The sequence below is a fragment of the Podarcis cretensis genome (genome assembly GCF_951804945.1).
Source record: "Podarcis cretensis genome assembly, chromosome: 1".
NCBI lineage: Eukaryota > Metazoa > Chordata > Lepidosauria > Squamata > Lacertidae > Podarcis > Podarcis cretensis.
In genome coordinates, this window is record NC_137170.1 from 99,483,006 (window position 1) to 100,636,438 (window position 1,153,433).

The 1,153,433-nt window shown below is 41.7% G+C and overlaps 11 protein-coding genes and 2 long non-coding RNA genes across 35 annotated transcripts in view; 6 read left to right on the top strand and 7 right to left on the bottom strand.

The window, feature by feature from the left end:
• Positions 1-1,955: 1,955 nt before the first annotated feature.
• On the top strand, positions 1,956-48,019 carry R3HDM1 (R3H domain containing 1). 6 transcript variants are annotated; one of them, XM_079993132.1, is made up of 26 exons: positions 1,956-2,094; positions 3,181-3,391; positions 10,185-10,226; positions 10,668-10,757; positions 15,072-15,186; positions 16,091-16,169; positions 17,235-17,294; positions 17,383-17,523; positions 20,313-20,421; positions 20,507-20,602; positions 21,722-21,759; positions 21,845-21,895; positions 22,016-22,242; positions 26,606-26,860; positions 27,695-27,849; positions 28,337-28,438; positions 30,036-30,311; positions 31,318-31,441; positions 37,831-37,985; positions 38,956-39,104; positions 42,154-42,257; positions 43,440-43,609; positions 44,215-44,365; positions 44,616-44,698; positions 45,328-45,412; positions 46,575-48,019. In XM_079993132.1, exons 2-26 carry the CDS (start codon positions 3,221-3,223, stop codon positions 46,937-46,939), a joined length of 3,393 nt encoding a protein of 1,130 aa, XP_079849258.1. In that variant the 5' UTR covers positions 1,956-2,094; positions 3,181-3,220; the 3' UTR covers positions 46,940-48,019. The 6 variants fall into 6 exon arrangements, with proteins under 6 accessions (XP_079849258.1, XP_079849260.1, XP_079849262.1 ...); XM_079993134.1 differs by lacking the exon at positions 28,337-28,438; XM_079993136.1 differs by lacking the exon at positions 26,606-26,860.
• Positions 48,020-50,931: 2,912 nt separating this feature from the next.
• On the top strand, positions 50,932-72,129 carry UBXN4 (UBX domain protein 4). 2 transcript variants are annotated; one of them, XM_079993944.1, is made up of 13 exons: positions 50,932-51,199; positions 57,723-57,825; positions 59,414-59,442; positions 61,756-61,874; positions 63,321-63,459; positions 64,103-64,190; positions 65,240-65,294; positions 66,771-66,932; positions 69,064-69,191; positions 69,579-69,681; positions 70,381-70,512; positions 70,663-70,868; positions 71,535-72,129. In XM_079993944.1, exons 1-13 carry the CDS (start codon positions 51,118-51,120, stop codon positions 71,671-71,673), a joined length of 1,485 nt encoding a protein of 494 aa, XP_079850070.1. In that variant the 5' UTR covers positions 50,932-51,117; the 3' UTR covers positions 71,674-72,129. The 2 variants fall into 2 exon arrangements, with proteins under 2 accessions (XP_079850070.1, XP_079850069.1); XM_079993943.1 differs by having other exon boundaries at positions 50,935-51,199; positions 66,768-66,932.
• Positions 72,130-72,187: 58 nt separating this feature from the next.
• LCT (lactase) lies at positions 72,188-94,829 on the bottom strand. The gene is made up of 17 exons (XM_079992885.1): positions 93,348-94,829; positions 92,313-92,389; positions 90,868-90,951; positions 90,626-90,731; positions 89,979-90,057; positions 88,063-88,771; positions 84,695-85,343; positions 81,000-82,562; positions 79,279-79,547; positions 78,162-78,452; positions 77,065-77,263; positions 76,586-76,788; positions 75,246-75,343; positions 74,490-74,624; positions 73,926-74,149; positions 73,076-73,312; positions 72,188-72,728 (listed from the first exon to the last, which is right to left on the bottom strand). Exons 1-17 carry the CDS (start codon positions 94,003-94,005, stop codon positions 72,517-72,519), a joined length of 5,793 nt encoding a protein of 1,930 aa, XP_079849011.1. The 5' UTR covers positions 94,006-94,829; the 3' UTR covers positions 72,188-72,516.
• A 129-nt stretch (positions 94,830-94,958) lies between these two features.
• On the bottom strand, positions 94,959-113,393 carry MCM6 (minichromosome maintenance complex component 6). Its single transcript, XM_079993401.1, has 17 exons — positions 113,208-113,393; positions 111,535-111,681; positions 110,876-110,986; positions 109,596-109,845; positions 107,446-107,611; positions 106,597-106,742; positions 105,743-105,893; positions 104,716-104,857; positions 102,943-103,084; positions 102,740-102,847; positions 101,556-101,711; positions 100,287-100,415; positions 99,325-99,486; positions 98,501-98,636; positions 96,929-97,093; positions 96,239-96,378; positions 94,959-95,449 (listed from the first exon to the last, which is right to left on the bottom strand). The coding sequence occupies exons 1-17, from the start codon at positions 113,324-113,326 to the stop codon at positions 95,333-95,335; spliced, it is 2,487 nt and encodes an 828-aa protein (XP_079849527.1). The 5' UTR covers positions 113,327-113,393; the 3' UTR covers positions 94,959-95,332.
• Positions 113,394-116,617: 3,224 nt separating this feature from the next.
• Positions 116,618-165,790, bottom strand: DARS1 (aspartyl-tRNA synthetase 1). The gene is made up of 16 exons (XM_079993864.1): positions 165,507-165,790; positions 162,011-162,068; positions 157,641-157,733; positions 150,548-150,650; positions 140,791-140,893; positions 138,448-138,528; positions 137,352-137,411; positions 128,094-128,205; positions 126,492-126,626; positions 125,010-125,157; positions 122,786-122,932; positions 121,126-121,168; positions 120,707-120,787; positions 120,112-120,223; positions 119,097-119,168; positions 116,618-117,173 (listed from the first exon to the last, which is right to left on the bottom strand). Exons 1-16 carry the CDS (start codon positions 165,576-165,578, stop codon positions 117,082-117,084), a joined length of 1,512 nt encoding a protein of 503 aa, XP_079849990.1. The 5' UTR covers positions 165,579-165,790; the 3' UTR covers positions 116,618-117,081.
• A 62,902-nt stretch (positions 165,791-228,692) lies between these two features.
• On the bottom strand, positions 228,693-234,185 carry CXCR4 (C-X-C motif chemokine receptor 4). 2 transcript variants are annotated; one of them, XM_079947547.1, is made up of 2 exons: positions 233,969-234,185; positions 228,693-230,387 (listed from the first exon to the last, which is right to left on the bottom strand). In XM_079947547.1, the coding sequence occupies exons 1-2, from the start codon at positions 233,984-233,986 to the stop codon at positions 229,314-229,316; spliced, it is 1,092 nt and encodes a 363-aa protein (XP_079803673.1). In that variant the 5' UTR covers positions 233,987-234,185; the 3' UTR covers positions 228,693-229,313. The 2 variants fall into 2 exon arrangements, with proteins under 2 accessions (XP_079803673.1, XP_079803674.1); XM_079947548.1 differs by lacking the exon at positions 233,969-234,185 and adding an exon at positions 232,629-233,953.
• A 58,840-nt stretch (positions 234,186-293,025) lies between these two features.
• On the bottom strand, positions 293,026-300,083 carry LOC307226586. The gene is made up of 3 exons (XR_013843510.1): positions 299,967-300,083; positions 294,842-294,981; positions 293,026-293,541 (listed from the first exon to the last, which is right to left on the bottom strand). It is a non-coding gene; the product is annotated as an uncharacterized lncRNA (long non-coding RNA).
• Positions 300,084-394,903: 94,820 nt separating this feature from the next.
• THSD7B (thrombospondin type 1 domain containing 7B) lies at positions 394,904-847,170 on the top strand. Of its 7 annotated transcripts, none has more exons than XM_079993004.1 (33): positions 412,046-412,119; positions 413,405-413,534; positions 425,303-425,403; positions 473,167-473,288; positions 473,913-474,077; positions 476,019-476,063; positions 550,109-550,283; positions 630,735-631,572; positions 633,794-634,045; positions 640,228-640,394; positions 650,074-650,229; positions 652,809-653,006; positions 697,160-697,354; positions 700,427-700,661; positions 704,664-704,779; positions 710,775-710,907; positions 713,448-713,551; positions 741,410-741,604; positions 750,586-750,849; positions 765,148-765,326; positions 811,188-811,321; positions 811,851-812,004; positions 821,867-822,008; positions 823,823-823,938; positions 824,954-825,071; positions 833,787-833,932; positions 835,195-835,354; positions 836,975-837,148; positions 838,209-838,304; positions 839,942-840,024; positions 842,306-842,498; positions 843,315-843,402; positions 846,016-847,170. In XM_079993004.1, the coding sequence occupies exons 7-33, from the start codon at positions 550,145-550,147 to the stop codon at positions 846,095-846,097; spliced, it is 4,857 nt and encodes a 1,618-aa protein (XP_079849130.1). In that variant the 5' UTR covers positions 412,046-412,119; positions 413,405-413,534; positions 425,303-425,403; positions 473,167-473,288; positions 473,913-474,077; positions 476,019-476,063; positions 550,109-550,144; the 3' UTR covers positions 846,098-847,170. The 7 variants fall into 7 exon arrangements, with proteins under 7 accessions (XP_079849131.1, XP_079849130.1, XP_079849135.1 ...); XM_079993003.1 differs by having other exon boundaries at positions 412,050-412,119; positions 413,467-413,534; XM_079993005.1 differs by lacking the exons at positions 412,046-412,119; positions 413,405-413,534 and adding an exon at positions 394,904-394,959.
• Positions 847,171-847,722: 552 nt separating this feature from the next.
• Positions 847,723-946,304, bottom strand: LOC307226534. The gene is made up of 3 exons (XR_013843483.1): positions 945,334-946,304; positions 849,775-849,860; positions 847,723-847,796 (listed from the first exon to the last, which is right to left on the bottom strand). It is a non-coding gene; the product is annotated as an uncharacterized lncRNA (long non-coding RNA).
• LOC307226079 (carnosine N-methyltransferase 2-like) lies at positions 881,542-897,231 on the top strand. 9 transcript variants are annotated; one of them, XM_079994499.1, is made up of 12 exons: positions 881,877-882,225; positions 882,515-882,592; positions 883,873-883,961; positions 887,706-887,925; positions 889,339-889,476; positions 889,609-889,667; positions 892,619-892,757; positions 893,705-893,757; positions 894,524-894,631; positions 894,721-894,851; positions 895,352-895,445; positions 896,208-897,231. In XM_079994499.1, exons 4-12 carry the CDS (start codon positions 887,900-887,902, stop codon positions 896,561-896,563), a joined length of 1,104 nt encoding a protein of 367 aa, XP_079850625.1. In that variant the 5' UTR covers positions 881,877-882,225; positions 882,515-882,592; positions 883,873-883,961; positions 887,706-887,899; the 3' UTR covers positions 896,564-897,231. The 9 variants fall into 9 exon arrangements, with proteins under 9 accessions (XP_079850622.1, XP_079850628.1, XP_079850629.1 ...); XM_079994496.1 differs by lacking the exons at positions 882,515-882,592; positions 883,873-883,961 and adding an exon at positions 881,542-881,762 and having other exon boundaries at positions 881,919-882,225; XM_079994497.1 differs by lacking the exon at positions 883,873-883,961 and having other exon boundaries at positions 882,448-882,592.
• Positions 933,733-957,908, top strand: LOC307226182 (histamine N-methyltransferase-like). 2 transcript variants are annotated; one of them, XM_079994706.1, is made up of 7 exons: positions 933,733-933,857; positions 936,656-936,800; positions 937,533-937,585; positions 940,329-940,436; positions 943,936-944,066; positions 946,315-946,408; positions 955,427-957,908. In XM_079994706.1, the coding sequence occupies exons 2-7, from the start codon at positions 936,670-936,672 to the stop codon at positions 955,780-955,782; spliced, it is 873 nt and encodes a 290-aa protein (XP_079850832.1). In that variant the 5' UTR covers positions 933,733-933,857; positions 936,656-936,669; the 3' UTR covers positions 955,783-957,908. The 2 variants fall into 2 exon arrangements, with proteins under 2 accessions (XP_079850832.1, XP_079850831.1); XM_079994705.1 differs by lacking the exon at positions 933,733-933,857 and adding an exon at positions 936,432-936,465.
• A 129,227-nt stretch (positions 957,909-1,087,135) lies between these two features.
• Positions 1,087,136-1,118,993, top strand: SPOPL (speckle type BTB/POZ protein like). The gene is made up of 11 exons (XM_079994470.1): positions 1,087,136-1,087,555; positions 1,101,194-1,101,331; positions 1,102,372-1,102,493; positions 1,103,826-1,103,977; positions 1,106,340-1,106,467; positions 1,110,817-1,110,994; positions 1,111,080-1,111,135; positions 1,111,984-1,112,106; positions 1,112,829-1,112,971; positions 1,113,067-1,113,120; positions 1,114,376-1,118,993. Exons 2-11 carry the CDS (start codon positions 1,101,254-1,101,256, stop codon positions 1,114,518-1,114,520), a joined length of 1,179 nt encoding a protein of 392 aa, XP_079850596.1. The 5' UTR covers positions 1,087,136-1,087,555; positions 1,101,194-1,101,253; the 3' UTR covers positions 1,114,521-1,118,993.
• Positions 1,118,994-1,140,446: 21,453 nt separating this feature from the next.
• Positions 1,140,447-1,153,433, bottom strand: part of NXPH2 (neurexophilin 2) — a 26,061-nt gene continuing 13,074 nt past the window's right edge. Inside the window, exon 2 of the mRNA XM_079994813.1 lies at positions 1,140,447-1,142,354. Within this exon, the coding sequence (XP_079850939.1) occupies positions 1,141,611-1,142,354 (744 nt within the window). The 3' untranslated portion in view covers positions 1,140,447-1,141,610. The remainder of the gene's footprint in view (positions 1,142,355-1,153,433) is intronic.

A 1,153,433-nucleotide genomic window follows, 5' to 3' on the forward strand; every position in this document is an offset into this window, starting at 1 on the left:
TTGTCTCCAATTTGGTCCATAACAGCCCCGTCAACAGTGTCAAAAGCAGCCTTGATATCTAGGAAGGCCACATAAAGACATTCTTTATGAAGCCGCGTGTACTTAGCGGCTAAGTGAGATAACACCATGCAGTTGTGTAAAGTGGATTTCCCTGACCTAAACCCTGTCTGCTCTGGACCTATGATGTTATTTTCATCAAGCCAAGTAATTAGTTTATTCAGCAGACGTTTAGCGTACAATTTCCTGATGTTTAACAATAGACTTATTGGCTGATCGTTGGCACTTTCACATTTTGCTACAGAGTACATTTCAAATCTTACTGCATTCCAACTGCATAGAGACATCACAATTCCCAGTGGCCTTGACCTATTTAAGTGCACAGCTTCCTTCTGTGCATGAATGGGATGCAGGAAATCCATATAAGGCATAATTAAAGTGCCACAATTTTAAATAGAGGTAATTGCCCTAATATGAATGTTGGCTTTTTTCTTATGGGCCAACACAGGTATCCTTTCAGGTGAAATGGGACCCTAAACTGTATGCATTGGAATGAGGTGGTAGAATATGGGGCACTACCTCAGGCTAGATACTTCTTTAAATTCTTGCCCAACCCTGCCCAAAACTAAATTATCAAGGGGAGAGCCCAGGCTTTGGCCTGTTTTTGTACTTTTGCAGCTTTTTACTGGAGAGCTTATTTAAAAATGGTGCAGACCGCTCTATGACTTAGTTGTGCAATTTGTGTAGAGCAGCCTTAAGGTGGGGAAGAAATGAAAAATACTGGGGGAGGGAGGTTGTTTTTGTTTGTTACTATGTTGTGTATTTTTTATGTTCCTGTATTGTAAACTACCCTGTGACCCTTGAAGGGCAGTATAGAAATTAAATATATAAAAATAAAAATGAGGAATTGATCAGATTTGTTCCCTACTTACAGAATGAATGCATCTTTTTTTCATCAAAAAGCATGCACTGAAAATCACCAGTATGAAAGCACATAATGTTGTCTCATAGTCATAGGGCCTTTTGAAATGTCAATGCATAATAGCCAGGGTCTGTGCCTGTTATTGACTCGTGAAAAGCTAATTAAAACAACAACAACAATGTACTAAAGAAATACTTGGGTATGTGGCACATTAACAAGGGGAAGTCATCTTAAACTTGGTCAGACAGTGGGCCAGATTCCACTGAATCATTGTACTAGTGGGAACCAGCACAATAGGGCTGCTTCCCACACCCACCTAATTGAGTCATAGTACAAGCTTCAAATTGTAATGATGGTACAATGGCACAACTGTGGCATTACACTAGTGCAGGCATCCCTAAACTCGACCCTCCAGATGTTTTGGGACTACAACTCCCATCACCCCTAGCTAACAGGACCAGTGATTAGGGATGATGGGAATTGTAGTCCCAAAACATCTGGAGGGCTGAGTTTTGGGGGTACCTAGCACTAGTGCTTATGCCATCCTGCCTGATTTTGTGAGCTGATCATACTGCGTCTGATACTGATGGTAGAACACATTAGGATATAGTATGCATGTTTTTGTCAAAGCAAGCATTTTGAAGACATTTGAAGACACAACAACCTCTGTAGCAATAAGATTCATGTTTCTGTCTTAATTTGCTGAATCTCTAATTTATTATGGTTGAAATTATACTGTGATGTCTTGCAACCCAGTTTTTTTCACTTACCGCTAGTTTTACTAATGGTCATTATTAAGAATAACTTGCTAAGTGTATCTTGAAGACTGTACACTTCCCACGTTTCAAAGGAAATCTGGGAGGATACTATTGAATGGATTGTAGAGAATGGGCTTAATGTCATGTTTTTAAAAGATTCTAAACTTTGGATTGACATATATATATATATATATATATATATTTGTTTTAGGTGTCTAAAAGGGATGGTATTTCTGATGCCAGACAATATAATACCGTCCAGAGGTCTCCAATGGTGATAAGGACATGGGACTCCTGCCAGATTCCAGATGGTTCATCACAACTGACATCTTGGTTGGCGACTGTGAAAAAGATCCTTGGATTATTTTATTTTATTTTCGTGGGAGACCGCAGTCGCAGATCTACAGGATACACCAGGCAAGTAATGCCAAGCAGCTATTGATTATGTAACTCTTTTAAATAAGATTTTTTTTAAAAGGTCTAAGTTTTCTACTTAACAGTGCAAATCCTTTGCCTGTTTACTAAAAAATCCCACTGTGTCCAATGGAACTTAGCTCATAGTTTGCGTTGTTAAGACTTAAGTATGTAGAATGGACCCCATAGCTGTTGACTATGTGTGTATTTATGTATATTTTTATCCTGCTTTTTATTGTCTCCCAAGGTGGCTGATGTCAACAAAATAAAATAAAGAGAGAGACAGAAGTCTTTCCATCAGGCTTACAAACTAAAGAGACAAGGGGAATGGCAATGGAGGGCAAAGATAGAGGAGAGGGAGTTCTGGGAAACAAAAGCTTTTACTACATTACTTGTGACATTTTGCGTGGCCTAATAAATGGCTAATCCATTTTTTGAATATTTGTCATTGGCCTTCCCTTACTTTTCATGTATCCTGTTTTTATTCATTTTAAATTTTCTTAACAGATTGTCTGATTTTTAAATACTGTGGATTGGATCCAAAGTATCCCTTCCATGAATGAAAGGACTTCTTCTTTTTATAAAATAATTTGAGATCCAGTAGAGGCTCCCACTGGAATAAAGGGGGAGGTAATTTCCACTTGCATCCCCCATCACCTCCTGTTCTGTTCCACAAATTCATCCAGTGCTCTGGAACAGCTTTTGGGGGTTCTGAAAAGGAGCATCTTATGACTGGATTTCCACTCTATATGTTTAGTACAAATAATAGGTAGAGAATATTCTACTGAAAATGACATTTTCTTGGATCAAGCTCAAAGTTCTAGTTGGGGAATCACACCGGAGTTTTAATAAATGGACTTTCATAGTTCTTACTCTTAAAGCTTAATAAATCTTGTTTGGTTTTCAGACTTAGTTTTGATACTTAAATTGGTTCTGAGATCTGTAATTGTGGTCGTTCATGATGAAAGGATGTTCATGGAGAAAACTATTTTTAAGCATGGATTAGATATTGTTCTTGTTATAGTTATGTTATATAATATGTGAACTAGGAGAACACAAATTATAATGGCTCCTCCTCTTCTTTTTAAGGCTCCATATTTCCTTTAGATTTTTAAAATAACCTTTTCTAATGAGGATGACTGATACTGTTACTGTAAAGGAGGGAGGTGAAACAATGAAAGATTCAGAAACGGAGGTAAAAGACAACACTGCAGTGCAACCCTTCATAAAATCAGAAAGCCACGAGCGAATTCAAGTGGAAAAGGATGAAAGGTGTACCGATAATAAAAATGATGTGCAGGTAAGAGATTTCTTTCACCTTATTTTCACCCTCATAATGCATATTGAGCAATGAATTCTTTAGTGCTACTGCACTTTTTAGGTTCCACCCCACAATTTCCTACTGTGAGATGCCATTCAACTTCAATGATGTTTTAATAACAGAAACTGCATGTATATTTTTCTCTTTCTTTACATTTCCCTTCCCTTATTGTTTATTTGTTAGTTTGCTTTCAGTTATTTCTGAATAGATATGAAGGTACGTTTGCCAGTTTTCCCAGATAGGGAGATGGAGGTATTTTGGTAGCAGTACATGTTTTGTTGCACCAAATTGTAGAGTTATTATCTCACTATTAATATTGTGACTGCATGCTGCTTGATAAAACACATCGAGCCTAAATTAATATCTGTTGTTTTGACCTGATTGCAAAGTCAGGCAATTTGTCTCCATTCAGTGGCCCAAACAACACGCTCCATGAACAGAATACATGAATTTTGCTGTGTGGTGGTTCCTCTTTTGACTCTGTATGTGTGGTCGTGTTTTGTCTTTCCAAATTATATAAATTGTTTCATTTCAAAAGTGCTTCAGTTTTTTGCTTACTTAAGCATTCATATTCTGCTTAACTCAACAAAAATGGAAAGCCATCTTTTTTAAAAAAATAGTAAACTTAAAGGTGGCTTAGAGGGTCTAGCCATCTTAAAAGGGTTAAATGCCTTTGCCTGAATGCTACCCACCTGTCAAAGTTGACCTGCAGGAGAAGGATCTGCTTCACCAACATGTTCCCTGATGAAACAACACCCAGCAGGTTAACCCTTTCCTCACAAGCTTGACGAGAATCATAGGATTATAATTTTGTAGGGTTGGAAGGGATCACAAGGATCATCTAGTTCAACCGCCTGCAATTCAGGAATCTTTCACCCAATGTAGGGCTCGAACCCACAGGCTTGTGATTAAGGGTTTTCGTGCTCTACTGACTGAGGATTCAATCATGTTGGTCAAGCAGCACCCAACAGGATTGAAACCTGCCCATCAGGTTGGCTTGCGCTGGCCTTACGGACCCACTTGGACCTTTTGGCCAATATTTTGTCATCTCAGTCCTCCTAATCCACTTAAATTACACCCACACTTCCTCTTCCTGTGTGTGTTTATGTGCAGGCAGACAGTCTGCTGAAGTTTGCAGTTAGCATGTAAAGGTGGCAAAAGGGGAAAGCTTAAGAAGCCCCACTGCACCACAATGCCAGGTGTCCCTGCGAAATGCAAGTTCAGTACTTTGCCCACAGTTGGGAGTTGTTGGTGGGGTGGCAGGCAAAATAGTGTGTGCAACTGCTGCAGCAGTTTTGGCGGGAATGTCTGGTTCCTCAACCTCTTCAGCCCTGCCATAGATTGTTTTGCCACTTATCTAAGTGACAGAGGTAGCAACTATGGTGCAGCCATCTGCTGCTGAGTTGTTGTGAAGCGCTCAGAAAATGGTCAACAAATATCTCTCTCCTGCCTTGCATTGATTTGTGGGGGCACAATGCAGCTGCTTTTGGAGGAAGAAGGGACTTCTCATAAGCTAAGTACAGAGGTAGTGAATTCCTCTTCCTCAAGTAATGACTATAATGGTTTTAATCTATCCCCTAGAGTTTGTCAGCAGGGGTCTGTAGTTTTAGTAAAGCCAGCAATTAATTTGTCAATGGTCCGTATTGTGGTTATAGCAACTGATACAAACTCATGCGAGTAGCCTACCCTTTTCCCCACAGACCAGCCTTTACAACTGAATGAAGCAATGCTGCAGGAAATTAGAGAAGCCCTGTTAGCGAATATTTCTAAGGAAATAAGGGAACTTCACAGTGCTTCCAGTACCTAGTGTTCCAGTGCCTGTACTCCAGGCAGGGCTTCAGCATTTCTGCTGCTGTTGTTCGTTCCACTGCTCAGACTAATGTAATGCCAGCCTCCACATGCAGTTCCAAGAGGGCAAGTGAATAAGAGGAGGTGGTTTAGACTCAAAGCAAGTTACTGACACCATGTCATTGTAGACCTTTTTTTAGTTTTGGAATTGAAAGAAGGCGAACACAGTGATGAAGCGGAAGAACACACCTCTCATATTCTTTCCCCTGCATGCCTTTGCTGTACAAGACATTCGCCTCACTGGGTCTTAATGACAAACCTATTTGATACTCAGTGCTACATTACTTTTGGTCCTTGCATTCCTTGCATTCCTTGACATTGGCATTTGTCGGATTTTTGTTTTACATAAAGTAGAAATAGTACAGCTGGCACTGATTATAAACAATATGTGACTTGATTGTATTTGATTATAGCTTAGTTGCTCATATATGATTTGGGATAGACCGTGATACAGTTCCCCCAAGTATTAAGAGCAATAGATCTAACACAATTTATGCTGGTTTCAGCATTATAATGCCTGAAGAAGCTTCCATGTGATAGCTCTAACATTCAGAGTGGCTTGTATGTGAATGGGGAGTTTCCTGCTATGAATGTCTGGTGACACTGTGAGAAATGTCTCCCCCCCCCATAGGTACATGCAATAGGCCTGTGAGCAGAAGTGTGTTCTCAGTATAAGCCATGTGGAAATTATTTTTTAAACTGAGGCTATGTGGCAGTGTTCGAAACTCCCATTGTTCTAGGCGCATTTTGTAACAGGGAATTTCATTAGCACAAGCAGTTTCTGAGCTCTGGGCACAGTACTGCGTCTAATATTTCAGATTAAAACTGCAGAGTGGAAGGAAATAAGGACCTTTTCATGCCTCCCCACTTCCAGCTACTCTCTGAAGAGTGGAGGAGAGACCCTCTTAGGAATATTAGGGGGTGGGATGGGGAAGGACTAGACCACGTGAAAATATATTATTAGCTGCAGTTCATTCATTTCCAGCTTTGTATTCTTGTTATAAAAAAGCGTGCCTAGATATTCCGTTGTTGCGCCCATAACCTAGGGTTAAAGTGCCATTTAGCTCCTAGCTTTCACATCTGTTTCTAACACTACTATGTGGAAATTAGTGTCATGCAGAAACTCTCTGTGTTATAGGTACTACTAACCTCCTGAGTCCTTACCGCTTCCCATCACCTGTTGTTTTGGCATCTCTATTCCCTTAATCTTAGTTCTTGAAGAATGAGATCATATTGCACACTCTTATTCAGAAAAAGTGCTTTATAGGCAGTTCTCATGTTATTTGCAAGTAGAATGAAAGAAGCAATTTGCACCTGGTTTTTAGGTTACAGTTAAAAGGTTTGCTCATCTGTTAGGAAAAGATACTTGTAAAATGAATGAGATAGAAAAATCCTTCCTCCAAATGCCACCTACTTAATACAAATTGTGCTGTTGATGATTTCTTTTACTCAAATTAAGCATTGATGCAAGCCTGCTACATGTAAGTTTCTCATTAACAGGCCTTGATTTTCATTGTAATGATTTTAGCAATTTTAAGTAAAGAAATGAATGCATCTATATATATGAGGGGGCATGCATGGGTGGCAGGATTTTGTTTAGGCCATGATTTAGCACTTTGGAACCTTTCTCTGAGACACTACATAGGTTTCCAGATTAGGCTTTTTCCATCAGAGTGTGATTCATGCTTCCTCCTCATTCACCTTTAGGAAATGTAAAAAGAAAAGAAAAAGCCTTTCCCACACTCCATTTAACAGAAGCAGATGAAATTTACAGGCATACTGCCAAATTACAAGCAAGTGCCTCTAGGGCTGCTAATGCTAGGCACCCTTTAAGTTTATAGGAGTTCACTTTCCATATGAAATCATTCCCTCTGGTTATAAGCATGATCTATTAGTCACAGTGGAGCTCTTTCTCTCCTTCCATGTTGTTCTCCTTTCCTCCTTTACCCCATTTTGCTTTTTATGGTAAGGGCAGATATTTTATTTTTGCTTCCTGCGGATACTAACTTACTGTACGCTATGGAACTTCTACCTCCACTCTGCTCTGCTCCCATCTCTGCATGTAGAAAGGGGAGATTCTGTTGCACAAGTTGGGCTCCAAATAATTTTTCCTTAAAATGTTATTCATGGTAATATATGCAAGAGGCTCTAATTTTAAGACTGCAATCCTAACTGTATATTCAATGGGACTTGCTCCCAGATAAGTGTAGTTAGAATTGGTGCCTAAGACTGAAAACATTTAAAGCTGACAACTTCTACAGGTACCTACTGCATCTGGCAATGCACACCTACATTGTTCCAGTTTGGGGGCATCAGTGCTTTTGTAGAGTTACCTTATCAGGGTGATGTTATGCATCAAGAAGGCTAGCAATGCTAAATAGGAAAGGACAAAAAAAACTATGACAAAATCTGTCAAAAACAGCACTTTATCCTTAATGTAAACCACATACATTATCAGAAGTCAACATTTATAATTTATGCATAAAAGCACCAACTGTTTTATGCATGCTACTGTTTTATGCATGCTGTTGTAAATAACTTTGTTCCTTTCAGGCCTGCATCAATTATAAAACTTGCTCCTATAGCAGTGATCCTAAGCATCTGACTGTTTGTCAGCCTTGGATTATACAGCTCCACCACTAGGACTCTTTGCATGATCTCCTAATCTCTCATTTGGTGCAAATGCAGCTGCATCTCACACGTGCACACTGTATTACCAAAAACCGCCATCTCACAGTTTGCACACTTGAAATTGGGCAAGTTCTAACAATAGGCCTAGTAGAAGGATCTTGGACCCTAGATCAGGCATAGGCAACCTTGGCCCTCCAGATGTTTTGAGACTGCAACTCTCATGATCCCTAGCTAACAGGACTGGTGGTCAGGGATGATGGGAATTGTAGTCTCGAAACATCTGGAGGGCCAAGGTTGCCTATGCCTGCCCCGAGATTCTTACTTACACTTGAAAAACAACTATACATGTATTTAAAGGTCTAGCTCACTGTTAGATGAACAGACAAAAGATATTTATATCTTTTCTGAAGAGGTTGTTTACAGTAGCTTTATCCACCATCAAGGGATGTTTCTAGGGAGCGTTACCTTTGTGTAGTAATAAGAAGAGCTTGGTGTATCAGACTACTCAGTCTGGCATCCTGTTCCTTTACAGTGGTCAGCCAGGTGCCTGTGGAAAGCCTTTAAGGAGGATATGAGGACAGTTTCTCTCTCCCACGGTGGTTCTCCAGCAACTGATAATCAGAGGCTTTCATTCTGGGGGGAATATATTGCTATTGTGACTAAAAGCATTGGCTGACCTGAGATTGGTCGCTTTCATTGAGAAGAAGACTACTGTCTAAACTGTAGTTTAATCATGCAGTGTGTGGAAAAAAGTAGTGCCTTTGTCCTGATTCTCCTGATTTGATAACCCCGGGTTTCTCTCTCTCTCTCTCTCTCTCTCTCTCTCTCTCTCTCTCTTCCTCTCCACCATGTATATTTTTATATCTGTTAAGATGTCTCCCTTTCTGAATTGCTTTCAAACTAAATAGTTCTAAAATGTAGCCCAGGCATAGGCAAACTTGGTCCTCCAGATGTTTTGGGACTACAACTCCCGTCATCCCTAGCTAAGAAGACCAGTGGTCAGGGATGATGGGAGTTGTAGTCCCAAAACATCTGGAGGGCAGAGTTTGCCTATGCCTGATGTAGCCTAAGACATTCTTAGCAGTAACCACTTATTATCTTTACCTTGAAGAAAAGAATCCAGAATTTCTGCAAGCAATTAGTTTACCTCCAAGGGCTAGTGAACCTTCAGCTTTATCTTAGAATTTGCAAGCAAATGCTTTCACAAAAAATTGTTTAGAAAATGCCTTAGGGGCTCTTCAGTTCCAAGAAAAAATGCAAATACTCATAAAGAAGGAGGATTTGGGATCCCAGATTTAGAATTGTATCACCAAGCATATTTACTGTCAGGTACACAATTCTGGAGATCCACAACTGAAAACAACTGTCTAAATTGGGCTGCTTTGGAATATTTCTATGTAGCGCCTTTAGAAAGATGAGCGGCATTTGGGTCTAAATACATTATACTCCTAAGTCTCTCTGCCAGCATTGCTTGCTGGAGGAAATCACTAACAGAGGGACTCAGGAATGGTGGCAGTTTCACCAGTGATATTCTGCTGAGTGAAGCCGACCACAGTCTGTTCCTCATACTGGTCCTTGGTGATATATTGCTATATCACCCAGGCCTAGTCATGTGTCGTTTCTATACTGGATGAAGTAGTAGTTTTGATGCAGGTTATTTCCAGACCATTTTCAACTTGTGGCAGGCAGTGGCAAATTGGCTGTACCTAGTGGCTGATCAGATAACTGTTGATATAAAGTTTGATTGCTTTCAGCAGGATGTTTTTGCTTATATGTGTAGCAGTGCCTACTGAAGATGGCACTTTCTCTGAGGAATACAGTAAAAGGTGGTAAGAACAGTAGTTACTTTCCAGAACATAAACCAGGCAGAAGAGTATTGGCTAAGTGGCGGCAATGTTATTTTAGAAACAATAATCTTCCTTAGTTTCTGACAGTTGTGTAACCCCTTTGCCAGTCTGAGCTGAGCAGATGTGGGGGGCAGAGCGAGCAGGGACTTTTTTTTTGCACTTGTCCTGGGGTGTGCTAACTTTTCATTAGCAAGTTATAAACTTGACAGACTTTTCAACGTATAAACAGAATTATTGTTCTAGAAGGGAAGGTTGATGTTTCTCCATCCAAAGATCTTGGGACCATGCCTTTTGCATTTGCTCATAGGATGGATAATCCTGTAAATAATGGCCAGGATGGCATTGTTTTCTCTCTGCTGTGCACACTGGTGAATTGATTAATGCTTTTATACAGTCAGTGCATAAAGTTTTAATGCAAACTCTCTTTTGTTATGCTCACCATTCAGCGGCCAGTGCAGTCTTTTGGACAGACAGGAAAAAGGTCAAAGGTACAGTAGACTTGTGTGCTGGCATGCTAAGGAAGTCTTCATGCTTGATGAAGCCTTGCTATTTTGTGAAAATATGTATTGACTTCAGTTTTGTTCTTTTTTTTGGCAATAAAGTATTTTTGTTTTGGATTTTTGATTTGCCTAATTGTTTTGTTTTGCTTTGCCTGTACATTTATAGTGGCTTCTTGTTGCTAGACAGAGGAAATAGTGCTTCTCTTTGCTTAATTTTTTTCCCAGTAACTGAAGTTGCTTTCTGCTGATATCATGATGACTTTAAAGCTTTAACTGCTTGTTCTTTTGCCTTCTCATAATGAATGATTGTGTATTGAAAATAGTCACCATACGAATGTGAGCAGTTTTGTTATGCGCTTGGCAGTAAGTTAAATTGAGGAAAACTATCTGTGAACTGTAGATTTTTAATTTATAAATACTTTTCTTTAGTCAAGTACAAAGTTAAAGCTAGTTCGGGGCCTGGCTGTGTGTGAAGAATCTCCTCCACCTCCCACAGCTGAAATTTCACAGGACATCCAGGTAAAAATAAAATTGAGTATGAGACCTGAAACCTGGGCTTTTTGCTCTTTAAATTATGTTTTGAAAAAGAGCGGGAGTAGGGTTGCAGTTAGCCCTTTTGGGGAATATGTGAGCAGCTAGAAAAAGTGTACGCATATGGATGCATGTTGGTGTGTGAACAATTCATCACGATAGAACACTAAATCATTCCCTTGATCAATAACATAAAAGTACTTGGGTTGAGTGAATATTGTTTGCACACATGCTCTGTGTCTCCTGTGGCTCATAACCAGCTTTCTGGTTGACAAAGTCATTTGATTTTTGAATGTTTCGTAACTCTAGAATATCTCTGTGTGACTAATACAGTATAGAAGGATTAGCTCTGCAATCAATAAAGTGATTTGCAGTATACCTACTAGTGACTTAGAGACTTGTTTCCTGACGTTGAAGCAGTCATATTTAATGTGTCTGAATTTCATGTTCTGTAGAAAATACGGTACTTCCCTTGACACCAGTGTGGCCTTATGAGTCCATCTTACTAGAGGAGCGTAGTGGGATTGTCTTGTAAATCTCTTTAAGTCTGCCCTGTGTGGGGACTCCTGAGTAAATGCAGTTGTATCATAGGGCTTTATTATAGTCATTGGCCTGTTTTGCATGGAACACTAGTCCATGATTTAGTGCTGTATGAGCAAGCCCAAGGTACAACTGGAAAAGGTCTAAATGAGTCAAGAAATAGAAAGTAATGGGAGAAGTTGGATTATGTGGTGGCCAGTATTATGACGTAGGTGACAAGAATTTGAAATGAAAGCAGGGTTTTTTTCCCCCCGCTACAAAAATATATCTGACAGGAATATAGTGTTCTCCTCCCTTTTGCAAGTGCTTAGTTGTTGTTTTGTTGTTATTTTTGAACTCACAAGTCAGAAAGTTGCTACCTTTTAAAATAATTGTTCCTTTCAGTGTGCTGGTGTACTGTACACTCTTTGGCATGTGGTATCTGTATCATTTTAGTTGTCAGTTAGCAGTAATAAGATTATTTCTCTTTAACAGCAGGGGTATGCATTCTGTTATTTGCTATGAACCTATACTAAGTTATTTACTAAATGCAAATCCTCATCAGGGAAATTAGCTAACTACTTTGGGGGGGGGTGTCATGACTCATACCTTACAACATTCCATTGTAGTATGAGGATCCGATTTCTACTTCCATAGTCAAGAGAGTCATATTGTCTTGTGTATATTCAGAAGTGATACTAGCACTATAGTTGGCTGAACCTCCTTGACATCTGTGGCATAATGGAAGCAGGAGTTGGAAAAGATAATAGATTCCTACACTCAAATGCAAGAGAGGTGTTGGGGTTGTTTTTTGTTTTTGTTGCTTTTTACAATAAAGTAACTCCTATCAGTCAAATCAGAATTGTAATGTAGGGTTGAATTATTCTCCGAAATGAACGGATTTCTCATATTTCTCTTTTAACTTCAGCTGTGAGGGTGAGTCAGGTTTCCATCGAAGCAGAAGCATTTCTCATTCATTCTCTAAAATGATATTGGCAGATTTTGCAGTTGCTTTGTTGTATCTTCACAATTTGCTAAACTACAGGAAGTATGGTGAGAGTAACTTAGATTAATTTTTGTTGAGCCCTGAGTAAGTAAGGAGATCAAGGCCACTGAGAGGGGACTAGGCTTTGTGCACTGGGCCCAGAGCCAACCAAGGATCTGGACTCCTAGCTTTCAGTAAAAAAACAACCCTAAAACAGATTTTTGTATGCTCTGAAAGGAAAGTTTTGAAGCTATGTAGAGCCACTCACCCAGAGACTTTTCTGAGATGAGCCAACCTGCACACACCCTTTTATGTTTTTAATCAGTGAAGTGAGAGCTGTGTTTGGTAAGTGAGCTGTTTGGACATTGGGCAATAGATTTGAAACCTGGTGTCCTAAAGTGTTGTTGTTTCTCCCTCTGATTTACTGCACTTTTATTTCCTGTTTGGTATAGTTTTCTTCCATCCTAGCAACCAGAAGAAATTCACTGTAAAGCAAACTTACGCTCCATCTTCGCTATACATTTAAAACAGTATCATACCACTTTATACAGCCATGGCTCCCCCCCAACCCCGGTTACTATTGTTTATTAAGAGTGCTGAGAGTTGTTAGGAGTTCATTCTGCTCATGGAGGTGCCATTTTTAGAGGAGGCAGCCCTTTAGGCTGAGAATTAGTGGACTGGCTGGAGCAAAAAGTATCACAAGTTAGTTTAAAGTGTGAGACTACATATTCTCAGAGTATTTTTGTTCACACGGTTAGCAAACTGGCATTTGTTCGTATTTTGCTGTAAACACCTGTTGGCATTCTGTTTGTCAGACTTATTACCTGTGTGTAACTCCAGATTTATTTCAGGCCTGCCCACCCCACAACTGCAAGAAAAGGGTAAAAATTTGAATATGACCTAAAAATATTCACAGATGTTATGCAAATTTGAGTCTTTGAGAACAGCAGCAGAGGGCCTAATACATATACTTTATACCGTATTGGCCTGAATATAAGCCTCACCTTTTCCCCAAATTCCAACTGTGAAAAGTTGAAGTGTGGCTTATATTTGTGACCTTACGGTATGCAACCATGAGTGCAGGGGAAACAGCACCAGGAACGTGGCAAAGCAGTGCCTGCCAGGAGCAGTGAGGAATGGAGCGGCTTAGGTATATTCGGGTATTTTTCTTTTTCTCTCTCTCTCCCCCCCCCCATCAAGTTTAAAGGTGCAGCTTATATTTGGGTGCAGCTTATATTTGGGCCAATATGGTATGTAGCTCAGGAAATCCTATTTGAGATCCCTAGCTGGGATACTTGACAGTTGAAAGGGGCCAAAAGGATATAAAGTGAAAATGCCTAATCACAAAGCAGGAGACACCTCTACTCAAGCTTAGTTGAACAGTCCTCAAATCTGAAGCTTGTTTTAAAAGATGAATGAATGCAAAAAGTCATGTTTCCATAAATGTTTTATGACTAGTTTACACATCATAATATTTATGTGTTATTTTGATACTTTGGGAAGGTTTGGTATATATTCCTTTTTAAAGTAGACTGAACTAGTTTTTGAAACAGTGATGTTTTGTGCAGTTTATGACATAATTCAACAATTTCTGTTTTTTGTGTGCTCTATAGTAGTTATTCTCTGGCAAGGTTCTCAACTTGAATTCATTTCTATTTCTTGAAGATTCTCTGGTGAATGTTGAAAGGAGTTACAATTGAAAATTTAATGAATACTTTATTTATTTTGCTGCTGTTCTGTCTTTAATGGCACAAATGAGCAGTGTTCCACTAGCTGCAACTATATTTCACGTCCCTTAAATCAGATTTATAGAGTTGTGTCCACTGTAGCAATTGTCATTTTGGAAAGATTTAGATAAATGAAAAAAGACTAAAGCAGTATGCTTAAAGGTATGTGACAAATTGTTCAAAATAAAAAAATCTGTATCAATGTAAATTCTGTCAAATCCAGGCACTAAAATGGGTTGTTGTTGTTTTAATAAATAAACTGAAGGAAAGATTGCTACAAGGTAAGAGTTAGCTTTACAGAATGCATCTTTCCTTCTCCCCACCCCCCAGTTCTGTGTCCTTTGTTAGTTCCAGGGAATGGGAATCTGCATCATCAACTTTGTTTTTTTTGTAAGTCCTACTGAGTTCAGTGGAGTTAACTCACAAGTAAGTGGGCGTAGAATTGCCATCTAAATGCTGAAACGAATGGCCAGCCATAATTACCCAGTTTCATGTAACGTTAAGCCAAACCCATGGTTTAGCGTAAACAAGCAAATGTCCAGGTTTCCATTGAGAAAATCATGGCTGCTTTGCTCTTTTTCTGGTCCTACTGCTGTTGTGCTGCTGTGAGCAAAGCCATGTTTTGACCCGACATCACATCCCCTGAGTGATAAGCCAGAGAACAAATCTTGGTTAAAGCACATGGTTTGTCTCTCTAGCGAAATAAAGCATGAGCCCAGGCTGAGAGACAATGCAAAACCCAGAGCAAATGCCCATATATTTGCTTGTCTGTGCTAATCCATGTTTGCCTTAGCATTATAACTTGACCACTGCTTGGGTTTTGTTTGGTCCCCAGCCACTGAAATCTATGTTGTGCACTAAAGACACATAGTGGGTTTGTGGGAAATAAAATAATGCTAATAAATCAATTTTCCTTTTAAATGGATTGAGAGGTTCAAACAAAATGCTGTGTGATTCCTTTCTGGATTCCAACCAACATACTAGGCTCTCTGCTGCAGTTGGTCGATTGCTTAAAATGACACATTTTTCATAGTGGGAGGGGAAAAAATGACGGATTTTACTTTTCAACAGGAGAAAATTCAGATCCAGCTAACACAATCTTTTGAAAAGGAGGAGAAACCCTTGAAAGATGAAGCAGAAAAGGAAAAGTCCATTGATAAATTGCCCAGGAAAATGTTATCAAGAGGTTTGCTATCTATTGTCCTTTTTTAAAATCTCATTAATCTAGCAGGAATGCTGTGAGGTGGCAGTGGGGGGGGGTAGGGTGGAGAAGTATAACTGGAATAGGACAGTGGCCTGTACCTGACTGAGAACGTTTTTATCTACTCCCTCTTTCATTCAGAAGCCAGAAGGTGGAGAAAGGCCAAGGACAAAAGCTAGGCCATTGCCAAATTTATTGTATGATTCTGTGCATGTTTGTTCAGAAGTAAGATTTCAGTGGCCATGTTTGGATAATCATATCTCTACTTAATAACCCAAGATATGAACAAGCTTTGTGGTCTCCCCTCCCCACCCTTTATATGAGCAAGAGAACAAACAACCCAGTTGTCTCAACTGGGAAACAATGTTTTACAACTTGGGAACAAGCTGGGATATGACACCATGGTTTGAAGCTGGCTTAATTTTCTGGCTTATTCTGGAACTATTAACCATAGTTTCCTGGTTTGGACAAAAAAGAAAATTTATAGTTAGTTCAAGACTTCCTTTCTTGCTTGTTGGATTTCACAAAGGAAGGAGTAAAGGGGTTTCTTGTCTGCTCCCAAGGCATGTTCATACATTGGCTATTAACCCATGATGTGGTTGGCCAAACCAACCCCCTGCCTTCAAAGGGGATTACCCCTGGGTTAGTTTGGGTGACCCTTGGGAATAGTGTGGGGTATAGAGGGGGGAGTTGGCAGAAAGCATGCCCCCCTTATTTGAGCTGTGGTACAACTTCGTTTCCAAGCTGGTGTGCAACTATACTTCCAAATGTGGTGTTCTGGTTACTAATATGTAAAAAGGACAGCTTTTAAAATATAAGGAATATATTTTACTAAAATAATTAATACATTTTCTCCAATCCTGGATTTTTCTTTCTTGTTTCTTTTTAGATTCTAGCCAAGAATATACAGATTCAACTGGTATAGATCTACACGAGTTTTTAGTAAATACGTTGAAAAATAATCCCAGGTAAAGAGGTGGTAGTTTGTTCGTTGTTTTTAAATTCAAATTTATTAAATTCAAATTTTGTTACTCATTTTAGTTTGTGGTACTAGTAAGTGCCTCAAATATTGCTCTGAGACAGTGGTTCCCAATTAGCTCATAACTGTGGAAATAAGTTTTGAAGATAAGTTTTTCACATGACCCAGACAGCTGAGGGGTATGGAATGATGCCATGGGTCAGTTACACAGACCCCAATTAGGAATCACTGCTTTAGGATGCCTTGTGTAAAGCCTTAAAATATTTATAATTCTGTATTTTGCTGCATCAAAGCCTACTTCTTCAAATGATTATTTCCATTCCCTTTACTCACATGTTAAGATAGCTTTGTCTGAATGATTATCTGCTGAAATGGGTACAGAAACTTACGTAAGTGATGGCTAATATGATGGAAAGCAGGGGCTATAGCAGGGGAAGCCAATGTGGAGCCCGGCAGATGTTGCTGGACCACAGCTAGCATGCTTGCGGAGGCTGATGGAAATGGTAGTGCCACAACATCTGGAGGGAAACATGTTGGCGATCCTTTATCTACAGCAATTCCCTTGGCTGCAACTCATGTGGCTTTTGTTGTTTACACCAAGAAACCATTTTTTGGGAGGGGAGGCCTGGGGGCAGGGAGACTCTGCCAGGCTCTGCCTGGGTGGAACAACACCAGCATTACTCCACTAGTGCAGGGCTCCTTGTACTACCTGCCAAATAAGGCTTTCCAAGGCTGAGCCAGTCCAGGATCCGCTGGATCCAAAGGCAAACTATCATGCAATATCACTGGGCTCAGTTGTTGTGCCAACAATTTGCCTGAACCCCCCCTACCCCCCCCCCCAATCCAGTGTGCATGGCAGAGCAGGGCCATGGCTTTATTAAGCTCTTCTTGTTAATATATTTTAATACATTTGTGATTTATAATCATAGAATCATTTTTAATAGAACAAATAGTATTCTTGCATAATACACTTACTATATTACAGCATCTGGAAGCACTATTGTCTTCTTTTGGATTACCTCCTTTGTCTCACCCCTGTGTTTTTGGTTTCTAGGGACAGAATGATGCTGCTGAAATTGGAACAGGAAATCTTAGATTTCATTGGTAATAACGAGTAAGTGCTACTTGCTGGTTTTGAAGAAGTTTTTATTATATATGGTGTAGTAACACAAGTAAAACTAAAACTTGATGCTGCTTTTCAGAATCCCTCGAAAGAAATTCCCCCCCATGACCTCTTACCATAGAATGTTATTGCACAGAGTGGCTGCTTACTTTGGACTGGAGCACAATGTGGACCAGAGTGGGAAGTCGGTTATAGTAAATAAAACCAGCAATACCAGAATGTAAGTTAGGAATTTTTTTTATTCTTCATTAATCAAGCAGTCCAGTTGTCTGGATGATGGAACGTTTTAGTCTACTGACCCAGGTAGAATCTAATGAATGTCTATTTTTATTTCATTTTTTTTAAAGGATTCTTCTTTTCCTAGAGGTGATCTCTGAAATATGATTGTATTTCAAATCAAAGGGATCACTAATTTTGTGGGTATCATGATAATTGAAAGCTACTTTCAGTGTCTGGGGTGAGGATGTCACTATTCATTCCTCTGACTGTCTAGAAATCTCTCCAGTGCTGCTGTTCCTCCATCTTGTGAGAATAATTCTTATTCCTGAACTGTAAAAATTTGGGAGCTTGAAAGTAGAAGGGTTACAGCAGGCAAGACAATTAAAATGTATAATTGGGTTAGAGCTAGCGTTTTGTTGCACTACTTGTTTTTCTATTTGTTTTTCTGTAATTGTTATGCACAAATCATACATTATTCATAAAATAACAGAGTCTTCAGTAATTATCTACATCACAAAAAGGGTCTTCTGCTGTATTATCCTGGAAAAAAATATTGTAATATTTAACAGATTAGTTCTAACTTGACACACAGTTCCTTGCATTACACAACCTTGAGCTCCCTTCTTGAAATCAGACAAAATGCACAAGCTTTTCCATGTACAATGTATGCCAAACGTCATTCAATCAGTCATTTGCCTCTGGGATTTCCATATTTCCCCATTTATGAAACATTTCTCTTCTAGCTGTAGTAATTTAGAGGAAACAATAATTAATGCCAACCTTGGGAACCAAGTCTTCAGTTTTGATGGTGTTGATGGCAGCTCACACACAGTAATTGTCCTTAATAATTTCAGCAACTTTCTTCCCTACATTCACATCATACACGAAAGTCTTCTGGTCTTGGTGCAACACTTTTTGTGTTAATTTGTTGTTTTCCTGGTCTTTTAAAAATAGCGTTAAAGGTTCTGAAATGCTTTGTCAAATTGGGGATTAAGTATGGCAGCCAAATTCAAAGGACAGCATGCAACGTTTTGCATAAATAGAACAGTTCAGCAAGAACAGTAGACAAAGTACCTTCATATGTAATAAATTGATTTCATTGGGAAACTAGCAGTGGGCCTCTTTTCCTTTTGGAGCCTTACACCAAGCCATTGTGTTCAATGAGATGTTGATTCTCATATAGTTGCTCCCACGTAGAAGACCCATAGAAATGTTTCTGCTGTGTAAGAGTTTGAATACAGGAGGGTTAACCTTCACTTACCTTGTAGATGCCTGATCAGAAAGTCACAAGTAATATTCACAAAGGTCATTTTATGCAGAAGTAAGGGAGCCATAGGTATTGCTGAAGGTTTTCTGGAAGCCTCTCGCATGCTGGATGAGGGAAACCTTACTATTGAGTTAAAGTATAGCTTGCCTCTTAGGGAAGAGGAGCTAGTTTAGAGAACACGCAGTTCCATTGCTCACCCACAAATTAGTCATCTGAATAACAGTAGAGTCACAAGCACCTTGTGGTCTGCTGGTATACCATAAGTTTTTTCTTTGTCTTTGGGTGGCAGCTATATTTGCTCAGAAAATGGTATTGCAGAAAAGTGAAACTTATTAGCTGTTATGAGGGTTTTCATTTCGTTCCCACAATTATTTTTTGTGTTTGGAAATAATTATCTCATCTTTGTAACTCCATCTTTTCAGTCTGTAAAATGAAACAGACATGCAGCATTAAAAAAAAGCTATATTTAAGATGTGCTTATGCAAGATGTGCTCAACAATTACATATATTTGCTTGCTATACTCTTTGTTGTCTTCCCTGTTGTAAAATGACTTTGACACCTAGTTAATGAAGACTTTAGTGAGTTGGAGAATGAGCTGCAGTAACAGATGAGCCCTTTTATTGTGAAAATAACTTTTGATATCAAAAAACATAGGCTGCTTTCTGGAAGCCCCAATAATAATTAGCAGGCATTTCATATAACCTATAGACTATGTAAATTATTTTAAAAGGTTTTCAATGTTCTTATTTTAAATCATTTGGGATGTAAAATAAGAATTTTAAAAGAAAACCTTGGAGGTCTGCTCCATATTGAATAAAACCCAACTTGCCTTTTCCTCATAGGCAGATTCCCCGCTCCAGTGCCGATCAGTGCTGTTAATGACATCATCAACCCAGTGCACACTGGGACGACTCAGTGGAGTGGTGATTGCAGGGCAGTAAATTCAGGGACCTTTAAGAGAAAAGAGGTAAGACAGTCTAAAGGTTCTCTGAAGTGCCTGCTAATTACATTTGGGCATCCAGTAACTCTTAGGTAGTTTGGGAAGTATTTCATTTAATTATAATACAGTTCAGGAATTAACTTGATCCTTGCTTTTATGCAAATTTCTAGAGTAGAAAATAAATGAAAAAAATTGCAAAACATGTGTGCTAGTGTACCACAGTGTGTAGTTAGCAAGGCCCCAAATAAATTTCTTATTTGTGAATGGGTTTAGAATTCCCATTTACAAATTAAATGTTTATTCTGCTGTTAGCATTACTTAGTATCTGTATGCCTCAATACAATTTATTCAAATAAACGTATGAAATGAAGGGACATCAGTGCTCTCACAAGTGCATAAACTTCACTAGTTGCAAAAAAAATAGATCAAAGAAAATGAAGGTGTTAGGACAGAAGCTGTATCCAGGGCAGTATCCCAAGTGTGTCCTCAGAGTTGTACCTTCTTCAGATTTAAAGGTACACACAATTTAAAACATTTTCATACCTGTCATGATTTATTTTATCTTACTCATTTTTTTTAAAGACCTGACCAGAAGTTTTGTGAACATATAAAAGATGAAAAAAGTGAAGATTTTCAAAAGCGGTACATCCTTAAAAGAGAGAACTCTAGTCTAGACAAAGATGATAACCAGGTAAATGTTGAACTCTTATAGTTGTCTTGACTACACACTTGCATTGCGCAATAGAAATTGGCAATTAATAACTTATTTAATTTAGATGCGAATACGATTAAAAGATGACAGAAGAAGCAAATCTATAGAAGAACGAGAAGAAGAGTACCAGAGAGCTAGAGAACGAATATTTGCACAAGATGTAGGTATTAAATTACAAGGAACATTCATAGCATCTTTGACTATGTATGACTACCGTGACCCTAGATTGTTATACAGTACTTTGTTTATAATACTTGAATATTTAAATCACTTTGTTATGCATTGGGTAAAGGTCATAAAAATGCTGTGACTACATTAACATTCAACAGTGTGTTGAGGGAGCATTCAGTTGGTTTGGAAACCAGCAAGCAACCTGCTATACTTCTCCAACTCTAGACCTTTAGATAAGGAAAATTTACGCCAAATAAGGAGTGGTGGATAACAGACTGAGGAATAAAAACTAATCAGGCCAGCTGTCCCCTGAGGACTTGTTAAATTCTGGATGTTTTAAGACTTGCTGTCCAGTTTCCATTGTTTCTAATAAAACTTAAATCCATATTAATTTCTTGGAATCTTAAGGTTTTCAAGAATATTTTGTATTTCTGAGAAACTTGCAGTAGAGACATGAAGGTGGGGAGGCATTTGTTCACTTTTTACATAATATGGAATGTGGATTTTTTTAATAACATGCTACTTCTGTGGCAAGAGTGTGGGATAGTAGGGATGTGCCAATGTGGAGGATGTAGGTTGCATTACTTTTTGTCAAGGTAGCCTTGCCCCCCTTACCACCTCCTTACAATCCTGATCTGCTCTTACAGAGGGAGTGAAGATCTCTGTATTGCTGTTCATTAAGCATAAATCATCTTACCATTATTTAAAATGAGTTCAGACATCCACCTGTACATATGGTGATTCTTAATCGTTCTGACTCTTTCGTATCGTTGTAATTTCGTACAGTGTAATGAAAAAAGCAGCCAGCCCCTTATGGTTTGGCATAAAACAAGTCAGGCTTAGATTGCTGGACTGGGTTCACATGTTCAAACAAACCATAGTTAGACTAAGCAAACCACGGCTTAGCATTAGGAGTCGACTAGGCTAGCGTGTGACATGGCTTGCTATAATGTTACTATTAACTTGTGAACCGTTATTGGGTAGTATGGGCTATTTATTACAGGTGACCTAAAGACATTTAAACATGTGTGTCATTATTTGTCACATTGGGATTGATAATACAGTAGTTAGCAATGGTGATCTTCATTCTACACTGTTTCTTCCTCAGTCGCTGTGTTCCCAAGAGAATTACATTATTGACAAAAGGTAAGAGAAATCAGTTTTTAAACAAGTTCCTGTTTGCTTTTTCTAATAAAATATTAAGCTACTGTTTTATTGAACATGCCAACAGAATCCAGGAGGAAGAAGCCAATAGTACCCAGCAAAGGCGGCAGATCTTTAGGTATTGAATAAATTGGGTTTTTAAAAAAATCCCAAAGTATTTTGCACGTATTTCACTTTTTCTTGTCCCTGATTTTGCAAATAATCCCTGTATTTTATAAGTCAATTTGGTGAATTGCAGGGTCAATAAGGATGCTTCAGGGAGGTCAACCAACAGCCTTCAAAGCAGTACAGACAATGAGCTAAAGTATTCCGAATCCCGTCCATGGAGCAGCACCGACTCTGATAGCTCCCTTCGCAATTTGAAGCCAGCTGTGACCAAAGCCAGCAGCTTCAGTGGGATCTCTGTTCTGACAAGAGGCGATAGCACTGGAAGCAGCAAAAGCACAGGCAGACTATCTAAGACAGGTATGAGTGGCAAACAATCTGCTAATGTGTACATGCATCAAATATCTAAGGAGAAAATATACCCCCTTTTAGCAAAAAGTAGTCCTCCGCCCTTTCAGAGATTATTTTGAGGAGAGTTGCTTTGGCTTAATTGCAATAGCATTTTGCTGCAAAACAAGTCTGTAGTGTGGTGGTTGGGAATCTGTGGCTTTCCAAATGTTATTGGACAACAACAGCAATTGTATCTTACCACTGGTCATTCATTGCTTGCTGGGGCTGATGAGATTTGGGAGTCCTGCAGCATCTGGAGGGCCACAGGTTCCCCATTCCTGATATAGTGATTAAGTTTGTGTTGTTATAAAAAGACAAGCAAGGCCCACTGTTATCCCATTGCAGCTGGAATAAAGGCAATGGCTTTACCCACCTTTACCACCTGAGTCAGTCCCCCCCCCCCAAAAAAAAAACCTTGTTAGAAGCCATTGATTATGCAACATATTTGGAACTACCTGGTTAGGCAAGGCATTTGGGTCAGCATTAACTCAACTGGTCCTGATTAATTACTGTGGGCAGTATAATGAAGCCTGACATACAGTATACAGTGCCAATCAAGGAATTGAAATTCAGTTAACATTACAGTGTGTCCCTGCCATATTTAGATTGGAAAGTTTTTGTTTTAATAACACTGTGGGGTCCTAGACATAAGCAAAAAATTGGGGAGAATAACTACAATAGCCAGTTTCATAAGAATGGCTGAGAATTTCTTGGTGTAAGGTTTCAAATGGCAAGTGTACTCTTCATGTAAGATAAAACACACATTGGATTTAATGTACACAAGTACTTACCTTTGAAGCAAATATGTGAGCCAGGATAGATTGAGACCGTTGTGACCCAGTGTCTGTAAAGCAGGGATTTGAGTGCAGGCCACCCATGCCCAAATCCCAGCACAGCCTTCTGCACTTCTGGGCTGGGACAAGCTGAGCTTTCCCTCTGTCTCACTGTTCCCCCTTTCCCTCTTGGTAATTGGTAGTGATGTTCAGTTTTGGGAAGCCAGGTGAACAACCCTATCAGCGTTGCCTCCCATGGGCAACTGCCTAGTTCAGTATTGTCTACTCTGACTGGCAGCAGGTCTCTGGGATTTAAGATAAGGGTCTTTCCCAGCCCTACCTGGAAATACTGGGGATTGAATCTAGGACCTTCTGCATTCAGAGCAGTTGCCCTGCCACTGAGCTACAGCCCTTCCCCGACGACGAAAGCAGTTTGTTATTTTTTATGTCCTCATTTAGGCTATCTCCTATTGAAGGCAATTATCTTCTGTATCAAGTTTTGCTTCGCTTATAGAAATTAAATATATAAGTAAATAAGATGAAATATTTTTTTGTTAAGCATGAATTTAAGGAATAACTTCATTTGACAAAAGGTGTGAGCTATGAGAGGCTCAGTCCTGCTAATGGGAACCAGTTTTAAAATATATCTTCCTATGGATACAGGTGATCTGGGAGCTATGTTCTTTGCCAGCTAAGCAGTTATCAACTTTTCGTTTCTGGGAGTGTAAAGCTCTGAATTATCCTAAATCTGTAGTAGTGCATGTCCTTTCTGAAACACAAAGTACCAGTCATGAAAGTCAGCTTGCTTAGTTATCTTTATTTTATTTTTTTAGCCTCCTGATGTTAGCAAAAGCTGTTGATCTCTGGGTCTTATAGGAGAACATGTCAATGAAACATGGTTTGTGGCCTCACTCGATGGAGGCTGTTAAGAGCTTGTTTGTGATATGACTGTGAAAGGCAGCAGGGCATTTGCAGAACTTCCAATGTTCCAGCATTTACTTAGCTCTTTCAGAACCTTCTCTTAATTTCACAGGGTCCATCTCATCTCTGCTTTACAATTCAACGCTGAGTTTGGACATAGCCCAACATATCAATCTATAGGCCATGTTGTGGGAGGAATAGGGATATTTGTTGGTGATGGTGCTCAGTCTCTTGTGGAGAGTTTCTTCACATAAAAAATTAAGGTTACGGGCACAGCAATGTACAAGAGCCCTTTCCATTACTGCTGTCTAGCAAGAAAAACAGCCACTGTTTGATGTTTGGATTTCACAACAATGTTCCCATAGTATTAAGGCTACAGTACTGTAATATTTTCCTTGGTAGTTCTCCAGGATTGGTCCTTCCAGTTCTTTGCTGTGTTAGTTGATAGAATACACTCATTTTCTCCCCCTCTGAACTTCCTAATAGGCATCCACAGGTATAAAATAAAACTTTTAAACTTGTGCAAAATGTTCACTGTTGTGAAGTGAGTGCATACCTGTGCATGTTAGAAGATCCTATAGTTAGGTTGGCCCTATAAGAAACAAGTTGGGTAATTCATTAGGAAAGCACTAACTTCAGTCCCGGGAGCACTTTTGTTTTTTGCTGGAATCTCAGCGGTCACCCACAGTGTGTTAAATTTCCAAAGCAAGAGTACATACGCAGGATCTCTTCACAGTTAAGGTACAAGCAATCTGTGTCAAGCGGTCCTGAGTCTGCAGTCTTGCTTAGGAACATAACGAGTGCCTTGCTGGATCAGATTGTAGTCTTTTAGGTTGTTGCTTGATTTTAAATGGCAGTTTGAATATAATTTGATTGATGTTACGAATGTAATTTTATGTTGCTTGGTTTTAATTATATACTTTAAGTTGATGGTTTAATTATGTTGACTTGGCTCCCAGTTGAGCAAAACGGCAGCATAAAAATCAGATAAATGAATAAACTAGTCGAGCATTATTTGCAGTCAGCCTACAGTCAGTGAATGATCCTCCAGAAATAGACCAGTGGGCCATGCCTACATTGATCTGATGCACCAAAACGAAAGCATTAAAGCTTTAGGTATTCAGATTTCATATGTAACATACTAGTTCACAGAGGCCATTTCAGTATGGCAAACCATAGTATAAATCTGGAGTAGCCAACTTGGTGCTATGCAGACATTTTGGACTATTGATTCCTGGTGGTAGTAGTAGTAGTAGTGGTGGTGGTAATAATAATAATAATAATAATAATAAGAAGAAGAAGAAGAAGAAGAAGAAGAAGAAGAAGAAGACGACGACTATCCTGCTCTTCCTCCCAAATGAGTGCAAGCTAGCAAACACACAAACGATAAACCTCTAAAATACTGAAAAATGATTCTAATATGGATGCAGATTTAGCTTTAATTATGCTGATGTCAATCAAATTTGAAATCTTGAAGATTATACCATTTTATAAATGGTTAATTGTTTTCCTAGCATGTGGCTTGATTTAGAATGCTACGAAAGCCAGTATAAATTCTTTCCACAGTTTCATCAGTGCTGCATCATGTTGCAAGGTACACTTGTAGACACGCTTGCAGCATACTGATTCAGCCACAACTGAAAAGCAAAATTAGTACCATAAATTTTGATCTGCTGTGTGAAGATGTAAAGTGCAATCAGAGTGAGAGCTCTTCTCAGTGAGGAGCAATTGTTCATTAAAAAAAGACAAATCTTGGCTCACCAGAGCCATTTAAAATGAAAGATGTTGGCTTCATCTCAGATATTTATCACCTTAAAGACTATACAGAAGCTGCTGACTTATTCTTGCATCTCATATATGTACTTTTATTACAGAATTTGAAATATTAAAGCTAAAGTTGAGGTATGCCAAGTCCCATTTTGGTAATAGGTTAAACACGTTCTTAATATTGCCTATTGACATCAACATGGCTTAGTATTGACTTCCCCTTAAGATTAGCTTCATCTTGATACCTAATTCACTGACTGATATGCGAGGGTGCGGTAGATCAGGATGGGGAACCTGTGGCCTTCCAGTTGTTGTTGCACTACAATTTCCATTTCCCCTGACAGTTGGCCTTGCTGGTTGGGGCTGATGTGTTGGAGCTCAGGAGCCTCAGAGTCCCCCCACCCAATGCTGTAGATAAACTGTGTTGTAGGCTATGTATGTGATAGAGGGGGATCTAATGGTATTACATGGTCTCTTTTGAAGATTGCTTCTGCATGCTTTGGTTGCCTCAGATTTCTCAGCCTACTGCTCCATTGATTAGAACCTTTTTTTGGGTGGGTGGGAGGGAATAAGACATGGTGTGTTGCCATTCTGCTTTATTTTTCTCATGCCTGGCATGAGGGCAGCGAACCTGTGCAGAAGTTTGGGGCAGCTTTAGGGCAGACCCCTCTTCTCTCCTGGCATTCACTTGTAGCTGATGCGACTCACAATCAGGAGAAGCTGCAGGGGTTGGGGCGGGACGGGGCAGCTACTGTAGTTCTAGACTGTGCATTTAAAAGCGTTAAGCATTTAATAACAACCTGCCTATTTAAATGTGCATGACGATTATTCTGTCTCTAGGTGAAATTCATTTCTCGTTACTCCTCTCCTAGGTTCAGAGTCTTCTAGTAGTGTAGGGTCATCCACGGGTTCTCTTTCTCACACCCAGCAGCCTCTTCCAGTCACAGCTCTCAGCCAGCCTTCTCATGGCACATCTGCCGTCTATCCAACTGTCAGCACTAGTAGTTCCCTTCCCTTTGACGGTGGCATAAGTGGGCAAGTGGCGCCTCCTAGCAGTAGCTTCTTTTTGCTTCCCTTGGAAGCGGCAGGCATACCACCTGGAAGTATTCTGATCAACCCTCAAACAGGTTGGTATCCAGCCGTGGATGTCTGTGCCTTGTCTCTGTCTCTCTCTCTCTCTCCTTCCCCTTTCCTTCCTTTTAACAATAACATTTAACTTGCAATAATGTGTAAAAGAAAATAAATAAATAAATAAATATTATCAGTTATTTATAAAATGTATATCCCACCCTTCGTCTGAAGATCACAAAGATCTTTCTGCCTTTCCCTCCCCACCCTCCCAGCCTGATTTCCCCTTCTCCTAATTTTGCAGCAACATGTATTTTAATACCTCCTCAGAGGACTTTGTAAAATTGTAATGTTATATACCCTGATGTACAAACAGTGAGGAATAGTGAAGATTTCTCATCAGATGATGCTCTTCTGCCTTATGAGGAGCTCTTGTGCGTACAGTATTTTCAAATGGCACATGAATTAATAATAATAATAATAATGTGGAATTGACAAGTATAGATGCTGCAATTGGTTTATTATCTTAAATTACTTTTTCCTGTTAATACCTTCTATACCTAGGTTGGTCTGTAGATAGGAATAAATGTACAGTAGTCCTTTACTGGGCCACCTTCAGTTGAGAGTGAAGGGGTGTGATATGGTTCTGCTGCTAAAGCTGAACAGTGTCTGAAAGGGAGACCATCTGCAAAGCCTTCGCTTTCCCACTTAATCTTCCCACAAAAAAGCCTTGCTTTGACGCCTGCTATTAAACCCTTTCGTCCTCTTGAGGAGTAAACTATAAAGCAGCGCTGTCTCTTGAAAATAGGCAGTGGTTGTAATGCTATGTTTTGTTTTGCCGGTAAATTGCCTTTTGCTGAATAATGTGTGTGTGTTTCATCTCGGTCCTCTAGGTCAGCCATTCATTAATCCAGATGGCACTCCAGTTGTGTATAATCCTCCTATGCCTCAGCAGCCTGTTAGAAACCAAGTGCCTGGACCTCCTCAGCAGCCACCTCCTCCCCTACCACCTCAGCAACAGCCAGCAACCAATCACATCCTATCACAGGTGCACATGCCAAAATATGCAATGCTTGACTGAGTGCTCTTGGCATCCGATGAGAAGAAAATGGTGGATCGTTGTGGCTATTAGTTGGGGAAAGGTGGTGCTGTCCTATTTATGACTTGGGGGGACAAATTTTTGTTCCAAGCGACTGCATTTTCTTAAAGCAGTGAGACAACGTGTCGTGGTTACATATGCAATGTGTGTGCCTAAGATTTTAAGAGCTAAGAATCTTACAAATCCGTCTTGCTTAATGTGGTGTGGGACATCCTTATGAAGCAAGTCACACCTATAGATAGAGGAATGCTTATCTTTAGGGTTACTGTAGGTAATCTGAGTCTTGTGTCAAATTTACTTTTAGTTGCACAATTAATATGGAGGATGTTCTTGATTTTGCATAAATTTATCCCCCCCCCCAAAGAAGAAATACTGCCACTTCCATTTCTTCTTACTCTGTTGTTAACTGGTGTGTGTTCCACTGTTACTTCTTCAGCCTATCCGACCTCTTCAGCCTTCTTCACAGCCTGTTCAATTCTCCACAGTCACTTATCCACCCCCGCTCCTGCCCGTCTCGTCTACCCAGCAATACACTGTGGTATAATACCTTCTACTCACCTCTTCTGTGCATGACAGAATCTTTATAGACTTAGCTTCATGTGTTGGGATGTGCATGCATAATAAATAATACAAATACTGATTGGCTGTGGCATCCAAGGTAATTCAGCATGGGCCGGGGAGGACAAAAAGGGGTTCAAGGAAGAAAATAATCCTGTCCTGAGTTCGTTGGAAGTTTACCTGCAAGTTAAAAACAAGCTGTGTGCACAAAAACAATTGCATTCTTGATTTTTTAAAAAAACCCTTCTTTGACATTGCTTTTTCTTAGCCAAACAGTATTTGTTTGTACCCCTTGAATATTTTTTATTTTGTTAGGGCCCTTCCTTCTCTCCCCCCCCCCCCCGCCCGCCTATTTCTTTGACTAACCTCCTAAGGTGTTTTGCTTTCTCTCATCTCCCACTGCAATAAAAAGCTTTCTGCCCCCTTTAATGTTTGATGGGTACCAGAGTTTGTCCCCCCCCCCCCCCCCGCTTTTGAGTGCTGCAGCTTAGCTGTATTCCTCAAAATTATAGACATCCAGCTTCCTGATGCAAGGTAAGATTCTCCGCATATCGGAGTCCTTCATTGCAGTCTTTTGGATGAATCTGAAAATTTCAGATTCTGTCAGTTCTTGCTTTTTCCGCCTAAAGTTCAGTTCACCCAATTCTGCATCAGTTCGTGGTTTTTTTAAAGGACCGCATGAATATTTGCACGCATTTTCATGCTAATTTCTCCCAGTACTCTCATTCTTGTGTTCATTTCCCCCCAGTATATAATTTTTTTGTGTGCAGTTCATTTGTTTGTTGGATAACCGCATTGCAAAATTTGGAGAAGTGTGAATTTCAAAGGATAAGTTGCACTTTGGTTTGTGTATTGATTCAGGAAGTGTGAATTTGGTAAGTTTGCATTAAAAAGAAACTGGATGAATTTCTCGTCCATTTCTACTTGGAGAATTATGCTTTAACATCAAATCAGATGAATGGGAAAGCCCCATTGCATTCGTGGAAGTCCTTGTGTGCACTTCTGCTAGTGGCACTAGTTAGCTGAATCCTGCCCTATATATAATATGCGCGCGCGCACACACACCCACACCCACACCCACACCCAACATATTTAAAACCAAGTTCGATGAATGGACAGGTGATTTGTCCTGGCTACTAAATGTCATTTTTGTTACAAACTCAAATTTGCTTTTTTGCGTAATTGAACTTCTCATACACAAAATAGCCAGATTTCCGTGCCTCCCTCCCACCAAGGTTCCCCAGCTTATTGCATCTGTATCTGTTGGCAAATATTTCCATGGTACAATAGCACCAGAAAGTATTACCAGGCACACTGAGCACAGCTTTTACAAACATTAAAGTTTGTGTTTCTTGCTGTAGGTATAAAATTTGTGTGTCATTTCCCATATTTCTACTTATTGCTGCTAATGAGATGTTACCTTTGTCTTAAAGCTTTCACTTTTAAGCTGCTATAACTAGATGTGAGGCTACTTCACTATTTCATGTTTAGTTGTGTGTTGTTGTTTTAATCGAACAGTGCTATCTCCTCTCGTGCATTCGAAAGAGGAATAACTCTTACTGTTTTGCTTATTTCAGCAAGACAACCTAGGATCCCAATTTAGCCATATGAGTCTCTCCCGACAGCCATCTGGGGAAGCTGCTGATCCTCATGCCACCATGTTCCAGTCCACGGTTGTCCTTCAGCCCCCACAGCAATCTGGTTTCATCATAGCAACGGCCCCACCTCCTCCACCAGCCCCACCGCCACCCCCTGGCCAACCTGTTCCTACTCCTAATTACAGTGCATCCAGCCACCCTGTCAACCAGCAAGTTCTTCAGCAACAGGGATATATGCAGCAACCAATGCCACAGGTAGAGAGAGCTTTGTAATATTACCAGACAATGTCAAAGGTGTAGTTCATATTAACTGCTGATTAAACCGAATCTGGCTTTGTGTAGGGCTTCCTCTTCCTCCCACTCCTTTAATCTATGTGGAAGTGATCTGAACTTCATACTTCAATCACAGAAAGAATTAGAGGACCCTTGCTGTCAACAAGTATTAACTTTGTTTTTGCTTAATTTTAGCAGAATTAGAAGTTGATGCATATTTATTACATATGCGAGTCTTCTGTTCTTTAAAAGGACTATGTGTGCATTACAATAGTTAAAATAAAGCCTCATAGGTGTTCCACTGACATATTTGTAATACAGTATTTTGACCTAAACAATACGTACTTTAAGTGAGACTACAGTACTCCTTTTTTTATAGCTGTGATAGCATGCCTTAGCCTGTATCTTGTTATTGTTGAGACTTCCACAAGAGCCTCCTCTGTTTATGATAATGGATTGTATCCAACAAAGTCATATTCAGAAAAAACCCCTATTGAAATAAGTGTACTTAGGTTAATCATGCTCATTGTGTCCACCCAGGCATGGCCAAACTTGGCCCTCCAGCTGTTTTGGGACTACAGTTCCCATCATCCCTGACCACTGGTCCTGTTAGCTAGGGATGATGGAAGTTGTAGTCCCAAAACAGCTGGAAATCCAAGTTTGGCCATGCCTGATACAACCCAATACTTCGGTTATCACATCGACTGACAAAGCATGGAGCCACATTGTGTCTTTTTGCTGTTTTGGATCTAAAGCTGGATACAATGAATGCATGTTAAAATTTCACCAAGAGATAATGCTGTTCAGCAGCTAAACATTTAAATAACCCCACTCCTCCTATTTTTCACTAGACTTGCTTTTCTGAGTGTGTGTGTGTATGTGTATGCTTATATGCTTTCTTATTTATCTGCCATCATTTTATGCTGTTGGACTTGACTCAGTTATAGAAGCATATAAATGAATCTTCAACATGTTGCTTCCCTTTTAGATGCCAGCCTGTTACTGCGCTCCAGGCCAGTATCCACACTCCAGTCAGCAGTATCGGCCAGTTACTTCTGTTCATTACAACACACAGCAAAACCAGCCACTGCCACAGCCTGCACAGCAGACAGGTTGGTGGTCCCTCCCCCTCCCCACCCCCTATAGCCCAAATGCATGGACTTTTTCAGGGTGCTGTGTAATGCAGGAGGGAATGCGGTTTTGTTGTGAAAGCCTGAAAGGTCTGTTACAAATAAAGTAAGGGGTTTTTTGGCTTTGAAGTGCTGATAGAATTCCCATTTGGTGAAAATGCATTCTTTTAAATTGTTCAAGCTGATAAAGCCTAAGTGACCGGATTCACTAGAAAAGAGGGTGGGAAGTAAATTATTTGTTTGGAAAACATAACCTTGAACACACATTCTCTTCGATCCATTTTTGGCAATGTGAAGAACTTCTAACAAAAGTCCAAATTGACATGGATTGATGTTCTCCTCAATTTTCAACTCTCAAGTTTGTGCAATTTATACTGTAACTGTAGCATTGCTCCATAAGTTTTTACCTTAAACTTGTTCAGAAATTCTTCAGATAAGATATCTCTGATCCTGAGTTATGGCGAACAAGTTTATCTCCCATTGCCCTTGGCTTTTGATGTTTCTCTGAGTCTTCATCCTCAAAATCGCATAAAACTATAACATTTTGGCTTTGTCTTTTCCGTGTGTTTTCTGCTGTTTCTTGAACCTCGTTTAGTCATAGGTGGTAGTTTTAATACAATGACACCCTTACTTTTTGCAGATTGAGCTCTATTGTCAAGAAGTTCTGTACTTCAGTATGGTTTAGTGTTAAGAAGTACAATTAATTGTTAAGAAGTACAAAGGGGATTCTTCTTTGAGAATTGACAATTGGACTCAGATGCTTTGCTTTATTTTTTGAAATTTTGCTTTACACCAGAGCCTCTTAGAAATGCTTTCTAGAATATGAAGAGGAACAGTTACGGCTTTTGTCCCACTGGCAGCACCTGTGTTCTCAATGAGCATGTTTTCATTCCCACAGCAGCTAAATAAATAGCAGGGAATATAGGATTGGCTTCTCTTTTAATATGTGCTGTAGAAGTGCAAGGGCTGTCAAAAATGAGATTGTGGCCTTGATCTAGTCATGTTGATAAGGGTTTTAATAATTTTTAATGCCGCCTTTGAAAACTTTGAAAAGGAATGCCTCTTACACCATTGGGTCAGGCATGCTGTATCTACGTAGGCCCACATGGAAAGATCTTTTATAGGAAAGGATCAGGCTGGTTATCAGAATACCCAGAATGTCTACTCTCTTCCAAATCCCACACAAAGGCCTCCAGGAAGACTTGTTTTAAAGTCTGTGTTGATTATATTGGTAGGAGCCACCTTGACTCATTGTGAAGGGATGAAGTAGCATTTGAGCATTCAAAAAGTCAAATATTACCCATTCCTTTATATATCAACTATTTTAAGTCACCTTGAGGATGTCTTTGGGACAGAAGGGTAGCATGCATTCCAGAAAAAAAAATAAAAGTTAAGATTTTCTCACTTTAAAATACAAATTTAAAATCACATAACTAATTCTTATTGAGCAGTGTTTAAAAACATTTACACAGCACCACAATATTACAAGGGCAAGGATGATAAAGAAATCCTAATAGAAAATAATATATTTTATTTTTTTAAAGAACCACCTTTCAAATCTATTATATTTCAGCAGTGATTTTGGCACTAATAAAGTGTAGTTCTGTAGTAGGTTTAGGGCTACTAACATTGAATGAGAGAGAATTGTATGATCATATTTGCTTATATTTGCCATTGTACATGGGAATACAGCCATGTTAAAGTTAGATTTTGCCCATCTTAGCAAGGTTTAAAATGAACCCTCCCTCTTTTTGTGTGCACATGGTATTACTTTAATCTTTATTTTAGATCTGAGCAAGTTGCCTTGAATCAATATGAAGTTGGGACCTATTGAAATCAATATAAAAAATAGATACAAACTTTTCACACTGATTTATTGAATTTCAATGGGAGTGCAAGTAACTTCTAAGTATAGAGGTTGGATGTATGCAGTGGCTTGGATCCTAATTCTTCCTGCTTCCAGAAACGCCCTGCATTCCACCTTGCATTCTTTAGAAGCCCTGCCCCAAGAAACTTTTGGGGAGGGCACAGGTGGCTATAGGAAGGAAGGAGAGGGCTAGAAATTCCTTAATTTACCTTCTAATCCAAGATACTTCCTTTAATTGCATAAGGATACTGTCTCTGACTTGGCTGCCTTTGAGATATTTTAGGGCTCATTAGCCAACCATGTCACACAGTTATTAAAATTCTCCTCTGTTTTCTCATGCCAGTTTGCCTTACAATATTGAGGATTGCTATTGATGAAACGTAAGCAGAAACTTCCTTTGCAGTGTAGAACTTGGTTGCGTGGGTCCCAGCCTAAATATTTTCCATCTCGAACAGTAATTCTCATTTCCTGTTTTACAACTCACGCTGGGCAAGACTGCCATGACCAATACATTGTGGATGTAGACATTGCTCATCAGTATGCTCCTGCGGAAGGGGTTTTGCACGTTAGCCAATGGGCCAGAGCAGGTTTGTTTCTGAGGAGTTGTGCCAGTTTATACACACATTTAGAAGCTTCTGGAACCACCAGTGCTCTGCTGGAAAATTAGGTCCAAGCTGCTGAAGCTTAGAGGAAATGTCACGTTAAAGGTTTTTTGAAGAATGGCCTGGAAAGTTTCCTGTTGTGTGTATGGGAGTTTAAAGATTTCTAGGGCAATAGGAAATAGTATCTATGTAAGTACAAAAAAAGCACAAGTGCTCTGCAAAATGTGAAAGGACGGAAGTGTTTAAGCCCATTCTTTTTAAGTGAAAGCAAAAATAAGCCCATTTGAATGCTCCCTGTTGTTCACCACTATCTTCAGTGACCTGTGGTTTTTTTTTACTTTGCAGCATTTTAAATATTTTAGATAATTACTGAAAACAACTTTCAGAATATCTACGTATTTTGTAGTAAATGTGTGGTTTTATGTGTGTTTCTGTGACAAACCAGGCCGTGGTATGTGTGATAGATTGTGCAATAGATTGGTTTTATTCATGAGCTGTTGGATTCGGGGCCGTAACACTGTCTGAGAGGGTTACATTTCTCACAGTGAACCGGTCTCTTTTTCAGCTGCTTCCTGGCTTCCTTTTTAAAGGGGTCTCAGATGTGTCTGTCTTGGATTGTTGCTTTCTGATCAAGGAGCAAACACTGTTCTTCCCTTTAAGAAAATAAAGAAAGAAAAGTCAGCAACATCTGTCCTTACCTAGGTGGCACTAGAAGGAAGCACCAGGAAGGTGATGTTCAGAAACAGACATTGGGCAAGAATATCTTTGACAGGCTTTTTTTGCCTTTTTGTGGTCTGTTTTGTGTGTTCTGTGTTTTTTGTGTGTTTTCTCACCATGCTTGAGGTTTGCACTTCGTTAGTGAAATATTATGTCTCTTCCTAATTGCATGAGATGCAGATTGTGGTACTATAAGCAATTTCGTTATTTAAGGAAGAGATAGTATTGCAGAATGTATTTTCTTGTTCTTTGCAGAGCTCTTGAATTTTGGGAAGCATGAGGTTTTTAAGTACAGTTTGCTAGCGCTGCTGTAAAATAAATTTCAGCAGGTGTTGCTTCTTCCCTTTCTTTTTCCTGCTGAGTGCTGTATTTCTTTCATGCCACTTGGTATTCTGGGGTAGAATAGTGAACCTAAAAATAGAAAGTGTCTTGAAACCCCATGGGGCAGTGTGTTAGCAGCAATTTATATTGCCCTAGTTCCTCTCTCAGCATGGAAAATTGATTTTTGCTTTGTCTGTGTGAAAGTGCCAGAAGACACTGAATAATTTTCACAGCTACACTGCAGTGCCTGAGAAATATATTTTTTTTTTTAAAAAAATTGAAGTTGCAGCACTTTTGTAGATTTCCAGGTTTCTGTGCCATCATTGGTGCCGTAGCCTGGGTTCTAGTGCTGCTGGACACAATTTGTTAGGTGCTGAATATATTCAGGCATCTATTTTATATGAAAATATAGAACTGTTGAGAGGAGAGCATGATAAAACCTCAGGATCTCTCTTTTCTAAACAAGATTGGGAGGGAGGTATACTAAGTAATCTGTGACTTTGCAACCATGCATATTTAATCTGGCTTGTACACATCTTTTAAGTTTATGTTTTAATAGTAGATTGTTAACATGTGTTTTAGCGCAGTCCCACTCAATTACTTCAGATTATTACTGATTTCACCTTTTAAAAGAGATTGCATGCTTTATTTCCTTGATGCATACATATGATCTTAATAAGGAAATAAAGATCCTGCTTCTACAGGATGTAGTTTTACATAGTACGTCCAATATTTTAGGTACAAGGCAAACCTGCCTTAAGGACAAGAAGTTGGGTGAAATCATCCACTTCTCCGTTCCGAGCTTTTGAATCTTTATCTAGTAATGAACATGATATTTGATAGCCTGTGCCTAGAAAACAGGTGTAGTCCACTCATCAGACTTAACATCTTATGCCATGCTCATTACTAATCAAATAAATTTGCTGCAGCAAAGACTTGTAGGAAAACAAAAACAAGGTGTCATGAATGGGTTCATTATTTTTGGGAGAGCCCTAAGGTTTAGTACTGTATTCAGTCTGTCTGGGATTGTGAATGCACACATGTAAATAATGCAGCATGGCTGTCCAGATGAAACACTTCTATTTAGAGTTAGGCAGAACCGATTATTATTATTATTAAACAGGCGATACATCTTGTTTTCAAAAGCAGGACAGCAAAGTGTAATGGAATGTGATACTTCCCTTGAAACTGAGGACTGGGAAATCAGTATCTGAAAGTTCAGCACAACATTCACCATTTCAAAGTACAAATAGTAGCTTGGCCCCCCTCATGTTTTCAAAGGAGAAAAAAAATGCCAAACACATTATAATGCAACAGCTGAAATGAGGCCTCTCAAGCACTGGGTGCTTTACTTTATTTATATGATTTTCCAGGGAGACAGGAAGGCACAATTGTAAAGGAGCAATTAGGAAGAAGAGCAAAACGATAGCATTATGTGGCCAGAAAAAAAAGAGAAAGGGGCAGCTGATCATATTTTAACAGATGAAGGTGTATATTGCAGAATGTAGGTCTTAATTTGAGTTTCTAAGGGCTCAGTGTCATCAGTTTATTGAAGTAAAACATGTTTGAATGTTACAGATACAGTGCTGGGTTTTCACTGGAGAAATATCCCATGCCTTTAAAAGCTGTGCTCAGCACCCAGTGCTTTACACTGGTATAAAAAAAAGCTTACAAGAATGGTACTTTTTTTTACATTCCACATGCAAATTATTTTCCAGTAATTGGATGGAAAAGAGAAACTTTTCTATTAACTTATTCTGTTCACCCAGCAAAGGAGCAGTGCCGAATCTTGCCAGCTCCATGCATAGTTTTACTGGGACCATATACCTTATTCTCAAAATAGAAGAAAAATAGGCACCTGGTGTTGATAAGAAATGAAGACTGAGCATAGTCTTAAGTAACTTAGAAACTTGAGCCTGTTTTGTCAATCTGTATGAAGGTATTTGGTTTAAGAAGATCTGGTAATATACTTTTAAGGTGATCTGATAATACCTTGGCCTTTAAGTAGTGAGGTGGTACCTTAGCTTAAGGTCAATGAGAATTTAGCCCTTGTTCCTGTCCTTTGAACCCCTTTGGGAGACTTCCAAACTACCATCTTGTCAGTAAATGGAAAAGGTGATAGGAGGGGGAACCTTTTGTTGCAAAATATTCCATGTTCTTTTTATACTTAGGACTGTTCCAACTCATGAAATAAGTAAGACCTGTGACCAGGTAAACAGACACACACATAACACACACACCTCAGCCTTCAAAAGTAAGATAAATTGTCTGTCTTGCATTGTTGTTCGGTGGGCTTGTTCATCTTGATATGCATGTGTTGTTGCTGATTAAAATAAAACAAAATTACTCAAGGAGACAATGAAAAAAGAAAGGAATCAAAGTTCAAAAAGCCAATGCTTTGTATACCTGAATAGAATCTGTCATTTTAGTGAAAATGAAGTACAAACTCATAGTTGCACTGGACTTAAGTAGGCAGAAGTTGCCACATGCCAACTAATTATGATTCGTTGGAGGAACCATCCAAACAAAACTGCCCCATGTATCTATAGTGCCCTTTAGATGTTATAACACTGGCATGGGAGCTCATTTTCCTGTGAGTTCAGTCAGTGCTATTGCTGTGACATCTGAAAAGGCCCACAATTATATGAGCAGGGCTATTGACATGGGTCTTACTGCACAGTTGTTGACAGATCCTGTGCAGTTATCCCTGCCAACCTCATGCTGATCCTTTAAACATTACAACATATTTGTGCAATAAACCCACAGATTCCTGTACTACAGCTGTAGCATCTAAAGGGAACTGGGGTATAAATATGTTTTGTTATAACATGTCAAAATGAATAATAATATTTCTGTATTTTCAGGTTACCAAGTTATGCCTAACCAGCAGCAAAACTACCAGGGTTTAGTTGGCGTCCAGCAATCTCAGAACCAAAATCTAGTCAGTGGCCAGCCAAACAATATTGGAAATCAGATCCAAGGTGTACTTGTTCCGTACCCACCTGTGCCATCTTATCAAGTAAGCTATTGTCTGTTGTTGTCTTCTTATTGCAAATATGAAATATAATTGATTCTTTTTTAAAACACTGAAGCTTTGCCTAGTCAGGACTAAGGGTGGTTGGTCACTTTTGGAACAGGGTTATCACAAATGTATGCAAACTTCATTCTTAACTGCCACAAAATGGTTTGTTGAAGTGAAACATTTTATTTGTAGACTAAAGCTTCACAGTTACTCAGTTTGGATTTTAAACAATGGAGAAATTTTGCTTACTCTGTTTCCAGAGATCAGCTAAGCCCATTTGCAGAACAATCAAGGTGGCCGAATACAGTGCGTCACCTTGTCTTTCTGCATATTAGTTTTGTGTAGCTGACATTCACCTACCATTGTTCCACATCGTTTTCATAGGCATCTTGAAGAGCCAAAGTCTCTGGAAAATCCTCTCTGCCATTCCACAGGCTCTGGTCAAGAGTGAGACCTAAGACTTCCTCTGAGCTAAACCACTTCAAATTATATGTAGGGGCTGCTGGAAAACTAGAACCAGGAAGAATATTAGGCTCTGGAAGGCCCTGACACCTAGTTTTCTTTGTGAAGGGAATTACTTTGTATGGATGAGAACTCATTCATTTTGGACCCCTACCTATAATTTGAAGCGTTTCATCCTAGCGATAGGTTTTTGCCTTCTTGGTAAGTACTAGGCTTTCTCTCTTGGACCCGTGAAGCTGTTGTCAGGATGGGTATTTATGGACCTTGGTTTACAGCAGGACTTGGGAATGTGTGGCCCTCCATTTGATATTGGACTCCCTTCTTCTATCAGCCCCAGCTAGCATGGTCAATGCGCTGGGATTATGAGAGGTGCAGTCCAGCAACTTCTGGAGGGTCACTGATTCCCCACCCCTTGTTTACTAAACAGGTTGTCACAATAAATGTGTCAGTTCTTTTTCTTTTAAAAAAACTTCATTAGGTATCCTAATGTACTTCTAATCCTCAGGTTTCAATGGCTCAAGGTTCCCAAGGAATGTCTCAGCAGACATATCAACAGCCAGTTGTTATTCCCAGTCAGTCTAACCAAGGACTATCCACATCGGGAATGCCAGTTTACTACAGTGTCATTCCATCTGGACAACAGAATAATTTAAGGTGAGTTTAACATTTATTTATTTTTAAAGAGTGGGTCATATTATTTGTATGCTGCTTTTCCACAAAATGGTTGTGCTCAAAGTAGCCAGAATCCACAAGAAAAAAAGGCAGTAGGAAAAGCAGTTCATTCAAAAACTTATTGATCTTTAGTAATCTGAGCTGATGTATTTACAAGGATCTGAAATACAATTTCCTACATAGAGGCTGTTTTATTTTTATTATTAAAAGAGAAATGTCTGGTGGTCATTTTAGTCAAGAAATGCTGTAATTGTGCAGGGCATGTAGCTCAGTTGGTTAGAGCGTGGTGCTGATAATGTCAAGGTTGCATTTTCAATCCCTGTAAGGGTCAGCTGCATATTCCTGCATTGCTGGGGGTTAGACTAGAAGATCTTCAGGGTCCCTCCCAACTGTTATGATTCTATGTCTGCTGAAACTTCAAAAACCATAAACTGCCTTCCTGGGCATATATTTATTTTCTCAAATTTCTTATTTTGCTCAGTGGATCTTAGACTTTACAGCAATATGCTCTGTGCCTTGTTCTCACTCCTCCTTGCAGGAAAATTGCAACTGTGCTTACTTAGGATGCAAAAAGATAATACATTTTCAAACTGTACTTACTCCCTTTTTTCCGGCACAGAAACAGCACAGCTTTCCCCACAGCTTCACAACACAATGGGGAGTTAATCATCAGCATTTTAAATGCCTCTCTTGGCTGTCTGTCTTGCCCATCCTCCTCCTAGTCTTAAGATGTGCTGTTCACCTTTTCAAAAGGTGAGAGAGCAGGAAAACACAGCATTAAAAACAATCCCTTAAAATGAGCAGCAAAGCTGCTTCAAAGATGTGGGTCTGAGTTTGCAGTTTCGAACTGATAAGCATTGTGCATAGCCAGATTCTACTGCGGAGCTGGTTACCTCTGACCTAGACCCCAGGCAAGGAATGATACATCTGTATATAACAGGCATAGGCAAACTCAGCCCTCCAGATGTTTTGGGACTGCAACTCCCATCATCCCTGACCACTGGTCCTGTTAGCTACGGATGATGGGAGTTGTAGTCCCAAAACATCTGGAGGGCCGAGTTTGCCTATGCCTGGTATATAACATAGTGAGTGCATTTCCTCAGTGTCTTGACTGCTCAAGCTGTCTTAGGTCTCTGTGCAATCCTGGTTTCTTGGAAGGAGTTAATTTGGCAGCAGTCCCAGACAAGTAGGAGAATTACCTATGCTATCTGTTTCACTTATGCCAGTCTGCAGGTGACCTGCTCTAGCTTTTGTAAAATTATAAATATGTTTATTTACAGCCCACCTTTTCCCCAGACCGGGACTCAAGGCAGCCAACAGATAAAAACACAGATAAAACAGAAAAAGGCTAAATACACAGGAAATGTGACATATTCCAGTGAACCTTTGCATCCAGCCAAAGTGTATGTGTGAGGGGGTTGTGTAACATATGCAGTACCTCGTGCCAGGCTCAAATTTTACTCCTAATTGTGGCGTTTCATTTGCACCATCACAAAGAAGGTTGTGATTTAAACAGTGGGAGCTGACAGGAAGCCGTTTTGTGGTTCAGTTGGATTTATTCAAGCATTTAACAAATACATAGTTGTTCTAATGGCATTCATTTAGTTATTATTACTAGCGGTACTACATGGATGGATGAAACGATCTGATTCTTATTTGAGTGCTAAGAGGCAAACTAAGATGTCTCAAAAGGGCAATCCTGTACGTGTCTACTTGAAGGTAAAAGCCCCACGTAGTTCAAAGGGGCTCACTCCCAGGGTAAGTATGCATAGGATTATAGCCCAAGTAGTGTGGTGTATTCTTCCATTGGTCCAAAAGGTATATTTTAGCCTGTTACCGGCTCCTGTTGTGTTTGTGGAACCCACGCCCTACCATTTCCTCTCCTATAGTGATGAAAGACATAATGCAGAACTTATTTCTACATATCATCCAATGGATTTCTGCATTCGGATGGATTAATCTGATTTGTGACAAATGAATAAACCTGTAATTACTCCCTAATGACAAAACAGACGAAGTGTTTTAAGCAGTACCTGCAAATGGATACTGAGAGATGACTGTATCCTATGGTTCTACTTCACAAACATGGATATGCCACTGGGCAGAGAGTAAAGTATCAACACAACATTAGTTTCCCACTTAAGGACAATTTCTTTCCCTTATCAAGTAAAATGGATGGGTTTCCAAGGATAAAGCAATAGTATCCTGCACAGCTTTTTGGTCATCTGCAGTTATTCTGCAGAAGTACTGCGAAATAGATTTTGAGGTCACCTTGGTGAAGAGTTCTGACTTCGTTTATATTCCCTGCAAAACAACGAAAAAATCTCGCCTGTAGGTTATCTTTGTATCAGTTCTATTTGATATTTAGGGTTCCTTTGATCTTTGAGCGTTGTGCTTTGAAAGCAGCTTTTATTTTTTTAATGTCAGCAATTTGCAGTAATGTGTTGCATTAATGGCAATCTTCAAAGCCTGGTCACCTTTCCAAAAGCCACACCATGAATAATTCACAAGAAGATTAGAGAAATGAGAACAGTCACTAATTTTTTCCCCTATGGCAACTGTTTCACCCTCTCATCTTAAATTTTATTAGTATAAATTGTAAGTAGGGTTCATTTCCCCCCCTAGAGCTTATAAATCTTTTCAAATTATGAAACGACAAACGAATTGTAAAATGGCAAAAAGGGAAGGAATAACAATGTGCCCAAGCAGTCTGTAGGATAACCACAGGTTTGGCTGCTTTCTTCATCCTGCGGGGGCCAAGGAGGAGGGCTACAGCTAGCCAGCCCTGTGCTACCTCTTTACCTATTTTGCCAGGATGGCAGGTGTATGAACTAGCAGGGTTGCGCAGCTGTACTTTCTGTAACAAGTAAATTATGTATTGGTTCTCCTGTTCAAAATCAGATCGCGTGCTACAAGCGGCTTTCACAAATTTCAGATATCCTGGCTGAGGTCTACAGTTTGCATTTAATACACGGTGTTTTCCTTCCTTCCATCTCTCTCTCTCCTCCCGCCCGCGGCCCGCCTTCTGCAGCTCATCAGTAGCATATCTTCAGCCTCCTGGATCAGAGCAGATACAGTTCCCTAGGGCAACCTCGCCCTGCAACTCCCAGCAACTCCAAGGACAACAGTGTGCAGGTGTGAAAAGAGAATCGTGACCATTAGACCCTTTCACTCTCTGATCGTGGGGCTAATTTTTAAAAAATAAAAACAACAACCTTATTTGCTTATCAATCCTAGTCCAGTGAAATTGCATACAGTGAGTAGTGCATGTACTGGATTCTAAGATTTGTTGAAGTTCATGAATGGAGACTTGCCTGCCTTCTTGTCTCCATACCCCTCCAGGCCCCGTGACCCCTGAGAAGCCCTATCTAGAAGGCCAGGGGCACCCTTCCAACCAGTGTGGGATGGCATGCATCAGGCAGGGGTGGGCCTTCTGCTGGGGAAGTGGAGTTCACCAAAATTAGACAGACTTCTTCCTGGCGGCAGCAGCAGCAGCCGCCGCCGCCAATGAAGTGGGCATTGGGGCAATGATGTCAACTGTCTGCTCTCCTGGCCTAAAATATTTTTGCTGTTCTGGCCTAACTTACCTCACAAGGTTATGGAAAGAATGAACTTGAGAAGGAGAGACTGTATGTGCCACCTTCAGTTCCTTCAAGGAAGGGAAGGAGACGAATGAAATAAGGATCTGGAGAGCAGTGGGTGCTCAGCATATGCTAGGTCTGGCTTTTGTGTTCAAAGCACACACAAAAAGTTTCTTGTAAATCGTTATAATTTCAGAGAACAATTGGTACTTTGCATTGTGTACTTGGTGTTCTTAATGGAACTGTAAAAAGAGGAAGAAAAAGAATAATAGCTTAACAATGTGCTCTGGGTTTCTAAATGTTATTAGTTGGGATTTTGGAGATTTGTTTCTTTAGGAAATATATAAAAAAAATAAAAAAATTGTCCAGTAGCACCTTAGAGACCAACTAAATTTGTTCTTGGTATAAGCTTTCATGTGCATGGACACTTTTTCAGATACACAAATACCTGTTTCTTTATGAGCTATAGTCCCCCCCCCTCAGAAAAACTGTTGTGCAGTAGACAGAGTATATATATAAAAAGTAGGTTGGAGGGCTGCAAAATTGCTTCCAACATGTACAAAAGCCCTGAATTGTGTCTCACCCCATTTTCATCTCTGACCTTGGTGGATCACGGAGTGGAGAATTTGCTGATGGCCTTAGCAGGTGGATGGATTAAGGTGGCTGGAAGCAATCTTTAGGAAGGTTGGGGTAACTAGGAACTTAAGCACCCTTCTTTCCTAATTTTGTTTTGTAGCAGTAGCACCACCACCAGGTGGAGGAATGGTAATGATGCAACTCAGTATACCCAACAATCCTCAGCCTCGACCCCATTCACCTCCCCAGTGGAAACAAAATAAATATTATTGTGACCATCAAAGAGGGCAGAAGTCAACAGATTTTGGCGCTTTGGACAGCTCTACACAGGTATTCCATTTTGATGTTTTAAAAAGGGGGGAGCATTCATTTCATCATTTTCAGTGTGTAACAGGTTTTAAAAAATATTTATATACCTAAATATTATATATTGTGGAAACGACTAAGAAAGTTGTACAGATCGCCAGTATAAAATTGCCCCTTTTTTGGTATAATCAGTGGTTCCTGTGTCTTCGCCCACACACACCACAATATTGGATGGCCTAGTGCTGCAGCAAAAGGAACAGCACACTAGTATGGGGCACAGTCTGTCCTTCAAATGGTATCCCCAAAAGGTTTCCTGTCTTACATGTCTAGGAAGAGGGGCAGAGTATTGTTTCTTGCGTTTAAGCATCTTGCCAGTCACAGAAGTAGTAACTTTGTAATGGGCTTGTGATTTTATGCATCATAGCTGCATAACAGGGAATCATCTCTTTATATGAAATGGAAAATGAGAAGATTTCAAAATGCACAAATTCACAGTTCACTTGCAGTCTATGAAACTGATATTCACAAGGGCCACCGCCCCCCACCAAACAAACTTGAAAGGGTTGCTTTCATCTATTCTCATAAACTCAGGCATAATGTTCTCTTTCCTTTTTTGTTTTCTTTTAAAGTTGCAGCATAGTCCACAAATAGGTAGTCCTGTCACCTCTCCAGCCCAGTCGCCAGCGCCAAGTCAGCTGTCAAACATAAAGAACATCCGTCCCACGTTAACACCTCTTCCTCTTGTACCCCCATTCTCTAGACCCTTTGTTCCTGGACAAGGTAAGAACTTGATTACATTTTTTACTTTTTTTAATTCACTTGGAGAGTCGAATTTTAATGTTTCTCCTAAGGCATGTTGACTTCCCATGAATTTGGAATTGACTCCATCCTAATTAACTGCTGTCAGTGCAGCTTCATTGACTTGGAATATCGATACCATTGCACAGAAACAGTTAATTGCATTTGTTTAGAATTATTTAGAATTGATTGAGCAATCTGAAACCTAAGTTTATTTCTATGTCTTCTTCAGGAGATGCCAGATATCCCTTACTTGGTCAGCCGTTGCAGTACAATCCTCCAGCTCTGCTACATGGGCATGTAGCAGGTCCACAGGTAGGGAACAGTAGGAAACAGCCCAATAATTTGGATGTCACTTGTTTGTAAGTCAGGTTCATTTTATAAATGGGAAAGAGAGATTACCCGCTTTCCTAAAAAAAAGGAATTGTTGACGTTAGTAAAAAGTAGGAGCAGCTATTTTGAAATAAAAAACATGCATAAGTGATGCTCCAGTTTGGGGTGGGGAGAACCAAGATAATTCCATTACAAATTAGGCTAGACAAAAATGTCCGTTGTCAAAATGAAACTGCATACTGTTACAGATTTCTGTATATGTTTGCCCTCTGTGTCTTAAGTTGAAATCCAGGTTAAAGACAGGTTTGGGGGTAGTAAGAATCTAGGCTTCACCTAGAACTACTGCCATCTTGCAAAGTGTAGAGGTGCACTGTGCTGTTTGGATCTCAGAGAGGGTTCATTGACCAATTGCTCCAATGCAATTATTCGAGTTCTTCTGGAGTGCAAGTAATTTTTGTCAATGTGAGAGATGTGTCACTTCATGGGTTCAAATGGCACAGCACTGCACCTATTGCCAAGTAAAACATTTTCAAGAAAAGGAAGCAGTTGTTTATCATTTGCTCCACTTAGATGATCATTCTTTGTGTATGTCTGACCCCTCTCCCTGGTAGTGTCAGCCTGGAAGCAGACATGGGAACCGAGGAAGAAAGCCAGCCAAAAAGGCTGCTTCAACAGAATTTGGTGCAGGAGAACCAGGTATGTGACGTATTGTAACTTTGATGCAGCTGAACTACTAGGAAGGTATATTATGCCTGTTACCATTCTATCACAGCACAGAGGTGACAGGACTAAATGTCGTCTGGAGATGGATTCAGAATATGCCACAGCAATAAGAGGTGTGATAGGTTACCTGTCCAAAGTACTTTGCATCTGTGCTCAGATTGTGCGAGCTACTGCTATTTCCCTATCACCATGATCACATTCATGATCTTAAGCTGTTATTGCATAGTATGCTTTGTACATATTACATAGTATGCTTTGTACACGTGCCCCTCTCTGTGATGAAGAGCCAGAGTACGTTTTTAGTTTTGAAACTGCTGCCGTATCTGGAATGTGTATAAATCTCATTGGAGAGCTTTTTTTTTTAACGTACCTGTAACGGAGACAGAGTTTGTGAAAGACTCTTGCAAGAATCACAAAGTGACATTTCTGTTCCAGCAGATTGAGGGGGGGGGTGTTTGAATTTGTAGGGTTCCTGCCATGAGAGGGGAAAGCCAAATATTATAATTTGGGTTCCTGCTGGAAATGCTGGTTCTCACATTCAATTTGTTGCAAAATAGCAGATTTAGAAGCATCAGTATTTTTGAAGTTGGTGACTATTGCTACTACTTACTGAAGCCCAAAGCCACTTAAAATTTACTGGGTAATCTCTAATTATGGCATTGGGTTGTCAGAAGGGAATCTGTCAGTAGAAAAGGGAAGGAGACATTTCAGTGATCCTCCCAGCACCCCTCCTAAATCTGCTTCAGAGAGTCCCACTAATCAATTCCCTCCTGCCTAAGGACAATCACCACTGGATACACTGATCCTGACATTAGTAGCCTCAGGCCATGTAGAAAACTTGGCAGTTAATAGATTACCTTTTCTCTAGGTATTGAGAGGGTGTGGTGGCCCTTGTCATTTCATGTCCATATGCTGCACCTTTCCATTCAGTAAGTTTTTAAAATAGCTGCTGCACAGCTATCGATGTCTCATTTGTCTCTTCTTGATAACAATGGGCATTATTGAATTGTTAGTTCAAGGAACTGGGTTGATTGCCAGCCAAGCACAAAAACGTTTTGGTGGGTCTGGATCTGGATACCATAGGCATTACAAAGCAAGCCATTTTTAATCCTGCGTGTCTTTTTCCACCCCTCAGTTGTAGGAAAAGTCTTAGAAATTACTGAACTGCCAGAAGGAATAACTCGTGCAGAAGCTGAAAAATTATTTGTGGAACTTCTTAAAGTTGGTGCCAAGATTCGGTGGCTACGGGATCCCCAGTTCCTACAGGTGCAACAGCAGCAACACCATCACTACTGTGGTAGTGGAGATAGTAATGTGAACGCTGAACCTTCCAAACTTAGTGACTTGGCATCTACGTACACGGTTCTAGCAACGTTTCCAACCATGTCTGCAGCCCAAAATGCATTGAAGAAACAAAGTAATTCACTGAACAAGTTTAGGCTGAGAACAAGCAAGAAGCACTACGACTTTCACATTCTGGAAAGGGCTAGTTCTCAGTAACAGCTACGTCATTGAACATTCAGCCTTTATCACTTCCATGTCCTTATCTCCTCTACTTGATTGGCTTGATGTTTATGGGTTTTTGTTGTCTTCATAAAAGACTCCTTGGATGTCATGTGACAGTAAAGCCTTTGAAGAAAATAAGCCCAGTGATCCAGGAGAAGATGCAGAAATAAACACGCAATTTAAATCATCAACAACAAAGTAAAATACTGCTGTGATGTGAAACGGACAGGCAGCCTTCTCTGAAGAATGCTGTTGAAAACACCCCTTTTGTAGTAGTTTCGTTTTATATTTCTGAATTCTTGTATCAGATCCAAAGCTCTGTTGTACAGCGAACTTTTGTTCATAAGGAAAAACCATATTCTTACGTGTATTTTGTAATCCCTTTGCACACAGCCAGCACACTTCTGTCAGTTTAAGGGCAGTGATCTGGGGGAGGGAGGGAAAGAGAAGCGCTCCTAAGGAATTTCACTGTGTTTCTAGCCCAGTATGCCAAAGGGCAAGGAAGGTAGCATATTTCTCTTCCCCTCTGTTCCTCTTCCAAGGGTAATGGAATCCAACAATAACTACTGAAGACCTTCTCCAGTCCTGCCGTTTCAAGATTTACTTTAGAGATGTGAACCTTTAACTGCCAATAAATGATATTCCTGAGCAGCTTGCTTCTGTTCCATCAGGATAAGTATTAAAAGGGGGGAAATGAGCACTGCAGAAAATTTTTAACTGGAGCCCATTAGTTTTTAATACACAGTGAGGAAATTAAATGTGACTCCCCCAAATGGCAAAAAAGTAAAAAAAAAAAAAAGTTTGCACTTTAATTGTGTTCCCATTGATATAGTTTTCTTTTCTTTTTCTTTTTTTTACTGTAAGAGTAATCGCATTTGATAAGTGCTGGAAACTTCTTAAGTGGTTTAAATATGTTTTTTCATCATTTGTAGAGGATCACTGGACATCAAATGATTCATTGCACATATAAAGGAGACACCTTTTCAATTTCTGTATAATTTGCAAGGCTGTACAATGTGTGCTGATGCAAGCCTTTCTTCAGTTTGGAAAAAAAATAAATGTTTACAAGTACAAGTTTTCTGGTGTACTTTTTTTTGTGAGCTTGAAAGAAATGAACATATTTCATAATGCTGTTGAATATAGTCATAGCAGGCATCCTTAAGCATTGGAGGGTACCGGATTGGACTTCTGCATGAGGTAAGACTTCAATTAAATTGAATTAGTTCTGGCCGTAAATAGAGAAAGTAAGATCTTAGTAGTAAAGTCATACAATGCCCATTCTGTGCACAATTAAAGGTAAAGGTACCCCTGCCCGTACGGGCCAGTCTTGACAGACTCTGGGGTTGTGCGCCCATCTCACTTAAGAGGCCAGGGGCCAGCGCTGTCCGGAGACACTTCCGGGTCACGTGGCCAGCGTGACATCGCTGCTCTGGCCAGAGCCAGAGCCGCACACGGAAACGCCGTTTACCTTCCCGCTGGTAAGCGGTCCCTATTTATCTACTTGCACCCGGAGGTGCTTTCGAACTGCTAGGTTGGCAGGCGCTGGGACCGAGCAGCGGGAGCGCACCCCGCCGCAGGGATTCGAACCGCCGACCTTTCGATCGGCAAGTCCTAGGCGCTGAGGCTTTAACCCACAGCGCCACCTGCGTCCCTCTGTGCACAATTACTTGGAACTAAATTACAGTGGTACCTCTGGTTGTGAACGGCATCTGTTCCGGAGGCCTGTTTGCAACATGAAAAGAGTGCAACCTGAAGTGCCGTGTCTGCGCAGGTGCGCAGCACGATTTGGTGTTTTATGTGCGAAGCGTGATTTAGCCCTTCTGCGCATGCGCGAGTGACGAAACCCGGAAGTAACCCTTTCCGGTACATCCGGGTCACCGCGGGACATAACCTGAAAGAACGTAACATGAAGCAAAAGTAACATGAGGTATGACTGTACATTAAGTTTAGTGGAATAATCTATGGTGAGTTTATAGCTTTAATGTAAAAACCTTTGTTGTAATCAGCATCTCTTCGACTAATTCCACTTTCTGATAGTTTCTCTGTTCCACACTACTCTTCCTCCTCCTGAAATCACAGTGGCATTAAATGAATCGTGGAGATAAACTGGGTGGAATATGTTGCTGAACAAAAAAAGTTGTCAAATCCACTTTTATGGCATACAAAATGGTAGTACAACCTTGGCTACAGTCGATTTGGTCCGGGAAACTGCCTGGATGGAAGACTGATTAGGAACGAGTTACAAGCTGCTAAATAGAAAGTAGGATTTAATTGTTAGCAGTAAAATGATAAGATGCCAGCCAAATGCAACCACAGTGCATCAGTTAGCCATTTTATTCTGTACGATGGGTGGTGAAATTAGTGCCTTCCAGATGTATTTAGAACTCCTATTAGCTGCAGCCAGCATGACCAATCAGGGAGCTGTAGTCCAGCGGCCATTGCTGCTACACAAGATTAGCCCATACAAGTGGAGTTATGAGGAGGAAATTGTTCAGATCGTCAATTCAGATAATAGATTGACAGAAATTTATATTAGGTGGCTAAGTACTGAGAAAATATCATATTCAGGAGATATTGTTGTCCTTAAACTCATATTAAGGACTTAATTTGTTGAGGCAGGTTCTTAGTGCATACTGCCTGTTAATGCCATTTCCTCAAAGTATAACAAAGCATTTTAATACAGAGTTAGCACGCTATACTTTTTAGATTGGCAGCCAGAATTTTTAGCCTACTTAAAAGGGCAGGTGTTGCATTGTGGGTTGTATCTTCCAGACAGCTGGTCTGCCAATAGCATGTTTTTGTTTGAGTTGTCACTCGCAAATACAGTGGCAAACTCATTTATTAGAGCCAAGATTGGTCTTGTGCCTGGTTTTCACTATTAGTATAACTACTAAAATGCCTCAAGGACACAAGAAGCCACTCTACCTATCTCATTAGACTGCCATCTGCATTTACTTGAGTTTTTAGTGTCTGGAAAAAACAGCTACATAAAAAGCAATGAGTGCAGCTCAATCTTTATACATGTTTACTCAAAAGCAAATACTCTTAAGCTCCGTAAGGCCTAATTTCCTCTCACACCCCAAAAACAAGAGTGTTGCAGCCTTTGATATTAGGAAGCTAATAGGTTTGTTGGTGAGATGAGTACTTAATTGTTTAGAAGTTTTATCCTACCTGTCCAGATACATTTACAATTTCAATAAAAAGGCAGCTGTAATCATAAAAAGCAGCTAAATTCTAGATACCAAAAGGCCTTTGTAGAAACATTTTTCGCTAGCACACTTGCATGAAAATCAGTGGAATGTTTATAGGCTTTGTTTCCCACAATATAAAATTACTTAAAGTCTGCTTTGTTTTAAACGTTTGTAACTTTCCAGATCTTAGTTCTATTTTTTAAATAGATATACTGTATAAACAAACCCTACATCTTGCAACAGATGGGCTTGGAGATGAGCCTTTCCCCCGTAGGACTTAGGAGTAGGTTTAAATAGCTGCCACTTGATTTGTGCTTGGTTCGCATTAGCAAATAAAATCATTCAGTGTTGCATAAAAATCAAGTGGTTTTTATTTGACACGTTCACTTTTCAGCCAATACTACGGTGCAGTTTTGAGTACCTCGCCTACAAAATAAAGATTTTTGGCAGTTTTCCAGTTCATGCCCTCATTTTTGCTGCTGTCCCCACCCGAAAGCGCCGCTCCCCTTGTCACTCCCTCGCGAATCGGCTGCTGCTGAGCCGCAGGCTAAAAAAAACAAAACGAAAAAAACCCGCCGCGGAATCTACAGGCGCGAATCGCAGTCCAGTTTACCTCCCGAATCTAAGCGTGCCCTACTGCCACAAACGCTTCCTCTTTGGTGTTGTGAGGGTGATGATTGGTGGTGGGTGGGATTTTTTTTTATTAAGGCGCATGCGCCCTTCAATGTTTTCCCCCTACCTTGGGCGGAGGAATCCAGGAAGCGGATCTGAGTGGGCGGAGAGAGAGAGAGAGACGTCGTAGTAGGCGCAGCGAAGCGCGACGCAATCGCGTCCGAAGCGAGGCTGACGTTTGTGACGCGCATGCGCGCTCCGCGTCGAGGCAAACGGACCGCTGGGGAGGCCGCGGAGGGGCAGGCAGCGGGGCCGAGCGCTTGTGCATAATAAGCCCAGGCCCGACGGTCCGCCGCCGCCGCCGCCATTATGCTGTGGTTCCCTGGCACCATCCCGGCCGCCATTGCCGCCGCCAAACAGCGCAGCGCCGTCTTCGTGGTGTTTGTGAGAGGTACGGGCCCACCCCCGTGTTTCCGTAACGTGAGGATGGGCGGGGGAGGTTTCGGCTGCCTCCGTGCCTCTCTTCTCAGGCTTCTTTCTCTCCCCGCCCAGCCTCAGGCGAGCTCCCTCCTCCTATGAAAAGGCCTCTTGAACGTACGGAGGGGCTTCATCCCACCCTCCGCGGGGCCTTTGGGTCCAAGGCCTCGCCCTCGCGACTGCCCAGCAAATTTGAGAAGAGGAGAGGGGCTTTTGCTTAGAAGCTCGCCCGTTCAGCCGGTTTTCCCCTTTAACGAAATAAAGGGGGGGAGGGGGTGTCTTCTTTAAGGATTGGGGGTAGCGGAGAAGAGGGGAAACCCAGCCAGATGGGCAGGGTATAAATAATAAATTGTTGTTGTTGTTACGAGGAGCGCCCGCGTTTCTCTGGAAATACCTAAAGGTAGCACACCTGCGTGAGCGCACTCGTGTGCAAATAACTCAGTCGACAGAGCGTGGAGACTCATAATCCCAGGATTTATGATTTGAGCCCCACGTTGGGCCAAAAGATTCCTGCATTGCGGGGGGTTGGACAGGATGACCCCGTGACCTCTTCTGACCTTACAAATTCTCTGTTACGGGTGTCCTGGTGCGTGGAAGGGGACTGGCGATTTAGTGGAAACATCCCCGTGTCCTGTAATCACAGTTGGCTCCCTTCCTTCCAGTTCTTGTTACAGAACAGGCCTCCCTAGCTCGGTGCTTGTAAAAAAAGCCATGGTTATATGCTTTCTTCAGTAAGGTCTTGTTTTTCCTTCTCTCTCTCTCTCCCCCCCCCACTTTATTTCTTGTACGCCCAGCCTAATGCTTCTTGCTTGTTCTTATTCCAGTGTATCCATAGCAGCCATATGTGTGCCCTGGAGCTTGGTACTGATTTGGTGCTCTCTCCTGTCTTGTGACCTATATGGGGGCAGTGCTTGCTGTGTCATGCTGAGCAGGAAATAAAATGCCTTCATTGCGTAGGATAAGAAGGAATTTTTAATGTGCATTCCTTCATGGAACTCAAGGCAGCCTATATGTATGAATGGACTGATCGAATCGAAACATGGTTAGCTTCAGCAAGCTGGCTGCATCATGTGTTTTTACACCCTGGAAGGGGTATCTGTAGCACTTCCTATGTTGTTGGAAGTTGGTTTGATGGGAGTTGTAGCCTGACAGCATCTGAAGGGCCACAGTTTCACCATTTGTGCTTTACGACTTACGCTAGTGCCATGTATCCTGCATATAGTTCCTGGAAGGACTTGTTGGTTTAAAGTTTATCCATGTTTGAATATGTTGGGTTCAGGTCATCACATTTTGGTTTGGTGCTGTAGCACACAACTAGAAGTTCCTGTGGGAAACTTCTTCAAGGACACCACCTTTAAAAGCCCTGTCTCCAGTGCATGTAGGCTATGGGAATTAGAAGTGCTGCACCAGTGCATCAAATGCTAGAGATTATTGTCACAATATACTTTTCATTAAACTGGTTTTCTGTGGATTCTGGTATGACTTCTTCCCCACAATGTAAATAGTTGTCATGATTCTTCAACTGGAGACCTGTCTTCAGGAAGATAGTAAAGGACAATAATGGGCTGTCATTCCCACAATTACCTCACATTTTCTCAAAAATTACCCGTAATACCTTTGATACTGTCATTGCCATGTCCGTATTGCCACTTTTTCTTAAGACTCAGAGCAAATTATAAAGGGTAATTTTTTGCCTGTGCCATGCAAACTTACACTTACGTTCCTGCTGTCACCTTTTTTGGAATTGCCACAAATACATTTATGTATCTAATTTCTCTTGTTACCTCTCTTTCCTCCCATCCTTCCTAAATATATGTGTAGTCATAAGTTCTGAAAGTACCGTACTTTTACCATAACTGGAAAAATCTGGCATCTGATCATGTAAATGCATCAGAATGTGCCTAATTTGTTCTGCCTTTCAGCTGTATGCTATGAATTCTGGATGCAGTTCTGTTTTCTTAATATTCCCACATGAATAGTAATAATATTTAAAATACATATGCTTACAGTAACTAGACTACAGATAACTATTAAGGCCTTGCAGTTTTATTGCCAGAGTGCATGAACTTTTAGATTTCCCACTGAAATAGAAGGGACAAGGAAATGCTTCAATTTAGAATATCCTGTCCAGTGTGTCAATCATCTGGGAGAATTCTGCTAGTTAAGTAACACTAGAGAGCTTATTGGTAGTTTACAGAGTAGCCTCAGATCTACTAACAAGCATACAGGAAGCTAAGTTAGCTAAGATAGGATGTTAGGTGTTCACTTGTTACATTTGTCCATGCCAGGATTTTTTCCCTCCAGTATATTTGACACTTCTGATAAAAAATTAATTTTCTTCTATTATAGTGTGCAAAATATCTGCCTGTACATGCCATTGTTATTCTAGAATCCAAAATAATTGATTGTTAAACTGTTTAGTGTACCATATACAGATGTTAAAATAGAATGCACTAGAATCTGCAGTCTGCGTTAATTTTATTTATTGTAAGAGCACTAAGAGTTTTATCCAACTAAATTACTGGATGCACAGAATGATTTCCACACCCTTCATATCATCTCAAAATCTGATCTAGAGGATTGGAGAAACCCTAGGGCAGAAAAGGGAGGCAGAGTTCCATTGTGCTTGCGAAAGTTGTTCCATGCTTACAGCTACATAGTTGGATGCAACCCTATATCCTTTCCTCATTTGCACTATAGTATGCAATCATTCCACTTGTGGCACAGGATTAGAAAGTATTCTGGGTGCACCCTTTGAGATAGTTGGTGGAAGTCATGTTGTTCATGTTGCACTAAAAATTGATACAGAGATGGCCTGCATTTCATAGAATGGTGGAGCTTCAGGATATGCACACATATTTTGAAATCTCACTGTTTTAGTGTATTTTATGTATCTTAATTGACAAGGCAACAGGAGAGAATGAAATATTTTTCTGCATCTGTGAAACAATTGTTGACAGCTCCTGGACATTATGCAGCAAAATTATTACCAATACATTACTAGTAAATGGGTTTTCAGGAATGTGGAAATGTGTGACATCCAGTTTTGTTCTGAATAGTGATAGTAATGGTATGTATATTGTGGTTGGTAGACTGATAAAAGTTGCTCTACAGCTCTGGAAAATTGTCCATAACTGGAAATGGTGACTGTTTGACTTACTGCCTAAAGTTGGCTTTTTTGGATACACCAAAAAGCTGCTTAGAGAGAGGGTAGGTTATAAATATAGTAAACAATTCAAAAGAATTGAAGTCATCCGTGTCAATTTAATGATCTGAAGTATTTCCAAATTTTAATACAACACTGGATAGGCTGAAACAGGCATGTCCAACAAGAGACTGTGAACTACTCCCAGTATAAAAAAACTTGCAGTGATTGTCATTGGAGGAGGAGCGTGCATGGGGTGGGTGGGTTGCCCAGAGTTGTTAAGCTTTCTTTAGGAGGGAAGTGCCCAGAGTTGTTGAGCTTTTTGTGGGAGGATTACACAGAGGTTGTTTTTTTTTTTTTTGGGCCCCCCCCCCATAAATTTTTGTACACGATAAGGATCCTGTGATCTACCAGGATTAGTCAGGGATCTACCGGTAGGTCGCAATCTACTGGTTGGACATCCCTGGGCTAAAACAATCAGCCCACCCAGCATAGCCAGTGGTCAGGGATGCTGTAGTCCAGCAATATTTTTGTGGCTGCAGTTTCCCTCATCCCTGGGCTAAAATACTGAAATTTTGCAGCCATCTTTGAAGTAAAAATTACTAGAATGGTCAGGCCCCGCAGTCTTAAGCAAAAACAGTATCATCAAACTGATGAAAACTCATTTACAGCTAGAAGAGTGCAGAACTGTTAGAACTGATCGTGGCACAATGGAATGATTGCTTAAAAGCATTGAAATTTTGCAAAGTCAGTTATATAGCATTTTGTAAATTAACAGTACTCAGCTTGTGCATGGTATGTTTCTTGCATGTCTGCTGCATTTTACATCGCATGATGAATATCCTTGTGGGAAATCAGCACACTTGAGCTCTTTATTTTTCTTTCCATGTTCTCTCTAGGGAAGTGATTCTGGAGTACACAGATTATAGCTGTGCTAGCAATTGGCTCAGCTCAGCTATTTTCTATGTGTGCCTGCCTCTGTCAATACTGCAGAGTTGTTCTTAAGCATAGTTTAATTATACAAGTTAACCTATTGACAAGATCATTTGAAAAAAATGTAACCTTCCCTTTCTCAGACTACTGTACTTTACTAAGTATCAGTATATGCACAGAAAAATGGTGGACTTTTCTGTTGTAAAGCCCTGTAGGTATTAAATAGTGATGAGATACAGTATGCTACTCAGAAGTCAAATGGAAAGCAAGTGGGTTAACAACAGTATTAAATCAGATCACATACCTATGATCATTTCCCTTCTGTTCTGTTCTATGTATTTGTATTCAGCTTTGCACTCTTTCCTGAAAACTCTGGTCCTTGAGTTTGGAGAGCATCTTGGGGAAACATAATGAGAAGTGTGTTCCTATCAAAAGTATGAATAAGGGATTCAGACACACTTTCTATCATAAGTTTTCAAAGTTTAAACCCTGCTTCTTCAACTACAGAAGTGAAAAGCAGCAGATACCACGGGAAGGGTCCACACTGCACCTATTCATCAGTCCTCCTGGAATCTGGGAAGCTTGGGCTCTTCCTGCATACCCCCCCCCCCCACTTCTCATGTATGCTAATGGCTAAACAGTGCAGGAAAGAACCCCCACCATGAAAATAAAGGAAGAAGGGCCCCAAAGTGAATAGAAGGTTTCCCTCAGAAATTATCATTTTTAAACTGATAGTATCTTAAGTTATAAATAGAAGGGGAGAGCAAGAGTTAAGTAATGTTTCACCCAGATGCAGGTGCTGCTTCAAACATTCACATTACTGTAAAGTTGTTGGCATCCCTCTGTCTCGGGAGACAATGGAGTGCGTCTCCAGGGGTAAAGTCAAACTGCTATGTTAGCAGCACCAAAGTGATCTCCCCGAGGCGCAAGCCTGGGAGTAAGTATGGGGGACCTGGGCTGCCCAGATGACAAGACTCCCCTCTTGGCCTTGCTGATGTGATCTAAAGGAAAGCAGAGCAATACGTTTGGCACCAGTTCAGCTGCAGGAGTTGCTGGAAGGAGGTGTACAAAATGCCATCCAACCGCCTTAGGGAATCCACTCCAGATTTGTGTAAAATATATAAAAACACAAATTCAGGGAATTCAAACAAACAAAAATAGGGTCTAATCTTATGGGCCAGGGAAAGCCCAGGCTGAAAGCTTTTATATATATAATATATACACGTGTGTGTGTGTGTGTGTGTGTGTGTGTATGTATCTGAAGTACAGGAGTAATCTCATGCATGGATCATACTGCTGGAAGTAGGAGGAACTGCTGTGTAGGATATAGTTTGGCTGATGCATTAGGATCTCAGAGAGAGAGAAACATTGCATCAGTAACAAATGGATTTAGATTTAAGATAGTGGGTGAATGAAGGTATAGAAGACTCTTCCAGACCACTTAACTTATATTTGATTACTTCACTTATGAAGAGCTGCTAATCGTTCCCTTGCTCCTTTAAACTGGCAATAATTATTCTCTTTCAAATTCTGCCCTCTTTCAGTTGCTGAAATTGTGAATTATCATAGAAGAAAATATAAATGAACACTTCATGCCTAATTTCATTGGGGGAAACATTGCAGATTGTCAGCAGGCTTTCTATATGGGTTGTTATAGCTCTGTTCTGTTAAAAATTGTTACTTTGCTTTTACAATAATTGCACATGAATATGTATGCTTTTATATTGCTATATGAATAAGTGTTTCAAAGGCAGAAATTATCCATTAAATTGCTTCTAAAATGTTACAATTTTGTAGCTGGTGCATTGTTTGGCCACTTCGTTTTCCTTTAAAAATCATGGGATTGACAGATTATAAAATAAATACAAGCTATTTGCCTTTTAGAGAGTGGTGAAAGATTTGTTTGCTGGAACATAATGAGTTTGTTGCAAACAGAATAGTTATAATTTTTTCATATGTAAATTAATAAAATAACAAATACAAGTTGATCTATTGCACATACTGATGTAATTATCAGTCATATTTCTAGCACAATCCCTTTGATCACATGATCTAAAAATGTTTTAAATGAACACCAAACTGTGAGAGACCCTTGTTTTGTGGAGCACTGCATGTTGATGTTGCACCCCCTTTACATAATTATATGTCACTTGTCTTTCTCGTTTGGGTCATCTGGAGCTGCTGGTTGTGCATATCTTGCACCTGCTGTCTGTTTGTGACACTTTTGGGTCTAGAGTCTTTTTTTAAAGCTGAGCCGTTGGCACCTGGTAAGTGGGTTGTACTATCTTTGGGTCTATCCCAACTCTGTAGTTGTGTGATCATCCTTGCCCTAAAGTTATAAACATTGCATTTCTAGTATGCTGTAATCTGTAATTAATCTATATTTGCATCTGTGAAGAAGACTTCTTCTTTTTCGCAGGGGATGATGAACAGTCCATAGAGATGGCTGCCAGCTGGGAGAATGAGAAAGTGACTGAGGCAGCAACAGATGGCTTTGTAGCTATTAAAATAGATACCCAAAGGTTTGGCAACTTCTTTTACTGTTGCTTTTGTTGTTAGTAGTAATTTACTTTTAAAGAGACCTCTGTATAATCAATATGTAGTTACCGTATTTTTCGCCCTATAAGACGCACTTTTCCCCCTCCAAAAATGAAGGGGAAATGTGTGTGCGTCTTATGGGGCGAATGCAGGCTCCTTGGCTTCAGCGATAGCAACGCGAAGCCTCCGAAGCCTGCGCTCCAGAGGCTTCGCGTTGCTTCTGCTGAAGCCAGGAGAGTCTGCTCTTTGAGGCTGGCGGTGGGGAAAGCAGCGCTTCCCCCATCGCCAGCCCCAGAGGATGGGGGGCAGTGGGAAGGCGCGCGAAGCCTTCCTGCTACTCTCCAACCCGGCTTGGAGGCTGGCGGTGGGGGAAAGCAGCGCTTCTCCCATCGCCAGCCCCAGAGGATGGGGGGCAGTGGGAAGGCGCGCGAAGCCTTCCTGCTACTCTCCAACCTGGCTTGGAGGCTGGCGGTGGTAGAAAGCAGGCTTTTCCCCAAGGAGGGAGAAGGGACGGACTGGCGGAGTCTGTCCCTTCTCCCTCCTGTGGGCTTTTGCGGGAGATGGGGGAATTCCCCCACCCGCAAAAGCAGGCAAAAGCCGGGCGCTCTGTAAAGCGGCTGTGTAGCTTCTGTTGGCTTTTCTAGGAGGTGGGGGAATTCCCCCACCTCGTAGAAAAGCCCGTAGGAGCCACGCAGCCTTTAAAGAGTGTGCCGCTCTTGGGGGCTTTTCCCCAAGGAGGGAGAAGGGATGGACTGGCTGTTTCAGTCCCTTCTCCCTCCTGGTCGAAAAGCCCGCAGGAGTCGCGCGCCACCTCGCGCAAAAGCAGGAAGAAGGTCTTGGAGTAGCGCACAGGCTGCGTGCAGCCTGTCCGCTGCTCAGCTGCGGGGGGGAAATCATATTTTTTTCCTTGATTTCCCCCCCTGAAAACTAGGTGCGTCCTATGGGCCGGTGCGTCCTATAGGGTGAAAAATACGGTATTTTGGAAGGGAATTCAATTGGTATGTGTGTGGAATATTGTTATCCAACTACAAACTAAGTGTATATTTTACTGAATAGTTTACTTTATTCTCGTTATATTTGTGCTACTCCATTCTCCATTAAAATAAGATCCAACTGATACTTTTCAGCCATAATACTTTCAGACTTTAAAGTCTGGAGGAGACAAACCGTGAACCCATGTTCAGATGACACCTAAGCCAAACCATGGCTTAACTCAGGCATAAGCAAACTCGGCCCTCCAGATGTTTTGGGACTACAACTCCCATCATCCGTAGCTAACAGAACCAGTGGTCAGGGATGATGGGAATTGTAGTCTCAAAAACATCTGGAGAGCTGAGTTTGCCTATGCCTGGCTTAACTCACAGGACTGGAGAAGGAATAAAGCAGCCATGATCTCCTTTCCTGGAGCCCATAATTTGTGCTAAGCCATGGTTTAGCATAACATTACATATAATCTGTATACTGTTTTATGTAAGTTAATTTCAGTGTAGTGTTTTAGAGAAGTGTAACTGATTATTTTATGACATTTCATATTAGTGTGATTGTCTAAACTTGCTACTTTTTTTTACACAGTGAAGCCTGCCTGCAGTTCTCCCAAATCTGTATCCTTGAACAAAATATAATAAATTGAATCATTTCACACTCAGATGTTCATTTATGGGCTTCGTTATTGTATGGTGCAAACTACAGGATCTCCTCCCTCAGGAGATTCTGTCTGTTCTCCTTTACTGCTCCATATGCTTGGAACTTCCTTCAGGAATACCTGTGTGATGCCACCTTTCTTACTCCATCTAAATGCATCTTCAAACCCACCTTTTCCTGAAGCCTTTGGCAGAGTTTCCTGGTTACTGTACCTGGTTACTAAGCCTAAGTATGTGAAAGTGAAACACCCCTTGTATATCTCGCCTCCACTTCCTAATATTGTAAATAATAATAATAGGTAATAATTTAGTATTACTGTTCTCAACAGAGAGGCATCAAAAGCATAGTCATTTCTGGCTCTCCTCACTGGGGGTTTATCTCTGGTTTTTCATCCTGTGCTTTTCTTAATTGTTTATATAGTGATATAGTGTATACTGAAAAACTGGGACTTTGAGGGTGCTGTTCCATGAAGAAAACAGGTTGCATGAAACAGCACCATGATTGGGATGGTTGTTCTACTTGTAACCATCTTGGCTAAGGTTTATTGAATAACTATCTGGCATGAGACCATTTCAGAAAAACAGTGTGACCAAACTGAAGATAGTTCTTCAATTTTTAATTACAGCAAGTTGATTTGCAGTAAATTTAGGAGTACAGTGGTGCCCCGCAAGACGAACGCCTCGCAAGACGGAAAACCCGCTAGACGAAAGGGTTTTCCGTTTTGGAGGCACTTCGCAAAACGAATTTCCCTATGGGCTTGCTTCGCAAGACGAAAATGTCTTGCGAGTTCCTGTGGGTTTTTTTTTCCTTTCCCCCCCCTTTTCCTAAGCCGCTAAGCCGCTTATCAGCTGATCCACTGATAAGCCGCTTAACAGCTGATCGCTAAAAGCCATTAAACCGCTAATAGCGCTAATCCACTAAGCTGTCAATGGGCTTGCTTCACAAGACGAAGAAACCGCTATACGAAGAGCCTCACGGAACGGATTAATTTCGTCTTGCGAGGCACCACTGTAATGAAAAACAAATAAAAGCCCACCATGCTATTGACTTTTGAGCTTCACTACCAAAACATGTGTGTGTGGAATGTTAGTTGATGCCAAAACGATTAGACTTAAGACATGTAGAATAGCATCTACTACAACCTTGGTGTACAGAGGCAATTTACTTTTGAGTACCAATGACAGTGCGGGTGGCACTGTGGGTTAAACCACAGAGCCTAGGACTTGCCGATCAGCAGGTTGGCGGTTTGAATCCCCGTGATGGGGTGAGCTCCCGTTGCTCGGTCCCTGCTCCTGCCAACCTAGCAGTTTGAAAGCACGTCAAGTGCAAGCAGATAAATAGGTACTGCTCTGGCGGGAAGGTAAACGGCGTTTCCCTGTGCTGCTCTGGTTTGCCAGAAGCGGCTTAGTCATCCTGGCCATATGACCCGAAAGCTGTACGCCGGCTCCCTCGGCCAATAAAGCGAGATGAGCGCTGCAACCCCAGAGTCGGTCACAACTGGACCTAATGGTCAGGGGTTACCGATGACAGAGACAAATCACAGGAAAAGCTGTTTTCTTCATGGTCCTGTTTATGAGTGTGCCAGAGGGATTTGACTGGCTGCTGTTAGGAAAACTAAACTGGGCTGAACAAATCTTTGCTGATCCATCAGGGTAGGACCAAAGCAATATTTGACCATGAACTACTGCCCATGTGATTTAATTGAATCTCAAGATGTGACTCACAGAGGATGCCACTTAAAAACAAAAGAGGTGTATGTTTTGAGGTTAAGTGATCCTTCTAATTTGTGTTGTTTTCATTCAAAAGTTTTTTGTGCAAACTGTCTCCATGATAATCTGACACATTTCTTTAGAGCTGGGAGAAGAGGGGCGAGGCAGCAGAAAAGTAATGGGCTTGGTATCACTTAAATTTTCCATGGGGAATTCAGATATTTCTGTACTGGTAGCATCAGTTTGCTATAGGTGGCATCCAGTTGGTGTCCCATCACTGATAAAAGGTGCTGTTGGCAGATCAGGAAGGCAGGCTCTTTTGAGCTACTCCTCTTACTCCTCTAGCCCTACACACCCCTAATTAGCTTTAGAAGGCCCCTATATTTGGAAAGAACAGGAAACTGTCAAAAATTGTCTCCCCAATTTCACTGAGGGGCACTAGTTCAGTATATGCTTTGCTCAGCTGTTTGCAATAATTTATAATCATTTGCATTTATGTTTCTTTTCCAATTTACTTTTGCCTTCCTTACAATTGAGATGTTGTCCTTTACTATTGCTGCATAGATCCTGTAGTGTGTGTTCCATCCAGTTTCTTTATAGGAGATAATGGAGTCCCGTTGGAAGTGATTGCTGGCAGCGTTTCTGCAGAGGAACTTGTTACAAGAATTCATAAAGTCAAGCAGGTAAGAAATAGTGATCGACCTGGTTTTTCAGCATAGTGAATTAAATGTTTAAAAGCTCGTTCCTGTTGAATGGATTACAGGCAGAAAAGGTCACTGTGTCAGTGTCAGTATGCCTATCGAATTGTGAATTCTATATGTTCTTGCTTGATGAAAGAATATTTAATCATACTATAGTTATGCTAAATTAAGCCAGTTTTATGTACCAAGTTGGAAATGTACTAATAGAGCAATAATGACTTTTTCTAGAAGACATTTTTCTTGATGGGCTTGATCATTGGGGGGGAGGGAATCACTCCTGAAATGTACTTGTTTCTTACCCTTTTTTTTAATGCAGCAAGAAAGGTCAGGTCACATGTGTTTCCCCTCATTTGCCCCTTTAAGATCAGGCTATACAGTGGTACCTTCGGTTGTGGGTGGGATCCATTCCGGAGCTCTGGTTTCCGCAACCGGAGGCACCGCTTCTGTGCATTTACATAGTGTGGTAGAGCGCATCTGCGCATATGCGCGCGGTGAAACACAGGTTTGCCGCTTTTGCAGCCCAAAGTTTACGTTACCCGAGGGTAATGTAAGCTGAGGTACTACTGTAATTAGTCTTGAGACATGGCATAGAACTATTGTCCCCTTCACACCTCCTACTGGCACTTTTATGATGATTATTTTACTGCAAACTGACAAACTGGTAATCTGGATTAAGTTTTCCATAAGATTAGGCCAGGTGGCGACCCAAGCTTTTTATTTAATCCTAGCTGCCTCTTAAGTGTGTACCAGGACGTGTGCTATTCAAGCATCTTTTTCTAAATGTTGTATCTTTCCTTATCAACCCCTGTGATATTAGTTTGCCTTCAGCCCCTGCTTGTGGGATAATATTAAATACTAATTTGATTGTTATATTCAAGGCTCCTTGACTTGGTGACCTATAGTTAAGTGGTCTGGAATTTTGTTATAGAACTCTCTTCTCATTCTACAACTGCTAAAAGAGGGGACAGAGCTGTGCTACACACCAATTTTCAGGAGATATAAAACAATATCAGAGAAAAACAGTGCAAACAAAACAACTTGTTCTCACATTAAGAAATAGTAATATATGACATATTTTGCTTCCTTGTCCCTCTGCCATATGGGGTTATTGTACTCATTTCAGGAGATCTTTAGCTACACACTACTCTTGAAAGTGAAGTCATCCATAAAATAATAGTTGCTTTTTCTTCCTGCAGTCAAACAGGGCCTTTGACAGCCATGCAGCCATGGTTCTGCTCTTTTCACCATGTATTAGTATCATACAAAGTGCACTCTTAAGCTTACTATTTGTAGATTAGGCTACATGAGCATCAGTTTTGTACTTTGAAGCCTAGCACTTGTTTTCACTTTGATTTAGAAAATGGCTTAAAAATCAAATGTTCTGGAATTACAGCCATTTACTGATATCTACGCTTCTTTCTTCCTTAGATGCACACGTTAAAAAATGAAGCAATGGAAAGTTCTGCGCCGTGTTCCTCATCTTTAAATGGCATCACAGAGGACTCTCAGTCCCAAACAGCTGAGCTTGCTGAAGCACAGCCTGAAAGGCTAAGTGCATCCTCAGCTGGTGAGTATGTGCAGCTGCCTACATTCAAGATTAGTATTTACATATGGAGTTAAAATGGTAATCTTTAAAAAGTAAAGGATGGGAAAGACCTCCTTTAAGTGATTACCATTTTTGTGTGTGCCTCATTATGCTACTACCTTTTAAGTATTTTTTCATTCCCCTCCATAACTGCTGCTCGTCCCTGCCACACTCTTTCTCATCTGCAGTTGTTTCTTCAGGGCTGCATCAAGAACAGGACAGGGCCAGCCATGCCTTGCTCATTCTGACACAAGGAAAGAGTGGTACAGAGACAGGTGAAGTGGAGGTTGTAGTGCTGTCAGGTATGCTACTGGCCTTGCTGAGAATGAGCAATTCAGTGCATTAATTAGGCAAAGGATATCTGAAACTATGTTAATTGCTTAACTGTTGTGAAGAACCTAGTTCCAAAGTTGAAGTATTCAGAATATCAACTTTGTGCAGAAGCAGCTGAAGATGTTCTTGATTTTAAATAGTGAGCTAGTTTGGATCATTAATATTCATAGTGGCATGATAACAATATTTTGTAAGAGTTCATACAGCAATTGCTTATGATGGTAAAATGTTGATACTTTTCCCTTTCCCATCTCCTCCTTTTCACTTACCTGCTATTTCTAAACTACTGAAGGTGAAGTAAATTTGGACCAGACAAATGTGGAAAGTGACGGAAGGGGGGAATCGCAGACTACAGATGACCTTACAGCCAAAGTAGAAAGGTATGTTTTTTGCAGACTTTCTGGTTATTCTAGAAAGCAGGGCTAGGCAACCTTGAGCCCTGAGGGCTGCATGCAGCAGTGGGAAAGCAGTTGAGGATTGTCTGGCAGTTTTCATGGTCAGAGCCAGCCACACACATGCATGCACTCTCATTTGTTTTTCCAACATACAAACACACACAAAGAAAAGATGGGACTGTGTGGCAAGCACAAGACTGCCCTGTAATAACTGTGTCATCCATAGCTATCAGACTGCATCAGTTCAAGAGGAGATTGCCACCATTTATCATTACTTATTATTTCTAGAGTCTGATTTAAGGGCCAAGTCATCAAGCCAAGGCTTAAAAGGCAGATAGTGTGAGAAGAAGCCATTTCAAGAGAATGTGAAAAGCACAGGAGAGGGCAAAATTACACTGATCTGTCATCTGGATTGCACTTCTCAACTGTAGTGCAGAGCTACAATGCAGTTTAAATTGCCCATCGAAACAGTCCAGATCTTTTTAAGCGCCTTTTGAAACCTGTTCTTTGGCAGAATGTCTTCTGGGTCTATGACAGGCTCTCATGTTTTGTTATTTGCTGCCAGCCAACCCTTCTCCAGCTTTGCAAAAGCACAGAATGAAGGTGTTGTTTTTTACCCACAGTTTTCTAGTCTATGCATCTTCATGGCAAAGTTCTTACCCCTTTTCTGTCATACTAAAGTTAATTCGCCAGGCCTGTGTACTTGGCAGTGCAGGCAAGGAAGTGCAACCTAAAATTTAATAAAAGATAATACTGAGATATTGTTTTTGCTTGTTATTATGATACATATTTTTGTGTTTTTATATTGTAAACTGTCCTGTTGTTTTTGGATAAAGGGCAGTATAGAAATTTAATAAATATAAAATTAATAATGGTAATAGAACTGTTGGAAAGCAGAATTGCTGTATTATAATATACTGCCTTTCAGTTTTGGGTAGTTTTGTTTTTTGGCAGAGTCATGTATAGCACTTTGATGTGCACTTCCGCACACAGAAATAAGGTTTCACCTTGTGTTTGTATTCTTCTAACTTTAGAGTGACAAAAAAACTTGAAGAAAGAAGAGAAGAGAAAAAGAAAGAAGAAGAACAGGTAGAGTGTAACTGAATTTATAATGTTGCATTTTATTTTTATTTTGAAAAACGTATAAGCTGCTTAATAAAATACTGTACATAAAATAATATTGTCAGGGGCTCAGGAGCAGAAGCACAGGGAAGAGGGGAGATGGAGAGCGAAGGGGAAGAATCTGAGGGCAGCGTAGGGGAAGATGACAGTGGCCCGAGAGATTCCATGAGCCTCTCCAGCGAATCGGAAGATTCACAGAAGGGGGCTCCGATGGCCAGGGCAAGGGGGGTCCCGGGAGGGACGCACCAGAAGCTAGGGGCCAGCAGCGACTCCCAAAGCAGCAGCTGGAGATCGGGACCAGTTTCCCCACCAGAGCGTAGCGGGGGGGAAGAGTCCCATGAGTCAGGGCTGACCACGCCCCTATCGCTGAGTGAGGGAACGGAGGGGAAGTCAGATCCAGCTAGCCCCCCCGAAGGGGGAAGCAGTGACAGGAGCAGTGTAACGGTCAGGAGGAAGGTGGCCGGGTGGGCGCGCGCGCCAAGTTCAAATGTACAGGCGCGCGGGACAGCAGGGAGCTCGGATTGGGAGCCAGGTCCTAAAGCACGCCGGAGGCAGGGGGAAGAATCCGGGGACTCTTCAGCATCAGAAGAGTCCAGAAAGGGCAACACCCCGGCGGGCAGACGGACCCAGAGGAGGAAAGAACAACGGAAGAGGTGGAGTAAGGCTAGAGTCTTAAACTGGTGTCTAGGGGGAGGAGACTCAGACGGAACTTCGGCGGTCTAGGGTTTAAGACGTAGAGCTGCGCACTACAGCTTTGGAATGGAAACTGAACTTCAATAAATACTTTTGTATATAACCACGACCTGGCGTTGGTCCTCTGTGAGCTGGGACCTTGGGCAGCTCTGACAAATATGAATATCAATAATACATAATACCCCCCCCCCCCAAAAAAATAATAATATTTAATTAAATTATAGGGATAGGCTTGCTGGAATAACAATTATCAGGTGGCTAAAGCAGCAATTTCATTCTCTTTTGATGTCCGGGAATTTTCTATTAAACTAATTTTCAGGAAAAATTTAAATTAGTTTTGTATTATATGATAGGTAAAGGTAAAAGGACCCCTGACTATTAGGTCCAGTCGCGGACTCGGGTTGCGCGCTCATCTCGCTCTATGGCTGAGGGAGCTGGTGTTTGTCCGCAGACAGCTTCCAGGTCATGTGGCCAGCATGACTAAGCCACTTCTGGTGAGCTAGAGCAGCACACAGAAACACTGTTTACCTTCCCGCCGGAGCGGTACCTATTTATCTACTTGCACTTGACATGCTTTCAAACTGCAAGGTGGGCAGGAGCTGGGACTGAACAATGGGAGTTCACCCCGTTGCGGGAATTCGAACCGCCGACCTTCTGACCAGCAAGCCCTAGGCTCTGTGGTTTAGACTACAGCGCCACCCGCATCCCTTTAAAAGCTTAGGAAAGGTGTATTCTCTTTTCACTCAGAAGGAAATCAAGAAAGAAGTAGAAAGAAGAAAAAGTGGAAAAGATATGTTGGAGTACAAAAGGAAACAAGAAGAAGAACTTACAAAGCGAATACTGGAAGAAAGGAACAGGGAAAAGGCTGAAGACAGAGCTGCTAGGGAGCGCATCAGACAGCAGATTCAAATGGTAAGTCATCTGTTACAAGGGGGCCTTCAACAAAGTGTTGCGTAGTAGAGTGCTCTCTGTTCAGGATGTCAGTCTCTCAATTCCTGTTCACCATCTTCCCCTCTCTCCAGTTTCCTATCCCCACGCCACCCCCCGCTGGCCAGTCAGCATTTCACTCTCACTCATTTTTCTGATGCTCCTTTGTGTGTTGAATATGGAACATCACTCAAATAACTGAAATCTCTATTAGTACAATATATATGATTTATTAGGTGAGCTTCTTGGAAAAAAGTAAATTCTTAGCAAATTGACCTTCAATATACTGTATTTTCCCGTGTATAATGCTCCCATGTATAAGACGACCCCTATTCTTTGGGACTTCAAATTAAGGAAATGGGGAGATTGCTCAGAGTTGTTGAGCTTTTTGGGGGGGATTGCCGACAATCACTTATCTGCCTGGCCACTGCACGCCTCCTGCCAGTCGCACACCTCGCCAAACCCACCAATCGTTTGTCAGTTCAAACACAATGGATAAGCAAGGCTTCCAAACTCCTATTCCCAGTTGCACACAGGGAGGAGGGAGAGGACCTACCGTATTTTTCCCTCTATAACACACAGATTTTTTTCTCCTAAAAAGTAAGGGGAAATGTCTATGCGTGTTATTGAGCGAATGTGTGGTCCCTGGAGCCGACTGGCCGGAGTGCATCACACATTTTCTTCGAGGGTCGTCTTAGTTGCGGTCAGCAGAAGCCAGGGAAGTGCTTGCTAGGAGGTTTGGCCACTCTGCAGCCCGACTGTGTGTTTGCTAGTGTGTGTGCTTTGTGAGTGTGTGGTTGCCTGTGTGTTTGTTCGCTAGCGTGGGTGCTTGGAGGGAGTGAGAGAGTGACTGACTGCTGCATCTTCTCCTGCAATTTGCCTTTTTAAAATTGGAAGCAGTGGGGCAGTAAAAACCACCTCCGAAAGCCCCATTTTTCCCTTCTAAGGCTGCAGCTCGGCTTTGGGCGCCCTGAACCCCTGCCTAGTTCTTGAGGGATCTTTGAGGTTTTCCCTTTAGCTTTAACCCAGCTCCCTTATTTTACCAGTTTATCTTCATTCTCGGTGTGGTAAACTGATTGCAGGCAGCCACACGTGCGTTCGAGCCTCCCGAGAGAGAAAGCTGTTGCTTTCCTGCATTCTGCCTCAGGGTCTTACTGCCCACCCTCTTCTCTTTCGTTACTGTGTTTGCTCAAACGGAACAAAGAGCAGAGAAAACCCCTCCCCTCCAGGCAAGCAGAGGGGAAAGCAGAGCGTCCTTCCTTCAAACTCCTCTCCGTGCTCCTGTGCTGCTGCTGCGTCTAGAGACTCGCAGGCAACATGCAGATGGGGGGGGGGGGGGGGAGAGAGAGCGAGAGCGAGAGAGAGAGCGCTGGTTGGCTTGGGGAACTTTTGCCTTCCTTTAAACTGGTTGGCTTGGGGAACTTTTGCCTCCGGTAAAACCCCTCTCCTGCATTCTTAGCCAGCTGCTTCTCCGCACACCCCTCTCAGTGCTCCTTGTCCCTTCTATGTTTTTCCTTCCCTCCCCACTTAAAATGTGGTTACAAAGCACGGATCCACATGGATCCTCAGGATCTTTGCATTTGGTCACCCCAAAGTCACCATCAGATCACATAGCATGTCCATGGCTATAGCCTGCACCAAAAAAATCACGCACCCACTGTTGCCTGGGGCTGCAATGGTGCAAAAAAGTGGTTACAAAGCAGGGATCCACATGGATCCTCAGGATTTTTGCATTGGGCTACCCCAAACTCACCGTCGAATCACATGTCTGTGGCCACAGCATGAAGCACAAAAATGATACATCCACTGTTTCATTCAGAAATTTTTTTCTTGCTTTCCTCCTCTAAAAACTATGTGCGTGTTATGGTCAGGTGCGTGTTATCAAGCGAAAAATACGGTATCTAAGACTCACCTAGGCTCGTTCATGGCATGGTAAAGCATGAAGATGGCATGTAAATGTTAAGTGTTCATTGAATATAATAAATGAGAACAAATTATGTCCCTCACCACATACAAGTTGGTTGGTAGTAATTTCTTTTCATGAGACCGCACTGATTAAAATAGCCTTGACTGGGCCATGGTAACATGTAGTGAATGTCTTTGTCCTCTTATGAAGGATCGTGCTGAAAGAGCAGCTCGTTTTGCAAGGTCCAGGGAAGAAGCAGAAGCTGCAAAAGCTGCTGCTATCCAAGCTAAGCTGCTTGAAATGGGAGCCAGGAAGGAAGCATCACAGAGGGAAAGAAGGTGAATTCTTTTTCATGCCTTCATCCAACTCTTCCCATTCCCTTCACCTTGTACACACCAACTTCCTCCTTTATTGTAGCACCATGCATTTTTTGCTTTGTTGACTCACTCCTTTATCAGTCCATACAATCAACCTTCTTGCCCCTCTCTTTGTAAAACGATAAACCCTCAGCTGAGAACATGTTTCTTCTGTATTCTGTATATTCTCTTAGTGTGCTACTGCTGCTAAGGAGATGTCAAATAATAATTGATCCAACTTAAAAATAAAGGCAGTTGATGAACTCTTCCTCTCTAATATCTCCTGTTATATGAGTGAAGCATTTAAAGGAACTTAAGTGATGGAAGCTGTTCTTAAAATTCATTCTTAAACTGATATATTTTCCCTAGTGCTATAGCAAGAATTCAGTTTCGCCTTCCAGATGGATCCTCTTTTACCAATAGTTTCCCTTCGGATGCCCCGTTGGAAGAAGCCAGACAATTTGCTGCACAGGTAAATGAGGATTTGTTTTATTTTTAAGTTATAGAAGAGCATGTATGTATAGTTACCATAATCTCTTCAGGATTTTTGAGAGAAAGATGGAACGTTTTGAGGAAAAAACAGGTGGCAGCTTTGGCCCTTTGTCTCAATGCTTGGGAGGGTTTTAAAGATGCCAGTTATTGATCTTGTTAGTGCATAACATTGACCATAAATAATGTGGGTCAGTTGCATTAACACAACTACAAACCACAAGCAGCTAAGTGAGCTGGTCTTCAGTTTGTTTCCCACTGTGGTAAGGGCAGTTGAGAAATGGGGACTCTGTGTGCACCAATTTGAATCTTGTACACAAGCTAACTACCCTAATATCTGAACAATTGTAAACTGTTCTGAGAATATTTGTTAAACTAAATGAAAGTTTTACAACCTTATACATGTCACTACTCGTTTTGGTCTGGCCACAAAATAGGATGCTTCCAGGTGTCCTCAAACTGGCATACCTCTTGCATAATTTTTGGGTCCTGTGTCTTCAGAAGACAAAAATAGTAGATGTTGGGCACAGATACCATGTGTAAATTAAGAGTGTTGTTTTCCCCCTTTGAAATAACTTAGTTTGAGATGAAGCTCTGCATTTCATGGTTAAAGGTCCTTCCCATTTTTATTTCTAAATTTTAAGGGGAATGTAAAGTACTTACCTGATTTGTTCTACTACAGACAGTTGGCAACACATATGGCAATTTCTCATTGGCGACAATGTTCCCCAGGAGGGAATTTACCAAAGATGATTATGGGAAAAAATTAGTGGACCTGGAACTTGCCCCAAGTGCTTCCGTAGTATTGTTGCCGGTAAGTGTGCTTTATGGAAAAGATTATTCAAATTGTATCATGAACTGTTTTACAACCATTCAATATTACTTCTTGAAATAACCTCGTGTATTTATGGAGTTTCTTCTAGAGTCCAGTTTTCAGTCCTGTTTGTTTTGTATCTTCAAACAGGCTGGAAGGCCAGCAACAGCAGTTGTCCAGTCTTCAAGTGGAGATTTTTGGAGATTCCTGGGTACTATCCTTTATCCACTCATAGCTGTTTGGCGATTTATTAGCAACTTCCTGTTTACGAATCCTCCTCCTTCCCAGCCTACTGCAAGACCTCATCAGCAGGATCACTCAAACCCTTCAGCATCGAACACTGCAGAATCAAGCAGGTAGGACTGACAAGTGTTCTTAAATTATTGTTTTTCACTCCCTCTGGTAGATGCAAGGGCTTGGGAGAAAGACAGGGTTTCCCCTTGTTTAGGCTGGGATACAGAGAAACTCCACATGAATAACTAACATGTATGTCAGTGGCTCAAACTGGCTTCTATGGACAGGATACCATGTTGTAATCCAAATCTACTTTTTGATGGGCAATTAGCAGTGTAGGGGTAAGTAATAAGAATACACAGTGTGTTGCATGCTCCCTGGCCATCTTCGCTTGGTAAGGTTTCTTTCTGAAACAGCAGTTTGGATTTCCATGCCAGCTGCTGCCAGAAAGATAGCTTCTGAAATGCATCCAGGAGCATTTAAGATTACATTTTGTGAATGTGCCAAATTAATATCACCATGAGCGATGGGCTGGAACCGGCAGCAAACATGTCAGTGCACTATAGTCATTCATAGGTGACATTCCCTCTGTTCTTCAGCTGAATCCACTCTAGGGTGCATTTTGAAAGAAATAAAAACTACCTTTTGTACATTGAAAGGGGTATTAATGTGAACTGAATCAAATTCTCCAGTTACTTCTCCTGGGTGGAGGGGTGCTAGAATTGAATCAGGAGCTGAAATTGCCACTGTAAGGATTTAATCTCGAACTGCATTTCTTCTTTATTTAGACAAGCAGTCAGGAAACGAGTATTGGAAAAGCGGGGTGAAGAATTCAAAAAAGAAGGCAAAATCTATAGACTGAGAACTCAGGATGATGGAGAAGATGATAACAATACTTGGAATGGAAATTCAACCCAACAGATGTAGTTTTTATGAGTAAACTGTGCATAGTAATCACTGATTTTTCCCTTTGATTTAGTTTAATCCTTCTGCTGCACAGGTGGGCTTGTATGAGTATGCTGCCTGCATTATGCCATATTCCTGTCATAGCACATGGAATAAGGTGTTAATTGTGTAGCTGGATACTGCAACTGTAACTACTGCCAAAAGCTCAAAGAATGTAAAAAAATCCCCATCTTTCATCAGCTTTCAGAATTTCATACTAACTAGCCCTGTTGTCATCTGAAGGCACTTTTTAATCTATATAAATCTTGGAACAAATCGGAAGCCCAGATTAAAACAAGAGAGTCTGACTAGCAGAAGCGTAATACCTTGCAAATTGGATAACTTATTTTTCCCCCCTTTAGTGCTTCTGCAACTACAAGACTATATACTGGTAGTTTTTAATCTCAGAGCATTCAATAAAGGTTTTCAAAAAAAGAAGTCTGTATGTTCCTTAGTCAGAAGTTCTCTGATACCAACTTGACGCTTTTGCAATATGTTATCAACTTGTTCATTTATTTTAAAATTGTCCCCACCCCTTATTCCCAGGGTGAACTGCACATAACAATTCAAGCAATAAAAATATTAACGTCAACAATAGGTATTAAAATCAGTGCTTTTTTTCAGGGAGTATTCAAGGGTACGCAGTACCAGCACCTCTTCTTCTTGCTTGAAAAGTATAGCACTTACTGTAACAACTTCATGCTGAGTACTGGCACCTATTTTTTCTAGGAAAAAAGCACTGATTAAAATAATTGTGTGTCTGTTCTAAACATGGGCAGGAGAAAAAACTTGCATGATAAACTAATTAAATGCAAGCTGCAATATTTAAAAACTTTTTTGGCTGGCTTTTTTGGTCCTTTTTCTATATAGATATGAAAAAAGAGCAATGCCTAGCACAGACATTAAGAATAGGGAAAAGAGCACATAAAGGCCTACTTCTGCATTAGACAAAGTCAAGTCCAGTCCCAAAAACTGCACCTTCATGGCTGAATTGTCGATAGGCCGAGCAGTGCTGCTTGTTGGCGCCATAGTGGTACCTAGAAATGTAAGTGAAATTCACATGAATGACACTATGAGCAGGCCTTCTGATCACCCCTCATTTAAATCTTTTTTACTTGCTTCTCCAGCCTTCCAAAATACATCAGGCCATTCGGGCAACTTTTCTGTAAAAATCTAGACTAAATCATTTAAGGACATTACACCAAAGATTTTTTTTTTACACAGCCTACCTTTCGGTAACCACATACCAGCTTACTTTCCAGAATGTCATTAACACGATATGCAAGTTTTCTATAAAGCGAAGTTAAAAGTTTTAAACATTTAGGTTATTTTTACTGTACCACTTCATGGATTTTCCTAACTCCTCAATTAGTAATTTACTTACCTCCAGATTGTGACTTAAGGCACAAATGAGGCCCAGTGGCTGGATCTGGAAAGCCATTACACCGGATGATAGATGAATAATATTTTGAAGACTCCTTTGGAATTCTGGATAGATTTGGGTCTGTATAGTTGGTGTAATACAACCCAAATCTTTCAGCAAAGCCCACTGCCCATTCAAAATTATCCATCAGGCTCCATACAGTGTAGCCTCGCAGATCAACACCATCAAGTACAATTCCTGTTAAGGTGGTGGGGGGAAGAGTTTTAAAATGCAGCCCTATACATGCTTACACTGTACTTTAATGATCAACAGGGAGTGAAAACCCAAGACCCCTTATTAACACTAGGTGCTTTACAAAGTATCCATTCCAAACAGAGAGTGGCTGCACCTTAAAAATCCCAAATTCCTTTTGTATCCACAATCCGGATGATCAAAAAGTCGTCAATTAATGGATTTTTTTTCTCACATCTTCATATTTACTGGCAATGACAACAATGAAACCAGACAGTGGTAACCATTTTAGAGGACGTAATCCAGAGTAAGAGTATGATCTTGTGTCAATGGGAATTAAGCAACATATTCTATCTTGATTCTGCAGACTAGTCTTTCACCCCTGAAGTCAATAGAAAGTGGAAGTCCTGGGGCAGCTCCAGAAGACATGTTAACTCCCACACTAAAAACCAGTTGTGCTTTCTGCCCAACCCTATGCAGATACAGCCACAGAAGCCACAGAAGCCAACTCTGTTGCAAGGAATGCAGGGCAGGGCAGAGGATCACAGATCAATTTAAATCCAAGTGTCACAAACATTTGGGGGGTGATTTGGAACCATGTGGAAGGGAAACCATGTACCTTTTAAAGCTTCATTGATGTAACTCCTTAAGTAGTGAATTCTCCAAGTATCATTGAAGCCCCCGTCTATACGCTCTGAAATCCCATTCTCGGTCACATAAATAGGTGGGTCATTGTATTCTTCCTGGATCCACTTCAGGAGCCTCCTGAAGCCAAAAGGGGTCACCTTCAACCAAAAGGAACCAGAGCCCAGCCAGCTGCGGTCTGTTATAGAGGCAACACCCCTGCAAAAAAGAACATGATAATAATGTGGGAAAAGGTTATTTGTATTGATCCATTAAACTCAGCTAGACATCAACCATGAAGACTGGTCAACAGTAACCTCTTCTGTTGGGGGCTTAAGTGTGATGCAGTGTGCAATGCACTGGGTTTAGAGAGGAAAATGGGTGCTCAGCCTGAAAACTTTCTAGTAGATCACCAACTTGATGCCCTCCAGATGTTTTGGTATACAATTTCCATCAGCTGCAGCCAGCCCAACCAAGATTATTAGGCACAGAGTGAAAGCACAGATTCCAGAAAAGTATGCATGCTTTGATGCAGTATGAAGTCATGCTCACATCTTACCTATCAGCATCGTAGGATGTAAAGAGAGAAGAATAGTTTAAGTTGGATGCCAATACTGTTGTATAGTGGTTCAAACCAAAGAAGTCAAATGTGCCTTTAATCCTCTGCTTTTCACTTTCAGTAAATTCAGGGAGTCTGCAACACACACAAAATGGGAGAGAGGCTCACATAGATGCATTTAACAAAAGGGAAAGTTCAATTATCATCATACTTACTTTTTTAAAGAAAAGGGCACTGTCATTCAGAGCAAAAGTATTGTTTTTAAAAGCAACAGCTGGTAGCTGGAAATTTTAACATGAACAGTAATGATGACCACATGTACTTCACCTTATTCAAAGAGCAGGTACTCAAAAAGACTAGTCCCCTGCTTTGTCTCAATCAACCACCCTTTCCTGCTCCCTTGCTGTACTACAGTATTACAGGCTCTGAACATACCCTGGATGGAGGAGAAGGAACTTTCAATATAGGGTGGTTCTGTTTCAAGGGGAGTTTACCCACAACTTGCTTTAGCTGCTGATTGCCTGCGGCATTAAGCAAAGAGGGCAGTGCCCACCAGGAGGAAAGCAGCAGCAGAGGAAAACCACTTTGGGGAGGGTAAATTTGTTCTTGGACACAGCCAGGGTGGCCCTTCAAAATGTGTGGTTTATTTTTATTTCAACAATTTAGATAGAATTGCTTCTAAGTGACATGAGCCAACAGTATGGACCGGCCGTGGTTGTGGTCCAGCTGCTGCAGTTAGTCCTGCCAGACACTTACCTCGATTGGCCGGCACTTCTCTCTTGTATCCTCCTTTTCATCACTTCGCTATAATCACCGTTTCTGAAGATAGGGTGAGCAAACCAACCAGCAAAGAACTACAACAGGGAAATAAAAAGGGATGCTTATTAAGCGACGCTTTGGCAACAGAAGAAGAAGAGTTTGGATTTGATATCCCGCCTTTCACTCCCCTTCAGGAGTCTCAAAGCGGCTAACAATCTCCTTTCCCTTCCTTCCCCACAACAAACACTCTGTGAGGTGAGTGGGGCTGAGAGACTTCAAGGAAGTGTGACTGGCCCAAGGTCACCCAACAGCTGCATGTGGAGGAGCGGAGACGCGAACCCGGTTCCCCAGATTACGTGACTACCGCTCTTAGCCACTACACCACACTGGCTCTCCAGGTCTCTTGGCTGAACCAATAGTTACCAGTTCGTCAGACTGACCCAAAAGGCAAAGTCTCATCCCTGTCTCCAAGTGTCTGTTTTTAAAGGATAGTGCAACACCCCCCAAGATATCCAAACAATGGCAGCTGACTGGTCAGGATCGTGGCCAACATTATGATTTGAGTGTTCAGATGAAATATGGTGCCCAAGGATCAACACCTTGGGTCCTTTAGAAGGATTGACATCTTGTTTTGCTGAGTCTCTGAAGCAGAGTTAAGGAAATAATACAAGAGCCTGCCAGAGGAGGCTAAAGGCCCCCCTAGTCCAGCACTCTGTCCCCATAGAAGTCCCAAAGGGAAACCTGTGAGCAGAACCTGAGTGCAACAGCACTCTTCCCAGCAACTGGTACACAGAGGTTTACTGCCTCCGACAGTGGAGGAGTTCTGTAAGACAAGTGTGCTAGGTCACACCTGGCCTTTGCAATACAGCGTTGCTCCAGGTGGAAAAAGGCCTGCAAGGCAGGATGTATGCATGCACAGCTTAGCTGCACAGAAGTGGAAGCGAGGTCAATCTGGTTACCAGAGGCGGGAGCCCTATGTGGAGGGGGGGGAGATGCATACACACACACACACACACACACACACACACACCTCCAATCATACAAAGACTTATCATTTATGCATTGACTGGGGGGCCTGGCTGGTACACATTCAGGAGCTAGTCCACATGTTCTTGATAGCTTCTTCGTGTGTTTGTTACCTACAGCTACAGCTCTGCCTGAGCAGAGGTTTTGTGTCTGCTCTTTCTCTAACTGGAAGATCACATACCCATTAGTGTAGTCCTGGCTACTGCAAAGTTGGCAAAGGTGCTATACCGCAGACACTGCCCTAAGGAAGTGAAAGCAGGGTGTGTGGCTAAAATGTACTGTCGTGGGTCCCTGTGGAGTCATCACATTACCTGGACATATCTTCTGGCAGCGTCGAGGTCCTCCTGCTTGGCAGGGTTCTTGGGTTCAGCCCACTCTACGCTGATGGAAAGAGAGATCAACCCTCCTTGCTTTGGGCGGTATGTTTCATTGTAAAGATGCCAGACTTCTGCGTGGGCCTTGATCAAGTTGTGGCCCACTATGTAAGGGGCTCGGCCTGGTCTGGCAGAGATGCCTAAGAAAGCAACATAATTGGAAGTGTGTTATTCTGCAGCACTGGACTCAGCTGAAGCAGCAATTAATGGTGCATTTTGATAGTGTTTCTCAATAGTTCTAGGCAATTTGGCTTTCAACCAGGAGACACCTTTAAGAACGGCATCAGATTGTCTCCCACTTTCACTGGGCATCTATCACAAAGCTGTGTTCTCACAAATAACCACACAAGGTCAGATCATCAGTGTCCTTTGGTTCTGCAAAGCATTGCTCTTGCCAATGAGAACCTATACCTTACCTGGAGCTGAGACTCCATAACCATAACCAATGTTAGCAATGGCATAGGGTTCGTTCAAGGTTATCCAGAATTTCACCTTCTCTCCAAATCTTTGGAAAAGGATCTCTGCGTAATCTTTAAATTTCTGGATTATAGTCTCATTTTCCCACCCTCCAACATCTTGAAGGGCCTGAGGGAGGTCCCAGTGGTACATAGTTACCTAGAGATGGAGACAAGACATTCACAAACATCTGCCATTTTGTCAAAATAACCAACCATCAAATTGTAGTAGGAAACAGGGGCAATGCAATGGGGGGGGGGGGCATACAAAAGTAAAGCTAAATGTGAAGTTTGTCCATTATTTAACTATTAGGCACAGTCAGCCATTTTATGCAGATCTACCACATGTAACTCAACAACAATCCCTGGATTGCGATGGTCAGAAAGCAAACTATTTCCAGAAAACACGTGAGGATTAGCAACACCTTTGACAAGGCTATCAAGACTTTGAACGTAGCATCTTCAGTTTTCCCTTTTCCACCTTTCCCTCAACCCTCATTCAGTCAAGGAAAGCGATAATCAAGAAAGGAGTACAATATGGGATGTATTTCAGAAGTTCTTGCGGCATGACCTGGAAGGTGTAACACGGATGGGACCTGCCATGCCTAATGGTGTCCAGAAAAAGGCTACAGTTTGGGAGTGGAAGATGAATTCCTGATAAAAGTTTATTCTACTTCCTTGTGGATACTTGGAAGAAATCCAGCACAGAAACTTAGATTTCTGGAGCAAAGACACTGCAGTCTCTGCTCTCTTAAAAACCAAGGCAGATTTCATAATTGTTAAGTTCTAGATAAACACCCTGAGCCCACATTATCTTCTGCACAGGTTTAAAATAGGTAGAACTTGTGACTCCTCTGATTAGAATATGGCAGCATGCATTTGTGTCAGCCTCTATGAAATGGTCTCTGACCATTTAACACAAGCTAATTGAAGATGTCTGAGAATTGAAGATATTACCAGGTTCTACAGTGAACACTGATAAACATAATCTAATTAAAAATCAGACTGATAACATATGTTACACCTGTTCCCCTGAGTGCAGAACTCCAATCATTTACCTGAGGCTGGATATTGGCCGCAAGGAGAGCATCCACAAGCCTTTCATAGTATTTCAGGCCAGCTTCATTTATGTACTTGGTGGTCCCATCAGGGAGAATGCGAGTCCAGGAGATGGAAAAGCGATAATGAGTGACCTGGAGGTCCTTCAGAATAGCCAAGTCTGCCTCCATCTTGTGGTAGCTGTCGCAAGCTACATCTCCATTTTCATCGTTGCTGATTTTCAAAGGCGTATGTGCAAACTGGTCCCAAATGCTGAGGCCTTTCCCATCCGCTCTCCATGCCCCTTCGATCTTTAAGGAAACAAATATTTCTCACATTTGTATCCCAGCTCAAGGTAACATACATGCCCCAGCCTCGGTTTTTATCCTCACAACAACCTTGTGAAAGTAGGTTAGGCTGAGAGTGACTAGGCAAAGGTTGCCCAGTGAGCTTCACGGCTGAGTAGAAATCTGAACTAGGGTGTCGCCAACCTTAGCCCACCATTTTAATCCAGGCTTCCCCAACACGGTGCCCTCCAGATGTTTTGGACTACAACTTCCTCAGCCACAAGCTGACTGGCCAATGGTCAGGGATGCTAGGAGATGTAGACCAAAACATCTGGAGGGCAACAGCTGGGGGGGAGGAGGCAGCTCTAACCACTACATCACCCTGGCTCTCACCCCAGTGATTCACCATCATCAAGGTCCCCAAGCCTGACAGAATTCTGCTTGCTTAGTTGGCATATTATTCACAAAATGAAGGTTTAGGATAGCTTCCACCAAACAAGCAACCGTCTACCAATAGATTACCTAAACCTGGAGTTTCATTCATGTGGTCTGCAGCATGACGGCAAATCTGTGGTTGAAGACTCACACATCCATGCCATTAAATCCTTATTTGCATTTTTTTATTGCTTCTTGTTGCTCCTTTTATTTCTTATATATTTATATATTACGGAATTCAAATTTCAGTACAATAAAATATGACAGGTAAGGAACAAAAGAAGCAATTAAACTGCAATTAAGTATCATACAGCATCTAGCACAGTGCATTGCAATTTTCACCACAAGCAGAAAAATCATTAAGCTGCTCTGCAATTTTTGAGTGGTCCGGTGGGTGGGGACCAACTGACCTAACCTGATATGCTGATGATGCCACACTCCAATAAAAGTTCTCCGGAAATTCTCCATAAAGGAACTCTTCCTCTTTTGCCAGAGGGATTCCATTTTGACGTATGATTCCAGCGTAATATATCGCTGAACGTTTTGGAGTTCTTGGCCTGTTCGGATTTTCAAAATCAACCTGGTGAAGGCCGAATCTTGGCTCGTAACCATTTAACCATTCAAAACTATCCATGAAAGACCAAGCAACATAGCCACGAACATTCACGCCGTCCAGCTTGTAGGCTAAAACAGAAAGAAACACTTGCTTAATAGACCATCAATGTAACGATGAGCAAGAAAGTAGAATTGTGAAAAAATACACTAGTTACCCATTATATGTTCACATGCATATTAATAGTCAATCCTTGCCAATTCACAAGTCCCACCGACTTACTCCCTTTCCTTTCCACAAGCATTATTTATTTATTTAAATTACATACCACCTTTTTCTCCCGGTACAAGAGGAGATGGGTGCTGACAAGCGCAAAAAAAAAAAAAAGGGTAAGGAATTTGCACACTATTTTGTTTCAGCTCTTACTTCATAGTCATGCATTTTCAAGGACAGCAAATCCCCAAACCAGGCTTTACTAAAAACCTTATGAATTATATACCTTTAGGAAAGATCAAAAATTTTATTTATTATAACTGTAATTAAAAACCATTATCAAGAAAGGAAAGAAAAAAGGACTTCTGCACACTTTAATGATGTTTTGTACTTATTAAAATGCTATTGACTGTACCATTACACTCTGTGACACAAAGGCTGAGGATGACCAGACTAATTTAATGCATGTAGCAGAAACAACCCTCACGTGTAGCTGTTTGGATAATCCACGGTTTGAGGCCTGTAGCCAGACATTTTGTAGAGAAAAGAGGGAGGCCTGAGGGGTTCAGAACAGTTTCAGAGCAATCAGAATATAAATACAAGTAGCCTAATATGTTTAAAGCTATTTAATTGGGTTCAGTGTTAAAACATGAGTGTGTAAAGTAAATTTCAGGAGGAGCACAACCTTGACTGAATCAGACTCTAGCATGAAGGCTATAACCCTTGTAACCACCCACCTTCTCTTGTGCTCTGGATCAATACCCTCGATCTAGCAATATACTTTAAAAAAACCCAATCACATAACTGGTAATGGTGTGACCAGTGTGTTGTCTAATTTGGCACTCACAGAGTTCTTTTAATGATGCCTTGTGGCGTACAGTGGTGTCTCGCAAGACGAAATTAATTCGTTCCACGAGTCTCTTCGTCTTGCGGTTTTTTCGTTTTGCGAAGCACGGCTATTAGCGGCTTAGCGCTATTAGCAGCTTAGCGGATTAGCGCTATTAGCGGCTTAGCGGCTATTAGCGGCTTAGAAAAAGGGGGGGGGGAGGAAAAAAACTTGCAAGACGTTTCGTCTTGCAAAGCAAGCCCATAGGGAAATTCGTCTTGCGATGCACCTCAAGATGGAAAACTCTTTCGTCTAGCGAGTTTTTTGTCTTGCGACGCATTCGTCTTGCGGGGCACCACTGTATAAGCATTTTGTGCTGACTCTGCACAGTTTGGGAATGACTGATCTAGAATCTAAAACTAAAACTAGTCTACACAGACCTCTAACTGATTATTTAGCTGATTACATTGAGCAAACTTCTATTTTTACCCAGTATCTTAAAACTAGACAACCTCAACCTGTTGCGTTATTACAACATCTTTACCTTTCAAAACTTCATCAATGTGTGTTTTGTAATAGAAGATCCTGCTGGTGTCATCAACATCAGACTTGGCTTTTAGCCCAACCCCGTTCTCAGTAATGTAAATGGGAGGATTGCTATATTCCTCTTTGATCCAGTTTAGCAGCCTACGCAGCCCCCAGGGCACTGCCCGCATATTTTCCATTGCTGAGCTAGGCCAAGAAGGGTCAATCTCCAATACTCGTTCTTGATCATACTCGTAAGAATATGGTTTCAGCCTGGTGGTGCTGTGCTTTATAATTCCGGTAGTGTAATAATTCAGGCAGAAGACATCAGCTGTGCCCCTGATATAGTCTTTCTCTTCTTGTGTGAAACCTGGAAGCCGGGAAGATGGTAGTTTCTGTAGTTCACTCCTGTTCCCTACTTTCCACTTCATTGCATCTGGGTAATCGCCGTTTTTAAAAATTGGGTGTGCAAACCACCCTCCCATGAACTGCAGGTAGCGATCAGCAGCTTCTACATCCCGAGGATCGTTTAGTGTCTTTGGCTCAACCCAATCCATGTTGAGACTCAGAGAGATCACACCTTTCTGACTCTCTCTGTATTTCTGGTCATATGTGTGGTAAACTCTTGCATGGGCCTTTAGTATTGCATGAGTAACACTGTAGGATGCATTGCCCGGGTTATCTTTTACATTTGGTGGGAATAATCCCGTATCGTAGCCTAGCACAGAGATGGCAATAGGTTCGTTGAAAGTAATCCAGAACTTGACCCTGTCTCCAAATGCCTGAAAACAAAAGTCTGCAAAACTATCAAACAGTTCAACCATCACAGGGTTTCCCCAGCCACCAATGTCTTGTAGAGCTTGGGGCAGATCCCAGTGGTGGAGAGTGACCATTGGTGTGATGTTCTGGGCCAGCAAACCATCAATCAGCCGGTTGTAATAACCGACACCATAGTTATTTATAGAATGGTTTCTTCCATTTGGAAAGATCCGAGGCCACGCCAGGGAGAAGCGATAGGTGTTTACCCTTAAGGCTCTCAGCAAATAAAGATCTTCATCTACTTTATTGTAGCTGTCGCAAGCTATATCTCCTGTATCGTTGTTCTTTACATTCCCTGGGATGTGGGTAAAATTATCCCAGATGCTAGGTCCCTTCCCATCTGCATCCCAACTTCCTTCAGTTTGGTAGGCAGCAGTAGAAACACCCCACAGAAAATCTTCTGGGAAGGTGCCATAAAAATATGTGTCTCTTTCCAAATCAGACTGTTTTGAAAATTTCTCCCAAACCACCTTTGCCTTGGAAGGAACTTCAGAAGCTGATAAACTAGGCAGCCGTGGAGGTATGGAAACATCCTTTCTGAGCGGCTGGAGAAATTTTCTTGAGACCGTGCTAGGAAATCCATTATTTTCAATAATGGTGGAGAAGAAATAGGCAGATTCTTTGGGTGTCCTTTGTCTGTTTGCATCTTCAAAATTCACTTGGTGTAGGCCAAACCTTTGACTGTAACCTGCTGGGCCTTCAAAGCCATCAATCAATGATCGGGCAATGTATGCTTGAACATCAACTTCATCTTGCTTTATAGCTGTCAATGAAGGAGATAGAATTTAGTTAAGATTTTTAATCATTTGTTTAAATACATAGCACAACCACAACTATCTTCTTCTCTCAGCATTGCAGCAACGGCATGGATTTTCAGAGGGTAGTCCATATTGTCCCGAGTCAGTGCAAACTATTATTGCTATTCATCTGCACATTTGGATTTCCTTTTAAAGTCATTTGCGTGTAAGAGACAATATATAAAATGGCATAGGGAAGTGATAATGCACTTAAGCAGTTCAAGGACTTTGGCCGGTTCACACATGCATCCTCATCATTACTCAACTATACAGTACTTGGCTATACAGTACCTGGAAGAATACTTCCAGATGTATAAAGTAGCAGCCAATCATTTCTATCTGGCTTTGAGCAGCAAGTGAAGCAGCAAATCTTTTCCAGACGTCTGGAATCTAAGTGGCATTATGTAGCCAGGTGTGCAGTTCTTTTCCCCAGCTCTACATTAAAAGGTAAAGGTAAAGGACCCCTGACAGTTAAGTCCAGTCGTGAACAACTCTGGGGTTGCCGCGCTCATCTCGCTTTACTGGCTGAGGGAGCTAATGTTTGTCTGCAGAAAGTTTTTCTGGGTCATGTGGGCAGCATGACTAAGCCACTTCTGGTGAAACCAGAGCAGCGCCGGAAACGCCGTTTACTTTCCCACTGGAGCGGTACCTAATTATCTACTTGCATTCTGGCCTGCTTTCGAACTGCTAGGTGGGCAGGAGCAGGGACCCAGCAACAGGAGCTCACCCTGTCGCGGGGATTCGAACTGCCGACCTTCCGATCAGCAAGCCCAAGGCTCAGTGGTTTAGACCACAGCGCCACCCGCATCCCAGCTCTACATTAGGATCATGTTTATATATTCCCTCCTCACTTACAGCACTGCAGATCATGTATTCTTTCCCAGCCACCACACCCGCAATTTAATGGCAAGGAAAGGAGTGAGAGAGAGAAAAGAACCAGATATAAGACAATTCTTTTTGGAGGTGAAAGGGTTGAAGTGACAAAACTGGTTCCTAGGGGGAAGAGATGAACCACAGAGGCTACAACAATGTAAATAGCACATAATTGGCCAAACAATTTGCTAACAGCTGTGCGATAGGTCATCTATCTATATCTTGGGAAAATTGTGCAACTGTTCCAGTGCGTTAAAAAACAACTGGTCAGATTTTCTGAGCTCTGAAAACAAAAACAAAAAAGGAAGGTAATGGGAAATGTGGGAAGAGGATGTACTGATCACTATGTCATGCAGATGACATAAGTACATGTAAATTCCACAGTAAATGTCCAAGGTTGAAGCAGCCTGACTCTTGAAAAGCCTTGTGAGTGAAGCAATGTGAAAATTCTGTCTGTGGCATGTAATCTTTGATGGTTCACTCCTATGAGTAAATCACTACAGGATACAGGAGTAACCAAAAAGGAATGAAGATGCAAGGTGTGAACTAGCATTCTCATGTTCAGGCATTCAGGGGTTACAAACTAGGCATTCCTTGATGTCCTTTATCATGGGGTGACAAAATATACTCTGGCTGGGATGAATGCATTAATTACATCGTTTTCCACCAGGCTCAACTCAAAAGAGCATCCAGACCTGTTTGGAGGTGCAGAGCAAAACAGCCCTGCATCTTCTAAGCAGGCAGGTCAAAATCTGATAGCTAAGCAAGGGAGTCTCAGGCGCTGTCCTTCAAGCCAACCTAGGTAAGCAGCCTGTGTATTTCATACACTGCATTTAAGCTGCTTTTCTAACACTGTATGCCTATTACCCGGCAAAACTGTTCTTTTGAGGACATTTAATTAAAGTATTAAATTTGCTTCCAATTAGTTAGGTCAGTGTCTCAAACCATTTTTAAACGAAAATAATCACATTTAAAAAGTGATGCTTGCATGCCATTTTCACATGGTGAACATATCTACTCATTCCATTCCTTTCCCCACTGGGACGGGGCATGATATTTACCGTTATGCTGGAGATTGACAGGAATGTGATAAGATCTTGGAGGATATTGTGTTGAAAGGGAACAGGGGGCTAAGTCAATAAACTTGACTTCATCCTGACAGGTTTACTTTCAATTCCCTTTTGCATGCCTGTTCCCTGCCCCAATTCATAACAGCCCCTTGTACCTTTCAAAGCCTCGTTGATATAAAGCCGGTAGTAATCCACTCTCACGGTGTCATTAACAAGATCCCCTCCGTCATCTGTGGGCGCCCCATTGTCTGCTATATAAATCGGAACCCTTGTTATCCCAGTATATTCTTTGGACACAAACAGCAGCAGTCTCCTCAGCCCCCAAGGCACGGCGTAGAGCCAAGGTGCAGCCGTCTGCGGCCAAGAAGGATCCACGTGTTGGGAAAAGTCTCCGATATCCTCATAGGTTGGAATGCAGCTATGATTCACTGGAGCACTGATGAGCCTGGAAGTGTAGTGGGAAAGGCCAAAGAAGTCAGCCGTCCCCTTCACTTGCTGCTTCTCCTCATCGGTGAACCTGGGGAGCTTGGCGATGGGAGTTGAGCACTGCTGGTTCTTCTCCTGGATCTGGGATTTCAGGACTTCTGGGTAATCGCCGTTGACGAATATCGGGTGAGCAAACCAGCCCAACATGAAGTGCAAGTAGCGTTCTGCCGCTCTCACATCTTCGGCACTGCTTGGGGTCTTGGGTTCAGCCCAGTCTGAATTCAATACTATTCCCACCTTCCCATGCTGTTCAGGGCGGAACTGGGTATCATAAACGTGCCAGGCTCGGGAATGAGCTTTGAGAATAACATGAGCCACCTTTTTTTATGGGAAGGAAGGAAAAAGTATTATTCCACTGAGTATAACTCACTGGTAGAGCACATCATTTTCATGAAGGAAGTACCAAGTTCAGCCCCCACATCTCATCCTTTACATGATCTATATAGTGGTACCTCGGGTTACATACGCTTCAGGTTACAGACTCCGCTAACCCAGAAATAGCACCTTGGGTTAAGAAGTTTGCTTCAGGATGAGAACAGAAATCGTGCGGCAGCGGCACAGCAGCAGCACCCATTAGCTAAAGTGGTGCTTCAGGTTAAGTACAATTTCAGGTTAAGAACAGACCTCTGGAACAAATTAAGTACTTAACCCGAGGTACCACTGTAAATGCTAGGGAAGGCCTCTGCTTGAGACTTCGGAGAACTGGTTTCAACTGCAGCAGAGAAGGGTAGCCAGTATGGATTCCCTCCAGATGTTGTTGGATTCCCATTAGGCCCAGTCAGCATGGCCAAAGGTCAGGAATGGGGAGGCGGGAGTTGTAGCCCAACAACATCTGAAGGTACAACATTGGACTACGCTTGGGCTTGCTGGACCAAGAAGAATGACAGGTTTATACGTACACACCATGGATATTTACAGCCCAGTACATTTCCTCATAACATTCAAATTATATTTGAGGGGCCCAGGCTCCAACCCCCTCCCTCAAGGCTTCTAGAGATCAGATAATTATAGCAGCTTTTTGTCATACCTTAGCTCAAAATCAAGTTTGCACCACGTCATAAAGAACACTTACTACAGTTTGCAATGCAGGAAACAGTTCCTTCAAAAGCAAGAGAACTACCTTCTCACTTATTTGCTTGCTGCTGCAACATTTCCAGTCCCCAACATCTGAAAACATGGCTGTAGTATATGGTACTGTAGTATCAATAAAAATATCTGTCCTAAACTGGTTTCAATTCCAGTCTGCTAAAGATTCCATTTCTTCCCCCAACTCCTTTCTTTTGGAAGCCAAAGCATTCCAACAACTAAATCTAACTTAGCCTATATTCCAAGTAACTGGTAACATAATATACGCTCATGTGGCAGAAACTATTCCCAGAGCAGGTTAACCCAGGTCTGTCTACAGGCTGATACATGTGCTGCAAGTATTCAGAAACTGTCCATCAGCCAGTCTCATGGCAGGACAGTCACATGATGGATAGCTGTGTGGTATTTGTAAGGCAATAAAAAAATCCCTGGGATTCTTCCCTGAAGATGTCCTGACATCTACTCAGTTATCTGTTTTGATGTATGGTTACAAAATCCTCACAAATCTGCCAGGAAATATCGAATGTGCCAGTAGTTTTCATTGTACCACCTGCTTATACATTCTGTTTTAGAAGTTCATTATAAGATACCCAATATTTGGAAATCTTTGCCAACCCCTTTTAAACTTTTAAAACCCCTTGAAGCACAATACCCTAATAAAACTCTTTTCTTCCTCCTTATACCTAAGTGGTGCACAAACATTCTGATACACTGCTCAACTGCACTATGCTCTCAGGTGTGGAAGCAGAGAAAAATTACTTCTGCTGATCCAAGAGATTCCTAGTCTACTTGTAGATATGGGTTTAAAGATGCTTATTTGGACAACCACTTCTGAATATAAAGGTAAAGGGACCCCTGACCATTAGGTCCAGTTGCGGACAACTCTGGGGTTGCGGCATTCATCTCGCTTTATTGGCTGAGGGAGCCAGCGTACAGCTTCCAGGTCATGTGGCCAGCATGACTAAGCCGCTTCTGGCGAACCAGAGCAGCACACGGAAACGCCGTTTACCTTTCCGCCGCAGCAGTATCTATTTATCTACTTGCACTTTGACATGCTTTCAAACTGCTAGGTGGGCAGGAGCTGGGACCGAGCAATGGGAGCTCACCCCGTTGCGGGGATTCGAACCCTAAACCTTCTTATTGGCAAGTCCCAGGCTCTGTGGTTTAACCCACAGTGCCACCTGCGTCCCACCTCTGAATATATAGGATGCCAAATATACAGTGGCCCCTATCAGGAGCAAGATAATGGGGTTTTTTTTCAGTGCATGAAAATGCTTCTGAGGGTCCCTTCCAACATTACACAACCAGTGTCTCTCTAACCACACTGCGGCCACTTCCAATACTACTCTGTAGTGCCAGAAGTAACATGCAAGGAGTTTGTTCTATGCTGTGACACCCTTCCCTGCCAGTATTGTTCTAAGCCCTGGGAGGGACAACTCTCTGACATGGGAAGAAGCCAAGTGGTGTAAGAGCCATGAGAGAACGGCTTCCGTGCCACCACAGTTCCAATGGCAGAGACCCTTCTCTGGAATGTATCATGTCAATACCATTAAGGTAGACAAGAAAGCCAGAGAGCCATTTCAGAATGAAAAGGGCACAAATCCAGCCAATCTCGATTTTTTCCATTCATGTTATCTGATGGTTAAATCAAAACATCTGGGGGTTCAAAGCCATCCTCTGAACAAGAACAGTGACCAACTGAAGGGTCAACTGCATGCTCTCACACTTGCTGCAAGATTGCTGATACTATAGATTAGAACACGGTAGCTTGACCAGACTTAAAAGACTCATCTGCACATTGACTCCATTCATGCCCTCTGGTAGAATCAGACATGGGGCAAAGTCTGGTGAGAGAAGAACTAGATTAGGAGGCAATGGTCCACCTTTTCTATTTGTGGAGTCAACACAACCCGTAAAATTAGGCCCAAGCTGCTGCACTTGTTGTCAGTACCTGATAGGATGCCACGGCTGGATCAATAATTCCTGGAGGATGCTGCCCAGTGCCATATCCAGCGTAGCTAATGACCCAGGGTTCATGGAAGGTAATCCAGAATTTAACACGATCCCCAAAAGTGGCAAAGCAGAACTCTGCATATTCTGCAAAGGCAGTGACGATGCTCTCGTTTTGCCAGCCACCAAGATCCTGCAGAGCTCGTGGCAGGTCCCAGTGGAACAAGGTCACCACGGGCTCAATATGTGAATCCAGCAAGCTGTCTATCAGTTTGTTGTAGTAATCTACACCTTGAGGGTTCAAGCTGCTCTTACTCCCATTGGCAAAAACCCTAGGCCAGGATATAGAAAATTTATAAATATTTGGGTGAAGGCCTCTAAGGAGATAAACGTCATAATCCAGCTTGTGGTAGCTATCGCATGCAACATCAGCTGTTTGATTCATGTGGGCATGGCCCTGGTGCCCGTATTGATCCCAAATGCTCTCCCCTTTCCCAGCCTCTCTCCAGGCTCCTTCCACATTGAAGGAACCTGTTGATGTGCCCCAGAGAAAACCGCTAGGGAAAAGGTCAAGCAAAAAGGAGTCTCTCTCCAGCTCAGGTTGGCTGGCAAATCTTTCCCAAACTGCTTGATAGGATGAAAGTGGAGCAATAGTAGGTATCAGGGTTTCCTTTGCCTTTGGTTGGCCGGCCAGATTTCCTGTGTATGTGCTAAAAAAAGAAAGAGAGAATATGTCAACAAGTTAGGCACCAGGCATAAACATTCCTCTTCTCCCAGGCCTCTGTCTAATTAAACAATCTATGGTCGTTCAAAATAGGGGAGGGGGTCATTGTTTTATTTGTTACTATATTGTGTATTTTGTATTTTAAACTACCCTGTGATCTTCAGAGGAAGGGCAGAACAGAAATGCAGTAAGTTAAATAAATAAATCAAACTTTTATTGTCATTAAATTTTTATTCAGGATGAATAAGCATTCAAATCAGGCTGAAAATAGAGATTTCAAATATCATGAGTATCAAACTTACAGAAATTTATCCAGTTTTTTTTTTTTTTTAATGTGGCAAGCCTAAATCTGTATAACAATGATCATCTACATATAGATTAGCGGTGGGGAATCATAGGCTTTGGGACTAATTGTGAACTGCTGGACCTCTCTATGTGGCCCTCAGGATTCTCCCCAGGCCACTGAGGAGGGTGCAGAGAGCATTGGCCCTGCTCTCTGCACCCTCCCCAATGGCTTTCGCATGGCTAGACTGTGTCCTTGAACTGTGATAATGTCTCTTGCCTTCTTGGATAGAGAAATAGGTAGAACCTCTGGCTTTCTGTAGCTGGAATGCAGCAATGCAAGAGTCACATTGATTCCTCCACTCAATTTTAGCTCTGTCCCCGCCCACTACCACCACTGCCATGTGGCTCCCAGAAGGTTGCTCACGACAGAATGTGGCCCTTATCCCTGAATAAAAGAAACTCTAACTATTCAGCTAAACATACAGATTCATGAAGCCTGCTAGTCTATGTTCCATATTTATATTACACAGTTGAAACGTTATTTGCTATATCCTGATTAAAGATACATATACCAAGTGCTTTTTGTAGTTAAAAAAAAGAGAGAGTGAGAGAGAGAGCTGGCAGGACTCATACCTTGATAAAAATGACATTGGTGCCAGCACAAAATGGCTGCCAATGTCAGCAACAACAAGAACAAAAAAAGGTAACAGTACTGCATACCATAGAGTACCATCATTGGAATATACCTCTATATTAGATACTTGTATACACATGCACACACGTATGCATGCAGAAACACACACATACACACACAAACATATGCCTGTGTAAGGGCTGTAGTCTTAATTGTGCAAGTAGCACAGCTTCATAACCAAAATAATTTAACATTAAAAATTAACATTTTGTACCAAATTGCTTGAACGGACGAGCTGTTCATGACGCAATTCACATCATACCCTATTGCCCATGCTTGAACTTCAGAAATGGCTGAAAATTAGGCGGGGGGGGGAGAAAGAGAAGAGAAGTGTATCAGCACAATGGAAAAGGGCAGACATTAGGCCACTAACATCCAGTCCTATGCTATAGTTCTTTTTCAGTGAAGCCCCACTTCCTGTAAATAGTACCAAGGTCTCTCTCGTACAGTAATAGTGGGGACAGGCGGTAGTGGGGAGAGACTTGGCTCATTTCCACCAGGAGCTGTGCATTCAGTATTGTGGGCCCAATTCTGTGGAACTTTCTCACAACTGAGATCAGACAGCCCCCCCCCCCCCAGCAAAATTGGTGAAGGCAAATTTTTCATTTCAGCAGGCGTTTAAAGTAGCTTTTCTGATTTTACTGTTAACTTTAACCAATTCTATCCTCAGTAAATCTTTTGTAACTTCACTGTATACCACTTGGAGACCATGCTATTAGGTGATATATAAAGGGTTGAAATAAATACATACATATACGGACGACAGCATAGCCTGTATTGTATTTCACTTTCACCCACACATCCAAAATACCACACAGGCAAGCCACAAGACCACAGTTCCTTCCTACAGAAGACACTTACCACTGAAAATGGAAGCCACTGTTGCAAATCGGTTTTCTTGAAAGGAGGAACACTCGTGGAACTTGAGACTAAAGAGCAAAATACCCATATTGTTCGTCCCCATATGCTATAAACGAAAAAGCAAAGCAAAATGCATGAGTTGTATCAAGGAGGACTGTCAAAACTGTGTGACATCACCTCCCGTGTCCATCTATAACAGATAGCATCCATATAGAACACTTGGTACAATTGCTAAGAATTACCTGTAGCTCATCCAGGAACTTTTGGAAAGCTGTGTCCCTTTCACAGTTGTACTGAAGGTTGAGAGAGAGAAAGTCCAGAGAGTCCTGGAATCAAAACAGAGCATTGTCACAGAGAGATATAGCATTTATAATAACTGATGTTACACTTTAGGCAGCAGCTACATCTATTATTATTACTTTATATTTGGAACCAGAGTTCCTCTATTGACATTCTTCCTTATTTTCTAGGTGGGATTCAAGAGTTTGGCTTGCACAGTGGGGCTCCTCCCTCCTCTCCCCAAGTCCCTGAAATTTGCTCAGGGGAGGGTGTTGCGAGGACACCCAGAAAATCACACAAGAGTAGGGGGGATCATTCCATCTGACTAGCCAAAATGCTCTCCCTAATGGAATGATTGACATAGTGCACCGTAAATTACGTAACAATTAACTCCGCCTCATTCTCAAATAAAGAATCATTAACGTATCACCAATTTTCTTGGACAGCTCTTTAACTGAAGTTTCATGGGGTGAGGGATAAGAGAAATTCTGAATCATCTTGCATGTCATGCTTCTGGTTTTTCCCCTCACATGTAAAATGCCATTTTGAAAAATAATGAAAGGTTGGTAAATGATATTTAAGAGTGATAGACTAAAATAGTTAAAATAGATATATTTTAACTATATATGAAAATAGTTAAAATAATATATTTTAACTATATATGAAAATGAAAAATGGGTCTGTGGGTTGACATTTTCAGGGAATACCTCTGGTTGTTATGAGGTAAAAAGGTAAATAAAGGATCACTGGACAGTTAAGTCCAATCAAAGGCGACTATGGGGTGCAGCGCTCATCTCACTTTTCAGGCCGAGGAAGCCAGCGTTTGTCCATAGACAGCTTTCAGGGTCATGTGGCCAGCATGACTAAACTGCTCCTGGTGCAATGGAACACCATGGCGGAGACCAGAGCGCACGGAAATGCCGTTTACCTTCCCACCGCAGTGGTACCTATTTATCTACTTGCACTGGTATGCTTTCAAACTGCTGGGTTGGCAAAAACTGGGATAGAGCAATGGGAGTTCACCCTGTTGGGCAGATTCGAGCCACTGACCTGATTAGCAAACCCAAGAGGCTTAGTAGTTTAGGCCACAGCACCACCCACACCCCCTAATTATGAGAAAGTGACAACTATGTATCTATCTAGAAAGAGGCAACTCTGCTTTGGCAAATAACTTCCAGAGAGTTGTAACCTGCCCAGGGAGCTTATGGGGAAGAATAGTTAAGATATCTTATAAAACAAGCAAATAAACAAGCCACTGATATGCCCACCCTTCATTCGTCTAACCCCCTTTTATAACCATCTAAGTGGCAATGGGTTTCACAAAAGAATTACGCATTGAAATAATTTCTTTCCTCTGGCTTTACTGGATATGCTGTTGTAAGAGTCCTAAGAAAATAAAAGGCGTTACCAGAATTGAAGTCAACAAAGATCTTGCTGACACCAGCCCAGCATCACTAACATCTAGTGAAATGGACACTTTCCCATCTGTAAATGAGAGACAAAGTATGTTGTCAATTTTATTTTCAAAATTTCAATGCAAGGAGAGGGAATACTTTCACTAGAAGCAATCTCCAGGAATTCCTTTATAGTTTTCTCATTATATACTGTATTGGCCTGAATATAAGCCTCACTTTCCCCCAAATTCTGACTGTGAAAAGTTAAAGCGCGGCTTAAATTCGCGACCTTACAAAAATGGGCTCTTATGATATCGCTGCTAAAAACAGACATACGGTAAAACGGTATGGGCATGAGTGCCTGCGGAATTTTAAGGGTTCGGGTATTGTCTTTTTTTCTCCCCCCCCCCCCCTTGAATTTTAAAGGTGCGGCTTATATTTGAGTGTGGCTTATATTTGGGCCAATACGGTAGTGACATCAACATTCATGTGCTTTACAAACTGATCTCTGCCCCAATTCTAAGTTTGGTGGAGTATACTGCATGTAATATATTCAAGCAATGTGTGTTCATCTGAATGAACTTCTGTTCAGTACGAGGAGGAGGAGGAGGACAACAACAAGTTCTTTGCACTTAAGCCTTAATGGAAAAAGTGTGGGCTGAGAGATTTGAATGAAGAGATCGTTCTGATTTTAGCCGTGTTCTCTCCACGTCATTCTTAAATATTCCTTGGCCCATTTGTTCAGCAGACAAGAAATAATTTTGGCAGGAGTCTTAGAAAGATGGCGCAGGACAATGGCTGGGCCCATCTAAGGAGGCCTGGTGGGCAAGACAGAAGAAGTCAAAGGATTTTTTTCTTAAATGAAAGACGTCCCTCCCCTCCCAGCAAGATAGCGATCAGAACTTCCAAGGCCTGTGCAGTATCAGTACGTGCACAGAAGTCACATCTTCCATACGCACCTCATTCACATGCACACCCCATACGCATAGTGCATGTTACATTATCCAGAGGCACATCCCATGTTCCCTCCTCCCCACCAATTTCTTTACCTTCTGCTGAGTATTTTTCATGGTAGATTTCATAAGCTTTCTCATGTGCTGAAGCTAGCACCTGCAAAGGGAGGGCCAGCGGATCTCCATGAGGCAAGCACTCCATGTCCTCAGGCAGGCTGCCAAAAGTGAGCCAGGTGTCCACCAAGTCACCAAAAGATGCAAAGGAAAATTCTGCATATTCCACAAAAAGGTCGGTGAAAGTCACAGATTTGCTCAAAGCAAGCCGGGTCTCCAAAGACTTCGGCAAACGTTTCTGATGTAGAATTAAAACCGGTTCAATGTCAGCTGCTTTGAGAGTTCTCAGAAGTTGTCTGTAGCATTCAACGTTCGTCCGGTTGGGGTTTCGGGCATTTGCCTCTGGAAGGATGCGAGTCCAAGGCAAGAAGACTTTAAAATGGGTCACACCACTTGAACGGAGCTCAGCGAAGTACGGCGGCAGAGAAGGTAAGGAAGACGCATCGCAAAGGTAGTTTGACCGTCCCGTTGCAGAACTGAGAGGTTCTCTTAGAAGTCCACTTTGGAAGTTTAAATTACTTACTAAGTCATTGCTAAGAGGGCCGGCGACTAAAATAAATTTCTGAGTAAGATCCCAACCTACGCCAAAGCAAGGCAAAGGAAACAGAAAAACCAAACACACCTTGTACACCAGTGCCATATCTGCTAATGCAATGGTGGAAGAACTTGTGCCACTCTTATACTACATCAGAGATAAAATTAACAACTTGTGCAATCACGAAGATGCAAAGTTCCCTAACCTCAATGTACACAAAGATAAGACAATCAAAGGTTTAAGTCCCACTGATGGTGCTATTATTAATGAATCATATGCAGAGTATTGAAGAAATAAAGTTGCTGGGCTTAACAATACAGGCCTGAATGCAGATATTCGAAAAGTCCGTTTAGATAACCAGAAGATACTAAAATGCAGGGCTCCCAAATCAAAGCTGCTAACACAAGTGCAGAGAATTGGAAGGAAAATAGTTAACATTCCCCTCGATAAAAAAAACCTTGTTTTCTACCCAAAGTTTACTCCGAGATCAGAATAAGAAAATAATAGTAAAAAACAGGATGCAGAAACTCTTATACACAGAATAGACAGCATGTCAACTATGATTATTGTGTGGGCTTGTCTTCCATTTTACATTAAGAACAGGAACTGGCACTGGTGGGTCGGGGATGACAACAACGACAAGTGACCCTTCCTTCTGTGCCTTTTTCTCACCCCAAGTTACTGCCACCCAGATACTTTGGGAGCAAGTAGCCGGGGGTGAGGATTGTGGTCAGGAAAACAGCATGTGTGGGAAGTCAGACCTGCCCTTGCATGCCATGGCCTGCATTCCCATCCCTGTATCACTACTCTTTCTTTTAATAAAACCAAGTGCAGGCCTGGGATAGAGCCTCACGGGCCAAATGTATCATCTATCATGGTCTTAATGTGTTTCTATGTGAGGGTGAAATCATCATACTCATACCAAGTCCAAAACATTTAAGCCTATGATTCAAGCATTGAACAATAGATCCCAAATCCGGTTTGGAGCCACAACCTTATAGAACCCTATTAAAGTGGTGTTTGGGCCTATTTCTGTAGTGAAAAAGAAAAAGAAATCATTTTGTATATAAGGAATACTTTATTTTTCACAAATTAAGATAGGCGTCAAGGGGACCTACAGCGTAAGATTATGCTACAGAGATGCAGAAAAAGTATGTAAAAAGCATAAAAGGAGCTGAGGATATGGAAGTTTTGTTCTAAACAGCTGCCCTGTTAGGTTGCAGGGCCCTTTTTCTGGAAAGGAATGGAGCAGCTTTTCCTTTAATAAAAGAGAATTAAAAAGAGAAGGTGGGTGAATTATGTGACAAAGCTTTTTTTGGGTAGCCAACTATGTACAACAGTGATAGACAGATAAGATATAAAATTAGCCAGTTGAGTGCTGGTCTCCAATAGGGAATGGATACGTTGTGACTGTAGAATTGTTTCATAATCCCTAGTCTTCCAATAAGTAGTTAGGATTAACTACAAGGTAAGGGTCTTCTTCATCAATGCTCTGTCCTTCCACAGAATCTTTCAGCCCTGTCTGTGTGAGCTCAATTAGAATGTGGTCCTGAAATACAGAGAGCCTCAGTCAGGCCATGTTCTGAAGAGTCCTAGGTCACACATTGTAAGACACCCCAGTCACAAGCATACTTGCTTCAAAGGAAAATGCCACTGCTTTAAAGCAGGATTTACAGTGGTACCTCGGGTTACATACGCTTCAGGTTATAGACTCCACTAACCCAGAAATAGTACCTCGGGTTAAAAACTTTGCTTCAGGATGAGAACAGAAATCGCACGGTGGCGGCGTGGCAGGTCCCATTAGCTAAAGTGGTGCTTCAGGTTAAGAACAGTTTCAGGTTAAGAACGGACCTCCAGAACAAATTAAGTAAGTAACCAGAGGTACCACTGTACTTCCAATTGAGCAATTAATATCATGCCCTCTTCATCTCCGTTTCTCACCAAACTTATGTGCGCTTATGTGCGCCAGAGTTAAAGGCTACCACCAACAGCTCATCAAGTGCATTCTTCTGCATATCTACTTGGAAGAATGTACTACTGATTCAGTGAACTCGCACCCAAGTATGTGCAGTATTGCAACCTTAGATTACAATCATATGCACACCTACCTGGAACTAAGCTCCACTGAACACAACAGGACATGCAATTCTATATATACTTGCTTGGAAGCAAGATGGATTTAACACAGTGCCATGTGTCACAAAGTAAACTTGCATATAAGATGGGGCATTGAGCTAATCAAAGACCACATTATTTTTATCATCACATCCTTCAAGGAATTTAAAGTAGGGTTTTTACTTCAAAAAAACCTTACAATTTCAGGTATAAGTGTACGTACATAGTGTGTAAGACGATGGATCACTTTTTCTATTATCATCTTCTTATTTATCAGTTCTTCTTCAGAATCTATTTCTGATTCAATTTCCTTTAAATACCAGTTGATAAGTTCACTCTTTTTTAAGGAGGCGTCATCATCTTCTGCAGGAAGAAAAGAAAGCAAGGTGATGATGATGATAAAACACTCTGAAATCCCAGACTGACTGCCTCAAAAATGTTTCAAACATGATTCAGGAAGTCAAGACACCATATACGGAAAACGCTTGCTGGCAGCGTAGAATGGGAGCTGGACTTTGTTTATTATTTACAGCTAAGACCTTCCAATCCAGGATTTATATTTTTTTTTTTTGGGGGGGGGGGGAGAGCAGAGGGGAATTGAACTTGCTGATCCAAATTGCTGAATTGAGCCCCAAATCAAATTTGGCAGGCTGTCCGCAACCCTACTTCCTCCCCCCACTCTTGCTACAGTTAGCATTAGGGGGAAATGATCTTGTAATGGTAAGTCGGAGGGTGGGAGAAGGAGATGATTTCATGGGGACTGTAGCTGGGGAGGGATGGCTTAAACCACTTAACCCCACACGCTGCAATTCTGAGACCTTCCCAGTGGCTTGCACTTGGATTTCAAAGAACATGCAATGTGATTACTAAGCATGTACTTAATTCCGCATGCACCAAGACAATGCTTTATTACCTTCTTCCGATTTTCTCAGATGCATTACAATGAGGTTTGAGATTCTGCGATATTCAGGGAAACTAAGCCTTAGGGAAGCCTTTGGTGCCACATCCTTGCTCAGATCATCTGCATGTCCATTGATGCCGTTCACCAAGCCATTAACGACTGCAGTGTCTCCATCTCCTGAGCACAGAAAGTTTTTGTACACATTATGCCAAGGTGGGGACAGAAGCCGCAGTAGAAGCACATCACAAATGACTTAATTGCCTGTTTCCCCCCTCTACCCAGAACAAACATTTTGAAAGTGTAGCAGTTGCATTTCTCTTATCATATCAAATGATGTTATCTATATTTTCTAGCTGGCTGAGATTTTATAGTCTTCCAAACAGATACCTTATCATTTTTAGTTCTGTAGCCATAAGGATTTCAGGGCATAGTTCTTATTTTCAAAACAATAAATATGAAAGATACGATGTCTGTTATCTTGATTAGACCAATGCACATTATTGACTGATTTACAGCTCCATAAGACTCAGAGGTAAGCCCTACTGACTTCAATGGGAGTTACTCCTTGGTAACAGATTACACGATTGTGGTTTAAAGCTTATATACTGGGTCCACAGAAATGTTCTCTTAGTAGTAGTCCACACTAAATCCACCACATATAAAATAAAAAACAAAAGAACAAAATGCCTTCTATTTTTTTAAAAAAACAAACAAAACAAAACAGGTTTCAAATAAAAATCCAATTCATTTAAAAGCTTTTTGGTGGATTAAATACTTGTTGAGAAGATGCCAAGCAGGCAATGCCAAGCAAGAGCTCCACCACTAAAAAGGTTCCACTTGAGATCTTAAACCTACTGGCTTAAGGCAAATGCACAGTGTGGTGGCAGCACACACTGCTAAAAGATTCTCTGCTCCACTCTGCCTCCTGTTGCTGCTGCACCGCCAAGAAAGAAAGCCAGAGCCTGACTTGTCATGAAGTCTGAACCTGGGCGTTTAGTATTTCTCCTTCAAAACAAACCATGAGCAATAAAGCCAGGAAGAAACTTTGGTTCTCTACACGTTAAACCATAGCTTGTTTTTAACTATGCTTCAAAAGTACTGCAGGAAATATATATATATGTGTGTGTGTGTGTGTATATATGTACATATATATATGTGTGTGTGTGTGTGTGTGTGTGTGTTGGTGTATAAATGTGTATATATGTGTGTGTGTGTATATATGTGCATATGTACATATATGTGTGTGTGTGTGTGTGTGTATATATCTGTACAAGGCTTCAAAGGACAAAACTAGAACCTGAACTGGACCCAGAAACAAGCATGTTCCAAGAATTATTTTATTATTAAGAGATTTATTTTGCGACCTTTATTATAACAGCTTTCAATGAGGCTATCAGGTAAAAACATTTGTCAGGTGTTCCCCAACCTGGTGCCTTCTTAATGTTCTAGATCACAGCTTCCAAGAGCCCTAGCCGGCATGACCAATGACCAGTGACAATAGGAGCTGTATTATAAAACATTCTAGAGGGCATCACAGGTTGTGGAAGTCTAATATAGTCTATAGTTCATCAGCAAATTACTCACTCTGAACTCCATCCTGGGCCTCAGGCTCATCAATGGCTTGTTCTTCATCTTGGTCTAAATTGATATCTGGAGTTTCAACTCTGATGATGGATTTGTTCAATAACCTGAAGGCTTCCTTCACATGTTTTGGATGGACCTTTACAAATATTTAAGAAGAGTCAAGATGAATAAAGACATACCTGTCCAAACACATTATTTATTTATTAAAAAAAAAAATACATGCCATGAACTCGTATAAAAAAAAAATCCAAGGTCGTGTACAACAAAATATACACGTGAAACAATTTATAGACAATGCAATTGATGGGCTCCAAAACATCTGTTGGCCATAGAAGCAACAAGAGTACTTTCCAACTTGTCCCCCTTCCCTGTGCCAAGGAGGAAGGCTCCACTAACACTGGATTCACAGTCAAAAGCCAAACACAGCCAACTTCTATAAATGAAGAAAGCTAAAGATACAGTTCATAAAGTTGTTATCTTTTACTTAACTCTCTTTTTCTCTCTCTGAAAGACTGAAGGCTTGTGGGCCACACAAAAACTTGCAGCTGGTCTAAAATTTCAGCTAAAAACTTCTGCGGAATAAGCATTTCCACCCCTATGTAGAAACATAAGCTAGCACTGGACTAGTTACAAACTGAACATGTACCATTCATATAAAAGGTTTTCATTTCAAGCGACAGTAATCCTCAAATTTATGCTTAAAATGATAGGAGAATGAACCATGGCATTTTAAGCTATATGTTTAAACAGAATAAAAATGTTAAGAACAGCTGCATTGGTCAAAGCTCTGTCCTGTTCCATGCTGCCCCATTAAGTTTAGCTACCTCGTCGCAGCAATGCATCCGTGCCATTGCTTCCGACAGCCGAATCATGCTTTCCAGCTGCCGCACTGTGATTCTCCATGACGATTTTGTAATGCCGGAACCATCCCTCTGGCGAAGGCGCTTATATTGTTCAACTATAAAATCCTCCGACTCCTTAGAAATCTATTGGAGAACGAATGAAAGTAAAATGTGGTAAGCTATAGTGAAATTGTGCACCACTTCCCATTTATAAACTTCATATATTCATTGGGGCCGGAGTCAAACTTCCATTACAAACTAGATCAACAGCTGGATATGGATTCGACATTTATTTGCAACGAACAACAAGAAAGAGTCAGTCTAAAAAAAATTATTGCGCAATTAAAATGCGCCTGTCTACTGTGATTGACAAGAGCGGCACAAAAATACAGTACAAAATTATTTATTTATTGTATTTATATGCCATCCAGGGGGCTCAAGGTGGCATGCACAATCTGTCCCCCATCCCCTTTTTATCTTCACAGCAACCTTGTGAGTGACTGGCCCAAGGTCACCCTGTGAGTTTCATGGCTGAGTGGGGATTCCTACTCTGGTCTTTCTTGCCCAACACTCCAACCATTGCACAACAATGGCTCACCTGAACACTTCAAACAACAGACACACTAAACTTTAGGCAAACCCAACTGGCTCCAAATCGCTGCCACAGAAGTAGAAACCAGTTACACTACATCCTAATTAACCAGGCATGCTCGTACGTGAGCCTGAGCATTAGCAACAACTATGTCAAAGTCAGAGTAACCACTATACATTTGGTATCAGTTCAGGTTTCTCATGCCATGCTGTGCTCAAACTCTCTGGAATCACAGATCTCGTAGAGTTGGAAGGGACCACAAGAGTCATCTAGTCCAATCCACATGACCCTGAGATTAAGTGTCTCTATTGGCTGAGCTATCCCAACCTAATGCTGAAGTCTGTCTCATTACCTTGGGTTTAAACTGCCTGGCAAAGAGAAGATACCTTCGGATGTCATCTAGCGAATACAGGCGATCAATTGATTCGTCTATCCTAGAATGAAGATCCACAATGCGTCTTGCAATGGCATAATCTGTAACCTGAAGGGGGTAGGTTTTGGTGAGAATACGTGAACTAAAGTTATAACAAATCATTAACAAAACAACAGGATAACAATGATGCACCCAGCAACTTCCAAAACGTTTGAGGATATCTCGATGGTTGTTTAGGTAATGCAAGCAGCTCAAATGGAACTGAGCTGTCCAATACATGAATAGATACCAAATTAGTCCAGTCAGTGAGTTCATTTGAGTCTTTAGGGGTAAAAAGAGAACACTAAAACAGGATTTAAAAAACAACAACAAACTACCATCTGTTGTAGAAGCAATCTGTTTTATACATTTTTTTAAAGGACTAAATATTCTATTATGCACAAGCTTCCAAATAATTCCATCAGCTTGGATCCTAAGACAGTTCATAGAAGGAAAGTTTTCCCTCTCCTGCATCGCAGCCACCAGTGCCCCCATTACCTGCTAGCTACCCTGAGGCGTGTGTTTGTGAGAGAGGAGAGAATATATAAAAATACATTGGGATGTTTCTCCCTTCCTCCAGCAATCTCCTGCACATCATCCTACATTATTCAATAATGCCCCCCAACACTCTAAAGAGGATTTTTAGTCAGGTGGACACAAGAGAGATGGGGAGCTTTCCTTCCACAACTTCCTTGAGGTTGATGCAGGGGCGTAGAAAGGGGGGGGTGCGGTGGGGGCAGCTCGCCCTCCCCCCCGTGCATGGCATGGGTGCCCATGCAGTTAACTCTGTCATTGGGTTAGCAGGGGTTAGCAAACTTTTTCAGCACAGGGCCGGTCCACCGTCCCTCAGACCATGTGGTAGGCCGGACTATATTTTTTGGGGGGAAATATGAACGAATTCCTATGCCCCACAAATAACCCAGAGATGCATTTTAAATAAAAGCACACATTCTACTCATGTAAAAACACCAGGCAGGCCCCATAAATAACCCAGAGATTCATTTTAAATAAAAGGACATATTCTACTCATGTAAAAACACACTGACTCCCGGATTGAGAAGGCGATCCAGCCACAGGCCTTAGTTTGCCTACCCATGGGTTAATGTCTTGGATCCCAAGATAAAAGAGAATTCATAGACAACTGCATTTATAGCCTGCATATTTCTGAATCTAAAATGCATAATATACAGTATGTAGGTTACACATTACCTCATTGCATTCATCCACAAGAATAAAGAAGAGATCAAATCGAGACATGATGGGGGCTGATAGGTTTATGTTCTGTTTCAGAGACTTTGCTCTATCATAACGTCCACCAACTGGGTTAGCTGCGGCCAAAATAGAGGTCCTGGCATTCAGAGTAGCCTATTAAAACAAAAACATGTTTGTTTGCTTTTCCTAAGCAGTGTAGAGTTGTTAACAAATTACATAAAGAAAAAGTGTTGGGGAAGAAAACACAGCAGTTTCAATGGTGCCTGGGCGTCAGTTTGATCAATCATGTAAAAAACATCCTCCACTCTACCAAAATACATCAACAGGAAAATGATTTCCAGGAACACTGTATAAGACGATAGTAAAGCATTTATTACATTTTCCCTGCAACATTTATAACAAAGGTGAAAATCAGCATATTTCATTGCAGGCTACTTTCTTCATTGTTTATGTGGATGGGCTTTTCAAAAGGAATACAATCTACTGCTGTTTAAGGCCATCAACATGCCCCTAATTATCAGGTGCTTAAGCCATTAACTTCATGAAATTATGGACACCTAACTTGATGTATATTGCAGCACAATTGTTAACTTTCTTGCTTAGAAGCATGTCCTACTGGGTTCGATGGAGCTTGCTCCCCCAAAAAGCCTGCAAAGGATTATAACCCAATTATCCAGTTTTTCACAGTGGGACAGATTTCTGGAAGAAATGTTTAACAGGAGGGACCAGCATGGAAAGTTGGTGTTGTGCAGATGTCTTGCAACAGTAGTGCTCCTGCTGCTTTCCAGGATGGGGTGGGACAGAAAAACCATGAGGTTGGGACTATTGCAGGACTCTCATAGCCACTAACTTCCCATCACCCTCTGGGCCCCTGCACTGGTCCTGGTAAGCAGCAGTACTGCTGCTGCTGCCAGAGACTGGTGGGCTTAATTTTGATGTAGGGTTGTGGGAGAGGAAGATATCCTGTTATGAGTATGGACAACAGACTGCCACCCTATTCTAGAAGCGTTCAGTTGAAAGAAAAGTTCCTTAGTTTTTCTAATGGAATGAAACTATTTGACAGAAAATGGGAAGGGTGAAAAGACGATCTGGCCCAAAGTCACTGGAGAAGCAAAGAAATCTCTCTCCAATACCATCTGAGCAAAGGATACACAAAGTTCAAGCAACACACAGCCACTTACCTTAACTCCTGCTTTAGTAATGGATATAGTCTGTTGCTCCATAGCTTCGTGAATGGCAACTTGATCCCTCATATCCATTTTGTCAAATTCATCAATGCAACAGACTCCCTAAAAGAGAGTGCAGATTCAACAACTGTACTTCAGCACTTGAAAACAAAAGGGGCCCCTCCTTTCAGAGCTACTAAATGCATTGGATAACTTACATTATCTGCCAACATCAGAGCTCCAGCTTCAATGACAAATTCATAGGACTCTTCGTCTTTCACAACAGCAGCCGTTAAGCCAGCAGCGCTAGAGGCCTTTCCACTGGTGTAGACAGCTCGGGGGCTGAACTCCTCCACGTGCCTGTTGGTTCAAATTGGCAGGCTACTCAGCAATTCGCATCAGAAAGGGCAACACAAACACTGCAGTTGACTTTAAAATTTTGCAGGCTGCAGGGCTCTAAATTATCTAGATGATTATTTGATAGCCATAAGCAAGGGGGGAAAGCAAGCCTATTTAGCAATTACAATGTTTATTACTTCAAGAAAGTAGTTTTTGTTCCAACAAGTAGCAGCGCCCTGCTCAGTGTTTAAGATGTCCTGCAGACGCCCTTCTCCCAGTATTCCTTCCATCAGGAGATGCAGGGCATCCAACGGGGGTGGGGTGGGGGGCTTTCTCAGGAGTCATAATGGCGGGCACTCTCCCCACAAGGAGATTGCCTGGCATCAAAACTGTTATCATTTCAGTACCGGGTTAAGAGCAGTCTTTTTCATCCAAGCGTTTTAATATATTCTAGCCATATTAGGAGAAATTGAGTGATATTTGTAAAGAAAACAATTAGAGGAATACATACAAAGCAGAAAGAAAAGTTATTATACAATACAAATCTGTGTTAAAAAAGAATGTTTATATTATGAGAATGGGTATAATGAGAAGGATGGGAAGGATTGTGTCGATGAACACTTTTATTGTGTAAATAGTGTTGTCTTCTCTTGTCTTTTCTTCTTTTGATTTTTTTTATTTCATATCTTTATTTCTTTATTTTTTTCTTTTTCTTTTTTATTATTTATAAATTTTCTATTTACTACCTAATTTTCTTTTTCTTCATATGTAAAGAGATAGCACATGTTTGTATAGATATGTAAATTTTAATCAATAAAGAATTATATACCGTATTTTTTGCCCTATAGGACGCACTTTTTCCCCTCCAAAAATGAAGGGAAAATGTGTGTGCATCCTATGGGGCGAATGCAGGCTTCAGGAAGCTATCCGCAAGCCTTGGGAGCCCGGTGGGAGTTCCCGCCGGGCTTCCAAGGCTTGCGGACAGCAGCCTGCAGCCCGAAACCCGGGGAGCGCAGCGGGGCACATCCCGGGCTTTGGGCAGCTCTCCGCAAGCCTTGGGAGCCTGGTGCGACTTCCCGCCGGGCTCCCAAGGCTTGCGGACAGCAAGCTCCGGGAGCGATGGCGAGGTTGCACAACCTCGCCTTCGCTCCTGGACCCCCAGCCCCGAGGCTAAAAACGAAGCCAGGACAGCTAGCGGTATCCATCCCGCTCGCTGTCATGGCTTCTTTGCTCTTTGGGGCTCGGGGGGGGAAATAATTTTTTCCCCTTTATTTCCCCCCCCCCCAAAAAAATAAGTGCGCCCTATGGGCCGGTGCGCCCTATAGGGCGAAAAATACGGTGTGTGTGTGTGTATATATATATTCTAGTCATGTTTTATTTTTGAAAGTCTCTACAACTCAATTAACAACGTCTTCTTGGTGCATCACAAATTTAAAAGACAACAAAATACAACTACAATCCAAAGCCAGAATAACAGGTACAGAGACAGAAATCAGCATAAAGCCACTGTTTTACAGACAGAGACAGCAATCCTATATCCTCTTACCAGAGACTAAATCCTCCTGAACACAACATACACGAACAAGTATGTGTAGCCAGCTACCTACAGTGACAATGCAAGTTAACCATATGCTAGTTCGCAAGAAACTTACTTAAGAAATTGACTCTTGGCAGTACTCGGATCGCCAACAATACAAACGTTGATGTCACCACGAAGTGAAGTGCTTTCTGCTGTTGTCTTAGGAACACCACCAAAGAGCATGAGTAAAACGCCTCGCTTAACTTCATCATTACCTGCATCACAAAAACTAACAGTTAGTTTTGGGGACGCTCACATTTAGAGTCAATTCTAAGAACACAAATGCAGGAGAAAAGCTTAAGATTCTAGTTGTTGCTATGGGCTGGCTTCAGACAGTAATTCAAAATTCAAACAAGTTTTTTCAGGGACTGGTTAAATCTCTGACAAGCTACTGTTCTGACTGAGCAGCACCAGCCTGGTGCATAGTCACAGGAAAGTCTCGACATCATAGCTGCTTCGTCACCTCTCCGCGATATGGCATTAAAATGCAAACAAGGGACGTGATCGCTAAACATAATTAAATATTACAGTTCAAATTTATTTGTGTTGGACAGAGTGATTACCAAGATAACACAGCAGTCAATAGGAATAAGCTATCTTAAACGGTCTATAAATCAGAGTCCAGGGTTATAATCATCTTTTAGAGCACAGAGGTTACTGAATAAGGAAAAGCCAGAGAAGTTATCTGTACAGATTAAAACCCACAATTACAGGATCACGTTCTCACAGCAAGGTTTGAAGTAAAAGGTAAAACAAAACTGGGGGCTCTTCTTTCCATGGTCCCATGAAAAAAGAATGCACAGAAAAGCAGCATTATGTATTTGCAAAAACGGCCAGAAAACAGGCAAATAATCTTAAAAAGGACTGCATGTAACTCTCAATTGCTGTATTCCTATCTTACTCTTTGGGTGCAACACCACAAATGACATACAGGAAACAAAATTCAGAGTTTTGATACCTCCTGTTCAGAAGGGATAACGAAACAAAAAAAGACATGAATACATATTAGACAATAGGAATTTAATTTGAAAGCTTCCAGCTGACCTAGAAAGTTAGTCAACGATAGCAAACATTACTATGGCTCCACAATTAGATCTTACCATGTATGGTTGGAAAGAGACTGGTACAAAGATTGTGATAAAGGTTTTTATCCTGGCTCATTTCAAATACTTTTTCCCACTCCTTTACTGACATCTGGTTTTTAATGCTTTCTGCAGTCTGTTCTTCATCTCGCAGCTCTTTGCCACCAAACTAAAACAAAGAGGGTTGAGGGAAAATATATAAAAATGCAAATATATTGCAGAGACTAGAAAATAACTTAAGTCTTAAGTCAGGGAAGGGGACTCTGGGGGGCTCCAGATGCTGTTGAACTCTTAACCCCCACCAGCCCCAATGCTCAGGGGTGATGGGGAATGTAATTTAGCAACATCTGGATGGGCACAGGTTTCCTATCCCTGGTGGGAAGTATGTCACAAGAGGACTTCAATTTAAATATCTCCAAAATGAGACCATTTAGGGCTGTATCTAAACATTCAACATGTGGTGGCAGAATGCAATAAAATATTTTAGGTTACAGGTGGGAGAATACTCCCCCAAGTGGATGAGGTTGGAAGGTTCTAGCCCAGAATTTGCTCCGCTGTTCTAGTTCTTGAATATCTAAAAAGTGTCCAATCTACCACTTTACTCTATTGCAGTGGTTCTCAACCTGTGGGTCCCCAGATGTTGTTGGAGTACAACTCCCATCATCCCTGAGCTCTGGCCTTGCGAGCTAGGGGTAATGGGAGTTGTAGTTCAACAACATCTGGGGACCCACAGGTTGAGAAAGGCTGCTCTATTGCTTGGCTGAAAGGGCACAGTAGGCGCTCAGTTTTCCTGGGGACAAGAGAACCAAATCCCATCATTAATATCTTCAAGAAAAATATTCTGGAAGCTCCTCTTCCTGAGTAAGGCTTACCCTTGGGTTCGTTGGTGCAACGTAACATGCTAGAAAGACCAATTTATAGGATAACTCTCTGACTCCAAGTGCACGAAGTCCTCTGACACCTTCAGTTTCATAGCCTTCTTTCCCACTCACACGAGAGCCAGTTTCTGCTCGGACACCTATAAGAGCAAGACATGTTTTAAGTTCTGCTCTAGGAACACGTGGTCATTTTCAGCCTACACATTTGAAAAAGGCAGAAAGGCACAGCTTTTCACTTTGGAATGTAGGTGGGAATAGCAATGCCTGCACTGAACAAGCTCCCACACCACAGAGAAAGCAAGCCTTTTGCTTGAAGTATACTGAAGCTGCAGAGTTTCAGGAAGGCTGTCCTACACATGACCTTCCTTTCTTTCTTTCTTTCTTTCTTTCTTTCTTTCTTTCTTTTTCTTTTTATTAAATTTTTATTTTTTTACCAACAACCAAAACACAAACAGTGAAACCCCCCAGGCGGCAGGTACACTGCGTATACATAATCAATAATAACATATTCAAATCAACCATATGTACAATTTTATATACGTTAACACTCCTCCATCCACAAGGATTATTTAACTTTTAACATTTCAATTGCCCCAAATTGTTCAAACCTACCCAAATAATTCAATATCTTCTCAAACCAATCCTCCTCTTTCCCTTTCATTCTGTGTATCTTGACGGTTAGATATTCTAATATTCTAACATTATTCAGTTTCTTCCTCCATTGGTTCACCCCCAGCTGTTCTGCATTTTTCCAATTACTCGTTGTAACCATGCCATTTCTGAACAAGGAAAGAGCCCCTCCCACTGCTCTGCTCTGCTTTGCTCTGCACAGGGTCAACCAACCTGGGGTAGACAGCTGGGACACATCAGGCACAACAATGAGGGAACCTGTGAAGTCACATTTGTCACCAGCCTGGGCTGATTCCACAGCTTCAGCCCGCAGTATCACCTCAACACTGCGAGGAATGCTTCCCCGGGGTAGCTCAGCTTGTGTCTCCTGAATACGGACCTGATGAGATAGGAAAAGCAAGCTGTCAAGAGGCAGGAAGTTATCATTACTAGTTGACCTGAAAATGTCACAAAACTGAACCCAAATGTTTCCAGCATGAAGACTACCGGGGGGGTGGGGGGGTGGGGATAATGATGCTGCATTCCTAATGAAGTGCCTTACATTTTTTAAGAACCCAGAATTTTTGAGATTTCTAATTACCAGCATCAACTTTCTAGGAGCCCTGGTAACAGTTACAAATACCTGATTAATTTTCAGGCTCTATCTGATAGCTATCATGGAGCATCACCATAAAACAAAACTAACAGCACAGCTATTAAAGCAGGTTCCCTTAAAGGTCTAAATCACCCTCAGTAGGCAAAGGGCAAATCTCACAGGGAGCACTGTCAGAAGTGCAAGCTTGTTTCTACCATGCTAACGGCTGTGGAAAAAACTGAGATGGACAACCACCAAAGAAGCAATACACCAGCAGCAAAAGATTCTGTCAAATATAGCTCTTAGTCTTCCATCAATGACAAATGTCTAAGTACGCATTCAAAGCAGATTTTTGTTGATACACCTTTCTACTTCTCAAGTGGAAAGCACTTTACAAATGTGACAGGTCTATACAGCAACAAAACGCATGTGGTTCAAAATGGTAAATTCAAGAATGTTTCTAATATTGTGAAAAAATATCTAGAGAGACTAGGTGGTCCCTGTAGGCTGCACAATGAGATCACTTCTCAGCGCCATTGCTGATCTCTACAGCAGCTGAGACAGATTCCTAAATTTACAAGGTGCATCTTGCTCTTTGGGTTCTGAAAAACACCTGATAATTAAATACATTTTTCACTACAGAAAATTATTCTTAATAGGTTGAATATATGCATTTGTGCAAGGTGTGCGTGTGTATATGTGCCTGACCTCTCATGCAAACAATTGCAGGGAGAAGTTACTGGGGAAAGTTACTGGGAGCATGACATGAGTGAACTCCAGTCACTTCAATTATGAAGACAAGAGAACTTTCAGGTCTGAATACAGCATTCTGGAAGACGAATGGCAGTAATTTACAAGAGCTGCCCATGAGATATTCCAGAGGGACTGCTGTGTTATCCTGCTGTAACGAAACCAACGCAGCCTTGTGGCACCTTAAAGACAAACTAATTTAATATGGCATAAGCTAGAATGCATTTCGTAAGATGCATCCACTGTATCCTCAGTTGGCAGATTTTCACTTACACACAGGAAAAACACAAAAATTGCTACATTTTATTCAAGTGCAGGTGGTGACCATTTTCTGTACATCCAACTGACATGTGACTGCTGATGCACAGGTCGGACCCAGAAAAGGGCAAAACAGGAGTGGAACAGGGCACAGTGGACTTACACGTGTTCCACTGATGTGTACAAGGGCCAGGAATGGATCTCCTGTGCAAAATGTTCGGCACTTGTAGTAAGAGCAAAACTTTACACTTAAAGAGACACAGGACATAATGCTAAATCACTGTTCAATCCTACATCAACAGGCCTTTACCGTCAAGCACCTGAGTTCCTTCTCCTTCCTGCATGTCAAGACTCCCGTCCTTTCACTATAGTTTAGTTTACTATTTTATCCAAAACCAGCAAACTAAGATTTGTTACCTGCAAACCAAGATATTTTGATTCTGGATTCCAAGGCAAGCATAAACTTTAGTTTGTCAATTTAGACTAAACAGCATACAATGGTTTGCCACAAACCCATGAAAGCAGGGAGGAAATTACAGTTCATGTGGTGCCAAACCATAATAATAATAATAATTTATTATTCATACCCCGCCCATCTGGCTGGGCTTCCCCAGCCACTCTGGGCGGCTTCCAAAAAAAAATAATAATTAAAATACTGTACTACATCAAATAAACCATGGTTTATTTAACTTTACAGCTGAACCAGTCAAGTATAGAAGACTAACCTGACATCACATCATGTTTTCAAACCCAGCAGAAATTCTGACAATTGATGAATTACCTTTTGAAAGTCAACGAATCTGGATTTGTTGGTGTCCAGAAGGAACCGTTTCCTATTGGCACAAACTGGGTTTCTGCAGATGTTGGGTTGTGTGTACTTGAACTGCTGCTCAACATCTTTTATCACTGTCTGGCAATCCAGGCACAGGAATGTTCCGCTTACGAGCTCTGGGTGAACTGGGTGGGTGCGGACTACTTGCCCGCTAATACGCATTAGCGATCCAATTCGAGCTGACGTCATTTCACGAATTCTGTTTAAAGAACAAAGTCAAATTCAAAAGATCATCAGTTTTAAAATACATTCCAGAAAATCAGATAGCAAGTACATGGCCTATTATGGTCCATTGTCGTCGAAAGAGAACCAGAACTGACAAGTACAAACTGTTCTGTAGCTAAGAACAAATAAGTACCTGTTCTGCTCACAGCAGTTAGGTGCAAGCCAACTGAATATGGTGGGATGATTTCCCTGACATTTAAACAAAGGTCGTAATCAAACCTTTAGAGCTGCTGACTTCCCATCTTGTTCCCCGTAACTTTTAAAAATACCTTGCTGAAATATTGTAAGTAGACAAGACACCATGGTTGACAGTGTCTAACACCACATAAAGTTCCAACAGAATCAAAAGGACAAACTTCCCCATTTTATTTTTGGCAAAGGTCACCACCTACAAAGGCTAGCAATGTAATTTCATGATCAGGCTGGAAGCCAGGCTGAAACTGATTTTCTAGGCCCATTTCATTATGGGAAACCTGGAGCTAAGATGCCACCTTGAGACCCAATGGGTTTCATACTTTAATGGAAAGAAGCATTTGCCACAACACTAGCCCACACAGCTAGTTCTTATTGGGCCACTTTTCTTAGTCAGGACGGGCAAGGGTCTAAAGCACAGGTAGTAGGCCTCATATCTGCAAAATCGCTATCCATGTCTTCATGCAAAACATCATCAGTCTGAAAAAAAAAACTTCTCTCCATATTTCTGAAGCATATCCACATGGCAATCTCCTGCACATTTTCTTTTAACTCTATAAAAAAGAAAAAAATTGATGGGAGTATGGTTGTGTGCATCAGCATCACTCTTCTTGATAAACCATGTTGGCTATCAGTATATTCTGATAGATGAAATGATGGTATAATCGGCATGGGTAGCCTATGACTCACAAGTTAATGGAGGCCATTTGAATGCTCCTGAATTGTAAATAACATCCTACAAAGAAGGAGCTTATTTGGAGTTACCTTACTAAATTGTATGCTTACATCTTTACAGTATCAATGTATCTTACTTGTGTCTGGTAGGTAGGTCCTGGAAAGCAACATAGAAGTCCTTATTGGGGGGAACATTTCCATGGTCTCTAGCAAAGGTTTTTACAGCTCGACACAAGAAAGGATAGACTCTAAAATAGAAAAACAAGTTTTAGTGATGCAAATCTTTATTTTATACCCTTTGGATCAAAGTAGCAGCATACACCATGGATTTCTATCCTTTAAAGTATCTTGAACAGTACACTGGTAAAATACAGTAATATTAAAACAAGTGAAAAATACAAAACTGTGGTCTGACATATCTGTTTGGCTTTTTGTTCAAGTAACAACTTTGCAAACGTTATTTAGTATAATTAACTATACTTTAAAAAACCACCACCAGAGGGCTGTGAATGACAAGCACCTTTAACTGTGAAAACATATTCCCTTCTTTCTTAATGTTACTTAGAGCAGGAAATGGGGCACCTGTGACCATCCGTATGTTTTTGAACTACATCTTCCATCATCCCTAACCAAAGCCCATGCTGGCTATGGGGCATGAGGTGGAGCCCAACATCATCCAGAGGTCCACAGGTTCCCCAGCCTTGACTTAGAACTCCTCTGATAAAACCCAGGATGGGTAAAATAGTTATGATGGAGCCAACTATTCAATAAAACATGTTTACTAGAGCCTTCTTACCTATAGAACTCTTCTTGGATTGTGGTAGCAAGCTGCTGATTAAACTGCTCCAGATCCTCAAAGCTCACAATTAACGTGTTTCTCTCTGGACGAATCAATTCCTCTGCATCTCGCAAGTATTTAACTTCTCCATCACTGTTCTGAAATCTGAAAATAGCAGTATTTTAAGGGACAGTTTGCAGGAATCGTTTCCTAAATAGTGAGTCTGTGCACATGCTACACTCTGTGCTAAGACTATAAAGAGAAAGGCTTAAAAGCTAATAATGAGACACCATCACTTGATGGGAGGGAACCCCTGCTGCTACTGAACACCTAATGAAAAGCTGAGTTATCACGGCGAGTAAAAATGTTCATTTTGTATAAGCTGCACACAGAATACTGAAGAGCCCTGACATTTCTCTAATTATGCCACATGAAAAGGAAGGAAGCATCTAAATATGAGGAAAAAATACACCGACCCCAGTGGTGTGGTCATCAAATTACAAGAAATAATGATTACAGTTAGGAGGGTTGATGTAATCAGTGAAAAAATGAGAAAAAAATAGCTGCCTTTTATCAAGGAGTCCCACACTACAGCCCATTATAAGTTTTGTAGTCCTATGCAAGTTTACTCAGATGCAAGAATCATTGAGCTCAATAGGATTTTACTGATTCGTAATAGTGTACTGGTTAGTGTCTAGTGTTAGACTAGGACCTGAGAAACTAAGGTTCAAATCTCCACTTAACCATGAAACTCATTTAGGTGACCTTGGGCCAGTCATTGACTCTCAGCACACCCAACCCCACTGGGTTGTTGTGAGGATATGGGGCAGGAAGAGAACCATGTGCAACGCCTTGAGGTCCTTGAATAGAAATGTAGTCGTAAATAATTAAAAGTGTGCATAGGATTGCAGCTATGCAGACTGAGCCTATGTACGCTTCCTCAGAAGTAAGCCTCAAAAGTGTTTAAGCTGCAGCGGCAGATTTACATTTGAGCAAAGGCAAGGTGGGGCTGTTAAAAAGCTGTTTCACAGCACTTCAAAAGGTTATGGTTATTCAGGAGGAGGCAACAGCGGATGCTGAATACTGCAAAGAAAACCCCCTACTACTATTCTTGTTTATTAAACTTATTAGTCCCTCCCCCCCCCAAAAAAAACCCCCTAACTCAAGGCGACTACAGCAGTAAATAAATAACACGTACAATTAAAACCGGCACAAAACTAGAGTAAAATATTTATCCCTCTCTCCATGGGCGTGGCCAGGATTTAGGTAGTCAAGTTTTATTTGTTTGTTTGTTTGATTTAGGGCGGGCAACTGCGCCCCCCCGTACGCCCCTCCCCCCCCAAATAAATAGGGCACACCTGTTGACATGTGGGAATGAGGCGCAATCCCAGCAACCAAACACACTTGTCCAAACAAAACAAAACAAAACCAACAGCGTCTTAGGGCCAGGAGAAGCACGATGTCAGGGGATAAATACTATACACTCTCTCTCCCCCCCCGGCCCCCACTAAGGGAAAGCACAAGTGCAAAAGCTACGGGGAAGCGGATGAGCGCCGGACTTGCTCCCAGGTGGAGGGTGGCTATCTAGGCCTCCTAGTCCAGCAAAGCGCAGCGCACGACCACCGCCAAGCGCCCAACTTCGCTCCCCTCCCCGTCCCGTCCCCCCCCCCCCCGCAGCTCCTACGACTCACGCTTCGAGGAAGTCCTGGAACAGCTTCTGGCACTTCTCGGCCACCTCGTCGCGGATTTGCTTGAGCGGCGCCGCCGCCGCCGCCGCCAGCCCAGCACCCCCCGCAACGGCTAAATCCATGGCGGACAAGTTCTCTTTCTTTCTTTCTCTCCGGCTCGGACAGAGGGGAGGATTCGCGCCACTAGCGGCGCCCTCGTGACAGCACCCGCCAACCAGAAGCGCTCGGAGGCCGAGGCCACGCCCCACCGGAACGTTCGCCCGGGAAAACTTTTCGCGCCAAACCTGACGGCGCGGGAAACGGGGAGAGCGAGCGGCGGGGGCGTTCTGAATACGTAATAAGTGGGCGGGAACAACCTCTGGCACTTCTCAGTGCAAGAACACACACACACAGTGAATCTACCCTCCTGTCCCATCCCTTGGAAGGTGGTAGACCAGGGGTAGGCAAACTAAGGCCTGGGGGCCAGATGTGGCCCAATCGCCTCCTCAATCCGGCCCACAGACGGTCTGTGAATCAGCATGTTTTTACATGAGTAGAATGTGTTCTTTTATTTAAAATGCATCTCTGCGTTATTTGTGGGGCCTGCCTGGTGTTTTTACATGAGTAGAATGTGTGCTTTTATTTAAAATGCATTTCTGGGTTACCGTATTTTTCGCTCGATAACACGCACCTGACCATAACACCCACATAGTTTTTAGAGGAGGAAAACAAGAAAAAAAAAGTCTGAATGAAACAGTGGATGTATCATTTTTGTGCTTCATGCTGTGGCCACAGACATGTGATTTGACGGTGAGTTTGGGGTAGCCCAATGCAAAAATCTTGAGAATCCCTGTGGATCTGTGCTTTGTAACCACGTTTTTGCACCATTGTGGCCCCAGGCAACAGTGGGTACGTGATTTTTTTGGTGCAGGCTGTAGCCATGGACATGTAATGTGATCTGATGGTGAATTTGGGGTGACCCAATGCAAAGATCCTGAGGATCCATGCTTTGTAACCACGTTTTAAGTGGGGAGGGAAGGAAAAACACAGAAGGGACAAGGAGCACGAGAGGGATGCGAGAGGGGTGCGCGGAGAAGCAGCTGGCTAACAATGCAGGAGAGGGGTTTAACGGGAGGGAGGAAAGGAAGGCAAAAGTTTTCCCCCACCCACCCAAGCCAGCCCTCTCTCTCTCCCACCTGCATTTTCCGGCTGCCTGTGATGCTGGACGCAGCAGCAGCACCAGCACCAGCAGCGGAGCACGGAGAGGAGGAGGTGGTGGCTGTCGGTTGTGCTCCTAGCGAAAACAGTGGGCAGTAAGACCCTGAGGCAGAATGCAGGAAAGCAGCAACCTCCACTTTTTAGCCTTCCCTCCTCCGCGATCTGATTTTTGCTTGATTTTTGCCCCGTACTTGGGCCAGTCGGCTCCAGGGACCACACATTCGCTCAATAACACACACAGACATTTCCCCTTACTTTTTAGGAGAAAAAATGTGAGTGTTATAGAGAGAAAAATACGGTATTTGTGAGGCATAGGAATTCGTTCATTCCCCCCCCCCCCAAAAAAAAAAATAGTCCGGCCCAGCACATGGTCTGAGGGACGGTGGACCAGCCCCCTGCTGAAAAAGGTTGCTGACCCCTGTGGTAGACTCTGCTTCTTTGGAAGTTTTTAAGCAGAGGTTGGATCTGTCATGGATGCTTTAGTTGAGATTCCTAGAGGTTGAAGGAGATTACCCTTGGGGTCCCTTCCAACTCTACAATTATATGATTCTATGATGGCACATGACATTCACCATGAGGATGGAAGTGGAATTACCCCAAGTGTCATGTTTAGTTGATTTCTGCAGAAGTATTTGCATACAGTTACTAGGAATGTTAACTAGGACCACTAAGACAAACAACATGTGGCAGCCATCCTTACAGCAGGCTAATCTATTCAGTAAAGAGGGAGTGAAGACCTTGATACAGGGATGTCATTTTTTGCAGTATCCCCCTTAATGGCTGTAATGTGCTCCATTTCATAGGTTGTCTACTGTCGGGGCACCAGGTACCACTGTTTAAGAACTACTGTCATCTGTGTGAGTTACTCAAATGAATATACTAAGCATATCAATATGGAGCAAAGACATTTCCACACACATGGGATGAAGGCATAAGGGATGATCTGTGAGAAAACAAACAGAAATCTGCAATAAATTCATTTGTCCTAAAACATCATTTTCCAAACCTTTCAGCATGAATCAGTGAGCGACTCTGTTATTTATTAGGATGAAGCATCCAATAAAGCCTATTATCCAGAGATACTACTAGCTCTCCATGGGAAAAGGTAATTGAATTTGATCGATTCCAGTTGGATTAGCTGAACAAACAACTCTTTCTGGAACCAGATTTAACAGCAATAAAATTGTGGTAATAAGTAGTTATTTATAATCCACTTAGCAAACAAATACAGCTGGGAACGTGCACACGCAGGCAAACCCATTTTAAAAAATGTTTCTGGGAATATGCCAGTGCTTAGTACTCAGAGCTGGCCCATTAGCCAAGCTGCCTAACCTGGTTTCTCAACTGGATGACTTCATAGTCCTCATTTTCTGCACTGTCCATTTTTTGCCCAGACCTTTGTTTTGAGTGATAATCCTCAAAAAAAGGTATGAAACAAAATATCAGTGTGTCATTTGGCTGAGTCTATTTACACACACTGATTTCTGCATCAGGACCTTTAATTAATGGCAATGCCCCTGAAAATTAGGATACCATAATTCTGTACATACATTGGTACCACCCACCGTCAAATTTCACATCGTGGCTTAATTGCTTGGAAACACTTAAAAATCTGGCCAGCAATTAAATAATTATAATTATAATTATTTAATATCTTACTCCTGAATAAATAAAAACATCACAGAACTGTAACTATTAGCTCTTTTAGTTGCAATTTCAAAACACAAGACCAAATTATTGTATTTTACAGCAGCATCAGTGTGTATGGCACTTTACAAGAAAGCAGGTTCCAGTATTACAATCTCAGCGATCTCAGGTTCCAGCACTTACAATCTCAGAAAGTATGGGTAATGTCACTGAACTCTAGTTCCCACCGGCTTCAGCCACCAAGCCCAATGGTCAAATATTATAGGAGTTGTAGTTCAGCAAGAGTGCCCCTGCCATGCTGTGGCCCTGAGGTTCCTCATGCCTGTTTTAAGCACATTCTCTTAAGGCTTACATACATGATCATCTCTTTTTATCCTCAATAGTCCTGTGAGATACGGAGGTTGAGAGGCAAGCCAGTTATTAAGGCTCCCAGCATAGTTCAATGTTCAGCAGGGATCAAGATAATTATGCCCTGCTTAAAGTTATTTTCTAGTATTGAAAAGCAAGACAGCACACTGACAAAAAAATACAGACAAATTCTGCAATGTAGAAAAAAAGAGACACACAGAAAATAGTTAGGGAGTTTTATTGCAACCTGCATTTATAAGTATGTAAGATCAGAGTTCAGTATTTCCCATGTTAATTCTCAAAATAATCTGTTTCCAACTCACTATTTTGTCAATTTCTCTTACTACTGTTTATCAAATTCTACTCTGCTGCCATATTTTTTTAAAAACAAATGTCCTCCCCTTATTACACAACTATGAATTTTTTAAAAATTCAAGTGTATAGAAAACTGTAAAGTACAAGATGGTAACAGTACCCTTAACTTCAAATATGTTTCATAAAAAGATTACGTTTTCTGCAACACGACCCAGATCTGTTAAAATGGTTGGCTTCATTATTAGTAATAAATTAGTGGAACATTTGTTATTGTGGCACTTTAGTAGGTTAGATGTACATCCGTTGCATACTGCATTTATGCTATATTGTTCAGAGCAGGGAGCAAACTTTCAAACTCGCTCTGGTCTCCTTAAGGCGTTAGACGTTTAGGATCACGAGGGAACATGGACGTTTGCCTGACATTGCTCAGTCCAAGGAACAGCATGGTGACTCTTTCCAACCCTGTAAAATTAAATCCAGTCTCATCAGCTAAGTGTAAACATATACAGATATACATATACATGAGCCAACAGAGTGGTTCATGAGTCGCATCAAGCTTTGTACTCAATGTGCTCCTCTGCTGTACAGCCAGGAGGGGATAGAAAGTTTTCACTTTAGTTTTTAATTCAATGCAATTTAACAGGTCATCCAAACCCTAATCCGTGGTTAATTGAAACAAACCAACCCATGGCTGGAAGGTAGCTTGTTGGGTTTGGATGGAACACCAAGCTTGCAGTTCATCACAAACAGAAGTAAACACAGTTTGAGCTGCTACACTTGCTGAAAAGAATTTTGTTGGAGGGCATCATCACACCTCAAAGCCTCATATGCACAGCAGGCTGCCCCATTAGCTTCTGCTGAGAGCGCTCTCATCCCTTAAACACTACCACATGCTCATTAGATCTGCAGCACAAACGATTGCATCGTAGCAGGCTAAGCTCAAAATCCACTGTGTGGATCAGTGCTACAAATTCTTCAAAATATGTAATTTCTATTTCTATTAATATTTAAAGCAGCCTTATGCAAAAAGTACCACCAATCTGAAAGCCGGATATCTGAAGTTGTTTGGATTTTTAGTTTGGCAAAGACGGGATCCAGCACCGTTTTTACCAAGAAAAGAATGCAGGAGGCACTTACAGGATATACTGATTAACCTTTCCCAGGCTTGTGGATTCTTCTCCGTAAATCTACCCCTAGCTGTTTTGCCTTTAGCCTGGTTTCAGAGCTTGGCTGAGATAAAAAGAGGATAGGAAGCAGAAGTGAGGTAGGTTAATCCCACCTTCTCTTATTCTGCAAACGCTTCCCTGGTCGTCCCTTCAATTAGCAATATGAGGGAAAGATGGGTTTGGGAAACCTGCATTTCCCTTCAAAATGTGAAAGTCTGTGAGGCTGGTGGGGCTAGAGCCCGGAACAATTTTCCTTCTCAGCTGAAGCCACACCAGAAGAGTTAGCAATGTAGTAGTATCCCATTGCTTGCTGCATTTGAGTAGCGTAACATGGTTGTACAGTGGATGCTCGGGTTGTGAACATGATCCTTGCGGGAGGCACGTTCGCAACCCGCAGCGTTCGCGACCTGCGCATGCGCGGGTCACAATTCGGCGCTTCTGCATAAGTGCAAAGTGCGAGTGAGCACTTCTGTATATGCGCCGAAACCCGGAAGTAACCGTTCCGGTACTTCCGGGTTCGGCGCGATGCGCAACCCAAAATCGCACAAACCGAAGCGTCTGTAACCCGGGGTATGACTGTACTATTCCGTGTTTGTCATGTGCTAATTACTGCCTGCAAAATTGTTCTTGTAAAATCAGCAAAGTTTTGCCATATAAAACAAGTTGCATAACCTGTAAATGAAAAAGTGTTAAATAAATCACCAACTTTGTACTTGGGGAAAAAATGTTCAAGTTTGGTCCAAATACAACCAGTGGAGGTGGGGGAGAATTAAATGAGTTTCATCAAAACGCACTGAGTATTCTAGACTTTATATCATTACCTCTATTAACAGCAGGAATAAATCTCCATCAAATAAACAACTGCTTTCTTTCTTCATCATTCAATGCCCCACTAGTGGGAAGGGGGCTGGAAAGGAAACACCACTGCTAACAAGCAGTAGGATTTTCTCCTTTGATTGTGGGCTTTTGAATCTTGTCCGATCATTTCCTTTGATAGTTGTCTTGTAAAAAGGAAAGCAAAGCTTAAAGCATGGATTGTTTTATAAAACTCAGAGATAAGAAGCTTAGGATGTTTCTCAAACATACACATCCCTGGTAAATCCAGGTTAGCTTTCCGAATTAAGCTCAAATGCTATGATCATCTTTGTTGTAAAACTGTCCTTCCATATGATGATAATCCAGGGCCAGAATACAATGAAAATAAAATAAGCTACCTTACCTATGCCACCACCAGCATGGGGAGGTGCACCAAAACGGAAGGAATCAATGTAAGACTTAATTTTCTCTAAATCTGTAAAAGAAATAGATTATTTTGCTTCATGTCCAATTCTCGTTAGCAGCACAGCAAAAGCATGCAGCATAAATAGAAAGAATACACATTAATCCAAAGTAGTTCAGTTTCTGGACAGCTCCTCCCCCTCCCCCAACAGACTATTATTGTTTTGCACAAATCCAGTGTGCGTAGTAGCCAAAGCTGTGTTGATCCTGTTGTTGCTGTTTAAAAATTGAACAGAAGATATGAGCAGCAGCTCTGTTTAAGGGGTTACACCCCCACCCCAAAAAGTAAATCCACAGAACAGCAGGATATTGCTTTCGGCTTTAATATAGTACAGGGAAAGGCACCAGGTCCACCAGCCCCCAGGCCCACCTGTCCTTTCTGTAACCGACATCCTACCTGGGGACAATATTCTTTGATTTCCCTTCAGCAACTAACAGCTGCATGTTTACCAAATGATAAAATGATTACCCTGAAACACCTGCAGGTATCCAAATCCACTTTTGTGCATCCCCTGCATTTAAGTCCACCTGACAATTCAACATATTTGATGGTCCCCTGAGCTTTTGGGTGGATGGAACTGAAATATAATTGTAGCGAGACTGACAAATATTGTACAGAATAGAAACTCGTGACCTGGGGAAAGTTGCCTGGAACAGGTACCCTTAGAAAAGTTGTTTGTGGCTGAAAACTTGTTGGACACATTTGTTATATGTTGCTAAGACACTTGGCTGTGTTCAGACTAAGATCCTACACTTAGGGCCCATCAAAATCAACATAGTAAGTTAGATACCGCTTAATTTCAATGGGAAGTAACTTAAATTTGGATCTAACCATTATATTTCTATACAAAGAATAAGGCTTCCATTTCCTACTCTAATCTCTCCTCTTCATATCCTTGTTGCATGCATTGATTTGAAAGTGAAAGACAGGATTATATATATATCTGAAATATTACCAATGCCATGGTGCAAAGCTCTCTCAGTCAGCAGCTGAGGATCGTGAACTCGCTGAGCCCCAGACAAAATTTCTTCTCCCCTCATGAACATATCATAGGAGTTGGATGTTTTCTTTTAAAAAAAAGATTGAATTTTAGTAACTAGCAGTTAAACGGGATGCAAAATTTGGCTGTTGTTAAGCGCAGATTATGCCCATTCCACTTCCAACGGAGAAGGCAGGCCTCTCCTTCCCTTGTGTCCACTGCTTTCAAAACTGCTGAAACTGTCAGTACAATAGCAGCATCTTTTTCCATTGGAGATCATGGGACTTGTAGTAAGAAAAACAAACAAACAAACAAACAAACAAACAAACACCTGCTGCTAGCATTGGTTTTAGTTCCTGAAGGAACCTGTGCAAAGGACAATGATCAGTTCAGATTATGAGACCCATACCTACTCAACAACTGACTTTAAACTTACTACATGAATATGGTATAATTGTGGCACAAACTCCATGCCAGGCCAATCCCCTATTGACACCTGAAAGTGGCCTGCAATGTTCCATCATATTTCACAGCAATTAAAACACTGATAAGCATGCAACAATTTACTTACAGGATTTGCTGGATCTGGCATTGTGTAGAAAGGTCTTACAGCCAGAGGGTATTTGTCAAGAATATAGAAGTCTGTGTCATACTGCAAAATACCAGGTATAAATAAAATTAAGATAATTTTTTTTTTTGAAGGAAAGAGGTTTTAAAAAACAACAACTAAATAATACATATCTAAAAATTTGAGGAGTTTCACAACACATGATTTTGCTAATCAGTTAATTCCAACAAGTTTAAGAAATTTAAATTTGATAGTATCACGCAGGTTCTAAGACAACATATTAAAAACACTATAAAATTCTATATGAATGACCTGCTACAAATGTTAACAATTTCCTGTGTCAAGCATACCTGTTCAAACTTGTTCCAAAAATACACTTTACTGCTATATTAAGGATTCAAAGTAATTTTTATAAGGTTTACCTTTTCCTTCACCAGTCGACCCAAGAGCTTTTCACTTGGTGTACTGAAAGCAAAGATTTTAAGGTTCAGGTTAAAGCAGCTTTTTTATAGTTCGTGTTTCTGAGTCTTTATGCACTGATCTTTGAAAAGCTGTACAAATCCCACAAATGAGAAAATACGTGTGTAGATCCACTCATGCCATTCAATTGTTTTAGGCCAACCCTGGATGAATGTGATACTGTATTATTGGTCATGGGAGCCAGACAAGCTCCAAATGTTGGATCAGGAGTGGCTGGTTTTATTGCTTACCACCCAAGCCTGCAGTGGGCTTTATTCCCTGCTGGTCTCTGCTTGGCCACATGACTAACAGGGACCAGACCAGACTCTGCAGTATGTTATGCAGAGGTGGCTATGCAGTCACTATTTGCATACTCCACTTCCATATACTGCATTCATAATAGTGCCTACACAATTAATTGTTTCGCTAAATGTGTCTGTGAGAACCAAGATTGGCTCTGGTATAGTACACTTCGTTTCCTGCAGTGGGAGTGCCCTCCCTGTATGCTTTCCATTCTCCAGTACACAACTGGCATCTTTAGGCACACTCCACCTAGGATCACTGGTTGCTAGCTTCAGGCAATTCAAAGTGCCACAGAAATTTTTTTTTTAAATGAAACTACTATAATACTTATAGCAAAAGGCCCAACGCTACACGTTTTTCTTTCGCAGTAGGGTGGTCAGGACATTTGTTTACTCCTGAGATATTGTGAGCCTATAAAGAGACACATAACCATCTGGAGAAGCAGACAGAAAGTAAGCTGTCACTGCTTTACAGAATTGTGTGTCTTCATTAGACAGAAACTATGTTAAGTCAAAGTAATATTTCCTAGGGATGCTTAAATGGGTATAAGACCCACTGACTCCAATGGATGCATTTCTGAATAAGCATGCATACAACCAAACTCTTAGGATGTTCAAGCCTCTATAATGAACATAGTTCACAAACATGGAAGCCAGACTTCCTTATTTTGTGCAGAAGACAAATTTAATCAGAAGGCTTTCCATCATCTGTTGATTAACTGGACAGGTCAAATATTTGTTTTGGTGAATAATCACATCAACTTTTCTCCATTAAAGTAATTTTATGTTCCAGAATGAACTATTGTAATCCCAGGACCGAGGATTTTCAGTTTGTTTGTTTTTAAACAGACCACTGTTTACAGAAAGAAGAAGCTGTTACACTGCTCTGGGTGGTCTAGGATGAATTAAGGGACAAGAGAGAGACTTCAGGGCCACACAGATTTGGGCTGACCTGTTTATAGACAGTTCCCAGCTATACTGCACCACCAGGTTTGTTCCCTCCACTTAAGAGCTTGGATTCTGGAACAGATGTTTTATACTACTTGGAATGGTGAGAAACCAACATTTAAGGTGCTCTTCACACATCACATTCTTAACAAGGAGAATTATTTTAATGGGGCGTCTCTCTATTTTGTACATGAGTATGTGCATAATGGTGGCAATTCCTATAGCTGGAAAAGTGTGACAGGCTTGTGTTGGCATTCCAGCAAATGTATGAACTGTTTTCACAGCGACATGTAATCCAAATGTAGTCCCAAAATGGTTACATCTGCAATACCAATAGATATGGCACTAATCTTTCCCATCAACATGAGTGTACCTGAGATCATCTTCATCCCCCATCTCTACTCCAGCTTCCCGAAGCATGGCCAGAGCTTCTCGGTACTCCAGCCTCAACGTCGGCTCCAAGAACTTGAATGGTTCACATGGAAATTGTTTGCTCACAGTCTGGATCTCCGTTTGAAACCTTCATGTAAAAAAGATTGCCATTTTCAACAAAAGCAAAAACACAGAAGAGAAAAGGCACTACCCTTCTTCACCACAAGAGCTCACTCTGACACCATGCAACATTTATGATCTATGTTTTTCTGACTTCCTTCAACAACAAAAAAGATTGGATGAAATGCGAGGAGATTTTCATCATCAGATCTCAGGGAGTAAGAAGGAGCACATGCAAGACCCTCAGGTATTATGGGCCTAAACTATGAAGGGCCCTAAAGGCAAGCATTATCATTGAATTTAGCCTGGAAACAACCTGTAACCACGAATCTCATATAAAACAGGTTATAATGGAAAATCAATTTGGCTGCTGTATTCTGAACCAGTTGCTGTTTCCAGGCAGCCACACCCTGTCTTGAGGGCATTATGGTAGCCAACTGTAGGGGTTATCAGTAAATGTGCTACTGTATTCATATTGCTATTTTCCACAAAAAGCTGCAAAAAGTTGTTGCTGCTCCTGGTCACAGTTTCAAGCTGGGCATATAGAAGGGGACTGTGGTCCAAGAGAATTCTGCAGCTGCAAGCCTAAGTATCCTCCAGAATGTTATGAAACTGTCCTGTATGAGGTGTGATGCCAAAGTGGGAAAGCATGCTAAGCCTTTGTAACAACAATACTAACTGTAATGTACATGGCTATGTGGCAGCCCTTACATCCGAGAGCAGCCTTATGGCCTTACCATTCCATCCACAAAACCTGTGGGTTGCCCTTCGACGCAGCCCAGAAAGCTGTTGTCGGGAGGAAGACAGCAAAAGGAAACAGTTCATGGTCTACAACCTAATCCTAAAATGGGCCAAGGGGCTGCACATCATTCCCATGGCATATATATCCTTACCGTTCTGTAGTCTACAATAGGGAGCGAATGGATTTCATGCCAAAGGGATCTGTTTGGCTTTTCCCCAGAAATCTGAATTCCACCAGCAAAATTCAAGTGTAAATAGTAGTTTAGAAAGAGGGCTTGATGCTTCCAGTTAAGGAATGAGTGCATCTTCGTCCAGGAATTTATTTTCAGGGCCAAAACTTGAGCACTCAGTTCTTTCACCCCAACCCATTCCTGCAAAACCGCCCCCCCCCAGCCCCAATTATATTTGTTTCAGCAGCCTAGCTTGGAAACAAAAGTTGCTGCTATTGTTACACAACTCAGAATCAAATATCCAATGTACTTCAGATATTCCAGAGATCTCCCAGTAGATCTATTCTCTGCCCACCCCTGGTCTAGAATGGGTTTGTGTGTGAAAGAGCTGAGTGCTCAGTTTTGGCCCTGAAAACAGATTCCTGGACGAAGATGCACTTGTTCCTTAATTGTAAGCGTATTCTCTGCCCACCCCTGGTCTATAAAAAAAGAATATTAGGGGCCTAAAAGGATGATATGTGTAGGTATCAGAAGAAATCTGAAAGGCAGTTCAGCAGGGCAAGAACATGTATTCACAAGCTGTATCAGACTAAAGGACCACACAGTCCAGCACTCTGTATCCAACACTGACTAGTCTGATGCTTACAAACAGGGCAATGAATTGAGTCACCTATGTTGTTCAGCGGCATAACACCTATGAACACAGAGGCTCCTTCTTAGCTATTATAACCAAGAAAGGCCTATTCATGAATCTATTTAATCCTTTTAAGAAGCCATCAAGGCAATGAATTCCAGCAGTTCATACTGCATTAGAGAAACATGAAATGCTTTTATGCTTGTCTTTAACCTGCTGCCATTCTATTATTTCACTGACTTATGGTCCATCAGTAGAAAGAAAAAGAGATTTCTCTCTACTCATGTGGTTCCTCGTATGCAAGATCATGCTTGTGCCCTGCTAGCAGACTTCAGTATCAAAAACTGTACTTCTTGCAAGATAGAAAAAGCTGAGATTTGGTGTACAGATAGTCAAAAGTTATCCTGATTACAGATCCATCTGGCAACAGGGTACTTTTATGACTGTTGCCTGTAAGACATGATACAAACTCTCTTTCTCACATTAGCTTTGGCACTCCAGACAACATTAAATAGCCTCTCATTTTCTATGGTTTCTATAGCATGTAATTTACTTCTTACCTTTCTTGGAGTCCTTTGAATATCTGCACCATGGTGTCTGCGATCTCATCCACCACCTCATGATAATGGTAATTAAAGGCCATTTCAATATCCAGACCAACAAACTCTGTCAGGTGTCTATGAGTATTAGAGTCTTCTGCCCTAAACACTATACAAAGGGGGAGAACGTTTTAAATTACTTTAAGATCCCGAACAAATGGGTCTCAGTAGAGACTAGCTTCAGACAGACACTCTAGCACCAAATTACTATTTTAAATAGACAGAACAATAGCTCTTATCTGAAACAGGACTCTAATCTCCTGCCAGAGAGACCCCTGTTAAACACCAAAATGGTCATTGTGGTAGTAAAATTTCTGCAAGTGACTCTGAATCCTGGCAAGGAGGTGCTGTTGGCTCCCCTGGGAGATAACAGTTCAACAACAGCTGTCCATGCTCTGAGTTGGGAGCTACACCACTAGATCAGGACAAATACAGGGCTCTTTTTGTGACTTGAGAGTGCAGCTCCTATCTGAAAACCGCAGTCTGTGCTATTCCCAAACTTGTGAAGATTTAGAACAGTAACACACACCAGTGTGCATGTAGGTCCTTTGAACACCATCAAGAAACAATTTAAGCCAACAATGAAGTCAGTGAGACTTACAAATATTTTTGTATTATCTCATAATATTTCCCCAGTTCATATATTACACAGGGTGGTATTTCTCCTGCCATGGAAAAGTAGCTTTTATCTCTATCTCCACCCACATTTTATATTATGGTACCTATGATCCAGGGTCTCTGTGTCAACCAATACTTTGTGCAATTTCTCTCCATCAAAAAGAAATAGGAGGGGGCAGGAGCTAAAGTAGTGCAGCTTTGGTGTGCGGCACTTGGTTCTTATATTCAAGAATGTGTTTGGGGATAGGAGGTGCACGGATTGCTCTACAATACAAAAATGAGTACAGTACTCCCCTGTAATTTATAGATCAGGGAAGGGGAGAGGGAAGATAAGCACATGCTATCTATGACGATAATCCAAACTGATATATTGTGAAAAATCAGAACATGAAAATATTTTGCACCGTCTAATTTAGGATGTATTGATTTTCAGCAAGCCCACATTAATAAAACCTCTAGGGCTGCCAAGCTTGTAGGCTTCTATTAAGTTCATCGAGAGATTAACCATTACAGTTGCAGTCATCTTTTTCTCTGCCAGGAAACAGCTGTATGATACTTCCAACAACCACTAGAGAACACCATTGCTCTGTTCACTGTTCTCACGTCAGCTGAAAATATTACATTTGTTCCGCCTGCAAACCCTGTCAAACTGCCATATGGATTAGCAGCCTTTGCATGAAACTTTTGTTTGGTTTGCAGATTAGAAAGGAAAAGGCCTCGCAATGCTCAGTACGTGCATAACCTGAACATTTAGTGCACGCTGGCTCCAGAGACATGACTGTTGCATTAGTAAGAAAGGGGGAAAAACAAAAGAGCTTTCCTCACCTGGCCCAATGCAGAAAACCTTGTCAAAGTCAGCACAGATACACATTTGCTTATAAAGCTGTGGGGACTGTGCAAGGTAGGCACTGCTTTTGAAGTAAGAAACAGTAAACACATTGGCACCACCTTCGCTGGCAGCTGAAAAATAAATGCATTTATCTATAAAGCAGGAGCAAACTTAAGTGATGTATTTTTCTTGATTCCTTCAATTATTGCATGCAACTGACAATTTAGCAAGTACACTTTCAGAGATGAAAATGGAATCTTTAAACACTTTCTCCAAGGGTCAGAAGACACCAGCCAGCGCCATTTTGCTGACTGAGGTAAATTACAAGATGGCACTTCCCCTCCAACACTGCCACCACTCCACATATAGAAGCTGCTTACTTCGACACGGTCAATAGGATAGCACCAGACAGACCCAACAGCATTGTTCTAGGGAGGGTATACACAGCTCTAATGTCCAGCAAAGGTGAATGGCCTCAGAGTTCAGGAGGAATGGCTGTAGGGACTGCTGCCACAGCCCCAGCACCTGAAGCAACTGCCACACACTACCTAAAAATAGGGCTGGCCATAGTAATAATGCCTGACACATTTGGTATCACCTAGGTCTGTGTTGTTAGGGTCGACAGACCCAAGCCTTCTGCAATATGCTGGAATGAAGAGCAACCTTCCAAGCCCGATTCTCACCTTCTTTCCCTATCTATGGTGCTGAAATGGACTTAAAACCAAGACAAGCTAAAATGCCTGCTCCAGAAGAGGAAGAATGTGGCATGAGGCATTCAGGTGGGGTTTTATAGGAGAAGGGAGGAACTGCAGTAAGGATGTTGCGTTGCAATCCATATTTTACTATTTCCATTCCTTTCCAGACTATGGATTTTGGCTTCACACAGCCAATGGCAGTGAGAGGGGGCAGGTGGGTGGCTTGTCTGTAGGTCCCAGTGGGCACATGAATTGGCTGTTGCCAGCCACTGCTGTAACTACACAATATAGTTTGTTTTCTATGCTTGTTATATTGCCTTTGGTTGAAAGCAGCCTTGCATTTAAGCAGTAGCCTAGTAGCCACCGGTGACAAGGAGCTCTGTGTAGAGGAGTGAACAGGCTGGCAAAAGAGAAATGAAGCAGTATATCCACCCTGTGTCCAGCAAACAAACCAAGAAAGGAACAGGAGAAGCCCCCCCCCCCCCATATGAACCAAATACATAAATGCAAAAGTTAGCTGCTGTGGGAAAGATAGATCTCTCTGTCTCTCTTCTGCCAGCCCCAAGCAGCCTAGGAAGCCTTTCTGCAGGCCAGCTCATTTTTCTGGGCTTCAAGACTGGTTAAACAGATGTAGAAACCTACACAAAATGCTAAGGAATAAGCCTGTTTCTCTACCCTGAGATTACTGGAGAGTGCACCAACTTTTGTTTTTCCAAAGGATACAGCAGCATCTTTTTTTAAAAAGAAAAGAAAAGAAAAGGTTTTAATGTGCAATTGATTACTTAAAAATCAGTGAATCCTCTATGGTTCGATAATATACTCCCCCCCCCCCACCTGCACAATAGTGTACTGCCTCCAAAATTGCAAATTTATTTGAATCTATTACAAATAACCAGTACATACCAGAAATAATCTTTGGAGTCTGAATTTCCACAAACCCCTTGTGAATGAGTGTTTCTCGAAAAAGCTGGCAAATGCCAGACTGCAGGCGAAAGACAGCTTGGCTAGTGGAGGTCTGTTAAAGAGAAGATATTACACTAAGATTTCTAGCTTTATTTCACTTGCTGGACACTGTTTGAATTTTATCAGGACAACAGATTTCATTAAACGGTTCTCTCAAGAGAAATTTTTATTACCCAAAGGCCTGCAGAGGAAACTTTCTGATAGTTTTGCACAAAAAGAGCAAGCGAAGCTGCTAAAAATCTGTACCAACAGTTAAGACAAAGGGGTTGATTAACTTTTATTCATCATATAGATATACAGGTAAGGCGTTTAGACAAAAGTTACAAAGGTACAACTGTCTTCTATAGAACGACATTATAGCATTCTGCTACCAATAGCTGAATCCGCTCTACAGTAGGCGTACCACTCATCCATAATGAATATATAGAAGTAAATATAATGCTTAATGTAAACTAGATGAAAAAACCAAATTGATAAAATACAGTGGTGCCTCGCAAGACAAAATTAATCCGTTCCGTGAGGCTCTTCGTATAGCGGTTTTTTTGTCTTGCGAAGCAAGCCCATTGACAGCTTAGCGGATTAGCGCTATTAGCGGTTTAGCGGCTTATCAGCGGATCAGCTGATAAGCGGCTTAGGGCTTAGGAAAAGGGGGGGGGGGAAAGGGAAAAAACCCGGCAGGAACTTGCAAGACATTTTCGTCTTGCGAAGCAAGCCCATAGGGAAATTCGTTTTGCGAAGCGCCTCCAAAACGGAAAACCCTTTCGTCTAGCGGGTTTTCCGTCTTGCGAGGCGTTTGTCTTGCGGGGCACCACTGTATATTGAGAGAGGCTATACAAAGTCACCCACTCCCGTCACCCACACACAGCAAAGAAAAGTCAGCTCAATACAGAGATGAAGGTAAAAACTAATGCAGTGATGGGTGTGTGTGTGGGGGGGGAAACCTTCTGCCATTTCTCCCCTCCAATACAATAGTTCTTCTTCCAAAACAGAGACAAGCTTGATACTCCTCAGAGATCACAGAGATTGCTTGCTTGCAAAACAGTTAACATACCAGCATGCTATGCAAATCAAGAACCCTGAGGTTTATTGTGAAGAAAAAATAAAGAATAGTTAAAAGCAAACCCACAACTGCGTCGGCAACATACAGCTGCATGTGTCTATACAGTAATGGCATTTTTTATCCTCCCCTTCCCCCACCATCCGTGCCTCCTAAATAAGGATGTGCGTCACTGTTCTGTTTACTGCAACTTTTTCAAGATGCCTACCTTTTCAGTTAGGTTGAGATGTGTGGTTTTTCACATGACATGACGCCAAGCCACAGATGTGCAGAAACGAATACAAATGCGATACATCTGTCAGGGTTTTTTTTTGTTTTCAAATAAAGTTGCTTTTTCCTTTTTGTTTTAAACACAACGGACTGCATTTTTTAAACCAAAGCTTGCTTTCATTTCTTCACTGGAAAGTTACAGATTCTAGTTAATTAAAATAGTGCGAGAAAGTGGCTGGTACCATCTTTCTGGTTTGGTTTCCCACCCCCCTCTGTTTTGTTTTTAGCCACGTGAGATCTTAACCACAGTCACACTGCGTTCCTAAAGTAGAGGGTTCAGCGCAACCTGACTTTGTTTTTTTACTGATTGGTGGAAGTAAAGTCTGGCTTGAAGTGCAGAGGCTCATCTCTAACAAACATACAGGCTCATCTCTAACAAAGCTGTGCAAAGTACAAGAGGCATAGCTGCAAGGAAGCACAGCATGTGTTCTGCACAAACAAAACAAAAAGACTCGTAGAAGAGAGTGAAAACTAAGCAACCACCAGCAGCTTAGTCTCACCACAACCACCCCATAATATATTTAGCCTACATTTAAAAATATATACAAATGCTTGCACAACATGTTTGTTGGAGAGCACTTGATTTGCTGTCTTGCTAAATAATAAGAGCAATGGACTGAATATAGAGTTTGGCTTTTGGGTTCATTACAACAGCCTGAATGTATTATACAATCTGATGAGCTATTTTGTTAACTAGGCTAGTACAGTATATGATTAGTACAGTACAGTATACTACAGTATATGGGGAAACCCAGCCAGATGGGCAGGGTATAAATAGTGAAATTATTATTATTATTATTATTATTACTAAGTGCTGCCAGATCTACACTGCATTTTAGTTTACCATCAAAAATAGTTCTGCTGTAAAAAAAATTAACCATTTTTTAAAAAATTAACATCTTCACAAGCAACTAGGCTTTGGCAAATTTCTAGGGCTAAAAACAGAAGCAGATGCTTCTGTTTTTCTTTCAATCTCTCTCTCGCAGACCCGGTGGAGAAAAGCGAGGGGCACATGAGCCCTCACATTCTCATATCTCATTAAGCCATAGTTTGGCTCACTGTCACATGTGAACAAGACTAATGTCAACAATATTAGGTTAGATGCATGAATGGTCTGTCCCTATATAAGGCCAAACCCAGAGAACTAACAGATTTCTGTCAATAAGCAGCATTTGGATGCTCTTTTATTTCTTCCTCCTTACTCGAAGTTTAAGGAAAGCAAATCATGTTAAATATATATTTTTAGGTGACTTCTAACAATGAGACCCCTAAATAGCAAATAACCTCTATTGACCAAACCCTGGCCAATAAATTCTAATCCAGGGGCTAAGTTTTAGTACAGCAGAGCTCTATCTTTAACTAGGAAAGAAAAGGAACCTTGAGTTACTATCTAATCCGCAAATTCAGCTGACATATCTAGAAAAGTAGCACAATGTGCTGCCACAGGCCCTAAAACTAAAATTCTTGATATGGGACCCTACAACAAAAGCTCTGGAAAAGCAATTTGATGGAGACAAATGATCACTGCTAAAGAAAATATACTGCAAGATCCCCAAGACTGGAAGTTGAACCTTAAGCAGGTTTTGACCTTGAAGTGAAGATGCAGATTAGGGAACAGACAATAAACAAAGGCTGAACTTGTTTCTGTTACCTAATTTATTACTGAGTAATTCCCAGATTAGATTAGATATGTAACCAAAACATTTACGTCAACTCAACTAGGGCAAATCCTTTTTGTTTGTTTGTTTCAAAGTGTCACAATGAAGCCTTAGATAATAATAAAAAAAGAAGGGAACAATTTTGGTTCTCCCTTGTCGAAGGTAGCTAAAGTCCGAGTTTCATGTGCTAACAGAAGTCCACTTTAAAGAAATAGCATAGGAATCTCTGAATCACAGGCTACAAGACTCTGATATCAATTTGCCTTTTCATTCCATTGTCCACTACATACGGCATGTCAGAAACTAGAAAAATTTCACTTCATTTCTTTCGTCTAGATACAGGAATCTCTTTAAGTTTACTGTTTCTTGGAATTACAAAGTCACTTTTTAAAATAAATTTATTTTTACTTGTGTTGGCAGTGGCCAGTTATTCAGGCTGAAGCTCTACGATGTTTACTACAAGTGTTGAATTTGTATATAATCTACAATAGTAGCAAGCGCACTAAAAATGAAACATATCAAATGTGGTGTAGTGGTTAAGAGCGGTAGTCTCGTAATCTGGGGAACCGGGTTCGCGTCTCCGCTCCCCCACATGCAGCTGCTGGGTGACCTTGGGCCAGTCATACTTCTCAGCCCCACTCACCTCACAGAGTGTTTGTTGTGGGGGAGGAAGGGAAAGGAGAATGTTAGCCGCTTTGAGACTCCTTAAAGGGAGTGAAAGGCGGGATATCAAATCCAAACTCTTCTTCTTCTTCTTCTTCTTCTTCTTCTTCTACCTGCAGGATTCAAATCTTACTAGCTTGATGAGAACCATGCTTCCAAGTCACCTGGATCAGCTTATCTTAAACGTTCTAATTAGCTATAACAGGCATAGCGACCTATTTATGGACTTAAAGCCAAGTTTACATGGTATACTAATGTGCTTATGATTGCACAGAGACATCTATTTTTATTTTAAAATGTACTACATTCATATCCTACCTTCTCTCCAGCTTTGGCCAGTCACTTGCTCTCAGGCTAACCTACCTCACACAGTTACTGTGTGGATAAAATGAAGGATAACTGTATACACCACATTGAGATCAGCCAGTGAGCTTCATGACTGAGTGAGGATGTCAACCACAGGTCCAGCACTCTATTCACTAAACCACACTGGGTCTAAAGTATTGCATTAAAGCACAGCAAATGTAGTGCAGCAGGCCAATGGGGATTTTGCCAGCCCCCCAACCCCAATCTGATAAATACAATATGAGAGCCTCCATTCAACTTCCTCAGACAAAACACAGGATGTAGTCTCCGAAACCTTTCTAACAATTGGATTTAAGAGATCTGGCTATATGTATATACAACTGTGTTTATTGAATGCTTGCATAGAATTCAACTACTGCTGCTGCTGCTGCAGCAACAACAGTAGACGCTGTCAATGTAAGCTATAAAAGATAGCAAATACAAAGAAATCAGAAACAAAGTAAGGCCACCTAATTTATAAATGTAGGCTCATGTCCAACTGAAAGGAGAGCTAACTGACTAACACAGCTGCTGCTGTTTTATTGAATGATTAAACTTCTGAGAAATTGGAATGTTACTTTAAAAAGCGGAGATGGGGGTGGGGAGATGCCTGGACCAGATGGAAGTGTTGAGGTCAAGAGTTTGTCAGAAGATATGCCTGTATGTCAGTAGAGGCAAATGTGAGGACAAATGAGGTGTCGACACTGGGAAATTAAACAAAAACCCATCTACAAAATTGCACATGTATCCATGTGTATTCCTATCAGTCCTCTAGAATCAATTGTCACAGCAGGACTTGGGATTTTCATTTTAAATCTGAGTGATTTTATTGATATCATCTGCAAAGCTTCTGTCAGTTACTCTGAATCTAAAGAAGAGAGCTATAGACTGGATATGGGATTACATATAATTTCCATTTCAACCACCTGACTTTCAAACGAGGAAAACACGACACCAGGAAACCATATTTGACAAAAGTCATTCCTGTGCATTTACTCTTTCTTCCTCATGCAGTTAACTGACTCTGCAATCAAAGAAGTGTAAGGATTAACGGATTGAAGGGAGAAGGAGAAAATTTATCTTATTCTGAAAGTCTTAAATTCTTCCACAGTCTATGTACAGTAGTACAATAAGGAACTGGAGACTGTGCTAAAGCAATAAAGAATATCTTAAACACATTCCTGAAGTTTAAGCTTCAAAAACAAGTCTTAAATAATGTGCGAGACTCTGGTGTCAATGTTATATACTATTGCTCATAAAATGTGAAAATGAATATTGCTTTTGGGATGCCGGAGGCAATATTTTATCTTTCTGTTCACATACATCTCTGTTGTATGTGAACACACATATCCATGCGGAGACAAATGCTTTGTTTAAGCTTAAGGAAAAACACCACAACCTTCTTGTGCTGTCAGATTGTAGATACATGCATTAAGGCTAAACTCTTGTTCTCACCAAAGTGGTATGCCTGTGTCTTGGCTGTACCACTTAAGACGGCAGGTAGGGTGCTCTCCCATGATATAGCACCCTTAAATACCAAGATTTCCCTGCATGTAGACAACTAGGTCTACCTGCAGTCTGAAATTGTACAGTCCGGACAAAGACATACCATCTCAGTAAGAATTAGGCCCACTTGAAAGAGGCATGCTTAAAAAGGGGGGGGGGGGGGTTGCAAGTTAGGAGGTGATCCTGCAACACACCTCGAAGCCTGGAGTTGTCTACACATTCAATCTGAGGTTCAAAGTTGTGACAGGTGTGAGCACTAACACCACATTGAAGGAACAGTGAAATGCACAGAGGAGCCACAATTTGGTCTGCTCAAGCCTCTCAGCTTAACAACTGAGGGTGGTGGAGTTACACATTTTTCCCATTCTCTCCTGTCCTCACTTCATTCCACCTACCCCTTTCTTGGTTTTTATTTGGACAGGATTCATTAGCTATTTTAAGACTGGGCATATCCTTCCCCACCCCACAGAAGTATTTCTTTGCTATTTTCTTCTTCTCCCAGTTACATGTTTTATCTATATCTAACCGTTCCGTTTACATTTCACTTTTCAGGTGGTCCCATCCTCATCCACCCCAAGTGAGGGATCGCTAAGGCTTAGTTGTGAGTCCTATTTTAAAACATCAGGGATCGGTCTAGAAATATGGGGATTTGTTTATTTCTTAGATCTACAGTCTGCTCCTTCTCCCAAATGAGATGGGTCAATAACAGAATACAATTAAAACCAGGTCTACTTTTTTAAAAAAAACCAACCTTCTTTTTAAAAGCTGAGAACAGCTTTAAGACAACAACCTATCACCCACTGCACAGCTAATAATGACACCAAATACTTTATGTACTGAAGCTTTTTCCACGTCTTAATCTGAGTCAAAGCTTTAGGCCCAGTACCTAGAGATCTAGAATTCAAACCTGAAGTAGCAAAGAGGGACAAAAGTACCTCTGGGGTTGTTCAGAATGCTCTCTGACTCTGCACAGAGCAATGCTGCCTGCCTGCAAGGATATCTGAGAAGGGGCTTTCAAGATGATGTACATAATTTCAGCACAAACCTGGGCACAGTCACCTCTAATTTTATAAATTCAAGCAAGAAATGAAACGAGCAAAAGCCCCATGCCTGACAGAAGTCACTTAAAACAAAGGTATGTACAGCTGACTGGCAATGTGAGAAAATAAAATATCCCCTCCTGTGTCTATCTGGGATTGCTGCGGACATTCAAGCTTAGGCAGAAGTTTTCAACATTATGAGATCTAAAACTGAATAAGCAGCTTCCACTATGCTGAAGCCAGCAATCCATGCTGCCCAACTCATCTTCCAGTGGCCTTTCCCCAAAATTGTATTTCTTTCATTAAAAAGAGCTCAATGCTTCTTAAGAACACAGATATTTGAGGGGAGCAATGAAGCAGAACCACCAGCATCAGCAGGTTTTTCCCCCTCCTGTATTTCTTCACAGAATGCACACAATGATTTTTAAGAGAGATGACACTTCCAGAAATATCAAGAGCAATCATGGATAAGGTTGCTCTGACAGGTGGTTTAAGATGCATTTTTATCCTCTCTAACATATATACTTTTGCAGCAGAAAGAGCTACAGCCTACAAATGTTCCATTTATTTGGCACTGGATGCTTGGGCTCATTATTTGTGGGCAGGCAAATCACTTCAAGCTGCAGCCTTTACTTATGACCCTGATGATGGTATTGCTAATGGAATCAGAGGGGGACTGAGAAAGTTAGGCTGATCCCGCTACACAAACACAGGAAGACAACAACTCTGGGGCAATTATTTGTACTAATAGTTTTCCATACACTATTTAATGTGCAAACAACGGCAGAAGTTGCCCTGTCCCTTACTGTATTACAATGTGGAGTGGATTCAAACACGGTGGTTGATCAAATTTACATGGCCAGCCAGCTGTTTGCCTAGTTTCTAACCATGTAGTACAATAACCATTATTATGTGCAGGATCATGCACTTTAGACTAAAAACTAATGATAATTATTCATGAAGAAAAGAGGGTTCTGCAACAGTATCCATATAAAAACACACACACACACACACACACACACACACACACACAATGTGTATTTGCAAAGTGAGTGGTTCAGAACAAGAACATGCGAAGAGTCCATGCTTGCCAAAAGACAAAATTTATCAACCTACCAGACATCATATCACCCGGTTTCCCAAGGGTGTGTCACAGGGAGCAAACACATCATGGAAAAGCACCAGCAAAATAAACTGTACCAGATGTTTTAAATAAGGAAGGAAGCCATCTGTCCATCAAATGTTGGGGGGGGGGGAGGTGTTCTCAGCCATGGGACGGAAATGCCCAGACTAGTGAAATGTAATATATGTATATTTAGTCCTTCTTCTGGCATTGTTAAAGGTATTCCTATACCCTTTTTCAAGTGAACATGATAAAACAGTTCACATAACATTATTAAAGCTATAAGCATCAATAAAAATTATACAGCTGAAAAGAAAAAAACGAACAAGTGTTTTGTCTTGAAGGTGCTAAAGCAACTTCTCCACCCACCTCCCACCCAGGACAAGAATATTTGCTTTATATTAAATATGATTTAGGATTATGCAGTAATTTACAGGCCACAGTCAGGTATTTATCTCTGTGTACCATGAAATGCCTCACTGCAGATTTTTAGTTGTGACACTCCTGTAATATTCACTGGTAAGCATGCTTAGGAACTGCTGCCTTAGCATAACAAAGTCTGTAATCACAGACAGGCATGCTAACTTGGAATAAAACGCATGGAATTTGATGGATCTTGCTTCTGAGAAAACATGCATGGGATTGGAATACATTTTACATTTGAATCATTCCTTCACCTCAAGTCTCGGTAGGCAACTAGTCACTGAGACTCAAATAACAACGAGCAAAGAATGGCCAAGTTGAACTCCCAACAGCAGGGACAAGTTTCATGTATGTTTTCTGTGTTCTGGGCCAACACTCCCTAGTTGAAGCACATGGTGTTGACCCAGGTGAGCATTTGGTGCTCAGGAGAATGTGACTCGTAGAATGACTAGTGACATGGCATGTTTTATTTCTCTCAAAAGGTATCCATGTTCTATTATAAACAGAGCTTCAAGGGAAGGGCAATGCAACTCTCAGGTGTCATCATGCAGCCGGCTCTTAGCTGGCTCCAAACATCCCCGATGTCATCACATTACTATGCAATTCGGTTGGGCAACCAGGATCGCATAGCAAAGTACCAAAACGGCAGCCTGATAGAAATGGTATCTAGGCAGCAGCAGATTACTGGAACAGTGGTTGCAAAGAAGCATGAGAAAGTTGATACCATTTTTCCCCGGAGGGCTTCTCACACCCCTTGAAAAATCAGTTTTCTCCTCAGAAATGTTTTGATGGCAAAAATTCACTGCGACTCTTAAAAAACTGGGCTAAAGAGGCCACTGTGTATTATGTAGGTGTATGTGTTTGCCACTGATGTAACAAACTCAAAGGCATTTGAAGCATCTTTCCATTGGCAGTTTTTTCATGTTACATATCCCAGGAATACAAGTAAGTGGTCACTTTTAGCACCACCATTATCACTGACTTTTGCTGGAGTGAAACAAGTTTACAGCAAATGGGTCATACAAATCCCCCAGAATTCTGAGTCCTGAGAAATAATCTTCCCACCTTCTAAACCATTTGCTTAGTTTCAAGGCCAACACAAGGGGTTCTTACCCTTAAGTCAATCACTCTGTTGTCCAATCTTGTATCCTGGTTTACAGTAGCTCTTCCTTCCTGAAGAGTTGCAAAAGAAAAACACACTGAAAACCACACGTGCAGAAGGGGGGGTGGGAGAGAGAAACAATGCATGTTTTGTAACATAAGAAATCTTTTGGTTCGTTGCACATTCAGAGGGAAACTCCGTAAGCTGCTCACACCTAAGATTTTCAGTGCCTGAGATAAAGACACCTGCCAAGTGTCTAGCACAGCTTGAGTGAACCACTTCTGCACCAAGAGGGAGCAGCTGTGTGGTCTGCATGTATCATATTGCCTCCACTAAGGATGTTTCTGAACGGGAGCTTCCTGTGCTCCTGGCATGATGCTTAAGTACAAAGCCAGACGTGTAAGGTGAACATAATTCAAATAGCAGGTGTATGCTGGTTCCATCACCATCCTTAGCTACAGAAGGGAAATCAGGACAGGCCATCCCATCTGGCTGATTCTGTCAGCAGGCTACCTGGAGAAGTCCTTTTCAGAGACTGTTCTCAAAGGACCAAATAAAGTTTTGGAACATCTGACATGTTTGGCCTGTGACAAGTTTTCCTAGTGACTTTTAAAGAACGATTTTCCTTCAGGATGACTATCTTTGGAGAGGGAAATCTAGACAGGCTGACAATGAATGCAGGGCATCTTATCCAAAACCTGCTATGCTTGTGAAATAATTTCTTCATACAAAACTTCAGGTCTATCTATCTGCTTGTTAAGTATCTGTGTACAAAATGTTGAAATAGGAGTAATTACTATAGGTACCAACCTTGTTCTCTTGAGTAAAAGAGCAGTTAAGCCCTGTTTAGGAAAGTTTTTAATGTTTGATGTTTTATTTTGCTTTTAATATTCTGTTGGGAGCTGCCCAGAGTGGCTGGGGAAACCCAGATGGGTGGGGTGTAAATAACAACAACAACAACAACAACAACAACAACAACAACAACAACAACAACATTAATGCTGGATGATAACAAAATTCAAGGCTTTAAAAAATAAATTATGAATAGTAGCTACTGAGATTTCAAGCCCTTGTTTAATCATTAACTTTTAAAAAAGTTATTTTCACCTCTTCTCCTTCCACCTCTGGCCGAATAGCATCATCCAGCTGCAAGGGCAGTCGGGGTTCAGCCAAACTGATCACATAGATCTGAAAGAAACATTTTTTTAAAAAAAGAAGCATAAAAGTACTGAGAAACAGTGTGATTTACAGAAGTATATTTTTGGCAGAAATATGAAACAAGCTTTGCATAATGATTTTCTGGAAGAATATAGAATAAGTCAAGGGGGAAAAGTAAAGAGAGACATTTGTTTGGTTTAACTTTCAGTGCAATATCAAAGACACTTAATAAGAACTTTGTTATCTTGCATTCTATGAAAGTTGATTACAGTGATACTGATTTGGTTTGCACATTCCTTCTCCCAGGTCATTCTGCTGCTACACTGCACTAAGCCAAGCATGAAGCATGTTGTTTGAACCCAGGATCATGGTCTGTTTCTCCTGGTCAAACCATGAACCCTAACCATAGACCAGGGGTAGGCAACATAAGGCCCGGGGGCCGGATGCTGCCCAATTGCATTCTCAAACCGGCTCATGGACGGTCCTGGAATCAGCATGTTTTTACATGAATAGAATGTGTCCTTTTATTTAAAAAGCATCTCTGGGTTATTTGTTGGGCCTGCCTGGTGTTTTTACATGAGTAGAATGTGTGCTATTATTTAAAATGCATCTCTGGGTGATTTGTGGGGCATAGGAATTTTGTTCTTTTTCTTTTTTTCTTCTTCAAAATATAGTCTGGCCCACCACATGGTCTGAGGGATGGTGGACTGGCCCACGGCTGAAAAAGGTTGCTGACCCCTGCCATAGACAAACTTATGGTTAGGCTGGAGAGAGCTAAACCACAAACACGGGTTCAGATTACACACCAAACAATGGCTTAGCTCAGTGCAACAGAAAGACCAGGGAGGAACAAAGTGGTCATGATCTCTTCTCCCAAAATCCACACACTCGTACATTCACACTAAGCCACAGTTTGGTGTAGCGAGATATATGAACCAAGCCACCATCTCAAAAGCCGATTTAATGATCTAGCTATTAGGCCTGAAATAGCTGATCTTTCTGAAAACTCACATTCTGATGCTAGATTAAGTATGTTAATTCCCAATATTCTTCGCGGCTACACTGACAGAAGTCTAAAGGCATATATCACTGCAGTAACATAGGTAAGGAGGCAGCTGATGTTCAGAACAGGATTGCAACTTAATGCTTGTATTTTTAAAAGGTGAAAAAGTACCCAAAAAATTAGCACGCCAACAGAACATCCATAATACCTGAGAGATATTTTAGAGGGGGGAAATAGGTGTTTTATCAACAGTGTGAATAAACATGTGATTTCTAAGGGAGCTGTTTCAGTTGACTGGATCCAAACTTCCAACGGTGGGACTGAAGCTGGGCAGGGGGATTCTGGCCAGCTGCCCCTTCTTCCTGCAAACATTTGCACCTTCCTAAACTCTGCTTTGGAGAGCTGGGAGCAGGTGGGTGCAGGGGAAGGGTGAAATAAGCAAATGACTTCTCCCCACCGCTACTCCTGGATCAAAAGCCTTTCATGATCAGCAATTCATGGAAAGCTAAGCCTGGAGTCTGTCATCTTTGGCTTAAACACCTCGCACTCCCATGTTCTCAAAATTGACTTTTGTCCTCCAGCTGCAGGTGACTGAATTTAAGTTGTGACAAACATTTACAGCACGGGTTGAAGTCGTACTCAATCTGTGAAACAGGTCTGCAAGTCATCAGCATCCCAGAAAAGAGGGACAAAAAATATGGCCCACACTCTGGTGTGTTCAATAATGTTTACTGCCTTTCAAGCAACCCTCCCCACAACATGGGGATTAACATTTAAAAGTTTGGGGGTCCTGAATTTTCTCCACTTCCACTACTACTACAGAAATAGTAAGTGGTTCCACCTTTCAGGATTGCCTAGAAGACACATACGATTTAAATGTCTTGTGCTGTGTTACACTTTAGAAGCAGATGTTTATGTACGCTGGGTTATCCATCTATTTCTGAATAGGTTTCTGGGGAAAATGTGAACTGGCCATTCCTACAAAAAAACCCCAGGTCTGTCTGCATATTTTTCTTTTGAGAAAAACAGATTTTTAAACACAATCTAGAAGATACCATTTAAGGAACACATGGAAATGAATATTTCCTTTAATATACAAATAAAATGGCTTTATAGTTACCTCATGTTGCTATTTTAATTGCATATGCTGGATAAATCATTTTATTTCTTCTTTTTGCTATTTGCTTGCCTAACTCTCCACCAAGAAGAACAGTACTTAAGAGTATCACCAGAAATCTTAAAACAACAACACACAATAGCATTTTTTAGTTTCCTTCTAAAAATATTACCCTCTGAACATGCAGTTCAATATCTTGCTGAGTGCAGCCTCCAATTTTATGCGGTACTTTCCTCACAACACCTTCGATGTCAACAATGCTCTCTTTGTTGATGCTGCCAATTAAAAAAAAAAGTCGGTATGATAATTGCGTCACAGTTGGGAGTATTCATTTGCATTTTTGATGACCACAATGTGGAATTATTATTCTTATTCTTATTCTTAAATTAAATGTTGTACCACTGTAAAGAGATTTAGAAAGTGATTTAGAACACATCATCAGGAAGCAGGGGACATTAGTGAAATTATTTCTCAGCTATGATAAATTAACAACAGGGTTGATGGCTGAAATGGAGGATAGCCCTAAAGAGATTTTTTTGTCAGCATTTCAGATCCAATCATTACATCATCTGTCTGGGAAGCATTAAGCAGAAATAATACTCTAAGTGCAAATGAGCAAGGCTACAGTTCTTCCAGATTGTCAGGTGTATTTTTAAAGCATGCACTTTAAAGGAAGATGCAGATAAAGACGGGACAAAAGATAAACTTAAAAGTGGAATATTTTGATTTTGTTGGTAAACTCAAGCATGGAAAAGCAATAGTAGAAAAATGCTAAGGCTGCTTTTCTTCTTAGTAACAAAAAAATCTCAAAATTATCTGTAGGGTGGAGACAGAAGGCTTGTCTTCAGTCAAAAAAGTCAGAAGCTTCATTTTAAAAAGGGGATTGAAAGATAAAATTACCAGTGCATTAATATCTTTTACCCTAGCATCTCATATTTTTAGATGCATTTCATTCTGACAGCACTTTTCCGATGAAAAGGGGTGTATTTATATTTCTTTTGCTTTAACCACTATTGGCTGAAAAAATCCAGTGGACAGATTTACTCAAGTTCTTTGTGAACATCATGGCCGAGTAAGGATTTGACCCTTCCATGATCAAACTCAAAGCCCAATACACTGCACTGGTAGATGTTTGTGCTTCTGAACCAGGCGCCTCTTTGGGCTATGTTTGGTTTAGTGTTACAAGAAATATCCTACCCTTTTCTCCCCCACCCCCTGGCCACTGCTTCACAGACATTTCCCTTCTCCTCTGGCATGAGATTGGAAGTTTCTGCTTTGAATTTTGAGTAAAAACACATTAATGTGTCATCCAAAAAATATATACTGTGGTTAATATTAACTATGCTCAGCTTGTTTTTCTATATCAGTTGATCTAGAAAAGAAGCAAAGGTTTCCAAACAAATCCTCATGCCTGCACCAGAGTAGAGTAGAGGGGAGTGCACGAACCTGGAGTATGGCATGCTCATTCCTGTTATGCCAGACTATGGTTTATCTGAAACTTAACTGTGATGCTCAGACCAACCTACTGGCTTGTCTCCAACATTTATGTAAGTAGATTCTGAACTGCAACATCCGGTGCTCCCTGAAATGCTTCTCCTGAGGGCCAGGGGGGATCAGTGGAAATTGGAGAGAGGCAATGTAGGTAGATTGCATGCTAACCACATCAATCTACTATGCGCCCACCTCACTATTTCTCTACAGGGGTAGGAGATAGTATCCTGTACCAGACAAAGCTTCCAAACAGTTTTCACAGACAGATCCATACCACATAGCTGTTCTTCAAGTTTGCAATGGGATGACTTTAATAAGATCAGGAAGGGACACAGCCATGGTGTCAGATGGACCTGACATTAGCACACATCTGGCTATAATAGCTAGCTGTTTGTCCAGGAGCCAGGGAGAGTGTAGGAGAAAACCCAAGACTGCAGAGACTCAAATAACAGATTAAGAGGAAACAGACACCGCACAATATTCAAGTAAATAAGCCTTGATGAGGTTCCAAATTCTTTAATCCCACCTACTTTAAAAGGCAAACACTCGACCCTGTGGTATGTCAGCAACATCAGGAAACGAGAATGAGATGTTTAAATCTGAGTTCTCTGGTCAACCATTAAATCACACTATGCAAATTAAAAGTTCCCATGAAGATTGTTAAAGATCATTGTCATTTCTTGATCTGCCAAGACTCACTGAAACAGAAGGTTTCTGTCAAAGCCATCAATGCCTGCTCTTAATAAGGACATTGAAAGGATTTGAAATAATAGAGTCTGCTGATTTTAATTCCACCCTCCTCTCCTTTACTCATTCAAGCAGTCCCTACAAGTGACTCACTGATCCTCTGTTTCCCATTCGTGATGGTAGGTGTTGGCATACTAATATCAAAAATGTTGATTTTTGGAAAGGTCAAGGTTTCTCTCAAACTGCTTATATTATAAGGTGATGATTTCTCAACAGAAGTTCAGTAGTTTTTCCAAGCCCAGTAGTTGCCAAACTGAAGCAACGGAAACCTTAAGAAGGTACTTATATACTTATCAGGAGCATCAACAGAAAAATCCAATCCTGGTGAAGTGCCCTTTCCCTACTCCTCATACCATCTACTCCAGCTGTTGTCTTCAATGTTTCATACCAACAAGCCTATGGCTGAAAATAGTGGGGGCTGAAAGGTTTCATGGGAGTTAATGTTTGTATAGGCCCAACCATTGTCGAGATAGACAGAGGTCATGAGGAAGAGGGAGAGAAAGGTTGAACTGTACAGCGTTGCCAGCTGTTGGCTTGTCCAACCCCAGTAATGATCTTGCAAGAATGAGAGAACGTAAAAGAGCACTAATGGGCAGACTACAACGCTTAACAAGAAGCCTGAGAACACAGATCAGAGTATCAACAGAGGCCAGGGTCTTATTGCACAGGAGTTAATAGTTTGTAAGTGCTATATAGATGAACAAAAAGTATAAAATTCTGCTTCTCCAGTAGTCAGAAAAAGCACACTTGACTGGTTTTTAAAAGCAGAGCTGTATAAATCAATGAAAAGTATTTTAGAGCTAATATGTGGTCTCTCATAATCTCAGAATCTGGGGGTCTTGAGGGTCTGCCCTGCTGCTATTTACCCACCTATGATTCTCAATGGGAAATTATCAAGCGAAAGCTTTCTTCCTTTACCACAGGTAGAAGTCAGCTTCCATACTGGGAGATTCCATGCTTGTTTGAACATAGGATCTTCCCTAATTCTGGGAAATTAAACCTTTGTTAAAGGCTTAGGAGACTGTGCGGTTTGCTCTAAATCTTCCTGGGGAATTTAGGACTGTGGGAAGATTTGAACAGGGCACTTCTAGCAGCTCATGGTTATGAACATGCCAGAATAGGTATAGTAATAGTAACAAAATGATTACCGACATCTTATCATTTGCTTCAAACCTATGGTACACGAGGGCCTTGGTTGAATTTGTGTATTCTTCCATGCATACTTTGTAGCACTTAGTAATGTGTCAATGAAAAGTCAAAACAGGATAGCCAGGATTACAAAAACAAGTATAAAAAATCCAGTGTCAACCAACTCCCACCTAGGGTCATAATTAAGAAGTCAGAGTCTGTGTCTCCATGCAGGGATAGGAAAGAATAGAGGAAAGTAGAAAGTGAACCGCAGGTCACTTGTCAGTTTCCAATGGGCTGCCTAAACTCCTTCAAAGAATGGTGGAGCACGTAAACCTCAACCTTATACAGTGGCAACACATCAATGTGTTTTAACTTGGCTAGCATATACAGTATAGCATGGCACTTCTTCTATATATTCTAAGCAACAGTATATACTTAGGATCACTTAACAAATAACTATTATGCCTAACCTAAAGAGATCCTAAGTATGCACTTGTGCTTTGTAAGTTTAAGACACACTGGTGGGCTGTGGGAAAATTAATAAACATAAAAGTAGACAACATAAAACTAAAGCCAACCCAAACCCAGGGTAGTCAGAAAAGCAAGATCACAACTGTGATATTTTTTCCTTTTTTTTTAAACTCCAAGAAATAACTGTTCTGGACTCAAAGGAAATTAGGAACGATTGTGTACAGGAACTAATGATTTAAGAGTCAGTTTAGGAATGCCCCCGAGCAAACAGAAAACAATTCAGAGAAAGAAGCAAAGAGGAACTACAAAGGTCAGTAGCAAAGAAAAGTGGAACTTTTGCTGAACGCAGCTTACTTCCAAGTAAATATATATGGGCATCTTTGCACCCGGGGAAAGGCATTAATATCATTGTTTCCAGCTGACTACTCAAAAACTATATGTCAACAACATACAAGAGTGTCTAGTGAATTATTGTATTTTAGTATTTTGTTGGCAGCCGCCCAGAGAGGCTGGGGGAAACCCAGCCAGATGGGCGTAATAATAATAATAATAATAATAATAATAATAATAATAATAATTATTTAGTGTGGGAAGCAATCGCACCATGTGTTTTTCCTACCTCAGAAATATCTTTTGAAGAAGAAGAGTATAAAATCTGCATGTATGGCTATTCTATACAGTCACCTATAGTGTCATAGGAAAAGGTTTACATGCAATGCGTCCCTTGGTTCATACCTATTTAATCTACTCCACTCAAAACAGAGCATGCATTTTTATCCCACTCTATCACTGTCTGTAGGTACTAGGGGCCTGCACAACCACATGATTTAGTTCAGAACATAATTTGGTGTTTTGGAGAAGAGCCCATTTCAAATGGGCTCTTCTCCAACACTCCAAATTGGGTTCTGAACTAAATCAAGTGGTTGTGCAGACCCCTAGACTGGACTGAAACTATTTAGAGGCTTATCAGGGTCCAAAGTTAAATTCCAACTCAGAAAAATAAAGCTTTGCATCTCCTCCATTTACAATTAATGTGGAATTAAAAAATATATAGTAATACCCCTAAGCACTGTGATTGGAGATCCCTGGGAATATCATTCCATCCAAGAGAAGTTAGACATGCCAGTCACACAAGCTCCCTTTCTCCCTTCTCCCCACCTTGGTGTTTTTCGTATATGGCAAGCAGAGCGAGATGGGGGATTCAATTTTTGCAGGCACACGGTCTGCAATATGCTTTTAACATTGCTGAAGCAGCCCAGTCCCACTGGAGGTTCTTGCTTTGGGTACTTTATCTAAAACAAGCCCCAAATCTGCCCAAAGAATCCTGCTTCAATGTGGGGTGTGTCCAAATCAGATTCTTAAAAAAAAAAAAAAATGTTATGAGGAGCAATCTATCACTTGATTTCAAACTAGACCATGAAGGCACGCTATTCCAAATGGTCAAATTATTTAGGTCATGAGGCTCAATAAATACGCAAGTGTGCTTGCATTGCATCCCTTTCAGGAACGTAAACTGGATAACCTACATTTCCACCGTTAAAAGTTTTATGTCATCAAAGCCAACAACACTCTGTTTCTGCACATGGCAACGTTTAAGCTCAGCTATCCAAGTATTAGTCAAGACTTTCTGCTTTAACCACATTGATTGTGCAGTCTGGTTGCATTTGAGCAAGCTTCTTTCAACAACTTTGTATTGCAAGATCAAACCCACAGCCACCGCTTAGTAATGAATCACTTTCAATCAGGTTTCTTGATAGAAAGCTTTCCATACTGCAGAAAGTTCACGGAGGTTATTTTTCTTTAGCTGACACCTAAGTGCTTTTTTAGTTGTTTTGAATTAAACAATAACAGCATCCCTGAACCTGAGCCTGATTCAACAAAAAGATCTGTTCTGACCATATTGCCTCCTTTTGCTCTCTCAAATGCGGTCAACTCCAAGGGCACATGCAAGATGTGGCATCCCATAATTGGGCTATAGTCATATGTAGGTTACCAATTTTTGACCTAAAGTGCACCACCATATTAATTTCAGTTTGTCTCAGGTTCAGGGATGCTGTTATGGTTTAATTGTTATTGTTTAATCTGTCCATTTTCATTTAAAGATTTGGTTCTGGGCTACATTCTATCCAAAATCTGACATTAACTTATTTAGGGCTCTGAAATATGACATAATTGCAAACTGATGAATGAGACACTAAGATCTATTATTGATGCTCCAGGGAGGACCTCTTCAATCATGACAAGAACAGAAATGGGTACTTACCACTTCTAAGTGAGCTCATGCAGGCCTATCAAACAAGTTTCATGGGTCAGTAATTTAAATCAATGGCTAGTTTATGCCAGGTAACACTTTAACTGCTTATGGCCAAAGACTTTTACAACAATAGTTTTCTTGGCTTTTTCTCTCAATCCTTTTAATCAAAAGTACCCATTGCTTGAGTCAAGTCTCATAAAACACCTTGGTATTCATGAATTTGAGCTCTGTTTGCTGAAGCTGAACATACTTTACATGACTCAAGTTCCAAAATTGTTGTTTGAGTTTAAAGTTTCATTTGCAACGAACAATGAAAAAAATACTAATATATGTATAAAGAAACTGTAGTACTGGTGACGCATTTCGCTACATGTTATTTGAAAATATACAACAAAGGTTTATTTTGCAGTTATTGGAAGGACAGTTCTATTAGGCTATGCTGAATGTCATTTACTATCCAACCCAATAGGCTGGTTAACAGTAAAAACTCTAGGAAACTAATCCATGCTAAATGAACATGTCAACTTTTGCTACCTGAGATCAGTTCCTGCTACCTTATATATTGAGCTACAATTGGCAATCCTTTGCTCCCTTCTCCAATATCCTATTTACTGTAACTCAGCAGTAGCAAGGCTAACAAAGAGAGCAATCGATTGATGTCACCTCTTAAGAAAGGTAGCACTAAACCTTCAACATTTTAACTGTGCCAGTAAATTCAGTGAAGGTTGCGGGAGGCGGGCAGGGAGTGGCTTTGACATGACTGCTCCATGGTCACTGATACACAAGAGCTCAGCTTGACTGGCAAGAAAGTGGAGCTGTGCAGGAAGCTTTCCTCTAAACAACTGGATAGGTCTAGTGGGCCCTTTCATACACAGCATTCACAACCATGTGCGTCTGCTTCAGCACATCAGTCTCTGTTGGTTTAAACTACAATTCCCTGCAATGTCCATAATAAAACATTGCCGTTTTAATGTTGGTTTACTAGCCAGGATCATGTAGTGCGTTCAAAACAGGTTCAAAATCTTTTCAGGGTTAAAATGAGCTGCAGTTTACACTAACCAGGACCAGCTCACTGAAGCAGGAATGAAAAGGGGAAAGAGGCTTGGGGAGGCACCAACCCCAGTCTCATTTCTCAGCTTGCTAAACTATATGGGATGTTATGCACAGAACAGCATGTGGTGGGAGGAGAGGGGATATTATTCTGAAATGAAATCTTCCCTTCTTGCACAGGTTTGGTGGAAAAACAAATGTAACATGTTTTTCCACATGCTCACTAGATCTCAGTGTCTTGGGTTTAAGCATGGCTAGGTTCTGCACTGTTCCTTACACATCACATTCCAGTGATGGCCAAACTTGGCCCTCCAGCTGTATTGGGACTACAACTCCCATCATCCTTAGCTAACAGGACCAGTGGTCAGGGATGATGGGAATTGTAGTCCCAAAACAGTTGGAGGGCCAAGTTTTGCCATCACTGAATTAAGCAGTGTCACTCTGCTGGCACTTCAAAGTCAACAGTAGCATGTTAAATGTTTTCAGCTTGAGCGAGAAAACATTTCTTCTAATGACTAAGTAGCAGAAAAGCATCACTCAGAGCAAGAGCTTCTGGCATGAAAGCTGGAGTATTTTCAGCTAAACATTTCATATCAATAGTTCCCCCCATTACGAAAGTTCTCAGCTCTGTGCCAACACTGAGAAAAGGAGAACTATACTTGTTTGGCTATGTACAAGAAGCAGCAGAAGCAGTGTGAACCTAAGATGCTCGAAAACTGCAGACGCCTCTCATATACAGCCAGATGTTCAAAACTGTGTTCGGATAGATCCCATGAAATGGGTAGGAGAGCCAGTTCATGTGAAAGGAAGGCAAGGTCATTCATTCATATACACATAAGAAATATTGACAGCATTCGAACAGGGATAAATGCTTAAGTCCACTCCAAATGCATTATTATTTTCTCCTCTATTTTATAGAAAGCTGTAAAGAAATAAAAGGATGAAGCAGCCAGATGTGATGTGAAGGGGGTTTGGGTTCATTAGCATGCCTTCCTCTTTGGACAGACTCCTTTTGATTCAAGCTTCTTTTTCTTTTACAAAAGGTGGTGAGAGGTTAGAGTGAGCAATCGAGATTGGCATCAACTTTTTTTGGTAATCACTACAAGTCAGTAGGATTTTGATTTGATTTGATTCTTTACACTGGCTAATTCAAAGTGTATAGTGTTAAGTGGGGAACACTCCAAATTAAGGCCAAAAAAGAACTGGGGAGCACAACCAGTTGCCTAGGGAGCAGTTGTCTAAGGGAGACGGAGATGACAAATTGACAATTAGAGGCAAAATGCATGGCTTTGTTAGGGGAAAAAACCTTCAGTATGAAGGCATGAACAGAGGATACAATAGGAAATGCCTGGTGCAGAGCAGAGCTGAAACCATTAGGAAGGTCAATCAAGGACTCATGACACAGTTGGAGACAAAGCGAGGGCACCATTTAGGAAGACCAAATAAAGAGAAAACCCACATTTCTCTAATTATGTTCTCCAGGAACTAGGAAAAAAATTGAATCTCAAAGACACTAAAATAATTAACAGAACATGTTACACATGCTCTAAATACTAGTAAGCTAATGTGATACTGAGTGTGCTGCTCCCTATGGCCTTGAACTTAATTTCCAGAACTGTTTGGCCCTTTTAAAAACTTTTCTAAGGAGAACAATGCATCACTTTCCTCTCCACCCCATCAGAACTGTCTACACCTTCTGGCATGCATTTAGGGCCCACCCCTGAGTCACGAAAGCTATGTCGAGAAACAGAACAGAAGTATCTTGAGTTCTCCATACTAAGGTAGACTCATAATTTAAAGCCTGGATGTACCAGGTCAAAAGCTGGACACAGAAACATGTTCTGTTCTTGTAAAGGCCACTTTGACACATAGGCGTGTAAGGGATCAAACCAATCGGTGGTTTCAAAACTAAAAGGTGTAAACGATAACCCACCCACTCTCAGTAGTGTAACTTTACACACAATGCAAGGCCCAGACGTAGAGAGAGTTCTCAGATCAGAGCTGGAAGCCTGCTCTGGTGCCACAATCTAGTTCTGTTGCCTAGCTTGTTTCCAGGGTACCCCGCTTTCTGCCCTCATTCCCAAATTGCTTTGGTAACCCAGGCACCCATCAACTCAGACCACAATATTAAAGGCGCCTGTGGAGAGAAGGCAGATCCTTGCCTTGACCATAGTGCTTCTTGCTAAAATAGAAACAGAGCCAATTACAACCGGGGGAGGAGGACTTGCGGAAGGGGGGGGGGGGAATGCTACACAGAACAAGTTTTAGTTCCAGTAATGAAGATTACAAGAGTGCAAATTAGGTTCCTAACCCTTTCTGTCTTTTGGAGAGAAAAAAAATTGCACTGCTGAACTTCTAAATACCTTCAATTTGCACTTTGCATTTAAATGAGGCAGAATACATTACACAGTAAAGATCTCATGCTTAAGTAAAATAAAATAAAAAAAGATCGAGCCTGTGTTCACATGCACACACAAACATCCGACAAAATAATGTGTCCAAGTTCAGCCTGCCAACCTTTTTGTTAGCCAGCTTGAAAGTAAACAGGAGCTGTCTGCAGAGACAGAATGCTCCCCCAGCAGTTCAGAATGAATTTCAAGGCTGTGTTCCATTTTGTCTTTGTAAGTGTAATGCATTCAACACTATAGTGAGCTGACAATTTAAATAACTACATTTTAAAAACAAACGTGGCATTGATGTTAATGTGCGAAAATGGTCCCAACCACTGGGAGCCTGGGTTCCCACCATTGTTTACTGTGACAACAGGATATAATTGCTTACTTACTTGGCAGCAAACTTTACCATCTGCTTACTTGCATGGTCTCCCACAGCCACCAGAGCCTGGACATTAAACTGCTGCTGACGTAGGACTAAGAAACACTGTTTTCCTGAAAAGAAAGAGGAAGGAACAATGCAGGTGTATTCAGGGCAAGTTACTTGGGATCTTTCTGAATGAATACAAAAATATGTTCTACTACTTTAAAATTAAGCCAGACTTTTAAACGTTCACAAAGCAAAGCCTACAGGCAGACATGTGTATCCTTTGGCACAGATTTTTTTACTCACAATAACCTTTTCATAGTTCCAAATAATTTCTTTCTTTTTTTTTAAATAAAGAAGCCAAATAACCTCTTTGGTTTGCAGCCTGTGTATTTAGGACACTTGAAATGATCAAACAACTTATCCTTATTTTATAACAGTTGTCTTTGTGAAGTGGGTGCAAATATAAATAAAATTTTGTGGGCATCTCTATGGCTGCAATCCTATACACATGTACCCAAGACGTAAACGCCACTTAACTCAATGGTATTTTCTTTTAAGTAGACATGCAAAGGATTGCGCTGTAAATTAAAGGGTAACTGCACTGGAGGAATGGCTTTTGCTCACAGCAACAGGATTCTGCTTCCTCACTTCCTCCCACCACACTCCCAAATCTGCTCTGGGGGTTCCCCCAACTCTCTGCAACAGATGGATAAAAGGATTGAGAGAACTTATTGCAAAACTTGCTTTCATCCTTCTCAGGATGCCTCCAGCATCCATACTGCAAAACTTGCTTTCATCCTTCTCAGGATGCCTCACCACCTTTCTCCTGTTATCTTCCCCTGGAAGGTCTTATTCAGCCTTTTTCTCTGATTGCTGCCTGTCAGTGACTAGTGGGGGGAATGGGAGAGAAAGAGAGAGCACTGGGGCCTGAAGGCACTGTGACACAGAGGTAGTTGGGAGCTACATCTCTGGTCCCTTCTGTGTCTCACTGCTGCAGATGCAATCTGAGTGATTCCAGGAAGAATGGGATCGTCACTTGCCCTCTGAATGTGGTGCTTCCCCCTCTGATATTAGTGCCTACTAGGAGAAGGAGGATGCACTCTAGCCCCTGTGTAAGATACAGACTAGAGGGCCTTAGGCTTGCTTGCTAGAGTCAAGTCTAGAGGTTTGACTCCCCTTATAAGGAGGCTACCTCCCCTTATGGGACATGGGTGGCGCTGTGGGTTAAACCACAGAGCCTAGGACTTGCTGATCAGAAGGTCAGCGGTTCGAATCCCCGTGACGGGGTGAGCTCCCATTGCTCGGTCCCTGCTCCTGCCAACCTAGCAGTTCGAAAGTACGTCAAAGTGCAAGTAGATAAATAGGTACCGCTCTGGCGGGAAGGTAAATGGTGTTTCCGTGCACTGCTCTGGTTCGCCAGAAGCGGCTTAGTCATGCTGGCCACATGACCCGGAAGCTGTACGCCGGCTCCCTCGGCCAATAAAGAGAGATGAGCGCTGCAACCCCAGAGTCGGCCTCGACTGGACCTAATGGTCAGGGGTCCCTTTACCTTTACCTCCCCTTCCAGGATCCACTAACTCCTTTTTCAGGATAAATTAGTCCTTGCCTGTATGCTCCACTCCTCCACTGGCTGAGAATGTGTTCTTTTTCTGTCTCTCAGGATTGTTCACATTTTCTCCTTTCAGTGGGGGGGGGGGGGGATGGAAGGAAACCTATTATGAAACCTGGTTAATACCTCTGTTTATTTAACTCAGAAATATATATGTGGTGTTCTGCCAAGTATCAGAGATCATGGCCATTTCTGATTAAAATGACTATTGTTTAAAACACACTCTCACTCTTTTGCGATTCTGCGAAACAGACAAGATGATTTTTCCATATGCAACTCAACACCTTTTGAAACAGCTTTCTGACTCATAACATTAATGTTGCAATGAACTGGCGACTGGACTTCTACCGAGACTCATATCAGTTCCTCCAATGCTTGCCACCAACGGAACCTGAATCACACATCTCATTTTTAGTTTGACAGCTTGGATTCCTACCAGTTAGCGGTTTGGGCCAAATATTGTGGCTAACATAAGGCAGACAGGGAAATTCATCATCTCTCTGCCTTACGCAGTACAACCCCTAATCAGACGTGTCACTTTCTAATCCCATCCTTATACCAAGCACCTCCGAGAAGTACAAATGAGTTTACCTCCATATTTTCTCTCAGTTAACCTGAGAGATAGCAACTAGCCCATGGCCCCCCAACAAATATTATTATTGAACAGTATGATATCTTGTTATGCTCAAGCTTGCAGAAAGGCTCTCAGCTGTGTACGTTAATAAATTTTCAGACTCTTGAGTGATTCTTTTATCATGACATGGTACGAGGGATAGAAAGATTTTTAGAAAGGGGCATAAGGAAACCAACTTGCCCATTCAGAAATTTTCTACCCATCCCAAGACAAGCCCTCAGTACCAGTCTTCTCACCTGCCCATTCCCCACCCTTTTACAAACATATAAATCTGAAAGAGAATGGAAATAAGGGAGACCAGTAGCCCAGCCTAAAGCGGAAGGCTGGTTAAACTGTTCCAGCATTCTAATTTCCCGCTACACACACACACACACACACACACACACACACACACACAAAATTCACTGACCAGCAGGGGAAAAAAACCCTCATTTGCATAGTTAAGGGGGGATCTGTTCCTTCTGAGCCATACCAATGACTCCAGACTGTGCTCAGAGCATGTGACGCTGTGAAGTGTAGCACTTTATTCACTCGGATTCATTTCTCTGGTGGGTTTTTAAATTTTATTTTAACATTGCATTTACCAGTGCTCCTCTGGACAATGGTGGTTTCAAGCAGGCCCAAAAATGATCTGGAAATTTAGGCAGCATTGGTGTTGTACATTTTGTATCCTTCCTGTCACAATTTGAAAATCAGGCGAGGGAGGGGTGCAAGAGGGAAACAAATACAAAGGGGCTGGGGCAGTAATGCCCCCAGGTTGGGTCTTTCCAAACTTTGGGAGAATTCTCAGAAAGATCTCTGCCTTTTTAGGAGAATTTGAACGCACCATGTGGTATTATGCATTTCCACAACTGCGCAAGAGTTAATTTGTCTGAAACAAATTAAAATTAACCACGGTTTGGATAACGTGGCAGGCTGTGGTTAGGCAAAAGTAGAAGCGAAAGCTTTTGAAAACTCCCTCCTTGCAGTCATGATGCAAAAGTGGCGAAGATCACAAACCTGAGGCTTGCCTGGTCTCATTCATATGAAACTAAACTTTTCACATCAGCGCACAGGAGGGAAATCTGAATCCCGTCTCATTTCAGGCAGCCCCTATAGCCTCCTGAAGCTGCCTTGTGCTGCCCCCATCCTTCCATCTCCATAGAGTTCCTTCATTTGTGTTTGTTTCCTACTTATTTTTTCCTGGCTACTTACTGTGTTTCGCCTCCCTTCATGCAGTTTTAGTATAATTGGAAGTAGTTCATTTTATAAAAAATAAACTCCCTCCCCCTGCTTCTTCCCTATGGAACTTTTCCCCTCAACTTTCCAAGATCAAATTTGTATGCTTCTGTCATATATGAATGTGTGTGCGGCACACTAAAGTCAGAAAGGAGTTACTTCCACTTGCTTTCCACAACAGGGGGTTTATTGGTCTGTTGTTCTAAAGATAAAATGCTCTGTATATTTGAGTGCAACTGAATCAAACTCAGTAGGCTTTACTTCCAAGTTAACCACACAAGAGCGAGAATTCTAATGTAAGGTAACCACGGTGAAAATTGAAGCAGGGTGGACTTTACTCTGGATTAGTTAATTCAGAAACTTGTCCCTAGCTCCACCCATCATCTGCTCTGGCTCTGCATACCACTGGTGTGGGATTATGGTCCCTCAAGTGGGGGGGGGAGGCTACCCACTCCTGGTTTAGCCCGGCGTATGAACACGGGTCACTGTCCAAATTGTTCGCTTGTTCTTAATTCTACTGAGAATTATAGAATCATAGTTGGGAGGGAACATGAGGATCATATAGTCCAACTGCCTACAATGCAGGAATCTCATTTTGAAGTAGGAAGGGGGGCGGGGTAATTCTGAAATAAAATAAGGTCACCATTTTAAGAAATATATTTATTCATTTCTTTCTATACCATTCTTAATTTTGAGAATTATCAAGGTGGTTCGCAAACAAGTGAAACAGCAAGATGCAGCACTAAAACCAGATCAATAAAATACAGTGGTACCTCTGGTTACGTACTTAATTCGTTCCAGAGGTCCGTTCTTAACCTGAAACTGTTCTTAACCTGAAGCACCACTTTAGCTAATGGGGCCTCCCACTGCTGCTGCCGCCACCCGATTTCTGTTCTCATCCTGAAGCAAAATTCTTAACCCGAGGTACTATTTCTTGGTTAGCGGAGTCTGTAACCTGAAGCCTATGTAACCCGAAGCCTATGTAACCCAAGGTACCACTGTAAAGTTAAAAGTATCAATCACAGTGGCCAGGAATGTTGAGCAACAGGAATTAATGGTCAGGGAATTACCCAGATGAACAGGTACGTTTTCATTTGTCAGCAAAAACATCACAGAGTTGAAGCCCACCTGATCTCTATGGGCAGGTCATTCCACAAAGGAGGTGTCCTGCTGAAGAAAGATCTCCCCTGCACCAGTGTAAGGTGCACTTCTACAGGCCATGGTACTGTTAACAGACCTCCTCCGCAGATCACAGCAACTAGGCTGGTCTGTACAGGAGAAAGGCTGGTCTGTATGCTCCCTTCGATAACTTGGTCCTGAGCTGCTTAGGGCTTTGTATACTAAAACCATAAACTAGCCAGTGCCGCTCTTTCAACTATCTAACACTGAGTGAATGTTGGCACTCACGTGTGCATGCCAACCATCCCAGATGAGCTTCATGGCTGCGTAAGATTACATATTTTTCCATTTTTAAAACACATATATGCAAGTTAAAGCTGGCACACCCATTCAGGCCACTATCAACATTTGCTAGTACAGTCGTACCTTGGAAGTCAAATGGAATCTGTTCTGGAAGTCCGTTCGGCTTCCAAAACGTTCGGAAACCAAAGTGCGGCTTCTGATTGGCTGCAGGAAGCTCCTGTAGCCAATCGGAAACCACGGAAGCCCCTTCGGACATTCAGCTTTCAAAAATAATTCGCAAACCGGAACAGTCACTTCCGGGTTAGCGGCGTTCGGGAGCCAAAACGTTTGAGAACCAAGCTGTTCGAAAACCAAGGTATGACTGTATTATTATTATTATTATTATTATTAAGAAAATCTCTCTCTCACACACACACAAAAATCCCTGGGATCTTTAAAATAAATGATTAACATTTACTGTTAACATTTATGCCCCCAGAACAAGTATGAAACTATAGTGAAATAGGTAACTGACCAGATTTAGTAACTAACCTTTCTTTTCTCCCTATTTATGCCCAATACAAGAAGCATTTCTATCAAGCATGTCAAAGATTTTGGGGAGCAGAGTTCAACTCCAGTTCCTCAAGCTATTGTCATATTTTGTTCCAGAAAGCCTTTTTTCTTTAAATATACGGTTTCTCAACCATGAGGTAAGTGAAGTTCAAACAAATGGAACATCTGTCAGACTTGTATGTCACCTGAAGAGGTCAAAGCATATTTAAACTTGTGCAATGGAAAGTGATCCCCAAGAGAAGTAGTACTCCCACAGTGAAGAAAAATGACAGGCAGGTGGTTCTGTCTGAACAAGCCATGCCATGGAGCTCAAGCTTAGATAAGGATTTCTTTGAGTCCACTGTAAGAACAATTTTTTTAAAAAAATAATAATGAGCTGGCATATTTTGTTTGGGGCTACATGAAAGGCCAATTCGTTCCAGGGTTTCCCATTTCCTTTAAAACTTAGGAAGTAACACAAACTAGCTTTATTCCGATTATCCAACTTGAAAAGAGAAATTCTAGTATGCCTGATGACTGATACTTCAGCAATGGTTTTAAATTTTACTTCAAAATAGTACTTTATAACTTTAGAGGCATTTAAAAGTAAGTATTTCATTATACAGCCTTCTTTAAAGCACAGTATTTACCTGTAGGTCTTTCTACCATGTTTAACTATAGAAAAAGAACTAATGCAGCAAGACAGGCACATTTATTTTGCAATATGGAAAACAGAAATAAAAAAGTTTTGGCTACTGCATTTGTGGCAAACCGTTCTCAAGAGTGTAACATTCCATAAAAATCCAGGAGGGAAAGACACAGAAAGCAAGAATCTAGAGCACCTTTAAACACATGCAACTATTTCCAAGCAAGCAATCTGGGGCCATCTCCTAGCAATCTACTCCTGAGTAAACAACCTAGTTATCATTTCAAGCTGCAAACTGAGGGAACTAGGTGAAGGCATTCAGCTTGTTGCTGGGTACCCTTCCACCCCATTTTCCTGCCAGGGAGATATCTAGATATCCTTGACACAGATATCCTTGACACAGCAGGCTGGAATATTTTCTTTAAAAATCCCTAAGCTGCTATTCAGAGTACAGTGGTACCTCTGGTTACGTACTTAATTCGTTGCAGGGGTCCGTTCTTAACCTGAAACTGTTCTTAACCTGAAGCACCACTTTAGCTAATGGGGCCTCCTGCTGCTGCCATGCCGCCGGAGCACAATTTCTGTTCTCATCCTGAAGCAAAGTTCTTAACCCAAGGTAATATTTCTGGGTTAGCGGAGTCTGTAACCTGAAGCATATGTAACCTGAAGCGTATGTAACCCGAGGTACCACTGTAGTTCTAGAAAGCATCAGGACAAGGGGAGAAAACTTGACCCTTACTGACCCATAATAAAATGTTTTTAAAGAACTGTGTTATTTTAATGGACCTTTAATAAAGGACAGATCTACAGATAGTTTGGTTTGTTGTAAGCTGTGGGCAGTACATAAACCATCTAAATAAATAAATGGTGCATAAACAGACTAGGACAGCCTTCCCCAACTTGGTGCCCTCAATATAATTTTGAACCACAACTCCCATCAATCCCAGCCACCGTGGCCAATGATCAGGGTTGATGGAGTTGTGGTCCAGCAACATCTGGATGGCACCAGGTTGAGAAAGGCTTATCTAGGGCAACCTTGGAAGAGCTAAGCTTACCTTTTGCTCTGCTGGTATGAATCCTCCCACGAACCCAGACGACGTCATCGGCTTTCTCTGCTGTCAAGTCCTTTATTCGAACCAACACACGATCTGCAGGCAATACATTACTTGGTTAGCTATTATATTCATGGGAAGGGGGAACAATAGCCATTTTGATGCAACAAAGCTACCCTGTAGATTTTATGTACATTTACAAGGAAAGCTATTTACAATGCATTCGTGGCAGAAATGAAACCTTGGTGGCAAGGGATGCCTTTTCCCAGCTTCAGTCAGTTCACCATCTCTGACTTGGTACTGGATATGAAGTCTGGGTGCATGTTTTCTTAACCTCCCATTTGGATGACAGCAGTACCTCTCCCTGGGTATGAGGGTTTATTATTTCACACACATAGTTCTACCCCTTTGAATAATCTGACCAAGTGCTTTAGAGGAGGGAATGGAATAGGTGGAGCAGCATGAATGAATGGTGAGTTGAGTACTCTGTTGTTTTATATAAGGTGCGCAAGATAAGGAGTCTGTGGTGGGGGATAGAGGGAATATGAAGTACTGTGTATACAAAGATTGCATGTCGTGGTCAGAAAATGAGAGGAGGGGATATCCATCGGAGTGGTGGGGAAACCCAGATGGCTACAAGCCATTCCACTCTCTGCCCTAAGGTTGCCGTTTGTGAATGCTGCTCCGTTTTACAACGAAAACCCAACTCATCCCCCATGCCAAGGTCCACGCTGCTCAGTTTTATTCCATTTTTACTTAGCTTTTAAGATTTTATTTGATTCCTGCATTTTATATGAATTTATATTGACTTTTTAAATTACATTTTATGATAGCTGCTTAGAGATTTCTCTTCATGCTAAGTAGTATGCACATTTTATAAATAATAAATAATGTTGCCTTTTTAATAAGGCAAGCAATCTTGTAAACTATTAATATCTGTTAGTTGAAAACCACTGCTTCAGGTACTGGAGTTGGTTCTTTCTGTCTGGAAGCACAACTACCTTGTGTAGTACCATAGATGTCTGCTCATTTCACACTAAGCTTTTCTCTTTCTCTCTCTCTCTCTCTCTCTCTCTCTGTGTGTGTGTGTGTGTGTGTGTGTGTCTCCTTCCAACTTCTGACTTTAGTGTCTTCCTATTCCAGCATGTCTGTTTTGTTAATTTTTCACTTTCTGAATATCTTCACAGCTATACAACTACCATATTATACGCTGAGGTTGGATTCTCTTCAGAATAATTCTTTTAGGTTCTGCAGATTCATTTAAGCTTTTAAAAGTATAAGATGACTCTAAGGAAGTTCTATGTGATGAATACCATGAATCTCAGAGGTAATTCTGTTGATATGGATAAGTTTGGGAATGGTTAGAGGTAACCACTGCTCTTCCATGAAGGAGAGATGTTGTCTTCTCTAAGTAGTTTGGACAGAAAAACCTAAACACACTTAACAGATAGTGTCAGCCTCACTGAACACATTGTGACTTACTTTCTAGCAAACATGCATTGGATTAAGCTGTTGAAAACAAATTACTCTGAAACAGGGATCTGTGGTAAAAGGGACACACCACTACACTGTTGATGCGCTTGAGGCGGAAAAATAGAAAAACGATGAAACGGAGTAACAAGTTCTAATCCAATTTCAAGTTTCACCAATGTTAACGAAAACTGAAACAGATCTGCTAAGCCTTAGTCAGACAGAATTACATCAACAATTTAAAATTATTACAAAGCTGCAACATTTTCCAGACATGAATAAAAAGGACAAAATGAGGTATCACCCTTTTCATAAGTCCCTAATGTTCAAGGCATCACCCAAAATGTGCATTAGATTAACTTTTTTAAAAATTACTGTAGACATAATGGCCCAACTTTCATTAAAACCAGATGGCAAACACATTTGACTACATGTTCTGACAAGGTCCAAATAATTATTTTCAACTATTGCACTGCTTCTATAAAAAAATCAGAAAGCAACTGCTAAAGAGAAACATACTGCAGAAAAGTATTTTTGCACAAGTAGGTGAAGTAATCTGTTGCTTTTCCTTAATGGTGGTTTTTTTTTAAAGAAGAAGAAAGTTCTAATAACTTGTTTCTTTAAACACTGAATCTGAATGCTTTCCTTTTCTCCAATCCACAATGGCAACTTAATCAACCTTTTTAAAGCACTATCCAACTTTCTATTCCTTCCAACTCTTTCTTTACATGATGCAGTGAACCACTGCCCAATTTCCCCCCTCATGTTTCTCTCTCTCTCTCTCTCTCTCTCTCTCTCAAAATGAGAACCAAACCTCTCAATTTATTTCTTCTTCAAAGCTGCATTTTGCAAAAGCAGCACAATATACATCCCAACACTTATGTGCTTGGATTACTCCCAGCTCACACACAGAACATGACTTCTCAAAGGCTAGCATTATGTCCAAATACAAATTCATGTAGTGTAATATCTATTATGGACTTATCTGCAAGGCTGAACTGAAGCCATAAGCATGCCTACCCGGGAAACTGGCAAGTATGCAGGAGTGGCTTGATGTATTTGTAGACATACACATAAACTGTCTTATTAGCCCAAGTAAGTTGCTGGGCCACACCCAACAAGTGAAAAAAGGCCATAATTAGCTTAGTTTTAGTTACAGATAGGTAGCCGTGTTGGTCTGCCATAGTCAAAACAAAATAAAAGAAAAAAATTCCTTCCAGTAGCACCTTAAAGACCAACTAAGTTAGTTCTAGGTATGAGCTTTTGTGTGCATGCACACTTCTTCAGATAGCTATCTGAAGAAGTGTGCATGCACACGAAAGCTCATACCTAGAACTAACTTAGTTGGTCTTTAAGGTGCTACTGGAAGGAATTTTTTTCTTTTATTTTGTTTTAGCTTAGTTTTGTGCATATATAATTCTCCCTTAATAATTACTTATGAGGAGGAGTGTGGAGTGTTAGGCGAGGGGTAGTACCCCTGGTGGGGGACACATCATTCTCTTTCTGGGATAGTTTGTCCCACCTTTGGTCCCCACCCTGCACTCATCTTTCACCTGTGGCCCCTAGAAGCCGTCAGCATACGACACCGCTCAAACCCCAGGAAACAGCTTCGACTGGCCAGCTAAACCAGGTGAGGGTATTTGATCGTTCTCAAACCCTCAGTGAGTTATGGACTTCCCCTGCATGTGAAGACAGGCTCCAGCGGATTGAGCGGATGAGACCAATAGTAGGTCCAATGGTCAAGAAGGTGGTTTCTGCATGAGCTGTAAAGGGAAGTGAGGGGCAGATTGGGCTCGTCAAGCTGGGAAGGTAGCCCATCTAGGAGAAGGAAACCTCTGAACCTAAACCTCTGATACCTTGTGAGATGTATTCAGGAGAAGAAAAGGCTAGGGAGTAAACCCTACACAAATCCAGAATGGAGTCCCTAAGATGGTTGGATGGGGCCTTGTACACCTCCTTCCGGCAACTCCTGTAGTTAAAATGGTGCCCAACATATTGCTCTGCTTTCCTTTCGACCATATCTACAAGGCTGAGAGGGAAGTCTTGTCGTATGGGCAGCAAAGGACCTCCATATACACTGCCCAGCCTTGTGTCTCAGGGTGTCAGTTTGGTGCCAGAGGCACACAGCACTGTCTCTCGAGATAGACAAATGCCAACAAGTAGAGGTGTAGCCCTCCAGAAGTTGATGGACTTCAAATCCCGTCATCCATGACCGTTGGCCACTATGGCCAAGGGGAGTTAAACAACTTTTGGATGGCTTCCCCATACTTGATGTATGATTACAAGAAACCATGGCTGCAATCCTATGAATGCCTAGAAGTCAGTCCAATTGTATTCATTGAAATTTACATCTGTAAGCAAAGTTTCAAGAAGGAATCTAATGTTGTGCTAAGGCAATTGTTCCATCATGGCAAGCATTCTGGCTTGCTAGACTCAGCAATCCCACCTCTCCTCCTCCTGTGTGCTGTTCCAGGGCTTCTCCTGATCCCCTCAAAGCAAATTTTGGGGGGTGCAAGGAGGGAGGGAGAAGGGGGGAACCCCATCTGCGCAAATAGAAGTCCTTGCACAGGCATTCTGCTCACAAAGAGAAAGGGGCCTCTATAATTTCTGTCTTAATATGTGGCAATTGTTCTCTCAGATTTTTAGCACATAGCAAGTGTGACTGGGTTTTTTTTTTTTTTTGCCATGTGTTAAATTTAGCTGAAGTTCCACAGTATTTTGTTAACTGCAAGCATGAAGTGAAACAACCTCTTACCTTTTTTCCCTCAGACAGACTGGCTCCACTGCAGCTAGAAATGGTTATCTGTATATTGGACCTGACACAACTATCAGCACTATCTTGCAGATTGTGGTATTTACAACCCAATAGGTTTTTGTCTGCTTTCCAGAATTTTGAAACTGACCTGGTTTCTCCTGAGACTGGATCAGCGGCAATACTCCATACCTTTCCTTGGCATAATCCTATAAAGGGGAAGAACAGTGTGTTATGCTAAAAGCTTTTACACCAAGCCAGAGTCCAAATAAGACAAAAACAAAAAAACCCTGCATGTTGTGTGCACAAATCTGAAATGACACGCTTCATTTGAGCATTGCTAGCTCTTAACGGATGGCAATGTTCTATATAAGAAGTCAAGTGCTAAACACAGACTCCAAATAAGAGCCAATTTTCACTTTGCTTTTGGTAGTTTAGAATATGTACATCTCATCAAGTTTGCATTCATCTTTTATCAAGTTACTTTAAAATGTACACCACAAGCTAAACTCAGCACTATATGCTACATGACATTGCTTTAGTACTGATCATTCCACACACACACACACACACACACAGGGGATAACATCATGTGAGTGACATCAGCCTAGGGATCAACTTTCTCAAACTACGCTTTTATCACAGAATGAGTTGAGTCTTGACAACTGTGAAATCACCATGCTTCCCATGCATCATCGCCATAACAGATATAAGCTCAAATAACTCAGCTGCAACCACCAGCTATAAACCTATGGGAATAGATTGCTTTTTGTGGAGGAATTGGACTATGGCATTCAATATCCCAGTTGATCTGCCAGACCCAGACTTCAAGTCATGGAACAGAGTTCATTATTTACTCAGGCTTGTGCCTAACAGGTGCACAAATGGGAATACAAGAAATGCAGTGTTCCCAGAATTTAGACTATATTTCCAAACTTTTTCATCCCATTTACTCTAGTGTAGTTTCAGATTAATAATGTGAGACTAAGAAAACACTCCAGTAACTAAATATTAAAGCTGCAACCTCATTATGTTTCAATATACTATTTGAGGCTCCGTCTGTGTAATAAATAAATGATCCTAATTTCTATCCTTGGTATCTCAGGAAACAAGACTCCAGTCCATAAAAGGTTATGCTAAGAAAGGTTACCTAAAGGATCAACCCCCCCCCCCATATGCCCCTGCCCAGCAACTGCGCTTCTCAAATAAGCTGCTGCTGAGAGTACTGCATGCCCCAGAGGTATGCTCTGGTTACATTAGAAACTGGACTTTTAGTGTTGCAGTTCCAGCCCTCTGGAATCAATTCCCAGCTGAAATTAGTTAAGACAACCAACATCATGACGTTCAGGCATCTACTGAAAACATTTCTGTTTAAGATGGTTTCCCCTAAGGTGTGACCTAATTGACTATGAAACATTAACTGTGCATCTGTAGGAATGGTTTAAGTGTTATTAGAATTTATATTTAATCTTATTTTTGCCCTGTTGTATATCACTTTGATGGTCTCAGATTGTGAACCTGTTTATAAATTTGTACAATATGAATGAATTAAAAACATTTGTTAATCTTTAGGAAGCCACAAGTCTCTTTGTTGTTTCTACTGCCAGCCGCAGTGGGCAATAATAGGCAAGCCAGAATAACAATTAGGGGGTGAAACCTAAGATAGTTCCACTAGAGAAATATTAGGATGGCCTCATCTTGGGAAATATATAGATAGAACTAGTTATTGCATTAGGCAATTCCAATTTTCCTAACACTGACATGAACATAAAATGTAATTACAAATGCTACCCAATCACTCTATCAGCTAAGTTTACTCAAGAATGGAATATATTTTATTTTCTCAAGCTACAATTGCTCCAGAGATCATGTGCAAGGAATTTTCTACTAACAGAAGGGGTTGATTTTTGTCCTGTACAGCCCAAAAACCTGCTCCAGATCACTGGAGGACCCTCTGGAACAGCATGGGGGGTGGAACATCAAATTGCAAAAGGAATCACCAAAATCTCCTCCCTCTTTCATGAGTGTCAGCATCCACTGAATCGCCAACCCTTCCACAAACCAAAGAGCTGATTCAAGCTGCAATGTACAGCTGCCTTTTATGGCTGTGATACTCAAAGTCTATTTGCATGAACAGAGGTAATGCAGCAGCTGATTCTCAGGGGCCGCTCATCATTATTGGGAATAATTTTTGAGCAGATGAGCTTGAACTAAGTAGTTTAGGCAGCAAGACTAATCCCACTTACCCACTGAATTCAACAGGACACTTCTCAGTAAACACAGTTAGGACTGTGCTGTTAAATCAACTGTGGAGACAGTTGCCTGCTCAAAGAATTAATAATTACAATGAAAACAAATATAAATGATAGATATTTATGAAAGCAGAAGACACTGAAGATAGTTTGCACATAACATAAATTATATAATGCATATTTTCTGCTAGAGGACTCATGTTCAAAGGTCTTCTTGATAAAAATGATATAGTCATAATAAATATAGGTGCTCAGAACAGATCACCTTTGATAAAGAATTCAAGAAGCTAATCATGTTTCAGCTTGTTGGGACATTAGTACAGTGTACGTATCCACCCTGTTCTATGATGCAAGCCTCCTGTAACAGGCCCATATGCCTGTCCAGTGAGCAGAATAGAGGTTTTGACACCACAGGGCACGGGTGGAGCTCTGGCCTATGGACCAACCCTGGCCTCCCAGGGGCTGCACCTTGGCCTATGAGGCCCATAACCTGTTGTTGGGATACTGCCAGGGAGTCAGAGGCATCAGGCAGCCGTCCACGTTGTCACTGGACGAACTCCAGACTCCCATCGGAACAGTATCAGTCAATCAGAAATATCCTAACACACACCACCCACCCATCAACTGACATCACTGGTGGGGTGGGCAGGAGGGCAGGGTTGAATCCTGCATCCGCTGTCCAACCCTGTTCCTAGCAGGATGTCCTCCCGGCTCATCAGCTGAAATCTATTCACCCCTAACCCTGAGGAACGTGGCAACAATTGCACAGCCCCTCCATTCACCTTTCCATAAGACACCCCCTTAACCCGAAGACGGACAATAATAGCCACGCACATGCACACCCCACTGACAGCAGTTTCCTTTAAGGTTTGGCGACACAGCGCTCACACACAAACTCATTGTGCTGTTGCTTCTAGCAAGCAGGTCTTTCTGCAGTGTTTAAAAAATGCCTGGACGAGTGCTTTTTTTTTTTAGTGAGTAAGTTCGCTCCCACTGTGTGAGTGAGGAAACTCCAACCCCCCAAAAAAGTTGCTGCTCTCATCTTGCACAGCACAACGAGTGGGGGGGGAGGAGTTTGATTGAAACGCGTAACGGGGAGCTATGAAGACCTGTGTTACCTGACAGCGTCTTCATGGGGCAGGCGGGGGGGGGGGGGTTACGTGCATAGGTATAACATGGCACCTTCCAAGCCCTTCCCAGTGGAGTTTCGCGTGAGGAAATGGGATGGGATGGGGGGGGCGGAGAGAAAACGGAACCGGGGGGGGGAGACTTCTGACCAGGCAGTGGGCCTTTGAAGTTTGCAGTCCGCCCCCTTGAAACCCCCCCTCAGTGCCCACCCCCTCCCAATAAAGCAGTAGGAGACCCCACCACACCCCGCCCCCTTCGGAGACCCACATCAGCCGGCGGCTGCTCCATGGCGCTGTCTCGGTTCCGTTCCTGGTTCTTACGGGCGGCAACGCCGGGCATTTTGCCACCTCCGGCAATAAAGTTGGCCAGAGCCGCTTTATTTCTTTTCTTTGTCCCCTACGGGCTTCCGTACCACCCTTTCTGTTTCTCTCTTTTTCTAGCCCCGACCCCGCTTTTTGGCTTTCCGATACTTGCTCTCCCCACAGTCCCTCCGCGTGTCCGTTCACGCTGCTTCCGGGCACGTAAAGCACGCACAGGAGGACACGGCGGCTACGTCACGCGAGAGCGCTCCCGGCCGTTCTTTGCTCACCCAACCCCTCCCTCCTCGCTCAGGGAGACGCATCGCGCGAAGCGGCCTCGTTCTCGCGAGCTTTTCCGAGTTCCTCCGCGCAATGTGTCCTCCCGTTTCTCCCTTGTCTTAGAAGTAGCCGCCCGTCGCAGGGGAAAGGCAGGCGCGGGAAATTCAGGAAAAATAAGATAAAGGTCGCCTAGATAAAACGGGGGGGGGGGGGGGGATTGCATTGCTCTCTCTCTCTCTCCCACGGGAGGCAGTGAAGGTAGTAAACTTGGGTGGCTTTTAAAAGAGGGCTGTGCAGATCAGTGCAGGATAAGCCGGCTATTGATTTGTTTTCAGCCGCATTCCCTCCGCCGTCAGGAATCAAAGGAGCGCTTGTGCTTGGCTTCTTGTCAGACTCCTACAAATCGGAAGAGTTGGAAGGGGTCACGAGGGTCATCCAGCCCAGCCCCCTGCAATGCAGGAATCTTTCTACCCAACGTGTGGCTCGAACCCACGACGCTGGGATTTAAGAGTCTCATGCTATGCATGACCTATGCAGTTGGCTGCTTTGAAAACAGGATGCTGGGCTGTTGGCCTAATCCAACAATGGAACGCGGTCGCTGGTGTCGCTGTGGTCTAAACCACTGAGCTTTCTGGGCTGCCAATCAGAAGGTCAGTGGTTCAAATCCCCGCTATCCTGTTGCCTCTGTCCCAGCTCCTGCCAACCTAGCAGTTCAAAAGTATGGCAGCGCAACTAGATAAATAGGTACCACTACGGCGGGAAGGTAAACGCCGTTTCCATGCAATTCTGTCACTGTGTTCCCGTTGCTCCAGAAGCGATTCAGTCCTGCTGGCCACATGACCCAGAAAGCTGTCTGTGGACAAATGCCGGCTTCCTCAGCCTGAAAGGAAGATGAGCGCCGCAACCCCAGAGTCGCGTTTGACTGGACTTAACCGTCCAGGGGTCCTTTACCTTTTTTATTTCTCCACAAAAACATACAGTATGCCGCCACAAACGACTTACAATGCCGTATACGTTATTCTTACTGTAAACTGCTTTATTTACCGTATTTATTTGTTGTTGTTTTGCAATCAAAACAGTATATAAATTTTGTGAACTAAGATAAACGTACCCACCCAGAAGTAAATGCCACTTTTTCAATGAGTCTTATTCCCAAGTAAAAGTAACTACAGGATTGGAGCCTAGAATTCAACATGACTTTCTTCTGAGTTGGCATGCATATATTTGCAGTGAATAGGCATATACAGTATAACCTGCACTGCTAGTCATACTCAGAGTAGACCCACTGAGGTCCATTTATTTTAACAGGTCTGCTCTAAGAGTAATATCTGATACCACTATGCAATCATAACCCCACTTACCTTGGAGTAAGACCTACTGAATTCAATAAGCCTTACTTCTGAATTGGGTTAACCGTTAGGGGTAGGATTGAGCTGTGAATCTGAAAGAGCTGCAAGATGGGAAGAAATTAAACATGCAACAACAACGCAAACATATGTGTGTGTATATATATTTAAAAGTGAAACTAAAAGATGGATATGAATGCCCATTAATTTCAGCAACACTTACGCACCTGCCATTGTGGTAAAACCCTCCTTAGCAGGATAATATATAGATTACTGAATCAGCCTGAGGTAAGGGTTCAGCCCCTAGCGTACTTTGGTAATCTGCCAGTCCTTTTTTAATGTTTGGGCTGCTCCTATGTTCCATTAATTTGGACTAAGTGAGGGCAAGGGGGGCAACATCACAAGGGCAGGCTTCACCTCCAGCTGGGTAAACAGACAATAACAACTCTACAGTGTGCCTATCCATGTATATTTGTATGCAAGGAGAGATGCCAATAAATACAAGTGAGGCAGGGGCAGAGCCTCTCCCCATCCACTCCTGGGCTGGAGGTTCCCTACCCATTTCATAAAACCCAAGGGTTAGATCCAACATTAGTTGTATTTAGAGTAGACCTACTAAATCAACAGATTTAGTCGTGGGCCTGCAGGGTAGCAATGGGCCATAGGATCTGGTATAGCTCAGCCCCTCAGACTCACGCATATGGAAGCAGACACCAGTTCTGTGGAGGAAACCTTACTTAGAGTGTCTGTGCTACCAAATGAGCTGCTGGTGGCGATAAGGGATGATAGCCACCTCATCCTAAGAGCTTTTGAAGAGGCCACTTTTCTCTAATATTACTGCTTTGAATAACTATCTAACTATTTAATATAGCTTTGAATGAATGACTTCGCTCCACTTGCCTGGGATAAGGGGATATTATTCCCTTTTGCGGCTGACACACAATCTTGATTCTAGCAAAAGCAGCAGCACAAGATTCGGTTGTTAAATAATTTGCCATTATCTGCTGAGTCCTGTCTCTTTTGCTGTGGGGACTCTTTTTCCCAATCCTTGGTAATTGCATAAAAACTCGAGTCAAATAGAACCTCAGTGAAGGGTAAATTAAATTAAAACTGAACATCTGGGGCTCGATCTAGTCAAACAATGGCAGACAAAGTGCCCATGCTTGGAGTCCCACAGAGCTAAGACTGCCTTCCACCAGCACAAGTACTCACTTTCCCCTGCTGCCATTCACTGTAGTATCCCACCTTTGCACTCATTGGAAAGGAAATAAGGAAACCAGAACTCTGTTTAGTTTTGTGAGATTCTGCATATGTGTGTTGTGTACCGAAACCCCTTTTTTTAGTCCTGAAAACTCACACCTGCAGAATACGTTCTCCCCCCCCCCCCCATGGCTATAAATAATGCCTCAGGTTTTTCCCAGGAGCCACTGTTTTAATTGTTCCTTACTCATTTGACAAAAAACAAAAACAAAACATGTTTACGATTCCCAGATGTCCTGTATTTGAATGGAGCAATCTTTGTTTCTAGAAGAACGTAACTCCATGGGACACAACACATTTTTCTTTCCATAGACCTTCACAGTGCCAATGCCACACCTCCACGATATCTCCTATTGATGAGTTTTTTACTTCTCTCTCCCCCCACTATCCAAATAAACATGCATTTTGGTGTTAATTGCAATGCGATTCTACAGCCAACACCCTGAAAACCAAACCACAAAATATTAACTTCAACTTTCAGGAAATGATACACACACACACACACACACACACACACACTATTATTTTGATTGGGTGAAGTGAAATCCGGAAGGTTAAGTCATTTAAGTCCATTCATTTCAATGGGCTTACTCTGAGTGCAACTTAGTAGGATATCACCCATTATTTCCCATTTTTAATAGCTAATCAATGATGTAAGCAACATCTCCAGTCTTTCTAGTAATGGGACTGGCAAGGATCTTTACTCAAACTAGCTCAATCTGGAATGGAAATGGAGAGTTCATCTGCTGTGCCTTCTGTTAAGTGGAAACAGTTGCCCTTTGAGCCATATTTTGTTTAAAAACCCAATTAATAGGGGTGCTACCTGCCGTGAACTTAACAGTGATGAGTCCAAATAAATCTGTTACACAGAGTTAAACTAAGCGGAGGAGCACGCTAAGCCCTGTTGAAAAAGCTTTAACACCCTCCCTCTCCATTCATAAGGGGATTGCCAAATGGGGGTGACATCACCAGCTGTCAATTGGACGGCCCCCTTGGGTATACACAGATGAAAGCTGTATTGCACTTAAGTAACAAGACATGACAGACCATGTGTGAGTGCTAAATAATTTATACTTCAGGCTATGTACAGTATACCACAAAGCCAAACTGAAGACATTTTGGCAGCTTGGGATTTAAAACAAAACTAATTCTATTCTCCCTCCCCCATCCCCCCCCCAAAAAAAAGAGGGGGAGAGAAAGCAGGCAAGTGCAGTACAGAAAATAAAAAATAAACTAAGTGGATGAATTTAGAGGTTAGAGTCTCTTTAGGTATAAGTCCAATAAATGCTTGACAAGTTGTGCCAAAATAAGGCCTATGCTGTATTTTAATAAAACTATTATAGTTGTGCTCTTTTGAACTCTTATTTTTGAATTCAGCTATGGGTGCTTCTGCACTGCCTACTCATTGTTCTACAAATTGACACAATTTTTCATGCTTAAGCATGTGCATCTCCTAATTTCCATCACGTCGGTTTTTCACCTTCAAATCATGAAATGCTTTGTAGACAAAAAAGGAAGTGATTGATAAATTGGTAGTGCTACCTATAGTAAAAAAAATACTTCATTGTTATTATTTTGTTGCCCTTTGATGGGGGAAAAGGAAGTTTTTTTTTTCTGTTTTGCATATAACAACATAACAGGTGGAATGAAGAGGATTAATTCAATTAAATCCTATAACTATGAGGGAAAACGCAACTATTGGCAGGTATGTAACAAATTTATCAATTTTTGACCAAAACTCCCATCAAAATAAACAAAGCAAATAATGAATCCTTACAAAATGATGTAGGAATAGAATTTGCAGGAAAATCCAAATCCATCCTGGATTTTCATTTAGGAAGTTGCTACCCTCCGGATGTTTTTCCCCCTCCTTCAATGGGAAACAAAACCTTATTCAAAGGATTAAATGAGATGGCTATTCTCTTTGTTTTACAACTTCAGTCAGAAGTCTTTTCCTCTGACAAACAGCGTTTTCAATTAATACACTTCTAAAACAGGAACTTTGAGGAAGTGCATGCCTGTGATAAGAGGCAAAGAGTATTTCTTTTCCAAAAGGACTTCACACAAAGAGGCATCCTTTTTCAATTAAAAGGTTGATAACAACGGAGGTTTAAAAATCACGGTTCTGAAGGGCTATTCTGATAAGAAGCAAACCACATTTTGTGCTAAGCTGAGATGAGCGGTGCATTTAAATTGGAGAGAACCAATCTCATCAACACTTTTGGTTGCTATGAATCTCAAGGTCTTTTTAACAGAATTGGGAGCGGGGGACTCCAATCTTATATTTGGAAGAGCAGAGTTAAATCTAGCAATCATTACTTGAATACACACACAGTGTGTGTGTGTGTGTGTGTGTGAAATATGTACAGCTTGAGATGTTTTGAAAATGTTCCCCATATTCTTTCTATAATACCAGGCAGTTCCCCTTTTGTAAAATGCTGGAAATATTTTATCCTACTAATAAATTCACCAATTCATCTTAATCTCCAAGAAAATGTAATATGTGTTCTTCAATTTCACTTACAACACATCCCCCAAAGTTTTTCTGACTTGTGATAAGTCATATGTGAACATGTGTACAGTTCTGGTTGCCTCACCTCAAAAAGGATATTGTAGAGTTGGAAAAGGTTCAAAAAAAGGGCAACTAAAATGATAAAGGGGATGGAGCAACTCTCCTGTGAAAAAAGGTTGCAGCCTTTGGGACTTTTCAGCTTGGAGAAAAGGCAAGTTATAAAATTATGCATGGCATGAACAAAATGGATAGACAAAAATAATTTCTTTCTTTTATAACACTAGAACTCATGGGCATGCAATGAAGCTGAATGCTGGAATATTCAAGGAGAGATCGCATCTTCTTGAAGGAACTGAGATCCTGGATGCTTCTGAAGCCTGATAGTGGTCTGCACCCTTGCTCCTAATTTCATTTCTGCATCACATTGGCACTGCTAATGCAGCAGTCTGACTTCACCCCTGGAGGCATACTCCATTGCCTTTCAAGGCAGATGGAAGCCAACAACAATATAACCACTCCATATGTCTTTTTGTTTTTCATTAATGATGGTGGCAAGGTGGTTATATTGTTGTTGGCCTCCATCTGCCTTGAGAGACTTTCCTGGAGCCCAAGCCTGGGCAGTGTGTAGGGAGATCTTGGGCTGCCAAGACAACAAGACCCCCCTCTCAGCCTTGCTGATGTGGTCCAGAGGAAAGCAGAGCAATACATCTAGCATCAGCTTGGCTGCAGGAATTGCCAGAAGGAGGCGTACAAGTCACCATCCAACCGTCTTAAGGACTCCACTCCAGATTTGTGTGGGGTTTACTCCTTAGTGTTTTCTTCTTCTGAAGATATCCCACAAAGCAGCGGAGATTTAGGTTCGGAGTTTTTCTTCTCCTGGATGTACTACCTTCCCAGTTTGAAGAGCCCCATCTGCCCCTCACTTTCCTCTACAGCACATGCAGAAGCCACCTTCTTGACCTTTGAGCCCACTATTGGTCTCATCCGTTCAATCTGCTGGAGCCTGTCTTCACATGCAGGGGCCTGTCTTCACATGCTGGAGCCTGTCTTCACATGCAGGGGAAGTCCCTAACTCACGGGGGGGGGAGCAGGTTGAGATTCATTGGCTACCCTTACCTGGTTTAACTGGCCAGCCAAAGCTGTTTCCTGGGATGTTGCCGATATCGCATGCCGATGGCTTCCAGGAGCCACAGAATGGGGACCAAAGGTGGACAAACTACCTCAGAAGGAGCATGATGTGTCCACCAACAAAGGTAACAGCCCTACTATTATTGCATCAATGACATTACCAAAACAAAACCACCCAGCAGTCTGGAAGGGTCCATAGTGATACCACCCTGTTCCTTAATTCTATGTATGCACAAATTCTTTGGAAGTGTATGCATCAACTAATAATAAAAAAATTAAATAAGTCATGTTGGTGGCTCTTTCAGAGAAGAGACATCCCAGCCCTATCTGAAGATGCTAGGGGTTAAACTAGGAAGCTTTTGCATGCAAAGCAGGTGCTCAAGCACAGAAAGATAAACACTAAAAGTGGTGATGCAGAGAGCTAAGACGCAATATCTAAGATGTACTGGTAGGTTATCACATTTACAATATACTGGAATAATTGTGCAAAAAGAAGGGGGCTGCTGTTGTTACCAAAGCAAACATAAGAGGTCTTTTTGTGTGTGCTCAAGACTATGGGATGACAGTCACACACAAAAGTCTCGCAGCAAGAGAACTGAGCGATTCCTGGAGGAAATAAACGTTATCCTGAGAACAACAGCTGAACCAAAATCCCATAAGCCAGGAAAAACAGCTACACAATTACACTAACAGGTGGCTGGTTTCAAAACAAATTTCAAGGTCTGACAGCTCTGTGCACCTGCTATAGGCTGCTTTCTTTTTAAGGGGTTGAGTTTGGCATGATCCATACATAAAAACTATGGTTTGTATTAATAAGAAAAGCCACCCCTGCATTCGAGAGACGATAAATGTCTAGAATTAGCCAATAGGCAGTTTCCCTAATTTTACATTCTGTCTTAGTGCAAAAGTAATGTTGGAGCCAGTAGTTGTTAGTGTCAAATTGAGGGATATAATGAGCAATTTCTTTCATGATCATGAGCACCAGAAAATTAATCCCAGTGTTCAGGACAGGCAAAACTATAACAAGGGCTATTTAATTCTGAGCTCAATATCTGAATAATTTTAGGGCAAATTTAGGATGTTTTAAAAGTTGTTATTTTAAATTTGGGTATGCCTTTTCTCTCTCCAGTGCAACTATAGATCAGGGTACACTTTCTTTTTTGTTTCTGCTTTGGCTGAGGAATAAAATTGTTTTACCCACTTTCTCAGGACTGTCTGGCCCCATCACCTGGCATCTTTGGGAAGGTGCTGGGGCCACAGCACCCCATCAGGAGCCATTGCCTGGGGCCCCACTTAAAAAAAAACCACACTAAGTGGTTTGAGCAATGATCCAGCAGTTGGGCCCAGGTCCCATTTTAATTTTCCACAACTCCCTAGACCAATAAACAGCAACATGAAAGGATGATATGATTTAAATCATAATCTGGGCTGCCATACCAAATGAGTTTATTAAACAATACAATTTTCTTCTTAAACTTCTTCTTAAAAGCCCCCCCTCCCCCGTTGCCAATATCTTGTCAGTGCTTGAGAAGTATTTGTCCCTGTTTTCCCTCAGATCCAAGGTTGTAACTTCATGTAACACTTTGGCCATTGCTGGCCATGCCATTAACGGTAAAGGGTCCCCCTGACTGTTAGGTCCAGTCGCGGACGACTCTGGGGTTGCGCGCTCATCTTGCTCTATAGGCCGAGGGAGCTGGCATTTGTCCGCAGACAGCTTCCGGGTCATGTGGTCAGCATGACTAAGCAGCTTCTGGCGAACCAGATCAGCATACGAAAACGTCATTTACCTTCCCACTGGAGCGGTACCTATTTATCTACTTGTACTTTGATGTGCACTTTGCTGGCCATGCCATTACCCACTGTAATTACCCACACTGTCATTGTCAGGCATTAGCCAAAATAAAGGGAAAAGAACCATCTAAATTAGCCCTGCTTGAGTCAAACTACACCCACCTGCCAATCACCTGATGTTATACAATGTTAGGCAGGAGACAATTAAAGGGATCTTGTATTTCTGAACTAAGCATTAGGACAGACAATAAGCCCTCTATGATAGTAAAAGGTGGCAGAGGAATCTTTTATCTCTGATCTTAATGCTAAGCACCTACTGTTGTTGGCATGGAGTGCACCTTCAGGGGTGTGTGAAGTCAAACTGTTGGGAGGTTGCAGCACCTTCTGCAATATGGGACAGACATGTTTTGTTGCAGCTGGGGCAATAGAAGGCATCTGGTTGTGCTAATGCAGATGCACCATGGCATTTCTTCTCTTTTCGCTCCTCTCAGTGGCCATTCCTCCTCTGGTCTCCTCCTCTGCTATGGAGACACACAGAGGCACCAGCCCTCTGTCTGCCTGCTCTTGGCAGTAAAAGGCAGCATTTCTCCCCATGCCCACACCAGCACTGTGATTGGTTAAAGGTACTGTGAGAGGTAAACTGCAATGCCCAGAATTCTTTGGCAGAAACTATAAAAAGGAGAGAGATCACCTGGCTGACAAAGGTCCGTATAGTTAAAGCTATGGTTTTCCCAGTACAGTGGTACCTCTGGTTACATACTTAATTCGTTCTGGAAGTCTGTTCTTAACCTGAAACTGTTCTTAACCTGAAGACCACTTTAGCTAATGGGGCCTCCTGCTGCCGCCGCTCGATTTCTGTTCTCATCCTGAAGCAAAGTTCTTAACCCGAAGTACTATTTCTGGCTTAGCAGAGTCTGTAACCTGAAGTGTCTGTAACCTGAAGCGTATGTAACCCGAGGTACCACTGTAGTGATGTATGGAAGTGAGAGCTGGACCATAAAGAAGGCTGATCGCCAAAGAATTGATGCTTTGAATTATGGTGCTGGAGGAGACTCTTGAGAGTCCCATGGACTGCAAGAAGATCAAACCTATCCATTCTTAAGGAAATTAGCCCTGAGTGCTCACTGGAAGGACAGATCGTGAAGCTGAGGCTCCAATACTTTGGCCACCTCATGTTGGGAAAGATTGAGGGCACAAGGAGAAGGGGACGACAGAGGACGAGATGGTTGGAGAGAAGCTACTAACATGAGTTTGACCAAACTGCGGGAGGCAGTGGAAGTCAGGAATGCCTGGCGTGCTCTGGTCCATGTACACCTAAAAATGCAATGTCTGAATGCAACCAGTGTATATTTTGCAAACACTTTAAACATATGTGGACGCTTTCCAACAGCGAGTTGGGACAGTTCCCTGTTGATTGCATAGTCAGTGGCAACTTTTAACCATACCCTTGCACATACGACTAAACAACAAAAATGTGCTTTAAATGTATGGTGTGGTTGTGAGCTGGGTTAAAGTGGACCTTCCAAGTGTCCCTATTTTCCAGGGACAGTCCCAGATATACAGAGGCCATCCCAGTTTCTGATTTGATCCTGGAATGTCCAACTTTTCATTAGGATGCCCCTATTTTCCTCAGGGGGACGCAGGTGGCGCTGTGGGTTAAAGCCTCAGCGCCTAGGGCTTGCCGATCGAAAGGTCAGTGGTTCGAATACCTGCGGCGGGGTGCGCTCCCGCTGCTCGGTCCCAGCGCCTGCCAACCTAGCAGTTCGAAAGCACCTCCGGGTGCAAGTAGATAAATAGGGACCGCTTACCAGCGGGAAGGTAAACGGCGTTTCCGTGTGCGGCTCTGGCTCTGGCTCTGGCCAGAGCAGCGATGTCACGCTGGCCACGTGACCCGGAAGTGTCTCCGGACAGCGCTGGCCCCTGGCCTCTTAAGTGAGATGGGCGCACAACCCCAGAGTCTGTCAAGACTGGCCCGTACGGGCAGGGGTACCTTTACCTTTACCTTTTTATTTTCCTCAGAGAAATGTTGGAGGGTATGGAGTTATCTGACTCCCGAGCCATTTGAAGGCAGCCCTGTATAGGGAAAGGTTTTTTATGTTTACTGTTTTTTTTAAAAAAAATGTCTTAGTATATGTTGGAAGCTGTCCAGAGTGGCTGGGGCAACCCAGTCAGATGGGTGGGGTATAAATAGTATTTTTTATTATTATGGAATAGGACACCCCTATTTTCATCAGAGAAATGTTCGAGGGTATGGTTAAAAGTTGCCACTGACTACGCAATCAACAGGGAACTGTCCCAACTTGCTGTTGGAAAGAGTCCACATATGTTAAAAGTGTTTGCAAAATATACAATGGTTGCATTCAGACATTGCATTTTTAGGTGTACAGTACATGCTAAGGGCCAGTTTGTACTTATGCTTATCAGTAGCAAAGTATATTTAGTATTAGGCTGTCAGTCTCTGCAGTATTGAGATATTCACATTTCTTTGCTATTTAAAGCAGGCTGAATGCAGATTTTTTTCCAAAGTACTTTGAATACTGAATGTGAATTAGCTTTCTCACGTTGCCCAAAGCATCTAGAAAAGCATAAGTGGAACTGATCCCAAGAGTACATTAGGCTTAAAAACCTATTAAGGAAACTTAACTATTAGCTAGTAATGCTTATTATTCATATAATTTGTTCACAGACCGGAAGACCAGTGCGACTGAACCAGAGAAACGTGAACCAGAGAGATGCAGAATTATTCAGATCTGCAAAACTATGGTAGTCCTCTGTGATCTCAGGAAGGATTTAATTCCTTGAACTTAAATTCTACTGTATTGCAAAGGTCACTGTGCAGTCATCAAAACACTTTCCATTCTAAGTGCTTGGAGCGCTTTGTGCTTATGAAGGAGCTTGACTTCTTCCTGTGAGATGTCAGCACTTCCTCTGGTGGTGTTGGGTTCATAGCTCCCTGAGCCATTAGGATTTTGGAAGTATTTCTGTAGCTTTTGGCAAGGGGAAGAGTTCCATCTCCTCAGTTCACACAATTATGAAACGCATATGCCCAGGATAAATGATCATTCCAGCCTCATTACCTGAACAGCTTGATGAAGTTTGTGGAAGATGGGACAAAAATTAGAAAAACAGGTGGGGGGGAAATGGTCCAGGAGACTTGATGTAAAAAGTACATGCTGCACAAATGTCTACTTCTGAATATCATGCTCCCTAGGGTCTATTGAACGGCAGAGAACTATTTGCATATGCATTTTGAATTAGCTTGTTACAGGTCAGGAACTGCTAAAATCATACCTTACATTTAACGTACGTATGTGTGTGTGTGTGTAAAAAAAGGGCAACAGGACAAAAAAAGTACACCCTGAAGAAGAACCATACAAAAACACAGAACACAAAATGAGTAAGAAGCAAAATTACTATAAGGGCATACCTACAACTAACACCAGTGGGACAGAGGAAAAAACGTTTGAAGGGCATGAGGAAGAGACAAAGCACAAAAGTAAGTTCAATAATTTCCCCAAACAAAATCATACTGGGCTGTAATGAGACAACCCATTGTGTGAGTAGAATCTACCTGAAGTGCTGTGAATGCACAGAAAACATGAGGGATATGGTTTTCTTGGAGAAGCTAACTCATGAACTCAAAGTCACCATAATATTTTATAGTCATAAGGGAGCCCTTTCTTTATCTTACATGATGATGGGCTTTTAGCCTGTACTGGATTCTGGGACACCTGCACTTTGATACTAGCCTTGTTGCTCCTCAGGAGAGATTACACTTTACTTGACGTGGTTTGGCTCACTATGGGAAGGAAACGGAATAAATAGAACTGGAAGTGCCAAGGTCACTTTTAATAGCACACGAATTACTTCTCAACAAGCTTCACAATTGCTTTGTTTCTTCCTCCTTGTAACATTATAAACAGGCATCGTCAAAGAAAACTAAAAAAACCCACACAAACACAAGGAAGCTGCAGAAGCTCTTAAGAAAGGACAGAAGTTGGCCAAAAGGGTTCACTGAGAATCCCACATTGTCCAGCAAGTGTATTTTGAAGTGACGTCCAAAAGGCTGGCTTTGTTTTTTTAAAGAGGAAGCAGCTATATTGTCTGTATTCCTGTGCTTTAAGCACAACATAAAACACATTGGAGGTGTAAATGCTGTGTGTAATTAAGGCTCAATGTTGTGACAACAGGTTTTTTTTAAAAGAGTGATACACCCTAATGAAACAATCAAACAAAAAATGCCTAATTCAGCATGCATTTCCCTATAGAATTCAATCCTATTGATTTCCATGAGGTTCCCAGACTGACAGGTGAATCTATTTCAATGCTGGCCACGGGACAACATCTTCCGCTGCACCCAAGGACAGCAGGCTGGTTTAGGGGGCAAAGGGAAGGCCATGTAAAACACACACTCCAGTACCTTGCCACCACTCACTCCCTGTTCCCCTGCATCCTCTGTCATGGGTGGTTGCCTCACTTTGCCTAACGGTAGGGCCAGCCTTTCATAAAATCTGTGAGCCTTACCCACCTCCTCCCAGTTTTGTCTGATTGTGGCAGTCCCTTGTAAACTTCTGTGGAGGGGGTCATCACAAAAGGATATCACAATAGGGTATCAGGTTCTTTTTGCCCTGCTGTGTCAGTCAAGCACTGCTTTATGTAAGGGTGTGTAATATTTAAAGGAACCACATTATCTTGCAATTCCTGAAAGAAGCATCAAATACAAACCAGATTTATAAGGTTCAGTAATTCACTGAGCTACATGAACAGCATTGGCTCGTTTTGTTTTCCCAAATGGCAAAGGCTGGCAAAATGTCATTTGAAAGGCCTCTTTAGCACCTTACCCTTTGGAAAGGATTCAAGTTTTTGTTGTTGTTTTTTTAAGGGTGACCTTTAGCTCACTATGTCTCTAAAAATGTGTGACGGAGGAAGGGATGCATTAAAAGAGATGCTCCTCGTGGTTGTTCTTATCTTCCCACCTGCCATTCAGTCACTTCTTACAATTGCTGCATTTGTTATACAGGACTGAGAATCGGGAATCTGATTCATGCCATTGGCACTTAAGTTTTTTAATGCACTGGCTGCTGCTTTGTTATTAACTCTTTTTATAAGGTTCTGTTGGTGACTGATCACATCTTCAGTTAGCCCTTCCTCGCCTGCGAAACGCTCTTTCTTTTAAACCCGAAGTTCACATGCCCAGGGCCAAATACTTTACATCACTTACCATGGTCCAGTAATCCTTTGACCACTCTAATGTACTAACAGTAATGAAAGGAGAGAGGCGAATGCATACTTTAGGGAAAAGCAGGGACTTGACTCTTCATTCACGATTATCAGCTTGAGTAGAAATTCTCCCACTTGAGTTCAGAGCTACTAGCCACAATGGCTATGCTCGACCTCCACTGTAGCAGGCAGTATGCCTAGGACCCTCGTACTTATAGGACCGCCTCTCCCAGTATGCCCTGAGGAGGACCTTAAGGTCCATAAATAGCAACACCCTAGAGGTCCTGGGCCCTAAGGAAGTCAGATTAGCCTCAGCCAGAGCCAGGGCCTTTTCAACACTGGCTCCGGCCTGGTGGAACGCTGTGTCTCATGAGACCATAGCCCTGATTTCTTTCCGCCTGGCCTTTGGCTTGGAATCAACTTGATCCCTTCCCCTTCTTTCCTTTTTCCTTTCTCCTTCTGTGATGGAACTCTTATTTGGGGACTTCCCTGGCTTTTTTCTGGCCTGCATAGGACCAGTCTGGATAGTTGGCCTTGGTGAAGATTTGACGTTTTCATCCCCCCAAAGTTCTTGATTTGAGTTGCTACTGAAATGAGACTGCATTTTAATGCTGTGCTTAATCTTGTTTTTAAGTTGTATTTTAATCAATTGTTTTTACCTGGTGTTAGCTGCCTCTTGGCTGGGGAGTGCGGGGTATAAATAAAAATTATTATGATTATGATTATGATTATTAACAACCAGTTGCTGGGAATCACAAGTGGGGAAAGTGCTCTTGTGGCTCAGGTACTGTATACTGCTTCTAGGCTTCCCGTAGGCAACTGGCTGGCCACTGTTGAGAACAGGACGCTGGACTAGATGGGCCATTGGCCTGATCCAACAGATTCTTCTTATGTTCCTATGTTCTTGCACATGTGGTGAAAAGTTCACAGGGCAAATGACTTCCCTCTTTGGCAGTGGTGTTGCACAGAGGGAATGCCAGGGAGTATAGCTCTAGAGGAGCAATGGTGTCACCTTTAGGAGGGTAAGTGATGGGCTCTCCTTGCTATGGCAAAGGAGGTGATAACAAGGCTTTCAGGTTTTACTATTATTTGTGACATATTAGCATAGAGGACCCCTTCATGGATCACTGCCTTGCTGTGGCGAAGGGGCTTGAATAACTCAGAGAAGCTATGAACTATGCCGAGCAGGGCACCCAAGAAGAACAGGTCATAGTGGAGAGTTTTGACCAAACGTGATCCACCTGGAGGAGGAACCGGCAAGCCACTCCAGTATCCCTGCCAAGAAAACTCCATGGACAAAGACAACAGGCATATAAAAGTTATGACGCTGGAAGATGAGCCCCTCAGGTCGGAAGGTGTCCAACATGCTACTGGGGAAGAGCGAAGGACAAGTACAAGTAGATCCGGAGTTGATGAAGCGGCTGGGCCCAAGCCGAAAGGACGCTCAGTTGCAGATATGCATGGAAGCGAAAGGAAAGTCCAATGCTGTAAAGAAAAATATTGCATAGGAACCTGGAATGTAAGAACCATTGTTGGATGTGGGTTGAGTTGGATGTGGTCAAAAATGATATGGCAAGAATAAATATTGACATCCTGGGCATCAATGAACTAAAATGGACGGGAATGGGCGAATTCAGTTCGGATGACTATCATATCTACTACTGTGGGCAAGAAACCCGTAAAAGAAATGGAGTGGCCCTCATAGTCAACAAAAGAGTGGCAAAAGCGGTACTGGGATGCAATCTCAAAAATGATAGAATGATCTCGATACGAATCCAAGGCAGACCTTTTAACATCACAGTAATCCAAGTTTATGCACCAACTACTGGTGCTGAAGAAACTGAAATTGACCAATTCTATTAAGACTTACAAGACCTTATAGAAGTGACACCAAAGAAGGATGTTCTTCTCATTATAGGGGATTGGAATGCTAAAGTAGGGAATCAAGAGATAAAAGGAACAACTGGCAAGTTTGGCCTTGGAGATCAAAACGAAGCAGGGCAAAGGCTAATAGAGTTCTGTCAAGAGAACAAGCTGGTCATCACAAACACACTTTTCCAACAACACAAGAGACGACTCTACACATGGACATCACCAGATTGGCAACATCGAAATCAGATTGATTATATTCTCTGCAGCCAAAGATGGAGAAGCTCCATACAGTCAGCAAAAACAAGACCCGGAGCTGTGGCTCAGATCATCAGCTTCTTATAGCAAAATTCAAGCTTAAACTGAAGAAAGTAGGAAAAACCACTGGGCCGGTAAGATACAATCTAAACCAAATCCCTTATGAATACACAGTGGAAATGAGGAACAGGTTTAAGGATTTAGATTTGCTGGACAGAGTGCCTGAAGAACTATGGGTGGAGGCTCGCAACATTATACAGGAGGCAGCAACTAAAACCATCCCGATGTAAAAGAAATGCAAGAAAGCAAAGTGGCTGTCCAACGAGGCCTTACAAATAGCGGGGGAGAGAAGGCAAGCAAAATGCGAGGGAGATAGTGAAAGATACAGGAAACTGAATGCAGATTTCCAAAGAATAGCAAGGAGAGACAAGAAGGCCTTCTTAAACAAGCAATGCAAAGAAATAGAGGAAAACAACAGAATGGGAAGAACCAAAGATCTGTTCAAGAAAATCGGAAATATGAAAGGAACATTTCGTACAAAGGTTACCATAATAAAGGACAAAAGTGGTAAGGACCTAACAGAAGCAGAAGACATCAAGAAGAGGTGGCAAGAATACACAGAGGAATTATACCAGAAAGATATGGATGTCTCGTACACCCCAGGTAGTGGGGTTGCTGACCTTGAGCCAGACATCCTGGAGAGTGAAGTTAAATGGGCCTTAGAAAGCACTGCAAATAACAAGGCCAGTGGAAGTGAGGGTATTCCAGCTGAACTATTTAAAATTTTAAAAGATGATGCTGTTAAGGTGCTACACTCAATATGCCAGCAAGTTTGGAAAACTCAGCAGTGGCCAGAGGATTGGAGAAGATCAGTCTACATCCCAATCCCAAAGAAGGGCAGTGCCAAAGAATGCTCCAACTACCGCACAATTTCACTCATTTCACACGCTAGCAAGGTTATGCTTAAAATTCTACAAGGAAGGCTCAAGCAGTATGTGGACCGAGAACTCCCAGAAGTGCAAGCTGGATTTAGAAGAGGCAGAGGAACCAGAGACCAAATTGCAAACATGCGCTGGATTATGGAGAAAGCTAGAGAGTTCCAGAAAGACATCTACTTCTGCTTCATTGACTATGCAAAAGCCTTTGACTGTGTCGACCACGGCAAACTATGGCAAGTTCTTAAAGAAATGGGACTGCCTGATCACCTCATCTGTCTTCTGAGAAATCTCTATGTGGGACAAGAAGCTACAGTTAGAACTGGATATGGAACAGCTGATTGGTTCAAAATTGGGAAAGGAGTACGACAAGGCTGTATATTGTCTCCCTGCTTATTTAACTTATATGCAGAATTCATCATGCAAAAGGCTGGGCTGGATGAAGCCCAAGCTGGAATTAAGATTGCGGGAAGAAATATCAACAACCTCAGATATGCAGATGACACAACCTTGATGGCAGAAAGTGAGGAGGAATTAAAGAACCTTTTATTGAGGGTGAAAGAGGAGAGCGCAAAATATGGTCTGAAGCTCAACATCAAAAAAACGAAGATCATGGCCACTGGTCCCATCACCTCCTGGCAAATAGAAGGGGAAGAAATGGAGGCAGTGAGAGATTTTACTTTCTTGGGCTCCATGATCACTGCAGATGGTGACAGCAGTCACAAAATTAAAAGACGCCTGCTTCTTGGGAGAAAAGCAATGACAAACCTAGACAGCATCTTAAAAAGTAGAGACATCACCTTGCCAACAAAGGTCCGTATAGTAAAAGCTATGGTTTTCCCAGTAGTGATGTATGGAAGTGAGAGCTGGACCATAAAGAAGGCTGATCGCCGAAGAATTGATGCTTTTGAATTATGGTGCTGGAGGAGACTCTTGAGAGTCCCATGGACTGCAAGAAGATCAAACGTATCCATTCTTAAGGAAATCAGCCCTGAGTGCTCACTGGAAGGACAGATCGTGAAGCTGAGGCTCCAATACTTTAGCCACCTCATGAGAAGAGAAGACTCCCTGGAAAAGACCCTGATGTTGGGAAAGATGGAGGGCACAAGGAGAAGGGGACGACAGAGGATGAGATGGTTGGATGGTGTTCTTGAAGCTACCAGCATGAGTTTGATCAAACTGCGGGAGGCAGTGGAAGACAGAAGTGCCTGGCGTGCTCTGGTCCATGGGGTCACGAAGAGTCGGACACGACTAAACAACTAAACAACAAAGCATAGAGGAAGTAAGACAATGAGGCTAGCTTCCTATTCAATGACCTCCCCGATTATTTATCTGTAATTAACACAGTTCCCTTCCTTTTTTTGATCTCTCGGGGGGGGGGGAGGCTATCATGGTGAGTTTCTGTGCTTCAAAATTTACCACTGTGCCACTGCTTTTGAGCAAACCCAAGCCAAGTCTTCTCTCATGCCCCTGCTCATCTTGTTTCACACTTTAATGCAGACTTTCCAGATTTGGTGCCATCCAGCTGCTTTGGACTGCAGCTCCCACTAGCCCCAGCCAGCATGGTTGAGGAAGGCTGCTTCCTCAGGATGGTGATGTGAGGTAAAATGAATACATGTATGTGAGAGAGACATTGCTGAGGTGGAGTTGTGGTTGTTTTGGTCCCATGGATCACTGGGTTGTTGGAAGTCCCTTCCCAGTTAACAGGGGGGGAAATGACCACAGCGCTTGACCAACGTGTCAAAATGCCAAAACCTTTGTTCCCATTGAAACCAATGGGAATTTAAATTAATACATGACTAGGGTTGCAACCTCACTTTACATTTAAAGCACATGAGTACAGTGGTACACTTCAGGTTACAGGCTCTGCTAACCCAAAAATAGTACCTCAGGTTAAGAACTTTGCTTCAGGATGAGAACATAAATCATGCTCCGGCTGCGCAGCAGCAGGAGGAGGCCCCATTAGCTAAAGTGGTGCTTCAGGTTAAGAACAGTTTCAGGTTAAGAACAGACCTCCGGAACGAATTAAGTACTTAACCCGAGGTACCACTGTACTTCAAATGTATGGTACAGATGTGACCTAATTTGTCCCAACTAAGCTCAGCTGAGCTCAACTAACTTGTTGCAGCTAATCTTTACTAACTAGGGCTGCAGTACCAACTCCATGTATTTGTGTGTAAAGCCCTAAGAATTCAGTATGGCTTAGTTGTAAGTAAACATGGTTGGTGTTATGGTGTTAGTCTGGATCCAACCCTATGTATGTGGCAAGCTAAAATAACTTAAACCCCTGCATGCTATTGGTGACCTTTACTAACCCTGCTATGGCCATGGAAGTCTGCATTGTAAGATGCCTTTGTTTCTTGCGCTTATTTGTTTTTTGATACTATCTATGAGTGTTGAGCGATTTCTTCCTGTAGGGCCCACATTTACTGCAGCAAAAGGAAAGGCTGGGACCTGAGAGCCTTTTGACGGTTTGATTCCAAAATGCAAAGGGCATGGATTGCTCCCTGCCCTTTCCTTGCTTTCCTTATCTCTCTTGCCTATTCAGAGACATGGGCTTCTGTAGCAGACTGAATGGCTTTATAGTCCAGCCAGAAATGTCTCAATGCATGTGTCTACCTCAGACAGAGAATAATATTCTTGGATGCCAATCAGCTTGCAAGATACCAGGTTTTGACATGGGAGCCTGGGCTTTGGTTCTCACCATAATGTGAGCCATAACTTGGTGGCAGGAGAAGAGGGGGGAAAGTTTTGGACTGAGTATACCTGCAGGAGAGAGCGAACAGAGTTAATATACCATCGCTCCGATCCTGGAAACGGGCTGCCAACAGGACTGACCGTGATTAGAACATTCACTGACAGTTAGTTAAATAAGAGGAATACATTGTTTCCATGGTCTCCGTCTGCGTTTAAAAAGGAGTAAAAGTAACAGAAAATTGAAACTAACTTTATTGTTTGAATTGAGTTTAAAAGGACTAATACAAATAGAAACTGTTTCCCTCTAGAGGAACTGTTTCCCTCTAGAGGAAGCTTTTGAAACTGTCACAAGAGTTGAGCTGGGGGAATTTCCAGCTGCAAGATAAAAACCTGTGAGATTCTGGGGACCTTGAATCGGTTAAGAATGTTGACAGAAGAGGCCTTAGTGGTTGTATTATGTAAGATAAGTGACTCACTGGAACAGCTTCACAAAAAGGTGGATGTGGTAACTACCAAAACTGACAATTTGGGACAAAAAGTGAACACCAATATAGAAACTATTCAGAAACTGACACAGGAATCTACTTTGACATGGCAAACTGCGGAGAAGGCTAGGGAGAAAGTTATTGCCGTTGAATCTAAAGTAACACAATTGGAGAGAGAGAGAGTCCCAGCCTTACAGATGCAATTTGATGACCAAAAGTTGATGCCTGCTATGATTGAATTTAAAGAAAATCAGATTTCGAGGATCAGAGCCCTACCTGAACTGGAGAAGGAAAGTTTGATAGATTTCCTTACACAGGAATTTGATGACTTTTGGGACCAGGACTTGGGTCAAGAAGAGATTAAAACTATGAGGGCTCTTGGACTTGGAAGAGGAGGGAAAAAAGAGAAGAACAAAATAAGAGACTGTTGGAAATACCAGAGGAACTTAGAAGAACAACAGTCAAGAGTGGAAATTTTGAAAGACGTCCTGAAATACCTTTCGGATCTTAGATTTAATTACGGAGATTTGGTTGCCCTGTCGAGAAGGAATAAAATCATCTTTAGGTGGGAGTTTCCCCGAGATCTACTCTTTAGCCTTAAAGGAAGGAAAATTAAAATAAGATCAGTGGAAGACAAAGTAAAGTTCATGTATAAATATGAAGAAGACTCGCAGAAGGGACTTGGAAAAGAGTTAAGAGCATCGGACAGAAGATCACCAGGTTGATGGACTATAGGGAATTGGCGGATATGACTGGCAGAATCCGGGACCAGGGAGAAGAGTCGGTGGAAGAAGACTGGAAAAAGTTTAAAGACTATTTATAAAAATATTGTAAAATTAATGAGTGTTAGAAAAATGTTGGAAAGGAGCTATATGGCTTTAGTAGAAATGTTACAAGGAATTAAGTACAAACAGATTATTAGAGTATTAAAGGGAAAATAAAGTTAAAATATGTTAAGACATTTATATATTAAAGGGAAAAATAAGGTTAGAATATGTTAAGATAAATTACAGGACAGAAAACAGAGGAAGATGGAAAGTAATTGCTGAAACAGTTAATTAAAGTGGAATACAAAAAGGGAGGTGTGAGGAGGTCGTTGAAACAAGTAAATGAAAGTTAAGATACTGAACTTATTAGATGTGTTTTAAATTATGTTTGTTTGGTTTTGTTAATTTAATGTTTTGGGGTTGGTGTTGTGTTGTGTGGTGTTTTTGTTTTTGTATTGTATTGTATTGTATTGTTTTGTTTAATTCTTTGTTTTTCTTTTGCAGTCTTTAAAATGTTAATAAATATTATTTTAAAAGAAAAAAAAGAAAAAAATCTGGTAACCTTACTGACTATCTCCAGATGAGGGATCTAGCCATACCCAGAAAGGAGAAGAAAAGAATATAGTAGGTTTTAAAATAAATAAATAAATAAAATAAAATCTTAAAATATGCTAGCTTTCTGTAATTTGGGTGGAATGCCTGCACTTTTGTGGCTTGGTTTGCCCCCCCTTTTTTTCACCTTTCCACTTTTATGCTTCTGCTGTGGGTGTAGAAAAAGCATGATGGCCTGCTTCCCCTTAACTCTCACTGTGCTACCCTGCCTTTTCAGCACAGGAACCACTTTACTGTATTGCATTGTCCAAGCTGTTGGAATATGAAGATCTGTGTTTTATGGTACAAGAAAAAGTCATGATAATAATTAATACCAAGCCAAACAAGGGGGAGGTTTGCGTGTGGCTCATATTTCAACTGCTTAGGAAATTGCTTTACCTTGGACCACGTCAGCAAGGCCAAGAACTGGGTCTTGTCATTTGCCAGCCCTGGACCTCCAGACACACTGCCTGGACTTGCACCCCAGAGAAGTTGCAGCAAAAGCAACAAGGGAGGCAGCAGTTACGAGTTATAAGCGCAACCTGATTGGCATACGGTGTGAGCACTACGGGTTGCCTTCATTGGTGGAAAAGCCTAAGGAAAGTCACATACCGGTATGCTTTGGCTCACTTAAACATAAATACACAGTTAAGGGCTTCAGATTCTTCAGGGATTTACACTACTTGCTTTTGGATTCGCCCATCATATCTCAGAGGAAGCAAAGAGTCATGATGGTGATTCAGTAACCAAACCATTCTCCCCATGGCATCAAGACAGAACAATATAGTAAGGAAGAAAATGCAGAGTTCTCAACACCATGATAGTCATGTAGGGGCATGAATGTAAGATAGAACTGGGCATAATCCTGTAGCATATTTCCCCCCCTTCCTGCTGGACTGTGAGACCAGAAGTGAGTAAGAATGGGGCAAAACAAGCAAGTACTTGCAAGCAAGAAGGGAGATGCTCAAGAGGTGTGTGTGTGTGTGTGTGTGTGTGTGTGTGTATGTATATGTACCTCCTCTTTCTCCTGGCCACAAATTTTTCCCTGCAAACTCACCCTTCCTCTGTATGCCCAGTATATTGGTAGTTGTGCCATTTGGTCCATGCATTTGCTGAGATCATGTCAGGTTCTGGCTTTCACCTATGTAGCTTCTGTGCCTGTTTCCACCCAGATGGCATACACCAGAACTTGAACTTAACTTTGGTTTTTGCTGTCACCCATAATGTCCTTGTATTGCCTTTCTGCCATTTTGCCTACGTTAGTTTTGATAACTTGCAGGGAACCAACAGGAGGTGCTGCAAGTCCTGTCGAATGACATTTCCCACCTGAATTCTCATGCACACAAATGTCTGTGAGCACTCCAGCCACAACAAGTAGGGTGATGTTTTGGTTTACACAGAAAGGCATGTCCTTTAAGAACGGGCACAGGTGTGGCAGAGGACTCAACATAGCCTATAGCCGGTCTGTTGGGCAAAAGGAAATGGACAGGAATCCTGCCCTCTTAGTCCTCTTCCTTTTCCAGTAGCAATGAGCCTGGAGATGGAGGGAAATGAACAAACGCTAGTCAGTCTTTCCCTCTAAGCCCCGAGGCCCTTCTTTGCACACCAGCTGAAGAAAGGAAATGCAGTAGGATTAGCCCATTTCCCTTTGAAGACAGCTGTGTGTACACAGCGCACAGAACTGGAGGATTATTTTGTTCCTTGCTGGCTGGCAGCAGCCTCAACTTGCAATGTCATCTTTAACTGGGGGTGGAACCAACGTCCTGTTGCGGCATCTGCCCAGAGGGCTGCTCCGGTGGCCTCTCTCTCTTTTTTTCCTGTTTTTGTGAGCAAAGCTTAACATGAAACTGTTAAATAGAGAAGCACCGGAATAATCTTGCAACAGCACCAGCTGCAACTATGGATGGGGTGTGGTGGTGGTGGTGAGGGGGTTGCCCATTTTGGGATTGTAAAATGTAACTGAATCTCTTTCCTGTCTCTGTGTGCTTCATTGTTATGGGGAATTAGAGCCAAACCAAATACGGTGTTCTGATGGGATCCCCCGTCTCTTTGTTTAAAAAGTCAATGGGATGGGTACGAGCATGTGTGGATTTTGGGACCCATGGCACCATGGAGGAAGGGAGCTTCCGTTTGTGCTGTTTTCCAAGTCTCACGAATCTCCACCAGCTTTTTATATAGGCTGCATGGAGGCAAATAGCTGCTGGCATGGGCATAGCCAGGATTTTTGTTGTTAGGGAGGGTAGAACCAACATGATTGGTCAGTTAGTTGAATATTTCTATTGTTTTACTTGACCTAAGGGGGGCAGCTGCTCCCCCTGCCCTCCTCTCTGCTGGTTACTGGGGAAAAGCCGTTTAGGTGAGATAAAGACACAGGGCAGAGATGGGGAATCTGTGGCACTCCAGAAGTTGTTGGACTTCAAGTCGCATCAGCCCCAGCCAACTTGGCCAGTAGTCAGGCATGATTGGAGCTACAGGGACATCTTGAGGGCTACCGGTTCCCCAACCTTGGCACAGGCAGAAGGAGAGAGAGCCACAGCAGTGACCTCCCGATGTGGTAGAGCCCTAGCCAATGATCAGAAGTGATGGGAACTGTAATCCAACAACATTTGGGGGACATCACATTGGGTACCTAATAGGGGGAGGAGAAGAGTTAGCCTTCTTCCAGCACAGTGGTCTGATTCCAAATTGAGGGCACCTGGAGATGCTTTTAAAAGAAGCAGGAAATCAGACTATGGGTAATCAATCACAGCCTCCCCAGCTATGGTACTAAAAGCAGAAAACTAACAGCAATTCATCCCTCCCTTTTTTCAAAATTTGGATCCAACTGTGGCCCTCAGGATCCTGTAGCGCGTCTCTAAATACCAGTCACTGGAGACAAACAGCAGGAGAGGGCTGTTGTGCTCAAGTCTTGTTCATGGGCTTCCCAAAGGCAACTGGTTGGCCATTGTGAAGTACAGTGGTACCTCAGGTTGCATATGCTTCAGGTTACAGACTCCGCTAACCCAGAAATAGTACCTCGGGTTAAGAACTTTGCTTCAGGATGAGAACAGAAATCGTGCTCCGGCGGCGCAGCGACAGCAGGAGGCCCCATTAGCTAAAGTGGTGCTTCAGGTTAAGAACAGTTTCAGGTTAAGAACAGACCTCTGGAATGAATTAAGTACGTAACCTGAGGTACCACTGTACAGGCTAGTAGAACAGATAGGACTTAGGTTTGATCCATTAGGGCTTATGTTCTTAAATACCGGTAGATGGTGAAAGACTGGGAAAAGATCCTAAGAAGATTCTGCAGCAGTGGTTTCATGGAAGAGGGTTTACTTTAGAACATTCTGATATTACTGTAACAGAAAACAGAAGCAGCAGGTAGTGTTTTCTTTTCTTACTTAAAATCTAACAAAACTATAATTCACAAATAGATCTCTCCTTATGAAGGGTTACAAGAAAGTTTAAGGATGGATCTCATCACTTCATGGGAAGTTGCTTTTTACATGGAGTCAGACCACCGGCGCACAATCTAGCTCGGTATTGTCGACAAGCTTACACTGACTGGCGCCTTCAGCCAAATGCTGCTACAAAATTGGCAGTAATTCATAAGACAGTGAGCTATTCCAAACTCTGGCAAGTGGGGCCTAGGGGTGGAATGAGAAGTACCGATCAAGAGGAGGACAGAGGGCAAGCCCAAGCCAAACAACAAAATAATGTTCCCGATAATTCCGCATTCCTCACCAGCCATACTGAAGAAGGGTCCCCTTTCGTACCCAAATTCAGAGAGGCAAAAATTAGCCCATGGCACCTCAGCATCCCTGGAGCAGACTGGCCTGCTTTGTCGATGCCAGCAGCATTTTGCTCCCCTTTTTGGAGAGTTGCCTGGCAACGGAATGCTGTCTGCCTGAGCAACTGCAGAAGCCCATTGAAAATATCAGAGGGGGGAAAGAGAGGAACAGAGGCAAAGAAAAGAAGAGGGAGGAAGAAAATGAGCTCACCTATTCAGACTGGGTTGGCAGGCATTTAAAAAACGGGGAAAGCTGAATGGAAGGGTAAATAATTAGCAATGCAGCTATGCAGACATAGGCACTCATTCTCACATGTGTCATAGTAGATGTACACGGCTGTCAATCCGATGGTTGCATTGTGCTTTAGAAGACTGAGACGAGGGTCTGCCCTCCATGTTTAAGACGAGAGGAAGACCTAGAGAAGGGACGATAGATATAAGAAGCTGGGAGCAGCTATGTCAGTCCACAACCATCCCCCACCACCTTGAGAATAAAGGAGGAAATGGCCTCAGTGGGGAGATTTGCTCCTGCTAAGAGAGAGCTGGGTGACTTGAGAATGACAATATCCCTTATAAGCGTGTGTGTTTCTGCTTCAGATTTAGTGGGTGATAGGTACTTTTGAACATGAGAGCTTGAGGAATGGAAATTAGTTAAGTCAATCAAAGTGGCATCGTGGGCTTGGAGGGAGGGCAGATTTAGGGATAGGGCAGGCAATGAACAGTGCCTTGATGAGGATTTTTGTTTCTCATTGTTACCTGCCCTGAGGCTTCAAATATCAAAACACTGTGTTGTCTTTCTTGTCAGTCATACTGGGAAAACTTTGTGTGCATGTAAAGAAGCCACCGGGGACAAGCGCTGTGTGTAATTTCTAGAAGACAGGAAATATTGTAAGAAATTCTTGTCCCTTTAATACACAACAGCTCCAGTCATAAACACACTTATTAGGCAGTTAACCCCATTGAACACAGTAGGAATTTCTTCCAGGCAAATGCACAGCGTGTGTTATTAGACTGCAGTTCTATCCACCTTTATCTGAGAGACTACTGAGCACAGCGGGACTTAGTTATAGTGGTGCCAGAGACAACTATTACTCAGTTTGCACATTTGGCATAATAGAAATGCGAACAATCATAATCTGAATGAAGGTCATAAGAATGTAAGAAAAGCCTGCCGGATTGGGCCAGTGACCCATCTAGTCCAGCATCCAGTTCTCAGGGTGGCCAACCAGTGGGCAACCTGCAATCAGGATTCAAGCACTCACTCCTGTGGTTTCCAGCAAAGAGTATTCTGAAGCATTGCTGCCTCAATCTGTGGCAGCAGAGCATAGCCATCGTGGTTTGTATTGTAGTTGATTCAGATGATCACAGGACCACATACACAGCACGACAATCTCAGTGCATTGTAACAATAAGAGTAGCCTAAGGTTAAATGTGCTGCATGTTTGGAAATTGTTAGCATCATCATTATCAACAGCGACGTTTACAGTATATTCTACTGCTCCTCCAAGGGCTTCAATTGAGGGAACATGGTTCTGCCCAAATTTGATCCACACAATAACCCTGTAGGTTTGGCTAAGCGACGGTGACTGGTGAAAGGTCACTCAGTGAGACTAATGGCTGAGTGGGGATTTGAACCCAGGTCTCCCAGGTTCTAGCTAGTCCAGCCCTCTAACCACTGCGCCACAATGGCTTTTTTTTTGTATAAACCCCAGGAGAAGACCAGATTCAGAACTGCTGGACAAAATGGAGCTTTTTGAAGAATGCAACCATTACAGATATAATCTATTCGGCAGGTTAGAGAACCAAATCATTTGGGGCTTAAATGAACCTCCGAATGTATGACATAGTGTAGGTTAATTCAAAACTGGATTAATTTTTTTTAGCTATTTGTGGATGCATTCACCCGGCATATCATTTCAATTCTCTGCAGTTCAGTGGCTTGTGCATCTCCCCACCCCCACCTGCCCCCAGTTTCCTTGCAATGCCCAGAAAATGAGCCACACAAGTTGCCTATTGGGGAGAACACACATGAAGGTCAGCATTCTGCGTCTTATGAATATATATCTATATATATCTACATCTATATATATATATCTGGTGGATTTTTCCTTTTAAGAGAGAGAGAGAGAGAGAGAGAGAGAGAGATGACCACAGCAATCAAATATTTCCAGGATATAGGAACATACCAGCAATTCTTACGCCTGAGAAAATGCATTTCACTTTCTTAATCTAGGCTTGACCTTTACAGTTTTCTTATCAGCTTTGCCAGGCATGCCACACACAAAACAACAATGTTGGAATAACTATAAGATGAAGGCAAGCATTCACAAAAGAAGGAAATTCTGAATTAAAGGTTTTCACTCATGCCTTTCAGGCCAGCTGGGTGGTGTGCTAGTTAGCGAGGAATCGGGGAGCTTACAGCTCAGTACCAGGCATGCTTAGATGAGTCACACCCTCACCATACATTAAAAGGAGATTTAGAGCACACAGATTCCCCCAAAGAATCCAGGGAATTGTAGCTTTGCAAGGGCTACATTCAGTTCCCCAAAGCCCCACATAGTTCAGCATGGCCAACTCATAGGTAACTGTGCATAGACTTGCAGCTGGAGTTGCACTAAGCCGAGTCTCTTCCCAAAGTACAGTCATCCTATTGTGTGGAAGTGACAAAGTAATTATTGCCAATATTTTCGCAAGTGCTCAGCAAGATTCGTTTGCCCAGTGGCTTGCTTCATAATACTTGGTTATTTAATTACTTATATTCCGCCTTTCCCCCCAGAACAAGGATGCAAGGTGGCTCACAAGTTAAAACAAACATGGATAATCCTAGTGCAAAAGCTATAGCTAGTATTGTGCTGGATGTTGCTTAGCTGAAGGGAGTTAGAATGTAGAGTTCTTAATATAGAAACTAATTGCCACCAGTGATTCTTAAATTGTGTTGCATTGCAAACTGGGACAATCATGTTTTCTGTTTTCTTTTTTACATTTACACCCTACCTTTCAACCCAAGCCACCATCCAGGCATCAACTGAAACCAGATCTGCTCGGTTAAAGGATGGGGGGGTTAGGAAAGCATGCAGTGTGGGATAAACAGTTGATTGATCAGGCCAAATGCTTATTGTCATAAAATGTCCCCGCAAACAAATCAGAATGAATACTCAATGAAAAGTAAAGGTACAGGACCCCTGGATGGTTAAGTCCAGTTGAATTCTATTATGAGGTGCAGCACTCATCTCCGCTTTAAGACTGAGGGAGCCGGCATTTGTTTGCAGATATGTGGACTCTCCAATGTCATCCATTCCTTCAACCACAAAGACAAGATGCTTCATAATATAATCTCATTTCCAGCAGGGAGAAACCTCCTCTCTCTTTTGCATCTATCAATATTCTCTGTTTTTCCCCTTGACAGATATATTTAGAAATATGTTTTTGCCATACATTGAAACAATCTGTCTTGCCAATCACCGGAACTGATTGAAACAAAAATAACATTCTTGGTAATACAGTCACAAGACGAAAAGAATCCGTTCTGCGATTCTCTTCGTCTAGCGGTTTTTTCGTCTTGCGAAGCAAGCCCATTGACGTCTTAGCAGATTAGTGCTATTAGCGGCTTAGCGGCTTTTAGCGGCTTATCGGCTTAGCGGATAAGTGGCTTAGCAGCTTAGAAAAAGGGGGGGGGGAGGAAAAAAACCCCGCAGGAACTCGCAAGACATTTTCGTCTTGCGAAGCAAGCCCATAGGAAATTCGTTTTGCGAAGCACCTCCAAAATGGAAAACTCTTTCGTCTAGCGAGTTTTCCGTCTTGCGAGACATTCGTCTTGCGGGGCACTACTGTACATTCATTTTTATAGTCAACATTCTACCTAACAGTGAAAGTTTCATTCTGCCCAAATTTACTCATTTCTTTTAATATCTTCTCAGGTTTTTAAAAATTATCTTGATAGAGAATTATATTATTTGCTGTTAACCAGGTCAATCTTTAGACCTGATACATCTTGTAATTTATTTTTACTCTCATCATTCATATTTTTTACCAAGAGTTTGGTTTGTCTTTATTAATCTTAAGACCTGCTACATCTCCATTATTCTGTATCTCTTGTAATACTTTCCGGATTGACTCTATTGGTTCTTTTAAGGATATCACCACGTCATCTGTGAATGCTTTTAATTTATATTGTCTCTTTCCCACTCTTATACCTTTAATTTCTTGATTACATATTATTGTTTGTACCAATACTTCTAAAACTAATATAAACAACAAGGGTGACAACAGGCAGCCCTGTCTCATTCCTTTAATTATTTTGCGATTCTCAGTCATGACATTATTTACTATCAGTTTAGCTAACTGTTTAGTATATATTGCCCTGACTCTGTGTCTCCACAGCTCATATATTCCAAAACGTTAAACATAGAATCCCAGGAAACATTGTCAAATGCTTTCTCTGTGTCTAAAGACATTAAAGCCTTTTGCTTTTCATTTCTCACTTGTAAATATTCTGTTATATCAATTATATTCCTAATATTGCCCTTCATTTCTCTTCTTGGCAAGAATCTGGCCTGGTCATAATGGATTACCTCTTTTAATGCTGTTTTCAGCCTATTGCTAATATATCTGCAAAAAGTTTATAATCGTTATGCAACAAAGATATAGGTCGATAATTGTTGAGTGGCCCATGTCAAATGGCAACAAATCCTAAGGAGCTGCCTAAAATGCTGTGGCCTATCAAAAGAGGAACATCAAAGCTGATTATTTTACCAAGAGGCACCAAACAGGGCAACCCTTTGATTTCTCCCTTTACAGCTTATACGGTCAGATAAGGCTATTAAAAAAAAAAACACCTCAAAGAATCCTCTTTATTTGTATTGGGGGGAGAGAAAGCAGTGATCAGGAGCAAGGTGGTAGTGCAGGCTAATATCATCTACACATGCTGATGGCCTGGGCTTTTTAAATTACCCCCCCCCCCTGGGATGAATAGAAATGCTGCTCTAAATAAAATATAAAGAAAGAAAGCCCTTTACGGAAAATCCTGCATTACACTGCATCAGCATCATTGCGTTGTGAATGATGACGGACCACAGCTGTTTATTCCTTTGATTCTTCTTACTGACAAGAATTTTAAGATCGATTTGTTGACCCACCAACCATCCCTCAAGAGTCAGAATATACAAAGCAACCAGCAACCAGCAAGTGCACGCAAGGATCATCAGTGGAAAATCATTTATACCAAGGAAAGGACATAGGGTTGTATGTCTCTGTCCCCAAAACTGAATCTCCTACCCAAGTAAATCAAAAGAAGCGAGGTATCAGTAAGAGATCCCATAAGAAGAAAGCTGAAACTAAAAAGAAAAGTAAGAACATAAAAACTACAAGGAAATCTGTCATAAACCAACGTGCATGTAAAGTATGTTGGAAAAGACTATATAAGCTGATTCCAACAAAATCAAAAACAAACTCTAACAAACCTGCTACACACGGCAGCAGAGAGAACAACAGTGTGGATCCAGGAAAAAAGATCCAGCTGAAGTCCTTGAAAGAAACACCATTGCTGCCCAACAAAATAAGTGAGGTAACGGAATCACTACCCGGGTGCTCTATGCTGAAACCTCAAGGACCCATAAATATTAAAGAAGACTCACCCCATACCATTAATTATGGCAGATCTCAAGATGAGCCAGTAGCAGGGCAAGATCTGTCCCAGGATAAAGGATGGAAACTGATACTGGCAGATAGGAAGTTGGCTTTTCTAAACTACCCGAAGCCAAAGGGCTTCCTCACACAGAAAGAACGCTCGGTGCATTTTGTGAATACTTTAGATGATATGCTGCCAGGGAAAATAAAATTAAATGACATTATCTCAGTAGATTTCATATTCTACAATGGATACTCCCTGCGAGTGATTGCCTCCTTCAAAGATCAAAACTTGGCTAAATATATATATAGATTAAGACATTTGCTGCTAAAGAAAAGGATAACGGTAACAAGATATTTTGAAAACAGCACATGTTTGAATTTGTTTTCTGATGATCTTACGACAGCTGAGATAAGATTTACTCGTAAAGCAAAGGAGGAGAGAGGACACTCAAAAGACAAACTGGAATATACTGAGCAAGGGTCCCTGAAACTAAGACAGGAGATGAGACTGCCTAATGAGGGGACTGATAACTTCTATCCAGAAGAAAAGGCATTAATAAATCAGTTTGGATTGTTGCCTTTCCTTGCCCAATCTGAGATCTTGGGAAGATTGGAGACCCTTAGAAATAAGCTAACAGAGATGAATGTTCAGGAAAAAGTAAGAGAGAAAGATCCGGCAACGGACCAATTAAAGAAAGAGAACCTCCTTGAAAAAGCCAAGACAGACCCCATGAAAGATTACTCCTATAATACCTCTGCAACTGCAGAGATAAACCTGTTAACAATAGATCTAACACAGAGCGCAAGGGACAACAACAAACTACCATCTAAGAAGGAAACCATCCCTATGGCAACCATGAAAGACTACCCTTACAATATCTCTGCAGCTGCAGAGATAAATCTGACAGCAACAGATCTAACACAGTGCGTAAGGGACAGCAACAAACTACCATCTAAGAAGGAAACCATCCCTATGACAACTACAACGCGCTCTTGGACTAGCATGAGATACCTGGATGAGGATGAACTTGGTATCAGACAAATAGAACACCCTAAGGTAGATTCGCCAAAAAAAGGAGTACTGATCACTAATGTTAGCACGCTGCACCCTTCAATCGATTCCATTGAGTATCTGGGTGATAATACATCTATGGACATTGCCAAAATGAACAAAATTCAACCAATAAATAAAAAGATAGGCCCTAAAAACCTTTTAAAGGCAAATTGACTAAGATCAACTTTTGGCAAGACAACGTGCAACCTTGCCCTGCTAACTTGGAATATTGCAGGTTGGCAAAAGAGGACTTCTGACCAATCCTTTGCTAAATATATTCAGAGACATGACATTGTGTTTCTCCAGGAGACCTGGAGCACAAGTGAAGTGGAGTTAAATGGCTTTTCTGCGTTCTCCCTCCCAGGTCTCTTAAGTACTAGAGGGGGGCGAGTTAAAGGTGGGTTAGTTACTTTAATCTCAACAAGGCTAAGGGCCATATTTAAAAAACTAGACCCACTAGCCCATCTGGCCACAGCTGTGCAAGTACAGTGGAGAACCCACAGCTTGCTGCTGATTAACGTATATCTACCCCCACAAAGAGAGAAAAGATTGATAAGAAATACCTGGGCTCAGTTAGAACAGTATCTTGACAAACTATCAAATCAATTTCCTGATGCCTCTGTTGTGGTGGCAGGCGACCTAAATGCCAGAACTGGACAATCTGATGAGGCCTTGTATGCCCATTTCCATGAAACAGCCCCCATTATAGAGGAAGCCTACTCAATACCAGCTAGAACCTCAAAGGATAAAGGCTGCAATTATGCCGGCTTATGCCTATTACACTTGGTCAACAAGTTGGACTTGGTTATACTGAATGGCCGTACTGAGGGGGAGAAGGTCGGAGAATTTACATTTATATCTAATAATGGCGCCTCCACAATTGATTATATAATCGTGTCGTATGATCTTCAAAACAAAGTTTTGGAATGCAAAGTGGAGGAGCGCTTAGACAGTGACCATCTGCCATTAAGTGCACTCGTAGTTGCGGGAAAGGATTTATCCTGCGCTGAGAAAATCGAACATTCGAGCCCTACAGCTTTGGAGCTCAGATATTCTCGTATCAGATGGACAGATGAACTGCATAAGGAAATTTCAAGTAGGCTGTGTTCAAAGGAATTCCTCATTAAGAGAGATAACCTTATAACTTCCTCAAGCCATGAATTAAAAATAAATTTATTTCAGGAGTTAATTTCACTCCTTCAAGATTCCCTGAAGGAAAAAAGGAACAGGTCAAGTAGGCAATCCTCAGTATATAAAAACTCCAAACCCTGGTTTGATCAAGAATGTCAGGACATGAAGCTAAACTTACTGAAAAAATACAAGAATTATAGATCTGCCAACCTACCCCAACTCCCCACGGTCTGGTTTGAAGATAAACGAAATTATAAAATCCTGATCAAAAACAAAAAACTCCTGGCACAGAAAAGAGAATGGAAATGCCTAATAGATGCATCCAGAGAGAGAGACTCGGCCACCTTCTGGAGAATGGTAGCAAATGGAGTGCGATCTACCTCCTCAGAAGTGGAGTATACTATACCTGCAGGGACATGGGAGGCATTTTTCCAATCTTCATATTCAGCTCTGCCTTTGACACAGCCACTAACACAGTGTGAGGCAGGTGACGAGTGGCCTCCGGTGTCGGTTGCGGAGGTCAGGAGGCTTATTCAGGCACTCAAACACAGAAAAGCCCCGGGAGCAGATAATATCTCCCCTGAGCTTCTTAAAGCCAATGTTGACTGGTGGGCCCCAGTCCTTGCCAGCCTATTCACCAGCATAGATCAAACAGCAATAATACCAGAGGACTGGGGATTGGCAATCATCGTTCCCATATTCAAGAAAGGCTGTAAACTTGATCCAGCCAATTACAGACCAATCAGTCTCTTAAGCATCATCAGCAAACTCTATGCAACTCACTTACGTGGAAAGTTTGCGGACTGGCTGGAACGGGAGCACATCCTTAAGGAAGCCCAGGCTGGTTTCAGGGCACATAGATCAACTCTAGACCAAGGACTGGTATTGCAACATCTAGTGGAGAAATACACCTCAAAGAAAGGAGGCTCCCTCTATGTAGCCTTTATAGACTTCAAATCAGCTTTCGATTTGATACCCCGGCACAGACTTTGGGAAAAATTAAATGCCACAAACATCGACAGACGTCTTTTGCTTCTCATCCGTAGATTACATGAAAATACTCGGATCCGTGTTAGATGCGACCGTTATGGGAACCTATCAAAGGAAATCCAAAGTTTCCATGGTGTCAAGCAAGGCTGTGTTCTTGCCCCTATTCTATTTAATTTCTATATAAACTCCTTAGTCGGAAAGATGGAGGAAGCAAGTACTCACCCCCCAAACCTAAATAATATACCAATTCCAGTCCTTTTGTACGCAGATGATGCGGCACTTATTTCCTTCTCTTGTGTGGGCCTAAGAAAACTTTTACGAGCTCTTACAGAGTATTGCGAAGCCGAAGACCTAATAATAAATTACACTAAATCAAAAATTATGGTGTTCTCCAAGAGAAAACTCCGACATAAATGGAAAATTAATAACCAACCTATTGAGCAAGTAACATCTTTTAGATACCTTGGAATAATCTTTGATGAGAAGGGATCTTGGTGCCATCAGATTAAGAATTCCATTGCAAATGCGCAAAGATCTTCTAGAGCTATCATAAGATTTTTCTACAGAAAAGGAGGTCAATATGTTCCTGCTGCCTCCCAGGTCTTTGTCGCAAAAATACTTCCACAACTGATGTATGGCACCCAGATATTCAATTGTCAAAAACTTAAGTCCCTGGAATCTGTACAAACTAAATTTTACCGCTCCCTACTAGGGCTACCTACCTGCGTTTCCAACGCAGCCATTAGGCTGGAGGTAGGTCAACTCTCTATAAATGCCAGGATATGGATCTTGAAGATTCACCTCTGGCTAAAACTTATATTTTTCCCAGTGGGAGTGGCTCCATTGACTCTATTAGACCCGTTCCAGTCTAAATGGAGAGTGTCGCTTTATGAAAAATTGAAGGGCCTGGGGCTTTCCTCACAAGAACTTATAGCCTCAGGTTTTGAAAAGGCTAAAAGGATGGTGAGCCAGCGAATAGGAGATGCAGAGCTTCAGGATCATATGAGCAAGATAGATAAATATCCAGCCATCCAAGATTATGGAAAAGGGTTTAATCTAACACCATATTTGCTGGATCTACAAATCGCAAAATACAGGCGGGCGTTTACCCTTACCAGATTTGATGTACTGCCATCTGCCTTACTAAAGGGCAGATACGAGGGCAAACCCTATGCTGAACGAGTTTGCCCATGTGGTCTGAAAGAGGTGGAAACGGCTTTACATGTGTTGCTACACTGCGACCTTTACGGGGATATTAGGTCACTGTTTATCTCCCCCATCGTTCAGAAATTTCCAGGTCGATCTGAACTTCAGCGGCTGAAAATCCTACTAGGAGATAAAAACCCAGAAGTAACACTGAAAGTGGCCAAATTTTCTGCGGCTGCGATCAAGCGGAGGGCACTAGCTGTAAAAAAGTAAAAGACTTGACCCCTGGACAAGCCCCCTTATCTTTTAAGCCTATACATATATTGCAGTGCATAAATGTGCATATATGTGTGTGTGTGTGTGTGTGTGCATATGTGTTGCTTTTTATGTATAATTTTACAATTTTTTTTTTTTTTTTTTTTTTTTTTTTTTTTTTTTAAATTGACACCATTACTCCCTTTGTAAACTATTGTTGTTCCATGCTTCTCTGGTCTATGACCGTAATAAACTCATTTCATTTCATTTCATTTCATCTTCCTGTTGTGTGCCACGAGATAGGCAAACAAAAGCACCTGTGATATTTAGAATGTCAGCAGTTATTAAAGAGTCGGAGACTCTGTGGAGGAGTCAGCAGAGGCAAGCAGATGGGTCCCCAATCTAATCCCTGCTCTGGCTTAGATGTGAAAGATGTGTACTGCTTACAAGCAGTCTTTAAATAATGGCTATACCATATGCTGCTGCAGAGAAGCACATTAAAGTTTGGCAGACTTGGGCGAAAGAACATATTTTGTATCATTCAAAGCTTAATTGCCCAACTTTTTGCAATGTTACCTTAAAACACTGGTCTGTGTGCATTATCGCTATATTTATCAGATCAGATGGGTGTTTTGAAAAGTAAATACTACTTTCTGGGGTTTTGTCTTTTAGCAGATTTAACTAGTACATCTTTCTACAAACATCCTCTCCCCACCCTGAAACACACGAAAATATCGATCAGGAATGATGATACCTTTTAAGCCCAAACTATTCCCAAACTATGGACATAGTAGGGTGCAATGAGCAAGGAGAACGTACCTTCAAAAATTAAGCCGCCACTTCGGACTTGCTTCTTGAAGTAAGGAAGCCCCCTGTGACGTTGCACCCTTTCTTGCCATACCAGTACAGTGGTACCTTGGGTTACGAACTTAATTCGTTCTGGAGGTCCGTTCTTAACCCGAAACCGTTCTTAACCTGAGGTGTGCTTTCACTAATGGGGCCTCCTGCTGTTGCCACGTCGCCGGCGCATGATTTCCATTCTCATCCTGGGGCAAAGTTCTCAACCCGAGGTACTACTTCCAGGTTAGTGGAGTTTGCAACCCAAAGTGTTTGTAACCCGAAGTACCACTGTATATGGGCAGCGATATCACCCCAAGCAAAGGTGTATGGTGGTGATGCTGATGCATTCCAGGCTATACCTGACAGGTGTATGGGAATCCCAGAAGCCTAATAAAACACATTCAGGATAGGCACAAGGTTTGAGAAGGCCTCATGTTTCCCTGTGGGTTTACCTGGTGTCAGCAGCTGGGTCTGGAAAGCCTCTCATCATATTTATTTATCACAATACCCTGCGGTGACACTCTGCCAGGTGCTACAGGCACTTTGGGAAATGTAGCATTGGTGGGTGGCTTCCTGGAGTGTGTGGCGGGGTATAAATAAATTATGATTATTAAGCCGCTGCCAGGTGCTGATACCCTGACCCTGCAAATGCTGTTCATGCCTTGTTACAGCAGAAGAGCTGGGTATACATGTCCTGATTCATAGGTAAATTGAGCCCTTTAAATACATTTTGACTGGGTTCCTCCTATCACAATTCTGCAGTTTTTTAATCACTATCGGTGCTGGTCAATGGGGAATTTTGCAGATTTGTAGTGAGCAAGGATCAGGCACACTTTAGTTTTTAATTTTAGGAGATATGACTAACTGATACACAGCACAGTTTATTTCCATTCTGAGATGGAGCTTCTTTAAACAGCCAGGAGCTGTGACTGTCCTCTAATGACTTCCTCTTCATATTTACATGCAAAAGCAACTTCATTAGTTCTGCTTTGTTTCAGTGTTTTCTCAAGCTTGTTTTGTTTTTGTTGATAAGAGACCAGGGCACACTGAAAGAGTTTGCAAAGCATTGTCTCTAATCAAGTGACAAGTGATAAACAGGCTTCATTTAAACTGCGAATCCCAGCAGTAGTTCCACTGAAAACAAATGGCGTTTGCTGTTTTGTAGTTTGGAGTGTCCCCATCTCTCTGATTCTGTTCCCATTGCAGAGCAAAGAAGACACTTTGCATATGTTGTTTACAGCTTTGTGCCAAAAGTTCTGATTTGGTGGTGTCCAAGAACTTGATAGTCACGTCTCTTACCCTTTACAGAAGTTTTTGAAGATGCCATTATCTAATCCTTTCAAGAACATGTTGGGCAACATCTACCACTTTCTCTCTCTCTTTCATAACAACTGCATCTGAAGCAATAATCCCAAAGGAACTTATCGTGTGCAAGGAGCTTCAGAAAAACAGATTTTGATGGATCCTGTGCCAGGAAAGTGTTTCCTCCTGAATCAACGTACACCCCCAAAGTCTGCAACCTCCTTGTTAGTGCTGGCAACAGTTTTCTTTTGAATACTGATGAATGGTAATTCTCTCAGATTCCCCCAGCCCTTGAATTTCATTATTTCTAAGCTAGTTACAGAGCCTCTCATAATTTTAAAGGGCTCTAAGCCCCCACAGCTTCATATTACCAAAGAAGAATCCTGTTATTTACAGAAGATTTCCTATATGTATAAAACATTCCTGATGATCCAGTTGCAGCTATCAGCCTTCTACAGCACAGCCCTATACATATCTACTCAAAAGTAAGTCCCATTGAGTTCAAAAGGGTTTTCTTCTAGGTTGGCTGCAGTGCAATCTCATACCTACTTAATCTGGGAAGATGTGCCACTGAACTTAATGGTACATATTTCTGAACAGATATGGAGAGGAGTGCAGTATCAATCCTTTTATTCCCACTCTGTAAGAACACACAGGCCCTCACCTAGCATGTGTCACTAGTTTATGCCCTCTCTTGATTTTTTAAAAATAAGTCTCATTAAGAAAAGCTAGGGCAAAATACAATATTTCAAAGTTTAATTCTTTTATCTGTGTGTTTCCCCTTTCATTAATTAATTAAACTGTGTGATGATGAAAGAGGCAAAAATTGGATAACTTTCCTGCAGGGAAAGGCAGCAGGATGGTGGCCAAATTTTAACCATATCAGGCTATTTTTATTTACCTAGTATCTTTTCAATAGTTCACATTGATTTATAAAGTCTATCCCAGTATATCCATAGCTCCCCTTCCCACCGTAACAATTCTGGCCATGGACCTGAGTGAATGCTATCTGAAAATGCAGCACTTTTGTTTGCATGGCCATTCAGGAGGTGAAGGAAATGTGGTCCTCAGGGTAGCCTTGCAGGAAGGCACTCGGTTGACTAAGACTCTGCATGCAGGTGTTGGCTTTGTGGTTTGAGAGCAGATGTCAACTGTCTGGCCAACTTAGACCTCCCAGACATCCTGTGACCGATGAGTAAGTTTATAGTTTGCTCATAGCCGTTGAGCCAACCAACAGTTTGTCAACAAGTTCAAATGTTGCACCTAACTTGTGGTGGTATCTCTTTAAGGGGACTGTCATATTTTGGAGGGAAACCCCTGACTTTCAGTAAGTGGGGAGGGCATGGAGTCACAGCCTGGCAGAGGCGGCTAATACAACTACAGGCCCCAGTGAAAACAACTATTAAAACAGCTATCTCGTGAAATCAAGGAAGTTATATTACACTGAGTTACTATGGCATCTGTCTTCACTGGTACATCTAAGAGAAAATTACATAAACTACAAAGGAACTAGGAGGGCTAAATATTTATTTTATTTATTTAGTGGACAAAAAGCACCTCCCCTATGAGAAAGAGATTTGGGGCTTTTTAGTTTAGGAACAAGGCAAGTATGAGGGGATGTGGTAGAGGTTTATGAAAACATGCACTGTGCAGATAAAGTGGACAGAGAAATGTTTTTCTCCCTCTCATTTATTTGGCATATTTTTAGCTGGCTCATTTCATCTTATTAGAATTGTAGGGTAGGGTATAATTCCCAAGTCAGGATGCCTACAAACCATGTAAAATGGGCTTTTAGACAAAGCTACACATTGACATTTTTAAGCAGAGGTTAGATGGTCATCTTTCATGGATGCTTTAGCTGAGATTCCTGCATTGCAAGAGGGTTGGGGTACATGGCCCTTGGGGGTCCCTTCCAACTCTACGATTCTATGACAGTAAAGACAGCTAAAAAGACTTTGATCCTACTACTACTGTAAGTCCTATATCTTGGGAGGGGGGGATATTTGGATCATCCTAGGAAGATTGGCAGAAGATTCAGATTCAGAGCAGATGAAAGGAAATACTTTTTCACACAGGGCCCAAGTGATTTGTGGAATCCTCCATTAGAGTGGCCAGGAGTCTACTCCTTCTCCCGGGAGGAATAGGTTTAAAAAATGCTGTTGTAGTCAAGGATGATTGATGTCTCTAATTGTTCCCATAATTTTTACTGTGATTAATTGCTGGTTCATAGATTTCATTTTTTCTTTATTCGTACGTATTTTATAGCTTATAACTTTATTAGAATCATGTTCACATTCTACCTTTAAAACGTTTTGCATTTTAACAGCCATGCCTTCCTCCCAAGAATTGTGGGAACTGTATTCTGTTTGGAGATCCCCTCACAGAGCTACAGTTTCCCAGCATCCTTAACAAACTAAGTTCCCAGAATTCTCTGGGGGAAGCCATGACTGTTGAAGTGATATAAGAGCACTGTCAATTTAACAGTGTGGATGTGCCCTAACAGGCCCATCCATTTATTATTTGTAAACAGCTTATTTTTAAAAAATCTCTTAAGTGTTGTTATGCATCTAGTCCTACACAGTGCTATTTTTTTTTTTTTTGAAAAATAAGTGCCAGAACTCACCATGAACGTCTCTTTTGTTCTGTTATCATGGCAATGGTGCCCACCTGAGAGGTACCAGAACTGAGTTCCAGCTGAAAGAAAGCCCTGGTCCTACATCTGTTTCTGAAGCCAATTGCATCCAGGCACACACAATCAGGACATACAGGTGACGGCCTTCTCCCTTCATTTGCCTCCACCATCAAGTATTTAGAGCACATGTAAACATCTCTCTCTCTCTCTCTCTCTCTCTCTCTCTCTCTCTTTCTCTTTCTCTTTCTCTTTCCACAGGAATGCTGCATTTTCACAGTATCCCTGTGGTGAACAGAACATGCACTCCAACCCTCAGCTGGACACTGCTTACTTCCATCACATTTTAACCTCACCTTCTGCAAAATGTCACTTTGCCGTTCAGTTCAGGAGCTTCATTCTGATGCCACAGAGTACCCCTTGCACCATTGGTGAGGCAGCAACGACTATCAGTCCTGCTATCTGATGCTTGTCCTCTCCTTCTGAAGGATCAGGCTGTTCTAGGAAACATGCTCATGCTGACATGCAGCGTGTTCGGAACAGTGCAAGTAGGCATTGCTCAACCTGCATGGAAGAGCTGACTGGTTGCGCCCCATTTCTCATACTTTGGATTGAACTGTAGCAAACAAATTCTATTTGCTGCTACAGCTAAAGCTGATCTGCACTGCCAGCCATAAGATGATTTCTGCTCTTAGATGCCAATGAGAAAGGTAACGGAACTGCAAGAAGCAAAAGGGTTGACTATATCATGGGTCTGTTCAATGTGTAGTTTAGTTGTGTTCCTTGTGTAACTGGAAAAGGAATTTCAAATCAAGACAAGAATGCTTGCCTTCAGTCCACTGCTTCGTTTGCTCTGTCACGGGCAACCTCCCTGTTAGCCTAAAGGTGCCAACAGCAAGCCAGGCATTGCTGCCGGGGGAGACCCGCATTTCTGAGGTGACATCTGGGTCCTGCAGCTGGGGACAGTAGAAGGGGGAATGGGAAACAGTGTACTCTGTCATCAAAAGGTGGTGGTGGTGCCAAGTTAGCATGGAGGTTACATACAGATGTCATTTTTAAGAAATTCAGACAAATAGCTTGGCTATTAGATAAAGACAAAGATTTGCTCAGAAAAGCCTGATTTGTGTGCAAATATTGGCCAAATGGGGCTAGCAGGAGACGTGTTGATTCTGAAATCCTGATGGCTGGCTAAATAATATTTTAAATGTTGAGCGATCACATTCAGAAGCCTCCGTGCAGAAGAACAGATGTAGACTGGTTTACAGCAGTGGTTTCCTGAATAACTCACTGTTTGGGGTTTTCCTAGGCAGATACTTCAGATCTGATCAGTGTGCAGGGCAAAGGGTGTCTTCTGAAAAGACCCAGTATTCGGGAAATCAACACAAATCAAAATCCGTCAGGTAGCTGCGTTGGGGCTAAAGGAAACTGGAAGGCTATTGAACTAGCTCTGTTTTAGAAGTCTGATCCAAGCCAAGGACAATCTTTCCACTGCCTCCTATTAACTTTTGATCAAGCTCTGGGCGAGATAATTGAATCTCTTTTGGGGGTATATATCCAGAAGGGATGCTGGAACTGAAATCCTTTGAAAGCAGAAGCAAAACAGAATAAAGCACAAAGTTGTATAGGGCTGCATCTCCTTTGGTTCCTAAAGAGATAGAAAGAAACGAAAAGGAAGAAGCAAGGAAACCCAGGGGATCTCCAGCAGAGAATAAAGCACACTTAAAGACGATTGATTTTATCAGGCTCAAGTTTGCCCGACTCTGCACTGGATTGTGACCGGTGCCTTAAAGATAGGGCTTTTCTGTTGGCACCAGCCGCATTGATAGGTCTTGAGACCAGTTGGGAAACTACAAGCCTTTGATTCACACATTGTTCTCTCAGGATTTCCTTAGGCTAAACTACAGAGCATGAAAGAGTCCCATTTACAGGAGCCAGTGAATAACTAGGAAGTGAGAATCACACCAGCCATTATCAAAAGATGTTTGCAAACGTGCAGGCTGCTCTGAAAGGCCTTTCTCTCAAGCAATAGGCGCTTTCAGGCTGATTCAAAGCAAGCCAGGTTTTCTGTGGTACCACAGCCTGCGTGTCACCATAGACAGCCACTCATGTGACTGGTCTGTGCCTCTTTCTCTGCTTTCTTACAGGTTTTCAGGCACAAGAGCATTTTGTGTCATGGGTGGGAAAACTGTTCAGATGGGGGTGGGGGCAGGGCAAGTCTAACTATCCCTTAAACAAGAATGCTGTGGTTGTAGTTCATTCCTGCACTGCTTCTACCTCTATGTCAGGGAATCTTTTGTGGCATGCATGCAAGCAAGCAAACAAGCAAGCAAGGAGGAGCTGTCCCACCCGTGGCTCTCCGGATCTGCCCTGTCTCTGGGCAACTTGGCACAGACCTTTTCATCTGCAGGAAAAAATTGCTGTTTTGGCTTCTTGACCATTTTTGATGTAGTTGTTTTGTTAGCTTCTTACCTCTTCCTTGTCTATATTTGTTTCCCCTCCTGCCCCCCTCCCTTCTTCATTTAAATAAATAAACAATGCCTGGGTGCAAACCCTAATTAAATGTGCCATGGATGCCTATGTTCCTGCTCTTGCAGGATGTCATATCTTAAGTAATGGTTTGAGAGAGGCTTTACACACTCATGGTATATAGCACATTGCTTCTTTGTTGCTCTGGTCAAGCAGGATTTTAAAACAAAACAAATCCCTTGGTTGCAGGAATTTGAATTACATATAGGATTTCACTACCTGTCAGGACAAGAAGCAACAGTGACCTTCAGTGAACCAGGTGTCATTTTTACCTAGGTGCTTAACTGAAACCCAGCCTTGAAGATAGATGTCTATATATCAATTCTAACAAATGAAGAGCAACTGTACATATCAATTGTGTGATGAAATTATTTTTTGGAAGGCCTATGTCAACCCAGGATGAGAAAATGCAGTTTAGAAAACGGTATAGTTTTGGACAGCATCAATGTAGAGTTTCTTACTAATACCCCTCCCTATTCCGATTGTGTGGACAAGGTTTGGAAGACTAATTACTCAAACATTAGCCTTAATGAATGCATTGTTGCATGAGTATTTAGCTGAAATGTTCACACTGATGACTATTTGCTTTATATTTAACACCTTTGAAGCCTAAATAAATATTTTGCTAGTTTTATGGCTGAAAGGCATCCTTATTCGCACTTATTGTTCTGCAGGTTGCTTAAGGGTCATCTGTATCTCATGTTCAGATGGGTGGGCACTGACTGCTGAAGATGTTTTCAGCCCTTGTCATTTGATTGTCCCTTGCTGATTGTTCATTGAAGACATCTGTTCAGTTTAAAATGAACGAGCCTCCAGGGAGTCTTGATCTGTGCGTTTTCTTCATAGACATCTATACTTATTTCTATATAATTTAAAACTGAAATGGAACTCTGCTCACGGAGGAAAATGAGTTTAAAGGTTTCCTAGTAAGTGATGGGCTGTTATCTATCTAGCTATTCTTTTCGTTTACTAGAATATGGAATATTCATTTTGAGTTCAGTTGTGTGTGTACCTAGGGCCCAATTAGGGATAGTGAAGGGGGAGAAACTGTTTGGTTCATGTCATAATGTGAACCTAGCTAACCCACACTTTCTGAACCAATACACTAAAAAGCAGCAACATGCAGCCATCCTTTGACATTCATGCTTCTGAGAATTTTGTAATGTAGTTCTCTAACAATAAAAGTGTGTATCAAAAAATGTTGAGGAGAATTGAACACAAAAAGGCTTATATTAGTGAAATAATGTGCAAAAATGCATTATGTGAGGGGAAATTGCTTGCAAAAATGCATATATTAGGCAAAAAAATGCAAACGCAATGTGTATTTTAGGTAAAATGCACAGAAAAAATGCATATGAATTTTCAGATGATTTTTTTAAAAAAAACCCAAAATGGGTATCAATTTGGGAATAATAATTTAAGACTGGAAAAATGAGAGAAACGAAAATTGACAAATTGGTCCTTCTCTAATCAGGGTTGCATATATTAAACTTTAAAGGTGTGTGTCTTTCAGACTTTGTATTTACCAGCAAACACCAGTCCTGCACTGCGACACTTGCAGCACAATGTGTGTAGCTGCTCCAAGGCCACTACTGCCCAATGAATTATCTTAATAGGCAAGAAAATTGTTTGGCTTTCTCTTCTGTCATATGCCTTCAGTGGTTGTGCTTTGCCCTTGCTGCTTTCTGAGAGGGAGGGCAGGCAGGCAGTGTGATGCCATGGTTAGCTACAATTCTGTGCAACACTTACTTGGAAGTAAGTTCCTTTTAACAAGTGCTGTTAAGTTCTGACTAAATGCGCATGGGATTAGGGTTGTTAAGTTGTGGGTTGACACAGCAGACGACACAGCGATTTCTCCAAAGCAGCTCTTTATTTTGTAAGCTGGAATAGAACTGAACAGCAAACAGCTCAGCCGGCCTGCTTTTATAGGCAGCCGACTGTCAACATTGTAGCAACAACAACCCAGAGTTTCCCACCTAAAATAACTGACGTGGACCTGAGTGAAAACTATCTACAGACCTGAGTGAAAACTATCTACAGTATCCCCCTGCTGGCCCAGGGTGAAACTTCACTACATAACACCCCTCCCCACCGAGATAAGGCGTTAGTTACCATCGTAATGGTTTCCTTATATACAGCACTACGCGTAATGGTTCAGTTAGGCACAAAAGCATATCGGTTACATTTCCCATACTTAGACCAACAGTGATACATGTCCAACAACATAGTCCTTTAAATAAGTTGGGCGCTTGGAAACTCTGCCAGACCGCCGGGGACTGGTAGCCAAGTCCGGAGGGCCACACAGATCTTGCTGAGGCTGTGGTGCGACCCTAGGTGGCGTTGAAACCAAATCCCCTGGATCCGCTGCTGTGGGTGGAGCCTCCGCAAGTGGAGTGGTCTGAGTCTGTGGTAAGTCTGGCAGACCCTCTGAAGCGGCTTGGTTCGGCTCCACGCTGGCAGTTTGTGAGGGAGGTGTAGGTGGGGCCTCGCCATCTGTAAGTGTCTCTTCTGGAGCCGCAAGCGCAGTTGGGGGCACCACGGTAGTGTCCAAGTCCCCAACCCTGCGCCTAAGCTGGTCTATGTGCCGTCGCCACAAGCGTCCGTCTTCGAGTGCCACCTGGTATGAGCGAGGTCCAGTGACTCCCACTACTGTGGCTGGCACCCAAGGAATGTCCCCCACATACTTCCGGGCAAAGACCTGGTTTCCTGGGACAAATGACCGTGGCGCGTTGGCACAGCCTGGGGGTTCAGCCACGGCAAAGTCCGGGTGCAGCCGGTCGAGCGGTGACCTGAGGTGGCGGCCCATAAGCAGTTCAGCAGGACTCCGCCCTGTGGCAGCATGAGGGGTGATGTGTTGCACAAACAAGTATTCGGCGACCCGCTCATGCCAGTCTCCCCGGTCCAGGCGCGCCAGTGCCTCTTTTGCCGAGCGCACCATTCTCTCCGCTTGCCCGTTGCTGGATGGATGAAAAGGTGCCGTTAGGGCATGGCGGATGCCCAGTCCCAAAAGATACCGCTCAAACGTGCCTGACGTGAACTGCGGTCCGTTGTGGGAGACAAGGACATCAGGACACCCATGCGTTGCAAACAGGCCTTGCAGCACCCGGATGACGGCCTCGGTAGTGGTGGAGGGCATCAGGGCCACCTCCAGCCATTTGGAATAGGCGTCCACCACTACCATAAAGGTCCGGCCGTGAAAGGGGCCAGCCAGATCGATGTGCACCCTCGACCAGGGTGTCTTTGGCGTCTCCCAGGTGTGTCCCTTACTTGCCGGTGGTGCAGGCCTCGACTCTTGGCACGCTTGACAGGCGGACACCCAGGCAGTGATGGCATCGTCCATATTAGGCCACCAGACGTAACACCGAGCCAACGCCTTCATTTTGACAATTCCCGGGTGGCCAACGTGCAGAGCCTCCAGGACACGCTGACGGAGTCCCTGGGGAATCACGACGTGGTCTCCCCACAGCAGACAGCCGCGATGAGCCGAGAGTTCATGTTGTCTGGTTGCGAAGGGCTGGAACTCCGATGCAAAAGGCCCTTGTGGCCACCCCCTCCACACCCAGTTGAGCACCCGGCTGATGGTGCGATCCTGGGCAGACGCGGAGGCCACAGTGGCAGCCGATACAGGCGCTGCTGGAAGATCCTCAATCAGGAGGAGCGATGAAGCTGGAGCCGGGTCTTCCACAAATGCTGGAAGAGGGCAACGGCTGAGGGCGTCGGCATGGCCCATCGATTTCCCCGGGCAATGGATGAGCCGGTAGTGGTAGGCAGCCAGGAAAACAGTCCACCACAGCATGTGTGGCGAGAGGACCGGTGGAGTTGGACGATCACCGGCGAGGAGGCCCAGGAGTGGCTTGTGGTCAGTGATGAGGTCAAAAGTCCTGCCATAGAGGTATTCATGGAACCTCTTCACTCCAGCCACAAGTGCCAGTGCCTCCTTGTCGAGCTGGCTGTAATTCCGTTCCGTCGGAGATAGCGTCCTGGAAAAGTAGGCGAGCGGTGCTTCTCTTCCGTCTGGAAAATGGTGACTAAGGACAGCGCCGATGCCAAAAGGTGAGGCGTCGCAGGCAAGGACCAGCGGCCTGGATTCACTGTACTGTACCAGCACACTATCTGATGAAAGGAGAGCCTTGACCGCGTTGAAGGCCGCCGTCTCCCGATGACCCAGGCCCAAGGCGTCTTTGTGCTAAGGAGTTGGTGAAGAGGCTCAGCCACTGTGGCTTTGTGGGGCAGGAACATGTTATAAAAGTTCAGCAGCCCCAGGAACGCCTGCAACTCCGTCTTGTTCTTTGGGATGGGGGCCTGCTGGATAGCGCGGATCTTGGATGTGGTCGGGTGAAGGCCGGAGGCATCGATAAGATAGCCCAGGAACTCTACCTGTGGAACGGCGATCTGCCACTTTTCCCTCTTTACCTTGAGCCCGGCCTCTTGGAACCTGGTCAGCACGGCACGGAGGCACTCGAACAGCTGCTGGTGTGAGTCTGCAGACACCAAGACGTCATCAAAATATGGTACCACGCCCGGAAGCCCTTGCAGGAGACGCTCCATAAGGCTTTGGAAGATGCCAGGAGCCACACTCACCCCAAACTGCAACCGGCGGCAACGGAATGCCCCTCGGTGGGTGACGATCGTCTGGGCTTCAGCAGTGGCATCATCGACGGGCAGTTGCTGATAGGCTTGGGCAAGGTCCAGCTTAGCGAAGACCTTACCCTCACCCAGGGGATGCAGCAGGTGTTGGACAACAGGAACCGGATAAGCGTGCTGCTGAAGTGCCTTGTTGATCGTGCACTTGTAGTCAGCGCAGATTCTCACCGACCCGTCTGGCTTGACAGGCGTGACGATGGGGGTTTCCCACTTGGCGTGGTCAACCGGCTCCAAAACTCCTTGGGCGATCAGTTTGTCCAGTTGTTCGTCCACCTTAGCCTTGAGAGCAAAGGGAACCCGGCGTGGCTTTAGCTTGATGGGGGCGACTTGTGGATCAAGGCTAAAGGAGATGGGTGTACCTGTATATTGCCCCAAGGTGCCGTCAAAAACCTCGGCAAAGTCTTTGACCAGACCCTCAGTCTCTGCGTTAGAGATGCAGTTGATGCCGGTGACTTCCAGGCTGAGGGCATCAAACCAGTCTAGCCCTAGGAGGCTTGGCCGCTGACCTTCGACGACCACCAACCGGAGCAGGCCCGAAAAATCCTTGAAGGCGATCTGGAACCGGCCAACGCCTACCACGGGAATGTCGTTTCCCTGGTAGTCTCTCAGGTGTACGCGGTGAGAGTCGAGTTGCCTTTTGGACACTCTGGGTACCAGTCTTTTGATGGTGCTCCAAGACACGATGGACAGGGCAGACCCAGTGTCGATCTCCATGTCACATGGAGCTCCTTCAATGAGCACCGTGACGTTCAGCTTGCGTCGCGTAGGCGAGTCGGTTTAGCCAATCGTGGTTCCAGATGGGCAGCGGCAGTTGGTGAGAGTGAAACAACTTTCCTTGGCAGACTGGAGTGAAGACTTGGACTTGCGAGTCGATGAAGGGGGGGTGTCAGACAGAGCCGATCGACAGACCTTAGCAATGTGGCCCCTTCTGGAACACTTCCTACAGATGGCATCTCTGAATCGACACTTGGCACGGGAATGGTTGCCTCCGCAGCCGGCACATCCCGCTTTGTCTGGTGCACGTCATCGTCTTCACTGGAGGATGCCTCATCACTGCTGGCCTCTTCGTGATGCACTGGAACTGGCTTCCTAGCAAGACGCGGGCTGCTGGACTTGCGGATCTCCTGGGCGGAGCGTTCAGCAGCTTCTGAGGCCACAGCCTCCTCAATGGCTTTCTGTAGCGTGAGGTCTGGCTTGGCAAGGAGACGCCGTTGCAGATGGATGTCCCGGACCCCGCAGACGATTCGATCCATCAGGGCATCGTCTAAGTCTCGGAACTCGCAGTGCATTGCAGCCTGTCGCAGGGCGGTGGTGTAGTTGTTGATTGACTCCCCCTCTGCCTGGTTCCGGTGGTAAAACGCATGGCGGGCAGCAATCTTGGATGGCTTTGGTGCGTAGTGGTTGCGGAGCTTCTCTTGGATCGTGTCCCATGGTGTTGCCTGGACTGCTTCAGGCGCTACCAATGCTCGGGCCGTCTCAAACACCTCAGGCCCACAGAGGCTGAGGAATAGGCCCCGCTTCCGTTCTTCTGATACTGCTGTCAGCTCGTTGGCTTGGAGGTAGCAGTCGAACCGAGCGAGGTAGGAGTCCCATGATTCAGAGGCTGGCGCAAACGGCGGTGGAGGCACAAGTGAAGCCATGATTCCGATGCCGGCGTGAAGGGCGATGGATGGAACACAGTGCTCTAGCCAGAACAGTCAGCTCTGAATTGGTTCTGTCCAGTGATTTCGCTCAGTGATTTCACTCTGTGATTCAGCTCAGTGATTCAGCTCAGTTCAGAGGCTGGCCGCATCTGGCTGTGCTCTGATGTCCATCCATCCCATCCTCATCGCCAGTGTTAAGTTGTGGGTTGACACAGCAGACGACACAGCGATTTCTCCAAAGCAGCTCTTTATTTTGTAAACTGGAATAGAACTGAACAGCAAACAGCTCAGCCGGCCTGCTTTTATAGGCAGCCGGCTGTCAACATTGTAGCAACAACAACCCAGAGTATCCCGCCTAAAATAACTGACGTGGACCTGAGTGAAAACTATCTACAGACCTGAGTGAAAACTATCTACAGTATCCCCCTGCTGGCCCAGGGTGAAACTTCACTACATAACAAGGGTGATAAGAGTATTTCAACCTGAGTTCAAATGCCTCCTTGGTAATGAACTCAGTAGGTGGTTTTGGGCAGTTACTGTCTCTCAGGCTCATCTACCTATGTGTGTGTGCTCCACTACTTGGAGGAAGTTCAAATATAGTTGTTAAAAATGCTGCAGTGGTTGTGTTGACCCTAAACCAGGGGTCAGCAAACTTTTTCAGCGGGGGGCCGGTCCATGGCCCCTCAGACCTTTGGGGGGCTGGACTGTATTTTGAAAAAAAATATATGAATGAATTCCTATGCCCCACAAATAACCCAGAGATGCATTTTAAATAAAAGCACACAATCTACTCTTGTAAAAACACGCTGATTCCCTGACCGTCTGCAGGCCAGATTTAGAAGGTGATTGGGCCGGATCCAGCCCCTGGGCCTTAGTTTGCCTACCCATGCCCTAAACAGACAACTCAGAAATGAGGCTTAGGATAGGCAGTAAATGAAGCTTAGGTTAAGCAGTAAATTCTGTGTAGAACTGCGTAATCTTAACTGCGATGAAGAGTGAAGTGCTGGATGATCACCACGTCCAAAGTCTTGCTTGCTCATGCCACCCAAAGCAGAACTTACTGAGTTCATAATCAAGGAGGCATTTGAACTACAAAGCCAAAGTGTCCCTCTTTTTCTCCCAATAGTTTGTTGTTGTTGTTGTTTTTTAAATCATACCCTCTTTTGTTTTCTATGTGGGAAGGGAAATGGCAAGGGACCCGATCCTGGGGACTCTCAGGGGATGTGCATCCAGTGGATCTGAGACTGCCTCTGCCCAGCTCATCTTAAGCACCGCATTTTGGGTTGAACTGCCAGTACTGTCGACTGGAAATCTGTGCCTGTGAAGCTTTCAGTGGGTGTAATGAGATCTCTGGGGCAGACATGCCCCTCCAGCTGGTGAAAAGGAATCTGCCCCACCCTAACCCCTCCTTGCTAGCGGACCTGGGAATTACAATTATTATTTTTTTACTTCAGTGTAAACCTGCATAGAATCAGAATGTAGCTTTTACTTTTAGTTAGGTTTTTTCTCCAGCTCACTATTTGTAAAAGGATTATAACGAAGCCGGCAGAGAATCTATAGCTGCTTCTGTTGGGCAAACATTATCACCTTGCTTCTGCATGATCCTCACAGCATCCAAAGAATTCCTTTACATATGGAAGGAATCATATATATAACTGTGTAGCAAATAAAATGCATCATAAACCGTAACAGCCACTACCAAATACTAGATGAAACGTACCTACCTATTTTAAGTGATAAATGATTAGGAGTTTCTCTGCCATCACACTGGATAGAATCTCTGAATATTTATTGGCAACCATACCCCAAGAAAAATAGAACCATTACCTTTCGATAGAAGCGCAGTTCAAATGAAATTAGCCTTTCGAATGAGAGTGCTTGGAGAGTCTTGTCCATGATTTAGTGATGTAATAATCAGCACTAATTTGATTTAAAAGGGACTTGTGGTTGCCTTCATACAACTGGGAGGCATTAGCCATGACATGACCTCCTAGGCAGCTGTAGATGTAATGGCAGAATGAAGGTAGGGTCCCATTATTAATGTCCCGAGCTGACTGACCTTCGGTTAGATTAACTCCACTCTTTAGTGGATAATTTCATTTGCAGCAGCTGAGATGCCTTTTTCAGGGTTTGCTGATTCAGGTTTACAATGTCACTGTGGTTGTAGAGCTTGTTAACGTCAACCGTCCAATGAGCTTTGCTCCTAAAATACTTTATTTAAGAATGGCAAAAAGTGCTGTATTCGGCATTTTGGGGCATGCTGGTAGCAATCACGTACCTTTCGCTGCCTTGGGCACATGTCCTGATTGAGGTGGGCACAAAGAGCCTTAGAAGAGTATGCGTAGAATTGTGGGTGTTCATCAGTGTATGAAAAAAGAAGCTGGCAAATAAGTGTTGGTTTTCCCCAATCTGGAAACTCTTACAAGTTAAATGAGAGATGGTGGATTGCTTCTGAAGGTAACTTTGGTTTAAGGCAGGCTTCCTCAACCTCGGCTCTCCAGATGTTTTTGAGACTACAATTCCCATCATCCCTGACCCCTGGTCCTTCTAGCTAGGGATCATGGGAGTTGTAGGCCAAAAACGTCTGGAGAGCCGAGGCTGAGGAAGCCTGCTTTAAGGGAAAGCACTGACAGAAGTTGGGGTGTCTGATTTTTTCAGGGAATGGGGGGAGTTTGGCAAAAATGGTGCTGCCCAGCTTGCCCTAGCAGAAGTGATTTTTGCTAAGATGAAACAGCCATGGGCTACAACCCAGTTGTCAAGCAGCAGACTCTGCCTTTCGGATTACTAGTTGTTTTTAGTGCAACTCTTGTGCTTTTTACAGCTGACTCATACACACAAATTTAGCAAAGGAATCATTTCATATTAATTAATTTAATATGGAAATTTAGAGAAAATTTCCAGGGAAAGTTAGCTTCCTGTGCTAAATTTGTGTGTGTGAACTGCTGATAAGGCACAGGAACAGAGCCAGGCACAAGGCTGAAATTGGTTCTAGTTCCCAGTTTCATATTCAACAGAAAGCTGCATGAGTGGCCTAGATAAGGTAGTGACATTTATACACTGCTACAACATAAGAGAGTCAGTATGGTGGTGTAGTTATTACAAGAATGTTGCACTAGGACCTGAGAGACCAAGAGACAAATCCCCACTCAACCATGAAGCTCACTGGGTGACCTTGAGCCAGACACTGTCTCACCAGCCTAGCCTACCTCACAAGGTTGTTGGGAGGATAAAATGGGGAGGAGTAGAACTATGTACACCATCTTGGACCCCTGGAGGAAAGGTGGGATATAAATGTAATAAACAAAAATCAAATGAATAAACAAAGCTTTGGCTAACCCACTCCCTTCTTGACAAGAAGTCTGCTTCCTTCAAAATGACCCAGCATTTTTGAGCGATGCAGGAATTATTTTTAGATGCAGAGATGTAGTTACCAACTTTTGGTTGGTCTGTGCTGAATAAGAATCTGGGAACCAAGAACCAGCTTATAATAATTTGGTAATTCATGCTTCTAAACATGTTAAAAATGAACCTTAACGACAACCCAAATTTACTTTGGGGCAATTTAAATTGTGTAGTCTTAGGTCCCTCTAGACAAGTTGCTTTTTAAGGATTTGACATGTTTAACTTGGAACAGCCACCCAGAAATTTGGAAATGCTGCTTTTGATGTTCACTATGTTTTGACCAGTAACCTTCTGTTCAGGTGGCTTTTGTACTTAGGTGTTGTGCGCATTCAGCATGTTTTAAAACTTTCTTTTACAAAATGAAATTTGTGTGGTGTGGTTCCCCTGATTATACTTTCCTTCTTCTCCTCTATGTTGTAAAATGAAAAGTTTCTAGTAAAAATCACTTATTTTGGAACCTCTTTGTGGTTTCACTGAAAATCTCTTGGTCATAACAATACCCTTCCCTACTCTTTTCTTAAATATGCAAAGCTTTGTTGGTCAGACCATAGCAAAGCGGTTGTGTCCCCAGAGTGCGTACCATTTAAATAGTATATTCCAAAACAGGGTGCATTCACCTAGTGTCGAAACAAATATAAGCAAAATTCTGCTTGTAGTTTCCATGGTACTGTATCCAGTGCCTTTAATACAGGAATCATACCAGACCAGAGTAATTAATAGTGGGACACAATTTGGCTTGGTGTTACTGGTCGCAACAAGACTTCTTTCTGTAGTGGATTAATGGTGACATGCTTGCCAGAAGGAGTGTCTTTTCAAAAGGGAAATGACTGAAGTGATCTTTGGTGCTCTAGGAGAGGGAAAAGGAATCCCAGTGTATAGAACAGCATGGAAGAAGATGGGCAAAGACAACCGTGGGAACAGGCTTCAAAGGCAGGGGAAAGTCAGTGAACAGCAGAGGCGGAACAGCTTGTAAGCATGTTCTTTCTCTTTGTGGGTGTGCTGCACACGTCACGGGCGCCCACTGTTTAAAAATAAGACCAGTGATTCCATCACACTGCAATGTATTTCATCTTTGCTGTTGCCTGTTTTAGTCGTACGCTGTATTGTGATTTTTAAAAATGCATTCTGTATATTGAAGGAATTCAAGAAACAACCTTAGAGGCACAGTGAATACAAATTACAAATTTGTATTATTATTAGTAGTAGTAGTAGTAGTAATGTTTAGCAGTAAGATCCTAGGCTGCAATCCTAAGCACACTTACTAATTGGGGAGTAAGTCCAATTGATCTCAGTGAGAATTTCTCTTGAGTAAATGGGCTCCTGCTTTGCATACAGAAAGTCCCAGGTTCAATCCCTGGCATCTCCAGGCAGGGCTGCCTGAAATCCAGGATTGCTGTTGCCAGTCAGTGTCAGCAGTACTAAGCTACATGGACGAAGAGCCCAATTCTTTATAAATAGATTCCTATATTCCTACTCTTATGTTCAAAGAACTTCCCATTTGTCATTTATTTTAAGCAATAGCAATGACCTCTTAAGGCAGGTCATAATTTCTTTGCCAACATTGCAGGTAAGGCTGAAGCAGGATGGCTCGCTTAACCAACTGAGTTCTTGGCAGCAGGGCGATTTCAGACGTTGCACCAGGCTGTTTCTCCTTCTCTGGTAAAGCCATTCAGGGAGTAAATAGGAACAGAAGCAAACGGGCAGCTCTTTGTCTTCAGTGATGTCACTGATGGAACTGACACAGAGATAAAGGCCTTCATCAGAAGAACTCCTCTCTCACTTAGACCAATCAGAGTACGGTAATCACGGGAAGATCTGACTGGTTTATGGAGCATTAGATAACAGTTTCCAAATCAAACAAGCCTGGATAACGTTTGCTCCCTGGAGGGATGAAAATAAAAATCAGAACAGCAAAAGTGGTGTCACATCATAGAAGCCTTTCACATGACACATTTAGCTGTTTTTAGGCAAATATAGCTGTGCACACTGTGAAAGCATCACATCACGAGAGGTAGAAGATTTCTTGTCATACTTTTACTTGCCTCTTTCTTACACATTGCTGTGTAATCCTGTTTGAAAATTGAGTTTAAAAGGAAACAGCAGCATGTGGGGAAGAATGCTAGCCAGGGAGAATGGATGCACTTGGTTTGATTTTGAGCTGCAATCGAAACTCCTTAGGAGAGCTAGCTAGTCTCTCCTAGGTGCTACACAGTTTTCATACCCTCCAAGTGTCCAGATTTTCCAGGAACAGTACGGGAATGATTTGATCCTGAAATGTCCCTATTTCCCCTGCCAGTGCCGCTGCCACTGACAACATTGAAGCATGCCTGACTTACGCACCGGCATTTGGCATTGCTGATGTTTCTGCACAGGTCTGGCTCAATACATTTTGCTGCCTGAGGTGGAACAGTAAATGGACCCACCCCCCCAACACACACCCTAGCCAAATCAGTGTGTATAGTACCCAAGGTCAACCAAGTTGTTTTAGCCCCTGGAGCAGAAAATACCACAAACACTGTTTCTTCCTCTAGCAGTAAAAATACAACAATAATGAATGAAATAATGAACTGTTGGCTGCACTTCAGTGCCACCCAAAATCTGTTGCCTGAGGCAACCACCCCAGACTCCTAATGGAAGAGCTGGCTCTGTTTATAAATCTTGAGTTCCTATGCATGTGCATTGGATATAGTTTCCAACAGAGCTGACATTAATCTAGAAAATTCATTATGCAAGAAGAAGAAGAAGCACTGCTAAGTCACATAATGATGGGTGTTATTTCAAAGGAGATTGACTTTTCCGTCAACAAGTACCTTACAGCTGCATTTCTGTTTTGGTGCCAAAGGCCCATTGAATGCATAACTGAAGGAGTGGCATCCTTTAAGAGACTTAAGCTCAACCGTTTCCTAAGTTTTAATTCTTGGTTCTGTGAGAGAATGTACCATTGTTGTGTTGCTACAGCAATACATCTGGTTTGAGGAAATCCTTCCTTTCATCCTTATGGTACTTCCTTTCCCAAACATTTTTTTTTAAATGCTGCTTTTGAATGAATGTAAAGGGCTCATTCATTTAATTAACAAACACCAGCACTACCATTGAAGTACAATACAGATAATACAGATGCAATTATTTAATGGCTTCATCATATATGCTATTTCTCCCGCAGAATGATTATTCTTTTGTGCAGGACAAATCATGTATTTTGTGACATATGTTGATGTTTGGATTTTTGGCCCCTGAGAGACAGTAGCATTTGCCTATCTCTGTGTTTACACCATTAAAACACATACCTTGCACCTTGCACACCAGCAGTGTTGTGTAATGGTTAGAGTGTCAAGAGTTGCAGCAGGGAGACTATGAAGCACAATGGGGATCTTTTGCTCAGATACTCTCTCTTAGTTTAACCTAGAGTAGAATAAAAATGAGGGAGGAGGTGATAACCATGTGTGCAACCCTGAACTCCTTGGAGAATGGGTTAGCCAAAATATTCCTAAATAAGTACATTGCATATACATTAGTGCTGGATAGGCATTCAGTGACATTTTTCTCTAGTCATGGAAAAGGGGATAGTGTTCATAGCACAGGTATTACCTCTTCTGCATCCCTGATATCCAACCATACAGTATAATATTTGCAAAGGGGTGTGTGCATGTAAATTGTGTTTGTAAGAGTCTAGCAGGCTTCCCAATATACTGTTTGTGTGAGCCTGATGTCATGGACCATGTACTTGGCTGGGTTTGTGCAACCACTTTTGCCTTGGATCCTTGCCTATCATGACTTATCTGGAAGGAGGGGATAGCTATGGAGATAAACAATGTCTCAGTTCAAGAAGGATTGGTCCCAGGCTCCCGGTGAGGAGTGTAGCTGGGACTGGGACACACCGGGGCAAGTTGGGGCAAGTTGGAAGGAAGGTACTCATAGGGTGATGGAGGATGGCAAAGGTATGGGGGTCAGTGTACAGGAACCAGACCAGCAGGACTCATCACCAGAGACAAAGGAGCCTCTGTTCTTACAAACACAGTGGGCTCCGAGGTGTAGGTAACAGAGGAAGGAACGCTCTAGGGCAGGCATAGGCAAACCCCGGCCCTCCAGATATTTGGGACTACAATTCCCATCATCCATAGCTAAAAGGACCAGTGGTCAGGGATGATGGGAATTGTAGTCCCAAACATCTGGAGGGCCGGAGTTTGCCTATGTCTGCTCTAGGGAGGCTGAGACAGGTAAGGGCCCATAGCCCAACTCCCTAGCTGGCCAGGTGGGGCCTGCAAGCTGTGGGAGGAGGTGATTCCTCAGCTGGAGCGGGCTCAGAACAAGTGAGGGTCACATGGCTCATCAAGCCCAGGTGCTGTAACCAGCTTGCATAAAAGGGAATCTAAAAGGAAAGCAGAGCTGAGGTGCTGTTTCTGCTCAACTGCCCATGTTGATGGACCTTGGCATGGATGCTCCTGGACCTCTTTTGGACTCTGCTTTGGGTTTGACTCTGGACTATATCCTGACTGCTAGACTTTAGACTTGGGTGACTTGGCTTGATCCTGGACTGTGTTTCCTGACCTTTGGACGCATGGCTTTTGAACTTTGGACTTGACATACTGACTTGCCACCAGGTAGGCCAAGGGTTCAGAACAGGGCTGTCTTTGAAAATGGTTTAGAAGCTTCAATTAGTGCAGAATGTAAGGAAAACACTGGGGCCTAGTTCGATTAGCAGAATACCTGGCACCTGGTGGGCTTTGTGTTGTGCTCAGAAATTGGCCTCTCCCTTTGGATGGTCAGTCAGAGAGGCCTACTGTCATTCTTGCTTCTTGCTCATGGTGTTGTTTTTTTGTTTCCCTCAGACAGTATGTTATTGTGTTACTGTTTACTTAAAGCTTTGTTTGACATATACGTGAGCTGCTTACTTTGCTGAAAGAAAAGAAGCTCTGCTGAAGAATAATGAATTTCCTAAACTTGGGTGAGTGAGGGGATATTCCCAGTCTGACAGGAGAAGCTTCAGTTAGTGCAGAATGCAGTTGCCTGACCGTTGACAGGTTTTGTTTTTCTTTCCTGAAAGAAAGTCTCGGCTCCATAAAATTCCCACTGATTACAAATGTCGCTAATCCTGAATACTTTACTTCCATAAATCATCCGGGTGGATCAATGCGTTTTTTGTGTTCTAACAAATGGCAAGCTGGTCTTCAAGGACTTTTGGATCTGGCCTCCGGAGGTTTAAATCACCGGCATACTAGCTCTTCCTGAGGTTTCCTTTTCATAGGTTCTCTTGTTGGTAAAGGTCTGTTGTTTTTTATTCTGTTATACAGTATCTTGCATTAGTTTCATGTGAAATATAAAGGCTGGCTGACTGCAAAAGTGTAAAGGAGTGGTGGCCGAAGTTAATACTGGAGTCTTGTGAGCATTTGCTAGCTGTTTGCTCTATATAAATTAGACAAACCACACAGAATCCATTGTTAGGGGTGGAATTAAAATGAACCGATAACATCTCAACAAGAAGACCTGGAGGTGGGCAGGTATCTTATTTCTAGATTGGTTGCAATACTGAACCAATTAATTATCTGGTACTGTTGTTTTATCTTCAATAGGACCACTTCAGACTATATTTTCTTTTGGGAGTTTGTTTTGTTATTGCTATTAATTCCCCAGGGAATTTAATTGAGGATTACATGACATCAGATGGGAGAGAAAGATGAGGTCAGAATTGAAGGAGGAAACATCAGGCTTGCATTTTAAATAAGAGCAACAACAAAAAAGCACAGCAGTTTTGTTCCTTTATGTGAAATTACATTCACACACATCCTTGTGATGTTCAATTTACTCTAGAAAAGACATGCTTTGTTAGACCACTACATTATTTGTTTGATTTTCACATTTGTGATTTTCACACTGTGATTTCCTCATTCCTTCCAATGTCAGCTAAACCACAAGGTACCGTACTTGGAGCTGTATTAAACTTTTCCCCGCTCTAAGCAGTAACTGTGAGACCCTTTGATTAGGGCTGGGCTGGATTAACCCTTTATATCCTGCTACAGAAAACCCTCCAACATTTATCTGATGAAAATAGGGACATCCTATTTAATAATAGTAATAATAATAATACTTATACCCCACCCATCTGACTGGGTTGCCCCAGCCACTCTGCATGCCTTCCAAGATATATAAAAACATAATAAAACATTAAACATGGAAAATTTTCCCTATATAGGGCTGCCTTCAGATGTCTTCTCCTTGGCATGGGTGTGGGTGGGTGTCGCATAACTATTCTCACTGTACTGAAATCAGTGCTGGATCTCATACTTTGCGGTCTGTACACATCCTGCACTGGGCCATCTTGTCTAATTTGCAAGCTGATTTCTCGTGTACAGCAGCTCTTGAAATGGAGTATGCATTCTTAGGGAGATCTTTTGTCCATTTACATACATGTGCAAAAACACCACTCTCCCTGCATTTGGTTACTTTTTTTAGGGTTGAGCATATATTGCTAAAAATGCATATGTTGCAAGCATGAGAAAATGCATTTGTTAAAAGAGGCCACACTAGCAAACCATGCATACCACCCTCCAGTATAAATGACTGAAAATGAGACTCTTGCTTTTGTCATTCTAATATAATGGAACTATGAGTGTGTTGTGGTCACTCAGCTTTTGGAATATATTACACTCTGGTTTATTAGAAGCGGTGCATGTGATTTAATTTGAGTGACTTGCATTGGACTCTATGCAAATAGAACCAGAGTGCTGACCTTCTAAGGAACCTCGCTTCAGCAAAATGGTTTAAACATGAGTGCGGAAACAATAAACCATTTCAGCGCCAGCACAGTGTTTAGATTTTTCTCAGTAAATCTGAATTGTTTCAAAGATCTGAGATGCTCTAAAAAGAAGGGTTGTGGGAGCCAAGCTACTCCTTTCACAGAGGAAATAGCAATGCACTATTGTATTCCCTGGGAAAAATATGTCTCTTAAAAGTAAAGCTGGAATGGGGACCCTTGGCTCCAGAGGCAAAAAGGGGCCTTCCGAGCTTCTCTCATTGGACCGACGTGAATCTTTCCAGGCTACACTCTTCATCAGCCTTGCTTCACTCTCTCTGTGAGTGCTCTTGCCTGGATGGAACATGTCTTTGATCTGATTATGTCTATTGCTTGCCTGGATGGAGGATAGAGGGCAAAGGGAAGATAAAGGGAAGGATGGCATCTATTGCTCCACCCACTTTCACCTCTGGCTCCACCCAACACTGACATGTTGCCCTGGAAAGGTTGCTCAGATAATACAGCTCTTGAAAAATGCTCCCCAGCCATGGACTAAGGGAAGAGATAGTGAAGCTCCAGATAATGAGAACAACATACAGTGGTACCTCAGGTTAAGTACTTAATTCGTTCTGGAGGTCTGTACTTAACCTGGAACTGTTCTTAACCTGAAGCACCACTTTAGCTACTGGGGCCTCCCACTGCTGCCACGCCGCCGGAGCATGATTTCTGTTCCCATCCTGAAACAAAGTTCTTAACCTGAAGCACTATTTCTGGGTTAGCGGAGTCTGTAACCTGAAGCGTATGTAGCTTGAAGCGTACGTAACCTGAGGTACCACAGTACACCACAAGGGCAAGGTGAGAAAGCTTGCTCACTCATGTTGTCTTACTTTGACGCATCATTGTAATGAATAGAGCTTTGCTTAGCAGAACCTTCTTCAGTGCATGAGTTAAACTAAACAGTCAGGATCCAGAGTTGCTTTTTAAAGCTCCGTTCCTACTGCCCAGCGTATACTCTACCACGGCAGGCTGTGTAGTTGCTTCTGGTGGCACACCTGAAGGCATGTCTGCTATGCCACCAGCATCATGCAAGTTTAATCTCTCTTCTGTGCAAACAGAAAGCATGCAGCAAACTTCTCTTTTCCATTACACTACATTTCCAGAGGCAATCTGTTTGGGTGCAGAGCCACCCAGCCAGCTGTGCTGGGAGAAATTACCCTTCCAAACGTTCAGCAACTTTCAGTGGGCCAACTTCCCTTGTGAACAGGGTTCAGGCTTAGAGGTAGAGCATTAGCTTTATGTTCAGATGGTCAAAGGTTTGATCCTTGGCATCTCTAGGTAGTGTTAAGGATAGATGTGTCTAAAACATTGGAGTTGTGCCAGTCAGCACAGCTAATACTGAGCTAGATGGATCAGTGGTTTGGCTCAGTACAAGACAGCTTCCAATTTTCCTTACCACCCCAAGTACATGCGTTATGTCATTATGTGCACAGACCCACACTATGTTTGATAACTCTCCCAGCCATATTTTTTCCCAGTCTATGTCAGTTTCTTCTAAAGAAATCTCAGCACACTCCAAGTTTCTCATCTCAGGAAGAAACTACGTGCGCGTGGGGGTCTCTCTCAACCCCTAAGGTTGTGCATGAAGGCTGAGATTTCCTGAAAAAAACATTGCAACCATGTCAAATGGTGTCATTGTGCCAGTTATATGGTGCATACTTTTAGTGAATGTGAGGGTGCTCCTTCTGTGAAAGGCTGTCTAAATAATTGACATCTCTCCCTTTTCGTGATCATGCTTCCTCTTGCTTTGACCCCATGTCATTTCAGTCACATATCCTCATTGAAGCAGTGTGTTTAATTTATTATCATTTTAGGTACCAGGTAAATGCCTTTTTGTTCCCAGAGTCCTTTTAATTGCAGTGTTGTATAGTTATCTTGGGGGACGCAGGTGGCGCTGTGGGTTAAAGCCTCAGCGCCTAGGGCTTGCCGATCGAAAGGTCGGCGGTTCGAATCCCTGCGGCGGGGTGCGCTCCCGCTGCTCGGTCCCAGCGCCTGCCAACCTAGCAGTTCGAAAGCACCTCCGGGTGCAAGTAGATAAATAGGGACCGCTTACCAGCGGGAAGGTAAACGGCGTTTCCGTGTGCAGCTCTGGCTCTGGCTCTGGCCAGAGCAGCGATGTCACACTGGCCACGTGACCCGGAAGTGTCTCCGGACAGCGCTGGCCCCTGGCCTCTTAAGTGAGATGGGCGCACAACCCCAGAGTCTGTCAAGACTGGCCCGTACGGGCAGGGGTACCTTTACCTTTACTTTTACCTATAGTTATCTTATGATTCTAGGTTCTTCTACCAAATTGTTCCCCTTGTTATGATTTTGTAGTTAGCTGCTGTGCTTACGTTGCTGTTGTTTGTTACGATTTTGTAGCATTTATGACTAGTTTTTACTGTTTAAACTTTGCATTGCTCTTGGAATTCTGAAAAGGTTGGTCAGCTGCCCAGAAAACCAAGTTATATGGATAGCCAATAAATGCAAAAAATAAGAATGTCAGTAAGCAAGCACTGCTGGTATGGATCAAAATAATATCCAGTCCAGCATGCAGCTTTCAACAGTAGTTCCAGAAAGTTCGTAAGTAGGGCATGAAGGCACCAGGGTCTCCCTTCTTTGTCAACAGAACTGGCATTTAGAGGTATACAATCTCTGCAGTGATCACAGCTAACCCACACCCATGGGGACGTTGTGGGTCTTCAGCTGTTGGGCTCACAAACTCCCATAATTCCTTATGTGGAGAGCCACAGGTTTCCTATTCCTGCTTATTTGCTTAGTCCCTTCCTATAGTCACTTAAAGTGAACCACATCCCCAAACCTTTGTTCAGCGAATTCCTTAAGTTAGCTACCAACTCCCTTTTTCTGGAAACTACAAGCAAGTCTTCCTTCACTGAACAAGTCTGTGTTCTAGAATTATGAGGGAGAAACATGTGCCTGCATCCACATCTTGTACAATCATATTATCTGCAGTTTCCTGTCAAAAAAGCCCTACTTGACAGTTACATTTGTTGTGCTCTATGAAACAACACCTGCAAAAGTGCTCAGTGGAGAATGCAAGTTCACCCAAAGCCATTAATGTCTCATCCCCAAAAGATCACTGTATAGGCCAGGGGGGCTTAAAGGGTGTCCCCGCCCCGCTTCCTGAGTGTAGGCCTATTACAAATACAGACAAGTTTCTTCTCCATTTAGTTTCAAATTGATTTAATGGAGGCAGAGACAAGTTTACACATACAGGATATGGTTAAAAAATTAAAATTAAAATTCTAGCCTTAATGTAAGAGGTGATATTAGTCAGCTACTTGCTGTCCTGAAATTATGGGAGCACTCAATTCCTCTAGACTTTTGCAATGCCTTTCAAGGGTGAGAAAATAATTCAATAACTTTGAAATTGTGCCAGAATAGCATTCTCTGAAAAAAAAAAGAAATTGTTGTATTCTTTCTGGCTCTGTGCAATCAGAAATAAGGAACTTTAGTTAGAAAGAGGTAGTTTTGAGACATCAATGTGACTCTCGAGCCTGTAGCTCTCCCAACTTTGTTGGTTTACAACTCCCATAATTCCCAACCATTGGCCTTGCTGGCTGGGAGTAATGGAAGTTGGCAGTCCAACTGAATCTGAAGAACTACATTTACCACCCCCAACATAAACAGAAAGAGGCAATGGATGGGAGAGAGCAAACAGGGCAAGGGGAAAGTAGGTTTTTTTACTACTGCTGCTGCAAGGCTGTGTAAACAATAAACAAATCACCAGCATCCTAGGGAAAAAACACACACAGAGAAATTGGGTTTGGTGTCAATGACCCCCAAACTCAAGACCGCAAATCAGAATCTAACCTTGGGAAGGAAGAACAATAGTTGATTTCAAAGACTAGGGGCTATTTCATAGTACAGGGCAGAGTGGCTTGTGTAGACATGCAAAATGTTCTGGTGCAAGTCAGAAAAACAAAGTTTGGACTGTTTTACTCAATATTAAGGAATGGACATATAATATGGCATCACAGGTATCCCCCATCCCCAGCAATACTCAGGAATGAGAGTTTTGTCTAGAACCATGTTGTACCCTCCAGATGTTAATAGAATACAACCTCCATCAGCCCCAGACAGTATGGTCAGGGATGAATGTACCTGTAGTTTAACTTCTGGAGGGCACCAGGTTGTCTAGAATTTAAAATACCCTATTCATCCAAAATTTTCAAGGGCAGAAAAAAAATAATAATTACTAACTGAAATTCCAAGCAGGACAAAGGGAAATAAATAAGGAGCTCCAAAATGAAAACAAGATCCCAAGTAGTTTTATTTTATCACAAACTTTTATTTACAACTTTACAATGGCAAAAGATTTACAAACCAATTTGCTATCAAAAGAGCACTTGACAAGAAGATACTTTGGTTGTAAGTGTCACTGGGTGCAATCCAGCTGCATTCAATTTTATGCATTTTGATATTTGCCTTCTGTAGGATGTGGATTGCACCCACTTTCTGCAATGAAATAAAACTAGTGTAAACCAAAACAGCTTATGCAATCTGGACCAGAGGCCTAAATATCCGTATAAAAGATTATGCCTTTTTTCAACCAGTACAATGAAAATACTTCTTTTATATACAAAAAACTCAAACATAACTGTTATTCAACATCTGCACAACTAGACAGACAAGCAGTAAAACTTGTATCTCCTAGCCACATATTCAGGCCCTGCCTCCTAGACACACACACTCACCAAGATGTACAGTTTATTTTATAAATAAGTCCATTAAATCCCACAGAAAACTAAAAGCAAATACAACATTCCGTCTGGGAATAAACTTGTACATTATCTTGAAGGAGTTCAACCTCCAAAATCACGTAGAACAAATATATATAGAAAGAGAGAGTCCCAATATTACAAATATTGAGAGAAAATAAAATATATTGTTAGCTGGAATGGAAACTCGAAGACTCCGACTCTGTCGAAACAGAAGAATGTCCCCCTCGCTTGCCTTTGGAGAGAATCTTAAGGCTTGATCCTCTGCTAACAGAGGTCAAAGCATTTTGGGCAGATGTCTTGAATTTGGCACCCAGGAAAGCATAAAGGATGGGATTCAGGCAACAATGGAAATATGCCAGGGCTTCAGTAATGGCGATCCATTTGTGCACAACCTCCTCAAAGTAACAGCCGTTCTGGATGACTCCAAGGAAGACAAAGGTGTCTATGCTGATGCCAATGTAGTATGGTAGCCAGCAGGCAAAGAAGGCAACAATGAGGATGACTGTGGTCTTCAAAGCTTTGCGCTTCTGTTGGCCTTTTGACTGTGACAACTTGGAAATGATAATGCAGTAGCAAGTCAGGATTATAAGACCAGGCAGGATGAGGCCTACTATAATATGCTGAAACCTGAAGGAAATTGTCCAGGTTTCGTGAGGGTAAAATCGCTGGCATACGTATTTTACACCCGGCTCACCAGTGACCTTTGTGCTAGCAAAGATGATATCAGGCACAGTCAGAAGCAGAGCTGGTAACCAGACACCAATGTAGACGATCCTTTCCGCCAGCAACTTCCTGGGTCTCTGGCTGTTGGTTGCATGCACAATTGCCAAGTATCGATCTAAGCTTATGAAGGCCAAGATCAGGACACTGCTATAGAGGTTGACCGTATAAATGCAATGGACTACTTTGCACAAGAAGTTGCCGAAGTACCAGCCGATCACGGCATCCACAGACCAGAAGGGCAAAGTGATTACAAACAGGAGGTCAGCCACTGAGAGATGTACTCGATACTTGTCAGTCATGCTCTTCAGCTTCTTCTGATAGCCCATGACAACAATAACCAAGCCATTGCCAATGATTCCCGTCAAGAAAATGATGGAGAAGATTGTGGGCAAGAAGATCCGGTTGAAATCGGCGTTCTCCTGTCCAAAACATGCTTCTCCTTGGTAGTTGCCATCGTCACCAGAGCCGGTCTCATCAGTACTATTGTCAGAAAGGTCAAAAAAGTACGCAGAAGACAGCTGTAGAAGAATTAAAAGAAAAAAAAACCAGTAGTTAGATGACAGCGAGAGAGCTTAGAGTTAGTGTACACTCACTAGCAGCAAGCGTCAATGTTGTATAGCAGATAGCACCTTAGATTTGATAACCAGGATTCAAATCCTCAAGAGTACCTCGAGGTAGCCTTAAGTCACTAACTGTCAGTCTTTTCTTCTATGACTTTTAGGGAAATTAGAGTGATGGAAGCAGTGCTTTTGAGAACATTTATTATACTTTTATTAGTTGCAACAGACAGGGAAGGTTCTCTTTTAATTGTTTATGCTTTGCTACGGTAGTGTACCCAAGGGTTCTGTCATTCTGCCTTTAAAGCTCCTAATTCTGCAACTATAAACAATAACAGCCTAGTTCCTTTTTGTAAACTTTCAATTTTTCTTAACATATAGACTACATATTTTAGTTTCCAAGAATGGTCAGTGACCTAACCAAAAACTAGGAAGAAAACATGAATCTTTCAAGACAAGAAATGGAAACTAGCTGTGCAAATTAGTTCCAGACTAATTTGGAATTTTTCAATTTCTTTCCCCACTGTTCTTCAAACACAAGGAATTTCCTTCATGGATCACTAGATAAAATCTTGCAAATCATGTGCACATAGTGCAACAGGTGACAACTGTTACAGGCAAGTTAGATCAGAGCACATGTGATATACTTGCAATACTGTCAATCACTGCTTTCCATTGCATCTATGTGTAGGCTATGAACAAAATAGTAAACAGTGGGGATCACATGTGGTCTGCAGGGTTTTTGTAGATGGAAGTGCTATCTACGAAGTCAAGTTATCATGACTGAAGTGATTCCCAGATGTACAGTAGAAAAATGAACATTAATTCCCTATTTATCTTAATGACAAGAAGAAACTAATTTTAAAACAGAAGTAGGCATTATAATGGATTTACAAAAGCCACCCAATAGAGCTTCAACTTGGGATATAAAAGCAAACATCCAGACTACCTTCAGTATTTCCTCTATGGAATAAAATGCTGGTCAGAAAATTTGTTTATGAACCTGAAGCAAAGTTTTTATACAAAGTTTTCATTAGCCATGCAGAGCACTGTGCTATACAGTTTCACATAATATGACCTGGAGGAGTCTAAGAAAGGGATAATGGATTACTGGTCCATTAAGAGGAAAATCCAAGAACATCCATAGGGCCAACTCAAAGGACCTTTATTAGGGCCTACTAACAAGTTACAATGAAGTGGGGAAACCTGTGACTTAATGGAAACTCACTGGGTTGGATGTTGAGCAAAACAGAGAGAGAGAGAGGGGGGGGGCAGAGAAGAAATAATGAGGATGTTGGGCAAAATGGACAAGCCTAAGTCCTCATGCGATTACTGTTCCCCCATGGCTGTTGCATAGGACTGTGTGCCAGTAGGAGGGAAAGGACATTTTTCAATTTTGCCCGCCAACAGAAAAAAAAAAAAAGAGAAGTAGCAAGAGAAAGGGCATCTTAGGAAACACCAGCCAAACAGACAGGGAAAGAAAAGCAAGGGGAGGGCGTGGCCATCTAGGTACAGCCCCTGCCCTCTCAGGCATTGAGGTTTTCCCCCCCAATCTCTTGCACAAGCTTGTGACATGAGAAGGGCATATCAGGAAACCACCAGCCGTTTGAACACTCAGACAGCGAAGGGAGGGAGTGGCTACCTGGGCGCAGCTGCTGCTACCCAAGACTTTGAGATTCCCTCCACCCTCTGCATCTCTTGCACAATCTTTGCTCTCACCCTTCAACAGAACTCAAGCAACTTTGTAGGCCAATTCAAAGCACATCTATTTTTATTTGGGCCACAGATTTATTTATTTTTAACAACTTTTAAAAAGGAGGCCATCCTGGATCAAACCAGAAGCGCCAACATTGCTTTCCAACGGAGAAATCTCTTCCCCAAGCAGAACACAGATGTTCAAACTGCAAATGAACTAGGACCCTTTAGATCTTAACATCTCCAAGCATGCAAGGGCTCAAAAACTTATTCAGGAATTTTTGTCTAGAAATCCTTTGCTGAATGTTAAGTAATCTTTTGAACCAAATCTGTTACCCATTTAGCTAATGAAAGTTGGTATTATTCTGTCATGGATGCTTTAGTCGAGATTCCTGCATTGTAGGGGGTTGGACTAGATGACCCTTGGGGTCCCTTCCAACTCTACAATTTGATGATTCTAAACAGCCATTGGCCACCTGGTGTGATACACCCTCCAAGCAAACTTACACAAATCACAATATTCCTCTAGCTAACCTCCGCCACCCTTTGGCTCCACCTCCCCAGTCTTAAACGGATCCATCTTACAGATCCCGCTGCGTGTTTAACTTGGGACAGGTCAATTTAAGAAGAAATCGTTACTGCTCATAATGACGAAAGGCTGCAGTCCTAAACCCTCTAATCTGGGAGTGAACTCCACTGAATTAAGGCAGGGCTCACTTCTGAGTGGACATAGCCCATTTCTAAATATGAGTTCCCACTGTCTTCAGCGAGTTCTGCACCATTCCTCTGGTTTTGTAGCAATGCAAGCTTACGACTGAAGAGAACTGGAAAGGCAAGGCGGCTTCAAGAGTGCTCAAACGCGCTCGATCCACCTTCTAACTTTTCCTCGCTTTGTGCAGCCAAAGCGAAGTCACCGCGTTTCTAACCGCGCGCAGGGAAGACGGGAGAGCCACCGCCAAAGTTTCGCCGCAGAATAATCCTTCGGAATTCAATAGGATGCAGCTATAAACAAGCAAAGGGGTGGTGGTGAGCTGCTTTCTCCCGTAACTGGCTCTCAAGCCTAACAGAGACAGAAGGCATGCCAAAAAAAAGTTTGGTTTTTGGGGGGGCAGTATGTAAACATGAGACTTTTTTTAAGGGCAAGCTGCCGTTTTAGTTAAGTGATTCATGCCCTTCCCCCCGCAACAGGTTCCTCGGGCTGCAAACCACGCGCGCACCCCGCCAGAGGTCCATCTACGATTCTACTTCTTATTATTGCGTTGTGGGGAAGATCTCAAACCGCCAACCCCAACTCGCGCACATTTACGTGCAAGCAAGTCGCGTTCCTGTCCATGGAATTTCTCCCCAAGGGAAACTGAAAAAAGGACGCACAGAAGGGTGCACGAGCACGCGCTCCACGGCCGCCTCGACCCCCAGCCTTAAAAAAAGAGGGCAAAGTCCGGGGGCGACTTTTCTACAGTCTCTTGCAAGGCTACTGCGCCGGCTATTATTGCAAGGTGCAGTCCCGAACTACTGCCAAAGGGCGAGAATCTGCTTTATTGTAAGAGTCCCTAGGAGCCTTAGAAGCTCAGAAGCAGATTTGCTTGCAAAGAGGAATGAGCGCGCTCCCATCTCTTCGCCTCTTGGAGAAGCGGAGGCGTCACCCACGTCCAACACGATTACTATTGTGATTATTACCACCGAAACAGCCGCATGGCTGTGCTTGGGCTCTCCCTTATTTCCCGCGAGATCCCGCTCAGTTAGGCAACGCGCGCCACTGGAAAGCGGCATCCCCACAGCCCTCCAGTCCGAACACTCTCTCTCATTCATTCAGTCATTCCACCCCTCCGTCGTCGCGCCACACTTACACCCGCGCTCCGATCCATGGCTCCCGTGCTCTCTCGGCACAGCCTCGCCTCGCCACTTGCAGCTGCCGAACCAAACACAAACAAACTAAAGTTCTCGCGCCGGCGCCACCCGCGCTCCTTATAAAGGCGCCCTCCCCTCGGAGCCAGCCCGCAAGGCAGCAGGCGCCTCCTCCCAAGTCCGTAAGGGAGGGGTAGGGTGGGGATCGCGGTTAAGAGTAGGAGGGCGAGCAAGCGAGCGATCGGCAGAGCGTGCAAAGGAGGTACCCCGCGTGGTGCCTGAGCATGCGCCGAGGGACACCGCCGAGCTTTTCTTGCATGAGGTCGTCGCCGCGGACTACACGCCTGGGGGGAGGGAAGTCCCTAATGGATTTGCAAGGGATGCAAATCCTTTCACTTACGTTTGCCCGCTGAGTCTACAGCTCCGCTTAAGAGGGCTTCGTTTTCCAGAATCCAAGGCTGAGGACTGAGTTCGTGTCTTCTGTATCGCCAGGGATTCCACGTATACTAAAAGAGGGAAGCAACCCAAATCAGACCCCAGAGAAACATTGTTAGCAACGAGAAGAGAAAGCCAGCCTTAGAAGATGCAGATCATGTTCGTTTTAAGGAGAGGTCTCCGAAAGCGACAGGCCAAATTTACATAGTCATAGTTTGCTCTTTGTCCGTTGTTTGGCACTCGGTGAACATGGAGGTGTTGTTCCATATACACACACCCACACCCACACCCACACACACCATCTAAACTTGATTCGTAATCTATAAAAGTTGCCAAAACTGCAATCCTGTACATGTTTATTTTCGATTAGTCTGTTGAACTCAAATGACAGTTGCATACATAAGAATGGGTTGCAAGAAGAGTAAGCAAGGATAATGATGTTGATAATAATAAAAACATAAAATAATAATAATAATTAACAACATAGTGCCAAATTAAGGAAGATCCAACTAGAAAACTATTTATCAACACCCACAATACCGGAGAGATGTAAAATACTGCATTAACTAGCACTGGTGAAGCCTTTGTTTGCCTTGAACAGGCAAGGATCATGTATGCTTTTCATTTGTACAATTCTAGCAAAGAAGTCTTTGTCACAACTTTGGTCATAATCCCGGTGTGTACTGCTAGTTTGGTGTGTTACACACGCGCGCACACACGCACACACACTGCTTAACAGTTGGAAACTAATGCAGAATCACTGGTTTCTTTGCACTTGTTTGCAGCACTTTCTATGCATAAGTTTGTTATTGCTGCCACAATTTGTTGTGCAATTTTTTTGCAACCATCACTATACCTTGTGGCAAAGAATTTCATACATTAACTACTATGAGCTGTGTGAAAAAGTCGTTTAGCTGTTCTTACTGCCTTTCCAGTGTTTTCAGAGAGAAACAATTACCACACTCGCCTTCCTTTAGACATTGTTTTTTTCTCCCTGAACTTAACCTCGTAAGCCTTTTTTCATAGGAACTTCTGGACTTCTGATAATTTTTGTTGCTCCCCCTTTCTGTATAACCTGCAGTTCTTCGGTGCGGGGGCATAGCTCTATAGGATCTTGGTGCGTCGCTGCTTCAGGAGCACAGATCTACACTGATCTACATGATTGTTGACTGGGCCAATAAGTAGGTTGCACAAGTGACTTAAGGTGGGTTGCACCTGTGGCATTTCATTTCCTTTTTTTAAAATAGAAGTGGAAAAATATGGAGAAGGAAGTTTTACACAGGCCTCCCCAGCTCTTGGGAATTGCAGTTCTCATACTGCAATACTAAAGGTTTTCTAGGTAGGACTGTTAGCAGTGTAGGTAAGGATGGGGAAAGGTGACAACGTGAGAAGAGGGGACATAGAAGTCAAATCATTAAATTGGGTCCTACACTGCTGGTTTAGCTAAATGTTTTGAAGAGCCCAAGGACTGAAGCAGAAATGTTTCACCATCCAATTTGAACCTGTCTTATGAATTTCAGTGATAAGGACATCTTTGATAGAATTCTACTGATCTGATAGAATGACAGATGACTTCATTTACAGATTTTCTGTAGGACGTACAAACCACTCTAAAACAGGTGTGGGGAGCCTCAGTTCCACCTGACAGTATTTTACTGTATTGTTTTGATATGTTTATTGCGGTAAACCATCCTGGGGCGTTCTCAACAAGTAACAATATACAGTGGACGCTCGGGTTGCCAACGTGATCCACGCGGGTTGCGATTCGGCACTTCTGTGCATGTGCAAAGCATGATTTAGCACTTCTGCGCATGAGCGACCACCGAAACCCGAAAGTAACCTGTTCGGTACTTCTGGGTTTTGGCGGTCCATAACCTGAAAAAACACAACCTGAAGCATCTATAACCTGAGGTATGACTGTATGAGGGATAGATAAATAAAGTTTCTTTCCAACTTTGCTCACTTCTTGCTTTTGGGCCTCATCCAGCACTGGCATGCAGCTCTTGGAAAGTTCCCTGTGAGGGAATGAATGGTCTGTCAGGCTGAAAACAACTTTCCCCATCCTAAAACCGGCATCATAATAATCAGTATTCCTGTCTCTCCCACCCCAGTCCCATGTTTATAACTGGAAATGGAAACCAAAGAACTTGCTTCGCAGCAAATGGGCATGTTGGGACACAACCTGGATCTCCTGGCCTTGAAGCTCACCCTTTGGCAGGTGGGCCAGAGGCAACTGTCTACAGCCGGCATAGGCAAACTCCAGCCCTCCAGATGTTTGGGACTACAATTGATGGAAATTGTAGTCCCAAACATCTGGAGGGCCGGAGTTTGCCTATGTCTGGTCTACAGACTTTTCTCTAAACTCTACTATTTACTCTAGACTAGAGTATTTACTTACAGGTCCAGCAATAAAGTCAAGGTTTGCTACATTGAATTGGCACAGAGGCTGGTTGTCCCCTCCTATTCTACTTCGCTGGTTCACAAATTAAGCTCATTCAGCAGTCAAAAGAAGGTCAAAGGTGACTTTATTGGTTCGATGAAAAACTCCCTTGAAGGCAAGGGTCTTCAAGAACGGAGTTTTCAAATGTCAATGACTATAAGATCGATCATTCACTTACCGTATTTGGGAATTGGAACTGTGCTCTGCTGCTTTTGATGAAACTTTGGCTTGCTTGAAGTATTAGGTGTTTTCTTCGAGGACAGAACAGGGGAACCACCTCCCTCCCCTCCGAAACCAACATGCAGATAACAACACACAACCATTTCACTGAGTGTGCACATGTGGGGAAAAGGTGATTGGTTGTGGCTTCTCATAAGAAGTTAAATCCATGCATGAGTTCCATGCTTTTTATGATATCAATGTGTTTGCTTCTGTGTAGAAAACATGTCCTGTTTGAAGCAAACCTTACTTACCAGTCAATGGCTTAGTACTGCAGCCTTGGAGTGGAGGCCACAACTCATTTGTCTGGCATTAATTTCACTGGAATTCCTCCACGGTTAGTAGTTTTGGGATTATGGTCTTTTGGAGTTGGCTTTTAAAAAATGTATAGTCCCTGTTGTTACTCAAACTATATTTAAGGGATGGGGGGGAATTGTTTGAAAAGCTTCTTTTGAAAAGGAGTAGAAGTCTGTGATTAATGATTTCCAAAGCAATAAAAGAGGTGGCTATGTCAGCAAAAGCATCTCATTCTCTGTGTGTGCAACAAATCTTTTCTGAAAAAAACACACAGCATTTTCCTCATTTGTTGATTGCATTAAATGCTCTGCTACCATGGAATAGGTTGTGAAAATTAGAATCAAGTCTACTTGTTAGAAGTTTTTGAAAACGTGCAATTTACAGTGTGGAACCTTAAGTGCTTTTACAATAATAGCATATCAGGCATCTGTGAATCATTAGCACACACTTGTTGAATGATTACAAAATGTTTATGACATTCGCTGATGAACGAAGTGTGACACTTAAATGTAACTGCTGAAATGGTTGACTAGCTTTTGAAAAGATGAACTAAAAGCGTCTTTAGTCACATTATTCTATAGATATAAGAGTCAAGCTTATGGCAGCAGGAGTCTTTGTTGCATCCGTGTCCTTGCCATGAACAGAAAGAGCACTTCCACTCACAGTGGAGGCATCAGGCAGCATCCTATGGTCCTATATGTTGCAGCTGTGTCACCTCTGTTGCTGCAGCCAGATGGAATGGTTACTAATAGCTGGCAACTGAGAGGAAGGAGGAGCCAAAGGGCCCTGTTTTCACTGCTGAGGAGGATGGGAGTGGGCCCTGGGATAATGAAAAACAAATGTTCTGTTACACCTCTCTTTCTGTGGCAGACAAAAGGAATGGAAAAGGTATCCCCTATTCCAGACATAGGCAAACTCGGCCATCCAGATGTTTTGGGACTACAACTCCCATCATCCCTAGCTAACAAGACCAGTGGTCAGGGATGATGGGAGTTATAGTCCCAAAACATCTGGAGGGCCGAGTTTGGGGGTGCCTGCCCCATTCCAACCATGACACTGTACCAAGGGAGGTATGCACCACTATTGTCACCCGACTATTCCTACTTTTGATTCCGATTCTTCCATTTTGCTCATCCAAACCACGTGCTTGTTACGGAGTGACTACTGTCTAATGGCCTGTGCAATGAAGGCATGCTGTGTGCTGTGTAGCAGAAGCAAGACTATTTTCTCTATGGCTCCCTTTGTGGCCTCCAGCAAAGCACTTAACCCCTATGCCTTAACTCATCCATCTGTAAAATGGGATAACGCTGTTTTAAGTGCCTCAGAGGGGTATTGTGTTGAGCTAATTTGATGCCTGGAAATCACCTCATAAATGGACAGAGCTGTATTTCAGAGTCCCAAACCGAACTCAGAAGGGAACCCCAAAGAAGGCTGTGGTCTTATTTTCTTCCATTGGGTAGGGTGTTATGTTCAAGAGGAAGAAAAATCTGCTCTCCTGTGGGATAGTTTACTGCTTGCTAAGACTGAACTGACCCTGACAAAATGCTTTTGAGCAACTCAGTTAATCTTTCTAGCAAACACGTCTCCATTTGTGTGCCAGCACAAGCTGACAGTTTTATCTCTGAGGATTACATAGCAGGGCAATGCAGGATGCATTTCCAGAACGTTTCCAGATCTGACATCAGATCAGGATTAGGAAGACAGTCAAAATGACAGGCATTATTACCTGACTTGTGTCATTGCTTCACCTTGAGCAACAGGTCCTCTTGGCTCAGACTTGCTTAACCAGACGTGGCTCTGGCTTTCCTCCTGATGTGAAAGTTCCATGAAAACTCTTCAAGGTGTTGGTCAATGTGAATGGCAAGTTGCAAGTTGAACAGGCTTATTCTGAAATCTAATTTTGGGCCTTTATTTAGTGCTAAGCACAATTTGATTTTGCCTGTACTGAAGAATGGTTATTATGGGTGACCTATTTAGAAGATCCCATAAGAAGAGCCCTGCTGGATCAGGTCAAGAATTCTGTACTTCCAGCAATGTACTAGATGCTTCCACAAAGCCCATTACTTGCCAGGTCATAAAGGTGACAGCTCTCACCTCATCCTATACCTTCATCAAATGGTGTTCAGAAGTATGCTGCCTCTGTAGATGGAGACCAAGTTTAATTTCCATGGCTATCATATGAACATAAGAAGAGCCCTGCTGAATCAGGCCAGAGGCCCATCTAATATAGCATCCTGTTATCACAGTGGCCAGCCAGATGCCTATGGGAAGCCTACAAGCAGGACCTGAATACAACAGCACTCTTCCTCCCTGTGATTTCCAGCAACTGGTATTCAGAGACATATTGCCACTGACAGTGGAGTTAGAACATAACCATTGTGGCTAGTAGCCATTGAAATCCTTAACTCCCCCTTCCTTTTTTTTTTTTTTGTAATCCCAAATAGCCAGGAGAGGTCTAGCAAGCTTTGGGTGGTTGCCATACAATGGTTGGTGAGCTATGTTGAGTTTGGTGGGTCACCAACTGTTCCATGGTTTGGAAATTAAGGAGAAATTAAGCTGAGCCTATGGCATGGAAGAGATTGATTCTTGTGTCCCCCAGGACTTGACAAACGTCAAATCTGTGTTATGTCTAGGAGGTATCTCTGAAGTGGTTTGTTCAGAACTAAACACAAGGTTAGAAAAATAGTACACTGAACAGTAGAGTTGGTATGCTAAAAATATCTTGGGTACAGTCTGTTCAGGACGTTGTGTGCTATCAGATACTTTGATACCCGTTTCAAAACAGGAAGAAATACTGGTACATCTGAGGGACCCTGAGGATAAGTCGACTACCTGCCTCATTGCTTCTAGAAAGGTCCCCTGCTGTCGCTTAGGGCAACGTAACCATGGACACGCTCACTCATTTGTTGCTCTGAGTTCCGCTGTCTAAAAATTGGCGCAACTCCCAGTTCAAAACCACATTGGTCTTTAGGTATTAGGTAATCATATGGGCGTAATGTTTTTAACCGTTTTTTTGCGGTCAAGGGCATGGCACAGACAAATTTGCTCAGATAACTATTATGCCATCAAGAAGAATAACCCTAGGGAGGGATTAACTCCGGCATGGCCAAAATCTGAAATCAAACCAAGAAACCACTTATTGTACAGTTAAGAAGCGCTGAACAATTTGGCATATAAATGTGTGTTTGAAAACATGTGGTATATAGCAGCCAAGGGACTTCTGAAGAACTTTAGTCTTCTTTGTTCTCTGATCTGAACACCCCTGGCAATCTGGAGCTGTAACAAAATCTATTTCAGTTTTGCTGCTGAACACCTGTGCACGATGAAATGGACCTGCGCCTAGCAAAAGCTTGTAAAAGCTGTAAACAACCAGTTGGTCCAAAAAATACAATGCCACCTGGTCTTTTTATGATGGATATGTTGATGGTGACAATTTAAAAATGTATTTATTATATTAATGAGAGCATTTTGGTATTGGTGATTACATCATGGAAATAAGCTTTCTCCACATCCTCCCACCACTCCCCCTTGTGATTCAGAGCAAATCAGCCATGGCTTGTTTCAAACACCTTTTAAAAACTTTTTTGTATAATCAGGTTTCCTCCGATGTTTTATTTCCCCCACTCTCTGTCAGTATCTGCTTAGTGTTGTGCTTCAGTATTTTATTGTATTTTGATACCATGTATTTCTTAGACTTAAGCTGTGATTTTTTTAAAAAAAAAAATCACTGTACTTTTTCTTATAAACTGGTTGTAGAGATATATAAATTGTATGCATGCATGCCTGCATGATAATATACTGTCTTTCTGGCAAATCATGTTTTTTTGGGGGGGCTTATAGTCTAAGAGGTATAATACAAAAAGAAAAAGAAGCAAATTCAGGCACCAGCAAATTGTGTGTGTAAGCAAATGGCAATTGGTCTCAGGCAGCTGGATGAAGGGGCTTTTATCTCTCTCCTTCTCCATCTGATGTATTTAAAGTGGATTGGCTCTTGATGGGGTCAGTCATGTGGTGAGAATTGCCCTGGGGTAGTTGGTCCCAGCTGAACCAATGGAAGAGCATCACACATTTCCTTGGATGCAACCAGGTGATATATTTAGCACCATCCATATATCTGGCCCTTTTATGTCACAGGCACATAAACAAAAGAGATAAATCTTCTTCTGACAGTGGGGAAAGCAAAACTGAAGAAGAGAGAAGGTGGTGACTGAGGTAACAGCATTGACTTAGTGTTGATTTGCATTCTATGGAAATACAAATATTGCTACAAATATTGATTTTTGTGTTTAAATCCTGCCTTTGCTTTAAGGAGCTTAGGACAATGCTAAGCAGTGGCCCATGTGGTGAAGCAGCTTATTTTATTGGGGTTGCATGGGATCCTCTGCAGGAATGGTTATGTTGCTGTGTATGCGCAGACCTGCCCTTCCCATTGCCCTGCTCTCACTCCATCCCTATCCAGGTAAACAGCAGTGATGCCCATATGGGCTACAATGCAATGATGTAAACATATGTTCTTTCCCTGCTTTCCATTTGATACTCAAAACAACCCAGAGTCAGTTTAGACTGAGACATGAGTCCCCCTAAAGTGTTATTTACATGAATGGGGCCCATGCATTAAAATCGGGTCTGATGGCCCTGCCCTTGGTGCCGCACATCTTTCCTGGCTCCCTCCTTTGGCATCCAGGAATGGAGCATGGGCGTTTGAGCAGAGGAGGAAGCCTCTGCATGTAGACTTCCATGGGTGCTGGAACCCTGTACCATTGGGATTCTAGCTCTCATGAAAGCTCATATGTATAGGCTTCTCCTGCTGAGACACCCACACTTAGGTCCCATGCCTGGGGACACCATGCTGCATGGGGGCAGAACCAGCAGCACAGCCCCACTGCCCCTTTGGACACATGGATCCCCTTCACATGTAATGTATGGTATAATGATTGTCCCAAGTTTTATGACTGACCAAGGATTTAGATCTGGCTCTCAGCGTTCCTCATTCAGTACTTCTAAGTGGTATCCCACACTGGGGTAATATACCTAACAAATATGGTGTGTGAAGTGCTTCCCCATGCAATGCTGCAAAAGTACAAATAGTGCAAATAGTCAAATACAGGGGAAGATAGATCAGGAAAGCACTTTACAACACTTTAAAAAAAGGATTATAGGTAGTACATAGTAGCTGCTTAATTTTTTAAAATTCTGACATGTAGAGAAATGCAGATTTATGTCGGCAGATAAAAGCCCCATTTGCACTATAATTTCAAAGCAGCACCATATCACTTTAAAGAGTCTTGGCTGCTCCCAAAGAATCCTGGGAATTGTGGTTTGTTAAGGATGCTGGAAATTGTTAGGAGACCCCGTATCCCCTTCCAAAGCTACAATTCTTAGAGTTGTTAAACAATTGATCCTTCTTCCTAGGGAACTCAGTGAATTGTAGCTCTGTGAGGCGAATAGGGGTCTCCTAGCAACTTTCAGCATCTTTAATAAACCACAATTCCTAGGATTCTTTCGGAGCGGCCACAGGTGTTTAAAGTGGTATAATATTGCTTTGATTGTATAGTGCAGATGGGACCAAAGGCCAGCCCATTATACTCTAATGTAGGTAATTGTCCAATGTTACCTAAGGAAAAAGCACATCAAGAAGGAAAGGGAAGAGAAGAAAGAGAGGAAGAGAAGAAATCACAATTAATATTTGTACCCCGCCTATCTGACTGCCCCAGCCACTCTGGGCATCTTCCAGCTTATATAAAAACACAGCAAAACGTTAAACCTTAAAAAGCTTTGCTATACAGGACTGCCTTCTGTTATTCAGTATATTTCAGGAGGGACTGTAGCTTAGGGGTAGAGCACTTCTGTTAAAAGGATCTCATAATGCCAAAGACTTCTGCCTCTGGCGAGAGATTGTCCATCAGTACTGGGCTAGGTGTACAAATAGTCCAACCTTGTCTAAGGCAGCTTCCCATGTTAGCTCCTTTAATAATTTACAGAGAATATGATGAACTGGCATCTCTCGTTAAAAACATCTCACATACAGTGCAAATAAAAGGTCAGTGTTAGCTGTTACATACAATTAGCTGTATGTAAAGTGATAGCTGAGCAGAAAAGATATCTCAGAGAACTCATCTGACGTATGTGTCTGCTTTGTCCAAAGGGAGTTTTAAGAAATACAGAAGAGTTTTAAAGGGCATAAAGAGACTGCGCCTCCTGTCATTGTTCTGAATGTAGGAATTGAAATAAAAAGGGTTGTGTGAGAGGATGTGTGTGTTTTGAGGCAAAATAGGGGGGAAAAATGAGGAGAACCAAGTACAGTCAAGAAAGACAAAGTAAAAATAAGCCCATAAGAAGAAAACAGGAGTTGCGGGTAGGGAGAGAGGCAGGAGCCCAGGCCACTGAAGGGCAATGGACAGAGAAAAGGAAAGATGACCTTAAGGATTAGGAAGGGCCTCATCTGCAAGGTGCAATAAAGGGGAAGATGGCATTGCTGTAGCATATCCGTCCCATTTATGAAATACTGTTGCAGGGCTGTTTTATGCAAGTCTCAAGGTGACTTTCTCTTAAAATATTCACATGGTGAGCTGCAAAAAGGGCTCCCAACATGATAAAATGGCAAGCCATGTCTCACCCTGGAATATGTTATAGAAAAAACCTTTTTTCTGGATGTGTTATTTACAACTTTATCATGTTGTGAGTAGACTTGCACGACCATATTATCATGAGAAATACCAAGGGGGAAGCTTACATTAGACTGCGCTTCTTTTTGAATCAGCCTGCCTTTAAGAGTACAATGGTACCTCGGGTTACATACGCTTCAGGTTACATACGCTTCAGGTTACAGACTCCATTAACCCAGAAATATTACCGTGGGTTAAGAACTTGGCTTCAGGATGAGAACAGGATAAATCGTGCTCCGGCGGCAGCAGGAGGCCCCATTAGCTAAAGTGGTGCTTCAGGTTAAGAACAGACCTCCGGAACGAATTAAGTACTTAACCCGAGGTACCACTGTAGCTAAAATGACTGATTCAAAGATACGGAATATGGAAGGTTTCTATTAGCATCAAGAAGTGTCAAGGACTTTTGGGGGGGGGGGGACGGTAGCGGTTTTGATTCCAGTTCACAGTATAGATAATGAATGAGATTCTGTGTGAATAGTGGGTTTTTATGTTGGTTGGGAATTTGTATCGTGCTGTGTAGTGATTTTCTCTGATATTGTGGATATGGATAATATGTTATTTGGATTTTTCTTAACTCATTTGAAATCATGCTTATTGTCTGTGTATATATCTAGATTATTTTGATTTTTCTTTATTGTAAACCACTTTGAGATATGTACATAGTAAGTGAACTTAGCTTTTTCTTGTCATCATTTAGACACATCAGATTTTCCTGCTGTTGAGCAGGACACATCACAGGCTCTTTCTAAATCAAACAAAGAGCGATGCACATATAGGGATTCTAATTAGTTTGAACCGGGCGGGGTCTTGTCCTAGCTATAACATCATGGATGATATTCTGAACTGACAGAGAACATCTTAAGCATGTAAATATACCCCCTTTCAGATGAACCTTGAAAAGTATGTTATGCATTCTCATTTTTTACTTTTTTACTTCCAGACATGTTGGACATGAATGCACATACGTTATGGCTATTATTTCCTAATGCCATTGAGCGCAGAGAGAAGAAATGCTATGGTGCATCTGCATCAGCACAACCAGATGCTTCATCTGCCCCAGCTCTGAAAAGACATGCTGCTCCCGTATTGGTCTGACTTCACCTCTAAAGGTGCACTCCTGCATTGTTTCCTGAGACAGACGGATGCCAACAACAGCAATCTGCTTTAATTCAGCATCTTCAGCCAAACATGCTCCGATAGTTCTTCATCAGGTAATTCTACCTTCTTGTTTCTACCAGCTAAGTTACTCGTGTTGGGTTTGAGTGTAATGTGCTAAAGAGGGTCTCGAACCTGGATCTCCAGTAACCAGCCTCCAGAACCTTTCTTCCTGGACCCCTACCATCCTGTTTCCTTGGAAGGTATACTCGGCCTTTGGGCAATGGTGGGGAACCTGCGGCCCTCCAGATGCTGTTGGACTTCAGCACTCATCATCCCTGATCATTGGCTATACAGCTTGGCCCACCGGTGGGACTGGGAGTCCAACAACATTGGGAGAGTCATAGGTTCTCAACTCTTGCCTTGTGTAAAAGGGCATCCTCTGTTTGCAGATTCCCATCATCAGCTAGCTGACCTTGCCCTCTGCAGCTTTTGTACCTCCAGCTGATTCTACAAGTCAGTCAGAACATATAAAGCCCCAGCTCTTCAGACTGTATAACTCAGTAGCAACAGCAGACTCTTGGTACCTTGCCTTGTTACCTGATTCCAGTCTGTTTCTAACCATGCCAGTTGCTTCTAGTTTAGCCCTTTTGATGTTTGCCCATGTGAAGCGCACCCCAGCTACAGCACACACATCTTGGAGCAAATCCCGACAGAGTAAGGGGGTTGTGGTTTTCCCTGCTGGAAAATCCCAAACACCGTCCCCCAAAAGCTCATGCCAAAAAGAACTGAATGTCAGGGCTGCATATGTTGAGATCTATCCAGCTGGATGCTGCTCTGCAGCTATGTGTATGGAGGGCCATCAAGGGTTCAGTGAACTTCCTGTTTTGCTGCCTGCCTGGGACTTCAAAAACAGGAGGGGTTGCCATTGTCAAGCACCTGGGCTGATGTGGGCATGAGTAAAGATAGCTAGAGGTAAGAACATTTTGGGGAGAGCATTAAACATGTAAACAAACTGTAGCTTCTTGATGAAGACATGATGTGCTGTGGCATACTTCACCTTTTGTTTTGCTAGAATTTTTGAAAACCCCCTGACAGATTCATTACCAGTCCACCCAGTCCCTTACTTTCATAAAATGATCTGGCCAGAAGAGAATAGCACTTTAGTATCATTGAAACATGAGTCCTTTGTTAGACTGTCAATCAAATGGGAGTCATCGGATATGGACAACTGTCTGTCAGGAATTGGAACAAAACATCTGTCTGTATGCTAAGCATTTTCAGCACCAACTGACTTTTTGAACACTTGAACCAATGATCCAGAACTGTTTCAGTGTATCTGAAGAGTGTGCATGCACACGAAAGCTTATACCCAGAACAAACTTAGTTGGTCTCTAAGGTGGACAATTTTTTTATTTATTTCAACTGTGAATCGCGTTGTATGCTTCTTACTTAGCCTAGAGAGAGAGAAAGAGAGAGAATCCCTAAGCATTAAGTTAGCAGAGGATAGATGAAGACACTGGAATTCTCTTATATAGGCTATTTAGCAGCTCACTGAATTTTGGACCTATTGGGACTATCAGCTATCAGTAGGGACACAGGAGGGTTTTACTACAAGGGGTAGGGAGAATTCCACAAAAAGCTAGCAGCAGGCATGATAACTGGGAGCATTTTATGAACATGGTCAAGAACATAACATGCACTCTTATGAAGGTTTTGCTCAGTACTGTTGAATTTGGTGAAACGGGCTGGATCTAGACACATAAAAGAAGCGTTTCAGTTAAAGGCGTTGTAAATTTCAACAGGGAAAACAGGTAGAGAAAAACCGGACTCCACAGCACCATCTGGTGGCACAATGTTATATCGCATATACAACACATATAAATCGCTTTTTCCTTACCAATTTAGCTGAGTCCAGCGAACCAAGGAAACTAGCTGACTGACTTGGCAGGCAGATGTTAGTCAACAAATAGTCAAACACTGCAGGTACACAACCAATAAAATGCATAGCATACAACACAAATAAAACAGGAGGCACATAGAGTGATATCTAACGTTAGTCATACATGGTGTAGACCTATTGAAATCAATGAACTTAAATCCTGTACTACTAATATATATTTAGGTAAAGGTAAAGGTACCCCTGCCCATACGGGCCAGTCTTGACAGACTCTGGGGTTGTGCGCCCATCTCACTTAAGAGGCCAGGGGCCAGCGCTGTCCGGAGACACTTCCGGGTCACGTGGCCAGCGTGACATCGCTGCTCTGGCGAGCCAGAGCCGCACACGGAAACGCCGTTTACCTTCCCGCTGGTAAGCAGTCCCTATTTATCTACTTGCACCCGGAGGTGCTTTCGAACTGCTTGGTTGGCAGGTGCTGGGACCGAGCAGCGGGAGCGCACCCCGCCGCAGGGATTCGAACCGCCGACCTTTCGATCAGCAAGTCCTAGGCGCTGAGGCTTTAACCCACAGCGCCACCTGCGTCCCTTAGCATATATATTTAGCATATATATTTAACTGGAATTCTCATACCAGGATTTCCAGCTGTACTGGAAAATGTCCTTAGGTGGGGTACAAGGTACAGAGAAGGAATTGGCATATTACTCTTGAAAACTGGAGCCCCTTCCCACTCCTCCCTCTTTATATTGGGACAGATCCAGGTTTAAACAATTCTATGCTTCTATAGGTGTACGTGTACTTTGGCCCTCATCCTCCTTGAATCTTTTAAGAGCTAGAGTTTTGTCAGTTTCAACTGTCTTCCTTGGAATTCTGACAAAGTTATTACAAAGCAAGTCATTTTCTTCATGCCAGTTTTGCCAAGTTTACCTCCCTTTCTAGCACACTGTTGATCAAAAGAGCCTTGCAACCCAACTTGGTAAACTTGACAAAACTCCAAAGCAAGATTACCCCTCATTTATATTGATAAAGTGCTGTGAGAGGAACTTTTGGAAGGATTGCATTAAAGGAAAAGAAAATGCAGTAGGTCACACTTTGCAGGAGAGTATGGATAAGCCATGCAAATGTAAATAGTTGCAAGTATACTGAGTTTCTGTATGCCTTGTTTTGGAATTTTAAAGTGAACAACATCAATAAGTACAGTGTTTTTGAAATTTCAGAAAGTGCTTTGTGGGGTAGGTGACACACTATAGTTATTCTGACAAAGGTAAGGCTATGACCAAGTGGTTAGGAGGTTGGATTTATCAGCCAAAGCTGTAGGGTGTAAGACTTGCTTTTTGCAATTGCAGCCTGTGTGGCTTTAGGCAAGTCATTTAACCATCCTCTACATTAGTGTATCCACCTGTAAAAAGCAGGTAATGATATCTGCCTCACAGAGGTGCTTCAGGACTTAATTTTGGAACTGATACCACACATTGGAAATCCTCAAATGAAAGATGACAAAAATGTTCCAAGTTGTTTTCTATTATTCTGCCATGCCCTTAATCTAGGTCCTTGAGCAACTATTGATCTCCAAGGGAGTTCTGTGTAGAAATCAAGGGCTTCATAGAGCATCATTCACAAAACATGAACTTTTGCAGCACAGTGACAGCAAAAGACTAGGAAAAAAAGGGTACCAGTCACAGAAAGTCAGTCAGTTGCAGCTAGGTAAGCTTTGAAAGCTAATGAAGTTCAATATAGTGTAGTTGATGTTGCGCTAGATTAGGCTGTGGGAGGCACCAAGCATAGAGACTGAAAGCGGATAGAGTGATACATAGCCTGAATGTCTGGTAAATGTTGCTCTATCCCTTGGCCGGTTGTGAAAACCCTATATTTTTCATTGGGTATTAGGGGCCAAAACAGGCAAAGTTTTAGACTGGAATTCCAATAAAGACTACACTGGTGTGTGACTCCAGATTTCCCCCTGTCTCTGTGAGTTCAAATGCTTGTAGTGTTGAAGAAAGATTTATTATGTCAGCAAGACTGAGCTTCACGATCCCACAAAATTCATTGCATCCCCATTACTTGTCAAAGCAGAGAAAATAATACTACATAAATATAGCACAATCGATTTGCTCAGTTTGTATAAATATCTACTGATCACGCCATTCAGCTTCCTTTACACATACATTGGTTGCCTCGGTACACATTTCTGTTTTGTTTCAAGAGCAGATTATTCACAGTTCTGGTTGCCTATTGATCTTTATTGGATGTTAGATGGGAGAGGCTTAGAAGAGAGCATCCCAATGTGTTCTGAGAATGTTGTACTCTGGACTTGCATCAATCCTGCTTTGGCCCTCTTAAGCTGTTCATTTTAAATGTTCAGAAATATGTGGGTGGGGGAGCTGTGAGGATGAATGTGGTAGCTCCATCCCATGTTACCTTTCAAGTCAAGCTCCATAAATTGGAGAGTAGCTGAAGTTGGGAGCCTCTTTTGTACTCTGGAGATTCTCTGTGAATTTCAGAACTGTGATGGAGTTCCTCTAACATGGGAAGACTCCATGAGTACTGCTGACTACAGATAGGCATCCTATCCAAATAGGGTAGTTTTTCTGAGGGGTGATGAGAATGCCAATGATGGGGACCAGAGCTAGTGTGCTTGTCCCTGCACCCCTTGTGTATTCACTGAACACTTGAAGTGAATAGTTGAGAGGAGCTTTAGTTGTTCCTTCTCATACTATACATTTATAAACTATGGGTAAATGGTCTGCCACAGCTATTCTGCACTTCATATAAATAGGAGAAAGGGAGCAAGCCAAATGTGCTCACAACCAATCCCCAGCCTCTGAGTCAAAAATGAAAAGGAAATTGAAATAAGAAAAATAAAATGCAATTGCTTTGTGATGAAATCAGTGCAGTCTATGTTTGAATGCAATTTTGATTCCAGCCCTTACATCCCTAGACTTGATGGTAAAATGTAAAATTTGTGGGGGAGGGACACACACAAACACATTGCAGTTTCTTGGATATATCACAATGTCTGGAGATTCAGGAACCTCCAACTTTTTCTGCAATGAGCCATAATCCATTCCATGAAGTTACAACATCTTCTGGAAAGCTAGTTATTACAGCAAAACCTACAAAGACACTTGTGGCCATAACTATCCCAGTGGCCCTTTGATCGAAGCCATTGTCTTCTGGGCTCTCCCTGACTTTGCTTCTGCTGCCTTTCTGGCCCTCTCTGGTGCTCCCTTGCATTGAACAAGCCTTAAAAATGTTCCCAACTGGCTGATTGCAGTGGTGTTGTGAAAGTCTGTGGGGTTTGTGGTTAGAGGCAAACCCAATGATTTAACATCTGCATGCCCATTTAAGAATTGGGGCTGATGTAGTAAATAATTAGGGACGCAGGTGGCGCTGTGGGTAAAACCTCAGCGCCTAGGGCTTGCCAATCGCATGGTCGGCGGTTCGAATCCCTGCGGCGGGGTGAGCTCCCGTCTTTTGGTCCCAGCTCCTGCCCACCTAGCAGTTCGAAAGCACCCCTAAGTGCAAGTAGATAAATAGGTACCACTTTATAGCGGGAAGGTAAACAGCGTTTCTGTGTGCTGCACTGGTGCTGGCTCGCCAGAGCAGCTCTGTCACGCTGGCGACATGACCCGGAAGTGTCTCCGGACAGCGCTGGCCTCCGGCCTCTTAAGTGAGATGGGCGCACAACCCTAGAGTCAGACACGACTGGCCCGTACGGGCAGGGGTACCTTTACCTTTAGTAAATAAGCCACTGAAACACTGAGTCCAAACTGTACTCTGCCTGAACAGTGTCTGCCCTTCTTGATGTCATTGAGCCAATTTCCTGCTGGTAGCATACTCAATTGGCAAGTGAAAATAGCCCATCATCCTCTTCCATTTTAGTTATCCAAAGAAGGGCGATTGAGATAAAGAAAAGTCTTATTATTACCATGTATTATTGAGCCTACTACTTTGTAGTTTGTTGCCAGCAACTAAATTTTACTATCTTATCAGTCCTGTGTGTTTGGTCTGAATGAATGCAACAGCATGAAGCATTTAAAAAACAAGCTTCTATAACCATTTTTCATCATCTAGGTTAGGGATGTGGAACTTTTTTCAGCCCAAAGGCTACATTCCCTTCTGGACAATCTTCCAGGGGCTACATGCCAGTGGTGGGTAGGAAGAGCAACAAAATTGACTTTTACCACTGTGCAGTAGGCTACTTTCTACATACTCTTTCGCAACCTTCTATATCTTCCATCCAGACTTGGTAGAGAGCTACACTTGGGCCCCTGGGGTGAGGTTCCTCATCCCTGTCCTAAATATAGAACAGGATAAGCCAGATGTCTCAGGCATTGGAGTCAAGATAGACTTGTGTCCACACAGGACTTGAACCAATGGGTGGAAATGGTAAGAAAGCAGATTTTAGCTAAACCAGTTTCAGACAACTTTCCAAGAGTATGAGCTGTTTGAGAGTGGAACATTCTTCCCTGGAAAGTAAGCGGTTGGCTTTCTCTGCTTGATGTATTCAAGCCATTGCAGGAGAACCTGTGTGTCTCAAGATGCTGTTAGCATGGCCAATGATCAGGGACAATGGATGGCTTCCCATTCCTGCTTGAGGTTGGATAGCTATCTGTCAGGGATGCTGTGGATAGCTGCATCATGCATTGTAGGTATGCATTGTAGGTAGCTATTCATTGGAGTAGCTGATGTAAAGTCCCTTCTAATCTATTTAACACCACAGAGCTTGTCTGTCTATTGACAACACCTCAGACACAGTGCTTTGGAGGGAGGCGGTTGCCAAGCTCAGCTGTGAGTCTTAGATGATGGACATATATGCGTACCCCAGTGCTTTGTGATTAATTGCAGAGTTTACTGAGAACTGTAATCATCGTCATCATCAAATTTATTATTTATACCCCGGCCATTTGGCTGGGTTTCCCCAGCCACTTTGGGTGGCTTCCAACAAAATATTAAAATACAGTGGTCTGTTAAACATTAAAAGCTTCCCTAAACAGGACTGCCTTCAGATGTCTTCTAAAAGTCTGGTAGCTGTTCTTCTCTTTGACATCTGGTGGGAGGGTGTTCCACAGGGTGGGTGCCACTACCGAGAAGCCCCTCTGCCTGGTTCCCTGTAACTTTGCTTCTCTCAGTGAGGGAACCTCGGCGTTGGACCTCAGCGTCCGGGCAGAACGATAGGGGTGGAGACGCTCCTTCAGGTATACTGGACCAATGCCGTTTAGGGCTTTAAAGGTCAGCACCAACACTTTGAATTTTGCTCGGAAACGTACTGGGAGCCAATGTAGATCTTTCAAGACCGGTGTTATGTGGTCTCGGAGGCCACTCCCAGACACCCAGTCTAGCTGCTGCATTCTGGATTAGTTGTTGTTTCTGGGTCACCTTCAAAGGTAGCCCCACATAGAGCGCATTGCAGTAATCCAAGCAAGAGATAACTAGAGCATGCACCACTCTGGTGAGACAGTCCACGGGCAGATAGGGTCTCAGCCTGTGTACCAGATGGAGCTGGTAAACAGCTTCCCTGGACACAGAATTGACCTGCGCCTCCATGGACAGCTGTGAGTCCAAAATTACTCTCAGGCTGCATACCTGGTCCTTCAGGGGCACAGTTACCCAATTCAGGACCAGGGAGTCCTCCACACCTGCCCGCCTCCTGTCCCCCCAAAACAGTACTTCTGTCTTGTCAGGATTCAACCTCAATCTGTTAGCCGCCATCCATCCTCCAACCACCTCCAGACACTCACACAGGACCTTCACTGGTTCTGATTTGAAAGAGAGGTAGAGCTGGGTATCATCCACATATTGTTGAACACCCAACCCAAACCCAGTGGCTGCATGTAGATGTTGAAAAGCATGGGGGAGAGGACAGAATCCTTAGGCTCCCCACAAGTGAGAGACCAGAGGTCTGAACACTCATCTCCCCCCCCCCACTTTCTGAACATGGCCCAGGAGGAAGGAGCAGAACCACTGTATAACAGTGCCCCCAGCACAGCAGAACTAGGAAACAGCTCTCACCTTTGTCCCTAGCCCGCCAGAGATCACAGACCAGTGTGACCAAGGCAGTCTTAGTCCCATGATGAGGCCTGAATCCCGACTGGAAGGGATCCAAATGGTCCGCTTCTTCCAGGTGTGCCTGGAGTTGTTCAGCAACCACTCGCTCAATCACCTTGCCCAAGAATGGAAGATTTGAGACTGGGCGATAGTTGGCCATATTGGTCAGGTCTAGAGATGTTTTTTAAAGAAGCAGTTTAATGACCGCCTCTTTCAACAGGTCTGGGAAGGCTCCCTCACAGAGAGAAGCATTCACCACCCCACGAAGCCCATCACCCAGCCCTTCCTGGCTAGCTTTTATAAGCTAGGATGGGCAAGGATCAAGGAAACAGGTGGTTGGTTTCACTCGTCCAAGCAGCCTGTCCACATCCTCGGAGGTAACAGATTGGAATTGATCCCATGCAACTTGACTAGACAGGACTCTAGCACTCTCGCACCTTGGCCCTGCTCCCACGGTGGAGTCTACCTCTTCCCGAACCTGAGCGACTTTATCTGCAAAAAACTTTGCAAAATCATTGCAGGAGAGCATGTGGCCCCGATGGAGCAGGTGGTTCCGCTAAATTGTGAACCACCTGAAAAAGTCTCCTGCTTCTGTTTTCTGCAGATGCAATAGAGGTGGTGAAGAAAGTCCTCTTCGTCGTTGCTATCGCCACTTGGTACGCTTGACACTGAGCTCTAACCCGTGTCCTGTCAGCTTCAGAATGAGTTATCCGCCACCAGCACTCTAGCCGTCTCAGCGATTGTTTCATTGCCCTCAGATCCGTGGAAAACCACGGGGCTGTCTGGGCTCCATGCAATTGGAGAGGGCGCTTTGGAGGCAAACAATCAATAGCCCTGGTTAACTCCACATTCCAGCGAGCCACCAGGGAATCAGCTGAAAGGACACCAACATTCCCTACCACTCTTTGGAAACCATTTGGATCCATTAAGTGGCAGGGGCGGACCATCCAAATTGGTCCCACCTCCCTGCAGAGGGGAAGGGTTGCGGAGAAGTACAGTTGCACCAGGAAGTGATCTGACCATGGCACTTCTTTAGTTTCACTTTTACTTAGTGTCAGATCACCAACATCCATAGAGGTGATCACCAGGTTTAAGGCATGTCTGCAGCTATGAATTGGGCCAGACTTATTCAGGGACAGCCCCATGGAGGCCACGCTTTCCATGAAGTCCCAAGCGGCCCCTTGTAAGGTCGTGTCGGCATGGATGTTAAAATCCCCTAGGACAACCAAACTAGGTGTTTCCAGGAGAACATCTGTCATGACCTGAAGCAGCTCAGGCAGGGAATCCTTGGTGCAGCAGGGAGGTCGGTACACCACAAGGAATCCTGTACTGCCCCTATTGCCCAACTTCCAGAACATGCACTCAGAGAACTGGGTCTTCCCAATAGGACGCCTGGTGCAAACTAATGACTTCCTAAAAATCACTGCAACCCCCCCTCCCTGGCCACAAGGCCTGGGTTGCTGTGCATAAGAGAAACCTGGTGGACAAGCAGTGGCAAGGACAGGCCCATATGCTTCATCCAACCAAGTCTCTGTTACACATGCCAGGTCAAGTCCTCCATCCATGATCAAGTCATGGATGGCAGTGGTCTTATGAATCATTGACCTGGCATTGCACAGCAGCACCTTCAGGCCATGTGGGTATCCCTTGCTGATTCCAGTATCCATCAGGACAAGACCAGACCAGACCCGTGGGCAGGGATAGTCCTCAAATAATGACTAAACCTGCCTCCTTGGTAATGACATGGTCTGGTCTTAGTGTAACTCCTCCTCCTACCCGTGATCACTGAGATCGGTTGTCCCAGTGCATCCCCCCCATGGAACCTGCCCCAGCCATTTTGTTGGCTGGGACCCACCCCCAGGCAGCCCTGACCCCTCCCCTTTAAAACAAAATAAAACCTATATAAAAACAAAACAACACAATAAAACAATAAAAACCAAAAACAGTAAAAATTACAAACATACCAAAATTAAACAAATTCCCAAACCCGACTAAACATCCATCCCACCCCCACACCAAAAGAATTTTAAAAAGTTAAAAAAGAAAAATTAAAAACATTTTAGAAAGAACTCTGCGCTGTTCTGCGTTCTCCTGGGCAGGCCCCGCCCTGGGCCAGGTGGTGAGAGGCAGGGACAGGACCCGAATGAAACACATTCAGTTGAGTGTCCAATATATAATTCAGTGTAAAACACCTTGGCATGTATGAAAGGAGTTCCAAAGAATGTAAGTGAATACGATGAACATCATCCAGGTAACTTTCAAATAAAATTCAATATCCCCTCCCCTTAATCTTTCTGTATAATGTTCAAATTGTTAAAATGGATCCTTTGCTGGAGTAGCTGCATTGCTTAACAATGAATTTCATACAAAAGATCCCCAGGGCAGGAAAGAGGAACAGGATGCAGGCTTTGAAACTTTTCTGGCCCAATCAAGATCTTTATAGCCCCAGGCTTTTAAGAGGGTTAATTTGGAGGGCTGTTTTAACCTTTTCTTTTCTTTTCTTTTCTTTTCTTTCCTAAACACATTACAATATATCTGTGCCTTCAACTGAAAGCTTTTATCTCTTACCAGCTGGAATTGTTCTTAAATTTTCTTTAAAACATCTCAAAAAGCTACAGTCCACTGCTGGGATTCTTTAACAACTGTTATGTAATGAAAGTGAAGTAATGGGTGTGGGTAACTCCCTTTCTGGTGCTTTAACTTGCAAGAAACTTTACAGAGCAACATAGATGCTGCTGTTAGATCTGGCTGAATCAAACCCAACACCCATCCAGCCCAAAATAAGCTCCCTCCTAAATGGCTTCATGGTAAGGCGGACCAAATTGTCCTTTCGACAGTAACATCTACAAATGATTCAAGAAGTATCCGTCATAGGAAAGGTTTGTTGTGGTCGAATACAGTGGTACCTTGGGTTACATATGCTTCAGGTTACAGACTCTGCTAACTCAGAAATATTACCTCGGGTTAATAATTTTGCTTCAGGATGAGAACAGAAATTGTGCTCTGGCTGCGTGGCGGCAGCAGGAGGCACCATTAGCTAAAGTAGTGCTTCAGGTTAAGAACAGTTTCAGGTTAAGAACAGACCTCCAGAATATTTTTTCAAACTCTGCAATGCAGTGAAACTTTTTTACCCACTTTAAATAAATTCATAAATAATAATAAATAATTTTTTTCTGGCTTAGAGTGCATACTTGTCCAAAGCATGGTTGGCATCGTCTGTCTTGGGAGACAATGGAAATGTGTACCTTTGGGGGTGAAGTCAAACTGCTGTGGTTGTAGAGACCGATATGGGAGAGGCATGCTTTGTTGCAGCTGGGGCAGATGAAAGTGAAGATGCAGATGCAATCATATGCGTATTTACTAAGAAGTCAAGTTCAGTTGGGTTTAACTGCCAAATAAGTGTATTTCGGATTGCATAAGTGCTACAACTGTTATTTGTATTGCACTTGCATGTACTGTATAGGGTAGGGGATTGGTGACTGCACTGGGTTAGGCAATCAGGCCTGTGACCTAATCCGGATTGCCAAGGCTATGCCTCTGGCCCATGTGCTGCCATATGTGATGCTGCAGAGATGGGTTTTCTACAATTAACAGGAGGTTGAACTTGATAGGTTTGCAACTTTCTCATTCTATGCAATGATCGTAACAGGCTGACTATTTCAGAAGAAAAGCATTTCAGAGAAAAGCATTTTCTGAGGGAGGGGGCAGAGATCTTGGCAAGCCTTACTTTATAATACATATGTAGAAGCATGACTCATTTTTCAGATTATTGCTCTTTTTTGCAGGATTTACCACACACTCTATTTAAGTTATTATTATATGAGCTGTTAGTTCTCAAAGGACAGTATGGCTAATGAGACTCGCACAGGCTTTTATTTTCAAGCTGTAAGGCATGAGGCTAAGCAGTTAGCTGTTGGATTAAAACCCAAACAGAAAGTGTTGGGATAGATTGCAAAGGTATTTTTAAAATGGTGTGCTGCGAGTTTAACTTGTAAGAGCTCCGAAATGAGGCTTTGTTTCCCAAGTTTTTCCCAAGCAAATTCAGTACAAAAGGTCCACTGTTCCCTCGGGGCTTTACATCATGGTGCTATCTTATTGTGCCTGATATTTTGCCAGGCATGTTGTGAGGTTCTTGAGATGGATGAAAATAAGAAGGGGAGGGGGTGAGTTGATCCTAACGTCCTTTATAGCAAGGAAGCAGAACCACATTTCCTTTCACTCTGCCACAGCAATATTTTCCCTGGACTTGTTTCTGCTTAGACTGACCAAACTAATTTGAAATTCTTTCCTTTTTTTCTTTTTCTTTTTTCTTAAGAAATTTTAATTTGTATGATCAAACTAAATACAATGTGTCTGTGGAAGGCAGCTAAGAAACTTTATGGCTGTATGTGTACATATCCTAAGGCCATGTTGAGAATGTATCAAGTCATGTTTTTATATTGGGTGGTATTCAGTGTTCTTGTTCTACTAGTGCAAGTGGCTTGTAGTAGTGGAATGGAACTCTCTCTCCCTTTGCAACCCCCTGTGCACCCTCAGAATAAGCTCTGGAGGATTGTGGGACACTCTGGAGAAGATTTTGGGGAAAGGAGAGGAAACGGAAGAGTAACTGCAGCTGGTACTGCTTTGGATACAATCCCATAGTATGCTCTTGACAAATATACTGATATGAATGCATTGTGTCATCAACAACTTCCCATGGTCTTATATGCAAAGCATAGATTAATTCCATTAGCTCTGGCATAAGTTTGTATGAAGTAAATTATGCTGAGCTAAGGTCCAGGATGCGGGTGGCGCTGTGGGTTAAACCACAGAGCCTAGGACTTGCCGATCAGAAGGTCGGCGGTTCGAATCCCCACGACAGGGTGAGCTCCCATTGCTCGGTCCCTGTTCCTGCCAACCTAGCAGTTCGAAAGCATGTCAAAGTGCAAGTAGATAAATAGGTCCCGCTCCAGCAGGAAGGTAAATGGTGTTTCTGTGCGCTGCTTTGGTTCGCCAGAAGCGGCTTAGTCATGCTGGCCACATGACCTGGAAGTTGTACGCCCTTGGCCAATAAAGCGAGATGAGCACCAGAGTCGGTCACGACTGGACCTAATGGTCAGGGGTCCCTTTACCTTTACCTCAAGGTCCAGGAAGTGAACCCTACTGACAAGGGAAGGAAACATACATGGCATGGCTGGGCTTGCTAAGAGGCAATGGTCCAACCAGTGAGATTTCTGAGTATACATGTTTTTATTACTTGCCAAGCCAGTGCTAAGAAATTTGTTCCTCATGAAATTACTATTGTTGTAATTTCATGAGAGTAATGCAAACACTGATTTTGGTTTTTTTGTTTAACTAGCTCCACTGCTGGCAATTCCGCATGTTTAAATAAAGAAATGGTCAAGGTACATAGACAGAGGGGAAGTTGGAGTCCAGTTTATTTTTTAAAGATACAGAAATGTAATATATTATCTGTTTTCAGCTGGAGAAAACTGTGTGATTCAGGGACCTCACCTGGTACCTGGTTCATTGAACAGAAAGCCAATGCAGTGCAATGCAGAAAGCCAATGCAATGCACTTTTCACCCTTGGACTGCAACTTCCATCAGCCCTAACCATTGGCCATGCTGACTGGGATTGATGGGAGCTGGAGTCCAACAATATTTGAAGGGCAACATGCTCCCAGATGTGGCGTATGTAGACCAGCCCTCACTATGTAATTAACTTCTAAATAGGAAAGCATTACTTCTGAAGCGATGTGTAAGGTCTCTGTGTAGTCTTTTTCTGTTTCATAATAACTGTCTTACACATGCAATTGGCCATTGAATGCATAGCTCTCAAGTGTCCCTTATTTGAAGGGACAGTCCCTTATTCCAGCGCCATGTCCCGCTGCTGTCCCTCATTGATGGATGTCCCTTAAATGTCCCTTAAATGATGTCCCTTAAATTTCAAAGGAAGCAACTCCTCTCCCTCCCTCCCTGCTGGCCAGGGAGGAGGGAGGCTCCAACTGTGTTGCTTGGCTGTGTTACTCACCCAATAAGAAGTCTAAGAATGACTGGGGGGGTGGAGCTTGCATGCCTTGTGCGTGGCTAGTTAATGCAAGCTGAGGGGGTTTTTGAATGCTGGACGCCATTTTGTTGCATGTGCTGCTGCAAACTTTGCAGTGCAAAGCCAGGCCGGGGAGCCATCTTAAGTTGAGGCTGCCTAGGCCTTGTGGTGCATGTGATTCAGATTCTATTCAGTTGAACCTCTGGTTACAAAGTTGGTTAGACAGTGTTCTTAAAGCTACCAGCATGAGTTTGATCCGACTGCAGGAGGACAGGAAGACTGGAGTGCCTGGAACAGGTGAGGCTGCAGGTCCCTTATTTTGGCTGCTGGTCCCTTATTTTCAAGGCTGCTGGTCCCTTATTTTCAAATCTGTAAGTTGACAGCTATGATTGAATGTTGCAGGGACTGAGCAATAGACATGTTTGTTTGAATTTACCTTGGCATAAATATAAATGAAGAAGAAAAGCAGTTCTCTGGTTAGCTGTTGTTGTTTAGTAATTTAGTCGTCTCCGACTCTTCGTGACCCCATAGACCAGAGCACACCAGGCACTCCTGTCTTCCACTGCCTCCCGCAGTTTGGTCAAACTCATTGTTAGAGGTATCGGGTTGTTGCTCGAGAGCAATCAGGCAATATGCCTCAATAGTCTGTTCTAAAGCTTTCTTATTGGTGGTGAAAACCTTTAGAATTCAGAGTGCCTCTATTCCATGTCTTGCTCATTCACTGGCAGAATCTGAGAGTGGGCGGTCCTTAAATCTTCCCCAGCAGAGTAGTTTCTTGACCCCCAGTCTGCACCTCCCCTCTCTGTGCGAAAGCTTACTGCGCAAGGAAGGCTTGGGTAACGGGGGACCTCCCTCCTCCCCGCTTTGCTCAGGCAAGGTGTCCTGCCACCGCCTTGCATCCTCCAAGCCCTGCATCTCCTCCCCACTAGAGGCGTGGCTGCCTTCCTCCGCTGAGGAAGTGCTGCTTCCTGCGATCTTTGGGGGCTCTCTGTAATCCATCCGCCTTTTCCCCTCTCGCTCCTGAGCCGATGGCAGTTCCCTGACACTCATGTTAGTAGCTTCGAGAACACTGTCCAACCATCTCGTCCTCTGTTGTCCCCTTCTCCTTGTGCCCTCCATCTTTCCTAACATCAGGGTCTTTTCCAGGGAGTCTTCTCTTCTCATGTTAGCTACTGTTTTATAAAGGGACCATTTTGAAAAGGATGATGATGATTATCATCATCATCATCATCATCACTGTGGACAGATCATTTCTTAAAAAGTACATTTTGGGGGTAAAGTCTATTTTGACTTTATATTCTGCCTCAAACTGTTGACAGGTTTCAGAAATGTTCAGTCTGTTTTCTAGTGGGATTATAGTAGGACAGCAAGATAAGACTGGACTGTAATAAAAGTGGCTTGGAGAACCCCTGGGCTGGCAGCCACAGGTTTTCTTTTAAGTAAGGAGAAGAAAAGCCAACTATTGCTGAAAATACTTCTCCAGAAAATGCTGTGTACATAGTGAAAGAATTACCATGTGACTCTGGGAAAACCAACTTGAAGAAAAGCACTGGCAGCTTAAGGTCTTTCTGTCAGTCTAGGAATGGAATGAAAAAATAGCAACACAGAACATTAGAGAAACTGGGATATTTGCCATATACACAATGATGGGCCTGAATTCCTTGGAGGGAGGGTGGGATACAAATATGATTTATAATAATGCATTTGGTGTTTCTGTGAAGCTTTTCTTAAGTGCTCCAGGTACTTCATCTACATTATCATCTTTGCTGCCAGAACCCCTAGGATTACTGCTGAACCAAGGGCCTCCATAGTAAGTGATATAGTAATGAGGCCTCGGAATTATTAAAATGAAAACATGACCTAATAGGAAACCACTGGAGCAACTGCATAATTGGAATAATAATTAGTTAGCAAGCAACTGGAGTGATAGATGCTTAGGAACTCTGAAATCTCCAGTCTTGCTGACTGCAAATGTTGCAGAACCAAACAGAGTTACAAAAGCACGTTCCATCATCATATTTACACTGTAGGGTTTCACAACCAAAGAGATATTCTCAGGGAAATAAGGCAAGAATTTCTGCTTACTTGTTAAGTATCCCTGTGTCCAAAATGGTGTTTCTCCATTCCTTATTTTCAGTTAGGATTGCAGATGTTCAAGGGCTTACGTTTTATGGTGGAACATCGTAGTCCCCAGAGAACAAAATGGTTGCCCCTTTTTCAATCAGCCTTTCCCCCCCCCTTTAAGCAACTGTGCTCCCCTTCCTTCTCCACATAACCAGTAGAATGGATGACAAAATCTGAATGATCATAGATACACACAGGAAACTGTCTTAAATTAAGTTGGACCATTTATCCATATATTTCAGTATTGTCTATTCTGTCTGGCAGCCACTCTCTAAGGTCTTGGGCAGAGAAGGTATTTTATATCACCTGCTATGTGCTTTGTTATAGACAAAATTATCCACACTTTGCTGCTGTAAACATACTAGCTAGGAAGGAAGAATAGTGGATAGTAGCCACTGTATTGCAATGGGTCATTGTGTCTTGGTGTTAACCAGAAGGTTGGTGATTCAAGCTCACCCCAGCATAGCAGTGGGCAGTATTCCTGCATTGCAGGGGGCTGCACTAGATGACCCTCTGGGTCCCTTGCAACTTACGATTCTGTGATTCTGTGAAGAAGAAAGAAAGCTAACGGTAAACTGGCAAAAAAGAAAAAGAAGTGATTTTATTATAGCAATTACATTGCCCAGCAAGATCAGACCAAAAAGAGGTACAGGTCTGAATTCTAATGTTGGTATTAATCTCACAGAAAGGCTGTATTCATTTGAAATAGGACAAGTTTCTAGAATGTGAAATGCTGTATTAGTACATGAAATGGAGATGTATCTATCATCTATCACCTATTGTTCTCCTGCAGTATAGGCTTCACTTTGTTCACCTGATCGCACAGCCCATGCACTAATATGACGCACACATACGATGTGGCCATAAACCACTGCCACTGTGCCATTATCAAAATTGTCAGGCATGGCCTGGAATTGAGTACACGTTTGTGTCACTGGGGGGATGCTGTCTCCAGCTTGGAAAACACTGTTGTGTGGCTCTTCCATTCCCTTCCTGTTGGGCAGAGACCTTGGAAACCTATCACATCCATCTCTTTTCCTGAGGAACAAACTCTGAAAAGTGATGTGATATGGCAGTATTCTGCATGTACACATAACTGGAAAGTGCAGTTCTGCAATGGTGCCCTCCAGCCACCACCTTGCAAGGGGCATGGCAAGGCCAGTCCTACACTTAGGCAGAGTGTGGTGACCCTCCTCAAGTAGCAGCAGCAACCACGAGCCATTCCCCTGTGTTGAAAGGCAAAGCTATGTGTGCCACATAACCTTCCCTGTACTCTGCCAGGTGTGGAAGTAAGATTCAACTTCCAGCCTAGTCATCTTCTTTACACACAATGGAACAGTGGCACCATCTTGTCCTTCACCTCAAGCTGCATAATGTTTAGGGTGATTAGATGTCTGCTTGGTGGTCTCTTCCTCCTCACACAAGATATACCTGGTGTTACCTTCTTCAGCCTTGTCTTCCCACTTGGATTTGATGGCTGCCTATTCTTTTCTGATGCTACCACTTGGGGCCATTGTGTGTATGTATTTGGGTGGGGTCTGAAAACATGCTTCTGGATCTTGTCCCTTGCATGTGTGGGGCTGCCGTGGGTATGTATGCATAATTAGTGGTATTGCTATGTTGGGGTTGGGGGGGGAGTGAGGTTGCACCTAAGCAGTTATACCCTCCTAAGCAGTGCACATGTCAGCCATGCTGCTGCCGACCACTCAGTCAGCTTGTGAAGTGGCCTCATGTGTGTGTCAGCACTATGGGCATAGTGAATTTCCACATGAGGGGAGAACCTGATTGTCCCAGCATCCCCATATGCATGAAGGGGCTCTAGCATAACTCATCTGGTCAAAGAGGTGCAACTCCTGCTCCCCCACTGCCAACCTTGTGGTTTCAGGAACAACCTTTGTTCCTTGTGTCTGCTATGGATATCCATTCTTGAAAGTGTTGGTGGATATTGGATACAGTATGTTTCTTATGTCATTTATGTATTCAGGAAGATTTGTAAACTGCTTAATCAGAAAGCTCTCTAAGCAATGTATGTAATAAGATTGTTAGTGAAAGACAGCTAAAATCCACAAAATAGTTAAACAAATATATGGAAATATATCTTAAGAAGTGTGCATGCACACGGAAGCTTATACCAAGAACAAACTTAGTTGGTCTCTAAGGTGCTACTGGACAGGATTTTTTAATTTTTTTATATATTTCGACTGCATCAGACCGACACAGCTACCTACCTGAATCTAAATACATGTGTGCATGAGAGAAGGTGTGTGTGTGTGTTTCTGGTGACTGTGTATTTGGGAATGGAGTAGGCCCCATGACTTGAGGAAATTATTGAGGTATTCTCAACACACACGAGTTCTTTGTTAGTTTTTTTTCCTGCATTGCCTATTTGCCAGTGCCATAATCATATTACCTTGGAGAAAATATAGAAGGAAACCCTCCCTCCCTCCCTCCCTCCCTCCCTCCCTTCCTTCCTTCCTTCCTTCCTTCCTCTCTCTCTCTCTCTCTCTCTCTCTCTCTCTCACACACACACACACACACACACACACACACACAGACACAGCTCTTCTTAATGATTAAAAGTTAATTAGTGGTTTATTCTTTTCAGACACTTCCCCACTCTGTTCCAATTAACACTGTCTCATCAGTACTATTATCCTGCGATATCTCTAGCTGTCATCAAACATGCACCTCTTATAGTTACAACAGCATCTTATTTAAAGTCTGGAAACACCAGAGGAGATTACTGTTATCTTTGGTGCAAACATTACATAGGAGTTGCTTGTTAGGATAATGTCTAAATAGCGAGTAGCAAAATAATCTAGGCCTGAGCGAGGAGAGGAGAGATAGCCTTCCTTTATTCCTGACAGTTGAAAATCCCTATGGACAGATTTAAAGTGCATCATAAAGAGTTTAAGAACAGTCAATGATATCAGAGAATGTGTTATGTGTCTTGTGTCTGAAGAGGTTCCCTACTCAGTCATGAAGCTTACTTCGTGACTTTAGACTTCTTTCTTTCTTTCTTTCTTTCTTTCTTTCTTTCTTTGCAGCGTAACCAACCTCACAGGGTTCTTGTTAGGGTAAAATAAAAACATTTATTCTGCCTTGAGCTCCAAATATTGTTTTTCCATGTTGTGGCCAGTGATGTGAACTATGGATGGAAAAGAAACACAGAATGCCAGTTATTGAACGCAATCACAAGAACATTATTTTAGTCATCAAGCAAACTAAAGAAACTAAAACTTAACTTATTTTTTTAAATTAACAACTAAAATTTTCATTAAAAATACAAACTTAAAAACTGAAACACAGAATACAATTTTTTGCTGTTCTGATAACCATATACTGTCAATATTCATGATCTTTAGCTTTAGTAGTGTGGTTTGCCCAATGAGTTTAAAAGTGGCAACACCCTTAACCACATGCAATGGGTAGTTCAGTTATTGTGGATTATATTTCCCTGTCTCCCTAATTATATTTCCCTTAACCACATGCAATGGGTAGTTCAGTTATTGTGGATTATATTTCCCTGCCTCCCTAATCTTGTATTTTTAAAACAGATAACACAGAAACTACATTCTGCCCTCATTCATACTGTGCATGCCAAAAATCCCCTTGCTTATGCTGTAAGTTATTTCAAAACAACAGTTTTTATGGCTGAGTCAACTTTATCTTTTGTACTCCTGTATCATTACCCAAATTCAACACGTATGCACATTCGATCCATGCTCCTTTAAATACAGGCAGTGACTGTTTTGCATAGGCATTGTGTTTCTGACCACCGCGTGTGTTGGTGGAGTGCATGTAAGCCCACCTCACCCTGTCATGCCCCCCTTTCTAGCCATTTTTGGGGTCTGCACCATCCACTTGTGCATGGTTGCACGCCAGTTGGACATGCTTAAACCAGCCATTTCCTGTACTTAGAAGCAAGGACCCACTGCCTACTTGTCTGCTGCTTCTGTGTCTGTCACCTTTCTCCACCCAGCTGTTCATATGTTTTGGGACTACAACTCCCATCAACCCCAGCCATGCTGGCTGTGCTGATTGGACCTCTAGTCTAAAATATCTGGAGGGTTGTCAAAGGCTGGTGTATTCTAAAAGTAAATGCACTTTAAAAGGAATCGTTTCAAATATTTACAAAATACGGTACTTACATTGAACTCATGGGGTATGCTGACTGGTTTCAAAAAGTCTTCTGGAGAAAAGAACCTGAAAACACCATTGTAGAGAATGTTTGGAGCTCAATTTGGACTAAACTCCTTCTGAAGAATATATCTTCTAGGGTAAGATAAACAATGATTACATTAGTATGTATATGATATTACAGTGGTACATACGCTTCAGGTTACATACGCTTCAGGTTACAGACTCCGCTAACCCAGAAATAGTACCTCGGGTTAAGAACTTTGCTTCAGGATGAGAACATAAATCGTGCTCCAGCGGCACGGCGACAGCGGGAGGCCCCATTAGCTAAAGTGGTGCTTCAGGTTAAAAACAGTTTCAGGTTAAGAACGGACTTCCGGAACGAATTAAGTACTTAACCCGAGGTACCACTGTGTATGCTAGCCAAGTTAAAACACATTGATGCGTTGCTTTCAACAAAGTGCTGGTGTGGTTGCCACTGATGAGGGAGTTATTTTCATATGTGATGGCTATGCCCAGTTGCACAAGATTTTTGGCTAAAGGTATTTCAATAAATATTAATTATCTTACAACCAATAACCTGGCCAATGACCTGGCTAAGCTAGGACCCTTAAGAAACAATATAGGGCCATTGGCAGTGCATGAGAACTGTCCTCCCCCACTCCTCACCCCTGCCCTAAGATGTGAACAGAGACTGCAGATTTGGAAGGTTGCCAGGGTAACTAGGTGTCTTTAGCAAAGTGTGCTGGGAAGAAGGGGGAGAAAAACAACAGAGATCCATTATAGGCAGGCTGGGAGAGATGCTTTGGGCTCGAGCTTGGTTACTTCTGTGGGGAACTAGCCTCTCTTGAGGTGACCATGCTGTAGGATCTGCACTCCCTCCATGCAGACTGAAGGTGTAAATAAATCAGATTTCTTAAAGCTATGACAGCATCTACCGCATCTTTAATTCTCTCTCTTTTTTTATAATAATTTTTATTAGTTTTCCAGTTTTAAAACAAAACAACCACCACAACATAAAAACATCAACAAATACAAACAAACACACAAATATAAGTTCTTAACCTCATTTTCATAAGCCTCCTTTCTCGGACTTCCCCATACCTCACCCTTTTTACATCCTTATTTTACCATTTTTCAGCAACCATTTTAGCCAATTAAATTTAAATTTGTTATCTTTCTCAATTCCACCTTAAATCATCAAACATTTTCGGTTGTAATTCTGCATCTTCCTTCCCCTTGACATTTTAACACTCATCAATATTGTAACAGTTCTTAAGATAAGCTTTAAATTTCTTCCAATCTTCCTCCACCGTCTCTTTCTCTTGGTCGCGGATTCTGCCAGTCATTTCTGCCAATCCCATAAAGTCAATCACTTTCGTCTGCCATTCTTCCAGTGTAGGGAGTTCTTGTGTCTTCCAATACTTTGCTAGAAGGATCCTTGCTGCTGTAGTGGCGTACATAAAAAAAGTCCTATCCTTCCTTGACACCAATTGGCCGACCATGCCCAAGAGAAATGCCTCTGGTTTCTTATGAAAAGTACATTTAAGTACCTTCTTAATTTCATTATAGATCATTTCCCAAAAGGCTTTAATCTTTGGGCAGGTCCACCAAAGGTGAAAGAAGGTACCTTCAGTCTCATTACATTTCCAACATTTATTATTGGGCAGATGGTAAATCTTCGCAAGTTTGACTGGGGTCATGTACCACCTGTAAATCATTTTCATAATATTTTCTCTTAGGGCATTACATGCCGTAAATTTAATACCGGTGGTCCATAACTGTTCCCAGTCAGCAAACATAATGTCATGACCAATGTCCTGTGCCCATTTAATCATGGCTGATTTAACTGTCTCATCTATTGTATTCCACTTCAGCAACAAATTGTACATTCTTGATACATTCTTAGTATTGGGTTCTAACAGTTCTGTTTCCAATTTCGATTTCTCCACCTGGAAGCCAATTTTCCTGTCTTGTTTAAAGGTTTCCATTATTTGGTAATAATGGAGCCAATCTCGCACCTTGGGCTTTAATTTCTCAAAACTCTGTAGTTTAAATTCACCACTTTCTTGTTCTAAAATTTCAGAATATTTCGGCCATTTGGATTCCATGTTAAGTTTCTTCACCTCCTTAGCCTCCATAGGTGATAACCACCTAGGAGTTTTATTTTCCAACAAATCCTTGTACCGAATCCAAACATTATATAATGCTTTCCTAACAATATGGTTTTTGAAACCCTTGTGAACTTTAACCTTGTCATACCATAAATATGCATGCCAACCAAACCTGTTATCAAATCCTTCCAGATCCAGAATATTTGCATTCTCAAGAAGTAGCCAATCTTTCAACCAGCAGAAAGCTGCCGATTCATAGTACAGTCTCAAATCCGGCAGGGCAAACCCCCCTCTTTCTTTTGCATCAGTAAGTATCTTAAATTTTATTCTGGGCTTTTTGCCCTGCCAGATAAATTTAGATATATCTTTCTGCCACTTCTTGAAACAATCTAGTTTGTCCACAATTTGTAATGTCTGAAACAAAAATAACATTCTAGGCAATACATTCATTTTGATCGCTGCAATTCGGCCTAACAAGGAAAGCTTCAAATTCGACCATATTTCTAGATCTTTCTTTACCTCTGTCCAATATTTATCATAATTGTCTTTAAATAAGTTCACATTTTTAGATGTCATATTAATCCCCAAGTATTTTACTTTCTTTACCACCACTAACCCAGTTTCATTTTGGAATCTCTCTCTTTCAACATTTGTTAAGTTTTTTTCCAGAACTTTAGTTTTTAGTTTATTCAACTTAAATCCTGCCACCTGACCAAAAAATTGAATTAACTCTAAAACTCTTTTTGTACTAGTGTCTGGCTCTTGTCGCATCTTTAATTCTCCAAAAGGGGCACAGATCCTGGTTGAGGGCCAAGAACCCTGGAAGCCAATGCATGGATATACAACCAGAAACAGTATCCATGCCTCTCTTCAAAACTATTGGCTATTCTACAGTTCTCCACAACATAATATTGTGAACAGGAATTTTCAACTCTGACAAATATGAAAGATCAGAAAAAGAGAAGGGCTTCTTTGTGTTGATGAGATGAGAGTTTGTCTCAAATTAGACTAAATATGAATTCGATACTCAGCAAACTCATACCTCTCATTGAGTTTGTAGGCTTGTTTGTAATTATATTTTGGGAATAATTTATGTTCTTATGTATCTTCATTGTTTTATACTTTCTGGATGTCCCATGATCGTATTATAAAGTAGTTGCCTACCTATCGCTTTTCTGCCCACTCTACTTCTGGCTCAAAAGCTATTCTTGCTGAGCTATTCTGTTGCATTATCCCCAGCACCTAGTGCTAACCCAGCATTGGCAAAGCCCCTGTAAGCCTTCTGAAATGTCCCAATGAGTCCTATCATTTGGGAATTATTGCCCTAGAAAATTACATGTCCATGTGACAGGTGCACATATATTCTGCATTTTATATTGCTCAGAACAGCTATTTTATTGGACATCTTTGAATTCTGAATTCTTTCCACATAAGTAAGCAGAATGATGAGCCTGCTATTGTTAATCTGTTTAAAGGCTCAGTTCCTGAAAATAATTATAAATGCTCAAGGGCGAGCAACCTATAGGTTCCATTCATTCAAAAAGCATTCTTCAGATCAATATGGATCACTATCCCATTTTATTACTCTCCCAGCTATGCCTGGGTTCAGTGTTTCATCATTCCATACTCCTGCTATAGCTGTCTGCTTTTTGTAATTATTTTTGCATAAAATTAGTTGCATATTTCATTCTATTCAATAAAAAAGCCCAGAAAAAAGGGTTTTCTGGGGTGATCAATAGTGAGCTGGTGCCTGACGAGCTAGGGGTGGAATGAAGCTGATAAATGAATAATCCTTTTGGTCTAGTGTGTTTAATTAAATTATTGAAATCTTGTTACTGAGGCCTCCGTTCTTGCATTTTAAAATCCCAGAGTTTGAAACGTACTACTGTATCTGTTCTTAGCTTAGGTTTCTTAGTTGCGGAAAAAGTACAATTTATAAGAGATACAGAGCAATCCCATACATGTCTACATAAAGTAAGTCCTGTTGATTTTAATGGGACTTACTTCTAGGTAATTAGTTATAGGACCGCTGCCATAATATAAGTGCATGTCCTTTGTTCCGAGGACCACTTTTCCTGCTATATTTTATTGCATTTGTTTCCAAATGAAGAATCGTGCCTAGAAAACTGGCTACAAGTTGTAATGCGGGAACAGGCATACACAAATCTGTGATAGCAAATAAGGTCCTGTGAACTTTCACACGTTTCTTTGATCCTTCTCATGTTATTCAAATATGTATTTAAAACTTGGTGGCTGCTTCTTGAAATGAAAAAATAGTGTCAAGGGAGGGTGAATCAGTGACAGAGGAAGAGGACTGCAGGGAAAGTGCACCGCCCCTGGCAGCGCGGTCCCGGTGGGGTGCCGTCACAGCTGCTCCCCCTCCCGTGCTGGGTGCCACGCCCCCAGGATGTGTGATACGCCCTGCCACGCCCCCGGGATCCATGCCAGCCCCGCCTCCGCCTGCTCCCCCCCCCCCAGTGCTGGAGCATGAAGTTCTGCCACTGGGGTGAATTTCATTGGAGAACTGAAGGTCTAGATGTATGTTTGCCCTTGAAAACTCAACCATAGAACTGTAGAGTTGGAAGGGACCCCAAAGATCATCTAGTCCAAACCCCTGCAATGCAGAAACATGCCACTGTCCTGGGATCGAACCTGCAATCTTAGCATTATCTGCACCACTGATATTAACTTGTATCTAGAACTCCGTGTGGAGAAAAGTGGCTACTGGGTGGGGTGGGGTGGGGGGGACAAATTTGAAGCCAGAAAAGAAGGCGTCAAGTAAAGCTGTTTTTCACTATGAGAAGCAGATGTGACTGTAGAAATACACACCTTTGTCTGAAACATCTAGTTTATCCCATTGCAGTGAGAAAATGTTTGGAAGGAAATGCAGGAATTCAATTTTAATTCCTCTCATACACTCTGGAGCACACTGGATTTGGAGTAGGCAGTGTAGTACTATGAATTCCCATAGCAAAGGCTATGCAGGTATACAGGATTTGAAGAGTTGAGGTTGAAGGTATTTGATGCCTGGGAGTGTGGAAAAGGAGATGATTGTGGTGATTTGGGGAAGAGCAGGGCTCATGTGGAATCAGGATGCTGAAGGCATGTATCACAACATGGCCTGTTACTTGCTGGGTTTGGCTAGAGAGAAATACGCACCTATCTTTGAGTCTTCCTTTGCCTTTTACTGTATTCTCCACAACATAATATTGTGAACAGGAATTTTCAACTCTGACAAACAGATCCTTTGCCTGTTACTGTATTCCTACATGAAAAGCACTTATGCATGGGAAAATACATGAAAATGCCATACATTCATAGTTCTGTGGTTGAACACAGCTTCCCAATATTCACACACCATGCACACATGACATAAAAACGTGTGTGAGATCATATATTGCAAACTACCTGTGGGTTTTTCACATATTGTTCTACACATGCTTCAATCACTATCAGAAAAACAAATGGGTGGGGGGAATAACCCAGGAAACTTTGGTTATTACTGATTATATTATTATTTCCTAGATATGTAAAAAACAAGGCTTTGTCCAATATAAAACATAGGACCAAAGACAGCAGAGCCTTCCTGTGGGCTGACATTGAAATATACAAAGAGCGAGAAGCAACACTGGCGCAAGAGTTTTGAGAGCTGACATGGTTGCACAAGCTGAAGCCCACAAGCCTGTCACTGAGTCTTTCACTACTTCCTTACTTCTTCCATAATCAATTTGTTAGTCTTCAAAGTGCTACAAAACAATTTTTTGTTTTTGCTGCAAGATACTGGCATGGCGCCTCTTCTGGAAAAACCTCTTTGCTTGTTTCCCTCAAAACATGAGCAGCAGAATGTGTCATGAGAATGGACCCTGAGAGAAATGAATTCATTTTATCCTCACCTCTCTCACTTTCACCTTTCAAATATAAGCAACAACTCCCTGCTTGTCACGTCTCTCACCTACTCCTTTGGTTTATCTGACACCTTTGCAAGATGTTGCGGATCCTGTTACTCAATATGAAGCATTTGTCCCTCTCATGAAGAGAACCTTCTTCCTGTGATGGTTGTGGGTGTGAAAGGAAGAGAGTTGTCAAACACCCTTGACAATCTTCTCCTCTTGTTAGGCCTTGGTTGCATCTTCAGATTTTAACAGGCCACGGAATGGCTGCCAGAAGCGCCAGTGTCAAACTCCTCCCAATGTTTGTCTCACAACGGCAACCAAAAAGGAGTTGACACACTTATGCTATTCTTCTTTAGGTTCTCTTGAATGCAGTTTTCACACAAACCAATTTGTCCACTTTCACAGTTATTGCACACAGAAATTCAAGCGCACATGTGAAGTGTGCTTTGGGCTGTAAATCTGCCAAAGGAGCACAGTCTGCAGCTCGAATTCTGCTACTCAGCTAGATGGACCAATGGCCTGACTTAGTATATGGCAGCCACCTAGGCTCCTAATGTGGGATGTCTCATGGGGAAGCTGTTGAGAGAGGAGAGAATCACCCCAGACTGTAGCCCCTTGCACCTCATCCCACTTTGTTCAGGAGGTCCTCCAGAGAGGCCTCTTGTGGGCACGGGGGGGGGGGCAGGACAATCTCCTTCCATGAACTTTTAACTTAGGATCCAAGCTAATGTATATGACCTGTGACCCTCTAGGCCAGTCTTTCTGAATCTTGGGTCTTTAGATGTTGTTGGACTACAACTCCCATCATTTCTAGCTAGCAGGACCAGTGATCGGGGTGATGGGAGTAATTGTGGTAGAATATTACACATATTTTCTATAGTGCCTTATGATACTGCAATACTGCATTATTAAGAATATCCAATACACCATAGGGGGAAAATATTTTTTGTTGGACCAAACTTTTTCTAACCTGCTTCTTTCAATTGACTTATGGCAGAAAGCTGTGTATGAGTTTTCGCTGATATTATCCGAGACGCTTTGACAAGCATATCTGAAAGATTTCGTAACTGCCTCTTGAGTGCAAGAAAGCGAAAGACTGCAGATGAGGGGAGCAAGGGAAGAAGCAACTAATTAAAACTGTGATGTTGGGAAACGGCAGTTCTGCTTGAATATTGCAAGTGTGGAAGGAAGCTGGCACTGTGTCGCCATTCAGGCTGTGAGATAAATAAAAAGGGGTTGGGAAAGCAAATGAAGGAGCAAAAAAAAAAAAAAAAATGAAGACAAGAGGTAACGTATTGTCTTGCATGAAGCTCATTCACTTTCAGATTTAAGTTTTGGCCTTAGCAAAATGAAATGGAATCCAAGGAATTGTGGAAATCCCTTGGCAAAAAGCACAAAGTGAACGTGTTGTAATTCAACTGGCACAGAGGAGAACTTCCCTTTGGGTTGTTTTTAATAAGATGATTGTTACAGCAGGGTGAGAGGTGGGTGGGTGAAGGAAGCCAGGTCTCAGCGATTGACTAACTTCCCTCAGAGATAAAAGCAAAAGATGCCTTGATACTTAATCTAGGGATGGCTGAGAGGAAAAAAAAAAAGATAACATATTAGATGTGGGAGTTACTATCAATTTAATCTGACAAAGAATTGTTATACATACAGTGGTACCTTGAGTTACAAATTCCTCAGGTTACAAATGCTTCAGTTTACAAATTCTGCTAACCTGGTAGAGTTACCTCGAGTTGAGAACTTTGCCCCAGGATGAGAATGGAAATCGTGTGCCGGTGGCACAGTGGCAGCAAGAGGCCCCATTAGTGAAAGCACGCCTCTAGTTAAGAACAGTTTCAGGTTAAGAATGGACCTGCGGAATGAATGAAGTTCATAACTAGAGGTACCACTGTATTCAGAATTCACAGAAAATGCCACTATCTAGAGTTTTGCAACCTCTAGAGTACTCTCAACTTTGTATGGTTCACCAGAGCTTTTTTGTGATGGTGCTCAACAGCGAGGTGGACTGTCACCTATTTTCTTTTTTCTTTTGCCTATGGCAGCCATTTCATCAGTATAAGTGTACTGACACCTCAGAGTTTTTTTTAAATAAAAAAAGGAGAGGTTTATGCATTCTTTTCAACAAAGGTGGCCATTCTGTGCCTATGTGCCCTCCATTGATCTGAATGAGGTAGACATCTTAGTCCTAACCAGGTGTTTGTCTGAAACTGTGTTTAGGGGGTGGGGAGGAAGCTGAGAATGCTGGGTTTGCTCCCAACATCCCAGTCCCTTCCAACTGCAGGCCCAGATATTTGTACATTGGGTGGAAGATCTGAAAGGGGGCTTAAAGTGGGTTTAGCTGAACATGCTTCTCCCTTCTTCAGAATTTCCTGGTCAATGTGGGAAGTTATGGGATGGAGCCAGAAGGAAAGTTGGGGGCTGGGTTTGGCATGCGTGGCTCCCATGTGTTATCTGAATATCCAGATGGGGCTCTAGTGTGTGAGCATTTTCTGTAGGTAACTGTGAAGTTGTGCAAGGCACACAGCCTGTAAAGTGTCCAGAAAGTTGCTATCACTGATAAATGCAGCAGTAACACTATAGATCTGGGGGAGTAGTGGGGTAGCCTGACACTAAGGACAGAGGTGTTCATGTCATGGTGTCACTTTGATCCTAAAAGTTCCTTTGAAGAAGCTGTGAGCAGCATGGGGATCTGCAGTTTTCTCTGCAGATTTCACACCTGATTTAGTGTGCCTGACCCAAGGCTTCCATCTGGGAACTGACAGAGACCAAAAGCTAATTGGGCTTTTGTAGGGTTGAGATGATATTACTGTGGATTGAGCAATGCTCCCATTGGTCCATCCGTATGATATCTATGCAACCTGTAACTTTGCAAATAAAAATAATCTTTAACAGACATGGAAAAACTTTAGCACTTTCTTTTCCTAAATGGACATTGCAAGGATTGAGGTGAATATTTCATAGCTCAAGAAAGCGGGAAATATAATGCAATATTTATATTGTAATATTACTTGGAGAGCTCAGTTACCTTGATCTGACATCAAGAAGGTTTATTCTGATATTTTAGAGGGTTCTAATGGAGGCATTATTCTGTATTGTGGTTTTGGGTTTCCCCCCCTAATAAATCAACAAGAGCTACCTATATTTGGAGAACACAAAATTGATCAGCCAAGGAATGCAATAATAGAAAATGACTTTTTAGTACCTGAAGATAAGACTTGAGGGTTACATGCTCTCTAGCAACTATGTAATGCTACCCAGCTTGGTTTTTTTTGACTTTTCACCTGATGTGCTACCTAAAATTATTCTCCAGCTTTGCTAATGTGAGTACTACCATTTTTTTTTTTTTTTACTGTACTGTCTCAGAAGGGACCTGTTTGTTCAATTTCTCTTTCATATAATCATAGAATGGTAGAGTTGGAAGGGACAGTGAAGGTCATCTAATCCAACCCCCTGCAATGCAGAAATCTTTTGCCCAATATGAGGCTTGAACCCATGACCTTGAGATTAAGAGTCTTATGCCCTACTGACTAAGCTATCCCAGTTTTGCTTATGAATTATTTTTAAATCTCATATCCTACCTATTTTTTCAGAAGAAATTCAAGGTGGCTAACAATAAAAAACAAAAACATCAACAATGTATAAAATTCAACCTTTTCATAAACCAAAATATTAGCAAAAAACAAAACCCAAGTCCACAATCAAAATTACAAAGCAGTCATCAGAATTAAAACATCAAAATATCAAAAAGAATGAAATCTTATTCTGAGTAACTGCTGGGTTTTGTATTTTCAAAAAAAAAAAAAAAAAAAAAAAGGAAAAGCCATTCCTGTTTATTTGTCCCAGAAGCCTTTGGGGCAACATGAAATCTGTTTTGCATCTAGGAGAACCTAATCCAATTAAGTCTGGATTGCATCTCTTGTACCCCAATTTTGGAGTGTTAAAAACTGCAGAGCCCAGTCCTTCATCAGCATTCCAAGCCTTTTCTCTCTTCCACCTTCGTGGCTTTGCTGTTATTCAAACCAAAGAGGAATTCTGGAGTACTAAAGAGCTAACATTTTACTTGACTAGAAAATGGCATTTACGCTGTTGTGAATGGCTTCCCATATATATATGATGTTTTGTACATCCTGATTAAAAATACGAGGAGCTCTGAAAAGACAAGATGGGTCCAAATGGCGAGCTTAATACATTAGAAACCAGAGGAAATTAATGAGGGTAAAAGAAAGACTTGGGGAGGAAACCCTCTGAGACACATTTTGTGGAAAACAACAGCCTTCTATGCTGTAACGTGAAGCATTAGATCAGCCACTATTCACTGCCAACCGTTGATTGGGAAAGTCTGCCAAATGCCTTCCTGCTTTAGAAGTTTGATGGGCTTTTCTGATAGGCAGTTGGTACTGCTATCCTGTCATCTGACATTTGTGCTACAGGATTGTGTCACAGGGGAGGTGATTTTAAGGAGGAAGTAAGCAAAACAACTGGAAGTGATGGTTAGTGTGATCAGGTATCTTTTCTGTGTGTGAACAACAGGAACCCTCTGGGAATTTGACACTGGCCAGTATCTTCTTCTCACCATTTTAGTTCTAGCCTACGAGGCTGGACCCCTCTTGTTAATATGGAGGCAATTAAAGTGCAGGAAGACCTGTCCTGTACATTTTCTGAGTAGGTTGTTTTGTAATATGACTGGTATGTTGCCAAACATTTGGTAACGCAATTAGGTTCTGTTTGTCTCGAGTGTTTCCTATATTGTATGATTTGCTCCTGTAAATTACTGCATTTTTCTACTTTATCAAGGACATATAGAGATCAAGATGGAGATGGAGAGGGGCACTGGTATCTGATCATTATATTTTCACTTACTGCTCATTTTTTAAATCTGCTCCCCTTAAAGCTTGAAAAATCAGACCCCTCAGCCATTGCCCTGAATAAGACTTATCGGCCTGCAAACTAATGAATGTGGCCTGCTGTTACCTCTTTTTATTCAAAATAACAGTGGATTCTGCCTGAATAGAATCCATCAGCCTGGACATATCTATTTTGATTTTATTTTTACTTGGAAATTAAAAAGTGCGCAGTTTAAAAAATACAGCCCATTTCACCTGCTTTGGCTGTCTTCTCCTGAAAGGAGCATGGATTTCAGACAGCAAAATGCAAAGATAATTTCAACTGATTGCATAAATATAATAATAACAACAATTTTATTATTTGTACCTTACCCATTTGACTGGGTTGTCCCAGCCACTCTAGGCGGCTTCCATCATATACAGGACATAATAAAACATCAAACATAAATATCAAATAAAACAAAAGGAAAATCCAGACCCTGTTCACAGATAACAAATATAACATGATGGGTTGTGTCTAGTGTTGGTTCAACGTTAAAATTAATGTGTATAATTCACTTGGGTCCATTAATTTCAATGGATCTAGTCTTATTGCTTAGTTGGATGCACAACAATGCTACAAAAACAAACGAAAGACTTTTTAGTGGAGCCATTTCTCATCTTGAGTTTCTAGTCAACAAATGTGAAATGATCAAGGCCAGATCTACACATGCATGATGCAGGACAACGATATGTAGCATCTTCAGATGACAAAGCTGACTTTTTCACTCGGGGCTGCAGGTTAGGAACATCCTAATTTATTGTTACCCTACGAGGAAAACCTGCAATTCCACACCTCTGACAAGTGTTTTGCCTGCTGTCTGCTGAGTGCATTTTCTACTTACAGGGATTTCTTCAATGCAGAGAAACATGTTAAAATGTGACACCCCAACATGTTGCCTGAAGTGGTACAGTCTGTTTTATCGCTTCAGGATTCAACCACTTTCACCTGCTGACCCAAGGCTGCACCAGTGATATAGGAAATCTCCTACATTAAACCTGCACTGCAAAAGAAAGCCGTCACCACAGACAAAGGGCCAGGCTAGAACCTCATTATTTTTTGTGTTAAGTTTTCTTTTTACATTTTCTTTGTTTTTAGTGTGAGGAATATATGAAAGTGATATTCCTGCCACCTGTGGTTTGAAATGGCACGCTTCATTCTCTGTTGCCTATGTAGACTAAGCCCAAGGCTGCAAAACACACACAAGTTGTTGTTGTTTTTTTCTGGGGCGGGGGGGGGGGGGTGGAGACTGATGATGTGTGTGCATAAAAGTCATTTGCAAATGCTGTAGGAAAAAAATACATACTAGCTGAAATACTGTACATTTCATTGGAATTTGTTCTCACATGCAGGCAGCAGCACACCACACATTTCAGGATTGGAAATGTGGTTGGTTAAGCTCTTGTTTGTAATACCCTCCAGGGCCACTGCCATATGTCCGACAACATTTTCCTTGATGAAAGTATTGGGGTCATTCATCACACACACAACAGATCCATTCAGACAAATCACCTCCATGTAAGCTCCATCTGCAGAGTGATTGCATAAAACAGTGGGGAAATGGTGGTTGAGTTTATTCCATGTAGTATCACAGAAATCAAGGGGTACATTAAGTGAATCCTGTCCAAAGCAGCTTTTGTAATGTGGTTAATTAGACTAACAATTCATTCCCTTGCCTAGCTTTATCTTGCTTGAATTGTCTTCAAATATTCTTTTTATTTTCTTCCCCTTCCGCTGGATATCAAACTTCCCCTTGTACAATATGCACCTCTGAAATGACACCAATAAATTAAGCTACGTACATGTTTGAACAAGAGGTTTGCAGCTCTGAAATAATCAGGCAGTTGTTTTCTCAAACCAGCTCCGCTGAACTTTACAGAGCAGTTTGTAGTTAATTAAGCCTAATTGTAAGATCATATTGTAATACACATTGTCTAAGTGAAGTGAGGCACTAGATTGGGGTTATTGTCCTTAGACTCAAAAGAAGTGGAAATGATGACTTGGCCCCTTGACGAGACCGCCTACATCTATTTTCAAATGGACACACTGTAGGGAAGTGCAGAATAAATCTGCAATGAGCTTTTCTTTCCAATGAACCCAATTTCTCAAGAAGTGCTTTTCAGTGGCAAAAAAATAAGCAATAGATCTAGATTGTGTGTGGAGAAAACACAAGTTCTCAGATTCCATTGACTCTAGAATATAGTGTCATGTATAAGCAGCCAACTCTGGTTTGTTTAACTGATTGTTAATGGAAACAATCCACCTTCAAAACATGGTGTATGAAGTTGGCTTGTTTCCGTAAACCATAGTTCAGATTAACCACAGTAAACCATGGCACAGTAAACTGGTTAATCTAAAATGGAAGGAGGAATTTATGAACTCTTCATGGGCATGCCAGAAAAGGTGAGGTGGGAACTTGCAAGTGCATAGAGAGGTTAGTCTTTGTATAATGTCAGGATGCAGCCAAAGTATTAATTTGTCTTGTGTTACTTAAAGACAAAGTAGGCAAGAACTGGTTCATCTGATGAAGGAAGGTAGACCAAGAAGGATTGTGGATATTGAACGCTGTAGCTATAAACACATCCTGGTTGAGGAGGAGCAGAGGGAAAACAACACCTTAACAATGTCAGAAGTCCTGAAGATAACAGAAGTGCAAATAGCATGTCATGATAAATGTTGTGAGACAAGGAAGCAGCATATGCTTTGCATTTGTCAGTGTATTAAACACTTAATTATTATCTAATGCCAGATGGAGCACATTTTTTTTGTATTATTAAAAAAAATTTTTTTAAGGCAAAAGATAAAATTTCTAGGGCAGTGGTGGCCAAACTCGACTCTCCAGCTGTTTTGGGACTACATTTCCCATCATCCCTGACTATGGTCCTGTTAGCTAGGGATGATGGGAGTTGTAGTCCCAAAACAGCTAGAGGACCGAGTTTGGCTACCACTGATCTAGGGAGAATGAAATTACTGATTTACACATGTCCAATTCATGCACGACTGCACATGCACACATCACAGCGACCTGGAAGTGACCAGAAAAGGGCAAAATGGGGAGTGGACATTATGAGCCCTCCACCATCGTGTGTGCTGACCTGAAACACAACCTCTGCACAAGTTGGGGGAAGCCTGTGTATATTTCATTATTTTTAAAAATCTGATTTGTGTGCATTCATTCACAACTGGAAAAAAAGGCTGAGAGGAAACTGTCTCTCAAAGCAAAAGGAAACCCCAGTGTGTTGTGTTTGCACACTTGCTGAGTTTTTGCCATTTCCCAGCAATGCTATCAAAGAAGGTAACCAGTCTGTGCCTAAGCATTACCTGCACATTCAGATTCCTTGTGAGGGGTCAAAAGGTAACACTTGTCTGATCATCAGGTCTAGGCTCAATACATTTTGTTGCCTCAGGGAAATGGTGTCCACTGATCTCACCTATAGAAACTGATCAGAGTGGCAGTCGTCCTCCCCCCCGCCCAAGCCTACTGACAGCACAGCATCCTTCTGAGGACAGCAGCCTTGCTTAGGGGGCACAAGGCAGGCCTCCCAGCACTGCACTGCCACTCCCTGCCCTCCATTGTCCGCTGCCCAAGGCAACTGCCTCACACTGCCTATTGGTAGGTCTGGTTCTGATGATAATCTCATCTAGTTTCATTCTTTTTAAACCCTTTAAAAAGTAACAGCTAATTTAAGAACTGTTTTGATTAGTGATGAGCATATCAACAGAATCTGTCCAACCACCTTTGTTTATTCAGAGTTCAGCTCTTCTAGAGTTGATCCCTCAGTGACTTTTGACACTGATACGTGAGTCATGTGGGCAAACATTATGACCATTGTGTTGTTTGTGTCTGAGGCATGAACTTTGGTTTCCTATCTTTCAGCTTAGTTGTCTGTAGCCGCCTGGGTCATTTGGTGTAACAGCTGGAGCTTCCTGTTTTGAAATCTGATACTAATCAAGCATGGAAACTGGTCAACAATGATACATATTTCTGTTGGCCTTGAGAGTCCTGGGGAAGAGTCCTGCCAGACTCTTCTATAAGTGATATAAGAGAGCTGCTTTCTCCAGAGGGTGCCTGAAGAGGAGGCTTCCTTAATGTAGGATGCCAGATGACTTATCAGCTGTATGCACCCAATTTGTCAAGCAAGTCCTTATTTACAAGTTTGCATCTCAGTGGGGAATTTTCTTAGCTGCCTACAGAGCATGGATTCTAAACATTTTGCAATGAGTTGGGTTGCCATATTTCCCAAAGTAAAAATCCGGACACAAAAGTTCTTGAGTTTTTTGGGTTTTTTAAACATATGGCTCTGCATGCCCCTTTCCCTGCATGCCTCCTTTCCCTCCTTCCCTCTTATCCAGCCCTTCACATCCCTCACTGAAGCCTCTCTCCGAAGCTTTCTGCCGGATGGTATCACCACCAAGTGTGTCCGGCAAGACAGAGGAGGTGGTTGTTAGGCTGGAACCTAGAAGTGCCTTTGTGGCCAACCAAACCTCAGCCTCTTTTGGCTTTCAGCCTCTTTTGGCTACACGGCTGCTGAGCATGAAGGGCCGGGTTTTGACAGGGCACCCCACGGGGAATGAGCCACCACTGGCAGCAGCAGCAGCACAGCCACTAGCTGCGTTATGGGCAGGAGAAGCCCCATGAGGAAGCTGAGGCCATGGTAAGGTGAGAGTAGTTGGGCAGGGTGGGGGGTGGGGAGAAGGTTGGTTTGCACGTTAAACTTGACATTTTGAGCTATTTTTATGGGAAATTGGCAAAAACGCCAACGCCAACATGTGTTGTGTAGTAAACGAAAATCTGCCCTTATTCATAAGACCTTATTTTTTTTTATTTCAGTTGCCATACGTTCAAATTTTCCTGGACATTTGTCCAATTTCTGTGTGGACACTGCTTTCGACTACAGTATTCCGGATATGTCCGGGAAATTCGAGATGTATGGCAACCCTAACAATTATCCTCCTCCCAACTGTATGTGTGCCATGGGGAAATAAATTGTTCTGCGACTCCAAGTCCAAAGAGTGACAAAGCAATTGCAATCCTATAAGTGATGGCTGAGAGGCAAGAAAAACTATTGGCACAAAAGTTACCCCTGGAAGCAGGGGTAGAATATCTGCTACGCTGGAGAATATTTATTACACACACACATAGAATCATAGAATCATAGAGTTGGAAGAGACCACAAGGGCCATCGAGTCCAACCCCCTGCCAAGCAGGAAACACCATCAGAGCACTCCTGACATATGGTTGTCAAGCCTCTGCTTAAAGACCTCCAAAGAAGGAGACTCCACCACACTCCTTGGCAGCAAATTCCACTGTCGAACAGCTCTTACTGTCAGGAAGTTCTTCCTAATGTTTAGGTGGAATCTTTTTTCTTGTAGTTTGGAACCATTGCTCCGTGTCCGCTTCTCCCCCAATTTCTTTAAAAATGACTAAAGCAGTTAACAATTATCTCTACACAATAAAAACCATGTGAAAATGTAAACATATGCACCCCCAAACTCATAAAACTATAATATGTGGGACTGCCTTTGAGGGCTGTCTGGAAAATAGAACTGGTGCTGGATGTAGCTGCCAATGTATTAACTGGGGCATGTATCTTGGGGAACATAATGTCAATTCTCCAACAACTGTTTTGACTGTGAGTTGGTTTCTGGTCCCAATTCAAAGTGCCAGCTTTTACCTTAAAGGTCCTAAACAGTCTGGCTCTGGCATATTTTGTAGGAGTTCCTTCTCCCATCTTAATATCCCAGGTAGCACATAAATTTTTCTTTGAGGTCCCTGGTTGTGGGAGGCCCAACCAGACATATGGCTGATGACTCCTGGGAATGGTGCTTTCTCAATGGTGCCAAATCTTTGGATTTTTCTCCATTATGTAATTAACCTTGCTTCTTCCCTTTTGACCTTTCATCATCACTCCAAACCGGTACTGTTCTGGAGTGTTCTTAGGATTTCCTAATGGTATTATGCTGTGACTGCCCTTTGCTCCTGATGGATCATTTTGGTGCTGGTGATCTGTTAGTTTTAGTTGCTATTTGGATTATTGCTTTTAATGTTTTGTGATTTTAATGCTGCAATTTGCCTTATGGATTCTTGATTCAAAGCAATGTGTGTGTGTGTGTGTGTTTATCTACACATACAAATAAATATTCTTCCATATTTATTAAGATCAGGAATGTTGGTACACACTGCAATGTTTGCTAAATTTGTCAGACAGGATTCAAGCTGTCCCAGAGGAGCTGAAAGTGAAATTACTAATCTGTTCTCACAAATGGGAATTTCCCTGGGGGTCCTAAACAAAATTAAAAAAATCCTTCCAGTAGCACCTTAAATACCAACTAAGTTAGTTCTTGGTATGAGCTTTTGTGTGCATGCGCACACGAAAGCTCATACCAAGAACTAACTTAGTTGGTCTTTAAGGTGCTACTGGAAGGAATTTATTTATTTTGTTTTGACTATGGCAGACCAACACGGCTACCTATCTGTAACATGGGGGTCCTGTTTTTGTTTTTTTATATAGATAGCACTGGGTTAATTTTATGGAAATCTTAAGTCTGTAAATGGCTAAGATAAACATGACATTATTATTTCTGTAGTGTATGCATTATCAACTAAATATCTGGCATGTGACTCCTTTAATAGGAGCAGCTATGACACAGGAGGCCAGCTCCTGGAGAGTTGGCTTGGAGGTGTGGCTAGGAAAGTTTTTTACAACCCCAGCAGTTTCCCAGACCTCATCAAGAATGACTGTTAGCTCAGGTTGCAGTGAGTTTCTGTGTAAGCAGCGGAAGACAACAGAGTTTCTTCTTTCTTTTTAGTATTATAATTTAAATGGTTCTTAATTATCTGCACATCCTTTATTTCAAAATAAAATATTTAGTAGTCACTTTTAAATAATGTCATGAACTGTGAGGAGTTGAAAATCCTAAACGGTGTTTACTCTTAATTGCGTGGACAGGCGGAGTCCCCAGATCCCGAGTGGTCCCCCCCGTCATGTGGAATAACGACTCTGACAACATGCTATGGGATTAAATTGGCCACAACTTTATTAAATTTCAAATGTGGGTAGACCTTGGCTCAGGCATTGGGCGTTCTCCCTCCCTAGTCCCCAGCCGGGGACCTAGGGAGCATCAGGGTTATCCAGTGTGTGTGTGGGGGGATGGGCCGGCTCTGGAGAACATATGTTCAAGCAGAGATAGCCGCCCCCGTTACGCCGCCGCTGGGGAGAGCAATGACGACCTTTCGGCGTACGGCCAAAGCCTCCCTTCAAAAACCCCTTTAACGGGGAACCCTGGTATCGCCGCCGCAAAGAGGAAGATGGACTAAAGGATTCCGCCCAAGGCCTGATACCGCCAAAGTTGTGACGTTTTGCTACGGGAAAGGCGAAACCTGCCAATGCAGGGAAATTCCTTTCCGGCCCTTTAACAGCGACCTTATCATAGCAGCGCCCGCATACCTGTGGAGACAGGTTAACCTGCAAAACCTATGAAGAAAAGTTAACCTGCAAAAGAAGACATTAACTGAGGGTGGGTAGGGTGGGAGAAGCTCTGGAGCCAAGTGAGGATTACCAATTAAGATCCACCCTCTATTGTGTGGGCAGGTAATCCCTCCCCCTACCTGGCCTGGTTTCCCTGGCAACGCTTCCCCCAGGTGGGATTGGACAACTCACTGGGGTAGGCAGGGGCCTCCAGGTATCCCACCTGAGGGAAGGCAAAGCCTATGCTGATGGGGCCACTCCAGATCCAGGGCTGCACGCGTCCACGCAAAGGGCGCCCCCCGTTTTAAGTGGGGAGCGGTCATTATGGCTTGTTGATACAAGTCAGACTCATAACTCATAGTTTGAAGCTGGTTTGGTTCAAACAAACCATAGTTAATATTATCCAGTGTTTGTCAGATTAAAGGTGAGATTCTGTTGGTGTTGGTGTGGTGGAAACACGCTGGTGGAACCAATCAGATGCTCCCACCAGCATGTTTGTACTATGCTGACTTCCCCCCACCCCTCAACAAGAGTAGTGTGGCCGAAGAGATCCTGCCTCACTGCACTGTCCACTTCTGCACTGCACTGAAGGAGGAGTGGGAGGCTAGTCTCATTGCTGTCCCAATAAACTATGGTTTATTATGACATCTGAATATATCTGTGGAAGAAGAAGAAGAAGAAGAAGAAGAAGAAGAAGAAGAAGAAGAAGAAGAAAAGGGCATTGTGCTGCAAGTTTGGAGTTTACCTTTGCCAGGTTTCAAAATGCTGAAGATTACTGAACTAATGAAAACACTTTGCAATTAATTGAGACTAGGGGGTAGTAAAGCTCCCGTTTTCAGTGTTCCAGCCCTTTACAATCCAGAACAGTATAAATCAGAATGTGCCATAGCTTGCAACATAGATTTTGATGAATTCAGGCTGTCAAGGAGAATGTTGTCCTCAGAATTTGTGTGACACTAGTGGAAATTACAGGGCTATAGATGACCTTGAGGCAAATCAGTATAAAGTGGACTTATCAAGCTTAAGGAAACAAGCAAAAATAGTGTGCTGACCGCCGTAATGTGCAAGATGAATGTCTTATCTGCCTGCTTTGAAAAACAAAGAAATTCACAGAATGCAGAGGAGTGATTCGTATTAGACTTACAGCCTAGTTTATGTTTCTACTAGACAATGATGTTCAGCTCTGGGTGTTACTGAGGCAGTGCTTGTCCACAATCAGGTGGACGCAGATTAATTTTTTTCTTTTTAAGGTGATTGCATATGGCAATTCCATGGTGGTGGAATTGTGATTCTATACATTCGATTTCCATTTGCTACACACTCGTGTCAGTTGGATTGCTGCTGCTGACCAGGAAGTAGAGGAGGAACAAGGCAGGCATGGTGCATATTCACTGGTGGAAACCAATCTCGTGCTCCTGGTGGTGCGTTTGCACCATAGTGACCTCACCACTGCCTCCCCCTGTACTTCCTAGTAAGCAACAGCAATGTGAGCAGGTGAGTGGTGAGTGGTGGTCTCTTCCTACACCATCCACTACTGCTTTTAGGTACACCCACACAGCATTTTCAGATACATTTTATAAGTTTATATTCAAATTCTGTTCTTAGCATCAGTTGTGATCCTTTTTTTTTAAAAAAAATCATTTTCATCCTATTTTTATTCCATGATAGAACACAGAGTGGCTGGGGCACTGGATAGAATGCAAGGTGGGATACTCAGGGTTCCAAAGTGGATTCCTGTTCAAACATAGAGCCAACCCAACTCTACTTAATTCCAGCAAAGCTGCTTTGTGAAGTACAGCCATACTGTGTTCTGGCACTATAAGCTTGCTTCTGAAGCTAGAAGCTACACTTCTACTGCAGTCTGATCAGAAAGTGAATATTTCCAAAACAAGACAATGGAACCAGGGAATATTAAGGCTTAGTCCTGGGTATGTGAATTAATCCTGAAGAGCGCCTGCCAACACATGCTTAGGTTTAGGAAGTAGGCTTTGCATAGATGAAGACTGCAATCTTAGATCTACTTACCTGTGAATAAACCCCATTTAATTCAAGGAGTCTTACTTCTGAGTAGACATGCGTAGGCGTGTACTATTGGAGCCCTTTTTGTGTTGCAAATTCCAGGGCACTGGGAGCCTGAACCATACTTTCCCTGCATACAAGTTTTCTCAACTGAAAAGTAGTTTGGCCTTTAAGTACCAAGAGGACAAATGGCATTTACACAGAACCAAACGAGGGGAGAATTTCAACGAGAATCCCATAGTGTAAGGAGTACTAACTCATCAGACAGGGTTTTGACTAATTGCTGGCATTCACAAAGATTTTCCCCTTTCTCCCCTTTAGCTGAATCGGGTTTGTGTGCATCCCAACCCTCCAGATATAACACAGCATTCTCACTAGAAAGCGAAGGGCCTAATTGCATAGCACCATATTTCCTCAACATTTAAATAGTTCTCTCGCTCTCATTTTTCATTACCTCCAGGCAACTATAGCAATATCGTAAAGGGTGGCACATTATTTATTGCAGGTTGAAAGACTGGTAGGCTGTTGCCACTTAAAAGTAATAAGGCTAATTAAGGTTTATTCCAAATTAATATGAATTATACATTTCCTGACCTTTGAATCACCATGCAATATTATTCCGTTGTTGTTCTGCATGTTCAAAGGTCAGCTTTGTATTTCTCTAGACACTCTAGTCGGGCTTTAACAAATCACTAGGGAATACCCCTAGACCTCTTGATTAAGAGCCAAATTAGACATGAATGCACCTCCTCTGCCCCATCTAGTATGGCTCTTAGGCTCAGACTACATTTAACAATGGTAGTCCCATATGTTGAAACTCAGATTTGCCCTGGTGATATAGAAAGTGGAGTTGAGGGGTGGATTTAATGACCAAAAGAGGATATGCAGTGGGGGAGTGCTGTTCATCTACCTCCTGGATGACATTTTCCCTTCACCTGGACTCCCATAGTGGAAGTGAACACAGCCAAATTTAAAAGGTCACACAAGCCACACTTGCCAAGGAACACTCAGGAATGCATTTTAAGGCTCCTGATTGTACTTTACAGCTGCGCTTTTACCTGCCCCATACCTGACATGACATCAGGAGAGGGGCATGTAGGCATGGCATGGAGGAAATGGCCTTCTGGGCTAAAATGGGACCTGGGCTGGCTCACACTGGGCCCATGGTCCAGAGATTTCCTGCAACATATAATGTTTGCCCAGTTCTTAACATGTTTCATTGAATGTGTTTGCAGTGGATCTGTTACAGTGCATATGTTAAGGTGTTAAAAGAGTGGATCAGCTGAAAAGGGAGAGAAGGTTTTAAGTGTTATTGTTTTTGACAGTTTGAGTTGGTCTGCCTTGAAAATTTGTGGAGTTCAGCATCTGGTGACAACATGCACACGATTGTTTCACCAGCACTACAACTCATTTCAGGCTTTCTGAAACCCGGGGCTGCAGCCACAGACTGAGGGTGAAAACAAACTCTGCTCCCCCCCCCCAAAAAAATATTCAGATGTCTAAATTATCAGTATAAGGAAACATAGCAAATAGCTAAGCTCACAATGAAACTGTCAAGAGCAAACTGAACTACTTGTTCAAACGATGCAATCTGTATCTTGTATTACATTTAGTCATTTTAAATGTCACACAATTCCTCACTGTAGGATGGCCTCGGCTGAGCCAATCTATGACCAATTTTGCAATTTTTGTGATGTCTATCAAATATGATTAGCTTGTCAGAAAGAGCTATTGCTGTGTTGGTGGCAGACAAAATAAGATAATCTATTTTTATCAAATTTCTGTTGAAAAAAGGGAATGAAAGGGGTTCTTTCCCCCTCCCAAAGAAAGAACCCTGAGGTTTCAAAGTGTTTGATCTAAATGTAGCTCTGCCCCAGTTTAGTGTGCTGGACCCATTTTGTTATCATAACAAATATCATCTCCTGTATCACTCTGGTTGTGGGCATTTAGAGTGAGCAGACACTAGATTAAACTCACTGTAAAAATATATTAAGCAGTCCATTCACATAACAGAGCTTTTCTCATATGTGGCCTAGAATTCAAGTCTTGGTCAGTTTGTGAAAGTGTCACAAAAACGTAGAAGTGTAGAGTTGGAAGGGGCACTGATGGTCATCTAGTCCAACCCCTTTGCAATGCAGGAATCTCAGCTAAAGCATCCATGACAGATGGCCATCCAACCTCTGCTTAAAAACCCCCAAGGAAGGAGAATCCACCACCTCTAATGGGAGTCTGTTCCAGCTCTTAGTGTCAGGAAGTTCTTCCTGCTGTTTGCTGATGAAGTAGATAAAGGTAAAGGGAACCCTAACCGTTTAGGTCCAGTCGTGGCCAACTCTGGGGTTGCGGTGCTCATCTCGCTTTACTGGCTGAGGGAGCCGGCGTACAGCTTCTGGGTCATGTGGCCAGCATGACTAAGCCGCTTCTGGTGAACCAGAGCAGCACATGGAAATGCCATTTACCTTCCCGCCGGAGCGGTACCTATTTATCTACTTGCACTTTGACATGATTTCAAACTGCTAGGTTGGCAGGAGCAGGGACCAAGCAACGGGAGCTCACCCCGTTGTGGGGATTCGAACTGCCGATCTTCTAATCGGCAAGCCCTAGGCTCTGCAGTTTAGATTATACTTTATAGCTATTATTTCATGTCACCCCCAATCCCTACTCAGTGCAAGAATTCGGGGGTTCCAGGTGTGCTTACCCAGTGTTTGTGTTTCCTTTTGTAAATGAGGCACAGTGGAGACTGGTGCTTTTATGATATATGTTTTATTTACACATTTCTACATCCTGATCCTACGATGGAGGGGTTCACAGCATCAGCACCCCAGAATAGTCCTGCTTCTTCCATAGCTGCAGTTCTAGATCCGAACAGTCCTCAGCCATTTATCTTCTTCCTGCTTTCTGCTTGTCACATAACTCCTACTTTCTAAGCTTCTGGTCCACATTGTTTTCCCCTTCCTTCTCTAATCTATTGGTTTTCTCTCTCGAGTGAACAGGGCCCCACTTCTTTGCCACCTCTAACAGAGGTACTTTGTACTCCTATTGGCCCATCCCTCAGGTGACTACCTAAACATAGGAAGCTTAGTCTAGCTTAAGTAGCCCTTAACACATGCTGGATTTAGGAACGTCTAATACACAGATTTAAATACACACTGGTCTAGCACAATTTTATCACACTAAGCCTTGATTAAATTATAACACCTACTGAACCTGGCAATTTAGGGTGTCTAGCACTCACGAACTCATAACACTATATTATGCCTCCCCCACGTCATGGTTTTCAGTTCAGAAATAAAGGAACTAGAGATGATCTCTTGACATTTCATGGGGAACTACAGATGTGAAATGAGACAGATAACTTGTCAAAGTGCACATGCCTCAGACTTGAGATGGTACAGTGTGATTTCTGAAAGTTTTAAATATAATTCCAGAACTGACCACAGGAAACTTGTGGTGAGATGGAAATTGTACTTAGGCCAATTTCTGGACCAAACTTCCTTAAAGTTAAAAACAAATGAAGCAGACAGCCTGTCAGTCAGTCAGTCAGAGAGTTGGAAAAAGCGAATGACCTTGGACCATGAGACACTGATTCGTTCTGGGGCATGACACAAGTCACTTGCACCTCCTTGGCCTGAGTCATCTCGTTGACCAGAACAAGTAAGTAAAAAGGAGAGACTCTTTGTCCCCCCCCCCCCAAACTGGGAAAGTGGTTTGATCTGAGCTGATATCCTTCTAATTACCATTAAACATCAAAGACAGCCTTAACCATCAAGGGATATTGGGAACGTGCACCTACCAAATGGGTCCATGATTAAATGATATGGAGACACTCAGTGCTTTTGCATTTATGAAAGTAGAGGCTATGCCTTTTCACTGAAAAGGTTTGAAGAACTCAAACAACTAGGGGTAAGTTGGCTAGAATACTACCAGCTTAGGGTGACCTTTGAAAAAGATAAGACGTTAAAAGGGTTTGATAATAAAGCATCGACCTTAGAGAAAGAGGTTTTACAGAACAACTGAAAGACTCTCTCCAAAATGTATAAGCTGTTACAGAATGCTCAAATAGAAAAAGAGGAAAAGGGAAAGCCATAATAAGATGGGAGCAGGATTTAGGTTATGTAATTGAATACAAAGAGTGGAAAAACTGTGGTCAAAAATTAAAAATTGTACAGCATGTTATTTAAATAAGATAAAACTATCTGAAAATGCACCATAGGTGTAGTTAACACCGGAGAGATTGGCTAAAATGAACAAGTCGCTTAGTAATAAGTGTTGGAGATGCACAAAGCTGATTGGAACCTTCTGCCATATGTGGTGGACATGTCCAGAGATCAGAAGGTTCTGGGACATGATCCATGATGAAATAAAAAAGTTGCTAAGAACTTCACATAGCAAAAGACCAGAAACATATCTTTTGGGAATATTGAATAGTGATATTCCAAGAGAAAATACGAAATTCTTTCTATATGCGACATCAGCGGCGAGAATCCTGGTGGCTAAATACTGGAAGGGTAACCAGGTACCGACCAAAGAGGAATGGTTATGTAAATTATGTGAATATTTGGAACTGGTCAAATTGACAGATATAATATGACTAAGGCCAATGAATACAGTCAAGAAGGAATGGAAGTGCCTTGAATGATTATTTAGAAAGACAAGGTTCTAATGTAAAAATTTGGCTGTCTAGAATGACCTCGTGAATGGAAAAGGGGAAATATACATACAGTGGAACCTCGGGTTGCGGACGTAATCCTTGATGGAGGCACATCTGCAACCTGCAGTGTTGTGTCTGCGCACGCGCGTGATGCGATTTGGCACTTCTGTGCATGCGCAAAGCGTGATTTAGCACTTCTGTGCATGCACGAGCAGTGAAATCCACTCGTAACCCTTTCTGGTACTTCCAGGTTTCCTGCTGTCCGCAACCTGAAAACACGTAACCCAAAGCGTTTGTAATCCAAGGTACCACTATATATACATATCTATATATTAAGATGAAAATAATACTGAAATACAGATAAAATATGAAAGGTGAATGGAAGTGTGACAGTAATGGGTCTATTATTACTATTATTTTGTAAAATAGTGTTTATTGTATTGAAATATTGTATTGAAATACTTCTCTATTCTTTTACTGACTTCTTTGCATTTTCTTCTCTATTTTTTCTTTCTTTATATTATTCTTTATGTATGGTTTGGTATTGATGTATTTACTTTGCAATGAAAATATAAAGAAAGAAAGAAAGAAAGAAAGAAAGAAAGAGAAAGTAAGTAAGTAAGTAGAGGCTATGGACTGGATTAATACTTGTGAGTGCCTTGCTAATGACAATTGGTTCCTGAAGAGGAGACTATAGGGGAACCCCACATTTGACAGAAGTGCCAAGACCCGGAACCAAAGATAATTGGATGAGGAGGCACAGGGAGAGTAGGATCCTCCTAGTAGACTCCCCACATTGCTGGCTATCCTGAAGAAATCTCTGTTCCTGAAGAGCCTTAGGACCTGAACGTGCCAATGGCAGCATGAGATGACTCCACAAAGGTTGCCTGAACTCTAAGCTGAACCTTGGACCCCACCTTGTCACTGCTGTGTGACCCAAGAGCAGAAGAGGCAGGCAGGAACTCGAGGACTGTAGGCAAAGTCCTCAGCCAGCTGCGTTAAACTACTGTCTTTTGCAACTATTTGGGAGGAGGGGGGGGGAACCCATGTACAGAGCCGGTCCGCCCATGAGGCATACTGAGGCAGCTGCCTCGGGTGGCAGAATCCCATGGGGTGGCATTTCCCACAAGTGCCCCGTTCCTGCTGCCACCACTGGAGAAACAATGAGAACTAGCAGCGGTAGCTTCCAGCAAGCTCAAGAGTTCTGCTAATTGTAACGGTTTCATTGGATTGTTGTCATCCAGCCTGGGACTTTTATGGTGAAGGGCAGGTATGAAATCCTATATTACACGCAGCCTTGTACCTGGAGTTACTTTGGAATTCCAAGTAACCAATAAAAACAGATTTATAAATGGATAATGTAATTTGTTAGTTTCCTTCCAAATTTTGTTAAAATCAGTGCAGTTTTGCATCATCTTCATTCAAAATAGGCATCCAAACAAAGAGAAAAACTGCTTCTAGATCTCAGGAACAATTATGCAAAATTTAATTATTATTCTGTTCCAGATGAAACCAAATTGAGCAGCCTCATGACCACTCACAGGAGAAATACAAAAAGAGAAGTTAGATCAGAGTCAAAACACAGGGAAGTCTCTCCCCCCCTCTCCCTCTCCCTCTCCCTCTCGCTCTCCCTCCCTCCTCTACAGGACACCAAGGTTTACAGTACAGTATTTCAGTTTGTTTTGCATACATGTGTGTGTGTTTATTTTTTTCTAACTGGTTGCCTAGACAAAGTTTGTAACAGAGGTCCCGTTACCCATCATAGAGCTGGATGAACCAAGGGTTTGGGTGTTTTTTGTGTGCTAGTTGCCGCTGCTGCAATACCTTCTGGGCTTATATTATTGGATCACTTTATAATTCTCTGGAAGATTTACAGTGGAATGAACCTGTTACTACCGTAATAAATAAGAGTAGTTTAAAATGGTTGGTTGGGGTCTGTGTGAGAAATGGTACCACCATGGATCTCATCACAGGTGTGATATTACATAAATCAGTTATAGGTTTACCCCTTGCATTCTATAGATCACCCTTGCCAGCCCAGCTGTGAGAAGCAAATGGCTCATCACAGCTCCACTTTTCACTTGGTCTCTTAACAAAAAGTGCAAAGTGGAAGCTGCGAGGGAAGCTTTAAAGCTAGCATCCTTGATAAATGGCACAGAAGAGTATTTGTGGCTTAAGGCCTTGAACATTCATTTCCCCCTAATATTACTCTCAAAGTTGCACTACTGATGGTTAGGCCTGGGGCTATCTGAAAGTGGAGATTTCAAAACACCTCACTGAACTAATTCTCCAGACTGATACATTTTAATTTGGTTTCGATCAAGGTTGTGTACATGTCGCCAGCTTAAAACGCAGCAAGGTCATTCTCCCCCAACCCAATTCATATTGGAGCTGGTTTGTGGGAAAATGCAGCAAAATGCAATGTTTCACAAGAAATGACTAGATAAATATGGATTGTGACTAACATTGTGTCTCTACTGCTCTCCAAATCAACATTGGGGGTGCACCGGGGGTGCAGAAAAGGTGAGAGTGTGTGCATAGTCCAACAAATGCAACTATATACCATGAATGAAACTCAACAGTGAACAGAGGAAAAATTAAAAATTAGCAGTCAGAGTCCAGTCTAGATCTACTTTCCTGAATGCTAATAATTAATATGACTTAATTCATAGACTAGAAGTACTGAAAGATGGGAAGAGGCTCGTTTCTTACAAACCAACGAATATAATAGTACTTGTACATTTTGCCTCCTATATTGGGTTTTACAAGTGCTAGAGGTTTTTTTTTTTATAAATAAAGTTGGGAATCCAGAGAATATAGTTCATTGGGGTGAGGGGAACTGGCTCCTTCTGTCCCCCACCCCCAGTAGATGTCAATGTATTTCTCTCACAGAACAACAGCTTGACTCAGCCATTGTTGAGGCACATCTGCCTTCCCATTCAGCTGCTGGAAGGCCACATGTTGTTTGCCGTCATTTTCCACGAGTCAAATCACCCATGACTACCTTATTAAAAAACTGATTTGTTTTGAAGTCTTTCTTTTTGCAAGGCTTTTCAAGACTCTGGAAGGCTAGCTCAAAGGTGCTCCTTAAATGCAGGAGGGTTACAACAACTGTGACCCAAATAACCTTTTGTTGGTTTGTTTACTGCTGTGTTCCTGGAAGAAAGGGCCAGACAGATAAGCAACATTTAAGTAGGCAGCAGTTCAAGAAACCAGTCAGCAATAAACACAGTTTGAACAGGAATGGTTAAGACACAAGAAGACCAATTCAGCCCTGCAGAAGAAACACAGCATGCTGGGAGCTCTCCATAAATAACTCATTGGCTTTCCTGATAGTTCCTAAAGTGTTTTTTCTTCTTCTGTTGGAGAAATTCACTGTTCACATTGTGGGCTCATATTTAACTCTGTGCATGTTTATTTTGAAAAATATAAAGTGACCTTTGTATTGAAAAAGGGATCTTAGCTACCTTTGGATAAGACACTAAAAAAGGAATCACAAATCTTTTTGGGTGGTGAGCACATTTGGAATTCTGAGGAAGTATCAATGCAGGTCACAAAATGGCAGCTGCAGGGGTGTGGCATAATACAAAATGGCTGCCACATATAACAGAGCAGAAAAAGAGAAAGTAATACAAAATGGTGTAGACATGCTCATCCCTAATTTCGTGCACTGTGGTTTTCTGAGCAGTTATTTGCTAAGTCCTTTCATGGCTGTCATATTATGTACTGGCAGACACCCTGGGACCCATGGGCCTCAGGTTGGTGACCCTTGTACTAAGCCATAGCTTAGCATAGCATAGTGAGAATTAGAACAAGCAACAGTGAGCCTCAGGCATTACCTCTCCTGTTTCCTCTCTTCTCCAGCCAAGCTGAGGCGATCAGAAGCTTTTGCTTCTGATACTGATTAGCTGTAGTTTAGCATTACGTTCAAACCCTAAACTGTGGCTAATCGGAACTACAGTCCGTGAAAATAAGTCAGCTTCTTCAACTATGGTTCAAAGTTGTGATTTCAAGCAAAGCATAGTTAAGTTTAACCACAGTTTGAAGGGTCTGGACAATGTAATGACATGTGGTTCGTCCTCACAACTGTGCCAGAGAAGGTGAGGCTTGTGGTTTAGTGTTTCGTCTGAATGCATTCATTGGGTAAAGGTCCACTCATTCATCCTTCACTCTGACTGCTATCACCATTTACTTGAAATAGTTTGTTTATGATAGTGTTACCACAACCAAATTGTTTCAAACCTCAGAAAACCAGTATATTACAGAATGTCCATTATGTGTTAAGTACCACATTAGTTCTGGTAAACATTGTTTTGTGGAATGCTGTGTGGTGCATTTCAGGGTGAGTGAGTTACTTTCCATTTTTCTTTTATTACACTTTGCTTACATTTTTATTACTTTGCTCTAGATGAGCCAGTTTCTATTACTGAAATCCATCTGAGAGAGATCTTATTACCTGCAAAAATAGCTTTTGATCTTTACACTTCAAAGGTAATCCTTTTCTTCTCTGCAAATGGGATAGCCTGTGATATAAATACCACCCTTTAGACATGTTTTCCAGGGATGCCTCTCAAAGAAAGCCACGGATTAGTTCATCTGTTGGTTAGAATGTGCAACTCTTTTCAGAATGTAAAAATCTGGTATTTAAAACATAAGTTTTGCATTGCAGATCAGTTTCTGATGGTTTCTTTCATCATTGTATTGTGTGTGTGATAAATTGCTAAAAGCTGCACAGGAATAATACTTATCTTTCTGGTTATAATTCCTTCCTCTTAATGGATACAAAGTTGCATGTACCTGAATCAGTTGCAAACTTTGTACTCTTAAGGTATTACCGTAAGATTCATAAGCAACTTTTGCAGAATTGGCAATGGTACTGGTTGTTTGCATTTTTTTTTAACAATGAAAAGATGTATTCTTAATGGGCTTTTTTTTTTGTAATTCTCCCCACCATCCTATTGTATGGAATAATTTTACCATTCATACTGCTTGTAGTCTCAAATCTATGAGTAGTTGCCCTTTAGCTATCTTTATGTAGCCACAATGACACTTTTCACATACAAGAGACAGGTATTATTGATTGGAGGAGGCCCATGCCAGCCCATGGACCACTTCATGCCTGGCCATGCTGACTGCTGATGCATGTTGAGCCTAGTTGCTGTCCCAATCCTTTGCTCCCAATAGATGCAGAAAATAAAGGAAAAAGACATGTTGGTCCCATTCTGTCTTCAAACCCAGTGCAGTGACAAAATCCATTTCCACTGCTGTCCACACTTCAAGAAGGATCAAGATCAGAGAACTAACAAATTAGTTAGACTGTCATTGATGAAATTGCCAATCCTGCCTAAAGCAGTCATGATCAGGAAATAGAAGAAATGACAGCAGCTCTCTTCACCCAGGCAGATCTTAAATCTGTGCTTATGTTTCCTCGTGATTTCTCTTTCTCTTGGTTTATTAACTATGCAAAGCTGCCACTGTAATGCTGGAAAGGATATTTGATGAAGAGAGAGTGCAGCCAAGCCCTATCCCTTCTGGCACATCATATATTATGTGCTGGACAGGATGAAAGGTGTAGAATCAGAGAATTGTAGAGTTGGAAGGGACCACAAGGCTTATCTAGTCCAACCCTCTGCAATGCAGGAAACTTTCACCCAGTATGAGGTTGGAACTCACTATCCTGAGATTAAGAGTCTCATGCGCTACCAACAGAGCTATACATCACATTTGTGAGGAGCTGCTACAGCCCAGAAGATCTCTACATTTTTTATTTGCATGTTTTAATCAAAGATGTTTAGATTTTAATGTTTGTGAAATTAGTTTATATACTTGCATTTGGCTTAGAAGCCTATTTTTGGCACGAAACAGTATATAAATACAAATAATAATAATAATTGAAAGCAAGGTGGGGAATTAGCAATGCAAACTCTAGCCCAGATCAACCTCCTCTCAGGGGAATGGAGCAACTTAGGATCCAGTGGCCAGTTCTGCCCATCCCCTATAACGAACTGTTTTTTTTTTTTTTAATAATATTTATTAAAGATTTTCAAATATAACAAAAAAAAAGAAAAACATCCAAATTTAAGGCCTTATTTTCAATATCATCTTTCCAGGACTTCCCCCTCCCCACCCCCTGTTGTATTCCAATTCTTTCAAATAGATTCAACAAATTCTTACCCCAAATTTTAAAATTATTATCATTAACCCAATTTAAAAAATATTTTCCCATCCCCTAAAATCGACCTGTTCCCTTCCACGAGTTCCCCTCTTTAATATAAGACACAGATTAACATAAAAGAATTAAAGAAAGAATAAAATATAATTTAACACCCTTTGGATTCCAAATTTCCCTCCCCCCTTTCCCGGTTGCGTTCCCAATGTCCATCAAATCCACTGTCTCCTGGAGCTCCCACATCTGAACCATAATCTAAGCCATAATCCTTCACCAGTCCGCTTTGCCGTCTTTTTAGTAATCTTTACCGTCTTTTAATCATCTTTAATTTCAAATGTCCAATCTTAGAAAGGGTCTATCTTCCAACTCTGTCCAGTTCTTGTTTTTCTTGTTGTTCTTGATGTTCTCTCTTCTCCTCTTTTTTCTTTTTTCTTTTTCCCCCCTGCTCTCCTGCACAAATGTTCTAATTCCAAAAAGCTTGTAATTCCTCTACAGAGGCTTTGTAATTCAGGAACAAAACATTACGTCAAGTCCCTTCCATTCTTCAATAGATAAATCTATTGTCTCCTTTAGTGTGTAGACCTCTGTAGACAAAATAGTGTTCCATTTCTGCAGTTTCCCAGGAGATAAAATCTCCGATTCAAATTCCATGCCAGCGATACTTGTAATAACCCACAGCTCCTCTAGAGGGATTATAGTAACTCAGTTTCATTCCCGATCTCACCCACCAGTCAAAGTAACTTATTATTCCTTGTTTTAAACAGTTTATATCCAATTTATAACAAATGTAACCAGCAAAGTCCTCGTAACAAAGTTCTCTTTTTGTTCTTCAGTTTTGGCAGCTCCTTTGACAGCTGTCAAAACTTCTATTTCTCCTCTCCAGGCGCTCTCACGGATCGCTCCCGGGGCTTCCGGGGGGGGGGGGTTGTATTTTAATTCACATTCCACTCTTCTCCTCCAGCCCAGCTTATAATTTCCCATCGCGAAATTAATATCTTTATCAAAAGAAAAGGTTGCGCTCGATCTTAGTTGTCAGGTCCTTTGCTTTAGCTCCTCTACAACAGGGGGGAGGTTGACTTCCTTTTTATACCTCCCCCGCTCGCTCCGAATTTAAGAAAAAATTTATTCCCCTTTTTAATCCAAGTTCCAATTACTCACGGGTTGTTCTTTTAAGTCCAGATTTTCAATGGAAGAAGTCAGCGCTCTCCACCAAATGGCATGCGGCTTCGCTCGGCAGGGGAAGCGGAGGACTCACAGCACCCCCCCGTCACCCGCTCCGCAGCCTTTAAAAAGGCTCCTTCGCGTGGTCGGGGGGGGGGCCCAAACGGTGCCAGCCGAGCAGACTCCCTCCGGAGCTCGGAGGGAGTCCGCCATTCGGCGATGGCGCCAACCCGGAAGTCCTCCCCCTATAACGAACTGTTTAGGGACCCAACACTTGCAACATAACAATTCAATGCATAGCAAAGGCTGATCTAGGGGAGGATGACCAGGCACAAAGCTTCTGGGGTGCTGCCGCAAATATGAAATCCAACAGAAGGCAAGTAGCAGTGTGGTGGATTTTGGTGTTGCGTCCATGTACCCAGCTATGCCCCCCCCCCCCGCAAACCTCAGAATAAATGCTCAGTTTAGCAGTTTCTGTTTGGTTGCTTGCTAAGCAGAGACCCTGCTGGGTTTGAGGAGTTTACTTTTAATTTTAAAAGTATATCACTTTTCTGGTGAGGTTTTTTGAGAAGATGGCCATGGCAGATGGGGGCAGAATCTCTAGACCATTTGGCTCCTTATAATATTTCAGTCTAAAAGCTGATTTAAACTCATCATGTGTGACTTCAGAGAGCAGTGTTAAAAGAGTAATAGGCACACTTTTGCTGTTTTAATTGAAAAGGCTAAGGGATACATTACTAGTTTGTAATATATAGCATGTGAGCTGCTGTCTAGGATGGAGATATGATCGTGAAAAACATTCTCTCTTCTGTCTTTAGCGGTCCAAGCTGTACAACAGAAGTGGGACTCCCCGCCCTATGTACTGAGATGTAGATGGAGTGCATTTCAGAATTCTGTCTCAGTTAAATATTAGACATTTTTAGGGGTTCATTTTCACTTTACTTTCTCCTTTCACAGAATGATTTAAAGAGGGGATGGATTAAGCAGGCCATTTTCAGAATGAAGCATCCCTTATCATTCCTCATCATTCCTCATCTGTACAGCTCCAATGTTCTTTACAAACTCGACACCAATCTCGTTATATCCGTGCACCAGACTAGTGGTTTGAGGCAGACAATGGAGGTACATATGTATTATAAAATGGTGGGGAAAGCTGCACCCGATTCAGGCTCTGCAATGGATTCTTTTCATCCAGAAGTGCATCAAGATATGCCTGCATATCTGCTTCTAATCTGTGCCAGAATAACTAGTGGTAATGTTTATTAGTGGTCCAGTGCGAAAGGCAAAGCATAAATGGACAACATCTTATTTCACATAATAGACTTTCTGCATCTAATATTGAACAGAATGCTACACCCACTGCAAACCCTTCCTCCAGGGGCAAGGGCAACAGCTTGCCCCCGCAACTGAAAATTTTGGGGGAGCCCTCAGTCTCCTGCCCCCCTATGATGCCCCTGTCCATGGATGTTATTAAGGAGCAGCCCAAGGACCTTGATCCCAGATCTCTTTCCCCTTCCTTGCTTTAAAAATACTTTCAAAAGCTTTCTATTACACATATGCTGGGCATGCTGCAAAATGCAGTGTGTCAGTGGGAGCCCACCCACCACCTCAGTTTCCTCACAGACATAAATTGGCACCTGCAAATTTGAGACATAAGCCTATGCATTAAGTGTCTTAAGAACCTAGCAACACCTCTGCTTCTTGGGATGGCCACTGACCCATTCAGCCAGGGATAGACAACACAGTGCTTCCCCTGCCATCCCATCATCCCTGTGTATTGGCCATACTGACTGGGTCTGTTGGGATTTGTGGTCCCACAAGATACGGAGGATGCTGCATTGGCTGGGCATGTGAGAGTCTCTTTAGTGGAAAAGGTTCTTTTAGGAGCAACAAGGGTGCTGTTGAAATGACAAAGTGATTGCCTTGATCTTCTTCCAAGATCTCATCTGGTGGGTGTCTTATCAGAGTGATCTCTGAGAACATAAGGCCGACTAGAAGAACAAAGGGAATTGTCTGTGTTTTACTTGGGAGTTGCATACAGAAGAGATAAATTTATGTGGCGATTTAAAAGGAGGAGGGTTGTGAACCCATCTGGAAGAAAGGAAAGCCAAGAGCCATCTAAAGAGGCTGGCTGACAACCTGCTGTTTTTATTGTTAACATGGCGTGTGGTTCAAAGCTGTCCTTCCCAAACCACACACTTCTGTGTAAAAGCGGATTACAATTATTTATAGATGTCAGCTGGCTGCTCACCTCTCTCCCAATGCAAGCACCACTGCTTCTCAAATTCCTGCACATTGACTTTTTCAAAGCGTAAGAACCTAACACTATTTTTGTTTTGGAGTGCTGTTGCCAGGTTCATTCGAGTGCACAAAGGCTGGGAAATAAGCAAGCTGACACAATATAGAATCGGGAGAGTTCCTAGGTCATAGAGCACATGATTGGTGTGCAGAAATTCCAACCCAGTGCCACCAGGTGAAGCTTCCCTAGCTGAGACCTTTGAGAATTACTGCTCCTCACTGTATGCAGCACAGCACTAAATGGACCAGCAATTTGACTCAGTCTAACTGTATATTCGTGAACCTTCCATAGTTTTATTCTTGTCACAAAATTGAATTCTGCAGCTACAGAATTTGAGATAATTTAGCTTTTTAATGCTCTCCATTCAAATTCTTCTTCCCTGCCCTCCCCTTTATGTTTGTATTCACCTCAGTTTTGCTTCCTCAGCTCTCCTTATCCTTGTCTATAACCCCCCATAGCTATCTCTTCCATTATTGTGGTGAATTATCTGTGAATCAGGACAGGACAGGACAGTTGTCTAGCATGTATTAGGTTCTGCTTACTGCTCTGTTTTTCACAAGTCACCTCACAGGAGTTAGGCGGCCATGGTTTTCAGTCTCAGGACCTGGAGAGACTTCCAGCCTTTGACAATCATTTTCTCTGTGATGAGCTTTGTTTTGCACCTGACATATAGAAAGGCAGAAGAATAGAACTGTAAATCTTTTGGCTGTAAAAACAAAAGGTTCACTCTGTCACCATGAAGCTGGACAAACCCAGGGGAATCCCTATACGGCCGTAATAATGAAAGAAGTTTATCTTCAACTCTAATTTTATGCAAAATGAATGACATCGATTAAAGTCATTTATGAATGCCCAGAATTTGGAATGTTCCTTATTGTTCATGAAATATATTTCATTGGGCTTAATATTCTATTTTTAAAAAGGGAAAACTTTGTACTATACCTCTCTACGATCACCCACAGACTTCATTTTTATAACTGGGTAGCTATGCTGACGTTGAGCTGCTTATGGTGGCCTTGTGGTGTTTAACTAAGGCCATGAAAATGGCTGGATTTGTGCTTTCCCTGTGCTTAGGCAAAATGTGTTTAAGAGGCACAGTCTCAAAGTAAATTGAGGTGAGTTTTTTTTGAAGAGAGAAACAAGCTGTTCCTCAAAAACCATTAAGGGTTCTGTCACCCGGAACATCCCCATCCTGTTGACCTTATTTACAGGTTTATTTATTTATTTCGCTGAAAAACGGAATGCCATAACTTTGATATATAGACCTGGAGAGCATTCGCTTTCTGTAAAAGGAGGTGCTGTGCAAAATGGCCAAGAGAATCTGTGCGTGCCCCAGCAACATAAACAAGTCTAAGCACAGTGAAAGGTATCATACACGATGGGTGCTTTTTCTTTTCTCGTGTAGCCATACACTTTGGAGGCGAAGCAATTTGGCCTCTTGCCATGGTTACCAGTGCAATAATGCATTGAGAGAGGGGTGGGGGAGGGAGACGGGTAATAAAAGTGACAGCTGTGGAGTGTTATTGACAGTCCTTTTAAATGGCAAACTGGGTCTGCATTTGTCCTGATTGTCACAGAGCAGCTTCTTAGTACAAGGGAAGGACCAAGGACTGCAATACAGAAACTCGTTATTTCACCAGATCAAGCCCCACATACAGACTTTTATTTTGAGGAGTAGGTGCTGGGGTTGCACATTGCAGGTACTGAGTGTGTTGTGTGCTTACAAGGCATAAGGTTTTTTGATGGGTTGCAATGTCTGCTCCTTGTTAGCTGTGGTGGGCTCTTTTGCTCCCTATTAAGTGGAACGCCTTTTGTTTTAGGGGAATAGTCATTGTAAGAACATAAGATGGCCCTTGCCGGATCAGACCAAAACCATATCTAGTCCAGCATCCTATTCACACAGCATTTGACCAAAGGACTATGGGAAGCCTGCAAGGAAGGTATGAGCACAGTACCGCTCTCCTGCTTGTGAACCCTAGTGACTGTTATTTGGAATCATACTGCCTCCAGTACACTGGAAGTAGGACACAGCCATTGTGGCTATTAGTTATTGATAGCTCTGTCTTCCATGAATTTGTCTAATACCCTTTTGAAGCTGCCGAATCTGGTGGCCATCACCACATCTACTAGAAGCAGATTCTATAGGTTACCTGTACACTGTATAAATAAGTATTTCCTTTTGTGTTTCCTGAATTTTGCTTCAGTTCAGCTTTATTAGATGGCCCATGGCTGTAGTATAATGAGAGATGGATAAAATGTTTCTGTCTCTCCCCCCACTCATGCATAATTTTAATGCAGCTCTATCATGTCTCCCTCCTTACTTGGCTTTTTTCATTCTCAAGAGACCTTTCGTCAAAAGGGAGTTGCTCCAGTCCCTTGATTATTTTGGTTGGCCTTTAGGGCACCTTTCCTGGCTCTACAATATTCTTTTTGAGATGAAGAAATCAGAACTGTACATGGTATTCCAAAGGTGGTCACACCATAGATTTGTATAATGGCATTATAAAACTGTCAGTTTTATTTTTAACCCTAATTGACATCAAGTTTTCTTTGTGCAGGGAATTTAAAATTGGAAATGAAATACCTCACCTGCAATGACAACCCAGAGACATGTTTGCGAATGAGGTCACTAACATATCCCCTGGCAGGAGACATTCATTCTGGGATATTTCTTGTGTTGCCCATGTGCTTCCTAACCCTGGTTCATATTATCCAAACATCATACTGCAACCCAGGAGACATAACTGAATATTCATTTATTCAATTATATTCCAAGGTGCTTTCCAATAAATCTCAAAATATGGCATACAACAGTGTTCTTTTGACATTGTGTATGTAAATGTGCACTTCAATTGCAATCTTGGCCAGGAAATCAATTGGGAATACGCAGTTGTTGCACATGTGTTTGTGTGTGCATGCTCACAGTTTTAATATCTGGTCAATAAGTTCATTTGGGGCCCCTTCAGGCATTTGCTTTTATTTAAGAGTTCAATTATTCATTAAGTAACAAATAAAACCATGCTTTGCCCTATAAGTATCTCTGGCTATTTGAAAACCACTTGGGCTGTTGTCAATTAGAAGTCACATAGGAGCAAATTCTGATTCATGCATATTCTTGACAACCCAATGTCAGAACACTTATTTCAAATCCCTAGGAATCAGTTTGCAGTGGAGCATCTCTAGGTGAAGAATGTGACTTCTTCCCTAAGTAGCATTCACACACCTCTCTGGATTTCTTTAATATGTAGGAAGCCAAGCGACAGCAGGAGTAACTGTTTGGCTCCAGGATGTCCACTGCTGCTTCTTTGTTAAATGTTATGCCCCAGATTTTTACTACTTGATGTAAAAATGACTCATTTTTGTCCCACCCAAGTGTCATTTTAAGCCTTCTGCGTTCCCTGGGAATGCCTTAACCATATTGGGGTATCCACCTTGAGAGAGAAGGGTAAATATTGCCTGTTTTCAAATATTTTTCTAGTTACTGGACTATGCAGGTGCCAAATTTCAGGGCTCATCAGCAAGCTGTCTCACACATTTGATATCCCTATCAGTAACTGAGTGCGTGGGCTGTGTACAATACAGGAGACAGAACTATCTGTTTACACCATAATTACTTAACCATGTAATTTCCATTCCTTTCTCTGCAAACCACTTGGCACCTCAGTGATCAATAGCTTTCTCATGAACGAATCAAGCACGCCAATGAAATTTGTGGTCTGTGAAATAACCTTTACCAAATGGGATGCGCTAAATTGACTAGAAATTATTAGAGCTATCCAATACATACCAATACGCAAGTAGCACAGCCGCCACTGGACGGCATGAATTGCCATTATTTGTTGTCAGAAATTCCAATGAGATATGTGCTTCTGGTTAAGTGCTAATTCATATTGAGCAGCCCAGTGGCTGAAGCCTGAAGCTGTCAGGCATTTGGCTTGGGTGAGCTGAAATATTGACCTACACCTTGTATATTTATGCATTTATCCATCAGCACAGATCCATGGCTTGTCAGGTTTATATTGCATCTGGTCATACTTGGCTCAACAGAGAAGAAGGAGGATTATTTCTGTGTTAGCCAAACAGAGTTAACAGTATGACTCAGGGCTAAACTACAAATAGTTGTAGAAGGGAATGGATGATGGAAGGGAAGGATAGGGAACATGTGAGTCCACAAGGCTGTCTTGATTGTGTAGGAAGCTGCCATTGGTCCATCTAGCTTACTTTGGGTAGACTTAGTCAAAGCTCTCCCAGACCTACCTGGAGATGCCAGGAACACAGTTAGACAAGGTTGGGAGATAAGCCAGTTGTTAATGTCTGCACCAGACCTTAAACTCTGCTGTTCAAATTTCATTTTTCAAAGCATATATCAGCGGGTGGTCCATTGCAATTAACATAACTGCTTCTTTTTAAATGTTTTTAGATTCATGGGATCAGGGAGGGACACTATATTTTAGTCCTCAGCATTATGAAGTAAATTAGACAGTAATCTATCTAATCCATGGTTAGGGATTGAGCTCTAACATTTCATGCAAGTGGCAGATCACTTTAAAACGACTGCAGTGTTTAAAAGTTGCTAAATTTGTTGATCTCTAGCCCCAGAATATATGTGCAGCATAAGGTAGCGAAAGATTAAAAGGAGCATTCCAGAGATTTTTAAAGGTATGAATTTCCAGGGATTTTCCTATTGTCACTTGGCATGACTGACTGACCTCTGCAAGCACGTCATGTCTTGATGGATGGCCCTTCTCTGAATAACAATAACAGCAATAAGGGACACAACAAAACCCAGCTCCTTTTCTTCATAATCGCCATGGACGGCTGGCTGTCAGGCTCAAGCACGCCATCATTGTTCAATGCATTTACAGACCAGGCAACATTACAATGGCTTCTACTTATTGGCTTGTGAACAAGTTCCTGGGGAGATGGGCGGGGGAGCGAGTACTGCAGCCAGAACTGCTCGGTATTAAGAGAAAGCGATGATGGAGAGCAGATTGGACTCTCAAAGAAAATATGCCGCTTCTCTCATGGATCTGGCTGGACATTTTACAGAGGAAGCCGATGAAGTCTGTTTTAGTAGACTTCACACTTCCACCCACTCTCTCTTTCTGATATAAAGTCACAAAGTGATGCTTCAGATGTGACCATTTTCTAACATGGAAAGCATGAAAAAATGTATGAAAATTGCACATGTGTCTCTTTCACTGGTTGACTACGGCACTCAACACACACACACACACACACATATATGAGAAAATTACACATGTTTACAGTATACATAATACAGGTATGTCCAAAGTCTGTTTTGGGGGCCTAATCTGGCCCCTCGGCCGGTTTTATCTGGCCCCTGTGGCAGTTTATTTATAGGGGTCAAATCCAAAAAAAAAAAAAGCTCAACAAGTTCAATCCTAAAGAAAGCTCAACAACTTTGGTCGGCCCTCATGCATGTTGACTTCATCAAATCTGGCCCTCTTTGAAAAAAGTTGGGGCACCCCTGAAGTAATATGTGTACAGCCTTTCCGTATGATTCTGTTTGGAAGTGAATATACTAAGGCACAGTACAAAGGATAGGGAACCTCTGGCCCTCCAAATGTTGCTGGACTACAAGACCCAGCATCCCTGACCACTGAACATGCTGGTTAGGGCTGATGAGAGTTAGAGTGCAACAATACCTGGAGGGCCACAGGGCCACCCCAGCCCAGCAGTGACACATGCCATATAAATGCCTACTACCATCAGTGAATGAACACTGAAGGACAACTGTTCAGGTTCCTTCTCAAGTTGTGATACAATTATGCTCTGAATAATGTATTACAGTCATACCTTGGGTTACGAACGCTGTGGGTTGTGCGTTTTTGGGTTGCGGACCGCACCAAACCCGGAAGTACCAAACGGGTTACTTCCGGGTTTCGGCGCTCGTGCATGCGCAGAAACACTGAATCGCACCACGTGCATGCACAGACACGGCACTTCAGGCTGCGAACGCTGCGGGTTGTGAACACCTGAGGTATGACTGTATTGGTGTTATTGAGTCAGAAGTGTGGTTCCACTTATGTCCAGTGGGTGTCAGCAGCACATGTGCACAGCCCTCATGCTTAGCACAGTAGTTCATGCAATGGGGAACTGGGGAAATTGGGTTCATTCTCTGGGGAATCCCACCCATTACATCACATGTTTGGTATATATGTGGGGAGGACAGAAAGAAGGAAGTTGTAAGGGGTCGGATCCTTCCCACACTGTCCTTATATTCCTTTACAGATGTGCTGTTGCATGGTGCAATAATTCATAATATTTTACATAGCTCCTTTTGGTATTGTTCCTTTGAAGCAGAATTATTTGTTATCCAATCAGTTAAAATACCCATTAATATGTACCCATAACAAAGCTTAACATAAGCAGCAATCTATTGACACTGGATTGATGTTGTCTCATAGGTGAAGAGAACATGCATTTCCACATAAAAACATCATTTCTTAACCTCACTTAAAAACAAATCAAAACCAGAGAATCTCACCTCTCATGCTTCTTTCTTTCTTTCTTTCTTTCTTTCTTTCTTTCTTTCTTTCTTTCTTTTAAAAAAAATCCCATTGTGAATCTATCTTGACTGGATGCTTTTTCTGATTTCATGCCCCTTAAAGCATCAATTATCTCTGACAATTCTATCAAGCTTCTATTACGTTTCCACCTATTAAGTTTCCAGAAACCACAAGTAAATTAATCTGCTTCAATCCAGTCATTAATCAGATGGCTAAGGGAATAACTTTGAGGAGGAGGGGGAAAGCTGTGTGTAATTTATGGTAATAGGATTCCACAGAATGTGCTCCTTTCAGTTAATGATTTGTTCTCTTCTACATATAAGATTGATATTAGATTTCCAGGACTTGTTTTCCAGGCTAGATCAATTAGGTAATATTTGCACAGTTCTTTGAAGATGCAAAACACTATGTAAATTCAGAGTATTGCTGGTAATATCAGTTTAGTCAGTAATCTGCTGGGTGTGTAGTCCTATTTGTAAAATACTGCTTATCACTTTCCAAATAGAGTTTAAAGGACCCAGACAGATGACTCATTTTCTGAGGCACAGAAATACTTGCAGCACGTGATAATAACACACACTAATGCTTTTTGTTTCATTTCTTTCACATGCATACTGTCCTGTTCCCTTTTGATTTCTGAGCATATGTGGGAGGGAGGAACCTGCTAAAATCTGACACTTCCCTTAGGACCTATAGGAATCCGGTGATGACAAGAGATGGCTCTGCTATTGTGTGAAAATTATGAGTAGCTATTGGACAGTCCCTGTGAACAAAATCAATGAGACATAGGTTCTCTTGCTTCCAAAGGATAAGAAGTGGAAAGAGAATATGCATTTCTATTGTTCTGTGAACTCTTGCTTAAGAACTAGTGGAAGACTTCTGGTAGGGCGGCTTCAATATCAAGGCTTCCTGATACAGGTGCTCCTGTGGAAGCTGATGACAGCGGATGACACACAGCTCTACTTCTCCTCTACATCTGCAGGTGTGCCAATTAGTTCCGGGTCCAATGCAAAGCACTGGGTTTGACCTATAAAGCCTTTAACGGCGTAGGACTGCAATACCTCAGGGACTGCCTCTCTCCATATGGACCTACCTGGACCCTGAGATCATCATCTGAGGCCCTTCTTTGTATGCCTCCTCCATGAGAGGTCCAGAGGGTGGCTACATGAGAACGGGCCTTTTCTCTAGTAGCTCCCTATTTGTGGAATGCTCCCCGCAGGGATGTTTGATTGGTGCTTTCATTATACCCCATTAGGCACCAGGCAAACGCTCCTCTTCAACCAGGCCTTTGGCTGATTAACTTTCGATACCCTTTTAAATGTGTTTGTGGGAGAGGGTGTAGGGAGGGGTCTTATTGTTTTGTTTTGTCCTTGCTTTTATTATGTATTTAATGTTTTTATCTTGTATTTTATGCTGCGAACTTCCCTGAGACCTACGGATAAAGGATGGCATACAAATTTAATAAATAATAATAAAACTTTTGGCCAAATGCCCAATTTCATAAAGTCCTGAGGCATTCCACTTCCTAGATGCCACCACTGCTACCTGGAATCTGGAGTAGGTCCTCTGATGACGAGCAGAGCAAACAAAGGGGAATGTAGGGGAAAAGAAAGTCCTTAAGGAATCCAAACTGTTTAAAGCTTAATAACCACCTTGAATCGAGCCTGGAAATAAACTGGCAACCAATGTAGATCAAACAAAATGAATGTAATGTGTTCTGATAGCCTCATTCCAGTCAATATCCTCATAGCAGTATGTTGTACTAGTTGCATTTTCTGATCACTTTTCAAGAGCAACTCCACTATTCATTACAGTAGTCTAATCTAGAGGTAATGAAGGTATGGATGTCTTTGATGAGGTCATCTTTCATTCAAGTAAGGTCATAGCTGACGTACCAGCTGGAAAAATATGCTTCTCACTAACTATAACACTTGTCCACCCAACAGTAGTGCCAACTGGAACGTCCTCAAACTAAAGACTTGATCTTTTAGGGAAAGGCTGCACCCCCTAATCAAAATCTGATGGTCCACCCAGTACCAGTATTTCACTCGTGTTAACATCACACCTTCAAAAAGCTGCTGACATAGACCCAGTGTCCTCTATCTGAGTCTATCACTGGGTTTGGAAGGCACTTATCCTTTAATGGGCTGCGAGATGCACTTATTATTTAATCAGTAAATGCTTTCACCATATCAGAACAATAGTCTGAAAGGGGACAAATGAATAACTAAGAGAATGAAATGCAACCTCAAAACCATTTGGACAACTGCTTCAGGGGGCCATCTGACATATGTTTTTTCCCTTCAACTTTACTCAGGGCTTGGCAGCGAACACTTCTCTTTTTTTTAAGTTACTAAAACGCAAACAAATTAACTCAGCTTTAAAATTACTGACATTTAAACAAATTAATAAATGCTGATTGACAATGGACTTCTATAACATTTCAAATTAATTAAAAAGTGGGCATCATAAGGTTTCCCTTTGGCATTTCAGGCACCTGAAGTAGCCCGTAAGCTCGATCCCTGTTGTAAAGTTAAATACAAGGCACAGGACACACGTTTTAGTGAGTCCGTTCCAGAAGCCTGACAGGCTGAGAGGCCCATGGGGAGTTTCCATCAAATAAGGAGTCCATCAAGTGCTAAGACAAGTGTTTTGTATCAGCTAACCTGTGACTTCTTTGCTTGATTGGGAAAAGGAAAAAAAAGATTCAAATGCCCTGGCCTTGTCTTACAAACTCCAGTGGGCTAAATTGGTTTTTCCCCTTTCCTCGCAAGAGATTAATGTTCCCTAGTGTGTGGTGGTGCTGGGGATAGAAATGATGAAGTGCTGCTGCTTGAATGAGAATGGGATTCCCAGAGCCAAGAGATATTACCAATAAGAAAATATAGTTAAATATCTCCCTCATATTTTTATTATTGTAAAGAAGCAGTGCGACAGCAAATGAGTCAGACTCAAAAAGACAAGACTTTTCTGTCAGTACGCAGAAGGCTAAGAAGCAGGTAAGGTGGCTGGTGGAAGGTGTTTCTAATAGTGCTTCTAATAGTGAAGAAAAGGCTTGGATGCCTCACAGAAAGGCTCTGAGATGTGGCGCAGCAGTGCCACCACCTGAGAGAAAACAAGAGCGGAAGAGGAAATGGAAATAATTGAAGTGTAAAGAAAGGTGTTAGTGGAGTCCTAATTTCAAAACCATATGACTTCTCACACCCCATTGACAGCAGCTCTCTGGGAGCAAGGCCAGCTTCTGGGCCTCTGCCCAGATAGCAGTTATATTTCTTGTTTTCACAAAGCTTTTTCGAGCCGCAATATAGATCAAGCAGTCCTAGTCCTGTGGAGGCTGTTTTAGTTACTGAGGCAGGAACAGTGGTAGCTGGCAAGAAAGCAAAGTAGCTAAGGGGAATGAGACACCCCAGTTCTTCTCCTACATCTCCTTTAACTGCCTCTGGACGTGCAAGTTCCATTTAACCATGATGGCTAATAGCAACTTATAAACCTGAGCAACACAAATGCATCTCATCCTTTTAAAAAGCCATCTAGCCTACTAGCCATTGCTATATCTTACGGCAGTGAATTCTGTTTTAATTGTAAAGTATACAAAGGATTATGTGTTTTCAGCTGCCAATGTGGCTGATTTTAATTATTATTTTACTGTTTTAAATAACAGCTATTCTCAGAAAGAAGACAATATCAAGGACTGAATGACCATAGGAATTGGATATCTTTCCAGACTGGCTTTTTTAAAATTCTGCAACATGACACTGATGCATAGTGCATTACTGGTGGATTCATTCTGGACCATCCAAACATCATTCTGCCTAATTGAGTGTTTTGCAATGCTTCCCCAGCATTGCTGCTTTATTGCTGTCTGGAGAGACACTCTTACACTATAGCACAACAAAAGCTGGGACAGAACTCTCCCATGGAATATTTGTGTTTTTGCATTCTTACTGTCTAGTTATAAAATTCTCCATTCACCAAATTGTCTCTAGCCTTCAGGCCATGCTATCTTATGCCTGCAGCGGTTCTGATATGCAGACTTTAGATGCTTATTTAAACCAATATCTTTTGCAATGCTTGGCCTCTTGTTGAAACTTTGGGATGACCACTTGGGGTGTGAGTTTGAAAACTCAAATGTGATGCTTGTGGAGGCAGGAAGCAGAAGACTTCCAGGTTCTTGCTCTGAAATTTAACTGCTTTCCCTGGAGATCCAGTCAAGAAGGCTTAGCTACCACAAGCCCCCTGAAACATCTAGTCAGAACCATAAAAATAAGAATAGCCTGCTGGATTGCGGCAGTAGCCTGTTTAGTCCACCAACCTGCTCCCACAGTGGCCAACCACATGCCTCTGGGAAATTCGCAGACAGAATCTGACCACAACACTCTCCCTTTCTGTGGTTTCCAGCAGCTAGTATTCAGAAGTGTATTGCCACCAAAAGTGGTAGTAGAATATAACCACCAAGGTTTATTCTGCCGCTCATTCTCATCTGTAAGTTCATGCTGAAGTATTCTTATAAGAAATCGAATTTACTTTTCGTTACATCTGCTGCACATACTATTGTGTATATTTGAGTGGCTAAGCATAAATGTGGAGTTGTGGAATAAAGCAGAAGTCTTATTTCTAGTTGGACACAATATTTTGTTTAGCAACGACGGTACCTTGGGGCAATCCAGAGAGCTAATAGGATTGACTTGTCGGCCCTGGAAGTCAGGATATGCATGAAGCAGCGTCTCAAAACCACTTATTTATAAGTGGGCCTATTAATTGTATCCAAAGGCATTTATGGACAAGTGAAGGCAGCTTTAGTCGATCTTCCCCCCACCCCAGCACCCTGCCTCTGCCACCTCTGCAGTAATTATTTCTGGTTCCTTCCTGGCAGTTCCTCCAAAATGTTAATAGAGGTATGGTAAAAAGATTGTCCATAGTTTCATTCCTAAAGGGGAAAAAAACCTACTTTCAAGACTTAAGCGGTGGGGTGGTGGTGGTGGTGGAATCCACTTTATTGCATGCAAAATCAGAAAGAGTGACAAAAGATGTGCTTTAGGTAAAAGCACATCTTCAAATGATTCCTTATTGACCAGGCATAGTCCCTATCTTCTGTCATCTGTACTTGCTAAACCATTTTCTTAATTATTTGAAATAGTTCTGACCCACCATTCAGGGCATACTGGCCTCACAAAGTGGTTTACAAAATGTTTTAATTACACACACTAATAAAGTACCTCATCAGCCCCACTAATTTAGAGCATAAGCATATCTTAAGAGCATGAAATAGTAGTCAGTCAGACACTGATTGGAATGGAAAAAAAGCCTTTATGGACTTCTTGATGACCAGTGTTAATGGACCCTTGCATATTTTCCTAGGCAGAGAGTTCTAAAAGTCACCACCAAAAAGTCCCTGCTACACTGGTTATAATCTACCATCAATCAGTGGTGGGCTAGAAAGCAGGATCTCTGATGCAGATCTTAAAGCTTGTACAGATTTAAAAGGTAAAGGGACCCCTGGCCATTAAGTCCAGTCACAGACGACTCTGGGTTGCAGCGCTCATCTCACTTTATTGGCCCAGGAGCTGGTGTTTGTCCGCAGACAGCTTCCGGGGCATGTGGCCAGCATGACTAAGCCGCTTCTGGCAAAACCAGAGCAGCGAACGGAAACACTGTTTACCTTTCCACCAGAGCGGTACCTATTTATCTACTTGCACTTTGACACGCTTTTGTACTGCTAGGTTAGCAGGACCAGGGACCGAACAACATTGGTAACACATTCCCAGGCCAAGTATACAAGTATGGCCCTATTTTCATCTGCGACATGTTTAGGGAGTATAAATATTTCTGAAGGCAGCCCTGTTTAGAGAAGTTTTTAATGTTTAATGCTGTATTGTTTTTAATATTTGATTGGGAGCCACCCTAAGTGGCTAGGGAAACTCAGCCAGATGGGTGGGGTATAAATAATAAATTACTACTACTACTACTACTACTACTATTATGAAATGCTGTGTCTGCATCCTTATTGCTAAATGGCACCATTAGATTATGTTGCAAAATATCCTCCCGGACCACCAAACAGGACAGAGGGGTCCTAAGAACACAGTGGTTTATGATCCTCGTTTTTAGTTAGCTCTGAATTGGGGTTGCTGACTTATGGCCCTCCAGATGTTGTTGGACTACAACTCCCATCATCCAAGATTATTGGCAATGCTGATGGGAGCTGGATTCCAAACTATTTGGAGGGCCACAGATTAGCCACCCCCAGATTAAATCCCGATACAGTTGCAAGACCCTAGTAAGATAATAGTCAATTAGCAATCTATTAGGCTACATACCTACAGTAGTATTCATAACATGCTACATTGGGTAAGAATTTATAAAATTATTTATAAATTTCCATCCTTTTTCTTTTAAAGGCAAGGCTTATATGTGTGTTTAGGATCTACCTGGCTTGCATATATTTGTATGGGGCTGGCATAAATACCTGGCCCTACACTCCATCAGGACCCACCTGCATTACCACCTCCTTTTAAAATCCAGCATAGTATTGTACTCCAAACATCCCCTGAGTGTTGGGTCTAGCTACCAACACTGTTGCTCCAGGGCACTGTGAGATATTAAAATGTGGTTAGACTCCAGTGCCCAACATTGTTTGGGAATATTGCTGCCTGCCGTGAGGGATGCTTGCAAGGGATGGCTATAGGACAGAGAGTCAACTTGGGTGTTCTGTTTTGTTAATTATGCGTTTGGCTTTTAAGAAGTTTGTTCTAAGCAGCACCCAGTATCTGAGGCGAAAGAGTGGACCAGAGCGAAGAAAGTGGTGGTATAAATATGTTGTGAGTGTGACGGGAGGTTATAACTAAAGCCCTCTGAGCATTTCTGGAATCTGTTTCTTATGGGTGCAGAGGTACGGTAAATGCCAAACACTGTATCTGAGTGAAGCCTCCATTGGCAGACAAAATAAACAAATCCTTTGCCTTTGAATTTTTGCAGGTAAGAATACAGGAGCGTTACCATGATCAGATAAAAGTCTGGTTTCCTTCCCCCCACCCCACCTCATATTTCAGTACAGCGACTACTTTAAATTTTGGTTGAGTAAAATATCAAATATTAATGGTAAATGCAATAGGAAGAACATAAGCACAGAACATAAAGTGTTAAAAATCGCATATAGTATTTTTTATATTCACCACCGTAGTCTTAGGTTTCTGGCTTTATCAGCAGAAATCCATAAAAAGGTAAAGGTACCCCTGCCCGTACGGGCCAGTCTTGACAGACTCTGGGGTTGTGCGCCCATCTCACTTAAGAGGCCAGGGGCCAGCGCTGTCCGGAGACACTTCCGGGTCACGTGGCCAGCGTGACATCGCTGCTCTGGCCAGAGCCAGAGCCAGAGCCGCACACGGAAACGCCGTTTACCTTCCCGCTGGTAAGCGGTCCCTATTTATCTACTTGCACCCGGAGGTGCTTTCAAACTGCTAGGTTGGCAGGCGCTGGGACCGAGCAGCGGGAGCGCACCCCGCCGCAGGGATTCGAACCACCGACCTTTCGATCGGCAAGCCCTAGGCGCTGAGGCTTTAACCCACAGCGCCACCTGCGTCCTCATAAATATCTCGAAAGATCTGAAAGGTATGCACAGTGTGTATGGAGACTGATCTGAGACACTAAAATGTCAAGATCTGTGTGGTTCAAGAATAAATTACAAAGAAAAGAAGAAGCAACAGTTTGTGTAAGCTGGGTGCTTGAAAAGCAAGGGTGTCTAAGGTTATCTGTCCTATCTGTACCAAACACTCTCTTCATCACAGGATGGAGAAGTGTCTGCCGAATGTGTCATGTAAGCAAACAGAATTGATTTTCTGCTGATGTGACACTGCTGCATGTAAAGTCTTCTATCTCTGTTTGTTGCAGCACTGCTAGACAAATACAAAGCAGACCTCAGTCACTCCTAGACCTCTTGAAACTGGGTATGAATGTCAGTCTGGGGCTTGTACCTGATATGCAGGAGATTGTCCAACATTTTTTTCCTGATGATTTCCATCTTTGAGGGAGATGTTGGTTCTTTTAATGTCACATTGTACATTTTTCTCCCCCCTTTGACAAATGGAGATAGGAGTTCATCTGGCACTTAATTTGAAACACAGAATTGTGCTCTGAAGCTGGTCTATTTAGAGCAACCAGGGCTCAGAGAGAATTCCACATGGAATTCAGTGGGGGCTTACTTCTCAGTAATGCATTGACCCACACTGGAAATTGTGACAGCAGTTCTTAACCAATATAAGACAGTTAGGCGTTAAGTATTTATACAAGTGCAAAGTGAAAGTGTCCACTGTTTCTTTGAAAAGGATGAAGATATGGAGAGAACCAGAACAGGTGGAGGCTACGTGACTTTTCTCCGAACAGAGAAGCAACTGCGACAGCAGGGACTTCATCTGAACCAAAGTAAGACCCCACCCCCATTTAGTTAGGTGCTAAGTATTTGTCCAACTGCAGTGTTTAAGTGTCCGCATTATCTTTGCAATGGAGGAGGATGGGGAGGAAAACAGAACAACTGGCCACAGTCCATCATCTCAGCTTTGGGGGACACCAGCTGCCACGGTTGCCCATTCACTTGCCTTCCTCCTCTAGGCTGGTTGGCAGAGTTCAAGGCAAAAGGAGGTTGCTGTCCTTTTCTGTGCTCTCATTGCTGCTGCTCACACAGGGTGGTCAACTTGACAGCAGCAGGAAAAAGAATGAATAGGACCAGAGAGATCTGGGAGTTAACCGTGGGTTCCAGGGTGTGTGGGGCCCAGGACATTGCCCAACAATGTCAGTCCTTCCTGAAATGTGTGTTTCTAATTTCATTTGGATATCTTGGCTTCAGATGATGCTATTGCTTATGAAAACAATTGCATAGTTGAGTTAAACTTATGGCCTCACTTTGCTCAGCCAACCACTGCTGATTATTCACAATGAACAATTTTTGTAGGAAGTGAAGAGAAAAGTCGGATGACTCAGTTGAGAGAAGGAAAGTTTCTGGTTGAAGGCTTTGGATGTGGTGAAGTGCTGTTAGCACCAGCGGTTTCAATAGGAAGTTGATTGCATCCTTTGTGTTGGTCATTAGGATCATATCAACTATCAGCACCATCAGAACGAAATGACATTTTCCATCAATGTCAGTCCCTAATGGAAGGGAACATTGTGCTGTATTTCTCTTGGACTCCAATGCCCCAACAACCCAGTTTCAGGTTCCATTGTTAAAACAAACAAAAAAAGCTTCCAGCTTGTTTTTGATGGGACTCTCCAGGCATCTTCATTTCCACCTAGCCATTTGGCAAGGAAATTGCTAAGATCTTTAGATCTGTTCTATTTACTAGTTAGTGTGAATGATGGCAAGAGGAATCAATTACACTGCAATAATGCACCCCCCTTGCAATCCCCAGGCTCTATTCTTCATGTTCTGAACCAGAAAGATTTTAAAACCTGAACTGGGGATAAAACAAATTTGAACTCAGCCTATTTTACTTCTTGAGGATTGTTGTTCCTTGCTGAAAAATTGGCTGAAAGGGGTGTGTGTGTCATTTTGCAATGCAAGAAAAGAACTATTATTTGTTTAGGAAGCTGCTGCTGCTTTTTGAACTGCAGGGGTCTTCAAAGCAACTTAGAATACTCAACAATATTAAAACACCTCAAAGCAGAAAGACAGCTTGGCCAGAACAAGTACCATTTAGACAGCAGTTATAAAACACATACAAAGCATAGCAAAGACTGATGGGCAAGATGAGTGGCATTTCCTCATCCAATTCAGTGTTTGGAAACAAGGGTTTTGTTAACTTCTGAAATACAAGATTCTATCATTGCCCAATTTAAGCTCAGTTTTCCTACACCTTCTTTAGTGAGCTCTGTTGGGCTTTGATTCCAGCACTGTCAAAATAGTTACACTTTGGTATTTAAATGAATAAAGAAAAGCTGCTTGAGATTAAGGACTCAGCTGCACAGCTGCAGATAAAACATTTTAAGTGTGTTGTAAAGTGCAATATACAATGTGACACTAGATGGTGACAGTGAGCTATGGCAAATTCAATATATTTTTCAAAATGTTTTTAAAAAAAGCATTTTCACAGCGTTCTTTATATGTGTGTAGATTCCACTTAAGAAACAGTGAGTACACTGGCAACCGTGTCAGAGTACGTGCATGACCCTATGCCTATCAGGTTCATAGTAGCAGTTTGAAAGTTCTGCACATGTCAGCTACTTAGTTGTAGCCAGATATGTGATATTCTGTGACACAGGAACCTAGGAAGCTGCCTTCTTTCATGTCTGCCCATTGGTTCATCTAACTCAGTATTGTGTATATTAACTGGCAGTGGAAATCTAGGGTTTCAGACAAAGACCACCATGCAGTGGATTAAGAATTTTGCATGTTACACTATAAGCTGACACTTTGGTCATGTGCCAAGTCATGCTGATAGCTTAATAATAGGGACATTGGAGGCTGCCTTTTACCAAGTCAGACCATGCTCCCTTTTAGCTCAGCATTGTGAACACTCACTGGCAGCAGCTCTTCAGGGTTTCAGACAGGAATCTCTCCCATTCCTACCTAGAGACACTGGGATCGAACCTGGAACCCTTTGCCTGCAATGGGATTTGCGTGTGTAGGTCCCCAGACCACCCCTCAAATAATTTCACATATCACGTGTAATTTTAGTTTTGGTTTTTGGGCACTATTTTGGCCACAACTTTATTAAAATACAAAATCAGTGAGTGGTTGTATAGACATTGGTTATGACTATCTGTCCCCCCACCAGGGACAGAACTGACATCCGAGCTCCGATCGGAAGCCAGTAGAAGGGAAAGTCAGTGTTGGGAATCAGTTGAGCTTCAGACCACGCCGCTCACCCAACCAGCTCCCCAAGGCTTGCCGGCCCTGGTCCCATGACAGGGATTGGACAAAATCGTGGCAAGCCCCAGGATTCCTTTAACGGAATTCCCTTCAGCACAATTGGAGGGGCAGGCACAGCCTAACCTGACCCCTCCACCACCAGCAATTTATAACCAATGCCTAACCGCAACCTTACAAGTTGTGACGAATTGCTAAGTAGTAGGCAAAAACCAAATGGCACCAGCCAATCAGCCAAATGGCAAAATTCCTACTAGGCCCCTGCACCAAGGCAGACGACCCCATGACAGGCAAAGCAAGGTCAACCGGGAAACAGGGCGGGCGGGCGGGTGATCCGATGCACTCTGCAAAAGAGTAAGGGAAACCAAAGAGCCCCGTATTTAAAGCCTAATGGTCCCACCCACCAACTTGCAACATGCAATTTGCCCCAGCAACCCGGTCATCCAATCAATGCCCCATGCAGTAGCCATAAACCTGCCCGGCAACACAGGGCTGACCTGGTGGCCCACACCGCAACACGCACTCTCATTTAATTGGAGAATGCGCTTTATATGATTGCACTGTAAGGTTGCAATCCTAAATTTAGGAGTAACCAACATTCAGATACTGTTGGAATGCTGCTCAGTCCCAGCCCGCGTGGCCAATAGCCTGGGGTGATGGGATCTGCACTCAGACAACATTTGGAAGGCATCACATTGGCCAAGCCACCTTGAAGAAAACCTAGCTGTACTTCATGGGACTACTTCTGTGTAGAGATATGCATTATTGCTGTGTCGTTCCGCTGCCTGAGTCATGCAAACATCTATTCCACGGATTACTGTGCTGTGTATATTTATGAGCTTTTTTTGGTAAGATGCTTTGAATTTCTCTTATCAAGAAGAGCTGGGTATACATTTCTAAATAACTTTTCACCTAATAACATAATGTGGTTTCCTGGGAGAAGTATCCATAAGAATTTTGTTCAGAGAAAGGCGCAGGTACATTATGCGTTCCTTCTCTTGCTTGTTGTTGTTTTTCCTAGCCAATATGCAAATGTCCCTATTGCATTTCCATCTGAGCAGACTGCACAACTTATATCATTGTGATTGTAGCAGATGCGAGCAAAGGGTATTTACCAAGAAGGAGCAGAGGCACTGCTGTTGCTTCTGTTGTTATTTCCTGCAGCAGAACCTGTCGGCTGGCAAAGGGAAGCAGAATGGAACAGCCATGAGGCTTTGGCATCATCGTGGCATAAGAACCTTTTGCTCAGCTTCAGGGGTATGAAGGAAAGCACCAGCCAATTCTATTAAAATAGGCTTTCCAGCCAATTCTTGCTTCCCCAGATGCAATCTGTTCGTATTCTAAATAAGAAAAATCTACTTAGTAGAAGTACCACCGCAACTGGATCAGTAAGAACAAAGAAACCTGTAACTGATTGTACAATCCATTAAAATTAAGTAAAATAAATAACGCAGGATGTCATGCCTGCTGGAGGTGTGCTGTATCAAGAGGAAAGGATTTTTTCACATATTCAGTGGTTTTGGAGAGAGACTATTGAAACTGAGGGTGGAATTCAATGTTGCCCTATTACAAATAATCTCTCTGTGTAAGCATGTCAACTTGCCAGATGGAACAATCACCTCTCTTCACTGTATGCTGTTGTGGGGTTCTCTCCAGAGCTATTTTTTTTGGGGGGGGGGTGCACAGGTTGAGGAGAGGAGAGGGAAAGCCCCACTGCGCAAGTGGAAGGCCTTGTGCAGGGCTTCATCTGATGAGGTTAATTAGGTGAATCTTCCCTTGGAGAAGGACTATATGTGAGTTAGCAATAACACCAACATTTGAAGGTTTGATCCCTAAAAGGAGACAAGAAATAGATAGAATAGAAGTGGCTTCTGAATGGAAGAGAACACAATGAAGAATGAAGGATGATGGGTTGAATAAGATGTGTTGTACATTGTGTATGGAAAAATGCACACATCTTAAAAAGCATGTGGAAATAAATGCTTTTGATTTACCAGATTTGTGCAAAGCAACAGTTAAAAATAAATAAATAAATTTTGTGCTGTGCCTGGCCTTGCCAGGTGGAAAGCCAGCAGTCTCCTAAGGAGCACCTCACCGGGGCAAGGCAGGTGGAGGTATGAGCTCCTCGGATCTCCAGACTTAGAGAAAAACATAAGCACACTGGACACTTCCCAACTTTTCTGTTTTTGGTTGGGACTCGGTCACATACTGGCTAATTCAGGAGTGTCCCCAATTATAGTGGATGGGGAGATCTTGAGCAACAAACCTGCTTCCCAAAATTTATTGCAATATTTATTGCAATAAGGAAAGTGGCATGAAAATGCACTGGATAGAATAACAGTTGCTTTGATGCAGTGTCACAACAAACAAATCAGAATGAATGCTCATTAAATAGCCAATGCTGTCTAGCCTCCTCTCAAACAATCAGGACAAATGGTTGTCTAGAAGCACCCAGCATTTCACGTACAAGCACAGACAGCCAAGTTGGGGTGTGGAGAGCAATTTAATGCAGTTGTTTTGCACAAGAGCAGTTCTGCACAAAACAGCTATAAAGTGGTACCTCGGGTTAAGTACTTAATTCGTTCCGGAGGTCCGTTCTTAACCTGAAACTGTTCTTAACCTGAAGCACCACTTTAGCTAATGGGGCCTCCCGCTACTGCCACGCCGCTGGAGCACAATTTCTGTTCTCACCCTGAAGCAAAGTTCTTAACCCAAGGTACTATTTCTGGCTTAGCGGAGTCTGTAACCTGAAGCGTATGTAACCTGAAGCATATGTAACCTAACCAGTGGAAATAGGCACACCACATTCTTTCCTTTGGGCTGATAGAGTAAAATGGCTAGGTTTTGCCAATCCAAATAAATGGGAAGAAAGTACAAGCTGCCCTTTGGATGATTTTGTGTGGATGACTCAAAAAGCATGCACACATCTACTTCAAACTCTTACGTGTAACGTGGCCCTAGCTAGGACCTGTAAATGTTGCCTGTATAGCTCTGAAAAGTGTCATGATGCTGGTGGTGCCAAAATAATCACCAACAATGTATTAATCACCCTCATCACCATCATCCTGCACCCCCCCAACAAAAATTAAAATCCAGGCAAGAAACCACGACATAGACCACTGTAATGGCAGTCCTTAGTGTAAAGTGAGCCTGACCTGATGATAAGAAAACTTGCAGCATAATAGACCTGGCATATGTAAGTGCAAAGCTGAGATGCCTGCCTGTTCCTTCTCTTTGCCTCCTGCAGCTTATAGGGTCTCTCTCATTTTGTTATTTATTTTTGCCTCCTTTTCAAATGTTTATATGGAGGAAACCTTCAGGGCATAACACCTGGAGTTTCTCTATGTGTTCATATAATTATTACACCACGTTTTTATATGCACTGCAGCATAGTACTCCTGCAGTAAGGAGGGGGAGGGAAATCTATATTTTTCAATCATACTTTGGAGCCTGATTCCCTTAAGTAATCTCTGTTCTCGGGTATTTTATTCAAAGTAACATTGATTTTCCTGGGAGATTAAAACTTGCCTTGAAGATTGGCAGTATGTGTGTTGGGCAGCGGGGGAAGCTTTCCTGAAAGTGTGTGTGTGTTAAGCAGGAATTTTATTAATCGACTCCCTGCAGCTTAATTTTGTTTATGTAAGTAAAGAACAATAAAGAAGATTGGTTTAAAGTTTAGTTTGCTTGCTGAAGAAAGGGCGAGGGAGAGAAAGAACAAAATGAGAGCCGTTCTTCTCCTCTCCTGTGAAACACCATGCACTGCAGTAAACAAAATTCAACAAAGAAAATAGTAGGCACTGAGTCACCTCTCAGGGCTCATGACGGATGTCTAGTTTACCTGGGATATCCTAAATCTTGCAGTAAACCAGCATAGCACAGTGTGTGTGTTTTGTTAGCCAGGAGAGATTTTTTCATTATGAGCAACAATAAGCACATTGTTTAGTTGTTCACAAAGCTACAACCTGCTGTGTTTGCTTCTGGGGTGTGTGTAGGTTGCGACTTGAGTGGGGTGTGCATGTCTATTTCATCTTGCAGACAAACTGTGTGAACACACACACACTGTTTTGAAGTCACTTCTTGTGGCTTTACTCTGAAATGTATGCCTTCCCCCCATATGCTATTATTATCATTTCTCTATAGCACTGGGCATTTAGTGCCTCATTTAATTTACCTTCACAGTAGCCCCACGAGCAGTAGCAGACAGTGCAGGGAGGCTGTGCCATGTACATAACCTCCTTCCTGCTGTGTCTCTTCTGTTGCATAGCTGCATATTGTGATGGAGAGTGGCAAGGTCGAGGTCAACACAGTGCAGACACACCCAGTTGGGTCCATACCCTGAAGGGAGGTCAAGTGAGTGGGGCAGCCACACCACATCATCTGACCCTTCCTGTGAAGTAGAGAATGATAGTTTATTCCTGTTGTACAGAATGGCTAAAGCTAAGGCTATAATATTTAGGAACATAAGGACATAGGAAGCTGCCTTATACCAAATTAAACCATTGGTCCATTTAGTTGAGCATTGTCAACACAAGCCTTCCCTAATGTGGTGCCTTCTATAACTCCCATCAGCCCTGGCCAGAATGGCCAGTGGTCAGGGATGATGGAAGTTTGAGTCCAATAGCACCTTGGGATTGCAATGTTCGAGAAGTGCTTGGCAGTAACTTTCCAGAGCTTTGGGGAAAAGAGTGGACTCTCAAATAATGTTGGTATACTAGTGTTGCAGCTTGCAATGCAAATGCTTCTCAGAGCTACTCTGGCTGGGGGCTGAGAATAGTAGAGGAAATGACCAGGCTTTGTGGCAGAATACATGCAAACGGCCCCTAGCAAAAACCCTTGAATCTCCAGTTGTGGTTGTTGTTTAGATTCTAATCTAGCAGTGCAGGGAAAATCCACTGCCTTTGGTTGGTTTAACTTCTGCTCTTTTGAAAGAGAATTCAGTGCATTACATGAGTTCTCTTGTAGTGGGGTTGTGTGGGACAGGGGCAATTTGTAACTTTACTGCTGCTGTATAATTGTTAGAATGCATGCTGCAGTTTAAGCTATAATCTGTCACACACTTTCCTGGGAGTAAGCCCACTGAGCACATAGGCACTTCTGAGTAAACATGCATAGGATTGTGCTGCTAATGTGCTAGTTTATCTTTTACATATCTTATCCCATAGTATGTATATAATTAAAAGCATTTATAGGGTTGGACCCATTACTGACCCTACTCAGAGTAGACCCATTAAAGTTAATGAGCATGACTAACTTACATCTATTAATTTCATTGGGTTTCTTTTGAGTAAAACTTAGCTGGATACAACCTATAAACCATGTAATATTTTAAAAATCTCTTAAGTGGTAATCTTTACATCAATTTTGCAAAGTAGGCTGTTTAGTAGGTTATTAGCTCTGGTTTTTGTCATTATCTCCACAGCTTGCCAATCAGAGCTGTGCAGTGGTGGAGGAAGAGGGTGCAGGGGGTGCACTCCGCCCCGGGTGCCATCACTTGAGGGTGGGTGACAAAATGAGGTTTGTTTTTTTAAAAAATGGGCTCTCGAAATTTTTTAGGAGTGATGTGGTGGCTTAGGTGCCTGCAGGTTCTGCGCGGCCTGAAACGGCAGCGTGGGACTTGCGTCTGCGTACGGCTTTTCCCTCAGTTGCCCTACAGCTGAGGGGGAGGCGGCGGAGAGGCTCCAAGCGTCAGAGGGGCTTGCCTCGCCCCCGGCTGCAGGACACGCCCCTGCACTAGGCACCCGAGCGGCTAGTTACGCCACTAGAGCGGTGCTACTTCTCGTCAGCATTTCCTCTTTTTCCTCTCAAAATCCCACTTGACTGGCATTCCAGTATTTTCCAGTAGATCACTTACCATTGAAAAATGTTGGTATACACAGTAGATTTCCCACAAACCAGTAAAATGGAGACCCTTGCAATACTCTTGAAGTTTTGATGTAATCTTAACCAGCAAAAAGAGAAAAGTAAAGGTGGGTAGAACATGGTTTGTAAATAAAGAAAAATTGCCTTTGGTGCAAAATATTGGAAGTGAACTTGGCAGTTCTTTTTCAGTTATTTCCTGGCAGTTGGCCAGATCATTTCCTTGTCATGCAGACTTGCCTCCTTGGCAAATGTTAAACCGGCAGAACAAATTGTCTTGATTTTATGAATTTTCAGCCACTAGACTGGTACAACACTGAAAAACCCAGTTGCCTTAACTATACAGCTGCTCTTGCAGCAGTATAATGCAACAGGCTCAGAGACCAATGTGTGTCTGCCTACTGTTGTTGCAATGGATGAAAATCATTTTAAAATATACAGTGATTAAAAAAAAAACAAAAACAATCCCCAAATGATGTCTTCTGTGGGAGAAAGGGACAGAGCTGAGAAAGAACCATATGCCATAATTTCCAAGTCTTGTCACCCAGACACTTCTGGGAAGTGCTCAATTTGGTCCTGTAATAAGGTCTATAGAAGATCATAATAGGACAGACTACAACAGGATAAACCTGTGGAAGCGAAGACAAATATTGTGGGATGAGCATAATGCTGCATTCATGTAACAGCCAATTTCCCAAAGCCCAAAGGCAGATTTATATTCCCTCGCCAGCCAAGCAGTAGAGCCGAAAAAGCAGAGATGGCAGTTAAATGTCATTGCCTGGAAATTAATTATGATGCTGGGTATCTTTCAGGGGCTGCAGGCTTTTTCTGCATGTAGCCACAGGAATATTTCTCAATTCTGAAACAACACGGAAAGTAGATATGATACCAGACAAAGTTCAAGGTCTCAAATGTCAAGTGTATTGGCTTACAGTGTATTAGTTTAGGATTAGATCAGTAATAAGTCTTTATTCAGCTTAGTTCATCGTGGGAAACTTTGTTTTTGTTTCATGCTATTTCTGCATTTCATTTTCAGTTTTCTTCCCCCCCCCCCCCCTTCCCATGAGCACAGACAAAATTCAGAGAATATGAGTTTGTTTCCCCACCACTTTCTGCAGCAGAATTTCTGGTTTCAGGTATCAACTAGCTGGAGATAACTTGGCTCCTAGATAAGGCTTACTTGCAAACCATCTCAAGCTTGTGGCTGAAAGTTGTGGTAAACCCAATCACAACTCTGATTCCACAACACAATGATTTCCAGTGACAACTTTCACATGAGAAACATAGTTCAGCTCAGGCTAAAATAAAGTTGGTATTATGCTTTCGACCACTAGGATCCCAAACTCAGTTCTTCTGAGCGTGGTTGTGTAATGCAAAAGTTGTTTCAATCTGTGGTGTCACTCTTGTCAGCCATCTAAGGGAGGTCAGTCTCAATACCTAACTGGAGGTCCTTTTAACTGGAGATGCCAGAGAATGAACCTAGTACCTTCTGCTTACAAACCATGTGCTCTGTCTCTGAGTTATGGTTTCTCCTCAACTTACCCTAACTCTTTATCAACTGGATGGTAAGGTGGACAGATACATCATGATTTCCAGATTCAGTAGCCAAGTAATTCCTGCATTGCAGGAGGTTGAACTCAATAACCCTTGGGATTCCCTTCCAACTCTATGATTCTAAGTCCATTGCAGTAAAGATAAGAAGTTTTGCAAATGTGTTATTTAATAAATGTACTTATTACAAAGCTTTCAGCGCATTGCAGTTCATTTTGCTGGATGAGTGCAGAATTGTAAACACTGAGGACAGAAGGAGACAAAATGCAGAAAACTGCAGATGGCGATAGTTACATTCTTAACAGTGGCCATTCACACATACACAAGGTCTTGATAACACTGGCATCCTGGCATTATAAAACCAAGAACTCATGTTGTTCGATAGAAATCCATTGTCCCGATTTGATCCACAAGCAATAGCACTGAACCATTTGATGAATTGCACTTCAGTGGTTTCCCACGGCAGACTGCCTTTGAAATTCCTTTGTTCTAGTATGCTCGCTTTAAGGTCAGTTAACTGACTCTTGAAGAATGTATAATGGAACGTGTTTGCTTGAACTAAGCTTTAGATAGCCATTTGGGCACAACAGAGTAATAAATTGATACTGTTGCTGTTTTTTAATAAAAATTCTCCTAGTTCCATTCTTTCTTTAGCACTCCCAATGAACTGTTAGCCTTCACCAAACAGGTGTCCTGCATATGCTTTGGACTACAACTCCCATCAGCCCCAGCCAGCATGGCTAATGGGTCAGAACTGATGGACGTTGTAGTCTAATACATCTGGGTGGCATCAGGTTGGAGAGAGCTGCTCTGCATGGTGAGCTAGTGTAGTGATTATTACACTTAAGACTGATGGAGTGCTGCCACCTCTTGGTCATGCAAATTATACATGATGTAGACGAGTTAGTGGGTAATACCAGACCTGAGATGCTCACATTTCCCTTGCTTTCACACAGGGAGAGATGAAATCCTTGTCATACAGTGGTACCTCGGGTTACATACGCTTCAGGTTACATACACTTCAGGTTACAGACTCTGCTAACCCAGAAATAGTACCTCGGGTTAAGAACTTTGCTTCAGGATGAGAACAGAAATCATGCTCCGGCGGCGCGGTGGCAGCAGGAGGCCCCATTAGCTAAAGTGGTGCTTCAGGTTAAGTACAGTTTCAGGTTAAGAACGGACCTCCGGAACGAATTAAGTACTTAACCCGAGGTACCACTGTATTTGCAAAACTATCCATTATATTTGAAAGATGGTGTGGCATTATAGCTGGCTTGGGTGTCAATGTTCATTCTAAGGGGCTAACCAGAAAATGTTTTTGATTGGCAACATAGATAAGCTGTCAGAAACTGTGGCTGGCATGAACAGTGGGCGAGAATTTGATCCTCAGGCTTGCTGAATTCTGCTAAGATATCCTTCAGATAATATCAACAGTCCATGAATTAATCAGTGCTTTCAGGACAGCACAAAAACTGAGCTGTAGGAAAAGGGAATAAACTGTTGCTGTTTTTAACACATAGGGTTTATTTGAGCTTAATGTAGCTAATACTGAGACACTGAGGATGAAGGATGGGCAAATTCACCAATTTTGATTTTTCTCATTTTTCCAAATCTTGAGTTCAGGTCACGACATTTTCATACCATTTTCTCGTTTGTTAAAGTCCTCATCAGCATTATAGCGTGAATTTTTCTCAATATGCGCACTGTTGTATGCAAATTTTCCTAATATGCCCATTTTTTTGCAAAGCGATTTCCCTATGCTAACGTATGCACAAATATGCAGACCTTACCCTAGTACACATATTTCTGTACACGTCCCTTGACTGGAGAACTGCACTGGAAAATTTGGAGAAGTGCAGATTTCAAAAGGTGGCTGTCTTTTGGTTCGCATAATGTTTTGGCAAATGCAAATTAGGTATGTATGCCTTTAAATGCAAACAGGATTGTATTTCTCACCCATCCCTATGGAGGAATCAAGATTTTGTGACCCATGCACCTGACAAGTTGTCTTCCTAGAGAAGCCTGCCCCACATGCTGACAGCAGATGCCTGTGAAGATTCTATTACTGCACTCACAGCAAGTTGCACTTCAGAAAATGCCTTTGATGCAGAATGAGGGTGGGGACCCTAGAATTTACAGGGCTTATTCAGACAGATCTCCTGTTTCCTAAAGAGCTCTTCAACCTAAGAAGCTGTATGCATGAGTGAGGTGATCTGTTGTGGAGCAAGACAGCGGTCTTGTACCTTCGCCAACTGTGCAGAAGAGATGGTTTTGACTGTTGCAGATTTTCATCTCTGCTTGACAAGCTGCACCTGCCAAAATACCTCCTTTTGTGTAATGGTTGAAGGAATAAGAACCTGTCCTTCTTGCATTTGATCACTTTAGGCACTCAGCCTCCATTTATGTCCATATGTTCTTTCTCCCTTCACTCAGAGGAGGAAGGGCTGAAAACTGACCACAGCATCACAGCAGCCACAAGGAAGATCACCCTTTCTGGATGTCTGGTAACCGAAAGGGAGGAAAATGCCACCAGTAGACTTGCAATGTGGCCAGACTTCAACAATACCTTAATCTACTGCACCCCCCACCCACCAGTAATAATCTTAAGAGTAAGTTATTCGCAAAGGTTCATGACAGCGGAAAATCACTCATGATTAATGACTGCAAATGCTGGCATTCCTTTTCAATTGTTATGTTTATGTGAAGCTTGAAATAAACAAGCATTAATATTCTAATCTGTGGTTACCTCACTGAGCTCCATGCATGGTGATTGTAATGACAAATTCAGTTTGATTTGCTGCTGGGTTCATCTGGCTTGATGATTAAAACTGTTTTTAAGGTTGGGGGGGGGGTAGATGCTCTCACCAAACATATTAATGGCAAATAAATCAAGGTTTACGAAGCAGCAAATGTCAAAACAGATGGGTATACCTAACTTTGCTGAAGTCTCTACTACTCACAGGAGGCAAGAGACCTTATTATTGAGGGTGTAATGTGCTTGCTTTTAATTGTGAAGTCCATAGTGGAGTGGGTGACTTTCTGGCCTGACAGCAGCACATGTCAAAAGGACCTAGAGGTTTTAGTAGACCATGAGCTAAACGCAACTCAGCAGTGTGGTGTGGCAGTTTAAAAGCTAATTCAGTTCTAGGCTGCTATAACACCCAGATCGCAAAAAGCAATGGCACCACTCTGTTCTTCTTTGTTCAGACCTCAGCAGGAGTACTCTGTCCACTTCTGGGCAGCACAGTTCAAGAATGATATTAAACAGCTGGACTATGTCTTGAGAAGGTGACAAAAATGATAGGGAGCCTGTAGACCAAGTTCTATATGATATGGTTGAAGGAAGTGGGGTTTTTTGGCCTGGAGCAGAGACAACCAAGGAGGCAGGATGATGGGCATCTTCAAATGTTTGGCTACCACATGGAACAACTTTGTTTTCTGTTGCTCTGAAGCATCCTTTCTCAACTGGGTGCTCTCCAGATATTGTTGCATTATAGCTATCATCATCTGTGACCACTGACCATGCTGTCTGGGGCTGTTGAGAGTTGCAGAGGGCACCAGGTTGGGAGAAGCTTCTCTAAAGGGTAGGATCCAAACCAGCAGAATCAAAGGACAAGAAAGGGTTTCTTTTAAACAAAGCATTAGGAAGAATGACCAAATAGGACGAGGTATTCAGTAGGGAAACATGCTGCTTTGGAAGATGGTGGATTCACCTTCATTATAGGTTTTTAAGCAGAGGCTCAGATGGCCAGGGATGCAGGATTTTCTCCATCAACAGGGTCCCTTTCAACTCTCCATTTCTTCACCTTTCTAACTATAGGAACAGAGTCAGACAAGCTTCTTGCAAGTTTGCATTTATATTTTTCTGCCTAATTTTCTTTCCCAAGCTAAACTTCTCTAGTATTGCCAGTGGGAAAGTGGGAAAGCATATTTAGGCAATGTATTATTTCTCATTCTCCTGCCCTACTGATAAGACCTTAAAAATTGTTAAAATGGTTCCATGTTTTCCCATTTCCCTGAGTGGTAAGAGATTCCATGGGTAACACTAAAGAGCTTAATTTCCTTGGGGTGATGATGATGATGAGAGAGAAAATATTGGAGAGGTACAGTATTTTTTTTTAATATTTCCTTTATTTACAATTATACCAGCAGACCATAACTGGTGGCAAAGAGCAAAGCAGAAAAACTGCCAGGTTCCCAGAGAGGGATCCTGCACCATTAAGGTGTTTTCAGCCAACTCATAGCTCTGTGTATCTCTAGTTCCAAAGGAAACTAGCTGATTGTGAGAAAAACTACGTGGGAGGAGAATTGATGATCTCCTGACCTGGCATTGATATTCACTGGGTGAATGCTTGTGGTGATAGGTTGTACTTTGGCCCATTGCCAAGGCAGACAGAACCTGGGAAGACATCAGGCCTAGAAGCGAGTGAGTCTGTGAGTCTGCTCCTGTCATTTAAGGGTGGAACATTTGCACGTTGACTGCCAAAATAGTAGTCAACGTCAATGAAACATTGTTTGAAAATGTACTGTGTAAATTGCTTTGAGGACAGTAAAAAGGTAAAGGAACCCCTGACCATTAGGTCCAGTCGTGACCGACTCTGGGGTTGCAGCGCTCATCTCGCTTTATACCCCACAAATAAAAAACCAACCAACCAACAAAAGGTTGATCCTTTTACATACCCCTCTTCAAACCTTTAGTTTGGGAAGGGTATCTTCTTTTTGTACCTCTATGTTGCTACTTTTCTGTCCTTTATTGTTGCTCTGATTTATTGATTTATTCTATCGTTGTGCTTTTATTGTCTGTTTTGTCATATTAATATGCTGTTCACTGCTTCCGGAGGCCTTTGGGCCAAAAAGTGGCAGATAAATCACCAACCAGAACAACAACAGCAGCAGCAGCAGCACTAACACATACTTGTTTACATGGATATAACAGTTCCTTAGGACTGCAATCCCCAATAAATAATTGACTTCAGCAGGGCTTTAAAGGTGCTTTAGCTTGTGCTATCAGGCTCGCTGTTTCTTTCTTGCTGGTCACAATCACCACAGAGTTTCCTTATCTGAAACCAGCCTTCCCAAACTGTGCCCTTCCAGATATTGCTAGACCGCAGGTCTTATAGCCTTGACTATTGCCAAGTGGGACTTGGTAGGGCTAGAGAGGCAGAGAGGCCAACGGTGAACGGGGCTAGAGCCAATGACAGTACTGAGGCTAAGGAGGAAGGAGCCGACAGCCAGGACCATCTCCTGGACTGCAGGTAAGTAAGAAGGCAGACAGGTGGAGGCTGGCTAAGGGTAGACTGAGGTTGAGGGAGCAGTTCCCCAGTTGTCCCAATGGATTAGCCTCCTTCACCATTGGATTTGCTGGCTGGGGCTAGTGGCAGTGCCCAACATCTGTTGGGCATCAGGTTGCAGAAGTTTGTTTTAAACTGAGTACACCCCCCCCCCGCCCTCCTCTGCCTAGTCCTCATCCCTGCAGGAGTTGCCTATATGGGAAACATCTGCAGCCATTACAGAGCATTCATGTTTGTTTGTGGCAAATCTCTTATGTCCACTTTGGACAAAACAGAGGGATAAGCCTGCCTGTACTAATCAGACGACAACAACAACAACAACAACAACAACTAATACTACTACTGCTACTGCTACTGCTACTGCTACTACAACTAAATTCATTTATGCCCCTCACATTTCCCTGACAGGACTCAAGGCAGCTTACGTATAAAATAAAAACACTAAAAACATGGAAAAATAATAATTAAAAACAAACATTAATATAATCAAAACTTTATACATATAAAACATATGCATATACCTGTACATACATATAAAAATATATACGTATATTAGAGGAGGGGTAGTACTTCTGGTGGGGATACATCACGCTCCTTGTGGGGTAGTTTCCCCCCACCTTTGGTCTCTACCTGAACTCAGCTCTCACCTGTGGCTTGTAGAAGCTGTCAGCCAAACCCCAGGAAAGGCTTTGATTGGCTGGGTAAATCAGGTGAGGGTAGCTGATAGGTCTCAAAACCTCAGTGAGTTAGAGACTGCATGCAAAGTCAGGCTCTGGAGCAGAAAAGACCAATAGTGGGCTCAAAGGTCAAGAAGGTGGTTTCTGCATGTGCAGCAGAGGGAAGTGAGGGGCAGATGGGGCTCATGAACCTGGGAAGGGAACACATCTAGGAGAAGGAAGACTCTGAACCTAAACCTCTGCTGCCTTGTGAGATATCGCTGGGAAAAGAAAAGGATAAGGAGTAAACCCTACACAAATCAGGAGTGGAATCCCTAAGATGGTTGGATGGTGCCTCGTACACCTCCTTCCAGCAACGCCTGCAGCCAAACATAATGCTCTGCTTTCCTTTGGACCACATCCGCAAGGCTGAGAGCAGGGTCTTGTTGTCTGGGCAGCCCAAGATCTCCCTACACACTGCCCAGGCCTGGGCTCCAGGGAAGTCACTTTGGTGCTGCGAACACAACGGTTTGACTTCACCCCCGGAGGCACACTCCGTTGTCTCTCGAGACAGACGGATGCCAACAATATATTTAAATGTAAACACAACAAATAATCTTCTGGGGAGGTCTCAAAGTTTCCTTGTGCTGAACACTCTGGGGAGTTTCAGGACCGCAGATGCCAGTCTCACAGCTACATCACTGGATACAACAAACAAACATTTGATATACCAGACCGTCTATTTACAGGAAAGGGTATGGAAGAGAGATGCATTTTGGAGGGGAAAATGGATAAAATGAGAGATGAGGCGCCGTCAGCAGTTTGGAAAGCTCTGTATGAGTGCATATGTGTGAGGGCAAGATTTTATCTTTACTTATACCCTTATATATAGTGCATTCAGAAATGAGCTGTAACTGACTTATGGGTCGCTCAAGTGATGGCTTGGTCTTTAGTAGCTAATATAAAGAACAAAGCAGAAGTGCCCTGGAAGAAAGGAGGATCATTTCCCACTAGAGTGGCAGGCAGCATCTGCTTGTGGAGCAGCTCATTGGAGGCCACTCCTGAGCCCTACTGCACAGCAAAGGGGAAGGTCTAGTGCCTTTCCCTCAGGGTGCCACACTGTGGCAGTAGAGTGACAGGAGCCAGCGGCACAACTAGCCAACCAGGGCCCTACAGCCCAGAGACTGGAAGAAGATGGAGGCAGCAGTAAACAGGCACCATGTCAGTATCAGGGCCAGCACAGGCATGCCAGGCTTCACCAGAGCTGCTGCTGGTTTTGCAGCATCCCACATTTTTTCCTATTTGGAAAATATGAAACTAAAAACCACGGCATTTTAGTCAGAGGGCAGCTGGCCAGGCATGCACATGATGAGAGATGCTTATTTCATTATAAAATAGATAATGGACACCAGCAGGAAGCAGAGTTAAAGCAGCACCCAGCAGGACTGGATCCTTCCACTCTGTGCAGTGTGGGTGGGAGAGCAAGAAAGGAGACAACATCTCCTTTAAAAATCCCAGTTTAGCATTAGCCCAGCCCCTGGGGAAGAATCAAGATAAGATGTTTCCTGGGCCGTGGTGCGTGCGTGTGCATGTTCATCCCTAGGAACTAACAAATTGCATTACCTGCTGTATTTATAAACCTCAGTATATTTTGTTTGTTAAGAATTCCTGTGTGGTACCAGGTACTTTCTGTTGGTTTGAAATATTTATATTTGATTTGTCTGTTTTTATTTTATCTTTTACATTTTATATCCTACCCTTGGTCACATGACCTCAGGGCAGGTTTCAATATTAGAATATGAATTAATCATAAAGCAATAAAGCAGCCCGATGGAGCTCTGTGGGGAGCATGTTCCATAACAGTGGCATTATTGCCAAGAAGGCCCTCCGGCAGGTCCTAGACGCCCCCTCCCTTTATTCCATTGAGTGATGGAACTACTTAAAGGGCCTCCCTAGAAGATCTTAGGCCACAGGCAAGAGAATATTGAGAGAGGCTCTCCTTCACGTAGCCAGGTCCAAAAATATTCAGTGTCAGGGACTGGGCAGAGGAGGAATGGTGGAAACGGCCTCCCCAGCCTGACCCTTCCAGAGAAGAAGGAGACAGTTTAGAGTTACAACAGGGGTTTAAGGGAGGTCACATCTCAGAGGCAGATGAGGGGAAAAGTTGGGAAATAATGGGAGAGGAGGCAGCGGCGGAGGAAGCAGCAGCAGCAGCAGCAGCAGGGGGGTGACAGCTAATGGACACAGTGTCTTTAGAAAGCATTTCAAGTCCCCCTCTCCCAGAACCTGGCGAGCCTTGAAAGTAGGAGAGCAAAGGGCTCAAAGACAGAGGGCACTGCTCAGCACCCTTAGCAGAGACGTTGAGATTGACAAATGAGCAAGTGGAAGAGACAGGGGTGTGTGGATATTCACTTGGGACAACGCCATTATCCAAGAGGCTGGGTTCTACAGCCTCTCTCTGTAAATACTGAATAAAAAGTAAATGGTAAGAACATTCCTTGTCTTTGTATATTCCTGGGCAACTGGCCATGGGAGTCGCTGGCAGCATTCAGGGCTTTATAAGGTGAAACCTTGAATAAGGCTGGATGACAAATCAGCCAGTACAGATTTTTGAGGACTGCTGTTGCATGATTGTGAGCCATCAGACCTATTAAAATCCTGATGGTTGAATTTTCACTAGCAGCAATTTCCGAACTGTCTTCAAGCCCAAAACTGAGTGAACTGGATTACATTAAATGGGAGGATTTAGAACATGTAACCACACTTTCTCCATCTAGGAACAACTGTAACTGGCAAACCAGACATAGCTGGAATTACATTGGTACCTCTGGATGCTAACGGGATCCATTCCAGAGCCCCGTTCACATCCTGAAGCGAACGCAATCTGCGTCTGCACGGGTCGTGATTCACCGCTTCCGTGCATGTGCGTGACATCATTTTGAGCGTCTGCGCATGCGCGAGTGGCAAAACCCAGAAGTAACGCATTCCATTACTTCCGGGTCACCGCGGAGCGCAACCTGAAAATGCTCAACCCAAAGCTACTTCAGACCAAGGTATGACTGTATATCCTATCTTTCTCTTTGACGAGAGGTCTTCAAGAAGAGTTATAGTACAATAATACACCAACAGGCAAGCAAAAGAAACATAACAGCCAATCATCACTGAAGTCTTTTCATGCACAAATATTATCTGATGTTCTGTGGGTGTCAGCTGATTCAAGTGGGCCACAAACAGGGCACTTAGGTATATACCCAAAGTAGAATTAAGGGACTCGTTCCATCATCACAAGGATTTCTGCTTGCATAATGGAATGGCATCTCTTGGCCCCCTGTACACTCCCTAAATCTGTTCTAGGAGTTCCCCCAATCCCCTAAAGCTGATTTGTGGAGGTCTCAGGGCAGGGGGTGGGTGGAAGGAAAGGCTGGAACGTTCTCTTCAGTAACCAAGTATAACAGAACAAGTGGATTAGGTACTGCTCAGAGAGATAGCGTTTGGTCCTGCCTCCTGTTGGATCAAATGTGTTGACCTGCTCCAAAACTGCACAGGCTTCCTGCAGTCTTCCATTTTTGTACCATCTTCACTGTGCCATCTTAATATTCTGGAGGCTGCACAACACATTAAATAAATAATGTAGCCGCCTAATTTTAAAATAATTTCATTGTCAGGCCTTTTTCATGACATGTAATCAATATTTATGCCTGCCTTGTTCACAGGAGAAACAACTTTTCTCTTTCCCTTTTATACATTTGACCTCATGTTAAGAGATGGCAGTCCTTCCCCCCATGCTTTAAAACAATTTACCACAGTTTCAGTCACTTTCTTCTTCTACTGATCTAGAGGTTCAGGTGAGGAGTTTGATAAGCTCTTGTTTTATTTCCAGCTTCCAAGGGCTCTTCATGCTGTGGTGTATTTCAAGCAAATGGGCTATGAACTAGCTGTATTCTCCTGCATTCATAAGTCAGAGAAAGTATGTCGACAATATTTACTGCTCTGAAAAGCTTTACCAATATCTGGCAGAGTATCAGCATGCTTGGTTGTAATTTCGAAAGAGAAATAGATTATTTTTTCATCAGTTTTTTTCTTCTTCTTCATAGGGTTGATATTGATTTTAAAAATTCACACACGGCACTGCTTTTTTTTTTACATATTGAATAAAACTAAAATGTGCACACGATGCTTCTTTTAGGAACATTTTGTGAACGCTAAGATTTCAGTATTGGACAAGAATGCTTTCCCTCACAGTGTGCACATTCATAAAGTGTTATTTTCTTCTGCACTACAAAGAGCTAGCCAGACACGCTCTACAGTACAGTCAGCGAGGGAAGATTCCCCCCCTGTGAAATACACAGTGACTGTTATTAGGACTTCACAATAGCTAAGCCAGGTTGTAGGTTTTTCTTCATAGTTAGAGCTCTGGCTCTAAGTGACTCACTCTGTGCAAATGGCTTGTGGTGGCCATTGGCTGTTGGCTCTGAGGCAAGGGTAGCTGGAGATTTCCAAAGGACACAGAAACAGGACTGGAGACAGCTGATGTTCACTCATTCCTTCCATGTCCAGAACAGAAATCAATCTAGGGAATACAATCGGTATTTGCTGTGGTTGTTTTCAGTCTGTAAATGATACATAATGATACATAATTGGGAAAGCAGCACATTGGCTTGGCATCCCTGCTGTGGGAATTCAGTTGCCGGCAGAGGGCAAGTGGCAGCATAAAAACTTGCTGGCTGGCTGGCTGGCTGGCTAAATAAATAAATAAATAAATAAATACTCTTTCCCCATATTTGGCCTCATAGCTAGAGATCTGTTTGTAACTGACCCGTATCAAGCACAATCATCTTGGATGCTAGCTGACTGTGGCTGTGAGGCAGGTAAATGGTCTGGTTTGTGAATGTCTTGATATGAAATGGCTTCACAATGCCACTGGCCCTACCATTAGGCAGAGTAGGGTGGCTGCCTCAGGTAGCAGAATATCACTGGCCTGCAGATGCAGAGCAGCAGGGAACATCAAGGTGTTAGAAGACAGAGCTGTTGGCTATGCACATGGAATGAAAGGGGGAAGCGCCATTTTGGCTTTGTATCATCTTGTCCTTCAGGTAGTAGATTATTTTGGGCCAACATTCTTCTATATCTATTTGTAGAAAATCACGAAGCAAACTATGTAATGCAGTGGAACCTCTGGTTACATACCGTCCTTCTTGTGAACGCTTTGGGTTATGAGCTCCACTAACCTGGAAGCAGGTGTTCCCAGTAGCGAACTTTGCCCCAGGATGCAAGCAGAAATTGTGCACCAGCAGTGCGCTGGCAGCAGGAGGCCCCGTTAGCAAAAGCTTGCCTATGGTTAAGAATGGTTTCAGGTGAAGATTGGACCTCCGGAACGAATTAAGTTCGTAAGCGGAGGTACCACTGTAGAGATGTTTAAGGAGGACAATGTCATCAGCTGGTAGACATCTTGTCATTCAAACAATGGAGAGACAGATTTGTGGAGCATTATCCATGGTCCATCCAAAAGAGGTGTTCATATGCATGAATACGTGTGCGTGTTCTTCTTCTTTTCCTCATTTTATGCCAGCCTTCTTCTTGGGAGACAGCAGGAGACTGAACAAGAGTGTGACAAAGACAGACAGAGAGAAATAAAGAAAATGAGACGGGTCTTTGCTTATTTCAACCTCATTCAGGAGGCAGCAGGTAGAGTGATAGGCTAGTTAACTATCTTGTCACATGATTCTGTAACTTCAGGATGCATGATATATCTATATCTAACTAAAATAAAGATAGCTGTGGGAATAAAGAGCAGCATCTAAATGTAACATGGAAAGTTATCCATAAGAAATATCAGAAGGCATTATGTAATTTAGATAGACTGGTGGCTCAATTCCCCCCACCCTTGCCACTTTTCTTTCTAGTGTTATTTTGTCTGCTGTTTTTAGAATGGGGACTAGTTAGATATGATTTATTTTGTATTCATTACATTTTTTTTATTGCTTCCCACAATAAAATATCTCAAAGTGACGTATAAATTCATAAAATACAAAACAGCTTGAAAAGCCCTGGCTTAGAGAAGGTAGGGGAAATAGGAAACTATATCTGCAGAGAGGAACACAGGGCCTGGAGATGTTCCACTGAGGGGGTTTCGATGATCTGTGAAGGGAGACAAAATCTCATATTGGGAGCAACCCCTATGCTTATCTGATTCATGAACAGATAGCAGGAATTGACCTCCTGTTTTCCATTTTACTCTGCAGCCATGTGGCCAACGTCTGCATCTCTGTCTAAGGACTTCTTCATTTCTTTCCTTCCTTCCCTTTGTGTTTGCCCTGAAAGAGCAATCTCTTTCACACCTCTGGTTCTTGCATTTTGAAGTCTTCCCCTCAGACTCCCTCTGTTCAATCTGTTCTGCTTTACTGTATTCCCCGTAGCAGTTCTGAGCATCTCCTTCAACCTGCCGTTTGTGGCTGCATCTGCCAGCTTCAGTAGGCTGATCTAGGGAGAGATCTGCAGTGCCAGAAGCTAGGTGTTGAGCATCTGCGCCCATTCAGTTTGCTGCAGTTGGCATAGCAGACACTGACACACACAGGCTGAAGGAGGTGCTCAGTACTTTGGTTGCTGAAGCTGTTAAATGGGAATGTAGCAAACAGAAGAGCTCTTGCGCTGAACAAGAAGGTGACAGCAGACAGGAAAAGGATGGATGTCTTTCCCAGATGCTCAGGAGAAGTAGGTTTAGGCTAAGACTCAGGCAAAGGATCCAATGATCCCCCCAGATTCTACACACAGAATTTGACCAGATTTATCAGTTAAATCTTTCTACAGCATTGGCAATGGGGCAACATTGGAGGGTGAGTGGGGAGGTTAACACAGTATCGGTGCAGCAATGTGAGAATCAGATTGGCTCCTCCACTGTACTAGAGGACAGCTTGCTAGGTTAGGAAGTGCAGAACGAGCTAACTTAGGGGACTCATGGGGAATGGCGGTGGTGAGGAAGCCATCCATTTTCTGGTATCTGCCCCCTGAAGCAGCTGTCTCACTTTGTCCAATGGTAGGGCTGGCCCAGCTTCTGGAGCTAGAAAAGAAAAGATATAAAAAGGGAGCCAGCACTGGCCAGATGACCAACATGGGCTGCGAGGTGACCATCCCTGACGGAAGGAATTGTCAGTGATAAAGAGATGTGATAATGAATGTTGAGTTGGGGTGGGTGGGTGCGCTAGCTTTCAGAGATGAATAAATAAAAGGTAGGAATAGAGCTAAAGAGAGCTTCTGTTCTACTTACTACTGAAATATCCAATGCTTGATAGGTAGCAAAGAAATGTCCCGGAAGGACAATATGAAATTAATTACAATTTTACTAGAGGGCAAAGGTGACAGCTTAGCTGAGGCACATTGCTTGGGCACTACTGCGCTAAACAACATAGAATGGGAGAAGAAAATGTTCAAGTCAGCATCTTCAGGCAGAAAAGAATACAAGGCTGAGTGTTATTTTGTTAATTCATCTAGAGAGGCACTTAAATGTTTAGGATGGTGCGGTTGAAATTGCAAACCCAGGGTTTCTAAATGCTTTGATTGTGTAAGTAATACCTTGAGTTTAGGTCATTATAGGATGCCTGCATTGTCACCCAAGGTGTCTGTGATGAGGGCTGTGGCCTCTTCAAAAGCTTTCAGTGCCTCATTAAGACATTGCCCACAAGAATTACGTAAACCATGCTGACAACTGCAAAACCACTTCAAAACTAAAATCACTGCCTGTAGTTTTCCAGAAGGGAACAGAAGCGAGGCCTCACATTTCACATTGTGTGAAGGGCACGCAGATAATAAAAACTAAAAATACTTGATTTATATCCTGAAGCAGTATGTTCCATTATAAACAACAATTTGTTTTACTCTTAGACGTCGGTCAGCCCTCGCAGGGCATAAACCAACAGCCCTGTTAGAACCGGGAATCCTGGTTTCCTATTCCAGATACCAATGGGACAGCTGCCCATAGGAGAGAGTGGCAGGCATATGTAGCGGAGACACTCTTGCAACAGCCTAGGACAGCCTTCCACAACCTGGCTCTCTTTGAACTGCTCCAGCCTGCATAACCAATAGGCAGGAATGATGGGAGTTGTAATTCAAAATATCTGGAGGGCATCAGGTTGTGGAAAGATGGCCTATAACCATCCTAGACTTGGAAATTAGGGTAGGTTTTGTCCTTCACTACTCCCTAATATAAAGATTGTGGGTCCCCCACATTCTCTCTAGCCCTCTTCAGCCATGAATGAGAGGACAGAATGGTGTGTGTGTGTTTCCCGCACCCCACTCCCTTCCTCATTTGTCATTGCTGCTCTCCCTCTATGTGTTGGGGGTTCTGAACTCGCTCAGTGGAGCTTTCTCTACATGTTTTCCTGCACAATTTTAGAACACTCTGATCTTGCAGGGTTCTAAACAATGCAGGATAGGGCAGCTGCTCCCTTGAAGAAGTTCAGCCACTGTGGAGGACTTTAAGAGGAGGCACCAGGTGGTTCTCCCTAGAGAAAGCATTCTAAAGACGGGGCACAATGTCCAAAACAAACGGCCTCTCTCCAGTTGCTGCTTGACTCACCTCAGGCAGTGGGACATCTGGAGAAGGGTCTCTGAAGATTACCTTCATGTACGGCAAGTTGTGTGGGTGTTCATACCACTTTGAGGGAGAAAAGAAACTGGTCCTCTCTCCAGACTTAGTGATCCCTTACCATCATTATCCCTACTATTCTTTTATTAAAAAATGGCCTACAGGTTGCTTGCTTGTTTGCTGAGGCTCATGGCAGTGGATGGGACTTTACATGACAGGGGAGTTAGCAGCTTTGTTGCTGAGTCATAGGTTTACCTGGCCATGGTCTCGAAAGCTTTGAAGAGGGTGACACTACCTTGGAGTCCCTGATGAGACAGTAGCCATCTTGGTGCCTGCAAGCTCCAAACCAGCCTTAGGCACCACTTCAAAGCCTAAGGGATGCTCTTAAGTTATCAAAGCACCAGCACCCCATATAATGTGGGGCAGAGGCACACCACTGCTTTTTGGCTTGGAGTATGTAAGGATTGGATTTACCCATATTTTTTGAACATGGCATTATTGGAAAACAGTTATTCCTTTCCTTCTGAAAGCTGACCAAGCAGCCTAGGATGATCCCTTTAACAAATCAGACAGATGGAACTAAAGACAATGGCAGCAACTTGCACAAAAATTTGGATTTTTGTACAGTTTTCCTAGGTATAAACCATGTTGAGCTAAAATGATAGATTCATGTACACCTGCAAGCTGTCTTTCTACAATGCAGTCTTTGATTTCAGGTGCATTTGAAATGGATGGCAATTGAATATGAGACATGACAAAGAATATATTATCCTTACTCTGATATTTCTGATGCCTATTTTTTCTTAGGGAAGATGAGCACTTAAAATACAAAATTGTTGAGTACAATAGAATATTGCAGGATTCTATTTCTATACTGTTTACTGGCAGTTTTCCTGATTTCTTTCCACATTCTTCTAGCTGTTTATTCCCAGTACTTCCTCTCTCCTGCTTTGAAAAATGGCAGTGGGGAAGAGGCAAAGTGACCAAATCCCCAATTCCTTCATATTTTTTAAAATGAAGATGCACCCCACAGCAGGTTTTTCTTTTTTTAAAAAATCCAGAGATTATTCTGACTGGGTGAGTACTGATTTCAAAGTCCAGTGATATGAAAGGATTGGTATTCATCCCTCCATCCCTCCATTCATTTTAATTTTTATTTTCCATTACTAGCATTTCCTGGAATTTCAAAGCAGCTTCCATTAAAATATAAATTTATGGCATATAAAGTGCCATAAAGCCCCAAACATGACCAATTAAAAAGTCACTTGGCAGCAGAGCAGCAGAAATAATTAAGCCCAAGATGTGTGACAGTATCCTGCTGTAGGTTCAAGAGATATGATGATGTCAAACTGAAGATAAAAGCAAGCAATTAGATGGATGTACTAATATATGATTGTGACATTTCTGATAATGACCTTCAATCAGGGTAATCTGTCTAGATTGTCTCATGGCCCCAGAATAAACCAGAGCTAGAGGATTCCTCAAATATCTCCATGAGGTGAAAAATGAGTTACCAGACAGAAGCTGTGTATCTCTGTGTCCCCTTCAAGGGAGAGGGACCAAGTAGTGCTTGCAGTGTTGGAGTCACTGATTTGGACAGTACAATGTCCATTGCAGGCATTTTCATAGTTATCTGTGACCTTGTAGGTGTTGTGTCAAGCACAATGTTTTAGAAACTCTCATGCCTCCATTGCAATGTAGGAGTACTTGAAGTTTACTGTTCTCCATCATTGAGATGATGGATTTCACGTGCTTTTAGCTACTGGTATTTTCCAGGTTATTAAACAATATTGCTATGTAGAGTAATAATACTAATAATAGCAACCATAAATAATATTATAACAGCAGCATTGATAAGACAATAGTTCAAAGACTGCTGCCTCAGCCTTGGCATCTTCTTTCAATGTGTATTTCTGGATCAACATCTTAATCTTAAGTATCAATCACAAGACATGATAGGCAACTTTGACATCTGCAGGCAGGATTAGACAGCTGTAATATAACTTCACTTAGGAGTTTATTGACGTTTCCATTTTGAGTCTAACACTCGCCATTGACTGTTTTTTTGACGTTCATTAGCTATGAAGACTTTGGAAACCCATCACATTATAGAAGAGTTAACATGCTAGAAAGGCATTAACTGCTTTGAAGAAGCATTAATGTCTTCCATATGAACCTGCCTGACAGAAGAGTGCTTCATCTGAGGCTTCTGTCAGGAAGAATGTTCCTGTCTTCTGAGAGGAGGCAGCCTGGTACCTGAGACAGGTCTTTCTCCATAGCAGTGACCCATTCTTGAACTACCATCCCTAGTACATTGGCCTGACATTGACATGTGCATCTTTAAATGTTCAGGCTAAAACTGTCCGGTTCATCCGAGCTACTGATGGCCAATGAATACATTTCTGCTTTAAACTGCTCACTTATTTATGCTGCTTTACTTTTTTAACTATATTGATTTGAATCAGATTTGTAGACCTTGAAGGCCAATATGGTGGAAGGTGGATTTTTTAAGTAAGTAAGTAATCAAGCAAGCAAGCAAGCAAGCAAGCAAGCAAGCAAGTAAGTTATAGGAAAAATAATTATTATCCATTTTGGCAAGTGTATAGGGTGCTATAAAAGCCCAGTGGGTTACTGTTTATTGTTCTACCAGCCAGAATATAGTTGACTGTTGTTGTTAATTAAATTCTATACCACCCTTCATCCAAGGATCACAGGGTATTTTACAATGTAAAAAAAACAAAAATACATACCATAGTAACAAACAAAGACAATATTCCGTGCCCCCCCCGCCCCAAGTTTAAAAGGCCATAGACTGTTGAATTAGCCAAAGGCCTGGGACGTTTTTGCTTGTCACCTAAATATATGTAGCATAAGTGCCAGGTGAGCCTCCCTGAGGAGAGCATTCCACAAATGGGGATCCACCACAGAAAAGGCCCCTTCTTGTGTTGTTGCCTTCCAGACCTCTCACGAGGGAGGCAAATGAAGAAATGCCTCAAATGATTATTGCAGGATCTGGGTTGGTTCATATGGGGAGAGGCAGTCCTTTTGTTCCACTTCTCTTTTTAAAAAAGGTTTTTCTCCCTTACTATTTTTTCCCCCAAATATAGAAATATACCCATCACATATCAATCCTGTCTAATAATTACTTGCTAATTACAAAAGTTATTGATATAAGGAGTCAACTGATTTCCGAGACAATGCACCAGTTTTAGTATAACATCTGCAACTGACTCAGACACGGTGGGGCACCTGTGTTCCTCCAACTCCCATCATCCCTGACCACTGGCTGTGCTGATAGGAGCTGGAGTCCAGCAACACCTGGAAGGTCACAGGTACCCTGGACTAAGGCTTCACTCCTGTGTGTTCTTACCTGAGTATTAGCCCCAACGAACCTCTGAGTAAACATACATACAACAGGACTGCATATTTTATAGAGTTCCATCAATGTGCATCATGTAACGTGAGCATGTTTGATGGAAACAGAAGCAAGCAGAAAGGAGAGGTCCCTGCCCTTAGGAGCTTACACTTTGCCCTTTCTGATATTGGTAGGGGCATTGCTTAGCCTTTATGCTCACTTGTGCCATGTGCTTGTTTGTGCCAGTCTGTTTCCTTCCAGGTGGAGACAAGCAATTGTGACAAGAATTTAAGATTTGAATAGGCTCTTAATAGTCTCCCAACTCAGCAAGCTTTACTTATAGCTTGCACTAGGTGGCAGGCTATACACTTGCATTTGGAACAGGAGGTGGACAGTGTACATCAGGGTCTATTATATTGCATTTGGATAGCTGCTGGTAGAAGCCACGCCCAATGTCTCAGTGTTTTAGAGATCATGGCATTTGTTATATTTTTGGAAGCCCCACTCCGAAGTTGCCAAGATGACTGATTTAAAATACACCTTCTCAAAACACACCAACAGTTTTATTTACAAGAAATAGTCACATAAACCAGGAGCAAAGAGATGAAAAACTGGATGGATCACGATGTGCCTTGAGTGATTTTTTTTTAATGGTATGCCGAAAACAATACACAAGTGCCCTATTGATTATTATTTTTTTGTAGAACAATTTTAATGTTTAAACTTTGCTCCAAAGTTAACTTTGCTCCATGTTCTATGTAAGTCTAGGCTGCCCTTGAGCTCAGATTGTTAGTCAAGTTGAATTTTCTGAGTGATGCATTCAAATGGAAAATGATGACAAACCACTAAACTCATTTTCTATTATCTTCCAATCCAGAGTCTATTATAAGATATATAAGTGAACTCTCACTGATGACTGGACAGGATAATTTCATTATTGCCAGGAAGATATGCATTTACTGAATCTGACACCACCAAAATCTCCTTTTGGTTAGAAGGGATTGAGTTCCAGATACCCTAAGACGAAAAACACAACATCACACTCAGGTCTCCAACCTCATTGATAAACATCTGACAGGGGGGGTTTGTTATAAACATGTTTTGAACCCAGATTTAAAACCACAATGGTCTCCAAGGTGGGGTCATAACATGACCAAACTGGCTTTAGTTACCATGACTATGGAGCCTGATTATGGACTTCTCATCTTCCTTTGCCTCTTCCCTAGTTCAAAAGATAAGCTTGTGCGGTGTGTGAGAATATCAATTGTCCTTGAGCAACTGCACAGATTTCCTAGATTAGCCCAGATAGTCCCCCTGAGAAGTGAGAGGATCAAAAATAAGGTGTCTCTCTGTGTTTATATGCAGCCATAATAGGAACCCTGGAAGAAGTGGAGCATGTGAGTAGTTTGTCAACGCTGAACATAAGAAAAGACTTCTGAATCAGGCCAATGGCCCATCTAATCCAGCATCTTGTTCTCACAGTGGCCTACCAGATGCCCGTGGGAAGCTCATAAGCAGCGCTCTGTAACAAACTCAATCCAACTAGGATTCTCAGCAATAGGTACTTAGAGGCATACTGCCTCTGACAGTGGAAGCAGAACACATATTGTGGCTAGTAGCTTTCCTCCATGCTTTGGAGGAACAGTGATGACGACAAAACCCAGGTCCTGTGTATCGCTAGGGACAACTTGGTTTCTTAAGAATATGTCCAGATTGCTAATATGTGAGAACATGAGAAGGAGATGTCCATATTCAAGAGCACTGTAAGCAATAGGGAAGCACCTGCTCCTTAGGCGGTAGCATCTTCACCTGCCATGCATACATAGCCTAGGAACTGAAAGGTAGTCAAAGGCAAAATTCTGTAATGCCATAGGAATGATGCTGTTTTCCTTAAAAAAGAAGAAGTTTAGGGGTACTCTCATTTTGACTCAAGAAAATCACAATTTTATTGTTCAAATCGGGGGAAATAAATACAGTAAATGGACAAAAGTACAAAGATTCACAAAATGTTTAGGGGTATGCGTCCCCTTGTGCCCCCCCAAAAGCACTGGGAATGGGATTATAGTTTTGTTTTCTGAAGTAAATAAAATTCCCCTTCAGAGGAAAGGATATTTGAGAGTTACACTTATAGATCTCAGCATACAGTGATGCGTTGCAACATTCAATTCATTAGCAAATAACAGAGAATGTCTTGGTACGTTGGTTAGATCATTTGTTGTTCAGTCATTAGGTGTAGATATGTGAAGGGGAGTATTATGGGCTAATTGGTCATTCTATGAGGCTGTGTATGGATCTGAGCAAGGGGCCATCTACCATGATGTAGAATGGAAGATGAGAGGTGGGGGTGTACACAGAATTTTGGCATTGTACAGGACCCCACTGAAATTTGAGATACCAAGGTCCACCATTGATGTGAGAAGTATAATACATATTATTGGCCACTTAAGAATGGCAAAGAGGACATCTAATTACTCTCTTCTACAGTACCAGTAGCCTAATAGTCGGTTCCTGTTTCTATCAAAAATGCAAAGATTGCAAGCAGTGGAACAATCAAACAACTGGTTTCCTGTATATCCAGTACATTGAATTTGCTGCACACCTGGTACTGAAGTTTATAGTTTGGAAAGTAATTTGTTCAGTTGACATTTATTTGCAATTCCCAAACTGGTATTCCCAAACTGATTCAAAATTCTCACTTCTCCAAATCTTGCAATGTCCAACGAAATGAACATGCACAAAAATGCATATGCTGGTGAAAGTAACATATAAAAATACAAAACATTGTATTTGGGGGAATTTCTTGCAACACCCCTCCCAAAAAACCCCCAACAACCCACAGACATGTTCATCATTCCCTATTATAAATAATGAATAAATGAGTTAGCTTGGACAAGTTGCTAGAGTTGTATGGAGGCAGTGAGAAAGTATGGTTCAGTCAGCCAGTGCTTTGGAGGGAGTCATGGAACACTCCCAGACTGCTATTAATTTTTGGTTGGATTCAATCACATACTGTCAATTTCAGGTTGCACTGTGAGAATTGATTTCAAGCTATTGTTCAACACACACAAAAGGTAAAAGGTAAAGGTACCCCTGCCCATACGGGCCAGTCTTGACAGACTCTGGGGTTGTGCGCCCATCTCACTTAAGAGGCCAGGGGCCAGCGCTGTCCGGAGACACTTCCGGGTCACGTGGCCAGCGTGACATCGCTGCTCTGGCGAGCCAGAGCCGCACACGGAAACGCCGTTTACCTTCCCGCTGGTAAGCGGTCCCTATTTATCTACTTGCACCCGGAGGTGCTTTCGAACTGCTAGGTTGGCAGGCGCTGGGACCGAGCAGCGGGAGCGCACCCCGCCGCAGGGATTCGAACCGCCGACCTTTCGATCGGCAAGTCCTAGGCGCTGAGGCTTTAACCCACAGCGCCACCTGCTCGTGCCCAAATCAGACATTTTGTCATTAGAAAATATCCTGGAAAGTGTGGGATAACATTTGCTTGGCACAATATTGTCTAACCTCCCTGCAAACAAATAAAAATGAATCGTTTTTAATAGCCAACTTCACCTAATCTCCATGCCAACCAGACAGAATGAATGCTCAATAAACAGGGCATCTGAAAGTGAGCAAATAACGTTGGGTAGATCAGATGGATCTCTGGAAAAGTGGCAGTGGGGGTGGTTTTGGAGGCTGTAGACACCTAGCAAGGTGCTTTATAGCTTGGCAGGAAGGAGGGCTAGGCTTTCAGAAGACTGAGCATTCATAATTATGGGCCACCCCTGTTCCAGAACCACTCCAAAACTAGAGGTTTTAGGTCTCTACACCTTACAATAGCAGAATAAAACTGCAGCCAGCCCCCACCGTGAGCATAACAAGCTGAGATATCTTATTTTTCTTCCTTTATGGGTTTATTCTATACCATGCCCATCTCACTTCAGGAAACAAAATGTAAATCTCTAAAACTGTCACTTTCTCCAAATAATAGTGAATTATTACTGAGATTCTGTTATCCCGATAGTCTATAATAACAGCACTTTCCTGAGCGAACAATCACATCCCAACCGAGCTCACAGCTGAAAGGATGAAACCTGCCATTGAAAATTTCTGGCAGAAAAGCAGTGTGTTCTCTCAAAGAAAAGAACTATACAGAAGGAAAGGGAAGAGGGACTGCTTCCTATGGTTGCCGCCAAACTCTTCTTGATTGCTGTATTGCCTTACCTTGAGTCATAAGGATGGCTGCTTTTCGAATTAAAGCTTCCTTGCACTTTTTGATGATCTATTGCTCTCCTAATCTATCTGTATTCATAGGCAAGGTTAGAAACATTGATGTTTGAGCTTTCACGCAGTTCCTTTTTAAGATCCATGATCTTCTGAAAAAGTCAATCTAGTCCCCCCTCAGCACGTTGTCTGGTTACGGCCCATTGTTGCTCATGATTTCTAATTGGGCTGGGCGTGAGTGAGTGGCAATGTGGCTTAGGTTTTGCTGTGCCCCTAGCTACCTAATTATACTCATTATTAAGGGGTTCCCCCCACCCTGTGATGCGAATTAATGGATTCTGACTGAATGAACTGAGTGCCACAAGGCTATTGCCTTTCGTGAAATTTATGTATTAATTAATCCTTTCATTAACAAATTATTTATACTATCAGCTTCTCTGGCGGTGATGTGCAAACTCATTAAGCTGTTGTATCTGGTGAGTTATGGGCAGAGTTATTGGATAAAAGAAAGCACCTTAAAGTCCCACTGATTTCAACAGAAGAGATGAGGGGAAGGGGCATAATTCTGTGGTAGAGCATCTGCTTTGATGTGGGGGGTTCCAGATTCAATGCCCAGCGTCTCCAAGTAGGGTTGGGAGAGACTCCCTGCCAGAAACCTTGGAGAGCTGCTGCCAGTCAGTGTCAATGGATCAATGGTCTGAGTCAGGATAAGGCAGCCTCCTTCATTCCCACAACAAGCACTTGCTTAAATATCTGCCATTGCATTTAATGGGTCTTAAAAAGCCTAATGTTTGCTGGGTTATTCTTTTACTAGTCTCACTAAAACAAAGAGGCCAGTTTTGCCAAATACCATGCAGGCAAAGCAACACGCAGGATGAAACTTAAGTAACTTGAACACTAGGCTGGATCTGGACACATCAAAGAAGTGTTTCATTTAAACATGTTTTAAACTTTGTATGAGAAATTGGCTTGGCAAAAACGGAACTCCACAGCACCATCTGGTATCACCATGTTTGAATGCATAAACAACGCCTATAAAGCGCTTTTTCCTTTGCCAATGTCGCTGAGTCCCTGGTATGAAAAAGGTAGCCCATGTCAGCCCTAAGAAAAGAGCTGTTGATTTAGCCCAGGGGTGCGCAGTTGGTGCTAAACACAAGTAGTCCTGCAGCAGGCTTTAAGAGGTACAGCTGTAGGACGAGGATCATGGCCAGAAGACTTCGTTGTCTTTGCTTGTCTTGCCAGGAATCAGATGGCACTTTAGCTGTAGTGATCAGGTCACATCTGCAAGACTTGAGCAAAAGCTGGCCTTTGGGAGAAGGCCACTTATAAGATTTGACCAAATTGCTGCCCTGGTGCTGCTCACCCTAAATAGGTGCCCATCTCTCTATATGCTGTAGACCTTAATTTTAGCCAAAGAAAGCTGAAATTTCTCCTCATGTTGTCTTTTTTTGCATTCTGCACCAATGAAGGGGTGTGTGTTGGTGGTGGGGAGATCTACACTGCAGTAATTTGTATGCATGATATATCTGTATCCTGTCTTTCCACCAAATGGCACTCAAGGTGGTTACTTTATTTTACTCCATGGGAGTGCGGGTAGGTGGGGATCCCAAATCCTTTATTTTGAGCTGGAGAGTAACATTGCCATCAACATTTCCTTTGCTTTTTTCACTTTGTCGTGTTGTAAACAAAATAAATCTGCCCTTTTCCCCTTATGGGGTATCCAAGAGACCGTATAGAGTCCTTACATGGGTTCCCTACTGGTAGGAGAAAATAACAGAGGCAAACCAAGAGAATATTGAGAAGCAAAGCGGCTAGTAAGCCTGATCTTTATTGATCTGTTGCAACAGGGTGCTCCCCTCACACGCAGGAAAAGAGGAGGACCCAGAACCAAGGTGTGTCTGCCCTTATATAGATTTAAATTCCCTGCCCTGGAGCTCAAGACCACCCCTCCATACATCATACATACATCACAGAAGGGGTGTAACCCAAGACCACCCCCCACAAACATCATACCTACCTCACAGAAAAGGTGGTCTAAAACAGAAATTTGAATGTTGTTGTTTTTCCTGTCTGCCAGGTTATCTGATAATGCCTTATCTGATTGCCTTTCCTGGTAGTCTGTCACACTTTGAAATGGTGATTACTAAATTCCTGTAACAATGAGAAGGCTCCCTGACCCCCTCCCTCCTTGCAGAGAAAACATTTGGTCAATTTGGGAGGCAAAATGGTTTCAGGTCGGTCTTCCTGTGCTGATCTATGTACGTGCTTGGTTGGTACATTTATGAACATTTATTATATATATAAGACCTTAAATTTTATTATTACAGTCTATTGACAATGTGTCGGGGGGTGGGGGACTTCCGGAGGCGGCGCGAACGGCAATGGCGGTCCTCCTTGCGCTGTGAGGAGGAAGCTCCGCGGAAACGGGTCGTCCGCTACGGCAAAGCGGAGACCCGCATCGAAAAACCACAGGCAGCAAGAGCCTGTGGCCGTGGGACTCGGCGGGCGCCAGAAGCGTCCCCCGAAACGGAGAAGGGACCCCGTAAAGGGTCTCTGAACGTGGAGGGGGTATCGCGGCGCTGTGAGTTGATCGCTATTCCTGTGGAGTGAAGCCGCATAGCCGCTGCCAGTGAGCGCTGACCTTTTTTCCTGGAAACATCTGACTTGGAAAAGTAACAACCCGTGAGTAAGAAAAGATAGTAAGAACTGGAAACTAAATTGTTATAAATTCGGCTAAAAGCGGGAGACACAAACAGGAAGTCCGTCTTCCGCTTCTGCTTAAGATCTAAAGCAAAGGACTTTGATGTTTGGAGCCTTTGAAGAGGCGTTAAAAATAATTAATCTGTGCATCCGTTGAAGCTGCCTTTATGCAAAATTAGGATTTAACTTCTTTTAAGTGACTTACTTTTTATATGGACTGTGTTTTACCTCTTCTTCTGGAATTATAATTTTATTGAGAAGCCCAAACAGTTGGACTGCCTGATCAACAGAACTGCCAGATTGCAGACTTTGATACTTTGTTACTTGGGTTTGCTACAATCTGAGTGTTTGTGGAACTGCTACACTGAAACATCCTTTCTGGCATTTGCTAGAGACATTGTAGTGCTTTTTAAACCAACTCTGCTAACTACAAGAAAAATTGAAGGTGGAAGGAATTCAGGTCAGAGCGAAGCAGTACAAACTTAAGGCTTTTGCAGATGACCTAGTTTTGACCCTACAGGAGCCAGAATCTAGTACAAAAAGGGCATTACAATTGATTCAAGAGTTTGGTCGGGTGGCGGGATTTAAACTAAATAAACAAAAAACTAAGGTATTGGAAAAAAAATTGACAGTTTCAGAGTCAGAAAGGTTTCAGAAAGAGACAGAGTTAAACGTGGTTAAAAAAGTAAAATATCTAGGGGTGAACATAACAGCAAAGAATCTGAATTTATTTAAGGACAATTATGAAAAGTGTTGGTCAGAAATTAAGAGGGATTTAGAAAGTTGGTCAAGACTGAAACTTTCCTTGTTGGGCCGAATTGCTGCTATAAAAATGAATGTATTGCCAAGGATGTTGTTTCTTTTTCAGACTTTACAGATTGTGGATAAAATGGAGTGTTTCGGGAGGTGGCAAAGAGATATCTCTAAATTTGTCTGGCAGGGCAAAAAGCCCAGAATTAAGTTTAAAATATTAACTGATGCTAAAGAAAGAGGGGGGTTTGCCCTGCCAGACTTAAGGTTGTATTATGAATCAGCAGCTTTTTGCTGGTTGAAAGATTGGCTGCTTCTTGAAAACACTGATGTTTTAGACTTGGAAGGATTTAACAATGCTTTTGGATGGCATGCGTATCTGTGGTATGACAAGGTTAAGATTCACAAGAATTTCAAGAACCATATTGTAAGGAAAGCAGTGTTTAATGTCTGGATAAAATATAAAGACTTATTAGAAAACAAGACCCCAAGGTGGTTATCACCTATGGAAGCTAAGGCTGTGAAAAGACCCAATATGGAGGTCAAATGGCCAAAATATTGGGAAATATTAGAAAGAGATGGAGACAATTGGAGATTGCAGAGTATGAAGAAACTTAAAGATAAAGTGCAAGATTGGTTACACTACGCTCAGATTAAAGAGGCTTTTAAATTGGATAAAAAGTTAGGATTCCAAGTGGAAAAATCGAAATTGGAAACAGAACTGTTAGAACCTAAGACTAAATTACTTTCAAGAATGTATAACTTGCTGCTGAGGTGGAATATACAGGATGAAACGGTTAAATCAGCTATGATAAAATGGGCACAGGATATCGGGTATAATATTATGTTTGCTGACTGGGAAAAGTTATGGACTACCGGTATGAAGTTTACGGCATGTAATGCCTTGAAAGAAAATATTATGAAAATGATATATAGGTGGTACATGACCCCAGTCAAGCTAGCTAAAATATATCACCTGCCAGATAATAAGTGTTGGAAATGTAAGGAAACTGAAGGAACATTCTTTCACCTCTGGTGGACTTGCCCTAGGGTTAAGGCCTTCTGGGAAATGATATATAATGAGCTGAAAAAGGTATTTAAGTATACCTTCCCTAAGAAACCAGAGGCCTTCCTTTTGGGCATTGTTGGCCAGAGGGTGTTAAAGAAGGACCGAACATTATTTATGTATGCAACAACAGCAGCAAGGATACTTGTCGCCAAACATTGGAAAACTCAAGATTTGCCCACGTTGGAAGAATGGCAGATGCAACTGATGGACTACATGGAGCTAGCAGAAATGACCGGCAGAATCCGAGACCTGGGAGAAGAAGCAGTGGAGGAGGATTGGAAGAAATTTAAGGACTGTCTTCAAAAACACTGTAAATTATATGAGTGTTAAGAAGGATGAGAGATTTGAAAATAACAGGGCACCATAAAGTTAGCTGAAAAGACTATGAGAATGAGTGAATTTCATGAGAAAGACAAATTTTGAATGAATATCATGTTAAAACTAGGTATTTAAGATTTTGATAAAAATATTCAAAGTTAAGGATAAAATATTGGAATTGTGTACAATAAGAATGAAAATAAGGTGATAAGTTGCTGGCCAAAGTTTTATTAACTTGGAATGTAGGAGTGAGAGACGTGAGGAAGTCCCCCCCCCCCAAAAAAAAAATGAAGAAAAGATGGTTATTACAAGATGTAAAATTTTATGTTTGTTTTATTCTTTGTTTGTTCTCTGTTTATTCTGTCTTTTTTTCTTTATTGTATTAACAAAATTCTTAATAAAAAAAATTATATAAAAAAAATGTGTCGGGGGTGGGGAGTCAAAGTATGGGAGGAACATTTGTTGACAAGAGATTGCATTTCAAGGGTGTTAAGTTTGTTGTCGGATCAATTTGATCCATTGCTTTAAGTGTCTTTGTTTATTTTTTTGGGGGGGGAGTAATGTATTTTATTACTGCTACACAGTAGCGTATTGCATGGATTGTTTATTTTATATTGTCTATGCTGCTCTTGTATCAATAGTGTTTATTGATAACAGTTTTAAAAACGAATTTATTTATGAACGTATGTATACTTAACCTTTCACAAAACATCAGGATAGTGTGCAGCAACATAAAAAAAGAAAAAAACCAAGAAAAGCATACAGAAAAAGTGGGTTAATGACAATAACCACAAAATCCTGTTGTTGTTGTTGTTGTTGTTGTTGTTGTTGTTGTTGTTGTTGTCTTCCCAAGAAGAGGACAGATATAATAACACCATGAGATGTAAAAGCAGGCACAATAAAGGGGGCCAGCCACTTATTCCATATCTTTCTCTAATTCATCAGGGGTTGCTTTGATTTCATTCTTCCCTGACCCAGTCATGTTATTTACTAAGAGATAAGCCCTAATTCAATAGGGATGCGGGTGGCGCTGTGGGTAAAACCTCAGCGCCTAGGACTTGCTGATCGTATGGTCGGCGGTTCGAATCCCCGCAGCGGGGTGAGCTCCCGTCGTTCGGTCCCAGCTCCTGCCCACCTAGCAGTTCGAAAGCACGTCAAAGTGCAAGTAGATAAATAGGTACCGCTTTATAGCAGGAAGGTAAACGGCATTTCTGTGTGCTGCGCTGGTGCTGGCTTGCCAGAGCAGCTTCGTCACGCTGGCCACGTGACCCGGAAGTGTCTCCGGACAGCGCTGGCCCCCGGCCTCTTAAGTGAGATGGGCGCACAACCCTAGAGTCGGACACGACTGGCCCGTACAGGCAGGGGTACCTTTACTTACCTTTAAGCCCTAATTCTATTGACATCAGTAACTAAGATTTTGTGAACGGAGCCAAAGAAAGTTCAGAAGTGGCCTTGTTTTTTTTTTTAAAGGACTGGTTCACCTTGTGACTAAAGGGCAGGAAGAACAGCAATAGTGCAAAACGAATAGAGGATGCAAATCTTTTTATAGTGCTTGAAAGCACCGGCTGATCAAATCATTCTGTTTCTGAATGACATTATACAATTTAAGGCGCGACCTGGCGAATATACCACATATGAAGAGTCAGGTTCATTACAATGCAGTAAAGCATTTACCATTTGACTTTTCCTTCAAAGGACTTTTGAGATGCTTCTTTGGCACATCCTCTCTGATCTCCGCTATCTTCTCTAAGGCTTTTGTGAAGAACACAACTTTCAAAGGGGGTGATCAGACCTGCATGCTGCTACTGGATTAAATGCGCGGATAAGGGGAGCATGGAATACTAAAGGGGAGCTAATTTGTGCTGCCCAAGTGCTGGTCAATCCATACTAAAAAAAGGGTGATTTGGGGACTTGGATCCAGAGAAGGCTTGTGGGGGTTTGGTTTTCTTCTTCTTGAGGCTGGAGGAGTGTGCAAATTGGACCAATGGTCTTAGCACAGAACAAGCATGATCAGTGAACTGAATTTGAATTTGAGGGACCTGGATTGAAGACCCACCTCTGCTATGAACATGGAGGGGGAGAAGCTCCTCCTCTAGGCCTGTCTGGCCCATTGCTCAGCAATATGCAGGACTCTCTTCAAGTGGGGTGTCAGGGGGGGAAAGAGCCAGCAGGACTGGGGCTGTCATGCTGCTGGGTATTAGGGGTAACCTCTGACTCCCCTCTGAGTCTGCACTCACACTGAGACTCAGCCTCCAGACCTGTCCTGGAAGCATTGCTTTTCCTGACTCCCCTTGATTGCTCAAACCCCCTGCTTCTAGCACTTCTCAGCTGGTCCTTTCACCCAGACTGCTTCCCAGTATCCTACCACCTCGATCTGGGGTCAATTTTTTCTTCTGGGGGGCTTTTGGGAGTGCAGCACCCACCGCTCTTCCTCATACAGTGGTACCTCGGGTTAAGTACTTAATTCGTTCTGGAGGTCCGTTCTTAACCTGAAGCTGTTCTTAACCTGAAGCACCACTTTAGCTGCTGGGGCCTCCCACTGCCGCCGCACCACCGGAGCACGATTTCTGTTCTCATCCTGAAGCAGAGTTCTTAACCCGAGGTAATATTTCTGGGTTAGCGGAGTCTGTAACCTGAAGCGTATGTAACCTGAAGTGTATGTAACCCGAGGTACTACTGTATAGCCAGTCCCCCCCTCTCTCAACCCACACCCACCTACACCCACACATAAACAACTATCAGACATATGACCTGGCTTTAGTATATCTCCCTTAAGGGAGATCGCCTACAATAGCCCAAAGTAGTATGGCAGCTTTAACACTTTACAAAAATTAGTTGCATTTATAAAGCTTTCAGTGGCACAGTGAGAGAGGAAATTGGACATCTGGCCTTTGCTTGTTTTTTTTTTTTTTTAAATAAAAAAAGCAGGTGGCAGCTATTTGAAAGAAGGTGTCAATCAAGCTGATGGGTCTCTCAAGCCAGTACTGGAATGGGAAGAATGAGCGCAAGAAAGGACGTTTCTCAAACACAAACAAATTAATGTTGGCAGCCAGTGCATGGAATGTGGGAAATTGTGCCATTGTCTATGGTAATTTACTAAAAATGTTTTCTGTAAATTATAGCTATTATTGGAAGAGCCTTTCTTTCAGTGGGTATAAAAGAGAGCTTAGTTTATACCTAGGGATGCTTGGTGCTGCTTGCATTAAATACCGTAATTTCAGTTGCAAATTATGACAGCCTCAGCATCCATGTCAGAATGTATGAATATATATATGTGTGTGTGTGTAAAGGTATATCCAGAACATGTTCTCTATAAGGCTTTCCTAAAAAGTGACCAGTCAATCTTTTGTTTTCAAGATCCATTTTATTTAACTGAGGGACTTCAATGTGTTCTTTACCTATATTAGGCTGGTGTAGAGTACCTTTCAAAATTCCTTCTCATGGATGCTGTGTTGGGAACAGACTACCGTATATGCATTCTTGGACCTGCTTCAAAAGGGGCCTTTTCATAAGCAGAGTTACTCAGTTTGCTTTGTGATAAAACAATTGCAGTAGGCACACACATTCAGCTCCAGGGTGTCTTTTTTAGTGTGTTAGAGTATTGCTAGGGTATTTTGCTTTTAACTGGTGAAGTGCGTAGCATAGCCAGTACTGAGCATTGCTTTGGGATTAGCATTCCCTGCACAATTGCCAACACCCCTCAATAACTATGGTCTGTGAATGGGGCCCTGCAGACTGTACTTCAACCTGTGAATGTTCATTTGGTGAGGACCCATTTGATTGGGATATTTTCCATTGTGGAATTTTGTTCTCTGTTGAGAATAGGGACACCAGCATTAAGGTGTTTCCATAATCAACTAAATAATATTAAACTGTTGTTGTTAAATTTCTTAATCACTTTTCTCAATATGACCCAAACAATGAAACAATGAACCCATACAATTGAACCCAAACAATTGAACTCCATACAATTAATAAAACAAAAACTGGTAGTATATAGAATTAGCTAAAAATAAACGGAATATTAATTATCAAAGCAGCCCATAACATGCCACCAAATAGCTTAGAGTAGAGGAAAGTTTTAACTGTTTCCTCAGGCTTCTCCCGACCATTGGTTGTTTTTAAATTGCATTGTGTTGTGCTTTATAGTGTAAACTGCTTCGGGATTTATTTTTGGAAAACAAAAAGCAGAATAGACATTCAATAAACAAATAATACTTGCTTGATTTGTACCTGTGAGATAGTAGAAAGGGAAGATACTTTCTGCATAAGTGGTGTGACCACACAAGGAACTAAAGAGGCAAGCTGCAAAAGGTCGGGTGAACTGGGCCGCATTTAATTAAATATTTAAACCCCAAACTGATTTGCATAGATGAAAAAAGGTGTGGGATTAACCAGAAGCCAAACTCTGGGTGAGTTAACCCTGCCAAGGGCCAGGGGTAGCCCATTTTCTACCCCTTTCCTTAAGCCCCACCCTTTTGGGTGAGCAGGGAGAACTTCTTGTTCCACTCCCTCCCTGAGCCCCACAATTCTGGGCAGGTGTAACAAGTTGTCCCCAAAGGTGCTCCCTAATCATGCCATGAGATCCTACAGCCCTGAAGGCAGGTCTCAGGACTACACCCTCCTTCTTTAAAGGGTTCTAAGGGTGCTTTCCTGCCCACCTAGCAGTTCGAAAGCACGTCAAAGTGCAAGTAGATAGGTACCACTCCGGCGGGAAGGTAAATGGCGTTTCTGTGCCCTGCTCTGGTTCACCAGAAGCGGCTTAGTCATGCTGGCCACATGACCTGGAAGCTGTACGCCAGCTCCCTTGGCCAATAAAGCGAGATGAGCGCCACAACCCCAGAGTCGGTCACGACTGGACCTAATGGTCAGGGGTCCCTTTACCTTTACCTTTACCTTTACCTTTACCTTTACCTTTACATTTAAGGGTGCTTACCAAACCTTAACAAGCTCATAACTTCCTACACCTCCCTGACAATCTGGCCAATTAACATACTTAATAACTACCACCTGCTAAATGCACATACCACTATGCTAGTTCGTGTCTATTACTCTACCCACTGCACCACACTTGCTCAGACAACTCTGCATGTTTACAAAGGGACGGGTAGCTCTTTGAGCAGGAGACTGGGGTATGAGCTCTCACTTCTTCTAGTTCTGTCACTGTATTACCATTGGTCCAATGCAGCATTAATCCATTATTTTTTTAGGACATGGATCAGGAACTAGTGGTTCCCCAGATATTTTTCCCAGCTTCCATCAGCCCCAGACACCATGTCCAACAGTGTTTAGGGGCTGGAGCGGCCTCATCCCTGATGTATGGGGTAGGAAAGGTTCCATTAATTTGTCTAACAAAATGCTGGATCCCCCACACTCCTGTAGCAGTCTTTCCCATGTGCATGCATTTTACAATGGCAGCAGAGGAAACAATGGGTTTCCTTTTATTTCAAGAAGCATGAATTATTTCATGGCCTCAGTTGGAGACACTCCAAGTAGGTCATCTATTATGAATTTAAGTGCCCTTTAATTACATTTAAACAGCACGCACTCCTCTTACCCAGGATTTTAAAGGGCTGCCAACTAATTGTTCCATGATTGCTATGATGTGGCATTTGCTACCTTGGCTATTTGTCTTCTGCTGCCTTTCCCTCTATATAGATATTCCCTATGTCCTCCTGCCCCATCCTTGTGACAAGAAGGGCACCTCATAGGACCAGAAGAAGCCACTTCCTATCCACTGTTCTGCAAAAATGCATGTGAGCATCCAGTCTGTATATGAACAGAGTTCTTGAAGTGGAAAGCAATAGCAGGTGTATCTGGTAACTCAGCCAAGTCATGAGCATCTCGAGAGCTAAGGCTGTTGCTCTTATGTCAGTCATTCTGGCTGATGGTCGCTAATGAGCTTTTTGGTTGACAGTAGGCAATGCTCAAAGTCCCACCCCTTGACATGATATCTTCCTCACAGATCAGTCAACTTCTCCATTTGTCATTCTTAAAGGCCAGCTCTTGGCACTTACTTGCCTGGGGGGCAAAAACGTATAGCTAACTTCATGCCATCTGCCTTGATATCATGAAGCATTTGAAAGAAAGAAGCCTGCTATGGTACTTTTCTTTTCTCTCCTCTGTCCTTCCTATTTTACAAAATGCTCATTCTGTGGCATTTGTCACCAGAGCAGAGACCACATCTTCCCATTTGCTTCCCTTGTTCTCAGTCCATATAAACCAGGGACAAAACACAAATAGCCCTGCTGAATCAGACCAAAGACTATGGTCTGATTTGGTCCTGACAATTGGGAAACACTGGCCTGTGAGTGTTCCAATTGGAGAACAGCCTTTACTAAAGGTGTCATGGACTTTGAAGATGCTCAAACTCAGGATGAAAGGGAGAAACATGCTAAGGGGAAGGCATGTTTGGCAAACCCTCACCATGATCAATTCCTGCCCAGAAGCCTATGTCCCCACTATGGAAGGACTTGTGGACCCAGAATTGGCCTCCACAATCACTTATGGACTCACTGTTAAGACCGTTTTAATGGAAGACAATCTTACTCGGCTACGAGTGATCGCCGAAGAAGAAGAATGGTCCTACAGTGACCAATCACATGCCTTTGGGAAGCCCACAAGGAACAAATGGGGGCAAGAGCCCTCTTGTGCTCATATTCTCTGGCAACTAGTGTTCAGAGGTAATCACTGATAGCCTTATCCTCCATGGGTTTGTTCAGTCTCCTTTTAAAGCCATCTGCTTTGGTGGCCATAACTGCATCTTGTAGTAGCAAATTCCATAGTTAAATAACTATGCTTGGTATGAAGAAATACTTTTGTCTGTCCTGAATATTCCAATAATCAACTTCATTGGATGACTCCAGATTCTAGTATTATTAAAATATCTGCCCATCCACCCCATGCATAATTCTGTACTCTTCAATCATTGCTCCAGACATTGTAACCTGAATGTTGTTAAGACTGTAACTCTCTTCATTCCTGATAGCTAGCTTGGGTTGATGGGAGTTGGAGTCCAACAACATCTGAAGGGACACAGATTCTCCATTCCTTATATAAACCTTATTACAGGCCTGCATATTCCATAGTCTTCCTGGTTGATGGGATTTTTCTACAACTACAATCCTAAATCATGGTAATAATCATTCCACTAATATGCACAATAAGATAGCTTTTATCCAGACCTCTCTCTCCTGGACCTTCACTTATATAACCCTGTTTTGATATTTTTTGAAATCTCCAGATTTCTGTGAGTTTCTGTTTGGGTTGGAGATCTCTCTTTGGCTCCTTGGCTTGCACTTGCCCCTTCTCTTCTCAGAGCTTTCTATTGTTACACTGTTCCTGTATCACAGATCTTTATATATAGACAAAGATCTATATAGTTCAGGCACAGAAGCAGAACCAAATAGCAGAGATTCATTCAAGCATTCATTGAAAGGAACACAGGGCTCCAGATCTTCTCACCTCATTATCTTTTGGTGTCCCAGCTATATTCCAGCTTATTTTCTCTCAGTTGCTTATTAAATATATTTAAATGGTATGATAGCTCTACTTATCCATTCTTTTCACTCATGCTCTCTTACTATGGACTGTGTTGACAATGAACTAGCTGCACTTCTGACCCACAGCTTTTCTAACTATCCAATGGGTTTCTAAGGCATCCATTTCTAAGGCTGCTTATTTCCCTTTGCTCTCCTACTGGGAGGATCAATTTAAGGTAGTCATACCTGTTTGTGGAATGCTCATATCTTACAAGTGGGGATGTGGGTGGTACTGTGGTCTAAACCACTGAGCTTCTTGGGCTTACCGATCGGAAAGTTGGCTGTTCGAATCTGTGTGATAGGGTGAGCTCCCATTGCTGTTGCAATTTCTGCCAACCTAGCAGTTCAAAAGCATACCAGCGCAAGTAAATAAATAGGTACCGCTGTGGCAGGAAGGTAAACAGTGTTTCCAGGTGCGCTCTGGTTTCCATCACAGTGTTCCGTTGTGCCAGAAGCAGTTTAGTCATGCTGGCCACATGACCCGGAAAGCTGTCTGTGGACAAACGTCGGCTCCCTCGGCCTGAAAAGTGAGATGAGTGGAGCACCCCATAGTCGCCTTTGACTGGACTTAACCATCCAGGGGTCCTTTACCTTTTACCTTTATCTTACAAGTAAGGTTGGTGCTGGCACTACTATATTTTATCTACCAAATTGGCAAACAAATCTGTTCCAGTCAGATTATAAATCAGGCAGGGGATCTCATACACAGTCAAGGCTGCCTATTTCAGACATGATCTTCAGTGCAATGATGACAATGGTGGGGGCAGGAGAAGTAGTGTGACTTTCAGAACAGGCATAAATGCACTACTGTGAGTTCCTTTCAACATGTCTGCCCTCTGCATGTGAGCAATCCAGCACTTATGATTCTATGATCAGAATGAGGGCGAGTTCATATATGATTGAAACATGAAAAGTTGACCTGAATGTGTAAAACAGCCATCAGAGATCAAATTGCACTGCTGGAGTAGTCATGTCACCTGACATTACTGAATGGAAGAATTTTCCATGGAAGCAAATCACATGTTCAGCTATGATGAGATGAGTGAGATCTACACATATGAAATTGCCCTGGGATAATTTTATACCTGGTCATCCCACTGCCTTTAATGGCATTCTTTTCCTTCTTTGTTTATAAATTGCTTCCTATGAAACATCTCGAAGCTGCCATGTGGAACATTTTCATTAAATGTAGTACTTTTCACTGAAACTGTTTATTTTTCCCCTCCACCCCATCAGCCATTTCTAAACACCTTATACAGATGACCTTTTTTTTTTTTTGACAAGCTGGCTTTATTAATGCAACTTACAAAACCTAATTAGATCTTGCAGAACTATACACCAGCTAAACAGTCTCTACTGCATTATTTTGAAGTTTACTAATTACTTTCACAAGCTACAGGCTTGAAGATGGTATGAAAATTCAGGTAATAATACACAGGCAAACATACACCGATCTATCTTGGCATGTGAACAATGTTTCATAGGGTTTGAGAGAGATATAAATGAAGCCAAAGTACACGCACTAGAGAGAGCCTCCTGGGAATTCTTAAAAGGCAGGAAAGGGTGTCCCGCAGAGGTTGTTTCAGCTCGTTAATGAGCTGACTTAGCATGACAATTCCTTACAAGTTGCTTTCAAATTATATAAATATGTAAAATGAAAGCTTATTTCCTTGTCCACCACTGGGGAAGGCTGCTTGGGAAAGTGCCCAGAAGAAAATGGATTTTGCTGCACAGCATATTCCGAATTTTCAATGTTTATTCATTGTGTAAAGGGGTGTGTTTCATGAGTTAAACAATTCTGTGATAATTAAAGGCATATTTAAATGTTTCCTATCCTCTCATTAGGCCTATGCTCACTACAAGTGCTTTCCGATCTCGCTTCCTGCTGTCCAAGCTAATCCTTTCTAGGAAAAGGGATTGATGTAAGGAAATAATAAGAGCTGTACTAGATTAGACCAGGGCTTGTCTAGTCATGTATTCTGTTTTTCTGCAGTGGCCAACCAGATGCCTATGGTAAGTCCGCAAGCTGGACATGTGGTACATTATAGTGTAAGACATGTTGGTATAGGAAATGCTTGCATTATACAACACATAGCTTTCTAACTCAGGGGTCCAATAGGAAAACAATTCTATTGGAACCTATGAGTCATAGGTTTATGCAACTGAATGTTACAAAACTTCAAGGCTGCAGATGAGAACTTGCATGGAATCATAGAATCATACAAGTTGCAAGGGACCAGGATCATCTAGTCCAGTCAAATCCAATACAGGAATCTTTTGCCCAATGCGGGGCTCAAGCCCTCAACCCTGAAATTAAAAGCCTCATGATCTATTGACTGAGCTGTCCCAGCTGTCAATGTATGAAGAAACCTCACAACTCACACTAGATTGTCTCCTCTTGCCTTTTGCAGTCCTTGTTGCCGTATCCCACACTGTGCCATGGTGTGCCCTACCAGTCAAGAGCAGCTTTCCAGAGACTCATGTGCATTGCAGAAGGGGGAATTGGCAAAAACCAGGAGACCCACTGGATACAACCCCATTTGTGCCTATGGATTGAATTTTCTATGTGACTCAATTAAATGGGAAAATCAAAACTGCCAGTCATACTTTCTGGGGTGAGGGTTGAGCAGGATGGCCCATATGGATTTGAACTGAAAAGAGTTGAGATAATGTGTTCCTCCCACAAACTGTTAAAGCTGATCTTCGCTACCACATGATCTGAGCATTAGCTGTTAATTAAATGTAATCCTAATGCTAAATAGAGTTTTCTTGACAAAAACAACATCACTGCTTTTTGGTAAAAGACTTTATGCGATCTGCTAGTAGAGGTTTCACATGTAAACACATACTGGTAAGGGTGGAGAGCTGTCATTTCCCCCAGTCATTAGTCTAACCATGACTGCTTATTTGGAACCTGTTAATTCAGTCCTAGCCAAATCCGTTCATGTACTTGATGGCTGAGGGACTTGGCAAGAGTAGAGGGAGGCAGACAGTGGAAAAGGTGTTTGAATAGAAACCATTGAGTTGGCTGCAGAGAGCTAATTCTACAGCTTTGTCAGCTGGCTGCAACCAAGGGGGCTCTTTGAGCTTCAGTCAGGCTACTAACACAATCCATGATTTGGCTGTGGCAATCATTTAAATGCTCATCTCTTGTTGTCAATCTGTTCTGGCTTAACCAACTGAATCCTGGGAGAGAGCAAAAGCTTTGCAGCTTTCAACCCTCTCCCCACCTCACCTCCAATATGCAGACGTAACTGCTGATGCTCTTCTGAGCTCTCAGGAAGCACTACCCTTACAAACATAGCAAGGGCCACTGTTAAGATCATTCCAACAGACGTTTGCATGGCACATCAAAGCAGAGGAGAAAAATAAAGTAAAGCTTCAAAAAAATGATTAAGCAGACTTTCACAGGATGAATGGCTTGCAATGAATTGAATAGTTGACATGCTACTGTGAGAGCCAAACACTGTGTCTTCTGGTGGCACCCAGGTATCATCTTTGACTGGCTTCCAGCTAACATATTTTAATTCCCTCCCTTTATGTTGGAGTTTGCTAAATTAGCTTTTGTTTTGCTATGACATAAATCATACACTGAATCCAGAAATTAAGATTTTTACTCCCTGCAGGGCACACTCTTTAAGAAATTTGTCATTCACACATTTTGAATATGCCTTTCTTACGTAGCTGACAAAGACAGGAGGAGTAGAAAATAATGTGAAGCAGAATAATTGAGGGCAATGTGTCTTTTAATTTGTGTCTGATTCTGAAGAAATCCCAAGATGCCGCAGCAATTATTTGGTTTCTATGGGTACTGAGGATCAGCTGTGTTAAGGGCAAACATCCTTCCAGTCTCAAGTGGGCCATTATTTCAAAGATGGTTGTGCCACAGTCATTTGATTAGAGATGTCAAAAATTACTGGATATATGGCTAGTTCCATCTTGATTTCTAGAGTTGATCCTCAAAGCCTGTGAAACTCACATGTGCATGTTTTCATCACTTGGGGACTGCAACATCCATTAATGTCTTTTGTCTGTGATGGGGTCTTTGCAGCTCTATATCCAAGAGAACTTTCATTTTACTGTAGGCTCACAGGCATATAAGCCTTTTTCAGATATCCATCTGAATTGGGATAATGGGAATGAAGAGGTTCCTGGTTGCAAGCCCCATCCCTAACCTAGGTAATTTTGAAGGTCTTAATTTGTGTATTTACAGTTCCCTCCATACAATCAGGATAGCTACTTTTCAGATTCCCAATCACACAGAAGAGCATATGCACATAAACTATGTTTGTATCTTCAAATGTATGAGCATGAGTCGGTGTTAGGCATCTTCCCTTAAGTCACACTTACTCCCAACAAGTTTATAGTGTATACCCATCAAAGGCATGAATGGGGCTAATGCTGTTCAGTTGATGCATTCAGTTTGCAGTCATTAAACGGGGAGGAATAAATCAAGCACAGAAGAATCAAGTGATCCAGGGCCAACCTGGGAACCAGCTGTTAGTTCTGAATTAGTTCCAGGAGATGGGCTAATGTTAAGGTTTTTAAAAACCCAAATGAAACCAAGAGCAGAGGATTCACGACCATGGTGTTCTCCTTTGCAAGCAGCTTCTCAGCTGGGAAGCAACTTGCAAAGGAGTACCCTGCACCGTGCTGATTCTATGCCTCTTCTGAGCAGCTGTTAAGTGGAAGCACCTGTGGGATGCTGTGTTGCAAGCAGCTTTCCTGTAGGAAAGCCGTTTGGGAAGAAGCACTCTGCAACCCACAGGATTGATGCCTCCATGCAACAGATGATGCATGGAGGCATCAGTCCTGTGGGTTGCTGCTTTAAGGATGGGGTATTTGGCTGGAAGGAGAGTCAGCTAGCATAGGGCTCTTACCTTCCCCCGGAAAGACGTAGTCAGGTAGGTCTTGGCCTTTTTACATGGTTTTTCTACGCAATGCTTGCCTCTCCTTCTTTCCTGATATCCTGTTCCTTGACAGCTCTGGGCCATCAATATGACCCATGACAATATGTGGCTGTCTCAGCTTGACTTGGCCGATGCCCAAATTCCTCTGAATAAGCTTGATTTGGCTCGGGCACAGCCCTAATGTCTAACAGTGGATCAGTTCCAAGTTTTCCCTGTTGGTCATCAGAAGATGTTATGCATAATTTGTGAACAGTTTTTAACTGCTGCATATGAGTTGCCTTGCACTGAAAATGCTGGCCTGGGTAAAGTATAAACTTTACTAAATGGTGAAGCTTGGACACAGATCAAGAAATTCTTAAGATACAATGAATATGGTGCCTTCCGAATTTTGTTGGATTACAACTCTCATCAGCCCCACCATCATGGACAATGGGAGCTGGAATCTAGCAATATCTGGAGGTAACCATGTTGGCAACACCTGCTCTAGCTTGTCAAATTTCACCATCAAATTTGCACTTAATCATCAGCTTCACCACATTTTAATTAGTTTTGACAATAGCAAATACATCAAAAGTATTTTTTTAATGCAGTCTCTGAATCTTTAAAAAATGAAATACGCACAAAATTATGGCCAATTGTATTCATGTCAGTCTATCATGGCTATAAAATGGATTTTTATTAATAAGAATAACAGTAGAAATTCAATTATGCTGATTGTAATCTTACAGATATATCAAAATAACTTTGATGCCATTTTACTGTCAGAAAGGCAAAAGAGGTCATTTTTCCTGTTAGCCATCTGTCATAACTGGCAAGTAAGAACTCATTTTCCTGTTGCTTGGACCAATATTCATATATCCCTTGAATAGGTGATGCACACATTTATTTTGTACATTGCTTAAGACAGGATATTGGAGCATGCAATGCAGATGTCTACTGCACTTTCACTGTTATTATAATTGAAAAGAATATTTTGTCACTGGTTGAAGGGGATAATCTGATGCCTGTTTAAAACTGCAGATGGCACCAGTTGGGGCCTGAGAAGAAAACTTACTCAAGTCTACTTGAGTAATTGGGGTTACAGATAGGTAGCCGTGTTGGTCTGCCATAGTCAAAACAAAATAAAAAAAATTCTTCCAGTAGCACCTTAAAGACCAACTAAGTTAGTTCTTGGTATGAGCTTTCGTGTGCATGCACACTGATATCTGAAGAAGTGTGCATGCACACGAAAGCTCATACCAAGAACTAACTTAAAAAAGGTAAAGGTACCCCTGCCCGTACGGGCCAGTCTTGACAGACTCTGGGGTTGTGCGCCCATCTCACTTAAGAGGCCAGGGGCCAGCGCTGTCCGGAGACACTTCCGGGTCACGTGGCCAGCGTGACAAAGCTGCATCTGGCGAGCCAGAGCCGCACACGGAAACGCCGTTTACCTTCCCGCTGGTAAGCGGTCCCTATTTATCTACTTGCACCTGGAGGTGCTTTCGAACTGCTAGGTTGGCAGGCGAGAACTAACTTAGCTGGTCTTTAAGGTGCTACTGGGAGGAATTTTTTTATTTTGTTTTGAGTAATTGGGCTTAGATTTGCGGGGTTTCCCCACTTCCTCATAGTAACATTGCTTACATTATACAGTGGTACCTCAGGTTACAGACGCTTCAGGTTACAGACTCCACTAACCCAGAAATAGTACCTCGGGTTAAGAACTTTGCTTCAGGATGAGAACAGAAATCGTGCTCCGGCACCACAGCAGCAGCGGGAGGCCCCATTAGCTAAAGTGGTGCTTCAGGTTAAGAACAGTTTCAGGTTAATAACGGACCTCTGGAACGAATTAAGTTCTTAACCTGAGGTACCACTGTACCTTATTTTGTCACAACTTATCCTATCAGGCTGTGGAGACACTGGGCCAGGTCCACAGCAGGGGAAAATGATATTGGATGGCAGCTTGTTCTCCAGTTTGTTCAGATAAGGCATATTGGGGTATCACTTCAAGACCTCAGCCACCACTTTTTTGGGGGGGTTACTGGCAAGGCTGCCACACTCCCAAATTGCATAATAATAAGCCCATGTTATTTATTTGTGGCATGAGATTCATGGAACCTCCATCAAATTTATCCCAGCATTCGGGCTGGGAAGGTGGTGTCAGCCAGACACTGGGCTGCCAGATGACTTTCCGTTGGGCATACCAAACTTTCTGCAACCAATAAATTTTGTGGCCATTTTAAACTGCACTTCAGCTTATTTTTCAAAGTTATTTTATCCTTCATACACACTCAGACACAAATCTCTGGTAGTTTGCGGTGGTGTGGGGTGGGGGCTCTGTTGTGCTAATATACAGTTGAGTTCAAGTAGAGCCCACCACCACCACCACAAAACTTCTAACATAGATTTTATCGGATTTAAAATGTGCTGTGACACAAACAGATTTGGGAACTGGGCTACCTGAAAGCAAACAGGAAATGGTTAATACATAATAGGTCAGGAAGAAAGGAAGATGGGAAAATGGCTAAGCCTATTCATTTACACAGCAGTGCCATGGCACAGCGTTAGCACAAAGTCATATAAAATACTTTAAAATGTATGAAAGGAAAATGCTGTTTTCCTGAAGCAAACAACTTCTGGCACCAGGAGGTACCTTTTGTTAGGTTGCATTGTATGAGGGAGCTGTCCAGTTGAGTGATTGCACAACTAGATCCCAGTTAAGCCTGGAGAAGAGGAGGTTTCTTACAGACAACAACAATGGGGAACCTTCAAGGAAAATAAGCAGCCAGAGTAATTGAACATGTGTTTTATGTAACCATCGCTGTATCTTTGAGCCAAGCTGTGCATTGTGTACTGCTTCTAAATCAATGAATTAATAGAATAGCTTATGTGCAACATCTCTATAATTAATAAGTGGGACAGCTTCTGGATCTTACACATAACTGTCCTGAATGGGTAGCAAGCAAACTTTTCTTAACATGTGGACTTTGCATATGTTTTTCAGCTGCTTCTATCAAATTTCTTATGTTTACTTAGACAGTGGGGACTAGACAATTTGATCAGGGAAACCAATGTTCTAAGTCCTTGGTCAAATTTGCCTGGGAGAGGGCATTTGCTGTGGAATTTCCTCCCTGCAGAGGTATGTCTGGCTGTTGGCATTCCTAGTCACATGCTTGCATGTTCTTCCTCTTGTTTGATTACCAGATCCCATCTGCCTATGCACTAATTGGAGGCTATGGTTAGTGGTCTTCAACTAAAATGGGTTATTTGTCCACCTTGTTGTGGCAATTGTGTGATGTTAAATGTTGATATTTGTTCTGATAACTTTTGAGGGATTATGGGAGTTTTAACCATTGCTCCAATAGCCCAGGAGGCAGATGTTCAGTCTGCCCTGTGTGTCTTGCAGGAAGCAGTGACACCTTCCCCATAGCCTAGGTCCTAGAGACTCTGATAAACAGATGGAGCAGGTTCAGCCCCCTCCCTGGTGGAGTGTTAGATTGCTTGCCAGCTAACACAACCACTTGCCATGCTCAGTTGTGCTCAGTCCATTCCTTTATAATGGGATTGCAAGGGTGTGTGTGTCAGTTTTGGATCAACATCTTTGCTTGAGTAGCATCATCACCTGTGGTGCCTTTAATTTTTTTAAAATTATGTTTCTGCTGAAAGATTTTTCATAAGTAACAAAAGTGCATTCAGTGTCTCTGTTTTTAAATCATAGCATCCTTCATACAAATCAATTACAGTCAGTTTGAGACATTTCTTGTAGACAATGTGGGGTCGAGAGGGAAAGAGAGGTGGGGAGAGACTGGGGAGAAAGTAGAGAAAGAAGTGTAACTGTGCCTTTGAGTAGATATGTGTATTGCCTGCTGTGTCTTTGAATTGTGTTTTGCATCTGTATTGCACTGATTTGAGCATTAAAGCATTTTTTTTGGGGGGGATGACATCCGAGTAGACATTCTTCAGTGACTGAGAGCCAGGGTAGCCTTCTCCTAAAATACATTCAAAGGTGCCATAGCCATCTGCTACTAAAATAGTCACCCAGGGGCCTGGATGGAAAGGTGAAGAGTGGCAATGCAGCTGAGTGAGGCTGGTGAGGAGACCTTCTGAGCCCCTGGAGCTTTCCACCAGTGCCCAATTTAACCCAGGCTATGGTCACAGGACACGGGTGGCACAGTGGGTTAAACCACAGAGCCTAGGACTTGCTGATCAGAAGGTTGGCAGTTCGAATCCCTGCAACGGGGTGAGCTCCCGTTGCTCGGTCCCTGCTCCTGCCAACCTAGCAGTTTGAAAGCACGTCAAAGTACAAGTAGATAAATAGGTACCGCTCCAGCAGGAAGGTAAACGGCATTTCCGTGCGCTGCTCTGGTTTGCCAGAAGTGGCTTAGTGATGCTGGCCACATGACCCGGAAGCTGTACGCTGGCTCCCTCGGGCAATAAAGCGAGATGAGTGCTGCAACCCCAAAGTCATCCATGACTGGACCTAATGGTCAAGGGTCCCCTTACCTTTACCTATGGTCACAGGAGCAGTGGAATATGCATTAGAAAGTCAAGACTACTGGTCTATCTAACTTAGCATTGTCTGCACCGACTAACAGAGAAGGTTTCTGACAGAGGTTTCTGACAGAGGTCTCTCCCTGCCCTGCCTGGAATTACCAGGAATCGAACCTGGAACTTTCTGCATGCAAAGCAACTGTTTTCCTGCTGAGCTATGGTGCTTCCAATATCATTAAATGTCAGAACAGGCTATGTTAACTATAGAAACAGCCTTCCCTTATCCCAGTCTGATACGGCCGGTCTTCAAATGTTTTGGGGCTCATCCTAGTAACACTCACTGAACAGAGTGAAGCTGATTTCTAAGTAAATATGCATAGGAATGTGATGTTTGTCACTTCAACCATACCATAACTTGATTGAACTACATTGCCCAGCAGCTATCCTACTTTGCAACTCACTGATTCTTCTCTTCCAATCCTCACCATTCATGTATCTCAATGTAGGAAGGACATTTTTAATCCTCTTATGTGCATAATGAGATCAGCATCAAAGATGGTGGGAAAGTCAGTGCTCAGTCAACTGTTATCAGCAGCAAGCTATTTGATCCTGCTTTCCCCTAATATGCATAGCCCTGGGAAGCCTACAGGTCACCCTGTAGGTACTACCCTGTATACATCTTGCTGTATGCATCTATGTTTACTTGGAATTAAGTTGAAATGGTACTTGTTCCCCAGTAAATATGCACAGGAATGTAGCCTTCTTATTGCAAGATTGCAGCAAAACTTGGGTTTCTTTCCCCCCTCTTTTATTAAATATTTTTTATTAAGTTTTCACTTTTACATCTTAAACATTTTATATACTGTTAAATATCCAACAACTTCCCTCCTCTCTTTCCTTGGTTCATTTTATTAATCTTTCATTCCTGCATATTTTACTTTGACCATATTAATCAGTTCTCCACTTTTACATCATTCGAACATTAATTACACTGTTGATTTTATCTTAATGCTGCCAGCATTTTCAGTTGTGTACAGTTATTTTCCATATACTCACTAAATATTTTCTGCTCTTCTTTGAATGTGTGTTCTTCTTGCTCTCTTATTCTATATGTTAAGCCTGCATATTCTACCATCTCAAGTTGCCAGTCCTCTTTGCCTGGGACCTCCCTCTCCATTTTTGGGCTGACAAAACTTGGGGCAAAACTTGGGTTTCAACTTGTGAATTGAAACTGTTGCAAAACATCTCAGGAAGAAATCATTTGTTAACAAGTACAGAGCAATTGCTTTTTATGACTGAAACATTTGCTAACTGCATGGATTTTAGCATTTCCTGGAAATATATATAAATCTTTATATCTGAGAAGGGCATGAGGCAGTGATAGAAACTGCACCTAAGAATGAAAGAGAGTCTCTGACAATGAAAGTGCCATGTCATCTAGACAATTGGTATCAACTATAAGGTGTAGTTATGCTTTCACTTATATTTGTTTTAAATTGATTTTCCCACCCCAGAAAGTGATAGTTTGAAGCCTATCCTTATAGGCTAACAATTTTACCTGCTGGATGACTCCCAATATCCTGCAGTGCGGTACTTTAATTTTATCTGACTTTATTTTGTCTCTGCTTGATCGCTATTGTTTTCCCAAGAATAGCCAAAAGCAAAATGTATACAACAGGAAAGTGCTGTGTTCCATAAGAATGGTACAAAGGAAACCAATTCATCTTAACCCTGAGCCAGGGAGTAGATTAGCCAATAAAACTCACAAGTGTCACTGCTTTACAGATTTTTTTTTTTTTTTGTATACTTCTCACATTCACAAACCTTAAAAGGTTTTTCTGTTTCATGAAGCATTCTTACAATTGTTGCTGTCAGGCAGATATTTTTCTTTATAGCCACAACGGCATGTTTCTAAGAGACGGTGTTCATATGCGCTCTGGCTTGCCTGCATGGCTGGAAGCAAAGCCTAATGCTCTTTGAGTTATCGATGGCTCTCCAGTGATGAAAACGGTAAGTCCGTAAAATAAGTCCATCACAAGGACTTATAACTGTGCTTACTCTTGAGTCCAACACAGGTACAAGGAGAGTCCAAGGAGTGGGTCAGTATAAATCCTTCTGATGTTATAATTTTCATCCTGGCTGAGACTTGCAGGTATGTTCTCATGAGCAAGTGCCCTAAAATCAGGAACTGCTCTAAAAATCTCAGTTGTATTTACTAACAAGAAGGAATTTTACTACCTGCAGTCCCAGAGGACAGATTTACCTACCTATATCAGGGATGAGAATCTGTGGCTTTCCAGATGTTGTTGGAGGTCAACTCCTATCAGCTCCAGCATGGAGCCTGGCCAATGGCTAGGGATGATGGGAGCTGGAATCCAGAAGCATCTAGAGGGGAGTGTCGGTTGCCATCACTGCCTCCTGAGGGAGCAACTTTCATAGTTTATGTACTGCATGAAGTAGTGCTTTCTTTTATCAGTCCTGTATCTCCCATCATTCTGCTTCATTGTATGTCCACAAGGTGTAGTGTTATGAGACAGGGAGAAAAACGTTTCTCTATCCACTCTCCATACAACAATGTTATATCTAGTTTCCCAGGTACAGCCCTGGTTGGAAGAAGAACACTTGTAGAGAGCTTCCCCGTCCCTTCTCCCATCATTCTAGTCATGTTGGCTTCCTTGATTTCCCCCACTTTCCTTCCCAACTCCTCTCAGCTGTGTGAAGTTAGGCGGCATGAAATTTGGCTGAGAGCCTTTATGGCCCCTTGGGTCTCAGGTTCGCCACTCCTGATCTAGGTCTTTGAGGTGTCCCCACTGTTTTACAACTTAGCCTCAAAGGCCAGTTTAAATATTCTTTCAGTGCATACAAAATCAGTTTGCTGCATCTGTGGTCATCTATATGACCATTCCTTCTTTGCTTGACCTTTCATCAGAACAGAAGCATTGTACTGACATAAAGAAATGCCTAAAGGTGGAACTATTCAATTGAATTGCTAAGTGACTTTACTGTAACAGATGTAGTTAGTATCTTTTGCAGTATCATCTAGAAGTTCCCTCCCTCCTGTGAAAACTGTCAACATGGAAACAAATCCTTCACCAAGAGGTACTTATGTATGGGTCAGTTTTAAATGCACTGGCTGCATAGCTAGCTGAAAGCTATTGCTCCTTCACAGCTATGCTGCATCCAAATGAGCCCATCTAGGAAACTGTTCCACATTTTTCAAAAGCAGCTGCCCAGAATTGGCTTCACATCTATTGCATTTCTGTCAAGTGGCACTAGCTTTCACATTAGCCCAGGGGCCTAATTAATAACGGAGCATAGTTAAACCGTGGCTGGCTAGAAGTACCCTTTATATAAAGCTATTGAAAACAGATTGGATACAAGTGATATGTGAGGGAAGAGTTAATGTGAATGGTAGCAAAGCAGAGAGGTGGCAGGCGCAAGATGGAATCATTGCACAAGTCTTCTCCTGTAAGCTAGGATTGCTTCTGATACTGTGGCCAGCTGGTCCATTACAAACCTTTCAACACATAACCTGTTGAACAAGAGAGCTGTCATTAACATGGCCATGGTGGTGACTGACATTACAGTGGTACCTTGGGTTACATATGCTTCAGGTTACATACACTTCAGGTTACAGACTCCACTAACCCAGAAATAGTGCTTCAAGTTAAGAACTTTGCTTCAGGATGAGAACAGAAATTGTGCTTCGGCGGTGCAGCGGCAGCAGGAGGCCCCATTAGCTAAAGTGGTGCTTCAGGTTAAGAACAGTTTCAGGTTAAGAACCAACCTCGGGAACAAATTAAGTACTTAACCTGAGGTACCACTGTACACTGAGTGCTTCAAGACTTTGCTGTGCTAGGCTTTCAGAACTTACTGGGTTGCATGAGACACATAGCGTTCGTCCTGAGTTGCTTGCAGCGAGGCTAAATGATACTGTGTCAAACAAGTGTTATCCAGGACTGGCCCACCCATGAGGCAAGGTGAGGTGACCACCTTAGGATTCACAGGGGCAGTAGACCCAGCCTCCAAGGAATGCATTCCCTGCTCCTGCTCCTGCTGCCACCATGGTAGCAGAACACTCCTTGGATGCCAGATCTGCCTCCTCCTTAGCAGCTCTGTCCCCCGGTGCTACCTCTGCAGCCAATGAATAGGAGGTGCGCTGGTCTCCTCCCATGCTTGTTCCCAATGTAGATCTTCATTCAACCCTACTTTCCTAGCCAGGTTTGTGTGTGTGCATTTTCTGGTTCGCTTCAGGTGCCAAAATGTCTTGGGCTGGCCCTGGTGTTATTTCACACTTTCCATTGCATTTTCCTGTCACTTTCCTTATCAGAAAAGGGACTATCTTTTGTGGAAGCAGGTTTATTGCACAATGTCTTCCAATAAACTTTAATTGCTCAGCCTGAATTGCTGGTTTGCGATTGCACTCCATGTGGCACTGGCAGCAGTGACAGTCTGGTCTGGAAGAGCTCATAATATTAGCTTAGCAAAGAAGATTTTGCTTAGGAGAAAGAGAGAAAATAAGAGTTGTTGTGGAAGTCTTCCTTCCTTCCTTCCTTCCTTCCTTCCTTCCTTCCTTCCTTCCTTTTCTTTCTATGAGGTAGGGAGAGGAAGAGAAGAGAAGAGAAGAGAAGAGAGAGGTGATGTACATGGTTAATTTATATAACACTGAAGAGAGATTATGAGATTATTATGCAGTTCTAACTTCAGTGAATAAACAAGAGACTGTGCAATGCAGGTGACATAAAAATAATTATGGCAACTTGCAGGGAATTTGAAACGACGTGGCAATCTATTTACCCAAGTATTCAAACAGCTGCTGACCAAACAATTATAACAGCAGAACATAGTGTTTTGCCAGTGTATTAGATTTTTCTTAATAGACTAGGAGCTGTTTAAAGAAATCAATAAATATGGAATAAGGAGAATAGCTTCTAGACTGAAAGGCCTATATTTTGAATGGTATTAATGCTCTGGAAAATACTAGGGATAATGGTAGAGACCCGCAGTTTGCTAACTATCTTTGGTGGGCAGTTGAAGAGAAGACTGTGTGGGTTTGAAGCAAGCTACAACCAAGCTGGGCTAGTTGCCATTATGTTCTCAGTCTAGAAGGTAATGCACCCTGAAAGAATAATTTGCTCTAATCATACATCTTGATGAATTCAGAATTAACTGCAACACAGCCCATGGAAATAAAAAGAGTTGGCCACGACAGCCAAGAAGTTATTGAACCACAGACGGTTTTACAGCTGCCTCAAGGAATTACACTGAGTTCTTTCTTCACATAATGTGAGAAATGACTTAAACAAATAGTGTGCTGAATTGTGGGGCTGAATTCTAGTCTCATCATGTAAAATGACATAGTGGAAAGTTCTTGAAAATGCCCTACTAGAAATGGCTGGGAATTGCTTGACAGTCCTGAGACATCAACATTTTATTTGTAGACCTATCTGGCTCATCAGGGAATTTGTTGTTGTTGTTGTTTAGTCGTTTAGTCGTGTCCAACTCTTTGTGATCCCATGGACCAGAGCACGCCAGGCACTCCTGTCTTCCACTGCCTCTCACAGTTTGGTCAGACTCATGTTTGTAGCTTTGAGAACACTGTCCAACCATCTCATCCTCTGTCGTCGCCTTCTTCTTGTGCCCTCAATCTTTCCCAACATCAGGGTCTTGCCCAGGGAGTCTTCTCTTCTCATGAGGTGGCCAAAGTATTGGAGCCTCAGCTTCACGATCTGTCCTTCCAGTGAGCACTTAGGGCTGATTTCCTTAAGAATGGATATGTTTGATCTTCTTGTAGTCCATGGGATTCTCAAGAGTCTCTTCCAGCACCATAATTCAAAAGCATCAATTCTTCAGCGATCAGCCTTCTTTATGGTCCAGCTCTCACTTCTATACATCACTACTGGGAAAACCATGGCTTTAACAATACGGAGCTTTGTTGGCAAGGTGATGTCTCTGCTTTTTAGGATGCTGTCTAGGTTTGTCATCGCCTTTCTCCCAAGGAGCAGGCGTCTTTTAATTTCATGGCTGCTGTCACCATCTGCAGTGGTCATGGAGCCCAAGAAAGTAAAATCTCTCACTGCCTCCATTTCTTCCCCTTCTATTTGCCAGGAGGTGATGGGCCCAGTGGCCATGATCTTCGGTTTTTTGATGTTGAGCTTCAGACCATATTTTGTGCTCTCCTCTTTCACCCTCAATAAAAGGTTCTTTAATTCCTCCTCACTTTCTGCCATCAAGGTTGTGTCATCTGCATATCTGAGGTTCTGGATATTTCTTCCGGCAATCTTAATTCTGGCTTGGGATTCATCCCGCCCAGCCTTTTGCATGATGAATTCTGCATATAAGTTAAATAAGCAGGGAGACAATATACAGCCTTGTCGTACTCCTTTCCCAATTTTGAACCAATCAGTTTTTCCATATCCAGTTCTAACTGTTGCTTCTTGTCCCACATAGAGATTTCTCAGGTGACAGATGAGGTGATCAGGCACTCCCATTTCTTTAAGAACTTGCCATAGTTTGCTGTGGTCGACACAGTCAAAGGCTTTTGCATAGTCAATGAAGCAGAAGTAGATGTCTTTCTGGAACTCTCTAGCTTTCTCCATAATCCAGCACATGTTTGCAATTTGGTCTCTGGTTCCTCTGCCCCTTCGAAATCCAGCTTGCACTTCTGGGAGTTCTCGGTCCACATACTGCTTGAGCCTTCCTTGTAGAATTTTAAGCATAACCTTGCTAGCGTGTGAAATGAGTGCAATTGTGCGGTAGTTGGCACATTTTTTGGCACTGCCCTTCTTTGGGATTGGGATGTAGACTGATCTTCTCCAATCCTCTGGCCACTGCTGAGTTTTCCAAACTTGCTGGCATATTGAGTGTAGCACCTTAACAGAATCATCTTTAAAAATTTTAAATAGTTCAGCTGGAATACCATCACTTCCATTGGCCTTGTTATTAGCAGTGCTTTCTAAGGCCCATTTGACTTCACTCTCCAGGATGTCTGGCTCAAGGTCAGAAACCATACTACCTGGGGTGTACGAGACATCCATATCTTTCTGGTATAATTCCTCTGTGTATTCTTGCCACCTCTTATTGATGTCTTCTGCTTCTGTTAGGTTCTTACCAGGCATATAAAAGTTATGACGCTGGAAGATGAGCCCATCAGGGAATAGGAGAAAGTAAATACATGGTAAAACAAAACACAGTTAAAATCAGTAGAAACTATTTTTTTTAAAAAAACCAGAAGTCTGCATAGTGTTGAGTATAAGAAATTTTGCATGCCTCCAGTCAGCAGGGGAAGGGTTGAAGCTAACAGGCAGGGGAAATGTACACTTTGTGGTTTCCTGCCGAACTCCCAAGCTCCAGATCCATCCTTTTCATCTCTGTCTGTCTGTCTCTCTCTCCTGAATGAGGCAGCCATGAGAAACCACCCTGCACCATGTAGGCTTAGAATCTGAAGCCATCCTTGTCAATGAGACAGAAAAAGGCTGCTGGTGGTGGGACTGCAAAACTACAGCTTCCATTCTTTTTAACTGCTATAAACCATTAAAAGATATAGAGCAATTGTCAGTTGAACACAGAGAGTGCCTGCAACACTTTCCAAACAAGTATGCATAAATAACTGTAGAGCTACAACATACATTTAAAGCACATCTAATGCATATTGAAAGGATGTGGCTTCCCCAAAAGAATCCTGGAAACTGATGATTAACCCTCACAGAGCTGCGATCCCCATAAATTTTTAGCAAACTACATAATATTATAGTCCAGCAACCTTGGGAGTCCCCATCCCTATATTAGAGATAGCTCAGGCTAAGAGTTGTGAACCCTATTGAGAGCAGTCAGCATCAAAACCATGAATGCATTAAGGCATCTACTGCTCTTCTACTCTTCTAAACCACACCACCAACTCCTGGAATGAATTAGTCATTGCTCAGTAGGGATGCAAAGCCCCTGTTAAAGAGAGCAAATACCCATGATGGAACAGGCTCACAGATCTTCAGGCTTGCCTACTACGAGCATTACGTTTCCATTAATAGCTGATTATGTAAGCTCACAGCTCTTCTCCTATGGCGCTCCTGCTACACGTTCCCTGTGGCTCACAACATGCTCATAGAAATAAACCCAGATGCAGGAAAACTAATTTCCACTTATTACATTTTAATTCTTTGTTTTAAAATGTCTCGCTTGTGATGCCTTTTTCCGATGTAGCAACAATTGGTTGGGAACAATTGGAAATCAAAATAGTCGGGGTGCCCTCAAACCATAACATGAATAATCTCCTCCCCCACCCGGAATGCTGGGGTGATTAGGCTGGCAGAACAGTAGCATTGTAGCACATTAAAGTTAGCTATATATTAAATGGAAATTACACAGGAATAATAGCCTACATTTCTATAGACCCCTGGGGTACTTTCTTGCTTTGTTATGTTCAGCAGCAGTAGGGAGAAAATTTATCCTTCTCTGCAGTGGGAAGCAGTAATCAGTTTGTTTCTAGTACTCTGACTGAGCATTTGAGGGGAAGGGCCGTAGCTCAGCGGTAGGGTTGAGCTGGTTTGCATAAAGAAAGTTGCAGGTCAATCTCTGACAACTCTAGGTTGGACTGGGAGAAATGTCTGAAAACCTGGGGAGCAGCTGCTGGTCCATTTAGACAGAGCCACTTCCGGGCCTGCCCAGGAGGTGGGGTTGCGGGCTTCACGCCCACCCCACGTGAGCGGGGGCTGCCGCCAGCCCCCGCGAGAGCAGGGGAATCCTCATCGGGCCGGCCCCCCCCAGCCAGCCAATCAGCTGGTCGGCTGGGGGGCGTGGCTTGCCCTATTTAGGGCCAGCGCGGAGGGGGCTCGCCCTCTTTTCGCTGGCTCGCCCCATTAACCTTACATACGGTGTCTTGTGTCTTTATTTATCCTGGTGGGGGCGGGAACTCACCACGCAACACCGAAACAGATGGACCAATGATCTGACTTGGCGTAAGATAATTTCCTATGTTCCATTGTGCCAGTGTGAGAATGCTTTTAACAAAAGAGATTGTGATCTCCAGAAAATTTTCACAGCCTTCATTTTTAAGATAAGAGGTGGTTTGGCTTCTGCTGCACTTGAAGATATAGAAAGATTCTCAGGCTTCAGTCTTAAACACACTTACCTGAGAGGAATACCCATAAATATGATGGGACTCCAGAGTTAATATGCACAGGATTGTGGGGTACTAATAGCAGGATGGATCTATTTTATACTATTTTGCCAATATTTGCTCACTTACTTTCTTTGTGTAAATGACTGGGGAAATCATAGGGCTGACTGACACTTGTGCCTTGCTTGATGACTTATCCTTCAAGTACTTGGTACTTGATGTCTCACAGTTGGTGGTGTGAACTGCCTTTGCTGAGGAATATTGTGTTCATGATCATGTCAGATGAAACAAAAGCACTCTGTGGTGTTTGATCTGTGATTGCTCTTTGAAATATGCAAGTCACCACCAAATGTAAAGGAAGCAAAGATGTAGAACCAACGATTGAGTGCTTTATCCCACACCTGAAGGATGGTGCTGTTGCTAGACCAGATCCTGCCTGGAACTCTGGAGGACTCTTCCTCAGCCAATTCATCTTTTTAGGAAGGAAAACTATTCCCAGAATGAGTGTGCTCAGTGAATGTATGGGGGGGGGGGAGGAAGAAAATTGTCCGTGGCAAACTCCCTCAGAAAAGATGGGAGCAAAGTAGTGTAGGTGAATTAGACTTGCCCTGTCAGAAACAACTATGAATCCAGAGGTTCTATGTTTGTGGCAGAGTATGTATAATACTATAATTCAGCAAACAAGGACTCTTACTGTTGTTGTGGAGGTCCTGTGACCACTTATTTCTTGAACTGGGAATAAATTAAAGATGAGGCACGATGGGGAAAAGACTAGAATTTTATTAACAAGCATTCAGTGTGAGATAAAGCTTTGTGGTTTCTCTAGTAAATGCACAGTACTTCAATCAAAACTTCTTTTACAGATGTAATTAAGAACTTTACTTATAACTTTCACCCATAAGTCTGTTTCTAATAAATCCAATTTCTCCTAGAATCTGTTTTACCCTGCCTGTAAAACGCCTCTAGCCCCTTTCTAGTATCTCTTCCTTTCCCTCAGGAAATTAAACCAGTTTCTCTTGCCTAACAAACTCCTAACTTCTCTAGCCAGGCCTTTTCTGGCAGTTAAACTTTCAAATTCTACTTTTTTTAAAAAAATGTCCACTCCTGCTTGATGGTTTGTTTCTCCACCCTCCCATGGTTGTCTGCAAGGTCTCTAGGACAATAACCCAAGGTCTGTCCATCATGGGGCCTGCTGCCCATGCCCTCACCCTGGTCCACTGGTTAGCAAATGGTGTCACAGCTTCTGTTTCTAGCCACACTTTTGTCTGTAATGAGAGCACAATAGTTATTTACTTCTTTTTTTACATAGTAATATAAAGGGATATATATATATATATATATATATATATATAGCAGTGAACAAAATAACATTATAAAGCACAGCAAAGAAAACAAATCAGTATAAAACCATAAAACATTTACAATCCACCCTGATGGCAGTGTGCATGCAGGCAAAATTACTGATTTATTATTAGTGTGTGTGTGTTAAAAATGTGGCATGAGAACTCTTGTAAAATGTTTTAAAAAAAACATCCTAGCAGGACTATATTACTGTGCCTGCCAGGGCTATATTTTCCATCAGTGGATTCAAATTGCTTCTAGCACCAGCAGCATTTTGTTGTATCACTTCTTTATTTTGAGGCTAGGCATGAAATACATTTCTTAAGATACCACTGTGGCAGCAGTAGCAGCAACCATGACGTAGATAAAGTTTATGTGGGAGAGAGTAATGGAGTTTGAAAAGAGCCTGAAAACTGGAAATCTGTTTGAGCTACTTAATGCCAGTGTCTCCACATGGCAAGCGATCAAATAGCGAGGAAGAGATAGGCGTGCGTATAATCTATTTATTCTTTTACGGTAAACTAAAGGCAGCTTATAAATAATACCTTTTGCTTGTACTAATGTGTGGCTTCTACAGGGATGACTGCAGCCAGCTGGTTTGGCACTGAGGTTGGCATTGATTGCAGCAGTAGGAGCCGGCCAGATGATCTGAACATCAGATCCCAAATCAGGATGATTTAGGCTGGGGTAAAGGCATTAGGTGAAAGGGATTCATAGCACAACAGCGTATATGCTTTGCATGCAGAGATTCCTGAGTCCAATCCCAGGCATTGCTGGTTGACAGAATCAGGTAGGGTGATATGAAGGGCCTCAGCCTGCGACCCTGGAGAGATGCTGCCTGCCAGAGAAGACTAATGGGATAGATGATTTAAATAGCCTGACCTGGTATATGGCTGCTTCCTAAGTGAAAACTGCAATGTTCATGTAAAACAAACTTGTGGCAGATCTCTCCATTTTTACGAAGAAATTATGTGAAGACACTTCATAAATCAGGCTGAACCGAGATGGCCACCCTTCTGGAAGTGCAGCTCAGACTTCAGCCATCAAAACTATAGTTATAATACTGCCATGATTGGAGGCAGTAATTCTTCTGAATGCCAGTTTCTGGGAAACCGCAAGAGAGGAGTGTTGCTTTTGGGCTTGGGTCCTGCTTGTGGGTTTCCCACAGATATTTGGTTGGCCACAGTGAGATCAGAAAGCTGGACTAGGTGGGTTGTTGGCCTGAGTCAGCAGGTTCACCTTATGTTCTTGGGAAGATATGTCTCCACCATGGAAGTTTGAGCAGGTTTTCTTCAGTTCCTGCCCTATTTTTAAGGGCTTTTTATAATTCAAGAGCTGAGTTCTACAGGCAAAAATGATATATACAGTATGATATATACATTTTAAACAACAACAACAGTCCAGTAAGGATGCTCCATTTGCACTTCCTGAATTAATATACAGATTTGAATGCAATTATCCTTCATTTTTTGCACTTTTCCAGATTATGTGATAGATTTCTCCTAAAACTGCATGTTTGTTGTTTAAAATGGGTACAAAAGTGCATATTTTAGAATAATGCATACAATGATGTATATTTTGCTCCCAAAATGTTAAAATCAATGTGAATTTTTGTCTGTATGGTGGGTTTTTAAATGCAGATTGGTATGGAAATATGAGCCAACACATGTGAAACTTATATAGAGTGGAAATAGATTGATCTATCAGTCTTTAGTGTCTGTTTTTTGCTTGGCACTTTATTCTTATTCTTAGCCTTTCTCTTGTTGTTCATACTTTTCCTTACCTTGGCATTTTTTGACTTGCCTCCAATTATGGTGAATTGCATTGTGGCTGGTACTGGATAGCCTGACTCTTGAAGTAGGTGACCTCCTTGGCTTCTGATTAAACCTCTGCCTTTTCACCATTCTGCCCTCCCTTCCAGCCTTCTCCATTACACACCCACCCCACATCACGCCACACATACCTTGGTTCTGACACATAGCATCCCAATTCAGCACATGTTTCTCAATTGCACTTCTCAGCAAAAGCATTTAAGTTATGAAATGTCTCTGAAATGTAAATTGTAGAAGGAGATGAGGAATAAATGAAGCAGTCACTGAATAAATAATAGACTCTGAGTTGGTGCCTGTCCATCTATGTGTCAGGCATCCCATTCCAGAGTGTAAACTGTCTAGTTATATCACAGAAGGGAGAAACAGCTTAATGCAAATCAAAAAGAAGAAAGCGGTATTATTTAAAGCTTCTGTTTTTGTTTGGGGGTAAATTGCCGGAGCTGTACATGATACGAAATATAATCAATTTCAGAGTGAACCAATTTGCTTCTGTAGCATTTCTTGGGTTTAAATACAAAAGTCAAAGATGGAGGGCAGGGCAGGGGTGGTCTTCTCCCTCTGCTAATTAGTCATGATAATAAATTATATCAATAATGGATCAGAAAGAGAAAAGTGCAAATTTGCATCACAGTAAGGTGCTTTTTCTTCCTCTCTCAGCTTCATTAGGTTGTAGAGCAGAGATGGAGACCCTGTGGTCCTGCAGATGCTGTTGGACTACAGTTCCCATAATTCATAAACATTGGCCATGCTGAGTGGGGTTGAATAGGGCTGATGGGAGTTAGAGTCCAGCAACACCCATAGAGTCACGGGTTCCCATCCCTGGATTTATAACAATTGACTGTTCAGCATGAAGTCTAGCAAATACCAACCAAATGTTTGAAAAAGATTATTTGAATTGCTTCTCTAGAAAAAAAAAGAAAGGTTTCATTCTTCTCTTTAAATGTGTTTGTTCCTAAGAAGCTCTCCATGCAGAAATGATACCCATGTGCCTCAATTTTGGATGATCTCTCTTCCTTCTTTGAGGGGAAAGAATCTCACAGGACTGGATCAAATTTGCTGGAGAAAGCAGAATAAGTAACTTCAGTATACTTAGGCCAATCAGTCTTCAATTTGAAGAACAGAACAGGGAAGAGTATATAATTAATGTAAAATCTGATCTGTATGGCCAGCTAACCATGAGAGAATGGGTGTCAGTCTCTGACCTGGGAGCAAACTGGATTTGAGCTATGAACTTGCTGAGCAGCACTGAATACATTCCTCAGCCTCGGTCTCCCACGTGTGTGACAGGTCACTGCTTTTCTATTCATTTCACAAGGTTGTTTGGAGAATGAAAAATGGCATGATTATATAATAATTTGCTTAAGAAAAGTGCAGGAAGAATTAATCGTAACTTATTCACCCTGAAAACAGAAGGATAGTTCTAAATGTTCCTGATAACAAGTTGTCTTCACCCTACTTGCCAGTAGAAGAGGAAGTTCTCTGCAGATGTAAATGCTGGAAGTGAAACATTGTGGGATCCCTTCTTTGGCAAGTTTCCCCCTTAACATAAAACATCTCTCATAATTTCTAACCGCTGACCATGCTAGCTGGGGCCGGTGGGAGTTGGGATTCCAACAACATCTGGAGGGCCATGGGTTCTTCACCCCAGCCATGGAAGAAGGGTTCATTTCTTATTCTGCATGCGTTAGGACTATCCTGCTACCCCCACAGGCTCTTGTTAGAAGCCCACTGATTTGGAACAATCAGCAAAGGGCCTGAAATATGGGGGAAAGATAAGGGGTCCCTCCAAGAAATCAACAAGCCCCTCCACCTGATTCTCATCAGTTTTAGCTAAGTTCTTCCCATTCTCTACCTAAAAGCAGTAGCTCAAGATGGCAGAGCACAAATGGTAAGGGGAGAGGGAAGTCCCCTTATGGCGTCCTATAATTCTGTCACTGAATCAATGACATATTTAGGTTTTGGAGCTGATACAAATCCACAGGAAGGATAGGTCAGAAGTAATATGAGACCACCACTTTGCTGAAGCTAAGCAGAAATGGGGATGGTCAGTGTTTGGATGGAAGCCCTTCTGGGAGCCACCTTGGGTTCCATGTTGGAAGAAAAGTGGGATATAAATGCAAAAACAAAAGAGAAGGGAGAGGGAGGGAGGGAGGGAGGGGGGAGACATTCTGCATGGCTTTATTTTTACCATTTCAGAAGTGCATAAGCAGGAATTGGTTACTTTCAAAATTGCCCTACACCACACTCAGGTGCTCCATGTAACTGGTCTTCAACTCTGAATCCCCTTACTTTATTCTACACCAGGGGAAATAACATGCCACTAACTTCAAAGTATGCCACTCACGTGAGCAGCTGTCTGTGGGAGTGAGCATCCCAATAATTTAGCATCTCTTAGTATAACATAATTTTACTTCTCTGAAGTGAGCACATCTCCCATGCTAATCTATGGCTCCATGAGGAATGGAATTAAGAAAGAAAGCAAGGAATCAGGGGATAAAAGCAAGCTCTTTCCCAGACAAGACAAACAGAATGAAGTGAAATTATCCTACTAAATGCTTGCCAGGATATGTTTGTTCTGCTTTCCCATAAGCAAGGAGTTGGTGCAGGCAAATAAAACCAGAAAGGGTGTTATTTTGTTTGATAAAATACAGCTCACCTGCATACACTGCCTTTGTGGATACAGTTTCATATCTTTGGCTGTAAAACTCACAAATTCTCATTCTAATCACTCTGGTTATGAAAAGTGTAGACCAACTAGATATACTCCCTTTCCAGAGGTCATAATATGAGAGGGAAGCAGGGAGAGAAAATAAGTTTAAATAAACATGGGCAATCTAGGATGAGGATAGGCCTCCAAAGGAGTGTCCAGTAATGAGGTCAGCCCAGAGGGAGGCTGGTGGGTGGCAAAGGCAAAAGGGAAATGTTGAAAACAAATAGAAGCAACAAGGATGGAAATCTTCGTCTCTCTCTCTGCCATGCTGTGAGGTTGCAACAAAGCAAATCTAATGAATGTCACTGTTCCATTTCTCCCTCCCCTCTTCAGACACCATTTCTCAAATATGAAATGTGGTTCATTATCTGTCATGAATGTTTCCAGCCGTCTGCCAGAAAGGGAGAAAAAGAGAGAGAAAAGAACACGTCAGGAAATGAACTATGTAGTCTCTCCTCCTTCCCTGTCAACATCATCACAGGGACAAGTAAATAACGGCACTTTGAAGATACACTGAGACATCAATGCTGTTGCATGTTTGGAAGACATTGGTTTGGGTCTGGAAGTTCTGTAAGCAGAACTCCACTTGGGATACTTTCTTTGGAAGCGGCCAGGGCTGGAGAGTAATTTCTTCCTTCCACCTGCTACCCCCTGTGCTTCCTAAAAAGCTAAAGGGTGGCCCCTTCAGAACAGAATGGGAAGTGGGTTTAGGGACTGCAGGGGAGAAGAGGGATCATTGCAAAGCAAAAAATGAAGGAAAGCAGAAACACTAATCACTCAAACCTCAGTCTTCCTAAAGAGCCATATTAAGTGCAAGACTAAAATGTTGGGGCTCAGTGAGCCTTCCTGGGGAGGGCATGATCATATCAGAGTAAACAAGAAGTCTCCTAATGAGGTTGTAGATGTCTGACAACCACAGTCCCAGAAAGTCAATCATAAAATCTGGCCCTCTCTCTGTGTGTGAATTGAAACAAGCCATATTGAAACAAACCAGCTGGTATCTGCTCTCTTCAGTGGACTAAGGAAAAATGGTGGGTTGTGTTTTGTTGCTCGGAAGTTGTCTGAGAGCTGAGGATTCTGTTCCCCAACAAGAGCAGGGCTGGTTTACATGCTGGTTTAAGTTCATTCACTGAATGGAAACTCAACTGGAGAAAGCCATGTGATCAAATTGCCCCTTATTTGGGTTCATTCACACTTCTTCTTATCCTGCACCTGGAAAGCTCAGGTTCAAGTGGTTTTCCTCTTGTCCCACGCTTTTGAGGCACAGATCCAAGTGGGTTTTTTTTTGTCTTTCTCCTATGGCTTTCCTTCAGAAAACCCAATAGATCAAAAAAGTGGAAACCCCAGTTGCTGTTTGTTCTGATGCAGAGCTAAAGATTGGGTTTCCTCTGGGGAAAGCAACAGGTCAAATGGATGTATGATAAGCCTTTTTATGCTGATGTGTGAATACTAATGCTTATATAGACTAAATGGAGGCGAGGGAGGTATTTGGGCTCTGAGGTTTCCAGAACTACAAAGAAAACCTTCAAGGGGCAAACTCTCCAACCAACCCTATGAGCCCTGGTGTCCTAAGAGGCAGTTGAATGCTGATTAACTTTTGGGCAGAGGGGGATGTAAAACTGGATGGGAGAGGGAATGCCATCAGTGGCATGGCTGGCAGGAAGTATCCTGTGTATATACGAGCACCCTGCACAGCAACATGTAGTTTTTGGGAGGGGAAAGTGTTTTTCATTGTTGAGGCACTATGGACTTTCTCTTTCTTGTTCTCAGATAAAGTGTATTGTTCTCAATCTTACAAATACATTATCACTTGATCCTTACAAAGACTATGGCTGCAACCCTGTACAGTCCTGCACACTTCCTCTCTTTGGCTTTAATGGATTTAAGCATGATTAACTCTGTGTTGGATTATAGTTTCCAGATAAAGGTCAGTGTGCCTTATTCCTACTGAAAGCATAGGAGCATAAGAAGCAAGGTTCATTGAATCAAGCAGTGGTGTGATGTGTCCTGGAAAACTTATAGGATAATGATGGAGATAACTGTTCCCTATTGTTCAGGCCTCACATTTGGTAATCTGGGGTAGGCTGCCTCTTTTGGATCCCTGTGCTTAATGATAGATTACCCTCTGTGAATTTATCTAACCCTTTGTCATAAAAAAGAGTGGTGATCGCCACATGCTGCGTGAGTTCATTGAGTTAATTAGGCATTTTGGGAATAAATACTTTTACTTATATGACTATATAAGTGATTGTGAACATAGTGGCAACCAACTTTTCCATCTCTCATCTTACCTTCCTCTTTTTCCATTTTAGTTTTTCTCTTGCCTATGACAGGGTAAGCATGGTCATCTTGTGTCCTGCTGTGATATGGCTCTCAACCCTGCATAACCCATAAAATGTGCTCTTTTAAAGTAATTGGGATGTTACATGGACAGAGTCATTTTTGTCTGTTACCTGTGGGATTGTCAGTTTTCTGTGAAAAGGAATTGCAGCAAGGCAAAGTTTATTACAGCATAGACATATTCTTTGATGCTTGACATTTTTACGCTCATGAGGAGGATCAGGTCAGTTAATATATGCATATGCTACTTAAATCTCTTTTGAGGACATGTTCCTTGAAGTCTGCAAGGAGTTTATGCCCTAAATCATCTGTTAATTCTAGTCATGCATTTTGCGAATGGCCTACCATCCTGGGGGGAAAGGAAAGGTCTGCGTGTTTCACTGAAAAAGGAAAACTAATAAGGTGAAAGAATTGAAATGGGAAAGGATTATCATTCTCTTGTTACTGGCATAGGAGCATCATCTATGCCGTTACTTACCTCAGCAGCACATTAATGTCCCCATTTCTCTAATGAGCAAATGCATTTATTTATTTTTAGAAAATGAGGTGCTTTCTTTGTAAAATTTCTTGTAAATATTGTTTTGATTTTTTGTCGATCTCATTTCCTTCTCTTATAGATTCTCAGTCTGTAATTATTTCCATTTTTTAAATGGAGAAAAGAAAAGAACAATTTCCAATGAGAATCTCAACTGTCATAGTTTTATAAATTCATTGTGTTTCTTTATGTAGCAACATTTTTATTGATTCTGTATGAAGCCTCCTGTTCCAACTGGCTGAAGGCCTATGGTGTGCTGGGTAAGATCCCAGAGGAAATTACCTGGCTGGAAGAGTGACCAGCACTAATTGCAAGGGACAGGCAGAAAGCAACCTAGAAAGCAGTTTGAGGCTAAGGTTTTTCAGGACCTAGGAGAGCTCCAAGGGATATTTCTCCAAAGTTCAAGTGAATGCTTCCATCAGGGCCCTTCTGCCCTAGGCCTGGCTCCCCAATCTGAACAACATATTGACAGAGGCATCATATTGATACCTGTGTCTAGCTTCTGCTGCTTCCTGCAACCCAACCACCTGCCTGTCTTGGACCATATCACCTGCCTCTGACCAGAATCCAGACATCATCTAATCATATCACCTGCATCTTTCACTTCTGTTTGACTGCTGTGGAATTTAATAATCATTCTTTCATTGTTCATATCACCAGCCTTCAGATTTTTGAGTGGCTGCTTTTGGACTTAACCCAATGTCTTCTCTGGATGATGCCACTGGCTTCTGTCTTTGCTGGACCAGAACAAACTCAAAGCCAGTCCTGTTATTTATCTATTTCATTTATTCATTGCCTGATTCAAAAAGGCTCAGTGTTCAGTAGAAGGCAATGGACAAAAATTACATGGAAGATGAAAAACACACGATCATATGCTACTTCTCAATACAATAATGAAACCCCTTCTCTGAAAACATTATCACCAGTAAAACTAACTAGCTACCAAATGGCCTACAGAACATAGGGGTGGGTGACTGGGAATTAACAGTCATAGAGGTGGTGGAAAAGGAGAGTCCTTGTATGGCACTGAGAAGATGTTAATGCGACCTGCACATGAGTCTCTTTGGGGAGAACATTCCTTAAACAGAAGCCATTGTGCTGAGATCATTTTCATTGTTAAATCTGTGACTCATTGTGCAAAAAGGTCAACATGGTGAACAGTTTGCCTTGGATGTTCTACACAAGTAGAACTGTGACACTTGCATAGGATAGTGGATAAAAACCAGAGATATGAATTATGATTTGAACCCAACTTCTGAGACAGAATGTAAAAGCCAGGACCATCAAAGTTTCACTCAATATTTTATTGTATGCAAATCATTATAGAGCCTTTGAACACAATAAAATACTAAAATTCAATGTGGACTGAGAGACAGAAGAGAATTTAACACATGAGGGTAAACAACACTTCCAGGTGCCAAACAGGTTTCAACCATATAGCTTTCTTCAGTGGCAAATATTACTAAGTACACAAGCCACTCCAGAGTGGATCCAGAGTACATGGTAGGTCAAGCTTGCTTATATCAGGCCTCAGGCTCTTGGAAAAATAAAAATTATGAAAGCATTTTATATTTACATATTACTTACAAGCCTAAAACATGAATAATGTAACTATGACAGATCAGATATCACAGGCAGAGCATTCATATTACCTCTCAACATCTCAAAAATCACCAGTTTTCAGTTGGAGCTGCTCACCCAGTTATCTCCAAGATTAGTGAGAAGACATTGAATGGTGTCTTAGGGATTGTGGATCATTACTGATTTCATGGACTGATGCTGTCTGCAGATGTGAATCCTTCCAGAGCTTATCACTTAATGACATAATAGCTGCCTATGTAAGGCAATCTGTGTCTACTGAAAAGTGCTGTTATGTGATATGTAAGATCTGATTTTCAGCTGTGATCTTTCTGCACATGCAACTTATGATTTCTTGCTGCAGTCTTTCAGTAATGAAAAAAATGTGCAAAATGAGGTATGCATGTCACATTTCTTGCTTTGAATTGTGATCTCTCTAATATTTCATATTCATAAGTCTGCTTGCATGTTAGATTCCAAACTGTTTTGCTGGCATAGGCAGGAAAGTTAATGCTGGGAAACTTAAAGGTAAGATAATAAGCTATGTTTGAGAAACTTCATACCTTTCACAAGGGAGAAAGTCCAGCAGATGTTCCTTCTTCCTAAAAACTGCAGTGGAAAAGGCACAGCAAGATTGTCTTAGTGTGCAAACTTATGAACTAATCATGTACTGGATTGGCCTTGGGCAAAGGGCAATGATTGCCAGATGTCTAGAAAGTTACCTTAGGCTCAGCTTCTTTCTAAATCTATAGGTCATCATTACACAGAAGAATACTATAAACAGACAGGTTGAATAAATTACTGCATTAAAATGTAGACATCTCTCTAAAAATATGAAGAAACTTCATACAGTAGCTCCTTGCAGTGTGCATGGACTGTATATTGGGGTGGACAACTAGATCTGGCCATATCCTTACCTTCCCCACTCCTGGTGACAGCATGCATCTGCCAATCATCTCACATCATTATGACCTCAAGTGACAGCTTCAAAGGAGATCACTGCCAATCAGCTGATTGGCAATTGTAGTGAATGCATGCTATCATGGCAAATCAGCTGATTGGTGCTGAGAATGTCATTCTATCATTCTGCACATATTCAAATGCAGCTTTTAAATGTTTTATTATTTGTGCAATGCCTGAGACTTAATTGCCTTTACTGCATGTTTAACTTTTGTCTTAGGCAATACAATCAATTACTCTGCTTATCAATAGTACCCTTTTGGATTGTTTCCTGTTTGTTATAATAGGTTTTGACTCTCTCTTTCTGACAGTTTGATTCCTTCTTTTTATTAGCTTAATTCTTTTCCTTTGACCTCATATTTCTCCTTTCCCCCTCTTTTTACGACTAAATATATATTAAAGGAACAGTTGCCATTCCCGTGTCCTTATGCATCTGGGGTGCAACTGCAACCCATAAAAATGTTAAGAACTGGCACCCTTATAAGTTTTATACCACTTTCTCAAAAGAGATAAAATCCTTGGGGAAGGAACTTGCTCAACAGTGGTAAAAGTTGAGTAGAAAATGGCTTTCTATAAAAATAAAGCACTAAAAAATGAGATGAGTAAAGCAGTTTTAAGAGTAACTTTAAGCAGAGAGAATTTCAGATACCCTTTTGATAGTAAACACTCCCAAGCTGGTGGTTATTGCCTTCAGGATGAATGTGCTGTAACTCCTAGAAGTGCCAAGATTATCCTCTTTCACTTCCTAGATTCCCCCCCCCCCCCGTCCTGTAACAAGTTTATTTGGTGTCACCAAGGTCTCAAGGATGTTCCAATTCGGTAGTGCAAACCTTTACAATCTGTTCAAACTCTCCACTATGTTGGCAGTGAAAATGAGTCACCGCCATAATTCTCCAGTTTCTTGGGGAGAGTAAACTGCTTTCCTTCTTCAGCATGTGTCATTTTCTTATCAATGGAACAGACTAGATCAATCAGCCCTCCATTCCCAAAATATCATTGGCAGAACTGAAATAGCAGCTATGGGCTTATCCACGCTTACTTTCCTCTGCTCTTTCCAGACACAGTCCACAATTTAAAGCTTTGGGTCTAAACACCCCTCTTCTTTTGCTCCAGAACTTTCTCCATGAAAATGTATTCTTTAAAGCTCAATTGGAGCAAATATCAATCTGCAGAAAACCCAAATTGGTGTATGCTCGGATTCAGCTTTAAAGAGTGAGGGTTTGCAGGGAAAGATCCAGGGCAAAAACAAAACAAAAAACCCCAACAACGATGCTCAGACAAGGAGTATTAAAGTGCAGATCTCTGGCTGGAGTGGGGCAAAAGGTAAGTTTGGGTAAGCCCTTAGTGAGTGAGTGTACTCAAACAGCTCCTCAAGGGCAGCCCCCACATGGATTCAGTCTTAAGCTACCTCCCTACCTTCCTCTTGTTTGTAGTCTGTAGTCTGTAGTCATGCTCTGCTCTTATTCTTCAGTTGGGATCACATTATGACCCTTTGCCTTGCAGCTGGCTCAGATAGTCCTTACCATCTTTCTCATCTAGATTCCAACTGGAAATTCTTACATGTATATGAGCCTATATTTGTTTTATTTTATTTTTTGAAGGAAAAAAGAACTACAATGGCGCAACAGAAAACAGCAAGAAAATTTCTTTGAGTGTTTTCTAAGTCTCTTCAGTCCAATGTTCCTGGTGTGTAAGAAAACCCTTTGAACATGTTTGGCTAACTGAACCTTTCAGAACACAAGAAAGACCTTTCTTATATCTAATAGCTGTTGCCCTGAAGATGAACTCTTTTGAGTTGGAAACGCACTGGGAATCTTGAACTGAACAAACCCTTACATGCACACACAGAAGCCTTTTGCTATCTCCCAAGTTTTTTCATCTGAACTACTTACTTGGTTTTCTCTCAACTTGCATCTTGATCTGTCTGGTTTTACCCTAGTGCTTGCAGGACAGGCTACAGGTGATTCTTTCATAGACTGCCTGTGGGGTGGTGGTAGGAGATCAATCTACATCAGCACCCTGATGTATATGAGGGTAAGAAGACTTTAACCATAGCCTCCCACTGTAGCCCCAACATAGGCTACAGGACTGTCTTTCCTACTAGGGAGAGTGAGGAAGCTACCACAGGCCTTAGATATAAACTATCATGAAAAGCCAGCAAATCGTTGTAACTCAATTTATTGTTTTGTTTTTTCTGCCAGGTAGGGGGAATGGTGCTTGTGAGGTTTTCTGCTATGCACCTTAACCTGGGGGTTCGGAAGGAATATTTTGATGCTTTGAGGTATCCATGCACTCCAGTGCCTGCAATTTGCATTGAGGGGGGGGGGGAAACTACCATTGGAGGCAGTGGGAGCTTTCCTTCAATGCCAATCGCAGGCATGATGTGGGAAGCAGTCAGAGGACAGTACCCCACCCAGTGCCGATAAAGAAAAAGCTTGCAAATGGTGTGATCACAGCTGGCTTGACCCTTTAACACAAGAATTTCTGGATCAGGAAACTGTTTTTGGACTAATACATTTAGCTGCAGTAATGTTAAAGAGCGTGCATTGGTTATGTTATGTTGGAATGCTTCTATATCAGTTTCATAATGACGTTTCTGAGTATTTGATTTAAATTGTGTGTGTTTTTTTTAAAAAATGTGTTTGTCTTAATACAATTTCCACCTATTTGTATTTTTTCAATATAAAATGTATCCAGAAATTAATTAGATATGAAAAAGAACACATTCCAATGGTAAAGCAAAGGTCAATGTACTTCTTTCATCCCTTTGCAGGGCTAGTCTCATTCTAAGCATCATCTTGGCAAGTGTTTGGTTATTCTCAGCAAAATTTAATCAATTTCCAGGTGATCATTACAAGCTTCAAAAAACTATTGAAGTGAAGTTTGTTCATTGTGAAAACCTATGGCCTTTTCTGCAGTTGTCTTCCCACTTTCCTCCCCCCCCCCTCAAGATCTCTCTCCCCACCCCACCCCGTGAGTTAGTATCACAAGTGCTGCTTCCTGGGGCCATTTCATATGACACAATAACAAGCCCTGGTTTGCAACTGAAATCCTAGTCAGGTGCTCATAAGTGGCTTCAGTGAACATGCAAGGAGGTGGGAATGCACTGGTTCTGCCCTTCCCCATGGTAGTTGCCCTCCATGAGTTGAGGAGGGGAAGCTTCTGATACAAATGGAATACAATACATATTTAAGACCCTGTTTTTCCAGCATTCTCTGTGAATCCCTGCTTCAGACAGTCACACTCCAACTCATGGTAAATGACTAGAACAGCAACTGGCGACGAGCTAATGTGCAAATGCCTACTCTCCCTACATTGTGAGTTCATTAAAATAAAATTATTAAAGTTTTTAAAACAAATTTTAACATATTCAAGAAACTCAAATTACATTTTACATACTCAATATACCCCCCCCATGACTTCCCCAACTTCCCTTTCTGGTTTAGAGTGTATTATATTTGTTGTGCATATAGTTTTGTATCCCTTCTATGATAAAATAAACTTATTTCTTAATCTGTACTTAGTCTCTTAGTCCTTATTTGTATTTACTATTTGTATTTGTCTATTGTAAGTGTATTACTCAAATCCTGCAAATGAGTTCATTTCACTGTATTGTTTCTGTATATATATATTAAAAGGTTCCCAATCCTTTTTGAAGTCATTATTGTCTTTATCTTTAAGTCTCTCAGTTAGCCGTGTATTCCATTAACTTTTCTTGTCATTGTTCTTTCGTTGGTATTTCATCGCTTTTCCATCTTTGAGCTAATAGCATTCTCGCTGCTGTTGTCACATACATAAATAAATTCTTCTTGTCTTTTGGTATATCTTGACCTATAATACCTAATAAAAAGGCTTCTGGATTTTTAACAAAGGTTATCTTAAACATATTTTTTCATTTCATTATAAATCATGTCCCAATAATTTTTAATTAGTTTGCAATTCCGCCACATATGATAAAAAGTACCCTCCTTTTCTTTGCATTTCCAACACTTATTAGTAATAATAATAACAATAATAATAATAATAATAATAATAATTTATTATTTATACCCTGCCCATCTGGCTGGGCCTCCCCAGCCACTCTGGGCGGCTTCCATAGAAACCAAAAATACAGTAAAATATCACATGTTAAAAACTTCCCTGAACAGGGCTGCCTTAAGATGTCTTCTGAATGTCAGGTAGTTGTTTATCGCTTTGACATCTGCTGGAAGGGCGTTCCACAGGGTGGGCGCCACTACCGAGAAGGCCCTCTGCCTGGTTCCCTGTAGCTTTGCTTCTCACAATGAGGGAACCGCCAGAAGGCCCTCGGCGCTGGACCTCAGCATCCGGGCAGAACGATGGGGGTGGAGACACTCCTTCAGGTATACTGGACCGAGGCCGTTTAGGGCTTTAAAGGTCAGCACCAACACTTTGAATTGTGCTCGGAAACATACTGGGAGACAATGTAGGTCTTTCAAGACTGGTGTTATATGGTCTCGGCGGCCGCCCCCAGTCACCAGTCTAGCTGCCACATTCTGGATTAGTTGTAGTTTCCGAGTCACCTTCAAAGGTAGCCCCACGTAGAGTGCATTGCAGTAGTCCAAGCGGGAGATAACCAGAGCATGCACCACTCTGGCGAGACAGTCCACAGGCAGATAGGGTCTCAGCCTACGTACCAGATGGAGCTGGTAAACAGCTGCCCTGGACACAGATTTGACCTGTGCCTCCATGGACAGCTGTGAGTCCAAAATCACTCCCAGGCTTTGCACCTGGTCCTTCAGGGGCACAGTTACCCCATTCAGGACCAGGGAATCCTCCACACCTGCCCGCCTCCTGTCCCCCCAAAACAGTACTTCTGTCTTGTCATAATTCAACCTTAATCTGTTAGCCGCCATCCATCCTCCAACCGCCTCCAGACACTCACACAGGATCTTCATCGCCTTCACTGGTTCTGATTTAAAAGAGAGGTAGAGCTGGGTATCATCCGCATACTGATGAATACCCAGCCCAAACTTCCTGATGATCTCTCCAAGCAGCTGCATGTAAATGTTGAAAAGCATGGGGGAGAGGACAGAACCCTGAGGCACCCCACAAGTGAGAGCCCAGGGGTCTGAACACTCATCCCCCACCACCACTTTCTGAACACGGCCCAGGAGGAAGGAGCAGAACCACTGTATGACAGTGCCCCCAGCTCCTAGCCCCTCAAGACGGTCCAGAAGGATGTTATGGTCGATGGTATCAAACTCCTCTGAGAGATTCAGCAGAACTAGGAAACAGCGCTTACCTTTGTCCCTAGCCCGCCGGAGATCATCAACCAGTGCAACCAAGGCAGTTTCAGTCCCATGATGAGGCCTGAATCCCGACTGGAAGGGATCCAAATGGTCCGCTTCTTCCATGCTTGTCACACACCACACACCTCTAGACTTTGTCCATGAATAATTTAATTTTCTGCTACAGCAAGGGATAAGTCTCTGAATAAACGCTAATGAGTAAGTCACAAGTACCAAAATAGTGACTCACTCTTTATGCTCGTACAAACCTGGCGACAAACTCATGCATGAGAAGAGCCTCTTCTGTTTAATGGAAATCACACTGCTGACTAACTTGGCCCACCTACAATGGAAAATAGGACAATTTTGCACATGGCAATTATGTTCTCAGTGCAGTCTCTGACAAGAGATAGTAGTTTCAAAGGAAATTCTAAACCACAGAGAGTACAGCATACTCTCTTACTGCTCTATCCTGCCTACCTTAACTTTTGATCTCATGTAAATGCGGATTCAAATGGGTACTCAGCTGTTCCAGTTAGAAAGTACTTATTGGACTGCTTTTAGGCCACACCAGAGCAGATGTGCATGGGACAAACAGGTAGAAGATTATGTAAAATAAGCATTACTTGCTGAAATTGAGCAGGTAAGAGCCATGTTTCTATTGTTTAGAGAATTGTTTAGAGTTTAGCAAAGAAGAAGAGGAAGAGAAATAGGAAGATTTACTAATAGAGTGTATGTAACAGAGATAAAATCAGTTAAGATGAACTATAAAATCAGAAAACCTATGTAAAATGCTGACTGATTTTTTATATATATATAACAAAGTCTTCACCAGATGCCTGAAGTTCAACAGGGATGAGACATGTCAGATCTCAGCTGGGAGGGAGTTCCACAGAATTGGGTCCACAATACTTAATGCACAGCTCCTGCTAGATATGAGGCATATGCCTGTGCAATGGGGGACCACTAACAGTGACTCCCCAGAAGACCTCAGCAATTGAGCAGGGACATAAGGGATTAGGTCCGTGTTGTATCCCAGACCCATGTTGTTAAGGGCCTTGTGAATTAATATGTGGAAATGAGCCTGGTAGCATATGAGCAGCCAGTGATCATCCCACCCTAGCTGTGCTTAGTAATTATTTTGTTTTTCTTTTGGCACCATTAGTTTTTCCATGGCCAAGAGGCACACTTTGTAACGTGCATTAAAATGCACATCTCATTGAAAACAATGCAGTGGAGAGAGCAAGCAGCAGCCATGTTCAGATGAACATTCCAACAGACATATAGATGACAGCATCTGATTTATGCCCCAAGACAGTTTTACATGTCTAGAAGCCTGCATCCGAATATCTATCTTTTGAGCCGGTTTGGGGCAGCTATCCAGGACAATCTGATGCCAAAGCCCAGCCATCCTATATGCCACCTAATCATACCAGCTTGTGTTAAGTAAAAGCAGCTTAATCATAATCTTAATCCCAGGAATGATTTATGTTTGCCCAATTATGGCTAAGCATATAACGGTTAAAAGTCCCTTGCAAGAGCAAAAGCCTGCATTTGCAAGTCATTTTTCCGTATGACTGATGAGTCTTTTCAGTTTGCCTCCGTAGTTGTGGAATTGCCAGCAGCAATTAGAGGTGGTGAAAAGGATCTCTGTGCATTGAAAAGCTTTGCCTGCTACCTCGCTTGAGTATCAACCTATATAGGCCAATTGAAAAATTGGCAATTCTTGGTTTGGAGTCGCCCCCGTCCCAGTCACTTAGAAACAGGGCTGGTTCTACCATCCAGCACAGTGAAGCAAATGGCTTCACTGGGTAGGGGGTAGAGAGAAATAGATAGGAACATGGATTTGGTCTCTGAATGGTGCAGCAAAGCTTTTAGAAGCCTTGTTCCACTGCAGGCAACAAAATATTCGGAGCCAGCATGGCCAGAAAATAAAGTCTTTGCTTGCAATGGGAATGATGCCATTTCACAAACATCCCTCCCCACACGGGCAATTCTAAAACTTCTCGAACAACCTTCAAATAATTATAACACACACTTCTGAATTGCACAAAGGATTCCAGCTGCACAACTCCATTTATCTTTTGGATTTGTGCATTTTAATTCTCCAGTGTCATTTATGAAATGCAGCAGACTGAAGCTAGACCACCTCCTCCCCCTGCTCCACTCTTACATGTAATATAGATGCGTCCCATCTTCTTGGGAAGCATCGCATTATATACAGCATAATTACATAGTACAGAAAGAGCAAAGGAATACAGTGAAATGGTAATTCCTCTCATGACATCCCTTTTGCTGCAAGATAGCAACAAAAGTTCCAGTAACCCTTACAGACTAGCAAAGAACTGTGAAGGTGGACTACTGGGGGCGGCAGATCATATTGCACTGTTATTGTTGTTGTTTATTAGACTTGTTAGCCATTGCTACCCAAAGACCTCCAAGCAGCTTAAATGCATGTAAAAATGTAGACATAAATGCATTATACCTTTGAAAAATATCATACAAAACACCTACTATTCATTAGTGTGTGTGTATACAAAATACACACATGAGCAGAAACATACACAATCACCCCACAGGAATCTCTGGCAGCACGCAACATCCATTAAAATAAGGACCACACATTCCAAAAGTCTGTTACGCTCGTGATATAAGTAGTTTCATCAGCGTTAAAGAAGACAATTCAAGCTCTTGCGGTTGATAGATCTGTGATTGTTTTAAATGACATTTGAGGATTTTAGCAATTTTCACTACTACCATGCCCCATTATTAACCTCCGTCAGGACAAGTATTATCACTAGATCAACAGGGCCAGGGATGTCAACTTGAATAAAATATTAGGGGGAGGCAAGTACGCCCTACCCCACATAATCAATCCCCTATGCACCCCCTAAATCTGTTCCAGGGGGTTCCCCAACCCTCTGGATTGTGGGTGGGTGGGGTGCACGCATAGGGGCAGGAGAGGGAAGAAAGTTCCATTGCACAAATGTAAAGCTTTGTGCTGATAGGATACATTAGTTGTATACCGCCCAAAGTTTTTGACCTCTGTACCATATTGTAAATATGCAAGATCAGAAGTCCACTTCTGTATTATAGGCAGATGTACGGTATACAGCTGTGCATGCAGACACGCAAGCTTTGTAAAATAGAATCCCCAGTGTGTGACTAAAGCCATAGCAGCCCAATTAGATTTTGCCAAATCATTGTAAAAGGGATGTTAATAATGGATGTCAGCAGGTGTCATCCCAAATCATTATGCTGCCTGAGAGGGACAAGATGATGACCATTCTTTGTCCAATGCACAAATGCTGAATGTACTGGCAACTGACTCTTACTTCCACACATGAGGTGGCAGGGCAGGAGAAGCAGCCCAGGAGAGACCATGTGGCAACAGGGCTGAATAGTGGGGAACTCAAGAGGAACAGCTGCTGCTTCCCCTTAGCCAGGCCAGACTTTATGAAGGCCGTTATTATGAAACCTTCAGGGCACAGATACACATCATCATCTAAAGAATGGCCCCAGAAGACTATTATGTTCAGAGCCTAAAATTATTCAACTGTACCAATGTATCTATACTTTCTGGCTCTGTGCATGGTGATTCTGACTGCAGCAACATGTCCATCTGGGTTTCAAATCTTGGGAAACCTCTGGGGATTATAACTAAGGGGTGATCTCACAACAAGCGCAGAACGTTTTTGTTTGTTTGTTATTGTTGCTTTATGTCAAGAGGACATGCTGAAGAAATAGGTGGATTCAGAAACATTTGCTTTCAGGGGGCATAGGAATGTATTCACATGTTGAGAAATTTAAGGTTGGTTTTTCAAAGTAATTATTATTATTATTATTATTATTATTATTATTATTATTATTTATTTGTACCTAGCCCATCTGGCTGGGTTTCCCCAGCCACTCTGGGCGGCTTCCAACAAAGATGAAAAATACACTAAAATGTCACATATTAAAAACTTCCCTGAACAGGGCTGCCTTCAGATGTCTTCTGAATTTCAGGTAGTTGTTTATCGCTTTGACATCTGATGGGAGGGCGTTCCACAGGGCGGGCGCCACTACCGAGAAGGCCCTCTGCCTGGTTCCCTGTAACTTGGCCTCTCACAGTGAGGGAACCGCCAGAAGGCCCTCGGAGCTGGACCTCAGTGTCTGGGCAGAACGATGAGGGAGGAGACGCTCCTTCAGATATACTGGATCGAGGCCGTTTAGGGCTTTAAAGGTCAGCACCAACACTTTGAATTGTGCTCGGAAACGTACTGGGAGCCAATGTAGGTCTTTCAAGACCGGTGTGGCGTTTCTGTAGGCCATTTGATCATTCCTCTATTTTTAATCCATTGTTCATTAAAAATATGCTACAAGCGTCAAGATGCCTCACCTCTACTTCCTCCTTTATCAAGCAGTTTTACTTTAAAAAAAGATCAGGCTGCTCCACATTTATTTAGGTTGGAGTTTTCAAATGAATTCAAGGTACCTGCATTCCTAGACCTTAGCTCCTTTTAAAAGATTGAGCTGTTCTTCAATTATCCAGGTTGGTGTTTTCAAATGACTTCGTGCCATCCACATTCCTAAGCCTCAGCTCCCAGACTTCACAGTATTACCAGGGATGAGAAACATGCATAAAGCCCTTCAGATGTTGTTATGCTTCAGCTCTCATCAGCCTCAGCCAACATGACCAGTGGTCATGGATGACAGTAGCTGTACTGCATCATCTTCTGAAGGTCCACACATTCTTCATCCCTAGGAGAAAGGAAGAATCAGCCATGATCCAGTCAGCCACAGACTGGCATCATTCTGCCTACCGTAATTGCTGAATAAGAATAAAAATAACAGGGTTATTGTGAGGATAATGTGGTGCAGGTCCCACAAGATATGATCAATTTTTAGCTTTCCCCCTCATGCCCCTTTAGTGATCTAAAACAAAAAGGATCCAAACAATCACAAAATATATATCAAATGATCATTTATATTAAGCCAAAAGTCAAACAATGAGCACTCCAACTTCCCTCTTTTTTCTTCATGGGAATAATGCTTGCCAAAATCTTCACCGTGTGAAATTTTATTTATTACAATTGTGTATTTATATGTGTCTGTGCTAGCCTTCTGCTTGACAATAGGCCTCCATGGTGCATAAAAATAAGATAAAATTAAAACACAATAAATGTAAGCAATACTTATTAGAGGAGATGCTAAAATGCCCCACCAAAGCATGAGATATGCAAACAGCAAATGAATTCAATGATAATAACACAACAGAAATTAGATAGAAGACCCTACCCAATGTACAACCGGTATCAGGTTTCAACGAGAGAAGCATTTCCATCCATTATCTTCTAATGTGTCCAGCTGTCACTGACACACCCCTCCTGTTCCCACTAGAGGAGTTAGAGAAAGATGATGCTACCCAGTCTATGAATTCCCCACTAACCATAGTTAAATAGGAAAGGTGACAACACTGCTTTAGTCTCAAACCTGAAGCGATGACCTCAAAGGGATTAACCCTTTGGAGGTGGCTTGCCAGTTCTAGGCAAATGAGAAATGGCACTTGAGAAGTGTGCTTCTAACCAGGATGCTTCTAATAGCACTGGATTATCCCATCTCTAGTTCATAGGTTTTCTCCTTGCCTGCAGAGCTAAACACCACCACCATCTCTTTCTGTATTGATTAACAAAGGCATTAGGAGTGAGGACAGGAAATGATGATATAAAATGAGCTCCCCCCTGCCCTTAGAAGTTGCTATTGCTATTCTTTAACAAGTCTGCATCAGCCATGGAGGAAATAGTTCCCTCTACTAGAAGTGGACTATTTAGATACTAAGGTCAACTAGCACTGGATATTTGCAGTCTTCTGGGTTCTCTTTGTCCAGATAGCTGGACAGTCTGAAGCTCCCTGCTCTTCCTGGTACCAGTGGCCCTGGTGATTGATGAAAGGGAGATGAAATTATGTAAAATGTCGTTACAAATTAAACTGATGTGAACATGCCCAAAGTGGCACAAGAATGCCATCATTTCTGCTGGAAATTGTGTAGATAGCTAATTCTGCCCCAAAGATTCAGCAGATCTCTGGCGATTAGGATATGACATATTTAGTAAGCTTCCCTAAGCTTCTCCTTTTAAACACTGCCTCTGCTAACATAATTTCACTACTGAGAATGTTCAAGTCTGCTTTATATGCTTTTTTTTAAAAGGTAATGTTCATAGATTGCATGCTGGAAACTTAATTTATACAATTTTTTGCTATACTTACCTTGGATTTTATTTTATTATTACTTTTAAATTAAAGAACAAGAACTTGTCACTAATCTGTTTTGAATAAATTGTATACATCCTGGTATTAAAGGTACTGCAGGGGATCAAAATACCATATCGAACATATCAGAGGAAGAAAAAAAATGTCACTTTTTCTTTTGAAACCTACAAACCTAGAGAAAAATCAAACAAAATAGATGTTAGGTCTTTGATCTCTTTCCATGCTTAGAATCACAGGAGAATGGTCCTTTCGTTTTGTCTTGAAATTATTCACCCACTGTAACTTCAAGGCAAAGGAATGCTCAAGAGTTTCCATAACTTATCATGGCTACCTAATTAGAAAAAAATAACCTCTCTTGCACAAGATTTTTAGATGATGCCTCTAACATTAGAAAGAGGCAACATCATAGCCTGCAATCCTTGCTATTGACTTTTGCCAGACCTAACGTTGCTATAGAGCGGCTAGTTCCATCGTTTGTGTGTATGTGGTGTGTGAACCTCAGATGAAATCTGCTAAGTAATGATTTACTGTGCTTTCAGCATATGCCTGTGTTATTGAAACAAATTGAAGAAGCAGAGACATGTAATTTATTTGTTGGAGCCAACTGAGTAAATAGGGAAGTGTCTCAATGGAATGAGTGATGCTTAGGTGTAACTAGCATTGTATTTAAAAATCTAATATTTACCCCCTTGTGACACCTCCTTACCTCAAATGCATGATTAAAGATCATACTAAGTGTCTTCTCCCATTTACTAGGACAGGAATAAATAATATTGCTTACCATATCAGGATCTTATGTTTGTTTGTTTTTTAATTAATTAAAATGGTCGGCATGCAGCATTACTATTAATGTTGTCTTTTTTTGTCTACCTCTCCTTCCAGAGAACTGGTCCTGTGCCTCATGAAAAGGGAACAGTGATGGAAGGAGAGAGGCAATGTTGGGTAGGAAAGAGAGGGGGGGAGCAGTGATGATTCACCCCACCCTCATTGTTCATGCCCCCATTTTTGAATTTTGAAATAAAGCTCTCCTGTTTACATACCTCCCTGTGCCTCCCAGAAAATTCAAGTTTTTTAAAAAAAACCAATAAGAAATTGTAAGTACAATTATACCTTGGGTTACATACACTTCAGGTTACAGACTCCGCTAACCCAGAAATAGTACCTTGGGTTAAGAACTTTGCTTCAGGATGAGAACAGAAATCATGCTCCTGTGGTGCAGCGGCAGTGAGAGGCCCCATTAGCTAAAGTGGTCTTCAGGTTAAGAACAGTTTCAGGTTAAGAACGGACCTCCAGAACGAATTAAGTTCTTAACCCGAGGTACCACTGTAGTGTAAATATTCGCTGGGTGAACTTTTTCTTTTCATTACTCATTCCAAAGCATCTGTTGGAGCATATTGTCATTAACTGCTGGTTTGTTTGCTTCCTTCGGTTTACAATGCAGTATAACAAATTGTACAATAAAAAATAACAGCATTAACTCAACATCATAGCAACCTATAGAAAGTAGTAGTGTCAGCAAGAAGGTTAGTTACATTCAAGTTCACCTTTTGCTTAAATAAACCCAATGTAGGTCAACCAAATTCTTTGGGAATCCTAGAATCAGCCCCCCCCCCGAACACCCTGCCTCATGCTGTCACCCAACCAGGCAAAGCTAAGGTTAGATTAAGAAGTAGGGCATCCCCAGCAGATCTTAAAATACAGACTAGGCAGTAATTGCTCATTATATATCAGAAATATATTAGAGAAAAGAAGGGGTGGGCCTTCTTAGGGAAGGAATTCTTCAAAGACCTTTCTTGTAGCTATCAGATTTGCAGAATAAAGGCACACATTTGTTATCATTTCATTATACTGTTCATTTTCATTATAAAACACCTCTCATTTTGGTACTCATTTGTTAAAACCATATTTCTTTCATTATTCATTCATTAGTCGTGCACCTATCATCATTTTCATTGTATGTTTTCTTACCTTAACTCTTCTTTTGGGGGGGGGGCACCATTCTGAGCGGCAGGGGAACTGATACTAGTGGGCATTCCTATTGGCTACCATCTTACATTCCCAGAATGTTCCTAGACATTGCATTCTTCCTGGGCATGAGTGAAAGGGAAACAGTGGCTTCACCCACCGAAAAGGGGAACTCGGATTAGTGTGCATCCTTTTTGTGCCACAAATGGCCCCCAAACGATACAACATTCTTGGAAAATTAAATGGCTGCCAATATCAGCCCCATTGCTGCCACCAGGGAGCACCAGGTTAGACCTCCCCTTCCAAAATGGGTATGAACAGGCATGAAATGTGAGCAGTGTATGCTTTCATTATTCATGGCATTCTCTTCAGAATGAATGAAAACGGAACCCAATGCCCCCTTTCAGTTAATATTTTCAAACATTGTAAAATGAAGGCACGCTTCTGAGGCAGAATGCAGCTGCTTTTGAATATATTAATACATAGGGCAGTTTATGTGGGCAAAAGCTCTCCTTATACATTTTGCCTAGCACTCAGCAAATGTTAGTTCTAAACACATGTGGAGGGACAGCTGTAGCAGAAGCCATTTTTATGATTTTCATGACACAGAAAGGTACCTCACGGTTTCATTTGGTGGCCTTCATTCCTTTCTGACAGCTTCTTTAAACCTTATGAATTTTCTTGACATCCTCCAGCTTCCTTGCTCTCTTCCCTCACTATATCAGTTAATGCCCAAAAGATTGCTCAGCCACGATCAACCATGAGCCTCAAAAGAGAAGATTTCTGCCATGTTGACTACTGCCAGTCAAACTTCTAAGCCAGTCATATAACAAAAGGTTAGCCAAATACAGTGCATTTTGCTGGAAGAATGAGCAAACAGGCTGCTGATCACGACAGCTTTGTATATTAGCCTCCTACTGTGAACCAGGGAGGCAAGATTATATTAAATGAATATGTAATCCCAAGCATTATATACAGATTAAAAGTGACTTTAGCTTGGATGTCAGAACGATGATGGATGGAAGTTCCTTGCATATGCATTTCCCAAGTAAACTCTATTAAAACAGCAAGCCTTTGTGGAATTGAATCTGCTAGTTTTGAAAGAGACAAAATCAATAATTCTGGCAAACCTGACAAATTTTCTTGCCTCCCCCCACACCCTGACTTTGGTAGGCCGGTAATGGGTCTGCAAAAGTCTGACTTGAAAAAACATGCTAGTCTCTGTTGAGGTAATCAATTAAAGCTTCACTCTCCTGGGAGTAAGCCCTACTGAGCATACTGGGTCTTACATCTGACTAAGAAGAGAGGGCTACCTATGGCTACTAGCCATGATGACTATACTCTGCCTACACAGGAATGCTTCTGAATACCAGTTGCTAGAAACCTCAGGAGAGGAGATGGCTCTTGTGCTCAAATCCTGCTTGTGGGTTTCCCATAGGCATCTAGCTGAGAACAGGATGTGGGACTAAATGGGCTATTGGTCTGACCAGCAGGCTCTTCATATGTTCTTATGAGTAAACATGTTTAAGCTTTCACTGCAAATATATTTTCCTTTGCTAAGATAAAGCCACTTCTGCCCTGCAGAGGAGGTGGAATTGAGGGCGTCACGGCCCCACCATGCGTGCAGTGGCTGGAATCCCCAGCTACGTCGCCAATCGGCCGGCTCTGGGGCCATGGCCTGCCCTATTTAATGCAGGTGCGGCTGGGGATCTCCTTCTTTTCCTGCCTATCAGCTGTTCCTGTTTCCCACCCTCCTGCCTTTTAAGGTTTTTGTTCCTTGACCTTGCTATGGACCTTGGTTGGTCGCCGTTGAGGGGCCTGGTAGGAATTTTCTCACTTGGCAAATTGGCACCAGCCACTTGGTTTCAGCCTACCTCGTAGCAAATCGTCACAACTTTCTTGGTATTGGTGGTTAGGCACTGGTATTGGTATTGTTTTGTAGATGGAAGAGGGGAGGAAGCACCATCACCTGCCCCACATATTGAAGGGTAGTCCGATAAAGGATTCCGGGGGGCGTGGTCCTGTCTGAAGCCTATGGAGGTGAGGGCCTAAGGCATGCCCCCAAGTGGTGACCCCGGGGGAGTTCCTAGTTGATGTGCATCAGCAGGACTCCCCCTACTAGTGGTTAACCCTTCCCGGACTTCAAGCGGACGGGCTGAAGCCGGATATAGTTGGTTAGGACCAATGCCTAAGCCAATACCGCTCATCACCTGTAACCAATAAAGTTAACCTTAATAATTGTGTCATGTGTCTTTATTTCCACTGGGGGGGATGGGAACTCGCCACACAATGCATGTAGATGCCATGCTATGGGGTAAAGGTATTATACTGGTATGTTTGTTTTGCTTTGCATTTCCCCATCTGAAAAGCTTGTGGCCATGAAACCATTGTTTCTTTAAAAAAATAATTGACTCATAAATTACGCTAAAATAAAACTGTGCAAACTTAAATGCATACTAAACAGAGTGAATCTGTTGTGTCCAAGAGATACCCTGCTGGGTGGGAGAGATTTTTCCTCCAATCCCAGGAAGGCTCCCACTGTTTATCAATAAAAGCAATTGGGAGCACAGACAGTTATTGTAATGAACACCAGGCTTTCTGCCCTAATAATTGCTAGAGCTGGCCATGTTCTTGCATATCATGTGCTTTGTGAAAAGGGAGCTAGGACTCATATAGAGCCAGGACGCCCAATGGCTTTTGGTGTTATATAGTGGGAGCATACCTGGGTTTGGAAGACAATCTATTCCATCCAACAGGATAACTCATAGAGCAGGCTGGAGAGAAACTTAAGAAAATTCCAGCGCAGCTTCCTTCAGTAGCAAGTATTGTTGCAATGATTGTACTGTTTTCCCAAGGTAGACATCATCATCATTGTCACTGTCAATTTCATAATCATAATTATAAATTATATTTATAGCCCACCTTTCCCCCGTCACCTGATATGTACAAGTGAGAACGCTGCTTTGCCTGTTTTTTTTTTTTTGTTTGTTTTTTGTTTGCCTTAATGGAATCTGGAAAGTTCAGGTTCTAGCAAGCAAAGCAAGACAAGATCAAGTAGTGGAAGTTCAAATCCAGCTTTTAGTAAGGCAAAGCAAAATAGTGTTCTGATTTGAACATACTCAGGTGGCAGTATTTTGGACAATTCTGAGTGAGCAACATGCCCTGTAAATGCTAGAGATAAACTGATGGTTTGGTTTTTTAAAAGTAATTTATTTCAGCCCATCCTTTCCACAACTCTACTGCCTGAGGATAAACGTTACTTGTCTTTCTTGGGCTTCGCACCTGGCATGTGGGGGCCATGCAATTCCTCCTGAGTTAGGCTGAGTAAGGATCCTGGATTCAGCTCTGCAGGCTCCTTCCCTCCAGCCTCAGCATCAGGAGACTGGTCCAGTTCCCCAAGCTCAGGCCAGCTTCACCTTTGACATCAAGGCCTGCGTTATGACAAGCAGTGGTCAAGTTCCAGTAGCTAAGTGCCTTGCATCTCTATCTGAAAGTATCTTAGATAGCAAAATGAACTCTGCCTGCATACATACCATACATTTAAAGCACACTGTTTCCCTCAAAGAACCCTAGGAACTGTAGCTTACCCCTCACAGAGCTACAGTTCCCAGTGCCCTTAACAAATGACAGTTCTCAGGATTCTTGGTGGGGAGGTTGCATACTTTAAATGTATGGTGTGTACACAGCCTCTATCTGGCTCCTTGGCGAATTGCTGCTAGCGCAGAGGTAGGCAATGTGGTACCTTTCAGATGTTTCGGACAACAATCCCCATCCGCCCTAGGCAGCATGGCCAATGGTCAAGGATGATGGGAGCTGTAGTCCACAGTCACCACAATGGCTATGTCTATGCTGGACAATACTGGGCTGACAGTTGAGGACAGCTTGATGTGTTTATTTGCGTGTAATATGAAATTCAGCCCATGTATGTACAGAACTGAAAATGCTCAAATGATGCCATCTGACTGTGAAAATGCATAGTCTTCCCCCCAGCAAAAAAGAAGAAGAGAGATTTGCTTAGGTAGTACCACAGAATCAGCTTTATTTCCAATAGATGTATGACAAGAGAGAATATGAGATTATGGCAAGTTTGATATATGAGAAGTGTTCTGTTTGAAAGTAGGATGCTACTCTGAAAATAAAGGGGGAAATAGTGGTGCTGAAGCAAAGGAGCTGGAAAAATAAATTGAATGGCCATTAGAAATCATTTTTCACATCTTACTTACAAAGCTGAAATAATTAGTGCTTTGTGGGTTATCTGTCCCTTATAGTTTGGGTTATTTATTTATTTATTTATTTATTTTTAACAGATGACAGGTAATTTGACAGCTCGTGTAGGAAGGTGTAATTTTTTTCCTCCCCTGACACATTCAAACTGCTAGTTATCTGCAAAGAAACACACAAAGGACCTATTTTTATACACTTGGCTCAGAAGCTCTCCATAATAAGAGTTCTTGTTTTGTACTCCTGTGAGGGATTGGTCTGAAGGGGAAACATGCTGCAAAGTCTGTGAGTCCACAGGAGGACATTTGGCAAAGCTTGTCCATCAGATTCATAACCCGGTGAGTCATCCAGGCCTAAGAAACCACTTTAGCTCTAGTGGTCCAAAGAGTATCACCAAAACAGAGAGCCTAAAGCAAGTGGGGAGTGCTTTGAACATTGCTTATCTGTTTCTTTTAAAAAAAGAAGTGGTACATGACGCCACCTGCCCAGTTCATCCAGGAGTATTCTAGTGTTCTTAGTACCCAGTACCAGAGGCTACCACCTTCCCAGACCCTCCAAGTGTCCCTATTTTCTACGGACAGTCCTGGATTTACAGAAGCCATCCCAGTTGATCCCAGATGTCTCCCTTTCTTTAGAACGTTCCTGTTTTCATTGGAGAAATGTTGCAGGGTGTGGAGTTATGTGACCCCCAAACCAAGGAGATAAGTAACTTTGCAACCTTTATAAGACATCTGTACACTTTTATTATGTTTTCATATATGTTGGAAGCCACCTACAGTGGCTGGGGTAAACCAGTCAGATGGGTGGGGGGAAATCATCATCATCATTGAATAGGACAACCCTATTTTAATTGGAGAAATGTTGAAGGGCAAGCCTCCCGTTGATCCACCCAGAGCCAAATGGGTCCTTGTGTATCATTGCTTCAGGAAAATGATACAGTACAGTGCCAGTGGGTGAGGTGGTTCTCAGGTGGCCACAGCATTGTGACCGATGTTGGAGGACCCTTCCCACTGTTTCCTTTAGGTGCTAGGAAGTAGCAGTGGAGCTGAGTGCTGCAGGGTGGCCGAGCTGGTACCCTTCAGGGATGATGGGAATTGTAGTCCTCCAACAACTGGAGGGGACCAAGTTGGATGCCGGCCTGTGTAAGTGGTTGAGGATTGGACGATTACTTTGGAATGAGCACAGGCTATTCATGTCTTCTCTCTCCTCTATCTCACTTCTATGGTAGCTATGACAGCAGTCTCTTTCTTGAGCCAGGAATGGAGATTGGACAGAAGTTGGAAGCCAGTGTCTGCAGAAGGTCACTTTGACCTCTTGCTCTGAAGGCATGGACAGCCAGTATGCAAGCTGGTTCAGTGACTCTGTGTTGCCATGAATATAAAATATGATAACTAGATGTGGCCTGAACAACTTGGAGAAAGGATATGGTACAAATGTATGTGCATTTTGTTTAAAAGACATCCATTCAGGTCCATTGTTTCCTCTTCCCCATTCTTCCCATTCCAGAACAGACCTCACTCATTGAATGGATGAAGTACAAGCAGGACAAAGGGTCACGGAGGAGGCACCTGTTGTGGTATATAAAACTGAATCGACCCTTTGGGCTCCCACAATATTTTTCTCTAGAGATGCAGCAACTCAAAATTATAGTTCTAACAAGAGACCTCAAAGGTCAGTAAGTCCAACTCCTGTTGACCTCATAACCTGATTCCTCATATAAGCTTTCACATCACTTAATGGACTTCCAACAAGTTGTGGCATTAAGCTTAATTAAATTAGAACGGGAGCCATTAAAGCCATGAACACATTTAAGGTTGTAGACCTATTGAAATTCATGGACCTAAATTAGTCATCGGTGTTAATTTCAATGGGTCTACTCTGAGTGGGACCAGCACTGGATATTACCTTTATGTTCCTTGGCCTCATATTGTATTTTCGCTCTTTTTGATGTGTATTTCTCTGTGCTTTTTTATTATTATTATTAAGGACTAAAAAAATAAATAATGCACCATAATTTATTAAAAAATAATCACTTAATGAGAAGGCATATCTTTTTATTACTATATGCCTCAAAATAGGGAATAGCTGGAAGTACTGCCAAAGTGCAAATCACTATTATGTATGTTCCTGCTGCCAGTTTTGGAAGCTTTTCCATTATGAATGAGCTAAGTAGCAATTACTGGAGGAATTACGAGGGAGCAGCTTTTTAAAAATTAAGAGCCTTGCCCTGCTCCTGTTGAAATGAATGGCCAGGCTCACTTTGACTAAATTGGCTGGATGATGCAACATATATTCATTTATGATAATGATATGTAAACATAAAGGCAATCTTTCAGCTGGAGAGTTATTGAACATGGACTGCTATTGCAACTACTTTCAGGAGTCTAATATAAAAGGAACTGGCTGTAAAAAACTACACACACATGCACACAAAGACCCTGGCATTTCTTGGTCCAATATTTGTCACCACTAACCCCCTATTAAGTATTTTATGCCTACACATATTTCCCCCCTCTTGTGTGCCTGCACATTTTCCTTTCTGTACTGTAATATCCCAAGCAGAGCTGAAAGCATTAATTGAGAATAATGAAGAACTCAAAAATTAATTATAGATTACAAAACCGGATCTTAATATGATTGTAAGCGGAGCTGTCACCCATGAAAATGCATGGTGATCATTCCATTATTGTTAAAATCTATGTAACTCATGTCATGGCAACAATTCACCGTAGGTAATTTTTCCTCAACTGCTGTGTTACTGGTTTTTTAAAAATAAAAAATGCTATTAATTAAATATCCAAAGAAATTATCTGTATTTAGTAACTACAGTAATAATTTAAATGAGTTCACTATTCAAACAAAAGCACAACACTTCAATCAACTAGACATATACTGACTTGGAAATAAGTCCCTTTTAAATCAGTGGGCCTTATTGCCATGCCAATATGCTAAGGACTGGGGTGTAAAAGGCAAGCAACCCTGATATTAAATTAAATCAAATATGTAAGTGTGCAGTACAGTAGTGTTCATTTCTAAACAGCAATCTCCCCTTCCCTTTTCGGAGTAAAATTGGGGGGAAAAACATTTCAAAACAGTGGAGAATTTCAAAAGGAAGCCAGTCATCTAAATAACAATAATCTAAATAACAGTGTATGACAGTCTGCTTGTGATGGGCAGGGAGAACGTTCTGACTGTTAAAAATATTCCTTTCCTTGGTTTCTTTGGCAAGAGACGGGTGGAGATAAGAAAATACACTTGTCTGATGTTTTCTGTATTGGCCCCTTCTCTCCGGGAGATAATGTATTTGTGGAACCATGAACAAATGGATCGCTGCGCCAGGCTTAGTTCCTGCTGTGTACCTTAGCTGGGTGCATCATCTGGTATCACGGACTCCGAAAGACATGGTTCTTTCTTGCTGAAAAGAGGCGCATTTCACAAAAGGAGAGCCAGCTCTGCTTCATGTCAACGTGTTTCCTATTCTTTCTCCAGCTGATTTAGGGTTCAGTTTAACGTGATTGTATTCCAATGGGGGAATGCAATGAGTTGAACAAATTGTTCCCAGCTCCTGTGTACACTGTAGACCTTGCTTAGACAAAGGTCAGCAGTTACTCTATTGAAGAAAACTGACTGATCAGCATTTAATGCGGCAAGTAAAAACAAAGGAAGCTTGGGGATTGGTGTGTCATAACTCAGCACTGGGTGAGTAAGCAACATTTGCAGTTCATAACGGCCTCAAGCTCAGTTGCTTCCCTGCCCCTCTCCAACGTTTTATGTCCCAGACACTGCAGAAGGCCTAGAACAAACCCTCAGGGTGTAGGGAAGATGGTAGTGGGTTCTTTGGGGGAGATTCATATACCCTCCTGTGGATTTATTTTTGATTCAGATTTGTCATGGCCAATGGCTAGTACAATAAAGTTATTTGGATCTTGGAATACCCTCCAGAATTTTCCCAATGAAAATAGGGGTGTCCTCCATACCCTCCAGCATTCCTCCCGTGAAAATAGGGACGTTCTGAGGAAAAGCAGTACATTCCAGGATCAAATCAGAAACCAGGGCGGCTTCTGTAAATCCATGACTGTCCCTGGAAAATAGGGGCACATGGAGGGTCTGGAGTCAGATGCATGTTATGGGAGTTCCCAGCTTCACAAATCACCAGACATACTGGGTGAAAGGGTAAATTGGAAAGGAAAGCTAAGATGATGATGAATGGGAGAAATCAACAATAAGAAGTTAGGGTTCTTGTCATCTCTGTCCACCTCTTCCATCCATTTATTTGTTTGCCTTCTTTCTCTCCCCACTGTCCAGTTATTTCTTCATTGGGGTCCAATTTATGAGAAAATAAACTTTCCCCTCCGTAATTATGTTTGATGATTTATAGATTAAGAACTAGTATTTGAAAAAGAGTTACAGAAGAGCTTATATCCACAACTGCTTTCCCTTGAGTCCAGCATAACTGTTCTGGTTGCAATATGGCAACATCCTTATGAATGTCTACGTGAGGGGAGAATTAATGTCATAGACCGATAAATTCAGAAGTCTATGCGGTGTGCATTGAGTTGTAATCATGGGCCCAAAATAAGAGGCTAACGCCTAGCTGTCTCAATAGGAAGCAAAGAAGCTTATTTAAGTCTTGTGAAGATTAGTGAAGAATATTTTGTATGCTAGTAGACAAGTAATTATGAGGAAGTGGGGGAATGTAACCTGCCTATTACTGTCAGCCTGAGTAACAATGATGCTTAGCTTAGCTGCCAGAAAGTGGATTGCATCCAGAGAATGTTTGATCGCGTTTTGTTATCTTTTATGTCCCAGTGATGCAATTTTTACTGATTCCTGTTATTCATCCTGTGTAGAAATATATAAACAGATCAAAGATGGATTTTAAAGCAATACTGTTAAGCAGATGAGTTTATTTCCTTGTTTGTTATTTATGGTTTTTTTATATACTGCAGGAAGGGAGGGGGGAAAGAAAAAGGTGGACTAAGAAAACCAAGGAGGAATTGCTCTTTTTGATCATCCTGTGTCAGTATCACACAGGAGCACGTTTCTACAATGTTTAAGAATTCTTTGCTCATTGGTCCTTCTAGTTCTTGACTTTATGTGAATAGCTAGACAGGGAAGGTCAAATGTGGTTTCCAAGGCTGTAAAATGAGAAAGCTGCCATCACACTGCAGTTCATACAGTCACCCATAGCAACTCCAATATGACGACAGAACAGGCAGATGAGAAATCAAGCAGCGCAGGTGGCAGGTGGCCCAGGCAGCCCAGGGAGGCTATTTAATGGAGGTTGGGAGGTACAACAGAGAGCAGTTTGGCTAACTTCTCTCTGAAGCACCTGACACTCCTTTAAAAGGGGTTGTGGGTTGAGGTGAGTGGTGAGGGAAGAGGTAAGCTGAGAGGGGAGGAAGGTTAGGTAAGCTGAGACAGAAGGTTTGGACAAGATGTAAAGGGATGGGTGAGGTGTAAAGAGAGCAGGGGCTGATCAGGCATGGGGAAGGTATGTGGGGTCAGTAAGCAGAGCAAGCATATGTGCCCCTAACACACTCAATTTGGGAATTTCACTGGGAGTGTAGGAGCCACATCCCAGACCTTAAGAGCTTTCCCATGCTAAGAAATATGCACAGAGCTGCCCCCCCCATTCTGTAAAGTGAATGCACAAGCATTAAAGCACACATGAAGATCTCAGATTGAATGACAAGGATTTGTTGTTCTCATCATAAAACTGACCCAGTTAATTGTCAAGCGCTACCTCACCAGGCCTGCTGAGCCCTGAGGCCCCATCTGCACTATACATTTATAGCAGTATCACAGCACTTTGTACAGCCATGGGTTCCCAAAAATAATCTTGGGAACTGTAGTTTCTTAAGTGTGCTGAGGGTTGTTGGGAGACCTTCATTTCCTTTCCAGAACTATAATTCCCAGAGTTCCCTAGGAAGACGGATTTACTGTTAAACAATTCTGAGAATAGTTACTCTGTGAGGGCACAATTCTCAGCACTCTTAACAAACTACCGTTTCCAGGATTCTTTGGGAGAAGCCATGACTTTTCAAAGTGGTATGATGATGCTTTAAATGTATACTGCAGATGGAGCCTGAATCTTGACTGGAACCAACGAAGGACTAATCTTCTAATAATGTACAGTTGTACCTTGGAAGTCGAACGGAATCCGTTCCAGAAATCTGTTCGACTTCCAAAATGTTTGAAGCCACTGCAGCAAATCAGAAGCCTAGGAAGCCCCATCGGACATTTGGGTTCGAAAAGAACATTCGCAAACCAGAACAATCACTTCTGGGTTTGCAGCGTTCGGGAGCCAAAACGTCCGTGTTCCAGGGCATTCGGGATCCAAGGTACAACTGTATTGTGACAAAGCATGAAGACTAGCGATATATTACAAGTTTGTCTCCTATGACTGAGCACTCAGTTAACATTACAAGGCCTTTCTAGCCATGGTAGACGTAAGTCAGCTGGGTATTAATAGAGATGGGCCACTGCTGACTGGATATCTGTGTAAGTCAGCTACCTGGGCTAGAAAGTAGATCTCATTCTTGACTGAAAAGACTTGAGGGATGGAAATATGTGGGTGTTTCTTTTTTTTATTCCCTGTAGCAATTTACATCTCCAAGAGAAATGTCCTCCTCTGCTCTCTTTTACAGATTTTTATCTCTAGCAATTTAAATCTCCTAGAGAAATGTCCACTTTCTCTGCTCTCTTCTAGGCTAGGACTTTGGCAGCCCCCCATAGATGCATGCAAAAGTTCCCAGACACAATTTCTCGCACCTCAAGGTAGGATTGGGAAACTCTTTAATCTACAATCCTGCCTGAACAGCCTCTGCTAGTCAGTAGCTAGATGAGCCAATAGTCTTACCTGGTATAAGAAAACTTCCTGTATTCCTGAGACCCATCAAGGAATAACTGTACTGCACTGTAAAAAAATGAAGAAGTGGGCATAATAGCACTGATCTACTGTTATGTTTTGGAAAGTCCATTGTCCATCTGTTCTCTATGTGATCAAATGCCTATTGAGATATCATCACCATACTTGGCATGATGGTTCCTGAGATAGAGGAGCTGGTTTTCATCTGTGTTTGGATACCATTGGGCACTATTTTGAGTCAAGATGTTGATCCAAACTATTCCAAACTGTACTGATTTGGACACTTCAGATGATATCGTCACACAATTTAGCGTGGTTGTTCCTCAGATTGAGAAAGATATTTTAATCTATAATCTGGAGACTATTGGGTGCCATTTTCAATCATGATGGCAGGCCAAAATATTCCAAACTGCACTGATTGGGATGCCTCTGGAGATATCATCATCCAGTTTGACATTATAGTTCCTGATATGAAGGAACAGGCTTTCGTTTAGATACTGTCAGGTGCCATTTTGAATCATGATGGGGTATCAAACTATTCCAAACTGCACTGATTTGGACACCTCTGAAGCTATCATCATATAATTTTTTTGCCTAGAGTATCCTGTTTCAAAGGTATTGAAACAATAATAAGCATGCCTCCTTTGAAGTAAACCACCCTGTGTTCAGTGAGATATACACAAAGGAAATGTGCATAGTGGGATAGGGAACCAAGGACCTGTGCCATTGTACTACAACTATTATAATACTGTACATGACCCTTGATTATGTTGGCTGGGGTTGATGGGAGTTGGAGTCCAATGTCCTTCAGAGGGCCACAGGTTCCCCAGCCCTGGTGTATAGCATTGCAACCTAAGTCGGTTTTACAACTTCTCATTCTGTTTTGTTCAGCCTGAAGCACAAAGTGCTTCCACTACATATCCAGTTAGCTTTTCAACAAGTACCATCCACTTCATCACTGCTAGAGAAGATTAAAAGCAGGTCATTTATTTCTCACATCTATACTTTTCTCCTCCTAGCAAAGTGAAAAGGCATGCATTTGAGCACAGACATCCTCAGAACCACATTGTTGCCTTTAAAAATTGAATATTTAGAGCATTTAACAAACCTGTGAGCTATCTGATAAATTCTATTGATCGACATACCAAAATTTATTTAGCCTGCTAAACGAGAAATATATCAAATGTGCATAAAATGTGATAGGAACATAGGCAAGGAAATTGTGGTCATGCAATATTTTTTTAAAGCAACCTGTGATTTACTTCAATTTCAGTATGATTTTATTTCTTCCTTGTCAAAAAGGTCAGGCTCATTTCTGTATCTCCCAGTGGTAAATACAGTTAATGTGCTGAGGCTGCAATGCATCCAGCATGGAGGTCATTTAATGGTGACATAAATTATTTTACTAGCTTTTCCTTCAAGTGGGCTATGAATCCATGTAGTATAAATGAATATCAGAGCTGTGATGCTGTTTCATCCTGCCAAGCAGGCTGAACTTTAGTGTTTCTTCTCTCAGTTGGGATGCTGCAGAGTGACAAAGATGATAAGCACTTTTGGTGGAGACAGTAGGATATTGCTATTTTTTTTTCTTCATCTTATTTTTTAAAACTGATCTTCCATACTGTGTATTGAATTCTAGTATGCAAATGGATTTTTTAATTTAAAAAGTATTTACTTTCTTTTAAGTAGGAAAAAAAAGGAACGCGGGTGGCGCTGTGGGTTAAACCACAGAGCCTAGGACTTGCTGATCAGAAGGTCAGCGGTTCGAATCCCCGCAACGGGGTGAGCTTTCGTTGTTCGGTCCCATCTCCTGCCAACCTAGCAGTTCGAAAGCACGTCAAAGTGCAAGTAGATAAATAGGTACTACTCCGGCGGGAAGGTAAGCGGCGTTTCCGTGCGCTGTTCTGGTTTGCCAGAAGCGGCTTAGTCATGCTGGCCACATGACCCAGAAGCTGTACGCCAGCTCCCTTGGCCAATAAAGCAAGATGAGCGCTGCAACCCCAGAGTCAGCCACGACTGGACCTAATGGTCAGGGGTCTCTTTACCTTTACCTTAAGCAGGAAAAAGTTTGCAATTGAATGATTATTATTTTTAAGTAACACTTTATTTTAAGCAGGATAAGGTTTGCAATTTGTATGGGTGTCAAGTTTCCATTTTTTTTAAAAAAAATATTTAGATTTTCAAACATAACATAATCTAAAAGTAAAATATCGACATACCAAACGATCATATATTAGCGGCCTCAGTAACACGTATCACACATCTAAATTAACTTCAAGGGGGGAAAGCTTTAAAACAGCTTTTAAAGATAGCTGTGTTAGAAACTTTTCCATATGCTTCCATATGCTACCACAAAGGCCTAATCTGAAATGGGTCACCATTTAACAAGACTTATGAAAGCTTCTTTCAGTTCAGTTGAGCTGTAAGGTCCAAGTGGCTCTGCAAGATATCATGGGTGTTCAGGGGGTGGTGGATGTTGGCCTTTGTCTTTTCTGCTGGTTTCACTTAAGTGCCCACACATAATAGAGATTTCAACTGAGTGTTGGAACAAGGGACAGAAAGGTCACCTTCTGGAGGAGTTCTTCTGAACAGTTGGTAATAAGGGTTGAGCAGTTTGGGGATAGGAGCATGACAGGCTGCTGTGCTTGAGACTAAATAGAACTCTCAAAAGTACCTTGTAGTTTGGGATGTCATGCTTGTGAAAGTTATTAATAGGGATGGAAGTTGTAAGATAGCTATTTAAAAATCTACGTTCTAACCCAGGGTGACTGCTTTTAGGAGCTCTGAGGCTGGATCCTGAGCGACATAATTTGTACTCTATTGGAGAAGATGTCAGTAATGAGCTTGGTTTTCTAACACACCATGTTAAATAATCTTTCTTGTATGGGCATATCAGTGCTGTTTTTGTTTACCTCCATTTAGTTTTTGGTTTTTTAGAGTGTCCCTTGCTGGGATTCTTGCTTCCTATGTTTATTGCTGTTTTATTATGATGGTGGTTTGAGGCATTTTGTGGTTTTGTATTGGGTTGTTTGATATTTTATGGTGCCTTGAATTCTTAAAAAAAGAAAAGCAGGATATGAATTTTTTTAAAAAATATGGTGGCCCTAATATAGTTGGCAATCACAGAAAAATCAAAGGGTGATTCAAGCTACTTCATAGGTACCAACCAGCACCCATAGTGAGCTCCCTATTTGCTATAGATGGGTGTTGGTTGGTACCCAGGGCGCATGGATCATTTACAACGTATCTGCTTGGAAACAGAGGACCAGGTCAACTAATTATTTGTCCTGATCCGTAACAATTTATATATTCAGGAGGCATTGACCCAAACAAGAAGGTGGAAGCATGCTCAGAACTACCCAAGATGGTTTCATGCTTTTGATTATGTGGTTGAGCTTTCTGGTAAATAGAAATAACTGGGGGGGGGGGGGAGGGCAGAATTCCATCCCTCTTATCTGCTGGACAAATTACAGCCACATGCTGTGGCCACACAGCAAGGTTTGTTACACTTTTCCCTCCTTGCCCCTTACGTATGAATCTGACATGCACCATGTTCACCCTGTAGCCATCCCAAACCATAGGAATTATTGCAAATCCTATTTAAATTCCCTCACCTGCCCAGACAAAATGCTATTTGGGTCAAATTAAAGAACATGCCTCTGATCACACAGATGACACCAAACAGTGTGGAGCACAGGTGAAAAAGAGGAGACCCAGGGCCAATGAGGAGCTCTCCTCCAAATTCCTACTCAGCCCCCCTCCAAAAGGGTGAATAGCAATGCCCACCCTGCAAAGGGTGGGATGGCAGGTGCCAACCAAAGGAAAGTGGGGGCAGGGCAGAGCTGGCTTAAGTAGCCTGCTCTCTGCCTCTTCCCTATTGGACAATGCAGCCCATGTGTTTGCCTCCCCCAGCCAAACCATCTCTCCTGTTCTTCCAGCACCATTATACCAACTCCTGCCACACTATCAGTTGTCAGTGGGAGAGTGGTATAAAGAAAGGGATCTACAGGCAACTCTTTGGCAATCTCTTCAAGGGTTACTCACTTGGTATCAATTGTGTGAAACAAATATTTTCTTTTTTTTAAAATCGTGATTTTTGTACACAAATAGCTGTTCCAGAGGGCTGTTCCAGCAGTGTTCTGCTTATGGCTTTAACAAGTAATGCATTGGACCCCCAAAACAGCATGTTTACTGAATCTCTGTTCAGAAAAAGATCACCTCTTAGGAAGCATTATATCTTCTGCTGAATTATTACAAATGTAATTTGATGCAATTATACTTTCAAATTATACTATATACCCCCATTGTGTTTGCTTTGTATATTTACATGAACTAGGCTAAGGATGAGTTTATTACTGGGTTTCAGAACAGTAATTATAACGTTATTTCACCCAACTTCTAATGAAGCTTACAGTCAGGCACAGCCGATGGAACATTAACATTAGAGTGCGAACACTCCTTAAAGCAATCCACAGGAAAGGATCAATCAGTGTAAAAAGTCACAGCCTTCACGCAGTATCGCTGTGCTCTGATAGTCTCTAAAAATGAATTCTTAAGGATCATTTAACAAGGACTGTTTATCACTTAATATACAGTAACCATTCTGAATACACAATCATGGCAGTTAAAAAGATGGTGGAAGAAAGTTGCATTTTAATTATTATTTTTACCTTTTTACCACTATAGAGTGGTAGTGAACAGAGAACCAGGGTGAAATTACCCTGGGGCCCTCCAGATGGGTGATTTATTACAGGTGTCTGCTCTTTGACACCCTAATGGTGCATTAGTGATGGATTTCTTCTGCTTTAGTTTGTTCTATGATGCTTTCCCAATGCTACCAAATTGGTGGCACTCAGGCATGGGGTTTGTTGCGTTAGTTTTTCTGGTTATATTGCTAGTACTTCTGTCTGGACTTTGAACATTCCAAGTGTTTCTGGACTACAATTTCCATTAGCCCCAGCATAGCAAATAGTGAAAAATAATAGGAAGCAGATTCCAGCAATATCTGGAGGGTATCCGGGTGGCTACCCCTGCATTATTGCCTGCCTATCCAACACCTAGAGCTACAGACAGACACAAAAAATTAAATTAGTTTCTCTGCAATCTCCTTTTCCTCCTTTAGCACACCTTTCCTTTCAGTCCCTTGTCATCTAAAGGTTCAACCTACTTCCTAGCCAGTTTTCTGCTTCTGATTTATTTAAATACTTTTTGTTATTATTGTAATTGGTCCTAATGCTTTTAGCAATATGTTCCTTGTCTTGAATTACCCCCCTCACTGATCCCTCATTGTCCACTTGCATTTCTTTCGTGTTCCTTTTTGTCCTCCACATTTGGGCAAGATTTCCATTTTCCGAAAGAAGCCTTCTTGCCTCCAGATGCTTCCTTGATTCTGCTCCTGTAGCACCCTGCTTGTGGTTAACGCTTAGCTGGAATGAAATATTCAACGCAGCAATAGAGAAATTAAAATAATAATTTATTTGTCAGACAAATAAATATGAGGCACAGTGGTATATGGTTACCAAGCTCTGGCCTGGCCTCCTGCCATTCTGGCCAGCACTTATATTTCCTTAATCCAGCCCCCTTGCTCCTCCTGTGGCTGCCTCTGTCCAATCAGCCTGGTTGAAATTCCTATTGGCTGTTTGCTAGAACCAATCACAAAAGATACACCCATTTCCTTCTGTCCTTTTATGGGAAACAAAAAGCTATATATTCTTCTATCTATAAATGACAAATAAGTAGTAATATATCTTACATGTGTCTCAACAAGGAACCTTAATTACCAGCTCACCTCGCCCTATTGCCCTCCAAAACAAATGGTTTAATCTTAAATTTTTATCTTAAACAGATGTCAAGGATCTTGAGTTCACATCATTATTGAAAGATCTCCTTCTCTTGAAGGTCTTTAAAACAAAGGCCTGACAACCATATGTGCTCTAATGATGTTTCCTGCTTGGCAAGGGGGGCTGGGCTGGTGGCTGATGGCCCCTGTGATCTCTTCCAACTATATGAAATAAGAATCTAGCATAAGGATTTAACATTTCTTAGCTTCTAATTCCTTTGCATAATTACATTTAAGCCAATATATTTAATACATAACATAAATAACCTTTTAAAAGGAAAAGAAATCTTAAAAGGATCTCAGTTTAAGAAAGAAACAACTTTAGAAAAAGACTTCCCAAAATACTCTCTTCCTTTCTGCCAGCTAGATGCTTTTCCATTGCTCTTGACCTTTGAACCTTAGGAAAATATGGCTCAAGTTTAATGGGAGGCACATGGTTTTATTTTACTATTTACCCACTCTTAATTATGTTTTTCTCTGCTTTTTTTTATCTTCTGTAATATGTAGGGTCAGTGTAACCTTGGCTGTCAGCCTGTAATTCCCTTTGACTTTGAGAATTGTTTTCTGCTATAAATCAGGGGGGCCCCTTGTCTAGGAGGAAAAACATTGCCAAGGTTCTTAGGCAGCTGCTCTTCTGCCTGGCATGAAACATTTGAAGATCTTTAAGCTCATTTTAAGATACAGGCCCTGATCAAAATATAAGCTTGATAAAAATGCAGGCTTATGATTAGATGCCTCATTCCTTAATGACATCGTGTTAGACCTTTCTGTTCTGTTGTATCTGTTCTCTTTTTCTGTTATGGTTTTAATAAGCCCTAAGCATTCTGGTGAGATTTGACCCTCCTGACTTTTCCGGGAGTATGTCCTACTGAATTCAGTGGGACACCACACCTCTGAGTAGACATACTAGAATGGTGCTCTTAAATCTGTGTTAGAATATGGAAGAAACACTGAAGCAGCTTCAAAACAAATGGAAGCAGTAACAATTGGTGGCAAGTATCTATTATTTGTCATTTCTGACCAGAAAGCATTGCTGTGTCTGTCATGGGTGTAGCCAGGATTTTTGTGGGGGGCATGCCTTTTATTGTGGGGCCAGAACCTCAGTCAGCTTTGTATTTATTTATTTATTGGGGGGCAGCTGTCCCTCCCTGCCTCCCTTGGCTACACCCATGGTGTCAGTGGTGGGAAACCTGTGGCCTTCCAGATGTTATTGGACCCCAACTCCCATAATGTCTGACCATTGGCCATGCTAGCTAGGGCTGGTTTTTTTTTTTTGATTCTAACAACATTGGGGGGGGGCAGCACAGGTTTTCCACTGCTACACTATTTGCTTCAGATAGCATGTATATATTACCTGTATATACTTTGAAAGGAATGCCTCATTGCCTTGCCTATCACAACCTAAGCAGAAACTCTTTTAGCACGCTCTTATTGAAGACATTAAGCTGGGGGGCATCTCCATACTTGATTAAATGGGGAGATAGAAATGGCCATTTCACTTTGCTGGTAAATCGTTTTGCCCAGCTTTGACACAATAATTTGCTTAATTTCTTAATGTGCTTCTACAGTTCAGACTGCGCTCCCAGCTTTTAAGTGCCATCATTAAATTCTCATTTCAAATCAATGTACTAGTTGCACATTGCTGGGCAAACAAAGTATTTAAAGAGTTTTCCCCATAATGCAAGGTAATTGGTGGATCCTCAGCAAGGCCCATGAAGTTGCAGTTGTCTTTGCCAGTAGAAGGCCAACAAAAGGAGGGGGAGTCTAGAAAAGACTCATTTGCTGCCAGTATCACAGTGTTTGGCCTGGAAGTCAGCTGCCCTTTACAGAAAGAGCCTGAATAAACCAGCAGCACAAAACACAGCTGACAAGGCCCAGCAGCTGAACAAATGGACAAGTATGTAATTTAGCTCAGCCTTCCTTTTGGGGTGGGTGTGCTTAATTAATGAGGGTGGTATAAAAGGGTGGTAATGAATACTGAGTGTCTGTGAGGTCAGTTAAAGATCATTTTTGTGCACACAATGGCTTCATTTTCGACTAAATCTTTCAGCCTATGATAAAAGAGCTTACCTTGAGAGAGTTCAAGGAATTGAAAGCAGAACAGGGTTTTTTTTTTGGGGGGGGAGGGATATTCAAAAACATAAGAAAAGAAAAGAGGGGGAATTGATACCAAATGGGACAATGAAAAGATACAAAGCAAAGAGAGATAATTGGGTGCTTGTGAAGAGCAAATAGGAAAGTATGGTGACGTGAGATACAAAATTATACAATAAACACCTGGTCTTCAATAGATGAGCCATATTCCACAACTGAATCACATTGTAATGTAAAGTCATACCATTCATACCAACCTTTTTTGTCTCTCTGTTTACAGATTTTTAAGAGAAGGGAAGTTAAAAGTAGTTCTCAGGATTAAAATTTTTTAAGACTACCACAATAAAAACATCAAGTTAAAGGAGTGAGCATAATAATATGTTTTGGAATTTTTGCTCCCTATTTTTCTTGATTTGTTATTTTCTTTCTTTCTTATAATTTTTGTCTATGTCCCCCCCCCCCTTTGTCAGAGATGTAGTTGTTTTGAAGGGACCAAGGCAAACTCATAGAATTGTAGAAATGTAGAGTTGGGAGTGACCTGAAGGGTCATCTGGTCCAACCCCTGCAATGCAGGAATCTAAACTAAAGCATCCATGTCAGATGTCCATCCAACCTCAGAGATGGCCATCCAAATGGTTTCAGAGTTGCAAAAAGGAAACCATGGTTCCAGACTGACCTCATCGCTTCATATTATAAAAATACCCAACAAAGGGAGGCTATTTTAGTTCCCTGCTGTGGTGAATGTTTCCATCTGGTTAGGTATTCATGTGCACTCATTTGCAGTCAGAGTATGTGATAAGGATAGACTCGACTCAAGATCCGAAACAAGGTTTGCCACATGAAGACAGCCACCAAAGGCAGCAATATAGTCGCTATTATGGTTATTCTGGCCATTTTTGGACTACACTTCCCATCATCCCTGATCATTGGCAGTGATGACTGGGACTGATAGGTGCTGGAAATCAATAGCACCTGGAGGGGCACAGATTCCCTACCCCTGTGTTATGAAATCACACTGTTTATGTAATGGAATATTAAAGTTCGCAGCTGCATAAGCATTTTTCTATGCTGGGAAGAAAGGTGAGAGCAGCATAATAATTCAAAGCAATTCCAATTCATTTCAAATGCAACATGCAAGTGACCATTGTTCACGCTGGACCATTGTGCTCAACAAGGTGTCATAGACCTCTGCTGAATATTCACGGGAATTAAGTTTTTTGACCACTAGAGGGCTTCCATATTTTTATTTAAAGCAATAGAAACACAACATGGGGTATGTGTAAAACTATAAGATGACTGTATGCAGACATACAGGATCTACATTATCAAAGAAATATATATTTCAGTGACTAACATAGCAGAACTTTTAAATTCTTGCAGCAAAACATTTTTGCTTCTGCCTTCATCAGTTGCTCTGATTAAAATGTTGCTGTTTCCAAGGTGGCAGTGTTTGTTTTGTGTGTGTGTGTGTGTGTGTGTGTGTTCCAAGGTGGTGTTTGTTGTGTGTGTGTGTGTGTGTGTGTGTGTGTATGTATATGTATGCAACATTCTCTCTATCATTATGTTGCCAGTTTCTTGCAAATGAAACAGCAGCTATAAACATCTAATATGTGAATCCTAATGGGAAAGCTAGCAAAAAATCAGAACAAAGTTGTCAGAGCAAATAGTTAAAAAAATTTAACATTGTATATGAAATTTAAATAGCAATACATAGGATAGTATGTATCATCAAGTCTCAGTAGCATATCATCAAGTATCAGGAGTTCCACAGGTCTGGGTATAAATTACTCAGGTTTGAATAGAAATTCATCTCTTGCTTTGGATGCATGGCATTTTAGCTTTGTTCCACCCTTCATCATTTCAGACATTTATTTCATTTTTTAAGACCTGGATCTGACAGAAGATCATGATTGCAATAAAAATCTAGGCTGAGTTTCAAATTGGTAAGAGGCAGCACACTTCATACTACACAGTGTAGAAGTCCTGAAATATAGATAGCTTCTTATCTTCCACATGCCCCAAGCTCAGTCCACAACAGCCATAGTGTGCTTACAGCCTAAATGTGTTTAATTTGCTCAAATTGAAGGTTGGGAGGGGGAGAGAGAGAGAGAGAGAGAGAGAGAGAGAGAGAGAGAGAGAGATTATAGTGCCATTCTAACGGATATGATGCTAACTGAAGGTTTGGGATGTGGAAGTATAAGAAGTTAATTGGTAGCTCTTAACATAAGCGCTTGCTTATTAGACCCCCACCTGATCTATACATAAGGGAAAGGGCATCTGAGGTTTAATTGGGTGAAAGGAGAAGGGATGTGCAAGGACATCTTATGTTTGGTTCTGAATGCTTGATTACAGCCTGTCTTAAAAGACTTAAGAAGAACTGCATCCCAGTGGATTTTGTTGGCTTCCTAGCTTTGTGTATCTCCATTTTCTTTTTAATGGACCTAAAGGGGTTTAATAACTTGATTTCATAAAATTCAGGGGGTGGCTGAAGATTGTTTTGCTGGGCAGGTACAGAAGCTGACCTGGCTACTAAATATTACATCAAAACTGGTGATGGGACATGGCCTCTTCAGAACTTGAGGGCAGGAGGCTAGCTCAGGCGGTCCCACAGCAGACACTACTCCATCTTTACTACTGCTTCCGACATCACAGAATTTGTCGCCTGAGGCAGCTGCCTTATTCTGCCTAAATGGTGGGGCTGGACCTGACAAATCTGATGTCCTGAGGAAGCTGTCCTGCTTCACGTATGTTACTATTATTGCTTGATGTGAGAGGAAAACCATATTGCAGATGCCTTTGGTAACTGTCCTTGCTAGAATTACAGAATACTTTGCTATGATATTTCAGGGACAGAATGGATCTTGCAAATGCTCTGTTGAGCAAAGTGCTGAAATGCTATAAGCATAGAAAAGGTACAATAGGCAGTTTTTCAGGCAGTGTGAAAATGGCCTTCCGTACAGCCTAGTATTGCTTATTATGAGGCTACAGGATGGGAGGGATGCACAATGGATGTTTACAGACGGGTTTCACAACTGTACCTTTAAAAGGGAAGGAATCTCAGAAACTATTTTTAGCTGCTGCCAGCTTCATTATATTTTAAACTGAAAGACAGATGAATTGCCTTGAGAATACAGCAAGAGGTTTCTTGGAAGCAAAGCTCAAATGGCCACATTATTCATGGCCCAAAAACTATAGTTGGTGAATCCAGAATTGCCATGCACCTGCCCCAGGGGCTTGTGGTGTATACTGTGTCAAAGACCAAATGAGGCAGCTAACAGCTTTTTGCTCAGAGAAGAGGCAGAGCTAGCAGGCTGGATCCAGACTTAGGTTGCAATTTTATTCTCATTTACCTGGGAGTAAACCCCGCTGAAATCAGTGGAACTTACTTCTGAGTTTATGTTGTTAGGATTCCAGCCTTAGTCATGCTTAGGGTAGAAATGAACTGGGCAAGTAATGATTAGGAATGGGCAAATCTGTCAGTTCTTTGAATTTCTCATCCCCCCTCCCCATCTTCAGTTCATTCTTCCACATTTCCTCATCAGTTTGAAATGCTTTCTCATAAAAATTCTTAAGTGTTTTACTGTGAATTCCTCCTAATGTTCACATTTTTGTATGCAGTTTTGCCTAACAAACATAAATTTTCATAGAAATTCCCCCCATACAATACATCTTTTAAAAGTTATTTTCTCCAATATATGCATTATTATCCAAACTTTGTCCTAATGTATCCATTTTTGCACACAGGAAATCTCTGGAGAACTGGACTGCATAATTTGAAGAAGTGCACATATTTCAAAGGGTGGCTGTGTTTTGGTTCCCGTATTATTTCAGGATGTGCAAATAAGGTAGGTTCTCTTTTAATGTGAACTGAATTGTATTTTCCCCATCCCTATGATGGTTAGGGCCCACTGATTTCAGGGGGTCTACCCTAAGCATGGTGGTGCCTGGCTCCAGTGGAATAGGTAATATCCGAGTAAGTAATACTTCTGACATTGATTATCACCCAATGTTTTTAATAAGGCTGGAAATCATGGCACTTTTTATTTTAATCAAGCAGTCTACCTAGTACCAAACATTGAGTTAAGTTATTAAATAACTCATGCAACATGAAGTGAATAGGTAAACTGTGTCAGTTAATGTTGCACATCACACCAATCTCAGAATGACGCGATGTTCCAGGGACATACCCAGGGTTTACGTTCCCTTTGGGAATGAGGCAGAGCAGAGACTGTGGTGTCTTAATGATATATGGTTTACACATATATACAACCTGAGCCTGCAATGGCGGGATTCACAGCATTAACACCCCAAGAGGGTCTTGCTTCTCCCATGGCTACAGCTTTGGATTCAAATGGAAATCAAACATTGCTCTCAAATGTTGCTTTGACTCTCTCTCCAGATTGCTGCTTTACCTCTAGGTCACATCACTGTAAACACTCAACTCTCACCTTTCTCTTTTTGTAACTACCAGCCAGTTGAAGGTGATGGTGGTACCAGCTGTCTCACCCAGATCCACTTCCTTTGTTCCCTTAATGGCCCACCACCCAGGCCATCACCTCAACAGGAAGCTAGCCTGGCTATTCCAAGAATTAGAAGGGGGGCATTAGAAGGGTCTTGGCCTACAGCCTACTCCCACTACCCAAACTCATAACAATAATCAATCAAATAAGCTACTCATAGAGCCAGCAAAGTAAACCAGTCCCAACATGTTTTGGCTTGTAACTATTACTCATAGCATGTTAAGACTCTTCTGTTGTCTCCTTCATCTGTGTTTTGTTACACCAAATTCTTTCCCAGGTGCCTTCAGGTTCACTGACCCAGTTTTCTCAATAATAACTAATAGACCCTGTTCAATGTGGCTTCTTCTTTGATGCAAGCAGCACCTTGAATTAAGGCTGTGAGAGAAGAGATGAAAGGTCAACAAAGGTTGCTCTTGATTTGTTCCATGCCAGTTTGTCCCTGTGGTCCAGTAGAAGCTAATGCCTTTGTTTCCCCTTTGCTCACTCACTAAGACAACGGAGCAACAGAGCACTTGTGAAGAAGGGATGTGCCCACTGTTCTCTGGCCAGCTAGATAGCACTTTGATATTTGGATCAAAAGTCTTGCTTTCAAGGGGACAGAAGTTATTTCCCGGGGAGGGCGGGGAGAGCAGAGAGAAGCTTAAATGGAGAGAGATTTCACCTATGTCCAATCCTGTTCTGTGTCATTGTCTCCTGTATCTGCTTTAGCGCTATTCTAGCCCATTAATGACAACATTGTTGTCAGAGCTGCCTCTAGGTCCCAGCTCACAGAGGACCAACGCTAGGCTGTCGTAATGTACAAAAGTCTTTATTGAAGTTCAATTTCCATTTCAAAGCCACAGCGCGCAGCCCTACGTCTTAAACCCTAGATCGGCGAAGTCCCGTCTGAATCTCCTCCCCTCTGACACCAGTTTAAGATCCTAGCCCTGCTCCACCTTTTCCGCTGCTCTCTTCTCCTCTGGGTCCTCCTGCCCGCTGGGGCATTCCCCTTTCCTCTGACGCTGAGTCGCTTAGCTCCTCCCCCTGCCTCCGGCGGGCTTTAGGACCCGGTTCCCAATCCTCATTCTCTGCTGTCCCACGCTCCTGTACATTTGAACTTGCCTCTCGCACCAACCCAGTGACCTTCCTCCTGTCCGTTACACTACTTCTGTCACTGCTTCCCTCTTCCGAGATACTGGCCGGATCTGACCTCCCCTCCGTTGTCTGACTCTCCGATGGAGGCGTGGTCAGCCCTGACTCCTCTCCTCTCCCTGCTGGGGGAGACGCTACTCCCGATACCTGTGACTCTTCCCCCCCCCACTATGCTCTGGTGGGGAAGCTGGTCCTGATTTCCAACTGCTGCTCTGGGAGTCCCCGCTGGCCCCTTGCTTCTGGGGTGTCCCCCTTGGGACCCCCCTTGCCCTGGCCACCGGCGCCCCCTTCTGTGAATCTTCCGATTCACTGGAGAGGCTCATGGAATCCCTCGGTCCACTGTCCTCTTCTCCTACGCTCCCCTCGGATTCTTCCCCTTCGCTCTCCATCTCCTCTCTTCCCTGTGCCTCTGCTCCTGAGCCCCTGACAATTGTAAATAAGATAACAACACAGTGCCATGTAGCTGGCTAGCCAGATTTGGTTGTGTGATGAGACTGGTGGCAAATAGCCACCGTGAATGACTGTCCACCGTGAATGATGGCAGTGCTTCCTGGATCAGTCCTATGCAGCCAACTGGAAATCATACAGGTAGTAGGATGGTGCCACAACTATTTGCAATGTCACCAAAGGCAAACAAAGTGCATTCAGACTGAGGGCAATGCTTCCTGAATATGAAACTAGTTTTGATCATTATGGCAGCTGTGGAGAGACAGCGGACTGGACAAACTGAAAGCAATGCCTGTTTATGCAGTATGACTTACTGGTTCATCTACAGATGATTGCTGCCCACTCCCCTACATGCTTATTCATTTTGAAGATGCACATTTGCTTTCTGTTTGTGCAGAGTAGGACCCATTCCAACAAGTTCAAATGATAAGAAAGGAGATTTCAGCTAAATATTAGGATGGTATGAGCTTTTTAACAGTGAAGCAATTTGTGTCAAAAGGAGATGGAGCTTTTTAAGCAGACCACTGATGACCGCCTCTCGGTGATTTAGTAGCGGTGGCTTTTCTGCATAGGTGGGTGCTGGACTAGATGACTTTTGAAGCTCCTTCCAACTCTATGCATCTATGATTGCACTGGGAAAGACTCCTTAACTACAGCATGCAATTTGTAGCTTATTTCCAAACTGTAAATTGGATGATTTTTAGTGTCAATCTTATGTTGTATTTATTGTATCCCTTGCATACCTCCTATAGATCTCTTTTATCACTTTAGTTGAAGGGCATTTTAAAAATATAACAAATGAAAAGTAGTCTGCCATACTTGCTCAGGACTCTTTTTCTTTTTCTGTTTAGGTTAGGGTCCTTTGGTCACCATCTCCCTTTGCCATAATGCCCTTGTGTGACTTGAATTATCTGCACTTGGGCAGCGGAATCCTATCTGTCCTTTACTAAAAAAAAACCCAAACTGAGTTATGTGACACTTCTAAGAAAAGATGCTTCTGACTATAGCCAGAAAGTACTCATGGTCCATAGCATCTGTAAAGATAGATAGCTAAAAATCCTGCACATAAGAGTCATGATATCTTTATAAAACCCTTTGCAAAAATTGACTCTGTTCACAGCTAGGAGTCAGGGACATGTCACAACAGCATAGGAATTTGCTGTTATTATTGCGGCATGTTGTTTTCCTCTGTTCCCTGTTCCCTTCACTCCTGGCTTTTGTACAACACCCAGGTCCATGTCTCTGAACATCTGATCAACTGTAGTACTTCTTAGTCACGCACAGTTTCTTGCAGAATGGGAAGCTTGCATGACAGTCTGGATAGGTTTGGCTATTCCTCATGGATGAGCATCCCTCTCTTTTTCCCCTCTGATGCATTGTGAGCATAATGTGTCCTGTCCTGCTGCCAATACATCCACAATAGATGGCACCACTTCTCTGCATACAGATACACAGGAGTAATCCCCCCCCCCCCGTTGCAATTATTTATTCATTTCTTCTGGATTCTTTTGCTTTCTTGCTCCCTGCCCCCAAGAGAAGAGATGCATTGGGAATTGGACCTATTGTGATTTCTGAAATGAAATGGCCCGATTTGCACTTCCCAGAGTCACGTGTGGATCAGATCACAGCTCTCCATGAGATTCTGCACTTTTTCTGAATGTTGCAACATGATTCTTAGAAAGAAAAGATAGATATTTAAATAATCCAATGCAGATATATAAAATTTAAAATCCCAATGCAGATCCAAGTGGAGATGGGAATGGAGTCATGGTGCAAATGTGTGAAAATGACCAGTACTGCAAATAGTATCTGTCTATCCCTATTTAATATACAACAGAACTTAAATCACCTAGACAACTTGAGTTATGATCATCACAGGGACTGCATCCTCATGCCTGGTCTTTCTGACTTTTTAAGATCTACACATATTGCCTTGCTGTACTGAGCCTACTCCGCAGCTATTGGGTGTGGAGCAGGTGGGCATGGATTGGGGAAACTTGTGGGCTATCTTAGGTTTGCATGGTTAGAGGTTGCCCTCTGCTCCTCTGCTGGACTTTAACCTGCAAGGGCATGTGGTCAGGCTCTGAGTGGTGCCCAGATAATGAAATCCCTTTCTTAGTGTTCTGCACCTTCATTTGCTTTGATTTGCTATCAAGTTAAATGCAAAAATGTATCCTGAGGAGCTAGCACTGGGGAGAAGAGTGGCTAATGAAAGCACTGTGCTCTGATTTTTTAAAAAATGAAATGAAATGGTACAATTCAAACATTGTACAATTTAAATATTGTTTCAGAAATGAAACTGTTTTCATTATGCATGCATGTGAAGGGATGGTGTGTGCCCTGATGTGCAGAATAAGCTTCAACATAATCAGTTTTATCATGTACTTGACAACGTAGGCTTTAGTGCACAACAGCTTGTGCCATAGAACATTCGAAATGTACTGTGTGCATCTTCCCTATGAGGAAAGGTTGCAGCATTTGGGACTTTTTAGTTTAGAGAAAAGGTGAGTAAAAGGTGACATGACAGAAGTTTATAAAGTTATGCATGCCATGGAGAAAGTGGCTAGAGAAAGATTATTCTCCTCCCTCTCATAATGCTAGGACTCGGGGACATCCAATGAAGCTGAACGTTGGAAGTTTTAGGACATATAAATAAAAGTACGTCTTTACACAGTGCATAGTTTAACTACAGAGTTGGCTCTCACAGGACACAGTCATGGCCAGCAATCTAGATGGCTTTAATGGAGAAGTAGACAAATTCAAGGAGAGTTCCGTCAGTGGCTACAAGCCATGATGGCTCCACAGTCAGAGCCATGATGGCTCCACAGTCAGAGGCAGTAGTGTTTCTGAATGCCAGTTGCAGAGAACCATGGCAGGACAGCGTGCTCTTGTCCTTGGGTCCTGCTTGCATCCTTCCCACAAGCATCTTTCTGGCCTCTACCAGAACAGAATGCTGGACTAGATGGACCATTGGCCTGATCCAGCAGGTTTTTCTTAGGTTCTTATGATAGGCAACAAAAATAACCCCTCTTAAGACACCTTCAGAACTCCTCCAATCATTTCAGTGAATGTATGGGAATGGTAGTGAGATTTTACTCACTACTCATGCTCCATGTTCACAGTTGGGTGAAGGTGGCCGGTATGCATATAGATGCTATGGTTTCCACTTCATTGGAGGTAACCTTCATGCATCTGTTTATATGGCAGCCCCCTACAGGCTATCACTGAATATGTGGCCATCAGGCTGCATCATCCATGGATGAGATCCTTCTATCCCTTCACATGTTCATTGAATCCATAGGCTGGGAAATGACTTTCATTGAACTTAGTGGTTCTGAATGTTTAGGACTTCTCTCTTTGTCTGTTAGATGCTGTTACTATTTTTGCTGCATGAGAAGGTGGCTACTGTTTTGGAACTCATGATATCACTGAAGGCTCTTCTGTGTGTGATTCCAAGCCATACTCACAATGCCCCTTCCGATCTTCAGGAGGAGGGGGGGTTGTGGGATCACGACCCCGCCCACACTCGCTCTCGCGAGGCTGGCGTCAGCCTCACGGGAGACAGGGATTCACCCAATTAGCATACCCTGTGGCGCCAGCCAATCGGCTGGCGGCAGGGGCGGGCCTTCGTAGGGCCACTTAAGGTCAGGGTGGCCCCTGGCTCGCCCCCTTTCTTCCCTGGAGACGACGCGGTTTCCCACCCACCCGCCCTTTAGGTTTTGCCACTGACCTTGCTATGGGCTTCGGCTGGTCGCCGCAAGGGGCCTGGTAGGAGTTTTTCCATTTGGCTAATTGGCTGGTTTTGTGAGCCACTTGGTTTTTTCGCCTACCTCGTAGCAAATCGTCACAACTCCCTCGGTTTTGGCAGTAGGCATTGGCCGGGGTATTATCATGCAGATGAGGTTGGGGGGGAGGAACGCCATCACCTCCCCCAATGCTTGAAGGGTAGTTCGTTAAAGGACTCCGAGGGGTGACGCCTCGTCCGAAACCTACGGAGGCTAGGGCCTAAAGCGCGCCCCCGAGCGGTAACCCCTCGGGGAGCGCCTAGGGATATGCATCTCAGGTGGCTCCCCCTGTTGGTGTTTAACCCTTCCCGGTCAGACCGGATAGTCGGTTAGGGCCAATGCCTAAAGCCAATACCCTTCTTTCCTGTAATCAATAAAGTTGTGGCCATTTTCGCCCATTAACCTAAAACTCTGTATCCGTTGTCTTCATTTATTCCACCTGTGGGGGGGAGGGAATAGCCACACAAAGGTAAAGTGAGAGTGCTTCTAATATTCTCTTCAAAATAGAGAATATATGCCTTTATACGCCTGGAAATGGAGGTGTTATGTCTTCATTTTTGCTTCCATGATGCTTTCTATATGGGTGTAAATTGACTCATGACCTGCTCCCGGGGCGGCTTTTGAAAAACTTGTGGGATTTTATCCATACTCTAATTGGTAATCCTGCTTCTCCTTTTTGTGTTTATTGTGCTTAGATTATCTGATACAGTTCAATGAAAATCAGTTCAATGAAAGCATGACATGCCCAATTTGTCAGCTACATTACCTTGGTGATTCCTCTCTCTGCTTCCTTTCTTGTCAATGCAGCACCCAAGATCAGAGTGAGTTTGCACTAGGGCTTTCTTTATGTCTGATCCTATTAGTACTCATTTTGATATAGTAGAGTTATTCTCCAAAATGGAAATAAGGAGAGGGAAAGTGTTCACATAATATAGAAATGATTTGAAATCCGTTAGAGTGGAACAAAAATGTAGCTCAAGAGGAAAATGGCATGGAGATGAAAATTAAAAATAATAATGAAACTGGAGTGTTGAGTGCCCACTAAATCATTCCCAAAAATTTGTGTAAAAAGTGAAGGTTATTGCATAATCTTCTGGGCTGGATGATGGGAATGGAATTGGCATGTAACTCCCCAGTCACTGTAAATTACAACGATCACTATACTACATTTTATTTTAGCAGAAATGCTGCAGAGTTCCTTATTGGGCCTTGATTGCTTTGCACCTATGACTCCCTTAGTAGGCAATGCAGAAGAAGTAGCTCCATGCACATTTCTGGAATGCTTTTGTGAAATACCTCCATTCATCAAGGGGATTGTGAGAGATACTGCAACACTTCTTTGTGTCTAGGCCTGTACTATGAAAGGTACAAGAAAGACTTGTCTCCTAATAAACTGCTGTATGCTACCCACTTCCTTGAGTGATGAGTGGTTCCAACGTAAGTACTACCTGGGTTTGGCTTCCTTTGAAGGAGAGAGAGGGAGAGAGAGACAGAGAGACACAGAGAGCATGCACACTAGTCTGGTTCATTACATTTTTTGTAGCATTTCAGTAGTTACCTACAAATATGCAAAGCCTAGGCAAGCAACATACACCCCTCCAAGACAACCATAACAGCCAGAAGTCCTTTCTCTCTGACTGTCTGTTCCAAATTGCAAGTTCTTGTTTCATCTCTCTCTCTCCCCTGACTCCTCATAGCTAGGAAAGTTCCTCAATATTGGTTCGGTAGGTTCCCATTATGATGCAAACTGAGCAAACCCATCCCTCTGCACTCTAGAATGCTTCCCAGTGACTGCCAGTGAATTACTTTCCTCATCTGCCCTGCCCTACTTAATTATAAAATGTAACCCAGCCCAATAGAAAAGCTTCTATTATTGTAGGAACAGTGTTGGGGAATTGAAAAAAACCTGCTTCTCTTGATCAATTTTGTTAACTGGCCAAACAAACAAACAAAACTATCACCACCCATATTTGACCCAGAAGCAACCAACTGTTCCTACACTGCCTTTTCTATGTGAGGGGTGTGTGAGAGAGTACCGCTGAGCAAAATTCAAAGAGGGCTGGCAAAGGGGTGGACACCCTGTGACTGGTTTCTTACAATCAACTCTAAGAATGTGCTACAGAAGTCTAGTGCTGGCAGGAATTTCAAGGTAATACAGCGTGATTAGCTGTCCCAAAGCCAGAATAGCTGCACAATATTCCCTTTTGGTTAACCTGTGTAAATGAGCCTTAGTCGCAAAAAGTTCTCTTACTTAACAATAACATTCTGAATCTTTGTTTAAATTTGTTTTCTTTTTTAACACTCTGCATTAAAAAGCAGGGTACAGAAGAAGCAGCCAAGCCCTCGTACTCTTTGATTGAGCTAGAGAAGTCAGGGCTTCAAATTAGAATAATTTTAGTGGCCAGAAACTCAGACAATAGCAAGAGCAATTTTCTTCAAATTTTGCAGGCAAATCTCGTTTGACTTCACAGCAAACCTGGCAATTTTCAGGCCAAACCAATTTGTGTCATTTTTTCCCCCTGGCCAAAATTACAGGGGTCTAAAAATAGGGTTTAGATTATAATGACAGTTTCTGCCTTTAACCTGTGAACATGAAATGCAAGTCTCCATTATACTGCAGTTCTTGCTAATTAAGTTGGGGGGGTAGCGACAGGGGAAGAAAGTCAAGTAAACCATTAAAGCCGTAGTGTTGCCCTAAGTCAACTATTCTGAGCTTTTTCCTGCGAGCTTTTTTTGGTCTCTCAATACAAACTCAGAGATAGGACTTTAAGTAGCATCTATGAAATGTTTTTGATCATTGTCATTCTGTCTTATTGTCTTTGACAAATGATTGTGATTTGGGGGGCACTTTTGTTCTCTTTGGGAGGGAGTCCTGCAGTGTGGAAGAATTGAATAGTAGTGGCAGGTTGATTTTAGACCCTAGACTGCAACATGCTGCTATACAAAGCTATGGACTGAACCTTAAGCGTAACAACAATTTTTTGTTCCTATTGTGCTTTAAAGAAGCACCCACAGCCCAAAATAATTTTGTTCTTAAACAAAGCTTTCAGATAAACTACAAACTTTTTGTAAAAGCTTTACAGATATGTTGGGGGCAGAACCCAATATTGATTCCAACCCATCTGAATTAGTTTTATTCAGTTTCTATATCACTTCATACAGAAAGAATCCCAAATATATTTACAGGGGCAACAACAATGAATAACCACTTAAACAGAAAGGATTTAGATATAGTACTGAAATCTTATCTGTTATTTAAATATCCCAGTGTACTTTCCGAAATATGTGTCACTATAATAAAACCAAGACTTCGATGTAAAACCACAGCTGTTCAACATGTGTTTTCTTAGCTGAGCTCATGGTAAGTGACTCTTACCTGGTTTGGGGTGGGTGCTGGTTGCACCCCCCCACCCCAGGAGCAGAAAATCCTTCCCCTCACAACTAGCCATTGGACGTCTCCACAACAGGACACAATGGGTTCTGGGGTCACCCAGGTCCACTTCATTCCGGTCCGCTGTTGGAGAAGAAAAGTCTGCTGTGGTGAGGACTCTCAACACAGTTGGCAGAAAAGCAACCTGCCTGCCTCACATTTTGCTTTTAGTTGATTAGTATAATGACCTTGCTGTGGTTTAAAAATGGTTGCCATATTTGGAGCCAGGAAGGAATTTGCCTGCAAACACATTGGACTTGTTTGGGGTTTCTGCCTTCCTCACAGCTATTGTCACATCTTTCGGCAAATAAAGCATTGGGTAATCCTTAGTCTGGTTTCTGGGTCCAGGGTGACCTCAGGCAGGTGTGTTCTCAGGGTACCCTAGTAAAGCGGTCTGAATGAAAGCTTCTGTCCTGAAGCCAAGCATGGGGCAGAAGGGCCATAGAAGCTCTCTTTTTTACCCATATGTGACTGACTGACTCTCTCTCTCTCTCTCTCTCTCTCTCTCTCTCTCTCTCACACACACACACACACACACACACACAACATACTCATCCCCCAGAATAGTATTCCAGTACCTTGCTGTAGGCAGCATAACAACATACTCACAGGGCTTCAATGACTCCATAAGGACATAAAAAGAGCCTGCTGGATCAGGCCAGTGGCCCATTTAGTTCAGCATCCCCACCGTGGCTGAACAAATGTCTGTGGAAAACCTGCAATTGGTACGCAAGCAAGCAGTCTCCCCTCCTGTGGTTTACAGAATCTCCTATTCAGAAGCATGCTGCCTTCCTATGGAGGCAGAGCACAGCCACCATGGCTGGTAGCCATCGATAGCCTTATCTTCCATGAATCTGCCTAATCCTCTTTTAAAGCTATCCAATTTGGCTTTCTATCACCTGTCTGGATTCTTCCAACATGCAGCTTCATTGGATGTCCACAATTTCTAGTTTTATGAGAAACTAGAGCTTTCTCCATGCCATGCATTATTTTTTTTTTGCAGTTCTATCATGTCACCTTTTACTCGATTTTTCTCTAAACTAAAAAAAAATCCTACAAACCTTTCTCATAGAGAAGTTGCTCTGTCCCCATATCATTTTGGTTGCCCTTTTCCAAACCTCTTCCAACTCCAACATCCATTTTGAAGTGAGAAGACCAGACAGGTACACAGGATTCCAAATGCGGCTACACGGCATTTACATTGACAAGTTTGTTTTCCTTTCCTAATGATCCCTTGCATGGAATTTGCCCTTTTCACAAGTGAAATGATGATTACTGCATTACTGTACACTTGTTTACACTGAATTGCCTTTGCCATTTTACCGCCTATGCACTTAGTCTCTTTAGAGCATTTTAGAATCTCTTTTTAACTATCCTGAACAGTTTGGTATCATCAGAAAATTGGGCCACCTCGCTGCTCACCCACAACTCTAGATCATTTATGAACTAGTTAAAAAGCAACATATTCCTCTGTCCATCCATTCAGGGAACCATCCCTTTATTCCTACTGTTTCCTAGTCCACTAGAGGAGCTTCTCCTCTTACTTCATGACTGCTCAGCTTACTCAAGAGTTTTTGGTTTGGGGATGTCAGCTGGGAATCACTCCTTTGAATTGTTTCAGACTAGATATGTTGATCAAAATGTTATTTATTGTAACTTTCTTTCATGGCTGTCATTGTGCATTTATCCATTTTCGCCGTAATGACATCTTCCTTTCACTCTCCTCCTCTGGGTCTCATTATCTAATTCAAAACTGGCAGGATTCCTGCTTTAATTGGATGGTCTTGGCTGTGTTTCCTGGGCACTGATACGCTGATTCCAAGGTGAAGGAGTGGTGCCCTTGTAGTTGACAGCTGGGATAGATTTTCAGCAGTCGCTGTTTAGAATTGTCACCTTGCAGCTGGGCCTTTGCCCAGACCTTGGACTGGATATTGAATGCCAAGGACCCAGAAGCCAAGTTGCAGCCTTGCACTGTGATCTGGAGTACAGGCTGGTAGCTGTCACTCTGAACAGACACTAATGGCTTCCTGCTGACATCTTCTGTAGACCATGGTGGCCAATTGGGAGTGAAGTGTGTGTGACCAGTCAGCTAATTAGAGAAAACATTGCCTGCACACAAATGAAGCCATTGATGGGAAGCCTCCACTGTATATTCACAGAACTTTTCTACATGTCCAGGTTTTATTAAGTGAGCATTTGTTATAAACTACATTAATATCTAAAATGAAAAGTTCTTAAAGCCTGCCTGGGCATATCACATTTTCCTGGGAAGCTGAAATCCACAATGAGAGACACTTCTTTTAGTGCCAAGCGACAAACACTTTGCACATGCTTAGACACATTCTTCTTTGTCTGATTTTTGTCAGTTCCAGCCTAAGCCCTAGCTCATATTAAGCCCTGATTATAAATGAATCTTTCCACTGGGCTTTGCCAAGGAAGGAATCTTCTGATTTTGTTGACTGTTTTATCATAAACTGAATCCACAGAGTCTATAAGCACCAATAAACTTTTGTGCTTCCCCCTTTATCTCTACAATATATTTTCTTTTAATATTTACTACGGACTATTTTATTACAGGTTAGAAAGAAAACTGGGAATTATCTGACAGATAAAGAACAGAGAAGCGGCTGAACTCTAAATTACGAACCATAGCAAATAACTGTTATAATCCATTTGCGGTTTCCCACCCCACTCTTCCCCTCCTTCCTTCTCCTGTCTTAATAGAATATAACTGATGTTTCACACTGTGGTCTGCATTATAACTTCACAGTGGCTGTAGAGATGTATTAATGTGCTTATAAATCTTTTATATTTCAGCAGGTTTTTAAAAAATCACACCATCATTCCTAATATAATTTTGAACAGTCATAGTGGATTTTCTGGTGTTGTTTCTTTCTTTCTTTTTTTAACAAAACAGTGAATGACAAGCTTACCCTGGGCCTTTTAACTTCTCCATCCATTCCTTCTCTGGCATCTAAAATATGCCCCGGAGGCTGCATCAATGTTTATTTAGGAAAAACATTCATGACGACATTTCAAAATGTGCAAAGACAGATTAGTTTAGCAAAGGAAATCGCTAATATAATTCTGTTCATCATTTCCAGCGAGATTTTTCTTTTTCTATCGATTCTCCAGTGTGCTCTTCTAGGAGCCAAACAGAACCCCCTTCTCACAGCTGGACCCACCACTTAAGCAGAGCTTGGGAGGGAACCATAGCTGAGGTTTTTGCATGCAGAACATCACAGGTTCAACCCCCAGTATCTCTGATTAGGAAGTATCTCAGATAGGTGATGGGAAGGACTAGAGACAAAGTAGAGAATCCTGGCAAAAAAAGACTAAGCGTTTGATCTGGTAGGCTGAATTTTGTGGGTCAAACTGAACAAGGGATAAACACGTAGCAGGCAACTACAGAACAAGTGGGGAAGTCTGATTCTCACTGCGAAGGCAGCATGTGGTAAGGAAGGGCTTATCTATTCACTCCCACACTGAGCCTGGAACAAACATGTCCCTTGTCATTGTTCACTTCTCATGGGGAAGCCTTAAAAGAAGGTCCCCGTTGGCACCAATGGGACTTCTCTCCTAAGACTTCTAGCCCAACAGTGGATGGTGTGGTGTGGGGACACTGTCATAGGCCAGGAGTCATCTTCACCTGCTGAACATCAGCCTGAAGAGGGGATAGGGCAGAGTGACTCCACCTGAAGCTGATCAGCCTTCACGGACACAGAGGAGAAGGCACAGATGAGAACCAGCTAGCTTTAGCCTTCTTAAGCAGAGCTTCCAGCTGCAGTCAGATGCTGATAACAATGCTTGTAGTTCCTGGCCCCTGTCTTGCTGCTTCCTGCTCATCTTGACCCTTGACTCCCTGTTCATCGGATTCCCTGAGCCCTGGACTGTCTGACAATGTGGATTGCTCTTCACCCGACCCTTGGACCAGACCTAACTTTGGACACTGACTCTGTCTCCAAGCAAGTACACCTCAGACACTCTTTGGGTTGGCTCCACTGAGCTCTGCACATTGTGACTTAGCAATGAGACCATGACAGACACTTCCATTCCAATCCTGGTTGAGTTGTTGTTGTTGTTGTTGTTGTTTAGTCGTTTAGTCGTGTCCGACTCTTCGTGGACCAGAGCACGCCAGGCACTTCTGTCTTCCACTGCCTCCCGCAGTTTGGTCAAACTCATTCTGGTAGCTTCGAGAACACTGTCCAACCTGGTTGAGTACTGAAGAGATAAACCCCCTTTTCTTGTGTGCTGCTTTTACAACATTAATTTAGATCCCCTGCTATATATTCAAGCACACATCTAGAGATTCTTTCATATTTTACATAGCAAAATTGACAAGCCTGTTAATTCCTGGGGTGAATTAAGTGATATCATGAGAACCACAGTTATCCTACTGTATGTCTTGAATGATTCAAGTGCAGCACATCTGCATTCAGGGTATCCCTGTATCCATCATAACAGCTTTGAGAAATCACATGAGCTTACTAGTGCTAGGGGGAAGCACACTCATACTCACACCAAACACATCTAGTTTCCTACTCCATGCCATGATATGCGAGTGTGATGAAGTAATTTTTTTTATCCGTTCACTTTAAATGCCAGGGCTATGTATCTAAGTAGAATTTTATTAGATTGTTTTTATGGACTAATACAGACAGAGGCAGCGATGGTGCAATAAAACGGTTAGGTTCCCTTTGAGAATTTGGTTTTCTGTCAGAACTTCCTGCCACCATCCATCTCTATGGATTGCTGCTTGCAGTGCACACAAGAACTAAATTGTTTTATTGCTATTAACTGCAGATGCTATGGAAACCCAAAATAATTCTTCCCCTATGATCAAGGTCTGTAGAGCCCGCTAGTTGGATCTACCTACGTTTTCATGGCGCGAGTGCCTTGTTTCTGGCCGTCAGAATAGCTTTTCCAAAAAAACTTCAGGCCCCATTCAGCAGAAGCTGGCTTATCACACTTTGAACTAAGTGAAGTAATATGCACATTATCACTGTAAGTTCAGAATCCAGAATGACCCAATTGAACCACTGCAGCTACAAAGCTATTCATGTAGGAGATGTGCTATCTACAATTGCTGGTCAGGAGCACCTCTCCCCCCCCCCCCCCCCGCTAATTCGCTGATTTTGTGCAATGAGTAAGTATTGTTATAAACAATGAAATGGCCCTATGACCTTTGAAGAACCACTCTAAGAAAGGGGCAAGTGCTGTATCTACATCTCCTAAAGAAATCTACCAGCAAGGTTCCCCCCCCCCTTTTTGCCACATATACACTTCCAACATACTCTACTGGGGAGAAAGGTAGCCTTTTCAAGGGGCCATATTTCTCCCAAGGGTGTCCAGTTGCTACCACCTTGTACAGTGTCAAAGGTATTAAAAATAACTGTGCTACACAACAAAGGTACTAATCAAAGTGTTTGTGGGGGGGGAGATTGAGAGACAATTTGACCTGTGGTAATTAATTCTGGTAGTATAGTTTGTTATTTTCAATGCTAATTGCATGCTTCAAAGCAGCTTACAAAATCAAAGCATTAAACTTTCCCCCCCATTTTTTAAATCAAATAAAACCATACTTCTGGGCTGGAGAAGCTGTGATTCTCCAGCTGTTCTTCTCTAGCTGTTGATACAGCTCCTTTCATCCCTTACTTTTCATTGGCCATGCTGACTGTTGGCCATTGGAATATGGAGGGCCACAGCTTCCCCACCCCACAAAGCCTCCAACATTTCTCTGATGAAAATAGGAACGTCCCATTCCATAGTGATAATTTTACTATTTATACCCAACACATGTTACTGGGTTGCCCCAGCCACTCTGAGTAGCTTCCAACATATATAAAAACACAATAAAACATTAGGTAAAGGGACCCCTGACCATTTGGTCCAGTCGTCGCCGACTCTGGGGTTGCGGCGCTGATCTCGCTTTATTGGCCGAGGGAGCCTGAGTACAGCTTCCGGGTCATGTGGCCAGCATGACTAAGCCGCTTCTGGTGAACCAGAGCAGCGCATGGAAACACTGTTTACCTTCCCGCCGGAGCGGTACCTATTTATCTACTTGCACTTTGACGTGCTTTTGAGCTGCTAGGTTGGCAGGAGCAGGGACCGAGCAATGGGAGCTCACCCCGTTGCGGGGATTCAAACCACCGACCTTCTGATCGGCAAGTCCTAGGCTCTGTGGTTTAACCCACAGCGCCACCCACATCCCTCAATAAAACATTAGAAAGAAAGAAAAATTCCTTATACATGAGTTGCCTTCAGTTGGCTCAGGGGTTGGATAACCTCATACCCTCCAACATTTCTCCAATGAAAATAGGGATGTCTTAAGGGAACGTGGGACATTTCAGGATAAAGTCAGAAAGCGGGGTGGCTTCTCTAAATCAGGGACATCCCTGGAAAATAAGGACACTTGGAGGGTCTGCACCCCATCATAATGAAACAGATCATATCATAAAATATCTGTATGTTAAAATATCAAAAAATGTTTGACTAAATTAAATGGTTTTTACCTGATGGAATTTCAGTTGCAGAACTTTGCAATGGAAAGACCACCCACCTTGCTTCAGAAGGCAGAGGACATGGAGGTCTTTGATAATATACCTTATTATGAGGTATAATTTGCCACAGTATGTGCCCATAAAATACACTACTTACCTAGACTGGAGCATGCTTTTCAATCTCATTGAGTATATTTGCCTTTTTCTTGCTGAAATCTGGAGTGAGCAGTCTTTCTTGAATGCTACCAGGAACTGAATAATGATTGGTAGGTTCTGCCACATTAAGGTGACGACTCTAGCATGACAAAATGCACACAGCCTCCAGAAGGTAGAAGGTGCAGTGTCCAAATACAGTGGTGCTACAAGGTTTAGCCATGACTACATTTGGGGGAAATGAGCCAAGTGCAAGCTAGGCACCAAGGAATACCTGACAACCCAAATTTGGTGCATCTGTATCCAGATCATGAAGATGATAATCTAGATGATGCTGATGATGATGATATAACCATAACAGTTTTCATTTCACTTGGAAGAAGCAAAGTCAGGGTGATGTCATCTAGATGTAGGCAGAATGGGGAGTCCCAATCGCTTGCTCTGTCAGACTTTTCAGGAGTTGTTGAGGGAAGGAAAATAAGAATATATGTATGGAAAAATCTGCACAAAATGTGGCAATCTCATCTTATTTCATGCAAAGCACTTTGAAGCTCTTTGAAACAGCATGCAATCCTTTATCTTTCTTTAGCCTTCATGTGACATGATACTTCTGTAAGTCACTGAGATAAAGCATCACAAGGAGAAAATCTTTTGAATTACCTTGGTGACCTTGCTTTTTCAAAAAATGCAAATGTGTGTGGGAAATGTGATATCCCAGAAAAGCAAAAGTTGAAGAGAGCCTGTCTTCCCTAAACGAATGAGAGAGAAAGCAACTATATATGTGTGTGTGTGTGTGTGTTCTGTGGCGCCTTAAAGGCCCACTGGTTTATTGTTGCAGTGACACGCCGCCCCCCCCCCCCCGAAACTGTATCCATGGTAGAAATGGCTGTGGAATGGCTAAGTTTGGACAGGGCCAGTGGGCCTATAGTAATTCATCCAGGATCAGGCTGCATACACAAGATACCCTTAAGCCTGTGGTTCCCAATTAGTGGGTTGTTCTAAAGTGAATTTCTTAGGATGTTTTCAAAGGGTTTTGTTCTTTAGATATGTTCCAAATTCTTTTTAATGTATTATTTGGTGGTTTTGCATGTTCCTTGAAGAAGGAAAACTTTTTCTAAATGTAATTGGCATTAACAACCACAATAAACCTTAAGAGGGCATGTTTAAAACCTATTTGGCTGTATCCAATGCTAGTAATCTGAATAGACTCATTGAAATAATGAGCCTACTCTGAGTAGTGAGTCTACTCTGAGTAGAGTCATACTCTTTTGTTTCCTGGGCTTTTTTCCCCTTATTATGACAACATTTTAAAAATTTGTCAGAATATCCCACATTTTCAACAATCGTTACCTCTCTCACATGGCACCTGCTGAAGGCCACGGTTCTTGGAATTTTACCATTCCAGTACAGTGGTACCTTGGGTTACATATGCTTCAGGTTACAGACTCCGCAGGTTACAGACTCCGCTAACCCAGAAATAGTACCTCGGGTTAAGAACTTTGCTTCAGGATGAGAACAGAAATCACACGGCAGTGGCGCAGCAGCAGCGGGAGGCCCCATTAGCTAAAGTGTTGCTTCAGGTTAAGAACAGTTTCGGGTTAAGAACAGACCTCCGGAACGAATTAAGTGTGTAACCAGAGGTACCACTGTATTAGGAAGGGCATTTCTCTGGATCTCATAGAAATGGCTTGCTCATTTGGCTGGTACAAGGAATGATTGTTAATTCTACCAAAAGAGTAAGAAGGAAAGAAAGAAAATAGTGTGTGTGCTTGAGATACAGTAAAACGGTTCACACCACCTCAATCTCCAAGCCGTGTGAGATTCCAGGGGTTCCAGGTGCTTAACCAGGGTTCAGTTTCCTTCAGAATGAGGTACAATGAAGACTGTGGTGTCCTTAGGATATATGGTTTATTTACACATATACACAGCCTGCGCCTGCAACTGAGAGACTCACAGCATTGAGACCTCAAGAGGGTCTTGCTTTTCACAGAGCCCCAGCTTTGTATTCTAGTGGTCATCAGGCATGGCGCTCTCTCTCTCTCTCTCTCTCTCTCTCTCTCTCTCTAGCTTTTGCCTGCTCCTAGCCTCTAGCTTCTAGTTCACACACCTCAACTCTGGCTTTCATCTTTCTAACGAGCAGGCAGCTGAGGGGGAAGGGTTGCTTCCATTTGTCATCTGGCACAGAGCCACTTACTTTGTTACCTTAACACATAGGTTCCAACTCATTGTAGCCCTGGGTGCCCGAGCAGCCACAAAATTCTGCATGAAGGGGTCGGGTACCCACAAATTTCAGTGTCAGGGCCATGCACACTGCCTGGCACCCATGGCCCCAGGCATCCATGGTCGTGGGGCCAAGTTGGCATTGCTGCCTTAACAACTCATACTATGGAGGAGCATTATCAAGACACTTGTCTGGCTATTCCAGCTACTGGGTTCTTGTTAAAAGTATTAGAAGGAACTCGGGCATACAACATTCCCCTCCCACCCCTCACCAAACTCACAGCAGTACTTTTCAAATGTAGCCTTTGAAGGGTAACAGAAGAGCACAGTATTAACACATTAAAAGCTGTAACAGAAAATAGGGCAATCTTCCAGGTTACAACACAAGTCCACATCAGGCCCCATAATGGAACTCATGTATTTTTATTTGGCTGGTTCTTGTTTGCTAAATCTTGCTGTTTCGGACAAAGGACAAAGAAACCTGAATCTGCTAAACCGAAGCTTCCTTTTAATGCTAAATTCACTTTTATGGCCTTTTAAGAACTGACAGAGCAACATAAAAAGGAGAGAGAGATGGAAAAGCAAAACCCTAAAGAACTAGAACATGTTTTGAGGTATAACACAGCAGGGGGATATTGTAGACTGATCAAGTGGCAGTTAGAGAGAGGAGAGGGAGAAATAAGAACCCAAAGGAAAACAAAATGTAAGGCTGAGCAAAGAAGCTTGGCTTTGGTAAAGGTAAAAGAGAACAATTTTATGCCTTAATAAAAGATTGCTTATTTTATTGATTTCAAAGTAAACTAGCCTGTTCACTCCTGAATAAACCAGCTGAAGCTTGAAAAACACAGGCATTCATATGGCCTTGGGCAGCACTGAAGCCCCAAGCTAATAACTCTTGCCTCAGCCAAATAAGTCTACCAAAACTGTTGTTCTCTCACTGCAAGGGCATTCATCTCCAGGGTGAGGGGCATGTGGAATAAAGGAAAACCATTGCAGCTATCAGATCTCTTTAACTATGTGCCAATCTAAATAAAATGCGGAGGATGCCAGTGCTGCTATTTGTTCTGCTTTCATTGCTACTAAATGGAAGCATCTACAAAAGCTAAATTTTTAGCACTCCGGCAGCAAGAATTTTGCCAATATTTCTAGTTTCCAATGGGATGGTTTTACATTTTAAAGCCGTTTGCTCTGCTATAAGCAAGAACTTTCCTTCACTGTCTTACAACGATAAGGCAACAGAATTAAATAAGGACAAATCAATACAAAGTAGGGAGGTAAGGGGAAAAACTATTTCCAACAACTAATGTCCAGGAGGAAAGCTAGGCAAAATAAAGCAAGCAAGCAAGAGTGTAGCACCCTGCTTGTGGTTAACGCTTAGCTGGAATGAAATATTCAACGCAGCAATAGAGAAATTAAAATAATAATTTATTTGTCAGACAAATAAATGAGAGGCACAGTGGTATATGGTTACCAAGCTCTGGCCTGGCCTCCTGCCATTATGGCCAGCACTTATATTTCCTTAACCCAGCCCCCTTGCTCCTCCTTTGGCTGCCTCTGTCCAATCAGCCTGGTTGAAATTCCTATTGGCTGTTTGCTAGAACCAATCACAAAAGATACAACCATTTCCTATTGCCTTTTATGGGAAATAAAAGCTATATTTATAATTGGCAAACAAGTAGCCATTAACCTCTACAAGGCACCTTAATTACCAAATCACCTTTGCCCCCTTAATTCTAAAATAGAGCAGATGGCTAAAACAGATGGTGGCTAATTCTATTTTAAACAGGTATCAAAGATCTTTTGTACGCATCATCAGTGAAAGATCTCCTTCATTGGAGGTTCCTTTAAACAAAAACCTGACAACCATCTGTCTAGAGTGCTCTGATGGTGCTTTCCTGCTTGGCAGGGGGGCTGGTGGCTGATGGCCCCTGTGATCTCTTCCAACTATATGAAATAAGAATCTAGCATAAGGATTTAACATTTCTTAGCTTCTAATTCCTTTGCATAATTACATTTAATCCAATATATTTAATACATAACATATATAATTTTTTTATAAGCAAAGACGTTTTCAAAGTAAGAAAAAACTTAAAAACACTTTCTTTCCCTATTTCCATTAGCTCTTGCCCTTAGGAAAATGTGGCTCAAGTCTCTAACGGGAGGCACAATAATTCTTACTATTTACCAACTTAATTGTAGCTTAATTGTACTCTGCAACATGCAAGGTCAGTGACCTCGTTCTCAGCCTTTTATGACCGCAATAAACCAGAGGGCCTCTCTGGCCAAGAGGATGAACATCTGCCAAAATCTTAGCCAGCCTAGTTCCTGCCTGGCATGAAACATTTGTGAATTTGAACTCATTTTTAAGATACAACCTTGATCAAAAAATATAAGCTTGATAAAAATGCAGGCTTATGATTAGATGCCTCAAGAGAAGTACCCAGGAATACCTTTTACCAGTGTCTGGCTAGTAGGGCAGCTACGGCCATTCCTGAACAGAAACAGCATGACCTCAGTTGTCGATGCATTAGAATAATAGAATTATAGAGTTGGAAGATACCACGAGAGTAATCTAGTCCAACCCTCTGTAATGGAGGACTCTTTTGCCCAATGTGGTGCTCCAATGCATGACCCTGAGATGAAGAATCTCATGGTCCACTGACTGAGCTATATTGGTGCCTTCAAGATTAGTTTATTGCAATGTGCTTTGTTAGAGGCTGCCCTTAAGGTTGGCCTATAAGCTGCAGCTGCGGTGTATCATTGTGGCTTGACTGCTGCTGTGGCAGTGGTGCAGTGAGAGTGCCCTCCCAGCAGCAGAGGTGCTACATTTGCTGGGGAAGGGCAACAGTGAGGACAGGGGAGCTGCAGGCTGGTGGCAATGGCTGCTTACAAGTAAGTGCATCATAAGCGATGCCAGAGGGGAGCACAGTCCCATCCATCACAAAATGTAAGATAGCATAAAGGAGGAGGCAGCTTTCTTGATGCATTAAGCTCAAGCCAATTAGGAGTATTGAAGAGCCTATTTGTAAATGAATTTGTGATATCATCTTAACCCACGTTCCACCAAACCCAAAAGGTTTCTACAATATGGCGAAAAAGGCAGTGCAATTAGGGTTGTTGACTTTTCATGGGTGGTATTCAACTACATTTTACTCAGAACTGACTCCCTGAAATGAATGAACATGACTAAGTTAGGTCCATTACTTTCATTGGGTTTACTCTGAGTAAAACTTAGTTGAATACCACCCTATTCCAAGCTTTTTTGGCCTACCATTTCATCACTAGGTTTAGGTACATATAACATTAAAAGAAATCAATGAAGCTCTGTGGGCCATTTATGGAACATATAAAATATTCTTTTCACTGCATTTAAGCAGAATACTTGTAGGATAACCATCTATGTCCTAGTGAGCGATGAAAATGTACTTTGAGATAACAGTGCTTTCGATCTCACCTAAATGTTGGTGTGGGGACTCCAAAATAAATTGAAGCATTTGTCTATTTTACTTGTTTAGCCAGTTGCATTGCTTTTAAATTTTGAGATGGCTGATGTTTGTTAAAATTATTTTTAACAAAATGATTGCCTGCTGCTGGTTATGGCCTCTCAATAAAAATAGCACATTAGTCAGTGAGGAGGCTGCCAGCATGATGTATAATTTACGGGTTTACTGTTTTAGGATCTCTGCTGTTTTAAGATATCTTACTATCTGGTATGATCAAAACAAAGATGGATTTTATGCATCTGTTTTGCAATACCACGGTGCTGTGGTCTGTGATAAATTGGCACGCTTTCCTTGCTGACTGTTTATGGCTTATTTCAATATTAATGCTATGGCAACCTCTAGTGCCCCTACAATTTCTGGGTATTGTTACAGATCTGGGGTAATGGAGTTTGGGAATGCAAAGGCACCCATAATTTCTATTCACATAACTTTAGCCACATTGCATGTTGATTCTGTAGTTTCTTGACAAATATTGCTTTTTGATGTGTTTTATTTCCTCAAAGCACCTTCAGTCTGATCTGACTAGAAAATGTAACTCACATTCACTTTGTACTGCTTTGATGCCGACAACAACTGGGGACCCAAAGTTGAGAAAGGCTGAATTAGAGACTTGGACGCCAATCCTAGACCCATTTGCCTGTGAGTAAGTCCCACTGAATTCAATAGGACTGACTTCTGATTGGATGTGATTATGGTTGTGCTGTTAGTTACAATGGGCAATGGAGGCTAAGGTCTCATATCTTACGAATCTCAACATACTAACTGTTCATTAGTTCACTTAAAAATGATGTCCTGCTTTATCTGTATTCAGACCTCACAGTGGTGCACATAGGTTTCCATTAGCATGAATCAAAGTATACCGTATAGCAAGGTAATCTCCTAATGTAAAATAACTATGTCAACTTTATATTAGAACATCTATCGAGTAGGCAAATCCTCTGTAGGTTTTGATTCTCATCAAATCACCACTGGGATTTGATGGTGGTTTCTTTGCAGATGTCTCCTTCTTCCCTGTGATTTCTGCACAGTGAGCTGGATCATAAATATGATCCCAAGCAAGTATAAATGTACGGCATCTATTGCTGAGGTACCTTCAGGCTGAGCAACAGCCTCAATAGTGTGGCTCACCACCAACCAGGGGAAGAAATAAGATTTTAACCCAGAAGAAGTAAAAAGTGACTTTGGTTTCTTTATAACTTTTGGAAAGAGATGAGAAATCAAGGAAGGTTTAGATTGTTCACCAGGCTATCAAATACTTAGAAGCCCACAAACAACTTAATAGTAGCGGGTCTTCTGTTCCTCAAATCCTTGCAGATTAGGCTTCACCACTGGGAAGCAGTACAATTAGATGGCAGCTCCACTCCCAATATATGTTTCTGTCCTGGGGGATTCTGGATTTGCAGCTTTGTCTGTCAGGGTTATGCTCAATTAGGCTTCCTTAGAAATCTTTACAAGGCCTCTACTGCATAAGCTCTCCTAGCTCTGTAAAGGCTCTGATCTCTCTTGTTCACAGAGATGGGCTGTCATACCTGGTGCCCGTGGGGATTGATGCAGTGGAAGGCAGGGAGCCCAGACAGGAAATGGAGCCAGAGGCAGTGGCAGGCAGAGCCATACCCCTCAACTGTCCTGATTTAAGCATGGCATCTTGTTTTGGGGGACCGTGCTTTCATGAGTCATCTGGTTCTTGCAAGATCACAGCTCTGAAAGACGTGTGTTTTGTGGTGCTGTGCTCTTGTGCAAGTCACCAGGCTCCTGCGAGATCACGGTCCCCAGAGACACGCATTCCAGTTTTCCTCAGGGCCTCATGCCTCTTGCCTTCTGTTCAATGCCCAGTGTGGTGGAACAAGCTACGCTGCCCTAAATCCGTCTCTGGTGCTCAGCACCTTGGCTTGAGTTGAACAGCCATTTTCTTCTTCCTGAGGCAGCAAAATGATTATGAGCCTTCCGGAACATGTAAGATATTGCCAGGGCTTTCTGGAGGCTTCATTAGTGTCAATAGCACATTTAAAAGGGCTATCCCTCTCCTCAGAGGGTCAATTACCAATTTTTGGAATGTGGAGGGGGGAACCCACCACAGAGCATAGCTACTTGCAATATTTCTTTGGCAATTCTAAACCTGTGCAGTGTAAGCTAATATCTAAAGGAGGACGAGAGAGATCTGTCTACTCATTTTCCCCCGCCCCACCATCCGTAACACTTATTTCACTGTAATTATTCTACTGTTACTGCTCCCAGCACCTCAGTTAAGAGTGTGTCAGCACTTTCATTATGAAAGATCTATTTACAGGGCCTAAGAATTTGGCTCAGGAGGAGACTGTGAACAATCTTGTATTGTGAAACTTTTGTGTGTGTGAGAGAGAGACTGTTTATCTAAATTACATGAATATCACTTAAAAAGAGAGAATGAAACAAACATAAAGGGTATCATTAAGCCATAATACCCTCGTCAGGTCTGATTCATGCAGCCACTGAGCAGGTATGGCTATCTGATTTCTTTTGTGCCCTGACATACACAGTTTCTGAACTTGGAGGAAGTTCTGAAAACAGGTGGCTAAGTGACACAGTACAATAACAAAGTACAATAACAAACAGCAAATGTTTGAAGCACATTTAAAGTTCCTGAAGAATCCTGGACACAAGTTTGTTAATGGTACTGGGAACTGTAGCTCTGCGATGGGGTAAACTACAATTCCCAGGATTCTTTCGGGGAAGCCATGTGCTTTAAACATGCTTGAAATGTATGGTGTGGCTGTGGCTGTAAAGTCATCATCCCATAATCCCATTTACTATGAACAAACGGCATACTGGCGAGGCACGCTGTTAACTCAAGCTGTGTGAAGTGGCCATTAATCAGCTTAAATCTGAGAGGTCTTGTTTAACTGGCTTGTGGAATAAGCTTCCCCTACAGGACTGAAATGAAGAGGTTGGATGTGAAATACGATTCATGCTACCTGGTGTCATTCATTCCTGCCCTTAATTAGGTAGGCTGCAGTATGGGAGCAGGGGGTGACAACATGAGTCAAACGTTTTAAAACATTGGCTTGGCTCCAGAGTTGTATAGAACAGAATTCTTCCAACTTCATGCTCCCAAGGGAGGAAGGGAAGAGACAACCCCTCTCCCTTGCCAGCCCCCAGTGTCCCCTAAAATCTGCTCTCACTTCTGTGAATGAGCAGGTCTGGAGTTAACTCTTTGAAAAAGATACTGTTAATAAGAGAGTTACGACTGACTTTTGCTCAAGAATGAACTGAGGCCAGATCAATTCCAAGTTCAACCTTAGGTAGACTGTGGATTTGTGGAAGAAGGAGAGGTTGGGCTCATCAGAATCTGAGGAGCTCTGATGTATCCCAGCCCTTGGACTTTTCCAGATGATCTGTTTATTGAGAATTCATCTTCATTTGCTTGTGCAAAGTTAGACTGGGGCTGCATTTGCACACCACACATTTAAAGTAATCCTAGGAGTTGCAAGGGTACCTCTATTCCCTCTCCTAGAGCTACAATTCTCAGAGTGGTTTAACAATCAATCCCTCTGGGAACTCTAATGTGAGGGGAGTAGGCATCTCTTAACAACTCTCAACAACTCCTAGGATTGTTCAGGGGAAGCCATGACTTTATTGACAATTAGATGGTCCTCTTTCCAATTTCTATATCTATGTGTCTCTTCCTTTATTGACTTTATTGAGTATTCATTCTGATTTGTTTACATTTCTTCTTGTTAACCATCCATTCACCCCACGTTTTTCAGAGCACTCTCCAAATTGAAAAAAGTGCAACCAGGATTTTTTTTTTAAGTGGTTTTTTTTTGTGGGGGGGGAAGCTTTGTTGCACCAGGGTGACAGGCCCTTTAATCTACTTTAATTGTCCCAAAGGGATACCATCAAATCCCTTCCCCAAAATACTGACAGTCTGGAAGCAGCCACTATCTCTGATGTACACAGCAATCCCTATCAAAACTACTATTTGGGACATTGCAAATGCATTGGAAGTGACTGTTTTGTGAGCCCATCAAGAAGACTCTTTGTCTCCTTTGTACAAGTGCATTAAACCACCTGGGTAGTTTTGATTCATTTCAATTCCACCACCCATCCCATGGCTTTTCCTGAGGCAGGTTATTTATAAATAAATAAATAAAACAATTGTATTTCTATCCTATCCTCTTCTCAGTAAGGTGGCATGTGAGACATAACCGTAGGGTTCAGTGAGTCGCCTTTGATTTAATAACATTTGCTTCACATAACTTATCTACAGGTAGCAAGAGATAAATCACCCACAGGTTAATTCTTGAAAGTTCAAAAGCATTTTGGATAAGCTGCATATTTGTGCATGTTGAGGCTGCCCTTAAGCTGCTTTAATTTATGCAACCGGGACTTACTCAGCAAGTCACCATAACTCTTATTGACCTTGGCAGCTGTCGAATTGCTCATCCACTTTTATGTAGCCTGGGTGTCAACATTCAGAGAAAGTAACTGGAGTTTATAGGCACAGTTTTATTTTCAGGTCAGAACAAAACTTACCTTTCCAAAAGCACTCGGTAGCAACCAGTCATGATCAATCAAGATCTCCCTTACAGGGCAGATTCTCAGGAGCAGTTTTCTTGCCATGTGGTATGATCCAAAAGCCCAGAAATCTCTTGCTATGCTTGGCTCCTCTAGTCATCAACACACAAGGAGCAACTCATATTTTTAAGGCTTTAGAACAGAGATGCACCCTAGGTTGATTTCCCACATCTTAGGGCCTAATTTCATGCAACTTTAAATGCGTAGCTTGAAATGATTTTTTTAAAAAAATGAAAGTAAGTGTCTGGACAGAGATCCAGATGGGGATCACAATAGAGAGGGAAGGGAGGTTTAACCCTTCCCTCTCCTTGCAATTTCAAGGAGCAAAGAGCATTCTCCAGCAGAGCAAATAGTAAGGGTGAAAAACACCCTTCTATTTGCCATATTTTTTCAGGATCACAAGTCCTGTTGAACTCAGTAGGAGTTACTTCTGAGTTGGCATAAATAGGATTGCATAGTAAAAGACAGCAGTGTATCACATCAAGGGTCAACACATCAAGGGTCAAAACATATTTATTTGATTAATTTCCCCCATATAATACCAGAAAGCAATTTCAAAAACAATTCCATATATAAAATAACAATTCCATATATAAAATAACAATTCCATATATAAAATAACAATTCCTTATATAAAAAATCCACATATAAAAACAGTTTCATATGTGAAAATAGTTTCAGAACCTACCCATTATGTTGTGGTATGTAAGTTGAAATTTGTCTTTGAAGTTGTTGTCATTTATTCATTCAGCAATATATACCCCAAATGGCCTACGGGTTAGTTGCCATTGCTATTGTTGCACTAAAGAAGGCTTAGGCTGCAATCCTAGGCATACTTACCCGAGAGGAAGTCCCACTGAACTCAGTGGAGCTGACTCCAAAGAAAGTGTTCACAGGATTGCAGTCTTAGTGGTGTCAAGCTCGGCTGATGGACAGGTCTTGGAACAATTATCCCCCAGAGTAGCCTGGCACAAACAATCAGGGCATAGTGCCATCTGCTGCAGTAACTCTTGATGACAGATGTCACCACTGTTGGACAGTCAGTGTAATATGTGGCATTTTTGTTTTGACCTAAAATTGATTACCTCACCTTTTGAAAAAAGACTAGCAAATAACTATGCTAATCAAGATGTATCAAGTCACACAGGTCACCATCAAACTGCCAAGGTCTGCATCATTTAGGCAACAAAACACTCTTTAGGTATTATCTCAGAAGGGCTAAATCTGTACCAAAAATATGGAGCACAGCATTTTTATTACCCACCTACTGGATATTTGCACAATGTGCTTTTGCTATTTATTCTCTATCTGGCAAATAAAGTGGGGGAGATACATAAAAATAAAAATTAGCAAGTATTAAATATATGTTCGATCACAGACCTACAATTTTTCAGAGTGGTTTAACAGGAACACTTCCTGGGGAACTCGTAGCTGTGTGAAGGGCCAGTATGTCAGCCCTTTTATAAATAAATAAATACAGGTAACTCACAGCTTACATTTGTTATATTTATGTGATCACAGCTTTACATGGGTCGGTGGGTAATAAATAAATGGAGAGCAGAGGAACCTCACCATTCCCTACTATTTATTTATTTCCCACCCTTTGTGCACACCTGCAGTTGTGGGCTTGCCAGGCTTTGGGGGAAAGGTGGAAGGGCTCTGGCAGCATCCTAGAGCCCTCGTGAAGCCTTCCCAGAGCTCGATAAGCAGCCCTCCACCTTATGGGGTGGGGGCTGGTTCCTGGGGTTCCTGGCTTTATTGGGTTTTGTGTTTACATGTGGGCCCCCAAATTGAACCCTCACATCAGATGCGAGTTACCTATACAGACGCCAATAAGAGGTGAGAATAATCTATTCATCTAGGCTCAAACTTTAAAAGGCCATGAGAAATACTTAAATCTACAGTACTTAAATATATATTTAAGCTTTCTACCACATCAGCTTGCCCAGTCCATTAAGATAAACTTGGGAGGTCCTGCTCTGAATTCACATCTGGAACCCATTCTGATGTCTTTCTGGTAACTGGCAAAAACACCTTTTTATTTTTCCAAGCCTTCTTAAATTATTGCTTTTAGCTTTTATTTCACTTACTTTTTCTTACTGCTTTGGTTTTTCATATTACTCTTTGATTGTTAATAGGTTTATTTGACTGTAATGCTGCAGTCCTTATACACACTTTGCTCAGGGGAGGGGCAAATGAACAACTTACTTCTGAGTAGGCATCTACGGAATTGAACTCTGAGCTGTCTTGATGGTCAGCACTCATCATCTTTCTTATATGACTTTTCATTGACGTGTAATTGTTTGTTAACCTTTCAAGGCAAACTTGTCCTTAACCTCAAGGCTGTCATAGGTAGCCAGTAAAGATATCCAAATGTGTGCTGAGGTGAGAAAACCCTTGGAGCAATCTCCGGAAAGGAATCCTCCAGACACATGAAGTACCTGCCATTAGAAATTCACCAGAGAAACTGAGAAGGAAAACAGGAGCCCACCATTTGCAAGTTCAGCTTTTCAAGGGACTACTTGACCTGCTTCTACACATCTTCCTTTGCCAATGAAAAGCATAATCTCTCACTGGCCAAAAGGTGATAGAACACACATTTCTCTTAAATACCTGAGGATCTGAACTTTTGAGGCCACATAAATTAATATTTACTTCTAAGCCAGCATGTATAATATCAGAATACAGAGCAATGATTCCACCCTTCTACATTGCTAAGGGGATATGAAAAGGATGTCTTCAACCTGACACAGGATTCACAATAAAAAAATCTGACTCTTGACACTAAACCTAATGATTAATAGCCATGATCAAATGGCATGTTAAGATCCCATGTGCCTCTTTGGCTTCATTTTTATGTACACACACACATACCTGCTCATACACACAATGTCCAGTGTAAAATGCATATTTATTTATTTTATTCCATTTACAAATTGCTTCCCATAATATATCTATATCTATAGGATATCAAGAGATTTCACACTGAAAAAATCAACAATTCTGCCTGCAAGAACAATTCCATATATGTAAACAGTTAAAACAGTAACATATATAAAAACAATTCAAAACCGAAACAGATATGACAGCCTCATCTTCCCAAGTGTAGTGCAATTTTTTTCTTAACTGAGTGCACTATTCCCACATGGAAGGAGCCTCTCAAACAAGATCTATAATAATAATAATAATAATAATAATAATAATAATAATAACAACAACAATAATAATTTTTATTTATACCCCGCCCTCCCCAGCCAAGGCTGGGCTCAGAGCGGCTTACAAGCAATAATAAAAATAAGTTGAATGATTACAACTTAAAAACAAAATTAAAATACAACATTAAAATATTAAAATGTAGCCTCATCACAGGAGGCGAAGGAAAGGAAAAAAGAAAGAGAGGGAAGGAATCAAATTGGCTCCAAGCCAAAGGCCAGGCGGATCAACTCTGTCTTACAGGCCCTGCGGAAAGAAATCAGATCCTGCAGGGCCCTGGTCTCATGAGGCAGAGCGTTCCACCAGGCCGGAGCCAGAGTTGAAAAGGCCCTGGCTCTGGTTGAAGCCAATCTAACTTCCTTAGGGCCCGGGACCACTAGGGTGTTGCTATTTATGGACCTTGAGGCTCTCCGTGGGGCATACCGGGAGAGGCGGTCCTGTAGGTACGAGGGTCCTAGACCGTGAAGGGCTTTAAAGGTCAAAAGCAGCACCTTAAATCTGACCCTGTACTCTACCGGGAGCCAGTGCAGTTTGAAAAGCACTGGGTGAATATGCTCCCATGGCAGAGAACCCGTGAGGAGCCTCGCTGCAGCATTCTGCACCCTCTGGAGTTTCTGGGTCAGCTTCAAGGGCAGCCCCGCGTAGAGCGAATTACAGTAGTCAAGCCTGAAGATGACCGTCGCATGGATCACTGTGGCCTGGTCGGGGAGGGAAAGGTAAGGGACCAACTGCTTGATGCGGCGAAGGTGGAAAAATGTCGCCTTGGCTGTTGCTGTAACTTGCGCCTCCATGGAAAGGGAGGCATCAAGGATTACACCCAAACTCTTAACAGAAGGCAATGGCACTAATTGGGCCGCCGCAAGAGAAGGGAGTTGGTCCCTCATCCCCATGCCATCCCGACCCAGCCATAGGACCTCTGTCTTTGAAGGATTTAGTTTCAATCGGCTCCCATGAAACCATCCAGCCACAGCTTCCAAGCATCTGGTCATTGTGTTCAGGGCCGAGTCGGTGTGGCCATCCATCAGCAGATAGAGCTGAGTGTCATCAGCATATTGGTGACAGCCCAGCCCAAATCTCCGGATAATCTGGGCAAGGGGGCACATAAAGATGTTAAAAAGCATCGGGGAGAGAATTGCGCCCTGCGGCACTCCACACACCAAGGAATGGCGTGACGACATTTCCCTCCCTAGTTCCACCCTCTGTCCCCGACCAGAGATAAAAGAGCACAGCCAGTTACGGGCTATGCCCTGTATCCCCACGTCTGCGAGGCGGTGGTCCAGAAGATCATGATCGACCATGTCAAAGGCTGCTGACAAATCTAAAAGGATCACCAGTCCTGACCCGCCTCGATCCAGTTGTCTACGGAGATCATCTGTTAGGACAACCAGAGCCGTCTTGGTCCCAAAACCAGGACGGAAACCGGACTGAAATGGATCTAAAGCCGATGTTTCTTCCAGAAAGCTACCAAGCTGTTCAGCAACCGCTCTCTCAATTACCTTACCCAGATATGGAAGATTTGAAACTGGGTGGTAATTGGATAGGTCTAAGAGATCTAATGAAGTTTTCTTTAAGAGTGGACACACTACTGCTTCCTTCAGTTCCCCTGGGAATGTCCCCGTGTCAAGGGACAAATTGATAATTTCAACCAGGGGGGTCCGCACAACATCTGGACACTCCCTAATTAGCCAAGATGGGCATGGATCAAGGAGGCAGGTGGTGGGCCTACCAACTTATATGATTCTGAGAATCATGTTCATTTTTATCAGACATCAGTTGTCACCATCACTGTGAAGGTTTCTTCACAATGCAGTAAATCAGATGTGCTGAGAGCTGTCATCAAATGGCTTCAGCCTTAAATATGTGGATGTTCCTGGCAACATGTTTACTTCTGGAGTCTGTTGTTGGGCTACAACTCCCATCATCCCTGAACACTGGACATGCTGGCTGGGACTGATGGGAGTTTGAGCCCAACAACACCAGGTCTGCCACAGCTTAGTCACCCCTGCTTTGAATGGTCCACTTCTGCACATCATCAAAGGATTTATGGGCATGTGTGAATGAGCTCAGTTCCTTATATGCACATATGATTTCACTTGATTATAAGTGCATTAGTAGATAATTATTAATATTCTAGACCACTTATTTTGGGTCTTAGATGCAGATATTTAGAAAGATTTCCATCACCAAAGACTGTTGCACCATTCTAAAGAGTTTTCTTTGCTGACTTTTTGCACCCAAAACACATTGATTTTATTGACTGTGCTAAGTTAGCAGTTCTGAGGGCTGATGATCATAATTCTAGCATACTGCACAGCTTGAAGAAAGAGATACGTTGAGAGGTTAATGCTTTCAGTTATCTAATTGCAAATTAACATCATTCTTTGTAAATGACAAGTAAATGGGTTTTCCCCTTCCTTCTCATCGCAAGTCACATTAAATAGCTCAATTATTTAGGGGACCATTGCCAGTTTGGTGTGGAGAGGGAGACTAGCCAAAGAATTATTTTTTTTCTGCCTCACAAAGAATCTGTATCTGCAGATTTTGAAAGTTCTCCTGCAGAAGGATGCTCAGACTCTTGCCTTCTCTTCTACTAAGAGAAATTAGTCCAATAAAAAGTCACATTATCTGCTTTATGTCAAGAATTCTGGTGACAAATTGCAAGATAATTTTGAATCACATCCACCTAATTACAACCTCTTTACTTACACTAATGAGATAAATATTATGCTTGGATATCCTCTGTTTTGACAGCTGCAGATGAGTGCAGGCACTTAGCAGACTACATTAAAATTAAAGAAAGGCTTGTTTTTAAAGTTGAATAATAATGGAACTGGATTACACAAAGCTGACTGCTTCCGATACAACATTTCTATACAATTCTGTGACTCAGTGCTGAGAAAACCACTCATTTGCAAAGTGGAACACTAAGATAGCCTCCTGTTAAACTAACATTGTCATTAAAGACAAGGATAAAAGTAATCTAAAATGTTACACTCAGGTCAGTTTTGGCCACCCATTGTGCTACACCCTTTTAGAGTGGGGTGGTTTTTTTGTCTGGTTCGTGGCCAGGGAGGGACGGGGGGAAAACCTCCCTCCCTGTACACTGCAATGCAGTTGAGAATTGGTTTAGGTAGGAAAAATCCGTATGAGACTACAAATATAGTGTGACCCTCCACAAAAGGTGTTAGTGCTGTAGCAAGATAAGTGAACAAGAAATGATGTTGAAGTGAAACAGGTTTGGACTTGGCTGGTTTCTGGATGGGAGACTATTTGGTAACTGTTTAATGCCTTTAGAGATTCCAGAATAATAGCTGTCATTTGCACTTACTGATGAAATGTTGGTCAGTTAATTTCTGATCCAACAAAGGATGGTAGCTATGCTTTCACACATAGTATGGTAGTAGTAGTAGTAGTAGTAGTAGTAAAATAACCGTCAGTGTATTCAATAACGGGCCTTTGAGCCTTGCTGTGAATGTTGCCACACTCAGATTAATAATTGACACCTTCTTTCTTTCTTTCTTTCTTTCTTTCTTTCTTTCTTTCTTTCTTTCTTTTTATTTATTTTTAAAACCCACAATAACTTTCAGGTCTGTTGTAAATATTGATTAGATGAAGATCATAAAGTACTTTGTACATTGTTTTAAAGTCCAAGGCACTTTTTAATATTCTGTTTGGCAGCATGAACAAGGCATGAAAACTATGGAAGACTTCTGCCAACAATTGGACTGGATGAAAATGATGCATTTTCCATTGCTCTATACCAAAAAATAGGATAGATGTTTATATGGTATTATGGTGACATTATTTATTTATACATACATACATACATACATACATACATACTAAAACACTTGCACTGTGCAGCATTTTATAGAGTAACATAAGCAAAAAAGCAGAACTTTGCTCCAGGTTTCTCTGCAGTCAGTATGTAGACAGTGGGGCTGACAACTGAAGAAGAGGTGGAAAAGAAACATGGGAAACAGTAAGGGAATGTGAACAAATGGAGCTCTGTGTTTGGAAGGTGCAGCCAGTTTGAACCTGGGTCGTCCCTAGTGTGGGCTCACAGTGTGCCAGAATGGGGAGAACATGGGATGCCTCCTGATAGGAACAGAAAGGAGATGCCATGGTTATCATCGAAAAAAACAGCTTTCCCCCCACCAACTGCTTCAGAAAGATGCCAATTATGGATGGAATATAACACAGCAATTCTCATTTTGCATGAGTGGCACTCTCTTAAGCAAATAATCCCACTGATGTCAATGTGACTTCAGAGTACTTCTCAACTTAACCAATTAGAATATTTATTGTGTCACGCCTCTGTGCTACAGGAGCTAGCTTCACCTCATTCCATATGAATATTGCATTACTTCTTGGCTTGTCGGTACGAAATTATTGCACATCAGCTACAACTATAGCTGTCTGCCATCTCCAGTCTTGGGGATTTGCAAGCAATCTCAGCCTTGCAAAATGTGGGCTGTGCTAAGTAGCCTTTTTCTAAACTTCCCATCTGCTTTTGAAATCTACCAGATCCATCCCCTCCCCAAAAGCTGATTTTAAAAAATGAATTGCATGTATAATACATTTTCCATTCCGTTTCCCAATGGAAAATGTATTTTACCCTCTGTCAAATAGAAAATGAGTCCTGTGCAGTATAGGTAACAAGATTAATGAGCCTCGGCACTTATTTCTTAAGTGTATTTTAAAGGCAAGCAGTAACTTTTAGTCCAAGGGAAGTTCCATTCCCTTTATTACATTTTTGCATTTGATTTTGTTTGGCAGCTTAAGACAGCAACTTTACATAAAATGGAAGATAGGCTAAGATTGCACGAATTCCTATTTCCATGTTATTGCATTCCTAATAAATCATTTGTGGCGAAAAAATTGGGTTCTCTCATCAGCATGATTTGAAACAGACAGCAGTTTATTTATGGTCAATTTCTGAGGGTATATACATTGTTCATCAAGAGTCTCCTCTGCTCTCCCTCTGTGCTCCTTTCATTTGATTTTAGATTTTGATTATGAATGGAGCTATAAAAGCAATCTTCTAAAGCTCATCAACACTAAAACTCTTTGTCCTGGCATCCAAGATCTCATCCATCATGTAGAAATCTATGGACAACTGTGGGCATGAACTTGCTGAAAGTATTATGTTTGTGTTTACAAAGTCTTATGCAAAAAGCAATTTTTGGCAAAAGGTCCAGGATGCAATGTGTCGCTGAAAGATGATCAAATGATCCAGAGATCTGCCAGTAGACATCTATCTTCCAGCAGGTTTACAAGTCTTTGTTGTGGATTATTTTACTGCTGGTGGATGCAAGAGGCTCCAGACTACTGCAACCTGATATGTGAATGTAGCATTTGATGCTGTGATTATGACCAACCCAGACAACATGGTCCTGTACAAGGAACTGAGACAGACTGAAAAGCCTTACTGCTGATCTGACCACCAGGCATTCTAAATTAGGTCAGGTATCAATAGGTATAAAAAGAAAATGCTATCAGTTTTCACCTGTGGAACAGACCTGGAAATGAGCTCTGAGCCCTACAGAAGAGTTTCTTATGAATCACCCTTGAAATATTTCTATGAAACATAGAAATTGCCTTATAACAAGTCCAAATGGCTCAGTATTGTCTATACTGACCGGCAGAAGTGATGGGGTCTCTCCCAAGGCTACCCAGAGGCTCTCGGGATTGAAACCAAGACTTTTTGCTTGCAAAACAGATGTTCTCCTGAGCTATGGTCCTTCTCTGAGTGAATTATTCGTGGATGACACATAGATTCCTGTGCTAGAGTTCACACAGTGCTATATTAGCAGTTCATACATCTACTTGTGCAAGAGATTGTGTAATATATCACACTACCTATGTTGAACAAGCAGATGCACATCAGAGTTTTGGTCTTCTTGCCCTATCCTGTTGCCAGCGTGTAAAGTTGCCCTCGTGGGAGTGGAAGACACCTTCCACATGTGGTAGGTCATTTCCAGACTGCTGTGCTCATTCCTAGATACAGATTTAGCAAAACACTACTATAGTCTCTCATTATCTGCTAAAACCATTCGAGTATGTGTAACATGTTTAAAATAACAAAAATACAAATATTATGGCTGATAATTATTCTATATAACAACTAACCATCATCCTTTCCTTTCTTTTTGAAACACACTTTCTGATGTTTTCTGCTGTTGCCTTCCCTAACATTGTATTGATTTATTTAACACATTTTTATCCTGTTCTTCAGCCAAAAACAGGGACCTGGAGCAGCTTACAAATGAAAATGAAAAGACAGTCCCTGGCCTAAGGCTTAGCGCAGACTTACAAAGCTGCTCGTAAGTTTGTTCAGATGCACAGCTCTGCCCTCACAAAGCATAGGAGCAAACTCCCTAAAAGGTTCTCCACTTCTTATGGATGGAGCTTCTGAAATATGAACCATCAGTAACAACTTTGCTCAGGTTGCAACCATTTATGCTTCACATAAACAGCTCTTAAATCAAAACCTTCTCCCAATAGAAATGCAACCAGCCAAGGTCACTGCCTCAAGCGCTTGGCTTGTGCATTTGTTTCCTCTTAGGATACTAGTCATCTTTCTCAGTTTTGTTTTTCCAGTACATGCTGCATATTTTCTTACGGGTTTGCAGAGCAGAGCCTCACATTACCTTTAATAATAGGGGACTGTTTGTGTAGCAAAATGTACATCAAGAATGAAATGAAAATGGGGGAGACTTTGAACAATTTAGTACTATGTTGCCTAGCTGTTAAAATAATTGTTGCCAATTCTTTTGTAAACTAGCTACTGTTGTACAACATATCACAGAAGTGATTGTTTTTTTAATCACTCCTAAAGCTTATAGAAACGTTATCTATGTAGACACCTGAAATCTGAGTTATATAGCTAGGTTAACCTGGTGCTAATGCACCTTTTTGCTGGCTGCTCAAATAGTTAATAAACAACTAGAAATCTGTCCAGTGACTTGGAAATATTACAGACTGGAAAACTGCATGAACACCCAATCTTTCCAAATGGAGCACAGAGATAAAACTCTTTTAAAAAAATCAAAACATGGAATGGTGATACTTTGCATACTTTAAAAAAGTTCCTTTTATTGTCTTTGTTTCAGCCATCATGTTTAATGAATCAGGTTGGAACATACATAGCCTAGAAGATAGTATGTTATTTATTGAATTTATATCCTGCCGTTTCTCCTAAAGGAGCCCAGGGTGGCAAACAATAAGTAGCAATTACCACATGGATTCCTAAAAAGGGTTGGAAAGCAGGGTTCTATTCTGACTCCAACAAAATTTCAGAGTGTTCTGCCCTGACTATAACTTCTGAGAATAAAAACCTTATCACACAAAATGAAAAAAATAAAATAAAAATTCCTCCCTCAGAGATGTGTTTTGGAGGTGAAATGGATGGGGAGCAGGAATGGAACACACAGAACCTTTTCTGTTTAGTGAGAGGAAATCCTTTCCCACAAATGTCTCCTCAGCACCAACTTTGCTAAGTTAGGATAAAAGTGAAACAGCTCCCTTACTCTATGACAGTTGATCGTGGTGGCTGGTAAGATTTTTACTTGGTAGGGCTGCAAGTTTTAACCTTACAATATTTATTTATTTTTTCAGCCCATGAAATTTATGCACCACTCAAAGTGGTTTACAAAAGGAATGAAACAATACAGTTATGAGCAAGAACCATTAAACATTCAAAAAAATTAAAACCAGGACTTGCACACCAGTTATTTAGGAAAGTGTGCCATTAAACATATGCAGAATTCCATTGCCCTCTCACTAAACAAAATGTCAATCATTCTCTGCACATCTATGGACACAGGAGGAGATTTTGCTTAAGAAGATCCAAGTATGATAATCAGACTCCATACCTCTTATTTAGAAATCAAGCCATATCATATGGCATATGTTTTTCAATTTCTGTATTGATTACACCTAACATCCATGGCCAAAAATGCTAAACAAGCACAAAATGCTTTAAAAATAGAAGAAGTAAGTAACATTTGCTTCCAGGTGCATGCAGTTTTCCTTGCCCCTAAAGTAAAGGTAACTTTTCATTTTCCAAAACATTTTCCACCCTTTAAATTTGAATCAAGTATTCCAACCAACAGAGAAAACAATGATTGCTTCATTTGAGCCAGGGCACATCAGAGCGCATCAGAATGTATTTACAGTGCATGGCTCAGTCATGAAAATGTGAAGTAATAATATATGTTCGTGTGCAGAGTATATCACACTGAAGTAATCATAATCAACCTCTTTTGTCTGAGATTAGGAAGAATATCTTCAAGGTTTGATGAAGGATGTAGAATCAATCAGAGTGACACCCAGACAGACATAGAGCCCAAACTTTTCATTTTACAAATTCATTGGGGGGTGGCGGAAGCAAGCAAGAAATAAGAGCAAGAACATTTTGCTCAGTTCTGCAGTCCATAGGCTTGCCATACATCTGAAAAATTCTGGACACGTATGGAAATCAGATGTCTAAAATGGTGGCTGGCAGGAAATTTTTGAATTTTAAGAGATGTCCAGAATTTCCTGCATGTATGGAAACCCAGGTTTTTTTTTGGTTTTCTGTTTGTGTGTATGTGTCTGCCACCAAAGCTTTCTGTCTTGCTTCAGCCACTGTCTGCTTCCCTTTTGGCCCTGTCCTCTGCCTCCTGGCATGTCTGCTTGGCCCACTGCTCTGGCTCCACCCACCATATTGCCACTGCCTTTGGAGGCAAGAGAGAGTGATGGATGAACGCAGGCATGGGTGAGGCAAAGCATTCGGCAGGGAGGGTCTGCCCAGGCATGGAGTGTATCCCTTCCTTGAGCACCTCTCTCTCTCTCTGGGTTCTGGGGATGGAAATCTCCCCTCTTTAATGGGGGTCATCTCCCCTCCTTGACGGCCTCTTTGGTCCTTCTCCCCCGGAGGTCTCTGGGTCTCCTCCCCAGCTTTGCACCCCTGCACTCTGGGTTCGCTGCTCCAGCAAAGCCTTTGTGCTCCATCCCTTGTACATGGGGTGGGGGCTGCAGCCTTGGGCTGGGCGCAGGGCTCTGCTGAGGCCAGGGCTGTTTTTTGCTGCCCTTCTGGGATGTCTCACAGCAGCAGCAGGAAGAGGGAGTCAACACTTTCTCCACCCACAGCTGAGTTTGAGGCAGGATAATATTTGAAGCCCTTCACAATACATCTGTTTGTGAGGCGCGATATATAAATAACCAACAGGATGGTGGGCAGGTCGTCTAACCCTATGCATATGTACTGCTGTGTTCACTGGGGCCTATTCCTATGCAAGTGTGAACAGGACTGCAACCTAAAGATGGTTTTTAGAAAGCTGATGAGCTCATCCAAGTCTGCTATCTTTTCACAATGTTTTATTGTACAAGATCTCACAAAACTAAATTCAGCCCATTAACCTTGTATGGTCACCAGTTGCAGATGGCATGGTGGGGCAGAGGCAGTGGAAATGTATCAGCAAAACCAATCTGGCACTCCTGCCAATGTGTTTGCACTGTATCACCCTCACTGCCTAAGCAGCAGTAACTCACCTTCTGCATGGTCAGGTACCGTAATTGCCTCTGCACCACCACACCATCTGCTACTGGTGGTGACTAGCAGGGTTTGACATACTCCCTTGCTGTCTGCCTGGGTTATCTAGCTCTTGGTAAGTCTCAGTATATGGTTGATTACCTGCATTTAGCCTTTGTGGGTCAGGCTATGCAGCCCCACATGAACAACTTTCTGTAATTGTAGACTCTAGAACTATAGAGCCCCGTGCAATGTGTGCAACTGAATGCACAATCTAGAGAAGCCAAATGCAAAAACTAGATAAATGCAGTAAATGCACACTTCTTCTTCTTCTTCTTCTTCTTCTTCTTCTTCTTCTTCTTCTTCTTCTTCTTCTTCTAAAGCAGCTATAATGCAATTTCTTTGTTGCAAGCCTAACTCTTTCCATTGTTTGGGAACAAAACATTGCACTTCTGGCATAGGATCAAGATTAGCTCTACTTCAGCACTATATAAAGGTGTTCTTGATTCACATGAAACACCCTGAGGGAGTTCTGTACAATTGGTTTTGCGCAACTAGTGAATTACAGCTTCATAAGTGACATCACAAATGTGGATTTCATTATTTTTGTATATACAATCGACAGTGGCTACCTTGAAAAAATAGATAGTTAATCAATTGACTACTGTAATAGTTCTAAAAATAAGTGGCTAAGCCTTAGGCTACTACATACCGAGAGCCTGTAAGTTCAAGGACTAGATAAAGAAGCTGCCATTTTTATTCTGAATGTTAATCTTCAAACATAGCCCATCCCCCTGCACAGTTTGTTATTGTCAGAAACACTGTTATGTATATTGTGAAGTAAAAATAAGCCAAGATGGGGAATGTTTTAGACCAAGGTAATAGAACTGTACGAGAACAGAATAGAGATGTTTTAATCATGCTTGCTGCTGATCTTTATATGTATATGTATATAAAATTATTAATCTGAGTAGTTAGGGGGGAAATGACACAATGACAGTTAATTATAAGTAATCCTGCAGCACTTCAACACAGACTAATAAGAACAGAGAGCTCTGCCAGCAGTTGGTTATATCCTCAAGGGGGGAAAGTGATTTATTTTATTTTTTGCCTAAAATAATTTCACTTGCTTCAGATTCAAAACTGAAGTATAATTTGCTTAGTAAATATATCAGATGATTGGTCTCTAATACTCAGAAAATCAAGAATGTAAGAAAGGAACTGGTTGTTTAGATCTAAATGCCTGTGGAGGTTTTTCAAGAATCGAAGTTGGGAAAGAGACTTATCCATGTCTTGCTTTATTCAAATAACCACAACAGCTGAATAAAAACCCTGCCCCTTCTCAGAGGACTGTGCCCATGCCATCATGTGGGATGAGGGACTGGCCACCATTTAATTTCCAGGAGGGCTGTTGCACAATACAAGCAGAAGGTTCATGGATCTTCTTGGACTCCATTTGCAAAGAGACAGATCAGACCCTTCTGCTTCCTCATATTATCTATAACAGAGGTGGGCAGAAAGTAGAACAGATTCTACTGGTAGATCTCTGGGTGATTTGCAGTAGGTTTACAAAGATTTCTGACTCCCAATGATTTGACAATAGCAGTAAATGAAAAAGGGCTCCGACTCAAATTTTGCTGTTGAAATTAAGGATGCTTAGGAAGATGAACCCAGTCTGGGTTTGTGGGTGACAGAAATACAAGCTGTGTTCTGTTACTGAAAACAAACTCCCTGGGCTAAGCATTGCTCAGAGTTATCCATTTCTTAATTCTAAGTTTATGCTTGCTCCATGAACCACTATGCTTCACTAAAACCTGGCTGATGATCTTGGGATTCTAGCTAAAACCTGAAGGCAATCATGTAAGATAGCAGTCTGTTCACTCCTATTCTCTAATTCTCAGAGAATTCAAAGGAAAGGTGTTCATCCAAGGAGGAGGTCTCTTGCTATCTAAGAGCTGGTAAAAGGATTTGTGGAGCTTTGTGTATATTCTTTAGTGGATTTTAGTCTTACTAATCACAGGAACAATGCTTTATTAATTACCACTCCTTTGTGAGAAGTTGAGCACTGTTAATCCCCACAGAGCCAGAAGAGGAGAGGGCTTGCATAGCACCTTGAGGCTTCTATACAACGTTGGTCAGACTTTCTGAATTTGGCTCCTTTTTTTATCTCCTCCTAACCTAATATTAGTAATCTGCTGCATAAATAAGCATGTGGAGATACTCATCTTCAGTTGCATCCAGCCTGCTACTGCATGCAAGGATCATATAAATTGGAGGTAAACAGCAAGAGGAGTATTAGAAGAGAGAGATCACAGGACACATCTGATTCTTTATTAAAATAGCAAATCAGGAAGGAATCATCAGCAGAATAAAAAAAACAGCTCTTCCTGAGATTCTTTACCCCAAAATCAGTTTGGGTTCATAAGGGCACTGGAGGTGCACTCATCTCCACTAATTCAAAGGGAATCAGGAAGGGTCCTCTGCCAGATGGATATGGGAAGCAAGTCCCCACATGCTGTAGAACCTTATTCCCTCTCCCCATGTAATTTGTGCCCTCCATTAGGTCTCCTATAGACCCCAGTTTGAGTATCACTGGCTGTAATGATCCAAAGTTGCTTGAATTCCACTCTTGCATATTTCCCTCATAAAGATCATCCTGACTTCCTAACAATTAATGCTTGTCTTCACAGTACCATGGACAGCTCCCAAACACACGTTCTGTGTTCTTTCTCTTAATCCATGTACTGTACTTAGGAGGCGATCTTTGAATCCCAACCTAAAAGCTTTATTCTACATGTTATTAAATTAGTGGTGAGATTCCCGTATTGCAAGTGGCTGGACTAGATGACCCTCAGGATACCCCCTACAATTCTATGATTCTATGGGTGTATGATTCTATTTTTAAGAAATACTAGTTAAAATGTTTTTTTAAAAAAAATAAAAACAACCTTTTTGAAGCATTGGGCATCCCTATTTATTAAATTAATTGTATTAGTGTTCAGATATTCATGCAAAGGCAAGCCTGCCCAATCTGCAAGACATCAAGTCAAATAAATATAGTTCAACAGCAGTAGAACTGCCCAGACTAGCAGGAGAAACATGGTGTTTATGAAGCTGTCATGCATGGCTGGTGTGCTGTGTTTGACTTCATGGGTTTCAGACTGTGCAGGTCTGATGTAAATATTTTAAATACCATTTTCTTATATGATCCATATAATTCCAAAGTCAGCTGTGCCTACCCTCTTATATCAGCCATTCCCTCTTTCCATAACAGATTTGAGTTTTCAATGCAATGTTATTCTGACTGCTCTATCTAAAATTGTCACACAAAGGCACATGTAGGGAGCCTGGTTTACAATTATACAATTGCTGGCAATTTCAGTATTAGACTCCAAAAGGCCTTCAAAACTAGAAAAGATTAAATTGCACTGCTGTCAAGAAGTCTGCATAATCAGGGTCATGAAATGCTATGCAGAAAACTCTTTGGAAGAATTATATTAGAATTTTAGGGTTGGTTCACACATACACATGATTGGCATGTGTGGATGAGCTATCAGATTAAGCTCTATTTTCAATATAAGCTCACATCATGAGAATCCCACTTTTTCTGTTTAGTTAATTCAGACACACCAGTTGAATCATCAAGGGCTGAGTACTCAAGTGACCAGAAACCAAGTTTATGTACATGCATATAGGAATCTTGCACTGCCTTTGAAAAAGAAAACAAGTTTCTAGACCTTCTGGTTTATGGAGAAGGTTTTAAAGTCTGCTAATGTCTTGGCAGTAAAATAATAGTAATAGTAATAATAATAATAATAATAATAATAATAATAATAATAATTCCCGTGAACCATAACTTGCTTTTCAGGGACAGTCTTGTCAGAACAGGCATAAGGCATCAAGGGTGAGACAGGGAATCCCAATGATTTCCTTACAGCACAGGGAGTGGCTGTAAAACACCTGTCCTTTTCCCTTTCAGTTTGAAGAAGAAGGGTTGACCTCATTTCCCTCTTTGTCTTTGCACTGCAATCAACAGACTTTGTTGCCACTGATTGAAATGTTGATCTAATCCTCAGTTGTGCCACTCCACCATGCTTGTGAGGAAGGAGGTTTCCTGCTTTTTCTTTTTGATTAAAAGCACCACTTGTATGTTTATGCAAATGAAAGTTATTTTAAAACAAACCCTTTCAAACATCTTTTTTAAAACTTTGGAAAAAGTTCTCTGGGCTGGGAGCATAGATTCAAAACATCACAGGCACCCCTCATTCTGAATTTTATACCACAAAGTCTCCCAGTGAATTGGCAAATGGCAAAACTCATTTTCCCTAGTGGTGTTGCCAGTACCCATAATTAGCTTGGTATGTATAATTTAATTTATTTGGCTCGTAACACTCAGCTATTATGTTCCCAGACACATCTTCTCTGATATTAAAACAGATTATGTGCATTTAGACCAAGAGAATTAGAGTGGTGATACTCTTTAATGTTAACCACTTATTCTCAATTAAGCCTTCAGTAAGCTTTCAGTAATTGCTGTGAATACATGTCAGGATCACTCACATAAGCAGCTTTTTGTTGGGTTGAGTATCCTGACTATTTGGGCTGCCATACATCCAGAATTTCTAGGACATAGTTGAAAGCAGTGTCTGGAGGATGGAAAACCTGAAGCAAAACTAAAAAAAGCTCAACAACTTTTGTGTCCAGACATCCACTTTTTGAAATATGGCAACTCTATATTTGGTTAAATCAATAAACTCTTTCATTCCTGGGAACATTTTTATGGGGTCAGAGTTGACTTTCCAAACAGCAAGCCACCATGCATGATGCTACTAAAAGTGGATGCAGAGCAGGTGAAAATAAAGCAGTTTCCAGAGATCTTCAGTTACATCATTAATGTTCCATCATGCACCATGCACAATGTCAGGTTCAAAAACTAGTTTCTGAGGTTGATAATGATTTTTAATTTTGTCTCCATTCATAATGGAGCCCTGCTTTGAAATAGGTGAGCTGTGGGTCAGGTGAAGCTGGTTCAACTTCTCCAGGGAACTTCTCCGGGGAACTTCCAATTTTTCTTCCAACTGCTCTTCCTTCCCTTGCCTACCGCCAGCACCACTGTGGTCAAACTTTATAATGCTTCTTCATGCATCCTTAAATATGGTATGAACTATGAATCACCGGATGTAAATAAATCTGGTGGTACTTGCAGGCATCCATGTTTATGCACAATATTGATAAGAAAGCATGAGGAGAGGAAGTGGAACTGCAAAAGCCAGAAGAAGCTGTAGCAATGATTGCTTTGGCGAGAGAGGCCAGGAATGTGGTTGGCCCTTCTGACAATGGATACCAATGTCCTGGAGCAGCTTACATGATGCAATATTATTCCATCTTATCAGAACAGTAATAAATCAGAGGAAGAATATACTTGAGAAGCAAATCTGAGCTTGACAACAGGTAGCATGCAGCCACCCTCTCTAGCTGTATGTTCAAGACTCCAATCAGGAAAGGTTAATAGCTTGTGAATTTCTTTGCCAGGCTTCTCTTGTTTTGCATGGCAGGTAAAATTCCTGCCCTCTTAAAATGGTTGAATAATTGGGGAGGGGAAATACATTGCTTTAGGCTGCACTTTACTAAAATTTCATTTCTTCCGTTCCCCAGCATCTTTGATACATAGCCCATCAGGGAGACAGTGTTGACCACTGTACTTTCTAATTGTCCTTTTCAAGTGTTGTAATACTTGCTATATATTAAAAACAAACAAACTCATAGCGATAGGCTTCCCAAATATTTATCTCTCTTCTCTTGTCACTGATAACTCAAGTTTTGACTCATAACCTTGTAATACAACCTTTTTGTTACGTCAACACTCTTTACTGGCAAATCACCCACCAGTAAAGGTGTGATATGGTAGGGTGGAAGGCCAACAACAGGTGGAGCCAGAGTCGATGGTAGACAGAGCCAGAGACAATGAGAGGCAGAGCCAATTAAATCCAGCTTTGCTCTTGTCATCCTCCTTGGTGAATTCTGCAAGGGCAACACTGAGACCAAGGAGAAGCAAGCTGACAATGCCATCCTTTTGGAATGGACATAGATGGGAAGGCAGGCAGGCAGCTGGCTGAGGCTGGTGGGGCTGTGTCTGATTTGGATCAACCTCCACTGGTAGAAGGACAAGCCAGTGTGATATCATGGGTGAATAATGTTTAGTCGGCAGAATGCTTCTGTGCTTTAAATATATAGCCAAGAAAACATATATACTTAGCTTTCTATGAGGACTGGCCCTTACATGAAGCAGAGTAAAGATACCCCCTTGAGTGACAGATGCAGTGAGTGGTGGCAAGGTGTTGGAGCAACGTGTGCCAAGTGGAGGACACTGTCCCATCACCAGTGCTGAACTAAGATTTAACTGCCAGTCCAGTCAGCTTCTCTTCGTGGAATGGAGTTGGGAAGGATGCCATGCTGCCTCAGGCACCAAAAGTCTTGGGCCAACTTTGCTTCCAACCACGTCTAACATTATTCTTTGCAAGTCAGCTACTACATCAGCTATAGGAGGAGCAAGGTAGTATTCAAAGCACCGGCATAGTGGAAGATTACTTAGAAGTTCCTTTGTGTGCACTGTAGCTAGGTTTTCATCCAAGTGCATGTAAAAGTGTGTGTGTGTGTGTGGAGGGGAGGCCTTTATCCTCCTAAGCCAGAGAAATCATTATGAAATAATGTATTTTCTCTCCTTACACAAATATGCGGTGAAGTATAGTAATATAACACTTGCAGAAGTTTGGGCTGCAGTTTTCTCTTCTAACAAACTTCCTAATAGAAATAGCATTGAGATTCACCTCCACAACCACTTGCCTCTCAGTATCTCTGTCTTTCCATCCCCAAATAAAGTAGCTGCGATTGGCTTGTGAAATAAATGTTCTGTTTACTTGCACAGAAGTGGAAAAAAAGCAGCAGCTGTATGCCCTAATCTTGCTTTTCCTGATATTTTGGGTGCGATAGAACCTATTTGGTAGCCAGTGTGGTACCTGCAGATAATGAGGAGCCTGATTGGACTGGGAAACATCTCCATAGCATCCGCATTCAGTCATTATCTGATCCACTACCACTAGTAATAGTCTAGCTAAATATTCTGTCTATCTGCATTTTTTCATATTCTCTGGGGATCTGCTGACCTATCCTATCTTGAAAAGTTGTTGTTGCCACAAAATGAGGTGCTTTCTTTTCTTTCTTGCTTCTTCATTACTTCATTCTGTTTTTGCTGGGGTTTCTCTCTGCGTCTCTCCTCCTCCCCCACTACACAGGAATATTATTAAATGGAATGTTTTGTTAATCAATCTGTGCTCAAGCTGCCAGGCAAGGAGATAATACCCTGTGTAAACCATGGATGAATGACTTCCTGCCTATCTCCTCTGCTCTTCTAATTGCACATGACAACACTCAGAGGGGCCCCTGTGAATCTCTGGCACTGACAGAGCAGAGGAGACACCAGCTTCCCCTTGCTACTCTCTGTTCATTAGCATTGATGCTGCTGAGCAACCATCCCTAGGGATGAGATGGGGAGTTCTTTATTCCTTTCCTTTTCTAGGCCTCCTAAACCAGCACAGGAGCTCCAATCTAAAAATATATCTATGATAACTAAGAAAACAGCTGGTTGACCAATACACAATACTTTTAAAACAAGGCCTTTCTGTAGGTAGTTTCATGCCCAGCACAACAGCTCTCCTTGAGTAGTTTCATGCCGCCAGCTGATACCTCTCCATTCTTGCTGACCCCTCTGTAGCATGTACCACCATCTGGGCCATGATATTGCATAGTCCTTTGGGATTTTAGACCTATTATCTGCTTGGCTGTTTGCTTCCACTACTGGAATAGTTATCACAGGAGAAATTAGGTGATAAAAGAGTACAGAGTTGCTGTGGTTGAGATATGCCAGTATAAATAATGGTGTGTGTTCTCTTAGGCTCAAGGATCGTCTTAACCATTCCTATCCAGACAGAGGTCTGATGGGAATAACAAGATTTTGCTTCTGATTAGATGTGTTTCAGATAGGAGAGTCAGTTGTGTTCCTTCCTGTCTTCTTGCCATAAAACACAGTCCCAAGTGTTTTGCAATTGTCTAAAGCCAGAGAACAACAAGCAGCATTTACAGATCAAGTTAATCACCTTGAAGTCCAATGGATTGCAGTGGGAAAATTAAGCAAACCACTTGTATTGAAATCAATGAGGCTTTAAAGTCCATAATGTTTTCTGGATCACACCCAACAGTTCTGGAGCAAATTGAAATGGCATAAAGGAGATGTGTTCCCTCTGGAATATGCAAATATTTATTTTGCTCACTCTTGTGTCTGACCATATGTTTTTGCGGGATTTTCTGGTAGTCAAAGTGTCTGCAAAGTCTGTAAACAGAGGCAATCATGAAGTGAACATACACTGCAGACAAGGATCCTTCCTTCAACAATTTTTTTGGAGGGAGGGATTTTGTGTCACCAGCTTCTGTTCATTTCTAGAGTTATCTCCCCATCACCACCTAAGAGACTATAGACAAGTACTAAAATTTTATGGAAAAGATTTCATTTTAAATTTGATTGTAGACTTATCCCAGTAATGCTATGTTTATGTGTTATTATTTATTGCACCTCCTCCAGAAACCATTCTGTACGCCTAGGGTGATGAACTCCACAAAATAAACATGCAGCAGGAAATAATTAAAGCAAATATTTCAGGAACCAGCTGCATGCTCAAGAGGTGCTTGTTCAAACTTTTCCAGGTATGTCAGCAAATAATTATTTCCATCCAGAAATGAACCAGGAGTATTTCTTTCAAAATGAGCTGGTATTTGTAATGAGTCAGGCTGACTGCTTCTAAGACAGGAAAAGGAAGAAGACAGTGACCCTATATATTAGTTATAAAATGGGAACTTTCCATATTGCTTGTTATAATCCAAGGGGGTTTTGTGAGAAGAATCATCACAGTGATACATTTGTTAAATACATGGTGCTAAATTCAGACTTCCTTCGCCTTCTGAGATTCAGCTTGCGTGCTCTCCTAAGAAGCTCTTCAAAAGAACCGAAGATACAGCAGCAGGCTTCCTATGCCCATGGGACACAAGCAAAAAAAAGGGAGCACCCCTTGTCTGCCTGGTTTAGTATAGGACTTGCTTGAGCAAATGGCTTTGTGCCCAGCTTTCTTGGAACTATCAGTTGAGCAGCAGGGTTGCCAAAATGATGCACAATAACAAGCTCCAATCTACATAACACCTGGCCTATACAAACCAGGTCATTATGAATTTGATCCAAGCTGTCATTCACGTTGCTTTGTTATTCCCATACAGGTTTGCACTACTCATCCATGAAAGGGAATCGTCTCTTAGCATTTCCATTCTCACTTCCAGGTGCCATCCTCCTTTACCTGAGCATCACATTGGAGGACTTGCAAGATCTATTTAAGCAACAGGGACAGCGATGAAAAGAAGAAGCATCTGAATGCTAGATGAGGCAGGAGGATAGCTGGAGGAATCCTGTGGGTTCAAACTCCTGCTTCTCGCTGCTTGCACCAGGTTAGACATTCCTTTTTCTTTCACTGATACTCTGCTTTGCAATTCTAATCCCCCAAATGCCTTTGATAAACTTTGGAAGGAATGCACATCTTAAAAATTTACTCAAGGAGTATATCTTTAAAATACAGTAGATCAGTAGATGATATAGTATAGAAGAGGAAGATGCAATAACAGTATGTGGTCCATCAAGCTCCTCCCCGTCCCCCAAATCCATACAGATTCTCACTGCCATCTTGTGGCATCCAATCTGCACAACAACCATTCCATATTAACTCTTTTCCTGGGGGAAATACTTTGCTGGGTTTTCCTGATGCACCCAACAGGTTTTTATGTTGCATAGGCATTGTGTACAAAAAATGGAAATTTGTTAAACTTGTCTGCCTATTCAGATTGCTCAGTTTAGGTAAACATGGTGGACGTTTTGTGTAGGGAGTCACCTACCACAACCACCACATGTGCCTTTCTCCTCTGGGCAGTGGCAGGAATAGATAGTTCTATACAATGTTCCTTCCACATCCACGTCAATGTATTCTGAGATCTGCAACTGCTGTTCTTGCTCTTCTGGCCCAGAATCGGTGTCTGAGGTGAGGGCATGGAATCGATTTTGCAGCTCCAGTGACACAACATTACTTCTGACAGTCCTGCTTCTGAGTGTCATGTTCCTCCAGGGGTTCGTCTTCTGCAATGGGCAATCTCCCTTCTCCTTAGGGGCACCCCACCTGTGTTGTTGTTCCAGGGCAGTCCATTCTGCTGTATTTAGAACTTCCTTCTCTTGCCCAGTAGCTCAAAGTGTGTACAGGCGGGCCTCAAGTTACTGTACCTTCTCTTCTACTTGCTGCAGGTGTAGTTTTGCACATTCTCAGACAGGAAGGCAAACGTGGCACAAGTGCTGCAGGTCACTTGCCATCCATGTTTCTTGGTTCTATGTACACTGTGAGACAGCACTCTTGGCCTCCCCTTCAAAATGCCGTCACAAATGCTCCTGTTTACAAGACTGGTCACAAGCTCCCAAAGGCTGCAATCAGCTAAATAGAACTGATATGCTTCATCAGATAAGCTTTGGTTGGCAAGAAGTCACAAACTTTGGTCTGGCAAATTCTTGCCAGAAGTTATTCCAGTAACATGTGGTAACTTTACCTGTTTGCCGTCTGATCCCTAAACCTGTTAGTTCAGTTTAAAGGAATGAAATCTCAAGCAGGCATGCTTTAGGACAGCACACTACCTGGGTTGAATCCAGGAATCTTGTGAGTGAAGTTGTGCTCATGGAAACTCCTAGCCTTGGAAGGAGAGAGGAGGAAGTCATCAGCAAGTTGCCACTCAGAACTTGCTGAGAGATAGAGGACTTATGGAGAAATGGTATGGGAATCTGCAGTGGAAAGCAGTCATTGGTAAAAATGTCCTTTCCTCTCTCTGCCAGTAACAGTCTCTGTGTGATTACGACGCTTTTGGCAAATGGAAGGAGCTCTTCCATTCATGAAAGGTATCCTCTGAATCCCAGCCAAGGCACTTTTTGGGTTGAATTGTGGCTCCTGGGGGCTGCAGCTGTTCACATTTTTAGACCTTTTCACTTTGTTCTTGCCCCGTTTTTTGTGCATAGTTGACACTCAGGTCATTCACTCTACTTGGAGAATCTGAAAGTGCAATGTAGTTTGAAGTCTACGGTGGGCTAGAAGCAGGAGGGGAACACCTATTAGCCTAGATTTGGCTTTAAAGAAGTGACAGCCTTGGAGATTTCTGTGTTGCTACAGTTTTACAAGAGCTTGTGTGCTAATCCCTTCAGGACTGCAGCATTTATCACCTACCACATAGGTGTTAAGCACTGCTTTCTAGGGGAATTAGTGCTTCCTCTCTCGGCTGCTTTTCCACTGAAAAATAAGCAAGGAAAAATGATGGCCCACAGAAGGAAAGCTAGAGAATAATCTTTTGTCTTTTTGTTTGTAGATTCTTCTTCTGGAAGACATCGGGGTTTAATGTCACTTCTAGCTGGTAAGCTCAAAGAAAGAGTCATTCTTCAGAGGTATTGCTGCCACTTCAGAATGTGAATGAAAGTAGGTCCCTTTTCCTCTTCCTGGGTAAACAGATGGTTTCCAAAAGAGGGCATATCATGATCAACGAAACTTTGTTTATAAAATGGTGGTTGTCCTGCTCTATCTGGGGTTGCCCCACTCCCAAAATCCTAGCTCCAGCTTTGTCACTTGTGGTTTAGCAGGCCTGCTTCATAAGGTGTGCCTCTCATCAGCTTAGACTGGTGCACCAGCTGTGACTTCCTCAGGACAGAGGTGGCCTGGCTGCTAACTTCTGAATTCACTGCTGTCTTTGAAGACAGTAATGTAGGAAATGGGGCAGGAGCCGGCCACTGGCGGAGGAACGGGAGTGCAGAGGGAGCGGTCCGCCCCCAGCACCCTATTCCAGTAGGGTGCCATCGCAGCGGCCCCCCCGGACTGCGGGCGGCACGCCGTGCCCTCGCGGGAGGCGTACCACACCCCTAGGATGTACGCCACACCCCCAGGGCACATGCCATGCCCCCCCGGGGGGTGCCAGCCTCCCCCCCGCCTGCTCACTGCCCCCCAGTAGTGGAGCATGCAGCTTTGCCACTGGAGCAGGCACCCATCAACTAGTAATTGCAAATACAGCACATCATAACAGATTTATTAAGATTATTTGCTGTACTAAGAAAGCAATCCAATGGTACAGTCTGCCAGGATGAGCAGCTTAAGATGCAGCAGATCTCCCAAGAGACACCAATGTCACTTGCTCATCCCAGTTTAGCGAGAGCTCAAGCAGTGTATGTCCCCCAACCAGGGTATACTGGAAGTGTGATGTGGCAGGGAACAAGAGAGGCAGGACTTGGGCTAGATTTTAATCCTGTTCAGCTCAGTCACATGACCTGGCAACCAAGCGTACAACACTGTTTTAAATGCTTTCTTTTCTTCTGCTGGGATTTGGGTTTGGTGGGCTGCTGCTGCTGCTGAATGGCATTTGCTGTATCACAGTATTTTAATATTTTTTGGAAGCCGCCCAGAGTGACTGGGGAAGCCCAGCCAGATGGGTGGGGTATAAATAATAAATTATTATTATTATTATTATTATTATTCCAGCTTCTTGTACATAGGAGTGTATTCCCTCAGAAACAGCATAAGATCCGAAGTATTAATTTCAAAAAGTGACAGATCCAAAGTAAATTTGGGAGAAATCTATAAAATAATTACAGAACTGGAATCATCACAACAAATCTATTGATCAAAATGGGATGCAGGCATGTCTAGCAACATATCTTAGCGAAATATGGACATAGATCTGGGGGGAAATGTTTTCAAACTTTGTAGGATCTTAAAATAGAATTTCTGTAAAATCATGACTTGTTGGTATCTGACTCCAGCTAGACTGACTAAAATATATACAACAATAAATAATCAATGCCCAAGATTCAGAAAAGTCCAAACACAAACATTTATTATATAACTTTGGAATGCCCAAGTTTTAAAATTATTTTGGGAGTCAGTATTAAGAGAAATAAATAATTTCCTAGGTCAATATCTTCCAATAGTAGTATACTTTAAAAGATCTCTTAAGAGTCTTGTTCCACCCGACCCTCCTTTGTGGAGATCCCATTAGAGAGAAGGGAAAAGCAAAGCAGCAATAACAACCCCCCCCCCCCAACAGCTTTACAAACAGGTCCTTCTGCAGTGCTAAGAAATGTTAATCTAAAGGCAGATTGGGAGTGGGAGATGCTGCAGTCCAACTGTTCCTGGTGCTCAGCGGATGTGTTGATTCATTGCCCCAAGTCAATCTCTGCTACCCCAAATACAGATAAAGAAGCTGAACACCAAAACACATTGCAAAGCGATCACCCTAATCAATCCAAGCCCACTCCTATGGTGCCCACAATTTACATGGAATAGCTTCATTTAGGTACACCCTTAGCCACACTTAAAGGTAAAGGTAAAGGTACCCCTGCCCGTACGGGCCAGTCTTGACAGACTCTGGGGTTGTGCGCCCATCTCACTTACTTGGAAATAAATAGTGACTGGATTTCACTTGTGTATAAACTTGCATATCAAAAGGGTGTAAATTTGAAGTGGCTTTTCAAAGGAAAGATATTGTCACTGCCTGTAGTAGGGCAGGCATAGGAATAAAGGAAGCCTTTAAACCAAGTCAGGCAACAGGTCCATCTAGACTGTCAGAGTGGTAATAACTTTCCAGGCCTCTTTCCCAGCCTCCCACCCAGAGGCGATAACAATTGAATATTGCACCTTTTGCATGTAAAGCATGTGCTCTACCACTGACTTACCACCCCTTCCTTTAATATGTTGCACACTGCAGCTTAGTTTCATCTTGCCTGGCATCTCTAGTTACAAAAAAACACACACCCCAAGTTAGGTACTAGGCAATGTGAAAACCCTCTTCCTGAAATACTGGAATGCTGTTGCTGCTGCTGGTCCATGTACTCGCTACTGGTGTGGATAAACAAACAGACTGGCCTTGAATAAGGCAGCTTCTGATGTTCCTAATAGCAGCTTAATCTGCAGCTGGTGAAGTTTCTAAAAGCATAAATATCTGCTCTACCCAGTCTTCCGTTCATAAAAGAGATCACTGGGGGCTAATTTAATGATTTTATATTATTTAACAAAACATTTATACCACTAGCTGCAATAAAAAAAAATCAAGCCGTTATTATCCCCCCCCCAATATTTGAGTTAGTTACAATTATGAAGCTGTCCCATAATGCAGCTCTCCACAGCAAGCCACCCCTTTGCCTCAGATGCTTTGAGCTATAGCTACCTCTTTGCCTCTTTGTTCTTTTCTCCAAACTACAGTTTCTTAAGAACATATAAATCTGCCTTATGTTGAGTCAGATCCTTGTTCCATATAGCTCAATATTGTCTACACTGACAGGCAGTAGTTTTCTATGGGATGTTGGGTGGGTTCTCACCCAGCCGTACCTCAAGATGCTGGGGATTAAATTAGGGACCTTTTGTTTGCAAAGAAGGTGCTTTACTAGTTAGCTACAGCACTTATGCACACATAGACCATTAAATTCTAAGAACAGCAGCTGGTGAGGATGGGTGAGAAAGGATGAGTCCATCTTCTTCAAAAGCAGGGGTCAGCAAGCTTTCTCAGCAGAGGGCCAGTCTGCAGTCCCTCAGACCTTGTGGGGGGCCGAACTATATATTTTTTTGGAAAATGAACAAATTCCTATGCCCCACAAATAACCCAGAGATGCATTTTAAATAAAAGGACACATTCTACTCATGTAAAAATATGTTGATTCCCGGAATGTCCGTGGGCCAGATTTAGAAGGCGATTGGGGCGGATCCGGCCCCGGGCCTTAGTTTGCCTACCAATGTTTAAAAGGGTTTCACATTTCAGCAATTATCTCTGTAAGGTCCTCCAACCTTTGCTCCCACAGAGGAAACATGAACAGCCATCCTAGTAATTTGCTTAACAAGAGATAATAGACAGCGGCATTCATCATAACTCTATTGTCACTTTCTGATGTCTGCACATCAACCTGCCATTAAAGCTGCATGGGCAGTTCAAAAGCTGGCAGTCCCTTTTGGATGCTTCACACTGAAAGGGACAGTGATCACCAAACTACCCTCCTTGACCTTTCCATCCTGGAAACTTCAATGGCAATTGTGACAGAGGCCTCCATAAACTGCTGTACAGCCACCATCAACAAAGCTCTTTCTACATTATTTAACAAACCGCAAAATAATCCATGAAAGATAAATTGGTTTCCTTCTTAGGAAAAAAAGAAAGAAAAAAGAACAACCACATCTTTACCTTGTAGACACCAATTAACAATCTGTAAGATTCAAAAGTGGAGAAGGAAAAATTGCTTGCTTCATTGACTTCAAAAACAAAAAGTGTTTTGACTCCATCTGGAACACAATAATCATAAATTACTACAAAGTGGAACCTGAGGGGAAAACATGACTTCTTCAAAATCAAAGTACAAAACAAGGCAAACAATGGGAAAGCAGAAAATATTTTTTAAAAGCAGGGTGGGGGGAAGCCAACAGAATTCTTCAAAGGAAGAGAGTAATGTATAAAATTCAAACCATATTCAACTTGATATATCAGTCAGTTACTTATCTTAAGAAGTGAATACCTGAGACCTGAACATTCTCCAAGTAGGGTTCTCAACCATTCAGAATTAACCAAAACAGACAAACAAAAATACAGTCTTGTCTTTCAACAGCAACATAATCTGTGCAAATCTGCAGGCATGCTTAAATTTAGGGGGAGCCACCCAAGTGAGTGTGTGTATGTGCTTGGTTTCGGGAGGGTGCCTGTCATGAATAATCTACTTGAGTATTCTCTTAACAGCTGGAACAAAAAGTACAAAACAATTCATTTTCAGGTGTAAAGCTGGTGATACTGGTCATCACGTGGCCATCGCTGTATTAATTATTGCTTTTGTTTTTAATTTAATGGGGGGAGGGATGCGCAACACCAGTGCCCATTCAGTGAGTGACATGCATGTGAGAGGCTGTGACCAGATCCATGCATTGACATACGACATGGATAAATCATCCAAGAAAATCATGCATCAAAGTTGTGAAAAAGGGAAAAGCCATAAAAAGCAAGGTATTGAAAAGCTGGAAACTTTTGTGTACTTTGGGTTGTTTTTAATGGCTACTGTTGCCTGTTTCACAACTTTGATGCATTATCTTCTTGGATGATTTATCTGTGCTATATAGGACAATAAATCTGTATGCATGGATCTGGTCACAGTCTTCTGCAAGAATCTATTGGTATATGGGAGCTGGCTTGCCCCTAATGTTCCTGTGCACACAGGGTGTTTGAGCAGAAAAGGGACTTGAAAGAGTTTCAGCCAAATGTGCTTACAAAGTCTCCTTGTGATCAGGACTCCAGTAATGCTGGATGTGCTTATAAGCCGGGATAGCTCAGTTGGTTAGAGCATGGTGCTGATAACACCAAGGTTGCAGGTTTGATCCCCATATGGGACAGCTGCATATTCCTGCATTGCAGGGGTTAAAATGAGGGTCCCAGGGTCCCTTCCAGCTCTATGATTCTAAGCCTCCTTTATTGGGCTGGAGAGGCACCCCCACTCCTCTTTCCCAATTGTAACCCTCATGCGTTTGTTTTGCATGAATAGGGCTAGGCGTACTTGGTGGTGGGTAATAATACTCTTTAACCTGTGTAGTGTTGACACACTCAGATATGACATCATTCACACAACTAGTTTATCTTCCTGAATATGATCCATAAATCACCTGATGTCCCTTAAACGGGATCACTATGGAAAGTGACTGATCTAGTTGATTGTACACCCATGGTATTGTCAGAACACATAGTTTCTTAGTTTTTAGCACTCTTAAGCAAGGCCTTTTCTTATTCTTAAGACATGACCTTAATTCTCAGTAACAAGAGGTAGGCCTTTTGCAAAGGTTCATGCATTCCTTATCTCAAGGCAGGTTATTTGTCTTCCTTTTTGCTTAACCAAACAGCCAAGACAGTGAGAATCTCTTGCTGTGTGTTCTACAGCTTCCCTCCTTTAGAATGTCTCCTAAGGCAGACAATCAGTCAACCCTTCCCTTCAGAGCACTCCAAGACACTTCTGCCATTAGTACATCTGGCCAATGGACAGATGCAACCCAAGACTGCATGCAACAGCTGAGGTCAGAAATCTATAGAAGCAATGGGATAAAGATTACCATTTCCTGCTTACAAACAGTGTGGCTTGCTATTACTGTACCTGTGTATGGGCCATTTACTCCCCTTCCAAGATCTTAATAAACATATGTTTTTACAAAGCTCATCATCACGATGTTTTACATTGTTGTTAACCACCATTAACAGAAATTTTGGAAAGAGAAGGGCTGTTATTGACTGAATTGGAAAGGTTTCATTTGTAAGAAGGCAAATTGGAGAAGTCATGTGGGCAACAAGCTTGCAGCTGTTTGGTCATTTGTGATGCTTTGGATGTGTATCTAGACACCCTTTCCAAGATTTTTCAGGGCTGCTGAAATATGTTGCCTGACTACTGCTCCTACTGTCTCTTTGTTGTACAATGTGGGTGTAACTGGTTGGGTTGATCTCTGGCAAGCAACTGCAGTGGATAGTTGGGGTGCCAGTTTTTCAACTGCCATTTGTAGCTGTCTTAAACAGTGGCACAGTCTGTATAAATTAGCAGAGAAAAGGTTTTCACGAGTAGATATGGAGGTCAGCAAAGCAGGCACCTAATTGCCGGAATCAAGCTTTGGCAAAAAGCTAGAAGCAGTAGTATCAGCTGTAATTTCTTTTTGTATTCACTCAAAGTCACAACAAAAGAAACAATGTCTGTTATGCAAGTTCCAGCGTTACACATAAAAAACCCCCACCTAAATATAATAAGTGTGGATATCAGTAAAAAACAGCTGCCTGTCTATCATCACACATCACCCACATAAGTATCAAGAAATTTGACACGGGGGCTGACTGAAAAATTGCAGAAAACTTCTCTGATTCAGAAGCACCTCTATTAGCTACAGACGAAAACTAGTGGTACTAGGTTTATTCAGAGCTGGGAGTATTCAAACAAATGAGGTGGCACAATGGACTATACCATTTCAGATACAGTTTGTATTCCTTCCAAATAGAAAAAAGCACAGCAGGAAGAGAGTTGGGTTACAACATTCTTGTATGCTATTGTGTTGTTGCTTTTATTCCAACCTGATTTTTTAAACAAACAAACAAACAAACAAACAAAAAACAACAGGAAGTAAAAAGTGGTACCCCTCACTTACAGTATTGCTGTGGTACAATCCATACCTCAGAGCTCTACCACTTCATTTACCCTGTTGTGTAGGTCCATCCTGAGTACAGGTGCACCATATGCAAGCACAGAGACCCTATTTTCCTCCTCATTATGACTTTATACAGGCAGGCAGGCAGGCGTCAGGAAGCGACACCCTGGAGTAACTGCTAGCCAGTCTTGTTGGGTGGATGGGGACCTGGTCTGTGCTGTGCCAGGCAACAATATCTCGTCCCCCTCGGAGCCTGGTAGTGCAGGGCATAGGCAGGGAGGCCAACAATCTGCAGAGCCAATGACAGGCCAAGTCAGCCCATCCTAGCTTGGTGCCCCTCCTGTTTCCTGCTACAGTTCCACCCAAGCAAAATGGATCCGGAGGAGGAAGCTGGCTGCCAGGGCCGCCTTCTGGTTTGGAAGTAAGTCAGAACCCAGGTTGGCTGAGGGTCGGTAGGGCTGTGCCTCCTTTGCCTTCATGGACCAGTCTTTCTTGGACTCCTCAGAGTGGGCAAAAGGATGGCTTTAAACTTTTTAATGCTTTTCATTGCATGGTTTCATTTCTTTTTATTGCTGCTTTTGATTCTATGCACAGGGGCATACAAATGTTTGTCTCTTCTTTTTAAATAAGCCAACAAATAAGTTAAGGTTTCAAGGAAGGGTCCTTGTTGCTCCTCGCTCCCAAGGCTGCCTCTGCAGCTGCGGGCGAGCAAGTGGCACCGGTGGGGGCTGCACTGCCGGGGGCCCCACTTATTACCTCAGCCCACTAATTGGCTCCCCTCCCCCCTCACGGAGCTCCTATGAGGAGCATTGTGGTGACGCTGCGGGGGGGGGCGGGGCAAATGGCCCTCCTCTCCCCGAGAGTCTTTCTCAAAGTTCCAGAACTTGCCCTTTCTTCCCTTGGCTGAGCCAAAGAGCTCCCTTGGGCAGCAGCCGCCCTGTCTGCGGGGCCCCGCCCTCCCTCTCTCCCTCCGCCCCGCCTCCTGAGCTGGGCGCCCCCCTGCCATTGATTCCTCTCGCCCTTCCTCGGCGGAGGCAGGTGGACGGGCTGGGCTGGGCTGGGTTGGCTGGCTGGTTGCCGGCGGGAGCCTCTGCGCAGCCAATCGGGTGGCGGCGCCGCGGAGCAGCTGGCGCGTTGGGCCGGCGCGCCTTTCGCTCCTCGCTGTTCCCCTGCGAAGCGGCCGAGCGCCGGGCGGCTGTTGCACACGGGCGCCGGGCTATGGGTGCGCTGCTGCCGAGCCACCATCTTCCTCTGCCCGGGGAAGTGCGCCGCCGCCGCCGCCGCCCACTTGGCCAGACCCAGGCGAGCCCGGTAAGTGCGGAGCTGCTTGGCAGCCACGAGCGGGGAGGCAGCCGCAGCAGCCTCCTCTTCGGCGCCGCCTCCTCTCGCTGCGCCCGTGCAGGATGCCAACTTGGGAGCAGGAGGGCGCGGGCTCGACCCCTCGACCTGTTAGTTTCCCGGCCGCCTTTTCTTTAGGATCGCGAAGGGATCGGGCGGGGCAAGCCCTTGGACCTCCGAAGGCTGCAGTCCGGGTCCCGCTTACTTGCGCGTAGGCTCCATTGAACTCGGCAGGACTTACTTCGGAGTAGGCAGGCAGATAGGATCGCGCTATTCGTCTGCATTCTAATTGCGAGGAGGGTTGCGCTCCCCGTACTGCTGACTTTTTTGGGGGGGTGGGGGTGGGGGTGGTATATCATTGCTTTCATTTCTTTTGCTTTGTTTTCAGCGCGCGTCCTCGGAATATTCAGGGAAGGTGTAAAATCTGTATTGCCTTTGTAGTGAACTGTCCGTGCACAATTGATCCAAAGGGCTGCGCTCTCGGGAGTGATCCAGCCAGCTCCCAGGACCGTTCATTTTCGCTTTCTGACTCTTTTTTTTTTGGGGGGGGGGAGGGGGGCGGCCGTCAATCTGCATTGCGATTGTTTAGATCTGCAGCCCTCAATACAGGAAAGAAGTTTGCGGGCGTCTGCGGAAGGGAACGTGATAGCAGCTGATCCCTACATGAGATCATGTAGTCTGTTCCGTAGTCTTCACTTTGGCGAGGAAAAAACGACAGCGAACGGGAGTTGCAAAGGAGTCGCTGTAGCATCAGGAGAAACTGGCCCCGCGGTCCTTAGGTATGTTTTGGCCAGAAGCAGTTCCTAGAGTCCAGTGACACGAAACTGCTCAGTAAACCAGCGCAAGATTGCAACAGAGCAATCCGAGGTATTAATTGGAAACCAAGCCCTCCTTTAATTCAGTGGGATTTAACTCTTAGCAGACAGACATAGGATTTGGTTGCGCACCTTTTGGCCAGGGTGTTTGAAGGGCTTTGATCCCAAACATGCTTGCTAGGCAGTAAATCATCGCTGAACTCCGTGAGGCTTATTCTTGGGTAACGCGATTAGGTTTGGTGTGAATGTGCCTTTAAAGTGAAACTGCTTAGTTCAGTCATTCTGTCTCCCTATCTTTATTTCAAGCATGTCGCTGTATAAAAGGAGTTTCAGTATCTTGGGAATTATAAACACACTCGCCTAAAAAACACACAACCCCATCAACTATCTTCCTACCGCTTCAAGTACATTCATTTTCCTTGTAACACTTTTCTAGAGATCATAAGAATGGGATCAGTTGCTTATCATTTCCTTGGAACAGATAGTCTCTTATCAACGTGGTTAAAATGCCTTGCAGGTTTGTTCTTTAGTATGTGTCTTGGTTGTATTTCATGGGGGGGGGGGAGAGATGTATTTTATTGGGAAAGTGATAGATGCTGTCATGGCATTTCTGAATGCATGCTATATTTTTTGATACTGTGTATGATTAAAATTTTCGGGGAGGGGAATCCAAGTAGTTTCCCCCTCCCTCCTTTAAGTGTGCCTCAATATTTTCACTGTGTTTTATTAACCATGCCTGGTACAATGCGTGTGGTAAAACGTTTCCTGGTGTGTGTATGTGTGTTTCCAGGCAGTTGCTGAATGTCAAGATGATGAATTTATGTTTCAGATGTAGTGTCAAGGATAGCACAGGTTTGTTGGGTAACTAGAAGGCAGCTAATCTTCAGGGACATCCCTTTTGTGCTTTCTGGTACGTGAATCTAATAGCTGCTTTAAGGTTGTTCCATGGAAGAGGGGGGTAGGAAACTTTTCCCCTTTCTAATAAAGGCAAAGCCTTTTATTAAGACTGCAAGCTCTTCATTGTGAATATGATTAATTTTTTTCATGTGTAGCAAACAAAATACAGTCTTGGGAAGAAAAAAAACCCCTGCATAAATTGAAGGTTTCTCTTTTTTTAAAAGTAGCTATCACTTTATTCTTATTGAGCTGTCATTTTTAAAAAATATTTTTCATACTAGGTGTGTAATGCTACACTTCTCTCTCCCAGTAAAATACACTCACCCCTGAAGTTGTTTCCTGCACATTAAACCTGCATCATAACCCTTTCCTGCTTTCTTTGAAAGACTGAAATTGACCCTTTGAGTCAATGGATTTCACTGTTCTTCTTACCTGCATAACCTTTTGGTTTGGGTCAGCTATTGAAAAGCCATTACTCTTGGGGTCGATCAGGTCATCTTCACATTTCAGTTTCTTCCCCCAGTGTTCTGATAAATGCACCAAGGTCAAGCCATGTAGAAATTTGTTCTTTGATAAAGAGCAATTGGCAGCAATAGGTTTTTGATTCCAAGTCTCCCTTCCCCCCTTTATACCTCAAAACTCCAGGAGTAATCTTGCCCTTGCTGTAGGATCATTCTCTTATTGTGTAGACACTATTTGAAAAAGTTGGATGTTCCTAAAAATAATAAAACCAATTTACACAATTAAGAATATGGTCATCTTGTAGTCACTAAGCTTAGCTGAACTCTGTGAGGCTTACTTCTGAGTGGACATCTATAGAATTGCACTGCGAAGATGAAACCAGCACAAACATGAGTCTTCCTCTAATATTAATAGATTTTAATATCAAAGTGTTCATGAAGTACCATGGTAATTAATAGTATAGCATGCAGTTAGCCTGTGCTGTGCTTCTGCTGGTGTCAGGAAAGTGAGTTCATTTTACATGTGAATTCTGCATACCCAACCAAAGTTACTTAGAAGACACTTTCAACTGGAGTGATTGAGGTATGCTTCCATATAAATGTGTTTAGGATTATACTAAATGAGATGTTTTATAGAAATTGCTGGTAAAGTGGGAGAAAGGCAGTCATACCACACTGACTTTAACCTATATGAGAAACTACTGAATATTACTAAATCTCAGAAACCTCCAGTCATCTGTTAAACAGGATGCCAATATTTCTGCTTTAAAAATAGTTTGGGCTCACTTTTTAAAATATGTGGTGCTTTGTTCAAGTTAGTATCACTTGTGCAAATCAGTTGTGTTGCGGTCACTTCTTAATTGATTAGTCTGTACACAACTCAGCAGGACATTTTTTGTGTGTGACTTGCATATAGGAGACTTTATATGGAATGCAGATAGCATTCAGGATGCTGAAATTTCTGTCCTGGCTGTTTTGGAATTTCACCTGTCCCCATTAAAAAGAGGGGAAAAATAAACTCTCCTTATGGGAAATATGCCATATATTTGCCCAGAAGAAGTGTGTCAGGTGGTGTGGAGACTGTAATGTCCACATCAGAATGATAGTGGGAGAGGTAATCGACCAGCTGAAGAACTGGTTTGCAACACACAAGTTCTTAGGACAGGTTGTTACATGTCTTCAAGCCTGGTTGCTATTTTTATTTATTTATTTAGAAAATTTATACCGTGCCCTTGAGTAAAAACTCTCAGAGCAGCTCCCAATCAATAAAGTATAATAGATTGATCAGAAACAGGGAGGCTTTGGAGCTGACAATGTGCTCTACTTGATTGCAGTTTCTCTTTTATCCTTGATACCGAAGGATGTGCAAGACGTAAGAAAATCTACATTAGGAAGTTATAATATGTAATTTTGTTTCAGAGTTTGCATTGTAATACTCTCAGTGTGCAACAAAGTACTCCAACAATGCCATCCTATATATACATGTCAGCTCAGAAGTAGGTAAGCAAGTAAAGGATTGCAGAAGTACATAAGTGTGTATAAACATCGCAGTATGACTGCAAACTTTGACAAATGGGTCTTCCTAAGTGGAACTGTGCTGATAATTCAAGAATACCTTTTCGAAGTACCTTAAGATTGTAGACTCAGGCTGCAATGTTGCTTGTAGGCTGATTAAAATCCCTATCGGGGCTGCTAGGATTTAAGAGGCTTAGTTGTGCACAGGATTGCAACCTCAGTTTGTATTTTTGGCATATCATTTTAGTGCTCATCTTTCACTGTGCTGTACATAGAGGACTAGACAGATGCTAGCTGCTGTGCTCCATATGTATGCATTATGGTAGGCTGTTGACTTGTGTCCTAGGGTCATGTTCCTTCCTACTTCATTACTTCTGTTTGAGCAAGGACATTCAAACAATCTCTGTGTCTTGTAGCTATTGTTTCCAAGAAGTTATATGGCTGGTTTTTAATTCTGGCTTCTGAGCTGCATTTCTTTTTCCAATAGGCTGCCTAGATCATTGTGAAGCATATTTTCTGTGTTGGCAACTGCAGCTTATACAAAGTGCTGGGTTATGCTATATGAAATCTGGAAACTTTTTTCCTAGATTTCTTGATCAACGTGCTACTTTGTATGAGGCATATGTAGGAGTCCTTTACTTATGTTGTTTTTCAAGGACTGTCTGGGCTTCCTTTTGCCTAATTTTTGGGGCTATCCCACCCTGCCCTAAAGGATAAGGATAGTTTACGAAGTATTGTATGATACGGAACAACCCATGCTCCTTAAGGGTTCTTAGAAACTGACAGAATTTTAGAAAGTGTAAAATAAATATTAGACTAATGTTTAGCTTGTGATGTGAAAGTGGGTGAGTATTGGAGGTATCGGCAGCAACAGATGTAATAATGATATCTCCCTTTAGAGCACAGGTGGGAAGCTCTTGAGATTCTTCTTGGCCACGCTCTTGTTCCCAGACCACAGGGTGTTTGCCTCGTTGGAATGTGCCCTTGAACTCTGATGATGCCCCTTCCTTGCCTGGATGGAGGATAGGGAGGGCTGGGTGAGTGTGTGTAGAAACCTGCCTCCTGTTCAAAAGGTAAAATTTACATTCATTGCTGCACCCACACTGGCCCCACCTAGCACTGACATGTCCAGGAGTGAATGTGGCCTTCAGTCTGAAAAAGGTTCACCTCCCCTGCACTAAAGTAGGGGTAGGGAATATAGCTTCCCCATGAACCAGCCAGTGTTACATAATAACTGTCATTTCAGCTTCCTTTTCCTTCTGTGCATGCTACTTAAACATAGCCAGGATTTGTTTTCCTTCTCTGCATGGCAGATTGCAGCCATAGCCCTTCTCATCCTGTGACAAGGTTGTGGACCAGGCATGCCGCACGCCTCAGAGATTTGTGCATAGGCAACCCAGGCCGTATGATGAGACTCAGATATGCCTCTGATCTTCTGCAAGAAATATATATATATGAATTAGTATGCATGTATTCCATTGCATGTGATTGCAAATATTCAAGAACTCACACTTCTCCTTCAGGAGCAACTGCATATCCTAGTGTCTGCATGTATTTACTGTTTACATAGCACTTCCTTAGGCATTCATATTTGCATATCTTCTCTATTTCCACATTTGAGGATTCTCATCTTCACACTTCTTAGTAAGGTCTATTGAAAGATTCAAACAAGAATGGCAATCAACTGCAATAACTATAGTGAGAAAACTTGGGTAGCTCTTTCAGAACAAGGGTAAACTGGGAAAAAGGAAGGGCATGTGTGGGAAAGAGTTTTATAAATGCTTTGTAACTGGCAGATGTTCTGAGAAGTGGTGAGAGACGAGTTTCCCGGTTGATATCCAACAGACCAGTAGCATAATTAGTTGGATAACCTGAGAAATTATTCTAAGAATGAGGTCATGAAATCTTCTGGGTAATTATTTTCAGCTAAGTGGCCTCCAACATTGTTGCCATCTGGTTTTCTAAGGAAAAAATATTTAAATGGGTTAGTTCAGTAGTATCAAAACAGTCTTATGTTGCTGTGTATTTCAATATATACTATAGTATTCATATACCCCCTGCTACTGTTGTCTAGGGTTGCCATATTTCAAAAAGTAAAAAACAGGAAACCCTGAAAGTTGTTCAGGTTTTTTTTTTAGGAAGACCCCAAAATTGTATTTCATTAGAGTCCAGGTGGTACTTAGGGTGGAGAAGCTTTTTATATATTGCTTTATTGATAGTTACATCATTGCCCAATATAAATAATTGTATTTATGGATTTTTAATTGCATTTTCCATTTAATATATTACGCATCACCTAGAGGCATTGGTGCGGGTGACACACTAATGAGTAATATTAATTCAGGCAGCATCAGGTCTGAATTTTGGAGGGAAGTGGGGTTGTCGTGCAAGACCTCCCCATCCACTATATTTGTGCAACCCACATTTCTGGTATGTGATGGAAACTCACTATGCCAGTTGCAGGCTGTCTGCCTAACGTACCTTACTGGGTCGTTGTTAAAATGAAATTGGGAGGGAGTGCAGGGAGAACCATGTTCTCCACCTTGAGATCCGGGGGGGGGGGGGAGGAGAGTATATATGTAATAATAATAAATAATAATAAAAACCTGGCAGAGAAAGATAATCAGATCACATTAATAAGCTATTTAGTTTTTGCGAGCCAAACTGTTGACAGAACCCTTTTTGTTGAATGGTTTGTAGCAAAAGGGTCCAAACAGGCTTCTTAGACAGGTAGAGAAAAGGGGGGAGGCTCTTTTGTAGGCCAGCAGAAAGAAGGAGCTGCGTTTAAGAGAGACCACATGTGTGAAGGGAGGCTTGGGAAAGATGATTGGAAGTATGGTATGTGAACAAAGACTGAGATGCATGAGTGACAAAGGAAAAGGTGCTGGCCACCCTGAACAGAAATGATATGTGACAAGAAAGAGTTCTGTTGAATGAAAATAGAAGTTGTGGGAGGCAGGAGAGGCGGTGGGGGTGGGGTGGAACAAAGAGGCAAGGTAATATCAAACTGATTGGGACAGTGAATGCATGAACGAGGAGGTTGGAAGAAACGGCACAGAAAAAGACATGGTATTAAGTGATGTTGAAGCAGAATGAGCGGGGGGGGGGAAGATGAGTGTGTATGCCAATCGGATCATGACTTGAATAGGAGATAAGGAGAAAGAGAGAGGAAAGGAGTGTGAATTTGCAAGGAAGGTGTGGAAGGAAATGGCATGGCAGACAGTTTGGCTTTTGCGATGGGAGGATTCCTATAAACAGGGCTGTCTTAAGCATATGCGGTGCCGGGGTACAAAGATCTGCCCGGTGCCCCCTCCCCCAGGTTACCCAGTCCCAGGTGCGCAGGAAGGCGGAGCCGGCTGGCCACCTCAGCATCTCACTGGCTCGGTCGCCCCTGAACTTGCAGCGCAGAGCCACCCACAGCAGAAGAGCCCACCGCAGCACTTCAACAACGGGCAGGCTCTTCCCTGGACTCAACTCTTGGGCCCCAGACTCTCGGCCTGGCGCCCCTGAGAGCCTGGTGCCCAGGTGCCCTGCACCCCTAGCACCTGTGGGTTAGATGGTCCTGTAGGCTGAAGAGTTTGGGGGCTTTGTTTCATTACAGAATTTTGTTAGGAGCTAGTTTGCTGCATGCATAAGACTCAGCACAGCTTGTCAGTGTGTGACTTGCAAGTAACAGTAGGAATCCTTCCTACACAGCAGTTGTACCCCTGGAGTGATTTGGAATGCACTTCCCCACCCGCCCCCAGGGAAAAATAACGGGGGCAGTGACTTTTGGCAAATGAAAAAGTTACTGGATGCACCCAATTCTTCTGTATTCAAACCTTTAACATGAGTAAGGCAGCTTAATCGAGAGCACATGCAGAAAAGTTACAAAGTAGTAGAAACATTTATTATGATACGACGTTAGCAGGACTATGGCATGAGCTGCCAGTTTGGAACAGAAAGAAATATTCTGAATATAAACGCATTCATGTAAATGTGCTGCCTCTTTTCTAGAGCACTGAGGAGCACATGGAGCCCCAGCAAAAACTCCCATTCACTTTGTGCAGAACCGCCTCTATTCATCTGAATGGGTTGACCTTTTGTGGATGTGGGAACCCCTTTTATGCCAACCTGATTTCCTACATCTGCAAACAACTACAGGTTTGGTGTAGTTATGGCAGGTGGAAGTGAGGATAGGCTGGATAGCAGAAACCAGTAAGTCTCCGACCCAGTCCAGCATGGAGATAGCTATGCTTTAAGGCTTTTGATTTCAGTGGTTTTAAGCATCCTAACTCCCTCTTGGCTTGTGGCCAGGAGCACCTGCTGCTTCATCAAACATACTTGGTGCTTGCATCATGTTACAGACATTGCTTCGACTTCTTTGCTTTACTAAAATAACAGAATAAAGCTAGCCACGATTTCTTGGGTAAATAAAGCACTGTCGGAGAAATGCTCTACCTTCAAGAGGCTGGAAGTATCCTCCAGTGGTTACTTCACAATATTTCTTGTTGCTTTGGGAAAACTCTGCATGTTCAGAAACACAAGTGGCAGCGCAAGAGAGGAGGACTGGTAGGGTACAGAATATGTGTTTGTTTCTGGGTGCAAGCAACCACTTCTGTGCCAAGGAGATTTATATGAGAATTGGTGTGATTGTGATTGGTCTTCATTTTTTGTTTTTTAATAAGGACATGTTCTTTTTCTGTTTCCTGCTAAACTTGCAATGTAAAAGCAGAGTGGCTCCCTTGAGATGAATTTCCTGAAGTCAGAAATACAGCTCTCATGGGAATAATTTTAAAACAGCAAATGATTTAATGTTTTGATGGCGAATCATAAAGAAGTAATCACTGATGTGAGGATATCTGCCTATACGGGCACAAGTCATAACAGGACTGTTTCTACACAGTCAGAGGTGAACTGACAGACTGAGGCAGTTTGTAATCTGTGGCTAATGAAGGCTACCTACTGAGTCTCCCTGGAGGATGCAGAACTTTGTTAACCCATTTGACAGATTTGCATGTAACCTATTATTATTATTATTATTATTATTAAAAACCCACATCAAACATTTAATGTATGAGATGGTTGGATTAAATATTTCTAATTATCTCCTGCAAATGCCTTCCACTGATAGGCAAACATGTAATTCTTCCACTGGACACCATTTCCACTCAAGATGCCTTTATTAATCATTAAAAAAGATTTAGCTACTTGTGCATCTCTATACTTGTGCATCTGCTCTGACACTGAGCTGTTCTCAATAGGTCGAACTTAATAAATGTAGCAAGTGAATTATACCAAGTGCTTGTTGAGCACTGGTATGAATTTTATTCCTCCAGAGTCTTGTCATTTGAATGCATTATAGTACTAACCTACAAATAATTCAAATGTTTTCTTCTGAGCTAAATAAGAACTATAGTTGTGCTCGCATCACTTTTATGTTATCTTGAACCTGTTGGAATATGAGAAGTGCAAGGCCACACTCGGGGGGGGGGAGGGGATCCTCACTACCCACAATGCACATCTTATTTAGAGAATGAAAGTCCAGCAAAACTACAGCAGAGAGTCTTTCCTTTGCAACCACTTCATACTAGGAAAGGGAGCTTGAGTCGGATGGACTAAAACAAGCCCTTTGGAAAGTACCAAAGCATTGAAATCTGGGACCTAAGGCAAGAAGGGTTTATTATGTACTAATCCACAACATCTTCAAACACAGTATTGTCTGACATATTAGCTTACCAAGAATCCAGATCAGTGTTGCTCACGAAAAAGAAGAAAAGTACATAATGCCAGTCCACACTAGGGCAAGGATATGGAGTCTGTGGCCTTCCAGGTGTAGCTGGGTTCCAACCTCCATCAGCTTCAGCCAGAATGGCTGCTGGACAGGGATGGGGTGCAGGGAGTTGTAGTTCAGAAACAAAAAGTAAGGATCTGCACTTAGGCAGGAAGAACCAAATGCACAAATAAAGATGGGGGGGGGCACCTGGTGGACTAGTGCATCTAGGGGTGGACTACAAGTGTAACATGAGTCAACAGTGTGATCCTTGGAGGTTTTTAAGTAGAGGTTGGATGGTCATCTGTCATGGATGCTTTAGCTAAGATTCCTGACTCTTGGATCCCTTTCCAACTCTATGGTTTCATGATTTGAAGGGTCACAGGTTCCCCATCCCAGATAGGTTCCCCATCCCTATTCCTGAAAGCTGCTTCAAGTTTTCGGCATCTTGGTACTGTGACTCTATGATTAGTGTTTCTCACTTCTTATTCTCCATGGAAATGCTACATGGAGTAACTCTGAGAGTATTGGAAGTGTTGTAGACATAATCAAGATTGTGTGTACCTTTAGACTGGACTATAAAGCCCCCTGTGTTTAGCTTTGACATGCGTTGATTTGCTCTTTAGGGTGGCAACCTGGCAAAAAGCAATACAGAATCTGTCTGGCAGCTGTTCACCTGTTTGATCCCTGAAGTCAATTGAGTGCTGCACTTTCTTTCTCAGCTAAATGCCTTTCTGGACCAGGGCAACTATAATGAGACACCCATTGTGGAAGGTACTACACAGGATTTTCTCTAAACATAGGAGTCATTCTTCCTCAACTAGATTAAACAACAACATCAAGATTCATTCTGATTTTTAATTGTCTGTTGTTGTGGAAGGATGGAGAAAAAGTATTTTCAAAAAAATATTTGATAGAGGAATGCTTTTAATGAAAGGGTTTTTTTTGCGGGGGGTGAAGTGGGTTATTCCCTCTAAAAGATACATGATTAATAGCACCAACACTGCCTTCTGGATCACCTTGCAAGAGGTTTCCTTCATCAATCTGGCAAGCGGATTGTATAGCAGGTTGCACCCTAATTAAACTCCCCAGTTGGGAATGTGCTGTTTAACAGATTACCTGTAGTTAAAGTGCAGTCACTGGAGATGTAGTTAACATGTCAATGTTTAATACCGAGTTCCAAACATCAATTTTTTAAAGGGGAAGAAACAAAAACAAAGAAAGCAGGCTCATTGCAACATAACAAATGCTTCCTTAAAATTACATACCTAAGTTACAGTGAGTTCTGTCTATTTACTCAGAAGTAAGCCCCACTAAAAAAAAGGAAAAAGAAGAAGAAGTAAGACCCACTGAGCATATTGAGGTTTACTTCCAGGTAAGCATGCACCGGATTGCAGCTTCAGTAGTATAATAACAGCAATGTTAGGCGTCTCATAAGTCCTCCTGTTTCATTTGTTTGGTAATTTCATGGAGGAGAAAATATTTTGATGCTCTAATGATATCACCAATAATGCCTTAGGTTTATTCCAGGGCAGAAATTCAGGTGATTGCCTCCACTTTGAACCCAGGAATAATGTTAAGTATTTGATTATTTCAGAGTGGCTTCTACCCAAGATAAATGCCACTAATTGCAGTTGCTGGGTTGGTTGGATGATCAGGAAGGTACTGGGAGAGTTGTTTTCCTCCTGCCCCCCTCACCACTAAGGGTAATAAGCAATTCCAATCCATTCTTTGCTACCAGATGTAATACACTCCTTAAATGAGGACTTAATGGTGTGGAAACAGAAGGCTTTTTGAACTTTAGATACCTATAACCACAGGCAGTAGCTAATATATATATATATATTTATACATATTTATTAAAATTTTTTGAATACAAATGCATAAATATTAAACAACATTACTTATATCATAACATAATTTCGTCACTTCTTTGGACTCCCTCGCGTCTCCCGCTCGCACTTGCATCGTTACGAAAAGTTTTTCCAAGCAAATTACCCACTTGTTTGCAATCTTATCTCCGCTCATTTAAATAAAATCTAGCAATTCTCCAAAAAGTTTGTATTTTCCTTAATCTCACTTATCGTCAAATTCAGATCTAATTCAGTGGTGGGCAATTATTTATGATCTAGCATCCTTCTTAACATTCAACCAAATTACAATATTTTTGTAAATAAATCTTGAATTTCCTCCAGTCTTCCTCAACCCTCTCTTCTCCCAGGTCTCGGATTCTACCAGTCATCTCGGCCAGTTGCATATAATCCATCAGCTGCATCTGCCACTCTTCCAGTGTGGGTAAATCTTGAGTTTTCCAGCTCTTAGCGATGAGTATCCTTGCTGCCGTTGTTGCATACATAAAAAATGTTCGGTCCTTCTTTAACACCTTCTGGCCGACAATACCCAGAAGGAAGGCCTCTGGTTTCTTAGTGAAGGTATACCTAAATACCTTTTTCAACTCATTATATATCATTTCCCAGAAGGCCTTCACTTTAGGGCAGGTCCACCAGAGGTGAAAGAATGTTCCTTCATGTTCCAACATTTATTATCAGACGAATGGTATATTTTGGCAAGTTTAACTGGGGTCATGTACCATCTATATATCATTTTCATTACATTTTCCTTCAGAGCATTACATGCAGTGAAGTTCAGCCCAGTGGTCCACAACCTTTCCCAGTCCTCAAACATAATATTATACCCAATGTCCTGAGCCCACTTTATCATAACCGATTTAACCATTTCGTCTTGTGTATTCCATTTTAACAGCAAGTTATACATTCTTGATAATACCTTAGTCTTTGGTTCTAACAATTCTGTTTCCAACTTCGATTTCTCCACCTGGAACCCTACCTTTTTATCATTTTTAAAGACTTCTTTAATCTGAGCGTAATGTAACCAGTCTCACACTTTATCCTTCATTTTCTCCAAACTCTGCAATTTCCAATTGTCTCCATCTTTTTCTAATATTTCCCAATATTTTGGCCATTTGGCCTCCATATTGGGTCTTTTTTGGGCCTTAGCTTCCAGAGGTGAAAGCCACCTCGGAGTTTTGTTTTCCAATAAGTCTTTGTATTTTGTCCAGACATTAAATACTGCTTTCCTGACAATATGATTCTTAAAGACCTTATTGATCTTAACCTTGTCATACCATAAGTATGCATGCCAACCAAAAGCGTTGTTAAAACCTTCCAGGTCCAGTACATCAGTGTCTTCGAGAAGTAGCCAGTCTTTTAGCCAGCAGAAAGCTGCGGCTTCATAGTACAGCTTTAAGTCTGGCAGGGCAAAGCCCCCTCTTTCTTTCGCGTCAGTTAGTATCTTAAACTTAATTCTGGGCTTTTTGCCCTGCCAGACAAATTTAGATATATCTCTCTGCCACTTCCGGAAGCACTCCGTCTTGTCCACAATCTGCAATGTTTGAAACAAAAACAACATCTTTGGCAATACATTCATCTTAACAGCAGCAATTCGGCCTAACAAGGAAAGCTTCAATTTTGTCCAACTATCCAAGTCTCTCTTGATTTCAGACCAACATTTTTCATAGTTATCCTTAAATAGACTCAGATTCTTTGCTGTTATATTTACCCCTAGGTACTTTACTTTTTTAACCACAGTTAGTTCTGTTTCTCTCTGAAACCGTTCCGACTCTGTATATGTCAGATTTTTTCCCAGCACCTTAGTTTTCTGTTTATTTAGTTTGAATCCCGCCACCCGACCAAAATCTTGAATCAATTGTAGTACTCTTTTTGTACTAGATTCTGGCTCCTGCAGGGTCAGAACTAGGTCATCTGCAAAAGCTTTAAGTTTATATTGTTTCGCTCCGACCTGAATCCCTTCCACCAACCGGTCCCCTCTAATCATATTCAAGAGCACCTCCAGAACCGATATAAATAACAAAGGGGAAATCGGGCAGCCTTGTCGTGTTCCTTTTTCAATTTTAAACTCTTCTGTAACCACATTGTTTACTATCAATTTAGCCTTTTGTTCTGAATATATTGCATCAATCCCATTCTCAAAACCCTGACCCACCCCCATTTCTTTTTAGTTTCCCTTCATAAATTTCCAAGAGATATTATCAAAGGCTTTCTCCGCACCTATGAAAATTAATACTGCTTTTGTATTTATGTCTGTTTGCAAAAGTTCCAAGATGTCAATAATGTTCCTTGTATTAGCAAACATGTGTCTACCTGGGAGAAAGCCTGCCTGGTCTTTGTGAATTACTTCATTTAAAACTTTTTAAAGTCTACTTGCCAGGACATCTGCAAATATTTTGTAATCCGCATTTAAAAGGGAGATGGGACGATAGTTCTTAAGTTGCTAATAATGCAGTGGTTATTGCCACGCTGAAGTCAAGTTATTCTACAACATTAAAAAATTGCTGATCACTGAGTCTTGGTTTTGGGGTAAAGCAAAGGCAGGTCTATTATTGAGCTGGTCCAAGTAGTGATCATGTTGGGATCTGCACATATAGGCTACTAGAGATACCATTATCTATAGCATGTGTAGGCAAACTAAGGTCCAGGGGCCGGATTCCGCCCAATCGCCTTCTAAATCCGGCCTGCAGATGGGAATCAGCGTGTTTTTACATGAGTAGAATGTGTGCTTTTATTTAAAATGCATCTCTGGGTTATTTGTGGGGCATAGGAATTCATTCATTCCCCCTCCAAATATAGTCTGGCCCCCCACAAGGTCTGAGGGACAGTGGACCAGCCCCCTGCTGAAAAAGTTTGCTGAGCCCTGATCTATAGTCTAACCTGTGGCATCCAACATTCTTCAGATGAAAACTGGGACATTCTATTCTACATTGGTACCACTGCTTTAAAGTAATAGGCACCCCCTTTGTCCCCAATTCTCGCCTCTGTCTCCATCTACAGCATCCTCCCACCCACCCCTCCAGCAGGGAGGAGATGGGTGTGTGGTTACCCCTGGTACTTCCATCTGCATGCCAAAGGGAAGGAGAGGGTCCCCCCCCTCTTCCCACACTGCTACAAGACAGCAAAAGGGAGCTGGAGCGCTCAAATGAGAGGAGGCTGTGGAGGTGAAACATCCCTCCTTGTTAATGTTATAGCTCATCCCAGAGCATCAAAATATTCTGCACAATTTATTTTGTTGCAATAAAGCTGTTTCTATTCCTGAAAGCCCAGGATTTGTGCATTAGCTGTGTATGGGGCCTAAATAATGTATGTATGTGTGTGTAAGTGTAATTCACACATTCATTCTACATATATTGCTCCTCCTCTTATTTTACTCTCATGGTGCAAGCCTGTATGTTTATCTCCTTGGAAGTAAACCCCGCAGAGTGCTAAGGATTTTGCTCACAGGAAAATGGGAGGCGTGTGTAGGATCACACCTTCAGTTGTGACATACTTTTTGAATGTGTGGTGTGTACAGTAGATTGTAAATTCTTGCAGGCAGGGACCTAATTATTCCAGTTCCGCTCTGTGTATATATACCCAGCAACAAAATAATCATAGCAATAATAATAGTGTATTAATGTGAGAGAGTTATTTCTCCCACTGGTATTGGAAAACAGTATACCTCCGCGTATATATTTCAGGCTTAAGCCCTGTACTTTATACATTTACCTGGGAGTAAGTATCAATGAACTTAATGGCTTTTGCTTATGAGTAGGCACATGTAAGGCTCGCACTGCATTTTGACCTGATCAGGTCAGCGCACACGGAGTTGCGGTCCTGTTCTGTGGGTCACAGTCTAATAACCTGATTCAGTGCATACTTACTCAGGTGTAGGTCCCATTATGTTTAGGAGTACTTACCTTCATGACGTGTGTGTGGAAGATTGCATCCTGGTGCCTCAGAAGTAAGTCCACTTGATCCCATGTCCGTGTTTGGGTGCAATAGGACCCTTCACACAATTACTCTGAATAAGATTTCATTGAGCTCGGTGGTAGTAATTACTTCACCTCCCTAGCCCTGCACAACCCTAACTCACGAATAACATTACTCTTATACATGCCTGCTCATAAGTAAGCTCTGCCTCGTTCAGTGGAATTTACTCTCAGGTAAAGGCATGGGATGAAGGGAGTCAATACAGCTCTTTGCCAAGGGAGCCTGGATATGCCTCTGCATGTGGGTAAAGGTAAAGGTGAAGGGACACCGGACCATTAGGTCCAGTTGTGACCGACTCTGGGGTTGCAGCGCTCATCTCGCTTTATTGGCCAAGGGAGCCGGTGTACAGCTCATGTGGCCAGCATGACTAAGCCGCTTTTGGCGAACCAGAGCAGCGCACGGAAACACCGTTTACCTTCCCGCCAGAGTGGTACCTATTTATCTACTTGCACTTTGACGTGCTTTCGAACTGCTAGGTGGGCAGGAGCAGGGACCGAGCAACGGGAGCTCGCCCCGTCGTGCGGATTTGAACCGCTGACCTTCTGATCGGCAAGTCCTAGGCTCTGTGGTTTAACCCACAGTGCCACCAAAGCAGAGAATGAGAATGTGGGTGGATCCCTGGGAGGGACAGAGTCCATTGAACAAAGGCTGCCTGCCTTGCCGGGTGAAAGGACTGAAGGAGGCGGTGAGACGCACAGGCATAACTGGGCAACCACCCTTCCCTCCCTGGCTGAGAGGGAGCCCCATATGGAAGAACCTCAATGGGCAGAGTTCTCTGCTGCCTTCCAGCCAGCACTGGCAATGAAACCAAAAAGCAAGCCCTGAAAAAGAACTTGTGATGGATGCCAAAGGTCTGGCTTCTGGAAGGAGATGTGAGGGCTTTGACAGGGTCCTGGAGTCCACTTGCCTTCTTCCCAAAGCCCAGTAAGCGCTAACTAGGTTTTGGGCAGGAGCCCTCATGTCTCTTTCCAGTGTCTCCCTTGCTGCCTTAGGAGCTGCTTCTGTCCTCTGGCCAAGGGAATTTGGGATTCTGAATGGCCAAGTGAGAAGCTGTGATAAGGGTTTTCATGACTGTCTCAGCATTTTCGAGGCAGTTGGAGGGTATGCTAACATAGATGTCAGGGTTGATGAGCAGCACAGACATGTATCCCTCATGACCTCTTATTTTTATTAGATAATCTTCATTTTATTGATGCCTCAGATGTTCACAAAAAGCTTGGAATTATGATGCATATTTCCTTGATCCGTGTCAACTACTTAGCATCTCTTACTTTTCTAGTAGAGATGTTAATTTCATACATATTCTTTGATCAAAAAGAAGAAACTTGACCTTTTGTATTGACATTGGTTGGAGCTGCCTTTGTTCTATGTATGATTAGCTATAATCCTTGAATGTTGTGCCTTTCTGTCTGTAGAAGTGATCTGGTTCTCCAGTGTTGTTAACTTGGCCTTGGTGGTAATTATATCTATTGTCTATAATTATATCTATTGTCTGATATTTTTCAACTGGGTGCCTTGAGGAGGCTGTTTGAGTTTCTGCATCAGTGTTGCGAAAAAACGCATCTGATGATGTCATGCATATAAATTGCAAAATGACACATTGCCTGTTACTTAATGTTAGAAAGCATTGTTTAGCTTTTTGCTTATTGTTTTAAGAACAGATGAGTGCATGTTCTGAAGACAGAATGCATTCACCCTTCAGTAAACTTAGCAAATGGAAACATATGCTAGCTGGAGAGAGTTTATTTTGGCTTTGAGCCTATGTGAATAGTGCCATCATATAGTTCAGACACTAGGGTGGAATCTAGACACATATTAAAAATGCTGTGAAAATGTTTTTTAAAAAGTTTTGAAAAATATTGAATTTGGCATAGCTCACCATCACCATCTAGCGTCACATTTGTATAATGCACCCTACCATACACTTAAAACATTTTATTTGCAGATGTATAGCTGAGTCCCCAGTGGCACGGGGCTTAGTTGTATCTGGGTGGAGTCAGTTGTGCCATGGTGTGTTTGTCTTTCTTGTTTTAAGAGACAGTATAGTTATTGTTTGCTTCCTGACTGGCCTGCCCTCAAAGCCTTCTGTGGCAGGATTCGGTCATACTGTATACAGATGAATAAATTAGATGCTTAGTATTTCAAGCTTTACCCGGATTAAATATTTTTTTATGTACTGGAAACCTATATGCTCCTGCGGCCACCATGTTTCACATGGAAGGAGGCTTGAGTACATTTATCAGTGCTTGCAACTGGAAAAGAGAGATTTGGTTCTCTAACTGCTAATTGAAACCCAGCCTTTTAGATCAACTTTTAATTGGCAAAAATAGACCTGCAAGCACATGCAGATCTTGCCCCCCTCTGTTTGGAATGCTGTTTTTACAATTCAAATGGAAGCCTGGTTACTTGGCAACTACATAAGCTCTTATAATGAAGCCCAGAAGTTATAAAACAGATTACTATAAATGAATAGTTCATGTACATATTTTTTCACAAGTTAATTGAGATTATGTTTAGGAGCCTTCACTAGGTTCTAATTCAGATGCATCTCCTCCTCCTTGAAAGAAAAGAAAGAAATGATAGAATGGCAGGAAGACTTTTGAGAAGTCAAATGGTTATCTTAAATAAAATGTTAAAGAAGATGCATAGGATGCTAAAGAGTAATAATTTAAGTGTACTTAAAGGGTGTCCCAAGTCATGAGATGTTTTGAATGGTACCTGCTTGCTGGGGAGAGTGTGGTTTCCTTCCTGTATACAGAACACTGGAGACTTTTTTGTAATATTCTTGCAACTGTACAAGTTGCAAGCATTAAACCCTAGCACAAGGATTCAACCCTAGAAGACATCAGGTTGGCCCCACACCAAAGCACAAGAAATAGGCCCTGTACCCCCAAACTGTTAACCCACAGTTTTCTATGCCTTTGTATCACTTTGAGCCAAAATTGCTGTTATGAAGTCACACATAAAGAGTTTCATCAGCCTCACCCTTTAACTGTGTGTCTCTGTGTGAGAGAGACCAGTCCAATTATTCTTTCATTCAAACACTGAGAGAGTGCCAATGATATCCTAGGCATTAGCTGCCATCAGAAGATTATTATGTACTATTAATGAAAGAACAACCAGTCAGAAGCTGCAAGTGGGACATGCAACAAAGGGAGTGCTCCAGTTCAGAATACTCAGTACCGTTTCCCATCTCTCTCAGCTTTCCATTATTTCTCTCTGCTTCTTTGTCCACTCCATCTGCTAGTCAGCATTCTCTGGGTCTAATTTTGGTGATTCCTCCTTATGTTTTTTTTTCTCCTTTGAAGAACTTTTGTATTCTGAAAACCTCAGACCCCTGTGCCCCACCCAGCAACCTACTGATATTGCCATTTGTGCATGGATGGTTCTGTTTGTCTACATCAGCAATGGCAGTCCCTCCTGATCACTGGAAATAGATGGAGTGCTAACCTCACCAGGTAAACTGTTGTTATTCAGTCAAAGGCTATGACAGACATGTAAAGCAATGAATCAATATTATACTGCAAAGCTAGAATTTCAAACCGCCTATTATAACACAAATAAATGGCAGAGGTGCAAACACAGAGGCAAGGAGCACAAACAACGGAAAGAATGTGCCGAGTCAAAAGATGGTTGAAGATGGGCAGCAATCAGACAGATATTTGCTAGCAATAACTTTTGCAGGTGTGGAAAACTAAGCCAAAGAAATCACTCACAAACTAGGAAGATCACCGTGGGTTCAGTTTCCTAGTGTACAGAGCAATGCCAGATGAACCCAGTCAAATAGCAGCTCAATCTTCAATATCCGTCTTTGTGAAAAGGTTATGGCTGCCTTTGAGAAGGCAACTTGATGATTTGGAGCAGCGGGTGGAGAATCATTTTCAGATAAGTGGGTGAAGCCAGAGGCAAAAGTGGACAGAGTAATGGATGTGCCTATTACCTTTTGTCCCGTTCACCTGCATTCTGGCCTCACAAAAGTCAAGAGTTTTCTGCACACCCACACCTACCTCTCCCTTCACCATCTAGGCAAGAAAGAGGCATCACCACAGCTCATGAACACATTCACAGCCAGGCAAAAGCACTTGAGGCAGTTGTGAAGCAGGGCCAGTGAAGGGCATGGCCAGAGGTGGTGGCAACAGTCCTGAAGACCTGGTAGAGAGGACTGGAGGGCTTAGAGGGCAACACTTGGTTCCCCTGCCTGGCGTTAGAGCAGTCTTGTTTAGCATCAAGGTAAATGCTGCTGCATTCGGTGCTAAGAATTGCAGCTTTAAATTGGATGTGAAATTCCAGAATGAGGTCTGGGGCCTAATAAATTTTTGTGGGGAAGAAAGATGCACATGGGATATAGAGACCCACCTCCTGACCATTATAAGCTTTGATTCCCAGCAGGCCCCACACTCCCTGAAGCCACAACCTTTGTCTCTGTGTACTTTGCTTGAATTCCTTATAATGCAAAATCATATGTACTGTACTATTATAACAATCTTGGCTGCTTTTTGGAAGGAAGTGGTGGACCATACAGGCAGGGGTTTAAAGTCCCCAGGAACAAATACGTAAATCACGAAACGGTATGAAGATTCCTACAGGAAGACTTCCCTCCATCTTTAATTACACACACAAAACAAACTCTAGAAGACTTTTTTTTAAAAAAAGCTTTCCTCCATAGCCCCAAGAGGTTAGACGCATGGCTGTTTCACAGTAATTAAATTCTTTTAACGCCAAATTGCATGCAAAATAACTGTTAATAAATTCGCCAAACTTTGTCATGGAGATCAGAAAGTGTATCTGGCATGCTCTTTGGTCAGAAGGTACAGCTCTTGAGATACGATTCTGATTGGGTTACTGCTGAAAACTGTAGGGACACCTCCTCCCTTTAATGGGTCCTATGCCCTCACCAGGCAAGCCCATCATTCTTGTTTGGTTAAAGCTCTCCTATCCCCAGGTCACATTAATCATTTTACAGATCATTCTGTTCCTAGAGCTGTAAATATATAAGCTGTTGAAATGGAGAGTGAAATTCCTCTTGTACGAAAGCTCTTGTAAGGTTTTCAGATTCTTTTTAGAAATACAGGTTTGTGATTTCAGAAAGTTTTAAAGCCACTGATGACCACCAACTTTTTAAAAGCAGCAGTGACTGGAAATCAAGGTTTAGACATGGGGGGGGGGGGGGAAATGGAGGGTTCTTATTTTGCAGCAAGTTTCACTATTTTTGCTGGACTTGTCTAAACTTTCCCTTGAGAAATCATGTCTGAAAAGCTGTTTATCAGTTTCCATATGCACTGCTTCTTCTGTCATTGTTCTTTGTTTTTGGCTGCTGTGACCTAGAGCTGCAGCTTCTTCAGATATTCCTTCTTGTTTATGGAAAACACCTCTCTTCTGCTAGTACTCGAAGCACAGCTTAATCTTTAGATTCACTGACCTTTATTCCTGAGTTCCAATCAAGACTGTCACTTACTGTGGGTTGGTTGAGACACATTATAAATCATTACTTCCTCCACCAGTCAATCAATGGCCAGTTCTGTTCTTTAGCATTCTGAAACTTCCTTTCCTTGTTAAATGTGAGGTAGCATTGTCTGGTGGATTGAACACACAGCTGCATGCTCACTTGTACATGTCCGGCCCATTTGTGACTTTCTTCTGTTTTCTAACCTTAGCTCAATTCCCACCCTCCCCCTAGCTCTGTTAGTTTGGGGTGGGAATGTCTAGGGGCCAAAGCACATGTACTGAATGAGATCTATGAATGACTCTTCCAATTTTTATAACTGGCACAGGGGACACTTAATTTCATTGTCGGAATTGTGCTGGAGCAGGTTGTGTTTAATCTTCCAAAATCTGCCATTAACCTTGCAGAAGAAAAAGTAAATTACCGTTTCTGTACCTCTTTTTCCACTCTAGAGGGCTGAGAGATACTGTGTTTTAGAGAAACCTCAACCTGCTTCATGCTCTGGATATATGCTGCATAAGCATTATCGCTTATTCTGGTTCTAGTGCAGTCCCACAGCTGTTGTTTGAAGCTAAGTACAAACGATGTTAGGCACTAATTCATCCACATTCTATAGTTTCTCAAGAAATACTGCTGTTTGATGAGTTTTCCCTCAAACCAACTCCTATCCATTTTGAGAATGTATGCTGCAGTTAAGGTGAGATATGTGCTTTTGAGAGACCCACTGCACATATGCAGATGACAGTCCGTGCACAGATGATGGCTTCATTGAAAAGGTGTTTGAGTGGTTTGCATGAGCAAAATAGTCCTAGTCATCACTGGATTAAATTTGGACTTTTTAAAAATGATTGGTCCATCCCCCCCCCAAACTCTATACTAGAAAGAGTGTGGAAAAAATGTTTATGCAGTTCACAGGTATTTAGAATGTACTGTTAATATATTCAATATTTTGGCATATTACACAGTTTCTAGTTTATTAAAATGATTGCAGCTACAGTAAATTCCCAGACTCTGAAGCTACTAGACCTTTCAACATAATACTTTGATAAAAAAGGAAAAAATTAAAGAGCTAGCACCCTTTTAATTTTTTTAAAAAAGTCCAACTGTAAAAGTTAGATTGGAATTAAACATAATTGTAAAATGATAAAAAATCTTTTTTCTTGAGGCAGATGGCACTAAAAGGATACTTATTATAAATCAAATGCAAGCTAAGACTTTCATCCCATCTTTTTTGCTTCCTCTTGGCCTATGATTTCTTTTTGTTTTGAAAGTGCCTCCATTTCAGTTGACTTTTTTTTTCTTTTTTTGCTACTGCGGGTGGAGAATGAATTATCATTACAGACAGTTTCTGTTTATGTGTGAAGACTGTATTTCCAATTGTAGCTTCCAATTGGAAATAAAATAAGGAAAGAACACAGGAAGGACTGGTTTACTAAATAATACAGATATTTTATTTTATTTTATTTTATTTTATTTTATTTTATTTTATTTATTTTATTTTATTTTATTTTATTTTATTTTATTTTATTTTATTTTATTTTATTTTATTTTATTTTATTTTATTTTTTTATTTTATTTTATTTTATTTTATTTTATTTTATTTTATTTTATTTTAGTTCCTTAGACCGGATGGATGGGAGGTTGCCTGCTCTTACATTCCCTTCTAAGAAGCAGGTACCAGTGTTTGAAACTCCCATTGTTCTAGGCACATTTTGCGACAGGGAATTTCATTAGCACGAGCAGTTTCTGAGCTCTGGGCGCAGTACTGCACCTAAGATTTCAGATTAAAACTGCAGAGTGGAAGGAAAGGAGGACCTTTTTCTGCCTCCCCACTTCCAGCTACTCTCCATAGACTGGAGAAGAAACCCTCTTAAGAATATTGGGAGGGGGGGTAGGTGAAGGACTAGACCACGTGAAAAATGAGCATAATATTTTAGCTGCATTTTCAGCTGCATGTGTGCCTATAACCTAGGCTTAAGGTGCCATTTAGCTCCTAGCTTTCATATCTCAGTTTCTAACACTGGCAGGTGCATAGTTTTGGGGGGTACTTCTGGATCTGGAAGTGCAGGTATCTTCTATGAGATTTCTGTGAAGTGAGAGTGGTGTGGCTACCTTTTATATATTTTCCTTGTACTGAGGAATGCTTTTGTTATTAGATAGCACCAGTGTGTGCATACATGTTTGATCTCCATAATTGGGACCAGCAGGACATAGTTGATCTCCCATGCTAAGCATAAGGCGGTCAGGGGTGTCTCTTAATTTTGTGTTATGCTTCAACTCCTCCGTGGCAGCCATTTTGTGACTAGAATCCCCAGCACTTTCTCAAATTCCAAAATGTGTCCAAAACAGTTGTTGACTCCTGGAATACAACTTTCAGCAACTGTGGTGGTTGTATGGGAACTTACCATGTGGCTGCCCCATACATATGGAAACACTTAATTAGGGATGGTCACATACTGTATTTGCTTCGTAATCGCCGCCATCATCATAAGGCTATAAACATTTTTACTGCTGGTTTGTATGGTACTTAAAGTGCATCTTCAATACCTCTGTCATTCAGTACCTGAAATACAGGCCAGATGAATAGCGAGGCAGTCGCCCATCTTCTCACTTGTTCTAGCTGATATATACTGTTCTTGCATGTTTTAAGAAGAAGGGGATTTAGTGGCCAGGACTAATCACCTTTCCTTTATTTCTGGTTTCACTGGGGTTGTATCTTTCCAGCTCTTTTGTGAATGAAATATCCTATAAAAATTAAATGACTATTAAAGTGTGTTTTAAAGTCCTCTGCCCTTTACTTTAAAGCATCTTAATGTTTTATGAGGCAATTCTTGAAAGGTTTTATAGGATAGCCCTTTAAAAAAAACCTGGAAGTGTGCATTTTATAGGGGCATTTGTACCTGTAAAACTGTATGGACACATGCTGTCTGTTCTTTAAATCTTACAACAAAACAAATAAGCTTGAACATTCAGTCAGGAATGGCCTGTCGGTGGCTATTACAAAGAGCAAGGCTGATGTGGATGACCAGGGGATATGATGTTATGCCATATTGCCCCCTAATCACTCCTGAGAGTGAATAACTAGGCTTGAATGTTTTCCTAATTGTATGGTTGTGTTTTCTGAAACATTAATTACTGGCCACAGTTGGAGATTACAGTTGGGCTAAATAGATCATTTGTGTGGCTCAGTATGATATTTATTGTATCTATTTATTAAGATGTTTAGATAGAACAGGAAAAAAATGAACTGAGTTTTAGCATTGAGCATCTTAACTTACATGACACCATGCTTCTCATCATTAAAAATAAAATTTAACAGCTGGTTTGAGTCAACATCTAAATTTATGCTGTAAAACCTGAAAAATAAAGAAGTAAAGGGTCCTTTATCTTAAACGGTGGTTTCATCCTTTCCTTTAGAATAATTTGGGCTGTTGCAGATCAGACTTGCATTCTGGTTTCTAAGTAGGGCAGACAAATGATGAAAGGGGAAAAATGTCTTTCAGATACTACAAAATGGTGGACACTTCAGTGTCTCCTCCTTCTAAATAGGATTATTTGGAGAGAGAAAAGATTTTTGAGGATTGTTATGAATATGTGATAGTGCACTGGTGCTAAAATAATTTAAGATCTTGAATACAAACAGCTTACATATCCACAGGGTGGCAAAATGCAGCATTTTACCTACATTGCAGCAATTTTATGCTGGTTGCTGATAAAAACAATAGAATAAGATCTTCTTGTAGAAGCAGCATGTATCTGATGCAGATGTGCATATCTAACTCTGTTAGAAAGTTCATTGAACTAGAGGATATGGTTTTTAAAGGCACCAGAAACTTACATATATATATCTAGTCACATGCAAGTTGGACTGGAGTTAGATCATTTGTACCAGAATACAACTGAGTCCCCAACATATCTGTGCCAGGTTCCCTTTAGGGTAAAGGCTTGGGAGAACCTACTAATTTGAGGGATGATTGGTGATAGGTCGTATTAGATCCTACAACAGGGTCATATTGTGAGGAGCAGAAGTGAACGTTCAATTTGCTAGTGACATGATTAGAATTTTACCTTTAAATATATGGGGGACTTACCCACAGAAGCAGGATTAGTGGATTTCTAGTCCACCAGTGACTGCTAGTCTGCATCTGAGTGCCATGGCTGTGTGCATGGCCTGTTGTGATTGCACTATTTTTGCAATGGAGCAAGTAGATAAAAAACAAAGACTTTTGTAAACATGAACAGAGATTTTTCACTGCATTTGGTTGGTTTTATAATCTGAGAATTGCCAGATGTAAATCCTTAAATTGTAAATCTTGTTCAGTGAGTTGGGGCAGGTAGAGTTGTATCAGCATGTAGCTTGTGTGTGACTGTTTGCCTTGTCAGATATGGCCCTGTTACCTCTTGTCCCTTCCTATTTTATGCATTTTAGTGAGGCAGAGAGAGACAGAAGCAGACAGGCTGACATACACAAAAGCTTGGAGGTCCAACCACTGAGTGTGATGTAAAGTATTCTTCAGAAAGGCAATCTAGCCACCATGCTCCATGGCTGAGCCTCCAAGCTCATGTATGAGCTTACAGGGAACCAGACATGAGGGCCTTCTCGGTAGTGGTGTTCACCCCATGAAATGCCCTCCCATCAGATGTCAAGGAGATAAGTGACTATACAACCTTTAGAAAACATCTCAAGGCAGCCCTGTATAGGGAAGTTTTTAAATGTTTAATGTTTTTTTAAAAAATGTTTTTAAACATGTTGAAAGCTGCCCAAAGTGGCTGGGGCAACCCAGTCAGATGGTAAAGAGACCCCTGACCATTAGGTCCAGTCGTGACTGACTCTGGGGTTGTGGCACTCATCTTGCTTTATTGGCCGAGGGAGCCGGCATACAGCTTCTGGGCCATGTGGCCAGCATGACTAAGCTGCTTCTGGTGAACCAGAGCAGTGCATGGAAATGCCGTTTACCTTCCCGCCAGAGTGGTACCTATTTATCTACTTGCACTTTGACGTGCTTTCGAACTGCTAGGTTGGCAGGAGATGGGACCGAACAACGAGAGCTCACCCCGTTTCGGGGATTCGAACCTCCAACCTTCTGATCGGCAAGTCCTAGGCTCTTTGGTTTAATCCACAGCGCCATCCATAGCGTACTGCTGTAAGGGTTAATGGAATTGGTTTATTTGTGTGTATTTAAGTGGATGGGCTGTTGGGCTGTATAAATGGATGGATATGGTGGGAGTGAGACATGGAGAACATGGGAAGAGCATTCCTTTGTAGAAATGTCTTTAACTCAAGCTGAGCTACAATGGAAGAAAGGAATAACGGAAAGGGCACTTACATTTCCTTTGAAGTTCAATCATTTGAAATCATAGTTACATTAGCTGAATGATAGGTCGGTGGCTAGATCCTCTTGCTCAGGATCCTTACTGCTTAGGTATAGTTTCATCAAGGATAATCACAGAGTTTACAAGGTCAGATAAATTGTTCAGCACCTTGGAAAGCTCCCGTTGGAATGGGCCTGCCTGGAACTTTCCCCTCATAATAGGACATAGGGTGAAGTTGTCACTGTGAAGATTTGGAGCCTGTTTTGTTTCAGGACTCACCCTCTGAAAAGAGCTGGCTATACTGTTTGAAGGGCCTGGTCTGTTTTCTTGTTCCAAGCTTCTGCAGAGCTGAGGAGAGCTCTGTGCAGCTGCTGGCCTATCCTTTGACTCTGAGGATGAGGCTAGCACTACTGTACCTTCTGACCAGGAGGACATAAAGTAGGGTCCTCAGTGATCCCCACTGGGTACAGCTCTCTGAACCTCATCTTCCTCCCTGTGCCCTGTAAGACCCTAAGGTCAGGCGTCATGACACTAAATAATGATAAATACTCTTAGTATTTTAAATTGCAACCAGGATGTACTGGTTAGTGTTCATGTACAGCTGACACATGTTTTCTCCCAAGGAAGGACAAAACTAATTTCTGTTGTCTCTCATTAAATTTTAAAGGTTTTTGTGTCATAAATATTTAATTGGCCAGGTATATTATGAGTAATGATGAAATATATAATATTTGTCTTTAGCTTCTGTTTGTGTTAGCTTGTCTAAACAGTTTAATTTCACCAAGCAGTAGTTAAATGCCTAAAAATACTATAATAATGCAGTGCACTTCTCTTGCACCATGCAGCATGAATTGACTTTTATAAAGCTGCTGTATCTAGAATTACATGACCTATGTTCAGATCTCTCTTTTCCATTTCAAAGATTTGTTGGCAGGGGAGGGATTAAAGATATTCTTTTTTCTTAATTGAAAAATGTATTCATATTTCCCGATATACAAATTGCTAATACATCAGCCTATAAAAGACAAATGGATCTTTTAAAAAAACTATAAGGCTATGTTGGAAATGAGTTCATGGAAAAAAAGAAAATAAGAAAAATCAATCAAGGCATAGTTGATCATCATGTTGGCAGTATTAAATGTACAATTAGGTTATTCACCAAGGGCTGATTTGGAAACTATACTACAGATTGAGCCTGCCATACAAATATTCTCTTGGAGATGCTTCCCATTCCAAAAAGTAGTAAGTTTTCTGCATTCTTTAATGTACTTGGAAATTTCCATTAATTGCCATTCCACATCTTAAATAATGCAGAAAGAATAGCAATACTTCTGTTTCAATAAACAGAATATAGAAAGACAAGTATAGGCACTCTCCTTGCTCAGTAATTTTCAATAGGTAGTTTCAGAGTCAAATTAGATTTTTTATTATGTTACACCTCCTCAAATGACCTTAAACCACATGGTCCTTGGGTAGTTTCCATCCAGACACAATATCAAAGAAAACTTGGCTTAAGCAGAAGAATGAGCAGATTTCATGCTTCAGAGATTTGCATTCTAATCCATTGACCTGTTCTACCTCTAGCCATCAAGCAAGGATATCTATCTACAGGTTTCCTATAGAAGCAAAGTTACAAAAGATATATTATTATGATATCTGTTCTGATACCTTAGTATATTCCAGATTACAAGTAGCAAGAACACAGCCCCAGTTGCCTCAGTCAATCAACCCATACATTCCAGAAATTGTTCCTGCTCATTGAATGGCTCCATTAATTCCCTCTTTGCTCACATATTAATTTTTTTCCATATAGGTCCAAGGGTAAACACCTGCAGAAACAGTTTTCCATTGTATTAGGAGTCAATGTGGTATAGGAGGTCTGATGAAGGTCACTCAGAGCTGCTAATGAGTCTTGTATATTCTTCACTCTGGTGCATGATTGTAGCTTGACTAAAGCATTGCATATCCTTCTATTTCTCACGCCCCAGCAAGGTCCAGGCAGACAGAGACAGTTCTGCCCCTAAGACAGGTATTCAGGCCTTCTTAAGCCATTAGCTAAAGTCTCATTGACCAAAGTTTGTTTCATTTCTTTCCATAGCTTCTGGGGTGATCATTTTCACCATGCACACAGATTTGCCTCTGACAGTTGAGCTCAGTAGCAAGCTTGAGCCAGTACTGGGCCCAACATTGTCTCTAGTTGTTGCAGTCCTCAAAACCACTGAGGAGATGGGACCTCAAAATTATACTGCAAGAATTCTAACTTCTAGAATTCCCTGAATTTTGATTAAGATACCAGAACAAACATAGCAATGTATCATCTGTGAATGTATCCAATTCTGGTTCAAATTCAGTGAAACTATTTGTTCCCTCTGTTGTTATAGGCACATTTCTGGATTTTTTACACATTTCATCTTCTAATATATTCCTTTTTATATTAAGAGACTTAGGCCGGTTTGGCACAGTGAGACTTACATGTATAGGATTGTGCTGTAAATTTGGTAATGGCCACTAGTTCATAGGTCAGCCATCCCCTCCTTGAATAGCCTTTTGTCTTCTGATTACTGAAATAGCTTCATATTTTCACCATGCCTTTCAGTGAAACCAGTGAAAGGAGGTGGGAAATAATGGCTAACTCTCCATGCTTATAAAAATGAATCTTTATTCATTGAGATGTTTCTAGAGAAGAACTGAAATGTTTTCAAAATGTCCAAATGTTCTTGCAAAAACCCAACCAAATCCTTTCTTTGTACTATTAGGGTTAATTTTGTTTTGTAAATGGGTTTAGCGACAGACCAGCTTTTACTGGAAATGCAGCAGAAGCGCATTGTTAAAAATTGTATGGATTCCGTGTCCATAAATGCAAAGGATTAAAACTTAGAAAATAGCTAGTAGACTGCTCCAGGGTGCTTTGCCAATTTCCTGACATACTGTGATTCTGCCAGTACACCTGATTCCTGACATTTAATATTTCTGCTGTTCTGGTTTTTAGCTTCTAAGTTCTGAATGTCAATTGGAGGTGAGGAAACTCTTTGACATATGCAGTAATTTTTCCAGTACCTTTTGGGTACTTTTTTTTTATTTGCATGTACTGCTGCTTTCATTATTGCATTTTTATTGTGGTTAGCTTTTTGTGTACATCAGCTTTGTGGATTATGCTGGAAATTGGGCTTAGCAGAATACATGCATAAAAAATCTGTCACTTTCTAAAACTTTAGTTATTTACATTGCTGTTATTTACATTGCCACAGTTTGTCACAAAACAGAGATTTGTGCAGGCTTATGACACTTAGCATCCCATCAAAATATTAAAATGGTGCTCATCCATATCTGCTCTTGATCCCAGAGTTCTCAGGACTGTTGTCCCTTTCTTCCCCCCATGCTAGCTAGGGAATGTTAAACTTGTGGAAGCATGTGGAGGTGTCCATTAATTCTATTAATGGTACAACATGCATCAGTGAATGAAAATTGCATATTGGCAGCTGCAGATAAGTGCCTCAGATGTAGCAACAGGTTTCCAAACAATTATTGCAGGAAGAAAGAAGAGCTACTTGTCATGTGGATAAGCCAGGGGCACAAAGTTGTGTAGGCTTCATAGGAGCCAATATCTACATTTGAGTACAGTTGCCATACTTCCAGTAATTCCTGGACATGTCCTCTTTTGGGGGTCCTACATGCCCATCCGTGGGGATTTTTACATTTTAAAGCAAGTGTCATAGATTTGGGGTTGTTGTTGTTGTTTTAAAAATAACTGTGTGCAGGTGGCACTGGCTCTGGTGTAGGCGGCTCAGGCTTGGCAGTGGCAGAGGAGATGTTGGGCGATTGCCCTAAAAGAGCTCAACAAATTTTTGTGTCTGGATTTTTACCTCTTGAAATATGGCAGCCCTACATTTGAGGCACCTGTATTCAGATGCGCATATGTAGGTCTGTTAGAGAATAACTAAGCACACTGTGTGGGTGTAAGCCCATTTCCTTTGAATACAATCAAGGAGAGAGGCTCGATAATGCTGAGGCAGATGTGCAGATTCTATGCTGCAGAAGCTTCTCATTCCCTGTAGTCATCTTGTGGTGCTGAGTAGCCATATATGCCAGTTTGCCACAGGAGAAGGGAGGTACTGTGGTCTAAACCACTGAGCCTCTTGGGCTTGCCGATCGTAAGGTCGGCAGTTCGAATCTGCATGATGGGGTGAGCTCCTGTTGCTTTGTCTCAGCTTCTGCCAACCTAGCAGCTCGAAGGCGTACCAGCGTGAGTAGATAAATAGGTACCACTGTGGCGGGAAGGTAAAAGGCATTTCCATGCACTCCGGCTTCCGTCACGGTGTCCCATTGCACCAGAAGTGGTTTAGTCATGCTGGCCACATGACCCTGAAAGCTGTCTGTGAACAAATGCCAGCTCCCTCGGCCTGAAGCAAGACGAATGTTGCACACCAGTCACCAGTCCTTTACCTTATTATTTTTTTTTACAGGAGAAGAGGCAGAAATATTTTCTTAAATCAAAAGGGACTCACTTTGTATGTGCATGCTGTATTCACATAGGATTTGACTGAGCCTAAAACAGTTTTTCATGTTATATTTTGTATCTGCCTTTTTTTTTTCCAAATAAAAGCCAGGAACAACAGGTAACACTGATGCAACTTAATTTATTTGCCTAAATTGTCAGCTGTGAATAATAGCTGATCACAACAGTTCAGAATCTACTTTTTCCTATTTCAGATCATTTAAGTAATTTTGTTGTGATTAGCTTAAATTATGGTTCTATTGAATTAATGCTCTGTGCAGAGTGCTTTGAACACTTGACATGCACTTTAGAAATGCTAAAGGATTATTCTTACCTGTCCATTATTTAAATGGTAAACTGAGAATTTTTAAAATGCATGTCAAGCGGCCAAACTGATCTAAACAATCTGTCCCGCTTAGAAATAAAAAACAACCATTGTTTAGTGTCAGACTAAAATACTGCTGGAATCACCTGTATGTTAGCCATGTCAGGAGAATGGTGAGCTTTTAGTGGGAAGTGTAATGCAACCCTCAAGAGGGGGGAAACAATTGATCTACTCTATTTAAGACCAAATGCATGTGATGCTGAAAATCTCTTCCCTTTTAATTTCCCATTTGAAACCACAGCAGTTTGCTGAGTCCATCTAGCTTTCACCATTGCTTCCTTTGGATCTTGCACTTCAACAGGATTTTTGCATTCTTCTGCTTCCTTCAGCCACACTGAATCCCAGCCAGCCATTCCTGCCACCCAGGCATTTCATCTCCTTTCCTGTCAGCAGCACATCACCTCTTATTTTCTGAAGCAATGTATGGTCTTTCTTCTGCTCTCCTCCCCTTGCTGCCTTTTCCATAGAGTGTCTTTTCCCTTGTATTTCCATCAGGTTTCATAGAATTTTCACAGAATTGCAGAGTTCTGTATGCTTTGTTCCCAACCTTCCCTACCTTATGACACACTTCCGGCCTTTAGTCTTTTTCTGCACAGCGCCCCCCCCCCTCAATTTTTAACATCTCAGCCAAACTAGGAACTTACCCTTTCCTCAGTGGAAGGAGTAAGATAATCCTGTTGTTGACACCTTCCTTCTCTGAGCTGTTTGAACATTTGTGAATATTCCATGATGGGCATGTTGCCAGACAGTTATCACAAAAGTCTTTAGTATGCTGCAATATAAATGGTGAGATCTTCAGTGGCAAATGCAAATTGCAGGATTTAAAAGTAAGTTGAAAGTATTGTGTCTTTTCTGATGAGCTTCATATATTCTAAGAAAGTACAGAGGAGAATTCAGTTTATGCATCAATGGAGAAAAGTTTAATGAATGGGAAAAAGACATTCTTTACTCATTTTAGACTCTCTACTTCAAATGAAGTCCTCAAAGAAGCTGCATTATTAACACCATGCACCAAAATTCCCTGTGGTTTTCTTAATGTGTATGCAAAGAAATTGGAGAAGCTGCTATACGATTAAGTCAGGAGAGTATTGGCAGATTGAGAAAGTTATGGCAAGCATTGATAAGATCTTTGGCTTCATAATATAGAAGTATTTAAAGGATGACCACATTACACATACAACACTAACATAAATACAAGATCAACTTGTATGTCTTTTCTTGCATCGTTTGGCAACGGCATTGGGGACAATAAAGAACACAACACAGAGAAAAACTTCCCTACAACTGAAGTGGTAGCCTGTCTATGGTGCTGAATTAGGAATAATTAAAACCCAGAGGTGTGAACATTTGTTTTTCTTTAACAAAGGGTGGTTATAATGGTCATGAAGTTTAAGGAACGGTAGCCTTTTTTTTCTGAAGATGTACTAGTCAGTAAGGTGGCAGTATAGCTAAAACAAAAGGTTAAATGTTGTCTCACACACACACACCCTAATTGTATAAGAGTCACACAAATTTTACAGAAGTTGTTTTGATCATACAGTTTGGGGAAAGGCGGATGACCAAATCCAGCTATTTGTTCCTTTTCTTCTCACCTTTCTATATCTGCTAAGTAATAGACTATAGACATTTTTTAAAAAAACAGGCAATATTTTAGTTGCTATAGGAAAAGAGGATTAAAAATATTCATTCTAAATTTTTTTCCCTCTGTGATTGACAACTTTGTGTATGGGAATCATTTTGTAAATTGTGGTTTGCAAGAATTTTATGGTGCCATTTTTGTGTGGCTTTGAATTACATTTCTCATACGACATTCACCTTAGAAGACCATTTGTTTAGTCCTTGGTTCTTGTTGTAGCCATTTTCTTTTTTGTGATATACCTGTTGGAGTGAGATTATGCAGCATTACATGGCCCAGGTTTTTCTCATATCCCGTTCCCCCAAACACCCTTAGTATATTTTGGCTGGTGTTACATGATTGAGCCACGTGCAAAATTGGGGTAGGTACGAGTTTATATGGGGCTGGGAGAAATAGATCAATGGAGTCAGTGTGGAAGCAATAGAGGTCATGAGGACATCACTGGCTCACATGGTTCAGCCATCACATCCAAGGGGGTTGTTTCTGTGGGACTTCTAACTGTGCTGTAAATTGCAACTAGCACATAAGAAATCCCATTTTGGACCAAACTAGTTTTTGTACTATAACTCAGGGACTTTCCTATTTCCCAGCTGTGCCTATTTAAGATGCCACAGGTAAAATCAAGATTGATTAATGCACAGTAAGGCACTGATGAAGCAGCCTTCTGGCTTCTGGCTGCACCAAACACAGTCATTTTTTCACCTTATTACATATGGTACCTGCCACCTATTTTATTATGTTTGGGAACTTCTAATATAGTGCCTCCTGTCTTGTTGCTGATAGCAAAAAGTCATTGGGGAAAAAAAAGATATTTAATATACGTCCCCCTTCTGTTTTCTCTGATAAGATATTTCTGTCAAAATGGATAAGGAGATGAGATGAGGATCAGTCACGATTCATATGCAAAATCAGTGCTGTAGGATGCATGTTAAATCCTTGATGCAGCATCTCATTAACTTCCCATACATTTAGTGATAGGCACACGGACTGCCTGTAACAGGCAGCTATGAATTATTGGTGATGGTAAACTTCCATTTACTAAAGCGCTGACAAGATATGCATGTCAGTATATCTTGTAGCTAGTTTTATGTTCATATAATGTGAAGATTGTGTCTGTTTAACCATATCTTTCATGACGGTAATAGATATGGGGAATTTACATTTATTTCTGATTGATTGACTCCTGAAATGCAATATTACAAAGGGAGAGTGACGATCAGCTTTTCAGTATGCAAATTTGATCATAACCAGAAACAACAGCAGCGGCTTAAAAAATTGTCACATTAATATTTGATGTACATTTTTTCTTTGGCTACATATTTCAAAGTCTATTTTCCAGGGATTACGGTTAAGACAATGTAAATCTTTATGTTTTGCTGTTCCCAAGCACTTTAAATAGTATGCCACTCTTGAGAATTTTAAAATTAGGTATAAGGAACATGGAGGAGATAAATGGCTTTGCTCATCTGCAGCTGGAAACATAAGTCAAAATTCTCCTTTCGTACTAGGACTGATCTAGTTAAAATTTCAAGAGAAAAAAAGAGGGTATCAAATATGAGAGGAGTGGGGGGAAGGTGCAAGGCTCAAAATGATGCTGAGAGATCTACAGATTGTATTATTGTATCCCTTGGGCAGGAATGGTTTCACCAAAACACCTTGGGTCAGGTCATGTACTAGTTTAATTCCCTGCATGTTTAACTCTGACCTGGTAGTTAGCGTTGATGGTCCTAAGACATTTGTTCAGCCCTACAGGTTGTGTCGGCGTTCCGTGTGCTGCGCTGGTGCAGGCTCGCCAGAGCAGCGATGCCACACTGGCAACGTTACCCGGAAATGTCTGCGGACGGCGCCGGCTCCCGGCCTCTAGAGTGAGATGAGCGCACAACCCTAGAGTCTGACAAGACTGGCCCGTATGGGCAGGGGTACCTTTACCTTTACCTTACAGGTTGTGTCAGATGACAGTTCTTTCGCTGGCATCCCTAGAGCAGAAACCTTTGGATGCACTGTGTCAAATGCTTTTTTCAGAGTAGAGTGGGGATGTGTGGAATCCTGAGGGCCTTTAGAATGGTTCTGGATCCTCAATACTGACAAAACATCATTTCTGTAAGCTAGGGTTTTGAGCAGGTTTCATACTTGGGCACTGCTGCACTTACCATTGTAGATTTTCCTGCTCAAGTGTTTCAGCTCTGTGACCAGTTTCACCTTGAACTTGGAGGCTGTTTGATATAATCTCAAACGCTGGTTCCATGTGTGGTGACAGTTATGCTTCGGCATCACCATACATTACAGGAAGGCTTTACGCTAAAAGATCTATCCTATGCACAGTGGCACTTGTGGATTTGCCAGTTTGCTATGAACAAGGAGGTAACCTATACACTGATTTCAAGTGGCCACTTTGTCATGTGAATCAGCTCTAAGTGTTTAGCTTTGTTTATTCAAGCCAGCGTAGTGCTCTTCAGGGGTTTTCTGCTCCTGCTTTCTTAGACGTGTTGCAAGTGATTTGAGAGTTCATAAAATGCAAGAGTAACAGCATACATTAATTTGCATATTCTGAAGAGTGCTCAAGGATGATTGAAATGAAGAAAATGGTTCTTCTGCTGAAGCATTACACTGATAGTTATTATTCCTAATGGTTTCTGACTGTGGGTTTTCCCAAAAGCTCTGCAGTTTTCCAGAGCTTTGTTTAAAAAGCAAAGAGGAACAGCACAGCAATCTCTTCCAGTATATTAAGTTAATAAACCCAGAAAAAAGAGCAACATCTGGTATCTTACAAAATTGGAAATGAGGAGAAGGGCTGTGCAGATGCTATTATTTGATAAATTAGATTTGGTATGTAAACCAGTTGGTACAGATTCAGTTAAATGACAGCTATGTCAAGCTTCAAGGTAAGCATTTAAAATAAATTAAAATAATGACGGTCAAGTAAATTCATACAAACAGTCATGTTGCCTTTGGACACTGGTCAGCACTCAGAGAGGGGCTGTAGCTCAAGGGTGGAGCATCAGCCTTACAGGCCAAGGTCTCCTGCTCAGTCCTTAGCATCTTCAAGTAGGGGTGGGAGAGACTTCCTAACTGAAACCCTGAAGGGTCACTGCCAGTCAAGGTAGCCTTTACTGAGCTAGATGGCCTCATCTCTCTTGACACCAGCTTTCAAATGGTTATAGAGTATAATTCACAAAACAAGGTAAACCCAAGCTCAATGATTTCTTGGAACTGTGTGATAGCCAAAAACACCATCATCCTGTGCATTCAGAAATAACATTGAAGTCATCAGAGCTTACATCCAGGCAAGCCTGCTTAGCTTTGAGCTGTCAGGGAATTGCTGTGTTGTGTAAGTTGCCAGTTCCATACCTCTGCCTTGGGATCAGTGAGGGCATGTTGTGGGATATGTTGTCAAACAACTGGATGTGGTAGACCTGGAGGGTAACTGATTACGAAAGATACTTGAAGCGTTAGTAAGTACTGCCAGTTCTGTAGGGGCATGTAAAGGTTGTAAAACGGATCTGTTCAATATAAAAAAACCTGCAATAAAAGTGTTAATAGAAACTGTTTTATTGTGGCATAAATGTCCAAACCATATGAATACCTATAGCTTATGTTGTATATATGCGACACCGGCTACATAATTGGAGAGGCAACCAAGGTTGTTTTGGAAACGGTTGAAATCAAAAGGTTCCATGTTTGTTGGATGCCAAAGAGAGGACTTAATATATTAATCTTCCTGGGGGCAGGTCAGCTTGTGGAGGGTTCCCAAGCAGTCTCTCATGTGTGAGCTGACCGAACCTTGCTTATCTTCAAAGTGGGCCTTTAGATCATGCCCCAAACACTTATCGCCTGCAAAGAAAGAACTTATTGTGTCATGTGTCACAATGAATTAAATGTGCACTCCCTCCTTAACTTCAGGCCAGCCTCCAGACTCCCCACTCCCACCAGCCCTCTTTGCTTGAATCAGGAGAAACACTTGCTGCAGGCCTCGCTTTCAGAGCTTTATCAGAGCAACCTGTTCTATCACCAGTGGGTGCAGAGAGATTAAATCAGTAGTCAAGAAGCACACAACTGTTATGTTTCGAATTCTGTTTGTTTGCCAAATGAGGACAGGCACCATTTATAAATGCACAAATGCAACCTGAACTGCTAGCGTACTGAAGGACCCCACGCATAGTGTTTGGTGTGTTGGTTTGTGATGCAAATACATCATGTCTGTAGCGCCAACATAATTTGTTATGTTCTGTTGGCACAACAAGTCTTTGTTGTTGTTGTTGTTGTTTAGTCGTTTAGTCGTGTCCGACTCTTCGTGACCCCATGGACCAGAGAACGCCAGGCACTCCTGTCCTCCACTGCCCCCCGCAGCTTGGTCAGACTCATGCTGGTAACCTCGAAAACACTATCCAACCATCTCGTCCTCTGTCACCCCCTTCTCCTTGTGCCCTCCATCTTTCCCAACATCAGGGTCTTCTCCAGGGAGTCTTCTCTTCTCATGAGGTGGCCAAAGTACTGGAGCCTCAGCTTCACAATCTGTCCTTCCAGTGAGCACTCAGGGCTGATTTCCTTCAGAATGGAGAGGTTTGATCTTCTTGCAGTCCATGGGACTCTCAAGAGTCTCCTCCAGCACCATAATTCAAAAGCATCAATTCTTCGGCGATCAGCCTTCTTTATGGTCCAGCTCTCACTTCCATACATCACTACTGGGAAAACCATAGCTTTAACTATACGGACCTTTGTTGGCAAGGTGATGTCTCTACTTCTCAAGATGCTGTCTAGGCCTGTCATTGCCCTTCTCCCAAGAAGCAGGCGTCTTTTAATTTCGTGGCTGCTGTCACCATCTGCAGTGATCATGGAGCCCAAGAAAGTAAAATCTCTCACTGCCTCCATTTCTTCCCCTTCTATTTGCCAGGAGGTGATGGGACCAGTAGCCATGATCTTCGTTTTTTTGATGTTGAGCTTCAGACCATATTTTGCACTCTCCTCTTTCACCCTCAATAAAAGGTTCTTTAATTCCTCCTCACTTTCTGCCATCAAGGTTGTGTCATCTGCATATCTGAGGTTGTTGATATTTCTTCCGGCAATCTTAATTCTGGATAGGGATTCATCCAGCCCAGCCTTTTGCATGATGAATTCTGCATATAAGTTAAATAAGCAGGGAGACAAAATGCAGCCTTGTCGTACTCCTTTCCCAATTTTGAACCAGTCAGTTGTTCCATATCCAGTTCTAACTGTAGCTTCTTGTCCCACATAGAGATTTCTCAGGAGACAGATGAGGTGATCAGGCACTCCCATTTCTTTAAGAACTTGCCATAGTTTGCCATGGTCGACACAGTCAAAGGCTTTTGCATAGTCAATGAAGCAGAAGTAAATGTCTTTCTGGAACTCTCTAGCTTTCTCCATAATCCAGCGCATGTTTGCAATTTGGTCTCTGGTTCCTCTGCCTCTTCTAAATCCAGCTTGCACTTCTGGGAGTTCTCGGTCCACATACTGCTTGAGCCTTCCTTGTAGAATTTTAAGCATAACCTTGCTAGCGTGAGAAATTAGTGCAATTGTGCGATAGTTGGAGCATTCTTTGGCACTGCCCTTCTTTGGGATTGGGATGTAGACTGATCTCCAATCTTCTGGCCACTGCTGAGTTTTCCAAACTTGCTGGCATATTGAGTGTAGCACCTTAACAGCATCATCTTTTAAAATTTTAAATAGTTCAGCTGGAATACCATCACTTCCACTGGCCTTGTTATTTGCAGTGCTTTCTAAGGCCCATTTGACTTCACTCTCCAGGATGTCTGGCTCAAGGTCAGCAACCACACTACCTGGGGTATATGAGACATCCGTTTCTTTCTAGTATAATTCCTCTGTGTATTCTTGCCACAACAAGTCTGTGTATTCACAACAAGTCTGTGTATTCTTGCCACAACAAGTCTTAGGATCACGCTATTTATTGTTAAAGTTGGTTCTTTCTATGTGATTCATTGCTTAGTTCTTTTTTTAAACAGGATTAAGGGAATTGTTGAAGTAAGTCTATGCTGTGTGAATTTATTGAGGTTCAAGCATAGGTTAAGTGGTTCAAAAGGGCTTAACAGGATCTTTGTTTGAAATATCCTTTTTATTTTCCATTTCCATACTCAAATGTGTATTTAAAAAAACTGCTGATCTAAGACAAGTCTGGAAATGCAGAAAGATTGTTTTATTGTCTTCCAGAATGTGTTGAAGGCTTCACAGAACAATTTTGCCAGACTTTTAACACCTTATTTTTCTTCTTTAAGAAGCAGCTAATTAAAACAAACCTGTTGTAAGAGTGGCTAAAATAGAAATGTTGTGTCTGCGCTGTGAATTCCTGGGACGATTGAGAATGATTAGAGCTTTGCCCTTTGGGGATTCTGGATTTACATGGTGAGTGAGCACAGACTATGTGTATACCTAATATAATAATTAAAAAATAGGAAAAACACCTGGGGCTTGCAAGACTCACCATTGCAAGACTTACTCACTACAGATCAGCTTTTTATTTTCTATTCCAGTTCAGCAAGAGTGATGTTCTTATATGTATATTTTAAAAAACGGTATCGGGAATCTTTTGATTTGACTATTTCCTTTAAAATATCTGATAGCTTGTGATTTTTTATAAGTTTAATGGCAACAACCAGTTATAGTAAGAAAATGCAGAGCTGCAGATTTGGAATATTGGGGGAATATTGGTGAGGAATAGGGGTCTGCTGACAACTCTCAGTATCCTTAACAGACTACATCTCCCGGGATTCTTAGGGGAAGGCTTAGGCCTTGATCTGATTGGGGGTTTGGTTCTCGTACATGCAGATCAAGGGCCAGAGACACAGAGTACAGTCAAATAAAGGCTGTCAGGTTTTTTATCCAGTAGGCAAGAAGGGTGAGGTGAGATGGGGGCATATTCCATGGGACAAGATGAGGAACCAGTCCTGGAGCAGCTGTGTCAATAGAGACAGCCATGCCCCTATTGTGGTGGGGAACTTGTGACTCTCCAGATGTTATTGGATTCCTAACTCCTATCAGTCCTAGATAGTATGGCAATTGGTCAGGGATTATGGAATTTGTAGTCCTGCAGTAACTGGAGATCCACATATTAGCCACCGCTGCCCTCTTGGTTTCTTAGGTTACCTGGCCTTGCTGGGCTGATCAGAAGCAGCATGCTGTCTGTCCTTTATATGTCTTGCACTGCAATGTAGGAAAGATCAAGTAATGCCTTTGGTGTGCAAGCTTCTTGGGCCAAGCTGCCTGAATTCCCTTTCATGTATCCTGGTGCTTAACAATACGCAATCAAGTTGCCAGATGTGTAGTATTACAGTTGAGGAGGGGCACATTTTCAGCCTGAGCACTGCATCCCATCACGGAGGTGCTGTCTGGTGTGTGGGACCAGATGCAAAGATCAGAGGAGCAACAGATGGGCCTCTTACCTTTATACCATGCAAAAGTCAGGGGTGTCTGTCTCTCTGTCCAGGCAAGCAAGAGGCATGATGACAATTCAAGGACACATTCCAATGAGGCAAAGACATTTGAGGAGTGCTTAGTGCAGCACTAATTTGGATGGTTCCAGTTGTTGCCTAGGGAGGATAAAGAGAGCATTTGGCTTTTAGGCTTGAGGTTCCCCACCTTCCCCATTAGCAGAAGTACAGATGTTTCCTTTTGCCTACTTTCCTGAAAAGGGATCGCAGGGTACCATCACTGTGAAATAGCTACGGGCAATGTAAGTATCTCCTCTGCCACACTGTTTATATGAGTAGACAACTTGCACAGGCAGTTATTTGTCTATATCAGTGATAGATCTAAGAGCTCTCGGAGGGATGCCTGCTGAGACCCAGAACTGTACAAGACCCCAATTCTTTTGCTGCAGCTAAAAATACTTGGCGAGCAACTCTGAAATATCTGTGCATTCTGAAATGTTATCTGTTTTGGTTAAGGAGTTGTTTCTTAATCCCACCCCTCCTTTAAATTATAGGCTATGGCTGTCGTGTCCCTCAGAGCCATTAAGACATGTAGGTGAGCCCCATGTCTCATGGCACTATGAATATTTTTATTATACCTTGTTGCACATAAACTAGTGTATGCTAGAGTTTGCCAGGGAAAAACCTTTAAAAGCAATCATTTTAAGGATTGCTCAAACTATACCATTATCCTTTAGCCTTTTCATCTCAGTGGTTTCTGTATTTTCAGGATAAGCCTTCCACTTATGATGTCTTATTGAAAAATAGCCTCAGATTATTTTATGGGTGTCAAATGCTGTAAAAGGTGCATACTTACTATATATTAAATAGTAAAGCAGTTTGTGTGCCTTGTACCTTGTCCAAAAATAATTGACTCATTAATCTCAGCCATATCAACCTGGTCCCATTATGAGGGTCAAATGCAGGTTAATTTTAATAGGAGAATGGAAATCAGCTTATGCAGATGTATGCTTTTGCTGGTGATTTTTGCTGTATGCAATTGTTTCGTATTTTAAGAAGGCACAACTCCAGAAATATGAAAGAATTATCGTTGAGCAAAAAAAACTGTTGTACACCTGAACAATTCTGGTTTTGGAAATCAGTAAAAGCTGAGCAGAAACCTTAGATGATCTCTCAAAGTGATATGTTGTGAAGGAATCATGTAACCTTTCTTTCAGACTGTCTTGAAATGCCCTTAGCTCACCCTCCCCATCATTAGCTTTTATGGTTGAGCTGTAGTGCAGGCATCCCCAACCTGCAGTCCTCCAGATGTTTTAGTCTACAACTTCCATGATCCCTAGCTAACAGGAGCAGTGGTCAGGGATGATGGGAACTGTAGTTCAAAACATCTGGAGGGCCGAAGGTTGGGGATGCCTGCTGTAGTGGATCCAACTCGATCATCTGATGAGGCCAACCTAATTTTTTTTTAAAAAAGCATGAATGGCTCATGCCACATCTCTCTTGGCAAGGTGTTCGGCAGGACAGGATTTGTCCCTCTAAAGGTCAATGCCTCCAGGGGCATATGCAAGCATCAAAAATATCCCATCAGAAGATTTCAGTGATAGAGGTGAATCTTTTATTGGTTTTCAGGTCATCTGCTGCATGCTTGGTAGCCTATTTACAAAGAAATTGCATCATACTTTGAGCTATTATCTTTCCATAGCAACCAAGATTCAAAGATATAAAAGGAAAATCATTAAATAATAAAAGTTTGCTAGCTAGCTACCACCCTATTTTGATCTTGTTTAATTGAAACCATTAAGTGTATTGCTGTAGAGGCAAATGGAGTCCACTGAAAATGAACCTGGTTCCCACATATAATTGCTAGACCAAATCCACAGGGAGAGATTCTGTAGAGTTTAAGTAGGATTAAACCAATATGTATTTATAGAAAAATCTTTGATCCTGGAGAATGCTGTAATATACAGCAATATTATTTCTATATATCTAAAAAAAATCAAAAAATCCATGGTGTCTAGTGGAGGATTATAATAATTTTATATGAAGAGTGACTGTGCTGTATAACATAACTGGATGGAAAGATGAATTGATGCTGGTATTATTTCCTTTATAAAAAATAGAAACTAAAAATAAACTAACTTTGTATCAATTTTCAAAAGGATTAGTATCCTTTTCCCATATATTTTACAAGAACATTTAATGTCCTACTTCTCTTTGGGAGGGTTTTTTATAGATACATTTGAAAGAATATCGAACCCTGTCTTAATCCACTGTTGATGTTTGCTACTAAGTCTATGAAATGAAGTTTAATCTTATCAGGAAAATATCCAGTGATTCCAACTAAAATTAATGGGTGGCATTCTTTCATTTGGTTGTTGGTATTGTTCTGTTTTATCAGCAGAGCATCTGCCGGAGTTAATGTATGACCATTTCAAATTTTATGAGAAGTTCTGCTTTTATACAAGATAGCAACATAATGTTAGCCTCTTAATGGATTTGAATGGCAGAATGTTATGGAGGTCTAACTTGGTATCAGCTGTAGGCTTCGAAAATTCCACCCTGAATCCAACTAATCCTTCTTTTCAAATGTGTTATGATGTTAGGCTTACCTTTTTGTTTCTTTGGCTTGTATCTAATGGGAAATTAGCTCTAGCAAAAAGTGGTTTTACATGTTCAAGGCAGAGGTCACAACTGCAGTCCTCTGTGGCATATTCTGGTCTGTTCCAGAGCCTCAGGAGACACTGTTTGAGTGGCTCATAAGCCAGCCGAAAGGTACTCATTTTGATCCATATAGGCCCAGAGGTTTTCATCCTCTTAAGACGTCTCTTCTTTGGGCTTGGTCCCAGTAAGAAGGTGGTGGGGCATAGCCTCTAATTAGCCAGCGGAAGTCTTTATTCAGTAAAATTCACCCATAATATATAATGTGTGTACCTTTGCTGTGATACATGTGTATAGTAATATACATGCTATGATACATCCTTCCCAAGTAACATTTGCATGCATCTTTAGAACACGTTAAAATGCATCTCTTTGGATGGAAGTGGTTCTGAGTTAGGGCTGAAGGCCAGAAGAAAAGGGAGCTGACAAAAGTATAAGAATGGGAACAAGGATGCACACTCTTTAATGAGAAAGGTAGTCTCCATTGATTCATTCATGCTCTTAGCAATCCTGTGGGAAGTTTTTTTTCCCCTACATGCTCTCGGCAAAGGGGATAATTGAGGGCTGAAGGACTTGCACATGTTACTCAGTAAGCATGTGCCAGACGATAGATTGCAATCAAAGTCTAGCATACCATTAGTTTCCACCCATTAACTCCCTTGACCATTGGTTAATTGGACAGGTAGAGTTTCTGTTTTATCATCTTGGCTGTGTGTGTGTGTGTGTGTGTGTGTGTGTGGCTTTTGCATGCTCACTGCAATCAAAATTGTGAGCAACAAACAGGGGGGAGTTGTTTCAGTTGCACCAGTGTGTAGGGCCAGCAGAGCACAGTCTTAAATATGTCTTCTTGGATTGTGCAGATATGGAGGGAATGAAGGGATTGATCCAAAGCTTGTAGCTGGATAACTTTGTAGGTTTTCATTTTATTCTCAGATCTTTGAGAGTGTCTTTGCTCCTCCTCAGATCCTGGCTGTCACACTACTGTTAAGTATTGCTTGGCTTTGCATTACATCTGAACCTGGGGTCTTGGTTTTTCTCACTCCAGACAAACAATGAAAGCCAGAGTTTCTTCTGTGGCTTACTACTCATGGGTTGTCAGGGGAATATAAACCAGGAGCCCAGGTTGGACATAACACTGTCAAAACCATGGCTTAGCTCACATCAGTTCAGCACCAGCAGCACTGCAGGAGGAGCAAAGCAGCAACAGCCTTCTCCCTTAGAGCCCACACGTTTGCTCGTGCTAAGCCACAGTTTGGCTTACTGATATGTGCAAACTGGACCTAGGAGGTAAATATTCAAACAGAAGCTGGATACTTCTCTCCTTTCCTTTGATGGGGTTCTTACTTCATGCTGGCAATTTAAGTATGACACTTATTCCCCAGTTTATTTGCACTTCTAGTTAAAAGCTAATCTTTTGCTAAATTTTGGTGTGTTTTATAAATTAATCCTATGCAGTCAGAAGTAAGCACCACTGAGTTCAGTAATGCTTAACCTCAAATAACTGCACAAGCTTGTAGTCATGCAGTATTAATAAACTGAGTATTATGCTATGTACTGCTGCTGTTTGTGCGCTCTCTCTCTCTCTCTCTCTCTCTCTCTCTCTCTGTGTGTGTGTGTGTGTGTGTGTGTGTGTAAGTGTAATAATGGATCAACACTGTGGCCTTCATTTTTGAACTCTCCCTGGGAATGTGGCTCTGAGGGCTGTCATGTTGAACTCCTGCACTTAACAGATTACACCAGCAATAAGGCATATACCGTAGGTTGCCATGGATAGCTGGTGGTGTGGTTTTAAATGTTTTTATGTGTCCCCCCCCCCCCGTCGAAGGGAGGCTGCGACCTATGGTCAAGACAATAAACTAAGCAAACTGTAAACTGTTGACTGAGAGATGGCGATCATTACAGGATCATCTCTTGGACAGTACCCTGATGATGTGCTAGTCAATGGGAAGTGGTTTCCTGCACATTATTTTTTCATTGGTAACATTTCTGTTTTGCTTTTTAAAAATTCATGGCTGTCTGAAAGAGCAGCAAATCCCCCCCCCATCACAATACATACTATCTAAAGTCGAATTATTTTGAAACCAGCAGTAGAAAATCTGCCCTCAAAATGCACCAATAATAAATCAAATAACTGACCAATTTGTTGTCCTTTTCTGACATCCCACTGTTGGTTTCTATTTCCCTCACTGAGCAGCAATTGCAGTCACAAGACATTGTTTTGCATTCCACAGTCCAAGTTACTGTTGGATTCCCACGGGAATGGGAGACTGGATGTGACGTACACTGGTTTCCTGTTTTTCAGTGTTCTCTCGGTTTCTTTGTTAGAGAGACAGTTGCTTCTCTGCTCTCACAGAGGCAAGATGCATGTTTGGATTCTCTCAGCATAGAAGTGTAAATAAAGTTAAGAATGTGGCACATACTGCTTATCCTTCTACTGTGTGGACTACTCTGCTTGGGCTCAAGATAAGATGAATCTGTATCAGCTTCAGATGGGCCGAAGCTGGTCAAAATCTCACACCCACATCATCTGCTAGAATAATTCAAGTCACCTGTCTGAGTCAGCTGCCTTGCTCTGTGTCATTTTATTTTATTTATTTAAAGAAGGCTTGCTTGATGATCAATCAGATTTCTTCCCTCCTTCTGTTCCATGGCAGTATGAATGGCATGGCAAGTTCCAGACCTGAGGTTGTCAATAAAGCTCCCACCGTCTGCATTGGATCAATCAAGCTCTAATCAGGAGAACTGAAGGAAATATATGCGCACATAAATTTTTCCCTTCCCCTGGACAAGCATTTCAGAATGCACAGGGCGAAAGTCTGCAATTGATTGGAATAGCTAAAAAAAATGTGTGGGGTTTGCCCTCCCCCCCCAAAATGGTATGTAGTTGTGGATGGAATTGGCATTTCTAAATCATTTCTGCCTTAGTCATTCCCCCATCCCCTTGCAACTGTCCATTCAGAGGGAAACAATTGAGCTGCTAGAGAACTTTTTCCTCTTATTTGTTTTGGCTTGTGTGTCAGCTTGAGAACTTGTGTCCCTTAAGTAGAATCCTCTTAAATGTGTTACTGAAATTAAAACTGAAAACTGGGAGAGCTCTAGAACCATCCATAATATTAACAGTCATTTTTCAGCATTATGGCTTACCTTATGGCATGTGTAGCAGTTCTGCAATTCAGGGCAGGTCTTCAGGCTGAAGTGATAAATAACCCCAGCATCCTGATAATAAATACATGAAAAAGATGCATATGTACAGTCCCACTGGGACTGCAGTGGAAAGAGGTGATTTATGTCCCCATGAGCCTGGGTGGGAGGTTGAGCGCCACCGGAGTGGAGTACTCCACTTGTCAGCCCTGTCAGAATGCTGCCCGGAGTTCTGTTTTGCAGCAAAAGCAGCAGAGATTCCTGAAAATAAGTGGAACAAAATTAATTGAGAGTTTTATTTCCATCTCTTACATGCACAATCAGAAGCAGTGGCTCTATAGCTAAGCCAAGCCTCCTCTGTGGCATGTGGTTGGGTTTGTTTTCTCAAGACATCTGCAGAACCCACCTCTGCAGTTCATCTCTCTCTTTGCACTGCAGTATAGTATCTGTAACACCGATGGGGAGCTTGTGGCCCTCCAGATGTTGCTGGACCAAGTTCCATCATCCCTGACCATTAGCTGGGGCTGACAGGAGTGATGTTGCTGGACTACAAGTCCCATCTTCCATGGTGCCCGAGCATGCTTGACAGAGGCTGATGGGAGTCCAACAACATCTGTTCTAACTAGAACTGTTAAGAGTTAGTGATCCACCAAGCCCCATATATACACTGTCTTATCAGGTGCTTAGCAAGCCTTGAGGTTGTGTTTTGGTTTTTTTTTTGCTTTGTTGCCTGCCTGGGATGGCAAAAACAGGTTGGGTGGATAGATGAGAAAAGTAACTGACAGGCCATAATACATGACTGGTGATGCCAACTCACTGATGATCGGATCTGTTATGGGTTCATGTAAGGCCAGTCCTTCCTTGAGTCAAGAGGATAACCTTGATGGTCTTTACTTTTTAAAAAAATATATAGAGAATTTATTTATTTATTTGCATTTATATGCCACTTAATATTTCAAAAATCTCCAAGCAGGTATATATCATAAAACACTAAAACAAAAACACAACCTAAAACCAGTGAAACACAAAGCACATAAAATGGATATAAAGGCAGATCGAACAGAAATCCAGAAGATGCAAACATGGTCCAATCCCAGGGATTAGGAAGAGCCAGGGCAAAAAGATAAGTCTTCACAAGGTGTCTGAAGCAACTAGTGTTTGCTGCTTCATTCATTGAAGAGGGAAGGACCTAAACTAGAATGTAAACATGGCACTTAAGGATTGGCTTCATCAGGGCGGGTGAGTGGGGATTAGGTGTCCATTGGATGAGCTCCTGCACCACCCCAGTAGGGCCTCCATTACTGCATGAATCGCCCTAGAAGATCAGGGAGTATTCTTACTTTGAATAGTTCTTTCAGCTTAAAACAAGGCTGGGGAGCCCCTGTGGCCCCTCTGTTGTTCGGTCCCAACTCCCATCTGCCCCAGCCACCATGCCCAATCATCAGGAATCATGGGAGACGTAGTCCACCAATGTTTGGAAGGCAACAGGTTCCTCACCCCTGGCTTAAAAGGATCCACTGCGGGCCCCTTAAAATCTTGCCACAAACACTGTTGAGATAGTAGTACATTGTATAAGGGTTAAGATAGAAAGTGAGCTGCATGACTTTTAAAAATGCTTGCTGAGTTTTCCTACAAAACCCATGTGGTATGTCCAGTGGCGTAGCGTGGGGGGTGCAGGGGGTGCCAGCCGCACCGGGCGCAACATTTGGGGGGGGGCGCGCTCGCAGCTCTCTGCCCCTACCTGGCTCACTCACTCTCTCTCTCTCACAGTGCTGGCTGTGCCAATCCGATCCGAGCTGCCGGGTCGCCGCCCAGTGTGGAGGGGGAGGATGCCAGGCGTGCGTTGCGGTCTGGAGCGGAGAGAGAGCGAGGGAGGGACTATCTGGGGGAGGGACAGTGCAGCGGCCGCCTAGCGCAATGCTGAGCGCGGGAGAGAACCACATCCGACCAGCCCAGGCAGCAGCAAGAAGAAGCTGGCAGCGGCGGCAGGTTAGGGGTTAGGGGCGCAAATTACTTGCCTTGCCCCAGGTTAGTGGGCGCAAATTACTTGCCTTGCCCCGGGTTAGGGGGTGAAAATTACTTGCCTTGCCCCGGGTGCTGACAACCCACGCTACGCCGCTGGGTATGTCCATTGTTTGAGGGTTAATAATCCTGGTGCTTCAGCCTCAATGTATCTACAGCCACTGGACTGGTACAGATGTTCTATTGATGTCCTCCATCCTCATTTCTTGGATTGCCATGGGATATGTTAACTCCGTAGAAGGCTGTGCTGCTAGGAGAAGAAAAAGCGGCTTTGTGTCCCAGAATGATTTGATGAAGCTTCTAGTGTGAGTTGCCTTGGAACTTAAATTGGGATGGAGAAAAGAATGTTTGCTGTAAAACATAAAAGGATATCAAGTGACTCTTAAGGATGAGGTATTGTTGCCCAGTAATTATCCGAGTTTATAATTAAATAAAAGATTATGTGTGGCTGGCTGTGTCTTTAGATTTTTATTTTATTTTACATTTGTGGCAAGAGTGCTTTTCTTTCTTTTAAACCCAGTTTTTAAGAAACTGTTGTACAGATATAGGTTTTTACTTGATAAATATTTGGGAGAAGGGTTTTTGTGTATGTATCCTGCAGCTTGGTCTGATAGCATATGATGCAGCAACTGTGTTGAAATGAAGGATGTTTGGCCATGGATAGGAGATCATCTAGGAACTCTAGATATGTTGTCTTGGTGTCCTGTTCTGTGAGAACCCTAGGCTTGCAGTGGAAGCCAGTCAGAAGCCCATCAGGAGTTCAGAGCTTCCAGAGCACTGCAGGACCTTGGAGAGCTCCAAGCGTCTTGGTGAGTTAGCTTTACAACTGCTTAGCTCTGCAAGTACATAACTCCAGCTGAAGCCTTATAGACCGTATTTTTCGCACCATAGGGCGCACCGGACGATAGGGCGCGCCTAGTTTTGGGAGGCGGAAAACAAGAAAAAATTATTCTGAACCCCAGAAGCCAGAACAGCAAGAGGGATCTGGCTTCTGGGATACCGTGTGGCTGTTCTGGCTTCTGGGGTAACCGCGCCAAGCCTCTTCAGGGCAGCGGGATGAAGGCTCCCCCTGCCCAAAGAGGCGGTGCAGGGCTAAAGCAGAAGCCAGGACAGACGCGTCGCTGAAGGAGCACTGCGCCTTCTCTCTCTCTCTGCCCAGCGCAGAGAGGGAGAAGGGGCATCGCCCTTCAGCGAACCTGGAGAAGGAACAGAAGGAGACCCTTCTGCCGCCCCAAGCCTCGCGCGCCCGGCGGGACACTCGCCCAAGTACGGGGAGCCCTCCGGAGGGGTCCCTGTGCTTTGGGCAACAGGCTGCCGCCCCAAGCCTCGCGGGCCTGGCGGGACCTCCTGCTGGGCACGCAAGGCTTGCAGACACTTGCCCGAAGCACGGGGAGCCCTCCGGAGGGCTCCGCGTGCTTCAGGCGGCAGGCTGCCGCCCCAAGCCTTGCGCGCCTGGCGGGACCTCCTGCCAGGCGCGCAAGGCTTGCAGACACTTGCCTGAAGCACGAGGAGCCCTCCGGAGGGCTCCTTGTGTTTTGGGCAACAGGCTGCCGCCCCAAGCCTCGTGCGCCTGGCGGGAGCTCCTGCCGGGCACGCAAGGCTTGCAGACACTTGCCCGAAGCACGGGGAGCCCTACGGAGGGCTCCGCGTGCTTCGGGCGGCAGGCTGCCACCCCAAGCCTCGCGCGCCTGGCGGGAGCTCCTGCCGGGCGCGCAAGGCTTGCAGACACTTGCCCGAAGCACGGGGAGCCCTCCGGAGGGCTCCCTGTGCTTCGGACAACAGGCTGCTGCCCCAAGCCTCGCGCGCCTGGCGGGACCTCCTGCCAGGCGCGCAAGGCTTGCAGACACTTGCCTGAAGCACGAGGAGCCCTCCGGAGGGCTCCTTGTGTTTTGGGCAAGAGGCTGCCGCCCCAAGCCTCGTGCGCCTGGCGGGAGCTCCTGCCGGGCACGCAAGGCTTGCAGACACTTGCCCGAAGCACGGGGAGCCCTCCGAAGGGCTCCCTGTGCTTCGGGCAATAGGCTGCCGCCCCAAGCCTCGTGCGCTCGGCGGGACCTCCCGCCAGGCGCGCAAGGCTTGTGGACACTCGCTGGGGCTGCAGGCTGCTGCCCGCAAGCCTCGTGAGCTCGCGGGAACTCCCGCCGGGCTTGCAAGGCTTGCAGATAGCTTCCTGAAGCCTGGAGAGCGAGAGGGGTCGGTGCGCACCGATGCCTCTCGCTCTCCAGGCTTCAGCGAAAGCCTGCATTCGCACCATAGGACGCACACACATTTCCCCTTCATTTTTGGAGGGGAAAAAGTGCGTCCTATGGAGCGAAAAATACGGTATGTTGTCTGGACTATAGTGACAGATGGGCTGACTGGCTGTTAAATGTAATCTTTGGTTTTTTTTAAAAAAGCTAGCTGGATAGAGGCAGTGTTTAAAGTTCATCTTCCCAATCTAGCTGCTGGGGCTGTGTTTCTGAATTTCCCTTAGAAAAAGCAGTAATTGTGCTGAACAGACATTCAGGAGAGATGTTGAGATAGGATGGGGTTACACCCTTTCCCCTCTTTGTCACTGAACTTTGTTCTAAGAGGGCTCTATGTATGCAGGCATGGCTGTTGGGTATGCATATTGTGCATGGATTGGAGACATAATGTGAAAAGGAAGCTCTTCTCTTAAATCTTATTCTTTCCCCCTGTCACTCACTGTATCACTGAAAGCGTCATGATTTCAAAGACTGTTACCCTAATCCACCAATATATCCATGCGTGCTCCTAATGTAGATATGCACTGTGATGCTTATACCATCTCCTGTGAATGTACCGGTAATTGATGAACCCAGTGCAGAGTTCAAGACCTATCCCCATCTGGGGCCACTAGTTGCATGCAACTAGTTCAACAATGTGTAGTTTGGTAGGGAAGCTTTATGCTTTTTGAGTTGCATCAAATCTCCATGGTGCCTCCATGGTGAACCCTTGGAAAATTAGGGTCATTGCTTAGTGATAGAGCACATGCAACCACTGCAGAAGGTCTCAGTTTAAATCTTCCAATTAAAATTTCTCTTGACATTTTGGAGAGCTTTAGCTAGGCAGCAGTACAGGACCTGATAGGCCAAACAGTCTTGATAGACCGAGTGTGCAGCAGTTTCATATGTTAGCAAAGTTGACTGCTGTGAGTCGGAAGTCTTGGGAAAATATGAATGCTCTCTGCAGCTTTACCATCCCATGTGCAGTGCTTAACAGATGCGCCTTTCTGAATGGATATGCTGTGTATTTTTATTTATATATTCTTTCTTCACCTTCTCCAAGCCTTGAGGCATCATGTAAAATGAATAAAAACAATATTCAGGTATATAATGAAAAAATAAATAAATCTAATATAGCAGAATTAAAACAATAGGTTTAAAGTGCTATAAAATAAAAGCAACACAATTCTCTGAAATGTTTCCCACCTTTCCCCCCCTTTTGATGTTATACGCACCAAAGTTAATAGTGGGTACAGGAGTGATTCTAGTATCAGTAAGTATGGTCTGGTTTTTCAAAAAGTTAACAATTGAACAACTTCTTCAAACTTAATGAGCAGATAATGAGTTCTGCTGCTTGCTTTGCTTTGGCTAAATGCAACTTTGTTCATGAAGCATTTTAAGTAGGAACAGTTAGGGCTGCCTTTTTCACTCATTCCACTTTTTGGTCTTTAAAAGTTCCTTATTCTATGGACTCTAGGTAACAATGCTTATCTCCATGCTATGGAAACCTTCATTTGCCCTGAAAACCTTCACTCAATGACTTCTACAGATCAGACTGCTGTGAAAGAATAGAGCAGACTATTTTTTTGGCATTTTTTTTTCTTTCAACTTCCTCAACACTTGGTTGGCAGCACTGGGAACAATGGTTTGGATCTAAAGAACTGAAAGCAGGAGGAGAAAATACATATATTTGTACTGATCTGTGAACTCTTGTTGAAGACTTATTGCAGTGCAGTTACACAATGTATTGTGGTTTGCACAAAACATATCAGAAACGGGGTAAATAAAATAGTTAGTAGCTGTAGCTGGCCCAAGACATTTTGCTGCCTGAGATGAAGGTCAAGGCAGCATTCCCACACTTTGTACAGAAGCCAACATGACTGGCAGTTGAATCTTATTCCAACCCTGGCAATGAGATAGTATCCTCCTATTGCAGGCATAGTGAACTGTGGCTCTCTGGATGCTATTGGAGTCCATCATCCCTGATTCATGCTTTTGAAGACTGTTCCCATTATCATCCTAGCTGGAACAGAGGTTGGAGCCGAAAGTCCACAGGTTCCCCACCCCTGTTTCACTGCAGCTGTAGTGGGGTAGGTGAGCTGAAAAAATTCACATCTGGCAAGCAATGTGCCTCTTTGGTTTCAAATACATTGGTAGATGAGTCTAAAAAGCCTGGGGCACAAAGCATCAGGCAAAAAGGGTCCACATGTACATACCATTAACACCTTTAGATAACTCCCGTTTCTGTTTCTTATGAAACAGGTTTAAGTACCATTTTGAACTTTTTTTTAACCCCCCCCCCATATAACTACTTATTTATTTAAGGTTGTCCATACAAATAGGATACAAATGTGGAACATGAAGAAAAGGGAGGAAGGAAAAAAATACAAGATGGAGTAGGCAACCTCCAGATATTATTGGATTGCAACCTGCATTATTGTCCATCTGGGTGGAGGGTTAGCTATCCCTGATCTAAGACATAGCTAAAGCAGTTTTATAAACATGTACAGCTCCTACATAGTTCTTTTAATTTAGTTAGGTTAGTTGATTTAGGGAGCGCAGAAATTTGTCTTGTGTCCATTTAGACCATTATTAGTGATTCAGAATGGCACTGGCTTTCCAGGTCTTGGAGAGAGATGCTTCATTAGTTCTGTCCCTGAGCTGAGGCCCATTCCCATAGACACTATTTCCCACTATCTCTAATGGCAAGAGATGAAGATGGGAATGGTTGGCTGTCAAAGACTCTCAAAACTGCTAGTTAGGAAAGCATCACTGTTTAACACCTGAATCTTTAGAAAGAGTATTCTCTCTTCACCTGATACTTCTGTATAAACCCCAATCTTTGAAAAGGCAACAGAACACAAGGACTCCTGTTAAAGGAGAAAGGTGAAGAATGGCAAGCAAGTAAACCTCTTCAGCATGTCTGCTTCTCTGTATGTAAGAGAAAATCTTCTGTTTGGACATTAATCTTACAAATAAGGTGCTCACATGAAGCAATTTCTGGCATGGCGACATCCTCATCTTTTAAAAGTGGGATGCGATAGATTTGCCATTTCTTAAGAATCAATCTCTCTCTCTTCAACCCTGAGCAATTGCAGCCCACTTCTAAAATGCTCTTTGAGGTTCATGTATTGAAGAAAAATCGTGTAACAAATATAGCTCTAACTCATTCAATAGCATATGATTCCGTACTATTTTGAGGCTTTGAACAAAAATGTCTTTAACAGATGTAAGATTGCTACTATCCTTTCCGAACTGGCTGTGCACTCACACACATTGTTTCCCAGTCGGATGCATCCAGAAATGAACATGGCCCTCACTTTATTAGGAGGAGGATGCAGAAGACCCTGCTACTGCTTTGCTGAGTTGGAGAAGTCTTTTAATTTTATTTATCTAGCAAAACTTCTATACTGCTTGATAGTAATAAAACCAAAAGGTGGTTTGCAAGAAATAATAAAAAATTATCAATATAAAGCAGTTAGAAAGAAATAATTAAAAACATTTAAAAAGGTAATTAAAATTAGGAATAAAAAATGAAAACGCATCAGCACCTGTGCATCTTGGTATACTAACTGAAACAAAAATGCTTTAAAGAGGTGCTGGAAAGAGTATAGTGAAAGTTTCTGGCCAATGTCAACAAGCAGGGATTTTCAAAGTGAGAATTCTTACAAATCTGAACTCCACCAACATGTTTGCAAATGGAAACAGGCTGTAGAAAAGCTTTGCAGAACTTTGAAAAAAGGGCACATGTTGTTGGAAGATGAAGGAAGGCTGATATTCTGAGCAGATGGGCAGGCTGATAAAGCAGGAAAGGAAAGGAAAGGTTTAATCCTTCTCTCTACTGTGGTTTTGTGTGATTTTTGTTCTGCAGGTTCATTGTAATGAGTTCACTTTTGGATCCTGCTGATGAAAAGCTGTTTTAGAACACGGTGTAAATGACAGGTGCTGTTATTGCTTCATATTGCATCAACTCTAGGTTTTACGTTAGAGCAGGAAACTGAATGTCTTGTTCCAATGATAGGCCAAATTAAATAAGACAAAATCAAACTGCCCTTTAAAACAAGAATGAACATTTCTTATAAATATTAAAATGCTATTACAGAATTGATTGGAAATTAATTTGCCATACATTTAAATCAAATTAAACTAAGGAATGCACTCCCGGTTCCAGTGAATTTAATGAAATCTAAACTCCCATCTTCAATTATTATTTTAGCATCTCACTAAATTATGACAATATAATAAGTACGCCACCAACGATGTATCAACGTACATAATGATTAAACAGTAACTGGCCAAGTTGAATAATCATACCAGAAAAGTGTTTGGAATGTTATATGGCTATTGGACTTATTTTTCAGTTCTGTGCAGTGTTGGCAATTCATATAGTTATTCTTCACAGCCATCTTTCTTCTTCTCGTCTGTGTTAGACTAAGACCTGGAAAACTTGGGTTCTAGTCCCCACTCAGCCATGAAGCTCACTGGGTGACCTTGGGCCAGCCACCAGCTCTCAGGCTGACTTACCTCACACGGTTGCTGTGAGAATGAATTGGGGAGTGGGAGAATCATGTGTTTCCCAAACTTTTCCTGACCGTGGTCCCCTTCCAACCTTGTTTCCTTCCTGTGGTCCTCCAGAGGCATAGCCAAGGGGGGCCCAAAATAAGTAAAAATCAATACAAATCTGAGGTTCTGCTACCCTAACAAAAGCCTGCCTCCTAACAAAAATCCTGGCTATGCCCATGCCCCCCACCCTACCAGTAGAAAGGTAGCTATTTAAATGTTTTGTTTAAATGTAAACAATGAAAATAGAACATGTTTTATTTTATTTTTATAATTTATACAAAATACAATTACATAAAATAATAGGAACATAATGAAATATTGTTGAAGCAGAAAAACATAGAATCATGGAGCTGGAAGGGACCCCAAGGGCCATCTTTCTAGTGAAACCTCCTGTAAGTAGGAAACTCAGCTTAAGCATCAATGACAGATGGCCATCCACCCTCTGCTTAGAAACCTCCAAGGAAGGAGAGTTTTGACTCAACAAACTTTTTATATATATATATAAACGACTTGGATGATGGACTCAAGGGCATCCTGATCAAATTTGCAGATGACACCAAACTGGGAGGGGTGGCTAACACCCCAGAGGACAGGATCACACTTCAAAACGACCTTGACAGATTAGAGAACTGGGCCAAAACAAACAAGATGAATTTTAACAGGGAGAAATGTAAAGTATTGCACTTGGGCAAAAAAAATGAGAGGCACAAATACAAGATGGGTGACACCTGGCTTGAGAGCAGTACATGTGAAAAGGATCTAGGAGTCTTGGTTGACCACAAACTTGACATGAGCCAACAGTGTGACGCGGCAGCTAAAAAAGCCAATGCAATTCTGGGCTGCATCAATAGGAGTATAGCATCTAGATCAAGGGAAGTAATAGTGCCACTGTATTCTGCTCTGGTCAGACCTCACCTGGAGTACTGTGTCCAGTTCTGGGCACCACAGTTCAAGAAGGACACTGACAAACTGGAACGTGTCCAGAGGAGGGCAACCAAAATGGTCAAAGGCCTGGAAACGATGCCTTATGAAGAACGGCTAAGGGAGCTGGGCATGTTTAGCCTGGAGAAGAGGAGGTTAAGGGGTGATGTGATAGCCATGTTCAAATATATAAAAGGATGTCACATAGAGGAGGGAGAAAGGTTGTTTTCTGCTGCTCCAGAGAAGCGGACACGGAGCAATGGATCCAAACTACAAGAAAGAAGATTCCACCTAAACATTAGGAAGAACTTCCTGACAGTAAGAGCTGTTTGACAGTGGAATTTGCTGCCAAGGAGTGTGGTGGAGTCTCCTTCTTTGGAGGTCTTTAAGCAGAGGCTTGACAACCATATGTCAGGAGTGCTCTGATGGTGTTTCCTGCTTGGCAGGGGGTTGGACTCGATGGCCCTTGTGGTCTCTTCCAACTCTATGATTCTATGATTCTATGACTCATAATCATTGCTATCAATCTATATTCATTTTGTGAAGCACAACTTGCTGCTGCCAGGAGTCTACAATCAACATTTTAATATGTGAGAGACAAAATAGTGGAAGAAACAGGAAAGGGTAATGGAAATGGTGCTCAATTGGGAAAGAACTGCATGGCACTTCTAGGTAGAGGGGATGGCAAGAGAGAAAGGGTGGAATTGTTCTGCATGAGCAGCAGGCCTTCAGGCAATTGAGGATGACATGGAGCTAGAGAAGCAGGATATACTGGGATTTAAGTGTGGACAAAGAGTGGGTGCAAGGCCATGGAGGGCATTGGAGATAATGGACAAGGAATCTGTGTTGCATCCTAATGAGAAGAGGAAACCAGTGTAGGGATTTTAGGAGAGGTTTCATGTGGGCAGAGTGATGGGGGAAGTGAATGGTTGTGGCAGCAGAGGGGTCTGAGTGGGCTGAGGTCAGATGTGCTATACAGCCATTTATAAATGCCATCTCCAACTCCTCGAAAGATTCCATCAACAGTGTCTCCGAAAAATTCTACATATCACTTGGGAAGATGGGTGAATTAATGCCAGTGTACTGGAAGAAGAAGATAACCAGTGTTGAAGCGATGATTCTTCAACGTTAACTTTGTTGAACTGGTCATGTTGTTCGGATGCCTGATTATCGTCTTCCAAAGCAACTACTCTATTCCGAACTTAAAAATGGAAAGCGTAATGCTGGTGGTCAACAAAAGAGGTTTAAAGACTCTCTCAAGGTAAATCTAAAAAAAGTAGGATAAACACCAACAATTGGGAAACACTGGCCTCCAATTGGAGAACAGCCTTTACCAAAGGTATCATGGACTTTGAAGACGCTCAAACTCGGGAGGAAAGGAAGAAACGTGCTAAGAGAAAGGCACGCTTGGCAAACCCTCGCCATAATCAACTCCCGCCCAGAAACCTATGTCCCCAATGTGGAAGGACATGTGGATTCAGAATTGGCCTCCACAGTCACTTACGAACTCACTGTTAAACCCGTGTTAATGGAAGACAATCTTACTTGGCTACAAGTAATCGCCAAAGAAGAAGCTATACAGCCATGGAAGCTGTCCCAGGTAGTGCTATTACTACTGTGTTAGGACTCCACGCACTACATGGCTTTGCCACTGCTGTTGAACAGCTATCCTTAGCAAGAAATGTGGAGCAGTCTCCTGTCTGCTTAGCAAATTTTGCTGCGTTTTAACCAGTAGAGGCACTTATACCTAACCCTGTATTTTCCTGAGCAGTTCATGGGATTGAGTGAAAATCAGACACACATGAAGTAGGTCTGCACAAAGAGGAAGGAACAGGACTGTGCCTTACCCTCATGTCACTTGCCCAGCCTAAATCTGCCCGTGACATCAACCCATTGAGTATGGAAGTCTAATGAGGAATACATGCACATGCTCTCTTTGCTCTGCATATGTGTATTGAGTGAAGGGAGCCTGGTCATTTTATCTGCAGTGAGAAGTTCTGCTGCTAGTCATTTAATGGGTATAGCTAGGCTTGTAAAATTCTTAAGAATTAAGCTTTCCATTTTACAAAGCATATACTGTACTAGCAATGCTTATGTCACAGGATTTTTTTGTCACAGGACTAAGGAACATCTTGACTTCAGTACAGGTAGAATAAACAAAAACTTTCATCTTTTCAGGTGGTAATAGCATGTTTAAAATCCGAAATGTGAAATGAGTGGATCATTTTCTGTAGGTCGTGCTCCTTCCCATAAGCCAAGCTGCTCTGCATTCTCAAGGGGAAAAGGAACAACCGAGTTGACTTCTCATTATTTCTTCCTATGGTGCGTTCTTATTGAATTATTGCCAGGTATTGCCAGCAGATGCTCATCAAGTCACTGCAGGGCTCCTCTGTTAATTGAACTATAATGGGTATGACAGCAGGGAAGGTCAAAAATGATAGGACCAGTGATGATATAACATGAACTCTGGTCTCCTACAAACTGAAGAGATAATTGCCCTTGCCAGGGTATGGTTCTGCAAAAGTTTTCTTTGGAGAATCTGCAGTGTTCCTCTTTGTGTGCCATAGTTATACTAGTCATCTTGGTAAGAACAAGGTCAACCTTGCACATGGGCCGGTAGCTTTTACTCTGAAACTACAGAAACGGTCATTGTAGAGGTTGAAAGGTAAAAGTGGTCACGGGCTTGAATTTAAGGACAACCCAATTGTTTTCAAGGCTTGTTACCGTAATTGAGCACAATACAACTATAGGATCTGTTTTCTCATTTGCAGTAGTAATTATTGAATTGTTTGAGAACAAGGCATGTTGTTGGTAAATAAGCGGTTCTTTTCAAGCAAGAATATTTAGCAAACAATAAACATGTTTAAAAGGATGGAGTTCTCCAGGAGTAGCCATTTTTATTTTTTATTTTGCTTACAAATGAAAGAATAATAATATGGGAGTATCTGGTGACAACTTGATTGCACATCTAAGCCATATGGTTACTCTGGGCAACAATATTTAGGGAACATGTTTCTTTTTCAGAGATGGAAATCCCTAAAAAAGTAATGCTCTGTATAGGTGCTTTGTGTTACTGTTGTGAGACCTGATGATGCACCTGAATGCCCACGTTGGTCATGGATTGAGCATGGAAGCATCAGTGACCAGCTATATCCTGACAGATGGGCATTGCTCTGCTGCTAATATCCAAGGGTTAAAGGTGCCTGCCTTTTCCAAGCCATCTTGATGCATTTTTTTGTTTAAGTACTAAACCACAGAGCCAACAACATGGGAAGTTGGCTTTTGGGTGTTTGTGTTTGTGTGGTGGATTGATTTTTAAATCAAGGCAATTTAAATAATTGATATTGTCCTTTGGTCATGCAGCCCTCATACGCTGTCTTTATTTAGAGACCCAGAGACTGATTTCCACTTGACACTTTTTCTCGGCATGCAAGGATTCTAAGCAAGGATACATATTGAAAGCTAAGGCTGTAACGCTAAGCAGCAAAAAGTACTGTGGCATGTTAAAGACTAACAGATTGATGGTGGCATAAAGATTTCGTGGACTAGAGAGCTTACACGAAAGCTTATGTCACAGTACATCTGTTTGTCTTTATGGTGCTGCAAGACTCTGTTTCAGCAAAAACAACAAATACTTGGGATGCACACTTCCTATCCATGCTTCTAGAATTGTCTAGAAGCAACAGGGTTACTCGGCAAAGTAGTGTTCCTGAAAACAGAAAGCAAATAGCCATGCTGTTTGGCTGACAGTCATAAAGATTCATAATTTGAGAACTAGACACATTGTGGAAGCACTGGCAGAGGAAGAGGCATGCGGGGGGAGTGCACCGTGCCCGGCAGCATGATCCCGTGACTGCCCCCCTGCCCGCGCTGGGCATCACACCACTATGGGTGGCGCACCATGCCCCCAGGATGTGACCACACCCCTGGGCCGTGTGCCACCCCCACCTGCTCTCTGCCCCCCCCGGTGCCGGAGCATGAAGCTCTGTCACTGTGTGGAAGTCGTTTTGAATTTGGTTTGCTGGGGACTCAAAGGTCAGAGTTTGCCAGCTCAGATAATGTGGCCATTTGTGGTTTGCCTTAAATGAAGAAGGGAAGCAAGACATTGTGATGCTTGCTGGAAGTTGGAAATGCTTGGCCAGAGGATCCTGTGAGGCTCATTCATGCAACAGTGAACCATAGTCTGATATTACATCTGAAGCAGACCAATCTGTTGCTGAGCTTTAAGAGATTAGGCCACAATCAACTTGTATTTAGCATAAGATTTTATTTTAAACATGATTGTATTTTTATAGAAACACTGGTGATAATTAAATTGAAAAAAAACTTTTGTAATCTGCAAATTAATTTTTATATATTGCACATGTGTTTGTGTATGTGTGTATGCTTTTTATTTTACCCACTTATTAACCATTTACTTCCATTTCCCCATAATTTTAACTTGCATTTTATTTTCAGTGTTATTTTACTGCTTGTATTTTTTTTGCTAGTGTGACACACGATCACTTGTGTCGAGAGTTGGGGTACTCTCTAAACACGCAAAATAAATAATATTGCGAACAATGTTATCGATGCTTCTCCCACTGTCTCCTTGTTACTCCCGGTTCTCTGCTCATTTGCATAGCAGGTACAAGATGCAGCGCTATCACTTCCAGCGCTATTTAGGCATTATTTCTGAGCATTGTTTGTATCATATTTACGCTTCCCCAAATATTTTCACTTATGCGTGCTGCCTTTCAATTTTCTGTAGTGTAAGGAATCTGTCCCAATCTTTTGATTACGGTTTTATTATGTAAGTGCAGGCATATGGGCAGCGGTGTAATGTGATATATTTGCATACAGATGAAACAAGCCTGGCTTCACTTGCATCTTTCTGAATGACCTGCTCAATCTACACCATCAGGAAATATGGAAAAAACAATGCAGTGCTTTCAGAAAGTATCCAAACTTGGGAGTCATTTCTTTGCATGTGCTGGAAGTACCTAATGATAGAATGGAGTATAAGAGTAATATCACTTCACAGAAGAGTTCTGTTCTATGATTCTTTTAATTAAAAACCTTTTTGCTGATGGAAAGTTCATTCTCTGGTGTTTTCCTTAATGTATTCGTAATGCATCTGTTTGGACTCCCTTGCTAGAGATATCTTTCATTATAATCCACTTAACCGAGTTCATAATTAAACTTCTAAATGCAAAGCTTCCTTCATTAAATTTCCAGGTCGTACACTGAAAATCAAGGTTTGTGGTACTAAAGTAGGAAATGTGTGGGTTTCTTTTCTCTTCCTAATTATATCAACAGAATGAAAGATATATATTTATTACAGCAGCCTTCACTCCTCTGTACATTGCAACCCTATATACCTGGAGACAAGGCTTCTTGTACTCCTTGGGGTTTTCTTCTGAAAGTAAATGTAGAGGATCACATTGTTAAAGAGTTCTTCATAACTATGCCGGGGTGGTGTCAACTAATGATGTAAGGTGGGGGCACAATCTTACTAAAAACTAAAAGAAAGAGACTCAAAAACCTGCTTGCTAGATTTTAATGAGTCAGGTCTTTGACTGCAAAGCAATTTATCTCAACATTAAATGACCTCCCCACCCCGCCCCTGCTATGGTATCTACCTAATACTATCCATTGCAGACACACATTGTGGAATGGTTGTTTTAAGGTTTTCTGTACACACTGATAGTTCTTGCATAATGAGGAATGATGCACAATGTGTTGGTATTCCTAGATGCTGGAATACAAGCCAGGGATGGATGTTGAACTACAGTTATTTGTGAGCAAATACTATATATCTTTATCTATATCTATATCTATATATCTATATCTATCGTCTGAATATCTTCAAAGTTTGCTGCATCACTTCAGTATCTGAGCAAATGCACACTCCTACTCTCTACACAGTCAAAATGCCCTCTTAACTCCCTTGCCTTAGGTGAGCTCTTTGTACCCAAAAGGACTTCCATTTGTGATACAACATAAACTCGCAAGCATTTCCTACTAAACACAGAAAATTGCCTTATAGTAAGTCAGATCATTGCTGCACCTAGCTCTGGATTACCTACACTGACTGGCAGCAGGGCTCTGGGGTTTCAGGAAGGGACAGTGCCAGTCCTAGCTGGAGATGGAACCTATGACCTTTTGCATGCAAAGTAGATGCTCTACCATGGATCCACAGGCCTTAGAAAAAAAGAAACAATCTTTGCCTTTTCCCTTCTGATTTTCCCCCTTTCTGCAGCAGCTCAGCCCTTCACAAACCAGCCTCTTTTTGTTCTGTAATCAGTCTGCAGTTAAGAAATGTTAAGTGGAAATAATAATAATAATAATAATAATAAGTTGTTTCCATAGCACAGTTTCAACTTAAAATTTTCATTTATTCTTAATGATTTTCATCTGCAAAAGGAGTGAATCAATTGGCAGAATGCATGAAAGGAATTTGAAATGGCAGGGTATACTACCTGTTTGCATTTAAGTCATATATATCCCCTGCTGAATGCTGAATGGAAAATACACAAGCATTCCCTGCTTCATCAGCCAGACTACTGCATGTGGAAGCTGAGATACACAGTAACTTAATTTTAATCTGAAAATTGGAGGCCCCCCTAATGCAATTTATTCATGGTGCTGTGGATTGGCATATGGTGTCTGTACGTTTTTATTTTATCACCTTGACAAAAAATTTAGTGTGTCAGATTGTGTTATGGAAACCTTGCATGTGATTCTGATCTGGCTATTTTACTTGGGTGCAAATTATTGGAACCAAGTAGTTAACCTGGCATATGAGAGATGAGAATCTGGCTCAGCCTGGTGTAATTTATTCCTGTTTTCCCTGACTTGATATAATCTCTACATTCATGTCAGAGAAAGCGCCAGCCTGTTTTTGCTGCCTTTCTTAAGAAATTACAATATGCTGAGACTTAGAAGCAACAGCCTCATAATATACACAAATTTCCTTCCAGCCATTGTCTTCCATGAACACGGTCTTAACAGTGAGTCTGTAAGTGACTGTGGAGGCCAATTCTGGATCCCCACATCTTTCCACAGTGGGGACATAGGTTTCTGGGTGGTAGTTGATCATGGTGAGGGTTTGCCTAGCATGCCTTTCTCTTAGCACGTTTCTCCCTTTCATCCCAACTTCGAGCGTCTTCAAAGTCCACGACACCTTTGCTAAAGGTTGTTCTACAACTGGAGTACTCACAAGCCAGTGTTTCCCAATTGTTGGTGTTTATACTACATTTTTTTAGATTTACCTTGAGATAATCATTGCTTCGACACTAGTGATCTTTGCTTCTTCCAGTACACTGGCAGTAGTTCGCCTGTATTTCCAAGTGATGCGTAAAATTTTTCGGAGACATCATTTATGGAATATTTCGAGGAGTTGGAGATGGCATTTATAAGTGGTCCATGTTTCACAAGCATATGTAAGGTTGGAAGTACTTTACAAAATGCTTTGCAAACAAGCATTTTGGTTTCCCAAACATTGCACTTCAATTGGGAGAAAGCTGCACTCACCGAGCTCAGGCGATGCTGGATTTTGGCATCAATGTCAGCCCTTGTGGAAAGGTAACTGCCCGGGTATGAGAAGCGATCAACACTTTCCAATGTTACACTATTGAGTTGGATTTGTGGCGCTACGGGTGTGTGTGTGTTTTATGCTTGTTGGAAGTTTACTCATAAGCCACCTCCCCTGTGTTCAGTAGGCATGCCAGTATTGTAGCATGAGTGTGGTTTTTCAATAACATGCAGAAACGAGAACAAAGCAATATACAAATGTTCTTACTGGATTTGGGTTCTGCAGTAAAATCTGGGATTTTCAGTTTAGGAACCTGCTCAACTCAGGGAAGAACAGTTTAGTAGTATATTCATCTCCAGCAGGATCATGGGCACTGGGATACATTTTCACTTGCAGCTGTCACCATCTGCAAGAAAAGGGAGAGGGTGACTAGGGCTGAGCTAAGTACGGGCTGAGTCTGAATTGCAGTAAGGCTGGGGCTCAGATTGTAATTAGCTGGGAAATTCTGAATGCGTTAGTATTCCAAAGTTCTCAATGATCCATCCAATGATGTAGCCGCTTCAGGAGGTGCAGGAGAGATTTTAAATAATAGTAGCAATTATTTCCCTGCCCTAGCACAGGCCCCGGACCCTAATTCAAGCTGAATGAGTGTTTACTGTTTTCACAGAGAAGCTCCATTGAATAGCTAAACTAACTTACGTTGCTGCTTCTTTTCCAGCAAGACCATCTCTATAGCTTCTAAATTATTGCCATTTGCTATTGGCTAAGCTATATATGTGAATGAAGTTAGATAAAAATGTCATTTCACTTCCATTTTGGGTAGCCTCTATCTGATAAATATAATTGCATATGTTTATCATGATAGAGACTGTTTCAGAGTAATTTAAATAAAATTATCTTTTTTTAAAAAGTTTTTTTTATATATTTTGTACATCTACTTTGTGTGGTATTTTCAGGCTTATCTTTGCCTTATCTGCACACCATGTATTGTGTATAGTAATAATAGTTCATTTTATAAGGTTACAAATGTAATAGTTTGGAAAGAAGCTTTTAATAACTGATAACTATAAAGAAAAGCACCAAAAATGATGCAACTAACCTTTTGTGGAACGAAACCTGTTCCTAATATTTGACTCTTCGTATTATGAGATATGAAGCTTCACGCTACAAAACATGAGGGAAATGACCAGTAGCAAATGTAAAATGTTAGAATCTGAGATAAATGCCTGGCAGGCAGAATAAATGCATGGAATGGGAAAGGGAGTTCAATGTTTTATAAATTTGTTCTTGGTAACAAAGCAATTGACTTTTGTTGATGCATTTATTTTGGTGTTTGAGATGCTACCATTTGTATTTCAGCTTTGTGAAACATCCTGCAAGTTGGCAGTATGCTTTCCTATTACAAATATGGGTCCTAACATACCGACATAGCAATCTTGTACTCTATAATTATTCTGTCACAAGGAGAGAAGATATGCTGCTATTGCTCTAGTGGATATGGCCACTGTATCCCTATGCAAGATTATCCTCATAGTATTTTTTTAGTGTTGTACACTCCTTTGTTATCTTTTCTAGGCAAATATAAATAAAGCAAAACAACTGGTTTGCAGCTCATGAAACTCAATTTTTACATGGTTTAGGGATGGCACAAGACTACTGGAAGAATCTTGTGCCTTTATCAGCTGTGTGGCAGGCAGAAATTCAACAGATTTAGCTGTATCATGTAAGGAAATGTAAATCTGGGAAAAGCTGCACTTGTTGACATTCTGTCTATCAAACATCACCCTGATTTATTTTGGTACTCTCTGCCCCAAATTTACCTAACTTTGAGAATGGCACAAAGCATACACAGCTGTCATGTAAGTTTGTGTGTGTCCTCTTTTGTAGACGTGGTAGAGGGTCAAATGCACATGTAGTGTATTGGACCCAGAAAACCCTGCTAGCAACCTGGATCACTTTTGCTTTGCAGAGATCTTCATAGTCACTGTAAGTGACATTTGATGCCACCTCATATCCCAAGTCATATTAATTTTGCTATTGCAAAGTGGTATATCTCCACTAGAGCGATGGATTAAATTAAATATCCTAGTAAGGTAAATAAGAAATAAGAGTATCAAATCTCAAAGGGCCTTTACAGAAATTCTGTGAAAGTGGAGAGTGGCGGTGGCAAGCAGACAGGGAATAAGAATCTTTTCCATTTCTCCAGTCGCTTCCTCGTTAAAACACTCTTTCTTTGAAGGGAAAAGGGCTACCAGGGTCCAGTGATATATGTGCTTTTGTGTGTGTAATAAGTAGTTCAACCATGTAGTGTAAGACTTATTTCTGTATAAAATACCTTAGTGAAATATTAGGGCCCGCTTCAAGTTGGCTGTCACTTCTGCATAGGGGAAACCACATACATTTTCTGCTGTAGTGAGTGCCACCCATGTTTGTCTTGTTGTATATACAGCCAATCCCAGCTTCTTATCATATACAGTGGTACCTCGGGTTACGGTAAGTACTTAATTCGTTCCGGAGGTCCAATCTTAACCTGAAACTGTTCTTAACCTGAAGCACCACTTTAGCTAATGGGGCCTCCCGCTGCTGCCATGCCGCCGGAGCATGATTTTTGTTCTCATCCTGAAGCAAAGTTCTTAACCCGAGGTACTATTTCTGGGTTAGCGGAGTCTGTAACCTGAAGCGTCTTTAACCTGAGGTACCACTGTACATGTTTGTTTTTGACGTGTAAGTGGCCATATGTGTATGAAAATATGAGACACCACTTAGAGGTGAATGTTCTTATGAACATAGTATTATACTGACCCATACCATAGGCTACAAGATTGCTACATTCCTTCATAAAATCTGTACAAGTGGCATATTTAAAGGGTTAGCTGGTGACTCTGCTCCTCTTTATCTAACTCTTTCTCTATTTCCCACCTCCCTTCTCTTTATTTTAGGAATAGTGAAGTGATCTGGATTGAACTTCATGAAGTATGGTTCTAAGGGATAGCTGGCTTTGCGCTCACTGGGCATGGCAGAGCACAAGAAGGTGCTTGGTTGTGCTTGCTCTCTTATTATTACACACATCTGATTTGGAAGGCAGGAAATCGCATCCATTTGTCTGGAAAACAGGTAGGGATGCGCATATTCTTCCTTACTGTGACTGTGATTCTGTGTGAGTTTAGGCCAGTGGTCCCCAAACGTTTACCTCCATGGTCCACTGGAAAATTGTTGCGGGTCTTGGAGGTCCACTTAATGATTTTACCTATCTGTTGTAGCAATTATAATGTACTGTATGTTTTTTTTTAATATCAAACATCTTAATTTTAGCTCCTCGTTAACTTTGGTGCTACTCCTTTCCTCCGCTTTCAAGTGCCTCTTCCTCTTGTCACTTCCAATTTGTCCTCTTCACCTTCCAGGTGACAATGCACCTGCTGTTCTTCACAGGTGTGCAGCAGAGCACCTGAATGAAGCTTGTGGATCACGGTTTGGGAATCCCTACCTTAGATACATTGAACCAAACTGCCCTTTCAGAATATCAGGTGGTTCAAGCTCTTCAGAACATAGGTGAAGTTGACTCTTCTGAGTATAAATCTTTCTTCATGTAAAAACAAATTAGTAAGTGTGGGGCTAGATGCCATCTTCTTGATAGACTAGCTTTCCACATGCATTTTTTTTTTAAAAAATTGACATGGGAGTATGAAGATACATCTACACATTTTCCCCACCTGTATTCTGGTATAATTCCAGGGGGTTGTACTGCACATTTTACTTGAAGCTGTAGAGGAGTTGTTAGTCCTTTTTTATTTTTTCCTTAAAGATAAAAAGATAAAAAAATAATACTTTCAAATTTAACCTGCTAGCTGGGCCTACAGTAGTTAAGTACTGTTCCTATTTGCTTGTATGTACAACTTGAAGGAAGACCAGAGGAGAGAAGTTTGGACAAATTTAAATTCATGCATTTCTTTGGCAGAGTGACCGATTTTTGCACATGAACAGAGCAGGAATTAGTCTACATCTGCAAGTTGTACAAGGGGAAGTGGTCATTCCCCGAAGCAATCAGCCCATAATTTGAGTTTTAGTAGTTAATCAAGCAGTTAATCAATCAAGTAGTTAATCAAGCATAGCTCTTCAAAGTCATTCTGGGTTTATGCCAAGACAAAGTGGTGGTTTCTTTCTCCCTCCACCCCACAAGTCTGGGTTTCTGTGGGTCCAAATGCCTTGTTATATCTGGAGTGCCACATGTTCACCATCCCTGGGACTTCATTCAAAAAATTTCAAGGGCCTGGAGGCAAGGGGAACAAATATATCCAACAAAATTTTAAAGAGATGTAAGACTGACCGCTATTCTTTTTTACTGTAGTATCTTAACTTAATGTCCCAAATTATATCACACCTAAAAGATGTCTTAGAGATAAATATGTGTAACAGACTATGCATTTCATTCTTTTTTCATTCAAAAAAGGCATAACGTATATTTCACTAACCTTGCCTGTCTTGTCCAACAAGTAGCAAATGCAAAAGCAGTCATATTGGGATTTCTCAAGGCCACCTTTCTTTGGTTACCTCTGACAGTTTAAACAATAAGTTCATCACTTGTTGGTTTAGAAGAAGAAGAAAACTTTGCCTGAGCCTTCCCCAAGGGTATGTTTATATATAATTATGTCTTCTCCGAGTATGACATAATCAGATACAGCTCAATAACACAAGAATAAAATACCACTAAAATCATAAAAATATGACAGAACAATCACAACCAATAGTAGCAGTTCCTACATAACCCCCCCCCAAAAAAAAAACTTGACTAGCTTGAGTGAAATTCCAACAAGCATGTTTTAATCCAGAGTCCAAACCTTTGCAAATTTGGAGCACTGGTTACCTCGAGTGGGAGAGAATTCCACACTGCAAATTACATAGGATTCCTGTCCCCATGCCCCTACCTGGGGGGCCGACCCAGAGAGTGAGGAAGATCCCTCTTCTGACCCCAGAGCCCAGGTCAGCTGATATGGGGAAAGTGTTCTGTCAAATACCAGGGTTCAAGACAATGAAGATCTTTATAAGTCAATACCAACACTTTAAATTTGTCCTGGTGGCATAGAAACAGCCAGTGCAGGCTCCACAAACTAGACGTTACATGACTGTGCAGACACACAGGCAGTGGCAGAGCTTCATGCTCTGGCATCGCGGGGTGGAGAGCAGGCGGGGGCGGGGCTGGTGCGTGTCCTGGGGGCATTGCGCATGTCCTGGAACATGGCATGTTGCTTGCAGGGGCGTGGCACCCAGCGCAGGCAGGGGGGGGGGCAGCCGTGATGGCACCCCACTGGGATCGCACTGCCAGGGGCTGTACACTCCCCCCGCACTCCTCTTCCTCTGCCAGTGCACACAGGTCAATTTTCTAAAGGCTGCGTATTCTGCACCAGTTGCAGTTTCCAGAACATCTTCAAGGGAAGCCCATCACAGAGTTCATTTTGGCAACATCATAGCTGAAAGTCCAAACTATCACCTTTTTATGTTGAGAAGAATGGTCAGTTCCACCTAATCAGGTTTACTCCGTGTATTTTTATTGCACAGAAAGGAGAATGCATGGGGCCAAAGTTTAACTATCTTGTGGGCCAATTGATTCAATTGTAATATATACATATAGCAATATGCAGTAGAAAATAGGAATCATCTGCCTGTTTTCCTTAATGTCACTTTCAGTCATGTGAATGAGACAATTATTATCATGATTGTTATTATTTGGTTCCTGATTTCCATGCTCGGTTTTGAATTGGTAGTTTCCTTTTCCCTGTGGAAAATGCAAAGATTCAGGCTCTGCAGCTGCTTTCTTGCATTCAGGCTGTAATGAGCACACTGGAATGCAACAAGCAATAAGTAAGCATGCTTAGTTTTGTAGCCTTGACTTTATATCATAGTTAAACAGAAGCATTGTAAGCACATTGTGATAAATTTTAAAACTTGAAGATGTTGAAATTAGATTACATAAGAAATAACCTAATGCAATTTGGAGCATTCTAAAAATAGATGTTATTGTCACTTATATTCACTTAGTGAAAATTTTAAGAAAGAAAAATAGCTATGTTACATATTTTTCTCAGAGCATAGCACATTCAGCAGAGATATGGAGTGCTGAAGTAGCTTGGGGGGGGGAATGTTTCAAGATATAATTTCAGAGTAAGTGAAGTTTCTCATGTTCATTATTACATTTCTATCGGGAACTGAATGTGTTTAGAGATGTGCATTGTTGTTCATAAGAAAGTGAACACCCTCTTTGGGTGCTTCTCCTGGAAATATTTTGACCTTTGCAGGTATGCCTTCATTGATTATATGAAATACCTCAGAAGTTTTAAAGATTCTTAAAATGCCATTGAAAATGAGCTAATCTCTATTTCTGTTTGTGATATTTGTGATCAAAACACTTGTGAAGAACATACCAGTTTCTGGTAAACATGGAAAAGTATGTTAAGGGAAACAAAACAGAATATAGCATTTGGTTTCTTTTCCTCACTGATAATTGAATTATAGATAATAAGGACAGACATTATTTTGCAGGTCTTTAATGGATATGGTTGCATTCAACAAATGTTATTGTACTGGACATAATTATTTTGTAAGTACTATCCTTATTTTAGGATAAATTAACAGAAGCTTGCTTGAAGGATTTTCCTATGCTTTGAATATTTATTTACACAAAATGCTCAACAAAGAGTGACATGTTTTTTTTAATTGTTATTTTATTATTGTTATTTTTTATCATGTATTAAATTTGTATACCGCACTTCATACGAATATCACAGGGTGGTTCACAACATAAAAATACAAAATAAAACACAAAATACAAAATAAACACACCCACACACCCAATATGTTTCTCAGAAATCACCAGTAAAGTTTGAGAGTACTAAAAGCTTTTATTTTGGGGAGATAATGCAAGGATCCCAGCTAGATATAGTTTAGAAGCAGGGTAAGGGTGAGGAATCTAGCTAAGGAAAGGAAATCTTTTTCCCGAAGCCATTCATGAAAAGAGTGGTGTGGATCAGCCTATGAAGACCATAGAGCTTTCTGATGAGCATGGGATCTGACACACAGAGTAATCTCATTCAGGACAGGCTCAGTTGAGGGAAAATACATGGCAAAGGGCAGAGGCAGTGAACTGCCATGAAACACCACAATAGGATTTTTTCGCTGGGGGATCGCAAGAGATCTCTGAGCCAATCAGTGTCCACTGCAGGAAATGTAGTGGTACTATCCTAGAAATTGTAAATTTGGACTTAATCCAGTTACAGGAGAACATGCTTGCTGGAGGCTGCGCCTTAATTTCTGTGAAAGAAGGGCATCTACTTGCAATAGATGTAGCACATATTTCAGGGACTGATTAGACTTGCAGTTACATGATCCATTATGCATATCAGTTATTGTGAGAAATTACCTTATGCAGCAGCCACTCTGGGGATGATCTTCGGTGTGAACCACTGGGGCTTTCCTTAGATAAATGATACTGGGGTTAAGCTTCCTCTGAATAATGCTGGAGCTGTCTCTGATTACGAGCGCTTCACCATGTTGCTTAGAGCGATGCCAAAATAAATACTTTGGGAAGGATTCACCTGATGAGCCCCGCCAGTGGAAGTCCTGTCAAAGAGCAGGCAGTAATAACAACAATACAAATAAGAATAGGAAAAACAACAGTAGCAGCAAATTTTTTATTTTCTGGAGCTTTTAAAACCTGATTTTGTCTATACTGTTGCAACTTTCATTGCAATTTTTTTTATAGTTTTTACATCCATTGCTTATGTGGCTTTATTATTCAGATTTTCCCACTTTTTTGTCAACATTAAAATCCATCATTTCCAAAAGTTGAAAAAATCAATTTAATATTAGAAATCTCACAGAAGTGTTATTTTTCTTGCTGATCATAAAATAAATGCATTAATTTATGGTGAGTGAGCCTTGTTTATCCATTTTTGTGTGGCTATGACTTGCCTTCCTCATTTAATTCTAATATAGGTAGCCAAATTAAACCAAATATTTACTTACTCCGTTTTTCCACCACAGTTGATGTGAGAAATGCTCTCCCAGCATTTAGCATAATGTTTTACTGCAGTGACTATGGGATTGTGTTGTTATATCGTTTTGGTAAAAAAAAAGTTATAGCAATTAATAAAAGTAGCATTGTCAATGTTTATAGTTTTCTTTTATGTTACATGCCTTTGTTCCTTCTAGTATGATCACATCTGCCACATCTTGAAACTGCTGTCCTCTCCCTTCTATCTGTGACCCAACATTTGGTGTTAATTATGTCTTATAATTCATAGTTTCCAAAGGGCAAAACACCATCTGGTCATGGTCTTAAAAGATAAACAACATCAACAACAAGTTTTGGTCATCCGAAATGTATTGCATTCATCAGGTATAGGGTAACACGTGGCATTGTTGGACCCCAAATCTCACCAACCCCAGCCACCATGGGTTGTAGTCTGGCAAAATCTGAAAGGCCACGGGTTCCTCACCCACTCCTGCCATACCTCTAAAGTCACCAGCTAACAAAAAGTCTGTACCCACCCTATTACCTAGCTCTTAACATGTTCTTACCCACTGGAAACTGGTCCATTAGGGCAAATGGAGGCAATGCCCCACCAACTTCAGTCTGTACTTAGTCCTCACCTGGCTGCTGCCTTCCATTCAGCTACTCACAGTGTAAGTAAGCTTTGTCAGTAATTGGCCCTGTCTCCACCTACTGGTGGTCTCCCAGCCTTCTGCGTTAGCCACCATGGCTCTTAACAGTACATCTTTGCACTTCTAAACTTATTCTTCACTGCGAGGTTTTATGAGGTTTTTTTTAAAAAAACCTCTGAGATATTTATTTTACTGTGTGTGTGTGTTTAATATTTCCACAGTTATAGATATTCAGAGCACAGCACCTGACAGACATTCATTAATGGCTTAATATCTTAATATGTCCAGATTGATTGCAACTGAACAGATCCATATACACATTCCCCCCACCCCACAATTCAAAATGCCCCTGCTCAGCATTTTAAACAAAATTATAGATAGCAGCAGTGATGGGTGATTTTAGTAGGGCTAATTTTCCTCAGCATCCCTCTGTGTGCCACTGCAGTTCGATTCAACCAAAGTTAAGCTCTTTTCAAGCTTTTTGACTTCAATAGAACTGATTTGTAAGAATGCCCTGAAATCTCTCCCACTGAATTCAGTGGGATGCAAAAAAGAAAAGAAAAGAAGATTATTCACTTTCACTGGATTATAATGTATGATTATTACATTCAAATGTACATTTTTTTCTTTTTAAAAAAGCATAATTAAAAGTGTTTTACTTTATCGCAGTTCGGAATATGTATACTGGGCAGAAACTCGCAGGCTTTGCTGAAGCAGAGTTTCCTTTTATGCCCTGTGTCTTGGAAGGCTGGTCATGAAAAATCACTTTTCAAATTAGAACTTAATAAAAAACTTTCCTGCTCCGAACAGTAAGCCCTACTCCCTATGCGATTAGTGGTTTCATTTCTTTCTCAGCAGTTGGGTAATGATTATAGCTCCAGATGCTGCGGGAGCGATAAAGAGATTGATTAATTTCACTTGAAAGGGCATATGTTCAAAGAGAATCCAATCGGAACACCACGAAAAGGGTGCTGACATCCTTGCAGCAAGAAAGCTTAACACAACTCGCTCCCCGACTGTTTCTCGGGAAAAGGATCCTCACACAAATATTATTCATCAAGTCAACATATGAAACGTTTAGCTTTTGCCTACTCAACAAGGAGAGAGATTTCATTTCTGGGTGGTAGTTGTTTCGTGAGTTTATGCTGAATCATTCTAAAACACACACAAACAACACAACACAATAGAGGTTCTGCTGTACTGGAAACTGCCAGCGAAACTAGAGTGAGTGCCTTCAGAGCTGACCTAAGCATTGAAGTATATTTGTTGAATGATTTATATGGATAACCCAAGGCTAATTGCTCAATAATATTGCTGTGTCTGAAGATCAGTTGAAATGCCTGTGAATCAGCATTCTTGTAAGGATGATGTTTTGGAGGGAGGGAGGCAGCCCAGCATCATCCTGTGCTACTGTTTAGTTGTGTCAGCTTGTACCATTGAACCAGGCAGAGTAAAACCTAGCTTTTCTCCAGTACTTTCTCCCCCAAATTCTAGTTTTAACAGTACAGTACAATAAATCAGATGGGGGACCCCTTAGGCCTGGGCCACCCAAATATGGTCCTTCAAACATCTGTCTGGCCCTTGGAAACCTCCTTCGTTGGTCCTGCTTTGCAACCCAGCTTTTTTGAATGACTAGAATGTGTCCTTGAATTCTGATATTGCTTGCTTATCTGGGTGGAGAACAGAGGGGGGCATGTGAGGGTGAATAAAAAAATAGGCTACTGGACAAAGATAAAAACAACAACATTTGTCACTCTGTTCACTTTTGCCTGTGGTCCTTCCCACCACCACTGCCAAATGGTCCTTGGAATATTGCCCAGGAGGAATGTGGCCCTTGAGGTAAAAAAAGGTTCACTACCCCTGAAGTAGGAAGTAGGAAGAAACGTGCTGGACTGTTCACACAGCAACTAAGCTTTGTGTGTATGCATTAAAAGAGAAATCCTTAGCTATGTGGTCTGGAATGGTAAGCCCCACCTCTAAATGCTTAGAATTTGTTCCCACTCCCAGCAGTTTTACTGAATATCCTGCCAACTTCTGTGGGCAACAAATGGGTTCTGCGAAAGGGGCCAGGGATACTCACCTCAGCTTTAGTTATTGCAGATTCTTCAACAACCCACTTTTCCTTTTTTCGGTATTTTTTTTTTAAATTTCTGGTTTAAAAAAGAAACCCTTGCAAATCATTCAATGGCCTATTACTTTTTGTATTTAAGTATATATTTACTGCGCTTTCATAAACAAAAATAACAAGGTGGTATACAACATATTAAAAAACAACAACCCTACTATGACAACAATAAAGACTGATTGCTTTAAAAAAAAAACCATCCCAAAGGCCTGCCTGAATGGTACAGATTTTAAAAGGTATCTGAAAGGAGGCAGAATGTAAATCCTGAAGGACTTCTGTTGGCAAGGAGCTCCACAGGGCAGAGCCTGCCACACCGAAAGCTAGGTTCTTGGTGAAGGCCAGCTGCAATTCAACATCATGGGGGAATCACTGAAGGTGCCCCGTAAGAAGATGTCAGTTATCAAGGATAGACGATAAGCAATCAGGCTAATGTACTTTGGGCCCAAGTTGTTTAGAATTAAGCACAGGAACCTTGAACCTAACCAGGTAGCAAATTGGGAGCTTACCACTAGACTCCTCTCTGTCTTTGGACTGCCTTTGCTCTTTGCCTTCATCTGTGCCCTTCTGCCTCACCACAATAACACACAGTCTTAGATTATCAGCCCAAATAGTATGTTTTCATATTTCCTTTTTAGATTTTATTAGTCATATTTTTGCATAATGAGAAAAAATTGATTAGTTTCAGCAAGCTAAGGCATCTAGATAGCAGTGGCTGGTGATAATCTTGCCGTTAAACTGCATCTTCCCACGATAGCTTATCATATATTACTAGTAATCTAATCTATATTTTGCCTGACAATTTTATTTATCTGGAATACATTATGGAACCATAATCCTCACATAAGTTTCCAAAATCCATTATTATTTTCCCCAAGTCTAGCCTAGTCAATAAACATTCTCAACTTTCCTCAGTGTGAAGTTAATGTCAGGCAACATTAAATTCCAGACCAGTAACAAGGTTAAAGTCCATTCTCTTTTGATCCTTCAGAAATGGTTCTATGTGTCATTTTATATGCCTTCTTAATAGGGAAAATCATTTTTGCTTCTAGTCCCTTAGAAGCCCTGAGACATCACTGTCTTTAGTTATGACATTTTATGCGTATGGAAGATTCCATAATTAAATTAGTAATGTGCATTAATTATACATTTCTTTCCATAGTAGTTGTCTGTGCTGTTGGCTCTATTAGAAAATGGCAGAATACCATCAGAACATTTAAAAATATATAGAGGTAATTAAAATCTTTAAAAACTATTCTAACCAGCTTTCCATCTGTTAAGCTTTACTGGGGTATGTGGTATTACACAGAAATTGGTAAGCAATGCATTTTAGGTGTTTTTTCCTGTGTATAATTTCTGAACTCATGACGAAATGCATGTTGTTATTTGTACCATTTCCAAATCCAAGCAGCTCATGTTCTTGACACCGTCCAGTCAATTTTCAAACTGTTCTGTTCCATTGATATGATTTGAGGCCTGAGCGGCAGGGCTACTGTGGTTCATAGATAAGATGTGGAGGTTTTTCTGGATCTTTGTATTCTCCACAGTCTCTTAGCAGCAGCTGATGGAGCACAAATTGATTTTCAGTGGGACTGATTAAGGTTTATTTTTTATCAATTAACTGTCTTGCTTTTAACTAATTAATCTGTCAAGGTATATAATATATTATTCTAAAGGGGACATTTTGGGAATGTTAAATATAAGATGCTCTTAATTAAATAACAAAAGAATATTATTCAGGCTGCAATTTTCACCAGGTTACTGTATAATTTGCCCTACCTAAGGCAACAAAGGTTATATTGTGCTTAAACTTGGGGGCACCTTGTTGGCTTGAGAGCATACATGTAATAGGCAGCTTACTGGTTTGAATCCATCTTACGTCTATTTCCTAACTCAAGGGTCAGATACGCAGTATTTTGCACCACATTTTTACAAACAACATTTGGGTTTAATCTTATAACAAATGTATTATTAAAGTCCACAATAGGGAAAAGACACTATCACTGTTTTCAACCCTACTTGGGAAAGTGAAACAGTGCTTCTACACGGTTGGGAAAGGACCCATGCAATCATGAAACAAGCCCTGGTGGGGCTTTAGACTTCTTTTTCTAGAACAAGGATAGGGAACCTTTTTCAGCCTAAGGGCTGCATTTCCTCATGAATAACTTTCAGTGGGAGGTAGGGGGAGTCTTCCCCCTTAGGTATTTCTGTGTTTCTCCTTTTGATGTACAGAGCAAGGCCGTCTCCAGAATAGCCTTCCCTGTCCTTCCTGTAGAGAGAAACATGGTTATTTCCATTCTACAGTCATACCTTGGTTCTGGAACACCTTGTGACTCAAATGTTTTGGCTCTCTCTCTTTTTAAATAATAATTTTTTATTCATTTTCCAAACAATCAACTCATATTAACTCTCACATTCATCAGTTTTTGACTTCCCTCAGTTTATCTGCCAATCTTTCGTTAAAATTTCTATTGTTAACGCATTTCTGAACTTATTATTGCCTTTAACCATTCCTCTTCCTTTCTCCTACTTTCTTTTTTACAATATTTCTTAATTTTTCACAGAGACTCTTCAAAACCAACAAGCGTTGTCTGCGCATCACATATGCTTTTCAGATAATCTGTAACTTTCCCCAGTCCTCGATAAACTTTTGGTCTTTCTTATATCAAATCTTCCCAGTCAATTTATCCAATTCCGCATATTCAGTCAGTTTCATTCTCCATTCTTCCACAGTTGGAATTTCTTCCTGCTTCCATCTTTGCGTCAGAAGTATTCTTGCAGCTGTTACAGCGTATTGGAAAAGTTTACAATCTTTTCTATTAATTTCATTACCTACCAATCCTAGTAAGAAGGCTTCTGGTTTTCTAACAAATGTATATCTCAACATCTTTTTCAATTCCTTATATATCGTTTCCCAGAAGCATTTCACCTTTTTGCAATCCCACCACATATGATAGAAAGTTCCTTCTTTTTCTTTACTTTTCCAACACTTGTTACATGTTTTATACATTTTAGCTAGTTTAACTGGCGTTATGTACCATCTATATACCATTTTCATTACATTTTCCTTCAACGCGGTACACGCTGTAAATTTTAACCTTTCATTCCATAATTTTGTCCAATCATCATATTGTATATTATAACCAAAGTCTCTGGCCCAATGTATCATTACTGATTTCACCTCTTCATCTTTTGTATGCCATTCCAACAACATTCTATACATTTTAGACAAATTTTTATACTCATTATTCAATACCTCTATTTGAAATTTTGATTCTTTTCCTTCATATCCACACATTTTACAGTCTTTTTTAAACATTTCCCTAATCTGGTAGTAATGCAACCAATCATAAACAAATTCTTTCACCTCTTCATAAGCCTTCAATTTCCATCCCCCCCCTCTGTTACTATCAATTCTCCATAAGTTATCCACCTCCCCTCATGTTTATCTTTTTCACACTCATCACTTCCAATGGTGAAAGCCAATGGGGGAGTCTTGGTTCCAACAAATTTTTATACCTCTCCCACACCGCTATCAATGATCTTCAGAAGATGTGGTTTTCAAATCCTTTATGAATTTTTTTCTTTTCATACCACAGATATGCATGCCACCTGAATCTATTATCAAATCCTTCTAAATCTAACAACTCTCCATTCACTAATTTAATCCATTCCTTTAACCAACAGAGGCATGATGCTTCATAATATAGTTTCAAGTCTGGCAGGGCGAAGCCACCTCTTTCTCTCACATCTGTTAATAACTTAAACTGGATCCTTGGCTTCTTGTTTTGGCTCTCAAATGCCACAAACCTGGAAGTGAGTGTTCCGGTTTGCAAACTTTTTTTGGAAGCTGAATGTCCAACACAACTTCCATGGCTTCCAATTGAGTGCAGGAAGCTCCTGCAGCCAATCGGAAGCCGTGCCTTGGTTTTCGAATGTTTTTGGAAGTCAAACAGACTTCCAGAATGGATTACGTTCAAGAACCAAGGTATAACTGTACTAGGTTTCTGTTATGCTCACTTGATCTCCTTTAAGATCAAGCACCATGGCTTGGAGGCTTCTAGCGCTAACCTACAAACACATACGTATGGTATCTCTCTCTTCAAATGTCTTCAGTATTCCTGGTCTAGCCTACGGTGCTTTGGTGTCCTTGAAATACTAACATATGTCCCTGCACTCTCAGTGCTTAATTCTACCTCCCCTCCTTTGAACAATCATTAACATCTCCCCGCTCATCCCTGGGAGTTGATTTGTTCTGAACAGCATGCTCCTGATCGCCTGCTGGGTCTTCAGAAGCTTGACTCTCCACCTTTTTTTATTTTAAGGGCAAGCAGTCTAGTTCCATCTGGCTCAAGTGGAGCCCATTCCTTTTGTGCAGACCCAGCGCCTAACCACATCCCACTGTGTCTTAACAAAGTCAAACCCTTCTCCCAACACTACCATATCATTCAGACTACACAGCTGAGTCTTTCTAGTTGGCATTGTGCAGGGAACCTGTCTAGGTGGTCCTGTGCATGGAAACTAGCATTTCAGAGAAAGTCTTGTTGAAGATTTTAGCTTTCAACATCCTACTTAGGCTCTCTAGGACCTTCTGTAAGCTGCACACCCATCACACACATAAGTCACTAATGATTGAATCACCCACTACAAGGATCTTCCCTTTCCTCAGGAGGAGTATTCTAGGTGCAAAGGGATAACTGTTCATCTCCCAAGTAGTGGGCCCCTTCTAAGGGATTATTTCTGCCTTCCTTTGCTTCTGTCTGTCTACCTCCCCCTAGACCCTCATACTCCATGGCAAGAGGGGAACTATCATCCTGGTATTGGAATGCAGTTATCACACCCCCAGAGGTCTTGTCTGCCAGCCTCTCTGCCTCTCTCAGCCACCTTGGCCATGAGGGAATGACCCAAGAGCTCATTGCACCGAATACAAATTCACAATTTCTGTCCAGTAGGCAGAGAGTCATACTTGTGACAGTCTTAGCATACTGGAAAAATCCCACACCCTGCTGTCTTTCAGCCTGCAACAGAAAAAGAAAATGCTTCATGTAGATTAGCAGGATGAATGAAGGTACAAAATAAAAATGTTAGACATGGCAGCTGGAGAAACCCTTGGCATCTAAATGTAGGCCATAAAAGTAGGAAAAACAACAAGCTTTGGTTCAGCCAGGGCACAACAGGAGATTAAATCTGCATGAGTGTGAACAATTGGGCAAAGCAGGAAGAATGTAGCCAGAGAGGTAATGATATTGGACTGTAGGCGAAAGAGAGAGGTTGGGCAAAAAGGGGGTCATGGTGATGGGAGAGAAGAGGGGGAAAAATATGAGGAGCTTGCTTTAATATACCCCTATGGTTCCCAGCTAGTCAAATTATGTCAGCATCTTCAGGATTAGTTCTATTCTTTCCACATTTACCACTGCTGTACTGCAGGTCTGCATAACTAATCAGCCAGCAAGCACATTTCAACCCACTATCCATGAAATGAGTCTCACCAGAAATTTGGGCTCCCTCCCATTTTAATGTCTGCCTGGGACTAGTGAAATGGGGGTTATCTGTCAGACGATGATATATGGAGTGTAATCCAACATAATGCTATTATGATTGCTCCATCAGCACAAGTATTTCTGCTTGCCAGACAGAATGATAGACCCTGTCTCCCTACCCTGCATGCTGCTCTGGGGGTTCTTCAGAACCCCCCCCCCCGGCTGATTTGGAAGGGGCGGGACACACACCAGGGGAGGAGATGAGAGAAAGTTCCATTGCACTAGTGGGGCTCATTGTGCTTGCTCCCTCCAATGCAACTATTTAGTGCATTGGTGCCCTATGTTTGGCCTGGTGGCTCTCAAGCGGGGCCTAGTTTTTCCCTCCTAAAAAGTTATGTGAAATCAGAATACAATTTAGGAAGTTTAGCAATGAAGGTGTACTAGGGTAGATCCAGTACTTAACATTTTCACCTCTTTAGTGTGTATTGATGGGCGTTTGACTGCTGACCTTTACTAGAATACCTTCTGAAAATGCACAGACGGTGGATGAATGATATTTGAGGATAACAAGCCTATGACACTGGAATAAATTGGGCTTTTGAGGAAGATAAGGGATTAAAGCTGTCCCCTGCAAATGGATCTTTCTGAAAAACAGCATCTGTACGTACTTCTTAAAGTCTCAAGGGATGGTGTTGCCACACCTGTACATGAATTTTGCACTATTACCATAAATAATAAAAGCTAATCTTGGGATTTTTCTACTTTTAATGTCATCTCCATCAGCATTTATCCTTATACTTGCTGTGGAAACAGCAAAAGGATGTATGTACCGCAAATTAAAAAGTTGCCAGGTGAATATCTTCACCTTTGCTGATATTCTCATTAGTTTGTCCTTGATTGATTCTGGGAGGGGTAGACCAGCTTTTGGAGCCCTCACAATGATTTAATCATTACAGCACACAAGGTCCCAAATCAGATTTGAGGTACATTTATAAGTGTGCGGGGGGGGGGGGGGGGAGGGAACTAGTGAACAGCTGCAGCGCATATGAGGTGGCTGATAACTGATAGCACCCAACTGGCCTGTTACTAATGGATTCCCTCTAGGCCTTCTCTGAAAGATCATAGGAATGAAAGTAAAAGTGCTATTTCCTCTGCAAAATATCTGGGGCTTTATTCACAGATACCTGTGTGCACACAGGTGCTATATGCTTACAGTACCATGTGCAAGAGCAAGATTCACCAAGGCTTTTTTTCTTCTTCTTGCTAAACCATGGTTTTGCATATAAGAATAAATGTAGAATATATGCAATACACCTGTGTGTGTGTGTGTGTGTGTGTGTGTGTGTATCTGCAAACATATGCAGATATATACAATGTAAAAATGTATATATGTGAATATATGCAAATATATACTACAATATAAAAATGTTGCTATATCATAGCAATAATTACTCATAGACACTAGAAAACAATCCCCTTTTTCTTTTCATCTTTTATGAAAACAATAATACTAAATCATTTTCTTTGTACTTGTGTTACACATTATTTGTGCACGTGTATATGTATGTATCAGGAGAAGCTCTTAAATGTCCCATGTTTTGAGCTGTATAACTTAAGCCTCTTGGTAGAAAATAAAATAAAAGGACTCCTTTCAAGATCTACTGACTTCTTCCTCTTTGGGGAACTGTGTAACTACAACCTCTCAGGGAAGAGCCTTCCAGATCTGGCATGGTTCCCCTCATCCAGATTGCCTCCTCCTGGGCAGGAAGGATTATTAAAAAATGCTTCTTTTTCCAGTTGACCTTTGCTTTCACAACAAGGTTGTTGGAACTCCACTGTGTCCTGTACTACTTTTTTTTTTTTTTGAAAGTCCTAAATCTTAGCTTGTTCTCTGGTCAGCTGAACTGACTGCACTCTCTATTTAGAACTAGTAACAGAATAATTAAATAAAAGCACTTTTAACTTAAGCGGCAGTTTCAGTATTAACACCATTGACCCATGGTTAACTATGTGAGCCTCAGCAGAACATTCTAATTGAAACATAATAAGTCAATTTCATCTGCCACTATGTAATAACATGGAGAAACTTGTTTTGTGTTGTGTTTTTTTAAAACCCTGGCTGGAAAGAAGCATTTCAGTTTAAAGTGTTGTAAATTTAAACAGGAAAAACAAGTAGAGAAAAGCAGGACTCCACATCGCCATCTGGTGGCACAATGTCATATCGCATATACAATGCATATACAGTGGTGACTTGCAAGACGAAAAGAATCCGTTCCGCGATTCTCTTTGTCTAGCGGTTTTTTCATCTTGCGAAGCAAGCCCATTGACGGCTTAGCGGATTAGCGCTATTAGCGGTTTAGCGGCTTTTAGCGGCTTTTAGCAGCTTATCTGCTTAGCAGATAAGCGGATAAGCGGCTTAGCGGCTTAGAAAAAGGGGGGGAAAGGGAAAAAACCCCGCAGGAACTCGCAAGACATTTTCGTCTTGCGAAGCAAGCCCATAGGAAATTCGTTTTGCGAAGCACCTCCAAAACGGAAAACTCTTTCGTCTAGCGAGTTTTCCGTCTTGTGAGGCATTCGTCTTGCGGGGCACCACTGTAAATCGCTTTTTCTTTACCAGTCTAGCTGAGTCTCCTGTCTTTTCACCATTCCCATTCATGCAAAATGGCTCACAGTGTCCAGGGGATAAATAAATCTCATGTACTTATAGATGAGCCGTCAAACGAACATAAAAAAAATCACCAACAGGGTTTTTTCTTTAGTGTGCAACAGCTCACGCCTAACCGTGTCTACTCAGATGTAAGTCCTATTTAATTAAATGGGGACCTACCACGTAATAAATGGGGTTAGGATTGCAGGTCTTGGAAACTTGGGAAAAGAATGTTTTTCTCCTCTCAGTGTATGTTGCTAAATTCTTGAAGCTGATCATTTGTGCAGTTTCATACACTGACATCTTATGCAAAAAATGTAAATGGAGGAAATCATTTGATGCTCTGCTTGCTTTAACATTTTTATGCATTTCAAACTGTGGTGTGTATCTGACCCAATTCTCTCTTCAAATTTGTGTGTGTGTGTGGGGGGGTTATGTGGAAAATATTACTTTAATTAATTACTTGTTTTGATCTGTTTTTTTACTCTGATGGCTGAAATTTCATGTACAATTTCATCCACTTCTAATAATAAAAAAACACCCTTCCATTGCTTCCCTGGAGATGCTATTGATGTCCTCTCCTTTAAGGCATACATTACAAATTAAATGTGAGAACCTGCAGCTAAAAGAAATTGCTCCAAGGCACTGATTTGCAGGGATGAAAAATCAATAACAGTTTCATTAAGGAAAAGAAGGATGGGAACTTTAGACATGCTTTTTTATGAAAAAAAGAAAAGAAAAGGGACAATCACTGATCATTTTGCTCTGTTGTATCCTAAGAAATTAGTTACACCACACAGCACTGATTGGGTGGATTTTCAAGCCTGTACGACTGTCCTGAAAACAGCCATCCAAAGTAGAAAAGGCAGATTAAGAAATCTTGCTATGTAGAAGAAAATGGGGTGAGGTGCTCTTAGTTGTTGTTGATATCCAGCTCTGCTTTCCTGTAACATCTGAATCAGGAGAGGCTGTGCAAGCTCTGAACTGGTGCCTGAATTCAGCAGTGAGCTGGATGGGGGACAATAAACTGACTCTGAATCTTGGCAAGATGGTGGGATTGTGGGTGGTTCCCTAGTCCAGGTAATTGGTCAATTTCCTGCTTTGGATGGGGGTCATCCTTCCCTTGAAAGAGCAGGTTCATAGTCCAGGGCTTCTCCTGGATCCATCTTTATCACTAGAGACCCAGATGACCTCAGTGGCTATGAGAGCCTTCTGCCAGCTACAGCTGGGAAGACAGCTACCACCATATCTGCACCAGGGTAGCTGGACCGCTGTCATCCATGCTCTGGTAACATCCATCTGTATTTGGGTGTGCTGCATTTTGGGTTGCCCTTGAGGTTGGTGCAGAAGCTGTAGCTGGTGCAAAATGCGGCAGCTGGACTGCTCACTGGGGCAGGATATTGCCAATGCATCACCTCGCTCTCGAAAGATTTGCACTGCCAGTTAGCTACTAGGCTATGTTCAAAGTGCTGATTTTGGTGTTTAAATCCTTATACAACTTGGGACCAAGGTGCCTGAAAGATAGTTTCACTCCTTATGTACCCAACCAACCTCCACACTCTGTAGGTGAAGGCCTTCTGCAGCTACCATTGTATCAAGTAGCTGGTTCCACATAATGTAGGAATTGGGCCTTTAGTGTTGTAGCAACTTTGGGATCCCCTCCCCTTGAATATTAGCTGTTATCTTGGTTGTCTTTTAAGTTAAGACATTTCCTAGTTTGTATCGGTTTTGTAATTGTTTTTAAGATGGATGTTATTGTTTTATCACATGTTGTTTGCCTCCTGGGCTCCTCGGGGTGGGGGGGGGGGAAAGAGTGGACTGTTCAACAAAGTAAGTTTGAGGCAGCTTAAATCTATTTTCATATATAATAGGTTTACACAATCTGTAGCCTCCATGCTATAGGTGAGCCACCAAGCATGTCTTTTGGCTTGGTAACAGTCTTGCCTGGGACTGTATAAATAAAATGAAAGCAACTAGAAAACCAGACGACATAGTTTATGGACTCCATAAAAATGTGGGGGGACCACCTGTTGTGCAAATATATCACATTTTGAGTCTTTTGACCAGGCCTTTTGTGTGTGTGCCATGAATGTTTAATGTATGTTCACTTTCCTCCCTGCTGGGATGAGGGAAGTTAGTTACAAAGCTGAATAAAAGACAGAGTCAAGCCCCTCCCTTGTGGTGGGTTGTGAGATTTAGTTTGGGCAAATGTGTCCCTCCACTCAGCTCTGCTGGCTAAGCCAGCCTCCCACTGGTAACCACCAGTGGAGTGTTGCAAGTGCCATTGGGCTGGTACAGAGTTTATCCTTCCATCTGCTGTGGGCAAGTGGAAGTGCCACTGGTGGAATCCCTCTTGGCAGCAGTCACCGGAAGACCCCAAACACGGTGCTCTGGAGCTAAGGAGGGGCTGAGTAGTCTAGGATCTGTTGGATCTCAAGATGGATCCGCTGCTATTGTGTGATGGCATTGGACCTGTTTGAGGCCCTTGACAGCCAGGGTTTGGAATGCCGCCAAGTTGGCGGAGAAGAAGGAACATGTCTCATTGTTTGCAAGATTATAAAGTGCCTGTAAACCGCAGAATCCACTTATTGCTTGATAACAGTTCCACATGTCCTTGCTGTATGCAAGGTGTTTTGTCTTTTTGAGGCATTAGACTTAGCCAGCCCTGCAGCTGCCAGAGCATTTCAGAGTTCTGTAGCTGAGATTTATCTGTGCACATTTGGGTTGTAAAATGTCTCGTATCGTATGCGGTGAACAAAACAGAGAACACTATCATGTATGGCATATTAATCCCAGGTCCTGTTCAGATGTCACAAAAGCAGATGGCATGGGATAACCAGTGCTGTTTAAAGGTCTTTTGTAGCAGGCCAGACTTAATGCTTTTCTTCTCCTCCCTAAGGGCTTCTATACCTCCTGCTGACATCAGTATCAATCATGGAAAGAAGGGAGTAATGAAAATGGAACTCTGGCAATCGCTCGATGCCATAAAGGTAGAAAGGTAAAGGCATCATGAGAGGGTCAATGCCACTGGCTTTACCAAAACAGGCAAAGAAAACAAATGTACCCTAGACTCCAGCCCAAATTTGTTTGCAGTGATCATGGCAGTGCAATATTATCCAGGAGCATTGATGTTTCCACTTCTGCTGCTGCTGCTGATTAGAAATATTATTTAGGTTTTAAAATCAAGTTTTTATTTGCCTGCTGCCATTTAAAAATTCATCCCATCTTGCCCCTCTCAACTATTTAACTGAAAAACCAGCCACACCCGGTTCCTCTATTTTCAGGGTATATCAAAGGGAGAAAGTGAAAGGCCACTCCACTGGCCAAACTGTTAGCAACTTTTGGCTCCTCCTCTCCTTTGGCTGTGTTTCATCCCAGCTGGTCCTTATTGCTGGTTTGCAAGCCCCCTCCACAGAGGCTGGCCCCTCTCACAGTCCTCGGAGCTTGCATACCAGTAACCTCCTCTGGCTGATATCCAGACAGACCAGGGAGATTTTGACTAGGGAGATTTTGATGTTTATTTCTGACATTACAGCACTAGAGAAAAACACGTCCTTTCAGTTCAGTTCTTCTAGCAAGTCTGACAAACTTCCTGAACATGCACAGTCAGAAGGTTTCAAGTTACACTCTTCATAGAGACTTATCCAGCCTGTGAACGTCCTGGGAAATTCTTCTTTCCCACAGATAGGTGCATCATGTGATGTCAACAATCTGGCTGTCTGCAGCGGTGATGTTTCCATATACTGACACTTATCAGAGGTTTGTTACTATAAGAAGTAGTACATGAGGTTGTTTTCTCTCTCTACCTTCTGTGAAAATGGATGCTGGACAAGATAAAACATTGGTCTGCTTGAGGAGTGATCTTCTTGGGTCCTTAAAGGTAAAGGGACCCCTGACCATTAGGTCCAGTCGTGACCGACTTTGGGGTTGCGGCGCTCATCTCGCTTTATTGGCCGAGGGAGCCGGCATACAGCTTCCGGGTCATGTGGCCAGCATGACTAAGCCGCTTCTGGTGAACCAGAGCAGCACACGGAAATGCCGTTTACCTTCCTGCCGGAGCGGTACCTATTTATCTACTTGCACTTTCATGTGCTTTCGAACTGTCCTTATTTATCTACTAAAGTGAGACCTCTACTAGTAGGAAACAGTGAACTTGAAGAAAAAGTTAAGAATTTAATATGTATATGTTCAAATAGTCCCTTTAAAATATGGTCTCAGTTTTATTGAGTCAGATTAATCTTCTGTTTGGGAGTCATTCTCCAGCCTTCTTAGGAAGCTCCTGCATTTTTGTAAATTTGTGGACACTCATTAATTGCATTCAGATCCTTAAAAGCCTTTTGGTATTCATGTAAACCTCCTGGCAAATAGAAGGGGAAGAAATGGAGGCAGTGAGAGATTTTACTTTCTTGGGCTCCATGATCACTGCAGATGGTGACAGCAGTCATGAAATTAAAAGACGCCTGCTCCTTGGGAGATAGGCGATGGCAAACCTAGACAGCATCTTAAAAAGCAGAGACATCACCTTGCCAACAAAGGTCTGTATAGTTAAAGCCATGGTTTTCCCAGTAGTGATGTATGGAAGTGAGAGCTGGACCATAAAGAAGGCTGATTGCCAAAGAATTGATACTTTTGAATTATGGTGCTGGAGGAGACTCTTGAGAGTCCCATGGACTGCAAGAAGATCAAATGTATCAATTCTTAAGGAAATTAGCCCTGAGTGCTCACTGGAAGGACAGATCGTGAAGCTGAGACTCCAGTACTTTGGCCACCTCATGAGAAGAGAAGACTCCCTGGAAAAGACCCTGATGTTGGGAAAGATGGAGGGCACAAGGAGAAGGGGACGACAGAGGACGAGATGGTTGGACAGTGTTCTCGAAGCTACAAACATGAGTCTGACCAAACTGCGGGAGGCAGTGGAAAACAGGAGTGCCTGGCGTGCTCTGGTCCACGGGGTCACGAAGAGTCGGACACGACTAAACGACTAAACAACAAAATTCATGTAAAGGCTGAATTGATACCCAGTTGTCTTCACAGCAGATATAGGGAACCTCCCATTGTCTACTGGTGCCTCAAATAGAAAGCTGAAATGTTGGCATCAAAGGGCAGATGCTGGACTACCTTCTGCAATTGAGCTGTATGATCAAGAACATTGCCAACTTAGAATATGGAGAACAAGAAAGAGAATGTATTTCACATGTGCAGCATCTCTGCCATTATATAGGTAGCATTTAATGGTAATCAGAATTTCCTTTGCCAAAATAAGGTTTGTTGTATACCATGTCCATTCATCCGCTGCACACAGATATTGGTTACAATCTGAAATTGTCTTAAAGCTCTATCTTATTATCCATTGAGGAGCACAAATATGGGAAGTACTGGGAAATGTGACTGAAGGTGACATTTGTCTGTGAATGCATATGCCATCTTTGTAGCTGCGGACAGCGCAGAATATAAACTCACAATTTGTGTATATTTAGAGAATGTATGTCTTTCAGCTTTACATCTACCCTATACTTTTTGATGCCATTTTAGCTTTGTATTATTATGCCTTGGTGATAATAACACATTGAGACAAATGCTGTCAATGCATATGGCAGTTATAGGCCTGTTTAGTGTTCCCATTATACACTCCCATTCTGGAAAATGTAATGACCAACCCATTAAAATGTACTTAGGACTGATTATTTTGGTCAGCAGCAAGATTTATTTGCAAAAGCCTGCATGGCTTTCTCTCTGGCTTTTTAATTTTAGCATAAAAACTGAAAGGAGAGCACAAGTGAGCATGAGAATGAGCCTATTTCGTAGCTGTATTGTTTGAGTCTTTTCAGGGCTGCTTGGTTTTTAGGATTATGCTGTGGAATGGACAATTTACTTGGGTATCCAAATACATATATACCCAGGAGAATAACCTTCCTGTTAAGACACAGGGTTTTTACAGGTTTTAATCCCTAAACTTTTCTGTGATGGCTGTGTTTCAGCTTTGTGGCTGTTCAGATTTATTGATCAGGAGTAGAAAACAACATCCTACACAGCCAGTTTCACAACAAAGCAAAGGCAACTTTTGACTTGTTATTCTTGAATAGCATACAAATTCATGCTACTTGGAAAAATGATGTAGAGACTTAGGACACTTTTTAAACTGGTTTGTGATGTGGCCTGCTGATAGAGTGGAAAAATTACAGTTCTATTGGTAAACTGGTTTACCTCTTTCAATCCAAAGCAGTTTTACTGAGATACTTTTTGTATTGTGTGGAGCCTTCCTTGTTCATATAATCAGCATTTTATTTGTCTTATGTGATAGCGCTAAGGCATTCACTTACTTACACTATTGAGAAGCTAAGTTGCTATATGTTTTCATCTGTACAAACAATCATGGATCCAGATACGGAAAGTTGGGAAGAGCAATATGATGGCAGTATGATGATATATCTTGCTCAATGGTTTAGTAGCTGAACTTTATCTATGGAAGCCTTGAATGTATTGGTTTGCTGTTGATCCTGGACTAGATTGCCGACGGATGTTAATGTTAGTGCAAAAGACATTCATATCAGATCTTCACGGTGGGATAGGAAAGAGAATGCTACATCTTATAATTGTGTTTTCCAGTAGGCAGGGAGGGAACACGACACAGTGTTTAGCCTATTCATACTTGCCCACGTGTGTTCACATCCAGTTGTGTTCTTGTGTGATCCAGGATGGTTTAGATTTGCATGACGATTCAGATCATTGTGTAGAGTGCAAGGCTGACAGGTTTTGCAAGGTGAGTGGGAAGAATACAGATCAGACTTGACTGAAAGATACAGTGCAGACTTGGGGTGTAGAGTGAAAAACTGAGAAGTGAAGCTGCAATTGGTGGAGACAGCAATTTGCCATACAAAGGAAGTCTGGGTGGAAAGAGGGCCTGTAGAAAAATCACAATAGGTATAAGTATAGAATGTGCTGTGGATTGCTGAATGGAAAGGAAGATAGATAGACAAGGGCATTTTGGAAGTTTGGAGCTTTATGGGCATTGAAGACTAAAAGCATGATAGGAGAAAAATTTGCATCATGATTTTAACTGATAATCTCTAGATTTGGCTATGATCGATTCCTCACGATTGTGGGTGTTTTGTTTTCTAAATTGTACTTGTGTATTGTATGGTATAATCATGAGTTATAGCCTACCTAACAATGTGAGGTCAGATCTTAGTATAATCAGCAAAATAGATTTTATTTACCTGTTCTAAGTTTTCCTTTATACTATCCTTCAATCATATTCACATGGCAATTTACAAAAAGAATGAAACAATTAAAATGTAAATACAATGTGTGTGTGTGTGTGTGTGTGTGCAAATGAGAAGTCACATAATAATAATAATAATAATAATAATAATAATAATAATAATAATTTATTATTTATACCCCGCCAACAAAACTTCCAACAAAACTCTAAAATACAATAACCTATTAAACATTAAAAGCTTCCCATATGCCTTTAGATGTCATAAAAGAAACAAGCAAAATCCCCAACTGGGAGAGTAGAAATGATGCCAGTTAACCCTCAGGAAAGGTTTCCTTGCATAACATAGCTAGGTATTGGTGTAAACACAAACTGTACTTTTATATATGGATGTGATTTTAAAACAATCGTGCACAGATGCTGTGCAAGTCTTTTAAAAAAATTGTTCAAGACCATGGCAAGTGATCAAGAGACAAATCCTCAAAACTGACTTAGCCCCTGTCTTAGCAGAGTTGTACACAAAGCTTTGGTTAATGTATACTCTGCGTACTGAGCTAATTATACAGTACAGCAGTTAGTCAACTTAGTTTTTCATGGGTTGTAGATTTGTTCTGGGGTTTTTTTTTTAAAGTCAATTAGCTGAAGAGATCTTTGTGGTTCTTCTTCAACTTACACTTTGTTGTATAAGATATTTTTAATAGGGCCAAACAGCTGTTCAGTGCTTAAGTTTCAAGTCCCTGGGAGACCTTTTCCTGACTAATGGGCTCTGTCCACCTTTCCTAGTCTTAGAATACCAATTAGCGTACAGAGTGAGACAGATCTCATTTCAGCGCAGTCTGTTCTTTGAATTGAAATGCTCACATCATATCAATTATTGAAGATACAGGATATGTGTAACTGGAGCCACAGGTAATGGCTATGGGCTCGTCTGTTTAGAGTGTGGAAACGTCCAGTATGCCTCAAGCTGTTGCTGCACATTTAAGGACCATCTAACATCAACGTGGGAGTCTCCCATAACTGCCATCCATTTCACTAGAATTCCTCCAGGGATACTTTGGGCACAGCAGTTAGCAATCTCCAATTGAAATTTAAACCAGATGCTTTAGACTTCCTGAGATGGTGAATTTTGCACTGGTATATGGTGTATAAGCAAGAAACCAGCGCATGAAAGCTTCCATTGGAAAACCCAAGGGGCAATATATGCAGTGTTCATGTGACCTAGTTTTTAATTTAATCAACCAGCCAATTCACTCCCTGAAGAATCCTCAAAGTAGTGACCAACATTCATTTCAAAACAATTCATAAAAGAAGAGGCAGCATGAATTAGAAGAAGACCAGTACAAGAGGAAATCAGCCTGAAGTCATCAGTTGGTGATGGGTGACAAATAAAGAGGTGGAATTGTGTGCTCCATTTTAAGTGGAATAAGCACCCCTGGTCAACACTGCCACCATTTGAGAACGTAGGAGCAAGGCCAAGTGTAGGAGCATCCCTGACCTGTAAACTTGACCCTTGAAAGGGAATGGAATCCTGTCCCAAACAGGTAAAGTTTCTATCAGCATGCATACTGGCCAAGAGAACTGTGTCATCCAGATTGAGTTTGGATTGGCCCATTACATTTGGCCTATTACCATTCTCAGACAGCAGTTCATAACTTTCCCTAAATAGCGTTGGGAAAGAGAACCAGTGTTGCATAACATACGCATGCTGATGACAGCAAAACACCATCTCTCAATCTGATAGCTTCCTACAGGTGCATGCAAATGTTAAGCAGCATGTGATAAGGGTGAGGTGCAATCCTGTGCAACACTAAAGGCTGAAGCCTCAACCGTAAATCACCCAGGAGCACATTCCGTAATTGCCTATCAGGAAGAATAGAAAACTCTGCTAAATAGTACCCCTTATCCTCAAGCCTAGAAATGTGTTAACACAGATTTGTCAGTCTTTAGTTTGCCTCAGTAGCTAATAGCAAAGCCAAAGGGTTGTCACTGAGTACATTAATTCACTCTGATTTGGAATAAAAGTGGGAGAGACTTGGGAGTTTTGATGGGCATTTCTTTTGTGTGCATGTGCATTTGCATTCATATATTCCTTCTTAGTGAGCCATTTACAAGAGATGTGATGCTGTCGACTTATTTATGATCACTCTTCAGGAGTACTTAATGTAACAAGGGCAACATATCAAAACACTGCTCAAGGTTTTGTGGGGATTTGTTCTCGTCTGGTGTCATTCTTCTGCTTCCATATGGTATTCTTCCCCTGAAACCCAGGAGAGCTGCTCCCGAGCATTGCATACAATGCCAAGCTATATGGACCAGTGATCTGACTTGCTAGAAGGCAGCATCCTGTGTTGAATCTGAAGAACCCCAAGGACTCCAAATCATACAGAGAAGCTCCATAAGCAGAAAAGACTCCTCACGGCAGAAGTATATCCAAACACAGGGAAGCTGTGGGGAAGCACTGGGCAGCTGAGTTTCCTTGAAGAAGTGAGAGGGCTCAAGAGGATGAAGGTCAGTTGGATGATATGCCCATCTAGCACTTGTAGCACGTAGTTTATGCTTGGTTCTTGCTGCTAAGCCAGCAGCTAACCATTCTCACTTGCAGTGGACAGCAGCCTATTTGAGACTGTAAAAATGTTGCCTGACCAGCTGATGCTGCCTCACAAGTCCTGTAGAGTAAATGGAACTCTTTATTACCACATACCAAAGCAAGAATTTAAGAAAAGAAATATCCTTTCTAAAGACCAACATAATTGTTTTATTTTTCTGTGTCTCTGCCCCCCCCAAATATCTTACAAGATTGTTCCAGAGTACAATCTTCTGTGTTCCATTGTGTTCCGTGTGGCTTATTCCTGGATAAGTGTTTTTAAGTTGGCAGTCCTATGACAGAATCCCATGCATACTTACTTGGAAAGACGTACAAGTAAATTCAAGAGGCTTCTGCTCAGGGAATATGGAATTGCAGACTTAATCCCAGCTTCAAGGCTTCAGAAACACAACAGTATACTTCTTAGCATTTGCAACTCTCTGTACTCTTCAGAATTTATTCCTTTAAGACAGGGATGGGGAACTTGTGGACCTCCAGATATTGTTGGGGTACAAATCCCTTCATCCCTGAACAATGGCCATGCTAGCTGGACCTGCTAGAAGTTGTTCCAGTCTAGCAACATCTGTTCCCCATTCTTGCCTTAAAGGTAAAGGGACCCCTGACCATTAGGTCCAGTCGTGACCGGCTCTGGGGTTGTGGTACTCATTTTGCTTTATTGGCCGAGGGAGCCAGCGTACAGCTTCCGGGTCATGTAGCCAGCAGGACTAAGCCACTTCTGGCAAACCAGAGCAGCACACGGAAACGTCGTTTACCTTCCCGCCGGAGCGGTACCTATTTATCTACTTGCACTTTGACATGCTTTTGAACTGCTAGGTTTGCAAGAGCAGGGACCGAGCAACGGGAGCTCACCCCGTTGCGGGGATTCGAACCACTGACCTTCTGATTGGCAAGTCCTAGGCTCTGTGGTTTAACCCACAGCACCACCCGCATCCCTCTCATGCCTGCCTTAAAGGTAAAGGTAAAGGTACCCCTGCCCGTACGGGCCAGTCTTGACAGACTCTAGGGTTGTGCGCTCATCTCACTCTATAGGCCAGGAGCCAGTGCTGTCCGCAGACACTTCCGGGTCACGTGGCCAGCGTGACAAGCTGCATCTGGCGAGCCAGCGCAGCACACGGAACGCCGTTTACCTTCCCGCTGGTAAGCGGTCCCTATTTATCTACTTGCACCCGGGGGTGCTTTCGAACTGCTAGGTTGGCAGGCGCTGGGACCGAACGACGGGAGCGCACCCCGCCGCGGGGATTCGAACCACCGACCATGCGATCGGCAAGTCCTAGGCGCTGAGGTTTTACCCACAGCGCCACCCACGTCCCAGGCCTGCCTTAAGGCACATTAATTCATTTGTACTTTGGGGTCGCCACCTTTCTGAAGTCATTTGGAGATTTGCCCATATATTCTTCATAAGACCAAAAGTTTGGAGTGTTCTGTGCTGGCTTTTCCCCAGACAATTTCAGAATCGTGAATGAAGTGAATTTTTCAGCCCATAGAAAGTAATATGTGGACCCCCACACCCTTCAGTAGCACCTGTAGGCACAGCTTAATTACTGATTTAATGATTTTAGCTGTCCTATGTCTATAGCTTGTTCATCATGCAGTGGTGCACAATGCTCAGCCTAGTCCTTGGAATAGCATGCTAGCATCAAGGATTTGTCCAACCGAGAAAGAATACAGAAATGTAATCCCCCCAACCCCTCTTTATATAGTATTTATTCTGGCTTCACAAGGTTTCCCTTCTGTGCCATTATTACTATGATTTGCCTGCACAGAAATGTAGAAAGTACAAAAGCATGAAAGCTCAACAATCAGACATACATTTCCCCATAGCAATCCCATTGGCTGATTGCTGCTGGAAGGCTCATGTAAACCTTCTCTCTGATTTATGTTTTTCAGTAGAATTTCTGCTTCTAACAACATGATCTCAGGTTACGTAGTTCTGAAGATACCCAGCCTTTCTGTGTGTTGTGCTTTCACTGTGAAGTGGCCTTTCTCCACCTTCCACACCACAATTTCCAAGATTTGGAGAAATGCCAAACACAGAAGCCATCTCTTGTCAAACTGCAAATCTGTTGCCTGCAGTTTCCAGGCATATGCTGGAGCGGAGTATTCCAGTTGCAGCTGTAAATATGTTTTGCAGACCAGGTGTTCCAAAAGGCACATTAGATTTGTCGTCTTTTGGGGATGGGGCTTCTGAAAAGCAGCTGGGGAGGGGATCAAATAAGTGCAGTGAACTACGATGCCTCAAAGTGACCTCTTCATTTCCCCAGTAACTCTGACTGCGTTCTCAAGTGAAGCTTTCTGGTCATGAATATTGAATATGCTGAAAAGTCTAAGGCTAATATAACTTAAACTGTCTAAGCTTATTTTCAGCGCTTTCGGGCTCAAGAAATCACGTTGTTAGGACTTGCGTAATGGTTGCTGCTACACTTGCTAATTATTGCTTTTAAGTCCCTTGGGGTGATATCCAATGTCATGAAAATGAATGTCCCCTTGTGTGACAGGACTTCCTCTCCTTTTCCTTCCTTCAGCAGCCCTCCATCTGCTCTGCAGGATCCCCAAACCTCTGGAGACAATTTGGAATTGCACTTTGGCCATAGAAGGAGGGGGACCCTCAAACAGCATCTATCCTGTTGGTGTTGGGTATCACCCTCGAGCTTTTTTGCACAGTGTTTCCTGGTGTACTCATCAGTGACAGAGTTACGTTAAAGATGTGCTTGTTTTTTTAATATTGATACCTCAATTATTGATATTAATTAATAAATTGACAAGGAGGGCTGTATCACGTAATTTCTGTCCTGGGTAACGTGTGCAGTTGGGTAGCTTTTGGATGAAATGTCTGGATCACAAAGTGCTCTTTAGCAAGCCTTTGATGTATGATGCTGCACTGCTGCGAGTAATTCATGTTTATAATCAAAGAATAGCCCAAGGACTCAGTTCCATGTAGGTGATACTTCCTAGGGATTTTTTTTCTCCCTCCTTCAGAATAAGACTCTCATAGGGCTTACTTATTACCCTCTGATGCTAAATAGCCATGGGGAGGAAATGGTTGTGAGAAACATCATGTTCCTTTTCAGCAATTCATTTAGTACTGTGAAAGAAGTAATTTCAGTTGCTGGTTGTAAAGAAATAACTGAAGATGTTAGCTCATGGTAGTGAGTTCTTGACCTGTGTGAGAATAGTATGAAGAGCACATCATTTTTCTGATACAAGTCAAGATAATTTACTGGGGTGAAAAACAGGAAATCAGATTTACTTATTGGGGTGAAAACAAAGAAGTAAAATTTACTTTGTTTAGCATATAACTTTCATGGTCATCCAGTAACATATGGAAGACCTGGGGAAAAACAAGAATTCTTTCTAAACACGTGCACATGTATATTATGCTTATTCCTGGTTTCCTTACACTCTTATAAAAGAAGAGGATTCACTGTCCTTTACACCCCTTTCAAGATGCCAGTAAAGTAACTGTCAATGTCCCTTCTTGTTCTTTCACCTTCTTTGGATTTTTGTAATACTAATTTTCTGGCTAAGCCTACAGAGCATTCTACTCATCTTAGTAACTCTAGGCAATGCCCAGGTCATTTCAAGAGGAAAAGTGAAATACAAGATTTGGTTGGGCATATGCTGCATGTGGAGGGAACCACTTACTTCTGTGAATTCATTATAGCAGGTGTTCTCAAATTGTGGTCCACAGACCACCAGTGGTTCATAGGGTTCATTCAGGGGGGCTAAATTGTAGAAATTGTAGAGTTGGAAGGGACCCCAAGGTTCATCTAGTCCAACCCCCAGCAATGCACAGCACATTACAATTGCTACAACAGGCAGAACATTCATTAAGTTGTATACCAGTGCTCTCAGCAATGGTTTCTTGCCCAGTCACCAAAAGTAAGAATAGACCACCAAGTCACCCAGTCCAACCTTCTGTATAATTTCTTTGCTGTTAACAACTGGGAATAGCTGTGAAGGAGTTCCTTTTAATCACAATAGTAAGTGCCCAAATTATTATTCCGCTGTGTCAGACTGTATCTGGAGTATTGTGTCCAGTTCTGGGTCCCACATTTTAAGAAAGGAAAGTATCCAAAGGAGGGTGGCCAGCATGGTGAGGAATATGAAAACCAAGGCCTGTGAGAAATGCTTGAAAGAGCAGGACATGTTTAGCTTGAAGAACAGAAGATTAAGGGGAGGTGTGGTAGCCATCTTTATATATCTGAACAGATTTATTGTGTTGCTGCAGAGGGGAAGACAAGAACCAATGGATGTAAATTGCAGGGAAGTAGTTTTCAGCCAAACGTAGTGGTAAGTGTTGTCCAGTAATAGAACAGGGCACCTTGGGAGGTGATAGGCTTTCCTGAATTGGTGGCATTTCTGCAGAGACTAAATCAACATCCATCAGGGATGCCATAGCTGCATCCTATATTGCAGATTTTGCATTGAGCAGGGGGTGAGCTAGTTGAAATCCAAGTTCCCTCCCTGTTCTATGATTCTGTGAAAGAAAAGGCAAATGTGTACACTAAGTGTATCCTCAAATGTAGCATTTGCTGATTCTGGTTCCTGGAAAAGATACTGAAACCAGAATGCATACACAGCAAGAGCCACAAATGAGGCAGGTATATGTACCTCAGCAGAAGATGCTGTCCTTATTTTATCAAATAATTCCCAGGTGAATGCTCAAATTGTGTCTGGCTTAGAATCTGTGTTGTCAGTGACTAGGCTTGCACAACTTTCTGCCAATTAAGTTGCAATATAATTAAAGTACAAATTAAGTTTAGATGCACCATCTGTCCTTCATTCTGTGTTACATCGAATCTTAAAACTATACTGAGGTTGTATGTACGTTTTCCATGCATAATTTTGTTTTATTAGATTCCTAAAACAGCTATTTCTTAAAAAGACCAAGGTGTCTTGCAGAAGATTATAGTATACAAAATTAAAACAAAATGATACAAAGCAGTATTAACAATATTCCCCAGAGTGGCTGGGGAAACCCAGCCAGATGGGTGGGACATAGATAATAAAATTAATAATCATAATAATATAATCACCTCACCCCAACAAACAAACAAAAAACAAAACAAAACAGGGATGATCAGTTTAAAAAGCCACAAAAGCAAACATTGCATCAAATCCCTGAAACATCTTGATCTGGCATCAAAAAGATGACAAAATCAAGTGCCAGGTGGCATCAGGTGGGCATAAGAATAAGAGTAATGCATGAGATATTAAAATATAGGAAGTAGCTGCTATTGGGAATTAATATATAGTTAAAATGTTAGAATCCAAAAGCTCATTCTGTAGTAGTCTTAGTTAAAGGAAGTAATATAGCCTTAGAGCCAGAGAAATGTTGGTGGAAGAAGGGTGGTAAAGATTATATCCCCTCTAGAAGCCCCCAGGCTTCCTTCTATGGCCAGGCACACTTTGAAGGTGGGATTGCACTTTCAGGAAAAGGAGCTTCTTCCTTCTCCCCTCCACCCACAGTAGAGGGTGTTTTTTGGGTTTTTTTGTAGGGGCAGGGGGACAGTAAGGGGTGGGATAGTGAGAGAAGATGACATTCTACCAACCCCCTTGTGCTGGTGCTTCTCTGCATCAAAGCCATAGATGTCTATAATGCTTTACTAGCTCTTTAAATATTAGATCGAAAGTCAAAGACAGAATCATTTAAGGGTACTGATTTATTTGTCAAGGATTTTCCTTCTTTGAGTAGTTGCTCCCTTTGATATTTGTGTCACTGATGCCATAGCTCTACAAGGTAATGTATTCTGTATCTGCAGAGATATCTTGGCCACAGAAAACTTCATTTAGGTAGAAACAAGCAAGATATTTTTTTTTTTTGTGTGTGTGTGTGTGTGTGTGTGTGTATTTCATCCTTCTGCCTATTTATTTATTTATTTATTCATTCATTTTAAAAAACCTCACTAACTTTTATACTGCTCACGCCACACTGTCCCTACTGGAAAACATACGTGCAGTTTTATGGTTCAGTTCATGATCCCAATTCTCACTACATTTTATTTCCTATTTTTTGCTTCTCATAAGTGTTTTTTCTCCAGTGTTTGAGTACTTCAGGTTGGCAGTAGGTCATGGAAAATAATCTTCCTTTTTGAAAAGTTACTGAGCAGGGGATATATAACTTCTGTGGGTCTGTGTAGTGCACAGCACAATACTGTGGATTGTGCTGTTCCATGAATGCAAGCAAGCCATCTCTGTTAAGTGAAAGGGTTGGATCCAACAGCAGTTCCCAATGGTGAAAGTGTGTATGTGGAGGGATGATATTTTTTTGCTGAGTTCACCTCCTTCCTGCAAGCCTCCAGCACTACTTCTCATAATGTTCTGAAGCACCCCCACCCACCCACTATCTCTGGTGCAGGTTATCAGAGAGACATTTATCCCATGAGCAGAAGCCAGTGTTTCTAAACACAAGAGGATGGATATAAAAATGCTCATTCACATGAAGGGGGTGTTTTTGCACATTGAAGGGCTGTTTACACCTGCACTAGAAAGCTGTTTGAGACAAGTGAACCCCAATCCAAATATGTTCTTTTAGTTGCACAAGCAGTTGTGCAAGGTCTTTCAGAAGCTTGAGTTACTGACATGAAAAGGATCCTCTTTTGGACCAACACTGCTGTGCTTTTACTCCTCCCCCACTCATTTTTTCTTTTTTCCCAAGTGTCAAGCTATGAAAAAGTATTTCCTTTATGCTATCTAGCATTTGCATGTATTTTTATTTTTTTGCACATTGATCAGGAGCCAGTTTGACCTAAACAGCCCAACGGTCCTGCTGAATTGTTTTAGCAAAAAATTGTTGGGTGAGACCTGGTTTGGTCATGTACAATAATTTTTGGAATCCATTCAACTGTTGGTTCATACAACAATAAAGCCAATGGATCAATAGTTCTTATAAAGTGATTAGCTTCAGTGAATAAGAACCTGGAGAAAATACCAAGTTAAAGGTTAAACCATAAATAAGTTGGGAAATACCATCTGAAGAGTCTAGGCATACAAATACCCTGCTATTTTTACATCTGTGTATTGTGTATTGCATATTTTAAATGACTGCTTGCATCCAACAGATTTTCCTTTAGTTAAAGCAAAATATAGATGTGTTTATGAATGAACTATACAGGAAAGGGCTGTAGCTCAGCACATTCTCTGCATAAAGAAGGCCCCAGGTTATTATTTTTATTGTTGTTTTCTATCCTCTGTGTCTTCATGTAGTGTTGGGAAGGACTCCTGATGTGCTGCCAGTCAATGGTGGTTGTTTTCTTTCTAATAACAGATTTTATTGATTTTTCATCAAAATATGAACAGAGCATTAAGTTTCTTCCAGTTTCATCCCCCCTGTTTCTTGAACAGAAGATGAACCTGCCAGATTTTGCCATAAGCCCGCTTGCAAAGTTGGTGCTTGCCAGTCATCACAGTGTTCCTTTGGATATTTTATAAATATTTTGATAAAACCATCCACATCATACATGTTGTTCAAGGCAGGCACCCTCTTTGTCAGTTTCTCAGATAAGCCAATTGCCCATACACTCTGTCACTATTGTTTGATGTGTTTAACCTGGTCAGTAGCTAATAGGCAGATTGTGAAATCTTCCAACATGGTGTAATATATGTATAGTGTCCCACAAAGCATCATAGTAACTGGGTTATGAAGCTTCTGAACCAGGCACAAGGGTAGCACACGACAGTAGTCTAACTTTGAGGTTATAGATATATTGATTACCATGTCAAAGCTATTCCTGTCCAGGAATAGTTATAGTTCATATTGGATAATGGGATAAACATGGGAGGAAGTGTAGTTCTAGACAGAGGCTTCAGGCAAACAGGTCCCACTGTGCCTAACAATTCCTTCTTGGGATACTGAAGAACTCACTTCTACCTGCCTCCATGGCTTTAAGGAGACTGCTTTTTTTTTACCAGAAAAAAAGAAAGAAAAATGAGCCAGAGTGTTCTAGTAAACCCAGTCTCAATTCCTCAAGCCCAGTAGCGTAGCCTGTGATCCAGCATTTTCCCAATAGCAGTCTTGGAGATTTCTTTGATTCCCTGCCCCTGGCTCCAAGCCTCTGCCAGTCCTGATGAGGTACAGCTGTATCTTTTGTAGGTTTTTAAAGAGATGGCATTCTGGCATACATTTCTTGTTCAGGCCACCCTTAACACTGATTATCTGGGTTTAAACGGCATACCCTTTTGGGTGGGTGGTGTATATGTCTCCTGAAGCAATCGTGCTCTGCTTTTTTCTGCTTTTTTCACAGAAGTTTTCCATATGATTCTAACTGTATAGTGTAGAGTTAAAGCTGGAAAATAAGTGAAAGGAAAAACCCCTCTTGACTTTGGCTTAGTGAATCTTAATTACATGGAATATCCCCTTGTGACCTGGCATTTTCAGAGCCAAAGGCTTATTTCAGTGAGATCTATTAGGCTGAAGAGCATTTTCCCAAAGGAGATGGCAGAATCTCTGATATTTGATATATTTAAAAGTACACTTGGGAGATAGCTAGAAAAACCTTAACTACAGCTGGGGCCAATTTGTGTGTTGTCAAAGGCATGGGCTCAAGGGACGATTAGGAACATGTAAAGGTGCCCTAGACCTAATCAGACCTTTGGTACATCTATATTGGCATTGTCTGTAGTGACTGGCAGTTGGCTCTCCAGGGTTTCTGACAGGAACCTTTCCCAGCTGTACCTGGAAATGTCAGGGATTGAACCTGGACCTTTTGCATGCACAGCATGTGCTCTACCACAGAGCTATGGCCTTTCCCTGCCTGGCTGGTATGAATTTCCAGCAGGAAATGAGGTCTGCCAGTGTGATTGTGGTCAAACATTTACTTATTCTTGGAGCACACTGATTATTAACATTCATTCCAATCTGGCTTTCAACCTCAGTTTTGCCTTGGTGAGTCAATGAATGTTGGGAGTACAAATCTGCTAGTTCTCCTGCATTCACTTCAACTGGGTCAGTTCAACTACTCAGTGAGTCACCTCCACAAGGTTTCTTTTAGTTGTGACATCTACATTCTGGTCTTCTTCATGGAGCCTGTAATTCCAGTAGATGATTTCTTTCTGCCTTTGGAAATTGGCTGGAACTAAGACAATAAATAAGTAACACAGATTAATTAAATCAACTTTCACTCTTCTTTGGTACTAAGTTATTATACACGAAATTGTCCAGATCTGATAAATCTGACAGGTGTAATCAGGGGTTGTTTAAAGGCATTCAGTACCATTTCCCATTTCCGTGTAATGAGCTCTTTTGAGTAAGAGCCACCTTCATCAGATGTGACTGGCGACATGGGCTCTGGCCATAAATATATTCATGCCACAGTAAACCAGTTAATTGCTAAAAACACCGTGTTCTCATAGGTTGTTTTTTTTGTCACTATAAGTTTCATTCTTTTGTCTTGGACCAAAATCTTTGTTTCCAAGGCCATTACTATACTCTAAGAGCTCTATTAAGTCCCTAGGCAATAATGCTGTGATGTCTGCATAATTACGCTATCATAAATTTAATAAACTACAGATTGCTCATTTTCTGAACACATAAAGTGCAAATTGCAAAATGCATTTGTCCTTCCCTATGCTGAACACTTATAAGTACGTGGTCTTATTCCGCTCCACCTTCAAAATTTAAAAGAGAGGATATATCTAGTTCATGTTTATGCTGTAGTTTGATTAAAGTTGGAATTGTTTATTTTTGTGTGTGTGCAGCATTTTTGAGATGTGGGGGATGTTCTTTTGGCTATTGTTGAGTCTTCAAATCATAGTGCCAGATTCTTCCACAATGGAATGACTAAAACAGAAAAATTGAAATGATAGCAATTGTAGATGTTTAAATATTTTGTGGTATTTCAAAGAGATACAGAGGTTTGTCCCATTCTTTAGCACCACAAATGAACCAGAAGCACACCTCATATCAACAAGGAGTTTGGACTTCCGTGTATAGTGGGCCCAACTCTGTGGAATCCCCTCCCATCAGAAATCAGGCTGCTGAGTTTCAGGTATAGAAGGTTTTATTTCAGTAGGCCTTTGCATTTTGAACATTCCTCTAATGTTTCTATTTTCTGATGTTTTAGCATATGTTTTGAACCTTGCACATTGTGTGGTTTTGTTGCTTCCCTTCTGTAAGTCATTTTGAGACATAGTGAAAAGTGGAGTGTGTGAATTCCTTAAATGAATGGATAAATACAAAACGTCTCATTTTCAATTTCTCATAAGTAAAATAATCAGGTAGTAATATATGTCGTTCTAATGTTCCACACAAGTGCTGTCCTGGAGAGGGAGAGGACAGAGAATCAGACCTAAGAACAGGCTAGATGCTCAAAAGGTCACTGGCAAATCTCATCTGGTAAAGCAACCAGCTATGCTTTCAACATTTAATTTTCCCCAATATCATCAAAAAGGAAATTAAGCTAAAATAAATATAGATCCATACTTTTTTTTGAGGGTGGGGGAAGCAGTATGTTGAGATGCAATGCATTGTCGACAACTTTGTTATCTAGTCAGCAGACCACTTGGCCTGTGGCACATTAAGAAGCTTCTAGTACATACTCCCTTTTCTTCCCTTTGTCTCCTTCTCCTTCCTCAATAAACAATCAGAGAAGTGTGAAGGCAGATTTCCAGGCAGTCCTTGGTATAATTCTTCTGTGCTGCTTTGCAATCTACTTTCGAATGTGGTGGGATAATAAATCCACAGTGTGTGTGCAAGCCCCTGGGTGAGCATATAACCCGCAAGAAGTAGTTTTCTGTTGTAAACCGATTACCTCTAAGCAGGCAAGAAAAGGAGGGTTAGTTATTCCCACAACTCCTAGCCATAATGAGGTTGAAGGATGAGCTGTGGGATACATAATTTGCCGTGTTGTAATACTTTCAAAACTTGTTTGGGCCTGTAAGATAGTTCACTTGATATTTAGGATTGAAATAAAATCGTCCAGGTGCCAGATCAATGCTTTTGGGCTGCGGCATATACCCATGGCAGTGTCGGGGGCACTTCCCAGCCAAAGGAATGCACACACAGCTAACTCTTTATTGTCAAAACTGATACAGTAGTTTCTATGGCTCTGAATACTCACCTGGGCTAGCATCTAGGCCAGTGTTTCCCAACCTTGGGCCTCCAGCTGTTTTTGGACTACAACTCCCATCATCCCTAGCTAGCAAGACCACTGGTCAGGGATGATGGGAATTGTAGTTCAAAAACAGCTGGAGGCCCAAGGTTGGGAAACACTGATCTAGGCAACTATTCTCAGGTCTGCACTCTATGGAACAGTTGCAGCAACAGGGGGGCCACACTCCCCTCCATCAGTTTATGTACCCCCCCCCCACATGGGCTGTTTGCACACAGCTCCCTCTACCCATCTCTCTTCAATCTCCTCCTGCAGTGGTGTGGAAGCATCTAACCCTTCACTTGCCTGGCCTGTCTCTTTCTCATCTTTTGACCCTGTTCTGTGCTCCTACCTCCAGCTCTGAAGCTTCCCTTGCCTGTCACTCTTGCTTCCTGGCTGGTACAGTTCCCTACAAATCACTGGCCCCCTCTCTTGATTCAGACTCTAGCCTCCCTTCTTCCAGTGCACACTAATCAGCATCTTGCCAGCCCCTGACATGAGGCATCCAACTAACACATTCCATAAGTGCAAAGATTTGTGCTTGTGCAAAAAAATCACCGCTCTGCCCTCCACAATTCCTAAACCTGTTCTAGAGGTTATCCCAACCTTTTGGAGCAGTTTTGGGGAGGGTATGGGAGTGCACAGGAAGAGGAGAGGGGGAAATGTTCTGTTGCACGAGCACAAATCCTTGTGCTGACGTGATGTGTTAATTAGACACTACCCATAATCTCCACTGTGTATAGAGTCGCTTCATACGTGCAGTTAACTCAGGCAAATTCAGGTACAGTACTTGGCAAAAAAATGCTCTGCAATAGGAAGCCTACTGCAGCAGTTCCTGCAAAGGCATCTAGGAATCTTTTGTTTTCCTTGTTTCTCCTTCCCTCTAACTAGCATCCCACCCTCCAATTTTAGGATTCACGCCCCCCCCCCAAGTGCTGGAAGGTCCAGCAGTTGCCCATAGAATATGGTGGTGATTAGGTCAGCCTTTAGGCATCCCTGCAGGGCTTTCCCCCAGCTTGCCAAGTGGTAGCCACTGCCTGTCATGGCCCCACCAGCTCCCGAGCCGTCTCCCGGTCCACCAGTTCACCTAGCTCTTGCTTGCTGGCCTCAGGAAGCCGCAGTGACTGAGGGAGGAATAGGTGAAGGCATGGCCTCTGTGTAAACAAACAGTTGGTGCCCTCAGGATAGACAGGGAAGTGAGAGTGAACCAAAAGACTCCTTATAGCCCAGGGTCCCCTCCCCAACCACAGGGCATTCATAAGTGGAGTGTACTTTGATGAATTTTCAAGCATACTGTGATTTTTACTATTTGTGTTTTTCGCTTTATTCGCTGAATTTAGAACCTACTCCCCACGTAAAAGCTGATTCTGCTGCACTCTGTGGATGTTAATATAGGAAAAGAAATCCAACTAAAGTAAGAAAATGGAGACTGTCAGCTATTTACAGCTGGGTAGTTACTGAATTTTTCTAATAATGATGCAGGCTCTTCGTAAAACTGCTTTTGTTTCTGTTTTAACTAACTGAGTAAATTAACTCCCAGGCACTCATTTTGACTCAGAACACCATGTGCCCATGGATCTCCTCAGTGTGGAGGCTTCCTCATATGTTTCAAATGGAGACGGGAGCTCTACTGCTTGGTTATGTGATTACAGGCATTTCATAGCTCCGGTAAAAATTATATGTCCCATGCCAAATGCTCAGGGCAAGTTTCTTGACCTTTTCATTCACTTAAAAAGCTCTCCAGCATTTTGAAATTATTTATACCCTCTTTAGGCTCTTCAGCTGGGTTTAATTCTTGCCGAGCAAATGTTGCAATTGCAGCTAACACAATTCATTCAATTCTCTGATTGTATCAATATGCAATACAGTGGTACCTTGGGTTACATACGCTTCAGGTTACATACGCTTCAGCTTAACAGACTCCGCGAACCCAGAAATAGTGCTTCAGGTTAAGAACTTTGCTTCAGGATAAGAACAGAAATCGTGCTCCGGCGCTGTGGCGGTAGCAGGAGGCCCCATTAGCTAAAGTGGTGCTTCAGGGTTAAGAACAGTTTCAGGTTAAGAACAGACCTCCGGAATGAATTAAGTACTTAACCCGAGGTACCACTGTATACTTGTACCCTTCCTTCTCTGCAAGGAGTGTTTCATCTTATTATTCTACTGTCTCCAGAAACACTTTTTTTTGGGGGGGTGAGTAAATAGAGAGAATAATGGTTTTAAATTTGCTTTTTCTTTTGGCACATGACCAGTGGTTATATTGATGGAGTCAATGATTAAAAATACAGTTATAATGAACACAGCTAAAGCTATTTTTTCTGCTTTGTTTTATTTCAGTATGGAAGAGCAGAAAAATAATAATATAAACCCAAACAAGTTTTGAAAATATAACAGCAGTGTACATTTCTGAAAATACAGAAATGATTTTTTAGAAGTACATTTATCATTGTATTTCTTTTAATTTGCACTCCTGCTGTACTATAAATGTAATAACCATCAAAATGAAAAATGCAACAGATTGATAATACCATTGAGTTTTAATTAAAGCACTGAATTGAAAAAGGCCCAGATGGATAACAGGATAATGTAGTTATAACCCTGTTATGAAAAATGCTGGGCTGCCAGTTATAGCATCTTATAAATAAAATGTATGCCAAAATAACATATTTTTTTTAGAAGACTACCCAAAAATTAATCATTTAAGTCTGCAAAACAGATGGTTTCTCTGTTTTATTTGGTTTGTCTGAAAGGCACAGATCTCTTTAAATCAGTAAATGTTCCTTTCCTCCCAATTGCCCAGATCCCTCTCCAGCTACTCCATCCAGTTCTGTCACTACTGGTTCACAGTTGTAAAATCTCTGAAACATTAAACTCTGAAAGGTCAGTAGGTGTTTGTATTTGACTATTTAGCATACTGAAATACTAATGGAGTTTAAAACAGAAAGCCACTACTGCAACCATATGTCTTGTCTACTTAGAGGTATGCCCAATTGATTTCAGTGGGATCTACTCTCCAGTGGGTGTGCATAGCATTGCAGCCTGAATATCTCATGATGGCTATAAAACCTGTGTCTCCATTACAGGTGGCATTATGCTCTGTTCAACTATTGCTATCTGTGACATTGCTGTCACTAACTATAATAAAGGAAGTCACCATCCACATCTGAAAATCACTCAGCGATGAAAGCCATATGCCATTGCTGTGTTGTGTGTGTTTTGACAGCTCCATAGGTTGTGCCCGTCATTTTAAATGAAACTCAGTAAGCTACACTTAGTATAAAAGTCCAGAGCTGACCACTACACCTGGGCATAAGACCTCATTAACTCAGGTTCCTGGCTCTGCAGCTGATCCAGGGGTCAAGGCACCTGAAGGTCTTTCTCACACAAACACAGTCCCAAAGAGCTCTCTAGAACACCTGAGCTGTGTTTCAACTAACGTGGGCAGTTGAATAAGCACAGCACCTCAGCTCTGCTTTCCCTTGCCTGCTGATTGCAACCTCCAGGCTTGATGAGGCATGTGACCCTCACCTGCTCCAAGCCTACTCCAGCTGAGGAACCACACATCTCCTCCTAGAGCTAACGAGCCCAACCTGGCCAGCTGTGGACTCTTGCCTTCCTCAGCCTCCCAGAGTGCCACTCCCTTACACCTCAGAGCCCTTTGTGTTTGAGGAGACAGGGGCCTCTCTGGCTATGGTGATGGGTCCTGCTGTTCTGGTTCCTGTGCACTGACTACCATCCTCTGTTGTCCCGTGAGTATTTTCTGCATCAACCTCTCTTCAGTCCCCAGCCTGCCTTTTTGTCCCAGTCATGGCTACACCCCTCTTCCTCCTCCCCATTGTCCTGCCAGTTCATGACACATATAATCTAGCTAGTCTTGTTTAAATGGTAATGAGCTTCTTTGAAACCCTAGTCTGAATTTTGAAGATTCTCTATGCCTTGCCTAGTCTAACTTTCTGTTTTCCTCATGCACTGAGAATGTCATGAATGGGAAGCTATTATTTTACCAGCAAGGGGTCAACATGGAGCATGATTATTCAAAGTCACTTGCCTTCCAAGGCATGAGGTTAGGATGATGAGGATTGAATTGTAGTTTATAAATGTGGAGCATGTCTTACTTTCCCAAGTTTTATTTTAAGATAGAAGCTTAAATTTCATTGTAAAAAACAGAAAAAGGTGAAGACTGATAATTTCAGAACTGAAGGGTGCACATTCCTGATGAAATACAATTTGAAAATAAATGTCTAATAATACATTAGAAGGAAGGAAACTTGCAGAAACTCTTATTTGAACTTAGTAAGAGTATATTTGAGAAAGGGCTTCCACAAATTGCATGACAATTGATATGAACACTTGCAAAAACTGGTGATCAAGAATTGTCACCTAGAATTGTTAGCTAGCTGCTTGTAAATTCATTAACTTGTATTTTGCAACGCTGGCACTTATTTGTATTGAACGCTTTTATAATCACCACACTATTATTGGCTAAAATATACAACAACTATAAAAATTCATAGAATGAGAGACACACCATTATCAAGACTTTTATTTAGGTACAGCGGCTAATGGAGTGTGCAGAATAATAGAACAGGCTTTCATTTGCTAGTAGGCATCAAATTTGTTGCTTACGTTATTTCAAATTTGAACATGGGTAACTTCACATCTTTATAACTGCATAAACAAATTATTCCAATTGTGCCAGGAAGTTTGCAAGTACCTGTCTGTGTGGCAAAGCTTAAGCAATTTTTTATAGCTTATTCCAGAGATTTCTGATTTAAAAAAGAATAATCTTCAAAGCTAGTAGAAATACTAGTTCTTTTCTATAGCTCACATTGAGTAATGCGCAGCAGCACATCTGGTCTTGCTACCAATTTTTCTTTCAGCAGGACCCCTATTCAGAAATTAAATAGCAGCATGAATGTGGGGGCCTGCCCTTCTAGATGCCAATGTGTGCTCTGACTGTACCCTCTGGCCAATATCTTGTCAGTCTCAGTGTGAAGAGGCCATATGTACTCACATAGGGATCCCTGCAGGGGTGAGAATGCCTAGCCAGCTTATCCTTGCCAGCTCATTCATGCATTTAGTACCCTCAAAAAGCCACTAGTTCCATCCTTCTAAAGGACATACATATATGTTTCCAAACTCCCACCTGGCAGTTTCAGAACAATTCCATCTTCATGTGCCAGGTATGACTGCAGGTACAGTAATGTAACATGGATGTTTCCTGTAGGCAGCACACAGTATAGGTGACGTGCATCTATACTATGCAGGTGTTTAAAGATGCAAGTGTGTGAGCCATACTTTGATTTTGATAGGGAGAACATAACTGAAATGCTAATGAATCTGTGGCAATTGTGTCTGCAGAGCTGGCATCGCAGGGTCTGTTTTTTTTTTGGGGGGGGGCATATATTTACAATAACAATCAATGTAGTCCTAAAATTGTGTTCTTACCTGAAGAGGCCCTCAAGTTAACTTCATAAGACACACTCTTGGAGGTAGACGGGAAGCTCTAGAAAGGGCTCGTAGCAGTTTTGAGAACCATTAGAAGGAAAATTTTAGACGTTGAAAGGAAATATTTCAGGCACTTTATTCTTCCTGCATACAGATTAGTACAAATGAGATGGGCTGGTGTTGGATGGAGTTGTCCAAGTAAATTATAGCCTCCCTGCAAAAGGGAGAGGATTATCTAGCTGCTATATTTTACATGCTGATTCCTATTTCAGTCCCTTTCTGTGTGTGCTTTAAAAGGACAGCTTAATCCTGATTAATCATTTGGAATACTCTTTTTTTTTTTAAAAAAAAATAGTCTATCTAGTTAAATATTTGGAATAGCCCAAATATTCTTGTCTGCAGTTTGACTTCAGCTGACTAATTTTCTCCATCATAGCATGGGGAAGTCATCAATTTTATATTGTCTACAGTATAAATCAATGTTAGTGTGTAGCATGCTGTGGTAAGGCTGAGATCCCCTACTGGGATTGAGCCCCAGTAAACTCAATGGGACTTACTGCTGAGTAGGCATGTAGAGGATTACATTGCTAACTTCAGTTGAAACTTGGAGCCACCAACTTGTGAATAATTACACTATATTTTAAGTTGTGACTTTACATGGATTGTGGACAACGTTTGCTTTCTTTTTTTAAAAAAAATGTATTGAGCTGTGCATTCAATGAAGTTGTCCTTTCCACTCAAGGACTTCCATTTGGATTATGCAACTTCCCTTTCCCCTCCTCCTCTTATGCACCCTCCAAATCTGTTCTGCTGTTGTTTGGGGGGTGGGGGTGGGCACACCCTTGCACGAATGGGACACCTTTGTTGGATGTAATCAGTTGATCCCTCTGTGGCTGTTACTACTGAACTGCAGTCAAGAAAGTGTCGCTAGCAATACATTAATTTTACAGAACTTTTAAAAAGAAAGCAAACTTTGCTCAAGTTACAGTTTAAACTGACTTTGCTCAGTTAACACAAACCCATCGTTCCATTGCAGGGCTGTAAACAAGGAGTGATACACTTTGTAAAAAAAATATTGTTGCAGGTCTAGGTGCCTGACCATCCTGGCTGAACACTACCTACAGTCCCTGTATTGTGACTTGCCAGGTGCTTGATAACCCTCTTGAGAACCATCTATGGAATACTTTTTCCAGGGAGGCCCATTGGATGCCAACTTTTGTCATTGTTTTGATACCATACAAAAACGTTTTTCATTTTGGGAAGCACTTAGGGAGCATCACTGATTAGTTGTTATTACTCTACTCCGATTATGTTTTAAATATGTTTTTTATATACTGCATCACTGCATTTTATCCTTGTGCATCGCCTTGGGACTTTCCGCTCTGTGAAGGGATTCATAAACTGATAAACTGAAAAGCTGCCAAAAACAGTTGGTTTGACTTTGTATCTCTCCCATGTCCCGCAGCTTTGAGCCTTGGGGGCGGTTTTGATTTTGATCTGTTAATGTGGGGGGTGGCCACACTCCTTCTGTCAGCTGTCAGGTTCCCTTGATCACAGTGTGTGTCTGGACAAAAGCAAGAGCAAATTAAAATCATTACATTTCTAGCCTGCATGCATGTATACACACCTGCAGAATTTTCCTAGCATTCAGGGGTCCCTCTTCTACACCTGTTAAATTTCTTGGCCCATCCTAGAGCTGCGTTTGAAATATTCCAGAATCGGTCCCATACCGCACCGCAGTTGTTCCTATTGACCTCAAGGGATCACAACAGCAATACATACCTGCAGTTGTTTGTAGGTCACAAGTTTAGGGTGAGTTGGGAAAGGTTTAGAGAACTGAGGTCTGTGGAACCGCAGAAGAGAACAGATATAGCATAGTGTTTAAGAGTAAGAGCTGCAAGTCTCCATTTTGAACCTCAGCTTAGCCATGATCTTATTCATTAAGGTCCTCAGGAAAGTCAGTATTTATAAGCTACATATTGTAATATGACCATTTGTGATGGGTGAGCTCCTTTGGCTCATGTTGGATTGGCTCCAAATCTCATACCCTTACCCCCAAATCTCCAATCCTCTCTTTTCTACCTACTGCCTTACTTTACTAGGGTGCTCTGATGGAATCATTAATAATCTCAAACTGTAGGGAGCAGAAGGAAATCTGTCTCCTTATCTCTCTCAAACCTGACACCCTACATAACTGGTCAGTCCTCAAATTCCAGTGTCTATATTCCTTGCAAAAGCTACATTTCCCAGGAGTTATGGGCAGCCTAGTACACTAGTATATGGTGCACTAGATATGGGAAGGGGGGAAGAGATCTTCATCTCCTCTCTTTGTTGCTTTCCCAGGCAACCAGAGTATGAATGATAGGTAGAATTGAATGGAACTGAGGATGTTGTTTGGCCAGTGAGATGGGTATTGCAAATCTGGCTCAGATTAAAATCCTACCCCGGGAAGAATTTGAGGGCTGAAATACTCACTTTGTAGTGGAGGAGAATGTTTCAGGTTCTTGAAACTTAACTCATTCCAAGCCTGGAAGTACGAGTTTGATGGCATCACTTGTGAGACTAATGACATTGGTTTACTTTCCAGGATTACTATACGTGAAGTGCCGTGAGCATCTGTGGGAGGTGAAATTATAAATACTAGCATTATGGAATTAACTCTCTCTAAAAAATTCAGTCAACTTTCTTAAGTTCAGGAATGCACAAATGCAGAAATGTTTAACTTTTTCTAAAAGCAACATATTGAAAATAGTGGAAAATGAGAGATGTTTTATGTCTGGCATGTTTTGATCACTACCTAATGTGGCGAATACTTTGCATTGGCATCCCATCTGTATCAAACAGTTGTAAATAATGACCCATCTGCTTGAAAATGGTGATTTCGTTAGCACATTCATGAATTCGGTGCTTTGCATAATTATGTTTATTAAAGAAATGCACCTGAGTTTCCATTTTTAAACTGTTTTTCTGAACTTCAACATTTCAGTGAGTCTATGTTTATAGGAGTGGTTTGCAGAAAAAACACACACACACCAAAGTCCTGTTTAGGCTGTGTGTGCTGCTTTTTGTTTTGCTTAGCTTGAGTCATTTTTCAAAATAATATTTGGGAGTGACAGTGGCTGTATAGAATCATGAAGACCTAATTGTGTTTCCATCTCATGTAAATGATTTTAAATAAAAAAACACCCAATTTATTTTAAAGGCAACCATTCTTGAGTTGAAATCAAAGGCTGAAAAGTCCACCTCTTGGGAATGTCACATCTTGAGAGTTGGGCAAAATAAATGTCAGGGATGATTAACTTAAAATCATCATTTCTTTGCAGTTTAATTTAGTAGTTGTTCACAAACCTCTATTAAATATGACTGAACAGTCAGATGTATAGGGGGAGAAAACACTAGCACAGGATCAGAGAGAGAGAGAAGCAATCTATACAACTCAGTAGTTTTATGGCAAGCCATAAATCATCACTAAAGCCCTCTCCCTCCTCCTGTATATGTGTATCTTTCACGTCTCGGGTTTGTTCATTTCCCTCTCATTTATCTTATCTGCTTGTGTCTTTTTTTGTCTGTTTCTTTTAAAAAAAGAAGTCTAGAAAAATTGTGACTTCTTAGCATTCCTTCCTACTGTCCCTCATGCCCATAAACAGCTGAGTTTGATTTGACATTTAGTGCTGTGTTGGATCAAAAGGAAAGTCCTGTTAGAAATGTGCTCCCCCACCCTTCTTCCCCCTTTCACCCCCCCCAGTGGCTCCCAAACTCTCTCCAGCAGTCTGTAGGTCACTGCTGAATGGGGTGGGCTCTGGCATGGAGCAATCCCAAGTATACGAAGCCTGCGCAATTTATGCCAGCTTAATTTCCAACATCATAAATTAGCCCTGTTCCAAACTCCTTTCAGGAGGAGGGTTCCTGCTAGCTTAGCCAGCCTAAGTGCAGCAGAGGGAAAACAAGCTGTTAAAACAGCAATTGGTTTACCCTTTTTGCTGGTGTGAGTTCTGCCACGTTGCTGCCTGCCCCTTCCGCTCCCCTAGAACACCCATTTTTCAGAGCTTACGCCAGCGTAAGATCCAGTGGACTCAGCTCAGCTGGCTAAATCCAGGCTAAGCCCAGGGGAGGGAGTTACACTGGCATTTCTCTGGCTGAGCTGGGATGTGGGATTTTTTTGTTTTGTTTTTTTCAAGCAGCCTGCTGAACCAGAGAGCTGCTGGGTCTTAATTTGCTCATCCCAAATTAAGTGGACCTTGGATTTGGATTGCTTCCTCAGACTGCAAGGTGTAAGCAGAGATCAATAGTTGCTTCTGAGAGCAATTTTTAAAATATTATGTAAAGAAATCTGTTTGCTGGAGGTGATTTTGACTCCCGTCATGGGGAATAACTAAGGGAATAGTTGCTATATTTCCATCTGAAAACCCCCTAGAGCTTTTCTGTTTTATTGGGATGGAGAACTCCAGGCCCAGGAGCCAAACCTGCAGTCTTCTCTACCTGGCCTCAGAACCCTCACGCGGTGAGGGCCCAGATGTTCTTCAGATTGTAGCTTGGCTTCTGTTTAAATCCGTGCATGAAAAGCAGCTTGCCCTGCACCCTTCGGCCCATGAATCCACACCCCACACCTCAGCTTTTGCATAGAAAATTACAGTAATTACCTCAACTGTCTCATGAATCCTAGCAGGGTCCAAGAATTAAGCAAATGTTACCTACTGTCTTTCTTGCTCTGCTTGCCGTTGCACAGTTTTGCATCATCTAAAACTCATTTAGTTGATTGATATAGCAATAAAAATACATTTACTAGCAGCCAAGATAAAAAGCTTTGCTAAACAGTCTTTGTCAAATACGAATCTTCTTCACATGATTTCATCTCCTCCCCATTTTTTAAAGGGAAAAAAGACAAGGGCTCAGTAGGGAGGAAAAAAACAGGATACCTGACAACCTTACAGCAGATGAGAGATTGTTTTCAGCATGGGAATATCAATTCATAGAATTTAAAGCGATAACATTTTGTATGATAAGGACTGGAAAACAAACCGAAACCAGCAGGTAGTAACCATAAATGTTTCAAAATGATTCAACAGCAATGCATAATAGGGCCAGCGCAAGACATGTCGATGTTTGAGCCAAGGGGAGTCACCACTCTCCCTCTTCTCCGCCATGGCTCCCCCTTCTTGCTTCCTGTTTACTTCTAAATGTTTTCCTCCTGTGCCTCCCTCTCTTTGCCCTGTCCCCTCTACCTTGCTCTGAGGATGCAAAAGTGGGCTTTCCTCAGAGCAAGACATTCTGGGAGAGGAGGCTTAGGAGAGTGCTATTTGGCCACAAAGGTAACTTTTTATTATTTAGAAAAAAATTAGCACCTTGCCCTGGGTGCTTAACACTGAGTAATGGCTTGTGTGGGAAGCCATGTATTGGCCAAGGGCTCTGATTGGTGGCAGCAGCAATGCACTTGCTGCTGAACGGTGTCTCAGCACAAATAGATAGCACCACTCTATAGCTGTACGAAATCTATAGATTCCATAGATCTGTGGGCCAGACCGTTCCATTTTGGGTGAATGAAAATGGCACATTTCCCCTGTGGATGGAAGCAGCCCCACTGCCTGCCTGTAACTACAATTGGCACCCGAGGGTCTGCTGGGAGGGCAGTGACTGGCAGTGCAGTGAGGATCCCTTCTTACTGCTCAGGGCCCCAGCCAATGCCCAACCTGACTGACTGCTGGCACCTGATAATGGAGACCTGATAGATGCAGTTTTCTTCCCTGAGTGCGCAGCTGCTGTAATGCACATTAGTTTGGGGCGTGTTGGAGGAAGGGGTGTGACATTCTGTGATACTGAGCCACAGAACATCCCGTTGGATGGTACTGCTGGTTATGTTGCTCTCTGTCATATTTGAGCATTTTATACAAACTCTTGCAAGACATCCTTAGGAAGTCAATTTTAAGTATCTCAGTGTCTTATCACAATGGAAGACCTCTAGCACCCGAATGAACTCATTAAAGGGCAGATCCTGCTGTGCACCATCCAGCCACAGCTTTGTGCTTAATTCAAAACAGTAACCTGTGTGGGAAGAGGCTTTGTGTGTGACAGGTGCAGTTGCGTCTGTTTCAAAAGTATATCAGTGTGGTGTTGCATTGCGTAGGCAAAGGAAAACTGAAATAGCAATTGTGAAATCTCCTCCCTTCCCTTGAAGAAAATGATACGGTTGAAATCTACTCAGCTTCGATGATACCCTGTCATCTGTGAGACACAGTAAGAGGACAGTTATTTGAAGGGAAAAGGTGGTGCAAATCAGTGATCTCTCCACCCACCCTGCAAGAAAATATCTTAAATAATCAGAACACCAGTGGGTTTCAGTTGGTGGCTGAGCTTGAAGGAGTATACTCTTTATCACTTTCCCTGTAACTTAGGTAACTTGAGAGCTGAATCTCCTGCCCACATTTGATTTAGTAAAGCCAAAATGTCTTTTGCTTATTCCGTTTGATAAAGGGCCTTGCTCATCGTAAGACCTTGTCGCATCCCTGGCATGGTAAATACCATCTTTTGCCACATGGGGGAGTATTGGCAAGAAATATGCATCACATGAGACTGGCAAAGTAGAATAATCTTGTGATTAATCTGACCATTAACTGGTTTTAAAATAGCAGCCCACAGGCAATTTCAGCCCTTGGATTTTATGGTGGTGGTGGTGGTGGGAATCTTACCTGTTCCTAATTCTGGCCTGAACCCTGATTGATTTGGGTCTAGATTTGGTTCATAATGCCTTGCAGTTCTTAACACCATATACAGTGGTACCTCAGGATAAGAACTTAATTCGTTCTGGAGGTCCGTTCTTAACCCGAAACTGTTCTTAACCTGAGGTACCACTTTAGCTAATGGGGCCTCCCGCTGCCACACAATTTCTGTTCTCATCTTGAAGCAAAGTTCTTAACCCGAGGTACTATTTCCGGGTTAGCGGAGTCTGTAACCCTAAACGTCTGTAACCCGATTTTAGTGATTTTAGTTACACTTTTGTGGTTCATTTTGTTACGATTCCATTTCTTACTTATCAGTACAGGGCTACAAGAAGGTGGTGTCAAAATCCAAAACAACCTAATGCTAAAATTCATTAGAAATTGTTTGTGCGTTAACCTTAAACGTATTTTAAGTGGTGAACAATCCCCCACACAAATTTAAACTAGTTTATACAACTCTGAACATGGCTTAGGGCTATAACGTTGGGATGTGGGTCAATACTTTCTTCTCATTCCTTCTCTGGCTGGGTTTTGTTCTGCATCAATAATATCTTTGCCCCTTTGGCATTGAGGAAAACTTGACACTTTTTTTGGTCATACTCTGCTGCCTCATAGGTGTTTTCCTACAGATTTACATCTCCAAACTTGGGTATTCAGTCATGGGAGTAAAAATATGTGTTGAGTAGAATTCTGCTTTGCCATAATCTAGCACAGGGGTTCCCAAAGCGACCACCAGAGGTCTGTGAGCTTCATTCATGTGGTCAGCATGGGTGACATTTCTGTGTGCTAACTTAACAGCCAGTGAGGTTTTCTGTTATGCAGAGAAAGATATATCAGGATAATACTCATAACAGGACTGGTAGACTTCATTTTTAATTTTGTATTTCTGAACGGAATAGTTGGATGTGTTTTATTATATTTAATTATTTGAAGGGGAAAGACATTTTAATGCTGCTGCTTGGGGATTCTAAATGCATTAGCAAAGGATTGGCTCTAATTAATTCCACAGTCTATGATAATTATCAAGTAAAGCAGCCTCATAAAAGCATACAATTACATTGAAGCAAATGCATATTTGATCATTAATTAGTAAACCATCAAAAGCAACGCTGCAGATGTTTGTCGTTTTGTATAACAGAATTAAATCTGGTCACAGTAATCATGGTATACCTAAATGGGTATCTTGGCAGCAGCAATAATTTTGAAGCCTTTATGTGGTCGATTTCCTGCAGTGTATGTTTATGGTAATGTGTTTACATATGTCTGAGCATGTTGAAGTGTTAATCTGCTGCTGGGGTGGCTATCCTCCAGAAGCTCCTACTTCCATCAGCCCCTGCCCCCATAGCCAGGATGATGATCAAAAGAGCCATAGGTTATCCATCCCTGATCTATTACAAGCCTAGATGTACTTGGTTAAAATCACCAACTCTACACCACACAGAGAAGTGCTGTCTCTCTCACACTCATGCACACACACACATGGGCTGTCCCAGATGCTGTACTGTATATCCCATGATACTTTGTTTTAATGATGTTTATGCTAGGTACAATTATCCTGTGTACAGTACCCCGTGCAGTATTATTTAACACCATTCCCCCTATTTCTGAAGTTCAGATGTGAGTGATGAGCCTTCTGTAGTCAAAACTGCTCACAGCATTCATGCACGAGATGTAGATGTCAGCAGGCCTGAGGGGATTCCAGGGTTTTGAGAAGTGAGATACCACTGCTGAAGGAGGGATGGATGCCTCTGACACCCTACTGAGGACTGAGCACACTCAGTAGCCACAGACTCTTGCATCTCTGTAGGGTGCAGAGAAACATGGCATCACCTGGAAGTGGTCAGAGAGAAAAGGAAGGCATGGCTGAAGCTGCCCAAGAGATGTCAGCTTGTGGCGGATCAGCTGGCAGGAAAAGTTAGCTGGGAAAGAAGGCAAGGGTAGATGAGAGGTCCAGAGGAGACCAGTAGGTAAGCAGGTAAATCTGTGCGTCTTTTCCTCTGTTGTTCTTGGCCCCGATTCTCTCCTTCTGCTTCCTTGTCCAAGAGGATGCAGAAGAGATACAGAGATATAAAAAGGATGGAGAGAAACATTCTCATTTTCTGGAGAGGTAATTTCCCAGTTCGAACTGGGAAGGTATTGTTAAACACCTCCAGGGGCAAAAGGAAAAGCTGCCCATAGAGAGGAAGAGAGAAATCCAAGAGAAATCCAGCATTGGACATCAGTATGTTAAGTGCCCCTCCCCACTACCAAAAAAATTAAGGATAGCAGCAAATAATGCAAATTCGAAACCAAAAGCAGTGCATTGGCCCCATGGTTCAAATTAGAAGGGGATGTGATTTTAAGCCAGACATGCAAGAGCTCAGGTAGACCTTGGTGCTTGAGTGAGTGAGGCTTGTCTGTAACAGGAAGTTCCTTTATATGTCTTTCCGTCCAGGAGAAGCCCATGGTCAACCTTGGATGGTTGCACCCAAGCCTTTTTTTGAGACACAGCAGTTCACTTATTAAGAGACTGTATATGCCTCCTTTCGTTTCTAAACAAAATGCCAAGGTGGTTCACAATCAACAGCCAGAAGTGAAGGGAAAATGTTCCCCACATGAAGACATCCACACAGCCTGGAACCTTGGATTGCACAGGCTTCCCATGGATGCCTTTTTGTCTATGTAGAAGGTTCAATCACCTTGACATGTCCAGTTAAAAAGAATTAGCAGGTGATGGGAAATACTTCAGATGGAAACCCCAGAAAGTTGTTGCCAGGCGGAGTAGATCATATTATATTAGACAGATATTCCGACATAGCTTAAGGCAGCTTCCTGTTTGTAGCTATGATTAGGGTAAATAACATCATTGGTAAAGTAATTAATTGCATGCTGTCAGCATTTATGGAGCAAGCCAAGCAAGTAGTAGTGGATAAAAGCTTTGTCTGGAGTCTTCATTTGCAAGGATATGAAATATTTGACATGCTAGAGGGAGGGTGAAGTTCATCCCGTGGTGCCTTTTATGCCACATCTACTGAAAGACAGTGAAGATATTAAGTGTTTTGAAAGTTCAAGATAATTTTCATGCCAAGTACAATAGGAGTTCAACTCTATTTTAGTCAATGAATGCATATCTACTGTTATAAGAACCTTGAGACTCTATCTCTGCCATTATTACTATTCAAATATTTCACTAGATTGCTCTCATGGTTGGGTCTCTTTATTCCACCTGCAATCATATAGTTGCAGCTATAGCTTGTTCTGTGTTTAATCTTCAGTATTTTCCACCCAGATAATTGCTTCTTTCGGTTTAATCCCGTTTTCCTCCTTTCTTTTCTTCCATAAACCTGGCTGTGCTCTTGTTTGCAAGGCACAGGTCACTTACGTATGTCATTCTTTTCTCTTTTTCCCCCTTAACTGTCAGACAGTTATGCCAGGGAGGAGATAATTCTGCCCTCTCTCCATGTGATGGGAGGTAATGGTATAAACAGACCTGGTGATTAGGCAGTGGCTTTTGAGTATCTTGAAAGTGCAGAAGATTGTTGGTTATTTAATTTAGTACTATTATATTTTTACTCCTAAGGAGCAGCACGTGTGTGGGATTTTCTACCTCAGGTGCCAAAATGAATTGGCTGGGTTGGGTTATTACGCACCTTCACTCTGGCAAGTTGGCTATTCTGCCTTAGGCTGCAAAATGCCTTCAGCATAAAAGTTAAGCCTGTTTAATTCCACATCAATTTCTGTGGGAGAGTGAAGCACAAGCCTAACTCTGTCCCTTTGAAGCCGCTGTGATCTGAAATTCTTTTTACTAGGTCAATTATATTCAAAATGCACATGCCATTTGCCTGACAGGGAGAAGTATTCATAATTTACAACATTATCACAAGTCCTATTATGTCATGGTAATAACACCTAGTTAGAATGCTTTCCTTGAACCCCCTCACTCATAGAAACAAAGGAGAGGGGGTTGTGGATTCCCAAGCACTGCCTTACAGCCCTTGGTGGTAAAGTGATATAAAGGGGTCCTATGTGTTTAGGATTCCTCCACATGATGGGGATCCTGCCCCAGTTAGGTTCCTCAGTTGCATGGAAAAGCTCTGTGCATGTAGGGTTGCCATACGTCCGGGAATTCCTGGGCATGTCCTCTTTTGGGGTTCCTACATGCCTATCCGGGGGGGGGGTATATTTGAAAGCAAATGTTCTGGATTTTGGGTGGTTGTTTTTTTTTAAAAAAATGTGTTCATGGGCAGTTCTGGTTCAGGCTCTGGCTTTGGTGTGCGATGCCTGGGCTCTGGTGCCCTGGGCATGATGGTGGCAGAAGGGCTATCGGGCAATTGCCCTAAAAATGCTCTACATCTTTTTGTGTCTGGAATTTTGCCTCTTGAAGTATGGCCACCGTAAGTACATCTAAACATGAATGGCATTCAGGTGTGTCCTTCACACACCCACACACCAAACAGTGCCAGCAGTTGCATTGGCACTGGGCGCCAAGCTTGGCCCTCTCACACTTTGGATAGATGCCTGAGGCTCCCCCTGCTCTCCTGAGTGTACCTTCCTTAGAGAATCATGAATCCATGTTTTGAAATGTAATTGAAGTTTTTAACTTGAGTCACTGGGTCTTCTAATATCAGAACTTGTCGGTGCCATGTTGTCATACTATAGCCTGATGTATTATGTCCTGTACTGATATGGGCTCTGCATGTGCAGTCAGGATTGTATATGAGAAGGATAAGAGACTGTAGGCTTCTTTATATACATATGGGCCTCTTTATATACATTAAAATAGTAACCTGTGTAATTGTAGGGAACGGATGGAAGTTGATTTGGCTTTGTTCAGTCTTTCCAGAGGAAACTCTTTCCCCCTGGTAATTGCTGTGAGGAGACTATAAACTCTTATCTTGGAAAAATGAATATGAATGATTGTAAACAACTTACTTTTTTAAAAGAAAGAAAGAAAGTGTTCCTTGGTTTATTGCCCCTGTAGTATTTTTCCGTTTTAAGTTACTGTACAAGAAAAGTTATTTTTGTTAGCTGGTGCATGTTCTGCATATAGCAACAATAGCCCTCAGGCAACTGAAAGCAAAATGCTTACATGTGTTTGTCGCAGACCAAGCCCAATTGTATTTTCAGCTTTATTTGTGTTAATGAGAAATAACTCCATTAACACCGGTGAAGTAAGTGATAGCAAGGTAAGCAAAAGCAGAATTTTCTTGTCAAATTTTCTTGTCAAAATAGACAGGGACAGGTGTGTATGTCAGGGGAGAGGGACTGTAATGTATGAATCTTACAGAATGCATTTTTTGTTGTTCTTCAGCCAGGAAGCGTTTATGTAAAAATGCTCTGTAGCGCTGCCAAACTAATTCAGTTGCTTGGAGTTTGTATTCCCCAAAGAAGTGCAATACAGAGGGCCCTACAGGAAATGACACCTGTCCACTATCCTTCTAAGGGCAAGAGGCATAAATCCTGATCAGGGGAAATGCTTACCTTAAACCTTGTTTGATTGACACGTACTGACTTGTCATATCAATCCAGCTGTTAAGACACTTGTCATTTTTGTCAGGTCGAGCTGCATTACATATGCTGGCCTTACGCACTTTGAGGAACGGAGCCACCTGAATAAGCAAGGCACTGAATGCATATTACAAAACGTACCTGGCATTTTGTCTTACAAGGACAGCAGATTCCAGAGTCTTTAAAAGAAAAGGGAATGGGCTTCCTGGTAGGTCTAGAGTAGCTCTCCGCTTTCTGAATGACGATTGTTTTTGGAAGAAAGGATTACTCATATTGCATTAAAAATATAAATTGTGTTGAAAGGGATACCAAGAGTTATGTAGCCCAACTCCCTGCAATGCAGGGGGTACAGGCTGTTTGTATTACCTATAGAGCAGGTGTAGTGGAACCTCAGAGCTGAAGGCAAAATGCAGCCCTTCAGGTCCACACCCCAGTCCCAGGCCATACCCACCAGCCTTGTTTTGCACCCTCCATGGATGTTTTTGCCTGGTTCAAATATGTCCTTGCATTCTAAAATGCTTCATGCTTGCCTTGATGGAGGATAGAGAGGGCTGTGCATGGAAACTAGCCTACAGTATAAAGGTAGAATTAGTTATCTTTTTTTCTGCCCACCTTTGCTTCTGGCTGCACCCACCACTTCCATATGTCTCCAGAAAGTAGCCCCCAGGAAATGTGGCCCTGGCACAGGGGAACAAAATGCATAGGTTTCTGGTATGGCTTATCCTAAACATTAGATTATCAGATTACCCAACTGGATGGGCACACACGTACAGCGCACCTTTCTACATTGGTATGGATAACTGTGTTGCTAGAATCAGCCATGCATAAGGCAGGCTCACCTTCTCTCAGGAAATGGCTCAGAAACCTTTGGTGGGCAGTCTTCTATTTTCTGACAAAGCCTGGTGCTAGCCAGCTGGAAAGAGGCCTGCTAGTTCAACTCTTTCCAAGCAACTTGGAGGACAGCCCTTGATTCTCAAAGTTGAGGAAATCGGTGATAGCTGCAGTTGTCTAAGGCAGGCACCCCCAAACTCGGCCCTCCAGATGTTTGGGGACTACAACTCCCATCATCCCTAGCTAACAGGACCAGTGGTCAGGGATGATGGGAAGTGTAGTCCCAAAACATCTGGAGGGCTGAGTTTGGGGGTGCCTGGTCTAAGGGATAAAAACCAGCATGCTGTGGTGCTGTGCTTGCCTAACCACCTTTTCCTTTTACTATTGCTGCTTGCTTTCAGCCTAGTCTACAGGTTTTGTGATGTCTGGGAAGTTGCTGCATCTGCCTCAGCAGTTGGATTCCATCCAAATACAAGTCGGGATGGGGAATCTGTGCCCCTAAGACTAATTTCACGCAGCCATAATTTCATGTGGCTTGCAGAGATGGTATAGAGCAGAGAGAAAGATGCAGTGGGGTGGCACAGAGAAAGGAGGGGATGAGGTGTGTGGAGAGAGAGAAGGAATACAGTTCAATAATGTTGAAAACTCCACCCACTATCAGCTCTGGCTCTACTCACCTTATGGTTGCTGTCACTTACACTTCACAGGGAAAAGTATCCTCATCTCTGAATTAAAGCAGTGTCCTGTAACTGGCAAGTGTCATAAAGACCATGGAGTCTTCTTCATTTGCCCCAACAACCCCCAAATGAGCTTTGGTAATCCAGTGGATAAAGCATTCACGGGATAAAAGGCAAGGTTGCCCCTGGGCATGCCTCCTCCTGGTTCCCGCGTAAGAAGACCTTTACCTTGGCTATGCAGAAGAGAGGAGCGTTTCATTATTGAGAGGAGCTACAGTGTTGGCCTTGGGTAGGTTTTCAGTAATCCTGCAAGAGACTTGCATATCTTCCTCATTGCATTGGGACCCTTGCCCCTACCTAATATTTGGGAAGTCCATGGTGCTGGCAGGGGAAACTTGAAGCTGGCTCCAGCAGTCCTAAGCCAGCCAAGATTGCTGCAGACATCAGTCTGGGCTTCACTGGAAGTGCTGAGGCAGAGGGAAGGCAGTGTGTATGTGTGTGTGTGTGTGTGTGTGTGTGTGTGTGTGTGAGAGAGAGAGAGAGAGAGAGAGAGATGGGGGAGAGGAGATACTTGTTTGTATCCATGTTTGTGCATGGGCATGTCTGACTATGACCACCAACCACCACTACATGTGGCCCTGAGAGCCAAAAGGGTTGCTCATCCTAGCTGAAAACAATAACCCTTTCTGCAAGTGAAAAACTAGTGAAATTTACACTGGCCTTATTAGGAAGCAGTGTTGGGTCAAGAGCTGGTGTAATAGAAAGAAAAGAATGCACAAACTGAGCAGACCAACTACAGTATGAACAAGTCTGGAGGCTGAGAAAATCAAGAGAGAAAACCAGAAAGAATTATTCATGACTGTAGGAAATAGTTATTAGGGGAGAGTAGAAGGTACTTTAACAGAGTCCTTGCTGCCCATGGTGTTCATTCATTAATTTTGTTCCACGTGTTTTGTGGCCAAAAAGGTTTTCAAAGCAGTACAAATCCCTGCAAAATATGTTCACAAGAAACGATAGTGGGATGAGTATGTTTATCATCGGCAAGAGCACTGCTGTCCTTCTGTGTTCACCACTCTCTGGAGAAAAGAAAACAAGCACCCTGCCCCTGAGGGCCAGCCTGAGGCATTTTGCTGCCTGAAGCAAAGGGCAAGTTGGTCTCTCCCCCACCTTCTGTTTTTTGTATGGAAGTTGGCTGGAGTGGAAGTTAAACCACACTTCAATACCGGCAGTAGGTTGGCATGCTGCAGCATAATTGAGGGCAGAAGACTAGAGAGTGCAGTACAAGCCCTGTGGCACTCACAGCTCTATCATGGGCTCAGCAGAAACACCCTGGGGGGTGGTTTCCACTGCCCCCTTCCCACACCTGATTGTCTGAGGCAGGCTCCTCACGCTGCCTAAGGATAGGGCCATTCCTGTTGTCTGCATCCAAACAAGGCTGAACATGGCCACTTTCTAACAATTGATGGCATAATTATTCAGACACCCTCTGTCTTTACATGAGCTCCTGGTTCAAATCCAATGTCTTCTATGCCTAAGTGTGCTCTGAGCTCCTGTAAAAAGGACTGCATGCACCAGACAATCACTCATTTCTCTCCATCCACGGGCAACTTCCATTATGTACTTTCATATAAAATTTGATAAATGAAAAGATTGAATAGGTAATCATTAATGCCGTGCACTTGCATAGATAAGGATTAAAGTAAGAAAGCATGAAGTCATTCATTTTGAGCTGCCAAGATTATTTTTATGGGTTTGAATCAGAATCAGGATATTTAGAGTAAGAAGACCCTATCCTGCGGTGATTATTGAGAGAAATTTATACAGGGTGGCAGCAATTTATCTTTGGAAAACCACAAGGGAATAAAGTTAGGTGCACATTTAACATTTTGATCTGTAAATTATCTGTGTGGTCCTGAGCATCTTTCCCCAGAAGTAAGCATCATGGATTTGAAAGATTCTTACGTTTTAGCATGCTTAAGATTATAACTTCGTAATGCTTTCACATTATTTATGCAGTAGTAAATATATTTTAAATGATGTTTGGAAAAGTGAGCCTGTACAGAAGCAAAATAATAAGAGTGGCATGTGTGTGTAAGTCTGTTGGTCCGTGTGTGAGCCAGAGCAGAATCATGCAAAAGTGGATTAGGACACAAAGATGTCTTATTGGATCTCTCAGTGTTTTTGGTGGTAACTCCAGATTTGATCAGAGCTATGACTTTCGGACAGGGTTGTTTAGATCTCTCTCCTAATATGTTATTTTCCTCTAGTCTAAATTGCCCCTGAAGCTGTTAGTAGGGCTAGCAGCAGTTTAGGGCAAGTTGAAGTGGGAAAACGTATTAAACAAAGGGATTGCTGTAAATTCAAGTAAACTTCCAAGCCACAAGTGAGAAGAGTACAGATTACTGAGTTTCTTGACCCAACAGTTTGACTTGGTTTAAGGCAGCTCCCTTTGTTCCTGAGTCCCTAGCATAGGCATCCCCAACCTTTGGCCCTCCAGATGTTTTGAATTACAATTCCCATCATCCCTGACCACTGGTCCTGTTGTAGGCTAAAACATCTGGAGGGCCGCAGGTTGGGGATGTCTGCATTAGCATATTAGAGAAGGGCATATTAGAGAAGGGCTCTAGTTGAGCCTAATCCATGACATATAATCATAGAATGGTAGAGTTGGAAGGGACCCTGAGGGTCATCTGGTCCAAATCCCCACAGTGAAGGAATCTCCATGACAAATGACCACCAACCTCTGCTTAAAAACCTCCAATGAAGGAAAGTCCACCATCTCTCATGGAAGTTCATTCCACTGCTGAACAGATCTTACAGTCAGAAAGTTATTCCTGATGTTTAGTCGGAGTCTCCTTCTTTGGCACTTGAAGCCATTGGTTGGGGTTCTACCCTCCACAGCAGAAGAAAAAAGCTTGCACCATCTTCCATGTGACAGCCCTTTAGATATTGGAAGATAGGAGGAACATCCAGTCATGTGATCCACCCTATCTCCATTCTGATGCATGTCAGTTTGAGATTTACTCTCCTCTCCCCCTGTGAGCACTAAGCATTAAATGTAAGATAAACTGGTGTTTGGGCATCTATCACACTGTTACGCTATATGCATTTAGCAGATTGAAGTGCATTATGTCCTGTGGCATGAACCTGAAAATGATTGTGTTTAAACCGATGCCAGCTTCTGACAAGGATGCCGTGCTTTCTAAAAATCTCTTTGAAATAACATCTGAAAAGTTGCCCGTGTTCCTTGAAGTGTAGTTAATAGCCATTACATTTTTTTGACAGTACTGTTCAAGATAATGTGGGAGCTCTATTATTCAGAGCTAGTTATCTATCATTTACCAGTTAAAAAAAAACCACACACCCCAAAAGCCCAACAACAGAAAATGATAAATGAACATATTCCCCAAATGGTATTTGAAAACATTTGATTTGATTTGTTGGTGACATGGAAGAACAAAGATGCAATGGAAAGATTACTGCTGCTGATGTTCAATTCACAACTTCCTACAGATTTATGCATGTTCCTTTCTTATCAAAGGAATGCTGTTGAAATGCAGGTGTGGTTTGTGTTGCTTTCAGAGGCAGCCATGACAATTCTGCAAGGTTTAGGTTTGCTTAGAAATGGATATGTGGAATTAGTGCTCATATTAAGCTATTCAATAAAACCACATGGGTCTGCAGTAGTAAGCTCTTTCCGATTGAAATTTTATGCAAATACCTGTATTTGCAGTGTGCGAGAGATGAAGGAAACCACCTTTGAATATTTTTGTTCAGCTTGTGTAAAATGATAGCTCTGTGCAGAAAATGCATCTGCAGCTTTGTGGCGCCAAAGGAAGCAGATGAATGGCTCTGGGGACAAAAGTATGTACATTAGGGAAAAGAAGAAGAAGAAGGTGATGATGATGTATTGTAAACACATGCAGAAGTTATCTTCATAGTTTTGCCTTTAGGAAGGCATCATCTAAGATGATAAAATGAGAAACAACCAGAGACCATCTCCAACAGAGGACTGCACAAGCACAGTAAATTCCTGGTGTCCTCTGTTTTCCCTCAAACATGATAGCATCTGGGGTGATCTGTATGGTATTCACCTTTGCAGAACAGAAGGTCCGCACCTGGGTTGGTATAAACAGGACTCCCATTAAACACTTCTGTCACTTATCAAAACCACATCCCTGTTGTCCAGGGTTTGTAAATTGGCTCCCACGCTGCTAGGTGATTGCATGTGTGTTTGAGAAAGTGGGGCATTTTTATAATTATTCAATAAACTGAGGTGATAGGTCATGGAACAGTAAGGAAGGAGAGGAAAGGTGGAGGGATCTCTCTCTCTATATATATCGATCATCTATCTATCGCACAATAGAGAGAGTTAAAACTTACGTAGCAGTTTTCCTCCAAAGAGCTCAGAGTGGCTCCTCCAGCATTTCCAAGGAGTGTTTTCCAGTGGAGACTGGTCTTGCTTACAACCAGTCCAGGGGTTGGCCCTGGCTGTCATCTGTCAAGTGTTGCCCTTATGCAACACTTGCATCAGAAAGGAGGATAGGGACAAAAACTAGAAATGGTTTTCCTTGTCTACCATTGGCTCTGGCTCCAGCTACTGTTGATCTCCCTGCCTTCTGCCTTACCAGTCCCAGTGCACACCAGCCGCCACCAGGTCCTATTCAGGCAACTACCAAAGCTAAACCAGCCTAGCCTCAAGTGTAGGGTGAATCTGGGCATTCACCAACTAAATGTGATTAAATGTGCTGATAATGCACCTTCAGTGCATTACCTTAATCTTTTTTGGGCAACTCTATGAATGGGAAAGCAAATTTCTGAAGCAGGGATTCTCCTACTGGAACCCTACTTAGGTGGCGGGGACATGCAAACAAGACAAAGGTGATGCGCCCAAGCTCATGGAACCTGGCTGTGCTCCCCTCCCTCTCTTAAATGATTTGCTTTGCATGTAAGCCGTGAACACCCAAACAGGGCTGAGCTCTTTATCATGTGTTTTCTGAACCAATCTAATTGCCACTGGCAACACAGAATATCCTTCAACTTCTTTTGACAGTTAAATAAGCTCATAAGTTGAATGGGTGGCAGGGATTTAACAAGTCTCCTGGCTCTAGTAATTCTGTGCTTCCCTTGTCTTCAGGATCATTGTACTTACTTGTCAAATGCCAAGAAAGGTCTGGAAACTCTTGTAGCAGCCAGCCTTGAGAATTGTTATAATTATTACATATTTATTCACACCCCACTAAATAATTTATACCCTGACAGGGACTCAAGGTGGCTTACAGATAAAATAAGAACATGGAAACGGGAGTTCCAATGTCTTTTTGTGTCTCTTGTAGGTCTGCACCAGTCTGTTGATGCAAAGTGTGTTCTAGGATTAATAGTAGCACTAGTGCTTAAATGCATTTTCCAGTTGTAGTTACTCATTTTTATTTATCACATCTATATGCCATGTTTTGCCTCAGCTAGAGGTGGTGTACATTGTTCTTCCCTCTCAATTTCATCCTTGCCACAGCCCTGTGAGGTAGGTTAGGTTAAGAGACTAGCCATAGGTGAGCTCTACAAGTGGGCTTCATGGCTGGGTGGGATTCTCGCAGCGCAAGGTTGTCCCCTGTTTATACCACTAACCTTAGAATTGAAAACAGTGCCTTCTCTCTTAATTCAGAATGACTCTTCTACATTTTTTGACCCTTTTTAGTACCATGGATGTCAGCTGGGATTTTTTGTTTTATGTCAGTGTTCTTCTTAAAAAATTCAACTGTAAAAATTCAATAGAATGTGCAAATCAATCAAAGGAGAATTTTTTTAAAAAAGCATAACCGTAACTTCAGATGCTAACTTCCTGCTGTGGTTTGAGAGAGAGTTTCTCCTACAAGTTGCAGAGATCTCAGAAGCCACAGTAACTTGGAGCAGGACTTTTAGTGTGGCTGTCTCTGTTCTGTGGAACAGCATTACTGATGATCTACGACAGGCACCCACTATCAGCTCTTTCCGGGGGGCAAACCTGAAGACATTTTTGTTTCAACAGGCTTTCTCAGCTGGATAAATGTGTCTTTGTCACAAATGCCTAGTTTTCGTCTTGTATCAAATGCATTTGCTGTTTTTGTGTGTGTGTTTTTAAACTGTTTTTAATCGCCTGATGTGTAAATGAGTGAACTGATCTCTTGGTTCTTCAGCTGAAAGTGCAGACAAGTCAATAGTGAGTATTTTCCCCTTTTGTTCAAATGCTGTACTGCGCAAACCCAAGAGAAAGGCACGTCTGCTCCTGGAAGAGAACTGTCAGTTAACATTCTGCCCACCACAGTAGCTGCTGCTCTTGTGCTCTTAGAGATTTACAGCCACAAATTTATGACTGAGCCTGAAGTCTCAGCTCCCTAGTTTTTTTCTTTTTCTTTTTCCTTTTCCCCCTGCCTTCCCTCATTTCTCAACTTCTCTTTGCCCTTTACACACACACACACACACACATAATTCTTGGCTGAAGGAGAAAACATACCATCCCCCAAAAGAAGAAAGACATTTTAGCAGTAGAACTTTGAATTTGTCCCTTTCTTGCCTTCACCCCACCCAGAGTGAAAACAGGAATTGTATGCTGACTTAGTCATGTTCATTAATTTCAGTTTCTCTTCTCTCAGTAAAACTTCACCACCCAAGTTCTTTGGATAGATAGCTCAGTTGTTTAGAGTGAGGTACTGATAATGCCAAGGTTGCAGGTTCGATCCCTGTATGGGACAGCTGCATATTCCTGCATTGCGGGGGGGGGGGGGGTGGACTAGATGATCCTCGGGATCCCTTCCAACTCTGCAATTCTATGAACTTGATTTCTCATCATTTGGTGCTGACTGTTGAATGAGCTTTTCTGTAAAGTATTGTGTGTGCTGATACATTGATATTACCGTATTTTTCGCTCTATAAGACGCACCTTCCCCCTCCTAAAAAGTAAGGGGAAATGTGTGTGAGTCTTATGGAGTGAATGCAGGCTGGAGGCTCTGCTCAGCACTCCCTGCGCTGCGATCCCGCTTGCTGCCCTGGCTTCTGGCTTAGCCGCGTGCAGCCTCTTCCAGGCAGGGGAAGCCAACATCCCGCTGGCCGGGAGAGGCTGCGCGCGGCTGTCCCATAAGCCAGAACAGCAAGAGGCTATCCCAGAAGCCAGATCCCTCTTGCTGTTCTGGCTTCTGGGATTCAGAATTTCCCCCCCCTTGTTTTCCTCCTCCAAAAGCTAGGTGCGTCTTATGGTCTGGTGCGTCTTATAGAGCAAAAAATATGGTAGATTTCTCTGAGTTGGCTCACATGCAAACCACCACTTGATTCTGCAGTCATCAGTAAAGCTTGAGTTGACTGAAACTCTGCAATACCCTGAGACTATTTGTGTAATTTGGATTTACTTTGAGTGAAATGTGCTACAGTGCTAGCATATTTAACTGGAGGAAGCACAAGCCCACTATCATTTATTCAGGAGAATCCCCATTGGTTCCCACCAAACATAGATCTCAGAGTGACTGCAGAACAGAGGATTCCCCCTCAGGGACAAATGAGTCACATTAATGCATTCCTAATTAATCCTCTGGAATCAGTGTCGTATCTGATGGTCATATCTGATGCAGGTAACAGCTCTTATTCTGCTATTGATTTATGTCTTAGAAGGAACAGATTCCCTTCAGCAAGCATACCTTTGCCTTAATTGAAGTAATTACTCTTGTTTGCATTTTCTGAGAAATACAAACCAGTTTCTTTCAGCAAGAACCTAGTTCCCTTTGCAAACACACAGATTAGTAGAATGCACTTTGTGACCATGCTGCACCTCTGTGGTGGGGAATTCAATTGCTCTAACTTATGACAACTAGTACCTGTGCCCTTTGTTATTTACATTGCTTGTGTTTTCATTTGGGCCCCTGCGAAAGTTCTTTACAAATTCAAGCTGCTGCTTGGTGATAAACCCTAACCTTGCATCTCCATCGTCTGCAATTGTTGGGGGTTATGTCTAGGAATCTTGCCCATGTTCTCCCTTGTCAACATGCGCTGACCCTGTGGATCACTATGGGAGCCATCTCTTTTTCTTCAGTTCTAGCTAGCATTCCTCCTTGCCTCACATTCCCATTTAACAGATAAATGCATCAATTTCCTTTTGCTGTTCATTACTTGCATCTCCAGGACTGGATTCAAAGGTGTCTTTTGTGAGTAGAAGAGCACTACCACTTGTTAAAGGCAGCCTGGTTGATTTCTCTCTCCACTACAGCCCACCCGCATCCCATCTAATGCTGTTCTGGAGGGTCCACTTACCATCAGAAGAAGCTTCTGGGGACACAGTGGGCTATATAGCAGGTGATGGAACCAAAAAAGTTCTACTGCAGAAGCAAAGGTTGACGCTCTTCTGTGGCTCTTTGCCGAGACTACCAGTTCAGGAGCTTCTGGCAAGACATAACCAGACATATTAATTGGGAACATGTAGAGGGAAATGTTGTTCTGGGCCATTTATTGCCACCTATGTTTAAAGTTTCTAAAAAATTTACCCAAATGACCAGATCTTTCCCAGCTTGACTCTTCAGATTATTCTGTAAATCTTTTTAACCTTCCAAAGTGTCAGGTACCATGTGAATAAAATAGTAGAGTGTGATTGCCTCAAAGTCATATGGGTTGTTGCCATCACCAATCCACATATAATACAAATCCATCCACACCATTCAAAATAATGTTAAAGTCAAATTCCTGTTGTCCAACTTAAAGAATGCATTTCAGGAGATAAATATGCAAGATTCCTATATGAAGTGTTCTCCCTACTCCCCACCCCCCCCAAAACGCTGCTACCATTGAAGACATGCATCTGGGGTTGGGGCTGGGGGCTGCCCCATCTGAAATAACTGAAATAATAATTGTGCTGTTCTTTGATTGTCGAAATGCATACTTCTATAGGAAATCAATTTATCATTGTGGAAGCAGGAAAAAAATATTTTAATCTTGCTGAATAGTGCATTTCCCATCTTGAAAAAAACTTTCCATAACATTTTTTTTGGGTTAAAGATTACATCAATAGCACATGGAATCAACTGGCAGGTAACAGGTTTTTAAATGTCACAGCCGCAACATGACCCAGATTAGGCTTGCCTGAACTCATTCGAATCAATGCGTTTGAAGCACGGCAAAATCGGTATAGGATTTTGACTTCTGAATTTATTCCAAATGTTTGTGAATGGTGTCATAAAACAACTCTCCTGACTTCAACCAACTCTTTCACTATAAAGGATCTGAAACAGACATTTTAAAAGAACTCTATATATTACTCAACAAGTCTCTTGTTAGCCACTCAGATACAAGGGCTGGTTAGTATATTGAATAGCTGGCATATCAGTCTGGAGTTGCATAGCTTGGTGCCCTCTATCACTGTAAACCTATGAACCTCAGATGAAGGACATGTAATAAACAAGGAGTGTAACAGTACTGGGTACTTGATAGTGGAGAGTGAATTGGCTTTGTAAATTACCTGGTGTGAGGTTCTGGAAGACACCAGTGTCATGTTACAGGGAACCAGGCAGAGGGCCTTCTCTGTAGGGCCACCCTCCCTGTGGAATGCCCTCCCTTTAGGGCAAGGAGATAAATAACTATACAACTTTTAGAAGATATATGAAGGGAGCCCTGTATTGGGAGGTTTTCAATGTTTGATGTTTTATTATGTTTTAATATGTGTTGGAAGCTGCCCAGAGTGGCTGGGGCAACCCAGCCAGATGGGTGGGCTATAAATAAAACTATTATTTTTTATTATTTTATTATTTTATTTTATATTTTATTTTATTATTTATTATATTTTACAAGTTGTGCTTGGACAGGATAAAGCACATCTAAATGCATACATCTATCAGATACATTGTTAATAAATCTAGATATCTGTTCTAGCACTGTAATGAATAGCATGTTTATTGGCAAATTTTCTATCTTGCCCTTCATTGTAAACGATCACAGGTGAGGTTGCAACACTTAATTGGACTATGCCAATTTGTTAAAGTTGGAACAAAATTTACTGTATTGTTTTGTACAATTGTGTGTTTTTTTGGGGGGGAGGGTGTAATGGAGAACATTGAAGAACCCTGCAGCCACAGAAGTAGTTTGATGAAGGAAGGATATCTGAGACATTCCACAGCTTTTCTGTAGGTGATATGTAAGAGCAGGGAGACAAAGCAGAAAACTGTAGAAACAAACGGACAGGCTCCCCATGTCTCTGTAAGCAATAGATGTGTTATTTGTATTTCTCAGAAACAGAACAAATGTGCCTTCGTACACACTACCAATAATATGCAGTGTTCAGAAATGCCTACCCATGAGATTTAATGCAGCTGACCCTCAAGACTGGGTGTACTTTGTATATGGATTGAATATTAATTAGTAGCAATGTGAACATCAAGGGTATGTGCTCTGCATAGTGCTAATAAATCTGTCAGTACCCCTCATCAGAGCTATACAAGTGCATTAGAAGACTAATGACAGGACTCCACCATGCATGGCTGTTATCCCATTTGCTAATATTAAACAAAATGACGGGAGTACCTTTTGTAGGCCAGCCAGCTTGTAGGAGCAATATGCTTGCATCAGTGGCTCCCTCCCACTTTGGCTTGCACAGCAGGGGCTGTCATTCCATTCAAACAGCAGCTTCCCAAAACTTAATCTACAGCTGCTTCCAGCACACAGAAGGCAGCTTCCAGTACAGAGGCAGCTTCTAGTATAACCAAGGAAAACATCTTTTTGAAAAACTCCTGCTGATTCTTTGGGGGCCTGAGGTTTTCCTCTTGAAATAGAACAGGGATGAATGAAAAATTACATGCAACTTAATCTGTTCCTTCCAGGGTTGTTATATTTCTCAACCTTCATTGTTAACTTAGAGCCATAATGATATTTGTAGGATCCTATAATTGGAGGGAGTTGTGGCTACACATCCCCTTGTTGATAATAGGAAGAGGATTCATATCTAAATCCTCAAGCTATTTTAGCCATCAAATCCTACAATAAGCTATTTCAGTGGGTAAGTGGTACTATTGAAAGTCAGTGTGGCATGGTTGTTGGACAAGGACCAGGAGACCCAGGTTCAGATAAGGAAAGCTTATTGGGTGATCTTGGGCCAGTCAGTACCTCTCAGCCTAACATACCTTACAGAATTATTATGAAGATAAGACAGGATAGATTAATGTATGCACCCCTTTGCTCTTTGGTGGAAGAGTGGCATATAAATATAATACACAATAATTTTTTTCTCTGTGTGTGCTCTGTAAAGGTATTGTAAGGGAATAAACCTGTTTAAAGCTTCCTAGATATGGATGTGTTCAGTGGATATTTCTGTTCATTATTTGGAGTGGAGTTGGAAGCATTGTCCATTTTGCAGTATGTAGGTATGAGAGTATGGCATTCTTATTGAAGAAAGGTGTAAGGTTGAATACACACAGTTCATTAGTCTCTGGTTTTCACATCTTTGTTAAAGGAAGTAGCAGAGAGAGTGACAAGATGCACAGAGGCAAGGGCTCCTGTCCCTTTAACAGTTGCTCAGAGAGAGAGAGAGAAATTAAATCAATGGAAGAAGGAACTTTGCAGTCAGGTTTTGTCTTGTAGGGGAAGCTGTTAAAATTTCCTCTTCCACGTAGCAGTTAAAAGTATAGGAGCTCTCCCTTCCTTTGCATGTGGCTATAATAGGTAAATTCATTGAATTGCTAATACAGTTTGGGTTTTTCTTGCTGCATCTAAATTTACAAGCCCTGTTGAGATCAATGGGAGTTCTGCACTGGTAACTGTAAAGCGTTGCTGACTTAATCAATCTTAGAAGAAGTGAAAAATGGTGCTTCACATTCTCAATATATTAAACGTACTAAAAGAGATGAACAAGGGACCTTTCTGCCTGATGCTAATCCTGGCCAGGGCATTTAGCTGAGAAATAAAATAACTGATGTGAGTCAACATGGTTTAATTGAAAATGCTTTTGCCAAACATCCTGTTATTCCTTTGTGGCGAGATTAACAGTCTGCTTGATAAAGGCATTTGTGATGTAATATTATACCCTCAATTAAAAGGAGGTATTATATAGAACACAATCAGGGTTCACATTGTATGGATTAAAATTATCTTTTGTACAGCTGTGAATAGAGATACCAGTTAACAACACAGTGTATAGCCAAGGTTAATTTCTTAGTTCAACATTGTTCTACTAACTACTGTTGTAATGACATTATAAAATGTTTGCTGAAAAAGTTTTTACGGTTAACCATATGACAGCTGCTGAAGAATAGCCCGTGAAATGGAGGGAGTGCAGGGGAGTTAAGCCTACCTGGTAAATTATCAATTGCAAGCAAATTAATACCATTTGAAGGAAGACGATAAATTTGATACCAAAAGGCATCCTGTGTCCATGGGGAAGCAAGTCTGCCCTGTCTTGTTGGCTCACCACTGCCCACTTGCTCATTTTGAGTTGCTGCCATATTGCCAAAGGAGCCAAGGAGGTTGATGAATGTGCGTGATGGTCCAAAAACCACAAAGGCTGTAAGTACTTGGCTGGAATAAAAATTAAGACAAGTGACATGACCAGATGAAGAATTAATATTTGTATTCAGTTAATATTTACACCCCACCTTTCTTCTATCATGGAACCCAAGGCAGCTTCCATGGGGTTCCCAAGGGCTCTCTCATGCACTGGAGGCTGAACCATTAGGGTGCATAGATCACGACCTCACCAGTCTCAAGTCTGTCCTCAGCCAGCCCTCATCAGCCAGTCTTCTTACTTACAGCCAGTCCAGGGGGTCAGGGTGGCCATGGTTGTCAGCTTTCTCCTCTTTTCTATTAGTGTAGCATTTTAGGAGGAGGATGGTGGAGAAAATGAGAATTAGTTGGCACTGCCTGTTATCAGCTTGGCCTCTGACTACTGTTGGCCTCTCTGCTTTCTGCCCTGCCAGTTCAAATGGACACTAGCCACAAATGCTTCCAGGCATTGACCAGACCCCACTGCCTTGAAACCTTTAACAGGGGAATGTTTTTGTTCAATCAGCAACAACTGCTACAAATATTACTACAAATATTTTAATGTAAACAATTACTATTATTATTATTTATTCATTTTGTTGCCTCTTTTATAGTTTTAAGAGGGGTGGAATCTCCAAGAAGTTTACAACACATTAAAACATCAAATGAAACACTCCAGAACAAAACATTAAGAGAAGAAAGTCAAATATAAAGTATACATTCAAAGCAACATGATTAACAGGAAACTAAAATATTAGCTTAAAGATTTCAAAATAAAACATTACAAGGTCAGCTACAGCATAAACATTCAATGCAGCAAAGTTAACAACACTAACAAAAACTATTTTAAACATTTCAGATAAAAATATTGCTAAATTAAGTTTGATACTAAATGTGCATTTAAAACAGCATAAGTAGGAAAAGAATAAAATATTATATGTACAGAACATATAAGCTTCTGTTGCTGCCAGTCCGGCCAATGGTGGTGCATGGTGGGCGGTGGCTATGGAAGCTCAGGCTCAGTGACCTGGGTCTGCATTCAAAGACAGCCAAGATAGTCTTTGGCATCTTCAGTGCCCTCAGCTTTTGCAGTTGGAGTCAGTGAGGGCCCTGCTCTCCCATGCTCCCATCACTCAAAATGATGTCAACTTGGGTTTGAGAACAGGACGTTACCTAATACAGGGAAGGGCCAGGTTTCCTCACTTAGTAGAAAGTAAATCTCATGTAATTTTGTTTATGGGACTGGTTCATGTATCTTGTGCCTAATCTGAATTTCCTGCAAAGCTTCTCTTGCTTGAGAGCATTATGGGATTTTGGTTTTGTGGGCCATGCCAATCCAAACAAATATGGTTAGCTCTAGTAATCTGAACATTAGTTTCCAAGATCTTGAGAACAAGGTCAGCTTTCGGCACCACCTCTCCACCCCCATAATATGATGATGATGATGATGATGATGATGATGATGATGATAGTGCTCAGCATCTGGCTAGGTTCTACTGCCACATAATAACTAGGTTTTAACTCCACTGTTAGAGGGAAAATCCTTCTGAATGCCACTTGCTAGAAGCTGCAGATGGGGAGAGAGCTCTTGGTCACTGTGAGAACAGATTGCTGGACTAGATGGGTCTTTGGACACATCCAGCAAACACTTCCTATGTTCTTTCTTTCTTGCTATCTGTGGTTACCTAACCATCATCTAAATAGTTTAGAGAAGAGGTTTGTGTGAGAGGGGGAGAGAGAGAATCTTTATAATGGATAAAAATGAGCAGGTTGGATCTGTGAACGGAAAGTGATTAGCTCTGTGTTTCCATTTTATCCAACCCCCCATGTTTATAAATAGTGTTTTGTAAAACATCCTAATATGTATTCAGTTATTATTTAAGTTAATGGAGGGCTTGATTTTATGGTTTCTTCCTTCATATTGTTAGACAAGCTAATGGGATTTTATAAGCAAGTTCATAATGCAGTGTTCTATGTAGCCATCTCAGAATTGATTATCCATTAGCTACTGATTAAAAAATACCCTCCAGACAAATTGGAAATAGAACAGACTTTTTATTTTGAGTCAGCAGCATCTGTCCATGACGATAAAAGCACAACAACTCAGAGCTTTCTTCTAAGTGTCAGACTGTCAGGCTAGAACGTGATCATATGGAGAGAGGCTGGAGTTGTGCCAACAGTGCTTATGCTAGACGTCAACTACAAATATTCAGCCAAAGTGAACTGGGATGATCTTGAAGAACAGTAATAGCAGCTGCCTAAAGTAATTCTCCAGACTGGCGGTAATGAAATCATGATTTGCTGCTATTATGTCTGGTAGTTGCTGTCTATTCCAAGAATTAATCCATGCTTTTAAAAGGCATATCACTTGAATCCCATGCAAGAGCTGTGTAATGCGTTTTTACATTTTGTGGATGATCCATCTTTGGTGGATGGAAGTGAAGAAACAGATATTTCTTTTAATAAAATGCTAATGAGTGCAGTTAGTAACTAGCAGCAAAAGCAATGTATTCATTCCCTTGCCCCCGGGGTTCTGTCTCTAGTATGAATTGCATGTTGCAGCTTAGACAGTACCTGCCTAAAATGAATCCGGGTATTGAATTAATAATTTAATCTATATCCCACAGAAATGAATGGGACTTAAGTTCGTAATGTGTAACTTAAATCTCATTGATTTCAGTGGAAACTAAGTGAAACCTATTGGATGCAAACCACTGTGTGTATACAGTAACACACACACACACACACAGAGAGAGGGGGGGGGACTGGCTTCCAAACTTGAGTGAACTGTGGAATGGTGAGCTGTTGACAAAATGTCAAACTGCATACATGATTATAATTGCCATCCTTATTAAACTACATATTTTTAGGGCTGATGATGCCATTTTGTCCCCTAATATACGATCATTATCCAAACAGCTTGTTTTCCAATGTACATGTGCCCTGCATGTCAAAAGTGTGCGCAAATGTCATTGTGCCCTTGTGAGCGTAATTATTGTATAATTTTTTTACTCTGCGGGCATGTAAAGCAATTCGGCCTACACCACATAAAGCAAGTTGTAACTACTATTATGTGCTGGTTAACTGAATTAGATAAGGAATATGGGCTGACATCATAGTACTTTTCCCATCAAATAAAAAGCTTACAAATTAAAATATTGACTGCTTTAAAATATAGCTGCATTCACAGTTCTTTTTAACTCAGGGCTACTGATGATAGCTTTCCAGGCACACTATGATTTTATTATTTATTATGTTGCCAAACTTATGTTAGTTTGCGATTTTAAATTTTCAATTTCTTTCTTTCTTTCTTTCTTTCTTTCTTTCTTTCTTTCTTTCTTTCTTTCTTTCTTCTTTCTTCTTTCTTCTTTCTTTCTTTCCCAATTCTGCCATTTTACTGCATCACCCCTTTGTTTTGGGCTGTATACTATGGTGATGAATTATTTCCCCTATACTATTGTGACTTAATCAATCTCTGATCCCTCTCTGATCCCTCCTTTTACAAGGTGCTCTGTTAACAGGCTTGTAAATCCTATCTCATCCACCTTTTCACCTGAGAAGATCTTTAGCTACTTTAATTTACTGACTAATAATGGCAAATGGCGGGGCTGCAAGAGCGTAAACTGCACATGAATCAGCAATGTGAAGCTGTTCTGAAATGGATGGGGTGTAGTTCCTTACCTAGGGAACATAGGAAGGAGAACTAATGATGACTGGGCACAAATTAGAATTCAGGAGCAGCTGTTACTTAACAACCATGTGGAGGGCAGGGCTACTCTGTCTTTTAGTGGTTGTATAAAGCAGGTACTTTCTGGAGGTACAGTTTATCATGCAGGTATGAGAGAAGCCTCAAGTACTGGAAAGTCCTACAAGGATCTCATCCTGATATTTTCCCAGTTGGATTACTGCAATGCATTACATATGGGGCTACCCGCGAAGATGTCTTGGAAGCTTCTACAAGTATAGTGGTACCTCGGGTTACATACGCTTCAGGTTACATACACTTCAGGTTACACCTCCGCTAACCCAGAAATAGTGCTTCAGGTTAAGAACTTTGCTTCAGGATGAGAACAGAAATTGGGCTCTGGTGGCGCAGCAGCAGCAGGAGGCCCCATTAGCTAAAGTGGTGCTTCAGGTTAAGAACAGTTTCAGGTTAAGAACGGACCTCCGGAATGAATTCAGTACTTAACCTGAGGTACCACTGTATAGAATATGACTGTAAGTCCCTCATTCATTGGAACTTGAGCCTGGATTATTTCAGAGGGGAGGGAGTTCCACAAGTTGAGCACCACTACAGAAAAGACCTTCCCTAGGTTGGTGCATAATGCACCTCAGCCAGCAGCGGCAAAATCAGTCTCAAGAAATGGGCATGTCTGTGTCAAAGCAGGTTTTCCTTTGCATGTGCACAACCCAAATTGTTTAGACCTTTCGATGCTAACATTGTGGGTGTCTGCCCCAAAGTCCTGCTCATAATGCCCTACTGCCGTTGACCTGAGGCTGAGAAACCCTAAGGATTTGTGAAGCATGGCGTTCAAACACGGTGTGAATCCATTTCAATTCACTGTCAAATAACCCAAACAAGACTACTTCGGGACGATTGTTCAAAACCTAGGTCATCTAACAGAAGGCCCTCTCTGTGCAATGCTTCCACATTTTTTTTAATTGTTTTGACCACAACCCATAATGTTGCTTCTTCAGTGATGGGTGTGAGGTTTGTGATCATGCCTTTTAATCTTCTCATGCTTAAATGCACAAGGATTTATGTTAGCACTTCAGGTGGAGAAAGAAGGATTCTTGTATCACTGGGTATTTGTGCTTCCCTGCAGTACAGATCAAACTGAGGGTTTAGAAACTGTTGGTTTAATGTTACAAAGACACAGTTTCTCACTAGAAATGGCTCATTTGTCAGCAGGTTAAATTCCAGAGGGCTTTGCTTCATGTTTTGTTTTACTTTTTAGAAATGAATCTCACGTGAGCATTTACCATTTCTGACAGCTGCTGAATGCTCCCTTCTGTGGATTTTCTCGGCATAAAAGAATCATTTGTTGTTGTTTCAAGTATCTCTTGTGGTCAGGGACATTTCTACGACTACTCTGCTCGTGCTTACTGTTTGCATTCTTCCCCTTGCATTATCCCTAAATGAATACCTACTGCTTCTAACCTCTACCTAATGCCTCTAGCCCTCTACATTTGTTAAGTGTTTGATGGTTTGTTTGCCAGACACTCATATTTGCCATTTATAGCTTTAACAAAAGATAGAGAATGGTGTTACTCCTCATCGTGATGATGCTATATTTCCTAATTTTCTGACAATAAAAAGCTATCAAAGCAAAAGAAAACACCCACGATTGATGCAAAGATATTGATGGTACTCAAAGATGCTTAGAGATTAATGAGTTATTATGCCTCGTGGCTCTGGCAGGGGCCTTTCTCTTGCTTGTTTGCCGAGACACAAACGATTGAATTGGGGACCTTGTGTGTGCTATGTTTCTCTCCACAAAGGTGGTGCTGGTAGCCTGTTTTCCCCCTCACTGAGCTTTTATGTGCAGTGCTCTCTCTCTCTCTCTCTTATACACAAGACTACTGGAAGAATTAATCCAGTGTTTTCAAGTGGGTTGCTGGCAGCTTGCCATTGTCACTTTGACTCTATTTCTCCTTTCCATCTGAATAAGGTATGGTGGTTTTACCTTTGAATGGGTGTTTCGGATCAGTTTCGGCTGAAACTTAATCCAGACGAGAAGGAATTTTTCATGATGGGTGGTCTTAAAGTACAGGAGCCTCCTCATTTACGGGGGGGGGGGTACATTCCCAGGTACCATGAGTATACATGAATTGCGTATAGTGGGAAGCAACATCTTAAAAGCCTGTAAACGCCTTCTAAACCTTTGGAAACTGTTGAAACCGCCATTCCCAAACTCCAACTCTCTACAGGCCTTAAAGGTAAGTGCAAAGGCTCTTGAGATTGCAGTTGCCATTTTCCCACTCTTTTCTGTCCGTTTTTGCATCTTTTTGCAGTTTAAATCAATTGTACTTAATTACCGGTATTTCCCGGTGCCGTGTGTATACATGGTTGTGCATCAGTGTGGTGTAGTGGTTAAGAGCAGTGGACTCGTAATCTGGTGAACCGGGTTCGCTTCCCCGCTCCTCCACATGCAACTGCTGGGTGACTTTGGGCTAGTCACACTTCTCCGTGAAGTCTCATCCTCACTCACCTCACAGAGTGTTTGTTGTGGGGGAGGAAGGGAAAAGGAGATTGTTAGCCGATTTGAGACTCCTTAGGGTAGTGATAAAGCGGGATATCAAATCCAAACTCCTCTTCTTCATCATCATCAGTCGAACACGCATGGGTGTGGGTGTGCATGACATCATGATGTCACACGCACTACACACCCATAACCTGGGGACCAAGTCGGCTCTCCTGATAGCAGCTATTTTATGATTGGCATCCCCAGGACTCCCTCAAAGTTCAAAATGTGCCCACTATCTCAAAAATGTTGGCGACTTTTGCATTAGGGCAGTTAGGGCACTGTGCCATCAACTTCAGCCTTCCCACTCCACCACTTTCTGCTCTCTTACTGACAGGTCAGGGTGACAATGCCTGCCATTACCTCTGGCCCCATTTATGGTTGGTCTCCGTGCATTCTACCCCACCAGTCTCAATGTGCACCAATACACCACTGAAATGTAGTATGATAAACTCTAGGTTCTCATAATCTCTGAAATAATAACACAAAAAGTCTGACTAGCTAGAGGGCAAAGCAAACAAGACACTTCCTATGGTGAATGGAGAGATTTCATTATGTATATAAACTGCAAATACCGAGACAGGCGAGTTGCATCAAAATATCTGAGTTTGTGGAAGACTTGGGGGGGAAAAGCCTTTTCTTGAATAAAAAGCAAGTCATCTGCATTTAAATATGTATTTCTAATGCATTTTATCTCAAAGTGCACATGCCTAAACTTCTGCATTAAAAGCACCTTTTGAGATAAAATATTTTGTAACTGTTTTGAGCCTGAGGACTATGTCAGAACATTTTGGAAATGCAAGAGCTGGTGGATAGCTGTGTCCTGATCCACAGATTAAGATGGGGAATGTGGATCAGGCTAGTTCATATCACAATTTGCAAAGACGGAATCCCTCAAATATCCATACTGGGAGCAAGTGCTCCCTCGGACATACTGGGCCCAGGTTAAATAGTGCTTTAAGCAAGAAGAATCAGCATCTTGAAAACAGCACTGAAACCAACTGGAGGCATTCCTGCAGTCTGGCTGTTACATTCTGGGCAAACTGTTTACAAATAACCCTCATGAGAAGCCTCACGTGCAGTAGCACATGACATCAATCCAGCGGTGCAGATGTACAGTATCTTTTCCCAACAGCAGGCTATATAACCAGGAAACCTATTATTTGAATGCAGTAAGCACCCTGGTGGTTTGCTCCATTAGTTGTTTGCTTGAAATGAAGGAACGAACTTGTTGACACAGAGGCAACGTGTGTTTGAACATTGTAGTTCAAAAAATGTGTGTTCCCCCATTGGGTAACCATGCAAATACAAATCCTGGAGCATGGATGCAGATTTTTGTGCAGATTCTTTCTTTCTTTCTTTCTTTCTTTCTTTCTTTCTTTCTTTCTTTCTTTCTTTCTTTCTGAAAGGACATAATAACCAAACACATGCATAAGTGATGCAGACCAGAAACTACAGGTCTCAGGATTTTGGGGGGTGGCATTGGTGAAATCTACTTTAAAGGTAATGGTGTGCTATACATCAATGCTTCTGAATATACAGAGACTACAAAGGCACCATGGCTCTCCAGTAATTTCTTCCTACGAGAAAACTGATCCTGGATGTTTCTATTACTTGAAAATGAGAGGCTGTATTTATATTGTGAAGAAACCAAGGGAAAGCATGCAGACTGGTGATTGACAGGAGTTTTTAGATTAGGACAGGATGCAGACTTGGGAGCTGAAGGCCTATATGTCTTTGTGAATCACTTCAATGCCAGCCCATAATTATGGCTTTTTGAAGCCACTGTTTCTTTTGGTTTTTAATAAATGTAAGCACATTCTTGTTCACTCTCTGCAGCTATTTCTGGTAATGGATCATGGATTTATGGAGAAAAACTGCTCATTACAGCCTTTTAAAGGATCTAATTAATTGCTAATTACCAAGCACTATTTAGTGGGAAGATCTGGAGCTTTCTACTCTGTTTAAACTACGGAAGTGGAAATTTGGTGGCGCAATGAGGCATCATAGATTAGTTTGCTGCTGTGTTTAACAGCGAATGTCAAGAGGCACTGAGAACCCATCAGAATAAATTCTATATGTTTGTTATAGTTTCTTTTAAAAACAGAATAGAAAAGATTTGGGTTTTTTGTGGGGGCGAGAAGGAATAAGTTGAACATACGTATGCATTTTGCATTTTGGCTTCAGCGCTATCAGCCTGTCCATGTGTCAGGAGTTGGAGTCCATGATACGATGTCTGTCTGACGTGGACACACACAACCAGATTTTGGCTATTTTTATATTATAAATTCTTCTTTGATGAGTCTTATTTTTATGTTCACTATGGCCTTGTTTATATTGGGGTGGGGAATGATATGTAGGAGTTGTTCCTTTGTGATTGTGTTGTACTCCCACTGAGAGGAAAATTTGAGAAAGTGAGCATCTGTAAGGGGGCTAGACATGTGGATATGGTGACTTGTGTAGTCACAGCAACCCTTCTCTGCAAATTACTGTGGCTGCCCATATACATTGTTTGCACGTGTGCTAATTATAATCACAAATCTTGCCTCTGAAACAAAAAGAGCGAGGACAAAGGAGGCCTCTCAGGCAAAGCCAACCGTGAAATAAAAAAGTTAATAATAGAATAATAGAGTGGCAGGGTTGGAAGGGACCCTAAGGAGCATCTAGTCCAACCCCCTGCAATACGGGAACATGTGGCCCTCTCATTGATTGAACCTGCAATCTTGGCATATGATCACCAAGTTCTAACCAACTGAGCTATCCATAGTATAGAACAGTTCGGTTGACTTCCACAGTCTTCAATAAGCAGAAATGCAGATTCACACACTATGTAACTGCTGTGGTACATATTCAGTAGGAGATGTTCAGTAGGGAGGTGATTAATGCCTCCTTGAAGGAGGCGGTGGAAAAACCACTCCTCAAGAAAACCTGGATTTGGAAATTTTAAATAATTACTGGCCGGTTGCCAATGTCTCCTTCTTGGGCAAGGTTTCGGAGTGGGTGTCCGCAGACCAGATCAGGCTCTGTTGAAGGAAACTGATTTTCTGGATCCATTTCAGTCTGGGTTTTGGCCCGGATGTTGCTCTGTCAGGAGAGAGACAGAGGAAATGTGTCCTTAATAATTCTCCTCAACCTCTTGGTGGCTTTCAATACCATTGACCATGGTATCCTTCTGGAAGGGCTGTCCAAGTTGGGAGTGGGCAGCCCCACTTTGCGTTGGTTCCTGTACCACTTGGATGGTCATTTGCAGAGGGTGATGCTCTGGTTGTCAATTAGTTCCCGGGCCCAATTCAAAGTGCTATTTTTTTTACCTGTAAAGCCTTAAAACGCCATCTCATGATGGTCTCTATCTTAAATCTATCTCATGATGGTCTGTTAGTGGTTAAACAATCCAATGCTTGGTGAATTTTGCTTCACAATGGTGGAAAGAGCTGACTTTGAAAGGATTAGAAAGCGAGGTCTTAATGATGCAGCAATTTTAGCTATTCATTTTATTTGTTATTCCTGTTTAAAAATTGTTTTCTTAAACCTTTCAGAAATGAGTTTTACATTGTGACTATATAATTTCTTTATAAATTTGTTCTAATTCATTCAACACATTAAAAAAACTTTTTTATGTATAAATTGACATTAATTCTGCATGTGCCTCTAGGCCATTTTTACTTTTCAAATGAGTTTTTGTATATATTTCCCATTTTCCTGCTTATAATTGAAGATGCTAGAAGGTATATATGAAGAAGCTGAGAGAAAATTTGATTAATATATGTTAGCCTTTAAGAGAGGGTAATTTTCTTTTTGTATGCAGAAGTACTAAATGCAACTTCTTTTCATGGTAGAATAATAAGTAAATGTACCTTTCATCATTTCTATGTTTGCCTGCATTTCTTTTATTTTTAGTGTTTAACTCACCTCAAATATCTCTAATGCTAAACAACAGCAAATCACAATCAAAGTTGTGGGAGGCAAGGGTTTCTTATCTTCTTAATTTGATGCCATCCTGTTCTGACATACTGACAGTGGAGAACTATCTGTGTCTATTCGGAAGTAAATCCCTTTGAGTCCATTGGTGCTTACTCCCAGGCAACTCAGTATAGGATTGCATCTTGGGGTTATGCAAATTATTTCCTTCAGATTCTCTGTATATCGGATCTTTTGATCAATCTGTTATCAGAAGCTTATACAGTTCAAATACCTGGACATCTAGAAAATGTACTGTGAGGATATACCTACAATGGAGACTTTAGGCGGTTTAACAAAGCCCTGAAAACCCTAGGAACTGTGTGTATGTATGTGTGGCTATCATGTTAATCAGACAAAATTTCCCAGCATTCTTTAAGAGAAGCCATGAAAGCTGTGGTATAGATGTTCTTTGGCTGAGGACCACTTTCCAACCAAAGTATGCACACATTCTCTGCAGACATTTCAGGAAAACTCAGACAGAGTTTTCCTGAAATTTTGGCATAAGTGAAATCTGAAAAGAATCTGGGCAAAACCTGAGGAAGGCTAAAGAGTTTTGATATGTGTTTTGTGGAAGACAGCCACGTGTCACTTGGGGAAAAGAATTTGATAGTTTGTTTCTTCTGATGTAATGCAGGTGTTGGCTACTTAAATGGTTTTAATGGGTCTGTACAGCTCTTTGGCATGGGTGTTAATGCTCAGCTCAAGGCCAGATAGAGAGGTCAGAAGGGGCATATTTGACCCCCTAGGCCTCATATTTCCTACCCTGACCCTCCTGGGTCAAAGGAAGAGAGTCAAAGAGGTCCAAAAGCTGGGTAGTGTTTAAGAAGGTAGTGCACAGATAATTTATTATGTTGGAATGTAAGAGAGTCTTCAACTGTTTTCTAGATTTCTCATGGGTTTACTTTTGGGCTTTGTATGCTAACAGACGGCAGTTTTATATCTAACCTGGTGGAAATATTACCTAGGTGGGTGTATTGCATGAATATAGGTTTAATCAATCCACTGGGCTCACTCTGCATCCAATAGAAAACTAATCCTCAGTGATGACAAAAACAAAACAATACCCCTTTCCCTTTTGCTTTCACATTTTGTCCTGGATCCCTCTCAATTTGCGCTCATGACTATTCTGCATTTCTTCCCTCTTCCTTATTAGTAAATGTGACCAGGCCTCCATGAAAGAGCTGCCAAGAGATAATTATTCAGCAAAGATGGATGACCTACCTACTTCAGTAGATGCACATCAGGGGGAAACTTGGACAGACTTGAATAAAAGCTGAGTCAAAGCCAGCAGAATTCCAGTCTAAGCTCTTAAGATACTGTATTTTAAATGTGGTCTGAAATAAACAGATAGTGGTTTTATAGAATCATAGAGCTTGAAGGGACCATGAGGGGCATCTAGTCCAACCCCCTGCAATGCAGGAAACATTTGCTCAAGGTGGGGCTTGAACCTACAACCCTGAAATTAAAAAGTCTCATGCTCTGCCAACTGAGCGATGTCTTATTATTTATCGCAAAACTGGTAGAAACAGGATCTATCAATTGCAAGGTTCAGACACAACCCCCACCACACCCCATTCTACAGGTGTGTGTATTTAAAAATAAATAGATATATAGGGTTTTTTAAAAGAAGTTTTCCCCACAAATTGTGAAAACCGTGCAGAAGACAGCGCTGAAATGCAAGAAGCCTGGACTGGGTGTGTCTTGCTGGGCATAATTCCTTGCTTGCAGCTGTTTGTTCTGGTCTGTAGTTGCATTGTGTTTCCCCATTTTCTGTTAGTGAAGGATGGTGAATTTGAGAAACGGGGGTTTCTAAAGAGACAGAAATCATTTTACACATCAAGCCAGTTATTCCCTTCATAGATGCAAACTTTAACAAATTCTTTAAGATTTCCTTTCCTTTCCTTTTTTTTAGGTCATTGGGGACGATGTATAGGTGATTGTGGTTCGGGCGGTGTTCAGAGCCGAGTAGTCTGGTGTGTTCATTCTGAAGGGTGGACAACCCATCATTCAAATTGTGAACAAAGTGACAGACCTGAAAGCCAGAGGAGCTGTTTTAAAATATGTGACTGGCATCTTGAACTCTTTGAGTGGGAAGTTTCAGAATGGCACCTGTGTGTTCTTGTTCCTTTTGCCCTTGGTGAAGTCAGACCAAGAACTTCGGCATGTGTAACTGCCCAGCATGGATTACAACACAGAAAAGTACAATGTATACAGAAGTTGAACAGAACAGTAGTTGCAAATGAGATATGTGAATATTTTACCCCTCAGCCACCTATGGAACAAGCTTGCCTAATACCTTGCCCACGGGATTGTGTAGTGTCTGAGTTTTCCTCCTGGTCTGTATGTGGCAGACACTGTGGAAAGAGTTTACAACACAGAACCCGTTCTGTTATTGCGCCGCCACTCTATGGCGGAGCCAAATGCCCAAATCTAACTGAATCGAGGGTTTGCGATGTTTGGATGTCTTGTCCTCATGGGGAAGAGGAATATACGTACAGTCTTAAAGTTGGACCCTGGAGTAAGTGTCGGATGCCTCACCTTAAGGAAATGAATATGATTGGGAGAACTATGCTGGATTTTGGTTCCGAATCAACAGAACGAAGCACCTTCAAACTTCAAGTGGTGGAGAATTTCCAGAATTTTCATAGATCTAGGTCACACTACAGTTCCAAGCCTTGGGATATAGAAATTGGTTATCAAACAAGGCAGGTGAGGTGTACGAGAAGTGATGGGAAGAATGCTATGCTGAGGTAAGAGATCAACTTCATTCCTAAGAGATGTATGCTTTAAAGGCTGCTAAACATATCTACTTCTCTAGTTTTGAATGTGCATTTTGCCATGTACAGTGTTTTGGTTTCATTCACATGTAGTCTCGTTTAGCACTAAAGTTTCATATGTTGAAGAGACAGTTTTGGTAGTGATGTATACATATAAACTACAATTTAAATGAGGTTTTGTTTTGCTGATTTTCAACCAGCATTCAAGTTTTCTTCCATCAAAGGGAGCAGATAGTTATTTGTTTCCAGAGCTTCCATGGCTATTGAGAGCCAGTTCAGAGATATGTAAGTCATCCAAAGCCTGGAAGAAACATCTTTGTGGATGAAATAATTTCAGCCCAGCATAGGAGCCAACGCCTAGGGGCTGAGGGGTCTTCACCACCTCCAATAAAATATTTGAGAGGGCCTGCCATTCATATGGTGTGTGAACATCACGTCATGTGATCGACTATACAGGGCAGGGCTTACCTACCCCCCCCCCACCATATTTTATTCAAGTTGGCACATCTTAAACCTAGTTAATGGCTCCCACTTTCAGTGTCAATTCACAGGCGCAGAATAGCTGCAACACATGCTGTTGTACTCATACATACTGCTGGGAATAAACTGCTACTTTCCGAGATGTTCTGTGTTCGGCACTCTTCCTTTCATGCTACTGAATCTCTGGTCAGACCAATCCATGAGAATAATTTGTAGTTTGCTGAGCTAAGTTTTTGAAGTAATTGTGCTCATAAGTTTCTCAGGCTGTTCCCAGTGTTTTCTCATAATCTGTAGTTCTCAATGGGTTGGTCATTGCATGTGAGGTGCATGTATTTTATTAATGTACAACCACCGAAATAGCCTTTTAAGGACCTGCTGTTTATTATGCTATATCTTTTAAGGGGGCATTGGTTAGGCGAAAAGTTGATATTTTTAATTGGTTAGAGAAAGAGTACTTGGGTTCAAAGATATAGCTTGTCTTAATCTTGTTTGCACCAGTTGCACCAAGAGTTTCGGTAGTTGGCTTCAATATATACCAGTTAAACTTGCAACATGGTTCACAGATGGAAAAGAAACTGTTAAAATAGCTTCACCAGTTTACATTTTTTAAATTGGCGAGAAGTGCTAATGATACCATTTTCCTTTACCACATTGGGAGCAGGAATGTGGAAAGTTGTTTCTTTGGATCAGATATGGATGGTAGTAGTGTCATTTTTCTACTGGGGATTGGCATTCTCAGTGCAGTCCCTGGTAGAAAAAGACACTCCACTTGGGTTCTGTCCATGTCCACCCCTGATTCTGCCTCCTTTGCGTGATCCAGGGTCAGTTACCAGGCCTTGAAGCAATGGAATGGGAGGTAGCAGCAGTGGTGAGATTTGCTATACTGAGCTCAGCTGGGACCTGTCCATCCCATTTGCCTTGATACTAAGCTGCAAGCACTCAAACAGGGGCAATCACTTTTGTGGTCACCTCTGTTGGTATGTTCATGCCACCTAGTAATAGTACCCCTCCTAATAATGTATCCAAATAAAATACCTGAAAGATCCTATTCAGATTTTCACACGGACCAAATATCAATTAAATTAGTTTTCCATCTGCAAAGCAGAAACAACCCTTTAGTACCTTTGCAATTTTATGCTACATTTAGTGTAATTAACCTCACATTATGGGTAATTAAACACCGTGATCCTGTTTTAAAAATGTAGCATCGTGAGACATTATGAAGAAAGGGGGCGTTTCAGCTTGTCTCTCATTTCATGAAATTTATGATTTAGATTTTTATTTATTTATTTATTTGGGGAATAAACACATTAGTGGAGGTGTCTTCTATATGGCATTTGCATGCAGCTTTTGCCTAGGTTGTTTAAAGTTTCCAAGCAGTGCCTTGGCTTTGCCATGCAAACAGTTGCAAATAGTGTCCCTGAAGTTGAGAGTGGAAGGGGAATGCTAGCACCCTTGCAAGCTAGCTGTGGACTTACATAATTTTAAAGAAACATGAATTTTAACCAGACATGGAGCTGTTGCTTTTGCCATGACCCTGGAATTTCTTGGGTTTCTCTCTTCCCAATGGAGGCTTGGTAGAATGTAACTTGCAGATCTGGCTATTACGGAATGCTTCATAGTCTTCCTGCTTCTGTTTAATCACAGACCAGGTATAAGAGAGAATGCTTCAGGGTTGTTGTGGTGTTGTTAACAAAATACTTTCTTATCACAGCCTTTGTGTGCAAGAAACCATCCCTTTGACCTTTCAGTCCTGTGTTATGCCTAAAGACTGTGAAACATCAGATTGGTCTTCATGGAGCTCCTGTTCAAAGACTTGTCACTCAGGGGATCTCTCACCAGGATACCGAATTAGAACTCGGAGCATAAAGCATGTTGCTGTAGGAGCCGGCCGAGAATGTCCTGAAACAGAAGAAAGGGAAGCCTGCAATGTTGGAGGAGGTGATCGTGCTCATCCATGCCCAAGGTAGATTCCATAATAATAATTAATAATAATAATAATTAATAATAATAAATATATTTATACCCCGCCCATCTGGCTGGGTTTCCCCAGCCACTCTTGGCGGCTTCCAACAAAATATTAAAATACAGTGGTCTGTTAAACATCCTTGCCTTCCTTTTTCCTTTCTTCAAAGAGAGTCTGAACCTCAAATACATTGGATGGTTTAGTAACTTTTGTTCATGTGGTACCACTTGCTTGGCCTGTGGCCCAGTGAGCACAGAGTGAGGGCATGCCTCAGTGCAGATTTGTCTGTACATCTGTGTTTAGGTCTGCACATGTGCATGCATGTGCATGTGGCGATCACACAGGGTCCCCTGACGTTTCACTGTCTATTGATCCCTGTGCCACCACTTTATTTCTCACTGCCACCACCCAGGCCCTACCTGGTACAATACTGAATCTAGTCAGGGTTAAATTGGAACATAAGCTTCTGTTTATTTCTTGCAGTTTAACAAGCGTGTGGTTTCATAAACAGTATTGGTCAATTACAATCATGGGGTGCCTATCCAGACCTATAACTTCCGCTACCTGTTCTCACTCACTAAACCACCTCTCAGTTGGTCTTCCTAGCTCCTAACTGTTCCTGACTCAGCTTGTTTCACTACACTAACTCAACCTACCCACAGACACTATCCCAAATCATTCCCACTTCAACCAACCACCCAACTCTCAACGAACTCCTCCCTTCGCCTCTCCCAGAGCTGGTTTTATAGTCCCTCCGACTCCACCCCCCCAGGTTCTGATTGGGTAACCTGTTTAATTATTTCACCTCCAGCACTCTCATATGTCATCACAGTGCACTCTCTCTGACTTCCTCTGTGGTATCTTTTAAAGAGAACCCCATTTTTACTGTCTCCATTCCCTCTGTCAGCACCGAGAGCAAGAGTGACTTGAAATACAGCCACATAAATTGCTTGTCTTAGACCATCTTAGATGGTCCTGGGTGGGACTGCCAGCCCACATTAATCATTAGGTGTATGGCAGGTTAAGGTGGGTTTTGGATGAAAGATGCTTTGCTGATTGGTCAGCTGATTGGCGGTGCCTGCAAAGCATCTTGCTCAGTGCTTACCAAGAACCAACTGTTAGCTGCTTGTCAATGCTAGGAGAACACTGAGCAAGCTGTGCAGGCAAAAACAGGTCACCTGACATCATTGCTCCTGTGTTATAGGGACAGGAAGTCAACAGCTTTTGGTGAGCTGCTCTCTGCGGTCTCCCTCTTTTATTCTTATTCCCGTTCCCAGCAGCATCAGTCCTGACAGCCCTATTGGTGACACAGAAGGTGGGCAGAAGGGACAGAGGCATCAAAGGGGAGGTTGTGGCCATGTAAAATCCAGCTCCAGATCTGCAGGGTACCTGGTGTGAAATTGACCAGGAACTTTATATTCCATGTGTACAGGAAGGTGTGTGCAGTCTTGACTCACTGCACTGCCTTCTTGTTATGACGAACTATGGTTTGTTGCTATGTCGGAAAGTGTCCCCAGGGAAATGTGAAGATTGTCAAGATGAAAGTCACATTAGGATTTGAATGTAATTGAAGGTTTGTGTAGTAGGCTAGAAATCTAGCTACTTGTTTGCAGAAAGTGGGAAAACAGAAAGGGGTATTTACGGTAATTGAAACCTGCTATGCAGTTTGACATAGTTAACCAAACAAACAAACAAACAGCAGTCACCTATAGCAGCTGGTCATGTAGCAGGGTGGTTCAGCTGCACTGTTTTCAGACAGTAATGTTAGATTTATGGGTTTAGAAGCCATGCAGATTCATGTTTACAGAATGGAAGCTGCTACAGCAGCATGCTGAGCATCTATGCTTTGCAAAGGTGTATAAGGAAGACAATGTGGTCATTTTCCAAGCTACCCAGCCAAATGCAGAGAGGAGCATGCTCAAAATGATTTCTATACTGCCACCCCCACCTCACCCCACCCTGCAGTTTCTAATATGCACATCTGTGCATATACTGTCTTGTATGCAGGCAAGGGGTTGGATCCTTTGCAGACAAGTTTGTAGCTTGTCATAGAAGTCATAGAAGTGACTTCTGCTCTTATCATAGATTAGTGGTTGCCATATTTCAAAAAGTGAAAATCCAGACACATTAAGTTTAGTTTTGGTTTACTTTGGACAAAGTTGTTGGGCTTTTCTTAATTGTGCAAGACATCTGGATTTTCCCAAACATTTTGGCAATTTCTGCCCGGACATTGTTTCACACTGCCCTATTCTGGCTATGTATGGCTACCCTATCATAGATATATTTCCTTAGGATTGGTCATATCATTGTTGAGCTTGGTGCTTGTATTTAGTTCATTTCTTCAATTTCTATCTGGTGATTTAGCTTCAAGAGTCTTTATTCTATCATAATGGTAGAAGTTTTTCTTGAGTGGTTGTAGTTTCAAGTGCCTTTTAAAAGTTTCATATACTTAGATTATTGTTGTATTGAAAAGAGCCCTGAATTTTGCTATCTGCTCCTGGCTCTTCTGAAGCAGGTGGTGTAATACTTACGAAATATTTCTGAGGGGGAAAAACAGTGCAGAGGTCGTGAGTGTGGTGTGCACTATACAATTGTGTTACTTCAAAATCAGCAACCTGCTCATCATCCATGTATGTCTTGCTATCAGTAGAAGAGAGAGGGCACTTACATTTGTTGCTTGATTAGATCTTGCAGGGTGGGGGGGAGCTCTTGTATGCTGATTTTTACTTTTCCATCCCCAATTCATGTCAATCAGTAAGACAAAAGGGTAGATTGCATGACTGATTTTGTTCTCTGTGCACAACGCGTTGTTACGCATGACAGTCATGTGACTGAAATATTCCAGCCGCCAGCCAAGGAGTGAGGAAAGAAATATGTATCTGCCGCATGTTCCTACAATTTTTATCAATACCAGGAGACATAAAATATGAGGCATGAACAATGGTCCAAGGCTGAAGTATTTTGTTGTGTCTGATGTGTTGTATGGGTGGCCACTTGCACATCACCCCAAAGATGAAACACATCACTAAAAAAGAAGGGTACAGATTGGCATAAATGTGCATATGTGTAGATGCCACTTTATAAATAATTATGATAAATAGAAATGCACTGGAGTAAACAAGACTGTGATTAGGTGCCAAGTCTGCTGTCCAAGTGCTAACCTGCTCTCCCTTCTTATGCTATTTAGTCTTTAAAAAGAACCCAGTCAGATGAGCAGAGAATAATCATGATCATCATCATATTTGGGCCAGACAGCACTTCAGCTAGAGGATGACTTCAGAAGACTATCCTCTGTATGACACAGAACCACTCTATATGTTACTCCAACCTCCTATCTATGGTTTTTTGTCTAGCATTTTTTTTGCTTTCCGGTTGAGGGGCATGGAGAAATTGAAACAGATCTACATCAACATTCCGCACTTGTGGGTTAACTAGAAAGTGCTTCTCTGCTTACTTTTGTCATATACACACAGGTCCTGCTATCCACCCACTTGTTATGTGAAAATTCAGCTAACCAAACATAAAGAATCATGCCCAGACTTCCTTCCTTGTTTGTGCTTTGCTGGTCAGCACCAGCAGTGCTATTTTTCTAAAAAAAGAGGTGTTGGAACTCACCATGAATGCCTCCCCTGTTCTCTTATAATGGCAATGGCGCCTACCTGAGTTTCAGCACTTTTACTGTCTCCTTCATCAGAGCACTGGCAGTGGAGGAGAGGAAACATCTGCAGATGTTTCCACAGCTGAAAAGAGGATGCTTCTGTGGGCATACCTTCTTCTTCACCCACAAAGTTCACTCTCCATACTCTTAAGGCCCCTTGAGATGTTCTCCCGTGGCCCATAGGATTTCAGCCTAAACTTTGTTGTACCATTTTAATGTTTTTCTCTTTCTAGTTTAGACATGTTCTACACAGCCCTGATTCTGCTGTCCGTCTGTGCTTCAGCAATGCTAAACATTTTCAATGGGGTTCACACCTGCAGTGATTCTTTGCTTATTTGCCTAAACACTAATTTAAATCAACACACATCTACTTAAAGCAAGAGTTGTTAGTGACTAAATGAGAGTGTGTACCTGCCCTTAAGCATTTGGTGTTATAAATCGGTTTCCATTTAGCCCTGAGAAATGTGACATTAATGTGATGGGAAACAAAACACAGTACTTTGCCTTGTTGCTGTTCAGCTAACTACTTCAGAATTGAAATTGTCTGTATGGAAGAAAAGATAAGCCACATTAAGGAAGGGTGGTTTTGGTTTTTTTTTAAGTTACACCTACGAAAAGTTACACCTCCTATTCTGATTTTATGCATTGTGGGAGGACAATGTCATATTTGTCATGTAAGAAGGCTGTCTTACAGAGATTCTGTTCCTTTGTTTATTCTTTTCTTTTTCCTAATAATAAATTTTGTCTGTCTTCCCAACTGCACACAAAACAGTGTATATTTAAATGAGAGAAAGACAGTTCATCTAAAAAGTACTGTGAATTAGAAGTAATCAGTATTTTTGTAAGCATCTCCATGCAGAACAGAATTCTAAAGACCTTTCAAAATAGACACTGATAGTTTGGATAATTTAAGCTGATGCTGAGAAGTGTAAGCATCAACTTCATTTTCCATTATTATTTTTTTGTAAATAATTTGAGTCTGGAATAATTGGTTGGAATATTTTACTTTATGAAAGACAGTCTGAAACACTGGTGCTCATAATAATTAATCATTAGTAGCACCAATGGTGTGCACCAGATTGAGCCAGATCCCAAACTGATTCTAGTTGACCTGGAATTTACCTGGATTCGGTTGAAGGAATCCCAGATCACCCTGGATCGAATTGAGTCCACCTAGTACTACCCAGGGCTGTTAAAAGGGTGTGTGTGCATTTTACACACATATATTTATGTAGCCTGAGATTTATGTTATATTTTATTACACTATTACTGCTTAAATCTCAGGCTAAGTTTGCATTGTTTTCTTCAGCTTTTAATGGTAATTTCCCTGCTTTTTAATTGCTGTGTACCTTATTACTTACTCCCTGCCTCTTTAGCCCATTTATTGATGGTATATTATAGTGTTTTAAATTGACTTTGTCAAGTGCCATAAAGGCCACCGTAGTTAAATTATGGAATACAAATATTTTGAAGAAGCAAAATGAAACCAATGGCAGCACTAGTAGTTTCCTGCATATTGAGATATGAAGAAAGTGTGTGGAATTGAGTTGGTGCTTTTAGTTGCCTGTTGGTGGTAAGGGAACACCTAGCTATTTTAAATGAATTCAGATCTCCAGGGCCAGATGAGCTGCACCCAGGGGTACTAAAGGAGCTTGCAGGTGCAATCTCAGAGCCTATAAACTTTGAGAATTTTTGGAGTACAGGTGAGGTCCCTGAGGACTGAAAGTGGGCAAACAAAGAAGATCTAGGTAACTACTGACCTGTGAGTTTGATTGACCAGTGAACATTGATACCAGGAAAGATCCTAGAACAGATAATTAAACAGTTGATCAGTGAGCACTTAAAAAAGGCTGCTGTGATTATTAAGACCCATCATGGGTTTCTCAAAAATAAGTCATGCCAGACAAATCTCATTTCTTTTTTTGATAGCGTTACAAGCTTAGTGGATCCAGGGGGATGCTGTGGACGTAGTGTCTCTTGATTTCAAGGCTTTTGACAAAGTCCCCCATGTTATTCATGTTAAGTATAATTGTTTAATTCACACTGAAATGGAGCATGCCTGAATGTGTATCCTAATATCATGAAACTGTTTTGGGTGGTACTGAAGACTGCGGAGGGGAGAATGAATGGACAAATATTGTCCCTCATCTATTAATGACAGCAACCACTGGATCAAAAGCCCCTTTCTTGAGCACAAAGGCACCAGCTGGATTCTATTCAGTCCTTTAAAGTGTTTTCATCAGGCTTCAGAGTTATTTTTAAAAAGAAAGAAAAATGTATAGCTTTTCTTATTTACAGATAAACTATAAGTATTGTGGGAATTTTATTCCCTTAGCAATTTTTCTGGCAGTTGCGTTTTGATTTGGGGAATACCGAGACGTGCAGAGGAATCCAAAGTAAGTCCTTTTGTGTTTGATGGGATTTATTCCCAACAAGTGTCTTTAGGATTGCAGCCTCAATAATTTGTTAGCTACTTATAACAAACACGTTTTTACATGAATCAATGTTTGTGATTTTCTGCAAGATATTCATGGAGAACATCTGAATGGAAAGGATGTGATGTCACTCTCCTCCTAGAACAGCAGGACCCCCGACACCATAAGCACTCAGGCCTTTGTGGAGGTGGTGTACAGGTCCGGGAAGTATACTGTGCCCAGATCACACTGGAGGAAACACACAAGTTAAAGGAAGGTATGCTAGAAATTACTTGTATTACCTATAAATAAATAATTGGTATGAAATGATGAAAAGAAGGTTGAGGTTGTACTGCAGTGAAATGCTGGGTATAGGGTTCCGGATTCTGCAATTAGAAGTTTAGAGCCTTGGAGGTAGCATTATTTGCTTGCACATTTAATGTCAGGGGTTTCCAAGGTGGTGCACATGGGCACACATGCGCCTGTAGGAGCTGCCCATGGTGCCTAGGGGGTCTCCTCCCCTTGCTGAAATTAGGCTTGAAAGAGGCATTCTCTTATTGCCAATAGAATTGGTTGGTGTGTGTGTGTGATGCTTGCAACTATTTTCTGTTTTGCAAATGTGCTCATGGACCAAATAGGTTGACAACTCCTGATCTATGCTGTCGATTCTAAAGGATCCAGAATGGATGACGATTTGGCTGTCCCTTTCATGCACAAATGAGAAGCTAGTGGCGTACTCAAAGGCTTTACCATTCACTGCAGTGGAAGAGTCAGACTAGAATATGGGGAAGCCCATAAACATTTCTGGTGAAGTTCCAATTTATAAAGATGTGTATACCCTGGTTTTCATAACAGATAGATAGATAAATTGTAAAGGGAAAATTGGAGACCCCACTTTCAAACAGTTCTCACAATACACAATTGTCAGAAAGGTTTGTTTCTCCTATCCCGTTTCCTTTTCCTTTCTCTCTCTGCAGTAGGTCCAAGAATCAAATATTTTTCTATATTCAGAAGAAAAGCAAGTGGATAGACAGATGCCTGATGAATAATTTATCTTTGTCTATTTTCTTCACTATACCTACTGCTCCTGCAAAATATGGCTTTGTACAGAGATGTAAGATAGCAAGAGCGTGGCATCACAGCTGAGGACTGACTTGTTTACAAAGGCAAAGCAAGTCTGTTTTAGGGCAGATGGTTTGCCTTCATCATCCCTCTTGAGCAGTCCACCTGCTGCAAGCTGATTATCTATGCCGTCAGTTTGAAGGAGGATATCTATTCTGTCACTATGTAGAAGGATTTGTTTTTGTCACCTGTTTGAGCCTCCCACAAATACAGCAGATCATTTGCAAGAGGAATCTTCATTAAGTGATGTTACTTTCTCTGTAACATCAGTTGCTTTCTATGGCTTTTGGGGTTGTCTGGATTGCCCTTGCCTCAATTTCTTTTCTACATATAGCTGCCCTTGTGACACATTATTTGTTTTCCCTAAATTTTCAGAAACTTACCCACTTGAAAGTAAGGGGGGAGGATGGATTGACACAAAGAAACTAGGAAATTTCTTTTCTACATATAGCTGCCCTTGTGACACATTATTTGTTTTCCCTAAATTTTCAGAAACTTACTACCCACTTGAAAGTAAGGGGGGAGGATGGATTGACACAAAGAAACTAGGAAAACCAGGTGTATTTGCTTTATCAAAGGCATAAAGTAAGGCTTTGGTATTTTCCAGTTTTAAGCTATTAAAAGTGTTCCAAAACAGCCAGCTTCTGTAATGCTGGAAATTAATTATGAAACCCTGGCGTATTGGCATTTGTTAATTTCCATGCATTTATCTGGGTAAATAACTTTAATCAAATGATTATTCTGTTTTAAATTGGAAATACTGGAGAGCCATTTCACTGAAGAGTCCTGCAACTATAAAGACTAGTTCACCCTTCCACTTCACTATATTAAAATTACAGGCGTCCAAGAGTGGTCCTGTAGTTAAGGCAAGCAGGGAAAACAACTTTCCACCATTACAAGACTCAAGATTCTAAAGGTTTATAAAAATGGCAGTGTTTGAGCTATTTGAAGCTTGAAGCTTGGTGTACACGATCTTCCTGATTAATTCCATGAGAGTGCCATATTTCCAACCAATCTGATATAAAAAGATGCCACAGGTACAACAAATGTAAAGGTGCTAAGAATTGACACTTTCCTTCACCCCCCCCCCAAGAAAGCATATCATATACTGTATTTATTTCCAATTTTTGTAATGTACTTTGTTCGGGTGTATTGTGGAGCGCAATCCTGCATTGCTTTGGCAAAGTCATGAGTAAGGGTTCAAAAGTTAATAGAGTTTTCCTGCCTCATGGAAGTCTGTGGAGAACAAAGAACTGGCAGATAGTGCAGAGCGCGGCCAGATTGAAAAATAAAGCCCAAGGTCCTACCACTGCTGAAGTATCTGTAGAGGGAACCACATACCGAATTCTCTGTGTAAAGCCTATTTCTTTAATTAAGGGATACAAAAGGTACAGAGGTTAAGCATGGGGTTTACTAAGCTTTTTGGAATCACAGAAACCTGCGCAAGTATATCTGACCCTGCCCAACAGACACTGCAGCCCTCCATGATATAGCCTTAACTCTGATTTTAACTCTCACCTGTCTGTTCTGTTGATCAAATTATATAGAAACAATACATTGGCATATATTAGCTGTATGAATATTTGACTACAGTAACAGAACAAAACCGACCGTCAGCAGCGTGTGGGGTGGGGCGTAACACAAGCACTTGATTCTCATTTGCACAGTTGTAGTCTTATCATCTGAAGAAGTGTGCATGCACACGAAAGCTCATACCAAGAACTAACTTAGCTGGTCTTTAAGGTGCTACTGGAAGGAATTTTTTTTATTTTGTCTTATCATCTCTGTTAGGGCAGTCTCACTGGTTGTATTCTCCAAAGGCAGGACTATTCCTTTGAGTGCTTTTCATACCTGGATAAAAGTTAAGACCTAACGTGTGATCCGGGTAACTTGCTGAGTACAAAGAACGTACGGAAAGTTTCTAAAATTTAGTTCATTTAGAAGGCAAGTTGTCACCAGCTGTGTAAACCCTTTTTAATTCTACTGATTCTGGTGAGAGAGGCTTAAATGTTTATTTAATTATCCAATTTAAATTTGTAGGCTTTGGGCTTAATTTGCCTGGATCAAATATAAGTTTAGATTCTAGGAGTGACACTCAGATTAGAACTATAATGTCTACTTTGGACCTTCAGTGATTTCAAATGTGGGTTCCGTTGCTGACATCTGCTAGAGACCCACCTTTAATTTTGAACTAAATGGCTCTCTGTGTTTCCTTTGTATATTTCTCTTTTTCATATATTCTCTCTCTCTCTCTCTCTCTCTTTTCAAATATAAGAAGCAGAAGAAAACAGTGATCACTTAACTGCTACAAGCCACTGTAGGCTAAAGTGTGACCCAAGTCCACCGTATTAATTAGCCAAGTATCCTTGAAGTGAATTTCCAGCTGTGTGGCAGCAGCTCTTTCATGAATTTATCACATGGGACTGGGGCTATGTCTCACAGCTGCAACCATGCCAGCAGAGCTGGTTTCATGAGAGTCAAATGTATGATATTGATTCTGTGAGAAAGACCCACATGACTGGACCCTGGACATGTGGCTGTGTGATTCAGATACAGCCCATAGTCGCATGGGATTGATTCAAAAAACAGCAGCTTTCACACAGCTGGAGGTATATCTAAAGGTCACTTCAAGAAATCTTAAGATGGTGATACAGTAAATAAGATTTTAGACCTTTGTTTGCTCAGAGAGAGGGAGCAGGCCTGTCACAGGATAACATACAGAGCTACTGTTCTAGTATATTGATTCCCCACCCCCCCTGCCCAAAGGAAAGGGTTAGTACAAAATAAATATTTCTCCTGAATGACCTAATTTACTTGATAAAGGACATACCTTCACAGCAGGGAATAAATATATTTTAACCTGGTGATGTGAAATTTACATTGTTGGGATGTGCATCTATTGATCCGTAGCTTCTCCACCAAACATTTCTGTGAGTCAAATTGGTAAGATCAAAGCCACATAATGGGATGATAAATATGTAACAGCTGACTTCTTTGGTGGATACCCTTTGAAACAAGACAGAAAAGGATTCTTCTCAGATCTTTGGGGTGTACAGCTGCAATGCTTCACATTCAGAAATAGAAGGGTTTAAATTCATGAAAGGATGAAAAATATTGGTAATCACACAAGTGGAACATTTCTGGTTTTCAATCATTATAGATCTTCTTAAAGTAGAAGGAACAAGCCCCCCACCCCCAAAAAAGCACCACTCTGAATAAGCATGTTTTTAGAGCAAATAACCATCTTCATTTTGCTGCATTTTCTGACTTTCCTTCTGTAGTCTATTGTTTCTGGTTCTATCATAAACACAATATTTTTCTGTGGCTCATTGCTGGCTCCCATGTGGCTTCTTCTAGCGATTCTAGAGCCTTCCTTACTTTACCCTTTGGGACTGGCAAGTCTTTTAGAGCTATCATGAGAAACAAGCCAAAAGCACCTTTACCTACAATGAATACCCTATGCCAGTGATGGCCAAACTTGGCTCTCCAGATGTTTTGGGACTACAGTTCCCATCATCCCTGACCACTGGTCCTGTTAGCTAGGGATGATGGGAGTCCCAAAACAGCTGGAGGGCCAAGTTCGGCCATCACTGCCCTTTGCAATAATGGTAACATTTGCAGTAGTCTCTTGTTGGTGCTCAGCTTTGTACAAACCCAACTGTGGCACTTCCCACTCACTGCATCATTTTTCTTTTGCAAGCCTCCCATCACAACTTAATTGGGCCAAGGTTGCAAGTTTTGCAAGCACACAGAGAAATAAAGAGGCAAGATGGAAAAGGTTGGGTGAACTTGGCCATGTTTATTTAAACATTTACACCTCTGCATTGTAGTCAATTCCCAGGCCCCTCCATTCTCTGAGCAGCCAACTGCAGCTGCTTCTGACACAACATTTCACGCTCCCACAAATTGGTAGGATATATTCATTACTGTAACCATGCATGGTTCCAGTCAGTGGGTCTTGGAGATACCATATCTTTCATTATCAGACTCCAGTGGTATTTTCCAAGCTTATTTTCCTGAATGCACTTGCTCTATTGATTGAGATTAGATTGTAAGGAATTTTTTTTTCATTTACAAACTTGGTGAATGGTCTAAAGGGATGCTAATTTGTCTTATCTTCTTGGAAGATCAATGCCACTGCCTTGCTAAAGGTGAATAAATATTGCAATCTTGCATCTGTAATTGGGACCATCATTTGTTTTAAATGATCAGTTCATTTATACCAGTTAAGCCAAACATGATTTGCCAGCTCTTTACTAATTTGTGCTTGTTGTCTGAGAGACAATATTTCATATTATAACTCGAGATCCATCATTTCCCCCCAGCCAGTTTATAACAGTGCTGAAAGGACACAATAATGTGATTCACAAGTAGGTATATTGATGGCTAAAGGACATTAGCGTAAGTTGTTTGTAGATTGTAACCTATGCAAAAAGAGATTTTAAAATAATAATAAAGAGACACTATTCCTATCTTGTGGGACGCAGGTGGCGCTGTGGGTTAAAGCCTCAGCGCCTAGGACTTGCCGATCGAAAGGTCGGCGGTTCGAATCCCTGCGGCGGGGTGCGCTCCCGCTGCTCGGTCCCAGCGCCTGCCAACCTAGCAGTTCGAAAGCACCTCCGGGTGCAAGTAGATAAATAGGGACCGCTTACCGGCGGGAAGGTAAACGGCGTTTCCGTGTGCGGCTCTGGCTCGCCAGAGCAGCGATGTCACGCTGGCCACGTGACCCGGAAGTGTCTCCGGACAGCGCTGGCCCCTGGCCTCTTAAGTGAGATGGGCGCACAACCCCAGAGTCTGTCAAGACTGGCCCGTATGGGCAGGGGTACCTTTACCTTTACCTTTTATTCCTATCTTGAACTCAGGTAACAATTCCATAGGCTTCTGCTGGATATTAGGCTTAACTTTTGGTAGATATCAAGATGCATTGCCCTGAGAGTTTAATATTGGCCGTAGGGAAGTCAAATCCAATAGCCATCTTGAAGGACAATCTGTCCTGAAGTTCCCATTTTCTTACATCCATTCAAATTTATTTGTAGGTGTTTGGAAAGCTCTCCAACCTAGCTCTGAATTCTTCAAAATGCTTGTTTTCTTCTCAGTCTATAGGGAGCATAAAGTTAAAGATCCATGAGAAAATATAATCCACTTCCTAGGAGAGTGACAAATGGCTGTGAGAGAACTTAATTATTGCCAGTAAAGAATGCATCCATTTGTGCATGGCCTGTAATTGCTTAATGTTGTTGTCTCCATCGACATGAGAGTGTGAAGATGTAAGTAGTTAAAGCCTACTGACCCAGCATGGCAGTTCAGTTAATTTTACTAAGTAGCTGCTTTTTGTAAAACCTGGTGTTCAGTATTGTTGAGTTCATCCCTCTTTTATCAAGCATTCAAGTGCAAGCCTACAGAAAATCAGCTCTTTTTTCCTAATTGAATTTATCATCTTAGGTAGAGTGCTGTAGAATTTTCAATCACAACACTAGTATTGTGGGGTAAAGTAAATGTAACAAATGGATGGATTGAATATAAAAGCTACAATGTGTAATGTTCTAAGAGGCATGACAGATTGCATTTAACAGCAGTGTTATGTTTATTAAAGTAAAAATGATTTAAAAACAACAACAACTGAGTTTAGGAATAGCTGGTAATTAACTCAGGTGACCTGAAGGAAAGAAAGCTTATTGGATTGGATACAGATCTGCTCTTCCATGAGTGAAAAAGCTCTTTTCATATCACTCCCTGTCTGGACCAGGGAGGTGATTAATGTCTCCTTCTGAGTGGGGGGTCCTGCATGCTTGAAGAAGCTCCTTGTAAAACCACTCCACAAAAAACCCTCCCTAGATTTGGAAGATCTAAGTAACTACCAGCCAGCTGCTAATCTCTCTTCCTTGGGCAAAGTGCTTAAGCGGGTGGTTGCAGATCAGATCCATGCACTCCTGGAAGAAACTCCATCCTTATAATATTTAGATATTCCCATATATATAGAGAGATGAGCACCAAAGACTAGGAAATAATAATAGGATTTTGATAGCAAGTTTATGGTTGTGTTTGCATTCATCTTGCAGACTCTTAAATGCCTGCTCATCAGAGAATCTGATAGGTATTAAGACCATGTGCAAAAGGAATGTTCATTCTTGTTCATTAATTGGTTGAGCATACATTCATACTTGGATGTTTCAGAAGATGACTATCTTTGAAGAAGGACAGATAAGGAGGAATGGATACACTGAGACTGACCCATTTGGAATGTTTAAAGTGTTGTGCGCGTTGTGTTTTGGTCATGCCCCTGAATCAGAGGTTTTGTGTGTTCTCTGTGCCAAGGTTGCTCACTGAGACCAGTCCCTTCATTCACTTCAAAACAACAACAACAACAAACACACAAACCCTGCCCCCCACAAAACCACACAGCTTCTCTTGAATAAATGTTTGCAGACAGTTGAATTCTATGAGCATATTGAAACTCCTGTTCCTCCAAAGATTACTGTAAGGTTTAGTGGTAGTAATCCCACATAGCTGGTCCCAGACACAATATGAGTTTTTCTATTGTGGCCTTTTGGGGAAGCAAAGAACCCCTTACTGTAGTGTTTCTTTCCATTCTGTAGCTTCCCGGTGTCCACGAAAGGCTGTACTTATCCTGGGACAGTGTATTTTTCAGCAAGTGGTTGGAATTGATAATGGTTGAAAACTTCAAGCCAGTAACAAATATGATCTGGCTCATGCATGCATCTCATACTAAGAACATTTCTCCAGTATTATTACAATAAAAGTTTATTACTTACCTGTTGTGTTTCATTCTTTTTTTCATTTTGATTTCATTTCTGCAAATTTTTTTCACAAGGTGAAGTGTTCACCTACTTTTCTTACTCCAATAACTTGCATTCTTTATTATAGTGTGTGGTCTATATTGCTAGTGTGCTCCAAAATAAATAGATTGCTGCCAAAAGGCATTGGAAAACAGTGTCAAAACAAGTGACATGGCTTCAACAACATGGCTAGTATTGCTTTCTTATAGATGAAACGGAATCCGTTTTTGATGACAAAATGCAGTAAGCCCAATTTGCTGGCTTGTATGCCAGTGTATTACCAGAATGATAAATTATTTTGCAAAGCCTAATGCTGAAAGGCATATTAAGAAATGCATGAGACTCTTTGAAAGGGAATAGCTTGATGGTTAAAACTGACTAATATTTATCTTGCACTTTCTGCCAGTTGACTTTTAGAGCCTGTAGAAAAGGGCTATTTGCTTTAGAAGCAAGGTGAATTGGATTTCTGCCATCTTGGTGTAGTCCCTAAATGAATATGTCAAAGGCAATATTGTCTCTAAAATAATAATAATAATTCCGAAGGCAGTCTTTTCATCTAAGCAGAACTTTTCATTAGTTTTTTGAATTAAATTTGGATAATTACCATTTGATTATGAAGTAATATCCTGCAAGTGCCTGAGGAACAAGATATTTATGGTGGGGGGGAGCGATTCCTGTGAGTTTTTAAAACTCCTGTTAATTCTTGTCATTTCTGCATTTCAGCTTTCCCCATATAATTCTATGCAATGGAATTCTCAGCACATAAAAATGTAGAATAAAAAAATATTACAAACCCAACTAACCCTAACACAGTAAATAAAAACTAATATTGAAATTGACTGATAAATACCAGGAGAAAAATTACATACATTTATAGCAATGTGTAACTTTTTTCAGAAGAACTGAACTATTGTGCTTTGACACAGCTCTATCTTTTCACATGCATGGAAGTCAGATTTTGATTTCTTTGGAAACCAGATTTCATATTGAATTATAGGTTTCATTATGTTCCCAATATGTAACATGAAAGACCATAGAATTGGAAGGGAGCCCCAGGGTCACCTAGTCCAACCCCTGCAAGGCAGGAATCTCAGCATGTGGCCCACTATACAATTTGAAACCATACCGGAGACTGCTGAAAGGCAAATTAGCTTATTTCCACTAATTTCCTCTGAAATGGTGCTCCTATGGGTTGGGCCTATGGTGGACTGCAGTAGGTAGAGAAATTTGGCAAGAAAATCCGGTCTCTCATGCAATCAGAAGTGTTTTCCATATTGTGCAATAACTGGATGCTAAGTTTAGAAATTAATTGCATTCATTTCTACCAATATCTTTTTGTATCTCAATGTTTGTGAATAAGTATTTAAAGTAATTAGGGCATTTCAGACTATGTGAGTGCCTTGTTTTAGGTTCTGTCCATTTTGATTCTTTCCATCAGTCACTGAGGCTCTTTTTAAAAAAACAACAACAAACAATCTCTCTCCACATCATATTTCCTTATCAAGCTCTTTACTCTTGGGACTCAGCTAGACTGGTAAAGAAAAAGTGATTATACACATTGTATGTGTGATATAACATTGTGCCACCAGATGGCAACATGGAGTCCCGCTTTTCTCTACCCGTTTTCCCTCTTTAAATTTACAACACTTTAAACTGAAACGCTTCTTTGATGTGTCTAGATCCAGCCTAATAATGTCACACAAGTAAGGAGAAGGAGCTTTTGCTTTAGAGATTACATATGTAGTAAGGGCTTCTAAATGCACTCCCCGCCCCCAGATTAGACAGAGTTCGCTGTGATCCTTTTAAAAAAGTAAAGAACACTATATCCGTTTTAAACAAATTGTTCTTAGCTGCAGTGCTAAACTGCATCAGGGACACTAATTATTGTGCTGATTACACTGTTGTTAGCTTGGATTCTGAAATAATTTTGATGGTTGCTTGAGAATATATTTGTTCTGCATTGCAAAATACTCCACGATTTGAAGGAATAATCTCTGTGTTTTTTGGTCCCTCTTGTTTCCTTTTTTCTTCCTTAAGTGGCTAGACCTGTTGAAAAAAAGCTCTGTCTCGGTCCTGCTCCCCCGGCTTCCCAACTGTGCAATATCCCATGCCCTCCTGAATGCCTGGTTTCTTCCTGGTTGGGATGGGGGCCTTGCATTCATGAAAACTGCCAAGATAATCAAGGGAAAAAAGGTGCGTTCTGAACCACTTTCTAACAGCTTTTGTAGGAGTGGGGCCTTGCTACATTACAAAACTGGATGAATCTAATGTATAAAAGCTGACTTTATATTTATAATTAATCACTTTTAGTGTGTTTTTAAAGACCTGTGGGGTGGGGACTGCTAGTTTCTCCACAGCTTATTGATTCCAATGGACATCACAGCCCAAAATGTGTAACATGATTTTTTTTTACTATGTAAATAATTTTATAACTATTTGGGTCATTATATTAAGATGTAAAACTGCATAAGGCAAAGAACTGTAATTCAGTGGCATAGCATCGTGTGGGAAAAAATATTTTTAAATACCTGTTTTTTTAAAAAAAAATCTTTTTGTAAACTGCTTGCAGGTTCTGTTCACAACAAAGCAGTATATAAACTCTGTTAAATAAATAAATACAGTTACAGATAGGTAGCCGTGTTGGTCTGCTGTATCTGAAGAAGTGTGCATGCACACGAAAGCTCATACCAAGAACTGACTTAGTTGGTCTTTAAGGAAGGAAGGAATTTTTTTGTTTTAAATAAATACATAAATTAATAGAACCATGGCATCTCCAGGCAAGTTTGAGAACATCCCCTGTTTGAAACCCTGGAGAGGCTACTGATTGGTGGCATAGACAATACTGTACTAGATGAATAAATGAACACACTGCATCATCATCATCATAATTTATTATTTGTACCCCGCCCATCTGGCTGGGTTTCCCCAGCCACTCTGGGCGGCTTCCACAAAGACCAAAAATATACTAAGATGTCACACATTAAAAACTTCCCTGAACAGGGCTGCCTTAAGATGTGTTCTGAATGTCAGGTAGTTGTTTATCTCTTTGACATCTGATAGGAGGGCATTCCACAGGGCGGGTGCCACTACCGAGAAGGCCCTCTGCCTAGTTCCCTGTAGCCTCACTTCTCGCAGTGAGGGAACCACCAGAAGGCCCTTGGCGCTGGACCTCAGCGTCTGGGCAGAACAATGGGGGTGGAGACGCTCCTTCAGGTATACTGGGCCGAGGCCGTTTAGGGCTTTAAAGGTCAACACCAACACTTTGAATTGTACTCGGAAACGTACTGGGAGCCAATGTAGGTCTTTCAAGACTATGCTACTTGCTCCAATGAGAGTCAGTGGTGGCCACCAATTGGATGGCTTTAAAAGAGAATTCGACCCATTCATGGAGGATAAGGCTGCTCAGTGGTTGCTCACCATGATGGCTATGCTTTACTTCCATTGTTGGAGACAGTATGCTTCTGGAAACCAGTTACTGGAAACAGAGCAGGAGACGAGAGCGCCGTTGCACTCAGATCTTGCTTGTAGGCTTCCCACAGGATGCTGGATCAGATGGACCATTGACCTGATCCAACAGGCTTTAATTGTTGGCATCCATCTGTCTTGAGAGACAATGGAATGCCCCTCCATGGGTGAAGTCAAGCTGCTGTGTTGGCAGCACTGAAGAGGCCTCCCTGAGGTGTAAGCCCAGGCAGTTGTGTTTGGAGGTCCTGGGCTGTCCAGATGCTTATGTGGTTCAAAAGGAAAGCAGAGCAATATGTTTGGCCGGATATGCAGACTGCAGAATATCAGCTCCTCATTGCTTCATAATGCAGAATAATTAATTATTTCCATGGGCAAGCTTTTAGGTCTCCTTAGAACCTGAGCTAAAGCTCATGTAGGGGCCACAGAACTGCATATGCTCTCTTCCACTTAATGGACTCATCTTTCCCTCTTCACTGCTGACCTTCATGTGTTGAGTGTGAAGGTCTGAATGGTTTTTTGTTTTTGTTTTTTAAATCTATGGTCAACTGAATGTATTCAAAAGTCTCTCTGCAGAACCCAGATTGCACAGGGTTCCTGGTTCAGAAAGACAACAGTGGTACCTCGGGTTACATACGCTTCAGGTTACATGCGCTTCAGGTTACAGACTCCACTAACCCAGGAATAGTACCTCAGGTTAAGAACTTTGCTTCAGAATGAGAACAGAAATCGTGCTCCGGTGGCACGGCGGCAGCAGGAGGCCCCATTAGCTAAAGTGGTGCTTCAGGTTAAAAACAGTTTCAGGTTAAGAACGGACCACCGGAATTAATTAAGTACTTAACCCGAGGTACCACTGTACCACTGAATAGACTTTCACACCCAGCATGAAGTTTGGAAGTGAAACTAGCAGGGAATTGGCATTGGGTGGGGTGACACTGGCACACAGGGAGGGGTAGGCAGTGGATCCACTCCCACCCCTCTTCCAAATTTGTTGAATACATGGGAGCTCACGTTCCTATACCTTAAACTTGTTTTAGGATCAGAAATTGTGACAGGAATCGGAGCATGTGAGGGATGGAGGGTGTGCGTGAGCCTAAGGCTCGTTCATGTAATCCCAAAGCATGGGCATTATGCTGCATTCATGATGCAGCTTGGCACATGTTGAAAACCACAACAGCACAACTATAAATAGTACTTTAAAATGGGTATTTGTTTTTTCTTTGGGCAGACTGTAATATACAATCAGTTTATGGAATTTCTTTCCTTATCATGTGAAATCTAACTATCACCTTTGTCCCCCCCCCCCTTAGGTTTCAAAATGAGGCAAAGACACATCATTGTGGAACCTACGAGCACTTCTGGCAATTGCCCGCACTTGATAGAATCTATTCCATGTGAAAACCCAGTGTGTTACAAGTGGATCATTTCAGAAGGAGTCTGCTTACCTTATAACGGAATATGTGGACAAGGGAATCGTGTGCAGCATGCTGTATGCAAGAACTACAAGGGTATGTGGTACAAACTGCACTTTATTTAAATATATTTTTCATATTCTAAGAGATTTCAGAAATGCGCATTAAGCAAAATTCCATGATGCAAGGCTTCCAGTTTTATAATAAGATATGAATTTCCCCAGAGCTTATGGCTTTATCATACTCTGGCTTTTGGTCTTAAATGAGATCTGTGATCTTAAAATAAATACTTCATGCTTCCAGTCACTTTCTATAACATGGCATCCTACCCTGAAAGCATGTTAAGGAGGCAGGGAGGCAGTGCACACTAGCTCTACCCCCAATGTCATGGTTCCATCAACTACAGCTTCAAACGTTCCTCACACGTTCAGTAGAAGGTCTGAATGGAGATCCTATCTCTGGATCATTGTGCTTAGAATTCTCCCTGCATTCGAGAACTCTTGTTACAGGGAACCTCTTAAACATGTTCCTTAGAATGCATTTAAGATCCCCCTTCCAGAAATGTGGGAGTGGAAGAAGAAGTAGGGATGACACATGTCAGAGACATTAGGTGTGGAATAACTGCATATGGCCCTGCATCCCTGACGTGATTTATGTGTCCCATATGTTGCATTGAATGTCTGAATAGGGCTTGTGGAAAATCTTATGAAACCGTGTCATATTCCCCACAGTGTTGCCTAGCTTGCAACAGGTGGCCACAGAGTCTGAATTCAGCACAGGCGGAGCACTTGCCCTGTGGACCAGAGGCAGGATGCATGCTAGCAAATCAGGTACTTGATTAGGCAAACAGAAACTTAGGGCCAAAGATGGGCATGTGTATAGTTTGGATATCATTTTGAAAAGATGAGGTGGGGGGAAATGAAGCAGGGCTGGTATGAGTTGAGATGAGGCAAGGGTGGAGACAGCCTGTGTTGTTACTTGATGCAGTGCATTGTCGGATTAACCTAGAAGAAAGAGCCTGGTGCCTCTCCATCGGTTTGGGAGGTCAAATGAGCATCTTTAGGCTATGTGGTCAGCTCATAGTTCTGCAGTCCAGAAAATGACCAATAGTTAGGTCTGAGAGTGAGACTCTTGAGGGTGCGCCTAAAGAAGGGGATTGTTTTCCTGACTGAACAGGGATGGAACTTGTGGCCCTCCAGATGTTTTGCACTCCCAAGTCCCTTTAGGCCCAACCAGCATGGCCAATGATCAGGGATGATGGGAACATCATCTGGTGAGCCATAGGTTCCAAGCTCCTGTCCTACAAAGTGGAGTGGTCCCCACCCCCGAAAGTACATACCTGTTCATCAGAGTAAATGACTACACAACACTTAGGCTCCTTGACACCAAATAGCAGGCACATTCCTTCACCTTGCATGCCCAGCTTAATACAGTACTTTCTGGTTTGTCAAACTGTGGCTTGCTGGAAACTCTGAACCAAGGAAACTATGGACTGATTGTTCCCTACATACCAGGATTGCAAACTATGCTCTTGCAATAATTTCACAGCTAGTCAGCCAAACAGGGCTTGGAATTTTGCACTATATTAAACTAAGTAGTTGCACAAGCAGAATGAGTTCCAGTTACACAACAGGACTCCCCACCCCCACCCCTTCTCCCCAGTACTTTCCTCACATCTGCTCCAGAGAGGGTTAGATGAGTTGCTAGAACCATGCACAAGGAGAGAGATCATTCAGTCAGACAAGCAAATTTAAATACAGCCCTATATTAGAACCAAAGATAGACTTCTCATTCCAGCTTGGACATAACTACAAAAAACAGCAAGCAAAGTAAAACAACTAAAGGAACTACCGTACTCTGCTCCTAAGGGATGTTTCACAATTACTAAGCTGTAGGTAGGGAACATTCTTGAATGCCAGCAAGGCATTGTTTGCAATCCTGGTTTATAATGAGAGCTCAAACCATAGTTATGGCAAACTGTGGTTTGATATTAATCCAGCCATGCAAGAGGAGGAGGCAGTGAATGAGCATGCACCGCATTCCTTGTGCAAAAAACCATCCTTGGGCTATTATATCCATTGCTCATGTTATCCTGTTGGTGGAATGGTATAGTAGAAATCTTTTAAATAAACAGTACTATTTAATATTAATTACGGAATTGGCATTTCTGAAAACTTTGAACTCTGTGTCTCTTCCAGCCCCCCCTTACTACAGCTTTTCAAAAAGTGTAGTCGAGGAATATGTTGTTGCCTTGCAACAGCTGATTTATGCTACATGATTCTGATGATATGTAAATGAAAACATTGTGTTGAGTAATATGGTGTTTACTTAGCAACATTTCAAGTCTGGAATGTGTTCAGTTTACAGCTTGTTAATAATTAGTAAGCATACATTTTTATATGAAATGTGCAAACAAACAGTGGGTGGTGTTTTCCTACTGGCAGGTTGAAATGCATACAAAAGCATCATATTTTCTGATGAGGTCAATGTAGTCCCATCACAGGATTGTATTATAGATTATCCTTCAGTCTTTAAACATATAGAATAGTGTCATAATTTTAGAAACTGCCAAGTTGATACAAATATTTGAAATAAAGGAGCACCGTTAACGACATGGAGTTAATACCACAGCAGAAATGCTGCTGAGAAGAAACAAATGAGGTTAATTATCGAGTGGGCTCAGTTACTGTGTAACCTCCCTCCCCAAGTTGTTCAAAGTATCGCTGAACTCTTCCCACAGTTAGGGACCCTGATAAAGCATGCAGAGCATTCTTGGGTTCAAGTGAATGCAACCAGAATGCAGGATCCCTAGGCAGACATTCTCTGTGCAGCATGGAAAAGGTCAGGGACAGAGCAGGAGGAACCACTTAGACATGATTGTAATTAAGTTTGACTTGATTTATATATCCATGGTGCTTTTCATTCAAATGAATCCCAAAGCAGCTTACAAGCGATAAATAGCAATAGCATGATAGAACATGATTAGGCCTCATCATGGGACTGAAACTGACTTGGCCGTGCTGGTCAATAATCTCCAGCGGGCTAGGGACAAAGGTGAGAGCTGTTTCCTAGTTCTGCTGGATCTCTCAGTGGCCTTCCATACCATTGAGCATGACATCCTTCTGGACCGTCTTGACGGGCTGGGAGCTGGGGGCACTGTTATACAGTGGTTCTGCTCCTTCCTCCTGGGCCGTGTCCAGAAAGTGGTGTTGGGGGATGAGTGTTCAGACCCCTGGAAGCTCTGCTGAAATGTAAACATTTCCCCAAATGTAGCAATGTGTATTCCCCCATCAGCCTCCATTGGTTACACTGGAAGGCAGGACACACAACTGATATTTTTCTTAATCCTTTGCATCCCCTGAAAATGATCTCCTTACTCCGGTCCTTGTAAAATCTTTCTGCCCTCTTCAACTGCAGCCCCATGCAGCATGATCCACATTCTTCATTAGTGCCCCCCAACCACATGTAGAAGATTTTCAGTGGGTGTAGGAACTGGAAATGAAGGAAAAATATTGGTTGTACAAGCTGTGTTCCACTTACACAACCACTGGACACAGCTCTTTGCATGACCCCACTTTTATAGTGGTCTGTACACCTTGTGATAATTAGTTTCTTCAGAGTTGAAACACTTAGAAAGCCAAGCTCTATCTCATCATAATATTCTGTTGTGGAATAGTCAAACTTTATTAAGGCAGACTGAGTAGTCAACGTTTGCCTGATATCCCTGCCCTCAAACAAGTAGTTTCACTGCTGAGTCTGTGTTTTAATTGACATTACAAATAGTGAAAGATTCTGCCATTTTCTCCCTTAGTTCTGTCATTGAGGGGAGAAAGATGTTCATAGTTCTTTTGTATAATGGATACAAAAAAGCTAGGAATGTATGGTGGAAGTAAGAAGTTTGTGATTGAAACCATTCTTCCTTTGCACCGAGTGTTGTAGGAAAGGACCTATTGAATTCAATTTGGCATTTCCTTTGCAGCTGGACATTTGTTTTCTAAGCATGTCCTGTTTAAATTTGGAAAGATTTCTCAGGACATGTTCAGCTCAACTGACTCATTAAAAACAGCAGCATGGCTAACTATTATGTAAGTCTGGGATACTCCTTGAAAATTTTCTTTTTTTAAAAGGAAATTTACTAGAATTGATAGACCTTTCTTCAGATTTTACTTATCTTAGATGCTGACATGCTTAAAAACCAGCAATTACTTCTGCCCATTCCTGGTGGTCCACACACAGCTTGCTCCTGCTGAAACCAGTAGGGCAGATGAAGATTGCAGAATTTATCATCCTAATTGTGCAACAGTGATGTTGGCTCTACTAGTCCTCTGACTAATCTCAGTGCACAGTGGATGTAAGAGAGTGAGAACATAATCTTTCCCTCTCTTTCAGAGCAATGTAAAGATAATTAGCACAGGCAGCTGTAAATCTTCCAGGTAGACACAGTCCTTGGCTGATATCTTTGCTACTGGTGTGGAGCATGCCACAGTATTCTGCAGAGAGTCCTTGTTCAGTTCTGTTGTGTCAAATGTCAAATATTTCCATCAAATGCCTATGAGCACATACTACAGACTATGTCAAGAATCTTAGAGTTGGAAGGGATCTAGTCCAACCCCCTGCAATGCAGAAATTCCAGTAAAGGAGTTCCAATAAAGTAAAGATATGCCCAATAAATTAGCTGGACTGTATGCAAGTATCTTATCAAATTAGCTGGACTGTATGCAAGTATCTTATCAAATAAAATCACTCAATAAATCTCCTTTAGTAATGCATACTGAGCTACATTAAAAAGCTACTCTCTTAAGTGGATAATGTTGGTAAAGCCACAAAAGCTTGAACTAATATTTGCCTGAGTGCCAGATGTGTCTGCTTATCTAACCTGCACTTCATTTGTGTCTTATGGTTTCTCTGTCAGGAAATAATAGCAGAGCGTTATTTAACTGATTCCAGAATTCATTGTCAACTGTGTGGTTTAATTTGCAGTGGTTTTGCATTTTCTTGCATTCTTCTAAAGCACTCTGGCTTTGCCAGGTCAAATAAAACTTTGAATAAATAAAACTTTGAATCCTATTATAGCTGCATTAAGTGGTTATACATTTTAGTACACAAGCTGTAGTGAGGGATTGTTTCAGAGATACATATTGAGGTTTTAATTTTGCTTCGAAGACTGATGTACCTTTCCTTAAAGACATTGTGTAAGTTTTGCTAGTGGATTGTCTTTGGAAGAATGATCTGCTCTGCTCATGAAACAGAACTGAAGCAATTGATTGAGAGAGAATGAAAGATGTGCCATCCGCCTACAGATATCCAGTGAATTGGACCTGATTAACCTAATTTAGGAGAATACTCAGCAGAGAAGAGAAATTTACACATTAGCTATATTATTTAAGTAAGATTGATCTAATTGTATTTGGCTAGATAGGCCTTTAATAGGATTCTCCTGTTGTTGTGTTATCATTGAAACTATATATGTTACCACAGCGATAAAATGAAAAGTAGCCGTGGTTGTAAAAGCTTTGCATATTAAGTTAGATTTATAGCCAATTCTTTCTCAAATGCTCATTGCTGGATTAGTAATAATTTCACATGAAACAGAACCAATGTGGCATATAAGTTGTTGTAGTAGCAAATGAAACAAGCCATTTCTGTGGGGTATTTTGCTGACATGAGACTGAACTCACTTTTGAGCCTTTCTTGTTCTGTGGGTGTGTTGAACTGGTGGTTTAGTGGCAAGCTAGGAAACATGCAGGTGGTCTGAAAGGTCAGTTGTGCATCGCCTCCCCTATCCTTCTCTGGCAGGAATGCTTTCATTTTTGAGGGACCTTCTTGATGCTTGGTGAGACTGCTTCTTGCAATATGCTCCAGCTGGACAGCAGAGACGGTGGCTTGGTGGGGAGCATCCCTTCAGTGAAACATCTTAAAAGGCATATACTGTGCTGGCATGGTGAGCCAACGTGGAAGGGGAAAGACCAAAGGAAGATAAACTATATGTGGGTCACCAAAAGGGCAAGGGTGTTAATCCCCTAAGACCTTGTTGAAGGTCCACAGCCTGGATGAATGTATGCTGCTTGGTGAGATAGCATAGACAGAAAGTTATTGGCTTCCATGTGGGGTAAGAGCTAAGGGTAATGGTGGGCATAAGCCATCTCTGGGTAAAAGCCAGGGGAGAATCCCATCCCAAATGAGAGATGGGATGATGTTCTTGGATATTTGAAGACTTGAGTCTTGGATCCAAACCTTTGGGATGCAGGTGCATTGCCTTGAACATGGTGATGTTTCTTATACAGCTGTTCTACTTTTGATTTTATGTTATTCTCTCTTGTTTATTTATCATTATTATCATTCCACCATTCACAGATCTCAGGGTGGTTCACAACATAAAAATTCAAGATGAAAACACAAAATACATAGTAACTTCCCACTCTCTTTAGCTTAGTTTAATCTATTAAATTAATTAAATTAGGTAAGTTTATTTGTATTGTTTTATATAATATAAAACAGATTAATTTTTCTATTTGCATATTGATATGATTATTTCTAATTGTTTCTAGGTTGTTGTTTTTTTAAAAAAAGTTTTCATCTTAATCTTAACTATGGTTTGTTTGAAACAAATAATCTTCAAACCATGGATTATGAAGCTCCCTTGTTTCAACAAACTATATTTAACAATAACCATAGTCTGTGGTTCAAAGGTAATGTTCAACAGTGGTTAATTCAAATCAGAAGTCAAAGTTTCAGATCCTCATCAGAGGAGGGGAGGGAGGTAGCAGCACATCAGTGCATGACTCTGGTAGGTTCCCATAACAATAAAACCATAGTTAATTATGTCATCAAAGCACAGATATTTTCCTCTCTTGAAAGTACTAGGTTACGATGTGCAAAGACTAAATAGGATCATAGATAAATTGGTAATGCTACAAATCACACCACTGTTTATCTTAATTTTGTTTTGCCGTATTTCTTAAGATTAGAAAAAAATTATACTATACAGCAGGCATGAAATATTCCAATCAATTCATTACACACTTACATATTGTTTGGGGAAAAATAATAATTTATCCATCCCACTGTTTCCTTAGAGTGAATCAGATAATGACAGTGTCCATAAGCTGATTATATGTGATGATTTTTTTATTAAAAAAAATGAGAGCCTTATCTATCAATGCCCCTTGTAGTCAGCATTTTGCTTTGTTGCAATTTCCTCACAGTACTTTGCTAATTTGCTTTTTTGATATTGTGCTACCTAGCAAGAAATAAAATTAAGAACAAAGAAGATTACTTGGGGATAATAAAGAGCTTCAATAAAAATCTAAATGACTAATCAGACAAAATAAGTCCTGTGGCATAAATTAGAAGAAAATTGCAAGACTGAGAAAAGTGCTAAAATAGTTTTCACTAATGTATGTCTCTTTCTGAAGACTTCCAGTACCCCTTTGCTCATGAAACTCTCAGGCCAACAACAGTAGGCTCTGAAGACATTCTGAAACCAATCAGTCTAGGCCAGCCTTTCCCAACATGGCACCCTCCTTATGATTTGAATAAAAACTTCCATCATCCCTTACTACTGACCATGCTAGCTGTGGCTAACTGAAGTCTTCAAAACATTTGGAGAAATGTCAGGATAGGGAACAGGTGGTCAATACATTTGAGAGCAGCCGTGAGTCTCTTTCTCTGAGAATCCTTATGGTCTACTGTAGAACCCATTCTGCATTCCACAATTCATTTTAGGATTAGGATGAAATGGAATGGAACAATTTCTAGCTCTACCAAAACTTTCAGAGCAGAACTGCTTGGGGTGCTTGAGAGAGTGGGGAGAGGGTGAGAGAACATCTGCTTTGTTATAATAATGAGACTTCTACTACAATAGCTGAACTATTAACAACTTGAATGTATGAGCCATTGTGCAGTTTTGTGACTTGTGGGATCCAAAAATAGTTTCCCGTATCTGGTGCCTTAGTGCCAGACCATGGTCCCCATTCCAATTCTGCTTCTCAGCTCTAAACAGCAGTCTGTGCTGTCACTTCTGCTCTGTCCTTGTCATGGCATCATTACTATATAGGTTTATTGAGGGCAAGAAAGGAGACGCCTCGCTGTAGCCTCTTTGTTTGACGTTCTTTCAGATTCATACAAGCCATAGAAGCCAATGCAAATGAGTGCCTTAGCTAGTAATAAAGGATGGTAAGAGTATGACTCTTTGCCAAGTACAAGTTCAAGCTTATGAATGTCTTCCCATTGCAGTAATAGCTTACATAAAAGAAGCAGAATGCCTAAATTTTGCTGTGATTATATTTAAGGTCAACAAAGAGAGCCTCTGCTGTGATACTCACTGGTATGTATTAAGAGGAATGAACATTTATGAAAACCAGTTTCTTGCTGTGTGAAAAATGAACCATTATTATCCTTTTAACAGAGACTTACTTTGATCTGATTAAAATACTGGCATTATGAGAAGAAAAGAAATAGTTTAAAGGCAGAGTTGGGAGTTTTCAGACAGGCTTATGGATTCAGAAAGCATACTCAGCCAAAAACAAACAAAAAATGTTGCAGTTTAATCCTTTTTTTTTAGGCTTCATGCTAGCTTTTTGTTTTTGTTTTATTTAAAAGATTACAGCACATTGATCAACTGCTGAAGTTACTTCCTAGTTTTCTGTCCCATTTAGAGCAGGTTAAAAAGGATGGGCAAGATTCACTAATGAGTCCTATCAGTGGAAGCTGTGCAAGGACTTCTGTTTGTACAATGCTTCCTCTCCCTGAACTCACTGACAATGGAAGAGGAAAGAATTGCAGAAACTGAGTCACTGCATGAAAAACACATATGACATACTTTAAGTCCATAGAGGAACATCTGTGTTTGCTGTGCTGCTGCAGGAAATGGATTACTGAATCTGGCCCTTGAGAGAGGCTATAATAAATCTGGAGTAGAATAGACCGTTTCTAACATTACTGGGGTAGAATTCAGTGAAACATTTTTGTCTCTATGTATACATTATTATTACTATTAGAAATATTTTACAGTTGCTTTTGACAGTAAAGGATTCCTGAGTGGCTTGCCAAAAATGAAAACACAACATATGAAAACAATTTAAAACGAGGAAAAGAGAAAGCAGTGGGGATCCAAAATACATAAAGTGCTCATCCAGAGCAAGTCCTATCCAGCCCACTAAAAGATGAGACCACCATAGGAAGCAACATTAACTAACCAGTTGCCTGGGCAAAAGAGAAACGTCTTAGCTTGACACCTAAAATCCCCACAAAGAGCATTCGACAGACAGGGAGCTACCACCAGAAAGGTCCGTTCTCTTGTGGCTACCCCCTCCATACCTCCCAGCCCGTTGAGAGCTCTGTTACCAAGTGCAAGAGGGCACTCAGGGGTGATTGCATCGGTGGCCCTGGTCATCCATGTATTCCACAGATCAACCAGGGGGGCCATATATCAGACAGAAAATCTCCCCGAACCATCTCAAAACCAATTGGATTCATCACTCTCTGAGGGCAGAACATTCTCTAATAGTTCCCCCCACCCCTGCGGAAGGGGGAATGCCACTGAAAGCCTAAACCTAAACCTAAAACTAAACCTTGGAGAACTCAGACACTTTTGGCTATGTGATTCTTTTCTTTACCTTTTGAAGCTAGTTTTTAAAGGCGTTTGGATTCAGTTAGAGACTGCTTAGCTGATCTGTAAGCTTTTGTCACATCTGTGTAATAGGGAAGGCCATACATAGTGCACTGAGAACACAAGGGGCCAAGTCCAATCCTTTGCATATCATAGAAAACTCTTGTCTGAAATCCTGGAGAGTCACTATCAGTCAGTGTAGTAGGATATACAGAGCTGGATGGACACTACTAAGCTAGATAGTACAAGGCAGCATCCTAGCTTCTTATGTGAGAGACAGTCTCTCCCCCCCCCCCCAATTCTAAAAACAAGCACCTAAACCTGAAATTTTAATGTAACTATTAGGCAGCTACAAGCAGCGAGAATCCATATAGAATGCCCATGTCTTAACCTGACTCTGGATTGTTTTCTTTCTTTCTTTCTTTCTTTCTCTCTCTCTCTCTCTCTCTCTCTCTCTCTCTCTCTCTCTCTCTCTCTCTCCCCCCTCTCTCTCTCTCCCCCCCCGCATTCTGTGAGGTGATTTTTGCAGCCAATAAATCTCATAAACTGCTTTAGTCAGAGGTTAAGACTTTTTGCTGTCTGAAGAAAAGAATTTCAGGATGCTGTTAGCCTTATGTTCTGCAGAGACCAGTCACTCAGCATCCTGTTGCAATTCTAACACAAAGTGAAGGAAAGCACAGTCAACAAGGTGATATCCTGTTAAGGTCTGATGCTGTGATCTGCCAATAATAGAAAGAGAGGCTTTATATCACAGGATGGCTGGGGACCCTTAGCAGTCAAATACTAATTGTGATGTATTTAGCTGTTTAACTGTATGACTTTGTTTTCTTTTGTCTTGTACCTTATTCTTTGGGGACTATAGTTCTCACACGGATAGACAGGTGTGTTCTCTGTGTTGCAAATTGTCATTGACACCAGCTGGGTTCTTGTAATCAGAAGTTTACATAAGTCATACATTTTGCTGTTAGAGGTGAAAAATCCATATTTTGACATTTTTCAAAGATGGAGCAAAATTATTATTATTATTACTATTACTATTATTATTATTCTTTACACACATATATCACAGGACAGTCTACAGTATAAAAACACAAAAGACATAACACGACAACAAAACAATTCCCTTAAAATGTGCTATTAAAAATAATAATCAAATTCCTTTCCCTAATAGATTGTTGCTATAGTATATGTGGTAACCTTTCTACAGGTACTTTGCATTTATTGGAACCAGTGGCTTCCTAGCTTAGATCGAAATGAGCTCATGAATTTTTTAACAACAGTAGGAATATATTAAATATATGGCTCACAACTGAATGATGGTTTATAATTGACATTCTTAATATCACCATGACATAAAATTAATCCCTCACCTTCTGAGTCTGTTATCATCAGCAGTATGAAGGCTTTATTCCTAGGTCGAATGGTTGTTGCTGCTAGGACTCGAAGCTGCTGATCAGATTTAGAGGATCCAGCTTTTCTAAGACATATATTGTCAGTTCTTTCAGTCTTTTTAATTATTAGCATCATCATCTTTTTCTTACTGGTGTACACATATTACTGCCTTGAATACATGAAGGATCTTGCTAGTCTCTCTCACCCCTCCCCTTCAGCAGCAGATCAATCTCTCTTAACATGCATGCGACTAAAAGTGATGGAATGGGACAAATGTATTTCTATAGACCACATCTTTGTTCCACCTTTCCTTTGAGGAGCTTGGAGTCACATTAAGGGTTCTTTCTTCCTGTCCGTTTTACCATCCTCCTGTGAGGAAAGGGACAGAAGGAGGGGCCAAGTCACCCAGTAAGCCTCATGGCTGAGTGGGTGACACTGGAAGATAAGATAGGGATCTCTTAGAAATAGGTAATTTACAGTGAGGGGAGAATGTATTTGATCCCCTGCTTAATTTGCCTGTTTGCCCTCTGACGAAGAAATGACCAGTCCATAATTTTAATGGTAGGTTTATTGTAGCTGTGAGAGACAGAATAACAGGAAAATCCCCAGAAACCCAGAAGACAAAAGTCAGAGGTTGATGTGCATTATAATGAGTGAAATAAGGATTTGATCCCCTATCAACCAACCAGATGTCAGGCTACCTGGTATCTTCACTGTATGTAACGAGCTGAGATTAGAAGCACCTGCTGTAAGGGAGAGGTCTTACCTGTAATCCCTGCTCGTTACAGTACCTGTACAAAAGACACCTGTCAACAGAAGCAATCAATCCAGCAGATTCCAAAGTAGCTACCATGGTCAAGACCAAAGAGCTGTCCAAGGATGTCAGGGACAAGATTGTAGACCTCCACAAGGCTGGACTGGGCTACAAGCAGCTTGGAAGAAGATGACAACAGTTGGTGCAATAATTAGCAAATGGAAGAAACACAAAATAACTGTCAGCCTCGCTCGGTCTGGGGCTCCATGCAAGATCTCATCTCGTGGAGTTGCAATGATCAGGAGAATGATGATGAAGCAGCCCAGAACTACACGGAGGGAACTTGTCAATTATCTCAGGGCAACTGGGACCACAGTCAACATGAAAACAATTGGTAACAAGGTCCTCTTGCTCAAGACCCAGAGGAAAACTGGGTGAAAGTGTTGTGGTCAGATGAGACCAAAATCAAGCTCTTTGGCATCAACTCAACTCACCATGTTTGGAGGAGGAATGCTGTCGACAACCCCAAGAATACCATCCCAACCGTCAAACATGGAGGGGGGGAAATATTATGCTTTGGGGGTGTTTTTCTGCTAAGGGAACAGGACACCTTTGCCGCATCGATGGACGGGACCATGTATCATCAAATCTTGGGTAAGCACCTCCATCCCTCAGCCAGGGCATTGAAAATGGGTCGAGGATGGGTATTCCAGCATGACAATGACCCAAAACACATGGCCAAGGCAACAAAGGAGTGGCTCAAGAAGAAGCACATTAAGGTCCTGGAGTGGCCTAGCCAGTCTCCAGACCTTAATCCCATTGAAAATCTGTGGATGGAGCTGAAGGTTTGAGTAGCTACACATCAGCCTCGAAATCTTACTGACTTGGAAAGGATCTGCAAAGAGGAGTGGGACAAAATATCTCCTGAGATGTGTCCAAACCTGGTGGCTACCTACAAGAAACGTCTGACCTCTGTAATTGCCAACAAGGGTTTTGCCACCAAGTACTAAGTCATATTTTGCAAAGGGATCAAATACTTATTTCACTCGTTATAATGCACATCAATCTCTGACATTTGTCTTCTGGGTTTCTGGCGTAGTGGTTAAGAGTGGTAGTCTCGTAATCTGGTGAACCGGGTTCGCGTCTCCGCTCCTCCACGTGCAGCTGCTGGGTGACCTTGGGCTAGTCACACTTCTTTGAAGTCTCTCAGCCTCACTCACCTCACAGAGTGTTTCTTGTAGGGGAGGTAGGGAAAGGAGATTGTTAGCTGCTTTGAGACTCCTTAGGGTAGTGATAAAGCAGGATATCAAATCCAAACCCTCCTCCTCCTCCTCCTTCCTTTTGTTATTCTGTCTCTCACAGCTACAATAAACCTACCATTAAAATTATGGACTGGTCATTTCTTTGTCAGAGGGCAAATGGGCAAATTTAGCAGGGGATCAAATACTTTCCCCGCTCACTGTAAATGTAAAGTCAGGTGCGTAATCTTGGGCTTGATGTGTTCAAGCACATCAGTCCAACACAAATATGAATAGCTCCTATAAAAGACTTTAACCCAGTCCTTTTCACAGCAGGATATATTATTCCTGTTATATTTGCAGTGATAGTCATGCCACAGCTGCCACTGGGGATGTGTGGCATTGGTATAGACATTGACTCATAAGGTCAATGAACAAAGTGAGGAGAACCTCAAATATTTATTGTTTATCATGCCTGATGCATTCAATGCATAACGTAACTCTTCTTCATAGGGAAATACATTTTTTTGTCTTCTGCGTGATACTCTTGTTTTCCTTGAAAGGTTGTATGCAGTCACTCCTAGGCATCATCATGAAGTCTATTCATACAGAGTGATGTGCTTGTCTTCCTGCATGATGCAGTTACATGACATGCACCCTGATTGGCTAGCTGAGGTCATAGAGCCTATCCACCAACAAAATGCTGTTTGTTTGTTTTAATTGAAAACAGGATCTACTGAAACTGCACTGCAAATGTTAGCCTCCAAATATAGTCCTATAGTCCTAATATGAAGGTACTCACTTGCAAAGCCAAACACTTTAGAACATTGCTTCAGTACAGCAAAAATCCTTTCTTTTCCTCCCCACCCTTTCTTTTTTCCTTGAACGTGTTTTGAAATGATGAAAGCTTGATCATTATGAAACTAACAAAGATCAGGAAGTCAGACATAACCTTTTGCAGTGTTCTCTGAAAATTCTCTGAAAAGTGCTTGACCCAGGAAGCTTAGTACTGTATTGGTGATAAAGGTCACCTTAACACTGTGTTCATTATGGCATTGAAGTGGATATGTTTAGTAGAATTCACATGTAGAACAACTTTAGCATTTATTAAAAGTAGAGTGCTTCCAAGCCAATTCAGGAAAAAATCATCCAAGTTTCAAAGCCAGGCGAATGAAGATACTCAGTCAATCTACAAAAGCTTTAGCATTCAAAGTTGAAAAATAACTCAATATTAAATAGATCTTCTGTCACTTTCAAATAGATTACAGATCCTGTTATTCACATGTTTACTTAATACCGATCAGAAGATAGTAATATCTGTAAATGTCAATAGTAATTATTGCTTCATTCAATGAAATAAAGCATGCAACACAAAAAAAACTTAAGACTGCACCACATCTGTATTTCCACACAGTTTATTTTCTGATTATGTCTTTGGTTGATGCTTACGAGTGATATGAAGGAGATAAATGACATGATACCCCCTATCTAAGGTCAAATAATTACATATAGTACCAGTCAGTTGTTCAGGGAGAGTGGAAAGTGGCAGTACTAAATCATGCCACCTTTTCAAACAGCTGGTTGCTATTACCATTTTTTTTATTATTCCAGTTATGTGTGTGCAGGTACAGAATCGGGAGGGAGCAGCTGCACACACATGCACAAAGAGGAACTGAGCCTTTATCTGTGTACAGCAGAAATAGCTAACATTGTGCTCTCCATGTTGATGGATGACAACTCCCATCATTTGTGACCATTAACTATGCTGGAGGTGGTGCTGGTTGGAATCCAACAATAGATTAATGGCACCCCAATTTCTTATGCAGTTTCTATATATATATCCACAAAAACCCTCTGCCCTAGATTAAACTAATAGTATTTATGGATATATAAAGCTGCCGAGTCAGATCACTGGTGAAGCTTGCCCGGCACTGACTACATATATTCTCTTCACTGGGAAATTCCCAAACACATGGGTAGCTAGTTAATAGTAACATGTGGGCAGAGAGGTGTTTGCAAGAGACACAGATCCCTTTCCTTGCCTGTTGATTCTCACCAAAATTTCTTTTCTTCTGTTGACCTTATGTTCTGGTCTTGGAACTGGCAGGGTGTGTGGGTGGGTGTTGTAAGCCGTGAAGGGTAGGGGGACCAGCCAAGAAATAGTTTGGAGGGACAATTGAATGGAAGAAGAGCTAAGGACCCACTCTTGTTTCACATTAAGGTTAGGAGGCAATGATGGGATTAGCAATTCCTTCTTCCTCAAATCTACCTCTCCCCTAACCGGGAGGAACTTTCAAAGGTCTAAAGTAGAAGGATTCCCCAGCCCTGCCATCTGATATCATTTTAACTAGAAATGTCAGGGGTTTCCATAAGATTTTATGGCTACAAAGCATGTACTCTTCCACCACTGATCTATGAGACCTTCACAGATTCTTTTAATAAAGCATACTATCAGCTGGCATCTTCATACATATTCTTGGCTGACAGTGCCAAGGCTAATTCAAGTGTGTGAAAATGGGAGCTGAACCTTCCACAGCTCAGCATTCCTTCCTATGCTGGCCTCTATTAAGAGAGCATCACCTGATACATTCATCTTCTCCACTGACACCAAAGTTCCTTTCTGCCTGCTGAGGGAGAATGTCCTTAAGCACCACTACTAATCCTTGCTCCCTATCTGAGAATTTAAGTCTCAGTTCCAGGCAGCTGGTGCCTTACATTACCATGAGGAAGCATGTAAGCTATTATGAGGTTTCAGCTGTCTATGATAACTTAAGCATTTTTGGGTAAACTTCATGTATCCCATTTAAAGGGAGAAGCATATAAATCTATTGATGTTTGATATATCTTAGTTTCCAGGTTGCTACATGTCATCAGTCTCCCTAGATATCTGAATGGAAACAAGAACAACTGGATGACAGCATGCTCCACATATTTTTTGATACTTAGTTAAGAATAGTTGGGGATTTCCCATCCAAATATCAATGTAGGGTTGCAGGGAGATTGTGACTGGACGCATAGGAGGTTGCATGCTCTTGATGGGGTTACACTCCCTCTGAAGGAGGCACTGGTCTAATATTACACAGTGGCTGTTTTCCCATCTACTAATTACTACAGCTATACCAAAGTTTAAACAGCATTACACTGTCTAATTCAAGCATAAAAGCCTTGTACTGTTCAGTTATTTTCTTTGAAGCTATTGACAAACAAAAATACACCTGCAATCATTAAACTATTTAGATAACCATATTTGCTGTTATTAATTTATTTAGACAATTTCTGCACTGCTTAATATATATAAAAATATCAATTTAAACAGTGTACAGAAAACAGAAACAGCAAATGCTACAAAAACACAATAAACCTTTTTTAATGTAAATTACTAATACATATGTACTGATCTCAAATTCTTCTCCTTCTGACATACCACCTCATTCAACACCTCTCAACTTCATCTCTCACTGAGAGCTCTCTCAAATAAACTCACAGATCACGCCCGAAATCTCACTACGAAGAGAGTTCCTAGAACCTTTTGGCATCACCCTAGTCTCTTTCCCTAGGCTTCCTTTCATGGGCAGACACCAAAGCTGGTGGACCTTCCTCAGGCTGCCCACAACTGTGTCTCGTTCAGCGCTAAATCAGCTGCAGTCCACACACAACCAGTTCCAGGCTACAGTGGTAGTGGGCAGCAAAGCAGTGCAGGCAGGGTGATGCAATTCAGCTATCTTCCCAATGCCAAGTGTTACTGCCAGTTCCCGAGAGGAACCAGCACCGGCACTTGGTGTTGGGAAGACAGGTGTATTAGGCCAAACGCCCCATTAGTCCAGCATCCTGATCTCACAGTGGTCAATTTGCTGGCAAGCCCACCAGGAGATCCTGGGTGCATCATTGACCTGTGACTCTCAGAAACTGGTGTTCAGAGGAATGCTGTCTCTGGCAGTGGAAGAATGTAGCTATTGTGGCTAGTAGCCATTGATAGATGTCTTATATGAATTTGCCTAAGCTGTTTAAAGCCATCACTATCACTTGATCCCTGGAGGGTGGATGCAGAGCCAAAGGGAGACTGGGAGGAGAGTGCTAACAAAAGCTGCTTGCCAATGAAACAGTTTATGCAAATTTACCTGGGAATATATACAATAGGTTAAGAAAACAGAACATCATATAAACTTACCCTTTACAAATCTTTATGTGAGTGACCTATGTGTCCTTACTTACAGCAGGTATGTCAGGTTGTCCTATAGATGATATTTGAGAAAGATAACTATCTGTATCTGTCACAAGAAAAATAAAATAATCCTATATAACTTAGAAGAAGAAACCCTAAAGGCTGAAATCATAAGCAAATTCACTTGGGAATATATCCGTTGAGTTAAGAAAAACTCAAGTATGCTGAAGATTGCATATCCTTTTGTGGGCTTGCTCCCGCTTTGTCAGACGCAGCCTAAGTCACGAAGGTTACGAGATCTATTTTAGTATCCTAATTGAGCATGAAGAAGATGGTGTGGTGATGTAAAACAATTTTCAAACGTAATTGCAATTTTAAGCATAAGTTATAATTTTATCTTAAAACAAAATGCAATTTCATGCTTAAAACTCAGCATCATTTAAACCTTTCATGCAGAGCTGGAGCTTAAGAAAGACAATAGTAGGTAATTTAAAATCCTATTATTTTCATGTTTTCTTTTCATTCTGTCTGTCTGAAGATGTCTGATTATCTGAAACGAGATAGCTCCTTTGTTTAATTGATTTAAGCGAGGAGATAAGATTAGCAGCTCCCTTTCAAAATTTATTTTTAGGCAGTCTCTAAATGGCTGCACAAAACATTTGTAATATAGCATACACATGTGAGAAATTGCTGTATAAATTGAGCCATTCGTGTAGTGTTCAGATTTCATTTTTCTCTACTCTTTTGTTAGAACAAATTTCTCCATTGTGACAGTTTTGTAGATCTTTTCTCCACCATTCCCCTCAATATCCATGCATTTCCTCCTATCCTTTTTATCAGATTCTTGCTAAGGATTGGCAGTTGGGCTACAAGTGTTGAATTATTGTTGAATTGTTAGATTCTTTCTTGTGAACTGTAGTCTATTTTTACCAGCTGTTTGGGTGTTAGATTTATTGTTGCAATTGATACTCTGAAACGGGTGGCATGTTAACCCCAGAACCTACCAGATAAGCATCCTGGAAATAAAGATGCCAATCATAAATCAAATGGCAGCTTTGATTGACAGCAACAAAAACAAAAAAGGGAGAAGATGGTAGAGATCCAAGTACAATAATGACTAGGTCACTTGGCAGCAGTGGCTCCAACCTCTCAGTGTTCCAGCCATTTACAGTAAGAGAAGTTGCTCCAGCTAAAGCACATTTTAATTTCTGGGAGATAATAGGGGACAGATTGAGTTAGTTTAGTCATAACACAAGTTCATCACTACTGGAATGGGCCTTGTGCTTACATAGTCCCCTCTCCCCTTCACCTTCTATTTTGTCTCTGTTTGCTCTTATTCACTGCTTTACTTTCAGGTTAGTGGCAAACCATAGGTTGGCCAGGGCAGATGTTAAGCAAACCATAGGTTGCCACCAAGGCAGAGGCGAGGGGGGAGGATCAGAGTTCACAGATGTGGAAGGCAGCATGCAATCTCAGAGTATGTCTACAAAGCATCAAACCATGGTTTGGGGTTATGTGTGTCTGAAGTAATATCCCCATCCATCCAGCACATTATTCGGCACTCTGCAGCTTCTTTGACGCCTGCATCCACTGACATTTGTTTGTGATTGTATAGCAGACATAGGACAGAGATGGGGAACCTGTAAGTCTCCTTATGTTGCTAGACTACAGCTTCCATCACCCCTAACCCAATGGTCACACTGACCGGATCTGATGGGAGTTGGAGTTAGATTGTGCAGAGGGTTTATAAAGTGGTAGAGGAGATATGGGACTTCTGGGGGTGGTGCACCTTCTTTCACCACTGTTCCAGTTGTCTCCACACTTCTACCTCTAAACATCATTTCCCATCAGTGACCAGAGATTTCCAAGGCTTATTCTGGCAATCCACACAATCTTACATTAAATAAATAAAAAGGTATACCAGGCGTTGCTTGCTGAAAATTCTGATGATGCTCTCTGGTTGACACCTGAGAAAAGCTTGAAGGCATTTGTTTTGACGTCATCCTAGAAGAGAGGAAGAAGCACTGTTGACATGAGTTTTTATCTCTTGTTCTTTTGCTCAGCTAATTTCCCTTGCTTCTCAGTTGCTAGGGGAAATTAGCTGAGCAAGCTGGTTGGAGATAAAAGCCCACCATCCAGCCATGGCTGCTTCTCTCTCAGCCTGATGTTCTGAAAAATGCCTCCAAGCTTGCCTGCAGCCTCAGCTGTCAGGAAGTCACCTTCAGAATAGGAACCTGGCTACTTTTCACATCACTAGCCACCACTTGCACTACTCCCACCTGAGGCAGGTGTTTCACCCCACCTCATTGGTGTGCCAGCTCTGAATGTATAGCCAGGCTCTAAAACCCGACATTCAAAACCATCATCACCATCGCACATTGAAATAATAACATGAAATGAAATATTCTTACAGTATTTGTAAATTTTTGCCAAAATCATAGAACCATCCATTCCAGTTGCAGAATATGACATTTCTAAACACCATTGCTTCCTCCCATTGCACTGGGCACCTAGATCCAATTGGGACTGCAACAGCGCACCCCTAAAATAACTGGTATTTGTTTAACAAAAGCCAAGCTGCATAATGCCAAATTACCTGAAAAAGTAATGTATACATCAGAATCTAACTCTGATTTTCTGTTAGAGCTTGAGTGCATATCTTGAATTTTGGGTACATTATCTGTGCTTTCACCTCTTCCACACTTCTCCTCATGCTGCTCTGGTCTATGCTTATATTTTCTGTTCACAAGGTCAGAGTTTACATTCCATGCTGGCAGTGCCCATTCCATTAAGAATTTGTTCCCAATATGGTACATTACCATGGAACCCATAACCGGGTTGGTAGAAAATGTATGTATGATGCCTTGTCCCTCCCTTGAAATGTCCTGTGTATGGAATTTGCACTTGACTGCTTTTCCACAGATGCACCCTTAGCTGCAGTGCAGTCTCCCACTCCCAGCTACCCAAGCACCACTCCCAAGCAGCAACTGCAGAGAGTAGGATTGCAGCCAAAATCAACATATTTGTTAACAAAAATATTCCATATGCATATTGAGCTGCACGTTGAAATTTTAGGCCGTCGTTGACCCTTAAAATTATATACATTTCTTTGCTGTTGTTTTTTATATATTTGTTTTGCAAGATTGTCTACTTTACATTTTATAGCTTCTATAACTTATTCATACAATAATACAGCCTACAATTTTTCCCCAGACCATCGTCTTAAATGCCAGAGGATAGAAAGAGGAATTTTTTAATCTGATATTACCAGACTTGTTTTCTTTTAATATAAAGTCCATGGGAAGTAATACATTTAAACTATGTTTAAGTAGACAAGAGTAAAGAATCAAAGGCTAAAAAAGCAATCAACATTAATTTTCTTTTGACTGTCTTTTTCTTTGTGTTTTATGTTCTTTCCATGCTATGCAATTTAGTGCTATTGCATTCTGCTTAAAATAAAAAAAGATTGCTTAGATGGTGTGTTTTTACTTCATGCGATTAAGGGTGAACTGTCTGGACATGTCTACAAAACATAATGTTTATCAACTTTAATTGATAAAATATTTTGAAGTGAGGTCTCATGTGGATAATCGGCTGGTAACTAAGGTTTGCATAGACCTCCATCAGCCTGTTACTGATTGTTTGTGGCTTCCCTCAAGCCCTGTTCACTTGGGTACAAAGGGGAGGGGTGTAGTGTAGCCTCAGCAGCTAGATGGGTCCTGCATAACAGAGTCTGTTTTTTGTCTCTACTGTAATGGACACAAAGGAGTCATTACAGAATATGTCAGAGGAGGCATATGAGATCACTCAAAGCAGTAACTGAAATGGGGTGCTTATATTTGTGACCCCTATTGATTCTCATTTCTTCCTGTTTTAAAATGAAATTCTTACGCTATGCTATTCATATGTGTTCTAAGGATCCACGTGATGGGTGACTTGCAGCGAACTCCACCCATGTATGCAACCGAAATCCACTTCTGATTTCTCTCCCTGCGCCTCACTCAATTGCTGCATGCCCAAGGAGCAGACTTGGTAGGTTTTCAGGGGCTTCAGGGAGGAAGAGAGAAAGCAGAAGCCCCACCTGCTCACACTTTGTTGTTGTTTAGTCATTTAGTCATGTCCGACTCTTCGTGACCCCATGGATCAGAGCACTCCAGGCACTTCTGTCTTCCACTGCCTCCTGCAGTTTGGTCAAACTCATGCTGGTAGCTTCAAGAACACTGTCCAACTATCTCGTCCTCTGTCGTCCCCTTCTCCTTGTGCCCTCAATCTTTCCCAACATCAGGGTCTTTTCCAGGGAGTCTTCTCTTCTCATGAGGTGGCCAAAGTATTGGAGCCTCAGCTTCAGGATCTGTCCTTCCAGTCCTTCAGCACTCAGGGCTGATTTCCTTAAGAATGGATAGATTTGATCTTCTTGCAGTCCATGGGACTCTCAAGAGTCTCCTCCAGCACCATAATTCAAAAGCATTAATACTTCGGCAATCAGCCTTCTTTATGGCCTGCTCCCACTATGACCTGCTATTTTGAAATGGGTTCCCATGTTGATTCACCGTACACTGGCTGCATTGCGTTACATGCTCCATGCAGATAGGATGGCAACTTCTTCTGCACTGCTAAAAATGGTATAGGAACCTACATTTACTATCAGATATGAACTGAACCACATTGTCAGCCTGAGCAGCTCAATTGGTTAGAGCATGGTGCTGATAATGCCAAGGTTTCAAGTTCAATCCCCATATGTGACAGCTGCATATTCCTGCACTGCAGGGGGTTGGACTAGATGGCCCTCAGGGTACCTTCCAACTTTACAATTCTTTGCTTCTATGACTCTCTGGGTCATGATCTTACTCTTCTTGCCTTTACATAAGCTAATTGCCTATCTGCCAGTGCTTATTCAAAGTGTTGGCACATCATGGCTCCATTTCCTCTTCTTACATTTGTTTTTGTGTCTTCTGGATACATCCCAGCTCCCTTCTTATTCTTTTACTTCAGTTCCAGTAAACCATTTTGCTTTGGTCCCTTGACAGCATGTGTGGCTCTTCCTTGCAGTACAGAACATCACAAGCTTGGCAGCTTGAAATTCTTTTGAATAATTGTTGTTGTTGCACATAAGAGCATTTCTAGCATTTGAAAAAGGGGGCCTGTGGCCAGCTAAGTTCTACTCATTGCACACCCATTGTTAGTCATTAAGTAAGCCATGCCCATTGATTTCAGTGAGTCTTCTTGGAGTATGTTACTTTGTGTGCAGCTCAAGGTGCTTAAAGCAGCCTTGGGGTTAAGCACTCATCTCATGCAGGCAAGTGAGTGGGCTAGCAAAGGAGGGATGAAGTGGAGGGAGTGCTTCATCTCTATTCTGAACCCAACATAGAAACCATTTGGGCTGCCAAAGGAAGGAAGTCACTTCCTGCTTGCCCAGGAAATAAATGTGGTGAACTTATGTTGGACGGATAGAGCTCTGCATCCTTCTTCTACAGGCTAGTAACTTTTCTACTTTATTTATTTGTGCAAATCAGTAGGTTTTGTGAGCCTGTTTACATGGCTGGCTTAAAACACAAACTGTAGGCTTTTTCTTCAGAATCTTCAGGGGATCTCAACGTTTATTTATTTTGGAAGAGGGAGAAGCTGAGGGTCTCTCTTTTTAAAAAAGCAACTCTTCTTTCCAGGATAAAACTTCTAGTAAACCACAGTGATCAGAGTATTCATATGCATGAAAGCAAGCTTTGTGTTGGGATTTTATAATGTGTGGTTGCTATTCATTCCTGATAAAAGGACTTGGACTTGTTCCCTCTTATTTTCAGACCTGGCTTTAGCCTTTGTGTCCATTCCAATTCCCTCAGGGAATAATTTTATTTTCAGGTAGAGGCAATACATTCTGGCTGCTCAGATGAGTGACTACAGAGGTTCATCATTGGAATTTGAGAAAATAAGACCAGCAGAAAGATGGATGACAACAGGGGACGGGAAAGTTGTTATCCTAGCATTTGTCATGGTCTGGAACATTGAGATAGATGGGCAAGGCTCCTTAAGGTGTGTAAGAGGTTCCTTTCTCTGGCAGTCTGTTGTCTTGTAATAAATTTATCTTCTTGGATAAGATGGGGATTGTGTGCTTTATTTAAGCTCGTTTTATTCGCGTTGTTAGGCTTCCACACTTCCAACCATCCCATTGTGAATGTTTTGGACATCAGAGGTGGTTTTAGGGTGGTGTGAACTGTGCAGTTCATACTGGTTGACGCCTAGCAGGGCGCTAAAACAACACTGTAGAACAGGGGTCAGCAAACTTTTTAAGTAGGGGGCCGGTTCACTGTCCCTCAGACCTTGTGGGGAGCCGGACTATTTTTTTTTTTGGGGGGGGGGGTAATGAACGAATTCCTATGCCCCACAAATAACCAGAGATGCATTTTAAATAAAAGGACACATTCTAGTCATGTAGAATGGACCATCCACGGGCCGGATTTAGAAGGCGATTGGACTGGATCCGGCCCCTGGGCCTTAGTTTGCCTACCCATGCTGTAGAACATAGCACCTAATTTTAGCACCGCACAGGTTGCTACTGAAATTTGAGAGCCCAAAGTCTCTGTGATCTAGTCACTGATCTAGGCTCATAATCAGGCAGCATTCACACAGAAATGCTGTTTGCGAGAACCAGTTGCTTCCTTATGCGTTGAGCCTGAGTCACACAATCAGAGCTGCCCCCTTTTGGGCCACAACAGTTGTGCAAAGCACAACAGCTGTATGTGTAACCCATGACTCCCACAATGGTGCTGACATTCACAAAAAGTCCTTAGCAGCCACTACTCACTTCCTTGGTGTTGCTATACATACATAAAATAACCAGTGTTCGAAAACCCTATTGTTCTGGGCTCATTTTGCAACAGGGAATTTCATTAACACAAGCAGTTTCTGAGCACTGGGTGCAGTACTGTGCCTAAGATTTCAGATTAAAACTGCAGAGTGGAAGGAAAGGAAAGGAGGACCTTTTTCTGCCTCCCCACTTTCAGCTACTTTCTGAAGACTGGACTCATTCGTTTTCAGCTTTGTATTTTTCTTATAAAAATGTGCACATAGACATTCTGTTGCTGTGCCCACAACCTAGGTTGAAGGTGCCATTTAGCTCCTAGCATACATATCTCAGTTTCTAAATCTGAAAATGTCACAAAGTGTCAGTGGAAGAGAAAACAGATCGCATTTCTACAACCCCCAGAGCTGCTCTGCTTGCAAAGCTTGTGCTGTAGCACCAAGCTAAGTCAATGGAAAGAGAAAGGCAGATAATATCAAAGTGGAAAATTGATTGGGAGTTTTCTCTTATGATCAAGCAGTATTTAAGTTTTTTGAAATACATAAAGTAATAGTCAGTACACAAAGGAATACGTATGTAGTAGAATATTTTGCTTATTTTATTAAGTATCTTCCGCCCAAGAAAGTAGTGGATAATGGCCGGACTAGCTACTATCTCTTTAATTTCCTTGCTTAGTAAACAGCTAAATCTACAGTTATGAGACAGGCAGTTTTTAATATCCCTAGTTAGTATTAGGTATGATTATTGATCCATTTCATTGACTCAGGTCAGGTAACAGTAATTTTAGCAATACAGATGAAGTAAAACTTTCTTACTCTTGTAGTATGGTATGTGATTAAGCCTGTATAATACCTTTTCTTAGTTTCAAGGCATTTTACTAAGTTAACTTAGTAGGCAATAATGAAGAGCCTTGACATTGGAGGCTGTAGGCTTCATGTCCCAGTAGTGCATGTGAGTCTGGAGTTTAGACTTGTGCAGGGTTGAGATACTAGACTTGCACTGCTTTGGCATCTGACAGCCTACTTTAAATAAATAAATAAATAAATAAATAAATAAATAAATAAATAAATAAATGCTGCTGAGTTTAATGTGAAGCTTGTGTTCATGTTATGTATGGGTTATACCATGTAATCAAAGGCGACCATCCTGCACAGTTAGGCTACCATTGAAGCCAGTGAAATTTAAATGGTCTAAGTGCTTGCTGGAGGGCAGCCCTTCCCCTGTTTTGCACAGGCTTTGTTGCTCTGTCTTTCCTCAACCTACTGGTGTTCAAGGTAACAGGCAAGTGGGGATTGTGCTTGTGCGCTGCTCTGAGACATCCTCCTTTGAAATATGTTGCAATTTGTGTTGTGTCAAGTAAACAAAAGCAATGCTACAATAATAAAATACAAAGAGACCAGTTCAGGCTACAATGATATAAGTTTAATTCAGGATTGCAGTACTCACTTTTTTTTTTTTTAATCATGTTGAGTTTCAGTGGAGGGACTAGTTTCTGATGATGCCTCCTCTAGTTAGGAAAATTGGGATAGGCTGAATCAGACCATTGATCCATCTAGCTTATCATTGTGTGTAGACCAATGGTGGCCAACATGGTGGCCTCTAGACAATATTGGACTTGCATCAGTGCTGACCATTGGCCATGCTGGCTTAGGCTGATGGGAGTATAAGTTACTGCTATTGGAAGGGCACAACTTTGTCTGCCTCTGGGCTGTACTGGCTGGCAGAAGATCTCTGAGGTTTCAGACAGGAGTCTTTGCCAGCCCTGCTTGGAGTTGTTCTGTATCAGGATAAATTAGTTGGTAAGTGCATGGTGCTGATAATGCCAAGCTTGAAGGTTTGATCCCCGTATGGGACAGCTACATATTTCTGCTATTGCTAGAGGTTGGGCTAGTTGATTTTTGGGGTCCCTTCCAACTCTACAACTCTATGATTCTGTGTCATGAACTGAGTCTGGGACTGTTTGTATGCATACCCATGTTCTCTGCCTCTGAGCTGTGGTCCTCCCTAAGATCTAGTTCCTAGACAATTTGACAATCCATTTCAGCTGCTTAACACACCCACCTGAACTCAGTGCCTATCCATTCATACATGTACTGCTCCCTGGATTGATGACACCTGAAGTTCCCAGTACTGTTCAGCTGATTAGCATTTCTCCGATCAGTATGAGGCATACAAAGAAGGAGATAAAAAAGGATTATTATTTTATTACATTTGTATCTCACCCCTTCTCATAGGAACTCAAATTGGCATTTCCCCCCAGCTTCATAATAACCCTATCAAGTGCTGAACAGATTCTGCTATCATAACATAATCCTCTCCTCAAGATCTATTTGCCAAAGCAAATTCACTGGATTGAGTCAGTATGTTGAAACTTTCAGTAACCTGCTCTGTTTTTCCTTCTGCTTCCACATTTATGTCTCCATACTTTTTTTTTTCAAGATACATGAGTGCATTGTAAAGCTGGTTGAAAGCGAAATGAAAAGTGATGTTAGTGAAACGCTCCGTATAATCATCTGATTAATTTAATCCCCTCTGTAAGCTTCAAATGAAGGTGAGCTGCAGATAAAAGGCTGCCCACGAGAGCTAGTGTTCTTCAGTATGTCTTAAACTACATATTTCGGCATCATTGAAAATCTTTTCTAAGAGAGGATTTATTCTGGATTCACAAAGGCAGAGTTCTCATTACAACAGGAGCCCAGCAAGGAAGTTTTCCTCTCAGCACTAAAGTCCTTCTCATTTATGCAGCTTGAACTAGAACTAGTGTCAGTTCTGCAGATATGTTTTGTTCAACAGAGAACTCCCTTTCAACTTCCACATTGATCAGCTCTGTTTGGCTAGGTTCAATACAGGCACTGATGCCTGATTCCAAGTGCAGATATCTTTAAACTGAACGGGAAAGGGGCCTGAGCAGATAGTTTTGATTCTGCTGCTGGGACTTTGCTTGTGGAACCTCATCAGGAAATTGGCTGTTGGCAGGTTTTTCTGTGACTAATATGTAGTTCAGCTTCTTCAGGGGTATGGTGTCTGGCCTTGAGACAGCCACTCCCAGCCCTCCACAATGAGCTCATCTATAAAAACATGTACGTTTCCCCCTCCAGCAGCCTCTTGTTGTGGAACTTCAGTTCAAACTGTGGCGGGATGGAAGGTGCCATTATAATGCCAGGGCAAAAAAATGGTGTGTGGTGTTTTCAACCAATCAGCCATGCATTTCTTGACATGAGGTAAGGGGAAAATCGCAGGCGAATGTGCCACAATTGAAAACAATGACAACAATTAGCATAGGCAAAAGAGGAAGCAAGAGGAACAATTCAAATAAGTATAAAAGTAAATGAAATTGGGAAGGAATACAGATGTTTTGCACTTGCTAACCAATATACAACACTTGGAAAGGAAGGGGCAGCAATGTCAATTCGGCCTCTTACATCTAACAGTCTTCGTTGAAGGATGGTTATGTTACAGTTCTAGATGAATTCAGTGTGTGCTCAGATAATCCATGATAGTAACTATGATTTTTTATTTATTTAAAAAAATGTACCCAGAGCTAGTGCCATTTGATCCTCAATGCAGATTAATCCTGATTCATGGAAGAGGCAATTTGTCCTAAGTATAATCAGAAATCAAACATTTTTGCAAAATCAAATAGTTGTTCCTTACCTTTCCTTTTAAATTAAGTGATGTGTTCAGAGTGCAAACAAGAAAACAAACAAAACAAAACATCAGAACAGAACCTAATGGTTGTGTTAACCTACCCATCTCTGTAAATGATTTTGAGGTTCCTCAGAGTAGGAGTTAATTTGCATTCCAAATCAGTAAGACTAAATCTCATGTGCTACGTGACCTTTTGGATGAAAAAGGAGATTGTGCCAGTAATCTTATCTGCAGTTTAGTACTGCATTTCCTGTTACGTTGCATTTATGGTTGCTTTGACTGTATTAACTACTACATGATGTGGTCCAGTCATTTTATATTCTTCTGTACATATGCATCAGCTCCCTAGTCAGTTAGTTTTTATTTTTCTTAGTTTTTTACGCCCAATTACTGCATAGCTCCTATTACTTAACAACCTAGCTTGATGCGACAAAGGAAGAGGAAACTTAGCAATGAGAAAGGTATATTACAAAACACTGTACTATGAGAGGACAAATCCAGTCCTGTTGTGACTGTAGTGTTTCTTATGTATAATATAGTAATGATACAGTATGATAGAACAGTCCAATGGCTGGGGGAAATACCCAAATCTGCATGATTCCAGAGCTCATACTATGCTAAATTTATTCCAAAGTGTCAGGTTTCATACATGAGGTTACCCTGTTTTACAGAGTAAAGGCCAAGCAAAATTTTGTGGTGCTCTGGGCCTTGTGACTTGTCCCCGTCCGCCCCCCCCCCCCAGCTTCAGAGTTAGGAGGGAAGCTGGGACTCCAGTGCTGCACTTCTGAGCTACCTGTTCAAAAACACACCCAGAGAAGCACAAACAACATACACTATATAAATATATATTGCCAAGTCAGAGTTTAAGAATGCATGAAGACAGCAAGATTCTATTTGCTGTGTGAGGGCTTCAATAATTTATAGAATTAGTAAAAGCTTTATTATATTTTTTGTGTGCCTGCATGGACTCAATTCACTCAGCTATGCTACATAAAAGTTCAAAGGTAGTATTTTATTGTCATGCATGAGAGGAGAGAAATAAATTGGAGACAGTAATGTAATCATGCTCACCGATGTGCTCTGAATTTTGAACACCATCTATTAGGAGGTTTGTCACAAAATACTTAGCTTGGGAAATATTTATTAATACTGAAGGTTTTAATATTTTTCCCTGCCCACGTTCTCATTTCTTGAACATGCAAGTGGGAAATATATCCTGTAGAAAGCAGTTGCCATCAAATAACACTTCTCCATTTTAATATCTGAATGAGTGGAAGTGGCTTTTCCCTCCCCTTAAGTTATAGAAAGATTATTACTTTTTTCATTAGTGTGTTGCGGGGGGTGGGCTAGGGTACATTTTAAGACACCCTTTAATGTCCCCCTTCCATTGTGGAAAACCAACACAAGTTCTGCCACCAGCACTATGGTGAGCTTAAAATGGAGGAACTCATTTGATTTTTATTTGATTTTATTGATTTTATGTGTTTGTTTTAACTCAGAATAACATGTGGAACTGCGACATTTGAATAGTGTGCATTGTTCAGGATGCTGGACCAAAAGAGCAAACAAATTGGTGAATGCAATCAGTACAATTAAAGAAAATACCCTCAAATATTATACAACTAAATTTATCACATTTTATAACTACAGTAATGAAAAACAAATGCCTCGATACATGAAAAATAGATAGACAAATGCTGGTATATGATAAACAACGATGTATATTAAAAAACAACAACACCAAGCATGCTTTGACCAAACATTGGTTTTCTTCAGTACTATGATAGTCAGTCACAAGTTCTCACATTTACCGTTTTGTCCTGAATATTAGCCTCACCTTTCCCCCCCAAATTCTGACTGTGAAAATTTAAGTGCAGCTTAAATTTGCAACCTTACAAAAATTGGCTTTTATGATATCGCTGCTGAAGCAGACATACGGTAAAACGGAATAGACATAGACTGCCTGCGGAATTTTAAAGGTGTGATTTATATTTGGGTGCGGCTTATATTTGGGCCAATACGGTACTCATGTTCAAAGCAAAGCAAAGCAAACCTCTTGGTCTAATGTGCCACAGTATATAACCATGGAACATGGTTACTTTTTAGAAACAGCTGTAGCACACGCGTGGACAAGTTTAAAAAGCACTGGAAATGTTTGTATAATCCAAAACCTAAGCTCTCTGGGACAGCACCAAAGGCTCAAATGCAGAGGAAAATTGGAGAGCCAGAGCTGTTTCTCTCAAAACCCTTTTTCTTCAGTCCCCTGGTCTACCTACCATGCTGCTCCAAAGGATCTCCTAGGCCCCTTAAGCTGATGGCGGGGGGCACAGGGGCATTCAGATTAGCCAGAAAGAAATCGCACCACTTTCCCATGAATGGAAGACTCTGCTAGATCAAACAGCTTTCTGCCAATGGAAGGGCACCATTTAAGATGCAAACATGTGATTGTGACTCATGTTGCCTCGGATATTATGCCTATCTTTTGAAACTTAGTTATGTCAGTGACTTGCTAACTCATTCCCTGACAGGAATATGGCTGCCAAACTGCCCCCTAATAGATTCCTATAGTACCACAACACATGTCTCTAAATGAATATGAACGCCCCGGATACAATACATATCGTAATAATACATAGCCCACAACCTAAAGAGAGGTCATTTAGACATACCCATAGCATTTTCTTTCATGTCTGGTTTTGACTCCCCCACCCCCGCCCCCGTTTATGCCATTCCTTCCATGTGATATCACCCACACCTTTTGGAATTCCTTCAAGTTCTTGTGGCTTTTAGATGGGTTTTAATCATTAATGTGGTAGAGCTCTTTTGTTGTAAATGTTAGTTGCTTTGCAACTTATTTGGGTTTGGATTTGGGTTTTTTTAGTCCTAAGGACCTGTTATGTGATGTGGCTGGAATACAAAAATAAATAGTATGCCATTCTTCGCATGAATTGAGGGTAGAGGAGGGCTGCAGAACATAAGCCCAAAGTCCTATTGGGCATGCAGTTCTTTCACTTTGCTGTGTTACAACATAGTCTTTTCATGTCTACACAGAAGTACCATATTTTCCCGTGTATTGAATGAGGTTTTTTGACTCAAAAATCACGTCAAAAAACTGGGGTCGTCCAATACACTGATAGTAGAATGGCGGGAGGGGAGAAGCGGCGTGCCGCCAGCCATTCGGTTGGTGGGAGCGCAGCTTCCCCAGATGCCACAGCAAGCGGTGGTGTGTGTGTGTTTCCTGCCCACAGCTGCACTGGGGGGAGAAGCTGCATGCCACCAGCCAGCTCTTTGGCAGGAGCGCAAATTCACCCAATGCCACTGCACATGGGAAGCACTCCCGGGATCGTTTCCCGTGAGTGGTGGCATTGGGGGAAGTTGCGCTCCTGCAAACCAGATGGCTGGAGGGGGCGCAAATTCACCTGATGCCCCTGCGCACAGGAAATGATCTAGGGAGTGTTTCCTGCCCACAGCTGCGTGAGGGGAGAGGCTCAATAACTTTGGGCCATCTCCCCTCATTTTCTTAAAATTTAGTCCCCAAAATGGTCTTATACAAGGGGGCGTCTTATAGACAGAAAAGTACGGTAAGTCCCATCAATGGGGCTTACTCCCTGGTAAGGGTATGTAGGATTGCATACACTACATACATTGCATCTGCAGAAATATGCAGAATCATATTGAAAATCCAACTCTTGAACTTTCATTGAAATGTCCTGGTTTGCCATGCTGTAGGCAATCATTGGACTTAATTCAGCGATTTACTAAACTTTACTCTCCTTGGAATCTCTTAGATGTTTTCCCAAGGGTGAAATATTTGCCTGAATGGGTTGTGCAGAATAAGAATAGTTGAGAGCACAGATTTGTGAGGGACCCTAACAGATAGACAAAAAATTAGAGAAAGAGCTTTCCACCTATAGAAACACTGCAGTAAAACCAGGTGATGACAGAGATCTCAGGAATAAATGGATTCAAGCAAAAAGAAAGTCACAAACTGCACTGAGGAGATCTAAGAGGATGAGAATTGAGTAGAGACTTGTGGAGATAAATGACCATCTTGGAAATGGCAATTTCAGTGGAGTGCTGAGAGTGGAAGCCAAATTGCATGATGTCAAGAGTGCAGCGAGAGAAGGATAAAAGGGAAGTGAGGTGGGGGGGAGAAGGAAGATGGGTCAAGCCATGGCTTTTTGAGAACAGGTGACATAGTGGCATGTTAAGGAAGGAAGCAAGCATAGGAAGGGAAAGAGGAATAATGGTGGAGAAATGGCAACCATGAGTTATGAGATCAAGGGCATCCATGGAAATGATGGGTGATGGTGAGTGGTGGGGGTGAGGGAAATCATATACTGGAAATTGGAAAGGGAGAATAGAAAAATAAATATCAAAAGAATATGCAATGTATTTACCATGTGCTTTCCCTAATAAACCAATAGAATTTCCCTGGAATGGAGCTAGTCCCAGGAGAGCAGCCCAGTAGACAGTGGTGGTGAAGTGGTGGCCCTCATACAGCAGGAGAACTGGCAGGGCCCCTTCAAAGAGGAAAGAGATGGCCCTGTATAGACAGTACTGTCTCTTCATGCTGAGGGTGATCTCCTTTCTAGCTGCCATGTCTGCCGCTGGTCCCCTCTGCTGGCCATGGGGAGGAGTTAGGACATATATTTTTCTTCATTGCAGAGGTCTGGAATGTATTGTTTTAATGGACACTTCAATTGTCTAATGATTCTATCTTTTGAAAGAGGAGCAAGTGTTCGTGTCAGTGGCAGACTTGAATGAATTTGAGAATCCTTATCATCCTTAAGTTTGGAAAAGAAAAACAATATTTTTCCCCAGGTGGACTGTTTCCTTTTTATAGTATCATAAATGATCGATCCCTATGAATGGTTTTATAGATGCCATCATAACTGAATTGTGTGTAGGATTAGACAGTTGTTATAAGATAACCGGTAGACCGGTTATAGAAGATGGAGCTGCTTTGGTATTTAATACTCTTTAAATGCCTCCTTAGGAATCATGTGCTATGGGCTGTAAATGATGGCATAATTATTAATGATGTAATTAAAATTTGAGGCTCAGAGGCAAAATAGAAGCACACTAGAAAGATAACATTTATGTTGTGGTATAGTGGCTCAAGTGTGTGTGTGTGTGTGTGTGTGTGTGTGTGTGTGTGTTGTCTGCGTGTCTTCAGCTAAAAGTGAAACACTTAATAAATCTAAGGAAGGATCTCAGTGAGAAAAAGAGGACAGTATTAAATTTAAATACTTTGGGACCTATCACCTATCCTACAAATAAGCTTGAAGCACAAAAGTAAGCGTAACTGAAACACACTTGTGCCATTGCTCTGAACTGGTTTATTGCCCCAGCAACACTGGTGGGCAAGACAGGAATGGGTGGGGCCAGTGTTAGCATAGCAATTGTTGCAGTGCGTTTTGATACACACATGGAGCTGCTGCATAAATTGGCTCCTTCTTCTATTTCAGTGGAACAAGCAAAGCATTGAATGCAAGCTGAGGAGTTGCTAAATAACAGTGATAATCTGGGTTAGACAATTAATCATCTCAGAGGAATTATGAACACCGGTGAGCGAGCTATAAGTATTTACTAAAACCTCCTGTAATGTACTTGTCAGGGAGATGATAGTATGGGATAGCAGCTGCCTCTCATCACACTGGGATCAAGTTGCTGTGTTTGTATTGCACATGATTAAACTTACCTGCATAGGTGCAAGCTACTTTACATAATGTCACTGTCATTCAAATCTTTGTGCGTGGGGTGCCAGCCATTCCCAATTTGTCAAAAGTGGCACAAATTGATCTCATAAGTACACTCCAGTCACATGTTTCTGCTTGTTAATTCCTTTAGCTGAAATTACTTTCTTGGTTTTCCACTCACAATAGATGGTGACTAAGCACCTATATTTATTTATTTTTCATTTTAAAATATGTTTTTTGAATTATTCTTAAATTTCTGCATGTCAAGGCTTTCATACAACTTTGTTTCTGACATCACTGTAGACTTTGGGTTCATGTATTTTATGGAATAGAGATTCCATGCTAGGCATTAAAAGGTAAAGGGACTCCTGACCATTAGGTCCAGTCGCGAATGACTCTGGGGTTGCGGCGCTCATCTCGCTTTACAGGCTGAGGGAGCCAGCGTTTGTCCGCTCCACAGACAGTTTTTCCGGGTCATGTGGCCAGCATGACTAAGCAAAGATGAAACTTCTGGTTAAATTCTGAATATTGATGAGAACATTCTTCTGCCTATAGCTGGCAAAATTGGGGATACTTAAGGTGATTTCTGTTTTCTGCCCAGAATGCTTCTTGATCTTAATGCTACTATCTTAATGCTGGGTGTTGCTTCTTGCTTCACTCCAAATAGCCTTCAAATTGCATGGCTATGGCTGTAGTCCTTATGCATCCTTACCTGAAATAAAACTGCACTGAAATCAATGAGCATCATGGTTGTTGTTGCTGTTCTTTTCTCTTCCTGCCCCCACTGATCTGGATTAGAATCTTCTAATCCATTTTTAATCACTGTGTTTATAAGTAAAGCATGTGTTGTTAAAAGGTGCCAAGGAGTAACTATTCCAGGTTAAGTAGTACATACCAGACCCAGATTAGTTGCAGGATTGGGCCAAATCTGAGTATTAGATATACTGGTTCTTTCATTGTAGAAAAGCTCCTGTCGTTCCCACAACCATTTATCCTTTAATTTTGGAGATTCCCAGGTGTTTTGGAAAAAGGTTGTTGATTCCCTTGAAAAATCCACAATGCGTTTATAATCATTCATTATCATTATCATCCAGTGTTTTGGAAAACAGAAACTTTTCCAATTCAAATCATATTTGCAAGCCTATTAGATTTGCTCCCTCCCTTGTAAGTAGGTAAATTATTTTATGTACATGGGCAGAGCAATCCTATACTACCATGCCAGGACTAGAGGTGCTCTGCCACTCCATGGCCAGTGAGGACACACACTTTCCAATCTTGAATGTCATTCGTATGTTGTGATGTAGCAGGTGCACTTTGTCCTAAGAGTGCAACTGAAAGAGCAAGTTTCCACAAAAGTGTCGGGGAATATTCAGCCCAGTTATCACCATCTTCATCATCAAATAATAACAACTATCCTGCATCAAAGCAATAGACATTTGGCAACAAAATCCACAATATATATCTATATATAACAATGCTCTGAGGAAAAAATCTTAGTTTTCATATGCATCAGAATGAGGTGGCAGAGTGAGCTGTGCCACTTCAGGCATGTAGTGAATTGCATTTTTTATGCTCCGATGTGCAACACACAAACACAATCAAATAATATAAAACTGGCTGTAGGTAGAAAACTCTCTCTTCAGGGAGCAGGCTGGGCTGAAAACCTTTCTGCATGATGTGCTGCTTGGTGGTGGTTTTTCTTTTCCTGGTAGTCACATGTGTTTGTGTGTACTTAACTTGGGACCCATACAAAAGTGTCACCCTCCAGCTGCAACCTGCAGTGGCACTGTCCATTATGCCTCCTCGTTCTGCTATGTGTATAAACCAGTCAGTGTTAGCTGGGTTGTCTGAACATTGAGTACAATTTGCAAGGTGGAAAGGATCAAGGACAGAAGAGAGATGTTATCTGTGACGATAGAAGCAGATGAACATTAACTAAAAGCTTCATGGGGATCGTAAAGGGCAGAGAGACCTTAGTAATGGATTTTTTCTTCAAGGTTTTAGTATGTTATGTGATCCAGCCATGGACTGGAACTGAGGAGTGAAAAATGAAGAGAACTAAATTTTACACCAAGGTTACATGCCTGGAAAGAATGGTGGATTATAAGATAATTAAGGTTCAGAAACTGTTGGATAGGCAGAGATTTATTGCTGATGAATTACAAGAAATTCAGTTTTATCTAGGTTAATTTAAGAAAATGAGCAGACATCCATGAAGTGATAATAGCCAAAAGACAATTAGCCACTGTAGCCACCAATGCTTAAAGAGCAGGAATTCAGAGTTAAAGTGACAGATCATCAATTATTATTTTTTTATAAAAAGACAGACTAAGACTGCCATCCTAACTTTATTGATCTGGGGGCAAGCCCTATTCAGTTCTACAGGATTTACTTCTGAGTAGATGGACATAGCATTGCACTGTGAAAGACCAGGAGCTGGGGAGGGAAATAGGGCAAAGTACTGACATCTTGAAAATACCAACTATGCGGGATAATATATATAAAGAGAACTGTTGAGGAGAATTTGAAAGGGAAAATGAGAGACAGAAGAATTAAACCAAGCCAAAGCTAACCCTCCCTCAAAAAACAGAAAGAAAGGAGAGGAGAGAATTTATTTATTATTGTGTATTTCACTTGCATACCACCATCCAACAAAGTTCTCTTTGTAATTTGCATAAACAATAAAATGCAGATGCGATTCACAATAAACACACACACAAATCACAAAACAAAACAAAAAAGCCCAGCAAAACATCAACTGAAATCAGCATAAAACATAGGAGCTAAAAAAGCAGAAAATCAGTGAGTGACAAATTGGTGCCAAAAAATGGAAGCACCTAATTTATGACAAATGAGGACAGAAGATACACTGAATGGCAAAGGAACAGAGGGAACTTCTGTGCAGGTATTTAAACTTAGCTAAGTTAAAAGTGGATTCAGTGAAATGGGGAGCCAGTCTTTTTTGTTTAAAAAAGGCATGTCTCCAGTTTTCACTCTTCTCCTCCTATGGCTGATTTTCTAGGGCAGCCTCTATTTTTCCCTTTTTAAAAAAAAGATCCCAAGATGCAATGTATAGCTAATATCCCCTTTTTGTGTCTTGTCAATTGCCATACCAGATTCTAAGGGCTTTCAAGTGTCTGGACACGTTTGGGGGGAGATTCCCCTTGTGTGGATGTTGTAGCTATAAATCATCTTCATAGAAATCTCTCATAGGCTCTTGCACAGATTGTTCAGCTGAAGATGAAGAATATGCTTTGGGCAGGAGTTCAGTGAGTAATACAGTGGGTCTGATACAAACAAAACTTAGGAAAGCTATTTCCTTCCTTTATATTTTGTTTTGTGTGATTTTAATTGAAATGCTTTATGTTCTAATAGTTATCAGGCAAGTCCTTTGGGTAGACCAAAACTCCCATCTAGCTTTCCACGGGGACCCTGCTAGATTATTCTGGGAAGATTGCCAGGCAGGCATAAGGACAATTGCTACCCCCAGCACTACTGATCTCTCTATAAATTAGTTGGTGGTATAATGCCTCTAAACTTGGGATTCCGTCTAGCAACCTTTGCTAACAGCCACTGATCGATATATTCTCCGTGAAATTTGTATAACCCCCTTTTGGAACTATGTAAGCTAGTGGCCATAACTACATATTACAGCTGCAGGTTTTTTTAAATTAATTTTGCATTGTGTGGAATGACAAAGCCCTGACAATTTTCAAAAATTGATTTTGGGCCAGACGTAAATGTTGCGCCTAATGAATAGCATGCAAATGCATCTCTCGTTTTGCTTTAATTAATTACAGGCTCAGGAAGGATTGTTATCAGGATTGCAGTGTGTGAGGAAAGATCTTTATTCCCCCTTTCACATAAGGTATAAGGCTGCGGGAGGTGGTGGTGGTGATGGGCAATCTATTGGCACTAATGGGAACTTTCCCCCAAAGTTTGTAGGCACACAGGAAATTTTATATATATATGGTACAGCAGGGATAAACCTTCCGTTTGGTGCAGTAATCCCAACAGCAATATGGAGTCAGAGCAAGAGGGTGTACCTGTAATTAACGAGAAACGGGGGGGGGGGGGAGGCACCTGCACACTATGCATTCAGTCTACTTTGGTATTTATCTATTTATTTATCACCACCCTTTATATGCTTCAGGATACAAATGCTTCCAAGGCAGTTTACAATTAGCATCGCTGCACATTTTAACACACACCTCCATTAACATGTCACAGGTCATAAAGTTCCCTTCCAACAAGCAGCTGGTGGTATATGGCCCTGTGGAGAGGGAAGGGGAAAAGGCTTTGGTTATTCCTTCACCTTCTCTCCTCACATGGCCCTTTTCGGGGAGGAAAGAGGAGTCTTCCATGTTCCCGTTCCTCCATCCCATGTGTTTATCACCTGTTCCCTTGATTCTTCTCTGTGTGTTCTGAAACAGGCATGCAGTTTTATTTCTCCCTTTGTCGCACATTAAGTCTTTGCTACTTGTTTTCTGCTTTGTCATTTCCTGCCTTGGCTGTTCTTTTCTTGGCTTTTCTATTATTATTGTTTTTTTAGTCTCCCTTTCTGTTGCTGGAATAGTGATGGGGCCAAAGCAATTAGATTTACTTCTCACCCTGCTGGTTACACTGACAAACTGACAATGCTTCTCACAGAAGTTCTTAACTATGGATTGGCATTAGCAAAAGTCAGCGCCCAGGTAGAAATTTTCTGTGAAGTGTGACATAGACCTTCCCGTTGGCCGTGCAGTGCAGTCAGAGGAATAAATCTGTACTCAGACTTATTAGTGTTTGATTTGGTGTCTCAACATGGAAAAAAAGTCAATGGCGAGATAACGAAGAGCTGAGTACATTTATAGATGGCTGTATCAAATCAATCTTACACTCCTCAGTTCTGGCGTTGTTGTGAAATGTTTAAATGTAACAGTTCCATTAGCTAATTAGATGTCTGGGGAAATACTTTTACCCTGTTAAGCCTATTTATGCTGAAAGATTTGAAATTGCTATTAGTAAGCAGGCAAATGGCAACTTTGATTTCCCCATCTCCTCCCCACTCTTAAAATTTGCTACTATCTACTGACATCTTTGTTATAGACAAGCAGTTACTCAAGGTTTATTGGCATTGTTTCCAGAGATTTAAATGAGATATAAAATTTTATAGCAGCATAGTATTTTAATGACTGTTTCATTATTTTACATGGAGGACATGAATGAATAGAAGGAGTAATATTGATGGACAGCATGTCATTAGAAGATACAAAAAAAAAGTTCTGTGAGTCATTTATGTGCAAATTAGGGTCTTTTGTCTTTGAGGGCTTAGTTGCAGAATTATATATAGTAGTCCAATATCTCCTAGTGTAACAGGGCAAAAGAGAATCTACGTGCCATATATATCCTGGAGAAGATATATATTGATATGCTTAGCATAACTTGACTCATCTGCTGGATCAGGAAGTATATCATATTCTTTTATTATCAATGATCCAAGTGCTGCTAGGCTCTTGCTCTTACTGCCCTTTATACTTGGAGTTCCCTTTAGGAACACCTGGGAAGTGGCAGGTCCCTCCATATCTTCCTTCCTTCAGTACATTCCTCAAAGCCTACTTCTGCTAAAAAGCCTTTGGTTCAACCTTAAATCTTCATCCCCAACTAGGAATGAAGGAGGATTTTGTCCTGTCAACTTGGACTTGTACACAAATCAGGACATAATTATATTATTCATATTTCACAGTTCTCTGAATTTTGTGGTGCAGTTCTCGGCTCAAAAATTGTTTAAAAAACTGTTTGGATAAAATATATTTAGAAATGTGTACATTAAATAAAATGCATATTTGAATGGGCTGTCAATTGACTGATCCATCTAGACCCTGTCCACAACTGTAATGAAGTTTTAAGTATGTGTAGCTGAATTTGTGTGCACATTTGCCCCCTGTTACGCACCCTGGATGTGGGATTGCGCTGTGGGTTAAACCACAGAGCCTTGGGCTTGCCAATCAGAAGGTCAGCGGTTCAAATCCCCACGACAGAGTAAGCACCCATTGCTCAGTCCCTGCTCCTGTCAACCTAGCAGTTTGAAAGCACTTCATGTGCAAGTAGATAAATAGGTACTGCTCTGGCAGGAAGGTAAATGGCGTTTCCGTGCACTGCTCTGGTTTGCCAGAAGCAGCTTAGTCATGACCCACATGACCCGGAAGCTGTCTGCGGACAAACATCGGCTCTGTCGGCCAGTAAAGCGAGATGAGCGCCGCAACCCCAGAGTCGATCACGACTGGACTTAATGGCCAGGGGTCCCTTTACCTTTACCTTTTTACCCTTGCTTCTTCTACTATCCTTTCAGTCTCTTTGTTTGTCAAAATGTAGACTGTCTTCAGACAGGACTAAAAGTGACAATAGATTCTGTACTAGCAAATGCAAGTAACGAGTGCCTTATTAGTGTTGTATGTCGCAATGTGGCATAATCATGCAGTTGCTGAGCTTTTTTAAGGATTTTACCCTTATACATATACATATACTGCCACGGGGGCCAGATTAAATCGATCAGCAGGCTGGATTAGGCACCCTGAAACAGACTTTGGGCATGCTTGGCATAATGTAATGCCTTTTTACATGACCCATTAATAGGAAAATGGGTGAGGACCATGTTATGATGAAGTGAGACTGAAGACTGCCCAATAAACCTCTCACTGGAACAGTAAGCCTGCAACTTTGACACATTTAACTTATGTGTATTCAGCTTTATGTGCTTGGGGAAAAACAAAGGAACAAACAAAGAAACAAACAGGGACAGGCGTCTAAGAAAAAATACTTTCGCAATCCTACCCACAATTGAATGATGTGCTTTGGCTATACACAACCCCCCCCCACACACACATCCACCTTGACTAAGGATACAACCCCAATACCTTACTTGCCAAAGTTGTGACAATTGTTATGAGGAAGGCAAAACCTCCAGATGGGCCCAATTTGTCTGGAAGACAAATTCAACCTTGACCCCAAGTATGGCAAGTCGATGCTTCCATTTTTGTTGTTTAGTCGTCTTAGTCGTGTTCGACTCTCCATGACACCATGAAAACAGAGCATGCCTTGGAAACTCTCACTTTCTTCTCAAAGCTTCTCCTTTTTTTTATGTCCATGGAGTTTTCTTGGCAAAATACTGGAGTGGTTTGCCAGTTCCTTCTCCAGGGTGGGTGGGGAAGCTGATTGGACAAAATCATGGACAAACCAGTGGAAGCCTATGTGACTTCTGGGGAAGGAAATGATGCCCTCCAAGGCTGTGTGGGAAACAGGTGCACACCCCCTGCCCCAGTGCTGCCTCCTCCCATGCCAGGCTGCAACCACTGCTGCCAAATATAATAAGGCCGGGAACAGCCAAGAACTATCATCAAGATGAAATAATCACAGGACAATTAGTTTGGGATAAAATAGGCCACAATGTTGTTGATTACATTTTTAAGTTGGTCTTGGCGTAGGCACTGGGTGTGTACCCTGAATCACACAGCCCGACTGCTGGTTGATTATTGAGTAGGGTTAATCCCAGGTTAAGGCTCATCCCATAACGTACATCAAATCAGGGCAGTCCCTCTCAGATCAGCATGGGGGGGGGGGAGTCCTGGCTTACCAGGCCCCATCTGGGAAGCACACCACTGGACCCTTCTATGGGATAGCAATTTGTTAGAATGGGGTGGGGGTGGGAGTCCCAATTCCCCCATCTATCTTTTGGCTTTAGGCATGATCCTCAGAATATAACCCCTGTGCAAGTTGCAGGCTTACTGTATTTCTATTCTTTTTAAACAAAAGATTTCTGTAATTCATTGGGAGAATGGCCCAGACTTACAAAACTTTTGAGAAAATTTTGCATTCTGCACTTGTTACACATCTGGAAACTTACTTCCCACCACACTTGAATAGAATTGCTTGAAACCACTTGAGTCTCAAGATCCACATATTTTTTTCAGTAGGATTCAGTCTCACTCGGGTGGTTTTAAATATACCTTGTGGATGAGAGTCTTTCTTCCCTTTTTTCATACCAAAATATTCAAAATGTTTCCAAGAGTGATAGATTTTCAATCACATCTCTTTCTCCTACATAAAAACAAATGCATATATTTTCCCCAAGGCCAACTTAGGTTCCTCTTCCAGAAGCTATCCACTGTCTTGTAGGTACCACCCACACAGATTGAGCCAAGTGTTAAATATGGGCAACTCATTCTACTATGAGTAAAAAAGAAGAGATGGAAGTAAGTCTTCTGTCTGCTGTAGACCATAAACCTGACAGGAACTGACTATTTTGTTTATTACTTGTAAATAGAGATGGTGAAACAGAACAGATTTTCACAGTTCAGCTACTTTAAAGTATTGCTGTCTCCTCATCCTACCTTTTCCTTGAAGGACTCCTCACAACTTCCACCTTGACCCCAGTTCTCTGAGATGTGGTAACAACTGCCATACAGGCAGGATGTCAAAATGCTTGCAAAGACTATAATGCTAGCATGACCTGTAGAGGCAAGCACATAATTGGTGCGCGGTTTAAGAGTTCCTCTTCTCTCCCCAACCCCAAACCCTTAGCTTGCTCAGCTGTCAGCTCAGTGTTGAACACACAGAGTGCTGCTACTGAAATGGACCGTTCAGAGAGAATGATTGAATAGAGGTAGATGCAGTGAGAGAATCTTTCCAAAGATGTCACAGAAAAGATTGATACTCATTCATGATGAGATGTGTTCCTGTAGGAGAGGGATTTTCAAACTTAATTCATCTTTTGGCAGGCTAGAATAATAGTATAGCGATTAGGCAAGTCAAATTTTGTCTGATCAGCAGAGGCATGCATATATATATATAGAACATATCTTGTAGTGGGATTGCCTGCTCAATTCTCTCTATTACTCCCCATAATGTGCTTGAAAAGTTTTATTCATACTTCGGGGACTAAGAGGCTGTCCTCATTTAGGAATATGAATGCAGAAATTACTGCTGCACAATTGACAGCTTTAAGCACTTCCACTGACTTCCACTTCCACTCATTTGCAAGCTGGTATATGCATGTTGCCCCACAAAAGCAATAGAAAGCTTTACCCTCAGCTTTATAATTCTTTGGCAGGCAGCTTCATGGTAATCACAACTCTAGTTTCCAATGAAGAGATGGTTTTCTTCTGCAATTGCAGTTCTAAGTTTTATTGCCCCCCCCCACTCCATGATTGATCTTGTTGGTTTGTTCTTGGGTTCATTAAAGATAACGAACGCTTTGCAGGTATCCTAAAAGGAAGAGCATTCAGAGTGGGAATGTTGTTCATAAGGGGTTTGAGATTTGAGCTTTTAAAGAATTCAAACATGAGAATCATCCAAGATTCCGTAGCCCATGAGCAAGTCTCTTTCCCTGCCCTTTTTATATATTTGCACATGCGTTAATATGTACTGTTGTGTCAGAGTGTAGCAAGGGTTATGTTTGACAAACCACAAGTATTTCCGTTACCCTTCCAGATTAAAATGTGCATTTCTATTAGTGTTGAAGCATTTTTTTTAAAAAAAGGAAATAATTTATTGAATGTCTGCTTAAGGCTTGCAGCTCACTAGACATGATTTCCTCAACACTTCATAAATATCAGTTATATACTGAATATCCAGCTTTTATGAAAATGTTGAAGAAATTCTTCAGCATCTTTTCTAAATTATACAAAACAGAAGGAAAGAAACTGAGGAGGCCATCTGCTGGTGTGCATAGGAGAGCTGAGGGCAAACACAGATGTTTGAGAATAAGAGGGCATCTGGGGTGGAACTAAACATTAGGAGAAATATATGAAGTAACGTTAGCCATATTTGCCCATGAGAAAAATTCTGAAGTACAGTACTTGTTAATTAGGACAATGGCCAGTTTGTATTTATTCCCCCTACAAAAGCACCCTGTTTGTTTCACCTCAGGATGGAAGCGGAACTGAGTAACAGCTGTTGCATTTGCAGAGACAGGGCCTCAGTCATTATGAGATTCTTATTTTCCATGAGGCCCAGGTGCAGCCTGAAAGGGCCTCCTTTGAATGTCTGATATCTCCTCTCCCTATTGAAATCCATTTTGTTAGTTTGAGCCCAGTTCTCCAATCTGTTAAGGTCATCTTGAATCCTGATTTTATTTTCTGTGGCATTAGCTACCCCTCCCAGTTTGGTGTCATCTGAAAATTTGAAGATTATCCCCTCCATTCCTTCATCTAAATTGTTTATAAAGATGTTGAACAACAGGTCCAGGATAGAACCCTGCAGCACCCCACTTGTCACTCCCCCCCCCCAGTGAATCGTCCATGAGGAACGATTCAAGAGCACCTTTTGAGTTCAGCCTGTCAACCAGCTACAAATCTACCTAACAGTTACTTTCTCCCTTCCTTCATAACAACTAGTGCAGGTTAAGACATTTCTTAACATGCTGTATATTTTCTTGAATTGCCAGTAGCAGCAAGTTAGGTGCAGTGATGGCACAGGATCATGCAGCATAATGATGTTTGGAATGTAGGGTTACTTACATTAGATATCATGAAGAGCGATTGGCCTAAGACATAGGGCTGCCTGTGGCCTGTTTTTCATTTTCCAAATGTTATATGAAAAATAATAAAGCTTTAATTATTGTGAATGTGATGCAAGGTGAACAAGAATGTGTTCTCGCACATTCTACAAAAGTCCTCTAATCTAGACCAGGCAGCAGAGGACTCCCACTGGTAGTGTTTCCATAAGGACAAATCCCAGAAGTCTGATCATAAAGAACAAAAGAAGCCCATGAGGTTTGGTAATTGAAGAGGGTATGAAGTGCACACGTGAAACATACCTTTGCATCCCTTCTGCAGTACTTCTGTGAACCAATCAAAGTCTTCTCCCTGCCATGCTTTCATATTTCTCCAACTACTCATATTTTTTAAAGTGGTCATATTCTTAACACGGGCTTCTTCTTTTTCTCTTCCCATTTTGTGTTGATTTTAGGTGAGGATGTGTCAGGTGATCTCTGTGCAGACTCCCCTTCGCCTTCCAAGACCATAACATGTGAAGTACCGTGTGGAAAGGACTGTGTTGTGACTGAATGGTCGCAGTGGTCATCTTGTTCTCACTCATGCACCAGTAAAAATGCTGAAGGCAGGCAAAGCAGAACGAGGTCAATACTGGCATTACCAGGAGAAGGTGAATAGCCTCTTATGGCTATTTCTTTGTTTTCTTTATAGACTTCCTGTGTCATGGCAAGGTTAGGAACTGTATATACCAGAACCATGGGAGTTCTTTTGGTACTTCCTTATTCATTGAGGATAAGACTTTCCCTCTTGAATGATATGCTTTCAAACTATTTTGAGTCCTTGAACCAGTAACAGACTGCAAATGAATAACATTACTTTCTTATGACATTGCTTAAGATATGGCCCAGAATGCTACAATACCAAATATCTGAGGTGGATGTTAAAAACTTGAAGAGCTGTTCTGGAAACTCTGCCTTATACTTTAGTTTTCCTCATGGCTGTATGTGTTGAAATGTGTTATTTTTAATATAACCATAGTGTGTTCTCTTGCCAGCATCAAAATATTCAAAACTTAGCAGCGGATGGGTGCTGCATTAGCAGTTGAATAGTGGCCCCCTGTGATCAGTTAAAAACACCCCAAAAATGCAATTGGGAAAGAGCAAAGTTATGAATGCACATGCCTAGGATTATTAGATTAACATTTTTTAAAAGAAAAAATATAGCATGCAAATATTATGTATATTTCGGTGTGGTGAGGAGTGATTGTGAGTTGTGCCTCCTCAAGGTCATGTATAATTCCACATTTTCCTAGAGAACTGTTTGGATTAGTCCCCAGCCCCAGTGAAATAAGAGTAATTAATAATCTTTATCACTTGAAAAGAATTTTCACCTACAAAGCTCTGTACAAATATTCATTAATCCATTCTGTTTCCAAATTGTATCTGATAACATTGAAGTCATGAGTTAATGAAGCTTTTTAATATATCAGAATATTTGATTTTTAAACAGATAAATTTACATAGAAAAATTAATTAAATGATGATGCATGTTCCTAATAATATTGATGGTAACTGTAGAGCCATAAATCCGAGAAAGCAAGCTAAAGACACAGTGGAGGAAACAGTGTTTAGCTAGGGCCAAATATTTTTCTGTGAAAACTTAAGTGTATCATTAAAAAAATGAATGCACATATTGGAATACTTAAATATTGAATTACACATTAAATATTTCATAGGTTAATTCCTTTGCAGGGGCATGGGATAATTAAAGTTTGGAATATGTAATTTCAAGATCATTCCATTTGACTTCAGTGGTGACCTGTTTGTTCTACTTTACCCAACTTATGGATTTAGGGAAGGGTAATGTGCTAGCTTTTAATGGCCCCAAATATGTCTGAAAACAGTACAGTGACTTTGAAGGTTTAGAAGAGGCAATGAAAAGCAGTTTTTGCAGTGTTGCCAAGTATTGATAAAGTGGACCAACAGAACAATGCTAGTTAGATCAGGGGCTTTTATTGTTGTTGGTTTTTTTAAATGTGAAACTAGAAACTATTTTATATAATAGAATCATAGAATTATAGAGTTGGAAGGGATCCTGAGGAACATCTAGTCCAACCCGCTGCATTGCAGGAGTATGCAACTGTCCCATATGGGGATCAAACCTGCATTATCAGCACCACACTCTAATCAACTGAACTATATGTTTTTATATTGTGAGTTGCTTCAGGATGCCTCATGGGAAGTGATCCATAAATGAAATTATCATTTCTCTGGTCATTGGCTATCTTGGCTGGGGCTGATGAGACTTGGAATTCCACACCTGGAGGGTGCCAGTTTCTTAAGCCCTGGACTACAAATTTATACAACCCCTAGGTGAATGCCTATCATCATTTTGGATTATGGCATTTTGGATTCATAGGTATGCATTTTCAAGATGAATTCTTAGGGATGGAAACACCTTCTGGGTGGCATTCTGGACCATCTTTTTCCTATTTTTTATGCAAAAGGCCATACATAGTACCTTCACGTCTACAAGATATGCAGTTTGCACTTTGTTGGTGCAAAATGGCATCAGCTGGGCAGCTTAGGGAATGAAATTTAACAATTTGAACTTTTTTTCTCCTCCATAAGAACAGCTTAAGAACTTGGAAATTACAGTTTTCCAATGGGAATTATATCACTAAATTTTTCAATAAGTATGCAGAACAAAGGATGGTTGTGTTTCAGTAGGCGCTTAATTTACTTGGTGCTTGTCTCTGCCTCACTATCCCCCCCCCCTTTGTAAGTGGTGGTGGTGGTATTGTTTACATGGTCATTTGAACACTGCAGCCTCAGGAAAGCAATGGCAATAAAAATAAGCTTGTGCATCTATAGTTTTCTCCAAGTTTCTTTGATGTTTGGTATTTCATAGAACTATAATTAATCACCAGCTAGGGAATTCAGTTTTATCAACTCATACCAAATTCAGAGTTGGATTTGTGTGGCTCCATTTTCTGCTACTTTCTGCTTCTTTGTAACTTAGCATACAGATTAAAAAATCAACAACAGATCCTGTGAGTATTCCACAGAGTATGCATCGGGTCCTGTATCCCAGGGCTGCTACTTGAGGGCAGCAGCTCACTGTAGTGATAACATGTTCAGATCCTAGTCTTAGCTCCATCATGACTGTTGTAATTGCTACTCATTGCTACCTCAGTGCTCTTTGTCAGTTTGTATGCTGAAACTGTGTTGGACAGCCAGTTTTGGGTCTCTGTACATGGAATACTGAAAGCACTGCCATGTGTCTCTGAAGCTTAAGTCAATGTGCATAGGCTTCCAGAGTGGATGCTTATGACTTATAATAATGTATGGCTCAAATAAAGGGCAATTATGTTATTTGAGCAATACTTGATTATAAGTCATAGGATCGTGAAACTAGTGTCATAAGTTGGGGAAATTGTCCTTTTGTGTGTGACTGAACACAGCATTGTGCAATACAGGCAACTTTCATTTTGTTCACATTCAAGGCACACGTGATGGATGACATGCACACCACTTTTTGCCCCAGAATAGGGCGGGCTTACACGCACCCCACCAATGCACACTGTAACCCAGAACACAATCCCCACACAAATGGGGAGTTACCTGTACTAGTTCTTGGAAGATCCTTTATTGCAGCAGGAATGCAACCAGTGTTTTACACACACACACACACACACACACACACACAGACTGCTACACACTGTTGCTTTTATTCTATACAGGTGGAAAGTCATGCCCTCCTAATCATGCACTAGAAGAATATCGTACATGCAACGAGCACGCTTGCAACCAGATCTACTGGGAAACATCAACATGGAGTCCCTGTTCAGAAAACATCTTGGTAACAGCTCTGAATGCTACCATTAACTGGAATGGTGAGCCCACCTGTGGAGTGGGCATGCAGACAAGGAAGGTCTTCTGTGTGAAGAATAATTCTGGCCAGGTCCCAGCCAAAAGGTATTGTTCAGAAATGCATGGCACTGGAGACACACCATATCCATAGTCTTTGGTGTGTCTTTTTCTAACTTAATTTCCTTCAGACCTAAGAATGTCATTATAGAAGTGTCTTGCTAAGATGGTATGCAGACCACCACCACATGACTCTTCCTTCTTTCTGTACTGGTTGGGTGCTTCTGGGGTTTGGTGAACAAGGTAATACTTAGCTAGGCTGCAAGAGGTGAAACAGACAGAGCTCTCTATCCACTTCATTCACTTAAAGAGGCTGCTGATTTAATGTAATCTGTTCCCTTTTCTGGTACTTTTTTAAAAATGGAGGGAGATTCAAATGCCTTCCTACTGAGAAAAACACATAGATAATTCAAGAACAATAAATTACCATTATTTCTTAAATTTGTATACTGCCCTTTGTCCAAAGATCCCAGGGTGGTTTACAACATACAAACTGAGAAAGGGAAATGCATAATAAGGTAAAAACCAATACAAACCAATAACCCCCGTCCCACAAAAGACATAGAATGTTAATCAGCCAAACATCTGATTGAAGAGAAATGTTTTCTCCTGGTGCCTAAATATATGTAACGAAGGCGAGTCTTTTCTGGGGACAGCATTCAACAGATGGGGAGCCACCGCAGAAATGGGCTGTTCCCATTTTTGCCACCCTCGGGACCCCTTGTGGAGGCGGTACACAAAGAAGGGCTTCAGATGATCATTGCATTGCCCAAATTAGTTCATATGGGAAGAGGCAGTCAGAGGGTGTTATAAGGAATGCAGATCTACTGCTGTAACTTCCATAGTTGCTGGTTTAAAAAAATAAATAAAACATTTTTAATTCTGGTGGAAGAATTGATGAAAAGGAAATGGCTTCCACTCTAAATGGTGTATTTTTTCAGAGTTATCCTTTTAGGAGGTCTTGTACCAAACCCCTTTTTGTTTTTGTTTGATGGGATCTTTAAGCTCAACTGCTGAGAGAGATTCCCCCCCCTCAGAAAACAAACAAACATTTTCCTGAGCTTTAGAATGTGTGTACATTTGGATACTAGTCTAGATTACACCCTGCTAGCAGAATTATCCCAGCAAAACACAAAAAGGTGGAGAATCATTTAGCATATGTTGACTCCCATAAAAGAAAGGTATGTGTGAAATGTTCATTGCTATGTTGATTTATAGCATAGTAATATATATATATATATATATATATATATATATATATATATATATAGTATGTTATTCTAAACAATATTTATCCCTATATATGACTTAACCTTCTGCTTTGCTTTAGAAGCTCAGAAAAGTCAGAAGCACATTTGTTTCCCTATACATACATATATACATACAATCAAGACATTGCTAATTACTTTCTGCACCGTTAATTAGTCTGGAGAATGACAGCCTAGTTTTAATCCTTGTATCTCTCAGAACAATTCTGCTAAAAATGAGCAGGCTACGTTGAAAGTTAATTAAAATTCTTTAGATTAATGAGATTAATTGAGGAAAGAAATGTCTAGTGCCCGTTGATAACCAGGAAAATTGTCAGCATGAGGTTTTTTTTGCCATTTGCTGCGTCATACACTCTTTCAAGCATATTTTGTTCTTCATCCCTTATGTAGAAGTCTAAGTGAGGGACAGTGATCTTCAGTGGCACTCTAAAACAGTGATGGCCCAAGGAGATGCCCTGCAGATGTTGATGGACTACAACTCCCATCATCCCTGCTGGGTTTACCATACTTGCTTTGGGCCGATAGGAATTGGAGTCCAACAGCATCTGGAGGGCATCTTGTTGGCTGCCCCTGCTTTGAAGTGTTCAGGTAAGTCTTGAAAGTCGGAACAGTGTTTATTCGAAAAGAGAAAGTGTTAAAGGAATGCAAATCTGCCTTGTAATGAAGAGGTAGCACAAAGTGACTGCAAGTACTGAGATTTCTGAAATTGGAACGTTAACCTATAATGGCTTCAGTGGGGGGAAATGGTTTATACTGGTCACACCATGAGCCGGTTTGACTAATAGTATTAGCAGAACATAGTGGAATCATAGCTGAATCATAGTTAGGGATGTGTGTGCACACATGTGCAAGAGAAGGGTGACCGCAGTGGAGATACCCCAGAACTTATAACAGAAAAATGCAAAGTTTATTGACAAACAAAATACCAATTCTTTAACTAGTTCATTTGCTGACTTTTGTATACCAAATATGTACATCTTTGCAGGATAAGGCTTTTAGCCCTTGCTCCATCAGTAAACTCTATGTCCTTTATCCTCCTTAACTCATTGAAAGATTAGGCTGCCTGAGACTTGTGGTTTCAAAGTATAGGTTTCTGAATTTAATCATAATAATGAGCAGGAAAATTGTTTGTGACTAGACCTGCTTATTATATTGCATTTGACTATTTATGAAAATTTGAGCTTCCAGTGATTCTCTAAAAGCTATGGGAAGTGCTTAACCGCAGGGTAACTTTGAGAAGAAGATTTATGTATCTGCATAAATATTCAATTTAGGTTTCCTGAAGTTATGAAATGTGGATTTTCACTCCTATTACTTTGAAGGAGGTGGGAGCTAAATTTATTTTCCATTTTACAGACCTCCAAGTGGATAGAAAAATGAACAGTTCCTAGAAATAAATTTCAAAGAGATAATGGAAACAAAAATGCATTATATACCAAGAATTCATTTGAGAACAATATACACACTTATTAAAACAATGCATTTCACTGTTTCACTTGGATTAATTTAAAAAACTTTTTGTTTGATATTATTAAATATTTCACAATAGCAGCTTTGTGGCCTATGTTTAACTCCTACCATACTTTGAAAACTGTCAGTGATTAAGGTACTGATTGGTTTGGAAGTTATATTTCACTTGTGGGTGTTTCTCAAGCAATCTGTCTGCATGGAAATTAAGACTGTGAAAAGCTTATTCTTTCCTCTCCTTTGTTTTACTGTCCCATTTAGAACAGCTGATCTTCCACAGCATATAGAACTGCCCCTTTTACCTCCCTCTCATAATTCAAATTAGGGATTGCTGACATATGAATTTTATTCGTATTTTATATTGAGAGTTGGGGGAAGGAAACCATCCATCCAGGATTACTAGGCAATAAAGATTAGGGCAAAGATGTATAAATGGGTGGAATGGGATAAAAAAAATTAGCAGCTATTGGAAGCCTCTCTTTATAAAAGAACCAGCAAGAGATGGCTGTTTTCTGGATTTTATGTTAAAAGCTGGGACACAAAAAAAGTAGGGGGGCATTAAATTCAATGTGAACACTTTCAGGAGGGTGGTGTGTTTGGATTTGATTATGCTGCCTTTAAGACAAGTTAAGTGATGGCTTGTTTTAACCATGATCTGTTCAACAAGTCACCAAGTATGACACAGCTAAACAAATTCCAGATTATTTCTAAAAAATAAAAAATGTGTTTTGTTTTCCAGCTTCTCTTGTCTTGTGCTTGTGTATTTCTAGTATTATCTATGAAAACCTATACATGTCTACTTAGACGTAAGGGCTTGTGTATAGTGCTTGTGTATAGTGTGGAGCGCTGTGGGTTAAAGCCTCAGCGCCTAGGGCTTGCCGATCGAAAGGTCGGCGGTTCGAATCCCTGCGGCGGGGTGCGCTCCCACTGCTCGGTCCCAGCGCCTGCCAACCTAGCAGTTCGAAAGCACCTCCGGGTGCAAGTAGATAAATAGGGACCGCTTACCAGCGGGAAGGTAAACGGCGTTTCCGTGTGCGGCTCTGGCTCGCCAGAGCAGCGATGTCACGCTGGCCACGTGACCCGGAAGTGTCTCCGGACAGCGCTGGCCCCTGGCCTCTTAAGTGAGATGGGCGCACAACCCCAGAGTCTGTCAAGACTGGCCCGTACGGGCAAGGGTACCTTTACCTTTTTATAGTGTGGAGTTCTTTATCAGAGTTTTCTGTTTTATTGCACAGCAGAGATTTCCCCCCCTAAATAATTTTGGGGCTTTCTTAAAGGCAGTTCTCATACGTTACACTTAAAATTGTGTTCTCAGGTGCCCAGAATCCACCCGGCCAGACACAGTCCGCCCATGTTTGCTGCCATGCAAGAAGGATTGTGTGGTGACCCCTTTCAGCGAATGGACACACTGCCCTACCACCTGCCAACGCGGTAAGCTGCTTTAAAAGAGGGATAAAGAAGTTCTGGTCAGAACAAATAAACAATCCCTATCATATCAACACAGAAGATAAAGTGATAAAGCTTTTGTTTTCGTTTGGATTCAGGTAGTGAGCAATACTATGTACCAAGCACCTTAATCCTATGAACTGGCTTTTTGTGCAGCAGTACTGATGCGCACTACTGTAGCTAAAGCATTGCAAGCCGGGAGGAGCTCCATAGGTCTGTACCGCTTGCCAGAAACCTCAACCCAGCCTCTGATTTGTTAATATTACATTTTCATCATTAGTTTCACAGTACTTGCAATCTACTAAACCCTTCACAAAATGTGTTAAGAACACAAGGACCTGTCTACAGATTCACAGTTTAGAGCCAAACTAGACATATTAATTTATGGGTGAAATTAACATGCATGCGATTTAATTAAAAAAACAAACAAACCCGACATGTAAATAGCTACTGAGAAGCAGAGCAGCCTTGGAACTATTTCTGTCCTTCTGATGGTAAATTGCATCCCTGGTGGAGAAATGACTCTAACTCTCTCTTTTCTCCCTCCCATGGAAAACAGCCTTTCTGAAGCTGCTGTTTTCAATAGTGGCAGTGGAGGCTTTCCTTGAAATGCAAAGGACACACAAAAAGTAGGCAAGTATAATATAGATAGAGCTGGACTGCTTTGGATCAAATAATAATAATAATAATAAATTTTATTTATATCCCGCCCTCCCCAGCTGAAACCGGGCTCAGGGCGGCTAACAACACTGAAATAGTGCAACATTATAAAACATTATAAAAATTAATTATAGAAAAATCTTCAATGTTTTCAGCTTGCAAAGGTAGTATAACCATTGCCCTAATCAGAATTGGGCTGTGGCTCAATCCAAATCCAGCATAGCCACACATCACTCTTTTGCACGGACTTCAATGTCATGTGCATGTTATGGAGCAATAATCTGGAAAAGTTGGAAAATTCTGTTTGAAGACCTTTAATAATAATAATAATAATAATAATAATAATAATAATAATAATAATATTAGATTAGATTAGATTAGGTAAATTTATTGTCATTGTCCGTATATACACAGTATACACAACAACGAAAATCAAACACCCAAGACCGGATTCACATACACATTTGCACGTATCTCCAACACTCTCATCCTATTCAGACATAATCTATTAAAACATACATGATCCAGAATATAACACAACCTATAATAATAATAATTTATTATTTGTACCCCACCCATCTGGCTGAGTTTCCCCAGCCACTCTGGGCAGCTTCCACAAAGACCAAAAATACACTTAAGATGTCATGCATTAAAAACTTCCCTGAACTTCAGATGTCTTCTGCCTTCAGCCTTCAGATGTCTTCTGAATGTCAGGTAGTTGTTTATCTCTTTGACATCTGGTGGGAGGGCGTTCCACAGGGTGGGCGCCACTACCAAGAAGGCCCTCTGCCTGGTTCCCTGTAGCTTTGCTCCTCGCAATGAGGGAACCACAAGAAGGCCCTCGGCGCTGGACCTCAGCGTCCGGGCAGAACGATAGGGGTGGAGACGTTCCTTCAGGTATACCTTGAAGATATGGGCTCATTTTCAGCACAGGGCTATTTGTTGTTTGTTCTAATTTGATAGGATATTCAGGTTCCCCCTCCCATCTCCTAAAGTACAGAACTGTGCTTTGAGCTAAATCATTGGATAGTGGAAGTTTTCCCATGTGTCCAGTGGCTTTCTCAGAAGCTCGATGCTAAGTAGAGTTGGTGGTGGCAAAACATTCTAGAAATGTAGTGTGTTGAGTATCAAACAATCCGTAGCCATTTCATCCCCCTTGAGATTTCACAGCAAAACTGCCATCAGAAATGTGGTTTTCAGTGAGCACTGAAAGCACAGGAAAAGCTCAGTCCAGCTAAGTCATACTCAGAGTAAAGCCACTGAGATCAATGGACTTAAGATGATCATAATTGATTTCAGTGGGTTTACTCTGAGTATGACTTAGTCAGATACAACTCTCGGGAAAATGTAGTGTCAATATTGTTCTCCCCTCCACCATCACCTTTTTTAAAAATACAAGTCATTCCATCTCAAATTAAAATGTGATTTGCACATCAGATAATATTTTTTCCAGATAAGTAGACTTATACATGCTTTATGCAGAAACTTCTCCTGATTTTTGTACAGTAATGCCTAATTCTGTTGAAAGTTATAATTGTTCCCATCATGTTTGCTCTTGTGTTCTCTGCCTCTACAAAAATTGCAATACACACAGTAAGTATTTCTCAATAGATTTTTCCTGTCATGAATAGTGCTTTAATTAGTTGTTTGCTTTTTGTACTCTCAACAAACTGTAGATGAATAAGGAGAATAAATTAACTACTAAATTACTCTGTTTATTAAATAATCCTGTACAATAAAAAAACCTCCTCCAAATTAATTATTTAACCTCATTGGCAGAGTTATCATTCTAATATGATTCTAAATTAAAACTGAGTTGTGGGAATTTTGTTGCTCACTTGGTTTGCTATTGAGATGGCTATACTGGAAGTTCTTTCATTTGTGCTGCACAATGAAAAATGTAACATGATTGGAAGTTTAGAAATCAGTTCATGTTCTATGCATATGAATTAAATAGGAGAGATTATTTAACAAAGACAATATGTAACTAAATGCCTAAGCCACAGACAAAGCAGGAGGCAGTTTTACATATCAGATATTAAATTAAATATCTGCCAAAATAACAAGCAGCTAGGCAAGCAACTTTCAAACAAACAAACCGAACAGATATTGGCATTGGAGCAAATCCTTTGCCTCAGATAAAATATAAAAAGCTGAACTGGGGAATTGGTGTTCAGCTTTCCCACCTATTGCTTGTCCTTCAGCTAAATGTCATCAGACTGTTTTCTGCAAAGAGTTGTCATACACCACGAATGCGTGTAGATGATTTTGCTTAAGGAAATACAGTGGTACCTCAGGTTACATATGTTTCAGGTTACAGACTCCGCTAACCCAGAAATAGTGCTTCAGGTTAAGAACTTTGCTTCAGGATGAGAACAGAAATCAGGCTCCAGTGGCGTGGCAGCAGCAGGAGGCCTCATTAGCTAAAGTGGTGCTTCAGGTTAAGAACAGTTTCAGGTTAAGTACGGACCTCCAGAAGGAATTAAGTACTTAACCTGAGGTATCACTGTAAAGAGGTGGAAACTAATAATTTACAACAAGAATTTGGAGCAAAACGCAGAGGTCCTGCCAACAGCACAGCACACAGTGGCACCACCACCAGCAGGGCTTCTTCTTCTGGTCCTAAGGCCCAAGGTGGTTGATATTAGGTCCTTGGGTCCCAAGTCATTTGGAACTTCTCATGCTAGTTCAGCCACCTTATATTGGGTGCAGTAGCTCACTGGCAGCCTGCGCAGTGCTCTGAGGAGCAGTAACACATCGCCCAGCTTGGCTGCCTACTGACCAACTTGGCAGCAGCAGTCTGCACTAGCTGCCAGACCATCTTCAAGGACAGTTTCACATGACATGCATTGCTGTAGTCTGGACAAGACATCACTAGGGCATGGAAAGTACAAAAACAGAAGAACATTCAAAGCGATATAAATAAAAAATTGTTCAGCAGCACATTAGAGACCAACTAAGTTTGTGCTGGGTATAAGCTTTTGTGTGCATGCACACTTCTTCAGATACACTGAAACAGAAGTCACCAGACCCTTATATATAGTGGGAGGGTGTGGTGGGATTTTTCTCAGAAGCGTAGTAGGAGGTGGGTGATTGACTCAATGGGAATAATAATAATAATAATAATAATAATAATAATAATAATTAATACCCCACCCATCTGGCTGAGTTTCCCCAATCGAGTGTTAAAAACAATACAGCATTAAATATTTAAAACTTCCCTAAACAGGGCTGCCTTCAGATGTCTTTTAAAAATAAGATAGCTGCTTATTTCCTTGACATCTGATGGGAGGGTGTTCCACAGGGCGGGCGCCACTACTGAGACGGTCCTCTGCCTGGTTCCCTGTAGCTTTGCTTCTTGCAATGAGGGAACCACCAGAAGGCCCTCGGCGCTGGACCTCAGTGTCCGGGCTGAACGATGGGGGTGGAGACGCTCCTTCAGGTATGGTAAACAAAGTGATGTGCCTCAAGATGCTGTGGGTGGGGTGGGGTGGATATGGATTTTATTTCCAAAGCAGCCCAACATGTTTTGGCCAACTTGTATTTAAAGGTCTTCTTCAGAAGTTAAATTGGAAAGCAGCCTGCAGAGATTCCTGTTAGATATATCTCTCATAAACATTATAATCAAGCACCATATATGACATCAGGTATGGGGCAGCTGGGCATCGCTTGAGGAAAATGTCCTCATGAGCCAAGTTAAGGTCCCTGCTGGACCCAATAATGCATGCAAGCATAGATTCACAACACCTGCTGTCTTGTCTTAGTAAACTTGAAAGAGCTTCAACAAAAATAAATAAATGCTGCCTTATTTTGGGAATAAGATAGATAACATCATTCTAAATAAAGTGATGTTTGGAAAATTTGGGAAAGAAGTCAGACAATTATTCTTCAATTTTAACATATTTTCCCCATATCTGCGAGAATAATTGGAGTGGATCTCAGTGAGTGGTTGAAGTTTAGATCGCATATAACTGAGTTTTTAAAAAATATGAATTTGGAGTGTTCTTCGTATTGGATTGAATTGATGACATTGCTGAAATGGTTAAAGTTGTGTACAATTTTTTGCAATGTTTCGACATGTCAGGTTCTGTAAGCATCCATATAAATAATAAAAACTTATTTTAAGAAATGGCATGATCTAGATCAGCCTTCCCAAACCTGATGCCCTCCAGATATTTTCAGCTACAAATCCCATTACTCATGTATTTACCATATTGCCTGGGGCTGAAAGGAGTTGCAACCAAAAACATCTGGAGGACACCAAGCTGTGGAACAATCTACATAATTAGAGGATTAGAGTTGACCATGGAGGTCATAGTTATGGGAAGGGGGTGCCTGCCCTTAGGAGGAACTGCCTGCTATTTTCCATCCATATGGATCCATACATACATACATCCTGTATGGGAACATACAGGAATAATAATAATAATAATAATAATAATAATAATAATACCCCACCCATCTGACTGGGTTTCCCCATCCACTCTGGGCGGTTCACAGCATATATCAAAACATAATAAAACATGAAACATTAAAAACTTCCAGATACAGGGCTGCCTTCAAATGTCTTCTAAAAGTCTGATGGTTGTTTATTTCCTTGACATCTGAAGGGAGGGTTTTCCACAGGGAGGGTGTCACTACCGAGAAGGCCCTCTACATACAATTGAATCATACAATCCCTGGATATGCAGAATGAGTCCATTATATCCTAATTCATTAGGTCTAGAAAATATATCAAGTAGCATGGCATTGTTTAGCAATAGCATGTATAGAACACCATGCTTAGTGGCACAGATGTTAGATATGAATATACATTGACATCATGTGATGGTTCATCATCATTGCCTATAGAAGGATAACAAGGTTAACACTTTTGGGATTACAGTGGCCAAGGAGACCTGCTGCCCTATCCTAGGAAGTGCCTTCTGTTTCTTGCAATCCACAACAACCAACTACTATCCACATGTATAAAAAACACAGTTCTGGTTTTGTTTTGTTTTGAATCTTTCCTTGAACCCTCCACAGGAGCAAGGTCCCACACATGTAAGAAGATTGTTGGATTGGTGTAAGAATATGATGCCACATGTTTGTTAATCTCTAACCCTCTTCTACTCTCTCTAGATTGTACCTAGAATTTTCAACTTGGTAACAAATGGAAATAAAGTCATATGTTTTACTAGATTCAGTGTAACCAAAGGCAGGATTTGAAGTTTGACACTTTTCAAATCAAAGGCAAAATCACTAATGCATGAAATTACCTAACTGTGAAAGAAAGACAGAAAAACCAACATTTTGCTACCGTTTTAAAATATGTTCTCAGGTAATGCTCCTGCAATGAAACAGTCCCGCTACAGGATTATTATTCATGATGCTGTTAATGGAGGACAGGAATGTCCAGACACCTTGTTTGAAGAAAGGGAATGTGAAGACATCCCTCTTTGTGCTGTGTACAGGTATTTTATATATATATATATATGTATATAAGAATGTCTAAATATGAGAGTTGTAGTACTGTATTGACAAAATGGCCAGTAAATTTAATCCATGTTTGTTGATTTTCATTGGGACATTGAAAATAGGCTAATATCTTTTTGGAAATATAGGATGGTATCCAGCTAACTCTTTTTTGTCAGCACATGGGATTTCAACTTGCGCAAGAAACTCCCCCATGTGCTCCTTCCCTTCCCAAATCTGCTCCAGAGGGCTGCGGTGAAACCCATAATAGCTTTAGGGGGCGTACGGGGGCAACAGGAGGAGATGGGGGCAGGTTCCATTGCAAAGGCCGATATTCTTGTTCTGTATACTTTTTATCTTCAGATACAAGGCAGTAGTTCAGTTTAACCTGGTTTCTGCAAATCACCGCATTGATGTTGAGTTTGGAAAGCATGCACCAGGACTAGAATCCAACATCAATCCTCTGACTTTGTGCGGTAGTGTGGTGTCTGCTACCCTTAAACATGTGGTACCGTGTTCACTCCTGGAGAAGCCCAACCTGGATCCTATTGTTTATAACAATTAGCATCTGACTGCAAATACACATTTCTGGGGTAAAGTGGTGGAGAGAGTAGTACAGGAAAGAGTTGCAGGAGTTCCTTGAAGATATAAATCATCTGCATTCATACCTCATGTTGCGTTTTCTTCAGGTTGAGCATTTTCAGGTTGCGTCCTGTGGCAACCCGGAAGTACTGGAAAGGGTTACTTCCGGGTATCGCCGCTCGCATATGCGCAGACGCTCAAAATGACATCACACACATGCGCAGAAGTGGCAAATCGTGACCTGCGCACACGCAGACGCAGGTTGCGTTCTGTTCATGTTGTGAACAGGGCTCCGGAACGGATCCCCTTCGCAACCAGAGGTACCACTGTACCAGAGTTCAGGACTGAATCAGCCGTGGTTGTCCTGATGGCTGACCTAAATTGAGACAGGGATGAAAGGATTATGATTCTGCTTCTTGAGGTCTCACTGGTTTTTGATAACATTGATCATGGGTTGGGTATTGGGGTTACTGTTCTACAGTGGTTCTACTCTTACCTACAGGGTCAAGTCTAGAGAGTTACACTGGGAGACTGTGTTTGGCCCCTTGATCTTTGTGCTATGGTGTGCACCGGGTACATTCCTATTCTTATGTCCTGGGGGATTTCCTAACCCTCCATAGCAGGCTTTTGACGGGCACTGGTACTACAGTAGGAGTCTGATTTGGCAAAATTACCTCTTCCCCTCCCCTCTGCTTTCTGGCGGTGGGAGTGTCCCATGGATGAAACTCCATTCACAGAATTTCTGGATTAAAGCCATAGTCATTAATTTATCCAATGTGACCACTTGCTCCACCCCACAATAATAATTAAAGTAAAATTCAAACTATGTAATTAGTTTTTTTTAAAAAAAGAACACACTTTGAAATACCGACACATTGCTTAACCTACTGAGACATCATAGCTATCTTATCATTGAAAAATGTGTATTGCCTGTTTGAACACTCCAAATAAATGTTTATTTTAATAAGTGACTCACGTAACTCTTAAAAGTATGATTGTTTAAGTTAAGCCTGGTGTAAATTTAGGCATGTGCCAAGAGCTTAAAAACCCAAAGCCCAATTTTGCACTCATCTGTGTGCATTCATCTGTATACTTTTGCAAATAAGGATGCTTTTGTTGGATTAAAGCTCAAATGGATAAATGACCCTGAGCTGATTCATGGTTTATCATGATGAGAACATGTTGCAGTGAGCCTAAGGCTGATTCATGCTCCCCCTCTCCTCTTCCAGGGCAGCCACAATAAGAATATCTGAAGCTTCTGCTTCTGCTTTTGAGCATACTTATGTTTAGCTAAACTCTGGTTTGCTGAAGCAGACTTGCGTTCTGAAGTTGGCTTAAAAAAACAAACACAATTGCTAAGATTAACGGCATTTTGTCAGGTTTGGAAGAAAGAATGAGCTGTGGCTAATCAAAAGCTTCAGATCTGGTCACGGCAGCAGCAGATGAGGAGAGAGGAGGTGGATTTCATGAGCAGGAGGCTTGCTGCAGATGAAGCCATACTTTTTCATGTCCAAACCTGCCCATTTAACCAGTAGAAATATATGTTGTTCTTCACCTAAGTGAATGAGAGAGTGCCTTCACTCCTTCTATAGCAGGAGTGAGAAGTCTTCTCCAGCCTGAGGGACACGTTTTGTCATGAACCACCTTCCAGGGTCTGCATGCCAGTGGTGAGCATGGCTGGAGGTGCAGGGTGATGGATGGGTTACTGTATCGGGATAAATAAGGTGTCATTTATTGCAAATATAGGCTTCAATCAGAGGAGCCTTGGTACGTTCCAAATGTTTTGCATTGCGTCCCAAATCATCACAGCCAATGTTCAGAGAAGGAGAGACTTGGTGTTTAAAGGGTCAGGAGAATGAGACTGAATCAGAAGCTGTAATTAATGGATTGTTCTTTTCTGAAACAAATAAGTAAATCAGAGTATATAATCATAGCTCTTCTTTTGTTGCAATTCCAGCTGGAAGATCCACAAGTGGAGCTGGTGTATGTTGGTGCCAGATTCTGTAAGACAAGGTGTGCTAGGAGTCAATGAAGCATGTGGTCACGGTTTGCAGTCAAGAGGTAAGAATGCACATTTTGAAATGCTGGTTTCCAGAATATTTTTTTGTTAGCCGGCTGCACCTTATGCCATCTAACACTTGGGCTTACATTGGAGTGGGAAGCTACCTTTTTTTGGCATTCAGCCATTCCTCCAAAGGCCAGAAGTAGGCATAGCTTATTGTATATGTGTGTGTATGGATACAAGCTATAGAAACAGCAGACATATGCACATGCAGACAACACACACACATGCACACATCCTCACACACCACCCATACACATTCATGCACTTTTAGCACACACACAGTCTTTCTCACATACAACATTGCCCGCACACACACACACACACACACACACACTCATAGGTATACACAATCAGCATCACAGCCCTGGGATGGGGAGAGCTGGAAAGTTACGTGCATAGTAAAATGCAATTTTTCCCCTGCCACTTGTACCAGTGCTGGGATACGGGTGGAATGCTGCCTTTTACTCAGATAATAATGGGGTTATTTCCAACCGCACCACTGTGGTGCTAAGCGCTAAAGTTGGAGAGAAAAGATCCAGTCTTAGTTCTAATCAGCACAGCACTAAGATGGGAGATAAAGCCCGCTGCTTATACTTTAAGAATACCTATACTTCTCATTTATTGCCTCCCACTCTGCTTTGTACTTTCCTTGGGTTTTTATGAAGCCATTCTGGTGACTGTTTTGGTTTTTCTTTAGTATTGTTAGTGTTACTGTATTATGATTTACTAGTGTTGTTTCCTGTTTCAAGTCTTAATAATAAAATGTATTTTTTTTAAAAAAGGGGGTTTTGTAATCTTAGTGGTGTGGTGATTAGTGCAAAGATCAGAGATTTAAGATCCTTCTACCTTCTCTTTATTTAAGATTTATTTTATGAGGCCTTTGTTGGCCACTGATAAATCAGTTGGTTTCTTTTTAACTTGTCTGTTAATCACCTAATGACTGCTGTTTTGTTTTGAGTGGTGATTTTATTGAACTTCTGGTTTGTAAAGTAATTTAGTAATTTATGCAGAATTTTTAATGCACAATCCAGTCACAAATAATTGACACGGGCAGGAAGAGGAATATAGATTCTGATGTGTTTATACACGATGCAAGAGAAGTGCATGCAACAAAAGTGTCGGTCAAGGCGCTTCCTAAAATACCGTATTTTTCGCCCTATAAGACGCACTTTTTCCCCTCCAAAAATGAAGGGGAAATGTGTGTGCGTCTTATGGGGCGAATGCAGGCTCCTTGGCTTCAGCGATAGCAACGCGAAGCCTCCGAAGCCTGCGCTCCGGAGGCTTTGCGTTGCTTCCACTGAAGTCAGAAGAGTCTGCTCTTTGAGGCTGGCGGTGGGGGAAAGCAGTGCCTCCTCCATCACCAGCCCCAGAGGATGGGAGGCTGGAGCTGCGCAGCCTTTAAAGAGCGCGCCGCTCTTGGGGGCTTTTCCCCGAGGAGGGAGAAGGGACTGTCTGGCCGAGTCCGTCCCTTCTCCCTCCTGGTCGAAAAGCCCGTAGGAGTCGCACACAGCTCCTGTGGGCTTTTGCGGGAGGTGGGGGAATTCCGCCACCTCCCGCAAAAGCAGAGAGAAGGTCTTGGAGCAGCGCACAGGCTGCGTGCAGTCTGTCCGCTGCTCCCAGAGCTGCGGGGGGGGGGGGGTCATATTTTTTTCCTTGATTTCCCCCCCTGAAAACTAGGTGTGTCCTATGGGCTGGTGCGTCCAATAGGGCGAAAAATACGGTATCCCATTGCTGACTCAAGAATGGATACAATGGAAATGGAAATGGTTGTCAATAATTAACTCCATGCTTTCTGAGGAATGACAAAAACTGTAGGAGAACTTGTCTTCCCAAAAGCATGTTATTGCATATTTTAGTATGACTTGTTGGCTCTATGAGTATTAGTTCCTGGAGCATGATAATTAAATTATAAAAGTGCAACTTTGAGAGCACTAATGTGGGAACCTGAAACAGACTGGTGCTATTGAGAGGTTAAGCACACCCCTTGATAACAGTTTTAGTACAGTAGCTGAGGTATCTGGTTGTTAGTCATTCCTGCTGGAAAAACAAACAAAACATTTTAATGGAAGGTTATCCCAGTAGAAGATGATCACATGTACAGTACCATATGTTAGAATGTTTAGAATTTCAGTTTTTAGTGATGAGCTGTAACATGTGCATAATTTGGGAGCAATAAAAAAAAGTCTGTGCAGGGAATTGAAGTAAGTAAATGTTTTAGAAAAATAGAGAATAAAGTTACCTGGTAGGTTTGGCTGCACGGATTTTCATTTCAGAGGTATGAAGGCAGTTGCTTCTATTGGAATACCATTCCAGATTTATTTCTCTTTCTATTTGCTTTATGATTTGTTGTTCTTGGTTTCTTTTCCCAGTAGATATGTGAGCTGTCTGGATTCATTGTCAAAACTTTAAATCCTTTTGTAAGACTTAGGTTGGTTTTTGTTGTTGGGTTTTTTTAAAGATAAAAAGATTCCAAAACAAAAACTCTTACACTTTCCAAGTTGATGTTCAACATCTCCCTCTGCAAATCTGAGTTTATGTTTGTGAAATAATAGTCATGGATATTTATTAGGACAAGTTCTATAGAAACTTTTTTTTTTTAACCAAACAAACAGTTCCCAATTATCTCCTCCATTTTAAGTCAGTTGAAAACATGCAAAGAGTCGGATGATATGGACTACAAAGAACTTCCAAATTGCTTTTGGGTTCTGCAGTGCATTAGGGAGACAAATTGAATTAAAACAATTCTCATAGGTGGGCAGCAGAGGGATAAGAATAAGAAATGTGAGAGACAAGGTACTAGGATGTGGGATTAGATATCATTGTCCATTTAACATGGGTAGCTCAACAGTACAGTTTCCTCATCTTGGCCAGTGGTGAGGTAACATTTTACATTGTTCCTGGAACCAAGAGACCTAAGAACTCTGCTTGTAGAATATCTATTTGTTTGTTTTGGGTTTTTTAATTATGTATTTCGTGTTTTTTATCTTGTATTTTCATGTTGTGAACTGCGCTGGGATTGTCGGGTGAAGGGTGGTGCTCAAATCTAATAAATGTGACTCTCACCAGTTAAGCAAAATACATTAAATGTTGTGGTGCTCTGTGGGTGGGGCAAGCTGTGAGGTGAGGGTGGAGGTCTGAGCTGTGAGGAGCTGTGAGGAGATAGCTGCAAGGGGGTCAGTGAGGTATAAAGAGAGGAGGAGATGGTTAGGTGCAAAGAGATGAGGGTTTGGCCAGATGTGGGGGAAATGATGGCAGAGGGGCTGCTGGGTAAGCAAGGTGGGGGAAGAGACGTGAGAAGCATGGTGTATATACTGTAAATATAAATATAGATATATATTTTTCAGTCTTCCCAGTGCATGGCCAACAAATAACTCTAAAACAACAAGATAATAAACTAGGTACTAAATGTAAGCAGATATTATCACTATCTACCAATATTATAATTCTTTTGAGGTTAAAACATCCTTGACATATCCTTGCTTGGTAGTTACATGAACTTATTTACTAATTATGAGTCATTTCCTGAAAATAATATTTCAAAATTGAGCATGTACATCTAAGGTTACATTTATGATTGGCGATAAGTGGTAGAGCAGTCATTTAAGGTTTTGCTATAGCAACCTTGTGGCAGAAAATGATTCACTGTCCTGTTATTTAAGGGTTCTAAAGAATGACTTGCATGTAAAGGGGCACCCTAACGTAAAATACTTTTGTGTGTGTAAGAAATTCCGGGGGCGGGGGGGGGGCGGGTTGTATAGATAATTTTCTGATTCAGAATATATGGTAGTTGTGGTGCTTCTGAAACTAGCGCTCCAAAAGAAAGAGCTCCTGTCCCTTGTTGGACACACTAGACTCATGTACTGATGTGCAAACTCCATGCAGTAGCATTGGGGGCCGAGTTGCCCTTTCCCACTCCCCTCAATGTACCAGCCTGCCTGGAATTATTTTCTTAGGTTACATGTTTATGTAGCTGCCTACACTTACAAAGCCTGGTGCTCTATTTTGTGGCATTTGCACTTTGATTTTGTAGTGGTATGAATGGAATCTAGCCATTATATTTTTTTTTTTGCATTTTGGCTGTTCCTTTGCAAACACTGGGTTGCCATTCTGCTTGTGCAATGGAACTGCCCCCCTCCTCTCCTATTCCCTGCAGCCTCCACCCCCATGCACTCTCAAAATATGCTTCATAGAGTTGGTAGACCCTCTAGAGTAGATTCTGTGGATGCACACAGAGAGGAGAGGAAGTCCCACTGCACAAGTGGGACTATGCACTTGCAACATTGGATGCAACCCATTGTCTCTAATACATGCACTTAGGGAGAGAAGAAAATGGCCTGGTGCAGCCTCAAACCTCCTGACTATACACAGAGTTTGACCATGTGTATATAGCTTAAATCCTCTCCTTATTGAATGTTAGAGAACTGGAGCTCCTTATGTGTCAGTTGCAATTTTAGTAGCAGCACTCTGGTTGCCACTGCATAGGCTCCCCCCCCTAACTGTAGTCACCCCAACATCATTTGCAGCCACAAATTTTGACAGTAGAGCTCTGGAAATGATCCACTGGGAACAAATGAGTTCTCAGAGCAATTCAGGACAGACTCTCCAGATCTCAGAGTCTCTGAAAGAACCCTTTTCTAGCTTCTTCTGCATCTGAGAACCTCCTGGGGGGATAAATAATTGGCCATGCGAGTATACAATAAATTAATCAGTTAACTTTAAATGACTGCATACAAAACTATCATTGATGACCTGATTATTATTATTTTTGCAGAAGTCCTGGGTACACATTAACCTTGGGGAAATCTGTAAAGGATTGCCATTGGCATACTATCCATTAGACAAGTGCTTGAATTACAGCACAATTTTATTTCACCTTGCTAATTCACTGCTTGCTATAGTCTTATGTCACATCCACTTTTTCATCTAGGGTTTTTATCATAATAAATTCATTCATGTTCTTAAGATAGAACAGCAATTTAAATAATTGGATGGTTATATGGTCAGAAGGGTGGGGAAAGGGATATATCTAGTATCTTTTTTTGCTTTCAGTTCCTATTACATGTACACCAGTTAAGTATTGTTTTTATGTTATTAATCTGCACTCAAATGTAAAAATACAGTGGTACCTCGGGTTACAGATGCTTCAGGTTACAAACTCCGCTAACCCAGAAATAGTACCTTGGGTTAAGAACTTTGCTTCAGGATGAGAACAGAAATCGTGTAGTGGCAGTGGGAGGCCCCATTAGCTATAGTGGTACCTCAGGTTAAGAACAGTTTCAGGTTAAGAACGGACCTCCAGAACGAATTAAGTTCTTAACCCGAGATACCACTGTATTGCCTTTTTTGTAACCATCAAAATAACAGCTTGTGCATGTTGAGTCAAATTAAATGCTTCTTCAAAGGTGTCCTTTATATCCTGCAGACCAAAGAGTCCCTCTGTTTTAAAAACATTCCTAAGAAGATGGATCCCTGTTTCATGTCATGCCCCTAATTCAAGGACAAAGCAGAGCTTTTCCAAAGCATCTTGTTTATTTTCTTGTCAATGCTATCAGCCCCATTCTAAACATGTATAGTTGGGAGTAAGTCTCACTAGGACTTTCATGTGGAATATTAAAGGTGACTCCAACATTGCAAGCTGCCTCTCATCTAGAAGCAAAAGCGTTTGAACTCCTCCTCACAACCGCACTAGATAGAACAGGGGGTGGCGAGTGCAGAGGCCTGAGGCTCACTGTGGTTCATTCTTGCAATGCTAAACTTCACTTTAACATTAAGTGCAATCTAGCCCAAAATTGTTCTATCAACACTCTGAAAACCAAGAAAAGTCTTTATAGCAATCTGACCTGACAGTGATATGTGCAGTGTTACATTTTAACCAAAGGCAATTTAGTAATGTGCCGAGTTTCAGCAAAAGGAAGATGATAAACATTGTGTCAGGCAAAATTATACATGTGACTTCAGTGCAAAAATAGGCAATGTTCCCCCTCTGATGGCTTTTTATATATAGTACTTGCACATGAAAAGTAAGGCACAGGGAGGCCGGAGTTTAGAGCACCAGACTTCTGTCCAAACTGGGTATTTTTTCCTAGCATAATACAGAAGACTTGAATTACAAGATAAATGCCTTATGCAAGAAACATTAACAAAATCAAAAATAACGAGAGCAAAAGACTTGAAGGGACATCAAAGCTTTTCACACTATGGCTTTCTCCGTTAATGGGAAGGGATGAGAGACCCACCACCAGATCAATGAGAAATGCGCCTGTTAAAGTCAGGTCTAAATGTACACAGTTCAGAAGCGATATTAGCATTTCTCACTCATCATCAGACGGCTGGTTGTGTGGAAGCTTTATTTAATAGTTTAGGGAAAATAAAGGCCACTTTTGTTTAAGGTGCTCCTACTTTAATGTGGAAAATGGTGAAGGGGTGATGAGAGAGTGCAGGGATCCTTTTAAATATCATTCCTTCATTAAGTTTGGTCCTCCTTAGATATCTTTTATCTACTGTGCAGTGCCTTTGATTCAACCGACCATCTTAGGCAGTATATTCCTCCCTTCTTTTTCTTTCTGTTGTTTTTTTTTTTAAGTGACAACAGAGCACTAAGCAAGAGTATATAGTAGATGAAAGATGTCTTTAGAGATCCAAACTGTTCAGGGACTTGATCAAGAGGATGAAAGATATAATGAGAGAGGGAATGAACAGCAGTCTCTCTTGAACACTGAAGTGAGTTTCTTCTAGTTGTTATTCACTTTACACTATTTCATAGGGAAACTGCTATTCCTCTGTTTAAGGGTTGTGTTGTTCCAGTTGAGACATTTCACAAGGATTGTTTTGTCAGAACAGAATTTGGCTCCTCCTTATTTGAATTTGGTATGGTATTTGGTATTCGGCTGGGGCCTGTGGGTAGCATTCTGAGGAGAACGAGACATGAAGATTCACAAGCCAATAGTAAGAACCAAAGTCCAAACCAAGAGGCAGGATCAAGATGTAACCCATAAATCTGGATATTGGTATATGCACCCTTTTTATGAATGACATGTGTCAACAACAGAAGTATGGCTTCCAAATTTAAGTATAAAGACATGGCAGGCCATGGGGGACATTGTATTTTGTAGACTGGAAATATTGAGGGTAAGGGAGAGAAATCCCAGAGGGTAAGGGAACACAAGTTGCAAACATATAGGAATAGGCCACACCAGAAAAAGCATGGCTTGACTGGTAGCTAATTGGATTCTTTTTTTCTGTGAAGGAGGAAGAGGGAGAGAGGCAAAGGCAAGGGTGGTGGGAAAACTACTTTTGCCATATAAGGAGAAAGGACGGCACTGGGGATTTTGAAGGCTGTCATGGATGCTTAGATGCAGCAAGGCAAGCTTGGGATGTAAATAAAGGTAAAGGTAAAGGTACCCCTGCCCGTACGGGCCAGTCTTGACAAACTCTGGGGTTGTGCGCCCATCTCACTCAAGAGGCCAGGGGCCAGCGCTGTCCGGAGACACTTCCGGGTCACGTGGCCAGCGTGACATCGCTGCTCTGGCGAGCCAGAGCCGCACAGGGAAACGCCGTTTACCTTCCCGCTGGTAAGCGGTCCCTATTTATCTACTTGCACCCGGAGGTGCTTTCAAACTGCTAGGTTGGCAGGCGCTGGGACCGAGCAGCGGGAGCGCACCCCGCCGCAGGGATTCGAACCGCCGACCTTTCGATCGGCAAGTCCTAGGCGCTGAGGCTTTAACCCACAGCGCCACCTGCGTCCCTTTGGGATGTAAATAGGGCTGCATAAATCTGCCCTTCAGAGGGCAGGTAATTAGGGAGAGAAAGCAAGCGATTGAAGTAGAAAAGTTGTAATGCGAATATTCCCTTCTTCAGAGAAAAGGGGGAGTGAAGAACTTCCCTTTCAGTTGCTCATGGTGACATGTAAGTTCAAGGCTAGGCCTGAATACCAGAGGCCTTAAGGCCAATGACTGCCCTTCCTTGACAGACTGCAGGTTATTTCCTTTCCCATCCAACAGAGACAGATGGGGAAATAAATGTAGACAAGACTTTTTGGCCCTGTGCTAGTTCCTTTTGGCCCTGTGCTAGTTCAGTTCCCAAAGCAAGTTTTGTGGGATCATTGACCCTCCCCCCAACTGAAAAACTGAAATGGCTTCAAAGGTGAAGCTTGATGGTGTATCCTTCCTTGGGTTCAATCTAGAGTACATATAACTTCTCCTGTAAGTAGGAGATCCTAGAGTTCAATGCCTTTCTCACATAATTTTAAGACAGTGTGATGTTGATTTGAATTATTCTATCAGTCTATGAACCTCCTATGGTTTCTGCCCTCTTCCCCAAATGATTTCTTCCACAGCACATTTCAATGTATTCTTAAATGCAGTACTTCTTTTCCTAGCCTTTTTTTATGTGGAAGACTTAACATATTCTTGCCATGTTTCTCTGATCTCCCAGCTTTTCATATGCAGAAGTGATTGGCATGAAGGTTCTCTCCAAGACATGCACACACATAAGCATGCAATTTGCATTCTGAGGTGGCAAAGGCCATTTCTTCTTCTTTGCCCTTACACTTCACTCTGCTATCTGCCCATCCCCTGTGCATGGACCTTTCTTCCATACAGAAAAGGGATAAGCTGTGTTCAGGTATTTTCCTGAACGTTCAAAGGGTTAAACTGGGGTATGGAGTGCACATGCAACACTTCTCCAGTGTCCCTGGTTTGCTCTTCAGAACTTTCTGCAAGTACTGTGAAGTTCCAAATAAGCTTTTGAAGTGTGTTCAATTAAAAGTGCTTGCAAGCCCCTGGCTTATCAGGGTTTTTGATTGCAGGGACAATTTAAGTGAATGCGCTTAACAACTGACTTCAGACCTAATCATGCAAAGATCTGCATGATCTGTGGATCATGCATACCTGGGGATGTTGGGATGTGGGGCTTTCATGCAAGCCTCTTTCCCATCTCGAGTTTAACCCTTCACCAGCTCAGGTTAATGCCTGAACAAAGCTATAATCCCCACCACCACCAAGAAAAATCCATGATTATATTATAAATGTATACTGTGAGTGAGTATTCAGTTTCATGAAAAAAAAATAATTTGATTTATTCTAAGCACATTTGGTGCATCGTAATTAACTTCATGTGGTAGGTGATTAGAAAAATGACATTGGCTTTGTGGAACGGTGGGTTTTATATTTATTTTCAGAATGATTAATTACCGTATCCACATAAAAACAGCTTTAAAAATGCTTTTGTTGTCTATTTCATCTCTCGCTTGCAACGGCTGATAGCTTATTCAAATAGTACATAGCTTCATCCGGTACAAAAAGAAGAGCAAAGAGATTTAGATTATCTGCACTGATGAGCAAAGCCTAACGGCGGGCATGTCCTGCCGTTGTCAAACCTAGCTTAAAATGTTATCTTTCACCTTAGAGTAGTGTATACTATATATATATATATATATATATATATATATATATATATATATATGGTAAACTTTAAAGGTGAGTGGAAACGAAGAAAGAAAATCCTACTGGATGTGTTTTCAACATTTTGAAAGGTAAATAGAATTAATCTGAAGCACATTACCTTCTGAAAGTGGACCCTCTAGACCTGTACACTTTAAATCTTAACATGCAAGTGATATCTGCCAGTTGTCTTTCCAGCTGTGAAATAAATCTAAGTTTATTTAAGTTTATTTCCCTGGGAGTGTTGCAAAATGCTAGTATGTGTTGAGATTTCTGATTAGGATGGTTATTTTAATATCAGGCAGAGTTGAGAAGAGAGTGATCCCTGAGGGAATCAAATAACTTTCTATATCCACTTGCTTAGCTGTTGGCTTTGCCCAGCGTGAAAATAAAACACATAGGATGCATGTTATTTAAAATAGATATATATCTTCTCTCCATCCCATTATTCTGGTTTCCTTCTATTAGCAAATGATTTGCGATACCGTTTCAGCTGTGACAGGTAATAATCCTATTTGGCTGCAGAATTAAATATGAAAAGTACTTTATATAGCTAGATGGGTCCCAACAGTGGCAAATGGAAAGGTGAGTGTTAAGTGCCCCATTTGTTTGGTTTGTGTCACAAACACCACTGGGGAAAGATGCTTAATATTTTCCTTGCCACTGAATGCCCTTTTAAACTGCCAGGAAAATATATTTTGAAAATTACAGCCTTAACAGGGGGGTTCTGGTTTTTAGTGAGGAAAACAACTCCGCAAATGTAACCATTTGAGACATTTTAAGTAACTTAGGAATGAATCGGAAACTTTGATGCAATTATGTTCTCTCATATTTTCAGTGGTAGAAACAAGGAGTTCCAACTATATATATATATATAAATCAGAAAGGATTTCTACCCATTTGGCATTTAATTTACATTCTAGCTTCACTCTACCCCCCCCCCCCCGATTTTCTCCCTCTTATAGAAAGCAGAAGGTGTCTCTGTGATACAAGCCTATACTTTATGAGATAAACAAATGAGTAATTCAGTGTTTGTCATCGGGTATGTTCCATATACGGACCAAGTCATAATTTTTGAATTGTCTGTTAACAAACACTAAATCAGAACCTCTTGTTTTGAAACAATAGTTGTATTTCATAAGGTATATTTGACACTTCATTATCTTATCTGTGAGAACTCCCTTCTTCTCTGAAACAATATCCCTTCAGTTGAACTTTCAGTAAAAGTCAAGGTCGTACCAGCTTGAGAATAAAGTTTTATATGGGAATTACCTGCCTTGCTATGGAGAATACAAGTAAATCAAATGTGCTGATAGGATATCTAAGTCTACAGCTCCTTGGCTTGTGTTTTATTTGAATCCAGTTGAGAAGAATTTGTACTGCACCTTTTTATAACTCTATCCTCCTTGGCAAGTCTTTCTACAGAAAGTTTTCTACTACTGTAGAGCTAAACCCATTGATATAGTGGGGGGAGGTGGTTGATATATGTGACTGAAATGAGGAAACACTTTCCCACATTTTGTGCATTGCTATTTCTAGTGGGCTATCATAGACATTCTCAAATAAATCTAACTTGCCTTTTTGGTTGATTACTGCCTTTGCAGTTTGAATTTATCAGTTGGTTCCCCCATCCGGCCTTTCATTTTGCTGTAGAACAAATTTTCATGGAAATTGAAAAGGCAAGAATTGATGGTGTTTTGTTTCATCTGAATAAAAAAGACTTGCAAAGACATGTTGCTGTTTATAGATATCATACCTAACACTTGCAAGATGTTTTCCATGAATAAATCCATTGCAACTAATGAAATATTTGATATGACTAGATAAGTTTCAGTACATTAAGGACAAAAATCTTTAATTCATAAGTTTTATAATTGCTTTCTAAAATGTTGCCAGTAGGCAAAGCCTGTGTGTTCTGCTAATCTTTGCTTTAAGGTATAATTTGCCAATAGTCTAATGTTGTTGGCATTTATCATGTTAAAAAGGTTTTCTGTTTCTACTTACAGAATGTCTCTGGATTGATTGATGGGAGCAATCTAGTTTTTATAGCGTGCTGAAACTATTTAAAACATTTTTTTTTATTGATGATCCCTTTCTAGAGTGGCATAAAATGCTTTAAGCACTATGGCCACAGTCCAACAGCAGTTTGAACATGCCTATTGAACTTCTGTGACTTCATTGTCCATTGGATTGTGGCCTAAGGCTACAAGTCACATCTGAAACTTAATGGCAATATTCCCAATTATTAGAAGTGATGAGTTAAGGTTATATTTATAGCTCAAGTGGCTACCTAGTAGGAACTGTAGTTCACTATGGATCAACCATTCCAATATACAACAAGGTAATATAATTAACTCTTGCAGTTTCATCAGCTATATTGCTTGCTTGCAGAAGAGTTTTCGCCCCTTCAGTGCATTGGCTACCTGCTTCCACCACCGCAGACCCACAACCTCTTATCTCCTGTACTTATGTTCAGATGTGCTGTACATTTACAAATACATTTTTGAAGCAGCTAGTGTTTTTCTTCGCTTCAGGCATCATAAAGGGATAATGGCTACTTACACTGTGTAACAAAAATGGCAAACCGTCTGAAGATAAGTAATCCTAAACAATAATGAGATGAAACATCACCTTTCTCTCAACTTGTTCAGTAATTGTTCCTTGTGGCCAGATTTTTATTTGTTAATCCCTTCCACAGCTTCATGACCTTGTATATTCCAAGCCCCACAGTGCCCTCAAGTGTTTGTGTAAACTTTTCTCATGGCATTTTCTGTGGGTTTTTATGATCCAGAGACACGTTTTCAACCTTAATTATCTACCCAATCTTAACTTGCCCTCAATAATCATCTAGCAAGCATGGTTCATAAATTTGCCGAGAGTTCCTTAGAAAATATTTTACCTGCAGAATGCATTATCTTTTATTGAGCCCCATAAAGAGGCAATTCTTCTGTAGTGTAGTGTTTTGATGACACAGTAGTTTTCTTGCCTGTTTTCTCCCCCTCCCTGTCCATTGGCCTACTACATACACTTAGCTGCTGTTAGGCTTGTCTGAAAAATCCAGAACAAAGAGAAGAGCCCTTGACCTTCATTAATTGATCACCTTGCATTTAAAATGTTAGGTTTCTAAGAAAGTGCTCAGTGAAATTTCTCTTTGGTTATCTTTCTGATCTTCTCTACCAGATCCTTGCCCACTTTACTCTAGCTTTGCTTTTTCTCTGTGTGATTAGTGAGCTGCACCTTGCCTCTGATCATACAGACTTCACATAAATGTAAAAACCACAGATCATTCATGTTTCCCTGAGAAGCATAGACATTTGTCAGAGAGAAGTTCTGTAATGGCAAACAACTTTGTAGCTCTACCCACCTTTTTGAGGATTCATTTTTACCTCTCTGAAACCTAATTAAGATTTTTAATTTCTGGAGTAGTTTGTCACTAGAGTCAAGCAGTACACTACCCATTCTCAACCTGATTATGCCACTAGCACTGCCACCAATAATGAATAAGCAAAACAAGTAGACAAAAGTAGGTGGAATAAGAGAGGGAGGAGAGGTAGAGGAATAGGAATGCTCTGTTAATCTTCCTTACCCTCTGGAAATCCCCCCCCCTTACTTTTCTGAATCACACTCTTTCTCTTTGCTTTTACCATTGGAAACAAATAGCCAGTAATGTGGAACTAAAATGGTGATACACAAGACTCTAGGCTTCTACTTTTCTCCCTTGTCACATTATAAGTGCCACCTTCTTTCCAATTAAGATTCAGCTCTCTGTCTGTAAATGGCAGGCAGTCATCTCAGCCTTTGAATATGCAGTGAAAGAGCACATCATTCCAGTAATTCCAGTCCATGTTGCTGAACCAGAGTTGCCTCATGGCTACTTTTCATGGTTTTGCCCTGATTCTGGCTGCTGTTCTATGCCATTAGCTGACTATGTATTTAGCCTTAGAGGGTTCAGCTATGCATTACATGCCCATGTTTGTAGAAGGGAAAAGGTTGTTTCCTTGCTGCAAAGTAACACTGTGAAGAGGAGTAGGAAAACAGTGGAGTTGGGTTGCTTAAGGCTTCCCCACCCTACCACTTGATTTGCATAATTAACAAACCATGCATAATGTGCAAATTAGGTCACCTGGATTTCGGGGACTGGAATATAGCAGCTATATCCTGACTGCAGATGTGGTAATGATGGGCTTAATGTGTCTTCAGCAACTACAAAGCTACCCTCACCCCCTTCTTGAAGTGTCACTCAAAGGGGAATGAGGAATTGTCATTCACCAGATGTTGCTAGACTACAGCTCCCATTATCCCTGACCATTGGCCATCCAGGCTGGAGCTGATGGGAGTTGCAATCCAAAAACATCTTGAGGGGGGTGATGGGTTCTCCACTTCTGCAGTAAGCACTTAAGGGGATACTGTGGTGCTGTTTTCTGAATTTTGTCCGTGGCTCATTGAATCACAGACATTGCTTCAAAATTTTCTTCTCCTTTTTAGTATACCAGAAGAAAAGTACCAGATGATACAGCAAAAGGGAAGTGCATGTTAGTTCAAATAAATAGGATGCTGAGGTTGGGATGGGGAGGATGAGAACAACTTGGGGGTGACTGTGAAACTCTGAAAGGGTGGGTTTTAGGATCCTTAGCCCCCCACCAATTACAGAAGACACGGTAAAGAATGTGTTCCAGAAGAAGGCAACTACCATTCATAAAGAGTCCTAAATCACACCTGCAAATTAACAACACTGATTAGCTTTTTACTTTGATTCTGACTCCCATGTAAATATGAAAGCAAAAAAAAAAAAAAAAAAATGAATACCTTAAAACATATTTATATCGTTATCAGGGAAATAGTGATAATTTATAAAACTTGCCAAATGTTGCATATTTGTATTTTATTTTAGTCTGTTTTTGTGCATGCTTCTGGGGAAACAGCTGCTATTTACTGTATCTCTGACACTAAACATTTCAAACTTCAGTGCTCTCTTAAGCGAGGAATATGCTTGAGGAATTCTAATGGCTGCTCAAAGCTTTGAATTGTTTTCTTATAACATTTTATTTCCTAAGTAACCCATTTAAGAATGAAACAGATAATTATACTTTATTATACATATTTACTTGATTTTCAGTGAAATGAGGACTGTCCAGATATTTGCTCTTGCATATTTTAGAATGCCTCGCAGATGCATGTATCCTTTTGATGGTTCTGCTGTAGGAATGACCCTTCTACAATAGGAATGACTGGTCATGATAGCAGAACCAATACGTTGTATCATTGGCATTTCATAAGTTAGACAAAAATATGCTGATCATAGGAGCTGCTCCCAGTAGTAGGTGGGGTGGTGGGCTAGAGATGCTTATCTGACTTGTTGGATGATGAATTGCTGTTGCTTACCAGGGGAGGGTGGGGTGGTGTAAACACACCATCAGGAGCACCAGATTGCCCCCAGTGGTGCATTTATCCCATGCTGACCTCACCACTACCTCATCCCTCCCAGTAAGCAGCAGCAATGCACTTGCCAGGAGGTTAGATAAGCATTTCTGCTTCAGGGTCCTTCTGCTACCAGCTGCCCCTCTTCAGGCCAAGATTAATTCTACACTAGCTGTTTTCTAAAGAACTGCAATCATATCAAGGTCAAACCACTACACTACCCTGATTTATTTTTTTTAGTTGTGCTCCTGTTTTTGAGATCCGGTTTATGGATTTTTTCTGACTTTGAATAAAGTTGCAATACCAACCTATCTAGTGTAGACTGGCAAAGAGCTATTGGTGCATCCAGCTGTAAGAATGGTCCATGAAGCAGTTGATGAGGTGGTTGGTGATACCCTTCATTGCTTTATTGTGGTGTTGGTGGGGACATGGTTGGTTGTGGACCCATGTGCAGTGTACCCAGGGATGGGAAGGGGCAAGGTGGTGAACAGGTGAAAGAACTGATGCAGCAATGTTCTGGAATTAAAACTGGCCACAGCTTTATTGATTACAGATGTAGGTAGGCTTTGGCCTAGGCACTGGGTATGCATCCTCAATCAGCCTCCCACCTGATGATTGAAGTTTAAAGGGGTTGTGCCCAGGTTAAGGAGCCCCCGATGACATAGGTCAACTAAGCTGGCTCCATGGACCGCAATCAGAAGTCTTATGACCTGTCTGCTCACCTCTTTTCCTTCAGGACAGGAATTCCCACATAGACCTCTTTAAAGGGGTACCCTGAGGTACCACACCTGGGAGGGAGGTGATGCAGCAGTTCACCCCCTTCCTGGGAAGAAAGCCTAAGAATTCAATGCAATGCCTTATACACCAGAAGGTGTGACAATTGCTATGAGGAAGGCAAAACCCCAAACAGATCTACTTTGTTTCCTTCCCACCCCCAAATACAACAGCCAATTACATTGACAGCAAGGTCTTTTAAACACAATGCTCGCTGGCCTGTATTTAGGCTGGGCAGGTGGGTAGAAATCTCACCATCTGTGCTGCTGGCTCATCAATGCAGCCGACTTTTATACCACAGTGGCAGACCAGAGTGAAGCCGTGCTCATGCTGGTCTGCCACTAAGGCCCCACTCCCTTTGAAGGCCTCTATTGGCCAGTTCAAATTTGAAATCTTGGCAGGCTATCACATTGTCCCCCACGGCTAGCCGGGTGCAAGGACTATCGGCAGCCATGAAGGAGAGGGGCCTGATCTCCCCCTTCCCTGCCCCCAGGAGCCATGCAGGGCTACAACAATCGCTCACCAAAAGAGGGTAAGCGATCTTTTCTGACCCTTTACTAATTCTGTGTTTACAGCCATAGCAATTGCTTATACATATTATCCAGTACATGGTCAGTAGTCCAGGATACACACCCACAGGTTTCCAAGTGTGCTTTGGCTATGTAATTTACACAGCCAAAATCCTGCATTAGTGAGTAATCTTCTCCTTAGGCTGTAATGCTGCAGTTATTCCACAAACTAAGGACTGTAATCAGTAGGTTGTCCATATCCCTTGATTAGTGATCTTGTTGTATTATGTGTTTTGCTTGTTTTAAGCTTAATTTCAAAATAAAAACCCAATGCTTAAAAAAAACAGCAACCCAAAGGAAGTGATTGGCCACATTCTGGAGAATGTGAACAAGCAATTGTTTTGGCTGCAAAGAGAAGGAAGGTAAAAGGTCAAGTGCAAGTAACACAAAAATAAAGGTAAAGTAGAGCCGAGCAATGCAATGCTCACTATGTCACCAAGTGCCTTGGGGACCATTTGGCCTCACCATGAGGAAGAGAAGGAGGTGGTTGCATCATGGTGACTTGGCCATGTTTTATTTTTTATTTTTACATTTTAATGCAGATTAACTAAAGGAAGAGAGAGAGAAAGGCCTGTCAGCTCACATTAGCTATGCAATCTGCACATCTTTCTTAGATTATACATACAGATCAAATTTTTGCCGTCCAGTGCCTGAGTAGACAACTAAGCAAAGCTGGTGTTTGTCAAATGTAGCAAGGGCTATGTTCCATATTAAAACATCTTAATACTGTGTCTTAAATGAGGGCACAGCAACTGAAGTTACAAGGAAAACCAGAAGACCTCCCTGGGTTTAGTCTAAAGAAACAAAAAACAAGTGTCAGATATGTTGACAGAAGACAGAAGTCCTGGACATTCTTACCTGGAAATAATGTATGGAACACCATACATTGAAAGCAGGATCTTTTGAGGGGAGGTGTTGTGCTTTAAATGGATGTTGCAGACATGACCTTAGAAGTCAGGATAAACAATGGATTAGCAAATAGCATCTTCATAATTTTCCTAAATATACAGGGATCCAAAGATCTACTTTAGGTACACCAAAGGCATCACAGAAGATTTTTGATATTTGTTTTTCCTTTGGACACCACATAAACAAATAGCGCATCTCATTTCAGAACCTGCTTTTGCTTCCTTCTGTTTCAAAGGCAACACACCACAAGACATGGACAGCTCCTGTTTGAAAAGCACAAGTGCAGATCTTCCCTGGAAATGCAGAGCTAGTTGTGTTCCAACCAAGGGAAATAAATATAAAAATGTTGTTACCAGCTGTCTACAAATAGCACAATAATCTTCCCTGGGAGTTGTTAAAAGAAAAGTAGGCTGGATATGCTGTAAAGTGAACATACTCCTGATGGTAGCATTTTGCTGTAGGAAGAGATGATTGTGTTGTGTTGGGTGATCATTGGGGTACTTCCAGTGCTGCTTCTGGAACCTACATATATGAAGTGATCTTTGTTTCAGCAGCTACTGTACTTTAAAAGAATGAATTAAGCTGTTCTTTGTAATGAGATGTGCATTATCTTCATGCCATTAAACTTAACACGATCAGAGTAAGAACCCGCATATCTGCTAAGTTTTAATAATATAGTACAAACAGTACCTGAGTTGCAGATATAATTAAGATGTCTCCTTTTCCCCTCATTTTCTTTCTTCTTCTTTTTGCTAATATAAAGGAAGAAAACCTAAGTATAAAGAGCAAGTGACATACTGCAGATGGAGTCTCCGTAATATTCATTTCCCCATTCTTCTTTCCTTTTCATTTTAAAGCAACAGAAATGGAAGAAGGAAGCCACAGTGGCATATCTGCTAACAACTACAGAAAAGAAAGTGTTTTGACTGATAATGACCTCAGCAACAAACATTACCATAGGATCAGTAAATCTAATTGCAGGCTCATCTCTCCTTAGGACATAACACTTTCAATACTCCTCTGCTGGCATTATAGGACTTGATCATTGTTACATGACAAATAAGCAGAATGCCTCTCCTTATTTGTGGCGGAGATCAAAGTTTTAGAACACAATATAGGAAATGGATCTTTCAGCCTCTTCCCCTTGCCAGCCTGTATGTGATGGAGATTTATTTTCCTCTGAAGATAGCAGTTCTGTAATGGATTTCATTGCTCCACGATAAAGAATACTTAAGAAGATGTGTTAAAACATGGAGATTTGCACATGCAGCCTTGTATTATTCCCTTAAAAAAAGAAAAAAAGAAAACTTCCACACATCACAACTAGGTTTTGTTGTTAATAGTATTCAAAGCTCTGTATACATTATTGTCAGAGCTGCCTCCAGGTCCCAGCTCACAGAGGACCAACGCTAGGCTGTAGTTATGTACAAAAGTCTTTATTGCGATTCAGTTTCCATTTTAAAGCCGCAGCGTGCAGCTCTACGTCTCGACCTTAGACCGGCGAAGTCCCGTCTGAGTCTCCGCCCCTTCCACACCAGTTTAAGACTCTCGCTTTGCTCCACCTCTTCCTAAGTTCCTTTCTCCTCTGGGCCCTCCTGCCCGCTAGGGTCTCATCCTTCCTGGACTCCTCTGACGCTGACCCTGACGATTCTTGCCCCTCCTTCCGGCGGGCTTTAGGACCTGGTTCCCTATCCGGGCTACCTTCTGTGCCACTCGCCTGTACCTTTGAACTTGGTGCGCGCGCCCAGCCTGCAACTTTCCTCTTGACCGTTAACTCGCTCTCCGATGGAGGCGTGGTCAACCCTGACTCATCTTCTCTCGCTGGTGGTGCATATGTGGGCTCTGACACCTGGGACTCCTCCCCCCCACTACGCTCTGGTGGGGAAGCTGGTCTTGATTTCCAACTGCTGCTCTGGGAGTCCCCGCTGGCCCCTTGCTTCTGGGGTGTCCCCCTTGGGTCGCCCCTTGCCCTGCCCATCGGCGCCCCCTTCTGTGAATCTTCCGATTCGCTGGAGAGGCTCATGGAATCTATCGGGCTGCTGTCATATTCTCCTACGCTGCCCTCGGATTGCTCCCCCTCGCTTTCCATCTCCTCTCCTCCCTGCGCTCCTGCTGAGTCCCTGACAATTATATTTTCAAGGTTCTACATCAGAAGCTTTTAACCATCACCTTCCTTCCCTCACTTTCTTTCTTTCCCCACCTTTCCATTTAAGAGTGACCTTCCATTTACAACACAGTATTTGTTTTCATTTCACAGACACTGGCCAATGTTCTGTAATGGCTGAGAAAGGTATTTGATTTTTTATGTAATGGAAGATAAAATATATTTTTATTACTACTCATTGGAGTAGATTTAGCTGTTTACCAGTTTGAGATGTGTATGTCAGAAGGTAATCTGAGATCAGACTAACATAGGATTAAACACAAGTATCCGTTCATTCGTACACAAAGCATGTCTTAAAATTGTCTTCAACCAACTCAAGCAATTGTATAACATTTTTCATGGGTGGCACAACCCATTTTGCTACTTGAGGTGGAATGGCAAGTGCTGCCCTACCACCACTGCCACTACCACCACCACCACATCTGCTGCTGCCACTGCTGCCTGCTGCCTGTCACATCTTCCATTGGCGGAGAAGTGGTGCCACTATTGGCACCAGTTTCGGGCAGGATCGTGCCGATTTGGGATGAAATCTTGGCCCAAATAGATGTGGGATGTGATCTTGCTCGAAATTGGTGCCAATGGCTGTTGTGCTTCTCTGTCACTGGCAGAGGACAGGCAGGGTGCACAGAGGTGTGCTGCATCAGGAGCTTCTGCTGCCACAGCAGTGGCCTCACCCTGCTTAATAGCTGGGCCCACTCTTTCATTTTCACATAAATCCGGAATAAGAGTTGGTTCCAAAATGATGCTGGTCAGGTAAAATCTAGTGTACATTTTTCCTGCAGTGCAGTGGTTTGTCTGATTTCCCCAGGGTTCAAACTTCCCATTTTCAAGGAAAGAGGCTGTGGATGCAGAGGATATATACTGTACTGGGAGAAGGTATGGACCTCAGAACCAGTCTTTGATGTACCCACTTTCTCTGAAGCTCCATCACCCGAGGAACCAGTTTCTCTCTGCTCTGAAGAACTGGATTACTTTCTTCAAACTCTGATGACTCCAGCTCAGAGGTTATAATAGAACCTCTCAGCTCGCCATGTTACTGGAGTCAATGGCTCTTAAAATAAGCTGGGCCTCTTAAGAAAAAAGTCTCCACTCATTAAGGTTGGGGCAAGACGGAATCCTGCTTAAGGCTCCATAAGGACTTTCTGGTTGCTAGAGTAACATTTAAGCCTTGCTTGTCTAACTTGAGCCCATGCATCACTTGGAGCTATCCAGAGTGCTAGCTGTTTTACTCACTTGCCTTTACATCTGTTTTGCCTGGTGTTTCTTATCTGGCCCTATCCTCTGAATTATGTCACTTTGACCTGTTGGAACCTGACCACCATTTGACCTGACTTTTGCTTACTGGATCCTGAACTGTGATTAGCAGTCTATTGACCTTTTATCACTTGAATCTGTGCCTGTCACATACCCCAAGATGGGATTACTGCCTGCGACAGACCAGCCTTATTATCACCTTGTTCCCTTTCCAAAACAAGGAGAGGCTGTCATAGCATGATGTCATTGCTCCTGCTAAGAAGAAGAAGAAAGTCCTGGAGTTGTACTTCCTTGTGTTCCCTCTCCACTACACCACTGCCAAGAAGCAAGTCATCAGCAAAGGAGAAGCCAGGAGAGCAAAGCAAGAAACAGGCCAAAAGTCAGGACTGAAGAATAATGAAAGATTCAGGAACCAGAGCTTCAGCCTTGAAATCTGGTACCTTAAGCCATGTTGCCTCTCATAACTATTCCTGGCTGACCCAAGACTACTGGGACCTGCTGGGGAGCCATGATCCACTCTTCTGGAATTGTTGGCATCTGTGGAGTGGAACAGTTCATCTGTTACCTGGGATAGTTGCTGGAATGATATAGAAGTGCAGTGTATGGCAGCATGACCAAGGGCTCTTCCTCACAACTTGCCCCATATTCTGCCCTAGGAAATTGCCCTATTCTATAAACTTTCTTGAAGACAGGAGTGCCTGGCGTGCTCTGGTCCATGGGGTCACGAAGAGTCGGACACGACTAAACAAATAAACAACAACATAAAGTTTCTTTGTTCTCCCTTGATAAACAGTTTACCATGGGCAGAAGAAAGGAGAATGAATTGTCTTTTGGGGGCTTTGTTTTGGGAATCAGACAAAACAGGAATTGCTGCCTCAGGTTGCTTAGGCGACACTCTTAAAGCCTGACATCAAATACCTTGAAGTCCAACATTTCTTTACAATGAAGTCATTTGGATTATGTCATTACATTCATATAACCTGGTGCGACAAACTCTGCACCAGACAATAAGGAATACAGCCTTTGCGCTGCTGGTGTGAGCCAACATGGCTTGTAGTAGCACACTAGATTTGAAGCCACTATTATGAAACACAGCACTGTGATATCACTCAAAGTTGTCACGTAGAATGAAATGGTTGAGTAGGGAAGAGCAGTATAGTCAACTCACTTGACATGCTGTCATGGGAAAGCTTGTTGTGTGTTAGCATGCACAATATGATGGATAGTTGAAAATTGCCTGGCATATCAGTGGTATTGAAATATACAGCATGGGAGAGTGTTGCTGTAGCCATATCAATGCAAGGTATGATTCTCTCACATCTTTGAATATAATGAAGTATCCTTGTGGTATTGATTTTATAGAAATTGTGATATCCATGTGATACTAATTTTATAGGAATTGTTGTGGCCATGAAACAACTGAACAAAAATACCATGGCTTATTTGTTCCCTCAATACCATTAAAAAATTATTACTTTTTATTATTAGAACAAAAAGCCTTTTCTTTTTTTTAACTGAATTTTTTTCTTAGGGGCTTACTTAAAGCTTTAGGCATTAAAGCAGTGGTGGATAATATCAAGGCGTAGAAGCCTTTTTGAATCAATAACCTTTTGGAAGACAAGGCCTCAATTATCTGCTGCTAACTGTCCATCACTTTCAAAGGCATCCATTATGGCCGTGTAAGTATACTCCAGTAATGCAGCTGAAGTTATTTTGAGTGACTGTCTCTCAGGCCTGCCAGTGAAGTGCAAATCAGGCAAGGAAGTGTTTGCTGTCTTCACTCTGCCTTTAAACCATTTGTGGCAGGGGGCTTGAGAGAAATGTTGGTCCCTAGAGAAAACTAAAGCTCCTTGGTTTTTACTTGCCCTGAAATAATATGTAGCCCACTCACAGGTCCTTATAATATCAGTGGAAATAGTTGGTCCTGGTGAGTATTACCGGTAACTGCTTTCAATTTTAACTTGAGGATGGCCATTTGCCCAGCCTAATTTTAATTTATTTGGGATGCATTTTAATCAATTGTTTGTTTGTTTTCATGTATATTGTGTTTTTATATGATGTTAGCTGCTCTGAGCCCAGCTCCAGCAGAGGAGGGTGGGATACAAATAAATTATTATTATTATTATTATTATTATTATTATTATTATTATTACTCACCAGTGACAGCTTCAAATCAGAATAATCCAGTTCCCAGTTAGGAGTATTCCATAATCTAAAAAAAAGCAAACTTTGATTAAAGGAAATAACATAATTAACTTGCAAGCTATTTCTGTATCTGATCTGATCCAACAAAACATTTTGTTATGTTTTTAATATATGTTCCATCAACACGTTCAAAGTGGCGTACATGGTTTTATCCTACTCCCAGTTTTATTTTCACAATCCTGTGATGTAAGCTAGACTGAGGGATAGGGCCTGTTCCAAGGTCACATAGGGAACTTTGGCACCGAGTAAGGATTTGAACCTGAGTCTCCACAGTCCTCATGAAATGGTCTAACCATTACAATCAGAGACATATTTAGGGCAACACAACTGGTTCAGTTGCACTGGGCGCGGAGCCTAGGGGGTGCCACAACTATTATACAGACTGAAAGGTGGGGGGGGTTGATTTTTGGAATTTTGGCATTGCATAGGGTGCTGCTGAAATTTAAGACCTTGAGACCTGCCACTGCTACAGTGCACTGTCTCTTCAAATGACCAGGCAGGGAGCAGGGAGTTACGTCTGCCTCAGATTTGATGGCTTTTCATGTTTCTGTAGTGGTAAAGTGATTGTAAGAACCAGATGTTAAAAGGTGGTGCTAATTTCTTCCTGCAGTTCATTAAACTTTGCATTGGGAACAAACAGCTGTTGTAACATTCTCCAGCATCAAATTGCAATTGTACCATACTGCAGATAACCCTGGAGGTGACATTTCCATCTACTAATACAAGCACCAGCAGTAACAGTGGCGTGTATTTTTTAAACTGGAGGCATGTTAATACTGCAAAAGCTTTCAGGGGCCCCAGCAAAAGGGTTGTGCACTTTAGTTAATAGCCATTGAATATCTTCATGGCCATCAGTTTTCTCTTGTATCTTTTTTACTCAGTTATTACTTGCCATTAGGACACCTTGCGCCAAATTGTAAGATGTCTGGAAAGAAATCTCTTCCTTTCATATATTTCAAAGTTGCTACCTGTTGTTTTTATTGAATGCCCCCTAGTTTTAGTAATGATGTCAAATACTAAGAAACACTTACTGGTTTCTATCCAAACTCGTCATGTTTTAATTTACTTCTTACCATTCACTTTACCAGTCAATCGATCAGTCAATCCCCTTTTCTCTCACTAGCCTTTTTAAATGCAGAGTCAGTCCTGTAAAAAGGCTACCTGATGGAGTATACTTATTTTCCCCTTTCCCCTTTTTTCCATCTATCTGTCTGTCTGTGAGTGTTAGTGTTCCTTTGATAAATTATCAGAAGTCTTCTGGAGATCGTAAAGCCCTCTTAGATATACTGTGCTGAATTTTTCGTTCCCCCACATTTGTCAGACATTTTCCTGTTAGCTATAGCTGCTGAAAGTTGTGACTGTAAGCCAGTTTGTTTCTTTTCATCTGGCTGCCTTCTGTTTTTTTGTTTGGTTTTTCTAAAGCTGGCACTCCTACTAACCTTGTGTGTGACTTTAGAAGGAAATATGAAATTCTTCCAACACAAGGTCCTTTGAATTGCAGGAATTATCTCTGCAACTGGTTTGGCATTCAGATAGTGATGCATTCAGAACTCCAGAATATTTTGAAAAATATTCTGTTTGTGCCAATGACACTCTACGTATTTCTTTCTGCATGCTCATTTTTAATGTCCTTGCATTCTATGAGATTGTTATAATACCAATAAGAGTCAGCTACTGCAACTCTGCTAAGGGTTTAATGCAGATTTACTGCACATTTTAATACTAGCGTATTCTCCATACCTATAGCACTATAAATCAGTCAAGACTTGGTTAGCTCTGTCTTAAAAAAGGAAATTCTCCAATAATTTCCTCTTTGTAGCTCGGACTTGGAAAACCAGTGCAAATAAAACAGCAAAATCATAGAAATTTCTGTGTCATCAATTTGAAGGCAAAGTTGCCTCAGTGTCCTTCTTGCACCTTGAACAGATATTGGTAAATGTTTTCAGTGAAGGCCAAATCATTCATTTCTATGGGAGCTGTAGGAATGACCTTCTGCCTTCTGAAAATTGCAAATGATTTTCGAAGGGGAAGTGGACATCCAAAGATTATAGTTGGCTTATTCTTTTCTAGAAAAGCATGCATACATAGATTTGCTCAAACTTGAGGGCTGCTTTCTTCAGCACTATTCAGATATTCAACTATATTCAGAATGTAGGCCAATGAATGCAATGTACTCAACACTACGAAAATCCACGGGATATTTTTATTCAGTTCAATTTGTGGGAGCAATGAATGCAAAGTGTGAAAAATGCCTACTATTTCAATAGCTAGAAGTTACAATAAAGCTTGTTTAAAGATTTGCTCAGCATTTCAGAATACCAAATACATAAAATCCATTCGATTCTACCATAAAAAGTTTTATAGCAAAATCTCTGAAATCTACATTTGATGAGAACGAATTGTAATTAAACTTTAGAGCTTACAGATGCTATATTCCAAGTCTGATACGCATGTTGAGAAAGAGACAGCTATGCAAATAAAACTCTGGGCCACAAACACTAACTTGCTTGCTGAAATTCCTAGTCCCTTGCAATGATCCAACGTTCTGTACTATTCAAAGCACACCTAGGAATTCACAAGAGTAGCAGCTTCCTACTTTTCTTCAGTGTCTGGTGGGGCAAAATGTTCTAAGATTAATATGTTCGGTTTGAGAGGATGGCTGCTAAGGGGTGAAAGATTAATGAAAGTCCGTTTCTGTGCTTATCTATCTTTGTCATTCATTTGGTATAATCATTCCATTATGAGGTTCATAATGCGTTTCCTACTGCTTAGGTGTATTTTTTCAAATGTGACTTTAAGACAGCAAGTGTTTGCCGGTCCAGTCATTACTTTTCTTTTAATTTCTTTTGAGTGCAATAACAGTTCACATCTATGGTCAGGTTGCAGCACTGTGAAAATTTATATAGAACTAAAGGAAAGCTTTTGTATTCTTCTAATGTAAACTAATACTGGATTTCAGAGAGAAGCATGAAAGATATAAATACAGAGGGATCCAACAAAGCCATTTCATGAGCAGAATAACTTCTGCCCACACAGTGGAATTTCCTTTCCCTCTCCTCCCTCTGTGCATCCATTTTTTTTGGGAGGGGGGAGGTTACTAGTGGTACATGAGGTGAGGAAAGAGAACGGCAGTCCCATTGTGAGAGTGGAAATTGTTCCACTAATGTAGTGACATTGTTGAATACAGCCCAGAGATACAACTAGCTAGATTTTTTAGAAGTGGCATTCCTTCCTACAATCAGTATTATATATGGGGAAGTGTTAGTTTACTACAGGAGCTGATGTGGTGGCTTCTTTCTACATACAAGAAATAGGTGGGGTTGCTGTCCTCTGTTCAGAACACACAGATGTGTAGTACATAATTTTTAGACCATATAAAAGAGAAAAGGCATGCATATATGGGCCTAGTACTCCCAGAGATAATGAGTACCTTCATTTATAACATTTAATCTTCTAGAGAAGATATCTCTCTTCACTGACAAGGGTAACCTTTATGTCGACTGCTGGATGCACTGCCAGTTAAGAGAGAATTTAAGAGACAAAGCAGTCACAATTTAACTATTAGCATTTTAGAAGTCATTATTAAAATATTGATTTAAGGTTCTGCTGGGTCTGTGCAGACTGATTAAAGTATTGTCTTGATATGGGGGGGGGGGAGGGAATCCCCAATGTTTTCAAGTTGTTATTTTTCTTCACTGATATAACTTTCATCCAAATACATCTATTCCAGCTTTTATTTATTTATTTAATAAAATTGTGTGTGTGTGTGTGTGTGTGTGTGTGTGTGTATAAACATGTGTTTAACTTTATTCCATTTTCTTCTCATTTTGCAATTCCAATCTACTTCAGAGGCAATGAAAACAACACAGATAGCCATTAAAGTGTGGATTAATCAGTAATCTTTGTAATGATGCAGCCAGCTTGTTGAAGATGTAATAGAATCTCAGTTCAATTATTGCATCATTCCACAGCTTTATAGGACAAAATATCAGCCTAACATGAAAAATCATAGAGCTTAACTAGATCACTGGAGCTGAATTGTAATGTGTGAGAAAAGAACCAGCCATTAATATGGGACAGCGTTCTCAGGAGGAATCTTGCCATCTTAAGAGCTAGCCTCATTTTTTTTAAAGTATTTATTTAATCAAAACATATCAGCTTACATTTTTTTTTAAAAAAACCCTAAATTTCATTGCCTAAAATCAATTCACTCAGGTTGAAATTTGAGTAACCAAAACGACACACTTTAGCTGGGTTCATGATCATATGGAGCACACTTATACCTGGAAATCATTTTGAATTCCAGCAGTCCCTTCCAAATCCCCAATTCTGTACAATTTTTGGGTCAAAGTGAACTGGGTCAAATATCACTGCAACCTCTGTGAGAGTGCACTGTAAATTGTCAGCAATAACAGCCTGTGGAAATAAGGGGGGAAATTATTCTTAATATACCTCTCGTACTACTTTGCCATAGAACTGGCTAACAAACTGGTGGACAAGAAGCTATTATTAATAGGGCAACTGAGGAAAACTGTTGTGTAATGTAGCTTGCAAGTTTAGTTGCTGCATGCAGATCCACAGCATTCTATGCACATAAATAAATGTTGTTATATATATATATATATATATATATATATATATGGAGTTTATAGTGCCAATAGGCCATGCTCATGTTTCTGTGTCCTTTGAGCACATGGAGACTTTGAGACTCCTTCCTTGTTGCAAATAATTTAAATGCCAAGATCTTTCTGCTGTGTTTGTGCAGTTCAGAAAAGACAATCTGTTATGGGAAGCAGTGCTCTATAGAAACACCAGTGTCCCCCAAAAGTTCTGTCGCTGGGGTCATGGGACAGAATACATCAGAATGTGTATTAATCATTTCATCACTACATTAAGCTATGCATTCTTTGTTCAAGTGGCCTATGTACTTTCAGTTCTGAAAAACAAAACAAGCATCTTTTTAAATAACCTGTATACAGATTTAAAAAATGTTATTGACTTCATTAGTTCAGTGCTTTTGAGATCTTGGTTGGAAGGAACACACTATAGATACTTGATTCTTAACTTTTTCTATGCCTCTGCAGCACTCACTGTTTTCTTTTGTGCATTTATTTTGTCCAGTTGTTACATGTGTCTTGGAAAGCAACCATTCAGTAGATGTCAGTGAGTGCTTGAAGTGGGCAGAACCTATGCCATCCCTTGTTCAGGACTGCCTCATTCCTTGCAAAGATGACTGCACATTCACCCCTTGGTCTAAATTTTCCGCATGTGCTTCAGACTGTGAATCAACGCGAAGTAGAAGACGAACCCTCACAGGTAGTATCAATATTTTATACTTTATCCTTTAGTCCTTTTGTTTCGAAATGACTTTGGTGTAGACTTTGAAAATTTGTCAGATACAGTTAGGGCATTGTTCATAGAAGGTGCTTTACATTTATGTTGAAATAGCACAATACAGTTATAATTATTGAAATTCGTGCTCCACTACTGTGCCACTGCAGGAGTTTGGCCAGGAGAGACATAGAAGTGGCCACTGAGTATCTCAACCACTATGGTTCAAAGTCAACACAGGAAGGGGCTCCCTTAAACTAGTACAATCAAAGCAGTGGTTTTGTTTTTGTTTTTTTATAAAAAAATTTATTAGGTTTTCACATTTTATACACACACACACAACAAAAACAAAAACAAAACATATATAATTTCATACTCTTACTTTCTTTACCCTCTTTCCTTGACTTCCCCCCACCCCCTCTTCATACATCCCAATTCCAATAATTAATTCAGCAAGTTCTTATCTCTCATCTTTAACATATTATTATTATTTTTAAAACTTAACTCTTTTTACTTATCCACATTTAACTTATCCAATTCTCTTATAAACATTAAATCTTTTTTCTAAGGTCGACCTAATTTCCCTCCCACGAATTTCTCCCTTTATATTTTAATTAATTATATGTCATAATGGCCAAATACAAAAGTCATAAAATTTTAAGATTCTGTTCTCCCCTCCCTACCCCGGTTTCCATCCCTTATGTCCACAGAAACAGTTCCTAGCCCGGATTCCTCACATCCGAGGCCTTCAAGTCTCTGTCAGTCTCTCTCCGCCTATTTTGTTGGTAACCCTTTTTGTTGGTCCTCAGGTCTCGAAGGAGTTCAGTCGCAGTCACACCAAGTTTTCTTCCATCCAAAATACTTAAAAGCAGTTGCTGCAAAAGGTCAGCTGATCTCCCATACTCAAAGAGGAAGTCCCAATCATATTTCTTTATTCTTTTAAATTCCAGAATTCCAGGTACTCCAGGGACTTCCTCCTTCATCTTTCTCATCTTTCGCAGATTTGTAATCCGAAGATCTTCTTCTTTATTTCCTGACAATATAGGCTTCTGATTGGTATTTTCCTTTTCCACTCCTTCTTTCCTCTCCACCTGTTCCAAAAATGTCTCTTCTTGTTCAGCTGCAGATTTCTTATTAGTCAAATCCTTTATGCATTCAGCAGAGTTGTTTGTTTTAGAATTCAAGGTCATAAGTTCTTTGTTCATAGCCGTACTCTGCTCTTGCAGGATTCCCACGAGAAAAAACATTTTTTCTATCTCTGCCAGTAATTTTCCCTCTGCAGCCATTGTAATGTATCTAGTTCCCCCTAGGGGGATTCCAATTACTTGATAGTCCTTTTCCAACAGTCCGTTACTTATTGTTTATAGCTACGTTGTTTCCAACCACCTCAGTTCAAATGCAACACTTTTAATTCAGAGAGTTTTTAAGTAACAAAGTTCTTAACTTTAACCGCCCGTTTGACAGCTCCTTTGACAGCTGTCAAACTCCTTATTCTTTTTCCTCCGGCTTACGCACAGGACACTCCCGGGTTCGGGGGGGGGGGGGTTACACAAAAGCTTCCAAAATTCCTCACTTTCTCTCCAGCACAAAGACTTCTTCTGTCAAATTCATTGAAGTATCTTTTATCTGACACCAAAAGCAATACTCTCCACCTTAGTTCTCCAATCCTTGCTTTAGATCGTTTGTAGGTAGGGGGGTGCGGACTTCCCTTTAGCACATCCCCCGATTGTACCAAATTCAAAGGTATAAATTTTAAAGTCCAGATTCCAATCTACTCACGGGTTGTTTATTTTCCAGTCCGAATTTTGGGAAAAAAGTCAGCGCTCTCCGGCCATGGCTCGGGGCTACGCTCCACTGAAGTAGCGGTCTACTCACAGCACCACGCCACTCCCCGTACCCTCTCCGTAGCCTTTAAAAAGGCTCTTCGTGGGTCGGGGAAGGTGCTTAAAGGTGCCCGCCGAGTCACCAAGTCCGCAGGCTTCCGCGCCTGTGGTTTCTAAGGGTCCCCGCGTCGCCAGCGCGGTAAGACCCGTCCTCAGCAGAGCCGATTCCCTCCGGAGCTCGGAGGGAATCCGCCATTAATCCGATCGCGCTAACCCGGAAGTCCCTAAAGCAGTGGTTTTGGTTACAAAATGACAGCAAAATACAAAACTTGGCTGTCACTGACAGACCAAATGGGATTCTAGTCGTCGTCATATTTTTATAATGGTAGCCCATCAACCAGGTTTTATAATAGCCAGACTATGACTGGGTACTAGACGTGTGACCAAATGGATGAGTGATGGCATCACTCCAAATACCAGTTGCTGGAAAACACAAGAAAAGTGTGTGCTGTTGCCCTCACGTCTTAGTTGTAGGAAACAGTGATCAAGCCCTTGGTTTTATCCAGCCACACTTTTATTATATTCTTATGTCCCATCAGTCCACAGGTAGCCCCAACTTTTACTGCTTTTTTCATGCACAAACCCTTCAGCTAGCCTAAGTGGTCACAGCCAGTCACTGTTCTCTCTCCAAGCATATTCTATGTGTCCATCCATAGGCAACACTTCTTGCCTGAACTATTCCTCTGTTGTCAGACTACATGAATCATTTGGGGATATGAAGGATTGTCTGGAAAGTGACATACTTGGCACAGCACTAAAACATATTTGTCTCTCAGAGAAAACAGCCTAGAGGCCACTTAGGAAAGATCCGCTGGACAGCACTTCACAAACGGCTTGTCAGTGGAGAACAGCACTTCTCTGTTGCTGTGATGAACTCTTTTTTTGACAGCTAGCATAGCATTGAGCTGTTGTCGTTGCAATGTGCTCTCTGTTGAGAACTAGGGTATTAGAGTGATTATAAGGCTAATCAATGGAACAGGAAATCTGTTTATATCTAACTGCACCCTGACACAGGAAGTGCTCAGTTCAAATACCATGACAGCTATGAACTCACTAATGGCCAGACTAAACATAAACTTTAATGTGCAGCATGTAGCTCTCTCTCTCTCTCTCCCTTCCTACTTTTATTCATCACAGGTGTATGAGGGCATCCTTACCAAAAAATTCAGTGTGTCAGAAGGGGGAGGGTTATTTCTTTGCTCAGAAAGAAAATCTGCCCTGGAAGAAAGGAAAAAATATTCCCATTAGTTCCAATGACAAGTCCGTCCCCCCCATGTGTTCTAGTTGTGCAGGAGAGGATTATTTTAGTTCCAGTTGAATTTGGGAGGGAAGAGATAAGCCTTCCCTTCCTACACGCTGCCCTGTTGCATGGCTGTAATTAAGAAAGCAAAGTGGATTTGGCACTGAGGGATTGTAGGCTAGCTACCATTTCCCCAGCTTCCCAATTTTGATGTGAGGATGCTCATCAACCTTTAGGTGTGCCTCCTGGGGACATAGGGGATTGATGACACCCTTCCCCTGATGTCCCTGTTCCAAGCCCATGTTGAGTGTGAGGGTCTGAAGTGGGCTTCCGAGTGCATTCAGATGACCACACCTAGAAAACTCAGCATGCTGAGCATACTTGCAAGTTCCCTTGAGTGCCTCATGCTAAAAGTCATAAGGGAGTGGAGAGGACTAGGCTGGCACACAGAGATGTTGGGAACATGGGCAGCGCACATACTTCCAGTCCCCCACATACTTGTTGCCATTGTGTGTTCAGGCTAAATGCCTCAAGAGGACTATACTGACATACCCTACTGTGTTGTTGTGGGCAGTCCCATCCCGCTGAATGCTCTAAAGTATTGATTAATAAAAAGGAAAAAATCATTGCTTTAATTAGTGAGAGAAGGTGTAAGTGTAGCACCATTTGAACTCCTCTTGTCTAATGTACTGCTTAAGTAGTTCACCCAGATGGCTGACAAGGTCTCTAAGTGAGTATATTCCAGGAAGCATTGGAATCTATTCTGTTTAGCTCCACAGAGAAATGAATCATCAGTCATCTCAGGACTCTCAATTAGGGGTGTCATGAGAAATTGAATATGGGCACTCATGTAGGTAAATTTCCCAGTCGGTTCTCTTTCTTTCTTTCTTTCTTTCTTTCTTTCTTTCACAAACCAAAGTGGTCAATTCAGTCCACCTTGAGTGGATTGCCCACCTGGATTTTGCTTGTGCACAATCCCTGCTCAAAGGGGGGGGGGCGAACATTGTGGGCTGTTGCCAGTTACTTTTTGAATGGGAGAGATTTACCAGAGAGGCCTCTCCCATTCAGGGATTGTCCACAGCTTCCCCAGGGAAACCCGCAGTTTACCACTGAATTGGACCAAACAGCAATTGGGTTTTCTCTAGATTGCTGATTGCCCAATTCAGTGGTAAAGAGAGTGTTTTTCAGGAGAAAGCTGTGGGGAAATACAAAACTTGGGACAGGTGGAAGTCTGGAGAAGCTCTCAGGGATGAGCCACCATGCTGGCTATCTCACAAGGCAAGATTTGTCCCTTGGTAGGAGGACGCAGGTGGTGCTGTGGTCTAAACTACTGAGCATAGGGCTTGCCAATCGGAAGGTCGGCAGTTTGAATCCCCGCGACGGGGTGAGCTCCTGTTGCTCGGTCCCAGCTCCTGCCAACCCAGCAATTTGAAAGCACATCAAAGTGCAAGTAGATAAATAGGTACCACTCCAGTGGGAAGGTAAACAGCATTTTTGTGCGCTGCTCTGGTTTTGCAGAAGCAGCTTAGTCATGCTGGCCACATGACCCAGAAAAACTTTCTGCGGACAAACGTCGGCTCCCTCAGCCAGTAAAGTGAGATGAGTGCCGCAACCCTAGAGTCATTTGCGACTGGACTTAACTGTCAGGGGTCCTTTACCTTTACCTTTTTTAGAAGGGCTTGGGGGGGAAGGGAAAATAATCACGTGAGCAGTTGGAAGAAAGGATGGAAAAAGGTCTGAGATTTGGGGAAACCAGGGGCCCATTAGCAGTCTAGTTAAACAACAACCCCATGCTCAATGAGTTTCAGTTTTTATGGGTCTGGTTGAGCGGCCCCAGTTCATTTTCAGAGTGAGCTTTTAGTCTATTGCTCTCAGTTACCTATATTTCCATGCTGGTGCCAATCCTCAAATTCACTTTGTGCATTTAGTCAATGTACAGTATAGCTATTCACAGTGACCACTTGATGTGAATGCATGCATGCACAGAGACCCAAATAGTGTGTGGGAGGTGTTCTCTGAAGAGGAAGATGCAGTTCAGTCCTCTATGCATTTGCACAGAACATTACTCTGAGCATGGTAGAAACACACACAGGTTAAGGACCAAACCTGAGCTTTCAAGAGCATCAGGCTAATATTAAATCCTTTGCCTGGGCACCATTGCCACTGTACTTCAACCTTAGGCAGCAGTTACCGGATCTGACTTTCCATTTGACATTAAAGTGTTTACTGCTTTGCTCTAGTAAATACAGCAAGATCAAACAATTGCAAAAGAGAATCCACTTACGCTCTCTATTATATGGCAAAATGTTTTCGGTTTTTTGAAGGAATAATATAACCTTGGCTTTTATATTATTAAAGGTGGAAATGCCGCCTCTAGCATATCACTGTTATAACTCACAAGAGAATTACTTTAGGGTATAATACCAGGTGTAAAAAAAAAGCAGAACCATAAATGTTACTCTACTGCAAAATGGCCATTCAGTGTTTTATGGTAAGAATTTAACTATATATATTGGTAAGCCATGGCTTCAGGGAGACGACTGAGAATTCCTGTTGGTATTTAAATACAGGCATCACAGTGAAAGCCATTATAGTGTAAACTATATACACACACACACAGGCAAGAATAATCAGAAAATGGTATAATAATACCCATGCCTGAGTAACTCTTGTTCTTTAATGAGCCATGCTCATGAATTCTCATGTGAACAGATAATGCAATAATGTTATTGAAAAGCTGCATGATGCCTTGCTTACAGTAGCAGAGCACCCTTTAATTGGTTGCATGTTACTCTAAAACAAACAAACAAAAAGGCAATAGCTACTGTGCATTTTTGATATTAAGTCCTGGAACCTCTTTATGTTGGAAATGTTTACTAAAGCTGTCATGTTTATTTCTTTCCCCACTTTGTTGTTGAAGCCTTTGATGTATCACCTCGGCTAATAGAATGTCCCGATTCTCCTTTTAAGTGGAAATAGAAAATATTAAATGTTATAAGTGCAAAGTGTGACAGCAAAATGTTTCTCATGTGTTTTATTCTTATTCATTCAGATTTGGTATATCATAGCATAGGACAGTAGACACAGAGTTTGGCTCAGGGTCATAAGAGATGTTACTCCTACAGCCAGTGTGGTGTAGTGGTTAAGAACAGTGGACTCGTTATCTGGTGAACCAGGTCCGCGTCTCCGCTCCTCCGCATGCATCTGCTGGGTGACCTAGGGCTAGTCACACTTCTTTGAAGTCTCTCAGCCTCACTCACCTCACAGAGTGTTTGTTGTGGGGGAGGAAGGGAAAGGAGATTGTTAGCCGCTTTGAGACTCCTTAGGGTAGTGAAAAAGCGGGATATCAAATCCAAACTTTTCTTCATCTTACTAACGCCCATCCTTGCTGTTCCTATGGAAGTCATCTAGGCCTCATGTATGGGAGTAGCTGAAGACTGTGGACTGCACAGTACAGATGTGGGCCTCCCCATTTCCTAATGCATGACACATGGGACTAAACAGAGACCGCTAAAGTCTTAATGCAGCAAAGGAGCCTGACAAGTCTTCTTGCTTTATTTTGAGCAGAATAACGCTGCAGAAGTTCAGTAGCAGGTTATATGCTTAGCTCCGACTTATGTGGTGCAACCACAATATAGCCTGTAAAGCTGTGCTGTTGACATGGCAGCTTTCCAATCCCACATGACCCCCACTTCCATGTGTTATTCCTTTATTCCTGGGACTCATCCAGAAGGGTGGTTCTCATGCCACTCTTGTAATATATGAATCAGCTGGACCTTATTTCCTCTAGAATAGGCATAGGCAAACTGGGCCCTCCATATGTTTTTGGCCTACAACTCCCATGATCCCTAGCTAACAGGACCAGTGGTCAAAGATGATGGGAACTGTAGTCCTAAAACATATGGAGGGCTGAGTTTGCCTATGCCTGCTCTAGAACACCCACATCCCTCCATAATCAAAGCATAGTTACACACCAAACACTCCATTTTAAGCAAATCACAAAAAAGTGAAAGTAAGCAAAGAAGGAAACAGTTTAAATCTTGAGGCTATGAGAAGTGCTGCCTTGGTTGATTTATTAGAAAGGAAAGTGAGGTAGCTGGTATTAATATTTTTCTCAAATAAATGTATCTGATTCATCATGAAAATTGGTCAATTTTATGGCTTTTATTGAAAATCATCCTGCTGCTTAGAGTATGTTAATGTGCACGTGGATTAGCTTCCTTCTTACTTTGTATTTAATAGCATGATTTATTTTATGCTTAAATACATGTGTGGGCTTTACATTTAGCATTATTCGTTACAGAAGCATCCCCAAGCAAATGCTGGTTAGAAGGTAATTTGAGGTTACACTACTTTGAAATCTGTATTATGCAGCTAACATTTTTGAAAAAAAGCTTTATGTTCGAGAAAGGCATATTTATCTTCTTTAATCATTAACTCAGTCAAATGTGCAGGCATTGAAATTGACTGTTTTGTGAGAAAGAGAAATAGACTATTGCAAAATATTGTTGGGTGACGTCCTCCCCAGCCCCGGCCCCCCAAAAAACTGAACACTTTTTTGTTAATGTTCAAAAACCATTTTTATTTAAATAGAAAAAGTCTTTAAGACTGCTGGGTCTTGATTAAAAATAATTTCTGATCATCATTTTTAAAACCAGCTCTGAGAATGTTAACGTGCTAATTAAAAACCATTTGAAAAATAGAGTGGAATGAATATTCTTTGATGCAAGCAATCCAGTTAAATTGTGTTAATATCTCAATATCTGTGGAGAGAACTCATGGTTGGCTTACGTGCAACTTTTCACTTTCAAAAGTATTACTTGACAGCTGCTGAGTGTGCATACTTCTTGTGTCACCTGCTAATGCAAAGTGAAATTAAGCCCTTGATGCCGAGATACAATGGGATAAAGAAAAGTTATGTTTAAAGATTGTCCTCTCAGGACAAGTCCACTTCTGGAATAGATTGGTAGATTTGCTGAAGTCAGGAAAGAGGGAAGGGGAGGAAGAATTGTACTTGCTTCTCGGTAAACTGAAAGTGTGATACAACACTTTGAAAAACCTTAAAAGAAATAACAGTTTTTGAGCTTCAAAATCTCCAGGTGATGAGAAGTTTCAGTGGTGTAGTGCTTACCTGGGCTGGACTTGGGCTCCTTTAGAATGATGTCACTGGAAGTTTGTTGGCATTGTGTAATTATTTTGTGTTTATTTACAAATATACAAGTTGAACATGGGCGGTGTTACAGTGTTAAACATTCTTGACCAAAATACCCTGCCAGGCCTTAAGCATTTCTTGTCTACTCATAAAGTTATCCCTGATCTCACGAACCTCCAGTACATATCCCTGTTGTGTATTCAGCTAATTTGCAAAATAACTTCGAAGGAAGAGCCGCAGCTTGCTGAATCTACCTAGTGGGTTTCCCTAAGCAACCAGTGATGAGGTTGCAGGGCTTAAAGTGAGGGGAGAGAAGGGAGATAATAAATGTACTTTCTTAAGATAATTATGGGGCAAATTAAGAGCTTTTTCATGTGTGTTTTTTCCTAATAAGAGTAGGCAGACAGTTGTTCTCTTTCTATCATTTTGTGCTTCATCCCAAACAATTCCCCCTCCTCCACAAGTTCCTTTAGGTTCTCTGGTTGCCCTGGAGACAGCGACATTTTCTCGGCCCTCTGGAGCACGGGCAACAACAACTAACAGATGTCTTTGAACCAGCTCTTCTGTATTTACATTTCGGATTGTGTTGGTTCTAACTGTATCAAACCCCTTCAAGTGTAAATAATACGACATATTGTTATCAAAAGCAGCAGATGCTACGCTAACAAGCATATTTTCCCGGTCGGAACAGGGAGAAGCAGAAAGCGAGACAAGTGCCAGAATACAGAAGTGTATCCCCTTGTTGAAGCGGAACCATGCCCTTGCACAATATTTACCAGCCGGCCCCATGGAAATTGGTCGGAATGCATAATTTCTGTAGGGAAAACAGAGCTGCAGCTAGAACAGAGATTTCACGGGCATGCCAAGGAATGCGGAGAAGGGGTGCGCTACAGAGCCCTGGCCTGCTACGATAAGACCGGCAGACTTGTGGAACCATCTCATTGCAACCATTCAGGTAAGTTAGAGTGCCCTGTATAAACAATGGAGGCCCAGAATCTACCACTGGTCATGCAGCGTTTGATACCTTTCCATTTCCTGTGTCAAACATTAGCTGAATCCCAGATAAAAGAAGACAGGAAAATTTAAGTAATGTTGTGTTAGTCAAGCTTAATATGTCAGTGGGCTTATAAAGAGGTCCGCCTCTTTGAAGTGACTCATTTCAGTTTGGAATTTGTTTGAATTGAATGCACACCCTTAGTTGAAGCTGGTGGTAGCAACTGTTCACAGGGTCGTGATCTCCTAGGTACAATCTTTAGTGCATGCTGGAGGTAGGGGGCATCTTTATTTGCTATACAGAAGGGAGGATTTCAGCAGGGATACCTTTCCTGACAATTGACATCTGCTGAAATTCCTTCTTCTGCACACCTATTAAAGGTATAGGAACCCTTTCCTCCTTTGCACCTGGTCACCCCCATCGTTCTACCCGGACACTGAGGTCCTGTGCCGAGGGCCTTCTGGTGGTTTCCTTACTGCGAGAAGCCAATGAACCAGTGAAGCCAGAGAAGTTACAGGGAACCAGGCAGAGGGCCTTCTCGGTAGTGGCACCCTCCCTGTGGAACGCCCTCCCACCAGATGTCAAAGAGAACATAACAACTACCAGACTTTAAGAAGACATCTGAAGGCAACCCTGTTTAGGGAAGCTTTTAATGTTTGACGGATTACTGTATTTTAATATTTTGTTGGAAGCCGCCCAGAGTGGCTGAGGAAGCCCCGCCAGATGGGCGGGGTATAAATAAACAAATTATTATTATTATTATTATTATTATTATTATTATTATTATTATTAGCACTCCTGTGGAGGGTAAGCAGTGTAGGCTTGCACTGAAGTCTCAGCCCTCCCATCTGCACTCCATTGCTGGAGTTTGGATAGCACTGTTTGATCCTGTTCTTTGACTGTGAGGTCTGTATGGCTTCCTTTTGGATTTGCTGTGTGCCAGCAAATCAAATGTTGGTTTAGTCATTGGTCGTACTCCTCTCTCAGCCATGTTTCAGATGACCTGCCTTTTTGTTTGTCGAGGTGCCATATCAATGCTTATCCATTCATAACCTCTATCATTTCCTTAAGTTTAAAAAGAAAAGAGCCAATTTTTAAATGTTGCACAGTTGTTGTTTTTATAATTTGTGGGGAGATGTCACAAGTGCTAGCTAATTACCAATGTTCACAATCAGTTCCTACTGCAAATTTACAGAACCCTTTCCCCACCTAAACCCAAGGTGTGGAAATGTATTTTTAAACTGAAGTCTGCAAGGCTATACACATTTAGTCAGGGTTCAATGGAGCTGACAATTCTGTAAACATGCACAAGAATGTGTTACGTAATTCATTTGGCATGTATAAGACATATCAGGGATTGCACTTGAACGGCCTCACTGCAGTATAAGTGTAGTGTCAGTCTTCAATTGTAGACTGCTATTACCATGGTTTGTAGATTAGAAACTTTAATTTATATGCTACCTTTCTAACAAAGGAAATTGTGTCCGAGGCAATTATAATCAATGAAGAATAAACAAACTTCAATAAAGGTAAAGGGTAAAGGGACCCCTGAGCATTAGGTCCAGGCGCGGATGACTCTGGGGTTACGGCACTCATCTCGCTTTAATGGCAACCCACATCTCATTAGGGTTGCCTGCCCAATCTGTCCCCTGTGGCAATCTTACACACCATGCTGCCCCTGCACTCTAGGGGCATTCTGAATTAGTTCCCTTCCTTTGTCAGTGCTAAGGGTGAGATGACACCCTTTCACATAGTTTAATGGCAGCCCGCCTCCCATGCCTTACAGCTTCATTTTGAATTCTCCTTGAGCTGAGGGCTGGGATAAAACAAGTGGAAGCAGCCAAGCCCTTGATGGTAGCCAGTATATCTCTCTCCCCTGCAGATCTGACAGCTGGTTAATTGTCTTCTAATTACTTTGTTATAGAGAAACAATGGTATTGAGTGTGGCATCCCACCCAATAGGTATGACCTAAAAATAACAGCGCAGAGGTGGCAGGATTTATGGAAAGAGAAAGAAGCAGAAGAATTAAGGAAGGGTGGGAGTCAGTACACCAGAACATTGAACACAGGCCAAAGGACTAGTAGTCTGCCTGCAAACATGAGTTGGATATACAGTCTATTTCTTACCCTATCCTGCTAAAGAGTTTATTCTCCCATCAAGCTGATGCCTTTTGCTTTAGCTCTTCCCTTTGCCTGCTGTCACTTTCTGTCACTCTTTTTGTTTTGGTCATTTCCTTCCCGTATACTCTGCACATATTCCAGTTTGCTCTGCTTTTCTCATTTTGGGCTTTGTCATGCGCTGCCTCCCACTATCCCCAGTGGGGAGAAAGGGTTGTTAGCAGAGCTGGTGTTGTGCCGATCAATTTGGTTGTAATAAGAATCCAAGGAGGGAAACCAAACAGGAGCAGACAATATGAAGATATTCTGTAATGGAGGAGTTCATTGGAGTATAACAGTATCATGCTAGCGCTGACAGTAAATTCAGGGAAGGCAGCTTCTTATGAATCATTGCACACCTTTCCAGATTTTGCTTTCTCAAACTTTTTATCAGTAAAGGCAGCACAAGCGAACTATTTCATTAATAGGGAGGGTTTCCCCATTCTTTCCTTGCCTATGGGCAACAATTTTAATCCGGTAAAATCTCTTTGGCAATTATGGTGTATTTTTTTATATATATATAATAATTTTTATTAATTTTCCAATTTTAAGACAAAACAACAACAACATAAGAACATCAACAAATACAAACAAACACACAAATATACTTTCTTAACCTCATTTTCATAAACCTCCTTTCTCGGACTTCCCCATACCTCACCCTTTTTGCATCCTTATTTTACAGTTTTTCAGCAACCCTTTTTACCAATTAAATTTAAACTTATTATCTTTCTCAATTTCCCCTTAAATCATCAAACAGTTTCAGCTGTAATTCTGCATCTTCCTTCCCCTTGACATTTTAACACTCCTCAATTTTGTAACAGTTCTTAAGATATACTTTAAACTTCTTCCAATCTTCCTCCACCGTCTCTTTCTCTTGGTCACGGATTCTGCCAGTCATTTCTGCCAGTCCCATAAAGTCAATCACTTTCGTCTGCCATTCTTCCAGTGTGGGTAATTCTTGTGTCTTCCAATACTTTGCAAGAAGAATCCTTGCTGCTGTAGTAGCGTACATAAAAAAAGTCTTATCCTTCCTTGACACCAATTGGCCGACCATGCCCAAGAGAAATGCCTCCGGTTTCATATGAAAAGTACATTTAAGTACCTTCTTAATTTCATTATAAATCATTTCCCAAAAGGCTTTAATCTTTGGGCAGGTCCACCAAAGGTGAAAGAAGGTGCCTTCAGTCTCATTACATTTCCAGCATTTATTATTGGGCAGATGATAAATCTTCGCAAGCTTGACTGGGGTCATGTACCACCTGTAAATCATTTTCATAATATTTTCTCTTAGGGCATTACATGCCGTAAATTTAATACCGGTGGTCCATAACTGTTCCCAGTCAGCAAACATAATGTCATGGCCTATGTCCTGTGCCCATTTAATCATAGCTGACTTAACTGTCTCATCTAATGTATTCCACCTCAGCAGCAGATTATACATTCTTGATAAATTCTTAGTATTGGGTTCTAACAATTCTGTTTCTAATTTCGATTTCTCCACCTGGAAGCCAATTTTCCTGTCTTGTTTAAAAGTCTCCATTATTTGGTAATAATGGAGCCAGTCTCGTACCTTGGACTTTATTTTCTCAAAACTCTGTAATTTGAATTTGCCACTTTCTTGTTCTAAAATTTCAAAATATTTTGGCCATTTGGATTCCATATTAAGTTTCTTCACCTCCTTAGCCTCCATTGGTGATAACCACCTGGGAGTTTTATTTTCCAGCAAGTCCTTATATCGAATCCACACATTGTATAATGCTTTCCTAACAATATGGTTTTTGAAACCCTTGTGAACTTTAACCTTGTCATACCATATATATGCATGCCAACCAAACCTATTGTCGAATCCTTCCAAGTCCAGAATGTCTGCATTCTCAAGAAGTAGCCAATCTTTCAACCAGCAGAAAGCTGCCGATTCATAGTACAGTCTTAAGTCCGGCAGGGCAAACCCCCCTCTTTCTTTTGCATCAGTAAGTATCTTAAATTTTATTCTGGGCTTTTTGCCCTGCCAGACAAATTTAGATATATCTTTCTGCCACTTCTTGAAACAGTCTAGTTTATCTACAATTTGTAATGTCTGAAACAGAAATAACATTCTAGGCAATACATTCATTTTAATCACTGTGATTCGGCCTAACAAGGAAAGCTTCAAGTTCGACCATATTTCTAGATCTTTCTTTACCTCTGTCCAACATTTGTCATAATTGTCTTTAAATAAGTTCACATTCTTAGATGTCATGTTAATCCCCAAATATTTTACTTTCTTTGCCACCATTAACCCAGTTTCATTTTGAAAACTCTCTCTTTCAACATTTGTTAGATTTTTTTCCAAAACTTTAGGTTTTTGTTTGTTCAGCTTAAATCCTGCCACCTGACCAAAGATTTGGATTAACTCTAAGACTCTTTTTGTACTAGTGTCTGGCTCTTGTAAAGTCAATACTAAATCATCTGCAAATGCCTTCAATTTATAATGTTTGGCTCCGACCTGAACTCCTTTTACCAGCTGGTCCCCCCCTGATCATATTCAACAAAACCTCCAGGACTGATATAAAAAGTAATGGGGATATTGGGCACCCCTGCCGTGTCCCTTTTTCTATAGAAAGTTCATCAGTAACCACATTATTTACAATTAACTTTGCCTTTTGTTCAGAATATATTGCACCTATACCATTTTCAAACCTTTGGCCTACCCCCATCCCGTGGAGATTCTTCTTCATAAAGTTCCAAGAAATATTATCAAAGGCTTTCTCCGCGTCCACAAAAATTAAAACTGCCTTTGTATTAATATTTACAGTCAGCAGTTCTATAATGTCAATTATGTTCCTTACATTGTCTGATAAATGTCTTCCTGGGAGAAAGCCTGCCTGATCCTTATGAATCTCCTCCACCAACACCTTCTTCAGTCTTTTTGCTAAAATGTCAGCAAATATTTTGTAATCCACATTAAGTAACGATATAGGGCTGTAGTTCTTGATCTGATTTTTTTCAGTTTCAGTCTTTGGTATAAGTGTAATAAAAGCTTCTTTCCACGATTCAGGTGCCTTTTTCCCCTCTAATATTTCATTACAAACCTCCTTAAGCGGCTGTATTAACCATTCCTTCAGTGCTTTATAGTATCTGGAGGTTAGTCCGTCTGGTCCTGGAGATTTCCCTAGTTGCATACTTTGAATGGCACCCTCTATTTCTTGATCTGTTATTTTCTCATTTAGAACCAACATACTTCGTTGTGAAATTTTTTGTAATCCATGTTTCTTAAGAAAATCTTCTATATCTCCTTCGTTTTCCGGCCCTTGAGCATATAATCTTCTGAAATAGCTCTGAAAACAGTTGCTGATCTCATTTGGTTTAAAAATGTTCTTTCCATTCACCTCCAAGCTTGTGACTGTGTTCAATTATGGTGTATGCCTCTTTGAAAAAACCAAATTAAAAAATAAGTAAAAAGCAGCATTGCTTGTGAAATTATTATTCAGCCCTTATACACCTGAAAATACTGCTTTATACAATAATCATATATGCTGCAACTGTCTCAATGTGCAGAGTGCTATGTCACTCACCATCTCCTTCTTTGTCACAATTTCACCATGGCTATTTTTTGGTTGACAAATAGAGACATGAGTCTGAGAGATGGCGAGTCTTTAGCTGAAGTGAGATTTTTGAACTTGGGTGCTCTTGAATAAAATACAGTTGCCCACACGCTGGACCACCTCAAATGTACCCCACTAGCCGTGTACTGTGCCTCTCAGAAACTTGACAGTCCACCTGGGTTTGCAGTCCTAAGCAGACAGCAACATGTGGGTGGGGTGTTATTGAGCCCTTAGCTGTCTGTTTTCAGCTTGGCAGATTGCAAGTTGTGCAGACTTTCATCTGGGCTCTTAGGAGCTAACTAAAGAGTTTCTCCTTACATTCCACCTCAAATCAGCACCATTATCAAAATTAAATATGTACAGTCATACCTCGGGTTAAAGTTGCTTCAGTTTGAGCGTTTTCAGGTTGTGCTCCGCGGCGACCCGGAAGTAACAGAATGCTTTACTTCCGGGTTTTGCCGCTCGCACACGGGCAGACACTCAAAATGACGTCACACGCATGTGCAGAAGCGGCAAATCACGATGTGCAAACATGCAGATGCGGGGTGGATTCTCTTCAGGATGCAAACGGGGCTCCGGAATGGATCCTGTTCACATCTAGAGGTACCACTGTATATAAGGCACAGTTGAGACCTCTGCTTTTGGACACACGTAGCTTGGCCACATGGGTTTTGATTTTGGAATTGCATATTCTTCCCTAAAAAGCTATGAGATAACCACCTGTTAGTGTCAGGTCCTGAAATGGCAATCATTTTGTCATACCTGCAAACTGCTGTTGCAGTCAATGGGATGCAGCTGCCTCGAACACGCATCTGCAGAGCAGCTGTTTGAGCTGTTACAAATCACATTGTTAAAGCAATCCATAGATAGGTGCAGGTGGAAACGTGTCAGTCTAGATATAAAGGAACACAGTTGGTCCAAAGTCCCAACTGAGACTTTGAAAAGAAAAAGGAAGTTTACCAAGAAAATTCTCGACTTGCTTGTTTGCTTGAGGATTAACCTTAATTAACACCGGCAGTACCCCCCTGCCCCCTGTTCTGGACCCTTCTCTAGATCTTTCCTTCTTTTGCTGTAATTGTGGGAATTTGCCTCCTGCAGAATGAAAATGTCACAAATTGGCCTTTGCTGAGCCACTGAAATAACTGGCATTGTTGATATGTGTCTAAAAACAGCTGCATCACACAGAGAGAATGAAGACTTATGCTTGGAAACAAGCTCTCTGGGTAATTCTGGTTTAAAGCTATTATCCATTTCTTGGGACATTGCTTAGGACTGAAGCAGTGAAATGCAGGCCTCCTCAAGGTCACTTCCTCAAAATATAAGCTTCATCCCTTGCAACCTTGGAAACTGTAGCTTAAGTACAGGTGCATGAAGCATACACTGAGAACATAGGCAGAGGCTACAACTGCTGACAGCTTGTGCTGTTTCCAGGATTTTTCACCCAGGGGCATAGCAATAGCGCTGTCCACTGAGGTGTGCTGGCCCAGGCCCCTTCCCTCACAGTCCCTTAAGGGGACCCATCCCATGTGACTAAGGAACTTGCCAGATGCCCTGGCACCAGTTGTAAGGTGCGTCAAACGGTTGTGACAAATAAATAAACAGCCCTACAAATGCAACAGAATAAGTATACATACATACCAAACAGAATTAGTATGGAAAAGGTAAAAACAACAACCCAGGAACGAGTTGACCAGTTATATCCTGATTAAGATTCCTTCCTTACCTTGACAAGCAGGAGCTAATCTGGGTCCATAGCAGTCACAATAGTAGCTTAAGACTTAGTTAGCACCATGTGAAATGGTAGGTAGGTCTGAATAGGCAAGAAACACAATGCCTGTGCCTTTGGAAGGCCTACCCTTGTATACTTAATGAGTGGACCACCCCACCTAATGAGCAAGTGTATGCCTACCAGCCATTCCAGGTCAACCTTCGCCCACTCCCTTCCAGCCACTTTGTGACTGGCCGGGAGAGGAACTGAGAGCCAGGCAGTCCTTTGTGGCTGCAGCAGCCAGGCATGCAGCTCACCTTTTGTCTTTGCCTCCATCATTATGTCACAGATACAAAGTGTCTAGTGTCATTGGGAATCTGGGGTTAGTATTCAGTGACACTTTGGCCAGAAGGGTGCAGACCCTGTTGTGCACTTCCTCTAAATCCAATGCTCAAAAAAGGATCCTTTCAGTGGTTAGCAAATTGCCTCTTTGCCACTGTGAGGTATGGGAATCTTGCTGATAAAAAGGTAAAGGTAAAGGGACCCCTAATCCCAATTCACCACGTCACAGAAGAAGCTGCTGTATTTGTCCTATCACTGTCAACTAGAACTGTCAATACACTTGACATATGTGCAATGCTGTTTTAGAGTGTCATCAGTTAATTAATCAGTGCTGATTATTTATTTATACTTCAAGTGTTTCTCCCACATCACAATAAGCTAAGTGCAAGATAGAAAAAAGAAGTGATCCTGCATGTATGCCTTGATAACGTGTTGGAGAAAGGCTATTCCAGGTCTCATGATGTTGTTCAAATGAAAAGCACTGAGACAGAGGGAATTTCATACGATTCTGGCACATAGCCATAGCTCTTGTATTGCAACCATGCCCTGGTGTCCTGAGGGCAGAAGGCCTCTGTTGCCTATTAACATAAATATTATTTGCATATGCAAAACCTATGAATCTGGTGGGGTTTTCTAGCCTCCATTGTTATACACCTTTCATGTTTTGTTTCAAGAAAACAGTGTTTTTATTTGGTCTGCTTCCAGGGAAATCATCCTTGTCATTGTCACTGACACCTGGAGTGACACAAGAAATCCAGTCAAAAGACCTTGAATTGTCTGAGGCACCTTTAGGCTTTCTTTCCAAGTACTACAGCTGTTAAAAGTTTGTTAATTAAAATGGTGAAATATGTTAGGAGTAGATGCAAATGAGATTAAAACTAATTAGATTTGACGTGCATCTGCTTCAAAAGCAGCCTGCATAGAAGGTTTTGTTTCCTAAACCATCTCCTACCTTCACACAGTTGCATTAAGATTCATATATTCTGTGCAAATATAATGCACCAAGCAAAGTTAAGATGAGCCAAGAAACAGTTCCAGAAATGCCACTGGTTTCTATAAAATGCAGATTGTATACCTTTATTCATTACATTCTTAGAAGTCCACCTTTGACTACAGAAAGCTGTTTTTCTCAATCTTTTTCTTAGGCCTGAAACCATAGATTTTACTTTATTTTTGGTATATGTATCTGAAAAGGAGAAATAATGTGTCCATGTGCACTATTGCGCCACTCATCAGCCCCTCACTGTGCTCAGTATAAATGTTTGTGCTTGTTTTCAATGTATTTGATTGCTCTTCTGCCTTGGGCTTCACAGTCCAATGAAAGCACTGATGGGTAGGAAAACTATCTATTCATATACTGAATAAGACATTTACTTAATAAACTTGAGCAGCTAATGCTTTTAAAAAGCAGCTAATAAAGACTCTGGGCAAAATAGTGTTGGAGACAACCCTAGGCACCCAACCAGTCCTCTCTCATATGCAAACACAAAGCCACAGACTCAGTTTGGGTCCTATGTACATAGTCTCACCCCATTCTTGTTGTTTCTTTCCCTCCTTGCACCCACTAAATTTGTACTCTACCTTTCTACCCAACAGTGCTAACAACAATCATGCAAATACAATAAAATACAGCTAAAAATCAATAAAAGGCAATGTAAAAAAATCTGCTAAATCTCTTCAGATTTTTCAATACATACTTGTACTCTTTAAGTAGAGAGGGCCTAGGTGCATCTGCTGATAACAGATGTATTCCTACACAGTAACCCCCTGATGACAGAGTAAAATGCAAGCCTAGATAGGAATTGGGGGGGGGGGAGTAACCTTATTGCCTGCAAAACTTAAGTGTGTGGTTGAGAGTACTTAACTATGAAATCTATCCCCCCCCCAAAAAAAAAATCAACACAATTATTCACTGTGGACCCTGAACCAACATTAGCTTTGCTGCATTATAAGTAGTTGGTGCAAACAGAGCTACTAATATTATGGAGTGTGTTTGCTAAATGCTGTCGCAGCTGAACAGACTGAAGCACTAGAAACCATCCAAATAGTTACATTTCATAGTTACTTAACTTACAGAGATAAAAGCCCTCTTCCAGTTATGGGGCAGCCTACAAATGCCATTAATAAAGGACATAAGCAATTTTTTTTTTTTAAATGGCAGTAAGGGTCCCAAGAACATAGTCTGGTGGTACATGATGCAGCCCCTTTGGAGTTAAGCAGGTCTGAGTTGGACAGTCCCTGGGTAGGTGATCGCTGTTGGCACTGTCCACAATGCCCAGGACTTAGCACTGCTCCAGAGCTTTGTGTTAGAAAATGGCAGCTGCCAACTTGCCCCCCTCCCCAAATGGTAGAGAGTGCATAAAGAAAATTCTGCAAAGTGGCCTTTTACTGGGGGCGGGGTGAAAACAAAAAGCTCAAACATTCCCAGAAATTGTCTTCTGGAATTTTTTGGCTCAACTCTCATATTGTCCAATATGTAGGTTGTCCATAAGACCCTAAGCTTCTAAATCTTTCCTGAAGCTTAATTGATTTTGCCTCAATTAATCTGCCTAGACAAGGCACTTTACATTTCTATGGAAAGTCCACTATTATCCAGGCTCACAAACAGTAAGAAACCAAAGAATCATATTGCACCAGAGTTTATATAAAGAGCTCCTTTGCTAACTCAAGACATGTTGCTCCCTGAGGGGAAGGATAAGATGGTGCATTTCCATGTAGACTGGAAGTTGACTCTTACTTCGAACACCAGTGATACAACAGGTCTCTCCACTACACCTGAGGGCAGAAAGCTAGCTCAGAGCAATGTAGGCTGCATGGCACACCAGGCACTGTCTTCCCCCAAGCACCTACCACCTGAGGCAGCTGTCTTAGTTTGCCTAATGGTAGGGCTGGCCCTAACAAACTTTGTTTTCCTTTTAATTTATTCTAACTTACTTTTCTTCAGTGAAAGCTGAAAAGCAGACAATCACACAAGATATTTTTTTGACCTTCTGTTATTTATAATGCATAATCACAAAGTGCACATGAAATCCGATTGAATCTACTGATGGTGGGTGTAAGGGAACTGCTGATAAATAATAGAGAGCAGTGATACTGCCTAATCTAAATGGATTTGGAGACGTAAGTGGCTATGATGAAGCATTTGTCTGCAAAGTAACAAACCAAATTAGTGTACATTTTAAATTAAACCATTATACAGCTTAGGGGAAGAGCTGCAATAAAGAGCTATTATGGAAAAAATGTTAAAGCTATCAGTCTGTTGTCAAACTGCAGTGCAAAAGGTTAACAAAATGCAGATTTGAAACAAAAAAAGAGGAAAGGAAACGATACTACTAATCTTTGTATTTATTGTTTTTACCCTTGTCTGCAAAATTGATTTCATTGCAGCTTAGCTATTCAGGCAGTTTCAACTGGCTGTGGGTATTTTACTAATATAGTTCTGTGATAAGAAAAGTTGGCTTTGCTATAAGCAATTTTAATGCAAAAGCCAACAAATCATACTGCCAAATGGTTTTATAACTTAAGCCTGGATCTCAGCCTCTTACATTCGATTTAATAGAGCCGTGTGATCAATTTTGTCATTTGGGGATGAATCTAGTTCAGTTGACCTTGGAAGCTTGTGGGTTCACCCCTTAATTTTGAGAGATTAGGGGCACTCAAGAACTTGAGTGGTGACATGAGACGGAATTGTTGCAGCGTCCAGATCAAGTGATAAAGCCGAGGCAATCAAGCAGGTCTTGGCAGCAAGAGAAATAGCAAGTGATTTCAAGCATATTTTTAAAATGGTAATTCAGTGATTGAAAACAGTTTATTTGCAGGTGGTCCTACAATGAGCACAGTGTTAGTCAGGATTTTCCTGGAACTTTCCTTTTTCTTTTTGTCATGAGCTAGAAAGAAGCTTGTCTCATCAGCAGGATAACCAGATGAAACAGAAATCTTAAATTTCAGCATGGGGATGATTCTTACCAAAGTTGAAAGGTTCTCACTTAAGGACACAAGAAGAGTTCAGCAGGATCACACCAAAGCCCCATCTAGTCCATCATTCTGTTTCTCACAGTGGCCTATGGAAAGCCTACTGGCATGACATGAGGTCAATAACCCTCTTCTGCTGTGATTCTCCAGCAACTGGTATTCTGAGAATTATTGCCTCTGATTCTGGAAGTTCAGGTTTTGTATTTTATTTTTCTTACCCCAGTGAGCATCACTTTAAACTTATACATCAAGCTTCATTGGCCCATTTAATTGGCCCAATAACCCACTCTGGAATTTATCTTGAAGCTGATCGCAGTTCCTTTCAGTGCAAGACTTTATTGCAATAATACACTGAATTTTAAAAGCGTTTCTTTGGGTTCCCTTTTCAGCTCTTATTATAACCTCAACTGTGTCAGTGCAGGCTAAACCAGCCTTACCAAACCTAGGTACTCTCCAGATGCTTTAGACTACATTCCTAGCCAATGCCTATGCTGGCTGATGATGATGGGAGTTGTAATCCAAAATGTCAGTTGGGAAAGCTGGGCTAAACTATCAGCTTTTATTGTGAGAAGGCATTTGTCCCTTTGCCATACTTGCATACCACATAGGCCTCCTCTAATTGTTGTTAGCAATAGTCATTCAGTGAGCTGGTTCAGGCATCAAGCCAAAATTAAACCAGGATTAATAATAATAATAATAATAATAATAATAATAATTATATAAAAACCACACTTAAACCACAGGTCATTTCACAGACGATCAAATACATTCTGGCTTGTTTTGTGAGAGTTTGGCTTGTTTTTCCCCTGTCTACTTCCTGCCTTTTTCATATTTCATGAAAACCTTTGCAGTATCCTACCACTGGCACTGCATCACTGCATCACCATATCTCCTTCCCATTGACTAGCTGCAAAATCAAGGGTGTGGAAATCTTCCTGGCATTCTGTGCCAGCTCTTGTCAACAGCTGCCTGTTGCTACAAGATCTTGGCGTTTCTTGAACCTTTCCTTCCACTGCTCATCTTTATCCTCCAATCACTCTTAACATTGCACTGTAACATAATTTATTCCCCATTTTATAGCACCCACATCACCCCCCCTTCTTCATGAAGGCTTGCTATGTGAATGTATCTCGGGGAGGAGGGAGTCACAATCTAACTTCATTGCAAACTGCAAAAAACAAAAACATGGAGAGAGGAGAAACTCGTTTTCTTTCACAGGCGAGATTCTGTGCCCCACAACTTGACATTTGTCTCCTGAGGGAAAGAGATGAAGGGTTGGACTACAGTGTGTGTGCATATATATATAGGTTTAGGGAATGTCCCAAGGGAAATTATTGTAGAGGTGCTGCTGCTCCAGCTAACATCACATCACCACCTATCTCACCCCATCTCCTATCTGTCTTTCGTGTGCTGGGGCTTCCAATATGATTTGAACTCTCCCTCCCCTTCTACTGTTTAGAATTCAGCTTTGGGGCTTTCTGGCATGCTTAGAATTCAGCCTGGCCACAAGGCCCACTAAGCTTAATGGAATTTACTTCAGAGTAAACATGCACTGGATTGTGATGTAATATGGATAGGGGAGGGAAGTAGTGAAGACAACAGAAATGGTGCTTTGAAGCCACGGCAGGGAGGAGAGAATCCCTCAAATGGCTGTTTATGGGGAGGAAACCTAACATAAATTTGTCGATAGGGGGATCAGTATATACCTTAAATAACCTATCAAGTTGGCTGTTCAGCGGAGGTATTTGTCTTGCTCTTAAAACATTTTTAGGAGCCCCATGCTCACGTGCACAGGCATGACTTGTAAAAATTTAACAACAGGCTTTTAAACTTTTATTTTATTTTAAAAATAACTAAAGTGAAAGCTAGTCCTCATGGAGAGCAGCCTCTTTAACTTTCCTCCAGATGTTCGTCTCCACTCTGTGCCCTGGCTGTGTAAGGAAGGCAAGTCGGGGTGGGAAAAGGTTCCTGTCTCCAGACAGACTTAGCAGTGGTGTCATCTTCAGTGACATGTCTAGTGGTAGCAGCTGAGCATGGAGAGTAGTTCAACTTTTCAGTCACTGTTCTCTAGCATCTCAAGCTTGAAGGACAAACAAATAAACCACACTTAAACTGTAATTTTAAAAACTTTCCAGGTTCAAACGTAATGCTAAATCATAGTTAAGGTCAGTAAGCTATGGCTTATTTTTGCTAACAAATCAGTAGGCCTAGTATGCACATAATGTGAAACCATAGTTTATCAATTTAAGGTTTATTTAAACCATAGTTTAGTGTTATGTACGAACTAGACCAATGTTAAGAACCAATGAGTTGACAGAAATATAGGACTCCTAAGCAACAATCACTTGTTTGAAATGCCCAATCCTCCTAGTTCCCATGTAACTTTCCAGATACACCATTCCAAGACAGGTGACCTTCAGACTATTAATTAGATAAATATCTCAGTGTTAAGATAATTTTCACTGTTCTGTCTTTCCTACATTTTTATTTTAGGTTATGTTGAACAGCCTTGTATGGTACCTTGCCCATTTGATTGCAAATTAAGTGACTGGTCTAGTTGGGCCCCTTGCAGTTCGTCTTGTGGAACAGGAGTGAAAATCCGGTCCAAGTGGCTTAAGGAGAAGCCTTACAATGGAGGACGTCCATGTCCAAAACTGGATCCTAAGAATCAGGTGAGGTATATCAAGAAACCAGTAGGACACTTTTACAGTGTATCAGATACATTTAGGGAATTATCTGGATGACATAAACAAGACAGTTTCCCTTTAGTAAATATTCTCCCTCACCTGGTCATACTTTTTCCTAGGAATAGATATTGATACAGCCTTTCATGTTTATTTCCTTATTCTCAAAAATACTCCAGTCTCTTTGGCATTGTGAGTAAATATTTATACCATGTTTCCGCTATATCTCACAAATCACTAATAACAGAGTGCAATCAGCGAGACTCACTTAAAATAGTCTGTGAAGATTGATTCTTTGAACCTATTCTTCATTATTTCCCTCCCCCCAACAAATTCAATTCCACTCTGTTCTAATAAGTTTCTATCTGACAATTACAAGGTAATTTTCTAGTGTATACTCTTATTAGGAGAAGACACAGATATAAATGAGAATATTCAGATGGAAAATTAGGAGTAAAATATTTTTCAATTAATGTTGCAATTTAATGTAATAAAGGAACTTGGCAGTTAATGCAGACAGGAGAATGTATGGGCTCATACAATTAAAAATGTTTAATGCTTTTAAAGTCTATTGAAAGAAACTCAGTATCCTACTCTTTGTGCTGGTTATTTCTAAAGGAGATGTGTTAGTATTTCCTTCATTTCATCTTTTCTGTTTCTAATACAAGCATACTCAGGAAAGTCACTTGCGGAACTTTGTAGTGTGTAGGTTATCTTAACATTAAGAAAGCAAAGAAAGTAAGAAAACTGGAAATAAGCAACATGGAACACATTGTGACTTACTACTGCAATGTGTTCATTCTGCCTCTGGTCATGGTTTCGCTTTGCACAAAATAAGAGCTGCTTGCATGGGATGCACTTTTACACAACCTATTTAAAAGGTGCAATTCAAATAGCCTTTATTTCTTAGGCTTGGTTCGTGCTGCACCCTGGCAGGTAGTTATGATGAAGAATCCTACTTATTGGAAATCAAGCTGAATACCCTGGGTTAGGGGCTTTAACTCTGATATTTTCCCCGCAATAGTTTGTATACATGACAGGGTGCTGGAGTGAACCTGAAGCTTGTGACCTCCCCCCACCATGCAGAGAACTGTTGGTGTGAATTAAGCACATACGTTCTGGTCACACAATTTGTCCATTGTGGAAGAGGTGCAGGCAGATCATAAAAGCAAGGCCTTGTTCTTTATGCACAAACATACTTTGAACCCTGGTTCATCACAGAAATCTGGGGGAAGGTATGTCAAATTTGAGGCTCACTTTTGCATTCAGGGTTATATCCAATGCTTCTCCTATTCAGAGCAGACCCATTGACGTTAATGGTCCTAACTAATTTAGGTTTGCTAGTTTCAACATGTCTTCTTCTTCTTCTTTGGCGATCACTCGTACCCAAGTAAGATTGTCTTCCATGAACACAGTCTTAACAGTGTCCATAGGTGACCGCGGAGGCCAATTCTGGAGCCACATGTCCTTCCACAGTGGGGACATAGGTTTCCGGGCAGGAGTTAATCATGGTGAGGGTTTGCCAAACGTGCCTTCCTCTTAGCACGTATCTCCCTTTCATTCTATTCTCCACCTGGAGCGCTCGCAGGCCAATGTTTCCCAATCGTCGGTGTTTATACTACTTTTTTTTAGATTTGCCTTGAGACAGTCTTTAAACCTCTTTTGTTGACCACCAGCATTACGCTTTCCATTTTTAAGTTCGGAATAGAGTAGTTGCTTTGGAAGACAATAATCAGGCAACCGAACAACATGACCAGTCCAACGAAGTTGATGTTGAAGAATTATTTCTTCAACACTGGTGATCTTTGCTTCTTCTAGTACACTGACATTAGTTTGCCTGTCTTCCCAAGTGATATGTAAAATTTTTCGGAGACACCATTGATGGAATCTTTTGAGGAGATGGAGGTGGTGTTTACACGTGGGCCATGTTTCACAAGCATATAGTAAGATTGGTAGTACAATAGCTAGCATACAGTAAAGTTGGTAGTACAATACCAACCCTCAGCGAAGCACAGTATGGAAACTGTCTAGGCAACTCTAGCAGTCTAAATGCTGAGCTAAATGATCAGCCAAGCTAGAAAACGAGCTTTCTGTCTCAGTGGCAAGTGAATAGAACAGGAACACAACTCTCTGCCACCTAAAGTGAGGGGAGAGACATTGTCACACCTCCACCATTTCTTTCTCTCTTCCCTTTGCCACTGTCTGGTCTCCCTCTTCTTCCCCTCCCAGCTGCTGCTTCTGTCACTGCTGCACCTCAGCCCTCATCCTGGCCCACTTATATTTGTTTGGTTTTGCCTCTGCAGTGGCCACAATGCTAATGAGCTTTCCTCCTCTATTCTGGCTTGGTTCACTTTGAGAAAGGACTAAGGGAGAAGGCCATGCCTAACAACAGACATTCCTGGCAAGGTGGCAAGGCGACCTCTTCTTGGGCACAGCACCTAGAAGCTTTGTTTAAAGTTAGATAAAATTGTCAAGTTACTTGAAAGTAACTTTAATGTTTCGCCTAACCTGCTGCTCACATCCTTTCTCAGAGCATGCCAGGATGGGGAGGGGGGAATGGTGGTAGTCCTGCAGACACCTCTCATCCATGCAAAGATTCTGTAGGTCCACCTGGACTGGCAGCAAGACAAGAGAGCAGTGTCCCAGAGGAAACCAGTTCCTCCAACACACACATGCTTGCTGCCTGATACAATGGTGTGAAATTGCTTTGTGATTGGGCCACCCCTGCAAGTGAGTATAATGTGAGGTACGGTCATCACATTTTATTCAAACTCTGCTTTGAAAAGCTGGATTCAAATTGGCCTTAATGTTATTTGCAATCTTTCCATTTTCTACAGCTAGGTTTAGACAAAGTTTTGAAGTTTCTTATTGCTTTCTTACATATTAACATACATAAGCAATAGTGTAATAGAAACAGAGCCCAACGAAATATGATGATGCTCAATAAGATAAATAATGCCCATATCTCAGTACTTTCCCTCATAAATCTGGGAGATCACCTAACAGGTAAAATGAAATCCACTGTAAATAATGCACAGATGATAAGCTTGAGGAAGATATAGTAAGGCACATCATCCACAAACATGGCAGAATATTTATGTCAAAATTCAAACACATATTTTTTTTTGTCAACTTTCTAATTTCAAAATTGGTTTAGCACCTCTTTGAATGGAATTCTTAAATTTAATGGTAGATAAACTTCATGGGAAACTATGAGACAGACATCATCATCATCATCATCAACAACATCATCATCATCATCATCATCATCATCATAAATTTTATTTATATCCCGCGCTCCCCAGCCAAAGCCGGGCTCAGGGCGGCTAACAACAAATAGTGTTCTGTATGTCTTCATCTAGACCAATGAGACACATGAAGATTTATTTCTGTTTTGGAATCTTGCCTGTGGATAGCAAATTCTGATATTTTCCAGATTGCCATTAGATTCTATTGCTAGCCGAAGAGTAGGAAACACAATAGCATAATGAATACCATTTCTTATTTTCTGTTGGGATGCACATATTGGCTTTGAAGTGCAACAGAGGAATAATGTTGACAACTGGATTTTATAAATTGAGTTGATACTTATATTGTGCTCTCCTTTAGAAAGCTGAGAGCAGCTTATATGAAGATGCTAGTGATCTTCACCCAGACACTGATCAACTCCACACTTCCTTAGCTTCACCTTTCCTTCAGAGACAGGTACTTTTAGACCAGGGTAGCTAAAGCCAGGTTGTGCAGGTGTTGTTGGACTCCAGCTCCCATCAGTCTTGGCCACTGGCTGGGCAGGCTGGGGCTGATGGGAGTTGGAAGGCTGCACATTGGCTACCGCATCCTAATCCATTCACATTCATTAAGAATGTATACTTAGATAGAGTGTTCTACTATACTTTAAGTCTATTAACTCTAGTACTATCCTCAACAGGGACATGGGTGGCGCTGTGGTCTAAACCACAGAGCCTAGGGCTTGCCGATCAGAAGGTCGGTAGTTTGAATCCGTGTGACAGGGTGAGCTCCCATTGCTCGGTCCCTACTCCTGCCAACCTTGCAGTTTGAAAGCACATCAGGTACAAGTAGATAAATAGGTACCGCTCCAGTGGGAAGGTAAACTGTGTTTCTGTGCGCTGCTCTGGTTTGCCAGAAGTGGCTTAGTCATGCTGGCCACATGACCTGTACACCAGCTCCCTCGGCCAGTAAAGCAAGATGAGCACTGCAAACCCAGAGTTGTACGTGACTGGACCTAACGTTCAGGGGTCCCTTTACCTTTACTATCCTCAACAGAGAGAGCAAACAATTATTTACCCCCTTTATGTCTTTTAAAGGTTTGAAAAGTGAAATATGTTTCCTTTTTGGGATACTCTAGACTTGGCATTCACTAATTAAAACATGTGCCCCTATGAAGAGCTTGTGCAGTAGTGTTGCAAATTCCTAGTAGTGCTTATATTGGCATGGAGGCTATTGTCACATGATTCAGAAGAAAAACTTGTAATACAGCCTGCCCTTAAGCTTATTTTCTGAAGGCTTACTGTAGTTTGACCATAGATGCAGATGTCACAAGACTACTGCCACCCTCAGCTGCTAGGGCTGGCTTGCCTGATGGTGAGAGGCTCAGCAGGTGCAAAGCTAGCAGGAGGGAGAAGGAAGCTGAAGGCGGTGAGAGGACTGAAGTCTCTCCTCTTACCTTCTCTCTCTCTTGTTCACCTCCTTTCCACAAACTGCAGTCTCTTGGGTGCAAGCTGCGGGTTCTGCCACTATATTCAATTATCCCCATGTCTGTTGCTTGCTTGCTTCTCCCCCTCTGCACTGCAGCACTTAAAAAAAAAAAAGCAGTTCCATAATGGATGGAATTTTCTTCTATTTTTAATAAATTTCTACAAAATTAGAAAGGCAACTAGAGAGGGTCATACTGCCTGAAAGGAAAAAAAATTATCATTTCACCTCAGTCACTGAAGTTCAATTAGTTTGGAGCAGTATTTTTAATAAACAAGTTTGGTCCCTGCCAAATCTCTAGTGGACAGTGTGGCATGTTGCTAGACTTGCAAAGCTTGGGTGTCATAAATCAGCATGACAACAGCTAACACTGAGGTTGAACTTATTCTAACATCTTTGTCTAGGGAACAAAGGAGCACAGTAGGATTGATGCCTTTATTGCCCTTTGGCAGCAGGTTTAGACCCTTCCCCCCCCCCCACACACCTTAACTTTTCCAAACTATACTAAGAAACTTCTTAAATTATCTAAATGTCCATTGTAAATATTCACATTGCTGTACTTGCTGGCTTCCCCAGGTGTTACATTGTCACTTGCGATGCAGCGCCAGCATGCTTTCCCCCCCTCAAGGTGAGAAAGAGGAACCACCAGGGAAGTTTTAATATGTTGTCTTTATTCACATAAATGAATGTATCTCTCTGGAGGAGACTTGAGGGGACTTGCTGCCCAGATCTGCCGCCCAGTGTCTAATAAATAGGTCGCCAGTGTAGTGACTTCCAAATGTTGTTGGGCTACAACTCTTATTGATCATGCTGTCCAGTGCTGACAGGAGTTGTCTGATAACATACAGAAGCCATATTAGCTACTCCAGTCCTATAATTTCATTGAGTTAATCAGAGTTCTCTGTTATGCAGGCACCTTTGTCCCCATGATGGAACAGGGGAGGTGAGATGTACAAATTGAGCTGGATCAGGTTGCCCAAGTTCCATGCCTTCTTTTCCTCTTTTCTCCCCTATAAATATCCCTAGAGCAGGCTTAGGGCACTTTCAGATGACTTGCCTATTGAGCATTAATATTGATTTGTTTGCAAAGAAATTAGAAAGCATTGGCCATTTAATGGAGGCTGGATGATGTTACATCAAAGCAATTGTTATCCCACACTTTCCCAATCCCTTTTCTCATGGCAAAAACTTCAATTTTTGTGTGTGGAAGCAGCTCTGTTGTGCAAGCCACTTATTCAGCTATAATTATGCAGCCTGAATTTGCTGGCGTGCGATTGAATGCCACCTGAAACTAGCAACATTCAGGAAGTGAGACAATTTTCATTCAGGTTTGTCCAAGCCAAGCAGCAGCATCCCTCAGGCCATTGCAGTGCCATGCAATGAAGGGAAGAGTGAGGAGTCCACTTGCTATCATAAAACATTTACCACATGGCCATTCACTGTCTTCCTGCTCTTTTCTACTTATGAGGCCAGAGGCAGCAATGCCATGGAACATCTCCATTAGCTCATCCAGTTTTGTCCCACCACTTTCCCTCTGGAAAATCCAATCTTTACTGCTGAATTGGAGCAAATGTCAACCAGGTTTTTCTCAGATTGATGTTTGCTCCAATTCAGCACAAAAGAGTGGTTTTCCAGGGGAAAGTGATGGGGCAAACAGAAAACCACTGAGGCCCATGTCTAGAAAATATGGGACAAGCTGAAAACTGCTCATACTCAAGCTTTTTAGCCACAGGACAAGGGGAAATGTAGACAACCCCAGAGTTAGAACTAGATAGGGGTGACAGTAAGTAAAATACCCGTATAGCTTGATTAAGAGATGGATCTTCATGCTATTAGAAGAAGCTATGAAGAAGCTTGGTCAATGCTTATTGAAGTGACTATCTTATGTGGAAGGAAGTCCCACCGTGCTCAGCAGAACTCACTCCCATATACAGTGTGCACAGGACTGTGTATTTCAGCTCATTATATGATGTCTCAAAATAGTCACTGGTAGCCTTGCTTTAAGCCTTGTGTCTTGCTGCTGAAGTCATGTGTGATGTATTGATATTCTGTACAGACAGAACTTCACTTAATTTGCTTTTACTGGGAAGGAGGTAACAAAGAAGGAGAGAAACTCAGGCACTATTATGTGGCAGGTAATAGTGACATGCATGGCTGTGCTGCTGAAGATTTTGCCATGTTATCTATAATAATAAATTCCAGCTTTGGATTCTGCTGCCATATGATTTTACACTGAGCTTCTTTCTCTTTGAGCATATGGCAACATTAGTGGGGAATCCATAACTATACTCTGGTGTCCCATCATCTATGTGAAAACTGCATTGCAATGTTTTCTCTCTGTAAATAAAGCACGCTGAAGTAGGCTATCCCTGGCATAAAGGGGGTGGGAGGGGACATAACAATTTAATGATGGAGACATCAACAAGAAAATTTTGGGTTGCATTCAGTGCAGCACTAAGGCTTTGGTTCTATAAGCACAAGGAAATATTCTCCTCCTCTCCTCCCTCCTGCACTGCTAAATCTGTTCTGTGAATCCACTTGGTGCCCTTATAGAAAACATCCAGCAATGGAAGGGGAGCCAATGCATATTTTGCAGATTTAGAAGGCTGCAAGGGGGGATTTGGCAAGAATGTCCTTCCCTTTTCCTGCATTAGTGGATGCCTCTGCTGAGCTAAAAGCCCTTCTGTGAGTGCATCTGAACCCCACCCAATAGCAATCATGTATAGGTCATCATGCATGCCAATCTGTCCGATATATTTCTCTTAATCCACTTTGGTGATGGTCTAATAAAAGTCAGAGTTTAAGTGGTCTTTATGCCTTGTCTTGAGATCTCACACTATGATGAGTGAGAACTAACAGGCATGGCTCCTCAAGCAGCCGAGTATATGAATGTGACATATTTCTAAGTTGTCAGCATTAGACAGAGGATCTCATTAAAAGTTTAGAGCCCAATCCCAATTATAGCTCAGAGTAGTTGTCAAATGTCATAGCCATGTCTGAGGTGTCCAGGAAATAATTTCTCTATAAGAGAAGAGGTAATTTCGTGTCATAATGGCCAGGAATTCATTGCACGCAATAATATTGAGACCTTTCACTGCCTTTTCTTGTTCTGCATACCTGAGCTTATGGAATGTCACTAAAGGTTTTCAGTGCACTGAACTTTCTCTCTAGTTAAAATCATTTGTGGGTGTGGCAAGGTGAGAGAAGAATCCTTATTTATTTCTCCAGCATTCTTCTGACTACAATTAAGGACCTGTGATGACATGCATAAGACATCTATTGTCCACTGTCTTGAAAATGCAGAGCCTTTGTATTTTCTCAAACAGGGGGAAAGCCTGCATATGCTGCAGTGTGCCTTGAGCATTTTACTGCACAGAAGGGACAAAGAAGCCCTTCTGGATTGGGGCCCACACATCCTATTTCTAAATGTAAGGGAACTGTTCAAGGTCTGCTTACCTTGTTGTGACACTGTGATACTACAGGGGTGGCTGTCCGTAACTGAGAGGGTGTGGGGGACCTTAACCCTTTTCTCGCCAGAATCTAGACAATAATAGGTTTAAAAAAATCATCTGATTGACACTTTGTTTATTAACTGCTTTCCTTACTAAAGTGGCCCACAGTGACTTACAAAAATAGTATAAACACTAAACGTCACACATTTTTCATAAATTCGAAGGTTAGAAATTGGGCAGCCGATCAGAGTTGTGTCCCTGTTTATGTCATAGCTCCCCAGAACATATTCATTCTTATCAAGGTTGCCCACACAGTGCAAATAGCTGTGAAACATATCTCATCCCTATCCATAACACTACAATATACTTATGGTGCAATCCTATGCATGCCGATTCCAAAGTTCAATGAGTCCCAGGTAAGTGTCTTTAGGATTCCAGCCTTAATGGATTTCAAATATTGTACAGATACACACATAAAGGCATAAAATTATGTTATAATTTGATCTCATAAATCCTCTCCAAAGGATATGTCGCTTGCTGTTGTTTCTAGGCCTAGATTGCGGTAAATAAAGCACCCGACAAATGCCTCCGCAGTCATATATTACTTTGGGATGCTATTCACAGGCAGATTAGTTTTTTATTTGTTTTATTTGATGTTTTCCCATCAGCTAATAACAGTTACTAAATCTGGACAGCAAACAGAGGATTTATATAATTTGGAACGCGTACCTAGAGGAAGTAAACATCGGATAATGGTTACTTCAACAGCAAAAAGACCAATAGGCATTCATTAGAAAAACCTAATGGAAGAATTAGCTATAATTCAGAGCATCTCAGTGGGAAAGTCTGAAAACTGTGTATACAAAAGCAGGTATTAAGACAACCAGACTGCAAATAAGCCAAAGAAAATTGGCTTCATAAGACTGTATTGCGTGCAATTTTGAAGAAAATGAATTTACTAGAAAATATGCCATTTCAAAAGAATAATCACAACAGTTAAGGATTGGTGTGTGAGTGTATGTGCATCTCTGTTTGTTTCATTGTGTATATATAGGTACAGAAGGAGATGTGATAGACCATCAGCAGTGCAAACATAGCATAGTTTTGCCTAGAATCCTGAGATTCTTGGCTTCATTGTAATGACAAAGCAAGGTTGGAAGATCTGGAAAAAACATTGGCAGTCCTTAGTAAAACCTTACTAACCAGAGTGACTTCTTACCAGGTCAGAGCAAATTGTGACATCAAGCCAAATGCAGCCCACCAACCATTTATTTTTGTGGTCCACCAGGACTTGCACACTGTTCTGTTTGCAGTCCCAGAGAGATGGCAAAAACAGAAGTTCCCTGATAAGGTGGACCACAGGCATACTAGCTCCCCCCCCCCCAATAAATGCTTTTATGACTTTCAGGCTTTGAGTGGTTTTCAACTAAGTTTTAGTCAGAGTAGATCCATTGAAATCTGAGCACATAACTAGGTTAGGTCAAGTAACATCAGTCTCTGATGTGTCAGAAGGTAAGTTCTTATTACCTGTGATCTAACACATCAGTATTGTAGTTTGTGTAAGGCTTTTCCCAAAGCAGCAGGATTAGCTTACTTGGCTTAACTGAAAAGCTTAGTTATGATGCTTGTGTGAACTGTAATATTTTGTCTTGCCAAATATTAGATCACACAGTTAGGCAGGCAATTGCAAGTCTTTTTTGTGTTTACGAATATATTACATAGTGTGTGTGTGTGTGTGTGTGTGTGTGTGTGTGTGTGTGAGAGAGAGAGAGAGAGAGAGAGAGAGAGAGATATTTTCATGCAGAATGTTGAAGATTGTTAGTTGCCTTGAGTATCTTAGTAGTTATTGCTCAAATTGTGACCATGCATATGTTACCATATTCAAGTTTGATGCTATTTTTTCCCTTTCATTTTTCTCTATATTTTAAATGTTAACATCTTATTTTTGGCTGATGCATAACTGTCCACCCTGCTTCAAAATTTCAAAAGAAATAGGCTGCTGTTTGCAGATATCTCCAGGACAATTCATTGTGGAACGTGTTCCACTGCAGGGTTTCTGGGACTCCATTCAACCATGAACACTTTGGAAGCATCTCCACCATCAAAAGAGAGCTAAGCCCCACTGCACACACTCAGTCTCTTGCAGGCTCTTGCATTTGGAACATGGCCTAGATCTCTCAAATGTATTGTAGGATAATATGCACACAGTGGGCTGTAGATGCTTACCTCCTTGAGATTCTGCCAAGCTGCCTGTCTGTGCAGATACGTACTTTCATAGTGCAATAAATAACAATATAACATTGTAATTCTTGAGGCTGGCGTAACAATTTTGATCAGACTTTGCACAGCTTGTGACCATGTAGCTCAATCAGTCATGCAGCCTCTCAGGTTCTCAGTAAGCCCCACAGTCTCTGGAGCAATACTAGGGCAGGCAGCAAAATCAAGAGCCTTAATGAGGTGCCAGGTAGGCTGCCATATGCTGTCAATGGGCTGCATTCAACTTAATGGGTCTCTTAGCCACACAGACTTGATTTAGCTATATGTACACGGGAAGCTGCCTTGTTGTTGTTTAGTTGTTTAGTCGTGTCCGACTCTTTGAGACCCCATGGACCAGAGCACGCCAGGCACTCCTGTTTTCCACTGCCTTCCGCAGTTTGGTCAAACTCATGCTAGTAGCTTCAAGAACACTGTCCAACCATCTCGTCCCCTGTTGTCCCCTTCTCCTTGTGCCCTCCATCTTTCCCAACATCAGGGTCTTTTCCAGGGAGTCTTCTCTTCTCATAAGGTGGCCAAAGCATTGGAGCCTCAGCTTCAGGATCTGTCCTTCCAGTGAGCACTCAGGGCTGATTTCCTTAAGAATGGATAGATTTGATCTTCTTGCAGTCCATGGGACTCTCAAGAAGCTGCCTTTATAATGAATCAAATGGTTGGTTCACTAGTGCAGCTCTCCAATCTCTCTGGCTAAGACCTTTCACAAGTTGCAGTCATTTAAGTGGAGATGGCAGGGTCTGAAGCTAGGGCCACATGCATGCACACTGCCACTGACCTAGATTAGCACCTATTAATTCACATTATGCTAGTTGTCTAATTTAATGTCATATTGGACTCAAGTGTAAATCATTGTAGCAGAGTATCTTAAAATGTTTTCCCTTAGTGTGCTTATTTTAATGAGAAAACACGAGCCTTAAACCATTTCATAATTAAGCAAATCCCAAATCTTCTGAAATCTCTTCTGTTCTGTCCCAGATAGCTATACTGATGGAGGACCAAGGAGGCCACTGTTATGGCCTCCTGAAACATAATTGTATTCACCCAGCAGGTGCTGCATTAGCTTGAAATACCTTGGCCGTAATGCTATAATCAATAACCTATGTGGATTTTGCAATAAACTGTTAAATGAGCTTGAGTAGATAACAAAATAGAGATTTGGGCAGGTGGTATTAATGGGAATAACAAGTAAAAGTTCTTTTGCAATTACATGGTCTAAAGTCGGTGAAAACTGTTTCTTCAATTAACACTTCCAATCAACCTTATATTAAATTCAGTTAATTAAAACTTTTAGTAATCCTCACACAAAAGAGGTTAGCACCATAGCTCGAAGACACAAAACTGGATGTTACATGAGGTGTAAGAAATGATATTATTATGAAGGAGTACAGGACCTTTAAACAATTAAACAGTATTTTGTTATTTTTTGTATGTCACTTTAACAAAAGTGTATAGACTTGCTCTTTCAGTGTTTGAATTGTCATTTATTGGTATCTACGATGTCCCAGAGGAAGACACACCTTTGAGATGTCTCTATTGATGCACATAATTTATTTAGGCATGTCAAATTGACAGTGTTGCCACAGACCATCAGTTCATTCCTATACAGTTTCCAATATAGTGCAATGTGTGATGGAGGCAGGAGATTCCCCTTTCCCCCTTTCCCTTTTAAAGGAATTGCTATACCTTTTCTCCCAATGTACACTATTTCCATTTCATTATCTAATTTATTTACATTTTTTCAGATTGTATTAAAACTCCTTGCAGTGCTTTGCCTAAATCACAACAGTTTTGGTTAATTTTGCTAAAGGCAAAAGCAAGAAACAAATTGTTACACTTCACTGTATCCTTCTTATCAAAAAGAGCACCTTTCCTTTGCAAGATTTACCAAAAAAAAGTCATCTATGAACCTACCTCTTTAATTGTGATTGAGTGAGAGAACAAACAGGCAGAACAAGTGAAGGATATAGCATAACCCATGTATTACGTTGACATATTTGTTATATAGACTATAAAGAGGACTGATTCCTCCTCCCAGTAGTTACCTGGGGCTGCCCTATAACCAGGATGGGGAACTAGTGTAGGACTCATTTGCCATCAACCCAAGCCAACATGGCTGATGGGAGCTGTAATCCAAAAGTATCTGGAGGGCCACAGGTCCCTCACCTGCATTTTATAATGCAAAATTTGGACATTGTTATTTGGGAAATGCCATAGCTGCATGAAACCATCAACATCCTGATCCAGCAAGGGAGATTACCATATGAAAACTGGGCTTTGCCCAGATAGCCAATGTGCATGTGGATCTGAACATCTTTGTTCAGGCCTACTGAACCGTTTGGGTGCTATTGCTGAAGTGCATTCCTATCGAGAGCCACAAATTGACCACAGCACCTGTGTGCCTGCTCTGTCTGCTGTCCAAGTACTAATAGTTGATGGACAACTTCAAAGCCCCTGCTCTACCTTTCTCATGCTTCTTTGCCTTTAGACTGGACTTAGCCTGGATTCCTTCTGGCAGAAATTCAAATCAAGGGTTGTCCTCTGTAAAGTTGTACATATGGGCATCCTAGTTTCCTGCTTGCCTAATCCCAGTGCCAAAGTGATTACTTCCCACACCAGTTTCCCAATGGCTGAGGCAATGCTGGCATGGAAAGGGGTCGTTTTGTTAGCTCCTCTCACTTGACTTTATATTACTGTATAACCTGTACCTAGACTGTCACACTTCAGTCTAAAATTCTCTCCAGAAATCTTTATTTGTAGCGAGAAGCATTCAGCCATGTGAGTCATCCACCTATAACCTGAAGTTGTGCAGTCAAGATTCCTGCTTAGCACTTCATCTCCCACATGTGAGAAATAGATTGGTTGTCTTGTTAACTCATACCGGCACCTTCTGAGCCTTTGTCTGCTTACTCAGAAGTAAGTGCCATGAAGTTCAGTAGAACTTCCTCCCTCATTAGTAGGTTTAGTACTGCTGTGCTAATATAAGAATGCAACAAATGCTGGTTGCCAGAAGAAAAAAAAAAGCACAACAGATTATCACATTAGAATGCCACTTATTTAAGTGACTATTTCCATATAAAATAATTTATTGCACAGATTGGAAAGCATCAAATGCTTCCCTAGCATTCCAGTGACTGGCATGCATCTTTGTTCCTACTAGTACCTTGGGAATTCTTTTCCCTTTTCAGTGAAAGGTTTTAGGGCACCCCCCCACACACACCTTTTGACACTTTGACAGCTTACAGATTCACACTGGAATATTGTTATCTTTTTCATGATACAATCGCCTGCAATGTCATCACAGCATAGGGTGAGCTGAGGGGGGTTGAGTTCACAATGCGCCTTCTGCAAGATGCTACTTAATGCGTTTTATAAAATCCACTGATGATATATATGCCAGTGATTTCTAATGAACCTAAGTTGGTCAACATGAGTAATTGCCTTTATACCAACACCAAAACCCCCCACATTATTTCTGTTTTCATTGCAAACAGTAAAGAGGGCAATTAACTCTATATTTTTAGAATCAGGAATCTAATATTTTATATATGCAATGGTTGTTCTCAAACTATGAATTACTTCAATTCATTTGCCATATAATAATTTTTATTTCTGACATTGATACAGTTTGACATTAAATATGCTTTTCTGGTTTCATAGCTTTTAATCTACATCCCCTTCCTGTTTATATTATTGCTGTTGGATTTGACTTCTAAAACCTAAACATTCGTAAATTGGAAGCCAATCTAAAATTGCTGCAAGACACATAGTATGCCCTCTGCTACCTATACCACTCATCATAGAATTGTAGCATTGGAAGGGACCACCCCCTACAATGTAGATATCTTTTGCCCAATGTGGGGCATGAACCCACGACCCTGAGGTTAAAAGTCTCAGGCTCTACCACCTGAGCTATTATGTAGGTGTGGAATCATGTCCCTGAATGCCGCCCCACTTCAAAGTCTCCTTGTGTGAGCAATGCAAGCACATTAGGGAAAAGAGTCCTCAGTCCTGCTGAATATTTGCATTCCACAGAGTTCCACAGAATTCAAGTATGTTCACCTGAGATCAGCTGGTCTTCCCTCAGTATGTTAAGGACTGCAGCAAGAAGCTGCCATCCTGCAGCTGCTTGCAGCCACAAATGTCCTAGTGATTACAATGGGAACTAGGGACACATAACTCTGAACATGACTGAAACCCTAAGAGTACAATCTAGCATATTTAAGGTTCCATTGATGAGATTTAAACGGATCTAACTGTGCACTAGATAGCACCCTCTGGGCAGCATCAATCACATAGCTTGCTCTGTCACCACCATTCATTTCATAACTCCCTAGTGCTTTGTGGATTATTCCTTGAACGTTTTAAAGAGCTGATTTCTGGCAAAACACAAAGATGGGAGAGCAGCCTTTACCATTTTGACAATATCAAGTAACTTAGTTTCTTATTTTCAAACCTGGATGTTTAATTAATTCTGCGTAATGGTACTTATTATAAATTTAATGGAAGCTATTTTTATGGGACAGTTTAATATGCTTGTGTGCTAAATATACACAGGTGCTCGAAATGTATTTCATTTGACCCATTAAACTATCAAAGGTAGTTGTGCTTGAGTTCCATCATGAATTTGTAAGCTATAATGTTTAATTGATAGCCCCCTAGATTCCATACCCTGCTGTAACAGCCTATAACTATCTACCCAGGCAAAAAGGGAGTAGCACACTCTATTAGTGGTTCATTTGCTTGGTTTTCAGGAAGAGCCAGCCAAGACTGATTGCCAATGGCAGACACTGTGTCTGACTTTACCATCAGCCCCACAGGGGCTTAAAAGGAATGTTGCCTAAGGTGACAGGCCTGCTACTGCCAGGGTCACCACAAGTAGGTTGACACCAAAGGAATTTGTCCTTAAGAAGTCTCTTTGAGAGACACTAGGGCGAGGACAGCACCCCTTAGTAATTTTGACTCCCTGATTGGGCTGAATTCTTGGTGAGAGGCAGGAGCAACTGGAAGTGTGTGTGTATGTGTTTGACCTAGCCTTTTGGTAACAGAGAGAATTGCTGGGGAATTATGACCTAGTACATATCCTCCAACACATCAAAGACATAAACCGGGATGCCATTTTCCAATTTTTTCTTACAAGAGGATGGCAGCCATTTTGGGCATTGTGATCTCACACCATTTCACACCCTATTTTTCCCCAAGTGATTTATTTGGGCACAGCATTAAAAAACATGTGTTTGGGCAGCACCGCCTGAGCTCGCAGCCCTGGAAAAAAATAGTTTTTTTTTGGGAGGGAGGGTTGTGGTGCGAAATCATACGAGATCATGGTGCCCAAAATGGCCGCCATCCTCTCATGAGAAAAAACAGGATGTCCTGGTTTTTCTGGGATACTTGCAGGGTATGGTAATGAGGGCATGAAAACCATTCAAGGGCACCTATACAGGATGCATGATTTGTGGTAATGTAATATGTGTGTTGTGTCAGGAACATTTTATTCAAGATTCTGAAATTTTGGTGTCCATGTGAACGAGTCAGGATGTGCTTGAGAGGGGAGAAGGTTGATTATGCCCCTATAGAAGTGATCACAGGTAGAGTTTCTAGAGGGAGGGTGAGAGGCACAAAAGATGTCATTGCTCCATGTGATTATAAAATTGCATGTTGCACCAATGTCATATTATTGTCACCTTTTTAACGACTGATATAAAAAGAGGCACATATATCACTCAAGTAATTTTCTTCACTGCGGATATTCCCCCCCCCCCCCCAGGAATTGTTTTCTGAAAATCTGGAAACCATACTGTAGATAAATATTAGCTCAGATTTAAAGAAACAAAACTTGAGATCCCTTCTACAATTGAAAATCAGCCGTCAAGTGTGGTGCAGTGCATGCCACTTGTATCGCATACTAATTTTTTGCCATCCAAATGTAAGTGAAGACCTTAAAACTGCTCCTGTCACTTAGTTTGAGGGTTTCACTCTAATCACTCCTTGCAGGGGTAGCCACTTATAAGTTTTTCTATCTTAGGCTATTTCACCTTAGACTCTTCACCACTGGTTAATGATCCAGGCCAATGTGGGTAGGTGATAATTATGGATGATGCAGAAGATTGCAGAATTCCTGCTTCAGCTCTGACACAGAGTCACTGTCTGGGCAAGGGTGTCTGCTGCAGTTCCTTAATCACTCTGGGTGGACTAGTACTTAAACAGCAGATGGAGATGTAAATCTTGGATGCATTATGCTGAGTTTTTATATTTTATATGTAAAACTAGATGTCAAGGAAAGGTGTGCTGGCTTATCCTTCTCCCTGACATTTATGTGGAGACAAACATTCAATCATCTGAGCTCCTAACTACACTCTGAGTAAAATTCAAGCACAGGCTTCTCATCTATGGGCTGTTAGAACTAGGTCCATCACAGAGGAGTGAGTGGAGCAGGTGGAGGGACCAGTTTGTGTGGTGCCAGGGAGAGACTAATAAAAGTGTTGCTATATTGGCACTGAGCAGATCAAGAGCAGCTTAACATTGACAATGGGATGCAATGCTTCTGTCCTAATCCCGCTTTCTGGGCCTCATCACAAGGCATCTGCCTTCAGATATCAGTCAGTTGCTACTTGAGCAAGTAGGAAAGGTCCTCATCAGGCCTTATCATCATTATTCTTATTTACTTATTAAATTTGTATACTACCCTTCACCTGAAGATCACATGGAGGTTACAAACAATATAAGCCCTACTAATGTGTTTCTGAAGTAGAATTCTAGTTGTATCAGAGCAGCCACCACAAATAGAGCTGGCTCCCAACACTGCATTGTTAACCTATCTAATTTTGCTGCCCCTACAGCCCTTTTCCAGGTTTGATCCCAAATCTTGGTGGCAATTACTAAGCGGTCTTATACCAAGTCAGACCATTGTTTTCCAGCCAAGTATTGCTTTCTTTGACTATCACCTGCACTCCAAGAGTCTTGTGCAAGGGTCTTTCCCATCACTTCCTACATACTTTCTTTACCACTGAACTGAGAGCAGAGAGATTAGGTAGTTGAAAATAATCCTTGACATTATGCTGACCATTGGAAGAGCTCTGTACATTACACAGGCGTGTGCTTGAGCAGATGAAGGAGGAACTCATGCAGCAGTTGAAGGACCTTGCTTGGTCTCTGAGCACTCAGGGGGAAAGCCTGTGCTAAGTCTGTTCTAATGTATTATGGGCTCCTTTACACATGCCGTTGCCCCTCTGCAAGTACGCAGAGGTATCAGGGGTGAGGTGTACACCCATGTACACATATGAAAATCATGCAGTTTTACCACTCATGGTTGTATTAGGAAGTTGGTGCAGACTGTGGCTTCCAAATCAGTGCTACCAATCTACATACATAAAATGGAACTACTTCAAACTTCGTTCTACCAAACTTTTTATTTTACTTTTTAAGCTGCCTATCATGACAGTCGGGTTGTCTGGCCCATGAAAGTTGCTGATACGTTTAAAGTCATTTGGAAGTAATGTATTGTCTGTGGCGTTAGCTTATGAAAATGCATGATTAAATTACTCTGGCATAGTTCTTATTATGATAAATTGTCACACATCCCTGCTTGTTTTAATTTAGCCAGGATATTCTTTGGGGGAACAGATTGTGTGCTTGTGCATGATGAACCAATGCAGGAAGGTCCTTTGGGCACTACTATAATACAAATCACAAAATAAGGGCTTCTTCACAGTTATTAAGTGTATTCACCCTAGGGTCTTTCTATGCTAAAAATGAAGCTCAAGACTCACACTACCTGCTGAAGACTCACATATTGTTTTGCAGTTAAATAGTTGTAGATAATGCACATATGCTTTAAAAGATTCTGTTTGCAGTTATAAGTACCACTGCCTATAACCCAGCCTATATATGTGTATTGTATAGACATAATGTAGACAAAGAACTTGCATTTGTGATCTTGCCCATGCTTACTTGGAGCTACATCCCAACACATTAAGTGGAGTTTATTTCTAAGTAAATAATGATAATTAACATTTATCTGACATTTAAATTAGGAGTAAGGAACATCAGGTCCAGGTTCCAAATGTAGCCCTTCAGGACTAGCTCGCTCGCTTGCTCGCTCTCAAAACTCTCCCTAGGCCACCCACTCTCCCCTCTGGCTCCACCCACCACTGAAATGCAGCACCCAGAAAATTCCCCAGGAGATACATTGGCCCTTAGATCACATGTTCAAAGTGTGCAATCCTAACAAAAAACCAAGTTAGTATTACTGCCTAGCTTGTTAAAGGTTGGAGGTTGGGGAGAGACTGAGGGGAAAGAGAGAGCGAGAGCGAGAGAGCACATGGTTTGCTTAGGTCTGCCTAGTGATTTCATGGCAGAAGTGAAGTTTGAACCAGAGAATTTCTCTTAGCCACTACTCTGCAACAGCTCTCTTTGGGTTGCATCAGGCTAAGTCACACTCAGAGGGAAAATCCCATTGAAATCATGGTTAACTTAAGCCTGTTGATGTCAGTGGTTTCTTTGTTTGTTTGTTTTTGAAAGGATGACTCTCTGTTAATACACAGGGCTGCAACTCTGTGTATTCTGCTCTTACTCTGCTCTTATTCAGGAGTAAGCATGCAAACAGTGCATTTTGAGACATTCATGGAAATATGTCAGATGATAGTGCATTTGGGATAAGAGCATGTATTATTTACCAAAATAGTTGTCAACAAAACAATGAGAAAGTGGCAAACAAGGAGATAAAGCAAGTATAACACAAGGCATGAAAATACAAAAGCATGGCACTTGCAAGCTGATATTAAATGCTGGGTGATTAAATGAGGAGGTGCAGTTTTTCTGTTGCTAGTAAACCAGAGGAACAGCCAGGTGTAAACACCATGCCTGCATTGTAGGTGAGGTGCTGTTTAGTAACAGGGAAATGATTTTTGTGTGGTTGTGCAGTCTCTCCCCTCTTCATGTGTTTACCTAAGCCATTTGCAGAAAGACCGAATAGGACTTAGGACATCTGCTTTTCATGCTTCATCTGCCACATCTGAAGAAGGAAGTCATCTTCCAGAGAATAAAAGGCATAACCTGTTGCCATTACATGGGTGCTCTTGGTGACATGTATGTCTTTTTTCTTTTCTTTTCTGTAACATCTGAGACAGATCTTACTTGTCTAACCTCTTTATAGTTTCTTAACCTCTTTATAGTTTTAATGAGCTCTCCAGTAACTTCTCCAAGTGCAGAAAAGCTTTGATGGCTACTATAAAACTCAAGGTGGATTCTCTGAGTGGCTGCAGTCCATATTGCATCAAGTGTAGAAAGCAGCAAGTGCAGAAGCTGGTCAGTCCTGCATCTTCAAGCCTTAGTCTCACCTGGGGGTGCTGATATAATATGAGGGAAAACAAACTACCTGCAGCCTGTGAGTAGGATTCTCTCTTGAATCTAACACACTAATTACAATCATTGCTCCTGGAGAACTCCTAACAATCAGGGGCTATTCAGATGTTATCCTTGCCAGATGGGAGCTGCTTTCACCCCCAAGCACTACATCTATACAGCTGGGATAATATTTAAAAGAAACTGAAAAAGAAAAAAAGAGGCAGGCAAAAGTAGCATAGAAATAGTGTATTTTATTTACAAAAACGCTGCAACTTTCTGTTATTATGCTGGATGTGTTTCAAGTACAAGTCTTCATCAAGGACAGTAGTTATTTACTGTCGCCTGTGAAGGAGTTTCTTTGCCCTTTGGGAGAACCATCTATGAATAAGCTACACAATTTTTTGGGCACTTGTGAGGTTCACTTCTTTGAGAGTTTTCATTTGTTTTGAGGTGGCGCTGCCTATTTTCCCTGACATTTTTTTAAATGACTGAGCCATGTAGTCAGGAGCCAGTCTTTGTAGGTTCTGGCTACAGAATCCATGCCATTAACCCCCAGGCAGTATAGGTCACTTGTATGTCTAGACTGCCATTGTTAGACATTTGTGCTTTGGATCAGTTCTTGTTCATCACTTCTAACTGGACAAATGGCATTTTAAAAGCCAGGTCTAGCACACAGCAAACTCGCATGGCAAAGAACCGGGTCTTCAGTCATCTTTTTTCTGAAATAATCTGTGCCTGAGCTCAAGCACACAAAGACACATTTTAACTTATTTTTTTATTAAAATGTGTGCTAGTATAGTATGTTCCTTATTCCTTGGCAATATGGTAGTATCCAAAAATATGTGCTATCTAAGTTGGGCTGCATAATCTACCCATCTAAACACTCTCAATATTTTGTGAACAACTCCTTAGACTGTTTTACTTCTATTTTGCCACTATTCTAACTGCCCTACACTGTATACTAAGGACTATTATAAGTGAATTTTATTTCCCCTTTATTCAGTGATGGGGAAACTGGACTTCCAAACGTACAGTTCCAAATTCAATCAGCCCCAACCAGCATGGATAATGGTCAAGGATGATGGAAGTTGGTAGTCCAGCAATATCCGGTTCTCCATTCTTTTCTTAATAAGTATTATTCTTGTCTTGTTATTTGTGTTCTTGCCTGTGGTTTTGGTTTTCTTTAAATCCACTTCTTGTGGAAAAAAAAGAACGTGCATTTTCCATGCAGGATGGTACTATAGCATCAGCAATGATTACAAACACAACAGTTGCTCCTAGCAATTGTGAAGGAATGCCTTACAGTTTCATAGTTTCTTCTTGAAGGGAGGAGGAGGTCTTTCTCAGCCTCACAATAAGCAGCAAATTGGCTTGGTGCCTTGTTTTTCTCAGCCTGATGATATTTATGCTCACAGGCGCAAAAAAATCCTGGCTTCTAAAAATTGGTTTTGACTGACTCAACACCCATGCATGTTTTCTTTCCAATCAAGATATTTGATGAACAAAAAGTTTCTATAGCAACAGGTTAAAGAAGAGAAAAGGATCTGCTTCTAGGATTTTATTCGGCGTATGATGAAAATACAAAAAAAAGTAGCTCTGCTACTCTGATTTAGTTGGTGTGGCCTTCTGTAGATTGTTGCTCATAAGTTCTGATTGCTTGGAGATGACAAAAATTAAATTGGAGAAGAAAGTGAGTTCTTACGGTTGAGACTACCAGTTCCCATCAAATCACTGACAAACATTTCAGAGCAGTTTTTAATGGTACAGAATTAAGGATTTGGGACAGCTACAGCAATCCCTTTCTTTTTTCCCTTTTTTAAAGCATCTGTCGCTTAAAAAATATATTTTTATTAGAAGTCTGCAAAATTCTTAAAATAAGAGTTTTTAAAAAACTATTTAAAAGAGGGAAATACAATGGAAGAGCAAAGTTACAGATAGACAAAATAGACATATGGATGAAAAATGTTAAGGGCATGCAGTTATGCAACAGGCAGGTCCATCCAAAGAAGGTTTCAGGACAACAGGGTTGACTTCTACAAAGGATCAGTGCTGCCTTGCCTCAAGGCAAAGTGATGTACTTCAGAGGGGGGGTGCAGCTACGGGATATAGTTAATGGTAGGATTTGGTTCCTGAGTGATGCCATGAGACTTTTAAAAGTGTTGCCCTTGCTGGAAGGCACCATTAGGTTCTGCTTCAGATAGCAAAATATCTCGAGCTAGCATTATCATAAGCAATCAATGGATAGCATTTTGCTTGAAAGGGGTTTGGTTTTTAGTCATGCTTGGAAACAATTCTCCAGGCAATATACATTGCATGGAAGAAGAGGGAAGGCTGAGACCACTGGCCCTGACTCCGCAGTTATGTCCCCCCTCTGGCCTTACCATACACACCCACACCACCCACCATCCACACATTGTCATCATGGTGTTTCCTCCTAATCATATTTTCATTCAAGATGGCAAGGTCTCACATAGCAATCAGTGAAATCTAGCACAAAGTTTCAAGCACCTTGCACTTAAGTGGTGCAGTGTTGAACTTTTGATCCATCCATACTGTGTACTTAACAGTTTCTGTGGTCAGTGGTTCTGCAGGGTCCAGATTAGCAAATAATAGGACCTTTGGATTTAGGAAACACTGGATTTTTAACATTTCCAAATTCTGTTAGGAACAGAATGCCTCCTGCATAATCTTGTGATTTGTGAAGAAATGTCAACTCTGATAAATCTGAAACCAATTGATTTTTGTTTTTGTACCATGAAAATTGGATAAGATTTGCTCTCCTGGTAATGATTGATCTCTTTTGCATCTGTTTCTTCAGAACACAATGTAGCAATTTATTTAATTTTTTTATTACTAATCTTTAATCTAGTGCTGTGTTTGTTGAATGCAGCAGACAGCATGTCCAAACAGACTGTGCTCAACTGGACAATAATTGGAATAATTTTTTTAAGACACAAATTTATTTATGTGCTCATTGGTTTCTTTGAGCCCATTATATTGCTGAGTTATTGGATGACATGGTGATTTGATTGCAAATGGCTAAATGACGTTCTGTCAATCGAGTCAGACTTGGAAAACACTGTTGTCATAAAATCAAGGACTGATGTCTCTTCTTCATTTGTTGCAGTTGCTTAGATCATTTGACATGGTAACCTGAAGATCATGATAAGTTATAAGAACATCATTTTTTAATGGCCCTAGGAATGCTCCCTTCCATCTTAGACAAGGACTTGCAGAGGAGAAATAAGTTGTGGGGTTCATATGGTGACAGGGAGGGGGGTCCAAATTTCACATGCAAGAGGTGTGGTTATGGAGTTACAGTAGAGATCTGTCCATTTCCTCAAATAGCTAAGGCCCATGAACTTCCATAACTGAGCATCCTTAACCCAAGGCCTCATATATTCAGATGTGTAACAGCATTGTTTTAACAAACAAGTTATTGTAAAAAAATAAAAAAATAAAGCAAGCAAATCAATCTACCCTAGATTAGTTCACAGTTCTCAACAGCCCTATGTAGGCTCCTTCAGATTATAACTTGGGCAATCTGAAGAAATGCCCTGTTTCCAAGGTATCTTCTTCCATCTCCAGGTCACTTTTTAGAGTATCAAAGGGTTCAGTTATGACAACACCCTCTTAAACTGGGGGAAGTTGTTTATAATGCTCTGAGGTAATATCCCCATTTGTAGCATAAGGGCACCCAAATGCAACTTTGGCATTAATTTTAAAAAAATGTTTGTGTGCGCACATGCACGCGCGCACACACACACAAACATTGATGCCCCTGTCTGCAGTTCAGATGTACCACAAAGATTATTGACATGGCTACTAAAGAGGCATAAGAAGAAGATATGTCTAAAATGTGATAGTCTAAGGGCTGCCAGAAGAGCTCAGATTTACCTCTGTCTTTACAAACTTCAGTGGCAAGTATGGCTTTGTGATACTTACTCTGCATCAGATTCTGAATCATCAAGGCTGCTCCAAGACATTTTGCTACCTTAGGCAAAGGACAAGATGGCACCTCCTGTCATTCCATGTACAGAAGGTGGTCAGACTGCCAGTTGAGTCTTACTTCAATGTGGGCTGCCTCCACTGCACCTGATGGCCTCGGGCTGGCTTATGGAGCCCAGGTTATGTACTACTCGGCCCATATAGCTCTGCCCTCCAACATCTCTCTGCCACTCCCTCCTTCCAGCATCAACTGTCCAAGGCAGAGGTTTTCAATCCCTGCTGTGGCACCCTGGGGTGCCTTGAGGGGTGCCACAGGCAACACTGGCCTCTGTCCCTCTTTCCTTCCCTCCCTCCTCAGATGCCTTCTCATGTCTCTGCCTACCAAAGGTTTGCATAGCTGTTTGTTGCAGCAGCCCTGGCTACAAGTTCCTCAGTCAAATGGTGCCTCTGGGGCTGGCCTAAGGGTGCTTCCCAGTCCCCTGTGGGGCAGTGTGAGGAGGCAGCTCCCAAGGAGACTCCCCAGGAGAGGGAAGAGGAGGCTGAGGGAACCCTCCACAAGGGACGGTATTCAGAAAGGGGTGAGGGGCTGCCAGCTCTGCAGGCAACAGGTGACATAACTGGGCTCCTGAGCCCCACAGGGGTGCTGCAGAAAGAAGGGAGTTGATCAAGGGAGTCGTGGACTCAGAAAGGTTGAAAACCTCTGGCCTAAGGCATCTGGTAGAACCACCTCTGCAAGTCAGCTATAATGCAGTCAGTGTGTTTATCCGTGATCCTTTCACTTTATCTATTTACTACTCCTTTGTTGCACAGTGAAAGTTAAAGCCCTCTTATCCTGTCAGTTTTATGTAAAGCAGGAAACCCCCCTTTTTTTGGTACAGTAAGCAGCACTTCATTAGTTGCTCATCACTTTTTTTAGCTGCTCGTCACTATTTTATGTCTGATTGAAAGTTATTCAAATGTACCCAAAGCTTTTTCCTGTGCTGCAGAGTACAGAGAAGCTCCCTGGGAATGTGCAAATGTAGTGGAAGTTTTCCAAGCGATGAAAGAATTGCTAATGTTTTATGTTAACAACAATTTTTTGAAGAGTTTCATCCATTCTATAATTCCAAGCTGCTTTGTTGCAACATTATTTGAAGTCTTCAAATAGAGAATGTCCTTTATTACCAGAACGGTAGAAATAACCTAGTAGTAAGAGCCAGTTCTGGCCACAACTTTGTTTAATGCTTATACAGTGGTACCTTGGTTCTCAAACAGCTTAGTTGTCGAACAAATTAGCTCCTGAATGCTGCAAACTCGGAAGTAAGTGTTCTGGTTTGCGAATGTTTCTCGGAAGCCGAACATCCAATACAGCTTCTGCTTGAGTGCAGGAAGCTCCTGCAGACAACCGGAAGCCACGACTTGGTTTTTGAATGGTTCCAGGAGTCGAATGGACTTCCGGAATGGATTAAGTTCAAGAACCAAGGTACCACTGTAATATAAAAAAATATTAATAGGCCATTCGTACCATAAGTTCAAACAAACACACTTGAATATCTTATAATCAGATTTCTTCCAAGCAGTCATGCGCCTGCCTATAAACTATTGACCGGTTCAGATAAGTCACTCTCCAGCTCAATTTCTGCAAGCAGTGGATAGCACAGTCCATACCACATTAAGAACATAAGAGTCCTGCAACAGACTAAACACCCATCTAGCGCAACATCACGTTCTTATAGTGGCCAACTAGATAGCTGCTGGAAGCCCAAAAGTGTAGGACCCGAGTACAAGCGATTCTTGTCCTATATCCGCACCCACCAGCTCATCCTGGTCCCTAGGAGAGAAAAGCTTCCGATGGGGTTCAGGATAGGGAAGCAAGAGATGGCAGCACAGCAGCTCTTCCTTGGATGCAAGAGGACCTCCCTGCTTTCCCCATATTCTTCTTTCAAAACAGGAGAAGACACATGAAGCATATTGACCCATGTAGCATCTCCACCCATCTGGGATCATGGGGACTGAACTACAACTCCCATCATCCCCAGCTGCTGAGATTTTCACTGGGGACAGTGGGAGTTCATGCCAGCAGAAATTCCCTCTTCTCCACAACTATCAAATACCGCAGGAGCCCTGGCCTCTTTTGATCTGGCCACCCTAGCTCGAAGTATCTTCCTATATTTCAAAGAAGCATGTAGGGAACAGAGAGAGATCCAGACAAGCCTTTCCTATTGAAGGACAAGCTGTTGACCCACTTCCCTATTCTGAATCCCAAAAAAGTTTCATTCTTTGAGGACCAGGATCGGCTGGCTAGTGAGGGCAAGGCCAACAGTTGGATGAATTGTTAGATTTCAAGTGGCCTAATCATACAATAAAACACCCCTTAGTTCAGTTGGGCCACTTTAAGGACCCAACTTATTTTAAACAGATATTTTTCAGTGTGGTCTTGGTTGCAGAGAGAGTGCCCAGTGGAACCCCTGTATTTCCCTTTTCTCTTGTTTCAGTGCAGATGTTTCAGGGCTACAGGAGCAGGCAATCTTAGATACCACTGAGCATGCTCAGCAGCTTCAGTGCAGGATCAGTCAAAGCTCTATATCCATCTGATATATATCCATCTGAGGGGAAATATTGACAAACTATGCCTAGCAGTATATGAAAAGTGTTGCGAATGAACTTCTGTTACTACTTAAAGAGTCTTTCTTCTGAGAGCGTGATTTTAAATGGCCAGTTAAAAAGTCAATTCTCTGTGCTATTTTTATCAGCGTAAATGAATTAAAAAAAAAATTGAAATCCTGTACAACCCCTCTTATTGCTGTCTATATTGAAACAGATTGTTTCATTTGTCATGAATCATATTCACTTTTTCAGTCTTGGAGCACCAGGTAAAAAAATATGCCTGTTTATGGAATTTGCATGGGTACAGCTGCAGGCTAAAATGCTTTGATGTAAATCTGATGAGGCTTGACTCCATCCTCTACAGCTGAACAAAAAAATACATTGCGATAGTAAGAACAAATTGGCTTTAATGTGTTTCTGGTTGCTTGTTGCCATTAAACAATGAAAGAGGAAATGATAAATCAATATCTGGTTCTTCACGTAGTGGAGAATGCACATAATATCAATTATCATTCTTAGCAAAGTTAATTCTCAAGATATACTTTCCAGCCTTATCTGGGTTACTTACCTGGGTGACCAGAATGTTTCATCTGTATTTTAGACACAGACAAATTGAAATACCTGACAGTGGCATGATACAGATAATCCTGGGGCAGTGATGTAGGCACTATGAATGCCATACTTTCTTCATCTGTCTAAAGTCCACCCTCCCTAATATTTATGTGAGGGGTGAAGAGCCCTCAGCCTGTGGGTCAGACACGGCCCATCGTTGGGTTTCATTCACCCCAGAGGTCCTTTCCCACCCACTAGCAGTTCAGCAGGAAGCAGCTGAGAAGAGAAAGGGCTTTGACGTTGTGCAAAGTGCAAGATCTTCTGAAAAGCAGATCAACATAAAAGGAAAATGCCTCAGCAGGGCGGTAGGTTCGTAGTGCTTGTAAATGTGCAGAAAGTGTGCCTGCATTTTACAGTTGCTTGTGTGCGGTTCTTTGAAGTTTGAGGGTTTGACTCGTTTCAAGGCAGGGCATCCAGTTTAGCTGTCCACTGGTGCTGTTAGCAATCTTCTGCTGGGATTATAGAAGGGTGGGGTTTTGTTTTGTTTGCATGCTTGGAGAGTGACCCCTCCCATTTCCCCCTACAAACTTTGTAGGAAAAAGTTTGTGGAGAAAATAAAAGGTGAAAATTAACTATATGCTTCAGTTTCCATGGGAAAAAACTGTTTATAAGTGGGGGGGGGGGGGATGAATGTGTGCATAAAGGATGTGTCATTGGGTGTGGGTTTCACTTACCCACTTTTGGAATATGCCCAGCCCAGCAGCTCTCCACCAGGTTATGCAGCCCTTTCCCCCAAAATGGTATCCAACTCCGATTCATATACAGAACTTCGGCAAAGCTTCCAAGACTGTTTACAACCCCCACTTTTTATTTTTGCTGCTGCTGCTGTTGTTGTTTCGCTTCCTTTTTCTTAAATATACATTTGCAGTAGATGAATAATTTAAAAACAAGATAAAAATACACAAGATAACAGTGTGTTGTTTTAAAAACACAACAACAACATTTTTAAAGTGTTTAAACTGGGAGAACACAAACGTATTTGGCTGATCACAATGTTGGCACCCAGTGAGGCTCCCTGCATATAGAATTCCAAAAAAAATTGAGTATCACCACTGAAGAGATTTTCTCTCTACCTGCCACTGATCTCAAATATCACTTGTTTTATCTCAGATGTCAGGTGTACCTAGAGGTTGGGGGGGGGGGGGAGAATGCTTGCCCAAGACTCCAGAGAGTTGCTGCCAATCGGAGCAGATAAAACTGGATTAGGAAGGTAGTCTGGCCTCGTCTAAGGCTGCTTCCTATGTTGCTGGCTGCACTCAAGCTTCAAAACCCCATTCACTATTGAACAGCTGAAAAGGGAGGGTGTAATTTGGAGGAGACAAGGGCTAAATGCTACCAACACTCTGTTAACCTTAACCTTACACGCAGCTTAATGTGTAAAATGCTACAATCATAGGCATTGCAAGACGTGGAGATGTTTTTCTGCCCTCCCCCCTTCTTTCGGGAAATTTTGTTTAATATGTTCTGTGCAGAGCGGCTTTAGATAGGAAGCACAACCAGCTTCTACTTAGCACAGTTGGTAGAATGAAGCTCCCTTTGTGCTTAATTCTCATTCAGGTGCCATTGAGTTCTCTTAACAATGGAACTGTCCAAGAGAACCCATTATTTGTCAGATTGCAGCAACCTCAGAATACAGCTTGAATATGTGCTGCTGTGGCTACTAGACAGCTATTAAAGCTTTTGGAATTATTCTTTATTCTGCTAGCTTGAAAGTAATATAGGTTGATATACCAATCTATTAGTATAAAGAAGCAGTATTTCCTCCTAACAATTACAGGGCTGTGGTGGGGGAGAGGAGGATGCTCTTAATAATACCTGCGTAGAAAGTGCTGTACTGGTGAAATTACCAAGGCAGCATTGTTACTTGACCTATTGTTTGAGGCGTCATCATGTGTTAAGTCACCGGCATATGTGGCCTAATCAGCTTTGCTGTCTCTTGGATAGGCATTCATTGCCCTTCAAATTTTTTGTGTACTTATATTCTACCATTCTGGCTACATGACCACGCAGAGTTGTTATTTTGTCATCCCAAAACACTGGATCCCAACCTATGGATGTCACTGGGACTTTGCTGTACTCTTCTTGGGGGGGGGGGAGCACCCCAAATCTAATTGTGGGTTTAAAAAGGAGCTAATTTCTTCAAGCTACATTGACACAATCTTGTGAGAATACCCTTCCATGGTTTATCTAACCCACAATGTTTTTATTTGATTACTACTAAACTATTTTCTTTGAAACTTGTCAAACTCCTCTATTTGTAAGCACTCTTGCTTTAACATCCCCCAAGCTGACTATCAACAGCATTTAGTACTTCTCTGGAGTTAGAGCCTTTGACCTAAAGGAGCTGCAGTAATGGACCAGCTAATCATAGTAATTACACAACAAAGAACCATGCACATTTGTCCCATCCCCACTTGAGATTAGGAAGGAAGGAAAGTGCTTCTACTTGACTGCTGGTGCTTAACAGCAGCTGGCCAATGGGTAAGATACCAGGGTATGTGCTGAAACTGTGCATTAAGCATCCAGAGAATGGATATTTAGCATGTCACTGACAAACATTTGTTGATTCTTTTCAGCAAAGGCCCCAGATTGAAGAAGTCATTTTAGGACAGGAACATATTAATTAAGTGTGAGTGTTCATTGAGGGGACTCCAGTAGCAATTGGCTCCAAGAGAGCAGCTTTTCTCTTTCAGGGACACCTATGCATGGAACTCTTGTTTCCTATTAAGTAATTGAAAAGTAAAGTAGGATTTAAGAAAAGTCCACCAACAGCCCAAAAATATGGCAGCCCATAGTACTGCTGCACACCTGTACTTGGAAAACACAGTGCTACCAATCCTGTTGGCTTAACCAACAAACAATGAATCAATGAATCAGGAAAGAGATGTACAGAATGAACCCATCTGCTTCCCAAAGAAAGCCCCATGAAGATGTGCCTTAGATGCTAAAATAGGATGGTACTGTGCTCTGCCTTTTCCTCTCTTCTGTTCTTGTGTTCTTTCCTGTAGTAGCACTTCCTTAGATTTCAACATGGCTCTCAAATTGAAAGCTCTCACTGAGCATTTACCTCAGTAGCTTTATTGCACTTGTTCTGCCTTAAAATCCTCTTTCTATCGCTGATATTTTGTTCACATTGCTTTTCCTTCACACCATTTCTCTTCTTCGCTTATCCAGCCACTCTTGAGTTGACCAGCTTCACATGTTTTTCATCCTGCTCTCCATCTGCCTTTCCCTACTATCCTCTTCCATCGTTTCTTAGAGATCTATTATCTCCTGAGTCTTTGGGGTCCTTCATAGCTCCTTACTTCCTCTGCTTCCACTTCTATTCTGTCAAGGAAGTTCCTAATGTGCAGAAATATTACAAAGAGGTTTATGTGCTTTAGAGCACATCACAAAGTGCTTCTCGGGATGCTCTTCAGAAAGCTGGTGTGATGTTCAGAAACACCCAGGGTCTTGTAGAAACAAAGCACTGGGAAACTGCTTTGGACAACTGGAATAGGGATTTAATGCTTTGCATGTGCTTAATAAGTGAAAAATAAAACATTGTTTATGTTTGTACACTGTTCCAACATTTTCTTCAAGTGGTAGAAGTTTGAGAAGACTTACAAATGTAGTTCAAGATGATCTTTCAAGAATACTTGAAATGTTAAATCCTTGTAATTGTACTACTTTGGAGAATGGGTGTCTGTGCACCTGTGTTGTTTAACAAGCATTTTAAAGTAATTTCCCCCTCACCTTTATAATGATTGCTTAGCAATTTATAGAGATTCAGTACCATGTGATGGAGGTTGCCAACATATAATGTATCTGGCTGTGTGAGTATGTATGTATGTATGTATGTATGTCACCCAAGCACACAAATATGCATTTATGCCAGTGCAGATACCCAGATTAAATTTATGTTTCTGCAAGGATCAGTGTCTGAAGTAATTGATAACCCTCAATTTCAGGGTATTCTGCATCGTCCGGCCCATAAAGCATCTTTGATTTTCAGTACCTATCTATTATGCTGTAATAATAAAGGTTAATAATGCAATTCATTCATTTACTTAGTCATTTCATTCACAATAGTTTACACTGGATGTGTATCTAGAATTTTTTTTTTTAAAAAAAAGAACAAAGATAGGGCATTTCAGGAATCAAATACAAACCTTGTGTTATAGACACTATAGTTTTAAACGGGGTTTGTGCTCTTTCAGTATTCTCCTGCAACAACAAAACTAATGAATATATAATTTTCTCTCCTTTTTGCTTGTCACGACTTGCTAACACGGACATCTACAAAGGCTCAGGTTGGTGATGCAATCTGTATTGATATTTATTGTTTAGTTGAGGAGGGTCTCTCTGATGTTGTTCTTCACCACAAAGCACCCCTCGCTCACACAAACAATCTCCCCACCCATGACAGTAATCTCTTAGCTGAGAGTGTTGACAGGGTTGTAGCCAAAACCAGGAGCAAGAGGGAAGGCTTCTCAGGGGAAGGAAACATTAATATATAGAGAGGGAGGACTGAGCATGCTCAGTAGCTGAATAATGTTGAGTGTAAGTTGGAAAAGAAAATAAGGAAACTTGTAGGAGGGTACAGAATGAAGGGGTATGTGGTTGTCTGGCTGCCTGCCTGGCTGCCTCATATCAGAAAGTGTGAATATAGTTATATATGTCCCAGTTGTCCCTCTTTAAATCCAAAAAAGTATTACTGCATAACTTAGAGATGTCCAAACTCTACCATCATCACTATTTCCTTCACTTTCTGTTGCTGAACACATCCTTAAAGTTTAGCCAAATGTACAAAATCACAGAGTATAGCTTTATCTATCTCTCTTTAACTTTTTATTTCCTTTTAAATTTGTCATGGTTGCCTTCCTTTATGATGGGGGTGGGTGAGGAAGCAGAAACGATAGTATCTAAAGATTCTTGAATCAGCAGGAAATGCATAAATGTTCGACAGATTTCCCACTAATAAGTCTGCTTCTTAGATTAGGAATTGCAGCAGCACAGCAAAACACTTTGTTTTGGGTCTGAAACGTTGATGAGAATAGCATTCCCCTGTGTGCATTTCAAAGGCCCAAACCACTTTGGATGAAATATTTTTCCTGATAATAAAACTGAGGTACCTAGCTTTCTTTTTTAAAATAAATAAATAAAAAGGTTTTAGAGAGTTGGTCATTTGTCATTTTAAAAGCATGTATAAAGTACACCACATTGCTGCCTTGAGATCTTCCATATAATCAAAGATTAATTCTTCTATATAGGGCAATCAGCCCGCACACAGGATGTGATCCTGTCTTCCACTCTGGAAGGTGCAGAATGCTTTGTGCCTTTCACTCAGCACCAAATAGCATGCAACCACTAGTTACAGTAAATCTCTAGTGCTATTTTTTGCCTTGGTTCCTGTTGGAAGTATTCGCAGTCGCATAATAGATACAAGAAATCATTAGTGTTTTTAGATCTGTCAATATTTTAGAAAAAAAAACTATTCATATTCAGCCTCTGGAGTCAACTGATAAGTGCGGCTGAAGTCTGCAGTGTGGTCTCCAAGGGAATTTTTCAGGAAGATTCTGCTGTGTTGAAAGTGAAGCTCGGAACGGAGTGTGATGGAAAAGGTTGTGTCTCTTGCCTTCCGAGTAGGAAGAAAGGTGCCAGCAGCTATAACATTGTTGCTCAGTGGCAGCGAGAAGTGAGCTGCTTACTTTCTAGCACTTTAATGGGAGGCATATTTTCTCCCCACACGCACACACTCATACCATTTACCCTTTGAAAACATTTAGCACTGCACCAGATTGGAGCAGCAGTGTGGTTTACAGGCTGGGAGCCTGTTGTTCACACAAAGCTTTAGGGTCTCATAACTCCTGCTGCTACTAATTAGAGACCTGGAGTTTATTGAAATGAACAATCACTCAGAGAATATTTTATCCCATATTTTCACATTTAATTACACCAGCTCATTTTAAACTCTGTGGAAGGATGCCAGTGCTTTAACACATTGTAAGCAGATGATTAAAAAAAAAAAACCAACCATGAGAGTTACAAGAAATAAAACTGTTTAGTATTATAAATATGAATGAATTGTAGTCACGAAGGTTTCACTTTGGAGTGGAATGGCGGGACTGAGAGAGAGCTCGTTTCAGTGTGTTTTGATGTTTTTAAGAAATCACTTTCTTTTTGTTGCACCTCCCAATTTGAACAGAGGTACCTATCTCTGAATATTTAACAGCCCGTTGGACCATATCTAGAGACAAGTCACTTAAGAGAATTTAGAAAATCAGATGAGCTGGAAGAGAAAACAAGAAAAGCAGAACTATAAGAGTTCATTTAATGTAATTATTTCTATAGCATCTTCAAGGCATCTTCAAGCCATTTTACAAAGGGAAATTGTGACTGTGACTTGCCCAAGGACACTTATCCCAAAAGAATAAGGAAGGAGCTCCAAGGGACAGCAACTTCCTTGCATGCAGAAAGTCTCAGATTCAATTTCCAGTGTTTCTCATTTAAACCTATTGGCTCTGGGTTCTGGGAAGGACCTCCATCTGTCTCTGAGCTCAGAATTCACTGCCATAGTAAACGGTACTAGGCTAGATAGATGACTGGTAAGCAGCCTCATACAATAGGGTTCTTTAGTGTTTGGTCTCTGCCTTTGGACTTACAAGTTAGAATAAACTTCTCTTCTATAGCAATTTGTAAGGGTTTCTCCTACCTACCTAAATGTTTGATGATTCAGTTACAGAAACTTAACAGACCTTATTAATACTTCTGAGTGCCTTTCTGTGTTTTGTACCTATTGAGCTGTGAAAAGAGATTTATTTTTTTTTAAAAAAAACCCCACACATTAATCATGCATGTTTCCAGCTGCAAAAATGTTTTGTGGGGAAGATGAGTTTCCCCAGGATTGTGTGGTTTGGGGAACCATAAGTAGTCATGAGAAAGTTAGAAAACATCTAACCAATCCACCCCCACAAAAAAGCCCCTAAGAATTATTAATCTTTTGATTTTAGCATCTCTCGCCATCTAGTCAACGTTAGCCTGTCACCCGCTTAGAGAACATGAATGCATTATAGCCCTCATTGGTGGATATACATTATATCTCCTAAATTTGAAGTATCTAAATGCTTAAAGTTATCTAGGGCTCACCTGTGCTCTAGCCCATAATGTATGGAAGGGTAAACATGGGCATGATTCAAGTTGATTGGCAGCCTAATCCATTTTGAGGTGTAGGCAAATGTATGCATCATATAGTCTGGGTAGAGGGAGGGAATGAATCTTGGATCCCGGTGATCATGAGATACAGATAAACTTTATATGTCACTACCCCCCCCCCCCTTTATGCATAGGGAGGAGGGTTGGGAGATAGTTTGTGTGAATCTAACACTGAGCCCCTCTGTAATGTGTTGACTTTCTAGGCAGGAAAGTTATGGCTGGTCAGGCCCTCAGCTGGGGAATAAACAAGAGCAAAACACTTTGAAATTAAAGAAATGGTGAGATGTTCAGACAGGGAAATAAAGCAAAACTCTGTACAGAGAGCTGCAACTTTCTTTAAGACCTGAAAGTGTGTAGGACTTTGTGGCAATGTTTTGCAGAGAGCTTTATTCCCAGTTACTTGTGCTGACCTCTGTTATCTGTTCACACAATATGCTTGGAGCCAGCCCAGGTGAAACAGCCTTTGTAAATGCTTCACCCAGCACTTTCATAATGATAAACTGCCCAAAATGGGAGCTTTAGGAAACCAAAGATGTAAGTTTGATGAAACAGAGATGCTCTGAAATGAGGTACATTTTAATTTACAGTTGTGGTACATATTATAAAAAGATAGGTAGGTTTGTGAGTGGGAAAAGTGTCTGAGCATTGACTCCTTTGCTGTTAGCTTGGTGACTAATGCATTAGGCACAACAAATCCTTCCAAACAAGAATGCATAATGTGGACTGGTAACTTTACAAGGATAATAAGAGATGGGGAGAGTGAGTGGTCAGCTTAAAAACCATGTCATTTCTGACAAGGAGGGATGCTGTAGTTATCTGAGCTCAGCTTCATGAAAGTGCATGAAAAAGCCAAACCCTGTATTATATTGCAGGGGGGCTTTTCTAACTGTTGATTATACATTTGATAACTCACATGTAAACCAGATTGAGGTCAATGGAATTTATTCCCAGTTAGGTATGCAGAGGATTGCAATCTAAGGATTTGCTCTGGATGTGATGCTTTGGTGAATTAAGCCCAAGACATTCTGCAAGAACAGATGCTGAAAATAAATGAAAATACAATTAACAAGTTTTATTTGGATTAGTGTAAGCCTGGAGTGTATTAATAGGTTTGAAACTGAGTGGAAATTATTTGAAATGTAAATGTATTGGGGTGCCTGGCAAAATTGGCAACCCTTTTTTACATTAATATAACACACTCACTTTTTGCATTCCTCTTTTGTATTTGTGTTTGGATTGCATGGTTTGCTTGTATTGATGTATATATAAAATCATATATATATATATGGCTTAATAATGCAGGATGTGTGCTAGTTAGGAAAGAAAGTTTTCTACATTGTCCATCTAGCTATTTAATAGGATAGGATCTAGGGCAGTGCTGGCAAAACTTGGTCCTCCAGCTGTTTTTGGACTACAACTCCCATCATTCATAGCTAGCAGGACCATTGGCCAGGGATGATGGGAACTATAGTCCCAAAACAGCTGTGGGGCCAAGTTTGGCCACCACTGATCTATGGGAAAGTAGCACCCTCAAAGGCTTGGCAACTAACTTGTACAGGATCACTGGCTAAGTCTTTACAGAAGTGGCCTTGCAGTCATGAGTCTGGATTTCATTTTTATAGTTTGCTTCCCCCCTCCTTGCTAAAGGGGGGCCAGCACCTGCCCAAGTCATGAAATATCAAAACAGCTGTCTCTATTAATTCTGTGCAGCCTGAGCTGTATGAGTTTGACTGTGAGAGCTGTGCTGACCCAAGTTCAGATTCTTTTAAAAAATCACCTGAGCTCCACATGGACCCTGGTGTAACAAAAGAAGAGAGACATTACAGAATCACTTCATGCTAACAGCTGCCTGATTGTGAACTCTGAACACTTGGGGAAAAGAGTAAAGTGGATATAACAAATCCTGCAAAGTGAAAACCTCAGTTGGAGAGTCTTGGTAGTAGCGTTTAATAGCTAAACTTTCTTGTCACCCGACCTAGTGCTTCAGTAAATCAAAGCGTGTCAGCCAGCTCTTCTAAAGAACTTGATTATTTAGCACTGGCTGTATTTTATAGTGGGGTTTCCCTTTAGTCTCTATATTTCTTTTCTCCTGGTACTTTAACACATATGGCCACAATCATCTTAGAAGGAATGGTCAAGTATTAAATTCATCCCCATTTTGAAAGGAATGGTCTAAAAGCTTTCTTCAGTGTTCCATTGCTAACCATCTGATTCAGTCATCGGTTACTTCTAATATAATAAGAAGATATTGACTTTTCTTGAGGGGGATATCAAGATTTACTGACTTGGAGACTGAGGTATTTGCTGAGGGGAAATTGGAGTCAATATTTTACTCAAGGGACAATAAGTCCTGATGGTCACTGGTATATCGAGCCATTGTGTGATTTTCAGAAGTGCTGAGCAACACCAATTCCAACTGATGAGAGCTGAAAGCATCTAATACTTGGAATGCTGGGATGGTGCCTGGGTAAAATAACTTAGATTCAAGGAAGAAACAGGTCAGAGGATCACAGACTCCTTACTCAGCTTCAATCAGAAAGCTTACTGATAACCAACCCGTTAAGTGGCAGAAACTTTTCAAGTAGCTTTAGTGTTAATTGTGTAAGCATATGCACATATAAATTTATAGATGATTGAAATGGCCACCATAGAACAGAGTAGCAAAGGTCCATACAAACCTCACAATGTTAACTTACAGATGGCAATAGGAGAAATTCAGTTTGGTTTGCATTTAAAGCCAAATATATCAAATCCACACTTTCTGAAACAATATGAGAACCCAAACCAGCCATTCTTCAGCATTCACACTTATCTGAATTTTGTGATGCGGCTGTCCAACCAAACGATGCTTACGAAGACACATATATCAGAGGAAAGTGCGCATAAAAATGAATATATTCATAAAATCATAAAACTGTACAGTTGAAAGGTACCATGAGGGTCATCTAGTCCAACCCTCTGCTATGCTGGAATCTTTTCTTGAACCCATGACCCTGAGATTAAGAGTATCATGCTCTACCAACTGAGCTATCCCAGATCATGAAAATAAAGTACATAATGCATTGTATCAGGATAAAATGCTTGTAAAAATGTCCACATTAGTCAAAACTACATTAAAAAATGGGTTTTATTGGGAGAAATTTGCACCAAAGTGTTCAAGAATTTTCATTTTTTTTTTTAATTGCAAATTCTTGCAGAAACGTCAAGAACTGAATTTAAGGTTGGAAAAATGAGAAAGCTGGAGAATTGAAATTGGCCAATCCTTTCATTTCTGGATGGCAAATACGTGTGTGCACTGACATAAAAACAAAGATGCAAATCTTTAGAGTTGGTTTGCATGGGGTTGGGGGTCCTGCTAGCTTTCAGGTATCAGTTTAAACCCCAACCTCCATCTTAAAGAGCATTACCAGAAGGCTCTTAAAGTTTGCAGCTAATACTCATCTGCTCCAACTAGCCTTAATTAGTCATAAGCACCAACTATTCTGAGCATGATCTTTCTAATGCGGAAATCCTCAAAAACCTCTCAGCTCACACAGCTGAGTAGGTTCCCCCCTATGCATACTTATCTAGTACTTTGAGATTCAGTAATTTTTGAACTTCCCTGTAATTCCCATATTCACCCATCTCAATCAGAACATGATGATTCTTAATCAGAATGATACTTATATGCAGGTGCAAGTAACCATATGAAGACACCATTGTGCAAATTGTATTTAAGTTAGGAACTTCTTACGTTCTGCAATGGTTGATCCCCTAGTTAAAACATTCCATCTTCTCCAGAACACAGATATGAAAATTGATACTGAGCTGAAATTTCCTGGTGGGTTCTAGCCTTATTTAGGGCCCTTCCAGAACGGTGCTTTATTTGGCAACATGTTTTTGACACATCGCTGGTGGATATTTTCTGCATTAATTTGCTCTGCAATGCTCCTCCAATGCTACCACTGTGTTGCTGTCTAGAGGGCTTATAGCACAACTAAAGCTTCCGGAGGCGGCGCGAACGGCAATGGCTGCCCTCTTCTAATCGGGAGAGGGAAGCTCCGCTGAGACGGGTCGTCCGCTGCAGCGAAGCGGAGACCCATTTTGGAAAACCACAGGTGGCAGAAGCCTGTGGTCTTGGGACCCGGCGGGCGCCAGGAGCAGTCCCCAAAACGTTGAGGGAACCCCGTAAGGGGCTCCGGATCGCGGAGGGGGTTGCGGCGCTGTGGGTCGTTCCGCAGTCAACGGAGCGAAGCCGCGTTGCTGCTGCCGGTGAGCGCTGACCTTTCTTCCTAAACTTCTGATTTGGAAAGCAACAATCCGTGAGTAATAAGGATCTTACAAAACTTTGAGACCTAAAAAATATAGCACAACTAAAGCCAAGCAAAACTAAATCAGGACATTAGTAGTAGTATAAGTTGTGGGCTTTCAACAGGCCGTTATAGCAGATGCAAACAGTAAATAAAGCTGTGTGAAACAATATTGAATCTGAGATTACATATGACTGCCCCAATAGCTTCATTAGCATGAATCATCATGAATGTGCAGTGAAAAAGGACATCTGGAGGGGCCCTTCCTTGAGGTCCTGTTCTTTACAAAATCTCTATTATTCCTGTGGTGTGTGCTGATTTCACGGTGTGATAGCTGTGTCTCAAGCGCTGCATTTAGTTGCACCATTGAGCAAACATTTTCTTGTGTGAACCAGTTTTGGCAGCCATTAAGGGTATGTTGCAACTAACAACTGTAGCTTTCAAAGCATACCCATGAACATTGTAAATACCTTTGAACATTGATCTGTTGCTTGCTCTACTAATTTCCTCACACAGAGGTTTTAATCAGGATTCAGCAAAAGTGTCAAAGAGCGTTTGATTTTACCATTCTATTTCTGTTTCACATTGACATTTTGTTCTGTACAAGCTGCTAAGTTATTCTTCTGTCATCATCATCTTCTTAACATAATGCTACCACTTGATAGTGAGTAGTAAGAACTATATAGCTGAACAGATGAATAACAGTGTAACAGTTTAGGGTGGAAGGAACATATTTTGACTGCAGTATTTGCCATTCTGCATTGTTCTGTCTTAGAATTCGCTTTGTTCGGGCTACCTTCCAGTGCTACTATGCCAAGCCTGAAAATCAGAGCCCTTTACTTTGTCAGTCAGAAAGCTATTCCATCCACATGCAGGTTTATTTGTTTTCAGGTAGATATAGCTGGTTGAACCTCCAGCTATATTGCATTATGTTATGTGAGGCCATGGTGTGGGGGGAAGATTTTCCCTCGAAACAAATAGCCGACATTCCTAAATCCTTTGAGGGTCTGGCATTATCCATGCTGACTGATACGTGCTAAACAGTGTCCATGGTTGCAGGCAAAAGCAGTCCAGTGCTTTTGGATCCTGCTTGTGGTGGCAGGGGTGAAGATGGGAGAAGGAACTTGAAGAATGATGACTGTCATTGATTTCTTATCAGATGATGCAAAATTACAGACAGATCTTCAAACTGCATCTCATAATCAGTGTTTTATAGCTTAGAGATGTAAATTGCTCAATTGACTTCAATTGATAATGTTCCTAAGTAGTGCCCTTATAAGGCACTTGAGAGGTAGTGGTGAATTTTCATTTTGGGGGGTGTCCTTCCTTATTTCTGCACTGTTTAGCACTGTAATTTCCTTTAGCTGGGAGCTAAAAATATAAATATGTGTGTGAGAGACCTGGGACCTTTTTAACTTTGGAAACTTTGGTTTCCCAGACCAAAGTGTCCTCATATCTTAGTCTGAAACAGCTGCTTGCTCAATAAAATGGGGTGAAAGAGTGGGTAGAGATCACAGTGGTAATAAGTAGGCATTGAAACTGCAGAAGGAAAATTTGTGAGCGTGTGTGTGAGAGAAGGTGGGTGAGTGGGTGAGAATGAATAAGAGAGAACAAATAAGTTGCCTGGTCGTTCTGGAGTTACTGAATTGAAGAAGAGCCCCATGAAGGCAGCTGCTCTAGTGCAGGTGAGAGTTCAGCAGGACATGAACTCTGTTTTAGATTACACAGAGAAAGAAATAGGCAGTGTGGTGTAGTAGCCAGAGAGCTGGACTAGGACCTTAACGGCGATGGTAGAAGAACCTGAGAAGGAAAACAAAAAAAGGTGACTTAGAAAAGCAAAGAATGTCAGCAAGAGATGCACCTGAGCTTGCTGACTCTAAGACAGGCAGCAGAGAAATCAGCATTTACAACAACAAGCAGCTGTAACACCTTAAACCGGGGGGGAAACTGAACTGTGATGGGAATTAACTTCAGTCACTGAAAATACTTAACAGGGATAATGTGAACCTTTCCATCCAGAAAGAGATTTAGTTCTTTCCAGTGCTATTTTTCTAGAAAAAGAGGTGCCAGAACTCACCATGAATGCCTCCCTTGTTCTCTTAGAATGGCAATGGCGCCCACCAGAGAGGTGCCTGAACTGAGTTCCACTGAGTTCCGGCTGAACAAAAGCCCTGGTTCTTTCCCATGATACAGACAGATATCTAAGGAGAAAGATGCTTTTGTCAGTGCAGTGCTTAGCTGATAAAACCTTTCCATATTTTGTGTCTGATCTGTATCTCCTTTTCTCACCTTGGCAACAGAAGAAGAAACAAACAGGAATGATCTGTGGTTGTGTAAAAATACGTTTCCAGGCAGTCGGAAAGACACCACACTCTACTAATGTAAATGTACTTCCAGCCCAAGGGATTATCATCTAGGTCTTAGTATTAATGATGTGCTGTAAAAGTACTGACTGGGTTATAAATGAAATATGTACAAATCGAGCAGTCTAGCGGTGCGTCTGCTTGGCCATATTTGATAGGTTACCTAATGGACACCTAGCCTCTGCAACTCACCGGAGCCTGCGTTCTTCACTTCCCACTCGTCAGATTTAGTGCTAAAGCACTGAGCTATGAGCACGGGAAACTGCAATGCAGATGTGTCCCCAGAGGATCGGAATGAGTATGAACTCTGGGATCTGGCCCAGTTTATAAAAATACTACTTAACTGAATTTTGATCTGGCTGCTTCTGTACGTCTCATAACTTGCTTCCACTGAATATATCTTGTAGGTTTCTTATGTAAAAATCTTAGCACTGCAGACACTAAAATAGCACTAAAAATGCTCAATTGAAAGTCAGGGCATTAAAAAAAATATGTGTTAACTTGGTGCCTAAAACTTAACAGAAAGCATGCCAGGTGAGCAGCCCTGGAAAAAGCACTCCATAATTGGATACCATTTATCCAGCCATCAGCTGCCTGACCTCGGACGATAAGCAATATCATAATGACTTCAGTGGCAGGCGCTGATGATGCTCAGTATGTTACCTTCAGTGACGCTGATGATGCTCAGTATGTTACGCTTTTGCCACCTGCTCCAAAAAGTCTCCAGAAGGTTTCTAGAACGATTTGGCCATTGGCTCAATAGTTGCAAGTTTTGGGGGCATATCTTGGGGGGGGGGCCTGTGTGTTCTGAGAGAATGCAGTATGCAATTATTGCTTCAAGGATGCTTAACATCTTCGTAGTGTTTTTTTATTGGTGTTCAAAGTGCTTCACATACAGTATCTCAGTAATCCTTTCAAAATCCTTGTTATGGTTGCAGTGTTGTAGATTTGAGGATGACAAATGGTGTCTTACCTAAGTCTATGTGGTGCTCCCCATTGTTATATTTGATTGATCAGGGCCTGATTTATTATTATTTATTATTTATTAAATTTCTATATCACCCTTCATCTGAGGACCACAGGGTGGATTACAATATAAAATCACAGAAATACATAACACAGTAACAAACAATTGCACACACACACACAGAGAGAGAGAGAGAGAGAGAGAGAGTGTGTGTGTGTTTTACTCCTTTGGTGTTCTCCTATAAGCCACAGTGATAAGGATCAGGATACCGTCTGGAAGGCCAAAGAAGACTGCTTCTAACTTTGTATGGAAATAAGCCTTCTTTCTTGGCAAACCTGGATTTTCAACCCCACATTTGCCCCACAACAGTTGGATGGGGGCGGGTGGGCGGTGTTAGTGGGGAGGAAGACTTGAATGAGTAAATCAGCAAGTGGGAAGAAGGAACACCTAACACCATGTTTCCCTTGAAATATTTAGAACTAAATAATTTAGAGTAAGGAAAATCAGCATGTTCACAAGCTCGAATAATTTTGACTCCATAGCTCTAACTGTTAAAGGACAATTGGCCACTTTGCATTTATTCTCCTTCATTTCAGTTTTATTTGTACAATAAAACTCTGAATCTCACATTATTAGTTAATTCTTCTTTTCTCCCTCTCCAATTCTATCTTCCAGATGCCATCTCATTTTAAATTTCACCCGATTCTTTCCATCTAAATCTTATTTCCCTGTATGCACTGTGGAAAATACTGAGTTCAGAAGCAAGATCACTTTTAGATGACCCATTTAATGCACTCCAGCGAGCATGTTTTAACCTGTGGAAACCAATGTGTGTGTGATTCACTCCCCCTCCCAACACAGATACCCTTAGCATAGAAGAGCACCATTACATGAAATACTTTGGTGCATTGTTTTCTCCAGGAGCTTCCTTTCGTAATAAAAAGCCAGTTGCAGTTGAAAAAATGCCCCCCCCTTTTTTTCATCTTGGAGAGAAAAACAGATTTGGAAGGAGGGTTTCTGAGCAAACAACTACCAAGAAATTATTCAGGTGAAAACACACACACACACACACACACACACACCATCCTCCCACTTTGCTACTCAATCAAAAAACAACATTTGTTTTTTGTGATGAAAGAAATCTTTTGTGGAAAAACAATACCGTGTATTCTGTGACTTTGCCCTCACACATAGGGACAAGCATCTCTGCATCCCTTGCTCTCCTCAAGGAAGTATAAAAACTTCCAAATATTTTCTATTCTTTGTATATCGTATTGTTGTTTTATTGCTATGGCCGATGGCTGACGCAAATAAAGATTCATTCATTCAAACACAGACAAGAATTGACTCAGAGGCACTCACTCCTATGACAGACAGCCAAAGGCTAACAGTCTTCCATTCTGCCATATCCTCCAAGTGTCCATAGAATTGTAGAGTTGGTACTCTAACCTACTGCAATACAGGAATTTTCCACCCAATGTGGGGCTTGAACCCACGGCCCAGAGAGTCTAATGGTCCCTCTCCCAGATAATTCTCTGTAAAAGTGGGTGGATGCACCTTTTCTGGAAAACATATTGATAAATGTATGTGTGTGAACACTAAAGACCATGCCGTGCACAATATCCCTTCTTGTCTATAGCAGTTGCTGAGATATACATCTCACCTCAAAAGAGCCATGCTGAAAGACCCAGCTTCAAAACCCAAAATCTCCAGGTAGGGCTGGGAAAGGTTCACTGCCTGAAACCCTAGGCCTAGAAAGTTGCTTTCAGCCAGTATAAAAACATAAGAAAGGCTCTGCTGAATCAGGCCAAAGACCCATCCACAGTATTCCAGCATCCTCTTCTCACAATGTTCAGCTGGGTGCTTAAGGAAAGCCCACAAGCAGGGCCTGAGTATTATATTACTCTCCTCATTTGTGATTCCCATCAACTGGTATCCCAAGGCGTACTTTCTCCAACAGAGGAGGTAGAATGTAGCTGCCTTGACTAGTAGCTTTTGATTACCTTATATTTAACAGGGAGCTATATGAACCAATGGTCTGACTCAGGTTAAGGTATAGGGACAACTATGTTTTTCTTTTATATATTTATCCAAAGAAAGAATCACTCTTTTATTGCACAGTAAACAAATACAGCATATAAGCAATGTATGTTAGAGCCTTCAATGGTATGTCATACTGAAAGTGGCAGAGCACACTAAGTGATGCAAAGTGAAGTGTTAATTTTTCATCTATGAAATGCTAAATAGGATCTCCGACATCTGTTTCAGTATATCCCTTTCTGCATGTGATCTGGGATTAGCATGTTCAAACTTCTGTCTAGCCAATGTGGAAGGGGTTGCCACATTGGCATATGGGGTGTAAGGAGACTGAAGAAGAATACTAACTTCCTCAGCACTACCAAGATGGCCATAGTTCCAGTTAAATTGATGAAGGAGTAAATATTATACCAATTCCTTTCCCCTTATACATACTCTCAAAATATTCGCCAGAGGTGTTCTGCTGGTAAATTCTCATGGATTTAGCAACAAACTAGTTATCTGTGCAGTGTGTGTGTGAAAATCCCCAGTCCTTGCAATGAGATTTTCACAGAATGATGGAGCTGGAAAGAATTAGGGTTAGAATCATTCAGTCTAACGGGCCTTCCTCTTTAGGAGCCTCCTACTTTTTTCTAACTCCACAGATGCAACAGAATGAAGTGTAGAGGCCTATGCTGGTAGAATGGATGGTATGATTTCAGAGTGAAGGTGAAGGACCACATTTTGAATGCTTCTCTAGGGGGAAAAAACTCTCTCAGCAGATAGAAAACTAGTACAGTTACATGCAGGCTAAGATGGAATGTTTTCTTCTGATGCACTGGTTTCGCTTCGTTTCAGTGGGGAATATTTATGTGGAAGAGCATTCCAAAAATGTAACCCCCTACCTCACGGATAGCCAATGTGGTGTCTTCTAGAAGTTGCTGGGTTGCAACTCCCACCATCCCTGACCGTTAGCCATTGTGGCTGGGGCTGAAGGGAGCTGCAACATCTGAAGTGCACCACATTGGCTAGTCCTGCCCTAACTGTATCCTCAAGTACGTAGTGCCTTCTGTTCTGCTACTTCAACATTCGTCCACCCCACTTTGTGTCACATGTGTTGGCAAGCCCATAGAGACTAATACAAGAAATCCAAACCAAAGCATGCCACATCAAAAAAAAAAAAAAAAAAAAAAAGCTACAAGCTGAGAAAACTCAGGCTGTTCAATATTTGGTAAAGCAATAACCCAGCAGACCTCTTAATTTTAAACATTTCTAGTTATTTGTCCAATAACATAGTTGTCTTAAAATTATGTTCTCTTCGCACAGTACATGTTTTACATTGAGCGACAGATGATTATTATCCACATTCTGATATTCAATATAAGTTAAATAAATAGACTGAATTTTTTTAATCCTTCCTAGAGAATACAACTTTACACATTCATGATTTTCAAGCAGAATGATGCAATTTTAAATACGTTTTTTGAGACAAATGGGCTGTGAACTGACGGTTTCTGCTGCATTCTTTATTTAATATATTGGAAAATATAGTTGAAGTGAAAGCACAATTGTGTGCCCTTGAGACTTATTAAACATAAGGAACTATCATCATCATCAACAACAACAATGGCTTTTTATATGTCTATTAAATATGTTTTCCCCATAAAGTTTATTTCCTTTGCTTTAGCCTTAGGAGCACACAAAAATAGAAGATTTTTTTGCCATAAATAAGTTTTAGAAAAATATGCATGGTTTTAGAAAAACACACAATGTGTTGTCTAATTTTAGGAGGGAGGATTTGATAGATGTTATGTGAGCTATTGGAGGAAATGACACTGTAATGGAATTCTTGTGTAGCTGCATACGTATTACATTTTCTGCACATCTTTTGGCAAGTCCGTAATGAATCAATGAATTTAAACACTACAATACTTTAAGAACAGTGGATGAAATCCAGCATGTTCCTTAGTGATATGTGTGTGTCCTTTGATTTTTGCTTTTTTGGGGGGGGAAAATGTTGTTTTACCAAAGTATTTCTGCAGAGCTGTTCACTTGGATGATTGATTATGTATAATTTTGCATGTTTTCCCTGGAAGGTGTATGAGGCAGTCCCATGTTACAGTGAATGCAATCAGTATTCCTGGATAGCAGAACCATGGTCTCCTTGCGAAATCAACAGCGAGCTAAACTCCCTGCACTGTGGTGAAGGAATACAAACTAGAAAAATAAGGTGAGTAGATATAAAAACAGTAGGTTTTGAACAGAAACATTAAGAAACTGAACTCTATAGACCCACAACCAGCCTTTGTAATGCTTTTCTATGTGATGAGAAATGTGCCTTCATCTTTCTACAGCCATTTCTAGAGTTCTGGAATAGCCTTTCTGGTCGATATTGTAGAAGAGATGCATGAAATAATGCTGGTCTGTAGGGCGAGAACCCTGTCCCAAATGGTGTGAACACATCTCTACTTTCAGTAGCAGAACTTTATTCAATTAATTGTAGCATTTCTACACAGTGTGCTTAATATTGCCTTTCACCTTTTCTGCTTCCGTACAAGAGGCATATGGCAAAAAACAAATATTCTGAGAGGTAATAAAATGATAAAGCAGTCAGAAATTCTGTGTCATGAATATAAATGCATGCACAGACCACTTACAGCACTACAAAAAAATTGTTTGTTGTTGTTTTTTTTAAAAAAAGACTGATTTAATCTCTTTGTTCTTGATGGGATGCTCACTTCACATTTTCCCCTCTGTAGATGTATAAATACCACCGAAGACGGCAGTGGCGAGTCTGTAGCCAACATGCTCTGTAATCAGTCCGAAATACCCCTTGAAAGACAAAAGTGTACCCTCTACTGTCCCAGTGAGTGTGTTGTATCTGAGTGGGGTCGCTGGAGCCAGTGCCCAAAGGTAAATTACTTCTCTGTATTTCAAACTCTTGGCTATTTTCTAAATTACATGTTTGTCAGTATAAAGTATTAGGAACTTACCTTTTGCTGTTCAGATAGGAAACCTGCTGAAATAATACCAAGTGAAAAGATACAAGGAGATATTCTAGGAGAAAAAAACACTGATTACTTATTTTCTCTGATAAAAATGTCATTATAGGATACTCATTAAAGCCTAGAAGCAAAGATGCTGCTTTGGAGATTTTTGTTTTGCTTTAAAAAAACCAAAAAAGATTGTCACTTAATGTGTGTGACAAGATAGCTAGGTGGATACAAAGCTTGGTGCAAAGAAATACAAAGAGGTTGTTGCAGCGGAGACAGCATGTGTGCTGCAAATTGAACAGGAGCACAAACTCTCTCCATGTTACCATTTGAGGGTAAAGGTAAAGGGACCCTGACCGTTAGGTCTAGTCGCGGATGCCGTTTACCTTCCCGCCACAGTGGTACCTATTTATCTACTTGCACTTTGACATGCTTTTGAACTGCTAGGTTGGCATGAGCTGGGACTGAGCAATGGGAGCTCGCCCCATCGCGGGGATTCAAACCGCCGACCTTCTGATCAGCAAGCCCTAGGCTCTGTGGTTTAACCCACAGCGCCACCCGCGTACAGTACAATTAATATACCCAGTGGTTGGATAGCCAAAGCCAAACCAAGAATTTGTTATGTTCTTGCCATTAAACTTGGCCCACTGAAGTATTTTGAAATCTCCCACCTGGAAGAGTTTTGTATGCTGCTGTTAAATACAATGTAGTCAGCTGGAAACTATGTGAAGGCAGATATCTACAACAGTGATTTGGTTTACGCATGGGCACTGCCACCCATGTAAAAACATTATCATAAATGCAACCTTTGTTTGGAAATGAGTTTTCAGCTATTCCACCAGTCCTGTTTGATGAATATAATAATCATATTTCCTCAGAGCCCAAGCTAATGAATGAGCTGAGAATCCAGGCATCTCTAAAGGGTAAATTGGTAAAAGTACTAATTAGTGATGCAGGTACTCTCCTGTGGCATACTCGTTGGCCAAAGGATTAGTGTGAAGACACACATATTGACAATTTGATGAGGATTGTCATAAAGAACATTTAAGAATTAGCTAGCATTTGGTAGGTTCAATAGCTACTCCTTTATTAATTATTATGGAGAGGTATCTTGCAAATTAGTTTCCCCTCCTTATCTATAACCTATTTCTTAATTTTTTCTTATTCCTTTGTTACAGCTGCCACCAAGTACTAGTACCGTCTGTTTTCTATTTCAGTTTAACCACCAGTATGTACTTATGGATAAGCATAGTGCAAAGATCTGAATATGAAATACAAAGTAGATTTAGTTTATTTATAACAGTTATGAATATAAATATATACTGTTTGTATGCACAGGTGCTTCATAATTAGATTGCTCCTTTTTGTTATAGTTGCTTTAAATAAGAATGCTTACACTGTATGGTTACTGTCACTATAGTAAATACAACCAAGGGGTCCTTAAGACAATAGTTATGTGAGTTTCCATTCCTTCCTCTATCCAATTTCCCTGTATTAATCCACCTCAGTTAACACTCAGCAACCAGTCACTGTGGACTATACTTGCAGTCTTCAGTCAGGTCCACAGTTTCTTCCCTCTGTAGTCTCTCAGGCCTCTCTTAGGACATCTGCTGCAGTCTTCCCTCTGCCCCAGGTTTTCAGCAATTCCACTGGCACTTAGCTGCAGAACTCTTCTGAAGGCTGCCCTTGGAGTTGAACAAACCTCCTTCAGCTCTAGCCAGTGATGTCTGCTCTCATCTCCTCTCAGGCTTCAATAAGCCTCTCTGAGCCACTTCTTTAAGTCCTTCTATTTCCACTGTATGAGTCCAGCTACCAGCTGAGCAGCAGCCTCTGTCAGTAACTCCCTATATTTTGACCAGACCCTGGCCTTTTTATTATCTCTAGCCAGGACCACCCAAGGCAAACATTTCAACTTGAGTGGAATTCTGCCCCCTCGTGGGCCTGTGAACTATAATAAGTATGTACTTGGCAAGCTCTATTTCTCACTGTATTGGGCATTATTTTATTTTATTTTTTTGGCTTCCTCCACCCCAGAATGGTCTTTTTTTCAATGACTGGGAGGGTGAGGGAAACCAATCATTGTAAATCTCTGTGTAGTACCAATATCATGGATATGACATTGTGCAAGTCTAATGAGGAAAAAAAACCACATTGTTGATATAAACATACTTCAGCAAAGGCAAAAATAGCCATGTGTTGGTCTGGGGAAAAACTGTTTTAAACAAAAATGTTTCGAATGTGCCAGCAATAAATTGGCTGAGTTTGTTAAAGCTGACAGTATATGAGATTTGCTATGTGGTGCTACATGTACAATCTGCTAATCAGGTTGCAGCTTTTCTTCTCTACAACTGCTCAGTTACAGAATTTTAGTATTTAGGGTGGTGCAGAAGGTCTGGGACTCTGATGGTTAAAGATTGGGTCATGTGGAGAAAGGGATAACTGCCCTTTCCTCATGTGACCAATTACAGCCCTATCAGGGCCTTACACTCTTGCTATTTAAATAATAAAAATCAGATGCATCAAATTCATACACACATTTAACATATCATCCATCTTGGCCCTACCTATGCCACATTAGTATAGTTGTTTCTTGTATTATTTATAATCTAGTCAAATATTCCATTTCCTTCTTCCTACCAAAGGACCAGCTGGGGAATTCTTCTATCCAGACTGGATGCACATCTTGTCTGTTTCAATAAACATTGGCAAATTAAAGCGAAGCACCTTTTTCTTCAGAGGCTTCATATTAATTCCAGTGACAATGGTGTGTTCACACATCATCACTTGATTGCTTCTTATTCACAAACAACTGAAAGGCTATCGTCTCCCCTTAAATATTCACCATTGAAGTAACATAGCAGTACCTGTCGTGTCCTGACTCCGTCTTCATCTGACTTGGAAATGTAATTAATTGACTTCAGTTGAATTCGTCAAAGCATTCTTAAACTGAGCTTAATATGCAAGTTGCGCTACAAGTCCCTGAAATAATTATCTCAGATATATTGCATCAGCTGTCAGCTTTCTTGCTTGCAACAATTGATAACCCCAATAGCAGATCTGAGTGGCCTCCTTGTTCTCAGCAACTGTTAACATTTACAGTAGTTAATTCAGGAGGGTTTGATAACAGTTCATTTAATTATGTAAATTTATAGCACAAGGAACAGAATGAAAGAAGAAATGCTACTGTTCCTTGTGGATCAGCCACAGCTTCGTGGACTTATATGCATATCAAGTAGGCTTAGATTTTCATAAATCAGATATAAGTTCCTGAATTATTTGATGGATGACTCTGAAAACAGAAGAAAGACACAGGTTCACATGTCAGTGGTTTGTTTTTGTTTTTTTTACTGCATCCCCTGGGTATTTTGGGTCATAAATCTGAATTTTTCCAAACTGAAACGAGATTAGTAGCTTAATTCGTTTTCTTAAATATCACTTTTACAGAGTCACTTGAATGGCTGTGGCACTGGAACTTACAAACAAACAGCAAAAATAGTATACAGTGGTACCTCGGGTTACATACACTTCAGGTTACACACTCCGCTAACCCAGAAATAGTGCTTCAGGTTAGAACTTTGCTTCAGGATGAGAACAGAAATCGTGCTCTGGTGGCGCAGCAGCAGCATGAGGCCCCATTAGCTAAAGTGGTGCTTCAGGTTAAGAACAGTTTCAGGTTAAGTACAAACCTCCGGAACGAATTAAGTACTTAACCTGAGGTACCACTGTACTCAGGAGGGCATAAGACTCTTAATCTCAAGGTCATGGGTTCAAACCCCACCTTGGGCAAAATATTCCTGCACTGCAAAGGGTTGTACTAGATGACCCTCGAGGTACATCCAACTTTAAAATTCTGTGATTCTAGGTTTGCTGCAGGAACTAATGCGACACTTATGCTGCAATATGATCCTGTTCTTGGAAACATTTCCCAGGAAACCTCTATGCCTCTCTCATGCTCAGTTATGGCAGTCACAGCTTATGGCAACCTTCCCTAGGTTGGTGGCCTGCAGAGATTTGGGACTACAGCTCCCATCAACCCCAGCCAGCTTGGGAAAGGCTGCACCATTGGTCTCTATGGCTCCTATAATCCCCAAAGATCTATTATTCCAGCCTTTTCTCTTTCCCTGAAGAAAATGCAGCAACATGCTTTGGGGTTCTTGCACTGAGGATAAAACCTAGCATTGATCCAAAAGGAAAGATTGCTGTAATGTATTTCTAGAGTTCTTTCACTGCCTCAGTGTGTGTGTGTGTGTGTGTGTGTGTACACATACATATACACGTTCACTATTATAAGTATTTTGTAAGACATTTACCACACATGTAGGTACTTCTTCAACACAAGCTGCATATGCATGTGCATGATCCTATAAAATGTGATTGTCCTGGGACCAGATTACATGAAAGATCGCCTCCTGTCATATGTATACCTACCTAAATCTTAATAGTGGGGCTTTCCCCGACTTATTCCAAACAGCCCCTGAAATTGGTCCCAGGGGAGGGTCAGGAGAACCCCCAGAACAGTGTGTGGAGGAAGCAGGGATGGGGTTGTTTGATCTAGCAAGTTGCAATGTCTGTGCAGAAAGAACAATTGGGAGAGTTTGGTATTGAATTCTACGTGTTTTTCTATTTTATTTTAATCGTGATATATTGCATTTTTCTTACTACAATATACAAATATACAAATTGAAAGAACAACAATAAGCAAGTAAAACAGACACTATCCAAAGCTCCATGCAATTTCAGTGTACCCAAAGTGCTTCACATTGGTCCCATTCCTAATGGTGGAGCCTTTCTTACAACAGAAAAATATTGGGTGATCTCCACCCAGGCAGAGCTCTGTGGATTTGGGCAATTGAATAGAAGTATGTTTCATTCATTTCAGTGGAAGCTACTTCTGTGTAAGTGACTGTAACTGCAATTGACATGTAATAAAGCACAATTTTTGTCATGAAGATTGCAAAAGTATTAATATTAGTCCACTCTTGGCCAAACACAATATTAATAAATGTTATATAGTAACACTGAAAAGCTTGAATATGAATAGATTTTCTGTCTCACACATATATACCTGTCCTTTGGGTAAGATTTGCTTTTTGCTGGGACCCAGGAAAGTTCAAAATGCCATTATAGATTTGACTGTGGATCTATTTTTATTTTTTTATTTATTTGTTAAAAACCAGAGCTCATGTTGTAAATAGCTTATGAAATTGTTACACTGGGTGTTCACATCTGCATGCAGATTGTTTTGTATGGTTCATTAAGCAGTTAGAAGTGGTCAAATCCCTTCTCTGCAAAAGCATTTTCTGCAGCACAAGCCTTGACTTGCACATTTCATTATGAATAGCTTGTTAAACATCATGTTCCTGGTTCCATATGCAAGCATTCCAATAAATTGCAGGGACAGTGAGCATTCTACAACCTTTGTAGCCAGCAGTTGAGAGGGCTTTGTGAAAAACTAGACAGAGAAGAATTACAGATTGCTCACAGAGAAGGTATTTAGATAGTACTGTACACAACACATCAGTACTTAAAGAGCATTTTTAGGTAGATCTCTTTCCTCACAAATGTACTTCTGGTGTTTTCTCTATTTGGTCCCCAAACATATTTCTGGGTTAAATCTTGCAGTGTGTGTGTGGTAAAACATGACTAATTAATTGGGGCAGCTGGCAACACATCATGTTCATGCATGAAAAGATGATCACTGCATGTACCAATGTGGAGCTACTCAATATGGTGGCTTTGATAGGGCCAGGGAAGTCCTCTTCTGCAGAGGAGCTGCAATGCATGTGGCTCCAGTGTGTGGTCTCAAGACTCATGAGTAAACAGGTCTGGATCTGGTCAGTGTCTGGATGAGTGAGCACCTGTGAGTCACATGTACAGTGCCTTGGGTTCTATGATAGAATAAAAGTGGGATATGAATGTAAGGTAACAACAAACAATGCATTGGTATGCACAGAGAGTCCCTTTAGACATGTGCCGAATGCACAGTTGGTGGGAGCACACCTGTTAGGCACATTGGTGATGAGACTCGCTCACATAGCCCTGTAACCACTACCACTACCACCCTACAGTTAAACAAACTTGGCATGTTCCATGTTTGAATGAATAGGGCTTCCCCCCAATCTTTCTGCTCAGTTACTTGCACCCCAAAACAAACTGGGATATTAAAACTAGTCACTGTATGCTTAAGCATGCGATCCAAATGTATATCAAAATCCACATTTGAAGTAGCACTTGGAGATTTCCCACAAGCTCTCTCACTTCTTTGAAGGTTACTTCAAGATGTTTGGCTCTCTAGCATATATAGAAATGCAGGTGTGCAGGTGAATTTTTTTGAGGTTCCATAATTCTTCCTGCAACCCCAGTAACAGGCCTAGTAAGAATGCCAGTGTTGTTTATTTTAGTGATGGTATTCAAAAAGTGTTGCATTGTTACTGTGTTTTAATTTCCCCCCACTTCTGGTGTCTGATGGTAATAAGCTACCACCAGACACACCTAAAGAGCAGGAAAGCAACTTTGTTCAAAGCGGCACTCACCTTGCAAACCATTAGCGACTATGCCTCACTGTCAAGGTGTTTTTCACCTGTCCTGCCCCAGCTTGGGGTCTTCAGAAGGAGCAGCTGTTCCCTATGTGTGTTTTCTCTCTCACACACACTCAAACACACTTTTGTGGGGAGTGCCCTTTGCCTTCTGTCAGGAACATGGATGTATTGGGCTTTTAGTCTTTCTATTTTTCAGTTTTAAAAGTTGAGATTTTGTTGTCTTAATTTTTTCTGATTTGCTCCTTTTCCTTGAATTTTCTTTTTCTCCATGGAACCGTTGTCAGTGCATGTTTTCATGTTAAAGAAGCCAGAAGTGGTCATTCAGCAGCTGGGCCCTCTCTCCTTCCTGCAGCACGATGATTGATTTTAACAAAGCAAAGCAAATGCAGTAGAGCCTTAATTGGGAGCACCTAGCGAGATACTTCTCTTTGATTTTTATTGGCAAATCATTTATGCTACAGTTCTTGCCTGCAAGGACAAACAATCAGATTAATTGCATGAAAGGTAATAAACGATTCGTAAACACTTTGCAATGGGATTAGTTTTCAGGTAATTAAGAGTAATGGCTTACCTTAAATGTATCTGGGTGACCATACCCCAGGTAGCAGCAGAGGTTTCAATAAGGTTCCTTTCTGTGTGAAATTATACCACAAGGTGATAGATAACTGTAAGCACCTGATGGCATTTGCTTAACTGGGAGAACAGGGGCCTGCATCTCCCTGGCAGCTCTCCAAGAGCTATCCAACACTTGGAACCAGCCTCTATTGTCTGTCTTGCTTTTCTTATAGGGTAGGGTGCAGAAATATATGCACTGCAGTCAGCTGGAGCTGTGCCAGAAATATATTGGGCTAAAGCCACAGCAGAATTTAACTTCTGAGCTGTAATGGCTCAAGCCTTCAGCTGAATATTCAGGAGGAAAAATGAGTCTGTTCTCATCCTCTGACTCTGCCTGTCTCTTCTTCTCAAGTTCTGCCTTTGATGACAGCTACAAGGCAATAAAAGCATGTGCTCTTTAAAAAAATAAAAATAACACTTCTGCCTCTGTAGTTAATGAGCTTTTAAATAGGAAAAATAGAACCCTCAATGTGATTTATGGAAGGACGTTGCTGAAAGAATCCTCAATATTTGGGGGGTGGGGGAGAGAGTATTTGTGTTGTTCTTGTTACAGTACTTGCCCAGCTCATGGCACTTAAAAAAAAAGTCCTTTGATTTCCTTTCCCCCACCCAGTGAGCAGGCACAAGCTCATTACCATCAGTTAAATATAATCAAGGCTATCTAACTAAACTTTTTATGTGGATTTTATTTCAGTATTTAGAAGCATCTCTCCCCTGCTCTACTCTGCATCACTTGTCTCATTTCACTTCACTTGGAATCAATAACAGTGCTGCTACTGATGTCAAACGGTCTAGAATTTGCCACTATTTTATGGCATAATTCTGCCATTCTTAATCACTTAAGTAACCCCCATTAGCCCCAGTGTCACTACCATCATGATGGAGTGTAGTGGGTTAAGACACTTACAAGTGTATGCTGACATAATTGCCCTTTATGAGCTTCCGAAAAGCTATTGAACTACTGGAGTTGCTGCCTATTCACTTGGCCGCTGCTCAGAGGTCCCCATGCAATTGTGTCCTGGGGCAGACAGGGACATGTTGCATTCCTCATCTTCTTACCCCAGCCGACGGGCAAGATCTCTCATGGCCAGTCAAGGGGTCATCTGCAAAATGTCTCATCCTACAACAAGGTACTCTGAGGCATAACCATGTTTAACAGGACAATCAGCTTAATATTTTGTATACAGCAATAACAAAGAATTCTCCATTTCTCGGCGTGTTTGATTGCAATAGTAGCAGCAGGAAGCAGCAATTCTGTACAGGTTGCTTGGAAGCAATTCTGACTGTGTTTGGTGCATCTCAACTTCTTTTTCAGTGTGTTAGGGTTGCTGCTTTTGTTGAAGAGAGTGCCATATAATGAGATAGGTTAGTCTTAGGTAGGTGCACTATACCTGTTCTGAATCTGCAAAGTAGCTGGTCGTTAAACCACATCAGTGAACTTTAGCTGGCCTTCCTCCGATGTGGCTGGCTAAGAAACATTTGTAGCATTTACACCTTCCCCACATGGGCACATATCCTCTCTCAAGGTAACGAAAAGAACTGGATTATTCCCATTTCATCCAAGCCACATTCCCAAGGGTGCCACATATGGTCTGACACCCAATACTGCTTGCAATATTCATCTATTTATGAGTTTAAGAAACTATTAATTGAACTTTATGTACATTAAATCAGTAACAGTATGACATGTTCAGTCTGCCAGCCTTCCCCCAACCCACAGCCATGTGAAACTTTCATGTCTCAGTTTCTCTTTCTTAGTTCATCTCCTGAAGAAAGCCTTAACTGGGGAGGTTTACTAGTTCCTCATTTACGTAGTAGGAAAAGTGTATCATTTTAATGGTAATGGTTATAATAGCTAGAGTTTTGGCTCCTTCCAATCTAATAGTTCTTTGCTTACATATATTCATTGCTAGAAAAAGTAGGCACATGCATTGAGAAAATGAATTTGATTTGTTTAACAGGGTCAGTGGTCAATGGAACTTGATTTGAGTCTATTGTCTTCCTGCTGATCGGGTTGGAACATATTTGCAACTTCTAACACACATTACTTTTCAATAAATCTACATCCAATTTTCTTTTACACTAAAAGGCTGTTATTTTTTAAAAAAAAAATGTGTGTGTTCTATTGCTGTCTGACTTTTATAGAAATGTGACTTCTTACTGATTTTTGAGAATGATGGGAGATGTTTTCTGAGGCAGACACCATCTAATACAGGCATCCCCAAACTTGGCCCTCCAGATGTTTTGGGACTACAATTCCAATCATCTATGACCACTGGTCCTGTTAGCTAGGGATGATGGGAGTTGTAGCCCCTAAAACATGTGGAGGGTCAAGATTGGGGGTGCCTGATCTAATACCATCAGGAATCCCAGTCCTTCTCTAGTATAGCATGGAAAGTTGATGAAAGAGAACAGATGTAGCATTTCCCCCTATTGCTAGAGAATTTGATGAGCAGATTTGATGGGGAATACAAGAGAATATTCCATTGACTGTTTCTGTTCACAAGCAGGTATAACACAGTCCTTTCCCTCTACTTAGGATATCACTCAAGATCTGCTAACAAAAATTCAAATACACATCTTTCAACATATACCTTTAATCTTTATCTTAACTCTTTTCCCCCCTAGGCATGTGACCCCAATATAATGCAAACACGGACTCGGCATGTACTAAGGTCTCCTTTAAATCCCAAGACCTGCCCTGATGGTTCACAAATGCGACCGTGTGTCCTGAATCAAAATTGTTTTCAGTTTCACTACAATTTAACAGGTAAGAACCCCTCACTTTTGCTGGAACAGAATTTAGTGCTATGCCTGTATGTGAAGTGGAGAGAGGTGATGGCAAAGTGGTTGAGCATTAGAGACCCTAAGGCTTGTTAGGTGACTTAGGCCAAGTCCTTGCCCTTTGACGAGGCATATAATTGTCTACCATCTTTATTTAGATGTTAGTTTTTTGAAGCTTTGGAAAAACAAAGTACTTTGGACCCTGACACACACTTTATGGGGGAAAAAACCCAATTAAAAATATATGCATGTGTCCAGGAAACATTTAGAAGCTTGCCTGCATTTAGAAGTCGTTAGCTACAATTCTGTTATTACCTGTGTTTTCAGTTACTGTCTCCTTACAGCCCAATGTCATGCATGTTTACTTAAAGATAAGTCCTACTGAATTCAAAATAACATATTATGTTATGTATATTTGTATGTGCAAGTGTTTCTAAATAGCAACCGTCAAGGGCATTGATGTGGTTCAAGACCGTGGTATGGGTGGAAATAGCAGGCTAAGTCCCCACAAAGCTTGTCAAGTTTTTGTCCTGAAGTAAGAACTGCAGACAAAATAAAATAGGAGTATTTTTGTTAAGTTTTCTTTTTTTGGGGGGGGGGGAGTCCTAAGTGGGTTGTAAAGGTTTATGCAGAGGCAAAATTCAAATGTCCAACTTTGACCATTAAATAAGGATGTTGCTGGTGATTCAAAAAAAATGGGGTATGTGTTCCATTAGGGCTTTTACAAAACATTATATTTCAGTAACATTTACCTTAGGATCACTGCTGTGTATCACTTTGGTGCACTCTCTCCATAGAGATAGGCATGTAACAGCATAGAAGCAAATGAAACCATCACCTCTTGATAAATTCAGCAGAAGTAAAACTTGATGTCCTAGTGCAAAACCCACTCCCATGCATAGAGTGCAGAATCAAAAGCCAGTACTAGATTTTTCCATTCATTGTAACATTGGGTAATCTCTGTGCATGCAAAATAAGGTGTATATAGACAACTTTCCTCCATTGAAATGAATGGGGAATGCCACATATGCAAGAGTTTTACATCTAATTTGGTGTGAAGTTAGCTATGAAGTTGTGTGTATGTTTAGAAAATTCTTCAAAAGTCAATAGGAAAGAATATGTCTTGATTTTCATATTCTGGTAACCAGCATGGAAAACACATCCATCCATACAAACTGAACATTTTAAAGAGCATTGAGAGGCAAAAGCACAACACCTTGGTGAATAATCTTTTTACTTACACTTTGAAGATGGAAGAGACTTCCAATTACTTATGATTTATAGTCATTTTCAACATTACCTTTGCAGAATGATACAGTAAAGATCAACAGCCTCTTTAAATTGTTTACACTGGCTTGAAGAAGACATTAATGTTTCAAAAGCACTTTATTTTTTAGAATGAAACATGGCTTGCTTTGTCAGACAAAATTCAGTTGGAGGTTGTGACAAGCTTTGCTTTGAAGCAGTAATACTTCAGAAAATGGTTATAACTTTATTATCCAGGGGACAGTCTAGAACTTGATAATGCATGGACTGCTTTTAAATCCTACATTTTATCACCACTGGACAATTTGCAGTATACTCAGGGGGAATGTTATTTTTCAGGGGCACTTCAGATTGCCCATAGGTGACTAGGCATAATTTAATAATAATAATAATAATAATAATAATAATAATAATAATAACCACTTTCCTTGACTTCTATATGCTCCTATCAAGCAAATATAGTTTCATCAAGCTTAGAAATTAAAGATTTCTCCAGCAGTTGATGGCATAACTAAATGCTGATGTTTCTTATAGACTGGAGCACATGCCAGCTAAATGAAAATGCAACCTGTGGACAAGGGATTAGGAATCGCCTTCTGAGCTGTGTTCGGAGTGATGGAAAAGTCGTGGCTATGACCTACTGTGAGCAGGTGAGGTTTCATGTATATCACTAGGATGTGCCATGTAGGACTTGTGCCATGTAGGACAGAATCTGGCTTTCCAGCAAAGCTTGGTTTTTTAAAAATCTCATCTGTCTCATTAAATGAGTTGAAATTTTCTTTGTAATTATTTATTCCTCTTGCTGCTGTCTGGTTACCATGCAGCTTGGTATTCTGAATCTTCTAGATATGGTTTCATTGCAGTCCTAGGATCTTCATTTGTAGCCTGTGTAGGAATGAAGAATTCAGGATCCAAAACCCAAGAAAGACACATTTAGGGCAAAACCTGAAAAAATTTTAGGCCTACACCCGTGTTACACAATTGGCTTTTTTAATTCTTCTTTTCATTAGATGCAGGAGTGACTAGCAAGTGGTCTTTCAAAGGTTTTGCCACTGTTATTGTCCTTGTCTTTGAAAGGAATGTGCAAGGTGGATGCAACACACACGAGTTATACAGTACAAGGCTATAAAGCCAGGATAGGGGATGTTGCTCGACTGCAACTCTCCTCATCACTGTTCATTAACCATATTGGCTGGGATGGATGAGAACCAAAGCCCAACAACATCTGGAAGGACACAGTTTTCCCACTCATAGTAGCTCAGTCGATAGAGCATGAGACTCTTAATCTCAGGGTTGTGGGTTTGAGCCCCATGTTGGGAACGTTTCCTGCACTGGGGGAGGGGCTAGATGACCCTGGTGACCCCTTCCAAATCTACAATTCTATAATCCTGCTGTGACCACCTGGGAATCGGCCCCATTGGAAGTCCATGGGCCTTACTTCTGAGTAGACATGTATAGGATTGCACAGCAAGAGTGTTTCTACATTGTGACCACACAGTCCAGGTGCAGTTAGCGGCATAACTGGAACACCTATGAGGGGGGTGGCGTACCCAAGCAAGCCACCTTCATTCATTTAGATGGGTGTTGGCTTGCTAAAAGCTAGAAGCATTTTTCATTCCTTCCCAGCCACTGGTGACAAGTAACTCATTCTCTGTTTGCTTACAGCTAAATTTGGAAACCCCTGCACAAATGGTTGCTGACTGCCTTGTGGAATGCGTCGTCAGCTGCCAGTTCTCTGAGTGGTCCGCCTGGTCAGAATGTTCACATACGTGTGGCCTTGCAGGTAACCGTCCGTCAATGTTCTATCTACGTTTCTTAGAATAGAAATATACTATAAAGCACACCATCAATAATAAATGCTCCGTTTCTGATCACAAGGTTATGAAATTACATAGGCTTAGATCCAGAGACAGGCTGGAAGAAGGGGCTGAGGGGAAGGTGATTTTCTTCCACATGTGCTCTCTTAGTGACAGTTCTTTTCCTGCAGAGGGTGTGAAGTAAGGGACTGCAGACCTTATCTGTGGTGAGGTCTCTGGAGCTTACTGGTGGGTGATTCCCGGAATACAGCATGCCAGCTACAAAGTTAGATGACCTTAGTAGCAGCCTCACTCATTCAGGCGGACGTTACTGAGGCAGACAATGGACAGACTTCCTCATCTTCTGTCCAAAAGTCATAAGGATATTCAGATGCTGCCAATACATAAAGGAAGAGCTCCCATATCTTGTGCATAATACAGTGGTACCTCAGGTTACGTACACTTCAGGTTACATATGCTTCAGGTTACAGACTCAGCTAACCCAGAAATAGTACCTCAGGTTAAGAACTTTGCTTCAGGATGAGAACAGAAATTGTGCTCCGGCAGCATGGCGGCAGCAGGAGGCCCCATTAGCTAAAGTGGTGCTTCAGGTTAAGAACAGTTTCAGGTTAAGAACGGACCTCCGGAACGAATTAAGTACTTAACCCGAGGTACCACTGTAATATAGGCAGTGATGCATTTGATATCATGTGTCCCCTCTTTAAGTGGGGGCAATATATAATTGAGTCTTGCTGCAGATGTGAAGCTGGGATTTTTCATTACATCTGCAAGTCTGTTGCCCAAATCAGACTTGGTGTGAGACTTTTTTTTTCTTCTTCAAGAAGCACAATGGAAATAAATTGGAATAAGCACTTTTGTAAAATGAAAGATAGCCATATTCAGTTTCTGTTATCAATACCAATGCCCACAGCACCTCTGCCATATACATCATTTCACAAACTATGGTATAAAGTTTATATCATGGTGATATATTTTAGTGGCCCATGGGACTGCTCCAGTTGTTTTCAGTTCAGGCTTTATGTTGTGGAACAGTACACAAAATATGGTTTGCTGCTGTTGCTGCACTACAGGTGGGAGGTGTTTTCCGTGACTGGTGGTAAAACGTTTTGATTTCTTTCTATAGCTTTCGACCAACAGAATTGTGTGTGTGTGTGTGTGTGTATCCAGCCTAGTTCTATGCAGCCCATTTAAAGTAAAATATGAGATGTTTCCGTAGCTGTACATTGTTCTGTGGATACCATTAGCTCTCAGTGAATATTTATTTATATAAGCATTGATGTAAAAGGCAGTTCAGCAATTCACACTAGCACAATGCATAGCTGTCAACTTTTCCCTTTTCTTGTGAGGAATCCTATTTGGAATAAGGGAATTTCCCTTAAAAAATGGGAAAAGTTGGCAGCTATGGCGCAATGTGACTTCCTCCTGTCCTCTCCTTCATAGCTCACGCCCAAAATCTGCTTTGGAGGGTTGGGAGAACCCTCAGAATAGAAGGGGGGAATCATTCACTGGGAATGCAAAACAGCTTGTGCTGATGGAACAATCTCCTTAGCACTACATGTAACCCAATGTTTTAACAATGCAAATGCAAAATGTGCATATTTCAAATGACTATAAGGTAATTAACTCAAAATTAAAACATCGTTGAAAAGGTCCACAGGAATTCCACAGGAATACTGAGGGATGCTCAATTGTTCCATTTGAGGAGAAATCAGCAAGACCCTCAAACTACTGCTGCCTTTAAAACATGAAAAACTTTTTGACTTCAGCTGTGGAAGATAAGAGATGTAGACTTTCTAGGTGTAAATGCAGGTTGTTCTGGATTGGCATTTTTTAACCACAGACAAGCATTATAGTTCCATGTGGGTTTCCGAGGAGATTAATTTCTATGCATAGTTAGGAGTTTACATGCAGAACTTCAGCAATCATATTATTTTGTTCTGCAACAGATTGTTAGACTAGGGCCTGGGAGACCAAGATTCAAACCCCCACTCAGCCATGAAGCTCACTGGCTGACTTTGGGCCAGTCACTGCCTCTCAGCATCACCTACCTCACAGGGTTGTTGTGGTTTTATAGGAGAAGGAAGAGGACCATGCACACCACCTTGATCTCCTTGGAGATAAGATGGGATATAAATGCAATAAACAAACTATAAACAATTCTCAATGGCCTGATGGTCTTTTCATTCCTGTATGTGGCAATTTCTTGAGGCATACAATAATATACACCATACTACTGGTAGCAAGAAGCCTAATTTGCTTCTTGGGCACAGGAAGAAAAATACTTGCCCATATCAATATTACTAGTTTCTATGTTTGAATATATGAAAACATCCTCCAGATTCTTGATGCATCTGAATCTAAATCTTGCAGGTCGATAATGCCCTGATATAATGTTCAAAATTTGCCCATGTTTTTGGTATAGTTTGTTTATCTAATATAAAAGCAGGAAGTGCAGCTACACTGGGCACTTAAACCAGTTCAAATATTAGGGCTCCCCACCTCCACATATTGTGATTCTTTTAATTTTTTTTATTTGCAATTTCTCCCTCCAACACAAAACTACAATTTTCAAAGTTCAGTGTTTAGGACATAGTAGTTTAGAGCATTTACAATTGATCCACATTTCTAGTGCTGGTGATGTGTCCAAAGAGAGCCTTTATTTCAAACCAAGGTTGAGGCAACAGGTTTCAGTGCTGACAATAGTCAGAAAGAAGGAAAACATCCCCCCCCCCCCATTCTTGCTGCCACTAGATGTTACTAGAATATAGGAAGAGCAGCAGAGTAGTGGTGAACATAAACTGAACTTAAAGATTCCACATACACAGATAATCCCATGGGAGGCTGTCTCTTTCAGAAAACTCCTTTTAAACCTGAGTCACTCACTGCTTTCATTGTGTAATGATTTATTTATGGTATGTACAGAAAGATGATGGCAGAGAAGAGACAAACCCAAGAAGAACAGGGTGAACCTGTGAGGTTTTTTTCTGATCAAAAATAGCTCTTAGGGAAATATTTCAGGTGGTGGTGCAGCTAGGGATCCCAAAAGCCTTTGGCACACAAGGTGATCTCATGGGCCCACTATGCCATCAAGTGCTTATGCCATCATTGCATAGCAGTGCCAAACTGATAGCAAAGTAAACAAAACAAAACAAACAAACGAAGGAACAAGTTTCAGTTGCACACCAGAAACTGCCAATCTGCCAGTTTTTTGCATTAGAACAACATCCTTACAAATGAATTTATAACTTTAACTTCATAAGGTTATTGTTTCTCCACAGGATCTAAGCCACTTGGCCCTTGCCTGTTAGGGTTTGCTGTTCATGCAAAGTGACCCCTCACCATGTTTCCATTCATGTGATCCTAGTTCTCTAGACATGGCATCACAGGGCAAGAGGCCTTGTGCTGGCAGAGTTTAAGAGTCCCACAACAAAGAAATCCAGTGCAACAGTTACACCAGCAGATGCTGGTTCTTGTTGTACAGTGGTACCTCAGGTTACAGACACTTCAAGTTACAGGTTACAGATTCCGCTAACCCAGAAATAGTACCTTGGGTTAAGAACTTTGCTTCAGGATGAGAACAGAAATCGTGCAATGCAGCATGGCAGCAGCGGAATGCCCCATTAACTAAAGTGGTATCTCAGGTTAAGAACAGTTTCAGGTTAAGAACGGACCTTCAGAACGAATTAAGTTCTTAGCCCAAGGTACCACTGTATTGCGCAACAATATTCTGCCAGTGCAGGAATGCCCCTCAGTAACCTTAATTAAGTGACAACTTCCCTTGTCCCACTGTTTTCCCCTGGAGAAAACCACTCTTTAGTGCTCAGTTGGAACAAACAGCAATTCATCCCCCCCCCCCCCGCAAATTGCTGTTTGTTCTGATTTAGAGCTAAAGAGCAGAAAACCACTTGGATGTGATTTCTAGGCATGGGACAACCAGAAGTATGGATGAGTCCGTAGTGTTATGCATTGGATACAACCCAGTGATACAGCCCAGTGACACATATATTGATATATGAGATCTAACTTCCTTATTTCAGTCTTTGTATACTCCACATTCTGTACCTTGATTGTATACTGTGGTGGCCAGAATCCTTTTGGAGGGGACAGTGAAGGCAATGGTGGTGGGGCATTTATTTTGGGCACTCTATTGATCTCACTGAAGGTGTTCTAAAATGCTACCTCTTTTGCAAGTGTAACGTTATGGCAACATCAGTAGCAAATCTGATCTCTGTGCAAGAATAGAGTTACAACTAAGAACCAGTCTTCCCCACCATTCCTTGAACCCATTTTTCCTTCTTGTGCTGTTGGTGTTCAGCCACTGGCAGTAGTTCCTGTTGATGGAATGGCAGAATTCTACTACTGTGTCTTTTACTTCTGACCGTGCAATGGGAATGAGGGGTCACCACCATCCCAAAAGGCATTTGGGCAGTGGAGTTATTGTTTTCCTGCTAGAAGGATGCTGCTTGTGCTGTTTAACTTGCTCATTCACAACTTATGCAAAATCAGAGGTGTTTGCAGATGGAACCAAATTACTGCGATGAGGAATGTTTTACTCAACACATAACTTAAGTTGTAGAATTCATATTTACAAGATGTGGTGACGTCAAGTAGTTTAAATGGTTTTAGTAATGGATAAGGCAAGTTCATGTGGGACGGCTGATCAGTCATTGTCTATTTTCCATGGTAGCTACAAATCGATTCTTAATGTTCCAAATATGATCTTCCCAGGACAGCCAGCTCTCCACTACTGTAGGCAGAATACTAGGCAAGATGGACTTTGAATATGATTGACAGAAGGGCGTCCCCAGCATATTAGCAAATAGGATGGTTGCAGCTGTTGTTAGAAGAGTGTTTCTCCCCCCCGGAAGTGAACATTTACAATTTAAGAACTATGTATTTTTTCCCAATTTGCCAAAAGGATATGCAAATAACAGCATGGATAAAAGCAAAGGACTTCATTAATTTCAAACAGTTTTTCAATATCTTGCCTCAATAGACTTAACTTAAAAGACAGTTCTGAGTATAAAATGCTGGGGTTCTTTGTCAATTTCTAAGGAAACTGGTGGAACACCAAGGCTCCTGAGAAAACTCTAAAGCTATGAGTAAAATAATAATATTGGCTATTATCCCATGTATGGTTAGGCTGCATAAATTCCACTGAAGCCAAGTAATATGCAAAATTGTAACAATCATTAGAAAGAATCCTTTACCAAAGATTGAAAACTGCCACTTAACTTGTTGAGTTCTGTGGCAGCATTTCCATTCAAACTCCACATGCAATTTCCCAGAAGAATCCAATTAAAATGACTTTTTTTAAAAAAAATAAAATAATAATTTGCAGACTTTTAAAAGAATGAGTCGTGAAATCACACTAATAAAAGGGAAAAGAAATGGAAACGGGAAACCATGGACTTCAAGCTATATCAGAATGCACATAATGAAATTCCCTGTTAATAGAATCATAGAGTCATAGAGTTGGAATAGACCACAAGGGCCATCGAGTCCAACCCCCTGCCAAGCAGGAAACACCATCAGAGCACTCCTGACATATGGTTGTCAAGCCTCTGCTTAAAGACCTCCAAAGAAGGAGACTCCACCACACTCCTTGGCAGCAAATTCCACTGTCGAACAGCTCTTACTTCAGGAAGTTCTTTGTAATGTTTAGGTGGAATCTTCTTTCTTGTAGTTTGGATCCATTGCTCCGTGTCCGCTTCTCTGGAGCAGCAGAAAACAACCTTTCTCCCTCCTCTATATGACATCCTTTTATATATTTGAACATGGCTATCATATCACCCCTTAACCTCCTTTTCTCCAGGCTAAACATGCCCAGCTCCCTTAGCCGTTCCTCATAAGGCATCGTTTCCAGGCCTTTGACCATTTTGGTTGCCCTCCTCTGGACACGTTCCAGTTTGTCAGTGTCCTTCTTGAACTGTGGTGCCCAGAACTGGACACAGTACTCCAGGTGAGGTCTGACCAGAGCAGAATACAGTGGCACTATTACTTCCCTTGATCTAGATGCAATACTCCTATTGATGCAGCCCAGAATTGCATTGGCTTTTTTAGCTGCCGCGTCACACTGTTGGCTCATGTCAAGTTTGTGGTCAACCAAGACTCCTAGATCCTTTTCACATGTACTGCTCTCAAGCCAGGTGTCCCCCATCTTGTATTTGTGCCTCTCATTTTTTTTGCCCAAGTGCAATACTTTACATTTCTCCCTGTTAAAGTTCATCTTGTTTGTTTTGGCCCAGTTCTCTAATCTGTCAAGGTCTGGGGTGTTAGCCACCCCTCCCAGTTTGGTGTCATCCGCAAATTTGATCAGGATGTCCTTGAGTCCATCATCCAAGTCGTTGATAAAGATGTTGAATAAGACTGGGCCCAAGACAGAACCCTGTGGCACCCCACTAGTCACTCTTCTCCAGGATGAAGAGGAACCATTGATGAGCACCCTTTGGGTTCGGTCAGTCAGCGAGTTACAAATCCACTGAGTAGTAGCATAGTCAAGACCGCATTTTACCAGCTTCTTTACAAGAATATCATGGGGCACCTTGTCAAATGCCTTGCTGAAATCAAGGTAGGCTACATCCACTGCGTTCCCTTCATCTACCAGGCTTGTAATTCTGTCAAAAAACGAGATCAGGTTAGTCTGACATGACTTATTTTTCAGAAATCCATGCTGACTATTGGTGATCACAGCATTCCTTTCTAGGTGCTCACAGACTATTTGCTTAATGATCTGGTCCAGAATCTTCCCTGGTATTGATGTCAGACTGACTGGGCGGTAATTATTTGGGTCCTCTCTTTTCCCCTTTTTGAAAATAGGGACAACATTTGCCCTCCTCCAGTCTGCCGGGACTTCGCCTGTTCTCCAGGAATTCTCAAAGATGACTGCCAGTGGTTGTCTGTTGTCTGAATTATTACCTATGCAGTTGTTGCTGCTGCTAATTATTAGATTTCTATATACCACCCTTCATTCGAGGATCACAGGGCAGTTTGCAATATAAATGAATCTGTTTTTAATAGTGGTAGATACATGTTTTCTTCACCCAAGCATGCCTGCTATGTGTTGTTAATTAGTAGCAGCTGATAGAAATGCTTCACTGTTTCCTTAATTAAACTCATTTTTAAGTTCCATCTCTTTAGGCAAAGGCTTAATAGAACTGATGACAAACTAGCATATTGTGCTGCTTTCATGTTCTTCTATGGCAAGTTAATCAATAAAGATAAGGTGGATCATAATGAAGTATTGCAGAAGCAAAAAATCCTTATTATTAAGCTCATTTCCCCTTTCATAATTAACCTTAATGAAAATGTTGGCTTGCAAAGTATATAAATGCAGAATATAAAGTAGTGCTGGTGAACTTGTTTAGTCACCCCCTTGTTTATATTTTAGGTTAATCATATATTTATTTTAAAACATATCTTAGCATACTTTCTGGTGAATATTTCTTTGTATATGTGATAGACTTCATTAAATCTCAAAATCATGATGTAGAGGGGAATATTCCCCAAAATTAATAATTATGGCAGTGCTGTGTTTCACAGTAACAATTGCCATATGTTTCCACTGCCTCTTTCCCCCCTCCAGATGAAGTTTGAGTTTTACGACCAAATTACATTTATTGTTGCTGAAAAATTGCAAGCATTGTAATGGCCATTACTGTCCATAACCACTTTTACAATTTCCATTAAGAACCTATTTATTTTCAGCGAAATATCCCTAACTCAGTGAATAGAAAAAGAAATTAGGTTACCATTTCTGGAATAATAGTGCTGAATGCCATTCATTAAAGTATCAGCTATCTCATTTTTTAATCCTCTGCTGCCCAGGCACAGAGGACGACCCAGAGAAGAAATGTTTTCTCTTACACTATTCCAATTAGAAGACAGCTTGTTATTGAAATGGAAAGAGTTTCCTGAATGGTAGCTGTGTAATTCGGAAGACTGTGTTAAACTGGCAGGCTTTCTGTCTTTATCAAGTTGAGTAACCAACAGAGGCTCTCATTAAGGGAAGGAGAGGGCAGAACTGCCAGAGCCGTATGCAAGAAACATCCTATTACAGTCTTCAGACACTGAATGTTCATATGCTCTCATTAGTATAACACCACCATTGGTATTATAGCTCCAGCAATGTTCTGCAGGCCCAGGACTTTGCCTTCTTGCAGTGGTTCCCCATTAGCTTGGAGGGAGGGAGGGGGGGCTGTTCCATCCTTCTGCCCCAAAGGAAATGCCCATAGAAAATAGAACTGTAGAGTTGGAATGGACCACAAGGATCATCTAGTCCAAATGTAGAGGTTTCACTTCCATTAAAGTGCATAAGGAATTGTGTGTGTGTGTGTGTGTGTGTGTGTGTGTGTGTGTTGTGCTAAATACTCTCGAGTATGACATTGGGACATGCATGATCCACAGCTTGATGTGCAGTAAGGCTTCTTATTCTCTGTTAGAAGATGAAAAAGCCAGCCCTTACATTCTGATTCATAGGCAGAGTGGCAACTGGAACCTCTTAGGAGTGGTGAGTCAGGGAGAGAATTTTGTAAGCGCCTTTGCTTCCCCAGTAATTCTCCCAGCAACAGAGGTTGCAAGGGACAGAGTTCCTATGTGATTTGAGCCACTGCAGGCAACTCTGAGAACTTCTCTAATACAGTGTATGATCAGTTTAAGAATAACCCTCTCTTCTTGTTTAGGTCAGATGCTACGTACCAGATATATAATTCTACAAGCACAAGGAGAAGGAAGACCCTGCCCAACTGAGCTCACCCAGTACAGAAGCTGCGTTGTAAAGCCCTGCTACAGCTGGGTTATTGGCGAGTGGTCCCCATGCAAAGTCAAGGTATCTGTTGTGTGCTGGCTTATAGGAAGAATTCCTAGCATTGCCGGTAGAAAAAGTGCATAGCTGTTCTCCACATGCTGCAAAACTATGAGACAACTGAATATATGCTTTTAAGGTTAGAGAGCTATGCCATTTTAATATTCCTGAAAACAGGAGGAAATTACTATCAAATTGTGGCGAATTCATCATTAATGCTAGTAAGCAGCTGATTAAAAACTAATTTAATAGCAAATGCCAAAGGAACATACATTTCTAATAGCACTGGGATGAGTGTCATAGATCTTTTTTATAGCAGCAACCCTAGATCAAAGCATGATTTAATTTCAGTGAATTCTGCCATGAAGGAAATTGACTTTTGCACTAAGAACACTATGTAGTCTGTCTCAGTACCTCAAAAGGCCTTGAAACAGTATAGTTTAAAGCCATTGCATGAAGTGCTGAGTGTGACTTTTCTCCTTGGGGTGATTATTTTTTTTTTTAATGGTCTGAAAATGTAAACGCTGACGTGAGTTGTGGAGCCTCAAAAATATATACCTCTGCTTTGTCAGCACCAGCAGCCTGCATGCCCTCTCTGCCTTCATGCCACATTCAGCTTGCACTGACTTGCCTCATGTGTTTCTCCACCCCTCTCCCCATTTATACCTCTTAGATCATGCTTCTTCTGAAACATTTGATCCAATATATTGCCTTAACTTTAAACTGATTTTCCACACTCAACTTTTTTCATGTGGGAGAGGATGGGGTCTGCTTTGCTTTCTTCATGTCAAAATAATTGGATGATGCACAGGGGGAACTATGGCAGAGAGAAAATTGCGATATATGCTTAAAAGACATGTATAAAATTGTCACCATTAACATCTCTTCTGAGAAATGAACAAAGCCCCTTCCTCTCCCATATAATTTTATTAGCTCATAGAGCAATGTATGGAGCTAGGTTTTTAGTTCATCTAGGTCTTCCAGAAGTTCAAAGAGTATTTGTCTTTGTTTTTGCCTCCAGTGAAGTGACACTTTCTGAAGATCTGATGCTCAGAGTGCACTGGATACGCATTCTTTGGTAACCTAACAAATTTCTCTCAGTTGTGTGGACTGCAGGCAAATGCTGGAAATAGGAAAGGTCACATCTTCCATCTGGACATAATCTGCTCACTTTACAAATGCTCTGGGAAGCTTCCAGGAGACAGGATCTATACAGTATACTTAGCATTCATTATTAATGTAGTAAGAGCTATTTTAGTACCATAAACTTCCATTATTTCTCTTAGGGTGGACAGTGCGGGGACGGATTCCAAGTACGGGATCTCACATGTATGATACATGATGGCTCTTTATCGGCAACATCTAAACAAGCGGAAAGTTCGTTGTGTGGAGAGCTTCCATCTAAAGATGGTGCATTGCAGCTTCCGTGTTCTGTGCCTTGCCCAGGTAAACTCTGTGGAGGACTTTGTTTTGCCCTTGCGCCATTGCGCGCACACAGTCATGTTCTGCAAGACAATATGACACTATAATTTGATTCACATTTGCAGCCTAATAATATGCTTATCTGCAGCCTACTCTGAGCTTCCTTGATCTCCAATCCTAAACATGACTCCTCTGGAGCAAGTCACACAGAGTCCATTTTGACTTCCAATACAATCTCATTGTGTTCAATGGGGCTTGTTCCCAGTTAAGTGTGCATAAGATTGCAGTCTTAGTCCCTTAAGAGACTGGCCTTTAAGCCAAAGTAAATATTCTTGATTTCACATATTGCCCTTTCATAATTGATGCTCTCCCATTTATAATATACTGTAAAACCTCTTCTAATTAGAGTCCCATCACATTAAGAAAGGCATTCACAATCCTGCAGTTCTTAAGAATTCTATGCAAAGCTAGAGCAATATTGTAGTTCTCTCTGTGATTCTTCCCAGGCTTCTATTAGGAACATGCACACCTTCGTTCTACATGGTTCAGCTTTACTGAATGTGTGCATAGCATACAAGTGAGCCATATGGGCATACATATCTAGAATGACTAGGTTGGATGGTCTTCTGCCATGGTATGCTTTAGCAGAGATTCCTGCACTGCAGGGGCTTGGACTAGATGACCCTTGGGATCCCTTCCAGCTTTACAATATCACTAGTAGTGATGATAAGATTTATAAATAATGGATACATCATATGAATTATCACTACACATTGTTTTCATAACAAGTTGTGTGCACATACTCCCAAACTGTGACCCTGCACTTATGTCTAATGAGACTTATTTCAAGCTGATGTTACAAACTTTTCACATGTGAGGATTTTAGCACATGCTCAGAATTTGATTAAGCTCTTACTCTGCTTCAGTGACAAATTGCCCTTCCTTCCTGATAGCTGCATTACAAATCAGACGTAGTTTTCCACAATCCTGGGTCTAGAGGGGCTTCCCAATCCAACACTTGCTGCTTGGTGCTGTGATTTTCACTTCTGTGAGGAGGCCATGTTCCTCAACAGTTGAATATGAGAGTCATCAGTCATGGGGGACTGAACCATCTTCAACCCAACCCAAAGGAATAGATGGTGGCGAGGCCAATAAGGGAATGCAGTGGCAGGGATGAACACATTGGGTAAAGCCCAGATCTAAGCATCCAAACAGAACCTTTCTCTATCATCCTGCAACAGCAATGACCTTGGCACTTTAATAATTTTAATGCTCATGCCACTTTGCTAGATGCAAATATCAGATCTATGCAGTAAAATGTTAACTAAAACACCATGTAGATGAATTCAAGCAAACAAGTTATATTATCCTCTATCAGGAAAGAAGAAGAAGAAGAAAAATAGTCAAGATGTCAGCCTAACATGTATTAACTGGAAAAATGTCTCCCTGGACCTTAAAAAAGTCATTACCATGAATGGTCTAAACCTTTTAAGAATCTGATTTTGAATGATAAGAGATAGCAGAACAAGTAGTGTTACCTATTAAGTTCCAACTGGCATTGCCGTGATTTCAAGTTCAAACCTTCAGAGACATAAGTAATAGAGCTATAGAAGTTCCCTCTTTCCCCCTTCTTCTTACACACAGGTGATTGTCATTTGACAGAATGGTCAGAGTGGAGCTCTTGTGAATTAACGTGTATAGATGGCAGGAGCTTTGAGACTATGGGTCGTCAGTCTCGGTCAAGAACGTTTATAATTCAGTCTTTTGAAAACCAAGACAGCTGCCCTGAACAAGAATTGGAGACACGGCCATGCTCCGGTAGGGAATGTTTCTTGCTCAGCCCTTTCGTTGTATTTTACAGAAGCGTTCACACTACTTTGTTATTGCTGTCAAGGCCAGCCCAAGATGCTTTGCTGCCTGAGGCAGAACAGAAAATGACACCTCCCCAAGTAAAGGTGCATAATACTCAATGCCAGTCAGGTTGTTTACACATGAGGCAGAATATGTCACCTGCGTCTCTCACCCTCCTTGACAAGAAAAATAAAAATTCCCTGCCCTTTCATGAGACCCAGAATTAGCTGCCTTAGGTGACCGCCTCACTCAGCCTAAAAGGAGCACCATCTCGTTATTCTTGTGTATTTGGTGTTTAATCATGCCTTGAAATTAGACTTTAAACATTCTTTTTTCTCACCCCACAATGACCAAAAAATTTCAAGGGCTATAGCAGGTGAATGGCATAGGGGGGAATGGGGTGGACAAAATGGGGAAACAATAAAGGTAAAGATAAAGGTACCCCTGCCCGTACGGGCCAGTCTTGACAGACTCTGGGGTTGTGCGCCCATCTCACTTAAGAGGCCAGGGGCCAGCGCTGTCCGGAGACACTTCCGGGTCACGTGGCCAGCGTGACATCGCTGCTCTGGCGAGCCAGAGCCGCACACGGAAACGCCGTTTACCTTCCCACTGGTAAGTGGTCCCTATTTATCTACTTGCACCCGGAGGTGCTTTCGAACTGCTAGGTTGGCAGGTGCTGGAACCGAGCAGCGGGAGCACACCCCGCCGCAGGGATTCGAACCGCCGACCTTTCGATCGGCAAGCCCTAGGCGCTGAGGCTTTAACCAAATGCCCTCATGAGTGTCCTCTTTACATGTTTTGGTATAATTTATTTACAGTGCAATCCCATAAACCTCTGTTTTGAAATAAGCCAATTGAACTTAGTGGGGCTTACTCCCAGCTAAGTGTATATAGAATTACAGCCTTAACTGTTTGCCTATTAGGAAATTTTGAATTTCATCTGAAAGAAAAGCAGGATACATTGTAAATGCGTGCATACATGCTACCTTGCAAACTGATTAATGTTGCCCTGTTGTTTGGACTATAGGAGGGAAGTGCTATAATTATGTATGGAAAACGAGTCTTTGGCGAGATAATGAACGCACAGTGTGGTGCCAGCGTTCTGATGGGATGAATGTCACAGGTAGGGACATCCTCGAGTCTACTACACACAGTCTAGAAATGTTCCAGAATTATGACTTATACAGTGATGATGATGATGATGATGATGATGACGATGTTGTTTAAGAGGAAAGGGAAATGTTCCTGTGCGTGGGATTCTCTTTGAGGGCTATTTTAGTGGTCTCTTGAGAACCAGAATTTGGAGGAACACAGTATCTATTTAACCTAAAATGTCCTTCTCTCATTTGTTCACCTAGTTTCACCCCTGCTGTATTTTAGAAATAGATTAAAACAATGGCCATTTACTTCAGCTTTTTAAAAATAGGACTCATTGTTGCTGACAGGCTATAGCTCAGCAGTAGAGCAAGTATTTTCCACGTTCAATCCCTACCATTACCAGGTAAGTCTGGGAATGTATCCAGTTTGGAACCCTTAAGAGCCACTTCAATTCAGTATATACAAGACTGAGCTGATGTGGCATAAGGCAGTTGTCATATTTTTATTTTAGTTGCTGTTGTTCCTATTGTTTGTGATTCATTTTTTATTTTCAGCCGCTTCATGAATCCCTGTTGATTGAATCAGATTATAAATATCTTACGTAAAATAATAGTTCAGCCACCTAGTGCAGGCAGGAATATGCACACACAATGACTACGACATGGAGGGATCAGCCCACCCAAATAAAGAATGATTTGAGAGCAGGTACATACATGGCAGAAAGTTGCCAGCAAGCAATTAGCTCTGGCTGACTCTGCCATTAATCTGCCCACTTGATTTCCCTGTTAATGGAATGTGCATTTTACAAATATTGTACAGAGACCAGGCTTCAAATAATAATCATGCCAACAGAACTGAAGGATAAGCGCTTAAGTTGGAATATCCATTTACACTGACAACACAATGAATGTCAGAGACAAAAGGAGAATCTACAAGTAGGAATAGCCAATTCTCCATTTCTTCATCTCTGTACCATTCATTCCTTCATTCCCTAGAGCCTTCCCCCTTGTTCCTCTTAGAAATGCTTGGGGCATTCAGATTCAGTATGGATAGTGAATTGGTTTGAATTATCACCAAATTCACGAAGGGCTGAGTCACATTTGCCGGCAGACTCAACATGATCTCTTTATAACCAAGTGGGAATGCCATTAGTGAGCAATGGGGGATAAAGTCACTTCAGTTCATTTCATTTAAAGGCTAATGCATCTCAGGGGTAATATCAAACAATAACTCATTTTATTTGTATGCTGCCTTTCCAAAGTGAAAGCCATGCATAAGGCAGCTTACAACGTATACAAAAATACGTAACTACAAAGTACACAGGCGTACTGAACAAATTACACAAAAATAAGATACAAAAAAAGTAACCTCAACAACAGCAACAGCCCTCCCCAAACAACGCCCCCGAAATAACACTGCACCCAAGAGTCTGTTCAGCAGCCTTGGCTTTTGTAGCTGGAGTCAGTCAGGGCCCTGCCCTCCCAGGCCAGGTGGGAAAAGGCCTGCAGTGCAGGGAGCAGATCTTCTAGGAATTACAGCAAAATGAACACACTGGCATTTGTTTCTTTTTTTGCCAAAGGCAGTGTTGCAGCAAAGTAAAGTTTCCCCCACAGATATCACTAACTCTTTTTGAAATGTACCTCTTGACATTTGCTCTTACAGGGGGTTGTTCCGTTCAGATGCAGCCAGCTACAACCAGGCATTGCAGCCCAGCCTGTCAGAAGCCCTTTTCTTACTGCACGCAGGTAATCCAGATTGTGTACTTTACATAGTCAAAATTAACATTTGTTTACAGCTAATACATTGTGCTTAGACTTTGCAACACCCACCCACAGCCTAGAGGCATTGTTTAGTATGTGTAGGACACCACCTAGTGAGATAAGCCAATAATTTAATTAGATATATAGGCACTGTGGAAAAATAATGCAGAATGTATATGCATGGTGGTTTATTGTGGTTTGCCAAGCCTAGTTAACTTTGTTTCTTCTTATTTTCATTCACATGTCCAGGGAAAGTTGATTGTAATTTTAAATATAAGGCTGTGAGCCCCCCACCCTAAAAAAAAAAAAAAATTATCCTTGTCCACCAGAAAGAATATTCAGTTCATGTGCCATCAGCAGCCTGGTCCCCTCTCTGTTCAGAAGCTGTGTTATTCTTCCTCCTCCTCCAGAATTATTTGAAATAAAATTATCCTACTAGGATAGCTTCCCTTCCCTTTTGACTTTGGCCCAGTTACTTAGCACAGATAATAACATCCACAACAACCTATGAGGAGTAAGCCAAAAACAAAACTTCAACACAGCTAATGGTGTCTCTGGATCAGGACAGGATTGTATGTACTGCTAAGCCAAATCATGACTTTGCTCTGGGTGGCACAGCTGCAGTCTTTGCTCCAGGAACCCACAGGTTTGCTCCTTTGTGCTAAGCCATAGTTTGGTTTAACACAATGTGTAAGCCAGGTCATTGTGCCTAATGGTTGTGATTTTCTCCACCAAAGAAAAGTGCATACAGGTGACCGAGTGGCACTCCACCACAGGGCGGTAACCATGGCTTATATTCAGGCGGCGTCCCCCTGCTGGCAGAAGGCTCTTGGTTAAGAACATAAGACAAACCTGCTGAATCAGGCCAATGGCCAGTCTCATCCAGCTTCCTGTTCACCTGTTGGAAGTTTGCAAGGTGTATGACAATGCACTGCAACCTTTGGCAATTTTCTCTCACACCTTCAGCCCCTTCCTCAAATCTACAGTGGAAGGAGGAATCACTGAAAATTACTTTTCCATTTTGCTGATGGAAGCCTCCCCTAGATCAATCAGCCTTCTCTCACAGGAGGGATGCCAGCTAGAACCAGTCCATGACATTCACTCATGTGGCGAGGAGAATTTTGCCACACATTTGGACCCATTTATATATTCCACAAGGAATACCAGGCAGTGGGTTATTTGTGGGGTGGCGCTGTGGTCTAAACCACAGAGCCTAGGGCTTGCCAATCAGAAAGTGGTTTGAATCCTCAGGACGAGGTGAGCTCCCGTTGCTTGGTCCCAGCTCCTGCCAACCTAGCAGTTCGAAAGCACGTCAAAGTGCAAGTAGATAAATAGGTACCACTCTGGCGGGAAGGTAAGCGGTGTTTCCGTGCACTGCTCTGGTTTGCCAGAAGCGGTTTAGTCATGCTGGCCACATGACCCGGAAGCTGTATGCCAGCTCCCTCGGCCTATAGAGCGAGATGAGTGCGCAACGCCAGAGTCGTCTGCAACTGGACCTAACGGTCAGGGGGTTACCTTTACCTTTACCTTTAAAGTGTAATGAAAATGTAGGATAGGTCTGGTACAAGTAGTCAGGTAGATGTTACACCTTGAAAAGTTAACATGTTGAAAATCAATGCCTATAGAGTGATAGCAACCATGACTGGGAGCCATGATGTACCTGCTGTTTGGCTGAGTTTTTTTCAGACTCCACATGCAGCGGGGTATGTTTGTACATCCCTACACTTACAAACCCCGCAGGTTGGGAAGGTTAGCATTTGTATCTTTGATCTTCCAGCTACAATATGAAATGATATAGACAAGCAACAGCAGCACTGCATATGTGTGAGTTCATGCATGCCTATCTGAAATAATTCCAATTGAATGCAAAGGGGGTTGCTCCCATGTCAGTCTGCCTAGCCTTAGGTATTTTTTACTAACTTAGCCTTTCTAACGTTGCAGGATTTTCACTGGCGTGAACTTTTTTTTTACAAAGATAGATTTTGTGATCCGTGTTTCTGTTACAATGCTTTTATCCAAACCAAGCAAAAAAGGGGCAGATCCCCCATTGCTTTACTATGATAAAAGAAACCCTTTTATCAGTTTGTACAATACTGGCAATCTATCCTAAGCCTTTGGGATAGGTTGGGCTTTAAACTTAAACAAATACATAAACCATTTGGCATCAGGTTAACCTGTGAAAAGCCAGCAACCTCTCAGCAGAAACATCTTTTGTGGTGAGTTTCTATGGGCTGATTTCAGTGCTGAATACATTCTTATCACCTAGAGTGGAACCTGCGGTTGCGAGAGAGGCTATACAGAAATAATGAGATCAAATGGCTTCCTGGATTACTGCATGAAGATACCTGGTTTAGAAGATAAGAAAGCTGACGTCAAAACAAATGCTGCAAAACATAAACCCATCAACTCAAAAATGCATGATATTTTCAAAGGATGGTCCATTCAGCCTTTTAATCCAGGTAAAAAAAGATAAAATATGGTGAGAGATATTTTTTTAATCCACACACTATAAAAATAAAATTAGTGCAGTGGATCATGCAATTAGAAACATTGCTGCAGGATATGCAAACTCTCATTTGCAACTTAATTAAATGCATTGAATTCCATTTACATTACATTGTAAAATTATGCCAAAACATCACTGCAATATTTGCAGTGTTACAGCCAGTGCCATTTTTATAATTCTTACATAATTAACCAAGAAAGGTACAGTTGTCTTTAGTAGATGAGGCTGCCATACAATGAGGAAAAAAACTAGTCTAATTCCTAGATTGATATTTTCTGCAAAATTCTTAATTGCATTTGTCAGTCACCTCCATGTTGCTTTGGGCTCTAATCACAGTGGTCCCAATCCAGGGAACTGGGAATCAAGCAGACGGCTGCACACCTGCTGCTGGGCTGATGAAGATGCCCTTTATCCCAAGATTGCTTGTCACTGTGAGCGCTGACAGTGCTGATCACCTGCCAGGCAAACAGGAGGATTCAGCATAGTCTTCTGCTCTTATTTACTTAACAAGTAGATGATTCGGGCAGCATTGATTATGTATTAGGTACAGGTCCACCTGTGGTGCTGAATGCAGTCTCACACCCACAGACCAGAATTTGGTGAAGTTGATGTTGCATAGAGAAACTTATTTTTGTATCTAGATTGGCATCTCTCATAGGAGCAACTGTTATCTCACCATTGCATGTATTCATAGCTAGATAATCACTTCATTTCAATGTTTAAAAGTTACAATTTGCCTCGTTTTGTTTTCTTCCCTTTTCTGATCCAGATGGAAAACTTAAAATATGGGTCTATGGAGTATCAGCGGGTGGGTTTCTCATGATAGTTTCCCTAATATTCACCTCATACCTTGTTTGGTAAGTATTCTGTCTACTTATTCTTTTCTTTGTTTTATTTTTATTTTACTTATTGCATTTATATCCCAAGGTGGTATAAATGCCTCCCCCCTTTTCTCAGGCTTTCCCCACAACAACCTTGTGAGGTAGGTTAGGCTAGGAGGCAGGGACTGGCCTAATGTCACCCAGGGAGCTTCATGACATTCTAGCCACTAGACCACACTGGCTCCTTATTTTATAGGTTTTTATCTCAATTTCAGACACTTCACTAGAACCAGGATGGATGAACTCAAATCAAGTTAATATAAATCAAAATGATAAATAACTTGCAAGGACAACACTCCAATGTCACATTGTTTCCTGCTGGATGTAATTAGGAAACAATGTGGTATTTGAGAACATTGTCACTTTTTCTTAGGATGAAGCACAAAATAATATGTATGTACAAGAGAGAACCATGTGTACTTTCAGAGCTTCATTTTATGTTGTCACTACACCCACAGGAACGGAGCTGGAAGGGAGTTGGAAGTCATCTAGTCTTTTAGGAATCTAGACTTTGCAGGAATCACAGCTAAAGAATCCCCAACAGATGGCGATCCATCCCTTGTTGAAAAACCTCAAGAGCCCACCGCCTTCTGAGGGAGTCTGTCCCGATATTGAGCAGCTCTTACCAAAACTGTTACTGGGAGGTTTAATCACATACAATTCCGAACAGAAAGGAAAAATGGAAGGCACTTTTAAAAAGCAGGATGAGCTGAAAATAAAAAGGGTATAGTGTAAGAAACAGAAGGTGGATTGCCGAGGATGAGCGCCAGTGGAGGAGCAGAGCAGGCAGGAGCAAAGTGCTGTCACTTATCCCATAGCAGGGAACACAATGGAGTGCTGTTTGCCAATCATTTGCATGCCAAATTAATACACTTCTGCCTAACCCCAGAAAGAATTTCACAAAATAAGCAAAGCAGAAGAGGCAGGATATGACCTCATGCATATTGAGAGGGGTTCAACAGTCACTTTTATAGCTGGCATTTTTTTGCAGTCCCTGTTGGCGATGACCCACTGAAATGCCACAAAATTGTGAGCGAGATTTTGAGCCCAACAGACTAGTTGTTAAGAAAAGTGGAAGCAAATGGCTTAAACTTTAAAGCATGGAGGAGATTCATAGAGGAAAAGTTAGAAGTGCCTACTAGCCAGAATACCTATGCTCTGTCTCAGGGAAGCCCTAAGACTTTTACTGCCTGAGGCAGAGGGTAAAATGGCATCTCCTCACAGTACAAAAGACTGGTAAGGTAAAGATAAAGGGACCCCTGACCATTAGGTTGTGGCCGACTCTGGGGTTGCGGCGCTCATCTCGCTTTATTGGCCAAGGGAGCCGCCGTACAGCTTCCGGGTCATGTGGCCAGCATGACTAAGCTGCTTCTGGCCAACCAGAGCAGCACACAAAAAAGCCGTTTACCTTCCTGCCGGAGCAGTACCTATTTATCTACTTGCACTGCGTGCTTTTGAACTGCTAGGTTGGCAGGAGCAGGGACCGAGCAACAGGAGCTCACCCAGTCGTGGGGATTCGAACTGTCGACCTTCTGATCGGCAAGCCTTAGGCTCTGTGGTTTAACCCACAGTGCCACCCGCATCCCTACAAAAGACTGGTAGTTGGTCTTAATTCATTGCTGACAAATAGAGAGTGCCTTCCACTGCACTTGAAGACAGCAGACTAGCTTAGGGGGTATAGAGCAGGAACACATAGTTCTGCTCATTCCTTGGCTCTCAGAATCTGCCACCTGAGGCTGCTGCCTAATGGTAGAGTCAGCCCTGTTTTACCTCCACTGTCAGAGCCTCCCTCCCCCTGCCCCTCCCTTACCTGGGTTGTGCAGCAGCAATGGTGGGTTCTGGCAAGATTTGATGAGATCTTGTAGAGTGCATAAGATCTTACAAATTTCCTAATTTACATTTTGAATTTTCATTTAACAAACAAATTTAAAGCTTTTTAATGCAACCTTAGATTGTGTCCTTAGAATTTATATTTTCTGTCACCTAACAGCTGAACATTCTTTGCTCTGGAATTTGCAGACACACTTGTAGAGTTGTCAGATTTTCCATATGTTAACTGCATGGGGGAAACAGCTAGCTATAGCTGCAATACAGCATTCCAGTTTTGCATGACCCAGCCACTTTTAAGTCCAATTGATTTCAGTGCAAAAAGCTTTAGCCATGTGCTTAAATCACCCATCACAATCAATAGTGTTTAACTTTGGCTGGATCATGCCCATTGTATTATTTTACTTTAGTCCAATTAAGCTCTAATTAACAAGAGAACCTCTACTTCTTAATGGCGGCGTTGGAGGGTTTTCGGCAGGATAAGTGCTTTTGCACTCAGCGCCTCCTTGCCCAGCCACCATATTCCATGCTGGAGCAAGAGCCAGGTACCAAGATGAACTGTGAGTGAAGCCTGTTTCTCTGGTCCCTGGGGGGAATTTACAAGGATGATTACCCTCAATCATCCTTGTTCTTCCTTCACCAACTATCTCCCGCTGTCGTAGGGGCGGCCTCCATTAAGGCAGAGCTGACCTGGAAACCCACTGCATTATATTTAATTCATATTTTAAGTTTTCTAAAGAGATGTTTTCTCTCCCCTTTTAGCAAAAAGCCAAAGCAGCAGCAACATGCTCCTCCACAACCGAAGTGTCTGACTCTAGCCTACGATGGAGATGTTGACATGTGACGTGGACCGAAATCCAAATGTAGACGTCAACTGCCTTAACTGCTTCCCCGCCCACCATTTTTTCCCTTTCTCGGTTTGGATCTTATTTATGTTTTTTGGAAGCATCTCACAATTGCTGATACACATGGGCAGAATACAGTTTGCAAATGTAGCAGTTTTGCCTTTTGGTTTATCTGAAGAACATGGCACTCAAGGACCTTCTATAACTTGGCAACACTTTTCCCAAGGGGGACCTGAGAAATGCATCTTTCCTGTTTATCAATGGGAATAAGGATGAACAAGTCAATCTGCAGGCTACTACTGATTTTTACCTTTAAAAGCATGACAATCCTGGGGGGAGGAAAGGTGACATTTACTGTAAAGGACAAGTTCGACATGGCATCATTACGCACTATATTAGTGCAAGCTTCTTTATTCTTCACCTCTTTCAGCAATGAGTTTTCTAGTGTTTACATTTGAGTTACATTTGGACTGTGAAACTGATTCATACGTTTCTCAAAAATGTCTGGAATTCCCTTCGTTTTCTAAGTTCTTGGATTTCTTAGATGGGAAAACAATCTGATTTCCCTTCAGATTGAGATCAGAAGAGCAGGATAACAAGCACTGGGAAAAATTTCGCAGCACAGGACCCAGATCGCTTTGTAAACCTGTTTTTTTGAAGAGGAAGAAGAAGAAAAAACAAACTGGCAGATGTTTCGATGACTAGGAAAATGAAAGTGCTCAAATATATATTTTAAATTAGTATTAAGCCATTTAGATACATTTTTAACCATTGAAAACTGTAATTCAGTTTGTTTAATATGAATTCTGCTTTTGTATTTTAAACTTTATTATCTGGAATATTTGTAAATTCTTTTTTTTTTAAAGTTTATTCTTGACCTTATTTATTATACATCTTAACACATACAAAAAGTACTGTTTGTAGAAGGCCTTGCGTTTTAAAAAGGTTTCCAAGTCTACATTCTGAACATCCTGAAGAAGATACGTGTTTGTAATAGTATATGTTGCAAGTAAGGAAGTGCCATCTTGTGGTATTGACATGTATTTATAAGCAAATAAAAAGCTAAAGAGTGTGGGAATGTTGATCCAGACACACTGCAATCTCTGTCAGTAAAAGTTTTTCTTTTTGGTCCAACAGAATGAAAATCTCCTGATAGCCTAATCATACCATATTCATGAGCCAAATGTATGAGAGAGGGATTCAAAATGGGGTCATGTTGCAATTATGTATGAAAAACCAGATTCAGTAAGTCTCAAGAGGTGAAGATGTTCTCCATTACAGGTCTGTTTCCCTGAATGAAGAACTTGTCTTTAGATGTTCTCAAAAGAGCTGCATGTATCTCTCTACTACAGCAGGTATATCCACAATTGAAAGCTACTCTTCCTCCTGCATTGGCCATACCTGTCAACTTTTCCCTTTTTTAAATGGGAAATTCCCTTATTCTGAATAGGATTCCTCACAAGAAAAGGGAAAAGTTGACATCTAGGGCATTGGCCAATAAATAAATAAGCAGCCAACAGAAAAATAATCTAGCTGTCATTACTAACTAAGTTAAAAATAGTCCAGCCACAATCCTGAATAGTTTTGGTGCTATTTCTCTGGAAAAAGAGGTGTCAGAACTCACCATGAATGCCTCTCTTGTTCTTTTATAATGGTAATGGTGCCCATCTGAGAGTTCTGAGTTTTGGTGATTTCCATCTGAAAAGAAGCCATAGATAGATATGAATTTTCTCCCTTAAGGCCAGAGCACTACAAGCAAGGATGCTGTTAGGTGGTTAAAATGACCTCACCAGCAAGCTGTACTGGGAATTCTCCTGTCCCCGCTCAAGCCAATTTAAAGGGTATGTAGGGGAGTGAAGGGACAAAAGCCCCACTGTGCTAGCAGAAGTCCTTATGTAGGCTTCTGCAACTAGGACTAGTTTGTTGAATCCCCCCTCCTTTTCTTTTTTTAATGGGTAGGGGAAGAGAAAGGGCAGGAGATCTCATACCCATCTCAAAAGCCTGTTGGCCACATTCTGACAAGGCCCCTGCCTACAGTGACACCTAATTTAGCACTAAATTAGTTGAAAGGTCAGTTTGCTGCCTGGCTTCTCACCAGAGCAGAAGCGACCAGCCCCACACAACTAGATGGGTAGTAAATGGCATGGCTGCCCTCATCTTAGGTTTTATTCCACTCTTGAGCTTCAACTCATGCCACAGTGACTGCTCTGACAAAGGCAGAATGAAATTCGTCATAATATAATCCTTAAAAGATAGTAAAGAATTTCCTTTTGTCCATAACGGGCTCGTGGGAAGACAATTACCATTAGCTAAATTGACATCTCTATTGTTCTGAAAGAAAGGAAAGATTGGCCCATTTATGGTTAGCGCAAGCTTTGCTAAATATTTAACCAAGTTCTACAAGATTGACATTAATTTCCCCGGAACGTAATTTTATTACCATATGTGAGTGAAGGGGCAGATTATTTTAAAAGCAATGTCATTCTATTCTAAACTGCAAGGCAGTATATCAGATATTCACAACCCGACTTTTTGGATGTATTAAAGTTGTTATCCATCAGAATGGATTAAGCTTCCGCTCAATGTGAACAATTTTTGTTCCAAGTCAGTTGAGAGTCTAAGTGATCACTTTTGAATACAGTCTTTCAGTGGAGTGGTATTTGACTTTTCTTTAGCACTTATTCCAATGAAATCATTACCATGAACTCAACCTTCTTCCCAGCCACCTAAATTATAATAGCATTCTAATCTTCATGCATTCAATAAAAAAGTGCATGCTTATTACTTTGGGTCTACACCTGCAGGCAGAATAAGATGGGAGAATATTGAAGTGGTAGAACAGAGTGCTCAACTTTACACTGTAGGTGAGTATTATAATTTCTCAAGGTGGTAGTGTAGAACAGGCAACTTCAGATTGGGAGAAATGCCACTTTTGTTTGTTCCCACTGCTCTCAATGTGCTTTGTCTTGCTGAGCCAAGGTGCTAGGGCTTACATCTAAGCCAGGCATGTCCAAAGTCCATTTTGGGGGCCCAATCCAGCCCACCGGTCAGTTTAATCCGGCCCCTGTGGCAGTTTATTTCTTGGGTAAAAACATCAAAAAACCTCAAGAATTACAAACCTAAAATAATCTCAACAACTTCAACCCTAAAAATAGCTCTGCAACTTTGGGGGGAAATCCTAAAAAATTAGGTCAACAACTTTGGTTGGGCTTATGGACAGTCAGGGCAATAATTGTATTGGCTGACCTTAATTTGTAGCAATTAATGATATTGTCTCATTATGTATTAGGTATATCTGCTTAAGAAGACTTCTTGTGCAAATGGCTCTCTCTCACTCTGTTCATAACTTAAGCACAGAATCATAGAGTTGGAAGGGACCCTGAGAATCATCTAGTATTCTACTACAACCCCCTGCAATGCAGGAATATGCAGCTGCCCCTTACGGGGAACGAACCTGCAACCTTGGCATTATCAGCACCACACTCTAACCAACTGGGCTATCCAACCATCCAAGAGCACACCCCGAATTTGCTCCTTCTTAGAGCCTTGTTGTATGGAAGTGCCACCACCACCACCGACCAGCTCCTTGGCAGCCTTTAATATAGGAACCTTCCAGCCCATGCAATTTTTCGTTGCCTATCAAAACCCTGCTTTTCTATGGCATGTAGTTAGTTACCTGGGCTCCATTCCTCTCCTGCCTCCTGGTACTCATTTCCTTTCTCCAATTTTGCTGCTGTTCTGAACTCAGTTCCATTGAGGAGCCTAGGGAACAAACACATCACTATGTGATGTACAGCCTCGTTCTGTTTCTAAGCTTAGCTACACTGGTGCCAGTGACCCGCTCTTATCCAACTCCTCTCATTTTTAACAATTGGGTGCCCACTTGTCTGTCTGGCATCTCTCACCATACATTTTTCTCCATATTTGGCATGTGAGATTTCCTACCTCCATTTGCCCTCTTTCATTCTGTAACAAGCCTCCTATTAATCCAAAATCAATCAGCCTGTCTGTCTTTCTGTCTGTGTGTCTTGATTCTGAACCTTGGCTTGTCCTCTGAATACTCATTTCCTAGTATGCAGTATAATATCCCCAAGGCAAACAAGACTCTAAGCTAAAGATCTCATTGCATGTGTCCGCCAAGTACACACGTACATATTTGTCACCATGCACGCACGTAATGGAAAACATCTAGTAATATTACCACAATAAGAATAAATACTGTCCCTGCAAGTAGAAAGGCAGTACTGTATATCAGGGGGAAAGATTATAGTCCTAGTCCAGGCCTGTGCTTTTAAAAAAATCCAGTTTTTAAAATAGGGAAACATTCAAAAATGGGTATGAAATAGAGTGGTCCACCTCCATCACCTCACCTCATTCTGTTGCACATGTAGACAAGTCCTGTCAGCACCCCTTGTTACTAGTGGCCTCTTGAATGTGGATAAGAAATGGCATATATGAAATCTCAGTTTTGAGTAGTTATTAGTGATTATCACAGTTCTTATTTAGTTTTCCTATGTATTTTAGTGCCTACAGTTATATTTCAGTCAAATGCATTATACCCTCGTTTAAAAAATACGGCTGCTCCTGTATCTTGAATAATGAATTCCACTGAAGAAATGGCTACAAGCAAATATTTCCACTTTGATAAATGTACTTAGTTTTTCCAGTTAACACACTCAGTTACAGAAGAATGCAAAACTGGCTTGGGCAAAAATGTGGGTTAAAAGTTTACAGGATGACTATCCATTTGGAAAAGCTATTTGCACGGAATAGGAAGCAAAAATCAATGTTGCTGTTTTTCCCCCTCCTGGTAAATACAATAACTTCAAGCAAAGAGGTACAATTATTTCTGAATTTAATACAATGGCAAAACTCCTACTTATCCCAGTAGAGTAATAATTTTCCTCTGAATGCGAGTGAGAGAGAATTCTTTAAAGTTTATTCCTAATGCAGGCATTTCACTTGTGAGGGGAGAACCATTTAATACAAATTCATTATGCTTTAATCAGCCATTAGTTCAGGCAGATGGGATGTCCAAAGGATAGTCGAAAGGGAATGCTTTTCACTTTTTCAAATTGCTCTTAAAGGCACTGCTAGGATACTGGCATTCCATCCCACTTGTGTGCGATGTGCAATCGATGGTTTGTAGGCACATCTCCTAAAGAGCCCAATTTATAGGAAAGATCTTCCATTTCAACCCAGCCCCTGCATTCTATTAGTAAAATAGCCACAGTGTTTTCTAAATGCGTGTCACAGGAGTTCAAAGAAGTTTGATTCTACACCAAGGGGAGTTTACATGTGTGTAGCTAATGCCTATTGGCAGCCAGCACACTAACAGCAAAGGCCAATGTGTTCATTTGGCATTTTGAGCCTCTGTTCGCTCAAGCCATTAAATGGCTTCCATTGATTTCAGAAGAGCTGACTCAGGGCTTGGTGACCTGCAATTTATTGCTCAGTTGCAGTTTTTTGTCTTCAGAGCTCCTCGCAGCCGTGTTAGCTAATCAATCCTCCAAACACCTCTGCGCAGTCGGTAAGTAATACAACTTAAATAATTAAGTAATTTGGATTTGCCATTTTCCACCTTTCTTTGTTTAAGAGGCGGCTGAATCAGTTAAGACAAGCGATGATGGATGACTTATAGATCCCTGGGAGAGCAAAAACGCCAACTGTAGGGGAAAGTACCAGGGCTGATTTCCACACAACAGCAAAGCTGGGGGGGGGGGCAGGGAGGCATATTTGCAGATACCCAGAGGGATGTGGAAGTGGGCCTTGTAAATTTAGATCTGAGACTGACCATGGAGCCAAGCCTTCATTTCAGATTCCTGCATCAGACCACACACAGCCAGCTCTGCAATGGAGTGCTCAGAAAGGAATGCAGAGTGAGTTCCAGGGAACTAAAGATTGAAAATCCTCAACCAGGCATTCATACTGCATGCCCTGCAAAGCCCTCCCACCATGTTAACCCACAGACATTGGCATGCGTATATGAAATGCAGGAGATTTGGAGATAATTTGCAATACAGTGGTACCTCGGGTTACATACGCTTCAGGTTACAGACTCTGCTAACCCAGAAATAGTGCTTCAGATTAAGAACTTTGCTTCATGATGAGAACAGAAATCGTTCTCTGGCGGCGTGGCAGCAGCAGGAGTCCCCATTAGCTAAAGTGGTGCTTCAGGTTAAGAACAGTTTCAGGTTAAGTACGGACCTCCGGAACGAATTAAGTACTTAACCCGAGGTACCATTGTACTGAAATGCTGTTTCTTAACCATCAAACTATGTGTTTAAAGATCAGAACGTTGCTGAAATTTGGGAGCTGGGATAAAGAGTAACTTCATTGTGACTTCTTCCATTCAATGAAGAGCTGAAAGTTTTATTTTTGTCAATGCCTTTCAAAAAATGGCATAGTCTATGCACCTGGACTGGAGAGAGATTATATTGACAATTCTATGATGGCTAGATGCGAGAATGTCTATTGATTTGTTGTTGCTCCTGAAGAAGCAAATGAAAGTATATATCAGATATATACCTTTTTGACTACTCCAACTCTTTCTCCCAAATCTCCAATCTTAGTCTGATGTCCCAAGTTCTCCTAGGTTTCCCTACAATGCAGGCAAGGGGGCCATTGCTATACATCAGAACTCCCTTTAACAGTGTCATAAAGAGGGATTTTCAGCATATGTAGATTGTGCAACACCCTATATTATTAACATTAGGCATGTAAGCAATGCTAGAATGCAATAACGAGGGGTGTGCATTGGTTATGCACATGATCTGAATAGTGAGGTATATTGAGGTGGGGTGGTTTATTTTTGAGGGTGTGGGTCTTCCTCTTCTGTGTCAAAGCACAATGTCAGTAACTTCCCTCCAGTTGGATCAGGGCTGCTACAAAGCCTTGTGTTGCTTTGTCCTTTCAGTACTTTTCTGTACCTTATAGAAAGCTTTACATGCTTTTCTATATCTCTATGTTCCTTCGTGTCCATGGGCTTTTCAAGCAGTGAGGTCATCCAAAAGTTGCCTGTGGACGACTGAAAAAGACTAGATTTATTTATCTGTTAAAGCACAATTGTGGATGTTTAAAAAAAGAAGAAGTTAAAAGCCTCTTTTTAAAATCCTACATCTCTCTGCTTTAACAACAAAACCCAGAGCTTTTCAGAACTCCACTCTGTGTTCTAAGCATCATCATATTGTAAGGCCTCTTGTAGGACAGAAACAAGCACTGGAAAAACCACTGTGAAGCTGCAAGGTTTTTTTAAAAATGTACAGCCAATAATACACACCATTTAAAGGTAAAGGTAAAGGTACCCCTGCCCGTACGGGCCAGTCTTGACAGACTCTGGGGTTGTGCGCCCATCTCACTTAAGAGGCCAGGGGCCAGCGCTGTCCGGAGACACTTCCGGGTCACGTGGCCAGCGTGACATCGCTGCTCTGGCGAGCCAGAGCCGCACACGGAAACGCCGTTTACCTTCCCGCTGGTAAGCGGTCCCTATTTATCTACTTGCACCCGGAGGTGCTTTCAAACTGCTAGGTTGGCAGGCGCTGGGACCGAGCAGTGGGAGCGCACCCCGCCGCAGGGATTCGAACCGCCGACCTTTCGATCGGCAAGCCCTAGGCGCTGAGGCTTTAACCCACAGCGCCACCTGCGTCCCATTTAGCCACCTCTTAATTATTTTAAGGTGAGAGAGAGACAAACCCCTGCTCTCCCTTTGCTGTAATGCAGGGACGTCCAACGCTCAATAGACTGCGATCTACTCACAGTATAAAAAAACTGGCAGTGATCTACCCAAAGTTGTGGAGCTTTTTTTAGGAAACCAAAGTTGTGGAGCTTGAGCTTTTTTCAGAAAGCCAATGTTGGGGGGGGGTCGCTGAGGGGCCAGAGGTCAACTAGGATCTACCAGGAACACTCCGTGATCTACCAGTAGATCACGATCTACCTGTTGGACATGCCTGCAATGGATTATGGAAGAAAGTGAATCCCTTTTAACTTCCCCTGCAAAAGTGACCTGGACCCATTTGTCTGCAATTTGGAAGGCTTAATGCACTCTGGAGGGCTCTCCAAGGCCTGTACATTTCATCCACTTTGGCCAAAAGGGTTAGAGTTATAGTCATTTTTAGATTCCTTATTATAGTGAATGGAGGGACACAGAGCTTCATATTACAGTGGCACCTCGGGTTACAGATGCTTCAGGTTACAGACTCCGCTAACCCAGAAATAGTACCTTGGGTTAAGACCTTTGCTTCAGGATGAGAACAGAAATCATGCGCCGGTGGCAGGGAAGCAGCGGGAGGCCCCATTAGCTAAAGTGGTACCTCAGTTTAAGAACAGACCTCCAGAACGAATTAAGTTCTTAACCCGAGTTACCACTGTATACAGAGTGGCTGAGAACACAAATTAGTGATAAAAGTGGAGAGTGTGTGTAGTAATTCAGAAACAAGTAAGGTTTTTTTCAAAAAACACAGATACAGTGGTACCTCAGGTTAAGTACTTAATTCGTTCCGGAGGTCTGTTCTTAACCTGAAACTGTTCTTAACCTGAAGAACCACTTTAGCTAATGGGGCCTCCTGCTGCCGCCGCGCCACCGGAGCACGATTTCTGTTCTCATCCTGAAGCAAAGTTCTTAACCTGAGGTACTATTTCTGGGTTAGCTGAGTCTGTAACCTGAAGCGTATGTAACCCGAGGTACCACTGTATAAAAATAAGGTGGATGTTGGGGTGGGTCAGTGCACTCCTCCCCTGGGAATAACATGAATTATATGTATTCCTTTACAAGAAAGAGAAAAGGGTAGGCTCTGGTTGAAAATGTAAAAATCATGGAAGGCAAAAATGTGTTTCTTTCTTGTGTTTAAAAGGAATTCTAAGAAATTCATTCCTCTCTTAGATCCGTGGATACAAAAGAAATATATAGAAAGGACTTCCTTCTCTTAAACTTCCACAGGCACCTTCATTCATCACACCTAGGATCCACACCAGCAGACAATATTCCACTGGACAAATCTTGGTCTTTACTGGCCTCTTTGTGATGTGAAAAGGGGTGGAAACACCGAATCCACACACAATGCAGAACCCTCCTATTTCAAAGAATCAAAGCCTTCCTTTTCATTGGCCTCAGACAAGGTTAAAAACTTTTATAGTTGATTTCTTAAAAAAATACTCAATAAGTTACTTTCCCTTTATTCTCTCTTGATCCTATAAGGTTTTTATATGCAACCTTCTGCTATAACACGCCGTCATAAAGTGTTTGTGTGTTTGGGACTTCTTCTTAACTACAGAAGTCCACTCGCCTCTGAATTGTTGACAGCAATTTCAAGTGTAGGACTGAATAGTTCATCCCTTTGTAACTGGTATGTTGTCAGAAGATTGTTTGACTCTTAGTACAGTTTAAAGAAACACACAACAGGCTCAGGATCTCCGCTATTAAACTTGTAAATATTGCATATGTCTGGTTGACTGACTGACTGACTGATTGACTGACACACACTCTCTATGTGTCCTTCTGTCTCTCTTACACACACACAGGAAAAGCCTTCCTATAACCTATTACCAAGCCCCCACAACTATTTTAAAAGACTGGGAATGTTTGTAATCAACACTGACACAGTTAAAGGGAAAAGATGGGTCCTTTTTGTCTTTCAGAGAGACAAGATCATTCACCAAGTTTTATCTTTTTCAGGTTGCGTACCATAACCAGATTTTTGTCAAAATGCAGGAACAAGGCCGACACATGAACTAGGGTCACATTTTATTAATGGCAACAGCAGGGGAAATGAGAATTGTGAGAACTGCAACCTCAACCTTAGGTGAGCTGAATTCTGACCACACCCAAGAACATTAGGCATAGCCCCAAAGCCAGGGCCCCACCTTAAAGCGAGTAGGAAGGTCTTCCTTATGCAGCCCCACAAACCCTCATGAAGCCCCACAACTCTGGCTAGGTGTGGCAGGATAGCCTCAAGAACATCCCATATCCAAGCTATGGGTCCCCAAACTCAGAGCAGCTGGCCTCCAGAAATGCCTTTCAACTCCAAAGGTGCTTAAGTTCTCTTATCTAACATAAACTTTTCCCTTATGTAACATAATTTCCCCCCGCACCTTCCTGCCAGACAATGTGACCAAACCCATCTAGTTAACTGTACCCATCCCAAGAGACTTACCACCTTCTGCATCCAGTACAGAGTTGGCCAAGCAGAATGGGGAAAGCAAAGTAGAAACAACAACTACAACAACTACAACAACAACAAACTTAGTTCCAAAGCCTGCACTTGAACAGAGAATGGACTAAGAAGGTGCAGAAAGGCTGAAGAGTCCTCTGTAGGCATGGCATGATTTTATAAATTACACAGCCACAAAAAGCTCCACACATGCAGACACCAGTGTGTGAACACATGCCTACCACTGCAATGCCCTGTCTTCCTCCCTGGCTGGCCACGATGCTATTCACTGTCACAGCACAGCACGGCCAGAGGGAGCAAATTGATCTAAGTAAGAGCTTTCCAAACTTTTCATGTTGGTGACACACTCCTTAGACATGCATCATTTTGCAACATGGTAATTCAGTTTTACTAGCAAACCGGAAGTTAAACTAACACCTTTCCAGCCCCGGGAGGAGTGTGGGGAGGGTTTGCGTGACACACCTACACACTGCAGCCGACACACTAACATGTTGCGACACCCAGTTTGGAAAGCGCTGATCTAAGTACTCGTATAAAGTTAGAAATGTGTGGTTTTTTTTTAAAAAAAATGTGAGTCCTGGAAGACCTTACCACATATCACCCATGGCCTGGGAAGGGCCCTGACTGACTCCAGCTACAAAAGCTTAAGCTGCTGAACTGACTCCTGGGCTGGGGCATTGTTTGGAGGGAGTTTTTGTTGGAGAGAGGGTTGCTGCTGTTGGGTTTTTGTATCTTTATTTTAGCTCTTGTGATTTACAGGGAAATTGCTAAGTTTGCTTGTGTCTTTTTAATCTTTTGTTTATGGTTTTATAACTACTTTGGTTATGTTGTATTTTTTCATATTGTAAGCCGCCTTGAGCATGGTTTGAATTGTGGAAAGATGTCATACAAATAAAATTGTATATGTATATATGTATACAGTCCTTTTTTCTAGGGGGCCACAGGAGTACGCATACTACTAAACATTTTGTGAATCTTTGTACTTTTGTCCATTTACTGTATTTCGCCCCCCCCCCATCTGAACTATAAAATGATGATTTTCTTGAGTCAAAATGAGAGTACCACTAAACTTTTTTTTTTTTAAGAAAAAAGCACTGAATGTATATATTTGAGGGCTTTGTAGCACTGCAGGAAAATTGCTTCCTGGGGGATTTAAATAATGTATTTAAGGAAACTGCAAAGCACCGTCAAGCAATGGTCTTATAGCAGCTGGCCCTTTATATTTGTCTATATTGTCTTTCTCTCCCATAGTCTCTAATAAAGCTGTGGGTGTGTGTGTTCAAAAAACAAACAAGCAATCAAAATAGTGTCCCATTTCTATGTTGAAAAAGCAGCTTCCAAATGCGGGGGAGGGTATGCCTATTCAGAGTGAGAGCAGGAAGCATTTCCCTCACTCTGAACTGGCTTTGAGAACTTAGCTATGTGATCACACACCACGACATCCACAACATAATTCTCAGTTGACTAGGAACATAATTATTGACAACAACTTGTTTTATATGGGCAGACTGGAGGCAAGGTGGCGCAAATCAGCGACCAAAATGCAGTGAAGTGTGTGTGTGTGTTTGAAGGAATGTTTCAGCCCCTGAAAACTTCCTTTTTGCACTACAAATGTTCATCTGTGCACTTTTGACATTGCCCCCATCACTAGCAAGAGGAGAACTACCATGGGTGCTTTGGTTGAGATTCCTGCATTGCAGGGGTGTTGGGCTTGATGACCCTCAGGGGTCCCTTCCAGCGCTACAACTCTATGATTCTATGATCATCACTTCCTCCTCCTTTCAGCTGCAGAAGGGGCTTTGTTCCTGTGTTATTCTGTCCCAGGTCTCCCCCTTGTAGCTGTTGTGATAAGTGTGAGGTGCCACAGCGGAGTACATGCTGTTACATATTGTATCTTAGGCTTCTGCTTCTGCTCCTGCTGATCAAAGAAGCTTGGAAAGTTTAAATATGCTGTTCCTAAACACATTTAAATACTTTAGATATAGACCCAAATAATGCCTTTGAGTCTGCGGGAAGTCAAGCTCGAAGGGATTTAACAATAAGATATAGATTGAATGCACAAGTCAAAGCAATCTAAATCGTAAAAGATGAACCAAGCAGAAAAAGCTGGTGGGGAAACATATTTCCACAAGCAACTACCCACCAGAAAACAATTGGCATCATATATTAAACTTTGCATCAGATTTAATCCCAAGCCGTCCTGAATTCCCTTACCTTTGAGTTCACCTCAAAGAGTCACCCTTGATTATTCTCTCTAAATGAAAGCTGTAGCACCATCTAGTGCACTACAATGGTAACGATCAACCAGAAAGTTATTGTGCGCTGTGTGTGTGAGGATTAATACATCCTCATTTAACCTTCTCTATGCATCTAGCTAGTTTCCAATGTTTACTGTACAACTGGAGGCTCCATGCCTGATTCGAAACCCCAGAAGGTCAGGGTTCTAAATCACATGGGGAGCCTCCATGGGTATTCCCCACTCCAGAAGTTTGCTCTCCAACTCATGGGGAGTGACAGAGACACACGCAGAGGTAGATGTCATCACACTCAGCTGGGGGAAAATATATGCTCCCTATCCCTGGACACAGACCACTTGAATATTCCAGTATATCCCTCCTTTGTCAAGCCCAAGTCTCTGATCAGGTAGATAGGACATAACCCAGACTGATAGTCCAGTCGACAGAAAATCAATAGAAAACCCAGAAAAAAAGTATTTGATAACCTTGAAATTGCCACAGGTTTTGTAATTTTATTGCAATGGATTAAACATATTTATTAATTTTCTTACATTAGTATCCTGCTTTTCAGCTATCTTGGGAACATACTCTAGACCATACCCTAGTAATCCCAGAATCATAGAATTGTAGAGTTGGAAGGGACCCCAAGGGTCATCTAGTCCAACCCCTGCAATGTAACCCTCTTGCCCAATGTCAGGCTTGAACCCACGACTCTGAGATTATCAGTGTCGTGCTTTATCAACTGAACTATCACTCTCATTAGATACAGTGGAATAGACAGTGGGAACCTATCCAGGACAACGCAACAACCAGAGAAGTCCCCCAAGACCTAGCCTTTCGATCCAGTGCAGAATAAAATGATGAAGGGAAGCAAGAGATGTTGGCATTTGTTTGTGAGCATACCCTCACGCCTGGCCCCTTGAGAAAAGAGCACAAACCTGATTTGCAAATGGACAGAGCAGCAGGGATGCAGTTGACACTAGACTGCACACCTCAAAACTGCCCAGCAGTTTCTGAACAGGATGAAGTAGACTATCATGAATTCATGGGTGGTGGCAATGTTCAGAATAATGAATCCACACACGAGATTTTGAGGAAGGGGATCTCTGCTATGAGATGTGGGGTCTCTCTCTCTCTCTCTCTCTCTCTCTCTCTCTCACACACACACACACACACACACACACACACACACCTGCCTCTGTAGTGGGAACAATACTAATGATCTGAAATGCTTTGTGACAATCTCACTACACAGATGGTGCAAAATGTTTATCAGAACCTGAGATACGCTGTTCCCTGGGGCAAAGGAACTGTAATCCATCCGCCCTGCCAAAGCTGTTTTATATATTGCAAAAAATAATGAATTAACTGCTTAGAGAAGTGCTGGGGTCCCTTGGGCAATTATAGCGGCACCTTCCCTAGCAGGTTCAATTTGTCCAGTATTGAATGCAATCCCCCACACCACTCTGAACAATGACTTCTGTTGAGGCAACTAATCACCCATGAATGTGTGGTGCGGCTGTTTCTGCTCAACTGGTTCTGAAGCGATGTACTGACTGCTAGAAATAGGAATGTGTGTGTCCTGTTTTGTACTCTTCGCCCTTTGGGAGCAACAGAGTTACTTAATAATATGAGCCACCAAGCATGTTGCCAGCAGCGGATGCTTCTGTGCTGCAAGACAAAGAGGCAGAGGAAGAACTCTTGTCTTCTTCTCCCAAGAAGAAACAGAGTTTCCGGGTGTCCTTTTGCCCTGAAGGAAGAGATGGCTTAAGGCCCCACTTTGTACATTATCTAGGGGGATGGGATGGAAAAGATGACAGGGCCTTTAAAACCTGTGTCGAAGAGGGATTTTCAGCACTTTTCACCATGTCTACTAGCCATGAGAGGGACGTGGGTGGCGCTGTGGGTAAAACCTCAGCACCTAGGACTTGCCGACTGCATGGTCGGCGGTTTGAATCCCCGCGGCGGGGTGCGCTCCCGTCGTTCGGTCCCAGCGCCTGCCAACCTAGCAGTTCGAAAGCACCCCCGGGTACAAGTAGATAAATAGGGACCACTTACCAGCGGGAAGGTAAACGGCGTTCCGTGTGCGGCTCTGGCTCGCCAGAGCAGCGATGTCACGCTGGCCATGTGACCCGGAAGTGTCTCCGGACAGTCGTGGCCCTCGGCCTCTTAAGTGAGATGGGCGCACAACCCTAGAGTCTGTCAAGACTGGCCCGTACGGGCAGGGGTACCTTTACCTTTACCTTACTAGCCATGAGGGGTATGGTCCCTTTCCACTGTTGTAGAAAGTATCCCTCAGAATACCAGATTCTGGGCATCACGAGTGGGGAGAATGCCCCAGCTCACTCAGACCCTGCTTGGGAGCTTCCCCCATAAATCTGGTTGGTCACTGTGAGAACAGGATGCTGGACTAGATGGACCACTGGCCTGATCCAGCAGGGGTCTTATGTTCTTATGCTGCCCTACGTGAAAAGCTTCACATGTTTGAGGTCTCTCTTTCAGACCCTCCAAGTGCCCCTATTTTCCAGGGACAGTCCCAGATTTCCAGAAGCCATCCTGGTTTCTGATTTGATCTAGGAATGCCCTGTTTTTCCTTAGGGCGTGTTTTCATTGGAGAACTGTTGGAGGGTATGGAGTTATGCAACCCCTGAGCCAAGGTGATATGTAACTATACAACCTTTGGAAATTCAAAAAATATTTTTAAATATTTAATGCACTATTATGCTTTTATATATCTTGGAAGCTGCCCAGAGTGGCTGGGGCAAAGCAGTCAGATGGGTGGGGTATAAATATTATTATTATTACTGAATAGGACACCCCCATTTTAATCGGAGAAATGTTGGAGGGTATGCTCTTTAAGAGCAGGCTTGGATTGTAAGAGCAGTTCTCCTTCCTCCTTACATGCGTGTGGCTTCTTCCTTTATCCAATTCTGGCTAGTTAGGATGTTTTAGTCAGTTAGTCTCCAGGCGTGGAGAACCTTAGGCACAACCACTCCTGGCCTTTGTCTCTGGTCCTCAGAAGTCTCCCCAGACCACACTCCCCGTTGGTCCTGTTCTGCAAACTGAGTGCATGATTACGCTTGATTTTTCCGGAGGAAGGACAGAGATGAGTGAGTGCGTGTGTGTGTCGAAAGCGATCTACTGTACAACAGTAAAAACTCTGTGCATTGCTCTGCCCACTTTTGTCTCTGCCCACCCCCGGCATGGGGCTATGGGAAGGTTGCTGAGAAGTGAAGGCAATTGTTTGGGCTGACAAATCCTTCTTATACCTGTCTTGTTCAAGGTGCTCGGTTTTGGGTGTGGGTGTGGGTGTGTTTGTTTTGTTTTGCTTTGTTTTTAATGTGTGCCTGTTCTTCCTGGATAAAAGAAGGTTCTGCAAGATGCCTTCACTCCTCGATTTAGGGGCAGGAAGATCATCATCATCATCACCATCACCATCATCTTGGTCGGTGAGTAGACTTCACCATTCCTGTCTGACTCAAAACACCCATCCCACTCAGTCAGTAAGGCATGGTTGTCTTGCCTGTTAGATCGGTGCAAAAATAAGCTAGATTGTTCACCAGTTTTATAGGACAGTCTGGGTCTATATGATCTGATGCCAACTCTTGCTTCCAAGCTTCAGGAAGGCGTCTGCTACTAACAGATCTTTTTTATCAGCCGCTTGGGAATGAAACAGTTTGAAAATGCTGCTTTGTTTTTGTTTTTAAAAGTCAACGGAAATGCTGCAAAAAAAATTTCCTTGCATAGTATCAACAGACTGCTCTTTATGTCATGTGACAGCAAAAGTCTGTTTAGCCCATCTGCTTATAGGCGAGTTTCAAATGGGGGCCGTGGATCCAAACACTGTCCATCATCCCCAAACACTGTTTGTTTTTAATACATCAAGCCTACAGTATTGTTAGGAAATAGCCTGTGGTTCATTGCCAAAGAGAACAGCATTTTCATAACTGCGGTGTTTGCCAATAAAATGTCAGCACTTCCTCAGACATATTGATGTCAATGACATTCAGCTCCGGTATACTTAGGACAGGAGGTTTGCATAGCAAAAACATATGGTACAAGTTAGCAGATGCTAATTTTTTAAGCACTGCTGCATCCCAGTTCCATTGAAACAGATCTGCCAAATAGCAGATATACACATGCCTTGCCTTCGCTCCCTGTTGTCTGGTCACCTGTCTTTTATTTATTATGATTATGTCTCATAAAATAAATCTCCCAGACACTGTACAAATAAAATGAGAATAACAACAAACAACAACAGCAACAACAGAACCGTACTACACTAAAACCACAATAAGACACAACTAGCAAAAAACCCCCTAAATATAACACAACACACAAAAACTTTTCCAACATGATAAAAATGAGCACCAGTTCTACCCTCAACTTATCCATGTGGCATGGCTGACCTAACTTGGGGCTTCCATCACTAAATCAGTCCTGCAAAGACAGTGATGGGAACCTTTCTGCAGTCTGAGGGCCACATTTCCTTCTCTTTAATCTTCTGTGGGGCCACATGCCATTGGGAGGCAATGTGTGTGGAGCAAGGAATTTTAGCTTTGTACAGTAGGCTAATTTCTACAGACACTTACCCCTCTGTCCTCTGTCCAGGGAAGCAAGAAGTGTTATCAGGTTTCAAGGGCACATTCCAGCCAGGCAAAAACACCGGGGGGCGGGGAGAAAGTGAAGCAGGGCTGTTGAGGGATGTGGCCGGAGGAGAGTCTGAAAGGACACGGGGAGAGGCCTCAAGGGCGGTGTTTGGCCCCCAGGCTTAAGGTTCCCTACCCTCCTGCAACATATTGCTACAGACGCCTCACTTCCCTGAGTGGAGAAAAGCCCACAAGCATCAATGAAACAGTTTAATATATTCAATAGAGACAGGAAGTACTGGAGCCATACAAAGCAAACTCAGGGCAAGCAACACTGTGGATCTACTTTCGCACTCCAAGTCCTTGTGTTATGTGTGTTTGTGGGTAGGCTCTTCACAATTTTTCACTATGGCACAGCTAAGGGTCTAAGGGTTGGGCCCTTCTGGGATCCATGAGGCTATGGATCCAGCAGATCCAAACCCCCAGCACCCTGCTCCCAAGCCTCCATTTCAGGGCTTTCTTATTTCTACTACAGGCATGAGAACTGCCAGTGGTAGGTCTTTTTGCCCTCTTCCCACTAGTGGGCCAGTGGAGGAAGGAGCATGCCCACAACATTCTTAGTCACCAGCATCAGTGGAGGAATTAGGATTTTGCTTTTAGGGATTTCCCCTCCCATATGTGTTTTATTTACAACATGCAAGATGAAAAACAACCATTCTTGCAGCAGGTAGCAAAACAGCTGATCCTGCATCAGGTTACCAGAAAAACAATTGTTTCAGCTGACACGAAGGCTGTAATACATCTCTAAATAACTCCAGGCAGAATTTCTCTATGTGCTTCTCTATTTATAATCTCCAAATTCAAAACTGTGAGAGTGCCTCTAAAACTGTTTCTCTGAACTCCCACTCCCTCTTCCAAAAACAGAAGAGAGAAAGAGAGAGAGATTGATTCCCAAACATCAAGGAGAATGTCCTCCGTGAACAAACATAATTAGCCATCATTCCCCACGGGCACCACTGCCCCCTCCACAGTGCTAAGTTGAATTCCACCCTATATCACAAAAACACTGCAGTGTCCAGTGACCTTCATCTTAAGGAAAGCAAATTCGAGGTATGCAATGGCACCCCTGAAGCCTCTCACTGCTTGGAGAACAAAGCGGTTCCTGTGGTGGCAAACCTTTCTGTTCAAGGAAAGTCACCCTAACTTCTTCTTGTGACATTTCCTCCTGCCAGCAAACAGAGCTCGCAAGATTAGCTGTTCAGCTCTGGATGAAGCACGGTTGCCTTGTAATTAGATGCTGCACCATGCGTCTCACTCTGAGCACCGCTCCGCAATGAGGTCCCGCACACGCTGAGGAACCCTTGATTTCTGCTGCTTTCAATGAGACTCTCATGCACACTTCTACTTTTCACATCAGCAGAGAGGCAGCACTTATGTTCCTAGTGGTATTTGATCACCTGCAGCAGCAGCTGTGAACTGCAGAGGAAGGCTGCGAGCTTTAATTGTTTTCAATCATTTTGGAAAGAACAGCCGCAACAGCACTCATCTGATGTGGCAGTTCCCGATTCTGCTTTCCTGGTGGAAGGGAACTCGTTGTCTGAGTTCTTTCCCTTTGGAGATACTTTGGCAGCAGTGTGAAAGTTGCACTGCGAAGAGCCAACTCCAGTGGTGAAGCTGACTCCTCTTGCTGCCAAATCCAGGACCCCCCACCTTCTGTGTGAAGTAACACAGTGCAGTCAAACAACAGTTTTTTTTGGGGGGGGGGGAGAGGTGGCAGCACCTGCAATGATCTTTGCCACTTGGCACTCGGAACAGGTAACTTGTTCAGGTGTGGAGTGAGATGCTGGCAGGGAGCAGAAAATAATGGATGGCATCAGCATGAAAGAGAGGCCACCCCCCAGAGCCAGCAGATGCAGGTGGAAGTAAGGAGGGGATGCCAACAGCAAGGGATCGCCTCTGCTCATTCAGATGATTTACAGCAAACATTAGAACCTCCCACCACATGATGGCAGCAGGCAAACAGCAGTTTGGTCCATTTCCCCGACAATTGAATCTGAGACTGCAAAGCAGATATTCCGTTAAGCCTAATATACCTTGTGGGGTTTGTAGTGAGACAAACTGGGGAGGGAGGAACCATTTATGCCGCCTTGAGCTGCTTGGAGTATAAATGTAATAAACAAGGAATAAAAACGCTTAGGAGGACTGAACAGCAAGAAAATGTGACTGGTACCCTTGCCGCCATCTTTTTTTTTTTTACAGTTACTGGCCAGCCATTCCTTTGCTAGGAAGATTGTTTGTTCATGACCCAGAGCAACGGACTATCCATGGGAGGTACCAACAAGTCATTTCATGAACAAGTGTTAGCTCATATACCCCAGTAGTTGCCTACGTTGAATTCCACCCCCTGCATTTAAAGTGCATGACTTCTCCTGAAGAATCCTGGGAACTGTGGATGTCTTAGGGTGCTGGGAATGGCAGCTCTGTGATGGGTAAACTACAATTCCCAGAATTCTCTGGGGGAAATAATGTGCTTTGAATGTGTAGGTTGGAATTCAACATCTTCCAGTTGTTCCATCTTCGTAAGCCAGACAAAATTATGCCCCCGAGCCAGTTTTTTGGGAGCATGTGGGGGAAGGAGAGTGGGGAAAACCTCATTGCACAAGGGCAAATCCTTGCATGGGCTTCCACTGATGGCACTGGTTAGGTGAACCTCATCCATGAAGTTCACCATTTTTGGTGCATGGCTCCTGTACTATGTCTGAAAGTCTGGATAGCATCTTCCAGTCATTGAGCTGGTTGGACCAATGGTCTGATTCTGTATAAGGCAGTTTCCTGTTTTCATATTAACGACAATAACTGATCCAAGGTCACCTAGCAAGCTTCATGGCTGAGTGGGGATTTGAACCCTGAGCAACCAGCTTCTACTTCAACCACTACACCATGCTGGCTTGCCTTTAATGTTCCACCTCCCAGGAAACATCTATTTGGCTGCTCTGTGGTGTGAATGCAGGGAAACAGCTCTTGCTGTGGGCAAGCTGTACCTCAGGTAGTCTTAGCAGGTCTCTGAAAGCAGTTATCAACTTGACATATACGCATAATTTTTGCAGCAGGACCACAAAATCAACTTTCCATGCCGAGACAAGCAATCATAGCTCACACTGACTGGGAGTCACAACTTGCGTCAATTAGAATAATGGAGATTTGCTAGTGATAGTAACATGAAATGAATCGGTTGTGTTTCAACTCCAGACAAATACCATATCGATAGCCGTCTTATTACAATTGTCTCTTTCTTCTTTTTTTTTTTTTGCCAATTGGTATTGATTTCCAAAATTTGGAAAACTGTCTCTTTCAGTCTGTGAAACAATATGGTTTGGGGGTTGACTTTTGTCTTAGCAACTCTTATAAGAATTATGGAATGGAAAAAGAAATATAGTTTTTTTGGGGGGGGGGGGAGAGATCAGGCATCCAATGAGGTGACAGCTCCTTGTTACCAATTGCTGAATGAGATTAGCAACCCAATCAAAATTTGATAATCAGGTTTTGCTGGACTGCAGTTCTCAGCATCCATGACCATGCACCATCCTGGCTGGGGCTGAAGGAAGCCCAACAACGTCCAGAGGGCACTGGCTCCCCGCACCCGCCCTCCCAAGTCCTACAGAAACACAGCACATTCTGTTTGTTTGAGTGTGGGAGACCTGGCTCCAAATCCCTCCTCAGCCATGAGCATGGCACTACCTCACAGCGTAACATAAACGGAAAGCTTTTGCGAGGCTGAAAGGTTGGGGAGGCCTCTTGGGTCCCCGGAGAACACAAATGTATGAAAAATCCAACTGCTTATGATGGATCCCGTCTATGATCCTAACCAACGTTCCCCAGTAGTTGCAGCCTGTCCCATTCTATGCTGTGCTGCCTGAGCTGGACAAGGGAGATGAGAAAGGACTCCATCTATTTCGCCTGGGATAATCAGTGTGGAATTTGTGAGCTTTAAGGAGAGATACACAGAGAGGTGGGAGACATGGGACTTTCCCTTCTATCTGCCCTTAGATTAGGTAATTCATAGGAACCTGGGAAGCAGCGTAAGAGCAAGGCAGATCATTGCTCCATCTCACTCAGTATTGTCTACACTGACTGGCAGCAGCTCTCCAGGGTTTCAGGCAGGGGATATTCACGGCCCTATTCCTGCATTGCAGGGGGTTGGACTAGATAACCCTCGGGGGTCCCTGAGACCTTGCATGCAAAGCAGATGCTCGATCGCTATGTTATGGCCCTTTCCCAACTAATTCAGCAAAAGCTCCCTGCCTGCCCAGTTTTACCCCAGCTCTGAACTCTGTCTTATTAGGAAACAAAAACAACAGAGAATTAGAGGCTAATCCAGAATCCCAGCTTTTCGGGTTGTTTAGGGTAAGCTGGAGGTGGGGTGAGAGGGAGAACATTTCATAAGCAGAATAATAACAGGAGAGAGAGAGAGAGAGAGAGAGAGAGAGAGAGAGAGAGAGAGAGAGAGAGGTAAAATTATCAACCTCAAAACTTTTGCCTTGTAGTGCCATCTGGTGGAGAAATGTTGTTAAACGCCTTCAAGCAGAGGCTCGCCAAGTGGGACTTTTATTTTAACTGCATTGAATTGGGATTTGGTGTGGGCAGGATGAGATCTGGCGCCTCAGGCAGCAGATGCTTGAGGGCAGGGAGTGGCAGAGAGGTGGGAAAGAGCTGTGTGTTTGCTATGCAGCCTCCCTAAGCTAGCCTGATGCCCTCAGGTGCAGCCAAGGCAGCCTATGTAAAAGTAAGATTTAGCTGGAAGTCTGTACAGTTTCGCAGGTGGCGCTGTGGGTTAAACCACAGAGCCTAGGGCTTGCCAATCAGAAGGTCGGCAGTTTGAATTCCCATGACGGGGTGAGCTCCTGTTGCTCGGTCCCTGCTCCTACCAACCTAGCAGTTCGAAAGCACATCAAAGTTCAAGCAGATAAATAGGTACCGCTCTGGCGGGAAGGTAAACGGCGTTTCCGTGCACTGCTCTGGTTCACCAGAAGCAGCTTAGTCATGCTGGCCACATGACCCGGAAGCTGTACGCCGGCTCCCTTGGCCAGTAAAGTGAGATGAGTGCCGCAACCCCAGAGTCGGCCACGACTGGACCTAATGGTCAGGGGTCCCTTTACCTTACCTGTACAGTTCCTGTGCATGGAAACAAATGGAGTGCTACCTTCTCTTCCACCACAGGCAGCAAACTATCTTTGGGCTGTCCCGGGTATGGAATCAAAAGCACTCTACTGGGGACGTTGTGAGCATTGTTCACTATTGCATATTAGTCACGTTTCAGGTTCCAGAATATCTAAAAATGCCCATATCTTAACCCATTGTATCATTTGTTTTTAATAATCATAGAATTGTAGAGTTGGAAATGGATCCAAAGGTCATCTAGTCCAACCCCCTGCTATGCAGGAATCTCAGCTAAAGCATCCATGACAGATGACCATCCAAGCTCTGTTTAAAAACTCTGATGAAGTAGAGTCCACAACCTCCCGAGCGAGTCTGTTCCACTGTCTAACAGCTCTTACTGTCAGAAAGTTATTCTGATGTTTAGTCGGAATATCTTTTCTTGTAACTTGAAGCCATTGGTCCAAGTTCTACCTTCCTGAGCAGGAGGAAACAAGCTTGTTACATCTTCCATGTGGCAGCCCTTAAGATATTTGAAGACGGCTATCATTAGTCATGCTGGCCACATGACCCAGAAAAACTGTCTCCACAGCGGACAAACACCGGCTCCCTTGGCCTGTAAAGCGAGATGAACACCGCAACCCCAGAGCCATTCGCAACTGGACTTAACTGTCAGGGGTCCCTTTACCTTTATCATATCTCCTTTCAGTCTCCTCTTTTACAGGCTAAACATACCCAACTCCCTCAACTGTTCCTCATAAGGCTTGCTTTCCAGACCCTTCTTGGTTGCCCTCCTCTGCACACGTTCCAGCTTGTCAATATCCTCCTTAAATTGTGATGCCCAGAACTGGACATAGTATTCTACTGTAAGTGTGGTCTGACCAAGGCAGAATAGAGTGCTGCTATTACTTCCCATGATCTGAAGCCTAGAATAGCAATAGCTTTTTCTTGCTGCTGCATCATACTGATATTTCACAGAAGGGGAGAGCAAACTTCAGGCTTGTGGGGTTTTCTTTTTCTGCAGAACCCAAGGATCCAGAAATCAGAACCAGGTACAAAAGAGAGGTTTGCAGAAAGAGGGCCACAAAGTCTTGAGGCAGGGTCTAGGTGAAATGTTGATGAGTTTCCCTGGACTTTCCTCTCAGTGTAGTTGGTACGTACTGTTTAAATTTCTCACAGTGCACCTGAGCACTCACTGTGGTGTCATTCTAGTAGCAGACAGGTGCTACTCCTCTGATCATTGCCCAGTTGTGTTGCAGCTTTTTACTGGAAGGCAGAGGAGGAAGTACCATGTTTTGGGGAAGTTGGCTTGGTGCAAACACACCAGCAATGCCACTGGTTTGGCTCAGCCATTGTGTTTGTACTCTGCTGACCTTGCTGCCATCTTGCACCTTCCCCCATCTATCTCCTGTTAAGCAGCAGCAATGTGACTAACCAGAGGTCAGGTGAGTAGCACTGCTCCACCAGCCCATCCAGGTGAGTAGCACTGCTCCACCAGCCCATCCAGGTGAGTAGCACTGCTCCACCAGCCCATCCAGGTGAGTAGCACTGCTCCACCAGCCCATCCAGTACTGACTCCAGGCCACTGGGAAAATTAAAATGGAGGCAGGCAGGCCCAGCTGTCCAGTGTGGAGAGGCCTAGTGGTGGGACTCCTGAGGCCCTAGCAGTTGCTTGAAAATGCCAAGCACTGATCTTGGGCCCAGGTTATAGATCTTTAATATGAAGGTAGGAGTGTCACCTGTCACTTGTGTCATGTTGGAGGCCCTGCTTTTTCTCTCTGGTACACCCCCCCCCCCCAGTTATGAAATGATTAAGTTCCTTTGTGCCTCTTTCCCCCTCTTCTGCCAAGTTTCCTTGGCAACATCACATGACCTGCATAACGGATGCCAATTTCTGGCCATTTTCCTTTGCCGTGTGTGTGTAAAAAGATGTATCCTGAGGTAACTAAAGCCATTCCACGGACCCCTGCACTCAGATCTATCTGCTTATGCGGGAAAAGCAATTTAGTGTGAGAGGATTATGAACAAAATCACAAAGGCACAATCAGCCTCGCAGCTATTCAAGCTACTGAAGGAAGTTAATCCCTTGTATTAAGCAGCCAAAGACTGCACATTCCTTAGGGCCAGGGTGCAACAACTGCGCTTTCATTTGTTGAACAGACTTCACAACCTTCCCCGCTGTTTTACATGTAATTCGGGGCCGATTCTCACAGAAGTGTTTTGCACAGGGCCTGTCGACAGTCAATGGAAGCAGATTGGAATTGTCAGCCACAGACCATCTGCTGGCTATTATGGTTTCTTTCATTGTTTGCTAGAAAACATGCCCACCCTGCCATAATCCTCAGTTATGTTGCTGGGATATTAGAAAAGAAGCCATTTCACATGACCAGGTAGAATGCGTTGTTACAAAGGTTGTGTACTACCCCTAGTCTGTGCTCAAGATTCCAGGCACTCACCCAGAGTCATGTTCCCGCTGAGAAGCAAGATGCAGCAGAGGCTCTAATATGGTTTAACTACACATATTTACACCTGAGTTTAGGTGAAAGGGGTGCAGATCTTACATCATTGACATCTCAAGAGCAGCCCAGCATTGCAGACAGAGCCATCCTAAACACCATCCCTTTGTTCCTGGCTTCCCAGTCAGCTCTAATGGTCTCTGCCTTCAGCCCCACCACATGGGTTTCTACCTACTTCCTTTATTGCTTCCAAAAAACCCCTGCTCCAAGCAACCCCTCCCCACCCAGCTGTTATTCCAGCTCAGTTTTTAAAAGGCACATTTTCCCTCTGAGCACACCCTGCCCCCTCTCTTGTTTTCAATCCTAAACCTTTCTCCACCCCGGTAACTATGGCAATTCTGTTTTGCACCCCCCCCCAAGGATTTCTCTTTGATGGGCCATCAACACATTTTGTCATGTAAACAGCCTCTATTCCAGGTAAGGGCCTAGCTTAGCCTGTAGTTTTCCACTGGCCTGAAATCTTCCATTCTGTACTCCAAATGTTATCTAAATACTGCTGCTTATTGATTCCCACCATTCCATAACAGACTCTGGTACCCCAGCTATAAGGTAAAAAGGTAAATGGTAAAGGACCCCTGGATGGTTAAGTCGAGTCAAAGGCGATTATGGGGTGTGACGCTCATCTTGCTTCAGGCTGAGGGAGCTGACGTTTGCCCACAAGCAGTTCTCCAGGTCATGTGGCCAGCATGACTGAACCACTTCTGACACAATGGGACATTGTGACAGAAGCCAGAGTGCACAGAGAGGCCGCTTTCCTTCCCGCCACAGCTATAGCAGTGTGATGGTGAAAAAAGGGGAGAGGACTCTTCCACCTATATTCATGATCATGCAAGCTACACCTGCTGAAATGACCTCATATTCACAACTATTAAAGTGCAAGAGTCCTATTCCCTTTCCCATCAAGAACACCCTCATAATATTCCACCGCAAGTAAAGGGGCTATTATAAATGATTACTAAGTAACTAATTAATATCCCATTATTTAAACCACTGTATATTTAAAAACAAAGTAACTGACAGTCTATTTGCATTCTGCGTCTGCAGATTGATGGTGCTGTTCTTGGGAGTGTTTGTTTTAACTAACTTGATTGAAATGTTTATTTGCTTGCACATTAGCTGTAACATAATTGTGTAGCGAGGCCTTGGGGCCCAAAGTTCCCCTTTGGGAATAAACACATGGACACAAATATTTTGAATTAATGGGATAAATAAGACCACAACTTTATTGGTTACAGATGTGAGTGGTTTGGCTTAAGCATTGGGTGAAACTGGCTATGTCATGACTCCTGCCTGTCTGCAGGAAGTCTCTGAAGGGTCAACCACTGGTAGGAGGAGCCCTATGATATACATCAATTAAGAGCACATCCAGGGTTCCAGATGGGGTCGTGGCATGGCCCTAGCCCATGTCCAGGCTTCGGACAGGAACCATGCCCCCAGATCCCTTTAACGAGATACCCTTAATGAGGAGGGGCAGGCAAAGGCAACCACCTCCCCTCCCATGAACGAGGCTTACCCAATGCCTAACTGCCACTTGAGCCAAATGCCTCGCCACCAACACCTTCACACCTGCAACCAACACATAATGCCCTCAATGATATCAGCCAGCCAAATATCATTTCCCATATTGGAATGGTGAACACCATCAGTACGAAACAAGGCCTCCTGGTTAAAAGTAATTCTGGGGTGCCGCATCACCCGACCATTCAAGAATTGTATGGTTAGCAATTTTCCTGGCCCTGTTGATAGCCGCTGGGTAGGGGCAATCTTGCCAACAACGCCTCTCCAACAGTTGGGACCAGATTAACGTCAAGTCCAGCATACAAGGCCAGCAGCCTATCAAAGTCCTCTTTGATGTTCTTGTTCAGGTCAATGTCCTTCCTTAGAAGCAAGTTGTTCTCTCCTAGTTGAACAATCAAAGCATCGGGGGGGGGGGGGATGCAAGGCCATCACAATTGGCTAACTCCTCCCACTTCATGCCACACCTCATGACCAGTGATCTGAACCCATTCATGCAGAGCACAATAGATTAGTAGTCCATCACCTTAACCACTCAGCCACCTTGAAAGGAGGTCGCCCCCAGCCATGTCGTGATTTAAATGGCAGCAGCCCCCACCCCTGCTAACCCAATTGTTCAGTTGGGGGGCTTGACGTGACTCGGAGTCCCAATTATGTGGGTGGCATCACTCCGCCCCCTGCCGGGTCACAGTGAGGTCCCAGATGCCCACCCACAAATCCATCCCCCAGAGAAGGGGGGTAGATTACTGTAGAAAACAATCTTACTATCTATCTTACTGCATAGCTTAGCAAGGCATTAACAGATGAAAAGGAAGGACCTACTTAGCGCATACAAAAACAGGTTTTGACCTGAACTTGTTCCTGAAACACAAGCACACATCCAGGCAAGAAAAAGATTCATTGACTCTCCTGTAAGGTATGGGCCTGCTAATCTGCACCATTTGCACTGGAAACCCTTTCCTAAAAATCTTAGCCATCCCGGTGTGTGTTACTTATTCCACCACTTTGCTGTAATTATCCCACTGCACTTCTCATTTCATTATCTAAATCCTCTCTTGTTCTAACCCTTTTACCTCTCAGTGAAACATTTCAGATTCTGGAGGCTGTACTCTGTACTCCTTTGAAAGTGAATATGAACTATACTTCAAGCAGACTTGCAAAGAAAAATGCTAATCCACAGCAAAAAAAAAAAAAAAAAGGAAGACGAACAAAAGAGAAGTTATGCTAAAATTTAGAGTTAGGAAAGTAGTTAGTATTCTGAGGCTGTAGAGGAATTTGTGGGAAATCTAAGCAATTAGGTGCTACAGAGGCTGATGCAAAAGTACTCCTGTCTCACTTGAAAATGAGGGAAGAGACGAGGGGTTTTCTTTGGTCTGGCTTCCCAGGTATAGGACTGTGTTTCAACGACGACAGGGCCAATGACTATATCAGTGTTTCATCTAAGGAATTGTGGTGCTGGGGTGGTAAGTTCTGTGCCGAAACCACTGCAAAATTCAAGGGCAACACACACAACCTATATCTGTTCCGGTCAGTGTTTGGTCAGCTGCATGATTTGGCAACTGATCCAGCTTAGGGGAAGTAGGACTTCAATAGGCCTTACGTCAACAGTACAGTTAGGCTATGTGCTGGCATTAGGGCAAGGGTGGGAGGGAGAAGATCGTGCTTGTCTGAGAGAATGTGGCATCTTAATAACCTTATCCAACCTTGGCTGGGAATTCACCCAGACTCCCTCTGCTGGAGGAACAAACTGTGTCTGGGTTTCCTTTTTCACCTTCAACCTACTGTGGAAGGTACTCCGATTTGCTTCTTTGACCGACGTAATGCAGAAAACAGGGAGTATGCATATCTGAAGGGTTATGGCGACAATCTGGGACCTCGGCTATGCACAAATGTGTTTTTGGAAGCCGCAGTCCCCAAGGTATCGTATCGGCTGTGTTTAACAGGGCAGTCTTGAGCATATTTATTGAACAAAGCCCTATTTCAATTCGGTAGATTTATTTCTGAATAAACCAGGCTAGGATTGGACTGTAAAGAGTTCAGGCATCTTAATACTCTAGAGGACTAGAGGGATAGAAGCGAATCTGTGTGCCAGCATAGCTAGGCAGCAGAAATGCCATGAAAGACTTGGAGGCTGTAGAGCAGCCTTCCCTGAGCAGCTGGTATGCCCAGATGATGTTCAACTACAAATCCCAGCTGCCCCATGGTTGGGGATGATTAGAGTTGTAGTCCAACAACATCTGGAGGGCACCAGGTTGGGTAAGGCTGTTCTAGCACATAGCAAGATAACAAAGAGTCACTAATGGCATACTGTGACACACCATGTTAGGGTGTATTAAAAGGAACATCATTTCCCAGAACAGAGACAGTCAACATGGTGACCTCCAATTCTCATCAGCCCAGCCAGAATAGCCAATGTTCACAGATGGTGCAAGATATAGTCCAACAAGATCTGGAGAGTACCACATTGTAACCTAATGTCCAAAAAACCCCTGAGAGATACATGTCCTAAACTTAGGAATTAATAGGATGGTTCTAATCAATATAGAAAATACTGGGTTCATCCTGGGCACCACAATTCAAAAAGATGCAGACAAAATATTATAAATTCAGAGCAGAGGATGATGAAGACCTATGTGCTCTGCTCTTTCCCTTCTGCCCATCTTCAGATTTCATGACACAGGTCTCGTCCTGGCAGCAAGTCAGCATGTCAAGTCCCCACTCCAGGATCAATCTATGTGTCCAAAGTCCAAACCAAAGCACAGTCCCATGGAGATCCTGGAACACCCAAGCTGAGATCCATCAACATGGGTAGTTGAGCAGTCATAGCACCTCAGCTCTGCTTTCCCTTGCCTGCTGATTGCAGCATCTGGGCTTGATGAGGCATGTGACTCTCACCTGCTCCAAGCCTACTCCAGCTGAGGAATCACACACCTCCTCCTGGAGCCAGTGAGCCCCACCTGGCCAGCTGTGGACCCTTGCCTGCCTCGGCCTCCCAGAGTGCTACTTCCATTGCTCCCTACACCCCAGAGCCCACTGTGTTCAAGGAGACAGGGGCCCCTCTTGCTCTGGTGATGGGTCTTGCTGCACTGACCCCCACCCCCACCCAATCCTCCATCACCTCATGAGTACTTCCTGCACCAACCTCTCCCTCCCCACCCCTAACTCACTCGGTGTGTCCCACTCCTGGCTACAGCCCTTGCCAGGATCCTCTTCCTCTTTTCTGTTGTCCTTCCACTTCATGACAGGTCTACTCTGTCCTGCCAGTTCCTTGTCCTGCCATGCTCACCTGTCATGGGGTAGTCATTGTGGTGACCTCCAGATTTTTCAGACTACAATTCCCTTCATCTCTGATCATTGGCCATACCGGCTGGGGCTGTTGAGTGTTGGAGTCCACAGCATCTAGGGGGCACCATGATGGCAACCCTTGTAGGCATAGAAAAGCCCAAGCACAGCAGTGATGCAACTGAGTGATTTTAGACTTTGGACCTACTAGTGTTACAGATGGCAAAATGTGGCAAGCCAGTCTAGCTGCACTTGGGGGTGCTCCTACTCTTCCTGCTCAGTGGGGATCTGGACATTGGCCCCAAAGTCCTGCCTTGTCAGTAACCAGTGGCTTCTCTGGAGAATATTTTCCCCAAGGCTAGTTTGTAGCACTGGCTTTATGCTCCCTCTCTTCAAGGCCTCCGCTTCCCCATGCTAACCCATCCATGTTGCTACTACCTCCCCACTTAAGTACTGGTTAGCTCACTCAGCAGAACCTTGCCTTCTGACCAAGGGATTTCTGGCTGGCTTCCCAGTCTGAACCCTAGCTGCCAAACTTCCAGGAACGATGGGCCTTAGTCTAGTTATCTCCCTGTTGCTTGGCAGCCTATTCCCATTTGAGGAACACAGGAAGTTGTCTTTCATCAAGTCAGGCCATTGGCATTGTCTTCTGTGAGTGGCAGCAGCTCTCTAGGATTTCACACAGCCTTATCTGGGATTGAACCTGGCACCTTCTGCACGCAGAGCCACTGCTATGCCATTGAGCTGTTGATCTGTTCTCCCTGCCCTCACAGCTCCACCCAGGACTCATTTTAAAGCCCCATTGGCTGCAGCTGTAGAATTTGCCTCCTTCTGCCATGATCCTGTGGTGCTGGAGGCCACATTTTCCCCAGCTATATGAGGTCTTCCTCCCAACCTTGTATTATTGCTTGTTTCTGATCTTGGGAGAACGATGCTCCACAGGGCAAGACCAGGCCAACAGGGGTGAGTTAGGCCTCAGCCACGTAGTCCTTGATATTTATTTAGGTTTCCAAATCTCATCCCCAAGACACCAAACTAGGGTCTTCAAACATGTAACGAGACTTTAAAATGTAATATTTTAAGTGCCTATATGAAATTAAAATGAACCCAAGTCAGCCTAGCCACCAAAAGTCAATCCAAAGAGAAGCTGCTCACACTTTGGGGAAAGAGAAGCAGTCATTTAGACTCCCTCACTGCATGCTCTTGAGGGACATTGGATTTGATGCTAAGATGGAACAGGCAAATCGGATAGATTTTATGAGGAAATATATACAGATCTGGTGAGGAAATGTTGCAGTTGTTTGGGATTCTTTACTTAGAAAAGAGGTACATGAGAGGTGGCATGACAGAAGTTTATAAAATCATGCACTGAATGGAGAAAGTTGGATGGAGAAAAGTTTTTCTGCCTCTTTCATAATGCTAAAACTTGTGGCCATACAATGAAGCCAAATGCTGGAAGATTCAGGGGAGATAAAAAAGGGAGGAGGAGGAGGAAGTACTTCTTCACACACCGATTAGTTAAACTTTGGAACTTGCTCAGTAGTGGAGGAGGAGGAGGCAGTAGTGACCACACCGACATGGACAGCTTTAGAAGAAGGTTGGATAAATGCTTGGATGATAAAAAGCTAATGGCAGCTACTAGCCATGACGGCTATGCCCTGCCTCCATGATCAGGGGCAGTCATGGGATCCACAAGAGGAGAGAATGCCCTTGTGATGAAGTCCTGCTTGTGGTTTTCCCATAGGCATCTGGGTTGCCACTGTGAAAGCAGGATGCCAGACTAGACGAGCAAGCTTTTCTTGTGTTCTTATTGTGTGAGAGGGAGCAATTCAGGAAGAAGCCAGACTAGGGTGCAGGCATCCAAGAAACCACAGTGCACAGTTATACCTGAAACTGTAGATGCTACATTGTAGAGCTGCCATCTAATTTTTGTATGGTTAAGATTATTTATTAACCTGTATTGTAGTTTTTCTTTTCTTAACCCCCTTTCTTCTTTAATGTGCATTAGATATACCCTTCCTGCAGCTCAGACAGCCTCCCTTTCCTCAAAGCATACTCTAGCACATGATTGGCAGCATTGCAAATGCTATTTTTAGAAGTGGCTTAAGGGTGCCATTGGGGGCATTTATTTCCAGTGTATATCTGAGCTTCAAAGAAGCCATGTTTGTCAGCATCACAACAGAGGATCACCTGTTACAATCCCCATAATTGTCACCCTCTCACTTCCAGGAGCAATCTGCATATTAAACACAAATATACATTTAATGTCACATCTAAGTTGGCCCTTGATAAGGAAACTAGATCTGCATTAACTAAAAAGGTGAGGAGTATTGGTTAGTTTATGCTTAACCTGTCTAATCACAGGAACATGGTATAAAATAATTCCCAGTAGAGCTGCATAAATGATGAAGCTAATCAGATCTACGCTGTGCACCAAGTCAGAAATACCTGGGTAATAATATCAGTGCAGAAAGGCCATGGGGTGGTGGTCTGGGGTCATTGGGGTCATTAACATATAATCTTAGAATTTGCCACTATGCTACTGATGAAAGGATGGCCATTTTCCCCACTCAATAACAATTTCAGTGATAGTACAGTGAAGTCTCTTCTATCGTTACCAATTTACCAAGTGCATCTTGACCAACCCCACTTCCCAAGTTCCAGGAAACTCCAGTGGCTGAACCAGCTTGACGGCCAGACCAGAACTGGCATTCTGTGACATTTCTATACTTATTTTGCTGGCCAGAGATGCTGAAACAGCCGTATCCCAGATTGAAGGACCCTTGGGAAACCACGAGAAACCCTGAAGGTACCCAAAGCTGTAAAGCATTGGAACAAAATATGTAAATATACTTAAAAATTAAAGTAGGTGTGAAAGACCTGTAGTCAAGCAGAGGTTTTCACAATCCTATGAGACTTACAATCTCAGTTAATTCCCTGGTTTATTTCCACCACCACCCCCCCCCCCATTATGATTATTAAGGTCCCAGTGTGGACACAATGATAATATTGAAACAATACTACACAATATTAAAAACAGTTTAAAATGACTTTAGGATTACAAAAGAAGATGGGTCCTAAAAAATAGAATGATAATTACCAGCTGCCCAAACAGGCTTTTGATAATTGTTCCTTCATAATTAATCCTTTTCTTAGGGGTGTTCAGTTTCTCAATAAAACAAAAATATCCACTTAACTGTAGCATGTTGTACAAGACACTCTTTAAGCATAGGTAGGGAGAAAAGGTGTAAATCTACACATGATTTAGTGAAGTTTGAATTAAAAGAAAGCAAAATTCAAACTTAGTGAAGTTTGAATTAAAAGAAAGCAAAATTCAAACTCCTTAAGGCAGTCTACCCCCTCCCCCCGCCTTGGCTAAGGTCTTAGGTATCATGCAGAACCCAACAGCATACAGTTTCAAGGTGCCCTTTGTTTTTAAGCCCTTTCAAAATGTCCAGTATTGCTTCATCCACATGGTTTCCAGGCTCTGGAGCAGCTCCAGTTGTACCATGTATTATATATATATATATTCAAACCTTGAAAAGAAGGAAAGCAAGAGATACTTGTGTCTGTCCCCACCCCTTCAAATCTAAACCCATCAGGACTGGGGAAAAGAAGGCTCATTCTCTGCCTATACGAACCGATTAGAGTCTTATAATCAGTAGGGCTTGTGGAGAGCCAACCAGGAAAATAAACATACAATAAAATATGTTTCAGTTCTTTATGCTAATGAAGGCTGATTCAAATGGCCAAGATAGATCATGTTTCTGCTTGTCCCCAATTCACCTTCAACAAAGCTGAATAGCTGGTCAGCTGAGCTTTCCAGGAAAAGAAGTGGCGTCAAGGAATGCCTCTGGGGGGGCTTCCGGGTTAGCGCGATCCGAGTAATGGCGGATTCCCTCCGAGCTCCGGAGGGAATCGGCTCCATTGCAAACGGGTCTCACCGCGACGGCGACGCGGGGACCCTTAGAAACCGCAGGCGCGGAAGCCTGCGGACCTGGTGACTCGGCGGGCACCTAAAGCGCCCCCCCGACCCACGAAGAGCCTTTTTAAAGGCTGCGGAGAGGGTACGGGGAGTGGCGTGGTGCTGTGAGTAGACCGCTACTGCAGTGGAGCGAAGCCGCGAGCCATGGCCGGAGACCGCTGACTTTCTTCCCTGAAATTCGGACTCTAACTAATCCGTGAGTAGATTGGAATTTGGACTCTAAAAAGTTTATCCTTGAATTCGGCACGATCGGGGGATGTGCTAAAGGGAAGTCCGCACCCCCCCTGCCTACAGAAAATTTAAAGCAAAGATCGGAGAACTAAGGCGGAGAGTTCTTTCCTTGGTGTTCTGTAAAAGATAAGATTTGCATGAATTTGACAGAAGAAGATGTGTGCTGGAGAGTAAGAGTGGTTTTTTAGAAGTTTTTGTTTGAACCCCCCCCAGACCCGGGGGTGTCCTTTTATGTGAGCTGGAGAATAAGGAACGAGGTGTTTGACAGCTGTCAAAGGAGCTGTCAAACGGGCAGCGAAAGTTAAAAACTCTATTATTTAACACTTTTTGGACTTAATTTGTTACATTTGAGCTAAAGTGGTTGGAAACAAAGTAGGGAAATAACAAAGTAAAGGACTATTGGAAAAGACTATTAAGTAACTAGAATCCCCCTAGGGGAAACATTGAAACATTGCAATGGCTGCAGATGGAAAACTACAGGCAGAGCTAGAAAGAATGTTTTTTCTTGTGGGAAAACTGGAGGAGCAGACTACGGTCATGAGTAAACAACTCATAACCTTGAACTCTAAAATAAATGACTCTGCTGAAGGTACAATGGATTTGACTGGGGAAAAATCTGTAGCTGAATCAGAAGAGATAGCTTCGGAACAGGGGGAGAGCGAGCAAGGGCTAGTACAGATGGAGACTACCAACCACAAGCCTACATTGTTAGAATACAAAGAAGAAGACCCTTGGATTACAAATCTGCGAAAGATGCGAAAGAGGAGGGAGGAAGCCCCTGGAATATCTGGAATACCTGATTTTAAAAGAAATAAGAAATATGACTGGGGCTTCCTATTTGAGTATGGATTGGTTGATCTTCTGCAGCAGCTGGTGTCAAGTACTTTGGATGGAAGAAATTCTGATGAGACTGAGCTGAAATTTCCCCGAAACCTGAGGACCAATGAGGAGGGTTACCAACAAGATCGGCAAAGAGAGACTGACAAGGACTTAAAGGCCTCAGATGTGAGGAACCCAGGCTAAAAACTGTTGTTATGAATGGGGGGACATTTGGAAGGGACAGAAACCGGGCCTGGGGGGTGGGGAAAGGAGAACTTGTTTTTAAATCTTTATGACTTTTGTGTTTGATTATTATGACCTATTTTTAAGATTAAAGGGAAATTCGTGGAAGGAACTCGAGTCGACCTTAGAAAAGGCTTTAATGTTTTATAAGAAAATTGGATAAGTAAAATCTGGCCAAGTAAATGGTTTTTTTTAAAGAAAAAACATATATATATATATATAGTAATAACATGCAATGGATGAGAGATTTGAATTTGCTGAGTTAATGTAACTGAACTAGGATGTATGAAGGGGGGGTGGGGGGAGGTCAAGAACTGGGGTTAGGAAAGTAAGGTTATGAAATTTTATACGTGTTGTCTTTGTCTTTGTGTGTGTATGTTTGTCTTTATAAAATGTGAAAATTTAATAAAAATATTTAATAATAGGAATGCCTCTGGGGGAACATGTGTGACCATAGGGGTCATGATGGCAACATGTGCACTAAACATTGGCTGTTTTGTGCCTCCTCCTCCTATTGGTCAATGTTGCAGACCCGTTACATGATGCTGCTAGTGCAAACCTAGAACAGTTTGGAAACCACCTGACCACATGGACTCCATTTCCTCTCACTTTTCTCTATTGGCAGATAGGCAAAGACACACGATAAGACACTCCCAACCCCAGAGCTACTTGGTCATTTTGACCCTAAGAAACGATGATTTCTGCTTGGATGGAGTGTCTAGATTAGATTTTAAACAGTTGACCAGGGATGTGAGGCCATCTTGCATTTCTGACGCAACTGGTAAGACCCTATCCAGCAATTAACGGACTTTCTCCAGAGCTTGGCTGGTTTTCATCCATCTGGTCCACGTGTAACTGAGATCCTGCCCCTGCGCTTGAACTTGCATTTCCCCAAAGGCACCGAATACAAGTTTCTTTGTGTGCAAAGTAAGTAGCAAATTCATCACAATGGGATTGGTGACATAAATCCAGCAACTTTTGTAGAAGCAGCTTTGTGCTAGAGCCCAATATACAGTCAGCTGTTGTTATAAACAGGATAAAACTGTCACGAATATGACTCATGCATCATTGCTCCCTTTGTAGGCAGGCAGAGAATGCGGCAAGTGGTCCAATAACTGAGCTCATTAAAGAGACAGTTCACCTCCCACGGGAGGCCAAACAGACTTGCTTGGGCATACCACTTGCGCAGGAATAGTTATACCAGGAACTTGCATTGGGGATCTTGCTTCTGCCTCCTTAAAACCGGGGGAAAGGAATTGGCACCTTCTCATGCACAATTGCTACTGCCACCACCTCGCTGTTTGCAACCTGCTTTTCAGCTGACTAAACTCAGTGAACTGAAAGACTTAGTCCAATGGAGAGCGGAACGAGAGACCTTAAAATAAAGGAGGTAAGCCACCTAGAAATATAAATAAATACTGCAAACCTAACCCTTTTCCACCATTTAGTCCCATTGTGACCATTTAGGGAAGGGGGTTGGGGACCAATAGCCGCATCCTCCTTTATGGGATCATTTGTCCCCAGAGAAAGTGTACGTTAGACAACTTTTCTGAGGGTGTGTGTGGCAAAATTCTAAAATCTTCTGTGGGTATCCCATTACTTTGATATTCAGGGTATAACAGAGTTCTGAGTCTTTCCTTGGCGTTACTCTGTTCTTTCCTATGGTTCATTCTGTTCAGGAAACATCTAGAAGGGGCAGAAAAGTATTTGTGAAGGTAAACAAGCTAAAGAAAACCTTAGCTGTTTCTATTTAAAAGGTAAGAACTCCACCCCAAATAATTCCCCTCCCCCAATTGATCTTAAGGAGCAGGTTTGCCCTAGCTTCACGAAATGCTCAACAGGCCGGGACGAATAGTTCAGTCCACCACTCTTTTCTTAAAATTATTCTGCGCTAGGAGAATCTAATACGTTTTGTAAGGTCTCAGTAAGGCAGGTGTGGAGAACCTGTGCTGCACTACAAATCCTGTCATGCCTACAATTCATTGGCTACACTTGCTGGAGGTGATGGGAGTTGTAGTTCAGCAACATCTTGTGGGTCAAACATTTCCCACATTTGTATCAGGGCATCCGTCAGTACAGCTTTATAGACTTCCGTTAGCCTCATTCTTCCTGAGGTGGTAACTCGATCTCTGGGCTGAATGGCTTCAGAAGGGAAATGGAAGCTTATGTGATGAAAATGAGCATATAAGGGAAAGACTAGGTCAGGATCTTCCACCCATTGTCAACATGGAGGTTTTTGTATTTGTAATACTCGGGCGTGTGGACTTCTTCCTGCAGTCTGAAGTCAGATAGCTCAGGCATAGATTTACCACCTCTGGGAGAATTGGGCTCAGCCAGTCTTTCTGCCTCCTTTCCATTAACCTTCTATCGAACCCAGGAACCATACAGAGTCAGACTACTGCTGCATCCAGCTCATTATCGTTGACACTGACATACTGCCAATGTTAAACGCAGGACTCGTACTTACTAGTTCATGCCATGTTTATGCAAAAACACAGCGGTCTGAAATCCTGGACACCTTCTGCCTAACATCTAAATTATTTTGCTTAGAAATGCTTCCACAAATTCCTGAGTTTTCTTTTAAACCGTAAGCATGATATTCAATTGTGATGTGTTTCAAAAGGCTTGCACTTGGTTTGGACTTTATGCATGTATACTTAGAAGGCTATCCCTGCTGCGCTCTATTGGGCTTACTTCCAAGTAAGTAAGTGTAATATAACACTGCAGCCGAAAACCTAATCTGAGGGTACCATGGCTGCTGGTTTTGTTTAGGTGGCCCAGCCAAGTTGAGCAAATTTAATCTGCCGTCTGAAATTCTCCAGCCTATCATTATATTTCCAATGGGTGTCCTTAACCCACAGGGTCACTGGTACACTTGTGCTCACAAAAGCGCAGGATATATTTTACCAGTTGCTGGTCCTTAATTGCCCTCGGGCAAATTCTCCCAACTGAAACATTCTTCCCAGGTCAGTTCCTGAGCAACTGTCCTCATAATGGGACGACAGCCTGTTTCCTCCCATATTCCCTTCCCATTCAGAAAACCTGCTGAGAGATCCTGCTGCCCTCTGCTGCCCCAGGAGTGCCAAGCCAAAGACATCTCTATCTGATTTTCCACAAGGGCATGAGGTTAAGTAAAAGATCTAACTATATGGATGGAAAATCCAGCAATAAAGCAAATGAGTGGTGAAGGCTTCCTAACACATCAGGTTTAGTATCTGAAACAAGACCAAGTAATTTGGCATTCCAAGATTCATGGAGAAGATCAGCTGATAATACCCTGAATTCTGACCATTGACCATAATACAGGGGTACCTCGGGTAACAGACACTTCAGGTTACAGACTCCACTAACCCAGAAATAGTACCTCAGGTTAAGAACTTTGCTTCAGGATGAGAACAGAAATAGCATGGTGGCGGTGGCAGCAGGAGGCCCCATTAGTTAAAGTGGTACCTCAAGTTAAGAACAGTTTCAGGTTAAGAACGGACCTCTGGAATGAATTAAGTACTTAACCTGAGGTACCACTGTAAAAAGATTGATTGATGATAAGACTGTTGGAAGCACTCCTAGAATTTACATGTTTTTAATCCTTGCTTCCACCAAAGGTAAGGCTACCCTCCTTTCTTAATGTTGCAGATGAGGTATCACTGGATAGACAGAGCAGGGTGTGAGGGAGTACTTCTGTAACTCCTCAGTAAAGAAGGAAAAGTAATGGATATATGCATTTAGAGTTGCATTTGGAAATGCACACTCATTTGGAAGTAGCACAGCAAGAGTTGGTGACATTTGCATCCGGGGGACAACTGAATTCAGGTGCTACCTACCTGCAGCTCCCTTTTCCCAATGAGATGTCTATTTTGAAGCCCATCTGAGTGGGCTCCCCCATCCATGTTCTGCCCCAACTTGGAATGCATAACTGCTCTTTATTAGAACTGCAATGGAGCATAACTCTGAAGCAGAGTGGCAACAGTGGTACCATCCACAAAGTTTCCTGAACAGTACTACCACTACTTCTTCTTCTCTCTGGTTCTCACTGAAGATAATCAAGAAGGCATAGTTTGCCCTTAACAATGTTGTCATGTAGCCAAATCTGATTAGTTCAATGGCAACACTGATGCTAATGTTCCCTAAGTTATCTATGATCCCATGATTCGCTAGAATCTTGCAAGGAAGAAGCTCTTTCAGATCATTTAAATGGCAGCAGTGATGTTAGCATGTTCACTGATTGGTTGGCTATAGTGACTCAGTTAAGAAGCTTTTCCAAATCATTTAAAACTGTCCAAAATCAAGGTAACAATGGCTGAAAATAGGCATGAAAAAGCTATAAAAAAGTATAAAGCAGCAGTTTTCACAAACATTTTCATACTTCCTGAAGCAGCAACTTTCACACTGAAAACCAAGCTCTAATGATAGAATACCTTCAGTTGGCAAAGTTATCAGGAAGAGTAAGGAATGACATGAAACAGAGAGTCTATAAGGAATGGAGAATATTTAAAGAATACTTAAAAAATCATAAGAGTGAAATTCTCTTGGCAGAACTAGACTGATTCTTGTAAAACAAAAAGTGTAAATAATACTATGTTAGGTTAGGGCATATGAAGATAATTGAATGTAATATGAGGCTGCGTGTTATAAAGGAAAGAATAGACACAGTAAACGAAAATTTTGGAAGTCTTTTTAAAGTTTATTTATAGAAATCTTTTTTCCCCTTTTCCCTTCTTTTTATGAAATTGTATTTGTATGAACATAAAGGTCAATTTGTTATTATATTCGTACAGAAGATTTGTATAAAATTATGTACTTGTTTTTCATTATTTTTCTTCTTCTTTGTTCCAGCTTTTGTATTGAATACTGTTGTATATATAGACTTCTTTTTTTAACTGAAACTAATAAAGATTATTAAAAAAGAAAGGGGGGACCCTAAGCTTGTGAAAATTCAGCGCAGCACTAATTTTCACTTACTTTGCTAACTACGCAGCCTTGCAGCACAGTCCTATGCATGCTTAGTTGAAAGATGCTTTCATGGTTTCACAGTGTGCCTAGTTTTGTAGCTTGATAATACCAAGCAGTCATCTGTCTTGAACTAAAGTTATATAAAGTTTTATTGATGGTTGGTATACATTTGGCCAGCAGAGGGAACAATAGACCTTGTTCCTGAGCAACATAAAGAGGGAAAAGCCTTTATCATTCCTGCTAAGGAAATATAAAGAGGGAAATGTCAACAAGGATGACTGATAACAACCATGACTGTAAATACTTTCACTGACTTAAGACAATTCAGGTAGAAAGGGTGCCTTTAAACATGTATTTCTTACATTATTAAGTGACTTTTGTGGCTACTTCACAGGAAATTCTTATACAAGAGTGCCATTTATGACTGAGACAACAACCTTCAGACTCCCAAAGTTTCACTCCTGGGCTTTTTCCAGGAGTGTCACGAGTGACTGGCCAAGGAAGAGATTTGGAGGCATGGTGAAAACATGACCCAGAATCTAGCAGCTCTGGGAAAAAGCAAATTGAGTGTTAGGAATCTGTAGTGAAATGTTCAAAACTAAATTGGCCTATATTGCAATATCTTTATAAGTCTGCTGTGAAGCCACACTTGGAATACGGGGTACAGTTCCAGTTGGCACAACTCAAAAAGAACGTTGTCAAGCTAGAAAACGAAAGGATAATAAACATGATCAGATGATTGGAACAACTTCCCTACCAAGAAAGGTTACAAGATGGAGATTGTAAACTTCTGCATTGTGTAAAGAAAGTGGATAGAGAGAAATTTCCTCATGATACCAGAATCTGCAGCCATCCAACTGCTGTCTAACACTTATGTCAGTGAATAAAACAGTTTTACCTGCTTGGGGAGAAATTGCTAGCATAAGGTTTGTCTCACATGTTTTTAATTCTTCAATGGGAAACGCATCATGGGAAAGGGATTTGGAGTGTAGAAGCTGCAGGCAGAAAAAGCACCCATCCCACCATTGTTTCTGTGTTCTGGATTCCCAGCCCTCAAAGCTGCTTTTCTTTGAAAATGTTTATGTGTTTTGTTACATGTGTTCATACAGTAGAGAGCAAGGACAAATGAGCAGAACTTTTATACAGGGTAGGAGAGGTGAGATTCTAAAGTCCACTTGTCCAGAAAGAAACTGCCTCTTGGCTTAAGCTAAGCTTTGGAACCAAGTACTTGGTCAATAATACTTGCTACTTCTTGTTTCATACCTTTGTAACTTGGTGAATGTTTGGGGTAGTATGTTGTGTTCCAGCAAACTGCTTTTAAGGAAGGGCACTGAGTTCACATGCAACACCAAACCATCGTCAAAACAAACCAAGGCTCATAAGCTAACAATCAACCATGACTTAGATCATGGTTTGTTGCCAATAACCAAACCATAGATTGAGCAGGTTTTAGACTTAATGCTAAGCCATGATTCAATAAATCAGAGTTTAATAAACTATGGGTTAATGCCATGTGTGAACGAGGCCAATAAATGTTAAAATGTAAAATTTAGTATGGCAAATTGTTCTTTGTATGTTTCATAGCTATACAATGCTAGCTGCTGAACTGAGAAGGGGCATGCTTCTTGACCTATTTAAATATCACCCTTTTCCCATACACTTTGTATGCCAAGTTTCTTGTGCACTCCCTAAAGGGGTAACATTATGACTTCATATGTTATCTATGGTCTTCAGGATAAGGTATCTTCTTAGAGCATACTAATTCAAGCGACTGGGGGGAGGGTGATAACAGGTGTGAGGAAGGACATTCTGAGATACTACAGGTCATAGAAAGCTCCTCAGTGGGCCAGGAGACTGACATACAGTGACAGTAACAGATGGAAATATCAACTAAGAGTCAAATCTGTCTCTAACCTTTAGCACTGCTGAGCCAAAATGCATATCACTTTGAAATGGATGAGGGGGGTATAGGAAAGTACCAATAGAGACTGAAGACCGGCTGTGCCTGCCTTCTGTACTTCAACACACTGGCGTCCATCTGGAGTATATAAGCCAAAAGAGAGCAAGAACGGGTCCTTAAAGAAGACAGAGACTGGAGAAGGCCTGTAGAAGACATGGAGCCAAAAGTCAAGGTGAAAAGGTAAGAATGATGTGAAGAGCCACTCTGACTGTATAAGAAGATAGACATCTCTATTCAGAAGGATTTTATATTATATATACACATCCATTTTCACAGTATAATATATATTTACACCCATTCTTACAGTTTACTGTAATGTTGAGAAGTTATCAGGACCGTTATTGCAGACTGAGGTTTAGAGACAGTGATTTTTCCAGTACCATTCAATCAGAGCAGAGGAACTTAAATATTTATGCTCATATTTGGATTAGATGACCTTCAAGGTCCCCCCCCCAAACCCCCCCCCTCTATCATTTGTTTGGGACATAGCACTGAATATGCCCCACCCACAAATAAAAACCCAGTGTTTAAAATATTTAATTTAGTTACTAGTCCTTATGGTTTTAAAATGTGGAGAGCAGCTCATGAAGTGGTTTGTTTTTTTATCTTGTGTTTTTGTGTTGTGAACCACCCTGGGATGTATAGATGAAAGGCGGTATGCAATTTTTATAAATGATAATGATAAGAAGCAAAAACTAGCCCAAGACTGTGTAGGATTTTGTGTCATCATGGGGCAGGGATTCAGTGTCCTAAAGACTTCTGTGTCCCTCTGCAAGAGAAGCAAATGAAGTCCTAAGTGGTGTGGAGGTGGCGCTGTGAGTTTGTGTAGATATAGTATGTGGGGTAGAAGCCTACCCTTAGAGGTCACATCAATCAGGGACCTAGACAAGAACTTTCTTGTCCGTCTCCAGCAAGAACGCCACAGATGCTGTGAACTGCCCTGAGATCTAACGATGAAGGGTGGTAGACAAAACAAACAAACAAACAAACAAATAAGGTGTAGGAAAGACCCGACTTCACCCAGATACATAAGTTTAGTGCTGCTTAGCAATTAAACAGTGGAGTTCAGTGGGTGTTTTGATAGACTGCATCACAGAAATAGGGAACTAATTAATATTATGGTCTAACTCAGCATAATGCTGCTCTGTATGCAGACCACTAAGGACAAGTCAATAATTTCCAAGCCTTGCTTTTAAGCAATAAAAAATGAACCTGGCATAAGATAGTTCTGCATTTGTATTCAACCTAAAATCTTTTTTTGCTGAAATAAATTCCAAATGCTTCTGCAAGTTCTCCCTGTGTACATTTTTTATGTCTCACTAAGCCTGCGTGTTGCAAACACACATACACATATAAACATATATCGCCAGAGAGGTGTGGCTTTTCAAGATTGTGGCCCAGAATGGAACAGACACACATCACAAATATGCACTCACACAATGCTGTGCTGTAGTGATGACTCCTTGAACCTGATTGGCTATCAGTTACTTCCAGGGGGTTGGCATGTATGGCTGTGCTACTTAGGCCAGGAAGGGGCTGGGTCATTCTGGTGCAGTTAGCCATAAGCAATATTTTTTATCATCACCAATGCAGAGTCTCCAAAACAAAGCAAAGCAAAAGTGCAGATGGCTGCTTCCAAAATGGCGTGTTTTCCAATGGATTTTGCTCCATGAATGGTGCCAAGCTGCCTGTGGTTAGAGCCATAGATGATGATGAAGAGTATGGAAAAAGGTATGCCAGGGAGCACCAAAGCCCATGTCTCGGGGTTGGGAGAGTAACTGTGAAATTACTGCCCAGCTGACATAGGAACAGGTGAGGGATTGCTCAAATTGCTAAATAAATACCATATTTTCTTTGCTGCAGGAAAACACAAGATGCCAATTTTGAGAAAGAGATATTGGTGACATCTGCAAACAATTCAGGTAATTTTGAAGCTTAGCAAGTTGCAAGACAGATATATATTATTGTGGCTACTTGGCAAAATGGTGCCATGGCAAGGCAGGAAAACCTAGAGTCCAGTTAAGACCACTGCTTCTACATCTGAGCTCACACCAGCCTAAGTTGGAATCTTACCTTGCCTCAGTTGCAGAATCAAAAGCAGTGAAAAAGGCAAGAATGGGAGGTGTTCTCAACATGCAATAATAAGACGAAGATGATAAAATGAAATCCTGCATGAGAAGCCATAAGCAACAGCAGCTCCATGCCCATCTGCTACCTGGAGAAGGGTACATGTCCCACTGTCACACCATGGATTATTTACTGGCAATGTGACTGGAGCTGGACATAGTTGTGTCTGTGTGAGGAGACCATGTTATTTTGAAAGAGGGCACTGGAGCAGCCACAGAGACAAAGAAGAGTGGATACTACAAGAGTAGGTCATTAGCTGGTAGTTCAGTAGGAAGGTGTAGGGTGTGTGTGTGTGTGTGTGTGTGTGTGTGTGTGTGTGTGTTTGCATCCTACTGAATATAGGTGTGTATCCACAGAACATCTTTGTGGATTCTGCTAGCAACAAATATTTTAGATAGAAAAGGCAGAAATCTGGGTTCTGGTCCTCTGATTTCAGAGGACAGGACTTCTAGCATCTAACCAGAAGATCAAACAGAAAAGAGGTTAATGATGGGATCTACACCATAATATGACAGTCATCTAGACTAGACCAGTAGCAAAAAGGGCCTTCAGTGGAACAACACAAGCTTCCTACACAAGAAGTTTGATCCCTAACTATGGTACTGAAGAGGAATGGGTACTTGTGACCCTCCAGATGCTGTTGTCTCCAGCTATAACTCTTCTCAGTTCCAGATGGTAAGGCCAATGGTTGGGGATGATGGGAGTTGTAGTCCAGCAACATCTGGAAGGCCACCAGTTCCCCATTCCTTGCCTTGAGAGCATGAGATTTGGAAGAGCTTAAAATACATGCACATTCTTGAGACAATGGCATATAATAGGCAGAATGATTGGCACATGATCAGATAGAAACAGTAAGTATCTGACTCATTCATACAGGATGTTTTTCATTAGCCCAGTCCTTTTAATCCCATCTAGCAATTCCTGCCTCCTCCCCAACCTCAAGACTCTATCAATGCAATACACTTTATGTGGCGCTTCCCTTGTGCCTGGTCTTGGGGCTCCATCTGGTGCAAAACACTATGACTTGACTATTGTTGGAGACAGATTATTGCCGGTACATAACTTTGGTGCTCAAGGCCCTTCACGGCCTAGGACCCTCGTACCTACGGGACCGCCTCTCCCGGTATGCCCCATGGAGAGCCTCAAGATCCATAAATAGCAACACCCTAGTGGTCCCGGGCCCTAAGGAAGTTAGATTAGCCTCAACAAGAGCCAGGAACTTTTCAACACTGGCTCTGGCCTGGTGGAACGCTCTGCCTCATGAGACCAGGGCCCTGCAGATCTGATTTCATTCCTGTAAGACAGAGTTGTTCTGCCTGGCCTTTGGCTTGAAGCCAATTTAATTCCCTCCCCCTCTCTCTTTTTTCTTTCTCCTCCTGTGATGAGGCTACATTTTAATATTTTAATGTTTCAATATTTTAATGTTGTTTTTTAATCTTGTTTTTAAGTTGTATTCATTCAACTTGTTTTTATTATTGCTTGTTAGACACCCTGAGCCTGACCTTGGCTGGGGAGGGCGGGGTATAAATAAAAAATATTATTATTATTATTAAGAGTTGCAGTGGCTTCAATGCACTACTTAGCCAGGTTCAAGGCTCTTGGATTAATTTACAAGACCCATAACAATCTGAGTCCAGGATACCTCAAGGACCACTTAATCCCCTATATTCCTGCCCAATCATGGATGTCTTCAGAGGAGTCACAATTGTACAGTCCTGATGCTGTGTCATGATTAGCTACAGAGACAGAATCCTGACTATCTACATGCCCAGGAGGCTGGGTGGATTATATGTTTGGCAGCAATCTCGAGTTCATCAACAGCTACATATTTAGTTACAGCAGCTATTCTGCAGCATAACTTTAGGTAAGGCTGTATTAGCTAAGTCCCTGCTGCTTACATACTGTGCCCCCATCTCTGCCCTTTTTTATGACAGCAAATTTCCTGCTAAAATTTATGCTAGTGTAAGAATGCCATTACGTTGGCCATTGGCCCCAACTAGAATTGTGTTTGGTAGGGGGAATTGGGAGCACTCCTCTACCCATCCAACCAGTATAACTCCCAAGTAAAGCATTCAGAATTTGTCAGTTGCTAGGCACCATTGGCTAAATAAAGCTACATGCTCTATGAAATGTCAGCTGAGTATACATTTGCTGTCAGATGTACATCTTTAAAGACACCCAAGTCTTGGTCTAACGGGGCAGGTGGTAAGACATGGAAAATCACATGTGTTAGCAGTCTGCCAAAGATGGAGGTCCTTATCTAGCATTTTATTGACACTCCTGTAACTACAAGCGTTTCTCCATTCATATCGATGGAAGCAAGATGCTTATATGAGTGTTCCTTTGTGTACCCCACTCTGCTGGCTCCAGTGAAGTGAATGGGACAGTTGTCCAAGTGCTCTGAATGTGCTCTGGATCAAGATTATGGTTGGCAAGCTTCATAAAAGGCATATCAAAAGATATATATATATAGTGGCCTTAATTCTCCCCCCTACTTGTGTCATACCTCTCACATTCTTTGAGGATGAGTCATGTATGTTAAATGTATAGCCACTATACACTATACCGTAGTGTGTGTGCACAACCTAGTCTTATTTCATTGCTTTCAGCGGAATCTGTCATAAACCAATCTTTGGTGCAATGAAGTTATTTACTATTGCTATTCAATGCACCTCTGAAGTTTTCTATGAGGTACAGTGGCATTTATTTCCAGCTCTTAACACCAATTTGGCTTTACATTCCAAAGAGCTTTGTGTGATCCAGCCCATGAGAAGCCTTACAGTGGATGAATACGCAAAAGCCTTTAAGTCATTCTTAGACCATTCAACTGAGCATCAATGCATGGGCCAGTTCAATAAGGAGGAGCTGCCAGGTATAATAGCCAGGTAAGAAAAAAAAAATCAGAATGCTTAAAAATATGAATTTTGGGAAATGGTCAAATGTCCGTAGCTTCCTGCACTCTAATGCTCATCCTTCTCTAAAGGTCTCAAGGAATATTTATTTATTTATCATTTATGCCCATTTTATGATAATGGACGTGCAACGTGGAAACAAATCTCATGGGATGTCTTGCAACCAATCCTGAGTTCAGTAGGGTTTACTCTTACTTAAGTACAAAGGACTGTGATCCAACTCTTGGTGAAACTCCATATGGGAACTCTAGATGGGAACTCCTTTGTTTTGTGCATTATTTGCCTATTTGGCTTCCTCAAGTTACATTATTTGGATGGAAAACTCTTAATTTAAGGCAATCAATCTTAATTTAAACTGTTACAGCTTCACAGAGCATCACTTATGTTGCTTAATTCAGGGCAGTTTGAATTAGTGACTCTAGTGCTCAAGAACTGTACTGTTATATGACACAGAAATGCTAGCCTGAGTTCATTATGGTCATTGGTGTGAACACATAAATTTATTGGACAAAAATGCCTGGAACACAAATCTTCTAGAAATATCTATGGAAGCGGGGGGAAGCATATATTGTGATATATATTGCTCAAACCACATCTTGCTGTGATAAAGTTTTGGCAATGCATTTAGTGACAGTGGCACACGGTTTAGCAAAATAAATGTAGGGCTGCCATATGTCCAGATTTTCTCAGTTGAAACTGAGATTTCAAAGGTGGAATTGACATGCGGGGGGAATTTCTGAAAGGTGGTGCATTGCCCTGGATCTTAGGCAAGTCAATAGAAAAATCATGGGTTGTTTTGTTTTTGAGTTTTTGTAAACTTTTGGGGTGTCCCGGTTTTTACTTTTTGAAATATAGCAACCCTAAATAAATATCAAAACTCCTGTATTTTAATGCTGTATAATAAATGCTTATCCTTTTAGCCTTGGAAATGGAAAATCTACTATCAATGTGTTAGGTGTGGGAAGTGGCACAGGTAAGGAACAAAAATCTAAAAAATAATTGAGTTATGTATCTGCTTTGAGTGGGACAGTCATGGTGGCAGCTGCCAATGCTTTGTTGTTGATTTTTCCTTTCTTTTAACATAGACACACAGCCTATTTTGCTTTCAGGCTAAGGCATCCATTGGTCAAAATTATAAATAATATGTGGCTCATTCCTTGTGCACATTTTCCTGAATCTGGATTTATATAAGTGCAATGAAGTTGGATTATTTTCTTTCAGTGTACATTATTCCACTTGGAGTACAGTTCCAAGTGTCATAAGGCTTCAGTGTCTGGTATACTGTTTCTGTATAATGTCTGAGAGGATTTTTTTGTAGGATTATTTTTTTTTGCATAGACTATAGAAGGAATGGGTGTAGCTCACTAGTTAAAGCCCGTGTTTTCCAAGCAGAAGGGCCCACGATTGATCCCTGGCATCTCTGGGTAGGGCTAGGAAAGATCGTTGAAAGGCCATTGTCCATCAATGTCAACAATACTGGGCTAAATGGACAAACAGTCCAAGTTGCAATCAGGCAGCTTCCTATGCCAATGCTGGAGAAATGGCTAGTAGCACTTGTTTAAAGCATCTGAAGCTTCTCTGAGGTATACCTGAAATACAGCAGGTTCCTCAGCATGTTTACTTTGAGATCAGCCACACTGAGTCCAATGGAAATAAATTCTAGATAAATATGCACATGATTTCAACCTTAAGGACTGACTGATTTTAATGAATGAATTTGCTTTGAACTTATCTTATAGGTGAGCAAGACTTGAAAATGATTAGGATAATTCAGGCTGTGCATCCAGGAATCTTTATCAAAAATGAAGTCATAGAGCCCAACCCTCAACACATTTTGGCGTATAAAGGTACAGCATTGCATTCTTTCTCTATCAGGATAACTGAGCTTATGTTGTGATCCACATGAAGTTCACTTTATCGATTATTTCATAAACAGAGGCTGTAAGAAATTCAACTGACCTAAAGAATGTCTCATTCAGCTGGCACCAGTTGACATCCATGGAATATGAGAAGCAGGCAAAAGAGCAGAACATTCAAAAGAAATACGACTTCATACACCTGATCCAGGTAAATTAAGGACCGATCATATGCCATTCTCTGTTTTTGTGTTAGCTCACATTCTGTCTTCAATATAATCAACAACACTTCGGTGTCCTGGTATATGACAGGCCATATTTCACCAGTTCATCAGAATGGAAAGGAAATGAATGTGATGTTGATAATTCCTGCCAAATTATACTTTAGCCTTTACATAGGATTTGCTTAGTTTTGTGTGAGCAGCAATACATGTCTGGGACGCAGACTAAAACCATTTTTTGTGCAAGTAAAATCTGACAAAAAAGCGAGGGTTAAGGAAAGAAGGGCAGCACTCTTCTTCCCATGGGACTGCCCATACAGATACAACCTCGTATTGGCCCAATCTGTAAAATTAGAATTAATGTGTGTGGTTTTTTTTAAATGGAGAATAAAAGCAATGGGGCATTTATTAGTTTTCATATGCAGAAGCCCTCTATGAAGTTTATAATGATATATTAACAAGAAAATGTTTCTGGCATTATACCTTTTAGATGCTGTACCGTGTGGAGGATATTGCAAGCACTATCCGATTTTTTCACAGCTGCCTAGATTGTTATGCTAAGCTTCTGATTATAATCTTATCAGGTGAGTGGGTTTTTTTTGTTTTTGTTTTTGAAGTACTGTTTCCCCAACTTGAGTAAGACTCTCCTGGAATTAATGGGGGCCCAGTTCAGGCACCAGCCAGGGACTGCCAATGTGAACAGTGCTGTGGGGGGGGGGTGTGCCAGCCTGCCTGTCTGCCTTCAATGCGCCCATCCCTGTGCACTCCATGCTCACTCTTGACCTTTCCGCATTGAGCAAGATGGGCGGAGGGGGATTTCTAAGCATGTTCATAGAAACCTAGGCAAATGCCCTATACAGTCAGACTTCTCCTTATTTGCCATCCTCTTCTGTATCTGCCTCCCTTTCCCTTCCTGTCCAGAAGGCTGCCAGGGAAGCAGCAGATTGCTGTTGTGAGATATCTGAACTGTTTGCTTGCAGAGGGCTTCCTAACCCATCTTCCACTGCTCTATGTCATAGTTTTATTTCTCATTTCAGCTTTGCCTCCTCTCTCTTTCAGGCTTTGCACACCCACGTAAGATTAGACCTCATGTCTAATGGGTGAAATGGGGGCTTGCCCATTTATTTATTTTTTTTTTAGACAGTAGGTGTGGTGTTGGAGGCTCTTGATCAAGAGATTCTACAACTTATCAAGGAAAATTACTATTTATTAACTGCAGTATACTCATATACAGGGGGCGTGGGTGTGATTTCTATGTAGTAAGTGTGCCTACAATATTAGCTTTGGTTTATGTCGCCTTAATTCTGCACAATGGCTCAGTGAAACTCACAATTCCCTTTCCATAGGTAAGAGTGGGTGGGCCGCCATATGGAAAAATTACAGACACTGTCTTCCCCCAACTGACAGCGGCCACTACATCACAGCTGATGACATCAAAGTTGTCTTGGAAGGAATGGGAGTTACATACCAAGTATACAATTTCCCTTCTTATTGGGATATAACTGAATGCTTTATTGAAGGAGATACCACTGGAGGTCAAACAATGGACTTTCTGACAGGAACTAAAGACTTTATGAATTCAGCACCCCAGGATCTGAAGCAGAGTCTTCTACAGGCTTTGGGCCAGCCAGAATGCAGCACCAAGAAGGATGGAAGGGTTATGTTTGGAAATGATTTGAGTATGATTGTAGTAAATTCCTAATACTAGTCAAAATAGTAGACACCATTTTAGTTTGTGTTTGGTTAGGTACTGAGCAAGCAGAATCAGTTCTCTGTTGTGAAGAGAACTTGCTCAATACTGGAGAAGAGAGGGGTACAAACGGGGGAAGCTTATAAACATTAAGAACTGGAAGCAAACGTATTAGTGGATCTTTTGTGATTAAAACGGTATATATCTTGTTTATCATAGCAGGAGATTGACATTAGTTTTCATGGATACACACTGCCTCTGAGGTGCAGGAAAGTGTTGCAACATAGAGCGTGATAATTTGAGTATATCAAGGAGAGACAGCAACCTTTAAATTATGTTCACATAGCAGAAGACAGGTACCAGGGACTAATATTTAATGTATTGTATATATTTAAGAAAGCTCAGTAGCCTAATTTTGTACACATTACATGATCCCTAGGTATTTAGCCCAGCAAATATTCTGTCCTGTGGTGCATTTCTCTCTTTATTACTTTGCATCATAATATGAATTTTGGATAATAGGAGCTCCTTACAATCAACAGTTAGAGGCCCTGAGGACTTTAGTACCTTTAAGATTTGAGAATTATTCAACACTGGCACACTATCAGCATGAGTATGTTTATGTACATCAGCCCCAAAGTAATATGGTAAGCCTGCCACTGTAATTTTTGTACTTTCATACTGTGTCCTTCCTTTTTAAAATAAATTGTTTCACACAGAGAGTTAATGTTTTCTTCTGTCATCAGACACATGGTATAGTTTCTCCAAAGGAAAAAGCATCTAGCTGGAGTTGAGAAAACATACATCACACACACACACACACACACACACACACACACTGGTACCTCGGGTTAAGAACTTAATTCATTCCAGAGGTCCATTCTTAACCTGAAACTGTTCTTAATCTGAGGCACCAGTTTAGCTAATGGGGCCTCCTGCTCCTGCGCCACCACAGCACAATTTCTGTTCTCATCCTGAAGCAAAGTTCTTAACCCGAGGTACTATTTCTGGGTTAGTGGAGTTTGTAACCTGAAGCGTCTGTAACCTGAAGTGTCTGTAACCCAAGGTACCACAGTAATATATAGAGAGAGAGAGAGAGACAGAGAGAGAGAGGAGGAGGAGGAGGAGGAGGAGGAGGAGGCAGGGAGCTTGATGTATGTACCAGAACTTGCACCCCATTCTCTTGAAATGGACTTGCCTTATGTTTTCAGTCTTTCTAAACGCTTGCCTTTGGAGCATACAGTGGCTAAAATGCTTCCCTTTTGTGCTGACTGGATGGCTCTAAAGCACTGGAGACAGGGAACCTGCTGAAGAAATAGTAATGGGTCATCAACCCCCTCCCCCTCCAACCCTGAACTGCTATATCCCTGTCTTTGTTGGTTCTGTACTGTTCCTGTTGCCTCCCAGATGGATATGGTATATAACCTGCTCCACTAGCACAGTGATGGTGCATCTCTGTCCCATATATAACTGGTGTGTAGGATCAGTTTGCCTGTTACCAATCACCAGTTATTTTAGGACTTCTGTTGGTAAGGAAGAGGTCACAGAGGATTCAAGAAAGAAGCAGTTAAATTATGGTTGTGGGGAGAAAATTAAATATCTACCGTTAATTAACAGGCAATTCTCCAAGGAGGCAAAGCAATTAAAATCGGTTAGGAAACTCTAAGCTGAAACCCAAAATGTGAATACTGTACACTTTTTTTTTTTTTTTTTGCTTCACATGTTTTAACGATCATTTAACAAAAAAGGAAATTTGTCAGAATTACAGAATGGTAGAGTTATAAGGCACCCCTAGGGGTCATCTAGTCCAACCCCTGAAATGCAGGAATCTCAGATAAATCATACACGACAGAGGGCCATCCAACCTCTGCTTAAAAAACTCCAGTGAAGGAGGGTCTACAAGTCCTCCCAAATGAGGACTAGATGACCCCCAGTTGCTGCTTCTGCCTTCTGGGAAATCAAATTATCAGTGAGGTAATGGAGAATTTTGTTGGACCTTAAATTCTTGGCAGAGTTTGAGGAAGTTGAAATCTCCCATGACTACAACTGCAGTGGTACCTCAGGTTAAGTACTTAATTTGTTCCGGAGGTCCGTTCTTAACCTGAAACTGTTCTTAACCTGAAGCACCACTTTAGCTAATGGGGCCTCCTGCTGCTGCCGTGCCGCCGGAGCCCGATTTCTGTTCTTATCCTGAAGCAAAGTTCTTAACCTGAAGCACTATTTCTGGGTTAGTGGAGTGTGTAACCTGAAGCGTATGTAACCCCAGGTACCACTGTACAGTTCTCCTTTTTGAATGTTTGGTAATCTGTTCTAGGGAGACTTCATCCAAGTCTTCAGTCTGGTTTGGATGTCTATAACAGACACCCACAGTAAGGTCACTGTTGTTTCCCTCTCCTAGAATTCCCCCCATATCTTCTCAATTGGTCTTCCATACTCCAAGTCATGTACACATCATTTACATAAAATGTGATTCCTGTATATTGTTATGAGAAACCTTGCATCGTGCCCTTTATTTTGTTACCATTAAGAGCGGTGGACTCGTAATCTGGGGAACCAGGTTCGCGTCTCCGCTCCTCCACATGCAGCTGCTGGGTGACTGGGCTAGTCACACTTCTTTGAAGTCTCTCAGCCTCACTCACCTCACAGAGTGTTTGTTGTAGGGGAGGAAGGAAAAGGAGAATGTTAGCTGCTTTGAGACTCCTTAGAGTAGTGATAAAGCAGGATATCAAATCCAAACTCCTTCTTCTTATTGTGTCTTTGCCAGTAACATAAACTTTGCTTCAGTGTCTAGCCTTCATATAGCTTGATCCCCCCCCCACATCAAATCAATATCAACACACACACTGCTCAAGCACAGTGGAATTAGTGTGGCCACTAGAGGGCTATGTAACTCAACACTTTTGATCATCTCCATTTCAAAGCTGTGTTAAGTTTTAACAGAAACATGAAGCTTGCTGCAAGGGTTTGCTCTGGGCTTCGTTTTGCTGGATCAGGGCACTGTGGCATCTGCCGCTCAGAAGAGCGGTGGCGGGGGGGGGGGGAAATCTGACCTATTTCAAAGTCCGGTTGTTGCCTTGATCATTCTTACCGCAGGCTGTCAGACCACTATGCGGATATTCCCTTTGTTTGTCTGCCAGGAACTGGGAGCTAAAATTCAAACTGGAATCTTTCGATGCCAGGGAATCATTGGGAGGCAAGGGTGTCGTCTATTTAAAGAAACCATAGAGAAATAAATGAGCTGCATGCTACTGATCAGTTATTGTATACTAAGTCCAGTATGGTGTAGTGTTTAGAGGGTTGAAAAAGGACTTGGGACACCTGGGTTCAAATCCACACTAAGCAGTGAAGTTCACTGGGCGAACTTGGGCCAGTCACTGTCTCTCAGCCTAACCTACCTCACAGGGTTGTTGTGAGAATAAAATAGGGTGGAAGAGAACTATGAATGCCACTTGGAGCTCCTTGGGAGGAAGGCGGGATATAAATACTACAAACAAAACAAAACAAAACAAAGCCCAATTGTTAATCAACTGGGAGCAGGACACTGTCATGGGTACTTCCTTCCCCCAGCCCTATATGGAATGCCTAGGATGGTCATGCCCTACTTACAGCAGGTTGTCCTCTGTTCAGTAGCAGCTGTGTGGTGGGGCAGTCCTAATCTTAGGCTGTGTACATATGTACATTTAAAACACATTCAGCCCCACCCCAAGAATCCGGAGAACCGTAGTTTACCTTCACAAAGCTTCAATTCCCTTAACAAACTGTAGCTCCCAGGGTTCTTTTGGGGAAGAGGGTGCCTTAAATGTGTTCTCAATGTACGTATGTTATGCATGCAGCTTAAAAGAGGTCTTCCTTCCTGTGCACAAGGGATCATAATGGTTTTTGCACAGAATTCCCCCTCCTCCAAAACCACATAACACATATGGGGCCCCAAATGTGATATGTGCTTTGGAGGACCTGCCTTGTAGAAATCTTGAATCCATGAACTGTGTGGAGGGGAAATCGCATACCTAGCAGTTGTCAGTGCCACCATGGCACTAAAAACATTGATCCAAGGTGCAGATCCTCATGATTTTAACAAGGCATTCCCACCCACACAACCCACCCTCAATTTAAAGGGAGAGGGATACGAAGGCAGGTATTAGAATGGGATCATATGTCAAACTGATCCAGAGATTGAAACCCATATGTGGTAGGGTCAGAGATGTCTCTCCAACCTGATGCTTACTGTTCTGTAAGGAAGAGAAAGTACCTGGGGGTGGGAGAAAGAGGGGGAAGATAGGGTAGTGACAGGTGGGTAGGAGCCTTGGCCTCACTGGTTTATCTGGGTGAGGAAGGGGAAAGTAGCTGAATTCTTTCCAGTGTGGCCTTTGGGGGGAGGGGATCCCACAACCTCTCCAAGGAGCAGGGAAACATCCCATTGCCTTTGCTGTTATAACTGAAAGGCAATTGCATTAATATTTCATATTCAGCTAATGTTATTTAATAAACTATTAAAAGCCTCCCTCTGCATTTCCATCAGGAAATGTTCAAGGCAGCTTGCAAAGTGTAGATGCATGGCATGATCCATGAATTCTTCTTCTCTTCCCTGGTCAGCTGGCAGTGCCTGCTGTAACTCACCCGCAGCCACAATCCTTTGCATGTTACTTAGAAGCAAAGTCCCACTGGGGTTGAAAGGGATTTACTGCAAGTGTAGATAGGATTGCATCCTAAATGCTACTTTTATCTGCAGTGTTGCAAGGTACACTTTAAAAAAAGATACATATAGCCATTGTTATAGACAGATTTGTAGCTGTACTTAAAAGAAGCTGTAGCCAAGGCACCGTCCCAAAGTAGATGCTGTACACAAATTGAATGTTTATGATTTTTAAGAAGAGTAAACAAGTAAGGGGGGAAAGGAATCATATACTTCAATCTTTCTTGGACTGGAAGTGAGTTACAGTGCTATTTATGTTTTATCTTCTTTATAGCTTCCACTTGGCATGCTGAAAAATCACACCTTAGGTTTTACACTTTATTTGTTTTGCTTATAGCCATTTGGAAGTTTGTGAAACAACTTGAACTTCCAGTATACTGCTTTACTAGGAGTCTCCGTAACACAATGTCCTCAAGAGCTTAGTATGGTATAAGAGTGCTTTAAATATATAGGCTGGATGTGTGCCAATGTTGGATTTTAAATGTGTGTTAGTTACCGTATTTTTCACCCCATAGGGCGCACCGCCCCATAGGATGCACCTAGGTGTGTTTTTTTTTTGGGGGGGGGGGAAATAAAGGAAAAAAATTATTCCCCCCCCCCCAGGCACGGGGCTGGCGCAGGGGAAGCCCGAGCTTCCCCCGACCCCAGCCCCGAGAACAGCCTGCTATCCGCGCCGGTCTCCCCAGACTTGTGGAGAGGTGCGCGAAGCCCGGGTGCGCTCTTCAGCGCGTCCCAGGCTTCGGAATGCAGGCACCTCCGCGCAGCCGTCGGGAGCCCAGTGCGACTTCGCGCCGGGCTCCCGAGGGCTGCGCAGAGCTTCCTGAAGCCTGGAGAGCGAGAGGGGTCGGTGCGCACCGACCCCTCTCGCTCTCCAGGCTTCAGCGAAAGCCTGCATTCGCCCCATAGGACGCACACACATTTCCCCTTCATTTTTGGAGGGGAAAAAGTGCGTCCTATAGGGCAAAAAATACGGTAATTTCAAAAGTTACTTTTTATGCATTTCTTTGTTTTTGTTGCATAACCCATAGTCTGAGTCTTTCAGCCACAAATAAATAAATACAAATGAAAAATGATTCCCTTGAAAAATGCTTGTGAGTTTGCTAAAAGGTAGGCCCCACTGTGTTCAGTGAGGCTTATGGCCTAATGATTGCTGCTGTCCAGCTCTAGTCTTAGCTTGTCTAGGCCCAGTGTTTCTCAAACTTGGGTTCCCTGCTGCTGTTGGACTACAACTCCCATAATTCCTAGCCCCTATGCCTGCTAGCTAGGGAAGATGGGAGTTGTAGTCCAGCAACAGATGGTTAGATGGCATCTTGCATGCCACCTTCTGGCAACACCCTGCAACGGGGTGAGCTCCCGTTGCTCGGTCCCTGCTCCTGCCAACCTAGCAGTTCGAAAGCACGAAGTGCAAGTAGATAAATAGGTACAGCTCCAGCAGGAAGGTAAACAGTGTTTCCGTGAGCTGCTCTGGTTTGCCAGAAGCGGCTGAGTCATGCTGGCCACATAACCCGGAAGCTGTACGCCGGCTCCCTTGGCCAGTAAAGCGAGATGAGCACCACAACCCCAGAGTCGTCCGCGACTGGACCTAATGGTCAGGGTTCCCTTCACCTTCACTGTATATGCAGCTAATTAAGATGCACAAAGAACTGTCATGGAATGTTGGGTGGGAAGCTCAAAATAATCACTGTATAAGAATGGAAAATGATATCACTGTATAACTGAAAACTTATAAAAATGTAAATACAGTGGTACCTCGGGTTACATATGCTTCAGGTTACAGACTCCACTAACCTAGAAATAGTGCTTCAGGTTAAGAACTTTGCTTCAGGATGAGAACAGAAACCGTGCTCCATTAACTAAAGTGGCGCTTCAGGTTAAGAACAGTTTCAGGTTAAGTACAGACTTCTGGAACAAATTAAGTACTTAATCTGAGGTACCACTGTAATAATAATAAAGGGATTGGCAGTTGAATCTTACTTCAGTACTAGTAATGGGATTGTGTCCTGCACCAAATCTGAGGACAGCAGTTACTGGAGGGACAGGGGTCCAGGACATGCTTATGGCAAACACAGCCCTGACCTCTCACACTGGGCTCAGGAGGAATGGTTGGGCAGCTGCCACCACCACTGCCCCCTAGCATCTGCTATCTGAGGCAGTCACCTCCATCTGCCTAACAGTAGGGTCAATCTGATCAGCCAGCAGAAAGGAGAAATGGGCTTTGTTTTTTTGTTTTTTGCTGAGACAGCTACTTATCTGTAGACTCCATTTCGAAAGACAAAGCAACCCTTCTCCTATCCCTCACCACCAGTCTGCCCGCATTAAACTCCTGTTTTCTAAGGGCTACCAAATCAATCTGTTTATTTGCTTCAATGGCTTTTTCTACCTGGACCTTAAAAGACTCAGCGATACAAAATTGATTCAAGGGCTAGCTCAGCTCACTGCACCTAAAGTATTTATGGAACTCTGCAAAGGAATCTGGGGATAACAGCACTGTCTTATATAATGGCAATTCCAGAAGGAGGAGATACCAAGTCATCCATGCCACCATTCATTAGCCAAGGTCACTGGCAAATATAAGACAGCAGCTGATACAATTTCCTTGTCCAGATCCTGCCGCTCCTATTCCCCTTTCGTCTTAGGCAGCAAAGACAGTCTCAGTTAAAAAGCACGACTAAGCTACAGGCATGCTTCTGAAGTTAATGGATATATATATATATATATATATATATATATATATATATATGGGAGATAGTTGGATCCCTGCGGAACATTTTTTTAAAACAATCTTTGAGAAGTGACAGAACACGTTGTAATGGGATTTTCATCTCCTCTATTTGGTTCTCGATAGCCTGATATAAACTTCAGTATGACTCATGAGCAACTTCAGGGAAGAAGCATATGTTTTGTCATCTTTGTAAAAGATGCTGGTGCTGGTTTCACTTCTATTTAAAGTGCCAGCATAGCCTGCCTTAACTCCCAACAGGTTTGTTCAGGTTTAGTTAGCATCCAACTCCTAATCACATTGCTATGTCCCAATGAAATTAAGGTGACAAGTTATTCACATCTTAATTAGAGTTTTTTCTTCAAAAAAAAAACAAAAAACAAAAACCCCACACCAAAAATATATTGGAAACAGCAGAGTAGGGCTTTTTTTTTTGGGGGGGGGACCTACTCAGTGTGAAAAATGAGGAGTTAATATGCATTTATTAATTTTGGAGTTTACTCTTATGTAGATTTTTTTTTGTTGAGCCTTTAGCTAAAATGGTTTTTTAGAAAAGTACAAGAGGCAGATGCTCTCCATTCCTTTTAGAATCCTGGAAAAATCAACGTTTGAGGAACCTGCAAGAATAGAGCAGGCCTCCCACTTCCCCGCAAGAGAAATGGAGATGGTGGCGGAGCTCATGTACTTTTCCCCGTGAGGCACCTTTTGTGTGTTAAACAACCTAAACACCTAAAAAGGATTTTTGTTTTGCTTTGTGGAACATTCAAAGGGTGTGTTAGAATTCCCGATCCATGATTGCAGTCATAGGATTGTTGTCTTTCACATGACTCCACAGAGTGGGAAGTGATGGGGACAGGATGTTTGTGTTACTGTGACCTGTAAAGGACTATTGTCCTTTGTTCTTTTTCTCTTTGCTGTCTGATGCTAGAGAGAGAGGGATCCATGTTGCAGTACTCCGAGTGTGTTTATATGTAAATAAAGTAGATTAACCAAAATGCTGAGTTGCTGAGGTCTGTCATGCATGAGCTGCGAAGACTCTGCAGATCCCTAAGTGTGCTGGTGTCGGTTGCCATCGGTCAACTGTGATGTTCAGGTTGAAGGAAGCTTTTGAAGCTCCCAAATGAAAGACCAGGAGGGAGAGAACATGCCAGTTGGGCATATGTCTCTGCCAGGGTCCTACTCGAGTGTAGGCTGAACTCCTGACAGGGGGCAAGCTACATGTTTTTGGGTTGTTATTTTTACCAGAACTGCATATTGTTATCAGATGCATATTTATTCCATAAAAAGGACACCTCTCCAGACATCCTTTTTATTGCACACTTGTGATAGCCCTGATAGCATTGTGAGCACAAACTATCATTCACAGCAATCCCATTTTCAAAAACATTTGCACATGCAAATGTTTTGGGGCAGTCACTTTGCTTCATTTCCCATCAGTGCATATCCTGTAACTTCCTGTTGAAATCCTGGAACTTTTTATTCCACAGATATTTTGGTTTATTTTTCTTTCACCTTTGTTGCTTCCCTTCATACAGCAATAATGTGATAGCACTGGGGCAATGACATCAGAATAAACTAATGCAGAATAAATCCACCACTAATGCCCTGATATTGTGTCAACAAGTTGCCAAATATACCTGCAATAAAATACAAGTCTTGCGCAAGGTGTGTGTGTGTGCTCACCAACAGAATTAAGTGCTGCATCCCTGGAAACAATAAAACCACAGAGTGCTCAGCTGTGAGTAAATTGTGCATATTATTTGCTTAGAACGCATTTGCAGAGGAATTTCCCACTTCTGGTTCAGTTGTTTAGAACAAAACTCAGAGGCCTGGAAAACAGTCGCCAAGAAGTGCCAAATATAAATGAGGCCATTTGTATGTCAACAATACTTATTCCATCACACTAGTTCCACTGCCAATATATTGCGAACAGTCCCAGCTGCTCCCTTTTAATATGGGTATATTTTACAATGGTTTTTCATACGTCTTCAATAATAAAGTCACAAGTTAGGGGGAAAGAAGTGGGAGAGCAGAAAAGGGAAGAAAGGGCTCCCTCATATTTTCTATCACATATTCCAAATGAGGAAGCTTTGGTGCTCCAGTAGTTGCTGGACTACAACTCCAGTCATCCCTGCCCATTGGTTCTGCTGCTTAGGGCTGATGGGAGTTGGAGTCCAACAGCCTGTGAGGGGGCTGCAGGTTCTTTATCCATCCTTTAAGGAAATATTAGTATACACCCTCAACTGTTCCTATTTACCTGTGAGGGTCCATATCTTAAGATTGTCACTATTTGTCAAGAAGACATTGGCAATGAGTTCTTTCCCAGTTTTGGTCAGTGTGTACACATGGGCAGTTACAGGTTTCATCAGGTTCCTAAAACATGGAGGGAGCCTCCATCTGTACAGAATGGTTCCCAACTGCAGTCAATTGCTGTCCAAGTCATGAAAGGGGTGAGGTGGAGAAACTGGTGTCCTCCAGCCCACTTTCTCATGTGTTAATTTGTCTGCCAAATATTAGCCCCTGAAGAGGGCTAAAAGCAGGGATGTGGAACCACCTGCAGGCCAGCTTTGGTCCATGAGGCCATTTCATGCAAACCATGCCCACCTGAGGGAATTGTTAAATTTTATTTAACAAAATTTATATAACTCTTGTTTGTAACGAAACCGCTAAGAGGTTTATATGAAATATTGAAATTACCAGTAAAAACAGTTCATTAAAAGCCATTAATATCAGCAGTAAACTAAAAAGAGGTTAAAACACACCAACATCTATGGCTTGCCTAAGCAAACTTGTTTTAAAGCAGGACCAAAAAGATTGCAGCAAAGGCAAGCCTGATGTTGACTGGCAACGAGTTCCAAAGTGTTAGGTGCTGCTGCATGAAAACATTGATTTCTTACAGTGCAGCATGAATATTGTTTGGCACTTGTAATGCTGCCTGTTCCACATATCAAAGCAGTCAGGTAGGCCAAGTTGTGGGGAAGGCAAGGGCAAGGCTTGGCTGAAAGGAGTTTGCAGTGCTTCCCAGGCTCCTGGCAATGGATTAATGGGTTCATGCAAAGCACTGCAGAAAAGGCTTGACAACCACTGTGCTTAGTCCTCCCCAAGTACCATTCACAGGGCTTGCAAAGCTTGCTCTGCCCTGTGTACAATGCTTCCTACAGAACTGAGCAAGCCTTTCAAACTACCTCCCCCACTCCTGTGGGCCACCATTGACAGCTGTCAATCACTTGATGTCATTATGATGTTAGATAATTGACAGATGGGGGGGGGGCTTGTCTTCACCTTTGGGATATTTTCATCATTGTTTTCATCAGCACACACACTTTTTGTCCTCCTAGAATCCTGACAGCCTCTGGAAGGACTGATTTCCAAGTATTTCAAATGTATTTCTAAGTAACTCTTCATGCAGAATAAAGAACACTAGATTAATCACCATTCTATTTCCACATAGACTTCGAGTTTGCGCTGCTTGGGGATATGTACAAAGCTAGGGAAAAGTCATCCAGAGTTCATTTTACGGCAAGTTTTAATTCTGTAGGGAAGGCAAAACCAATCTCTTCAATATGACATTGAAAATGTTTCTCGCTAACATCTGGCAAATCTGTTTGTTTGCATTTTCCACCATTGCAGGACTGTTATTTATAGTGTTCGTATTCTAATTTACATTTTAATTTTATGAGTGGATTGAGAATTCTTTAGAAGCTGCCGCAGTTGGTGTCGCTCTGCACAGAGTAGAATAAGCAGCCCCACGCTGTACTGGAAGTTATATTTAAAAATACCTGAATTGAGGTCTGGCTTGATTCTCCAGGGAACTTTTAACCCACTGGTGCATATGCTCAACAAATGAAGCTAGGCTTCCGCCCATTTTATTTTGATGCTATGTCCCTTTTTCCAAACGTGGGATAATCACAGATTTGCAGCTCGTGGGTATAGTGGGAATAATGCACACCAGGCAACTGTCTTGGGTGAAAACTTGCCACAATTTTATTCATTATGCCGCAGGTAAGTGGCGTTGGCATGGCAGTAGGGTGGGAATCATGCCTTCATTTCAACCAGGCCTTGTCGGAGTGCCATTCCTCCTGTTGGTTGGGATATACCTCAGCCACCCATGGGAGTTGACCAGTGTTGGGTCCCTCCATGGTGCAGATGAAATATCCAAGATCCTGCTGGCCAAGCAGGAAAGGTTTTAGGGGCATGCCTGCATCATAGCTTCTCCCAGGGCCCTCCTTTTTTGATCCTGCCTCATGCTATTTCTGTGCATAGCTGTGATAAGAGCATGAGAGCACTTGACAATATAGATGCACACACAAAGGGAAAGGCAAGAGACTCACAACCCAGAGGTTGGGAATAAAATTCCTTTTCGGGTTCTGTTTCCCAGTGACCCAAGCAACCCAGAGAGGCACTAGCACTGAGGAAAGGTAGGTGGGGAAGCTCTTGGGGCAAAATGGCCCTTGGCCACCTGATTCCTTATGGGATCCCCCACGATCCCGCAGCCAAAGGAGCAAATTCCTAGTGGCTGAGGTCCCTTTGTCTCTGCAACAATTTTTTTGAGGGGGCTACCTCCCCCCAAAATGAAGGGCACTGCTATTCAAATGGTCTATGTGTGCCATGTCATGTGATCAATTATGTGGGGCCCGGCTCACCTGGGCCCCCCAATATTTTGTTCAAGTTGGCACTTTTGCCTCAGCCTCTTGTGGGATCTCACAGGAGCACAGCAGAAAGGCTAATCCATGACTACCTGACATCCTGGGTGCCGCTGCACCACCAGACTATGGTGTGCCCCCTGCAGGGGCATGCAGAATGGCCCTTTTGGAGCCATTCAGAGAAATGCCATATGCTAGTTGAAGGTGGGCTGCTAAATCTAGCTCTTAGAATTCTCTGCTTCTGACTGTCAAGATAAAACTAGACTAGAAAGGCTCTTTAATTTCATTCTTGACTTAGTCACTGTAAAAACAGATACGGCAATTACTGAACTGTTAGAATGGAGAAGTTAGCGTCTTCTTTAGGGGTGTGCTGAACATTCTCCTGATTTTGAGGTCGAAAATTGCAGAAAATGTTATTGAACAATTTAAGTTCCTGTTTGGTACCAAGAGCAATCACCAAGCGCAAGTGAATGCAAGTGGAAGTGATAGCAAATGGGGATGATGTCAACGATGAGGGGAACACTTTTGCCCCGGAAAAACACGGAAAAGGGACGGTGGTTTTTAGCACTGCTGAATATATTTGCAAGAAAATCCCTGTGAATAAGCTTTGCTTTTCCTTAGTATTGCTTAAACACTGACACTTAATTTTTAAAGGCGTATGTTCTGAAGAGTGTAAGCTCCATAACCTCAGGATGCTTTCCTGTGATTCATCCCTGCACTGCAGGGGGTTGGACTAGATCAGTGTTTCCCAACCTTGGGCCTCCAGATGTTTTTGGCCTACAACTCCCATCATCCCTAGCTAGCAAGACCAGTGGTCAGGGATGATGGGAATTGTAGTTCAAAAACAGCTGGAGGCCCAAGGTTGGGAAACACTGGACTAGATGACCCTTGGGGTCCATCCAACTCTACAGTTCTAATATTTTAGAATTTTAAATACAGAACCATTGGGTTCCATTGGGATTCTGTTCTTTGGGCGGAGCTACAACTCATAGCATCAATCTAACGAGGACTCTTTCTCCAAATGTACACAATCCATACAAATCATGAATGAGTGCTAGCCAGGAGAACAAAGAGGAGGCAGACGTTTTTATGCAGTTGCCACGATTTTGGTGGTGATGGAAGGAATAACTTCAGAAGAAGCTTGATATCTAAGGATAGGTGCCCTTTGATTTAAAAGAAAGGAGGAATATCTAGTTATCTTAAATGCTCTGTTCAAGCATACACACCCTACTGGTGGTCATTATTGTACCTCAACAGAAGTAGGGCCTCTTTTTCCTCCCCCTGCCCAATATGTTGCCTTTCATCTCTTTTGCGTGGGGAAAAGAAGCTTCAACCACCTTTTAAAGGAGCAATCACCATGCCATTGAATTGTGAAATGACAATGCATATGGGGGACTTTGTGCTACCCCTTGTGTAGCCTTAGTGGCTTTGTGCCATTAACTGCTTTTGTGATTGAATTGTGCTCTTAGACTGTGAAAAACACTTTAACTGGAATATTCCAGGTAAAGTCATTGTTGAATGAGACATCTTTGATTTTATATCATACCATTTTGTTCTTAAATCATATTTTGAAATCTTGGTTATAAAATGTATGTGTGTGCGTGTGCGTGTGCGTGTGCGTGTGCGTGTGCGTGTGCGTGTGTGTGTGAGAGAGAGAGAGAGAGAGAGAGAGATGCTATTTCTAAACACACATTCAGTATGCCAAAATTTGGAAATTAAGTGGTGATCAAGTTTATATGATCGCTGTCTTTTATCTGAAATGTCCGGTTTCCATAATTTCGGTACTTCATTTAATTGCTGCTCCCTTTTAAACTATACCTGGCAGTAGCGTTGTCATATTTCAGACAATAAAAATTCAGATAGAAAAGTTGTTTGCCTTTCTTTGGCAAAACTGCAACCACCACCACCACCATTTTTGAGCTATTTTTATGGAAAATCGGCAAAAACAGCACTGCCAACATAGGCTGCCATACATCCGGATATTTTAAACTGATTTCTGCCTAGACACTGCTAGGGGCATCTGTATTCCACATGTGTCTGGGAAATTCTAGACATATGGCAACTCAATCCTATGGGTTTCCATTCATCTGAATTTATGTTTAGTCAAATATCTGCATGGGCAAAGAAATTTAGTGGGTTTTAGCTTGTACAGCCATGAGTCAAAATACATGAACTTAAAGTCTACAAATCTCAGCTTAGCTATGAACACTTCTCAATTGTTATAAATTCACCTCTTGGCCATAATCTGCTGCCAACTAGTTTTGTCCACTCCTCTGCTCTGTCCATGTTATAGCTGCATTGTGAGTCCGGAAACCAACTCTCTTGCAGGGTTTACATGACACCTTGCACACCACAAAGACTACACTAAACAATAGTATCAAAGTAGAGAAGTTGCAACCATGCTCTCTTACCTGGCATCACCGCAAAAGATCCATCCAAGTCCTCTGCTTTGGTGTATGTCTGCGCTAAAACACAAGAAGAGCCTGGCTGGATCAGGCCAATGGCCCACCCTGTTCTCCTAGTGGCCATGCAGATGCATATGAGAAGCCTAATAGCAGGTCAGGGAGACAATAGGCCTTTGCTGCCAATGCACACTGTTCAGAGGCACACTGACTTGACTTTAGAGGAAGCATGTTGCATTTGTGTCTTGTAACCATGGGCAGCCTTGCCCTCCACAAATCTGCCTGATTACTTGGTACCAGCCCCTTCCTTGGGTAAACATGCTTCTGTGAGCTTGATGAAGTGGTCTGCACTTCCTAACTTCTTGATTTGCAACACCTCTTGTAACGCAGCCAAATCAAAGCCCGTTTTCTCTATTTCAGGTATTTTAGAGGAACCCTGATGGGAAGTGGTTATTATTTTCAAAACTCTTAGAAAAGACAAACGCTGCTTAAATTGACACTCAAGCATAAAAACAAGTTTTGAGGGAAAAGTTAGTTTCAGGAACTCTCCCATAGATGAAAGCAAGAAGCATGAACTGAAACATCTTGACTACAGTAGTTAACAACTGGAATAGTAATGTGTTAAAATGGCATATCTTATTTTTAAAAAGTAATGCAGCATGCTTCGTATCGACTGAAAATCCACACACCTTGAACACAATTTGACTATCTGCCTAAAAGAGTTCTGGCATTAACTTACTTATTAGAATTTTGTGTTAGTGGTAGGTGGTGTGTGGATATGTAAAAGAACAAAACAATTTGCTTTTAATGTTAAATATTAATGACTTATTAGAGGGAAATGATTTGAAATTCCAATGCACAAGCAAGTACTTTGGAACTGCTATCAGTTAAAAAACCACCTCCCAAGAAAATGGGTGGTTAAGAATAAATAATAGCTTCATTTATTTCAATTTTATAATGCAAGACTGATAAGAAATATAGTTTTTAAAGTGGCAAGAGTGTTTGTTGTGGGGGAGGAAGGGAAAAGGAGAATGTTAGCCGCTTTGAGACTCCTTAAAGCGAGTGAAAGGCGGGATATCAAATCCAAACTCTTCTTCTTATTATTATTAATTTATTATCTGCCCTTCACCCTAGATTTTCTGGGTGGACTGCAACATTAAAACACAATATTAATGTTGCCCTGCCGGATTTATGACTGTACTATGAATCGGCAGCTTTCTGCTGGTTGAAAGATTGGCTACTTCTTGAGAATACAGACATTCTGGATTTAGAAGGATTTGACAATAGATTTGGTTGGCATGCATATATATGGTACGATAAGGTCAAAGTTCACAAAGGTTTTAAAAACCATATTGTAAGGAAAGCATTACATAATGTTTGGATTCGATATAAGGATTTGCTGGAAAATAAAACTCCTAGGTGGTTATCACCAATGGAGGCTAAGGAGGTGAAGAAACTTAATATGGAATCTAAATGGCCAAAATATTATGAAATTTTAGAGCAAGAAAGTGGCAAATTTAAACTACAGAGTTTTGAGAAATTAAAGACCAAGGTACGAGACTGGCTTCATTATTATCAAATATTGGAGACTTTTAAACAAGACAGGAAAATTGGTTTCCAGGTGGAGAAATTGAAACTAGAAACAGAATTGCTAGAACCCAATACTAAGAATCTATCAAGAATGTATAATTTGTTGCTGGGGTGGAATACAATAGATGAGACAGTTAAATCAGCCATGATTAAATGGGCACAGGACATTGGTCATGACATTATGTTTGCTGACTGGGAACAGTTATGGACCACCGGTATTAAATTCACGGCATGTAATGCCTTAAGAGAAAATATTATGAAAATGATTTATAGGTGGTACATGACCCCAGTCAAGCTTGCGAAGATCTACCATTTGCCCAATAATAAATGCTGGAAATGTAATGAGACTGAAGGTACCTTCTTTCACCTTTGGTGGACCTGCCCAAAGATTAAAGCCTTTTGGGAAATGATTTATAATGAAATTAAGAAGGTACTTAAATGTACTTTTCATAAGAAACCAGAGGCATTTCTCTTGTCCATGGTCGGCCAATTGGTGTCAAGGAAGGATAAGACTTTTTTTATGTACTCCACCACAGCAGCAAGGATTCTTCTAGCAAAGTATTGGAAGACACAAGAACTACCTACACTGGAAGAATGGCAGACGAAAGTGATTGACTTTATGGGATTGGCAGAAATGACCGGCAGAATCTGTGACCAAGAGAAAGAGACGGTGGAGGAAGATTGGAAGAAATTTAAAGCTTATCTTAAGAACTGTTATAAAATTGAGGAGTGCTAAAATGTCAAGGGAAAGGAAGATGCAGAATTACAGCTGAAATTGCTTGATGAATTAAGATGAAATTGAGAAATAATAAGTTATAAATTTAATTGGACTAAAGGGTTGCTGAAAAATTATAAAATAGGGATGCAGTGAGGGTGAGGTATGGGGAAGTCTGAGGAAGAAAGTTTATGAAAATGAGGATATGAAATTATACTTGTTTGTATGTTCTTGTTTGTTGATGTGTGTATGTTATTTTGTTGTAAAATTGGAAAATCATTAAAAAATTATTTTAAAAAAAATATTAAAATCAGTTTAAAACAACTTACAATAGAGATGATAGTTAGGGGTACATAGTAGCTCAAGTACAGGGCAGGATTCCTATGGCTGCAAGTTTAGGAGAGAAAAATCGTGTTTCATTTTTTCTTTGTAATCAACAGCAGTTTGGTGACCTCCTTGATCTCATTTTATAACCACCAAGTTCTCCTGTTTGGCTTGAAATGAGACTGATGATGACTGAATGAGTCCACTAATTATCAGACTCTGGATGTAAATAAAAGCAGCCAATAGCAGAGACCATTAATTTTTTGTTATCATGGGAAGCATTGCTACAGATCAGTGTGAAAACGCTGGCTTATGCCTCACTGCTCTGACGAGCACAAGCCAATTACTGCAGATGAATTAGCTGGTGTGGTAGGAAGAAATAAACATCCCACAACAGACTGCTTTCATCCCAGTCAGCCACAACGTTGTTTCTGATCACTGACTACGTGAAGATTCATCTAATTAATTCTTCATCTAATGGAGGACAAACAACAAACCATGCAGTTGGAGATGAGATTTGATTTAACAGTGGGTTAAACTTACTTTATATTTTGGGTCTGTTGACTTTACTTAGCTGCAGTTCAGTCTAAGCAATGAATACTCAGTTTACACAGAAGTAACTGAAATCAATGGGATTTAGTAACTGTTTAGGACCATAGGCTTATTATCCTTTATTGAATTTATATACTGCCCTTCATCCAAAGATCCCAGGGTGGTTCACAGTATAAAAACACAAAATACATAACATAACAACACCAATAACCTGCCCCCTGCCAACTGAAACATTTTTAAAACTAGATTGTTTAATCAGCCCGAGGTCTGAGTGAAGAGGAATGTTTTTGCCTGGTGCCTAAAAATATTCAGTGAAGGTGTCAGGTGAGCCTCCCTGGAACAAGAATAATTTATATAAATGTTTGTCTAGTGGCTATTGCTGTCAGCATCACTACCAGTACCATAATTTCAAGCATTTACAGTCATACCTCATGTTACGTTTGCTTCATGTTACGTTCTTTCAGGTTACGCCCACGGTGACCCGGAAGTACTGGAAAGGGTTACTTCCAGGTTTTGCCACTTGCACATGCGCAAAAGCACTAAATCTTGCTTCGCGCACATGCAGAAACACCAAATCGCACCACACACCTGCGCAGATACAGCGCTTCAGGTTGCGCTCTTTTCATGTTGCGAACAGGTATCTGGAATGGATCCCATTCGCAACCAGAGGTACCACTGTATTTAACTCTTAAGTCCTAAAGTTAGGGCAATATCCAAACAAAAGTAATCACTTTAACAGTGCAATCCTGAAAGGTATGTGTTTGACCTTCCTACCCTACAGCATGCCAGACTCAGGCCCTCAGGGTGAAAGAGAGAGTGTAAAGGAATGCTTTTGCATTCTTCTGTTTCTGCTTAAATTATATTTAGTTTTTTCCCATTGGAAACAAGGCAGAGAGGGAGAGATGGGCAAAGCAATCAAACCCCCTGATTCTTCCAAACAGCCTTGCCCATCTCTACTGCTTCTAGAATGCTTATAGGAGTATCGTGAGAAAATTAAAGAGATCTACTAAGTCGCCATGTGTTCTATACTTCCTCTGCGTTAAGGAAACAGTGTTCCATTTCTGATTCATACAGCCCTCCACCATCTATTGCTATGCTTGCCATGCCCAATTTTCTTGATGCCCATTTTAAAATTGGACCCCTGTCCTCATGTCCTCTTTAGTGACTTTGCAACAGTACTTGGATTTCACAAGGTGACTGCCTAATGTTTTTAGATGGTCTCCTTGGCTATGGTTTTAAGAAGGCTAAAGGAAAACCTTTTCAGATAATGGTTGGCTAACCAGAGCAGAGGACACTGAAAACAGGCATATACTGACAGAGGCCCATTGGATCATTAAGATAACCAGAGGAGACTTTCCATGGTGGTCCTTACCCTCTGGAATCGCCCCTCCCCCTTATTTGGCAGACATGGCCTGCTGGGTATAAAAACCTGTCTGTTTGCTTGGCCGTTCCCTGACCTATAGCTAGGGAGAGAAATTTGATTCAATAAGCATCTAAAGGTGAGTATACCGAATTCACAATTTCAGAAACAATATGAGAACTGAAACGCGGCCATTCTTTGAAAATTTCACTTCTTTGAACTTTGCATTCCAGTTATCCGGCCAAATAACATGTAGGAAAAATGTCCAGATATTGGAAAATAATCCATAATTCTGTTAGAGGAAATTAATTTGGCAAAAATATAACACAGAAAATGGCATACAAAAAATGTATATTATTTTGTGAGAACTTTATTTTTGCAAACTGATGTACTATATAAATGTGAAGAACCAACCTAAGGTTGGGAAAATGAAACCCGTGATGAACCAGTAATGAATTATTTGTTCATTCTTACCCTTAGCACTGTGTACTTCTATTCTATCATCCATTATTTTGTTTTTCTGTTTTAATTTGTATTTTTATTGTTGGAAACTGCTTTGAGATTTCTTTTTGCTGTAAGTGATTGAGTGATATTATTAATTCAATAAAACTACATAAGGGAAGGCAATGAATCATAGAATCATAGAGTTGGAAGAGACCACAAGGGCCATCGAGTCCAACCCCCTGCCAAGCAGGAAACACCATCAGAGCACTCCTGACATATGGTTGTCAAGCCTCTGCTTAAAGACCTCCAAAGGAGGAGACTCCACCACACTCCTTGGCAGCAAATTCCACTGTCGAACAGCTCTTACTGTCAGGAAGTTCTTCCTAATGTTTAGGTGGAATCTTCTTTCTTGTAGTTTGGAACCATTGCTCCATGTCCGCTTCTCTGGAGCAGCAGAAAACAACCTTTCTCCCTCCTCTATGTGATATCCTTTTATATATTTGAACATGGCTATCATATCACCCCTTAACCTCCTCTTCTCCAGGCTAAACATGCCCAGCTCCCTTAGCTGTTCTTCATAAGGCATCGTTTCCAGGCCTTTGACCATTTTGGTTGCCCTCCTCTGGACACGTTCCAGTTTGTCAGTGTCCTTCTTGAACTGTGGTGCCCAGAACTGGACACAGTACTCCAGGTGAGGTCTGACCAGAGCAGAATACAGTGGCACTATTACTTCCCTTGATCTAGGTGCTATACTCCTATTGATGCAGCCCAGAATGATATGGCTCAAATTGGTGAGGGTCAGGAGACAGACCTTTCACCTTTCATTGAGACCCAATATTTTCCCCATAATCTGAGCATTGCTTTGCTATTGCTTTTCAAATTTGGAATTCTTGAAGTAGAACTAAGTTTGCTTGCCTGAAATAATAGATATTGGGAACTCAGAAGTCTGCTTCTTTTTCTATATATAACCTTGGCATTTGCTACTGCTATGTGAGTAACAGGTCTTACTGATGTCTTTTCATGCTCTTAAACTTTTTCACTGAATTGCTGACCCACTGAGCCAATTGTTACATGCCGGTATTCTTTCCCTCCAAATGGACCACATAGCAGTTTCAATGTTAGGCACCAGAGGTCAGCCTTGTTCTGTTCATTAAAACAAACAACCTACAATATAGTCTGGGTTCTTTCAGATGGGGAAATAGGAAGTATCATTTTCTGATCCATCTCACTAGCTTAGTACACAAGATGAGTGCAATCTGCTGAAGATCCATAATCAGCTGGCTTGGTACTTATATAAAACTCGAAATGGATAATCCATTTTTAAAAAGAAGTTCCCCCTCTTCAGAGGCAAGCTCAGGGTGAATTCACATATGCCTTGAGGATAATGAGAAAAATAGCAAAAGTGTCGATATTTCTCTCCCAGCTTGGCCACCATATATAGGTGCCACCCATGAAATGAGGTTATTTCTAGAAATTTCTGACAACACTCAGACAAAAAGTCCTGAAAGGAAGCTGTAAGTCTGAAGTTTAATGCGTCTTTAACCAGTTTGGTGCATTCAAGGGGTTTGGGGCAAAACTCCCACCAGGAGTTGGCCATGCATACATCATTTTAGCTAAATCAAAGTCACCCTGTGGCCTTCTAAACACCCTAGCTAGGATTGCAGTCATGGCAGCTCAAGGAAATGGGCCCCTTCAGGAGACACTCAATGGCATAATATTTCCATCAGCCAGAACTCGAATTGTTTGACTCCACAACCTCTACACATTTCAAGGCATCACAGCACCATTCCATAGTTCCTCCAGCTCTTTTGTTCACTCTTTTCTCATCCGCTTTAGCCAGCAGGACTGTACCTTTGTCCCACATTATTTATTGCATTTGTAGCCAACTGTTTTTGCTCCAAGGACCTCAAGGTTGCCCATATGGTCGCCTTCATTTAATCCCCAGAAAAACCCTGTGAGGTAGGTTAGGCTGAGAGGCAATGACTGGCTCAAGGCAGAGTGGAGATTCCTAGTCTTGACACCCTAACCCCTACACCCCACTGGCTATCACCAGGCAGAAAATGAATGAAAAGATTGGCGGATGAACAGGCTGTGCTGACGAATATGGGCTCCGTCTTCAGGGCATAAGCCAGCAATGTTGAACCTCTGACTCTCCAGATGTTGTTGGATTGCAACATCACCCTTAATCCTTGGGCATTTTGACTGGGGCTGATGGAAGTTGGAACCCAACAACATCTGGAGAGAGCCAGTGTGGTGTAGTGGTTAGGAGCAGTGGACTCATAACCTGGTGAACCGGATTTGTGTCTCCGCTCCTCCACATGCAGCTTCTGGGTGACCTTGGACTAGTCACACTTCTCTGAAGTCTCTTAGCCTCACTCACCTCACAGAACGTTTGTTGTGGGGGAGGAAGGGGAAGGAGATTGTTAGCCACTTTGAGACGCCTTAGGGTATTGATAAAGCAGGATATCAAATCCAAACTCCTCCTCCTCCTCCTCTTCCTCTTCCAATGGGCAGTTCAGGAGTACTTTGTGTACTGACTGGATATCCTTTAGCTTCAAGTAACATGGTAGTTATCTAACAGGGTTTGGGGTCCTGGAAACAGGTTTCTTTTCACAAACTTGTGCATCAGAGCCTAGATTTGTCCACCTTACTCCTGAGTGCATGCAGGTGGGTACGCATAGGTGGGAAATCATATGCTGTTATTTCTAACATGACGGAATGTGGATAGATTCTGGTCCCCTTAACTCCAAGCAGTAGCAGGGGTGTTTACTTGTGCCCCCTGCAGCCTTGGAACCTGACTTCCAGTGGTACCAGTCTCTTGTTCCCAGAGGAAGAAGGCTTGAAGCCAGGGGAGGGTGGTGGGATGATGATAAGTGATCAAAGGGAGAAGGATCAGACTGGGAGGAGGAGATGGCAAAAGCAGAAGTAGTGAACAGGAAGAGGCTATGGCAGAGCACTGTTCAGACTCCTAGGGAGAAGCAGGGGCTGGGGAGTAGTGGGGCAAAGAGGCAGAGGGGCTGGCTGTGGAAGAAGCCAGGGAGTCTCCCCTTCCTGCTGTGACTGGCTCCCCCCGGTCTCCTAGAACATGCTGAGAAATGAGGAGGACAGAGAAGAGGGAGGTTGTGCACAGATGCAGCCTGACACTGCGTGGGAAAGACCCTAGAGATGAGGAATCCTGGTGGACACTGGGAAAGTTTCATCTTCATGTCACTGTGAAGGACACTGGGAGACCTTCAGTCCTCATAACTGTTTCATTGGCGCAAGACCTCCTTTAAAGTGTCGCTGAGGCCACTAGGCCAGTGCTGTAGATTTCCTTGAATAAAGAGTTAACTGAAATCGAATGATTCATTGTGTTGTGCTAGCCTATTGCCTGACTCCAGCCCTGACACTCTGCTGTGACCCCCAAATCTCAGGGAAACCTGCATGAAGGGGCCTTAAGATGCTTTTCACTTCAGCTCTGGTAAGTAGTTGCACCGTTCTGGCATGAAACTACATAGTATCGTCAGCAGTAAAAGTTATATTCTGGCCAACAAAGGCACATTTCTGTTTACTGCTATATATATATATATAAAACAAGCCACAAAGAAGCAAAGGCAGAAAGCTATAAGATTAACTAATGCGATTATATGGATTAATTCTTTAAATGCAGATTACAAATGTGGATTTTTAATCAATGATGCTCACTAGGGAAGCAAGTTTGCTGAAGGCACCGCTGTAAATATTCTAGTCACATCTCCAGAGGGTGGCCATGCATTTAAGAACCCGGTCTTGCCACTAAATGATACTTCTGTTTATTTCACTTCTCACTTACCCTCAACTTTTTGGGGGGAGGGAGGGGGTTCACCGATATTAACACAGCACTTCATAGCCTGTTTATTGCAGCACTTTCAGTGCTGATGATCAGTGAACACAGAGGAAAAACCAGCAGACAAATAATTTTCAAAGCAAGATAGGCATTTTTTAAATATATATCTGTTCGATAGGCAGTTCCTGTATGTTATGCTCATAGACCTAGGACCAGTGGACGAGCTTCATGCTCCAGCACTGGGGGTGGAGAGCAGGCGGGGAGGGGCTGGCACACGTCCTGGGGACGGGGCACCCAGTGCGGGTGGGAAGACAGCCACGATGACACCCCACCAGGATTGCGCTGCAGGGGGCGGTGCGCTCCCCCCGCACTCCTCTTCCTCTGCCAGTGCCTAGGACACATCTCTACATGTCTGGGTCCTGCTCACCTAGAACCAAAGAGTTGGAGGTGACTGTAGAGGCCATATTGTCCACTCCCAACCAATGCAGAAATGCTATCATGACAGCATCCCAAATAGGCAGCCATGCCACCACTGCTTGAAAACCTTTAATGGCAGAGAACCCACTGCCTTCCAAGCAGGGATACGTGTTGAAGGTCCCAGATTCAAACCCATGCATTTCCAGGTAGGCCTGGTAACAACTCCATGAATCAGTGGAAACAGTACATTCAGATCTCCCAGCATAGCTTTACAAAATCTGTTCATGCAGAAACACTGCTGCTTATATTACAATCTTGTTTTAATTTAGATTTTAAACAAAAACAAGAACCCAACAACTTATCTTTCCAAAGAGCATTCAAGGCAGTCCCAGTATAAACCGACTAATAAAACAACACAATCATTTCTATCTTGTTCTTGTATCTTAGCTGTGCACAGCCAAACCTTTCCTTTAGATACCGCTTAACAAAAGTAGCATTTGAATTTAGTTGTAGCGGAGCTGGAAAAGTATATCTTGCTGACGTGAAACTGCAAACTGCAAAAAGGAAGCAATTATTTGTCACATTTTTATTTAAATGTTCCAAAAATGGTATGGCTTGTTCAAACTGTGTGTTAGAGAAGTGTCCCTTCCTGGCGTACGTTAATGGAAAGGACTGCAAACAAATGAGAGACTTTGTTTAATTAGCACTGAAATTGAGTGTGCATGGCTGGCGACTGTTAAAAGTCCATCTGGCCAAAGACAAATGAGGACCAGAATGTACAGAAGTCTCCCAAACCTGGCTTGGCAGCCTTCGAAAAGGGCAGGGTTTCAAAGGAGAAAATGATGCCTCTTTAGAAGTCCCAAGTAAATAAGGCAATACTCCCAGGTCACTGTGGATACAGGCAGGCAGACATAATAAGGGGTGAAGACAAGACGGGACATGAAAAGCTCTTTTTGCACTTCCCGCAGCTGCCGCTTCACTGTGGCAGGGAGCGAGTGAAGTGAAAGTGAAGTCCCTGGGGTGAGTTTTCATAACCATTTCTGACAGGCAGGAATAATTACACGGCGATTTTCTCCTCTGAGGTTTGAACTTTCTTGTGCAGGCAGTCCTATGTAGACAGGTTTAAAATCTCACTCCACTTTGAACTACTTCCACAAACTATTCAGATACATAATGCAGCAGAGCAAAGATGGGCACAGGGTTGAGGTGTGTGTGTGTGTGTGTGTGCGTGCGCGTGTGTGTGCGCGCCAGTGGCTTCAGGAGAGAATGCCATCACCCACTTCCTCTTCCTGGCCAAGCCCTTCCTTTGCTCTTCACCTGTCAGCAAGGCTAAACTGCCTTATTATAAAGCTAGTTTGTCTTCACAGGGCTCTCAAGTGCTTTTGTGATTCATGACACAGGAAACGTATACTCTCTGAACCCGCAACTGAGGCTGCATGTACACTGTACATTTAAAACACATTTAAAGCAACTGATTCCCTCCCCAAATACTGGTAGTTTCCCCCTCACAGAACAACTATTCCTGGCAACCTTAAACAATAGTTCACAGGAGTCTTTATGGAAAGTCATGTGGTTTAAATGTATGGTGTCTCTGCAGCCAAAGGGTTGTGTGTCCATATTATAGTCAGCCGGGGGGGGGGGGATAAAAGTACTCATATCCAGAGCTTTTTTCATCCAGAGCTCAACTTGGGCACCTCTCAGGTGGGCGCCATTGCCATTCTAAGAGAACCAGGGAGAAGTTTATGGTGAGCTCCAGCACCTCTTTTTCTACAAATAGCACTGCTTATTTCTTGAGCAGTTGAGTACCATCACCAAAAAGCAGTAACTATAGTAGAGAAAGGATCTTAATCACCATGTCTGTTGCCTACACCTTACAAGAACTAAGGTAAGCAAAAAAAATCTGATCAATATTTTCAGATCTGTGCATGTATCCATACACATGAACTTATGTCTTAGATAAGAATCCACAGAATTACCAGGGGAATGTTTACTGGAGACAACTGTGTGCCACAGACATCAATACAATAGACACAATTACTCTATAAATACATATATTGCCTTGCTTATTTGGGGGAATTAGCAAGCACCAGACAGCAAGTGAAATTACTTCTCCAGACTGAAGCACCTGTGCACAAATAGAACTAGCAAGATGCTTCATTGTTACAATTTGCAAAGGCAATCCAAACCCATATGTACCGTATTTTTCGCCCCATAGGGCGCACCGGCCCATAAGGCACACCTAGTTTTTTGGGGGGGAAATAAAGAAAAAAAAATATTCCCCCCCCCCAAGGCGCGAGGCTTCCCCCGACCCCAACCCCCAGAACAGGCTGCTCTCCGCAAGCCGGGAAGCCCTCCCGCGGCTTGCGCAGAGCTACCCGAAGCCCCGGCATGACTGCTGAGCACGCCGGGACTTTGGGATAAGAGGCAGCTCTTATCCCGGGATAAGAGGCAGAGGGGGAACTCCCGCGGGCTTGCGGATAGCTTCCTGAAGCCTGCATTCACCCCATAGGACGCACACACATTTCCCCTTCATTTTTGGAGGGGAAAAAGTGCGTCCTATAGGGCAAAAAATACGGTACTTATCCATAAGCATAACCAGGTCCTAATACAAATATAGAAATGGGCAGCTTTAAATACATAGTGCTAATGGGGCCTTAGCCTGTGATTATGAAAGCAAAGTAAGTCCATTTGAACTTCCTTAAGAAATAATTTTCTTGCTTCATACACTTACATCTATTAATAGTAACTTGTAACGTCAGGTAGTAAGTGTGGTATACTAAGACTTTTAGGGTGTGATCTACAAACCATATAAAGATTACATACCCAATATCTATATACTTATGCTATACTTTTGTTGAATTCCCTGTAGTTCTCAAGAACAAATGGAAAGGGTGTTTGTTTGAAGAAGCAGCTTTGGCGATTGTTCCCCAGCTTTGAAAATTCATCTACTCACTACTTGATAGCATCTTGGTGTGATTCCAGAAGCAATGCAACTGAGGTTGAATTGCACTGTTAAGATATAATTAACTTGTGCCATTGATGTTTAATGGAATGTTAGCCATGACTAACTTTCACTGGAAAGAGGCCAATGTGTCTTAATGAGTGGAAGAACAGTGGTGTGCAAGGCAATCCTAACCATGTCTACTCAGAAGTAAGTCCTACTGAATTTAACAGGGTGCAATGTCACAGACAGGATTAGGAAAACTTTCAATGAAAACTTTTGATGGAATGTGGCTACTGAAGCCATTGCAAATATGCCACCTTAATTGATTTTGATTATGATATTAGGGAAACAATGAGTCTAACTTTCAAAGGTATGGCTGTTGTTCTGTATGCAAAGGGTTACAAATAGCTCAGAGTCTGTGTGACATTGTGGGTACACAGCGGCATGCAGGGTACTTAGGGGATAGAGCTCTCCTTTGAATTTCTCTCCACACTGAAGAGAAATACCATTAGAAGCCCCATCCTAGCAGGGCTAGATTAAATCAGTCTCAGCCCATTACTTTAAATAATCAATACCCATAAGTACCAGGCGTCTGTCTCTCACTCCATCATGAAAGCTGGAAAGCTAAAGGAGGAGACATGTAATTATAGACATTTTCAATGTTCATTTTTAGGAAAATTAAACATCTAACATTATGACACTTGACAGGCTGCTTCTTTCAATAGCTCTGGCACATCCTACACAAATACAAGACAGAGCCAGAGATCAGAGGCAGAGAAAAGGCAATTTCGCTTAATCTTCTAACTGCTACCTTCACTTTTTCAACAAACCTAACAATGCCGTGTGCATCCTATTGAAGACGGAGTAAAACTCCCATTAATTTTTATGGATCAGGATTGTATCAAGAGAGCTTGGCTGTCTACCTGGGAAATTTTTACTTTATGGTTTTGTTTCTCCTGTCAACATCTTTGTCATGGCTTGTGCAGGGGAGTTAACCTATGTGGATCATATGCTACAAAATACACTGTTGTGCAGTAGGCAGCAACAAAGAGAACAAATTCTACTGCTCTGTTACAGTGGTTTTGGACACTGGTTTTAAAATCTCTGTGACAGGGGCTAGCAGACTTCAGACTTTTGGGATCCACCAAGTGGAGCCATGTGTGATAAGACACACACTTAAAGGTAAAGGTAAAGGGACTCCTGACCATTAGGTCCAGTCGTGACCAACTCTGGGGTTGCGGCGCTCATCTCGCTTTATTGGCCGAGGGAGCCGGTGTACAGCTTCCTGGTCATGTGGCCAGCATGACTAAGCCGCTTGTGGTGAGCCAGAGCAGCACACAGAAACGCCGTTTACCTTCCCGCTGGAGCAGTACCCATTTATCTACTTGCACTTTGATGTGCTTTCGAACTGCTAGGTTGGCAGGAGCTGGGACCGAACAACAGAAGCTCACCCCGTCACGGGAATTCGAACTGCTGACCTTCTGATTGGCAAGTCCTAGGCTCTGTGGTTTAGCCCACAGGGCCACTAATAGTCTATGTTAAAGGTGGAGAACCTGTAGCCCTGGCCGTTGTAGTCCAGCAACATATGTAAGGCCAGTTTTCCTGCACCTGGACAGAATCCAAAGCTGTTCTGTGCAGAATGCACAGTGGGAAATACTGTGAAAAGGAAATGTGTGGCTAGGCACATACACAAATCACTATATTTTACAGCACTAGACCACAATGTAATAACCCCTTTTAGGGATTTCTTGAGATAATTCTTACCCTCATGCACACAGACATGCAGTAGTGTTTGCAATTTGCATACAGCCATACTCCTCCTCCTCCAAACCTAGTCTCCTCCAAGAATCTTAGCCTTTCTTCTACAGTGCAGTATCTATGGCAAAATTATAAGAAGAGGATTACCTAGAATATCCCCAAGCAGACAAGAATTGGTATTCTTTCACCAATACCAAAACTGCTGCCGTCAGTTTTTTGACACTTATGCCAGACTTTTGACTTGTAATTCCTTAACCTTTGTACAGATCAATTATGTTCAGTTTTCAATTATGCAGTGATTTGGCATGATGATACGCAATGGACAAGAGGATGACACTGTTGCCTGCTTAGGTCATGCCATCTCATAAACCGCTTGCGTACTCAGAAGTAAGCCATGCTTTTTTCAATAGTATTTCTTCTCTTGCTTAGGAGTGCAGCCAAAGAGCTCTTTTTATGCTGTTTTGAATACAAATGCTTGAGAAATACGATTTCTATGGATTTTGATACCAATGGACCCGATTCACACCAGATGAACTCAAGTGTGTAACTAACCTTCAGATTTTGCCTTTCTCCAAATTTTGCAATATGCTTATTGTAGTTTAATGTCCAAATTAATAAAAATGAATATTTTAGGATAAAATGTGTTTAAGAAATGTGCAACTTGAAACTTGTAAGCCCAGCTACCTCCCTCTGTATTTGGGGTAAGGTGGTTTTGTGCACATAAGCTACAGTGGGAGTCGATTTGTGTTACCCACAGCAAACTCTTTCCGGAAGCGCGAAAAGCTCCACCTGATTTATTTACTTATTTGCTAAATCTATGATTCACCATGAACTTATTTCAGGGTGGATTCCATCCTTATTGCATAGGATGGTACTGAAATTGCTGCTGTGCCTCAGGAGATATAAGGGAGTTGCAATTATAGGTGTTAGTTCTTTTTAAGATGGGTTAACATAAGGATCTGGTCAATGGCCCATTTAGCTTAGCATCCTTTTTCTTACAGTGGCCAACCAAATGTCTGTGGGAAACCAGGGAGCAGACATGAGCAGAACAGCACACTCTCCTGTTGTTTTCAGCATCACTGGTATTTTGGAAGCTTTGCTGCCTTTGTACAAGTAGAGCAGAACCATCATGGCTAGTAGCCGCTGATAGCCCTCTTTCTCCATGTGTTAGTCCTCGCCTCCATGGTTACTGGACCATTTAAAGGAGAATTAAAACCGCAGCATTGCGATACATCTTGAGATAATTTTATTGGAATAAGATACAAAGTCATCGGTATATTTGGTAGCTTATTATATTTATGTGGAAAGTGTTTTAGTTGCAATGCACAAATCTTTGAGCTTGGAGGATAGCAGCAAAATGAGATTCCTTGGCCTAACATCTGCTTTAAGAGAAGGCTGACTGAGAAAGTGGGAGGGGTGTTTGAAAGGTGTTCTACACTGCCAAGAGGAATTGGGGGGCAGTTTTGTGCAGGAGGATTATTAATTATGAAACAAACAACTGGGAATAATACGATTTGGGCTAATAACTTTTGGCATGGTTAGCTGAACACCTAAATTCATCTAGGCATGCATGCAAAGCTACAAATATGGAAAATTTACTTTTTCTCCAATTAGCCATGACACCTAAACTAGAACTCCCATATTCAGATGCAGTGCAGCTTTTGACTCACAGATCCACTTGGGGGTAAACAGCAGGAGACTTCTCTCTCCACCACACATTGATTGAGAGTTTCTGAGGCACATCTTACTGGGAGCTGTTGGAGAAAGAATGCTGAACTAGAAGGATCTTGCATGGCATTTCTTACATTCTTAGCTGGCAAAGCAGTGGAGCCAATGAAGATCAGGAACCATGCATTCCCCCCTCCCCCAGATCATTTTGGGATTCCCTTCCATGTTTCATGATTGCAGGTGTTCAGCACATCTCCAATTCAAACAAGAGCATGACAGAATGGAGGCATTTCCCTCCAGCAAGGAATAAAATACCACTGACAACAGGTAATATATATCATAAAGTGAATTGGGGAGAAGATGATGCTAATGAGATAGTCGGACCCTCCAGGGATCTCCTTTGAATTCACTCCTTGATGTGATCAAATTGAACCTTTCTGTAAAATTATTCCTTTTCAAACCATTTTATAAAATCCTGTACTTGTATGGATTTCTCCCAATGGATCTATATCTGAGTAGTCTTGAACTGAGGGAATGTGCATTCATCATCTCTGGAAAGGAATCATCATGGCACTGTTTTCCATCCTGCATTTCTTTTCATTTTTAAAAACTGATTTAATAAATATCCATCCTCTTTCAGAAGAGCCTAGGACAGTGCAAATACCACCTTCATTGCCCCCGAGTAATAACTCTGTTAAAAGCGAAGATAAAAATGTTTCACACAGACTACAACACAAATAAAAGGATGCAAATTGAATGCAATGTACAGTGCTTAATCTGATGCATGGTTCTTCCCTGGAACCTCTTTTGTAGTTGTTCTCTATTTTAAAGTGCTAGAACTATTAAAGGTAAAGGTAAAGGTACCCCTGCCCGTACGGGCCAGTCTTGACAGACTCTGGGGTTGTGCGCCCATCTCACTTAAGAGGCCAGGGGCCAGCGCTGTCCGGAGACACTTCCGGGTCACGTGGCCAGCGTGACATCGCTGCTCTGGCGAGCCAGAGCCGCACACGGAAACGCCGTTTACCTTCCCGCTGGTAAGCGGTCCCTATTTATCTACTTGCACCCGGAGGTGCTTTCGAACTGCTAGGTTGGCAGGCGCTGGGACCGAGCAGCGGGAGCGCACCCCGCCGCAGGGATTCGAACCGCCAACCTTTCGATCGGCAAGCCCTAGGCGCTGAGGCTTTAACCCACAGCGCCACCTGCGTCCCTTCGCTAGAACTATTAACCCATAATTAATAAAGTCTTTAAATTTAGCTTGTACCCTTGTATAGGTGTGCTAATAGGTTAAAAGAACAAATTCCCTAAATGTTTGCCTCTTTCAGACTTTCCGCGTTAAAGAAAGGTCATGGTCAAAAAGCGAAAACCATATCTGAACACAAGGATAGTGAAGATTACTGCATCTCATTAAAAGAAGGCACAAACATAGATGCTTCAATTAAAATTCAGGATGAATAGGAAGCTGAGGAGCCAAACAACAGTGGACAGTTATAACTTTGAAGTCACTAGTCTATGGTTTATTTAATAAAATGAACAAACAAACAAACAGACAGACAGACAGCAGCTTGTTTTTGCAATTCCAAAGTGACCCAAAGGAGTGCTTAAACAGACGAAATAGTTCAGGCATTTCGTAGAGGAGGCTATGGCGCTTGAATTAAGTAATGATACATGGAGAGTGCCCACAGTGGCATGGAAGTAGATTGAAATGAGTAACATAAAGGTTATGAGGAAAACCCTATTAGTAGCACTTGTGGGTCTCCAGTGTGGAGCAGAAAGAGTAGGAGGCTTTCAATTGACTTACTACCTGTTCCTCCTATTAAGGAATAACTCCTTATTTAATATTAATCTTTAGGGTGCTTCCAGACAGTCATCATTTTGGGATGGGATTTAATAACATACTGGCAAAAAAGAAAAAAAAGATATGGAGCTCTTATGCAACAAACCCACTTTCTCAAAAGATCAGACTTTTTGCAATAAGGAAAGTCATAGGAAAATGCAGTGGAAAGTGTGGGATAACCCAAGCTTTGGTATCACATTGTTGAGCCTCTCTGAAAGCAAACTGGGATGCTTAATAAACAGAAAATTTGGAAGAGAGAGGCTTTAGTATTCCTAAATACAGGCACTCCCCTTTTCGCCTCCATTCTGCCCTCTTCCAGGTGCCAAAGGATTACACATCAATTGGACACATCTAAAATGGCCGCCACCTGTATAGAACTAGTGTCATGGTGGTAAGCATAGCCTTTTTTTTTTTTCTAAGAAGTTGCCTAAGCAAGTTCATTCATTACTCTTGCTCTTTCCTGGGAATCTCTTATCTCTATGTGAAATATACTCGGAGCTGAGTGTTGATTTCATGCTCTTTATTTCAGCTCATGGCAAACAGGGAGTGAGTCTTCCCAAAAACCTCTGGCTATATATACATTATTTACACAATGGGTCCCACGTGATCAGCTGATTCAACTCCCCTCCTGGAGCCGGATTGGGCAGCTCCTGCAGACCAATCAGGATGCTACCTTCTAGGATCCTACTTGCCTATTGTTCTAGGATCCAAGCTCAGTACATAACACTATGGATGAAGCACAAGCTTTGCAAATAAATATTTATGGCACATTAACGAAACCATGCAATCGTAAGACAGAACAAACTGGGGGTGCTCCCAGACTGCCACTATTTTATGCATTGGATTCTATAAAAGCAAATCCAGGTCACACAATTAATTCACATTTGGAACTCTTGCACAACCAGCCTCCTTCCAAAACTAATGGGCTTTTTCTGGTAAGGAAAGTGATACACTAGAAAATACACTAGAAAGTATGGGCCATTGCTTGGCATGACATTGTATAACCTCTCTGCAAACTTTACACAGACAGATCACAATGAATACTCAATAAGCAGGTCATCTGGAAGCAACACAATCTACTAGATGGCAATTGTGAATCCATGTTCAAATTGCCACTCATCCATGAAGCTCACCTCATGGCCCTGGGCCAGTCACCTTCTCTCAGCCTGACCTACATCACAGGACTGTTATGATGATAAAATTGTGAAGAGGAAAACCAGGAAAGAGGGAATATAAATCTAGGGGGGATGGACAGTATTGATATGGGAGTGTGTCTAAGGTCTTATATTTAATATTCAACCCCTTATCATTCCATGTCAAGGCAGCTTAATTTTGTTTGTGCTGCATTTTCTGGCAATACTTTCTCAACCATCTTTTTCCCATCAGATTTTTCACTTTTATTCAAGTTCATATCCTAACAGGCAACAGTATAGAAAGAAACACATGTCCGTATGTCTTGACTTTGAACTAAGAGAAAAACAAATGTGTAAGAGAAGCAGAAGATCTCACAATGCAAACTGAACATTTTATTAAAATGGTGTGATAATTAAGTACTATTCTATAACTGAAATTACTTTGTTTCAGTGCCAGGTAACTTTTTCTTATTAAACTGAAACATTAATTGGTCATTTCAGCACCTGCTGATAATGGATGCTACAGACATTGTTCACATGTTAATAAGAGCAGATTACACATTAAAAGAGAACTGTTGAAAAATGATCCACAGGTGATACTTGACTCCAAATGAACTAGCTAAAATGTTTAGATCTAAAAGTGACCTATGCTGGAAAAGTAAAGAAACAATTGGCACATTTTATCATTCTTGGTGGTCTTGCAGAATAATTAAAGGATTGTGGGAGATGGTTCATAACGAACTTAAGAAAATGTTTAAGAACGTTTCCTAAAAACCCAGAAGCTTTCCATCTGGGAATAATAACAAAGGAATTCCCAAAAATCACTCTACGTTAGGGATAGTTGTGACTACAGCAGCCCAAACTCTGGTAATACAAAAGTGGAGAACAGATGCAGTACCATCACAAGAAGAATGGCATCTTAAAATATTAGATTATGTAGAACTTGCCAGCATGACAAAGGGATTAAGAAATAAAGATGATAAACTAAAAGAAGACTGGACATTATATATAGGTTATATGGAAAAATACTATAATAAAAAAACAAGTAACAGACTGAAAAAATAATCAGCAGTAGACATGACAAAGTGGGATAGTGTATGGTATGGAAAACAATTTAGTAGAGTAAGAAAATACAGTTTGAAAAGATATCAGATAGGGAACCAGGGAAAGAGTGGAAGGGGAGTTAAAGTCAAGATATAAGAGTATACTGTATAACTGACTTTCAAACATGAGGGTTCTATTCTCATGAGGATACTGCCTTTGATGCCTGCTATTTAATTTATAGTTGTTTTCAATGTATTTATTTATTTTATCTATTTATTAGATTTATATAGCACCATTCATCATAAGATCTCAGGGCGGTACACAGAAACATGCAGAAACATGAAATAAACTAAACTCCAACTCCCATCAGCCCCAACAAACGTGGATAATGTTCAAGGATGATGGGAGTTGCTGTCCAATGATGTCTGGAGGACACCATATTGGCTACTATTGCTATAGCATGTAAACAGTTTTTGGAAGCTGCAGTAATGGAAAATGTGTTGTTGCGTGTGTGTCCTGCTTATGGGCTTCTCATAAGCTAGGGTTGCCATATTTGAAAAAGGGGAAATCTGAACACAAAAGTTGAGCTTTTTTTTTTGCCAAATCTTTTTAAAAAGAGCTTTTTGAGCTTTTTTAAAAAAATGGAATTTGCCCAAATCCGCACTGCCAACATGGGTGGCCATACATCTGGAATTTCCCAGACATTTCAGCGATTTCTACCCGTACACTGTTTCTGATGGCCAAATTCTGGCTATGTCTGGGACGTTTCGGACGTATGGGAACCCTACATAAGCATCTCATTGGCCACCAAAAGAACAGGATGCTGGACTAGATGGGCCACTGGTCAGTCTAGCAGGCCTATTCTTATGTTCTTAAAAAACAGTTGATGCTGAAATGCTTGGGTTTCCAACATAACATAATAGGATATGATAAAAACATGGAATTTGGTGTCACACTATTATAAATGTTCTACTTGTGCAAATGTGCAGCTTTCAAGATGGAATGATCACTCTCTGTCCCTGCACACTTCTTGGCAGGAGGTGTGTCAGTGCTCTTCCCAACCCTCCAAGCCAATTTTGTGGGGCACTGGGAGGGAAGAGGGAGGATGCCCTGTTGTACAAGCAGAAGTGCTTGTAGGGCTCCCTAGATGAATCCTGCCCTATGCGCTCTGTGTATGGTTTTTAAAAAATCATTTTAATACAATTTTAGTGGAGGTTATGATTTTATGAAGTTTATTTTTGTTTGCGACTTTCATTTGTTTTTACTTTACCCCCCTTCACATTTGGCCTATAAAGCCTTGCTTGTAAAAGTTACTGATGCTTACTCACTTCTGAGAAATAGAAGATAAAGGGGAAAAAGACAGTGCAGATGGGCAACAGACTGCTAGAGCGCCCAGGGCATGAGAATTTTGGTAGCCCTGGGAGACAATGCAAGCACATATGTCGTACCCTGAAGTAGCACACCATCTATAAATACATTTTGTATGTTGATAGACATGCACAGCTGAAAATGAGTGTTTAAAAAATCTTGATTTTTTTTTTTTAATGGAAGCAGTTTCCACTGTGAGTCCTCAGAGTTGAGAGACCAAATGAATTGGTCATGAAACAAGTGGTGATGGATCTCAAATGTGGCAAGAATTTATGCCAGCTTCCCAGTTTTACACCCCATTCAGTTGGATGGAGGTTCTGAAAATGCATGGCTTTACTTTCTTTATTGACTAATATTATACAAGCATCTATAGCCAAATGAAAACCTCTGCTATAGTTCCTGGGGTTGTGGGGAGAGAGACCTGACTCTTACTTTCCATAAAATTGTGCCCTCTTCGGCTTCTGTCTGCTGCTTTTCTCTCAGAGCTGATTCAAGAAACTGAAAGAAAAGGTTGAGTGCCTTGTACTTTTGCTTCAACCTGTTTCTACAGTAACATATGAAGTGGTGCTTACAAATCTCGCTTCACATTTACAAGTGGAAGCAAGCAAGCAAGCAAGCAAGCAAGCACGCACATGACTCTGCTTCTCACATCTAACATTTGAACCATTCCAAGGACCAAACTAGATGTCTACTTCAACAGGACTCCTGGAAAAAAAAAAAGGAATCTGTGCGTTTAAGCTCCCATTTTTATCAGCAGCTGCATTAGTGACCCTCTGACACAAAGAGAAGAACACATCCATGTCAGAGTCAGCATAGATTAGAAGATTTTGATGTGAGGTCACAATCTACTTACTGTAACAGCATACCCTCCAACTTTTCGGGAGGGTAAATTGGGATGCACACACCCTGCACCATACGCCCCGCCCTGCCCCCCACCGCCTTAGCTTCTGTGGCTCGGGACATGGCAACCTGAGGCCTACCTGCATGGCTAATCTCAATGCCAACACTGTCCCCCCCTCTGCTGCCACCGTGGCCTCTGCCTCAACACCACTGTGGCCACGGCCTTTGCTGTTGCCACCATGGCTGTCACCATACTTCCGGAAGCTGGCGCCCCCTCAGGCCTAAGGTTCCACATCCCTGATTTAAAGAATAGCAACGGATCTGGCAAATTCAGGAAATGGTTTTTAAAACCATCATTTTGAACATTCCTGCAATTTTTGAATGGGCATGGGACCCACAAAGTTGTCCTCAGCATGTTGCCATCAACTTCGGGAAGGAGCAACAAAGCAATGAGCACTCGGCTCATATGGCATAGTAAAGATGGTGATTCAAAACTGAAAACGCATCACATGAGGAGCAACTCATATGAAGTGGCATCCACATGAGAGTGTCCACAATTTAGTTCCTCGGGTAACTGCTGGTGGGGAATTTTGCTAAATGTAAACAGCCTCTTTCTAGCTGGATCCTTGGAGATTTCTGTAAAGTTCCTATAACTGCTTAAATATTCTGATGTGTTCAAAAAATTCTGCCTGGGCAGCAGAATTTTACAAGGGGGGGGGTCATATTCTGTTATGAAAGTAAGCACATTTTGTTTTTTTAAATTAAATGCCTGCAGCTGAATTCTCTCCATACAGTAATATAAAAATGTGATATTTTCAGATTTACATTAGTGAAAATGAAAGCACTTGAGTTTTCAGTCCTACTCAGAACTGCTCCTGCTTCTTTCCTCAGCAGGAATACCCTGCTTGCCAAGACACTGGTTTTGTGGGTGGAGATAGAGTCAGCTTGTAAAATATGCTTGCTCTGTAACAGAATCCATTTCCTGCTAACTACAATATTGCAACACACCCGCAAATAGAAACTAGCACTTCCTTAAGGCAGAGACTTTTACATGTAAGTACTGTATTGATATTTTCAAACACTGACCTTAATGTCCTTGAAAGTAAAAGCTGAAAGAAACTGTGTTTTTCTACTCAAAACCAAAAGAACATTATCTTAAAACTTTTTTTTTTCCTGTTGCAATTGTTCTAAAGTTCCTCAAGTAGGGCTTGTTTTGAAATCAGATTTTTTTTTTTAATCCGCAGTGTTTATGGGGTTTTGCTGTTTGGCTATTTGACAGTCTAAATTCTGGAATGGGGAAATGTAAACAGTTCCACTTTATAACTACTGATGCAAAACTGCTTTAAACCAGGCCTCTGATTTATGAGAGAGTGTGGCAAAAAACAAAAATGCTGCAATCTTGTGCATGCTTACTTTGAAGTAAATCTTACTGAACTCAGAGAGGCTTTCTTCTGAGCAAATTTGTATAGGAGAAGGCTGTGCAAAACGTTACAGCATATGCATTTAGAATAATAACAAATTAAATCACCATCCTTGTAATAATGAATGCTGGTGAAGAACTCCTATACATGATTTCACACAGGAACCAATTTTGCATGTTTCATTGTAGTTAGAGCCAACTTAATCAAACCTATAAATAAAATTACAACTGCTGCTATATGTGCAGGCGGAATCCAGAAATAATTTACTCAAGTTACTCCACAGTAAATATACATAGGAGTGTAATCTAAGGGAGGATACAGACCAATCTTCAATATGTGAATTTTCGAAAGAGTGAAGTTTTTTTATTATTATTTTGTGGAAATTAAAGCACATACAGTAGTTGTAAAACATTTGAAATGCCACGTAGTTCTTCCCAACTTCCTCTAAAAGACAGAAGAGGCTGGTTAGCATAAGACTGCATAAACATGGGCAGAATTGCTCTTTGATAACGCAGGGCAATGTGTCATGTACAGTAAGCCCACATTGAACTTGTGTACATTCAGCTTTATATGCTTGGCAAAAAAAAACTTTAAAATTTTGCTCTCAGTTTGTGTTTGGCTTGGTAGGCTGCAATCTGTACAGGCCTGCCCCTACACAGAATACCATATGAATTAGTGGTACCGAGAATTTTTTCACAGTAGTTTTTCTGTTGTGGTAACAGTACTTTTTCCAATGAGTAATGGGAACTAGTGCTATTGTGTCTGTGTATTTCTTGGTTTGCCTCATCGTATGTTGGGGCCGAACACAGGGAGGAAAGATTAGCTATGTGGGTCAGCTGTGTATATACATTTGTACACTGTAAATGTCAGTGCTTTTCTTCAGCTGGAACTCACCAGAACTCAGTTCCAGCACCACTTAGGTGGGAACCATTGCCATTATAAGGGAACAAGGGAGGCATTCATGGTGAGTTCTGGCACCTCTTTCCAGGGCTAGAAAAATAGCAGTGGAAAATGTCATTTTGAACACACAAAATATACAGCAAGTGGATCGTTTGGTAGTAAGTTAATACTTCCCTGAACCCCACTTGGTTCCCCAACCATCCCTTAGTTCAGGGGTTGTCAACCTGGTCCCTACCACCCACTAGTGGTCACTTCAGGATTCTAGGTGGGCGGTAGGGGGTTCTACAGCACAAGCTGAATCCTCCTTCCATTGAGCACTGGTGGACTCAAGAAAGATGCATTAGGGGACAGTAGGTATAAAAAGGTTGACTACCCCTGCCTTAGTTCATTTGTATAAAGCTGGGAAGCCAAGTCAAAGTACAGTGGTACCTCGGATTAAGAACTTAATTCGTTCTGGAGGTCCATTCTTAACCTGAAACTGTTCTTAACCTGAGGTACCACTTTAGCTAATGGGGCCTCCCGCTGCTGCTGCTTCACTGCCGCCGCGCAATTTCTGTTCTCATCCTGAAGCAAAGTTCTTAACTTGAGGTACTATTTCTGGGTTAGCGGAGACTGTAACCTGAAGCGTCTGTAACCCAAGGTACCATTGTATGGTCAAGAAAGAAGGTTGTAGTATGGAACAGCCCAGGGGGAAATAATGACTAGAAAATGGAGAATGAGGGATATAGGAGACATGAACTTGATGAGATGAAGGCAATCAAAAGGGGGCTTAGAGAAGTTTCTTAAATAAAAGGGACTGTGTGTGGTAAAGAGTAGAGAGAAAGGGGACGACTGTAGCAGTGGAGGATGCCAGGGAGTCTAAGCAAGAGCAACTAGAGTGCAATTTGTTGTATTGATTTCAACTAATCAACCAGTGTTTGGTTACAGGTCTTTTATCATTTGCTGAAAACATACCAAATGCTGAGTGTTTTATGGCTGTGTGAGCATGATTAAAACTCAGAGTAAATGCTTACCTAGGCATTATTTTAATAGGTTCCAGATCTTTAGGGAAAAGACTTTAATTCAATTTTAAAATAAAACATATTTTCTAGCTAGGCAGTAAACAAAAAAAATCAAAACAAAACCCACCATTTCTTAGATGTCACCTTGGAGATTCAGTAAACCAAGCCACGGAAATGATTCCTGATAGAAATCACTTATTGCTCAGACTTACAGCAGTGGCTACGTTTACAAAGGAGCTGTACTCCACAGCTCTGTTACAGGCTGGGGGGAAAAATAGCTATTTGCTGCGGTCAAGGTCTCTGTTCAAAGTCCGATAAAAATGCCGATATGCTGCTTTAGTAAGTGCTTTCGTCTACTTACTTGCGTAATACTTGGCAGCTATACATTTCTAAGCAGTCCTTGACGTGGGAGAACTGCCGACTCTGCTCTGTATCCTTGCTTTTGCTTTTCTTTGTGCCTCACCCTACTCAGATTGCAGCTAAATAATTCTGCTTTTGCTGTATATATCTTCTTTTTAAAAAAAATTAGGTTGGTATTCTGCCATGGCTATGAGAAGCTTGCTTTCTGACCATAGCCACTATGTCGAATCCTTTCGTCTGTTCCTTGAGAATTCGACGGAGCATCAATGCATGCTGGAATTCATTCAGAAGAAGCTGCCAGGCATATTATCAAGGTAAAAGCATCAGGCATCTTATCAGAAGGACAAACTATTGATACGCTCTGGCATACATGATGTTTGTTTGTGTGTGCAACAGAGCCAGGTTTGCAAGAACTGCTGGAGTGTATCAGACTGCTGTTTCTGTCCTTCCCGTCCTTTCCTCCCTCCCCCTCCTTCTCTAGATCTTTAATAATGTTTTACTTCAGACATCCCAGTAGAAAGCTTTTCTTTGTGATAGGGTTTGCCTAGCAGAAGACAGAGATCTCATTGTTTGCTCTCATGTAAATATAGCTCAACTTCCACGTATGCACATACAATAATGAACAGCAATCACAATTTATCAGGATGTACTTTCCTTTGCAAAACAAAAACAAAAACCCTAATAAAATTTTTTAACCTCATTGATGATTCATGTGTGGAAGCTAAATAAACACACGTGTCGTATTGGCTTAGGGGACCTGAATGCCCTAACCACAGCAGTTGCTCTAAGCATAGTATCCTAGAAAAGCCCCATAAAGGTGTGTACTTTGGAACAGACCACTGAGACCCAAATCTGCTCCTGTCTTCATAACTCCACCTTTTCATTTATATAGGCCCATCCTGGGTTCTGCTAAACTAGACCAAGACCATTTCTGGGTTCTGCCAAACTGAACTGATTGAAAATTTCTGAAAATGAATGTCATTGGACTTTTTGAATACCTACTGATCTCTTACTGTTTTAAAAAGATACACTCTTTACCTCCTCAGTATAGGCAGTGGGAAATCTACAATCAATATTCTAAGTGTTGGTGGTGGGGCAGGTAAGTAAAGTATGAAGAAATGCATTTAATTATTTGAACTACAGGTTTATATTATGTACATAACAGATTATAATTCATTTAATTTACAGTTTAGTTTCCCAGGTATCTGTCAATAAAACCAGAAGCAATAGGATTATCTCTACAATATGTTGTATGGAGGAAAAAGACACAGAGTGACATCCAATCTAATCCTTTGATATTTGCAGTTTTGAGGTTTTACATTTTGTATGTTGAGACCTAGATGGTGAAAAGTGGGATATATATAGATATAGATATGTATATATTTATACACACACACATATATAATATATTAGTAAGAGCTGGGCATTGTTGAACCCACTGAAATTAATGGGTTTGATGTACCTAATTCTGCATTGGATAGGGGCGATAGGTAGGAACCATGATGGTGTACATCATATCTGACTTTGGATTCCATCTCCTTTTCCATTACCAAATATTATACTAGTTGACCAAATGTCCAGAACACAGAGGTGATATGAAAAGGACCGACTGAGCATCCTCCACTAAAAAATGTTGTATGTTGCACTGTGACTACGATTTTAAATTAGCTTAATTTGTAAATTAATCAACTTGTGCCATTATTGTCTTATCAGTAGCATGAGTGGCGAGGGCAAAGAGAATAGGCAAACATGGGGAAGAGACAGATAAGTGAGCCATTTAATACACTATTTTGTTTTCTGGTGATAACCAACTAGATATCAGATCACACGATCCTTCATGGTGGTCATACACATTTGCTGCAGGACTGTGCAAGCTTTTTTCAGTGGTTGTTTTTTTAAAAATAATGAATTTAGCAAAGAAGAAAAAGAAAGAAAGAAAACCAGAGAGGGGAAAGAAAAAAGAAACCCATCAGCTCACATTAAAAAAAACCAATTCCTATTAATACATTCATCTTTATTTTATCTAAATATTTATAAACTGCACTTTTGTTTTTTAAAAATACAAGGTGGTAGTATACACCATATGAAAGTTACAATGATAATAAAAACATTTAAAAAAACTATCCATAAATACTGCTTGACCTAAAGAAAGTGTGCATTTCAGAGGCCTGCCTAAACACAATTATAAGGCAGATTTGTAAGAAGGCAGGAATGATTCCTGCTGAACCTCTGCTGGTAGGGCACAGTAGTAAAGGTTCAGTCCCTAGTGAAGGCCAACCAAAACCTCTGGGGGCACAAGGAGCCACAAGAAGTGCCGCATCAGAGGATCTCCGTGATTGAGGTGGAGCATTAAACACATAAATTAATACAGACCATCCAAATGTCCAAACAGGTATTCACACAAAGTTAGTGTTTATAAGAAATGTGCTCAAATTTAGCAGGGGCAGCAAGGTCCTCAGACCATTGTGAAACAGAAGGTGGGTGATCGTCCTTACAGGCTTGAAGTAGAAACGTATTGGTGAGGGAAGCCTCACAAAATCCACTTTTGTCGCCCTGCTATTAATACCCATGCTACAGGGCCGTAATTAAAAAGTACATGGATATCTGCACATATCAAGGTTTTTGCTACTACACAGTCACTAGTTTAGTGACTGAACAACCCTGACAGAGAGCCTCACTTGTTCTGGGAAACAGCTCTACTAACCACAGTGTGTCTGCCATGACTGTTAGCCATAGATAGGCTCATTCTCCATTATTTTAACTAATCTTTAAAAACAAACAAACTCAGGTGTGCTACCAAAAGGCAGCTATCCATCAGTCTTAGTGCAGCGTTATCATTGACTCTTGGTATGAGAAGCACCTGACAGTAAAATGCGTAAAAGCAGCGCCTTTTAGACAGTCTCACTATAAGTGGCAATAACTAATAGTGAGAATGTGTTATGCCAGTCCATAAAGAAAGTACGCCTTGTTTTCACCCTTTATCTTATTAATGTTGCCAACTCACACCCTCCAATCACAAAAGGCATTTGCTGTGCTATAAAACAGCAAATGTGCCATAAACAATCCATTTCCTTGAAAAGTTTAATTGGAATCTTAATGGTGAACATAGTGATAGCCTTTTTAAGGTAATTGTATCGGAGCGCTTAAATAATTCCTATAGCTTAATTTGAAAGTTGTTGATAGCGCAGGCATATTCAGCTCTTGAATCCCCCAAAGCACTTGTTTGCATATAAACAACTAACTGAACTCAATTAAGGTCGTAGATTAAGCTACAAATCAAAGGGGTTGGGGGAAGGGGTGGTTTATAATAACCTGGTAGGGGTGGTGAGTTGATTACTTGTGAATGGGGAACGATACAATAGAAATGTGACTTTTTTAAAATTTGGAGGAACAGGTTTTTATATCAGTACAGAGTTGTTGTTTTTTAAGGAAAGAACAGTATTTGTACAGAAGGCACAGGAACTTCTGTATGCTTAGAATTAAGGACCAGTGTGGTTCTGAGCACATGCTCAGCTCATGAATTTGTTTACAGGATCAGAAATGTTCTCATTGTTAATACACACACCGCTCCTGGTTTCCCCTCTACCCCCGAATATTCATTTCAACATATTTTTTTTTTGGGGGGGGGAGCCTTTTGTTGCTGTTATTGTTAAACCATTGGGCATCAGATACATTGGTCAATATGCCACAAATCACTCTGAGATCTACCAGATCAGCCTTCTGCCAACCCATCTACATTGCTAAACCAAGTAATATATGTCAAGTCCTGTTACAAATACTGGCAGCTCTCCCTCTCATTCTTTCTCTCCCCCCCCCCCCCTTTTTTCTTTCTTGTGTCCTAGGAGAAGTTGACATTCAGATTCTTGCAGAAGTACGGGCTAAATATCCTGGAGTCATCATTTGTAACGATGTGGTAGAACCAAGTGCTGAACAAATAAGTGCCTACAAAGGTATGAGTGCTGCAACCCCAGAGTCGGTCACGACTGGACCTAATGGTCAGGGGTCCCTTTACCTTTTATGCTTTGTTGGTTTCATTTCTTAAAAAGCAGAGTACAAAATAATTTGCCAGATAATTTGTCCTATCTGTTGTATCATTCTCATCCCGGGAAGTAACACTTCCAGGGAGCATTCATTCATCACAATTCTATTGCAAGGGAATGGGATAGCTATCGTTTGATAGCATGGCAGTGATCCAGAGGGGAGCAACAATAGCTTAATCCCTTCTGAAGCAGAAATGGAAACAGTACAAGTGAAGACACTTGCTGCTGAAACTAAGAGAAATAGAGTGCAACTGCCTGAAAAGTTAGGTTTGAACTCACTCCGAAGTGAAGGGCTACTTCATATTAATTTCCTAGATGGATATAAACGCACACAATATGCAAGTTGCTAGTTCTGATGAAAGCACGTCTGTTTTGACACGTGTGTTCATAATGGGAAGCTAATTTGTTGTATACTTGGCAAAGTAGGCGTATTTCCATACCATGTGAAGTGGACCTGAGAGATACTAGCTCTCTTCAGATGTTCAGCCTGACCACATAAGCACCAAAGGAGAGTTGTGGGAAGGGAGCATGCAGGCCATCCCTGACCCCCAGTGTCCCTGTGTGTGCTAGCCCCACTTCTACTCCTGACTTTTGCAGGAGTGGGACAGGGCCAGCACTCAAGGGAAAGCTGGAGACAGGGCTGTGGGTGTCAGTGGCATAGCATGGGTTGCCAAGTGCCGGGGCTGTGCAGAGGGGTGGGGTGGAGATAGAAATGGATGGAGTACATTCAACTGCCTAACAGTGTCCACATCACCCAGGAGATTGCAGCCACAGAGATAAGAAAAGAAGACTTGTTCCATAGTCTGGAGAGGTCACCTTCCTAGAGAAGCCTTTTTCAATTCAGCCCAGTGATGGAATTTTGTGCCCCCTAACATTTTTGCACCTGGGACAACTGCCCCTGCAGCCCTCCACTCCCTACTATACCACTGGTGGAAGAAGCTACATCTTTTTGCCCTCCCATGGTCAGGCTGAACACCTGAAAAGGGCCATTGTCTTGTGGACTTTCTAAACTTCTTTGGTCATTAGCCCAATTCTGATTTTTGGCATAGGGAAGCCACATTGACAGGCATTAGCTTTCTTTCCCTACTCTTCATTTCCTGATGTCTCCTCACAGACTGTCTAGTGATTAAATAGAAGCAGACTGAGTCAGATTATTTTCAGTGCTGATATGGATTACTGCTCAATGATCTCCAAGTTTAAAATAGCAAATTAGATTTGAACTGTGGTCGTATAGGCTAGAGACTGATAAATGGAAGAGAGGACTGAGCAACAGCCACAGCATTCAGAAGTGGTAGCCCATGTCCAAGAAGGAATGCAAAGGAAGAGAGATAAGTACAGGTGGAACATTTCTCATCTATTTCACAGGGATGTATCCTAATCGGAGCCCTGAAAAATGTAAGACTTTGATTGGATGTGCGAAGTTAAAGCTGTACCAAAGCACAATGTGTTTGAATGCTATGTGTATACAAAGCCCTTAGAGCACCTCCAGACTGTCAATTTTTTCAGGTGGGATTCAATTATATTCTGGCAAATTCAGGTTGTATAATTACAGTTGATTGGGAGGTCTTGTGCAGCAAACCCCACTCCCCCCCCCCCAATTGGACTTTTTGCTATAAGGAAAGTGACAAGGAATTGCATTGGAAAGTTAGGGAATAACACTTGCTTTGATGCCAAATAATCTCTCAAACAAATACAAAGGAATGCTCATTAAATAACCAATGCCACCTAATCTCCCTGAACACAAGGGCCTTTCCACATACTCTGTTTATAGTGCTATAGTTGCTGTTTGATCCAATGTAAAAACTGAATTTGTAGCTGATTGTTTGCACCTTTGGTCACATTAGAGTGTGAGGGTGGGGCTTTCCTTTGCACACTAATGGTTCTTGTTTCTGTGAGAAAGGTTTTTTTGCTGTAGTCACACCCCATGTGTATCCTTGTGCTCCCCCAGCCATTAAATGTCAGAGCTGAAAATGGGGATAGCAATTTTGTAGCTTTTTGTGTGTGTGTTTAGTGTCTAGTATTCCCGAATCCTATTATTGTGGGAGTACAGGAAATTAGAAGACAGTCTATGGGTCAACCTGAGCTATGGTGAACCTGGTTATTGTGATGAAATTTTGTCTGCAGCTAATGATTGCTTTCACAGGCAGTACTTTGACTCAGCACCATCATTCCTATCTGCCATCTCTCTCCTCTGAATAGCTCACAAATTCACAGTTTGCACTGGCCAGAGGGAAGCAGCATGAAACAGACATCTCCCAAACCACTCAGCAGCCATCCCCTCTACATAGAAACCAGGGCAATGCTTGCACACATGCTAATAAAAAATTATTATTATTATTATTGGTCACACAAATGGATATATTGAGAATCCATTCCAGTTCTTTCACAAAAGTCAGATTTCTTGTGGTAGATTTTCTTTTTTTAAGTACAGTATTCTGGCATGCTAACTGAATGATGACATCATGTGACAGAGTATGCAAAAAAGAAAAAGTCCAGAAAACAAAGCCACTATACCACTATAAATGGAAATGGCCATTAGAGCTATTGGGGGACTTTCTGCCAAGAAACAGTGGAATCAAAGCTTGGAACAGGGTTCAAGTAGCTGTGAAACAGGTTCTTGGTTTTCTTTATTTCTGATAACTTTTGGGGCACCAAGAAAGGAGCATGACATATATCATGCTTTCAGCCCGGGATGCTAGAGAAATAGCAAGTATTTTCTGCAAATCAGGAAAGCATAGCAACCACCTCTGTCATTCAGTGCTCACAGCTGTGCTTAATTCAGAACTGATTTCATGAGGAGTTAAAATGAGGCACAATGGGGTTAAGTTTCCTATGGATTCTGGGGAATCAAAAGCCAATTGCATAATATATGAAAATACCTTATACACAATCTAGCCAATGTTATCAGCGGATATCAAAAGTAGCTGCCATTGGGCTTATCTGCTTCAATTTCTCCCATGGAACCAAGTAACATTTTATGCTGTTTCACTTTGTCCAGATAGCTTTACTCTACAATCCAGCCACTGCCTTAAGATATTTCTTCTACATTGTCCTGTAAATCTAAAAAGTGACCCTGGAATCTGAGTTCTAGATATAAAATAGCAAGTATATATAAGAACATATTTTCCTCCTGATTGGATTCATCAAACTACTTGAGAGGATGGAACTGGGGACAGATTCTGAAACAGCCGTATGATTTATGCTGCTCCAAAGTGTTCCTTCCACTTTGCTTTGCTCTGTGGAAGTGAGTGAATGGAAGGTGGCACCTGGCAGCTCAAGACTGGTCCCGCCAGTGACACCAGCGCGTTGTGCTTTTTAAAATATATGGCTTTCAGCTGCTTTAAAATTTGAAATGGAAATTTATTCTGTATTTGCAATTGAGATAAACTGTGGAGCTATCATATTTTAGAACGAGTAGCAAAGACAGAAAACCTTGAGAACATAAAGTTTTCTTGGCACAAGGAGACTTCGCTGGAATATGAAAGTCGAATGAAGGCAAGCAAAGAAGTGAAGAAATGGAACTTCATCCACATGATCCAGGTAAAGGGAGGCCTCAATTGTGGGACAGTTGTGGTTGTTGGGACAACCGTTTTCCTCATGCTACCTTTCGTGTGCGATAATACCACTTGAATGTCAAAGCGGTGCTCCAGTCCCTTGTATTTTATAAGTTTGTTCTGTTCACAAGCAATAATATATTTGTTCCAAACAATCAAGCCCAAAGAAAACAGAATGCATGCAAAACTTGCTGTAGAATAATAAGGACAAAACTCTGCTTTGCATTAGCTAGTGCATCTGAATAAAAAGTGAGTAGAGCTTAATATTGCTGCACCCCTTTCCCCTCAGCTATGCGGTTCTCTGGCACAAAACTCAGTTCCACCCCCAGCTTCCCTGCTTCACCTCTCTCTGAGGTCTACCGCCCTGGGCTGGATTTCTGCTAGATATTTTAAACCCTCTTTATTTTTGCTGCCACCACCAGGTACGAGAATAATTGCCAGCTCTAGCATAGCCAGTCAAGAGGCAAGTGTGTATGATACAACAATATCAATAACAGAAGAAAATATTGCAGAATTATTCAGTGCTCAGAAGCATGCGGTTTCAGTTACATACTTTCTTAGATGCTGCTTTAATCCAGTGTTTCCCAACCTTGGGCCTCCAGCTGTTTTTGGACTACAACTCCCATCATCCCTACCTAGCAAGACCAGTGGTCAGGGATGATGGGAATTGTAGTTCAAAAACAGCTAGAGGCCCAAGGTTGGGAAACACTCCATAGAAACACCTCTACCTAACTCCATGCTTCTAAATGTACCTAAGCAAAATCCACCCTCCCCATCTATCCCAAATGCTGTCCCTACTTGCTAATTCCGTCACAATCTACCCAACACTATCCATCCAGTTCCGAGGACCTTCTGAGGGACCTCAGGGTGAGAAGAGAAGTTACAAGGAACCAGGCGGAGGGCCTTCTTGGTAGTGGAACCTGCCCTGTGCAACACTCTCTCATCATATGCCAAACACAAACTTTCTGGAGACATATGAAGGCAGCCATGTATTGGGAAACTTGTAATGTTTGATGTTTTGCTGTGCTTTTATTATGCTGGAAGCCACCCAGGGTGGCCGGAGCAACCCAGGCAAAAGGCTAGGGTATAAGTAACAGATTATTATTATTATTATTATTATTGCTATTAATTCTACAACCTTCTCCCACCAGTATTTGAAGTCCCACCTGAACACTACTCACTTCCCATATGACAAGCACACCCCATTCCCCTCCCAATCCAACACTGACCCTAATCCTGAACCCCCGGCCTACCTGGCAGCAAGTCAGGATGTCAAGTCCAAAGTCCAAGTCCAGGGACCGAGCCACACAAGCAAATTCAAAAGCTCAGGAAATGCAGTCCAGTGTCAATCCAAGTAGCCAAGTCTGAAGTGCTGTAGTCAGAATACAGTTCAGAGTCACACCCAAATCACAGTGCAGGAACATGCAAGTCAAGACCCAGCAACATGGGGAGTTGAGCAGAAACAATGCCTCAGCTTCCCTTTTCTACCTTGCCTGCTGATTGCAGCATCTGGGCTTGATGAGGCATGTGACCCTCACCTGTTCCAAGCCCACTCCAGCTGAGGAATCACACATCCCAGAGCTAATGAGCTCCACCTGGCCAGCTATGGGCCCTTGCCTGCCTCAGCCTCCTGCAGCTCCCTATACCTTAGAGCAGTGATGGCCAAACTCGGCCCTCCAGCTGTTTTGGGAGTACAATTCCCATCATCCCTGACCACTCGTCCTGTTAGCTAGGGATGATGGGAGTTGTAGTCCCAAAACAGGTGCGGCGCCGAGTTTAGCCATCACTGCCTTAGAGCCTGCTGTGTTCGTGGAGACAGGGGCTCCTCTGGCTCTGGTGATAGGTCCTGCTGCTCTGGTTCCTGTGCACTGACCCCCATCCCCACCCCATCCTCCATAACCCTGTGAATACTTCCTACACCAACTTCTCCTTGCCCCTCCCCACCTTGTCCCAGTGTGTTCCAGTCCTGGCTCACCCCTCGCCAGGATCCCCTCCCTCCTCTCCATTGTTCTGCCAGTTCACGATGCTACTTGCCTACACATTTAGCACAATACATACTACCATATACTACTTTACTGTAGTTGCTCTAATGTGTACGCAGTATCGTTTAGACACACAACACAAATACATTTTTGGTTTGGGTATATTTGAGTCATTTCACACAAAAATGGGAGCATTCATGGAAAAGCTTCAGTGAGTTCATTCTACATTAAAGTGATTCTTATATTTTCTAGATGCTGTATTATGTAAAAGACATCCCAGCTACTATCAGGTTTTTCCACAGCCTCTTGGAACCTGGGGCCAAGCTCCTTATTATTCTTGTTTCAGGTAAGTACTGATCTCAGTAGTTCAGGCACCGCTTATCTCAAGATTGAATTTCTGCAATGCGCTCTATGCAGAGCTTACTTTCTGCTTCCAGAAAGTGCAGTTAGCACAGAATGCTGCAGTGCGGTTGCTGACAGGAGTGAGGCCCACTCATCCTATAACATGCTCAGAGATACACACTGATTGCCATTTTCTTACCAGGCCAAGTTCAAGGCGTAACTACAGGTATATAAAGCTCTAAAGGCTTGGAACCAGTTTACTTGTGGGATCACCTAATCCCATACTCGACCGCTTTGATCTGTGAAACTGGCGCTGTTCCACATACCACATAATACTCATTCTGCAGTTTTAAGAAATCAACCTTTTAGTGCGGCAGTGCCTACACTTTAGAACTCACTACCTATTGATATCAGGGAGGTGCCTTCACTGCAGTCTTTTTGGCAACTGCTTAAAACATTTTCATTTAGGCATGGCTATCCAGACATTTAGATGCTTACATTCCCTCCCACCCCCCTTTTACTGTTAATTATCTTTAAATGCTTTAAGTGTTTTTTGTTGAATGTTAATATTACTTGTAAACTGCTTGGGTGTATTATTACAATCAAGTGGTGTATAAATTTTGTTAAATAAATAAATAAATACTGCCAAGTACATTTCTTACACACTTCAAGGTTGTAATTTAGACTTCTATGTGATTTCCTATGAATGTGTCTTTTTTCATAATGGAACACCAAGACCCAGCTGCTTATACAAATCTATTTCTCAGAGATTAAAAAATACAAAAATTAAATTATCATACAAGTTATATAAAAATGTCTCATACAGTGGTGCCTCGCAAGACGAAATTAATTCATTCCGCGAGTTTTTTCGTCTTGCGATTTTTTCGTCTTCCGAAGCACGGACTTTGGAAAAGCTTCAAAAATCACCAAAGTCTTCAAAAACCTCAAAAAAGGCTACCACACCGCGTGCTATGAGTTGCTCCTCGAAGTGAATGCACGGTTTTAAGAAAAAGGAAACAAACTTGCAAGACATTTTCGTCTTGCGAAGCAAGCCCATAGGGAAATCCGTCTTGCGAAGCAACTCAAAAAACGAAAAACTCTTTCGTTTTGCGAGTTTTTCATTTTTCGAGGCATTCATCTTGCGAGGTACCACTGTATTAAAATGCACCATAAAAACATTCTGATTTAAACAATCTTATCTATTTATGCACCCCTGTCCCAGTCTTCAACACACTTTTGACCATATAAATAGACTATTATACATGTGTATCAATTGTACACACCCAAACTCTACTTTTTAAAAAAAGGATTTTAAAATACTTGTGTTAATCTGCCCTTTCAGCCTCCTCCTGTGCATGTTTTCTTGGATATAAGTCCCACTGAGCTTAATGGAGCTTACTTGGAGTTTAATGGTGCATAGAATTAGCACCATCTATTCTGTAGCGTCATGAACAGCTTCATAGATTAATGATATGCAATGAGTTCGAGAAATCTATGCAATATTTCTTCTGGTATTGGTACCACATAATTAGCAGCTAAAATGGAAGTTAATCTCCTTTGTGGGGACATACCTATTCTCATGATGTGTGGGAGGTGTGTCTTTTTCTATCTTCTAAACAAGGCGTATCTCTTACAAACACATTTATTTATTACAGTTAGAATATGCAGTGCTTTTTTTCTAAAAAAATGTTTAGGGGTACTCTCCTTTTCCTACTCATATTGAAATTCTGCCCCTCAATGAGGCCAAACGTAGATTCACAAAATGTTTAGGGGTATGCGTACCCCTGCATCCCCCCCCCAAGAAAAAAGCACCGATAATACGTTATAATATAAAATTGAGGTAAGATAACCCTTTTTTCAAGAATGGAACTCAAAGCAGGATTTCTAGATTCCAGGCACAGAAGCTACACATGTTGAACCTCTGCAAAATTGTTGCATTGTGTATGAGTCAGTTACAATCTAGAAGAGTGATGGGGAATTATCAGTTTATTCAGCTAGGAATGGGGAAGGAAGAGCTTACTTTTTATCCCTGAATTGCACCGAGCCATTGAGTTAATTAAGACTGTCGCTTAAGCACTACAGAGGAAGTAAGATCCATTCAGTGCAGTGGATGTTTATTCTGAGTAAACATGCACTGGTTTGTGTGTTGCCCTCATTAGAAGGTCCCTGATTCTTTGGATGTCATGGAATGTACAGTGGTGCCTCGCAAGACAAAAATAATCCGTTCCGCGAGTCTCTTCATCTAGCGGTTTTTTCGTCTTGCGAAGCATCCCTATTAGCGGATTAGCGGATTAGCGCTATTAGCGGCTTAGCGGCTAAGCGGCTATTAGCGGCTTAGCGGCTTAGAAAAAGGGGGGAGGAAAAAAACTCGCAAGACGTTTTCGTCTTGCAAAGCAAGCCCATAGGGAAATTCGTCTTGCAAAGCGCCTCGAAAAACGGAAAACCCTTTCGTCTAGCGGGTTTTTCGTCTTGCGAGGCATTCGTCTTGCGGGGCACCACTGTAATGGAGTTGTCTATCACAGAGATATGAGTTAATTATATAAACATTAGAAGAATTCACAGAGTTATAAAATAGCTTTATAAAGTTCATAGCAGACAACAACAGCCCAAAATGTTCCATTAATTGCAGAATGTCCCCGTTTCCCCTCCCCTAACTGCACACAAATGTCACAACAAATGTTGCAAACAGAATAGGCACTAAGTCTGAAATCTCAACTCATGCAAGAAACCCAATTGTTCTTAATGAATCCATTAATCTGCTTCACATTTTTCAGAATAGCACATGTCGTAACACCTGACTGCATGTGGCATTAAGTAAATCTCTACAATGGAGCTCTGTTGTGCTATTTAGCTGGCTCATTGCCCATGTTTACTGCCCATTTTGTTTAATATTGCGATACAGTGTAAAAAAAGAAAGAAAAAGAATCCCATCTTTGGCTGGTTATATTTGACACCTGAATAAGAAAGTTGTGATCAAGTCAATTGCAAAATAGAATACCAGAGGAAGTGGCATTTATATGTTCATGTGGATATAGTACCGAGGCAGCAGAGCAAATTGAACAGATTACACACAGCAGGTTTCAGTGCCTAATGGGCATCTTCTGAGTACAACCAGCCAAAGTTAACTGTTTTCAAGTTCCACTGATTTCAATGGGCGAGTTAAACATGTATGAAAAACTCTTCCATTAAATTCAATGGACCTAGCAAGTGATTGAATAGCCTAGTTTGTGCCTGAAGTGTCCTATTCAGTTACAACAGTGGCATATTTTTTACTAGGCATAACAGATATGATTTTGTTATGAGTTCTTCAAATGCATGCCTAATTTTAGCTCTCATTTTGAAAATGTGTATCTGTTTAATAGTACAAATTTTAAAAAGGGGAGGATAGAATTCTTCACAAATGGTTGGTGCAGCTGTGGCCGCACTTTGCTCTTAAAACTGGGCCTCTAAACTGGGGGCTGCCTCTCCTCCATAAAGCTCACTGTGTGACTAAAATAATAAATTGGGTAGGGTTTATATAATTGGCTGCCTTTCTATCATAGGAATACAAAAACAAAACAAACAAAACAAACAAACCAAGAACACAGCAGCACACAGTTGTGTGAATTACAGGGAAATGTAACTAAGAGCCATACATACATCTCATTACATTGAGCATGGTTAAACTGTTTCCAGACTGCATTTTTTCCTGATGGCACATCGAAGATGACATGTCTGGATGTTGTCTCCCCCAAATCCTCACACGTAGAATACGAGCATGTCAGGGAGAAGTCCCACCTAGCAAACCAATTCCCACAGCCATTTCAAAATCAAGAGATGTTGCAGTTCTGTATTTCGAAAGTAATTGTTTCTATATACCCAGATACAAAAGTAAACTTAAAATCAACTCCAAGAGAAATTTGAAAAGTTTAATCTAGATTCTGGAAGAGGCTGAGGTACTGTATTTCACTGCATAATGGTCTCACCACTGCATAATAGTCACACCCCCTTTTTTCTGTCCCTAAAATCAGTCCCAAAGCATTCAGGGGATTTCTGAGCACCAAGGGAAGACCTCAAGGGTCATGTTGGTACAGGATGCTGAAGCAAGGGAGGGGGTAATAGGGAGGGCTTGTGACAACTGTAGACCTCCAGTGAAACAATAAGCCCTAATGAAGCTTAGGTAAGGGTAAAGGGACCCCTGACCATTAGGTCCAGTTGTGGCCAACTCTGGGGTTGCGGCGCTCATCTCATTTTATTGGCCGAGGGAGCCGGCATACAGCTTCCCGGTCATGTGGCCAGCATGACTAAGCTGCTTCTGGCAAAGCAGAGCAGTGCACGGAAATGCCATTTACCTTCCCTCCGGAGTGGTACCTATTTATCTACTTGCTCTTTGACATGCTTTTGAACTGCTAGGTTGGCAGGAGCAGGGACCAAGCAATGGGAGCTCACCCCGTTGCGGGGATTCGAACCGCCGACCTTCTGATCAGCAAGTCCTAGGCTCTGTGGTTTAACCCACAGCTATACTGATAAAAAAAAGTATGCTTGAGTCAGTGTCCACTGGTGCCAGAGAACGCCCAAGTCTCAGTTTGGGCTGTAAACCCACCAGGTTCCTTTGCCTAGGGTAAGTTTGGCAAAGGAGATATAGAAGGGCAGCAGGGTAGGTTTGTGGCCCAGATACTGGTAATAATCAGGAGAGGAGATATGGATAGACACGAACGGTAAGATAAGTGCAATGGGGAAGGGGGAAGGCTATCAAGGAAACCATGGCGTTAAGTGGAAGAGAGGCAAGGAAATAAAAGCACTAGACCAGGTGAAATAGGAAAAACAGCAACAGAAGAAACCATCTTTGAAATAATACTCCCACTTAAATAATACATAAAAGCAATTTCTGCAGTTCACCAATGTGACACCTGTGAAAGACTTGCTGTTCTTTGGCAACTCCTGTGCTTTTCAGCGGAGCTTGACCATGTAGGAGTTCTTAGCAGATTCTTCTTGGTGTAAACTTTCCCCTACAGAAGTAATAGGGGATATTCATGAGAAACTGGGAGTAGAGGCTAAAAAGAGCAAAATGGTAAGGACACGGTTTGAAGGCTTCAGATCCTCCTACATACTGCTTGTCAACAAGACCGAGGCAGCTCTGAAGAGTTATGTAGTGTTGTTTTTAAGATAATAGTCTCCCCACACATTCAGTTCTCAACAAAGTATTGAAAAACAAAAGTAGTGCCATATGTTGCATCTACAGGGAGTGATTATTTTAATGTGCCAGTCAGGTAGTGTATAATTGCTCCGTTCAGAAATGGTGTTGAGTCACAGAACACTGACACCAGCACATTTCCTGCAATTAGTGCTCTGCATTCATTTTCCGCCAGGTGGAGAAGGGAGGTGGGGGAAAATATACACAAATTTGTTGTGCGGCATCGATTCTAAACCGCCAGAGTGTTTATGTTTCAGAAAGAAACTGTTTAAAGATATACTGCTTTCCAAAAAGGCAGGCAAATGGCTTTATTAGCAATGGGGATTTGCAGTCATACCTCTCAGCAAGCCCTCATTAGTCTTGAATTTATTGCTTTCCTACCCAATGGGGCTGGTGGCTTTGGCCTTTTATAAATGATTCACATCAGAAATGCTGAATCATGCCACCAAGGGTACCAAATAAATGGATTAGCCTGAATTCACTTCCCACTGTTCCTGCATGTGGATATATATATATATATATATATATATCCATCTGCAGGATCTTATCTGTGTCCCTTATGCTAGTTTTTAGTAGATTTCTATAAGAATAGCTCCCATGTCACAGTAGGATGCAATCTGACTGGCCTAAGGTTGCCAAATGTTCTTTATATTTTGAGATATCCCCTATTCCAGAACTTCACAGATGAGCAGAACATAATGGATGTCCCTTATCAGAGAATCTTGTCATTTCATACTTCTTGGAATAGACACCAAAGCTCTTTGATGTCTTGGGCTGCTTGCTTCTCTTTGGCCTGCTTTAAATCGGTGTAATTGTTTGTCAGTAGTCTGGCATTTCCTTGCAGCTTAGCCTCAACGCTAGGCAGTGGCCTCTTTTAAATGTACATACATTGGGCAAGTTCTCTGAGTCTTGACAAAATTCCATGAAAATGAATGGGGTTTTAATTGGTCAGCATGACTCAGATAATAATCCTGCACGGACTTGCACAGGTGAGATTTATTTCCTATTAAGCAGGCATAGGATCTGGCTGAATGTTCTATTCCTTTACTTTAAATGGGCTAAATCCATGAGTAATTTGAGAGCTGTGACATAAAAAGTTTGTTGTTTATAACATTTCTACACCACTCTTCAAGCCCCCAGAAAGTATTTCTAAATGATAATAAAACAATTCATCAAAAAGCAGGGAGCTTCTAGGCTCTTACTGTTTTGCAGATGAGATCCAAGCAGGTTGCACAATTAAGGTAGATTTGGCACTTTTGTCAATACACTCACTCAACACACCTCTTGCTCCTCTGGCCTGGAACCAGTGTCTGAGGTGAGGGCATGGAATCCATTTTGCAACTCCAGTGACACAGTATGGCTCCTGACAGTCCTCCTTCTTTGTGCTATGTTCCTCCAGGAGTTTGTTTCCAGCAATGGGTGATTTCCCTCTTCCATAAGGGCACCTCACCTGCACTGCTGTTCCAGGCTAGTCCTCTCTTCTCTACTGAGAAATTCATCTTCTTGCCCAGTAGCTCAAAGTGTGGACAGGCGGGCCTCAAGTTGCTGTACCTTGTCTTCCAGCAAGGCAACCAGCTTGCACTTGCTACAGGTGTATTTCTCCATGTTCACAGGCAGGAAGAGAAACATGGCACAGGTGTTGCAGTCACTGCAGCAGTTCCCTCGCTGTCCATGTCTCTTGGCCCTAGGCACACCATGAGACATCACTCTGGGCCTCTCCTTCCAACTCCCCTGCTAGATGCCCTCAAAAACACCCCTGTTTACAAGTCCTATTCATGAGCTCCTGGTCATGGGCTCCCAGAGGCTGCAAAAAGCTAAATAGAACTGCTGCTGGCTGCTAACTCCTTCCCTGTGACATGATGCCATATAAATTCCACACAAACAAACCAGTACAATTGCTCAATAAACATATGATGTATAGCCTCTCCACAAACTTTGTTCAACTATATTAAGATGAATGCTTCATAAACAGATCACCTGGGAGCTAGCCTAGTATCGTATCAGGATTAAATTAGCAACCAGAACAGAGCAGATAATCTTCAATGCTGAAACTGATGAGTGAGTTCTACTCATGTATCAGCCACTTTAGCTTTGCCTCTAATTAGACATTAGAGTCTAATGTCTAATAATTTCTCAATAGTTCATCTCTGTTGGCATTATAGGGAGGAGGAATTCACACAGTGCTATTACTGTATGTATATTACAGTGACTTTGGAATCCACTAACGCAGGCATCCCCAAACTTGGCCCTCTGGATGTTTTGGGACTACAACTCCCATGATCCCTAGCTAACAGGACCAGTGGTCAGGGATGATGGGAACTGTAGTCCCAAAACATCCAGAGGGCCAAGTTTGCCTATGCCTGTACTAACCAGTAGTTCAAGCAAACCATATCCTCATTAAGATCAAGAATTTGGGAAAAGTTATCTTGTAATGTATAACCATGGTTTGTACTTGAAAACAATCCTAGCACCACCACTGATGGTTTCAGGTGGTGTTAGGATGGCACTTCTGCTGGCAGAGAGAAGTGCAGATGGGGGATGGGAGCTTCTCCATGGTGGAGGTCCCAGCTGCGCCTTAGCAGGTAAAAGCAGTTTACTCAGAAACAAACCCTGTAGTATTTAATGAGGATTTTTGTGAAGTACGTTTTCATAGGATTGCAAGCTTGGCATCCAGTGTGTCCTCTCCTGAATTTGTTCATGCACTCACTTATTCATACTGGACCCATAAATGGCTGACATTTGTAAAAAATCCTCTCCTCATATGGACAACCATACATATCTTGATGAGATATCGAGGAAGAGGCAAAAATCTAAGGGCTTGTTTACATAATCAGTTAAACTTGAATAACGCCTCCTTACTTCAACTTCTGATTTGATTGCAGATTCAGAGGATGAATCAAAAGCTGAAAAGAGTTAAACGAAAGTCAATAACCTGCTAAAATCAAAGATTTGCTTTCTGACTAGAGATGAGATAATGAGAGGACATTCTAAATGTTTTCTCCTCTCCACCCCCATCCCACCCTATGAATGTTCTGTCCCTTCAGTGATCTGTAGGGCAGCTATGGTAGTTTCACTGTTTACTCTTGCAGCACCATGTGACAAGACAATAATCCATCTCTGCTGTGCAAGTACATCAAAAGTGGCTCTGGTCTATGACCACTATTAAGCATCTTTCCCTCTCTCTGGATGGTTAGGAAAATTATCAGCCTTGGTCTAATTTACCATGATGGGCCAAAGGAAGGGCTTAGCACAGACTTCCATGCAGCTCCCTCTATAATCAGCGATTGACTATTATTATTTTTAAATAAATATATATACCACCCTTCATCCAAAGATCACAGAGTGGTTCAGAACATAAAAATACAAAACAAGAACCCATAATACCTAATGAAAACAAGAATAAAAACAAACCAATAACCCCCCCACCTCCCACAAACACATATAAAAGGCCGTAGAACAGAGCTTTCCGAACTGCAAGTTCCAGGGAGCTCAGAAGCCCCCTCCACATTAACCTAAACCAGGACTTTTAGTGTGGCTGCCCCTGCCCTGTGGAATACCATTCATGACAAGAAAGAACAGGTGACCACTATTTGGACTTTCCAGAAACAATAGAAGACATTTTTGTTCTGACAGGCTTTCCCAAGCTGCATAAATAGGCGTTTGCCACAAGTGTCTGCTAGTTAAGAGTTTTAGTATTGTTTTAAATATATTTGTTGTTTTTCTGTTTTTAACTGTTTATAACTATTGAATGTGTAAATTGCCTCGAGAGAAAGTGCTTTACAAGGTGATTAATAAATCAGCAATAATAGTAATGATGAAAATAAAACTGCAATATGATTTATTTGGCAGGAACCAGTGGCTGGGCCAGGCTCTGGGAGAAATATGGTTCTCGCCTGCCTCTGAATGATCTCTGCTTGTATGTTTCATCTGCTCACATTGAAGAGATACTTGATGGGGCTGGTCTAAAGTACAAGTCCTATGAGCTTCCATCTGATATGGACATAACTGATTGCTTCACTGATGGAAACAGAAATGGGGAATTGCTGCTTGATTTTTTGACCGAAACCTGTAATTTTAGTAAAACTGCCCCCACTGAATTAAAAAATGAAATTATCAGAGACCTTAAAAAGCTTGAATACAGTGAAAAGAGGGGTGACAAGTATTTTTTTAATAACAATCTGAGTGCAATAGTGATTGAACCCTAAATGTGTTCAGCTGTGAAGCAGCCACTCAGTTGAATATTTATTATTTGTTAAATACTTTATTAGTTTGGTAAGTATGTGATGCTTGAGTCAAATACACATATATCCACAGTATCTAACTTTTTTTGCCACTGTTACAGCTGCTTAACTGTATTAGGTGTTTACAATGCTACATATTAAGACTTTGCTAACAGATTAAAACATAGCTTGCAGAGTTGTACATCATTATCCTTGTGCAGTGGTTCTGTTGTTGGCTATCGTGTGCTGAGATCATTAATCAAAACTTGAAAAATTGCAGGCCTGTGCCTCTTGATTGATGGAAAAGGTGTTGTAATGACCTTGAAAAGATGAATCCTTTATGAAGAAAACAGAAAAAGGAAAAACATTTTTAAATAGAACTTTATAGCTGCCTTTACAGTTATTGCAGCACATATTTCAAACCTTTAAATTTTAGAGCCCACAGTCAGTTCTGCTCTTAGCTCTTAATGTTTTTCTCTTTGGTTTAACACTGTTTAAAAAGTAATATGTAGTGATAGGCTGGGAAGAAGAGGAGAAGAACCTTAAGATGCAGGTTTAGAGATGGGAAGAACAGGCCAAATGGCTGGGCATTTGTGCCTGTTTAATGGTTCTGGTGGAAGTGGAAAAATCTAAGTGAAAGGGGACCTCCAGTCAAGGTCATTGTATACAGCTCTGTTACTAATATCAGGAATATCCTGTGTTTGGTGAATCAGTGGCCCTGTGCATATATCTGCTACTGCATACATTATAGGATACATGGGCATACCTGCACACACCTACTGTCCCATCACTTAGAACATTTAGAGCTTGCTAGCAGTGTGAAGTGGTCTTTTTGAGGAGTGAACATGTTTGAGCTTCACAGGCATTTCAGAGCAGGCACCAAGCACCTATGAATTCCCACTGGCACTGAGCCATGGAAGAACAACAATGGTGGATGCCTATCCTAGGCTTCTTCCCTTATCGTTCAGATACGTCATCAGGGGGATTACGAGTGTGAAGAAGCTTGAAGAAAGAAGAAGAGCTGAAGCAGGGCAACCTCAATGGTGAGCACCTGCCTTGCATGTAGAAGATCCCTGCCATGTCAACTTCATAAAAGGATCATGTAGCAGGTGAATGGCAAAGCCCCTCTATCTGATGTTGGGCTATATTGATAAATACGTGCAGCTAGTTTAGGGCAGCTTCTTATGTTCCTTGGTAAGGGATGGAGGAACTACCCAATGAGGAATTGTTGCAGCGTTTTTAGCTTAGAAAAAAAAATGTGAGTAAGAGGTGATATGGTGGAAGTTTATAAAATAATGCATGGCATGGAGAAAGTGAATAGAGAAAAGTGTTTCTGACACTCTCATAACACCAGAACTCATGGGCATCTAGCTGAATGTTGCCCCAGTGTAAAGCTCCCATAGAAATGTGGAGCTACTTTTGCCACAGAATCACCCCAGTCTGTCCCCATGCATTGAGGACTAGGGATATGGCTTCAAAGCTGGAGCATTCATGTTCTGGACAGGCTTCATCCCTGCAAATTATTACAGAAGACTCAGCCATGTGGTTGCCCCCCATCTCTCCATGTAACCCTGTGCTCAAGTGGGGGGGTATAGAAACAGATAAAGGCAGAAGCCTCCTGTTTTGCTGTCTCACAGCCTCATCTTGTGCCTGATCAAGATTTGCATGCATTATTTTGCCAGCAACTTTAAAATCCTCCTAAAAGGGATTTTTAGACAGGATGGTGCCTTCTCCGTAGTCACCTGATTGACTAATGTAGGGTAGTTAAAAGCTACGGCTCATCTATTCCATTCCTCAAAATGAAACATACGTTGCTCAGATCACTGTAGCAAAAGGATGTGATTTAAGATGATCCCTTAGCAGTGACATTCACAGTTTTCGCACAGGCAAAATGACATTAGCGCTTCATGTCAGCTCCCCAAATGTCGGAAGGAGCGGATTAATGTATGAGCCAACATATACGTGTTTCTGAACAATCTGTGGTTTTTTTAAGGTGCGCTCTGCATTTATGCCTTAGATACGTTGCTTTTTGTATTGATGGTTACAACATGGATACAATTCCACAAGTCTGTGCTCAAATAAAATAAATAAAATACCTGTTTTTAAATGTTCTTTACTGTTCATTCTTCTGTGTTACACACTGATGGATGAGGCCACCTCTAACTCTAGCACAGATTTATCAGTAAGGATTTTTGAGAAGGTTATGAACTGTTTGGGATTCTGCAAGGTCTGTCCAGAGGCGCAGAATGGAGACTCGGTGCTTGTATGATTCATCCCTAAAAATCTACACAGAAGGTATTTACATTTGTAGTTGACACACTTATTTTGCTATTTTTTTTATGGTTACCAACAAAGATGAATGTATCGTCCAAAAGGAACAATATTTTCAAAGGAATTTTGGTACCTCTACAGAATTGGGTTCACAACTGAAAGACCATATTGTTGTACAGTACTTAATTTAAAGCTGAAAGGGAGATTTCCTACTCCATAGTTGATGTTAATGCACAACATGGTATGCATTGCAAAACTCATTTGAGCTTGCTGGGTGCATCTAATGCGGACAGAGATATACATCTCCCTTTGGCACTGATAGTAATGCACAATCAGTATGAATAAATCAAGTTTAGGCTTAACATGGAACTGCAGGGCAATTCCTCGCTGGGTGGGTTTCAGGGCTCTGTGGGCTAATCCTGTCCCCACCACCTGCATATTTGGCTAGTATTGGAAGGAGCTGTTGGTATCTGTTGATGTAAGCATGTCTTAACTCTTCCACACACAGGAGACTGTCAATGTATTTGGAGCTTGTGAAGAATTCCCAATGGAGACACTGGGTATGAGCTTCGGATGCATGGCCCTGCACACACTCCTCATTTTATTTCCCCATGTGTTCTCTGAAAACCTGAAAGGAGTTACTCTCACCAGCATTTTTCCTCTGACTGCATCCTACCCATTTAGGGAACGATCCAGAGCAGTTATTTATTTATACAGTAGTATTTATTATCCTGGGAGCTCAAGGCATTCTACCTGGTTCTGCCCCATATCATTTAGTCCCTGCAATAACCCTGGGAGGTAGGTTAGGCTGTGAGGCAGTAGCTGGCCCAAGGTCACCCGGTGAGCTTCATGGCTGCATGGGGATTTGAGCCCTGGTCTCCCAGGTCCTTGTCCGACATTCTAACCACTACAACACAATATTACAAGCCTATAATCAGATCTAAGCCACCAATCAGGCATCCCTTGAGAGCAAATTCTCAGTGACAGACCCACTCAAAATAATCAAGGCAAGGCAAAGTCCTATCATCCATGTCCCTCTTGGACTTCAGTTAACTAAGATGTCATGATATCTGAAATGTATCTGTGTCCAAGGTCCATGGTCGGGACGCAGGTGGCGCTGTGGGTTAAAGCCTCAGCGCCTAGGGCTTGCCGATCGAAAGGTCGGCGGTTCGAATCCCTGCGGCGGGGTGCGCTCCCGCTGCTCGGTCCCAGCGCCTGCCAACCTAGCAGTTCGAAAGCACCTCCGGGTGCAAGTAGATAAATAGGGACCGCTTACCAGCGGGAAGGTAAACGGCGTTTCCGTGTGCGGCTCTGGCTCGCCAGAGCAGCGATGTCACGCTGGCCACGTGACCCGGAAGTGTCTCCGGACAGCGCTGGCCCCTGGCCTCTTAAGTGAGATGGGCGCACAACCCCAGAGTCTGTCAAGACTGGCCCTTACGGGCAGGGGTACCTTTACCTTTACCTACCAAGGTCCATGAACTGCAAACTTCTGACCACCTTCTGTTAGCTACCAAGCTATTTAACTGGTCCCAGGGTCCCCAGTTGTGTCCAATAGCTTTCTCTCCATACTGGCTTCAGGTGGTCAGGCTAAACATTGATGTGTCATGTCTATTATTATTATTATTATTATTATTATTTATTATATTTATTATATTTATTTATTTATTTATTTATTTTGACTGTATAATGACTACCAGTAAATTGAACAAATTAATTGACCTCTCAGATGCTATCATCGTTCCCTCCACATTTCTTTCATTTTAACAGCAGCACCTCTTTTATGCTGGCAGGTGGGGAACGGGGTTTTTCTTTTCTTTTTCCAGGGAAAAAATAATAAGTTGTTGGGCAGAATCTTCATTTTTAATAAAAGTATAAATGTTCAAATGAAAAGGATTAATATCTAATTTTACATCTTCATTTGCATGATGTGCCAAAATTATCTTAAATATTTGTTATGGATGAAACAGCTTTCCACCAATTTAGTCTCCTGCCCCCCTCCCAGTCTGGAGAATGTTAACATAAATTGTAGCATAAATCTTTGCCTTGTAGAGTAGCAGAAGGCGCATATAAAAACCCATATCTTTACTGCACATATTTCCCATTAACCATAATCTATTAGTAATTGAAGTTCATTACCAATTCTTGTAGGCTTTATTGCTATCATGCTGCATGACATACTGAACCTGGCTTGCATAACAAGAAGTCCTTGCTGGGAAATATCCTATTAACAATGACAGTGCATTTGTCATTGTGATAATAAACCCAAGAGCTGCCTGCAGATTATAAATTATTGTGGTGCCATTTGCAACGCTGTAGTTTAAAGTTTTGTCAGCCCTTCCATTTTAAGCCCCCTGTTTTTCAGTGAGTTATAACTCGGCCGTAAAAATCTGCAGCCTGCGAAAAATTTGGCTTACAAGGTCCTTGGCCCAAGAGGCTAAAAATAAGAATAAAAATTGAAAGGCTGGGTTCACTCCCAGTCAAATTATATACAAATGGAAGCCTAGTAATCAAATGGGAAGCTGTTTCTTTTGTATTTGCTTACCCTCCTAATTTATTCTCTTTTAAAACAGAGTATTTGATTAGTAGCTAAGTGCCACTATTGCAATGTAATGGCTAAGGGCCAGAACAAATGTAATACTCCCGGTCCTTTAGCAACAGTTAGGAGATTGGTAACTGGCCATGAAATGGTGCAATTTATAGGGAAAGGCCTGTAGCTCAGTGGGCTTTGTGAACAGGTTCAATCCTCAACATCTCTGGGGTGGGCTGGGAGAGATCACTTTCTAAAAACCTGGAGATTCTCTGCTAGCCAGTGCAGGCAATACTTTACTGAGCTAGATGGACCAATAGACTGTCTCAGTATGTGACTGCGGTTCCCTATGTCCCTCTTTTCCAAGTTTCCCTCCAGTATAAACACACACACACACACAGTCTTAAGTTTGTACTGCCCTAAGCAATAGTTAATGCTAAAGTGTTTCCATGTTAACCAGGGTTTACAGATTCATTTCAAATTCAGAGTGAGATCAGAACTCTGGTTAGCTTTAATTGTGGTTAGGATTGGTGTAAACGTAACCCTTAGCTCAAATTGCTATGGTTGTAATGGGGGGAGGGGGGACAACAAAGAGCAGGAAGAACACAACGTTGCACTCCTTTTAGGCACTTCTTCACCTTTCCCCTTGACAACCAATAGGTTTGGATCAGAGATTAGGAACGTTATAGCAGCAGGAGCCTGAAATAATCCATTTCAGATCTTGTCTTTGTGATGAATTCTATCACCTCTCAGCCCCTGCACCACCACTGCCTACCTGTGATACGAGATAGCAATGCTGACCTACTTTGCAGGGTTCTTAGGCAGATTGCAGAGGCCATGCAATGCTGGAACACTATGAAGGCTGCACAATGCATCAGAAAGTCGCTGGTTTGAATATCACCTTTGCCATCAGCTTAGTGTGTAGTCTTATGCAAGCTTATTTATTTATTATTAGGTTTATATTCCACTTTACTACCAAAGAACTCAAGGTGGCATACGTGATTCTCCTGGCATTCTTCATATTATCTCACAGCAACCCTGTGAAGTAGGTTGTGACTGGCCCAAGGTCATCCAGTAAGCTTCATGGTTGAATGGGGGTTTGAACCCTGGTCTCCAGGTTGTAGTCTGACACCAACCAGTATAATTTTCCTCTCTCTCTCCCTGCCACGTACATTATGAGGATAATAATAATAATACATTATCCAATACAAGAATACAAGTATAAAACAACTGGATAAGGTGAGCCAGGATAGTTTCATAAATATAAGATTCTTAGGCAGTTCTGAACTCATGAAGCTGGTTCTGATGTGACATTTAACAAGAATCAAAGAGTTTTGAATCTGTTGTGAGGGGCAGGAGATATTTCTGTATGTATTTGCTTCCTTTATTTTTCTCAGTGTGGAACAGCTATTAGTGTGGAATGGCAGAAACTTGTTTCTCTAAAGCTATGTTGGTAATTTTGTTTATTCTTGACAATTTTGATTTTTTTAAAAAAATATTATTTTAATTTTCTTGCCCATTTCTAGGAAGCCATTTAAATTACAAAATTAATACTTCCTCAGCCATCCATTTTCAATCCTGATTGAAAACTAGAAGTGTGTGTGTGTGTGTGTGTGTGTTGTAAGAAATTTCCTCACTGGCTAAAACGGAATTATTTCTTGAGCTTATGTCTATAAAGTGCATTGACTCTCAAAATACAGCAGATGTTTTCACTAGTTGCATAATATATTTTTTCCAGCATGTAATATAAGAATCTTGAATATATGTAGCATTTCTCATCTCCAATTGTCCCTGAACGCTTTGCAGTCTTTTAATGTGAAAACTGCTTCACTTTCTACTGATGTGCTGAAATCTCAGGAGGGCCATCTAACACCTGTTTAATGGCCCCCAGCGCCATTACCTAACAATTTATGGCAGGAAGTAGAACAGAAAACGGTAGCTGAAAATGAAAAAAATTAGCAAAAGCAACTGTAATTATTTAGAAACTCAAGCTTTGCTGCTCGGAACATATACTCTGGAAACAAAATGCTTATCTATCTCTCTGGAGGAGTTCCTGTTGGCTGAGGTATCTCGTGGTACCATGGACAGCATTTCCAGGATCATTTTCTGTCTTGCACTTTGGCAAAAAGCCTTATACTGTGTGCAGGTGAGCAGAAGATCAAAATGGCAGACTTTCTGCTTTTCAGTAACTCTGTTGGAAGGGGAACTTCAGCAGGTGTCAATTCTACTATTACTGAAGGTCTAAGATAGTTCAGTCAGTGTTCACAAACACAACTCATCCAATTAAGCCAGTGTTTCCCAAACTAGGGTCTCCAGCTTTTTTTGGACTACAACTCCAGCTTGCAGGAAAACAGACAAATAGACTAAGGAAGGGACTGAGGGCTGTGGTGGTGGTGGTGTCAGCTGTGATATTCTGCTACCACTTCACATGAGGGTGCTGCCGCACATGTGGGACTCAGGAAATGCTAAGCTGGAAAGAAGGAGAAGGGTAAACAAGAGAGGAGGCATATGTGTGGGTCCTGAGCAACTACACAAATCACCCTAGGTAAGTGATTAGGAGAACAAGTATTATTTGTTTAGGGCATGCCATTGTAAATAGTACAGCTGAAATGTATTAAAACATGATTGCCGTGGGCATGTCCATGAGTTCTCCAGTATGAGAGAGCCTCACTAATAAGATTTTAAGTGAAAAGGTTTGCGGATAAGCATGATCTCTTCACACATCTTTCACTCATGCCTCTTGCCAGTATTTTTTAAAAATGAAAACGATTCTGCGCTTCACGTTTTTGACTGAGAAATCCAGGAAATAACTGTACATCTGGTGTGCCTGGTGCTTTATGTGGACCATCAAAAGAAATAAATGAAGCTCACCCTACTCAACAATGGAATATTCTGGAACGTTGCCTATGAATAAGTGAAGGAAGTGATTCACAATCACATTCTGGCATGGCCAGGAATGCTTTTTACCAACTTTGCTTGGTAAGAAGATTGAAATCCTTTATTGTTTATTCAATCCTGTTCACCCTTATAGCTGCTTTTGTATCTTTTAGACTAGCCTACTAAAACATGCCCTACACCAAACTGTGAAATAGCCATAGCTTGGAGGCAGAGCTTCCATTCTGCATGCAGAAGGTACGAGTCCAATCCCTGGCTTCTCCAGGTAGGGCTGCAGAAGAGACTCCTGTCTGAAACCTTGAAGAGCCACTGGCAGTCAGTGTAGACAATACTGAGTTAGAGGGACTAATGGTCTGGCTTTCAATGTGTATATAGGCTGGTTTGGAAGAATGTTGAGAAACCTTTTTGGTGGAGACAGTAGCACACTGGCTCCCAATAGAATTTGTGTCCATTGTGGCAGTGCTCTATCACCCTCATCTGAGATTCTACCAGTTACCTTTGAAGGCCTTTACCTTGAAAGACAAGCTGGAGGCTATGCAACCTAGTTTATTGTTTATTTTGTGTGGATACTGAAATGAGATTTATCTGGAAAATGTTTTTTCCCCCTGTTTTTAAAAATAGTATTTTTATTTGTACTTGTCCGAAGATATACAAAAATTCATACACATCACAAAGTATCTTTCTATAATACACTGAAATACTTAATCTAAAAAAGAACAAACACAAAAGGAATAGAAGGAAGGAGGAAAGAAAAAGCAAAAGAAGAGAGAGAGAGAGAGGGGGGGAAGAAAGAAAGAAAGAAAGAAAGAAAGAAAGAAAGAAAGAAAGAAAGATTAAAAGACTTCTGGTTCTGTCACACAGCTCAGTATAGTATTCAGTCTTTAACATCCAACAATTCTATCTTCTATAAGCCAGTATTTTTTCAGCCTTCAAATCCCAATATTACAAGTTCATTTTTGCTTTCATGCAAAAAGTCCACAAGAAGTTTCCAGTCTTGAATAAATGCCAATAATGATTTTTCTCTAATTAAACATGTTAACTTTGCCATCTCAGCCAAGTCCAACCTTATCTGAAAAATGCTATTGCTCAAGTCAAGTGAATAACTAACATTGACATTAAACAGAAATCATTTGCACCCCACTGCTCTGCTGATGTATTGTTTTGTTTATATATTCCTGGACTTGACTCCCACATAGTCTGTCACCTATCACAGCACAACAAAGATCAGTCTTCACCTCCAACAGCTTGACAACACCTCTGCATGGGCTCACTGGGGCTGTTGGGGGTTGTGGTCCATAACACATGGAGGGCACAAGGTTGGGGATGGGTGATGTAGATAGTACTTCCTGTTTTGCATGGGTTTCTCTGGATAGTTGCCTTTTCAGGCTGTCTGGCTAAACTGACGTTTATTTCACTCTCTCCTGAATTGTCTAACCAGCTGCAGACAAATTTATCATGAGACTGCATTCTCTGGGTGCCACTGGTCTCCCTGAAAACTTTACAGTGAGATGACGAGACTCGACACAAACAATGAAGGACTCATGTAGAAACCAGATGAGGCAAACCAAGTCATGTTTTGCACAACCCAGAAAGGAATATCCCATATTGCCTTTATTGGACTTCTATTTTGGACATTGCTCCCATAAATACCTCAGCCCTAAGACAAATTTGCCTACCCATTGTCAGACAATTCAGGAGAGAGTGAAATACTGTTGTAATGAAACAAAGGGACACAGATGCGATGGCTCACTGTTCAAACGTCTTATTGATGTGTGAGGTCATTTTGGATTTCCAGGCCAACTAGCATAAAAGCTCACATCAAACCAACTACAATCCATTGAGATCCCATCTGCACATACCAAGCCTTCCAATATTGGCTAATTACTCTACTCTGCACTGTTGAGCCAGTTACAGTACTCCAGAAAAAAATCTATAAATACATTGATGCACTCTAAAAAGAAAATGCATTAACTGATTCAATTGCTGGTTATTAAAAGAGAGCAGCCCCTCTCAGCATATAAACCTCAGATGTAACTATAATCTCAGTTAGGTTATCTTCATTCTGTAGGAGTATTTCCTGAGAACAAATCATTGTGCTTGAAGGTTTATTGTGGGGTGTTTTTTCCCCTTTAAAAGAAAATCAATCCTCCTGCACTTATTGCAGAGGCTGTGAAATGATATAATGTGATCACGTCTCCATGATGTTTGGGGTTTTCTTAATAATGAAATACCAACAGATTTCTGTTTCTTCCTTACCCATGTTGGGGGCATAAGAATTCACTGGTTACTTTGATGATTCAGCTAAGGTCTATGAGCATGTGACTGTTGGAATCCAACACCCATCAACCCCAGCTAGCATAGCCAATTGTCAAGGATGATGAGAGTTGTTGAGCAACAGTTGGAAGGCCAGAAGTCCTCCACACTTGGTGTATCAGCTTCTAACTAGATACTTCTGAAAGTTCACAAGCAAGGGATGATTGTTTTGGCCTTTTTTCTTTACTTTTGTCTGCAGTATTTGGACCTCAAAGATATACTGCCTCTAAACATTGAGCTTGGGTTCAGGTCAGCTGTCATGACTAACCACTGGAGGACAGGATATAGCATTCTTCTGGTTCTTCACTGCAAGATCCGTATGGATTTCCACTACAAACATAATATTTTGAATAAGCAGTCCTTCTATGAGAGTTATTTCAGAAGGAGATTTAGGAAACCTTACTTTTTCATGAGATCTAGAGCATCACAATATATAAATTTATATTTAGTTTAGATGTGCTCCAAGGAACAGTCCCTTGTTCAATTTTTGTGGTAGGTGTTTGCTCTGAAGTATGATGACGCATATAAACTGATTACCCCCAGACTTTTAATTGCTCCTCCTTTTCGAGTGAATTTTAGACAATTTTCTCTTCATTCTGGTAATTGCTATTATTACCCAACAGCCTTTTTTGAAATTCACATCCCTTATTGGCTTTTGCCCATTAGAGGCCTTTGTCTAATGTCAAGAAGGAGAAAAAGTTTTGCAGGGTAAGCTTATCATTTTGTCAGTGTTCTCTGAGTCTACCCTTTGTTTTCTCTTTCCTTTCATCTAGCTCAAAATAGATGAGTCACAAGGAAATTATAATTAGTTTTGATGACAGGGCTTAATTAATATATGGTTGGCAATAGGTATGTAAAGAAAGCAATCAGGAAGACTGATTAGCCCCATTGAATATTTTCTTTTTGACAACCAGGATCCAAACTACATTTAATTCTAGGTAAATCAAGCTTACTAGTGGCCCACAAAAGTTAGGCATATTGACTTTACCAAGTGCTTTAAAAGCCTCTTTAAAAAAAGGAAAGGAGAAAGGAATAAACAAAAATAAGAAATCTGGGCTTGGCATGTCAAATGTTGTACAAGCGTCAGGGAGATACTGATTGTACTGATGACAAACAACTCTAGATCTGCAATGGGGAACCTTTTCAAGTTTGAGGGCTACATGCTTTTCTAGGCAAGCTTCCTGGGGCCACTGATCACACAGAGCCAGAAGCAAAAGTGGATGGACAAGAAAGGTTTGCACAGTAAGCTTCCTTCTATAAAGAAATCCCTCTCTGTTTTCCAGCCAGCCAAGTAAAAACCATTGTAGGAGTTAAAGGGTCAGTGAGGGGTGTGAGGGGATAATCCTGAGGCCAAGACAGACAGGTTTGGAAGGTGGAGATGGCCAGGAAAGAAATCTTTCTGATGGTGGCATCTCATCAATAGAATGCCGTCCTTAGAAAGGCTTGCCCAGTACTAAATGTAGTGACTTACCTGTAGCTGATACAATAAACAACTGTCTATTTACCCTAACCCTATTTCTCTGCTGATATTGCTATTTTGTTTTACCTGCTGATTTTTCTATCTGATGATGTAATGTTGTTTGTTTGTTTCTACTTTGAAGCTTTGCTGCCTTGGAATTAAATCAGTTGATCGGTACAATACAATACAGACAGATTAAAGATACTGTAATACCTATAGTAATAAAGTGTAGAAATGTATGCCTATTCTTCTGCAAAATGGCAAATGGTAAGGACACCCGGTCAAATAACTTTTAGGCTGCCATTGTATCCTTTTAATTAAGACTGGAATGGACCATACATTACTTGGTAAACACCTTCTGTGTCTAGTTTTTGCTAATAGCGGTTTCTCTTATGGCCCAGCTGCTAACAGCCATATGGCCAGTTTTTAAAGTGTTGCCCTGCTGCACATATGTAAGTCTGCAGGAAGGTTCAAAGTCAGTGGCACAATCTCTGCAGAGGGATGCAGGATGGGAAGGAGTTAACACTGTTACTCCGACCATTTGCTGTTGGATGCACTCTCCTTTTTGGCCCCGGTGAACTCATTTCGGCTGCCTTATTTGCTATATGCAGAGCGGCCAAAACAAGTCCATACAAGCTAAACAGCTGAGAACAGATGAAAATAGAGCTAATAATACAGTCATTAGGAAGGGAGCCAATGTGGAAATTGCAGGTGTCCATTTATGAAAGCAAAAGTTTAAAATGGGGAGGGAAAGCCAAGGGAAGGAGATAAGTGAAAGGTACAGACTGTACCTTGGGAGTTTCTTTGCAGCTTGCATCATTTTCAGTGAATGGGCAAATCAAAAGGAGATCCTATAAAGCAATAGAGGAAGAATTTAGAGGTGCTCAGAGATTACATTCAGGTTTATAATCTGCCTTCCTGTGTATGCTAACAGTTGAGCTGTACACTTGTACAGTTATACCCATGTAACATTTGACAAGTATGCAGACTGCTTACACGCAATAGTTTAGATGTACAAATGAACACATGTACACTCTTTCACGCAAACACTTGCATGTGTGTAGAGACAGTTTAAACCTCTGCCCAGTGAACAGGCCTCTTAGGGTGGCTGCTAAGTGGCTGTTCCCTTGTTAGACAGGTTGCTGTTTAATAGTCCCAGGTGGTCAGTAGTTATCTCATACATGGCAGCTACTTGATAGGAAACATTTTCGTGATAGGTGAGGAATTTCTGTGTTTTAATGGTATATCCATCAGAGCTTGGAAGAAATGAACTATTCTTCCCAGCTGTGTACACATGTGTAGAAGGGGGCAGTTAATTTGGCGGGGGTGAGGGTGGAGAGAGACAGCTTTCGATTCTTCTCATGCTAAAGAAAATGGCTTTCCCCTTTTTTCTGCTCTCCTTATTTTGACTTAGTTGCTTCAATGAAGGGGATTGTGCTGCTTTGGGGGCTTCACAAAATAAAGCCCTGGACTGGTTTCAAAAAGTAACCTTGTCCGGCTGCACTGGTAGTACTAAAGCCTAGCAGCACCATTGACAGCCATATACTTTACACGTCCAATGACCTTAGCTGTCAACTTTCCCCTTTTCTTGCAAGGAATCCTATTCAGAATAAGGGAATTTCCCTTAAAAAAAAGGGAAACATTGACAGCTATGCCAATGACAAACATGACAGTTGTCTACTTAAGAATTTGCTATGTTGTTGTGTCCCGTAGGCCTGAGGCACTCAGCTTGTAAAGATGAACTACTTACTGTTGACTTGTTGATTGTTCTTATACTTTGCCCTTTCTCTTGCCAGAGCCCAGGACAGCTAACAACATTTTGAAAACACAATACAAATATCACATATATATATATAAACAGTAACCTTTAAAATAATGCAGGGGATAACAAAATCTCTGTGTCACCCAGTGAATTTCATGACTGAGTAGGGATTTGAACTCAAGCCTCCCAGGTCCTAGTCCAACACTTTAACCAATACACCATACTGACCCACTGATGCTTTCCAATACTGGTGTCATATAATCTCATTTTGCTGTTTTCAGGTCAGCTATGAGAGAGTGCTACCCTTGGGCAGAGTGAGGCAGCTGTCTCAGGCTGCTGGTTTTGATCATCATGAAAGGGCAGCTGTTATGTACTGAAGTTCTCACCCTGGGCCAGCAGGGGGATACTGTAGATACGTTATGCAAATGAAAGATTGAAAAGTGACGTTCAGTGATTGGATAGTTTTAGAAAATGGCAACAGTTGCATTGTTCTGGAGCTCTATATAAGCAGGCTGACTGAGCTCCTCAGCCTAGTTCTGTTCTGGCATCTGAATAAAGAAGAGCTGTTTAAAGAATCGCTGTGTCGTCCGACATGTTCGCCCACAACTTAACATCAGCAAATGCTTATTTATTTACCTTATTGTTCTTATTGCCAGGGAGAGGCTGCCTCAGGTCCAAAAGAAACTTGACTGGCCTTGGGTACTCAGCACCATCACATGGGTAGGTAGGTGTCATTTGACTCTCTGCCTCAGGCAGCAAAAATGTCTTGGGCTAGCCCTGCATCCACTGGTGGGTTGCAATATATCCCTGCAACCACATAGGTTCACTTGCTCCTTTGAAGTCAGGTGTGGGCAACCTTTAGTCCCCTAGATGTTGTTGAACTACAGTTCCCATCAGCCCAAGCAAGCATGGCCAATGGGATGATGGTATTTGTAGTTCAGCAATGTGGCTGAATATCAGTTATAACATTCCTGGGCTTTAGAGACAGACTCTGGGACAGATTTTTTTACTTATTGCTATCTCAAAGGTAGGAGTACTGAAAACAATGATGCTTCCACAGTTGATGTCATGGTGTTATTATTATTTTTTAAAATCACAAGTGATGTGACAAACATGGCTTGATGGTTGGTGAATGGCCCAGCTTTTTGTAGAAGGGGTGCCCAAAGCCGCCCCTTGGCCTCAGGCAGCATTTTAGCTTATCTAATGGTTAGTGAGTACCTCTGTACAGTGGCACCTCGGGTTACATATGCTTCAGGTTACATATGCTTCAGACTCCGCTAACCCAGAAATAATGCTTCAGGTTAAGAACTTTGCTTCAGGATGAGAACAGAAATCGTGCTCCGGCAGTGTGGCGGCAGCAGGAGGCCCCATTAGCTAAAGTGGTGCTTCAGGTTAAGAACAGTTTCAGGTTAAGAACGGACCTCCCGAATGAATTAAGAACTTAACCCGAGGTACCACTGTATTGAGCTTATGGTCACCCATATGGAATAGTTCCATGTGGAGTAGATAATGCAGATTTTGGACATGTGAGTGTCGGCTGCGTTCGCATGAATCCTTTGAAATACACAGGACTCATTTTTCCACCGTGGGCCTTTGTCCACAGCAGTTTGCAATTGTACACACCTTTGTGCAAGAATGTCATCTGAAGCAAAAGCTACTATTTGTGTGGTCAGCACACACAAGTGGGCATATTTTCAAACTAGTGTGTGATGCTGTTCTCTATACCCCCTCCTCTCAATTAGCGATTCCACAGACTTAGCTTTAAAATAAAAAGAAGTCTTTTGAAAGGGGTGGGCTGGAAACTGGTGTGTTGATATACTGATACACAGAGGATATTCATCAGGCGCTAAGTTACTGTACTGCTTCCTATTTTGCCTGTTTCGTTCACAGACAAATTAAACTTGGAGAGCGGGTGTTGTACAGTTCTGCATTGTCCGTTGGCCTGCCCCAATATAGGAGGCGACCTGAGAAGGTGCTCTGTTTAAGCAGCAAGCACTTGATAGGTGCATTCTCAGCACAAAACAGATACTAGCCTTTCCAGCAAGATATGCATTAGACTGGCAAATAGTGTGAGACAGGGACAACATGGGTATGACGTCTTGTGTACAACACCCCAGAAAGGTGCCTGCTTCCAGCACTGAGTGCACATGCAGTATGCACAAGCCCATAGACAGAGGTGAAGTTAAGACTCCAAAGAGAAGCCAATTTCTCTGCAAAAATGAAAAGCGAAAAAGAGGGTGACTCTATTTTAATAACAAGTTTTATGTAAAATACTAAATACTGTAATCCTGAGTCTTTCCATAATAAAAATATATATGCTAAAATAAATAAAAATAAAATAGAAAACACTGTGTTGAAAAAGAGGCTAAGCTATGCTTTAGATATATTGACTAGACAGCTTTATCTCAGCTTCTGTTTCTTTCAGATTTCTCAGGTGGATTCTATAAACTCCTTGGGGTGCTTAAGGCCTTAAAAAAATAAAATCTAATTTCTTAATCACATGTTCTGAATTATTATGATTTCCTTCAATATTTCCCCTGCCCCTGGGGAAATAGACTCTAAGCTTGTTTCTGGCATCTGCCTTCTTTAATTCCTTGTGTACACTTTGCCAGACAATTTATGCAATATTTTAGAAATGTCCAGTGCTTAAATGATTTTTGCTTGCCTTATTCTGTCTTAGTTGGGAGAAAGCCTCAGGCATTTTTTATTTTTATTTGTTAAAGGGGCAGTTTCATCTAAATGCCATTTCTGATATTGGTTTAATCATAGATGGACAAGCACAGCTTATATACAAATTCCAATTAAACTGCAAAAACATGAGAAACTATTCTGGAATTATTATTATTTAATAGGACACTGTCACAGACAACAGGTTAAATTATAATTAAATTTACAAAATGTTTAAGTAGATATCTTATCTTTGTTTCCCCTTATATACTGCCTAACTGCCTGCCTTCTTTTCTAACAGTCAAGAGAATACACTGTAGTAAGAAATGTGTGGCCTTTGTTCCAAGTTTGCTCCAAATCCTAAAGCACTTTTATGCCACTGCATCCATTTCAAACGGGCAATATCCTATAAGTGTAGCACAAAAATGCAGCTCTTTGTAGCCTGGTACCACTTCCCCTTCCCCTGTGGAGAGAAAAGCCTTACTTTGGGAAAGGAGAAGGTGGCAAAGGACTCTGTGGCACAAAGGAGAAACAGACCCCCTGATTTAGAGAAGCCGTCCTGGTTTCTGATTTGATCCCAGAATGTCCCAATTTTTCCTTAGGATGTCCCTATTTTCATCAGAGAAGGTGTACAGAGTTATCCAACCCCCTAGCCATCTGAAGGCAATCCTGTATAGGGCAGTTAAAAAAAAAGTTTAATGTTTTATTAAACTCAGAGTGGGTGGGGGAACCCAGTAAGATGTGTGGGGTATAAATAGTAAAATTATCATTCTGGAACGGGACTTCCCTATTTTCACTGGAGAAGTGTTGGAAGGTATGGAGAAATACACAGGGAAAAGTTGAACACCAGTAAATCTTCATTACTAACTTGGCAGCAACCCTGCAGTCACTTATCTGGGGGTAAATCCACCTGAATTTTATGGGATTTGCATCCAAGTAGGCATGTATTAGATTGCTCAGTAAGTTAAACAACCTTTTCCCTGGCTCCTTCTGCACCTTTACTAGCAGCCCGATAAGCAAATATATCTTGCCTCTGAATCTTTTCCCATTACTTTATCTGACTGCCAGGAAAAGCACTGCCTGCATCATTCTTCCATGACACATGGGTGCTTTGTTTGCAAAGTGTGGGCATGCTTCCTGCTGGGGAACTAGTAAGGCATTTGAGGTGGCTTTAAAAAATGCAAACATTCAAAACGACGTTTTAACAAAACCCTGAAAGCAATAAAGAACATAAAACAAGGCCAGACCTTAAAAAACAAGTAGCAGCAGCACAAGTTAGTGTGCAAAGCATAGGAGAAGAAGATGGGGAGCGACCTTAAAGCAACTCAGAACATTGCTCCATCCAGCCTGTGGGGTTGGGGAAAACCAGTGGACTTGCAGATGTGGCCATGCTTGTTGTGGCTGATGGGAGTTGTAGTTCAGCAATACCTGGAAGTTCCCCACCCCTAATCTAGCTCAAGACTGTCCACACTGACTAGGAGGTTTAAGGCAGTGGTTCTTCTCAGCTCAGCCAGGATATATTGAGGGTGGAACCTGAGACCTTCCACCTGCAAGATAGATGCTCTACCAATGAGCTACGGCCCTTATTATTTGGCATCACTATTATTTTGTTCTTGGTTGCATTTTCAAGTTTGTCCCTTTACATATTACTGCAGTTTTGGTTGGGGTGATGGCTGTAACTTTCTTTTTTTCAGAAGGCAGGCCGTGAGAACAAACAAAGCAGCAACAGCAAGGGGACATGTGGAAGAATGCGGAGAATGGGCTAAAAAAATGTGTTGCCACCTTAGCTATTCAGCCTCCATCCCTCCCCTTATCAGAATCAAGACGCCAAAACCCTCTGCCTGCTCTTCCCTCATTTGTGACAAATGGAAGGAAGGCTGAGCAGGAAGTTCATCCAGCTAAGCTCTCGATTGACTTCATCCGACATAATGCTTTTTAATCACTCTTTGAACAAAAGATTTAGTTCTAATCCACCTTTTGCTCAATTTGCTGCTCCTCATTTATTTCAGATCTTGTATTTGTGTAATTCCCTCTGCATATTCCCCCCCAAATGGGTTTGCATAAGAAGCAAATTGCTAATATCTTCAGACAAATGAATTTCAAGGACTATAGCCTTCCCCCTCCACCTCTTCCCCCCCCCACTTCCAGAGCCACCCTCCTCTCTCACAAGGTTTCTTCTTGGAGCATGGCAGGCAAAACGCATCTAATTCTCTCTTCTTCTTCTTTTTCCAGTGTGTAATCTTGCATTCTCTTGCTGTGCTCTTATTGCCTTCATTGCACTGAAGTGCTGTTATTGTGCATTTTTGCTAACAAAAAAGCATATGATAATTAAACCTAGTTTGAATGAGAATGAAGTCTGCCAGCCCTTTCAATTATATTTTAAATATGCACAATAAATGTGCATTTTGCCATAAAATGCACTCCAAGCTCATCCCAAAAGCCACAGCTTGTACAGACAGAGCCGGCTCTTTGAGTGTTGCATCCCCATTTCCTGGATTGCAAAGCAGTTTGAGAATAGCATTTAGATTTGTGGACTGGGGGACAGGCTAGGCAGTCCTAACAGCCTTACTGAGGTCAGTATGCAAATGAAGCCTTACACCTTTGTGTTCATTACTTGCACCGAAGCTGTATCTGCTATATCCATTATTATGGAGAACTATTTTATAAGACAAAATTGCTATCAAGCAATTGGTTATATAAAAAATGTTCCTTCAGTTTCTTAACCAATATGGTGAAGCCAGTGTGGAGTTGTGGTTAGGAAGTAACCTGAGAGTGTCTGTAGGAAAGGAGGCAGTCAGTGGGGAATGCAGCAGCCACCATGAAGTCTACTGCACTGATTCAATATTGGACTAACAAAAGTTAAAAGGGACGTGGGTGGCGCTGTGGTCTAAACCACTGATCCTCTTGGGCTTGCTGATCGGAAGGTTGGCGGTTCAAATTCCTGCAACGGAGTGAGCTCCCATTGTTCTGTCTCGGCTCCTGCCAACCTAGCAGTTCGAAAGCACACCAGTGCAAGTAGATAAATAGGTACCACTGTGGCAGGAGGGTAAACGGCATTTCTGTGCACTCTGGCTTCTGTCACAGTGTCCTGTTGCACCAGAAGCGGTTCAGTCCTGCTGGCCACATGACCTGGAAAGCTGTCTGTGGACAAATGCCAGCTTCCTCAGCCTGAAAGGAAGATGAGCGCCGCAACCCCATAATCGCCTTTGACTGGATTTAACCATCCAGGGGTCCTTTACCTTACCTTTACCTAACAAAATGTTAAAATTCCTTGTTGTTTTCATTCCGGAGCTGACCAAAGTCCAAGATTTAATTCATTTTGCCTTAATCATCAAAGTATAATTTGCCACTTATATTTTGCTCTCTACTCTTCTTCACCTCATTAATGAATTCCTGCTATGAAGACCCAGAAAAATCTACTTTGAAGTGCCTCGTGTCTCCTTGCTCGCTCCTATAAGAACAGGCTTTGCAGAGAATCTGATCTTCATGGTCTACACCTTCAGTACATACAAACTGAGACTGCAGTATTGTACCCCGCCAGGAGTTAGCCCCATTGAGCTCAACAGGATGCACTTCTGTGTACAGATGTATAGGATTGTACCATCACTTAAGATTCTTGATCAAGAGTATGCAAACTAGCAAAATACCCTGCGGGTCCATTTAAGATAAATATAAAAATACTGGTTCATGTCTTTAATGTAGATGAAAACTTACCTGGGGAATGCTATATCAAATACAGAAATACAGTCTCCTAATTTAAGCAATTTCAAGAAACTGAAGTGAGTACTGTAGTATCTACTTCTGCACCCAGTCTGATGAATGTTCTCAAATTTGACACAAAATTTATACAGGTGCCTTGCTTCCACATTCAAACTGGCTAAAGAAATGCCCTTAAACCATGTGAAGGAGGCCAGTAGGTTCAAATAATATTTACATTAATTTGGAAAGCTGGAACTTGGTCTTCTCGAAATAACTGACAGAGAGCTCCAGGCACTTTCAATGTTCAAAAATCCAACTTACAACTGGCTTACATCTGGCAATGATCCTGTGCACTAAATCCATTTGGCTTGCCAGATGGCCCGAGACTTGAAGCTTTTTAATCTCACACACAAAGCACTTTGGGATGAGGAGAGAAAAATAAATACAGCCTTGTGACAAAAAGCTCGCTTTATTGGTTTTGGAGCTATGGGTGCTAGGAAAAAAATGTGGGCAAAAATAATGTTGTTTTCGCCACTTATTTTCCAAGCACGGCATATTCTGCCATTGTCCCCTCTCAAGCTTATTTATCACTGTTGAAAGGCTAGATTACTTATCAGAGAAGTGAAATGCCAGAGAACTGCATTATTTGCAGACCTTCCCACATTCTGAAGTTGCAAAAGCTTTTCTGTATTCCTGGGATTTTTACTATATTTTCTTCAGGGCCAGCTCAAGGCATTTTGCTGCCTGAGACAAAGAGCAAGATGGCATCCTCTGCTATTCCATGTACAGAAGCCAACTGGATCAGCTGCTGAGTCTTTACTTCAAAAGTAGCAGCAAGATAGCACCCTTCAGTGAACCTGAGTGCAGTAGGCTAAATTTGGAGTGAAAACCAGGCCATGTGGTACCCAAAGCTCTGTCCTCCAACACCTTGTCACTGCTCCTTGCTCCTCAGCAACTGCCATCTAAGGCAGCTGCCTCATTCTGCCTAATGGTAGGACTGGCTGAGCTAGATTCATCATGTGAACTATGCATTGTTTCCTGCTCAAGAATCCTGATTGTAATTTAAAGAAAAATATTTGATTGATTGATTGACTGGCTGCCTTGGGTGGCACATAATTCCATTGCCTCCAACACTTCTCTGATGAAAATAGGGATGTCCTACCATACACTCTGACATTTATCCAATGAAAATAGGGACATCCTAAGGAAAAGTGAGACATTCTAGAATCAAATCAGAAACCGGGATGGCATCTGTAAATCTGGAATTGTCCCTGGAAAATAGGGACACTTGGAGGGTCTGGCTCTGCCTTCAGCACCCCATCTGAGGCCTACTTCACATTTCTTTTTGGTAAGTTCCAGGAAAAAAACCAAACAAAATATGCCATTGTTTTCCATGACAACTCTTGCAAAATGTGAAAACTTTTGGTATATGTACCTCCTTGAGCTTTGTTTCTTTAGACAAGGCATTCTTACCACATTCCAATGTATTTCATATCAGTGGGGTTTCTGGAACCTTAATTAGTTTTGTTTAAATCTTCTGAATATGCTTCCAACTTGCTAACAAATCTATTTGAACAGCGATCCATGCAACTTAAGAAAGCAGACCAAAGGAGGACTTTCCTGTGTTCTGTGAACTGCCCTGAGACCTCCAGGTATGGGACAGTATATAAATTAAACAAACAAAAATATGATAAAAGTGTAACACTAGACATTTAAAGCATATTCGATGCACATGTAAGGCACATGATGTCCATCAAAGAATCCTCAGAACTGTAGTTTGTTAAGGGTGCTATAAATGATGGTTCTCTGTGGGAGAAAGTGGATCAGTGGATCTGCCAGTAATCCAAGCTTATGCTCCTCTGAATGCAGCATAAAATGGCACTGGTCACTGGTGCCACACAGCCCTGTGTTGTTGTTGTTTTTTTAATGCTATTCTGCACAGCCTGTAAATATTTTTTGGGAAGTGTTGTTCTGTAGCCATTTATCCTCCATCTCATAACTTGTGCCTTTGCCCCCCGCCACCATGTTTAACACTTAACATTTATCCTCCTTGACTTTCAGTCAGTAGCTGTCTGCCTAGTTCGTGAGATTGCCCTGAATCATAGCCAGCCCTCGAAAGTGTTTGCAATACCTGCCAATGTAGCAAATAGGATAGGAAATTAATGGTACTGGATGTTAAGTATACATCATGTGTTCATCCTGGAGAAGTTTTTAAACTCAACATGGATTGGAATTAAACAAGGGCAGCGTAGTGTTTTCAAACACGTCTTCCTGCCTATACATCTCTTTGAAGCAATCTTGTTCTCCCCTACAGTGGCATATAAAGTAGCAAGAATAAGCCAGAGTCTTACCCACCAAATTATTACCATTTTATTTTGTTTGACTCACTATTTCTTGGGAACCTTGAAAAGCATGACTGTGCCATGGAACAGTTCAAGCTTCAGAAACCTTGTCCTCTTTTTCATCTGGCTACCTTACCTGCCCAGGGCAACTGTGGGTGCTTACTCAGAATTGAGAATCAGGGTGCTGCTTCCCTTATGCTAGAACTAGACAGATCCTGTGGATTAAAGGGAAAAGAGTGGGGCATATCTGCCATGAATGGTTCTCTGTAATGGAGCATGAGACTTTTAGCAGGCTAAGGAATCCTTAAAGGGGACAACCTTAAACTTTATTATGAATCAGCAGCATTTTGCTGGCTGAAAGAATGGCTGCTTCTTGAGAATACAGACATTTTGGATTTAGAAGGTTTCAATAATGTTTTTGGGTGGCATGCATATTTGTGGTATGACAAGGTTAAAGCACATAAAGCATTTAAAAGTCATATTGTCAGAAGAGCATTGTTTAATGTCTGGATTAGATATAAAGACTTACTTGAAAATAAAACCCCAAGGTGGCTATCACCTATGGAAGCGAAGGCTCTGAAAAAACTCAATATGGAGGCCAATTGGCCAAAATATTGGGAGATTTTGGAACAGGAGGGTGATAAACTGAAATTGCAGAGTTTTGAGAAACTAAAAGATAAAGTGTGAGATTGGCTTCATTATTTTCAAATAAGGGAGGCCTACAATTTGGACAAAAAAAATGGCTTCCAGGTGGAAAAATCAAAATTGGAAACAGAACTGTTAGAACCCAAAACTAAGATATTATCAAGAATGTATAACTTGCTGTTGAAATGGAATACTCAGGATGAAACGGTGAAATCTGCTATGATTAAATGGGCACAAGATGTTGGACATAACATTATGTTTGCTGACTGGGAACAGTTGTGGACCACAGGTATGAAATTTACGGCATGTCATGCCTTACGAGAGAATATTATGAAAATGATATACAGGTGGTACATGACACCAGTCAAGCTTGCAAAAATATATCATTTGCCCAATAATAAGTGCTGGAAATGCAAAGAAAATGAAGGTACATTCTTTCACCTTTGGTGGATGTGCCCAAGGATTAAGGCTTTCTGGGAGATGATCTATAATGAATTGAAAAAAGTATTTAAGTGACGCAGGTGGCGCTGTGGGTTAAAGCCTCAGTGCCTAGGACTTGCCGATCGAAAGGTCGCGGTTCGAATCCCTGCGGCGGGGTGCGCTCCCGCTGCTCGCTCCGAGCACCTGCCAACCTAGCAGTTCGAAAGCACCTCTGGGTGCAAGTAGATAAATAGGGACCGCTTACCAGCGGGAAGGTAAACGGCGTTTCCGTGTGCGGCTCTGGCTCTGGCTCTGGCTCTGGCCAGAGCAGCGATGTCACGCTGGCCACGTGACCCGTAAGTGTCTCCGGACAGCACTGGCCCCTGGCCTCTTAAGTGAGATGGGCGCACAACCCCAGAGTCTGTCAAGACTGGCCTGTACGGGCAGGGGTACCTTTACCTTTACCTTTTCTTGAAGAAACCAGAAGCCTTTCTCCTGGGCATGGTCAGCCAATTGGTGTCAAAGAAGGATAGAACTTTCTTTATGTACGCCACAACAGCAGCAAGAATACTTATCGCAAAGTATTGGAAGACACAAGATCTACCCACCCTGGAAGAATGGCAGATGAAAGTAATGGACTATATGGAATTGGCGGAGATGACGGGCAGAATCCGAGACCAGGGAGAAGAGTCGGTGGAAGAAGATTGGAAGAAATTTAAAGATTATCTACAGAAACACTGTAAAATTATTGAATGTTAAAATGACGTTGGAATGAAATGAAGCGGTTTTAGTAATAAGGTTAAATAGGAGTATGTAAAAATGGATTAAGAAATAAGATAAAACAAAGAGGGTAAGGATTTGCTGAATTAACTATCTGAATTGGAATACAAAAAAGGGAGGTGGGAGGAAGTCATGAAAATAAGTAAATGAATTGTAAGATATAGAAAGAGGGACTTATTTTTAACTGTTTTTATTTCTTCTGTAATCTGTATTTTTTGTTTTTTCCTTTTATCATTTTTGGTACCTTTTTTATTGAAATTGTTAATAAATATTATTTTTTTAAAAAAAATTAAAGGGGACAACCAGTGCTTTTTTTCTAGGAAAAAGTGGTACCAGTACTCACTATGAAGTTCTTACAGTAAGTGCCACATGTTTTAACACAAAAAGAGGTGTCAGTATTGCATACCCTTGAGCACCCCTGGAAAAAAAGTACTGGGTGGGGACAACCCTATATTTCAATATAAAAATGTAGATATCAAAAGGTGTGGTGAGCCCCTAACTTTTTTTTTCCAAATGATATTTATTAGTTTCAAATAATACACAAAACCAAGAAATAAAAAAGAAAAAGAAAAGAGCAAAAAAAGAAAAAATTAAAAAAGAAAAAACGTTCAACATTTAGAATCCTAATTTTCAATAACTTTCTTCCGCGACTTCCCCTCGCCTCCCCTTCTTGTATTCCATGTCCAAATATTTATTCAACAAGTTCTTATCCCTAATTTTTAACCCTAATTTATTATTATACTTAATTCAATTTATATATCAAGTTTTGACTTATATTCATTAATCATTATGCTTAAAGACTTTTACTAAGGTCGACCCAATTTCCCTTACACGAATTCCCCTATAACAAAGCAAAAAAGAAAAGACAGTAAAAAGAATCAAAATATGTTTGTACACCCTTCGGATTCCCAAAACCCCTCCCTCCCTTTCCCGGTTTCAATCCCTAAACCATTGTCCATTAGTCCATCTGGTATCAGCCTGGATTCCTCACGTCAGAGGCTCTTAATTCCCTCTCAGCTCCTATCTGCCGGTTTTTTTGATAGTCCTTTGTGTTTACCACCAGATCTCGGAAGGGCTCTGTCCCAAAAATGTCCATGTTCCTTCCAGCCGGGCCTCCATATTTAAAGGTGGAACTCAAAACTTGTTCCTTAATCCTTTTAGGTCCAAATGTCCCAAAATCTTCAGATCTCCACAGAGGGAGATCTTTCCATTCCTCCTTCTTCAATTCAAAACAAATTTTCATCATCCAATCCTTTTTTTCTTTTATATCCATCTTGACAGGCCTCCGGCTCTCCTTTGCCTTCTGCACCTTTTCAGCCCCTCCTTCCTGCTGCTCCTGTTCAACAAATATCTCTTTCTCCACTTCCTCAAGTTTCCCAGGTTTTTTTTCTTGTTCAGCTGCCTGGACTGTAGACAAAACATGACTTTGCTCTACCAATTTTCTCACGAGAAAGGCAACCTCATCCAGATCAGCTAATATCTTCCGGCCAATTTCCATTCTTGTAATGTCCCTGGACCCCCTCTAGAGGAATTCTGGTTATTAAGTATTCCTTACACTTCCAGCCCAACAGTCCAGTTAACTTGTTTCAATTCTTCTTTATTTTCAACGATTTATCGCTATTTTGTAGCAAATGTAACCAGCAAGAACGTCAGAAACAAAGTTCTCTATTTTCTCCCACTTTGACAGCTAATTTGACAGCTGTCAAAGTCTTCTATGTCTCCTCAGCAGGCTCCTCTCGCGGATCACTCCCGGGTTTCAGGGGGGGGGGAAGCTTTAGCTCTCAAAGTTGGCTCTTATCCTCCAGCACAATTACTTATACAGTCCATCCGTGTAATTAATAATTTAATCCAATAAAAATAAGATAATCTCTCGACCTTAATTATTTAGTCCTTGCTTCAGATTGTTTACAAGGCAGGGGAGACGGACTTCCTTTTTGCACCTCCCCCGCTCGTGCCGAATCCAAGAATTTTTTTTGTCCAATATCCAAATTTCCAAATTACTCACGGGTTGTTGAGATTTTAGTCCAAATTTTCAAAAAAAGAAGTCAGCGCTCTCCGTCGAATGGCATGCGGCTTCACTCGGCAGGGGAAGCAGAAGACTCACAGCACCGCGCCGCTCCCCGTCCCCCGCTCCACAGCCTTTAAAAAGGCTCCTTCGCGGGTCGGGGGGCGCAAACGGTGCCCGCCGAGTCACCAGGTCCACGGGCTTCCGCGCCCGTGGTTTTTGAGGGTTCCCACGTCGCCAGTGCGGCAGGACCCGACCCCTGTCGAGCAGATTCCCTCCGGAGCTCGGAGGGAATCCGCCATTCGGCTGTGGCGCCAACCCGGAAGTCCGGTGAGCCCCTATCTTTGCCCATTTCTTGGAGCACTAAGAAGACCACCAAAGTTTCGCCACACCAAAGCTGCTTGAAAAAAAACTGGCAAACTCTCCAGAAGTCTGTCACTTTTTCTAGAAGCACTTCCCAGTAGCAACTCTCCACCATTCCATGTTTTCTATTATTGTAAGCAGAGTTGTGATGAATTTACTGTGCACTGTCTCCTGAAGCAGATCTACAAACAAGACTGCCCCATCCCTCTCTTCTGGATCCCTTGCAGACAGAGCTACAACATTCCCTCCATCTAAGAATGAGGGGTTGCCCAATGCCTAAACCGCCAACTCAGCTAACCAAAGTTCACCGACAAACCTCTCACACCTGCAACCAGCACTTCAAGCCCTCGATGAGATCTTCCAACCAAATGTCATTTCCATCTGCCGATAAATGTACACCATCAGGCTTAAATGATACATCTTGATCAAAGGTTATTGAGGTGTTCTGATTCATCCAACCATGAAGAAGATATACCTTCCGCCCCACAGCTCTGCTAACTTTTTTCCAGGCATGGTTTAGTCCCACCAAGTGGGGGATATCTTACCATTGCCTTCTCTCCAACAGTTCCAACTAGCCGATGGCCATACTTGGATACATATTATGTAGCTTTCGCAAGTCCTTGATTATGGCCTGGGTCAGGTCTAGTCGCTTAACTGGCCCAGATCATTTTCCCCAAGCTGTGCTATCAATGCATTTGAGCCTACAGCATACACATGGACTTGTTTCATTCCTCTCCAACCAAGGCATGGGATCAGGAAGTGGGAAACCCAGCTTGCCCAGGTTGCAAGTCCTGCCAGATGAAATCACATGCATATGTACCATGTGCACTATGTGGTATCTACAGATCCAGATCTTCCTGACAGCCATGCCATAGATGTCAGTCAACTGAAAGGGCATTTCTGGCTTGGAGTGTGTGTGTGTGTGTGTGTGTGTGTGTGTGTGTGGACTGTGCTGAATTTACGTATAAGCTAAACAAGCTATAGCTTAGGGCCCCACTCTCTTGGGCCCCCGAAAAAAATGTAAAGGAAAAAAGTGTTTGCATTATTAAGTTTGCTGTGAATAAAAAAATCATTTTAAGTTAGTGCTTAATAATTATTTCACTATTAATAGACTTCTTAATTGTATTTCAGTTCAACAATTACCTTGATAAAATACCAAATTTTGTTATGTGCAAATGGCTTTAGACACCTATTAGGTCCATAAATGACCATATAGCATATATTCAACACAAAAAGCAGCGACAATTTGTTGTTGACAAAGGACAGCTGGACATAGAAAGGCCCCCATTACCTTGTAGCTTAGGACCTCATCAAACCTAAATCTGGACCTGTGTGTGGAGCTGGTGGTGCATTCTCCTAAACTGCAAATAAATAAACCAAGTAAGCACATGCACCACTGGCTTTTCTCTTTGTGTGCTTGGGTGCATGTGACAATGTGGCATACATCCAGTTTTCTGAAGGAGTGAGAATTTGCCTCAGATGGCAAAATGTCTTGGGCCAACCCTGTAACCACGTCTACTTACCTATAAGCATTGTCCCCTTGCTCTAAGTGGCATTCCTGCAATTAATTGCTCCCTAAAGTCAAAGGTAAATAGTTCCATGGGGTTAGAGTGAATCCTGCATCTCTATCCATCCAGTACTGTTATGGCAAAAATGTACAAGCCCAGCTGAGATGAATGAAGGTTGTGTTGAATAAAATATTGTGCCAAATGCTATTTAATTGTATTAGCATTCTATTTTCTCCTTTGGTGGAACTATGCCAGATCAATTTGGACACATTTGTCTGAGATCCAGCAAACAAGATTATCCATTAATCTGTCTCACAATGTCTGAAATATAGGTATGGACTTAATTTGTGTGCCAGTTTTACAACAGTGGGAAGGCTTTTATGAGAATGCTAAAAATGCTGAAATATATGTTTGCTGTTGAACTCTTTTGAAGAGAGAGGGAGGAAAGCGGGGAGAGAGAATCATTGTCCTCTTTTTATGACGTCACAGTAAAGTGTCTTTCAACCCGCTGTCTAGGCTAATGATCAAGCAGATGGTTTGAAAGACAATGAGTGGCTCAATCTGTACCTGACAAGTGAAACTGGAAAAGCAAGCCCTTTCTGCAATCAGAAAGCACCAAATTCAGTAACTGGCATCTTCAGGTAGGGCTGGGAATGTTGTTTGTCTGAAACCCTGGAGAGCTCCTGTCAGTTATTGTAGACCAGGGTTTAGAAGCCTCATTTGGAGCCTCAGAACCAGGGTCCAAATGTAGTCCTCCAAGTCTACAAACCCCTCACTGACTCTGCTTCACAACCTAAGTGGTTTTGACTGGTTGGAATATGCCCTTTAAATCTAACAATGCCTCATGTCTGTCTGAATGGAGATGGAGAGTGGTGTGCGATTGTCTGTATGAAGGTAAAATTTACATCTGTTGCTCTGCCCACTTTTGCAACCATGGGCTCTGAGGGGAATGTGCCCCTCTGGCTGAAAACAATCCCCTGCCAGTGTAGACATTCTGGAGCTAGATGAACCAATGATCTTGCTCAGTATGAGGCAACACCCTATGTTCCAGTGTGCCAGGGGTATCAACAAAGCTTTGCTAATCCACACAGGCTGTGGATTAAAAAATTGTCATCAGTAGGATTGTGAAAAAGATGAGAGGATAGCATAGAAAACTACAGTGTTGGATTCTCCATAGTAACTGAATCAATTGAAGATTGAGGGCAACCTTGTTGCCACAATAAGATCAGGCATGATTCAGACAAAATAAAGCACTTTGTTCCCTTGATTTCAAGGTCCACACTCATCAGGTTCTATTGATACAATGAATAAGATCCAACTGCATGCTTAATTCTCCCACTGAAATCAGTGGGGGCAAATACTGAAGTTGGTTATGTTGTTTCCAACATTCCCTGAGAACAACAAATTGCTTTAGAGGTATATATATGTATACATTACATACATCTGTGGAGTTATATTTTATACTGGACTTATTTTATAGTGGTCAGGAAAAAAATCTTCCCACTTTCTAAAGTAGATCAGGGTAATATGCAATTTATTGATTGGGTGGCACATTGGTAAGTTTCAGAATAATCAGTTACATATATAAACATACACACACAAAAACAGCAAATGCCACTAAAATGAAAGTATAACAGCAAACAAAAGAACTCAGATGCTAACAGTCATTTCTGCCTGGTTATATTATTTCTGACAACTATCCCTTTTAAAGTAAAAAAATAATAAAAAATGCTCATTTCAGAGTCTTGGATAGCTCAAAATAAACTGGAGCCAAATGAGGTTCTGGTTGATCAGAGAGTCAGTCACTTGTATGAAGAGCTGTGGATTTCAACGTCCTCAACCTTTTGAGCAATGAAGAGAACACCATCTGGCTAGGCAGAGCCATTAGGACGTGTCGATTTTGTAAAGATACCCGGAGCTGTCCTCAGAGTGATCTGGAACATTATCAGCTTATACCTTGGCTATTTGTAGCCTTTTCCAGTTCTACCCTCTCTCCACTTTTTCCTGTACTTATTTCTGTGTGCGTAGTGCCACTACCCACTATCCAGTGGTGAGTATATTGGAAAGGGGGAAACAGGGGGACAAGACAAGAAATCTCAACATTGGTGGTTTATCAGCAGCATCTTAGTTACAAATCTGATATTACAGTGATATTACAGGGAGACAGTCAATAATGGTTTAATGTATAACACACATACACATAGCAGGCCATAATCGAGGACTTGCAATAGCTACATGATATTTATCAAAGTATAGCCATTGGGGACGCAGGTGGCGCTGTGGGTTAAAGCCTCAGCACCTAGGACTTGCCGATCGAAAGGTCGGCGGTTCGAATCCCTGCGGCGGGGTGCGCTCCCGCTGCTCGGTCCCAGCGCCTGCCAACCTAGCAGTTCGAAAGCACCTCCGGGTGCAAGTAGATAAATAGGGACCGCTTACCAGCGGGAAGGTAAACGGCGTTTCCGTGTGCGGCTCTGGCTCGCCAGAGCAGCGATGTCACGCTGGCCACGTGACCCGGAAGTGTCTCTGGACAGCGCTGGCCCCTGGCCTCTTAAGTGAGATGGGCGCACAACCCCAGAGTCTGTCAAGACTGGCCCGTACGGGCAGGGGTACCTTTACCTTTACCTTTTTAGCCATTGGCTGCTCAGAGCTGTTGGACAGACGGCAATGGCGATTATGGCCCAGGTCAGGTCTATTCCCTTTCGCTGGCCCAGACTGCAAGAATAGTGGAACTTATCTTGACATCAGTTTTCAAAATGGTATTTGAAGCTATGAATTATTCCACAAATGCACACACCCCGCCACCAAAGTTGATTCCCTCTGTCCATCCTGAGAAGTAATTTTGGGTTCTTAAATTTTACCCAGATGGAGCAGACAACTTTAGATTTTCTTTGGGAGAAATTGTTTTCTAATATGCTTTTCTCTGGCGCTTCCTTTTCCATCCCTGTTTACCACAGTGACAATATAAGCTGCTTTTGCCGATTAAGCTTTCTGAATCCCATAGGCAGCTTAAATCCTATCAGAAGGATCATTTGGGGAGATGTGCTTTTCATGTTCTTTAGCCCTGATTCCCCAGCATGTTTCATTGTTCATTTTAACAGGTCTTGTGAGCGTCCTCAGGCGCTTCCTAACTTATCCAATCTTCTGCATGCTTACTTGGGAGAACGACCCACTGAACTTTTGGTTTCTTACTTCTGGGAAAACAGGCAGAGGATCAGATCACCCAATTCATGTCTAACAAATGCAATTCAGACTTACAGTAAAGCCTTGCTTTGCCTCCATCCCAAATGTGATTCCAGGAAATTACACCAATAGACGTATTATAATTGTGATTCAAACAGACAAGTTAAACAAGACAGATATTTCATCTGTGCCCTATTTATTATTCCTGTTTTCATTTTTCTTTTCCCCTGAAACCTCTAGACCCCAAATCTAATCTCTCTCTGTAGCTTGAATCATTGCATTTTTCTTAACCCTCCGTGTTCTTTACTCCTGTTCCATGAACTGGTATATCTCATGGTCAAAAGCAACAGATAATCTGCTATAAGCTTTCTTTTAAAACGTATGGGGGATGGGAAAGACAACACATACCTTTCACCTGTGCTTTAAGGCCAGACATGATGTTGATGGGTGTTACCAGGCAGAGGGCCTTCTCGGTAGTGGCACCCGCCCTGTGGAATGCCCTCCCATCAGATGTCAAGGAAATAAACAACTACCTGACTGTTTAGGGAAGTTTTTAACGTTAGATATTTTATCACTTTTTTATTGTTGTTGGTATTCTTTGGGAGCCGCCCAAGGTGGCTCGGGAAACCCAGCCAGATGGGCAGAGTATAAATAAATTATTATCAACAACAACATCACCATCATTATTACTTTTCACATCTCTGTCCCATTCTCACATATAGGGCACTTCCAGACTGTCAGTATTTTGGGTGCAATTCAATGATATCCTGGCAAATTCAGGCCACACAGATCTTGCACAACAAACCCATGCTATTAGGAACTTTCATTGCAGCTTGCCAGATGGAAGGACTCCGCCTCTCCTCTGCCCATGTGCTGTTCAGGGGTTTTCCCCATCTTCCCAAGCGAATTTCAGAAGATGTGTGGAAGTGGGAGAGGGAAAGTCCTGATGTGCAAGCCGAAGTCCTTGCACAGGGTCTCTGCCGACAGTGCACAGTGCATGATAGGTGAATGCCACCCACAGTTTTTGCAATAAGGAAGGTGAGGTGGAGATTCCCTAGCAAGTGTGGGATAACACTTGATGCAATGTCATCAAACCTCTCTGCAAGCAAATTAGAATGTATGCTCAATAAGCAGATCATCTGCCAGTGCCCATAAAGAAGGGGCTGGAGGATCTTTACTTTTCTAAAGTAACACCTGCTCCTGTCACTTTTCTCCCTTCCAGATTCACTTCATATTGAAGTCAGAAAGGGAGAAGGTGGTTGGAGCAATTGCCTACAGCAGAGATAGGCAACATAGTGCCCCCTAGATGTTGTTGGACTACAACCTCATTGGCAATGCTAACTGAGGCTGATGGAGTCCATCAGTATCTGCAGGTGACCACAGTGGTTACCCCTGGAGACTTTAGGATGGCAAGTTGTGGGAAGAGAGAAAGTCCATCAAGCCTCTTTGTAGCTTGGAGACCTGTGTTGGGTTGTCTGTTGATACATGTTTATTTCCATAAGCAAACAGAAATGGAAGTTGGTGGTAGTGATTGGATTGCCATGCTAGGATGGGGGAGACTCAAGTTCAAATCCATACTTGGCCATGAAGGCCACTAGGTGACATGGGCCAATCACTATCTCTCAGTCTACACAGAGTTGTTGTCATGGAGGAAAATATTTTGGGGGGCATATGGGGCATGTATCCCACTCTGAACTCTTTGAAGGAAAAGTGGGCTTTTGATAAAGAATATAATGTTTATAATAATGCAAAACAGCCATTCTTGGTTCTTTTATGTAAAGCTCTCTTCCTCTTACCAATTTCATCGTCAGCATCTGACATTTCTTTGTTTGTAAACATCCCAGTGGATGGTTTGGCATGGGTTTTGACTTGGATTCACTACATGCAAGACTGACATATTTGATGAAATCTGACATGAGCACACATGGGGCTAGGGCAGGATGATTCCAAGATCAAAGGCAGGATGAACAGATGGATCTAGAACAAAGATAACAAAATTGTTAATGGTTCCCCTTAGTAAGATGCTTGGCAGACTCTTTGAAATTGCCTATTTCATTGTTCTGGTTTTCAGCAAAATACTCATCATCCATCAGATATTGACATTTAGAATTAACAAGGATTCTACATAATTGATTTAGTTGTTTTTAACCATGGTCAGAAATGAAATGTATTTTATTTCATTATCTCCTTACAGACAATATTTCAATACCACTTGATGTTTTGCAGCCATAATTGCATGAAATCCCTTCCAAATAAAGGTAACTGAAGCCAGTCAATATCTGCCTGATCCAGAAGCTATTGAGGTCAATTTGAATCTTTCCCATGGGATATTGGAAACTGACAGTTTGCATTTCAAAGAGCTGTATGGAGGCAATAGCACTGAAAGAAAGAAGATGAGTTCTGATGAAGCAGGTTGAAGATAGCTGCTTACACAAACTTTTTGCACCACTCTTTGATAGGCATCATTTTTATCATTTCCCTTATGGACTATAGTTTGCTAGCATGGTTTTTAAGCTGACTCAGCTAGCAAACATTTCTCAGCAAGTGCCATCCAATGAATGCAATTAATTTAAATGATAAATCCCCATCTTTCATTTCTTGCATCCCTTAAGTCCATGTTATAAGAAACCCTGAATAGATCTGTTCTTTTGAAAGGCATTGTAGTCTTCATTTCAAAGGTGGAGAGATCAGCCAGGGGTTTCTCTTATGCCCTGGGAATGGACCTGACCAAGAAATTAGGTCTTCTCCCAGGATCTGCTCCTGCACTAGAAATTTATTTCTCATTACCTGAAACTTAAGCATGCATTTCAATTCAGAAATACAGTGGTACCTCGGGTTACAGACACTTCAGGTTACAGATGCTTCAGGTTACAGACTCCGCTAACCCAGAAATAGTACCTCAGGTTAAGAACTTTGCTTCAGGATGAGAACAGAAATTGCACGGCGGCAGCGGGAGGCCCCATTAGCTAAAGTGGTGCTTCAGGTTAAGAACAGTTTCAGGTTAAGAACAGACCTCCAGAAGGAATTAAGTTCTTAACCCGAGGTACCACTGTAGATCTTAAAAAGATTTTTCTTTAAGCCTTTTTGAGAGAACAAGGATATAGTAGTTTCTGTGAAGGTTAATGCTTATTTCCTTCCCAAATTTAATTTGTTCTCCAACAGATTGGGTGTGACCTAGAGTGCTGTGGGATGCTTTCTCACTTTTGGCTATGGCAGTGTGCTTTCAGGACAGCGTGCTTTCAGTCACCCACAAGTAGCAATGGAAACCTAATGTGCAGGCCTTGGGCTCAGGATCACCGCTTTTGCATGATCAGTGGCAGTGGCTATATAAGATGAATGCACACCCAGAGAACTTGAATGATGGGACCTACTGGGCTGTGTATTCATATATTCAGTTCCCTGGTACATACATCTGGCAGACAAGGCGTTAATATCCAGTACTTGGCATTCTCAGCAAAGATTTAGAACACCGCTCTGGAAAGTATATTTCCATTGATATGCAGATAAAGCCTGTGTATTTGAGACATGTTATCAAGGTTAATTAGAAAAATTATCTCATTGAAACAACCAAAAAAATTTTTTTAAAAAAAAACAGGTATGTCAACTCTCTTTTCCCAAAACACACTAATCTTCCCTGGCTCTATTTCAAATGTGACTGTGATCCATCAAAGTCACTTCCTTAGCCTTCCCCAGAGAACATCAGAAGTTTAGCCAAGCTTGGCAATCTTTCTGTTGTGCCTGCTGTGTTAAAAGAAAACAGGGATTTAAGGAAGTCCCAACAGCAGTGTGAACAAGACATATTCACACACTTTATTATTATTATTATTATTATTATTATTATTATTATTATTACATGCTAACTTGTAACTATGCTAGTTAGTGAATAGCAAGTGATTGCTATTTAATTGTGTTCTATAGTCTTATTCACACATTACTCATGTGTAGGGCACAGCTATGTTGACCGTAGAGCAGGAATGTGCATTAACCAATCTCTGACATCACAACTCCATCCCACAACAGCCATGTGGGGCACAGTTGCCTGCAGAAAACACTAGCCATAGTCTGCTGGAAACTTCCAGATTGGATTACTGCAATATTCTCTATGTGGGGCTGCTGTTGAGGTTGACCTGGAAGCTGCAGCTAGTGCAAAATGTGACCGCTTGACTGCTCACTGGGGCAGAATATTGCCATGATGTTGTGCTGCTGTTGAAAGAATTGCCCTGTTTGCCACTTCTAGCTACCAGGCTAAATTCAATGTGTTGGTATTGGAATACACAGTCCTGGAGAGACTGGGTTCAGGGTACCTCACAGTTCATCTCATCCATTATCTCCCCAACCAATCACTGCAATCTGCAGGAGAGGGCATCCTGCAGATACCCTCTTATCTGGCAATCCATCCCAATTTATGTCAGACTTGGGCTTTTAGTGTGGTTTCACCTACGCTTTGGAACTCCTTCCCATTACCTAACAGGCCTTCTCTGTTATCTTTTCAGTGTCCACACTTTTGGAAGCAGTCAAAAGTGTTATTGAAGCAGATTTGTTATAAGTTTCTTCATTCCCATTCTGCATCTCTGACAAACCATGCAGTGGGTGTATGGCAATCACGTGGTTCAGACATGGCCTCACTGTGTGATTCATCCATCTGTGAGCGGCACCACGTCACTCATAGTGATTGGACCCATTCATCTTATTATATTGGCTCTGACTCTCTTGCAACAACCTCTAGCATGCAACTGCTTCCTGCCTCCACTGCGCTGGCGGCTCTGTGATGTGAATACTGCATGGATTGTTTTATTGCAAATCTATGGCAAGCAGGACATTGTTGTAATGTTCTGAACCTTATTTGTGATTTGGGGTAGCAGTGCTTATGCACAGCAGTGTCCACACTGGAAGAAGAAGAAGAGGAGGAGGAGGAGTTTGGATTTGATATCCCGCTTTATCACTGCCCTAAGGAGTCTCAAAGCGGCTAACAATCTCTTTTCCCTTCCTCCCCCACAACAAACACTCTGTGAGGTGAGTGAGGCTGAGAGACTTCAAAGAAGTGTGACTAGCCCAAGGTCACCTAGCAGCTGCATGTGGAGGAGCGGAGATGCGAACCCAGTTCACCAGATTACGAGACTACCACTCTTAACTACACCACAAGGCATTGTGCAGCTCCATTCAAAGTTTCACTGGCCAAATGTCCTCAAGGAAGGTGTAAGTAAAGCCTCTCTCACGTTTTCTTGCTCATCCCAACTTTCCCTAACCTTTAATAGTTGGAAATTAGCATTTATCTTGCTGACAGCATAATCCTATGTTTGTTCACTTGAAAGTAAATTCTATTCCCTCCAATCAGCCTTGGTCTACGTTTGGGACTGAAAATCGAGTGTCTTTATTCAAGATCACTAAACACTGATAAATTAATCTATTACAGTGTAATCCTCAACATGTCTACTCAGAAGGAAGTCCCACTGAATTCAGTGGGGTTTACTTCCGGGTAAGTGAGTATAGGATTGCAGCTTTAATGTCCCCTAACTACTTTGTTGAATCTGTAATCCAGATAGGGGAGAGATGGATATATTAACCTTTTTCAATGTTTGGTTATAGGTGGGGGGTTTCCAATAAGACACATTAGTGATTGTAAATTCAAAGGTTTGGAGCATGTTGTTATTTTGCATTAATAAATACGTAATAAAAATTCACACTACCCTGCCTTCACGCACATGACCTTATCTTGTAGGCTTTGCTGTGTGAGACAAACATCTACATTGCCTGCTTTGGGGATATACACCTTAGTCTCTAGCTAACCCTCTCATCACTCACAAGTGTTGTCCTTTTGACTTCCATGTAGAAAGAGAGGATTTGCCCTCCCTATTTCCTTCAAGTGAAATAAAGCGGGGATTATGTCTGTAGCTTTTGTTTTCTTTAGATTCGGCCTGTTCGATGAATCCTGTCCTCTGTGTGATCTCTGGCTACTGAAGCATAGTGCCTCACGGATGCGAGTGAAGTGAACTCTGAAGTGCCATCTTGAGATCCAAAAGCAACAAAACTGTCATCTGCCAAAATCTATTTTTGTATTTTGCTACAGGGAATCGTCATAAATAAAGGGGGGGGGGGAATTACTTGTGTGGCCACTCTTTTTTCTTTCTCAGATGTCACCTGTCCCATTGCAGTGATGCTATGGAAGCAGGAGGGAAAACAAATTACATTACTCTCCGATGCATGGAATGAAAATGCCATTTTAGCCCAGAGTTTCTGTTAAAATTGCCAGTTTGCAACAAGAAGGGGGGGGGGGAATCAGCAATGTCACTGCTGCTGAGGGTAACATAAAGAAAATAAATTGTATTGTAGGATATCTTTCATACCGTTATGCTGCATTTGGAAGCAAAATGTGTCCTTTGTATTCACGCTGATTTCTCTGCAAGGAAGGATATACATCTATCATTCCTGCAGTATCTATCCTCACCAGAACCTTCCCTGTTTTTATCCTTGCAGGCAATATAGTTTTGGGATGTAGGGAATACTATTATCTCCATCACACCAGTGGAGAAGTAAGATTTAGCAAGAGATCAGCTAATTTCCCTGAGGCTACAGGCAGCAGATATTTTTGCCCTTTTTATGATTTGGACATACCAATGCCAAAACAGCTTTGAGTGAGTCACACTGGCCATTTATTTAACTCTTCTGTTTCCACATATGCCCAGGAATTGACTGTTGGTGTCACCTGGCTCAAAAGTTCAACATTAAGCAGCACAGGGGGCAAGTTGAAAATAAGTCCCTCTGCCTTTCCAGTGAATAAGGTGGAGTAGGTTCCTTCAGGCAACAGAATGCAGGCAGACAAGAGGAGGTGAGAAATGGTGGCTGTATTGTACTGGGAGTAAAAAAAAACGTGCTGGCCTTAAATTGGGGGAGGGGGCATTTGGGGCTCCACATTAAATAGCACTGTCTTGGGCTGACACTAACAACAGGGAGACAGCAACATGCCCTCCAGGAACCATGAGAGCACAATATATATTTCCTTCAAGCTTCACCACAGCAGGCAATGGCTAGTCATGCTGAAAGCACCCTCAAGGCACCCTCTAGGAGTGGCCATATAACAATGGTTTATGACAAGGTTGGCACTGTGTGAGTTACGGACTAGCTGGGTTGCAGAAGGTGCTCTTAGTGATAATGGGCTGCTGCACACCTTCCTTCCCTCATGTCCATGGCATAAACCTAACTCTTTCTCTTTGACCCCATTGGAGACAAGGGAATTAATTTTCCTCATGTGCAATAAACATGGCTTCTTGAAGTGTGTGTTCGAAACCTAATTTGCAATAAGAGCTCTCCCTTCAGTCAGAATGTGTTTGTTTTGTAATGCAATGATTTTCGTTGTCCCAGAAGAGCAGTTAACAAGATGTCAATTAATCATGCAAATGAGGAGAAGCAGATATTGAGTTGATTATGCTACCTGGAGCTAAACTATGTGACTGCCAGCTGTTAGTTCTTTGCATAAGGCATGCTTCCCTTCGCAACCTGTGACCAGATAAATGTGCCCCATAGCAAATGCACATGCTTGAATTCCTTTAGGCACTGACAAGCTTTGTGAGGCTCTCCCCTTCCCACTTCAAGTCCCCAATCTTAAAGAACTGAAAAGGAAGTGGAAGGAGGCTTGCAAAAGGTTTTGTGAATCTCCACTCCCTTTCCCCTTTAAGTCCACAGTCTTGAAGACTTAACAGGGACGCAAGACGAAACTCACAATGCCTCTTCCATGTTTTCCCACACTTCTCTTATAAATTTCCAAGATACGGGACTTAAAGGGGGAATGGAAGATTTGCTTCAAGACAGTCCTGCGTTCCCACTGGAGCAAAGTTTGAGCAGGAGCTTCCTTAAAGCCTTTGCAAAAGCCCCTTTGAAGTAGCTGGCATATGAGAACTGCTTCAAAGGGTGCATTTGCGCAGGGCTTTCATCCTTGCTCAGCTGGATCAGGGTCACACATCCAATGCAGAGTTAAGCCTTGTCCTCTTGCCCATCAGTTGATGTCATGATGTCAGCAGATAGGTGGGTGGGAGAGAGTTGTGGAAAACAGCCTCACAGGCCGCATTGCACCCCCTGGCAGGCCAAGACTGGCCTACAGGCCAGAAATTCCTTACCCCTGGTTGTGGAGAAGGGGGTGACACAATGAGAGGAGACATTTAATTCTTTATTCCCTGCCATTTTCATAGGGATTGGAATACACCACCGCTCCAAAACTGGAGCCTGCTATGGCAGATTGGCATTGTCTGTAGTGGAGTAGAACTGAGAACAATGAATGTTTACTCAGATATAAATATTGTGGGCTTATGGTAGGCTTCTAGGCCCCAAAGTGCTCACAATTTTAGTCTTGAAAGTCCTTCCCTCCCCTTGTCTTGAACCAGTGTAGGCTCTGGCATTCAAAATCCAGCTCTTTTTTACAAGGACCTTTTTTATATTAACCAGATCTTCTAGTTTTGTATTTTCTTGAACATGTTTATTGATTCCCGCTCTCATGGCAGAATGTATACGATGAACGTGTTTGGGGATTTTCACACTTCTGCTGTTATAATTTAAGCTTGAAATTGCTTTAATTGCTGTAGCCTGGACTTCTCATTTTCAGTTCCCAGGTGATTATTTTAATTTATTCCCTTTTATTCCCAGTGACAACTCAGTGTTTTTTTGTATACACTGAACAAGTTTCACAGAGATATTTTGAAAGCTCCCTCTTACTCATTGACTCAAAGCTTCTGTTACCTCAAACCAAACTAGCAGAACCACACAGAATATCACAGATGGACCAGAACATTGTTGTTGCTTTATAGAAACAGATTATGGAACTCAGGGAACCTCCATTAATGTGAAACATGTAAATTCTAAGGTGGAAAGTGGTGTGTGTGTTTTTTGAAAAAAAGATTTTATATTGGTATGGCTAACATTCTGATCTCCAGACCACAGCTAGACTATGGCTCCCAAGATCCCTGTCATTTAAATAACAGGCTTTGATTGATATGGCCAATGCTGAACAGGACTGTGCAACTTAACTTTGGCAAACTGAATTTTAAGTTTTCCTGGATTATTAGTTTCAGCTGCATAGGAAACAAAACCATAGACACAGAATTTTCTGAGAATACTAGGCAGCTGCTTTTCACCATTAATGCTCTGTAATAAGTTGAAAATGAAGTTCTTACTAGAAATGCTGTAACACACAGTGCTATTATGTGCTCTTTATTTAGAAAATGAATGGGCCCTCACTGAATAACTGTAAGTACCTTTATATTGGTAATTAAAATAAGATCTAATTTCACGCTCAATTGACAGTGCGTAAGATCTTCCCTGATATCCAAAGCAGCAAAGAGTTTTATGAAGCTGCATATGTATTTATGATTGTTTAAGATTTTGGTTATAATGAAACTCCTTGAAGGATCAGAATAGTGCATTTCCATTTGCATAAAGACAATAAAAACCCTTGCAGAAGCCATTTCGCCTTCTATAAAAAGTGAGAACATAGCACCTTAGTGGCACAGACATCTGTTACTTTAGCAGATGCCACCATGTAAACTCAGTCAAGCAAGACTATTCACCAATCAGAGACTACCCAAATGGCCTCTGAAACTACATCCAATAGGTGACTGGGAGTCCTGAAAAGAACTTGAGAGATGATAGACTTCCCTTCAAAGTTTCATTATCCAGTTTTAACAGTTGCTTTTTCCAACTTGGCAAACTCTTGGAATCAACATGAAAGGCTAGTGTTGCATCTTATTACCATTCCCCATTTCTCTCCTCCCTCCCTAATTCAAATTATATCTTGCCAGAAACAGAAAAGCCATTCCTTGGCCTTCACTGCCACCCTGCCAGTTCATGCCCAGGAGGAGATTGTACTCCCCTTTAGGACTGTAGCTTTAATGGATGGTGCATAGTAATAACTGCCTCATATCCCCAGCAGCACTTGGTAAAAGTAACATTCATATCTTCTTGTCTTACATTTCTATTCCACCTTCCTTCCATCATGAAGCCCAAGATAGCATGTGTGTGGTTCCCAAGTCTCCCATCCAAACAAGGGCCAAATCCAGACCTGCTTAGCTTTAGCAGGACATTGGCTCCACATGCCTCCATGGTGGAATTGTGATGCTGGAAGAGTGGAATGAAGCCATGCATGGAGAGATGGCCTCTATAGGGAAAGGGCTCTCCCTTGGAGTGAAATCAGAGGAAAGAAAAAGCAAATCCCTGGTGCTTTTCTTGGAAGAAGAATGGAAGAAGTGTAAATGGAAGGGATTTTGTATTTTTAGATCATGGAAAATCACAAGAATCATAACAGGAAAGGCGAACTGAACTGGGTGTGAATTAATGGATATGTAACAAGAAAAGAACTATGGAATAATATCTCAATATATGATCACAGCTGAGAGACTGGGAAAATATTGCTTAAGAGAAAGTAGAATCAATGGATGTCATCCAAGGGTGAGTGTTTTGAATAATGTCTTTATGTAACTGACTGACAGAAAATTAGAAGTCCCTTTTCTTCTCTTTCTTCCTTGGTTTTCTTCTGTTATCCCCTTCTTTTTATCATTCTTTTTCTTATTCCTCTTTGATGTCCTCTGCTTTGGGCCATTATTGGAGTCTAAAGATTACACATACATGAAGGTGGTGGTTGGTTGGTGGAAGGACCCTGAATGAAAGGCAAAGAAGGGAAGACCTTCCAGAGTAAGGCTGGGGGAAGAAAGGAAAGCCTTCAGGTGAGAGCTGGGAGGTTCACCACTTTCTCTGTGTGACATGAGTTAAGAGCTACCTTTGAGAGAGGACTCTGTGTTTTCTTTTCTCTTTCCTTCTCTGTTTCTGTTTTTATTTAGATTAGTTTCTTCTATCTTGTTGTATTATGAAAACGCCTTGATAAAATCTTATATGAATAAATATCTAAATTTATGTTTCAGCTTTCTGTAAAATATTGTTTAGAGTATTCGCAATGTTGTATGATCTAAAATTAATACGAAAAAGCACCTTTGCAAGTACCAACATCATAGCAACTGAAAAAATGCTTCTGCCATCACATGAGTTGAAGTGGCCATAGATCCATTATCCATGTAGTAGTGCCAGGTCAAATGCATGATGTCACCACATCCTCCCAGTTAACCCTAAGCCACAGCTCTGCATACTTCCAAATGTGATCACATGGCAGCTATAAGCCTGTATGTAGCTTGCACTTCTTGGATGGAGACAGACCCAGAAGAAGATGATTTAGTTAGTAAGTTATAGAATTTATAAACCACTCACCATTCAAAAATATTCATTCAAAACTCAAATAAATAAAAACAAAGAGCAGAATAATTAATCAAACAATACAAAAATACATGAAATTCATATGTAAAACCAAAAGGAACAATATCCAGCAATGCTACCCTGAAAAAGCCTGGCTGAATAAAAAAGAATTGAGGAGCCAAAGGGAACAAATTGTTGGCACCATCCTGATTTCCAGAGGGAGTATGTTCCAAAGTGATACATTGGTTTTCATTATAGATATCTTATTGTCTCTATTCTATCCTTTGATTTACCAAGAGATATGAAACAGATTAAAGTGTGCTTTCTTAAATGGCACAGCCAGTGATACCATACCAAGATTTTGCGTTCTACTGCGAAGCAGAGTCTACAAAGTCCGTAACAGATAAGCCCTTTCTGAAGTTAGCTTACACTTTTAAATCAGCACTTCATGAAAGGCATTAAGAAAAACTATTATAGTACTATAATGGATGGCAACTGAGTTTTATATGCTACACCTTGAAGTAAGCAGTAGGATTTTCAATCACTTGATAACCTTGAAACTGCTAAGGTATCAAATTGCTATCATGAATATTGTGCAGGAAGAGAAATAACTCAAAAAGCTGCCTTTGCAAATAACAATCCAGGGGAGCACATTTTTTTGTGAAGAAAATAGACTGAAGACAGAGTTGTGTGGAAAGGGAAATCTAAATGAATGCACCGAAACAAGCATTGCTACATTTTAATAAGTGGTGACCTGGTGTTATTTCTGTTTTCTTGCTTTTCCATTGGGGAAATGATAATATTACTAGTAACACATCATCTTAAGGGGCAGGATGGGAGCAGTTGTTGGCATTTTAGCATATGAAGGAACAAATGCTAGAATAAAAGCTTTTGATTGTGTGTGTGTGTGTGTGTGTGTGTGTGTGTGTATGAACATATAAGACACAGTGAAGCATGTCTCTGTGTTGGGGTATTTGGGAGAATATCCAAAACATGCAGACTTCTTGAAAACTGAGAGATTCAATATGATGTGAGACTAAATGTAGATGTCATAAACTGAGAAAGCAAGCTGTGTTCCTTTTGGTCTGCACATGTACTACATAGCAGAACAGTGGTGCTCTAGTATGTTTCTCCATTAATTGTATATATGTTTTCATATGTATTTCAACCATTAGGGTGGTCTGCCTTCAAGGGTATTTTTGATTACTGAACTGAAAATGGGGGAATGTAATAAAAATGTGCATGATACCATTGTCGGGTGCTATAATGGTAAAAGATGAAGTGCAAAGGACCACAAGCATTATCTGAAGTGCATAAACAAAGGAATGAATTATTATTGCTGGCAATGCCAGAAGCTCAGGTGCTATTCCTAGGATTAAACCACAGACTGACGGTATTGTGCCAGTGTTGAGCACACTGCTTTATGGAAGTGAGCCATGGGTAGCTTACAACCGCCAGAAGCAACACCTCAGTGCCTTCCACATGTGCTGGGTCAGGAAGATTCTGGGCATCGCATGGCAGGACAGAGTCTCAAATGAAGATATGCTCTCCCCAAGCCTACGTTCTCAACATGTCCACACTCCTGTCTCACCAATGTATATACTGGCTTGGTCATGTCCACAGAATGAAAAAAATTCCTAAGGACGTGCTCTACAAGGAGCTGGTTTCAGGCACCAGGCCTGTTGGCAGACCAACTCTGCGTTACAAAGATGCCTGCATGTGACATGTAGGTTGGCACCATTAACCCTGTTGCTTGGGAATTCCTTGCAGAGGATGGCAGTACCTGGAAACAGAAAAAACAGGCTGTGTATTCACAACAGTGACCAGAGGAAGAATGACTGCAGGGAGGAGCACAGAAAGAAGAAATGCCATGGTACACCTTCACCAGCAGAACTGGATGCCTTCATCTGCCCCAGCTGCAACAAAACATGCCTCTCCCATATAGGCCTCTACAGCCACAGCAGGCGCTGTAACTCCCCAACGGTTTGACTTCACTCCCAAAGAAGACAGATGGATGCCAACAAGTCCAACACATAATCTACTTCTGGCAAGCCCACATGGTGTTAAAAAGACCTACATCCCTTTCCCTCAAAGGAAATATCAAAGAAATTTAATTTCTATTGAAGGCCAAGGATTATGAGATTTGATAGTGGGAGTTTTCGTTGTATATATTTGACATTTATTAAATATTTGGTGCCAGTTGGTGTGATCCTGCTGATGTCATTTCACTAAATGCAAAATAGATCAGCATCAGCCTCCAGAAGTTTCCATAATTGTATTTCTCCTATGTGATAAAACGGTCTGCCTGTTTAATAGGAAACTTGGGCTGCGTTCTAAAGCAAAACAGTGCTTCAGACCTGTGGCTTTTTCAGGTGCCACAGCCTACTGAGATCATTTGACAGCCATGTGAAAACTCAATGTCTGAAGTGATTCATCATTGTGTCAGGTTGTCCTGCTCTTTGTCACAATGACTGACAATAGGGGAAACTTGGAAATAATACAAAGATTCTATGTTCACTGATAGTGCCTGCATTGTGATTACAGAAGAAAGAAAAGAGAATGTGAGGTGAATCTTTAATCTCCCCCCCCCCCCGTCTCCTTGTGGAATGATACTGTAGTGGACACTCTTTTTATGGTTTTTTGACTTGGGGCAGGAGAAGAGAGAAAAGAAAATGTAGATAATCAAGTTATGCTAATGAGATGGGCAGAGGCAGATTCAGGGCAGTGCGACCAGTCCTGCTGCACTGGGCGCCAAGCTTAGGGGGTGCCACAGGGCACTGCAATGATGACACAGTGCAGAGGTTTTCAACCTTTTTGAGTCCACGGCTCCCTTGACCAGCCACATTCTTTCTGTAGCACCCCGTGGGGCTCAGGAGCCCAGTTATGTCACCCCTTTCCTGCAGAACTGGCAGCCTCTCACGCTTTCTTGAATACCCTCCCTTGTGGAGGGTTCCCTCAGCCTCCTCTCCCTTCTCCTTGGGAGTCCTCTGGGCAGTCGCTGCCACTGCCCCTTGTCTCTGACCTGCCCCCCTGTCCCAAAGAGAGATGCCTCCTCTCACTGCCCCACAGGGGCCTGGGACTTGCCTGTCCATTCCCAACAGCAAGGGTTGGCGGACTGGCTGGCTGGGCTTCCTCGCCCACTTGCTTGCTTACTTTGAGGCTGCTTCAGCTCCTGGCAACCAGCACCCCCTGGCCAGCCCAGAGGCACCATTCACCTGGGGATCTTGTAACCTTGGCTGCTGCAATGAACAGCTGTGCAAGCCCTTGGGAGACAGAGATGTGAGAGAGTATCAGAGGAGGGAGGGAAGAAAAGAGGGACAGAGGCCAGTGTTGCCTGTGGCACCCCTGTCATTCAAGGCACCCCAGGGTGCCACGGCACACTGGCTGAAAACCACTGCACTGAATTGAACAGAATGGAAGGCAAGAGGCAGGAGGTGCCACATTTTGGCCTCACACAGGACACCACTGAAATCTGACCAAAGTCCATCCCTGAGATGGGAGTAATACACTATCAAGCAAAATATTCCATTACTGAGGAAGTTAGAGATCTAGTAGCATGCAGAAATAGCAAGATGGCACTACAAGGTGCATTTATATACACTTATTTTTTTCAGCAAGCTCTGCTTTATCCAGCTGAAAGAAAGTGCTATCTAGGAACAGAAAGTGAAGCCACCTTAAATAAATAGACTTTAAATTAAGAGTCCTTAAAAGAACACAATTAAACCCTTTCCCCTTCTCTCATCATTCATTACACTGATCTTGAAAAATAATCAAGTTTGGTCTTGTTCTGTTTGGAGAACATCTGGAGAAAAGAAGACCCAAAGCTTAGGGAGTGATCACCAAGAATATCTTTCTTTATGATATTCACCTATTGATTTTGATGATGGATACAAAAACCAAGAAGCCATTATAAGCAATAAAAATCATATAGTGGAACCCAGAGGAATAAATAATTTTGCAGGTATGTTCAATCTAGACTATTTCGAGGTTTTACAAAAACAACCTTGGATTTTGCTATAGAAATCCAATGAGGGCTGTGCTCCGTAAAGACTTATCCCACCATATTCTTCTCAAGTCTGACACAGACAGTGCACTGTCATTGTTTTTAAATGCATTTCTGGGAGAATGCTATTGAGCATAAAGTTTGTGATAAAGTGTTGTTCTAATAAACATTCTGGACGAGGGCTCTTTCAGCCTGAGGGACACATTTCTTCATGGTGAATCTTCTAAGGGCCACATGCCAGTGGTGGGCAGGGCCAAATATGACATACAAAAAAAGATACTACTATGCAATATATAGCTATACAAATTTAATAAATTTAATAAATGAAGAAATAATAATAATAATAATAATAATAATAATAATAATAATAATAGTAACGTAGAAATTTCAGGTGAAAAGGAAAGGAAAAAGCAGTGATACAAATATATAGCTGACCACCTGAACAAATTCTGACAGGGATCTTGAAATGGAAAAATAAAGTAGTTGGATAACATATGTAGAAACAGTAATCACAATGATTTGACTTCAACTGCAGCCAAAATGACCCGGGTCATGAGAAAGCGAAAAAATAATTTATTTCGCTTTGGAACACTTAGTTATGGCAAGAGAGGAGATTAACCTTGATTTCATTCTAAGTAAAGTGCAGAACCTAGTGCAATAAACAAAACATTGCTTAAGAAGCACTTTGACACAGTGGTATAAACATTGCGTGGACAGGCGGAGTCCCAAGTGAGGATTCCCAGGTAAGATCCTCCCTCTATTGTGTGGGCAGGTAATCCCTCCCCTACCTGGCCTGGTCTCCTTGGCAACGCTTCCCCCAGGTGGGATTGGACAACTGACTGAGGTAGGCGGAGACCTCCAGGTATCCCACCTGAGGGAAGGCAAAGCCAAGCCTATGCTGTTGGAGCCGCTCCAGATCTAGGGGCTGCGCACGTCCCCACAAAGGGCGCCCCCCGTTTTAGGCAGGGAGCGGTCATTATAAAAGTCAATGCATTTCGTATCAAGAAATTTATCCAAGGTAAGATTATATAAAATTAAAAGGATTAATCTTTTAATTCTTAGCTTATTTCTGACCACTTGAGACACTATTTTGCACCTGACTTGGATGGTGGATATTAGCGGGGGGGGGGGGGGGACACTGGAAGATGCATTCCCCCTTAACTTTTATGTTGGTCCCTTTAGCTAGTGTGTTTAGAAGGCTATGGGGAGCTTGATTTGGGTGAAATTGGTGCCAATTAATGCCACTTATATCTCTGCCCCTGTAATTTGAGCATTCTAGAATTTGCTGCAACAGGATAATGTGAAGAGCATTAGGGCAGATAGGTTATATATATAGAAAGTCAGATAGCTAAGACAAGGGGCAGACTTGGGACGATAGTCATCATGCTTTGTGAGCATCCCAGAGGTAAAAATGTGCTGGACCAAAGAAGTTTTTCATCTAATCCAGGAAATAAATTCTTCTAATTGGGGGAAAGCAGCAAATTCCATGTGTAAATTATTTTAAAGTGTTGTAGCATTGATTTCGTATGTCAGCTCCTATAGCAATAATAAGACAAAATCATTGTCTGCTTGGAAATGTCTGCAGTTATGACAGTCATATGAAGTTTCATTGAAGATACTTGATTAACAAATTCCAAAATGTAAGACTGGCATTTCAGTCTTCTCTTCTAATCTACTTTAAGTCATAGAAGAAGCCATGGTTCAGCAAAGGACCTTTATGATAAGTTTCAGTTTAATTTTACATTCTACTTTGCACATTATTTAAATGCAATTTTGGTTCTGTATGTACAGTGAACTGAAACTTTCATTTGGCCTGCTATACAGTCTTGTCTGTTTTATCAAATTCATTCAGTCCTTAATTTCTGAATTCAGCTTTAAATATGAATCTAATCATGTCAAGAGTTATTAGCATAAGGTAAGAGAAATGTGAGTGTCTTCAATTTGAAGAGGCCAATATTAAAGTGTTTTATAGTGAATTATTTATGCTAGCCCTTTACTTGAAGCTAAACTGACAGATACTCATATCAGTTTCTCAGAGTTTTAGTCAAGTTAGGTAGCCATAGATAAATATGTGCTTTGTATATAGAACGATTTGTCTATCATCTTATAGTGGCTGTCCCTGAAAAGTACCACGTGGAGTAACATTTTATTTATCTATGTAGAAAATTTATAAACCATGTGATCAAAAAACTCTCCAAGGCCTGTACAAATAAAATGATAGATAAAACACAGCTAAAATCCACAGACCAATTAAAAGTAAATATACGTAAAACTATCGTAGGTGAAAACATATTCTGATATTTGGTGGGATACAATGAACAACCCTTTGGCATCCGCACAAAGCACACACACCTCCTCCACTGCTGATACTGCCTGGAGTCTACCCAGGGAAGCCTCCATTTACAGCACACAGCCATAATAATGGCAAAATAAGCAGCACAGCAGTGACTGCAGCGAGTGTCATGCTCCTCTGACCTGGATCTGCCACCTGAGGTGACTGCCTCACCACAGTTCATAGGTAGGCCAGCCATGTGTTTGATGCTTTTATAATTCTCTCCATATAGTTAGGTCTGGAAACCAAGCCTTATAAGGAATGGTTGAGGGAGCTGGGTATGTTTAGCCTGGTAAAGAGGAGACTGAGAGGAGATATGACAGCCATCTTCAAATAGCTGAAGTGCTGCCACATGGAGGGTGGAGCAAGCCTGTTTACTCTTGCTTCAGAAGCCGGGAGCTGAACCAATGGATTCAACTGACAAGAAAAGAGATTCTGACTAAACATCAGGAAGAACTTTCTGACAGTAAAAGCTGCTGAACAGTGGAACGAAACTCCCTTGGAAGGTGGTGGACTTCCTAGATGACCCTCAGGGTCCCTTCCAACTCTAAAATTCTATTATTTTGGCCCCCAAAATTGCAATAGGAAAGACATCTATGTTTCACTAAGGTTAAGGGGCAAGCCCTGAAACAATTCAGATATTCACACACACATTACGTTACATTAGGTAACTGAATTGTAACTCGCAGCTGAATAATTCTTGGAGCATGGTAGAATGCAGTCAGAAATGTTTTATGAATTTTTTCAGCACTGTCACTTGATCAAGGGGAAAATCTGGCTTCAGAGAAAGGACAACAAAAGGTAGAAGAGAAGCATGGATATACATAATCATATCATAATATGCAAGGACTAGGATGCAATAATATCATACATACATAAGCAGGAAGACCTATCAGTCTGTTTCATCTTAAACTCTGAAACAGTTTCATCAATCTGTTCCAATACAATATTGTTTTAGAAAGCCAAAAGATATGCAGGTCCTCGCAATTCAAATATGAAGGTCTCTCAAGTCCCTGGTAGAGCTTTCTATGTGTGTGCTTTTTGTGTTTTGTTTTTTAAAAAGCCTGGCCCAAATCACAGGGAAAAATAATACCATGTACAGATATTTTCTGTGGAAAGTTTAGTTATACTAGTGCACAGCTTAAGAAAATTAAAAGCCTCAGGCCAAAAAAGGAAAGAGTATAACAGGAATGCTTAGGAACGGTTTGTATGCTTGATTTGTTTTACAGTGCTTTTGGTCTTTAGTTTTGATTGGATTGTTTTACCGAAACATGAAGGGCATTTAGAAGGCAGGGAAGTGAATAGGATACATTTCCAACAATATGCCCAACAGCCAAATCTGAATGTCAGAGGTAAATTATAACAGCTTACATTGATGATGACAATACATTATAATTCATAGCTTGGCAAAATGTATCAAGGTTTCCTTGCTAGTCTAAGAAAGTGCTTCTTTTAACATTTACTCTTTAGGCTAATATTCAACTTATGCAAAATGGGAATCAATTAAACAGGTAACTTAATTCTAGCTCATATTTTGCCAAACAAAATACACGAGGTGTTCAATATCTGTAAAAAAAGAAATGTATTATTTCATAGATTCATGTTCTACCTTTTATCCACTGATACCAGAGCAGGATACAGAATACACAATAAAATTACAAGAACAAGAAAAACCCAATTCTTAAAAACACCAATAAACAAAGTTTCTAAAAACAGCTAAACAGAACAGCAGTCACTCCTTTAGAACAAAAGTCTGAGTAAATAGGTAAATCTTTATTTGGTACCAAAATGAGAAAAACGGGGGCACCTGGTGTAAGAAGCATGCATTCCACAAACAGGGTGACACCATGGAGAAATGTGACAGTAGATAATTTTATAATGTATAAATTTGAGAAATTATTGAGACAGGTAATTTTCTCTACAAAACTTGGGTTTTGTTCACACTCTGGCTCCATTTGCGTATAATGCTAAGCCAAACAGTGGCTTAGCAACTCAAATGAGCAAGCAGGCACATTCCTGGAGAGGATATCATGGCTGTATTGCTTATCCTCCAGTTTTGCTGCTGTTGCACTGCTATGAGCTAAGCCATGGTTTGACTTAATGGCTTGTCGTCCCTGGAAAAGCCACAAGCTGTAAACAAAGAACAAACCTTGGTTACAACTTGTGGTTTGTCTGAAGCAAGACAAATCACGAGCCCAGGATCAGAGCAGTTGGAGTACTGGACAAGAAGCAAGGCAGTAACAATCTTGTCTCCAGAGATTCACACGCTCGCATGTCATATGTAATGGATGTCAATATTGGCCCATACACGTTTGAAGCAGAAATTAATTGGTGGGGCTCATTCTCATTCAGAGAGAAGGTGGCTGTGGAGATAAAGGTCATCACTTAATATAAGAGACCTAAAATAGATCAGCTATAAGTGCCCTTATAGAACAGTGAAGGAGCCTAACAGGGCCAGCAGTGTTGCTGACTGAAAATATTCATGGTTCAAGATTCACACGAAATTGGCAGGAAGGGTGGAATCCACACAGGGTCAGCCCAACCTAGAAGTGTTTTTAGAGCATGACAAGCCTTCCTATGAGCACACTGGCCAGCAACCACATGCAGGCTTGTAGCTTTGAATATTTTGCTTAATTGGAGAGTTGCCAGGTTATCGAAGTGAAATGGAAGCCCTCCGAAACCCAGCTTTGTTCACAGGAGATGATGTAGGAAACTGGCACTTAGCCACCTTATTGTGAATAGCCAGTTTTGTTGGGGGGGGGGCAGTGTGGACAGACAGAGAGACATTGGTTTATAACTTTTTTAATTGGTGAAAAATAATCTCCATTAATAGTTATATACTATAAAGTTTATGGCCACCTAGAAAAGTGAATAGCACTTTTGGAAACACCTCTACTACCATTCCTTTGGGAATCAGGACTGTTTCTGTGGAATTCTACTGTTAAATATTGTTAATATACCATGGCTTTAATCATCTAAGCTTCAGGGGGAAGGGTCATTGCTCAGTGGTAGAGCTAGGTTAGCCCCTAGCATCGCCAGGTATGCCTGGAAATGTCCCCCATCTGAAACCCTGGTGAACTGCTTCCAGTCAGTGTAGACAATATGGAGCTAAGTGGACCAATCACCTGACTCAGTATATGCCAGCTTTTAATGCTTGTGCATTTTATTTCCTCCACCACCATCTTAATACAGAACCCATTCTCTGCTTAGGGCCCTCTGCCATTTAGATTACATAGTTTGTGGCTCAGCTTTGTCCTGGTCAATGTCAAATCATTTTCAGAGTCCACAAATGAAAATTAACACTGTGGGTAGTTTTGGAGGTATGTCTCACTGAGTTCAGGTAAGTGAGCATAAGATTTTAGTCTTACTGCATTTAGGCAGCATCCACTGTGATGAAATATACGGAAGAGGAGTCTACACAATGAAAGCAATTCCCTGGTACTTTCTGCACCCCGGAAAGAAGCAAGAAAAGAAGGCTAGTTGCAAAACCAGTGTGATGGGAGCAGAGGAGATAGAGCCACACCCCAGAAAGTGTGGCTGCTCCTCTGATGTGTCTCCTTTTGCCTTCCTAACTTCCAATGGAAAAGGAGACAGGTGAGGTAAACATGCCTTAGGGGTGAGGAGGTTTTCATCCTTTCTTTGATATCAGGCCAAGATTCCCTTGTGGATGGATGTGGTTTGGTCAGACTATTTTCCAACATTGAGTCTATTGGGACAGCATGGAATAAATAATCAAAATGCCACGGCTTGTTTTAGAAAAGGTATATCGGCATATTATTTAGACTTAAACTAAAGACACCTAGGTTTGGGGGACATTAAAATTGTCCAAGGATTATAGAATCAAAGAATCATAGAACTGTAGAGTTGGAAGGGACCATGGGGGGGGGTCAACTAGTCCCTGCAATACAGAATCTTTTGCCCAACAATGGGCTTCAACCCATAACCCTGAGACTTAAGAGTGGAGCTTGTTGTTGTTGGTAATGTTTTTATACTTTAGAGATATACAGTGGTACCTTGGGTTACATACGCTTCAGGTTACAGACTCCACTAACCCAGAAATAGTACCTCGGGTTAAGAAGCTTGCTTCAGGATGAGAACAGAAATCGTGCTCCGGCCAGTAGTACCTTGGGTTAAGTAATTAATTCGTTCTGGAGGTCCGATCTTAACCTGAAACTGTTCTTAACCTGAAGCACCACTTTAGCTAATGGGGCCTCCTGCTGCTGCTGAGCCGCCGGAGCACGATTTCTGTTCTCATCCTGAAGCAAAGTTCTTAACCTGAAGCACTATTTCTGGGTTAGCGGAGTCTGTAACCTGAAGCGTATGTAACCCGAGGTACCACTGTAATAGAATCATAAATATATAGAGCTAGAAGGTACCCAAGGGGCTATCTAGTCCAACCCCCTGTAATGCAGGAATATGCAGCTATCCCATATGGGGATCAAACCTGCAACAACCTTGGAGTTATGAGCACCACGATCTAACCAACTGAGCTGGTGTTGCATAACTCCTCTGGGCTCCTATGCGGAAGAAGGGTAGGAGACAAATGCAAATTATTATTATTCATAATAAAATAACCCAAGAGTCAGCCAATTTGGAACTCTGAACATTCTGAACATTGTGAACATCTCTTATGCGTTAGTTGAGCTCTGTGTGAATACTCTGTGGTGCCAGTGTGGTGTAGTGGTTAAGAGCGGTGGACTCGTAATCTGGGGAACCGGGTTCGCGTCTCTCCGCTCCTCCACATGCAGCTGCTGGGTGACCTTGGGCTAGTCAGACTTCTTTGAAGTCTCTCAGCCTCACTCACCTCACAGAGTGTTTGTTGTGGGGGAGGAAGGGAAAAGAGAATGTTAGCTGCTTTGAGACTCTTTCTGGTAGTGATAAAGCGGGATATCAAATCCAAACTCCTCTTCTTCTTCAGGCGTTCTGTGCCTGCCTTTACACTGGATTAGGTCCTATACTTGTAGACAATTTATCTCACTTTTGACTTTCAGGTGTCTTTTGAGCACTTTTTATGCTGACAACCCTATGCAGTTGTTTAAAATTTTCATGAGTAGTCATTTTAATGATTGTTCTGTACTGCTTTTAAAGTCCCCTCCCCCCGCCACGTTGCTATACACTGCCCTGATGTTTTATAAGAGGCAGGTACACCAATACTGTTATAAATAAATGAATAAATATTGTGTAAACCAAACTTTCTTGGAAAAGGCCGCTTGCTGATGGCACAGCTAATATAGGATGACAAATTTGCTGCAGTGGCAGATGAATTATCAGGCACTATTAAAGAAAGGGCTGCTTGTTTGCAGATGCTTCTTTCCCATTCATGGAGGGAAAAACAACTTTGGTGTATTACAGGGTTAGGGCATGGGAAAGCAACTGAAACTGTGCATTGAGAATGGCAGCTGAGTGTCTCATGCGAAAATGTAAAAGGCCTTTCAAATAAACAAACAGAAAGGAAACCAAAATACACAGATGCTATTTTAACAGATGCTAGTAAAGCATGACTTTTTGTTTCATTTCCAAGATCTCCGTTTGTGTCCTGTTCTCTGCCAGGACTTTCAAATGATCGTTTCCTTACACAAATAGAATGGGTATATGAAATATTCCAGCTGGTTTAGCCAGGCGGTCTTAAAAAACTGTGTGAAAATACACAGAATTCTGTAAGCAGCTAACCCACCATTTGCAAACTGGATCAAGGGAGTCACACAGCTGCCCTGAACTAGCATTTGCTAAATTGTTCAGGACCTCAAATATTTGTTTGTTTGTAGCATTTTTACTCTGTTCTTCAGTCAGAATGTTTTACAGGTTAATAGGAATAAAACAATCCAAAATACACGACACAAAAAGAAATGAGAATGTGGAGGGAAGATGAAAACAAGCAAATGCAGGTACCAGTTACTAAAGTTACAAGGTCCTCAGAGTAACTAACTATGATGGAAATTGTCCATGGAGAAGAGGAGCCAAAATACACTTGTTTCTCAGCAGAATTCATCTCCAAGCAGCCTTCAGGACCCTCTGGACCTACTCACCCAAAAACAATAACTCCTTGCTTCACACACTTGCTTTTCTACTCACAGCTGGGTTGTTTATGATGTCAGTGAGGTGACACATTGAGAGCCAGCATGGTGTAATGGTTAGTGTTGGATTCAAATCTCTGTTCAGCCATGAAACTCAGTGGATAACCCTGGGCCAATCACAGTCTCCCAGCCTAACCTACTTGACAGGGTTGTAATGAGGATAAAATGGGGAGAAAGAGAACCATGTACTTGAGCTCCCTGCTATAAGTGCAGTGAACAAGCAAACAAATTATCTCTGGCATTGCTATTTGCCAATATTCCATAGGACAATCAGATAAGCTGTTCTCAGAGAGACATCCACTAAATAAGCTAAGCAGAAGAAGAGTTTTGGCTGCATGTCTATGGGTTAAAATATCATTTTTCTTTTAGGGGTAAACCCCCCCCCCCATTCCTTTAACATGACCAACCAAAAGAGCAAGCAAGATTTCGAGACCAACTGAACTTTTTATTTGGTTAGATACTAGGCAAAGCTGTCTTGGTAAACAAGCTGTAATGTCTGCCCTGGTCAAAAGTTCATTTTTGTTGTATTACCTTAGAAACGATGTAGCTGTAGCAGCATGGCTATGGAGGTTGTCATGAAGACTGGCTGCACTTCAGAATTTACTGATCTGCCACTGCCCCAAACCCTGAGTCCTTTTTGTCAGTTTCTCAGAACTATACTGATAGGTAGGTTTTTCAAAGAGAACACATGTTGCAGCATTGAAAATATCAGTCACTGTGCCAAAGGAGCTGGCAGCTCCCACATCATCACCATGTAAAAATGGTTCTTCTTTCATGCAAAATTATTCTTTATTCATTTCCTTTAGGTATCATGTGGTGCCTTGGGCTTGTATTGAAGATAGCATTTGTATTTTAGTACAGATATGTATGCAAAAGGAATTTGAAATTATCCTATGTCTGTTTAGCATCTATATACAGTGTCTCTCTGTGATAACTTATTGGCTTGCACTGAGATCTGAATAATATCAAAGGCAGATATTTGTAGAAGAAAACTCTATTCTACACCGAACAATCTTGAATAAAATACTGTAATGAAATTTAAGATCCCACTTATGTTTCTGTATACATTTTTATAGATATTAGCTCTAAAGAACCATGTATTTAGGTCTGTGTGTTTTTAAAAGTCTGAAATCTGATTTATCTATGAGACACACTTCACAACACAAACCAATTTTGCTGTGGTAATACCATGTCAATATTTTTTGACAGAAGACAAATGTTGTTATTATTTTGCCATTTCTTACCTTTGTAAAAGTTTAGAATTTTACAAAATGACTCTTCTTTACATGTCAAAATGGTAAGTTGGTGGGGAGGGGAAAAAACTAGGACCGTTTTTTATATCTAGGGACAGTGATGGATTCTGCAGTGAGGTTAAAAATGATTTGGCACGTTATTGGCATTTTTAAAAAAGTGGAAAGTAAACAACACTTTCAATGGATAAATGCATTTTTCATATATAAAAATAGAGATGGGTGAAATACAGATGAGTTTTAATGGAATTATTTTTACTGGTTTTGATGTGTGATATTAAAGGGAGGGTTATTGATATCCTGCCATTAGACTTTGTATATATATTGCATAGTGTAAAACTGAATACTGTGATATTCCACCTATTTGAATAATAGTCTATCTAAAATATTTTTTTCATGCTGCTATAATAGATAAACTTAGATAGATTACGACATTAGATCAAGGATAGACAATGCAGTACCCTCCAGTTGTTGAAGTCCAACAACATATGGAAAGCACAACGATGGCAATCCTTGCTTTAGATTACTAAGCAGAATTGACAACAGCACATCAACAATTGATTTAGTACGGGAAGGACTGTTTTAAATTTCCAGATTATTTATGTATTTTGAAATCCTGTTCTTTTCCAACATATTGTAGATAATTGCCTTTGGCCCACCTGAAATACACCCATTTAGCTGTAGCCACTAGTAAGAACAGGGTTGTATAGGTACAACATTCTTATATGAGTGGCACCAGAGTGTTTTGACCAAACTGCATTTGCTGAATACATATTGGGTCCTCCCATGGCCTGATTCCTTGCGGATCTCCCAGCACGCTGAAAGCAAAATTTTACTTTGCAGGCAGAGGAAAACAAGTATGTATCAGCTCCAAAAATACTTCAGTGACTGTATATGGCAGATTATTTTTTAAATGCAGTCTGCTGAACACAAAGGGCCTCATTGACTTTCTGTTATGACGGGTCTTGCATTTTATAATTCCACACTGAATAATTCATTTAGGAATGTCACACTCCTTTTCCTCTTTTTTGAATGATATGATTGCAATTACCATTTTCCTAAAAACATGTTTTGTAGTAAGAGTGTCTTTAAAAATAAGCAAAATGCAGCAACCATCAGAAAGCTTCATAATTTAAGAGGTGACGTGTGGAAACATCTCCCCCTTCTATGCCATCCCAATCTAAGGATGTGGCTCTCCCATCATCAGACTCTGGGGTCACTGCCCTATAGCTTCTCCTCCTCAATAGCCCCACAGGAGATTGTGATTGCAGAATTGGCTACAAGCCCTTTCAGGAATGTATACACCTTACTTGGGGAGCAAACTCCCTGGGGAAGGCACTGTCAGTCTTAAACCTTCAGGTGACACCGGTTCTTTGCTGGGACAACATCTTTAATAGCTCAGCCAGCAGGGGCCACTGGGAGCTGTCCAAGGTCCTGTCTGAGGATGTTCTGGTTACTGCTAATACTTCCCCAGTGATCACTGTGCATTACATCTGAGGAAGAGGTCAGTGTTCACCTGCACACCGTGAAGATAAGTGCAAGTGTGTGAGAATTGGCCTATTATCAATTTGCTTCTGAACAGATCACAGAACTCATCTGTGTACTTCCTTTTTTTCTTGGTTTTACAGCACCAACTAGCAACATTATTAAAGCAGATTTTGGTGTGCGAGTATATAAAGCAATTTGCTGTTTGCCACTAGCTACTATTGCAGGCATGTCATGTCCCCCAGATCATACTCTCCGGCATTAAGATATTCCCACTCTTCAATGTATGCATGCTTAAAATGGGTCACAATTTGTCTTCATACCACATAAAATGCCCACAGGTATCGTTACAGAATTCTATGTGTATTTTTACTATCTTTAAAACAATCTGCATTTGCAGGAAATTTACTCCAGCTGCAAAAACCTCCAGAAGTTCATCATCTTCACCCCTCCCTTCCACCCCCAGCCACCATCGCCCGTTGTCACCTAGGAGCCTATTCTCTGTGAAACATGAAGCAATTAATTCACCCTGCCAAACACAAGGGAAAAGGAATGCTTTTTCAAATATCAAATCAGTCCAATTTCATTTAGACCTAAATTATTTTTCTGGTCCCTCTTCATGTAGATACCTTTGCAGTCAATTAGCATTGTCACTTTTAATCTGTCCTATTCCAATGTTGGTCATTTCCCATTAGAGGCTTATTAACTAGATTCTTGTGGTCAGACAGAACCTTGTGCCATGTGAGATCTGCGAAGATAAAGCTAGCAGTCATTATGTGGCTGACATTTACCAAAAGGGTAGATATTACAGATAACCTTAATCACAAATTACATTACACATCAGCAAATGAGCTTATAACTTTCCATCCAAACAGTGAAGCTGTGGCTCTTAACAGTTTGGGGGTGTTTCACAATTAAAATTAACTACCTCATAGGTTTTTGTTTCTTAATTAAAATGTTTCCTGGATTTATTGCATTCCTGTCAATATCTAGCAACTCCAGAGAGTCCTAAGGGTAGGAAGTCACATGAAAACACACACGATATGGACTTGAAAATATCACTAGTGGGAGAAATCAAATAAAATCTTTGACTCTCTCAGTGAAGGGCTTCTTACCCCCTTTGTAGTGTTTTAAGCTCTCTGTTGCATTTGCATAAGAATAACACTCTCGATACAAACCTGTGCAGTGTTTGATCTGCCATAATTGCTGTACTGTCACCAGAGTCTTCACACTTTGGACATATCAAACTTCAAATACAATAACTGCCTTATGGCCTGACACCATCCTGTTTGCCCCTGCCAATGATTTAAATTCTTCTTGGCATTCTAGGCTTTATGCACTTTTGAGGAAACATGCAACAAAATTATCTGGGTAGCCTTGTTAGCATGGTGGCAAACTTATGTTCTTCTTAGAATATGTAGTGAATTCCTACAAAGAGGAATGAAACAACAATAGCTTAATTTTCTGCACACTATGAGATTAGTTAGACAGAAGCATTCCTCTCTTGCCCAGATAAAGTGACACAATCCTTCATTTTAGGCCATTTCAAGATATATAAAAAATGAGATTAGTCATAGGGTGCCCTAGACTCCAGAACAGCTCCAGCTCAGCAGGTGTCTCCTAAGTAAGCTTCAGGAATGCTTTGTGATTTCCAGGCCTGTTTCCACAACTTCACAACTGTTTCCAGGACCTTCACAACTGGACAGGGGGTTCTGTCAACCACCTGGTGATATAAACTAGCCCAGGCTTCCTCAACCTTGGCCCTCCAGCTGTTTTTTGGCCTACAACTCCCATGATTCCCTAGCTAACAGGACCAGTGGTCAGGGATGATGGGAATTGTAGTCTCAAAACATCTGGAGGGCCGAGGTTGAGGAAGCCTAAACTAGCCATTTGGCCTGTGCATACAGGCAGCCCGGTCCTTCAGAAGGACCATAACTCAGTTATAGAACATCTTCTTTGCATACAGAAAGTCCCAATTTGAATCCCTGCCATCTGCTGTTAGGACTGGGAATGACCCAGCTGCTGCCAGTCAGTATAGGCAATACTGAACTAGATGGACCACTGGTCTGGCTCGGTGTAAGGAAGCTTCCTATGTGAGTCGGGGTTCCTGAGTCTGGTGCTGGACCTAAGGTCTCTGTTTCCTGAAACCTAAGTTCTCCCAAGTCTAGGCCTCTCTCACTGTGGCTGCAGCAGTTAAGCCTCAAAGTGCTCCTGGTGTTTCCAGGCATCTTCCTGTCTTGTCTTGTCAGGTTTTCTGTATCTTATTGCGGCTCCATTTAGTCTCTACTCTGAGTTACTATGAAGGAAGTCTGGACACCATGCTGAGGTAAAAATGAAACTAGTTTTTAAATTGTAAGATTGCACAGCAAAGGGGAGGAAAGGAAACTTGAGCTATTCCATCAGCTTTGCTGAAGAGGTATTTGGCCCTTCCTCAGCTATCACCAAGCAGCAATGATTCCAGCAGGTTGCTGAGCAGAAGGGAAAAGTACCATTCCATCAGGCTACAGAGCGAACACACAGAATAGAAGCAGGCCCTAATAAGAAGCCAGATGCCTTTGGCTCTTCCTCTCCTTCAGCTGTCACCTTGCAGCAGTCATGCTCTCTCTGTGCTGCAGCCTGATGGAAAGAAGCAGATGGCAAGCAGGACAGTTTTGTCACCTCAACTAAGAGACTGGCACCTTTTGACTCTCTTTCCCCTGTACTTTTTCCATCTCAGCTAGCCATTATAAAAACTCCATAACTTAAGAACTGGTGCCTGACTTTGTTTGTTTTGCCTCCTCCATCGCCATCACTTTTTCTTTTTTCTGCCATGTCTTTTACGTTGTAAACCTATGGTCAGAGGCTCTTCTACAATTGATATGTAAGCCGCTCTGGGAGCTGAAGTGTGGGGCAAAAATATCCATATATAATTTTAAAAATAACTTCAATCATATTTATTTTGTTTTGCAACACAAACACACATAACACTAATAAAAAAAAGAAAACTTAAACAGAAAATACAAAAACCAATACAAAACAAATAATGAACAATGAATATGTAACCATATTTCAGTTCTTCTTTTCTTCCAGTTGACTTCCTTCGTCCTCAACATGGTTCTGCTTTCATATTTAGTAAACTGTTTCCTTCTCACGTCGCCCCCCCCCCTTTCTTTCTATTTTAAGCTTTTACACCATAATTTGTTTTGCAAAAATTAATCAAAACAAGTCCAGGTATTAATTTGAGGGCACTGCTTTTTAAGGTAATCTCTGTATTTTCCCCATTCTTTTTGAAATTTTTGTTTAGACTGACCCCTAATTGCATCTGTCATTCTAGCCAATTCAATGTAATCAAATAATTTTTGATTCAATGTAATCAAATAATGCCATTCTTTTTTTTGTTGGTGCTGTCTCATTTTTCCATTTTTTTTACAATTAGGGTTCTCACTGCCACTGTTGTGTAAAGGAATATTTTCTTCTTTTCCCTAGGGATATCTGAATCTAGTATACCCAGTAAAAAAAGCTTCTGTTTTTTTAACAAAAGTTTGTTTAAATATTTTCTTTAGCTCTTCATATATCATATCCCAGAAGCCCTTAATTTTGTCACAGGTCCACCACATATGTAGTAGCATCCCCTCTACTTGGTTCCACCTCCAAGACATTTTTGATTTTGTTTTATACATTTTGAATATTTTGCTTGGTGTTAAACACCATCTGTAAGACATCTTTTTAAAATTTTAAAAATTAACCCTGCCTAGTGATGAAATGCTTATGTAGCTAGTAACACATCACACAGGAGTCTGTCTGTAGAGAACCTATATTCATTTCAAGGTACATGGTTAGGCTTTGGTATGAATGGTGACTTGGAACACAAAGAGGGGGAAAAATCACTGGGCACAACCTCGACCCCCTCTCCCAGCTATGTACTCATTTGTTACATGAATTGTATGTCTGCCCAAGGTGACTACTTTACAAATCAGCAAGCAAACAATCCTCTAATTCTTTTAGGAACAGTGGAGAACAAACAACAAGTAGTATGGTATACAGTGGTACCTCAGGTTAAGTACTTAATTCATTCCGGACGTCCGTTCTTAACCTGAAACTGTTCTTAACCTGAAACACCACTTTAGTTAATGGGGCCTCCTGCTGCTGCCACGCCGCCGGAGCACGATTTCTGTTCTCAACCTGAAGCAAAGTTCTTAACCTGAAGCACTATTTCTGGGTTAACGGAGTATGTAACCTGAAGCGTATGTAACCTGAGGTACCACTGTATGTGTGTTGATTATCCATGTAATCTTAAATATTGCCACAAGTACTAATTAACTGAATGAAAAAGCTTGACTTCCTAGCCATACTACAATCTCAGAAGTGATCTCAACTTTGGGGGGGGGGGCTGGGGATTAATGAGCAGGTAAGCAGAAGCCTCTGTATGCCTCCCTCAACTGTCAAAATTATGCCCCCGCCCATTGCTTTCTTACGTGATAGAGAATCCGTGTTTAATTACAGGGATCTTCTACCACCACGTCTAGTTTAAGTTTCATAAACAGTTTTTAAATTAAGTCAGTAGCTACAACTCTGTCAGGAACTCGCTAAGCGCTGTAACCATCAAAGCAATTAAGAAGCTTGCACAGAAGGTAATTAAAAGCCTTACTGGTTCTTGCTATTAGACTGACATTTTAAATGCCACTCGGTGTTTTATTGAGCCAATAACCTATTTCCCTGGTCTCCCCAAGAAATTCAACCAGCATCAGTAATCTATCAAAGTCGATAGGTACTTATATCAGTACTCTGATCTGTGCAGCCTGTTTCATGATATCCTTTAACAAAATACCTCTTCCTCGTTAAGGGAATTTTTTTTACTAACAATGTTGATATAACACCATGTGATCAATACAAACTGCTTTGTGTTTTTGTTTTTGTTTTACAATCAAGCAGTGTATGAATTTTATGAAATAAATATCTTCATCATTGTGGTATGCTGAAAGGGATCTTGTCTGCATTGGAAAAGAAGATGATGAATGTCAGTGGTTTGTGAGGCTTGCTCCATGGTTCCTCTCCTTTCATAACATGTATCTGAAGAGTTGTGCGTTCCTGAGCTGAGCGAATGTAGGCTGCTGTGTTTTAGGAGCTTCCCAACCACAATCATAGGTGGCCATTACTGCAGAGCTGACAGCATTGCTGCATTTGCAGTTTTCCACATCTGGACAAATGTCTTTTAGGCAGATTCCATGTAGTATGATTCCACTGGTACAGTTAGGTTTCTGGCAGCTATTTGCTGAATAATTGCAAGATTGTAGCTCAACAAGGAAGTAGAACTGAATTCCTTAGGGGTGGGTTCTAGTTAGTCAAATATTGTATGTCCTTGGGAAAGGAACAAAACTCTACATTGCTATTCATGGCTAAGACAGACCAAAAATTCTAAGGTGGAATTCAGATGGCAGTGCTTTTGCTATCCCTCCTAAACCACCCCATTAAGTTCTTTCTACTTAAACCTAGTTGGCAGGATGGCTCCTGTATTTATTTAAAATATACCACTTAATAGAATTTAAAATTTCTAAGGGGTATACAATAAAAAGTACAATAAGAACACCACTGCTGATGCTTTCTGGTCCAGCTTTGTTAATCATAACTTCTCCTTCAAATGCCTTTCATAAAGCACCAAGCATCTTTGTGTTCTGGCGCTATTCTGAGCTTACTTCTATGAGCTCCTCAGTGCCATTTGCCTCAATCATTGTGAATGAACCAGACGGCAAAGGCAATTTCAATTTGGAAAAAAAAATATCCTGTCTCCAAAATGAAACTGCTGACAATGGACAGCAATGAACCCCATTCTTTTAAAATGCCAAAGCCGAAAAGCAAGATTTAAAGATGGCAGCAAAACCTGACAGGCAAGCAGTAACGTACTCTGAGGTTTCTGTTGCTTTCACTTCTTACGTCGCTTCAACCCAACCCCCAACATCCTCTCCTACAGTTGCTGCTGCAGCTGATAATAATTTCAACATGTTTCTAAATGTATCAGCATTATATTATTATTTATTAAGGAAAATCTGTTTAGGCACATATAAAATCCATCCCGAAAAAAAACAGGCTCTGGGGGATTGAGCGAACAAGAACAATAGTGGATCCAGTGGTCACGAAGGCAGTTTCTGCACGTTCTGTAGAGGGGAATGAGGAGCAGATGGGGCCCATCAAGCTGGGAAGGTCACCCATCTAGGAGAAGGAAAACTCTGAACCTAAACCTCCATTACCTTGCAAGGTATCTTTGGGAGAAGAAAAGGCTAATCCAGAGTGGACTCCCTAGGATGGTTGGGTGGCACCTTGTACACCTCCTTCCTTCAACTCCTGCAGCTAAGCTGGTGCCAAAGAGCTTGCTCTGCTTTCCTTTGGACCACATCAGTGAGGCTGAGAGAGGAGCATTGTCATCTGGGCAGCCCAGGACCCAGCTTGCACCCCAGAGAGGTCACTTCAGTGCTGCTAATGCAGCAAAAACAATGCAGGAGGCAGCAGTTAGGAGTTACAGGTCTCTGCAGTCACAGTGGATGCTGTTATTCTCCATTGGTTTGACGTCACCCCCAGAGGCACACTGTCTTTCAAGGCAGATAGCTGTCAACAATTTATTAAAAGTGCTTCATTTTGGCTGAAGTGTATTTACAGTCAGTTAGTTGCTTAGCTGGCTGCTTATGGGCAGCTAGCTGTGTTACCAGTATAAATAAGTATTATTTGTGTGCTTTTTGTCCTGTGCTTAGTCTAATGGCACAGCCCCGTGATGCATGTCACCCGAAAAGGAATTATCCATTAGAATTGTTTTCCTATTGTTAGGGGCACTCTGCTATGAAGACCTTAGGATCATCATTCTCCCTTTTGAGTTTGTTAGTCTATAGTGCACATGGAAGAGGGTCCATTCATTGGTCTAAAGCAATAAGTGGACACTTCATTTAGAGCTCTGAACATTCCCTATTTGGCTCAGCTGCTTAATGTACAAACTGATTTAGAAGAGGAATGTGAGCACAGAGCAGAGTTTGGAGCTGACCATCCTATGATCTGGAGTTCACAGCTGCTATTTTATTTTCATGGTCAAGATGCAAAGTAGGTGATTGACTTTAATCTAGGAAATATTCTGCAGTGGAAAAATTTAGTGGAAAAAATAAATCAAAATAAATCGTCCAATAAAATGTACAAATTTACTTCTCTTTTGAGCTGGGGATGATAAAAATCAGTAATAAGACTATGTGCTTACTCTTTTTAGGGAGACAGTTGCTGAGATCTACTTCTTATCCATTTCTTCTTAAACCATCAACATATTTTCACATAGACCCTTTAAATGTCTAGCAAGGCTTAATGCATTTTCACACCTAGGAGGTGTTTTCAGTATCAGGGCTGAGGCTTGAAATATGTGAAATAATATTTTTTTAAAAAACTGTCTGAGCATGTCCAGGAGGAATAGGGTAGCTGTGAGCCCCACTGCTAGACTACAACATCCATAATCCCAGATTATGGCCATACTGGCTGGAACTGGTGAGAGTTCCAACAAGATCTAGAGAGGCACAGGTTTTACCTAACATTTTCCTTTGCTGCCCCCTATGCATGGAAATCCCCCTCTGGACATGTGGATCTCTCTTCCTGGTGCAGAGTCTAGGTTTTGCTGGTCCCTTGGCCACAACCTCTTCATGTATCTCCCTGAAGTCTACAAGAATTGCACCTACTGCTCCTCCTTCTCACCACTGTTGTCTGGACCAGAGGCCAGAGGCAAGTGAACCACCAAGTTGCAATGGGAACAAGCCCAGGGAATTCTTGTCAAGTAGGTCACCTGCTGGAGTGCAGGCCCTTGGAAGATAACTGAGCACGATGACCCTGGATGTCAGCCCTGCCTGTCCCTCCCTTCAAATGCTTTCTTTTGTCTGTTTTCATTGTTTAGCATAACTAAATCTTGAGTATGCAAAACTGCAGCTACCTACATTCATTCTCCATTCTAACTTTTACCTCTACCTATTATCTATAAGTTCAAGCGGGAGGCTGCGGATTTTTGTCTGTGAAAAATACGCTGTAATGAATGAAGTGTTTAAAGATTCTTTTAGCGATATATTGCATGGCTCGTATTCCTCCTTTCTTTCTGACCTGCCCATTCCTGAAGTTCAGCTAGGAAACAGACTCTCTCTTTTATGTTATTACTGTCGTTGTTCAACAAACTGTATAGAGAATCAGTACTGTATTTATCTCTACAAACATATACTCTTCCATAGTCATTTTGCAGTTCTCAATCTAGTCAGTGTCAAGGTATTTAATATGACCCATTCTTCATATAGAATAGTAGTCCCATTTGCCTCTTGGAGATTGATGGCACTGCGTGACATCAATCCCAAAAGCTCTGATGCGGGCCGCGGACCTCAACCAAAAGGATGATCAATCTCTCTGTGCTGTTCTCTCTCCTCTGGTCTTAAATCAGGCTGGTTGATATCTTTCCAGTTTCTATATTCCTGCATCAGCAGTCTGCCTAAACACGGCCATCACTCACTACCACTCTTCCAGCAGTGGTTACTGTTTCAGGTTTACTGTCTGCATTACTATGCTGTTATTATTGCCATTATTGTTTCCTGGATTTCTGCTGTATTACTATCAAAAAGCACAAGTCACTTTTTAAATACAAAGGCAGACAGTGATCCTGATACCAAGAAGGGGCAAGGAAGCAGCAAACCAGAAGAAAACTTCATATTACATTTTTATGCATCTCTTTGGTTTTTATGCATAGACAGCAAGTAGACAGTTCCTGAGCTCTCTGTCTCTAAGCAGATCACTTCCTCCTTCTGAATAGTCTTCGTAGCTTCACAGAAAAATCACTACTGCAGATGCAGCTATTGCCCCCCAAATGTTGTCCTGGTCCCATCACTGCTCACCTTTCAGAGGGCAACTAAGGTTGCAAGTCTACAGACACTTTCCTGGAAGGAAGGCTCACTGAACTCAATAAGAGTTTACCTTCAAGTAGACATACCTAGGATTGTACTGAAAGGCCATATTTTCTAGCAAGCTTGTTTAGGTACTGCCTATTACTGCTACTTTTTAATTCTGTTTTTCATTATACTGCAATATTTTAAGTTTTATTGTAATTTGATCATGTTGTACTGTAACTGTGGTCACCTTGAGTATATTTCACTAATCTTTTGTCTCCACTTTATCTAATAACAGCATTTTTTCACTGTTCTTTGCTGTTTCCTCTGTTACACTGAAATAACTGTTGGTCCATTTTCCCTCATGGGATACTTTAACTCATTTTTACCACTTGCTTCTATTTCTGGTCTTCCAACCAATTACACAGCCAAAATATGTAGCTCCTTCTTCAGTAATCTCAAAAGAAACTGCTGGATATATTCTTGGGAAATCAATGTGGAAAACACCAATAATGGGATTTGTCCTCAGTAGCAAAGATCAGCACAACAATGTAAGGTTGCCTGAACAATAATTTCAGCTGAACCACGGTAGGAGAGCTAAACACTTTTCGTTGGTGGTCTAAATCACTTGTGGTCAGTATGCTTTTTGAAATCCATGTTAGCTGCATGCCTATCTCAAAATAAAATTAATTATCTTAATAATTTTAAACCATAAGATAAATCACATATCTTCACCACCTCACCCCCCAGTCCTGCTTAAAGATGTGTTCCCCTAAGTTTTTCCCCCAATTTCCCCCCTACTTCTCTGGGCAGTGAGAGGTTCCAGGGGCTTAGCGGTTGTATAAACTTTGTTCCATTTGAAAGGATGTCACTGAGGGATTCTTGGTATTTTGTAATACATGTCTTTATTAACAAACATACACAGGTGGAGGCACAAGTTGAGCAGCCAACAGACATCTCCCACTGTAGAAACAGCCAAAATAAGATGATTACAGAGCCCAAACTCAGTACTCTTACTCTTCCTTGCTCAAACTTCAACCTATAGTCCTTTTCAGGTGAAGACACCTTGTCCCCTACACCTGTCTAGGAGGAGAATTCAAAAGGGGTCAACTCTTCTGATCATCACTTCTTACCTCTCATGGAGACACATCACCAGAACATAAGGGGCTATCCATACTCTTGTCAGATCAGAGATGCTAATCCGGCATTGCCTCAGGGAAAGCCACACTGATTGTCCTATCCTCAAAAATCTGAAAGGAAATAAGAACACTGGTTGTTTTTTACGCCCAACTGATTTTAAATTATCTCCCTAACAAGAAAGAGTATTAGAAAAATGTAGGAACTCAAGATAAAAGTCAGAGATGTTGGGCTAGAGGCCAATGATCCATATCAAGAAGAATGGAACCGCCCCCTTGTGAATTACAGACCTAATGTAAGTTGATGATTAAACTCTCCATCATTATTTCCAAATGTGAATGTAAAATCCTTCGCAGTCTGGGAAACGTCAAGTCACCTTTCCTACTGAGATAACTTGGTGATGATAATTTATGAGCTATAGCCTTCATTAATACTCCCACCATGTAATGTCTTTAATTTTCACCTCATGTTACTTTCCATATTCCATACAGCTTCTCCTGGGTCCACAAGAAAGACTATGTAAATGTGTTACACAACATCTTGTGCTTGGCAGCCAGAGGACAATCAGAACTTGCAACAGTGCCATCTCAAGGAATATTAAGGGGAGCCCTCCTGAACCAAGCAAGAGAGGCCCATCTAGTCAAGCAAGCTAGTCACACATTGGCCAGCCAAGATGACTATAGGGAGCCCACAAGCAGGGCAGCAATGCAGCAGCGCCCTCCTACCCTTTGTTTCCCACCAACTGGTTAGTATTCACAAGCATGCTGCCTTTGAAACTGGGGGTAATAAATCACCATCATGACTAGTGGGCCTTGCTGAATTCTCAGAACAGTCGCATTACAGTCACATTTAGAAGTAAAGTGTGGGGTGGGAGTGGACAAACAAGAAACAAAAGAAGCAATCCCACCTGCCCTTTTTTTTAAAAAAAAAAAAAAGTTTATTCTGACAGAATAAGGGGCTCATAGCATTTTGATTTTAAAATCTTAATGTAGGGGAAAGACCAAACTGTTCCATTCGATTTGAAGTTTAACATGGGTGCTGTTATTTCTTCTTCACGGAGCTGTTGGCAGTGGCTGCCCAAACAACATTTTTGTGGGAATGTTTAGGGAGGCAGGAGAGGATATATTGCTTATTAATATCCTTCCTAACTTGTGCTAGCAAGTTCCTTTTCCTTAGCAGAGTTTCACATTCCCCTTTTGAACGCACAGCGGATAACTGGTTGCAGGCTTGTGTAAGCCTCTCGCTATTAGGTTCCTGGTAAGTTCCCTTATATCCCTCTTACAAGAATAAACACACAACAACCTTATTTAAAGTCAATAAAAGAAGTTTATTCCCATCATCAGTTCACAGTTGGATCCCTGAAGGCAGACTTAGTTACAAGTAATATATGCATGTGGATCTACCCCTTATGGGGGAATAATCCCAGTGACTGCAAGCTAGCAGTCACTGCAGTTCACATGATGAAAGAAAGATGGAAGAGAGTGTGGCAGCATGCCTTGTCCTTTTGTGTTACCTGGACAGGTAAGGTCATGCCCACCTCTAGTCACGTGCAAAGGAAGTATATCCTAGCCAGGAGGAAACAGGAAGTTTTTGACTGGCTGGACCAAACATTCCCCTGCATGTCCACTCTAGGAAAACAAGGAGTGTTGTACTTGACTGCTACTTTATTTATCACATCCCACTTTTTGGCAAAAACAAAACAGTGCAGCTATTGAACCTCTATGTAGGAATGGGCTGATGTGTAAAGTGGCTCTTATTCCAGAGACTGAAAGGCTTTGTTAGGAGGTGGGGCGCTGGGAGGCAGGAAGCCTGTTTGTCCTCTTGCTTAGTTCCTCTTTGCCTTTTTCAAGGGCAAGCTTCTTCTTTTTAAGAATCAAACTTTCCTCCAACCACATGAAATGTGCATTCGTCTGTAAATACATTTTATTTTGTGACCTAATTTCTTCCTCTTCGCCATAGGTTGTTTTTTTTTTTTAATGCAGACAGAAGCTATTTTTCATGCAAAAAAAGAGAGCTAATTTAACTTGCATCAGCCATCCTGCATGTCTAGGAAGGCAACCTCTGTGGGTCTTACGGTAAGACCAAAATGAGGATATAAAAACCTGAAATACAGTTCACTTAGGCTGCCGTTTAGTAAAAGCACATGACACTTTTATCAGTTGTGTAAGTCCTTCTAAGTAAATTACACTGCAATGATGATGCCATTAATCATACCTCTGGCACTTTGCTGTAGCAAGAGGTATCTTACATCTATCCAGTCCTTTCAGAAGAAAGAGAAGAAATGTGATCATTTATCCTCTGCTTTTGTTTAAAAGGGAAGTGCGTTAATTATTTGTAATTCAAAGGCACTGGGGGAAAACAGACTGGTGTAAATTACATCAGATACTGCTGTATTCTTTTATATATTGGAAGTATGGTATTCATACTTTCACTTGCAAAGATAAATGGATGCCTTTAGCAAGGCCTAAAGAAACAATGTCATGGAAGTTGTTATTAAACAAAAAGAAAGGGGAAATAACTTTAAAATTAATTGCATGATACATGTTGCCGTCTCTGATAATCACCAGTGGCCAAGCTAATGCAAGAAAGATTAAAAACATAATTAATAGGATTAATATAAATGTGACATGACCATTTGAGGCAAAACGTAAAGGGCTCTTTTTAAAGCACCACATAACTTATAAGGTTAAACGAGCAAAGGAGCTCCTGGTGTTTTGTTTTCAATGTCAGACTCAATGTTACAATCAACACTAAATATTAAGATATGCATCATGACAAGTAGCTAATATGTCTTCCCCTTATAGTGCGTGTCAGTCTGGCTCATGAATGGTTTAGATGTACCATATAAAAAAAGATTACAAGGCCAGCTCTGAAATAAGAATATTTATAGTAGCTTGTTGGCTTTCTTGTCTGTTTTTTGGGGGGGTAGACAGGCCATATGCATAGCAAGGAGCTGTCTACATACCAAGGACAGCCGACATCCAGGTAGTGCCCTTCAAATGCTGTGGGACTGCAACTCTCATCAGCCCCAGGCAGCATGACCAATACTTAGGGGTGATAAGGGCTGTGCTCCAGCATCATAGGAACAAAGGGAGCTGCCTTCCACTGAGTCAGACAATTGGTCCATCTGACTCAGTGTTGACCACATTGGTAGCAGCTACCCAGGAATTCAGACCAGGATCTTTTCCCAGTCCCACGAGGAGATGCCAAAGATTGAACCTTCTGCATGCAAAGCAGATGACCTACCACTGAGCTACAGCCTTCTCTGCCGTTGGGCTTGCCCCTGATCATTGTGTAGGTCCAAGTCAGTTTTCTTCTAGGTTAAGAAACAAATCATCTTAGGAGAAATCGGAGAAATGGATATTCACAGGAAACTTTCAAATTCGTCAAACAGTGGATTGTTACCATGAGCAGCCAAATTCAAGTGGAGCGTCATTTGCACAGGTGACAGTGCAGACAGCGATCATTCAGAGCATCATACAATTAGAAATGATAGGCTCAGCAATTCGTTTAGCATTAAATCATTATGTGGAGAGCACATAGTGAGCCTGAATAATTAGGAGCGTTGGATAACGAAGGTGGGCTAATGCAGATTAGTACCTTGTATTAATTTAAGTCAGTCACCACCTGGAGGCTGCTTTTAACTCTGTCCACATGGTGGCTGTCATTGCACGATGATCCATTTGTTTGCTGAGACTGACTGTAAAGATCAGGAAGCTTTCTTCACCCCAGGCAAACATTGAAAAGGAAAAGTTTGTTCTGACATAGATAAAAGTACTCCAACCATGGGATGAAGTGTTGCAAGCAAATAGCTTCCTGTGAGATAACAGGTGCAAGGAGAACATTTTAAGGAGATCTTGTGTATTTAAAACAGTCAAAACAATTCCCTCTCACATGTCCCAACCCTGGAATTGGCCCATATGCCTTCATATGAACCTAGAGACGGCATCAGCTCCAATGTACCCTTACTAGAGCATTTGCTGCACTGCACATATCTGTGGCCAGGAACTGATCTGATAATGATGCTAAAACAACTCTAGATATACCATTCATCAGTGCAACTGCTTTCATTCACAGGACTACAAAAAATCTATACAATTTAAAGATTTGGGCCAAATATACATCTACATTCTGGGTTACTCTTCCCACATCTAGCATAACACACAATATCAGGCCAGAAAAGCAGGCCTCTGTCCACCTACCAGCCTTTTTTGAGGAAAACGTAAATTGAAATGATACAAAATTTACAACAGCAACAACTACTCATAAGTATATAGAAAATCTCCCCAAGTGACAGATTATAGTACACTGGAAATGGAATGACAAATGGTTGCTTCTCTGAATTTGGTATATTGAAAAGTGAAATACAGGATGCTGCATCATTTTATGCCTTGGGGGTGGGGGAAAATACAGCACTGATTCTGAATCTGTGCCATGGATTTCTACAGTGAAATAAAATTGCTGCCTCGAGAGAAGTATGCCATGAAACAGTGAATTCAGCTTGACACTCAACCAAGAGGAAGCTGACCTTTTAAAGCAAAAGAAGCAACATTTCTGCAGAGACTTTCCTTGGCCAGCTCCTCTACAGGCAATGGTGTGTGAACAAGAATAGCAACCATCACTACTACTGCAGTAGCAGTGCAATCCCATGCATGCCTATTCAGAAGTAAAGCCAATTCAATTCAATGGGCTCTAGCCAATGGTGTTCCTATTCGGAATAGATACATCAAAATTGATGGGTATGAATGAGCTCTGTTCATTTCAATCAGCCAATCAGTGGTGGGCGATGACATTTTTCATAGGGGAACAGTTAGGGCCAGAGGCACCAGCTTGCAAGGGCAATGGGGTGGGTGACATCGTGTGCTTGAGCATCACGCCTCCCTAAGTCAGACAGAAGCTTCCCTGGCTTTGGGAAGGAGGCACCAAGCTTTAATACTTTAATTTATCAGCAACGTTTAAGGAACTAGCCTAGTCCCCCTAGCCACTGACCACCCGCCCCTGGAGCCAATTCTGAATGCACGTTGATTACAACTCATTGTGCTTCCTGCTTTCAAGCAGCAAGAGCTGGTTTGTCGAGACAGGTGGGGTAACAGTGATATCCCAGTTTGCCGACACAGTTGGCCACTGGCACCTACCAAGAGGAAGAGGGGAAGGGCAAGGCATGGCACAAGGAGCTTAGCATGGCAGGGGGTTTGGACTGACTCCATTGCCATGCATCACACATGCCAAGCTACTCCTCTCTCTCTCTCTCTCTCTCTCTCTCTCTCTCTCTCTCTCTCTCTCTCTCAGTAACCATCAATAACCTCCCCAGCTACTACTGCTTTCAGGTAAGTGGGTGTAAATTTGCAGCCTAATCTTAAAACACACAAGTACATCTTGAAATACATTACAAGGGGCAAAAAAGTACTAACAAATCTATTTAAACAGCAGAGTAACTGGACAGAAACTAGTAGAGCAATGCAGAAGTGCAGATTATAGTGCATGTGAGTTTGCTTTAGTGCTGGATGAGCTCTCGTTTTTCCTCATTATTGATTTGGGGTTTGGGAGGGGTAGTGATGGTTGAGATTTCACCAAAAACCAAAACTTGAGGTCTTTTCAAGGTCTTTTTGAGAAACTAAGAGGGACCACGTTTAGGAAGCTCACATCCTGCCCTATTCACCGGCCCTTCTCCTTTCCCAAACTTACTCTGGGAAGGGAAACCCACAGCATGGCAGCTGGGTATGGGAAGTGAGGGTGAACGAGCCCCTCACACCCATCCCTCAACTGAAACGAAAGGGATTCAGAAGACTCCCTCCACATATTGAAAGGCATGAACCAGGCCATGTGGGAAACACCCAGCAGGAACATGCTGCCCCACCTATGTTAGAATATGTTCTACTCACATATTACTGTACATGCCTCCAGCTCATTCTAAGAGTTTCTATGTGCGGGTGTAAGTGGAGTGTGATGGAGGAAAGTGAGGATAGCACATACAGCCACCTTCACACTTTATTTCAAAACGTTCACATGAACACCCCTTGCTGACAGCCTACAATGATGGAACCTAGACATATAGGTTCTGAAAATGCTTATTATTATTATTTTAAAAAATACATTGAATTTTCCATAAGGCTCTCCATCGCCATCTAGTGTCACATTGCATATTGCACTTAAAATGTTTTATTTGCAGCTGTATAGCTTTTCCTCATGCAGCTACATCTCCCAGCACCCTTACAAAAATACAGTTCCCAGGATTCTTCGGGGGAAAGTAATGTGCTTCAAAAGTGTTCTAAAAGTGCTTTAACTGTAAGGTTGTATTGTGTGTACGCATCCTCAGCTCTCTCAGGTTTTGCAGAGGTGCTGAATATGCTCTGAGCAGTCTTATCCAATCAGGAATCTTTCACACACCAAAAGGAAACAAGCACATGTAGCAGTCTGCCCAAACCTACTCTACTTTGAGCACTGCCTTTTGGAGAGAGAGAGAAAAGAAAGGACTGAGAAAGGCAAACGGAGGAAGAAATGGAAAGATCAGAAATAATAAATTGAAAGAGTGTGTCTAATGACAAAACATTCAAAAATATTAAAAGTGGTCTCATATCATTTTTTATTTTAAAAATGGAACATTTGGCATTATAGAGCTTAGATCTTGAAAGTTGAAGACCCTTGAATTTTATGTTTTTATACTATTATTATTCCAATACCAACTCAATACTCACTTCATGTGGCCATGTAACCCTTTTACCCTTCGCCCTCGAATGAGAATTATTGTGTTCTCTTTTTTTTTTTAATAATTTTTATTGATTTTCCAACACAAATAAAAACAAACAACACACTCATATACACAAACAGAAACATATAAACATGTATAATTTCATAATCCTGTTTTCATACCCCTTGTTTCTCCGACTTCCCCATACCTCCCTTTTGCTGCATCCTTAATTTTAACATTTTTTAAAGCAATTCTCCAATAATTAATTATTTAATTCACTTTCATTACTTTCCTTTTTCTTTAGCTTATTAGTTACAGCTGCAATTCTCTATTTCTTATTCCCTGACATCTAACACTCCTCAATTTTGCAATAATTTTTAAGATATATCTTGAATTTCTTCCAATCTTCTTCCACTGTCTCTTTCCCTTGGTCACGAATTCTGCCGGTCATCTCTGCCAGTCCCATATATTCAATCACCTTCGTCTGCCATTCTTCCAGAGTAGGTAGTTATTGTGTTCTCTGCCAGTTCTGTGAAACTTAAATGCTGACAGTTTCCCTCAGAATGGCTTTATTATATATAGAAGATTACTTCTGTGTGAGGTGGTCATTTTGCCAGGAGTGTTTCCTTTGCACAGCCAATTATATCAATGTGCTGTCATTATCAAGTGAAAGTCAAAGAATTCCAATACAGTACAGTAAATGTAACTCCATGTGTGCAATGAAGTTTCTTTTAAGAGCTCTTCAGCTGCTGCAATTCTACCTGAGAAATTTTTATATCATCAGCATATACCCTATTACTAGATTTCTGTCTTGTTTGTCAAATTTAAATGGCATTGCAGCTGCCTACTATCCCACATCCTTAACAGTCATGCACCGACTTACATTTTGCCTGCACAAAGACCAGATTCGACATGCTGTTTCTGTGACAGGTTTTAAAAAAGAAAAAAGAAAAAGGGAAGGTTATTCCAAGAGTGTAGTCTTTCTTGCTTAGCTCTTGATTAAAAGAAGAACATATACATTTGAGTAATGTCCTGGGTAACAAAGAAATTGTGATAAGTAGATCATGATTTTTTTTACCAGTGGAATGGATAACATTCATTCCTTGACTGGCCATTATGAGCACAATCTTGGAAAAAAAAGTGAAGAATACATAATTCCCACCTCTTTTCTGCTTCTTCCACATTCATATTTCTACTCCTCGCTTTTCCTTCTTTTGAACCATTATAATATTAAGTGAACAGTTCTGCTTAGGGCTGGCCATTGCATATAATCACATACTTGTCCTTTTAACTACTTGAATTCTAACAAAAGATCAAGAAAGTTATTACACCACTTGTCATTTTTTTTATATTTAATCACTGTATATGTGTGTTTCATTGTTTTTATTTTGTAATTAAGGTGGGGGTTGTGGCAGAGTGAGGAGCCCTCAGATTATTCACCCATCACTCTACACTATAACCCCCCCCCAAGTTTATAAATGTTTGATATGTTAATTATATTGCCTGTGATAATTAAAAAGCCCCAAACAGGGTTGGTATCTTTTGCAATTAGCGTGACATCAAACCATATTATGGCTGGACTAACGGTCTGAACTATACCCTATGATTAGTTTTTAATAATTTTTCTTTGTCAGCTGTAGCCCTAAATCCTTCACGTGAGGAGGGACAGCGAGGACATACAGCTTACCAGATCCCCACCACTTCATTGTCCTCCATGAGCTGAAGGGATAATAACTTCAGCAGCAGGAAGAATCTACTCATGCAGATTCCCTGAAATTATTTAGAACCCAAATTTCCTAGGATTCAAAAATGCGCACACATAAATACTGCAGGCTGCCTGCTTCAAAAGTTACTCCTCCAATGCGAGGGGAATGATGGCATGGGGACAGTAGAGCAGAGCTAATGTTCTTGTCTCAGCTCTCCTGCATCCCACGAGAAAAGCAGAATGCCTGAATAGTCTGGAGAAATTTTTGAATAACCAGTGTTACCGCTTTTTTAATTTAATGGTGTGCAGCAGGGAAGCGGCCTTTTTTTTTGTAAACCTGAAAGTATCTGCCCATTAAAAGATACGCTGTTCTGTTCAAAGACAGCAGCACTGCATAGATCAATGGTCACTTGATCTAATGGGAGGCAGCTCAGCTTGTTATTTACTCAGAATCCAGTGCATAGTTAACAAATGCAGAGGGTAAAAAGCTACAGTGTTTTGACTCAGCAGTCTAACAGAAAACCTTGAGTTTTGAGTTCTCCCTTGCACATAGTAAATCTATCCGCCCCCCCCCCCCCTTCTTTCTTCCCCAAGTTTATTAGTTTGGCAAGTTTTCATTGTGGATGGCCTCTCATCGGCCATTTTTTATTTGCTGAAGTTTTAGATCGCTGTCAACTACTTTTTAATAGGCTCCAGTGTTTGTATTTTACCCTCTGATATTATAGATACAACAAATTGCATCTGACAACCAATAAAACTTCCCACAGACTTACAGTCTCACCTCAGTGCTATCTACAGTAGATGTCATTCAGCACCACTGGCAGGCAGCATTAAGAGAGATTGATAACACAAGGGTGCCTATCTGCTGTACATAGGGGCTAAGTTCCAGAACATACTGTCAGGAGCAAGTATCCATCGAGCAACTATCTGGAGTGGCGACACACATCCTGTCTGTCACTTAGAGTTTACCTGAAATGTCATTTGGAAGTTCTCTGTTCTGCATATTTTGATTTACAGAACAACTACATAGTAAAATAAGTTACAAGGTACTAGCAATAGATGCCGCTGGCTTTGTTCAGAGAGTCAAGCGTAGATGGCCTTTTGATCTTTTCAACTCCATGGTTCTTTACGTTATCTTTGGGAAGGCTCTAGTTTTAGTTATCATTAAAATAATAAATATTATAACCAGGAAAGTTACACAACGCATTTTAGATGCAATTCTTCCTTGTTCCCGAAAGCCGAGAACAGATAAAAAATAAACCCCCAATGAGTGTGTGAAGTAAAAAGAGGAAGGCTAAAGGAAAAGGGACTCTGTTAATTAAGAGATAAGGAGTTTTATCATTCCTTACCAAGATGGAGCTCATTTCTTTTATTTAAAAGTAGAAATCCTTTCTGGCACACTTTGTGAGACTCTCCAACCACACAACCCCAATAGAAACAAGTTTAAAGTTACCTGTGTCCCACACTGGACTCAGCTGTGCACAACTTTCTCAAGTGGAAGGTTTTATCATCAATAGTGTTGATTATTTTGCTCTTCAGTAATAGTAACAAAGTACAGTGATTATCGTGAATTTTACTGGGGGCACATTTTCTCGTATTGAACAGAAAGGAAAAATATCTATGTACATAGATTTGCCCCTCTTATAGAAAAGTGGGGGGAAATGCTGGTGGTAGTCTGATAATCAATAATAATTATTTGGTATCAATACTGTGATATCAGTAGTACCATCCTTTACAATTCCAAATACCCTTTTTCCTGAAAGATAACTGTAGCTGGAATCCTTACCCCACTTACCTAGGAGTAAGCACCACTGTATTCAATGATAAAGGTAAAGGGACCCCTGACCATTAGGTCCAGTCGTGACCGACTCTGGGGTTGCGGTGCTCATCTCGCTTTATTGGCCGAGGGAGCTGGCGTACAGCTTCCGGGTCATGTGGCCAGCATGACTAAGCTGCTTCTGGAGAACCAGAGCAGCGCACAGAAACGCCATTTACCTTCCCGCCGGAGCAGTACCTATTTATCTACTTGCACTTTGACGTGCTTTTGAACTGCTAGGTTGGCAAGAGCAGGGACTGAGCAACAGGAGCTCACGCCGTCGCAGGGATTCAAACCGCTGACCTTCTGATCGGCAAGCCCTAGGCTCTGTGGTTTAACCCATAGCGCCACCCGCTTCCCGTATTCAATGATACTTCTGAATAAATATGGTTAGGGCTGTGCTATAAAATGGTGGCAGGAGGACATTTCAAACTCGTGAAAATAAAATAAAATAAAAAGATTGGGTTTAGGGAATCATTGAGCAAAGTGAAAATGAAATAAAGTATGTGGTTCATAAAACCCATATGAAGTCATATAGCATAGTCTTTGCCACTGCTGACAAGAGCAAATTCATAATTGCAGAAAGAGGGTGGGGAAAGTGAGGACATTAAAAGAAATGATGAACACCAGAGGTGATTTAACAGACTATCAAAGCCCACAGCTAGGAACTTCACAGATTTCTTTTCTTCCATGCTGCACCATGTCACAATAATATTTACAGCGCTTACTGTAGCTGGCCAACATGTCTTGATATGCTATAAGGCTTTTTTTATTTTTTACAAAGGCTTCCTCTCCATTTACAAGTTCAATTCAAAGTGTTTGTGCACTGTTCTTGTGCTCAGGTCCTGCTTGCTGGTTTCCCACAGTCAACTGTTCAGCCACTATGGGAAGGGGATTCTGGACTAGATGGTTCATTCCATCTATGTTCTTATGTTGGAATGCCAAACTATACTTTCACCTGCTCCATCAGTACACCAGAATTATCCCAAACTTTCCAACCTAAATTATCCTATAGCAACTTTTGTGGCACTTCCACACCCACACCCCATAACAATGTTAGGCTTAACCGTCCATAACATGTTAATTGCAAAGAATTTTGTCACATACCCAAAGTTGGAGCATTATCATGAACTGTTGGAGGGGATGAATTCAGATCGACATGTTGTTTCACATGTGGTGGCTGTCTTAATCAAATCATTATGGGTCCAGGACTGGCCCTTGTATTCGTTTTTCCAGTCAGTGAATGGCTTCATATATAAGGATCTGATCATTTGTCTCCTCACAACAGCTAGAATGGAAATTGTCCATCAATGGAAATACTCAATGCACTTAAATATTCAAGGACGGTGGTCTATTGCCCTTACAGGGGGGGAAAAGTGACCTCAAAATAACATGTTTTGAGGGGTGAAAGTAAATGTGATTAAAGACTCTCCTCCCTGCAAGAGAGGGGAGTGGTTGTGGCCGGGAGCCGGACTCCGCCGGACTCAAGCAGGGGGTGTTTGCCCCCTGCCTCCCACTCACCTGGCTGGCGCCCACGCCCTCGGCCAAGCACCCAACCAGGTGCCTTCAAGGGGGCGTGTACAGCAGCCTGAATTGCTGCGGCGCCAGCCTCCAGCCCTCACTTTTTGTCGTCTCGTCGCGAGTCACCCACCCTCTACTCCCTTAGAGCAGGGTTTCCAGTTTTCTTTTGGCCTTGCTATGGACCTTAGGTTGGTCGCCCTGGTTGTCCAGGGGGCCTGGTAGGAATTTTTCCATTTGGCATTAGGCTTTTTGTTTTTTTCGCCTACCTCGTAGCAATCGTCACAACTTTCGTGGTATTGGTGGGTAGGTTAGGCATTGGAATAATGTGTTGTGGTGTCGAAGGGCTAGGTGTGGCCATCGCCTGCTCCTTCAATTTTTGGGTATTCCGTTAAAGGAATCCGGGGGTCGTGTATTCTGTCCGATGCCTGCTTGGCAGGAGGCCATGGCACGACCCTTGGTGACATCAGGGGAGAGCCTATAGTTGGATTAGCATCAACAGGCTCCACCTACTGGCGAATAAACCCCCTTTGTTTTTTTAGACTCACCCCTCTCCGAGTGGGTGGAGTCAGCTGACGTAATCCAATGCCTAAGCCAATACCTTTTCACTTGCTGTAATCAATAAAGTTGTGGCCTTTTCTTGCCCATTAACCTTATATCACGTGTCCTTGTGTTTCATTCCACTGCGCAGGGTTCGGGTCCTCGAACCACAATCTGCAGATATTTACAATACATACCTGTCCAGGGAGGCATTATAATTCCCCACAACTACTTTAAAAAGCCTTTTGGCTGGACATATTACCTATACATCTTCATGATTAAATTATTCTCATGGGCTTTATGTATGGATGTGACCCCTTGGGTGCGATTCCTTACACTTCTTTGAACAATTGATGTGCACTGTTACCTGGTGTTTCTGTTGTTTTTGTATCCTATATTGTGTACTATGCAACACATTAAAAATTTTTTGAAAGAAAATGCTGAAATCAATAAAAAAAAATATCCCAATAAAAGATTTTTTTTTTTAAAGGTATGGATGTTTAAAAATGACCTTTCTCAGCTGGCTGACATGTTATGCTTCTTCAGACGTGTATTTCCTGACTCTCTTCTAGCAAGTACAATGTTTTCAAATAATAATTAGCATTAATATAATACAATTGGAGCGAGCATTTAATTGAGGAACGATATTACAGTACCAACTATCTGAATTAGTTCAATGTTCTTCACTTATATTTAATATAGTCTCCTTCTTCCATATTGAATTTACAATCTTTTATTAAAAGCCTATTATAATAAATATACACAGCTGCTCATTACTTGTTATGCTTAAACTTCAGAATTCCCATAATGAATGGTTGGTACAATATTGCATGACATTTCTAGTAACATGGAAACCAACTTAATTAAGTCATATGAAAGTCAAATTGAAGTGCCTAACACCCTTGATGTTGGGGTGTATAATTTGGTTTAGATTAGTGAAACACACACTGAAATAATATTGCTTGCTAGCTTCCTAACCTGCCTGTTGCGTCCAGGAAACATATTACAAAAATGTTATCACTAGCAGATGTCTGCATGTGTAAAAAATTCTTCCTGCCTAGTCTTAATCCACACTATGTTTCATCACATAGACAAAAAATATTTGGGCAACTATCTTTCACCAATAAGTACTGGAAATGCCAGATATAAAAATATTTCATTTTCAGAATTTTCATTACTTCTTGTGGGAGCAAATTTCATAGTTTAACTACTTGCTTTGTGGAAAAGGACATCCCCGCCACCATCTTAAACCTTCCAACATTGAGCTTCATTAGATGGCCCCAACTTACTTGCTTTTTCTCAAAATTAAAAAGCTCCAAATGTTATAAAAACACCCCAAATGTTTCATCAGAGGTAAGCTACTCAATTCCCTTGATCATTTTAGTCACCCTTTACTAGAGTTACAGCATCGTTTTTTAAGTGAGGAGACCAGAACTGAACCCAGTATTCCAATTGTGATTGTACCATGGTCTTGTTTTTTTTAAAATAATGGCATTATGATCGCAACAGTTTTATTTTCAATCACTTTCCTGATGATCCCTAGTAGGGAATTGGCTTTTTTCATAGATGCCACACACTGGGTTGACATATTCACCAAGCTTACTTCATTGAGCTTGTTTACTAAAAAATGAAAATAATATTATTAATAATATTAATAACTGGACCTTCACCTTCACCTTGATTCCACATAGTGAAGAAACAGCAGGATCCCCACAGCCCAACATACTGGAATATGGGCCTGTACTGTGAGGTGCACTTCGTGTCCCGAGTTCAACATCAAAATGTTCCAGTTTAAAAAGTCTTGAATTTTAAAGTATCAGCATTTAATATCCCACCACTTTTTGAGGAAGTAATTTCAAGTGTTTTATTTCCAGACATATCTAAATAAGGCAATCAGTCCCAAGTAGCTCACATATATACACCTAACAAAGCCCTTATAAAATGGTATTGTGAATTGTAGGGCATTAGGCTGTACGATGCACAAGTCTCTTCTAATCCCCTGGATCCAGCAAGGGTTAGGATCTAATGGAGGATTCAGTTGTTGAAAGGGCCTTTGTTATACCCTAAGACTGGTAGTCAATAGGCAGAGTAGTGTGAGCGAGATGCTCTAGGAGGAGGCAGAAGCCTGAGAGAGAGTCATGCCTGATTTCTGCTGGAATCTCAGGCTGTGACCATGGGAGAAGCAAGCTGTGAGACCTTCCACTATAGGCTCAGCTTCTATATATGTGTAAATAAACCATAGATCAGAAAGACACCCCAGTCTCCTCTGTCCTTCATTCCAAGGAAACTGAACCTGAGTATGCACCTAGAACTTCTGGAATCTCACACCACTTAGAGATTGGGGTGGCATGCAACACTATATTGTTTCCTCCCATCCCTTGTCACTAGGTAATGTTTAGCAGCATTATTCAATGATATTCATAAACTAACGTTCTACACAAGAGATTTAAAGAGCAAGTAGGCAATATCAAATTATTTTATACTCCATGCTAATAGTGTCAGTGGGCTTAATGAGTATGACTAACATTGGACATCAGCCGTTGTTTGTGATACCCCCACAAGCTGTACTTTGAGGGGGAAAGCCTTATCTTACACAACAAATGAGTCATAACTTTGCATTTATTATGTGAGGGGAAAATCATGCGGAAAGGTCCTCAGAAGCCCTTGGTTTCAGGAAGCTTTCTGCTGTTAATGTAGTTTGGCAGAATTCCTGTGAAAATTGCTCTGAGTCTCACACAGGTAAAATACATTTCCCCTCTGTATCAGTGCAGCTCAAGAAATTGCAATGCACAGCTGCATTTAACAGCAGGCCAGGCCGATTTTATTTATGTTCCAGTGACATGTTATTTAAATTACATATTCTTCTGATATGTGTAATTTAAATTATGTATTTCCTGGCCACTAAGGCTGTCAATGCAGTTCACAACGCAAACCCATAAAAATGTAACTTAATAGCAAATGTGTGCATGTGTGTTCTCTCTCTCGCATTATAAAACCCAGAAAAACAGCAAACAAAAAGAAGTGGACAGCAATGGAGCTGTGAAAAGTCAACTTTTACATCAGCCCCCAAAGACTTGGCAAGCAGGGAAAGTTTTTTACAAGATTTCTAAGTTGTTATTGCTGATACTGTCCTGGTAAGGATTCTAAGGAGGGAATTTCAGGAGACCCATGATAAATGTCCTACCCCAATATTCTATCCACCAGTCTTAAGATATTTCAATTTCTTCACTCTGTAAGCTAGCCTTAATATTTGATATATAGGCATGGCTTAGAATTACAGATTTGCATGGCAAAGTCTTCGACGCCAATATACTTGAGATTTGTGATCTACAACAAAATGGTGCCATGTATTCCCAGCCCCAAAGAAATCCATACTCCTGTCCAGCCAACCTCGAACAGGAGGCTTGTGGTCCTTATCAGTAAAAAGGGACATCTGGTGCTGTGCTTCCGCCCTGGGGGAAAAACACGTTTTCTCGGGCGCGATCACTATGTGGGTCATGTAACTTGCCCGAGAGCACATCCTGGAAGGTGCACATCCTGGTTTTGGATCTGCAAAAGTTAGATGATGTGTGGGATGGGCTGTTGATATCAGGAGAAAGAATAGGAAAATGATACTTCGCCCACCCACTTCCCTTACCCTGAGGCCATCTCCTTCTGTGCTAAAAGGATCATGTACCAGGTGATGTGAATGACGCTTCTATGCCTGATATCCTGCAAAGCTGCTACCAGCTGGCGCAGACAATGCTGTCCTAGATGGACAATTAGTCTGGTGTGGTATAAGGCAGCTTTCAGTGCTCTTGTGCTGGTAAGGCTCAGGATTGGTGTTACTAGCCTTGGATGTGGTCATTTTATAAATATAGCCCAGCTCGGAAGGTGGATGGGTGGGCTTGGTCTGATGAGGAAAAGGTGCCATGTTACCTTTTTGTCCTCCTAAAACATCCATGCACAATGAGGGAAATTTCATAACCTCATGGCACATACTTTCCCAACCCCAATCCACTCATGCACAAGCTTTTAGCAGCACTAGAAGCCAATTCTTCATCTTTCCCAGTCTCTGATTGTTGTCCCCCCCACCCCCACCACATAACTGGCACCACAGTATTCCCTACAGCTGGACCGCTAACAGTTATATGCAAACAAATATTTCTGAATATTTAGAAAGATCCCTCAGTATGCAGAAACCACTGCCTTTGTTTTGTGCTACCAAAGTGATCAGTACCCAACCATCTTGAGCTCACTATTGGAGGAGAGAACTCCATATATTTCTTAGTACAGAGAGATGCACTTGCTATTATTTAGTGTGGCCTTCAACATGGTGCCCACAGGTGCCAATGTGCTTTCCAGTGCCTTCAGTGGTGCCTCCAAAATGTATTAGTAGATATTCTTTCAAAAATCCACAGAGCACAAGTGACAGTTTGCTCTTCCTGCTCAGTTCCTATTCAAATTGGGGCAGCCTTAATTGGATTGGGAAAAACCCCCTTAAACATGCCCACCTTTCTTTGAATGCCAGTATTGGACACCCACCCTCCCTCTCTTTCATTCTGAAGAGAACAGTGCAACTAGCTTCTCTGTGAGCGAGAGTGCCAGTGGCTGATGGGGTAGGTGGGCCACAGGATTTTGTGTTATCTTTTTACACATTTTTAGAAGTTGCAGCCATTTTGTATTATGTCATTTACTCATTGCCCGGCAACCATTTTGTACTACGCCACACTCCCATGGCAGCCATTTTGTGACTTGAACCCATGACACTTTCTCAAAATTCTAAATTTGCCCAGAGGGCCAAAAACATTTTCAGCCCCTCACAGAGCTTTAGATTCATTAATCAGAGAAATCATTGATCCAAGACCTTATAGTCTTAACATTTCTCACCCTTTAAGGCATTTTTTCAAGCTGCCAAGAACAGATGCAGTCTCTCAGGAAATTTTCATGTTTTACAGAAATGCAATTATAGCCTCAGTCAATGACAACCCTAAACAGCTCCTTAGTGTTACACAGGACTTGTCACCATAGCTCTTCTTCTCAGTATAGTAAGCATAGAATCATAATTTTAAGGTAAGGTGGGGGGAATGCACTGAAAATTGTGCAATAACAATTGCTTGATGAAGAATAGTAGAATGTTAAAATCATTGAATTGGAAGGGACCCCAAGGGCCATCTAGTCCAACCCCCTGCAATGCAGAAATCTCAGCTAAAGCATTCATGACAGATGACCATCCAACCTCTGCTTAAAAACCTCCAAGAAAGGAGAGTCCACCACCTATTGATGGAGTCTGTTCACCTGTTCAACAGCTCTTATCAGAATGCTCTCCCTGAGGTTTAGCTAGAATCTCCTTTCTTGTAACTTGAAGCCATTGGTTCAGGTCCTACCCTCCAGAGCATGAAGAAACAAGCTTGCCCCATTGCATGGTTTTGTATGTATTGTGGTATTTTATGCACTGTGACTTGCAGTTACTTTTTTATTTATCCTAGTTTAGTAATTATTTATTGTAATTGCTAAGAGTGAATTTCTGTTTAATTATTATTTGCTGATGTTTTAAGAGTTTATTGTGTACTACCATCTGTGGTGCCACCTATTGTTATAAACTTAAGTTCCCAACCAATAAAATAGTGGATAAACCTCTGGACATAACAATGTTTATTTGGTCACTGCTCACAATTTCATTCATTAAATGCAAGGTGTGCACCTATGAAAAGAAAAAACAGGGCCACAGATACAAAATCAAATAGACATGACTGCAAAAAGACAAAAGGAGCAGGGTAAGAAATGAAAAGAAACTCTGGAGCAGCCGCACATGGGTAGAGGGATATGGCCAGTTTTTAAACTTTAAGGGCACAATTATTCCAGAACAAGTAGACTAATCTCCATAGTTACAACTTAATGTTCAAGAGACAGAATGCATTTACAACAAAAACTTTGGAACTTAAATTAAACCAAAGGCCTTATATCACTTGGCCAAAAAGATTAATTTTTTTGCATAAGACATCAGTCTGTAGTCTCCTTTGCATTTGATTTTTTTAAAAAAAGTTGTATATTGCTAATTAGTAATGGAAAATATGGATGCTTTGAAATGAAGAAAATAAGAAAACATGGACATCTGCAGAGGCATGGTTTAATGAACAAAGGCAACTGGAGGCATCTCTCTCCCCAATTCCCATTAAGTTGACAGACAAGGCCTTGAAATCACATTTCTGACAACGCGTCAACAAGAGCTAATCATACCAGAGTGCCCACCCCCGACCTTTTGTGTTAGAGGTATAGAGGTAGATGCCTTTGACATGCAGTTTGTGCTTTTTAAACAAGCAGATCATTACCTTGCCTCAAAACTGAATATCGTGTCCTCCATCACAGAGAGCGGTGAGGTCACCCAAACTGCCCTGCTGTTGCTGGGGCAGGTACGATTGGATGGCCTCAACTCCCGATTGGTCGCCCCTTGGTTGCTGCAGAAGGAATTTGGCTCAGGAAGCTCGTGATTGGCAACCGAGGGACTATTTATATCCCTGCACGTGTTCTTGAGCTTCCTCTTTTCGCTGCGTGCACAGGATCACCCGTCCTCCCTCCCTATATTTAGGGGCTTATTGACCTTGCTATGCCTGTCATGGGGTTGTCTGCTTTGGAGCAGGGGCCTGGTAGGAATTTTGCCACAGGCTGAATGGCTAGTGCCTTTTGGTTTTTGCCTACTGCGTAGCAAATCGCCACAACTTTGTAAGGTTAGGCATTGGTTCAGTTGGCTGGTGGAGGGGATGTGGTTGGCTGTGCCTGCCCCTCCAAGTTGCTGCTGCAAGGATATTCCGTTAAAGGAATCCAGGGGCGCGCTTTGCTGTTGTCCGAACCCCTGTCGAGGGGCTAGGGCCACGTCAGAGCCCCTGGGAGCATTTGGGGGTGAGGTTAGAGACTGGTGTTCAGTTCAGACTTCCCCCAGATTGTTTTCCCTTACTGAAATCTGCTGGAGTCCAGGCGTCAGTGCTGCCCTGCCAAGGTCAGGTGCAGCTAGTCAAGAACCAACACCTAAGCCACCATTCACATGCTATAATCAATAAAGTTGTGGTCAAAATTATGCCAAAAACCTGAAACCATAATTCCGTGTTTATTGTGAATTATTTCAAGGGCAGTTTGGGAACTTTAACACACAAACTATAATAGAATTGAAATAAAATGGTAATGTTCTACAATAACTGAGTTTAAATAGTGTTTACAGTTGTGTCACTCCTCAATTATGGCCACTTCAATCTGTCAGTCTTCAGTTTTGGCTATATATTTCTATCACTAAGATTTATACCCAGTCTTCAAGCTGGGTAGTTTACAATAAAATATTTGAACCTAATATTGGCACTGCGTCAGTGCCACTGCCTCAATTACTATTTGAAGTAACCAAAAGCACTGAAAGTCCCTGATTATTTAGTGTTGGAGCCAGACCAGCAGAACAATCCTATCTATTCAGAAATAATTTCTACTGAATTCGATGAGACTTATTCCCAAGTAAGTGAGGTTGGGATTGCAGCCTAAATCATTTGAATTAGGTACCACTGAAATCAGTGAACAAATTAGTTAAGACTTAAGTCCCATTGATTTCAGTAGGAAGAAAGTTAAACTTGGTTTGGATTCAACTCATAGATGTCGTTCAGTCTCAATACACACATTAGTCTGAAGATGATAAATGCTTTATATAAAAATACAATCACTCTAAACACAGTAGAAAAGCTTCACAATGCTTTGATAATACTGAGAGAAGGCGGATGGTATAAAGCTAATATGGCTGACACTCAGGAAACCAGCTTCAAAACTAAGCTGCAACAGTGTGCACAATGGCCTTTGTCATGTGACTACAGGTAAAAAGCACCACGTGATTCCAGACAAGAAAAGATAAATCACCCTCATGGAATGAACGCTAAATAAACTCAGCCCATGTATTGCGATAACCTACTGCAGAAACATCCATAGTCTGCAAGGGCCGACTAAATACTGCAAGTGGTCTATCTTCCTGTGAAGCAAGTTTGGATAAGACTACATGTTATTATGAGACCTGACATTTTGTTGATCTGAGAGAGAAAACATTCAACATAATGCATTGTAACCAGCCTGCATCTAAAATGAACATAGTGTGCATCAGAACCAATAACTTGTTTCTTTAAAATAACAGTCCCCACAATAATGACTTAGACTTAGACCACTGGATTCCTTTAATTAAGGGAATACCTTTTGCCATTTGACCCACATTTCTAATCAGATTTCAAGGTAATCTGATTCTTTCAAATGTGTACTTCGGTGTGAAGTACACAAATAAATAAAAGCAACACAAATGCAGATGATGAGACTAAGAAATAAGATTCATGCTATGATTTCCTCATCCCATCTCTCATCAACGGTGAGAATCTAATCTCTGTTCACACATACTATAACACTTTAACTTCAGGGAATTGTTCCTTGAGTCCTTGCAGTGTTCAGCAGGAAGCAAAAGACCTATAATGTGACTTTATCATGCATCGTGCCATCATAAATTTGTTCACCTTTCAGGTGCCACAATACTCTGTTATTGTGACTTGAATATTTTGAACATGACCTTAGTTCAAAAGGCAACCTACATGTCTTCCTCCTGGTGATATTTTCAAAAGAAGAAAAAAGATCCTCGTGTAGACAGAAATGGAATACAGTAACCCTAATTTTGGAAGTCCAAACAGGAACAAGCCAAATGTATAATGTAATGGCACTAGATACAGTTCTAGAAATAATAACATTGTACACTTGTGTCCCCATAATTCAATGGATTTCCATTTGCTCAAACAAAATGTCCCCTTCTCTCTGAAGCTCCCTATGCACCCCCTCAAGGGTGCTCCCTAGAGCAAATGGGGTCAGAGGAGGGGACAAAGGAGGCATGGAAGGGGAAGCCCGATCATGTCCACTGCTACAACTTGTATCTTGTTCCTAAAGTATAGAACCCTTTCTTAGTAGCATGTTCATAATCACTTTTTCCGCAGTTGCTTCAATCATGGATTTGCTTACACTGCTGAGGCGTAAATCTGAAGTGAGAGAAATGAACACTGTCCTGATTAATCAGGAGTTCTGTCCTTGCCTCTGTTTTCACCTCAGTGTATTAGTAAGAAAAGAAACAAAACAAAAGCACCTTAAGTAGGCAGAGAGGAAAAGAGGCCACAGAAAACATCTAGCGGTGACCTGCTCACAAACGAAATAATAACCAGGAAAGGATGGCTAAAACATCATTCCATCCCTGCTCAATTGAACAAAACAGCACGCAATCAGTGACTTCGTAATAGAAACCCACATTAACAACTTTGGAAACAACCTTTGTGTGCCCTTATCCTGTAAAATACAAGGTTGTCTTCTTCAGTTGCTGTTTTTGAATGTTCTGTGATTTGTTTTTGTTGCAGCAGTGAAATTATCACATTCATCAGACCATTCAAAGCCAAAATCATTACAACAGCCTGAATAAAGTTACTATCATGAAATATATATTGCCATTTCTCACCCTGAACATAGGTTTGGAGTAATCATAAAAGATAGACCCATCTAGCATCCAGCAGAGCAACACAATAATCTGTATTCCCTGGGATCAAATAGAGGTAGGGGGAAAATCCAATTATTGAAATCCTACAGTGTTGGAGCAGCACATGAGGCATTAAAAATAAAAATGGGAAAAGTAAACTAATGCATTCAGCATGAATGATGGCGAGATAATTAATGACACATAGAAATAGTATAGAGTAATCCTGTTTATGCAAAAGTAGGCATAAAAACAATAGGTGTGTTTGATCCATTTGAAATGACATGCTTTTTAAGCTTCTCTTTTTTAAACAAAACAAAAAAACCACACCAAATTAGTAGCTTCTAATTAAAATAGCCCTCTTATCTTTCTAGATGCCAAATGAACTCTTGGCCTATCATACAAGATCAGCAACAGGGGATGTATAATCCTATTCTTTATTAGCTCTGAAAAAGTCTACTTTACACTTCAAATAAGACAACAAATAGGGATTTAAAAATGGAGCTCAGTTGGCCGTTCTAGGCAAATCAAGCATTTGTGAATTCTATTGGAGTTCAGAATCAGCATTCAGAATCTATATTTGCACTGCTGTTGTGAGTGCCGGATACGAAGTTCTTATGGCAGTTACAAAACAAGTTTTGTTGTTTTTTTTAAATCAGATTAAATGAAAAAGTTAAACAAACAAAACAGGAAACTTTGATCCATTAGGAACAGTTTACTTTTAGAATCTTTTTTATAACGAGGAGGAGCAATCATTACTTTCTAATTAGCATGACTTCCTTAGAAGCAATTCAGCTTTATTTCAAAATAAAACTGAATGTGTTATGTGTGTGTGTGTGTGTGTGTGTGTGTGTGTGAATATGTTATATATATATGTGTGTGTGTGTGTGTCTGTGTGTGTGTGTATGAATGATTGACTGATATTGCCATGTGCTGGGATGATTTGAAGCAACTTTAGAAGTCCGGGTAAATCAGGAATTGGGAACCTGTGGTGCTCCAACTATTGTGGGACTCCAACTTCCAACCCTCACCAGTGTGATGGGACTTGGTAGTGCAGCCCTGGGACCCAAACCGCAGTGTGGAAGAACTCTCTCTCACCAACCCCCTTCCAGACAAGGGAGGGTTTTCCTTTTACAGTAGCAGTTGCCTCTGCCAGAGACTAATGTTCACTCCTGCTTTTTTCAGAATATCTGATCAGAAATTAGATAAAGGAATAAAGAAAACAATGCTTTCTGCAATGTTTTCTGCTCCATCTGCATGCTTTTATATGCATTATAATTATTTAATTTCTATGCTTTATTTGGATGCTACTCATCCTACAAGGTCATGCTGCATGTGTTTTCACCCGTCATTCATCTGGTATGTCCAAAGGTTGCATTCCATGCATGAACTTACGAAACCCCCTGCTGGAACAGAACAAAGGCCTACCTAGTTCAGCATCCTGTGCCCCACATATGGCCAACTGGATGCCTATGGGAAGCCCACAAACAAGGCATGAGTGCAACAGCACTCCTCTTCCCCATTTCATGTTCCTAAGCAATTGGTATTCAGAGGCATACTACCTCTGATACAGGAGCCGATATAGAGCAATTTCGACTAGTAAAAAGGTAAAGGGACCCCTGACTGTTAGGTCCAGTTGCAAACAACTCTGGGGTTGCGGTGCTCATCTCGCTTTACTGGCCGAGGGAGCCAGTGTACAGCTTCCGGGTCATGTGGCCAGCATGACTAAGCCACTTCTGGTGAACCAGAGCAGCGCACGGAAACGCCGTTTACCTTCCCGCTGGAGCGGTACCTATTTATCTACTTGCACTTTTGGCGTGCTTTCGAACTGCTAGGTTGGCAGGAGCAGGGACTGAGCAATGGGAGCTCACCACGTCATGGGGATTCGAACCGCCAAAATTCTGATTGGCAAGTCCTAGACTCTGTGGTTTAGACCACAGCGCCACCCGCATCTAGCCACAGTCTTATAATCCATTAATCATCTCCCTTTAAATGTGGTTTAAGATGGTGGCCATCAGCACATCTTGTTGTAGCAAATTCTGCAATGTTTTGTGTGAAAAATGCTTCTCTTTATCAGCCTTGAAACTTTCCACATTAACCTTAATTGGAGGACCCCAGGCTCCAGTGTTTTGAGGGAGGAAAACCTCTATGTACTTTTCCCATCCCATGCATAATATTGCCCAGCCCTCGCCCTTTACTCACCTTAAGCTCTTCCACAAATGGAAAGGTCCCTTCTGTTCAGAGAAGGGCAAGTCTAGATCCAACATCATGAGATTCTGAACTCCATAACCCTGGGAGAAATTTGGATGAATGGAATTGAAGCATCATCTTTAAGTTCATTGCTTTGTGTTTTGCTACCCCTTTTCACATGGCCTCCAGTTGATTTCCATGTAATAAATGGAGAAGGCAAGGGAGATTTTATGTATTATGCTTAACTTTTTTTTTTTGAGTCTCTGTGTACTAGAGTAACAACATGCAAGAACAGAAAAGGAAAGGTTTGAAGTATGACACACTTTTTGAAGTGCGGGGGGGGGGGAGAGCCCCCACTGAGGAAATGCCTCAGCCATACTGACAGCTAAGGAGATTGGTGAGTGCAGCACCTGTGAGATGAAAAGGTTATTCCTCCCTGTTTATTTATAGTTCATGTGTAGTTCTTTGACACCAAAAGGATAATCTTATTTCTGATCCCCCTCCCCCGCACATCTTAATACATATGCATAAAATGTCTTATTAATATTTTGAACCAATGATTTTTGGAATATATTTTGCCTGAAAGGGAATTACTAAATACCAAATTTTTGGGATTTGTTGTTGTTGAAGAAAAAGATTTTGTAATCAAATCCTTGAAACTTTGCTTGAATGCGTGGCAATTATCAAACATTTGTTCTGTAACTAGATGCTTATCTTATGCATCTTGGCTAATGCTGTAAGTTCCATGAATACCATTGAATCTTACGGCTTCAAAAATCCAGTCTTTTCAATAAACTGAAACTGACACAGGGACAAATAGAAGATGCCTTCACCCCGGTATGGCTCCCCTTTATCACACACACAGCCCAACCAGACAATGACAAAAATCCACCAGCAGAATACAAATCAATATGGCTCACCTGATCCAAAACACCCACCCACCCCCACTCACACATGAAAACAAAGACCACCACAGCCAACCACAAATGAACAACCACACCCTAGGCCAATCCCAACCTCTCTCACCACCAAAGAAACACAAGTGAACAGCAGAGAACCTGCACAAGAAACGCTGACACCAAACCCTACATCTATTAAGTAAAATAGAAACATCGCCATCTGACCCCACCCCCCCCACCTCTTTCCCCCTTTTCTTCCTAATGTCTCAACAAATGAAACTGATTTGTAAAAGTGTTACATGGGGAAAAAAATATGAGAGAGGGACATTGCACACACTTTTGTAAATCAAGAAACTCTTTAATAAAAATAAATAAATAAATCCAGTCTTTTATTTCAGCATCTTATTCAGAATATATATATATATTTATAGAGGCATAAAATGTACTAGAAATGTTAGCTATTTTTAGTGGCATGAGATTTCCACAACCTCTGACTCAGAACCTCCCACTAAAAGCCTCCTTTCAAAAGGATGAAGAACTCTAAGGTCTGTCTATATTATTTAAACCAGCAATTAGAACCAGATGTTACCGCACTTTATATTTAGATACCAAATTTCAACATCTTAAATGAAGAGAACAGTCTTAAGGAAGGAAGGAATAATTTCAAAAATGCAATTACTGCATATTGTTTTTATCCTCTCTCATTAATTTACCTGATTGCAAAGAAAATTAAGCTAATTTATATTTAAATTTGAAATTGGACCAGTGAGCAATTTAATGTCTTCCTCCATGAATCATGTGTGGAAGAAAACATAGCTTTGACATTCATTTAATATTATATTAATTCAGCCACTTCCCATCAAGCAGAGAAATGCTGCAAACATACATACATTCATATGTCCATTTCATTTCTCATGACATGAAATACAACATCAGCACTAAAAATAACTACTTTGATATTTAGATGCCTATAAGGCACTCATTATACAAACCAGATTAAAATAAGCTTCTTTAAAAGTAATCCTCAAATATTCATGAAATAAGCTTTAAGTGAAATTGGACATGTGAAGTGGGAAGTCATCATTCATCATCATACTAAAATGCAAGATGCACGTACCACACACATCACTGAGCTAGAACTGAAAGCCACTCAGAGGTCTTGGACCAAGGACATTACCAATTCTCAAAAAAATATATAGTTTGCCCAGAAGACTGCCTGTCCCTGTACAGGCCTGTAACATCACTTAGATCATCTAGACAGAATCAGAGCCTACAGAATATCACAGGGATAACCTGAAAATTGGCATCTTCTGCCATTGCCCTGCGCAGTGGAATGCAGTGGAAAGATATTAATAACTTCAGATGTCTTGTGATGCACACACTATTTTGTCCAGGTTTTTTTAACCCAGAAGATTGGATTCTGCTATTTCTGAATTCTGTTCTGGTGGGTTCCCCACCCCCATACCCCTTATACATATCTATACTGGTTTTATTATACTCTTGTTGGGTTATGCTGTTTTTCTATATTGCTTAGAGATTATTTTAACAAACATATTAAGCACCTTACAAATGCTTTAAAATAACAAAAATAAATTTATACAGGACCTTTCATCCAAAGATCACAGGGCGGTCACAACATACAAATACAAAATGAAAGTACAAAATACGTAACAAAAACAAACCATGCTGGACTACAACTCCCATCATGCTGGGTGGGGTTGATGGGAGTTGTAGTCCAGCAACAAGTGGGCCAAACATTCCCTACTGCTGTTTTAAAGTATAAACTTAAAAACTCCTTTTCTAGAACAAACATTTGTAATTGAAGTCCCCATTTATTTTTACGGCTAATTTGGGGATAGGTTTCTGGTTATTTCTATAGCTACCCTTCATTTGATACATTCATCTAGAGAATGAAAATGCGTCTGGATTTTGCACAGGTTTGCCTGTTCCTTAACACTAATCCAGGATATTGCAACTACATACTGGAATTACTGTATTTCATTTCCATTTATTTGGGATTTTCAGTAGCTTAATAAGAACACTAGTTTCATATCTAATTCTGCTGCTATATATGCCAGATAGGAATCAAAGACTGATCATTTTATTTCAGTTTCCTTCCTGGTAGACCCTATGACAAGGGATTTAGAACCAGACTCAGAAATGTCAAGCAGCCCAAAGGCACTTTCTTTTTACAAAGTTGAGAAAATTATGTGCTTGCTCATAATTATTGCTAGGGAACTTCACCACCATTGACTTAGAAATCCTCATTTGCCTAAAATTCTAGACTGTGATCCAAGTACCTGCCTGTTTTACTGCTTATCCTTCTGGTAATTCTCCACCTTGCTTTATATTGTGCTGCACTGAAATTTTATGAATGGTTTCCCAACCCAAATGCCAACACCCCCCCCCCTTTTCTCATAAATATTACATGTATAGCTATTTCCTCCGGTTTTTAAAAAGTCACTATGATCTGTGCCTAAATCATTAATCTCCTTCAACTGCCAAAACATCTTGTAGATACAGATCAATGAACCAGTGCCCACTCCTTTAAAAAGAAAAAAACACCTGGAAAGGGCAGACTTTCAAAGTCAAGTTTAAAAAGCCATAGTTGCTCAACATTAATAAATTACAATGTTTATATCTAAACACACACACAGAGAGAGAAAATTATCCTGTAGTTTGATAACAAACCAAAAGAAGCAAGGGAACAATATATCTGCTACTTTTCATATGCGGTTTGCAGCAGAAAACTTTAAAGAACAGAAATAAAACAATTTCCCCCATTTAACCTCTATCACTGTACATTGTTTTAAAAGTATGATCCAGTCCCGAGCAGGAATAGGTGTTATGGTGACATTCTGCTTGACTTGCAAAAGATGTCTGATATCTGCAAGGCACTATCCCTTTTCCAGTGTCTAATAGCAACTATCGTGCTGCCAGTTGTTAAGCATCCTCTAGCAGCTAGAGTCTAGGATGCAGGTGGCGCTGTGGGTTAAAGCCTCAGCGCCTAGGACTTGCCGATCGAAAGGTCGGCGGTTCGAATCCCTGCGGCGGGGTGCGCTCCCGCTGCTCGGTCCCAGCGCCTGCCAACCTAGCAGTTCGAAAGCACCTCCGGGTGCAAGTAGATAAATAGGGACCGCTTACCAGCGGGAAGGTAAACGGCGTTTCCGTGTGCGGCTCTGGCTCGCCAGAGCAGCGATGTCACGCTGGCCACGTGACCCGGAAGTGTCTCCGGACAGCGCTGGCCCCTGGCCTCTTAAGTGAGATGGGCGCACAACCCCAGAGTCTGTCAAGACTGGCCCATATGGGCAGGGGTACCTTTACCTTTACCTTTAGCAGCTAGAGTCTAGCTTATTCCACAGTGAACACCCCTGTAACACATGTCACAATGCAGGTCACTAGGGTAAGGGTGGAGGAGAAATCTGATTTACTTCATATGTAAAGACGAACTTACCTAATCCATACTTTCCGAAGCAATAAATGAACAAAAACAGCACCATTCTTCAAAACTCACATTGCTATTAATTTTGAGGTGCTGTTTTCCAGCCAAGTAATGTGTACAAAAATGCATGTACTAGGATCAAGTGTGCATATTAAACACATATGTTGCTGGGAAACTGCATGCAAAGTGAATTGTATTAGGGAAACTTGATTGCAAAAATGTGTATATTTCTCAACACTGCATACAGAACTATACAGAACTGTACAAATATTTAATTGAGTGGCAATAGAGGGGGGTAGAGGGGGATGTCACTTGGAAATGGTAAATCTGGGTTAAAGGGGAAGGATACAGACCAGCATGTTAATGTCAATGACATCATGTGGGTGCTGTTGAAAACATGCATCGATCCCACAATGAACACCTATCTTGAAGCACCTGCCTAGCAATGACTTTGTACTGCTAAATCAATCACATCTGGAAGACCCTATTGTTACTCTTTTATAGCTCTGGTCTTTCTTACATAACAATCCCTCAGTATTTTCAGTTTGCAATGCTCCCTGTTTTATGAGTCAATGTGGAATTCCCAGAATGCTATCTGCTCGCCTTCTTTCTTTTCTCACTTCCATTTGTTCTAACAGAGACTGCTATCCAACAGGCAGCACTTATATTCAGTCATCCTGCCTAATTTACGGTATATTGCTTGTGAGATCAACGGAAAACAAGACTTGGACATGCTAAGGTTCTTGTAGGAAACATTAATGTTATGATTATCAACAGGTCTGAGATTTTTTTAAAGTTATGGGTGCAAATAAATCTGACAAGCAGATAGCATTCTCTGTCTCTTGATTTTTGTCTTCAGTTTTCGTGCTTCTGCTATACCTGTGAGAAGATACTGTTACAGTTTCCAGACCCGTATATTTATTTGAACTGATAAAAAACTGAAATGTAATCTTTTGAAGTGTAATCAAGTGAGAATGTGTGTGTGTGTGTGTGTGTGTTGTTGTTGTTACCCATTCGAATGAACTCATACATAATCAGATGCTTAGGTAGTCTATCAGTTCCTGATACTGCAGAGTTCTTATTCCTCAACAAATAAGCCTAATCTATGCACAAATGGGAAACTCGAATTAGATTGATCTGTGGCACCTTTTTCTTTTCCATAGCCAAAATAGACAAGGAATGGTCAGCAGAATTTTTTACATTTTTCATATAGAAAACTGTGTTGCATCTTATAGTAGCTTCCAAGAGTATTTATTCCCCCCAACCCCGTGAACATCCCACCCAAAAGACCACAACAGGAACACAGCAGAAACTACCTTGTCACTGGTATGACTCACTGAGCTGTCACTTTAAGAAAACAGGAGAAAAGAACAAAACACTGATATTTAAGCCCCGCTGTATATAATAAAATAGGCATTGTTGAATGGATGCAGCCCACTCCATGCCAAGGGATCAGGATGGGTAGAAATAAATAAATAAATAAATAAATAAAATAATTTATTATTTATACCCCACCCATCTGGCTGTGTTTCCCCAGACACTCTGGGCAGCTTCCAACAAAATATTAAAATACAATAGTCTGTTAAACATTAAAAGCTTCCCTAAACAGGGCTGCCTTCAGATGTCTTCTAAAAGTCTGGTAGTAGTTTTTCTCTTTGACATCTGGTGGGAGGGCATTCCACAAGGCGGGTGCCACTGCTGAGAAGGCCCTCTGCCTGGTGCCCTGTAACTTGGCTTCTTGCAGCGAGGGAACCACCAGAAGGCCCTCAGCGCTGGATCTCAGTGTCCGGGCAGAACGATGGGGGTGGAGATGCTCCTTCAGGTATACTGGACCGAAGCCACTTAGGGCTTTAAACGTCAGCACCAACACTTTGAATTGTGCTTGGAAACGTACTGGGAGCCAATGTAGGTCTTTCAAGACTGGTATTATGTGGTCTCGGCGACCGCTCCCAGTCACCAGTCTGGTGCTATGCTAATTATTTCAATATTTAGTTATTGCATTTATTTGCTGCACTTATATCCCAACTTTTTCCTCCAAGAAGCTCAAGATGGATACATGGTTCTCCCATCTTCATTTAATCCCTACAACAACCCTGTGAGGTAGGTTAGGTTGCAAAAAGGAGATTAGACAAATTCAGGGAGGATAAGGCTACCAATGGCTGCTTCTAGGATCAGATGCCCCATGTATTTGAATACAGCCACTGGGGAGCAACAACACAAGAAGGTTGTGTCTCAAGGCCCCAAGACCCACCCCCAAAATAAATACACACAGACACTTACATTAGTTTAAGTTTTTGGGCAAATTTTGGCCACAACTTTATTGAAATACAATCATGTGTGTGGTATTGGCTTAGGCATTGACTCCCCACTATACCTGACTCCACCTCTCAGGGTGATCGTTCAATAGGGTAAACCAAATGAGGGAGCTAAATTGATGAGGACCAACCTAAGCTCACCCCAGGGTTCCTGTGGTCCTGGCATGGCCCTAGCCCCTCAAGCGGACTTCAGACGAGATCCAGGACCCCCAGATTCCTTTACCGGAATACCCTTATTCATGGAGGGGCAGGTGATGGTCGCACCTCCCCTCCCCACAATCCAACTGAGCCAATGCCTAACCGCCACCTTACAAGTTGTGATGATTTGCTAAGGGGTAGGCAAAACCAAATGGCTAAAAGCCAATTTGCCAAATGGAAAAAATTCCTACCCAGCCCCTGTTCCAAAACAGGCGACCCAAACCAAAGCAAGGCAAGCGACTCTACCTAAACCAGGGAGGGTGGGCGGGTGTTTAGCCGTGCAAATGCAAGTGCCCCACTTGCATCACACCACCTACTGGCTATTGGCTAAAACAGCCTGGCATGATCCCAGGGGAATAGGCAGGACTTCCTCCTCCTTCCCCCCTCCCCACCATTTTAACCCTGTCAGGTGAGCTCTTGGGTCCCGAGAGCAACCAGGACCCTCTGTTATGAGGATCCCATTTATTGCCAGTGCTATTTTTCTAGAGAAAGAGGTGACAGAATTCACCTTGAACGCCTCCCTTGTTCTTTTATATTGGCAATGGCACCCACCTGAGAGGTGCTGGAACTGAGCTCCGGTGAGTTCCAGCTGGGAAAAAAACCCCTGGTTATTGCCCTCATGCCCTGCTTGTAGGTTTCTTATAGGCATCTGGTTGAACACTGTGGGAAATAGGTTGTTGGACTGGACATACCTTTGGCCTGACCATAGGGGGACCTTCCTATTTTATAATTTGAGAGGAGACAGACTATTCTTGTTAAAGAAAAGAGAGGGAGGAAGGGGACAAAGAAGCTCAGGCATATCAACAGCATATTGGTTGCCAACTTCGGTAGCCCACACATTTTTTTTAAAAAAAAGTTTATTGAGACTTCCCATATCAAAGAGAAAAAAGTAAAGAAACAATTACTTGGAGCATATAATACACCTATATGTTAGGCAAGAGCAAAACTAGTATACAGCAGAAAATCTCCCACAAATATCAATCCATAACACACAAACAAATAAAAACCAAGTGAAGCAATCAGGGAACCATCATATAAGTAATGAACTAGTCAAGCATAAAGAGAAGAAGAAATTAACTCAGTCAGCCTAGAATATCACTCCATAAAGCCACAGGAGTTGGAGGAATGCAATCAGGCTCATTGACCAAAACATATTTAATAAAACAAAACCATTTCACATTAAACATATTTACTCTCTCTCCTTGGGTTCTTCCTTTCCCTCAATTGACACGCAGGCCTTTCCATAAGGCCCACCAACTAAATCTGAGAATACCACTCCTCAGGGTTGGCCCAGGAAATATGCTTACCTTATACATTTTTCTCCTGTGAAATGGTTTAAGGAACGAATTTAACTATGCTATGAAATCTCTTCCTTGTCAGTCTATAGAAGAGTGCTCTCACTTTATATGCCAATTATACTAAACTCATTTTCTGAATTCTTTCAATAAAATAGGTTTTCTGCAAATAATGGAGGGTACATACAGGGTTGCATGAAACACCTCTTGAGAATCTCTAGGTTCTTCAGTATTGTGGTTTTATAATTTGAGTTATTTTAATACTTCATTACACCAGTGATGCACAGAGATATATTCCTATGGTCCTTATTTCAGGCTTTAGCATATGGGAGTGGACAATGAGCATTATAATGAGAACAAAGTTACGGCAACCATGTTCAGAGCAAGCCTACTCAGCCCCATCTAGTGCCCAGTTGCTGCCATTGATTCAAGACACTGCTTTTTGAACCACTGGATCATAACCATAAAAGTTTTTGCTTTTCTTTCTAATGTCCATGGTTAATTTCTCTGCCTTCAACATTTTTTAAAAGAAAAGAAAAACCCATTATTTGTGGTAAATTTGCCATTCAATTAAATCTCTTGATAGATTTAGATAAACCTAGTTTTTGCAGCTTTAGATAAACCTAGTTTTTGCAGCTCATTAAAACTAAAGCATTAAACGATGACACTGAAAGGATATGAGCAGGCTGCAATTTTATTTTTCTGCAAAAAAACTGTCAAGAGCAGCAGTTTTTTTATGTTTCAAAAATCATATGTTTGCCTCAGTGCCACAAGAGTAATTGTTGATCCTGTGAAAGTGATGACTTATCTAGCAATAGACTACTGTTTTAAAAATCCAAAGCCACATTTTGAGCTATACACAGCTGTCCAATACGTACACAGAACCACCCTACACATGTCTACTCAGAAGTAAGCCCCTGTGCATTTAATGGGAACTTGCTTCCAGATTCCTGAACAGGCTTGCATTCTAAGGCAGGCTTATGCTGGTAGGGCAGAAATAAGCTCTACATTCCTTCATCCATTTCAGGGCTGTTGTGTCCCCCCCCCCTTTTTTTAGCATTTTCAAAAATATGAGAAAAATATGCCCAACAAATGTTCATACTGTAAAGTTGTATAGTATTTGGAATAAAATTTCAACAAGCAGGAAGATTTTAAATGAGACTATGGCCGCATTCGGGATGCGGGTGGCGCTGTGGGTTAAACCACAGAGCCTAGGACTTGCCTATCAGAAGGTTGGCGGTTCGAATCCCCACGACGGGGTGAGCTCCCGTTGCTCGGTCCCTGCTCCTGCCAACCTAGCAGTTCGAAAGCATGTCAAGTGCAATTAGATCAATAGGTAAGGTAAGGTAAACAGCGTTTCCATGTGCTGCTCTAGTTCACCAGAAGCGGCTTAGTCATGCTGGCCACATGACCCAGCAGCTGTACGCCGGCTCCCTTGGGCAATAAAGCGAGATGAGCGCCGCAACCCCAGAGTCGGTCACGACTGGACCTAATGGTCAGGGGTCCCTTTATCTTTACCTATGGCCACATTCACATCATATATTTAAAGTAGCATGATGCCATTTTAATCATGCATTTCTGCTGACAAAGAATCCTGGAACTATGGAGTTTTCAAAAGATTCCCTAACTTCCCACCCTGAGCAGCAATTCCCAGAGTTCCCAGGGAGGGGTTGATTGCTAAACCACTCTGAGAATTGCAGCTCTTGGATGGGAATAGAGGGTCTCCAGAGCCGGATTTACATATAAACTAAACAAGCTATAGCTTAGGGCCCCCCTCTCTTGGGGGCCCCCCAAAAAAATTAATTTAAAAAACCAACTGGATGTACACAAATAAAAAAAACTACATACAGCAACAGTGTTTTGTGCTCTGTAGGCTCCTATGATGTAAGTAATGGGCCCCACCTGCTAGCCTGCTCCCTAAAATATCACTGGTTTGCTCATTTCTATATCCAGTGGTACCTTGGTTCTCAAACTTAATCTGTTCTGGAAGTCTGTTCCAAAACCAAAGCGTTCCAAAACCAAGGTGCACTTTCCCACATAAAGTCATACAAAATGGATGAATCCGTTCCAGACTTTGAAAAACAACCCCTAAAAGATTGCATTTCACTATTAATACACTTAATTGTATTTCAGTTCAACAATTACTTTGATAACACACATATTTTGTTATGTGCAAATGGCTTTAGATACCTATTAGGTCCATAAATTACCATATAGCACATTTTCAACACAAAAAAACAGGGAGAATTTGTTGCTGACAAAGGACAGCTGGACATATAAAGGGCCCCATTACAATCAGTAGCTTAGGGCCTCATCAAATCCAAATACAGCCCTACGGGTCTCCAAATAACTATCAGCACTCTTAAACTGTAGCCTCTTGGATCTTTTGGGGGAAGCCTTGAGTGTTTAAAGCGGTATCATAGTGCTTTAAGTGTACCATGTGAATGTGGCCTGTGTTAAATAGATTGCAAACCGACTCTGCTAAAAAAAGGTAGTGGGAAATTAACAATTAGCAGAAAGGGGAATCAGCTTTGAAATATAAAACTAAATGACTAGACATTTTTCTATCTTCTAAATAATGAGGTACCAAAGTCATGGCTTCACTTACTCGTTGCTTTTTATTCTGTAGGGCAAAGAAAGCGACCAAGGTTTGTGTATACATGGAGAGTATTTTAAATTACTCAACTTAATAGTTGTCACAATGTGGCATTGTACCATTAAATACTACACAGAAAGGAAGGTTTTCTTCACACTAACTCAGCCTGGATCAAAGAAGCAATTCAGTTAAACACGTTGCAAACTCAAAGGGAAAGACGGGACTCCACACCGCCATCTGGTGTCACAGTGTTATATCGCATATACAACGTATATAAAACACTTTTTCTTTACCAATCTAGCTGAGTCCTCAGTCTCTTTTCAGTCATTTGCAGCAGATGCTTCACGATTTACATGAACCACCATCACACACAAATGAAACTCTGACTGCAGTGGTATAGAGTAAATGTTGAAGTGCAGGAGCTCATCGTGACGAGGTCAAAAAGTGAGGCCAAAGAATATCAACCCATGACATAATAGCCATTTAGGGATTGGGGGGGGCATCAATTTTGATTTCTTTCAATTTCTCATTTTTCCAATCTTGAATTCAGTTCTCCACATTTTTGCATCAGTTTGATTTTTTTAAAAAAAAAAATCAGCATTTTAGTGTAAATTCCCACTAAATACATTTTTGTATGTAATGTTTTCTGGTACACACAATTTTGCAAAGCAACTTCCCCTAATATAATGCATTTTTGTGATTTCCACATGGTACTGCAAAATTTGGAGAAGCACAAATTTCAAAAGATGGTTGTGCTTCAGTTCGCGTATTTTCCCATCGCCCCCTCTGCAGGGACAAAAAGGATGTTAAGGACCAATATTATGAGGTAGAACGATTTTGTTCTGCCATTATATATGTGACTGAAAGCTTGGGAAGCAAATGGAATAGCAGGAAATACTTGGAGGGAGCTCCTGCTAACTCCTGCTCGCCTTTCTACAAGTGAAACATTGAAAAATCGCTTCCATGAGGCAGCCACAATATGTGCACTGGATCTTCGTTAATCCTTTTTGCTGCACTGTATTTCAACACTCCCCCTCCCCCCCCAAAAAAAACCTCTCAAAAAAAAAAATCACTATCTTTTCAAAATGCATTAAAAAAATATATTTTCTTTTTTCTCTCGAGGACCCATCAGTCAAAGGGTAGTTAAGGGATTTTCTAAACCTTCCCTTGAATGCTGCTGATTGGGGTTGGCTTTTCCGATACCTTTTCTCATCAATGGCAGGTATTTACATCAAAGGTGAAAGCATAATGATTTTACAGTATTTCAGCTTTGTGATCAGCCTGGAGGCTTCAGGCACCAGATATGTTACAAGATCAGAAGAGCTTGAATATTAATGATTCAGATGCCACTATGCATATAAACAAGTAGCACTAACTCAAATCACCCAGTAAATTTGTAGATATTCTCAACAGTTTCTTCCCAGTCCCCTTTCCATGATAAACATTATGCTATGTTCTACCTCCACTGTCAAGGGACGCGAGTGGCGCAGTGTGTTAAACCACAGAGCCTAGGACTTGCCGATCAGACGGTCGGCGGTTTGAATCCCCGCGACGGCGTGAGCTCCCATTGCTCGGTCCCTGCTCCTGCCAACCTAGCAGTTCAAAAGCACTTCAAAGTACAAGTAGATAAATAGGTACTGGTCTGGCGGGAAGGTAAATGGCATTTCCATGCGCTGCTCTGGTTCACCAGAAGCGGCTTAGTTATGCTGGCCACATGACCCGGAAGCTGTCTGCGGACAAACGCCGGCTCCCTCGGCCAATAAAGCGAGATGAGCGCCGCAACCCCAGAGTCGGTCACGACTGGACCTAATGGTCAGGGGTCCCTTTACCTTTTTACCTCCACTGTCAAAGGTCATATGCCTCTGAATACCAGTTGCTGGGAATTGCAAATGGGGTGAGTGCTTCTGTGCTCAGCTTCTGTTTGCGACTTTCAGATCACTGCTTTGTTTTTGTTTTGTTTTTCATTCATCCAATTCAACTCAGCTGCAAGTCTTTGAGTGATTACATAAAATATACATATACAGCTTGGGGTGATGATACTTGAAGGAGCACCTTATGAACACTTGGTTTTTTATTTCTTGTTAAAGTTATATCCCACCTTTCCTCAATGGAGCTCAAGGTGGCAATCAGGGTTCTCCCTCTCCCCGTTTTATCCTTGCAACAGCCCTGTGAGGTAGGTTAGGCTAAGAGATAGTGACTGGCCCAATGAATATGAAATTTTGTGCAGGAGGCTAGTTTCTGCACATGCTCCAACACCCCTCTCTACCCAGGCACGCAAGATACATGGTCAAGAACGCTCAAGGAGGGTGTGAAGCAAGGCCAGTGAGGGGAGTGGCCTGGGAGAAAGGGGAGTGGCCTGGTTGAGGAGAGTCCATGGGCCAGACACAGAGGCCTGTGGGCTGCATTTGACCTCTCTTACAAATGAGGCTGGCAGTTTTATTTTCTGTCACTTTGCATGGAATTCACTTCTTGGGGGACAATGGCACACTGTTTTTAAAGTGGTTTGAGCTGAGGACCTAAAGTGTTGAATACAGACACTATTAATATTAATAAAAAGAACAGTGAAATAAGTAATGACTGGATTTCCTGCCCAATTAATGTCACTCATGAATTGTTGTCTTCTACCTGTTTATAATTTCCGCAATACTACAGTGTGCTACATTTAAAATTCAGCTGCATTTCTCTATGCAAATGTGTAGATTCACTCAACTCAGTCACAGATTCATCTGGGAACTTATTTTTACTATATGTTTGAAACCCGAAATAAGGTAGTAACTGGTTTCCCCACCCCCACCCCACCAGAGTTATGAACTGTTTTTATAGAGGGAAAGGAAGGAGCAGAATGGGGGATACTCACTGAAATTAGCACTTCTACATCAAAGTGAAATCTATACTGGTCTGTAAAAATGCTGCACCATTTTATGTCCAATAAACTATCTCAGCAGCAGCTGAGTTTTCAAAACAATAGTACTGGCTTCTGCGCATGAGCTAATATGAAACACATAACATGCAGTTTATCTGCCCTTCATTTTACCTGACCTCTCTTTACCTCCATCTTAATCATCTTAGGTCCATTTTGCCACCATGCAAACCTTTCTCCTTTATTTCCCTTTCTGCACTTTCTTCCAGGTGTAAGACAGTTCCACATTACCTGTTCAACATGCCATTTACAACATCACCTGAAATGCTGGTTCTTTTTTTATTTTTATAAATATTTTTATTAAGTTTTAGAAAAGACAACAAACATGAGAAAAAACAAAAACAAATACACAAAGTTACAAAATTATAAAATACATAAGAAAAAAGAAAAAATTGTTTCAAAAAAGAAAAGAATAAACACCTTTTAAGAAAAAAGAAAAAAACACAAAAATCCCTCTTTTTACTTCTCATCTTTGATTCACTTATTTTCTTGACTTCCTCACATCTCCCTTTTTTGTATCCCTGTTGAAAATTAATTCAGCAAATTCATATCCAATTTATTTGTCTAATTATCCATCCAATCTTATTTTTAACCTCGTTGCTAGAACCCCTTCAGTTCATTTCAATGCCCTGAAATGCTGGTTCTTAAGCATAGCTTCTCTCACACCACCCTAGCCTTGCTTTCATTCTTACTGAGAGCCACTCAGTGTTGATCTCTTAGATCTGGGGTAACCAACACAATGACCTCCAGATGTTTTTAGACTCCCACCAACCTCAAACAGCATAGCCCGTTGTCAGAAATTATGGAGATTGTTGTCCAAGAGCATCTAGAGAGTCAGTTGTTCACCATCCTTGTACTAAAGGAAGGTTGATAGGTCTAGGCCAGGGGTTGCCAACCCACTTTCCTCCACATGTTGTGGATTACAACTACCATCATCCCTTACCACTGGCCATGCTGACTGGGGCTGATGGGAGTTGGAGTCCAACAGCATCCGGAGGGCAGCAGATTGGCTATCTCTGGCCTTGGACAGTTTGCAGACTAGGATGCATTTAGTAACAGCAAAGTCATCCAGCAAGGAGATACAGCAGTAGAATACAGCACCATCGAGCTGCAGAGAAACTGTCTCAAGCACAGTTAGTAGGATAGTCCAGATAGCCGGCTCCAGTTAATTATTGCTCTATTTTTAATCTATGGCCAAGACCAAGCATTAGTCCATTAATCACACAGTTTAATTGATCAATGCTTTCAGCACTGATTTTTGCAGCTCAATTTAAATTGAAACACTTATTTGCTCTCCCCTCCCACTCCCCTGGCTAGTTTGCTCTCCCCCTATCAGTTATTTTGCAGAACGCTCATCTTTTTGTAACCAGGTGCTTGCAGATATGTAGCGACACCTTTTCCTGCAGCAGTGGGACACGAGATCCTTGAATTAGGCAGAGCATTTGCACACTTCGTTACCTCCAGACAGAAGGACACAATTCTGAACAGATTAATTATAGACTTCAAGATGATCGACTCTCCACCTTATAAAAGTGCAGAGAATGAGCCACTATTCATTCATGAGCCCCTATTCATTCTCCAGTGTTGCTAAGCATGAAATCAAAGGACTCTCTCTCTCTCTCTCTATATATATATATATATATAGATATATAGTGTATGTGCACACAAGCACACCCATACCCCTATATCTAGCTGGAGTGTAAATAATAGCCTATTTTCAAAGCTCATCCTGAATGAATGGTATCATGGAATTCTGAAAATTTCATATGCTTAGGGAGTACTTTTTCTGAGCAGTGCAGCTGTTTCTGCTGCTGCACAAGAATCCAGCTGGTCACAAAAAGTAAAAGCAATTACATTTAAAGTTGTACATGAGTTATACCACAGCCAGATAAATGTGGGTTTGGTTGCTTAGCTCAACTGCGGCATGTGGAACTTATTCATCCTTTTCATAGCCAGTTTGTTTGTGGACTGAAGTGACTAATATAATTTGTTTTCAGCTTCTAGATTAAAAGGTCTGCATATTTACCCACCAAAAAAGAGAGCAATTGAAGTACAGAAACATACTTTGAAACTTTTTGCTGCCTCTCTGTCACATACACATGTAAACATGAACCCGACTATATCCATTTTACTTTGAATGGTTTAAGAGAAGACATACACTAAAGCAGCTTACTTTCCTTGGTGTTGATTTCACATACCAAGGTACCCGACACTGGTGTGGTTGCCTGAACTTCCAAACAAAATTATTTTAGAATGGTATGGTCAGTGCAGCAAATGTTTATGACTCGAACCCATGGCCTACCTGGTGGCAAGTCAGTATGTCAAGTCCCCAGTGCAGGGTCACTCCACATGTCCAAAGTCCAAACCGAAGCACAGTCCCGCAGAGATCCTGGAGCATCCAAGCTAAGGTCCATCAACATGGACAGCTGAGCAGTCATAGCATATCAGCTCTGCTTCCCTTTTCTACCTTGCCTGCTGATTGCAGCATCTGGGCTTGATGAGGCATGTGACCCTCACCTGCTCCAAGCCCACTCCAGCTGAGGAATCACACACCTCCTCCCAGAGCTAGCGAGCCCCACCTGGCCAGCTAGGGAGCTGGGCTATGGGCCCTTGCTTTCCTCAGCCTCTGGGAGCACCACTCCCACCGCTCCCTACACCTCAGAGTCTGTCATGTTCGTGGAGATAGGGGCCCCTCTGGTGGTGATAGGTCCTGCTGTTCTGGTTCCTGTGCCCTGACCCTTAACCCCTTGTCATTCTCAGTCATCCCGTGAGTACTTCCTACATTAACCTCTCCTTCCCCACCCCCAGCTTACCTCGTTGTGTCCCAGTCCCAGCTACACCTCTTCCCAGGATCCTCTTCCCCTCCCCATTGTCCTGCCCTGTCATGACAGTATATTACTGAATAATGTAGTTCTCTAGGGAAATCTGCCACCTTAAGCAATCTCTTCACATTGCCTCATGGGTGGGCTCTCCCAATCAGAATCACCGTCAAAATGATCAGATCTTTCTGCAAGCTGGCTAAACACTGTCAGCAAAGTTTCCTCTCAACTCACTACTTCTTTGAAGGTTTCCAGTATTATCCCAGAAAGAAAGAAGGAAGCTATCCTTCTCATACATTTCAGCTGAGAATAGAATATTTCAAACACAACATGTGGCATTAGTTGCCTATTGTTTCATTCTGGAGATGCTGGCAAAAAAATAATATTTCTTCATATGGTTCCAAGAAATATTGTGAACGATTACGCAAAGGCTCCACAGCAGAGCCAATTGACCTACCCTGCCTTAATAACTCCAGAACAAGGCAGATCATGGAAAAGAGAGGCAACAGTAAGGAAGATACAAAGCCCCCAAGAAATAATATTGGAGAACACAGCCTTGGAAGACCCACTGAACAACATCCAGCTGTCAGCTTTGCTGGACGACATTGAACTCATCTTTGGTCACACTGCAGTTGGCAGAAACTTAAAAACTTCTGGAAGAAGCTTGGAAGAGAGCAGAAAAGGGAAGGGGGGGTGACTCAGTGTAGCTTCTACTACATGCACACACAAATCTGGAGTTAAATGGGATTTATGGGGACATTTGTTCTGAAAAGCTATGTCTTGCAATATTTGCTCTTCATTCTTCTGTTATATTGTGTACCTTTTCCATGTTGTCCACAAGTTGTGTTGATACCCTATGCATTTTGGGGCCAGGTAGAATAATTGTGGGAGGGACGCAGGTGGTGCTGTGGGTTAAAGCCTCAGCGCCTAGGACTTGCCGATTGAAAGCTCGGCGGTTCGAATCCCTGCAGCGGGGTGCGCTCCCGCTGCTCGGTCCCAGCGCCTGCCAACCTAGCAGTTCGAAAGCACCTCCGGGTGCAAGTAGATAAATAGGGACCGCTTACCAGCGGGAAGGTAAACGGCGTTTCCGTGTGCGGCTCTGGCTCGCCAGAGCAGCGATGTCACGCTGCCCACGTGACCCGGAAGTGTCTCCGGACAGCGCTGGCCCCTGGCCTCTTAAGTGAGATGGGCGCACAACCCCAGAGTCTGTCAAGACTGGCCCGTACGGGCAGGGGTACCTTTACCTTTACCTTTACTAGAATAATTGTACCACTTGAGCATGTTGTGGTTATAGCTGTATCAGTAATATGACAGATGTTGAAATTGTTATTATACAACAATAATCACCCGAAATTTCCCATCGTGGGTCACGTTCATCACTCTTTCTTCTTAAAAAATCCCAACCAATCCCCTTGCAGACAAAACAGGATATAAATGCCATTTCCCTGCCATTTATCCCTAGCATATTATAGCTGGAGCTGTGCTGTCTGAGCATAGAAGCTATTTTGCAGCTATCGTGTATCTATGGCTAGCAGCCACAGCTACAAATAGATATATTGCCTGTGAATTTACACTGACTTAGACTGAGAGTTGCATGAGTAGAAGTCTGCTTGCTTACCAGACAACTTTCCATTCCCTTCCTCCCCATTCCCTTAGGGAGAAGAGGAGAAATAAGCTTGAAGAACTGTCACCATCTGGCTCCCGACTTCCTCCATACCCTGCAACTGCCACCACAGGGGCATCTGAGGGAACATTTTGCCCTGAGAGGAGGAGAGAAGAAGAATTAGACCCACTGCTGTGCAGTGTTGGACAATTTGGCAGGTCTTCAGTACTGCTGGCATGCAATGACTTTTCAGCGTGATACCAAAGATTAACCATTATCAAGTTCAGAGCAATAAATGATGGTTTATATGTTGCTTTTATTGAATTTAGCAGTTAAATGAACAAGGTACAGAGTCAAAAAAATGATATCCATGTTAATGTCCAGTTTATGAGGCTCTTCTCCCCTGATCCCTCCTCTCCGGTCATTGTTTCTCAATGAATTAGAATCAGTTTTGAAAAGGATAAAAATAATTTTATTATTTTACTACTAATATTAAGAGGGTGGTGGTGAGAAATGAAAACATTCTAAAAGATGGAGAGGGGATTTGGGGAGAGATGGGAAAATTCCAGGAGAAGATTAACATACACTTACATTGTTCCCTAAATCCATTCCGTTCTAGTCCATATTAGCTAGGCCTGATAGCATCTAAAATGACTATTGCTGATCAGATGAGACAGTGAAATATCTTACTAGAGTATTTTTTGAGGTTCAGAGGCAGCTAGCATCATCAAGGAGGGCCAGCCTTCTGGAATATACACACTTGCTTCTCATCGTACTAAGATTCTGCTGAATGAAGTGTACCTACCTAGATCCACTGCAAATCTGCAGACGATGAAAGCTCATCCTTAGGACTAACGTGTTACACTTTGCCTCAAGTTAACCTAAGCACCTCCTCATCAATACTGTTAATGCAGACGTTTGCTGTCCTTTTTTTCTTTTAAGGTATCCTTATTTCTAGAGATGACAACATCTTTTCTTTGGTGTGGACTGCCGTTAGTAATTCAAAAACTAGTTCCCCTAGCAATGATATTGCTCCCTTGTAAGTTTTTGTGTTGAGTATCTGCTGAGAAGATTGTAATTTTTTAAATTTTTTTTTTTAAAAAAAACTACCTTCATTTTTAATTGCAACAGCTACCCCATTCCCTTACTGCCTTTCTTGAGTGGCTTGCGGCTGTGAAGATGCGTCATATCAATTACAGCTCCCTTATTAGCTAAAATCTGTTAGAAGCATCCTGCAGCACAAGCCATTAAAAACTAAAAAGCACAAAGGAAGTAAATTATTCAGAGATTTGGGCAAGTATGAATAATGATTGTTTATTCACAATAGATGCCAATTATTTTGGTACCTTTGCATCCTATCTTTCTCTACATGCAGGGCCAGCTCTAGAGGGTGGTAAGATGGGGCATTTGCAAAGGTCCCTAGACCTGCAGAGGAGCTACTGCTCAATAGCACTACTGTTTCCATTCTGTACTGGAGACCAGCTGCAGCCTAGCAGAATTCTCAATTGGCATGTCCTGATTCTTCCAGGCTATAGGGGCTCACTGAGGGCACCATGTTTGAGGTGTCCCCAAATCCACAACACTTAGGGTGCTATGTCGGAGGGGCCCCACTGTCTCTCTCTCTCTTTCTCTCTCTCTCTCTCTCTATTCATTCATGCTAGAGATAAACAATCACTATCTATGCAAGAGAATCAGGGGTTGACACTGTCATTGTGAAGGTCCCCTGAAAACCCTCGGAGGGCTCTGACCTTGCTTGTCCTCTTCCTTGCTGCCTATTCATCTAGGAAGTTCTCCTGGTGCCACTATTGTCATCCTTTTGGATGCTTTTATTCTTCCAGGCATTTGGGACTTAATATCAGGGCTCCCCCCCCCACCAGCTGGAACTCCCTGGAACTCAGTTCCGGCACCTCTCAGGTGAGCACAATTGCCATTGTAAGAGAACAAGGGAAGCGTTCGTGGTGAGTTCAGGCATCTCTTTTTCTTAGAAAAATAGCACTGAATATTAATGCATTTTGTGGCCATTCTGATAGGATCTAGGTTTCATCCTGTTATTAGAAAGGGGAATATATTTTTGTAATTGATTGTGGATGAACATTTTTACAGTGTTGGACTCTCTCATGTCCAGTGTAGGGCTAAGTAACTATCCCATCTGTGCAAGGATTTTCATGTGCACAACGAGACTTCCCACCCTCCTCCCCTAAATCTGTTCTGTGGGTCCCCACAACCCTCCGGAGCAGATTTAGAGAGGGTGCTGGGTACATTGTCCAATTATAAATTACTGTGCAGAGGAGGCAGTTGCTTAGCACTACAGTGGATGCAAGTCATTGTTTTAAATTGATATGTTTGCTATATATTGAATTTTCTTTTTGTGTTTTATTACTGTTACAAGTAGTAGTAGTAGTAGTAATAATTTTATTATTTGTATCAAAAGTTCTTCAGAGGTAGATAAGGACAAATGGAATTAATAAAAATAAACACAAGGAGAAGGACCATCAGTCTCAATGCATCTTGCCTTCTCCCATAGGGAGCAATGCATATTGGGCTCAGAACAACAGGGCAACAGCAGGAATGATCTTTTCCCTGACACTTTTAAATATATTTGCTCACCAAAATTCAGATGCACCATCTAATGAGATGTTAGCAATGCTATAGTAGCAGGCAGGCAGGTTATAGGAAGAAACAAGGAAGTAGTACACGTTTATTCTGTGATGAAGAACAAGTGAAACTGGGAGGGAGCTCAACAGCAGCTTCGCTACAGCTTTCCTGGAAAGGCTTCATAAGCTGAGCTGAAACAACGCATTGCTCCCCACATTCTCTTTATGTAGTGTGAAAATAAGAATAATAATACAAAAGGTAGTATTGTATACCAAACCAACCAAACTAAATATGACTTCTATATACTGTGGTACCTTGGAAGTCGAACGGAATCCATTCTGGAAGTCCATTTGACTTCCAAAATGTTCAAAAACCAAGGTGTGGCTTCTGATTGGCTGCAGGAAGCTCCTGCAGCCAATCAGAAGCCACAGAAGTTGTGTTGGACGTTTGGGTTCCAAAGAACATTTGAAAACTGGAACAATCACTTTCGGTTTTCAATTGTTCAGGAGCCAAAACGTTGGACTCCCAAGGCATTTGAATACCAAGTTACAACTGTATAGTATTTTTTACATGTTTCTGTTGAACTAGATGACCCTTGGGGTCCTTCCCAACTGTAGAATAAAAAAAAAGTATTGAAGAAAGCTTAAAATGAGCACACTGCTACACTACATGCTGAAACTGCAATGTGGGCCATGTGTAGGCTCATTCATTTGTGGTTTCCGAACCATTAAATACGTTATTGACCAGTTTAGTTGAGTTGTATAAGGATCTCTGTACGTTCTCCCTCTTCGGTGAAATTATAAACCAGAAGCAATTTTGTGCTGCCATGTTAATAATGTTTCTGCAATTATTGTCAGCACATGAGTATATATATAGCACACAAAAAGGCAATTGATCGCTGGATAAAGGTGAATAAGGGGTCTCTTAAGCCTCCAGGATATGACAGGAAAGGAAGGAGCTGACCAGCATCCAGGCTGAGCCTCTATGTGGCAACATACACCAGAGAGGAGAGGTTTCCTTCTGATCCTCACCTAAACCCCACTCCAATAGCCTTTTGGCTCAGCCAGTTGGCTGGGGAAGGGTACACGCATCATGGCACGACCACCATCGCACAAGTGAAGCATCATCACTCAGTGGTGCTGTGCACAGCAGCCAGGAGTGCATCAATGGGGGGGGGGGTAAAGTGTGAGCAGATCCTGCAACTGGGCAGCACCCTGCACACATGCATTACTAAATTATATAAAGTAAATCAGAGGTGGAAGTAAGCCAAGGGAAATCTATGAAATGTAGTTAGGGGTGCCAGGACATGATCATATCACTTTTGGGTGGAAAAAGATTTGAGTAGGCATGGGGCCTATCCTTTGCCACCGAACCCATCTGTTGTGATTTGCAAATGACCTTGCATCAGAGGAAGGGGTGGGGAGAGGCAGGAACAAACCTGAGAAAGGAGCACAGCAGAATAGCAATGGTAGGGGACCACATCAAAAAAGTGCAAGCCAATGGTTAATTTGTTCTTAGAGTTCGAAAACTGCTAGTGGGTGCAGGAGCAAGGGTCACTCAGGGTGACCTGAGCAGCCTTGGTCCTGTCCAGAGAGACCTGGTTGCAAACTGGGCTCACAAAGGAAGGGATTGCTTGGCAAGTGGGTGGAGACAAGGACGTTTCCTTTAGCCTGGGGCTTTTAGCAAGGCTAGCATGTTCAGTATATGCTAACCTGCAGTGCTATTTTCATTCTGTTAGATGCACAGGCACTGTCTCCTTGGGGCTGAGGCAGTTTCAGCCCTCCCCCAATGTTCTTTTTGTGAGGGGCCAGGCCACCTCAATGCTCAGAGGATGTTCAGCTCTGCCCCTTGGCTCCTCATGTCTTCACATGCACAACGTCTGGACATTCATATCAGGCACCCTCACCTAGAAAAGATGACACCTCTAGTTAGAAGCCTTGCTCAGCTCGCTGTCTGACTAGCTAACTATGTTTGGTACACTTATTTGCAGCAGCTTCACTGCTCCAGTTTTGTTCTGCCTACCTGTTTATAACTCAAGTAAAGTTTGCCAAGCTCCTTCCTTTCTGGATTCAGCCTGCTTTATTTAGCCACTTCTGCTCCCAAGGGAAAGCTGTGGCTATCAAGTCTCCTATGGTGGAAGTAAAGATATCTAAATATTCCCCAGATTGTGTCCTGGCAACCCTAAAGGAAACCTTTCATCTAGGAATATTTCGTCCAATGGATAAAACGAAGGGGAGTGCTTACCCTCCCCCCCAAAAATAGCAAAAATATATTTGAAAGTAAATTGCTAATGCCATTATGAGGTAAGCACTGTATGTGATTTGCCAAATGGTAACAGCAGAGATAGGTACTCAAGGCCTTCTCCAGTGCAATTTAGGAGGTCAGAAATAAGCCACAATGCTGTATTAGGCATGTGTATTATTTGGGCGGGTTTTGCTGGCAGCCTAGATTTTTGCATTTTCCAGGTGAGTTATGCAGAGACTGAACTGAGTATGTTCAGAAAATGAGCTGGGCATCATTTCTGCATTAGTCTGATAACTATACAAACAGATCCAGATGCCCACTTTTCATCTCATGCTGGAGGCATGCCTCATTGGTTGATCATTGCATGAAAAACAAAGATAAGCATTAACTATAATTGCAGAGAGGTGTTTACTCTGCTACAATTAAGGGGCTGTCACTGTTTCTATTAACCTTTATGTTGTTTGCATTTTCCATTTGCTCCATCTGTATGGAATAGATGAGAAAGTAGATGAGAAAAATATCCACCACCTAAGGCTGCAATCTGAAATATACTTACTAAGGAGGAAACCTTACTGAACATGGGGCAGGAAAGTTACTTCCAAGTAAGCAAGCAACTGTATCCCAGAGGGTCTCTTGTCTTGTTGAACCAGAACGAAATACAAGCTGCAAGTAGTTATTTTATAATATTGTGTTTTAACAGTATTTTATAATTTTATGTTTGTGAGCCATCCAGAGAGCAATATTAATGGGTGACTTTATATTAACAAATTAGATATCATTGTATTGATTATTATTTATTTATTTCATTCATTATCCGCTTTCCATGCAGCATCCCGAAGCAACTGACAATAGCAATTACATATATAAAAGTGGCTAAAACAACTGCACATATAAAAACAATTGAATGAAATAAAACAATTATTAAAAACAGTTTTAAAAAGCAGCACATACATAAATTAAATTCAGACCCAGGACAGTTTCTAACTGGGATAAAGACTATAGTTGCTGAAAGAGGAATGACTGCAGCAGATGCTGAAAAGACAATGGAGAACACACCTGTCTGATATGCAATGAGAAGGAGTTTCAAAAGGGAGGTGCCACCACAGTAAAGGCCTGATTCCAGCACTGTGTGGAATGGACCTCCTGATATCTGCAAGATTCCCTCTCTTGCAGAATGCAGTGATTGGTTGGATAAGTAGGAGATAATGACAATGATAAGTAGAAGATGAAGCAGTCTTTTAGCTATCCTGGCAAGCCATATAGGGTGTTGCGTTCCAATACTAGCACTTACATTTACAGTAAGCTACACTTACTGGTAGCTAATTATTACTGTACATATTGTAGTATGGACATAGGAGCCAACTCCTAGGGGCCAAAGTCCCTTCACCGCCACCCCATAAAACATTAGAGGGGGCTAGGGCCCTAAAGCTGATGAGCATTGCCATTCAAACTGTGTGCGCACACTGTATCATGTGACTGATTGTGCGGGGCAGAGCTTACCTCCCCGCCCCCCATATTTTATTCAAGTTGGCACCCCTGAGTATGAATGAGGAGAAGTTAAATGGAACAATTCCTTGGTTCGATCCATGGGATCTCCAGTTGAAAATATCACATAACAGTTGACGGAAACAAACTCTGCCTAAATACCTTGAAAGACAATGCTGGACAGTGCTGGTCTGAATAGATGACTAACCTGACCTGGGTTAAGGCAGCTGTTGTATTCTATTAAGCAGAGCCTTCTCTGCTCTTCACTTTCACACTTAAAAGGCTGCCTTCATTTTTTACTTACCTACTTTTAACCCGTCAAATCTCATGCAAGCATTGTATTCAATTACTACCCATCTCTCATTTTCTCTGCCACCACCACCAGCAACTAGAGATAATCAAGAGATGGGGCATTTCTATCAGAGAGCAATACTGTGGAAGGCAAAACAAAGGTAAGCACCAAAAAATGATGTTTGCACATACAGTACTGCCTGCATTTACGGTTATCGTTATAATATTGTTGTGCACTGATGATTTCTGAACACCTACAAACTGAAATGCGTATTTCAGAAGCGGTTAGTGGAAAGTTCCCCGCAGAAGTAGAATATCCTATCCCAAGAGAGAATTTCTCACTCTCTCTTAAAAATGAGAGGAGGTGGGGAACTGCCTGTTGTTTCTGCCTCCTATACATATTGCTACTTAGGTGCAATGACAAGAATGAACTCCTGCAGCGATGTAATCAAAAATTCTATTTACTGTGGTGAAATGAGAGACTGACGCTACTATATCCAATGACACAATAAATCCCATCACCTCCGACTGCTTGAAAGAAAAGAAATAAGGGACGATTTATTAAGGAAAGAAAACATTTATTTTATTTTTAAAAATTGTAATAGAGTACTGGTGAAACACCACCAAGTCTCACTGTTCTTCTTGTTACACGATATTAAACATTCAGGGTTGAGTTCTTTAAAAACTTGGAATTGGGGATCAAGTGTCTGATAAGCTGAATGATGGGTTTCCAAACCAATCAGATCTCATGTGAAAAACAGTAATGGAGGGTGGGGTGAACAGCGTATGGGGAGGTCATTGTGCCATTCTAAATGCTGGTATGGGAAGGAGCAGGTGGGGTTTCAGATGCTGACATGGATGGAAAGTCTAACTAGCACAGTCATGAGCCTATGTGGCGGTGATCAGCTACTTTCAGGGGCTGGAACTGAACTCAGCAAGGCACTTTTGCCCATCTGGATTATCTTTTCTGTTATTGCATTGATTACATATTTCCCCCACCCTTCCTCCAAGGAGCTCAGGACAGTATACCTGGTTCTCCCCACTCCCACCAATTTCATCCTCACAACACCCTGATGAGAGTGGTCACCCAAGGGTAAGTTTTGTGATGGAGCAAGGATTAGAAACTGGTCCTAGTCCAATACTCCAGCCCTGACACCAGAGCAGAAGCTCTTTCCTTTTTTACATGTGCAGCCTCTGTGCTTGTACTCTAGTTGCCAGTTTCTGGGCAACTTCTGTATGACATCTAGAACATGCTTTCCTGGACATTAACCAGCCAAAGTTCGGCACTTGTCCTTCTGACGTCAGTGAACAAATGGTGCATCCGTTAACTCGCTTATGTTGAAATAAAGGGGATTCCACAGTGTTGAACTTTGGCTGGACAATCCTTGTGGTTTTTGGGGCAATCCAACAAGAGGTTCCTTCCAGCGCATGGTTAATACACCATTTCCTTTGAGCTGCCTTCCATAGCCTTTTCCAAGCCAACACCCAACAATGCCCCCCCCCCCCGAACCCATATGTGCTATTCCACTTGCTTTCAAATTGATTTTTTGTGTGTGTGTGTGTGCTGTGCCAGATTGAGGGAATACACATCACACGGCTTGAAATTAATTGAAAATGAAAGGCTTTCAGTTAAAGGCAAATTGTTTAATGAAACAAATTGTTTTAAAAAAGCATAGCTTCTGGGCTGAGACTTTAGATAACAAGTTTCAGCCCAGAGTGAAATTTTATGCCTGAGTTGTAAACCTCTGGAAGGTTTAATGGAGATTCAAACAGACTATTAATTGTAACGGTGCCAATATATTACGGAGAACAAGAAGTGTTTTTTTTAAGCATTTAAGAGAAGCAACTTCAATTCTTCATGGCTATTTTATAGGGGCTGATACTTTCCCCTGGTGCTTCTGTGTATGCATAAATGTACTAATATTACCATAATCATTATTATCCCATTTCTGCCATATGTACTTATGCAAAACTAAGTGGCTACACACCCATCCTGGCCTGCCATTTATAAGTCTTTCCCCCTCCATCTCAAGCACATTTCAACTGCATGGGAAAAGCGAGTGTGTGTATCTAGCAGCATACTGTCTCATCAGTCTTACAGATACTGGGTGCGTTTAATGACTGGAGGCATTCAAACAGAGGCGGGACTGCCATCTGTCAAGGATTGTGTCCTGCACTGAGCCAGGGGAGCGAGTTGGACTGGCGTTTCTTTCAGATCCTTTTCAACTCTCAACACATCCACACCATGCATTAAAAGCACATGGTTTCCCCCTAAAGAATTTTGGGAACTCTAGTTTGCAGCTCACAAAGCTACATTTCCCACCATCCATTACAAGCTGCAGCTCTCGGGATTCTTTGGGGAAGCCACTTGCCTTAAATATACAGTATAGATGCAATTCCACGTTGGTAGAGCAGAACTTATTGTAGGGCTCAGATATGGAGCACAGTAAACAAGAGTGCTCCTGAGGAGATGCAGAATGCATTTTCATTATCACTTATTAACTACCAAGTCCCTACACTCCAAGGATTGCGGGGAGAAGAGCATTCAGACTGGATGGGCGCTGGTTTTTCCGGACAAATCTTTTGCTGCATGTATTAATATCCTACTTTGAAAGCATGAGAAGTGATGCTACTTCAGGTTTGGTGGCGTGCTTAGAAAGTTTGAAAACAAATACTTCTTCCTGTTTGAGCAATGTGTTTCCATTACTGTGTGGAGAAGATTCTATTAGCAGGGTTATAAATTCTCAGATCATACAATCCATTCAAAAGCTTCTCTTTAAGGTATTGGGATCTATTCTTTTTCTATGACATATTGAAAATCTCATGTGCAATTTGTCTTATGAATGTGACCCTGAAAGATGCCTGCTTACATTTTTCAAACAAAGCGAATAACACGGCCTTAGCTTTTCCTTTTTACCCCCACTGTGAAGCTAAGAGCATTTTCTTTATATAGTTTTAATGTTTGCCAAGCTACGATTATAATTGCCCGTTCTGTTACATAGCTGTGAGCTATATCATAACAGAACAGCAACGCAATACTAAAGCCTGCATAACTTTAATACTCCTGTAATCAATTCAGTGCTACTATAGATAACCCTTCTTTTAGTCAGGCACATAGTTACTAGGGTTGGGCCAAACGACACCATGCTTCCGGGATATCAGCAATTATGGCATCTTGTGAATGGACAGATTTGCCATTTGGCTAGTCATGTAAAATGGCTAGCAAGATCTGCCACCAAGTTTGATTTCCACATAGATTAGTTCACTTTCTCTACAAGAATGAGTGAAGAGCTGGTTGCGACAAGCCTTTCCGAAGAAGAAGAGTCTGGATTTGATATCCCGCTTTATCACTATCTGAAGGAGTCTCAAAGCGGCTAACATTCTCCTTTCCCTTCCTCCCCCACAACAAACACACTGTGAGGTGAGTAGGGCTGAGAGACTTCAGAGAAGTGTGACTAGCCCAAGGTCACCGGGTTCACCAGATTACAAGTCTACCGCTCTTAACCACTAAACCACACTGGCTCTGCATTAGACAGATAAACCTAATGTGGTATATTGTCTGGCTACTGTCAGATCAAGTGGTTTTTAGCACTGGCCAGCAATGAATGGCTTCTTGGGTCTTATGTCTCAGTGAGCCTGGACATGCAAAGATGTTGCTGCTTATCTAGATGCGATTGTGTCTGACATCAGAGTAAACCTGGCAGGGACCAAACCTTGGAGGAAGATTACATTGCCTGTGTAGAAATTGTTTGAATGGCTCCAGATCTATTGAAATGATAGCCAGCCATATTTTTGTGGCTCCAAACAACCCTTATGGGTGGGTGCACTCTCACAACCAGCCCATTTGTAATGAACACAATTAATGAGGAGTCATACCGAAGGAATAATATTTTAATTTTTTAAGAGAGAGAAAAATATTAATTTCAGAAGCGCACTCAGCTACTACTTATAAAAGCTTTAAAACTAGTTCTCCTAATTTGTTTTCCAGGATGGAGGTTTCTTCTTTTGATCACTGCTTGGATGAAACCTACATATCAAATCAGAAGTTTTCTATCAAGCACAGTTTGGATTAACAAAACATTTTCTTTCTTTCATGTTAACAGTTTTTAGTTTCATTTCTGTAAGTGTCACTGGCAGTTATGTATCTCAAAATACATTGCAACTGAAGTGTTTGTAATTGCAGCAGCACTGTAAAGACAGGCCTGTCATCAGCACCTCGCATCCCTGGAGAACTTAGAATCATGGAATTGTAGAGTTGGAAGGGACCCAGAGGGTCATCTAGTCCAACCCCTTGCAATGCAGGAATTCTGCTCACACCTGACCCTGGGTGGGCTCGAACCACCAACCTTCAGGTTAACAGCCAGATGCACTGACCCACTGCATTCCTGAACCCTTAAAAATGCTTTCCCCCAGCCTTGTATCCTGAGCAGCATCTGGAGGTTGGGTCTGGGCTCCACATTAACTTCCCATAATGCTCCCAAACAATGCTACATAAGAGGTATAGGGCTAAATGAAAATGGTGTCCAGGCCCAGCTGACTGGCAGTAAGCCTCCAGGGAACAAGGGTTGTTCACCAGAGAACACTTTGCCCATGACCCCTCTTAAACCTGTATATGGATCCTTCAAACCACCTTATCCACACATCTCCCTTAAAACTATCACTATTCTCTTAGACCTATTCCTGAAATTTGTCTGTGGTGATGGGGTTTGCACATTTTTTAATTTAATCTTGCCTGAATATGCGCATAGTTCACACCTAACTGCTGTGAGGGCTAAGCTATGGGCAACAGTTTCAGATGCACTAGGATAAAGCCAGGACGTGAGGACAAAGCATAAATCAAGAGATACTGAGAAGCAAGCTGGGAACAAAGGATACAGGAATACCCAGGAGCTAAGGAAGGCCTTGTTGATCAAGGCAGGCTTCACTGGAACAGGAAGCTCTCTTATCCTTCTTCTCCAGAAGGATATAAAGACCACTGTGGGTAGGTGGGCTCAGCCCAGGTCCTGACGCTACTAAACTGCCTTTACAGCTGCTGCAATACACAGTACGGTGCGTCACCTCATTGGGCAGGTATAGGTGTAATAGTTTCCGGTTTGAGCCACAGAGGCTCTGGATGGGTTGTATGTGTGAAGAGCCTATTCTCACTTTGTCTGGAGGTTCAGTGATCTGGGTTCAAGGCAGTGGGAATGCAGAGAGTGAAGCAGGGCCAGCCAGCATAATCTTACTACTCCAGTCAGTCAGTGAGAACAGGGCTGTACGTATGTGCATATCTGTGTACAACTTTGTTAGCCAGAGCACAAAGACAGCAGTGTAGTGTTGAACACATTTTGCCAATCTTTGGTGGTTTGGTAGCATTTCCTGCCTGGCTATTTACACCTGCTCCGCCCAGGCTAGAGCTGCGTTACAGGTGCAATTTTCATATATTCAGAATATGAATCAGGCAGTTCTGTTGAGTCATTAGGAGAATTATCAAGTACTGCTGCCTCAAGAGCTCAGCTGTGAGTTCAACTTTAGAAGGTGGCCAAAACTATAGTTTTTATTGACATCTGGTGAAGGACATAGAAACCTGGGAAAAGTCACTGGAATGGGTTCACATTCTAAGGTCCTGTAAAAAGCTTATTGAGGGACGCAGGTGGCGCTGTGAGTTAAAGCCTCAGCGCCTAGGACTTGCCGATCGAAAGGTCGGCGGTTCGAATCCCTGCGGCGGGGTGCGCTCCCGCTGCTCGGTCCCAGCGCCTGCCAACCTAGCAGTTCGAAAGCACCTCCGGATGCAAGTAGATAAATAGGGACCGCTTACCAGCGGGAAGGTAAACGGCGTTTCCGTGTGCGGCTCTGGCTCGCCAGAGCAGCGATGTCACGCTGGCCACGTGACCCGGAAGTGTCTCCGGACAGCGCTGGCCCTTGGCCTCTTAAGTGAGATGGGCGCACAACCCCAGAGTCTGTCAAGACTGGCCCGTACGGGCAGGGGTACCTTTACCTTTACCTTTAAAAAGCTTATACAACATCATATTTTTCAACATTGTAACATCCTTGTTAATTCCACTGTAATTTGTTTGGGGGCTTCTTCATTCAGTTTCACTTATTAAATACCCAATCTTTCAAGTGTGTGTGTGTGTAACAGAACAACAATGCATGTGTGTGCAAACCAGTTTTCAGCTGGTAGAGTCAGAAAGGATTGTAAGGGTCATCTAGTCCAACCACCTGAAATGCAGGAATTGCAACAAAAGAATCCATACCTGATGGCTGGATAGGCAATCCTGGATAGGCAATCCTAATTCACATCTTAGGCTCAAACTATGCTTCACATTTTTAAGTTCTGACAAACTGACGCCCAAAAGCGCAGATGGCATAAGATTTTTTTTATTGCTTTTAGGCAGATGTTGCTCTTTCTCCCAAAAAGAAAGATATACCGTATACTGTATATGTCAGGGTTGTGTGTGGTCCCCTCTGATCTGGGGCCCAAACCAGGACTTCCAGCCACTTTTGCCCTCTCATTTTTGGTGAATAGCAGCAATGCATGGCTTTGAGAAGCCAGGTAAGCAATGTTGCCCTCTACAACCACCCTGCCAGCTGCTACTGCACATGCAAGATAAAGTAGGCTTACTTGTTAAGAAGAATACATACAAGCCGTCCCTACTCCCCCCCCCCCGACTCGCATTCAAGAAGATCCAGTGCTTTATTATTGCAGGTTTCTTCCCTTCCTCCACATCAGCACTGTTCATGGAAGCTTTCAAAACATTATATTCTCATTATTTATGCCTGTGATTAAAACGCACTTGACATTACTGGAGCACTACAAGATTGAAAGCATGCTGTATAAATTTTCCCCAACTAATTAGCATTAGGAGCATTCAGGAGGTTTGGTGACACACTTGAGAGAAAAATAACTAAAATGAAATCTTCATCTAGTTACACTCTTGCAGAGCTGTCTTGTGGTGGCGGTGGTGAATCTGTGATGGAGCTAACATCACTTCTGAAGCTCTGCCAGCTCACTATGGCCAGGATGGAAGAGAGCTGAGTTCTGTTCTTCCTTCTTTCTTTCCCCGCCTCCTTCCATTGTAGTTAAAGGGAGAGATTGAACTATGCCAAATACACGTGTTTGTCGCTATTACTTCTTACTGTATGTTTGTCTTTCATACAGAATGAAACAGAATAAAACTGAATAAAAATAAAGTGCTTTTCTTAAATGTGTATAAGGACTCAGCTATACAGCTGCAAATAAAACGTTTTAAGTGTGTTTTAAGTGCAATATCCAATGTGACACTAGATGTGATGGTGAGCCTTATGGAAAATTCAATGTATTTTTAAAAACGCTTTTTTAAAAAAAGCATTTTCAGAACATTTATACATATGTAGATTCCACCCAAGTCTGCCTAATGAAATTCCTTCCTTCCCATTAGGGAGGCTGTTCTAAAAATGCCCACCTCAGGATTTCACAGATGGCCAATGAAAGTGGATTTATGAAACCTTCAATGTTTTTGTAGAATAAATATGCTCTAGTAATTCCAGATTCAAAACCAGCCTGCAGAGAGCCCCTCCAGAGATCAGTAAAACCCTGTGAGAAATTCTTTGGTGAATATTTTTTATGTCACATCATTTCAAGGAAGCTTTTCTTATAAGTTTCCAGCTCATCCCAACTTTATTGTTAGTCATGGAAATTAAACTATTCAGTTTTATATTGAATAATCAATACTTTAAATTACTCCTTCCTCCTCTTGAGCTTTGAATAGTTTCAAATTATGATTATTATTTTTTTAAAAAAAACCTCTCTCACAGGAAATAGCATCGACTCTTAGAGGGAACCGAAGGAACTGTAATCTGAAGGGATACTTTCCTAAAAGTTATGCTCATTAGCAGACACAGCTTATACAAAAGGTCTGCTGAATCAGATGTGGAAAGTGCCACAATGGAAACGGGATGTCAGCAGCTACAAATGAAAGCCTGTACAGGCACCGAACCTATGAAGCTCCTTCAAGTTTAGTGTGGTTTATATGTATTCCTTATCCATTTGGCAGGGTTCCTCCCTCCCCCCACCTCCCATAGCTCAGATATGATAATTTATTGCATCTGTTCCTTGCCAAAAGAAAACCAGGCCAGTCCATACAAGTCCACATGGCAAGTGGCCTGTGTAACAGTCCCTTCCTCTCCCAATTTGCAGGCCCTGCCTCTTAGGGCTGAAATTTTCAGCAGTTCAGGGAATCAATGGTGTCAAATGTGCCCCGGAACTTCTTATAATTGCACCCCATAAACTGCATACTGTGAGTTTGCTGTTCAGCAATCCCATGTTTCTCATTGGTTTTGAGATAGTAGATGAAGCTAGTGTCTTCATGGTCACCACAATAAAATAAAGGTGATTCCAGATAACCTGTTTATTGAACATTTGTCCTGATTTGTTTGCTGGGAGGTTAAATGGCATTGTGTTAAAGCAAATGTTATCATGCAACTTTCCAATGCATCTCCCCATCACTTTCCTTATTGTAATAATGATAATAATAATAATAATAATAATAATAATATCCAATATTTTGGCGAAGTGGGCATGTTTTGCAAGACATCCCAATCAACTATGATTGTGCAATATGAATTTGCCGGCATGTCACTGAATTCCACTCTGAAACAGCAACAGCCTGGAAATGTCCTAAATGCCTCCCTAATAACGGCAAACTGCTTATGTTGATAAGGGCTACAAATCTGTTATTTGAAAGCTGGTGGAGCTGTTGAAATAACGAGTCTTTGCTTCAGCTTTATTTTGATGAGGAAAGGAATCTAGAAATTGGTTAAAGAATCCTCAAGGATTAGAAATTAAAAGAACAGTGTTAAACCATGTTACTGATTTGAGGAAGGAAGCAGAGGGAAACGGTCAAAAAAACTGTGTGGTTTCCCAAAAGTGCGAAAAACAAGAAGCCATAAATGAAAGGAAGAATGAGTCATATGTTAATCACTGGAGATAGAATTCCTAAAGTAAGTGTGTAACAAGAGTAGTGAAGAAATGTTTCAAGAGTAGCTTGCAACCTGAGAAAGATACATGCAGCAAATCGCATTCAAAACAGTTTCAGTGCCGTTTTTAGGGTTTATATATACTACACCATAAAAGCACATTCAAAGCACATTCTGGCCCTCAAAGAATTCTGGGCACACCAGTATATGAAGGGTTGCTGGGAATTCTAACTCTGTGAGGGATAAACTACAGTGCCCAGAATTATTTGAGGAGAAAATTGTGCTTCAAATATGTTTTAAGGGTATAGTGTGTATGGACACCTGCTTTCAACAGTCCAAAAGTACAATATTTTCTTTAGAGCCTGAAAGCGTGATTACAGTGGTACCTCATGTTATGGACCGGATCTGTTCCGGATCCGCAACTCGAAGTGCTGCATCTGCGCAGGTGCGAGTGACAAAACCTGGAAGTAACCCATAACATGAAAAGACGCAACAAAAAGTGGATGCAACACAACGTATGACTTTATAAGCCTGCTGAACTTTCCAAATGATGATTTGGCCCCCAGGTCTGGTTCACAAGCTCCAGCTGGTGCAGAATGCTGCAGTCAGATTGCTGATGGAAGCGAACATGTGACATCACTGTCAAAGCATCTCCATGGGCTGCCCATCTACTACCAAGCCAGGTTCAATGTTCTTTCATTAATTTACAAGAGCCCTGAGCAACTTAGGTCCAGGAAAACTCAGGGATTGCCTGAACCTTTCTATGTCATCTCTATCACCCTTGAGATAACCTGTAGGAGCGTCTCGGTCTTTCTCCAGTTGGGGTGACTCCTTTGATGACTAGGAGAAACAGAGCTTTTAGTGTTCTCGACCCAGTCCTGTGGGGCATCCGGCCAAGAGAGATTCAGCAGGCCCCTTCTGTGCCAACTTTTAAACACCACCTCACACCTTTTCTATTCTGGGCAGAGAATTAGAGTATACCACACACAATGACCTAATGGTGTTTGTTTTCAATTCTTTTGCTTTTAATTTGCTTTTAACTTTTTATTATTTTACTGCATGTTTTTATGTTTATATATTGCTGTAGACCGCTGTGATATATTTTTAATGATACAGGTGCATGTAAATATTTTTATAATTAATGTGAAATACTTCTGCTTCTAGAAAATAAGCTACCCCACCCTGAAAACTCACGTTAGACACCCTTCACTCTAATAGAGAGCCAATGTAGTGTAGGGGTTAGAGTCCTGGACTAGAGCTTGGGAGGAGCAGGAATAAATCTCCTCAGCCAGAAGCTCACTGGGTGACCTTGGGCCAGTCGCTGTCTCTCAGCCTATCCTACCTCACAAGGTTGTGATTAGGATAAAATGGGGAAAGGGGAGAATTATATATGCCACTGTGAACTCCTTGGAAGAAAGGTGGAATGGAAATGTGTTTATTATTATTTAAAATGCATCCTCTTGATGTTAAGTACAACTTCTTTCAGCATAAACCTGTCTTGAGATTTCAGACTGAAGGGGGTCCTTTTCACAGAAATATGCACCTGAATGTACACTGGACAGTTTGTGAGATCTGTTCCTCACCCCAGGCCCTATCACAATTAAGGTTTTTTGCTGCAATCCTTGTATTTTTCTCTCAGGTTATCCTACAGCGCCCTCCACCTTAGCTATTTCCCTGGGATTCCTCCTCCACCATCACTTCTCCCAGACTTCCCCACCAACGATTCACCCGTTCTTACTACCCTGTGTCTTGGTCATTTCCCCCTAACACTGCACAGTCCTAACTTCATTCGAATCTCACGCATATGGTGTTTTCTTCCTTCTTCTGTTTAGCATTTGTTATGGGGTAATGGAGTGTGAAGGTGCGCAGGTGTCTATGCGATACGGCTCAAACAGAAAAAGAAGAAATAAAGCTCATAGTCCTGAGAGGAGGAAGCACCTGCGGAGAGGAAATGCATCAAGAGGAAACTGACAGTCAAACCAAAGCAAAAGAAAATGGGAAGAAGGAAAGCTCAAGGGTGTTACTGCAGACATAAACAAAGTGCCAGGGAAATTCCCCCACCCCACCCCGCTCGCCTTCTTTTAGCTGGTCTCATATTGTGGTTGGAGGAGCAGCCAGAGCAGCCTTAACTGAAGTCACATGAACACTTATTGGGTAAGTAATGTGTCTTAAGTGATTACTTTGAATTGCCTCTCTTTAACTGGTGTTGCTTCCTTACTTGGTGGGCCATTGTTTAGATAATGTGTCTGTAAGTAACTCTCACTGTGTGCAATGGGGTTTACTCCCTGGTTTGTGTTTACAATTACAGCCTTCAGAGTTTGTGCCATATTTTCAGAGAGCCCAGACATGGTGAACAGTGAGCACTTAGAGAACCCCTGAAATTGACCAGGGAAGCTGAGGTCCCTGCTCACATGAAAGGACTGCTGCTTCAGTAGCCAAGCCTTGACTACAGCAGCAGTAGAGGAAGAGTTGCACCACTGATCCATTTAACCAGCAGAAAAGGCAGCTGCAGAGAGTGCCTGTGGCAGATGACCCTTCCTCCGAAAAGCAAAGTGTGGTCAAAATTAAAAGGTTCAGGAACCCAGACCAGACCAAATTTCATAAAATCATACATAAACTTTACTAAAAAAAAACTCTACAAAAGTGAAAAACTCCAAATAATTACACAGATTAAAATAACTTAGAAGGTAAGAAAGCAACAAACCCTAATTAATCCAGCTAAATAACACAAAAACTTATGCTTAAATCTCAGTAGGCTGAGCAACGGAAAAAGATGCTGTCAAAAGCCCAAATAGATGCTGGGTAGCTGGCTGCCGAGAGCTCCCACCAATCCAGGTTATATGGGAACTTTAGACCACGGGTGTTCACCCTTTCCACCCAATTTCCTTGTGACACTGGCCTTGAAGTCTTAACAGGAGACTCTTTATTTCTGAGGTTCTAACCCATTCCCATAAACCAGTCTTAAAGGGGTGATATCAGCTAGGTAGTGTCTGTGGTATCACTTGAATCCTGAAATCCTTGCCTTGCCTCATCTTTGACCTACTTTGTCCTGCCTTCCTCTGCCTGCCCAAACGTGAACTCTTACCTTGGGTCAGAATCCCTTTGCTGCAGAAGCAGTGGTTCAAAGCAGAAGAACCCCATGCTGCTGCCCATGAAGCTCAGGCCTAAGATGTGCTACAATTCTCTTGCTTTCATGACAAGTTAGGAACCCAGACGGAACTTATTCGCTGCTGTTTTCTTTCTACAAAGTTTACATTTCTCTTTTGTAAATTATGCATTTTACAGCAAACTCCTTCTCTGGCTCCCCATTTCACACAGTATTCAGCTCCACAACCCAGAGTTTCATGTCCCATGCAAACAAATACCCTTAAACTCATGTAAATGCAGGGGAAGGAGAAAATATCATTAACTTACGAAAGTGTGGAAAATTATTTGTGCTTGCAAGACAAAATAGTAATGCCTGTATAAAGCTTGGAAGCTCTTGAGTCCTGTATCTTGTCATTTTGAATGACTACAAAGGGAAGAACATGGCAAGGATGTTTCTGCAACCCCCACCCCAGAAGTGATCAGACACGGCATTCAGTTAGGAAAGTGGAAAGCTCATCTATAACTCTGGAGGGATATTGTTGCATGCCACTCCAATCTCCAAGCGGTGTTCCAGGCACCCAGGGTTTGTGTTTCCTTTGAGAATGTAATATATGGTTTATTTACACACACATATATAACTTGAGCCTGCAGTGGAGGGGTTCACAGCATTAACACCTCCAAAGGGTCTTGTTTCTCCCATAGCCACAGCCTTGGGTTAAAAAAGAAATCAGTCATTGCTCTCTCTCTTTGCCTGGCCAGCCTGCAGCTTTTCTTCCAGCTTCTGGCTCACATAACTCAACTCTCCACTCTGGTCTTTTGTCTTTCTAGCTGAGAGACAGTTGAGGGAGGGAGGTCCACACATTTGACATCTGGCACAGAGCCACTTCCTTTGTTACCTTAAAGACCCATACATAGCAGGCTGGCCTGGCTATTCCAGAAATTGATATAGGAATTAGAATAGGGATGGGGGGTAGGCTGTATGCCCCAAATTCATAACAATGTCTTCAAAAAGTATATTTAGATATTCAACTAATATAAAACAACTTTTTAGTTGTTTCTATAAAATGCATTTTCCCCTGGAGATGAAAGGAGGGGAAAGGAATGAGAAGGTCTACTTTGGATTTTCACTGCCTTTTATACCATATTTCATCCCACCCCCTAATACAACTGCCATTATAAAGATACCACCCCCCATTAAAAAACCCATATTATGCAGACACTTATGACAGATATGAAAATAATTTGTTCAAGGAAAAAGGATTCTAACCTTCTATTTCTCGGTAGCTTCTTTGGCGATCACTCATAGCCGAGTAAAATCGTCTTCCATGAACACGGTCTTAACAGTGAGTCTGTACGTGACTGTGGAGGCCAATTCTGGAGCCATGCATCCTTCCACAGTGGGGACATAGGTTTCCGGGCAGGAGTTGATCAAGGTGAAGGTTTGCTAAACGTGCCTTCCTCTTAGCGTGTTCCTTCCTTGTGTCCTGAGTTCAAGCATCTTCAAAGTTCTTCAGTAAAGGTTTTTCTTCAGTTGGAGAACTGCAGGCCAATGTTTCCCAATTGTTGGTGTTTATCCTACTTTATTTAGATTTACCTTGAGAGAGTCTTTAAACCTCTTTTGTTCACCACCAGCATTACGCTTTCCATTTTTAAGTTCGGAATAGAGTAGTTGCTTTGGAAGATGATAATCAGCCATCTGAACAACATGAATAGTCCAAAATAGATGTTGAAGAATCATTGCTTTGACACTGGTGATCTTTGCTTCTTCCAGTACACTGGAATTAGTTCACCTGTCTTCCCAAGTGATGTGTAAAATTCTTCGGAGACACCGTTGATGGAATCCTTTGACCTTACCACCTTGGGTGACCCTGCTGGGAGTATGAGATTCCTGATAGCTTTGTTCACAAGGGTCATAGGAACGTGCCAGCCCACTCACCATGACAAGGTGATGATCCAGCGAGTTGCAAGGACCAACCACTATTCTGCCTTTTGCTACCTCCCTCTGCTGGCTGCTGCTAATGGGAGTTGCACTCCCAAACATTTGAAGGGCACCAGGTTGTCAAAGGCTGCTCTACCTGTTCTCTTTGGGTCCAGCAGGCCAGCCAGAATGAGCAGAAGCTGCCACTGCCTGTACTTGGCTGGCCTCTGCCAATCTCTGTGCAGTGCAGAACTGGGCTTGTCTAGGCTTGTATTTAACAAGGGATGGGAACAATTCTGAAAGGCTTGTCGCCAAGTAAAAACATACCTGTTCTATAGGGCCTTTGGAGGAAATGAAGTCATGCAGCCTGCCTAACACTTTTAGGTTTTATTTCTGCACAGCTGTATTTTATTAATGACTTGTTTTAAGTTTCGTATTTCAATGTAATTCTATGTTGAATGTAATTTATCTCGGAAATTGCTCCAAGATCACCATGGGCAATCGTGAAGAGTGGTCTACAAATACACTCGTTGCCTGGTAGCAATAGGAATTATATTTAGGTGGGTGGGCTGTTGGTAGACGAAGCATGTTTGATTTCCATGTTGGCTGTGGAGGAAGGAAGCCTGTCCCCTCTGCTCAGCCCCTCCCCTACCTGCCAGTTGGTAATGGATTTTACAAGTCTGTGCTTGCCGCTATGCTCAGTGTCCATTACCGTGCCAAAAAAAGAGAGTGAGAGATGGCATTGCACACACTTGCATTGTATACCCTCCTTCCCTCTGCCGGCTGAGCGCTCATGGACAGCTGAGCAACGTGGGACCAAATCTGCCCTTCGTGTTGCCCAGGGCAGGATAATTCTGTGATCAGCCACAGTAAAGGTTTGTGAAGCCTAAAAGACTAAATTTTATCATGGCCTAAAAGCATTTGTCAACTAGAGCCCAGTTCATCAGATGAACTATAACTCTCACTTGGTGGTTTGCATATAATAATAATAATAATAATAATAACAACAATAAATAATAATAATAATAATAATAATAATAATAATAATAATAAATTCTCTCTGTGTATGTGTAAACGTTTAATTTGTGTGTGTGTATGTATGTATATATAGAGACATATCTATATATCTAAACACACACACGTATATGTATATGTATATATGTATGTATATATATATATATATGTGATACACACAAAGGGTTGTATTTGAGCCCAAAGGCAAGTTCCTATACAGTAATATGGAATTGGGCACGGACTCATACAGGCACCTACATTCTTCCCTCAGCAGAACCGGAGCTTCCCTTGCAAGTACCCGGATGGAGGCGTTCGGGTCGTTTTTTTAAAAAGTAAAAATATTATAATACTTTTCTTCTTCTTCAAATAAGCCCTCCTACAGAACGGCGCAGCTCTTTTTGGGGGGAGGGGGGGAACCACACGCGCCAGTGCCCCGGCTGCGTCATGACGTCACACACACGCCGCGTCGCTCCCGGAAGTGAGGAAGCGGCGGCGGCAGCAGTAATAGCAACAAGCAGCTGCCTACGGCCGCCGCCGCCGCCGCCTCTGTGAGGGTTTCTCTCTCTCGCTTGCTCTCTCTCCCCCCCCCACCCCGTTTCCTCCCCCCCTCTTTTTTTCCCCTGTGTACGGGAGCCGAGAGGGGCCCCGCGCCCGTGCGCGAAGGTGGGCCGACCGGGCTCCTCGCTCTCGCTTCCCCACCTGAGGGGTGGCCGAGGAGGCTTGTGACGGGAGGAGAGAGAGAGGGGGGGGAAATGCGGCTCCGCCGCCAGCAGCTCTGCCCGGACGCGACGCTTCCGCCACAGCCCCCTCCTCCGCCGTCTCCTCCTCCCTCCTCGCCCTCTTCCCCTCACGCCATCGTCAGCGGGGGCCACGGACTAGCGGAGCCCCCTCTTCCAGTCCCGTCAGTATGAGGCCGGCCGAGACCCCCTGCCAGCGCCGAACTCCGGTAAAAGGATCCAGGGGGGTGATGATTCAGTCCGGGTCGCTTATGGGGCAGCCCTTCTCTCCTCTCTGTGGGCGGGGGCTGCATTGGCACTCGGGTAACACACTTCACACACTTAGCGCGCTCTCTCTCACACATACACACAATATGCACACACGCACTTCTCACGGGAGGCTCCTCTTACTTCCTCCCCATGAAATTGTTACTGATGGTTCTGCCCCCCCCCCAACCCCAAAAAAGAGAGGTTGGTGCCCAAGAGGGGTGGGTGGGTGGGTGGGTGGGGGGAGCCCTCTTCTAAGCAGGGCCTCTCGCCTTGCCAACCCTAGGGGCAGCCTGGGATGTTTCTGCACCTTCTTTTCCGGATACTTTTTTTTTTTTTTTGAGGAAATCCCAGATGCCTTTGCATATTTATACACTTTTCTTTTATCGTATGCTTTCTGGTAAACAGACACACACACATATATATCAAAGCTTCCTTCTGATGCAGTGCTGTCATTTTATGTCTAATTCAAACCTCTTTGGAATGTGATTCGTTGGACAAGGGCTTTCTCTACTTGCTACTCTATGAGTCTTCCTCTCAATTTCTGCCTCTGTTTATCTCTCTTTCTCTCACCCCCCCCCACCAACCTTCTTCCTGTGGTGTTTTGCTCTCCTCTTCATGTTTGTTCAGAAACTAAATAGCAGCAGGACTTACTCCCCCTGTAAGATTGCAGCCTTAGAGGCAGGGTCAAGATGTCATTTCGTGTTTCGTGGCCAGATGTCATTGTAGGTGTTTCGTGGCCAACTTCCGCAGGGTTTTAATTATAGGACAGTCCTAATCATTCTTCTGTTGTTGAAGAAGAGTAGTTGTGAAAAATACCCGGTGATCTTGTGACACCTTAAAGGCTAACAAATGTGCCTTAGCATAATCTTTTGTGGTCTGAGAACATGTGTCAGAAAAATCTAGACCCCAGGTGCTGCAAGAGTCTCATTGGTTAAGGAGTTGAGGCCTACAGATCTCACAGATGACTCCCCCCAAAATCCACACTTTGGCAATGCCTTTATTGGGACCAACCATAATGTTAAAAAAGTGTGACAAGTTTTTGAGTTCTCCGGATCAGGCAGGATGTTCTGTAGAACTCAAAAACGTGTCATGTTTCTGTGAAATTTTGGTTCGTCTCAAAAAAGGTACTGCCCAAATGTGGATTTTGAAGGTTTTTTCTTATATTATTTGAAGGCACATGCTACAGTATGTCAGTCTTGAAGGTGCTTTAGGATTATTTGTTCTTTTATATCTTGCCATTCTCCATTCTTGGTACAATATTGGCAGGTATTCTTGGATTTACCAAGGTATTTTGCTGTGAAATTTTACCCGCACATTATTTCAAATCCTGACTTGTTATAAATTTAAATTCACATTGGTCTCTGGTGTTAATTTTTTGCATTTGTTTCTTTTGATGACCAGCCTTCACTTGACCATCCTGTATTTCAGATGGACATATTTAACTAGTCACTGTGTTTTGACTATGTGTTTTTAAAGGGGAAGTCCTTTAGAATATTGCCTGATACAGTTTCCTTATCATAATTTGAGCGCATGCATCCATTTTTGAAGGAAGCTCCCCTTGAAAATGTATGCGGGCAAAGAAGACTTTTTCCCCATTTGAGGCCTTGGAGAAATCTCCAGTCTCAAAGTACAGTACTACACACATCAGCCTAGTTTATTCTTCCATAAAGTACTATTGATGTTCTTCTCAATGATATGGTAGATACACTGTTGCTCTGGATCTCTCTCTCTCTCTCTCTCTCTCTCTCTCCCCCCCCCCCCCCCGCTCTCTTCCACCCTCTCTCCCGCTTTCCCCTCCAGTGTGGTAATGACATTTTTCTGGTAAATAAGTGGTTAGTTGAACAGGTCTTCCTTTGAACATGTAGGGGGGAAACTGAAAGACCAGTTCCTGCCTTCTGTGTATGTACTAGTAATTTTACAGTTAGCCAGCTGACAATCTGTATATGTTTTAGTTTCAGGGCCCAGTTGTTTAAAGTACTTAAATAAAAAATTGTCTGTGGTAGTTCAGCTCATAATTCTTCGTTGTGCATATCTCAGGAATATGGGTTTTCTGAACAATGTTCTGGTGGCCTCTATTGGTTAGAATCTAATTTAGAATCTGTGACTTGTAATTTAGTAAACAAAACCCATTATGTTAATGTTACACATGCTATACAAATGTCTTGAGGTTTTCCCCCTCGGTAACTAAAATTAGATCAATTAAAATATTTGATTAGGAATAATATATTTCCCTTATTCTGGCCTTGTTTGCATGCAGTGCTTAACCATAGTGTATGAACACTTAGCTCTTCCCTTTCTGCTGACTGTCCCCATGTAAGGGAGGAAACAAGCCTCATTCTGGCTTGTCATAATGGGCAAAGCTGGCATTTCTACCTTTGTGTTTGTTTGGAGAGAAATAACCATGAGCACTCATTTGCACAAGCAAACACCTCTCAAGACAAGTTTGACTCTTGCTTATTTCTCTCCCTTTGTCCCAAAGACAGGAGTAGGGAAGCAAAAGCACTCATACATGTTAACCTATAGTTTATTTGTATTTGAAGCTGTGGTTTCACAGTGTTTACAAATCTGGGAATTATTTACATTTTATGGAAAGTTTTGAAGACATGCTTAAAGAATGGTACATTGTATCTGTTTCATGAGGGACAGTCAACGACAAAAATGTTAATGGCAACTTTTGAACTTCCTAAATTGTTGTAATAATTTAGTTACTTTAAAACTGTTTTTTATAATAAATTCCCCAACCCCCATGGATACCTCTCCACCTCACTGGCATTCCTTGCCTTTTCTCATTATCGTTCTTTTAAAAATGCTTGAATTTTTACAGAAGTCTTTTACTCTTTCAAACATTTTAAGCAGTGATCAGGAGACATTCTCTGACATTAGGCCTGCTTTGAGTTCTGTAGCTCATGCATTTAAGAATAAATGAGAGACTGAGAACAACATTTGAAATAGCCTTTTATTTCAGAGGACTGTTGACTAAATCTGTCAGAATTAAAATGATGCATGAAATAGTTAAGATGAATGCTTGGCTTTAAATCAGTTTGGTTCCAGTGATTTCAGCAGAATTAAAGGCATGAGCCTGAAACTGCAGCTTTCTATCTGTAAAACTGGTGCACCTTCACTTGCCTACCACTGTGATGCTACTAATGAAAGTGGGATATTACAGTGCTCCAAGTAAATACAATAATTTTGAAGATAATTTGATCCCAGAATAATATAGGAATACAAAACTGATCTGATTTTAAGAAATGTGTATCTTCTAGTTATATTAAAATTCAGCTCTAACTGGTACAAAAATGAAGGGTGATATCTAACTAAGTTTTTCTTAGAGTACACCTATTGAAATTGGTATAATTCTATTGAAATTGGTAGTCTAGTTTATTCAGTGAGCACAATTTGAGTATGACTAACACCAGATATCAACCAAACAATTTTAGTTCATTTTGCACTATTAAAGAGACTTGGTTTGTATGTGAGAGATGCTGTATGTCAGGAATCCCAAACTTCATTTGCAGTCTATGTTTAACAGTACAAAATTGTACAGTGCTCAGATACACAGTGCTCACACAATACATGGATTGCATTTTGTTAAAAATATTTTCAGACCCTTTTCCTTTTTCATTGCTTTGAAGTGGACTGTTGTGTTTGCTATGTAACTCCTTGAGAGTGGAGTGGGTAGGGCTGACCCAAGACATTTTGGCAACTGAGGAAAACCACACAATAGTAACCTCCTCACCACCAGGGAAGAAGTAAATGAAGATCTACATCATGAGCAGGGGGTGGGGTGGGGATAAAGATCTATATTTGGATATGCTGCCCCTATGGGTCCTGCTGTCAGAGGCAGTTGCCCACCTTGCCTCACGGATGGGCCAGCTTTGACTGTGGGTATGGATTTGGAATGTATTTAACCAGACATTGGATTATGTTACTGAGTAGTTTGAAGTAGTCTAATGTCAGTTTTAGCAATTATCTTTAAGCACCCCCAGTCCTAAATGCATTTTTCAGGAAACCAGTTACATTGTTCAGCTGGAACTTCAGTGCAGTTTGTTTGGAGCTTGAAACATTATTATTTATTAAATTTATATCTTGCCCTTCCTGCAGTGGAACCCAGCCCAAAGGAAAATGTGTGGCTCAATTAATCTGTTTTGACCTTCCTCTCCTACACGGGAAATGAATTCCTATTGCTATTGGCTGCTTACACCACTGTAGTCATGCTGTAGTAAATGAATCACTCTTGTTTACTACAAATTATGTGTCTCCACCTTTCTGGCATGGAGGCCTGGATCTCTCAGTGGATTATTCTAATAAATGCTTTTTATATCCACTAAGTATTTCAGATTGCATTGCATTGCTTTGTACTCTCAACATTAAAGGGAAAGTTTGTGTCATTTTGGAAATAAAATTCTCCCTCCAAAATTGGTATGTAAGTATGTAAATTCTTAGTGCATCTGCATCTGGCTTTATGTTTGTGAAGGGATTGCCAATTGCCACCTCCTAATGTAGATTGCTTAACAGGTTTGCTTTATTAACAATGTTAACCTTGAAGATGGTTTGGAAGCTGCAACTGACATAGAAAGCCACTACCTGTGTGTTGTCAGGGGCAATGTCAGTGAGATATGCCAAGCCGAATTCAAGGGGTTGGTACTAACATATAAAGCCCTAAACAGCTCAGGCTCTAAGTACGGTATATAAAGGGTCATGCCTCCCAGTACCAGCCAACTAGAGTTTAAGATGTGAAGTGGGGAGAGGCTTTAGTACTAGTGTTCTTGGGGCAACCACATGAAGCAGTGCATTCTCAGTGATGGTACCCTGCTTATGGAAATTTGTCCATTTAGAAATCAAGTTGGCACCTAAACTAGTTTTGTTTAGGTGTCAGGTAAAAACTTGTTTATTCCTAAAGGTCTCCAGCCTTATGATTGAAGACACTTGAAGTTAACACGAAAAAATCCTGAGTAAAGTATTAATCTATAAGCGAAATGGATGTTACCTGCATCACCTGCCTAAATTGCTGTGTTATACCTGTTGCAATATATTCATTGTGTATTTGTAGTTTTAAATGTGATTTTTAAGACTTTCTGTTAGCATGGTTTTATTAGAAATGTTAGCCACCCTAGGAACTTTCAGAAGGAAGAACGGCATATAAGAAAACAACAACAACAACAATAAATATGAACTTCTTCATTTAATAAGACACACATAGCAGCTTAGAGATAAATTTACAGGACTATAATAAATCAAAAATTTGGTCAAAAAGGCATAGACATGTATTTCTCAAAAATTTTAGACTAAAACCGTTTACAGCTCATATATTTATTGAAAGGTTTTTGCTATACAATCATACCTTGGTTCTCAAACAGAATCCATTCTGGAAGTCTGTTTGACTTCCGAAAACATTCGAAAACCAAGACGCGGCTTCCTGCACTCAATTGGAAGCTGCGTTGGAGGTTCAGCTTCCAAAAAACATTTGCAAACCGGAACACTCACTTCCAGGTTTGTGGCATTTGGGAGCCAAAATGTTCAAGTCATAAGGTGTTTGAGAACCAAGGTACGACTGTATACCGCAAAACCTGGAAGGATCAAGCATAGCAGGCGTCATTTGAAGGGAATTTATTACATGAAGGGTGGGGACTGGATCTGGCCAGCGGGCTTGATTCTTATCTATCTTAGCCCCCAAATTTGACAGATAGACAAGGCCATCCACCTGTCAGTCACCTGATGTGCCAATGGAATTGGGTGACAGTGCTTTGAAGTCCCAAAAATCAGCTGATGGTTTGGAATTCAAAGCAAGGTGCAAAGAAAGCTCATCAAAGGAGAGACCTGCTGCTGATAAAAACTGAGTTCCCTTGAAGACAGCAGCATTCAAAGCAGGGTTTCTCTTGTCCTCAGACTAAGTGGTGGTTCTCATGCTTGATCTGTCCAAATTAATTCTGTACTCAGGATTACTTTTTCGTAAACTTCAAGCATCTTCAGTCATACAATTTTGGGAAGTGCACCTGTATATGCTGCACACACAGGTTTGTCCTATTCATACTTGACATAATCTAAAAATTATAAGAAGGAAGATAATTAACTGAATTAGCTGCTACTATGAAAATAAAACTTGATTTGCTTCTCGGTCTCATGGAGTTGGTATAAAGGTCAGATGACAGAAACCCATATAAGCTGCCTTCAGTGTTTGGGAGATAGGACACACACACACACACACACACATATATATCTATATATATATATAACCTATCTCACCTGAGAATGATATACAAAATCCAGTTTAAAAAAATCTTGTCTAATTTGGTAGCTTGGTACTGTTATCTGCTCAGTTGCTTTGGCACTGTAGCATTTCTCTTTGTTCTGAGCACAAACCGAACTGTGGTTTGACTGCCTTGAAGAAACACTCAGGACAATGTATTCTGCACACAGCTGTTTGTTGTACACTCATTAAAGAGAGGAGTAGGGATTGGATTGTAACCCTCCACTCTTTGTAGAAGGTCTCCAGGGCAGCATTTCTGTGAAAGAGGTAGACATTTAGAAGTGCAGTAATCCACTTGCTCTCCCTTTCCTGTATGTGTATTATGATTGCATGGATAAAAAACGGGAATGCAAACTGCTGAGGTGAGTTTTCTGTTTGCTACATGCAGCACTAGGAGTTCTGTGTTGTTCTGTGATAATCTCAACAGTTTTTATTGGGTTAGATCTAGACATCATCATCCACAAATGGAAGGACTTCTTCCATTCATGGAAGAAGCTGAGATCCAGCAGAGGCTGTTGCTAGAGGAGGGGATGATTTTAACTGATGCCCCTGGCTCCACTTCCTGTAATGTTTTGGAAGCCCCTCAGACCCTCACAGAATTGCTTTTATGGAAATGCAGAGGGAATGAGAAATTGGTATGAATGTACCCTTCCCCCCCCCTGCAGGTAGTTTGGTTCCAACTAATTGTGTGATCTTATGTGGCATTGTAATATAGACCTTTAACCATTGGACGAGGGGAAAAGTACTGTCATGTGACTAAAACAGTATGGCAGTGTCACTTCATTGATCTCTGGGCTCAGTGTTATAAATGTTTTCTCAAGGTAATTTGGTTTTGGGGTTTTTTGCTTGCAAGGTTATTCCTTTGTAGTTTGGTGAGGGAATCTGCTTATTAGTACTTCATTTGTGTTGTGTAGTCCTAGTTCACTCCTACAGTTATGAGGAGTTGGAAAAGCACAGCAAACTCCACTACCCAAAGAAGGCCCCTGAGTTAAGACTGTAAGAAGCTGTGTATGTTAATTCCTAAGCACCTGTAATTTAGCAAGTGCTAAGTCGGGTGAAGCTTTTTCTAGATACTGGTATACCATGGAAGCACACCATATTATTTTTGTCTTCGGATGATGGATGGCAAAACGTAAATTTGCAATTAAGGTGCATGATGATATCATATTCATCTGGCTAATGGAGCAGGCTTTCTTATTTTGCCTTCCTGGATCCTAAGTTCTTGATGATGCTACAGAGTTATTTCTTACATTGACACCACTCCATAAATTCTTATTGGCCAGCTAAAATTCATTGCCAAAATGTAACTGCATAAAATCGATTGCTTTTCAATACTGGATCCATTCACCTGCAGTGGGGAACTATGGTTTGAAAATTCATGTGCAACCTTGGGCTCCTGTGCTGCTTCTCCCTGCCCTGGATACACCTGTTCCAGCTCTCATTTCCTGGTTTGATCAAAACATAGTTGGCTGTTGTGTCCAAATTAGGCAAAATGTGGCCTCATCAAGTCAGAAAGTGAAAAAGGGAATTTGCCCACAGAAGGGACAGGGAAGTGCATAAGTTCAAGGCTTTGGCATGAATATTTAAATTCTAAAGTGAGAGAATTGAAGGATATGAGGAGGGTGCAAAGTGTAAGCCCAAAGTTCCAGCACAAACAGCCAAACAATTGTTTTGAATTATGTGTAAAAGGAGGTGTAAAGCCTGCTTGGTTTGGTTGTCTAGGGCCAAGGGGCTCTGGCCCCCTTTACAGTGCCATGACCGAATAACCCTTAGAGCTGGGAAAGAGACAGGGATTGCTCTGCAGCTGCCAGGCTACTTCCCAACCACTGCTGTAGCTTCCAGTTGAGACAGCTGGGGCTCATCACACCTGCCAGAGGTGGTGGTACGCTCACCAAGGCAATAAGAATTATGCAAGACAGCTGCTAATGCTGTTTGGTTTTGGTAACTGTATAAACTGTATAAACTTGCGTAATGATGTTTGGTGGCAGTAAACCACTGTCTGGGGGAAAATGGTTTCAGAAAGCAAGATGAACTCTGATTATCAATTTATTTTGTGCTATGTTGATGGTGATGATGACGTATAAGCAAAAATCCTAAGAAAATAAATATGACTCAAATGTGTAGACCCATTCTTTGACAATTGACTTGAATTTGTACTAACTTCATTTGTCAGTTAGCACCTTTACGTTTTTTACACCAAGAGATATGTCTGTGTCTCTAGAGTTCATAACCTAGCACAAATCTGAACTTGACTTACTAAAAACAATCCAACTATGATCCTCTTGGCTTTGGTAAAATCCTAAAGCTAATAAAGTAGAGCTGTTTGTGATTAATACATCTTTTGCTCATACATTTCTGAAACAGACTAAATATTTTAGTTTGATATGCAATTCATAATGCCTTTAAATTGGATTTCATGGTCTGTATAATTATGAGCAGTAACTTGCTGTAGTGTTCATGGAGTTAACTGTGTAAGATGAGGCTTGTAGACTTGGCTAGATCTCTTTATCTGTATTTAAAAAATTGATCTATTGAAGTAGAATGTAAATAAGGTTCAGAAGTTTGTACTGCTCACTCTTTCAATTAAAATAAACATGCCTGTTCCATTTTGCATGTATAAACTTGCAGTTAACCTGTTGGAACAGCTTAGCCATTAGAAGCGGGTATCATATTTCTCAAGGTATGCACATAAAAGGGTGCAGGTGGAGATCAGTGATCAATATTTAGGACTTTTAAATGATATTTCTTTTAAATGATAACATTTATTATTATTTCTATTTGTAGTGTGCTAGCCTAACAGCTAACCAGTGCCTCCCACCAAATCCAAGAATAAGTACTTGATCATCTGGTTTAGCAGAATGGGAGCGTTAAGTGGCTGCACCATCAATATTACTCTTACATGTTGCTACTTGTGGTTATTAAATTAGATTAGTTCTGGAAATGTGTCCTTGTGATAGGTCTGGGGTGGGAGCAGATGCCCTTGGACTCTTCTCTCCCTTCTTGGAAATTTGGAAGGGTTCTTCTGACAGCTGCTACAAGGCACAGTGATACAGTTAAGTGCTTCCCTCCCAATTCTGTGCATGCAGAAGACTCTACTACTGTATATCTATACCTACAGTTTCCTAATTTTAGAAGTGTGCTAGTGGTTAGTGCATTTGTTCCTAGGTTTCAGAAATAGGATAGAATATGGATGAATATCTTATAGACAGATGTTTGGCTAAAGTTGACATTTTGTAAACTAAGTTTAAGATTGTGCTATTGCTTTTATTCTTCCTTGAACCCCTCAAATTGTTCCTTGAGGGCATGAGATGCCTGGAGAAAATGTTGAGTTGAGTATATTAGAAAGGTTTGTTTTTAAGTAAGGTAGCATAATACAATATTAGTGCAAAGGTAAGAAAGAACTAATTTTAGTAGAAGTCCTGGTGATTAATATCATATGAGAAATCTGTGCGCACGCACCCCCTCGGTTTTCCAGCTACAGCTGGCCATCTTGAGCAAACTATTTTCTTGCTAACGAGACTAGATCACTTCATTGCTGAGTGACTGTATCCCAGTTTGGTTTTGCTTGTAGAACAAAAGTTTGGCCTTAATACTAAGGAGTCTTCTTTATTATACAACTAATTACATAATTCAGCAAATGCTGCATCTTTAGCCAGAGCTCTAAAACAATAAAGCTGATTCTTAATTTGTTATTCTTTTTAAATATATTTTAAATAAAGCATAATAATTTTTTTAACCATTAAATGTGTTAAAAGAAGAGCACAATATTTTATATTGGTGTTTAGCAAAATTTAGGAAACAGGATCTGGTGGTAAGATGCTAGCTGCTGTCCTAATGATACTGTTGAGTTTTATGTGCATTTCTGCATCTTTCCACCTGCATTTGTCTGCTTTATCTTGAGCACTGAGATGTTTGCAGCTGTGGGCTTCCAGGGATGCCCATTTGATCAAACTTTACAAGTTTCTTCCTGTTCCCAGGGCACCAAATGCATTGAAGTACTTCATTGTAAACATATAAAAAGCGGATGTTATGTACCTCCTCAGATCAGATCTATCTTTAACAGCTTCCCTGTGCTGTCTTGTGAACCATGAAGGAAAGCTTGACAGTAGACAATTGTGAAGTGCTCTGACAGTTATTCATCTTAATCTTACTGTTACCTTGTCTATGTGTTTTGCGCTTCTGGTGTATATTGTCTTTGATCTTGAGTGGAGAAGACGTCAGTCATGTACAACACATAGCACAATGGGACTGCTAAGCATGAATAATGCTAGCACAAATTTAAGAATTAAGGTAAGAGACCACTTGAGGACAATTCAGCTTCATCTTTGAGGCTCTGGGCTGTTTGCTGCAAACAGAAGTGGCTAGATTTATTTTTGTTTTGTGAAATGAGCAACCCATACTGAACCTATGCTTTAGGAGTTCCACTGATTACATATCTACAATTACTTTTTGATAACTTCTGCAAGCAGAACATTAAAAAGCATAGCCTGTAACTACTAACAGAATTTCCATAGTGATTTTAGATGTTCGTACACATATCGCCAAAGCTTCAGTTTAAAGCTGTACTCTCTCATTCATTCTGATAATCCACACTGTCATAAATCCACACTGGGCACAATCCAGCCAAAGTTAAGCACTTTTAGATCCCATTTATTTAAATGGAAGATGCTCAATGTGTACTTGAATGCTCCATAGAAATCAGTGAGATTTAAGCTGAATCCTTTATTAGGAGCGAGATCCATAGAATGCAGTGGAACTTTCTGTTGAGTAGACATGTTTAAGAGGATTTTATAAATTGTTTAACTTGGCTGGGTTGTGCCTATTGTATTAAGCTTTTCAAAAAAAATATTTCTGAAGTAGATGGCACTATTGTTTCTTCATAGGCAAGGATAGAGTAGAAATTATTTTAAAACTAAAATTATTAATGCAAAGGTTATGGTATCTATTTTGCTTGTAACACAAGCTATATGGTTTGCAGCATCATTGGTTTCCAAAATATATAAAAAACTAGGAGCCAATGGGCTCAGATTCTTAAAGCACAGATATTTGTATTACTACCAAATTGAATGGTCAAAATTTTGATAATATTTGACACTTAAAAGTTGTCAAAATATGTGCTGCTGTGTATTGTTATAAGTATTGTTGACCTTCCTTAAAAGAGATGGTGACTGGCCCAAAGTTACCCATTGAGCTTCATGGCTGAGTGGGGATTTAAACCCTGGTCTCCTAAGTCCTAGTCCTAAACACTACACTACACTACACTACACTACACTACACTACACTACACTACACTACACTACACTACAGACACTTTCTTCCAATGTATTTTGCAGTAGGGTATCCCAAGCAAAGTTATGTGTTGCATCAGGAAAAGCACACTTTTTTCCTAAGCTTCCCTGGATTGATTTTCACTTGAGAAATCACATGTCCATCTTTTTTTAGCCAAGATATTAATTCATAAACAAAAATTAAGAAACTTGACTGTTTTAGGGAGTATTTTTATATCCCAAGGTGATTGTATATAAGGGTGAAAAAATGTCCCAAAATAACACTACATTTGGGTTGAGTTTTGTAAGTTTTATTTGCTCTTCTTGGGATGTGTTTTGCTTCAGCTGCTTTTTATTTACAGAAAGAAAACTGTAAATGATAACTGGCTGAAACTTCCATGTAGTTGACAATAAATTAAACTACTTTGTGGGTCTACTTTTGTGTAACTTCTATACTGAAAAGTCACCCTGAGTGGGCTACAACCCCCTTTTCCCGCATGGAATATTCATTTATAGGAACAGTAATGATCACAAGGCAGCATGCAGAAATATGGCAAAGACATAGTAAGCAGAGGATAGTGTTTGAAGAAGCAATTATAGGGCTGAGATGCTGTTCATTTCATTTCTGCCTTATTTGATTGATCAACTAACAGTTTCCACTAGATGAAGTCTAGAACACACTTGTATAAATGCCACCGAATCTTTTTATGTGGTTATCTGATAGTAATAGCAGGAGTGGAAGCTTCTTGCTCCCCAGCCCTAGAGGAGTCATGACTTCTTCAGGGAAATTTTATCCTTTCTTCGCATTTAGCTTAGCTTTTAATGAGCATGTGCAGGCATCTTTGAACAGTAACACAATTTAGGGCAACTTATAAATATGCCCTCAAAAGTTACCAGCCTTTTTTTACTAGTTTGGAAACAAGCTAGTATTTTGTGTTTTCATCCTGGCCACAGCGGAGGCCAACCCCTCTCCTCCAAGCTACTAGCCTCTTAGAAGGCTGTTTAAATGATCTTCTACTAAGCACATTGGCAGAAAAGGGTTGAGGCAATTTTTCCTTCCTCTGGCAGTCTGCTCACTTGTCTTCATGGAATTTCATATCCTTATATCCATGGAATTCTGGTCTCTTATGACTACCAGGCAAGTTGTTAAATACAAGACTGGTTTAGCAGAATGGAGGAATAAATAACACTGTTGAACATCACAGTAGCCAGGTTACGAGTGCCCAGGAGCCTGAACTAACCAATCATTTGCATTTAATAAGAGGTAGACTCTCCATATTATGTAGTGTGATGTTCTATAAAGCTTCTTGGAAGGTGTGAAGTCCTAGGAGGCAGCTTTTAAATAATCAAAACAACTGGCTGTGCTCTTACTATTATTGTAAATTGGGACAGGAAGGTTATTCATGAAGAATTGGTAGTTCTGGTTGGAGTGTATAGATTTTGCTTTTTTGCTTTAAGACAATAGCAAATTACCTTGCTTTCAATTTGGGATTGTGCCGTGTATAGACATGGCAGCCATCCTATAATAAAAAGTAAAGTCAATTTCACATACCAGAGCCTCTGAACTGAAGGGTGTACTTTTCAGTCAAGGACAGAGTAGAGAAGAACTTTTGGATAGACATAATGCATGAATGACTTCAGGTAGAAATATCTACTCTGATTCAGCTGCTGTAAAAGCCAATGTAAAAGTCTTCACAGAATTTCTAATTGAGAATAATAAATTTATTCTTCTATAGCACACATATAACTTAATCAGCCTCCCACTGATTTCACCCCCCCCCCAAGAGTAATACAGGTTTACTAATGTTTAGACAATCTCACTTTGACTGTGTCCCATCTGAAAATTGAGGGATGTCCTCTCTGGGGTACTAAAGCACAATATATCTTTCATTTACATGGGTGAAACACAAACTTTTGTTGGTCTTTGATATCTGGTCAATAGACTTGTCTTACAATTGCCCTTGATATTTTTTCAGTAATTTATCTAACATCTACCGTAAGTAGTTAAAGTAATACCTTAATAGTGAGTACTTGGCTGTACTTTTTCTAAATACTAATGCATTGTTTCATCTTAATTTGTGTAGGAAGAATACTGACAATTGAATTGCTGCCTTTATACTGTAAAAAATTGCAATAAAGTGGGGATGTCAAGAGTCTCCACTCCTCCACCACCTGGAGAGATGTCCAGTGGTCCTATAGCTGAAAGCTGGTGTTACACACAGGTAAGCCACATACCTGTATGTATGTGTGTATCCAGGTTTTGTTAATGGCATGTTTAATAGTAGGACACTTTCAGATGTAGCTTCCAACAGTAATGCAATGTGATACCCAGAATTCTGGTTCCAAGTAAAAGGAATAAGAAGGCAAAAAAGGTAATATAATAAAGAGAACCAATCAGAAAATGTAAAAAAATAAGGTGACAGGTGAGATCAGCAATATAATAGGCAAAAATCAAATACTGAAGGTTGTATCCAGTGATTGAGAGGATTTGCAAGGGTGAGGACATCCATTGAGAAACATTCATTGTGCAAGCTTCCTTCTATTTGTGCAGCTATTGAATACAACCGAAGGTTGCTGAGATGTAGGACAAATGAATTAACCACCTAAAGTCTACAATAATTCAACCTGTGGCTCTGAAAAAACCTGCAGTTGCTGGTGGATAACTGATCAAATAAGGGGCCCCTAAGGAATGAATAAGGGGATGCAGGTGGCGCTGTGGGTTAAACCACAGAGTGAGCTCTCGTTGCTTGGTCCCTGCTCCTGCCAACCTAGCAGTTTGAAAGCACGTCAAAGTGCAATTAGATAAATAGGTACCACTCTAGCGGGAAGGTAAACGGCGTTTCTGTGCGCTGCTCTGGTTCACCAGAAGTGGCTTAGTCATGCTGGCCAAATGACCCAGAAGCTGTACGCCGCTTCCCTCGGTCAATAAAGCGAGATGAGTGCCGCAACCCCAAAGTCATCCGTGACTGGACCTAATGGTCAGAGGTCCCTTTACCTTTACCTTAAGGAATGAATCTTCCTCAAATGTCATACGTTGGAAGCTTATGGAATTCTATTCTGAAACTGGCTTATGGAATCCTATTCTGAAACAAGTGCACAATATAAGCTGCAGTGACTCCTTAATTCTATGAGATATCCCTCCCCCCAAAAAACCAGTTTAAACCAGTTGAGGTTATTTCTTCAATAACTGCTTTAAAAAAAAATTAAGATGAAGAAAAGTGAATCTGGTGAATTTACGTGATTGTCTGCATCTCTTATTCAGGTTAAAGTTGTAAAATTTTCCTATATGTGGACCATTAATAACTTCAGCTTCTGCCGAGAAGAAATGGGGGAAGTTTTAAAGAGTTCTACTTTCTCATCAGGGCCAAATGACAAAATGAAATGGTAGGTATTAGTCATTTGTCAGTGGCTTCTCACTTTCTTTTCTTTATACGGTCTCTTGAGAATCTGTGAATATGTCATAAATAAAATCACATGTATGGTAATTTATCCTCCAGTCTTAAAACTGTTTTTATTGTTGAAAGTGGGCCAACTATCACTGATTTTATGCTACATTACAGAGATCTGAACAGCTAATGGTTTGAAATACTATGTAAGGTAAAGGTAAAGGTACCCCTGCCCGTACGGGCCAGTCTTGACAGACTCTGGGGTTGTGCGCCCATCTCACTTAAGAGGCCAGGGGCCAGCGCTGTCCGGAGACACTTCCGGGTCACGTGGCCAGCGTGACATCGCTGCTCTGGCCAGAGCCAGAGCCAGAGCCAGAGCCAGAGCCGCACACGGAAACGCCGTTTACCTTCCCGCTGGTAAGCGGTCCCTATTTATCTACTTGCACCCGGAGGTGCTTTCGAACTGCTAGGTTGGCAGGCGCTGGGACCGAGCAGCGGGAGCGCACCCCGCCGCAGGGATTCGAACCGCCGACCTTTCGACCGGCAAGCCCTAGGCGCTGAGGCTTTAACCCACAGCGCCACCTGCGTCCCACTTGAAATACTATGTAGTTTGTGGCAAAATAAGGCAAGATGATTTAATGTGTTGTATTAGGGCCAGAGAGACATTGGGTTAAAATCTTCATTTGTGAGGTTACTGAGAGCAATTTGGGCAATTCGGGGCCCAGTTTGCATGTAATACTAAGCCAAGCCAAGTTTGCGGAAGAAAGATTGCTGCAGCTTTGCTGCTCTTTCATTGCAGCTCCTGCCACAGTGCTGTGAGCAAAGTCATGGGAGCCAAGGTTAGTTGAATGACTTGCTGCCTTGTGGACTTGTCTGGAGGAAGCAAATTATGGCTCAGCTCACATCCATGTGGCACTAGCAGGGTTCCCTATTTGTAAACTGCCCTGTGATCCTTGGATGAAGGGTGGTATAGAAATGTAATAAATAATAATAATAATCTCATTTTGTTCAAGAGGGCCCCACCCTTCTGAAGAAGCATTTCAGGAGAACACCACTGTATATATGGTCGCTCCTTGAAGTATTGAAAGGTGTGACAGCAGGAGAAGAGCAATAGGGATATATAGATATCAGCAACTGGAGGTCATGGATGTTGAATACATATGTAAGTTTAAAAAACTGATCTCCAGAACCCAGGGGACTTATTGTGTACGTGTAAAAAATCATATCACAACACTACTCCAATTTTTAAATATCTTCGCAGGTTAGGCCTTTATGGATTGGAGAACAAGTTGATGTTTCTAAGACTTGCTTCTTATGTTCTTTATTTCAGGTGCCTGAGAGTAAACCCCAAAGGACTGGATGATGAAAGCAAAGATTACCTTTCACTGTATTTACTTCTAGTTAGTTGTCCAAAAAGTGAAGTGAGAGCAAAATTTAAATTTTCTCTTTTAAATGCAAAAAGAGAAGAAACAAAAGCAATGGGTAAGTGGATTTAAAAATGCTTCAATAACAATAGGTAGTTTTCAGTTTAAGTAGTAAAAGGTCTGTCAAATCAGATATTTATTTATTTATTTATTTATTTATTTAAAAACTTGTAAACTCAGATTTATTATTTTGTGTCTGTACGAGTTCAGTCACAGTGTGATGGCTTCCTCTGGTTTTGGTCAATGGTATAGTTTGGAGAATGGTATAGCTGGCAATTCAGAGGCAATTTCAGTTATTTAAATCTAAATGAGATTTGACTGTCTTTCTTTTTGTATGCATTTCCTATTCAAACATGATTACATAAGCTTTCCTAATGTTTTGTGATATATTTATTTATGATATAATTTTTCAAGTTGCCATGACAAATATCCAGCTGTTGCTTGGGGAAAATAGAACAAAGAGGGACTATTCACTGTTTGACAAGTTCTTTAAAAATAAAACCTGCTCCATAGGGTTGGGGGGGGGGCACCTGGAGCACATGGGGTGGAGACAGAGGGGAGGAGGAATAATCCAGAATGCTTCCCTCCCCTGTTCTGCTGGTGGATACTTTCTTTCAGAAGGGGGGAATGTGGGATATTACCTTTTATCTACAAATCATGTTTGCATTTTAGCCAGCAGGGGTTAATAAGACTACCAAGTGTGTTTTGTCGTTAAAAATCAGTTGTTCTGTTTTACATATCCTGAATGAAACTGACTTCAGTTTTTCGAATCCCACTTTCTGAAGTTTAATTTTGTCCTAAATTATATCTTGCTAACGAACTATTATCACAAGCAAGAGAACAGGACCTGCCGTGCAATTTGGACATTGTGTGTCCGTGTGTGCGTGTTCTCAGCCATACTGAAAAAGAGTATGTATTGGTCTTGTGTGTCACCACATCTGGAATTAAACATGTGTCCTCTAGTATATGATGTGGCCTTGAGTATATGATTCAATAATAGACTGGTTCAGATCCTTTTCATTATAAACTTACTGAAGAAAGTGAGGAAATCGGCTGTTGCTTAACTCTGTATCATTCAATTATGGAAAAATATATTCTGCCCTTAATGGGATAAGGTTTGTAAATTGTTCAAAGCACTAAAATGCTCCTAAAATGTAACATCAGCAGCTAATTTTAGAAAAAATCCATTGTCTTTAATGGTCCAATTGCTGCTAACATTTGTTTTTAAAAGTAATACTGCATTAACTTAGAACCAGAATAATGGGGGGTACCCTGTGCTGCCTTAGTGCTATGGGAATTTCACATCCCCACTGTAGCTCACAGAAAATTTGTGGTAAGTGGGCATAGAGGTGAAGTTGGAGGTTGGAATCATGTGGGGAAGGGGGAGAGGGAGGAATAAATGGAATTATACGAACTTAGCCATCTGCAGTGTCTCTGACATCAGTGGTTCCTCTGCTTCATCTGGGCTTATGAGAGATTTTGGGGGTGATTTTTGTACTTCCAGCTGAAACGTGTGGCTGAAATTCTACTCTTGCACTAATCTCCTGTAGTAAAAGGCATCTCAGAAAAGAAAGTGGTAATTCCACGAAAGTGAACACAGTAGTCAGATATTATTATTATTATTATTATTATTATTATTATTATTATTATTATTATTATTATTATTTATTATATCCCACCCATTTGGCTGGGTTTCCCCAGCCACTCTGGGTGGCTTACAGCGTATATAAAACAGTAACATACCAAACATTAAAAAGAATCCCATGAGTTAAATGCATGGGCTCTTGCCTGCATGAAGTCCTTGTGTTGTGTCTCAAACCTCTTTTGACTTTCTGAAGTTATGTCTACAGTGCTTTGGGTTCTGAATGTGAACATCATATGCAAACCTCCCCCACACCACCAAGCTTAATTTTAAAATATAGAGTTGAATCCAGATGTGCATTCAGTGACATTCCATTTGCACTTAGGAGGTGATTTGTACTGATTCTTCCTTACCACTGCAGCCCCTGAAAACTGCACTGGAGGGCTGGAGGACCCTACAGAACGACATGGGGTGTGCTACCTGGGGATGTGGGGGCAACCTGTACTGGAACTAATTCCATCTCCAAACATAGTGGTGGGGAAGCTGTGGCTGTCCAGCTGGTGGTGTGTTCCAGTTCCCATCAGCCCCAGCCAGCATGGCCAGGGATGATGGAAGCTGCAGTCCATTAACACCTGGAGGACCACCGCTTCCATGCCCAGGTGTAAACAAAATGAGTCTTTCTCTCAATGAAGGTGCTAATCTGGATACAGCTCATATTTTGCATTAGTCTTTAGTACAATTGTTATCTTAATAGGTTTGATTTGGCTCTTGGATTTCACTTATTGTGTATGTATATTAAAACTGTTTTAATTGAACATACTTAATCTATTTTACTTAGAAAGCCAAAGAGCATATCGATTTGTTCAAGGCAAAGATTGGGGTTTTAAAAAATTCATTCGAAGAGACTTCTTACTTGATGAAGCTAATGGTCTTTTACCAGATGATAAGCTTACGTTATTTTGTGAGGTAGGTAATCAACCAGTGCTTTTTAAAATAGAATATTGGTTTCCATGGCTATGAATGAAGAATATTTTCAAATGTTATGTTTATCCCTCTGTGTTACAGAAATGCCCTGATAAAATGTTTTAGCATAATGGTTGTTGTTTTTTAAGTATTTGATGCAAGATTTTTCTAAAAATAATTGGGAGCCATTGAGAGAATTCCTGCTTGGCATGTAGTGAAAGGAAAGCTGTAGAATAATAAAAACTGCAGTAGTCTTGTTGGGGTGGAAGAAGGTGTAACATAAGGCAGGGTTGTGGGATCAGTTTCCTAGGTTGGTACTCTATGGTGGTCATTGTGGAGCTACAGAGAAGCCACAGTTGGTTTGTCTTTGAGAGGAAGTGAACTCCCTCTTCCTATGATTTAAATTAATATTATGTCTGTATTTAAATTGGCCAATGACAACTGAAGAACAGGATTTTTATGCCCCTGACTGTCAAATGTAGGGCTGAATTTAACATACAAGTGTTAGTAAAATCTCAGTCATCTGGACATTATTATTATTATTATTAGTAGTAGTAGTAGTAGTAGTAGTATACAACTCTTCATCCAAAGATCGCAAGGAAGTTCACAACATAGAAATATAAAATGAGAACACAAAATACATAATAAAAACAAAAACAAACCAATAACCCCCCCCCACCTCCTACCACAAACACATTTTAAATGGTATAGGGTGTTAATCAGCCAAAGGCGTTTTTGAAGAGGAACATTTTCGCCTTGTTCCTAAAGGTGTATAATGAAGGTGCCAGCCAAAGCTCCCTGGGGAAAGCATTCCTCAAACAGGCAGTCACTGCAGAAAAGGCCCGTTCTCATATTGCTACCCTTCGGACCTCCTATTGAGAAGGCACATGAAGAACGGCCTCAGATGATGACCTCAGGATCCAGGTTCATATGGAAAGAGGGGGTCCTTGAGGTATTCCGGTCCTAAGCCAATTAAGGCTTTATAGGTCAAAACCAGCACTTTGAATTAGGCCCAAAAAGTAAATGGCAGCCTCTGCAGTTGAGCCAGGTTTGGTGTAGTATGCTCAAACCATCTTGCCCTGGTGAGGAACCTGGCTGCCGAATTCTGCACCAGCTGAAGTTTCTGAACCATCTTCAGTGGCAGCCCTATGTCTAACCTCAAGGTTACCAGAGCATAGACAACAGTAGTTAGATTCAGGTAGGTAGCCGTGTTGGTCTGACACAAGTCTAAATAAATAGAATTTTTTTAAAAAAAGTCCAGTAGCACCTTAGAGACCAACTAAGTTTGTTCTGGGTATAAGCTTTCATGTGCATGCACACCAAAGCTTCTACCCAGAACAAACTTAGTTGGTCTTTAAGGTGCTACTGGACATTTATCTATCTATCTATCTATATCTATCTATCTATCTATCTATCTATCTATCTATCTATCTATCATCTATCTATCTATCATCTATCATCTATTTTTATTTCAACAGTAGTTAGGCTATCCCTGTCCAGATAGGGGCGCAGCTGGGCTACCAGCCGAAGCTGATGGAAGGCACTTCGGGCCACTGAGGCCACCTGAGCCTCAAGCAACAGGAAAGGATCCAGAAGTACCCCCAAGCTACATACCTGCTCCTTCAGAGGGAGGTTAACTCCATCAGAGGCAGGCAACCTCCCAGCCTTCCAGTCTAGGGAACTGCTCACTAATAGTGCCTCAGTCTTATCAGGATTGAGCTTCAGTTTTTGGGCTCCCATCCAGTCTATGACTGAGGTAAGACAATGGTCCATCACATTCACTGCCTCACCTGCAGAGCTGTGTGTCATTAGCAGATTATTACAGTGAACTCCAAACCTCTGGATAACCCCACTCAGTGGTGTCATGTAGATTTTAAGTAGCATACATAGGGGATAAAATTGAACACTGAAGAACCCCACATTGAAGGTTCCATGGGGCTGAAGAGCACTCTCCAAGCATCCCCCTCTGGAAATGTCCATCCAAGGAGGACGGGAACTACCAGAAAGCAATGTCACCCACCTCTGATTCAGACAGTTGCTCCAGAAGGATACCATGGTTGATGGTATCAAAAGCCACTGACAGGTTGAGGAGAATTAACAGAGACACATTTCCCCTTTCTTTCTCCCGACAGAGGTCATCATACAGAGCGACCAAAGCAGTTTCTGTGCCAAAACCAGGCCTAAACCCCGATTAAAATGCATCTGGAAAGTCAGTTTCCTCCAAGAGCGCCTGGATTTAGTCTGTGACTACCTGCTCAAGAACCTTGCCCAAGAAGGGGAGACTAGCAACTCCTGGTAGTTACTTAGATTTTCTGAATTCAGGGAGAGTTTTTTGAAGGACCGCCTCGCAGGGAGGCATTGATCAAGTCCCTGCCCCAAACAGCTGTCTCCTCCCTGCTAGTTGGGTTTTTTTTACAGTCAAGCGGGGCAGGGCTCCAGAGTACAAGTGGTTACCCTGAACAATCCAAGCATCTTGTCCACATCCTTGAGCCTTCCTGATTGCAACACATCCAACACAACAGGACTGGGGATTCTTAAAAGCGATTGTAACTTTCCATATAGTGATAAGGTTTCTACAGCAACGATCCCTTGATAGCATTAGATATTTAGAAGCAAATTTATTATGGTACCCTTCAGACTTAAGCCTGTTAACACAACATTACAAAATATTGGCAACCCCTACTACACATGAGTGTTTAAGCAAGTGCATTTTACTTAGATTAATTGAAAAATCCAGTGGATATAGATTCTCTGGTGGAATAGATCTTTAACCTCAGGGAGGAATATATGTAAATAGCTATAAATTATGCCGGCAACCTAAACAGTCTTAGTAAAATCCAGTAAGACTGCTTATGATACTTAAAAATGGAAGGTTATGATCCCAGTGCACTGAATGTTAAATATACATTGGCAGGTTATCACTGCTGCCCTGGACTGATTAGTGGCTTAGGAGGATGATAGATGCTCTAACTGCTAATAAGTTTGCTTTGATCTGTTTTGATCTGTGTATTTACAAGAAATGTGTACAAAAAAAACTTGGCAAGATTACAACTTAATTATGTGTCATTATGCTGTGTAGGAAGAATAATTGAAATGTGGCCCCTGAGACTAAATAGTGCAAATATACTGCATCTTACTTTATTTAGATAGACAAGCTAAATTAGCTGTGTGATGAATTTGTTATGAATACAATTATTCAGTTGGTAAGTGGATGTAACACATGTCTAGGTCTGAAAAGGATCCTTACTCCATAAAATATTTCTGGTTCAAATAGTTTTTGCTGTAGATCAAAGTAGTTTTATAAGTGAATATTGACTAAGAGGTCAGGGGTTTCTGTAAAAGATGAAATATTTTGCATTGCAGTGGTTTGACTTGGGGGGAATCAAACCTTGCCCTTTGTAGAGCAAAGCAAGTCTTGAAGCATTAGCTTTGCATATTGGCTTTGAACGCTACCCATCCATGAATTTGCTAAGGCTGATCCTGCTTGCTGGTCAAGAGTTATCATAGGAACACAGGATGTGATCCAATAGTTTCACCTTGCGAAGCTGTTATTTTGTTCCCAGAGCAAGAAGGTTGGATGCTATCCATATGACACAGTCTTATTCCAGATCAGGCTATTTGTTGGGCATGTGTTTCACATTCTCTTCTACCTGATTTTTTTAAAAAATGTTAAAAATAAAAGCAAATAAATTGGAATTTCCAGGGATTGAACCCTAGCCCTTTTTCAGTCCTTCTCCAATGTGAACTTCAGCCAGGAGAGGTCATTTTCTACATCAGTGTCACTTCCTTCTGACCTTGGTTGGCCACCTGCATTCTGTGTTGTTTTATTGTTTGTTTGTTTTTAAAAACTTGCTTTATCTCTAAATGGTACTATAAAATGTTAGCTAGCAGAACCTTTTCTGACCTATGAAAGCATTCCTGAGTGTTACAAAATTAATATTCTTCTGCTTAGTTTCTAAAGATATTAGTGCAAACTCTTTTCAAGTCTGCTGTATTCTTGAATATTGCCTTCAGGGTAGGAACTATTCGGGTTGCAAGTTGGAACAGTAGTGCTGCGTGTTGCTGATTTTGTTGGTGGTGGATTTCAAAGAAATGTCCACCCCTGATTTTTTATTTCTTCTGTGCTGGTTGTATAAAGAACTGTTCCAGTTGAATGTGAGGTTTTAGGGATAGCTGCTTCTGTGCTTCATTTTCTTCTTCCAGCTTATATTGGGATATCGGAATATCCCAACTAAAATGAATTGTCACTGCTTGAGGACTGAAGAACTATCTGTTTGTTTGTATTCTTAAATCTAGCTTAACCATAGGAGTTGTAACATTATGAAATGCATAAAATTACTGTTTTTTGCTAGGTGAGCGTGGTCCAAGACTCAGTGAATATATCAGGACAGTCCAGTACAAACACACTAAAGGTACCTGAATGCCGGCTAGCAGAAGATCTAGGAAATCTCTGGGAAACAACAAGATTTACAGATTGTAGCTTTTATGTAGGTGGAGAAGAGTTCAAAGCTCATAAATCTGTTCTTGCAGGTACCTCCTCCTCCTGTACTATAATTTGTTTGATAAAATTATTTTGACCTTGGTATGGTACTAATGCTTTTGTCTCTTGCGACAGCTCGTTCACCTGTTTTTAATGCAATGTTTGAACACGAAATGGAGGAAAGCAAAAAGGTGAGTGAATGTTATCGTCATATGATTTGTAAAGGAGGGTTTTGTTTTTTTACAGAAAACTGTAAGCTTTTGGTGTAGATCAAGAATGCAGTAGCTGGGTAACTGGGTTAGGTTAACTGATTTTTAAAAACCTTACAATTAGCTTAAAAGGTGATTGAGATTTTAATTGAACATTGTTTAAAATGGCAATTATTTATAGTGCAGAAAAACTATGGGCAATAGTGCCACATTAGATGGGGCATTTTGCATTCATGCTCTCCTGGGGTCAGGGGGTGGGCTGCATTTTTAACAAGACTAACGCATGGCACAATATGGCCTAGCTGCTCCTGAAACTGTCATTGTTACCAAACAAATTGAGGGGCAAAGGATATAGTTGCAAGGATTTAATATTGAGAAGCATTCAAATAAAACTGGCATTGCATTCAAATTGGAACTTTCCCTCAGAAATGGAAATGGAGGGAGTAATTGTATGAGAAGCATAGAATTAACATGCTTGGCCCTTAAGATTAGAAGAGCTAGACAGATTCCATCCATTTCAGCAAGTGCAGTCTTATGGTTCAGCATGCTCTAGAAACCTGTCTGAAATGTATGTAGAGACCCATGGAACTAAGATGTTAAGAGTTAAGAGTCTCCGATTTTTAACTTTTGAATAGGATTTGAATGTGCCCACCACTTAGAATAGGATTCTAAGCAACTACAGCAGGAGCTAAATATATCTTATCACATTACATCAGGACACTTTGGATATGAAATAGTAAGTTATTAGGAATTACTCAGTGTAGATGGATTGTAATATTTTAAGTTGGAACCATGACAAGTTTTTTTTTTTTTTCTGTTTCACGTAACAGAATCGTGTAGAAATAAATGATGTAGACCCTGACGTTTTTAAAGAGATGATGAGGTTCATTTATACTGGGAAAGCTCCAAACCTTGACAAAATGGCCGACAGCTTGTTGGCAGCAGCAGACAAAGTAAGTAATTGCCTATACGAGGGCTTTATAGGTCATTTGAATGAAACCCAAAAAGTGTTTGTTTTGGGAGATTTTTATATAGTTAAGAAAAGCACAGTAAGGAACTGGATTATTAGCAGTAGAAATGTATTAGAAGACATAAGATCCTATGTAGTTTAGCTAAATGCTTCCTCTCAGGTGTTCTGGGTGTCTTTAGAGAGAGCTTGAGAAACAGCTGCCTTCGTATGCTGTTGTGCGAATTGAATGGATTTGTTTACGAGGAGTAAATATGCAAAGACAAGTGATAGAGGACTAATTCAGGCCTATTGCCCGTTACACTGTGTCCAGACATTATCACAGTGTCACGGATACAGAGGGTGAGCTTCAGATGCGAACCCTTAACATTTGTTTAAAGCTTGAGATGACAGCAGCAGGCTTTTATAGCTAATAGTAGGCAAATTGTATTTAAGCTGTATATATACATAGGTCCTCTTCTGCCAGAGATACAGCCGCCAGGTAACATAACCAGCCGGCACAGTCCCATTCCACCTCACACAGCCACTGAATGTGTGTTTGAAGGGAGTCTGTGTATTTCCTTACATTAACACAGTTGGCAATTCTTTGAGGGGCCAATTACTTCACAGTTACTAGAAAGTATATACCTATTAGAAATGTCTGCTTTTTAGATTAAGGTAGGAAAGAACAAATGTGAACAACAACGGGCTTTCCCCCTCTTCCTTTAGTATGCACTGGAACGGCTAAAGATCATGTGTGAAGAAGCTCTGTGTAGTAACCTCTCAGTAGAAAATGTTGCAGACATCCTCATCCTCGCAGATTTGCACAGTGCGGAGCAGTTGAAAGCACAAGCAATAGAGTTTATTAACAGGTATGCAGTTGACTTCCTTCCTTTAAAAAGAATTTGCATCCCGTGAAGTGAAATCTCCTGAAAAATTAATATCTGGATATTCTCTCATGCCACAGGTGCAGTGTTCTTAGGCAACTTGGTTGTAAAGATGCGAAAAACTGGAACAGCAAGTACGTACTGGCTACGCTTCAAAGCCGTCTGTAAACAGTGTGTGGTATTTGGCACAAGTCTTGTAATCAGAGTAGACCTATCAAAGCTAATAGATGTGACTAAGGGTCATTAATTGGCTATACTTTGAGTAAAACGTAGTTGAATACAATCCAATCAGTTTTTGTTGTCTTGATCTTAAATTCTATCATAGCAGAATAAACAATGTATACCAAAAACAAATAATTAGAATACCAGTACCCATATAGATTTGTTCCCAACTCCCTGTTGCAAAAGAAATGAAGCCACTTTCTGTTACCAATTATTTCCTGTAACTCCATTTTCTGTAGACTTAAGCAGAGTTGAAACTGAGACTATGGGTGGAATTCCAGGTCACACTCTTCTGATTGTTCCATCAGCGCAAGCATTTCAGCTTGCCAGATGGAGCCGTCCCTCTTCTCCTTCCCCTGCCCCCAATGTGCTCTTCTCGGGGTTTTCCTCATTCCCTAGAGCAAATTTGGGGGAGAGGGGAAACCATGTTTCAATAATGGGAGCCCTTCCCCCTGGCTTCTGCTAGCACACTTGAGTTAGTTGAATCCGGGCTAGCAATTCTTTCCTTGTGCATAGGGCACTGAAATTGACAGAGAATATCTTCTACTGTTCTCATACCACATGTGCAGCGTCTTAAGTCACAGAAGATATTCTTGTAATATCCATCTGAAACAGTATAGGGCCTGTGCTGAAACCTTAAACAAGCTTCCCATGTTGATCCAGGACTTGAAGATCTGAAAGACAGCTTTTGTAGTCATGGTCAAACTTAATCATGTGATTCAGAGAAGGCAATGTTGGACTGACTGCAAGTTTTTAAATTCTGCTTTGGTAGCAGGGTGGCTGGGGTGACCCAACGGGATGGGTGGGGTACAAATAATTAAAAATTTGGCTTAAAATTGAAAAACAAGTTTGCTGCAGATTCTCCAAAAGCTAGATTGTCCTTTGCAGCCAAGTGCACAATTTCTAAAACAGCTGAAAAAATTCTCCTTAATAGTACAATGCTATGCATGCTTACTCAGAAGCAACTCCCATTGAGTTAATGGGGCTTGCTTCCAGAAAAGTATGTAGAGGATCACAGGCACTCTTCTACTCCATGGCTTAGATATACTAGCAAGCTGATTTACCCGGGAGCATGTCCCATTGAACTTACTGTAGTAACTTCAAAGTGGACATACATAGGATTGCATTGTCTCCTGAACCTGATTCTTGTAATTCTTTTATTGACAGCCAAGCCACGGACATCATGGAAACGGCCGGCTGGAAGTCAATGATCCACTCCCACCCCCACTTAGTAGCTGAGGCCTTTCGAGCGTTAGCATCTGCACAGTGTCCACAGTTTGGCATTCCACGCAAACGACTAAAACAGTCATGAAATCTTCCATGAACTATAGAGAATATAAGACTCCTCATCCCTGTCCAGAGGGGTTTCCACAGACCATCTGCCAGAATTTGCTACCCCCTGTCCACAGAACAGAAAGCTTTTAAGAGTGGATAATAATATATGGTTTAATAATCAGCTTTAATTTAGACTGATAACTCTCCAGTTCACTGAAAGGCCTTAACGTCAGTTACTCTAGTTCATTTGTGGTTTCCTTTTTCCTTTTTCTTTTTAAATTGTGCCTCGTCTTTTTGACTCGGCTATGTAGGATTGCACTAGCTCCATAATGCAGTAATGCTGATAAATGAAGACCGTTCTTGAAAGGGATCTTCCTTTTTTAAAAAAACAAAACAGAACCCAAAATGAAGAGTATAATTTGGTCTTGTGGTAACTGGAAGGTTTAAACTAGCCTCTTATTAAAAGCGCTTGAGTTGAGGGGCAGCAAGCACTCCAGTCAAAGTACTGTATTTAGGGTGCATCTGTCTACCTTCAGAGGGTGCTGCCAGGCATGCTGTGGCAATATACTACTCTGAATATAATTTATTTTTCATTGGTTCAGGTGAGTGAGAGAAATATGCAATGTCTTGGCCCAGAAATGTATTTTGCTAGAATTTCTAAATGCTTACTCCGTGAGTGTCTCCATCAGATGTTAAAAGAAACACACAGTAACCCTTTTCGGCCTGTGTTCCTTTACGATTCGTTGCTATTTAACATTTACATTGTACTGAACCAGAGCGAAAGCTAGTATGGAGAGAGAACAAGTGATATATGCTGGGGAAGAAGTGGTTATTTCTCACATGGGATACATGGAAGGTCAAGGATGCATAAGAATGACCAAATGTAAATTTCAGAAATGGGCCAAATTATGGATTCTCAGTATGCACTTTTAATGTGTAACTTTTGTATGTTGTGTGGTACATATATATTTTGGTTTTGATAAATATGGTACAGCAATTGTGGCCTAACTTTTGAAATACATTAAGATGCCCACAGCCACATGGGATTTAGTTTTGTTACTGCAAACAAGGAAAGCATGACTTTAGAGATGTTGATTCAAAGTGACTATCTCAAGTGTTCATGTTAGAATCCATTCTATTTTCACACTTTGGGCAGGCTTAGCTATGTTCCTTTAGTGTGTGTATGCACAAGCCTGTTCACACTAGTGGAAGTTGCACAGACACACACTTAACAGGAAGAATAGGAGTCTGAAACGTCAGTATTTATAAGCACTGACTTGCTGTTTTTCGCATTTGCTATTGTACTAGCATTGTGGATGGTATTGAAATTCTGCATAATGTGAAAAGGATATAACAACCTGTAAACTGCTTGTAAAGGGCCAGTTTTTCTATACAAACCTTCGCTTTAATGCCACCACTTCCAGTGTTTTTGCTAGCTTTGTTTACAGTTGGGAGGATTTGTCTGCAGCAGTGCACATTTGTAAACGCTTCTTGAATGATTGACAGTGAATTTTACTTTAAACCTGGTGATGTGCTAGATCTGTTGCGTGGTAAAAGTTGTATTTAACCATAGGAAAAGGGAATTGCTCTGAATTTTTAACTAAATATTTTAATTGACCCGTTTGATTCACATGCGTACTCTATTAAGGTTTGTTTACCTTCTCAAAAAGTGCCTCCTTTCTGTTTTCAGTGAGGAGCATTGACATGTTTAAAGTTCTCGAGCATGTTTATTAATTTGAGTAAACATTTATTAAAGAACAGTTGGGGGCAAGCAGAGTGCTCCCAAGCCAGCACAGTGCTAAAATGTGAAACTTACCCACTTTCTGGCTAAACTCACTCTTTAGGGTGACTTGAATGCAGTATTTGAATTATCATCCTTCAGGCACAGTTAAAGGCCATTTTAATTGCACTCCTGGTGGTTTCAATGGGCCTCAATATTACTCAGTGAACCAAACCGATACAGAGATGCATCATAGATTTTAACATTTATTGGCAGTTTCTCCTAATCCAAACTAAGGTCTTGTAGGTGTTTTATCAGGTAAGCTGTGTCCCTCCATTGCAGAGAAACTTCTGCTGCAGTGTAAGAAATTATCATAATGAGCAGCCTCGCAATGTGAAAGTTGCAGCTATAATATACAGAGTGACTTGACTATTTAATACCATAATTGTCCATTTCAGCTTATTCAGAAGCTGCTAGATAGAGCAATCAGATGGAAGATCTTAAGCATTTTGTTTACAAGTTTTTAAAAAGCATAATAGCACACTTTGTACCAAAAAATAATAATTAAAACAGTGTGCTGTAAGAATTTCTACAACTCTATGAAAAGTCCACTTGTCAAATTAACAAATTTATGTCACATGGGACACTTAGCAGCCAATCATGATAACTGATATACACGCAGGTCCCACTATGGAACACTGTTTATCTGGAATTTCAGTTATCTGTACACAAAGAATTATACCCAAACCTCACTACACAAATGGCTGATTCAGATATCTGAACAGCCAGCGTTTACCCACTTCCTTACTTGTTTGTGGTTTGCTGGTCTGCAGCAGCCATTTCAGGCAGACAGGGAGATCAGACAAATCATGGATTAGAAATGTTCCCATAGGAAACATTGGAAACCATCAGCTTGTTATGTGAACACTTGCCTATCAAACGATTTCCTGGAAATGCATTGTGTTCTGAAAGTAGGAGCTGTGTGTATATTGTTCCATACATTTGCTATTAAAAATACACAAAAGGGTTAAACAAATCCACATCCTGCCCCCTGCCCCCCTTTAGTGAACCACATGCAGTGTTTTCACTCTTCCGATAGTGCTGGCAAGAACAATTTTCTCTGTCTTGCTGCAGTCTGATTACATTTCCTCTTGTTCCATATGAAAAAATCCTGATTGGAACTAGACGTCTCTTTCCAGAGAAGAGATCTAAAGTCCATTAGAGGTTGTCAGTGGGGAAAGGTGAGAAAGGTGATTTTCACTTCCTTCCTCCTTCACCCCCAGCGCTCCATCTTCCAGCTGTCCTGCAGGGTCACCTGACCCCATAGAGCAGCTTTGGGGGGGATGCATGGGGCTAGGAGCAGGGGGAAATTGGTAGCAATCACCCCTTCCTCCACTGGAGGGCCCTGTTGATTTGGTTCAGCCCGTTGATAGCCTTGATCCTCCCCCTAGTGCTGCAGGAGAAAAGGTCTGTTTGCACATGCTTTTTATGGCTGAATACTTGACATTTGGTGAGAATAGTAACAGTCTACTCATTGGGATTTTCAGCACTGTTACCCAAGTGCCATGTTTGGCTTGCCAACTCTGTCCCTTCAATACCCACCGGCCATCACCATCAACCCCCGCCCCCCAAGGGAGCACCCTGCATGTGTTGTGTAATGGTGTGTGAGTTTTTAACAAAGATTTATTTTTCAGAAAAAATATGACTCTGTTGCTGTTAAAAGTGGCAGAGGTTTCACTTAATTGAAGTATGTGACAATGTACTTCAGTAACCCATCCAGATTTCGACAGTCCATTTACTGCATGCTGAAGTATGAATGCATAGTGCCTTTTTGAAATATAATGGGATGAATTTGTTTTTGAAAATTCTTGGAAAAGGTATAGAGGAGTACTGATGTATGAAGAATACATGAATGCAGAATAGAGTGGGTATATGTACAACAGTTTGTCTATCTTCAGAAGCTACAGATACAAAATATTTTTCAGACGTATATTTTCTCTGTGCTCAGTAAACTCTGAATTCTAAAATGAGGTTATTGATAGAAGAAAGGCATAAGATGATTTGTGTTGGGGTTGTGTGTGTGTTTTGTTGGCATGGTTTCATTATTTAACTATGGAATTTCAATGAGTTTTTGATGACATCTGCCTTCTAAGAGTAACACAGAGTACAGTATCTGTGTTTGTCCCCTTATGAAGAGGCTGTTCCTTCAAAGTCAAGTCTAAATAATTGTGCTAGTAAAGTTCCTATAGAAATTTCGAGGTTAAACAGTGGGAGATGCTTTGTTTTTAGGCTATAACATATGATTTTTTTAAACCAATTGATGTTTGTCCCAAGTTTTAATTCTTATCGGCTGGGTTGATTGGATTTTCTTAACACTTCCTACAAACTGTTAGGTACTGGTTTGTTTTACAACACAAGTACATTGAATTGCTCGCTTCCTGCTTGCAGCAAATGGACTTCCCCTGAAATGGACACTCATTATTTTTGTCAGTGTTTGCTGTGGTTTGCGTTAATCATACTCTGTAATCTAGTTAATCCTGGATTTTGATATGTCAGAATGAAGGTTTCTCTTTAGTTCTGTTTTAGAATCTAAACATTGGAAGGACTTTAAACCTGGGTCTTAGCTGGGAGTTATTCACATTACCTATCATGTTAAACACTTGCATCAAACCATCCAGCCTTTTATATCCACCTGATGTTAACAGTGAAATACTTTTTGTACCTTGTTGCTGAAAATATTTTTGCATTTCAGGACATCAAGTTACAATAAAGTTGTTACTTATACAGAAATCTTCTGTGTACCGTGTTGTCTTTGAGACACTGACTTTGCTACGTTTCCCTTGACATACAGCAACGTCAACGATGATCACAACGTTGTTCACCATCTTGACAATTTTTTTATTCAGAAATGAATAGAAAACAGATCACTTTTTATACACAGGTTTACAACTTCACACACACACACACACACACACACACACACTATATTGATGCTGATTTTAGAGAAGCACATAGCCTGCCACATTGTAGGAAGTGTCATAAAGAATCATATTCAAAATTTGGAGTGGCATCTATGGGTACATCTGCACTGAGAGCTAGGGCACTGACCGCTTCCTACTGAATTTTCACTTGAAGAAACCTTTCATAGCCAATAGAAAGTTATTTCAGATCTCATTTTGGGGGTTACAGTTGGGAAGGGGAGAGTTGTGGCATGTGCACTGCCCACAACAATATCTCTGGTCTGTCTGGAATACCTTTTACTAACTAATTTGCCAGTTTGCAAATGTTGGAAGATAAAAACAGCTATTTATCATCCGTGACGTCCAGATCAGACTAATGTAATGAGCTCCAAAGCACATCCCATTGAAGATGACTTGGAAACTTTAGGTGGTACAAAAGGTTGCTGTCCATCTATGGAATGGAATGAGCTGGTGAGAATATATTAATATGTTTTCAAGCCACCAGCATAGGTTGCCAGTTTGGGGCCTGATTTCAAATCCTGACTTTCGATCTACCTAGAGCAGGGCTTTCTCTGTTGTTGCACCTGAGCTACAGAGTTCTTTCTCTAGAAAATCATGTTTTGGCTTCTTTTCCTGGCCTCTTTTAAAATACTTTGGCAGGTCTTTGGCAGAAATCACATTTGTTAACTTTGACCATTTTTACACTTGTTGGCAATGAGTTGGAGCCAGAACTGTTATCCTACAAATAGAAGGACTCTTTCTGCTAGCAGAAATGTCTTGAATCTAGCAGAAGCTCCCGTGAACTGGGTGCCCCCTCAGGCAGACAGGGAAGTAATATATGCCAGACCCCCCAACCCATTAAAGCAGATTTTTCTTTTTGGGAAGGGGAACAAGGTATTTGCAAGAGTTATTGGAATTCTGTTCTGTGCCACTCTGGATATTAGTCCTTGCATTACTAATACTTTTTCAGTATTCTTGTTTTAGTTTCACAAAAATGCAAAACATTGAGTGATGATTTATAAGTATTGTTTATATCATACTCTGCAGGATCTCTAGGTATTTTCACCACACAAGTACTTTGATTGCTGACTTCCAACTTAAGAGATGCCTTGGCTGTTTAATTGCTTCGTTATTAAAAGCATCTGCTCCAAACCAATAGTTTAAGAGGCAAATATTCATAACAGAACTATCTGCATTTCAAACTATTGGTTTGAAGCAGATGGTTAGCAATTTGAATTCCAGTCAGCATTTTAGCACAAAACTTTTCAGCGACGGTCATCCTGGTGTAGATGGCTTCACCCAAAGTGTAGGCAAAGGACTGAAGAGGGAAGGGAGTATTTTCAAATAATGGCTTGAAAAATAAAACTGCTCCCTTTCCAAAGCAGGCTGGGTTGTGAGGTACTGCAAAGATTGATGCCCAGTTTGGGACTGAGTCCCTCCGCTTCCCAGCAGCACTTCATCCCATATTGTTTAGGAGGCCATATTGTTTAGAAGGTGAGTTTTTGAAAATGTATTTTTATATAACTCTGGATTTCTAGCCATAGTTCACCAAAGGCTTATGTCACGAATCAAGCTATGTATCCAGTTTAAGGGTAGTAAGTAATGTCAGTCATGCTGAATAGACATACTGAAATCTGAACTTCAATAAATGGGATAACCCCCAAAGTTTTTCTTAAAACTTCTTTGTCAATAACCTTCAACCCGGGGGGGCGGGGCGGGAGGGAACACTCTGGTCAGGTCTGGTTAATTTGAAAGCAAACATTTAAGAGGCCGTAAACTGTACTATTTGTTGGAGGGTGAGTTGGGAAGTGGGTGTGAAGAGAAAAAATGCTCTCCAGTCATTTAGATATTAATAGCAGACTCCTACTTTTGACAAGCTGACAGAATTAGAGAATTGAAACTTGATGAATCTTAATGTTTTCTGTCATGTAGCTCAATTTCCCCAAATTATTTCTCCAATTAGTTCTAGTCTTTTGTGAAGGAATGTCTAATGATAATTAATACATTCTTTTCAATTTGCATATTCAAGCTCGAGCATGTCTAAAACATGCAGATTTGTTGTGAGGGCAAGTCAGAATTTCTGCAGAGGTAAAGAAACGTCGTAAATGCACACTAGACGGATGAGCCCCCCAGATTTTAAAGTACAACCTTTTCCCCTTCCTAAAGCACAGAATCTTAATTAGCATACTTTAACTAGATCCTGTTAAGTGAGCTAGACATCAGTCTCCATTTCTCTATACAGGCACCCCCCCATTTATGCGGGCTTATGTTCCGGGTGCTGCACACGTAAGTGAAATTGTGTAAAAAAACCCACACCACTAAATGCCTATTTTCCCCTGCTCTCCAGCTCTCTCCCGCTCTCCAATCCAGACCAAAATATCTAGAGTTGAAGCTCTGGGACCATCTAGAATCTAACAGAAAGCACCTGCTGCTGCTGTGCTGCCCAGCACATCAGCTGTTAGGCGGGGAAGCTGAGCAGCCTAAATAAAGTCCCGATGCAGCTCAGATTTCTTTGAGACTCCCTCTGCCCACACTGACATCCTCTTCGGGCTCCGGAGAGGGTCTCCTCACAAACCACAAGGACTCTCCAGCTTTCTTCCACCATTTCCTGGTATGATTCTATTTGTTTGTTTCTCGGCACCATGCATAAATGTTGTTATTGTTGTTTAGTTGTTTAGTCGTGTCTGACTCTTTGTGACCCCATGGACCAGAGCACTCCAGGCACTCCTGTCTTCCACTGCCTCCCGCAGTTTGGTCAAACTCATGCTGGTATCTTCGAGAACACTGTCCAACCATCTCGTCCTCTGTTGTCTCCTTCTCCTTGTGCCCTCTAGTGATCATGGAGCCCAAGAAAGTAAAATCTCTCACTGCCTCCCCCTATGCACATCAGGGGAACCCGCATAAGCTTGCCCAGCCCCCATTCCTCTAAGTCGAAAAGGACCCATACATTGGCAGTCACTTATCAATTGGACATGCCTGAAATGGTCGCTGCCTATAGCAGAATTTGTAGGATCCCTAAAGGGAGCAGTGTTTCTTGACAAGAAGCAGAGCCAAACTTCCTCAGCCAGGCTGAGGTGACGTTCAAGCACTTTTAGAGGTATGATTAAAAGGCAACAGATTGTCAATTACAGAGTTATGTTGTTGTCACTATTAAGGGGTGTTCTTTGGATGGATGGATGGGTGGATGGATTATTTATTTATTTATTTTCCTTGGGCGTTTATGCTACATATTGCTACCTGGTCCCACCAGCTTCAACAATAAAAGTCTGAAACTTATCACGATGGTAGCATTTTGCCAGTATATACATAATACTTATTTAATTATTTAAATAATTCCTTTATTTATTTATTTATTTATTTATAAACTCGCGAGCGGTTCGCAACCTAATTTAAAGCATCAAATAAAGCTTTACAAAATAAATATTGCATACAAAGGTCAAATATATATATATATAAATGACATATTTAAAGCAGCACAGTTAACAGTAAAACAAAAATATTATCTTAAATTTAAAAGCATTGCGGGTACAATAAACTCCCCTCAAAACAGCCTCGTTCATAATAAAATAAAATAACGGTGACACAAGCTTCACCCACACTTTCCACATATAGTAGGCTTAAAATCTGCATCCCTTGTTTGTGGCTTTCACAAAGCAATTTACTCCACATCACTGTGAAAAGCTGTTTACGTGTGTGTGTGTGTGTGTGTGTGTGTGATCATTCTAGATGTGCAGCTGCAGGATGTGAAAAGGCCATCACATGGTGATAGTCACTGTATGGGGTGAATTGACACGTGACTATATCATGCAAAACAAGCCCCAGCTTAGCAGGGCCTAGAGTGGGGAACTCCTTTCAACCCTTTTTTTTTTTTAAATAATATTTATTAAAATTTTCCAGAATAAAAAGGAAAGATAGCAAGAAAAAAAAGAAAAAACAAATATGATTTACACTTGGTTTCAGTGGCATCTTTCCCGGACTCCCCCCCTCCCCCTCTTGTATTCCATTTCCCTTAAATTGATTCCACAGATTCTTACCCCAAATTTTAAAACCTTATTTGTAATTTTAAATAACCCATTTATTCCAAATTAATTTATCTTATTTATCTTAATGAACCATTTCTCCTTATATTTTATATAATTCCCTAAGATCGACCCCATTTCCCTTCCACGAATTCTCCTATTTTCAAACAACAAACATGAAAAAAGAAAAGAAAGAAATAATATATAATTTTACAGCCTTTGGATTCCAAATCTCTCTCCCCCCCCCATTCCCCGGTTCCAATCCCCAAAGTTCATCCATTGTCTACTGCCAGCCTGGTGTATCCACGTCTATATCTCAACTCCACTTTGCCGTCTTTTGATAGCTTTTAATTTCAGAAAGTCCAATCTCGAAAAAACTCTCAGAAAAAGTCATTGTTCTTCCATCCAGACCTCTATGTTTAAGAGTCTAACTTAAATTCTATTTCTTGGTCCTTTTAAAGTCTGGATGTTCCAAATACTCCGGCTTCAAATTTGGTCCAGCTCTTATTCCTCAGGTTGCTTTTTCCTGTTCTGCTGCAGAAACCTTCTAATTCAGAAACTTCTTGTTCTCCACAGAGGCTTTTGTTATTCAGGAACATAACTTTCGTCAAGTCCCTTCCTTTCTTCAATAGATAAATCCATTGTCTCCTTTAGTATAGAAACCTCTGTAGACAAAATAATGCTTCGTTTTTGCAGCTTTCCCAAGAGATAACAGATCCTGCTCAAATTCATAGTATTTTTCCACTTGCTGCTACTGTTGCAATGTCCCAGCCTCCCTCTAGAGGGAATATGGTAACTTAATTTCCTTCAAAATCAGAACCAAAAGTCAAATAACTTGTTGCCTTTATTTCCAATAATTTATGTCCAAATTGTAACAAATCTAACCAGCAAAGCCATCGTAACAAAGTTCTCTTTTATTTTCCTGCTTTGACAGCTACTTTGACAGCTGTCAAAGTTTCTGTGTCTCTTCACCAGTCTCTCATAGCGGATCGTTCCCGGTTCCCGGGGGGGGGGTTGCATTTTAGTTCCCACAAATCAGTCTTCTCCTCCAGCACAATTATTGTAATTTCCCTTCGTGAAGTTAAAATTTTTTTTCAGGTAAACAAGTTCATCTCTCGATCTTAGTTGTCAAATCCTTGCGTTGAGCCATCTACAACAGGGGGGGGGCGGACTTCCTTTTTGCACTCCCCCCGCTCGCTCCAAATTCAAAGATCAAATTTCCCTTTTAAGTCCAATCAATTTACTCACGGGTTGTTCCTTTTAGTCCAAATCCGAAATTTTCAAAGAAGAAGTCGTTGCTCTCCGCCGAATGGCATGCTGCTTCGCTGGGCAGGGGAAGCATTGGACTCACAGCACTACACACACCCCCCGTCACCCGCTCCGCAGCCTTTAAAAAGGCTCCTTCGCGGGTCGGGGGCGCAAACGGTGCCCGCCAAGTCACCAAGTCCATGGGCATCTCCGCCCATGGTTTTTGAGGGTCCCCGCGTCGCCGGCACGGCAGGACCCGACCCCTACCCAGCCGACTCCCTCCTTTCAACCTTGACCATTGGCTAAGGTTACTGAGGTTGGTGGGAATTGAGAATCCAACATCTGGAGGGCTTCAGGTTCTCCTCCTCATTGCACCCTTGACACCTTTTCACTCTGGGCTGTGTTGAAATATTCTCAAGTGTTTGAAACAGTTTGAGAGAGTTCCTTCTTGCCACAGATATCTAATCGGCCCGTGGTACTTTGACTAAGTCTTTTGAACGGAGAAAAAACTTCTCACGCCAGATGTTGGCTTGAAGATGGATAGCCAGCTAATTTTAAAAATAAAAACTTATTCTAGAGAAATATTGGAGAGAACTTTATACTCTTGCACTGCATTTATAACACATCCTATTTAATATAGATTTATTACATTTTCTTTTTTATACGGAAGACCAAAAAAAAAAAAAAAGAGGATATGGCTTGTGAGTGGACAGGGAAAGTAATAACTTCCATCTGGCCTTTGATTCAGGAATCTGTGCCAACAATAGGAGTGTTATCAGCTTTATTTGGACAGACTTTGCCATTACCTGACAAAGGGAGCAATTATGAGAGCCAATGTGAGCAATTTTGCTAATGCTACCTGACTTCATGCTTCTAAACAGCAATAATCAAATTTATTTGTGATGTGTGTTGGGGAGAATGCAAATGGAACACTCCACTGAACACTTGTGAACTGTAAATAGAGCATGAAATCACTTTTGCACAGTAATTCTAAAAAATCAACATTCTACCCCCCCAATCCCTCCCCCACTTTTTGCAATATGAGTTTTGCTGTGAGAATGTAAAATTAGTACAATCTGTGACTGGACTAGGCATTAGGAAATGGGGTGTAAGTTTAACAAGGAGAAAAGATCAAGTAGAAAGTCCTTTTTGCACAAAAATGCCCCAGCTGTGTTCAGCATAGAAAGTTTATTGACCTTAAGTCCTATTGAAACAATGGACTAATAATGCACAAAATAATGGACTAAATAATGACTGAGTTATCTCACTGGTTTCAGTGGGATATACAGTGACCACCTTTTCTATGGAGTGAGGTCCATGGTTTACAGAGTGCAGGTTGATGGACATGCATTTTTATTTTGGTGGGAGGGATCATGCTGTGGAAGGTTGCATGTACGCACACACATAATTTTGTATCCCAAAGCTGACCTATAGCAGGCACCCCCAAACTCAGCCCTCTAGATGTTTTGGGACTACAGTTCCCATCATCCCTGGCCACTGGTCCTGTTAGCTAGGGATGGTGGGAGTTTTAGTCCCAAAACAGCTGGAGGGCCGATTTTGGGGGTGCCTAGTCTACAACTATTTGTGTTTACAATTACCGTATGTGGCTGAAAGCCGTGTTGTGTTATAAACCTTGTTATTTGGCATTGTAAATGCAGTAGGGAGTCCTCAAAATTCTGAGTTGCCTCATTCTCCCCCCCAAATGCCTCTCTCCTCTCACAAGCCTCCCCCCTCCTCCATTTTTTTTCTTTTTTAATAAACTAAATCAAACTAAAGGAATTCCCAGCACTCAAGAGGGGATGGGGGTAGAGAGATGGGGGGGGGGCGAATCTTAGCAATTTCCCCAGCACTCTCCATTCACAGTGATTTGGGGGGAGGGATGTTGAAGTAAAAATAAACAGAGGTGCTCTTTGTATGAGTTGTCATTCTCTTTGAGTTTTGGTTGTGAAAGCAGTGTGTAAGCAGTGCAATTAGACTCTTGGGGTGGCCTGCTTCTTTCCCAATCTATTCTTTGTCCTAATACACAATTTAAAAACATTGCCCTCTTCCCCTACCTCACAGAGGGTACTTCCACGAAGGTGGAGGGTGGTGGTGAGAAAAAAACGTTTTTTGTAACTAAGTTATCTTTTTAATAGGGAAGGTACCCAGGGGCATCTCACTCATGTTGCCATTTTTCAAACTGATAGCCCCTAAAAAGAGGGATTCTGATTTCTATTTTCCAAGAGACCAGTTGTGCCTGTCTTTTGGGAAATTGTCACACTTTGCCCCCTCAGAAGAGGCAACCATGCTAGCAACTTGCATCCAATTCTGACAGAAAATAAAAAAGTTAAGGATTTCTTATTGGAAAATTTAGCCTGAAAATTAGTGGGCTTAATCCACTTGAGGGGTTCCTTTGCCTGAAAATTTCATCCACTTGTGAAAAAAGTTGGCCATTTTTAGACTTCACATTATTATCAATGGGTACGAAGCAGAACTTCAGATTTAACACAGATCATATCTGGACCTCAATGTCAATTTAATTGGGATAACGGAGTGGCTCTAAAACAGATTGCTCTGCTTCCAATGGATACAAGATTAATATTTTTGTCATTGCATACCCCTAGTATGGGACGCAGGTGGCGCTGTGGGTTAAAGCCTCAGCGTCTAGGACTTGCCGATCGAAAGGTCGGCGGTTCGAATCCCTGCGGCGGGGTGCGCTCCCGCTGCTCGGTCCCAGCGCCTGCCAACCTAGCAGTTCGAAAGCACCTCCGGGTGCAAGTAGATAAATAGGGACCGCTTACCAGCGGGAAGGTAAATGGCGTTTCCGTGTGCGGCTCTGGCTCGCCAGAGCAGCGATGTCACGCTGGCCACGTGACCCAGAAGTGTCTCCGGACAGCGCTGGCCCTTGGCCTCTTAAGTGAGATGGGCGCACAACCCCAGAGTCTGTCAAGACTGGCCCGTACGGGCAGGGGTACCTTTACCTTTACCTACCCCTAGTATATGTCTAAGCCCACCTCTCTCTCTGCCCCCCATTGCTTTTATGAACTCCAGTCAAACAATATTCTCCCATCCCACTTTGTGTGATACCTTTTCTACCATGGAAAATTTTGCTGCTCTTCCGGCAGCCATCATTAAAGCTGAATTTGGCTGGGAACATGGTCCCTTTTATTGATTGCAGTGCCTATCAAGTGTCTTTATCTCACAATTTGCTAAGTTATCCAAACCTGTATAAATAATCAGTAGTTTGAATAGCTAATCAAGCATGATAATCACAAAGGTGCAAATGTGTGTTTGGAGGATATTTCTTTCATTTAGTGTGTTCCTTCTGTCGTGAAACGGAATGTATTTTTCCAGTACTCCGTACGTTGTGCTTTCATATTCTGCAGCAGATTAAAATGTCAATCATATTTTCCCTAGTTCATATAGTGTGTCCTCTAAGCCTCAGGGAAGGGGCGCGCATGTCTAGGTTTGCTTCTGCCCCACCAATAAAAAGAGTCGTGTGGAATGAAATATGTGTGAGGCGGCACAGCGAGATGTCAAATTTGTCCCGAAATAATGAGTTAGCGCCAAATGCTAATTAAATATTGATGAAAGTCATACTTTCAATTATCTTCATTATGGCCTGATGTTTTATGTAGACATTAAGGGCTTAGAGTAGGAGCTCATATTGTAATTAGTTGTGCTGTACAGAAGCACAAGGTATTTTTCTTCTGGGACGAACTGAGGGCTGGGCTGAAAGCGAAGAGGCACATTTTGCAATAATGCTCAGCACTGTCAGATTTCAGCATTTGGTGGCATTTTTAAAAGTTAGTCATAGTCAGATCATTTGTATACCCCATTTTCCACAGATTTGGGCTCAAAGCAGTTTACAACACCTAACCATCTAAATACAAAAATGCAATAGCTGCAATAGACAATTAAAACTGTTGCAGCACTAACAGTTCAACAATGAACAATTTTCATATATATGTATATAAAAATTAAGGGAGTATGAAGCTTACCAACAGGTCTTTTAATATCCCAATGGAGCCCTAAATCTAGTAAGAGCTTTTTATCCGTTCAGAAGGAAGGCCTAGCCCAACTACCACTGCCTGATTAGGTATCTGTGGCAAGAAGGAACTCTCTCAAACTGTATTTCAAACACTTGATTATATTTCAATACAGCCCATAATTGGGGCGCTTCTAGATGACCTGTTTCTTGAGCATTCCTCCTGATTTGTTTGTAGAGCCATTGATGATGTTGCGCCAAAGCAAGTATTAACCTACACAGTAATGTGTGCATTTCTCCATCTATTCTCAAAAAGTCCAGTTTGTTGCTCAAGAGCTCCCAGTGAACTATAATTGTGCAACCTGAAATTGCTAGCACGAGTGAATACCACCCCAAACCAGTCACAGACTGGAAGCGCCCCTTAGACTCACAAGTTTGGAATGCATTTCACCAGCGTTCTTGCGATTGTTCCCTTATGGCAGTTCCTACAGCAAGAGGGAGCCGCCATTTCTCTCACTTTCTCAACCCTGACGAAAGGAGACAAAGGTACTTACCCATTCATAATGAGGCAAACCGAATACAGGGACACTTTTCTACTCATTCTTGAGCTTGGGAATGTAGCATAGCGATGTCCGCACATTCAGCACATGGCCTCCAATGGGCTGGGATAAGTATTCCCAGGAAGAACCTCCCACGGTAGTTGCCAAAGCAAGATTGCAGAGATAATAATATAATAATAATAATAATAATAATTTATTATTTATACCCCGCCCATCTGGCTGGGCCTCCCCAGCCACTCTGGGCGGCTTCCATAGAAAGCAAAAACACAATAAAATATCACACGTTAAAAACTTCCCTGAACAGGGCTGCCTTAAGATGTCTTCTGAATGTCAGGTAGTTATTTATCGCTTTGACATCTGATGGGAGGGCGTTCCACAGGGTGGGCGCCACTACCGAGAAGGCCCTCTGCCTGGTTCCCTGTAGCTTTACTTCTCGCAGTGAGGGAACCGCCAGAAGGCCCTCGGCGCTAGACCTCAGCGTCCGGGCAGAATGATGGGGGTGGAGACGCTCCTTCAGGTATACTGGACCGAGGCCGTTTAGGGCTTTAAAGGTCAGCACCAACACTTGAATTGTGCTCGGAAACGTACTGGGAGCCAATGTAGGTCTTTCAAGACCAGTGTTATATGGTCTCGGCGGCTGCCCCCAGTCACCAGTCTAGCTGCCGCATTCTGGATTAGTTGTAGTTTCCGAGTCACCTTCAAAGGTAGCCCCACGTAGAGTGCATTGCAGTAGTCCAAGCGGGAGATAACCAGAGCATGCACCACTCTGGCGAGACAGTCCACAGGCAGATAGGGTCTCAGCCTACGTACCAGATGGAGCTGGTAAACAGCTGCCCTGGACACAGATTTGATCTGTGCCTCCATGGACAGCTGTGAGTCCAAAATGACTCCCAGGCTGCGCACCTGGTCCTTCAGGGGCACAGTTACCCCATTCAGGACCAGGGAATTCTCCACACCTGCCCGCCTCCTGTCCCCCAAAAACAGCACTTCTGTCTTGTCAGGATTCAACCTCAATCTGTTAGCCGCCATCCATCCTCCAACCGCCTCCAGACACTCACACAGGACCTCCACCGCCTTCACTGGTTCTGATTTAAAAGAGAGGTAGAGCTGGGTATCATCTGCATACTGATGAACACCCAGCCCAAACCTCCTGATGATCTCTCCCAGCGGCTGCATGTAAATGTTGAAAAGCATGGGGGAGAGGACAGAACCCTGAGGCACCCCACAAGTGAGAGCCCAGGGGTCTGAACACTCATCCCCCACCACCACTTTCTGAACACGGCCCAGGAGGAAGGAGCGGAACCACTGGTGACAAACAAGTACTAAAGGTAAAGGTAAAGGTACCCCTGCCCGTACGGGCCAGTCTTGACAGACTCTGGGGTTGTGCGCCCATCTCACTTAAGAGGCCAGGGGCCAGCGCTGTCCGGAGACACTTCTGGGTCACGTGGCCAGCGTGACATCGCTGCTCTGGCGAGCCAGAGCCGCACACGGAAACGCCGTTTACCTTCCCGCTGGTAAGCGGTCCCTATTTATCTACTTGCACCCAGAGGTGCTTTCAAACTGCTAGGTTGGCAGGCGCTGGGACCGAGCAGCGGGAGCGCACCCCGCCGCAGGGATTCGAACCGCCGACCTTTCGATCGGCAAGCCCTAGGCGCTGAGGCTTTAACCCACAGCGCCACCTGCGTCCCAACCTCCCACGGTAGTTGCCAAAGCAAGATTGCAGAGATAATGGTGACAAACAAGTACTACAGTTATCTTTAAAAATGAAGTGGGCAAGCATTTGTCACACGTAACTCTGTTACAAAGACAATGAAACATGTTTAAATAGTATGCCCTACTTTGATAGATGAGATCAAGGAGAGTTTGAAAGAAGCCACTGTATGCTCCAGGGAATCGCTGTCCCATCTTTGACAGAGGTGAGGAGGTAGGAGACACAAAAGCAAGCATTTTCTGTGGCAGCACCCCATTTTCAGGGAACATGTGGATTTGCCCCCATAGCTGAGTCAATGAAATGACATTTGAAGACTTCTTTTTAAACTCAAGCCCTCAAGTTGACAATAGAACCAGAGCTGTGGTCTAAACCATTGAGCCTCTTGGGCTTGCCGATCATAAGGTCAGCGGTTCAAATCCCTGCGACGGAGTGAGCTCCCGTTGCTCTGTCGCAGCTCCTGCCAACCTAGCAGTTTGAAAGCACACCAGTGCAAGTAGATAAATAGGTACCGTTGCGGCAGGAAGGTAAATGGCATTTCTGTGCGCCCAGGTTTCCGTCACGGAGATCTGTTGTGCCAGAAGCGGTTTAGTCATGCTGGCCACATGACCCAGAAAGCTGTCTGTGGACAAACGCCAGCTCCCTCAGCCTGAAAGCGAGATAAGCGCAGCAACCCCATAGTCACTTTTGACTGGACCTAAGTAACCAGGGGTCCTTTACCTTTACTTTTACTTTTGTTCTATTAAATACTTGTTATGATCTGAACTGTTTTAAAGGTTGTACACAATCACATCATTGCAAGGCATCCTGAGTCCTTAAGAGGGGGATGAGCAGGGTAAAAATCTTACAAATAAAGAAAAATAAAATAAACCATTTACAGAAATGGTTCAAAAATCTTTCAGACAAAGCCAAGTTACTTTAAGGTCCATCCCAGGCTAAGAAGGATTTTTTAGTATGTGAAGATGCCCTGTCTGAATCAGTCCATTATGCACAGTATCAGTGATAGTGACTCTCTGTGGTTGTGACATTCTTAAGTGGAGCTGCTTTATATCACTTGGAGAATTGTGATAATTATTAGTACTGTACTACTTTTTATGCAGAACAATGAAATGCTTGAAGTGACCCTAAGAATAGATACAGTATGGTGCTTCTGGTTAGGTGAAAGAGAAAACGGGATTACAGAATACTACCAGCAATTCTTAGACTCTCAACAGTGGAAGCTCTGAATAGGTTGAGTGAGCGCATCTCATGATGAGTTTGGGTTTCATCCTGCCTCACGGGAGGCAAACCTCTGAAGCCCTGATCCCAAAGATTCAATGATCCTAAAAATTAAGGCAAATCATCTGAAGGGTAATAATACAAAGTAAAAGGGAGGAGGGACTTGAGTGCCAGCTGCTGTGAGGGCAATTTCAACACTCATAATGGTTCCTCGCCCCCTCTTCACTGTTAAAACTCCAACTTCGGAATTCTGCCAGCCCACCAGGGGGAAAGAAAGCCTCAGACTATGAGAAAGGGATCTGAATATCCAGAGGCGAAAGCAGGTGGAATTAATGATAGAATAATATTCCAAGGGCTGTTTAATTAAACCACTTTTGTTAATAATGCAGTGCAGAGGATCTGTGTTATGTAATTAAAGATAGTACATTGGTAAATGATAACTATGCAAATCCAAGTCATAAAATTTAAATGTGATTGGTGTTAAACTTAATGCAAGAGGGAACAGAAAGCCAAGTAAAATGAGATTCTGAGTTATTTCTTCCAACTATAAATGTTAATCAAAATTTAGCAACAGGATGTTATGAGTGTTGGTTAAATATCAAGTGTTTTAACCATAATTTAAAATATCAACTTAGTATTAGTTTGCTTTGGTCACCATTTTCTTCCACAGAGTCATTGGCTTGCATGTTTCCTGAGAGTTTTCAACATTTTGCTGATTCCATTTATCTGGCTACCACATTTCAGGGTAATTCTCTGGCAATGAATAGTCTCAGCTATCTATATGAGGTTCTTCACTGTGTCTTAATATGCTCCTTTTTAAAGCAGAGTGGAAAGACATTGACAAACAGCATCAGGAGCAACTTTAAAAATAAAAAATAAAGGCTCCCATCTGCACTGTGCACTGAAAGCAGTACCACAGCACTTTAAAAAGTTGTTACTTCCTCCCAGGATTTATGGGAATCTTAGTTTATTAAGGCTGCTGAGAATCATTAGGAGACCCCTATTCCCCTACAATTCTCAGAGAATTGAGAAAAGGGATTGACTGTTAAACCATTCAGATTGTTCTTATTAAAAACATGCCAATGGGGGGGGGGGAATGCATACACAAAATGCATTGAAAATTCTGCACTGGTGCATAGAGCTTATTTTCTCCTGCTCTAGAGGCTAGGACCCAAAGTAATGAATTCAAGTTGTAAGAAAGGAGAGTTCAACCACCAGGAAGAGCTTTCTCACAGAGGTAGCTGTTGGACAGTGGAACGGGCTCCCTTGGAAGGTTTTGCTCTCTCCTTCTTTGGAGATTTTTAAGCAGATGTTGGATGGCCATCTGTCATGGATGCTTTAGTTGAGATTCCTGCATTGCGGGGGGTTGGACTAGATGACCCTTGGAACCCTTCCAACCTTACAATTCTATGATTCTGTAGTTCTATGTTTGTCTTCCTCCTTTCACTATCAGGGATCTTCCAATGAAGCTGAATGCTGGAAGGTTCAGGACGGACAGAAGGAAGTAGTTCATGCAGGGTATGCTCATGAGATGTTGGCCACCAACTTGGAGAATTAGGCAAATTCAGGGAGGACAATGCTATCAATTGCTACCAGGTTATTGCCTCCAGTATCAAGAGGCAGTATGGAGATCATGAGTGGTAAAGTTACTGCTTGTGTGCTTCCCATATGGATGCTGTGAGCAAGGGAGGACTTGGGCAATCTTTTGTAATATGGCGCCCGGTGCGAGGTCAAAATTTGACACCCCAAAATGGATTTCTCGGTCATGAATCTTCTCAATTTTGGGTCCCCTCGGCTCAACAGCTTGTGTTAGGTAACTGCTGAACTAGATAGGCCTCCAGTCCGACGTCAAAAGGGGGCAGGATGGGGGCAGAATGTGGCAAAGGCAGAATGGGGGAATGCCCACTTGTGTGAGTCTTGGTGGTGTGCACAGTGGCCCCTGTGTGTTCCAGCAGGACTTGTCTTATGTTATGACATATTCTTAGCTGGCCATGAACTCTGAAGCATCTTTTCTTCCAAGACCAGTCAAAACCCAAGTCTGAGAACCTTCTGGAGGAAGAAATGAAATGCAGAAATGTGCTTTCCCTGAAGGTGGCTGTGAAAGTTTTAAATCCAGCAGTGAAAGCGATAAAGAAAGTGCTGGCAGTGTAAACACTCGAATATACCCTGGTTCTGCAGATCATAATCACTGACAACTATAGCAAACATAGTCTCGAAGAGTGTTTTCCCCGAGTGCTCGCTAAGCAACTAAACCAAGGATGGGGATTCTGTCACTCGCTAAGTGTTGTTGGACTCCATCTCCCATCAGCCCCAGCCAGCATGGCCAATGAATAGGTATGATGGGAATTGTAGTCCAACATTATCAGGAAGGCCGCAGGCTACCAATTTTTGTGCTAAATAGTTCTCATTTTAGCATGCTGTTGGTTAATCTCTTTACATGTTTCTCTTCCTCCACACTTCCTGCTTCAAATAAAATCTCAGAGGAACTACAAAACCCCTCCCCTCCCCATCTCTTCTGTTCTAAATACCTGATTTCCAATCTGAAACCAATTACAACATATCACCTTTCAGGGAGATCACCGACTTATGTGGAATTGCTAAGATAAGGTAACCAAAGCTTAATTGCCTTTACTTATGATGAAAGAACGAGTGCTGTCTTGTGGCTAGGAACGAAGTGAGAGAATGTGTGTGCAGTATAAATTGGATTTGCATCTAAGGTTATCAAACTGGGAGTAAAAGCCACAAGGACAAATGAGGAGACTTGAATTGAGGACACAACCATAAATTGATATGGAGCTTCTCGTGCTGCCAACCTGGTTCAGAATGGAGATATGGCAATGTTTTTAGTCTGACATAATGGAAAGGTATTCATGAGGAAGTTTGGAAAACATCACAGGTCAGTTTGGACCAGGAGTGGCTGATCTGTGGCCCTTCAAGTTACTGTTGCTGGACCAGTGGTGGATTTATGATCTGTGGGATCCTGTGTGCAGCTTTGTGTGTTGGAGGGTGGGTGTTGGCAGTTCACCTAAATAAATGCGGCTGCGTCCAAAAATATAACAGAGCATAAGAATGAGTTAGTTAATAACACGGGTTATCTTTTTCCAACCAGCATATCATTAAACAGTACTTTTTGTTTCCAATTAATGATATAATTGGGGCTAGATGTAATGGAGCACCTCCTCCCAGACTGACATGCATGTGAGTACAGATCTGTTTCACAGCTGAATGTGATCTAATATGCAATGCCTCCCTTCTGAAAGGAAGGGGCCCAACTGTAGCATGCCCTTGTTGGTACTGACTCTTTTGCCACTAGTTGAAAACATGCCAGTTTGCTCCAGGCATTTGGTGATTAAATGGTGGATTAGCTGTTGATTGCTTTCTTGCTGTATTATTGTTGCTGGGATGCTATTATGTTTTTATACTGCTTCACTGTATACACCCTGAGCTTGCAGAAAGGCGGACAAAATATATCCCTTAAAAAAGTTAAATGTTGCCAGCTTTTCAACTCCTGTTACAAATGGATGCTAAGCTGAGTACAGTAGCACCTTGGCCTTGGGTAATGTAAACTTTGGGTTGCGAAAGCGGCAAACCCGGAAGTATTTTACCGGGTTTTGCCCGGTAAAATGGTCCTCCGGTTGCGAAAACCTCAGGATCTGGCTGGACCTCTGGAACGGATCCTGTCCGCAACCAGAGGGACCATCGTACTAGAGGCTGCATCTTAATGTTTTAATGTTGTATTTTAATCTTGTTTTTTAAGTTGTGTTTTAATCAACTTATTTTTATTATTGGTTGTTAGCTGCCCTGAGCCAGGTCTTGGCTGGGGAGGGCAGGGTATAAATAAAATTTATCATTTATTATTATTATAATTATTATTAGTCTCTAGAGTGTTATTGAAGGCAGACGGTATTTTTCAAGCACCGTTTACAGAAAGCAAATAGCAGCTTACAGATTTTTGAGGCCTGGATCTAGCGATTCTTTGCAGATATTTTCATCCTTCTCTTTGCAGCCCCTTTGCAGGTTTGGAGGACTCTTTGAAATAGAATCATAGAATCATAGAATCATAGAGTTGGAAGAGACCACAAGGGCCATCGAGTCCAACCCCCTGCCAAGCAAGAAACACCATCAGAGGACTCCTGACATATGGTTTGTCAAGCCTCTGCTTAAAGACCTCCAAAGAAGGAGACTCCACCACACTCCTTGGCAGCAAATTCCACTGTCGAACAGCTCTTACTGTCAGGAAGTTCTTCCTAATGTTTAGGTGGAATCTTCTTTCTTGTAGTTTGGATCCATTGCTCCGTGTCCGCTTCTCTGGAGCAGCAGAAAACAACCTTTCTCCCTCCTCTATGTGACATCCTTTTATATATTTGAACATGGCTATCATATCACCCCTTAACCTCCTCTTCTCCAGGCAGTGGAAGCCTACACTGGATCGATGGGACGTTTTCATGAGCAGCTGGAGCCTTTCGCTTTGCAGAATACCATTTCTGAATGCCAGCCAATCCATAGATAGGATTGTTAACTGTTTATCACGCATATAAACAGTGGTGTTCAGTGGCTACCTGGTGAAAAGCTGGGGATGTTGCTGGTAACTCCCCAAACCCCAAACCCAAGATAAAGCATCTCAGAGTCAGTGCTAGGACTTATGTGCTGATGACCTTGACAAATTAAGACCATATATTATTAGTATATAAGATGCAACATTTTTGTAGAAATCAATACAGTGCTAAATAGATAGAATGAATCTCCAATAGTAAAGACAATACTAATAGGAGTGTCACACACTAAGGAACTCTACAGGTTATTTGCACATGGATATGGCTATTGGGATGCAGGTGGCGCTGTGGGTTAAAGCCTCAGCGCCTAGGACTTGCCGATCGAAAGGTCGGCGGTTCGAATCCCTGCGGCGGGGTGCGCTCCCGCTGCTCGGTCCCAGCGCCTGCCAACCTAGCAGTTCGAAAGCACCTCCGGGTGCAAGTAGATAAATAGGGACCGCTTACCAGCGGGAAGGTAAACGGCGTTTCCGTGTGTGGCTCTGGCTCGCCAGAGCAGCGATGTCACGCTGGCCACGTGACCCGGAAGTGTCTCCGGACAGCGCTGGCCCCTGGCCTCTTAAGTGAGATGGGCGCACAACCCCAGAGTCTGTCAAGACTGGCCGATACGGGCAGGGGTACCTTTACCTTTACCTTTACCTTTACCTTTATGGCTATTGGACAACCAGGTTTCTTGCTGACTGCGTATGTGCTGTAAGCTGCTTTTTGCGCAACCTAAACTCTAGCTAAGGAGAAAATATTTACAAAGTATCTTTATTACAAAAATAATAATTATACAATTATATAGAAGCATTCCAGTAGTAAACGCTTAATAGGTCAAAGTTTATATTAAAATAGCCTGGGAAAGTTTGTATTAAGAGTCATTTAAATGAATAATTATTTAGTAAGCCCTGAGGTTAATTTTGAAACTTGGGATTTGTCAACGTAGATGTTTATATGATTGGAATTGGGGATCATGGCAAATGGGTTGTTTATCCAGGACAGTAGTTCACAATGGAAGTTTTAAATGAATTGTTTGGCCCTCTTCCTCTGAAGAGAATTATTATTCTAGAAGTGCTGGACGTTCTTAACAGTTAACTTTTTTTCATGGTTTTCATCTTATATTAGTATACCAATTAAGACCTTTGGGCTGAAATATGTTTGGCATATATGGAGATGCACTGCACACCATTTGGCCTACTAAGGATGCATTATTGCAACATTTGTATACACATTTAACTTGTGTGTATTCAACTTTATGTCCTTGGCAATTTAAAAATAAAAAGGGGTGGAAATGGGACGAGAGTCCAGGAAAAAAACTTTGGCAAGCCCACCCACCATTGTACCCAATGTGTTTTGATCATACATGATTTGGTCTTTAGGCGCTATCGCTGGAAAGTAACCCCAGTGTAAGTTGCAGGGTTACTGTATATGAACATGGTTTTATTGCAATAAATAATTTTCTAATATTTAAGGGCTGGATTCAACCGAGTCCCACTAGAAGAAGCCTGTGCAAGAACTTCTACTAGTGCAACAGGGTTTCCCCCCTTTCCTTCAAATTGGCTAAGGGTGTCAGGTTTGGGAGAACTGCCAGAGCAGTGCATAGGTAGAAGAGAGGAAGGAGAAATCTTTCTGGTAAGCGCAAATGCTTTCAATGACGGACTGATTGATGTCAGAGTGCTATGTTGAATTCCTCCCTAGATATTTTCTTTAACCCTGATCTTCATCACGAGGCTTGTTGTTGTGGAACATTTGCAACTTAGATTCCCTAGCTGTGATTTGGACACTGTACACATGCTGAAAACTCGCATGTAAGATGCTGTATGTTATGTTTATGTGAATTTCCACACAACTTCATACACTGGAGTGTGTTCCATGAAGGAGCATGGTAACATGAAGATGTTGCAGTGTTGAAATTTCCCTTTCTTGTATCCTCTGCCATTCCTGTTCCAAGTTGGAAATTCCAGTGTGAAAACAAGACTTCCCTGTTATCACTTTTGATGTGCTTCACAGATACAACAATATTGAATGAATTAGTGGATTCACCAGTTAACAGCAGGATAAACCTAACAGACAAAGGCTGTGATACTATGCTGTTTTGTCTGGGAGTAAGTCCCATTTAACTTAATACAATTTACTTTAGAGTAGGCATGCATAGTATTGCACTGTGCCAGTAAAATGCCTTATTGAGTTTAATGGGGCATTATTCCAGCTAGGTGGATGTAAGTTGGAGTCCTGATGAATTTTGATAAAGCGTCATCATAAAACATGACATTTTGCTGTTGTGCTGAGAAAAACAAATTTCAAAAGGAAATCTGACCTAACAAATGACAGATTTAACAAACTCTCTTTATTTACATAGAAATATGTGTACACATGTGTTCTGTACTTGTACACATACATTTCTAAGTATATATACATGTATAATTTTCACATACTCTACAATAAATAACTTTTAGCTTGTATTTTAAACCGCCTAGACTTGGGTAAAAATACATGTTCAAAAAATAATGGCTTACGACTAAATTACAAAAACACCCGGAATTGAACTCATAAATCTCAGCAACAAAACCTAGCTTATATACAGCTAAATCTAGGACACACAACACAAATGTGAACTAGAATTTTAGTGGTTCATTATCTTGGTAGAAAGGAACAACTGAAAGGGAACTTAATGCAAGAAACCAGTTTTCAACCAGCGGGGGTGGGGGGCGGTAGCAGGGAACTGCTCAGGTTTATGACCAGCCAAATAAAACCCACATTTCTAAGCTGCTACCTTCTAATAAGTTCTCTTTAATAAAAAGGATTTTGGGCTGGAGATTTTACTACAAGGGAGAAGAGAACAGACAATATGATTTAGATGTAGGAGCAGATGTATAGATGACTGGGAGATCCAGTGTATGTGCTGCTTGCCCATTATTTAATCTGAATTGGAGTTTCTCACTGAAAGTCACGGGGGGGGGGCGTGTTTTCTCCACTAGACTAGAACCTCTGTGTGATCATATCTTACATCACAAGATAGGGCTCAGAACCACACTTTGCTCTTTGACCATGGAGCCCCAGTTCATCCCAGGGCAGGGTTGAGGACTATCTATTGCTCCTTCTGACAAATCAATGAATTGCTCCCGGAATTTTCCTTCTGTTGTGCTTTTGCAGCTACTTGTCTTCCCAACAACCTTCCACTTTACTGTAACTCTCTCTTACAAAGCAGAGACAGCCCCTCCTGCTCATTCCATATCTCTGCTTATCCCCTCCTGCCTGCTTTCCAGACAAGAAGTAAGAATGCATTGCTGTCTCCCAAATTCATGAAAATTAGGCAATACACCAGCAGGACTCATCTCTGCTAACAGCCCCCAGATCATATTCTGGTCAGAGGTTAGTCTGATACTGAGGGTTTTGTGCCATTTTTGGGTGGGGCCATAAGAAAAGTTGGTGGAGCAGCAAATGTACATTTGACCTTTGTACAGTAGGCTACTTTCTACACACACCTTTTTATCCTTTACCCAGGTAAGCAGGAAGCATTATCTGAGTTCAGGGATAAATTCCAAGAGGGCAGAACAGTGAATGATGAGTGTGGCCTGGGGAGGGGTGTGTGGCCTCTTAAGAGTCCTGAGGGCCAGACAGAGTGGCCGAAGGGGCCATATTTGCCCTGCCCTGAGGAGTGTGATTGCATTGTGCTAATGACAGACTGTATGGATTCGCCTGCTTAAGCACAGCAATCGTATTTTAAATATTTTTTGTATTATGTGGCTCTATCGATATACTTTTGTATGTTCTGACCACTGACATGGGAGGCAAGCTCCCTCCATTTCCTGTACTTGGCTGATTTTATTCATTTGTCAAAAGCACTTTTAAACAGCTTAGTCTATACTGATGTTGGAGTGGGGGGGGGGTCTCACATTTAGAATGAACAAAAACGAAACAAGCAGTACAGTACAATGAAATAAACCCATAAAATATGTCAACAGGTAACAGGAGCAGATAAAGCAAGGGCAGACTGAACAAAAACCAATGAACTCACTACACCCTTAAAATGTCTGGGCTAAAAGATAAATTTTAATCTGGCACTAAAAAGATACTAGCCACACATTTGAAGGGGGAGGACACAGCCTAGAGTTGGGCAATAAACCCAGAACACACTTTTTTTGCTCATTAGTGGGTCTCAGTCACTAACAACTATGAAAATGGAAGGTGTCGTTCTAAAACATGGCTTTTAAGCATGGCTTCAGAGGTGAGCAACTGACCCACCCTCACTTGCATTAACTGGGCTCAGTTCTGCTGTATTCAAGCTCAATGGCAAGTCAGTGACAGCTCTTGTGAATGATTCATTCATGAAGACAGTTTATACAAATCTCATAGAAATTCTTTTAAATATTCAATTCCTACAGAACATTTGCCAAAGCTTTAGGCAAAATTCATAGGAACTCTAGTGTTGGGCAAGCCCCTCCCTATAATAGTACTCCCATCCAAATCTTCTGGAAATGTCTTGACTTCCCTCAAAATTTCTACAGACATCTCTACTTGAACCTCAATATTTACCCTGACGTGTTTATTGGCAGTCGTGTTATGACTTTCCTCTAACACCAATGAAGTGTGCTCCCCCCCATTCTAAATATTAATCTGCTATTCCAGCAACTCCTAGAGAAGACAGATAATGTGTACATTGCTTGCATGGGGTCTGTTGTTTCTCTTTGTCCATATAGTGGCAGTGTCTGGTGTTTCCTCTACAACTGATGGGAACAGACACAATAACAAATGATTATTCATTTTTTGAAATGACATTTTGTTATCTGAATGCCTAAATATATATGGCAACAGCTTAAACTTAGGGCCAGTTCACATACTCATGAACATCACTTGCTTAGACATTATGTTGAACTTGCAGCAGAAATGTTGAATTGATTTCACTGAAAGACTTCCAAGTGCTATGAAAGTGCCATTGATGGTGTTTGATCTTTGAGGGTGTTCACTGACACATGCAAATTGCCACTTGATGTTGTAGCCATCAAGTGAAGAACATGCACAGGTGAACCAGCCCATCAAGAGAGGATTATTTTCTCTTGGGAGAGAGATTATTGTTGCTATAACCTGATTAGGAATCCCTGTCCAAAAGAAGCTTAAAGTGGAATTTTAGACAGCTTATCAATACACTGATTTATCAGTCATTGGGGGGGGGGGTAGGGAGAGAATGGATTATATCATCCAGATGACAAATACGGTGTTTCACTGTGGTAGTTGTAATCAGGACAGACTTTTTGCACCAGTTTGTAATCAACGCTGTAAAAAGCAATGTAAATACAGATGACTTTAAATGGTTTAGAACACAGCCAGGACACATGGCTTTGTGTCTGCTCTTGGTAGCAGATCTTCGAAGGGTCAAAATTACACAATGCAGTTTTCTTAGCCCTATCCGTTTTCTCATATTCAATTCGACAGTTGAAAGACTTGGACTCCTTGGTCTCTAGCGTTGACTGTGGTGAGGATTCAAACTCCACCACCTTAGAAGGTGGCACCAAGCTCACAGAAACATTTCCAAGGCCTGTGGAATTGTGCCGGAAATAAACACTGAAGGTTCCATTGCCATGGTCAACGATTTTCCCTGTTATGAGAAGATTCAGCTTCACAGTTTTGATGTTAGAATGGAAGTCACCCCACCCAAACATTTTCTTGAATTTCCCAGTTTTTACAATTGGTCTGCGTTTAGTTCGTGCAAGAGATTCCTGAACCTCAGTGATGTTGGATAACCAATCCCAAAAGTTGTCTATACTGTCTGAATATGACATCTGTCCATGTTTCAGTGCTGGGGATGGCTTAACAAAGAGGCGTAAAGGGTTGATGATCCTCGAATTGACTACATTATCAACTAGTGTGTCTGCAGGATCTTTGTCTTCCCAGTTTAGTAAGTCTGTGGCATGGATGATCTGCTTAGCATCACAAAAGATCTGTTTCAAAAGAGAGAGAGAAGAAGATAAATATTAAAAACTAACATGTGATATTAAATTAAGTTAAAAGATTCTTGCCCTGACTTTACTGTGAAAACACTCAAGACAGCTTATATCTGCATTGTGATATTGAGTGACTATTTTGTTAACTGGGCTCAGTTCTGCTAGGTTCTAGATACATGCTCTGCCCTTTTAGATGTGCCTGAATGAGTGGCAATCACACCTGACTGCATCTGAAGAAAGAGTGGAGACTCTTCTGTAGGGCAAGATTCTGAACCTCCTAAAATCTCCAATGCCATAGCCCTGCCATCTTTCTCTTGCCATCCTCAGTTAATGAGAGGCTTCCTAGATGCTTCTGCCCATCTCTCTGATCCTCAAAATCACTACCAGCAGGTCCCATCCTTTTCTCTCACAGAAATGGTTTCAGTAGGGCAATGGATTCTTTTGGTCATTTCCCTCCCTTTTTATCTGTAAGGAGCCACAGAGAAATGTGTATTTTTAAAACAACAACAACACCGCACTACATTCTAAGTACTTAAAAGAATGGTAAAATAAAATTAGTTAATAACTAGGTTGCAAGTACTTAATGAGCAATAACCTTTTTGAATTATTCACACATGTATATAAAAAGATTAAAATCTTATTCTTAAATACCAGTTTTATGTGGAAAGTGCATTGCAGTTCTTTGCTAATCTTCCTCTTAATATAAATCACTTTGAAAAATCATCTTTAATTATTTCTCTTTTTTTAAAGAAGATTGTATTTGCTTAAAATAGAAACTGATACATACTGGACTTTGGGCAGAAAACTCATTCTGTGATAATGGTTTAGCGTTATATGATATTTATCTCTGTATTTTAGAAAACCTACTTTTTATACAAATCAAATGTGACATATGAAGTCTATAGGCTTCTACTTAACCCCCCACCAGCAAATGTACCCCAACAAAGCCATCCAAATAAAACACCTGGTAGAAGTTAGTAAGCATGACACCATTTGCATGTAAAACAAAACATGTATTTACTTAGACCTCCTCCTTTCCAGTAAAACAGAATAGTTGTCCGTAAGTTATTGGGGTCAACAAAATCCCACAATGTAAAGTACAAACATCTTCTCAAATGGTGTGTGAAATCTAAGCCTTTACAAAAAGCATTTAAAATGTTCAGCAACATACATAAAACATAATTATAACAGTTGCACAAATACAACAGTGCAACAATCATGAGTAACAACAACAACAAATATTGCATTTTCTTAATACTAAATTATTGGTGCAGGGAGAGATTAACCTTAATGTTATCCAAGATATGGGGCAGAAGCTTTCACAGAACATTCGTTGCTTTCTCTGTTATGTGGATATCGGGGTTATATCCTAGTTCAAGGTTTTCATCTAACTTATACTAAGGCAATCACCTGTTCATCTAGCTTGGTATTGTCTACAATGAAAGGCAGTGGCTCTCTAGGGTTTCTGACACAGGTTTTCCCATCCTACATGAAGAATCCAGGGCTTGAACATGCCCCCACCCTGAGCTCTGGCTAATCATCTCCACAGACCCTGGTGCACCCTTGGAATCTCACACAGCTCATGGAGACTGTGGTGGTGAGTAACAATATATTCCCTGGAAATGGCTATTGCTTAGTGGCAGGGCACATGCCTTCACATGCAGAAGGGCCCAGGTAATGTTTTAAATAGGATCTCAGGCATTAATATTAAGAAAGAGCTGTAAAGAAACCATTTAAATCACAACAAAAGGAAAATCTCTTATGCAGCCTCATAACTACTCCATGGTTCTTTCCTTTTCCTTTTCTTTTTGCTCATATATTGCTTTAACAATACAAACTAACTTAAATGCTAGAACAAAGTAAACGTTTACATAATTCATGACTTGACAAAGCTTACCAATTCTGCAAGTGCATGCACATTAGAGTCATGCAATATCATACAAGTTTTCAGCATCTTACACTCAAGCCAGGCAAGAATAATGAAGTCTCCAACTGTCGTCAATCAGTGGCGTAGCGTGGGGGGTGCAGGGGGGGGGGGCAGCCGCACTGGGCGCAACATCTGGGGGTTAGAGTTAGGGGGCGCAAATCCACGGGTTAGGGGGCGCAAATTACTTGCCTTGCCCTGGGTGCTGACAACCCACACTACGCCACTGTTGTCAATTACACTAAAAAAAAATGCAATCCTAAACTGATCACATTATATTCCATTACAATTCTCTTATTGTAAGAAAATTATAACAGACACTAATAATTCAACATAATAAGCAGAGCCTGGACCTTACTGATAATTAAATGTGCTTTTCCTAAAGGCAAAGGCTGTGATAGGTTTTGTAGCAGCATATGTGATTGCTGTAAGGCGTTAAGATTTTAAGTAGCATGTACTTATTAGCTACACTATATTGAAAATCCATACCATATTCATTTTCTGGAATGTATTTTGTACCTATGCTTGTAGTACTAACCTTCAGTTCTAATACCCCCCTAATTCCCCCACCCCTGTTGCTAAAGCATTTTGCTCTTGTTACATTTGCATTGATGCTATGAGGAAGGAGAAAATGGGCACAAGGGGCTGTGAGTGGCGGCTCCAAAACTGCCCTTCATGTGGAACTCTTGTGATGCTAATCCCTTATCCCTGTCTTGAAACTGCAGTACAGTGGTACCTCAGTTTACGAACTTCATCCGTTCCAGAAGTCCCATTATTAAACCAAAACCGTTCTTAAACCGAGGCACGCTTTCCCTAATGAGGCCTCCCGCAGCCAGTGCCATTCCACCATTCGGATTCCGTTCTTAGACTAAGGTAAAGTTCTCAAAGCGGGACACTATTTCCAGTTTTGCAGAGTTTGTAAACCAAATCGTTCTTAAACTGGACTGTTCTTAAACCGAGGCACCACTGTATTCACCCTTATGCAGCAGAACAGTTCATCTGTTTTACAGAATAGGAACAGAGTTAAGTCCTGGTGAAACTATGCCCTGAGGCTTCTGCTAGTAGGACTCATTAGCTGGATCCTGCCCTTGGTTTGCATATTGTTTCAGAAGGGGTTAATGAGATAGGTTTGCCTGTCAGGGAACTGCCATCGGAGCCAAGGGTGGAGGTACGGCTCCCCAATGACGCTGGAGAGGGAACCAGCAAGGAGAGAGGGAGAGCTTCCTCTGGGGAAGGAAATCAGCGTGATGCCAGGAGGAAAGGGGAGGCTGAGAGGGAGGGCTCCGAGACTCTTCCACCAGCGGAGAGAGCACAGGACCTCCGCTGGGCATGCCCACTCTGCGCAGAAAGCTTCCGCGCAGGGAGGCTAGGCGGAGACTTGGTGTCAAAGAACTTTTATGTTGGAAGAAGTTCAGGAAACGCCCACTGACGGATTCTGCCAGTGATTGAGACAGCCACGGTGTAAGGGCTGTCCAGCCAGGGAAAGTTTCAGCCAGACAACCCAGCTTGGAGCAGTGGCGGCTTACGCACAAGCAACCCCAATTCCCATTACATTGCCATTAAATGCAAACTAAAACAAATCCCACCACCCCCATCTCCATCTTCCACTGCAGAATGGTTCCTCCCACACTGTATTTGGAGACTTGTTTGGGGTTTTTTAAGTATCCACATTGTAGTCCAATGTTAACTGTGGATTTCATCTTTACACTTGGATCTTTTTAAATAGCCATCACACAATATGTGACTGTACCTATCCCACCCCCCGCCCCATCATAGAAGTAATAATTGAAGAGTGAATTTCAGTGTTTGCAGTTTAAAAATATCATTTGCGTAGCCATCCATTGAGTCAGAACAGCAAAGACGCAGCTTTCAAAGAAAGCAGTTGAAGGCTGAACAACGTCTGATCCCCTCTCCGTCCCAATCCCCAGTAGTATATCATAGGGTTAAGTGGAAAACAGGCTTTCACAAACAGTTCTGGGGTGGGATTGGAGATCAGGGCAAGTCACTATCACATTAGGAATGTACAAATTCTGTTTCCCACCCAAGCAACGGGTAAAGCACCTTCTGTTATTACAGTTTTACTATGTTAATGAAAAGTGGCCAGAATTCCCTTGTTCAATAACATATATAATTGGATTGCTTTAACAATTCTGTCCTGTCTCCTGTAGTTAACTAAAATGACAAGCTGCTTCAGCAGGAAATAATGATTTTATTTTTTTAAAAACCCCTCTCATGATCAAATCTTGCAGCCCATTAAATTTTCTGCTTGTAAATGAATCTTATAAAGAACTATCCTCCCTGTAGAGGTACAAGCACACCAACGTCTCTGCTGACAAAACTGGAAAGCAGATCCAGCTGCACAAAACACGGCTATTCATGATTAGTGGTGCAACTTCCCCCAAAGCCATATCTCTTCTGAATCTTTAGGGAATTGTCAGAGAAGCATAATAGGAAAATGACAGAAAGTAGATGAGGAATGACAGAAGTGAACTATATATCAGAATACTAATTGAAGATATTAATATTTTCCCGTGTAATATATCATTTTCTGAAAAGCTGCTAGTGCTGATAAATACTAATAGAAGCCTGGAACAAAACTCGACAAAGGAAGAAGGGAGATAATTGCAAACTTTTCTTGGCTTGCCCAAAGCTTTAACTTTTTAAAAAAACTTTTTAGAAAATACCACCAAAAACTTGTTCAATTGACAAGAGGGAAAAAAACTCGCCACATTCAGCATTGCCTTGCAAAGAGCAATATCCAACTAAATCATACTTAAGAGTAGAACATTTGAAACTAATTGGTCTTGCCTGAGCATGGTTTATATTCAACTGCATCCATTTTAACTCAGTTGTAGTTTTGTCCCTGTTATCTAGCACCGCTTGAATAATCTTATTTTGTTGTTGTTATATTTATTTATTTATATCCCACCTACTCCCCAGACTGAGACACAAGGTGGCTAACAGATAAAATGGTAAAAGCTGAAAACATAGGAAAAATATTAAGTTCACACCTCCACATTCTAAATAGTTAGTGATAGCTAGCAACTCATGCTAGAGTAATATGTTGGGTAAGAAAACAGCAGTAACTGCTGCCATCTTGTTTTTGGAACAGACAGTTTATCATTATCAGAAATCAGTATGTACAGGTTAAAGCTCCTCTGTAGGCTAGCAAGGCTGATCTTAACACGTGTTGATATATACTACTGTTGTACTGTGTATTTTGGGTTTATGGATCGCAATAAAGCTGTGTGTGTGTGTTTATCATGAGCTGGAGGCGCAATGCCACTGCGTGGAATCAACTAACTGTGAGGCACAAAGAGCCTCACTTAGGAGGGAAATTCAAGTACAGTACAGTAGTCTGAAACTGTCTAGGCTCCTGAAGGGATGCTGGACCTCTGATTAGTTGCTTTACGTGTCTTCCCTGCAGCAATCATCCACCAGCTTGCTGTCTCCACATTCTAGATTCTGCTACTTAATACTGCAGCCACCTGGCTAAATAGTGTCATAACGCTACCTGTGTATGCATGACCAGCACAATTGAAAGTTTTAGTTTGGGAATCTATTTTCAGTTTTGTTTTCGTTTTCGTTTTAAAAAACTTAAATCAAGGGGTAGCTAACTTGTGGTGTGAACTCCCATCAGCCCTAGCCAGCATGACAAATGATTAGCGATAATGTGAGCTGTGGAAGCACTTTGAGCTTTGTTTGTTTGAAATCAAGGGGTATATAAATTTTATGAAATAAATAAATAGTCCAGCAATGGCCAAAGATTTGTTACTTTTAAGCTAAATACAAGCAAATATACTCATACATAGTAGATTTATGTGTACGGAAACTGGGGGAGAGCTTGCTCTTATACAGGGGTCAGCAAACTTTTTCAGCAGTGGACCGGTGTACTGTCCCTCAGACCTTGTGGGGGGCCGGACTATATTTGGGAGGGGGCGGAATGAATGAATTCCTATGCCCCACAAATAACCCAGAGATGCATTTTAAATAAAAGCACACATTCTACTCATGTAAAAACATGCTGATTCCCAGACTGTCCACGGGCTGGATTGAGAAGGCAATTGGGCCAGATCTGGCCCCCGGGCCTTAGTTTGCCTACCCATGCTCTTATATGTTGCCCTGAACTCCTAAGATGGCAGATGCGATAAAAATGCAATGCAATTCAGGAAAGGGGCTCCCTAGCTACTGCTTCCTATCTCTACATTACTGGGGCATCTGCTTCATTCTTCTACAGCAGGGTTGGAGAACCTGTGCCCTCCAGCTGTTATGGCTTCCGCCAGCCCTAATCAACACAGCCGATTGTCAGGGATTATGGGAACTGTAGTTCCGCAATATCTGGAGGGCCAGAGGTTCCTCAGCTCTACTCTACAGGTAAAAATGGTGATTGAGGATGATTATACCTGTGTTCCCCAAAAATGGGAACATCATTTTTGATGTGCATCAACCCTTAGTTAACTGCATGTTAGAGGACATTTTCAATTTACCATTTAAATACTTGCTCCCCAAGAAGTATAAATGATTCCCATTTCCCCAAGAAATTACAATGCACATGCAGATGCTCCGACACCTCTCTGGACAGCACCCAAATTAGTTTTTTGTGGGTTGCTGATTGAAACAAGCACAGCTAGCACTCATTTTCAACAAGCACCTGCTGACCACCCATCTGCTGAACTTTAGAGTTTAATGATTCTCCCCTCCTGCATACTTTTTTTTTAATGCCTGGGAGATTTCATTTTACCTTTGCTAAAATCAGTTCATTAAAATACTAATTTCAAACTGTAATTATCTGTTGGTTAGCTCTGCTGGTTGAACAAGCTATAGTGCTGATATACTCCCAACTGCAGAAAAGTTCACAGATGTTCCAGTCCCCAGGAGGCTCCGCTGTGCTCAGAGATAGTCTTGAAAGAGATTTAGGAAATGTGCTTTTAAGAGTCAAGCATTTGCACCCCAAGTGAATATATCAGGAAGAGTCAGAGGGGTAGGCAGTAACAAAAGTCAGTGCGATCTTAATAAACTGACCTCTTACGAAAATGCCACCTGGTTTTCCTTTATGCACAACAAACCCTTTAATTTTTTTAAAAAGCAGAAAGTCTGAACAAACTGTCCTTGCAACTATTTCCTTCAAGACTTTGAGAGGTTCATAAATCCTGACCATCTGGCTAAACAACAGGTAACACTACTGATCAAAAAGGACCCTGTTGATAACTTAAACACTTTGGTCAATGTGTTGCTACAGAGAGTTAAAATAGAACATTTATGAGTTTCAAATAAGGTATCAGCACCCCTCTATCCTACCAGCTCCCACCAGTTCCATCTGCTTAAAGAAACTCAAACCTAAGACATTATAGTTGGTGTTGGCTCCTTAGAAACAACCCAAAGGTTACAATAAGGTATATATTTTATTAGGTTGGAATATTACTAATTGGTGAGCAGGATTTTAGTTTTCCAGAAGGCTTCTTCAAGTTGGACATTAAATGAAATGGGGGAAGGGAGGGAGAGCCAGGCAAGATACTCCAACCCCAAAATCTGAAGTTTGCAATAGAGTCAAGGAGATGTTATTTAGAGTTAGTTGGATTTGACTCTGCTATGAGCAAAACAGGTTTCATGGTCCATTTCCTTCCAGTATTCACATCTGGAAGCACAGCACAGCTGGCTGTGATTTTGTTCCTCTCTGCTTTGTCTGAAGTTTGCAAACCAAACTGATCCACAGCAAGTCAATAGGGAAGAGCACAGTTGTAATGACACAATATATTTTTACAAACGAACACTTGATTTAAGCAAGGCAATGTATTGTTTTGGTAAACCTACAAGCCGGTAATAAGTATTTAAGATTGATTATGCATTGTTGCTGTTCGTTTTGGATAAGTCATTTTAATACTAATTTGAAATATATTACATATATATTTATATAAGGCTGTGTGATGCTAATTGTAGCATGCAGCTTCTCTTCTGGGCTGTCTACAAAGTTCTGCAGATATACTTCATTTGGGAGCCAAATTCTTTGCAGAAAAAGGTAATAACTCACCTGTTCAAAATACTGGGATGGGTGCTTTGCATTTATATGTCTAAGTTTAGGACAGATTTTTTAAAAAACCCCAAAACTTCTTCACTCATTGCATAACTAAATTAAAGAATTCACTTCCACAAAAGGCAGCGAGGGGCGACCAGTTTGGGTGGCTTTAAGAAATAGTTATACAAAATCATGGAGGGCCAGGGTCCTCCTGATTCACCTCCACCACTGAAGGTAGTTGCTGGGAATCGCAAACAGGAAGTATGCTATTGTGCTCAGGTTCTGCTTTGCAGGCTTTTCACGGGAATCTGGCTGGCAACTGCGAGAACAGTGCGCAGGATGAGATGGGCCCTTGTCCTGATCCAGCAGAGGTCTGTTCTTGTGTTTTTAAAGTAAGGTCCAGAAGAAACTCCAACCCCTATCTTTTTTTTTCAAGGGGCGTGCTGCCACATCCAATACTGACTGATAAGAAAAGTCAGTAACAGAGTACATTTTTTCTTAGATCCAAACAATATGTGACAGTCCCATTTTTTTATATTTTTTTGCATGTGCAGGGGAAGTCAAATTCTTTGCCTTGCTATGTGTCAGTGTTTGTTTGTTTCTTTGCAAAAAAATTCCCTGTCTGGCTTGGTTCCAGGATGGGAGGAAATTGGTTGGAGCTATAGAGCAAAGGCAGAGAAGAGGGGAAGATTTCACTCATGTGAGGCACGGGATCCAGGGCTAGGGCCGGTTGGGTCCAAAGGGAGAGAGGTAGATGGCATGGTCTAGGATGGGCTGGTGGTTCCAGGGCAAGCACACAATGAGGGTCAAAGTGTGGCATGGCCAGAGGAGTCAGTGAACCTTAAGCTGTTGCCTAGCCAAAGGGAGTCCTGATTGGCCTGTGGGAGACAGCTGACAGTATACTGTAGTACTGAAGTCCAGAGGGAGCCCTTTACCCATAGAGCCTACAGGGTTTGCCAGAGTTCTGCTGGAATAGGCATTTAAAATATCAGTGACTCTAGTTTGGGACCACTTCCTCACTGGAGATTTACATCTCCCCTCTCCTCATGTAAAATAATAATAATTTCAATCTTTGCTTTATATGTGTACAGAACAAGTGTGTGAATAAATAAATGGGGTTGTCTGATATCTGCTCTGCTCCTTCTTCACCGAATACTTCCAATAATTTGAGACAACTCCAGTATAATAATTAATGTCCTGGCTAAGACATGATCTTACTACCACAAATTTGTCACAAACTACTTCCTATAGCAGGCACAAAGTTCTTACAGCAAATGTTCTTTTTTGTTTCCTACTTTTTTTGTCTGCCTCTCATCTTTTAAACTAGGGAATAAGAGTTTAGAACTATTTAATTAAAGCTAAAGGTATACCTTATAGCTCTGGTAGACAGGAAGCTGAGTGAATTCCAGAACCTCTATTATTGTAACACATAAGAGATAATTAACAAAGGAAAATATTACAGTTATCTGCACCCTTTGAGAGTGTAACTAATGAACCTCTAACAGCTGCTCTTGAAAAATCAGCAACACTATCACTATCAATTTCTAGACAAAGCGCAGCTGACAGATGCTTGAAGTGATAAATCAGTCTACACTCGGATTAAAATAACAAGCCCCAGAAGACCTCTAAAAGACAAAGGTGTTGTACCAGTCTACTTCTAGGTTGCCTGGATTCTGTTAGAATGCAGATCAAATTGGTTTGCAAAGCACAAACGGTAGTGGGAAAGAAATCCAGCAATCAGTGCACTTGCATCAAACTTGGCAGTTCAAAAAAACCAAACAAAACCCAGTAAAACTATCACACACACACACACACACACACAGGAAACAGAGACTGAATTTCATTTCTGGTGCTATGGATACATGAAGTAAGTGCACTTCATTTCCCATACACATTTTAATTAAGCCTGTTTTAAGTTGGGCAGTTGTTTTAAAATGCAATGAATATCATTACTGAAACAGGGTATATGTTATTTCATTTTCTTTGTAAAAACAAAAAAACAAAAACGGGTGGGGGGCAATCTTATAACACATTGCTAAAAATGACTGATGTGCTGAGAACCCATTCACTCCAATGCTCTATGTGCCAAGTGAGATGGGCGAGAGAGTCAAAAAGTAGCAGAAGTGGCACCTAGGGAACCTTTTGGTCAGGCATGTCAATGACAATGTCAGATACGACAGGCGGGCTGACAATGCTGACACCACGCAGAGTACTGTGTCCATGACATCCCAGTGGATACTGAAATACTGTCCTGACTGGGTGCAACTTGGGCTTGCTTTAGCTGTTGCACTTTTTGCTATTGTCCAACGTATTTCTTTTAGCAATAAATTTCTTTAAAAAGCAAAATTATCTTGGAAGCTCCAACCACATAACTTTGGCCTCAAGTAAATTAGTTAAGATATCCCTCCCCTTCAAACTTTCCAACATTTCTTTTGTTTATTATTTATAAACTTGCCACTTCAAATAAAATACTGAGGTGGGGCACAATATAATATGCAGTAAAACAATATGCTGTATATGCTGTAATCTCCACTTCTCAGAAACTGACATCACTCAGGGTCAACTAGAAGTGACATTAATATTGAAATAGAGACTTAATGTTGTCTCTGCTGCCATGTTTCTTCTCAGCTTTTTATGTGGATGTATTATCTGCATCTATGGGCGGCCTCAAATCTATTAAAAATACATTAAAACATCACTCATTTAAAACTTCCCTAAACAGGGCCTTCAGATGTCTTCAAAAAGTCAGATAGTTGTCTGTTTCCTTGACATCTGACGGGAGGGTGTTCCACAGGGCGGGTGCCACTACTGAGAAGGCCCTCTGCCTGGTTCCCTGTAACTTTGGTGCTCGCAGTGAGGGAGCCAGAAGGCTCTCGGAGCTGGACATCAGTGTCCGGGCTGAACAATGGGGGTGAAGACACTCCTTCACAAACTTTTGATGAACTGGAAATTATTCTTAGAATATGATTTTGCCCAAAGATACTCTGGTTCTTGTGGGGAATTTCCTCCCAATGCAAATGCTGTATGGGACAATGGATTTTTCCCAGGACTGCAGCAAGGAAGGAAAGAGTTAATTTCCCTTTCTACCTGCTGTTCATTATTTTTAAAACCCCAAACCATGCATATTAAGGGCTGGATT

What these genes read in the sequence shown, in the direction of transcription:
- R3HDM1 (XM_079993132.1), top strand. Translation starts at nt 3,221, where the DNA reads ATGAGGATGACTGATACTGTTACTGTAAAGGAGGGAGGTGAAACAATG. An exon ending in GATTTCATTGGTAATAACGA is followed by an intron (nt 17,295 to 17,382) that starts GTAAGTGCTACT and finishes GCTGCTTTTCAG; the next exon opens with AATCCCTCGAAAGAAATTCC. An exon ending in CCAATCACATCCTATCACAG is followed by an intron (nt 27,850 to 28,336) that starts GTGCACATGCCA and finishes TTACTTCTTCAG; the next exon opens with CCTATCCGACCTCTTCAGCC.
- UBXN4 (XM_079993943.1), top strand. Translation starts at nt 51,118, where the DNA reads ATGCTGTGGTTCCCTGGCACCATCCCGGCCGCCATTGCCGCCGCCAAA. An exon ending in GAATTCATAAAGTCAAGCAG is followed by an intron (nt 61,875 to 63,320) that starts GTAAGAAATAGT and finishes TTTCTTCCTTAG; the next exon opens with ATGCACACGTTAAAAAATGA. An exon ending in GCATCACAGAGGGAAAGAAG is followed by an intron (nt 69,192 to 69,578) that starts GTGAATTCTTTT and finishes TATTTTCCCTAG; the next exon opens with TGCTATAGCAAGAATTCAGT.
- LCT (XM_079992885.1), bottom strand. Translation starts at nt 94,005, where the DNA reads ATGGCACTGGTGTACAAGGTGTGTTTGGTTTTTCTGTTTCCTTTGCCT. An exon ending in AGTGGCTTCCATTTTCAGTG is followed by an intron (nt 90,058 to 90,625) that starts GTAAGTGTCTTC and finishes CCTAATTTTCAG; the next exon opens with CCATTTCTGAAGTTCAAGCA. An exon ending in CCTTAAGTCACAATCTGGAG is followed by an intron (nt 72,729 to 73,075) that starts GTAAGTAAATTA and finishes TTACATTTCTAG; the next exon opens with GTACCACTATGGCGCCAACA.
- MCM6 (XM_079993401.1), bottom strand. Translation starts at nt 113,326, where the DNA reads ATGGATTTAGCCGTTGCGGGGGGTGCTGGGCTGGCGGCGGCGGCGGCG. An exon ending in TCTCTTTCCAACCATACATG is followed by an intron (nt 104,858 to 105,742) that starts GTAAGATCTAAT and finishes TTTGTGATGCAG; the next exon opens with GTAATGATGAAGTTAAGCGA. An exon ending in TCTGAGAAAATCGGAAGAAG is followed by an intron (nt 96,379 to 96,928) that starts GTAATAAAGCAT and finishes TTCTTCCTGCAG; the next exon opens with AAGATGATGACGCCTCCTTA.
- DARS1 (XM_079993864.1), bottom strand. Translation starts at nt 165,578, where the DNA reads ATGCCCGGCGTTGCCGCCCGTAAGAACCAGGAACGGAACCGAGACAGC. An exon ending in GACTCCAAAGATTATTTCTG is followed by an intron (nt 126,627 to 128,093) that starts GTATGTACTGGT and finishes TTTATTTTTCAG; the next exon opens with CTGCCAGCGAAGGTGGTGCC. An exon ending in AGCTTTGCACCATGGCATTG is followed by an intron (nt 119,169 to 120,111) that starts GTAATATTTCAG and finishes TTTCTTTTACAG; the next exon opens with ATTTAGAGAAAATTAAGTCT.
- THSD7B (XM_079993005.1), top strand. Translation starts at nt 550,145, where the DNA reads ATGGTTCTAAGGGATAGCTGGCTTTGCGCTCACTGGGCATGGCAGAGC. An exon ending in CGTGCTCATCCATGCCCAAG is followed by an intron (nt 634,046 to 640,227) that starts GTAGATTCCATA and finishes ATTTTCTGCAAG; the next exon opens with ATATTCATGGAGAACATCTG. An exon ending in CCCTACCACCTGCCAACGCG is followed by an intron (nt 704,780 to 710,774) that starts GTAAGCTGCTTT and finishes ATATGTTCTCAG; the next exon opens with GTAATGCTCCTGCAATGAAA.
- LOC307226079 (XM_079994496.1), top strand. Translation starts at nt 887,900, where the DNA reads ATGGAGCCAAAAGTCAAGGTGAAAAG. An exon ending in CCAAAAGTCAAGGTGAAAAG is followed by an intron (nt 887,926 to 889,338) that starts GTAAGAATGATG and finishes TCACCAATGCAG; the next exon opens with AGTCTCCAAAACAAAGCAAA. An exon ending in GATGAAGAGTATGGAAAAAG is followed by an intron (nt 889,477 to 889,608) that starts GTATGCCAGGGA and finishes TCTTTGCTGCAG; the next exon opens with GAAAACACAAGATGCCAATT.
- LOC307226182 (XM_079994705.1), top strand. An exon ending in CTGCCAGGCATATTATCAAG is followed by an intron (nt 936,801 to 937,532) that starts GTAAAAGCATCA and finishes TTACCTCCTCAG; the next exon opens with TATAGGCAGTGGGAAATCTA. An exon ending in AAGTGTTGGTGGTGGGGCAG is followed by an intron (nt 937,586 to 940,328) that starts GTAAGTAAAGTA and finishes CTTGTGTCCTAG; the next exon opens with GAGAAGTTGACATTCAGATT.
- SPOPL (XM_079994470.1), top strand. Translation starts at nt 1,101,254, where the DNA reads ATGTCAAGAGTCTCCACTCCTCCACCACCTGGAGAGATGTCCAGTGGT. An exon ending in AAAGCTGGTGTTACACACAG is followed by an intron (nt 1,101,332 to 1,102,371) that starts GTAAGCCACATA and finishes TCTCTTATTCAG; the next exon opens with GTTAAAGTTGTAAAATTTTC. An exon ending in AAATGGAGGAAAGCAAAAAG is followed by an intron (nt 1,111,136 to 1,111,983) that starts GTGAGTGAATGT and finishes TTCACGTAACAG; the next exon opens with AATCGTGTAGAAATAAATGA.